General features: G+C 45.9%; 1 protein-coding gene and 1 non-coding gene across 3 annotated transcripts; both read left to right on the forward strand.

Moving 5' to 3' along the window:
- The first annotated feature begins 439,243 nt into the window (after positions 1–439,243).
- LARGE1 (LARGE xylosyl- and glucuronyltransferase 1) lies at positions 439,244–972,684 on the forward strand. 2 transcript variants are annotated; one of them, XM_044228337.1, is made up of 16 exons: positions 439,244–440,055; positions 522,166–522,345; positions 577,658–577,845; positions 679,101–679,402; positions 693,523–693,605; positions 709,552–709,675; positions 744,893–745,064; positions 854,832–854,936; positions 887,397–887,509; positions 889,315–889,440; positions 915,720–915,875; positions 931,428–931,591; positions 941,569–941,847; positions 961,966–962,112; positions 967,837–968,032; positions 971,174–972,684. In XM_044228337.1, the coding sequence occupies exons 2-16, from the start codon at positions 522,317–522,319 to the stop codon at positions 971,369–971,371; spliced, it is 2,382 nt and encodes a 793-aa protein (XP_044084272.1). In that variant the 5' UTR covers positions 439,244–440,055; positions 522,166–522,316; the 3' UTR covers positions 971,372–972,684. The 2 variants fall into 2 exon arrangements, with proteins under 2 accessions (XP_044084272.1, XP_044084273.1); XM_044228338.1 differs by lacking the exon at positions 522,166–522,345.
- On the forward strand, positions 630,219–630,356 carry LOC122892857. Its single transcript, XR_006381529.1, has one exon. It is a non-coding gene; the product is annotated as a small nucleolar RNA SNORA76 (small nucleolar RNA).
- Positions 972,685–975,175: the final 2,491 nt, after the last annotated feature.

Consider the following 975,175-nt stretch of genomic DNA (forward strand, 5'->3'; position numbering starts at 1 on the left):
GAATTGCATTAAATGTGTAGATTGCTTTAGGTAGCATAGACATTTTCACAATATTTATTCTTCCAATCCAGGAGCATGGAACATTTTTCCATTTCTTTGTGTCTTCCTCAATTTCTTTCATGAGTACTTTATAGTTTTCTGAGTATAGATTCTGTGCCTCTTTGGTTAGGTTTATTCCTAGGTATCTTATGGTTTGGGGTGCAATTGTAAATGGGATTGACTCCTTAATTTCTCTTTCTTCTGTCTTGTTGTTGGTGTAGAGAAATGCAACTGATTTCTGTGCACTGATCTTATATCCTGACACTTTACTGAATTCCTGTACAAGTTCTAGCAGTTTTGGAGTGGAGTCTTTTGGGTTTTCCACATAGAGTATCATATCATCTGCGAAGAGTGATAATTTGACTTCTTCTTTGCCGATTTGGATGCCTTTAATTTCCTTTTGTTGTCTGACTGCTGAGGCTAGGACTTCTAGTACTATGTTGAATAGCAGTGGTGATAATGGACATCCCTGCCGTGTCCCTGACCTTAGTGGAAAAGCTTTCAGTTTTTCTCCATTGAGAATGATATTTGCGGTGGGTTTTTCATAGATGGCTTTGATGATATTGAGGTATGTGCCCTCTATCCCTACACTTTGAAGAGTTTTGATCAGGAAGGGATGATGTACTTTGTCAAATGCTTTTTCAGCATCTATTGAGAGTATCATATGGTTCTTGTTCTTTCTTTTATTGATGTGTTGTATCACATTGACTGATTTGCGGATGTTGAACCAACCTTGCAGCCCTGGGATAAATCCCACTTGGTCGTGGTGAATAATCCTTTTAATGTACTGTTGAATCCTATTGGCTAGTATTTTGGTGAGAATTTTCGCATCTGTGTTCATCAAGGATATTGGTCTATAGCTCTCTTTTTTGATGGGATCCTTGTCTGGTTTTGGGATCAAGGTGATGCTGGCCTCATAAAATGAGTTTGGAAGTTTTCCTTCCATTTCTATTTTTTGGAACAGTTTCAGGAGAATAGGAATTAGTTCTTCTTTAAATGTTTGGTAGAATTCTCCCGGGAAGCCATCTGGCCCTGGGCTTTTGTTTGTTTGGAGATTTTTAATGCCTGTTTCAATCTCCTTACTGGTTATGGGTCTGTTCAGGCTTTCTATTTCTTCCTGGTTCAATTTTGGTAGTTTATATGTTTCTAGGAATGCATCCATTTCTTCCAGATTGTCAAATGTTGGCGTAGAGTTGCTCATAGTATGTTCTTATAATAGTTTGTATTTCTTTGGTGTTAGTTGTGATCTCTCCTCTTTCATTCATGATTTTATTTATTTGGGTCCTTTCTCTTTTCTTTTTGATAAGTCTGGCCAGGGGTTTATCAATTTTACTAATTCTTTCAAAGAACCAGCTCCTAGTTTCATTGATTTGCTCTATTGTTTTTTTGGTTTCTATTTCATTGATTTCTGCTCTGATCTTAATGATTTCTCTTCTCCTGCTGGGTTTAGGGTTTCTTTCTTGTTCTTTCTCCAGCTCCTTTAGGTGTAGGGTTAGGTTGTGTACCTGAGACCTTTCTTGTTTCTTGAGAAAAGCTTGTACCACTATATATTTTCCACTCAGGACTGCCTTTGTTGTGTCCCACAGATTTTGAACCGTTGCATTTTCATTATCATTTGTTTCCATGATTTTTTTCAATTCTTCTTTAATTTCCCGGTTGACCCATTCATTCTTTAGAAGGATGCTGTTTAGTTTCCAGGTATTTGGGTTCTTTCCAAACTTCCTCTGTGGTTGAGTTCTAGCTTCAGAGCATTGTGGTCTGAAAATATGCAGGGAATGATCCCAATCTTTTGATACCGGTTGAGTCCTGATTTAGGACCGAGGATGTGATCTATTCTGGAGAATGTTCCATGTGCACTAGAGAAGAATGTGTATTCTGTTGCTTTGGGATGAAATGTTCTGAATATATCTGTGATGTCCATCTCATCCAGTGTATCATTTAAGGCCTTTAATTCCCGGTTGATCTTTTGCTTGGATGATCTGTCCATTTCAGTGAGGGGGGTGTTAAAGTCCCCTACTATTATTGTATTATGTGTTGTATAATATGTATATTGTATTGATGTGTTTCTTTGATTTTGTTATTAATTGGTTTATATAGTTGGCTGCTCCCACGTTGGGAGCATAGATATTTAAAATTGTTAGATCTTCTTGTTGCACAGACCCTTTGAGTATGATATAGTGTCCTTCCTCATCTCTTATTATAGTCTTTGGCTTAAAATCTAATTGATCTGATATAAGGATTGCCACTTCTGCTTTTTTCTGATGTCCATTAGCATGGTAAATTCTTTTCCACCCCCTCACTTTAAATCTGGAGGTGTCTTTGGGCTTAAAATGAGTTTCTTGGAGGCAACATATAGATGGGTTTTGTTTTTTTATCCATTCTGATACCCTGTGTCTTTTGATTGGGGCATTTAGCCCATTAACATTCAGGGTAATTATTGAGAGATATGATTTTAGTGCCATTGTATTGCCTGTAAGGTGACTGTTACTGTATATTGTCTCTGTTCCTTTCTGATCTCCCACTTGTAGGCTCTCTCTTTGCTTAGAGGACCCCTTTCAGTATTTCCTGTAGAGCTGGTTTGGTGTTTGCAAACTCTTTCAGTTTTTGTTTGTCCTGGAAGCTTTTAATCTCTCCTTCTATTTTCAATGATAGCCTAGCTGGATATAGTATTCTTGGCTGCATGTTTTTCTCGTTTAGTGCTCTGAAAATATCATGCCAGCTCTTTCTGACCTGCCAGGTCTCTGTGGATAAGTCAGCAGCCAATCTAATACTTTTACCATTGTATGTTACAGACTTCTTTTCCCGGGCTGCTTTCAGGATTTTCTCTTTGTCACTAAGGCTTGTAAATTTTACTATTAGGTGACGGGGTGTGGGCCTATTTTTATTGATTTTGAGGGGCGTTCTCTGTACCTCCTGAATTTTGATGCTCTTGCCTTTGCCATATTGGGGAAATTCTCCCCAATAATTCTCTCCAGTATACCTTCTGCTCCCCTCTCTCTTTCTTCTTCTTCTGGAATCCCAATTATTCTAATGTTGTTTCGTCTTATGGTGTCACTTATCTCTCGAATTCTCCCCTCATGGTCCAGTAGCTGTTTGTCCCTCTTTTGCTCAGCTTCTTTATTCTCTGTCATTTGGTCTTCTATATCACTAATTCTTTCTTCTGCCTCATTTATCCTAGCAGTGAGAACCTCCATTTTTGATTGAACCTCATTAATAGCTTTTTTGATTTCAACTTGGTTAGATTTTAGTTCTTTTATTTCTCCAGAAAGGGCTTTTATATCTCTGGAGAGGGTTTCTCTAATATCTTCCATGCCTTTTTCAAGCCCGGCTAGAACCTTGAGAATTGTCATTTTGAACTCTAGATCTGACATATTACCAATGTCTGTATTGATTAGGTCTCTAGCCTTCGGTACTGCCTCTTGTTCTTTTTTTTGTTGTGAATTTTTCCGCCTTGTCATTTTGTCCAGCTAAGAGTATATGAAGGAGCAAGTAAAATACTAAAAGGGTGGCAACAATCCCAGGAAAATATGCTTTAACCAAATCAGAAGAGATCCCAAATCGTGAGGGGGGATTTCTCCCCACTCACGATTGGGTGAGGGATCTCCTCTGATTGGGACCTCTTCTGATTGGGATCTCCCAATCTCTTCTGATTGGGATCTCTTCTGATTTGGGGATAAAAAGAGGTTCAAAAAGAAAGAAAGAAAAAAAAGAATTAAAAAAAGAGATTGAATTAAAATTTCAATCAAAAATTAAAAAAGAATTAAAAAAAGAGATTGAACAGATTGGGATCTCTTCTGATTTGGGGATAAAAAGAGGTTCAAAAAGAAAGAAAGAAAAAAAAGAATTAAAAACCGTACACAAAGATCAACTCAAAATGGATAAAAGACCTCAACATGAGACAGGAATCCATCAGAATCTTAGAGAATAACATAGGCAGAAATCTCTTTGATATCAGCCACAGCAACTTCTTTCAAGATACGTCTCCAAAGGCAAAGGAAACAAAAGCGAAAATAAATTTCTGGGACTTCATCAAAATCAAAAGCTTCTGCACAGCAAGAGGCAACCCATGGAATGGGAGAAGATATTTGCAAATGACAGTACAGACAAAAGGTTGATATCCAGGATCTATAATGAACTCCTCAAACTCAACCCACATGAAACAGACAAACACATCAAAAAATGGGCAGAAGATATGAACAGACACTTCTCCAATCAAGACACACAAATGGCTATCAGACACATGAAAAAATGCTCATCATCATTAGCCCTCAGGGAGATTCAAATTAAAACCACATTGAGATATCACCTTACACCAGTTAGAATGGCCAAAATTAACAAAACAGGAAACAACATGTGTTGGAGAGGATGTGAAGAAAGGGGAACCCTCTTACACTGTTGGTGGGAATGCAAGTTGGTGCAGCCTCTTTGGAGAAAGTGTGGAGATTCCTCAAGAAATTAAAAATAGAGCTTCCCTATGACCCTGCAATTGCACTCCTGGGTATTTACCCCAAAGACACAGATGTCGTGAAAAGAAGGGCCATCTGTACCCCAATGTTTATAGCAGCAATGGCCACAGTCGCCAAACTATGGAAAGAACCAAGATGCCCTTCAACGGACGAATGGATAAGGAAGATGTGGTCCATATACACTATGGAGTATTATGCCTCCATCAGAAAGGATGAACACCCAACTTTTGTAGCAACATGGACGGGACTGGAAGAGATTATGCTGAGTGAAATAAGTCAAGCAGAGAGAGTCAATTATCATATGGTTTCACTTATTTGTGGAGCATAACAAATAGCATGGAGGACAAGGGGTGTTAGAGAGGAGTAGGGAATTTGGGTAAATTGGAAGGGGAGGTGAACCATGAGAGACTATGGACTCTGAAAAACAAACTGAGGGGTTTGAAGTGGCGGGGGGGTGGGAGGTTGGGGTACCAGGTGGTGGGTATTATAGAGGGCATGGCTTGCATGGAGCACTGGGTGTGGTGAAAAAATAATGAATACTGTTTTTCTGAAAATAAATAAATAAATAATAATTTTTTAAAAAAAGAATTAAAAAAAGAAAACGAATAAAGAAAAGTATAAAAAAGAAAATATATATATATTAGATAAACTAGTTAAAAAAAGTTAAAAAAGAAAAGGGTAAAAGCTTAAAAAAGTTTTAGCAGAAGAAGAGAAAAAAAATGAAAAAGAAAAAAATTAAATTAACTGCAAGACTAAAAAATCACAGGGAGAAAGCCATGAGTTCCGTGGTTTGTTTTCTCCTCCTCTGGAATTCTGCTGCTCTCCTTGGTATTGAAACTGCACTCCTTGGTAGGTGAACTTGGTCTTGCCTGGATTTCTTGTTGATCTTCTGGGGGAGGGGCCTGGTGTAGTGATTCTCAAGTGTCTTTGCCCCAGGCGGAATTGCACCGCCCTTACCAGGGGCCGGGCTGAGTGATCCGCTGGGCTTTGTTTCAGGAGCCGGGCTGAGTGATCCGCTGGGCTTTGCTTTCAGGAGCTTTTGTTCCCTGAGCGCTTTCCGTAGAGTTCCGGAGGACGGGAATACAAATGGAGGCCTCCTGGTCTCCAGCCCGGAGGAGCCAAGAGCCCGGGGCCCCGCTCCCCAGTGCACCCTCAGCGAACAGCTCCTAGTAACTCGCGTCTGCCTAACCTCCGGCCGCGCTCCGAGCTCACCGAGCCTGCGACTGGTTCAAGGCAACACCGAGCTGTGAGCTTACTGTCGGCTCTGTCTCTGTAGCCGGCTTTCCCGTTCCAATATCCGCAAGCTCTGCAACACTCAGACACCCCTGATCCTCTGTGACCCTGCGAGACCTGAGGCCACGCCGACCCCGTGTGGGCTTCACCCCGGTTTAGCCTCTGGAGTGATGTCCCTCAGCGGAACAGACTTTTAAAAAGTCCTGATTTTGTGCTCCGTTGCTCCTCCACTTGCCGGGAGCCGGCCCCTCCCCCCGGGGTCTATCTTCCCGTCGTTTTGGATTCACTTCTCCGCCAGTCCTACCTTTCAGAAAGTGGTTGTTTTTATGTTTCTAGAATTGCTGTTCTTCTTCTCTTCGATCTGCCGATGGATTTGCAGGTGTTTGCAATCTTTAGATAAGCTCTCTAGCTGATCTCCTGCTAGCTGAAGTAGTCTCAGCCTGCTACTTCTCTGCCATCTTGACTCCTCCCCCCATATCTTGGTTTCTTAATACCATTCACCACTAGAAGAAGCTAGAACTCATTGGGAACTAGCTAATTTCAAGGGTGGGGCAGGGATGAGATCACAAGTTGAGAAGAAAACTCCTTGTGACATAGAGAAATAATATGAGCATATTAAAGGAGCACAAACCTAGTTTGAATGGAATACTGCTGGTCAAATTCGAGATAACCTGAGTAACCACATAAGTAATAACAGCAATAAATTATAACACACTGAATAAAATAGAAAAGCATGAATTCACACATGATAAAAATGACTTAAAAGTTTGATGACAATGAGTTCTAGTAGTTTGGGGGTGGAGTCTTTTGGGTTTTCCAAATAATCATGTCATCTGCAAAGAGAGAGAGTTTGACTTCTTCAATGCCAATTTGGATACCTTTCATTTCTCTTTGTTGTCTGATTGCTGTTGCTAGGACTTCTAATACTATGTTGAACAAGAGTGATGAGAGAGGGCATCCTTGTCGTGTTCCTGATCTCAACGGGAAGGCTGCAAGCTTTTTCCCATTGAGGATGATATTTGCTGTGGGTCTTTCATAGATAGATTTGATGAAGTTCAGGAATGTTCCCTCTATCCCTATACTTTGAAGCATTTTCATCAGGAATGGATACTGGATTTTGTCAAATGCTTTTTCTGCATCGATTGAGAGGACCATGTGGTTCTTCTCTCTTCTCTTATTGATTTGTTCTATCACATTGATTGATTTGCGAATGTTGAACCATCCTTGTATCCCAGGGATGAATCCCACCTGGTCATGGTGGATAATCTTTTTAATGTGCTATTGGATCCTGTTTTCTAGGATCTTGTTGAGAATCTTCGCATCCATATTCATCAGTGATATTGGTCTGAAAGTTTCCTTTTTGGTAGGGTCTTTGCCTGGTTTGGGGATCAGGGTAATGCTGGCTTCATAGAAAGAGTCAGGAAGTTTTCCTTCTGCTTCAATTTTTTGAAACAGCTTCAGGATAATAAGTGTTATTTCTTCTTTGAAAGTTTGGTAGAATTCCCCAGGGAATCCATCAGGTCCTGGGCTCTTGTTTTTTGGGAGGTTTTTGATCACCACTTCAATCTCGTTACTAGATATTGGTCTATTCAGGTTGTCAATTTCTTCCTGGTTCAATTTTGGGAGTTTATAGTTTTCCAGGAATGGATCCATTTCATCTAGGTTGCTTAGCTTATTGGCATATAACTGTTGATAATAACTTCTGATGATTGTTTCTACTTCCTTGGTGTTCGTTGTGATCTCTCCCTTTTCATTCATAATTTTATGTATTTGAGCTTTCTCTCTTTTCTTTTGGATTAGTGTCACCAATGGTTTATCGATCTTATTGATTCTTTCAAAAAACCAGCTTCTGGTTTCATTGATACGTTCTACTGTATCTCTGGTTTCTACCTCATCGATCTCAGCTCTAATCTTGTTTATTTCCCTTCTTATGTGTGGAGTTGGTTTGATTTGTTGTTGATTCTCCAGTTCTTTAAGGTGTAGAGACAGCTGCTGTGTTCTGGATTTTTCAAATTTTTTGAGGGAGGCTTGGATGGCTATGTATTTCCCCCTTAGGACTGCCTTTGCTATATCAGCCACAGCAACTTCTTTCAAGATATGTCTCCAAAGGCAAAGGAAACAAAAGCGAAGATGAACTTTTGGGACTTCATCAAAATCAAAAGCTTCTGCACAGCAAAGGAAACAGTCAAGAAAACAAAGAGGCAACCCACGGAATGGGAGAAGATATTTTCAAATGACAGTACAGACAAAAGGTTGATATCCAGGATCTATAATGAACTCCTCAAACTCAACACACACAAAACAGACAATCATATCAAAAAATGGGCAGAAGATATGGACAGACACTTCTCCAATGAAGACATACAAATGGCTATGAGACTCATGAAAAAATGTTCATCATCACTAGCCCTCAGGGAGATTCAAATTAAAACTACATTGATATATCACCTTACACCAGTTAGAATGGCCAAAATTAGGAAGACAGGAAACAGAAAGTGTTGGAGAGGATGTGGAGAAAGGGGAACCCTCTTACATTGTTGGTGGGAATGCAAGTTGGTGCAGCCACTTTGGAAAACAGTGTGTAGATTCCTTAAGAAATTAAAAATAGAACTTCCCTGTGACCCTGCAATTGCACTCCTGGGTATTTATGCCAAAGATACAGATGTAGTGAAAAGAAGGGCCATCTGTACCCCAATGTTTATAGCAGCAATGTCCATGGTCGCCAAACTGTGGAAAGAACCAAGATGCCCTTCAAAGGACGAATGGATAAGGAAGATGTGGTCCATATACACTATGGAGTATTAAGCCTCCATCAGAAAGGACGAATACCCACCTTTTGTAGCAACATGGACGGGACTGGAAGAGATTATGCTGAGTGAAATAAGTCAAGCAGAGAGAGTCAATTATCATATGGTTTCACTTATTTGTGGAGCATAACAAATAGCATGGAGGACAAGGGGTGTTAGAGAGGAGAAGGGAGTTGGGGGAAATTGGAAGGGGAGGTGAACCATGAGAGACTATGGACTCTGAAAAACAATCTGAGGGTTTTGAAGGGGCGGCGAGTGGGAGGTCGGGGTACCAGGTGGTGGGTATTATAGAGGGCACGGATTGCATGGAGCACTGGGTGTGGTGCAAAAATAATGAATACTGCTATGCTGAAAGTAAAAAATAAATTTAAAAAAAGTTTGATGACAATGGCATATGAACATAGTGAACAAGTACTTTCCTATAAAATACTTCTTAGTTACAAAAGGAAGAGGAGTGACTTTATGGTGGGGAAGCCCAGCAGATGCAGGCTTAATCAAGGAATCAAAGAAAGCAAATGGGTTCACCCACCACCTGGTGGGATGCAATGAGAAAAATGCAACATTGCTTCTACAATATTTCTGCCAATGAACCATAACCTGAATCTAATCATAAGGAAATAGAATATAAGCCCAAAATGAGAGACATGCTACAAAACAAATGACCCGTACTCTTCAAAAGTTTCAAGGTCATGAAAATCATAGAAAGATTGAGAAATAACTGAAGGAGACAAAAATCATGCAAAAGTAGATGCAAGGCATGATTAATAACGGAGTGCTTTAACGATCAGGAAAATTACTGGTACAACTGGAGAAACTTAAGTGGATGGTGATGATGTATTAATGCTGATTTCTCGATTTAAGGGATGTGCTATGCTTCTGAAGGAGAATGTCCTTGTCTGTAGGAAATATGCACTAAAGGATTGGGGTGAATTGGACATCAGTTTGCCAACGTACTCTCAAATGGTTTAGAAAATAAGATGTCCGTATGTGTTTGTAAAATTTTTTGTAAGTCTGTATGTGTTTGTAAAATTTTTTGTAAGTTTGGATTTGTTGTAAAAATTTTCCAAAAGGGTAACTGGAGGGATAATGCCTCATTGTTAACAAAAATGCCCAAAGTCTTTGCTTTTGATGAATCACACTGCTGTCTTGCCCCACCCTGACTTCTTTTTTTTTTTTAATCAATTTATTTATTTTCAGAAAAACAGTATTCATTATTTTTTCACCACACCCAGTGCTCCATGCAAGCTGTGCCCTCTATAATACCCACCACCTGGTACCCCAACCTCCCACCCCCCCCGCCACTTCAAACCCCTCAGATTTTTTTTCAGAGTATGGACCAACCCTGACTTCTAATCAGAAATCCTAATTTGCAGCCATGAATGAAATGAAATGGTAGGAGAGGAAAGACGTATTCCTTACATGGTTGAATAGACCAAATTTTCCAATCTATAGATTTCCTGGGGAAGAGGATGACAAAGAGGATCTTAGTAACAACAGTTAACTGCTAATCATTGCTGGGAGTCTTCTGTGTTCTAGGTGTTAAGCAATATGTCTTCCATTTATTAACTCACCTTAGTATTCCCCACATCCTCCTGTGAGATAGGTTTTATTAATCCCTGTTTTATGGACAAGACCACATACCTGGTAAATAGCAGAGTTGAGATTCAAACCCAAGTTGTTTAACTCTTGGGCCCACAATTACCATGCTGATAATTATAACAATTTTGGTGGTAATAGTTAATATATATGAAGTAATTAATGTGTTCCAAGCACAGCACTAGAAACTTATCTTGTTTAATGTTCCCATAAATCCTATAAATTAGGGTTTCCAGAGAAATAAAATTTGACCAGTGGTGCTCAGTACGTGGGGAAGCAGGAACTCAAATGCCCGTCTGTGTTGACACCAAAGTCTGGTCTCTAAGCAATTACACCACATCGTCTGTGTGTTGGTGGAAGTCAGTAACTCTAGAACTTTACTGTGCTTTTCACTGTTCCTCACGAGGTCTGGATTCTTTGTATGAGACCATTTAGGAAAAAGTAGTAGAGATATGGTTTGATCTTTGTCAAACTCTGTCAGTAGCTGCCATGTTTAAGTGATTCAGCTCTGTGAGTGGTTGGTCAGTTAGTCAATACACTTCTGTGTGACCTTTCCTAGCAGAAAACTGACTTTGAAGGTCCCCCTCGCAGTAGTGATCACGCAGTGCTCTTGTAATCCATTTTTTTCAAAGGCCAAGCTGATCAAAACCTTCTAACAGGGAGCCAAGTTGTTTCCCGAATCTTCATCTAATAGGCTCAGAAACAGCTGTACTTTGCAGAATTGCCTGTGCTAGGCTGTCATTTCTGCAACAGAATGACTGGCAAGTGGGATTTGATCAACAACTCTGTATAAATAAAACCCAAAGTCAAAGGTAGCCCTCCCTGTTGTCTCAGAGTTTCAACAGAGGTCACAGAGACCTAGCATAATGGGTAATGGGTACCCCAGTATCCTAAAATAAAAGGCCATACCCCCTACATGGTACATGGAAAGGATCTGAGAAAATTGGTTCTGCCACTGAGATCACTTATCTCCAGCCTGTAAAAATGTCGAATTGGAGGTATTTGGAGAACAGAGCCCTTTGAAGAGGGCTATTGGAGCTCTCTTCCTCTTTCCCTTCGAGCTGAAAATGTCAAGGACTGCACCTCTTGACATTAAATTAGATGAGAGAGGGTTAATGGGACCACACTGACAATTTGCCCTGTGTCCCTGAGGACTGAGGGAAGATTAGGGTGGCATGAAAAGCTGTGAACCGACAGTCAGTAGAATTCTAGCATGTGAAAGCCATCCTTTCACTGATGGTGAGACACAACTATGAATGTTCTTGCCTCAGACACCAGCCACAACTAAGGGATCTTGCCTGGGCATCTCGGGAGGATTCTGTCCAGGTAGGTACACCTCACTATGCCCAGTCAGAGGATGGACTCCCAGAAGACTGAGGGCTGATGGGAAATGCAAGTTTGTCCCCCAGAGAATACACTGATTTTAGTAAAGGAATTTCCCTGCTGGGAAATCCCAAGGAAAACACTCAAAAGTTGTCTAAGAAAGAAAAGTCAGTTTTAACTATTCACCAAACTTAGACCCCAACACCAGCTTTATGAAATCAGCCATATAAAACTATGCTCCCCTCCCGCAGTCCTTCTTTATCTGAGCTGGCCCTGGTAACAGAAGCAGCTGGTAACAGAAGCAGCTGGTGGCCAGTGGAACCAAAGGCTATCAAGAGAAAGACAAGAAGTCAACCATACCCTCTGTCCCCACTGTGCACCAACTTGCAAGCTAAGGTAGGGGATGAACTAAAACGTGAATCATATTTAGCCTTACATTGCATTATTCATTTGAACAATGTGTAATTGTCATTTAAATGGATCAAAAATTATCAAATATTAACTATGTCTCATGGTTTAACCTAAAACACAAGATTGGATTAGATAGTTTAACTGCCAAAATGAAATTTCTCTTGATATTGTAAGGAGCTCAAAAAGTTATGGCATGCACATAAGATTCCCTGCAGGGTCAGGGTAATAACTCACCCATGAGCAGGCTTGGAGGCCAGTGGGAGAAAGAACTAAGCTGTATTACAGTTGCCTTCAGCGAGTCCAGTTCTTTCCATGTAATAGGAACACCTGCAATGCATTTTCCTACTGGAAAAAAAAAAAAAGATGACCCTGTTATGTTCATGAGTTAATGTGCTTGGTAAAGAGTAATTCTTTAACAAACTGATTTATTCAGTAAATGCTTATTGAGATATTAGGACTCCTTTCAGGTCCAAGAATACATACTGAGGTGAGCAAGACAGACAGGATCCTTGCCCTCAAAGAGCTCATGTTCCTTTGGAAGGTATAGAGGGCTAGTGACTGTCATGAAGCAAAAAAATGGGTAAATATGCAAGAGCTTTCCAAGTTGCTTGAAAAATGTTACAAAGAAAACAAATAGCATGGTGTGACCAAGATTATTTGGGACTTGGTGATCAGGGAAGTGCTGTCTAGGAGACAACCCATGATATGAAGAAAAAAAGGAGTCCATCAGTCAATGAATTTAAAAAAAAAAAAAAAAAAAAAAGGATCATTCCCGGCAGAAAGGGGCACAAGTGCAAAGACACCAGGGGGCTGTGAAGGACAGAAAGGAGGCCAGTATCTATGGTGATAATCAAACCCTTCCCCTTAACTGTAACCAACATGAAGGCTGAGCCACGCCCCTGCATGTCAGTTTCCCCCATCCCCAGCTTGACACAGCATAGGTGCACAATTCAGGTGCACAATTCCTGAATGAATCTCGTTTATTCTGCTTGGGGACCCTCCCCAGGCCTCAAGTCCAAACCAATTCTGAGCAAATTTCTCAGCTGGATGTGACATTTGACCAGTAAGTAGGTGCACAGCTGAGTGCAAACCCAACACCTTCCTCAAAGCCTAGGTCCTTCGGGTCCCAAGGGAGCACTTGACTTTCAAGCACAAAGGAAAGAGACACAGGGAGGAGATTAATAAGGATGGAGGACATTTTCAGAAGAAAAAGAGTTCAGAGGGTTTGTCATCAAAACATCTGACCTTCATTTTTAGTATGAGCCTTCTTATTTAATCATGCAGAACTGCTCCTAAAGGCAGATGATTTTTTTTTTAAGAGAGAGAGAGAGAATGCATGGGGAGGCAGAGGCAGAGGGAAAGGAAGAGACAGAGAATCTCAAGCAGACTCCATGGTGAGTGTAGAGCTGGACACAGGCCTCAGTCTCATGACCCTGAGATCATGACCTGAACAGACATCAAGAGTCAGACACTCAACTGACTGAGCCACCCAGGGCCCCGCTGCTATCCGTTTTTTAATCATAAGGAAACTGAAGCTCAGAAGGGATAACTTTTTGCACCATAGTCACATGGCTAAAAACTGACAAAGACAGACTTTGAAACCCAAACCAGAGGATTCCCAGCCTGGTGCCCTTTCCACCACAATGTATTCCTCTAAAGTACAAGCAAAAAATGAGACAAGAGACCAACACACGTTGTCTACCCACCGTACACCCCCTACTGTGTAACCTTTAATGCTTTCAGTCTCACAGTGCTGGCACAATCCCCTGTCGGTTAGTCTTCTCCGGGAAGCAGTAGTCAAGATGGAGCCAGAAGCCCGAGGCATTCACTGGGTTAAAGGCCTACGGGGGATGAAAGGGAGAGAGCAGGAGTAGATGCGGGGGGTCCCAGACCAAGATGCGGGTCTGGCACCTGTGAAGGGAGGGTGGACGTCTGAGTAGAAGAGCAGGGGTCTAAGGTGCAGCTCGGAGAAAGTCTCAGCAAAACGGGGGCAGCCCCAGAGCAGAGATGGGCTGTTAGAAGAGTCCCACCGTGGGCAGAAGTGCTGACTATAGTCCCTGCCACGTGCTCAGTCCTTGGCTGGGAACAGCTGGACATCAGCTCGGCCATGGGTCCTGAAGGTGTGACAGCTAGAGCTGTCAGCCAACTCCACTCCTCACAGCAGGTTCTCTTTTGAAGGGGTCAGGGTGGGCCTTCCCATGGCTGTACAGATACCCACTTTACAAGTGGTGTAACAGGTCCAGGGACATCGGGTGCCCTGCCCCAAATCTCTGTCATTGGGAGAATTGCTTTTGTAAACCAGGTCTGTCCCAAACCAAAGTGTTTTCTGCCATAACAAAAGGACACAGAGAAAGCAGTGAAAAGATATGGCGCCTCTGAGGGTCTCCTGCTGTCCCCCCACTCCACCCTGTGTTTCCACACTCCCAAACCTTTATCTTCACAGTCCTACCCAGACTTAACTATTCCAGGCATTTCTTTCTCTTACCCAAGGTCCTAGCCAAGATCAAGAGTGTTGATCTTCAGTTGGTGTTTGTGGCTGTTTATCAACTTGTTTATCAACACAGTGTTTATCAACACTGTGACCAGTGTTGATCGCTCTGGGACACATGGGGATGACGGCCCTTATTTGCTCCCTTCACATTATTTCTAGTGAGCAGGACTTACTTTGAATGATGAAATATAAGCCAAAGTGCCGTGCATCACTTTGGGGTGAAAGCAACCCATTGTCAGGGCTCTCTTCCCTGCCAGGGAGCATCCCAGAGGCACATGTCCCCATGGCAAGGCCACAGGTCAGGACAGCTTGTGATGGGAGCCACCATGTGGAGGCCAGCTGCTCCAGAGAGGGCCCCACACTGACAGCAGACAGTACAGGAGCGCAAAACACACTTGTGTTAAGTGACGCAACAAAATCTGGGACGTGTCTGCTCCCGTTCTGTCAAACGTCCTGCTGCACTTGACTTAACAAAGGCACGATCCCATTGAATCCAAGAACTAGGGAACCCGCAGTGGTTCGCTCACTCTTCCACAGGAGGGAACTCGCTTCCTTCCGACGGGAGCTCCCTCAACCTCAGATTCCCAGGTCTCGTCCACAGAGATCTGTGATTCTCCAGGCTTGGATCAAGGTGTAAGAATCTGTTTTTATGAAGCTTCTGGTGATGAGTCAGATGTGTAGGCACGTTTGGGAAGCACCGTGCCACAGAATATTAAATATAAAGTTCCTGTTCCTTTGAAAGGCTTGGTCACTTGGCACAGAAAGGCTTTGCCGCAGGAGAGCCCATCGGTGCTGGCAGAATCTGGATTAACACCATGGTCTTTCTCGCTCTTTCCACTGCCACACCGCTTGGAGTCTGAGCTTCCCTGCGTATCACCTGTGTGTCCTTGGACAAGTCACTTCACCCCTCGGAGCCTGCTTCCTTGCCTAGGAGATGGATAAACACATCTTCTCGGCTGTGTTGTTCGATGCATGAGGACGGGCCTGAAATGAACGTGTTGAAGACATCCAGTAAACGGTGCTTACGGTCACCAAGAAACTACAGTCCTGAGGATCACATGAACTTGCCGGAGCTTATGCTGCAAGTCTGTCGTCAAGGAGGGAACAGACGGTCAGGTCACTTCTGCCTCCCCAGCTACACACCTGGGTAACTGAGGCAGAAGGAGAAACTTCAGAAAAGAAAAGGGCCTGGGCCGGGTTAGGGTGAGCCCAGGCCAGCTCTGCTCTGTGAGGCGTCGGGCCATGGCTGGCAGCCTGGCCCATGGCTTCCTTGGTACCTAGTACAAAGTGAGGGCCCGCAGCCAGGCAGCGGGAGTGCAATCTCTCAGCAATTAAAAAACTAATGGCTTTTAAATGGAGCTGCTCCTTAAGCTGGCAAACGTCAAGTTGCCTCCAGGTTGTAGCAGAAGATGGAGAGAGAAGAAGGTGGGGCTTTTGAACCCGATCGGAGAGCATTAATTTCAAACCACCCAGCTCTTTCGTTCTTCCAGTCCCACAAGCAGTGTTTTTTCCCGAAGGCTGGCTTAGGGGTTCTATGGGCAGGGGGAGCTCAGACACCAGGATTTGGACCAGAATAGCTGTTCTCTTCTCACATCCAACCAGTTCTTCCAGGGGGGGGGGCTTGGCTGGGCTCACTGGTAATCGGTTACTTGACAAACATGTTTGGTCAGGCTAGGACCTGTGACCCTATGCTGCCCAAACAGCCCATGGCTGGGAGTTAGGACACAGAGTTCTGTCTCAGCTCTGTCCCTTGCCCGCCATGACCATCTAAGTGATCTTAAGAAGGTCCCTTTTCCCCTCTGAGCCTCTTCCTCTATAAAATAGCAGGCTTATTGATTCAGACTGTAATAATGACAAGCAACACTTATTTAGTGCTTTCCACTTCTCAGGCATGGTTCTAGAGGCCTTATGCTTATAAATGTATGTAATTCTGGTAACAAATCCATTTCATCATTCCCATCTTGCAGATGAGTAAACTAAGGCACAGGAAATGTCGTAACTTTCTGCAAGTGACACAAGGGTCCTCGAGGTCTCAGCTCTCAGAGTCTGGCTTTCAAGAATTGGAGGGGGAGATGAACCATGAGAGATGGTGGACTCTGAGGAACAAACTGAGGGTTTTAGAGGGGAGAGGGTTGGGAGGTTGGGTGATCCTGGTGGTGGGTATGGTGGAGGGCACGTATTACATGGAGCACTGGGTGTGGTGCCTAAACAATGAATTCTGGAACACTGAAAAGAAATTTAAAAAAAGAAATAAAAATTAAAAAAAAAAAAGAATGCGCCTCTAAACATTGCACTGTCCTGCTCTCTAGACTCTGCCTCGCTTTACCAAGGATGAGAACCGGTCCCCCTGCCCTCAGAGTTTTCTTCCCTAGTAGAGAAACAAGACCATTGCCCCCAAAACGCAGTTCTGAGCATGATGGTCTGGACTGGGAAACTCGGGGAGGATAGAGAGAGAAGACAGGTCCCAGTGAAGGCTTCATGGCAAAGCAGACATTAGATATGGTCTTTGCAAAGGAGGCAGTATTTGGATAAGTAAGGGAAAAGGGGATGGACATGTCTAGTAACAGAAATGTATCAGTGAATGTGGAGAGGTTAGAACATGTTAGAACCCCAGAGGGCTTGGCTGAGGACCCCATCCCTTTCTGAAACCACATAGACTCTTGGAACACTCCTGCCCCATCCTCCAGGCTCAGCCCCAGAAGCATCTTCTTTTTATTGTTTCATGACTACCCTCCACCCAGCACAGACTTGGTTGCTGCCATTTGTGTTATGCCTCGCCTCTCCTGCTGGACCATGAGGTTCTTGAGGTCAGAAATAGGGTTCTGTATTTCTTTCCCACCTCTGCTCCCCAAGTCACACAGCCTGGCACCACTTGGTATGCCCCAGATCATGAATCCACATGCACATAAGATTTAAAAGAAATGACTGGACATGGTCTTACTAACAATTAGAAGAGTTTGGATTTGATCTGAATTTAGACTGGGGAGTTGAATGATCTTGGGCTGAGGGGTGACCCCATAGAATCTGTGTTCTATAAAACCCACATTGGAGGGGTCAAGATTTAGGGTATGCCAATAATCATTGACCTTTTTAAAAATCTTTTACATTTTTAATATGAGTTTAAGAGCAGAAGAAGAGGAGAAAACAATGGTTCACATTCTATAAGCTTTACAGGTTAAGGTCATTGGTAGAGGAAATGACAGTAATGGCGATACCAATGGCAGGGATGGTCCAAGTTTGTCATTTGGGTGCCTTTCTCTTTCTTCCTTCCTTCCTTTCTCTCTCTCTCTCTCTCTCTCTCTCTTTCTTTCTTTCTTTCTTCTTTCTTTCTAAGATTTTATTTATTTATTTGACAGAGAGAGAGGGAGCACAAGCAGGGGAAGCAGCAGACAGAGGGAGAGGGAGAAGCAGACACCCTACTGAGCAGGGACCCACCCCTGCCCATGCAGGGCTAGATCCTGGGACCCTGGGATCATGACCTAAGCCAAAGGCAGACACTTAACAACTGAACCACCCAGGCATCTCTAGGTGCTATTCTTTCAAAAATCTATTTCCTTAAACCAGGCATATTTTTTAATTATTTGTTTGTTTCTTCGTTTGTTTCTTTAGAGTCTCTTTCTGCCTCTTCCCATCCCACTTTCAGGTTCTAAGACAATACTTTTCACATAATAGGTTAAAGGAAGAGGACAGGGAAGGTACCTTTTATAGTGCACAGCACTTAGTAAATTTTAGGTCAAACTATCTAACCGAAGATTTCCAGGAAAAATATATATTTTTTTCACATTACTCAGGTAGCCAATTTGAGCATTATACTACCCTTGAAACCCTAGTGTAGTTCCTTGCAGTTAATCAACCGCCCTCCAACTACATCAAGGACACAGGGGAAGAAAAAAGAAAGATGGATCCTAAACCTAAAAGCTCCAAAGTGCCCAGAGCAGTTTTTTTCCCCCCAAAAGTGAAAATAGACAGAACTCAAGATAAATTGGGATGGAGAGTTACGAGGTCATTCAGACGAGGAATAAGGTGCCCAAAGCTGCTGTGATTCTAGAGCTGGCCAAAAGAATTAGCAGGCACTTTGAACTCTTATCAGCAAAACTAGAAAAGACAAGCAAAGGGTAATTCTTCAGAAATAACTAGAAGAGAACTCTCTAGTTGAAGAACAAGGAACTGAACTTGAAAGGACATTTACACCTTCAGAATTTAATTGTTCAACTCTTAGAAAGTGTTTCCAGGACCCAGGAGGTAAAGCCTTGGCTCTTTGAGAGAAGAAACACACACACGCACAGCCACAGCACATGACTGGTACAAACAAAGCTATTAGGCTCTCATGTTTTAAATTTTTTTTTTTTAGATTTTATTTATTTGACAGAGAGAGAGAGCGCGCGCACAAGGAAAGGGAGCAGCAGAAGGAGAAAGGAAAGCAGGCTCCCCACCAAGCAGGGAACCCCATGAGATGCTCGATCCCAGGACCCCAGGATCATGACCTGAGCCAAAGGCAGCTGCTTAACTGACTGAGCCACTCAGGCCTCCCTCGGCTTTCATATTTTAGAACCACATCTTACAGTTATCTAAGAAGTCCTGTTTCTCACTTGAGGGACGGCTTAAGAAGACAGAATTCTATCTTCCCTTAACCCCACCTGTGCAACTGTGCCAGACAATTATGGACCTTGAGACCCCATTGAGGAGAGAGATTCCTCGTTAGGAGGACACAATACAGGGTCAGGTTCCTTGAACCTGGGGGAGTCAGTATCTGATGAGATACACCCCAGAGAGTCAGTGGAGATTGTAAATGACATTCACTCAAACAGAAATACATCCCACACCTTTTCCCTGCACATTGAGCCCAACCGCACACCCTCAAGTACACACTCATGCTTTTTTTTTTCACACTCACGCTCTTAGGTAGGGCCTGCTCACGAGTACACAGTGCACCAGCACGTGTAACGCCTGTCACCTCTGCAAACCTCCCTTCAACTCCTCACTAACTCACAGGTGATGACGAGTTCTGTAATCTCATTTCCACCATTCTAGAAAATTCTCTACCACCATCTCGCATGCACTCAGAGGCACAGACGCTCCACTGCCATGTCACCCCCACACCCATTTATTTACTCGCACTGTTCTAAAGAATCGATGTTACGTCGGTGAACGAGATAGATGCGGGCTCATGGAGCATATATTCCAGTGGACAGACAAACGGTTAATCGAATGAATAATACAGATTATATATGATAAATAAGATAGCCATAAGTGAAAAAAGAAACTGTAAACAAGGTAATGTCATGGGGACAAGACCGCTGAGAAGGATCCATGAGCCCACACCCCTAACCACTCACAGACATCACACCTCAGACCCCCTATTGTGAATAGGCCCTCAAATATGCCCCACACACTGTCAGGCAAATGTGGTTTCCCTGTCTGCCCCATGTCATCACCCTCTAACACCCCCACCCCATCACTCCTACAGATAAACAACCACACACATAACTCCTTCCCCACCACACGCTACCACACTCCACCCATCACACACTTGCCAGTATACCAGAGTCACAGTCCCACACCTGTCTCCCCATCACAGCTGCCCTACATCACTACCCATCACACACTCTCACACATAGCTATACCCACACATAGTCCGCCACAACCCCAGCTCGACGTCATCAACGTGCGCCATGACTCCATGAGTACCAGACATGCTCTCACGGCACTCTGGTACCTGGGGATTGACTATCCTATCTCTACAGACACACACACACAAACACACACACACTTCATTTACACACAAACATACACAGCAGATTTTGTATTTAGCCTCATTTTGTATCAGAAGGGTGTGCATCTGGTCTTGTCATGGATGTGCTTTGAGAAATAACGCAATCCCCCAGGGGCACCTAAGTGGCTCAGTCAGTTAAGCGTCTGACTCTTGGTTTTGGCTCAGGTCGTGAACTCAGGGTCATGAGATTAAGCCCCAGGTTGGGCTCTGTGCTCAGTGTGGAGTCTGCTTATCCCTCTCCCTCTGCTCCTCCCCCTCCTCATGCTCTTTCTCTCTTTTCCTCTCTCCCTCTCTCATAAATAACATCTTTTAAATAAAATAAGAAATAATACAACTCTTATTATTTGCCCCACCAGCCCCAAGGATTATTCAGTCCACAGGGGCCCGGGGTCGCTCAGTCATTAAGCATCTGCCTTAGGCTCAGGTCATGATCTTAGGGTCCTGGGATTTGTACAAGTGGTACCCCTTTCCCAGGGACCTCACCAAGAGAGGACCAAAACCATGAGGTGATCCAGAGAGAAACGTTCCCCTCTCCCCAGCCTGGCATCTGCTGGGGTCCCCTCAGCCCCCAAGCACCAGTATCTCAAGGAGGTTTTTAAAGAACAACCACAGAAGCCATTCCTCCAGCTTCTACCTGCATGGTTCCTTTTTCTAGGCTCTGGACACAGGGTTAGGCCTACTCTGGGTTAGAAGCACAATTTGCAGTTTGCTTCTCCCAACTCCCCTCCCCTGTGCTCAGGCATTGGTGATGTTCCTTCCACCAAACCCCCTCGACCGAGTGGACTTGTGAAAATTGCATTTGGGAGTGTGTATCCCACACTCCTTCATAGCTGTTCACACCAGACATATTTCAGGCCAAATCTGGGGTGTTTGCTACATACCAAAGAGGAAATGGAGACCCAGAAATGTTAAGAAATGTGCCTTAAAGTACAAAATAGCTACACATTAGAGCCAAGATTCTGTCAGGCTCCAAAAACCTGTCCCGGGACACCTACGTATTTCTGCAGAGATAAAATCATTTGCCTACCTTCTTCCAGAAGGGGAGAGAACAGAACATCCTTATCCTTCTGAATCCATAGACTCAGCCCTCCTAAGGCCATATTGTATAAAGTAAATTGCTAAGAGAATTTCAGCTCCTCCTTTTTCTTTTTTAAAGATTCTATTATTTATTTATTTGACACAAAAAGAGAGAGAGCAAGCATGGAGAGCGGCAGAGGGAAAAGCAGTCTCCCCAGGGAGCCCGACGGGGGGCTCGATCCCAGAACCTTGGGATCACGACCTGAGCTGAAGGCAGGTGCTTAACCAACTGAGCCACCCAAGGATCCCATCAGCTACTCCTTCTTTATGCCTTTTACTTTGATTTATGTACCGTTCCTTTTCTTCATATGATTTGTCCTAAAGTGCGAGTCACACAAAAAGGTGATTTGACTTAAATCTGCTCAGTGGCAGGGCAGACCCACTTCTGCATGTGTGTTGGCCTAAGTTGCTCCATCTTGCTTTTCTGAAATTCATTCATTTCAGTCTTTTCTCCAAAATTTGGGGTCATTCTCTCCCCTCAGGGGAACTAGAGTTTTCTAGCTCTTTCCTCTCCTCCTCTGGAGGTTCAAACTGCCACCCCACTGTTTCCCTGGCCTCCTGGTTGAGCAAAGCGTGGGTACTCCTTCCTCCCAGTGTTCTCTGGGCTTCTTTCAGCTTGGAGGGATCTTTCCAGCTCAGTTCCCATGGGAACGAAGGTTCACAATGCTGAGGCCTCCTGTGGCCACAGCATCAAGTTTTCTCAGTGAAAAATAATGCTGACATACAACAGGTTCTGGTCTTCTCTGTTTTGCTCTAAGCCAGGCCCTGCCAAAGCCTCTTGTATATCACCTGAAGGGAGTCAGGTTCAGTGGGCCTGGAGTGAGACCGAGGGATTGGCATTCTTAATGATTTTAATTATCTGAGTGAGTCTGATGTTTAGCCAAGTTTGGGAACCACTGTACTCACCAATTAACAAATCTGCTAAGACATCCTGGAACCCAAGAGTTTCCTAGTTTCATTTTTCAAACAAAGACTCCCACGGATGAAGGTTAGGGTCAGCTAGAATGGAGGCATTGCCAGACCCCGTGTCTTGCTCCTTTAAATCATTCACTCACTCACAGATGATCTTTTAGGAGCCAGATGCTGATTTCATGGGAACATAGTCCATGGAGGGGCAACAGTCCTCCTCAAGAAAGTATCTATAAGGGCTCTCTCACTCTTGGAAAATCCTGTCTCTGGTGTTCAGTGCTGGTCTACCTACCCAAGTGTTAATAAGCAGAAGTCCCTAGAGGGTTTGTGCTGTGTGTGTGTGTGTGTGCGTGTGTGTGTGTGTGTGTGTGTGCACGCGTGTGTGTGCATGTGGTGGGGGAAGGCGCAGATAGTCTGGAGGACAGGTTAGGAGCAGCAAATGTGCAGGTTGGTCAGGTGGTGTCCAGGGGAGGTTCATGGATGCTGACACCATTAAAAAGTAAAGACCTGGCATCACACATGGACCAGTGGTGTCAGCCAATCCAATTCTGGTCAATGACGGTCGAGCCGGAAAAAACGATCATGATGTTTCTGATAGTCACAAAAGGGTCTACTGAGAATGACTGGATTCATACTTAGAATGAGAACTAAGTGCAGTTTATTCTAGAACTTCTTATATTATAAACCACCAAGGCCACGTGGTGATGTCTGTAAAGTAATTTTCCTTAGAGTTCTTAAATTTTATAAGTACTGTGTGTTTGTAATAGAAAGTGAGATAAGTATTATGTCAGACAAGTGCCTTGTATAAAATGTAGGAAATGCAGAAGCTGTAAAGAAGAATATTAAAGTATTAATATTAATTCTACTACCAGTTATGACCTCTGCTAAAATTTTGTTGTATGTATGTTCATTTCTCTGTCTGTCTGTCTCTCTAGATAGATGGATGGATGGATAGATGGATGGATAGTATATATGTGTACATATATATATGTATATGTATGGATAGTATATATGTGTGAGTGTGTAAAGATCTTACGGATTGTATTTTCTCACTTAAATTCTACTCTGAGTTGTTTCCTTTATGGTGAAATGTTTTCTAAACCCCCTGCATCAATAACTATTCAAATTAGAGTGCCACATCGGTGCCGGACACTAGGTTTGGTGCAGCAACCTAGTGGACATCGCAACTTGTGTCTTTCTCTTACCTTGATTTGTCTAGTCCAGCACTAATGTGGTTATTTCTCTGATCCTCTCACTCCCCCAACACCCACACACATCCTTTCACACAATCATACATACATGTTTACACATGATCTCACGTGTGTACACACATGCACATTTGCATATATGCTCACCTATGCTCCTATGTTCCTCTCCTAGTCTCATTTTCATTGCTCATGAAATAGGGTCAGTGATACTATTTCTCAGGGTTACGGTGCCACGGAAGTGAGAAAATATTAATAAGTACTCTGATTTACTAGGTATTTAATGTGAGCAAGGCACTGCACCCTGGTAGGTATGGTATTACGCCTTCGACCTCTCACAATGGTTCCAAAAGAGAGGTATCGGCCACCGTGGTCTTATAAACGAGGGCCCTGAGGCATAGAGGAATTAGATAAGTTGCCTGAGTTTAGGTAATAAGTTCTGAATTTAAACCGAGGCAGCCTCTCTTGAGGGCACTGTACTCAACCACTAAAGAATACTGCTTGTGTTTTATATAAAGCACCTAGAAAACTGCCTGGCAACGTCAGGCGCTTGCTGAATATTTCCAGTTCTATCCCCGGTGGAAATGTGGATAGCACTGAAGTGGACGTTCAACATGGCACTGGATTAAATGCAGTTGAGGCTGGAACATCCTGTTTCACCCAAGTTGGAATAGCTTGTATAAGACCAAGCCTCTTGCCAAGAACAAACTGTAAAAGCTGGATGAACAACCATTAACAGCTACAAATACAGTTGAGGGAAGGCACTGGACAGCAGCCCAGGTAGCCAGTACACAAGAGAAGGAGCCTGTTGATTTGTTTGCTGTGGGGGAGTGAGGCCTTGGGGTGGGGCCATGCTTTTAACAGTCTGAAGGGACTGGGGAACCTAACGGCAGAGTTCATGGCTACTAGATCAACCAGGACTCAAGACGCCAATATTTTCCAGCCATTCTTGTTCCAAGATTTCTTTTATCAGGGAGATCACTGAATCTGGACCCAAAGGCCTCAGCACTGCCCGTGTGTGCTTCCAATTCAGGGCTGATTTGTCACTGATAGAAGCAACTCTGGAGAGTGGTTTTTCTGCTCTCCTCCCAACCCCACCCCACATCCCTTCAATCTCCAGTTCCTGTTGCTTCTGCCTCTTTAGTATCTGTCTCATCTATCCTTCTTTTCCATCCCCAAAGCCCAAGGTTTCTGCAGTGAGTTGCTTGGATCTTCACCATCCCTCCCCTGGATGATCAGCCCATCTTCCTGCCCCAGGCTCTCCCTCCTTTGCACAGATGCTAAACCTATCTTCTTAAAGCACATGTCCAATCAGTTCATTTCTTGACTGAAAACTTTCCACAATTTCCTACCAATCTCAATTAAAAAAAAAAAAAAGCCTAACCTTGTTGCATGACCCCTGAAAACATTTTTAGGTTCCTTCTCTTTTCATTCCTTTCTCCTCTGTTACCTCAAACTTCAGTTCTCCAAACTCCCTCCAGATATAAATCCCCTCCTCAGGAAACAGACTGACCCTGTACCTTCTGCTTTGACCTGGTGAGTTAGGATCAGCTGTCGTAGCCAGAGCATGTCATTCCACCAGGAGACCTTCCACCCTGCTGGCTGGATCACACGACTTTCCCGTGTTATCACTACCTGATGTCACCTGTATTGCAGTATCTACCATGCCAGAGAGAACCGGCCAGCTACTCCCTTCTCACCCTCCCCGATCACGAACTAGCTAAGGGTAGACAGAGCCCAGGTGGCTTGTCTTTAATATCAAATGCACCTGCAGCTCTTGCCCATCACAGACACTATGTTTTAAATAAACAAAAGAAAAGAAGCATGTAAAGAGATGTATATGATGATAAATACTTCCAGATGCCAACTGCATTTAAATCAAGTGAGGGGGTCACAAGTAACTCCACAGGCAAGACCTTTCCCGGTCTCACAGCTCAAGGGAGATCACTGGATCATGATTGTGAGTCACAGAGGCCTAACTCATTCTAGCTTAGGCAAATAAGGGGCATTATTGGTCCACACACCAGGTCCACACCAAGGTCAGGGAAGGCTGACCCCAGGGACTTTAAGTCCACCTGGAGATTCACCGTCTGGTGATTCAACTTTGGTCTTCCAGCTCTATTCTTCTAGATCAGCTTCTCCTTTTGACAACGAAGTGGGTCAGTTGTAGCTTCCAGCTGATATCTTGACAGTCTCTTTTCTAGTCTGTAAAGTTTTTCTTACCTGCTCAGTTGTCCAGTTGGGAAGTGCCATGAAGGACTTCGTTGCCCTGGTTTGGTTCACGTGCTTTCCCCACATTGAACGAATCACCATTGTTTGGAAGTAAAGTACTCTGGTTTTGTCCAAACTGGGCCATTTGGTCATCTCTGGCCTGCAGAGGGGGTGGAGTCAGCAAGATGATGGCCGCTTTCCCTCTGAACCATGTGGCTAGAGAAAGGATAGGAGGAGAGGCAGTTACCATGGTTGCCACAGTCATGATTGCTGGGGACATCACTGGAGCTGGAAAGGCAAGCCAATCTATAAAAATGAAAAATGGCTCAAGGGAGGATTTGGCAATGCATGAAATGGAAGTGTATCAATTTAGCTAGCGCTGCGTAAAAAAAACAACCTCCTAACTTAGTAGCTTAAGATAACAACATTTAGTTAGCTCACCATTCTGCAAGTTGACAGTTGGTCTTGGCTCCGTTGGATGGTTTTTCTGGTTTTGGCTGGGCATATTCCTGAATCTGTAGTCAACTGCCAGTTGATGAGCGACTCTGCTTTTGGGGGTTTGACTGGCTCAGCTAGGGTGCCAGTGCTAAGAGGACAGTGTATCCCTTGTCATCCAGCTGGCCAGCCTGGGGTTTGTTGACAGAGTGGCTCAGCATGGTGCCAAGAGAGTGAACAGAAATGTGCAGGGTCTCTTCAGTCCTAGGCTCAGAATTGGCATAAGGTCACTCTTGCCATATTCTACATCTCAAAGAAACTCACAGTACAGCCCAGATTCAAGGGGAGGGGAAACAGAATTTACCTCTCAGTGGGAAAAGCTGGAAAATACAGGGAAGGGTGGAGAAACAGTGTCTCATAAGATGAAGGGAGTGGGAGAGTAAGAGGAAACATAAGGAAAGGAGGGTTGACAGCAAGGGGAACATGAAAAAGCCAGAAGGACTAAGGTCATGAACAGGGTTCTGGGATGACAGGGAAGTGCAGCCTGGTGGGAGTTACTGGCCATAGAGTCAAATCCAGGTGTTGTCCTGTGTCCAAGGAATTTGATGGTAGAGGCTAGATGATAACTGTGCCAGGATCTCAGCTTCATGGTACCCAGTTCCAACACTGCCTCTTTGATTTTTTTTTGTCAAGTTTTTATCTTAATTGGCTACCTCTAAAAAGACATTGAGATTCTGCCTTGGCCCAGGATAGCCAGGGACACGAACAAGCCAGAGAAGACTTGGGAGGCATTTCCCAAGCAGATCCAAGCTTGGTTCTCTCCTTTTGTTTATGTATTCTGCTTTATAAAAATTAAAAAGATAAAAGGAAGGCAGCCCCTGTGTTCCACTAAACTGGCTGTTAGGGGACTCCAGAGGGGAATTAGCAATCGTGTGTTATGATGATAACATCTAGTTAAACCAGCAAAATGGCACCTCCGACTCCAGCAATGGAACTGGTGGGTGGGAACTCTCACAGCCTCTGAGAAAGCCAAGCACTTGTTCCTACCAGGCAAGTTAGAAGCCACAGCAGAGGGAACCTCCTTACTCAAGAGTTTCTGCCCTGGGCAGATGTACGAGGTGCTGGCAAGGAAGCGACTGGATAGGATGAAGATAAGAGGGCAGCCTGGGTAAGAGCTCACAGTTTGGCAACAGAAAACCTGTATTTGTGAAAAATGCCTTTCTGCCACTTTCAGGCGGGGTGACCTTGGGCAAGTGAGGCCAAACCACAGGCGTCACATCTGCACAACAAAGATAGGAATATTAGCCTCAGTGGAAATTGTCAAAGATTTAGTGAGGTCCATTGGTAGTAATGTGAAAAATTTAAACACAAGGTATAGTTCTAGCTATTTTGCAGAAAGTGAGTTCCCCAAGTCAGAGGCAAGATGCAGAAGGAAGGATAAAATTTCCTCTCTGGGCTATAGAAATCCCCACTTCCTTTCCATAGTCCCAAATAAATGGAATTTCTCTAATCAGAAATGCTAAGGAAAAGAGCTCACCCATAAACATGACCTTGTGTCAGCAATTCCAGAGCAGTTTTTTGTTTTTTTTTAACCCACTTAATTATTCAACATGTATGGCAATGTGGGTTGTGCCTGGGCTGATTTAGGACCCCAAGGGAGGTGGGACCTCTGTCCCAGGCTCCGGTCTCCAGAGCTCCCCAACCCCCACCCGTTGAAACCCTGGACCGGGGCCTTTGGGCTAGAGGGATTGTACACGAAGGGCGAGCAAACATATCCGCCTTCAAACCGATATGATTAAAATAAATATCACTCACACTTTAGAAAATCATCTCGTTTTAAAATAGAAAAACAGGAACTACAATAAGTACAACCGCACTAAGGAGTTGTTTGCTGTTTCTCGGTCATCGAAGTCAGGGTGTTTGTATGTGACTAAGACACATGAGTAATTATGCCATTAGCACACATGGCAGCAGCTGAATGTAATAGGCAAGCATCCCTGCGTGCATTTTGGGTGCAGTGAAGCTGTAGGTGCTAGCGAGAGAGAGAGAGAGAGAGAGAGAGAGGTTTGAGGGGCTGGAAAAGAAGGCATCATCACACCAAACAGTTTGGGCACAGAGGTGGATGGGAGAGAGAACAGGAAGGAGGAGGCCAAAATAGCATTTCAAGTGGGGTTCAGAGAAGTAAGTCTCAGTTCCACTCAGGACTGTGGGTTTTCTTCTTCTCTTTTTTTCTTCTTTCTCATCATCATTTCCCAAGTGCCTTACAAAATGCAGGCACATATGTTCTCCATAAATGTTTGCTCGATGAGTGAATAAAAAAGTAAATGAGGAGCACACCCACTGCAAATCAGGTGGCATCCCAACCATGGTGGAGTGTAGATTAAAACAATACATTTTGAATAGCTGGTTGTTGTTGTTGTTGTTGTTGTTGTTTCCCTTAGATCTCTCCCTAGAACCTCTAGAAGCAGACACACTGGCAACAACATTTCCTCAGAGGAAGAAGGAACCGGGCCTCCCACTCTACTGCTGAGGCCATGAATCTCTCACACTCATCTGGGCCTAGGACTGTGCCGTCCACCGCTTCCTCACCTGTGGCCAGACCCTGTGGCCATGGCCATGGCAAGAACACTTCCCTGGTGTGGGTTCGGAGGCAGCAGAGGGGGCTGGCTGGGCTTCTCAGCCCAGGATGGTGGTTTAGTGAGGGATGACTATAGGTGAATGAGCAAGACTGTCAAGTTTGACTTTAGAAGGTTTATGCATTGCTTTTGGTTGTTGGTGTTGGCTTCCTCACCTAAATTGAGACACATCACAAATGAGGTGAGCATGTTTTTTCAACAAGTATTTATAAAGCTCCTACTGTTCTCCAGAGTCCATTCTGAGCACTGAGGATATAGAATAATATTACAAGGAAGGAAGTAAGGATGGAAGGAAGGAAGGAAAGAAAGAAGGAAGGAAGGAGGGAAAGAAGGAAGGAGGGAGGGAAGGAAGGAAGGAAGGAAGGAAGGAAGGAAGGAAGACGAGGATCATATAATGATGTGGAAGCCCACTGAAGAGTGAAAATAAGAGCAGATACAAAATGTTATATGGTAAGTGCTCTGGAGATAAATAAAATGAGATAAGGGAAATGGGGCAAACTCTACTAAATCAGGTGGCCAGGGAAAGGGAGCTACATGGTGGACCACAGCTTGGGGAGGAGAGAAGACCACACAACCCAATAGGCATCTTCTTTCAAGAAGGAGGGAAAAAAAGAAAAGAATGAGCAGCTCATGCATGGTGTCTCCTTCTCAAGTCGCCAAAGGAAAAGTCTCAGCTTTTACAGAGGCAAACATGGGGGTGAAAGGTGAGCGGTACATCCATCCACGTGGAAGGAACAGCAGGCGCAGAAAGGAGATGTTCCATCCTCACAAATCATTAAATGGGAGAACCCAGGCAAAACACACCGCAGTGTTTGACCCCCAGCAGGAGCTCGGTCACAACAAAACTAACAAGATTAATAGCAACCATAATCATGAACATTCCTTAGTGTGCCATATGTGTCCGTCGTCATGCCAGGCACTTCCTGTGTGTGTTCTCCATTTTCCCAACAACCCTAGGAGGCAGGCATGGCTATTAAGGAGACCCAGATGGAATTACCAATATTTTACTATTCCATCTACTATGAAACCTACTTAGCTTATGGGAAGATCAGTTGGTTACTATTACTAATGGTACTGCTGTCAATGTGCACTATCACTTTTTGAATTCAGAGAAGCCCGTCAAAAACAAAACACAAGGTAGGACAGGTACAGTGGTTTCTTCATCCCTGGAAGAGGCTGAATTGGAATTGGCTTATCCTCTCAGCTTACAGGAATCCTCCTTGGTCCCTGCAGCATATTCCAAAACATTGGGGTCATTTCTGGCTTACTGTATGCTCATCCTGGACCCCTCACCAACCAATACTTTCATCAATAACTTGGGTGAAGATCTAGCATCCTGAACAGATAACAAAGTGCCAAGAGAGCTAGATGAGCAAGGATGAACCAAATAAAAATCTGATTGAGAGTTTCCATCAAGGTGACCAAATCCAATTAGATTACATGGAATAGGAATAAACTCATTCATCCATGTATGCATTTTTCATTCAAAAATGATTTATTGGATGTCGACTATATGCCAGGCACTGTGTTAGATACTGGAGATTCAGAAATGAGCAAGGAAGACAAGGTTTCCACTGTTTCTCTGTTGAGCTTACTGTCTAGTTCAAGAGACCAACCATAAATATGTATGCCAATAATAATCATCTGCTGTGACAAGTGCTATGAAGCAGGATGAAAAGCAGGATGGAAAGCAGGTAGGTAGAAAGGGCTTTTTAAGGTATGTGGCTGGGGATTGAGGAGGGACCTGTATCATAAGAAGGAGGCAGCCATGAGAAATTACGGGAGTGGGGAGAGCCTCCCTGGCCAAGGCACTACCTAGTGCCAGATTCCTGAGCTGGCAATGGCCTTGGTGAGTTGTAGGAGTTGAAAACCACAGAAGTAAGAAGGCAGAGAGTGGCAAGAACTGAGATAATGCAGTGACCAGATGGCAAGAGGCCTTGGGAGGGAAAAATGAGCTTTATTTCTTGTGACTAAATATGCCCTAATCCCCTCAGGCTGAAAATTACCTGCTCAAACACTAGACGAGGTAGAAGTGGGAGAGACCATGAACTTCCTTAATGATATAATGATGGGACCACAGCACAAGTCAGCACGGGAACAGCAGGGTAAGTCTACGGAGAGCTAGGGCAGCCTGGCCCCATGTGAGCAGAATCATGTGGTTCTTTACAAAGGAGATGAGCAGCCTGGTCCCTTGGAGATACTCAGCACACAGCTGCTGCCCTGTGTGCAGACCAGAGCAACACATTTTCCAAATGATATCAACAAACAGAAGCACATCTAGAAAACGGAAAACCATCTCCTGAGGGGTCTGTAAATAAGGTGAAGAGCAGAACCATTGCAGGAAATGGCTTCTTGGAATGAAGAAAAGAAGGTTGGGGATGATCTGTCCTCATCTTGTTGAATCTGCCCGACAACCCTCGTGTGGCACGGGGTGTCGTTCCCACATTCATTTCCCATGTGAGGGCACTGGCTCTCAGGAAGATCCCTTACCTAGGATTTCATAACTAGTTGGTGACAAAGTGAGATTTGAACTCAGGACCAGGCGGGCATTCTTTCTAGTACCTCAAGCTATCCTCAAAAGAAAGAGAGTTTTTTGCTTTTTGTTGTTGTTGTTGTTGTTGTTTTTACTCAGGAACCCAAAGGACAGAGAGAAATAGAAGTTATTAAGAGGTGAAACCAGTCCCCCAGAGGAGGAGGGACTTCCTAGGAACACGTGTTCTGTGTAACAGTGGAGTTCGACAGCATCATCACAGGTGCTATTTGACCCACAGCTGGAGGATCTTTGGTCTAGGAAGTTGTGATGGGATCCCACATGCAAAAGGAAGATGGACTCGGGCTCTGAAGGCCCTTTCAAGATGCATGCAATTCTCTGGTTATGTCTCTGGAACAGTTTCCATCTATGCAGAACCAGTATGCTCAAAATACAATAGGAGTATACAGACCAAGGCAATAGAATTGAGAGTCCAGGAATAAACCCATGTATTTGTGGTCTGTTGATTTTTGACAAGGATCCCAAAAGAAAAAAAAAGAAAAGAATGTATGATAAACTCTCTCCCTTCTGCTTGGCCAGCTCCTAGAGGATGAATCTCTCACTGCCTCTTCCCTCAGAACGCTATCCAAGGTCATCTAAGGCCAAGAGCTCTGATTTGACTCTTGGCTCTGTTCCCCTCTTGGATAAAGAGTCCTATCCCAACACATTGGCCCAAGGGTACTGCACAACCCCTTCTACAGACCAGACTCAAATCCATTTTGCAGATCCTTCTGGACCAGATGCCAGGCCAGTCTCATTCTAGACCTAAGTTCCACAGAAGGAGAGAGGTCAAGAGACTGGACTATTCCTCCCTTCATAAAGAACTAATCATCTAAAATGAGTCAGGAAATCCATACACATAGACTGACATAAGCATGACCATGCCTCATGCAGGAGCACTAGATCACTCGGATTTACGGTGTATTTGGTTAAATTAGCAAGTTCACCTTACCTTCCACACAAGGGAATGCATATCCAAAACCACAGCACAGGACACATTCCATAGAAACACAGACACAACTTTCTACATACCTAAGGGCACATCTCCTGTGCAATCACAAATATTCAGCACATGCACATGTCCGAATTCTCCCCCATACCAATGCATATGAGTGCACATACACACACACACACACACACACACACGGTACAGTCATGTTCGTAAGGGTGTATGCATATTTATTAATATTTATTATTATAAGGGTGTGTGCATATTTATTAAACGAGTTCAACCTGCCTGATTTTTCTTCAGATTCAGAGTCGGAAACAGTCTTGTCTCTTTTCTCTAGCAACCTTACACACGGGAGCAGATAGGAAAACTGCTTACGACCGTCAGAGGAAGCATGTGCTGCCTGTCTTCTCACCCCGTTACAAATAAATGTAACATCACGGCCACAGGTCCCCTGGGGCAGGAGATTAGTTTGGAGCCTGAGTTGGTAATCTCTAGATAAACAATTATTCATGTCTCCCAAATTGGAAACCAGGTGATCTCGGCCAGCTGGAAAAGTATAAAAAGCCCGCCCCGCTTTGTCTTGAACAAAATGAACTCTCTTCAAATACCCTTCAGCAGAAAAGCAGGAGATAAGAAACAAATGGAAGGCTACTAATCTCTCTTTTCTTTTATAAGAACAATGTACTTTTTTTTTTTATTACTTATTTCATCCCACAAAAAGTGGTAATGGAATTGTAAACCAGTCTAACTGCTTGTGGAAGGGGAAATAAAGTTGTAGCCTCAGAGATTCCAGCCTTAAGACATGGTTTTCTTCTCCCTGTCTGTTTTCCTATCAGAAGAATGGAATGGGCTCTAAGAAGCTGGCTCCTTCCCATGTCCAATGTCCTATGCAAGCTAGTTCCACTTCAAGCTGAATGTCAGACTGGCCTGGATACAAATTCCAACTAGGGGTGCTTACTGAGCAATTTTAAGTAAAATAGTTCATTTTGCTAAACTGCAGATTTCTCTTCTGTAACACAGGGAACTAATGCCCCCCACCCCATCTCTCGCAGAATTACAGAAGTCAATGAAATAATCATTGTGAAATGCTCTGCAAAATGTAACACATCTAAAAGGATTAGTTGCATAGAGCACTGGGTTGGTGCATAAACAATGAATCTTGGAACACTGAAAAAAATTAAATAAAAAAGAAAGGCATCACCAAAAAAAAAAAAAAAAAGCATTAGTTGTTTGTTGAACTTGGGGGAAGTATCTCAGTAACTCATTTTCCATATTTGTTAAAAAATGAGAATTATGGACCATAAACATATGCCAAGTGTGGCACAGAAAATAAAAAGTGTTTAATTATGTTAATCCTTTCTCTCCTATTACAGCAAGATTAGGGTATTACCATAGAGCTGATAACACATACATACTATTTTTATGACCTCTTCCTCTTTTCTGGGGTCTTATCCTACATCTTAGAGCTACATCTGCATGTATATTACAGGCTCTCTGAGGACATCAGGCAGCAAAGGCTGTGCTTTGTCTTTAAAGTCAGGGCAATATACTGAACCAGCATTCCTGAGGTCAGAGCTTTAGTCCTGGTTTGGCACCTTTCATGCTGAATAATTCCAGACAATCATGGTTAGGACACCGAGGTTCTCATTTTTCTCATTTATACAGTATGGGTGCTATTAATCTATCAATGTTCCACTACACAGGGCTACTGTGAGGAACATAACCAATGTGAAAGAACTTTGGAAAGTATTTGGTTATTAATCAGGTCCCTGTCTGGATAAGCAGATACTGCCTAAGTAGTTACTTAGCCAAGGGGCTTGTCTAGTTGTTTGAAACCTCTCAACCATGACTTCTTGGTCAGTGGAACATCTAGACTGGGGGTTGGTAAACTTATCCTATAAAGGGCCAGATAATAAATATCTTATACCCACTCACCTCAGTGTCTCTCAGTGGAAAGAAGGAAGATGGTCTCCATCATGAATACTCAACCCTGCTGTGGAGGGACAAAAGAAGCCACAGATAATAAAAAATTACATGGGAGTGGCTATGCTCCCATGTAACACTATTAACAACAAGAGGTAGAACTTCTCGTCTAGATGAGATGACATAGGCCCTGTTTTCCCTAATCCCTCCCATGAAGCACAACTATAAGTCCTGAAAATGGCACAAGAGACAAGCAAAAGAGAAATTTAGCAAGTAGTGAGGAGAAAACAAGCAGATTTGGGACCCCAGGGCTGGAGGAATGAAACTGTGACTGGGCATCTCGTACCCACCCCCACCACCAACCCATCTTGTACCCACCCCGCACCAAGACCTAATGTTTTTTTGACCTATGACATAATACCAGAAGGCATCTCACATAGATTCATTCCCCTACCATATCAAACAGAAGACCCTCTGACAACAATTTGTCTTTAGGTAAGACTAGATCTACCACAGGTGAAGTGCTCTCATTTCTTTTTGGGCCAGAGATTTCCCTTTTCTGCTGAGACATATCAAGTAGAAGAGGCAGAACTGGTGGGGAGATAGCTACAGGAATCACTGGGTCCAGAAAGCCTTCTTGTACCCATGGGCTTGAGACGTTACTCCTCTGCCCAGAGATGCCAGGGCAACTTAGGAGTACCAATGGAAGAATCTCACCATAGTCATCCCCAACAAAGAGACATTCAGCAGCCCCAACTCCCCAGCATGAGGGAATCCCTTTCACATCAGGTAGCACTAGCAGGGACACAAAGGGAACTCTAGCAGCACTATACAAACCAAGAACAAAAATAACACTGCAAAGGCTCTGAAAATTAAACTCCCTTTGGAGCCATAGTCTACAGAAGTGAACCAAGACCAACAAGCAAAACCAAAATAAGGTGACTGCCTGCTAAAATAAAAGATTTTTTTATTTTTATTTTTTCTTTGTTTTATTTAAATTTAATTAGTCAACATATACTGCATCATTAGTTTCAGATGTAGTGTTCAACAATTTATCAGTTGTGTACAACACCCAATGTTCATCACATCATGCGCCCTCCTTAATGCTCAGATTTAAATAGAACCCACTCTCTCCCAACTTATTATATATAATGGATAGAATGTAAAAAAAAAAAAATCATACCAAGGCCAAGAAAATTACAATTTGAATGAGAAAAGACAATCAAATGATGCCAACGCTGATTTGAATCCAATATTGGACTTATCTGACAAGGATTTTTTAAAGATTATTTATTTATTTGTTATTTATTTATTTATTCATTTATTCATTTTGGAGAGAGAGAAAGAGCATAAGAATGTACGGGGAGGGGCTGAAGGAGAAGTAGAGAGAGAGTCCCAGACTTTCTGCTGAGTGTGGAGCTTGACTCAGGGCTCAATTCCATGACCCTGATATCGTGACCTGATCCAAAATCAAGAGTTGGAAGCTTAAGCAACTGAGCTACCCAGGTGTCCATGATAAGGATTTTTAGAGAAGCTATCATAAAAATACTTCAATAATCAACTACAAATTGTTTTTTAAATTTTTTTTAAATTTAACACAGAAATCATGATGTTATTTTATTTTATTTTAAATTTTTTTAAAGATTCTATTTATTTAGAGAGAGATCACAAGTAGGTAGAGAGGCAGGGAGAGAGAGGGAAGCAGGCTCCCTGCTGAGCAGAGAGCCCCATTCGGGGCTCAATCCCAGGATGCTGGGATCATGACCTGAGCCAAAGGCAAAGGCTTTAACCCACTGAGCCACCCAGGTTCTCATGGATGTTATTTTAAAAGAACCAAATAGAAATTATAGAATTGAAAATTGCAATAATAGAAATAAAAAAAAAAAAACCCTCCCAGAATGGGCTCAATAAGAGTGGGAATGACAGAGGATAGAATCAATGAACTTAAAGACAGAACAATAAAATTTACCTCATCTGAACGACAGAGACAAAATGAAAAGAAACAGAGAGAGAAGGTGAGAGAGAGAAAGATCTGTGGGACAGTAACAACAACCTAACATTCATACATCAGAGTTGTAGAAGGAAAGAAAGAAAAGAGAGAATGGGCCTAAAACAACACTTGAAGAAATACTGGTTGAAAACTTCATTAATTTGGTGAAAGGCACAAATCTATGAATTCAAGAGGCTGAGTTAACAGCAAGCAGGATAAACCCAAAGATATCCACACCAAATATATCATCAGTAAGATTGTGAAAACTAATGACAAAGAAATAAATCTTGAAAGCAGCCAGAGAGAAATGAAACATTACCTGTTAGTGGAATTCAGATAAAAGAGGTTTTCTCATGTGAAACCATGCAAACCAGAAGGAAGTAGCTATATCCAGTGAAACTGTCCTCTACAAATTAAGGGGAAATCAAAACAGTCTAAAGAGAAAGGAAACTAAAAGAATTTGTTTCCGGCAGACTTATCCTTAAAGGCAGTTCTTCAGTAGAAAGGAAAAGGGGGAAAAAAAAAAAGGAATATTGGAGCATCAGAAAGAAAGAAGGAAGAAAAGATCAGAAATAGGGACACACATAAAATGGTGCCCTCTCCTTCATGAGTTTTATAAATCATTTTCGATGTTTGAAACAGAAATTATGACATCATCTGATATTCAAAACAAAGATATTTAAAAATGAGGAAGAAAATGGGTCCTAAATTCAAGTGATCTTTCTACACTTCACTTGAAGTAGCAAAATATTTGTTGACTATTATAAGTTACATGCATATACTGTAACGCCCAGAGCAACCATTATGAAAACTACACAAAAAGACTGGGATCCAGCTCTGTGTGGGGTGCCCCGCTCATCAGGGAGTCTGCTTCTCCCTCTCCTCTCCACTCATGCTCTCTCTCTCACTATCTCTGCTTCTCTCTCTCTCTCTCAAATAAAGAAATAAAATCTTTTAAAAAAAGTAGATGTATTAATATCTGATAAAGTAGATTTCAGAGAAAATAAATTACTAGAGATGAAGAAGCGTACTGTATCATAATTCTAAAAATATCATACTGCTGGAAAGACAATGATCCTAACTATATACACATCTATACACACAAAAAAACAGCTCCAAAATACATGAAGCCAAAATTGAGATAGAGCTGAAAGGAGAAATAGCCAAATCCACAATTACAGCTGAAGACTCCAACACCCCTCTCTCAGCAACTAATAGAACTATTAGATTGAAAATCAGTAAGGAAATGGAAGATTTTAGCAACACAATCAGCCAGTAGGACCTAAAAGACACAGAGGAAACACTTCACCCAACTGCGGCAGAATCACATTTTATTTTCCAAGTGGTCATGGAATTCTCATCAAGATGCCATACAAAGACCATAAAACAAGTCTTAACAAATTTAAAAAAAAATTTAAAGAGAGGCCAAACAAAGTTGTGTTCTCTGACTGTAATGGAACCTAAGTAGAAATTCATAGCAGAAGAGTAACAAGAGGGTGCCTGTGTGGCTCAGTGGGTTAAAGCCTCTGCCTTCGGCTCAGGTCATGATCCCAGGGTCCTGGGGTCAAGCCCCACATTGGGATCTCTGCTCAGCAGGGAGCCTGCTTCCTCTACTCTCTCTGCCTGCCTCTCTGCCTCCTTGTGATCTCTGTCAAATAAATAAATAAATTCTTAAAAAAAAAGAAGAGTAACAAGACAATGTGTAAATATGAAAATTAAACAGCATACATCTAAATAATCCATAAGGCAATAAAGAAGTCTCAAAGTCAATTTAAAAAATAGAAGTGAGGGCACCTGAATCACTCAGTGGGTTAAGTCTCCACCTTTGGCTCAGGTCATGATCTGAGGGTTCTGGAATCAAGCCCTGCAAAGGGCTGTCTGCTCAGCAGGGAGCCTGCATCCCCCTCTCTCTCTGACTGCCTCTCTGCCTACTTGTGATCTCTCTCTCTCTCTGTGTCAAATAAATAAATAAACAAATAAAATCTTTAAAAAAACAAGTGAATGAAAATGAAACATAACATACCAATTTATGTGGGATGCAGCTAAAGTATACTGAGAGGGAAATTAATAGCACTAAATGCTTACGTTAGAAATGAGGAGAAATCTCAAATCAATAACCTAAATTCTTACCTCAAAATAGAAGAAGAGTGAAATAAGTCCAAATCAAGCAAAAGAAAAGAAATAATAAAGATAAAAGCACAATTCAATAAAATTAAAAATAGGAAAAGAATAGAAAAAAAGATATTTATTTGAAGAAAGTCAATAAAGTTATAAATCTCCAGCAAGACTAACAACAACAACAAAAGACACAAATCACCAATATCGGGAATGAAATGGGGTCATTCATTCAGAACCCATCATTGTAGGTTCTGAAATAATTAAAAGGAAAATAACCTTTTGCCCATAAATTTGACAACTTAGAAAAAAGGGATCAATTCCTCAAAAACCACAAACTACCAAAACACACCCAAGATGCAGGTGACAATCCGAATAACCCTCCAACCATTAAGGAAATTGAATTTGTAATTAAAAATTCCTGAAAAACAAATATGCAAGACCAGATGATTTCATCAAGAATTCTACCAAATATTTAAATATGAATTAATATCAATTTTATACAATGCCTTCCTAAAACCAGAAGAGAAGGGAATACTTCCTAACTCATTTTACGAGACCAGTATTATCCTGACCACCCAAACCATACAAAAACAGTACAAGACAACTATCAACTGATACCCCTCATGAACACAAACACAAAAATTCTCAATATAATATCAGCAAACAATGTATAAAAATAATGAATGCAACAATGTATAAAAATAATTTTATATGCCATGAAGAAGGGACATTTATTCTAAGGATGTGGGACTCATTTGAAAATTAATCAATGCAAACTATCATATCAACAAACGAAAGAAGAAAAATCCTATGATCATATCAGCTGATGCAGAAAACTACCTGACAAAATCCAATGCCATTAATGATAAGAACCTTTAGTATATTAGGAATTGGGGGAAATCACGTCAATTCAGTAAAGAGTATTTATTAAGGTCCTATAACCAGCACCATATTTAATGGTGAAAGACTGAATGTTTTCATCTTAGGATCAGGAACAAGGTAAGGAAGACTGCTCTTAACCACATCCAGCATCCCTGGGGCTGGGGGCCAGATAGACGTGCTCACACAAGGGCAAACTAAGGGATCCTGGTCATGTCAGAGCTGTTCATTATCTTCACAACTGTGGTGGAAACCTGTACCTACACAGATATACAATTATGTAGCACCTAATAATACACAAAAGCCGAAGTGGAAAATATCTGAATAAGATTGGTGGACTGTATTGATGTCAATTTCCTGGTTGTGATATGATACTACAGTTTTGTAAAATGTTACCATTGAGGAATCAAGGGATCTCTCTCTATTACATTTTTGCAACTGCATGTGAATCTACAAATATCTCAATAAACATCTCAATTTTTTAGAAAACGAGGAAGAACACCCAGGGAAGGGGTTTTGGCCTGTGAGCCAGAATTTGCAGACCACTGAGGCAGACCATTGTTTCCCAATTCTGGAAACATGTTAAAAGTCACCCAGTGATGGGTATTAAGGAGGGTACATGTTGCAAATGAGCATTGGTGTTAGAAGCAAATAATGAATCACAGAACACTACATCAAAAACTAATGGTTTACTGTATGGTGACTACCATAACATAATCATCATCATCATCATCATCATCATCATCATCATCATCATCACCTGGTAAATTTTTAAAGCTAAAAATGCCAGGGTTGGTTTTGGGTCACAGATTTTGACTTAATAGTTTCTGTCTGGGGCCGATGGATGCACAGTTTTCAAAGCTTCCCAGGTTATTCCAGTATATAGTCCGATGAGAGAATCCTTATTACCTTGAACATAAAATGACTATCATTTTTCTCTTCTTTTTTTCTCCTTAGCCCATAGTTGGTCACACACCAAAACCTAAGATATACCCACAGAAAACTTTTATTATTTTTCAATATTTTATTAATTTATTTGAGAGAGAGAGAGAATGTGTGTGTGTGTGTGTTTGTGTGTGTGTAAGAGAGCATAAGTGGTGGAAAGGGAGAAGCAGGCTCCTTCCCTCCTACCCCTGAGCAGGGAGCCTGACAAGTGACTCAATCCCAGGATCCTGGGATCATGACCCGAACCCAGGGTAGACTCTTAATGACTGAGGAGCCACCCAGGTGCCCCACTCACAGAAAACCTGTAAACATTTCTCTTCTATCTGTCAAGAATATCAATGCCTTAATTCTGACCTTCCTCACCCATCACCTGAACCAGTACAATGGCCTCTGGGCTGCCCCTGCCTGTCTCTTGTGCTTGCTCCAGAAAACTAGCTCTAATGGTACTTCTAGACTGCAAATCTGATTGTGGCATTATTTTTCATAAAATCATCTTTCAAACCCACTTTGCTGGAAGGGTACATCTGTGCCATTTCATTTGGCACGCTTTATCCAGCCCCACAGTCAACTCCATCCCATGTACCTGAACTTCCCAACCTCCTCTGGGTGCTTTTGGACCCATAGCTCCATATTTCTGTGCACGTGGTGCCTAAAGTCAACTTTTTAAGCCTTCTTCAGTGGCAAAATTCCTACTTTCCTTTCAAAACTCAACCCTCTCAATGAGATCTCCTCCACCAGGAATACCTCCTCACTCCCCTGCATAGCACACTGCCCAGACTATCTTTCTGTGTGCCTGTCCCCACATTCCATTATGTGTTCTAAAGTCAGTAGCCAGGTGGCTGGTATAGAACTTGGTAGCATTTTCAAATGCAGAAATAATTGAAATAAAAAAAATAGGGCCAAGGTACCTGTTGGAACCCTACCATTGCTACTCATCCTTGAGTCTTGGTTTAAACATGGCCTTCAGGAAGGTTTTTCTAAGGCTCAAGAGTGAGGTACGATGCCCTCAGCTATCTTCCCAATAACATCATGCTTTTTTGTATGCTAGCACTTGTCACATTTTCTCTTACACTTGCTGATTTGATTGTCTGCTTTCCTACAGGCTGGAAACTCAATGACATGGGGTTCTTGATTTTTGTGGCTCATTAGTTTAGGCTTAGCACCTGGTACAGAGTAGATGCTCAACAAATGATTGTTTTATGTATGAAGGGATGATCTCCATCTAGTAATCTGTCTCTTAGTACATAAATAATCTCTATTCTTTGCTTCATACTCTAGAACTATGACTTCACTGTCCCAACATAATTTCTTAGCAACAGGATATGCTCTTTCCAAGCCAAAATTTTGAACCATCTGTACTCCCCTGACTTGGGGATGTCTTTGTTGCCCAAGCAGTGAAGAAGTGACAATAGATTCCCAGTCTGCTTTGTCAGGACTTGGATATGACATCACTCTGCCTGCTGAGTGTACAATAGCCAACAATTCCAATGGGGTTTAGGACCTGTTTACACTAATTATAGAACATCCTTTTGTTTAGGGAACAGGAGAATTTGAACTGAATGTGAGGGATCCCAGGAGGGAAGGCAGCTTTGAAAGATGCGATGTTATCATCTGTGTTATGCAAATTGAGTTTGGGTTGAAATATGAGTTCTGTTTGCCTGACTCAAAAGTGCCTGGTGGAAACATTAGTGTTACTGTAAAATATGGTGACACACTGGAGCTCACACATTATGCCAAGAGGCTCCAGTAAAGCGAGGCAGCCCAAACAGTTCTCCTTTATTCTTTTATTCAGTGTTTGAGGGAGTTGCCGATCTAATAATAAATTCTTCTTCCTGGGAAGAGGGCACCTGATGAGTACAAAACAGCATTTTTGATTAAAAAAAAAAAGAAGTATGCACATTGGGGGAGGAAATCACTTTGCATTTTTTCAGCTCCTTCCATCGAAGAAGGAGGTGGTGCTGGAAAAACACACACTCATTTATTGTCACAGCAGCAGAACAGCAGGGACTCCACACTGTCTGTTTTTCTAAGGAAGGAAAATGGAGCTACAGGAGAGTTCTTGAGAACTAATAGCAAGAAGGAGCAGAGACAGAATGGAGAAATGGCCCAACCCTCTTGGAACCAGTAAGGTTCTCAGGGACCATACCCTCTGAAAGGACAGAAGAATGTTCAGTTAGATTGTGACTTAGAAAGCCTAAATAAATGGTTTCTAAACTTTTAAAAATTAATTACCTCACAAGTTTTTTTTTTTAATGTTGATCATGCATCACCAATACATCTGTCCTTGTCTCTCCCTCACCTTCCACAAGGAAAACACAAGCTCCATGAGGACAGAGACTGTCTTATTCAACACTGTATCTGAAGGGCCTAGAACAGTGTTTGGAACATTGTGAGCACTCGATAAATATTTGTTGAATGAAATAATAAACACATGAATAAATACATATGTATTTATTTATGAATTATATTTATGTACTCAAACAAACTAATGTATATTCATTTAGTGAATATTGTGCAGATTTCAATGCCTATTGAAAATGGGAAAATTCAAGAAAGAGAGGCAAATAAATATGAATAGCAGTTCTTGTGATTTTTCCCTCCATTCCCCCTCAGAACATTACTATCTACTCCCATTTAGATTGCATATAATATTATTTTTAAACTTCAGGGTGAATATGAATCACCAGGGAAGCTCTTTAAAAATGAGTATTTTTATTCAGTTCTCTCCTTTTTCTTCCCCTCCACCTTTACTTTAGATTTTGATTTAATATGTATGATTAGGCAAGGCTTGGAAATTACATTTTTACAAGTCATGGGAAATTATGTTGTAGATCTACTTGGAACTGCATTTTATGAAACTCATTGTAGAGAAAGTGTTGGTTTCATGGGGCCTAAGCTTCTCCAGGTCCAAATTTCCGGACTGAGCCTGCTCTACCTTCCACAATCATGAAGCTCTTTGGAGCCCAGTTTTACAAATGGGAACACACACACACACACAAACACACACACACACACAAACATACACACACACACACACACATTCTCCAGGGTACTTGGAACCCTAAGGGTCATATTCAATTACAGCAAATTCATGGCAGGATCTAAGAACTACTACAACAATGCTGTGGTCCCATTGAGGACTGCAAACATTTCAGGACCACAGACAGCTCCTGGGAGCGAACCAGCTGCCCAACTCTCTAGGGTCGCCAATGCATGGTTCTCTGTTCTCTGCTGTCCCCTATCCGGGGATTGCAGAACAACATACATGGCAGTAAGATGTTGCATCTGGACCCCTGCTCCCCACGCCAATGCCTGTGTTGTGCCTGAAGGACATGGTAGTGGCTTTCAAACCCCATACCCACCTTTGTTTCTTCTCTAGTGCTTCCTATTCCAGAATTCTCATGATACTGACCACTCCTTCACACCAACATCAAAAAATTCATGGCCACACATAACATCATAAAACTGGACATGGCAGCAAAAAAACTGGACAAGCATACATTACATTCTTTTTTTAAAAAAAATAATAATTCTATTGTTTAAGGGAGTGGCATGTTTGGAGGGTCTTTTGTGTTTTTAGGGGTTTTTAAAGTTTATTTTATTTACTTTTAGTAATCTCTATACCCAACATGGAGCTTGAACTCACAATCCCAAGACCAAGAGTTGCCCACACCTGAGCCAGCCAGGTACCCCTATTACATTTCTACTGTATACCATGCATTGTGGAGGAAGCAACCAGATTACATGCCTATTTTACACCCCTCTCTCCCAGTTTTTAAAAATATTTTATTTATTTATTTATGAGCAGGGGGACGGGTAGAGGGAGAAGGGGAAGGAGCATCTCAAGCCGACTCCCCCATTGAGCACAGTCCAATGCATGGCTCAATCTCATGATCCTGGGATCATGACCTGAGCTAAACTCAAGAGTGTGACCCTCAACCAAATAAATACATATGTATTTATGTATCAACCAACTGAGCCACCCAGGCACCACCTGTATTTTTCCCCTTTAAAAAACTCTTTATTTTTAAATAATCTTGGATTTACAGAAAAGTTACAAAAATAGCACAGAGTTTTTACATTTTCTAATGTTAACAACTTACTTAACCATAGTTCAACTATTGAAGATCAGGAAATTAACATTATAGACTATTCAAGTCTAACCAGCTTTTCCTTAATGTGCTTTTTCTGTCTCAGAGTCTAATCTAGAATCCCACATTCCATATATTATTAGTGATATTTCCTTAGTATCCTTACATATGTAAAAGTTCCTCACTCTTTCCTTGTCTTTGATGGGTACTGATCAGTTATTTCGTAGAATGTCTCTTCATTTGGGTTTATCTGAGGTTTTCTCATGATTAGTTTGCTTTCAGTGACATTGCTTCTGTTCTGTCAGGGGCCAGAGATAAGAAATGCATGCACATATTCATATGTATCTAATTTAATTCTCTGTATATCTATCTGTATATATTATAGAACTGTAGGTTCATACTGATACCTCCCATTCCAACCCAATGCCACTAAGCTTATTCTAGCAGTTTCCTTTTCCTTGTGACTTCCTTCTCTGACAAAATATCTGTTCATTATCTACAATGTATTCTCTTGTTTGTACGACAGTATACACATACAGTAATAACCCACTGAGCCACCCAGGCACCCCTACACATACAGTAATAAAATTGTAATGCATATGCTGTAAGGATGCAGTATTTGTGTATAATTCTTTTTAACCTTGTAACATCCTGTTTTTAAAAACTGCTTTCTAAATGAAGAGTATCTTTGAGGTCAATTTGTGGAGTGTGTGTGTGTGTGTGTATGTTTGTGAGTATGTGTGTTCCATTCACTACCTCCCATGATTTAAATGTGTCTACTGGTCTCATTTCCCAAATGTACACTGAAATTAAGCCGGTAGAAACAGCTGTTAATATACCAGATAACTACCACTGGTGAAGGAACAATAGGAGGCTCACAGAAGGTGTTCTGTCTCATACATTAGCTCCTCCCTGTTTTAACCCCTCTCAGTGTGTATCCTGACATGCTCCACAAAGCTTAGGATTAATTGCTTGCCGGAGATTTACAAAGGCAATAATCAAACCTTCTCTGACCATTTTCCAAAGTCTGTGTTTCCACACAGAGGCACACAAGCTGCTCTTGTCTCTGTCATAACATTTATTGCCCTCTATTATAAACTATCTTTTTACTACTCTCTTGGTGCCCAGAATGGAGTTGGCACTCTATCAGCATTTCTTGAATGACTGAATGAAGGTGGGGAAGGCTGGCTGAAATGGTGCCCTTAAATCCTTGCAAGAATATCACCCAGTGTACTTGTGGAATATGGCAGCCCTAAGCCCTACCTGGAAGTCTTCAAATTCAGTAGATTGGGACAACCATCAAGAATGTGCATTTTTGCAAGAAACCCAGAAATTCTTACTTACTTTCAAGTTTGCTAACCACCTGCATACTGGCTCATAGAGTCCTGATAAGAAGAGTTTGGTAGAATGGAGTAATCATCAAAAATGATTACTTGAAAAGTAATCTTGAAGAAGGAGTTATTACTTGACTTTTTTTTAAAAGATTGTATTTATTTATTTTATTTGAGAAAGAGAGTGTGCATGAGCAAGGGGCAGGAGTGAGCATAAGAAAGGGAGAGATAGATTATCAAACAGACACCACACTGAGTGCAGAGCCTGATGCAGAGCTCAATCTCCCAACCCTGAGATCATGACCTGAGCCCAAAATAGAGTCAGTTGCTTAACCGATTGAGTCACCGAAGTGGCTCTATTATCTGGCTTCTTAAAAATGGATCTGAACCTAGATGTCCATCAACAGATGAATGGATAAAGAAGATGTGGTATATATACACAATGGAATACTATGCAGCCATCAAAAGAAATGAAATCTTGCCATTTGCAACCACATGGATGGAAATAGAGGGTATCATGCTTAGCAAAATAAGTCAACTGGAGAAAGACAACTATCATATGATCTCCCTGATATGAGGAAGTGGAGATGCAACTTGGGGGGCTAAGGGGGTAGGAGAAGAATAAACGAAACAAGATGGGATTGGGAGGGAGACAAACCATAAGTGACTCTTAATCTCACAAAACAAACTGAGGGTTGCTGGGGGGAGGGGGGTTGGGGGAAGGGGGGCGGGATTATGGACATTGGGGAGGGTATGTGCTATGGTGAGTGCTGTGAAGTGTGTAAACCTGGCGATTCACAGACCTGTACCCCTGGGGAAAAATATATATGTTTATAAAAAATTAAAAAAATTTAAAAAAATAAAATTAAAAAAAAATGGATCTGAGACAGAAGGCATGAACAGACACTTCTCCAAAGAAGACATACAAATGGCTAAGAGACACATGAAAAAATGTTCCTCATCATTAGCCATCAGGGAAATTAAAATCAAAATCACATAGAGATACCACCTTATACCAGTTAGAATGGCAAAAATTGACAAGGCAAGAAAAAATAAATGTCAGAGAAGCTGTGAAGAAAGGGGAGCCCTCTTACACTATTGGTGGGAATGCAAGTTGGTAGAATCACTCTGGAAAATAGTGTGGGAGTTCCTCAAAAAATTAAAAATAGAGCTACTCTATGACCCAGCAATTGCACTACCAGGTGTTTACCCCAAAGATACAGATGTAGTGAAAAGAAGGGGGAAAAAAAAAAAGAAGGGCCACATGCACCCTAATGTTCATAGAAGCAATGTCCACAATCACCAAATTGTGGAAAGTGTTGAGATGCCCTTCAACAGATGAATGGATAAAGAAGGTGTAGTCCATATATACAGTGGAATATTACTTAGCCCTCAGAAAGGATGAATACCCAGCTTTTGAATCAACGTGGATGGGACTGGAGGAGATTACACAAAGTCAAGCAGAGAAAGTCAATTATCGTATGATTTCACATATTTGTAGAACATAAGGCATAACATGGAGGACATTAGAAGAAAGAAGGGAAAAATGAAGAAGGGGAAGTTGGAGGGAGAGAAGAGCCATGAAGGACTATGGACTTCCAAAAACAAACTGAGGGTTTTAGAGGAGAACGTGAGTGAGGGGATGGGTGAGCCCTGTGATAGGTATTAAGGAGAGCACAGACTGCATGGAGCACTGAGTGTTTGTGATGTTCTGTATGGTGACTAACATAGCATAATAATAATAAAAAATAAATCCAAGAAAGGAAGCAAAGGAAAAGTCAATGTACCCAGATAACGAAAGGGTTGACAACAGCCACTTCACATCTCTTTAAATTGTCTGGGAGAGTGAAGAAGCCTTTAGAAAAATCCCCAACGCTTCCTTATAAGAATAGCTACTATTTTTTTTTTAACAGATTGTATTTATTTATTTATTTGACACAAAGAGAGAGAGACAGCAGGAGAGGGAATACAAGCGGGGGAGTGGGAGAGGGAGAGGGAGAGTGAGAAGTGGGCTTCCCACTGAGAAGGGAGCCCAATGCAGGGCTCCATCCCAGGACCCTGGGATCATGACCTGAGCCAAAGCAGACGCTTAATGACTGAGACACCCAGGCGCCCCAAGAATTGCTACTATTTATATGAAAATGCAGAAGATGTGTTTTGGGGCCAGCTCTGCCATTAAGACTCTGAATCTGAATGACCTTAACAAATACCACCAATAATAATTATTACTATGGTAATATTATTATCATTATTTTTATTATTACTTACCCAACATTTAAAATACTCCATACTGGGGTGCCTGGGTAGTTCAGTTGTTAAGCGTCTGCCTTTGGCTCAGGTCATGATCCCAGAGTCCTGGGATCAAGTCCTGCATTGGGCTCCCTGCCAGGCTGGGCAGGGAAGCCTGCTTCTCCCTCTTCCAATCCCCCTGCTTGTATTCCCTCTTTCACTGTCTCTCTCTCTCCCTATCAAATAAATAAATAAATAAAATCTTTTTAAAAAATACTTCATACTGTGCTATGCTTTCCTCGCACATTGTCTCTGTATATTGGCCTTAGACTCAGTTACTATTATAACTTCTGTATTTCAGGAGGACATGCAGATTCAGAAAAATTCGGGAACTTTCCCAAATTTGCAGAACAGCCACATTCCTCATCTATAAACTGGGAATGATATCATCTCCCTCCTAGGAGTGTGATGAGTTTTAAACTAAAAGAGTTGCTACAAAATTTTCTGACTCCAAGTGCAAAAAAACTACCAACAGTGCCAACTCTTTGGAAAGGGACTGGGAGTTGGGATGACAAGGAGGTTAACATTCCTTGTACATTATTTAGTACTTTGTAAAATTTGTGTGAGCTTTCAATATCACAAACAAGTGAAGTAAAAAAAAAAATTAAAGACAGAAAAGAGTGAAGGCAAAATAAAAACTAGAAGAAAAGCAAAAAGTTGCTACCAGCCCTAGGCTGGAGGCAAAAAGAAGGGGCAGCATTACCGGAGCCCAGGGGCCAGAGTCATCAGTAGCAGCTAGAACAAAAACATGCCTGTTAGGGGAAGCTGGAGTCATTAAGGAGATACAGCCCCAAGCAGAGACAAGGCAGAGTGAAGGAAGAAATACTCTGGCATGATTGATTACCCAATATTCAAAAGTAATACTCCCTGCTCTCGCCACCATGGGAAAAGTAAACCTTCCCACTGCACCGATGTTGTGCTTGACCATGTAACTGGCTTTGACCAAGAGATATTAGCAGATAGGACAAAAAAAGAGGTTTAAAATGTGCCCTGCACAGTTAGACTTGCTCATCTGTGTTTTTCCCATTGCCACACAAAGAGCATGTCTTGCGTAGCCAACTAGTGTCTGAAGACTAAGAGACATATGGAGTAGAAATACCCCAGGAGACATCCAGAACTGAAGCATGAAGCAGAGTTTCCTCAACACTACAGGTCAAAAGAGAGCCACCCCAACAGATCCATTGACAGGATGCCTGAAATATTGCCATAGCATGTCACTCAGTTGTGCTATTATGTTGCAATAACTGATGGACACACCTAGCTGTGCCCTTTCTCCTGCTCTCCAGTCTTCCACCCATGCCTCCTATTGGCTTCTGGCTGTATCCAAGCCAGAAGCCAGTGGATACAGGATCTTGGGAATTATTGCCTCCTTGTGATGCAGAGATGAGCAAGGGAAGAGCAAGGAATGGATAAGGGTTGGGGGCAGGAGAGTATGGGACAGGGGAGTAGAAATAAGCATGCATCTGTCACAGCTTGTGACAATTTTATAGCATAAAATCGGTTGTTCAACAAATGAAGATTATTATTATTTGGGGTAAAAAAAAAAATCTCCACAAAGAGCATGCCTTCACCATTGTGTTCAAGCTTACCTTCCAGGATAGTGTCTCTGGCTTCTAGTTGAAGAATACTCCTGAGAACTAGACTGACCGAGAAGCAAAGCATAATAATGTGATGATGACAACAATGATGTTAAGGCCATACCCATAAAACAGTTACCATCGACTGGGCATTTAATATGGTACAGGCAGGTTTTTATGTTTTGTTTTGTGTGTGGGGTTTTTTTGTTTTTTTTTTTTTTTTGGTGTGTGTGTGTGTGTGTATAACATTCTTTTTTTTAATTTAAATTTTTTTATTTTTTATAAACATATATATTTTTCCCCAGGGGTACAGGTCTGTGAATCGCCAGGTTTACACACTTCACAGCACTCACCATAGCACATACCCTCCCCAATGTCCATAATCCCGCCCCCCTTCCCCCAACCCCCCTCCCCCCAGCAACCCTCAGTTTGTTTTGTGAGATTAAGAGTCACTTATGGTTTGTCTCCCTCCCAATCCCATCTTGTTTCGTTTATTCTTCTCCTACCCCCTTAACCCCCCAAGTTGCATCTCCACTTCCTCATATCAGGAGATCATATGATAGTTGTCTTTCTCCACTTGACTTATTTCGCTAAGCATCATACCCTCTAGTTCCATCCACATTGTCGCAAGATTTCATTTCTTTTGATGGCTACATAGGCAGGTGTTTTTTTTTTTTAAGTTCTTTGCATGTGATCCTCAAAACAACCCTATGAGTTTAGTACTAACATACAGACAGTCCCAGACATAACGATTTTTCAACTTTATGATGGTGTGAAAATGATATGCACTCAGTAGAAACTGTACTTCAAATTTTGAATTTCGATTTTTCCCAGACTAGTGATATATGGGACAATCCTCTCTCCTGAGCCTGGGCAGCAGCAGCCACAGCTCTCAGTCAGTCCCGCAATCCTGAGAGTCAACAACCAATTCACTGACAGCCACTCTGTACCCACACAAAAAGTGTGGTTTTCTCTTTCAGTACAGTATTCAGCAAGTTACACCAGACAGTCAGTGCTTTTTTATAAAATAGGCTTTGCCCACCTGTAGGCTGATGAAAGTGTCCTGAGCAGGTTTAAGGTAGGCTAGGATAAGTTATGATGTTTTGGGTAGGTTAAGTGTATCAAAATGTATTTTTAACTTTGGATATTGTTAACTTATGATGGGTTTATTGGGGTCTAACCCCATGATAAGTCAAGGAAGATCTATGTATCTATTTTGCTGGTAAGAAAATTGAGGCCCAGAGAGGTGACCCAAGACCACATAGCTAGCAAATGTCATGGTCAGTATTATAAACCCAGGTAGTCTGGCTGCAGAGTCCATAGCTTTGACCACTATAGTATGAGAGAAAAAGTTTTGTGTTTTACATAGTTGAAATGTAGAGATTTTGAGGGATGTGTGTGTGTGTGTGTGTGTGTGTGTGTGTGTGTGTGTTGCAGTGATGGGGGAAGGGGCCAGCTCCTAAAGCTTAATCATAAGGCATTGTGAATTTACAAGCCTAGCTCATGCTGGGGAAGATGAATGGGGAAGAGGCTGCTGGGCCAGGACATGGCATCTTGGAGCCAAGTTGATGAAGATGAAGCCATAAATCCTCCTGTCCTCCTTCTGGAGCATACACTTCTTCCTAGAAGACTGCAGCTGACAAGCAGAGAAAAGGGACACTGTCCCCTAAACTGGGGATATGGATGGGGCACCTGGATGGTTCAGTGGATTGAAGCCTCTGCCTTCAGCTCAGGTCATGATCCCAGGGTCCTGGGATCGAGCCCTGTGTTGGGCTCTCTGCTCAGCGGGGAGCCTGCTTCCACCTCTCTCTCTCTCTCTCTCTCTCTGCCTGCTTCTCTGCCTACTTGTGATCTCCATCTGTCAAATAAATAAATAAAATATAAAAAAATTATTTAAACTTGGGATATGGCTGGCAAGTCCTTTCCTGGGAGCCCAGATACCTTAGGGGCAGAGAAATGTATCCATGACAAGAGCATCATGTGTTCTTCTCTCAGGTAGAGGAGGAAAGAACCACCCAAGGACTGTCCCCAGAAGCTCCAAAGGATAATGGGCTTTGGAATTAGTGAAACATGGGTCCCAATCTGGACTCTTTCTCCTATTAGCTAGGCGACCCTGGAGATGTCACTTAATGTCTCTCAATCAGACCACTGACATGGGGTATCTCCCACATGAAAAACTAGATGATAATAAGTAATAGCTTTCTCGGGAGGTTGTCAGGGCGATTCAGTAAAATAGTGTTTAATAAAATACTAGCCTGGCACCTGGCATCTGATTACATTCAAAGCTTGTTGGAAACAACTCCTTTTTCTCCTTAACTGATGATGATGAGACTAATACTGGTCATAAGTGGTTTACCTATAATCAGATGCCAAGCATCACAGTAGCACATTCTGTAAGAAACACAGTTAAAAGGAGAGGACTTCCCCAGGTTTTAGAGGTGGTACAGCTAATAGGCTATGCACATGGGCTTGGGTGTGAGTTATCTGGGTTCTCTGTTGAACCCAATCACTCACCTGCAATATGGCTTACAGCAAGCTAGTTAATTTCTTGAAGGCTTAGCTTCCTCATCTGTGGGGCAATAAAAACAGAGCCTCTACCACCAGGGAGTTATGAGAGCCTGTTGAGCTCACACCATCAACATTGTCTGTGGCACACAGTAAACTTTTGATGTGTTACTTGTGATTATCATTGAGCATGATGCTAGATACATTGACCAAGGGTGCAGGCTCTACAACCAAGCCTAATGAACTCAAAACCTGGCTCTGCCAGTTACCACTATGTAGTAAGCAATCTTGGACAATAGTTCCCCAGGAGGGTCTCACCTTGCCCACCTATGACATAGTGCAAACAATGCAATCTTCTTCATGGAGGTTGCTATGAAAATGAGAAAAATGTTCAGGATAATATATGGCTTAAATAAGGATTTAGTAACCATTACATTGTCTTCACTTCCAAAAAAAATCAACTTTTTTGGGCAAAGGGCATTTTTTAAAAAGTAAGCTCCACACTCAGTATGGAGCCCCAAAAGGCTTGAACTCATGACCCTGAGATCAAGACCTGAGCTGAGATCAAGAGTCAAATGGTTAACCCCATTGAGCCACCCAGGTGCCCCAGGGCAAAGGGCATTTTATCAGGTCACAAGATCACTTCATATATACATAAAACTCATTCCATTATGGACATGAAACAAACAACAAGCACATCAAAGACCAATGAATTTACCTAGGGAAAAGGGGCTAAAAACAGGCAGGGGTTATTGACTGGTCAGGAAATAGAGAGCGGTTTCTTTGTAATCTCCATTAAAAGGGAGAAATCACACAAACAATTCTGTCTATAACACAGAAGAGGTCTTTGAAAAATTTTACATGTATATATATATAATTTATATACTTTACATATATATACGTATATTTTTAAATATAAATACAGCAGGGTAGGGTTATGGACATTGGGGAGGGTATGTGCTTTTGGTTAAATTGGAAGGGGAGGTGAACCATGAGAGACTATGGACTCTGAAAAACAATCCGAGGGGTTTGAAGTGGCAGGGGGGTGGGAGGTTGGGGTACCAGCTGGTGGGTATTATAGAGGGCACAGCTTGCATGGAGCACGGGTGTGGTGAAAAAAAAATGAATAATGTTTTTCTGAAAATAAATAAAATGGAAAAAAATAGATACAGCAAAAAAGAAACGATTCTTTATACCTGATATCTTGGAAAATTAACCTGGTCTATAGCTGGAGAGGCAGATGTTCAAGTGATGTTTCATTGAATGAATGAATGAGTACTGGGGGTATTACTCAAAATTAGGAATGATAATATACAAGATCAAAAAAGTGTGGAGAGGGGCGCCTGGGTGGCTCAGTGGGTTAAGCCGCTGCCTTCGGCTCAGGTCATGATCTCAGGGTCCTGGGATCGAGTCCCGCATTGGGCTCTCTGCTCAGCAGGGAGCCTGCTTCCCTCTCTCTCTGCCTGCCTCTCTGCCTACTTGTGATTTCTGTCTGTCAAATAAATAAATAAAATCTTTAAAAAAAAAAAAAAGCGTGGAGACCACTGGTTGACAGAACTCCTATAGGACTCCATTCAAGTCCTAGCACGGGAATCTAAACTTTTCACACCTCAACCTCACCTCTCTTTCCTTTATCTTGTTCTACATCCATCCTCCAACCACTTGTGATTGCTTCTTACCCCCCAAACAGAGGCTGCCTTCCTTCCCTCCTCTCTCTGAGATGACCTTCCTTTTTCCTTTGTACTCTCCAACCCATCCTTTCTAACCCTATATTTCAATGCCCCATCCCAAGAAGTCCTTCTCAACTCACCCAAGGACATCTTTCCTCGTTTCCATATCATCTTGTACAGGTGTGCACTCGAGCTCTGATCAAAATGTGTTGTGATCATCCACTTGTGTGTGTGTGTCTTCCCCTCTCCCTGCATTACTATCATAGGATACTGCTAGGCACAAAGTAGGTGCTTAATTTCTATTTAATTTCTATGGATGGATTGATGATTGAATATTTTCAGTTCCTAGATGGACTCCTGCCCTCTTCTCCCCTTCCCTTCCCATCCCTTCCCATCTCTCCCCCAACTGTCCCTGCAGGGCTGACTGTGTCATTCTTTCACCTTTCATTTTGCATGTCTTGTCTCCTCTTTACCTTCTTGTGCTTTCCTTGCCATTCCCAACTTGTCCTTCACTGCACTCCACACCTGATCTTCTGCCCTACCTGTTTGTTGGTACTTCAAATGCCTTCCTGGCATCCCAGGCTCTGACTGAGACTTGGAATCTCAAAAGTCTTCTAAAACATCTGTTTGACGCTTTCCTACTGAACCTTCAGAATTCTTGCCTGGCATTACCACCTCCAGCAAATCTTCTTGTACAACCAACCCAGATTCTTCAAAAAAGCCATTCAGAATTTAAGCTATGCCGAACAAGACCAGAGCCAGGATGGACCACCCCCACCCTCCACACCCTATGGTGTTCATTTCCACTTGATGCACTGCAGTGTTCCTGGAAAGCTTCCCACCATTCTGGCTCAGCTTCCAGGCTGCATGCTGCGACACAGGGAGTTCTGTGTCAAACTTGCAATTAACTAACTACTGTACTTAAGCTAATCTCAGCCTAATTAATGGCTGCTTGAGCCATCGGTGCTGATAAAGCAAGACTGTTGCCGCTCAGGAGCTCTGCTTCTTGCAGACGCAACTGTGTCAGAACAAGGATGTGGCACCCATCCAAGCTTCTTCAGAGCCCAGGGGTTTCTTAGTCCAATCACAGGGGATTGAGCACAAAGAGGAATTTATTTGCATTTTCCAGCTTTCTCGTACTCTGGGGAAGTGTTGTCCTGGGGTGCCAGATCCAGTCATCTCCCCGACTTACCTAATGGGGTCTTCAGAAGCCTGTAGTACTCCATGAACTAGTTGCCAGGCAAATCTGCTTACACTTAGTCAAATTGACATTTCTCTGGAAAACAGAACAAAATAAAACCCTTTTCCAAACTTTTCTATTCTTTTCCTTTAAGGGTTATGTTACTTTAAGCATACAGTTTTAAAAACTATATAAAATTAAGTTTCCCCATTAATAAAATATTACAAGATGATCACAGAAGATTAAAGAAATACAAAAGTGTGAAAAGAAACACCCCTTCTACAGGCAATCTCTTCAATAGTTTTGATATGTTTCCCCTCCAGTCTTTTTCTCTGCAGTCTTTTCTGATTTTCATTCACAATGTCTGCATAGTTTCAATCACTCTGTGGATGCAATCTTGAATCTTGATTTTTATTAGTATTTCCTAAGACCTTTTCTTGCCTGCTAGGGATATCAACATGAATCTTGTAACAAAATAATAAGAATAGTTCATATTAAATATTTACTATGGTCCATAGCACATAGTCCCATTCTCTCTATATTTCTCAAACTTAAATCTATACATGGATCCTGTGATGTGGTTACTGTTTTACCCATTTACCCCCTTAGGACACTGGGGCTCAGAGAAATAAAATAACCTACCCATGTTCACAGAGCTGGGGCACAGCAGGTGTACAGCTGGAATTCAGATAATCTTGATCCCAAACCTGCTCTCTTAGTCACCAAACATACTGCAGCCTAAAAACACCTTCACCAATTTTCTCTACACCAATGGATTTTGCACATGTTTATGCACATGTGTGAGAAAAATCTAATTAGTGTTTTTTTAAGATTTTATTTATTTGAGAGAAAGAGAGACAGAGAGAGAGTGAGCTTGAGCAAGGGTGGGGAAGAGGCAGAAGGAGAGGGAGAAGCAAACTGCCCACTGAGCAGGGAGCCTGACGTGGGACTTGATCGCAAGACCCTGGGATCATGACCTGAGCTCAGGTTTGAATTTAACTGACTGAGCCACCCAGGTATCCCCTAATTAGATTCTAATATGTAAATATCTACTTACAGTTCAAGTGTTTTTAGGGGTCCTTTTTTCTTCTTAGCAGCTGGCTTCTAGTCAACTCTCCATGCAAGAGACAAGACAGAAGCAAAATAGAACAGGACCTTCATGGATTTCTCTGTCAGCAACTTAAACCTGACCCTCAGGTTCCCATTATCCTCACCCTGATTTTATTATGGTGATCATCCTATCTTTATGTCCATTGATATAACAAGGGCTTGGGAACATACACGTTCAATTTGAATGCTAACTTTGCCATTTGCTGTTTCCATGGCTTTGAGCAAGTTATATACAGACTTAGTTTTCTCATCCACAAAATAGGCATAATAATGCCCAACCTTCAAAGAGAATTGCTTTGAGTCATAAATAAGGACATATAGGTCAATAGATATAAAATATTTCAGACCTTCCTTGATAATTAACAGAGTACTGTAAACGGTAGATACTTCTTCAGGTAAGAATCAACACACCTGGGGTTTTAGCCTTCCTGGACCGTAATATATTATCATTAATTTGTTCATAAATTTTCATTTTTCCTAAGTACCTGTCTGAGCTAGCTTTTGAGCTAAATAAGAGAAATGTGAAGATTAAAACTTTTTTTTCCAATTTATTTATTTTCAGAAAAACAGTATTCATTATTTTTTCACCAGAAGATTAAAACTTTTGACTCATCTTTGCAGTTCTATCTCTTCTGAGAGGTCCAGATACTCTTGGTTTAAAAAAAATGAATAAATCACAGATCCCAGCATTGGCTCCAGTTCTGAGCAGTTTGATGGGCCAGGAGAAGGGTCACCGCCAACCCGACATTGGTCTGTACAGTCATGGTGCTGAGTGATGTATCGTGGCATAAGGAATCCCAAAATGTTTTTTTTCATGATGTGTACTAATCACAACTGTAGACAGTGGTTTAACCAAGAAGAGTCTGAAAACGTTGAGACCTACATAACTGGTTTTACACATGGCTCAGTTTCTTCTCCTGAGCATCTCCTTTGTTGCAAAAATCCTTCCCAAATACCTCCCTGGACCCACTTCCAAAATGGAGTTGCGCAGAACATTGGCTGCTTGCATCTAGCTATGATTTATTTCATCAACATATGGATGGGTTCCTCATTTCAATATCATTATCACAGGGTGGCTACACTCCCAGGATACAACTTTATTATATCTGTACCTTCTGCTTCATTCGAGCAAATTCTGTATACATACACAGCTGATCTCGCTTTTGTGATCATGAGGGTATAAGCATGTAGCAGTTCCTCTTCCTTATTTTCTGGTGCCCCATCTGCCTCTATGCTTTTTTTCTACATTCATTCATGTATCTTCTTCTACTTCCATTAACTAATACTGATCATTTTTCATCTGATACAAAACATTTCTCTTGTGATCAATACTGCCTATTCAGCAGAGTTCACCATGTAATAGGGTAGACAGACATAAAATCAAATACATCATTAGGTAAGACCATCTTTTTTAAATGTTTATTTATTTTTTAAAATTTCTTTTCAGTGTTCCAGAATTCATTGTTTATGTACCACACCCAGTGCTCCATGCAATATGTGCCCTCCATAGTACCCACCACCAGTGGCTCACCCAACCTCCAATCCCCCTCCCTTCCAAACCCTCAGTTTGTTTCTCAGAGTCCACAGTCTCTCATGGTTCGTCTCCCCCTCCAGTCTTACACCTGAACACTGTGCACATGGCAGAGGAGTAACAGAGGAGTCACTGATGCTTCTTAGAGCCATCAAGAAAAGCTTCTCAGGGAGGTAAAATTTGAATTGTGTCTAGTTATGGTTCAATGTGAGTCTTCCAAACATCCTCTTCCAAACATCCTCTCAATCACAAAAAGTAATATAATAATAATCAAAAGGTTACCCCAAGGCCATAACACATAGAAAGACATGGAAGCCTGAACCATCACAATGAACCAAGTAACTACCTGGTTCTTCCATATGGTTAGGACCCAGGCAGTGCTGGTTGACAGATGGATGATCAGGATGGAAAAACAGGTTTGAAGCCAAATTACAAAAGGTTGTAGGGCTCTATAGAGATTCAAACTGTAAGTGATCAGGAACCATTAAATAATAAACAAGCAAAACAAAAATCTGTAATTAGAACAGCAATCATATAGTGAGCCCAAAATAATGTGGCAGGCCCTATGCTGAGCATTCGGCATACATTTCACTGTTAGGGATTAAAGGGAAAATGTTTGACAATATCATATAGTATTACAGAGAGGGATCCAGGAGATGCCTGGATCCTGCTTGGGAAACCATCCCGGCCCTACCAAGAATTTCTAATATATATAGTAAAATAGGTAAATGGACATCGAGGGCTGGACCACTCAGATGTCTGCCCTTTGCACCATATTTTTGGAAAGACCACTGCTGACTCAGTGCAGGAAGCTCAGAGGTGGTAGAAAAGGAAGCAGAATATTTCTGAATTGTAAGAGGGTTCCCCTTTCTCCACATCCCCTCCAACACATGTTGTGTCCTGTCTTGCTAATTTTGGCCACTCTGACTGGTGTAAGGTGATATCTCAATGTGGTTTCTTTTTTTCATTTATTTATTTTCAGCATAACAGTATCATTATTTTTTCACCACACCCAGTGCTCCATGCAATCCATGCCCTCTATAATACCCACCACCTGGTACCACGACCTCCCACCCCCCTGCCACTTCAAACCCCTCAGATTGTTTTTCAGAGTCCATAGTCTCTCATGATTCACCTCCCCTTCCAATTTATCCCAACCCCCTTCTCCTCTCTAACTCCCCTTGTCCTCCATGCTATTTGTTATGCTCCACAAATAAGTGAAACCATATGATAATTGACTCTCTCTGCTTGACTTATTTCACTCAGCATAATCTCAATTTGAATCTCCCTGATGGCTAGTGATGATGAACATTTTTTCATGTGTCTGATAGCCATTTGTATGTCTTCATTGGAGAAGTGTCTGTTCATATCTTCTACCCATTTTTTGATATGATTATCTTACACTGTTGGTGGGAATGCAAGTTGGTGCAGCCACTTTGGAGTACAGTGTGGAGATTCCTCAAGAAATTAAAAATAGAGCTTCCCTACGACCCTGCCATTGCACTACTGAGTATTTACCCCAAAGATACAGATGTAGTGAAAAGAAGGGCCATCTGTACCCCAATGTTTATAGCAGTAATGGCCACAGTCGCCAAACCATGGAAAGAACCAAGATGCCCTTCAACAGACGAATGGATAATGAAGATGCGGTCCATATACACTATGGAGTATTATGCCTCCATCAGAAAGGATGAATACCCAACTTTTGTAGCAACATGGACGGGACTGGAAGAGATTATGCTGAGTGAAATAAGTCAAGCAGAGAGAGTCAATTATCATATGGTTTCACTTATTTGTGGAGCATAACAAATATCATGGAGGACAAGGGGTGTTAGAGAGGAGAAGGGAGTTGGGGTAAATTGGAAGGGGAGGTGAACCATGAGAGACTATGGACTCTGAAAAACAATCTGAGGGGTTTGAAGTGGCAGGGGGGTGAGAGGTTGGGGTACCAGGTGGTGGGTATTATAGAGGGCACAGATTGTATGGAGCACTGGGTGTGGTGAAAAAATAATGAATACTGTTTTTCTGAAAATAAATAAATTAATTTAAAAAAATAAACCTTTTCTATGTAAACGCTCCCCCCAAAAAAGAATATTACTGCATTGGTTGAGATACAAAGAACTTCAATTTAAAAAGTGACCAAGGGGAGGAAAAGAAGGAAACAGAGAGGAGAAGTGGAATAAATAGGGTTTATAAAAATATGAGCTGGAATAAATGCAAGATTTATTAGTCCAAAGCAAAAAGTGGGCAGGAGAGAAAAAGAGTCTAGTTTGAGCTGGTAAACAGAACTGGCAGGTGTGAGGGCTCTCCGGCACTCTGTTAGCTGTCTTCCTGGCCAGAACCTCAACTTTTCCATCTTGAAGCTTTGTGAAAGTTTCCCCCACATGCGAGGGTGCCCATAGCTCTCGGCCTTTCTCCATAACCACTGCAGACCCTGAGATGATTCGTCTGCTCCTTGTCAAGTTTCTCCTCACCTTTGATTTGCCAATGAAACCTTCCTCTTCTTCACTAATCTTTCTGGAAAACACAGTTGATGCTCTGCCACTTCTAGTCCCACCAGCCAGCCACGCACGGAGCCTGAGCTCCTGTGGCCATTTGTAGAGTGATGGGAAACCGACTTTGACTCTAGTTTTAAACCTCCAATACCTGGAACATAGAAGGCACATAGAAGGCAAATGAATACATGAACCTCAGACTCGACTTTTCTGAGCCTGAGTTTCCTGAAACATGTAAAGGGGATGGGAAGTCTCATCTCAGTGCATGGTTCTGAGGACAAAACATGGTCAAAAACCAAAACAAGGGAAAGTATCTTACAGGTTGCAATGTGCAATGTACACATGGTTAATTTTTGTGTCAACTCAACTGGGGCATAGTGTATTCAGACATTTCATTAAATATTATTCTGGGTGTGTCTGTGAGGGTATTTCTGGATGAGATTTATACTGGAATCAGTAGACAGAGTAGAGCAGATTGGCATCCCCAATATGGGTGAACACCATCAAATCCATGGAGGACTTGAATAGAAGAAAAGACTAACTCTCCCATGAAAAAGAGGGAACTCCTCCTGCTTGAGAGCCTATCAGATAGGGCATCAGCTCTCTTCTTGCCTTCAGACTGAAACTGAAAAATCAACCCTTCTTGGGTCTTGAGCTGTAGATTTCAGACTGGACTTTGGCCTCAGTCTGGAACTACTCCATAGGCTCTCCTGAGTCTCCAGCTGGCCAAGTGAGATCCTGGGACTTCTCAGCCTTCATAATCACATTAGCCAATTCCTTATGGTAAATCATTCAATCTCTCTCTCTCTCTCTCTCTTCCTGTGTACCTCTCTCTCTCTCTCTCTCTCTCTCTCTCTCACTTCTATTTCTCTGGAGAACCCTGACCATTATGCCATAGTTACTCCTAAGGCCAATATTCAGGAATTTTCCTTTTTGGGAAGCTCAAACTGAAATCCAGGCCATGGTGAACAGAAAAAGAAACATTATTCTAGGAAACCTGGGGAAATACAAGGTATGGGGACTAGAATAAACTGGGCACATGGGGGGGGTGCGGGCAGGCAGGGGAAAAGAGAAAGACCAGAGGCAAAATCCAAATTTCTACTAAGGAAGAAACCTTAGAATTGTACTCAAACTGCAGGGCAGTAGCAACTGCTGAACCATCAACTACTGGAAAAAGCCATGACCAATGCATGAAAATAAACCATAGGGCTGCAAGCCAAGGGTTCTAGTTTCTCATTTCTTGTTGCATTGTATCAGGATGCACTCATATTTCAAGAAACAGGATAGAGAAAAATAAAACAGCTGGTGAATGGCACAGGGATGGGCATCTTCGATAATCATGAAAAGATCGAGAGATGCAGAGCAGGTTTTGTCAAGTAGTTTAACACCGAAGTAGTAACAAATGCTAGAGTCTCAGGGGGTCTATTTTTAAGTGCCAGCTCCTGTTTGGCATGACAGTGGGAGGGACCTAATATCTTTAAGAAGTCAGGCAAACTAAAGACTCTGAGGGAAACTCTTTTCATTTCTTCATTTTTTAAAATATTTGAACAGAAGCATTTACTTTCCAAAAGAATTTCTCTCTAGAAACCGGTGCAAGTGTACCCTGGGCTTGAGTTGGTAGTGAATGCTTTCAATACAGCTTCACCCTACTTGTCCAGTCACAGCCTTCCCTGAAACAAATTACCTCTGAAGCTGGCTCTGCAAGGTCCCTGGGAAATGGATGTCCACAGATGGCAGAGATACGGCGGAAATATGAGAGGCCTGCTTGACCTGAAGGGAGATTGATCAATGGGTTCTTGAATGTCTAGGAAGGACCAGATATAAACAATATCAACTTCACTGTGAAAGAGTGTGCAGGGCACTTGACAGAGGAGCTGTCCAACCTGGAGCCAATCACAAAAGGCTCAGATATGTTAAAGGACAAACTGGAGGATCAATGCTGGGTCTGGACCAAATCGGCTGGTGGAGCCAGATGAGAGTTACTCAGTTTCAAGGTCACCTGTCTGACTCAAGAAGGGTTACACATAATATATTAGGCCAAGAGTGTGGCTCAGAGCCCTGGGTTGATCTCCATGAATATATAGATTCTTACAGAGGCACCTGTACATTAGTAGTAGGAAGATATTATCATCTGAAAGAAGAAATTTTCCAACATTACTTATACCACTATAAATTATGAAACATTTAAAGGTTTAGATAATGTCTCTGCTTTATCTGTTAAATAGAAATTATAGTACTTTGGGTACAAGTAAGAGAAACCCAACTTAATGAAGCTTAAGGAAAAAGGAATTTGTTGACTCATTGACTTACATCATTAAAAAGTCTAGAAAAATACAAAAGTTAGGCAAGAAAGATCCTGAGGATCTGTCAAAATAGTGGAGATTCTGTTATTCTTTTCAATTCTCACAGAGGGTCTTTCCACATGAAGGAAAAGATGGCGCTGGAAACCCCAGACCCACAGATTATTTCCAGTGGAAATAAGTCTTTCTAAAAATTCCGGCAGAAAGTCCCATGGAAGACTATAATTGGTCCATCTCAGACCATATTTCCTAATCTCTAAACAAATCACTTTGACAAGGAAAATAAGATATCCTTATGAAAAGAGAGAAACAAGAAAATGAGGTGCAGTGGTAAAGAGGGTACTGTACAGATGAACAGAACAGATGTCTTTACTCATTTCCTTTTCCAGGTGTTTTAGACCAGATGAGAGAACTGCTTGCACATTGGGTGGTAAAGTGAACTTTCTTATAAAAATTCTGAGATGTCCAGCACTTAACTTAGAGGTAGTAAATATAATTATTTACCAGTATCCACAAATAGTTGAGAGATCAATGTGAGAGACTTTCTTCATTTTTCTTCCAATATTGAACAATAGAAAGATACCATTTCTGGAATAATGAAACCTAAGTTCATTTTTTTCAAGTATTTATTTATTTATTTTAATTTTATTTAGGATTCCAAGATTCATTGTTTATGGACCACATCCAGTGCTCCACGCAATATGTTCCCTCCTTAATACCCACTACCAGGCTCACCCAACCCCCCACCCTCCTCCCCTCCAAAGCCCTCAGTTTGTTTCTCAGAGTCCACAGTCTCTCACGGTTCATCTCCCCCTTTTTATTCCCCCAACTCATTTCTCCTCTCCTTCTCCCAATGTCCTCTGTATGGTTCCTTATGCTCCACAAGTAAGCAAACCATATGATAGTTGACTCTCTCTGCTTGACTTACTTCACTCAGCATAATCTCCTCCAGTCCCATCCATGTTGACACAAAAGTTGGGTATTCATCCTTTCTGATGGATGTGTAATATTCCATTGTATATATGGACCATATCTTCTTTATCCATTTGTCCATTGAAGAGCATCTTGGCTCTTTCCACAGTTTGGCGACTGTGGCCATTGCTGCTATGAACAATGGGGCACAGATGGCCCTTCTTTTCACTACATTTGTATCTTTGGGGTAAATGCCCAGTAATGCAATTGCACTACTGGGGTCATAGGGTATCTCTATTTTTAATTTCTTAAGGAATATCCATACTGTTTTCCAAAGTGGCTACACCAACTTGCATCCCCACCAATAGTGTAAGAGGGTTCCCCTTTCTCCACATCTTCTCCAACACTTGTTGTTTACTGTCTTGTTAATTTTGGCCATTCTAACTGGTGTAAGGTGGTATCTCCACATAGTTTTGATTTGAATTTCCCTGATGGCTAATGATGATGAACATTTTTTCATGTGTCTCTTAGTCATTTGCATGTCTTCTTTGGAGAAGACATGTCTTCTGCCCATTTTTTGATGTGATTATTTGTTTTTTGAGTGTTGGGTTTGAGGAGTTCTTTATAGTGGTTATCAGCCCTTTGTCTGTAGTGTCATTTGTGAATATATTCTCCCATTCTATGGGTTGCCTTTTTGTTTTGTTGACTGTTTCCTTTGTTGTTTTTATTTAAATTCCAGTTAGTCAATGTACAGTTTAATACTGGTTTCAAGCTTAGAATTTAGTGATTCATCATTTATATGCAACACCCAGTGGTCATCACAATAAGTACCTGAGTTCTAATCCAGACCCCTCTGTTACTAGATCCATGCTCTAGGGCATGATATACTGGCTCATAGGACAGATAGGAGTGTTAAAGGAAATGCAGTATGTGGAAGTACTTTGTAACTCAGACAGCTGTATGCAAACATAAAAGGAAATACTAGGAGTTGTGAAGCCAGTTCCAGTACAAGGAGAAATGGGCAAGGTGCAAATACTTAGAAGCTGAAACTTCCCCCTCAAAGCCTTCAGGGCAGCTTCAAGGCCTGGAATGGAAAGGTCAGAGAGACAAAATCCTCTAGAGCAGTCAGTCTCAGAAGCAGGGGCAGTCTGGGGTAGTCGTTTTTGCCAAGGTCTTTTGTTAGATCTTTTAAGGGCAGAGATGATCAGGCTCAAGACTTCTCTGTCATGCCTGCTTCTCTCCATCATCTTACATCACTCTGGTCCTACAGCCTCTCCTTCACTCCCCTTGGGAAGAGTTTAAGAATGAAAAAACTCCAACAAAACAAAGGCTATCCAGAAAGCAGTTTATTGTTAGTGTCTCTTACCCAAGGTCCAATGAACTCTGGATCATCCTGGTCTATCCAGACCTGCTTTTAGAGAAGAAGGGAAGGACAGGAAGAGAGAAATTGGAGAGGGAGGGATCTGAATGATTTGGATAGTGTACATGGATGTCTTCTACACCAGATTCTTGTGTTTAATCTTATTTGGTGAGCCCTGACAAATACAAAGAAAGAATAGCTCTGTTCTTGGCCATGCCCTACTTAATTCTTTGATTCAGTTAAAATACTTTAGTCTTATTCTCTATTCCATAGTGTTGCTCAGTTCTGTTCTGCTAAAATCTACTGAGTCCCTACTCTTTGCCAGGTCCTATACTAGGAGCTGGGGTGTGAGAATGAGCAAGACATGATCCTTGTCTTCCCAAGGAGCCAAGGAGGTAAGTACGGTGCAGCATGATGAATGACATGACAGGGGAAGCAGAGCTGAATTGGAAGAATGGGAGGGTGGTATCACACCCAGTCCAAGGAAGGATTTCAAGTCTACTTCCTAGAGGATGTAATCACTGGGCACAGTTGGCACTATTCAGGCAAAGAAATGCGGGAAGACTGTCTTGTGGTAAAGAAATACAAGCGGCAGCATAATATGTGTAGAGATTATTTAAAAATTCATTTTACGAGAGGGTGAAGCATGAGGTAGAAATTAGGTGGTTGAGGAAGAAATATCTTGAGAGCGTGTGGTATGCATTAAGGAACATGGACCTTACCCTGTAGTTGTTAGGGAGCAACTGAAGGACCTTAAATGGAGTGCCATGGTCTTGTTTTTGTTTCAGAAATATCTTTACGGTGTCTGCAAGGATGATGTATTAGAGGTGAACCTGTGTGTAGGAAATAGAAAGCTAGAGCAATAATTCAGGTGAAAGATAATGAGGTTTTGAATAAAGACAGAGCTCTAGGAGGGATGAGAAAGAGAATTAATTAAAATACATATAAGGTAAAAATGGCCAGAAAGGCAACTGATTGAATGCAGAGCTGAGGAAGAGGACAGAATATGGTTTCACTTATTTGTGGAGCATAACCAATAGCATGGAGGACAAGGGGCGTTAGAGAGGAGTAGGGAATTTGGGTAAATTGGAAGGGGAGGTGAACCATGAGAGACTATGGACTCTGAAAAACAGTCTGAGGGGTTTGAAGTGGCGGGGGGGTGGGAGGTTGGGGTACCAGGTGGTGGGTATTATAGAGGGCACGGCTTGCATGGAGCACTGGGTGTGGTGAAAAACTAATGAATTCTGTTTTTCTGAAAATAAATAAATTGGAAAAAAAAAAAGAATAACTCCTAGGCTGCCAACTCCACAGAGACTTATGGTACCATTAAAGGAGTTTGTAGAAGTGGGTGGAGCAGGTTTAATGAGGACAAGAGTCAGTTTGGTTTAGGACATGTTTGAAATTGTGACATTCATGGAACATCTAAATGAAGACATCCATTAAGTAGCTGCATCCACAAGTGTTTATGTTGGGAAAAACCTAAAGGGTGTGTCATCGGACAAGAGGTGGGAGTTAAAACCCCCAGAGGCATGTGCAACCACTCAAGGATAATTCAAAGACTGATAAGAGGGACTAGCTGTGAACACCGAGAATCCGAGCTGACGCGAAGAAGGAGGCAGTAGAGCAGAAAAGAGATGATAAGAAAAGAATGACCAGGAAAGGAAAAACATGAAAAGAGAAGTTTCAAGACAGAAGGAAGTGATCACTACTGCCAAATGTAACTGAGATAGAGTCTTTGGACATGGACATTAGGAAGCCGCAGATGAGGAGAGTAATTGCAATAGAGTGTGACCAGTTTGGGAGAGCCAATCAGTAGCATCCCTACCTTCCCTGACTATGCACGGAATCAACTGAGAAATTGAGACAAAAATCAGATAGAAAGCAAAATGTAGCTGCGATATATGGTCCAGGGGGCTTGCTACTTCTCCCTCTCCCTTGTGCTGACCTTCTTCTCCCCAGTTTAGTTCTTTTGGCTGCAGGGTAGAATGCTCCCAAGTAAGCTCATTGTATAAGGATGCACAGATAAGCCTGAAAAAAGGGAGAGGATCTTTGGGCAAGTAAACCTCAGCCTTCTTCCAATATCATCAGCCAAGTGAATCTATCCATCTATAGAGGGGTGGAGGGAACAGTGAAGCTGCCTTTTCCACCAAGCTCCCTTTTGGAGAGGGAAGGAAAAGTTGCCATTCTTCAGAACAAAAATGAGGTGGGGGGGAAATAATGCTCTTCTCCAACAGTGGTGGAGATAAAACCCAAATGCCAGGACACTGAGCAATGAGTGGGGGTTGAAGGGGTAGGGGCTGCTGATGTAGACAGCTCCTTCTGGAGGTCTGCTGGCAAGAGCAAGAAAGATGGGAGAGAGATCTGAATGATTCGGTCAGAGCACATGGGTGTTTACTACACCCAACTCAAATTTTGTCTTATCAGCCAATAAACAACACACCCTGAGATGAGAGACCACTTCATCCTAACCAAATTGAATTAGCAAAGTCAATCCTTTTGCCTCAAATACTTTTCTTCTAAGAAGGTAGAAAGAGCACTGGGCTTGGAGTCAGAATATCTGGACTCAAACACCAGCTCTTTTTCTTACTTCTTACACCCTGTTAAATAAATCTTTTACTATTCTGAGCCTCAGATTTCCCTTCGCTGAATTGGAAATAATTGACCAAATCTCCTAGGATTGTTGCAAAAATCAAGGCAAATGAAATTGAATCAGATTAGGTTGATATCCATGAGAATATATAAGAGGAGACTTCGGCACTTAGCTCAGGTGTTCAATAAGTGCTCTTCACCTAAATCTGTTTACTGGCAATAATCCTCTTCCATAAAAGCATTCAAGACCGACAATTTAGGACAATGACAAATAGTAATATTGTTAGTATATTGTTAGTATAGTAGTATAGTGTATCATTTGGTAGTATATTGTCCTTCTGGGAAGATTCTCTTTTTGTTTAGAGAAGAAGTATCACACTAGGAGTCTGGCCTGCACCCTTAGAACACAGCAATACCTTGTTGAATCTTTTTTTCCTAGTTTAATCTCTAGTTTTGTAAATTTGGTTCCTCATATTTGTCTCAATATCTAGAAGTGATATAATTCAAGGGGATAGATTAACACCTCCCAAATTTACAAGAGACCTGATAGGTAACGTAGGCACCCTATGTTTCCAACAAATATCCTGTTTATTGATGATACAACAGGTTAAATTTATTTTTCAATCATTCATTCATTGCCTAGTTGCATTATGTGCCAGATATTGTGAATATGAAGATGAACAAAAATGAGCTCTTGCCTTTAGGAGCTGGCAGTCTGTTCTCAAGACAGGCATAGTAAATGCACATGAAGCTAGAGATGAACATGAAAATCCAAGTCTGGGGACCTCAGTGCCACTGAAGAGAGGGGCATTCACCCAGCTTGGAGGAAATCAGGAGAGATTTGAGAGTAGCAGCTGCGTGAGCTGAGTTGTGAAGGGTAAGTAGGAGTCTGTCATATGGAGATGGCGAGAAAGAGCACTCCAGACAGAGGGAAGAGTGCTCATAAAGCTACAGTGGCATGAAATGGCCCACTAATTCCAGGAACTACCCATTTGAGACACAAGTTTAGCAACAATGGAGGGCAGGACGCAAGTGATGGAAGCTGGAGAAGAAAAGGAAAGGGAGAAGTCACATCAGGGAGGACCATGAAAATGAGGAGCTTGGACTCAGCCTATAGGCAGAGGGTAGTGATGCAGAGGGACCCCCAAGAGCCAGTCTCTGCCTTTAGGGAGGTCACATGGGAAATCAAATTCTCCCAGGAAATTGTTTGCTGATTCTGATTTCAGAACAAGTATATTTTGGTAACATTCTTCAAGATCATACAACTCATCTTACCAGTTCATTACTCAGCTGACCTGTCATCATCATCTGTCAGAGTACCCCACTCCTCCTCCATGAAGGAAGGACATATTCTAGGCTCCATGCAATAACCTGTTGCCATTAACAAAATCCTTTTTCTCACCCAAATCCAATATAGCTTAGCAGTTAAAAGTATGGAGCCAGACTACATTAATGTGACTCTTTTCTTCTCTGCTGACTAGTTGTGGGACCAAAAATGTGGGCATAAGCATTGTATGCCTGTTTCCTCAACTGTAAAATGGGGAATGATGTAAATAGCTACCTAAGGTATTGCTGGATTACATGAGTTAGTACATTACATATAAGGTGTACATAACAGAACTTGACCTGGTTCAAAGGAAAAGCTATGTGATGTCAATTGTTGTTATATCTCAACAACTAAATTACAGCTTTGAAGTTCTATTCTATACCCAAGGGACTTCTCTAGACTCTGGGAGATTTTGTCTAGTGTTAATAGAGGAGACTCAAATCCTAGTTCTGGCCCTCCATGTCCATTTAGTCTCTGATAAGGAACTAAACCCCTTTAGCCTCAATTTTGTCATTTATAATATAAAAGCAATAATATGCACTCAAAGGGTTATTGTGAAAGTTTAACACCATGTTTGTAAATAATCCCATCACATAAGAAAGACAATAATTTTCTGTTCCTTCCATTAGAAATAAGCCAATACTGATTCTTTCCCATGTCCTGAATTAGAATTGAGCAAGTAAACTTCAGCCTTCTTCCAAAAACATCAGTCAAATGAATCTATCCATCTACAACCCAACAAGGAAGAACACACAGAGAATTTTTGTCAAATAAAGTTATCAGAGATGAAAAACTGAAATGAGGGGCGCCTGGCTGGCACAGTCAGTTGAGTATCCAACTCTTGATTTTGGCTCAGGTTGGGATCTCAGGGTCATGAGCTCAAGCCCCATATTGGGCTCCATGCTGGATGTGGAGTCTACTTAAGGTTCTCTCCCTCTCCCTCTCCCTCTCCCTCTCCCTCTCCCTCTCCCTCTACCCCTCCACACCCCCAACTCACAAGCTCTCTTTCTCTCTGAAAAAAAAGAAAAACTGAAATGAGAGCTGACTTTGAATGTGTCTTTAAAGTCCAGTAAATAGGTTAGTTATGATTTATCCAGGCATTAATTTGCCTACACTGATTTTAAAATTGTGAAAAATGTCTTCTTCCACAGTGACCCTAAACTCAAGTCATGGGCACATCCATTCCAAATCCCTTTCATGCAGATAAATGATGCTGAAGAATGCACTAACTGTGATAACTCATCTTGGCTACAGCCTTTGGATTCCAGCAAGTTTCTTTTAAAGTTCCCCAAACGTGTGTCTATCTGCCCTGAAGAAGTGCCTGTTAAAAGGTGACTTTGAATTTAACCTAGCTGCCTTTCAAGAGACATTCAATCTTCTTCCCTCTGTAGATCCATGTTAAGTAAACATTCATTTACCAACATTTCTTCTGAAATGTAACCACTGGGGCAGCCGGTTTGTCACTGGTAAAATGCAGTTGAGATGAACAGTGATTCTGAATGAAAATATACATGGGATGGCAAGAGGATTGGGGAGTTGCCAATGTTTTCAGGGTATGCTTCCTTCAAACTGTGCAGGCCTCTGGGGGATTCTGAAAACCAATTTCCAAGTGAAAGAGGGAAATGGTGTAACTCTCTGTTCCCCCAACTCCCACTACTGAGAACTGGTTTTATAGGACTATGAATAGCATGGAAAGGAAAGAATGTTGAGAATATATCTATTACAATATTTCTGAGAGCTTTGGAAACTCTCAGAAGTGAGGCAATTGGAATAATACAGGTTTAGATCCTGCAGAAGTGATATTCTAATACCAATTAGATCTTTTATTTATGAAAGTGAAAGGTTGTTCAAGTTGGCCTAGCCTTGATTTCTCCATCTACAAAATGGGAATGATGATCATTGTCTCATAGAAGAGAGACTGAATGTAAAATCATGACCCGAATAAGAAATAGTAGGTACCCCAAAATGTTAGATCCTTATTCTTTTTTTTTAAGATTTTATTTGTTTGTTTGTTTGTTTTAGGGAGAGAGAGAGAGAGTGAGTGCAAATTGGGGGAAGGGACAGAGGGGAAGGGAAGGAGAATCTCAAGGAGACTCTGAGCTGAGTCTGGAGACCGACATGCATGGGGCTCCATCTCACAAGCCTGAGATCATGACCTGAGCCGAAACCAAGAGTCGGACATTTAGCCCACTGAGAAACCCAGACACCCCATTCCTTTTCCATAACACTCTGAATATCTCATTTTCTGGGTAGAGTTTATAAGCAGACATATTTTCATCCCATATTAGGAAGACCTTTCTAATAAGGAGTTTCCTGGCAATGCAACAGACTGCTTCACAGAATGCACAATCCTTCAGCTCCTGCTGTCTCCTGCCATTGCTGACAACATTCAGCCGTACACTCAGTAATTTGCTTTTATGGCCATTTTAAAAGATCAGGAAATAGGAAGTTGGATGGAATGTCATTTAAATTCAAAGACTTCAAGATTTTTTAAAAGTCATTGTTAATTTTTAAAATTCTCTACTGGAGAAACTAGATGCTTCTAAAAGCATCACAGGAGTTCATAGTGAGATGCCCCTATGACCCAGGAAATGAAGGTTCTCAAGTATGACTTGATTATGAGAAGGAAGTTCTAATGATATTATTTAACCTCAAGAGCATCTACCTCCTTGAGACATGATCGAATTAATTGCCTTAGTGTGTAAAAATGGAGATTACACAGTGTCCCAGCGGTCAACTAAAAAAATGAACAGGAGTAAAGCATTCAACAAATGGTTGCTCATTGAGGCGCCTGGGTGGCTCAGTCAGTTAGGTGTCTGACTCGTAATTTCAGCTCATGTCATGATCTCAGGGTTTTGAGATGAAGCCCCACCTTAGACTCCATGCTGGGCATGGAACCTGCTTAAGATTCTCTCTGTCCCTCTTCCTCTGTCCTTTCCCCCATCCTCCCCGTCAAAAAAAAAAAAAAAAAAAAAAGTTACTCATTTACATGACTCCAACTCCAAAAAAAAGTTTGATTTCTTGTTCTCTGTGAATTGACTTGAACTAATTTCGATACTTATTAGAGGGAGAATAATTCAAAGAGTCTTGGGGGTTGCTGTTTCGATACTTATTAGAGGGAGAATAATTCAAAGAGTCTTGGGGGTTGCTGTTGGCTCTTGTAGTTAAAGACAAAGCAAAACTTCATGATGAAATCCTATGCAGCAGCCCCCATCCTTGCCCCTCGCAGCTCTGTCCTTGGGCTCATCACAGAGTGCCCTGGACTTCCCATTTCTTCATTTCTAAGATAGGAGTAAGCTTTTAAACACCTTGTAGAGCTGTTAGAAGAATAATTGGAATCCGATTTTCAAAATGTGTTTCCTTGCAAAAATGGTACAGCCACTTTGGAAGACAATTTGACAGTTTCTTATAAAACTAAACATATTTTTACCATACAATCCAGCAATTACACTCCTTGGTATTTACCAAAGGAGCAGAAAACTTATGTCCACACAAAAATCTTCACAGGGATGTTTATAGAAGCTTTATTCATAATTGCCAACACTTGGAAGCAACCGAGATGTCCTTCAGTAGGTGAATGGGTAAATAAACTGGTCCACCCAGACTGTGAAATATTAGTGATAATCAGTGATAAAAGGAAATGAACTATCAAGCCATGAAGAGACATAAAGGGAACTTCAATGCAGGTTACTAAGTGAAAGAAGCCAATCTGAAAATGCTACCTTCTGTGTTATTCCAACTATGTGATGTTCTGAGAAGGGCAACCTATGGAAACACTAAAAAAAGGAGTGTTTGCAGGGGTTGATTTGGGTGGGGGTAGGGGAGAAAAGAGTAGGGAAAGCACAGAGGATGTTTAGGGCAGTAAAAATACTCTGCATGATACTATAGTGATGGATACATGTCCCCACACATTTGTCAAATCCACAGTATGTACAGCACCAAGAGTGAACCCCAAGGTCAACTATGGATTTGGGGCGATTATGACGTGTCAGTGTAGGTTCACCAGTTGTAACAAATTTATCACTCTGGTTGGGGATGGTGATGTGGGGGTGGGGGCTACACAGGTGTGGGGGCAGGGGGCATTGGGGAAAGCTCTACCTTCCTCTCAATTTGCTATGAACCTAAAACTGTTCTCTCCCTATCCCCAAAAGCTCTTTTAAAGAATGTGTTTCTGGAGGGAACGTATTGCACGGAGCACTGGGTGTGGTGCATAAACAATGAATCTTGGAACACTGAAAAAATAAAATAAAATTTAAAGTAAAAGGACATGTTTCTTGAGTCACTATGGTTCTGCCAATGAGGGGTTCCCAAGAAACCAGTCTGGACACTGCCCCACAACATCTAGAGCAACCCCATACTCTGTTTTCAAGTTTGAAAACCCTTAAGCTCTTTTGTTGTTGACTCATTCGTGTACTCACACAACGTCCTGGGCTTCATGGGGTTATGTTCCAATGGGATAATTCTCATAGGACATGAGAAAACAGAAAGGAAAGTGATTATTATTTCACTAAAGGATTGGTTCTAAGAAAACCAAGTCTCCACTGGGAGAACATGTGAAATCAGGGTGTGGAAGTCAAATCTCTATGTCTGGTTTCTAAGAAGTTGTGCCCATCTGCCCCAAACCTTTTGCTTTTGCGGAGGGGTGTTGCGAAATGGCAACATGGCCTCCAGGGGTCAGTCCAGGCATCCTTCCCTCCACAGCCCCGATGCCCACATGCCCAAGTAGGGCAAGAAGCCCACTGCTCAAAATTACTAGCCAAACATCCCCCTTTTGTAATATGCAAAATTCACCACTCTTCACTCTAACTGTATCAAAGCTTAATCTGCAGTCAAAGGCTGTCTCTCCATTGCCTGGGAGTGGGGCATGGTTTTCCCTAAACCTGGGAAATTTCCACACCACTTTCAAGGTTTTTTTCTCTTTTTTCCTCTACCTATATACCTCTTTTTTTTAGCTCACAATATAGTTTTAAATCTACTTAAATTTTCCTCAAATAAATTTACTTAAACAGGAACCTCTTAGTAAATAAAAAACCAGAAGGTAGGCATAGGGAATAAATACTGCTCAGACAAAATGTTATTAAACTCTTAAGTGCTGCCTGCTAAGGATTCTGAGCCTGAGGCTTCCTCTGTCTTTGTTAAAATGTATTACAGCAAGGGTTAGAATCCTGCTAAAGATTTGCTGACACGACCCTGGGACTTTGCTTGCCTTAATCAGAAACAGGGAAATTGAAGGAAACAAAACAAAACAAAACAAAAAACAAAAACAAGGATCTCAGGATATTGCTCAAAGTTATATAATTCCACGGCTGCATACCACCTGAATGCATTTCTCATACTATCCAAACTCAAGTCTCATGAGCACCATTTCTAGAAAGCCATCTCTAAGGAGTCTGCCTGTTGTAGACCTTAACAATAGACTCTGGGAATCATCAGATCTAGGAGACCGGCCCAGAGGACGCTTCCACACATCTCGCAGTCTATGAACCAGGGATGAAGTCACTGCATCTCAGCACCAAAGCCACCCTTCACTCTGCTTCTGATGCTGAAGCAGGCAGGGGCTCTGCAAACCACATGTCCCTTAGCCAGGGCTTCTGATTAGATTCTGCCAGTCCGAGGCATTGCAGGGATCCAGCATGGGGAGGGAATTGGAGGGAAGGGACTTGCTCCTGTCCATTTGCTTGCAGTTTCTGCCAGCTCTGCCTCAGAAAGTGTCTTTCACTGGGCACAGCATGGGTGTCACTTTCCAGCCTTTTTACATACTCTCGGGGTCAGCCTCATCGCACCTCTCAGGGATGTCCTTGGCAGCTAGTCAATGCCCTCCCCTCGGACCATCCATACCTCTGCACCCCATCTCCATGGGGACCTCCAAATTTCAGAGATACCACCACAGAGGCAAAGTCTGGGTTCCTTCCAGCCCACTTCCAGCTCGTGTGGTCCTGGTGACCCCACCCTCTCCCATTTTCCCCTTGATGCTGCAGTGGTGGCTCTTCCCCCATAGTCACAATCTCTGTAGAACTTGAATTCCCCCTTTTGGCTTTTTCAGCTCCCCAACGTCTGTCTCACAAATTCCTTGGATCTCATTCTCTTGCCTGAAATCTCAAGTCACTTCTGAGTTCTGACTGACCCCCGACTGACCCATGTGTTCACGTCTTTCTGGCTAGTAGGAGCTCTTGAAGAATAGAGGCCATTATAGGCTCTTACCCAGTGTCTTCTGAACGAAGGATGCAACGTTTCCCTCTTGTTATCATCACTTGTCACCCCTTCCTCCCTCTGATTCTGTCCCCCTGAGGAGAGAGAGCTGCCCATATGATTGGCTAGGACACAACACCTTGGTTTTGCACCATTCTCTAGTCGTCAGGATACCCAGGAGCCTTGCCCTCTTCTGCATCTCCACTTCCACTCTGCACTGAATCAGTCCTTCTCAGGATTTCTCTTTTCCCCCACAGACAACCAAAAGCATTCTCTTCCTAAAGTTTTGCTTCAGGAGAAAATAGGAGTCTCTCTTGGACCTCCAGGACCAAAAGCTCAATACAACTTTTAACATAGACCTTATACATTGGGGTTGTTGGACGCTGGGTCTGCAAATGATAAAGTAGAACTCTGACATATCCTTCTATTGGTTCTTACATGTTCTGCTTCCTTAGGAACTTGATAGAGATGGAGGTCATATTATTTTCTATTACTGCATTACAAACCACCCCAAAAACTACTGGCTTAAGATGACTACCATTGATTTGGTCATTCTGCAGGTTGACAATTTGGACAGGGCTCAGCTGGGATGGCTTATTTCTGCTCCACATGGTGTCAGCTGGGTTCATTCTTGCGTTTGTGTTCTGATCCTCAGTGAATCAGTCCAGGGCTGGCTGGCCCTGGATGCCTCAGAATTAGCTGGTGTGATGGGAGCAATTGAGCCACATGTCTCCCTCCATCTAGTTAGTTAATCTGAATGCCTTCATAGGGTGGGTTACTCCCAAAGCAGCAAGAAGAATAAGCTCTAATGTGAAGTGACTTTCACGCCTTTGCTACCATTCCATTGGCCCGAACAAAGGAAGTCACATGGCAAGCCAAGTCAATGTGGGAAAAGGACCTGGGTTGTAAGGCCTTGTGTGATATGGGGCCATACTCATCTCACTGGTTTAATCTCTAGCTAGCCTTCCTCACCCTAAACCACATCTCCTCCCTCCAGCCTCCTGCCTGCTTCATTTCAACCCTATCTTATAATCCAGACTTATGGAACTGCTTGCATTCCCTGCCTCCAGCATGTTTATTTATACCTCCAGGCCTTTGCACATGCCATTTCCCTCGCCTCAGGCTCCTTTTTTTCACTACCTTCCCCTTCTCTACTTCTTGTGATTTGTTACTGATCATCCTTCAGCAATAAATGAAACTTCCTACTGGAAGCTTTCTGCCAATCATCTGAGGCCATGTAAACTGTTCCTAAAATGTGTTCCTATGGCACCCAACTCCTGTCCCATTATCTAATATGAAACTTGTCTGTGTACCTCTCTGAATCCCCTGCCAGACTATAAACTCTGTAAGAACTGAAACCATGCACACTGGACAAGAAGAGAGTTCCTTTTCTGTGAACACAGCCCACAAAATTCGTTCTCTTTAGACTTCCTGAGGAAAGACTTCTGTAGAATAGAATGAACTATTCTTTTTCCCTCTCACATTAAGATAGTATGAGAGCTGGGAAAATCCAGGATATTGAGGTGTGGCAATTTCCCATCATTTTGAAACACTTCTGGTTAATGTGCTCTCTAATAAGTTTCCTGAATTCAAACCATTTTCCTTAGAAAGCACTTTACCTGCCATACACAGTTACTCTAATGTGCTTCTTGGTGGGGGCATTCACAGGGTGGACAAGAGAAGCTTTAACTGCTAAGATATTAAGAAGTTTTCCACCTTGGGGCACCTGGGTGGCTCAGTGGGTTAAAGCCTCTGCCTTTGGCTCAGGTTCCTGGGATCGAGTCCCACATTGGGCTCTCTGCTCAGCGGGGAGCCTGCTTCCCTTCCTCTCTCTCTTTCTGCCTGCCTCTCTGCCTACTTGTGATCTCTGTCTTTAAATAAATAAATAAAATCTAAAAAAAAAAAGAAGAAGAAGAAGTTTTCCACCTTATAACGCTCTTGTATTTGTAGACATAAGTGGGGTAAAATTCACTGACGGGGTACAACAGTAGAGAGGTCACTCAGACACCAAAACTAGAACAGAACAGCTCAAGAGCCATACTTCAGCAGAATCCCCAAGATCCCTGCTTATAAGACATGTGCTATGGGGAAAACCCCAGGAAACTCTCAGTGAATAAACTTTGTCTGACCTTTAAGGTTTAGGAGAACCTCTGGCTTTTGATCAGAAGGAACCCCTTACCAACACACCGTTCCCTGATCCCAGCCATCAATGTGGAAACAACAGATAATTTTGCAAAGTAGTTATGTAAAAAGGGACGTTGAAAAAACCCATCCCCCTAAACCCAGTAGCCATTAAATTTGGATGCCATATCCTATAGTGTTCACGTACAGCCTTGTGCATAGAAGGGACTAATAATTATATGATGAGTACATTGATGATGTTGGTCAACAATAATGTGGAGTCTCCATTCATGCCTATGTTCAAGTGTACAAAATTAAAAACAAGAGGCATATCTCATATAGAACAAATATCCGTTGAATGAATGAATGAAGCTCAGGCCCCAGGGAAGGCCATAACTTCCAATAAAGGCAGTAACCTCAGGAATCAGCCTCCTCCTCTTGACATTTTGTCCAAAGTCAAAGTCAATAAATCAATTGTCCTTGAAACCTGACCTGATACTGCATCTCTGATTATTCTCAAATATGTTAACAAGGGGGAAAATGATAAGAAGATCACCTGAGGAAATAAACTTTATGATGGTAGGCTTTGAAAGAGACACTTGATTCAATCTGGCAATCCAGACAGCAACCTAATAAGCAGCCATGGGAAAACAGTGGCAATGTCTCTGGCAGGACATGAGTCCTGCCCAATGCTTCCCCCTTCCCCCCAGTCTGCCATCCTTAGTCATTAGTACGTCAAGACCAGATCTGAATAGAGGCCAGCTTGGGTCTGTACCTTCTCCTACTGCATAAAACCACAAATTCAACTCAAGGTAAAGAGGGTGGGCAGGGCAAGGCATAAAGGAAAGAGCCCTGTGCCGCATGTTGGTAAACGGGGGGGTTCAAATTCACTCTCCAGATTACAGGCTTTAGGAACTGCATAAATTATTTCCCCTTTTGGGGCCTTAGATTTCTGATGTGTAAATAACAATAATGCCTTGGGTTGTGGTGAGCAGTAAAAGAGAAAGTGATTTATAATGAGCAGTGCTATGTAGCACAAGCTGTCATTACCGTTGCTGGAAAGACGGAGCTCCTGACCATAGGAACTTAAAAACTAATCAGAGAGATGGATACATGTTTGATGCTAGAATTCATGAAAATCTATATTCCTAATCTATCAGTTCCTTGAGTGATTTTCAACTGTTACTTGTTCATTTAACAAATATTTATTGAGGACCTACAAAGGGTCAGATAATGCACTTGGCATGGAGGGGATGTCATGGCAGGAAGAAGGAAGACTCTCGCTTTCCTTCTAATTGGGTGGATGCTGACCTACAGACGCACAACCTTGATGTTGAGAGCTTCTGAAAAGAAATCTCATTTGGTTGCCTCATATCTTTTCTTGAATGCTATGATCACTAGTTATTTTAACTCTCTGAGTTGGCAACAAATAGGCAAACTGTGTGTGTGTGTGTGTGTGTGTGTGTGTACTCTGAATGGGATATGCTAGTCAAGAGGAGGATTAAAATACACTTGACCATGGAAGAGATATGAGAAGCCTGGGTATGGAAGGGTGACAACTCTCAGAGATGTGGGAATTCCTAGTCTGAAAGTTGACATAGACCTAAAGTATCCAGTTTAGATGAAGGAAATCCTGTGTTTTTCCCTGAGCTGACTCTTGAGGCTGAAGTTTTAGAAAGGGGCCCTTTGGAAACAGTCAACAAAACTTAGAGGCAACCCGTGGAATGGGAGAAGATATTTGCAAATGGTATTACAGATAAAGTCCTGGTATCCAAGATCTATAAAGAACTTCTCAACACCAGCCAAAAAACAAATAATCCAGTCAAAAAATGGGCAAAAGACATGAACAGACACTTCTCCAAAGAAGACAAACAAATACATTAAAAAATGTTCAACATCACTAGCTGTCAGGGAAATACAACTCAAAACCACAATGAGATACCACCTTACACCAGTTAGAACAGCAAAAATAAACAAGGCAGGAAACAACAAACGTTGGTGAGGATGTGAAGAAAGGGAAGCCCTCTTACACTGTTGGTGGGAATGTAAGCTGGTACAGCCACTCTGGAAAATGATACAGAGGCTCCTCAAGTTGTTACAACCCAGCATTGCACTACTAAGTATTTACCCCAAAGATACAGATGTAGTGAAAAGAAAGGTCACATGCACCCCTATGTTCATAGCAGCAATGTCCACAATAGCCAAACTGTGGAAGGAGCCAAGATGCCCTTTAAGGGATGAATGGATAAGGAAGATGGGATTCATAAATACAATGAAATATTACTCAGCCATCAGAAACAATGAATTGACATGGATGGAACTGGAGGGGATTATGCTAAGTGAAATAAGTCAAGGAGAGAAAGACAATTAATTATCACATGGTTTCACTAATATGTGGAGCATAAGGAATAGCACAGAGCTTAGGAGAAGGGAGGGAAAACAGAAGGGGTAGAAATCAGAGAGGGAGATAAACCATGAGAGACTCTGGACTCTGGGAAACAAACTGAGGGTTTCAGAGGGGAAGGGGGTGAAGGGATGGGTTAGCCAGGTGATGGGTATTAAGGAGGACACATATTGTGATGAGCACTGGGTATGATAATCAACTAATGAATCAGTGAACACCACATCAAAACCTGATGATGTACTATACGCTGGCTAACTAAACATAATAAAAATTTTTAAAAAAGGAAGAAAGGGGCCCTTTGTAGAGCAATGTAGGAGGCAATGTGGCCCCTGCTCTAAAGTCCAGGCTAAAAGGAAAGAAAATTGGTGATTGCTCCTCGAGAATATGCGCAAAAGACTTGAATCATCATCTCAGTAAGAAGGTCATGAAAAACCCTGGGAAGAAAAACATGGGAGTTTGTGAAATTGTGACATTCTCTTTCATTGGTATTTTCCAACCAATGATCAGCAGTAAAAATCCTTTGGAAAAAAAAAAAAGAGAGAGAGAAAAGGCACCACTTCTTTGGGAGGCACTGAGAAAAGAGGATGTAGAGAGATGCCAATCCACCCTGCAGTCAACTGAGTCCCAAATAGAAGTCAGGGTCCAGGGCTCTGGTCGGAGATGGGGCCAAACAGCCTGTATGGTTGCTGATCTGAGCCAGGGAAGCCCACCTGAACTGAGCCTCAGAAACACCGAGGAGGATTCACTGCATGAGGGATTTGCTTATAAAACCAGAGAAAGCCATCCTCAGGCAACTCCCTCATCTCCCAGAAGAAAAAAACTGAAACTGATTTAAAAGTGGTGTCCCATTAAGATGGGAGCAAAGACCTGCCTTTGCAACATACCCACAAAATGAAAGTAAGAGTAAATCTGTGAGTGTTTGCTTTTGAAAGTAAATAATTAAATGGAGCCTACATGTTGCAGCGCAGAGGTGATCTTATCCTACATGGGAACACCATAAAACTGCTCAGGCCCTACGAGCTGCATAAGGTCTGAGAAAGGAGAAGCTCAAGTTCTCGTTTCCCTGAGCTTGGAAACCGGGCAGTTTCCAGAGTGGTTCTTGGCTGATGAAGAAGACTGAGGAATTCTGATAGGGGATGGGGGAGGAGGGAGGAGTGAGGAGGAAGGAGGGAAGGGGGAGGGGTTGACAGGGTCTTGTTCTGTTCCTTCTTAGGCTTGACATGCAGTTTTCGCCGTTTGAAAAAGAAATAAGGCAGACCTCTTTCGCCTCCCTCAGCTCATCCTAAACTCTCAAGCGCTTGCCCACAGGTCCACAAAACTATCAAATGTCTACTGGAGTGGAAAAAACAAGAGGTTCTCTATCCTTCCAGTCACAGGCTTGGGAACCCCTCCCTTACAAAGAGAAGACTTGGTCCGTCACCTCAGTAATGACACTGTCACTGTAAGACAGGACCCGGGACTGGAAGAGCCTTGCGTAAGCCTACTTACGCAGGTAAGTGGGGACCCAGAGCCCTCCTCTAGAAGTAGATTCTGTTCAAGTTCTCAAGACTAGGACTGAAAGGGGTTGAGCCTTCTTACTTAGCACATCAGGGGATTCCCCCAAAAAGCAGACATCAGGGGTGTAGAGGTTTCTGGGCATGGTGAGGCAGATAAGATTCTTGGACTCTAGGACTTTCCTCAGAGGCTCAAATGTGCCTCAGGAGCTCCTACCTTTACTATTCTTTCTTTCTCAACATGCGCTTCCCTGGTATCTTCCATTCCAACCCAGCCAAAATATCACCTCCTCCAGGAAGTCTCCCTTGACCATCAGATTTTGTCAGAAATATGGAGTCTTCAAGAGCATGGGTCCTAGAATCCCTATGCCTGGAGTTGTATCCATAGCTACCACTTTCTAGCTGTGGCTTTGGGCAAATTACTTCACCTCTCGGTGCTTCAGTGCCCCCTTTAAATATTACATTGGGGGAGTAACATGGTGAGCATTAATTAAGTTATAGCACATAAATCACACAGAGCCATCCCTGCCATATAATAAAAACCCTATAACTATGTTATTGTCATTTGTATTATGATTCCCCTTTATTGCACTCTTGACACCCAGAGTTATGTGTTCAATATCCACATCTGCTCCCAGACTTCAAGATCCCAAAGGTTCAGGGAGTGTGTCTGTCTTGTTTACTGCTGAATTATGACTGCTTAGCACGGCACATCCATGGATGAATAGATTTTGAATAATGAGTGAATCAATCAATAAATTGAAAATCTTCAACAAACACTGAAGTGACACCAGACCCCTCCAAGAATATCTATCATGTTTTCTTTAAAATTCCCAGGACCTAACACAATTTCAGGTTTCTAATAGACAGGAAATAAATATTTTTTGGATGAGCAAATGACACTTTCGGGGGGGAGGGGCAAAAGCAGTAGGGGTAGGAAATGCCATTACCAAGCCTGTGCAAAAACAACAGAAAATGTTTGTTCTTGCGCACACTTAACCTTCAAGGAAGCCTCGTCTACGATAAAGGGACTTGCTGTGGAGCGACCCACGAAATGCAGAAGAAAAGTACAGCTGTGGCTGCCAAGTGAGTATCTTCAGAAAGGTTTGGCTGGATTGTGTTGTTGGGGAGAAGGCAGAAATAAATGCCTCGCCACTTAGATCAATGGAGTTTCATTTCCACTTCTGGTATCTGTGCAGTGCTGATCTACAGGGAGTCCAAGCCTCCTGGAACCCCTGGGGCACCAGGCTGGCAGAGGCTCTACCATCATATAATGTTGCCATCTCGACACAAGACTCGGGTTTGCAGCAGCAATGGGAAAGGCATGGGAAATCGCACAGCTGACAGTTCGGGGAATGAAACGGAGCATCGCATCACTTGAGCTCTGTTCTGAGTCAGAATTGGGGATCAGATTCTTTTGTGCAATGCCTGGAAGGCGAGAAAGTCGTTGGAAGTAGAGTAGGAGCAACAGTGTATTCTCTTAATTGCTGGTAGCAGAGTTTTTCCTAAGGAGGAAATGGTGGGTGTTATTTTTTGTTTGTTTTTTTTTGTTTTGTTTTGTTTTGTTTTGTTTTGTTTAAAGGGAAGAACGTAGGAAGTTTCTTAGGGTAAAAGGTGGGGCTCTGGAAGCATGAATGTTGGCAGGAGCTCTGGCAACAGAGAAAAAAAATAAGCCACTGTGCATGACATAGAAGAATATAAGGGAGAAAAAAATCTCTTTTGTTCCAAGGGAGGGGAAGGTGATTAAGAGAGCAAAGTGATGTGCTCGAGATGTGAACTGTGTACCAACCTTATTCTCTTATGTACATGTCTCCGGCAAGGCCACCAGCACAAGATGGCTTCCCATGAACCTATCATGAGCAGGAGTGGGGTGGGTGGGGGGAGTCTGAGCTCCTACCTTGGCTAAGCACGTGTGCCACTGTGACACCAGGCACCAGAGAGTGAGATAGCCCTAGAAGCAAGGAAGCCAGACCAGTGCCAAAGACAGCTGGGCGAAGTGTAAAGCCCCTGGGAATTGTTAGAAATCCGGGACCATACTTTGAATTTTCAGGGACTAGGATGGAAGCCAAAACACATCTCCCTGAGCTCACAAGTGATGGGAAAACTTGGGCTGGAGTCTGGGACACCTATAAATTAAACACTCACCAAAACGTTTGTGCTCTCATGCCTTGCAGTCGTAACCACCGCATGCTAAAAATAAAAGCGTTCCTGGGAAGAATGGGTCGGGAAGGATTGAGGATCGGTCAAAACTGCTTTTAACCAGAGACCTTAGAAAACAATCTCAACCCTAGTACAAATCCTAACTCAGTTAACCTGGCACCAGCAGAGGCATCCGAACCACACTTAATTCTCAGTAGGTATATCTTCTTGGACTCACGATTTCATCAAAATTAAAAATATGACTCAGAGGGTAGCCTTCTTCCAGAACCCGCTGCTTTAATACGGGGGACAAGTCCTCCCAGATTCTCTAGAAGCTTCACGTGTGGAAAGCACAGCAGTTACTGGCGCCCTCACACGAGGCGTCACGTATGCTAGAGAGAGAGATTTTGCCCTCTGTTGCATGGTCTTCTTTAATTACTTGGAAAACTTACTCTTGCTCACATGAAAGCCTTAATGTGCTCGGAAAATCAGAATGAACTCACATGACTTCCAAGCTATACATGTAGGTCCCTCTTAACTGATCACATATGAGACGATCTATTCAATGAAACGCGTTATAGCAAGACAAACCATATGGCTCCTTGCTTCTCGCCATCCCTTCTCTGGCCCTTGGAAGGGCAAGATGGGGACTCCAGAGCATCTTGGGACACCTAGGACCCTGCTGACTCCCAGCGAGCATCCTTGGCCACAGAGCTGCCGTGATCTTGGGCAGAAAAACCAGAAAAGCCTTGAAAGGTGTGGAAAGACCCTTGTCCAAGCCCCTGGTTCTTAACTATTCTGTGACTCTTTCAAGATCGAATTTTGTCACAGAAACTTAATTAGATTTTTGGAAACTTCTCATTGTCATATGTTCATTTTTATAGCCTTTCACTTATTCATTTTTTATTAAATATACATTAAGTGGCTGCTGTATTTAAGTGGAGGTTAGAAGGCATGAATATATATTAATACGTATTTGTTTTCTGGGCAATCTCTCTCTAGATGTTGAGAGCATCTAAATCAAATGCCCATCTCTCTTTCTGTGTGATGTCTGTCACTGCCCTGCCTGGAACGGGTCCCCACAAATCCTGTGAGTGAAGGTATACAGCTACAACTTCGCAGTTAAGATCATACACTGTGGACCTAGAAGAGCCAAATTTGGATCCCTGTTCCGCCCCGAGCTTAGACATGCTTTTTAAGCCCACAGCCCCAGTTCCTTATGTGTGCCATGGGAACAACAGTTCTGATGATTAAGTGAGATACTGCGCGTGAAACATGGAGCACATTATATTGGATATGGTGCTCGTACACAATACATGCTAGTTGTTTTTATTACTGTATTGTTATCTGTTATTTTAAGTATATGAATAGGACATGTGTCTTGCCCCCAATTCCCGCGTGAACTCTTCTCGAACTTTTTATTAGTAAATATGCCATAGGTGCAAAGGAGGGACGTAATATAGTTGAAAATTTTTAAAAATAACAATAAAACAAATGATGGGCACCTGGGTGGCTCAGTGGGTTAAAGCCTCGGCCCTTGGCTCAGGTCGTGATCCCAGGGTCCTGGGATCGAGCCCCATATCTGGCTCTCTGCTCAGCAGGGAGCCTGCTTCCTCCACTCTCTCCACCTGCCTCTCTGCCTACTTGTGATCTCTGTCTGTCAAATAAATAAATAAAATCTTTTTTAAAAATAAAAAATTTTAAAAATGAAACATAAACATTAGTTGAATAAAGAATTTATGAGTAAAAGACTATTAAAAAGGAAACAACTGAACAAGTTAAAAAGTGAAATTAGAACAAATGTCACGCCCTTACTCCCCAGACTGAAAAATAAAATTTTGCTAATATTGTTGGTACTCCCGGTGTTTTCCTGATTTCTTCCCCTTGCATTCCTCCCAGAAGTCCCCAATGTTTTGAATTTTTAAAAATCCCTTTGATTGCTTTTCTTGATAATTTTACCCAAAGGCATGTGTTCTTAAACTCCAAATTACCTAGTTTTGCTTGCTTTTGAAAGTTGAATAAATGACACCAAAATGAATATATTCTTCTGCAACTTGTTTTTTTCTCCCTCAAGAGTATAGTTGAGACTTATCCACATTGATGCTTGTAGCTGTATTTATTTTCACTGCTTATTTATGTGTTGTCTGAGTGAAACACAATTTATTTATCAATTTCATAATAGATAGACATTTTAGCCATTGTTCTTGCAATTTTAAAACCAATGTTGCAATGAACATTCCTTATATGCCTCTTAGTATTCATAAATATGCCATTTCTATAGTGCATACACTTTGATGCAGAATTTTGGGACATTCCACACGGCAGGTTCATGTTCTACTTTATAAGTAATGCCAAGCTGTTTATCAAAGCAGTTACTCCAATTTCCACTTCTGTGAGTGAATACTGTCTTTCGTATTGTCAGACTTTTTAATTTTTTTTAGTTCAACATATTTCTCTTGCCTTTTCCTAATTAATGATGAGGTTAAGAACCTTTTGTCATATGTTTATTGGTCAACTACATTTCCTATTCTGTGAAATGCCTGATTGCGTCACTTGCTCATTTTTTTGTCTTATATGATGGACACATTCACTAAACATTCTTCCTTGATCATTTATATTGCAAAATATCTACTCCAAATTTATGGCATATGTTTGTGATGTCTTTTAAATGAGTAAAATTTCTTAAATTCAGTGTAGTCAAAACCATCAAACTTCTCCTTACGGGTTGCACATTTTGTAACTTGTTAAAAGTTCCTACCCTTTCTGAGATCATTCTCTTATAGTGTCCTCTAGGAAGTTTAAAGTCTTTCTTTCACATTTAAATCATTAGATCCATGTGGGAGTGATTTTTATGGATGATGCGCAGAAAAGACCCATTACTAGTTTTCCATCTATCTAATCCTTGAGCAACATATATTGAAAACCAGACCATCACTTCCATTGGACAGAAACATTGGTTTCGTCATATATCATGACCGCATATGGACGAGGGTAAGTTTATGGTACTTCATTGTATTCCCTTGGAGTAGTTGTCTTTCTGCACCACTATGACAGATGACTAATTATCATAAATTTATAGTGAGTTATGATATCTGGCAGATTGACTCTCCTTGCTTGGTTCTCTGTCTCTGGGAGTATCTTGACTAGTAGTTGGCTTTTGGTTCTCTTGTGTGATTATTAGAATCAGCTTATCAAATTCCATGAAAATTCTTCTTGGCATGTTGATTGGAATTTTGGTGAGTTTAGAAATGAATTTGGAAGGAATTGGCATATTCATGACATTGAAGTTTCCTGACATCTAGCATAGTATCCCTGTCCCAGTATTGGGATCTTCCTTAATGACTTTCTGTAACATTTTTTTTCTTTTCAGCATTAAAGTCTTGGACAACTGTTGGGGCCCCTTGGTGGCTTAGTCATTAAGCATCTGCTTCAGCTCAGGTCATGATCTCATGGTCCTAGGATCGAATCCCACATCAGGCTCCCCATGTCAGGCTCCCCACTCCATGGGGAGCCTGTTTCTCCCTCACCTATTTCTGCTTGTGTTCCCTCTTTTGCCATGTCTCTCTCTGTCAAATAAATAAATAACATCTTTCAAAAAATATATAAAAAAATAAAGTCTGGACAACTTCTATATTTTGTGATTTTCATTTTTTGTAAATGTTAGCTTGTACTGCATTTTCAGCCTGATTGTTGCTAATGTATTAAAATGCAAGAGACTTTTGTATATGGATGCTCTTCATCTGGAAAATTTGTTAAACTTTCTTATGCATTAAAATAATATCCCATAGATTCATTGAAGTTTTTCATATAGAAAATATCATCTTCTAGTAATGACCCTTTGATTCTTGGTTTTCAGTGCATTTACCTTTTATTTCCTTTTCTGTCCTATTTTGCTAACTAGAAATTTCTAATAAAATACTGGAGATAACTGGTGATAGCTATCATCCTCATCTGTTTTTCTGTAAAGAGAATGCATTAAATATTTTATGACGACTATAAGGTATGCTTCAGAATTTTTGTGTCTATGCAGGAATAATTTTTGTTCTCAGTTCCAAGTCTGAGAAGAGTTTTCATGTTATCATGATTGAGTGTGGAACTTGGAAAAATTCCTTTTTTATCTGTGGAGGTGATCATTTGTTAATAATTTTCCTTGAACTTGGGACGAAGTGGTTCTAATAATAATTTTTTCTAATTTTGAACAAACCAAGCATCTTTAGAAGAAACTCAGTTTGGTCATGTTATATTACTGTATCATGTACAGTTGGATTTGGAGTATATGTGTACATCGTGGGAGGACAGTCAGCTGTCATTTTCTGTTATAATAGCAGGGTACAGTTTTGATGTTTAGGTTAAGGAAGACTCAAAGAATGACTGGGAAACTTTTCATCATTTAATTTCATTTTTAAACAATGATTTTAAATTTATAATAGTGAAATTTATTGTTTTTGATGCACATGTGGTATGGCTTACTTTTTTTTCTATTTCAGCTGCCATATGGATAGATGTGTGTTGGCTTCTCAACCAGTGAGTGGTAATGGTACTGTATATCTTCCTATGTGTCATTCACAGATCTTCTAAGTGTCTGTTTAGCCCTTGCAATCATTTTTTAATTGAATTTTTTGTTGTTGTTTTTTCTGTTGCATTTTTAAAATTCTTTGTATAATCTTGCTGTAAGTCCATTATCAGACACATGGTTTACAAACATTCTCTTGCTGTTACAGTACTGATCATTCTTCAAGCATTGACTTCCTTCCCCAAATGGCCTATTATTATTTTTCAGAATCCTCAGGTAGTTGATTTTTTTTTGTCTAGAATTTTTAGTTGTAATCAGTGTAATTCCACCTTAGCCTGTACCAAGAGCCAGTCCTTTTTTTATTCTCAAAATGTTTTTATTCAAGTTTGGAAGGATCTATCCCTTCACGTTCTATGTAAGATTGTGTGGGCCTTAGTGGGTAGATTTTAAAGGCTCCTCTGTTTTGAAGTGGTCATAAATTCATTTGGATTTTCTCTCTCTCCTTCAGTCAGTTTGGTAACATAGGTGTGTATCACAGGGGCGTAATTTGTGATTTCACTTAAGTTTTAACACTTATCAGCATGACGTTATTCACAATACTCTCCTTCAGATCACTGTTTTACTTCTAGTCACAGTCTCTTGTCACAGTGTTCTTTACCCTTTGCCTCCTTTTTTCTGGGAAGGGCATGTCAACCTTGCCAGAGGTTGACAAATATTGATACAAAGACTCATTTTGTTTTCTTTTTTACATAGGCATTATATTCCATTTTCTCTCTTCCTGCGCTCTTACTTATTATTTCCTCTCTTCTACTTTCATTGGGTTTTTGCACTTATTCTGCTTGAACCTTATTTTTTTTTTTTTATTTTTTTTTGATTTTTTTTTGTTGTTTTTTTTTTGTTTTTTTTTTTTTTTTGAACCTTCTTTAGTCGGTTGATTATTTCATTTATGTCTGTCTATTCTGACCTTTAAGCATCACAAACAATGCTTCCCTTCTGTGTAATACTTTAGTTTTATTCCACAAGACTTTAGGATTATAGTTAAGAATTCCTAAAATAGGGCGCCTGGGTGGCTCAGTGGGTTAAGTCGCTGCCTTCAGCTCAGGTCATGATCTCAGGGTCTTGGGATCCAGCCCCGCATCGGGCTCTCTGCTCAGCGGGGAGCCTGCTTCCTCCTCTCTGCCTGCCTCTCTGCCTACTTGTGATCTCTCTCTGTCAAATAAATAAGTAAAATCTTAAAAAAAAAACAAAAGAATTCCTAGAATAGACTATTTTGTTTCTGTTAGTCGTGTATTTCTAATACTGTATTCCATGGGGAAAAAATAAGCCTTTCTTTTCAGGTTTCTCTAATTTCCGGTCCATTGTACCCGAGCCGCACGTCTAGCGCATGCTCAGTTCATCTCCCCTCCCAGGAGGGTCCATCTGTGTGTGTCATGCCTGACCCTCCACCTGTACCTCGAGAGGCAGGACCCTCGGGGATAGATGGTTGGCAATTATCAGCTCACCTAGAAAAGGCTTTTGTCTCTCTGGAATTTTCATTCATCTACTGCTCTTGGCTTTCACATCTCCCAAATGTTTTTGAAAATGTGAGTTTTTGCAATTCACTAAATTTTTTTTCTAGTTGATGTGATGGGAATGTAAGCCTGCTGCAACCGATCACATATTACTGAGAAATAAAAGTCCTTTTTGGAAAAAAAATTCAACCACTTCTTATATCCTCAAGAGTCATAAATTTATATCTCTAGTTCTGAGCTTTCCCCGGAGCCTTGAATTCATATATTTGTCCACCCTGAGACCCATCGACCTGAAGGTCCTACTTGTGATTCTAACTAAGAGTATCCAAAATTGAACCGATGGTGTATCGCTTCTCTTTCCTGCTCAATCCTCTCGTGCCCCCTGCCTCAGTTGGTGGCACTGCCATCTCTCCAGTGCTCCAAGCTGTTTCCATAAACACCATCTATCCCAAATAGTTCTGCAATTTATTATCTGTTCACCTTACCATTTTAACAGAGACCATGGATAAGTACTTCACTCAGAATGAGCAGATCGGAATCCTTCCCCAGAAATTTCATGCTTAGACCCAGAAAAGAGGGTCTTTCCCATCTGGAAAGACATGTAGCTATTCGAGACCATGGCTCTAGTCGGACGGATAAAGCAGAGTGGAGTGGGTAATATCAACATGAAGAGAGTGGGAAAGATGAGGGGGCAGTGAAGAGAAGGGATCCTATGAGCATTTGTGTGCCCTGGTCTAGCCATTAGGTTTTTCTCTAGGCTAGGAAATTTCTATGGCTTCAGCTAGTACATGTTAGGTTTCTCTCACATGCAACCAATAAGCCCTGACCTAAGACAGGACTCAAGAAGTCTTACTGGCCTTAGGGTGGGGCATGAAGCTGACAGCTAAGGGGTTAAAATGGAGAATAGTCAAAGCTCCTTGTTAAGTGGGGGACAGAGAAGTAAGACATACACTTAAAATGATCATTCTGTGAATGTTACCAACCCTCGGTGCTGCATGTGCATGGGGCTGTCTATTCAGGCATCGTGGAAGACAGGGAGCAACAATACTGAGGGAGGAGGGAGGCAGCCACAGACACAGAACTGAGAGCACAGGTTAACTGAGCACTCCCCAGGTGCTTGGCACGGTTCTTGGTGTTTTGCATGTATTAACTAGTTAATTCTTACAGTAGTCCTATGAGGTTAAGCATTATTCTTCTCCCCATTATAGGGATGAGAAACTGAGGCACAATGGGATTAAGAAATGGCCAAGAAGGCGCAGGTAATCCTCACCAAGGCGTCGCTAGGAACACAAGCAGCTGGGCTACTCTCTTAGCCTCTACACTATACTGCCCCCTGATGGCCAACCAGGCATTGCAGAAGAAGCCTGCCACGTGGCAAAACCACTATCACAGGCAGAGGTCATGTTAACAAGAATTCCCATTTGCTTGGATTAATGTTCTTATTTAAAAGAAATGGAAGAGGGGGCACCTGGGTGGTTCTGTTTGTTAGGCGTCTGCTTTCAGCTCAGGTCATACCAGGGTTCTGGGATCAAGTCCTGATGGGGCTCCCTTGTCATTGGGGAGACTGCTTCAGTCTCCCCAATCTGCTCCATCCCCACTTGTGCTTGCTCTCTCTCAAAGAAATAAATAAAATCTTTCAAACAAATAAAAGAAATGTTAGAGAAGATGGAAATACCAGCTTGCAGGATACCTCCTAAAGACTTTCAACGCCATGTGAGTCTGGACTCGTGTTGTCGTGAGATCAATGCCTCTAAACCACAATCAGACCACAATGGAGATACATTGTTGGAGTCACCAGGCACGACTGTTGGAGTTGTGCACTGCACACAGGAATCTAGCTGCCAGGACAGGTGGGACTTGAGACCCAGACTGTGCATCTCTTCAAACCAGGGGACAAACCAGGGATACAAATGGCCACTTGGAGAGTCTATCTACCCTTTTATAATTTGCCCTAAGTACTGTACTAGCTAGCAGCAACCTACCCATCTTCTCTGCAAGGTTGTTTGCTGGTTAGAAACTGGGTTCCAGAGACTATCATGGAGAGCATCCTCAGTGCAAGACAAGGAACTGGATGTTTAAATGTTTTGACCCTGCTAATCCTTACAGTCCAGCAATGTAGGTTATAACATCCCATTAGAGAAAAAGACCAAAGCCAAGAGAGTCTATGTCACTCAGCTCAAGGCAACAGTACAAACATTCAAATCCAGTCGGACCCCAAACTCAGTGATGGTTCAGTGTGCCTGCCCTACCTCTTCCATATCCAGAATGACACAGAATTTCCACTTTCCGACACCATGCTGCTTACATGCCAGCGCCAGAGGGAAGCTAGCCACAGCAGGACTAAAGATGCTGCTGGAACCGCCCCGGAGCTATAGAGGGGTTAAGAACATCAGCTTTAGAACTGGAAAAGCAGATGCAGACAGAGTTGGATCCCACAGGAAATAAAGCACTGGAGACAGGTGAGCGGTGTTCCTGGCAGCAGACGAGAGTGAAAATAAAATCTATTCTAAGCTGCCAGCTCACACCTCTCCTTCAGTTTAACAAGTGTATTACTGTCAAATTTGCAGCTACGGACATGCCACTTATAGTTCAAAACCACTTCTGTTTTAGCCCCGAAACAGTCAGTCAGAACTGGCAGAGAAGAATTTTTTTTTAAAAGAGAAAGAGAGAGAGACTTTCGACCATTGTTCTCCAGGTGAATTTGAAGTCCCTGCAACCTGGGCATGGAGATGTGCAGGGAAGTCCCCAGAGATCTCTCTCAGGTCAGCAAGGAGGCCATTTTACCCCATGGCCATCCCCCGGTCTTTATCAGATAGCTTTCTTTTTTTTTTTAATATTTGTTTGTTTGTTTGTTTTTTTCCTGAAATTATTTCAAATTTCAAACATCAAACAACCTCCAGAAATTCCTAGTTGAGGACATAGGATCGTCCTTGTGCCAAAGGAGAAAAGGGGTGATCCCTTGCAGACGAGCTACCTGGGGACCAGCAGATGGATGACAGGTTAGAAAATCAAGAGATCTGTTGAAAGGAGAAAGAAAAAGAAGGCATCCCCGCTGCATGTGCTGCGTCCGGGGTTGTTGGAAGACACTTGATGCTTAGTCATTCATTTAAACATCACAGTAGTCCAGTTGGGCAAATAACTGATTTTCATCTCTACTTTGCAGAAGGGGAAACTAAGTCAATGATGAGGTTCAGTAAGTCGTCCAAAGTCAAAAATATTGGTATGGCTCTGGTTGCAGTGTGGACCAACACGCTGTGTGGACCAACAAGCAGTGTGGACCAACACACTGTGCTCCTACACCATATGGCCTCTTGGGCCGGCTTTTCTGGAACATTCGTGAAGACAATTCTTACACTATTGAATGGAGGAGAGCTTTACAAGGCACAAGAAATGTGTTGTGAGTACACTTAGGGAGAAAACAGAGAGGGTGGGAAATTAGGGCTCACTTTCCAGAGGGGAAGCTTTGGGTGGGCTCTTGAGAACTTGGTCAGATTTTGAAAGGCTACAGGTAAGAGGAGAGCTTTTGAGATGGTTCCTTCTCTTGACTCCTCTGAAACCCTGTAACTCAGCCAACCACTAGGACTTCAGCTCAGCATATCTGAAACTCTTCCTTCCAAGTCTGCTTGTCTTCCACTCTGCCTCTGATGGAAGCCCCTTCCCTCACCCAACTTAGCAGTCAGCTTTCATTCTTCCCTTTCCCTATCTCATCAATAATCATCCTGTCCTCCACAATCTTATCTTGAGAAGAGACCAATTTAATGAGAGGGTTTGGACTGAGGGACACCCGGGGGAGTGTCTGAGAAAGCCTCTGTGGAAAGTACCCTGCAGTCAGTGCATGGAGAGCGCATGTAGGAACAATTCAAGGAACCTGGTTTCTCAAACTTGGCCGTCACTAACTTCTGCCAAATGAATTCATGTTCCTGGACTTCAAGCCCCACCACCCTTCTGTAAAATGGTGGGTGAAACAGGAAAGAATAGAAGTTGGTGGACTAAATTATTTCTGGGTTTCCTCTTAGCTTAAACATCCTCTCATTCTTTGCTTTCTGTCCAGGATTCTCTTTTACTTCTGGGCCTCTTAATCTTCTTCCCGTCCTTGAACTTGATGTACTTGTGACCCCTGTTCCTGACAAGGGCAGGAGCCCCAGGAAATTATCTCATTGAGGTCTTCAGCTCTCCATCCTAGTTTCAAGTTGAGTCTATTGGTACCTGTACCCTTGGCCAGAGAGCAGGTCTAAATGGCCTGAACAAAGCTTCCTTTTCTCTGAAACACATTCTTATTCCTGCCTGAGTCCCTCAGGATGAAACTTTCTCCCCAAAAGAGGTATCCCCTGACATGTCTCATTAAGCCAGTCACATGGGAAGGAAAAAAGAGAAAAATCCAGATAAGAGAGAAAGGCAAAAAAGTCTGAGACAAAACAACAACAACAAAAGAACACCCTACGTCCCTCATATTTGAAACAAGAAATCCCCAAATGGAAAGGTACCTGGAAACAAACAAAAAAAAAAGTTGATTTTTCCATTGCAAAATTTATACCACCATCACTGCCCTCCAGCCCTTGCCAAGTTCACAGCTCGAGACTGTGTCTTGGACAAACAGGGAGCTGTCCTTCAGAGTAAAATGAGAACGAAGAAAGCCTGAACGGCTCTCAGAAGCAAAATTGTGCCACAATCATCCATTCTGCCAAATAAACAATAGGTACGCAATCAATAACTGTCAAGCGACGAATGAATACATTAACATTGTAATGTTCTTCTCAACAATCCTCTAATAACAAAATCCAATGCAAGGCATCATAAATGTTTGACCAAAGCAAGCAAGTTTCTTTCTTTCTCTCTTTCTTTTTTTTTCATCCAACCACTTGATCTCCGGGGTCTCTGTTCATGACATTTTTATTTTCATTTTAGATGCCTGTTGACTTAAAACCTACTATTACCATCACACTTATCCTATCAATGAGGAAAGAGTTTCAGAGGTCCAACAATTGCCAAGTAAAGAGTTGTGAGGGGAGCCAGGACTCAAGCCTCATTCTACCTCACTGCCAAGCTGCTACCGTCTGCATTCACCGTGCAGCAATAGAAGGAAATGGGAGCAAAATCCCAGATGAATAGGCTCATGATTTTTTATCATCCTCCTCCCCTCCAGCTCGCTGAGAAAGGCAGAGCTTTGCTTTCCGACTTGCCTGTTCGATAGAGGCCTTTTAGAAGCCATGTAGAGAGGAAGGTCATATTCCTTTGAGGAGTATCCCTTTCCCCATTTCTAGAAATGTTGCCTTTACCACAAGGCTAACATTGCATTACTATGGATTTTTTTTCACTTAATTGAAATGAATGAGTCTTTCAGCTTAACTCCCTCCTCCTAAGAAGCTGTCTGAAGAGGCTGGAAGTGATATCGGGTATATTTTGTTATTCTTTCTCATCTCAAGGAATAAAAAGGATAAAACAGCCTTCCTTCTGTGGGTAGAGGATGACAAGGGAGAGGACCATCATGTTTGCCTCTTACCCTTCCCATCTTCCTCACTGTAATTGTGGTTTAACTACTATTCCACACTCCTGTTGATCCTTTTATTATTTTTTATTGAAGTATAATTGACACACAACGCTATATTAGTTTCAGATATATAACATATTGATCCAACAATTCCATACATCACTCAGTGCTCATGCCCCTGGTGAATCTTATGGAGTCTGCTGATTTTTCCAAAGGACTTCAGCCAGAATACAAAGGCTTGGATCAAACTCAGGGATATCAGCATGGGCAGGCTTATCGAGATATTAGCTCAACAGAATGGAGGCTAGGGCTAAATCTTGAAAAAAAGAAAAAGAGAATGTTTATACACTGCAAAGTCTTTGTCTTCCAGATAACTGACCCATACACGTGTAGTTTTAAGAGTTTCTGTATGCAAGCTGAAGCAGTCACTTTGGAAAAAAGTGTTTTCAAAATATTAAAAATAGAGCTACCCTATGACTCAACAATTATACTACTGGGTATTTGCCCCAAAGATACAGATGTAGTGAAAAGAAGGACCATCTGTACCCCAATGTTCATAGCAACAGTGTCCACAAGAGCCAAACTGTGGAAAGAGCCAAGATGTCCTTCAACAGATAAATGGATGAAGAAGATGTGGTCCATATTTACAATGGAATATTATTCAACCATCAGAAAGGATGAATTTCCAATTTTTGCATCAACATGGATGGGATTGGAAGAGATCATCCTCAGTGAAATAAGTCAAGCAGAGAAAGTCAATTATCAAAGGGTTTCGCTTACTTGTGAAACATAAGGAATAACATGGAGGACATTAGGAGAAGGAAAGAAAAAGTAAAGGGGGGGAGATCAGAGAGGCAGATGAACCATGAGAGACTGTGGACTCCAAGAAACAAACTGAGGATTTTAGAGGGAAGGAGGTTGGGGGGATGGGTTAGCCCAGTGATGGGTATTAAGGAGGGCACAAATTGCATGGAACACTGGGTGTTATACACAAACAATCTTGGAACACAACGTCAAAAACTAATGCTATATTGTATGGAGACTAATAGAACACAATAAAAATTTTTTAAAAAAGAGTTTCTGTCCTTTGATGATGATGTCTCAATTACTGAATGTTCTTAAGATATTAGTGGAAGGACTGCTTGGATTGTGTCAGTATTAGCCAATTACTCTTGATGTAGGTATACATACACACAAACACAGCCATTCCCTCTTATCCTTTTCTACTTTATAATTATTGAGGAAGTGCTTTCTTCGGCAGCACATATACTATAATTATTGGGGAAGACATCATATTCCTATAGCCCAAAGCTTCCTTGCACATGAATTCCTATCCCCTAGCATGACCCACCCCCATATTCTCTGGCATGTCTCACTCACTGCCTCCCCACCCGGTGCTGGGGGCACTGTTTGCTCTGACAGTGAGCGAGTCACAAACCAAGTGCGTGTACATCAGTCCCTTCCCACCGCTTTTCTTTGGGACTGACCTGCTCTCAACCACGTGGTAATTTTATCTATAAAGTCTGTTCTCCTGTTGATGGGATCTTCCCCCACCCTACCTATATCTGCGTGGGAGAAGTCGGTCTCATCCTGAAGTCTAGCATCAGGAAGCCCACGTGAAATGCATCCAAGCTACACACTGCTCTAGCTTTCCCAGTTGTAATGCCTCACTTGCCATTCTCCAGCTTCCTTTTTCTCTCTCAAGTGGTTCAGAACTGAAGCAGGGGAAAGAGGGGAATTATGGATGGATTTATGCCAACAACCCTCAAGAACTCCAACTACCTCCAGCCTCCAAGCCCTGAGCAGACATTGGCTGACAGAAGGGAATAAACACGGACTGTCTGGATGGAACATGAAGAACACCCCTAGATACCAGGTGTCCCTTTCAATGCTGGGAGGAGAGAAGGGAATCCCAGCTTCCTTCCTGGACCCAGACATGAAACCAGCACCATCACATGAATGCCAACAGGAATTAAGACCCTTCCACACCCCCCCTCTTGAGCATAAGCATCCTTTACTGACCCATTTTACAGATTAGGCATCTCTCTGGGCTGCACCTCCCCCACCCATGCAGTAGGGATCATGAGAGTAGTACCATCCTCCTTAGAGGATTATTGGAGGAGAAAAATAAGATGAGAGGAGAGTACTTCATTTCCAGCATTCTAAAGGTCTCAGTGAAGTTTATCTAGGTTTACTGTTTTCCAGTTTTGTTGTGATCCTGTATTTTTATTTTGTTGTTGTAAGAAGGACAATGAGACCCAGTGAAGTTATGTATCTCAAGCAAACACTCATTTCACAATTTGCATCTGTTGGCTTTGACAGCTTGCCCATCTTTCCTCCAGTTGTTAGTGTAATGCCAAATTAGCTTAAGTGGACCAATCTCCCTTTTATGGGATGTTGTGAGAGTCCTAATCATTTTTTTTAAGGGATCACCTTTAATCAAGAGAGACAGGACCTCCATGTGCCAAGAGTCTTCCCCCAGTCCTGCATTGATTGGTGAAGGCGTCAATGGTACCAGCCTGTAATTAATTATGCAGCCCTCCGAGTCAGCATTTTGATTATCTCCAGCCTCATCACTAATGTGTCTGAAATGAGGGAGGAAAGGAGCAAGGGTGCCCTCCAAGGCAGTCCCTCTCTCCTGGGAGCCACTGGGCAGTAGGATCAGATCGGGTCAGGAGGAGGCAGTGATTCTAAGAGATTAATAGTTCAGGGAGCTAGATCCTGCAATAGAAAGGGTCTTAACCTCTCATTCGGGAGTTCTGGGTTCAAGTCACATACCTGCCACTAAGTAGCTGGATAAATAACATGACCAACTACTTACTCTGCTAGCCCCCAAAGGTGTGATTTTATTTCAGCTCTTTAATGCCACCAGGAGGGAGAGAGCATGCTGCTCCCCAACCCCTGCAATTTACAAGAAGTAAAAATTTAAAAATTACGCTCAAATAGCTAATAGATTACAAATACAGAATTCAAACGCTGTAGACTGGCTTATTGTACCATATCCTTTTTTTTTAAGATTTTATTATTTATTGGAGAAAGAGAGAGCATAAGTGGGGACAGAGAGGCAGAGGGAGAGGGTAGAATCTCAAGCAGACTCTGCATCAGGCACAGTGGCTGATACAGGGCTTGATCTCAAGAACCTGATATCATGACCTGAATTGAAATCAAGAGTCAGATGCTTAACCAACTAAGCCACCCAGGCGCCATGCACCATATCCTCCTGTCTCCAAGAGCTATTGCTTGTAAACTGCAGGAAGACGGTCTTGCTTCCACACCATAATCCTTCATATCCTACTCATCAACCAAGGAGAAGCCCCATGCTACCTCCTCCACAATGTTGCCTCTGACCCCAGCTGCATGGGACAAGTCTTTCTTTGCTCTTTCCGTGCCAGGGGTATAGTCAGGGGAATCTTGTCATGCCCCTGCCTTAGATATACTAGCTCTTTATAAAGCATTTTGTTTGTGCCAATATGGATATAAATTATTAGGTCTTCCCCAAATCCCTCCATTCCACTGGGGAAAGTATCTTCTTTCCCTAGAGCTTCTTCCCCTATAGTTCCAGCCCTGATGCTTAAATGAAGAGTGCTATTGCCTTACAAATGCAGTCTCCTTGATAACATCAAGTTCAAACCAGCCACATCTCCCAGCCTTTTTCCAGTCTCAGTTGATTGGCCTAATGGTGAAACAAGCCAAAGAGGGACTCTGATAGCCAAACCAGCAAGCTGCAAAATACAGAACTCATCAGTGGCCGTGTCCTGGACCATGTGGGGAAAGCAGCATGCATGGGAACAGACTGCAGCCAAGACGGGAGACCGAGCCAGAGGAAATCCCAGCCACAGTCAATCCTCTCCATCAATGGATCTGCATCCCTTTACTACCTGCATTTTGTAGTTCAGCTGAGAACCAAGGTACCCTGGCCACAAATTATTTTTTACCTTGTTAGGTTCACTTACTGGTAACTGAACTACCTGATCATAATATCTATCCATCCATCCATCTGTGGCACATGTATGCATTCCATCCTTATTATTTGCAAATCCGCCTACTTGCTAAAATTTATTTGTAACCCCAGATCAATACCCACAGCACCTCCACAGTAATTAGCAGACATGTGCAGATGTGCAGAAAGAAGAAAATGTGTCTCTTGACACGCATGTTCTCGGCTAAGGTCGAACAAGACAGCACTCTGCCTCGTTTCAAGACAGCACTCTGCCTCGTTTCTGCTCTCATTTGGTAAACAAGTGTCCTTCTCACAGGCTACGTCGTGCTACATTTTGCACATTTTTGTACTTTTTGTTGGTAACTGTGCTGTTTAAAATGACCCCAAGCCCAGCACCAAAGTGCTGTTTGGTGTTCATAAGCACAGTAAGGCGGTGATGTACCTCAGGGAGAAAATCAGTATGTTAGATAAGCTTCACTGAGGCGTGAGTTACAGTGTTGTTGTCCGTGAGTTCAATGTTAATGGATCAACAACATACAGTAAATGAGATGTCTTAAAGCAGATACACCTATGAAAAACAAGGTTATGTACTGAGGAGTTGATGTGAATGTGACCAAAGTCTTGCAGGAACCTAACACTGGGTTCCCCTTGGAGCAACGGTTGGAGTGTTTGCAATGGCTTTACAGAATATTACTGCAAATAATAAGAATCAACCGAAGACATATATATACACTACACTACATATACAAATGAGTGTATACACACACATATATAGGCGTGAGTGTATGCGTATGAATATGTATCTGGTGGAAACACCAGTTCCCCTGACTGTATACATATGCACACATGTGTGAGAGACAGGGACAGAAAGAGAGGGAAATTTATCATACATATTTTCCAGCAATCTTTTGAGGGCAAGAACAATTTCTTACACACTCTTTTTTTTAATAATAATTTTTTATTATTATGTTCAATTAGCCAGTATATAGCACATCATTAGTTTTTGATGTAGTGTTCAATGATTCATTACTTGTGGACAACACCCAGTGCTCATCACAGCTGTGCCCTCCTTAATACCCATCACCCTGTTAGCCCATCTGCCCACCCCCTCCCTTCTGTAGCCCTCAGTTTGGGTCCCACAGTCCAGAGTCCCTCATTGTCTCCCTCTCCGTTTTCTTCCCATTCAGTTTTCCCTCCCTTCCCCTGCGGTCCTCCTCATTATTCCTTATGTTCTACATGTGAGTGAAACCATATGATAATTGTCTTTCTCTGCTTGACTTATTTCCCTCAGCATAATCCCCTCTAGTTCCCTCCATGTCGCTGCAAATGGTGGGCATTCATCCTTTCTGAGGGCTGAGTAATATTCCATTGTGTATCTGAACCACGACTTCTTCATCTGTTCGTCTGTTGAAGGACATCTCAGCTCCTTCCACCTTCTTGACCTCTGTCTTCACCCATACCCTGCTTAACTGTTAATACTAAGTAAACCAGGGGCACCTGGGTGTCTCAGTGGGTTAAGCTGCTGCCTTCGGCTCAGGTCATGATCTCAGGGTCCTGGGATCGAGTCCCACATTGGGCTCTCTGCTCGGCGGGGAGCCTGCTTCCTCCTCTCTCTCTCTGCCTGCCTCCCTGCCTACTTGTGGTTTCTCTCTGTCAAATAAATAAATAAAATCTTTAAAAAAAAATACTAAGTAAACCAGTGTCTGCTGAGGGAAAAGATGTTCACCACAACACCTACATGATCAGAGGCTGATTTTCAACCACCTACTCATCACCCTAGATCAGCGGTCCTGCTCAGGCAATACAAACCAATCCCACAGGAAGGACACCAGCTTACCCTCCATTTGTGCGTCGTTAGGGACACTCTGATTGAAGTGGTACCGACCGTGGTCTCCACACTAAATCATGGCCCTGGAGAGTCACTTCAAGAAGAAGATATGAAGTCAAGAACATGGACCTTGGTGGCTCAGACACCTGAGTTCAACTCTTGGCTATCCCTTCTGGGCCTCTGGAATGTCCCTCATTCTTTCCTCAGTGCACTGTTCCTCTCCCTATGAGAAGGAGCTCTGGACTCACCCTTGTTCCCAAACCCTCTGTGCTGTGTGTTGGGTGGGGATGTCCCTGCAGCCACTCAGAAGACGGGAAGGTTCTAGAGAATCTTGCTCTCACTGCCTCCCTGGGTATCTCCGCATACATCAGGTAAGGCGAGAAAGTTCTGTGTACCATCACCCAGCGCAGCCATGCAAAATGGCTCAAAGAGGCCTCGAGACTACAGCTGATTGCTCACACTGCAGAAATAAGCAGCCGGGGACAAACCTAAAGTGGCACGTGGGGCTGAGCGGAGGCCTAGGAATTAAGAGGCCCAGTAAGGGTTCTGTGGTAAGGGGAAAGGTGAATCATGGCATCATGGGCAGCAGCCATCCTGAGGCTACTTTCAAATTAGAAGAACAAACAGACAACTCCCCGGGGGACCTTTAGTGATCTGGAGAGCCAGGCCTCCATGGCCAAGCCTTCTGGGGCATGCATGGAAGCTGCTGACTAGTCAAATTTCTTGCATAAAAAAGAGTAAGTGTTTACACAGGGTCTCAACGCTTTTTAGTTGGCAAAGCACTTTCCTTATATTGCCGCACGTTGGATTCTCTCGAGTACTCTAGAAAGTAGGCAGTTGAGATTTTAATAAAGAGGAAATCAAGGCACAGAATTTCGGTGGTTTGTTCAAGGCCACATTGCCAGGAAAACGCATAGCTGGGGCTCGAAGTCAGGTCATCTGATTCTGAACCTAGGGTCCTTTTCTGCCCACCATCACCGTCCCCACTGAACTCAGGGGCACTTGGGACTGTGAGTCACATGTTCAGGGCTCCTTCATAGGACACCAGCAATGAACAAGCCCACTTCCCAGATGGACAGCAGGGAACCTGGATGCCGCCAAAGGAACAAATATCAGGTGGACCCAAGCCTCTTCTCATGGAATGGCAGGAAATACTTTTAAATATTTCCTCAGTGATTCCAATATGAGGCCAGTCTTAGAACTGCTGTGTACAAATCATGTTTCTCAAATTTTGACAGGAGAATCACCTGGAGGATTTGTTAAAACACAGATGGTTGTCCCCTCTTCTCCCCCCAACACACTTGTGTTTCTGAGTCAATGGGTCTGAGTAGAGACTGTTAATTTTCACTTTTAATAAGTTGTCAGGGACCACACTTTGAAAACCACTGGGTCAGGGTGTGGGGCTCAGCCTTGCCCCTTGCCTCTCAGTCCCACCAGCACACCGGGACATTTCTTTCCAGGTAGCTTCGCTCTCAATGGTAACTGTGTGACACAGTCAACACTCCATAGTGAGGTCTATAGCTTTTTTAAGGAAATCCCCCCAAAGTCCCATTTCCTGATCTCATTGTGCTTGAAATGAAACTAATATTTCTGACTCCTTGTACAAATTTTCGATCATGTCTGTACTCCAAAGAGGAAGACAAAGTATTGTTCACAGATAGTCTTCAAGTTCCAATAATAGCACAATTTTCAGACCTTCGAGCATGATGCTAGATTGGAAGAAAGTTTTGGGGGTCTCGGGGTGAGAGTGAGTGCATTTCACATGTGTGACAAAGAAGACCAACTGTGAGATATGGAAGCATTAACCCAATGCTTCATTCTCCTGCACCAGTTACATATCCATAGCTTGGCTGTGGCATCCAGGCTCACCATGATTTGACTTAACTTTGCTTGATGGGATATTAGCACATGTGACATGGTCACGATTTGAAATAGGCCTGCCTGTTTGGATCATCTTCCTGTTTCCTGAACCACATCACTACAGAGAAGGCCTGTCCTTGATAGCCATGCCTCTAAAAAGGATATGTGGGATGGGGCTGATCTGACCAACACTCAGACCTGCAGACCAAGCAGAGACATCCCAGCCGCTCTGAGAACACTTGAGTGAGACATACGTGATGATTAAGTACTGTTGCATTTGGGGGTGGATTGTGATGCAGCGTGAATATAATAATTATTGACTCATACAAGAGGGATAATAGAAATCCCAAATGAGACTTTAGAAGAAACAGAGGAATGGAAATATTTGGAGAAATTATGAACGTATGAGTCAGGATTTTCCAGAGAAATGGAAATAATAGTGTATGTGTGTGTATGTGTGAACGCATGCACATGCTTTTATAGTGTAATGGAAAATTTTAGCCCCTCACAAGGGAAGGAAATGCTAATGGGTGTGGGGCTCCTTTTTTGGGTTAATGACCAATTCTAAAATAGATTATGACAATGGTTGTATGACTGTGTAAATATACGGCAACTGCTGAACAGAATACTTTCGTGGGTAAATTGTATGGTATGTAAATTATATCTCAAAAAAAGGAAGGCTTGAGCCCAGGTAAACAAACATACTTCATGGATGCTGACAATAATAGTATCAGAAAAAGAATTCAAAACAAAAAGTGTTTCAAAAAGGACATTTTAAATTAATAAAATGTTAATTCCAGAGTTAGGATAAAAGAATCACACATTTTAAGGTTGGAAAAAATAAGGTAAAAATATGAAGAAACTTTTATATATTAGATGAGAAACTTACAAATACACAATTCTCGTGAACGCCTTCAATGTCCCTCTGTCAGCCTTCAACAGAATAGGAAATAAAAGGAATAAAATGACGTAGAAGATTTAATAATTTACACAGTGTGAAAAAATTAATAAACTATATATGTAATTATATTAACATCAAAGAGAAAATATACCTTTGTAAGCATTCATGTGGCGTTTACAGAATTTAATTATACAGTAGAAATTGTAGAGGCCATGTTCTCTGGCAACATTGCATTAAAGCTAGTGTAATCACAAAGTGTAATCAAAACAATGTGAGAAAACCTCTTGGAAATTAAACAACATTCTATTAAATAAGGATTGGTTCAAAGAAGAAATAAAAATTATAATTACACGCTATTTAGAAAATAGCAAAAATGAGAACAATATTTATCAAACTGAATGGAAAAAGGTTACCCTTTACCTAAAGTCAAACCCTGTAGAAGCTGTCATTATTAAATAGAAAATCATGTAATTAGAGTAACTAAGCATTTCATTTCTAAAAATGAACAAAAACATCAGGAAAGGAGGAGATGATAATGTTAAAAGCAGATATTTGTGAATTACAAATAAGTAAATAGAACTCTCATACTTCTAACAATGAGACTATGACAAGAGAAGTCCAGAGAGACATCTCAGAATAACATACAAAATGCTAAATGAAATACAGGGCTTGAGCCTTTAAATGCATCGTTCAGCTGGCTAGGAGGTAATAGAACTCACGAAAGGCCAAACAGAATAAAAAGAACAGATTCAGGAAGATAAGTGAGCCTTGTAGCACCATTTGCCCTCAGGACTTAGGTCATCAGTTGCTGGCTTACACTGTGAGTTTTAAAGGATGTCATATATAATGGAGATAAGACATGTAATCAAGGACAAAACCTGAGATACACAGATGGGAGACCCTGGCATAAAGTCAAACCCTCTAAGGGTTACACCATCCTCTGTGAATTAAAATTACACACACACAAACACACACACTCACTCACACACATTCCTTCAGAGAGAGACAATATGGATTCTAGTCTTTATTGGCTCAGGCTTCTGCAAAACCAATAATAAAAACAAAAGCAAAAGATAAAGGATTTCACTCACTAAATCCTTAATGCCAAGCTTATATTTGCATAAGTTTTAACTACCTTGACCATTGCCCTCAAAAATAAAATAAAACTATAATTTAAGTGCCGTGGAATGATAATCCTTCCTAAGCCACTGGCAATAGCAGATTTATTCCTCTCTGGAGAAATGTACCTTAAATCCAACACTTCAAAAATTCCCACAGATAATATTTCACAAAAAATCATCTTATAATCATAAACCACAGGACCTATGTGGGAATTAAGGCATCTTAATACAAAGCAGCAGAAACAACTACTCATACTTCCAGTGACAGTAGATACAAAAATTATCAGATAGATAATATATAATTGGATATGTAATTTATTTAAAAACCAAATAAGTCAAGGGGCACCTGGGTTGCTCAGTCAGTTAAGTGTCCGCTTTTGGTTCAGGTCATGATCCCAGGGTCCTGGGATTGAGCCCTGTATTGGGCTCCCTGTTCAGCAAGGAGTCTGCTTCTCCTTTCCCCTCTGCCCCTCTCTCCAGCTCATGCTTGCTTTCTCTGTCTCTCTCAAATAAATAAAATCTTTTTAAAATAACCAAATATGTCTAAGTGATCTATAGTTCAATATAACCCCTATCAAAACGCCAAAGGCGGGTGTTATACATAACAATGAATCTTGGAACACTACATCAAAAACTAACAATGTATTGTATGGTGTCTAACATAACATAATAAAAAAAAATTTTTTTTTAATGCCAAAGGCTTTTTTTTTTTTTGCAAAAATAGAAAATTTCCTCCTAAGATTCATATGGAATCTCTTAATAGCTGAAAGAATCTTGAGAAGGAAGAACAAAATTGGATCACTTCCTGATTTCAAAACTTATGCAAAACTACAGCAACCAGAGGGAGCAGTCAAGATGGCGGAGAAGTAGCAGGCTGAGACGACATCAGGTAGCAGGAGATCAGCTAGATAGCTTATCAAACCATTGAGAACACCTACAAACCCAACAAGAGATCAAAGAGATGAAGAGCAACAATTCTAGAAACAGGAAATCAACCACTTTCTGAAAGGTAGGACTGGCGGAGAAGTGAATCCAAAGCAACAGGAAGATAGACTGCGGGGTGAGGGGACAGCTCCCAACAAGTGGCAGAGCAACGCAGCATAAAATCAGCATTTTAAAAAGTCTGCTCTACTGAGGGACATCGCTCCAAAGGCTAAACCAGGGTGAAGCCCACGCGGGATCAGTGTGGCCCCAGGTCCCGCAGGGTCACAGAAGGATCAGGGGTATCTGAGTGTCTCAGAACTCTCAGGTATTAGAGTGGGGAAGCCAGCTACAGAGGAGGACTACAGAGGAAGCCAGCTACAGAGCCGAGGAGTGAGCTCTGAACCCTGGGTCACCTTAACCATAATCCATGGCACAGGCCACTGCTCTGTGAGTGGGGATCCCCACAAGATCTGGGGAGACACCCCCAGGAAGAGCTCAGGGATCTGTGGGGTTCAGAGACTGCAGGTGGAGCTGTGTGCCAGAGACAGAGATGCTTAGTCACAGGCTGGGTGAGCTCGGAGCGCGGCCGGAGGCCAGGGAGATGGGAGTGATTGAGCGCTTTTCTCTGAGGGTGCACTGAGGAGTGGGGCCCCGAGCTCTCAGCTCCTCCAGGCCAGAGATTAGGAGGCTGCCATTTTCATTCCCATCCTCCGGAACTCTACGGAAAGCGTTCAGGGAACAAAAGCTCCTGAAAGTGAACCTGAGCGGATTACTTAGCCCGGCCACTGGTAAGGGAGGTGCAATTCTGCCTAGGGCAAAAACACTTGAGAATAACTACAACAGGCCCCTCCCCCAGAAGATCAACAAGAAATCCAGCCAAGACCAAGTTCACTTACCAAGAACAGCGGAATTCCAGAGGAGGAGAAAGCAAAGCATGGAATTCATGCTTTCTCCCCATGATTCTTTAGTCTTGCAGCTAATTAACTTTTAAAAATTTTTTTTCTTCTGCTAAATTTTTTTTAGCTTTTACCCTTTCATCTTTTAACATTTTTTAACTAGTTTATCTTAACAATACCTTTCAAAAAAATCTTTTTTGAAACTTCATTATTAGAGTCATATTTTATCCTTCGTTGTATCCAACTTTATTTTTTGTATACACATAGGGTTTTTTCTTCTAAAAAATTTGAGTACAACTTCTTCTAATAGATCAAAATATACCCTAAATTTAGCTCCGGGCTTGTTCTAGTCTCCAGCCCGAGCAAATTCTCTCCACTTTCTTTTTCTTTATTCTCCCAACCAACTTACTTTAGCAACTCCTTTTTTAGAAATTAAAAAAAATTTTTTTCATCTTTATAGGCATATTCAATCCCTTCATTGTGTTTATCCTTATATATGTTTTTCATTCTTTAAAATTTTGGGAGGTAGTTTCTTCTAAGAGACCAAAATACTCCCAAAATTAAGTGGGTGACCCTGTTCTAATCACCAGGCCTATATATATATATTTAGTATTTTTTCTTTTTTTAATTTTTTTTTCCTGAACTTCTTTTTATCCCCTTTCGCCACCCCCACCCCCCCCACGATATGGGATCTTTTCTGATTTGGTTAAAGCACATTTTCCTGGGGTCTTTGCCACCCTTTCAGTATTTTATTTGCTCCTTCATATATTCTTATCTGGACAAAATGACAGGGTGGAAAAACTCACTACAAAAAAAGAACAAGGGGCAGTATTGAAGGCTAGGGACCTAATCAATATAGACATAGGTAATATGTCAGATCTAGAGTTCAGAATGACGATTCTCAAGGTTCTAGCTGGGCTCGAAAAAGGCATGGAAGATATTAGAGAAACACTCTCAAGAGAGATAAAAGCCCTTTCTGGAGAAAAAAAAAGAGAAATAAAATCTAACCAAGTTGAAATTTAAAAAAGCTATTAATGAGGTGCAATAAAAAATGGAGGCTCTTACTGCTAGGATAAATGAGACAGAAGAAAGAATTAGTGATATAGAAGACCAAATGATAGAGAATAAAGAAGCTGAGCAAAAGAGAGACAAATACTGGACCACAAAGGGAGAATTCAAGACATAAGTGACACCATAAGATGAAACAACATTAGAATAATTGGCATTCCAGAAGAAGAAGAAAGAGAGAGAGGAGCAGAAGGTATGTTGGAGAGAATTATTGTAGAGAATTTCCCTAATATGGCAAAGGGAACAAGCATCAAAATCCGGGAGGTGCAGAGAACCTCCCTCAAAATCAATAAGAATAGGTCCACACCCCATCATCTAATAGTAAAATTAACAAGTCTTAGCGACAAAGAGAAAATTCTGAAAGCAGCCCGGGAAAAGAAGTCTGTAACATACAATGGTAAAAATATTAGATTGGCAGTAAACTTATCCACAGAGACCTGGCAGACCAGGAAGAACTGGCATAATATAATTCAGAGCACTAAAGAAGAAAACCATGCAGCAAAGAATACTATATCCAGCTAGACTATCATTGAAAATAGAAGGAGAGATAAAAAGCTTCCAGGACAAACAAAAACTGAAAGAATTTGGAAACACCAAACTAGCTCTACAGGAAATATTGAAAGGGGTCCTCTAAGCAAAGAGAGACCCTAAAAGTAGTAGACCAGAAAGGAACAGAGACAATATACATTACCAATCACCTTACAGACAATACAATGGCATGAAATTCATATCTCTCAATAGTTACCCTGAATGTAAATGGGCTAAATGCCCCAATCAAAAGACAAAGGGTATCAGAATGGATAAAAAAACAAAACCTATCAATATGTTGCCTACAAGAAACTCATTTTAGACCTGAAGACACCTCCAGATTTAAAGTGAGGGGGTGGAAAACAATTTACCATGCTAATGGACATTGTAAGAAAGCTGGGGTGGCAATCCTTATCTCAGATCAATTAGATTTTAAGCCAAAGACTATAATACGAGAGGAGGAAGGACACTATATCATACTCAAAGGGTCTGTCCAACAAGAAGATCTAAGTATTTTAAGTATCTATGCCCCTAACAAGGGAGCAGCCAACTATATAAACAAATTAATAACAAAATCAAAGAAAAACATCAACAATAACACAATAATAGTAGGGGACTTTAACACTCCCCTCACTGAAATGGACAGATCATCCAAGCAAAAGATCAAAAAGGAAATAAAGACCTTAAATGACTCACTGGACCAGATGGACATCACAGATATATTCAGAACATTCCATCCCAAAGCAACAGAACACACATTCTTCCCTAGTGCACATGGAACATTCCCCAGAATAGATCACATCCTGGGTCATAAAAAAGGTCTCAACCAGTATCAAAAGATTGGGATCATTCCTTGCATATTTTCAGACGACAATGCTCTGAAGCTAGAACTCAATCCCAAGAGAAAATTGGAAAGAACACAAATACATGGAGACTAAACAGCATCCTTCTAAAGAATGAATGGATCAACCCAGAAATTAAAGAAAAATTGAAAAAATTTATGGAAACAAATGATAATGAAAACACAATGGTTCAAAATCTGTGGGACAAAGCAAAGGCAGTCCTGAGAGGAAAATATATAGTGATACAAGCTTTCCTCAAGAAACAAGAACGGTCTCAAATACACAACCTAACTCTACACCTAAAGGAGCTGAAGAAAGAACAACAAAGAAAGCCTAAACCCAGCAGGAGAAGCGAAATAATAAAGATCAGAGCAGAAATCAATGAAATAGAAACCAAAACAAACAAACAACAACAACAACAAAAAAAACAATAGGACAAATCAACAAAGCTAGGAGCTGGTTCTTTGAAAGAATTAATAAGATTGATAAACCCCTGGCCAGACTTATCAAAAATAAAAGAGAAAGGACCCAAGTAAATAAAATCGTGAATGAAAGAGGAGAGATCACAACCAACACCAAAGAAATACAAACAATTATAAGAACATACTGCGAGCAACTCTGTGCCAACAAATTTGACAATCTGGAAGAAACAGATGCATTCCTAGAGACATATAAACTACCACAACTGAACCAGGAAGAAACAGAAAACCTGAACAGACCCATAACCAGTAAGGAGATTGAAACAGTCATCAAAAATCTCCAACCATGAGAGACTATGGACTCTGAAAAACAATATGAGGGGTTTGAAGTGGTGGTGAGGGGAGGTTGGGGGAACCAGGTGGTGGGTATTAGAGAGGGCACAGATTGCATGGAGCACTGGGTGTGGTGCAAAAATAATGAATACTGTTATGCTGAAAATAAAGAAAAAATTTTAAAAAAAATCTCCAAACAAACAAAAGCCCAGGGCCAGAAAGCTTCCCAGGGGAATTCTACCAAACATTTAAAGAAGAACTAATTCCTATTCTCCTGAAACTGTTCCAAAAAATAGAAATGGAAGGAAAACTTTCAAACTCATTTTATGAGGCCAGCATCACCTTGATCCCAAAACCAGATAAGAATCCCATCAAAAAAGAGAATTACAGACAAATATCCTTGATGAACACTGATGCGAAAATTCTCACCCAAATACTAGTCAATAGGATTCAACAGTACATTAAAAGGATGATTCACCATGACCAAGTGGGATTTATTACAGGGCTGCAAGTTTGGTTCAACATCCGCAAAACAATCAATGTGATACAATAAAATAAAAGAAAGAACAAGAACCATATGATACTCTCAATAGATGCTGAAAAAGCATCTGACAAAGTACAGCATCCCTTCCTGATCAAAACTCTTCAAAGTGTAGGGATAGAAGGCACATACCTCAATATTATCAAAGCCATCTATGAAAAACCCACCGCAAATATCATTCTTAATGGAGAAAAACTGAAAGCTTTTCCGCTAAGGTCAGGAACACAGCAGGGATGTCCGTTATCATCACTGCTATTCAACATAATACTAGAAATCCTAGCCTCAGCAATCAGACAACCAAAAGAAATTAAAGGCATCCAAATTGTCAAGAAGAAGTCAAACTGTTACTCTTTGCAGATGATATGATCCTATATGTGGAAACCCAAAAGCCTTCACTCCAAAACTGCTTGAATTTGTACAGGAATTCAGTAAAGTGTCAGGATATAAAATCAATGCACAGAAATTAGTTGCATTTCTTCCAGTCCCGTCCATGTTGCTACAAAAGTTGGATATTCGTCCTTTCTGATGGAGGCATAATACTCCGTAGTGTATATGGACCACATCTTCCTTATCCATTCATCCGTTGAAGGGCATCTTGGTTCTTTCCATAGTTTGGCGACTGTGGCCATTGCTGCTATAAACATTGGGGTACAGATGGCCCTTCTTTTCACGACATCTGTATCTTTGGGGTAAATACCCAGGAGTGCAATTGCAGGGTCGTAGGGAAGCTCTATTTTTAATTTCTTGAGGAATCTCCACACTGTTCTCCAAAGAGGCTGCACCAACTTGCATTCCCACCAACAGTGTAAGAGGGTTCCCCTTTCTCCACATCCTCTCCAACACATTTCTTTACACCAACAACAAGACAGAAGAAAGACAAATTAAGGAGTCAATCCCATTACAGGTGCATCCAAAACCATAGGACACCTAGGAATAAACCTAACCAAAGAGGCAAAGAATCTATACTCAGAAAACTATAAAGTACTCATGAAAGAAATTGAGGAAGATATAAGGAAATGGAAAAATGTTCCATGCTCCTGGATTGGAAGCACAAATATTGTGAAATGTCTATGCTATCTAAAGCAATCTACACATTTAATGCAATCCCTATCAAAATCTCATCCATTTTTTTTCAAAGAAATGGAACAAATAATCCTAAATTTTATATGGAACCAGAAAAGACCTCGAATAGCCAAAGGAATATTGAAAAAGAAAGCCAAAGTTGGGGTATCACAATTCCAGACTTGAAACTCTATTATAAAGCTGTCATCATCGAGACAGTATGGTACTGGGACAAAAACAGACACATAGATCAATGGAACAGAATAGAGAGCCCAGAAATAGACCCTCAACTCTATGGTCAACTAATCTTCGACAAAGCAGGAAAGAATGTCCAATGGAATAAAGACAGCCTCTTCAACAAATGGTGCTGGGAAAATTGGACAGCCACATGCAAAAAGATGAAACCGGACCATTTCCTTACACCACACACAAAAACAGACTCAAAATGGGTGAAGAACCTCAATGTGAGAAAGGAATCCATCAAAATCCTTGAGGAGAACACAGGCAGCAACCTCTTCGACCTCAGCCACCGCAACTTCTTTCTAGAAACATAGCCAAAGGCAAGGGAAGCAAGGGAGATTTCATCAAGATCAAAAGTTTTGCACAGCAAAGGAAACAGTCAACAAAACCAAAAGACAACTGACAGAATGGGAGAAGATATTCCCAGATGACATATCAGATAAAGGGCGAGTATCCAAAACCTATAAAGAACTTATCAAACTCAACGCCCAAAGAACAAATAATCCAATCAAGAAATGGGCAGATGACATGAACAGACATTTCTGCAAAGGAGACATCTAGATGGCCAACAGACACATGAAAAAATGCTCCACATCACTCGGCATCAGGGAAATACAAATCAAAAACCACAAAGAGATACCACCTCACACCAGTCAGAATGGCTAAAATTAACAAGTCAGGAAATGACAGATGCTTGTGAGGTTGCGGAGAAAGGGGAACCCTCCTACACTGTTGGTGGGAATGCAAGCTGGTGAACCACTCTGGAAAACAGAATGGAGGTTCCTCAAAAAGTTGAAAATAGAGCTACCCTATGACCCAGCAATAGCACTACTGGGTATTTACCCTAAAGATACAAATGTAGTGATTCAAAGGGGCCCATGCACCCTAAAAAGTAGGCAAATAGACATTTCTCCAAAAAAGATACATGGATGGTCAATAAACATATAAAAACATATTAACATCATTTCTTCATTAAGAAAATGCAAATCAAAACCACAACAAAATATTACTTCATACCCATTAGGGCAGCTATTGAACAAACAAACAAAGAAACGTCAACTCAAAATGGATAAAAGACCTCAACGTGAGACAGGAATCTATCAGAATCTTAGAGGAGAACATAGGCAGTAATCTCTCTGATATCAGCCACAGCAACTTCTTTCAAGATACGTCTCCAAAGGCAAAGGAAACAAAAGCGAAAATAAACTTCTGGGACTTCATCAAAATCAAAAGCTTCTGCACAGCAAAGGAAACAGTCAAAAAAACAAAGAGGCAACCCACGGAATGGGAGAAGATATTTGCAAATGACAGTACAGACAAAAGGTTGATATCCAGGATCTATAATGAACTCCTCAAACTCAACCCACACGAAACAGACAAACACATCAAAAAATGGGCAGAAGATATGAACAGACACTTCTCCAATCAAGAAATACAAATGGCTATCAGACACATGAAAAAATGCTCATCATCATTAGCCCTCAGGGAGATTCAAATTAAAACCACATTGAGATATCACCTTACACCAGTTAGAATGGCCAAAATTAACAAAACAGGAAACAACATGTGTTGGAGAGGATGTGGAGAAAGGGGAACCCTCTTCCACTGTTGGTGGGAATGCAAGTTGGTGCAGCCACTTTGGAGAACAGTGTGGAGATTCCTCAAGAAATTAAAAATAGAGCTTCCCTACGACCCTGCAATTGCACTCCTGGGTATTTACCCCAAAGATACAGATATTGTGAAAAGAAGGGCCATCTGTACCCCAATGTTTATAGCAGCAATGGCCATGGTCGCCAAACTATGGAAAGAACCAAGATGCCCTTCAACGGATGAATGGATAAGGAAGATGTGGTCCATATACACTATGGAGTATTATGCCTCCATCAGAAAGGACGAATATCCAACTTTTGTAGCAACATGGACGGGACTGGAAGAGATTATGCTGAGTGAAATCAGTCAAGCAGAGAGAGTAATTATCATATGGTTTCACTCATTTGTGGAGCATAACCAATAGCATGGAGGACAAGGGGCGTTAGAGAGGAGTAGGGAATTTGGGTAAATTGGAAGGGGAGGTGAACCATGAGAGACTATGGACTCTGAAAAACAGTCTGAGGGGTTTGAAGTGGCGGGGGGGTGGGAGGTTGGAGTACCAGGTGGTGGGTATTATAGAGGGCACAGCTTGCATGGAGCACTGGGTGTGGTGAAAAAATAATGAATACTGTTTCTGAAAATAAATAAATTGGGAAAAAAAAAGAAACATCAGAAAATAACAAGCGTTGGTGAGGATGTGGAGAAATTGGAATGCTTGTGCATTGCTGGTGAGAATGTAGAATGGTGTTAACATTTGGAAAACAATACAGGGATTCCTCAAAAATTAAACGTATAATTACCATATGATCACACAAGTCCACTTTTGAGTACTACACCCAAAGGAATTAAAGGAGAGACTGGAATATATTTTTAATTTTAATTTTAAAATTATTTTTATTAACATATAATGTATTATTTGCCCCAGGGGTACAGTTCTGTGAATCATCAGGCTTACACATTTCACAACACTCACCATAGTACATACCCTCCCAATGTCCATAACCCAAACACCTCTCTCTACTCCCATTCCCCAACAACCCTCAATTTGTTTTGTGAGATTAAAAGTCTCTTATGGTTTGTCTCCCTCCTGATCCCATCCTGTTTCATTTTTTCTTCTCCTACCCCCCAAACCCCCCACGTTGCATCTCCACTTCCTCATATCAGGGAGATCATATGATAGTTGTCTTTCTCTGATTTAGTTATTTTGCTCATCATAATACCCTCTAGTTCCATCCACATCATTGCAAATGGCAAGATTTCATTTCTTTTGATGGCTGTGTAGTATTCCATTGTGTGTGTGTGTATACATATATATATATATATATATATATATATATATATATACACCACATCTTCTTTATCCATTCATCTGTTGATGGACATCTAGGTTCTTTCCATTGTTTGGCTATTGTGGACATTGCTGCTATAAACATTTGGGTGCATGGGCCCCTTTGAATCACTACATTTGTATCTTTAGGGTAAATACCCAGTAGTGCTATTGCTGGGTCATAGGGTAGCTCTATTTTCAACTTTTTGAGGAACCTCCATTCTGTTTTCCAGAGTGGTTCACCAGCTTGCACTCCCACCAACAGTGTAGGAGGGTTCCCCTTTCTCTGCAACCTCACAAGCATCTGTCATTTCCTGACTTGTTAATTTTAGCCATTCTGACTGGTGTGAGGTGGTATCTCTTTGTGGTTTTTGATTTGTATTTCCCTGATGCCGAGTGATGTGGAGCATTTTTTCATGTGTCTGTTGGCCATCTAGATGTCTCCTTTGCAGAAATGTCTGTTCATGTCATCTGCCCATTTCTTGATTGGATTATTTGTTCTTTGGGCGTTGAGTTTGATAAGTTCTTTATAGGTTTTGGATACTCGCCCTTTATCTGATATGTCATCTGGGAATATCTTCTCCCATTCTGTCAGTTGTCTTTTGGTTTTGTTGACTGTTTCCTTTGCTGTGCAAAACTTTTGATCTTGATGAAATCTCCCTTGCTTCCCTTGCCTTTGGCTATGTTTCTAGAAAGAAGTTGCGGTGGCTGAGGTCGAAGAGGTTGCTGCCTGTGTTCTCCTCAAGGATTTTGATGGATTCCTTTCTCACATTGAGGTTCTTCACCCATTTTGAGTCTGTTTTTGTGTGTGGTGTAAGGAAATGGTCCGGTTTCATCTTTTTGCATGTGGCTGTCCAATTTTCCCAGCACCATTTGTTGAAGAGGCTGTCTTTATTCCATTGGACATTCTTTCCTGCTTTGTCGAAGATTAGTTGACCATAGAGTTGAGGGTCTATTTCTGGGCTCTCTATTCTGTTCCATTGATCTATGTGTCTGTTTTTGTCCCAGTACCATACTGTCTCGATGATGACAGCTTTATAATAGAGTTTCAAGTCTGGAATTGTGATACCCCAACTTTGGCTTTCTTTTTCAATATTCCTTTGGCTATTCGAGGTCTTTTCTGGTTCCATATATATTTTAGGATTATTTTGAACATGTATTTTTATAACAATGTTCATGGTAGCATTATTCACCCTAGCCAAAGGTAGAAAACTACAATAATATCCATAAAGAGACAAATGATTAATTAAAAAATTGTACGTTTTATATATATATATATATGTATATACACACACGAGCACACACAGATATATATTATACATATACATATATGCATATATATATATGATGGAATATATATACATATATACATATATATATATGATGGAATATTATTCAGCCTTAAAAAGGAATGAAATTCTGACATAAGCCTAGCAGATAGACCTTGAAAACATTATGCTAAATAAAATAAACCAGACATGAAAAGGCAAATGTAATTATTCCACTTCTGTAGATACCTTATATAGAATAGCCAAATTCACAAAGACAGAGTAGAATGGTGTTTGCCAAGGGCCAGGGAGAGGGGACAAGTCAGGGGTGGGATGCTATTGTTTAATGGGTGCAACGTTTCAATTTGGGAAAGATGAGCAAGGTACGGACATGGACCATGGTTTTCATTGCACAACAAGGTGAATGTGCTTAAACTCTACACTTAGAAATGGCTAAATGGCAAATTTTATACCATTTATATTTTATATTTTACCACAATACAAAAGATATGGATTAGATCTACCCATATATTGTCCCAGTTTTAGAGTTAACTAAAAATTATAGGACTACCAAACCAAGCTACTGAAAGTACAATACAGGAGAAGGTAAGACTGCTATCACTAATAACCAAACATACTTGAAAAAGAACCAAAAAGGAGCTCCTAGAAAAAAATGTCTATATAATAATAAGTTAAAGAGCAGATTAAAACATCTGAACAGATGGTTAGTAAACAAAGATAGAACTGGAGAAATTATGTAAAATTATGTAAAATGTAGCACAGAGGGACAAGAAGAAAAAGAAAGTGGAAAAGAGGTTTACAAGAATAGAGGAAGGGGAGAGAGTTGATTATGCGTCCAGTTGGAGTTCCACAGAAAGATAATAGAGACAAAGGGGAAGGTATGGTATTTCACAAGGTAATGGCTGAAATTTGGGCAAATCCATGTAAAACTCAACTGCTCAGACTTAGACTAGTGAAACATGAACAAAAGGAAAAAATTAAAAAATAAACTTACATCTTAAACTGGTCACGATCAAACTGCACATCACAGTAGAAGAGAAAAATATCTTGAAAGCTGACAGAGAGAAATAATAAATTGCACAGAAAACAATTAGGGTGGCAGCTGACATCTCCCAGCTAAAAATGGAAGCCCGAAGAGGGTGGAATAGCATTTTCGAATTTCTGACAGAAAATTACTGATGACTTAGGAAGTATACCCAGTAAAAATATCACTTCAACATAATGGCAAAATTAAGACATTTTCATGGAAAAACAAACAATCTTTTATACATAGACTCTTGTTAAACTTTTTAGAGAATGAGTTTAGAGGCTTCATTTTAGGAGGAAATAAAATATCTCACAGCATATGTGTAAATCCAAACAAACACTGGTTAAACAAAAATCTTGTCTAAACTTTAGACTTTAAAATAAGGTAGAACTAATGTGTTGGCTAATGAGCAAATAAACATCGGGAGAAGAGTGCAGGGGTTAAAATGCACTGTTCAGAAGGAGACTAACAATACTGATTAACTTTTGACTTTGTTGTAGGTAAGTATGTTGGAGTTCTAGGGTAATCACTACAGAATAAAAACAGAATTCTGAATTTTCCAGATGATTAGAAGGGAGAAATAGAATGGGGATGAGCATAATGAATTCAAAGAATGGCAAGAAAGGCCAAGAAGAGGGACACAGAAACAGTTTTATAGAAATAAATCTAGGACTTCTGGGTCATTCAGTTGGTTAAGCATCTGCCTTTGGCTGGGGTCGTGATCCTGGGATCCTGGGATCAAGCTCCGCATTAGGCTCCGTGCTCAGTGGGAAGCCTGCTTCTCCCTCTCTCTCTGCTGCTATCCCTGCAGTGCTCAATTTCTCTCAAATAAATAAATAAAATCTTTAAAAAAATATTTTATTTATTTATTTGACAGAGAGAGACAGCAAGAAAGGGAACACAAGCAGGGGCAGTGTGAGAAGGAGAAACAGGCTTCCCACTGAGCAGGGAGCCCAATACAGGGCACGATCCCAGGACCCTGGGATCATGACCTGAGCCGAAGGCAGAGGCTTAACAACTGAGCCACCTGGGCACCCCATAAAAAAATCTTTAAAAAAAGAAAAAAAAGAAAAAAAAAGAAAGACGTAGGGTGCATGGGTGGCTCAGTCATTAGGCGGCTGCCTTCACCTTGGGTCATGATCCCAGGGTCCTGGGATCAAGGCCCACATCCGCCTCCCTGCTCAGCAGGAAGCCTGCTTCTCCCTCTCCCCCATTTGTGTTCCCTTTCTCTCTATGACTCTTGCTGTCAAAGAAATAAAATCTTTAAAAATAAAATAAATTTTAAAAATAAAATAAAATTTAAAAAATAATTAAATCCAAATGTTGTAATCACCACCTACAAAACCTGATTAACCACTCACAATAAAAGACAGAGTTGTTAGACTGAATGATAGAGACACACTCAAGAGGCTTTCTTTCCGCATGTAAAACGTGTTTGCAGAGGCTTGTAGAAGGCCAGCTTCTGCCTGCTAAGGCTCTGGCTTTTAAGCCTGAGACCACATTGTGTTTGATGTTGGCTGGTGAGCTCAATTATGGCAGCTTTATCCAGGCAAGTGGCTCCTTCCATAAAAAGGGCCACCCAGACCTCATTAAGGATTATGTCTGCAGAGAGCCTGGTAAGCGAAGGCAATGACCTTCTGTTCTCTGCAGGTGTGGGGTCTACCATCATTGTTCTCTACAAGCGGTTAGGAGACCAGCAGAATCACCCTGGCCTGGAAGCCTATTAAAAATGCAAATTCTTGGGGCCCACCCTCCAGCTACTGAATTGGGCTCTGTGGTAGTAGGTCAAGCCAGCAATCTCAGTTTTAACAAGGTCTGTGGTGGATTCTAATACACAGGGATGTCTGGGAACCCCTGGTCTGTAGCAACGAGGGAAGCTTCTGGAAGACATGGACTCTTGGCATGGCCAGGGATCCAGGATGCAGGCTGCCACCGCCTCTCCCACAGCTTCTCCTCGGCATCTGTGTCTGTGGCAAACAGTCCATGATAGAGAAAACAGCATCTTTATCAGATTTTGAGGCATGTGGGAGATGAACAATATTTGCTGGGTTTAAATTGAGGAAGAGCTTTGTTCTGTGTGTGCCTCTGAGTCCTGTTGGAATTTCTAACTTTAAATGACTGGTATCCAACCTCAAAATGAAGGGCTGGGCAGCTGCCCCCATTTCCACTCTACATTCTCACCCTAGAAGTAGACTGGGAGTTTAAAATTTGGAAAAGATAAACCTAGGGTGTTTGGATTAGCAAATTTAGAAACAAGAACCGATCTGCTCATAATCCTCTCCATTTGTTACTTAACATTGTGCTGAACATACTACCCGCCACAATTTAACAAAATCAATGAAAATGAAGAAAGTAAAAAAATCATTAGTTTTACATGGTATTATTGTAGTCCAGAAAAAAAAATCAAATAAAAAACTACAAATAAGAAGAGATTGCAGGTGGAGCACCTGGATGGCTCAGTTGTTAAGCACCTGCCTTTGGGTCAGGTCATGATCCCGGGATCCTGGGATCGAGCCCCGTGTCGGGCTCCCTGCTCCGTTGGAAGTCTGCTTCTTCCTCTCGCTCTCTCTCTCTCTCTTTCTCTGTCAGATATATAAATGACTAAATAAAATATTTTTTAATTAAAAAAAAGGAAACTGCAGGAAAGTAGCATATGTCATGGTTGTGGGTGGGTGGGTGGTGGGTGCCTCTCAGATCTGTGATTCTGTCAGTGACTCTGATACTGTAAGTCAGGATGCAGCTGCTAGGATCTGGAGCTCATCTTCCTCTTTGTGCTGAGGCCAGGCTTTCCAGACCATGGCTAAGTGTGACAGGGATATGAAGACAGGGTCATTCCTGGGAAAGGGAGTCTTTCAGGAAGACCTGATCTATAGGAATAGAATCCTGACCAGAACAGTGTCTGGCCAGGGTGCCCACATCAAGGTGAAGGAGGTGTGGGTAGGCCTTTGATGGTGGGTTCCACTGGTCGGCTCACATACTGAACCAGCCAGAGACCGTCTGTCTCATAGGACACTCAGGCTCAGCTGGAGGGCCACACTGGACAGGAGGAGACACTGAAAGGAGTGGGGTGCCATTCTTCAGAATGCAATGTGTGAGTATTTAACCAGAGAACTCTGCATGGCACTAGGTCCTGGAATGGAAGACCAGCCCGGAATGGAAGAAGGGGTAGAAGTAGGCATAGCTATGCTTACTGTCATGCCGATGACCCACTGTGGGATTTTGTGCTTTCCATTCTCTCAATTTTGTACACTGCAGAGTTGGAGGGCCTGATCTCCCAAGCAGGAACTTCTCCAGGAGACAGAGCAAGGGTTCTACTGAGCTACCAGGTGTGGCTGTCACATACTTGGGACTCCGGTGACTAGGGACCAGGGGTGAGGAGAACTGTCCCTGGTGGGGGTAAAAAATCTCAATCCAGCATAAGGAGGGAGGGCTTTCACACAAGGAGTGAGGGGAGGAAGAGCTAAACCTCAGGCACCTCCTGCCTTTCCCTTGACTCACTATAGCTGACCAAGAAGGATATAATTATCAACAGCTCATACGCTCATCAAACAGGATTTGGGTTGTAATACCAGAGAAACCACACAGACTTGCTGAGGGGAGTGAAGGAGTTCAGAATGGTTGGTGGAGGGCAGCCGCAGACCTGAGATCATTCCAGTGACAAGGGCTCCACTCACTTCCATTGGCGGCTATGTTGTCCCTCACGAAAGACCCACCAGCACCATAGTGGAGCTGGTCCTAAGTCGGTGTGGAGAAGCACAGTGCCCAGGGTGGACTGTGGTGGCCAAAGGATGTGTTCTTACACCCCAGGGTGTGGAACTGACCACCAAGCCCCACTGCTCAAAATCCATCACCACGTGCTTACAGAAACCATACTGTCCTCAGGCTGCTCCCGCCAACCACAGAGCGCATCAGGGAAGATGGGGGAGCCCCCTGACAGGCAACATTGAACTCAGGATCCCCCACCCCCAACAGTGGTCTTGCTAAGCTTTCCCCAGAACTTCACTGACGTTTGACATGCTCCCCACCCCCGCCCCACCCCTGCCGCCCTCCTTTCTCCACTGGGTGACCTATGTGCATCTTCCAGCCTCCCTCTCTCTCAGAGCGTTTTCACTAATCAGGCTATGGCACACCAGACTCCTGTCTTGGCACCCACTTCTTGGAGTTAACATACTTAATGGAAAATTAAGGAATCTGTCAGTTACTCATATGACAAATTCTTTGTATATTTTGGCATCTGTCAGCAATCAGCTGACCCCCCATACCATCACAATACAAAAGATGAGCTACCAGAAGATAGAATAACACACATCGTTCAGAATGTATCTTTAAAAAAAGACTTGTAGAAATAAACAGCATCACTATGTTTTTGGATATCTGAATTCAATGTCATGAAGATTTCAGTGCTTCTTACGTAGTTTAGGACTTGAACATAATCCCCAGAGAAATCGCAATAGATTTTGTTTCACAAAGCAGATGCACAGATTATCAAGTTTGTATGGAAAAAATTTCAAATGCCTGGACCATCTGACCCAGCAGTCCCAGTTCAATAAAATGAGCACTACAAGTAAGTTATTGTAACATTGTTTAACATGACAAGACTGGAAATGTTGTGCCCAAATTTCGAGACCCCCCCCAAAGACGACCACCAGAGCCCAGAGTCAAAGCTAAATAGCAAGGGTCGTTTATTACGAGTTCGAACCCAGACCTCCATGCACTCATTGCCGGTGACGCTAAGAGGTCCCAAGTTCAGGATCACAACACTTTTTATACACTATTTTTGGGGAGGCAGGGACTTAGCATACATCATAGTATCTTGTAACAAATCACCGCATACTGCGGGAAAATCAAAAAGGAACTCTATAATATGACTGGCGCGCTACAGAGTGGGAAAGGACTGGGAACAGATTATTGGTTAGGTCAAAGGGCTGTCATTCTTCAAACTGCTGAGTTGGCACCGCTAGGGTATGTGTCACCTCAGGATTGACCGGGGTCTTCCTGTCAAGCCACGGGGCACCAGATGGTTGTTATCTCTCGGCCCAGAGCCCGATGGGGGGCCCGGGAGCAGCCATTCTGTCAGGTTCAATTCTAGGTGGGGGATGTGTGGTTACAGAGTGTCTATAGAAAGTCTGCTGGTATTTTTCCATCTCCTCATGGGTTAGCAAGCGAAGGTACAGAAGCAGAAATAGCAGTAATGGTTATAATTTAGGCATCTCAGAAACAATGAAATACCCCTCAGCAGTGGACTGGTGGGGTAGAATCTGAACCAATCTATGCAATGACATGTGCTATCCTGCCAAAGAAAAAACAAAAGAAAGAAGAGAAACAAAGTTACCTACACACTGATTCCCAAAGATCTTCAAGTCATACTGTTACGTGAAAAAAAAAAGCAGGGAAGACTGTATATAGTATGCTACACTTTGTGTATAGAAAGAAAATAAAAATATGCAATCATATCTGTCTGCATTTGCAAAAAGAAGGTCTGGAAGTTAACAAAACTAATAAAAAATTGGTTAATTCTGGTCCGGGATGATGGAAACTATACATAGTGAGAGCAAAGGTAAAAAGCAACTTTGTCTTTGAACCATGCACATAACCATGCACACCTGTTGCGGATAATCACATAAGCGTATCTCTAAAATGGGTGGCTCAGTCCTTAAGTGTCTGCCTTCGGCTTGGGTCATGATCCCAGGGTCCTGGAATCCAGGCCTGCAGAGGGCTCCCTGCTCAGCAAGAAGCCTGCTTCTCCCTCTCCCACTTCCCCTGCTAGTGTTCCCTCTCTCGCTGTGTCTCTGTCAAATAATAAATAAAATCTTTTTTAAAAAATGCCACTAGGATTTCACACTGACTAGAATACTATTTCATGCTCTCCAGTTTGGCAAAAATTAAAAAGCCTGGGAAGTGCCAAGTGTGGTGAGGGTGTGGGGTGTCTCCACACCTTTCCAGTGTCTGTGTAAACTGGCTGATCTCCATCAGAAAAGAATAGAATCTAGTAAGTTTCAACTCCAAATATCCTATGCTCTTCAAGTTTCTCCCCTTCCTACATAGTTGAGAAAGGATGCTTAGGTTCTCAAAAATGTGTGCAAGAATATTTGTGGCAGCATTATTTATGAGAGAAAACACTTGATGTCTCTCCAAAGCAGAATGGATAAACTGTATCCCTTCATGTGAGTGCCATACGTAGTGGGAAAGGGTGGACCCCACTACAGGTATAAAAAACACAGTGAGCCTTGAAGACCTGAAAGTGAACAAAAAATTAGAGAGCATGAGTCCATTCACAAAAATTTCAAAAGTGGCAAAACTAGATTAGATCTTGTTTAGAGGAAAGTACCTATATTACAAGTATGCCCCAGACTTGTATTCTACATTCAAGGATGACCTTATTCCTCAGCAAAGGAGGGAGGGGCCCTTTGGAGAGGGGAACTCTGGGGGACTGGTATTGTCTTCTCACCTCCAGATGGAACAAAATGTTTAGTTTCAGCATTTAAATATATCTACATATAAAGTGGTTTTTTGTATGTAGAATATATTGACAGTTTTTTTTTTTTTTTAAGATAAAAAAAAACAGTTCTTTCAAAGATTAGGGAAGCAGACACCTCTGGCATAGTAAATCAGGGGAAAAAATCACATGAAAAGAAATCTTGCTACTGATGAGGAGGAAAGAATAAAATAGTAAAAGACTATAAACAATTTAAACTTCGGAATCTCACTGAAATGGAAAGATTCTGGGGAAACAGGCACTTTAAAAACCTCACTCGTAAAAAGGAAGAAAACCTGAACAGACAAATTACTGTGAAAGACTAAAAAATTTATCAAAGAATTACTTTGCAAAAACTCCTGCACCAGACAGTTCTGAGATTTAGTACTTTCCAAATTTCAAGGGACTAAAATCCCTATGCTCTTAAAATTGTTCCAGGCTTAGAAAAATATGAATACATTTTTCATTTTGTAAAGCCAACATAACCCTGATTCCAAAATGTGAGAAGTGGAGAAAAAAAATTATAGTAAAGTTGGAAAGTCATGTAAAATCTTAAATAATATATTATTAGACCAAACCAGCAGCAGAATTAAGAGAATTATTCACAATGACCAAGTAGGATTTAGCCAAGAAATGCCAAGATCATTATTATAAGATCTATTAATGCAACATCCCATATGAATATATTTAAGGAGAAAATAGGAACAATCATTTTAATGGAGAAAGAAAAAAGCAGTCAATAACATTCCAAGTACATTCTATAATCCCAAAATTTGTTTTGGGGGAAAATTAGAAATAGGAGATTTTTTAACATAGTAAGACTTTATATCTTAAGCTAACTATCAACATTATCCTTAAGAGTGAAAAACTAATAAGAACTCTTACTAAAACCAATATCAAAAGCAAGCAAACAAGATACTTATCATTATTACCATTTAGCATTTTGCAAAAACTCTCAACAATGCAATTGGCACGAACCATGAAGAGATATGATTATTAAAAAGATGACAAAATTATGATTTTGTACAACAACGCTATTTTATCTTTATAAAACTCCAGAAATTTTCTTTCTTTTTCTTTTTCTTTTCTTTTCTTTTTTTTTTTTTTTTTTTACAGGGAGAGAGGGGTGATGCAGAGGAAAAGAGAGGGAGAATCTTAAGCAGGTTCCACATTGATCTCGGAGCCTAACATGGGGCTCCATCTCACATCTCTGAGATCGTGATCTGAGCCAAAATCAAGAGTCAGTCTCTCAACTGAATGAGCCCAAACACCCCAGAGAATCTATTTTTAAAACATATCTTTTAAGTAAGCTTTATTTTTTTTAAGATTTTATTTATTTGACAGAGAGAAACACAGCAAGAGAGGGAACACAAGCCAAGGGAATGGGAGAGGAAGAAGCAGGCTCTTTGCTGAGCAGGGAGCTGATTTCAGGACTCAAACCCAGGACCCTAGGACCACAACCTGAGCCAAAGGCAGATGCTTTGAAAAGGGTTTTCTCCCTCCCTTTCCCCCTCCTTCCCCCTTCTCTTTGCTTAGCCAACACCCCCTTCTCCCACTCCCTTAAACAATCCTCCCATGTTGTAAAAAGTGATAAGATACTACAAGGAATGTTGAAAGGTCAGTCTACATGCTAATAAGGGATTGTAGTCTGGCCAATGCCGATGGTCAGTCTACATGCTAATAAGGGATTGTAGTCTGGCCAATGCCGATGGTCAGTCTACATGCTAATGAAGGATTGAAATCTAGCCAATACTGTCTGTTTCCCTTTTGTTAACGACCAATGAAAGTAACTTCGCACTATGTAAATGAAGGATGCTGAGCGAACCAATCAGGGGTATTCCCGCGCGCCAAGTATGCCTTTACATTTGAACTAGCCAATCTACAAACACCAAGTATGCCTTTACATTCAAACCAGCCAATGAAAACTTTGTAACCATGCTTCTGCTTCTGTACATATGCTTTCGCTTCCCCAAACCCCATAAAAAGGCCCTGAACAAAGGGCTGGCGCGAGAGTCTTCCTAAGACTTGATCGCCTGCAGGTACCTGTGTCAACTCAATAAACCTCGTGCTGTTTGCATCTGATCAGTGGACTCGGCTCGGTTTTTGGGTCCGGGGGTCTCCTCCTGAGAAGGGGTCCATTCCGGGGTGCTTGGAGCCCCAGGGGGATCTTTCAGCTTAATGACTGAGGCATCCAAGCACCCCTTAATAAGCTTTATAACCTAACTTCATAGAGGATATTTTTTCAATTTGTTAATTTCATATATATCAATAATAATCCATATAAAAACAACAAAAAATGAATTTACAGAGGTATCTAAAACATAAAATTCTGTGGGGGAAAAACATTTTGAAGAATAAGTGGGATCTATGCTCCCAAATTTGCTGAAAAATAACAATAAGCATTTTTAATTTATAGGCAAAAATATTTATGTATGAGAAATTAATACATTAATTCTTCCGAAATTAATTTATGGGCTTAATAAAATCCTAGTTACATTCCTAATGGAATTTGCTTGGAAATTAATTATTGGATTCTTAAGTTCACCTTGGGGGAAAAGTGGAAATAATATAAACAAAATAGATTCATGAGAAAACAGCTGAGAACTTTGTAGTAAGAGTGATTAAGGAAGAATTTTCTTGGAGTGCCTTGGTGGCTCAGTCTGTTAACTATCTGCCTTCAGCTCAGGTCATGATTCCAGGGTCCTGGGATCGAGCCCTGCATTAGGCTCCCTGCTCAATGGGGAGTCTGCTTCTCCCTCTGCCCCCCACCCTGCTCCTGCTCTCTTTCCTTCATTGTCTCTCTCTCAAATAAATAAATAAAAATCTTTTAAAAATATTTTCCTACAGAAATTAAATGAATCCAAACGTGCAAACATCAGAATTGCATTATAAAAGCCAAAGAAGAAACACTATGACAAGAGACTGATAAATAGGATGGGTTCCTCATGGAGAAGGGAAAACTCACCAATCGACAAGGAAGTGAGAGGTCACCCAGGACACTGTACTGGTGAGATCACTATCAGGTGAGGGGAATAAAAATTGCAGCTTCAACTGAACCACTAAAAACACATTCTACGCTGATACAGAGGTAGGAGTACAAATAAGAAATCAGAAATCTAGGGGAACACATAGGGGCAAGTGTTCAACTATCTTCAATTAGCCCCGACTTGTTCACCAAGCCCTGCCTCCCTCTTCACTCTCCAGTTCCAGCCCATCATCATGCCCGACGGAACTGAGTTCTCGTGCTTATCTCTGACGCAGTCCCATTTCTCTGACTCCATGCCACTCCCCGCTAGATAACTATGGTAATCTCCGTAGGTCTTCTGGATTTATATTCCTCCAATCCATTCCCCATCCAGCTACCAAAGTGACCTTCATCACACACAAATTAATTTGCTTTACCACTCTGTTGACTTGCCGTCCTATCAATTGCCCATAGTATACATTCAAAAATCTAAAAACCTATGTTATATGATCCCTCACTGCCTCTCCCATCCCGGTTTTGCTGGTGTCCTTTTGCTCATTCTACTGATCTAGCTATCTTGGCTTCATCAGTTTCTCAAATGTGAGAAGCTTGGGAAGAATACAAAACCAGGCAATGAAAGAAATAGCCAAGAGAAACTATTGATAGATTTGATTCCTTAAAACTTTAAAACCTCTCTACATAAAAACCATCTTTGAAAAAAAATCATATGAGTAAGTTGATGACAGATGATGAAGGGAGTGTGGGGCAAAGGATTTGCAACAGACAACTACAGAAGGATTACAATGCACCACTGTTCAACAAGGCTGTTCAAGTTGGTGAGATAAGAACACAGATTTCTGTCGGCACATCACAGATTTCTGTTGGCACACGGTCTGGACTACACTCAAGCAATTCACCAAATAATGCTTAAAATAGATAAAGGTGTGAAAGATTTTCTTCCTTTAGTTAGTCAAAGTGATCGAAGTTTGAACTACAAGACAGCATTTCTCACCTATTGCTTTGGTAAATATATTTTCTCCATTTAGAAATGTTTTCATTGAGCTACAATTTACATAAAGTACGCCAATGTTTGGCATAGAGGAGTCTTACTTCTCATATAGTTTTTATAGCCATGTAACCACACCCAGATCACAAAATAGAACATTTCTTCCACCCCCCTCTCTGCCTCGGGAGCTTCCTTGTCCTTCCTCCTAGTTAATGCTCCCACCATAAGAAGCAACCCCTATTCTTCTATCTCCAAAGTTTAGTTTTGCCTCTACTTGAACTTGATAAAAACAACATTTCATACAATGTATCTTTTCTGTACCTGCCTTGTTCTGCTCAACAAAATCCCATGGGGTTGCAATGATCACTAGTTGCCTTATCTTCTGTTTAAACTTGCTGTGGGCTATCCTGTTGTAAGAAACACCACAAAGCATCTCTTCATTTTCCTGTGGATGGACACCAGGGTTATCCCACGGGGTCTAGTCTGAATAGATATGCTCTGAATAGTCTTGTGCGTGTCTTTGGGTGGGCATAGGTCTTCATTTTTCTTACACAGACACCTTGCAATGAATCACCTGGGTCTAGATAAGATGTATGGCTTCAGTAGATAATGCCAAACAAATTTCCAAAGTTATTATACCAAGGATCGGTGCACAAGATTTCTAAAATGAAGTCTGGTGCTCTTTCACTATAGTCATCAAGAGTGAAGATGGAAGGCACATTCCTTCCTTAACTTTTTTTTCCTTCTTCTCTCTCTCTCTCTTTCATCTCTTTCTTTCCATCCCATAAACTCCCTGCTCAACCTGTCTGCATCCCCATCTGTTCCCTCCTCTTCCCACACCTTTTCAGGCCACTCACAGGTGGAAGACATTCCAGGCCTGAACAAGCCCATAAACTAGATTCTGAGCTTCCTGCATCAGCAACTGCCTAATTAGGGGCACAATTTGTGGTCCAGTGAAATCTCCACCGGCCCTAATGTGTCTGCTGGAGCCTCACTTCTGTGAGTAATTACCTTCAACTTCCAGTTAACAGTGGGCAAGAACATCTGTCTCAAGAGTGATGAGAAAGACCCTGCCCAGGGTCTTCTGGACCTCAAATGTGGAGCAGGGAGCAGGAAGAAAACCTAATTAAGTAAGCCATCCTTTACTTAGGTAAGGTGAGAGCTGGCCTGTGGGAATGACATCTCCACCCCCTGTGAGCAGACAGCTCCTCAGCTTCTCCCATTACCTAGGAAGGAAGGAAGGAAGGTAGGAAGGAAGGAAGGAAGCTAGCTCACTTGCTTTCGGCTTCTGGAGCCAGGTCTCTGTCCAGTATTTATTATTTAAAAGGGAGAACAGGAAGAAAATGTGGTATGGAGCTTAGATATTTAAACATAAGGACATTAAGGCACGTTGTGAAATTAGTAGGTTCCTAATAATTAAAGGACTAGTCTCCAAGGGATTCCCTTTTCCAATAGAGAAAAGATGCAAGTCTTCGCTTACAAGAGCATTCTTCTCATTTACAATTCCAACACCTTGCATTTAACTCTCTTTCTAGCAACTACCATGTGCGCAGCAGCAATGGGCACAAATGGGGAGGAAAACCGAAACGGTCCCTATTATAGTGGTTCTACGGTCCAGTGACAGATTAATCAAGTAAGCTCTTGGCTCTTAGCCTAGTAGCTGTTTCATGTCGGGAAAGAAAGCAGAGAGCATGAAGGAGGAATAAGACTTCTTTCAAAGGTCTTGAAATGGGTGGGAGGGTCAGGAAAGGCTTCCCTTAGGAAGTGACAGTGACAATCTCCAGGATGAGTGAAGGTTGGGGTGTTGGAGGGCAAGCCACCAAATAGCCTGGGATGAGGGTGCTTTTGTGGTGGGAAAGAAAGCACCAGAATTATAGCAGGGCACAAAAATGACTAGCCTCCCTGGTCACTCCCATTAAAATACCATAGGCATGTGACAGTTTATCTAGCTTCATTTACTGCTGCTCTTAGTTTCTGAGCATGTGCTATGTCTCAGGCACTGGAAGTCTCTTCTTGTTGGTCTCATCCTTACACTCATCGTTTGGAGTTGGCCTTTCTATTACCCCAAATGGACAGAAGTGGAAACAGACACAGAGCGGTTAAGTAAACCTTATGAGGTTGGCCTATCATTAATTGTAGAGTGTTAAAAAAAAATTGAACTGGGTAAATTTTAAAGAGATTATTGTTTTTATTCAATGATTTATGAATTGGGCAGCAACCCATCCAGGAAATAAAGAGCTCCCAAGAGCTGCACATAAGGAAATATTTTTATAAGCAAAAGAGGGTGGAACAAGTTAATGACTAGCAAAGAATGGACTGTTTCAGGCAAGGTCACCTTCTCTAGGAGATTGCAGTGGCTGTCAGGCAGAGACCTCACTAGTACTGACCAAGTGATTCTAGATGGACTGGTTTAAGATCCCACTCCTGGGAGAGCTTGAAACTGTAATTCAGTTAGGTATTAAGTCTTGGTTTGGTGACACAGGCTTAGCACTAGTGATTCCATTTTGAGCCTGTTGTCTCTTTTTAACAGCCAAGTACACTAAGATTCCTGTGCTTTACTGAAGCAGTGATCGCCATCACCAGTGTAGGCTTTCTCTCTAGCAGCAAATCTTCTGTCAGCCCCAGCAATTCTTATGAGACTTAATGGAGCCAATAGGCTTCTTTCTGAGGCCACAGCTGGTGGTCCCAAGCTCGCCCAGCCAACATCTGAGATAAGGCTCCCGGGAAAGGACCAGGGAAGTCTAGGAACAGCATGAGGAAGGGCAGCCTCTACACTCAGCCTGATGCCACCCAGTGAGGACTGATCTGGGTAGCCAGCACGAATTTATTCCATAAATTTCGGGTTTAAAAAGAATATTTTGTAAAACATTGTTTTTCTAAACGAAATGGAATCTGGTTTCGGGGGCCATTAATGAGTATCAGTTCCACTCTGTAAGGTCACCCGAGAGCTTAAAGTAACAAAATCAGTACAGAAAATGTGGGGAGCACTGCTCTTTCTTCCCTCCTAGCACAGTGCCCCCAGCCTCCCTCTATGGAGGCTTGCACCTTTCTCCTTTGCAGGAATGTCAGCCCTAAGGACCACCATTGGGGAAAAAAGTGTTCATTCATTCCCTGTTGGTGCAAGTGAAATTCAACCCTCCGTTTGCTGGTGTCAGAACCAAAATAATATACCACTTGGTACTTCTTAATCAGCTTAGGGAGGAATCAAATTATCCTCTGTGTGTGCATGCGTATATGTGGGTGGATGTGCGTGCGTGTGTGAGAGGTGAGAGGGAAAAGACAGAGGAAGATAAAAATCTAACTAGAAGAAAATACGCCAAACATGGCTACCAATCGTCTCAGCATTTTGGGATTTGGGATGATTTTTTTTTTCTTTCTTTATACTTTTATCTATTTTCTCTCTCTCTCTCTCTCTCTCTCTCTTTTTTTTTAAGATTTCATTTATTTGAAAGAGAGAGAGAGAGAAAGAGTATGAAAACAGGGTGAGGGGCAGAAGGAGAAGCAGATTCCCTGCTCAGCAGGGATCCCGAGGCAGGGCTCCATCCCAGGACGCTGGGATCATGACTTGAGCTGAAGGCAGACGCTTCACTGACTGAGCCACCCAGGTGCCCCAATTTTCTCTATTTTTAAAAGCTAACTTGTACTGCCATCATCAGAAAGGAAACAACAGAAGCCCTTTCTTCCTCCTTCCCTCCTTCTTTCCTTTCCTCTTGTCTTTGTTCAAGCCTGTGGAATTGCAGATGTCTCTACCAAAGGTAAGGCCTTCGAGCTCCCCTGCCCCTCCAACTACCTCTTTGTTTCCTTCTGTCTAACAAGCCTGAGCAGCCAGCTTTCCTCCGGCCTCACCATCTAGAGAAACAGGAGCTCAGAAACCCAGCCTCTTCATCTCACACAGATTAGGTCTAAGGTTGGGGTGACTGTGACCCACACATGGAGTCCAGAATGCAGAGGGAATTTCTTGGGACCCCACCAGTCTCAGCCAAGAGGGGAGAGAGAGAGAGAGAGAGAGAGAGAGAGAGAGAGAGAGAGAACTAGGACAGAGGGACCTAAGATGCCACAGTGCTGGTTCTGCGATGTTGTGTGTTTTCACAGGAGTAATTTACTTCTAATTACTGACAATAATTATTTCTCAACCCACAGTGGGAAACTGTTGGGCTTGTAGCTATGGCAAATTCCAAAGGTCTCTACTTGGGCTGTGCCTCTGTTGTGAAGCAGTTTGGACCCTAGAGGCTCACTGGGAAGAAAGCCTGAACTGAGAGATAAAGGGGAAGAGGGGGTGGAGAATTCCAGGCAGGAGGGGCAGAGCCCGAGGAGACCAGGCTGGCGGCCACAGCATCAGCACGAGAGCGCAGGCCCAGGAGACCCAGCTCTGTGGACAACGCGGACCTCTGTAGAAATACGGACTGCCTTTCCTTTTCTTTCCTTTTTTCACTTGAGTATAGTTGACACTCAATGTTTCATTAATTTCAGGTGTACAACAGTGACCCCACGTCTTTCTACGTATGTTAAGCTCCCCACAAATGTGGCTACCAAACATGGACCTCTTCAAGCCTTTGCTGTGCAAATGTAGACCTTCCCATTAGTCCTCTGCTTTCCCATCTTAAAATGGCAACAACACAGTGCCAACCTCACAGGCTTATTGGGAAGATTGTATGGAAAGTTCTAGAACAGAAGGCGTTTGTAAGATTATGGCCTCCCAGCATTCTTTCTATTTCCTTGAGTAACTACACTTCAACTTCTGATTGAGGAACTTCTCCCTCCCTGACTCTCTGTTCACATGCCTCAGTGAGCACCCCTCAGGTGACTCAAGTGTCTCCAAGCCCATGGGTGTGCATGGCTCCCAGGTCCTCTGGTTCTCACAGGAAGAACGTTATGTGTGCAATTCAGTTACAAAAGCCAAATAGAAATTGTACATGAACCCGAAGTGAGGCCACTCAAGCAAACTGAAATGTCAAGTTTTCTTTTCTTTATTTTTTTTAAGACTCAAACTATATTCATTCAATGTAGGAAAACTGATTAATTCATGCCTGTCAGAAGGTCTTTTTGTGGAATGCCTTTGGTTTTTAAAAAGCATGAGTACAAATTAATTATTGCTTAACAGATGCACTGTTTTAGACATAGCCTTCTAAAACATTAGATCCCAGGGGGAAATAGCTACAGGGCTGCTTGGGTGTTAAAGATGATGAAATCCTAACTAATTCCCTTCTGGCTCTAACAATCCATGAGCGTCATGTGGAAATGGTAAGGCTCTGACAGGCCGATGAGAGTATTTGAGGATTTGGGAGCACAGCTCCACAATCCTGAAGCCCTCCCACATTGTCAGGAGAAAGAAGGAATAACTGAGCAGAGGTTAGCCCTCTGCTGGGCTCTTTCCATGACTTTTCTCACTGCAGTCTCACAAGAACCTGACAGGTCGGATTAGTATGCACACTTTGCAGATGGGAAAACTGAGGCATGGAGAGGTATCATGGCTTCCCTGAGCTCACCCATGAGAGCAGGATGGTCAAGGTCACAGGGCAGGGTTTCAGAACTTGGAAGGCACGCATGCCCAGCACCATAACAGCCCCTCTGAGCAGGCTGGAAGCAGCAGCTGCAGCCAGCTCCCTGAGCCCCGGACAGGAAATCAGTTGTTTTGTTGCCAGAACCAATACCCCAGCCCTGGAACTTCTCTGTTCCCCAGATTCCTGATGCAGCAGAAGATGGAGCTCCATGGGCAGGATGGTTCCACCATGTTGTTCTGCAGGACCCCAGACTGATGGCTGCTGCTCCAATGTTCTTAATGACTTTGAAACACTCTACTGCTCTGTTTCAAATACTTCCTGCCGAAACTACCTACAAGTAGCTCTGTTACCTGCAACTGAGTCCCAATCAGGTCAACTCCCAACCCCATTCAGGTTAGGAATAGAAAGAAGGGAAACAGCCCAAGGGAGTATTTGAACACAAAGCAGAACTCTTTCCATGGGGTTCACTTTCATTCCTTTCCCCAGTGGGTTCCCCTTTCTCATGCAGGATAGCTAGGACTGGAATGAGTTTGGGGCTATTGATTCCAGTTCTTTCTTTCTCTCATGGCTGTGGTGCTGCTCACAGAACCCATTTATTTAAGAAGCAGTGATGAATCTCCTTTCTGGGACGTCCTCTAATTACAAATCAGCATTAAGGATGATCTCGCACATTTACAAAGAGTTCAGCAAAAATGTTTCATTAGCTATTCCTTGTGCTGATATACCACACCGGCTCTGGAATAGGACTTCAGAATTCATGTGGGGGAAAACCAAAGATTTTTGTGAGCAGAATAAGATCGAGCATATTCTGGGATTAGAGCTCCACCCACATCTCCTCCCTGCTGGAGGGCACATGGGGCCCTGGAGCCCCCAAGCCTTGCATAAACATTTCCAATTCATCCCACTTCTCCATGATACTATGTGGCCATGGACATTAATTTAACTAGTTGGGGTTATTGTTGCCTTGACTATAAAATTAGTCAAAATTATAATAGTACCTATTCCAGAAAGGTGGAAAACTTAAAAGCAATAATGTGTATGCTCCCCTTAGAACAGGTCCAAACAAAATTAAGTTCTATCCAAGCTTTTTCACTATTATTATTTTTCACTTGATTTATACATCTTACCTTTCATTTTACATTTGAGGAGTCAGAGGCTCAGAGAAAGGCAGTCATTTTGCCATATAGAGTCATAAGGGCACGAAGAGTGTCTCTTGTTATGAATCGCAAGGCTCCACAAAGACAGAGACCTCGTACTCCAGGGTCTGAATTTGCCCCAGTGGCTAACATAGTGCCTTGCACATGATACTAAGAATCATGACATGTGTACATGGAGCAATCTTTCACGTGTGTCCCACCATTCATTTCTAACCATCCTTGTATGGACAAGGTACTGCTCTCCACCTCTTACAGCAAAGAGACAAAAGCTGAGAGTTGAGACATCATGCAGCTCATGCGAGAAAGAGCTGGCATTTCAGCCAAGGTCTGACCTAAAGCTTCTGGTTTTTCAAAGACACTACTGTCCCTTTGGGGCAGAATGGGGTGGAATGGAGGCACAGGGAGAAGCAGAAATGATTGGAGAGATAAAACGCAGAGAGAAGAGGTCAGGAGAGGACAGTGTGCACAGGGAGAATAGCACCCATTATCAGAGTCAGGGTGGAGAAAAGAACAGGGCAGCCTGACTCCTGGACCCCATTTCCACAATCAAAGCACTTGTCCCTCCCTCTTCTTCAAGGCTTTTGTGAAAATGAAATGAAAAACAAAACAAAACAACTAGAAAATGTAGAGGGGAAAAAAACAAAACAAAACAAAACAAAAAACACAAAAAAACAGCAGTCCCCCGAAGTAAAGGATGGTTAATGCTATCCCAGTGACAAAGGAGATGACAGGGCCTCTGGGTGCCCCCCACCCCCCAGAAAGAATGTCCTGGCCTGGTGATGCAAATATCAAAACTACTGGGGGCAAAGAGTAGGTCGTCCTCTCCCTCCTAGCAACGGCTATGTCCATTTCTTATTCTCTCCATGGAGCAGAGATATGTCAGAACAGAAGATAAGGACAGGCGGCCGCCAGGCTCAGGACAGTCTGAGAGGAACCGGGTCCCCCAGGCAAGCTGAGCTCATGTTTCTGGCAGGTCAACTAGAGGTGGGAAACCCTGGTGGGATGGCATAGGGGATGGGGGTGGGGAGGGGTGGAGAGGGGAGGAGCATCGCTTATGATGAGCTTCTGGGCACCCTGAGCAAAGGCAGCCAGTACTCCCTTCACAAGAATAGATTTGATGATCAGAACTCCATTTCTTTAATGAATTTTGTGCAGAAAAAAAAGGATGGCAGAGAAAGTCAATTATCATATGATTTCACTTACCTGTGGAACATAAGGAATGACATGGAGGACATTAGGAGAAGGAAAGGAAAATTGAAGGGCGGGGAATCAGAGGGGGAGATGAAACATTAAAGACTGTCTCTGAGAAACAAACTGAAGGTTTTAGAGAAGGGGGTGAGGGGATGGGTGAGTCTGGTGGTGGGTATTAAGGAGGGCATGTACTGCATGGAGCACTGGGTGTGGTGCATAAACAATGAATCTTGGAGCACTGCATCAAAAACTAATGATGTATTGTATGGTGACTAATGTAACACAATAAAAATAAATAAATAAAGTATATATACGATTCAGGAAAAAAGAAAGGAAGGAAGAAAGACCAAAAAAAAAAAAAAAAAAGAAAGAAAGAAAGAAAAGAAAACAAAAAAAGGACAGGCACCTTTTTCTCAAGCAAACTGCCATCCCAAGGGCAAGAACTAGGCCACAAGAAAGCTCTTGGTCATGTCCCCTCAAACAAAGGCCGAGGGCTCGAGTGAATCTAGGGCAAAACTTCTCTAGTCCCTGGAATTCCTCCCTAGAAGTCGTACCAGCTTCAGGATGGTCCAGGCTGTTCTTCCAGCCAGACGTCGGGAGTTGCCATCCTCTGGGTTCTGTGTCGACCCCTGTTCCACAAAGAATAGGGATCTGGCAGCATCTGAATTCACAGGCAGTTATGTCTCTGCTTTACTAATTAATGGAATGTGTGTGAGTGTGTGTGTGTGTGTGTGTGTGTGTGTGTGTGTGTGTGTGTTCTGGGACAGAATTTTGAAAGCACAGCCTGAGCTTTGTACCCACTGCAAATACAAACACTTCCAGATTCTGAAGATCTATTTTTTTTAAGACTTTATTTGTTTGACAGAGAGAAAGATCACAAGTAGGCAGAGAGGCGGCAGAGAAAGAGGGGGAAGCAGGCTCCCTGCTGAGCAGAGAGCCCAATGTGAGGCTCGATCCCAGGACCCTGAGATCATGACCTGAGCCGAAGGCAGCGGCTTAACCCACTGAGCCACCCAGGTGCCCCTGAAGATCTATTTATATGAGAGTCCAAGGAGCACACTAGAGGACCAACGCCTGACCATGTACTGTGATCAGGGACCAAGGCACACAAGAATTAATTCTTTTTATTTTTCATTTATCAAACATGACAAATAAAAGATTTCCCTTGATTCTGAGGAAAGGGCCATGTCACAGGCAAGCCATTATTATAAGGGCTTAGAGGAGTAAAATCTTAATCAGACTTGGCAGAGGGAGGGAAGGCTTCCAGGAAGAGATGAGGCTTACCTTGAATACTAGGGTAAGAATGAGTCCACTGGATTATTAAGAGAAAGAACATCTGGGAAAATGTCTAGGTTACTGAACATGTATTTGCTGAGACTTAGCCCATGCCAGGTATTCTACTAGGGAGTAGGGACGTGGCCATGGTCCCTAGTTTTAGGGAAATTGCACCTAAGTACTCACCATAGACCATGCAAAACACTGATGGACATCCCTAATGCAAAAAGAAATTGGAGAGGGGCTTATTTTATAGACATTGGTAGAGGGAATGGATGAAGGTCAAAGAAAAGCCAGAATCAAGCCAAATGTGAACATAATCAATGACTTTTAGCCTAGGGACTTGAACCAAAGTCTTAAGGAACCAAGTAGTGTGATAGGGTAGCAGGCTTATACCACAGTAAGATTGAGTCTGATGGAACAGCCCTATCTCTAGTCCCTTGGTAAGAACCAAAGCTTTCTCACCCAGTGAGGGAAGGCCAATGTGGATGAAATAGAAGGTGAACCTGGGTATCATGACAATTTTTGGAGTAGACAAAATTTAAGTTGGTAAGGAGGTAGAACATTATCTCACTTCAGTAGACTGAGGCAGAGAGAGAATAGTGGTCCATACCAAAGGAGGAAGAACTAACAGGTGCCAGGAAGTGGAAGAAAAGGGTGGACCGGTGCAGCCATTGGTGAGGCCCTCTGAGGTGCCCTCATGGACTCCTGAGGAGGACAGAAAGGTCTGGATGTGGTCAGGGTCTTAAGGATTACAGAGTAGGGACTGAGTCAGAGTAACAATTCCAGTGTTACCCTCAGAGAAGGCAGGATACCCCAGCCCCAGCTTGAAGGCTACCACCTCTTGTTCATCAAGGCTCCTCCTCTTGAAGATCAGGACACCAGATTTCAGGCTAAGATCGCTTGAAAAAGAGAATGATCAAGAAAGGGAAGTGACCTGAATGACCAGTGTCTCCACAAGGAACAGCATTTCCCTTTCAAAGTGGATTAAAAGGAGTAGAAGGACAACCAATGGTCAGTGTTGGGGATCATAGAGAACTCTGTCACAGACATTGAGAGGTACATGGATGAAAGGCAAATGGCTCTTCTCTATCAAAACAATCTTTCCCTCTGAACCTCCACATCCTCTCTTCCACTCCCTGTGTTTCAAAACATCTTACCTGTTCTTATTACCTATAACCTTCTTTATCTTACAACCTCAACACCAACTGCCCACAGGTACGAGGTCGGGCTGACCCCAAAATAAGCCCACAATGGCTCACAGCTGTCTGCCCAGGCCTTTCCCAGGGGGACAGGCTTTGATTCTCCAGGAGGGAACCAGGATGGGAGAGAAGAGGTCTGGGAAAGGTGGTTTAGCCCTTCCAACTCTGGTATCAGCTTATAACATAGTGTTTCCAGAAGGCAGTGGGTACCTGGGAGGAGGATGATAAAGGCCAAGATGGGTGGGAGAAAGTGCAGCAAGGGGATAGCATTCGGCTCAGTTCCAAGGGAGGAGGAATGAGCTCAGAGAGGCTATAGATTCAGCAAATATCACACAGCTCAGAAGTGGCAGAACTAAGCTGTGAAACCAGGTCAAATTTAAATTCCAAGTCCAAGTTAGAAATTACATCCCGTCTACCAGAATAATCCCAGTTAATATTTATTGAATATTTATCACACTTCATGCCCTGCTCTAAGCACATTTTCCATGAAATAACTCACCTAATCTCCACAACAAACCAGGAGAAAGATCAGTATTTAAGGCGGGACTCACGTTAAAGTTTTCCCCTCTAAACAAAGTAGAACCACCTCATTTTCACCAAAGACCTACAATACTACCTGTTTTTGCAAACCAAAAGAAACCTGAAGGGGATTTTGGTTTTTATGAAAAAAGTCATTGCTGGACCAATGCAGGTCTTTCATAAAACATCAAGGGGCATGATGTAAACTTTCAGAAAGCAGGAGATACTCTTAATACCCATTGCACAGATTTTTTTTTTTTAAAAATGGAGTTACACTCACAACCATTAACTTGGTGACAGCGCCAGGATTTGAATCTAGACAGTCCACCTCCAGAACTCACATCTTGAGCTCTGTGTCACACTGACTTTCTACTTTTTGCTCACAGTCAAGACTCACTTCATTAAGTCCTCAATTGGGGAAATATGTTTAGACCGTGCCCAGCTAATTGAAAACAAAGAAGGTCTTGCTTTATCAGCGGGGACTTGGGACTGGAAGTCCAATACAGAGACCTCTGCCCAAATGGATTACAAATCAGGTTATGGGCTTCTCACCCCAACAAGACTCAGGGATGCTCTACCTGCACACCAAAGCTGTACCTCAGATCTTCTTGCCTCAGACCAGACCAGCTGTCATGGAATGGGCAGGTCCAGTACATTCGGAGGTTGAAGTGATAGCTTGCAAGGACATATGAATTTGACGAGGGAGGAGTTTGGACTCAGGGGAGGAAACATCGGTGAAGAAGGTCAAAATCAGTTTCCAGAGGATCCCGTCCCAGAGCAACTTAGATCACACCATGAACAGGTGCTCATGGGCAGGAACCCCATCCTCCAGACTCAGTTAGCAGCCAACATCCCGGAACTGGGACTCCAAGCTGTTACAGAAAATGGGTAAAATGTGATGCTGGGTCCCCTGCATCTTCAGCTTTGACCCTGAATCCTTCCCTGAAGTCTGGTGTGGGGACACCAGGGATCAGAGAATGAGAAAATACTCAACAGTATCTGACCCAGGATGACCCACTTCAAATGGGACAACCCTCACAGTCACTGAGGAAGAGAAGCTAGTGACCAATTCCACTTGTGCGGTTGTGTTCCCTTACCCCACTGCCTTGAGGACACTCAGAAGGAGTGAGGCTTTATTCTTCTACTTTACCCACTTCATGGGATGTGAAAGCATTTGAATTGGGACCTCTAGGGTAATGGGCTTAGCTCCTGGCACTGAAATGTCGCCTTTCTTCAGCATAGAAATGCTTCAGTTCGAGGTCTCTGCCTTTGCCCTTCTGGGCTGTGCAACATTGGGCATGTTACTCAACCTCTCTGGGCCCTAGATTCCCGTCTGTAAAACTAAGAAAGATGGAAGTGATGGTGCCTAATTCAGCAGTAATTATGAGGATTAAATGAAAGAAGTGGTTTGAAATACTTCGCATCATGCTTGGCCCATTAGAAGATCTCAGTAGACGTTTGCTAATGCATTATTTTTTTTTTCTACCTTTGCTGAGGTAGCAACACCAAATAAAAAAATGTATATATTTAAGGTGTACAAGGTGTTGCTTTGCTATTTGTATACATTGTGAAATGATGAGCATATCCATTATTTTGAAGGTGGGAGAGCAGCGTTTTTGAAACAAATCCCAGGGATTCAATTTGCACCAACTCTGGGATTTTCACTAAGCCCAGATCCACCTGGTTAACCATGGAGGGGGCCTCCCACCCTCTTCCCACCAGTGACTGCAAAGCCGTCAGCTCTCCCTCCTGCTGCTACCCTGTTCTGCAGGGGCCAGTGGGGGCCCATCAGGTGGGCAGGAGCACACAGCTCATGGAGAAGGACAGCCATGGACAGGACAGACAGAGCCCATCAGGGGTCCCGAAATCAGAACCCGAGATTGTGGGAACAGTGTAACACTCACTCATCCCCTCAAGTTCCAATATATTTTTTCCCAGAAAGTTTTTAAAGAGAGAGAGAGAACATATTATTTTACTGACTTTAAAAGCACTGACCTTTTCATGTGTCCTTCCAAAGAGAAAATGGTTTGTGCTTCACAATTTCTTTGAAGTCAATGATCCTGAATACATTCTTTGAAACAGACGCTCATAAATCCGTATATGTACAAGTTAAAAAGATAATGAAGTTCTTGGATTCTGAGAACCAGCTGTCCTCAACAATTAAGACCCAAAATGCATTCATCTCAAGCTCTTCTCTTTTTGAACCCAAAGAACTTTTCTTGCCTTCTCACTTACTCTCCTAATGATTCAATCAAAACAATACTCCTGGAGTATCTTCTCTCACCCTGTTCCAAGACATCCCTGGAGAGAATACAAAGTAAATAAGAGAACAGGGACCTTATTCTTAAAAAACCTAGACCAGCTTCAAGGCAAACTCAGCGAATTATCACACCGATGTTGTCATGTGCTAGAGATAGAACAGTGGCCCAGAAAGACACGGTCCTTAAGGACATGGAGGTTAAAATCTTAAAAGCTCCTGAAAATAAGTAATGAGCAAACCCACAGCTAAGATTAGAGGCCCAGAGAAGAGGGGTTTGCCTCCTCCAACTTATGGTGGCTCTCGGTGTTCCCTGCTTTGTGGCTGTGTCCCTCCAGTTTCTGCTCCGTCTTCCATGGCCTTCTCCTCTGTGTGTCTGTGACCTCTCATAGGGACATGGGTCATTGGATGCAGGGGCTAGCCTAAATCCAGGACAATCTCACCCTGACATCCTTAATTAAATATATCTGAAGAAATCTTATTTCCAAATAAAGTTGTATTCTGAGGTTCTGGATGGACATGAATTTTGGGGACATACTATTCACCCCACCATTGGACCCTATCCTCCATTTCTTTGTTTTATAAAGACAGTTCAATGTTGGCCAATTCCAAATAGTCTTTTTTAAGTTTAACATTAGGATATGAGGAAAAAGCAGAGGAGACAGGGTCTAGACTGACCCAAAATGTTTTTATGATGTCGTCAGGTGTAGTTAGTAATAATATGGAACACAAGCAATGAGATATTGCTTGTAGTAGCAACCTGATCATTGATCAACTGTATGACCTCAGATAATTGATTTAACTTCTCTTGTTGCTCAGGAGCTAAGGTATGGAAATTTCCAGAGGTTTAGAAATAGCTAACCGCCCACCAAAGTTTTTTTGTGATCTCTTCAGTAGTAGAGATCATTGCTTGAAAGCTCACCAGCCAAAGATCACATATCAAGTTCACTTTTAGTTTTGTTTTGTTTTGTTTTTAATTTTTTTCAGGCACCCCATCCCCTCTCCCATTCTTGGTTTTAATTTTGTTTCACTGTTCCAAGATGCATTGTTTATGCACCACACCCAGTGCTCCATGCAATACGTGCCCTCCTTAGTACCCACCACCAGGCTCACCCATTCCCCCACTCCCCTCCCCTCCAAAACCCTCAGTTTGTTTCTCAGAGTCCGCAGTCTCTCAAGTTCACTTTTAACTAGTTAGGGCCCCACGGCAAGACCCCATTGATGGAATGTGTGTCACTGCCAGGCTGAGTTGGCTAAGGACTGATTATGCCTTCTCCACCCTCTATTTTCCCCTATGTAGACTGGAGGAAGGGGACCCTGAGGGTCAAGAGGAGGAGGCAGGATGGGCACAGTCTGAGTCCCAGAATCACCACAGGGAATACTAGCCAGTAACAAGGACCACAGAGGGCAAACTGGTAAATGAAAAGAAATAAAGCACCTGCTACATTATCATGCAAGAGTTGGGGCTTTGCTTGTTTAGCCCAGAATAGCAGCCAAAGGACACCCAAAGTCATGTGAGCACACCCTTCCTGCAAGCCCCACACTCTTCCCACCATGTTTTCCTGTCCCAGATACAAAAGGGAATGGGATCTGGACTCAGGCCAGAATCTTCATCGTAGAAGCAACGATGAGCATTTGGCCGGAAAATAGCTTATCCTAAAGCTCTTAGGAAATAGCGTTTTATGGACGCTGTGCAGAAAATCCAATGCTGAAGGGGTCACAGTGTCATACTGGGAAGGTGGATTGGGTGCATCAACAAGGAGAATGAGGGGGAGCTCAGCATCAGATCAGCAGGGCCATCTCCACACGGACGGGCAATCCTTCTGCGTCTACACAGGGGAGAGGTCTTTGACGCATGGAGTGACCCCCTTTAGACAGACTTCAGCTTCTTCCTTTCCCACCCAACTAGCCTGGCACAGAACAGTGTCTCAGGCGTGTTTTACGGTTCTTCTAATAAACCCAAGCCCTCTCTTCTCTCTCCTGCCCCAGAAATGTACAGGCCTGACACAAAGAAATCACTAACTACAAATTCAAACATCAGACATTAAAAGCCAACTGTTGGGAGCTAAAAAATAAAATAAAATAAAAAGAACACCTCTTGTAGAGTACATGCCTTTGAAAAGCCTTTGTACCTCCCTGTACTGAAGTGACAGTGTTTCATTCAGCCAAACAGAAGCTATTCGAAGCCGTTGTAGAATATCCAGAGGAAGTCTGCGGATGGAATTTTCTGCCTGGGATTAAAGGAGTGTTTGAGCAAATGTTTAGCATTTTATTATACATAGGAGATCCCATCAGAGCTGGGGCTTTGTCTGGTCGTGGGGAGGCCTATATTGCTGTATTTAATGCCTTGTGTTATGCTTAGGTTTGTACACTCAGAGCCCTGGATTTGAAGCCTGACAGACATGATGTTCAGAAATTCATCATAAGGTTTTGGTCTTTGGAACACAAGAGAATATTCAGATCCAGCCACCCTGGTTTCGTCCCAAGGGAGAAATACCCACAAGGGACAATGACGAATGGAAAAACTCGGTAATATTTTATTATTAGTTGGGCTTGGGCCCAAAGCCGCATGCAGGGCTCTCTGGCAGATTTATCTGGAGAATGAAGATGTGTTCACTTAATGCCTGTGAGGGATAGATATGCTCCTACCCCGTAGGCCCAAACCCCATATTTACCAGCTGACAATATTCAAGTCTGAGAGAGAGAGAGGTGTCATTATTATGCCTTTGTTATGCAGTCACCTGCCTCCTGGAATACCAAGCCCAGTCAGATTTCTAGAATTTACCTATCAAACGTCCTGAGTGGAGGACGAAAAGGAAAGCCAAGTTGGGGGTTAGGGGGCAAATTGTTTGGATGCATCTCACACCCTATAAACTTACCCTCCATCAAAACACAATCCTCTCTCAGGGTGCCTGGGTGGCTCAGTGGGCTAAGCCTCTGCCTTCAGCTCAGGTTTGATATCAGGGTCCTGGGATCAAGCCCCCCGCATTGGGCTCTCTGCTCAGCAGTGAGCCCACCTCCCCCTCTCTCTCTGCCTACTTGTGATCTCTGTCTGTCAAATAAATAAATAAAACCTTAAAAATAAAAAATAACTCTCTCTCTTACCACTTATATGCCTCTGGGAAAGTCACTGGTCCTGATTTAACCTTGTTCAAATGACTGACACCAACGACAGAAGGAATAAAATACATAAAGTTTCTAAAGCAATGCCTGAACTATACCAAGGCTGTGGCTTTCCTAGCTCAGATCAAAACAGTCCCTAGGATTAGAGGGGGGTCTGAGCAGAAGATGGAGGTCAGGCGGCCTCGGCCACAGAAAGGACGAAGGGTAAGTGAGCGAAGGTGCTGGTCTGAGAGGGACTAGCAAGAAGGATGACAAGACAAAAACTAGAATGAGAAACAAGAGGCAGGCTTGCTCTAGGGCTGGAGGAGAGGCCACCGCGAGAGCCTCGTGTGGTTCCGTATCCAAGGATTTTTTTCTCTCTGATGAACAAGCTGGTTAGTTCCAGAGCCCGGGGCAAGCCAGGCCTGCTGGGGGGATAAATGGCCTGTGCTGCAGTGGACCAGGGAAGGCGGGGGAGGTGGGTGGGTAGGTTATGACAGATTCCAGGTGCTAGCCGACTCCAGAAGAGGAGTCTGGCCCACACAGGTCAAGGAAGTGCCAACACTTTTGATAACTGTCATTTGGCTTAATTGTTCTGAGGCAGCATTGCTCAGCAGTAAATACACTGAAGAGGTTCACGAGAACTCGGGAGGTTCTCCTGATGAACAAATGAATAACTCCATCAAAAGAGGTGGGCAGAGGGAGGGGTGGGGACAGGGCCAGGAAGGGAGCTGTGCTTCCCTATTGTTCTGGCTGAAAAATGTCCAGGACTCAGAGCTCTCCTGTTCTTCTGCTGGGCCCCAATCCCTGATCTAGAAGTTTATTCAAGGTAATCTTCGTTCAGAGATCCCTGCCTACTGGGGAGGCCTGGGAGAGCTGGCTTTCCTAGGTCTTGCAAAGATTGGCCACGTGCAAGCGGTTTTCCTTAGCCAGTGCTGTTAAATGAAGGTTATACACAGTAATCATAATTATATTTATTGAACACTTCTCATTGTGAAGCACTGCATAAGAGCTTTCTAAGAATTATCAGATTTCATCCTCTAAATAGCCCTATGGATTCAGAAAAATTATAATACCGATTGTTTCGATGAAGAAATTGAGGCTCATGTGTGTTAAGTAACTTGTCCAAGAACACACAGGTAGTTAATGAGCCAGGAACTCACTCCAGTGCCCATACCCCAAACCACGAGGCCACGCTTCCAAAAAAAAAGAGCCTGGCAGAAGCTTATACCTGGTCCCATTTCCTCTAGGTCTCACGTGATTGCAGATGACAGATTGCTTGCCTGAGAGCTAGTCTTTGCTTAATAGCAGCACCTCATCGGTGTAAGTCCTCTGGCCAAAGTCTCTGAAGTTCCCTTGGCCTTTCCCTGGTGGCTGAAAGTCACTGTTGCCACTATAAGTCCTACATCCTACCCAAGAGCTACAACCCATTTCCCTGCTAACCTTTAAAGTGAGACTTTTCAAAAGAATTTTCCTGACCCTCTGTGTCTCCTTCATCTCCTGCCATTCTCTTGGGAACCCAATCCAGTTTTGCACCAACCCCATTAAGGTCACCCCCTTGGAAGGTCACCAATGACTCTTACCAATTGCCTGATCCAGCAGTTAATTCTTAAACCTGACCCTTAACCCATCAGTGGCCTTTGATACACATGACAACTCCCTCCTTTATGAAGGACAACCCTCACTTCTTGGTCTTTCTTTCATTTTTCTGGTCATACCATCTCATTTCTCTGCTGGCTTCCCTTCATCTTTGCCAACTTCCAATGGTTACTATGTCTCAGGGCTCATTCTTCTGTATATCCTAAACAATTTCTAGCTAATACTATCTCGTAGAGCTTTAAACACCATTTATAAACTTATCAGTCAAACTGTATGTTTCCAGCACTAAATTCCAGACCTTACTATAAAGCTGACACCTCCATCTGGATGTCTCCAGAGTTGACACACCCCAAACTGAACTTTTGATCCCATTTTTTCCTGCAGATCTAATTCTTTCTCAGATAACCCTTCCCAGTAAACGACAACGCTATTCTTCCAGTTGCTCAGTCCATACCCCTGGAATCATCCCTGGCTTCCACCGTTTATCATTCTGCATCCAATCTATCAGAAAATACCATTTGGTCTAGCTTTGAAAGAAACGAAAACAAGAATCAGCCTACTTCTCACCATCTCTTCTACTACCCCTCTGATCCAAGCCACCTTCACCTCTTCTGTAACCGCTCACAATGGTCTTTTACTCTTCTCTGTGCTTTCACCTTTGGCCCATCATATTACATCCTCCAAAGAGCAGCCAGAGTCATGTTTTAAAAGCACAAGTCATTCCTCAGCAGTAAGTGTTCTCGTAGCCTTCCTACTCACTCAGCTCCTTATGTTAAGAACCTGAAAAGCCCATCCTCCGCTCCCTCAACTACCTCTCTGATCTTAATTCCTAATACTCTTAGCCCACCTCAGTGTAACTGTAGGTTCTGACCTACTGGCAGACTATGTAATCAATTTAGGTAGTCATGACCAGAATTTTTTAATAGATAGACAGTTTTACAGTGTACTGTACAAAGTAAAGGTAAGTATTCTCTTGTACAACTTTGAATTCAGCAAGAGCATGTGTACAAGTGAGGGAGTGTGTGTGTATGTGTGTGTGTGTGTGTGTACTGGGTCCTTATAAAAAATTTATATCTCACTATGAGTCATGGTCCAAAAGTTTAAGCTTTAGCTCATTCTGTTCCAATCACTCAGATACTCTTTTTAAAGATTTTTTATTTATTTATTTGACAGAGGTCACAGGAAGGCAGAGAGGCAGGCAGAAAGAGAGGAAGGGAAGCAGGCTCCCTGCTGAGCAGAGAGTCCAATGTGGGGCTCGATCCCAGGACCCTGGGATCATGACCTGAGCCAAAGGCCCGAGGCTTTAACCCACTGAGCCACCCAGGTGCCCCTTTCACTCAGATACTTTTTTTAAATTTTTTTTTTATTTATTTAACAGACAGAGATCACAAGTAGGCAGAGAGGCAGAGAGAGAGGAGGAAGCAGGCTCCCCGCTGAGCAGAGAGCCCGATGTGGGGCTCAATCCCAGGACCCCGGGACCATGACCTGAGCCAAAGGCAGAGGCTTTAACCCACTGAGCCCAGATACTTTTTAATTTCCCCCAACATACCATGGCCAACCACACCTGAAGGACTTCACTCTTTGTCTGGAATTCTTTTGCATCACATACCTAGTCCCTCACTTCTTTTCAATCTTTCCTCAAGATTTATCTGTTGAGAGAGGTCTTTCCTGGTCACATTATATAAAACAGCACCACCTGTCCTACCCTGCTTATTTTTTTTTTTCATTTTGCTTCTTACCACTTGACATTCTCTAGATTAATTTGCTACCTTTGTTGTGTACAGCCGTGCAGAACCGTAACAACGACCACACAAGCTGAACAATGAAACCTTAACAGTGGGAAAAATTATGATTGTTCCATGACCTTGAAAAATGCTTGTCAAACATTACTTCTTACTATCACTCCTAAATCTATAGAGAAATGAAAAAATAAAACTAATACTATAGTCCTATTTCCCTTCCTATGTATCCCTTCTCTGTGACAGGATTATATGTTTCTTCCCCATTTCCCTTAGATTTGCTGAGGACAAATGGAATGTGAAAGTAAGTGATACACATAACTTCAGAGCAAAGTCTTAAGATCTGGCTCTTGGTCCATCATGTCTCTCTTTTCAGTCCCAATAGGGACTGCTCCATGCACAGGCAAAGTAAGGTGATGTAGAACAGAGCTACAGACAACCCCCAGTGCTCTTGTAAGGTGAGTGGGAAACAAATCTTTATTGTTCTGTGCCCAAGGTTCTTAAACTTCAGTGTGCACCAAAAACACCCAGAGGGTTTCATAGAGCAAAGACTATTGACCCCATCCTAAGAGTTTCCCACTCAGTAGGTCTAAGGGAGAGACCGAGAATCTGAATTGCTAACACTTTCGCTGGTGATACTATTGTTCAGGAACCACACATTGAGAATCGCTGTTCTAAGCCACCAGGATTTGGGGGCACAATTTTTACCACAGCATAACTTAGCCTATGTTGACTGGTATAGCGCAGAATAAGCAAGTTCTGTATAGATACGGGGAAAGAACAACTCAGGCAGAAAGTACTTCAGAGCTTTGGAATCAGACATATTGGAGTTAAAACCCACCCCCTCTCCTCTTGTCATGCATTGTGCCAAGATTCATGAAGGTGAGTTAGAGTTTCTGCTCTCAAAATTTATGCCCTTAGGAATATTATCTAGATTTTAAAAGGGGGGGGGCTCCCTAATCACTTCCATTACCTAACACAGTGACACTTAAGATTCCTCCAAGTGCCATTACACTGAACCAAGATGGGCCAATTTAAGTATTTCTCTCAGAAATTTAACATTTGGTTAAAGATATAGTAGTTAAGTTAGTTACTTCCTCATTCAGCTTACTTAATTGTTGTTGTTAAACTAACCAAGGAGGCTGAGGAAAAAAGAGGAATTAGACACCAGAAGAACTTTGCTCCCACATCAGATAGAACATGCTCCTGGTTTTGGTATTCGCAGACATTGACGGAGGCTGTCACTCCAACTCTCTGAAGAGTAGAACAAAGAGACCAATATCTCCTATGATCTCACGGCAGCTGACTTGGACCTGACTGTCACCTCATGATTGTCCTTCATCCGGTCCCTTCTCTCTGCTTATTATCTTCTCAGCCCCACAGCACCCCTATACCTTACCACTCCATCCCCAGTCCTAGTGCCCATTCTCTGAGGGCTGGCTCTGACATAACTAATTTTGTGGTGCATTAGGTCACATAGGCTATACCTTCTGACTCTGTTACTGTGCTTGTCACAGACCTCAGCATGTAGTAAACTCTCATTAACTATTGGATGGGTGGTTGGATGGATAGATGGATGGTAGAATAGTATGGTTATTAAATTTATGAGTTTTGGAATCAGGCGGAATTGGTCTGGAATCCAGCACCATCACTTACTACCTCAGTGATCATGGGCAGAAGATTAATTTTCCATGCCACAGTTTTCTCATCTGAAAAACATTACCTACATCATGGAGGAGAATATTCAGTAATATTCACTTTTCAAAAATCATTATAGAAGTTAGTGTATTGGATCCTGAAGGACCCCCATTCAAGACTGTTTTGACAGTGATGGAGGAGGTGGGGGGTAGATGTTGAGGGGTAGAGGGAGGAGAAAAAGTATAAAAGATCGCTTAGAATTTAAGGATAGGTGAAAGGATTCTTGGCATTCAGAAGACCCACACTGATATAAGTGGATGAAACAGTCAGCTTCAGGGACCTCCATGGACATCCAGAAGTGATATGGAGAGAGGAAAAGGGAAAGGCATATCCCACTTTCTCCTTCTATAACCTTGAGAAAGTGAGTTTGGAAATGGTTTTAATTCCCATCTGTTGACACTATAACATTGGAAGCCATTACAAATCAATTAACCCTAAAGGCTCTGATACTAAGTTACTTGTAATCCCTCTTCCTATGGAGTGAATAGAAAGAAGTTGCTGCCTTTAAGAGTCTGTGTCCATGGAGGAAAACAGAAATCCAAGCAGGAAATTCAAAAAGAAAAGATGTAACACGAGGAACTAGTTACAAAGTGTTGCCAAGCCTGAGAAAACAAAGAGCAAAAGGTGTGACAGCCTGGAGATGAGTAACTGCAGGAAGCAGAAACCATCCTAGGGTAGGAGGAAGAGGGGGAGGAGATGGTGCTGGCAGAGCCCAGAGTACACTCACACCAGTGCTGCTGTGATGCCGCCTGGTCAGGGCTGGAACTGCCCAAGAGAGCTGGCCCTAGTCAGTGCTCAAAATGTGGAGAAGGGCTGCTGCTGGTGGGTGCACCAGAGAGGGTCCCCTTTTAAAGCTATGATCACCAACAAGGGGATGCTGTGACTGATGCTAGGATCATCCTAAAGGGAACCAGCCCCATCCAGAGACACTGCCAAAAGCAGAAAAAGAAGCCAGTAGGAGGCCTTTCTGTCTCTGACAGTACCTCCTTATTGGCAAAATTGAACAAGGAACCAGATGGCAGGGGAGTTCAGGAAAGGTAATTTACACAGGCTCCCAGCCTCAGCATTACATAAAAAAGGTACAAGTCTATTACCTCTACTGAAGAAATGAAAGTAAGCAGGGAGAGAGGAGATGATGATGATGATGACAATGAAGACAGTGATGATGATGACAACAGTTAAAATAGAAATACAGCAATGCAACAAAAACGGGCATTTATGGCCAGGCGCTGTCCTAAGCACTCTGCATAAGTTTACTCAGGAGGGAGAAGTAAGGAAGAAGAAAGCAATCAGAGGGAAAGAGGGTGAAGAAGAAGCAGCCCCTCTACTCTGAGACTGAGCATTTCATCCCTTAGAATCTTGTGTCCTTGCCCCCCTCAGATCTCCCTTGACCTTACACAGGTGCGCATGCACACGCGCGTGTGCGCACACACACACACACACACACACACACAACACACTCCCCAGGAGGAAGAATCCGGAATCCTGAACAGGTACTGGATGGCAGCTGGGAGCTAGCCATGGTGCTGAGAACTCTTTATCGCATTACCTTATTCAATTTTCACAAAAATCGTATGTCGGAAAGAGAAACAGGACCAGAGAGTTGCTCACAGTCAGTAAATAGCTCACAGACGGCAAAATTTAGTTCTGTCTGATTTCAGAGCCCATGTTCCTTCAAATTAGGTGGAAAAAGTAAAAGCTGTTCTCACTTAGATGTCCAAAACGAACATTCAGACCTGCTCCCTCACAATTTCCAGAGAGGCTCTGGCTATGGGAAAGTCTTTCAACTGGGAATCTACTGAGGGAGTGAGGATCCTCTGGCCTAGGGCTAGCCACTCTGGCCTAAAGGGGATTTGCTTTGAGAAAGGGGTTTTGAAGTTGACAATGAAAGTCATTTCCCTTCTAATAGAGCCTAAATAGCAGATCTTGAAAGCCCAGTCAAGTAAAGAATAGTTTAAAGGAAAGAAGGAAAAATTCAAAGTGCTGTCACAAACTGCCCGCCCCAAAAAGGGGACATCATAATTCAAGCATAGTGAACTATCTAAACTGAATAGAAACCATAAGAGACTCTTCACTCTAGGGGACAAAGGGAGGGCCCCTGGATGGGAGAGGAGTGGGGGATGGGGTAACTGGGTGACAGGCATTAAGGAGGGTATATAATGTGCTGAGCACTGAGTGTCACACACAACTGATGAATCACTACACTATCTCTGAAACTGATCATACAGTATATATTTTTCAATTTATTTTTTATTTTCAGCATAACAGTATTCATTATTTTTTCACCACACCCAGTGCTCCATGCAATCCGTGCCCTCTCTAATACCCACCACCTGGTACCCCGACCTCCCACCCCCCGCCCCTTCAAAACCCTCAGATTGTTTTTCAGAGTCCATAGTTTCTCATGGTTCACCTCCCCTTCCAGTTTACCCCAAATACAGTATATGTTAATTAAGTTAAACTAAATTTTAAAAATTAATTAATTAATTAAATGGAATAGAAAGGGCCAATAGGGCCTCCCCCAGCTTTATTTAGGTATCATTGACATGAAGCCCTGTCAGTTGAAGGCGTACATGTGCTACTTTGATGCACGTATAAATTATGAAATGAGGATCACGATAAGGTTGGTTAACACCTCCAATCCCTCACAGAAATACTGTTGTGCGTCTGGTGACAACATTTAAGATTTCCTCTCTTAACTTCCAAGTATGCAATACAGTCCTATTGATCATACTCACCCTGCTGTACCCTGGATCCCCAGAACTTACTCATCATATAGCTGAAGTTTGTACCCTTTGACCCACAGCTCAATCCCCAATGTCGACTCTGTGTATGAATTCGGCTTTTACAGACTGCACGTGTAAGTGGCATCCTACAGCCTTTGTCTTTCTCTGTCTGACATAGTTCATTTGGCATAAGGTCCCCAGGTGCATCCGTGCTGCTGTAAATGGCAGGATTCCCCTTTTTTGTGGCTGAATAATACTCTATCGTGTATATGCCACAGGTTCTTTACCCATTCGTCCATCACTGGACACTGGGTTGTTTCCAGGTCTCGATTCTGTGCGTAATGCAACAGCGAACACAGGACTGCAGATGCCTCTTTGGGACAGTGATTTCATTTCCTTTGGAAATATTCCCAGATGTGAGGTTACTGAATCACATGGTGGTTCCATTTTTAATATTTTGAGGAACCCTGATACTGTTTTTCCATATTTACATTTTCGCCAACAGTGCACCAGAGCTTCCTTTTCTCCACACCCTCCAACACTTATTACTTGTCTTTTTTGATAATACCCGTCCTAACAGGTGTGTGGTGATACATCTCCCTTTGGTTTTGATTTACATTCCCCCGATGATTCATGATGCTGAGCATCTTTTCTTGTACCTGTTGGTCATCCTTATATCCTCTTAGGAAAAGTACTTCAAACTACTTACCCATTTTTAAATTGGATTGTTTCATTTTCTTGCTGTTGAGTTGTATGATTTCCTTATATATTTGATAAGCAGTTACTACCCAACAGACATTGTCTACAAGAAGCCTCAGGTGATAATGTTTATCTGTGTATGGGTGACTCCATCGAGAGAGAAGCAACCTAAGCTGTGGCCGGTCAAGGTCATGCTTGCATGAGTGGGTTTATTGTCCTTTTCCAGGAGATTTTTCTGATGATGGAAAGGATAAAAGCATCCACCAGTGCTCAAGGCAGGAAGGAAAGGGGACCACTCTCTTTGTTTCTTATCACTATTCATTTCTATCACCAGAACAAATTATGGCATAGTTAGCAGCTTGAAACAACACATAGTTTCTGTGCATCACATGTCCCACCGTGGCTCAGGGTCCTGTGGTTAAGGGTCACGAGGCTGCAACAAGGCATCACCAGAGATGGATTCCCATCTAAAACTAGAGGTCCTCTTCCAAGCCCACTCACATTGTCAGCAGCACACAGTTCCTTGCAGTTGTAGGACTCATGGAGTCTTGCTTCTTCAAGGCCACATGCATGTGCACACACACACACACACACACACAGGTTGAAGGAGAAAGAGGGTCTGAGGTGAGTCGGCTGGCAACATGAGAATCCCATAACACCTCCCAGGAGAGGTGCCTCATCACATTCCACGTATGGTTAAAAACAAGTGACAGGGCCTGTCCACACAGAAGCAGGTGGAAATCATACAAGAGTGACAACACCCAGAGGAGAGGCTCCCAGGAACATCCTACAGTCTGTCAGCCAAAAACTCTGAGGCTGCTGAACACCACAATGACGCCATGTGGCTGAGAACCTCTCATGACTTCCTACTCTCTCTCCCTGTCTGGTACCTGTACTACGACGACTCCTTGCTCACCTCACCCTCCTGTCAGACCACGCAGCAGCTCCTGCTCATACCTCACAGGGACCCATTTGCCCGGAAACACCAACAGCAGCCTCTGCTGCTCAGTCAGGGCTCTCCCGACAGGTCCAGGACAGGAAGGAAGGTCCCTGAGGGCCTCGCACAAGTCAGCAGAGTCACACCTCAAGTCCCACACCTGGGCCCGCTGTGGGAACAGAGAGGAGGGAATTAGCAGGTGATGAGAAGAAGCACAGGTGTTTTAAACCTTCTCCCTACATAAACTCTTATTGACCAAGAAACATCACAGGGAGGTGTCTGGGAGGAATTAACACTAATCCCCTTCCAAATCTTGGGCGGCTTTGCTCACCAGCCCCTCCTCGCCTGGATAACCACGGGAGTGGGTTAGTCACAGAGGATGCTGGGTAATCAATTAGGATGTTAACACACCACCTTCAGAAATGCATTAGCTCTGGTCCCACCAGCACATTCTTAAATAAATCACAATAAAAGTGAGATTTGGAGCATTGCAAATGAATTAAAAGACGAAGATGAAAGCAGAGGGAAACACAGGCATGGCGTGGGGTTTCATTTAAATAGGAAACGAGAAGACAGGACATAAAAGGTAAGAAAAATAAAAGGAAAGAAGAGGAAAGAAAAAGAAGGGCTGGATATTTTTTGTTTTTTAAAACTTAATCACGCGGCTGTAAAGTGGGCCAGATGAGCCCGAGTGAGTGGTCAGGACTGCTCAAAGGGGAAATTCACAGAAATAAAAGTGTAACCAGAGCCAAGTGGTCTGAAGTCAAGGTCCTGCTGATTGAGAGAAGTCCAGCCCTTGTCTCTGGGGTTCTCCATACTGCCTATCACACAGCCTGATAAGGAGGAGGTGTTCTGGAAATGTTTGTTAAATGGATCCCTCTTTTGTTTCCTACACCAGCCACATCATTCCCCTCCAGGGTTCCGGTCATCCCACCTTCATTCATGCTTCCATCAGCTCGTCCACTCATCAGATATTTATGGAGCACTGTCCAACACCTGTGCCGGGCACTCTGATAATAAATGGCATTCTCACAGTGAGTCAGAGGACATGGTTGCTTTCTCCACACACTCCTGCTCTTGGGCAGAAATCCTCAAAGCTAAAAGACAGTATAAATAAAAAGTAGAAGTTAGCACTTAACCCCAGTTTCATGGCATATAGGAACCTTCTGGAGCTAGTTACATCCAGCTTAAAACTAGCAGGTGACAGCAGGCAAGAGAGCTTGGGACAGGGGTATCCCAGGCAGAGAGAAGAATGGGCTCCAAGCCCCAGTGTCAGTGTAGCATGTCAGAGGAAACTGACCTAGTTCAGAAGGACAGTGGTGGGACCAGGTCCAAGTTGCCATGTATAAAAATCCAGGAACATCTGAGATACAAGCCGGGAGCATTAGCAGGGTCAGAATGTATTTTATATTCTGTTTCTGAGACCATGGAGAACACCTAGAGGGCTTTAGGCAGGAAAAATGGCATAATTTGACTTGTGTTCAGCATAAAAACTAGACTAAAGGAGGTGAAATAGAAGGTAGTAAAACTAGTTAGGAGGTGGGAGAGAATGGGTCAGATGAGATACAGGCGATTTGAACGTGAGAGATAGTAGAAGTGATGCGAAGTGATCTGGGGGGGGGGAATCTAACAGAACTGAGCGGCCTGTTGGACATGGGCAAATAGTGGGGAATGACTTTCCTCCTGGAATCAACATTGCCCAGCTAGGTGGGTGGACAGTATTTACTGAGTAGGAAGGCATTTGGAGAGAGGACGAATGATGGGTTGGAGTGTAGAGGAGTCCATGGGATGTCCAAGCAGAGCAATGTCCAGTAGGTCTCCTGGGAGAAGTCTGGGCTGGCAGCGGGAGCGTATCAATCCCAATCAAGGCCATGGGACCCTATGAGATTACCCAGGGAGACGTGGGTCCTGCAGCCCTGCCCTGCCCTACTCATTCTTCGTCCCCTGCCAGACCCTTGGCTGGAAGAATGTGCATAGCTGAGTGGCCCTAAGATGGACTTTGTGGCAGCTCTTTTTTGGAGGGAGGGGAGGCAGCTTCCTTAGCATCAGGTTTGGGCAGCAGAAACGCTCTCTTCTTGTTTCCACAGCGATTCTTCGAGCCAGCAGTTCATATTTGGGAAGCTGGCTATTTCGGTACTGCTTCTGTTTGCTATAACCACTTCCCTCCAGCTTCCCTTCGTGTTTAGTTAAAAATCTTCCTCAAAATATCAGCCTGTCTCAGTTTGTGTTAAAGGGAGGGAGGAAAAGAGAGTTTTGTCAAGCTTGGGCTCAACTGTTGAAAGGAAAGCTTGCGGCCCTTGGAGGCTTGGCACACTCTCCCAGGAGGACCCTCCAGAAAGAGACCAAAATGGGAGGTGAAACCCTGGGGATCTGTACATCTGTGCCCTCCAGCATACAGTCTTCCAACCTGGTTCTGTGCAACACAGAAAAGTGCTCTGAAAAGAAAAAGGACATGGGAGTCCAACAGAAATGGCTTTGACCCCTGAGGTTGCCACTTAAAGAGCGCTTTGAGGGAATTACGTAACCCTTTTGAACCTCTGTGTTCTTGGGGTAAATAATAATAATATCCAGCCTGCATGTTTGTTGTTGGAATGATGTCTGTTAAAGTCAAGGTGTAGAGTGAGGACTCAGTTATCAGTAACTGATGCCATCATCAGCCCTGTCGGCAGCCATAAATAGTGAAAACAGCGGAGGATCAGAATTCAGAAGTCAAGGATGAGACTCAAGGGGCTGAATGAAGAGAACTAAAAGCCAGAATTGGGTCAACATTGAGGGTGGGCCCGAAGCCAGGCCATAGATTCAAACCCAATGACTGATCCGAATCAGGAGGCCTATAGGAAGCAGAAGCACAGAACAGAGAGGAAATAAGATTCTCCAGCTTTCAAAAGAGGTCATCTCGAGACCAAGTTATGCCCCAGTCTTTGCATTCTCCAAGTCATGTCCCAGACTTTGCATTCCTGCGGGGATGGAAACCTGCGTGTCAGCTCCATCTCCCTGTGATCTGAGGTTGGTCCAGCAGGCAGAGGGAGGAGGTAACTGGAACATAGGTGAGGATTCTGGTGTTCTTCCTGGGATGTTGAAGTTCTCTGCTGATCATTGACCTTGAGCACCTACAGCTCACCCCCGGTTCTGGGGGCAACCCATAAGCTCCATCTACCTTCTCTAACTATTCTTTTCCTCAAACCCCAAGAAACTTAGCAGTATAAGACCTCAGCTGCATCCTACCCTGAGCAACCCTTTCAGAGCCTGTGCTCTCCAGCCTCGTTTCCTCCCCTTTATCATTGTCTCCGTGCCTCTCCCGACCTCCCACGGGAGGAGGTAGACAGATAACAGTCACTTCCTAGGAATTACAGCTGTAAAGATGACAAGAGGGCTGGGAAGGAGGTACATCTGGCATGGATTCACCTTTTTTTCTAGATACTTAAAATGCCAGAACTGAAAGGGCTCATTAAATCACAAAATCCAGGGGGTGGTAAACTCAAAATGTCTTCACCTCAATCCTGGGCTCCATTGTCTCGAGGCCTCTGCCACCAGCATATAGCATCCTCCTGGGGGACCTGTGCTGTCAAAAGAGAATGAGGTTCAAGACTTGTATTCAGTGGCTGGCGGATGAAAAGTCATGTCCCCGCTCCTGGACTCGAGAGAGGAACCAAGTAGCCCCAGGAGCTGTCAGCATCTATATCATTAGCATGAGAAGTCAGCTGAGATCAAAGGCGAACTGCAAAGGAGAGGAGAGCTAGGAGAGGAGGGGGGAGTTGGAGCTGTGGCCTCACATCCATTGTGAGCCCCTAAATGAAACAGACCCTGAAACCCGCTCTACTTCTGGATTGGTGCCAGAAAGCCAGCTTGTGTCAGATTTTCATTACTCCAGAACGTCAGTGTTCCTTTCTGATTTACTACTTAATGATTCCTACTCTTCTCTTCCCACTTTGGATCAACAAGAGCCCCAGAAAAAGAAGGCCAGGTCATCACTCCCCTTGCTCCCTGTGATTGGAGGGCCGACTACCCTCTGACCCTGGATAAATTACTTAACGTCTACATCTTGGTTCTTTGCAGTAATATGGGACCAGAACAGATGGATGACTGTCATGGGCTCAGGCCGCCAGCACACAAGGGCTTGGCATACGTCAGGAGTTGTTAACATAAATAGGAAGAAATGGGATTAGTATTAGTATTGTTACCCTGTTACTCTGATTCTGGGCAAATTCTTAGTTTGCTTCCTTATTCCGTGGCCTGGGGTAAGTCCCTGGGGGAGGATTATTAATTTGGTATGGAATATTCCCTAAGTCTGGGGAACATCCCAGGATCTAAGAAGTGTCCAGAAGGGAGACCTAGCCAAGCATCAGGTTCAGTGGAGTGTGGTGTTATCTGGTTGACAAGGGGTGATGACCAGACTTATGTCTCTTATCAGAGGAACTGGGAAAGAAAATAGATGAACCAGCAAGTCAAAGCAAAGCCCTTACTGCTCATGGTTAGCTAACCCAGGCAAGCTGAAGTCAACCAGTGCATCCAGAGATGAACAGCTGAGTCACGATTCACGTAGAACAGAATGGGAGCAGGACAGGAGGATCCAAAAATTCTGGGGAGATTGTCAGCTTGACCTTGGTGAACTGGACTGCTTTCTTTAGATACCATCATTACCAGGGGAGATGCCATATTCTCTGCTCCCCCTTACTGATCACTAGTTGTGTGGGTCACAGGGATGGGGTGCAGAAGGGCTGGATTAAGAATCAGAGTCCAAGGAGACAAGAGTTCCTGAGGATTCAGTGTCCATTACTGCAAAGCCCCTAGGGGTTATATGAGTCTGTGAACCCTGAAACAGAATACGGGGCAGTCATCTCTGATATTTATTTTGTGCAATGGTGCACCTCAAACCTTCCTGAAATCTTCTGAAGAGAAAGCAGTCACCAGCCTACCTGGTTCCTCTCTGATCAGTCCCCTCCTTCTGCTACCAAATCATGTCAGGGGGACAGAACGGTTCTCCAGGGAAACCAAGGGCTAGCACTTCCTTCCCACATGACGCAATTTGTCTCTGGTCATCTGTTTGTCATATGTGACTTGCCCCCTTCCCAGCGGCAGTGACAGGAACTCCTCTCAGGCTATGGCTGCCAGGCCTGCTCCAGCCCAGCCGGCCTCACTATTAACGTGTCTTGTCCACCCTGCCATGGGGACGCACCAGGTGTCAGAGCCTCGAGCAGCTGAAACACCAGAGGGAAAGAAGATGGGCCACCTGCATCACTTCCCTTCTGGGGTACCACAAACAGCATGTTAAGGAACATGCCTAAAGGTGCTGTGGACAGATCCGGGTAGGCGGAGGATGGGGACCTGCTTTTGAACCTAAGGCCGCAGGACACATGTTTGTAAGACATTTTACACCTTCCAAAACACTTTCTCACATGTGAAGCAGGCCACAGGGAGGTGATTATTTCTCTGTTCCCAGAGTCCATTGCCATGCTGCAAAGAAACTCCTCAACTCGGAGTCGGGAGCACCCGTTTAAGTGAGGTCTCGGCTACGAACCAATTTGTGACTGCGCGAAGTCCCCCAGCTGCTTCAACCTTCAGTTTTCTCAGCTCTGAAATCAAAGCCATAAAACCAATGTTAAGAGGCCTCGATCCAATGAACTTAATTTTAAAATGCTTTATAAATTTTAAAATACCGTCCGCATTGATCCGTGATAGGGATTCTATTACGAAATGGGGGCTCGAGCAGAAGTGATAAGTGCAGCAAAGGCAGGGAGGGCAGTGGGCACCCTGGGGCCAGACTCCTCGGGTTCCCATCTCCGCCCTTCTCCTCCTCCTCCTCGCTTAGTGGCCTGGGGTAAGTTGCTTGGCTTCCTTGTGGATCCGTGATTGCATCTTTAAAATGGAAAGTAATAAAAGCTACTTTGAAATTTATTTGGAGGATTAAGTCAGTGCAGGCAAAACACGGCACCGAGGCTAGAGCACCACAAACGTGCATGAACGCCAGGAATAGTTGGCATCAGCATCGCCAACTTCCAGTTACTACACTTCAGAAGAAGAATCCAGAACCGGTGACTGCAGGCCCAGGACTGCAGAAGTCCCCCATCAACCGATGGTGCTAACGACCCTGCCCTCAGGCCACAGGTGGTTAGAGCCCAGGGCACCGGAGACCACACTCTTATTTTCTTTTATTACAGACAAGAGAACTGGGGCACTCACAGGGAACTGACTACCCCCCCCCCCGCAAGGTGGGAGTTAGGGAAAGAGCTCAGACTTCAACCCGGGCTCTCACTCCAGTGCTTCTTCCACCATCCTGCTAACCCAGAGACTCCCAGCCCTTAGAGCTGCAGAGAGAGAGAGAGAGATCACCTAGTTCATGCCATTCCTCACAAAGAGAGGCGGTCGTGACACAGACAAGGACAACCACATCCCTACTCCGGGGTTCTCCTCACCCACCTCAAACCCCTCCCCTCGGCGATGTCACACTGAACACCACTACTGAAGGGAAAAATCCAAAAATTCCCAACAAAAAAGAGAAACTGCCTTCAGAGAAATGAAAATGAGAGAGAGAACTCACTTATCAACAGACACGAGGCATGCCAGAAAATAAAAGAATGGCCTCTTTAACGCTCTGGAGGAAGAAAAAAAAAAACGCCAGGCTAGAATTCTACTCAGAAAAACTATCCTTCAAAAATAAAGGTAAAATAAAGACGTTGCCAGACAAGCACATACTGAGAAAATGTGTGACCAGCAGGCTTACACCACCAGAAATGGGGCTTCCCAGAATAAAGGAAAATTATTCCAGATGGATGCATGCAAGTTCAAGAAGGAATGAACAGAATCAGAGAGCATAAATATAGGGGACACTTTAAGATATATACTCACGTGTGGTGCATAAACAATGAACTCTGGAACTCTGAAAAGAAATTTAAAAGATGTTTTTCATTTATTTATTTTAAGCATAATAGTATCATTATTTTTTCACCACACCTAGTGCTCCATGCAATCCATGCCCTCTATAATACCCACCACCTGGTACCCCGACCTCCCATGCCCCCCACCCCCGCCACTTCAAACCCCTCAGATTATTTTTCAGAGTCCATATTCTCTCCCATGGTCTAAAGCAACAATAACAATGCCTTGATAAAAGCACCATATACACTGAGGGAAATGTAACAGCAAAAAGACAGGAAAGAACCTAAGCAGAGTCCAACTACGGTAAAGGTATAGCAGTGTTCTAGATGTGATAAAAATATTAATCTCAGCAAGGCTGTAATAAGTTTGGAATGCACTTTGTAATTTCTGGGATAACCACAAAAAAAAGGATATTGAAAGAACAAAAAACAATGAGAGGAAATGAAACAGACTATGGGAAATATGTACATAAATAGCAAAAGTAGTCAACAGGGAGCAATAAAGCAAAGAGCAGAAAGGACACATAAAAAACAGCAAGATGATAAATTTGATAAACTTAACCTCAATTATGTCAGTAGCGGTATTAAATTAAAATGAATAAATACTCCAATTAAAAGGTTGTCAGACTGGAGGGGAAAAAAATAAGGATTGTTTATGTACTGATTACAAGAAATACATTTATTTTATTTTATTTTATTTTCTTATTTTTTAAGTAGCCTCTAAGCCCAGTGTGGGGCTTGAACTCATAACTCTGAGATTAAGAGTTAGATGATCTACTGACTAAGCCAGCCAGGCTACCAAAGAAACACATTTTAAACATAAAGGACAGGTCACAAGTAAAAGGATAGAAAATAAATGTCACATAATATGCAAACACTAAGCAAACACTAATGAAGGGAAAGCAGGTGTGGCCATATTAATATGAGAGAATGCCAACTTTAAGGAAAGAGTTACAATGAGTGAAAAAGAGGAATATATAATAACAAAAGAGTAAATGTAATTGGAATATATAGCTATCCTCAAGTTGAAAATACTTAATAAGGGGCACGCGGGTGGCTCAGTTGGTTAAGTATCTGATTCTTGATTCTGGCTCAGGTTGTGGTATCAGAATTTTGAGATTGAGTCCCAAATCTGGTTCTGTGCTGGGTGTGGAGCCCCCTTAACATTCTCTCTTTCCTTCTCCCTCTGTCCCTCCCCCCACCCAAACAAATTCCTAATAATGTACCTTTAACATATATAAACTTTAGGTAGGCAGAACCAATAAGAGAGAGAGAGAGACAAAATCACAATAAGGGTTGGAAACTGTAACACACATATCCAGTAAATCACGGAATAACCAGAAAACATTAGAGACGCTATAGAAGATTGGCACAATATGGCCAAATCTGACCAATATGACCAAACTGAAAATGTCCAGCCACCCCAAATACCTATCTATTGCGAGTGCACATGCACCATTCACCAAAACAGACTACACCCCGGGCTACGAATCAGATCTCAAAAAATTTCCAAGGAAGGCAATAACTTAATGTGTATACTCCAGTGACTGTGGAATTAAATTAAAACTCAATGACAGAAAGATAAAGAAAATCTCTCAATGATTGAAAATTAGATAACACATCTCAAATAGCCCATGCACAAAATGGAAATCAGAATGGAATTTAGGAGATAGTTTCATCTGAATACAAAATATCTCAAACACTAAATATATGTATTTGTGAGATGAAGCTAAAGCAGGACCTGGAGGGAAAGTGTGTATTTATGTGCATATATTAGGAAAAGAAGAAAAGTTGAAAATCAATTATCTAAGCTTCCCGCTCAGTAAACTTGAAAAAAAAAAAACACCAAATTAAGCCCAAAGAAAGTTAAAGGGAACAAAAATGAAGCAGAAAAAAAAGCTATGAGAGAGTATAAAATATAAAACATAAAATAGAGAAAGTAACAAAGCCAAAAGTTCATTCCTGAAAAGATCAATAAAATAAAAATGTAGCAAGAAAAAGAAATAAGACAAAAATCAAACATGAATTACACATATCAGGAATAAAAATGTACATTATTATAGAATTTAGAAGATAGAATATTATAGAATTTAAAGGTAGGAGTATACTATGGACAACTTTAGGCCAATAAATTTTTTAAACATGAAATGGACAAATCCCTTGAAAACCACAGTCTACAAAAACTTTTACTAGAAGAAATAGAAAATGTGAGCAATCCTATAGCTAAATGGCTTCACTGGTAGATGCTATCAGACATTTGGGGAATAAATACAAGTTTTTTAAAAGCTCTTTCAGATAATAGAAAAACAGAGGACACTCTCTACCTTCCATTATGAATTCAGTGTACTCTTGTCCTAAAACCTGACAATAAGATTGTAAGAAACAAAAAATAAGGTCAATATCCTCCATGAACACAGAAGAAACAATCCAAAATAAAGTATTATCAATTCTAATTCAGTGGCTATTTTGACTTATTCCAGGAACGTATTGAAGAAATAAAGATTATAAGAAACATTATTTTTTAAATTTCATGTCAATCTCTCTTGTGAAGATAGAAATAAAAATCATAAATAGGAAGAAGGAGGAGGAGGAAATGGAGAGGGAGGAGAAAGTCATGTAGTACAATTTATTCCAGGAAAGAAAGTTGATTTTACATTAAAACACCAGTCCCAGGTGGTGGGTATTATAGAGGGCACGGCTTGCATGGAGCACTGGGTGTGGTGAAAAAATAATGAATACTGTTTTTCTGAAAATAAATAAATTGGAAAAAAAACACCAGTCCTATAACTCATCATAAACAGAAGAAAGACAAAAATTATATGATTATCCCAAAAGGTGAAGAAAAAGCATTTGATAAAATTCAATGCCCATTCATGATCTTAAAATAAAGAAAAACTCAGTAACTAAACATTGAAAATGTTTTTTAATCTGATAAAGGGTGTCTTAAACGAATAACTATCACTAACATTTTTAATGTTTAAATGTGACATTGGGAACAAGACAAAGATTTCTACTATGAAGACTTTTATTATTCAATTTTATTGGAAGTCTTTGACCAAAAGGACAAAAAAATAGAATAAATGGTATAAAAATTGGGGGAAAAGGACTAAAACTATCTTTATTCACAGAAAATGATTCATAAAATAGTGCCAGTAGAAAATCCAAAGGATCCAACAAGAAATTATTAGAATTAATAAGTGAATTTGATCAAATCAATGAATACAATGTAAGTATATGAAAATTGGGTGTATTTCTATATTCCACAGCAAACAAAATATAAAATTTTAAAAACTGAAAACATTTACAACAACATCAAAAATATCAAATCCTGGAAGTGCAACACTTCCATACTAAAAAACAAAATAAAACAAAACATTGCCGAGAGAAATTAGTGTATTTAAATAAATAGGTAGTCCATATTTATAATTTAGAAGACTCACTATACTATAAAAAAGTATTTCACTTTACTATAGTAAAGATGTCTGTTTCCCTAGAGCTGATCTGTAGATTAATGTGAAATAATCCCCATTAAACTACCAGAAAGGATACGTGAATGAGTGTGCATGTGTGTGTGTGTAAATTGGCCACCTAATTCTAAAAATTATATGAAAGTGGAAAGAATACAGATTAGTCAAGAAAGTCTTGGAAGATCAAATTTGGAGGATTTCAACTATCACATTTCTATATTTACGATTAAGTTACTGTAACTATGACTCTGTGGTATTGGTCCAGTGATGGGTAAATAGAACAGTGGAAGACAACAGAAATTCAGAAATAAATCCTCATATACATTGTACTTAGTTTATGGTGTGAGCTCCAGTGCAACTCAATGGGGGAATAATGGGTTTTTTTAAATACATGATTCTGAAGCAACTATATATTCATATTTTTTTAAAAAGGAAATTGATGTCTATCCCACATCAAACGTTCATTTGAGGTGATCAAATTCCTAAGCATAAAAGGCAAAAATATAAAAGTTTCTGATGAAAATGTAGAATTCTTTTATGAACTTGGGAAATGTTAAATTTCCTTAAACAAGACACATAAAAACCTAATCATAAATGAAAAAAATAGATAATTTTTACTTCCTAAAAATTAACAACCACTTTTTCTTTTTTTTTTTTTTTTGAGTTGCAATGATTTATAGATTTTTTTTCAAAACCTCCCTCCCCACCGCACTTCAAACCCCTCAGATTGTTTTTCAGAGTCCATAGTCTCTCATGATTCACCTCCCCTTCCAATTTCTCCCAACTCCCTTCTCCTCTCTAACACCCCTTGTCCTCCATGCTATTTGTTATGCTCCACAAATAAGTGAAACCATATGATAATTGACTCTCTCTGCTTGACTTATTTCACTCAGCATAATCTCTTCCAGTCCCGTCCATGTTGCTACAAAAGTTGGGTATTCATCCTTTCTGATGGAGGCATAATACTCCATAGTGTATATGGACAAAATGGATAAAAGACCTCAACGTGAGACAGGAATCCATCAGAATCCTAGAGGAGAACATAGGCAGTAATCTCTTTGATATCAGCCACAGCAACTTCTTTCAAGATACGTCTCCAAAGGCAAAGGAAACAAAAGCGAAAATAAACTTTTGGGACTTCATCAAAATCAAAAGCTTCTGCACAGCAAAGGAAACAGTCAAAAAAACAAAGAGGCAACCCACGGAATGGGAGAAGATATTTGCAAATGACAGTACAGACAAAAGGTTGATATCCAGGATCTATAATGAACTCCTCAAACTCAACACACACGAAACAGGCAAACATATTTAAAAAAATGGGCAGAAGATATGAACAAACACTTCTCCAATCAAGACATACAAATGGCTATCAGACACATGAAAAAATGTTCATCATCATTAGCCCTCAGGGAGATTCAAATTAAAACCACATTGAGATATTACCTTACACCAGTTAGAATGGCCAAAATTAACAAAACAGGAAACAACATGTGTTGGAGAGGATGTGGAGAAAGGGGAACCCTCTTCCACTGTTGGTGGGAATGCAAGTTGGTGCAGCCTCTTTGGAGAACAGTGTGGAGATTCCTCAAGAAATTAAAAATAGAGCTTCCCTACGACCCTGCAATTGCACTCCTGAGTATTTACCCCAAAGATACAGATGTCGTGAAAAGAAGGGCCATCTGTACCCCAATATTTATAGCAGCAATGGCCATGGTCGCCAAACTATGGAAAGAACCAAGATGCCCTTCAACAGATGAATGGATAAGGAAGATGTGGTCCATATACAACAACCACTTTTTCATCAAAAGAAATGATCAAGAAAGCAAAAAGTCAATTACCATATGGTTTCACTTACTTGTGGAGCATAAGGAATGGCATGGAGGACACTAGGAGAAGGAAGGGAAAAATGAAGGAATGGCATGGAGGACACTAGGAGAAGGAAGGGAAAAATGAAAGGGTGAAATCAGAGGGGGATACGAACCATGAGAGACTATGGACTCCAAGAAACAAACAAGGTTTTAGAGGGGAGGGGGGCTAGCCCAGTGATGGGTATTAAGGAGGGCACAGATTGCATGGAGCACTGGGTGTTTTATACAATGAATCATGGAACACAACATCAAAACTAATGATGTATGGTGACTAACATAACATAATAAAAAAAAAAAAGAAAGCAAATAGGCGAGCCACAGACTTGAAGAAATTCTCAATATATGTATCTGACAAGGACTCATATCCAGAAAATATATTTTTAAAAAACTTCAAACAAGCCAATTTAAAAATGGGCCAGAAACTTGAATAGGCAGTTCACAAATGAGAATATCCAACTGGCCAATAAGCCCATGCAAAGTTATTCAACATTGAGCCAATGCAAATTAAAATCACAGTGGGACAGGGGCTTACCTCTAGAGAACAGCTAAAACTTAAAAGACAATTCCAGATTTTGGCAAGGGTCATAAGGGACCAAGAAATTCCACTGCTATGTATGTACACAGAAGAAACAAGTGCATATGTACACCAAAAGATATGTACATAAATTTTATGGCAGTTTATTCATAATAGCCAAATCCTAGAAATGAGCAAAATGTCAAACAACAGAAAAATTGATAAAATTTGGTATATTTGGTATGGAATACTGAACAGCAATGAAAAAAGAACAAACCACCCAAACACACAACGAGAGGAAAGAACCTCACAGGTATTAGGTTGAATGAAAGAATCTCACAGGTATTAGTTTCCATCTTCTGGTTGGATACCATGGTAGATACAAGTACATAGTATATGACCCCATTAATAGAAATTCAAGAACAGGCCAAATCAATTTATGGTGACAGAAATCAGAAGAGAAGTTACTCTGGGGTGGTAGTATTGACCAGAAAAAGGTAGGAAGGAACCTTCTGGAGTGCTGACTGCATTCTCTGTTTTGATCAATATCATAGGTATCTAGTTGTGTACGTGTGTAAATATTCATTGAGTTCCTCATGGTATGTTAGATTTCAATACAAAAGGAAAGTACTGAACTGCCTTTTCGAATCCATTTTCCTGTTGTATTATCTTTTCCTTGTCGAATTGTAAGCACATTTTTATTTTATCATTATCATCTTGATTGATTAGCAATATTACATTTTTTTCAGATCTATTATTTACTGATCCTGTCCGTTGATTTTGTTATGGTATTTTTCATGATACTGTTTAAAATTATTTTTTTAAAAGATTTTTTTTATTTATTTGACAGAGAGAGAGAAATCACAAGTAGGCAGACAAGGAGGGGAGGAAGCAGGATCCCTGCGGAGCAGAGAGCCCGATGCAGGGCTCGATCCCAGGACCTGAGATCATGACCTGAGCCGAAGGCAGAGGCTTTCACCCACTGAGCCACCCAGATGCCCCTGTTTTAAATTATTTTAATTTAAATTTTATTTAGTTAACATACAGTGCAATACTGGTTTCTGGAGTAAAATTCAGTGACTCATCACTTACATACAACACCTAGTCCTCATCAGAAGTGCCCTCTGTAGTACCCATCACCTATCTAGCCCATCCCTCACCTACCTCCCTCCATCAACCCTCACTTTGTCCTCTATCTTTAAACTCTCTTATGGCTTTTTTCCTTCTCTTTTTTTCTCTTCCTCTTTCCCATATGTTCTTTTTCCTTTCTTAAATTCCACATATGAGTGATATCATACAGTATATTTGTCTTTCTATGACTGGATTACATCACTTAGCATAATACGCTCTAGTTCCATCCATGTTGTTGCAAATGGCAAGATTTCGTTCCTTTTGTTGGCTGAGTAATATTTCATTGCATATATATACCACATCTCTAGCCATTCATCATTTGATGGACATTTGGGCTCTATCCATAGTGTGGTTACTGTTGATAATGATACTCTAAACATCCAGAGTGCATGTTCCTCCTTCAGACCTGTATTTTTGTATCCTTTGGTAAATACACAGTAGTGCAATTGCTGGATCAGAGGATAATTCTATTTTTAACTTTTTGAGGAACCTCAAAACTGTTCTCCAGAGTGGCTGCTGCATTCCCATCAACAGTGAAGGAGGGTTCCCCTTTCTCCACATCCTCACCAACACCTGTTGTTTCTTGTGTTGTTGATTTTAGCCACTCTGACAGGTGTTGGACAGTATCTCCTCATGGTTTTGATTTCTATCTCCCTGATGATGAGTGATGTTGACCATCTTACACCATACACACAAATTCAAAATGGATGAAAGACCTAAATGTGGAGCAGGAAACCATCAAAATCCTAGAGGAGAACACGGGCAGAAACCTCTTTGATCTCAGCCATAGTAATTTCTCATTAGACATGTCACCAAAGACAAGGGAAACAAAATCAAAAATGAACTATTGGGACTCCATTAAGATAAAATTTTCTTCACAGTAAAGGAAACAAGCAATAAAACTAAAAGTCAGCCTACAGGATGGGAGAAGATATTTGCAAATTATATATCTGATAAAGGGTTGGTATCCAAAATCTTAAAGAACTTCTCAAACGTAACACCCCAAAACAAAATAATCCAGTAAAGACATGGGCAGAAGACATGAATAGATACTTTTCCAAAGAAGACCTACAGATGGTTTACAGACATAGCTTTTAAATTTTTATGTAGACAAATATTCCTATCTTTTAAAGTTTCTGGTCCTCTAACTATGATTAGGAAGTTCTCAAGATCATGTTGTACATGTAGTTCCCCAGATATTTTATAAGACTTTTATTCATTCATACATGTGTATTTAAATATATTCATATATATTTAAAACTTTAATCAATGTGGAATTTATTATTTTACATTTTGGTGTTTTCTGAGGACCAAATTGTGTCCTCCCCCAAATTTTTATGTTGAAGCTCTAACCCCCAATGTAACATATTTGAAAATTTGGCCTATATAGAGGTCACTAAGTTAAATGTGGTCATAAGAATGGAGCCCTGACATTACAGGATCAGTGCCCTTGTAAGGAAAGACATGACAGACATGATCTGTGTTTCCACCAGAGGACACAGTGAGAAGGTAGTTGTCTACAAGCCAGGAAGAGAATCCCCACTAGAAACCAAACTCTTCCAGAACCTTCATCTTGGAGTTTTTGGCTTCCCGAACAAGGAAGAGATAAATCTCTGTTGTGTATTCCTGTCTCACGTAGAGGTCTTTTATCCATTTTGAGTTTATCTTTGTATACAGTGTAAGAGAATGGTCGAGTTTCATTCTTCTACATACAGCTGTCCAGTTTTCCCAGCACCATTTATTGAAGAGACTGTCTTTTTTCCACTGTATATTTTTTCCTGTTTTGTCAAAGATTATTTGACCATAGAGTTGAGGGTCCATATCTGGGCTCTCTACTCTGTTCCACTGGTCTATGTGTCTGTTCTTATGCCAGAACCATGTTGTCTTGGTGATCACAGCTTTGTAGTAAAGCTTGAAATCAGGTAACATGATGCCCCCAGTTTTATTTTTGTTTTTCAACATTTCCTTAGCAATTAGAGATATCTTCTAATTCCATACAAATTTTTGGATTATTTGCTCCAGCTCTTTGAAAAATACTGGTGGAATTTTGATTGGAATGGATTAAAAGTATAGATTGCTCTAGGCAGTATAGACATTTTAACAATGTTTATTCTTCCGATCCAAGAGCATGGAATGGTCTTCCATCTTTTTGTGTCTTCTTCAATTTCTTTCATTAGTGTTCTGTAGTTCCTCGAGTACAGATCCTTTATCTCTTTGGTTAGGTTTATTCCCAGGTATCTTATGGTTCTTGGTGCTATAGTAAATGGGATCAATTCTCTAATTTCCCTTTCTGTATTTTCATTGTTAGTATATAAGAAAGGTACTGATTTCTGTACATTGACTTTGTATCCTGCCACGTTGCTGAATTGCTGTATGAGTTCTAGTAGTTTGGGGGTGTAGTGTTTTGGGTTTTCCATATAAAGAAACATGTCATCTGTGAAGAGAGAGAGTTTGACTTCTTCATTGCCAATTTGGATACATTTTATTTCTCTTTGTTGTCTGATTGCTGTTGCTAGGACTTCTAAGACTATGTTGAACAAGAGTGGTGAGAGTGGGCCTCCTTGTTGTGTTTCTGATCTCAAAGGGAAGGCTGCAAACTTTTTGCCATTGAGGATGATATTTGCTGTGGGTCTTTCATAGATAGATTTTATGAAGTTCAGGAAAGTTCCCTCTATCCTTATACTTTGAAGTGTTTTAATCAGGAATGGATGCTGGATTTTGTCAAATGTTTTTTTCTGCATCAATTGAGAGGACCATGTGGTTCTTCTCTCTTCTCTTATTAATTTTTTCTATCAGAATACTAGAGGAGAACATAGGCAGTAGCCTCTTCGATATCAGCCACAGCAACTTCTTTCAAGATATGTCTCCAAAGGCAAAGGAAACAAAAGTGAAGATGAACTTTTGGGACTTCATCAAGATTAAAAGCTTCTGCACAGCAAAGGATACAGTCAACAAAACAAAGAGGCAACCCACGGAATGGGAGAAGGTATTTGCAAATCACAGTACAGACAAAAGGTTGATATCCAGGATCTATAAAGAACTCCTCAAACTCAACACACACAAAGCAGACAATCATATTAAAAAATGGGCAGAAGATATGAACAGACACTTCTCCAATCAAGACATACAAATGGCTATCAGACACATGAAAAAATGTTCACCATCACTAGCCCTCAGGGAGATTCAAATTAAAACCACATTGAGATACCACCTTACACCAGTTAGAATGGCCAAAATTAGCAAGACAGGAAACAACATGTGTTGGAGAGAATGTGGAGAAAGGGGAACCCTCTTACACTGTTGGTGGGAATGCAAGTTGGTGCAACCACTTTGGAAAACAGTGTGGAGATTCCTTAAGAAATTAAAAATAGAGCTTCTCTATGACCCTGAAATTGCACTACTGGGTATTTACCCCAAAGATACAGATGTAGTGAAAAGAAGGGCCATCTGTACCCCAATGTTTATAGCAGCAATGGCCACAGTCACCAAACAGTGGAAAGAACCAAGACGCCCTTCAGTGGATGAATGGGTAAGGAAGATGTGGTCCACATACACTATGGAGTATTATGCCTCCATCAGAAAGGATGAATACCCAACTTTTGTAGCAACATGGATGGGACTGGAAGAGATTATGCTGAGTGAAATAAGTCAAGCAGAGAGAGTCAATTATCATATGGTTTCACTTATTTGTGGAGCATAACAAATAGCATGGAGGACAAGGGGAGATGGAGAGAAGGGAGTTGAGGGAAATTGGAAGGGGAGGTGAACCATGAGAGACTATGGACTCTGAAAAACAATCTGAGGGTTTTGAAGTGGCGGGGGGTGGGAGGTTGGGGGAACCAGGTAGTGGGTATTAGAGAAGGCACGGATTGCATGGAGCACTGGATGTGGTGCAAAAACAATGAATACTGTTACACTGAAAAGAAATTTTTAAAAAATCTCTGTTGTGTAAACCACCCAATCTATGGTGTATCATTATGGCAGCTTGAGACCCTAATACAGGGAGATGCATACTTCTCTTCTCCCAGGTACATAATGGGTCCCTTTTAAATTACCTTTTTTTATTCTACTGATTGAACTTATCAAATATTTTGGGATTGATGTCTGGATTCTCTATTCTATTCCATTGATAAGTTTGCCATCTCCATACAAATTTCAATGCCATATGAAAGAATAAATGCCTGGGAAGAACCATAAAAAGGAAGAAGAACACCATGTGCCAAACTGTATTATGGCTCCTGATCAATGTGGGAGTTGCCAGTATAAACTGAGAAGTGTATTTCTATATATTTTTAGTGGAAATGTGAAGGTCATAGCATTTGTAGGAAATGGTGTGTTTTAACATCTATTGGATTTCATAATACATATTTCCTTTCCTCCAGCCATTTTGATTCAGGGTATATGCCTATAGAAATAAAAACGTAGGTACAAGAGGACATGAATTCTAGGGTGTTTATGTCAGTAGTGTTCTAAGTGGCAGTGTACTGGAAATAAAAGAGAGTGTCCATCAATAGAGAAATGGCTGAGTAAATTGTGGAGCATTCACACCATGGAATATTAGGCAGTTCACTACAGAAAATGAATTAAAGCTACCTGAGAACTTGGAAAGCTTCCCAAAAGGTATCACTGAGTGAGAAAAGCAAGAAAATGTAGCATATACTACCCGGCTAAATGACTATATCTTCTACCCCAGAAAGGCATGGCCAAGTGACAAAGTTCTGTCCAAAGAAGATATATGGGTGGTTGGTAACTACCCTTGAAAAGGAAAAGGATATGCCTGCTCTTTGTTTCCTTTTCTCCCACCATATTTCCTGAAATACAGATGTGATGGCTGGACCACCCTAGATTATAAGGATCAGCTGTGAAGACTGAGTTTATCCCAGAATGGCAGGCACAGAGCTAGAAGGATCCAGAAGTAATGACCTTTAGCAGCGGTCCCCAACTTGGCTGTAGGTTAGAATCACCTAGGAAGAATTTAAAACTCCCAATGTCCCCCCAGATTAGAACCTCTGTGGGCATTTGTATTTTTTTTAAGATTTTATTTATTTGACAGACGGAGATCACAAGCAGGCAGAGAGTGAGGAGGAAGCAGGCTCCCCACTAAGCAGGAGCGCAATGTGGGGCTCGATCCCAGGACCCTGGGATCATGACCTGAGCCAAAGGCAGAGGCTTTAACCCACTGAGCCACCCAGGCGCCCTGGCATTTGTATTTTTAATAGTGAGGGTTACCTTGATGGCTAAGGTTGAGAATGACTGTTCTAATTACTTTTCAGTATTTCTCCAGCAATGCCCAATGAATGTCAAGAGTCTCTCTGCCCATTCAGGCCCCTCCAAAGGAAATCAGAAGTCAGTAGGGTTAGGTTGGGGCCCAGGAATCTGTTTTGTTTTGTGGTTGGTTTTTGTTTTTACCAAGCACTCCAGGTGATACTTATCCTTAGCCAGGTTTGGGAAACACTGTAGATCAGTGTGTCTAGGTCAGCACATCTAAACCAGAGTAAGCGTCAGAACCACTTGGAAAGCTTGTGTTTTTTAAATAGTTTTATTGAGGTATGTTTTACATATCATAAAATTCACCTATTTCCAGTGTACAATTCAATGATTTTTAATAACTTTACTGAGTGGCATCATAAGGCACTTTTAGAACCTCTTCATCTCCCTCCACTTTGTAAAATCCATCACACCCACTGACAATTAATTCCCATTCCCATCCCCCACCCCAGGCAACCACTAATATACTTTCTGTCTCTATAATTGCCTTTTCTAGAAATTCTACATAGAAATGGAAGCACGCAATACTGATCCCTTGTGTCTGGCTTCTTTCACTGAGCATGATGTTTTTAACGTTCATTTATGACATAGCACTTGCCAGGAGTTTATTCCTTTTTTACTGAATGGTATTTGGAGAGTTTGTCGAATCCCAGACTTTGCAGGCACCTGGGTGGCTCAGTTGGTTGAGCATCTGACTTGTGATTTTGGCTCAGGTCATGATCTCATGCTTTATGAGATGGAGCCCTACATCAGGCTCCATGCTCAGCAGGGAGTCTGCTTGAGAGTCTCTCCCTCTCCCTCTGCCCTCTGTCCCCTTCCACTTGTGCATGCTCTCTCTCTTACTCTAAAATAAATAAATCTTAAACAAAACAAAACAAAAAAACGGACTTTGTCCTGGGCTCTCTCTGGAAATTCTCATTCAGAGGAATTTGCATTTTTCACCTGTTCCTAGGTAGTGCGGCTGTTACTGGTCCATAGAGTACACTTGAGGAGCACCAGTCCAGAAAATGCCGAATCACACCCACCTACATTAACACACCATTCTGCCAAATACTATTCCCTGCCAAGTGACAAAATCTCATCATGAAAGTGCCCTGGGCATATGGGTTCATCCTGAGAAGGTTTACCATCAGAAGCTGCCTTTTACTTTTACCTTGTCATTTACTGATGAAGGTGTCACTGCACACAGATCCCTGACAAAAGCCCAGAAGCCATTTAGAAAAATAAAGAGAAATCAACACATGGGAACATTACATTTGTCCATCAATGGGGAAAAAATATTTGACTACACTAACAATTCACAGGATAAAAACTGATATCGTATTAACCTATGATATTGTCAAAGATAGATTTCAATATCAAATGATCAATGTAGATAAAGGCATAGTGAAATAATAGCTGATGGAAGAGTAATTAGGAAAACCATTTTGAGGGGTAATGGCAATGTGTCCATCTCAAGATCTTTGAAATGTTCCCACCCCTTTCTCTTCTTAATTCTAGTTTTTCAAATTAGTCCTAACATAATAGAAACACGTTATCTGTACACAATGTTGTCTGAGGCAGTGAATTTTTTTTCAACATGGTAGACAGAGGGGCTGGGGCTATGCATATTTTAATGCATTTAAGATGGTCAGACCAAAAGCAGTGACCGGTGGAACCCAGATGAGTTCAATCCCAGTTGTGTCACTTGCCAGCTGCACGACTATGGACAGATCACTTAATATCTCTCAGCCTCAGCTTCTTCATCTATAAAATGGCTATAATAATATTACCTACCCCAAAATACGTGATGATTAATTTTATGTGTCAACTTGATTGGGTCACAAATGCACAGATACTTGGTCACATATTATCCTAGATGTTTCTGTGAGGGTGTTTTTGGTTGAGTTTGAATTGGGTAAATTGTCCTTCTAATGCATACCTCATCCAATCAACTGAAGGCATGACTAGAACAAACAAACAAAAAAGGCTGACACTTCCCCAGATAAGAGAGAATTCCTCTTACAAGACTGCCTTCAAGCTGAGACATTGAGTTTTTCTTACCTTTTTTTTTTTTTAATTCTTGGTATCTTTGTTCCTCTTTTTATTTATTTATTTATTTATTTATTTTCAGAAAAAATATTTATTTATTTATTTTCAGTATTCATTATTTTTTCACCACACCCAGTGCTCCATGCAAGCCGTGCCCTCTATAATACCCACCACCTGGTACCCCAACCTCCCACCCCCCCCCGCCACTTCAAACCTCTTACCTTTTGACTCAACCAAAATATTGGCTCTCCTGGGTCTCCAGCTTGCTGCCTGTGCATCTTGGGGTTTCTCAGCCTACATACGTAATTGTGTGAGCCAATTCCTTATAATAAATCTTTTTTCCTCTCTCTTGTCTGTCTCATCTATCAATTGACCAATCAATCATTTACTTATTTGTTCTATTTCTCTGGAGAACTCTGACAAATACAAAACAGCAATATGTCCAATAACTTAGAAACAAATGTTTAATATTTTTTAAATTTATTTTAAAAATTAAAAATATAATCATCATGGGGCCCAGCAATCCCACTTCTGGGTATATACCAAGAGCACAGAAAGCAAAGACTCAAATGGGTATTTGTGTGCCCATGTTCACAGCAAGCATTATTCACAATAACCAAAAGGTGGAAGCAACTCAAGTGTCCACTTATCTATGAACTGATCAACAAAATGTGGTCTATTCATGCAATGGAATACTATTTAGGCTTTCTTAAAAAGGGAATTGTTAATACAATGTGGATGGACTCTTGAAGACACTATGCTAAGTGAGACGAGCCAGTCCAAAAGGACAGACACTGTATGATTCCACTTTTATGAGGCACCTAGAATTCTCAGATGGTAGAATGGGGGTTACCAGGGGCTGCATAGAGAGGGAGATGAGGGATTAGTATTTAATGGGTGCAGTTTGAGTCTGGAAGACAGAAAGTCTAGAGATGGATGGATGGTGGTGATGGTCGCACAGCAATGTGAATGACCTCTGTGCTACAGAACTGTACCCTTAAAAATGGTTAAAATGATAAATGTTATGTATATTTTACCACAAAGAAATGGGGGGGAAAACTCTGTGAGAGATGAATGAGTTCATACATGTATAATGGCACATGATAAGCCTGACATAAGTAATAGTTGTTTCACAGATAAAGATCCCACCTATTTTCAAAGTATATTTACATGTGAAAATACTCATGAGAGAAGGTGAAATGAAAATGCAGAATACAAAACCGGGCATTACCAGTATAATTCCAATTTTGCTTGAAATATTTTTTAAGATCTACATGTATCTACCTATGCATAGAAAAGAAAGGATGTAATCTTATGGTTCTTGGTGCTATAGTAAATGGAATCGATTCTCTAATTTCCCTTTCTGTATTGTACTCCTGGGTATTTACCCCAAAGATACAGATGTAGTGAAAAGAATGGCCATCTGTACCCCAATGTTTATAGCAGCAATAGCCACGGTCGCCAAACTGTGGAAAGAACCAAGATGCCCTTCAACGGATGAATGGATAAGGAAAATGTGGTCCACATATACTATGGAGTATTATGCCTCCATCAGAAAGGATGAATACCCAACTTTTGTAGCCACATGGATGGGACTGGAAGAGATTATGCTGAGTGAAATAAGTCAAGCAGAGAGAGTCAATTATCATATGGTTTCACTTATTTGTGGAGCATAACAAAAAGCATGCAGGACATGGGGAGTTAGAGAGAAGGGGGTTGGGGTAAATTGGAAGGGGAGGTGAATCATGAGATATTATGGACTCTGAAAAACAATATGAGGGGTTTGAAGTGGCGGGGGGTGGGAGGTCGGGGTACCAGGTGGTGGGTATTATAGAGGGCATGGATTGCATGGGAGCACTGGGTGTGGTGAAAAAATAATGATACTGTTATGTTGAAAATAAATAAATGAAAAAAAAGAGAAAAAAAAAAGAAAGCATGTAATCAAGAGCGACAAAATGTTAACTCAGTGAGTTCCAGGTAATGATATTATATGATATAGTATGTTCATGAGTTCTGGGTAATGATATTATATGATATGGTATGTTCATTTGTCTTAACATGTTTCTGCTTTTCCCAGTTCTGAAAAAAAGATGTGTTGTTTTTGTGTGTTTCTTTAAATTTTTTATTTAAATTAATATATAGTGTATTATTAGTTTCAGGGGTGGAATTTTGTGATTCATCAGTTGAATACAACACCCAGTACAAATCAAGTGTCCTCCTTAATGCCCTATCAACCAGTTTCCCCATCCCCTATCCACCTCCCCTCCAGCTACCCTCAGTTTGCTTCCTAGAGTTAGAGTCCCTTATGGCTTACCTCCCTCTATTTTTGTCTTTTTTTTATCTTTCCCTTCCTGCCCCTATGTTCATCCATTATGTTTCTTAAATTCCACATAACAGTGAAAGCCTGTTGTATTTGTTTTTCTCTGACTGACTTATTACACTTAGCATAATATCCTCTAATTCCATCCACACCATTGCAAATGGCGAGATTTCATTCTTTTTGATGACTGAGTAATATTCATGTGTGTGTGTGTGTGTGTGTGTGTGTGTGTGTGTACACCACATCTTTTTTATCCATTAGTCTGTTTATGGATATCTGGGCTCTTTCCATAATTTGGTTATTGTGGACATTGCTGCTATAAACATTGGGATGTTATGTCCATTTGAATCACTATTGATATGTGTCATTTTTTATAAGTTTCACCCCTAATTGATGATTTTAGGTGTTCAATGAGAGTATGTCTACAACCGATAACCTGTTTACACTTCCTCATTAACTAGAGGTGCATTTTTCTTCCAGTAGGCAGCTCACCCTCTCTGTGCACTGCTTATATCCCCCAGGTACTTCATCTGCATGTCCAAGACAGATCAAGAGTCCCTATAGTATGGGCATGCTTGCAGATTTTGTTTCACACCCTGAATTCAGAAGAATCTTGAGAAGAAACAGTGATCTGGAGACTTCAAGGAAATAAGAGTCAGGCAAGAGAGCTGGCTTTTATCATTTATGGTTAAACCTGGCACTTCTAAGTGTGAACGATCAATTCAAGTGACATCAGGGAACTAACCCCACATTCTGTGTAATCAAGGCTCAGTTCAACATCTCCAAGACAGTACTAATCTCTGGGATCTCTGTTAATCACACCCCTTCTCTTGGCTCCTGTGGGATTGGAGGGTTTCAGAAGAAATGCAAAAGAGAATGTCACTCCGGGTCCTTCAAATTCAGACTCAAGTATCCCCACACTGCTCCAGATGTCCAATATCTGACCATACAAGGCTATGGCTTGCCCCCATCCTAGGTTCTGCACATTCAGATCATGTTTGTGATTTTTATCTCTACCTAAATCATCCTAGTCTTCCAATTTGTCAAAATATTTCCTAGTTTTTCAAGGCCCAAGTGGATTGCCATCTTGGTGCAGCCTTTCCAATTCTTCAGGCAGAATGGAGTTCCCCATCTTTGGAGGGCAACTGGCAACTACCCAACTGATTCTCTTGTGATGCATCTCCCCAGGCAACTAGAATGTGAGCCTCCTGCAGGTATGGGTGGTACTAACTCAGCTCTGTAAATACAGATCAGATATGTTTTTTTCAGTTCTACCTTGGCTGTGACATATTACTAATGGCATCCACAAGCTCATATGGTAAATGGAGGGACCATTCTTATCTACTCTGCACAGTTGGCAGGAGAACATGAAGATCTAATAGGTTATTCTGGTGGGCGTGATAAAAGAGAGACAACAAAATCTCTCATTCAGAAAGTTTTTAAATCATCCAAAGGATCATGATAATAATCATGAACTTGCCTGACTCCGACGAAGCAAGTTGGGCCCAAAACATTGCCCTGGTCACAGCTTTGCTTTGTACTACTAGAAATGGAAACTTCTCAGCTGCATTCACCTGAATAATTGAATGGTTCACTGCTTGGGAGTGGAACAATTGAGTATTCAACTGTTGGGAGAGGAACAATCGAGTGCACTCCATTGTTTGGGAGAGGACTGATTGAATGTTTCATTGCTTGAGAGGAACAATTGAGCACAAAACTATTTGGAAGAGAAATAATTAGGCATCCCATTGTTTTGGAGAGGAACAATTTAATATCTCATTCCTTGGGAGAAGAACATTTAAGGACAGACTTCACCAATTTAGGACTCTGTTCTATCTAAAAGTTAGCTTCCAAGTCATTTATTTGTTTGGAACTGAGAATACATTTACCCAGAGACACAATGTTTGTAATGGTTTGTAGATATGTAGGCTTCCAGAGTAGTACCTTCACCCCCATCAACACCTATTATCTTTCCATTATCTTTGAAGTATGCTGGCTTTGATTTCATTTATACCATACCACCACTTCTGATGCCACATCAGTAAGGAAATGCATTTCCAAATCCAGCTTTAGGTGCCAAAGGGTTGCATGACCTGCCTTTACTACACACACATAACCTATCCCCCACTGTCCCTGTCAATTGCCTTCCTTCACAGGTAGAAGGGTTAGATACTCTGGCCAGGTCGCTGTAACCCTCAATCCTTCCATGTAAACTGAAACCAATTCTGTTTATTCGCATGAGAGAATGTAACTTTCTAGGCCAGTCACTCCCAAGGGTCTACTGAATGGAACATCGACTCAAGTATCCTGCCTCCAGAGGTAATGTTAAATCTCAGGTTATTAGAGTCTCATCATGTTGCATGTCTTTCCTTCCAAGAGTAAGTGACAGTGAATGGCACCATATGCTGAGCCATTGACCAAGATTTCAAAGAGTTCACTCTCTTCAACTAGTTGCCTCCATCAGAGATAAAATCTGACAGTGACAGTGTCCTTCAGATAGGATTTTAAGTTAATCTTTCCATCTTTCCACCTCTCCATATTTATATTTGTGGTAGATAGCTTGTAAAACTTGTTGCCATATTTATCCTCCCTGTAACCACAGCCTTGGGGATCTCCTCCAATGCTGACTTGAGCTTGGCTCAGTAACTTGATTGACCAACGGGACAACCTAAAATGCGATGCAAGCAGAGACTAGAAAAGTGCCAAATACTGGAACTTGCTCTATCCATGCTTACAATTCTGCTACCATTAAAGGAAGCCTGGGCTAGCTAGATGGGTGATAACAGGCATGTGGCCAAGTTAACTCTGTTGTCCCAACTCATAGTCTGCCAACGTCCAGGTATGTAAGCAAGAATAGACTACAAATCAGTCATCAGTCTGCCAGCTGACGATAGGCTCAAGAGCAAGCCCAGAATTCAGACAAGCTGCCCAATCCCAAAGAACTAGCCGATTCACAGTATCAGAAGCTGAATACATGGTTGCTATTTTAAGCCAGTAAGTTTTGGGCCATATTATACCCAGAGAACAAGCTAACTGGTACAGGAATTGATACCTAATGGTTGGGTGCTGCCATAAATAAAATCTTATACCTGTGGCATTGGCTTTAGGACCAATGGATGGAGCCTGAAGAAGAGGCAAGAAAAATGTTAGTTAACAGAAGGGATGAAAATGCTGAGTATATTGTTAATGGAAACTGGAAAATCAGCAAGGAAACTGCAAAAGAATGAGGAAAAAGTGTTGACCTGTGATATATAGCATTGAACAATTAGCAATGCTGTCATCAGTGGTAATATATGCTAGCAATTGCACTTAAACTTTTGGACCTTGGCAAAATTATTTCCAAGCATAATGTGGAAAGAATCAGTTGGCTTATTTAGATGCCTATGTTAAGACACCAAAGAAGAGAAGGTATTTAAAGGAATAATTGTCCAGTTTGCAAGCAGAATTTTGAAGACATAGAAGAATCAGAATTTTTTGGATGATAAATTTTTTTTCCCAATTCCAGTCTCCAGCTGGTAAAAGATTCTCAAAGTAAGTAACAGTCTCAAGGTAAAGATAAATTAAGATGTGACTCCAAGAAACTGTAAAACTTTTGCAAAGACTTGATGTGCTGCCTGTCAGACATTCTTAGCTAGAGAAAGGGGCTTATCAGAATCTTACACTGCTCTGGAGTAGAGACAAGCTTTTGTCAACTGGAGTGGACTTACAATTTGATACATAGGAAATCCACAAAGTGTTGTGGGTGCTGAATCAGTAAAAGGGCCATCAGCTTTAACTGAGTAAGGCTGATATTGCTCAAATTGCAGAAAGATCTCTAGGATCCTGATTGTGTGAGCATAAAGCAAGAAGAAAAGCTATTCAGCTGCCAACCAGGTCATTTCTCATAGAAAAGGAAGTATATTTCCAAAGGTAGGTTTGAGAACCAAGATAATGGATCCTTGAAAAACAATAGATTCAGAGTCCCTATCAAGGTGCTAAACTGAGTCCTGGGGCACCCAGGTTGTTCAGTTGGTGAAGCACAGACTCTTGATTGTAGCTCACGTCATGATCTCACCATCCTGAGATCAAGCCCCATGTTAGGCTCTGTGCTGGGTATGGAGCCTGCTTAAGACTCTCTCTCTTCCTATCAGGAGCCTGCATGGCTCAGTTGGTTAAGCATCTGCCTTCAGCTCAGGTCATGATCTCAGAGTCCTGAAATCAACTCCCACGTCAGGCTCCCTGCTCAGCGGGGTATCTGCTTCTCCCTCTCCCTCTGTTCCTCTTCCCACTTGTGCTCTCTCTCATTCTCAAATAAATAAAATCTTTTCAAAAAATTTTAAATTTAAAAAAGATGCTCTCTCTCCCTCTATCGCTGCCTCTCCCTCTTTCTCTAGTGAAAAAGAAAGGAGCTAAACTGAGTCCTGATCAAGGAACACTTCCCAAGTCCACAATAGGGAAACAATGCAACACCCACCTGGAGGGATTCCAGAATCACTCTGGATCCTGATTGCTATGTGCTTCTCACTATTTTCACTTCCATGATTGTCCTTCCCTGTATTACTATGGTATTTGAGGGGTGAGGGGGTTGAGGTCAAATTTCTTTTCAGTGTAACAGAATTTATTGTTTTTGCCACACCCAGTGCTTCATGCAATACGTGCTCTCCTCAATACCCACCACATGGCTCCCCCAACCTCCCAGCTCCCACCCCTTCAAAACCCTCAGATTGTTTTTCAGAGTCCACAGTCTCTCATGGTTCACCTCGCCCTCCAATTTCCCTCAACTCCCTTCTCCTCTCCATTTCCCTATGTCCTCCATGTTATTCCTTATGCTCCACAAATAAGTGAAACCATATGATAATTGACTCTTTCTGCTTGGCTTATTTCACTCAGCATAATCTCTTCCAGTCCCATCCATGTTGCTACAAAAGTTGAGTATTCATCTTTTCTGATGGAGGCATAGTGTATATGGGCCATATCTTCCTTATCCATTCGTCCGTTGAAGGGCATCTTGGTTCTTTCCACAGTATGGTGACCGTGGCCATTGCTGCTATAAACATTGGGGTACAGATGGCCCTTCTTTTCACGACATCTGTATCTTTGGGGTAAATACCCCGTAGTGCAATTTCAGGGTCATAGGGAAGCTCTATTTTTAATTTCTTGAGGAATCTCCACACTGTTCTCCAAAGTGGCTGTTTAAATATAAGCTCAGTCCATACTATGTCTTTACCACTTCCTCCATTCTCCATTCTCCATTATCAACTTCTCCATTCACAATAACACTTGCTACTTTATTTACTCCAGAAAAAAGTCTCCTCTCTTAAATTTCATCAAAGTTCTTAAACTCCTTTAAGGGGAAATGTGGCATAGTACTTAGTGGCACAGACTTTGTGGCTAGATTGCCTGCGTTCAACTCCTAACTCCATGACTATAAGTCCCATGACTTGAGTAAATCATGTGACCTCATCTGTGTTTAATTTCCTTAGCTTTAAAATATTGAAAATAATGGTACTTACTCTAGGGCTATGGGAGAATGACAAGAATCAACACATTGTTATCTGCTTACGAGGGTTCCTGACATATAGTAGTGGTGAATGATGTATGTTCCCATTGTCTGAGGTCCAAGATGAGCCTAAGTAAATGCCAGATGCCCCCCCACCCACTTCCTGGTGTTTTGAATGGTAATATATATCTGTAAGAAAGCAATCACTCATCAAAGAGGTGGGGAATTTCAGGGCACAAATTAGACTATAAGCCAGTGAAACATGTGTAATATATGCGTAACATCACCAGTACAAGGTATTTGGGTAACGCTTTTCCTTTGAGAACCCTGTGAGTGTTCCCAGCCATTATCCCAACCAGCCCCGCCACACACACTGCTAACTTCCAAGCCTAAACATAGTTAGACTATTTTTCCACATCGGTGCTTTGTTTTATTATCAGAACGTACCTTTGTGTACAGAGAAAACAAGAACACATCTGTTGTGCCATCTCAAAGGCTGGTCAAGGCCGAGAACAACCCCCACATGCTGGCATCCCACCTTCTTGACAGAATCTGCCATATGGTCTGTGGGCTCTGCTTTTCACAAGAGCTTTACCAAGTCGCTACACAATTACTGGACAATCAAGCAACACCGTTTCTGTGAAGGCAGAGCCACAACATTGTCACATGAGGCAAAGCCTGGGAATGAGTCCTCCGTGAGCCGGTGAGAGTAGAATTTCCCTAAATGAGGAAGCAATGAATGGGTAATTCCAAGAAAAGAAGAATCTGTCTCAAGGCAAGGAGTTTTCGTCTCTTAGGACATGAGGTATGTCAGCCTCGAGCCACTTGTGGTCCCGATATATATATATATATTATATATATATATATATATATATATATATTATATATATATATATATAATTTAATAATTTTAATAATTTAATAACAATATAATGTGACCAGGATATATATATATATCACATTCAAGCATCTTGGTGCTTCTATCCACTAATGGATAGCAAAAAGCACTGGTGTCAGGAATTGGGAGCAGTGGTGGTAGTGGAAATTAAGATAGAAAGAATCCAAAAAGCTCAGGTTTTTTCTCTTTACAGTGAGAGCTAGTGGCTGTTATTGATCTGAAAAGAGAATATGATGAGAACCCTTTCTTCCTCCAGCCTTGGTGATGATCTTCCTGTTCTTTGTATGAAGTGCCAGTGGGGAAAATGAACTGAGAACAAGAATGGTGGCTAGGCAGGAACCAGACCCATTGACCTGAGAGAAGAGAATAGAAGAAGATAATTTTGCTACTTGTGGGGACACTTACGTTTCTCTCATGGAGGAGAAACTGTGCTTAGGTTAATACAAATCTGCAAAGAATGCAGAGAAATCAAGCTGGTATCCATGGCCAGACCACTTAGCATTCCACACCATCCTTTTCTTCATTCAACATATCTTTATTGAGTGCCTAGTAGAACTAGGCACCAACAAGAAATGAAAAGTGCCTGCCTTCATGGACCTCATGCACCGGTTTAAGAAGTCAGACTTTTTCTTTTTTAATGAACAAAGTACAAAATATGTTACTTCTTCTACTGAAATGGTAGATAAGACTAGAAATTATCATCACTGCTGAGATTTATGAATCTCTCTCTTTTCTACTGAGCTCTCTTCTACTGAGAAGTGGTATCTGGAGACCAAACTATGGGTACTTGGGTGCTCACTGCTGTAGGATTGGTCATTGCATCTAGAAGCTTCCAGTGGGCCAAGCCAGAAAAACAAGGTTTTTGTGTTCTTTTTTCTTAGGAGGAAATTCATTACGAGTCACATTCCAACATCCAGATCAAATTCAGGACTAAGGGGCTTTGACTTAATCTCTTCAAGCTGATACCTTCCTACCCTTTCTTCCACTAATAATTCTTGTTCTCAAGGCTACCAACATGAGCATTTAATTTCTCTCACCATGCCCACTCACAACTCCCAGAAAACCCCATCCACACAGCACCCGACATTAGGATTGCTACAGATGTTTACATTTATTTTATCAGTGTTTTTATTTGTAGAGTATATGCCACTAGAGATGAAGTCAAACTATGGTGCTTTGAAGTCACTTGAAACAATTCTCTATTTGATTGTTTACACGCAAATTCATTTTTTTCACTTTGCTTTCCATCTTCAGAGACTGCTGTTTTCTACATTTGATTTTGCTTCGTAATTATGTAAAATGCCTTCCTAGTTCCTGGGTTCCCCAGTTTCCTTCAACTCATTTCTTCACTGCACTTAGAGGTATGCATAACCTTTTTCTTGGTCTGTTTTTGGTTTATCTTCCTATCACTATTCTGAGTATGTATATATGTATATGAAGTTTATATCCTTACACCCATTTTCTTAAATTGCACATGCTTTTCTCCACTTTGCTTATCTTGCCCACTTTGCCCAGAACACATTTCAGAAGCCACTCCATTCATGTCTCTAAATATATTCCCAGTTAAAGCGGTGTGGATACTTTAAGGTTTATTCAACTAGTGCCCTGCTGATTTACATTGGACACTTTTCCACTCTTTTGGGGACCTTTCCTTTGGGGCGAGGGCACTTTTAGATCCTCCTGTAAACTTTCCACTCTTTTGGGTATCTCTCCTTTTGCCTAAGGGGATTTTTAGATCCTCCTGTAAATTTTATGAAAACTTTGGCTTTATAGACAAGAGGAATCTCAAAAGACTTGTTTGGAGGTAATACATAGAGAGAAATACACCCTGTTTATGTCTTACTTCAATTTAACAAGGGTTATTGATCCTATGTTGTGTTGAAAGCAGAGTGCTAGTATCAAGGGGGACACCATGATCAAAAGAACCATCCTGCCCTAAAAGGCCCCAAGCGGGTCAAAAAAACAACAGACAATTATTTGTGACATAAAGAGTGAAATAAGCTCAGAGTTACAAGACAATTAAGGAGAAAAATCTATGATCATTTATAGCTTGGAAGAATTAGATAGGACTCACAATGAAAGAATACTGGGTCCTTCCAAACAAAATGCAGAGATGTTGGACAACATGGTAGAAGATGGGTATGCCAGGAAGAGTAAGGACATAGGGACACAAACACAGATAAGCTCAGGAGATAATGTGGGGCAGAGTGTGGGGTGCTCACACGAAAGTGTTAAGAGTGACTTATGGAGAGCATGGAGGCTCAGGCTTGCAATCAGACATTGCAGCCCAGGTCCCAGATGCTCACTTACTCTCTTTTCTTCAGCAAGTTCATTCAACACATACATATGCCTATTCTGGACCAGGAATTGTGGGTTAGACTTTGTCTGAAACAGAATTTTGCAGTGTCTGACATGGTAGATGACCTCCTTCCAAAAACTCTTCACCTTGGACTTCTGAGAGGACCTCCCCATTTTCTAAAAAAAAAAACTCCCTACTCGTTCCACTCGTGGGCTGTCTTTCTCCTAAAGTCACAGAGAACAACAACCACTGCAGAGGAAACCTGGCCTTTGTTCTTAGCACGGAGGTGTCTTCTTCCCCAGGTGCGTCCACCTCCTTGGCGGGGGATGTGTTGGCTTCTACGGCAACCAACTCCTCTCCACACACGTCTCCTCCCCAGACACCTCAAAAGAGCGTTCCCAGGCTTGGGATGCGTCTTGTCCCTGCAGCGTCTCAGCCCTCCGATGATTCTGTGTCACAGAAGTTTCCCCACCTTGTCTTTGCCTACTCTCAAGCACGTTAGTCCTCACAGCCACATCAAAAACTCTTCCACACACTGTGGTGTAAGACCACGTTTCAACTCTCTGCAGCAACAATAAGGGGAAGTTTGAGAGATGACATTTCAACACCATTTGACAAAGGGTTATGGACTGCCTCCCTTGTGTCAGGCAGGTGTTAGGCGCTGAGGATAAAGGTGTGAACAAAACACCCGGATGAGGCTGTTATGAAGCAAACAATATATGCCAGGTGCGTCGCTAAATATTTTATGGCAATGGGACGGTTGGATCCTTGCACCGAGTCTCTGACATCAGTAATTGTGTTAAGTCAATATATAGATGAATAAAACGAGTGTTGGGTAGATGAACTCACTCAACACCTCCTCCGACTCATCTTCTAACTTGAGGCAAGTTTCCTTAGAAGCGCTCTGCCTCAGTTTTCTGAGCTGGAAAACGAGGATTATAGTAGCTACCTCCTAGTGTTTTGCGAGAAATAAATGAGCTTTTACCTGGAATGAGTCAAACAGTACCTGGCCCACTGACAGTAATTCATAAATCTCAGCAGTGATGATAATTTCTAGTCTTATATAACATCGATTTGTTTAAGCATTTTGTCCTATTAGATCATGAGAGTCTAAAGACCTAGATTTTGTTTTTATCATCCAAAATCCCCATGTGTAAAATGGGGTTAATAATACTCCCTTTGTGGCACAGTTGCAAGATTAGGGAGAATGTTTTATGTTTCTATGAAAGATTTCACACAGTTCCTAATCTACAGTAGATGCTCAGGAAGTTTCCAGTATTAAAATTACGGTTATCACTATTATCACTGTTAGTATTACTCTTTAATGGTTAGCACAGTTCTAGGGAGGGAGAAAGTGTTTCAAAAAACATTTTGTGACTCAAACGGAAATAAATGGTGTAGCACTGATTTGGAGGCACCTCCCCCTACCTCCCACGGGACTGGAGGGATTACTTCTGCCTCCCTCTGTGTCCTGAGTGGCAACTCATCCCTTGCTTTGGTTAACATGGAGCAGTAAGGGCTCACCTCTGCTAACTACTTAAAAACTAATATTGAGTTTGCAAAAACTGCTTTTTAATGATCTTTAACAGCCCTCCAGAAAACCTCATTAGCAGGCAGCGAACCACTCAGGGCTGTGCAGAAGGAGGTTTGTATGCATGGCCTTTAGCTCCCATTTGTATCTGACTGAAGGCAGAGCACACATGCCATGTCCCAGCTCCACACAGTCCCCTCTGCCAGGTCTCTCAGTCACCTCTTCCCTCTTGTCCACCTTGTCTGGGGCCTTGGACCTTCCAGAAGGAGTACTGTAGTCAACTACCAGCTGATTCACCAGATTCCAGTAGCTTCCTGCACAGAACCTCCCTGGTCCTACTAGCTGGGCATCACTCCTCTGCTCAAATGCCCAGTAGGGCTCCCTATTGCCTCTTCTACCAACTCTTGAGTCTTTGCCAGGGTCCCCTTCCCACCTCCCTCCCTTGTCCCTTATGACTCCCACACATGGAGACTGTCTACATCAAATGAATTAAGATGTCTGTCCCAGACCAAAGCTTTGTGGCCCATTTTTCCCTGCTTCTAATCTTCTGCACATAGGGTTCCCATAACCTGGCTTAGCACTGCTCATTCCACAGCTGTCCCTGGGGCAATGTGGTGGAGAGAGAACTCAGGACCTAGACTGTAGTGATAGGTGTTCTTACCCCATTTTTGCCCTAAATAATTCTTGGGCTAGCCCAAAGACATCAGTCCGTAGTCCACCTGCTCTTTTTAGTTGGTCAAAACATTACGACAATGTTCCTGAACCTTGACACCATTGACATCGAGGGGCAAGACAATTCTTTGTTGCTGTGGTGGGGGGGTTGCCCCGTACATTGCAGAATACAAGGAGCATCCAGGGCCCGACCCACTAGAAGCCCATAGCTATCTCCTCTCCCCCAGTGATGACAATCAAAAACGTATCTAGATCTCTTCAAATGCCCCCTGGGGAGCAAAACTGCCTGCAGTTAAGGAGCATTTCCTTACAATTGTAAGAGTCTGCAGTGAAGGAGCATTTCCTTATAATTGTAAGAGTCTTTGTGTTGTCTACCCAAGGTGCTCTAACTTCCTACTCCACCGGTCTAGATCCCTTGTTAATAAGAACAATCCTCGCCAATACTTACGTAGCACTATTACATGCCTGGTATTGTCCTGACGAGATTTACTTATGTACGCTAGTTTTCATCACCTAGCCCATGAACTACCTGCTTTTGCTGTCCTCATTTTATGGATGAGGAAAAGAAGACACAGAGAAATAGAATAACTTGTCCAAAATCATACAGTCAGAATTCACTTCCAGGCAGCATGTCTCCAGATTCCCTCTTCTGAATCCACAGCACGTCTTAGAATCAGCAGGTATTTGAAATAAGAAAGATCTAAGCTTAGATTCCAGCTCTGGCACCTGTGAGCTCCAGAGCTTGGGGCAAACTGGCTCCCCTGTTTCCTTGGTCAGCAAAATGAGAATAATAATATTGATATTGAGGGAATGTTTGAAGCTTAAAAATAATACATACATAAAGCTCCTAAAATTGGGTCTGACCCATAGTAAATGTTTAATGGGGGTGCCTGTGTGGCTCAGTCAGTTAAGCATCTGCTTTTGGCTCAGGTCATGATTCTGGGGTCCTGGGATTGAGTCCCCCATCAGGCTCCCTGCTCAGTAGAGAGTCTGCTTCTCCCTCTTCTTCTACCCCCCTACCCGTGACTATGATTTCTCTCTCTCTCTCTCTCTCTCTCCCTCTCTCTCTCCCCTCCTCAGATAAAAAAATATTTTTTTTTTTAAAAAGAGGATGCTTAATGAAGGAGGTTGCTAATGGTAGTGGTTGAGATAAAAAAGAAGGAATTGAAAAAGCAAGAGAGAGGAGACTATAAAATCCTGGAAAAAGTCAGCAATTTTTTTTCTTCTATATATTCCCAGGGCCCAGACAGTGCCTGACAGAAAGTAGTGACTACATCTCTGTCTTTCCGGAACCCTAGAGCAGGAGTTGCCAAACTTGAGCCCACAGGCCAACCCAGCCCACCATCTTTTTTTGTTAATAAAGTTTTATTGGAACACAGCCATGCCTGCTCATTTATTCATTGTCTGTGACTGCTTTCATGCTACAATGGCAGAGCTGAGTAGTCGCAACAGAGACTGATGGCCCACGAAGCCAGAATTGTTTGCTGTTGGGCCTTTTTCAGAAAAAAAAAGCTGCTTGTCTCCAATGTACATTTTAAAAATTAGAAAACAGACAATGTGAAGATTTCTCATATCCTTTCTTGGCTCAAACACACTCCCTGATTTTCTGGATTCCCAGCTCTAAATCCACCCCTTCCGTGCTGCCTTCTGTAATTGACTTCAGTTACAAAGCTCAGGCTTTGTTGGTTACTTCCTCTCGTTGTCCACCTCGCACCTTCAGGTGAAGGCACAGTGAGGTTAATTCTCACCATCTCTCTCACCATCTCTCACACCATCCGTAAGCGGGTGTCCACGACTGCTCCCAGCATGCGCTTCTGCTGACAAACTACCTCCCCAGTGCTCGTTCAGTGTCCTTGCCAAGGGGTGCCCTCTGACGCTTTTTGACAGTGTAATCACCAAGCCTGCATTCCAAGGGAAATGAGAGGGAAGACTCAGGTGGGCCCACAACTGGGCCAAAACTTCTCATCGTCACTTCCCCTCCTCCCCTGCTGGTGGCTGTGGGACCAGGAGGCATGTTTCTTCATTAGGGAAGGAGCTTCTCCCCAGAAACACCCTAAAATAGGTTCATATGCTCCTACCATTGCTGCAAGGGAGTTGGAAGAAGTGAACACCTATAATCTTCAGCGTCTGTTTGAGATGTGGTCTCTTTCAGAAGGAAGAAGGAGGGGAATGGCTACCCGGCAGGAGTCGTCGGTTTTTGCTGCAAGTAGTTATGACTAGTTAAAACATACAATAAGATATCCCATTTCTATGTCCAACAGTGAATATTCTTGTTTATAAATGTCAGTTACTCAGAGGCTCATGTTATGGTCTGTTTCCCTCTTTGCTTTCAGAAGGACAGGCGTCTCTTTTCTCTAGGATGTTTTTCTTTTTTTTTTCCCTTCAAAAGATTTGAAATTTCTAACAAATTCCTAGGGCCCCTTTCCTAGAGCCTGGTGAGACTGGTACAATGGAGCTAGGAAAGGAAGGGACCTAAATGTTCACACTTCGCATGTATCAGGCACTCTGTTAATTACTGTGTATATGTGATTTTTTTTTTAATTCTCACTGCAGTCCTATGACGTAGATACAATCATCACCAGAGTTGGGGAACTGAAATGAGAAAGTAAGGTGCCTAGGGCTAAAACCTGAAGAAAGCACTCATTCTCAGGGCTAAGCCAGTGGCATCCTTGCAACAAAGTAACCCAGAGCACAAGTGCCTCTTTAAACTTCACCCACTAGCTTCTCACTCACCTCCACCTCACTCCAGCCATGATCGTCATGACTGTATAGATGAGACAATCACAGAGGTTACAATTTATCCAAAATGACAGTCCTGCATATTGACATTAAACCCAGTCTGTCTGACTCACTGTTAAACACTGGGCAATGCTCTTTTAAGCATGAGTGATGCAGCTATCATGGAAACAGGATGGAAGTCTGGTCAAAAAGCTGGGACCAACTGACCAGACATCTTGAAGAAGCAAGACTACCTCACTGCATGCTCATCCTTTTAGGGTTGCATGCTGACCACAGCTGGTAGAAGACAGCTGCCCACTTCCTCACCCTAGTTTACTGTCACTCACACCCATGGCTTTAGTCCCTTTAATTCCATTCCTCTTCTATGCCACTGTGCCATCCTTCCTGGTGAAACACACATGCAAGTCCCAATAGCACTACTGAATCTCTCTTTCAGATCATTAAAGAGAAGTCTAAAATAGAGCGTTACTGAATGCTTCCCTGGTGGCCCTCCATAAAGCTGTGTCCCCACTGGACACCTTTGTTGTCTGCTACTTAGTTTACATTTCCTGTATGGTAAACACTGACGAACTAAGTAGCCGAGTTCCTTTCTATATTCAGGCAAATTCCACAAGAGAGTTCATCTAACTTTGCCTATGTTCTTCTAGTTAACCGCAAGAATCTGAGTCTAAAAAAAATCTGTCTGGTCCCAAGAAAAGAAGAATAGGCTCCAATGGTGTTTAATTTCTGATTAGCAAGTGTTCACTAATGTGATGTATGAGGCACTGTGCACTGTGCTGAGCTCCTCGGATTATGTTCTTCCTCGAGCTTAAATTAACTTAAATTTTGTGGACAATTAACTCTTACCTATTGGTCCATCCTGCCACAAACAAGAGGACCAATTTTTATTGCCCAAGTAAGGGGTACATCACAAAAGTACTTCCAAATCTACCCAGGGCCTTTCTTTCCATTTTATTCTCCTAATTATATCAAGGGGTATTTTGTTTTATTATGTAACAACTGAGCATCTCTCTACTTTATATCCCCCCATTTAGCAAGCAGATCTCAGTTCTGTCCCACCAAACTCACACAGCTCTTCTCCCAGCCCTGGGTAGACATCATCATGGGAGGGAAAGAACAGAGGCTTTGGAAGAAGTTAGGTTGGCTTGGGAAAACCTGAATGAAGCAGGAAGACAGGCTCCTGGTCTAAACACATCCTACTGGTACTCATCAACAATTATGCAGCACAAATCACATGCCAGGGACTGTTCCAAGTGCTTTCTGTAGACTGACTCACTGAAGCCCCACAGAAACTCTACGCAGTAAGCACAATGCTGTCTACTCGATCACTGAGGAGATCTGGTGCAGAGTGCTGAAGCTACTTGTCCAAGTTTTCACAGCTGGAGGGCAGTAGAGCCAGGATGGCCTGGTCGTCCAGTGTGAGATGCTCTGCTCTTAACTACTATGCTTCATGGCCTCTCATTCAGAATTCCTGGATAAATATAAGAAGAAGAAAGCCAAAAATACAGCGACATTTGAAAGCAATAGGGATGGTTCCCAGCTGCCAAAAAGAGTGAATTTAAAGCCAAGAAGTGAGCAGGGACTGAGGTCAATATCCAAATTGGTATTGGAACAAAACATGAGACTTAGGATTAGGGCCTTGGATTTTGAGATCTACCCAGGAACGGGGACTGATACCTCTGTTCCTGGGTGACCAGAGAAACCTTCCTGGCACAGAATTCATAAAAACCCTGACTAAAATATATTAAAAAATGATCTAATTCTCCAGGAGTTAGATATGATAAGAAAATAAAGAAAGAGGGTCCAGAAAAGAAAGTATTGCTTTCTCTAGGACTCTCTGTCAATTCTTGGCAAGCAAAAACTTGGGTTTATAACAATCCATGCACCTGGGGGACAGTAGACAAAACATAGGACTTGCAGTTGGGGGAGGGGTGATGGGAGTTTTACCTGGAACCCTTTCTAAAGACAACACTTTCAAAAGGGATTTTAGGAAAAAAAAATTTTTTTTTAAATGTGCTCTCCAGAAAGCAAGGTTGGAATGTTTATTATCTTTGGGTAAAGTAGATTAAAGCCTCCTCAAGCATCTCTACATATAAGCCTATCAGCACAGGAGTTTGGGTCTAGAATTCATGTCTGACACGTCGTCCAAAAAAATAACCCAAACTAAACACATAGCTGAAAGTAGTCTAATGTTGTGGTGCCCCAGGTTCCTTGCAGAATATAAGTCGAATCCTCTTTTGAGAGGCCCCGAGGAATGATGTTCCAGGGAATATGCACTGACAGTAACAAATTACATAATACGTAGACTCAAGTCACTATGATTAGGATTCAAATCATGAACACCAATAAAACAACAAACTGAAGAACTAGACTCATAGAGACTCTCAGTTGAAATCGACATAAAATAAAAATAAGTTTGAATAATATATTTAAAGAAATAAAATAGGGTATTGAAAATACAGAAGACCAAGTTCCACCCCTCCACCTAAAATAATTACCAAAGCTGAGCAGGAAATATTGAAAAATAATCAAGAACTTTTGAGAACAATAAATGAAAACATGAATATTAGGAACTCTATGAATAGATTAAGTGGCAGATTATATAGAGATGAGGAAAGTCTTGCTGAACTGGAAAATAGGTTTAATTAATTTCCAAGATTGAGTCAAGAAAGGCAGAAGACAAGAAATATAAAAAAGGACTCACAGAGGATAGAGCAACAAGATCTAGCAAAAAAACAACTGATGTCCACAAGGTGCTGACAGAAAGACTAGGGAGATGGAAGCCTTATGGAGATCACTGTGAGAAATTTTCAGAATCACTGAAAGGCACAGATTCATAGGTGCACTCAAACTAACGAACACCAGGAAAAAAATGCACATTACTATCAAAGGGGCTAGTGACTATAAGCTGACTTTTCATCCACAAAAACGGAAGCCAGAAGTCAATAGAGCAATATTGTAAAGTAATGAAAGAAAATCCTTGTCAGTCTCAAAATATATATTAAAAGAAACCATTTTTCCAGAACAATAGTGAAATAAAGACATTTGTAGACAGAAACAAAAAAAATTATTTATTACCAAGAGAACTTCATAAAGTATGTATTTTTAAAAGAAGAAAAATGAGCTTGAAAAAAAGTCTGAGATTGAAGGAGGGAGGGCAAAGGGAAAAAAATCAACAAGTGTGAATCGATACAACATAAGAATATACAAACCAATCAAACGGCCTATTTGTGAAGTTTAAGAAAGACTAAAAGTGGACATCATTTTATTATTGGAGGGTAAATAGCACAAAAATATCCTATGATCCTTTTCAGGAAGACAATAAAGATAAATTCGGGGCTATATTAAGTTAAGTGTACATGTCAAACGTCTAGGATAAGCATAAAAAGAATCGAAATAGCTAACACTAACATGTGTAGTCATAAAAATACAATTTAAAACATCTCAATTCAAAAAATGGCACAGAAGGAGATAAAGTTGATTGGTATGTGGAAATCAAAAACCAACAAAAATAAGACACATGACCTATACTCCCTTCCATTGCTTGGAGAAGACCAATAAAACCTGCTGATTACCTGAGCTAGAGGATGAGAAAGTTGGCACTGAGTAATGGAAGCGCCAATCCTTGCCATGGGCACAGCATCCAAATTCACACTGTCCATGTGCTGTTCAGAACCCCAAACTGGGAAGTGTACAAAAATGTTGGTCCAGAACAGGTCAATTCTGTCGGTCCTCTGGTAGACCCATAGTAAAATAGGTAAATGGTAAAATACTTAATGGGATGTTTGTGTAAATCAGGACACATAAGATTCACAAAGTAAAACAGATGCCACGGAAGACAAGCTTGTAGTAAAAACAGTTGCAAACTACAAGAAGAATAAATGTTAATGAGACCCAGCCAATTGAGCAAATGTCTGAGTCACATCCTACAGAAGAACCAAGGATAATAATAATGAACAAAAACTAACAGCCACTATTCTGCAGACATAGAAGTCAGGTTGAGGGAAGTTCAGTTGTCTTTCTAGCTCTCAGTGTATTTATCACACTTTGCTCAGATTTCTGACAATTTTGGAGCCCAGGACAGATTGGGGATGCGGATTTCAACTTAAGTATGTTTAAAATATTCAAAGAGAAGAAGGAAGGAAGAGCATCAATAACACAGTAACTATGAAAGTTGTAGTAACTTACTAAAATAATTTACTATAAAATTTTTAATTCACAGTAACTATGAAATCTATTATGCACAGATCTGAAAAAGAACCAAATACAAATTGTGGAAGTGGAAAATACAGTAACAGAAAATAAGTAAGTAAATAAAACCTCAGTGGATGGCTGGCATGATGAATCTGCAATTAAATTTCAATTCTACCACCTACCAACTAATCTTGGTTAAGGAAGTTCTTTTATTTCTCTGAGCCTTAAATTCACGTTTATAAAATGGTCTGTTGATAGCTATTTCATAAGGTTATTGTGGCATTTAAACAAATAGTACACCTGAAACCTGGCATATGGTTATTCTCCATCTTGTTCTTTTCTCACATTCCTGCTTTGTCTTCTGCTTTGTATTATAGTTATATCTATATTGATTTCTCTACAAAGACCTAATACAGAGTTTGCATTAGAAGTTTCTAGATAAATAAAATTTTACAGAATATACACAATTGAAAAATAAGAAAAGTAAAATATATATATTCTTTATTATGTTCAGTTAGTCAGCTTATAGTACATCCTAAGTTTTTGTTGTAGTTTTCAACAGTTCACTAGTTGTATGTAACAACCAGTGCTCATCACAACACATGTCCTCCTAAATACCCATCACCTGGTTACCCCATTCCCCACCCCTCCCTTCTGTAACCCTCAGTTTGTTTCAGAGAATCCAGAGTCTTTCATGGTTTGTCTCCCTCTCTGATTTCTTCCCATTCAGTTTTCCCTCCCTTCCTCTGTGGTCTTCCGCTCTATTCCTTATGTCCCACATATGAATGAAACCATATGATAATTGTCTTTCTCTGCTTGACTTATTTCACTTAGCATAACTCCCTCTAGTCCCATCCATGTTGATGCAAATGGAGGGTAGTCATCCTTTCCAATGGCTGAGTGATATTCCATTGTACATATGTACCACATCTTCTTTATCTATTCACCTGTTGAAGGGCATCTCAGTTCCTTCCGTCGTTCGGTTATGAAAGACATTACTGCTATGAATGCTGGAGTGCATTTGGCCCTTCTTTTTACTACATCTGTATCTTTGGGGTAAATAAGTAATAGTGCAGTTTCTGGGTTGTAGGGTAACTCTATTTTTAACATTTTGAGGAAACTTCATACTGGTTTCCAGAGTGGCTGCACCAGCTTGCATTCCCACCAGCATGTAAGAGGATTCCCCCTTTTCCACATCCTTGCCAACACTTGTTGTGTCCTATCTTGTTAATTTTGGCCATTCTAACTAGTATAAGGTGATAGCTCATTGTGATTTTGATTTGTATTTCCCTGATGGCAAGCAAAAATGAACTTTTGGGACTTCATCAAGATAAAAAGCTTTTGCACAGCAAAGGAAGCAGTCGACAAAACTCAGAGGCAATCCACAGAAAGGGAGAAGATATTTGCAAATGAAATTTTGGATAAAGGAATGATACCCAAGATCTATAAGAACTTATCAAACTCAACACCCCAAAACCAAATAATCCAGTCAAGAAATAAGCAGAAGACATGAACAGACAATTCTCCAAAGACAGACAAATGGATAACAGACACATGAAAAAATGTTCAACATCACTAGCCATCAGGGAAATACAAATCAAAACCATAATAAGTAAAAAATATATTTGAAAATGAAACTAAGGGGAAAATCAAGGCTCAGTATTCAAACATATTTAAGGATTCTGAACAACTACCCCAAATTTGAATTTCTGATTCCTAGCATTCAGCCACACTCCTTAAGTTAGCTCAGGAGTCAGCAAACATTTTCTGTTGAGACAAAAGAGTAGGGGCGCCTGGGTGGCTCAGTCAATTTAGCAGCTGCCTTTGGCTCAGGTCATGATCTCAGGGTCCTGGGATCGAGTCCTGGTTTGAGCTCCCTGCTCAGTGCAGAGTTGGCTTTTCCCTCTCTTTGCCCCTCACTACTGCTCATGCTCTCTCTCTCTCTCTCTCAAATATACAAATAAAATCTTTTAAAAAAAATTTTTAAAGACCAGAGAGTAAATATTTTGGGCTTTGCAGATCACATGTTTTCTCTTGTCACTACTCACCATAGCCATAGACAGCGTGAAAGTAAATGAGTATGACTGTGCTCAACTATGACTTTATTTATAAAAGCAAGTATCAGGTTGGACTTGGCCCACAGGCCACAGTTTTCCACTCTCTGAGGGAGGCTACATTTTTCTATATCCTCTTGTCATTGAGTTCCTGCCTTTGCTAGCTTTTATCTCACCATGTGGACATGAACTTCCCCAGGTTTGGAGCATGAGTGATTCACTTCTGCCACCACCTGTAGTAGCTAGCAAAGGCCTGACACAGGCTGGGCAGTCTGTAAATATTTGCTCTGGAAGTGAATCCTCGAGCAGTGGAACCCAATTCTCCTCCCCTTGAATCCATACCAGTCTTAAGGACTCCCTTGATAAATGGGGTGTGATAGAAGTGGCATGGGGGACACCCGAGGGTATGACTTAAGTCATCCTATAACTTCTGTGTGAGCCTCCTGGAACAGTGTCTGGTAGCCCTGAGAGCTAACTACAAAGTCTGACATCTCTGCAAGAGAGAAATTTGGAGAGGCAGCCACATAGAGAAAGAGAGTGACCTGACTTAACGCCATCCTTCCCACCTTCATCATCAAGGCACCAGAGGTGTGAACAAGCCATGTCTGATCCTACAGCATGGCCACCACCAGCTGAACACCACAAGTGACTCTGGCGGATGCCATGGGCAGCAGAAGAATCATCCAGCCGAGCCCTGTCTGAATTCCTGAGCAGTGACGTCACTGGACACCACCAGGAAATGTCGGTTGTTTCAGGCCACCATATTTTGGGGTAGTTTGTTATACACCAGATTACCGGGACAGCTGGAAATATAACTACTCCACTATGGTAAGCTCTGTCTCCCTTGATGCCGCTCTCTGAGAAGTTGTCTCTCTCCAACAGTTTTAGAATTTTCCTGTCCTGCCCTTCACTCCCAGAGAGCTCTCCTAGCTCTGGCTGACCTTCAAAAATTCTGCCTTGATGCAGATCAGACCATGCTCCTCAACCTTCTCTGCATTTCAATCATACATGCGTCCTGTCCCACCCTTTGGAAATTCTCTCCAAATCCCTATTTTCCTGAAATTGTGGTTTAAATCTTCTTTGGGTTTTTACTTTTTTTTTTTTTTAAGATTTATTTGTTTATTTATTTGACAGAGAGAAAGAGATCACAAGTAGGCAGAGAGAGAGGGGGAAGCAGGCTCCCCGTTGAGCAGAGAGCCCCCGATGCAGGGCTCGATCCCAGGACCCTGGGACCAATGACCTGAGCCAAAGGCAGAGGCTTAAATCACTGAACCACCCAGGCTCCCCCTGGGTTTTTACATTTTATGTTCCTGTATTTCTCTCCCTCTGATGCGTTCTCCTCCAGTTCAGCCATCCCAAGGTTACACTGAGGATATATGCACACTTACTTGAGTGAGGTCTGAACTTCTTCTCTTTAGAGATACATCAGGGACAGGGCCTGGGGCAAACCCCAGAGTGTCCCCTGAGGCATGGCTCTCTTGTAAACTTAGCATCCTGCAGCCAGAGGTGCTGAGACCTGGGCACAGCCAGACATCCTGGGGGTCTGGGCTCTGCCTTTTTAGGGGGTGGTGAGCATGAGCGTGGCCTCACAGAAGCAAATAAACATTTTAGACTCAGATACCAAGCTGACTGAGCCTAGCAGCCAGACATTTAGAGGAGCACTGGGATGACCAGATGCCCAGCAGGGGGAGACCTTGTGAAGTGGGTGTCAGGCACATCCCCTCCCATTAGAGGGCGGGGCTTAGCCTCAGCTCCCTGGTTGCCCAGCAACTTGAGAACTGGAGCAGGTCATCCCGCCCCTCTTCCCTGCACAGGGAGCTGGGCCTTCCCCTTTCATGCCCACCAAACCGTGGTCTCTCCTGTTTTGTCCCATTGGCCCAAACCATCCTAAACCACCGCCTTTGTGTCCCTGGCTCCATCCCCCACCAGCTCTGCCCAACGGATAAGAGACATACGCTGTGCCTCTTCAGCGCGGTCAAGAATTTCTTTCGCTCCCACTCTGCATCCTTGAGCAGTCCTTCATGAATCCACAGCAGATGTTTCTTAGTCCTTTCATTTTCCTTTTTCAGAGGAATTGTAATCGGCTGTGCTTTAATTAGGATCTCCCTCAGGATACTTGGGCTTTTTTCCCTCACGCGGGAGTTTGCAGATTCCCTCTTAGTGCACCAGGCTGATTAGATTTCTTAATTCCCTAAAATTTGCTGTCTCAAAGCCTAATACCCTTGTAGTGATGAGGTCTGTTTCTCTCCCTCTCCCCTCATTGTGCTAAATCCGGGCGCCGGTCACTCGCTGTTAAGGCGCTTAGTCTCTGACTTCCTGCAGATGACTTTCTGGAATGGGTGAGCTGGCCCGTGCGGATGGAGTCTCTCCCCGATGGACAGATTTGTTGGAGCTGAAAGGGGCCTCTGACCTGATCTGAAAAGTCCTCCTCCACTCAGCAGAGCGGGGCTGGCCCCTCTGGGTTGGATCTCACTTGGGGTGACCAGAATAAGCCTAGCTGGCTTAATTCTGGTTTATTCCACACTAAGCTTAGTTGTAACCTCTCGTCCATCCGCATGACTTCTGTGAATCTGTATCCGGCTCCTACCCAGTCCAATGAGGACACAATGATAAACGTGCTTCTTAATTTGTTGGAAATGATCGTCTAATGAGAAAGACCAGTAAGTAAAAAGACAAATACTCTGTCATACTGAGAAAGGTGTTTTCAGCGAAGCGGGACACCCATGTCTGGGGAATTGGGAAGGGTTTCTGTGAAAATCAACGTCTCAACTGAGGCCAGAAGGGTGACTAGGCATGTCTGGCCAAGGAGATTGGGGAAAGAATGCAAAGGCAAGGTAGAGAAGAGGAGCATTTTCCAGGTGAAGGAAAGACATTAAGAGATAGTGAGGCTTATACTGGGACTCCAAGTAACTCACTGCTGCTGGAATGTAATACAGGGGCAGGGGCCCGAGGCGGGGTATATGCATGTTGGGTCATAAGACCTGAAGACTAAGCAGTGGGCAGGGCCCAGAACACACTAGAACTAGGGAGCTGCTTTAAATCACTGACACTGCACCCACAGGTGTGGATCTTTCTCCTTTCCGTCATTGAGAGTGTGGGTTTCAGGCTTCAATACATCATGCTCCCAGAAATGGAGAGAGCCTCTGACTAAGCATGTCCTAGTGAGGGCTGGTCCTGCCAGCAGATGCCTCCAAATCTGGACACGTGCACCACCATCTCTGCTCAGTAAAGTCTGCAAACCTTCTGACAAAGGGAGGCAGCCTTAGAAAGACCAAGTGAGTCCAGTAGAGAAGCAGATGGAAAACACAGCCTCAGTGAGCCAAGACATGGGTGTTCTAGGCTGCAGAAGAAGCCAGCGTGGTGGGCCAGAAGTGCTGACAACTTTCTATTGTCAGTGACATCCTTGCAACTCCCAGCCATGGCCACCCCAGGTAGACCCGAGGGTTAATACTTGTCACAGATAGACAGGCTGCCTTTTTTATTTTTTGAAGTTGTAACATTTTAGACTGTCTCAAAAGATTCTTGTCAGGAGGCACCTGGGTCACTCCGTCCTTAAGCATCTGCCTTTGGCTCAGGTTGTGATCCCAGGGTCCTGGGATCGAGCCCCATATAGGGCTCCCTGCTCAGCAGAGAGCCTGCTTCTCCCTCTCCATTTGCTTGCCCCATGCTTGTGTTCCCACTCTCGGTATCTCTGTCATAAAAAATAAAATCTTAAAAAAAAAAAGATTCTTGTTAGTCTAGAGGGTAGAAGAGTGGAGGAAGGGACAGAGAGAACAGGTATGCTTGTGTTCATTTTTGTCTAGATACAGGGCAAAGCAGAGAAGTAGAACTTTCTTGGAGGATCCAAGACCAGGAGAAACAGGAATTCATGGAGATCAGAAATCAGAGCAGGCCTGGAGTTAGGGACCAGGATAAGAAAAGCAGAGATTAAAGGAAGAAAGGTACCAGAAGTTGAAGTTGGCCAAAAGGCAAAACCACACAACCCAATAACAGATTGGACCAAACCATCAGCAATAGAACATTACCAGTTATCAATCGATTGACAACACTGTTATAAGTTATAGTTGACAACAGCGATTTTAGCAAAGATACAATCGTTATCAACTGACTGCATCAGCAGAGATCATTGATAATAAAAACGAGCATTTATGGGGCATTTAGTGTGTGTCAGACACTCCATTTCATAGAAGATCAGTATACAGACAGACACATACCTATGTACACCCATACACACCCATACATGCACAAATGTGATTAGAGGACTCAGTAAGTAGGACTGGATAGTAGGACTCTCTGTCTCCTTGTTCCCTCTGACAGGGAAATAAAACCTAATGACTCCAAAGCCATAACTGGGCAAAGTGGTTTCAAATTTAATAGAAAATGTCTATGTAGAGCAAGAAATAGACCCAGGCACCCTTAATAGATTAAAAATTATGGTGATATAAGAAATGGGATCTTATATGCAGCCTGGCTGAGGGTTATTGATACAATATTAACCCATACAGGACAAGGTATCTGATTATTTCTTTCCCTTCTTCCCTCCCTCCCTCCCTCTTTCCTTCTTCCTTCCTTCCTCCCTCCCTCCCTCCATTCACCTCCCTCTTCCTTCCTTCCTTCTTTCTTTACTACTTCAGGCTACTGAACAAAAATGGGAGGTAAAACATCAAGGAAGACAAAAGGCAGATGATTCTCCCATCTTTTCTCAACCCCACTTCACCATCATGGCTTTCCACATCCCTCTACTCAATAGCAGAAACAGATATGAGGATCTCTAGATGCAAAAGGAGGCTGGGAGCTTGACAATTGCTGGGGAAGAATGACAGTGTGCAAACAGTGGGGAGAAAAGAAGACGAGGGGAGGGGTCCTGGGAGAAAGGCAGGAATCTGCTTGACATTCTTTACTGGCTGGGAGATTGTCTGCAAGGGCATCTGGAGGCTGGCAGCTGGTGCCATGGGCTGCTACAGAAGACTTGCTATCCAGAATAATTCAAACCAGCGAGTTGAAAGAAGAGAAACCTTTAAAAATGCAAGAGGCACACCTGAAAGATTTTGTTTCACCCTAAAACATATCAACGCCCCTTTGTTTGCCTTTTGCCATAAGATGCACATCTTTCTTTCCTTCCATAGAAGCTTGCAAATTGGAAATGCCAGTCCTCTTGTATGAACCTCCTTTCCGCATCAATGTCCAGCTTCCAATCCTTTCAAACAGGAGGAGAATGTCGAGACCACATGAAGCAGTCTGAGTGGAGGACCCATCTCTATTTTTACTACAGTTCTCCAGCCACTAGCTCTGTTCTTGCACACATCTGAACATCATTTTTAAATGACTTGGCTTTTCAAGATTTTTTCAACTAATTTAATTTAGTTTTTATGGAAACACTGCTCTATTTCCTTCTACATGCACATTTTATCAACTTATATAATTTCTAATTAGGTTAAGGTAATAAGAGTAGCAGAAGAGCAAATGGAACTTTTACTGTTGACCCAGAATGAGCTACTCAGACTCAAAGCAAATGGCCAAGTAACATCCAGTATCCCACATCCTGAAGGGAGCTGGGAATATTGGGTGACCACACACCCCCTCTGGGGTGATGATCCTTCGGCAGCTGAACTAATAACAACAATCTCCTTTAATGCAATTAATAATATCCACCCCCCAAAAGTCTTATACCTAAAAGACTACAGATCTAGATCTTAAATCCCTTCTATTTTGTTCAGTTACATTTTTTAAGTACATTATGTCCATAAAGAAAAATGAAGTGATACAACTGTATCAATTGCACATTAAGAAACAAAAACAAGTCCTCTTTGGAAGATGTGAAATGAATTCTTAAGAAGACTATATAAATACAGTAGTACTCTATGAAAAGTAACTTCAGTATAATTAGTCAGCCTCAAATAGGAAGGGATTGAATAGCTTAAAAGCAAGACTCTGATTGAAAAAAATATACCATCACAGGGTTTTATCAGAGCAAGCAAAGTTATGGTCTCATTATTTTTCTGATCATGTCTATTCTAATTATAAGAGAATAAGGTTTAAAAGTGAAGCAGGAAAGGTGTGCATCAGTAGCTGGGTTACCTAGGAGAGAGGAAAAAATGGGGAGAGGGGAGAGTTGATGAGTACAAGACTGCTTCCATACTAAGTAGGAGTAAATTTTAAAAAAAGAAGAAGAAGTCAAGCCGTATATTGAACATTAACTTTTGCTCGCGCCAGCCAGCAGACCAAGCCGCCCAGGGCAGCTCAAGTTAACTTGTATTATGATTCATCAAGCACCTGTATGCTTCTTCCCCATTTGCGATGATGTGCATTCAGGTCCAGGCTGCAAGGTGCCCTCAGTGAATAGGAACAACTTGGGCTTCTGAATGGACGACTCTTAACACAGGTAAGTCTGCTCTGAAGAAGGGACTAACAGGATCTTCAATTTTGGAAAAGCAGCGGCCAGAAACATATCCTGGTCAAGTGTCTTTTGATTGCAAGTAAGAGAATTCAGCTCAAACCACCTTTCAAAAGGGGGAGTGGGAGGGTTAGGGCTCATTTATGGCTCATGCAAAGAAAAAAAGTAGGGTATTCCAGCTTTAAGCAAGGTTGGATCCAACTGGTCACACAAAGTGGACAGAAATCCATCTTTCTGTACCTGAACTCTGTTTCCCATCTTATAGGCATAATTTTCAGCCTTCTCAGGTGGGAGGGTGGAGATAGAGGGCAGAAGTTCCTATGGGCTGGTGTTTGTATGGTCCCAGCTTCAAATCAAGTGAAAAGAGAACTTCTTTCCAGAAATCATGATTGAAGTTCTATAATTGCATCTCATTGATGCCCAGATTTGGTCACATGCCCATCATTTTCATCTGCTTGGGCTGCTCTAACAGAATACCACAGACTAGGAGGTCTCAAGCCAGAGACATCCCTTTCCCACAGTTTGGGAGGCTGGAAGTTCAAGATCTAGGTGCCAACATGGTGGCATCTGGTTAGAGCCCTCTGGCTTTCAGACTGCTTCCTTCTCTCTGTGTCCTCACGAGAGAGAGAGAAATCTCTTCCTCTTCTTAAAAGGACACATATCTCAGTATGGGTCCCCATCTTCATGTCATCTTCTAAACTTAATTACCTCCTGGGGCACCTGGTGGCTCAGTCGGTTAAGCGTCTGCCTTGAGCTCTGGTCATGATTCCAGGGTCCTGGGATTGAGTCCCACATCAGGCTCCCTGCTCAGCAGGGAGTCAGTTTTTCCCTCTTCCCACCCCCCAACCTGCCAGCTCATATGTGCACATGCACTCTCTCAAAAGCAAACAAATAAATAAAATCCTTAAACTTAATTACCTCCCAAAGACCCATCACACTGGGAGTTAGGGCCTCAGCCTATAACTTGGTGGGGACTCCAAAATTCAGTCTGTAGTACCCATCCTCAACTCACCATTGTGGGAAAAGGGATCCTACATGCTGAAGGGCCATGCTTACAGGGTTTTATACCCGGCCCTGAGGCCAGGGGTGAAGTCAGCTCTGCCTTGGCCACACAAACTTAGTGGACCAGGACGGTTAAGGAAGGTTCTTGAACAACCATTAAATGAATGAATACTACATGTGGAGTAAGCTACATGCATTTTATCTTTTGATCTATACAACCAGGTAGATACCATTACCCTTATTTCACTATAAAAGACACTGAGCCCTGGAGCTACTAGAAGACTCTGCCAGGAATCACACATCTAGTAAGTAAGGCTTCAGGAGCTCTAAGATGGAGATATCTCACCCCAAAGTGAGTAAGGCTTTCACTGTATGATTTATAAACCTGCTTAGTCTGAGGCATTGCGAGGAAGGAGGGTGGTAAGGTTGCTGCGTCTCCCACGTGCTTGGGGTCAGCAGGTAATTTCACAGATGAGCAGAGAATTGAATGGGACCCTGAAGTAGACACAGAGTTTTTTCATTGTGAAGAAAAGGCACATTCAGAATTGTAAATACTAGAGTCTAATTCTGGAAAAATCCAGCAAGGGGGAAAAAAAAAGAAAGAAAGAAAATAAAGACTTGAATCATATCCAAAAAGGCTAGGAGTAGATGCTTCAGGAAATTAAAATGTAAGAAATTACTTTCTTGTTTATACTTTTCTGGTCTTTCCAAATTTTCTACCATGAGGATGGATTTCTTTTTAATCAGGGGAAGATCTATTTTTAAACCATCCTGGAAATACAGGGTGAGCAAAGGTAAAATAGCCTCTAAGATATTTGAAACAAGTCGATAAGCTGGAAAAAGCTGTAAAAATCTTGTCAGGTTTCTGTGAATAAATTTTTTTTAAATGTTTTTTGTTTTTTGGGGGTTTTTTTAGATTTTATTTATTTATCAGAGAGAGAGAGAGAGGGAGAGCGAGCGAGCACAGGCAGACAGAATGGCAGGCAGAGGGAGAAGCAGGCTCCCTGCTGAGCAAGGAGCCCAATGCGGGACTCGATCCCAGGATGCAGGGACCACGACCCAAGCCTAAGGCAGCTGCTCAACCAACCGAGCCACCCAGGCGTCCCCGAATGAATTTTTTTTAAAACGAAGTGTTGGAGTTACTAGCAAATTTTCTAATGGAAGTTAATATTTTCTTGCCCTCTGGCACCTGGAGGAGGACAGCAACACAGAGTGCAGGCATGTATCTTAACAACCTGGACACCGGTGCAAACGGCAAGGTTGGAAAACTTGCTGTCTCATCCAGGCCCCAGGTGGGTGGTGGTGAAGCGAGGACAAATTCCCACGACTCTTGAGGACCAGGAGGTTCTAGCATCAGAGGCAGAAGGAAACAGGAGCAATGAACCTAAGAAAGGAAATAAAAGTGATTCCTCCCTGGGGCTCAGGACCCTGGACAGTTCTTCCTCCCTGGGACTCAGGACCTTGGACAGTTCTCAGCAGGCCCTACCGTCAGCTCCCACCTGAAACCCTTGTTCCTGGTGAAGTCCAATAAAATAATCCACATCACAACCAGGGCCCCTCAGGTGTCTGTCACTCTGCGCAGTTTACAAACCATTTTCCCCTTTATGGTCTCATGTGAGCCTCGCCATCTCCTTATCAGGCAGTCAGAGCTGGAGAACCCAATCTCTTACAAGTCTGGCTGTGATGAACTCTCATCGGAAGGTAAAGAACACAGTAAGCTTCAGGCTATGATGGGGGATGGACAACATCTCTTAAGAAAGCCAAAGTGAGTTTGGAATTATTAGCGATGGCTAATTGCAAAGTTGCATACAGTTCTGCTGTTGCTATATGTTGTGCTGGGGCAGGGGAGGAGAATGGGTTTGAATTATTAAGAATGAAATCTCCCTCCTGTAATGGGATAAATCTACCTCATCTGCCTCCCAACACAACACACAGGGAAGGACACAGCACCACTTCTGTGATATTCCTACCAAAAATTCATAAACTGAATCGAATCATGAGAAAAATCAGACAAACTCAAATTTAGAGATATTCGACTAACAATTGGCCTGTTCTCTTCCATAATAACAAAGTCATGAGCTACAGAGTGAGTAACTCTTCCGAATTAAAAGACACTACAAAGATAACAATAACTGAATGCACCATGGGATGCTAGATGGGATTGTAGAACAGCAAACTTCTTTTTTAAACTATGAAATTCATTATAAGGACTACTGATGAAATTTGAGTAATTTCTATATATTAGATGATATTACTAAATCAATATTAATTTCCTGATTTTGATAATTATACTCTCGTTATATAACAGAATGTCTGTGTAAGGTTTTACAGGTGAGATAAACACGATACCAGATGAGGTAGGCACAAGGCAAAATTTATTAAAAGCACTCTCCGGTGAAGTTTCAGGGCTCAGGAGAAGGGGAGCCAGGAAAGTTGCACTGGGAGGAGGTGGGCACCCTCAGGCAAGGTTCCGTGACTCCAGAAATGGGAGTCGGGGAAGTTGCGCTGGGAGGGGGTTGAGTGGGTCTTTTATCTGGGTTAAGAGAGGGAATAGGTTCACAGCCATATAAGGTAGGTATTCAGGTATTGGAAGGTTGGGGGAGTCCTGATGTTCCGGTTTCTTGCATAGGTATCAGGTTACTTGTGGAGATGTGAAATGGGCATACATCCTTACGGTGGGAGAGTCAAGGGTTAGGAAAGGGGAGGGGCCTGGAAGATGATGGCCTGGTGGTCATTTTTATTGTTCCTCCTGCATTCCTGGAGCCACCGACCCAACAGTCTGTTTTTAGGAAATACACTTTGACATATTTAGGGTAAAGGAGAGGGAGCATAAACCTTGCACTTGCTCTCAAATTATTCAGAAACAGACACCTACTTACATACATAATGATACAGAACAATAAAGCCCATAGGTACACAGATAAAGAGAGATATATAAGTATAGTTATAAAATGACAAAGTCTATTGATAATTTGTAAACTTAAGTAAAGGGTATAAAAGATTTCTTTGTATCATTCTTGCAACTTTTTTCGATACTATTGCAAAATAAACAGATTAAAAAGGACAAAAGTAAGTAAGTCCTCGTTTCTGATAGGGCAAATTCAGGACAGAAGGGTGGGTAAGAAACAATTCCCCATCACGTCTGACAAAAGATGCAAAAAGAAAACAGGTGGTTGGATATATTCACAGGTGAGACTTGTACATTACTTGTTCACAAGGTGAGCTGGACATGACTTGACTCTGTTCTTCCCCTGTGTAAGCCACTGTCCTAGAATACTCATCATGATCACAAGAACCTCTAGCCATGCTTTTATCTAGACAGACATCCTAACCCATGTGAATACCATGCCCTGGAACCAAGGATTGGAGATGAAGGGGAAAAGCTACTTATGACTTCTCTAATAAATAGACTTCAGTCTTAAAAACAGAAGCTTTAAAAGCACTTACTTGAATTGGTCCATATGGATTGACTGTTGAGGACTGCCATAAACTCTTTTTACAGTTGAAACAATGGAGCTTACCCATGATCTAAACACATGTCCATCATTCTAGCTATAGTAAGATGGCCTTGCAGAACCAAAGGATCCTGTCTTCAGCACACCCCAGCAGAACAGAGGGACCATGGAAACCTGTCTCCTACAAGATGCCAGTGTGTTGCAAAAGACTCAGTGTCCAGATGAGGACAACATCTGAGGAAATTGGAACACAAAGATTTCTTAAATAATGTGACTTGCTCCCAGTTTCTCAGAGAACTGTCAGTACTACTCACACATCAGTTAAATTTCAAGTCTCTCAAGTCAGGGTAGGGCCAGCTGCATTATAGTCTAGCTAACCCAAGGTTTATTTGGAGGAATAATATCATTTCTCCTTTGAAGATGACGAAGCCCAGAGATAGTAAATGGCTTACCCAAAGAAACACAGAACAAAACTAGAGACCTGAAAAATACACATTTTATATCCCCTTAATTACACATTACCTGTGTCTCATCCAGAGCTTGTAATTCCACAATATATTTCCTTTTTTTTTTTTTTACCTTTGGCCACTAGACAAAAACATTTTATGGACCAGATCTTTGTAGATTCAATTCTAAATACAACTCATTCCTAGTATAATACCATTATACAGTTAGTACACAATAAATGTACATTGAATAGATAGTAATGAAACATTTGTGACCATCCAGCCCTGCGATTCTCAACCCTTGGCTGTAGATTAGATTCATTTTGGATGGTTTTTAAAAAGCCCCAAAACCAGGGGTGCCTGAGTGGCTCAGCTGATTACATGACTGACCCTTGATTTTAGCTCACGGTTATGGGTTGGAGCCCCGTGCTCAGCGTGGAGTCTGCTTGAGGATTATCTCTCCCTCTCCCTCTGCCCCTGCCCCTGCTTGCACTCTAAATAAGTAAATAAAATCTTTAATAAATATATAAATAAATAAACAAACAAACCCAAAGCCCAGGACCCACCTTATACTGATTAAATCCAGATAGCTAGGGGTTGTGTGAGGAGGTGGGAAGGGACAGATTCTGCATGTCTTTAAAGTTCCACCAAATGGTTCTAACACACCCAGGACTGAAAACAGAGATCTAACCAAAATCTCTCACATTTCAGATACAGAACTGAGGAATGTGGAGAGGAGAAGTCAGTTTCTTAAGGTCTCACACAATTCAGTGGTACTACAGGGACAGGGACTAGAATGCTCCTTTTCTGGCTCTCTGCCTTGCAGTTTTTCCATTTGTCATGCTTCTCCCTAATGTAGTCATATTGTTTAGAATGCATTGAGATGGGGTCCAGTGGCATGGAACAGAATGGAAAAGGATGGGAAGAGGAACAGGATGGGATGGGAAGGAATGGAATGGGAAAGAACAGAAAGGGATGGGATAAAATGAGTTAGTTGGGTTTGGATGGATGGAAGGATGGGTGGATGGGTGGATGGTTGGGTGGATGGGCAGGTGGGTGGATGGGTGGTTGGATGGAGTGCAAGGAATGGGAAGTGATAGAATGGTAGGGGAAAATGATATAGAGATCTGGGGTACAATGCAATACACCGCAGTGAGATGTAAAAAGATTATAAAATGAGAAAGACACTATCAAGCAGAAAACACAATGTAGATGATAGTTCCTGACATTCATGGTACCAAATCACCTAGCATCTGGATAGTGCTCTCCAAACTCAAAATTCAGGGTGATTTCATTCCATGCTCTTCTATATTTTCTTCTCTGCTGAAGACATAAATCCGCAAGCATTTGATTTTCCAGTCAGGAAGATCTGGATTTTTTATACCCTGGCACCACCACTTGCTAGTTGGGCAACTTCTGCAAAGTCCTTCACCTCGCTAAAACCCAAGGCCCTTGATGGGAAACTATGCCAGTGTCACAGGGCTTTCGTGAGAAAATGTGAGATACATGAGAAATGTCACAGAGAAGAAACCTTGGCAGGCAGAGACACAAAATACTTCTCATTCTGATTTTGTCCATATTTATGTTCTCAGAACCTGGCTGCCACATGCAGTTTCCCAGTGGGACTGGAGAGCTAGGCCAGGCTGCAGGTGCTTCCCCCTAGAAGGTCCTCATCTCATCATTATCTGCTAAGTGACCAGGCCTGACCTAAGATTGGGATCATAAGCCAGTGGGGCTCCTTCTGGAAACTTATCCTCATACATACCAAGTCAACATTTTTATCCAAAAACTTAATTAAAAACATTAGAAAACTTAATGGAAAATAGAATATGAACCACCTTATTCTTTACAAAGCCAGAAAAACAGGATACCATTATTAAAAATGAAACATGATGCTCTGTTGCTTTTGGCACAATTTGTGATTTTTGTATTTATTCACTTTTTATTTTTACAGTGTCTCTCTTCCCTCTAGATTAATCACCAGAGAGCAAGAATTGTCTTACTCATCAATATTTCCATAGTGTCTGGTAGTGTCCAGCACATGGTAAATGATAAATAAATATGTGTTGGGTATATGACTGGCGAATGAATGAATGAATGAGATTTTCTAGGTCTGGAGGGACTTCTAAGAACCTATGACTTTGCCTAGTTTGCATTCATTAAACCTCCAACCATCCATTCAATCCCCAAAAACTGTCCACAGAGACTTGGAATATGGAATTATCCATCTTCTAAATCCACATTCAATCTTGACAACTTCCATTTTCTGGGACTCATCCTGAAAGGATATGCCTCCAACCTACTGGATACAACCATGTTGGAAGACATTCCCTGTGTCCTTATTCTCAAAAAAGCTGATGAGGCTCCAGGGGACTGACCTGGATCTCTGTCTTGGAGTGATCCTGTCACCTCCAGATACAGAACCATCAGCCTTCCACCTACAAGTTAAAGTGAGCAAGTAGTAGGGACCTCAGAAACCAAGGATCTGGAGGGGAGCCACTGGAAGTCAAAGCCTAACCTGCACAAGAGTCAGAGTAGCATCAGTTTATGTGGCCTTAGTACATAGATCTGAATCCCAGGTCCAACAGGTGAGTGCTCTGTGACCTGGGGAAAACCCCATCCACCATGAACACTTGTTTCCTCATGCTTCATACGGAATGGGATGATAGAATATTTTTCACAGGGTTTTGTGAGCCATAAGTCAGGTAATACAAGAAAGTAGAACAGAATCAGGCCCATAGTAAGCATTCAGTCTTTGCTACTTATGGTTATCCAGAGTGAAGAATGAGCAGGTGTCAGTGAGAGACTCTAGTAAGAAAGCCTCAAAGTGAAGGCAACAAATTGTGACCTCACTTCATTAGGCAGAGTGCGTCTGGGACGGTGTGCTCTTAGAGGTCTACAGCAAATCCTCCAGACTGTGCTGCAGCCATCTCAAAGGTTCCAGAAACATCAGATAAAGGCCACTGCTCAAAGCACAGAGCATAGCTGACTGGTGTAAATACATTACGTGTCCTCTGCCTGAATTCAGGCTCCCTCCTGCCCCATCACAGGCTCCCTGAGAAGACCAACTTGAGACTCATACCAACATTTAAATTGTCAGGATATGATTAAGCCTTGGAGAAGATTAATTACCAGCTTTATTATGTAGCAACCCCCTCCCCACAAATGTTCCCTACCCCCTACTAAGCCTCTGAAAGAATCTAACATTATAAACAAGGATCTAATTAGCAACTTGAATTCAGGCTTAAGATGTTTTGTGGAGGTTTGGTCACAGATGCTGCTTTAATCTCCGAGGATTATTCTTCAACTTCCAGAGAGAAATCAGTTGCTTTCCTGGGCCTTTGAGGAATTTTATCTCAGTTGAATAATGCTGCCAGACCAAAGGACCTGCTGAGGAGTGGACCCAAGATTAACCCTCGCTGGGCTATGAAGAACTCTCTCTTTTTTTTTTTTTTAATCAGAATTCCTTCCCGTTTCTTTTACATCTTCAGAGGAAGCTAATTCCCCCCATTCTAGCCTCTCTCATTTGGGGTGACAAGGGAGATATGGATCTTCAAATGCTGGCTTCAAGTGGGCAGAGCTCTGGTCCACTAGCCAACTCAAGGCAGCAATTCAGCCTTGGTGATAAAGGCTTACGGTGTGGCTCTAGGGCTCGTGCTCCTCCCCCTCCTCATTCCCACTGCTCTGCCTTGTGGGGGTCCCCAGGGGCTGTGGACTATCTCCACTCCATTCCCCCCAAGATGGCTTCCACATTCTAGCCAGATTCACGCTCCTCCACGCAGCCATGATCACAAAACTGTTACAATAAAACCGTTAGAAAAGTTCCCAGTTGCCCAATGACCGAAGTCCAGAGTCCTTGCTCTGGCATTAGAGAGCCTTCCTGCTAAGGATCCAGGGCCCCGTATCCACCCTTCTGCTTTACCCACGCTTCTGTACCTCTAGTCTATAGTTCTTCAAGCCGCAGGCGGCGGCTCATTAAGGAGGTCCTGAAATCAATTGAGTGTATTGTGACCAGCATTTTTAAGGTGCTTTATAGCAAAAGAGCAAACATTTCCATGACTTTTCCTCTACAGCAGGCTCTGTTCTAAATACTCTGCAGAGTCTCACAGACTTCTCCCACTGACCCTATGGGGGAGGCACGGGCGCCATCCCTGTTTTACAGATGAAGACGCTGGCAGCAATGAGGTCAAATAAGTTGCCCTAGGGGATTAAGGCAGGCTTGAACCCAGGCAGCCATGGTGTCAGAGGCCATGTCCTTAACCACTATGCAATACTGCCTCCATATACTGTACAACTGTGTGGAATAGGAAAGAAGTTCCAGGGCACACTTAATACAGAAAGACAACTTTCAAGAAGGTCTAGAGCAGATAAATATAAATGTATACAGGCATAAACGCCATAGGAAGGGGCCATCCTACTGAATATCCTACAGTGTAAAATGTGTCTTGCTGTGGCCTGTGGTCAGAATGTGTTCTGACCAAACCACGGGCCTGGCCACTGGTCCCTCACGCTTCCCTGCCTCCGTGCCATCTTCACCCATTCTGATCCTAGCCCTCAAAATGTCTTTCCCCTTCTTCCCCCCACCCCCACACCTCTTCAGTCCAAATGTTGTCTCCTCTACACACCCTTTCTTAGTTCTTCCATTCTGTCTTCCATGTTGGAAGCTTCTAGAGGACCTGGGTGCATTGATTTCCCCACTGGGACTCGCTTTCTGACTGACTGAGCCTCATCTTCCCAGAGGCTCTCTCCCTCACTCCATGTGGGCCTGGTGGCTTTCTGGCACTCGGCTCTACATTGTTAGTTCCAGGCAGTGAGAACTGTGGTCTCCAGACCAGCAGCTCAGCACCACCTGGGAACTTAGAGATGCAAATTCTCGGGCCCCACCCAAGACCAAATAAATCAGAAATTCTGAGGGGGAACAACAGCTTTTAGGGCCATAACAAGCCCTCCCAATGATTCTGATGCTCACGCAAGTTTGAGAATGACTAGATTAAGGAAAAGCCATTTTTATTCAGTATCAGAGAAGAGATGTCTCCATGATTCTGGGCCAGTTGATTGCAATGTGATGCTTATGAGGACAAGGTCATGTGATCAACCTCATGAATCAAGGTCAGTGTTATTTCTCACCCATGTACGGAAGATCTAGCCCTAGCCTCCGTGCATTTGCATGCTACCTAGTCCTAAGAGAAAGGATGGCTGTCTCAGTGGGAATCTGTTTGCTCAAGATCCTAACTTCCACCCAGCTCAAAATTACTCGTGCTCTGTCCTGCTCATTCATGGAGCTCGGCTTGGGGCCATGAGCTATCCACATCCAGAAGGCAGCAGAAAGGGCGCCTGGGTGGCTCAGATGGTTTGGCAGCTGCCTTTGGCTCAGGTCATGATCCTGGAGTCCTGGGATCAAGTCCCACCACAGGCTCCCTGCTCAGCAGGGTGTCTGCTTCTCCCTCTGACCCTCTCTACTCTCATGCTCTCTGTTTTTCTCTCTCTCTCAAATAAATAAATAAGATCCTTTAAAAAAAAAAAAAAGGAGGCAGTAAAAGCGAAAACAGGAATGGACAAGGATATGATTGGAGGCCAGGGGAACTTGGGCAGAACACCAGTCTGTAAGGCAAAAACCATTTTAGGAGATATGGTCAAGACAGATTGCAAATGATAATCACAGGCAATGAAAGGAATAAAATTTCACAGAAAATCCAAGGTCACAGAAATAACAAACCAAGAAGGCCTGGGAGCTAGCTCTCGGATTCAAAACCATTTGCATGGATATTTTGTGTTTGAGAAATCTCCAGTCTGCATTCTAAGAGATTAAGAAACAGGATCTTCCAGTGAGGAAATGGCAGAGCTGGACCACAAACCCAGCTTGCTCTGTTCCCAGCCGCTCCGCCCTGAGGAATCTTCCAGGCCGTATGAGGTGCCCCACCCCCACTCTCCATTCCCCTTCCTCTCCGCTCCTGCCCCTGGGCCCTGACATGCACCTTCTGACCCATCTCCTGTACCTGCCCTGCCTTAGGCGTTCTCATAGCCCTCTCTCCTCACCCTTCAGGCCTCAACCCCAATGCCACTTCCTCGCAGAAGTCATCCCTGAGAAGAGGCTCAGCCGACCCTCTGCCCTACATTAGTTTCTGGGGATGCCAAAATCCACACCCACAGAGGGTGACTTAAAACAACAGAAACGCATTCTCTCACAGATCTAAAAGCTAAACAAACATCTGAATCAAGGTGTTGCCAGGCACCATGTCTCCCCGAAAGCTCTAGGGCAGAATCTGTGCCATGCCTCTCTCTCCTGGCTTTGGGTAGTTGTCAGAAATCCTTGGTGTTCCTTGGTGTATAGATACATCACTCCAGTGTCTTGTCTCCATCCCACATGGTCTTGCCCTCTCTGGGTCAGTGTCCACATTTTGATCGTAAGGACACATTTTGATTGTCATTGGATTAGGGCCCACCTTAGCACAGTAGGCCCTCATCTAAACTTGATGATGTCTGCAATGACCCTATTTCCAAAGAAGGGCACATTCATAGGTAATGGGGGTTAGGATTTCAACAGTCTTTGGTGCATACTCCAACCCACAATAGTGCCAGACACTTCCCACCACAGTACTCTATTTTATCTTCTCCATAATGAGCATCACCATGTGAAGTTATCCTGCTTACTCAGAAGTTTATGTGTTCATTGCCTTCCTGCTCACCTTGGGGAAACCAAGCTCCTCACAGCCGGGGTGCCTCTGTCTTGTTCACAGCTGGATCTTTGGCACCTAGAATGAGGCTTGGCACAAAATAGTCTTTAACAAATACTACCTGGTGGACAATGGCCTCTCCCCATGGGGTCTTTAATTAAACAGACCCAACTTACCAACCACAGGGATGAGTATACGCCCTAGGCTGGCCTATCAGAACCATTTTAAGAATAGACTATAGGGCACCTGGGTGGCTATGTGGGTTAAGCCTCTGCCTTCGGTTCAGGTCATGATCTCAGGGTCCTGGGATCAAGACCCGCATCAGGCTTTCTGCTCAGTGGGGAGCCTGCTTCCTCCTCTCTCTCTGCCTGCCTCTCTGCTTACTTGTGATCTCTGTCTGTCAAATAAATAAATAAAATCTTAAAAAAAAAAAAAGACTGTAGGAGAGAAGGATTCCTGCTTTTTCCTCTGAAGCTACTGGCTATGAAAACAATACTTTAAGGTTGCCAGATAGCATACAGAATGCTTAATACATTTTTTAGTATAAGTATATCCCAAACATTCCATGGCTATACTTATGCATGTGACAGACAATATTTTTAAATGTATTAGTTCTTTATCTGAAATTCACATCTAACTGAGCCTCCTATATTCTTATCTGATAAATCCAGCCACTTAGTGATGTCCGCCTCAAACTACCAACAGCCATGTTATCTACCCCATGTAGAAAGCCTGCCTGAGGATGAAGCCTTTCTAGAAGAAAGCAGAGCCGAGAGAAAAAGACTGATTCCTCGTGACATTTTTCCAAGTGCCTGGATCCAGGCAGGCCCAAATGCTTCCTTCACTACTGGGACTCCCCAGAATCCAGGTTAATAAAATCCTCTTCTTTCTCTTTCCTAAACCTTTTTTGTTAAATTAAGCCTTTGCCACTTGCCAATGAAGGAGTTCCAGGGAGAGCAAGTCACTGAGCAGTCAGTGCTGATTCTTCTCTCCAGGATCACCCAGAAGTCAACAGGACAGATGGCCTCTTCCATACTGATGTGGGTCATTTCCAAGCGTGAACTGAGTATGCCACACCACGCAAAGAAGACCATTCTGGATCAGGAGGGAAGAATGAGGGGACAACGGCAGTAAGGAAGGCAGAGAAGCCCATCCTGCTACAGCAAAAATCTCAGCCCAGGCTCTAAGGAGACAGGTCCCGCCGCTATGCTTGGGCAATGTAGGGAGTGGCCGGAGCCCAGCCTTCCCAGCCCCTCTCCAGATTCACTGCAGAAGTTCAAAGAAAGACCCGCTTGACCATACAAGTGTGAGAGCAAAGGGTAAGGTCCACAGAGGTGAGTAACCGCAGGTGATGTGGGCGCTATCCCTGCTATAAATTGCATTGCTACCGGTCTACATAGCAAGTCTCTTGGGCAGTGACAGACAACTGGGATGAATACATCTAGCTTTGGCAGATCCTGATTTGATAAAGATCAACTCTTTCATTCCAAGCCAGAGAGTAAGAACAGGCCCAGGGCTAAGGTACCAGTCCCTTAGCATCTGGGCAGGGGAGAAGAGAAAAAACTCGGAGTTTTGCCAAGAAATCACTCAAATGGCCGTGGGCAGGGACATCAACCTCCATCCAAATTAAACACTAGGCCTTCTGAGCCCAGTATTTGCCAAGCTTACACTTTGCAAATCAAGACATTGTTTTTTCATCCAGCCAATGTTTATTAAGATCAAACAGTATGCAGACCCTGTGCTGGGCACTTGGGAAACAATCATGAACCAATGTAAACACTCCCCCTTCGTCTTCCCGCTTGTCTGGTTGGGAATACGGGCCTTGACGGAATAAATACATCAGTAAGTGGAAACAGCATCATGCTAAATGCTACCAAAGAGAGAAATGTGTAACATAAGAGTAACAGGAGAGGTTCCCCAGACTTCATTCTGTATTCACCCAATTATTGGCGGTATCCTCTGCCGTGGTCCAGACCCCACTATGGGTGCAAAGCTCCATGCAAACTTGATCCATCAAGGGTTTGGATCTGTTTATTCACTGGAGTCATTGACCCTCCCCTTCCCACCCCCCACCCCCTGCAGAGACTCCTCTCAGCCCCAGCTTGTGCGACGGTGAACGTGCCTCCCATCCTGTTGCTGGCTTCCTAGTTAGCTCCATCCCCTAATATACACCTGCCACACCTCGTAGCTGAAACCCACAGAAGTCCACTGCAAGCAATCAGTCACCCCGTGCTTCCGGGAAAGCGGGCCTCAGGCAAACAAGAACTAGAATCAGAATGGAACGGGCTGTTATTTTATCTTTTGGACTCCATCTGCAAGGCTAGTAGAATTCAGAGAACTACACAGCAGAACGAAGGTAGTAGCCAACTCATTAGCATTCAGGAGCTCTGCACTTTGGTGGTGATTCACAAGCTGGGAAGCTGGGGATTTTAACTGCTTTGGATTAGCCTTTGCATATTTTTTTTTCAGCATAACAGTATTCATTGTTTTTGCTCCACACCCAGTGCTCCATGCAAGCCGTGCCCTCTCCAATACCCACCACCTGGTTCTCCCAACCTCCCACCCCCCACCCCCGCTGCTTCAAACCCCTCAGATTGTTTTTCAGAGTCCACAGTCTCTCATGGTTCACCTCCCCTTCCAATTTCCCTCAACTCCCTTCTCCTCTCTAACTCCCCATGTCCTCCATGCTATTTGATATGCTCCACAAATACGTGAAACCATATGATAATTGACTCTCTCTGCTTGACTTATTTCACTCAGCATAATCTCTTCCAGTCCCATCCATGTTGCTACAAAAGTTGGGTATTCATCCTTTCTGATGGAGGCATAATACTCTATATGGACCATATCTTCCTTACCCATTCGTCCGTTGAAGGGCATCTTGGTTCTTTCCACAGTTTGGCGACTGTGGCCATTGCTGCTATAAACATTGGGGTACAGATGGCCCTTGCATTTTTTTTAACATCCTGGCTGCCTATGGCTTCTCTCCAAGCCTGATGGAGAGTCTGCCACTACAGGGGTGGCCGCTGGACGCCAAACCCACCCACCACAGTCAGCTGAGGAAGACCCAGTGATCATTTCCCTGCCAGGAAAGTGCCCTTGCTCTTCCCGTGGAGTATTCTGGCTATTTGCCCAGACTCAAAATTCTCCAAAATTCCGTGAACTTAGAAAGCTTCCTCCAGCTGTTCTGGACCTTGGCAGCTCATGTGTTAGTCAAGAGTCTTGGGGCTGAAGGTAAAAACATCTCACTTCAAAGGAGCCTGTACGGCAAAAATAGAAGTGGGGGGGGAAAGGCAGGGGGAGGGGAGGAGTTGTTTATTAGGAGGATGCGTGGGTGAGTTACAGAATCCAAGGGAACAGAGCACCTCTGGGCACCACAAGGGTCTGGAGCCAATAACTGGGAAGCCAACAGGAAGCAAGATGGCGGCCAGTCCACCACTCTCAGGCTCCAGGTCTTTCATCTCCACTGATCTCTGCAGTATCTGGATCATTCTTTTCCTCTGCAAAGCCCTTGTCTCTTTGCTCCATGCACAGATGGAAGAATGACTCGTCTACAGTCCCTGCACTTCTGTGTTCTTGCTTTCTGCCACATCAGAGACTGACTAGCTGTCATTTTCCTGAGGTGCTAAAATCTGCCACTTACTCATTTCCCTGCAATTATAAAGTACCCACAATAGCATCCGACATCATTCTCAGTGCGCTACAAATATTCGCTCATCAAGTTGGGCCCCTCAAAATCCCCAAATCATCATTGTTGAGGTCTTTTTGGACCCTCCCTGTGAGAGTCCAATAAATGGCATCCCCTCCCCATACTCTATAGAAAAGAGGGCTTCGAGAGATAAGAATCGCAAGCCAAAATATTGCTTTTATTGTTGATAAAGAGTAGGTTGGATTACGTGAGTTCTATTTGTTGGCTAAGACTGAACTCCAGAATTGAAAAGACAGCTTCTCAGACACAGAAAAACCTGCCCAGAGAGGCCTGGGGCCCTATACCAAGATAAAACACACTGCTTCAAGGAGCAGCTTAGAACTCATTTACCCTAAGGGCAGCTCACTCCCAAGGAGAAGCCAGTCAGAGCTGAGATGAGTGTGATCCATTTGCTTCTTTTCTTTTTTTTTTTTTTTAAAGATTTTATTTATTTATTTGACAGAGAGAGATCACAAGTAGGCAGAGAGGCAGGCAGAGAGAGAGAGGAGGAAGCAGGCTCCCTGCTGAGCAGAGAGCCCGATGCGGGACTCGATCCCAGGACCCTGAGACCATGACCTGAGCCGAAGGCAGCGGCTTAACCCACTGAGCCACCCAGGCGATCCATTTGCTTCTAAATTTACCGAATAGATAAATCCCATCACCTCCCTTGGGGAAGGGTGTCTAAAGGAGTGGAGAGAGAGGTCAGGAGGCGTGGAGCACACTTCCCACTGGGAAAGAAACAGGAAGAACAGGACCAACACTGCCGATCGCCAAACAATACTATTTAATATTATTCTTTGTATTTCTCACTGAAGGTTTTTAAATCCTTCACCAAAGAGTCGGATTTCCTTCCCTCTCCCCTTTTCTTTTTTTAAATGTGCAGGCCGTGTTTTTCCACAGCTCTTTTGAAGTTTCATTTTTGTTGTGGTTCTAACAGGTGTCTTTGTAACTATGTATGATACAGAGTTCTCTTTCTTGGACCAGCATCTATCAACTCCTTAGTAGGAACTAGGACAGAGTGTATCTTCTCTTCCTCCTGCACACGCTTTTTCTCACCAGTTTTAGTTAATTGTCGTATCTTTGAGTATATTTCTGTTACCTGATTTATCAGCTTTGAATAATACCTTTTGACCTCTGGCTATGAAAACTTCCAAAGCAGCCTATGAAACATCACCTTCCACCGTTCTGCCCTCTTTCCCCAACTTTTGCTAATGAAACAATTTCTACCTTGTGAAAGCTTACAAGGTTCTGTGCTACAACCACAGCACTCAAGTTCACTTTAGCCTTTAGTTCTGTAGTTAGATGGATTCCCCATGCGTCGCGTGCCCTATTTCTGTGATGCCTCAGGCTAACCTGAGGGTCATCACCCAGTGGCTTCTTCCAGTGGTGGCACTTTGGGGAAATGCCTCCCAAGTGAGTGTGTGTTCCACACTATCAGTCTTCTGCCTTGACCCACAAACAATCCAGCTTTGTAGAAAAAAATTATTTTATCACATTTTTTCCTAATGGGTTTTATAACTATTGCTCCCTTGCTTTCTTGCTCTGAAAACTGCCATGGGGAAGACCATGGTCTCGCAAATGATGTGAAACTTCTCCTAGTTGCGCCAAGTATTGGTTCTTGACCTCTAAAATTTGGTGGCCAAATTATTATAGGGTTGATTATTCTGGGCCAAATCTCCAGGGTGTGTGTGTGTGTGTGTCTATGTGTGCGCACACATGTGTACACACTCACATGCGCACGTACATGTAATTTCCAGAAACTTTTCATGAATTACATTTTGATTATTTTTCCATCCAACTATTTGAAAAAAAAAAAAGCAGACTATCCATTATCCGTATGTTGTATCTCTATCCACCTTCCAGCACAGTTGTTCTGTTTCTAATCTATTGTTGTCCTATGTCTGGGGACATTTCATTTAACTTGCTTTTCTTAATCTCTCTTCCACATCCCTCATTATATTTTCAGCAATGTGTACTTTTTATTTATGTGCCTCTTCTTGTACAAAACCTTCATTCTTTTTTTTTTTAAAGATTTTACTTATTTATTTGAGAGAGAGACAGTGAGAGAGAGCATGAGCTAGGAGAAGGTCAGAGGGAGAAGCAGACTCCCCATGGAGCTGGGAGCCCAATGCGGGACTCGATCCCGGGACTCCAGGATCATGACCTGAGCCGAAGGCAGTCGTCCAACCAACTGAGCCACCCAGGCGTCCCCAAAGCCTTCATTCTTGTAATGGTTTTATTTTTATCTTTTTCTTTTCCTGAGCTCTGCCAGCTCACTTTTTTTTTTGCCAGCTCACATTTAAACTTTTTCGTTGTTTTACCATATTTCCCCTGACCTCTTTTATGTCCATTTTAGACCAATTTTACAAGTTTTTTTTAAGATTTTATTTATTTATTTGACAGAGAGAGAGAGAGATCACAAGTAGGCAGAGAGGCAGGCAGAGGCGGGAGGGGAGCAGATCCCCCACTCAGCAGAGAGCCCGATGTGGGGCTCGATCCCAGGACCCTGAGATCATGACCCTAGCTGGAAGGCAGAGGCTTAACCCACTGAGCCACCCAGGCACCCCACAAGGGTTTTTGTGTTTTGTTTTTTTTTAACATAGTCATAAAACAGCTTCTTTAGAATATGCTTTATAGTAATACTTTCTAGAAAGAGTGATGAGGCCCCAGAGATTGGCTTGATCTTTTTAATTAGTTTTTTTTTTTTTAATTTTTTTTTTAAAGATTTTATTTTATTTATTTGAGAGAGAGAGACAGTGAGAGAGAGCATGAGCGAGGAGAAGGTCAGAGGGAGAAGCAGACTCCCCATGGAGCTGGGAGCCTGATGTGGGACTCGATCCCGGGACTCCAGGATCACGCCCTGAGCCGGAGGCAGTCGTCCAACCAACTGCGCCACCCAGGCGTCCCTGGCTTGATCTTTATAGGCACACAAACCTCCAACCAACCCACACTCACATACAAGGAAGACACCCACAATGTTATCACTACAAATTGCCCAGAAAATACTCAAGATCAACCTTATCACACCTGTATTATTTCTTCATCAGAACCACCAGAACTGTAACTCTCTGGATGGCACTTCTCATTTGGATTCTCAATCCCATATGACAATGTAAACTCTTTAATTCAACCACTCACCTACCTTGTCTCACTTCTGGAAAACTCTCTTCTCTGCCCTCTGAAACTCATAGTCCATTATCCGCAAAATCCCGAATATTCTCACATCTTCTCTAAATGATCCCTCATGTTCCTTCTCCAAGTGAAGCCTGGCCCTAATGAAGGACAAGTCATCTCCTACAGAGCTTTCCAGAGCTGGTCAATTTCCCCCAAATTCCTCTGCACCACTGAACCTGGAGGTGTGGTATTTGCCCCCCTACTCATCACTGCTTTTTTTTCTTTTTCGTTTTTATTTTTGGACAATTTTCACTCCTTTCTGCCTGAAAAACCTTGGCGTTGATGCTTCTCCCATTTATATCCCTCACTACCACAGCCCTTCCTGCATTTGTCTCCAGGAACCTGGATCAATCCCCCTGATCTCTCAAAGATTTTAGCAACTGCATCACAACAACACCACCACCACTATTCCAATTTATTTCAGTATCTTTATGTAAGATCCTCCCAATACCACATTCACTAAGTTTCTTTGTTTCTTCTAATTCAATGATCTCATTCTCCACCTAACTTAGGCTCTCACTCTTACAACCATGTGTGCTCGTACTATTACTCCTGATTCCATCTTTCCTCAGCTGTTTTGGGCATCCTAAGCCCTACCTCTTTTGATGTATCCAGCTCATTCTTTCCAGTTTTCCAACAACAAGGATTATTTGATCCAACAAGGACCTTGAGTTGCCTGATTCTGCCACCACGTTACTGCACCTCATTTCATAACCTTATCGCTCTGCTTATCCAACTCAGGTTTAAGTTCCCTTACACACATCTTCAAATACTTTGGTTTTTTTTTTTTTCCTTTACCTTCAAGATATTATTAGACTGGGGAAAAAGGAATCTTAGTGAAATTCTTCCTATCCAAGGAAGTGAACCCATTCATAAGATACACATGTGTGTTCATAAGATATGCTCACATGCACACACACACTTTGCCTGGCTTTGCTTTGGCCTTGTGACCAGTAAATTCAAATGGACCCTTTAGGAATACCCAACAGCATAATAATAATTTTTCCTTTGTTCCTTCCTGCTCCCTCTGTCCTAGACAATAGTTGTGCATTTTCTCCATTCCCCTCAAATCTCCCACATGTCCTTCCCCACTTTTCCTCTCAGCTGATAATAACACCTTCGGTTACTTGGAAAAAGTAGAAGCAATGAGAAGAGAACTCCAAGATGCTCCCCTACCACATATGTGAACCTGCCAGATTTACTCCTGTGTACTGTGTTCTTTTCTGTTACCAAAACCACATATGCTTATTAAAAGTCTAATCCTAGGGTGCCTGGGTGGTTCAGTGGGTTAAAGCCTCTGCCTTCAGCCCAGGTCATGATCTCAGGGTCCTGGGATCCAGCCCTGCATTGGGCTCTCTGCTCTCTGGGGAGCCTGCTTCCCCCCAACTCTCTCTCTCTGCCTACTTGTGATCTCTGTCAAATAAATAAATAAAATCTTTAAAAAAAAAAAAAATAAAATAAAAGTCTAGTCCTTCTCCTGTGCAGTGGACCCCTCCTGTCTTACCTCCATAAGAATACTGCTCTCACATTTGTCTCCCCTTTCTCCCACCTTATCAGTATCTCTCTTCTAGTAATTACCATCAGCACATTAGCATGCTTGTGCTCCTTGTATTAGGGTACTCCAGAGAAACAGATTCAATCAATGTATCATATCCATAAACAGAAAGAAATGACTGACAATGTGAGCAGAGCTTTTGAATGAGATGATTTTGAGAAAGCCAAGGAAATTTTAACAAAGATGAGATACTTTTCAAATGTGGAAGAGAAGATCATGTTAAAGAAGATTCCTCTTTACTGATTACCAGTGTAAAAGTTTTAAAAATAAAGTTCTTGTATATTTCAAAAAAAATGTTAAGAGATTTATTATGAGGAGTTGGCTCATGCAACTATGGAAGCTGAGAGGTCCCACAGTCTGCCATCTGCAAGCTTGGTTCCAATCCAAGTCCAAAAACCCATGAACCTGGAGAACCAAATGTTCTGAGTTCTAGTCTAAGTTTGGAGGCCTGAGAACTGACAACACTGATGATGTCCCAGTTTGAGGAAGGTGAAGACCAACATCTCAGCTCAGTCAGGCTGAGAAAACAAAGTCCCCCTTCTTCCACCTTTTTGTTCTATCTGCGCCCTCAACAGATTGGATGATGCGCACCCATACTGAGGGCAACCGCATTTACTCAGCCTACGAATTCAAAGGCTAATCTCATTCAGAAACACACAAACACAAACATACCCAGTAGTACCGTTTAACCAAACATCTGGGCACATCATGACCCAGCCATGTTGATACATAAAATTAATCCTCACACTACTCAACCCCCTCTTTCTGCAGCTGCTACCCTACCACTCTGCTCCCCTTTATAGAAAAATCCCTGTTATACTTCCTTACCTCCTATTCTCCTTTGACCTTACCCAGTGAATTTTCATCTCTACCCTTCCATATCCTGGGAAATGTCATTCTATTCTTCAACTTGCTCAGGCAAAAAGCACTGGGCTCTGTTTTGCCTATCATGCTTCCCCTGCAGGCTGCTTCCTGGATTTATAATTTGTCTGTGTGAATTTCTCATTTGGTCCTGTCTTCTCTGCTTCTTTTCCAGGCAAAACTGGGTCCAGGGAAACTCCTGTCATCAATCCACAGAGCTATACCCATTGCTCCAAATAAGGGGGCTCACTGCATATGCCCTCTGGATGTGCCAAGTACTTGACAGAAACATGTTTGACCATATTTTCTTGAGATCTGTAGCTGTGAGCATCCTTTGTACTTTCCTTCACCTTATCTGATCTTCACAGCATTCGGCTGTTCTCTATTGTGGCTCAGGGTTACAGATATCCCCTGGTTTCATCAGAACCAGAGCTTTCAAGTCTTTCCACATAATCTTTCTTGCTTTGAGAGTAATCCCCAAGTGCAGAAAGGAGAAACAATATCTCTGTCCACCAATTTATTCTTTTTGTAGCTATAGACCTTCATTTTTTCTTTTTTCTTTTTTAAATTTAAATTCAACTAATTAACATATAACGTATTACTGGTTTCAGAGGTAAAGGCCAGTGATTCATCAGTCTTATATAATACCCAGTGCTCTGTTCACCAATTTAAAACTAGAAATCACAAGGTATGCGATTACCTTTTTGCCCTTTTTTTTAAAAGATTTATTTATTTATTTTTGAGAAAGAGAGAGGGAGGGAAGGAGGGAGCACAAAGGCAAAGGGGCAGAGAGAGAGAGAGAGAAAGAGAGAGAAAATCTCAAGCAGACTCTTTGCTGAGCACAAAGCCCAACTCAGGGCTTGATCCCATGACCCTGAGACCATGAATTGAACCAAAATCAAGAGTCAGATGCTTAACAAACTGAGCGCCCCCCAGAGTCCCAATACTTTGCTTTTCAGAAGATAAATCTGACCACAGCATATAGGTTGGATTGGGAATAGGAAACCAACAGGCAGGGACACCATTTGGTAATGGCAGATGGTCCAAAGAGAGGTGTTGGGGAGGCTGTTGGAAGTTAGAGCCTGAAAAGGTCAGGAAGGATTGTGTAAATGGAGCCTTGGGTGTCTTAGAGATGAAGCCACCACAGTGTGCCAGTCAGGGCTCAGCTGTAGGTAACAAAACCTAATGCTGTTCTAGTTTTTTTTTATTTAAAAATAAAAAGGTGTTTGAAGCAGGGAATCGTATACTTATTAAATCATTAGAAAGTCTGGAGAAGTAAGTTCTAGGCATGGAACAATAAGGATGATTCTGGAAGAATCCCTCCGAACCAGCTCATCAAGGTACCTCTCTAACAATAAGGCTCTTTGGGGCTTGGGAAGCCAGGGTTATAACTACTGCTTCCAGAATCATATCTTGTTGCACAACCCAAGACCCAGGAGCCAGTGCCACAGCTGCTGGATCCAGGAATAATTCTCCTAACGAGTATCTTGGGGGTCAGGAAGCCACCATCAGAATGTTGACCTCTCTAGATGCCAGGGTGGTTGTGACACTGGCCATACAGACCCCGTATCTGTGCTGACTCTTCCTGCTCATCTTGCTACTCAGTCCAAACCCCACGTGTGCCCAGCTGGCAGAACTGTACATCAGAAACTGTGTGTTCAACTGAAATTCCCAAGCTGGCAAATATAGAAAAGCACAGAAGAGGGGCACTTGCATGGCTCAGTCATTTAAGCATCTGCCCTGCCTTGGGCCCAGGTCATGATCTCAGGGTCCTGGGATCGAGTCCTCCATCAATCACCTAAGAATCTGCTTGTCCCTCTTCCTCTCCCTCTCCCCCTGCTCATGCTCTCTCTCCCTCTCTCTCTCTCTCAAATATATAAGATCTTTAAGAAAAGAAAAAGAAAAAAAAGCACAGAAGAATGTAATTGGATCTCAGGGTCCTGGGACTGAGTCCTGTATCTTGCTCATCTAAGAATCTTCTTGTCTTTCTCCCTCTGCCCTTCCTCCTACTCATGTTCTCTCTCTCTCTCTCTCTCTCTCAAATAAATAAGATCTTAAAAACAAAAAAAAAAAAAGAAAAGAAAAGCACAGAAGAATAAAATTGGAGCAAATGATACACAAAACCTACTCAGCCTCCTTCGGAGGAAGGAGGTTCCTCTTCCCTCACTGATGTGTTAGCTGCTAGGCCATGGGCTCCTTCCTCTCCCACAAATACCTTTGTTATTGTACATCACATATTATCCTATTTGCTTATCATGACAGCCCTAGGTATTATTAACCCCCATCTTACAAACAAGGACACTGAGGCCCATAATAGGTAAAATACCATGTCCAAGGTCACCCAGCCAATGAATGACAGAATTAAGACTTAGCCCCATGATCTAACCCTAAAGTCCTTCATCTTTCTTCTGTCTGTTAAACCCATTAACTTCTGTGACTAGGTCTCCTTTTCAACATAGAAGGGCACCAATCTCTTCTGAGCAAGCAAAACAAATGGGCTTATTAATCACTATTCTTTTCTGTTTATTCATGCCAGGTGGTTAATGCTGTTGCCGGCCTGGCGGATGGCTACACATAACACTACTGTGCTCTGTAGGGGCTGCTGTCTTCCTGCTTGTGTATTTGTCTGTATGGATCATCGATCAGGTGTTTCCCTCATGGGTACAAGTTATTGATGGTCACTTGCTCCTCCTGAAAGTCTAAAAGGAACCCTCCGGTCTCTCCAAGACATAAGCTTTGTTCAGTCCATAAACTGATTAGGGCCCTCCCTAGTCCCAACTTTCCCTGTTAACCAGAACTTGCCTCCATGAACCCGGCCAAGTTAAACTTACTCATTATTCCTGGATGTGTCCCTGCTTTTGTGCCTTTGCTGATTTTACTTGCTCTTCCTAGATTTTTCCTTCTCTTCTCCATTGCCTGGGTATCCAACTCTTACTAATCTTACAAAACTGATCTCAGTCACTTCCTTTTCCACAATATGTCCCTTGAATTCTCAACCAGTTCAAAGTGAGGTCTCTGACTTTTGAGTTATTTTGACACTTCTGTCTCTCTTATCACATCCCTAACTTTCTTCTTGTTCTTGAATAAACACAAAGTAGGTTGAATCACTGGCCCCAAGCCTCCTACTACCCTGTGATAATATTATAGATCTGCAGTCTTGGGCATGTGGGTGGCTCAGTGGGTTAAGCCTCTGCCTTCAGCTTGGGTCATGATCTCAGGGTCATGGGATCAAGTCCCATATCAGGGTCTCTGATTGGCAGGGAAACTGCTTCCTCCCCTCTCTCTCTGCCTGCCTCTCTGCCTACTTGTGATCTCTGTCAAATAAATAAATAAAATCTTCCCCCAAAAAACCCACAGAATTCTGAATATAGATCTGCATTATTGGCGTGGCCAACATTCTTTGGCCTTGGGCTTTGACATGTGACTTGCTTTGGCCAATGGGGTTGTTAGAGAATGGGATACAAGGAGAGGCTTGGAATGGACCTGCAGAGTTGGGAATGGGATACAAGGAGAGGCTTGGAATGGACCTGCAGAGTTGGGACTGTCTTTTTGCATTTCTGCCTTTTGCCAGGAGAACATCCTGAAGGTAGATGTTGGTGCAAGGAAGATGAGAAGCATCCAAACTACAACTCGAAACCAAGCCTGGCCTCACCTAGACCAGCCAAACCCCAGCCAATCCAGCATCTGCATGAGTGAAAAATACATGCCTGTTTTGCCTGCTACTGTGACTTTGCTGATGGTTTATACATCAGTGACTAAACACCCATCATTGCAATTTCATCTCCCTTCCTGGCTGGTGCACACCAAGAGGGCAAGCTTCCTATCTCACTTTCTGTATACAGCTTTGTGATGACAACCACGTTCAAACGTTATACGATGTTTACTACAGCTCCTAGGAAAAAGCTGAGGCCCAGCGAGGTTCGGTAAGTTATCTAGAGTTCCATAATGAAGCAGTAGTGGGGATGGAGTTCAAATCCAGGGAGTCTGACTACAAAAGTTTCATGAAATACATCCATCTACATAAAAATTGTTCACAAAAATATCTGTGGATGGGAAGGAGAAGGAAAGGGAGAGAACTGTAAGAGATTCTTTACTCTAGGGAACAAGCCGAGGGTTGCTGGATGGGCAGGGGGTAAGGGGATGCAGTAACTGGGTGATGGACATTAAGAAGGGCATTTGATGAAATGAACACAGGGTGTTGTATGCAACTGATGATCACTAAACTCTACCCTGAAACAATACTACACTATATGAGCACTAATTTGAAATTAAATTAAATCTTGAAAGAAAGAGAAAAAGAAGAAGAGGAGAAATAAGGAAGAACCCTATGATTTTTGTCGTATTTTTTTTAATGTTTCTACATCTGCTACTGAGATTTCTAAACTATAACAGTGATTTATACCCTTCAAGATGGTATTTATCATCTTAACTGCTCAGGAGTCATTCTCCTAAGAGCACCCGACTACTTTTTAGGGAACGCCTCTACACACGTCTTGGTGAAGTGTGCATCCTGGCGGGACCTCCCTTTACAGAACTGCCCCCACCACCACCTACAAGATATCCTTCCACCTGCCACAGAACAGCCTAGGGATGGGCCTGTCAGCCAAGCTGACCCAACTGTCATAGCCAAGCTACCCCCAAGACTCAGGTGAGTTGTGGAAAGAAGAGTTATAGCCATCATCACAGGGACGTGTGTGCATCAGACCTCCTGGTTGGGAACCATGGTTGGGACTCCTAGGCTGAGTTCTCCTGAGCTCCCCTCAGCTCCTCCTCATTTCCCTACTGAGTCTCAACCTCCCTAAGATCTGCGAGTTCCCTATACCCTTCCAGTAAATCTCCTTGCACCTATGAAATCCAGTGCTGGTTTCTGTTGCTTGCAAACCAAAACCCTGATTGACTCTATTCTTTCTCCCAAAACCATTCCCATAGTTATGGAACTGTGTGCTCCCTTGGCCTGAAATCATGAATGCCCTAGATTTTGAAAGAAAATAAGTTCAAGGCCAAGTTGCCGGTTAGTTGCTCTTCTGCCAACTGTGGTCTGAATGAGAACAGCTCTAGGCCTAGTAGTCAGTGGTTTGAATATATCTACTGTCCAGAGAGGAAAATGAACATGATCTTTATAATAGCTTCTGTCAATAAATCACAGAAGGTTGGGGGTCATGGGGAAACTGGGTGATGGGCATTAAGGAAGGCACTTGATGGATTGAGCACTGGGTATTTTATGCAACTAATGAATCACGAAACTCTACCTCTGAAACTAATAATACACTATATGTTAATTAATTGATTTAAAATAAAATAAAAACTAGATAGGACTTAAGAGAACATCTGGGCCAACTCCCTCATTAAATAAATGAAAATAAATAAGGTCCAGAGAGGGGAGGTGACTTATCTGGAGATTTACAACTTGGCATCAGGGCTGAGGCTATAAGGAAGGGTCTCCTGATTCCCTTCCAGGACTCATTCCAGCCACCACCTGCCGTCCGTCTGTGAGAAAGTTTGGTTTTCTTGGTATAGTGGTTAAGAGCACAATTTTGGCGAATAGACCACTGGGCTCATATCTTAGCTAAACCACTTATCGACTCTCTGACCTTGGGACCACCACTCCCCTATCTGCACTTCAGTTTACCTACCTGTAAAATGGGTATTATATAGGATCTATCCCCTAAGACTGTGATAAGTAACAAATAGTATAAATATATTAGCCTGATATCTGGAGATAGCAAGCACTTGATGAATAGTAGACATCATCACAATTACTCATAAAGGAAGTAACCTTGCATATCAATTATCCTTCATTTTAGCATCTGAGCAAAGATAAAAGGAACAGACCAAGGTCATGCATCTTGAAGCTGGCATGCTATTCTCATACCCCATGCATGTGTTGTCCAAGCCTAGGCCATTTTTAGTAGCAATTGACTAGGAAATCTCCACCTAGTGAGAACCTACTGATTGATGTAACTGAAAAACATGGTTGCTGATTTCAGTAGAGTTGGGTCCAGCTGCTTACATAATGGTCTGTCTGTCTTTCTCTCTCTCCTCTCAGCATTTTCCCAGCTCCTGGCCTTGTTTCTTGCTGTGTTGGCTTCATCCTTAAATAAGCCCTCTTCACACATGGAGATAGATACTTGCGTCTTCAGGCTTAAGTTATTTGTATAGGTAATAATCCCTGTGAGGGGAAAAAAAGAACTGGAACCAAAAGTCGGATGCTTAGCCAACTGAGCCCCCCAGGCGCCCTAAGCCTGCTCCTTCTCTAATGCCTCCTCATTCATGTAGAGCTTCAACCTTACATGCATCACCATAATCAGGCCATATCCAAGGACACGCAACAGGCATCCCACACAGAGAGATGAAAAGAACCAGCCAGGTAGTGCAGACTCTGTCATCAGAGGGCACATCCCCAATTGGTCTACCCTCTGCATTTGACTCTTTCCCAGGAGTTCTGAAAAGGCTCTGCATGGAACCAGTCTTCAGTCAAAATCTCAGCACCAAATATGTCTATGACCTGAAAATTTCATCCATGTCTTAAGATGTATTTTTCCATCAAACATCCCCCTGGTGGTCAGATCAGTTGGAAGGTGTGTATCCTCATGGACTGATGCATAACCATGGAGGGACAGAGTTGGTTGCCTACCAGTAGCCATTTGTCCATTTCTCCCTCTGCCTGTTCCACAAGCTACGAACCTCAAGACACTCACAATCACGGGTTCAGGAATTGGTTCTAATTGGTCTAAGTATAGGTCATTTCCCTGGTCAAACACTGGTTCAAGAATAAGAAATACCCAAATGAGGGCCTAAATCATACCCAAATGAGGGCATAAACCATAAAATGTGAGAAGGAACTCTGCAGGTGAACTAGTGAGAAGAATTTCCTCAACCAAAGAGACAGGGAAGGAGAGGAGGAGGGGAGAGAAGAGAAAGAGATGTACCTTCTTTTCTTCTCCAAACATCACTGAGTCTGGATATGACACCTTCAGCCTAAGGATGGAGGCAACACTCAGGACAACAGAGGAGAGATTGAGAAACAACCTGGATCCTTGATAAAAAACATTGAGCTGCTAAATCAACCAGTTTGGAAGCCTGAAATGTTTTGGATATGTTCTATTATATGAGCCTATAAATTTGCTTTATTATTTAAGTCAGCTTGAGTCAGTGCTTGATACTACTAGCAAGACCAAAGCATTTCAACAAATAAAGTGAAATATTTTTAACAGAATTAAAATATTGAAAATAAAGTTTATCTTGCTTTTTCACATACCAGGAGATTTTTCCTATGTCTGTAGATAATCTTTATAAATTAAATTTTATAGGGACATTACCGTGTTTTGAAAATGCATCATAATTTACTTAACTATTCACATACTTTTAGGTAATTAGATTATTTTCATGTTTTGCTACTATAAATAACATTGAGGTCAACATCTATAAAACCCTATTTTGTTCCCTAAGATAGATTAGAGAAGCAGAAATTCCAGTTTAAAAAAAAAAACACTTTTTAAGGGTTCTGATATTGCCAAACTGCTTTCGAGAAAGACTAAATCAATTTATACTCCCATTAACATGGTATAAGAGAATCTTCCTCACCACAACATAAGTCATAGGCAATTTATTAAGATAAAAGAATAGTGTTCTCATCTTAATTGAAATATTTTGATTACTACTGATGCCGTGTTTCCTTTTATTTAATAGTCCCATATTTTTTTCTTCAACAAATTACCCATTCATGTTCTTACTGATTTTTAATTGAGGTTTTACATTTCCCTGAAGACTTTTAAGAGCTCTAGGGCTAATATGTGCCATAAACCTTAAATTCATAATTCATTTTAATCCTCAGAATAATTTCGTTAGGTAGGTTTGATTAAGCCCACCCTACAGAAGAGATGTCAGCTCAAGAAGCTAAAGAACTTGTACTTGCCATCAAAGTGTGTTCCACGTTTGAGTGCAGGTGCACACACCCAAACCCCGATCTGACATCTGCCCCTTGAAGTGACTCAGCTGTCCCCCACACTGTGCTCTTTTCCTCCCAGGTGAGCCATTATACCTTGGCGACTGTGTGGTCCTCCACATGAAAGGGTTTCTGGTAATTCACTTTTGAAAAAGGCAAGGATCCATTTTTTTCCACTAGGTGTGTTTCCTCCTCTTTTGATGATACATGTAACATCACCTCCCTGTGTATGAGATGTTCCCCACTGCTAAAAAGCCCCCCAGTGGGGCCACTGGAGCAGAAAATAGAGATGTTCCAAATGTGGCCAATCCAAATAGGGCACTACCTGCTTCTGGCTTGTAGCCATTGCGGGGATAACTGCATCCCAAGCTTGAACGGACCAAGGATACAAGTAGTAGGGGATGCTTGGAGCTCTCATTTTAGTAGAAATCATAAAAGAAATCCAAAGGAGGAAAACTGGTGGGGTTGGGCAAAGCTAGGAACTAGAAAGCAATGTAGTTCATGTAAGAATCATATGGGAGGGGCGTCTGGCTGGCTCAGTGGGTTAAGCCGCTGCCTTTGGCTCAGGTCATGATCTCAGGGTCCTGGGATCGAGTCCCGCATCAGGCTCTCTGCTCGGCAGGGAGCCTGCTTCCTCCTCTCTCTCTGCCTGCCTCTCTGCCTACTTGTGATCTCTATCAAATAAATAAAATCTTAAAAAAAAAAAAAAAGAATCATATGGAAGATGGGCGCCTGAGTGGCTCATTCGGTTTAGTGTCTGCCTTCGGCTCAGGTCATGACCCTGGAGTCCCAGTAGGAAGCCCCACATGGGGCTCTCTGCTCAGTGGGGAGTCTGCTTCACTTTCTGCTCCCTCCCCCCTTCTCATGCTCTCTCTTTCTCACTCACTCACTCTCAAATAAATAAATAAAATCTTTAAAAAAAAAAAAGAGAGAGAGAGAATGGTCTGGAAGATTTTTAAAACTCCCCACAGTTCAGGCCACTCTTAAGACCAGCTACCTCAGAATCTCATGACCTGAGGGAGAGAACCAGACATGGGTATTTTTTTTAAACACCCCAGGTGATTTCATTGTGCAGCCCAGTCTAAGCCCTGGTGTTGTAGACTCGCACCTCTGATTTCCTGTCTTCAAGAGAAGACCCTGCACCCAGAGATGCAGGAAGGCTCCAGGGGAGAGAAGGAAGGAGGTGCTCTGGGAAAGCGTGGTGCTCTGTGGCAGGACCAGCAAGACCACACTGGGATGGCATCTTTCTTCAGGGCATGCCTCAACATGAAGGTGTCTTTTGATGTAAAGTAAGTTATTTCCGCTTGTTTGGGGGACACACGTTTGGCTATGTCCATCCACCTTTGACTCATACACTGAGAAAGTTCAGCTCGTTGTCTCAGAAGAAAGGCATGAGTCAAAGGTGGAGGTGGGTCCTTGGCTTAGAAACCAAGGACTAGTAAGGAAATGAAGCCAGTGATGTAGACAGGAGCTTGGGGGTGGACAGGACCCAGGAACCCCCCTCACTGAGCATGATGACGCTATGAGCACTCCCCTAACCCCTACCTCCTGCAGGTCCTTCCTAGAAGCTGAGTAAAACAGTACGAGGATACCCCCCCTTCCGACACCAAACAAAACAGAACAAAACTGCCAAATATGCAGAAGTCACCACTAGCCTCCACACACAGTGAACTCCCATTTCATCCTTGTCCCTTTCTCTCAGTCCTTTTCCTACCTCCGCATGGAGCTCTCTCCCAAGGCTAATTAAATAGGGGTTGCCCATGCACAAATGTGCTTCAACATTTCTGTTGTCCCAGAAAAATCTTGCTTTGACATATTCCCAGTTGAAACAATGACTTTATCTTCCCCTGTGGTTAAGAGTTTCCTGAGCTTTCTTTCCCATCATTGTTAGCAACTACACTCTAAAGTCCCCTGGTGCACAACAAGAACCACAATCCCCACCTTACGTATGGACCAGGTCAAGAGAATTCCCAGGGCACAAAGCTAAGCTACACAGCAGGAAAATGGAGGAGCAGTGAAGCAGTGATGGGCAAAGAGAGGGCCAGCTGCTCAAAGATGATCAGAAAGCAGACAAGTGCTCAGAGGTTCAAAGAAAAAGAAAGACACCGAGATTCTGGGGGTTGCAGAGACACGGAGACATAGGAAAGAAAGATTCAGAGTTGGGACTAGAAGGTTCTTACTTCCTGATTTGGGAGTAAAGCACCTGCAGGCAGGTCTTGGCCATAAAACCTGCCAGCGGGTGGTGCTGGGTCATTTCCACCGCTCCTTTCCCCTGTACAATTGCTGCGACCAAATCAGAGGTGACAAACGAGTTCTGACATGCCGACTGCAATCAATGAGCCATCACTTAAATTCTGTATTGACAGCACTGAAGCTACACCCAGGCACAGAGAAAAAGACTCTAGTGATGGATCAGTGATGTCTGCCACGGGTGTGGGCGAGGAGAATTACAGTGCGCGTGCCAGGTGTTCATCTCGAAAGTAGATTACTTCTAAATTCAGATTTCAGCTCTAACCATCTCCGATTCAATGTCACCACAGTAAAAATGCAAGATCTTTTCATTAGACCACGTTTTTCTCTAAGACTGTGACTCTTACTGCCATCGTTGCGTATGAAGGGGAAGAAAAATATGATAGGAGGAATATTTCAAGAGGGAACACTTGCAGTTTTTTTTTTTCTTGCTCCCAGAGCTTCTAGAAATATGAACATTTTAGAGTGCTAGAGGCTGCTTTTTGCATCCCTTGGAGAGATGGAAGAAGGGAGACAGCTGGAAAAATTTAGGACAGTTGTAAATTATTGAAGACCCTTTGCTTAACTTGTACTTTCTGAAAGAACACAGGCACCAAGGTCTCAGCCACATGCACTCTGCCCACTCAGTGAGAAATATGGAAGCTTAGGCTGCAGAAATGAAAAAAACCACAGCGTGTGCTCAGAAATATCTGAAAGCTAGAGTTTAGTGATTTGTGTTTTACAATACAAGGACTCTGTCCTCCAGGAACTGAAATTGGCAAGGAGCTCAGACACATAGTGTTCAAAGGATGGTGATCTATGGGAATAGAGTTCTCCAGCTTGGGGTCTAGGGTCTAGCACCAGGCTGCTCTTCGGGAGTCTTGCCCTCCCATAGCCTTACAGTGGAAGCAGCTCTATAATGAGATGCTCAGGGCTGAGATATCTTGAAACCGATTTTAGATTCTAAGTACAACTGACCCTCGAACAACATGGGGGTGATGGGGCCCTGACTCCACACCATCGGAATTCCAAGTGTAACTTCTGATTCTGCAGAAACATAACTACGAGTAGCTTACCGTTGACCAGAAGGCTTCCTGATAACAAAAGTGGTGGATGAACACTTATTTTGTGTGTTGTATATATCTGATACTCTATTCTTACAATAAAGTAAGCCAGAGGAAAGACCAATGTTAAGGAAATCACAAGAAATTAGAAATGTATGTACAGTCCTGTAATGTTAAAGCTTTACACAGAAGTGGACCCACACAGTTCAAACCCATGTTTTTCAAGGGTCGATATTTCAGAAGCCAGTTCAACTCTTTCTGACTCGCCTACTTCTGCCCTCGATGAGGTCCTCATTCTCTTTCTCCCGGAACACATCTAAGTCTTGTTCCTCCTCTCTTTATCTCTCATCTTGACAGGCTTGTCCATCCTCAACACCAGCCACACCAATCTTTTCAAAATGCCCATGTGGCTGTACTGCTCCTGTCTAAAACCCTTCAATGGCTCCTTTAATCATTGGATAAATTCCAAGTTCCTGAAAATGTCCCAAGAGATCTGACCCAATGCAGGACTTCTGATCCACTAACACCAACACAGTTGAGTTTCCCTGCAGAATAGGCCTTCTCTTGCCTTTATTCCCATCTTTGTTCAGGTCCTTCCATCCAGAATCCATGATCCATAGCTGTCTTCCTGGAGAATTATTTAGCCCCCCCATGTAATCCCATTCCACATATCATGATATTCACCATATTTTGCTATAAAGTGTCTTTGTTTCTCTGCTCTTCCAGATAGGAGCTCCTTGGGAATAAGAACCACATCCTCCTCATCCCTAATTTTTGCCATCTGGTTGTGTGCCAGACACCCTCCAAATCTTTGTTCAATACGAGTGATATAAAAAAGTACTTACCTTATACAAGACTTGGTCCTGTTCTTTTGCAAATTTACCCAAAGGAGGTTACAGGGTATCTTAAAAGGATTAAATCAAAGTCAATTTGAAATTTGAAGTGGGTTATATTAGGAGTACACTGACCCCTTCTCTAACTCATCTTCCCATTTGACCATCTTCTCAGTGAAAACCTGCTCAGGTTCCCATCCCTTCATGATCACATGGAGTTACTGTTCCTCCTCACGGCTCCCTTAACAGCATATTTCACATCTTCATTTCAGCACAAAATGAATTTTAATTTCATACATCAATATAAACCTCAGTCTCCCTAGCTAGAATATGAACCCCCTGAAGGCAGCAATTGTGACTGACTTGTCTTGGGAAGAAAAAAATCAGAGAACATAGAGTAATCATGTGATACTTTTGAAAATAAACAAGTGAGCTATTTTTTATTATAATAACTTGTATTTATTAGAATTTTTTATTTTTATAAGAATATTTAACAGAATACCTATTAAATTCTCACAATGAGGTGAAGCAGGTATGATTATTTTGCAAATGAATAAATGGAATCTTCTAGATGGTAGATGACTTGTTATATTACTCCCAGTGGCTGAACCAAAACTTGAAGCTGGACATGTCACACTGTGTCATGCCTCCATGGATGGATGGGTAGATGGATGAGTGGATGGATTCATGGGTGGATGGATAAATTATAAGTGGACAGACAGATGGGTGGATGATGAATGGATTCATGGGTAGATGGATAGATGGATAAACAGGTATTAGCCAGGGCTCCAAAACCATATGAAAACATTAGACATTCTTCAACACCACTACCCCCTGATGTCTTGAGAAGACTAACAACTCTAATGTTCATTTATGATAATGATTTCAGTGAGAAGCTGGAGAGAAAATCTGAGAGGAAAAACCTGGATCGATTCACCAAGAAATGAGAGTTCCTTAGTACTTGCATCCTATCTGCAAATTTATTACAAGTTATGGGATCTAAGCCTTTGCCCAGATTTCTTCCCTCTTTTTACTCCCTAAATATTGCTTAACGTGTGTGTGTGTGTGTGTGTGTTGAGAGTCTTTTCCCTTTACAAAGGAAATATTGATATTTTATTTTGTAAAAGAACTTATATAATTGCACTTAAAAAAAATGAATTTATTTGGTTCCGAATGCTACCTGAAAGAAAATTATTTCTCCCTGATTTTTGACACTTCCCTGTTCAGAAGGAATTCCCACTTAGTCTAATTAGGCTCTCTCTCTTCTTCACTGGGTCTCCATCACTCATTAGTTTCCAGCTGGGTGATGCATTACAAGGAACTTTCTAATTACCTTTATATTTTAGATATCCTTACCAGCAGGTGACCAATGAATGCTTACTTAAGCCAGATTGCTGATCTCCACTGACCACTGACCTAATACCTATAATCTGCTTGTTCTCTCTCTCTCTTTCTTACCCTGTTAGAAAATCAGGAACAAAGACTCATACCAGGCAGGACAAAGAGTAGCAACACATAGAGGTTTCTCAAAGGATCAACACGCTCAAGGTGAAGAAGTAGAGATCCACTTTGTTGACCTTTCTTAAAGCCCAGAGTTTATTCAACACAAGATTTCTCACTCAGACCATCCTGGTCCAACAGAGGCTCTCTTTGTGCTCTATTGTACAAAACCTCTAGCTGGTTGCTACCAATCACCACTCTTTCGAAAGCATCAGCAGTCCACAGAGATTTTCAATAACCGGAGTGACTATATAACTTATCACTCAAATGAGGCACTTTGGGAAGTCAAAGTGAGCACTATTAGAGCTATACCAGGAAAACAAGTGCAACAAGGACCATCCCAATCAATAACCCTATCAATAACCGACTTAAGCATTTGTGTACTCCTCCCCTTGACCTATGTCCATTTTTCCAAGTCAGGTTAGGCTGTGTGATCAGGCCTCCAGTGCCCTGACTCAGGTCTCACCAGCTACACTCTGGGCCAGCACCAGGTGCCTCAGGTCACAGAGGTTGACTTTATCTTGACTGCTTGTGACGTCATGTTCCCTCTGAGACTACAGGCTAGAATACAGCAAGCACTGGGTCTCTCCTGTGTCCCTAGCACTTGACACAGTTCCTGGTATACAGCAGGCATCTAATAAATCCTTGTTTTGCACTTGAATGGAGAGTACCTACAGTGAAACCTATTTCGCTGGTGACCCAACTAAGACCTTCAGATCATGGTGGTAAAGTTGATGACAGTTCACCCACTTGTTCATTTTTCCATTAATTTAAATATATACTGACTTATCTCCTAATTATCTACCAGCCACCACACCTGTATCTGTGAACAAACCAAGTCTGGGGTATTTGGTCTCTGTTACTTTGCTTTTCATTCTCTTCTACTGTGGATCAGCTGACACCTGGATCTTACCCCCTTTTAATTCCTAAATTTTCACTTTCCTTTTGCTCTTTTTGCTGCCCCAAACACAATGCCTATTTTCTAGTTGGAAAGGCTGTATCTTTTTTAAACTGGGTCAGCAGATTTTGACCTCGATGCACCACAATGGGATAATATGATAGATTAAGCCTAGACAGTCACAGTTAATTCCTAAACAGACTTAATTTGATTTCCCTTCTCCAATAAACCCAATTTACCTCCGTGGAGGTGCGACACGTCTGATTAGGCACAGCAAAGCTCGGAGCAGGCAGGCGGCCTCGTGGAGAAAGGCTTGTGTGTGCAGAGCGATATGAGGTCAAGGCTGAGTGGAATTCCATCGCAGCGTGATTAGCTCTAATCCAGCAAAACTTCCGGATCAGTGGCCCACCCTTTGCTCTTCAACTGGAGAGATGATTTCATGGGGAGAAGTGGGGAAGGGAAGCCAGGGTCAACCTTGCTTAACACTGGGACTACGGAGAAGAGACTAGTTCAGGGAAATAATTCTATAATATTCAAATGCTAACTCAAATTCCAACTTCAGCTCACATAAGTCCTACTGAGGAGAGAATGGCGTCCCTTCCAGGACTGTGGGGATTGCCACCTTCCCCAAGAGCATTGAGAGACACTGATTTTTAAGTCAATATGACAAGTTTGGTTTTTTTTTTTTTTTTTCATTGAACAAGTCTTGATTAGACCTCTGTGCGTGCTTGTGGTACAGAACTCCTGGTCCACGCTGTTTTGACTTACTCTGGGCCTTGAGGGGACTGAAATTGTTATAAGACACACCAATTCTTTTGCTAGTTCTCAGAAACTTTAGAGGTTGAGGGTTACAAACTTTGAATTTCCCCCACCCTCCAGTCAACCTTGTGAACTACTCCTGGAAAGCCTTCAGATATTTGAGAACTCACCTTTGGGAGGGCAGTGTCTTCAACCTATCTCTCCCTGCTTTAGCATTCCTGCCAGGATGGAATGGGAGACATCTGACTCTGTGTTTTCAAGCCTTGTTCCTGCCCTGACGAGTGGGGCTGCCTTAGGTAAGCTACCTAACCTCCTTGAGCCTCCGTTCCTTCCCAGAATGAATGAGGATGAGAGGACCTGCCAAATCGCCGTCAAATAAAGTAGCCAACAAGAAGTATCACTTCAAGTGTTCTCAGTAGAACCTACTGGCTTTCTTCTCTAGGAGTTGTGCCAACAATGCACAGCCCACGAAAATATTTCAGATGATTTCCCTGAATAATCAAGGAGGCATCACGAGCAGGGGTTCTCAAATGATAGCAGAAGAGAGGAAGACAAAAACACCTCTTAATTGTGACTCTGTTGAACAGAACTGAATTTTAATTAAGCAACAAGATGGGAGACGCCATGCATTTCCAGGCAATTATGGCGCACCACGGGGGGTGTTGTAAAGTGGAAGGCTGCAGGCTGAGTGACTTCGGAAGTTCACCGACTCCCACTGAAACGGAGCCCGGGATGTCTTGTTGACAATAGGGAGCAGTATTTGTCAACGAAAATAAGACAGAGCTCTGGTGGCAAGACCAAGAGGGTCAGCAGAGGGAAAAGATGTATTTTTTTTTTTCCTCAGGTCAACATCAGGATTACTGAAAGCGGGCAAGGCGCATGTAAGAAGGGAGGTAAGACCCAAAAAGCCAGCTGGGAGACTAGGAGAGAGAACGCACAGAGGAATGGGGAAATCAAGAGCAAAGATGGAGGCAAAGAGAGGATCCTAGCACAAGACCTTGAGTGGGAACACAGATCGAATTTCAGTGCTCATGCATTTCCTCAGAGCGATGAAAAGTGCTCTCTAAAATAAAATGAAATATGGCTTCTTGTACCCTTTTAATAGGAAAAAAAAAATTCACCATACACGTTTAGGAATTTCCTCCAAAGTTTCACAGCTAGTAAGTGATGACTGAGGGTTTCACTCCAAGTGTTTGATTCAGAACCCACAATCTATTTCATGATCACTATGTGATCATGAAATAGAATGGATATGCTCAGCCAGATGCAAAATGCAAGGAATAAGTCTCAGAAAACAGGCAGGTAGAGGGTCAGAGTCTGGACCCTGGGTCAGAGCCCAGAAACTGGAGCTGAAATGCGGACACTCAAGTCACCATATCAGGCCAAAGCAGGGAGATGGTCCAGGCACATGAAGGTCCTCGGAGTTGCATGGGTCAAATTCCAGGCAAGGAGAACACCCAGCCAGAAGACAGTTTACGCAGTACCAGCCCTCTGTCTCAAGCCAGAGATCTGTGTACTCCCTGCTGAGAAGCATCCTGTCCTCAGGCTTTTTAAACTACTCCCTGATGTGCTGCTTTGCCTTGACTGCCTGGAGCCTTCTTACTGGTTCAAAGGCACAGGTTGAAAACGGACAACCCAGAGCGTCCTGCATGTGGATTTATTTTGCCAGCACAGTGTTCTTTAAAAGGTTAAGTTCAAATGCCTTTGGAGAGGATGGGTACAGCCCTAAGGCAGGAAGAAGTGGACCACCAGGCAGGTGGGGATTGAGCCCAGCTGTGTCACTAACAGCTGAGGACCAGGCTTGTCTATTACCCTACATAGGGGTTACCCTATGTAAGGGTTACCCTACATAGGGTGCATGGTAGGGTGCTGGGAGACATAAAAATCCAACTTGAATGGCTTAAATAAAAGAGGGATATTACTGATTCATGTAACAGGAAAAAACAGGAGTAAACTGAGCTTCAGGTATGGCTGGATCCAGGCTTTCGGGTTATGTGATCAGGACTGTTTCTTTCCATCTATCATCTATTGGCTCTGCTTTTCTTCCTATTGGCTTCTTTATCAGGCAGACTCTCTTCAACAGCTGGCCTTCAGAAATCCCAGGCTTACTTAATATGCCTGGGTTCAAGTCCAGCCCACAAGAGAGCATCATCCTCTGAATACCCTCAGAAGTCACTAAGATTAGCTCTGAAGGATGGTTCAGATTACATGATTTTATACCTGGAGCTGCAGGACAAATCAGATCACCTTGAACTTCATAGAAGACCTCTGCACTTTGTCTTTGCTCCTGTTTTTTTCTGTCTACAATTCCTCCCTAAATGATTTCGCCTGGCCCCATACCTTTAAATATCATCTACATCCTGAAGACCCCTAATGCATGCCCATAGTCCTGACCTCTCTCCAAAACTCCAGACTCATGTATCCAACTGCCTCCTTCATATATCCCTACTTACCTATTAATCATTTCAAAGGTACATTTCCAAAATAGAATAGTCCTTTTCCTACCCCAGGCCCATACTTCTTTTTATCTTCCCAATGTCATTAAATGGCACCACCATTCTCCATGTTGCTGAAGACAGAAATGTGGGGGTCATCCTTGATTCCTCTCTACCTCTACACTTGTCCAATCCAACAGTCCTTTTAGTTCCTCCTGCAAAACACATGCCCCATCTAATCACTTTTCACGTTTGTAGTACCCTCCTAACTGAATTCTCAGCTTCCTTTTTTCCTTCCTGTAGTTCATTCCCCACACAGAAGCTTGAGTCATCTGTAAAAGACATAAATTTCTCTCCTATCAATACCCTCCAGGGGCATACACTCACTCAGAATAAGAGCCACATTTTTTTTTTTCCTGTGACCCACAAGGTCCTACCTGATACAGCCCCCACTGTCACTTCTCTGCTTGGATCTCACTTCACTCACCCTTGCTTACTCTACTTCAGCCATATTATTCATGCTGTTTCTTGAAGACATCATACTAGTTGCTACCACAGAGCCTTTGCACCTACCTTATCCTCTGCCTGGAACACTTGCCCCTGACAACTCTCACACAGCTTGCTCTCTCACTTCTTCAGTGTTCTATGTCACTGAACTGCCTCAAAGAAAATTTTCCTGCCACATATTCTTCTTTTCCCATCTTTCCCAGCCAAATTCTATTACCTAATTTTTCTGGATAACATTTATTTCTTCCATAAATTATGTATTTATTTATTTCCCATTTTCCCTACTAGTGTATAGACTCCATTGGGATGGGAATCCTATCCACCTGACTCACCACTCTCTCTCTCACACCTATCATAGTACAAAGCACACGGCAGGAGCTCACTAAGCAAAGAGTGAATGGATAGCAGAGGATGGGTAATGATTTAAAAAAGAAAATGAGGGCGAATGTATTGGCATAAGGAGAAAAGAATGTCAGCCAGGTGCTGCCCCCAATACCTTCCTATCTAAAAATATCTGATAATCAGATCAACCCATTTTCTGATAATTTCCAGTAACGAAGAGGTACCACACATAGTTTCACACAGAACAGTCCATCCAACTTTTCCTACCTTATCCAAAATGTAAGATTTATGAGATCCTGTAGATTCAAGAAAGATGGCAAAGGATGACAATAGGGCAAAGGTTTGAGCTTCTGTAGAGCCTTGGTTCAGAAGTTCAAAGGTCAGCGAGGAGTTTGTGGAGGAGGGAGCAGGAGCCGTCCCCGGTGAAACTGGACCACACAGCCCCCATCGTGCACTTCGCATGAGCATCAGAGCATGCTGATTAAATATTTTCATATTCTTCATTGACGTAAGAAGAACCATAAGGGTGGGTGTTTAAGATGGTGAAAGTAAGGGTTCCGTCATCCTGAATGGGGCTGATTTGATTTCCTCCCTAAAGGTTGAACTACTTAGAATGCATGAACTAGATCATTCTCTTCCTATTAATACAACAGAGCAGCCTAACCTATTTTCAGATTGCGTGACACCTTTTTTTTTGCCTCCCGAAGCTTGTATCCAGAGTCCGATTTTAAGAGCAGGTGATCAGCAGTATGGCCTCATTTGCAGTGATGAAAGGCTGAAACTGTTCTTACCTGTTTTCTTTACTCTCTTTTAGTCAATTACCTTGAGATTTTAGAGATAGCTTCATCGATTGCCCCAAATCTCCCCATCCACCCTTCTATCAATACCGAGTTCAAGGTTACAGGAGGCACCATTTGTCTTATTGATGTAATTCCTCCTTCTATTTCCACTGGCCTACCTTGGATCAATTTTATTAATAATACAATTGGTATCTTTCCACGCCCTGCCCCTCCCTCAATCTCCAAATACATTTCAATGTTTGCTTCCCTCCCTGAAAGCATTCACCCTGCCAGAACATTCTGAAACACTGCACTCTCAAGAACGATTGTCTCTGAGCAGGGGGTAGTCAACCTTCAAAGAATGTTTCAAAAACCGTATGGTGTATTTAAGAAGGTATAAGCGTGGAGAGTCTTTCTTTCCCATGTTGACGTGTTCTTTTCATTCCACAGGGTTCTATAGTCCAACCTCTCTTTATTTACCCTTCTCCTATGAGCGATTATTGTTTTTATTTATTTCAAACTCTTTCCTCTAGGGTAAGCTTCTCGAAGGTAGATATTACCTATCAGCCACCCTGTATTCTGTCCTAGGGCTCTGCAAAGAGCTCGGTGCACAGGAGACCCTCACTAAGGATTTCCAACGGTGCCCTCCCCTCCCCAAAGCATAAGTCCAAATCTGCAAAAGTCCAAATCCTGTGGAGGTGAACTTATGAGGGAAAAGAGTCTTTGAAGATGTAATTTAGTTAACGATCTTGAGATGAGACCACCCTGGTTACCCAGTGGGCCCTCAATCCAATGACAGATGTCCTTCACAGAGACAGAAGAGGAACAACACAGCAAAGAGGAAAGGCCATGTGAAGAAAGAGCCAGAGATGGGGGGGGGGGTGTCACAAAGAAAGGAACACTACTGGCAGATCCCCAGAACCTGGAAGAGGTGAGGAGGCTCCCCTAGAGCCTCCAGAGGAAATGCAGCCCTACGGGCCTCCAGACAGTGAGAGATTACATTCCTGTTGTCTTAAGCCCCCAAGTGTGTGGCGGTATGTTCCAGAAGTCTCAGTCTCACTGACACAGGCAGTGACGCTGTATTTTCATTCCACCAGATCCTCTTAACCCTTAATGCCTTCATGTTTACAGAGGAGGAAAGAGAAACACAAAGAAGTAAAGTGACATCCAGGTCCTAGCTCGTCAGTGACCACGCTGAGCTTTCAAGCAAGGCTCAGTTTGAACAACAGTTCAGTAGGTCTTCATTGAAACCAGGCTTTGCGCCCAGCCCAGGGAAGGCTCTGGGGACCCAGACTCAATTAAGATGGGAGATCCACTTTGAAGGAGCTCCCAGGGAACGGACTACCTTGTACCAAAGCCCATGTTCTTTCCTCTGTTGAAAAGAAGCAGGGTTCTACCTTACACTCGTCCAATCTTTCTTCCACACTTTGCTTTTCAGCCTAGATAGCCTGCATGTCAGCAAGCCATCTACACGGTCTCCCTGAGATCCTAGATGCAGGGAAGGAAAGGAGGAAGAAGAAAGGGAACACCGATTTATCAGGAAGGGGTAGCAAAGGAATTGTTCTAGGAAGCCACTGGCTTACCTGACACAGACTTGGTTGCCCATGTTGCCCTCTGGAGTGACAGAGGTGTTAAAAAACAAACAAACAAACAAAAAACCTCTTTCTGTCTTCCCTGGGAATTTCTTCAGACATTTCAAAACAGTTACAATATGCTACCTTTGTGTACTCTCTCTCAGGCGAAATCGATCAGTGGTGTACTGCTTCCTAGCTTGTCAAAACCCTGTCACCATTTTTATCACGTTCAACCCCTTCCGCAAGATAAGGAGAAAGAAATGTTTTTTCTTGCTTTGTAGGAAAGGAAACAGTTTCACAGATGTGCAGTGATTTTCTGGGTCAGAGATAGTCTCCAAACCCAAGGATTCTGAATACATGTCCTCCTACTACCTCCCATGAAAATTTAGGAAGAGAGAGACTTTGTATCAGGGAACACTAACCCCCTGGTACCCATTCTCACCTTCAAATTTTAGCTGCGCTCTTGGCCATCTAAAATAAAAACATTACCAGCCTCCTTGGCAGCTAATTATGGCATGTGACTAGAAGTTCTAGAAAGGAAACACATGAAGAAAATTGCCTCCAATTTCTAGGACAAATCCATACATGGAAGAGCTATGTCCTTCTCTTCTTCTCTCCTTCCCACTCCTAGCTGGAATGCTGATGTGTTGGCAAGACCTGAGCAGCCACCAAAGACTATTAGGTGAATGCTGTTTAAAATACTGAAATAATTACTAGAAAGGATCTGGGACTCAGTGACCAAGTAAGTGCCTTATCCACCCAGAATTATCTATATTCCCCTCTCTTTACACAGGGGAACAGTGAATTTCTCCCCATTTTGTATAATTCATTATTGTCTAGAGGGTTTCTGTCATTTCTCAGCCAAACCTAATTTTAACTGATATGGTTCCTAAACTTCCAAGGAAACCAAATGGCTTAAAAGCTTTGGGTTTTAAAGGTTTGGGTGGTTTGCTGGCTCTTGAACTTTCCCTAAAACTGCTTTCACTGCTTGAAAACTGTGAGGAAAGTTAAAGTCAGAATTGTACCAAGCCACAGAACAGTTATGAGGAGTCGGGATTTTATTAAGAAAGAATTATCTACGTCAATACAGAGGCATTCTATTCTTTTAGGTCTTCTACAGGTTGAATTATTGTCTATTAGAGAAACCGGTTAAATAATTGCATTTTGTGTAGTCTGCTTATTTCAACCTTTTTTGGTCCCAGCTTTATAGAGATATAATTCACATGCCATTCAATTCACCCATTTAAAGTGCACAATTCAATGGTTTTTATAGTCACAGAGTTGTTGCAACCATCGCTACAATCAATTCCAGCACATTTTCATTATTGCACAAAAGAAACCCCACACCCTGTGGCAGACCCTCCTCACTCCTCCGTCCCTCCTCAGCCCTAAGTAATCACTACCCTACTTTCCATCTCTGTGGACTTGCCTAGTCTGCACATGTTGTATACAGATCTTTCTTGACTTACGATGAGGTCACTATTCCAATAAACTCACCCTAAGCTGAAAACGCATTTACTACACCTAAACTATCTGACACTGGAGCTTAGCCTCGCCTGCCACAAACATACTCCAAACACATCAGCCGGCAGATGGGCAAAATCATCTAACACACAGTGTCAACCGCTCATGTAACTTACCAAATACTGTACTGAAAGTGAGAGACAGAGTGGCTGGCTGGGGACAGAAGGGATGTCCGTGTGCACGTTGCTGACCCTCTTGATCACAAGGCTGATGGAGAGCTGTGGCTGCTGCCTCTTCCCAGCATCAGGAGAAGACAGTACCTCTTACCACTGGCTCGGAAGAAAATCCAAATTCAAAAATCAAAGTATGGTTTCTGCTGAATGCCTAGCCTTTTCACACTACCATAAAGTCCAAAAACCCTAAATTGAATCATCCCACGTCAGGAAGCGTCTGTAAATGGAATCTTGCAAGGTGAACCCTTGTGCCTGGCTTCTTTCCCTTAGCCCAATGTTTTCAAGGTTCATCCATGTTGTAGTGTATATCAGTACTTCCTCTCCCTGTAACTAACATACCACCTTCTGATCTACCACATTCTCCTTATGTAATCGTCAGCTGCTGGGCATGGGAGCTGATTCCACTCGGGGGCTAGGATGAATAATGTTGCTATGGACAGTCAGCCTTGAAGAGTTCCCTTATAATGTTCTTATTTATAGCAAACCATGTTCTAGCATTCTCTACGTTGCAATCATTAGTCGTAATTTCATTTCTTCATAATTATTTTAGGACAACATATGTTCTTTCTAGTGAGCTGGTGTCACCACCATAGCATCATGGGAAAAGCAACTTGTTCCTAGGGTCTGAGATGGACAGCACCAAGGTTACTAATATGTACTAATTAACAATCATAATAGCAGCCACCAGCTGTTTAGATTGTCCTATGTTGTTTATTACTTCCCATTCACTCAGCTGATGTGCCTAATTTATCTAATAATTCTCCTACTGCAGGTGGATTTGGGTTGTTCCCATTTTATTTTTTTTTAAATTTTGAAATATATTTTATTTTTTTCTACTTGAATTAGTGTTTCTGTTTTCTTTTTTATTATGGTCAATTAGTTGACATAAAATACATCATTAGTTTTTTTTATTTTAATTTTTTAAAGATTTATTTGTTTGTTTTAGAGAGGGAGAGACAGCATGTGTGGGGGGTGGAGCAGAGGGAGAAGAAGGGAGAGAATCTCAAGCAGACTCCTCACTGACTGTGGAACCCCACAAGGGGCTTGATCCCAGGGACCTGAGATCATGATCTGAGCCAAAATTAAGAGTCAGCTGCTTAACCCACTGAACCACCCAGGCGGCCCCTTCATTGTTCCTACTTTATAACATGAAGGTTACTCCTTCAACCACGATTTCCATGCAAAAGGTTTTTTTCTCTCCTCCAAAGTATATTCTCAGGCTAAATTCACAATCCTGGTAAAAAGGATAAAGTCTTCTCTGGTGTCCATGTTTAACTGCCAGACTGTCTTAGAAAAGTATTTAGAAATAGCCAGTTCAGCACACTTCCCCAGAAATAAGTACTGACTTTTTAAAAAAAAATTTTTTTTTATTTATTTGACAGACAGAGATCACAGGTAGGCAGAGAGGCAGGCAGAGAGAGAGAGGAAGGGAAGCAGGCTTCCTGCTGAGCAGAGAGCACGATGTGGGGCTTGATCCCAGGACCCTGGGATCACGACCTGAGCTGAAGGCAGAGGCTTAACCCACTGAGCCACCCTGGCGCCCCAAGTACTGACTTTTTAAACTTATAAATTTTACCCATGAAAAACACAAACTCCTCCCTAATGCTTTAACTTGCATATCTTTGATTACCGCTGTATTGTTTTGTTGAGGAGTAAGACTGGGTTACCTCAAGGAAATCTTTGTGAAAAACTGAAATCAAAGGAACACAAACTTTGACTGCATATCAAAGTCAACCACTGTGAACCACTGACTGAAGGGGTGATAACAAGCTTAAATTAACGATGATTATTTGGAACAAGAGTGAGCCTCAGTGGAATTTTCCAGAAATGGCTGCACAACTCAATTTCATTGAATGTTTTATCTTCATTAATGATTTGGAGGAAAAGAGTAAACAACACTGAAATTAATTTCGCAAATGGCTGAAAACTGAGAGAACTGTAAATAGCAATGAATAATGAGAAAATGTCCAGGGACTAGAAAGGTATGAACTCACAATATATTAAAGCCAATCCAGCCTGAGAAAGAAGGATGACAGGTCAGGAAAATAAGAATATCCAGTACAAAAGTAAGGAGAGCTACCAGCCCACATCCACCAGACAGCCAGCGAGCATAGGCCAAGAACCAGGACCTGTGGGATCCCCACAGGGAGCTGCCTTCTTGATGCCCTGACCCCTCACACATGCTATTCCCTGAATATTTCATCCTCCCTTATTACCCAACTGACTCCTTCTGAAACATAATTCAGATAGAAGCTACATCATCTAGCCAACCTCCAAGCCACACACCCCCCATTCCACCTTCCTCTGCATCTCAGGAGCATCCTGTACCTACAGCCATTTTCTCACTTTTAAGACCACATTTTGGAGTCATCAAAAGATGGCTACTATAGTCTCCTAGATTTTGAATCCCTTCCCATAAAAACATATGCAAACTAATAACAAAACTAAAATTCCACAAGCAATATCTACACTACAACCAGGTGATAGATATCCTGATGAACACTAGAATGAGACCCAGTGAAAGCAGACCACTGCTTTTCATTCCACATAGCGTCAAATTGTGTATCTGTGTGTAAGGTGGCAGAGGGAAGCAGTGCAGCATCTGACAGACTGGAACCAGAAGAACCCCCAAAATCACATCCCATATTCCTTACATATGGTAGGACAACTTAAGAATAACAACGGATGCTGGGGGATATTTGCCCCATAATCTGTGAGCAATGCCAGGTGGTTCACATAATGCTGGAAGTGTGGAAAACCTCTATGCCCTATAGACACTCCAAATTAACTGGTCAACCTGCAATCCCCTTCAAAACAAAGTTCCACCCTGAAGACCACTGCTGAGAACAGAGGTGAAATTCATAGAACAGAGGCAACAGGAACAAAGAAAAAGACATCGAGATAAAAGCGGGGAGGGGAAAAGGAAAAGGAGTCAGGAGATGTCAGAATTCATTAAGGCCTTGACTTTTGAACACTTCACAAAACAACAGAAGAGAGAACTCCAGAGCTGAAGGTAGAAAATCTTTCCTGTCCACCCCACCACCACCACCAAAAGAGAGCCAGAAAATATAGCTTGTGTAAAAATGAGCATCAGAAAAAGATTACACAGAAATCCCCTACAAAATTATTATGAAAACAGCCAAGTAAGAACAGAATAATGTCCTTCCCTATGATGAAAGAATGACTAAAAAATAAAATGCTTTTAAAGAAACAGGTGAAACTGTTCATAACCTCATTATTTCCAAATGATCTAAAAGAAATTAGAAGCAGGAGAACTTGGCTGGCTCAGTTGGTGGAGCATGTGACTCGCAATCCTGGGGTGGTGGTTCAAGCCCCATATTGGGCACAGAGCCTACTTAAAAAAAAATTTGCTTAACTTAAAATAAATTAGAAACAATAATAGAAGATATGAGCTAACAACACACCTCAGAATAAGAAATACTAAAAAAGGGGACAAAACTCACGGAAGAATTAGGAACAAAGACAAAAGAGCATTTCAGAGATGGGGACTAACTCAGAATGCTGGGTCTTATATACAACTGATAAATTATTGAACACTACCTCTGAAACTAATGATGTACTATACATCGACTAATGTATTTTAAATAATTTTAGAAGTGTAAAAAAAAAAAGAAAGAAAGAAATGGAGACTAAAACTGAAAAGAACAGAATTGTTAAGGAAACATAACAGATAGCAACAGATAATGCCTTAAAAGAAGTAGAAGATGTAAAGGAGGCATTTTAAAATAAAAAAATAAAGACCTAAGAAGAATTAAATGAGAAAGTAACAAAAGCAGATGGTAGTCAAAGATAATCCAACACATGTATCATTAAAGCACTAGAAGAAAAACAGCCAAATAAAAGTAACAGAACAAATCCTTTCCTAAAATACTGCTTTTTAAATTTGAAACATTTAAAGTGCCTTATCCTATATCTAGGTACAATCAAGCAAGGACAACCAGCATAGAGACATATTCTAATAAAAGAGTTTGACTTTAAAGAAAAAAAGGCCTTAGTGTATCCAAACATAAAAACTAAGTCACTTATAGGGGAAAGAATACCAGATTGCCATCAGATGTTTTAAGAGTGGTACCACAAGCTACAAGACAATGGGTAACACTTAATCTAGTCAAAGAAGGAAAAGGTGAATGCTGAGTCAATGAAGCCAGTCCTAAAACACCACATTGGAATGATTCCACTTAAAATTTCTGAAATAAGTAAATCTACAGAGACAGAAAAGTAGATGAGTGGTTGCCAGAGCTGGACAGAGGAGGAAATGGGGAGTGACTGCAACAGATATGGGGTTTCTTTTGAGAATGATGAATGTGTTATTGAACTAGACAGTGGTGGTGGTTTCAAAACTTGGTGAATACACTGCAAGCTACCGAACAGTACACTGTAGAAGAGTAAATGTTATGACATGTGAATTACATCTTAACAAAGGTATAAAATGAAAAAATAAGACGAAAAGTAATGTGAACCAAAGATTTTATATCTAGCCAAACTAACCTTCCAATATAATAGCTAACAAATGGTTCTCATCAAGACAATACTCAAGGAGTATGGTTCCCAGGGGCCCCTTTTGAGTATCCTCTTGAGTGTGAGCTTCAGTTTGCCAAAATCATAGGAATATTAAATATATACAAATACTTTATAAATATATATACTTGTAGAGCTAAGACTATTACAAGGGAGTGTACAGTATGCAATAGCTAGGCTGTCAAAAATAGGTGGGAGACATAAATAAACAAACAAACAAACAAAAAAACCCCGGACTCTCAAATATAGAGAACAAACTGGTTGTCACCAGAGGGGAGGCAGATGGGGGCATGAGTGATATAAATGATGATGAAGAAAAGTACACTGAGCACCAGGAATGTAGAGAATTGTTGAATCATTATTGGACAATTGAAACTAATACAACACCGCATGTTAATTATACTGCAACACTGCATGTTCAATTTTTTTTTTTGAATGGGTGGGAGATGCAGAGAGTGCCTAAGAATTAAATTAAGCTAGTAGATTTACAGTGATTAACTGGGAATTAGAAAGGATAACTTGTGGGGAGAGATGAGCAGAGGAAGAGGAGGTTATTCATTTGCAATGACGTGAATGGAACCAGAGGGTACTATGCTAAGTGAAATAAGTCCATCAGAAAAAGACAGTTATCATATGACCTCACAGACATGTGGAATTTAAGAAACAAAACAGAGGATCATAGGGGAAGAGAGGAAAAAATAAAACAAGATGAAACCAAAGAGGGAGACAAGCCCTCTTGATCATAGGAGACTCCTGATCGTAGGAAAGAAACTGAGGGCTGCTGGAGGGGGAGGAGGCAGAAGGATGGGGTACCTGGGTGATGGACATTAAGGAGGGCATGTAATGTAATGAGCACTGGGTATTATATAAGACTGATAAATCACAAACCTGTACCTCTGAAACCAATAATATATTATATGTTAATTAATTGAATTTAAATTTAAATTTTTTTTAATTTAAAAATGTTTTTTAAAAAAAAGAAGAGGTTACTCACTGATTTCAATATTGCTCATTGCAGAGAATAGACTATATCCAAAACCAAGGGACCAAGAGTACTACATAAAGCTGTTATTACATGAGTGGAAAAAAATAAATGATGTGTATCTCTATATACCACTATAGTATGTGCCCCAAAATATATAGTTAAGAGAAAATATGAAAGAAGAAATAGAAAAGCCCATGTGATATGCTCCTGTTTATTGAAAAAGGGGGTTGTACATGTTTCCTTCAATTTAAAAATTCAGTGAAAGATAAACCATAAATTTTTTAATGGTTATCTATTAGGGAGGAAAGAAATAGAGTGAAAGGTACAGAGACAGAAGCTAGACTTACTTGAATAGGTCTTTTTTTGTATATTTTATTTAAAATCATGAATCATTTGATGGAATTGTATAGTAAAATGAAAAGTAATGACTGTAAGTTAAAAATAAATGAATTTAACAATATCGAAAATATCTAAAAGCATATCCAGTTGGTGGAAGAGCCACACAGAGAATTATTATTCCCAATAACTGTAAGAGATAGTAATTTTAACTGTAAATCCTTAGTAGACTAGGGGCACCTGAGTGGCTCAGTGGGTTAAAGCCTCTGCCTTCAGCTCAGGTCATGATCCCAGAGTCCTGGGATGGAGCCCCGCATCGGGCTCTCTGCTCAGCGGGGAGCCTGCTTCCCCTTCTCTCTCTCTGCCTGCCTCTCTGCCTACTTGTGATTTCTGTCAGTCAAATAAATAAAAAAAATCTTTAAAAAAATCCTTAGTAGACTATACACCAAGGATCATTACATTATTGGAGCTAGTGTTGGTATTGTTTTTCTGTGGAGTGTGTAATGATAAAGCAGATTTTTAGGCTATTCTATTATTCCTAAATTCCATGAGATCAATCTCAGAATAGAAGATATGGATGTAATATGGAAAAAATTAAAAGGAAATTCTATAGTCCTGACATTTGATTATAAATACCAATATAAATTCATGATATATTTTATTTGTTAAAAATGGCTTAGCACTGTCCCCTGAAAAGACCTAAAACGATGAAAACCCCAAAAGCAATGAGCATCCCTAAAGCACAGATTGTACTCTTGAAATTTCATTTTCCAGTGGAAGAAATCAAGCTCCTTGGAGAAATGACTTACTCCATATCTGGAGCAGGAAATGCACAAGGTGAGCCTAAAACATATTGCTATGCTGAGGTCCTAGGAGGCTATCAAACACCTCTAGAGTAATGTCAACATAGATCAGCAACCAAAGTGAAGAGACCCCCACTGGCCAGAAATAGGACATTTTGAGCATCAGTGGAAAAACGACTTCTATGGGCTAACACACATCGAATTTATTTACACCTACAAGTGCATAACCATGCTTTAAAGATGTAAACTAATTGGTCTGTACTGGAAGATATTAGAGAACTCAATTTACTATTTTTTAAATACCTACTTTCCTTTACTCTTGGGCAAGAAGACCGATTGAGAATGTTGCCATTTTGTAACCTCTAATTAATTAACAAATGTAGACACTGAACGTCATCACCAAGATCACAAAGAGACACACCTTTGCCTCCTGATGGAAGAGTCTTGCCAAAAATAATAATAACAATAATAAAAATTAAAGCTGATTCTTATCATTGCCATTTTACAGGAAGTAGAGAGGATAGAGAATCTTTTTTATGTCTATAACAGGGGGGTATAATCACTTAAATCCAGACCACAGGAAGTTATAAAGGACAAAAGAGAGTTGTAAGGGGGCAAAAAGAGAGAGACAAAAAAAGTATACATTAGATTTTAAGAGCCAAATTACATATCAAACAATCACAAGGTGTGGACCTTATTCAAGCAAGTTATTAAAAACTCACACTTACAAAAAATGGAAATTCAAACAATATCTTAGTGTTTGGTGGCAAAGAGTTACTGTTAAATTTTTTTAAGGCATGAGAATATTGTGAAATTTATTTCAAAAAGACTCCTTATTTTGTAAAGCTATATAACTGTAAAATTCTGGGAGCAATTCTACGATGTTTGTGATTTGCTTCAAAATAATATAGACAAAACACACACACCAAGTGAGTAGGAGAATACAGCTTAGTGTAGAGAAACCAGAGTAAGATCAGACAACAGTATCAATGTCAACATTTTGGTGTGATATCATACTATAGTTTCACAAGATATTCCTCCTGGGGGAAACTAGTTGAAGAACACACAGATTGCTCTGTGTTGTTTCTTATAACTTTGTATAAATCTAGAATTATCTCAATAAAAGTTCCAATAAAAAAAGCAATATGGAGGGGCGCCTGGGTGGCTCAGTGGGTTAAGCCGCTGCCTTCGGCTCGGGTCATGATCCCGGGATCCTGGGATCGAGTCCCACATGGGGCTCTCTGCTCAGCGGGGGCCCTGCTTCCCTCTCTCTCTCTGCCTGCCTCTCTGTCTACTTGTGATCTCTGTCTGTCAAATAAACAAAATCTTTAAAAAAAAAAAAAAAAGCAATATGGAGGATGTTGGTGGAAGTATAGACAACACAAGATCCATGAGGTTGGTAATGAATTGATAATTGTTGAAGCTGAATGATGGGTTTGGGGAGTTCATTATATGATTTTATTTACAGTTGTATATATTTGTCATTTCCTATATTATAGTTTTAATGCATTTGTTTTTCATATCCATCCATCTGTGAACTTTTGAAGGTAGGATTTGTGTATTATGGATGCCCTTTATTTGCAGAGGACTTGGATGAAAATAAGTTAGTTAGATAAATTTTTGAAGAAAAGAATGGAAAAACAGCTACGAATGAGTGCATAAATAGAAGGAAAAATACATCATACTGGTGAATTCTTCAATCTCAGATCTGATCCCAAAGCCCAACTGCTACCAGTTAGTGCCAAGCTAATGACTAGATACCAGAAGTACGGAAGGCAACTGCTTACCAACATGTGATTCCCCACCTTGGTGGTCGATCATAACTCCACTGAAATCAAGTTTGTTGTATGACTCCCTTTGACCAGTTAAATATGATGACGAAGACTTTCGTGTCACTTGTAGAAAAACCTTTCAAGAGATAGTTCGCCATGTTCCTTCTCTTTGTCTTGGGGGCGCGGGGAGAGTCCCGCAGAAAGTGGCCGCTCCATTCCAGTGTGTGGGTCTTCAGCAATGCCAAGAGGAGGAACAGCCAGTGGGTGACCCGTACGTAGTGTGTGCAAATAAATAAATAAATAAATAAACCTTCGTTGTTCGCCACCACCGAGATTCTGGAGCTATTTGATATTCCACTATAAGGAAGCGTACCCTGATGGAACTCCTGGGGTTTGCTTTGGTGTCATTGAGCAGGAGCAAGGACAGTAAAGTCTGGGCTTGTGGTAGCATGGAACAGAGCTGGTGGAACAGAGCTGGTGAGACGATAAACCAGAACACACGCGGCTGAAGGCAACAGAGCTGAAATGTTATCGAGGTAGACTCCACTGCGGGGCTGGGAAAATGAAGAGTGAGCATCAGGGAGGGAGAGAGGCAAGGCTGCTCCCGGGAACACGGTGTGAATGACACCAGCATGACTCTGGAAGGGATCACTAGGAGACAAGGGCGAGGCTGTTACCGAATGGGAAAATGGGGATGACTTTGGTCTTCACTTTAAAAGGATCGAGCCAGGGGCGCCTGGGTGGCTCAGTGGGTTAAGCCTCAGCTCAGGTCATGATCCCAGGGTCCTGGGATCGAGCCCCACCTTGGGCTCTCTGCTCAGCAGGGAGCCTGCTGCTCCCTCTCTCTGCCTGCCTCTCTGCCTACTTGTGATCTCTCTGTCTCTCCCTCTCTCTCTGTGTGTCAAATAAATAAATAAAATCTTAAAAAAAAAAAAAAAAAAAAGGATCAAGCCAGGCTAAAAATGTGCTCAGCAGTCTAGCTCACAGTAAGCACAACAGAGCCTCAGCACTGACTGTGCTTATGGGAAAGGTGGTGATGCGAAGGAAGGCACCCTCCCACCCCACCATCCCAGGCCACGGCTCTCTCCCCACCCCCACCCCATCCCCACCTCCAAGCTGGGCTGGCTTGCAAAATCCCTGACAGTTGGGCAGCTTCCTGCTTCCCAGCCTTTTCCAGGAAAGGCGGTTTCCCTGACTTCTCCAGGAACCCAGCAGTGTCTGACAAGGCCCATGGTCAGCAGGTTTTCCCCTTGGTAAGCAGGCAGCATTCGCCCCTGGAGTAGGCAGACCACAGAGCATTAATCAATAATCACTTTTATCAGGGCTTTCAAGAATTGGCTTTGGCGGTAGGGTTCCAGAATTTCTGAGTTTCAACCTTGAAAAGACCTCTTTCCAAAAGTCTCTTCTTGTCCAAAGTAAAACAAGCCATGAGAGATCTAAGTAACACAGCTTTATTTGATAGTTTCCTATAATAGCAATCTCTTCCTGGTAGCATTAAAATGCAGTAACAGTAATAAAAATTATCATTTATTTAGCACTTTTGGACATGCCAGGTACTGTGCAAAAGGTTTCATATTCACTACCTCTTTCGTTCATGGAGCCCCCACATCAACTGTATGAAGTTATAAAAACAATGATAGAAAACATAGACATTACAGGGGCGCCTGGGTGGCTCAATGGGTTAAAGCCTCTGCCTTCAGCTCAGGTCATGATCCCAGGGTCCTGGGATAGAGCCCCACATCAGCCTTTCTGCTCAGCGGGGAGCCTGCTTTCCTTCCCCTCTCTCTCTGCCTGCCTCTCTGCCTACCTGTGATCTCTGTCTGTCAAATAAATAAATAAAATCTCAAAAAAAAAAAACCATAGACATTACAGACTGGGAGATATGAAATCTCTGACTATGGCCTTTCTGCTTGCTGAGCAAGGTGGTAATTGTGGGGATGTAAGCTTGGAAGAATCAGAGGTAAATTACTCTGTACAAGCAGCGGGAAAGAGTGATGGGAAGAGAAGGAAGAAGAAGACGGAGGGGCCAGAAGTCAACACCTAGAAGCTGCAGTCCTGAGTGGGAGGAAGGAAAACAGAACACGTGCACGTGAGCGCACACACACACACACACACACACAACTGGTGGGACGTCTGGGAATGTCAAGCATCCTGTTGCTTGTTGCAGGGTATAGCATGTAAAACATCCCCGAATTCCCTCCACAGTGTCTTGTAATGAAATCTGTATTGCACGTTAATATTTGGAGAGGATTATATGGGGGGGTTATAAAGAGGTAATAAGTCCCACTTGAAGGTTAAGGAAAAGCAAGGATGTTCAGGCTTTATGCCAAGTGAAATAAGCCAAAGATAAATACGAGATGGTATAACTTCTTAGTAGAATCTGAAAAAAGAGAGTCACGCTCATAGAAAGAGAATGGAATGGTAGTTGCCAGGGGCTAGGGGAGGGGGTGGAAGAAACGGGAAAATATTAAGCAACGGGCACAAACTTTCATCAATAAGATGAATAACTTCTGAGGATCCAATGTACAGCATAGTGACTACAGATGGTAATACATATTATTTCCTCAAAATGCACAAAGGGAGTCTATCTTAAGCATTCTGACCATTTAAAAAAAGGTAATTATGAATATGTTAATTAATTGGCTGTTAATTATTATATTATTATAATTATCATATTTATTATAATAAATATGTTAATTAAATGGTTGTGGTAAATATTTCACAACATACACAAATACCAAATTATCTCATCATACACTTAAAACATATATAATTGTATTTGTCAATGATACCACAGTAAAACTTGGGGGTGGGATGCTCATGAGTTTTTACAATAATAATGACAGCAACATTTTTATTGAACTGAAAAAAACCCAAGTTCTAAATGGCCCCATCAAAGCACGGTGCATCCGTATTCTGGAATACTACCAAGCAAAAAAAAAAAAAGCAATCTATTGATCCAACAGTATCAAAGATGCATCTTAAATGCATTTTCCTAAGTGAAAGAAGTTCAGACCCAAAAAGCCTCATAATATATGATTCTATTTATATGATAAAATGAAAAAAGGCAAAACTAGCGGGTAGAAAAAACAGATCAGCAGTGGCCAGGGGGCAAGGGAAGGGATTGACTATAGGAAGCACACAGGGGAATTTTTAGGGTGATAGAGCATTCTGTGTGGTTCTGAAGTGCTGGATATATGACTCCACATTTGTCAAAATCCTTACGGAGTGAACTTTGTTGTATGTAAAAAAAACATTTTAAGCAACCAGGATGCCCAGGGATCTCAGGATGGAATAGAGACCATGAAAAATGAACCTATCTGTATCAAAATATATCACATGACCTTACCATTGGGAATAGGAGAAAAAAGAGTTCATCGAAGTAATTTTGATTACTTACAGTATTTTGGCAATTTATCTAAAGAAATTGCAGATAATGGAAATTAGATTTCCTAACGGTCTGAGAAAGAAGGTAAAAGACAGCAAGGAGAGACAGCTAGAATAAACCCTTGAGTGTATGCTGACTTGGTGATTCATTTTCAAAGAATAAATTATGGAAAGGGAAAAACACAGCCCTTAACATGGGCAGCCTGGCAGACCCCACTGTAACCAAGCCACCAAGCTTAAAATCAACAGTCTCCAGTCACATGGATGTCATGTGACCCCGATACTCAGGAATAGGAATAAGACGACTTGACTTCAGTAGTATTCTTTTTTTTTTAACTTCAATAGTATTCTTCCTTCAACCCCATAATCCCCATCTAATCATGAGAAAAAAAAATCAGAAAAAATAAAATTGAGGGCCATTCTATAAAATAACTGACCATTTCTCTCAAAAACTATTAAATTCATGAAGATCAAGCAAAGAATGAAAAACTGTCAAAAATTAGAACTAACTGAGGAGATGAGGTAAATAATGGCCTGAGATAAATAAGAGGGTCTGAATGGTATCCCTCTCCCCCAAATATGTGTGTTGAAGTCCTAACCCCCAGAACTCAGAATATGGCTGTATTTAGAGATATAGTCTTAAAAGAGATGATTCAGTTAAAATGAAGCCTGTAGGGTGGTTTCTTTCTTTTTTTTTTTTTAAGATTTTATTTATTTATTTGACAGAGAGACCGTAAGTAGGCAGAGAGGCAGGCAGAGAGAAAGGGGAGAAGCAGGCTCCTACCGAGCAGAGAGCCTGATGTAGGGCTCCAGATCAGGACTCTGGGATCATGACCTGATCCCAGACAGCAGAGGCTTAACCCACAGAGCCACCCAGGTGCCCCTGTAGGGTGGTTTCTAATCCAACATATGCAGTGGCCTTAGGGGAAGAAAATATCTGGACACTGGCACACAGGCACAGAGAGTAAAGACCATGTGAAGACTACCATCTCCAAGCCCGGTGACAGACCTCTGAACAAATCAACCCCACCCATACCATCATCTCGAACATCGAGCCTCCTGAACTACAGAAAAATACATTTTTGTTGCTTAAGCCACTCAGTCTATGGTTCTTTCTTATGGCTGCCCTTGCAGACTAACACGGCCTCCTTGCAGTTACCCCCAAGTCATGAGTGTCCCAGGAAAGTGAGTCCAAAGGGAGAAACCGACCTCAAGGAAGTAAGGTGTTACCCACTCCCTCAACCCCTGAAAGAGCAGGAACTTTATTCTGCCCACCCCCACTTGTGACCTCAATAGCCTTGCCTGACAAGGGATCATCCAGTGCCAAAAACCAAGGCTGTGTCACTTACCAGCGGAGAAACTTCAAGAGGGTGACAATCTCTCAGAGCCCGGACGACCCCGCCAAGAAAATGAGGAAATTGGGCAACGCCTGCCCAACAGAGTGCCAGTTGGGCTATATTGGTCTAATGTTCATGAAAACACTTAATACCAGGCCCAGCATACGTGCAGTCAAAACACCAACATAGCAGCTCCCATCGCTACCACTTGGAGACTCTTAGGACTTTCCTCTTGTGAGTCACGGCCAAGAGTCAGGATATGGGAATCGAAGACATCTGGGCACACATCCCCAGGTGACCATGTGGCGACCTTAGTCAGGTCGGTCCTCTGAACTCTGTTCAGCTATGAAATGAAAACAGGAACAGTGACTCCCTTGAGGGACTTCTCTTGGGTCCCGAAGATTTTGTATGCACAAAGCTCTCCATGTGGAGGCAGGCCCATCGTTATGCTCATTGCCAAGATTATTAGGATGTTTAGTTTTGTTCCTTTTCAAATGTCTCTTTTTCTATTTCCTTGGAATGTGCTAGCATGAACACAGCGCACTTGAACTCGTCTGAAAATACCAGGCTTTGGTCACCATTCAGGCTGGTCTGTGGATGGGCAGACTAGGAGCCTCATCAATGTTAGAACAATTCACAGGGAACATGACTGGCCTTGGACTGTGTTTTTACCTTTTATTGGCTTCTAGGGAATGGAAACCTCCTTACAAATCTTCGTTTTCGAGATGTCTCTGCTTAAAAAGGCAAAGAACGTTCCAGGAGGGGGTATGATATTCTTGTTCTCAGACGTGGTTCTGGAAAAGGAACAGAAAGTGCTCCCAACAGGTCAGCATCAATACAATTCTATATTTATTCATGCGGTTTGCTTTTGTGAATTCTTAATTAGCTGGTCATTAAGAGCATAATCACTGATTGGAATCGGTGCACAGGGAGGGATTTTCTTGCTGCCTGCTTTTGAATCTTAATTGTAAGGCAGATGGAATGAGTTTGTGTACTGACCTGGGAATGAGCCTGAAGACATCTTTTCGGGGGAGTCAAAAACAAACAAAACAGCCCACACACAGCCTGGCTCAGAACCGAAAAACCCAGAAGGTGTTAGGAGAGGAGAACTGGACAGACCCCTCTGGAGCTGAACTTGAGCTCCTGGGGCCACGGGATCTGAAGTTGGCACGGACCCCCCAGAGAGACAAAGGCTAAAAAGAAGCTGTCCCAAAGATTCCTCAGGCTCGTCCTGAGCCCCTAGAAGCACCCTGCCCTCAATATGCTCTACTACATACCAAACACGCAGCCCTGGGAAAGCCCCCTACTCTCCTGGAGCCAAATAATAACACCGACTTGGTAGAATTGTTAGGAGATTGAAGGAGCTGATGTTGGGTAACCGCAACCGTTCAGTAAGAATGACTCTAGATGACATTCGTTGTTTGCTATGTGCCAAGTGCTTCCTGTGGGTTGTCTCACTTAATACGCACATCCTACTTAAAATGTGTTTATTTATTTGTTTGTTTGTTTATATATTTTAAGTAGGTTCCTTGCCCACTGTAGAACCCAACAAGGGACTTGAACTCCTCATCCCTAGATCATGACCTGAGCCGAGATCACGAGTCAGATGCTCAACCGACTGAGCCACCCAGGTGCCCCTAAAGTTTCTTTTAAAATAAGAAATTTTAGGGGCACCTGGGTGGTTCAGTGGGTTAAAGCCTCTGCCTTCAGCTCAGGTCATGATCTCAGGGTCCTGGGATAGAGCCCCGCATCGGGCTCTCTGCTCGGCAAGGAGCCTGCTTCCCTCTCTCTGTCTCTGCCTGCCTCTCTACCTACTTGTGATCTCTCTCTGTCAAATAAATAAATAAAATCTTTTCTTTTTTAAAGAATGAAAAAGAAGAAATTTTAGGAGGCACCTGGGTGGCTCAGTTCACGGAGCATCTGACTCTTGATTTTGGCTCAGGTCGTGATCTTGGACTCTTGGGGTGGGGCCACGTGTGGGAATCTGTGCTCAGTAGGGAGTCACCCTGGGATCCTCTCTGCTAGTGCATTTTCTCTCTCTCTCTCTCTCTCTCAAATGAATAAATGAATCTTTAAAAAAAAAAAGAAAAGAAAAGAAACTTTAGACTTAAGGAAGTTAGGTATCATCCCTTGCTCTCGGATCGAGCAAATGTAGGCTGGACCCAGACTTTAAATTCAAGTTATTGATTTCAAAGTCTCGAGTCTTAATTACCCCGATAGCGTGGTCAGCGGCAGAAGCAGGAACATCTGGATTCGTTGATAATTAAACCACCCTCCTGGCCCCCAAACAGCTTGCAGACTGATAGGGGACTCAGACACTGTAAACACATGAATGACTTAACAATGCATTAAGTACCAGAACAGAGTCACAGACAAAACACCATGAATATACAAAGGATAGGGGAGCTTCTCTGCCTGCTGGAGTTAGAACGGAAGCCCCTGAGGAAGTCGACGTGAAGCTGGTGAGCTCGCCAGGTAGGGAAACTTGGGAGAGGTGGGGGCAAAACAAGGAAATGGTAGAGCAGGTAGGAAGTCACAAGAGCATGAAGAGGCCTGTTTTGTCCAGGCCACAGTGATACATCCGGCGTGTGTGCACTGGACAGAGCATGTGCAGGGAGAGCAGTTAGCTGTGCCTGGAAAGGTTCACTGAGGCCAGTAACGAGGGTTGTATACTGTTATGTATAGCAAGTGATGGGGTTTATCCTGTAGAAACCAAAACCTGAATGGCATGTGAAGCAGGCCAAAAATGTATCAAATCGTGTTTTTTAGGAAAACTCTCCAAGGAACAGATGGGACCGTGGAGGCAGCCCCTGAAAAGGTGAAAAAGACTTTGAGAACTGGACAAGGAACCAATAAAAGTTGTCCTAAGACAACTTAGGACCGTGGTGTCCGCAAGCTATAGCTAACCAACTAGCCAGGATGCGATCCCCAGTCCCGAAATGAAATACACATTCCCAAGATGAGGAAGGGAAGGGAGAAGCAGCGATGGAGGCGGCCTTGGAATGAGAAATGAAGGAAGGGACAAGTGAAATAAAACCTTTTGCGTGGGGGGAAATGAGCAGGCATTCAGACGTTCCCCAAGTTCTTATTTGAGGCTTATTAAACTGTTGGCACGGGGGCAGCAAGATGGCGGTAGCTCCTGACCACAGGCAGCACACCGTCAATGCACGTGACAAACGCTGAGTGCAGAAGCTGCCCCAAGGGACATATGGGAAGGACCCTGGAAAATATGCCCAGAATCTCTCCACCTGCCTGCAGAGCAAGCTTGGAGTTGAGTCAGTTGACCTGGTGGTCATCACCCACAGAGGCAAGGCACTCCCAGAGCACCACAGCAACCTCGGAGACAGGATTCAATAAAGGACAACCAGGAATAGGAGCGTGTTCTTCTTCCCTTTGGAATGGAAAGGATGGAGAGTCCACTGTCCCAAACTTGGTGACCTAAGTGACAGTGGAGCAGCTTTTCTTTAAGATATATATTTATTGCGGCACCTGGGTGGCTCAGTGAGTTAAGCCTCTGCCTTCGGCTTGGGTCATGATTTCGGGGTCCTGGGATCGAGCCCCACATTGGGCTCTCTGCTCGATGAGGAGCCTGCTTCTCCCTCTCCCTCTGCCTGCCTCTCTGCCTACTTGTGATCTCTGTCAAATAAATAAATACAAATCTTTTTTTAAAAAAAGATTTATTTATTTGAGAGAGAGAGAGAGAGAGAGAGCACACAAACAGGGGGAGGCAGAGGGAGAAGCAAAGTCTCTGCTGAGCAGGGAACCAATACAGGAGTTGATCCCAGGACCCCAAGATGATGACCTGAGCCAAAGGCAGATGATCAATCGACTGAGCCACCCAGGCGCCCCATAGAATAGCTTTTTATACCAGCATTTGAATAAGATAGACTAACTGGGTGCCATTTTAGACACATAAGATTTGGAATTCTGCCCACCTAGGTTCCAACTTTAGACTTTTCTGTTAACTGTCTGAATGGTCCTGATTGGTTGTGGAATCTTTCTCCTGCCTGTGGGGTCTCTTCATCTGAAGAATATGAACAATAATACCTTCCACCTAGGTCTGACGTGAGAAATAAGGGAATACATGAGGCTATTTTATAAAATGCCTACTGAAGGCGCTGGAATACAGCAGGCGACTGTCAGCGCCTCTGAGACATACCCAATACGTAGACACCTCTCCTCCCAACTAAATTTCTAAATAAGCTGGGAAATAAAATGCAAGAATAAAACAGAGGCCAAATATCAACTTGATTGCTGATTATCTACTGCTGTATAACAAACCTCCTTAAAATTTAGTGGCTTGAAAATGATATTTATTGTGCTCATAAAGCTGCCATTTGGACAGGGCTGAACAGGGACAGCTTGTCTCTGCTCTACTCACATCGGTTGGAGCCGCCCAAAGGTCCAGGACTAGAATCAACCCCAGGCTCCATCACTCACATGCGGGGCAGCTGGGACTTGTGGCCAGGACCAGGCTACCTGTCGTCTCCCCATGCTGGCTGGGTTCCATGAGCAGGCATCCTCAGAGGCCCAGGTGGAAGCTCTATTGCCTTTTATGACTCAGCCTTGGGGTTCACATGGCATCATTTCAGTCATTTTCCTAGTCCTGCCCAGATGTAAGGCAGGGGAAGACAAAGACTCAAACTCTTGACGGAGGAGTATCAGGATCGCATTTGAAGAAGGACACGGAGGGGATGGGATGTCTATTGGTGTGGCCCTCGCTGGTTAACCCACTGATAGAAGCCAGCCAGTCAGTTACAGGGGAGGGTTTAATAAAGCAACTATTTACAAGGATGGCGGAAGAACTGGGGAAAAGCATCAGACCTAGTTACACTGGGTGCTGTCACTACGCCTAGGCTCGAAGAGGGAAGGGGAGGGCGTGGCTGACTGAGAGAGTCACAAACTCCAGTTAAGGGTACAGCGGCCTGATGCCAACAGGCATGGGAATAAATACCCCAACCTTACTCTCCTACTTGCTTCTGACCTCGTTGCAGACCTTCCCAGTCTGAAGCCAGAGGACAAGCATGCAGTTTGTTTGTTTTTAAAAGTATTTATTTATTTATTTATTTGACAGAGATCACAAGCAGGCAGAGAGGCAGGCAGAGAGAGCAGAGGAAGCAGGCTCCCCGCTGAGCAGAGAGCCCGATGCGGGGCTTGATCCCAGGACCCTGAGATCACGACCTGAGCCAAAGGCAGAGGCTTAACCCACTAAGCAACCCAGGCGTCCCAGGCATGTAGTTGAGGACGCAACTAAGAACAGAGAAGGGAGGACCTCCAGAAGCAAAAAGTCACCAAGCACAAAGTCCATGTTGGAATATCTGGGTTTTGGAGGGGTTGCTAAGTGAATCCACTCTCTTTCAGTCTCCTAATCACAAGCTAGGACCAGCCCATTGGGAAGAGGTTTGCATCTGCAGAACAAGTACATTTCCTTGGGCCCACTGCCTCCTACTACTGGTCCTGTGGAAGAGGAGGAGGAAAAGGCCACAACAGTCCCCTTGGCTACATACGTCTAAACAGAAACGTGGACAGGTCACCCACTGGACAATTCACTCCACCACTCTGGAGGCCTAAGGGATGCCGGGGGTGCTGTTTTTGTAATAGGAGAATTCCCTCTCAAGAAAATGGGGCAGATTCCCCACCCCCACCCCCTCCCAACAGGGCCCAGCCACATTCTTCCTTTTGTCTACCAGCCCCCTGCCTTCCACTGTAAGGAAACCCAGGCCGTGGGAGGGCAGCTGCGTAGAGCAGAAACAGAGATTTTTGTCTATATTAAGCCGGCGGCGTTATCCATTAATTTCAGGCACATCAAACAGACCAATTTAAAACAAAAGACTTTTCATTGGATTTCTGCATTTCCCATGTACACAAATAATACGAGAGGAGACAAGCAATGCCCGAGCATCTCAATCTTACTCCTTCCAGATCCTAACAGAACCTGACATTCTTTAGGGCAACTTTTCAAACAAACAGCCAGGAATGGACAGGAGGCAAATGCTTTGTGCAAACACCAATAAGTCTCATTCTATCCTCTTACATATTGACATGTTCTAGCTGTAATCTCTTCTTTTTAACCTGTTCTGCTTTGGGAGAAGGTGGAGGGTCTCAGGACGTAATTCCAAGGACAGGAAGAGTCGAAGAGAAGGAAGAGGAGGGTGGGAGATGTTAGCCCGGGGCAGCTGCACCCCCCTCTCCGAGGACCCATCCCAGACCTCCCAGGCATGGCTAACCAGCTCCCCTTTTCGCTATCCCCACACCAGGAATGATGTACGGCATTTCCTTGCTTGTTCGCTCTTCCCCTGCTACCTTCCAGGAAGGTAGAGGCAACATCTTGCAGACACAAGCTATGCCTTTCTGTGTGCTACACAGTAGCCCCAGACCCTTACTGAGCCTTGGCTCTCCGTATCTGGCTCATTAAACACAGGGGCTGGAATAGCCTGAAACAGGGCAGACCGCAGAGAGCACACCAGCTCTGAAGATCACGGTAACACTCTCCCCTTCTCCAGTGATACATGCTCAGTGGACCAGATGTGTGAAACTGCTGCATCAGCTACGTTGCCCAGACTGCACCCCACCAATTAGTCCAAGGGCTGTGGGGGGGCCCAACAATCAGGACCCCGAGACTCCATGATGACACCAGAACAGACTATTTCAAATCCCCGAAGTATGGCACAGAGATTAAAAGCAGGACAGCCTCTGTTCAAATCCCAGCCAAACCTCTAACTGGCTGTGTGATCTTGACGAGGTCACTTGCCTTCTCTGAACCTTGGTTTCATTTTGGAAACGCTGGGAGTATAATGGAACCTACCTCCTAGAGGGGCTTGAGAATCAAATGAGCCAATGTATAAAACTTTTGGAACAGTGCCCGGGGTATGGCAAGCACTATATTAACATTAGCTACTATTAATAAGCACTGGGACTTTCATTATTAATGTTAATAGCTTCTATCTGGCTACTGCCCGAGTCTCCTGAAATCTCAGAAGTGAAGAGAATTTTCGAGGTCTGCATTCCAACCTCTTGCCCTGCACCCCGGCAGGTGGGTGGCCGACCACAGAGGGAATGAACGTTTTTGAAACACAAGTGCTAGATGTGTAGTACACATCGTCACACTTTCATCTCAATAAAATTCAGCACTACAGGAGCGCCTGGGTGGCTCAGTCCGTTAAGCGTCTGCCTTTGGTTCAGATCATGATCCCAGGGTCCTGGGATCGAATTGCGTATCAGGCTCCCTGTTCAGTGGAGAGTCTGCTTCTCCATCTCTCTCTGCCACTCTCCCGCTTATTCTCTCTCTCTTTCTCTAATAAATAAATAAAATCTTTCACAGCAACAACAACAACAAAAATTCAGTGAGGGAGGTAGGGCTATTCCCCCATTTTACAGATGCGGCATCGAAGGTCAAAGAGAAAGAGGCCTCTGGTAGGGTTGGATTCCAACTGGGATCTCCACACCCTAAACTTGGGACTTGGCTAGCTAGAGCCCCGCCCGGTGCTCCAGTCAGTGTGTGTGTGTTTTAGCCTTCTCTCTGCAACCAGCCTCAGCACCTGCCATCTCCTCCAGCTCCATCCCCTCCACCCACTCCCATTTAATAAGTATAAAAATACTCATATTGAATCATTTATTCATAATTTCCTAAACACCCACCATGTGCCAGTCACTAACATGTGTGCTGTGGGCACAACAATGAGTAATCCACAGTCCCTGACCACGGAGTCTAGGGGGAAACTGGGGAACTCTGGGTTTCTCATGCCAAGTAAGTATCAATTATACCATTTAACGGATTGAGACAGAGGAAGAGATGGACAGCCACAGTCCGTGTCTTAACCTGAGCCTCCCTAGAAAGCAGAGCCTGAGTCAAGGACGTGCATGCAGGTAATCTGTTCTGGAAAGTAACACCAAGGCAGTCACTACCATGGGCAACTGGGGCACTATTCCCCTGGGACCTTCAGAGTCAACCTTCTAGAAACATCTACCAACGTTTATCCACCAGCTCTCATCCTCTGTAGTACAAGGGTTCACCACAAGGTGTTTAGAGTGTGGTGCTTCCAGAAAGAACATGTGCTTGAGTACCAAGCAGTTTCCCCACAAGCATCCATGGCTAAAAATCCCAAGGTGCCCTGGGGCAGAAAACAGTGCCAGGGCATTTGCCCAAACAGAGGAGGTTGCTTCCATAATGGCTGGAGCAAAAGGAGGTCAAGCAACGTGAGTATCACATTACCAGTTATTCTAAATACCAGCTCTCATGCCCCAGCGCAGACTCACTGAGTCACACCCTCAAGGACTGGGCTCAGCCACCTGTTTCGCCAAACCCCCAGGTGATGGTGAAGCACACACGGGTTTGAGAATCACCGGTCCGGAGAACGGTGGGTCAGGATACAAGAAGCATCTAGTCCATTTAATACGCTGATCTAGAACTCTAGCCCCTGAAAGTTCCCGTTACTTCAGATCCAAAGTAGAAATCTGCAGGTGACCTTCAACTCACCTTCCGCGTCTGACACCGAGGGCTCATTACAGCACCTATCGTCTGTGGCTACTTTCATTGCAAATAGACCATGTGGTCCCAAGCCTAATGTTTGTACTATTTAGCCCTTTAAGAAAACTTTTGCCAACTCCTAAAACACAGTCCAGAAATATACCCACACAAATATGGTCAGAACTGATTTTTGGCAAATTTGCAAGAACAACTCAAGTGATAGTCTTTTCAGCAAACACTGTTAGAACAGGTGGGTATCTACAGTCAAGAAAATAAACATCAACCTGCATCTTGAAACTTATACAAAAATTAACCCAAAACAGGTAACAGATATAAATGGAAAATATAGTCCTATACAAACTCTTCAAAGAAAACATCAGAGAAAAACCATTGTGGCCTTGGTGAGGCAAAACCTCTTAGGCATGACCCAAAAGCACAATCCATAAAATAATAAATGGATAGATTCTGCTTCCTTAAAAACTTTGGTCTGCAGAAAGCAACATTCTGAGGGTGACACGCAAGCTGAAGCCTGGAAGAAAATATTTGCAAATCACTTTTCAACTAAAAAAGCTTGTATTTAGAATACATAAAGAATCTCCAAGGGCTCCTGGGTGGCTCAGGTGGTTAAGCATCTGACTCTTGATTGCAGCTCAGGTCATGATCTCAGGGTCATGAGATCGAGCCCCACACGCACTGGGCATGGAGCCGGCTTAAGATTCTCTCTCTCCCTTTCCCTCTGCCCTTCCACCACCACTCCCAAGCCCACGTTCACTTTCATGCACGCGCTCTTTCTCTCTCTCTCTCTCCAATAAATAAAATCTTAAATAAATAAGCAAAATCTTAAATGTTTAAATTCAACAATAAGAAAACCAACAACCTGGGCACCTGGGTGGCTCAGTGGGTTAAAGCCTCTGCCTTCGGCTCAGGTCATGGTCTCAGGGTCCTGGGATTGAGCTCCGCATTGGGCTCACTGCTTAGCAGGGAGCCTGCTTCTTCCTCTCTCTCTGCCTGCCTCTCTGCCTACTTGTGGTCTCTTTCTGTCAAATAAATAAATGAGATCTTAAAAAAAAAAAAAAGAAAGAAAGAAAAGAAAAGAAAGCCAACAACCTAAGAAGATGGGTGTAGATACTTCACCAAAGAAGATATGTGGATGGCATGTAAGAACAGGAAACATTGTCCAACACCCTAAGTCATTAGGAAAACATGACGGGGCACCTGGTTAGGCGGCTGCCTTCGGCTCAGGCCATGATCACAGGGTCCTGGGATCTAGCCCCAAGTCAGGCTCCCTGCCCAGTGGGGGGCCTGCCTCTCCTCCCCCCTCTACCGCTCCCCCTGCTTGTGCTCTCTCACTTGTGCGCTCTCTGGTGCACGAGTAAATAAAGAAAATCTTTAAAAAAATAAAATCATGAGACATGACCCCATGTGCATGAGAATGGCTGAATTTGTTTAAGAAAATGTTAAAAATCTGACACTACTAAGTGCTGGTGGGACAGGGAACAAATGGATGTTTCGTGCATTGCTGCTGGGAGTGTAAAATGCTACAGCCATGCCAGAAAGTATCTTGGCCATTTCTTACAGAGCTGAAAACATACACTCAACCGCATGACCAAGAAATCACACTCCTTATATTTACCTTGGCAGAATGAAGACGGGTTCCCTCAATATCCTGCAAGTGAATGCTTATAACAACTCTATTCAAAATCACCCACACCCCCCAAAAAAATGGAAATAATGAAAATGTCCTTCAATAAGGACAAGGATAAACCAACTGGGGTACCTTCATACAGTGGGACACTTCTCATCCATTCAAGGAGCAAACTATTGACAGTCACAGCAACTTGGACGAATCTCAAAGGCATGAGGCTGAGCGAAGGAAGTCAATCACAAAATGGAGTCAATCTCCTAAGATTACAGACTGTTCGAAAATATATGACATTCTAGAAAAGACCAAACCACTCTAGTGGTTGCCAAAGGCTCAGGGGAGGAAGAGGCGGGCAGACTACAAGGGAACAGCACAAGGGAGATGTTTGAAATGTTGGTGCTGTTCTTTGTCATGGTGGTGAAGGTGTTGACAAACATCTATGCAATGGGGCGCCTGGATGGCTCAGTCGACTGAGGGCCAACTCTTGATTTCAGCTCAGGTCATGATCTCAGGATCGTGAGATCGAGCCCCATGCTGGGCTCCATGCTCAGTGCCGAGTTTGCTTGAGATTCTCTCTCTGCCCCTCTCCTGCTCATTCTCTCTCTCTCTCTCTCTCTCTCTAAAATAAATAAAAATAAATAAATCTTTAAATAAAAAAAAATCTATGCATGTATTAAAATTTGTAAAACCATATGCCAAAGAACATGAGTTTTATCATATATAAATGAAAAACAAGCAAGCAGAAACACAGAATCTAGGTTCTGCAGTCCCTTGAACTATCTGGTTCCCAGCTGGAACTCTTTTTTTTTTTTTAAGATTTTATTTATTTATTTGAGAGAGAGAGAGACAGTGAGAGAAAGCATAAGTGAGGAGAAGGTCAGAGAGAGAAGCAGACTCCCCATGGAGCTGGGAGCCCGATGTGGGACTCGATCTCGGGACTCCGAGATCATGACCTGAGCCGAAGGCAGTCGTCCAACCAACTGAGCCACCCAGGCATCCCCCAGCTGAAACTCTTAACGGCTATGTTCCCTTCAGTGGGTCACTTACTCTCTCTTTGCCTCAGTTTCCCAAATTTTGAACTGGAATTTCTACTTCGTAACTTTTTGTGAGGATTGTGAGGATTAACTGAGAAAAACATACAAAGAAAGCCCTCAGAGAGAGCTTGGCACATGAAAGAGAAGTAATACTAATAATAAAGGTTTTACTCTCATTAAGTTTAGCCCAGTTGTTACATCAAATGGATTTTATTTTGTTCTCCAAAAAAATGGATCTCTTCAGGGAGCTGGAACAGTAATTCTCACTTAATTCAGAATATCCTATTTCACATAACAACTTTCTCGTCCGTATGAGATTCAGAAGGATTGTATGAGTCGTGTCTTTTATCCTTGGAAGACCATGAGATCATCCCTATGTATTAAAACTGTCCGTCGCCTGGGTTGCAAGGGTTTCTACAAACCTAACAGCTTCAGATCGTTTATGGGAAAGAGTCAGGATCCAACGTTGGAGTCCAGAAATAAAGAGGCGTCGTCTGTTCTAACTCTGCGCTGTTGAAATTCCTTCCATCTGGTCTTGAATACCATCACTTTGATGGAATGAATTGTGATGCTTGACACATAAACAACGAATGACTCACACTCTATTCCTCAACCATGGAATCTTCTCAGTTCCTTTCCTGTCCTGTGGCTCTTGAAATAATCCCTCTTTTGTAGCACGTCCACCACCACCCCCCCACCGCCCAGAGCTTCCCACCAACCCTGCTGCTCCAAGTGGATGATGGCCTTTGATATGCCATTTCTGTCTTCAAAGGCCCTGAGTTTCTCCTTCCCTTCGCAAATCATCATTAGCTTCCTTTAGCACATTTTCCGCTGGAGCTAATTGTTGTGACATGTCCTCAATTCCTTTCTAATGAAAGTGGAGCGTAACCCAAGGCTTTTCAAAATCTGAACAAAAGGATTTCATCCCCGTCATCCATAAACGCGGTCATAGCCAGCTGTCAGTTCAATAGCTCCACAAATGTATATTGAACATCGTTTATGCCATGCGTGATGGGAACAAACATGCCTGAGAGTGGCCCTGTGGAGCCACCAGGATTCTCATACACTGCTGGGGAGAGTGTAAATTGGAACGACACTCGAGAAGACAGTGTGCCATTATTATTACAGCTGAAGCCGTACCCGATGACCCAGCAATTCCACTCCTGGGTCTACAGCCTACAGAACCCCACACGCATGCGCTCCAAGAGATACACACAAATGTTGCGGGGCACTGTTCCAACAGCCCCAGACTGGAAACAACCCAAGTGCTCATCGGCATTTGAAGGCATGAACACACGGCTCTATATTTATACGATGAGAAACGGAAATGAAAACTAACAAGGACGGCTATGCCCCGCCAGGTGGATGCGTCTCCCGATCTTGAACAAAGGAAGCCAGACATAAAAGAATATATCCCATATGATTCGGTGTATATATAGTTCAGAAAATGCACAACCAATCCATACAGTGGTGTAGATGTATAAAAGGTAAGTTCCATAAAGTCGGGAGATAATGGGTACTTCCAGCCGGAAAGGGGAAGAGTCATCGCTATGGGGATATCCCCGTTTTATTTCTTCACCTGGGCGGTTGCTTCACAGCTGTCAATTTATACTGATTTAACTGTATATACACACATCTTTCCAAAGTGTCTATGTACACATCTTATGTGTATATATAATATATATACATATACACATTCACTTTTCTTATGTATCTTGTATTTCATCTTAAAAAGGTTTAAAAAGAGGTCAAAGGAAAAAGGACGGAGCAAACAGACCCCACCCTCCTTTCCCACCGAATGCAGAAGGCTTAGGGCGGCTATTTAGGGACCCTGATAAGTAAAGAGCAGCAGGTGGGTCCGGGAAGATGAGAATTGGAACCTGCAAGCGGGAGGTGAGTTCACCGTGGCTTTTCCTCTGGTGGCGCCCGCCGGAACTGCACCGGGACGGGGAACCAGCAAGTGAGCACCCACGTGAACACAGGGAGTCCAAGAAGCAGCTTCTGGTCGTGGTTCCAGGCGCACAGCACAGGGGGCTGCTCTTGGAGCGTGGGAACACTCATTTTTCCCTCCCTCCCTTCTCACATCCAGATCCCAAGCAATCCTGGGACGTCAGTGGCAGAGGTCCCTGTGGCAGAGCTGGGGTTGGGGGGTGTGAGGGATGGTGCCTAGCTCTGCTCAGCGCAGCTGAGATCCCTGGTTTTTGTTTTTAGGTTGTTTGTTTGTTTGTTTGTTTGTTTTTTAAATGCACTTTTTCCTTTTAGAATTGTTTTAAATTTACAGACAGTCGTGAAGATAGTGCCGAGAAGTCCCAGAGGCCCCAGAGGCAGTTTCTCCTACCTGTTAAGCCTCTTCACGTTAGTTTCTATTTCTCGGTCCTCCGGCAGCTTGGCCCCAGATACAGACACAGCCATGAAGTGCTTAGCACAGCGAGCTGACCAAAGCCCCAACTTTCTACCCAGAAGAAGGAAAAGGGGAGACTCGGGCAAATAAATGTGAAATGCTGGGGACATAAGGGAGCCAGAGGAGCTCAGGAGAGAGACCTCCTAAAGTGGCTGGTAAATTCCTGCGCTCACACCCGAGCTGTGCCTGCAGGGGTCCCACCCAATTCAGCGCCTTAACACGGAGAAAACAGACGCCCAGATAGACCACGAGCCGTGTCCTTAGACTGACCACCGGGTGGCGCAGCCCTGGGGCAGCTCTGAACAGCCTGACAGAGGTCTGGAAGCTGAACTCCTACTGGAACCAGCATCCCCAAAAGGGAGGCTGGAACTTGCCACCTGAATCTAACCAGATTGATTTCCTGCTAAAGCAAAAAATTTCCATAAGACTTAAATAAGGACCAGAGTTGCATAACATATGACTCGAATTGTTCAGAATCTGATTCAAAATCACTCAGCGTACAAGAACCAGAAAGCTCTTAACTCTGCTGGGGAAAAACAGTTAACAGATGACACAGATGTTAGAATCATCCGACCAAGGCTTTAAAGCAGTCATACAAAAGCTCCAACAAGCAATCATAAACCATCTTGAAACAAATGGAAAATGGAAAATCTCAATAAAGACACAGAAGATATATCAAAAAAGTCGAATAGAAATTAAAAAATAGGGGCACTGCTGGCTCCATCAGCTAAGCCTCTGTCTTTGGCTCAGGTCATGATCCCAGGGTCCCGGGATGGAGACCCACATTGGACTCCCTGCTCAGCGGGGAGCCTGCTTCTCCCTCTCCCTCTACTGTCCCTCCAGCTTGTGCTCTCTCACTCTCTCTGTCAAATAAATAAATTAAATCATTTTTTAAAAATTTAAAAATAGCTAACTGAATTTTTTAAAAAAAGAAATTCACTGGATGGGCTCAGGGTGCCTGGCCAACTCAGCGAGCACATCATGGCACTCTTGGTCTCAGGGTCATGAGTTCGAGCTCCATGCTGGGTGTAGAGATAACTTAAAAAAAAAAAAAATCAGTGAATGGACTCATTGCAGATTGGAGATGAGAGAGGAAATATTCAGTGCACTTGAAAGTATATTAATAAAAACTGTCTAACCTAAAGAACGCAGAGGGGAAAAAACTAAAAAAAAAAAAAAAAAAAAATAAGCAGACCCACATATACCTGTGGTTCTATTACAAAAGGTCTAACATTTGAGTCCAAAGAGGGGAAATACAGAGCGTGATCAAATGTTTGAAGAAATGAAGGCTGAAAATGTCCCAAGTTGGGCAAAAGACCTAAAACTACAGGTTGAAGATGCTCAGTTTAGCCCCAAACAGGATACCCAAGGAAATGCATGTACAAAGACACATCACAGTCAAACTGCTAAAACTGAGGACCAAAAAAAAAAATCCTGGAAGCAGCCCAGGAAGAACAATCCATGACTTAAAGAGGAACAAGTATTCCAATGACTATGAATTTCTCGTCAGAAATCATGGAGGCCAGAAAAAAGTACTAGAATATTTTTAAGTGCTGAGAGAGAAGAACTGCCAATCTAGAATTCTGAATCTAGTGATCTGTAACAGAATGAAGTTAAAATAAAGGCATTCTCCAATGAAGATAAAGAGAATTTCTTAACAGTGCACCCTTAAAACATCCCTGTTCTTAAAGAATTTCTAAAGCAATTTCTCCAGACATGAAGGTACAAGAAACCAGAAGAAAACGTGAACTATTGTTAGCATGAAGGAAGAACAAAAGACAGAAAATATCAAGATAAAATAATAGACAGTTCTTTCCTGTTGAGTTTTTAAAAATGGATTTTATAGTTGAAAGTAAATAGCATTTTTTGGTGGCATTTTAAATGACTTTAGAAGTAATATGTGAGATAAATATAAAGGTGGGAAGGTAAAAGGACCATAGGATGGTAAGTTTTCAATATGCGTCTTAGAGTGATTAATATTGATTATAAGTAGTCTTCCAGAAAATAAGAATGTATATTGGCATCCTTTGTTGAACACTAAAGTAACTATAAAAGAGGGACAGTAGAAATCTAAATTGATAAATTAACATAAAACACTAAAAAATATTAAAATAACCCAAAAGAGGGCAGGAAAAAGGAAACTGAGAAAAGAAAGGAAATAAAATGAGAGTTCTAAATCAAAATATAACAACAATTACATTAAATGTTAGTGCTCTTAACACACTAAATAAAAGAAATTTTTCAGAATAGGCGAAATCATATGTTCTGATATGTATAAGAAACTCACTTTGTGGGTGCCTGGGTGACTCAGTCGGTTGGGTGTCTGCCTTCAGCTGGGGTCGCCATCCCAGGGTCCTGGGATCCAGCCCCTTTTCGGGCTCTCTGCTTGGCAGGGAGCCTGCTTCTCCCTCTCTCTCTGTCTACTGCTCTGCTTACTTGTGCTCTCTCTCTGTCAAATAAATGAATAAAATTGGTAAAAATAAAAAATGTAAAAAAAAGAAACTCACTTTGAAAATAGTGATATTGTTAAATTAAAAGGGAAAAAATTAAAAATGACATAACACATAGACACTAATAAAACAAAAGCTGGAATAGTTACATTAAATAGACTTTAAAGCAAAGAAAATTACCAAGAAGGAACAGGGACAAAATATAATGGTAAAAAGGTCAGTTCAGCAAAAAAAGTAACAATCCAAAATGTGTATGCAACTTAAAAACGATTTTCAAAACACATGAAGTAAAACTGGAAAAGTGAAAGGAGAAATAATAGAACAATTACAGTTTCAGATCCTAACACTCCTCTTTCAGCAATAGAACAACAGATTAGCAAGGACATCAGCCAGCTATATGTAATTGATATATATAGAACATTCTCTGCACAACAACATCAGAAGACATGTTCTCTTCAAGTGCACATGGACTACTTGCCAAGAGAGGCCATTTTCTTTCTTTTCTTTTTTTTTTTTTTTTTTAAGTAGGCTCCACACCCAGCTTGGAGCCCAGTGTGGGGGCTTGAACTCACAACCCTGAGATCAAGAGTTGAATGTTTAACCAACTGAGCCATCCAGGTGCCCCAAGATAGGCTATATTCTAAGCCATAAGGCAAACCTAAGCAAGTTTAAAAGAACTAAAATCGTACAGAATGTTATTTGATACTAATGAAATTAACCAAGAACAGAGAGTCTGGAAAATCTCAATACACTTGTACATTAATAACATACTTCTCAATAGCAAATGGGTCAAAGAAGTCTCAAGGAAAAAATATTTTGAACTGAACAAAAATATACAAAATTTGTCAGCTGCTACTAAAGTAGTGCATAGAGGAAAAATTATAGCATTAAATGGTTGTTATAAAAGAAGAAAGGTCTCAAAGAAATAAGCCAAGTTTCCACCTTAAGGACTAAAAAAAATAAAATAAAATAAAAGAAGAACAAAATAAAACCAAAGTAAGCAGAAGTAAGAAAATAATAAATATAAGAGTAGCAATCAATAAAATTAAAAAGAGAAAATCAAGGAAACCAAAAACTGTTTTTTTTATTTAAAAATTGATAAACCTCTAAGACTGGTTATAAAAGATACAAATTGCCAATTTCAGAAACAAAAGAGACAATGTCATTGTCAACTCACAGACATTAAAAGGATAAAAAAGACTAGAACAACTCTTCAACAATAAACTTCACAGAATGGAAGAAATTGACCAGTTCCTTTGGAAAAAAACACAAACTATCCAAGACAAAATAGATAACCTGAACAGACCTTTAACTATTAAGGAAATTGAATTCAGAGTCTAAAGCCTTCCAAAAAGAAATCTCTGTGCCCACATGGTTTCACTGGAAAATCCTCCCAAACATTGAAGGAATATATAACACCAATTCTGTACAATCTCTTGCAGATCATATAGGCAGAGGAAACACTTTCCAACTCATTTTATGAGACCAGAGTACCCTGAAATGAGGGAGAATTCAGGGCTGGCAGTATTGAACTGGGAGTCAGCAGGGTGACAGCAAATAGCATTGCATGTCAAAATCCACACAACGGCTGAGATTGCCCAAGGAAAATACATCCAGCAGAAAGAATCTGGGGCCAACAAGAGAACAGTGGGGAACCACCAGGGTCTGGCAAGGGAGAGGGATGTCCGTGAAAGAGACCACCAGGAAATGGTCAGAGTTGAGACCAAGAGAAATAGCAGCTTCACAAAGAAGCGAGAGGCCAATGGTATCCCATAAAATAGTGTGATTCAGACAAGAAAGGTCCCCACAATTATTGCTTGTTAAGAAGAGTATAGGCTCCCCAAAGGGGAACACTTGTACACTGTTGGTGGGATGGTAAAATGGTGCAGCCCCTATGGAGAACAGTGTGGAGGTTCCTCAAAATATTGCAGCAAGAACTACCATATAACCCAGCAATCCCACTTCTGAGTATATATCCAAGGGAAACGGAAATAGGATATTGAAGAGATCTAGGTACTCCTATGTTTACTGCAGTATTATTCACAATAGCCAAGATTCGGAAGCAACCTCAATGACCATCGATGCATGAATGGGTAAAGAAGATGTTATACGGATACATACACATACACACACACACACACACACACACACAATGAAACACTACTATTCAGCCATGAGATAACGGGAAATCCTGCCATTTATAACAACATAAATGGACCCTGAGGGCATTAGGTTGAATGAGATCAGACAGAGAAAAAGACCAATACTGTGTGATACCTCTTATATTTGGCATCTAAAAAGAACAGATCTTGAAATGGTAGGGAATAGGAAAAATGTTGTTTAGGGGAGCATAGTTGCAACTAAGGGATACGTTCGTCCTGTAGATCTGATACACAGTACTGTGCTTACAGGAAATTGTAGGGAAAGGTTATCACGAAAACATGACCAGCAGTTGAGCTATGAGCTCAAGAGGGTAGGAGGCTCTTCACCCGCTCCCTGTCCTTGGAATGTGGGCCCTGCTTGCCTTTACGGCAGCCAGAGGCTCCTCCAAGGACATGGCCTTGAGACAATGATGTTTTTCCCTTTGCTTATTAAACCCCCCACCTACCCACAGAGAATGGCTTGCCTCTTTCTTCTGTCTCTCTCTCTGCCCTCCAGGTACAGGGGGCCAGTGTCACGTTAACACCCAGGAAGCTCCAGAGAAAGTTACACACCAAGAAGAAAACTATATTAGGAACAAACTTCCTGAAAGGATAGATCTTAATTGTTCCCTCCACTAGAAGAAATAATCATTGATTGATGCAAAGAAAGTGTTAGCTAGCTCTACAAGGGCAGTCACATTACAACATAAATGTAGCAAAGTGGTATATTGCAACCCTTAAAATTACAGCCTTAGGTGTCAATTACAGGTGACCTTTGCATAACAGGGTTGGAACTGCTCTGGTCAACTTATACATGAAATTTTTTCAATAAACACAGTAGAGTGCTCTAAATGTATTATCTTTATGACTCTCTTAATCACATTTTCTTTGCTCCAGCTTACTTTATTATAAGAATACAGTATATAACATGTATAACATACAAAAATCTGTGTTCATCAACTATTTATGCTATCTGTAAAATGGGCCAATGAATAGTCTCTGCTTCAAAGATTGCTGTGAAAGAAGAATGAGCTAATGGGAGTAAAACACTGGAGCATAGAAAGTGCTCGATACCGACCAGCTGCCAGTATCTCAGGGCTCTTCCTGCCAACTTTCCTAGCAGGATCAGCTCTGAAATATGCAGAGGCAAAATGAAGTCCGCACCCACCCCCTATCGCAGCTGGTCTTGTTGCAAACACATCGCTCTCATCCGGGCAGTGAACTCTGTTGTCCATAAAACCTCAGCCCTTTTCTGAAAACACTCAGAGAGCACAGGGAGTCCCTCATTAGGGGTGTGATCTTATTTTCTGATTGTTCCATGTCAGTAAGCCTTATCTTCCCCATGTAATTATAAGGCGGCGTGGTAGTCCAGTTCTCCAAAGAAAATGTTTGCAACCCTTGGTTCTGTCACCAGTGGGATGCGCAAATCCTGGAAACTCCATTAACACCGAGCCTCAGTTCCTCCTCAATACTGACCCCCTCCCATCTTATCACATATATTATATATATTAGATAGATAGATACGTCTGAAGTTTCAACCTGAAACCTACCTGGAGGTTTTGAAGAGCAGCAGGCCAGCACGGATAACAGAGAGAGTGACCACATCACTCCAGGTAATTTCAAATCCCCTTCCAACATCTGTTCCGTACTTCTGGTCTCACCATGCACCAAGACCAAGCCCCAAGAGCCTGCTCCACCTTTCAACAGCTCTCACCATTCGAAAGACACCTAAGGATGTGGAAGTAGAAGCATCACCAGCACGGGAGTCGGGGACCTGGGTGCCCAGCCATGTCCCGACCCCAATTAACTCTGAGAGCATGAACAAGGTCATTCCTCTTTGTGGGTATCAGTTTTGTCATCCGTTAAATGAGAGTGTTGACCTGGGCTATAAGAAGTTCACTTCTAGCTCCTGGGTCCTTCATCCTAACATGAAAAGGAGAGAGAAATCTTCCTGAAAGTCAGTGAGAGAAACTTCCTGGATGATTCACCTCAGAATGAAAAAGACTTCAGTTAACCTCTAGTTTTTCAGAGTCTCTGGGAATCACCCATAAACATGTAAGTTTCCAACCAAAGTACATTATTGCTTTTTAGCAAGGAATTTCCCCCCTCTCCTTCTCTCTCTCTTAGAGCAGCATTTCATGTCCACAGAAAGGTAGGTTTTAAAGGTATAGTGGCAGAAATTCGGGGTGACAGTGATGCGGGGAACTTATTCTCAAAACTGCTTGTCATTCAAGGACACAGAAGGGAATCAACCCACCATCATTTCTCAATTATTTCTCCTCCTGAAGCTCATTAAGGCTTTCTCAATTCATAATCAATACATTAAAGTCCCTCTGTTTTATAAAACAGTTCATCAATATTTTATGGTTTTAATAATTTATGTTTTATTACAGAAGCAGATGGAACCCTACAGCACACATGTTCTCCAGAGACGACAGAGGAGAGAGAAAACCTGAGTTGCAGATTCTGGACTTAAATAATCTGCCTTTCTGGGCCCCTGTCTCCAATTTGGAATTTTTGGAGGAGGGACGGTGCCTGGGTGATGACCCACTTGACTACAAACTTCCTGAAGGAAGGAGCCACTCCCAGTGATTTCTTGACCAGGTACCATTTGTCAAGCACTATGCTGAGTATTTGACAGGCATTAGTTCATCTACTTCCCCCAAATTGCCATGGTAGAGAAGTATTGTTGTGCCCATTGCACAGAGGAAGAAACAGAGGCTCAGAATTTGCAAAGAACTTCGGCAAGGCAGCCCAGCCAGGAAATGGCAGTGCGGGGTTTGAAATGAGGTCATCTGATTCCAGCATCCATGCAGTTAACGTCTCTGTCCTTCAATGGTCAACATTCCTTCTCTTGGAAATATTATTTATTGTCAAGTTCTGTAAGCAGTGGGGATGCTGAGATGAATGGCGTAGGTGAGACCTGAGAGCATGGAGCTAATTAATACCCAGGGGCGGGGTGGTTAGACCACACGTACCTAAATCTTTTTCAAAATGTAGAGAGCTCAGAACTCCCACCAGATTCCACCCAATTGCCCCCAAGCTCATAACATGTCTCCCGCAGCCCATTTCACTAGCCAGGTCAGGGCATGGCTTGGTCATCTCGGCTGGGCTCACGTGGTCAAGAACAGAGACCCGGACTGGGCAGTGGAGACACCAGGCTCCAAACCCGTACCCCAGAGGTCCATGTTTTGATGAGCTATCCCCCTGGGCATGTGTTTTCCCAGCACACTGAGTGTTCTCCTGGAGGTTCATGTTTTCTCCATCGCTGTTATTCCTAGGGGCCTGTAATTTACCAAAGGCCTGGGGCAGTTAGCGTCTTTCATAAACACAGCAAGGAATTTCAGGCTGGTGGAAACATTTTGCTTCCGTTTCCAAGGTGGAGACCAATGTGGAAAGGCTTGGTGCACTAAAGCTTCGTCGTCTGCTTGTGAATCTGTCTCCATCACTTTATGAAAACTGGGGTTTATGTCTCTTTCAGTGTTAGATCCCACTGCCTAACACAATGTGTGGCGTGTAGTAGGTGTTCCATAAATGAATGAATGAATCATTGCTTGAGTTCAAAGCCGGGGGCTATCATTTACTTCCTGTGCAAACTTGGGCAAGTTATGTAAGTCTCTGTACCTCAGTTTCCCCAAATGTAAAACAGGATGTCAAATAGCACCTATTTCACAGAGCTTTTACGAGGACTAACCGAGTGACTAGACATGAAGCCATTAGAAGAATGCATGACACATGACATAAACAGAATAAATGACAGTTTCCTGCTTTTCACAGTATCTGTATTGGTAAAGGACATTTTCCAGATGAATAGAGTTTTCCCATGCATATTTTCCCAGTGAATTCAATTTATTCAATGCAGAATACGTTTCTGTAGGTATTTGTCATACTAGGAATGATTTTTTTTTTTCCCAGATATTTTTCGGTGCATTTTTTGAGTGGCCATTTCTCTTGGTGAAAATTTTTCTGGTAGGCATTTTTCCCAGGAAGACTCTCTCTCCAGAGGTTATCCCCTTCCCCTTTTTTGCAGTTACTTTTTTCAGTGGCTGCTTTGCCCAGTGCATATTTTCATGGTGAGTATTTTCATAATAAATAGTTTTCTCAGAGGATGTTTTTCCCAAGGAGCACTTTTACTGAGACTTATTTCCTGGTGGGTATTTTTGCTAAACACTGTATGTTTTCATGAGATATTTTTCAGAATGAAGTGTGCCTCCAGGGTTATTTCTCCAAATAGGCACTTTTTCTTAGAAGTTACGAGTGTTTCCATGGGTGTTTCCCCCCAAGAGGTTTGTTCTCATTATGGACCAAATTGTGTCCTCTAAATTTGTATATTTTAAGACCTAACTCCTCACTGTGATTGTATTTGGAAATGGGGTCCTTAAGGTGATTAGGGCTTAATGTAAGGATGGGGCCCTGATCCAATAGGATTAGTGTCCTTATAAAAAGAGAGACAGATACCAAGAGGCCAAGTGAGGACTCAGCAGGAAAGGGATTATCTGCAAGCCATGGAGAGAAGCCTTAGGAAAAACCAAGCCTGCTGGTACCTTGATCTTCTGGAGACGTCCATCCTCTGGCACTGGGAGAAAAAGAAAATTTCTGTTTTTTAAGCCTTCGTGGCATTTTGTGATGGCAGCCCTAGCTAATTATTACAATTCCAGGACTTTGGATGTTTGTGTTTGGAGCTGGAACAGAGTGGTAACATCTTTCCTTCCAGCTACTTCTGCTGGTCTTTCAAAGGCCTCCCTTGCTCAGCCCACGTTGAGCATGAAGTCCAATCTCGATGCAAGCAGGAAGTCAGGGCGGGCCTAGGGCTCCCTTTTGTGCTGCTAAAAGAATATATTGTCCTTAATCCGATTTATTTTCTAACCTGAAGCTCTCCATGCGTCTAGTCCTGGCAAAACCAGGACTAGAACACTAACAAGTGTTCTGGTCCCATCCACGCAGCCCTGAGGTTGTACCACAGAGCGTCGTGGACACCTAAAGGTCCTGAGGAGCACAGAAGACATGGCTCGGGTCCCTTTGTCCACATAATCCCTTCTTGTCGCCATCCAGGTCTTTTCAACCACAGAACTAATCAAAAACCGATTCATGCCAAAGTGCAAACCACTGATGGCAACTAAATCCGTCCGTGAATTAAAGGAGTTAAGGTCTGCTGTATGGAATTTGCAGGATCTGCTCACGGTGGAGGGGAGGGGGGATGATTGGCAGAGAGCAGCCCATCTGCTGTGTATCATCCCTACCCTTCCTGCACCTGGTGGGAGTTCCAGAAACAAAGTCATCGTGCAGGACGCTGCAGGGGGCCGAGCGGGGATTCTGCAGACACCAGACACCAGACAAAGCACAAGATGGTTCTCTGGACTCAAGTCAGCACAGGGACACTTCATGAGGTGGAATCTCACCACTTGTAGTAGGAAGGATAATGCCCCATCCAAACACGCAAGAGGCTTCAGGCAGTCCTGAATTTTCTGTTGCGTTGCTCCCCAGCACGCGTCTGCCTGATCCTCCCTGTTTGGTTCTGGTGGACACGACGGTGTGCACCAGCCTCCACATTCTCTTCCTCACAGGCACATGGCCGGACATTTCCTCGTCATGGCCACAAAACTGGATTGGGGTCAACAGGATGTGAACAGAAGTGACGAGCACCACGGCTGAGTCCAGCCCCTAAAAACCTCTCTGGCGTGATTCTCACTCTTTCTGCAGCTGAGCCGAGATATCTCTGGAGACTTGTCACAGGGAGGAGCCACAGCGTGGAAGGCACTCGGCTTCCCGAGGGACTGTTGAGAACACAGTCTCCGCTCGTCCACGGTGGACTGTGGCATGAATGAAAAAGTCAAACTTTCCTGCAGTGAGCCACAAAATTCAGGGAGTAATTAGCCCACTTCCAACCATTTCCTGGCCCTCTTGGAGCCTCACTTTCCAAACGAGTAAGATAGGGAGATCACGTGATATCTGAAATGCCTTGGCATGAAAAACTCTGCAGGTCTCTAACTTTGTCCAGAATTTGGTCCCAGGTCTTCGGACATGAAAAAATAAAAACAGAAAAACAGGTGCATTCATCCACCAACCAGGCTCTTAGTGCTCCATATGTTACTCTCAGGGCAGATCCATTCTTCTTTTAATTATAGAACAGCAGACCACCCATAACCCACTCATTTTTGAAACAGGGTTTCAATTGACTGAGCCTCCAAGCCTTGAATTCCATAGCATGAATTCAGTCAACAATTGACTGAATTGAACTACTTTCAACTTATGGGGAGGCTCCTGATTTAAAAATCATTTCTTGGGGCACCTGGGTGGCTCAGTTGTTAAGTGTCTGCCTTCAGCTCAGGTCATGATCCCAGGGTCCTGGGATCGAGCCCCGTGTCAGGCTCTCTGTTCACAGGGAGCCTGCTTCCCCATCTCTCTCTGCCTGCCTCTCTGCCTACTTGTGATCTCTGTCAAATAAACAAATAAAATCTTTAAAAAATAATAATAAAATAAAAATCATTTCTTATGCTTTTACCCATATCACCCAGCTTCATGCCCACTATACCCTAGAGAAGCATGATCACTCCACACCTGCCAGACCACATAGCTCTCAGGGGGATTGTCTACCTTGACGGAACAAACACATGGCTTGACTTTCTGTTTGAGAACTTTGGGACATTGCCTGGAGGGAATGGCAACTCTCTCCCCAGGCTAGCTTTAGTCACAGACAATAATGACATCTTTCCACATTCCCATGATGTCAGCTCTAAATGAGACCCACCAGGATGCGTGAGAGAATAAAGGTGGATTTTCTTTGTTGGATGAGGATGACTGATCTGAATGGTGCCATGGTTTCCCTACCTTCCCCTTGAGTTGACTCTCAACACAGAAGCCAATTTGATCCTGCTAAAATGGGATTTGCAGAATTGCAACTTGCTCCTTCCAGAATTGCAAAGAATTTTATCAGGCTCAAAGTAAAAACCAAAGTCATTCTTAACTTGGCCCATGAGGCCCTACCTTTTCTGGTGTGACTCCATTTCCTTCTCATGTTGTCATCTCTCACTGCTCCCTCCATCTCAGCCACATGTCCCTCTTTGCTGTGACTCAAACACCCTAAGTAGACTCCTGCCTCAGGGCCTTTGCAATTGCTGTTTCTGCTTTCTGGAACACTCTTCCCTAGATATCTTTATATCCTCCCACATTTCCTTCCACTCTTTGTTCCAACAGAGAGCACCTCTCTGAAAATTCTATTTATATTTACAACTCCCTTCATCAAAGGCACAGCCTATCCCTCTTTCCCTGATTTTATTTTTCCCTATAGCCCTTTTCTCCTTCTAGCATGCTCTACCTATCATACCAAGCTTTATTTTATTGTCTACCCAGCCCTTCCTGAATATAAGCTCCATGAGAACATATCATTGTTCTTTTACCACTGTTTCCTTAGCACCTAGAAGTCTGAATGGCAAGAAGGAAATACTCAATAAATATTTATTGAATAAAAGTAAAATTTCGTTCTGCCCTTATATCTATCAAAAGCCCCTAGATTTAATATATTTCATTATTTGCTTTGGACAGATGTCAATTGTTGTTTTTACTGTGACTATTGTAATTCCAGTTGGGTCACCCAAATTCCATAGAGAGTGGAATGGCCTTGCCTTAGTGAGAAAAGTAAGCCTGGGGAGGAGGAAGAGAGTGGTGACAGGTGCCGAGCTATTAGGACCCCATCCCCTCAGAGCTGGCGATCCCTGGCCACAGCAGAGGTTGCTGATCCAAGATGTGTGGACCCTAAAGTGGTAGGCCTGTAAATCCCCTGAAACCACAGGCAAAAATGTGTTTGTGTGTGTATGTGAGTGTGGGGATGTGAGAGTGTGTGTGTGTGTATGTGTGTGTGTGAGTGTGGATATACAAATGCATGTGTGTGTGTGTGTGTGTGTGTGACTGTGGGGCATGAAAGTGTGTGTGTATATGTGAGTATCGACATGTGAGTATACATGCGGGTGTGTGTATGAGTGTGGGCATGTGAGTGTGTGTGTATGTGAGTGTGGGTGAGTGTGGGTAAGTGTGGGCATGGGACTGTGTGTAGGCATGTGAGTGTGTGTGTATGTGTGAGTGTGGGCATGTAGATGTGTGTGAATGTGGGCATGGGAGTATGTATGTGAATGTGTGTGTGAGTGTAGGTATGTGTGTGAGTCTGTTATGTATGGATGGGTGTGGAGTGAGTGTGTATGTGTGGGTGGGTGTGTGAAGCATCGGTGTATGCTTATTCTCTTCACAATACCTGCAAATGCCGCCCTCCCCAGCCCCTGGCCCCCGGGCTCTAGGATTACAAAATCCCCAAGTCCCTCCCTTGTGCGGCTTACATTCCGGTGAGAGAAGAAATGTTAGGCAGATGCCTATTTCCATAAATAGTAAAGCTAAGAGGCCAGAGAGTGAGCAGGCTGGCAGGGAGCTTTTCCAGGTAACTTAAGCCAGAAGGTGTCTTTGAGAAGGTGGGACTTGAGCGGGGATCTGAATAAAGCGGGGAATGAGAAGTGCAGTCGTCAGGACGCGGTGGCCCAGGCAGAGGGAACGGCGAAGACCCCCAGATAAGAATTTAGCATGTTTAGGCAGAGAGAGTCAATTATCATATGGTTTCACTTATTTGTGGAGCATAACAAATAGTATGGAGGACAAGGGGTGTTAGAGAGGAGAAGGGAGTTGGGGTAAATTGGAAGGGGAGGTGAATCATGAGAGACTATGGACTCTGAAAAACAATCTGAGGGGTTTGAAGTGGCGGTGGGGTGGGAGGTTGGGGTGCCAGGTGGTGGGTATTATAGAGGGCACGGCTTGCATGGAGCACTGGGTGTGGTGAAAAAATAATGAATACTGTTTTTCTGAAAATAAATAAATTGAAAAAAAAAAAAGAATTTAGCATGTTTAGGAGATGAGAAGGAGGCCGGTGCGAAGGGAGTGAGGGGAGCAGTGGGGAGAATGGCAGGGCAGGAGGACAGAGAGATTAAGGGGGGCAGGTGTGTAGCAGCTTGCAGAGCCCCGTGCGGGCTTGGCGTTTTATTGTGCTAAGAGGACAATGGGATTCCAGGGGGAGGCTGTGAGCAAAGACCTATCACCGTGGGACTGGGTTTAAAAGGGCTCTCTCAGGCTGCTGTTCGCAGAACAGACTGAAGGGGGCGACGTCGATCCGGGAGCTGAAGGGAAAGGCTGCAGAGACCCCCATGGTGGATGGCCAGGACCAAGTAGGTGGCGGTGGAGGATGAGACATGGGGTTGCTGACTGAGACATGCGGATGTATGGACACATTTCTGGAGGCATGGCCTATATTGGCCACCTGTGTCTCCTGACAGCCCAGCAGGCTTCTTCTGGAGAAAATGGGTCCACTTCACATATGGCCAACAACCTTGTCTTGATGGACATGGTGGACATGGAACCGTCCCTCGGAGTTCCCAAACCCACCCAGCTGAGAGGCCAGTCCTGGACCTCGGCAAGGTCAGCAAGGCTCCCTTCCCTGGAAAACTGTACCTTTATTAGAAAGACATAGTTCTGGGCGCCTGGGTGGCTCAGTGGGTGAAGCCTCTGCCTTTAGCTCAGGTCGTGATCCCAGGGTCCTGGGATCGAGTCCTGCATTGGGTTCTCTGCTCAGCAGGGAGCCTGCTTTGCCCTCTCGCTCTGCCTGCCTCTCTCCCTACTTGTGGTCTCTCTCTGTGTCAAATAAATAAAATCTTTAAAAAGAAAGAAAGACAGACATAGTTCTGAAACTGGATCATATTCACCCTGACAGGGGGGTCCCCTGAAGGGGTTGCCCATGGGTTCTACTGGCCTGACCATGGGGCTGCTTTGGTCCCCTTCTTTTCTGATGACTGGAAGTTCCAAGTTTTCCTTGTTTCTATTATCCTATCATGTACATATTCATGCACATATATGAACATATATATACCTACATGTATGAATATATACATACATATACATGTATGCATTCATATAGACCGTGATGTTATTAGATTACATGCAATGGATTATGTTATGCTATATTGTGCTATGCTATGTACACTATGTTATGCTATGTATATTAGCCAAAGTTTCTGTGCTTATCAACAAAGTAACCTTAAGCAACACAGAGTCCACAGCTGTAATGAGATTATCAAAAGGGTCCAGGCTCTCCGGAGGGTTACAGTAGTGTTCCGGAGCCTCGTGCATCAGAGCTCGGTCTGTGAACGAGCATCCCCATCTCTCAAGCTCTTGGCAGAAACACAGTAGTTTCTAACCCCACCCCAGACCTACGGAATCAGAATCTGCTCTTGCACAAAATCCCCAGGTGATTCCTGTGCCCACTAGAGCTTGAGAAGAGCGGTCTGAGAGCGTGACGTGGGAGGAAGCTATCAGACTAGGAGGCAGGACACCTGTGTTCTAGACTTGATTAGCGCCCTAAATAGTCACGTGATGTTGCCAACTCTCTTCCTAATATTCCATCTCTCGTTTTCTCACCTCTTGCAAAAACTAAAACAGGTCTGTGACTGGCTGTTTGCTCTCATGACTCTTTGGGCGCACCCACGTTCCAGCAAGAGGCGTAGAACATTTTAACCAGTTAAATGTCCGTATCCCCCACGTCTGGAGGAGTGGGCAGCTTTATTCACTCATCGAGAAATGTTTGCTGACTCTGTTCCGTCTGACAGGCACCTGCCGTGTTCTGGGATGACTACCTGTGCCTGCCCCAGCCCAGTACCAGTGCTCAGTAAATGTTTCCAAATACATGATTTAATGAAAGGATCCCTTTAAAAACCAGTTAATGCACTGAATGTACAGTGTAAAGTGGTTTTTAATTATATTATTATTATTATAAGCATCTCTTTAGAGATCCTTTTCCAGTTCCAACAGCCTAGGAATCTATGGAATGAGTCATTTGTCAGCTGAAGGGTTAACAAGGATGGATCGTATTTTCTGGAAATCCCAGACCCTCACCTCATGCTTCTCTTTAAGACACGCCATCCGCAGGCTCCTCCACCCCACTCATGGAGACCTTCTTGGAATTCAAGGATTGGTAGGTAATTTACCTGCCTGGAAAAACAGGTGCTAACTTCTTTATAGCTAAGCTGTTGGGGGGGGGGGGTAAAAGCAACTGTTTCCATAGCAACAGAAATGTACAATTTAAAGGACATAGTGTCTTGCTTAAATCTATTTATAAAGAATGTGTAGGAAAACAATTAAGGAAACAGCAGATGAAGTCCTCGGGCTCTGGCTTAATTGTCTGTCTTCCATCACTTAGCACTCACGAAAAACGGGCTATGACAGATAGGGTCGATGGGTCATTGGCCAAGAAGGGGGCACCAAGAGGCACGTGTGACTTTCCTTGTTGGCTGCAGAGAGCTGAACCCGTTCACAGTCTTAGTATTCCCAGCCCCAATATTGGAGAGCCCTCTGCCCATGGCTAGCCTGGGTCCAACAATTTGGAAGGCAGGCCAGAGATGTGGGTAGAAAGTCATCACCTTTGGGGCCACTTTCACTGACCCCTGGGGCACTCTAGAGCGAGAGAAAAAGTCTTTTCTGTGACCTGCTACTCCCGCAGTGAGATGCGCAAAGCTGCATTTATATCCCCTGCCTCCTCTCCAAAATGCATAATTCTTCCTGGTGCTGGGGGGAGGGTAGGGGGGCTCTCACTCAACATTCCCAAAGCCAGTCGTCCTCCTGCCCGCTGACTCGGATCCCATCACCATCTCTGGCATCCAGGAGCAATAACTCCCACATCCCTAAATCTTGCCCACTTTTTCTTCTCATTGTCTCCTGCTATGTGTCCCATCATCCTGACCCAAGACTACACAAAACACAGCAGAGCCAGGCTGGGTGCGGGGCTTCTGAAGATCATTCTGGGCTCTTCCCCAGGCCACATCACCTCTTCCATCGCATGCCCTGGTGTGGATCTCCAGACCCCAGGGGTACCCAATGGTGTAAATCCGGTCTGCTGAGCAGAAGAACCCATGACCACGCATGTCCTGAACTTGGAGCCCAGCCTGCAAGATCCAGATGTGGGACTGATGTTCCCTGCACAGCTTCACAAAGGCTTTCAGCTTTCCGTTTTCCAATTCCACAGGAGCTGTGGAGCTGTGCCCTCCCCTCCCTTGAGACCCTCGTCATCATGGCATGGATGCAGGCTGTCCCCAAGAGGCAGTGATGGCTGCTGACCTCCTTCCTCTATCTTTCCGTGCTCCCCAGCAGCCTCACACGTGTGTTCAGCCTGGTAAATGGAAAAGACCCCTCCCCGCCCCCCGAGCATGAATGCATCTCTTTCACTAATGAGGCAAACCTGTTAGGCCCTGTGCAAACAGCATGCTTTCCAACTCTGAAGATGTGCCTCTCTCTGTCACGTGGGCTGATAATGACCCAACACTTCAAAGTAAAGAGAAAATCCAAATAAAAACCCAAGAATGCTCAGTGTCTTGCTTGTTCAGTAAACCCTCCTGGGCCATTTCTCCAGCACCTTCTTCCCTCCCCCAAAAGACCAGATCTTGTTTTTTTTCTGTAACAGCTCAAAGTCTCTGGCCACAGGGGTGGTTGGTGGTACTTCAGCCTCAGACCAACATCCCCAAGCCAAGTCCAAGCTCCTTCTGCAGCTCCAACTCCTTCCCACAAGGGCCAGACACCTTCTCTTAGGATGCACAGCTGCCTCCCCCTGCATTTTTCCTCCCCAAAACCGTGTTTGTCTGGCCCCTCCTTACCATACAGTTCTCAGCTCTGAGCCGCTTTCCTGGACCACCGTGCCTAAAGGAGCCTCGCCCAGGGTCATCCTGTCCCTGTCCTACTCCCTTCACGTCACTGCCTGACGTTATTCTGTTCCTTTGTGACTCCATTTATCTTCTGTTTCCTCCACTTGGATCTCTACTTACTGAAGCAGACACCCTCGATCATTTCCACAGCCTTAGTGTGTACTCAGAGTCTAGCACGTAGTGGGAGCCCCGCAAATAAGTTTGTTGAATTAATGCATAATCTTTTTTGACAGCTCCCTGATGTGTGGTTGGTCAAATAATCCCCCCAAGTAGAAGAGGACCGTAGATCCTATAGGATTCTGTGAGCTTTCGGGTAGGAACCTGGGGTGAGTCTCTTCTGGGAGACCCGGTACTGTAGCCCAAGGTCAGGTACCCCGCATGTGGACAGAGAAGTCAATAGATGGCAATCCATGGAAGAAGGAGTAGCAAATTCAGTGCGAAATGCTGAAGACATTTTTAAAAGCTGTGAGACGCTACAGAATGGTTCAGATTTCAGGCAGAAAGTTGGTATGGAGCCTCCATTGGTTACCGACTCTGTAGACATTAGCTATCACCGCATACTACCTGCTGCACGAAGCAGAGCAGAATACCGCCTGGTTATGAGGATGAACGTATTAGCCCGTTCAGGCTGCCATGACCAAGTACTACAGACGACGTGGCTTAAACAACAGAAATTTGTTTCTCACTGTCCTGGAGGCTGGAAGTCCATGATCAGGGATGGCGAGACTAGTTTCTTCCGAGGGCTCTCTCCTTGGCTTGTCGACAGACGTCTCCTTCCAGGGTCTTCACTTGGTCTTCTCCATGTGTTTGGTTCTGTGTCCGGGTCTCTTCCTCTCGGAAGGACATCAGCCATGTTGGACAAGAGCCCAGCCCACCCTACTGACCTCATTTTACCTTCACTACCTCTTTAAAGGTCTTATCTCCACGTAGAGCCACAGGCTGACATCACAGGGCTTAAGACTCCAACATCCAAATTTGTAGGGAGACATAACTCAAGCCATAATGGCTAATGAGATTTACTGACATAATATGTACAGTCTTTTAGAACGGTGCCTGATACATGATTTCTGCTGTAAGTGTTGTTATGATAGTCATTATCTGTAATTTTAATAGATTTCATCTCTATATCTTTGCCTGGTCCCTATTGCTCAATAACTATGAGCTATTGCTATAAGTTTATTCAAGAAATACTGTCCATCATCCATTAAGTGCTCATCCTTGTTCTGGGGCAGGGTGGTGCTGTGACGAGGAAGGATGAGGGACCTGTCTGCAGGGAATTTATTATTATTATTTCCATGGCCTTTCATTATTACCCAATCACATAACCTTTAAAAAAAAAATCTGCGATTTAACAAATGTGAAACCACGTTAGTGCCAAGAGATGTATTTATCCTAAATGTTGGTAAACCATCTATTTGTTGTCTGTACTAGAACTTGATGGGATTAAAGTTTAATGCTTTACGGTGTCAAGGGTCTACTTTCTCAGATGCTGGGACAGAACAGGCCCGTGACTGTCTTCCCCCTCCTCCACCACTCTGGGCTTCTCTCCAGGATCACCGAGTTTGGTTGTGGGACCGGCTGACATTCCCTCCAGCACTCTGGGGTTTGATGTGTGAGGCTATGGGTTGTCAACTCGTGCAGAGTGGTTCCTGTCCCCTCTCCCCATAGATGACGTCTGTGTCCCACCTGCGTATGGCTGCAAGTCAACCTTCAAGTTGCTTATTCACCGTTCCCCAGTTTGTAACCTGCAATAGGCAGAACCCTTTTCAGTTAGAATAAACTATCCAAAAAAAGGAATTTGTTGACTATATGGACTAGATGTTTGTGTCCTTCAAAATTCACACATTGGAGCCCTGATCCTGCCCCTCTCTGGTGGGATGGGGTATGGGGGTAAAGCCTTCAGGAGATGATTGGGTTCAGATAAGGGGGGGTATGGGACTGCCTTGATGGGATTACTATCTTCACATGAAGAGGGATAGAGACAGAGCTTTTCTACCATTTTTCTCCAGTACTGCCCATCTCTTTTTCCTGTTCTTTGCTTCAAATAGTGCTGACACTGTCATTTTTGTGCAGTTCAAGATACTTAAGGAGCTCCTCCTGCTCATTGTGAACTGTTCTTATACACTGATACTATACTTCTGATTTTGACCACCACCTTTTTTTAAATTTATTTTTTATTTATTTTCAGCATAACAGTATTCATTATTTTTGCACCACACCCAGTGCTCTATGCAATCCGTGCCCTCTATAATACCCACCACCTGGTACCCCAACCTGGCCCCCTCCACCCCTTCAAAACCCTCAGATTGTTTTTCAGAGTCCATAGTCTCTCATGGTTCACCTCCCCTTCCAATTTACCCCAACTCCCTTCTCCTCTCTAACTCCCCATGTCCTCCATGCTATTTGTTATGCTCCACAAATAAGTGAAACCATATGATAGTTGATTCTCTCTGCTTGACTGATTTCACTCAGCGTAATCTCTTCCAGTCCCATCCATGTTGCTACAAAAGTTGGGTATTCGTCCTTTCTGATGGAGGCATAATACTCCATAGTTTATATGCACCACATCTTCCTTATCCATTCGTCCGTTGAAGGGCATCTTGGTTCTTTCCACAGTTTGGCGACCGTGGCCATTGCTGCTATAAACATTGGGGTATAGATGGCCCTTCTTTTCACTACATCTGTATCTTTGGGGTAAATACCTGAGCCCCTCAGATATCTTCTCTGGGTTTCTTAAGATATCTATAGGTTTTCTTTGTCACTGTATTTATTCATGATGATGCAAAGTCCAATTGTTCTTTTTAAGAATTTATACATTCTTTCAACAGTGATTTATTGAGCACCTACTATGTGCAAGATATCCATTGTAGATCCTGACAATATACCAGGTAACAGGGGAGATGCTGTCATCACACTTCCAGACCTTGTATTTCAGTGAGGTGGGGCATGGTATGCATGTAATATTGTTTGTTTGTTTATGTCTTAACCTAGTTTTGAGGCTTTGGCTAGAGGATGGTCAATTCCCCTTCTAGAGCCATTAATTAAGTTCACACCTCTACCCACCTACCTAGTAGGGCTCACATTCTGAGTCACTGTCCACCTGCTCTTACAGTCCCAGGGTCACATACCAGACAACCAGAGAGAGCCCTTCTGTCCCACAACCTCCTGAAGTTATTCAAATTTGTCTATCCTAGAACTACTTGCCCCACCGCAACTTTTCCTCCTGCAGAACACACAATAAAGCTCTGGCCTACCGGTACCTCCCCTCTACCTCATGACCCTCTATAGTACTTCCCCTGAGTGTCCATGAATAGTATGCCATAAATCCCCAGGGAGCTGGGAGTAGTAAAACAGCAAAACTCTTTCTAGTTGCTCTCTCTTGATTTGTGTCTGGCCTCACTGTACCTCAACCAAGATAAAAAGAATAAAACAGTGTACCAGTTGAATCCCTGGTTCTTGATATCTAAGTGTAATTGCCTCAGATGCCCATACTATCATGACCTAGAGGAGCCCTCAAATACGATGGAATTTCTGCTAATTCCTTGTGGTCTGGATTCCAGCATCCCCACATAGTATCTCTGTTCCAAGCCCAAGGTTCCTTGATAAAAACTCACCTTCTTCATCTACTTCCAAAAGAAATCCATGCACAACTAGTGTTTGTAAAATGGTACTGAAGACAGTGCATTTGGGGTAAATATGAGAGCAGTTACCTAGGGAGAGTACAGTAACAGAAAAGATCCAGAATGACACCCCAAGGGGCTCTGACATTTCAAGGCTGGGTAGAGCAGGATGTGGCTAAGGAAGACTGAGGTGGTTAGAGAAAAAGCAGGAGAGAGTGTGTCCCAAGAGCCAAAAGAAAGGGAAGGTCTTGTCAACAGTGCTGAGAATGGCCAGGAGACCAAGCAACCTGAATGCTGAAAAGCATTCCTTGGATTCAGCCATGTGGGGATCCATGGAGATCTTCTCAGGAAGCATTTCAGTAGAGTGGTGAAGACAGATAACAGCAAGCTGAGGATGGCGTGGGAGGTGAGAAGAAAAATGCATGCATTTCCTTGAAGGAACTTGACTAAGAATGGAAGTAGAAGGTGGCAGGAAATGCTTCAGCAGCCCCAGACTCCAGCCCGAAGCTTGGCATCATACTCAAGTGGCATGAGGCAAAGTTACCAGAATGGCCGTCAGAGTGGATAGATGGATAAGAGACAAGGAGTACTCCTGGGCCCCTGTGACCTGCATCTGTGGCCAAGGGACCGGAACACCTATTACTACAGCGAGAAGACTCAAGAGTTGCCAAGGGGAATGCCACAGCAGCCACCTAAAAGCTGCAGAAGCAAATACCCAAGACCACCATCTCCAGCAGAGCCAGCACACATGGCAACCCATAGAAATGGATGGCACAGCACGCGCGCGCGCACACACACACACACACACACACACAATGATGCAAGCATGTCAAAGAACACAGCAGTCAATGGGAGGGACTCAATGACCAGAGCTGGAATCACTTAAGCAACAAAATAAATAAAGTACTATTAGATTATAACCCAAGCTATAAAATCAACATCCAAGAGTCCATACTGATACAAATAAATAAATAAGGAGACAAATCTCTGGTGCAGATGGGATATTACTTTTCACTTCTTGCATGTGGGCGGTGCGTAGTGACTTCCTTCTGAAGAAGACAGTCTGGAAGGGGAAGGATACCTTCACAGTGGAGAAACCGGACATATACTACCTTGGTCAGGTGATCAAGGTCAACATCAACAGCTGTAAGTCGTATCAATACCATGTACCCTTGAGGTGGTACGATGTGATAAAAATGGAAATTTATCCCTGTGTTCTTGCCCCCTAAACTCATAGCCCCAGTCTCACCATGAGATAAACATCAGACAAACCCCAAATGAGGGATGTTCTACAAAATATATGACCAATGATCCTCCAAATTGTCAAGATCATTGAAAACCAGGGAGCTCTTGGAAAATGTCACAATCAAAAAGCACCTAAGAGGACATGGTGACCAAATGCAACGCCATGTTCTGGATAGAATCTTAGAACAGAAACAGGAGAAACTGAGGAAATCAGAATAAAGTATGGACTTTACTTAATAATAATGTATCACTGTTGGTTCATTAATTGGGACAAATGTACCATACTCATGTAGGATGTTAATAATAGAGGAAACAGAGTGTGCAATGTATGGGAGCTCTCTGGACTCGCTTCACAATAATTCTGTAAATCGAAAACTGTTCTAAAATAAAAAGTTTATTAAAAACACAAAGCAGATGGCATCAGATGAAGTGTGCCTCAGGGCTCTACATGTCCTTGGAGATACTCTGACCAGCCCCTCCGCAACAATTGTCAGGAAGGATTCCAAGGATCTGATATGAATTCAAAGACCCTGTCTTTCTCCTCCCACTACCTCCTTAGAGTCACCTAAGACAACCCCCCCTTTCATTCAGATTCTATTTTGCAGAGAAACGGGAGAAAAAAAGCATTCTGAAAATCAATTAATTACAAAGCTAAAGAAAAAGCCTAAGACACTGGACTTTGATTACTGGGTTGGACCCACCCAATGGGGTAGAAGGTGGGGACAATCAGAACAGTCTTGGGGAAATAAAGAAGCTCCATTTATGTTGCACAATTGAATGTATTGTGAGTAAAGGTGCAACTCCTTTATCCTTGGGTCACGTTCAGGATTCTTAGTCTGTGTGCTGCATGCATCTGCCCCCACAAGCTGATGACAACTACCTAGAAGAGAAATGGCACAAGGTCTTCTGTGGCTGCTGCCAGGATGCCAAGATACAAAAGATATGCAAAGACCCCGTGGAAGCAAGCCCACAGAAGAAAGGGAGGATGTGGGGAGGCAGATTCTTCTCACTTGGTAGAGTTCCTTGTCGTGCATAATGGTCTACCACTCAAATTCTCTCCACTCTGGATGTGCAGACCATACGACGGCAAGCTGGAATGAAGAAATCCATACCTGCTTGTGAGCCATCCTTCAGCGACCCTCAACCAGAGATCCCAACTATATTGGTATTACTCTCCTCGGGTGGAAGAAACAGAGACATAGCACTGAGCATTCCTCATGCATTCTATAATGCCCTCAGACGTGATGCCATTAGTTTGTCCTCCTCATTTTTCCATGTTCACGTGGGAAATTAGACCACCCACTGTACTCTGCCTTGGGGGATGGGGGAGCAAGGAGGTGATGAGTATTGGGGAACATTACTATTACGTAGTACATATTGTAATACGTAATGTAATTGTAATATGTGATATATTACATATTAATGCAGCTAATTTTAGACAAAAGACTAGGTGGGTCCAAACTAACTGATGTTGTGGGTTGTTACAGATACTTGAAAAAGCAAGTGTGCAAGATCAGACTAGGCTAGCAGGGCCTGCAAGAGAGGAACCATGCCTTGCTAGGGAACACCAGATAAGGAAATACAGCCAGTGGCAGGCAACCCACTCCCTTGCTCGTGATCCGGAAGCTTTGTTCCAAGTATAGAAGGAGTGAAATGAGGAAACCCACAAACTCTCTCCGGAGCCCAGTGGTTCGCATCCTTCTTGCCCACTTTCTGATTCTGAATCAGTAGATTAATTTGAATTTCTAGCAAGATTCCGAATGGCACTGCCTGCTGGACCAAGGACCACACTTTGTGTTGCATTACTATGGAAATCAATCAATCAATCAATCAGTCGGTGAGCAGAGTCTAGGCAGACATTCTTGGCCATCTCCTTTCCCAGCTCACCATATGTGCTTCCTCTCTGCCTGTCAGAAGCATCCACATGATCTGAAGATGTAAGATGGTTTGAGAAAGAATGAAAAGAACCAAAAGTTGTAGCTATAGGGGGTTCATGAACAAAAAATTCTCCCATCCTGTCCAGTGCAAAGTCACTCTTCAAGACTCTGTCCCAGGATCTGCCTTCCTGTGTTCAGAGATAAGCTTTGACTTAAAGGGGTGAATTTTTTTTTTTTGTATTCCTTTTTTTTTTTCCAATTTATTTATTTTCAGAAAAACAGTATTCATTATTTTTTTTCACCACACCCAGTGCTCCATGCAGGCTGTGCCCTCTATAATACCCACCACCTGGTACCCCAACCTCCCACCCCCCGCCACTTCAAACCCCTCAGATTGTTTTTCAGAGTCCATAGTCTCTCATGGTTCATCTCCCCTTCCAATTTACCCAAAAGCACATACCCTCCCCAATGTCCATAACCCTACCCCCCTTCTCCCAACCCCCCTCCCCCCAGCAACCCACAGTTTGTTTCATGAGATTAAGAGTCACTTATGGTTTGTCTCCCTCCCTATCCCATCTTGTTTCATGGATTCTTCTCCTACCCACTTAAGCCCCCATGTTGCATCACCACTCCCTCATATCAGGGAGATCATATGATAGTTGTCTTTCTCCGCTTGACTTATTTCGCTAAGCATGATACGCTCTAGTTCCATCCATGTTGTCGCAAATGGCAAGATTTCGTTTCTTTTGATGGCTGCATAGTATTCCAAAAGGGGTGAATTTTTTAAACGGGGGGAAGGGTAGGATCAGACAGGACTGAAGTGAACTCATTGGTTGAAAATCTGATGAATTATTGAACACTACCTCTGAAACTAATAATGTACTATATGTTAGCTAATTGAATTTTAAAGAAGAAGAAGAAAGAAAGAAAATCTGGGTTCCATGGAACAGAGGTAAGAGCTAGCTTCCTTCTCTTACCTAGTTAGGAGGTTAACTAATAAGCAAGCCTTAACAGTGCTGTTCTCATGATGTCTGAAGTATAAATTGGCATTCATAACACCCATCGAAGGAGTGAACCATAATCTCATCTATTACGTATTTCTTCAAAAGTACTTGCTTATCTCCAAATCTTGTGATATCATTTATTGAACACTTACTAGGTACCATGTACACTGGGAATAGAGACAAATGACAAGGCTCTACACTCAAAGACTCACAATCTAATGGGGAAGAAGACAAAAACATGGCCTGTGGTGGTACAATTTGATGTGCGTTGCTGTAAGAGGTATTTACAGAGGGGGATGTCATCCCAGGTTGAGAGTTTTGCCAAAGGCTTTCTGCAGGCACTGACATCTGAACCGAGATCTGCAGGTCAAGAAAGAGTTGGTCTATGTTATGGACTGAATTGTGTTCCCCCAAATTCATACATGGAAGCCCTCACCTCCAGTGTGAGGTGGGACCTCTGGAAGGTAATTAGGGTTAGATGAAGTCATGACGATGGGGCTTCATGACGTTGGGATTAGTGGCTTTGTATAAAAGAGGAAGAGAAAGAGATACCTAGTGTCAGGATCTGTGAGAAACAAATTCTTATCATTTCAGTCCCCAGTCTATGGTATTTTGTGATAGCAGCCCAAGCAGAGTCCCCGGGGGATGGGAGAGTTAACCTTGTCCAGGGAGTACCAGCCCTCCCGTATTCCTGAATCCCAGGGCTCCCATTGCTGGTACTACAAAGAAGGTGACTATGACAATTAGAAGTTCAACGCAAGATACCTAAGAGCTAGAATGCACACTACTAACCATGACCAGTATATGCATTCAAGGAAGGACAGGGCCGGTGAAGGTGGAGCAGGGGGCAGGTGGCCCAACGATTTCTTGGAGGGGGTATGGCAGCAGAGGGGAAGAACCCTGGCCCAAGGCCAAGAACAGAATCCAATACATTCTCCCTTTGCATTCCATTGTAAAATGAGCACAGGGCGGATTCTCTCCTCTCATCCTCTCTTTCCAAGCTGGCTTTCCACAGGAAACTGTTTGGGGACGTGTGTTTGCTTGAGGCAGATTGGAGAGGCCATGGCTTTGGTAAATGTGCATGGAGCTCATTCAAACTGGATGGATTCAAGTACATTTTGGCCAAAGGATTCTCAGAAGCCTTTGCCTAACTGGTTACACAGAGGCAGTGCTGCTGACTCCCTCCCGCGAGCTGGGCTGTACATCTATGGCAACCTTTTAGGGCACTTACCCAGCGAAAAAACAAAATTATGCATTGAAGTGGAGGCGTGATGTGCAGGGGAGAGACAACAGCGTCTCTATTAAACCACTTAGCACCACCATCCTCAGCCACTTGGGGCCGGAAAAGATGGTGTGTTTGAACGGTGGTGTTTTTAAAAACGTGTTCCGAGCACGTACAGAAATAGTGTTTTGGGTATTTTTTTTTTCCCCTAACAATTAAAAACACTTTCAGATACTTTGCTGCGGTGGGATATTTCAGAAACATTTGTGTCTTTAAATGCCAGATTCCTCGGACTGGTTATTGCAGAAGTATATGGGTGTGGGGAGCTTCTATTTGAAGACATTTTTTCAGAATGCACGCAAGCAGTAGTGGTTGGCATGGGGAATTTTTCGTTCTTTTTCAACCTCTTAAAGGGATGTATCTTGGGACCCTCAAGTTGCTTAATGACTGGCCCCTTACTGACCTCTATATTCTCTTCTCTTGAAACTCTTCAGTTGACCTCTTACACAAAACAGGGCCCCAATGTCAATAATAAGCCAAATATTTCATGCTGTTGGGTGCCTCTGTTTCTGCCCTGTTCCCTCCGCCTAGAATGAATTTTTACCGCTGCTTGCCGAGTGAACCCTCTCCTACATCCTCTGAAATAAACATGAGGTATGACTTCCTCTAGACTCTGCGAGATTTAAAAAAAAAAAAAAGACTAATTTTCTCTCTTTTGCAGCAACACCTTTGAGTTTAGTCCCTGCTCCTGGGCACTTGGACAGTATAGACGAGTTTCTGCTCTTCCCCACCTTACCTTATAGAAATGGAGAGTCCAAAACAGCTTGAGAACATGACCCTTCGTTGCTCACCCACCCCCAGACACACAACTTCTCTGGCCCTGCCCCAGGCTTATTCCAAAGCTCCCTCACGCTTAAGGGGCTGTGTCCCTTACCTGGTAAGCATCAGTTCTGTGTGTTTTCTCTGGATGGATCCATTGGTACATGGAGGCATCTACACCAACTGTGAGTCACGGAGTGCTTTATGCAACCAGCTTAGCAGCTGAATTTTTTCTTACTCTCAATCTTTACAGGCCTGGGCTTAGGGAGGCAGGGTGCACGAACGCATCAGCCTCGTACTAGCCAACTAGCCAAGAATGAACATTGAACTCTGGGTATTCCGATGAGCACTTAATAGCATCCAGCCCAATGTATGGTAGGAGCCCAGAGGATGGAGTTGCCAGTCTTGCCCAGGGACCAGAGACCTTCCCAGAGGAGGTGCCCCGTACAATCACTGCATCCAAGCCAGAGTAGCCCAGACAGCCATGCGACACTTGTTTGTTATTTTGGCTGGATGTGGACAAACATATTTCTTAATGTTTAAAGACAATAAATAGTACAGGTACACTGTGAATCTGGCAAAAATTCAAAGAGCCCAAGTCTATTACATGTCATTCTATTTGCCTAATTGATGAACATCATTCTGCTTTCAAATGTTAATTCATTTGAGCTTTATAACAATTCTATGAAGTTGGTACTATGCTAATTTTGGGTCCAGAGGACAGAGGACACTAAAGCATGGAAAGGTTGGTTAATTTACTCGAGGTTGTAGAACTAGCAAGGCAGCGGGGATGTGAACCCACACGGGGCTGGAGCCCATGCACCCAGCTACTATCATGGACTGCCTCCTGCACAGATAGGGAGACAAACCATGAACTCAAAGAGGCTGGGGCCATCTCTCCCTTTTTTTTTTTCTTCCACTGTCTATCTGCTCCTGAGCTTACAGCATGGCACCTCATAGGAGCTAAATAATAAGCACTTTTGAAGAAATGGATCATGGAAACAATAAAAAGAACATGTCTTTGGTTGCATTAATCACACCCTTATATAGATCTGCTTACCTATTTGTCTTCCTGGCAGACCTTGAGATTCATAAAGACCAGAGGGGGAATCTTCTTCATCTCAGAATCTTCTCAGGTCCAGAACATAGTGAATTCATTCACCCAAGAGATACATATTTAGTGCTTTGAAACTAGATTATCACATAAGGTCCATAAACGGTGTTGTAATGATGTTGTAAAAATTTGGGGGGGGTATTTTTAAATCAAAGATGATTAGCCCATCCGTCATAGGTCTATACTTGGGCCGTCCTCACGACAGAGGTAATTCCTTCTAAGAAAGCCAGATTTTCACAATAGAGCAGTTGACAGAGTGGCCATGTTACGTGTGTTACAAAGAAATACAATATCATATCAACTCCCCTGAAACGAACTTCAAAGTCATCCTTTTGTTTTTTTGCAACTTTAACTTACACTCACTTTTTCAAGGACAGCTCTGTGAGTTAACGTGAGTGTGCCCATAAATCAATCACGTCACTTTATGCACATGTATCTCACAGGGATGCCCACAAGAAAAGGCACAGAGCATCCTTGCCAGACATTTCATAATTCTTCTGACAAAATTATGTGATGGTTACCCTTTCCATTATCATTAGTGACATTATCCAATGGAGTATAGTACAGAGCATGAAGAAATGAACTTTAAAATTGGACCCACATGGATTCAAATTCTAGTCTGCTGTATTTAGTTTTTTTCCCTTTTAACATGTGACTTCATCTTCCTTTCCTTCCCTGCAGGGAAAAAAAAATGGAAATAATAATGTCCACGTACTTGGGACATTGTGAGGTAACACATGTCAAATGCCAGACACATAATAGCTCTGATATAAAAATTATTTTCTTTACTTTTCCCCCATGACCCTCGGTATCCATAAAAAGTTGTCATAGCCATACTACTAATGGGAAATGCTTAAGCGAAAAAAGATATGCCTTGCCAATGTCTTGACTCTTTGAGTCAAGGAGTCAGGTCATCCAGGATATTAAGAAGGTATAGCAAATCCAGCAGAATAATAGGAGGGACTGGCCCCTGAACCCTGGGTTTTCTTGGGGGCATTTTAGTGAGTTCTTTGAAAACTCCACAAAAGGAATACCCATAATACTATTCCCAGGGGGTGAGTGATTCAAGCTCCAGGAAACTGTGCATAAAATATGCATATATGCACATACTCAGTATATTATGGTTTTTACGAATGTGCACCCTAGAGTTAGACTACTTTAATTAAAACTGAGTTTTCAACATGTATCAGCTATGTGTCCTTAGGAGCTGTATCGAACTCCCTCATGCCTTGACTTTGTTATTTGCAAAAGGAAGGTAAGCATTATACCTATCTTCTAGAGTTGTCTGGAGAATTGAATGAAATAATGCATGGAAAGCACTTGGAACAGTGCCTACCATGTTGGAAGCACCCCAGAAGTTGTTTACATACAAGTATCAATAGGGTTATCTCAGTGATGGCATGATGGTCATTTCTCACTGCTTCATATTATTACACATTTTCCGAATCTTTCACAGGATCAGTCATTTGCCCTCTCACACATAGCCAGATCTTAATACAGTTTCAATGGGAGAGATATTTTTTTCCCTAGTGAGCAGGCTTCCAATCAAAGGGTGGGAGAGAACTGGAGACTTTCATAGAGCCAACAGATGGAGTCCATAAAGATCCAACAAAGGAACATGGGAAGTGTAGTCTAGAGCGATTCTTAGAGGGAAAGTAGCTGTAAGAGCTTTCTCAATAGATGGCCTAACAGTGCAGGCCAATGGGATGAAAAAATCTTTAGAGTAGGGTCCACACTCAATCACAGGCTGGCAAGTTACAATCAATAGAAGTGGTAGGAACTCCAGAGAAGCAGACAGAACCTACCTCATCCAAAGAGGACAACCACCACTGGCTCTTGCCTGTTATAAGCCATGCTGCATTTCCACATCTTGCAACTTTTGAAGAGAGCTCAAAAATCTGAAATTTTATGTAAAATAACCCCAAATTTTAAATGTTGGAAACCACTTTCAATTTTTAAAAATATTGAAAGCTAAACAAAGATGTCCTGAAGCCGTGGGTTTGCAACCAATGTGTTAAAGCCTCATCTCCATCCGAAAAAATTCAATAGAGGAAGTGGAAAAAGTTCATATGAAACCCAACAAGGCACATGAGAGATGCCCAGTGGACGGCAAAATAGAAGTAGCAGAAGGGTCTGGGTTCTCGATGACAGTGTTGAGACAACAAAGCAAGCCTGGCGCTACCTGTCTCCTGACTTGTTAAAGAAAAACAAAACAATAAATGTTTAATGATTTCATCCACAATCAGCCAGGTTTTCTTTTACTTGCGGCCAAACGCACCCTTACGTACATACAAAGCAGAAGATTAACCTGGAGAACAATCTGGAGAGAAAGGTGAAGCTGTGGAAGTGTAATCCCTCAAAGAAATCTAACTGCTCATTCAATCATTTTACAAATATTTACTGTGGGACGATCCCATGCCAAGCACTGGGCCAAACACCAAGGGTTTCAGAGATAAGTCAGATTCAACCTCTAGGAGCTCATACATGGAGGCATTTTGCAACTCATCTTCATCAACCAAAAAGAAAAAGAAAACTAGCTTAAAAAGCAGGCCATGTGAATGGGCTGCCTACAGGTACAATCCTGAAGGCAATTTCATTCTAGGTGGTAAAGAAATAAATCTATAGACAGGTCTAGGGCTGGCTGCCAAGAACACAGAGTCTGGGTACAAATGTCAAGAGTGGAGTGTTCAGACGTGGCCCCCAAGCCTTATGTATAAGGCATTTTCATTTGGCTGCTTCATGGAAGGCCCTAGCCCTGGTCTCCTTGCCGCTTTCTTGTACTGCCTACTCTGATAGTGTGATTTCCTTCCCTCCCTTCTCAGATCCTCCCTGGGCCTGGGAACAAATAAACAAGCAGAGTATATGGCCCGGAGAGAAGTTAGGGAAACCAGGGTGATCTAGGAGAAGAAAACGGGCTGGGCACCAGTCCCCTTTGTAGAGATGAGCAGGAAGGGAGTTGTTACTGGCTCTGTCCTCCGTCTGTCTCTTCTCTCCGTGATCTCCCTGATTATGCTCTTCCCACATAGACACTGAGCCCTCTGTGAGGAAAGCTGAGACTGGTCCAACAGTCTCAGGAAGCCAAGGAAATAAAAAGGCAAGGGCCGGTGGTGTCCAAAAGGAAAGAACTTCCTTACCTCCTGTTTCTAAGTCCTCATGCTCAGAAGTGGGAGGTGGACAGGTGGCACAAAGGACAAAATAGAGAATTGCTTCCAAAAAGAGCCCTATTCCCTTCTGCAAAGGCCCTTTCCAATTAACCCGAAGGAGGGGTGGTTTTTTTGGGGTTGGGTTGGTTTTTTTTTTGTTGTTTTTTTTTTTTTCCTCCTTTCTTCATTGAACCAGGTTTTGCCTGATATGGTTGAGTTTGGGCAGCATTTCATAATTTAAACACAGAGAATACTGTTGTTAAGGTCCCCTAGAAAGTCCCAAGACATAAGTTTGCTGAACTGAAAGTGAATTTAAACACCATCCGGTCTTATACTCCCTCAGCCCTGTGTTAGACTTGAATCCACTCTGCCAAATCATGAATCCACTCTGCAAACATTTCTTGAACACCTACCCTGTGCCAGGCCCCAAGAATAGAACAGTGAACCAAACAGGCAAAGTTCATTGCCCTCATGGCACTCACCCTTGAACACCATGTGCTTGCTCTACCTTCGTCTGAGTATGTGACGTTTGGGGCCGGAACAATGCTTCCTGAGACAGGTCTGATGTCTGCAAGGCTCTTTCCTTCATCAAATCAAAATACACGTCTCAGTCTTCCTTCACACGTATTGAGTGTCTCCACCGCTCCAGACTATTCAACTTGAAACTTGCCTTTCCTCATTATTTTACATTCCTCAAGACTACTCGGTAGGGAAGATATTTATTCCCATCCTACAGATAGGGAAATGTCCTAGAGGGACTCTAGGACTTGGCCAAGGTGACTCTGTTGGCAATGGAAGAGCCAAAATTGGAATATAGACCCTTCCACTGAGATCAGATTCACTGGCCAAAGGCAACCCAGGACCTTCTTGCTGGGTCCTGTCTGGATGGAGGAGGGAACAACTCTCCTTCCTGAGATGGATGCATTCTTGGAATGAAAGGGGATTGACCCCTGCTGACTGTGATTAATTCAAGAAAGTGGGCAAAGAACATTTCTCTCTTCATTATCCCTGCTTATATGCAGGAGCCTAGAGAGAGGAAAGTTTCCCCACTTTATTGCCGCTGGAAGCTTGTACTCAAGGACCCCGTGAAGCCTACAGAGCCACACTTTGCCAGAAAGTCCTATAGTCCTTAGGAATGACTCTTAAGCTAGAATGCTGGAAGGTGAGAAGGAGAGCCAAAAGAAAGCACTCACCCCCTCCCCAAGACCAGCAAAGAATCACAAAGCTGATTGCAAGGACTCTTGGCCAAAATGCTCAAGCTCACAGGCAAGGTCTAGAAGGGCCTTAGCTTTGCTTCTCCTTTCATTCAAATAGCCTGTACTGTAATGCAGGTATGCAAATTTCAGGGTGCTCTGGTCCAGCCCCCTCAGTTTACAGATAGGGAAATGGAGGCTCAGAAGAGGGCCTAAGGTAGCAACAGCCAGTAGGCAGAAGCCTAAAGACAAGGGGTCAGCAGTTTGGGAAGATGGTTTCAGGCATGGTTTGGTCTAATGTCACATCAGTTGGGAATTCAGTAGATGGCCGGACTTTGCCCAGGGGAACAGCAGAGTCTCTGTGGCTGTAGGGGGAAGGCATTAACCAGAGTGCTTGGAGTGACTCAGACCAAGCTGGGTGACTTTCTCTGTTAGAAGATTTTCTTTATTTATTTGACAGAGAGAGAAAGAGAGCACAAGCAGGGCAGTGGCAGAGGGAGAAGGAGAAGCAGGCTCCCCACTGAGCAAGGCTGATGCGGGACTCTATCCGAGGAGCCTGGGATCATAACCTGAGCCTAAGGCAGAGGCTTAACTGATGGAGTCACACAGGTGTCCCCAAGCTGTGTGATCTTTAAAAAGTTACTGAACTACTCTGTTCAGCAACCTCATCTGTAAAATGTAGATAGAATTTAAAGTAATATTACCACTGTCATTGAGTTGGGCAGATTAACTGGGATGCTCCAAGAAAAGCCCTTAGCACACAGCGGGGTTCAACAAATAGGGGCTATGATTATAATCCCATCCATCCGTTTAAAAACTTATTTCACTATATGAGAGAAAACCAAGATTCACACAAGACAGTGGAGGCCAGATCTGTTCCTGGGCTCAGTCAGGTTCCAGAGCCTGTGTACTTAACCATTACCCTGTGTCTAGGAGCATAAGACAGCACAATTTCTCACGTAAAACACTGGCCACAGGGACCCCACCCATTTCCTGTCCACACATCCATCCTCCACTGACTGTGAACTCCCCGAAAGCAGGGAGCTACCCATCGGGTTCATTATTTAACACTACCATCCCAGTACCTGTGGGTGCACAGTGTTGGTTGAGTAACGAATTGAAGGAAAAAGAGCATCACAGATCATGACACTTGGGGGAAGAGAATGAAGCTGAGGGATGGTTGTTCACACCTACTCCTGCTCCCTCTTTCCTGATGACTTCTCTGTCTCTCTCCCTGTCCCTTCCTTCCATTCCTGGGAAGATCATAGAACCAGCGCCTCATGGAACTCATCTTTCCTCTTTAATCTTCTTGTGTTACTTCTACCTCTGGAGAATTCATTTTTGGCTAGGTGTCATACCTCTTCCATGCCCCCTCTACAGCTAACAAGCTCCTCATCACCCCTCAAAATCCAACTGAAATGCCACCTCTTCCATGGTGTCTTCTCAGCTCCATTGGGAAATGTAAGTCGGTGCTCCCCATGCTCCTGTGGGTCTTCGTTGTAGTTCACAGCTCTGCTCTGGCATTTACCAGGCGGAAACCTCTTTCTGGCCCCAGTGCTCTGTCTGTCCTACTTGCCCTTGCTAAGCCATCTAAAGGCAAAGCCTGAGTCTTCTTGTCTCTACCTGCAGCATCGAGCCCAGAGGCTGGCATCTAGCAGGTGACAGGACGTTGATTAATTAAATGAATGAATGAAGACCATAATGTGCCCAGTTCTTTAACAGAAGATCTGTTATTCTGAAGTAAGCAGCATTCAGACATTTAGTAGCTACTCCTTACTTTGCCCCTTGAGTCTACCATGCACTGGGCACAGTTTGAGGCCTGGAGTTCAGGCCTGAAGGAAGCAAGAGAAGTAAGAGGCAAGTACACAAATAAAGAAACAAAAGGTTTTAGATGGTGATGAGTGCCATGGAGGGAATAACCCAAGGGGTTAAAGAGAGGGTCACTGAGGTGATAAGGGGTCAGGGTGGCCTCTCTGAAGAGGTGAGATATGAGCAGGGACCTGAATGAACACAGGAGCTGGTGGGAAAGACCAGTGGCCAAAACTATGACAGGCAGAGGGAGCATCGAGCAGAAGGGCTCTCAAGAAATGCAGGCTTGTCATGTTGGAGTTATAGCAAGGGGACAAGGACACCTGGCAAGGTGGAGTGAAGGGAAGGTAGAGGAAATGAGACTAAAGACTCTGCAAGCGTCAGATTTTTAGGGCCTCATTGGCATGGTAGGGAGTTTGAATGGACCCAGAATAGTGACTGATCTGCCTTATGTCTTTGAGAGATCACCACAACCGAGGAGAGAAAATGAGTTTTTTGAAGCCACAGCAGAAGTAGACACTGGAAACCCAGTTAGGAAGCCATTCCATTAGTCCAAGTGTGAGTTGATGGCAGCTGGTCCAGGACGTGCTGCTGGTGATGGAGAGGAGGTGAGAGTCAGGAGCTAAATTGGAGGTAGGTCCTACAGAACCTGTTGGTGCACTCAGAGCAGAGGATGGGAGAAAGATGGGAGCCAAGAGTGGTGGTGGTTTGTGCAGATGTATTTCTACATGAGAACGTTCTATGACTCCAATGCTTACAGAAAGGACCCCCTCCATTTTTGTACCTCTATGTCCAGGGAAGGTGTTCCACACCCAGCTCCTTCCTCCCATCCCCAAGCCCCCTACGCTTGCCTCCTGCATCTTTTCCTCTTTAAAAACACTGCCTGAGCCTACGAGTCATTGCTATTGATTTCTCTAGCAAATGCAATTTGGGAAAAGCTGGTTTCCTTTTTTAAAAGCATCATTTGTACATAGGAAAGTGCGACATGGGGGATGATGGCTTCCACAGAAAGCTATCCCATCTTGGGCACGGTAAGACACTGCATGAGCCAGCAGTGCTGGGGGAGGATTTGGGACTGTAACATTTTAATAAAGTGCTGATTTCGGATGGGATTTCATGTCTAGGAGGGAAGTGGCTTGAGCCAATGGCATGCTTCTTTTCCTCATGTTTGCCAAAGCCCTTTGAGAAGGTTGAAAGCCTCATTACTATAAGAACCTATTGTAGACCGTACACCATTGAATCCTTGGCCAGCCTGTGAAATTGATTCTTTGCACTTTCATGGTTTAAGTAACAGGTGGAGTCTGATGGCAGCTGGTTGACCAAAATCTGAAAATGGAAAACATACTGCATCTCCTGCGCACCCATTCTTTCCATACCCCAGCCCCTTGGTCCGCATTTGGCAGCCAAAGCCCCTCCCCAGGTTTTCAGACCAATAATGCTCTCAGTGTATACCCAGCATCTATTTATTTTTCTCATTCAAGCCAAATGTATTTATTTAATGCCTCCAAATGCCCTGGGGTTGCAGCCATAAGCAAGAGGCAAGGTCCCTACTCTCATGGAAAGCACACTCAAGTAGGGAAGGAGAATAAATAACAGATAAGATAATTTCACAGAGTAGTATATTAAGGAAAATATGACTGATGACAATGGAGGGACCCTAGGACAGGGTCTGCAAATATTTTCTATAAAGAGCCAGGGAGTAAATATTTTTGGCTTTGTGAGCCATATGGCCTTGGTCACAGCTATGCAACTCACCTGTTGTAGGACAAAAGCAGTGCAGATGAAATGTAAAGCAAGGAGGAATAAAACTGCATCCACAGAAACAGGTGGCAGGCCCATGGACTGTGGTGTGCCAACCCCTGCTCTAAGGGAATGTGGGAGGAATATTTTAAAAGGTGCACTGAAATAGGGTGATATTTAAGCTGAAGTCTGAATGGTGAGAAGGAACTTGCCACATAAAGAAGAAAAGGGAAGGTGTTCCAGACAAGGGAACAGCACGTGCAAAGCCCTGAGTCATAACGATTTCAGAAACAGTAATGCCCACCCATGTGGTAGAGCAAAAGGAAGAGGAAGGTCATGGGTAGGCAGGGATTGGGCTACAGTGGTCCATAGTCCAAGATGAGGTCTCGCACATAGTAGGTATTCAATTAACGAATTATGGCTCTATCAAAGGAAATTTAAGGAGCTCCTAGTTACTACCCAAATAATTTAGACAAAGTTCCACAGTCTTTACTCAACTCTGTGTGCACCAGTCCTAGACACAAGAATCTTTGCTCCTGTGGTCAAATTCCCACCTAGAACCTCACTTCCATCATTTATTTTTCAGCCTTGTCTCCTATGAAAGAGCCCACCTATGCCCAGACCCTGCCTCCCTAACCTAGCTTGAGCTCTCAGAACTTCCAAAGCCAGGGACTGACCTAAGCCTAAGGGATTCTTGCCTCTGCTCCCCTAGAAGAGAGGGTCCTGTTTTGTGTTAGCCATTGACAAGTGAAAACTCATTAGAGCAGTCACTAGACTAGGTACATTAGCAAATACTCTAATTCTTCTCCTTCCAGGTACTTCCCCAGCCCCTGAAAGTTATATGATCAGTAACATGCTTTAGCAATGAATTGTAAACAGATAAGGTGTGAGTAAACTCCAGGTAGAAGCTTTAAGAGCCAAAGCATAAATTGCCACATCTCACTCTGTCCAGCACCACGAATGTGCAGCATTTGTCAAGAGGGAGCCCCTTCCATCCACGTTGGACATAGAGTATTAACAGGAATAAATTAGTGTTGTGTTGAAGCACTACGATGCCATGGTTATGGCAGTAACACAACCTACTCCATCCCGACCTAATAGAGAGATGAGACCCCCAAAAGGAAGGGATGGCCATAACAAAGATCTAAAATATGTTACATTGATATAGAACTTGAACCGTGGGTGACTCAAGATGTCCAAATTTAAGTCAAGAGAGCAAGCCAAGGGAACACGGAAACACAGCACATCCAAGAAATCCAACTACTAAAGAGTTGTAAATATGACTGTTGGCTCACAGGAACTCCTACATGTTAATTCTGGCCTCTAGAAGCTCACATGCTGTGGACAGCTCAGCCACGTACATAAGGAAGTACAACACCTTGTGTAACAAGGTGCCATGATGGAGTTGTCACAGGAACAAAGTCATGGGAATAAGAGAAGGTAAAGTGGCATCGATAGTACATTTAATTATACAGTAATAGTAAGATTAATTGGCAGGTTATGTTTGGTGGATCATGTAGACTCTATGAAGGTAGGGATTTGTCTGTCTGACTCCTATATCCCTGGAAATATATCAGGTACTGGTGAGTAGATGTTCCATAGATTTTTGCTGAATGAATAAATTTTAAATCTCAGAAATATGGTGGTGGAAGAGTATTTCAGGCAAAGACAAGAGCATATGCCAAGGCATGAACTTTAACTTTATAATCTAAGAAGTTTCACTTACCTGGATAATATAATATGCCCAGTATGAGAAGGAGGCTGAGGGAGACATGGGAGAAGGAGTCAGGATGATCATGGAGAAGCAACCTGGATTTGCAGATGCTGAGACCAGGCTACTCAAAGTTAAATACCTTCAGGGATAAGGAAGAAAATGTGAGCATGTGAAACCATAGGTTGTTAAGATCTATGTGCTGGTAGAAAGCTGGCCAACTTCATGAACTGTTGGGTGCGTGTTCCTGCTAAAGGCTTTCAATTTGAGATGTTGACAAATACTGTGACGACCAAACACAACATGTCTATAGGCCACAGGCCAGTTGTAAGTCATGAATTTTCAAATCCTTGACCATCAGAAGACAACTGGGACTTCAAAAAAAAAGGGTATAAGTCCCCAATCCTTGTCCATGTTTAACATTCTTGAAGCTGACAACTGAATGCTTTTCATGAGTTTGGCTCAAAACAATGTGGCAGCAAACACTGCCTGAACTTACATGAGGCTATTCATAGTCTTCATTTCTCCCTCTTCATGTGACTATTCATACATTTCACTTTGTGTGTGTGGTCATGGCATACACGGCTATACCTATATAATGTACTGTATCTTGTTTTTCTTAAACTCAAAAGATTCTGAATTTTTGGAAGACTTCAAATCTTTGAATCAAGGCTTATGGACCTCTAACATGATCAGCTTCATGCTGTTTTGGTAGAAAGCTCTGGCAGTTGTAGCCATGGTAAACTGAGGGACGGAGTCAAGAGAGCTGCTTAAGGAGCTCTGGGCAAACCACTGGTGAAAACTATTGAGAGCTACTCCAAGATGGATATGCTGGAAATGAAGAGGCTTGGGGGATATTTCCCAGTCAGAGCAACACAAATCAGTGCCTGATTGGAGGTGGGAGGTAAGAGAGGAAAGAATCCAGGATGAGTCTCATGCTTCCAGCTTGTAAGAGTGGACAGATGGTGAGCCATCCACCACAAGAGTAAATCCAGAATGATTAGAGTTGAGGGAATTAAAATTGTAAATGCCAGTTTGGACTTGTACATGTGAAGTTCTTCTGTACCCTGTGGTTGGAGATGGAAATGTGGATTTCGAGCCCAGGCAAGAAGCTAGTGACAGCGTACAAATTTGGGAAGTATCATGGTTTAAATAGTGTCCCACGAAAAGATATGTCCAAGTTCTAACCCCCTGTAGCTGTGAGTGTGAATTTCTTTGTGGATATAATTAATTTAACAATCTTAAAATGAGATCATCCTGAATTAAGAGCCCTAAATCCAATGACTGTTTTCCAAATAAGAGAAGGGAGAGGGAGATTTGAAACCCAGAGAGAACACAGTGGAAAGGAGAAATTAGAGTGATTGCCAAGGATGCCAGAGCCACTCGAGGCTAGAGAGAGGCAAGGAACAGATTCTCCCTTAGAGCCTCCACAAGGAACCAACTCTCCTGACACCTTGATTTTGGATTTCTGGCCCCAAGACTGAGAGAATAAATTTCTGTTATTTGAAGCCACTCAGTTTGTGGTAATTTGTTACTGCAGCCCAAGGAGAAGAACACAGAAGACTTCAGCCAAGCAAGATATTTCAGCCCCAGGAGATGGTGAGGAGGAAGGAGAGAGGTGGACTCAAGACTGAAGTCAGAGACACCAGCTTGGTGATGAAGACAGGATGGTGACTAAGGGCAACTGAGGACTAAGACGGGAACTGGGAGAATGGAAGCTCAGAAGGGCACAAGCTTCAGCAAGAAGGTGTGCTCTGCAGTGTCAAATTTTGCAGAGAAAACATATAGAATGAAGGCTGAAAAGGGAATACCAAATTTAGCAATAAGGTCATTGGTGACTTTGAGTTGGAGGAGTTCCAGTAAACTAAGCAATATGTAATTTGTGAGAAATGTGAAGTCAGTAGAGAATTCTTCTAAGAAGTTTGGCAGCTGTGAAGGGAAGGAGGGGGCCGAGTCAGTAGCTTGAAAGGGTTTCGATTCGGGAAAAAGGGTTTGCAGGCTGTGGAGCACAAACATGTCCACCTGCTGTTTGTGGGAAGGAGCGGTGGGCAAGGCTGGCAATGTAAGAGAGAGAAGGGGACAAGACAGGTCCATCTGACAGAGAGTTAAATGCAACATTTGGGGCATGGAGACCAGGGGCTTCTTAGACAGCTATGGTGGAGAAACAGGTGCCCACTTAGAAATAGCTCCCAGCCTCCCTTGCAGCCTGGTGAGAACATGTGATCAGTTCTCACCAAGGGAATGGAGCAGAAGTGGTATGCCTCCTCCAAGCCAAGGTGGGGAAGAAAGGGGTATGCCTTTTCTCCTTCTTCCCTCTCACCTCCAACTAGATGCATGAGGATGTCTCAGCCCTTAGGGGTGGCAGCACCACAAAACTGAAAAGGTCGGGGTTCCTGAATCACCACCTATAGGAAAGCCTCCTATTAACAGGAAAATTCACAATGGACTGTCATATGAGTAAAAGAGAAAGATCGTCTTAAATCATGGAAATGTGGGAGTTGATTTGTTTTAGCAGCTAGGTGACTCTAATACAATCTGCCTATTGTATGTGTCCAGATCTTCCACCGCTGGCTTCCTGCCACCTGCCGGAGAACTCAACTGTTACCAGAATAACCTACTAGGGATCACCTGCCTGGCAGTGGCTGGCATCTGTCCCACACTAACTGACGGTCTTTGGTTTATTCAACATAAATGTTTAATTCCTACTATGTGTAGTACATCAGGCAGGAAACAGGGATACAGGCCAGAGATGTAATAAATCCCTGCCTTAGGGGAGCTTACATTTGAATGGGGCACACAGAAACTGAGCAGACTCGTAAGCCTGTAATGTAATACCAGGTAAGAATATATGATGTGTCATTAAAAAAAAAAGAAAGAAAGAAGAATAGAGGGATAGAAAGTGATGGGCGGGCTGGGGTGCAGTTTTAAATGAGTTAGTCCAGGAAGGTCACTTTGAGGGTGAGACACTGATGCAAATATTTAGGCAAAGTGACGAAACAAGCAAAGGAAAAGCTGGAAGAGAGGCAAGCCAGACAGAGGGAAAAATTCGTGCAGAAGCCCAGAGAAGAGAGTGTGCTTAGCGTTTCAGGGGGTGGCAGGAAGACCCGCGTGAGGACTTGGGGTCCTGTTCTAAGAAATACGGAGTGCAGACCCGGTCTCCCAGGCCGGCAGGACTTCTGCCACCATTTCCCAAGAGGCTGCCTGCTCCTTCACCACAGATCTGTCCAGCTTCCAGGACCCAGCTCCTGCCCCTCAGGTCCCCACTGCATTAACTCACACTGAGCTCCCCTGGGCACAGAACCACGAGACTATAGGGTCCCTTGACCAAGGAGAAGCAAGGTAGAGGAAGCGGCTTCTTCCATGAGAGGTGACTCCTTTGCAGAGAAAAGAAAGTTCATCGGCATACTAGGGGAGAAGCATCACCCACGAGGCAGTGAGCACTAAGTCTATATTTGAGCTGAAAAACATGCAGACAGGCGGGCGGGAGCCCAAACACAACTGTTTATGCCTTATGCGATCGCAAATGAGTAATTTTGCCTCCTGGAGTTTCAGGAAGCTCCTCCAGCTCGGAAACAGAGCCATCTCTCATACTAGAAGGCTGCAAAGCTGCGTGAGAGGGTTTGGGGGCCTCCACAGATGGAAACGCTTCGAACAGCCACCATCCTTGCATTTGCAAATGACGCTTCTCTCATTCTGTCCATTGGTCCTGTCCACACAATAATCTAGGGGGGACTGGTCCCTTTTAGTTTACAAATGAGGGCATTCTGGCACTTAGAAGTGATGTGTTACGTACGCCTAAGGTCACAAGGCCAGTGGTGGGGTTATTCTTGTAAACCACACTTTTTTTTTCTTTTCCTAAAGATTTTATTTATTTATTTGACAGAGAGAGACACAACGAGAGAGGGAACACAAGTAGGGGGGAGTGTGAGAGGGAGAAACAGACTCTCCACTGAGCAGGGAGCCTGATGCAGGGCTAGATCCCAGGACCCTGGGATCGTGATCTGAGCTGAAGGCAGACCCTTAATGACTGAGCCATCCAGGCACCCCCTTGTGAGCCACACTTAAAAGTCATCATTATCCCCCTGCTTGAAATCATCATTGGGTACCTAAAATTCAAACTCCTTCTTAGATTCTAAGAGATCTTACACCAGGGATCAGTAAAGTCTAGCCCACTGCGTGATTTTGTAAATAAAGTTTTATTGGGAGGAAGCCATGTTCACTCATTTGCATGTTCACTCATTCTCAGGTTTGCAAATTGCTGTGGCTGCTTCTGCACTACGATGGGAAAATTGAGTAGTTGCTTCAGAGACTGGCCCACAAAGCTAGAAATATTTACCATCTGGAACCTCTAATTTCAGGTTTATGGACCCTCTTCACCATCTGTCAAGACCCAGTTTTCCTCTGATCTCTCTGCTCTCTCTTCTACTCACCCTCTTTCAGGCATAGTGGTCTTAGCCTTGCTTTTCCTGCCCCAGGACCTTTGCATTTGCCATTCTCTCTGCAGTGCTTCATCCCAATTTTTATATGCTGGTTTCCTTTCCCATTTAAGGTCTTGGATCAAATGCTGACTCTTCAAGGAGACCTTCCATAATCTCCATATCTAATAGGGGCCCAGTCCTGTCTCCAATTCACTCCTCTGTTGTTTTTTATTTTTTGTTTTTTGGTGGTTTGTTTGTTTGTTTTTTGATGACATATATAATCTTCTAAGTCATCTTATTTTTTTAATGCACTTATTGTTAGAGTCTCTCACTAGAAAAATATCTCCATGGAAACAAGTACCCTGTTTGGGTCACAGTTAAATCCTTGATATACAGAATGGTGTCTGACACAGAGTGGATATTCTATAGTTAAGGGCTAAATGAATCAATGAATTAATGAGTAAATCATAACTATCCTTGTGTACATCGGCATTTTTCAACCTTGGCACTAGTGATACTCAGGGCTGAATATTTCTTTGTGGCATGGAACTGCCAGGGGCCCCGTAGATTGTTGAGTTCCATCCCTGATCTCTACACACCATATGTCACCACCACCACCAAGATCTGTGACAACTGAAAATGTCTCTGCGCATTGCCAAATGTCCTCTGGGGTGGGAGGGAGAGCGATTCACTCCCAGTTGAGAACCACTGAGATACATGGTTTAAAGCTGCCCTTAGAACTTAAAATAGAACAATAGGCTTTTACGCAAGACAACAGTCATCCCAATTCCCAGTTAATTGTAGTTGTACATACGAGTGACCTCTGGGTCAGGTCCTTGATAAGCTGATGAAATTGCTTTATGAAGGAAGTGTCGGCAAAGTTTTAGAAATGAAAGTCCCAAGTCGGAAACCACTTTAATGTTCTCAGTAGGGAATGATTAATAATCGGGAAGCCAGGATGTATGGAGCTACAAGTTATTACCAGGTTCTGGACTCACATGAATGTAAAGAGATGTTGCTGGGTTCCAGGGAGACGGGGAGATGGAGGGGGCATTGTGATCAGAGAGGTCAAGGGGCTCTTCTGGGGATTCGACCATTTACAGGGAATCAGAATTATTAATGTGAGTGTTTTATTAAGTCTTTTCCCGTAACAAGAAGAAAAACAGATGAGAACAGAAATGGGAGCAAATACAGCACCTGGCAAGGACTGTGGGTGATCTCTGGGGTCCTCAGAGGACGGGAGGATGGGGAGAGTCCCTTTAGTGATGCTGTTTTCTGGGAGGAAAATGCTGAGTTCAGGGAACCCACTCTTGCTTTGTAAGAAAGCTGCTGCTGTCCTGCCTTGGATGTAGAGGCTGGGGAATGTAGTTTGCTCAGTTCCTGGGGATGGAGTCTAGTTTAGTAGCTATGGCCCCCATGGGGCATAGCTTAATGTACCACCCATCAGATAGAGCCCTGCTTCACCAGAAGGATGGTTGTCCTCCAGCAGGTGATCCCTAGGGCACCATGGTATCAGCAAAGAGGAGAGCCAGGACAGGCTGCCCCGAACCATAAGGTGCATTTCGTGGAAAGGACGGGAATTGGAGGGGAGAAACAGGGCAGCATAGCCAGCAGCCAGGAACCATTCCTGTTGTGGTTGGTACATTTCTCTCAGCCTGACTTCCCATGGGTCCTTTTCCCCTTCTGACTGCCCCAGGGGACTAATCCTCATCCCATTCCCCCCGCCTTCACTGCTGCTGGGACTGCCTCCAGATCTCAGATTTGTCTCCCACCAAAGACTGGTTTCAAATTAAAGATGTAGTTCTGGCTCCCAAATCTCATTGTGGGAAAGCAGCACACATTCTTTTCTTCTTAGAGTGTTGGGAGAGGGAAATAGACAGGGGTAAATGCAAACAACATAAGGAGGGAAATGAATATAGTGGGATCCATTGTTTTTATGTATCTGGGCTCCATTCCCCCTTCAGAGTAGAACACTCACATTTTGGGGGGGAGACCCACCATCCCCTCTCAGTTCTTGGGATCTGAGTTATGGCTAGCATCAGCCACACCAGATTCAAGGGCAGGCACATGGCCCCGTCCTGTGCCAATCATGGTATGGTATCTTTCTGCTCACAGTAAAGGGTTTATAGGTGGACAAATGATCCAGGTCAACCCAGTCATCATTAACTCAAGGACTCATGCTGAAGAATTTAGGGAAGATGAATGTTCCTCCTGCCAGGATTGAGGACAGAACAGAATGAAATCTAGGAGTTCCAGGGAGTCTTTTTCCACTGCTGGTGGGGAGCCTGGCAGTTGAGCCAACAGTGAGGAGCTCCGTGAGATGTGGACAGCCTGACCGTGTCCCGATGATTGTTTGCTACAGCCGTACCTGAAACTGACCCTATTCGGAACTCATCAATTACATAAGACACACATTATATAAAATACTACTTTCAATTTTTTTCAAGTAGGTTTTGGTTATCTCTTGCAACAAAAATATTTAATATCTCTTGCAACAAAAGAGTCTTGTATTTTAACTCATAGAGTTCCCAAATTCTCATCGATTTCTCAAAGACATGTTCTTTGGTCGATATAAGTTTCCTTTATTCCCTATAACTTCTAAACCCTTTCTTAAACAGTGGGTGGGTACTTTCTCATACATAGGAGTACTCCATCCTTAACCCCAATGCTGAAAGCTGCTGAGCATTTACTGATCACCTAAAATGTTCAAGGTGCCATGCATGCTTGGTTCTTTATCTAGAGTTTATTATAATTTAACTCAGGTTATAAGAACATATGATAGACAGTCTTACCCTCAATAAAGATGAACAAACTGGGATTCAGAAAGCAAAGTAAGTGCTGAAAACCCCGAACAGCTAAGAAATGGCAGTGCGAGCATTCAAATCCAACACATGTTTCCAGGTCTATGAACCCTTCTCTGATTGTAGCCTGAAATTACAATTAAGAACAACGGCTATGTCCTGCTTGACTGTTGGGATTAACAATACAATTCACCCTACTCAACGGAAGCCCAAGCGCTGGGCTGAGCACATTGCCTATAATATTTCTAACATCCACACGACACTGTAAGATATGGATTATATTCTTACCATCACCTCCATTTTAAGAATGAAGACACTGAGGCTCAGAAAACGTAAGACAACTTGTTCAAGGTTATACAGTTAGCTCAAGAAGAGATAGAATTCCAGACCACGAAGAGTCCAAGCCAGCGTGCTTTCCAGTAGCCAGATTTCCTCCCAAATCTCAAGTGAGAAATTAACATCTTAAGAGCTTTGCGTTTTCCCACCCCCATGTATCTCTGATCCATAAAAGAAAGCTCTTCTTAGGAAATTTCGTCATATGCCATCCACTTAAATACTTTATGCAGGAAAGGCTTGACTCCCCAGTTAAAATAAGATACTTGGAGGCTGCTCCATGACTTACACATCTACACACCAAGAAGCGTAACAGGTGCATCATAAGTACTTACTCCATCCAGACCTTTCCCGCAAGTGAGGTCCATGGAGATTTCCCAGGGAACGCTGCTAAAATTGCAGATGCCCAGATCTGAGGCCAGGCTAGCTGAATCAGAACATAAGGGATGAAGGAATAAAGAAAACATGGTATATTGAAATAGTCTACATATAATATGTATTATGAGATCTTTTATATATAACAGAATATTATTTAGCCCTTTAAAAAAAAGAAAGAAGGAACTATTGCCATATGTGCCAATAGGCATGAACCTTGAGGACATTATGCTAAGTGGAATAAGCCAGTCATGGAGACATAAATATGACAGGCCTCCACCTATATGAGGTGTCTCAAATAGTGAAACTCACAGAAGCAAAGAGCAGGACGTGGTTGCCAGGGCAAGGAGGGAGAAGGTAATTGTCAAAGGGCATATAGGTTCAGTTATGCTAGATGAATAAATTCTAGAACCTGCTGTACAATATTGTGCCTGAAGTTAATAACAATGCACTGCACACTTAAAATCTGTGATTATAGCATGCACAACAATCACTGAAATAACCCTGAGTTAGTCCCCAAACACCCACCAATACTTATGTTTTTTAAAGATCTGTTAAGAGTGTAAGTCTTAACGTTAAGTGTTCTTACCATAAGAAAATAAAGATTCAAATTTTAAAAAAGGACACCTGGAGACAAGGCACAGGGGTCTGCATACTGACAGGCATCCAAGTGACAGTGCATCCAAGGGGTTATTCTGCTAAGTCAACCGGAGGGACAGGTGTATACTTCATTCCTTCGCTTAACAAATTTCCTGAGTGTCTTTTGTACAAAATGTACCTTCTAGCCATTGAAAATAAACAGTCACCCAAGGTCCCTTCCCTCAAGGAACCTAGCAGTGGAAAAAGATAATATATAAGTAAATACGAAACCCTGTTTACATACAATTATGCCAGGTTTTGTTGGAACGTGTAATGGGCAGACTTGACATTGTCTGTGTGTGTGTGTGTGTGCGTGTGTGTGTGTGTGTGTGTGTGTATACACAGCGGGCAAGGATCATTGTGCACTTTGAGGATCAGGGGGCATTCTCACTGGGCTCTGAATGTTGGGCAGGAAATAACCAGATAAACAAGCAAAGTGTCTGAGACATAAGAAACAATGTGTGCAAAGGTCTTGCGATGGAAAGGTGAAAAGGTGGTTCTAGAAGCCAAAGGAGGGGGTCTATAGTGTAGAAAGAGAGAGTAAGAGTGTTCACTATGAGACTGATGAAGCACAACCTTGGTGTGTGTGAGGTGGGGGGGGGTATACACCACTTTGAGATGAGCATTTTGGGACGTATTTTTTTTTCTTTTTTTCTTTTTAATTCCACTATAGTGGACATAAAGTGTTATATTAGTTTCAGGTGTAAAATCTAGTGATTCAACGCTTCCATCAGATGTGCATTTTTAAAATATCAGCCCACCTGCTTGATTTAAAAAACAAAACAAAAAAAACATTGCAAAGAGGACAAGAATAGAAGCAGGAAACCCAGTGGGGAGACATTTGTTGTCCAAGCAGGAAATGAAGATGAAGGTGATGTGGACAGTGGACAGAGCAACAGGTATTTGGAAGGCGGCAACAACAATCTCAGGGATGGATTGGATACAATGGCACCAGAGAAGAGTTGCAAATGGCTAGATAGAAACCCAGGAGAGAACAAGGGTTCTGTCAGGGAACACCATGAGCTCAGTTTTGGAAATGTCGGATGTAAGTGTGTATCAGTCAAGGCTCAATGGAAGACAAAAAAAAACATTCCAGGTGTTTTAAGCAGTAGTGGATTGAATTCCAGAATCAGATGTTCTCAGTGGTATCTCTTGCTAGGTAACAAACCATTCTAAACTTTGTGGTTTATGAAAAGAGCCCTTTATTTTGCTCACAATTCTCTAACAATTTTGGGTTGAGTGTAGCTGGGTGGTTCTTTGGGTCTTGGCTGGAATCACTCTTGTCTACTGTCATTTGCAAATTAGCCAAGCAGCTCTGCATATGACCTCTGATTGGCTGTTGGTTGAACATGATGAGGACCACTGGACCACATATTTCTCATCACTGAGCAGTTTGGCTTGTGCTTTTCACATGGCTGCTGGGAGGAAATGTACACGAGGTCTCCTAAGGGGTAGGCTCAGAGTGGGTACAATGTCACTGCCTCATTCTGTTGGTGAAAGCAAATTACAATGCCAGCCCAAATTCTAGGAGTGGGGAAATGGACCCATGTCTTGCTTGGATGGGCTGTAAAATCTCACTGCAAAGAAGCATAGATACAGGGTGATGTAAGAATATCCTAGTCATTTTAGCAAACAATCCACCACAAGTACTTATAAAATCACTGAAAGGACTGGAGGAACATGCTCCACGCTCAGCCTCCAAGAATGCATATGAGAACTTGCTCACCAGGGAGCTGTCTCTGCCACAATCAGGAAGGCCATTGCAGGACAACTGATTTCAAGAGTGGGCCACTGTCCTTGTGATACAACAATCAAGAATCCCCTCTTGCTGCTACTGCAGAAGCAACTGGCTTTCCACATCCTGGAATGCAGTGAGCAGAGATGGGGACCTGCTGCAGAAGAATCCAACACCCCAGCACCTGCAGCAGGAAGAGGGCCTCCACCTTCCCCATCTCATCTGCCGACATATAACTGATAGAATCAGAATTTCCTCTAGAACTGCAGCTGCAATGGAGTCTGGGAAATATAATCGCTAGCTTTCCAGCCTTAATAGTGAAAGAAGGTACTCTAGAAGAGGTTGGGGATGGATTCTGGGTGTTAGACCATGATGTGTAGCTCAAGGTAATGGTGAAGAAGCCAAGGAGAAATGATAAGGAGCAACCAATCAGATGCAACTGCCACTCGGGTAGGGTGGCTGGGGAGTCTGGGCTATCTGAGATTTGAGTAAGAACTGAGCATGGTCCAGGAGTCACCGTGTGCCTAGGATTCATGTCAAAGCCAAACCTCCTAACCATTTCTGGTGTGCAGTTAACAACCCAGCCCATCCCCACTGCCTCAGTGATTCTCACTTTAGGACAAGAATGGTAGAACTAGTCTTTAAGTACCCTGAGACCAGAGCCTAAGCCTGTTACTCCATAGCTCTGTGAATTTGACCACTTCCCTCCTACAGTCTTGGTGTTTTCCCCAGTGCGGCACGATGAGCTTGATTTGTCTACACAGATGAATCTCAAAAGCCTTTTTCAGCAACAGGATCTATAAGAGTTTCTTGCTCCCATATACAGGTATGATTCATTGTCCCCCTCTGGAGTCTCTTTATCAAATGTACACTTCCCAGCGGGTGGAAGGACTTACTCCCTTGACATGTGGTGACAACAGCAAGGAAGGTGCCCTAGATTCCAGCCAGGCTGTCCTGTTCCCCACTCCTGCTGTGACCCCAGCGCTGGGCTCCCTCCATGCTTCTTCACATTTCACCTTTCTCTCCTATGCAAACCTTCCACCATCCTGCTATGAGCCTGATCTCAATCTGGGGCCAGTTACAAGACTGGATCCAATTGTCCTGCAAGGGCAGCTTCATGGCCAGGATCTCAGGAAAACTTCTGAATCCATCTACGGCAGACTTGGTGGTTTTCAGGGACCAGCCAGATGGTTGATAAGAATGTCTGGGGACAACAGAGTTTTGCCTGTGGGGTTATTCAGTGGAACTGAAGGGTCAAGAGAAAAATCTAGAAACTCAGCAGTTCCATCTTTTTATCTAATCAAAGTGTATGAGAAAAAATTTAACCAGCATAGTGTCATAGACATAAAAATGAAAAAAAGAATCCTCTCTATATAGTCAAAGACCACCCAATTGCCCTTAGCAGCCTGGCTGGCATCCGATGTGTTAGTGTCCTTACTACTGGTCCCAAAGTGGTTCTTCAACCAGGTGAGTGGCAGGTGCTGTGGCCCCCAGGTCTGCAGGAATCAGCGATGTAAAATTGTACAGGCCACCTGAGGGATGGGAATTCTAAGAGCAATGGGAAGAGATAGGGAGCGGTTTGAGCATAGGGATGGCATGATTTAATTTAGAAGATCACTCTGCTATTATATAATGAGTAGGTAATGAGAGTTAAGAGGAGAGGGAGGGGAATCGGTTAGGAACACTATCACAGGGATCCAGCCGGTAGGGGGGGTGATATGAGCGATAATGGGGCCTCCGCACAGATGGCGACTGTGAAGATGGCTGAGTGGGGCTCAGATCTGGTTAGGAGGGTTAGCCAACAGGACTTGCCATTCCATGGGGTTAAGGGAAATAAAGAAACAAAAGGACGTCTGGTTGTTTGGTTGGAGCTGCTGGGTGGATTCTGATGACATTCCCTAAAATGGAGAGGTCTAGAAAGAAGACAGATCTGGAGAATCAACGTGTGACAACTGCTGGCGTTACACTTGGAATGTCCCTAAGGTGCTGACCTGAATGAGAGAAAGAAATAATGGATGTGAGAATCTGGAACACAGCAAGGTAGGTCCAGAGATAATAATCTAACCATTATCACCAAATACGCAGTTTGTACAGGCTTAGGCTGGATGAGATCAGGAAAAAAAAAAGTGCACACCAGAACAGGACCTTGGACTGAGCCCAGGGATACTCCATGATTTTGAAGCCAAAGGATATCAAGTCAGCAGAGGAGAATGACAAAACTAGCAAGACAGGAGTGAGAGCAGGAAAGGGTGGTGTCCAGAATTCAAGGGAAACCCTTCATCTGAATAGATAAGGCTAGAAGAGCCCAAATCAATCAGGCCTTCTGGAAGGACGTTCGATCAAATGACATCATCTGCACAGAGAAAGGGAAGCACTTACTGAAGAAATGATGTTGGGTAAATAACTATGTGATATGGGGCACCTGGGTGGCTCAGTGGGTTAAGCCTCTGCCTTCGGCTCAGGTCATGATCTCAGGGTCCTGGGATCGAGTCCCGCATCGGGCTCTCTGCTCAGCAGGGGGCCTGCTTCCCTCTCTTTCTCTCTCTGCCTGCCTCTCCACCTACTTGTGATTTCTCTCTGTCAAATAAATAAATAAAATCTTTAAAAAAAAATAACTATGTGATAAGCAATAACGCTATCAGACAAAAGAACAATTTAGTTTAAACAGTAATTACAAGCCAAAATCACAGGTCATTGTTTGAATTAATTTTGAGGGCTTCATCTTGAAAACCCCAGTCTCCCAGCAAGGACTCAACTCCATCTTTTGGCTAACACCTGAAAGTTCCCATTGGTTTAAAGAGAAAGAAAGAAAGAAAGATCTTAATATTTTTATATAGATCTTTATATTTTTATATATTTTATATAGATCTTTATATTTTAATATTTTTCACTGTTTTATTTTTTAAATTTATTTTTATTTTTTCAGTGTTCCAAGATTCATTGCTTACGCACCACACCCAGTGATCCATTCAATATGTGCCCTCCATAATACTCACCACCAGGCTCACCCATCTTCCCAACCCCCTCCCTTCCAAAATCCTGTTAGTTTCTCAGAATCCACAGTCTCTCATGGTTCATCTCCCCTTCCAATTTCCCTCAATTCACTTTTCCTTTCCTTCTCCTAATATCCTCCATGAGAGGTCTTAATATTTAACTTAAGTTATAATTGCTTCCCAATGCTTTTAACTGTGGCTAATCAGTTGTAGTTTCAAAGTGAAATGAGCTGCTTGTGCCATCAGAGGTAGAAGAGGACAAGAAGGGGTTCGATGCATGTTGTTCAAGATGCACAGTCTTAACTGGGGCCTCTTGGGGACCCAGGGATAGAACTAAGGGGCCAATGAGGTCAAATGGCCAAAAGAAAAAAAAAGAAAAAAAATCATCTTTAATTTCAGTACCTTTGATTCTGTGACCAAGAGAAACACAATTTTTCTGTATCATATTACAGTTGTTGCAGGGATCTTAAAATATTATTTATCCTCATCTACTACTTCAAAGGAGACCTGCCTCTAGATCCTATTCTTTCATGTGCTAGCAAAGAAGTACACACATGATTATATCACAATTCTTGTTGTTTTTGTCTTATCAATGTTTTGACAACTGAATTTCAATGTCACTGATTTATCCTCACCAACTACTTCAAAGGAGACCTGCCTCTAGATCCTATGATTCCTTGTGTTAATAAAGAAGTACATACATTACTATATCTTGTTGCTTTTGTTTCATCAATAGTTTGATAAACTGAATTTCAGTATAACCCCTGGATGTTCCTTTGTGTTTTATTTGACGCATTTAAAAACATGACACTGAGATGGGGCTCGTAGGCTTCCCCAGACTGCTGAGGGAACCCATGATGTAAAGATGAAGAGACAGTGTCTAGAACAAAGTCTGGTGGGGGGTGAAAGGGCGTGGGGCAGGACTGCTTTAGGAAAAATGGAGAAAATGCTTGACTCCAGAAGCAACTCTGATCTGAAGAGAAGGTACTCAAGAATTGAGATGCCACATGAGAAGAAAAGAGTGAAAAAGAGATTGTTCCTCGAAAAATCTAGAAAACAGGAGGTAGGAGAACTCAGAATACTCTATGTAGCTCTTAGCACTTGGGAGCAGCAAAGGAGGAAGCATCCACTCTTGAAACAGTCTGAGGCAGAGAAGCCCAAAGCGGCAACTCCATAGTAAAAATTAAGAAAACACAACAGCGAGGTTGTAGATTATTATATTAATGGTTTCCGATTTAGCGATGCCAGATACAGCAAACAAAAATACTGGATGACCAGTTAAATTTGAATTTCAGATAAATTTTTTAAAAAACTTTTTTCAGCGTAAATACTCCCCCAGTATTGCATAGAACATACTAATACCAAAAAAATTATTCTTTACTTATCTGAAATTCACCAAGGGTTGTCCTGTGTTTTATCTTGTGGCCCTACCTGTCAATCAATCGCGCCTCACATTAGCCACACTTAAGTGTGGTCCCTCCCCTATGGATGCTGACCATGTGACTTGCTTTAGCCAATGAGATGTCAGCAAGTGTAACACACACAGAGACTTGATAGATGCTTGAGCAGAGCCTGCCAAGCCTCCTGAATGCTACTGCCACCATGTGCGGAAGCTTGGTTTAGCCTCCTTGAAGATACAAGATGCCCTGTAGAGAGAAGTCCAGCTGGCCCAGCTGGCTGAGCCCCAGCTAACCCTCCAGCTGACTGCAACCACAGGAAGCACCCAAATAAGCCCAGCAGAACCATCAAGACCACCAGCCCACGGAATTAATGAGAAATTGCAAATTGCTGTTTAGAGGTGTCTTGTTATGTAGCATAAACCATCGATAAGGTACATCTTGTTTTAACTCACTTAATGAAGATTTCTGCAGCACTTACTACATGCAAGCCACTAGAACAGGTAGATACACTGTAATTGCCAGAGAGCTATAATCTACCTACATTAGAATCAGGCAGATGGAGGGGTAAAAATCTATATTCATGGACCAGCCCTGTTGAAACTGAACCTTTGGAGAGAGGACTGACTCATTTGCATTTTTGACAAGCCTCCCTGATGATTCTTTTTTTAAAGATTTTATTTATTTATTTGACAGAGAGAGACACAGCAAGAGGGAACACAAGCAGAGGGAGTTGGAGAGGAGAAGCCGGCAGCCCACTGAGCAGGGAGCCGGATGTAAGGCTCGATCCCAGGACCCTGGGATCATGACCTGAGGTGAAGGCAGATGCTTAATGACTCAGCCACCCAGGTGCCCCTCCCTGGTGATTTTTAATTGTCTTAAAAGTTTGAAAACTACTACACTAAGAGACCCCAAAAGCAGGAGACCCCAGTGGATCCTCAAGCTATGCGACCCAGGGGAATAGCTAGAGAGGTAGCAAATACTCGCGATCCAAGGCAGAAGGAAATGACTGTCCCAAACATGGCAAAAGAAAAATCCTATGAGCCAAAGAGAAAGGTGAGATTCACTCTGAAGGAGAGGCACAAGAAAGCTTCACAGGAAAGGGGGCTTAGTGAGTATGGATCAGAAAAAAGGGCAGTACTAAGAATTTAGGTTCTTGAGTTTGGGTCTCAGCTAATGATAGCCACCATTTATTGAGCAACTACTGTTTTAAGGGGATGAGCAAGGCTCTTTACATGTACTCTATCGAATCATCACAATAACCCTGCAAGGTAGATGCTATAATCCCATTTTTTAAAATGAAAACAGGAGGCTCAGAGAGAAGACGTCCCTTGCCCAAGGACCCACAGCTTGCAGCTGGCAGAACAAGGATTTAGCACCTATCTGCCTGACTCCATAAACCAGGGACCCCACACCGCATCACATCACCCCTGACAAGGAGCCAGCTCACCCTCCGGTCTTCTGTTTCTTCATCTGTGAGATGGGATGAGGTAATTTTTGAGGCCCCATTACTAGAGCCCAATCCCTTCCATTCTCGAGGTTGATTGTCTTTGTTGGGTTGGGGGTAGGAGGAGCGCAACCACAGAACGGATGGACCTCCGCCCTTGGGGAACTGTTGCTGGGGTCTGTCTCAATCAGTTTGGGCTGCTGGAATAAACCAGCATAAGCTGGATGACTTATCAATAACAGAAATTTATTTTTCACTGTTCTATAAGTGGAAGTCCAAGGTCAGGGTGCTGGCATGGTCAGGTTCTGGGAACCTCTTCCAGGTCAGCAGACACTAACTTCTTATATCCTCACATGGCAGAGAGTAGGGAGAAGCAGACTCTCTAGTGACTCTAGTAAGGGCACTAATCTCATTCATGGGGGCTCTACCCTCTTGACCTCATCTCCACCTAATTACCTCTCCAAGGTCCCCCTCCTAATACCATCACACGGGGAGGTAGGGTTTCAACATATGAATGTGGGCAGAACACAAATATTCAGTGGATAATCATACTCAACCCAGAAATGCCATTCACAAACCATCTGCCTGTCGGTCTCAATAATCATTACTTTAAAGACTCTGCTTGCCTCCTACAGGACATGAGAGGGAAAGATAGGATGAAGGGAGGGAGGCAGACGAGCGAATAATTGAGTGACTGAAAGAATGACTGAATGGACGGTGAGTCAATGAATGAGTAATGGGAACCAGATGGTTGAGGAAACTCTGATTAAAATGGCCTCAGCCAAATTAAGAGGACTAATAAGTTCTTGGAGCAAGGGTAAGAGAGGCAATGCGTGCTCCAGAGAGAAAAGGAGCTTAGGAAACATCAACGAAGGCAAGGAGAAGATGAGATGTGCAGCAAGACTGACCTGCACAGCTTTGAGGGTCCAGGAGGAAGGGCAGAGAAGGGTGGGGGGCAGGGAGAAGGCAGCTGAGGGGGAATGAAGACTTGGCCATGGAGTAAAGGCTGAGCGGGGAGCACGAATGGTCCCTGCACAGAGTTCTGCCCAAAGTGGGTGAGAAGCCACTGATGATTCAAGAGACAGGGAGCGAGTTGGCTACAAAAGAGAAGCAAGGACACTCAGATGACTGGATGGTGAAGTGCTGGGGTCATTACACCCTGAGACCATGCGGGTTAATGAGATGTCAAGGGTATCAGCCCGTGCTGAGAGTCCTTCATTCTGTACTAAATTAAGTCAACTCAGATCATTTAATTAACTATCCCCTAGTTTTCGTACTTTGAAGAGGAAAAAAAAAAACAAAAACCTTTCATTTTCTTCTGATTTCTGAGAAAATGAGTCCCGGCTTTGAGACTGCAGTAGGCACTTTGATAATCAAAAAATGTTCCTCAAATGCAGGAGATTGTTCTGTGCAACGAGGAAATATATTTAGAAGGAGAGGAAAGGAACTAACATTTATAGGCCAAGTACCGTACCAGGCACGTTATGAGCGTCAAATCACAGAATCAGCACACTAGCCCCAAATGGTGTCTTGCCATCTCCACTTTACATATAAGGAAACTGAGTCCCATAGTATCCAGCCCACTGGAAGTAGAGCCCCAGGTCCAGAATCTGGCTGGTCGTTTGCCTCTGGGACTGTGATTTATCATTGTTTGATTTCCTTTTTTCAGGGTACAACCTAGAGAGTTCATCTCTTTAAATATTTGCCATACTAAAGTATATTTTCCATTGGCAAAAGCCATCCTATTAATTGAATTTGAGGATCTAGTCTAGGACCTTACTTTTTAATAACATTTAATAATTATTGCTTCCTTCTAGTTAAAAGGGCAAACATAAGAGTTGGAAAGATGTATTCAATCCAAATATGCCTCAAATTGAAGCTCTTTTCCAGTGGTAATAGTGATAAATTATGTTTGTATAGAATGTTACAAAATTCCATGCATCTCTCACTTACGTATGCAAAAGTGAAGCCTGGATTTTCTCTGAAGCTCTCCCACTTTTGCTAATTTTCCTCATCTCACCCACGGGTTTAGGCCATGGGTTTAGGAGGCATTTCTGTTTTCCTTTCCTTCACCCCTGACTTGTACCCCATCCAACCCTGAGTCCCAAAGCCTGTCCTCTTCTCCATCCTCACTGCCAGCGTCACACCACCCCGTGTTGCATTTAGCTCACTGCCATGACTTCCTAACTGGCCCTCTGTTCCCCACCATATTCCACTCTGATGCATCCCCACACATAGCCCAGGTCGCCTCCTTAAAAAATAAGTCAGCTTATATCCAAATGACCAGGAGACACAGGAAAAACCCTCTACATCACTCAGCATCAGGGAAATACAAATCAAAACCACAATGAGATATCACCTCACACCAGTCAGAATGGCTAAAATAACAAGTCAGGAAATGACAGATGCTGGCGAGGATGTGGAGAAAGGGGAACCCTCCTACACTGTTGGTGGGGATGCAAGCTGGTGCAGCCACTCAGGAAACGGTATGGAGGTTCCTCAAGAAGTTAAAAATAGAGCTACCTGGTGACCCAGCAAAAGCACTACTGGGTATTTACCCTAAAGTTACAAATGTAGTGATCCGAAGGGATACCTGCACCCCAATGTTGATAGCAGCAGTGTCCACAATAGCCAAACTGTGGAAAGATCCCAGATCTCCAGTAACAGATGAATGGATAAAGAAGATGTGGTATACACACACAAACACACACACACACACACACACACACACACACACACACACTGGAATATTACTCAGCCATCAAAAAGAATGACATCTTGCCATTTGCAACAATGTGGATAGAGTTAGAGTGAAATATACTAAATGAAATAACTCAATCAGAGAAAGACGAATATCATATGATTTCACTCGTGTGGAATTTAAGAAACAAAACAGATGAACATAGGGAAAGAGAAGGAAAAAATAAAATAACAGGAAAATTGAGTGGGATCCAAACCCTAAGAGACTTAATCATATGAAACAAACTGAGGGGGGATGGTTGGGGGACAGGGTAACTGGGCGATGGGCATTAGGGAGGGCATGTGATGTAATGAGCACTGGGTGTTACATACCACTGATGAATCACTGAACTCTACCTCTAAAACTAATTTTAAAAATGTAAGTCATCTTAAATTAAGTCACCTTCCTGCTTAGAAGCTTCCATTGATTTGGAGCTAATAGCATGGTACCTGTGTTAATCCTAGGTTCTGATTAATGTAACCATTTTTGGAAGATGGAACATGTCAACAACAGTAGAGATTGTGTAAATGGTATAAGGGAACTCTCTGTATTATCCTTGCAACCCTAAATCTAAAATTATTTTTAAATTCAAACAATTCTTTGAATCTTCCAGAGATTTCCATCTGACTTGGACTAAGATTTGGACTCCTTTCCACAGCCTGCCTGCCTCCTATATACCAGTTCCTGTTACCCTCTCGTGTCCCCTGCTCCATTCACCGTGGCTTCCTCTTGGTTTCTAGAAAATGCAGTGGATCAAAGTCCTTCCTCATCTCAGGATCTTTGCACATGCCATCTTTTCTGCTGGTAACTTCTCCCTTCGTTCTTCCTGTTCCTTCTTTTTGGTCCTCGGGTCTCAGCTTTAAAAAAATCCTGCTCTGGAGTCTTCCCTGACTCCCTGTCTAAAGTGGTTAGTCTCTCACCCTGCGTGCCTGCTTCTTCCTGGTTGTGGGCTTCCCTAGCACATTGTCCTGTGCATGGAACATCCATCGGCTTGTGTTTTAATTCCAAGATGATAGTTTGATGTGCTTAATGCTCCCTATCTCTGGCACCAGCATTTCCTTCACAAGAGCACAGCCCTTGGGGACCTGGAGAAACTTGTCTTCAGCAAAGTATGTTGGAAATAGATAAACTAGAATTTACTTCCCCAGCCTAACCTCTAGAGAATGGGCATTTTGAACAAGAGTGATAAAAGGAATGAGAAAAAAAACCCTTTCTGCACACTGTTTCTGGTCCCATTTCAGCCCTCCCCCATACACGGGCTATAAAAAGCATATAGAAAACACGATATGAAGAGGTGGTAGAAATAAGCTTGCCATTGAGAACTTCATCTCTAATTTAGATAAGTGTGTCTCAGGAGAAATCCGTCTGTCATCCTCTTGAAAGCTTTTGATAGCATGTGACCCTCAGCTCAGCATTTTAGTGCCCGGACTCCCCCTCCCTCTCACCGCCATGCTAGTTCAATGGATCACGCAAAATCAAAGTTACAAAGATGTTCCATACCACCCGTGGGCAGGGGACAGGCTTCAAAACAAGCAGTGTTCATGGGGGTTCTATTCAGTGAATAAGAAAATGTGATATAAGCAGCTATCATTTGTTGAGGGTTTCACTGTGTGCCAGGCACTGAGCAAAGTGTATGCTTTGTATGATCTCATTTGATTCTTCACATCGTTTTGTTCAATAATATCAATAAATGCCTAGGATAGGCACATAGTAGGTGCTCAGAGAAGTTTCCTATAAATGAATGAATAATGCTCTGACAAGGGTATTGCTAAGATCACCATAGTCTGGAGGAGGATCCTGAGACTAAGAGAAAGGAGTCTGTTGTGCATGACACAAGCAGGAAGCGGGAAGTCACAATGGAGCCCGCATCTAGTCTGAGACTACAGGCGTACCAGTTTTAACAGCTAATCATCACAGCCCCCACTCTCATCCCAGTCTCATTTTGGATACAGGTCCATCAGATGGCCTAATCCCAAAGCACAAGTCCCCAATAGCTCTCCAAATCTAAAGATAGCCACCTTCACACCGAAACCCCTCTCTATTGTCTTTCTAGATGATTGGATCTGAGTGCTGTTCTGAATGAAAGGACGACCTTACAAAAGACCTTTTTCCAAAATGACATTGCCCTTTACGTTTGAAAGTCAGCTGGCATTGCATTTCTTCCATTAGTTCTGGGTTGCTGAATTTCCACTTACTTGTCCAGTGGGTAGATATACAGGGAATATGCATGGATCAGAAAGCCCGGGTCAGTTTTGTTGAGTAACCTGAGGGTGAAACAGGTTTGATTGGTGTTCTCACTGGGCTGCTGGCCAGAACGCAGGGGTGTAGAGTCTTAAATAGCTCTACCAGCCTGCAAGGCTCCTAATCTTCATGTGGAAAACGAGACCCACATGGGGTGTGGGGAACGAGGCAAGAAGATAAAATGGGAGTCAGAGCATCTCTTTGAAAATAAAAACAGTGATTAAAAAGTAAGTATATTGAACAGGACAATCTGAGGCTATGATGAGATAGCCTGGGGACGCCTGGGTGGCTCAGTTGGTTGGGCAGCTGCCTTCGGCTCAGGTCATGATCCCAGCGTCCTGGGATCGAGTCCCACATCGGGCTCCTTGCTCGGCAGGGAGCCTGCTTCTCCCTCTGCCTCTAGCCTGCCACTCTGTCTGACTGTGCTTACTCTCTCTCTCTCTCTAACAAATAAATAAAATCTTAAAAAAAAAAAAAAAGAATAGGGCCCCTGGAGTTGTGCAATTAGACAGACTCATACCTGGGCCAACAACTATACTAAACACTTTATATGGATTTTCTCAATTAATTCTTACAATAAGCCTTAGTATAAACCATGTTATTGCATGCAATTTCCAATGTGGAAAGTGAGGCTCAGAGAGATTAAGCATCTTTCCCAAAGTCATACAGCTACTCCGTGAGAGAAAACTTTAACTAACTGCTATGAAAATCAACAAAAATGTGGAGAAGTCCTCTGGATTGGTGAGATGCGCTAGCTTTAGGACACTGAGTCTGCTTCTCACCAAATATGTGCTCAGGGACTAATCCATTCCCAGCTCCTAATCTCAGTTTCCTTATCTGTCAGAAGAGGAGACCAAACCACATCAGCCAATTAAATGGGGATTTGTTGCCTCTAGATAGTGCTGAGAAAAAAAAAAAAAAAAAAAACCAGAAGAGGGGGTCTAATCTAGTATAGACTCCGTCAGAGGGAAGACATAGAGGGGTCGCAGGAGCTAATGCTTGACCTGAGATGTAAAAAGTAAGTAGAAGTTTGTGGGGACTAGGACTTCAGGGACTGGGAACAGCACATGCGAAGAGGTGGACTGGTGAGCATAATAAGGAAGTCTTGAGAAGATGACACGTTCAGGGACTTCGGTTGGTCACTTCTCTCCACCTTCCTGCCTTATTTTTAATCTATGAAATGAAGTGATTGAGTTAGATGCTCTTGGAGTTCAATGTCTCTGTGGTATTATCTAGAACACCAGAAAGTGTATTTTATTTGGTATATTTACAGTAATGACTGTTTACCCAGGTAATTAGTTATCTAGTTAAAATACTTTTCTTTCTAATCTCAACATTTTCAGTTACTAGATTGTCTGGATTCAAACCCAGCTCTCCCTGCCAGCTAGTAGCCCTGGAACCCTGGGCCAGTGACACAGCCTTGTAGGCACCGCAAGTCTATCCTTTTTCAGAAGATATTTGAGATAATAAACAAATGTATCTCTATTAAATGTAATAAAACAGGAAATAGTGACTGGGTTGGACTATAGTTCTTTTCAACTCTCTTCTGCTCCCAGAGCTAAAATGAGTTTGGCCTTGGTTACATCATTAGAACAAGAGAAAAGGAATGTCTTCATTTTCCTAAAACTAGCCTTCCACCTGGAAACCTGGGATTGGTTTGGTAAACACTCAAGACTCAGCAGGCATTCCCCTTCCCACCTCGTTCTGCTCACAGCTGGACTCCAGAAACCTTGGAACATTAACCTACCATAACCCCAAACCATAGATCACTACTGATTTTATAAACATCATATTTACGTTTTCAGATTTCAGTCTGAAACTTTCAACTTTCAGTCACCATCAATGGCAGAACCCAGTCTTTTTTCTTCAAGTGTAAATCAAATAATTGCATCTTCTTCCTGACCTGTCTTACTACCGAAAAATCCACTACAAACATCATTTTAATCAAATCCTGCTATTAAGCTAAAACTAGAGTTTTTACCAGCTAATTCCAGGCCACTTTTCAAATCCACAGAAATGGTAAACAGACGAAAGAATAAACCTGGGTATGAATGGATCAAGTGCAGGAGAGGGAGACAAGAAAAGATAATTCCTACTATGGCACAATTTTCCCAGGGGTTCAGTCCAGGTTAAGAAATGCAGATAATTAGGGGTTCTGCTCTTTAGAACTTGAATAAATGAAGAAAGACAATACTAAATGAACTCAATAATTAATGCATAAAGAGGTCCAAAGAGAAAGAAGGTGGAATCAACCATGTGAATCAAAGTCCTTTTTTATTTGTTACCTTACCATTTCCAAACAATTTTCATGGCAAATAACAGTCACAATAGAGCATCTACAGTGGTGGGCGTTGAACACCTCTGGAGATGTTAAACATATATAATGAATGCATTGAGACACAGCAGCAATTAGAAGCTCTTCCTTATCCCCTTCTCCAAACTTAAATTCAACAGATAACAAAAGAAAGATTGGTTTTCTATTTAAAAACCCACTTAGAAAATTAGACAGCCACATACAGAAAAATGAAACTGGACCATTTCCTTACACCACACACAAAAACAGACTCAGAATGGATGAAAGACCGCAATGTGAGACATGAATCCATCAAAATCCTTGAGGAGAACTCAGGCAGCAATCTCTTCTACCTCAGTCACAGCAACTTCTTCTTAGAAACATTGCCAAAAGCAAAGGAAGCAAGGGCAAAGTGAACTATTAGGACTTCATCAGATCAAAAGTTTTGCACAGCAAAGGAAACAGTCAACAAAACCGAAAGACAATTGACAGAATGGGAGAAGATATTTGCAAATGACATATCAGATAAAGGGCTAGTATCCAAAATCTATAAAGAACTTATCAAACTCAACACCTAAAGAACAAATAGTCTAATCAAGAAATGGGCAGAAGACATGAACAGACATTTCTGCAAAGAAGACATCTGGATGGCCAGCAGACACATGAAAAAGCGTTCCACATCACTCAGCATCAGGGAAATACAAATCAGAACCACAACGAGATATCACCTCACACCAGTCAGAATGGCTAAAATTAACTAAGTCAGGAAACGACAGATGTTGGTGAGGATGCAGAGAAAGGGGAACCCTCCTATGCTGTTGGTAGGAATGTCAGCTGGTGCAGCCACTCTGGAAAACAGTATGGAGGTTCCTCAAAAAGTTATCAGTATGGAGGTTCCTCAAAAAGTTATAGAGCTATCCTATGACCCAGCAATTGCACTACTGGGTATTTACCTTAAAGATACAAATGTAGTGATCTGAAGGGGTACGTGCACCCCAATGTTTATAGCAGCAATGTCCACAATAGCCAAACTATGGAAAGAGACTAGCCATCCATCAACAGATGAATGGCTAAAGAAGATGCAATAGAAATATGCAATGGAATATTATGCAACCATCAAAAAACCCCAAAATCTTGCCACTTGCAATGACATGGATGGAATTAGAGAGTATTACGTTAAGCAAAATAGGTCAATAAGAGAGGGATAATTATCATTTGATCTCAATGATACAAGGAAGTTAAGAAACAAGACAGAGGATCATAGGGGAAGGGAGGGAAAAATGAAACAAGCTGAAACCAGAGAGGGAGACAAACCATAAGGGACTCTTAATTTCAGGAAACAAACTGAGAGTTGCTGGAGTGGAGGGGTTTGAGAGGGATGGGGTGACTGGGTGATTGACATTGGGGAGGGTATGTGCTATGGTGAGCATTGTGAATTGTGTAAGACTGATAAATCACAGACCTGTACCCTTGAAACAAATAATACACTATATGTTAATTTTTTAAATAATAATAACAATAAATAAAAATAAAAACTCACTTAGGTTGTGGCATTAACTCTTTGTACTGTGGAAGCTAGAGAAGCACACAGCAGTCTTCCAAAGTCCAGGGATGGGTGGGCTGGCTAGGAAAACTAGCTTAGCTGGGGTTAATCTTCCATGGAAGAAATAACATTTCTCTCCCACTGTGGGGCAAATTAAATTATAGATGGCTCTAGAGGGCCTTCTCTCTTCAAAAAGCACCCCTAGCACATACTTCCTACAAAAAAGGAATGTTCTGCCTCAGACCTTGAAGGATACTGAGTTTTATCTGAATAGTTTATTACTTTGGAGTTTAGGGATGGGAAAGGTTTGGAAGATGAAGACTCTGATTTATCAAGAATTGATTCTGTTAGTGGGAAATTTTGATTACATCTCTGTGACTGCAGTCTGATGTGTCATTTGATGAAATTTCCTTCTGACTCAGACATTTCCTCAAAGTTCACACCCTTCTCTCCAAACCTGGTTTCCTGTGAAACCCAACAGCCAGTCCATTTGGAGCTATTGCTGAAGAGGTTGATGAAAATGCTTATTCCAGTGGACATTAACTGGAACCTGAGAGAAAAAGCTCATGCAGTTATTAAAAGTGCCCACATTAGGGTCATAGTTAGTAGCAATATGACCTTGGCCAAATTACTTGATCTTTCAGAAACATGTTTTCCTCGCCTATAGAATAGAAATCAGAATATTAACACTGAAGGGCAAATGTAAGTCTCAAATGGTATCTGTAAAACTTTCAGCATGGTTTCTGACCTGTGATAAGCAAGCACTAAATGGAAGGTCCTATCTTTTTTTTTTAAATTTATTTATTTTCAGCATAACAGTATCATTATTTTTTCACCACACCCAGTGCTCCATGCAATCCATGCCCTCTAAAATATCCACCACCTGGTACCCCGACCTCCCACCCCCCCTGCCACTTCAAACCCCTCAGATTGTTTTTCAGAGTCCATAGTCTCTCATGATTCACCTCCTATCTTAAGCAAACAACAAGGAACAGAAACAGAAGAAAGGAGTACTCAGAAAATGGGCACAATGCCAGCCCTCTGGGGCTTCTAGACCTGTCACAAGCCTAGAGCTGTGTGAACCCCTCCCAAAGTGAAGGGGGGAAATGAGGGTGGTCTTCCACTGGGGAGTCCATCAGTTTGAAAACAAGGAGCCCCTCCTTGTTCTCTCTGTACTAGTAATGCCTGCTATGGTTTTTGGCCATGGAAAATGCTCAGTGAATATTTGAACAAGTGAATGAATGAGCCACCCAAAATCAACAAAGCTAAAACCTTAATAATAATAATAATAATACTTGTATAGTGTTTACTAAATGCAAGGTACACATAACAAATGCTTTCAAAACATTAACTGATTTAATCTTCACATCAACTCTATGAAGGATGCCCTACTATTATGCTTGTCTTGGACAAGATGAAACTGAGACACAGTAGAGGGTAGTAATCTTCCCAAGGCCACACAGCTAATAAGTAGCAGAGCTGGAATGTATACAATGGAATATTACTCAGTCATCAAAAAAGTGAAGTCTTACCATTTGCAATGACATGGATGGAACTAGAGGGTATTATGCTAAGCAAAATAAGTCAAATCAGAGAAAGACGATTATATGATTTTGTTCATATGTGGAAGTTAAGAAACAAGACAGAGGATCATAGGGAAGGGAGGGAAGAATAAAATAAGACAAAATCAGAGAAGGAGACAAACCATAAGAGATTCTTAACCATAGAAAACAAACAGCGTTGCTGGAGGGGAGGTGGGTGGGGTATAGGGTAACTGGGTGATAGGCATTAGGCACTTGATGTAATGAGCACTGGGTGAATGAATGGGTGTTATATGCAACTGAAGAAATATTGAACACTAGAGTTCACATTTCATATTAAATTATGAAATAATAATAGCTTAATTATTAGTGTAGCTAAGAATACACTATATTTTAATTCATTGAATTTAAATAAAAAAATAAACATAGGCAGCCTGGGTTTCAATTCTGTGCACTTAAACCTAAATGTATCACCTATCTCAAAAAAAAAAAAAAAGAAATTTACTCATTTAACAAAAAGCTGAATTGTGCTTGTTTTAGAAAAAATGGAATGTACAGAATATTAATCCATTGGTTTACTGTCTTCCAGGCTTTTTTTCTATCTATTTGATCAGAATTACAACCATAACCTGCATACCAATTTACAGCCTTTTAAAGGGATTGGTTGCATAATTAGCTCTGCCAAACTTTGTAAAGAATTTTTGCAAAGTGAAAATTAAACAAACAAACAAACAACCTATTTATCACTTGCTAGTCCTGGTGCCCAACCCCAAGGCTGGAGTCCTTCCCAGTCCTTTGGTCACAGGGACTCTGACAGAGCTTTCCTCCCAGAATTTGGATGTAGAATATGGAAGCTGATAATACTTAATTTGTGCCTATACCGATTTTATCCCCTCAAGGACATTGTACTGCTCTTCATGCCCAGCATTCTTGTTCCCTTTACAATCTACTCAATACCCTGTTTCCCCAGACCCCCTCCACATCTCCCAGTCAGGGGTCTATTTGGACAACTGCTGTTGAAGGTAGCAGGGGACAGTAAGTACTTTTTTCCTTTGAGTTCTTGTTAGTTTATTCCTCTAAGGCCTGGGAGTCACAACATGCAGAAAGTAGAGTCTGTGTTTTTCTAGAGCAGTTAATAAAGTGTTAGAGCTGAGCTTTATGCATTCTCTGCCCATTGCTGCTATCCAAGGACAAGATGTATTAAGCTTCTCTACATGTAGAAAAGATGTGCAGGATGCAAGAACTTAAACCTTTTACTTTTTCCTGACATTGACCTATAATTGCCAAGTAAGTTCCCTTATTTCTCAACATGACCTCACCTAGGAATGCATGGGCCAAGGCAGTGATTCCAAATTTTGGCTGAATGTTGGGCTAAGAATCTAAATAGATGTTTGCCTAAAGAAGATATACACAGGGGGCGCCTGGGTGGCTCAGTTGGTTAAATGACTGCCTTCAGCTCAGGTCATGATCCTGGAGTACCAGGATTGAGTCCCACATCAGGGTCCCAGCTCCATGGGGAGTCTGCTTCTCCTCTGACCTTCTCACCTCTCATGCTCTCTCTCTCTCTCTCAAATAAACAAATAAAATCTTTAAAAAAAAAAAAAAAGAAGATATACACAGACACCATAAACACATGAAAATACTCAACATCCTTCACGATTGGGGAATTGCAAATGAAAACCACAGTAAGAGACCACTTTCTACCATTTAGGATGGTTATCATCTATAAAATATACAATAACAAATGTTGGTGAAGATACAAGGACATTCCTCATACTCTTTGATAGGAGTGAAAAATGGTGCAGCCACTGTGGAAAACAGTCTGGCAGTTCTTCAAAAAATTCTGCAGTTTTAAGACGACCAAACAATTCCACTTCTAGGTATATATGTAGGAGACATAAAAGTACATGTTCATACAAAGACATGTACACAAATGGTCATGGCAACATTAATCATAACAGCCAAAAGGTGAAGACAATTGAAACATCCATTAACTGACACATAAATAAACTGACACATAAATAAAATGTGGTATATCCACATAATGAAGTATTCGGTAATAAAGAAGAAACGAAGTACTGACAGATGCTAAGACATGAATGAACCTTGAAAGCATTATGCTAAGTGAAAGAAGCCAGTCACAAATCACCAGATATTGTATCATTCCATTGATGAGCTATTTCCTTTACAGACAAATCTCTACAGACAGAAAGTAGATTAGCAGTTGCATTGGGCTGGGGGAACAAGTGATGGGAAGTTGGGAATAGCTGTTAATGGGTATTGAGTTTCCTTGAGGGGCTGTACACTAAAAACTCTTGTATTATATGGTAGTCCCCCATTATCCACAGTGCTGCTTTCTGTGGCTTCAGTTGCCTGACACTGACTTTGGTTCTAGAGCACATGATCCTCCCTCCGCCATATCGTCAGGTCCCCAATAGCCTAATACTGTGTCACAGTGTCCACAGCATTCACCTCAAGTCACCTCACCACATAGACATTTTGTCATCTCATACCATCCCAAGAAGGAGAGGAGTAAGTACAGTGCAATAAAATATCCTGAGAGAGAGAGAGAGAGACTACACCAGAGGGCACTCACATAACTTATTACAGTATATTGTTATAATTATTCTATTTTATAATTATTATTACTTTTAAATATTTTATTTATTTATTTGAGAGACAGAGGGAGAGAGAGACAGCATGTATGGGAGGGGAGGGACAGAGGAAGAGGGAGAAGACTCTGCTAAGCAGGAAGCCTGACTCAGAGCTCAGTCCCAGGAACCTGAGATTATGACCTGAGCTGAAGGAGAATGCTTAACAAACCGAGCCACCCAGGTGCCCCTATTCTATTTTATTAGTAGCATTGCTGTTTATCTCTTACTGTGCCTAATTTATAAATTAAACTTTATCATAGAATTCTAGATATAGGATAAAACATAGTATATAAGGGATTCAGTACCATCCAGTTTCAGGTATCCACTGAAAATCTTAGAACAGGGACCACCGTACAATTTAAGTAGATGCATTGTATGGTGTATGAATTACATCTCAATAAAGCTATTTTTTATCCATCAAGACAATTACCCAATTCAGTCAGACAGTTGTCATTTCATCCTTGAGAGGCTCAGACACACCAATCAAACATTTTGACCCAGTCTTTTCCTTTGTCTAGATATGCTAACTCTTCAGACAACATAGTGTCTTACAATGATGAGCATTTATTTAGCTCATAAATCTGTGGGTCTACTGGGTGGTACTGCTAAGCTGGGCTAAGCTGGGATGGTCTTGGTCTGACTCACTGACACGCTGGTCAGCTCATCATTTGGCTGGCCAGTCTAGGATGATCTTGGCTGGAGTGATTCATCTGCCTTACGTGATCTCTCCTTCTCCAAAGGGCCAACCCAGCTTTGTTCCCATGGAAATAGTAGAGTTTGAAAAATAAATGGAAGCCTGCTGGACCTCTTGAGCCCTAGGCTGAAACTGGAAATTGGCACAAAGTCTTAGGACCACATTTAATTGGCCAAGGCAAGTCATAAAGCCAGCCAAAATCAGGGGTGGGGTGGGGGGACCTCTGAAAAATCACATTGCAAAAAGCAAGAATACAAGAAGCTGTAAAGAATTAAGGCAATTTTTATAATCAATCTATCCTATAGTCTTTGGGGCAGTAAGTCTAGCTTTTAATTTCACTCATTTTGTAGGTGGCTTTAGGCACATTTATTACTTCTTCTTGTAAAAGAGATAAGGCATACTTGACCTTCAATCAGATTTCTTGGTTGAAATTAGATTAAAACCTTCTTTAGACTACTTATTTCAAAAAAAATTGAGGTTAAATGCAAAGAGTATTCCATACTTATTAGCAGCAAGTGTCTTATGATCCATGGATATGAATAAGGCAGAGTTCAAACTATCACATACTGGAGAGACCTGAGATTTCTGAGAATTAAAAACCCATTTAGGTAATATCTTCCTTGGAATGAAAGCAGAGTACAAAAAATTCTTACACAGGCAGTGTGATTCACCATCCTAATCCATTCAATTTAGCATGACCTGGTAGAAGACAATAGGGATGAATTACAAGAATGAATAAGACCTTATCCATTTTTTCTAGGAGCAGGTTGAAGTGAAAATACAAAAAGAGAAGCTACATCCTAGAATCCAGAGTGTGAGAGAATTTCGAGAAGGATAGAGAGTCAGCAGCAGCAAACGCATCTGTGAAAACCAGTAGAGTGACAGGGAAAAGGATCCATTGGATTTGGCAGAGTGCGTTCATTCTATAAATGTGAGTTGAGAAGATACAATATGCTAGGCCCTCTGTCGAATGCTAGAACACAGAATTACTGTCTTCTCGATCTCAAAGAACAAACCAGTGGGAGAAAATAGACATCAAAAAAAAAAAAAAAACAGTGTGAAAAACCATTCTGATGGAGGTTATTGGTCTCCTGACAAAGTGTGCTTTTGGTGGAAAGAGAAAGCCGGAAGGAAGTAAGCCTCCTTCAGGTTGGATAATGAAGGAAAGATAAGGTCTAATCATAGCAATTCAAGAGAAAGAGAAATCGGGAACAGCTTGAGGGAAATGTTGAGTTCTGAAAATGTTTGCTTTGTTTTGTCATTGTTTTTATTTTTGTGTGGAGACCACCAAAGCATATTTGAAGGCTACGGAAAGAAGCCAGTAGAAAAGAAGAGCTTGTAAATAGAGAGGAAGAGAGCGCAGTCACATCGCCTCCTAAAGGGAAGCTAGATCCGGGATGTAATCAGAGGATTTATTTTGGAAAGGAGTGGGAATCGCTTCTCCTCTGAGCAGAAAGGGAAGCAGGAAATTGGACAAGTGCCTCCCTTTTTTTTTTAACCAAATCTCCAAACACACAGCAGTTTCTGTCAGTTGGGGTCAACAAGAGGCAATCTAGGGAGATGTACTTTGGATTCAAAAATATTGGCATTCTCCAGATATTTCTAAGGTTTCCTGGGAAAACACAACAGGATAACTGAACCTGGGAGTTTCCAGGACAGCGACGACCTGTGTCTGCTTCCATATACTTTCTGGAGACAGATGTGAGGGAAGTTGAGAGAAACCACAAGAGCAGGTCTCCGCTTTCCTGCTGGCATGGTGGAAGTCATGACGGACAGGAGCAGGTGGCACGAGGCGTGGGACTTGGCAGAGAGAGGCCATGTCTCAGAGCAACTGACACAGGATGGGAAAGGGTGCCAACCAGGAGTCATCTCCCAAATCATCGAAAATGACTGCAAAGGGATTTATGTATTCCAGGAGAAATGCTGAAGAGGTCATGCTGGTTTATGGGAAACCTAATTAGGAAAGTTAATCAGATGCAAAATTATCCCAATGAAGTCCACACATTCCAAAGCTGAAGAGTTATGATTTGAGGATTGCCTGCTGTTCGGGATGGTGTGTGCTGCCAACTCTCCCCTATTACTGCAGATAATTGTGTCAGCTCCGTGGAGTGTCTCTATATATAAATGCGCAGGGCGTGTCACACTTTTCCTGGGTGCCACTTGTCTCTAGGCCAACTTGTTGCCTTTCAAACAGGAGTCCTGACGATTGTGCCTGGAAGAAGGGCAGTGCAGCCAGGCAGGAAGGCCACTAAGATGTCCACAGTGTGTGAGTGATACAGGCACCAGCCTGATTCCTGAAAACACGTCATCTCTGTCCCTAAGACATTAGCTCCAATTCCCCTTATTAAAATACGCTTTCTTATTTGCTAGCAGCACAAATGTTGAGGAAGATAGCTGACACTTTTATATTCTTCTTTCTTGACAGGAAAATTTAAAATAACTGTACTGAAGATGAATTGCTGACTACTTCTCATCATAATCTTGATGTATTTTTTTTTTTAAATCCCAGCACAGTTTTGGGAGTTGACAGTTCTAGACTAGAAAATCAGCTGTGTTATCTAGGGTTTGCTAAGCTCTCTGAGCCTCTGTTGTGTTCTCCATATTTGGGGCCAACTAATGTACGCAAGTGGGGGTAAAAAGTACATAGACAGGGAATAGAAAGGTAGATGATAGAGGCAGGCAGATAAACAAAAAGTTAAATAATAGAGATGATAGATGGTTGGATGGATGGATGGATGGACAGACTAGTAAAGGAGAAAGGAAAGGAGAGAGAAGAAGAAAGATGCGCGTTATTCAGAGTGTAGTAGTTAAGAGCATCGGCTCTGTAGTTAGACTGTCTAAATTAAAGTCAAGATGTTTTAGTCACTAGCAATGGGAAATCAGGCAAGATTGTGGAGATTAAACACAATTATCCTACAAAATCCCTGGCCCTCAGCTACTTTAGTAACCAACAGTTACTCACGCCAATTCCATGTCAGCTACCAAGCTAAGTAACGTATGCACATTAGCATACTTAACTCTCCTGCCTTTGCCCCTGAGGAAGATATTGTCCCTATCTCCAGAAGAGAGGTGGAGTGTCCAGGCCACCAAGAACAGCTAGGAAGTCTATGCATTGCCCACCTTCTGGGGCTGCTATCCACAAGGACTAGATGGAGCTGGGGCTTTAAAGAAATTAAGTAACTCATCCAAAGTTATACAGGAAGCAAAGAGTAAATCAGTGATTTAAATCCAGGTATGCCTGGCATCTAAATGTGCTTTAAACCCCTAAACACATTCTACAATAAGAGCTTACTATGTTGCCCTAATGAAGCTGGTTGATAAATCAGTTTAGTGTTCAGATGAATAGAGAAGGAAAAACAAAAAAAGTTTGTCTCCATTTCTCCACCGACCCAGCATCTCAGGCACTGTGCAGATTCCATGAGCAAGCCTACAACTCTGGCTGTTCCTTATTCCCAATTAACTGGGTATGACTTGTCCTTTGCTAGATCATCTGCAAATGTCCCTTACTTCTCAACCAGTAGCTACTGGCCACTGTTGCCTCCCTATCCAAGTGTTTGCTGATGAAACAAAGCCAATTTAAATCCTAGCCCTAGGAAATCTTAATTAGGAAGTCAGGTTATCTTCTCTTCCTCCCTCCTCTGACAGATTCCACGGCTGAAGGCCCAGCCTCAGCACAGAGTCAGGAGGGTGGAGACACTGATGAACATTTAGATATTTCAGCCTGGAATAGACACTGAAGGTGGCAGGAGGCAGGTACCAGCTCATCTGAAAGTTGTCAGCACCTCAACCTAGGCTGTCATCCCCACACTGGGCTCAAATCCAGGGTTTAAGAGCAGCGTGACTAAAACATTTGAGGAACCCCTCTGTCCACGGTTCTAAAAATTAACACCTTGGAAGCATCCTTCTTCCTTTCTTTAAATACTGTTGACTTCTGTCCAATTTCTGTGAGGAATGCAGAACCCAGTGCCTTGCTTTGCCTGTCTTATAAACATTTCTGATAAGGGCAAAGCTTAGTGTAGAAAAGTAATATTTTGACCCATGCCAAATGAAATTTACATCAGAATGCAAAATATCCCATTATTTAAAAGCAAATTATTCTTTTATATTTTTTTATATTTGATGGTGAGTTTCTAATTGCTAGATCTCAGTGGAGACATAAATCACAATGTGGCATTTTATTTTTAAATGCCAATATTTATAATTCACAGAAAATTACATCCCTAGCAATTATTGAAACTTCAGATGAGAATTTCAGATGTCAATTCAAAAACTTTGAGCATATTATTTTCCAAAATTATTTTCAGAGGTAATAAGCAAACACATTTGGAGACTGCTGTTAAGCCAAAGAAGAGATAAGATAGAGGGAAAACATGGAGATGCAAAACTTTTAAATATTTTTTTTAGGTCTATGTTAAGTTTTAAGCATCTGTCTCTCTCCAGCTATTGTGCAAACTTGTTCAAGGGTGGAGCTAATCCACAGGAGAGATGGGTGGTGCCTGCCTTGCAAGCAGGTGCACAAGTATGGATTCTCCATGTAGACCTGACAATTTCTCAAAGCTCAGGGACTACCCATCACCTTCATCTCCTTCCTCTGTCCTCTCCTCCAGGTCCCCAGACTGCTAGATGTTGTTCATGAGTCAGGGAAGTTTCAGCAAGAAGCCAGAGATTCCTTCACTCATAAATTATTTAAATTAATTAAACCATATTTATTTATAACCTTGATTCTAAACATGTTCTAAGTCTTGAGTAAGGCTTTGTGGTGGAAGAGACATTTCAGCCCAGACCTAAAAGACTCCAAAGAGCTACTGATGGGAAAGTCCAGGAAAAAGTATGCCAGGCAGGGCAGAGTGCAAGAACAAATTCCTAACACCTGAACATCTTCAACAAAAAGAAGAAAGACCAGCATGGCCAAAGCATAGTGAATGAAAGGGATAAAAGTGTGGAAATAGGTGAGAAATGAAGGAAGCTACCAGGTGGTGTAATGCCATGGTAAGGAATCTGCATAAATTCTAAATATTGAAAGAAGCCATTGAAGATTTTTGTCCAGGTTCTAAAACCCTCTGACTTATATTTTTAAAAAGCTCATCCTGATTCCCATGTGAAACTATATAGACTCTGAGGACTTTGAGTAAAGTCAATAGGACACACACACACATACACACACACGTTTTCTTTCCCTCTTGACACTGTGCTAAACTTACAGTGAAGATATTTTGTTCTAAGACATACACTCAAAACATTGGGGAGAAAAAGAGAATGAAACTTTTTGAAAGTTGGGGGACCTAAGAATAAGCAACAAATGACTTACAAGATCTAAGAAACCAACTCATCTTCTAGAAGTAGGGAAATCTAAGAACCAACCCAACTTGAGTAAGAGTACTCAAAAGGCCTTAGATATTTTATAAATAGGAGACAAGAAGATCAAAGTAAGAAAGATTAAAAAATCTGCTTCAGTCTTCAAATATCCAGATCCCCTTCCCTACTCCATAGTTAAATGATTGCCCCACCTTGAAAACGACAAGAAGTTTCTTTCTCTACAGAGGATGAAATAGAGGGTCTGTGGTCTTGGAGACATCATATCCATCTGAAGGCAAGGTTGTCAAATTAAATATTAGAAGACTAAGTGAACATGTGTATTTTAGATGCTGAAAACCCCAAGCATGATCTTTCCCTCTAATTCCAGAATGCTGGCATTCATATATTCTAGAAGATTCTTTTAAGAAGAAAATAAGATAGAAAAGATAAAAATGTTTAAGTATCAGCCCTGAATATTCTACATTGAGGTAATACAGGTTTTGAAAAAAGAGAACAATTAAGGAAGAGGAGACATCAAAAAATAGCTTAAGAATATATGAAAAAAATAGGAGGAGGAACAAGAAGGCAGAAGAGAGGAAGACCTAAATATTATTGGGTCACAGGAGTTCAGCTAATTATTATCAAACCATTCTGAACACTAACAAACTCAATAGGCAATCAAAGAGAAGAAGAACAGCAATTCTAGGAACAGAAGAGTGACCACTTGCTGGAAGATAAGATGTGTGGAGAAGTGAATCCAAGGCGATACATGGGAAGATAGACCAAGCGGGGAGGGCTGGCTCCCTGCAAGTGAGAGAGCAGCAGAGCACGATAATAGAATGTTTAGATGTCTGCTCCACTGAAGGACGTTGCTCCAGAGGCTAAGTGGGGTGGAAGGGGGGCAGAAGGGTGGGGTGTGGAGCCCTCATGTGGACAGTGTGGTCTCAGGACCCATCGGGTCACAGAAAGACCAGGGGTGTCTGAGTGTGACAGAGCTGCTATATATCGCTGCAGGGAAGATGGCTGCAGAGACAGAGACAAGCAGTGCACTCTCATCTCAGGGTTACCTTAAGCCATGATCCAAGGCACTGTCAGGCCACTGCTCTTTGAGCAGGGAACCCACAAGTGGAAGATCTGGGGAGACTCACATTCCTCCTCTGGAAGGAGCAGCGTGGCATGAATCTGCTGGGTTTGGGGACTCCAAATGGGGCCGAGCACCAGGTGTAGAAATGCTTGGTCACAGGCTGGATGAGCTCCATGTGCAGCTGGAGACCAGGGAGACACACTGAGGAGAGGGGGCCAGAGATCTCAGCTCCTTCAGGCTGGAGATTGGGAGGCTGCTATCTTCATTCCCATCCTCCAGAGCTCTACAGAAAGCATTCAGGGAACAAAAGCTCCAGAGCATGAACCTGAGAAGATTACTTAGCCTTACCCTTGACAAAGGCCTTGCAGTTCCACCTTGGGCAAAGACACTTGAAAATCACTGCAACAGAACCCTCCCCCAGAAGGTCAGCAAGAAAACCCAGCCAAGACCAAGTTCAAAGATCAAAGAGAACTGCAGAACTCCAGAGCTAGGGGAAAACAACACAAAATTCATGGCTTTTTCCCCATGTTTCTTTAGTCTTTCAAAGTTAAAAGTTTTAAGTTTTATTATTTTCTTATCCTATTTTTAAATTATTCCTCTTTTTCATTTTAACATTTTTAAGTAGTTTATCTTATCAATACCTTTTTAAAAATCTTTTTTAAAATTTTTGTTCTTATAGTCATATTCTATCCCTTAATTATATTTAACCTTATTTTTTTGTATACATTTAGGTTTTTCTTTCTTCAAAATTTTGAGATACAGTTTTTTCTAACAGATCAAAATATATCCTAAATCTAGCACATGGCTTTGTTCTAGTCTCCTACCTGATCACATTCTCTCCTCTTTTTATTTTTTCAACCAGCTTCTTATATTACCAATTCCTTTTTAAAAATCTTTTTAAACTTTCATCTTTACAGTCATATTCCATCCCTTCATTATGTTTACCCCTATTTTTGTATATATATATATATTTTTCTTTCTTTAAAATTTCAGGAGGCAGTTTCTTCTAATAGACCAAAATACACCCAAAATCAAGTGTGTGGCTCTGTTCCATTCACCAGTCCAATATATATACATGTGTATATATATATATATATATATATTTTTTTTTTTTTTCCTTTCTTCTCCCTTCTCTCCCCATTTTGGGTCTCTCCGAGTTTGGTTAGTGTATATTTTCCTGGGGTTGTTGGTACCCTTTTAGTATTTTGTTCTCTCATCCATCTATTCTTATCTGGATAAAATGACAAGGAAAAATTCACCTAAAAAAAAAAAAAAAGAAAAAGAAAAAGAGGCAGTACCAAGTGCTAGGGACCTAAGCAATATGGACATTAGTAAAATGTCAGAACTAGAGTTCAGAATGACGATTATCAAGGTAATAGCTGGTTCAGAAAAGGGGTGGGGGGAGATACCAGAGAATCCTAGAAAATCCCTTTCTGGAGAAATAAAAGAACTAAAATATAACCAAGCTGAAATCAAAAAAGCTATTAATGAGGTACAAAAAAAAAATGGAAGCTCATACTGCATGGAGCACAGGGTATTGTACATAAATGCTGACTCTTGGAACACTGCATCAAAAACTAATGATATATTTTATGTTGACTAAAATAACAAAATTAAAAAAGAAGTTTTTTTTTTAAAAAATGGAGGCTCTTACTGCTAGGATAAATTATGCAGAAGAGAGAATTAGTGATATAGAAGATCAAGTAATGAAGACAAAAAAGGTGAGAAAAAGATAAAAAAACTACTGGACCATGAAGCAAGAATTCAAGAGATAAGTGATACCATAAGATGAAACAATAATAAAATAATTGGGATTCCAGAAGAACAGAGAGAGAGGCAGAAGTTATTTTGGAGCAAATTATAGTAGAGAATTTCCCTAAATGATGAAGGGAACAAGCATCAAAATCCAGGAGGCACAGAGAACCTCCCTCAAAATTAATAAAAATAGATCAAGATCCCATCATCTAATAGTAAAACTTACAAGTCTCAGTGACAAAGAGAAAATCCTGAAAGCAGCTCAGGATAAGAGGTCTGTAACATACAATGTTAGAAATATTAGATTGCCAGCAGACCTATTCACAGAGACCTGGCAGGACAGAAAGGACTGGCATGATATATTCAGAGCACTAAATGAGAAAAATACACAGCCAAGAATACTATATCCAGCTAGGCTGTTATTGAAAATAGAAGGAGAGATAAAAAGCTGCCAGGACTAACAAAAATTAAAAGAATTTAAAAAAAATTTAAAAGAATTTGCAAACACCAAATGAGCCCTACAGGAAGTATTGAAATGGGTCCTCTAAGCAAAGAGAGAACCTAAAAGTAACAGACCAGAAAGGAATAAAGACAATATACAGTAACAGTCACCTTATAGGCAATACAATGACACTAAATTCAATTCTTTCAATAGTTACTCTGAATGTAAATGGGCTAAATGCCTCAATCAAAAGACATAGGTTATCAGAATGGATTAAAAAAAAAAAGACCTATCAATATGCTGTCTACAAGAAACTCATTTTAGACCCAAAAACACTTCCAGATTTAAAGTTAGGGGGTGGAAAACAATTTACCATACTAATGGACATCAAAAGAAAGCTGGGGTAGCAATCCTTATATCAGATAAATTAGATTTTAAGGCAAAGACTATAATAAGAGATGAGTAAGGAGACTATATCATACTTAAAGGGTCTGTCCAACAAGAAGATCTAACAATTTTTAAATATCAATGCCCCTAACATGGGGGCAGCCAATTATATAAGCCAATTAATAATAAAATCAAAGAAACACATCGACAATGATACAATAATAGTAGTGGACTTTAAAACTGCCCTCATTGAAATGGACAGATCATCTAAGCAAAAGATCAACAAGGAAATAAAGTATTTAAATGATACACTGGACCAGATGGACATCACAGAACATTCCATCCCAAAGCAACAGAATACACATTCTTCTCTAGCACACATGGAACATCTCCAGAATAGATCACATCCTGGGTCACAAATCAGGTCTTAACTGGTACCAAAAGGTTGGGATCATTTCCTGTGTATTTTCAGACCACAGTGCTCTGAAGCTAGAACTCAGTCCCAAGAGGAAAGTTGGAAAGAACTCAGATACATGGGGGCTAAAGAGCATCTTACTAAAGAATGAATGGGTCAACCAGGAAATTAAAGAAGATTGAAAAAATTCATGGAAACAAATGATAATGAGAACACAACTGTTCAAAATCTGTGGAACACAGCAAAGGCAGGCCTGAGAGGAAAATATATAGCAATATAAATCTTTCTCAAGAAACAGGAAAGGTCTCAAATACACAACCTAACCCTACACCTAAAGGAGCTGGAGAAAGAACAAAAAAGAAATCCTAAACCCAGCAGAAGAAGAGAAATAATAAAGATAAGAGCAGAAATCAATGAAATAGAACACAAAAGAATAGGAGAACAGATCAATGAAACTAGGAGCTGGTTCTTTGAAAGAATTAATAAGATTGCTAGACCCCTGGCCAGACTTACCAAAAAGAAAAGAGAAAGGACCCAAATATATAAAATTATGAATGAAAGAGGAGAGATCACAACCAACACCAAAGAAATACAAACAATTATAAGAATATATTATGAGCAACTCTACACCAGCAAATTTGACAATCTGGAAAAAAATAGATGCATTCCTAGAAACGTCTGAACTATCAAAACTGAACAAAGAAGAAATAGAAAACCTGAACAGACCCATAACCAATAAGGAGATTGAAGCAGTCATCAAAAATCACCCAAAAAAACAAGAGCCCAGGGCCAAACAGCTTCCCAGGGAATTCTACTAAACATTTAAAGAAGAATTAATACCTATTCTCCTAAAGCTGTTCCAAAAAATAGAAATGGAAGGAAAATTTCCAAACTCATTTTATGAGGCCAGCATTACCTTCATCCCAAAACCAGATAAAGACTCCACCAAAAAGGAGAATTACAGACCAATATCCTTGATGAACACAGATGCAAAAATTCTTGCCAAAATACTAGCAAATAGGATCCAACAGTGAAAGGATTATTCACCATGACCAAGTGGTTTATTCCTGGTCTGCAAGGTGGTTCAACATCTGCAAATCAATCAATGTGATACAATACATTAATAAAAGAAAGAACAAGAACCATATGTTACTCTCAATAGATGCTGAAAAAACATTTGACAAAGTTCAGCATCCTTTCTTAATCAAAATGCTTCACATTGTAGGTATAGAGGGTACATACCTCAATATCATAAAAGCCATCTATGAAAAACCCACAGGGAATATCATTCTCAATGGAGAAAAACTGAGAGCTTTTCCCCTAAGGTCAGAAACACGACAGAGTTGTCCACTATCATCACTGCTATTCAACAGAGTACTAGAAGTCCTAGCCTCAGCAATCAGATAACAAAGAGAAATTAAATGCATCGGAATCAGCAAAGAAGTCAAACTCTCACTCTTTGCGGATGATATGATACTTCATGTGGAAAAACCAAAAGACTCCACTCCAAATCTGTTAGAACTTGTACAGGAATTCAGTAAAGTGTCAGGATATAAAATCAATGCACAGAAATCAGTTGCATTTCTATATACCAACAGAAAGACAGAAGAAAGAGAAATTAAGAAGTCAATCTCACTTACAATTGCACCCAAAACCATGAGATATCTAAGAATAAACTTAACCAAAGAACCTAAGAAGCAAAGAATCTGTACTCAGAAAACTATAAAATACTCATGAAAGAAATTGATGAAGAAACAAAGAAATGGAAAAATGAAAATCCATGCTCATGGATTGGAAGAACAAATATTGTGAAAATGTTTATACTACCCAAAGCAATCTACACATTTAATGCAATCCCTATCAAAATACCATCCATTTTTTTTTTCAAAGGAATTAAACAAATAATCCTAAAATTTACATGGAACCAGAAGAGGTGCCACATAGCCAGATGAATGTTGATAAAGAAAACCAAAGTTAGCTGCATCACAATTCCAGACTTCAAACTCTATTACAAAGCTGTAATCATCAAGACCGTATGGTATTGGCACAAAAACAGACACACCGATCAATGGAACAGAATAGAGATCCCCAAAATGGACCCTCAACTCTATGGTTAACTAATCTTTGACAAAGCAGGAAAGAATGTTCAATGGGAAAAAGACAGTCTATTCAACAAATGGTGTTGGGAAAATCAGAAAGCCACATGCAAAAGAATGAAATTGGACCATTTCCTTACACCACACACAAAAATAGACTCAAAATGGATGAAAGGCCTTCATGTGAGACAGGAATCCATCAAAATCCTTGACAAGAACATAGGCAGCAATCTCTTCGACCTCAGTCACAGCAATTTCTTCCTAGAAACATCACCAAAGACAAGGGCAGGGCAAGGGAAGCAACTTCTTACTAGAAACATCACCAAAGACAAGGGAAGCAAGGGCAAAAGTGAACTATTGGGGCTTCATTGAGATCAAAAGTTTTGCACAGCAAAGGACATAGAGTCAACAAAACCAAAATACAGTCGACAGAATGGGAGAAGATATTTGCAAATGACATACCAGATAAAGGACTAGTATCCAAAATCTATAAAGAACCTATTGGGCACCTGGGTGGCTCAGTTGGTTAGGCAACTGCCTTCGGCTCAGGTCATGATCCTGGAGTCCCAGGATGGAGTCCCACATCGGGCTCCTTGCTGGGCGGAGAGTCTGCTTCTCCCACTGACCTTTCTTGCTCATGTTTTCTCTCTCTCATTCTCTCTCTCTCTCTCTCTCAAATAAATAAATAAAATCTTTGAAAAAATAAATAAATAAAATCTTAAAAAAAAAAAAGAAACAACTTATCAAACTCAACACCCAAAGAGCAAATAATCTAACCAAGAAATAGGCAGAAGACATAAACAGACATTGCTACAAAGAAAAAGCATTCCACATCACTCAGCATCAGGGAAATACAAATCAAAACCACAACGAGATATCACCTCACACCAGTCAGAATGGCTAAAATTAACTAAGTCAGGAAATGACAGATGTTGGTGAGGATGCAGAGAAAGGGGAACCCTCCTATTCTGTTGATAGGAATGCCAGCTGGTGCACCCACTCTGGAAAACAGTATGGAGGTTCCTCAAAAAGTTGAAAATAGAGCTACCTTATGACCCAGCAATTGCACAACTGGGTTTTTACCCTAAAGATACAAATGTAGTGATCTGAAGGGGCACATGCACCCCAATGTTTATAGCAGCAATGTCCACAACAGCCAAATTATGGAAAGAGCCTAGATGTCCATCAACAGATGAATGGCTAAAGAAGATGCAAGAGATATATGCAATGGAATATTATGCAGCCATCAAAAAACCCCAAAATCTTGCCATTTGCAATGACGTGGATGGAATTAGAGAGTATTATGTTAAGCAAAATAGGTCAATCAGAGAAAGATAATCATCATATGGTCTCTCTGATATGAGTAATCTGAGAGGCAAAGCAGGAGGTCATAGGTGGTAAGGAGGGAAAAAATGAAACAAGACGGGACAAGAGAGGGAGGCAAACCATAAAAGACTCTTAATCTCAGGAAACAAACAATGTTGCCGGTGTGGGGGATAGGGTGGGGAAGTTATGGACATTGGGGAGGGTATGTGCTATGGTGAGTGCTGTGAATTGTGTAAGACTGATGATTCACAGGCCTGTACCCCTGAAGCAAATAATACATTACATGTATTATATGTTAATTTTTAAAAAGAATATAGAAAAATAACTTGATTTTCCATATTTGAAAATTTACCAAATCTTCCGCATAATGGGAAAAAAATGAACCCAAATCCAGTGACATAGTTATGAATGTTTGGAGCATCAGTGATAAAGAGGTTTTTAAAGATTTAGCAACAACAACAATAACAAAGAGCCACATACAAAGGCTAAGCAATCAAAAAGGCTTCAGACTTCTTAATAACAGTACTGAATACTAGAAGGCAGGGAATAAGGCAAAGAAATGCCCTTAAAATTCATAAGGAAGTTTATTCCAAGCTATATTTTTATACCTAGCTAAACTTTTGATCAAAAGCCAGTATAGAATTAATTTTCACACATGCAAAGAATTTTCTTAAGTCCTTCTATGACTCCTTTCTTCAGAAGCTACTGGAGAATATGAATCACAAAATAGATGGAGTAAATCAACAAACATGTTGTGGGATATTAGAAATAGGAGACAGGGCCCAAGAGAGAAAGGTGAAAAGAAGCCCAGAATGACTAATAAGGAGGATTCATGGATGAAATCTATGCCCCAGGCATTAAAAAGGCTAGTAGTCCAGGGTGATCAGAACTAAAGACTCAGAGTGTTATTTACAAAGATTAAATAGCTGAGAAATATCTAGAACATCTGTACATCTTGAGAAAAGAGGAGATTTGGACAAATGGAAACGACTCGGGATTGAATTATAGATAAGAACATAGAAGTCTAAGCAAAGGGGGAAACAAGATTAGTAGTAGCTCTGAGGAAAACAAAACTTGTACAGAAAAGGAAAAATAATAATAAATTACTACATGGCACAGCTGTGAATAGCATTCACATAGCATGATAATGTCAACACAGAAGTTGATCTAACCAAAATTGTGGTGGTTAAGATGATCACAAGGACAGGAGGATGGCAGGAATATGCATGTTTGGTGAGACCAACGGGAATTCTTAAATAATGTCTAAAACAGAAAGAAATCAACAAGTTGGTATCAACGTGGACAGGACTGGAGGAGATTATGCTGCGTGAAATAAGTCAAACAGAGAAAGTCAATTATCATGTGGTTTCACTTACTTGTGGAGCATAAGGAATAACATGGAGGACATTAGGAGAAGGAAAGGAAAATTGAATTGGGGGAATCAGTGGGGGAGACAAAGCATGAAAGACTGTGGACTCTGAGAAACAAACTGAGGGTTTTGGAGGGGATGGCAATGGGGGGATGGGTAAGCGTGGTGGTGGGTATTACAGAGGGCACATATTGAATGGAGCACTGGGTGTGGTGCGTAAACAATGAATCTTGGGACACTGAAAAAGATAAAATTAAGATATTAAAAAAACAAGTTGGTATCTAGCTGGTTATTTAGAAACAGAAATAAACATCAAAATTAAGATCTAAAATTTAAATTATTGCTTGTGGTGAAAGGAAAGTTCAATGAGAGACAGAGAGAGACGGATGTTTTATGTCAAAATTTGGTACAAATATTTTACTTTGTAAACAATATGCGTGAATAATAATGTCTTATTATAGTGAGATCTAAAGTGTACTTAGGTCAAGCCATGTACACATGCTAGATACTCTGATTTTCACAGCAACATTAGAAGTTTTGCCTTATTATTGCTTGCATTTTCAGATGAGATAACTGAGACACAGAGGGATTAAATAATTACTGTATGATTACAGGGCTCATAAGCAGCACAGCTGGGATATAATTCAAGGAAGTTGCTTCGAGAGTGACCACTCCTGAATGTTATACCAAGGGCTCTTCAACTTGTCCAAGTTATTGACCTCTGGCATTCTGGTGAAGCCCAGGGACCCATTCATTTTAAATGTTCCAGCCGGAAGCAGCAGCTGTGTGAAGGTGCACAGCTGTGAGCTGCAGAAGTGATGTCCATAGGACCACAGTTATTCCAGATTGTTAGAGGGACAGGTTTTCCCTTCTCTTGATGTCTTCCCTGTGGCCTCTTTCCCCCCTTTACTCACTCTATCCTGGGGGAAGTGAACCCTTTATCCTCTTGTGAGCAAATTACATGCAAAGAGCAGGAGTCCTGTGCATCACTATATCATGCATTTTACACTTGCTGGTTGAAGACTCCCAGGATTGTCTGTGGCTGGTTGGATAACTTGCCTGCTTCAAGGGTATCAGGTAGCAGGCTCATGCCACTCACACAATCCGTGTCCTCTAACTTAACTCTTATCAGAATGAGAAGTGGTATTTTGGTATCCTGGCTCCCTTGAGTTATTTTTCTTTACTTATGCAAAACCTAGATGAGGGAGAATAATATTTGTCCTTCAGAGACTCCAAAAACCACATCTCAATTTTAAAAAAATATTATACTTACTTATTTGAGAGACAGAGAGAGAGAACATAAGCAGGGAGAGGAGCAAGGGGAGAGGGACAAGCAGACTCCCTCCTGAGAGCCCAACGCTGGGGCTCAATCTCATGATCCTCAGATCATGACCTGAGCCAAAACGAGTTGTTGGACACTTAACCGTCAGAATCACCCAGACACCCCACCACAGCCCAATTTTAAGTATTGAATGGAAGGCGAGGCCAGATATAAAACTTGGGTGAGAAACAGAAGAGAGACTGACCATGGAGACTGCTGTGATCCATGCTTTGGAATTCTGATTTTAACTTGAGGGCCAACAAAATCCTTTGGATTATTTAAAACCAAATTAAAAAAAAAAAAAAAAAACAAAGGATTTAATGTAAGTGAGTAGCATAGCCAGATGTACATGTTGGGAAAAAAATTATTTAGAAGGAGAATGGATTGGAGCCAAGGCAAGACTAATACAGGGAGATGAATTCAAATTCTATAAAACCTGTCCAGAAATCAGGTTGAGGAAGAGGACCTGAAGGGGTAGTTATGGATTCTAGAGATACGGAAGGAATTTCTTTATGTGACCTCCACCAAATCCTCCCACTCTGTCCCAACTGCAGGCAAGAAATAAGGTCTCTTCTCAGAATTCCATTTCCTTTTGTTCCTAAATTTTTTTTCAAGATTTCAATTATTTATTTGAGAGAAAGAGCATAATATTGAGAGAGAGAACAAACAGGGCAGAAGGAGAGGAGAAGCAGACTATCTCAGAACCCTGGGATCATGACCCGTCCCAAAGGCAGACACTTATCCAACTAAGTCACCCAAGCACTCCTCCCTTACCGTCTTTGTATTTTCTCTATTCTTTATAGTTAACTGGTGTGTTTTACCTAACCAACCAGACTGTCATTTCACAACAACAGAGACTTTGACTGATTCATCTTTATTAACCTCACTGACCCTGGTCAGAGTTAACCATAATTAAATTCAGAGAATGGATTCATTTTTATAATTAGGAAAGAAAGATTCTGGCAAAATCAGGGAAAGATGAACCTGAAAAGGGGGTTGCAGCAGTTAGCTATTGTAGCATGACAAACCATCCCCCAAATGGAGTAACTTAAAATGGCAACCATTTCTTAGTGCTCACTGATTTACAGGTCAACAGTGGTTCTGTTGACCTGAGCCCAGGATGGACTTACTGGTTGGCCTCAGTCATGTATTGTGATCATCTGACAAGTGGCCAAAGCTCAATCAAGGAAGGATGGCTATCATCCAGGTGAAGGAGGACCCTTGAACCACATGTCTCTCATCATCCAGCCTGCTAGCCTGGACTTGTTCTCACAGTGGCAAGCCAAGTTTCCAAGGGAGCAAACAGAAGGATTCAAGGCCACTTAATGTGGAATGGTAGCACTTCTATACTCTATTGGCCAAAGTGAGTTGCAAAACCAGCCCAAATTTGAGAGATAAGCAAGTAGAGATGGAAGGAACTCCAAAGTCACACTGTACAGGGCAAAGATACAGAGAGGGATGGAGAATGGGGGACATTTCTGCAAACATTATGCTCCTGGGAATTTTCAGGCACAGCTCTGGCTGCAGCAAAATAATCCCCTTACCAGCAGCAACCACGAGAAACATTTGCTTGATGATCATCGATGATGAGGAGGAGGATAACAAGGCTGAAGAGGAGGCTGAAGACAAGAAAAAACACTGCAAGTCTTCATCACAATAATATGAAAATTTCATCTTCATGCAGAGAGGTTCTTTACTCAAAGTTAGCTGGAGGCGATAAGAGGTCCTTTACACAAGTTTAGCTAGAAACACATATAGGCAGTCACCATATGGAATGCAGGACAGCTAGCTAGGGCCTCCACTGCAGGGGAAATTTGCCAGAAGTTTCCTTCCTTGGCTGAGAGCTGTAGGAGGCTTTTCATCTAGGTTTGTTTTCCCTGTTCCATCTTTCTCTGTTCATCCTATTTGATTATCCCTATGCCTGTTAAGTCTATTTTTCAGATTTAGTTCATAATGTTTTATAATAAAAGACTTTTTCTCACGGCTTTATAGGGACATGGAGAGGATTAACAGTTAATTTAATGTTTGCAAAATGCCTCCAGCACCTTGGAATTAAACATGTCATGTGCAAATAAATAAATAAAGTCTTTAGAGTATAGAGACATTGGTCTTCTCTGAGTTACATGCTCAGAGTGTTAAATGCACACATGCATACAGCCAGCTGGAAATCTGCCGATTCCACCATACAGAAACTGGGTGACCCCAGAATTTGTTCCTCCATGTGTGTGGTATTAGAAGGAAGAGATGTGAGCCAAAATTCCATCATCTTCCACATTTTCTATCTATATGTGAGGGGTATGAAAACCAATAGAAATGCTCAGTGTATGATGATCCAAAGACCCACATACACACAGACTCATGCCCCTTTCCAGGATCCAAAAAACTGACAGGTGGCTGAGCAGTGAGGAGGAAGGTCTGCTTAAAATCAAGACAGCAAGATGTTTGAAGCTTACATAGTGGCAGTGTCTAGCTTATGAACATGTTCTGTTCTGTTTTTAAATTTAATTTATTGATTTATTTTTTAAGTAGGCTCCATGCTCAATGTGGGGCTCGAACTCACGACCCTGAAATCAAGAGCCAGCCAGGTGCCCCAATGAACATGTTTCTATGTTGATAACCAGTTTATTGGCACTACCTTCTCTGAGTACTACAGACAGGACTTCTACCCATGCTACCCGGTCCTAGTTTCTTGAATCTCAGCTAACTGAAGATCTCCTGAGAACACAGCATTCATGGTAGCCTGAGATTCAGGGACCCCTAGAACTCGTAATTTAGCTGAAATTACACCTGCATTTAATTTGCCTGTGAGGGCTGCCCTGAAACCATTTAAAATGTTTTCTCTTTGGAAATCACCTTTCGAGTCCTACACAACTAATGCATGAATGGATTCTTAGAGTAAAATTCATGGTTGCCAGGTGTGTGGACTTATAGTCAGATATAGCAGACCAGATGAGAAAGAGTCTCCAATTTCTCAGTCTACCCCTCCAACCACATGGTGCACTTTTTAAAATCATCTTTTAGAGAGATAGAGAGCACAAGCAGGGAGGGGTAGAGGGAGAGAATCCCAAGCAAGCTCCATACCCAGCGCAGAACCCAGTGTGACAAGGCTGGATCCCACAACCCTGAGATCACGACCTGAGCCGAAATCAAGAGTCAGATGCTTAACTGACTGAACCACCCAGGTGCCCCAGTTTTTAAAGAGACTACTTTTTTTTTTTTTTTTTTAAGATTTTACTTATTTGACAGACAGAGATCACAAGTAGGCAGAGAGGCAGGCAGAGAGAGAGGCGGAAGCAGGCTCCCCGCGGAGCAGAGCGCCCGATGCAGGGCTGGATCCCAGGACCCTGGGATCATGACCTGAGCTGAAGGCAGAGGCTTAACCCACAGAGCCACCCAGGCGCCCAGAGACTTCTTTTTAATTAGAGCAGTTTTAGGTTCACAGAATTAAGAGAAACATACAGAGATTTCCTATATACTCTCTGACCCCGTACATGTGTGGCCGACCCAGTATTTGTTATAATCACTGAATCTACATGCATACGGTTTGCTCAAAGCCTTTGGTTTACATTGAGGTTCACTCTCCATGTTGTACATTCTGTGGTTTGGAAAATGTATGACCTGTATCTGTTATTACAGTAACATACATGGTAGGTTTGCTGCCCTAAATCATGGCACATGTTTGGTGAATTATTTTCCCTTCAAGGATGCTCGTGGTTTTCTCTTTGACCAGATTAGGGGAACAGGAACAGGAGGATAGCAGACCCTATGAGTAGCCCCGACTTCCGAACGTTAGGAGAAACAAGAGATGGAAGACGGACAAAGAAACCAACATATGTTGGGCATCTCTAGACACCAGTTAATTTCCATTTTCCTGCCTTACCTCATTTAATCCCCCAGACCCTGTGAGATGGATGTCTTCACCTATGTTTTAATCATGAAGTCAATGAGGCTACGTTTCTCATATAGCTCTTTTTTTTTTTTAAGATTTTATTTACTTATTGGTTAGAGAGAGAGAGAGTGCTCACAAGCAGGCAGAGTGGCAGGCAAAGGCAGAGAGAGAATCGGTCTCCCCGCCAAGCAAGGAACCCGATGCAGGACTCAATCCCAGGGCCTAGGATTATGACCTGAGCAGAAGGCAGCGGCTTAAGCCACTGAGCCACCCAGGCGTCCCACTCATATAGCTCTTAAATGGACTATAAACTCCTTGAGGACAGGGCCGTATCTTACTCATCTGTACACCTCCCTGTACTTAGCAAAGGACCTGGAAGAAAGTAGGTATTTGGTACATAGGTGCTAAAGGAAAATTAAGGAAAAAACAGAGGGGGAATTCAAATCCATCCCTATTGGTCTCCAAAATCTGTGCAAGTTTCTGCAAAACCAACTGTGTGTGTGTGTGTGTGTGTGTGTGTGTGTGTGTGTGTGTGTGTTTAAGACCACAGAATTTTCATCCTGGGACAGAAAAAGCCCAAATATGAAAGTCTGCTAAGCTATTCGCCTGTCCCTCCCTTCCTTCCTGAAAATAAAGGATCAGTAGAATGCATCTTCTTTGACGGTACAAGGATTTTTTTTATTCCTCTTACACACTTACATTCTGGCCATTTCCTACTGCCAGAAACCAGCCCTGAACTACAGATTGCCAGTAAATCCATTAATGCTTTTTATAGAAAGACCTCTGGATAAGAACCTTGAATTCACGGCAAACTACCTATTTAGATTTGAGAACTATATACAGATAGGAAATTCTCCTTTTATTACTAGTTAGGACTCTGAACCCTATCCTACAAAACCCAATGTGACCTTGCCCCATGGCAGCACCAGGTCCTAATTTTCTACCCTCTCTTCCTTACTCACTGGGCTCCTAATGCAAGAGCCTTCTTGGTATCCCTTGGACAACTGCACACAACGCTCACCACAGGGCCTTTGCATGTGCTATTCCCTCTGCCTGGATCTCTCTTACTATAAAAACTATATTTCTCACTTCCTCACTTCCTTCAGGTCACCGCATAAATGTCTTCTTACCAAGACCCCATTCCTGAACACAATTATCTCAAATCCCACCCCCCATCCCATCATTCTCTGTGGCTATTTGTTTTTTTCATAGTCTCAAGACACCACCACCCCCCCCCGCAACATATCACAGGTGGATTTCTTTCTCCCACAAGGATGCAAGAGCTTGATTTGCTCACAGTTCTGCCTTCAAGGCCTAAAATAATGCTCAGAAATATGGACACACAGTATCTTCTGAACAAAAGAATGGAATCTCCATCACAGAAGGCAAGCACATGTGCCTTCACTCCTCTCTTCTGTGTCCATTTTAGATCTCACTAACTGATTGTAGTAACCACTTCTGCTAAATCAAGATAAAGCCTCAGAATCCTCTTTAGGCAGCAGCTAGCAACCCACTGAGGGGGGCACATGAAAAGAAAGTGATGTGCCTTCTGAGGTCAGAGAGATCTTTTGCCCTGGTGATGTGAACTGGGCCACAGATCAGTCAGGAGGACCCTCCTTTGTCCCTCTAGCTTCAGGCCAAGGCCAGACCTAGCCAAATGGCTCATCCCTTTGTCTTTTTTTCCTTTGAGTCCACAACCAAGTTCTCTGACTGGGTCCAGATACATACTGGAGCCTGCTTGGAGGGCCCACGAGAGCAAATGGTGCCCATCTTTTCCCAGTCTGTGTTACAAATCAGGGCTTTTTTTTTTTTTTTTTTTCTTTTTTTCTTTCCTTTTTTCCTTTTTTCTCTTTTTTTTCTTTTTGAGAGGGAGTTGTGAAACCAACACACCACTTCCAAGACCCTCTGAGTTCCAGTAACCAGGGGAACTGTAGGGACAAGTGCTGTTTCCTTCCTTACCTAGAGCAGGAGTGACCCAAGCCACTCATGGGAGGCTTCTGTCCCAGAGCGCCCCCATCTGGTTTCTGTTTGACCTTACGAGGCATCTGGAGGTGAGGCAAGGTGGGCACCCCAGCAGGAAGCAGTCTGGGTCACGAGAGGGACAGAGAGGACAGCAGATTGCCCATGGAAGAAAGGAGGCCTTTGCCTCTTTGTTCCTTTCATGGAAAACCCTACTCCATCCTCATAAGTGGCTGGGGTCAGGTTGGTTTTTTTTGTTTTTTTTTTTTTTTTAATTTATTTATTTTAGAAAAGGGGAGAGCATGAGTGGGAGAGGCAGAGGGAGAGGAAAAGAGAAACCCAAGCAGACTCCGTGCTGAGTACAAAGTCCAACGTGGGGCTCAATCCCATGGCCCTGACATCACAACCCCAGGGGAAACCAAGAGTTGGATACTCAACCAACTACACCACCCCAGCACCCCTCAGCTGGGGACCTTCTAAGAGTCCCTCTGTCCAGGTGGGGAAGTGAGGTTTGAGGGAGGAAGGGACTTGGGGGGACTCTAGAGAGCAGCATCTGTCTGAGTGTGGTTTTTGTATTGCCTGCCCCAGAACCCCAAAATGTACATTAAATTTTCACTACTGTAGCAGCATCCCTCATGAGCTGATCAAACTCAGAAAATGGGATTTAGAAAACGCATTTCTATAAGCACAACAAAATGACTCTTACAAGCATGACAAGTGATTATTCGCCTTGCTAACATGAATCAGACTCTCTTAGGGAAAGCATTTAAAATGCACATGCCTGAGCCTCATGTTGGGAGACTCTAAGTCTATAGGTCTAGGGTAGGGCCCCATATTCCGTGGTTGGATAAAATTTCCTAGGTGACTTTGATGTTAATCCAAGTTAGACTTTGCAATAAGCATAGATTTCCCCCTCCTTTTGGGGGGTTGTCTTTACAAGATGAGGGCTTTTTTTTAATTCTTTACTTCTTTGCAAGAGAACATGAGTTCCTTCATCAGATAAACACTCCTTTTCTCTCTCTTTTTTAAAAAAAATTTTAGAAGATTTTATTTATTTGACAGAGAGAGAGAGCACAAGCAGGGGGAGCAGGAGACGGAGAAGCAGACTCCCTGCTAAGCAGGGAGCCCAATGCAGGACTCAATCCCAGGACCCCACGGAAGCTCAGGTTCAGCTCTGAGCTGAAGGCAGATGTTTAACCGACTGAGCCACACGGATGGCCCAAGATAAACACTCCTAAATACACACTGAATGCTTAATGTGAGCAGGCGTGATGCTGTGCTCAATAGATGGAAACTTACTGCAGAGGTAGATGGTACTATTGTTCCCATCTCAGAGATAAGGAAACTGAGGCCGCAGAGGCAAAGCCAGAATTTACACCCAGGTTGTTTGATACTAGAACCTACACCCTTAGTCACTAAGCTTACTGCCTCCCAAAGACTTCCAGAAATAAAAACACAAAAAATTTAATTTGAAAATCTCACTGACTGAGCAAAAGGGTTTAAAAAAAAATAACGAATCCTAAACATTTCACTAAAATGTCAAATTCCATTTTTCTGGGTTTTCCTCATATAGAAGTTGGACTGGTTGAAATAGATTTCTATGGGTGGAACGCAAATCAGAATAATTGGTTTGAGTAGAGCAAAGTAACCAATAAATTAGCTTGAACATGACCTTTCAGAGGCAGCCTCTATTTTGATTCCATTCTCTGGCCCCGAATTGTCGCCTGCTAATTGGTGGTTTGTTCTCCAGTCAGGCTGCCTGTTTGTGACACCGGGTAATGCATTATGAGATAATCTACTTTCTGTGACTTCACACAGTTCCCATGGCAACCGTCAATGCCATTTCCCTGCAGAGCAGCTGCTTCATTTGTTCCAAATGTGTTGCAGGAATGTAAACATCTTCAATAAAAATGTCCAGTAACATGACAGTCCAGGCAAAGAACGACATTTATATAATTACAAATGGGAAATGACCTATAATTATCCCAACTTTTTCCCCCTGGATTAAACCAGGAGAGGTGTAGGGTGGTTTCGTTGTTTTATTTATTTTAACTTCTGTTCGAAGGAAAAAAATAAGGAGAAGGTTTGTTTAACAAGACTTACTTGAAGAGACACAGCATTTCTTTTTGAAAAGACCTTTTTCATTAAAGCTTTGGTTCATTAGAACCAAGATGGCAATATTTCTGGAAGTAAAGAACCGTATCTTTCAACCCAACTGCCATGACGAGGAGATGAGTGCTCACTGGGAGCCTCAGGTGACCTAGATGTCCTGATGTTCAAAACTAATAATCTAAAATTTTCTTGGTTTACAAAGAGAATTCATTTTTAACTCTTGCTGACTAGCTAGCTATGTCCTCAAAGTGAGCTCCTAAGGAAATTTCTCCAAACACCTCAAGACACAATCCCGAAGTGAAGGAAGTCAACATCTGGAATTTTTTTTTGTTTTTTTTAGCTTTATTGAGGTACAACTGATATATAAAAATCTGCACATATTCAGTGTGTACAATTTGATGAGCTTGGAAAGCATCTGGATCTTGATAGCATTTTTCATATGCCTCCCTTCTCTTTCTTTGTACATGCTATCCCTACTGCCTTAAATGCTCTTCCCACCTTCTGGTTCAGTTCATTCCACTTGTTTTTAAAAACTAAGTTCAAATGTCACCTGCTCTGGCAAGTTGTAGTAGGCAGAATTTTAATAAGGCCCACAAAATTCCTTTTTTTTTTAATATTTTATTTATTTATTTGACAGATAGAGATCACAAGTAGGCAGAGAGGCAGGCAAAGAGAGAGAGGAGGAAGCGGGCTCCCTGTTGAGCAGAGAGCTCAATGTGGGGCTTGATCCCAGGACCCCAGGATCATGACCGGAGCCGAAGACAGAGGCTTTAACCTACTGAGCCACCCAGGCACCCCTGGCCCCCAAGATTCCTACCCCTTGGTGTATTCCCACCCCTTGGTGTATGTACTGTAGGTAGTCTCCTCTTGAGGGTGGGGAGTACCTACGAATACAGGAAATTTCTCTCTTGGGATTAGTTTAATCAAAAGGAAGTTTATCTTGAGTCCTCTTGACATAATTAAGTACACTCTTTAAAAAAAAAGTCAATACAGGACTATTAGTTTCAACTTGGATGTGTAAAGAGCTTGGAAATTGTCATTTTCATTTCCATCCTTAAAACAAGAGAAAAGTTAGACAACATGAAAAATCAATCAATTTTTGGACCCACGAGATAACTGAAGATGTAAGAGAAACTGATACCTGAAGATAGTCCTGTCTGGAGAGACACAGGTGAGATCTGCTTACCTGGAGCAGAAACCTCTGGGAACATAAACTGGTAGGAATTCTCAGAAGGTGATTTTGTCAGATTTCTGGAGGCTCAGTGTGGACTTGCCTGAGAGTGAGAAACTCCTGGGAGCCACAATCTTAGGAGGACCCAGACTTTTTTGAACTTTACCTCCAGGAACAGTCCCAGGTTCTCATGCTAAAGATCCAAGAAAGATCCCTTCTCGACTCTGCCAGCAAGAGGGTATGATTAGTCATTTGGAAATATACCAGAAGCCTTCTCCATTACAAAAGCCTACCCTTCAGAAGAGCTTTGCCAGAGCCATCCAGCTGGAAGGAAGTGAATGCCTCCCACTCCAACCTGCTTCAACATTCCTAGCTCACCTATGCGGAGGAAAAAGATAGTCAACAAGGATAAGGCCTTCAAGGAAGCAGATAAAAAACACTATAGCTGCCAGGGAAGGAGGGAGGAGATAGGGAAAGAGAAATACTTGCAAAGGTCACAGCCCCAGGACACAATCCCCCCAAAAGATTGAGAATTACTGGGAAGTTTTAGAATATTCCCCATTCCTCATACCTTTCCACCACTCCAGTGAGGATCCCATAAAACAATAATGGATTTTGGCTATAACAGCAGCAATTTACAGACTCTCTCTGGGGAGGGTATTGAGGGAAAACCAAAGTCAGAAAGAGAGACATAAATAAGGATGAGGAATAAGAAGCCTCTGGCACATGTAGCTACAGCAAATATTACCCAGCACATCTTCTAGACAGATTAACATAGGACCTTCCACTAAAGTCATATTTACTTGATCTCCTATTACCTAATATAATGTGTCTGGCTTTCAACAAAAAATTACAAGGTTAGTCAAAAGGCAAGAAAAACATTCTGAAGAGACAAAGTAATCATCAGAACCAGACTCAGATGTGACACAGATGTCAGAATTATCTGACAGAAAATTTAAAATAACAATAATTAATATATTAAGAGATCTAGTGGAAAAAGAACAGATAGGTATTCAGGAATAGGTAGGTCACTTAAGCAAGAGGTGGAAACTCCAGGAAACCATCAAGTGAATGCTAAAAATCAAAACATAGCAACAGATATGAAGGATATCTTCAGTGGGCTTGTTAATGGACTTGGCACAGCCAAGAAAAGATCCAGTGAGCCTGAAGATAGGTCAACAGAAATATCCTGAAAAGAAAGTTCAAAGGGAAGAAAACAAATGGGGGAAAAAAAAACAAGATAGAGCATCCAAAAACTGTGGAACAACATCAAAAACGATAACATACACAAATGAAACACTGTCAAAAGAGAGAATGAAGCAAAAGAAATATTTGAATTTTCCAGAATCAATTACAACACCAAACCATGGATCCAGAGAACACCAATGAGGATAAAGAAAAACAAAACCAAAAATATCAAGACATTCATATTCAAACTGTAGAAAACCAAAGATAAAGAGAAAAATATTTTCTCAAAGGTTTTGTTTATTTATTTGACACAAAGAGGGGGAGACTGCAAGAGACGGAACACAAGCAGGAGGAGTGGCAGAGGGAGAAGCAGGCTTCCTGCTGAGCAAGCAGCCTGGTGCAGGACTCAATTCCAGGACCCTGGGATCATGATCTGAGCTGAAGACAGATGCTTAATAACTGAGCCACCCAGGTGCCCACAAAGAGAAAAATCTTAAAAAAAAAAAAAAAAAAAGCCACAAGAAAACTTTATCTTAGTTATAGAAGAACAATGGTAAGAACACAGGGACTTTGCAGTTTTTTTCCTGTTTTGTTTTGTTTAAATATATATTTATTTATTTGAGAGAGAGAGAGAGAGCTGGGAAGGGGCAGAGGGAGAGGGAGAGAATCTTAAGCAGACTCCCCACTGAGTGTGGACCTGATGTGGGGCTTGATCTCATGACCCCAAGATCATGACCTGACCCAAATCAAGAGTTGGACACCCAATCAACTGAGCCACCCAGGGCCCCCAGAACCAAAGGGCACTTTGTATCATAAACTGTACAAGAGAGAAGTGAGTGGAGTAAAATATTTAAAGTTTTGAAAGGAAAAACCCCACCAACCTAGAAATCTATATCCAGCACAATTCTTCAAAGGGAAGGAAACAGAAAGACTCCCAGACAAGCAAAATTGGAGGGGTTTATTACCAATAGACCTGTATTGCAAGGAATGTTAAAAAAAAAAAAAAAAGGTCTTCAGGCTAAAGGAAAATTGTATGGGCCTGAAACTTGCATTTATGTAAAGAAAGGAAGGATGTAGTAGAAGAAATACATGAAGGTAAAATAAAATATTTTTTTTAATTCTTAATTGACCTAGAATATACCTTATTGTTTAAAACAATAATGTACCAGTTGATTGTATCAGATAGATAAGCGAAGTAAATAACAGCAATATTGCCATGGATGGAGGGAAGAATGAGGAATTCTCTGTTTGAGCTTGTTTTGTACAAGCCATGAAGCAGTGTCATGTTTTTTGAACCCAGACTTAGATTGTTTATAAACATAGATTACAAACTAAAAATGGAATGGGAGATCCTGCGAGCATTCTTGGAATAGAAAATAACGTTAGGAAGAACATGAGGAAATCTGAATAAAATATGAATTTTAGTTAATAATAACAGTTCATATTGGTTCATTAATTGTGATAAATATGCCATACTCTTGTAAGATGTTTATGATAGGAGAAAGTATGTGTGGGATATATGGGAACTCTCTGTCCTACCTTGTGACTTTTCCATAAATCTTAAACTATTCTAAAGTTAGAGGAAGAAAAGTGATACACAAAGAGATTATCCTGCTAGTGTCAAGAAAGAAGCAAAGCTGCCTTGGAGAAAGGTAGTGGCTAGTACAAGAGCCTCAGTCCTACAACCACAAGTCAATAAATTCTGCCAACAGCCAAAATGAGCTCAGAAGAGAACCCCAAGCTCCAGCTGAGAAGCACAGTGTGGCCTGTGCCTTGAAGGCAGCCCAGTGAGACAGAGGATCAATCTGAGCCACAAAAACTGTGAAATAATGAATTTATGTTGTTTGAAACTGCTGCATTTGTGGTCATTTGTTATGCATCAATAGAAAACTAATGCCCAAGACTTCCCTGACTATTGTCAGACCTATGTATTTCCCAGAGGAGTATCCATCCCTTTTATACATTCACTCATCCTGTACATACTGAGACCTACTATGTGTCACACATTGTCACAGATAGTAGAAATGGGTTAGTGGGGTATACTCCTTGCCTTCTTGGAGCTTCTTGGAATGTGGTGGAGGGCATAAACAAATACGATGTAGATGCTGAATTTACAACTATGGTAATTCTAGAAAGGGGGAAAATAGGGCAAGAGACAAAGTTTTTAAATACTGGAGGATCGGAGAAGACTTTTCCAAAGAAATCGCAGTGAAGCTGAGACCTGAAAGGTACATGTGCATTGCCCAGACAGCAATGGGGAGCAGAGAAGGTAGCATGTGCTAAGATCCTAAAGAGGAACAAGCTGGAATGTTTGGAGGGCTTGAAAACTCCTGGCATGCTAGTAAACCAAAGACAAAGAGAAAATCTTGAAAAAAGCCAGAGGCAATGGCCCACATGGCTGCTGTGAGTGAGCAAGGGGAAAGAGACAGGAGGCACAGCGGGGAGGTAGGCAGTGGTGGTCTAGATGGGGTCTCAAAGGTGATAGAACAGATGCTAGAATTTTCAGTGGAGGACTACAGGAAGCCCTTGAAAGGTTTAAGCAGGAGAGCACTCCGATTGCTGCATGGACTTGAGCAGAACGTTGAGATGATTCCAGAAGTCTAGGTAGGGAACTGACTGGGCTAGAATGATTGCCATAGATGTGGAAAGGAGAAGGCCTGAGAGTGACTCAAGCACTGGGGTACCTAGACATAAGTGGGGTTGATAAGATAGGAAGGCAGCAGCGGTGCCAAGGAGGATTCCAAAGTTTCCAGCATCCTGGATAAAGGTGAAGAAGGCGAGGGGAGGTGCCCCCTGTTCTCACTCATATGCCCTTCTCAGCCATCTTGGCCTAACCAGCTCCTACTCTACCTTCAGAACCCAGCTCAGTGGGGGGCACTTCTGGGAAATATTCCCTGACCCTTCAGCCCTGGGCTCTTCCTCTTGTCCTCGAGCATCTGGTCACCCTGCTCACAGTACAGTGCACTGTGACATAAGTGTTGGGGTACTCCCTTGGCCCACAGAAGCAGGAGCTCTTTGAGGGAAAATGGTACTTCAAAACTCCCTATTTCCAGCTGGAACCTATCTGGCACACAATAAGGGTTTGTTGCATGAGCAAATGGAATAAAAATGTAGGAATGATTCATGGGAACCATGCTCCTCAGCACACAGTCCAAATGAGAGCAATAAACCAAAGCCCTCTGGAACATGAAAGCAAGTGCCTTTAGAGGCAAGGAGTCAAGTTCGTGGTCTCTCCTCCAAGGCAGGACACCTTTGGCCAAACTGAGAACCAGTTCACAATTTTAAGGAATTTGGGTTATCTGGTTTCTGAGCCCAGAACAGATTAGATGAAATTTATGGGAGTTGTTGACCTAACAATGAACACGGAACAGGAAAATAAAATGTACTTGACTATAGAAATTGGGGCATTTTGCTGCAAAAAAAAAATGCAGCAAATGGGTATCTAATCTCCAGTCTGTAGCAACATAACGATTGCAAATTTAATAACAAGGCAGTTGTGATAATGAGCACATGCATTGCACGGTCCACAGACAAGGTTCATTCCATCTTCTTAACAAACATATGAGAAATTAAGATGTTTGCTTGCAAGGAATTTAAAAAGTTAAATTCAGGAAGTAATGGGGATGGGGGATGGCACAGACTCCAGAAGGGGAGGGATATGAGATGGGAGAGGATTCCCTGCGGTCTTGAGAGGTATTGGTGATGGTCTGGGTGTGACAAGGGTATCCAGGGAGAAGACAGAAACATCTTCCTTGGTTACTACCACAAAGTTTAATTGTAATGATGCCATTGTTATGATTTACCTTTATAGTCTTTGCAATGCATGGATGTGCATTGGTCTACGCTGTGTCTGATTTTATATGTAGAAAATCACTCAACTTCCTCACAGCTGCCTGCAGGACACGTCATATTGTTCCCAGGAAACAGGAAAAGAGATTCGGGTTAAGTAACTCGTAAACTAGACAGCATTGAACCCACTTCTGCTGGATGCCGAAGTGATTCCAGACACAGACTCCTCCTGGGAGGCAGGTCCCCACTCTCCATCTCCTGTTCTCAGTGAAGGACAAAGCAGGGATGATCGCTCAGACCCCGACTTGGCAACCACCCCTCGTGCTCACACAGGGACAATGACAGATTGGGGTCAGGGCTCTATGTCAACCAGTTTCCCGTGAACCGCCTTCTGCACGGTGGAGTACAGGGAAGATGCTGAGCACGGGGCTCAGATGTGAGACCCAAACGTCCTACTGCCTTCTGGTGCTGGAGGTGAACAAGTTCACAGAGGCCTGCAACAAGAGTGACAGAAAGACAGACAGACAGACAGAGATCTGACTCCTCAAGAAGGTTCCTGAGCCCGTCTACTCACACAGCCACCTGGATAAGGGGATGAGATGTTGGGGCTCAAGCCTTTGTAGACACCTTGCTTTTCTTGCACAGCATAGCCTGGTGGGTGCCCTGAGCCTTGAACGATCAGGTGAGTCACTCCGAAGTGTTTTTCTTTCCTTATGGCAAGTTCAGTGCCTGAAATGTGCTGTTGGAAATAGAAGTGTTTATTCAAGACCCAGATGGTGCTTTCGCACCAGCCTGAACAAGTCCGGGCACCGTTCTGGCCTTCCTGACAGCCCCAGCCCATCAAGCTCACTCACATCTTCATGCAACAGCCCTCAGAACATGCAAGGTCTAGCCTTGGGTCGTGGACCAAAGTGAGGACCCGTTCCTTCTCTGCACGTCATGTGGGCTGGCTCCCTCCAGTATCCTACTGGGCATGGTCTCATGTGTGCATCAGGGTTACGACCTCTCTCCTGGACCCCCCATGGCCTCCCTGTGGGCACCCCTTTGCCTTACCACATCGTTAAGTGGAAGGGCTGAGGGTCACTTGCAACCACAGAGATGTCATTGTCAAGGGCAGTTTTGAAAATCCTAAAAATCCAAGACCTGTCACACTCCTGCTCAGTAAGTGTGCCCCCCTAAGAGAAAGGGAGCTGCCATCAGTTTCTGAATGTTAAGCTGGTTTCCGGTCTACACAGTAACCTCTTACCCACCCTAGTCCGTGAGTGACCGGCGTATATACACTCCCATGGGAAATAAAACTCAGCTTTCATCAACCCCCATCCCTTCCTTCCCCTTCACAGTTCAGACCTTGCTTTTACATATTCTGCTATTTGCTCATGTGTTTTGTTAGTGGTTCCTCTCCTCTTACCTGCCCTACAATGTAAACCCCATGAGCCAGAGCAAAAAGCAAGAAGTCTGGTATCTTTGTGCCTTGTCCGCTATACCCCAAAAACAGATGGGAATATCTTGTTGCTTTGTAACTATTTGTTGACTGACCAAATGAATATTAGAGGAAAATTTTTCTAAAGCTTCCAGATACGCCTGGGGGACACCTGGATGGCTGTCGGTTAAGTGTCTGCCTTTGGTTCAGGTCATGATCCCAGGGTCCTGGGAATGAGCCGCACGTCGGGCTCCCCACTCAGCGGGGAATCTGCTTCTCCCTCTGCCCCTCGTCCTGCTCATGCTTGTGTTTCTCCTCTCCCTCTCTCTCTGAAATAAATAAATAAAATCCTTTTAAAATAATCACTTTTCCAACGAAACTTCTTTTATAATTAATTAATTAATTAAAATAAAATAAAATAATGTTTCCAGCTATGCCTGACAACAAGGCAGCAACAAACAAGGCCTAAGAAAACAGATAGCCATTCCATTTTTAAATCCTTACAAAATCTCTATGTGAGGCTGCTTGCCCAGTTTTTTTCCTGGGGTTATTACTTCACACTTGCAAGTAAGAGATGCACGATGTTAAATATTGGATATTAAACAAGATCCGAAGCTAGACCTACCCTGAAACTCCCATTTTTACCTAAGCCAGTCTGAGTTTGCTTCCTGTTCCTTGCAGCCAAGACTGCTGACCCATCAAGAGGGTAGCAACTGATCCTGTTAAACAAAGATTCCTCATGGAAAACTGCACTGAATAATTTAGACTAAAGTGTAAGCAGCACCACGATGAGCTAACAATGTTCTTCTACATGGTTTATATATAGGAACTCATTTAAATCTCCAAACAACCCCGTGAAGATAAGGACTAGTATTATGCCCATTTCATAAGTAAGGAAACTGAGGCACAGCAAGGTTAATGAGCTGCCCAAGTCACACAGCTAGTAAGTGGTGGTGGTGAAGTTTGAACATGAACAGGTCACTAGGCTTTACCTTTCTCCCAACTGAAAGTCCATGTGCGGGGATCAGAATATTAGAAAAGCCACCCAAAGACACTGGACTGGCCTCTGTGTCTCCACGCTTCACCAATAGCTACCACTGCAGCCTCCGTGAACCCCCATTGCTGTTTCTTCATCTCAGCAAGGTCACTGGGCAGTGGCATCAGGATAGTGTCCCCAAGCAGAGAGCAGGGACAATGGAAGGGAGCTCACCTTGGCTTTGCTTCTGTCAAGAGGACATGTCCCACACTGCCAGCCATCCAATGTCTGGACAATATCCTGTCTTCCTGTAGTTTATGGTGGGAAAGCAGGTGGGGTTCTAGTTATCCCATTGTGCCTAGAAACGGGAGTCTGGTCCCTTTATAAACTATTCTTAAGCATGAAGAGAATTTCATCTTGTTTTTGAATGAAATCTGTCACATATTTGTGATATAATGGAGGGATAAGTGAGAGGGATTTGGGGTTTCCCTGAATTCAAATCCATACTGTTGGACACAATTCTTTCATTATTTATGGAATCCACAATGGCTTCCTTGTAGGCATCAAGTCAAAAAATCATTATCTACATCACTCACTAAACTTCTAGACCAAAGAAGGGTCACGATGATCCATAGGGGTGTTGGAAAAAAAATGCTAGAATTTACTTTTATTTTCAACTTATTTTAAATTTATATTCTGGGTGTTTTGTGATGAAAAGTAGATTTGAATGATAGTACTTTTTTTTTTTTTAGATTTTATTTATTTACTTGACAGAGAGAGAGAGACATTGAGAGAGGGAACACAGCAGGGTGAGGGGAAAAGGGAGAGGCAGGCTCCCCGCTGAGCAGGGAGCCCAACACGGGGTTCGAACCCAGGACCCTGGAATCATGACCTGAGCCGAAGGCAGACGCCTAACAACTGAGCCACCCAGGTGCCGTAGTACTTTCAAATATTTTATAAATAAATCTATGTATTTCAAGGGATGTGGGCTTTTTGGTTTTTGTTTTTTTACTAGAGGAATACACAATCAAAATAGCTTGAAGTTCTCTGAACTAAACAGGGGTCAGTCAGCTTTTCCTGTAAAGAGCCAAACAGTAAAATATTTCAGCCTTTGCGGGCCATCTGGTCTCTGTCCAAACGACTCAGCTCAGCTTTTGTAGCATGGAAGCAGTCATAGGCTATATGTATATAAATGAACATGAATGTGTCCCGACCAAATTTTATTTGCAAAGACAGGTGGTGGCTTGGTTTGGGCTACACACTGTAGTTTGCTGACCCATGGCCTTGGTGATTTCTGAAGATACTTTCAGCAAGAGGCTTCTGGCTCAATTTCAATCCACAAACTGTAGTGGGCCAGAGCGGAGGGTCTCTGAGAGCACTAGCTCCACAATGTTCTTAAAGGGTTACGATCACTTACACCACTCAATCCTAACCTTCCACCCAATATGCAACCCCTTCTCTAACAGCAATGAAATGTAAACCAAAATCTCTCCAGAAATTACAAAGTGGTTAAAACTCAGGCACTGGAATTACACGGGAAGTTAATATCCAACTCAGACGTGTAGAGCTGGGCTCAATTTAATTACTCCTGTGGCCTCCATCCCCATCACGTGTAAAACCCAGACTTTACCAGCTACCCAGCAAGTGTGCTGCACTGATTGAAAGGGACTGTGGGTCAGAAAGTGCCTAGCACAGAAGCTGACCCATAGCTGCATGGATTCCAACCCTGTCTTGGCTCTGGGCCCTTTTTGCTCTCCAAAGCAAAAAAAAAAATTGTTAAGAAAAATCAGAGTAAGAGCAAAAGGGAAAAGAGAGAATAAGAGAGAAGAAAGAAAGTTTTGCTATCCCTTTGCTCCTTCTCCCAAAGGTCTGGCTTCTTGTGCTGGTAAAGCTACCGTTCCTACTAGCATTGTCTCCCATCAAGGTGCCTTCCTGAGGACATGGAGCAGGGGTAGGAAACAGGGGGCGGGAATGTGGCTGGCAGAAAATGTTGATATTTATTTTTCATCTTATCTTTTCTAAATTTCTATTTTTGATATGTTGCTTATGGATCTAGTGTATTACACTATAGTACATGCATGGGGTTTAGCAATAATGATACCTACGTTAAAGCCTAGGCTCAAACAAATCTCTGGGTTGTGGTACATGATCAAGGAGATAAAAAGTTGGGGAGACTGTTGCTTTGGAGTTTGAGAGGGATATTCAGACCCACTGATGTTTTAGAGGAGTCAAGAAGCAGCAGGATAAATTCGGTGCATCTTCTTGGAGAATTCATGTTGCACAAAGATGTTTCCAGTCTCTGTGGTGAGTGCTGTGAAGTGTGTAAACCTGACGATTCACAGACCTGTACCCCTGGGGCTAATAATACATTATATGTCAATAAAAAAATTTTAAAAATTATAAAAAAAATTTTTTAATAGGGAGAGAGACAAACCATAAGTGACTATTAATCTCACGAAACAAACTGTGGGTTGCTGGGGGGAGGGGGTTTGGGAGAAGGGGGGTAGGGTTATGGACATTGGGGAGGGTATGTGCTTTTGGGAAAATTGGAAGGGGAGGTGAACCATGAAAGACTATGGACTCTGTAAAACAGTCTGAGGGGTTTGAAGTGGCGGGGGGGTGGGAGGTTGGGGTACCAGGTGGTGGGTATTATAGAGGGCCCGGCTTGCATGGAGCACTGGGTGTGGTGAAAAAATAATGAATACTGTTTTTCTGAAAATAAATAAATTGGAGAAAAAAAAATTTTTTTTTAAAAGATGTTTCAAGTCTCATTAAGCAAACACATGTTTTGGAGTTGAAAGCCAAATCCACACTATTTTTTTTTTTTAATTATGAAGTGCAACATAAGACTTCTAACAAATTTTAAGAGTGATTGTTCCTTCCTCCACATATATCCCAGACCACTCAAGAACATGTGCTGGTACTCCGCTGTCTGGAGAGAGGAAGTTGGGGAAACGGTGCTATTGTCAAAGGACCTACTTGAATAAAGTTGCTCTTGGCTGTCTGAATCCAACTCTTCCCAAAGTACAGAGTGTGAGGAATATTCTGGAAGCACACTGTGGAGACTCACATGTGACTCCAATGACAATAGAAATAATAGTATACATTTATTAAGCACGCTTTCCATGAGAGGCATTTAATCTATACCATGTCATATAACCCTCATAACAATATTACAAAGTAGATGCTATTATTATGCTCCTTCAGCTTCTAAAGAACTGCAGTGGGTAGAATTCTGAAATGACCCTTCAGGACCCATGTTTTTGTAGAACCCCCTGTCCTGGAGTGTGGTCAAGACCCATAGTTATGATAGGATGTCACTCCTGTGGCTGTGTTATATTATATGGTAAGATCGATTTTTGTAGATGTGATTAAGGTTCTTAATGAATTGAGTTCCTCGGCCCCTCGGTGGCTCAGTCGGTTAAGCATTTGCCTTTGGCTCAGCTCACTATCCCAGGGTCTTGGGATCAAACTCTGCATCAGGCTCCCTGCTCAGTAGGGAGTCTGCTTCTCCCTCTGATCCTTCCCCACTTGTGCTCTCTGTCTCTGTCTCTCTCTCTCAAATAAGTAAATAAAATCTTAAAAAGAAAAAAATCAGTTGAGTTCTTCAAAAGGGAGATCATCTTGGGTGGGCCTGACCTTATCAGGTGTGCTCTTACTGGGTCCCGCAGTCACAAACTAAAGAGATGAGAGAGATATGCTTAGAAAGTAAAGAGTTATGTCATGAGCTGCCTGGAGCAATTATGTGTTAACCAACTGCAGATAGAACTTAGGAGCTGAGAGTGTTTCACAGCCAAAAGCCGGGAGCGGAACAGGGATCTCAGTCCTCCCACCACAGGGAAATGAATCCTGCCAGTGATCCATCAGCTTGGAAGCAGAGCTCAAACCTCAGCAGAGAACGGCAGCTCCAGCCAGCACCCTGATTTCAGCCCAGAGAGACCCTAAGTAAATTCCTAAGCCCACAGAAACTGTATTATTTTAAGAAGACGTATTCTTTTAAAGGCACTGGGTTTGCAGTAATATGTTACTCATATTGGAAAATGAATACAGGAAAGCTAATATGGCCAGCAGGAAGGGGTCCCAGATGTAAACCCAGGCAGCCTTGGTACCTTCATCCATTCATGAATTCACTCATTCAACACTGTTCCTGGTTCTGGAAGTAGAGCAGTGAGTAACAGTGTTCCTGCTGTTATAGATGCTAGCCTAGTGTCTCTGAACCCTGGTTTTTAGCGCTGCACCACACTGCCTCCCTGTAAGCCAAAGGGGCTTTGAGACAAAGTCCAGTCTCCCCAGAGAGGAGAGGGATCTCAAATCCTTGTCAGCAACTTCTCAGGAGAGGGTGGTTTTTCCCAAATAAAGGAAGGGGAACGCAAGTCAAGAGGAGGTCACCACACCCATGACAATGGCCATATATTTCACTGGGCTTTGACTTTCTTCTGGAACTCAGGGGGGGGTTTCCCATATAGATCGAAGAAAGTCAGTGTGGACAGGGGCTTCTGTCAAAATGCACTTAGTTATATATTTAATCTTATTTAATCTGGTTTGTTTCTGTGACTTCTGTTTTCCAGTTTGTGATCCTTTTAAAGATATTCGAGATTGCTAAAAAATCTTCCAATATGGTTTTATTTGTTTGTTTGTTTGTTTGTAGATTCACTACTTTGATGCCCATGCCTGGAGAGAAAGGACCGGAAAGTTACCATTAGTCTGGGAGGGCTTTGGTCAAACCACATCTAGGTGTTGGTACATGTCTTCCGCAGCTTCCAGAAGCTGACAGTGCAGCAAATGAGATGAAGTCTGATGCCTGCCCGTGTCCTCAGAGACTGGGCAGAGAAACACACAAGTATGAAAACCTAACAGTGTAAACCTTCATCGATGTGGCCAAGAGGCACCCCCAGGAAAGTGCACGGACTTTGGAGCCACTGAGACCTAGGTTCAAATCCCTGATCTGCCCCTCTTTACTGTAGTAGATTCAATCATAACAATGGCAATGGCCACAATTTTATTAAGTGCCTGCTGTATGCCAGGCACAATGCTGAGCCCTATCTATAGACAACTGCAGTGACTAATTCTCGGGAATCTGCAAAGTACAGTATGCTCTTCATCATAGAGAAGAGGCCATAAAGTTCAGAAAAGTTAAGCAACCTGCCCTACATCACCACGCTAAATAATGGAAGGGGTGAGATTTCTGTAGAACCTCCTAACTTCTGGGCTTCTGTTTCCTCAATTATAAAATGAGTTTAATAGTACCCACTTTACAAGGCTGCATGGAGGAAAACATGAGATAATGTCCACACTGCCCCTGGTTAAAGGCAGTGGCTCAGAACGTGTTCGTTTCCCCATGGGAGCAAGTATCCAGCTGCAGGAGTACCAGTGGGCTTCTTGGAGGGGGTGTGGCCTGGGAAGGGTAGATTACTCTCAGAGACTATTTTGAGTTCAAGGTCATGAGCGCTATCTCCCCTTTGCTCTACATCAGGCTGCTGGGCACCATGCAGAGAAAAGCCATTCATTCTCTTCCTCCTCCAGGTGAAGGCACCTGGGATCCCGCTCTCAGTGCACACTGCCCAGGGCTGGGCACACACCTGGATGCTTGATTCATTCACTTTGCAGAGGAGGGAGAGCACAATTATGTGACCCCAAAATAGGCCACTTTGGCAAGCGGATTTTTTTTTTTTTTTTTTTTTTTGAGCTGAAGGCAATAGAGACCCTGCAGGTTCAAAAAAACTTTTCTTTAGAAGCTTTTAGATAGGGGACCAAGCCCAGAAAGAGAGCTATTACAAGAGATAACTTTTTATCTGAGTATCCTGAATGAATGGCAGGGCAAACATCTAATTACCAAACATCATGCTCTTCCTATAACTCTGTGAGTCACCCTCCCCCCTCCCCCGCCTCCCCCAGGCCCCTGCCTTTGAAGCCCCAGTCCCCTACCCGATTCCTCACCTCAGGATAGCATATCAGCTGCAATTGCCGGACTTGTCCTGGGGTGTCACATTTTTTATGGAGCTCTAGGATGTACGTAATTAAATTTGTTTTTCTCCTGTTAAACTGTCTTATGTCAATTTAAGTATTAGACCAAAGAACCAGAAGGGTAGAAGGGAAATGTTTCCCCTTCTACCCAGAACTACAGCAGAAAGAGGCAACAGTGCCCTTTCTTGCAAAGTTATAAGCTCTTTTCTGTTTGAATCAGCAGAGAAATATTTATCCAGGGTAGCAAAAATCCTCCAAGAGGGTATTAGACCAGTAAAAAAAAAAAAAGAAAGAAAGAAAAGAGAGAACAGAAAGAAAGAAATTTCTTGGTGTATTGAAGAAACAGTGCTTCCCTTTTGACATTTCATAAGGTATAAATCTGATAGCAACAGAAGCCCCAGGGGCACGCTGTTAGCTAAACCCGCAGGTGAAGGCATAATGCTGAAAATCTCGGGGAGCGCCATTTCCTTGCCTTTGTTATCCTGAGCACACTTGCCTACAGTATCTCTGGTGTAGACTTTTCTCCACGGTTAACTCACCAGGGACTCTAGCTTCCAGTCGCCTCTTAAAATGCATATTCTAATCCCTGCCCCTGGCTCCGTTGCAGAACTCGTCCTGATAGGCAACAACTCCAGGATCTGAATTTAAGAAATTTGGCCGAGCTGTCTGGACCCTTCCGAGAGCCTGTTCCTATTGTTTCTGGCCAACTTCTTAAAGTCACCCCCTTTGCTCTTTGATGAAGGGGGGTGATGGTGACTTGCCATCCAGGTAGTGAGTGACATTAGGACCAAAAGGAGGTTTGGGACCAGAGTCCCTCACTCACTCAGTGCTACCAGAAACTCATGGTGGGTTTCAAAGATTTTTTTTTTAAATTTTTTAATTTATTTGACAGACAGAGATCACAAGTAGGCAGAGAGGCAGGCAGAGAGAGAGAGGAAGAAGCAGGCTCCCTGAGGAGCAGAGAGCCTGATGTGGGGCTCCATCCCAGGACTCTGAGATCATGACCTGAGCCAAAATCAGAGGGTTGAACCCACTGAACCACCCAGGTGCCCTCATGGTGGGTTTCAATGAGGCATTTGCTGCACCAGATTTGAAAAACATTAAAAAAAAAGAAATGTAACAGTTGGATAGGGTTTGGAATCTGATCCTCTGTGAGATGAATTTAGGCATCTCCTTAGTTACGTAGAAGACATTGACTTGCCGTGGGGTTTGAACTTCAGCCTACGTGTGATTTACATGCTTGGGTTTGTTTTGGTTTGGTTTGTTTTTTTACAGTATACAAAGTAAGTCTTGATTTATGGAAACTTTAGATTCCTAGCTGCCCCTCCAGGAAGGTCTGATTCAATTCAGTGAGACCCTTGATTTGCATTTTGCAAAACTTAGATGTGATTTTTTTTTTTTTTAGATTTTATTTTTAAGTAATCTCTACATTCAATGTGGGCTCGAACTTACAACTCCAAGATCAAGAGTCACTTTGCAATGTTCATAGCAGCAATGTCCACAATAACCAAAATATGGAAAGGGCCCAGATGTCCATCAACAGATGAACGGATCAAGATATGGTATATATATATATATATATATATATATAATAAATATATATAATGGAATATTACACAGTCATCAAAAAATGAAATTTTACTACTTGCAATGACGTGGATGGAACCAGAAGGTACTATGCTGAACACAATGAGTCAATCAGAGAAAGACCAATGTATGATTTCACTCATATGTGGTATTTAAGAAACAAAACAGATGAACATAGAGAAAAGGAGGGAAAAATAAAATAAGATGAAATCAGAGAGGGAGACAAACCATAAGAGACTCATAACTCTGGGAAATAAACTGAGGGTTGCTAGAGGGGTTATGGGGAGGTAGGGGGGATTGGGTAACTGTGTGACAGTCATGGGGTAGGTATGTGGTATAATGAGCACTGGGTGTTGTAAGCAACCGAACTCTACCTCTGAAACTAAAAATATACTCTATGTTAATTAATCGATTAAAAAAAAATAAGTGGAAAAAAAAAAAAAAGAGTCACATGCTCCTCCAACTGAGCCAGCCAGGTGCCCCAAGCCTTACAGATCATTTTGAGGCAAATGGCTCTGGAAGCTTCCATTAAATGAAAAGAGAAAGGACTCTGGAGTCAGGAAGCAATCTCTGGCTCAGATTCAAACTCCCTGTTATACGCAACTAATGAAACATTGAACACTACACCAGAACTAATGATGTACTGTATGTTGGCTAATTGAATTTAAATAAAATAAAGAAAAACAAACAAACAAACAAAAAATTCCCACTAGGTCATTTACTTGCTGTGTGACTCAGGACATGTGATTTAACTTCTCTGGGGCTTGGTTTCTTCATCTATAAAAAAAAACTCTCTGTCTCAAGATATCTGTCACCGTTTAGAATCCTAGACTATTGAATCTTTGCGTAGAAAAGGAAAAGGTACAGAAACCGACATTTGATGGAGCCTCTGTGGTATTCCAGGTTTGGATTATAACTCCTCTAGGACTCCTTCGGCTAAATTTTTCTCCTTCCCAAGTCAAAGAGCCTATGCTAATCTGTTTGGGCTTCCAAAAAATACCTGCAGGGTAGTGTTTTCTGACCTGTATTCTAACACAAAATGGGCATGGTGGGTTAATTTTGTTCAACACACCTCGGTTGTTTTGTAAAATAAAAATCTGTGCAACTGAGTCCATTCATTCTACTGTGTTCCAGACCCTGTGTGAGATGCTGGGATGTCCCAGTGGGCTGCCTTTGTGGAGCTGGGCACGCCGGCACTCCTCGCCGGCCAAGCCTGTGAGCGAATTCGAAAGCAGCTGGGGCAGACGCTGCCCCTTTCAGCCCAGGTTAGGTGAGGCTGAAGAGAAGCCCTGCTCTGGGAGCTGAGCCGAACCCCATCCCAGCTTGGCTGCTCGGAAATGAAAGAGGCTCAGGCCAGCTCAATTCAAAACACCTGCCCAAGATAAATAGCCAAATAATAATGGCATGATATTTAAGCACTGACATCCAGACTTCTAATCTGCTGTGCAGGCTTGTAGGGAGAAGGCGAAAACAATGGAAAGACCATACGAATCCGCTTAAACAGAAATACGGAGATACAAACAAGCAGGTTTTCCCAACATGTGGTCTCCAGGCCACTGGCCACACAACCTCTCTCAGGGGGCTTATTTTAAATTTGGGTTCCTGTCCCCTTTCCAAATGAACTGATTCAGAAACTCAAGGGGGAGGGCTTGTAAGCTGCGTCATTCACAAGATCTCCAAGCCTCCCTGCTCCTCGCCCCCCCACAATGAACCTACAGCCAATCTAGCAATTACTGTAATCTTGCTACATCTAAATCTGCACAGCTTTTGTAGTCGGGGTGTCTCCCTCCTTTCTGGGCTTAGTGGTAATAAAAATAAATTGGTAATGTTTATAGAGCACTCTATCTACCAAGGAGCGGGGGATCAGGCATTTTACAGACTCATTTGATCCGCACAAAAACTCTTGGTTCTATTGTCATCCCCATTTTACAGGTGGGGAAACTGAGGCCTAGAGTTTGGCGACTTGCCCTCGTTCTTACTCATTAGGAATGCAGTCAAGATTCGAACTCAGACCCACGTATCACACAGGAAAGGATCCTCCTTCTTGTAACAAACACATCAAAAAGGAAAGCAAGATGTTGACTGCAGTCGTTTCCGGGTGCTGGGAATATGAAGGAGTTTAGTGTTTGTCTATGTGGCTCTTCTTGTTTTTTTCTACAGTAAACATGTGTTTGTTTTTAGTCTGCAAACAGACCTGGGTTCATACTTGTTTTTCTGCACTTCTTTGCTGTACAAATTCAGGTAAATATCTAATCTCATCGAAGTTCAAGTTTCTCATCTGTAAAATGTGTTTGATTTGTGTTATTGAACCAAGATACTGAACCAAGATACTTGAAATCCAAGAGAGCTCAATGCAATTACATTCCTGGTGACAAAACCCATTAGGTCCCTTTCCTTACTTTTTTCCCTCTGCTCCTCTCTGACCCCAGAAAGGGCATCATCGTTTTCCCTGTCATTAGTGAGAGGAGCTGGAACTGCAGCCTAAACTCAAGAGCCTTCCCCCAGGTGGCCTGCTGGACCAACAGCACGGGCATCCCAGAGAGCTTGCTGAAGTCATGGGTCACCCCTCCTCCCGGACCTACTGAAGCAGAGTATGCTCTTTAAGAACTTCAGTGCTCTCACAGAAGCATGGGCTAGAAGATTGTTCTCCAAAAGAGGACATGTCACACACAGAATAAAAACACTCATCTATGGGAGTCCAGGAAGAAAATACTAGAACTATTTATGCCGATTTTCAGTGTCCTTTGTTAATGTCTGATATTTATGTATATTTTATGATGTACTTAATAGATGAGTGGTGAGTACATACATGGGTGGGTTATAAGTTAAACATTAAGGAGGGGACCCCTGAAGGAGGGGACCCAGTGTCCTGCACACTCAGATAACATTGGCCCTGCAACACTTCCCACACCAACTTCCAGGAGGCTGGTTGGGAAGGCGGAGGTGCCCTCCATGCTCCTGCTGTTTCCTTACCATTTGGGACTCCTTCTAACCTTTATTCTCCCTGGGAAGGGAAGTGGGACTTCACTGCTAGGTTGATAGACCACCTTCTTTTTCTCCTATCCCCTCTGGGAGAGCACATTTCATCCCTCCTCCCATGATGTGCTTTTCAAGGGGGCTCCTCTCTCTCTCTTTGGGGTATGCTGTCCGTCACCAGGCCATCAAGGGTCCCACCTGTCCTTTCTCCATTGTACTTGCTTGGCAAAATTCAAATCTTGGTTAACCCCAACACTCAGCCTGCTCTGTGCTTGCCCCAGGAAGCAGGAGGTGGCCTGGAGAACACACCCCAAGCTGACAACACTCTCCTTAAATTCATGTCCATAGGGGAACCTATGGTGGCTCAGTGAATAAAGAGTCTGCCTTCCACTCAGGTCACAATTCCAAGCCCTGCATTGGGCTCCCTGCTCAGCAGAGAGCCTGCTTATCCCTCTCCCTCTGCTGCTCCCCCTGCTTGTGCTCTCTCTGTGTGTCAAATCAAATTAAATCTTAAAAAAAAAAAAATTCATGTCCATGAAAGTCAGCTGGACCCCTAATTCCACCCACACACCCCCACCACCAAGTTTCCCTCCTTCCATTACTCTTTTCCCTCATTTCTCAAAACCACCCCGCAAATATCCCTCCATCCCCAAACTCAGGTCAGGACCTTCATCATCCCATGCTTCATAGTTGAGAAGCCACTGCTCTTTGCCAGGGAGTGGCTTGGCCTGGATGTTGCATTTTAGGTATTTCCATCCTCTGGAATCAAATCAGCTTGTCTCACGCATCATGTTCTCTCCAGCACGCTCCACACCGCTGGCCCTCTGTCAGTGCTGGAGCCAAACACCACGGTTTTAGAAACTGCCCTTTTCCCTAGCACCTTATTCATCCTCAAAGCATTAGTGAGTTTTAAAAAACTGTGCTAGCAGCGTATGACACGTGTGACGGGCCATAGCTTGCGTTCCCCATTTTCCAGACTGGGAAATCTGGGACAGCAGGCCAAGCTCCTGGGCCAGCATCACACAGGGAGTCAAGCCAAAGTTGGAGGATCTTAGTCCCTTCCTAGAACCCATGGCCTCTTTGGGACTGTATTCTCACAAAAGGGAAATCAAGAAATGCAAAATACAAAGACTTCTCCCCTGCCCTCTCCCATCATCCACTCCCCTCCCCCGCTCCCCCTGCATGAGTTTGAAGGATGCATTCTGGAAAATGTCTAATAATATGAGCTGGTTTCAAGGCCCAGAATCCAGGATGAGAGCTGGCGACCCCGGGGACGAGTCAGTGTTTTTAATCCAAAGAGACCTTTTACAATAACAAGAATGTCTCCGATCTGGGCTGGTTGCAAAGGGCTTTCAGTTCTTCCGGTGGCTGTCAGATGGCAGGCAAGCTGGGTTTTGCAGAATGGGCTCCCTAAGAAACACCCAAGACAATTAAAAATGCCACTTTCCGGGCCCTCAGCTAGACCTAGAGAATCAGAATTTCCAGGGTTGGATCAGAAAAATTCTTATTTTTAACACACCCCTCAGCTGCTCCCGAAGCCCAGGCAGGTTTAGAAGGCCTTGAGGCCTTGTCATTACGAATCTATTTATATCCTAAAATGGCAAAGCTGGCAGGGACTTAGAGATGCTTTAGTCCAACCCCTCATTTTACAGATAAGAGAGAGAAGTCTTGAGATGGGGCCTGTCCAAGTTCCGAGACCCCGGCCGAGTTAACTGCGGCCCATTTAACTCTGAGTTCCAGTAGCAGATCTAATTTCGGGATCTAATTGGCACCACTCAAATGCATTTGAATATTAACTTTTTTTTAATAGCTAAAAAGCAGAGCCAGGTTTCTCATTTAGATTCTTCTATCCAGCAAAGTAGGTAATTTAAGCCATAAGAATAGGCATCCTCATACACCATAAAACTCGATAAAGTGATTTCCATCGGCATCCCGTGAACCTGTCTATTTTTCTGCATTGGTCTTCAAGTACTGAGCAGCCTTGGTCCTGAAATCAGTTCTCTAGCCCCTTTTACAGCTCCCTGGAATGACTGCCCCCTCGCAGTGGCGCAGGGGGATGGGAGCCGGTGGCGGGCTTGAGTCTTTCACATACTTGAGTCATCAGGTCACCTCCTGAGTCAGCCTGGAAAGCCACTCACTCACCAGCAACAAACAAAATGCAAATGTATTCTGCGTGTGCTTTCTCCTTGTGGCAGGTTTGCAAGCAGAAGTTGTACACCTGGTGGGGAGATGGTGCTTGGGTGGGGGGGATGTACGTGCCCCTGGTCCAGCGAACAGAGGAGCTGACAGGAGAATAAACATGCCATCTTAGGGAGTATAAGAACGGGAGGGCAGCTGCTACCTTTACTGCCTCAAGTCCCTACCAAGCCCCATCTAGGGATTTGTTCCCACCGTCTCTGCTTGATCTGTGCGACCCAGGCCTGTGTATCTTGCTACTGGCAAGCTGACTGCTTTCCTGGATGTGTGCCTCCTTAAACCCACCAGAGCCTGCCAGGAGCCTTGAGCCCAGCATGGTGCCTGGAACTCTGTGGGCTTTCACGAAAATATTGGTGGAACTTTTGAACTAGACTTACCCTGTCTCGTATCCATATGTTTCTTGAGCTGCTTCCAACCCAATATCTGACGCCAAAGTGAATTCAATTGGATTTTTATCCAACAAGAGTTGAGTGCCTGCTGTTTGCTAGAGCCGTGTTAAGATCAGAAGATCCCCTCTGTGCCAAGAGGCTGTAACTGAGGGGAAATGCACACACGCATGCGTGTCGTGTCATCCTTACACAAGGCAGCCTGTGATTAACACAACTCAAAGAAGTGCAAAGAGGCCGTCCGCACAGTGGGAAGATTCCCCCTTGACTTCTTCCTCTTTATAAATATTTTTAACAGCTTTATTGAGATACCACTGACATTAAAACTTGTGTATATTTAAGATGTGAGAACTGATGTTTTCATATGCAGATACATTGCAAAATGATCGTCGCCATCAAGCTCATTAACATATTCATCACCTCGATGCAGTTACCCTTTGTGTCTGGTGAGAAGATTTAAGATCTACACTTGCAACAAATGTCAAGTATACAATACAGTATTGCTAACGCGCATCAGCGCACTGTACATTGGATGTCCAGAACTTACTTGTCTTGCATAACTGAAACTTTGTGCCCTTTGACCACTATTGTTCCATTTCCCCCACCTGCCACCTGCTAGAATGGGCGACCCCCATTCTACTCTCTGCTTCTGGGCGACCCCCATTCTACTCTCTGCTTCTGGAGTTAGAGTGAGATCATGCAGCACTTCTCTTTCTGTGTTTTTCTTAGTTTGCCTAGCAGAATGTCTTCCAGGTCCATGTGTGCGGTCTCAGATGGCAGGATTTCTTCCTTTGTTAATGCTAAGCAATGTTTCATTGTACATATATCCCATCTTCTTTGTCCGTTCATCTGTCCAAGGACGCTGAAGTTGTTTCCACATCTTGGGAATTGTGGATATTGATGCAATAAACTTGGGGGTGCAGACAACTTCCTAACCCACTGTAGGCTGTGTCACCTGTTGCCATCTCTCCGGACAGCTGGCTCACCAAGGGTAGGGACCTTTGCTTTCGTTCACAGATCTTGCCAAGTGTCTAAAACAGTAGTTAGCACCTGGTAGGTGATTTACAAATATCTCTGAATGATTTTGATTCAGGTGGGATCTGGATTCCAATCCTCTTTCTGCTGATTATCCATCCCATGACCTAAGACGATGCTTTTTTGTAGCTTTAGCTTCCTTATCAGTGAATCTGAGGCTCAGAATTTATAAAGCAAGTGGTTTTCAAACAATGGCATTAATGTTACTGTGATCATCATATTATCTTAGTGATAATATTTTCAAAAGGCACAGCATCTTGGGAGAGAAGCATCATTATAAGTGATACACGTATTGTATCTTTTGACTATCCACTAGGATGCTGTCAACCAGAAGTCACAGAAAACCAAATCATGGTGGCTTGATTTTTTTTCTTTTCTCACATAACAGGAAGTCTGGAAGTGGATCCACAACATCAGGGCTGGTATCTATGATTCTCCTGACCGAGAGTGGACAGACAATGGCCCAATGACCAAATCTGGCTAGCCAACTGTTTCTGCAAATAAAGTTTTATTGGAACACAGTTATGCTCACTTGCTTACATACACCCTGCTGCTGCTTTTGCACAAAAACAGAGTTGAGCAGTTGTAACAGAGACTGTATGTCCTGAAAAACCTAAATATTTGCTATTTTGGCCTTTACAGAAAAAGTTTTCAAACCCCTGCTCTAGACCATTCCTTAATGTGTTCTAGGAAACACATTTGTTTTCAAGACAATGTGGGAAAGGGGGCGTAAGCCCCCCTTGTCCCTTTAATAAAGAAAGCAACAGTTTTCCCAGAAGGCCCTAGCTGACTTCCCCATTCACCTCATTGGTCAGAACAGGGTCACATGATCACCTTTTGCCAAAAAGGACTCTGGGAAAGTAAGAGCTGGTTATAATTGTCTAGACCTGAGCTGTCCAATAGTGGGCATGGGCCCTGTGAGGCTGTTAAGGTCTTGAAATATGATTGACCCCAATAAAGATTCGGTGTAAGTGTAAAACTTACATCAGATTTCAAAGACTTAACACAAGTTGAAAGTACACCCATTCATAATTTTTTATTGATTACATGCTAAATGCTAATATTTTGGCATATTGAGTGAAAATATGCTACCAAAATAATTTTTACAAAAATTAAGCTATACTATCAAACTAAATTTCTTTCTGCTTTTTTTCATGTGCTTACTAGGAAAATTTTAAATTACATATGTGCCCTCACAGGTGTGGCTCTCATTCTGTTTCTCTTGGACAACACTGTGCCAGGCTAATCATGATCCGATGCCTGAAGCTGGGAAAATTGCTACCTTAACTATGTGGGCATTCTGTCAGCAAGAAGAAAGAGGGAGAAGTGGGGAGGCAGTCATTGTTACTAACAGGGTTTGCCCTATTCCTTTATTTAACAAAAAAAGAAAAGAAATGAGTACCCGATCCATGCCAAGCACTAGGAGAGATGATAGGAATAGGACCGAGAGTGACACAGACACGGTCCTGAGATCATGGAACTTAAAAATCTTCCCGGAAAAAGAAATGCTAGACCTGGTTCTTGTAGGATGGATTGGACTTTGACAGGAAATGGCAGGCAGTGTTGGATGGGATGAGCTGGAGGGCATCCAAGAGGGAGGGTGGAGAATGTAAAGATGATTGAGAGAGAATAGGGAGCTAGATGAGGAGGAAGGGTTTTACCCACATTGCCCTCCTCTTCTTACTGTACCCTAATCTGGACAAACTCACCTTGTCTCCATTTTTCAGACTTATACAATCCCCACCCCTGAAACTGAGATGTCCTTCCTCATTTTCCACTCTGCCTTTTTGGTTCAGTGAAATACCATTATTCTTTGAGGATTAGTGCATGCATTCCCCCTGCAGGAAAACTTCCTTGACCCCTAATCCCAGAGGTTAAGCTCTACTTTCTTTGTGCTCTAATAAAAATAAGAATAGACTTAAAGTCATAGTTGAAAACATCTGTTGAGCATTTTTGCATGTCTGGCATCACAGTTTGAATTAGATTATTTGAGTGTCCTATCCACCTTATTAAATAAAAATGTTATCCCATTTTACAGATGAAGAAAAAGAGGATTAGAGAAATTAACATGTCCATTTCCCACATCTTGAGCTAAAACCGAATGCTAAGAAAAAGTTAGGAGGCTTCCAGGTTGGTTAAGGGTAGAAAAAAGACATTTTAGAGAGAAAGACCAGAGAGACCATGATGTTTCACCAAAGCAGGTGATTCCCCAACAGGAGAAGCAGAGATGTACAAGGAATAAGAACCTGGGAAAGAGGGGGAAGGAGAAGTAAGTAAAGATCAAACAGGGATGAGCCCAAGTATGACAGTGTGAATTCTACCTTTTAGATAACTAGGAGCCCCAGAGGAATCTACACAAAGGACATTGTTCAGCCTGCATTTGGGAGACTGGAGAACATTTAGGAGGTGACCCCATCCAACCAGAGGAAAGACGATGAGTTGTATCAGAAGAACAGTAACAGCGGTAACAGAGAAGTTTGGGAAAACTTTGGGAGGCAAACTTGACAGTCCTGGTGAATAATTTGTACACTGGGAAAAGAAGATGAAGCTCACTCCCCAGCTTAGGAGGTGGTTACATCACTCATCTCATCTGACCCCGTGTCACTCTTCAGGTTAGGTGTTGGCATTCTTGTGTTTCAGATGAGGATATTGAGACCCAAGCAGGTTGAGTGGCTTATTCAAGGTCACATCAAGTATATGACAGAGGCAGATACTTTCCAAAGTCTGGCCTTTCCAAAGCCCAAGATCTTGTTGCAACTTCGAATTGCCTCTAACCCTAAACAAGGAAATGAACTCCATCCTCAACACTCTTTGTTTGTCAGACATTAAATATGACAGACTCATTCATATATAAAGTGTTTAAATTCCTCACTAATCTGCAGAGTCTTTTGCAATCTGGGTTCTTCACTTAGAACCCATTTGGTTCCTTTTGGGTAAAGACCATGTTGCAGATAGATAGCGGTACCCCCATTCTATATATACTCATGCCTTTTTTGGTGAGTAAAGCCAGAGATGTCCAGTAAATTCTTCAAGATCCTGCCATCAGTAATGAGCAGAACTTGGGTTTGAACTCACGTCTGTCTGATTCCCTGTTCTTGCTCTCAATACTACACTCTCCAACTTTCTAGATTAAAGGATTAGCCTGCAGATGGGACAACCTGGGAAAAGACTGACAAGGGAGCCATTAGGTTTTTTGATTCCCCATTACCTCATCTACCTACCCACCAGGCACTTTGCCCTTCATTCTTCAACTGCAAAATGCAGGGGATAATAGTATTTGCTTCGTAAGGATATTATATAATCCTTGTGATTAGCTCAAGCACACAGTATGTGTTTGATAGAAGAAAACACTACTTTTTATAATTCAACCACTAGCTGTTCCTTCAATTGTGTGGACTGGCTTTGCTCTGGCTTTGAGTCAACTTTTCTGCAAAAGTTGACCCTTCCCTGACTCCTATATCAAATTCAATTTTTCGACCATTGTTTTCACAGTTTTGGTAAATTCTTTGTGATGAGACAATGGAGAGGGTGTACTATCTCCAGCAAACAGCTTAGACTATGCCCCGTGGATATACTGGGGGTGTGTGTCTTAATCAGGGTGAGCCCAGAGAATCCCTGTCTGCTCATACACTGAGGTATATACATACAAGGGAATATTACCCAATCTTAAAAAGAGTGAAATCCTGTCATGCTACAACAGAGATGATAAGACAAGTAAAAGAAGCCAGTCAAGGAAAGACAAATAGTACATGATTCCACATATAGGAGGTATCTAAAGTAGTCAAATTCATAGAAACAGAAAGTAAAATGATGGTTTCCAGGAGCCGGGGCCAAGGTGAAATGGTTCAAGATGTATAGAGTTTCAGTCTTTCAAGATGTGAAGTTCTATAGATCTGCCATGTAATAATATGAATATAGACAATGGTATGGTATTATACCCTTAAAATATTAATAGGATAAATCTTAAGTGTTTTTTAGCCTAATATAAAAAAAGAGAGGGGGGGCGCCTGGGTGGCTCAGTGGTTTAAGGCTCTGCCTTCAGCTCAGGTCATGATCTCAGGGTCCTGGGATCGAGCCCCACATCGGGCTCTCTGCTCAGCGGGGAGCCTGCTTCCCACCCACCCCCCGCCTGCCTCTCTGCCTACTTGTGATCTCTCTCTGTCTATCAAGTAAATAAATAAAAATCTTTAAAAAAAAAAAAAAAAGAGAGGGGAAGGAAGGAAAGAAGGGAAGAAGGAAGGGAGGAAGGAAGGTGAATGGGAAGAAAGGAAGAAAGGAAGAATTCCTCACCCAGAGACTTCAGAGGGAGTGTGGCCCTGCCAACACCTTGATTTCAGACATCCAACTTCCAGAATTTTGACAGAATAAATTTCTGTTGTTTCAAACTGCCCAATTCATGGCCATTTGCTACAGCTCCCCTAGGAAACTAATATAAGAAAAAACACTAAGTTCAAAACCCAGGGAAGTCTCAGCTCCTCCACCCCCACCAAAAAAGGGGAAAGTCTTTAAAAGAAAGAATAGTAAGAATTTTTGTAGGGACAAGGAAGGATATCCATGAAATAAGAATAGGCTCTTAAGAAATAAGACCAGTTCGCCATCATGGATAATATAATTCCTTAAGCTCAGAACAAACTCGGTAGTCTGAAGAACAGGATGGACATATATATATGGAGAAAAATGTGGGAAATGGGTAGATTGAGCCTAGGAATTTTCCCAGAATGCTGTGTCAAAGAATGAAAAGGTAGAAAGTAAGAAGGAGTATAAAGATATAAAAAATAACCTGAAAAGCACAAACATCCTCAAATAGGAATTTAGAAGAGAGAATGAAGAAAATACAGCTGACCCTGGAACAGCAGCAGTATTAGGGACACGGACACTCACCATGAGTACAGTTGAAAATCCAATTATAACTGCTGACCCCCCCAAAAAACTTAACTACTAATAGTCTACTGTTGACCACAAGTCTTACCGTTAACGTAAATAGTCAATTAACACGTTTTGTATGTTCTGTGTGTTATATACTCTATTCTGACAGTAAGGTAAGCTAGAGAAGAGAAAATTATAAGAAAAAATATATTTAGAGTACTCTATTATATTTACCAAAAAGAATCTGTGTGTAAGAGGACCGCGCAGATCAAAACCACATTGTTCAAGGGTCAACTGGACAGAGGAAGTAATGAAATGAATGGGAAGACATTTCCCAAAGTTAAGGAAAGAGACAAGACTTCAGACTCAAAGGGCGGAAGAATACTGAGCAATCTGAAGGAAAAGACAGGATGCTGATGTTACAGATTTGGGTACCTAGCTCATGAGATGCTCGGGGGTAACTGGGTTCCCTACCCTTTCCCCTCACATTGTACCTGGTGTATCACTCCATGGAGGCTGTCTTCTTGCTCTCTTGTCTTCAGTGAAACTTCTCCACTATCTGAAACACAATAAAAGCATCAGGTCAGAATTCATCCTTGATTCTGGGCCAATATTTGTGGTGTATAGAATTGGAAGTGCCCATTTCAGAAGAAGCCTGTGGTATAATTAGAGTTTATTAGTCTCCGTAGTGTGTGCCCATCAGAAGTTCATCCCGTTTGACATAGTTTTGGCCTGTAACAGGCAACAGCTTTTTAATCCCTGCCAAGCTGGGTGGGGGAGGGGAGGTGTCAAAAGAACAAACCATCTCTGAGATCCATTATTGCATATAAAATGTACAAAATGCTACGAAAAAATGTCATATAACAATCTGTTTAGGTAATATTTGAATGTATTTATTGGAGATGTTGACATTTATTAAGCGAGAAAATGAGTGTTCATCAAGTGAAGTGGACTGGGGATTGTAAGAATCTCTGACCAAATAACAAAAATAAAGAGCTACATAAACCAGTCAATGTTTTAAATTAAAACAGCATGAATCTGCGATGCAAGTTATCAATTTTGTAAGCATGTTCAGGGCTGGCACTTGGTAAAGCCCAATGTCTCTCGAGGAGTGAACAGTTCACAGGATCATTTTGTGAATCAAGTCCTGGGAGACGAAACTGAACCAAAGCATTTTACTAGTAAATGAAACATATTTAATTTGGTGTCTCATTCCGTGCCAGCCTGTCATTAGAGGGACCTACATCAAAACTTATAACAACAGCTTTCCATCAATAATTGTTTGACAGTTACCAGGCTACTGGGTGTACCTTTCAAGTGTGTAATTAGGAAGACTTGGCAGATGGGACATATTGATCAATAACATAGTCAATTTTCTATTATGGAAATAAATTGATATTTCCACAGTAGAAACATTCCTTTCAGAACCTCAGAACAACACGATTTATTTCCAGCAAGAAGGTAACTAAGAGGAAGTGTAAATGTTAAGACAAATAATAGTAGGCATTTACCAGTCCTTTGAACTATACTCCATTTTCAATGTCTCCAGGCGATGTCAGGTTTGGTTAGCAGTTTCCTCGCAAGAGATTTGTTCTTAAATTTCTGCCTTAGGACAGGAGAACTGGCTCCAGTTCTCACCTTACTGTTCATCCAACGAGGGTCATTGTTATTGGAGATGGAGTTGGCTTTGGTGGGAGATGTGACACAGAGGAACAGGGACTACAGGGCACAGTGGAGGAAGCAGATAGATCTGGGTATAAATTTTAGCCTTGAACTTGGACCCATTGCTCTCTCTCTTGGAAACACACACCTCACCTGTAAGTTAGAATCGACTCAATCTAAACTCAGGTCATTTCCCTTCTGCTTACTAACTAGTTAGGAAGCCTTTTTCCCGGACCTCTCCCAGCCATGCTTTCTTCAGTGGACTGTGTGGCAGTGAAATGACAGATTTTAGTTCCTTTCCCTTTCCCTGTGATATGGACAGTGTACAGGCAATGCACCAAGTTATAGGAATCTGGGGACTGAATGTGCAAATTGCTCAGTCCTTTTTGTTTTTTCTTTTTTCCTTTTCCCGGTGTCCTCCCTGGGAACCTGCCCCTCTTATGGGCTAGGCATGGATGGGAGGTTTCCGGTGTTCCTGAGCTCACTGCCCTGGCTAAAGCCAGAACTGAAGGTGCCCAGAGAGGAAGCCAGGGGCCTAGAGAATGAAAGAGAGACTTTTAAAGGATTAGCGGAGAAGGTGTAAATTGATGCTTTCTTCCCAGGGGCAGATTGTATTTTCCAAAGATGGCTGCAACTTTCTCTCCCATCCTACACCACTTAACCTTAACCCTCCTCCTCCCTGAGTTGTGGGATCTAATCCTCTTGTCCTTGAAATCTGAGCTGATCTCCTGATTTGCTTCTACCCAGTAGAATGCAGCAGAAATGGAATCCGTGACCTCTAAGATGAGGTCCAACAAGGCCAGGTAGCTGCCACTTGGCTTTCGAGGAACGTTCACTCTGGGCACACTGCCTCCTGAGAATCAGGCTGCGTCTGGGAGAAGGCCCTGCCATGTTGAGAAGGCTCCAGTCGAGTCATCCCAGCCCAGCAAGCAGGCAAGACCTCCAAATGCTCCCAGCCCCAGGTGTCTGACTCCCCACTTGGTCTCTGAGTCTCCCCAAAGGAGTCCCCAGTATTGTGGAACAGAGATAAGTTACCCCTTCTGGCTCCCAGCCTAAATACCTGACCCTCATAATATGTGACCTGAACAAAATGGCCATCACTCCGTGTTTGTATCACTCAGTGGGAGATGGTCCCATCCCCTGACGCCATGCTGGGAAGGCAAGGATACCTGTCCCATGGGGAGACGAATATACCTGAGAATTCTACACCAAATGTCATTCTGTCCCGCTCAGGGGTCTTCAAAACTTGCTGCAATGAAATACATTTTTTTAAAAAAATGCATTTTTAAAAAATCATTTATATATTTATTTGACCAAGAGAGATCACAAGTAGATAGAGAGGCAGGCAGAGAGAGAGAGAGGGAAGCAGGCTCCCTGCTCAGCAGAGAGCCCGATGCGGGACTCGATCCTAGGACCCCGAGATCATGACCCGAGCCAAAGGAAGCGGCTTAACCCACTGAGCCACCCAGGCAGCCCAGTGAAATGCATTTTATACTCCTAATCTTGGTGTTCCTCTGACAAAACAGAATGATGTTAATGTCTTCATTTGCAGGGGAAATATGTTAATGATGAGGGGTTTTTTTTATTTTCCTCCCATTAATTTCTTTTTAAACCTTTGGCATTCACTGCTCCTTGCTGACTAGGAAAACTAGCTATAGTTCGAAGGAGAGGAAAATAGTGGAGCAGTTAAGAGAATGGGCCCTGGAGTTAGAAAAAAAAGTATATGAACAAAGTGAACCAGGCACTTCCTGCTATGTGACCTTGGCCAAGACCCAGTTCTAACACTTAATCCTGTCATCTGTTATAGGGTAACTATAGATCCTCCCTCATGGAGTTGTGTTGGGATTAAAGGAGAGTAGGTATTGGGGATAGTGCATAGTGCATATAAATAGCCAATACAAGTTTGCTGCTTTTATTAATAAACCATTCCTATACCACTGCAGGCAAATTCAAGGCAGAAGGTAATTTTCAAGGTGATTTTGTCCTGCTAGAAACAGTCTCAAGAATAAGGGTTTGTTATGTGTGTTCATGCATACACATCTGAGTTTTACAAATTAGATAACATCTTACAACAAAAACTTCCAGATTAGTTCTTGAATTTTCCACTCTTCTGATACAAAAATGCCCTACTGAAAAAGAATCTACTGAAGCAGGAACTGCATGGCCATTGGAGCAGAACAAAAATAGATTCTAATCCTGGATTAGTTACTTATCTTCTCTGAATCTTGGTACAGACGCGATGTATTAAGTGCTCAATAAATATTTGTGTCACAAAATTCTAAAAATCATTATACTAATATCTACCTATTTCTTTCTTAGGATTAAACGAGATAGGAAGTAAAAGCGCCTAGCTCGCAGTTGCTGGTTGGCAAACGTTCACGCAAAACGATTTTTTAAGTGCCTGGCATATTTTATTAAGAAGCTCCAAATTTGATCAGTTCTTTTCATCCTGATGAATTTTAATTCCTTTACCATGCAGATAACGGCGTGTTAGCTACTGAGATGGGTTTACGGAATATACTCTCTATTCCATCCTAGAGATTAATAACAACGGGCTGTGCGAATAAAATAATGGAGCTTCTCAGAGGAACTCAAGAAGCTGTACATATATTAATCCTCATCCTTGTGAAGAAAGTAGGAAACACCTCATTTTTCATGAACTTAAGAGATAGCTGAGTTTGCTTTTATCTCAGACACACACACGCACGCACACGCACACCAGGAATACAGTGTCTCTTTATAACCATGAAGTCTCAAGTGGTCATGGAATCATTAGACTCCCTTCCTCTGGAGATAAATTTAGATCTCCGTGACTTCCTGAGAGATCATTTGTTTCATCTTTAAAATTAAGGAGTAGTGGGGGAAAGTTCCGGTGATTCTTTCGTTAATGCTCAGCAATTTCTAGTCCTCTGCTTCGAAACAGCTAAATTCCCATCACGTGACTCACCTTCCTGCCATAAATCTGGCGATCAATCAAAACGCTCCAATCTGGCAGCCATTTCCTAGGTAACCAACCCCAAGCGACTTTAATGGACAGCCCATAACAGACAGAAACCAGCAAGAGAAAGGAAAAACCTGTCCATTTGTATTTCTTCCTCAATGCGTTTAAATAATTAAAAACACCATCAAAAAACGAAATCCATAGACACAATAGTATGTAAAATCGGTTGCATAGGGCTTTGCTACCTTCATGGACTCGCCAGAGAGGGGAAGAACCATTTACTCAAGGCTTGACTTGTCCCAGAAGGTGTTTCTTTCAGCCTTTGACGTGAAGTTAGTTATCGGGTCAAATAAGCATAAGCATGATCTCAAAGTCTCCTTTCGAACTAGAACTATTGTAACTGGATAGATCTATCCAGACTCTTTCTGGAACGCACATTGGATTACGCCGAGTAATTCAAAAGCAGATCTTTCCTTCATAGCCCAGCCTTCAGGGGACCACAGCCCCTGTTGCCGTCCTGACTATAATCCTGGGAGTTGCCCGGAGCCACAACCACCATTCCTGGGGGAGGGGTGGGGGGGTCCTACCCCTCAGACTATGTGAGATGATAAATTTTGTTGCTCTAAGCTGCTAAATTTGGGGTAGTTACACAGCAATATGCATATTCTTTTTTTTTTAAATAAATATTATATTTATTTATTTGACAGAGAGAGGTCACAAGTAGGCAGAGAGGCAGGCAGAGGGGGGGGGGAAGCAGGGTCCCTGCTGAACAGAGAGCCCAATGCGCCTGAGCTGAAGGCAGAGGCTTAACCCACGGAGCCACCCAGGCACCCCAATAGGCATATTCTTAAGTAGAAAAGTAAGTGGCACACCGTTAGGCACGCGATGATTTTTTTTTTGTTTCTTTAAAGTCTATCTATGCATATGCAGGAAAAAAAATCACAGATATTGCTCTCTCTAGGTGGGGAGATTACGTAATGTTTTTTCTTTCCATCTTCTCTTTATTTTCCTACTTGTCTACAGTGAATCTCTTGTTTCTGCAATTAAAAAAAAAATTGAAGTTAAAAAATTTTAGTAGTTCAACAAAGCTTAAAGGTTAAAGCATCCATCTGGGAGTCCGTCTTCAGTGAGTCCTGGAGGAAGCATGTATCAGTACATGACCTTTGGAAAAGATACATAATCTTTCGGAGCCCCTATTTTTTATTTTGTAAAATGTTGGTAATGAAAATAATCGTATCTCATTAGGTTTGGGGGTGGCTTAAGTCAGAGAATCCAGTTAACGCTGGCATAATGGCATAATGCTGGTCACATAGTAAGCACTTAATAAAGGTAAGGAATACATTTAAAAAGAATCACCTTCCTATAGGTAAGTACTTTCTGAGTGTCAGGCAGCGGGTTAAGGTAATTAAACCTAGAAAATACCAGAGCAATAAAGAAATGGCTCTGGAGTCAAAAGAAAGAAAACCATTAAGTCTGGAATATCAGCAGCGGCATCGCAAACAGCAGACAAATACTGAGCACCCTCCTTGTGCAACACAGAGGAGAAGGTGCGAAGAAGACGGGATTTAAGAACGGAAAGACGTACGTTCGAATCCCGTCCCTTCCTCATAAGCTGTGTGACTGTGGAAACACAACCTACCGTCTCATCTTCAAAATGGGTAAAGTCCACTGGGGCCATGATGGCAATCAACGTAAATGGACCCGGCAATCTTAACCACAAGAACAATTCATTGAGAATACTCAGGACACATATATAGTCAGTGAGAATAGAAGATCAGTTTTGGAAAACTGTTAAGTGTGGAAAGGTTCCAGGAGGCTAGGCAGAAACCACAGAAGGACCAGGCAGCAACAAGGTGTGGTTAGGAACCATCAGTGTGAATATGCCCTCCCAGTGGCCCCATGTCCTTAGGTCAATGGCTCAAGAGTCACAGACCTCCATGGGGAATACCATGTCACTCACACGCTATTGTTGGCTCTGCCAGGGCAGAAGTGTCTTCAGCCTCCATCAGTAGGGAGGGTGTTATTTCCACCATGACCACATGTGTTGGGCTATTTCAGGAAAGGGAAACTGGGCACCAAAATGCTAGGTGCCCACCATCATAGGAATAATGATACAAAATATTGCAAACTCATTACAAGGATGAAGGAACAAATAATGTCTTTAACGTGCATATCACAATGCCAGGCACACAGTTGGTGCTCAAACACCGGAAGCTGGGCGCCTGAGTGGCTTTGTGGATCAAGTGTCTGCCTTCAGCTAGGGTCATGATCCTGGGGTCCTGGGATCGAGCCCCACAACAGGGATTTTGCTCAGCAGGGAGCCTTCTTCTCTCTCTCCTTCTGCCTGCCACTTCCCGTGCTTGTGTGCTCTCTCTGTCCCTATGTCTCTTAAACAAATAAATAAAATCTTTAAAAAATAACAAAAACTGGAAAAATAACAAAAATTGGAAGTTATAATTTTATTTTCTAGACTTTTTTAAAAGATTTTATTTATTTTTGAGAGAAAGAGAGAGAGCAGGAGCACAAGGGGAAGAAGGGGCAGAGGGAGAAGCAGGCTCCCCACTGAGCAGGGTGCCTTATGTGGGGCTCGATCTCAGGACTCTGGGATCATGATGTGAGCCAAGGGCAGACACTTAACTGACTGAGCCTCCCAGGCAACCCTGGAAGCTATTATTATTTGACAATCCAAATATATCCTCTGGGACAGAGCAAAGTTTAACTGACCACATACTATGCGCCTGGCCCCATGCCAGGCTGAGGATAGACTAGGTACAATATCGCTAATAGAGTGTTACATCTGCTTATAATGAGATTACAGGATAATGGGGCAGGCAGAGAAATAAAAAAATAATAGAAATTTGAAATAGTCGTGATGAGGACCAGATGCTCTGGGTTGGAGTAAAGCATTCAGGATTCTCAGAGGAGGGAGCTATTCATTCTGTCTTGGGTAGCTGGAGAACTTGGAAAGAAAAAGGAATTCTTCACTGAAAAGATGGCATTTGAGCCTGGAAGATATTCTCTTCCCCATCTATCTCGATCCTGCACATCCTTCAAGATGCTTCTTCTCATAAAACGCCTAGCTACTCCATCCAAAATGCAGATTGAGGAATTTGAATAAAGAAAAGTTCTGAATGAAACCTTCCAGGTGGGCAAGTGGTCACCAGGCATTCTTGCATTTGTTTCTTTTTTCTTTGTTATCTTCCATCATCATCCCCGCATCATCCCCAGGGGAACACTTTTCCTTCTTAATTAATGGTCTGACTCAAAGCAAAGGCTTTTTTTCTCATTTACTCATTTGTCATTTCAAGAGTTGGCCAACACTTATCCAGGGGGGTAACCCAGACAGCACTTTCTAGTGGGTAAGCACCTGCGTTATCAAATCAAACACGTCTGTTACAGATTCTACTTTTGTCCTTCCTCTCCAGGTAACCTTGGGCAACAAACTTGCTGTAACTGTTTAGGCATGTGTAAGCCAGTAAACATGATTCTCAGAGTTGGGACACCAGGTGGGTATACCCTTACAGGGCGAGAGATGTTCAACAAATATTAGCTATATTGTTATGACAGGTAGGATGTGGGTTAGCTAGGCTACTATTCAAAGTGCAGGGTGCATCATTAGCCAAGCGAAGATAGGCTGGAATTTTCAAAAGCCTTTGTTAAATATTAGCAGAGACAGGAAGGAAATAAAGAAAATTCGAGAAATACAGTAGTTTGATATAACCAAGGACAGCTTTCTGACTCTTTGCTAGCGTATTCTATTACTGTTTCTTCACATCCTACAATAGTGGCTGGCCCCGGGAAGGTGTTCTATAAATATTTAGTGAGTTATGTAATTAATAATGTATGTTTTCTCAGTGAGGTTTAGCCTAAGGACCATTACCTTCCAAAACTCCAAGGGTCATTTACACATGACATACATAGATGACACTGTACTTCAGAGTGGTGGTTCTCAAACTTAGCTGGACTTTGGAATTGCCTGGAAACAATTCAAAAGGACTGAGGGCCTAGGTGTCACCCCTGGTGACTCTGGTTTAATCGGTATGGGGTGTCGTCTGGGCGTAAAGGGCTTCCAAATGTCCCAGTAGAGAATTACGTGCAGCCAAGTGTGAGAACGAATTCTCCAAGTATTCTGCATGAGCTCTGACCTCTGGATGGTACAGCAGGATTGTACCATTATTAACGGCTCAAATCCTTTGTGGTTTTTGAAGCTGTTGTCTAAGATGTACAATGAGGGGGGAAATGGCAGGTCTGCCTGCAGTGGTATCTTATTATGCTGAAAGAGTAAAGAGTTGAGATCAGATAGGCCTGGATTTAAGTGTAGGCCAGCTTATTACTAAATTGTATAGCCTGAAGCAACTTGCTTTGGTGGGGAGGGTCTCAAAATTCAAAGAGCTGTGACACGGAAAGCGCAGCAGAGGGTCGGCCTTGAATAACAGCTGATCATCACTAAGTCTTCTCTGACTGTTCAGCACTGATCCCTTCTTCCGCAGCTTTCCTTCACGTCCAGTCTAAACAAGAAATTAACAAAGTACAACGAGTGGATGGAAAAGATTCTGTCACCTGTGTTTGTAAATAAAGTTTTATTAGAACACAGCCATGCTTTTTCTTTTATTGTCTATGGCTGCTTTCAACTTCAACAGCTGAGACACTCTATGGTCTACAAAGGCTAAAAAATTTCCCACCTGGCCCTTTACAGAAAAAGTTTTCCTGCCCCTGGTCTAATCACCAACGAAATACATTTTATGATAATGAGGATCTACTATTATTTGAAAACCCCCTCCCCGACACTGTGATTTCGGTTCTTTGAAGCCAGACCAGCTCATGTCGTTTTTCTCTGATAATTCTATTTCATATTCACTTCTTGCTTGCCAAAGAACTTTGATGTGTGAGCTGTCATTTCCCACAGAGTCAAGCATAGTGTTGAGCAAACAGAAGACACTTGAAAAATATTTGACTGATTGATTGCCTTTCTCTGATTTATTTCAAGCTCTGAGCAATTGGGCCAATGGTTATTTTTGTCGCTGACGTGATAGGTTATGAAGACCATCCAAAATCCCTATATCAAATGGGGACAGAACCTTTCAAACCATTGTATGAAATGGCTTTTTTGTAACCTTCCTGATTGTCACTAGTTTCCATCCATTTCTTTATAAGAGATATGTGATTCTTCTTTATAAGCAATATGTGATTCTTCCTACAAGAGACAGTGCTGTTTCTGTAGAAAAGAACAATGTTTAGGCTTGAGCTGAAACCCCAGCTTGGCCACTTTCTAGCTTTGAGGCCTCAACCATATGGCTCGTGATTCAGTATCCTTTAAAATCTAGACGAGTCAGAAACACGCTCTTCCCTTCACTCATTTGTCTTGGTCTCACTTCTCAACCAGTTCCTGGGGAAATCATATTGGTGAGTTTTGTTTTACAACTGCAGACAAGGGCATAGACCAATCTAAAGGCAAGCAAGTTGGTCAAGGAAAACAGAGATGAGAAGCAAATGTTCAAGGCAGGAGAAAAGGGATGTCGTGAAAGGTACCTGTCTATCTGTGAAGCCCTGGAGTGATGGGATGTTTCTTGTCATTGGTTTGACCTACTTCCACCTGTCCTGTGTAATAAACGGCAAGGCATTCAATACTGTTAACTACTCTATTTCTATACATTGCCTACTTGGTTTTAATGATATTTTCCAGTTATATTGTGCTTGTTATCGTACCAGAAGGACCCACTCTTTTTTTAAATAATTGAATTTACCAAGGAGTTTTCATTACAAAGACAGGATGAACGTGGTCCAACTACTTAATACCGTGGCTCTATGTGAACCTGATGTTGAAGTTTCTAAATGGAAGGTTATGTAAGTATTTTGAGTTAATTCTCTCTTTATTCCAGATATTGGATGATCCTTTGCTGGAATTTTGTATGTATTCAATACTTTTCTCCTGGATAATTTCTAAAAGAGCATCTGAAAGAGATTATGTAGCTGGAAAGTAAGACCAAGGGCAGAAGAGATATTTTTCAACTCTATGGGAAGATGGCATAGTCGCTAACAGTTTCGCAGAATTGTCTTCCCTGCACTCATATATTTCACAGCAAAAGGGATTTTTAAATTTATATTGGAATATGGAAAGGTCTTATATTATGGGAATTCACTTCAAATTAAATAATGAACCATGAAAAATCAAACCTGAGCACTCTTCAGAACTCTGATAATGTAAGTCTTGTCTAATAAAAGCCATCTTTCCATGGTACTCATTTAGTAATCACAATGATCCTACAAGGTAGGCAGGGCAGATATTAAAATTCCTATTCAGTAGTGTAAGAAAGCCTTAGGGAAAGAAAAACCTATGCATACAACTGGGTTTTAAACCTGTATCTGACTTTAAATCTTTCAGGGTTTTCTATTTTCTATAGATAAACCATCTTCTGATCCCCAGGAGTGGGGCAAGCATGGTCTTAGTAATTGTCCTGTGTTTTTCCCTACAATCTATCCAGCTTCTAACTTTTTCTTTCGTTTTGTCTCTCAGCTCTAATCTGCACCCTCCCTTTGAGAAGCATTACAGAATTCAACTTCCCTCTTTGTGGCCAGATTTCTTAGCTCCTCCTTATTTTAGGTTAACTGTCCAGCCCTACCCAACTCTGCTGCAAGATCTGAATATCTTCCTTTCTACACCTGGCAGACAGTGTCTACTCCAATTAGGTGTTTTGGCCGGCCATGAGGCTATACACTCCATTTCCTCCAGGAGCTTCTGTTCAGAGACAAGTGGTGGAGACCAACATTCAGGCTAGGGGCTGGAGACACCAGAGGGGATGGAGATTATAAAAAGGATATTCTCCATCTGGCAGGCCATGAGAGCCAATTTTGGTCCTTATGGCTACAGGAATAAGACAGGATTGTTTTCATGAAAAACTGTGTGAGACTCTGAGTGAAATCAAAGCTGCTTGAGAGACTCCTATTTTCATTCATTCAACAAATATTTAATACGCAACTACTGGGTGCCCCACATTCTTAATAGACACTGAAGAGACATCAGGGAATGAAATAGGAAAGAATTCCTGATCTCAAAGAGCTTACAGTCTAGTTGGAGAAGCAGACAGTGTACATATACACAAAAATAACTACACTTTAGTCTTCCAACCCTTGGACATGATCTATGTTTCTATTTTAATTCTTTTATTTCTCTCAGCAATGTTTTGTTATTTTTAAGGTTTAGATCTTGATTTTTGTTATATTTAGTTCTAAGTATTTTGTGGTTTTTGAAGCTATTATAAATACAATTTTTGCATTTCATTTTCTAATTGTTTACTGCCAAATGTACAACACAGGTGATTTTTTTATATGAACTTTGTACCATGCAACCTTGTTAAATTCATTTATTATTTCTAGTCATTGTTTTGTGGATTGCTTAGACTTTTTTACGTATATAATCAAAGCATCTGCAAGTAGAGACAGTTTTACTTCTTCCATTCTATCCTCATGCCTCTTATTTTTTTATCTTGCCTTATTGCAAAAGTGAAGATGTCCTGTGCAATATTAAAAAGTGTGGTGACAGTGGACATCCTTGCCTTATTCTTACTCTTGGGTGAAAGAATTCAATATTTCACTATTAATTATGATGTCCTTTGTAAATTCTTTACAGATGTCCTTTTACAGACTGAAGAAGTTCCCTTTTATCGCTGGTTTGCGGAGAGATGTTACCTGACTAGGTATTGACTTTTGCCAGATGTGCTTTTGCATCATACAGCTTTTCTTATCTATTCTGCTAATATTATTAATTATATAAAATACTATATGTAGCATTATACATAATATATAATTATAACATAAATATGTAGAATAATGAATTATATAAAAATTAATTAATAAGTTGTAGTATAAATGGTATAAAAATAAGTTATTTTCCACATATGAGTAAAATCATATGGTATTTGTCTTCCCTGACTTATTTCACTTAGCATAACACTCTCTAGTGCCACTTGTGTTGTTGCAAATGGCAAGATTTCATTCTTTTTCATGGCTAAAAATTTTCCATTGTTTAAAGATACCATATCTTCTCTATGCATTCATCATACAGAATTAAAGAAACAAAAGAAATGAGCACAAGAAACAACAAAAGAGAGAGAGAGAAGAAGAAGAAGAAGAGAGATACCAAGAAACAGACTCTTTTTTTTTTAAAAGATTTTATTTATTTATTTGACAGAGAGAGATCACAAGTAGGCAGAGAGGCAGGTAGAGAGAGAAAGAGGAGGAAGCAGGCTCCCTGCTGAGCAGAGAGCCTGATGCAGGACTCGATCCCAGGACCCTGAGATCATGACCTGTCCCGAAGGTAGCGGCTTAACCCACTGAGCCACCCAGGCGCCCAAGAAACAGACTCTTAACTATGGAGAGCAAACTGATGTTCCAGAGGGGAGGCAGGCAGGGGCATGGGTGAAGTAGGTGATGAGGATTTAAGGAGTACACTTGTGGTGATGGGCACTGAGTAATGAATGTACAGAATTGCTGAATCACTCTATTGTATACCAGAAACTAACATAACGCTGTATGTTAACAAGACCGGAATAAAAATTTAAAAACAATTCAAAAATAATAAAAAACAATTAAGAAGGAATAAGAGTAATGGGAAGACTGTTTCAAACAGTGGGCAAAGAAGACCTCTCTAGAGAGATCACATTTGAATGAAGACTTATGTCAAATGAAGAAGAAAACTGTGCAAAAGTCTGAGGGAAGTGGTGATGCAACATGGGGGCTTAAGTGGGTAGGAGAAGAATCCATGAAACAAGATGGGATAGGGAGGGAGACAAACCATAAGTGACTCTTAATCTCACGAAACAAACTGTGGGTTGCTGGAGGGAGGGGGGGTTGGGAGAAGGGGGGTGGGGTTATGGACATTGGGGAGGGTATGTGCTTTTGGGTAAATTGGAGGGGGAGGTGAACCATGAGAGACTATGGACTCTGAAAAACAATCTGAGGGGTTTGAAGTGGCGGGGGGGGGGGTGGGAGGTTGGGGTACCAGGTGGTGGGTATTATAGAGGGCACAGCTTGCATGGAGCACTGGGTGTAGTGAAAAAATAATGAATACTGTTTTTCTGAAAATAAATAAATTGGGGGAAAAAAAAAAAGTTTGAGGAACTCTCATCCCAGGCAACAAGTGGTAGAAGATGGGTTTGAAGGGATAATCGGGGGTTATTTATATTAGCCTTGGATGCCAGCGTAAAAGTTCAGGATTTTGTTCTGAGACCCCTGGGGAATCATTGGAGGGTTTTTAGCAAAAAAGCACCATGAACCGATTTATGGCTTCTAAAAATCCTCCTAATTGTCACATGGAGAATTAGATGCAGGTGTTAAGGGTGGTTGGGAGGGTCAGTGGGGACTGTCTTATCAGCCCACCAGGGACAGCAGCATCCTGGATTAGAATGGTAACTGATGAGGTGGTGGAAAGTGACCTGTCTGGGGTTTGCTGTTGGACTGGATCCAGGACCAGGGGAAATTGAGGATTCAAGCTGGGTGCCTGGCCATGCTACTTGCTGATAGGAGAGAAGAGGATTAGGAGATAGAACCAAGGGGCCTGCTTCTGGCATGTAGACACTCACCTCTTTCAGTAAACCCAAAATAAATAACCAGACACACACTTCTGGAGCTCAGGGAACAGGTGAGAGTAGAGAAACAAAATTGGAAGCCTCAAGAATATAGATGATAGTTAATTTCATGCCATTAGGTGAATTCATGGAGGAAAAGAGAGTAAATAGAACGGTGTGCTGGGGAATTCCAACATGTGTAGAGTCAGGAGGAGGTGGGGAAGGAGCAGCCAGTGGGGTAAGGAGAAACAGGAAGAGCGGAGTGGCTCAGAAGCCAAGAGAAGAAAGGGCTTTGTGAGAAAGGGAGTGATCCATTGGTCCAGCGCTCCTGAGAGAACACGTGAGATAAAGATAAAAAATTGACCACGTACTTTGAGAGGAGGTCATTGGTCACATGGAAAAGAACCATCTCAGTGAAGAGGGTGGGAGGGAGAAACCCAATGGAGTAAGTTGAATAACCCAGAGATTTATAGTGACTGGGTTCAGTGGTTTGGAGAAAGCAGACAAAGTTTTTATAAATTTCACTTTAAAGGAAAGCAAAGAAATTACTTAGAGCCGAGATAGGAAATGAAGCCTAAGGTTGGCTTGTTTCGTTTTGCTTAAACATCGCAGGTATGTCCCATCTGCTTATATGCTGATGGGAATGCGCCCTGCAAAGGGAGAAGCTATGGGTACAGGAAGCAGATGGGATCATTGAAAAAGCAGTGAAGTCTGTGACTAATAAAGCAGGACGAAGTCTAATCACAACCCCAAGGACTGGCTTGATCCAGTAACCAAACCAGTTCTCCACAGGGAGAAGACAGGAAGGGAGAAAGTGATGAAGGTTGGTGGGTAGATGGGGTAGAGGCAAGTCTCTTCCTTCAGGTTTCATCATCAACGGCAGTGAAAGAAGAGATGGAGCCATCCGCTGGAGTGATGAGGCCAGAGCAGTCCTGGAAGGCTGGAGAGGGGAGACGAGGACACAGGAGTCCTACAGGTAAGAGAGTGAGGGGCAGTCCCATCCAACGACCAGGCAGTGCTAAAGTCTACCTGTGACTTACCATAATTTGAAGTGAGATCTATCAATAGGGATGTATGTTCTTCTGCCTCCAAGTTCTGCTACTTGGGCTAAGAAGCAGACGACAAGCAACGTTGGGGTCTACCATGCTGGTTGGGTGGTGGTGACGCATACAAGCTGTTGATTGCAGAGGTGGACGGTGTTATCTAAGCTGAGTTATGAGGGAAGTGATAAATGTAAAATGGTATTAGGATCAGTGGAGATCTTAATGAGGTGGGAGGAGTCTGTTTGTGGAGGGGAGGTTGGGACAGTAGAGTCAAAGAGTAAGATGCTGAATCCAGAATTGGAAGATGGGGAATGCATGACTGGCTCAGTCAGTTAGGCGTCTGCCTTCGGCTCAGGTTATGATCCCAGGGTCCTAGGATTGAGTCCCTCATCAGGTTCCCAGCTTGGCCTCTCAAATAAATAAATTATATATATATATATATATATACATATATATATATATATATGTATATATATATATATATATATTTTTTTTTTAATCGGAAGATGGTTCAGCTATTGCCAATGACAACGTCAGGGGGAAAATTTATGGGACAAGATGCTGGGGATTTGGTGAGGAATAAAGTGGGAAAGATACGGGAGGACAAGACAGAGGTCTGGATGTCGGATGGATGGACAGATCGTCTAGCTAGATGTGGTCCTCAAAGACTTTGCACATCGAGTGTCTCTCAGATAGCCACATATGTCACTGCCCATCAGACATACTCTCTCCTAGGTCCTATCAGTGCTGCTTTCCCCTTCCCCTGCTTTATCTCTACCATATTTACTGCCAGCCAATGTGTTTCATAGGTATGTGTTATTTGTCGCCTCCCCTGCCTCCTTCACAAAGGCTAGGATCTGCTTTGGTTCACAGCTGTAACTTCAGAAATGAGGGACAGTGGGTCTGGAAGAGACACCGAGAAGCCCTGAGGACACGAGGACATGCACCTTGTCCCCTAGCCAGGGGTGAAAATAACAACCAGCACTTAAGAGGGCCATGAGGAAGGGATTGCTCTCAGGGGAGTTATAGCAATGAGAGGAAGGGGACACACAGGGAAGGGGTTACAGGTGTAGATTTCTTTCTTTTTTTCTTTTTTTTTTTTGGAACACAGAGGATAAGAATGAAAGGGACCAGGAAGTGAGTGGGAAATTGGGTCAAGTTAATGATGTGCAGAGCAATTTAGGGTTGTGTCCAGGGGACCAGGGATGGCCAGAGAGGCTTGGGAGTGTCACGGAGACTGAGATAACAAGGCGTGGAGGGCATAGTGGGATCAGGGTTGGGGTCTTGTAGGAGAAGGTGAGCTATTGATTCTCCTTATGGACTCCATTTAGGGATTAGTTTAGGGAATGGTCCGTTTTGGAAAGGAGATTGTAATGGCCTTGCCAAGAGCCCATAGATTTCTGGTGGCCTCCTTAAATACTCTGGTGGCCTTTTTAAATACTCTGCACAGGAGCCCACACCCAAGTCCTGGCAGTTTGAAAAGACTGGGTCACTCTACCCTGCATGGGCCTACGTATCCTCACAATGAGTGCATGAAAGAGCGCCAGCCATAGGGAACATCCCAGGAGATTCCAGCATGGTAGAGCAGATGATGGAAAGCTGGAGCAAGAGAGGGTTTTCCCCCAACGGCCTACGTTCCTGCATGAGAAGATGTGACAATGAGGACTGGAGAGCTCCAAAGTTACTGTAATTTGGGCATAAGTGGCAAGTGACACATCCTATAATCACGGGCGGAAGAAGCCAGGGGCCATAGACGTTACATGCCACAGTCCCCATCTCTAGCCTCCTTGCCACACCTTTTCCTAATGACTCACTTCTTGCTCCACCTCTTAAAAAAAAGTACAATTTGTCTTTTTAAGAAGTTTCCCTAGAGCAGAGGTGATTCTTAAGCACTTACATTTCAAAGGATATCTCAGTTTGCAGAGCTATCCAGAGCTGAGATGTCAACAGATGAGGTTAGGAAGTGGAGAGCCCTGGGCTGCCCCTTGGAGTTGGTCATGTTCTACATCAGGACGCCCACAACAAGCTGCACCATGGACTAATTTGAACAAAGTTACCTTATGGGCAAATGGCCGTCCTGAGTCAATAAACTTGAAAGCAAAACCAGGGTGTATATCCAAGAAAAAACGGAATACTCTTCATCTATATGAAATGGGAAGGCATAGACTTAATGTATCGATGAGAGAGTCAAGTGAAAGGTAGAGATAGATGCACATATTAGAGTGGTTCCAAGGAGTTCCAGAGAACAGCTTTTCAAGCAAGTCTTCTCCAAAACGGCAATGAGCAATATTTTTTCTTCAATTCTGCATGAGTAGAGGGTCTCCCAACATCTCTTCTAGCTCTTGGAATAGATTGCTTTGTGTTCCCCTTCTCCTTCTCCTTCCAGGGGTGAGGGTTCTAGTCTAACTGATCTTTGCATTCCCAGGACTTGGCCAAGACTGGATATTCAGAATATGCTCTTTGAGCAAAACTGGATGACATGCTATATGTAGTAATGTGAAGTTTCAGCTTTAATACAATTCTGAGCTCAACTTTTTAATATTATAAAATCAGAATGGGTACTAAAAATAACTTTTGGGTGCCTGGGTGGCTCAGATGGTTAAGCGTCTGCCTTTAGCTCAGGTCATTATCCCAGGATCCTGGGATCGAGCCCCACATCAGGCTAGGGGAGCCTACTTCTCCCTCTTCCTCTGCCTCTCTCTCTCTCATGAATAAATAAAATCTTTTTAAAAAAATAACTAATTTTTATTGAGAGAGCTGTAGTAACTATATGATTGAATCTTCACAGCATAGTCTATGAGGTAGGTACTGTCATTATTTCTCTTCTACATAGAAGAAGAAGGAGGAGGAGGAGGAGGAGAAGGAGGAGAGAGAGAAGAGGGGAGAAGGGAGTGAGGGGAGGAGAAAGAAGGGGAGGAGGGAAGGGAGTGAGGGGAGGAAGGGGAGGAAGAGTGGGAAGAGGGGGGAGGGGAGTGGAAGGAGGAGGGGGAGGGGGGATGGGAAGAAAAAGAAGGAGAAGAAGGAGGAGGAGGAGAGGAAGAAGAAGAAAGAGGAAGGGGAGGGGGAGGAGGGGAACAGAGGAGGGGAGGAGGAGGAGGGAAGTGGGGGAGGGGAGGGGGAGAAGAAGAAGAAGAAGAGGAAGAAGGAGATGGAGGGGGAGGAGGGGAAGAGGAGGAAAAAGAAGAGGAAGAAGAAGAGGACGAAGAAAAAGAAACCCATATATAGTGTTTAACATGTGACAGGCACTGCTCTAAGCACTTCTATTTATATTATCTAATTAAATCCTGCTAATAAAACTTTGCCGTAACTACCATCCTCCTCCTCATGTTACTGACAGCAAAACTAAACTGCAGTAGCACCTTGAGTAGGTAGCGGGGCTTGGAAACCTCCTGGGCGCCAGGGTCCACGTGATCAACCAAAATTACCCCTCAATGAATCCCCAAATTCCCCGCCCAAAATAATAAACATCCCGGGACCTTCCAAAACATCTGTATTGATCTTGTCCAAGAATCCATATCATTCTGAACGCAGAACCCAAAAGATGCTGTCTTCTTGGGAGAGGAGAGAGTAATAAGAAATAGGAACACGTTAATGGGAGAAAAAAAAAAAAAAACCACCAAGAGTTTCAGAACTGTTCTTTCAAAGCCTGACAGCACCCTTTCAAGGATCCATGTGCCACTCTCACAGTAAGTGGTTCCAGTATAGATTTCCCATTTGGTCATTAACACCCATTATCTCACTCCCCCCACAGACTTGCCAAATTTACTTTTAACTGCTCTCAGCACTGAGGCAGAGGGGGGCAGGATAATGAGTCTCCACAATGCATAATTATTATAAATGAGCAGACATAAACTACACCTGTCAAAATAAATGATCAGCATCTTAAAACTGCTGGTTTCTCCATTCACTGTTTTGTAAACTTGAGTTACCTGGTCCTTGCTAATTTCTCCTCCTGCTATTCCGGGACTACCCCCCCACCCCCGCCCCACACACACTGCCAATTTGAGCGCCTAGAGTCAGCTCAGAAGGTGCTTGTCGCCCCCAAATTCTTCTGAGGATAAGAGAAAAGCTTAAAGTAAATTGTTCTGCAGGGAATGAATTAGTACATAACTAGAGCTCCCTGAAAAGGTGTCAGACATGGGCTGGTTCATTGCGACTCTGTCTATTAGCATTCAGCCTCTCAATAGTACCCCGTTTTTGTTCTTTTCCTAAGGTTTCTGCCAAAGTGACAAAAAGACAATGGCAACACAGCATAGAAGGCAAGCTCATTTTAAGTGTAACTATATTTAAGGAATGTTCAGCCGACAGTATTTTGGATGCAGAAACACTGATTTCCATAATCCCCGAAGTTCAAATCCAACTAACAAAACTACTAACTGGTCAATGTGGGGGGTTTTTGTTTGGTTATTTTGCTTTTTAAAGATTTTATTTACTTATCTGAGAGAGTGAAAGCAAGAGAACACATGAGAGAGGGAGAGGGGCAGAGGGAGAAGCAGACTCCCAGCTGATCAGGGAGCCTGATTCTGGACTTGATTCCAGGACCCTGGGATCATGACCTGAGCCCAAGGCAGATGCTTAATGGACTGAGCCACCCAGGTGCCTTTGTCTAAGTTTTTTGTGATTTTTAATGATTGTATGCTTGTGGTTTTGTTTTGTTTTTTTTTTAAGATTTTATTTATTTACTTGACAGAGAGAGAGAGAGATCACAGGTAAGCAGAGAGAGAGGCAGAGAGAGAGGAAGGGAAGCAGGCTCCTGCCTAGCAGAGAGCCTGATGTGGGGCTCGATCCCAGGACCCTGGGATCATGACCTGAGCCGAAGGCAGAGGCTTTAACCCACTGAGCCACCCAGGTGCTCCATATGCTTGTGGTTTTTAAAGATTATATACTTGTGTCTTTTTCTTGCAAAATATTTTCCCCACTATCTTGGGTGTATTAGTCAGGATTCTCAGGATATGAGCAACAGAAATAAGGAGGGAACATTTATTAGAAGGACAATGAGGTCACTCAGCAAATCAGAGATAGAACTGGATGGGACAAGAAGCAGGAACAAGGACACAGGACTTCCTAGGAAGACTGAATGAGATTAATTCCAGCACCCCGACTTCTTTTGAGAGAAGATCTGATGGCCCTTGATAGAGCCATGTGTTCATGTGCAAGGATGGAGGAGCAGGACCCTGCGACCCATATCCAGAAGAAGGAAAAAACAGAAAACCAATGGAGCTCCTACCCTGTGTTTGGCTTGTTCCTCCATACAAGAAACCCTCAGCTTTCCAGAATTTAGTTCCTGTTCCAAGACACTCCGGTACAAGACACAAATCTGGTTTTCTTTGCTTTCTCAGGTGACAAACAACTCTAAGAAACCAAGGGCCAGTGGTGGTCAGTACATGAGGCTTTTCAGACAGCTCTGAGTCCACAGATGTGCTCTCTCTTGGACAGATCTGGATAATCAGAGCTTTGGGAGAATGAAGATTGGATAGCTAGTCTCTCTTCACCAAACACCTCCATGAAAGTTTTTAAAGATATCGCTCACCTACCCTCAATCCACAGCTGATCCATGGTTAGATTTACCTTGGGGATAAGTACATTCAAAGATGATATTCAAACCCTGTAATAACCTCCCCACTCCACCCCCAGCCCCGAACAGATCCAGACTCTGCTGTGTCAGGAATCACCCCTTTAGCTGCTGGATCATGGGAGTTCCAGGCAGATATATCCCAGCACCAACCAGAAGCTTGCCCCTCGTTCCTGGGGAGTGCCCACCCAGCTTTGCGGACCCTGCCCTCTTGCCCACAGCTGTAGCCTCCTGAGCTGCCCCTGCAACCTGTATCTCAGGGACCCTCTGGGAGCTCTAGTCTGAGACTTGGCCTCAAGCCATTTTGCTGTACATCGGAATCCGAGTTTCCTCTGTTGGATATCTGGGTTCCAGGCCTATTCTTAAGCTATGGTCCCCATAGAGCCTCTGGATATCGAGGACAACAACCACCCTTTGTCCCTTGTAACCAGTTTCTGTTCCAATAATATGCCTGGCATCTCATTCCCAACCTACAACTGGGGCATGGCCTGCTATGCACTGTGTCCCTTGTCATTCATCCATTTGTCTGTTCACAAACATCCTCTGGGGCTGCTGAGACTGATTAAACACAATCCTTGTCCTTGAAGAACAAACAGCCCTACTCTTGAGTCCCACCTGGTGCCAGAGGGCTGACTCCCAGCTCATGGACCTCTTAGAAAGCAATAGCCTACTTGGACACTGGGGTAGTACTGGGTCGAAAATTACTAAAACCAGGTGTGCCTGGGTGTCTCAGTCATTTAAGCATCCCACTCTTAATTTTGGCTCAGGTCATGATTTCAGGGTCGTGGGACTGAGCCCTGTGTTACACTCAGAGTGGATTCTGCTTGAAATTCTCCCCCTCTCACTGCCCTCCCCTCAATCAATCAATCAATCAATCATTCAAACTGCTGAAGCTATGCTCGACCCATTTGTTGGGAAATCTGAGTACTGGTCACTATGGGCTGGAGAACTTGGATGTTAGAACCAATCCTTCCTTCAGCATTAAGAGATGCTCCACCCACCCCCCTTAAGTGAAATTAACTTAGCTCTCTGAACTGCCCTCACCTTCCTTGGTCTTACTAAATAACCAGGAACATCTAGCCACACCCCCACATATAGCACCCCTGAACTCTCCCTAAATTCATGCTCCATCATCGTCAAGGAAATTCTTATGTTTTCCCTGTTCCTTGGAAACTTCAAGCTAAGGGCTGTATGAGTCTGTACGAAATGTGAATGTTCAGCTTTCCCCAAAGACTCTGCTTTAATATAAAAAGTATAATATTAGCTTAGAGATGTCACCATAAAAAAAAATCATCACCAAAAATAGGTTATTAATTCAGAAGATGTCTGATTTTGAGATGTCCTACTTTGTTACCCTAAATTTCAGACTTTGCTACATCCATGCCTGGCTGCTAGAAAGCTATCACAGTGTTTACAGAACACAGAAAATTGGAAGAATTAGCCAAAATGTATTTGAGAGTATATTTGTCCTTCAGAGGGAAAGTAACCCCCCAAAGGCGAAAGGCAAATGGCAAATTTTTGGTTTTATTCCAAAGGCAGCCAGGACACGTAACTAAGCAGGCACCAGACTGTCTTCATCCTTTGGTTCTGCAGCAAAGGGAAACCTGCAAAGGTGAGTGGGCAACATTGGGTTGGCTGCATCTTATCAGTGCATCTAGTTAATGTCCTAAGATGTGAAGAAGAAGTATTTGTAGGAGTAAGTGGCCATTGGCATTCAGTCCTACAAGGGTGACTCCCTGATTCACCAATATGGAACTTCTACGCCCCGTGTCACCTGGTTCTGCCCTACCTCACACACCACCACCACCACCACCACCACCACCCCCCCCGCCGGTTGCACTCAGCGCACAGCATTCCAACCTGGTCCCAATCATCCAGGCTTCTGTCCTCAACACTCTTTTTCCTGTTGATGACCACAATTCATCTCGAAGACCTACTACTCAGTCTCTTTCCAAACTCTGACCTTGACTGACATTCAAAAGCCATCTCCAGCTGCTCCCCCTCTGGATTCTCAGGGTGACTACCTTTCCTGATTTGTTTTGGCCACTGGGCACTAGAATGCTGCCTCCATAAAATGCAGATTGATAGTCAAGCATAGTCATTCTCTAAAATAAGTTAACATTTATCTTTCCCGTAAATACTGGCAATGGCATCAGGCCATTCCCTTCAAAAGAAGCTGTGAAGTCTATTGCCTTTGTTTCTATCTGAGATTTCACAAGGTTTTGTGCAAAAAGCAACAACAACAAAACAGCAAAAACCTGATTTGCTGCCCAAGTGGTGAAGTTGGAAGGTATGTGGACATTGCAGCTTACCTTTAGTTAGAGCAGCAGGGCCTCCCAGCTGGGTCTTTTGGCCCAGTCCTTGGCTGTTGAAGCCAGCTCTAAAAAAGATCCTTGCTGCTTTTGGCTATTTGGTACATTGTAATAATCACTTGGCGGTTTATGTGATTGATAATGGCACTTTTTGCTTCTAAAGCAGATCCCCCTGCCCCCCCATCTTCTTGTAAAGAATTCAGGGCTTAATTGTTCTTTCAGGGCACTATGGGAAGAACTGAGGTAGGGTGTGGAACTCAAAACAAAACGGGTGCTCATGTGAGAGCTTTTCTGAAAACATTCCATCATGCACCTGCTTGCTGGGGGATAGAATTTTAGGGGAAGGATGTTGGAAAAGGAAAAATGACTCCTAGAGTCAATGTGCTCCTGGACTGAGTTGTTTATAAAAGCAGAGAAGTAAAAGTGGTTTTCGGTTTCTTCTATCAAAGTATGTTTTAGTGGTAAGAACTCTGGACTCTCAATTCTAGACTTGAGTGTCCCTAAGACATCACGTGACACAGAATGCATATTCACTCATTTCATCACAATCATGTACTGAGTACCTACTACATGACAGAATTCTTAAGTATGGTAGATACCATCCCTACTCTTAAGAGGTCATATGAAATGAGAATTGGATCCAGCAAGATGGAGGCCAATGGTGACCTTAGCAAGAGCCATTTTGCATGAAGTAATAGCATCAGAGGCTTTGCTGGTGGGTGTGGGGGGCGGGCAGAGAGGGGGCAGTGTTGAAGAGTAACTGCTGGGACATGAATTGCAGACAGCAAGGGCCAACACACGTTGCCAAACTTTCAAGAAAGCAAACCAATCTGATTTGCCCCCTTTTGGAGAAGAGACGTGAAGTGTAGGTTACTCCTCCTCTCCCAGATACAGCAAATGGATAATGTCAAGATTAACTACTTGTTGGGAATTTCTCTCAATGGAGTTTAAATTCAGGATGAATTAGATTCCATTGTCCTGGAACAGACTGATTAACATCTTAGTGAAACTTAACCAAGAAGATCCGCCACCCCCCTACACTTTTGCCCTCAGATACTGCTGATTCTCTGCAATGGACTTTGGCATCTACAACATGAGTTCAGACTAGGGAGTGAGCCCTTAAAATACAATTTTGCTTGGAGTAGATTCTCCAAAGACTGAGGATCAAGAGTTTTAAAATTTTATGGATGTTGGGCTAGTGTTGGGAAAATCTTATGAGTACTATGGATAAAATCCTCCCTTGACTCTTAAGCTACTACCCTATTTATCTCTTTCTTAACATGAAAACTCCTCAAAACACAAGATATAAAGCACCTATAATAGTACATGGAACAAAGCAGACTGTTGTTGTTGTTGTTAGTACTTTTCCCCCCGGGATTTAATCCCCCTGCATTTCTAGTTAGGATATCAGTGATGGGTGTCCACGTATTATATGTGATTTTCATTGCTGGACAGGTGTTCACAATGAACTACTAAACAGAAACATTTTTTTAAAAAGATTTTATCTTATTATTATTTTTATGATTTTTACTTATTTATTTGTCAGAGAGAGAGAGAACAGGCAGAGGGAGTGGCAGACAGAGAGAGAAGCAGGCTCCCCCCTGAAGAGGGAGCCTGAGAGGGATTCAATCCTATGACCCCAGGATCATGACCTGAGCTGAAGGCAGACGCCTAACCCGCTGAGCCACCCTGACATCCCAAAGATTTTATTTATTTATCTGAGAGACGGTGGGGTGGGGGGAGCCATCAAGTAGAGGGAGCAGGAGAAGCAGACTCCACAGTAAGCAGGGAGCCCAATACAGGACTCCATCCCAACACCCTGAGATCATGACCTGAGTCATGACATGAGCAGAAGGCAGATACTTAACCAATTGAGCCATTCAGGCCCCCCTAAACAGAAACATTTGTATACATAGTAGAATTTGGAAAAACTATAAAATTGATCATTACATCTCAGTTTTGTTGGGGGGCAGGTGGGCATGAGTGACCACCTCTTGAGATACATGTGTTGGGATGCCTTTGGCTTCAAGTAACAGATTACATTGACTCAACCAATCTAAACAATGAGGACTTTTAAAAATTCTGAGACACGGTGGCTTCAGAATTAATTCAAAGTTCAATGACATTAAGGGCCCAGATTTCTTCTAATTTTCAACAGTACCATGGTGCTAGCTTTGTCCTTGGTGAGATCATGGCCACAGGATGTGGTTGCCGCCATTCTGAGTCTTTCACACAAACACAGCAACGTCCGAAGGAAGGAGAGGGACCACCTCTTCCTCTTTTTGTCAGTAATGAAGCCTACCTCCCAAATATTCAGCATAGTCCTCATATCTCATTGGCCAGAACTGCCTTAAGTCATTACCTCTAAATCCAGTTTCTGGCAAGAGGACCGTGACTCAATGGCGGTTATAGACTAATTAGGATCCAACCCTGGAGCTGGGGCTTTGCTTGCAAGGATGAAAGGAGAACGACTCTGGCAGTAGGTACCAGCGCCATCTTGAAAATTCTGCACCACTGACTTTGAGTGGTTTGCAGGGGTTGGTTTGCTTTAGAGAACCAAAGAATAATCAGGCCTCCCAGGATCCCTTTTGGCAGGATACACAGAGTAGCCTAAGAGTGTTTTATAAATAAATATTTAACAAAAAGCTGGTGTGCTGGGCTAGGGTTGATAAGGGAGCAGGCTTGGAAACACTGCTTCAGGCAATTTCCTGCTGGCCAACTTTATAGCCAGTGACCAGAAACTTTCCATAAACAATGGATACTCCAAACTTTCTTTAAGACCCCCTGGCTGGAAGAAGAGCCAGTTACACTACAAATTCAGTGAGGTTGGACAATTTGACATTGTGATTTATAAAAAGAAATATATGGTTTTTTCCCCCATTTCTGGCGTAGAGCTCCTAAAACCCTTGAAATTTCCTTGAGATGAGAGAGATAAACGTGTGTTTTGTTATGCTAATGACATGACTTCAGTGCCTTACCTAAAGATGTGGCTGGTTGCCAGGAGAACCAATCACATGGTGAGAGGGTTGTAACTTTCATTTTGATCCCTTAGCCTTCACCCGACCAACCTCCAGGGAGGGCAGAGGAACTGGAAATTGAATCTACAGCCAATGGCCAGTGATTTAACCAATCAGGCCTATGTCATGAAGCCCTCACTAAAACCCAAAAGGCCCGTGTTGGGATAGCCTTTGGAGATTCCGGAGGAAAGTGGTGTGATCAGACAGTGTGGAAGCTCTGAGCCCTTTCCCCATGCCTTATCTTATGTATCTCTTCCATCCGACTGTTCCTAAGTTGTATCTTTTCACAGTAAACCAGTGACATAGTAAGTTAAATGTTTGTCTGAGTACTGTGAGCCACTCTAGAAAATTAATCAAACACAAGGAGGGGTGACTTCGTGGCTCAGTCAGTTGGGTGTCTGACTCTTGGTTTCGGCTCAGATCATGATGGAGCCCCATGTGAGACTCTGTGCTTGGCAGAGAGTCTGCTTGGGATTCACTCTCTGCCCACCTGTGCCCTCTCTCTCTCTAAAATAAAAATAAAATCTTGAAAAAAAAATGCAAGGAGGAGGTCATGGAGACCTGTGATCTATATCTTGTTGGTCAGAAGCACAGGTGACAACTGGACTTGCTAATGGCATCTGAAATGGTGGGGGGAGGGGCCATCTTGTAGGACTGAGCCCTTCACCCCCAAGATTTAAGGTTGTCTCTGGATAGACAGTGCTGTAATTGAGTTGAATTCTCAAATACCTCAAATACCATCCTTCCCCCCGCCCACCGCCCTGCCATTGAAACTGGGTGTAGGAACCCAAAGTAGACTGTGAAATATTTAAGTCTTTCATGAAAATAAACCACAAACAAATGAAACTGTTATTCCAAAACTGGGTTTGCCTCTTGGTGGATGTCCAGCCAAAGACACAACCAAACCAAAGAATAGGAAAAGAAGGGTTTCATTTGCAGTGAGTGAAGGAGAACAGCAGGGACATGTCCTAAAGCAGTGTCTCCTTGAACAACAAAACTGGAGAAGTTTGAAGCTAAGGGTGCACACATATTCACGAAGGGGCTCATGCAATGGGGAATTCAGCATGGAGCTGGGGCAAAAGTCATCTAATGAGACAGATTCCAGGTCTCAGCTGATTGAAGCCTCCTGGACTGGCAAGGGTGAGTGTCATTGATTCTCTGGCTCCAACTGGCCCTTTATTTGATGGCTTAAAGGAGTTGAAATCCTACAAAGATAACTAAAAAGTGTGCATTGTCAGGCCAGTCTTCACTTTTGAACCAGCACTGGGAGTTTTATCACTGATTTATTGTCCCTGCTATGAGTAGGGACACAGGAGGATATTATTATCCTCCACTCTGATAGTGGCTGTTCTTACATTCTTTCTTTTTTTTTTTTTTTTTAAGATTTTATTTATTTATTTGACAGAGAGAGATCACAAGGAGGCAAAGAGACAGACAGAGAGCTGAGCAGGGAGCCAGCTGTGGGGCTCGATCCCAGGACCCTGAGATCATGACCTGAGCCAAAGGCAGAGGCTTAACCCACTGAGCCACCCAGGCGCCCCACATTCTTTTGTTTCCTTAAAATTATAAAATAGGTCTAGGTCTATTTGTCTGCAATTTCATCATATCCCAGGGAGAACTGTAAGAAATGCACTCTGGGAAGGTGGTGCCATTAGGCTACATCACAAGATGGCAGGGTGGGGGGGGAGGGGGGACTCCATTGACTTTTCTTATGTCAAGAAAGGTCTATCTCCTCTTTCTTTTCCCAGGGGACTCCTAGCTCTTTCTACTTGCAAAATCACCATGACAATAAGGGCCCTGACTTTTCTTCTCCCTAACTCACCTCCTAGGAAGTGGAGTGGGAAGAGGTTGCACAGGAAAGGAGACAGGATAAATAGCAAGGTTTTTCCAAGAAGCAGAAAGGACCAGAGGCAAGAATTGGAGAGCTCGAGACAGAGCTGCAATTCTGCATCATGCTTTAAAAAAAATCCAAGAAAGACTGAATTTCCTGCCCAGAGCAATTCTGTACTGTATAATAGTAGCATGTTTGTTGGCAGCTAGACTGTATAGGTTTTTTTTAGGGAGCTCATCACCAGATTAGGCACTTGGATCAACATTGATTTTTCCATGAATGATCACTGAAGTTTTTAAGTCAGGTTTTGTTCACATAATTTAAGTAACATCTCTCCCTTAAACAATGAATATTTTATGCTTTTAGACCAATTACGACTGTTTTGAGTTCATTTTCAAAAATTAATGAATTAAGTAACTACACTCATGTCTTTAACATAGAAACTAAGATGTCATGTGATCTAAAAAAAAAAACCAATCTTACTACTCTTGAGAGTCTTAATGAAAATGATTAAAAAAAATTTGGTAAAGACTTTGAAAATTTTAAGTAGAATATCTGGATGTTAGAGTTACAGGTAGCTCAGGTTTACTCCATCCAGCCAAAACTCGATATCCAAAATATCAATGATATCCGCAGCAATTTCTGGGTTGTACTGAAATCTCAGGATTGAGTAGAGAGAATGACCATGCAATTTTGTTAATATCACACACTGACATAGAGGACCAAGAGAGCTTCTAGAGAGAAATCACCAGAATGACTAAGTAGATGTAGGGATTATTCCAGAATGGACTCAACAGAATTGTACTTGACAGAAAGAGCCTTAGAGGACTTTTGATTTCAATTAACTAAATCATAAGGGTTGTTAACTAACACAATCGTCACTATCATTTACTGGTCGTCCGGTGAGCCAAGCATCCTGCAAGTAATGTAATTTATATTACTTAGGCTGCAAATAACTGAATCTATTTCTGGGTAAGATGAGCAGACCTGGATATTTGGGGAAGGAATTCAGGTGGTCTGTAGTGGAGTGGAGAAAGCTGGTGAGACAGCGAAACTGAAGGGACCCCATTTTGGAAAGTCTCCTTCTCTGCTGTTTTTCTGCAATGCCCTACTGATGCTCTTTGTTTCCCCCTCGCATCTGAGTAAACCAGGGAAGCTATATTCCCACTCTTAAGGAGGAGGCATGAAAGTTAATCATTCTCCGAGTTTCATCCTAGGTCTCCAGATACCTGAAGACGTCTACGAAGAACTTAATCCTGAGCATGTTCTAGGACGTTAGCTTCAAACAAACCACAGTCACGGCATGCAGCAATACGCCCTGCCTTTGGTGATTTACGGAGCACACCTATTTTTGGCCTGACACTGGCCTTTGATCCAACCCTACCCTGGATTTCTGGAGGAACACGCACCCTACCCTTTTTTGATTATAAACCTCTAACCCCAAGTGAGGGGGAGACTCGCTTTTCCCTTCCGAGTCTCCCAGATACTCTGTCTGCTATGCTCTGTCACTCACGGTATTCAATAAACTCTGCTCTCTCTCCCTCCTGGTATTTGATTTCTATCCTGCATGACACTGAGGATCTTTGTGGCTCATCCTGGGGGACCCCTCTCTGGGTCCTTGGATCTGACCTCCTTACCTCACCATTGAACTCAAACTAAAAACTGGCAGGGGGTGCCTGGCTGGTTCAGCTGGGAAGAGCGTGACTCTTGATTTCGGGGTCATGAGCTTGAGCCCCATGTTGGGCGTAGAGATTACTTGAATGAATGAATGAATGAATGAATGAATGAATGAATATTTTTAAAAAACCAAACACAAACTAAAAACTGGCAGGAAAGAATGGGGACTAGGGAGCTAAGGCAGCTGGCAAGCAGGTATTTCAGAGCGAGTCGTCCTTTGGATTCAGCAGCTTCTAATTCGTCAACCTCGATCAAGTGGTCACATCTTAGTGGCCAAAGGGAGGGACCATCTGCTCCTATCAGTTTCCTTATTGGTGGGTGGGGCCATATCCAACCACCACCTGTACAGTAGAGAATTTCACCTTAATCGGGTTATTCAGGTTGAGAGCCACAAAATTAAGATAAAATAAGATAGATAAGAGTTCCTTGAAGGCTGCCCCTTCAAGGACCCAATAGCCTCATAACAATTTTTCCTATATTAAAAAACAAGAAACAAGAAACAAAAAACAAAAAACCAAAAAAACTACTTGCAACCAAAATAGTACCAATTCAACTGAGAATGGTCTATGAATGTTCTGCTCAAAAGCCATGTCCAAGGTAGTGCCGCCACCCCACTGTCCTCCAAGCCCACCCATGAGTACCACCGCAGTCCTATGTTAAAAAAAAAAGCTCAAATTGGAGCCATTTGTTACCACCCCCTCCACCCCCCCAACCCTCCCGCCCCCCCCCCCACCCCCGCAACCAGCAAACCAGACTTAATTCCTATTTTAACTTTTCCCAGGAATGTGACCTTTTAACTGTTAACCTGAAATTCCTATCAGCCCTAGTGAGGTCATCTGCATGATAAAAACCATGCCTTGGGTTCCGCTCCAAAGAAAGCTGGCTGGGCGTGAAGCAATCCCCTTTTGTTTGCTAATAATGTTCTTGCCCCGCCTATAAAAAAAAAAGCTGCCTATAAAACCCTTCCATTTGGTGCCTCTCCTCTCAGTGTCTCATTGTCTTGACCCGCTGCTTGGGGTGCTGCTGGGTTGCTGGATCGCTGAATAGACCAATCAGACCTTCAGATGTACTCAGTTAAATTTTGTTTTTCAACAGGTACATCCTGGCTTAGGCACACAGTGCGGACCCAGACCGACAGTATGCCAAAACTCCAATGGTTTCCTCCTCTGTCGCTGGAAAAATCTAACCATTTCGTAAAGGCGAGGTCTAGGTGAGCGAGAAGGTAGAAGAGGTAGGTACACTTGGAGTTTGGGGCAGTATTCCAATAATTTATTTGTGACTTCAAAACCATGTGGGAGCTAGTCTGTGCATGTGTGTATAGGTGTGTATGTGCGTGTGTGTCCTGTGTCCCCGTCCGTGTTCATGCATTTCGGCCAACCAACCAAGCCATCGATTAGAACTAATCCCAGTTGTTGGAGCTTACACACCGAATTCAGCATCTCCAGCCTGTAAGCCCATATCAGAATTATTCTGCGGCTCATCTTTTCCCCCCAAGGCTTAACTTTTAAATTGGACTTGCCTCTCAAGGCCTGCTGGGACCCTAGTATTCATGGGTATGGATGCCCAGCATAGAAATGGCTCCTTCTTCAAAGAGAATGCCCTTAGGCCTTCAAGCTAGGAAAAACAGCCTCATCAAACTTGGGGAGGGAGGGCTGCTTTTCCTGGGGTTTAGTGGGAGAATTACTGAGGGTTGGGAGATCCTCTCGCTCTAAATTCTCACATACCCCCCCCCTCTTGGGAGCCCACTCTTAACAATAACCCATCTTATACAAAAGTCACTTGGTGATGCTGTGAATTCAACAGACATTGCTTTGGTAATCCACGGGATCAAAGTTCGCTTTTGGTTTTCAGCTGCAATAGATAAGAGATTACTCAACTGCACTCATCCAAAGTCCCCGATTTCTGAGTTTTGAGCAAAAACGGGAAGATACGGGAGCGTTGTTCTATTTCTTCACATGACCACCCGTAGTCCACGAATCCCTCATGCTCTTGTTAAGTACAGAATTTGATGTGTTCATACGATAATTGCTAAACATTTCTTTATGGCCTTTTTCTCTTCCATACCGTTAGCTTTAAGCTTCTTCCCCCTCTCACCGCCCCCTCACTGCTAACTGATGTGATTTCATTGCTTAGCTTGAAACCGCAAGCCCTTCTAACCTCTGATGAAAGGAATCTCAAGAAAAATAAGGAGATAAATGTTCACCTTTTTGCTTCAGCTGTAGAAAAGCAGATAGGATTTTGTACAATGATGCTGTATGTGCAAATGTATTTTCTTAACAAAGGAGTCTTTACAACACTCAGACTTGAGATGGTTTCAGCAGGCTGGGTGTTACCTTCCACTTCTAAAGAAGCCGCAATTGTCTTTGTTACTTTAATTATTTGCTGCCTGAATATAAGATACAGAGCCGCATCTTCACTTATAAAGGCTGCAAGTACGTGTGAGGTTTCTTTGAGAAAACCAGGAGAATTATTGATACTTCTCTCTTTGTCCTGCATGCATGGATGCTGGAAAAATTAATACATAAAACTTTTGACTCTGTTGGAGCTCTTGTTTAAACAAAGTATCCCAGACAATTTCAATAAAATAGTTTATTGATTGGCCTGTAGCAGTGAACGCTCACTAGTCCTCCGGTGGGCACTGCGTGGATTGAATTAACTGCATGACTGACTGATATTGTAACACAGGAAAAGAAATAAACATTTGGTCTTCAACCCATTTCTGGCAGGGAGCTCCTCCAACTCCTGGAATTAACTAAGTGAGGAGAGAGATAAAGGTGTGTTTTGTTATGTTCAGAGGGGGCTTTTGGACAGCACCTAAAAATGGGACTGGTTGCCTAGAGAACCCACCAGATCTCTGGGGTTTGGAACTTTCAGGGAAGGGGAAAGAGGCTGGAGGGCCAGTCATTTGCTAATGGCCAGTTATTTAATCAATCCTACCTTTATAGTGACAGAGCTCCTGGAGGTGACTGGAGAGCAGTGCCCCTGGAGAGGGCATGGAAGCTTCATGCTCTTTTCCTGGACTTCACCCTCTGTATCTCTTCCTTGGTTACTGTTACTGAGTTACATCCTTTTATAATAAACCAGTGAGCCATGCCTCTGCGTTCCATGAGCTACTCTAGCCAATCAATCAAACCTGAGGAGGAGGTCCTGGGAACCTCTAATTTCCAGCCAATTGGTTAGAAGCACAAGTAACAACCAGAGCTTGCGATGGGCATTTGAAGTGGGGGAGGGGCAGCCTTGTGAGACTGAGCCCTAACCTGGGGGTCTCCAGGTATCTAGTGTCAGAATTGAGGTGGATTGTAGGATATCCTCCCTTTTTTTTTTTTAAAGATTTTTATTTTATTTTTTAAAAGATTTTATTTATTTAAAAATTTATTTATTTATTTATTAAAATTTATTTTATTTATTTAAAAATAAATAAATGAGAGAGCACAAGCAGGGGGGAGGGGCAGAGGGAGAGGGAGAAGCAGACTCCCCACTGAGCAGGGAGCAGAGGACACAGGGCCCTCGGGATCATGACCTGAGCAAAAGGCAGATGCTTAACCGGCTAAGCCACTCAGGCACCCCAGGATACCCATATGGTGTCAGAGACTTGCTCCACACTGTGGGGAAATCAAGTGTAGGGGCCAATGTGCCACTCTAGCTTATTGATTATTTTAAATTAAACATTATTTAAGAATCAGCCAATGTAAGAAGAATACCCTGAACTTCCTTTGTCTCCCTGAAAGCAGGAAGTAAATCTCCTAAGTGAAATGTACCTTCCTTGTACCAGGAGGTAAAGAGACACCTCCTATCACCAGAGAAGGAATTTAGAGCCAAGAGGCTGTATAAATAAGCCTTGTTACTTTTTACTAATTTACTACCCCAGCCCAAACGCTGTTTAGAATTCCTTACTAAGTGAAACTCCCAAATGTGAGTTTCCTTTGTCCTGTCAATTCCTCACAAATTTATTGTCTCTTATCTACATAGCATAGAAACTGTCTGCCTTAAGCCCCTGCCTTCGGCTCAGGTCATGATCTCAGGGTCCTGGGATCGAGACCTGCATCTGGCACTCTGCTCAGCGGAGCCTGCTTCCCTCTCTCTCTGCCTGCTTCTCTGTCTACTTGTGATTTCTCTCTGTCAAATAAATAAATAAAATCTTTTAAAAAAAAAAAGAAACTGCCTGCCTTGGTCATTTTTTAAGGTCATAATTTCATTATTGGGTCTCTGTGCACATGTAATTAAACTTTACCCCCCTCCTGTTAATCTGACTTGGGTCAATTTAATTCTTGCATCAGCTAGAAGACCTTGAAGGATAAAAGAAAATTTTTCCTCCCCAACATCCTCACGTTAGATCCAGAAATGTAAAAGACTACCATATGCCTTAATCTGCCAGATTTTCACAGCGCGGGTTAACCCAGAACCAATCACAGATTATTCCCTTTTCCCTATTGGTCTCCTCTTGCCCACGACTTACTAGGACCAGTTTCTGTCCCAGTGAGCATTGCCAATATTAGATAAAAGAGTTAAAATTTTTTTTTAAATTAATTGTTATTTATTTATTTAAAGATTTTATTTATTTATTTGACAGAGAGAGACACCGCGAGAGAGGGAATACAAGCAGGGGGAGTGGGAGAGGGAGAAGCAGGCTTCCTGCGGAGCAGGGAACCCAATATGGGGCTGGATCCCAGGACGCTGAGATCATGGCCTGAGCTGAAGGCAGAGGCTCAACCCACTGAGCCACTCAGGTGCCCCTGATTTTTTTTTTTTTTTAAGATTTTATTTATTTGACAGAGATCACAAGTAGGCAGAGAGGCAGGCGGTGTTGGGTGGGCGGGGGGGGGGTAGTGGGGGGAGCACCCTGCTGAGCAGAGAGCCAGATGCAGGGCTCTATGCCAGGACCCTGGGATCATGACCTGAGCCCAGGGCAGAGGCTTAACCCACTGAGCCACCCAGGAGCCCCTAGATAAATGATTTTATTGGAAGGTTATTGCACAGCTCACAGGAAAAGCAGACTCAGAATAAATGTGGAAATTAAAGGAAGCTATGAAGATAAACCATAATCAAGGCCATGTCTTGGAAAGAATCTGGTGGATAGGATGTCCCTGTGGGTACTGTCATCCCTGGAAAGCCACTGTTGTCCCCAGTTCCCAATTCTACCATGGCCACCACAAGCAATCTCCAGTTGACCTGGGTGTCTGCTTTGCTCTCTCAGATTCCAAAGTCCTTGATGGGAACATTTAATTAGCTCTGCCTAGGTCACATGCTTTTGCCTTAGCTGCCAGAGTGAATGGAAAGGGAATATCATCCCTCTGATAGATATATTTCTTATGTTTTATGGCTGTCTAGTACCCTTTGATCACCCTGTGATCGCTAAGTAATCCCCCACTTCCCCCATGGGTCTCATCGTCCCAAGGCAGAAATCAGAAAAATTATTTCTTCAGGTTCTTTTGCAGCCTTGGCCCAGAGATGTGATCTTAGCGCCACATCAATAGGGGACAATAGAGGAAACCGGTTTTGTGTGGAGTGTCCACATTTTGTAGGGTTGCTGGTTGCAAGAGCAAGCTCCCCATGCAGAAGTGGCGATCAAGTCAAGGCAAAAAGTTGAGTCCGTAATGGGATCCAAGCTCTCACATCTAGAACTCAGAGGCAGAAGAACAATTTCCTCATGGCGTCAGCTCCCCAGCAAGGTTTTGGAGTCCATTTTTATACCGAGCCCCTTTGTTCAGCCCTCCACTAATCTGTAAATTATCCCTCTTCTGCTTTGTCATTCAGGGTCACTTAACACTGATCACAATCAGGATCCCTAGCTAGTAATGTAGCCCTCTTCAATTTCCACATTTAAAGTCAGGACCTCACTCTTATTAAAATAACAAGGATTTTCCCTCCCAGTTAAGTGGTATTTTGAGGAGTCTGCCTGGCTCAGTCAATAGAGTATGGGACTCTTGATCCTGGGGTTGTGAGTTCGAGTCCCACATTGGGCATAGAGCTCACTTTTTTAAAAAAGTGGCATTCGGACTCTGGGAAGCGAAAGAGAAAAAAAAAAGACATTAATGTTCAACACTCACAAGAATCCCTAAATTTGCTCTTACTACCCCCATTTTAGAAATGAAATAAATGGAGTCTCAGAGTAAGCAGCTTGGGTAAAGCCAGCCACACAGGCAGCTATGTGGCAAGGCTGCCTCTGAACCCATCGGGCCCTGGTGGCCAGGGAACATTCCAAGCCAGAGTTTTCTAAGTTCTGTTTTCCACTGGGACACACCTTTTTGTTAACAGTAAAAACACAGCACGACACAAAAGTCAACAAATCCGTTCCTCCAGAGAAAGCACATGATGCCTCATAGCACATTGTGTGAATTTACTAGAAAGGGGCGTTCTCTAGGAAGATTCCAGAAGGTGACCAAACTGTGTCTTCACCAAGTTTCATAGCAAGCAGGGGTGGGATTTGTTGGGCTTGGTCTTGAGTGCAGCAACATGTTGGTGTCCTGGGCAAGTCCCTTAACCTCTCTCAGCTTCATTTTGGTCATTTGAACAGTGGGGATAATAGAACCCTTTGTTCTGAGGGTTGACAGATAAAATACATCTCAAGCACTTACGCAGTGCAGTGTCTGACATACATTAAGTACTCAACAAGTGTTGGCTATTATCCTTGAGTGACCTTTGTTAAAGACAGAGGCATTGCACAGAGGAGCCGGTCAGCTAAGGGTTCGGAGGGAGGCCTGTGATGTGGTTGGAGCCTCACGTTGGTCCAACCTGAGTCTACCAGAGTGAATCAAGGCTGAGTTGTTTTATTTTTTCCCCAGGGAGATAATAACATCCACCCTTCCTAATTCACAGAGTCATTAAGCGGACAAAATAAGATAATGTATGTATAAAAAGAGCACTGGAAAAAAAAAGTTAAGTGCCATAAAGTTGCAAGGTATTGTTGTCCTTGTGGCTGTTAGTGTTTTTGGAAAGCTTTTACCCTAGGTAATAAGATATGCCCTTGAAAGCCCTTTAAATATGTAAGGTCTAAGTGTGTGACCAAAAAAAAAAGTTTAAGGGATTGAAATTAGTCTGGGAAAAGGAAAAGCTGAACAGGGTGATTTAATTATTCTTTGTAACTTGAATATTGTCTCCACAAGAAGGGCTGTGACCAAATTATCTGGTTCCTACCAAGGTCTACATTACAGGAAATTAGTTTCAAGTGCTACCGGAAGAGATCAGGTTTTGATTCTAAGGAACACTTCCAGAGATTGTATTGGAAGGATTAAAGATGTCTCATGTAAATGCTGTTAGTGTAACAGTTGAGGTTGAGGTTTTCCAGAATGAGGAGGGCAGTTGGATGCTCTGAACAAAAAAAGGCCCAGTGGTTTATACAACAAGATCACGGCTTTTATTCAAAAGATGAGGTGGAAGGGACATGAGTTCCCCAAAAATGGGAGCTGGAGCCACTCAAATGATCGGAGGTGATCCCAGCAAAGCCACAATTATTGTAAGCCCATCCCATTACTACTGGGGAAGGGGATGGCAGTGATAGGCTGAGATGAAATATTGCAAACAAAATGTAGAGTCAAAGAAGTATCGACCGTTTCCAAAGAACCTCCCTGCTTAGGACAAGATGTTTCCAGAATATGGTTGAAGAACAGGCAACATGCGAAGGTTCAGGAGGCCTTCCAGCATGGATTAGAGAATGCAGAGGTGAAGGGACCAGGCAGACCATCACAAAGCATAAAGCTGGGTTACCCTGCATCTCTTTAACACAGGCCAGAGTGGAAGACACAGCGATAGAATAGCGTTGGAGAAAATCCCAGAACCGTGTTGAGTTGGATCAACACTCATTCATGTTCTCCATTTGTTCGTCTCTGTTGATTGTCTCAAATGCCCTCAACAGCTGTTCATGTCCTAGTCTTCTCTTCATAACTGTTCTTCCTGCTCACCAAGGTGCAGGCACACTGGCTGGCCTTCTTTCGGTCCTACCTCATTGCTTTGAACATTCTGTTCCCTCTACCTGGAATACTCCTCCCCCCACTCCCTTTTTAACCTGGAATATTCTCTGTCCTAACTCATTGCCTGAATTACTCATACTTCAGGTCCCCCTAAATGCCCTTTCCTTGGAAAGGCCAACTGGAACTCTGGCTTTGGTCTTTTTGCCCCTGTACCTCCTCTGTGGACTCTGTAGAATTTCCCCCAGGTAACAATTTTGTATGTATTTGTGTTTGCTTAATGTCTGTCTCTCCAACTAGATCGTAGGCTCCATAAGAGAAGGGATACATCTATTCTGCTCACTTTTGCCATCAGGCTAGAAATGCAGGCCCTCAAAAAATCCCAGTTGAATACATGAGTATTACAATAAACCAAAATGTCTGGAGACATTTTCCATCAGCTTTCAGCATGTCATTTATGTTGGGCAGGAAAGAGTTAACTCATAACCACATTAGTATCCGTGGGAACCCGAGTCCAAAGCCACAATTGCTTTAGGTTAATCTGGTTGGCTTTGGTTTGGCCAACCTGCCCAGCAAGTTATATTTTCTTATGCTTAGTCGAAGTGGACAGTTGTTCCCAGGAGAATCAGTATCTGAATGTCCCACTCTCACTTAACACAGCCGGCTCCGGCTGGGAAACCAAAGTATATATTTTTCACTAAAATTCTAACATTTGAGAAATCCTTCAGAAGGTGATGCTCATACACAAAGGCCCTATAACCAGACCCAAGAAAGCAGTAAGTTGTGATTGTCTCTCACGAGCATGAAAAAGCTTTAACCGATCTTACATTGCCTTTTGCAACTTTTTGCAACACAATAATATGGAAAAGTGGGCCTGTCAATTGAGTTATTATTTGTACCAGCCACATGGCTGCTGGTGGGGATGAAGCAGCTCAGTCATGGCTACCTTCATTGGACCAAAAGAATCAGCAGGAACTTGAAAGGCACGGATAGACCCTTCAGCCCAACTCCCACCCCCTGCCTTCTGATTGAGAAGCACTAGGTCTCAAGTAACCAGAGTCTGGTTTGCCTCACAGGCAAAGCAGGATAGGGAAGCGCGGCAAGGGGAAGAATCGGGCATGCCAATTTTGAGTATCAGAGAGCCAGGTGGCAGGGAGAGAGGAGATGCGTCCTCAGATAAGCCACATCAGATGCAACTTGGCTGTGGGACGGACGGGGCAGGGAGACATTGGGTCAGGAATTGTTTGTGTGTATCAATCTCTGTCCAGCTGTGGATCCGGAAAACAGTTCAAAACCACCACCCTGAGCATTGAGCTAAGGGGAATCCATCACCAGTGTATTGGTAAACACAGGCTCGATGGATTTGTTCTTACTTGAGGATAATGAGCAGGAAACAACCACCATAGGAAGTCCATGAGAAACACTGCAGAATCAGAGAAAGGGAAGAACATCCTGAAGATCTAAGGAAAGAAGGATTCTCTGAAAATGATTTACTATAGGAAATAAAGTAGTGCTTTAGAATCTGCTTAACATCTATAAAAACTAGAGCAGGAAGGCCAAGATGTCAAGACAAAGAAAATGAAATTAAAAGGGAGACAGGTGATATAAATAAAAATTGTAAGGAGAATAAAAAATGAAGTACAAATAGAAAAATTAAAGTCTACAATGAGGCAGTAGAGAGCAGAACTGAGTATATGGAAATGTGGGTCAATGCCAGGGAGGACAGAGCAGGGTAGCCTTCTCAGAAGGCATATATAAATAATCAGGGGTTAAAAACCATAAGAGGGTGGATGGCATCGCTATTCAGTGACACATACAGGCAGACACAGGAAATTAACATGCACCTTTGTCCACTTCCTCCCCAGCCCTTAGCCAGGGTTATGAGCAACCTTTAGAAAGCCCCTGCAGCTTTGTTCTAGTGGCTCAGAAATGTGTCCCCAAGTTCATGTCTTAGCCTGTGCTATGACCTCCTTAATTTTTCCTAGTGCTCACACTTGGCAGATGCAATATGGCATGCTGGTTAAGAGTTCAGGCTCTAGAAATAAGCTGCCTGTGTCTGGAATCCAGCCTTACTGTTACTGTGTGAACCTTGTAAGTTATCTGATTTCTTTTGTCCTCATTATCTCATCTGCAACAAGGCCACAAGGATGATAATAACTGTAATTACCTTAGAAGGCTTAGTAGAACTAAATGAGCTAATGCACAGAAGTGTTTTGAACAGTGCTAAGCGGATTGCAAATCCATGGCAAAGCATCTTTCAAATCTTTTGCATTGTCCCAGGTTTCTTCCTCTCTACTGAAATGGATTGATCTTTCAGGATTGATCTACTTCATTTGACAATTTCAAGGGATGCTCTGAACTTTGGGTTTTCCCTTGGAGTCCGTGGAGTTTTGTGGATGCTCCGTAAACCCCAGTCTGCGGTTGGTATCCCAGATCCCCACAGAGGGGAGTCCAACTAGGATTACAAATATTTTGGGTAAGGAACTAGAATAAATAAGACAAAAGTAAATGTAAGTAAGAAATATGCTCAGATTTCTTACTTACATGTAAGAAATGTAAATAAGAAATGTAGGGATGGGGAAAGGCTAGTTTAAGGAAGTTGCAGATAGTTGTGTGGGTTTTGCAAAATTCCAGGTGAAAGTTAAAGGTCTGAGCTAAGGTGATAAGGAACAGTTCAGATGAAGCAATTGAAGATGCTCGAAGGGGGCGATGAACAAGTTAGTGACTGAGGATAAACCGTGGATGAAGTAAGTCAAAGTTAAGAATTTAACTCATCACCTTTTAATATTTTTCTTTCCTCTTTCCACTTGGCTATGAGCCACTAAGAGAGTTAAGACCTGTCTTTATTTGTATTAAAATCCTCAGTGGTCAGCATGGTAACTGACACACAGCAGGGATTCAGACACTATTTGTTAAATAAATTCTAGACCCAAATTAGCTTTCCAGGCTCTGATCTCTCAAATAATTGTGTCAGCTTAACCCATCACACCTTCTATTTAACATCTTTGTTGTTTCTCACAGCTTGGAACTCATTCCCTTTGTAGATGGTCAAATCTTGCCAAGGCTTCAATGTCCAATAAGAACCTCCTGCTTTTAGAAGTCTTCCAGAGGCCAGACAGAGTGTGGTGATCTCTCTCATCCAGATTCATAGCACTGCTTGTCCTCACTGGAGCTTTCAAGAATACTCAAGGACATCTCTTTGGATTTATCTCATTTCTGCAGAGTCATTTGGCCCTTCAAAGTGAATGCTTTGTCCCCTGAATTAGATTTGGAGATTCTCAAATGCAGGAACACATCCATGTTTCCTTCTGCTTGCTCTCCCCACTATGCCCACCCCATTGAGTGCATAGCAGAGTAGTACTGTATGCATAGTAGCTACCCAATAAACCATGGGGCACATGATTCTAAACACTAATTACATTTTTAATCTTCTTAAGTAAGTAATTTTTAAAACTATGGTTTTAAGTTGAGAAATCCTTGACTTTCTAGCAGGACTGGGCAAAACACTAACAGAAACAGCTCTTGTCTGGCTTCCAGACATGCCCTATTTGGCCGTGAGAGAGACCCATTAGAGCCCTGGGTTTGGGAGTTTTACCGGGTCACCATGATTTGCCCTGTCCACACAGAGGTCATCAATTCAAACCCACTAGTTCTGTGACTCCAGCATATTCAAGCCCAAACCTACAGAGATAAAAGCCAAAGGTCCAGTTGCCATGGGGAAGAATGGGGCTGTTATAGGAACTTTCAGCCATGGTCAGTTCTCAAGTCAGGTTCTTGCCGAAATGCAGATCTGTCAAGGTCAAAGCAAAGGTTCTAGAGGCAGGCTCTAGCTCCCATGATAAAAATGCTGGCAGAAACTCTGGGGTAGGTGTGAAGATGGTGAAAGTGCTAGCTGAACAGGCTGGGTCTTCACTCCAGACCTTGCAGGAGGCTGGAATGATAAATAGATCCTTGTGCAAAGGGAAGTTGTAGGTGGGCAGATTAACCACATGTGACAGATGGTGGAGACAGTGTGAGACCTGCAGGTTCTAGGTCAGTTCACACCAAGCATCAAATAGCAAATGATTTCCAAAAGAAATTTCACTCCGAAAGAGAGGGGTCTCCTTGTATCCTTGTAGGATCAGCTGTTGTCACATCCAGGAATAGAGAGGATGAGAATTGTTAAGTCTGAGTGTTTGAGCAGCAGGCCCTTTACCTATATTGGTTAGGATGTTTTTGGATGCAAGAAAGAGAAACCACAACAAAAACTTACACAATAGGTGAACTTATTGGCTCATGTAAATGAGGAATTCATGGGATATGTCAGGGTTGCTCCTAGAGAAGGCCCTATTAGTTTGTACCTAAGAGTCACGTCCTCCCCTTCTTTGCTAACAAACCCAACAGTGTTCCATCCCCAGAAGGGAAATCAAGACTAGCCCAAGTCAATCCCAAGGGAGAAATCTTATAAAAGACAAAATATTTTTTGCCTTTTTCTTATTACTCTGGATGCTGGTTTGAGAACATGGTGTTTAGGGCAACTATAGCCATTCTGTGACCACGAGGCAACATGTAAAGTCAACAAGGAAGATGGCAGAATAGCAGACTAGAGAGAAAGATCTTAGGACCTTGATGAAATCATGGAGCTGCTGTATCAACGTGGACCTGTCTACTTTGAGATTTCTCATTATGGGAGATTATTACTTAAAGTCTTACTACCTGGGTATTTTGTTACTTGCTGTCCAAAGAAATCCTAATTGATACAGATTGATTTTTTTCTCTCTCTGTGCGTTGCTGTTCTCAGTGTTCTTTTATGTGTTGTGGCAGCCAAAAGGTCGTAGTCATCCTAAAGTTTGTATTAGTAGACCTCACAGACCAGAGGTGACAGAACACTTAGGAGTCCAGCATCCCAGATGAAAATCCTGAGAGTCGACTTGATTGGACCAGCCTAGGCTATGTACTCAGCCTTGAATCAATGATGGTGATCAGGATATGGAATACATTGATTAGCTTTGGCCCTTCATGTCTACTATTGGAACTGGGGATAGGTCAGGTTCAAAATAAAATCTGGATTCTTTTAGCCAATGTCAGGGCCTTGCTCATATCCCCTAGGCCCACCTGGGTGATCATCTCCATCTTTGATGGATAGTTTCCATATACGCTAAAGGTTTCCTATTTTAAGCACCTATATTTCTCTGCTGTGGATATTCTCTGGTCATGGGAGCATGGTAGAAGGCTAGGACTGACCAATTCCCAGGAGCAATGCTCAACAGATGAAGGGATTTGATGGATAATTACTTCTCTAGGTTTTCTTACCCTTCCTGGGACAATCCTGAGTTATGTTCTAATCTCTGCTGTCCAACGCAGGAGCTAAAAACCACATGGGGCTATTTACATTTAAATCAATTAACATTAAATAAAGTTAAAAATTCATTTCCTAAGTCAGACCAGCCTCATTTCAAGTAAACAATAGCCACTAGTGGCTACAATATTGGACAGTTCAAATATATAGCATTTCCATCATACAGGTCTTTTGGACAGTCCAATTTACACATTCTCTGAATGTCATCACAACTAAGCACCCATTGACCACTTATTAATTTACCCTTATTGGCCTCTTGCCCTTTCTCGTTTCATTCCCTCACATCTTCACTGGGTTTCTTGGAATCAACTTCCAAATAAGCGTCTTGCTCCCAAATCTTTGTCTCAGTGTTTACTTTCTGGGGAACCCTACTAGCATCATAGTCTTGGGAATAGGAATGAGAGGATAGGATATTGTTGATTACCGACAAATGTCTTTTACATCCCGGCTACTCAAAGTGTGGTCCCTGGACAGGAATTTGTTAGAAAATCAGCATCCCACACTCTGCCCCAGACCTACAGAATCTGTATCTGCATTTTAAGAAGATTGCCAGGTGGTAGGTATGCACACTGAGGTTTGAGATGTCCTGCTCTATGGGTCTCTTACTTGGGGGCGGGGGAGTGGGGAGCTGGGAAAACAGAACTGAGAAAATTTACCCACACAACTGTGACTGCCATTTAAACAGGGTTTTGTGGGGGGTTTTTTGGCCTAAAAACTCAAAAAAAAGTATATTTCATCATTTTTTATTTCAATACTTTGATTGAAATCCCTTACCAATGCTTGAAAAAAATATATAATATATATGTTATATATAATATAATTTTTGTTCCTTTTTTTTGCCTTGGGTCTTCTGGCCTACTAACTTGAGGTCTCCTTTTCTTCCTAGACAGGACCTCAGGATAAAAGCTCACTCTGACCTTTAAATTGACCTCTTCAGCACTGATTTTCTCTTTCTGTCTCCACAAGGCCTTCCCAGTTAAGCACTTCATCATAAGGTGATCAGGGAGCTATGTACCTGACAAGGTTTTTACTCTGATGGGCTTTCACATCCAGGAAGTGAAGAAAACCTTTCTTCTAAAAACAATGGGATTCTCTATCTACAGCCAAATTTATTCTAATTAGCTAGCTCTGAGGTTTGCGGTGGCAAGTCTTCCGGAAGTTAATAATGCTATTTTGAGAATACCTGGATGTTGCCTGCTTAATGAACATGATGATGGGAACATAAACTATTTTTCATTCCTCTAAGAAAGACTTTATCCCTAGTCCCCATCTCACGTCTCAATTCTAGACTTGCTTTGCTTTTAGTTAAATTATGTTCAAATCAAATTTTCATTAGTGTTAATTCAGTGGCTTTTATAATGTTCTTTAATTCTTCAGCTAGCAAGTGGCTTGTTTCCTGCTTAGATCTGATGGAGGCATTTTATTTTGCTCAGAAATATCTTTTGGTGATTGGCCTGAAAGACAGAGGGACGTTTCACACCACGCACTTACATTTTCACTTGAAATGCGTCTAGATAGAACATCTTTTGCGGATATTTCTCCAGCATTGGTTGAAGGGTAACTAGCCTGCTCTCTATCTGTGCAACCTGAATGCTGTTTGATTCTTGACCCTTCAGAGGACATCATAACCTTATTTACTGATAAGATGTGGGAAAATCATGTGACTGCTAAGGCTTCTGAAACCTTGAAAATTTGTTTGCTAGATACTGAGGTCTGCAAAACAATCTGAGCAACTTTAAGTACGATCAGACCTGATGTTCAGTTGTTTCTACAAATATAACATTACTGTTTAAAATATTGAACTCCTGGGGCGCCTGGGTGGCTCAGTTGGGTAAGCCTCTGCCTTTGGCTCAGGTCAAAATCCGGGGCCCCTGGGATTGAGCCCTGAGTTGGGCTCTCTGCTCAGCAGGGAGCCTGCCGCCCGCACCCCCCTGCCTCCCCCCCACCGCCTACTTGTGATCTCTGTCTGTCAAATAAATAAAATCTTTAAAATAAAATAAAATAAAATATTGAACTCCTTCCATACTGGCTGTTAAGTGTCCCCCATAGTAAGTCCCCCAATTCTCCCACACCCTTCCTCTCTGCCTCAGCTGCTATAACCCTTTCCCAAAACCATTCCTTCCTCCTACCACCATTTCACTGGAACCCAGCATCAAAGAATTAGTACTTGGCCTGCCAGGCCCCCCAAACCCTGCTCTAGGGCCAATTCCCCATGTCTGACTTGACTTCCCCTAAGTTGGCTGGCAGGCGCCCTGTGTTAGAGGTTGTGTAGTTTTCCTATCGCCCCCGTGAGGATTCTTTGCTTTGCCTATGTAGCACCTGAACAACGTTCAAAACATTCAGAAAACAGCTGTGAAATCTTAGAAAGGAGGTTCTATTTGGAACAGTAAAAGTAACTGAATTGACTTTAAGATTGTAAGAGTATCAGGCCACCTTCCTCTGGGTAAGCATAATATTCTTTATTATTATTATGATTTTTTGGAGGCAAGACAAGAATTGGGAAAAGGGGACTCCGGCCTTTTTTTTTCTAATTTTAAAAATATTTTATTTTATTATTTTATTTTATATGCTGGGTGCGGGGTGGGGGACACTGGTATTTTAAAACGTAAAACCCAATCTGCCTCTGGAATTTGCATCATGTTCTTACTCCATTCAGTTCCTTGAGGTTCACAGAAAATGAGACAGGGAAAAGCGGTGGTGAGAGCAGGTTTCCCGACTTCCTCTTTGAGATGCCTTTAGGGCCCCCTAGTGGCTATTTTAAGACAGGTTTTTTTGTTTGTTTTTTGTTTTGTTTTGTTTTGTTTTGTTTTCTTTAAGGATTAGGTCTCCTGGACCCTGATTTTGAAAAAAAAAAAAAAAAAAAAAAAAAGACCTTTCTGAATTTCTCCTATGACAGGTACAATAACTGTGTGGAGAGGTTGGTTTAGAGGGCTCAATATTTTTTCACTTTTCAGTCTTTAACAAAAGTGTTGCACAATCTTTAGAAATAACAGATATATCACCTTACATATTTTATTCTGCACTCTTCATACTATATTATGTCATAGCTGAAATCCTTTTAAGACATTTATATCCTGGTTTGTGTCAGAGGGCTATAATTCATAGGTTAAGTACATCTTACCTTAGGCTACACACACACACACACACACACACACACACCCCTATCCATCCCATTGGTGGGGCAAAGGGATACTTTTTATTTGGGGCTTCATATGATATTAACTAACAGAAGGGCTCGTTTGTGGAATAGTTCACTCTAACAACATTCCTATCATTTAGAACATTCGATATGCCACTGAGTTCAAAACACTGCAATACTGAACTGATAATGCAAAGCTTTATGCGTTTAAGGTGACTTTTGACTGATGCAAGTAATTTTTGTGAGATCCTCTAATAATGAAATATGTCTTCAATGTATCTTATTGACCACAGTGAATATTGCTCCCTCTCAATGGTCATATTTTTCTTTCTAAAATCCAATCTAGACAATGCATTACACTTGGGTAATTATAATGGAGATGTTTCTTTACTACAGGCTTATCTTTTAGTTTATTTTTTTTATATAACTTCATTATTTCTCCTTTGCTTGTAAATTTCAGGTCTCCCTCCGCTTCCTCGGTCACGTTACCATTATTAATATGCTAATGTGTTGTAATAATGCATTTTACGCCCCTAATGAAGTTGAAGCAAAGCAATGAATAAAAAGCAAGCCCAAATTCTTGCTTTAACTTTACCCGGTTCCAGGGCGGGGGTTGGAGTAGGGGAGGAGGAAGAGTAGGAAGGACAGTCGACCCGCAAAAAATAAAAATGATCCCCTTGTTTTCAGTGCGTTCTAGAACAGAGCTGCACGTCAGAGGGAGAACGGAGCAGCGTTCGAGCTAAAAGGATTGGCATTAAACTTTGACACTTGAATGGTCTCTAGGATATTAGATTATATTTTATCATACAACGTTCTTCTCCGACACGGTAGTGACATCAAAACCAGATACGATCTCCTATCCCTGCAAACGTGAAGGATGAGACTCATCCCCGCGGAGATAAGGCAGCAGGACCCCAGCTTCACAGCGAACTTATCCTGAAGCTCCAGGGCAAACGTTTTTTACTTCTTCGCCGGGGACGCCGCTGTGTAACTGCTACCTTCTTTCTGCATTCTCCTCTGCTCGGTCTGTAGCTGCGATTAGGTAAACAGCGCTCCGGAGCTAGGGAAGACCGGGCGGTGGTGCACGAGGAGTGGGGGTGGGGCACTGGGGCGGGGGGTCGTTGCCTAAAGAGGCTGGAAGGAAGGGGGGCATGGCGGAAGGGTCCCGGTTGGGTCGAGCTGAAGGCGGAGAGCGGGGTTACTTAGCGGGAGCCAGGTCCCAAGCGGAGTGGGGGACCAAACCTCCGAAACCCTTGGTGCCCCAGCCTGACCTCTGGGGAGTGTGGTCGGAACCGCAGCCCTAGCTCGGCGCCCTTTCATTATACACCACCCCACCTCCCCTCCTCGCACTTTCTCTGGGCTGTTGCATCGTTTCCCTGCCCCTTCCAAGAGTAAGGTGGGCTTCCCTTTGCCTCATCTAAGCCCTAGGGCCGGGAGAGAGAAGCGCGCGGAGGTGAGGCTGGGACCCGGTGCCCGGCGGGCCGGGAAGGGGTGGGGACCCAGGGTGGAGGGGGGGGTAAGGGGACCCCAGAAGCCCTGGGACGAGCTGAGGAAAAACACGGGAGCTGGATCCCGCGCCGGAGCTCCGGTCTCCCAGTCAGAGTTGCCCATCCTTCTGCGTCCTCCTCCTCTCCCGGCCTGTTCTCCCCTCCTTTGGGTTTTTCTCTCCAGGCCTCCTCCTTCCAATCCACTGTCACACCCCCGCCCCCCCTTGCCCAGCCGATTTCACCCACTCTTTCCGTAGCTTCTATAGCTTCAGAGGACTCTCGGCGCCCCACTCTCGGCTTTAGGGCTTGGGAGGCTGGAAGTCCATTCAATGGGATGTCGCGCGCGGGGCTCGTGTGCCAGGAAGAAGAGCAAGAATGAAATCAGAACGGGGAGGGGCGTGTTGTGCGTGCAGGGGTGTGTGTGTGTGTGTGTGTGTGCGCGCGCGCGCGCGCGCGCGCGAGGCGGGGTGGGGGGGTGGTGGTGGTGGCAAAGAAATGCAGTTTTCCCGAAAGAACCGGGAGCCTTGGACCGGATTCTTGGATACAGAGCCGCAAATAATGCTGTCAAAGCCCTTCATCGTGGCTCCTCGCAGCCTCAGGCTTCCCCATACCCTGCCCACCTCGGAAAGAAGCGGCGAACCCGAGTAGAAGTGGAGGCGGGGAAACTTCCTACTTCCCACGACGGCGGTTTTGTACATGGGGGAGTGGACAGGCTGCATGGCCCTGCGAGCCTGCCGGCGTCTCGACAGCGGCAGCTGCGGACCCGTCCCTCTTCCCTTCCCCCTCTTTCCGCGAGGCTGGCCAAGCCCGAGGCGGCCGGGAGCTGCCGAGGTGGGGGGAGAAGGGCGGGGAGCTCCCAGCTTGCACGCTTTCCTCCGGACCCCGGCCGGGATTCCGGCTCCGGGTGTTGCTTCCACCCGCGTGCGAGCGAGCCAGAGAAGTGGAAGGGAGGAGCCTCGCGCGAGGAGGCGGAGCCCAGGCGGGGGAGGCCTCTAAGTCCGTGCGGCTGCGGCGTCTGCCATTGGCCGGCTGCGCCGTCACGGGGTGGGGGCGGGCACCGAGGCGCGCGCTGGCCCCGCCCCCGCCCGGAGCCCGACCCGGGCTCGCGGTCCCCCCCAGCTGCACAGACATGACACAGACACACAGTCACTGCAGCTGCTGAGCGAGCCCGGCGCTCTGGGCACGCGGCGGCGGGGCCAGCCCGGAGCCCGGACCCCAGCGCCCGCCCGCCCGCTCCCCCCCTCGCCGGCCCCCGCGCGGCAGCCCCCGCCTGACCGGTCGCGGGAGGCGGGGATCGCGCGCCGGCTCCGGCCAGCGGCGCCCGGCTGCCGGCGGCGGCTGCAGCAGCCGCCCCGCTCCGAGCGCCGGGCGCTCGGGGAAGCCGGCGCGTCTCGGAGGCGGCGGCGGCCGAGGCCGGCGAGCGCTCCCGGCGGCAGCGGGGCCGCCCGCCTGGGCTCCCCGCACCCACCGCTTTGCGCCCCGCCTCCGCTCCGGTGACCTTCCCGGGGCGCCTCCCCCGGTCCCCGCGCCCCCGGCCCCGCGCCCCAGGCCGGGGCGAGGCCCTCTCCAGCGCCTCCTTCCCGCGGAGCCGCGGGCGGGCGGGCGGGCGGCGCAGGCCCGGGGGGAGGGGGCGCCGCGGCCGGCTGCAGCCTCTCTACCGCCTCGCTCGGCGTCCGGCCCGGTCGGACCGCTGCTGCCCCGCGGCCGAGCGGAGCCCGGGCGCCCGAAGCTGGGGGCGCGGCCGCTCTCGCCTCGCGGGGCCGGGAGCGGGCAGGCCCTGCCCTGAAGGGGCGAAGCGGCGGGGAGCGCGGGAGGTGGAGCCGGCCCAGGCGGCCGCCCGGCGTCTCTCCCCAGCGCCCCCTTCCCGGACCCAGCCCGTGGCGGACGCAGGCCCCTGCCCATGCGGGGCGCCCCCGGCTCGGAAGAGTCCTTGGGGCAGGGATCAGTTCCAGGCAGCGGCGCCGGAGGGAGAGGAAGAAGGGACAGTGCTCAGCTTGGGCGGCCCGGACCCTCCTCGCAGCGTTTGGAGCCGGGGACCGCCCCGAAGTCTGCGCTTGGCACCGCCGCTTGAACTAGGGCAGCGCCTGCTGGGACCCCGACCCCGACCCGGACCCCCTGCGCCTTGTAGAAGGCGGCGGCGGTGCCGCCGCGCCACCCAGCTCTTCCGCGATCTCCCTGTGTTTGGCAGCAGTCACGGCCAAGGTAAGAGCCCGGGGGTGCTTGAGAGCCTCCGCGGGGGGCGCCCTGGTGAGCGGCGCGGGACAAGTTCTCCGAACCTGTAGCTCGTACCCCCTGTGAGGGCACAACCTCAGCTCCTGGGTCAGGAGCCCTGGACAGGTCGGAGGGAAGTCCAGAAGTCTCTGATGTCCCCAGGACCTTTCCCAGGGACTGCCCCCCTCCGAGGCACAGAGGCTGCTAACCTGGGGCAAACAAGGACGAGTTTCCCGTCAACAGCGGGAGGTGGTGTGCCCTCATCTCACATCGCCCCCCCTCGACACCCCCCCCCACCCCGGTCCTCGCAGCTTGTTAGTTATGGGCATCTGTGTTTTGGGAGACCTGCTGTGTTTTTCCGCTGTCCCTCTTGGGTGATCCTCACCTGCCTTTCCTGGTGTGATGCTGTGAAGAAGTTTTCTTTGCTCCTTGTGGTAGAGAGTCAAGGCGATTTATGGTGAGCGGTCACCGCTTTCTAGTTCCTCTGTAGGACAGAGTATTTGGGTGGCAGCGCTGTCTGTAGAGAGGGAACCTAAGCAGAGTGGCCGTCCTGTTAGACGAAGCTGCTTAGGATGAGTGATCCCTGTATAGCGATCAAGGCGTTCGCCGCTGAAGGGTGCAGTGGCTGACTCCGCTAAGTTCCTGCATCCTTAAGTTATTTTGTTTATTGCTTTATTACCTTCTTTAACATTTCCCTTTTTAAGGAACCTCAGTCCTACAAGGCTGTCCTTGCCAGTTTGAAATTTATTAAACCTGTGAGATTTCCCTGGAACAATCTGATTTTAAATGGGTCACTTAGGAGAGAACAGATTGTCTCTTCTACATTGAATCCATCCCCCCGGTGACCCTGTTTAATGGGGATGGATTTTTCTCGTCCCTGAGCTGATGTACCTCGGTTGAGCAGGTTTCTGTTGAACTCTGAATCCGTGAATTTTGTCACTCAGTCCATTACAATGATCTCCTGAGGGAGCAAAATAGCAGTTTCTATTTTCCGGGAATGTCACAGGAAGTTTTACAGGGTCTTATGTAAGTTCCCCAAGAGAGCACTCAGGCTTCTGCTTCCTTCTTGGTGGGGGGTGGGGGGGGATGATGTGAGGCAGCAGGTGGGGTGGTCACCTCCCCTAAATGCAGGTTGGTCCCTCTCCAACACAGGTGGAAACCCAAAGTGCTTATTCACTCCGTGGATGCAGTCACTTCAGGCTTATTTTTCTCCTTACCTCTCTTGTCTTCCCTCCCCAGGAGTCAGCTTTGGTAGACTTAAGGGAAGGTTCTAAATTAGGAAAGGAATAAGTGGTGTTTTCTTTTTGCATATCTCACAAATGGGTGGCATGAATGAATTACTCAGAGGCATGTGTCCTCACTGGGGATTAAAAACAACAACAAAACCTGGCTTTAAGGTTTCACACATCTTAGTGTACCTTTATATTTCAAGAGTGTTTTACTTCAGTGAAAATTGTTTGAGGAGAACACACATTTATCGAGGCTGGCCCTGTTAATTCTATACCAGGAAGAAAACTAATTGAAACGGAGAGGCAGAAGTCGTCAAGATTTAGACGTTAGTGGGTTTTCAAGTAGCAGCAAGGACAGGAAACAAATTGGCCCAGTGGGAGAGGGAGATTTTTCAAAGCAAATGTTGGATCACTCCGGAGTGGGCAGTCGTCCACTGACGGGTGTGGGTCCTTTTCCTTCACGTAGTGAAGTGTGTTGGCTAGTGGGTTAACTTTCTGGTGTGAGGTAATGCAGATCACATTGGCTTTTAAACCAGAACTGTAAGGGCCTTGGAAATGAAAGGTCAGATTTTCTGGTGTCCTCCTAGGTCCCAGCAAGCTTCCATCTCATTGGGGGGGGAGGGGGATCTGAAGGTTTCCTTGGGGTTCTGGGTTTGTGAGCTGTGCTTTATTTAATGTGGATGCAGAATGCAGGAGTGTCTCCATCCTTCAGCCACCTACAGTGGCAGGACACTAGGGGGACTAGTCTTCTATTCCACCACCAAGGAAGAAAACACAAGGACCCATGTTACAAAAGGCTGTGGTTTATCTTTAGGGTTCACGAACTTGACTTTTTGGTACTTGATGTAAGCTTGCATGAATGAGTGGATTCCAAATGCTTGAACGATGAGCCTGATCACATCTAAATTGTCTTTTGGACAAGTCAGGACTGGTTAACTGCAAAGTTCTGAGCATATGAGGGTTACACATTTTTGGGAGACAGAACCTCCTGTAGAGTCTATCCTTTGGGCATACGACCATGCTAACTTTGTGTTCCCTGAAGGTTTGTAATCAGAACTGCCCTTTTTCGGCGGGGGGGGGGGGGTGGGGGGTTTGGATGGCATGTCACCTACAGTCTTCATAAAAATCACATAAAATCATCCATTCTGAATGGTCTCTTGAATCAATTCTGTCAAACTTGAAATTTCTCACCATCATCCTTTACAAATACATACCTTGTATTTTTGCACATATAACCTCTGACAGTCCAGTATGCACTTCTGTCTCAGATGCTCTCTGCACTTTTAAGAGCATTAAATCGTTAGCGTCTAGGTTTCTTTCAGCAGAATTGGAAGATAATTCTATTTTGCTGAAGAACAAAGCCCCATTGCCCAGGCTTTACCCACGTGGCCAAATCTTATCAGAGCTGACTCCAGAGGTGAGCAGCCAGAGTCCAAGAAGAGATTGTCCTGTTCAGAATACTGGCACCAGAAAAGGCAGATGTCACAGATTTAGGACTCACAGTTTTCTAAAAGTCCCAACTCAGCATATGGAATTAGACTCAGTGTTTGGAACCTGTGAACCTCTGTGAGTTATTACATTTTCCTGAACTCTGGGGTCCGGTAGACAAATTGGTGATCTTTTACCCATATGTGTAGTGCATATTTAGGTAGTTTAAAGGGAGCTATTGTTGTGGTCTAAAGAAAATGGTCAGCATAAAGCTTTATTTCTGCTATTAAAGCTTTATAGATTGATTCTCATAGGCACAGTATAGCCAAGGGGTAAGAGATTGGAGCAGGAAAATACTATTAAATTTACCATTGAGCATCAACTAGTGAAAACCGGTCCCGGAAAAGATATATACTGTGGTCCTAAGGCATAAGTGAAGTCTTGTAAATTCCAGGGAAGCCAGGTGCCAGAGGGAGAGTAAGGAGTTGAGGCAGAATTCTGGTCTTCTTTAGGGTCTGTGGATAATGGAAGTCTTTGAGCCAGAGTTCTCGAAGAGTAAGGAGCACACGAGGTCGGGGTAGGGGAGAGGGCTAAGTAAGTCCCAGGGGACTGAGAGCTCCAGGCACCCCGCCACTGACACCCTTGAGCAACACGGACAGCTCACAGGATCAGCAACTGGTGTTGAGGGTTTGCTGCTCTCCTCCCCTATATTTGACATTGAGAGGTCCTCCGGCCCCTCCCTTCCTCTCTGACCACGTTTGACTCTTGGAGGGCAGTAGGCAGCAGCCAGTAAAGTTACAGCGTAAGCAAATGTATTTTAGAAGACGTTTCTCCTTTTTAACACGACAAATAATAACTGAACATCTATTACGTGGCAGGTGCCGCGCTCTGCGTGGAGGCTACAGGGGTTTCACATTTCGTTCAGGGAGGCGGAAGTCCGGGGAACGAACCATCATCACGAGCTAAGTGCTGTTGTGTGGGTTTGTGCAAAGGATGAGTTTGAGTTTGCTGGAGGAGTAGTGAGGAAGGGGGACTCAGGTAGAAAGAACAGCATGGAAACCTTAAAAATGTACTGTGTATGGAGAACAGTCGTTAGTTAAGGTGGCTGGAAAGTGTTCTGGGAGAGGGGAAGCCTGGTGTTCCAAGGGAGATCATTTAATAGGGTTCCATGCTGGGGACTGGCTTCATGCTCCATGACAAGAATGGTTTCTGGACAAGATCCAAGAGCACTAGTTGCTTATCCCACATTGTTAATAAAAACAGGGAAAGGAACTTTCTTTTTTGTCCTTTATCCTTCTACATTGAGCACTTTGCCAGTTCTCTAAAAAAACGGTTAGAATGCAAATAAAGAAAGGGTCCCTTATCAACCGTAAGTCCGCCCTCTTGTGTACGTGCATTCCATCTGGGGCTTTCATTCTGTGATTATGCTGCAGTAGGAGAAATGACAATGTTACTTGACAAATGATACAGTATGGGGGAAAAGTCCTTCTCTCTGAGAACAAATTCCATTTTGTCAGATCGGCTTCTGGGCAGAGTTATGGCCGCGTTTAGCACTAGAACGAGGTTCTCGTACTTCAATCAGTTCACTTCTAGTCTAAACTTTCTTTGGTGTTGGAAAAGGAAGAGTTGAATGATGAGGATGAGTGTGTGTGCATGCCTGTGTGCGTGTGTGTGTGCGTGCATGTGTGTGTGTTGTGGGGTGAGAAAACTATAATGGAGAAGAGACGAGACACTGTAACTGCTGAAGGATGTTAGGGAGAAAGGAGATTATCATCTGTAGCACTGAGCCCCAGGGCAAAATATATTTGTTTGTTTGTTTGTTTGTTTTCCTGTATCATTGCCTGTGTTGAGTGGGAGGCAGGGTGGTTTAAGTAAAACAGGAGATTTGGGTCTAGATTGCATCATCTGCTGCTAACTTGCTGTGTGACATTAGAATACTGCTTGACCTCTCTGGGCTTCAGGCATTGGGTCTATACATAAGCTCTGTACCTTGCAACTAGGAATTTAGGGCCCAGAGAGGGAATGGGTTTGCCTAAGTTAGTGGCAAAGCCCCCCACTGTTTAAGATTTCTAGCTCTGAAATGGGAAGAGGCCTGACCAGTTCACAGGTGTACTCTGCTTTGAAATACAAAATACCATGGGTAGACAATGCTGAAGAAAAGAAGCACAAGTCTTTGCTATGTTGCTTATAGATTCTCTGATCTCTCTCTCTGATATATTAGGCCATTCACACATAAGCATTTAGACTTGCCTGCTAACTTCATAAATAATATGAGAACAAGTTGTTTTTGATGTTACCTGTTCTTTGAGAACTACTTGAGAATTAAGTACGTCGTGATAAAAAGCAATGCTGAAAATTTTGATTGTTTCTAGTTGACCCTTGGGGATTTTGCAAACTCTGGACTCTATCGTGGAAAGGGGAGGTGGAGCGTGGTTTACCTGGGAGGCAAGTTCTTGGTTGAGTGTGAGGGAGGGATGTTTGGAAGAAAAAATGGGTGCAGAAAAGCAATCGTGTAGATGCACAAGTTGGGAAAAATGAAAACCAATTGAATTTTATGCCTCCACATTTGTGTTCTAGAAAGAAGCGCTCTCACTACTCAGGCATTGATCTCCTGGCTGTAGAGGGCAGTGCTTATTGGAAAGAGGAGAGTGAAAGTGAGTGTAATGTAGATATGAGGGTGGTTGTTGTTGTTTTTGACGTTAGTATTTCAATATTGATGCTAAGTATAGGAGTGCCCTATTTTAGCAGAATTTGGCTTCTAAAATCTGATTTTAAAGGCAAACACTTTAAGGTAAGTAATTGGGGTGCAAAAGATTCTTACTTTACAGAAGGGATTCATAAAAGGCTCTATTTAATAGCTAGTTCCTTTATTGTATTTCAAATTACTTGATTAAGACAATCGTGATGGATGCTTTTGGGAGTCTTATCCATTACCCGAAACCTAGGATTTTTTAATACAAACTTTTTTAAATGTTTTAACATATAAATTCCCACGTTCACCTGCCAGGGACCCTAATATGGAACTGTGTTACTGAAAGAAGTCTGGTGGTTATATCAACTTCCATAACCACTAGCCAGTACCTAGTGTTCCCTTACTTCCCCATTACTTGGGGGGAGATTTACTTGTTTAACTGCTTTTCTTTCTGGGGATAGTCCTCACCTTCCCGAGTTCCTAAACTGGCCCTACTGAGTTTCTACCTCTAAGAATATATCAAGAACAGAAGTGGTTTAAAAAGTGAAATTAGGGGGGCACCTGAGTGGCGCAGTGGGTTAAAGCCTCTGCCTTCGGCTCAGGTCATGATCTCAGGGTCCTGGGATCGAGCCCCGCATTGGGCTCTGCGCAGCGGGGCGGGGGGGGGGGTTGGGGGGGGGCTGCTTCCTTCTCTTTCTCTCTCTGCCTACTTGTGATCTCTGTCAAATGAATAAATAAAATCTTTAAAAAAAAAAAGTGAAATTAGGTATTGGGACTCCTGGGTGTCTCAGTCGGTTAAGCGTCTGCCTGGAGCTCAGGTCCTGATCTCAGTGTCCTGGGATCTGGGTTCCACTTCTCCTGGTCCCTGCTCAGCGGGGAGTCCGCATCTCCCTCTCCCTCTGCCCCTCCCCACCGCTCCTGCATGCTTTCTGGCTCTCTGTCTCTTTCTTTCTCATATACATTTTAAAAATCGTTTAAAATTTTTTTTAAAAATTAGGTAAGAGTTTCTAGGATTCTGAGCTTTCATAATTGCGGAGACGTGGAATTAATCCGCTTCTGCGTAGGTATACAGGAGAGGGGATAGATGTAGGAGATGTTCGGAAGCTTGCTAGCCTGCCGGTTCTTCCTTCGCTGCAACTGAGATATCTAGGGCTTTTGGGGGTTTTGTTCCTTTATCTCTTACGAAAGTTTCCAGAAAAGAATTTGTTCTAGGAGTGACATAAAATGAAAGGCGTTTGAGGCTCCAGACGTAATTTGGGGCAACCTGGAGTTGGAGATACTCAACAGGCTGGGGCCTGAACGGAGAGTGCCCACAGCACCAGTCATTTTAGCCTCTCGCCTCGCATTATGGGGCTGCGCTTTGGACGGGCAACAAATGCAGAAGGAGACGGAGCTCTGGCTCCTGGGAGAGGTTTGCTCTTCACGTGGCCCTTGTTTGAAGTACCAAGGCCAGTCGGGAAGAAAGGGCTTGCTGATCTTTCCACGGAAGAAGCGGTAGAATTTAGAGGGATTTACAGCAGAACACAGACATGTGGGCATTTCTTTTTTCCTGGTTTTTGTTGTTGTTTTTAATTTAAATCCAGCAGGGAATCATGGGCTCTCCAGTGTGATGGTGTGTGGTTAGGGATTGCCTTGAATACATCGGTCACCTATTTTATTATTGAATAAGGTTAATATTTCTGTGGCTCCTGGGAAACACTCCCCTCACCTTTTGTTTCCAGAGCAGTTGCTTAGATCCTTAATATGCCAGCCTCCTTGACGGATGTCAGCGCTCATCTGAGGAATGGCATTTCCTGGTTGTCTCCGGAGCCAAGGGAGGTGCACAGGCAGAGTGCACCTGCCTGTGATCAGCCCGATAGGGCTTTTCCGCTGCCTGCAGGCACGGTGCCCTGTGCTTAGTAGGTCTGCGCGAAATAAGGAGTGTGGCCCCACGGAGCAAGTGTTTGCAGTGCTTCTCTTGAGGGAAGGGGAGGTGCTGGGGGAGGGAGGGCGCGTGAACACCAGCGGACGTACAGACTGGAGGCCGCTCCAGGAGGATGTTATTTTAGAAATGAGAAGGACATTTCAGGTCAGCAAACTGAATTCTCTTCGGGGTCACTGTTGTGCTTCAAATGCTGATGGCTTTGTAACAAGGCCAAGGGGAGTACAGTCCCCGCAGGCCTGGCGGCTTTCCTTTGCTCGTACTTTGTGGGGATTTGGACTCTTCTGGCACCAGACGAATGGGCGTGCCCTACAGCCTGTCAAACGTACAAGCCAGGTGGCCTGGAAAAGTGTGGATGGTTGCTGATGCTCTTCCCAGCACTGGGGAGGGTGATTGTGGAGTGACCTGTGGGGAACTGGGGCGTGTGGGTCCCTGGGAGGAGGAGGCGGGCTTGGGAAAGCTAGGGAAGGCTGGCGCCCTCTGTCTCCTCTGGGAGACCTCTCCACCAGCATCTTGGTGTCTGTTTTTTCTCTGTTTTCATGAATCCCTCCCCCCTGGGCTTTAACACGTGTGACGTTCTCTGCCACAGGGGCAGAGCTGTCGCGTGGAGACCCCTCCAGGGCTGGAGGAGACCTTGGACCCCACCGGCCCAGCACCTTCCTTTCACACCTGTGGCTGCTGTGTTCAGGGAGGCACAGAATGATCCGGAGAGGAGGCAGGACTGGAACCCGAGCTTCCCGACCTCCCCATGTGGCCCGTGGCTGTGGCCTCTTCCACGTGTGACTTCTAGGTATCTGTCCCTTCCCTCAGTCGCTCTACATCAGCCTGTTCCACGCCCAGAAGTGTGTTCCTCCGCCCCTCCTCCGTGCCCGGCTCTCTTCCATCGGATCCTTCCGTGTTGTGCCACGCGGGGCAGTGGGTGCTCATACTCTCCCACGTGCCGGGTGTGGAAGCTGAGGCTTGTCCGGCTCACACGGCCACGAAGCATGGGGCCAGGGCTCCGCTCAGTCTGCTGTCTCAGCACTGGCCTTGCCCTGGCTTCCCCACCTGTCTACACTGGCCGCCAGCTTAGCTTCCCCACGGTCTACACTCATCATCTGCCCTAGGACTCTGCAGGTCTTCTCTAGTCCTGGCCTATGGGCTGCTGCCTAAAAATGTCCTTGTTTTCCTCCTTGGTCCTGATACTGCTTCTCCGTTTACTGGATCAGTCTCCTCCATCCTCCCTCCTTTCTCTGTCCACTCAGCATCTCTCCTGCCTCCAGGCCCCCGGTACTGCGGATATCCTCGATGGCATTTCCTTCACTCATTCAACATCCACTCAGCCACCACAACTCAGGCAGCATTCACTGAACTCTCGCGGTGTGCAGGTCTCCTCTTGACATTGGAAGCCAGAGGTGAGACCACCTGCCGCCCTTGGTAGCTTTGTCTTGGTGAGGGCAGTAGATGCTAATAAAGGCACGAATGAAGGACAGTGGGCACAGTGTGTTGGGTGGCCTTCTGCTTGAGGGAGTCCAAGAAGAGAGTGTTCCCTCTGGGTCTTACTGAACAGGAGATGGAAGAACAGCATGAGAGGAGGCATTGCCCCCAAACTCTGAAGACTCTGCTTTTCCTCTTCTGCTTGACGTTGGTAGTGTCCCGACATGTTTCTTATTCCCCTACTTGTGGGTCAGCTTCTTAAGCACCGTGGCTAGGTCTGCCCTTCCGTGTACCTGTGGGTATGTCTTGCTACACTCCTAGCACTTAGGAATCCTAAAGTAATCAATCATTAGATTACCTCGAAAGCCTGCTGTCCTTGCCCTCAAGAAGCATCGTTGGAGAGATTGAAAGATTGTGTTCTAAGTTAAGCAACAATAGAAGATTCAAACGAACGGTTCAGAGTAGGAGCAGAAGGCGTGCTGCACTGCCGTGGATGTCCGGGGATTATCGAGGCTGGATGGGAAGTCCGAGGCCAGAGTCTAGCTGCGTGAACTCGGTGGAGGTAGGACTTGAGTTGGGTCTTTGGACGCAGGATGGTTAAAGTCAGAACAGAAGAATTACAGGGAGGTCGAGGGGCCGGGTTAGGTGGACAGATGGGTATTTCTGGGTTACAGGAATAACCAGCGTGGGTTTCTGTTGGCAGGAAGCTGGAGATGAACTTGGCAAGCTCGGTTAGGGGCTGCGGGCTCTTGGGAGGCAGGGCAACTTCTGAGCAGGAGGATTGTGTATTCAAAGCTCTGTTTTAGGGGCGCCTGGGTGTCTCTGTTGCTGAAGCGTCTGCCTTCGGCTCAGGTCATGATCCCAGAGTCCTGGGCTCAGGCCCCGAGTCAGGCTCCCCGCTCAGTGGAGAGCCTGCTTCTCCCTCTCCCTCTGCCTTTCCCCATCACTCGTGCTCTCTCTCTCTATCTCAAATAAACAAAATCTTAAAAAAAAAAAAAACAAAAAACCCAAAAACTCTGTTTTAGGAAGATGAGCCTAATAGCAATATTGGGGTCAGACTGGAGTGGGGAGAGGTAGAAGCTGGGAGGCTGTAGAAGAGGCTTTTGCCTTAGTTCACGCATGAAGCTGTGAAGACCACTGGGCTAGAATGGGTACAGTGAGGATGGAAGCTGAGGGAGCTTCTGAACTTTTCTCTGACCCCCATCCTCAGTACAGAAATCTGAGATGATCTTCATTGCCCGCTGGAAAGCAGCTTCATTGGAATAAAGTTTGCTTGTGAAAGTGCCAGCAGTTCTTGAAAGAGCACTCTTTCCCTTGGTGAGGCTGGGCATGGGGATGGGGCTTGGGCTTTTATGGGGGGGGGGGTTGTTTCAGCGAGCCCAGGGTTACAGAACAATCTTCTTCCTAGCCTTGGATGACACCCAGTAAGGGTCGTGATAGAGACAATTCTTCTTTTCCTCATGAGTGGTTCCCAGAGCGCCTGCAGTGGACTGAGAGCAAAATGTCCAGAGCTTGGACATCTGGGCTCCAGATATACCGTAAAAGTGAAGCTGCGCTGAATTTGCCGGGGCTGGTGGTGTTTCTCTGCCCGAGGAACAGGGAGCTGGCAGTACCCCCCTTTCAGAACTGCTGCAGAAGCCATTCTGGATAACTGAGGTTTTCAAGTAGGCTAGCCTGATCCCTTGCAGATAGGAGAGCCTTTATTTTTAATCTTTAAAGAACAAGGGCTTTTCTAGAATGTTCTGTGTGTTTACGCTCACTGGCTCACACTTGGCCCCTGGAAGACTTCCAGCTTTCTTATCAGGACACATAAAGCTTGTTAGGAACTGGCTCCTGGCTTTCTCCACAGCTGCATCCTCAGTGCCGACCTCCAGTGTTTTGTTTTTTCTTTTTCTTACTGGTCATTTTCCCCCAAACCTGCCATGCTGTGCACATACCTCTCCTTCTGCGTGGTAAGCTCTTTCCCTCTATCTGCCTTTTAGGACGCCTCTTGTTTTTCCTGCGCGGCCCAGCTCCGGCAGCCCTTCCTGCCGGGTTTTTCCGATACGGGCGCAGAACTGCGCCTGTGCCCCGTGCCGGCCTCTGCTTCTGCACCTCGCGTTGCACACTCGGTGCTGCAGGCTGGCCTCCGGGCCAGAGCGCGCGAGCCCTTCTGCGGAAGAGAGCATCTTAGGATGGGGCCGGGGGCGGGGGGGGCGGTGCGGGGAATCTTTGGTGTTTTACCGCACGCTGGACTAGCCTGTCTGCTCCCTGCACCGTGGCAGTGGTGGTTATTTGGGATTTCATTTGCTGTCCAGGCATAATACAAGCCCTTTCTTGCTGAACCGGGGAGGGGGGTGGATTCCAGTGTCCTGCTGGGGCATATGCGTGGATTAGCTTCTGAGGGATTCCTGAGCCTGAAGAGTGCATGCCCCCTTGCCCGTGACCAGCGTGGCCAACGTGCGGGTAGAGGTGGAGAAGATGAAAGTGGGCAAGGGGCCCTTGCCACCTCTCCAGACCCAGGCCTGCCTTTCCCCAGACCCTCCAGGCTCAGCGTCGAAGTTCGGTGGGACAGAACTTGAAGAACCTTTGTCCCCCGGCGGCTTCCCTTGTCTCGTCCTTCTTGGATGTCGCTGTGGTGCCTTCATCCTCGTCGTACCCTCTTCTCTCTGCCGCCTTAACCTTGCATTTCTCTGCTTTCCCCATTTTCTTGGATCTTCAGCCTCGTCTTTCTTCTCACCTTTGGCGTTTTAAACCCTGACGGAGAAGGTCATCCCTTTCCCGCAAGGGGATTCTTCCTGGCTGTCCTGTTGGTCCCTTGGTGCTGATGGAGTCGTTGACCGTGGTTTCTGTTTAACTGGGCTTCACACCCATCGGACGTCCTCGGGAGAACCATTGCAGAGTGGTGTTTGGGGTGGATTGAGAGATTATCCGTGGTGGGGAGGTCTGGGAGGATGGCTGAACTTGGACAGAAACTCAGCCCCAGCGCCCAGAGCTGCTCTTTCAGATAACCGGCGTGTTCCTCTTGGATGTTTAGGATTGCCTCTAGTACTTGTCAGATCCGTTTGGGTTTTTATCACACTGTCGTTGTAAGCCAGACACTGTGCTGCACGAATAGGTTTGCGTAGCAAATCACGGAAGAGTGATGGATGAACCCAGGGCTTATCAGAGGGTGTGTGGGATCCAGGCACCGGCCACACTTTATGGACTTGCACTTGGCATGACGTTGGTTTCATGGTTCATGAAGCCCTGCTGCTCTTCCAGGGGTGGTCTGACTTAATACACACCAAGGGATGCTTTCTCTGGCTCTTCCGGATTGAGATTTCCCTTTTTCTTCTGCTTGGATTTATCCGAGGCTCCTATTGAAACAGCATTTTTGAGCTCATTAAATCTGTTAATGTGTGTGTAATGCTTAGGACAGAGCCGTACACTGAAGGCACTCGGTAAGTATGAGCTGTTGTAATTGTGTTATTATTTAACGCTTCCCTTTCTCTTTCTCCTCTCTCCATCACTATGGGGTCTTCGCCCGGACTTTCGGGCTTACGGTGGTTGTGCTTGGCAGAATAAGGAGACAGATGGCTCCCAGGGACGGGGGGAGCAGAGGAAGGGGCCACAAGCTTTGTCTTTCCAGCCCTGTCCAGAGATCTCAGAAAGCTTGCAGAGACCTTGAACATCATGGCAAACCCTAACCCACTCATCACCTGGGGCCATTTCCCTGGAACTTTCTGTCCACCTCACTCTTTTCTCTTCTTTGGAATTGGCCCTCTGCCTGGAAAAGGAGATGTGACCCGGTCAGTGGGATGGTAGAGGACTCTTCCTTAGCAAGCTGTGCTACAGAATATTTAAAATAATAGTAGTAGCAATAATGAGGATAACAATTGTAGCACATATCCACTGAGTTCCTCTTTGGTGAATAGGAGACACATTTCCCATGCGTGATGACTTTTAACCCTGCTCAGCTGCACTGTTCGTTTGACCCACAGGGAAACTGAGGTGCAGAGGTGGGGGTTTTGCCCAAGTGTAAAGCCAGAGACTGAAACCCAGTTCGGTCTGTAGAACATACCCTCTTAATCTCTGTCCTGTAATCCACTGGCCCAGGTGTCTTGACACTGGGATGTATGTACCCCTGGGGATACATGAATGAAGCCTTTCCATGGAGGATGCAGGTGTGTCTGTTTTTTTTTTTTTTTTCCAATTTATTTATTTTCAGAAAAACAGTATTCATTATTTTTTCACCACACCCAGTGCTCCATGCAAGCCGTGCCCTCTATAATACCCACCAGCTGGTACCCCAACCTCCCACCCCCTCCCCCGCCACTTCAAACCCCTCAGACTGTTTTTCAGAGTCCATAGTCTCTCATGGTTCACCTCCCCTTCCAATTTACCCAAATTCCCTACTCCTCTCTAACGCCCCTTGTCCTCCATGCAGCCAAGAATACTTTATCCAGCAAGGTGTGGCTGGTTTTAAGGGAATCAGTTTTCAGATTTTCAGTCTCACATGTGGATCCTCTCCTGAAATTGATTGGACAGAGACCATCCCTCCCAGGTCCACGGATCCTCCTTCCATTTTCCCAGTCATTCCCCCCGACCCCACCCTGTTTATGAAGGCACAGCTCTTCCCCAGCACCAGTCTCCCCCTGGGACACTGCTCTTGAGTACCAAACCCTTCAGAGGGCCCCAAAGAGAGGAGCTGTTGGAAATGGGTGGGTGGGAACCTTCTGCTAATGCAGGCACGGCCACAAGGCACCCCATTGCACACTCTCTCACCTTTTTACACTTGGGGTTGGAAACAGGGCATCTGGGCCCCTTCCTCGTGCTAAGGAATGATATACATTTTTCAGATCTCAAAAACATAATTTGCTCTTGAATTTTTAAAATGAATGATGGGTCTCAGATGGTTAGGTTCTGTTTTAAAAATGTGATGTGAAAGTTTTATTTTAAAGTGTTACTGTTTATAATATGCCGGGAATTCTGTCCTTAGAAATGAGTTTATGATGAAAACTTCAGATGTCAGCCTAAAAATAGGCAAGGTGGTGCAAATTTTTCAAATTTCAGAATTCAAAACGAGCTGGTTCCTTGTGCTAAGGTACTGAAGTTTGGAGTGGACAGTCTCTCAGTTGGTTTCTCCCACGGACCTTTATGCACCTAAATATTTCTTCCCCCCAGACTTTCAGGGACATCAGTGTCTCCTAGAGCTCATACATGGCACTCCCGATTAAGCACCCTTGAAATTTCATGGATGTTAGTCAAATGTAAACACACTTCGCATTCTGATGAAACTTCTGTGCCTGAAGCGAGACATGACCATGTATACCGAGTGCCTCAGTGGCTCGGGGAGGAGTGTTTGAGACATAAATGGTAGAAACCCTGTTCATACTGATGTTAGTGAAAAAAAAAGGAAGGACTTTATCTGCTCAGGTAACGAAAAAAGAGGAAAGCATCGGGCTGTGTTGGATCCACTCAGGAAGTCATTGCTCTGTCTTCTCTCAGCTCTGCTGTCTTGGGTGCTGGCTTCGTTCTCCAGCAGTAACCCCATGGGAAGGCAGGCTGGTCCTCAGCCATACATCCTACCCACCGGCCCATTGCAGCCGAGGGAGAGCGGCTCTTCCCCAGTAGATGTGGCGGAAGTCTTGGTCATGATCTGGTTAGAGGGGTTGAGACCACAGCCCTGGAGCGGTTTAGGGGAGAACCAATCAGTCCTATTTGAATGGCTCGGAAAGTGGGGAGGCTGGGCTAGCAGAGCCCTCCAGATGCTCTGTGGGAAGACTAGCGTGAAGATCTTCAAAGTTCGGTCAAACCCACCACCAGTCTCCTCTCTAAACCCTTTTATTCTCCGGGTTAGGCTTCCCTTACACTCCCTACCGGCCAGCACTTGCACTGTTACGGTACCCATCTGCCCAGTGACACGGAGACATTAGTGGTACCTTCTGTTTCCTGCTTTGGTAATTGCAAGACTTTTAAGGAAATGGCCAAAAAAAAAAAAAAAAGAAAAAGAAAAAAATCCCTGATGTGTAGTGTATTTTGTGATTTTTTTTTTTAAGATCATTGCTATGTGATTAAAGAAAAGAAATGAGAAAATGTAGAATGTCATGTGCATCATTTTGCTGAGGCCGCCGTAGCAAAGGACCACAGATGGTGTGGGGCGGAGGGGGTTGCTTACCCAACACGTTTATTGCCCTGCAGGTCTAGAGGCTAAAAGTCCAAGTTCAGAGTCTCAGCAAGGTTGTTTTTTTGGAGGCTTCTCTTGGCTTGCCGATGGTGGTTGTTTCCCTGTGTCTTCACATATTCCCTCTGTGTCTGTCTGGTCCCAATCTTCTCTTCCTGCGAGGACACCAGTCATATCAGATCAGGGCTCTGCCCACCCTAGTGACCTCATTTAACCTTATCATCTCTTTGAAGGCCCCGTGTCCCTGAATACAGCCAGTCTCTGGGGAATCGGAGGTTAAGCCTTCCACCTATGAAATTGGTTGGGGGGGAGGCCACAGTTCAGCCCATAACATCATCGATTGTTTCGGCTTTGTGAATGGGTTACATTTTGAAAAATAACATTGCTGTATACATTTTGTTTAAAACACAAATTAGTAATAGATTCACCTGTGCAAATGCAGACCAACCATTGCAGGGCAGTGAGTTTGACTCCCCGTTTGTTGTTTGGGTATACGTTAACCGTTAATGGGAGTCGAGGGAGGGCCGTGTGCCGGTGAGAACTGGTTGTGGGTTTGCCGGCAACACTTGGGATGGGCTGGTGGGATCTCGACCTTTCCCTTCCTTACCCGTGGCTGCCACTGCGGCTCTGGTTCCAGTGACACCTTCCCCGAAATTCCCGGAGGGTGGACTGTGGTTGTGAAACAAGTTTCAGGACTTTTTAGAGAGCAAGGGAGGAGGCTGTCCTGGGCCAGGAGTCTCCCCTTTGCCCAACAGCCGGTGGCCGGAGCCAGTTTCCTGTCCTCTGTCCCTTGGAGCAGGTGGGCCATGCGGCTTGGAACTTGGCCGGTGCCCGGCCTGGTGTGTGTGTATGAGAGTATCTCCTCACCCCGTATTTTGTGTCTGAGGCAGCCGAGTTTGCAGGTGAGGGGTTTTAGGAGTCAGCTCGACCCAAGTCCCCCAAGGGCCACTGTTGTTTCCGAAACTACTTCCCATTCACACGCAGGGCTCATCTTTAAACTGTGCAGGTGACGAGCCTGCCCGTGATTCTCCTTGCCGAGCGGCTGTCACTGTTCTCACTCCTGCGTTAATCATTGTTTCAATGTGGCTCGGGTGGTTCGTGTCCGGTCTGCGGGTGCTTGTCGCGGAACGTCGCGGCTGAAAGATGGGCGGAGTAGTAGGCAGCCGCTCGTCAGATCCTCTCCTCCTCTCAAAACCCCCCAGATGCCCTGCGCAGATGCTGCTCACCTCCCATCCAGAGACTTCTCTGCAGCGGGACGTGGTCCATTCCCTGGGAGGAGGGTGAAGTTCGGAAACCTCCATCCACATCGTAGGGCCCCTTCGTGTGCCAGGGGGCCACTGCGGGCACGGATTTAGAGATCGTCCCCTGAGAGACTGGGACCCAGCAGGGAGAAATGTTGGCAGAGCACGGTTTCTTGTAACTTGCAGCTCTGGCCGGCGCAGCCTTGGGCGAGGGCTTCCCGCCTCTGTATGGGCTTCCTGGGGCCGCCGTGACTGAGCACCAGCAGTTGGGGGGCCCGGAACAACAGGAGCGCAGTGTCGCACGGTTCCAGAAGTAAAGTCTAGAGTCAGGCCACCTGAGGGTGTCTGCAGGGCTGTGCTCGGATGACTCTGGGGGAAGGTCCTGCCTTGCCTCTTCTATGGGTGGGCTTTGCTGGATCCTTGATGGTCCTTGGCTGTCGCTGCTCCGGTCACGCGGCTGCTTGCTCCCCGTGTGTCAGCACATCGTCTTCCCACTATGTGCAGCTCAGTGTCCAGATTTCCCCTGTTTTGGGAGGACACCAGTCGTATTCCATTAGGACTTACCCCAATGACCTCATCTTAACTGGACTCTTCTTTAAAGACCCTCTTTCCAAATACAGTCGCATCCTGAGGTCCTGGAGCATAGGACTTCAACGTCTCTTTTTGGGAGGACACAACCCAGCCCATACAGCTCCCTGAGCTTTATTTTCCCTCCTCACAAGGTCCATGATCTGTTCCCACCTCCCACGTAAGGATCGAACACCATCGCTCAGAGTCAGCACTCTAGAAATGATCTCCCTGGAGTGATGATGGCAGAATGCCTCATTGGATGTTAGATGGGGTTTATTCCTAGTGTCTGGTACCTGGTGAGCATTCGGATCTGGCACGTGACATGTTCGGTGTGATTTTTCAATTAAAAGTCCTCCAGGGAGTGTGGATATTTGACCGGAGCTGTGCGTTCGCTGGAAACTCGGAGCAGGTTGGCAGTGGAGTTGCCTGGGGGAGCGCCACCCCCAGGGTGGGGCTGTGTCCTGGTCATGCTGGAGACCTCTGTCGCCTGCTCGTCCTGATCTGCTGGCGGCTCACTGCTGCCCTGCGGTGCGATGTGGACGTACACCCCTCAGACCTCCGTCCAGCACTTGCATCTTTCATGGCATGTGTGGGAGTCTGTGGTAGCTCTGTGGGTTTGCTTTCGTGAGTTGTATTTTGATTTCAAAAAAGGTTCACAGGGGCAGAGGCCAAGAATGTTTCTAGAGGCTCTTTTTTGTTTTGTCTTAGTAACTCGCAGTGGCAAGAAAAAAATAAAAAAGCTAGGAAACAAACAAACTGAAAACCCTCACCCCAGACACTGAAAGGTTTTGGAGTCTTTAGCTCCCTTTTATGTACTTAGTATAGTGTAAGTAAGTATACATGTACGTCCAGACATTTTCTCGGAGGTGCTCAGGCTGCGCTGAGACCTCACTTCTCTGTTAACGTAGATCTTGACCTCGTTCCCATCAACCGGATCAGTGTTTTCAGTGGCTGTGGGTCATCGATGTGGCTTTGCTGCGTGTCCTTCCTTCGCTCCCTCATTTAGGGAGCGTGCATCAACTGCTGTGTGCCAGGCGCTGTGCTGGTCCCTGGGGCGAGAACAAGACTTCAGGTCTTCCTTGCACAGGGGTCTCCTTCCTCCACAGCCTGTGGTTCTTTGCAGTTCACGCGCCTGGGACACGTCGTCTCCCTGCTCCCTGTCCTGTTCGCGCACAAAGCTCCTTCCTTTGACACTTGCCATCTGCATTTGAGGCTAAAAGCTGCCATATATCCAATTCCACTTGCTGTTTATGGGGTTGTTACACCACAGTTTGCAAAGCCAGAGAGGCATTGCTTGGTTAGAAGGAATCTTCTCTCTCGCTCCCAAGAGGCTTTCCAGCAGGCTTTGATGATCCATAAAACCCAGCCCCGTTTCGAGCACGAGAGAGCTTGTAACTTTTTTGCCTTTTCTGAATTTGAGTCCTTTATAGAGCATTCTGAGAGTTGGGCCCCGTGAGGCAGCTTATGTCCATGCCTCTCGGATGGGTGACGGAGTCCTGGGATCAGTTCCGTGACCTGGCTGTCTCGCGTGGTGCCACCCTCGGAAGCATGGCACTGCAAGAAGCATTCTTCTCATGGTGAGATTTAGATGTGGCCGTTGAAACGGGAATGCGGGAAAGGACTGTTGGTGTCCCCACGCTGCGTGCGGGCATTGGCAGCCATTTTGCAGAAGAGTGGAATGCGTGTGTTGCCTCGTTCCCTTCTGATGGGGAAGGGCATATATGGGTCCTGCCGTGAGGAGCTGGCCCAGCCGGCTTGATCCTTCCGGACCTCCCATCCACTTCCTGCTGGGTAAAATTGGGAGGACTTGTTTACAGGATCTACGGTGAGCTGCCCTGGAAAATAACTTCTCAGGGAGGAAGGGGCCTGGAGGAAGACTTCTACGTGGATGGGAGAAGGAAGGGGTGGGAGGTGTCTCGGGCCGTTGTGCACTGGGTTGGTTTTATCTTAGGATGACTCTTGTAACTATCTTCTTGAGAGCGAGGAGGAAGTAAATGTAAGTACTATTATCTAGCTTAAAGTTCTGCACCCTCTCTCTATCTTTTTTTTTTTTTAATATTTTATTTATTTATTTGACAGACAGAGATCACAAGTACTCAGAAAGGCAGGCAGAGAGAGAGGAGGAAGCAGGCTCCCGGCGAAGCAGAGAGCCCGATGCGGGGCTCGATCCCAGGACCCTGAGATGATGACCTGAGCTGAAGGCAGAGGCTTGAACCCACTGAGCCACCCAGGCGCCCCTCTGTATCTTACAGAGATGCTCTTTGGGGCTCCAAAGAGATGTGTGGGCCAATTGGTTTATTCGGCAGAAGGGGACACTTCTGCCTGGGAGGTCCAAGGGACCTGTCCAAGGTCACACCAACTTAATGGTGAAACCCGGATCCCCTGACTTCCAGCCTCTGGCTGCCTCCCCTGAGCCCAGGTTACCTTCTACATGTTTTGGTGGCTCTTTAGATGTGACCAAGGCTGTTATCAGACACGTGCCTCCCCCACCTCCGCCCCCGCCCTGCCCCGAGAAGCAGCCTGGCCCTCCTGGTGACAGTTGGGTGTCTTTCAGTTGTTCCAGTCATTCTTCCCTGCTGGAAGGAATAGCAGGGCTGGGTCTCATTTCTTAAGCCGGGTCTCATTGCTACGATTATTGAATGCATCTTTTAAAGATGAATATAAAACAGCTACCCTCCCAAGCAAATCATAAAACAAATTATGCCCTTGCCACCCAGAACTACAGAAAAACAGCAGGCTCTTCGCAGCACGGAGAGTAATGGCTGCAATATTAAAACAATGATGAGAAAACCAGGATCCGAGAGCTGGAAGGCAGGGAGGAGAACGGTCCCTCCATCCCCCAGGGATAATGGGTCTCAACGACAGGTCCCTGTGATTTATTGAGCTTAATGTACTTGTTTTTATTTGTCCCCTTCAACACAGAGCTTTGTCACCGAAGAGATTTGATAATGGCCTGTTTGCAGTCACTTAGACTCCGTAATACAGCGCCACATTTTTGGCTGTCTGGAGATCGCTGCTTCATTGGCATTCCCCCTCCAATTTCACCTTCACGGGCTGAGATGGGCTGGAGTGAGATAAGGACTTCTTTGCCACTCTTGTGTTATTCCCGTCAGGCCCAACTCCTGCCCCAGAGCCAGGCCCACTTGGTGGCCACGTGGACCTGGCCTGCCTCCCTCTCTCTTCTCCCGCGATGCTGGGGCAGCAGGAAGGAGCCCCTTACTCCGCCCGTAGTAGTAGATCCTGGGGACTTGGTCTTCATGAATCCCCAACGAGAGTTGACTGCCCACAGCTTTTGGGGTAAGCAAAAAAGGAAGGCAGAGGCGTGGATGTGGGAGGTTTTCCAAAGGAACAGGCTTGACTTAACGGCTGCAGGTGTTCTGATCGAGGTGGCCAGCTGCTTTGCAAAGTAGATGTGTCTAATTGATTTCCTTGTGATCGAGTCAGCCTCAGGTGTCATTTCGGCTACCTCTACCGGGGGTCTGGGGGAAGGAAGTTCCTCAAAGGCCTGTCCTCCCTCCGGCCACTGCCCCTAACCTGGTGAGGTGTGGGCAGAGAATTCCCGAAACAAAAGATAGAGGGAAATGCCTAGAGAAGAGCCCCAGGTCTTTTCTAATCCCACGTTTCCTGTCTCTGAGGACCTCTCCTGGTGTTCTGTCATCGGGTCTGGCCAGTGGGGAAAGCCCTGTGCTGTGTGGCATCCACACTTGGCCTTGAGGGGCAGTGTTGGGAGAGACTGTCTCCCACTGTGAGCTTTTCTGAATACTAGGAGAGAACAAGCTTCTAATTCCAGGAAGCTCAGACAGGAAAAAAACAAAAACAAAGACAAAAAAACTTCTTTAAAGTGTGGAATCATCAGCAAAAGTCAGGAGCCCACAAAGGCTGGGTGTTGGGGGGGTGCGGTGGTCAGCATCTGGGATGCCTGTAGACAGGGTGACCCCCTGTACGTGGGGTGCTGCAAACACCGTCTTGTTCGCACATTCTAGCCGGGCGACGGCATCATTGAGGGCAATGTGGGGCTGACGATGTTCTGTTGCTCTGGGGTCTCTGTCATTCCACTCGCATGAGTCTCCAGAGGAGTCAGATTCATAGCGACAGAAAGCATGGCGGTTGCTGGGGCCTGGGGAGAGAGGAGGGTGGGTCGTTAGCCCTTAATGGTTGCAGAGTTTCAGTTTGGGAAGATGAGAAAGCTCTAGAGATGGTGGTGGTGACGGTTGTACCAGAAAGGGAGTGTATTTAATTTCACTGAATTATACACTTAAAAATGGTCGCAGGGGTCCATTTTGTTAAGTGGATTTTGCCACAGTGGAAAAAGTAGTGGCTCTCTGTGCCCCCACCTGCTGACGTTCATGCTCTTGTGTGATCCCTTGCACGAGGCACGAGTGGGGCTTGGGGCTTGCTCGAAGCAATAGAATACAGCAGGGATGATGGGGTGTTACTTCTGTGACTACGGTCGCCGGCTGACTCGCTGTCGAGGCTCTCCTTGTTCGCTTGATGAAGTTGGCGTGCTGGGGATCCCACGTGGCCAGGTGTTGTGAGGACCACCGCCCCCCCCCCCGCCCGCCGCCAGCAAGGAGGCTAGCCCCTCAGTCCGACAGCACAAGGACTCGAGCATGCCCGTAGCTGGCTTCCCCGCCAGAGCCTCCACGGGAGGACACCCCCTGGACACCTTGATGGCGACCTTGCGTGTTTCTGAGCAGAGGACCCAGCTCAGCCTTGGCCAGACTCCTGAGCTGCAGAAACGGGAAGATGGCACATGTGTGCGGTTTCAGGCCACCGGCTTGGTGGTGATGCGTACAAGCAACCAACAGCTAACCCAGAGCCCCACGAGGACACTTGGTCTGGATTTCTTCCACTCTGCTTCCCCAGCCAACCCTGGTCCCTTCAGACCTCCGTCTTCCCTGCTTGTCCCCGGGGAGTGTTTTAGGTCCTGTCACATTCGTTGTTAGAGCCACTTTGCCCTTCAGGTTCCTTCTGACTCACCTTTGTTTTGTGCTTGGAGGGGATGGGACGCATCCCCTGTTGGTGGGAAGAAGAGTAATTTTCAGGGCGTTGAGGGACTTGGCCAGAGACTCTGGGTACCAACTCCACTCACCTGTGCAGGTGAGCGCCTCTCTCCATCCCTCCCCTGCTTACCCGTTGGCAGTAGCTTAACCCGATCTCTTGCCTCTCAGTGACAGTGCTCGCTCCACAAATCACAGGTCATCAGATTTTCTAGGGTGGCTCTGATTTTGAAGATTCTGCCCCATTTGCTGTTCCCGTAAACCATGGGAACTGTCCCAGATGCTCTGTTTTGGTATCTATAAACTCCTTTTGGACTGGCTTCCTTGTCGTAAATTAATAAGAGCTGCTGCCATTTTTTGAGCACCTGCTCTGTGTCAGACCCGTGATTAATGATTCCCCTTGTGTCTTCCCATCAGCCCTGGTGAGGTGGATATCATGAAGCCTGATTTACACAGGAGCACGCTGAGATGCAGTGAGGTTTATTTTCCTGTCCAAGGTCACACGGAGAGCGTGTGTGTCCAAACCAGGATTAGAACTCCGAAACCATCCTCTAACTTGTCTGGGCTCGCTGCCTCGGGAGAGGATGGGGGTATTCCTGCCAGGTCCTGTGTCCCAGTTTTGCTTGGAAAAGAGAGTTGTTGCACGCAGGCCACCTGGAGGTTTCTGATAATTTCTTCCTGGTGGACCACAGCCGGACAATGTGGGGTAGAGGGCACAGCTGAACCCTCAAGCTGAAATAGGGAGGGAGACCAGGTGGTCAGGAAGGGAGGTCCAGTTGGGCTTGGCAGCCCTGGTGGGCAGGATGAGGGGTCCAAAGGGGTTCTCAGCCTTAGCTGTATGTTGGAATCATCTGGGGAGCTCTTAACATCTACTGATGCCTGGGTCCCACCTCCAGAAATTTTGATTCAACTGGTTTGGGGCGCAGCTTGGGTATGGGGGGAATCCCACACTCCCCAGGAGATTAGCACACGCAGCCAAGATTCAGGGCACTGCAAGGAGGCCCTCCCTGTGGCGGGAGGTTGGGCAGGAGGTCAAGGGGACCGAGGCCAGGTGTGGGGGCATGGTCCCAAACACCATCACACTCCCCTCTCCCCATTGAGAAGCAGACTCTGTGTTTATGGCTTTGACGTTGCATGGTCCAGCCCACAGGACTGGCTTCTAGGAATCCAGTATGGGGACCCGGTGAGGCAGGCTCATCGTTGGCTCTGGATTCGGTCGAACTCTGCATCTTAAGTGCCATCAACGCAGCCCCACTCAACACACAGTGAAAGGGATGGGGGTTGGGGATCCACACCCCGAAGGCCTTACTGAGTCAGCTGCTTATGTCTTCACGGAGTGCTTTCTGTTACTGGCTAGAGTTAGTGGGTACATCGTGGGGCCATGGCAGTGGGCAGGGGGGAGTGTGTGTGTGTGTGTGTGTGTGTGTACACGCGCATCCGCGTACATGCACCTTTTTCCCGCGTAGTTGGAATGCCTCCTGGTGACCAGTGGTAGATGGCAGTCATCTCCCGGGTGGGACCCAAGTTGGATCTGCTGGAGCAGATGGTGTGGTAACTTACCCTTCATGGGTATCGTGTACAGCCTCAGCAGGCGATCAGTTCAAAAAGCCTTTGAGAGTTGAAACAGAGAGCCTGAGGTCACCTGGGAAAGGGACACACTTGGTGATTTTTTTGCCTTGTTTAATTTGTAACTCTGTGTTAACTGCACCCACCGCCTTCTGTACCCCGCTCTGCTTTTCCCTATATGTGGCATCACTGTTTGTTAATATACTGTGTGATTTGCTTGAATGTAAGCTGATGGCAGCAGGCATTTCTGTCCCTTTATGTCTTGCACACAGAGGGCTCTCAAATATTTGCTGCATGAAGGAGCAAATGGTGGCTTGTAGCTGGTATCCTTGGGACGTGGATAGGAAACAGGCTCATCTAAGACTTTTTCTCTTGGTTGAGCTCTGGAAGGAACTGCAGGCTTTCCTAGAGCAGGAGGAGTGGAGAGCTATGATTTTTTTTTTTTTCCACCTACCTTCTTGGAGCGGTTGTCTTCTTTCTTAATTAAAATTTATTTTTTTCTTTTAGCAGTTACCTTGTAATGGAAAATGACAGTTCTGCAGGTTTTAGTCTTTTATGTCTTCCAAACTGAGCCCTTTCCCCTGCTGTGGCTTCAATAATGCATCATTTCATAAGTTCACGGACTTTAATGTGCTTCTGCTGAGCCTCTAGTCTCAGGTAGGTAGTTAAATGAAAATTAACCACCGTAGGTTTGATTCAAAGTCACCTCTTCACCTTCTCCTTTTGCATCCCTTCCCTCACCTCATGTATGCAAAACACTGTCACGTTTTCCTTCTCTTAGCAAGAGGGCGTGATGTGTGCACGCACGCGGGCTCCCGTGTGTGAATGGATGTATTGATTTATTTCATAATCTGAGATCCATGAGAAAAACAGCCACGTATACATAAAAAGTTTTGAGATTTGGCCTCTCCAGCTAAAGTCCAGTTGAGACTAGGGATCTGGAGCAAACTACTATTTAATGAGAGTTGCTGATGTACCAGGTTTAGGACTCACAGTGGCTGCTGGAGAATTGTCATGTGTCTTGACAAAACTCTGAAAGCCCCTTCGTTTTCATGCATTCATTCGTTCATTCATTCACTCATTCATTCATTCAGTGCCTGAGGATTATTTTTGCATGTCAGAAGGCTCCTGGCTGCTGGATGTGATAGGCCCTTTGCCTTAATGGCCTCGAGTCTTCATACCTTTCTGAATTCTTGGAATTCCTACCTAAAAATTGTGGTATCTTTCCTCCACTTTTGAGTTGAGACTCCACCGTGTGATCTGCTCTGACCTGAAGGACGAGACAGAGGTGACCAAGTGCTAGCTCTGACCCCGGACCTTAGAAGACCTTGGGTGCTTCTGCTTTTCTTTCTGTCTCTGTGCCTTTGCCATGAGAGCATCGTGTCCTGGTAGCCTGCCCTTCCGAGGGGCAGTGGGATGGGAGACACTTGGCGCAGAACCTACTTTGAGAAGCAGAGGCCACCCTAGATCTGCCGAGTCCCAGGTGACCTGCAGGTGCTTGAGTGAAGGTAAATGATGGTGGCCTCTAGACACTGCTTTCTGGAACAGTTTGTCACACAGTGTTAGGATGTGATGGGCAGCCTAGTTGAAGGATATTAATATGGCTCTGACCTGGATTCTCAAGTCTTAGAGTTTGGGGACAGTGCTGGGGGGTGCCGGGACAAGATCATTAGCTCCCCCACGGCAGAGAAGGTGCTTCAGGGGCCTGAGAAGGGACTCAGTAAAGGTAGTTCAAGGAAGGAGAGTGTGCTGGGTGAGTGATCAGGGGAGGCCTCAAGGATGGGGTGGCCTTTTGAAAAGGTGTTCTTTGACTGTGTCATCAAAGTTCAGAATTAAGGACCATTGACTGGGTTTCCAACTTTAGAAAATGTGATGTTTCAATATTGATTTCTCATCAAAGCTAATGGCGTGGGTGCCGATTTCCTAAGAAATATATCTTACGACTTCGCTTTCGCTGGACCAAAGAAGACTCTTATGACTTGAAGCTACATTGGTGTCAGAGAGCAGAATTCCCCCTTTGATGACTGCCGGTATTTACAACGCGTGTCACAGAGAGTTGCACAGCGTGTCTTTGGCTTACGTACTGGGTGCCAGGGATGTCATCGTTCAGCGCTTTGCAGGTGTGGTCTCGTGTAATCCTCATCCTCACCTAGGAGGTGGTGACAGCTACTAATGTGAATTCCATTTTCCAGGTAAAGTAACCAAGCCAGAGAGGGAGGTAACTTGCTAAGCCATATGGTAACATTCTACTCCCTGTACCCACGTCTCCTGTCAGATTGGTATCCTCTCCGTTCATTTTTGTATGACCAGCACATAGGAACACGTTTCGCACACAGTACGTCCTCAAATGGCATCTGTTAAGGGGAAAAAAGAACCAAATAAATCTATTAAGAAGGAATAGTGTTTGCACGGAAATCGTAGCTGGTAAGGAAATGGGTTTCTGGACTGTTCTTTATAAAACAATGAGGCCAGGTCAGTGATAGAGATCCTAAATAATTACAGGTATTTGGGAGAGCACGGAAAAGCAAAGAAAGGTAGCACCTTCTGGAAGTGGTGGACTCTGAGATGCATCTCAAACGAGTCTGAATTAGGCCAGGGGGAAGCAAGGGGCCTTACCTGCAGAGGAGCTGTGAGTTTACAGAAATGATACACACATCCCCCAGTGCCCGGCGTGGCTTCTGGGACACGGGAGGTGCGTGTTATAAATGTTTGTTGTTCTTGGCTGTTGGGTGAGGGAGGTGCTGCACTTGGGACCAACACAGCTGTGAAAACTCGAGTCTCTGTAATCTCATAACCTTTTTGTTTCCAGCTTCCCTAATGCTTGTCCCTTTAGGGAAACTGAGGCAGCATAACAGAAAGAACTGGGATCCATTTTTGTCTTAAACAACTCGAGGAATTGTTACCTGGTCAGGTTGGCTAATCACCAAGATAGTGATTCTTGCGAAGAGAGCGAATTCTGAATTCTGCAGATATTAAATAAATTTGGAATAGCTCTTGCCAGTTCAAACCTCAGTAGACTTAGACACAATGACTCTTGGGTTTTGCAGCTATTTACTGATGACTCTCAGCTTGACCCAGACCTGAATCCTGGCACCGGCATTTACCTGTGAGAATTTGGTGACGTTCCTTAATAACTTTCCGAGCCTGTTTCTTTTCTGTGAAATTGAGATTAAAAATCCACATCCTAGATTTCTACAGGTTAATTAAAAAAAAAATCTAGGATTTCTTTTTCTTTTTTCTTTCTTTTTCTGGTTTTAGCATCAGCTGTGTGCCAGGCGCTCTTGGACCTCTGCGTGAATGGATTCATTTGACGTTTTGAATCTTCACAGAAATCCCTATAATGGGATAAAGAGGATGACGATCCCCACCTTAAAATGAAGTTTGATAACTCCACTGAGAGCTCCAGGGCTCCTGTGGGGAAACTAGGATTAGAACCCCCAGAGTCTTGCTCCCTCAGCGGTACTGACTCTGTCCCTAAAACTCAGCAGGAGTCCACAGATCATTGGCTTCCCGTCCCCTTCTCTTTGCCGACCTGTCCATTGATGTTCTTGGCTGCTCCCAAGGAACCAGTTTGTCTGCAGGACTGGGAAGGCTCAGGAGGTACCAGCTGGGGTGTCCCTATTTATGGGCAGATACTTGAGTGGGGGCTGCGTCCTTTTCTGTGTGTTTATCATTGTCTGTCCCGGGAGATGGTGCACCCCACCAGAGGCAGGGACTGTGTCTGTTTCCCTGTATTTCCGGCTTTGAGCTTAGGACCTTTTCTGCTTCATGAGCACTCCGTAAATAGCAAATGAATGAATCGATTTCTGTTCACGTCTCATCTTTCCTGCCTTTCCATCACTCGAGACCATTTCTCTAGACTCTCCATTTCAGACCCAGTTCCAACGATCTCACCCACTTATGGGGGAACTGGCAGCTGGAGCCCGTGTCTGTTGTGCTGACATTTCATGTGGGTGCCTCGGTGAGCGTTGGCGGGGTCTCCTTTCCTCCCTGCTGGCGAGCACCCGTGGGACCCCCAGCAGGCCCAGAACCTACCTTCCCAGATCAAATGTTCTCAGCGCGATGGACTTGAGTTGATGGAACAGAGGCCCTATTTGACTTTTGCCTCTGTTAGAACTTCAGAGGCAACTAAGAGGGGGGAAAAAGCACGTTTATTTCAGGAAACTCTTTTGCATAGTTTCCAAATATAGTATTATTCCGGTTTGAAGTTATGAATGGGTGGACTCCAAAGGAGACGTTTTCTTTTCTCCTGGTGAAAAAGATGTCATAAATGGAGCCAAGGAATGTAGGTTCAGGACACAGAAGTCCCCCCTGGCCCAGGAGGGGAGGGGGAGTCTGGGACCTTTGCCACAAAGTTGTCAGACAGCTCCACTTGCAAATCTGACAAGTACAATGAGAAGGGGATACGTTTGAGTCAGAAGGTTTTTCATTTATATTGAATGAGGAGGCTGGAGGAGAAGCTCCAGTAATTAGAAGGACAATCCATGGTGCTCCTGAAGGGAGCTGGGTAAGACTTCTGGAGACACCTGCTGTTTACAATTCAAAGGAGAGGCTTTTCTTTGGGGGAGTGAGGTGAGGGGCTGTCCTGAGCCCAAGCCCCAGGGCCAGGCAGAGTGGGTGACTGACCTTGAGTGAGCTATTGAAAGCACTCCTGGCTTTCTCGTCTCCACAGAGGGTAAGGCATTTTATGAAACTGAGTATGGTGTGAGGACATATTGGAGGTGCTTTTTAGCCTTGAGCGTTAGCCCCTGTCTCATCCCCATGTGTGCTAGATGTACTGGCTTTCACAAGCACCATTACTGCATTTATCCACGATCCACACACCGTGTCTGAGGCTGAGAGAAAAGTGGAGAGGCGTTGAAATGGCAACAGGGAGTGTTTTTTGTTTTGTTTTGTTTTGTTTTGTTTTTTGAGGGTGTGGAGATTTTTGACACATGGCAGGAAGAGGGTAACTTACTACAACTTTGTTTCTCAAAGTGACCCTTCACGGGCTTACAGGTGTTCTCCTGGAGACTTTCTTTTTTCCCACTTAAATTTTTCTAAATTGATGCTTTGATGTCATTTCAAACTAATGTAAGTGTCTTCTGGGTCATCAGTGTGACCACCTCTAACCAGATTCCGGCCCCGGATCTGCACCACTGAGCCATTGCGTTGGGACCAAGTGGTTCCCGTTCAGTTACGTGAAGCTCGTCGGTGAGGGATGGGGCTCCTTACCGTGATGGAGGCATCGGGGCCGTTCCACAGTGTTTCCAACATCAAGGAGGCACAAGGCTGGGGGGTCTACTAACCTCAAAAGAATCTGGTCGACTTGAGCGGAGCAAATCATGCTCCCCCGAGAGAGTGCTGGTTTAGGTTCTGTAAAGTTTCACAAGCGAGATAAACTTGACACCAGGCAAGGTGGGTGCAAGGCAAGATTTATTAAAGGCACTCTCCGGTGAAGTTTCAAGGCTCAGGAGAAGGGGAGCCAGGAAAGTCACGTTGGGAGGAGGTGGGCACCCTCGGGCGAGATTCCGGGACTCAGAAAGGGCAAGTCGAGGAAGTCGCACTGGGAGGGAGTTGGTGGGGGTCTTTTATCGGGCCAAGGTAGGGCATGGGCTCATATCCATATGTGGTGATCCGAAGGTATGGGGTGAGGGTTCCTGATACTCCTGTTTCCTGCATAGATGCTGGGTTACCTATGGAGATGTGACCTGGGCATACACCCTTTTGGCGGGAGAGTCTAGGGTTAAGGAAGGTGGGGGAGGGAACTGAATTACTATTATTCCTCCTGCATTCCCAGAGCCACCGATCCAACAGGTTCAGCATGGATGATGACGTTGAGTTAATTTAAACTTACGCTGGTTGTTAGAGGTTGTGTTAGAGCCGCAGGTCCTGGGCGTGCGGCCCCCATTGGATGTTGGTGGCCCCTGCTCTTCACCCGGCAGTCTGCCCTCATCCCTCACCACCGCCATGGAACTCCCCAGCCTCAGTTTACCTGCTAGCCCTCAGTCCTCCCACAGTGCCTTGTTCAGGTCCAAACTTGCAGACTGTGTGTGTGTGTGAAAGATGTTGGTTACTGATTTATTTGAGAGAGAGAGAGGGCAGGAGAGCACACACGTGCAAGTGGCATGTGGAGAGGGAGAGAGAACAGGAAGCAGACCGCATTGAGCATGGAGCCTGATGCGGGGCTCGATCTCATGACCCTGAGATCATGACATAAGCCACAGTCAAGAGCAGACATTCAACCGTCTGAGCCACCCAGGCGCCCTGACCTTCTGCATTTTTTAAAAGAGCTTTGAGACCATTTTCCCTGTTGATTGCTACAGTTTTTGTGGGATGTTTTGGTTCCTTTCTTTCCTGGGTGATTTGCTGGAGTGGAAGCTTCGTGAGGGCTGGGGGTACCTCTCTGTTGCTCTATCTGTAGCGCTCAGCCCAAGTGCCTGGCACTTAGCCCTCGATAAATATGTGTTTAAATCATTTTTTAAATTTTATTTTTTTACATTCTAATGCTTAAATAATATTGGGGGGGGGGAACCTGATCCAAAGCAAGGGTTCCCTGCCAACTTCTTTTCTATACACCTGGTCCCTGGTTGCTCAGGCTGGGGGAACACTGTGTAAGAGGGATGGCCCAAAGGAGAAAGGCCATGCTCCAGGTGGAGGAAGGGGGGACATAGGAATGTATCGGGTCCACGTGTTCCTGCTGAGCAGCAGGGGGAGGACTTCCCTGGGTCCCTGTCCGATGGGTTCAAAAAGAGGGACACCAGCAGCCTGCAGCTCAGCTTGACTGTTTCCCTGGGACGCTGACCAGGGGAGTATATCATTGAAGCCCCCCTTTCTAGATTGGGCGTCTCCTGGAAGGTCGGTATAAGGTCTGCATTCTTGTCCTTTATGAAGTTTGGAGAGACTCAGGCTTGAGTGGGAGGTAAGTAGGAAATTGTAATTCGGGTGAACCCACGCTTTTCTCTGGAGGGTGGCTGAGCTGTTTATGCCTAATGTTCAGCTTCTTCATGGGTGTCACTCACTGGCTTTCATCATAATTATAACTTTGTTCTAACTGCCTTTTACAGGTCGCAGAGCACACAAACAAGCCTTTTATTGCCTTGTCAATAAACATTATAAGGTCCTTACTGCAATCATGGGAGGTGGGTATGGGATTGACATTCCTGTTTTGCAGATAAACAGACTGAGGCTTCAAGGGGTTGATTTGAACTTGGGTCTTAGGACTTCCAGGTCCTGTCAGCTCCGTCTGTCATTCGGCCATCAAAAGGAAGGTGTGCTTCTGGATTCCAGTCTGGAGTTCCGGCTACTCCCTCCCCGAACCCTCCCTCCCACCTCCCCTGCCGAGGGTCACCTGCCACACCAGCTTGTGACAGAGGGACTCAGTGGCAACTTTATTATCTTCTCAGCACCTGCAAAAAGGATGGATCCTCTTGGTTCTATGAAAGGCAGTGTTGCTAGTGAGATTTACACCCTTGTGCCATACAGACCAGGTGTGAAAGCAAGCTCCGTCACTTTCTGGCTGGACCGGATGACTCCTCATCGTCCGGTCCTTGGTTTCTGGGTTGGTAACATGGAAATGCTAGTGTGGCGTCAGCGTTAGAACGAAAGGGGTCATCATTTGAAAACTGCCTAGCTCAGCGCTCACACCTGTGGTTACTCCTGTCCTCCATGGTTCTTGCCTGGCCTTTTATTACAAAATTGTGCAGTTTTTTTTTTTTTCTTTCCCCCACTTGCATCCCTCCCCCCCCAAAGCCTCAGGAATGCACCTGCTCTTGGTAACATCACGGGCTCAGGGTGACTCTGCCTTTAAACCCGGCAGGCATCTCAGAGGCTGTAGGGAGCTTGGGCTTCAGAGAACATGCAGGAGGTTGCCTTGAGCAGCTGGTGGAACCTAGTCATTGTCCCCTGGAGGCAAGCATTGGCTTTTGGTGTCACCGCATGTGTGTGATTTGCGGGAGAGGGGAGGCCTCCCTTCCCGGCGCAGGCGGACTGAAGGCGGGGCTGCCAGCCCTCAGTCCTGTAAGCAGTGACCTCAAGAATCTGGCAACTCGGCAGGACGGTGGCATCTGGCCTTGCAGGGCCTCCCCCCATCTGGCCCGGCCGCGTCTCCCACTGACTGATTCTGTGCTCTGTTTGTGACATTCCAGCCAAACTCACAGTCGCTTGGATGAGGCACGGGCCTCCTCAGGTCACGTGCTTCGCCTGGGTGTGCGACTGTGGGATGGCTCGGTGTTGGGGCCTCAGAATAGATATGGGTAAGTGGGTAGCTGCTCCGGGGCCGACTCACCCCGAGCCACTGCTGTGTGTAAGAGTCTATGCTTTCATACCATCATAGGAAAGAGGTTCCATAGACTGGGATCCAGGACCGTTCTTCGCAACAGCAAAAGTGCTTTAAATTGATGTGTTCGTCGCAGCCTGGAGGGACAGTCCGCTCAGGAATGACTAGTAAATGGTTGTCAGTGAAGGTAGCCAGTGTTGACCCAGACCCATCCTGTGAGCTGCCTTTCTGCCCCCCAGGACCTTACGTTCCAGTTGAGGGAGACACACTAACAAAAGAAGCAGAATATATCGAGCCTTCTGGGGTGGTACGAGTGCCAGGGAGAAAATGAAATTGCTGACGCCAAAGAGGGAGGGTTGGGGGTAGAGTTAGCAAGTTGCAGTTGCTCAGATTGGGATTCTTGGAGGTGATTTGAGCAAACCATCAGAAAAGGTAAAGGTAAAGGAGTCATGGAGATACTAGGAGAAGGAGCTGGGATTAGTGCAAGGGCCCTGAAGTCATTTTTCAATTGCTAATTGGGAGACCACAGGAGGTCAGTGTCTGGGTCTAAGGGAGCATAGAGGAAAGTAGTGGGGGATAAGGTCCGAGAGGAGTGGAGGCTCAGTGGTTCCAGTGATGGGCTGGGGCCCTTGCGGAGTGGCCTGAGCCCACCCATTTCTCAGGGTCAATCAGGACCCTCCTCTGTTGAGGATCTTCCCTAGGGAGCAGAGATGGAAGCAGGGACACCCTGTAGGAGGGTCTTACTTTAATTCAGGCAGGAGGTGACCATGACTTGGGCCACCTCCCCACAGCTGGTGTTGGGGTCTGTGTGCTCTCTCTTCTGTCGTGTCACACGGGAACGGTTTTAAGAGCCGAGGCTGTAACAGGCTTCCACTGCATGGTCTCCCCCCAGGGTTGGTGGCCTAGCAGGTCTGTGCGGATGTTCTCACCCAACTTTCTTGGGTTATTGATTGGGAAGCCGGGGCACAAAGTGACGAGTCTTCCCATTGTCCACATAATTCATCCAGCTCTCTGTCGTGTCTCATGCCTCCCTGGATTTGTGGAGAGGCAGGGTGATTTGTGGTCCGTTGTGGGGAAGATTGGAGTATGGAACAATAAATCGAAAAGAGGGCTCCATCAGTCTGTTGAAATCCCCATAATATTGGGCTCTTGGAGTTCAAGGTAATCCTAGCAGAGAGGGTATAAGAACAAGAGAAGAAAATAAAAGTTGGGGCTCACTTTTGTAACCCACACCTGTTGTTAGGAGACCGAGCTCAGGGATTGACTGGAATTGCTACAGTGAGCTGATTAAGGGCATTTTATTGCTCTGTGGGATGTATGCAACTTTCATTTGCAAAGTGCATTATTTACTGTCATTAGTTCCTTCCTTTGACAAAGGTCAGCAGTCCTGTTCCATTTTTCCTGATGAGATAGCCCTGGCTTTCCTAGTTGAATTTCATTGGACCTGTTTTCCCAGTGTTTCTTGCTGGTGTGTCTCCTGGCCACTTGTGACTGCTGGGGGCGAAAGTGGGAGCCGCTTGGCAAGATCTGGGTAGAAGTTGGACGGCTTTAAACATAGGATTTCCTTGGCCCTGGGTCACTGGCCTTTTTCATCAAGCAGAAGGACGAGGAGGAGGAAGGGCAGAGGCAGTTGGCAGGCGTGGGAAGGGTGTTAACGTCTACTCTGTGCACGTTGGAGGAGACTTCCGTGGCATGGGTTGGTCCTGGTCGTTGCTGCCTTGGGGACTTTTGCAGTCCACCTCCTGTCCTGGAGAATGAGTCCCAGATGTCAGTGTCCATGTCCTCATACACAGGTGAGGCGTCCCCGCACTGTTCCTCGTAACCGTTCCCTTGACCCTTAATCGAGGTGGTTCTTGGTCACAATGAGGTGCGATGAGTCTTTATTCTGTAGCATCCTGGAAGAGGGAGCTACGAATTCAACACAACTTTTCAAATGGGGGTTTATATTTTGATGATAAACCAAACAAACAAAAACAGCCATGAGTCTTTGCTGTGATCTTTTGCGGTTGACAAGTAGTTTAACCAAAGAAGACCTTGCTTCTGAACCAGCCTCCCCTTCCCCTTTGAAAGGGGTCGGTTTATTACCTACCTTCCATTTCCTAGACTCCTCTCTGGGCGGAGAGGCTTAGATCAGCCTTCCCACACAGATGCATGCCTTGCCTTCGAGTTCTCCACCTGCTCTGCTCATTCGGGGAACAAGAGGTGACTTCGCCTGGTGGCTTAACACAGGGACCCCTGAGGGCTCCCAGGCCCGCCTCAGGCTTTTGAGCAGTTTGCTCGCAGAGCTGGACAGGAAGCTGGGCCACGTGTCTTGTGCGCACAACTCCATTCTCCGTCCCAGGGGTGCTCGTAACTGTGCTTCTGCAAAGGGAGTACATGGCAAAGGCATCGGGAATGTTAGACTCTCCATATGGAAGCCCGTCAGGGAATGTCATCATGGGTTGGCCTCGTGGCCTGCGTGGCGTCTTTATTGAGCACCCAAAAAGCTGCTTTTTTCTAAAGTGGAAGGGGGCAGTTTGGAAGGATGACATTATTCTTTGCCATTAGAAGCCTGGAAAATATATGAGCGCACATCATGAGTCTTCCCCTCTTTGTTCCTCCCTCCGCTCCTGTGTTTGCTGCTCCCAAAATGGTGCGGAGACAGGCGTGTGTGAAGGGGGGGACCGCACCTCCGTCAGCGCCCGTGTCACCCCCAGTGAGAGAAGCAGAGGGAATAAAAACGTCTGTAGGAAAACTTGTCCTGGAATTTGACAGTGAGATTCGGCTGAAGGTTCTGATGGAAATGGCTTCACTGCGTAGTGTACGTCGGGGTGGGATAGAGAAACGCACTCGGAGGAAAGAAAACCTGGAGCACATGGGGCAGCCCTGCTTCGGGAAGGGGATCAGAGCGAGGCAGGTGGGTCGGGGAGAGTGGGCCGGGTCCCAGGGTGGAGGCAGGAATGTGGCCCTCCTGTCCTGGATGGCAGGGACCAGGTGGGCCTTGTGCAGATCTGCACGGTGGCCCTGGGCGAGTCTATGGCCATGTCTCAGCTGAGCCTCCGTGGCCTTACCTGCAAGCTGGCATGACAGCAGCAAGCTCCCGGCCTTGGGGAGGGGGATGACGCTCAGATGGGAACGTACATCGGCCTTCACCCCGATACCCACCTGCTGCGCAGAAACCCTGGACAGCGGAGGTTCTGGTCAAGACTGTCCTTCTGTCGGATGTGACTTGGGCCCACGTAGTCTGAGAAATATGGCATCCAGACTGGGTCTGGAAGGTTCTGAGATCCTGCCTTTTGCTTCAGCTTAAACCTGCTTCCTTGGTCATCCAGAGACGCTCTCATGTTAGCGTGGGTGGGCACAATTTGGAGTGCTTGATTACCCCAGCAATTAATAAAAGCGGAGAGGTGACAATTGGTGTTACCAAGCTACAATGGAGAGCGATGCGTTTGGCTTCTCTCCACGCAGACAGATTGGTGGAGAAGCCACCCGTGGGGAGGAACATCGGAACGTAGAAGAAGGAAGCTGGTTAGAAAAGGTATTCAGAGCAAAAAACGGTGTCAAGAAGGGTTGCTTGGTTGATCATTTCTTTCAGTCAGCAGATATTTATTGAGTAATTCCTGCGTGCCTGATTCTGGGCCAGGAACTGAAGGTACATTTATGGATAAAGAGTAGCTTCTCCTGCAAAGAGCCCGACACTGTTGATGGTGGTAACAGACACATAAGCAGTGAATTCTAACCCTTTGTAGGAGGTACAGGATAGATGGTGTTTGAAGTTCATGGGGACGAAGGGAGGGAGTGATTCGTCTTAGGAAAAGAGAGCAAGCAGTGTTAACGTCACCGAAAAATGGGGTAAAAGGGTATTTTCGCACAGCAGCAAGGGTTCGTGGAGGCATGAAGTGAGGGGTGGATTTGTAGTTGACGACCAGGGGCTGGTTTGATTTGGTGCCCTGCCGCCGGTTAGCTGGGTGACGGCATATCCTGTGCCTTCCTGTGAGTCAGTTTCTCCGTCTGTAAAGTGGGCGTTAAGGATGCCACCTAAGACGCAGCGTGCTTGGCCCATGGTGAGCCCCGCTGTGGCAGGGAGCCCTGAGGTCTGTCGGGTCCCTTGAGTTTGCCTGTTGTGAGCAGGACCCGAGACTGGAAGTGTCTTATAGGGTCCGCCGCGAAAGGGATCAGACTGTCACATGTCCTGGTTTTATCCCTGCAGACGTTCCCTCACACCTTGTGTGAGCCGCGTCTCCCCATGAGGTACCAAATGATCTCAAAGGGTAAAGCACAGTGACCTGGTGGTGATCGTGGTGGCCGGGACTTGCCTTGTTCCATTCTTCCCTCTCTCTTGGAGGTGATGGTATGGGGCACTTGGAGACATAGGTGAGGTGGCGCAAAGCTCGGCACAGCATCTGGTTGGATCAGTGGGGACAGATCCAGTGGGGTGGGGGAGGATGGGGGGGGAGTGCCCTTTCTGCCCACCCCCCTTTGGAAAACGTGTGACCTTGGGCAGACTCATTTCCTCCCTCAAGGATGGAGTTTCTGCCCCCCGTGGCATTTTATCTCACATATATTTACGTATCGAGTGAAACATTGATCTTAAGAACAAGGATGAAAACGCCTTTGAAGGAGGCAACTGCCTTGTGTAGAAGACCTTGATCAGCTACAGTCAGATGGTCCGATAGAAATGGAGACTGCATAGGTGATTTAAAGCTTTCCAGTGGCTACGGTTGAAAAAAAAAAAAGGTAAAAAGAAATAGGTGAAACGAATTCTAATAATCGGTTGTATTTAGGTCAGTGTAACCAAAATACATATAAAAATTACCACACGATTTTCCCTTCTTTATTTCACAGTAATTCTGTGAAATCTGGGGCATGGCTTAGGGTTGGAGCGCGGCTGGGTGCAGACCCGCGCAGGACGAGTGGGGTTCTCGGCGCGGGTCGTGGCACCAGCCGCAGGTCGTGGGTCTGCGTCTCTCTCCTGTCTGTGCTTCCCCTCCTGGAGAGGGGCGAGAAGATAAATGAGCCACGGAGACCACAGTGGATGCTTTGTGTGTGTGGATTTCTGTGGAACATGAAGACGGGGATCAGTTTCACGGAAGGCCTTGGGGGAAGGGGTTAGGGCACTAGGAATAGGCAGAAATCCCATGAATCACAGCAGCCTCTCCGTGTCTGGCACTGTTCTAAGGCTCCTGCTGGGTCCTCTCATTCAGTCCTCATGGAACCCCAACAGGTCATCATTTCTGCTATGTTGAGAATGGGAAAATCGACACAGAGATGTTAAGAAACCTACCCAGAGTTGCACAGCTGAGGGTCGAACTCAGATGAACTGTCTCTGGAGCCCTGCTTTGCTCTTGACTTCAAAAAATCTTGAGGGGGACCCTAGGTGGCTCAGTCGGTTAAGCACCTGCTGCTTGATTTTGGTTCAGGTCATGATCTTAGGGTCATGGGATCAAACCCCGGGTTGGGCTGGGAACCTAAGACTCTGTTTCTCTGTCCGCCCCTGCTTCTGCTTGCTCTTTCTCTCAAAAAATAAAATCTTGGAGGAACTGAATCTTCCAGATGGCTTTGGGCTTGCATTTGGCATGGACTGGGTAGTTTGCACGAGAGATTTAGGGGCAGGAAGGCCCCAGTATCCGCTGGATGAGGCTGAACTTTGCGGAAGTGTTCAGTTTACGCCGTATGCCAAGTGCGCTGCCCCGGGCACCATGATTATACACAGCAGGGCCTCCGTAAATGCCACTCCTTCCTTTCCTCCCTCGGGCCCACAGAATAAGCTTGTCTAAAGAAGGGGCCTTCTACATTTTGCTCACATCTAGACCCATGCCTGGCGCATACTAGCTACTTGGTAAATATTTGTGGAAGTCAGCGGGGATGATGATCCCTGAGCCCCACCTCGGGCTTGCAGGGGCAGATCTGCGGTTATGGGATAGCCTCCTAAATACAGGCCCGGGTGAAGGGGGCTCTTGTGGAAAGACGTGTGTTCTCATCTAGAGTTCTCGCTTTGAACGGAGGACAGAGGCCAGTTTGCACATCTCCTGCCAAAGCTTTATTTTGTTTGTTTTTCTAGCAAATTTAAAAACCTGAAATATAGCATATTCTACAAGCAGCAAAGTACAGAAAACAAAGTGTGCAGCTTGATGTATTGTTACAAGGGGAGCCTACCTCTATAACCAGTTCCCCAATCAAGAGATAGGACATGAGCAGTACCCCAGAGCCTTTCTCCACCCTGCACCGTTGCCCTCCTGAGAGCATCTGCTCCCCAACTTCTGACTTTAGAGACTACCTTCGTGTGCCCATGCTTTTGAGAAATCCCAATGACTGAGATGTTGGGGGGGGCAGTTTGTTTCTATCTTGCAATGCTGATATTCTCCAGGGTTAGCATTCTAACCTGGTTCTTGTGTCCATTGCACAGATGAGAAACTAAGGGCCGCAGAGGGAAGTACAGCTTGCCCATGTCTCATGGCTTGAGCATGGATCAGCGATTCTATGCAGACCTGTAGGACTCCAAAACCTGGGTTCTTGACCATCCCACGTCCATAGGTTTCCTTCCATGAGACTTTTTCTAAAATCCTAAGATCGGGACGTCCAGGTTGAGACTTCTGGACTGAGCAGTATCTGGGGTGGCTTCCCTGGTGCTGCAGAGGAGGGACCAGCCATCCCGGCTCAGAGCCCAGGGTGCTGGATCCGTCCAGAGGCCACACTCACCCTCCAGAGTGACTTGGCTGGCAAAGCCCATCCAGGTGGGGCGGGTAGCAGGGGGCTTCTGCAGGTGGGGCAGGAGCGTTCCTCATTGTCCCATGCTTCCCACCCCCGCTTGCTGCTGACAAGCACTCTTGGGCTCTGTTGGGGGATACTTTCAATTCAAAGGAGTCCAAGGGCTCACTCCCACCAAAGTCAAAGGGCTCTGTGCTGCCAAGTATACTGGTCTCCCGCTCTGGGGGCATGGCTAGGGCTGCTCAGGGGAGGGTGCTGGCATGGCAGGCTGGGGAGGGCAGTGCCTGCCTGGCCGGGAGGCCCCTTGGATGGTTGGAGGTGGGCATCTGTGTTTCAGGCTGGGGAACCTTGCTCTCTCTGTAGCCCGGCCCCGTGCCCCCGCCGTTTTCCAGTCAGGAGGGACAGGTGGTAGCTATCATTCTGCACTTGGCCCTGGCCACAGATTGATTTGCCAACAGTTCCCGAATGGAGCTACCCCCCAGCCTCTTTGGCCCAGAGAATGCAGCGTGACCCATAAAACTGCAAGCAGGCAGTCCCCTCAGCCGGGCTTTCTCTCTGCTATGATGGGAGTGGATAGCAGGCAGAAATAGAAGCTATTACGCCAAGCCTGGTGCCCCCAGGACCGAAATTTAATTCAAAAAGGCAAAATAAAATCATCCCTCTGAGGCAATGGTTCTTATAAAAATAAAGCCAATATTATTATAATAATCCTAGCAAGTCTGTTGCTGAAGGATTTACTCTTTGCTGGCCATGGGGCCTGACATCCGAGATTGAACGGCGTGGCTCTGGAGCCAGATTGTCTCGGGCTGAATTCCACACCCTCTGCTTAGCTGTGTGACCTTGGACAAGTTCCTTGACCTCTCTGTTCATCTGTGAAATGAAGATCTCAACAGTCTGTACCTCTCAGTTGTATGAATGAATCCATCCATGTGAAGCACTGAGATTATTGCCTGGCGTGTTAAAGGCTCAGTAAACTTTCATTGATGATGATGATGATGGAGGAGAAGTAAGAGAGGAAGAAGGAGAAGAGCATAGAATCTGTTCTAGTCCCTGGGCCGTCTGGTGGGCTAGATAGTTTAGTATTCCTGGTTTACAGACAGAGAATCTGAGGCACAGAGAGGGCCATTTCCTGGCTCAGGTTGCACAGCCAGTAAGCTGCTGGGGTGGAATGTGGACCTAGAGGAGCCTCCTGCAGGCTTTCCAGTGAATGGGGTTATTGAATCCCCTAAGGTTTAAATATATTTCACCCTCCCCCCCCACCCCCCCGCCACATTGCTCCAGGAAACATCAGGGTAGATGGTATTTATTTTATGATCTGTTTTGAGTGAATCGCCTCATGTCAGCTGCTTCATTGCCTTGCTGTTTGTGTTGTGTCTTGAGACCTTTGTGGATCAGTTCTAAGGTCTGATCGGACTAGAGGCTTACCTTTGCTCGCCTCGGTGGACATGCCCACGAGAGAGGAGACGCCTCGGCGTGGAAAAGATGGTTGCCGCGTAGTCTTAGACACGAAGGCCCGCCGTCCCATCTGTGTTGCCCAGGCTGGCTGGACCCTTCTGGCCTTCAGTCCCTTGTGGGGCTCGGGATGGGCACTGACTCTAGGAAAGGACCCAGTCGGCCGGGAAAGAGGAGATTTTTTTGGTTGTCAGAGGTGGGGTGACATGGGGCAGTCTGTGGAAAGAAGGTACCACGGTCTCATTGATGTTCCCTGAGGGGAGAAAGGAGGGAGGGAGGAGGAGAGAAAACGCAGTAGGGGTGCGGGGGGAGGGGGGAGGGGACGAGCGGGGGTGGGGGTGGAGGCTCAGGAGGAGGAGGTGAAATCAGTAGCTGTATTTGGGGTTTTGTGCCTGGAGGAGGGCAGGACAAGCCCGGAGTGGGAGGCAGAGGCCAGCCTGGTGGGAGCGGACAGGGCGGAGCGATGTGAGGTGGGGGCGGGGGCTGCAGGAGAAGGGTGAGGAAAGAGCAGGGATCCCACAATGTTTAGTGCCCAGATAGACTGCAGGCCCCCTGATGCGGTGCTGCTGGGTGGCAGACTGGCCCACCGTTGGGCATGTAGGTGGTGAGTGGCCCAGCCTCCTGACGCCCACTCCAGTGCCTCCTGACTTGTGCTGCGTCTCAGGGCAGAGGGAGCGGAGGCCGGGGCCTGCTCTTGGGCTGGGCCCTGTGGGTTGCCCACCTGCTGCAGAGAAGCCACCCCAGCCTGGGACCCCGCCCTCCGTGCGGGGTGGGGAGCAGGGCCCCGCGCCCCACCCCGCATCATTCAGCAGAGTCTACACAGATAAACTCCGCGGTGTGCCTCATTAGTCCAGGAACAGCTTGAGCTAATCGAGGCGTGCCTCTGCCGTGCGCTGCTCATGCCAGGGGGGTTAAAAAAAGAAATACTCACGCCGATCCAAGGGCTTTTTGTGGCAGTGCAGAAATAATAAACCCAAACACAGAGGCGAGCTCTTTCAGGAGTGAGGTGGGTGCCCGATCGGGGTCTGATTCTGCTGGCTTCTGTCGGGCCCCCGGAGAGCCGAGCTGTCCCAGGCGGCCCGTTCTGATCCCCTCCGTAGCAGCAGGCCTCTCTCCTCCAGGCCAGAGGTGAGTGGGCATGTTTCCTGGTGGAAGGATCCAATTTTAGTGTTTGTTGGCCCGGCGAGGTCCGTTTCGTGGGCCTCTCCCGCGGGTCTGCCCTTCCCGCACGTGTGCTCCAGGAAGACCAGCTCCCAGCACCGGCCTAACGCCTGCTCCTTACACACCGGCCCTGAGAACTTGCTCCCCAGACGTGGACGTAAGCGGCCCGGCCCGGGCTTGGGCACCGCTCGGTGGCGGTGACGGCCACAGGGAAGGAGAAGCAAAGTTGCTCGTTTGCCCTGGGCACCGCGTTCACATTCTTTGGCGGTGAAGACTGCTCGTAACAGGCATGGGGAGCGCTGTGTGTCCGTTTCTCGCCCCACTTTCCTCACTAAAAGGGCTGGCTTCATGGGGTTGTGCTGGGGTGAGAGTAGGGGATTAGGCAAGTTCATATATGAAGTGCACCTGATCTTGGAACCACTGGGCTTGTCTCTTTAAAGGGGCACGTCGGAACCTTCATCCTTACTGCCAAGCCACGCGCTGCATGGTGACCGTGCCCACCTGCTGTGTGTGGAGGGACTCGGCAGTGGCCAAGTGGCTGGCTGAAATGTTGGTGACGGGACGCATCTCTGTTCTGGATCCTTCTTCCTTGGCTCCCGGAACCCCACTCCCCATGTTGCTCTCCCCTCCCCTGTTCCTAGTACTGTCTTCTCCTCATGTGTTGATAAAGAATACAGTAATCTGTTTTTCTGTGAACAAATGAGGACTAGTTTAGCTGAGTTAACCTAGTAACCATCACTAGTTGTCTGTTAACTTGAGTTCTGCAAGGCTCTGACTCCCCCCAAAACCCTTTTTTTTTTTTCCTCCAAAGGTGAACAATTCATTCTGTTCTCTCTACTGGAGTGAGTGATCATGAAAATTGAACATTGCTAAATGTGCACCAATGTGGTTCGTGCAGTGAGAAAAATCTGTTTCAGGGAAAAGTTGAGAGGAAAAAAAGGAGTGGGGGAAGGAGGAAAGAGATCTGTGTGCGTGGGGATGGGAGCTGTTTGGGTGGGCCTTAAAATAAGCAAGAAGCTGAAATTGAAGATGCAATTCAGACGTCCCCTGTTCTGGAGCCCATACTGTGCACCTGGCAAGTTTAGGTACCTCTGCTCCGTCCTCCTGCCACACCTCTGTCCTGACTTCAGTGGTAATGCCTGCCAGAATTTATGGCCATTGGACCATTGCCGTGTCCTTGCTAGGCTGGAGCTGTGACTTTTGCACTCCTGTGGCCTGACACCATGCTGGCACATAGTAGGCACTCAGTAAACGTTCATGGAAATGACAGAGTACATAGAGGCTTTGTAAGTGTGGAGCTTTATTTCACCTTCCCTGCTTAGTACTGGAGATGCCCTAATTGCTTCTTTTCCTGTTTTCTGTTGGCCATATGGACCTGGGTCAGTTTGAACTGCTAAAATGAACTAATTTGAATTTAATTTGAATTAATGGGATGTAGGCAAGCCCCTGCTCATTTAATTAATTTGTTTGTGTCATCAAATAAGCGTTTTGAGGGCCCCTAAGTGCAGTGCATTCTCTTTGGCAGGTGGAATACGAAGTTGAGACAGAAGCCGAGGATGTGGGCTTTAAAACCGACCACCCGAGTCCCAAGTCCTGATTAGAGGCTCCCTTCCGGCGTCAGGGGTTTATAGTGGATAAGAGCCCTATTTCCGGGTTTGAGCCTGAATCCCAACTCCACCACTTACATGCTGTGTGACCTCAGGCAAATTACTTAACCTTTCTGTGCCTCCCTCTCTTCTTTAAAATGGGAGGACTTTATGGGGTTGTGTTGGGCTTTGTGGGGACCACGCAGGTTATTATGTGTCAAGCACTTAGTACCAGGTTGGTCATTGTTATCAGTATTATTTGCTATCAATGCAGCCTTGGTGCCCTCATGTGTAAAGCTTGGCTGTCTTCGTACCCACATGTTCACGGAATTGTGCTGAGGATTGTATGGGTCTCCCATGGCTGCTGTGCCGAACGCCACATACGGGACAGCTGGAAAGAAGAGACCTCTGGAAGCTGGGATTCTGAAGTCAAGGTATATCAGCACGGCCACGTCCCCTCCCAAACCCGTCAGAGGACCCTTCTCTCCTCCCCCTGGCTTTTGGTGGTCACCAGCCATCTTTGGTGTCCCCTGGCTTGTGGACACCTCACCCCGTCCCCTGGGATCATGGGTGTTTTTTCAGTCTGTCTTCACGTGGTCCTCTCATAAGGACACCGGTCGTTACTGGATTCAAGGACCCACCCTATTCCCGTATGACCTCATCTTAATTTAATTATATCTGCCATGACTCTGTTTCCAAATAAGGTTACATTCTGAGTTGCTGGGGCTTAGACTTCCACATATCCCTTCAACCCGTAACAAGGATGGAATGAGTGACTTCAGAGAAGTGTTGGGCACAGAACCTAGAACAAAACCGTGCCGGCAGGTGTAAGCTGTGCCTGTTATTACTGTTAACCGTTTCATCATTAACACTGTGACAGCCCTTTGCCGGGTGGCCATGAGGGGGTTCTCCGAACATCTTTGAGCCTCGTGTTTTAACTGTTGGTTGAAATACGAGGCTTCCCGTGTATTAACTGTGAATGGTGTGGCCCATCATACAGGGCCAGCCAGCCTTGACCTCACTGATCTGCATTGTGTTTCTAAGATGGGAGAAAGTAGGACCACTTCCTGGATGGGACCCCGTCTTATGATGACATGAGGCCGAGTGCATCGGTGGCCCATGCTTACTGTCTTTCCTTAGTGGTAGGGGCTTAACAGCCTACCGAAGACCAACCCCAGCATGTGCCCCTGCGCAGACCAGGGAAGGCTCCTCTTTCCCTTCCTGTGGGCTCAGGAAGGCTCAAAGGCATGTCCAGACATTAGCCAGCTTGGATTTTCCAAACCTCACCTCCCCCCACCCCGGTTCCTTTTGCAGATAGAATGGAAAAAAAAAAAAATTTTTTTTTTTTTTTTCCACTTGGGAGCCGAACAGATTTGCTACAGAGAAGTCTAGATATCTATGGAAACAGTCCTAATTTTAGCCTTGCCACACTTAATGCCAACTCGGAGAGTGCTGTCTTGGGTCAGCGCCCAGAGAATGGGGAAGGTGAGCAGGCCTGGAAGGGTCAGGACAAGCACGAAATAGCCAACTGACAAGCGAAAAATGGGAGACTGCTGCCGAAGTCTCGGGGTCACAGAGGGCATGGCTCCAAGGGCAAAATGGGTCTGGGGAAAGGGCTTTGAGAGAGGCACAAGTGTCAGGAATGAGTATTTGGAACCAAGGTTTCTCCTTCCCCTCCCCCTTCCTCTTTCCCTGTCCATATTCTCATTTCCAGCAAGTCCAAGAGCCTTACTCCACTTCCCCACCTCTGGAATCAGCCACTGCTGCCCTGAATTCCCACCATCTTCTTTAATTCTCCTGAAGCACATCCCGGAACCCATTTCATTTGGAGGTTTGGGCCCCTGTTTGTTTTTTAGCCCCTCGAGCTCAGCCACGGTCACTGTCACGTCGGTATGCTGAGCCCCGCCACGGGGTTGACACGCAGAAAATGTGAAACGCGTGGAATTAGACGTGACTAATGATCTCTGGTGGCCTAAACCAGGGCCTGGGCAGCCTGGAAAAGGACACTGGGTGAACGAGCATAAAAGTGGATACAGAGAGCCCTTTGATAGGAAGAATCCACATGCATGGGACTGGAAATGTTCTGTCATTCTACGAAGGACATGCTGGGGAACACACAGTCATGGGGCCCTGCTTGGGGTGCTGCGTGTTCGGTGCGATGGGGTGAGGGCAGAAATGGACAGAGGTCGTTGCAGGCCACGTAGAGGACATCGCTTCCCTGTGTCAGCCCCGTCCTCCTGGCCAGCTCCTCTCCTAGCAGAAATCACTGCAGGATATCAAACACAGCCAGACCCGTAGACATCATCTAGTCCTGAGTGTTCTGAAGTGTGACGTTCAAGGCAGGCGTTGTCACAGGAATGCTTGGTCGTTCATTTTCATGCATCCGTCAGCCGTGTGTACCGAGTGTCCCACACCTGCCGTTTCTCAGGGGTTCCTGCTCGGGGTGAGGCCGGTCACCGCAGCTCTCTCTGGCGGACACACGGACGGCGGGGTGGTGTTCCCGCACGCCTGTGGATGTGTGAGACCCATCATAAGCAATTGTCCTGTTGTCAGTATCTGGAAATAAGGCTGGTACAGGTGGAAGGCGTCGCCAACATGAACTCCTGTGCTGCGTTTCCAAATACCTCGTGTTCTTTTCATCAGGCTCAAAAGCAGCGTGATCGGGGTGAAATAGGGAAGGACATGGGCAAGAGAGAGCACGGATCCAGTTCACCCTCCTCTTGGGAGTGAGAAGGTGGTGGTCGAGGCGTGGTCGACCGGCTCACCCCTCTAGAGTCAGCACGGGGGGCTGAGACCACATCTCCTGATGTCCACCGATCTTGACATGCTAAGCAGAATGTAAACTAGTTCCTCCTGAATCCTGGCGCACTTTACTTAAGTTATCTCATTGAATCCCACCAATAACACCGTGTAGCAAGCAGTATTTCTCCTCACTGTGCAACCCCGGGGGAGGCTGAGACCTCAGGACTCGAAGTAACTTGCTGAGGCCCACCCTTCGGGTGGGACGTCGGTCCAGTGACTCAACACAGCCCCCTTCCGTGACAACTTGACACAACAGCAGTGTCAGGGAGCTGCAAACCTACCAAAATGAGCTTTTGGGTTTTGCAGGTAGGAGCACAGGCAGAGATACGGTGCCACTTGCCCATATCTCATTTCGTTGGGAAAGCTCTGCCCGGGGAGTAATAGACCGGGGGTCAGCATGCTGGCTGCTCAGGTCTGCGGGTGAGTCTGAGGGCTGGACAGGAGTTGGCGGGGCAATGGGAGGCCTCCCTCTTGGGTGGCTGTTTGTCGAGCACCAGTGAAAGGTTGTTTGCCTGGTGGGAGAGATGGGTGGGAGAGGTGGGTGTCGGCTCCCTGATTGGTTCTTTTCCCCCCTGGGTACGACGGAGGGGAGTAAGCAGGCCCAGCTGGCAGGGTGAGTCAGAGCAGAGCCCAGAATAGAAGCCAGAGGGCACGCATGTGAAGGCCGTCTCTATCCCAGTCATTTGGGTTTTAAGATTCCTGTTAAAGATGATTAAGCTTCTATGCATAACAGTTTGCACACTGCTTTGGGATCATTTATTAGTGTCGCTTGGCAACCGCTCTCTAAGTTAGCCACACCCACCAGAGGGTAATTAAGTGGGTCACCCAGGGCCCAGCTTACTCTTTATGCAGTTCTTTAAAAGATTTATTTTAGACAGAGAGGAAGAAAAAGACAGCGTGCTCGGTGGGAAGGGGCAGAGGGAGAGGAAGAGAGAGAATCCCAAGCAGACTTCCTGCTGAGCGTGGAGCCCAAATCAGGGCTTGATCTTGTGACCCAAACATCATGACTTCAGCTGAAACCAAGAGTCAGACGCGCAGCTGACTGCACCCTGTAGGCACCCATTATTTGTGCAGTATTGAGCCTTCTCCAAACTCATTGATCCAACCACCGAGCGAGCCACCCATCCAACCCCTCCACCCATCCACCCATCCATCAAACCCCCACCCATCCCCCTACCCACCCACCCATTCATCCCCTGCATCCGTCCATCCGTCCATCCATCCATCCATCCATACGAAGAGCACTGTTATTAGGTACCTCTGGGGGTAGCTTTATATCTGGCAGCATTCTCTCCTCATTGCTGGGAGCTATTGTTACGTGGTAAAATGGAAATCTTGGTCTTCCTGTTTGTATCAGGATAATAGATCCCCTGTTTGTCAAGACCCTACACTCTAGGAGGGCAGGGCCTTTGCTCATTTCTATGTCTCTAGCGCCTATCAGAATGCCTGGCTCACAGTAGGCACTTTGTGAACATTTGTTGAAAAAAAAAGAGTGAATGGACCGAGTGTTTGCAATGAATTTAGCCCCATGGGAGATTATGCTTTATGTAATTTTCTTTCTTTTTTTTTTTTTTTTTAAATTCTCCCAGTAACCCACCTTGCAGCACACCTGTGTCTGTCTCCTCTTATAGGGGACTGGCTGGCGAGTACTTACCTTTCTCGTGAGCATTATTATAAGCACTTGTGTAGCAGAGAACCATCATCAGTGAATAATGGCGCTGCTGTTAGCCCCATTTCACAGGTGAGGAAGGGAGGCTCGAAGATGGTAAGTAACTTGCCTAAGGTCACCCATACCCTCTCGCTTCAGGCCGTTTTTCCTTCCCTGCATACCAGGGTGATCCGGTAGAACTTTGTGGGTGGCGAAATGCTCCGTGTCTTCGCTGTCCAGGACAGTGGCCACCAGCCCCAGGTCGTTAGTTACCAGGCACCTGAAATGTGTTTAGTGTGACTGAGAGCCTGAATGTTGGGTCTGACTTCATTTCAGTTCATTCTGCGCAGCCAGCGACGATCGCATCAGACAGCACAGTTCCTTCCTGTGCGATCGGGACGTGTTGAAACAGTTCGCCTTAACTGTTATGTGCTGCGATTTGTCGGATGCTTTACGACTCAAAGTGATTTAAGTTAATCCTTGCCGCCACACATGAACTCACGAAGGTCAGATGTTAAGTACTTCCTCCCCCCTCCCCCCCCAGGATTTTACAGCAAGAAAGTGCTGTCGCTGGATTCTGCCCCAGGGAAAACTCTGCCTGACCCTGGGCGGTTTAAATGATCTCCCCTTTGCCTTCCTATTTTCCACACACATAGCAAGGGAGATCGCCCCCCAAAACAAACGATGTCTCATTGTTCTCTGTGGTTTTTAACCCCAGACACCGCGCGACCCTCCTCCCCGCTTGGGAACGGGGTCAGCCCCTATGCAGACTGGCGAGCTCCCTGTTCGCACCAAATGACTCATTTAGGTCGAAAACATTTATTTACCTGAAGTACGGTTGTGTCTTTGTCACTCAGAAGAAAGGCAAGATGGGAGTATTCCTTGCCAGGATGTTCTGTAGTGAAAACAGACAGACCAAACCAAACCTACTTCTTGGTGTCCTGGTGATAATATTTCTAGGTTGGGCTGGGAAGGAGAGGAAAAAAAAACTCCAGCTGTAGCAGTCTGGAGTCCTGCTGGGTGCAGGAGGCAGGTGCAGCCCGTGGGCTGTGTGACAGGGGATGTGGCCCGCTCCTTCGCTGCCTGAGGATGGGTCAGAGAGGGCTCTGTGTCAGGGGCGGGGTGGCAGGCGTCATTGAATTGTGGCCCCCAGTAGAGGTCATCTTCTCTGGCGATGAAGATTCGTCCCAGTGTGTTGTGCATGGTGGGCTGGGGCGGTCATCTATGCCTGTGGCCTGTCCACAAGCTGTGAACCAACCCCAAGGCAGAACTGGCGTCGAGGTGATGGGGAGAGACACACGGGAAGAGAGTGAGAGCCAGGCCCGAAGGAGGAGACCGCGTCAGGACCACAGTCCAAGTACGGCGAGTGGTTTGTGGAGTCGAGGGCACAGGCCGGCAGTGAGTGCTCTGGGTTCTGAGAAGTGGGACCAGGAGAAAGGTGGCATCTGGGGAAAGTGTTCTGAGGGCTTCCACTGACCAGTGATTTACTTTTATTATTTTAAAAATATTTTATTCATTTGTCATAGAAAGAGAGCACAAGCAGGGGGAGGCAGAGGGAGAAGCAGGCTCCCCGCTGAGCAGAGAACCTGGTACGGGGCTCGATCCCAGGACCCTGAGATTATGACCTGAGCCCAAGGCAGCGGCTTCACCGACTGAGCCACGCAGGTGCCGCTGGACTTGAGCAGTTAAGTCTGCATTCATCTTGCTGCTGCCTCGAGGCAGTCACACAGCCTCCCAGGCCAGCCCCATCGCTGTCCGGTCAACTGTCCATCCACTCACACACACCTGAGTCTCCTCTCTGGGACTAGGGACAGTGTGGCGAACAAGGCATCGTCACAGTCGATGACGAGGTCACAGACCTGTTGGGAGACACATATGTGAGCCTGTGTTTCTTTCTTTAGTTTTTTATGTATGTGTGTGTGTGTTTTAAGATTTTATTTACTTATTTATTTGACAGAGACAGAGCGCAAACCGGCAGAGCGGGAGGCAGAGGGAGTAGGAGAAGCAGGCTCCCCACCAAGCAGGGAGCCCGACTTGGGGTTGGATCCCAGGACCCCAGGACCATGGCCTGAGTCGAAGGCAGACGCTCAACCGACTGAGCCACCTGGGTGCCCCCTGAAGCAATTAAAGGAAGCGTTGGGAGCTCTGGGTTCCGAGGCCAAGTGCACCTCGCCCACATAGTTTTCTCCAGGGACACAGAGCAATGCTGGTTTCTCCACTTCTCTTGTCTTCGTCATACACGTACTTACTGTCTGTGTTAGGTGTTGGGGGTGTTTGATGTGTACTCCGTGTCACTCTTTACTGCATCTTTATTGTAACCTCCCCGAAAATAGGGGCCTCCCTGGGACCCAGCTCAAGTGTAGGCCCTGCTGGGGACTCCAGGATTATGGAAACCCTTTACAACTGGAAGGGACCTTAACGGCCCTCGGAGACTTGAAGGGCCATTCCCAGCTCTCTCTTTCTTTGCCTTTCTTGGGTAAGGCCCTCCAGGGTTCTGTTATGAACTGTTGCCATGTCAGAAAAGGGAAGCCCCACCTCTCCCTGAGGACAAGGGTTTGTTCACTGAAGCTCATCGTACCTCCTTACACATCTCTGTTCCCTAGAAACACAGGAAGGATTAGTTTTGCTGGATTAACACGTGTGGGATGTGACATATTTACTTTGCATACAGGTAAAACAGGAACGTAGGCATGCCAGACCATGTGTCTGGTTAGACAAAACTCCAGGTTGCTTTTGGTGTCTTTAGTGAAGGAACCACAGTTTACAAACTTTGGGGAAAAAAAGCACTCTGACCCCTGCTTCCCTTTTATTCCTAATAAAGTTCACTTGAGCCTAGAAGGAGTCTGAGGTCTGGCCTGGAATTCTAGAAATGGAGCCAGCATCGTCCAGGCTTTGTGAGGGAAGCCACAGCCCGCCCTCCCATCAGGAGGCAGGAGGCTGTCCGGCGCCAGAGGAAAGAAGGCTGCTGCCCTCGTGGGAGTTGACTTTGCATCAAGGACTTAATTCATGTTGTTTTATTTGAATCGTCTCAGGAATCTAGCGAGCCTGGATTAATTTCCACTTAAAAATGAGGGGACTCTGGAAGCCCAGGGAAGCCCGGTTTGGACTTACAAGCTTCAGACCTGTAACACCCCTTGTAGCGCCCCAACCCCAGGTGTTCCCCAGCGATGACCTGCCCAAGGTCAAGCAGCTGCCAAGGGGTAGATCTGGGACTTGAACCACAATCTATTGGCTCCCCCGTGTTCCACGGTGCAGCACGGAGAGGTGGGGACACTGCGTTCCCTGCTGAGGCCTGGTGGGGAGGGAGAACACTTTCTGGATCGCAGTTACACAATCTGGGGTAGCTCTTTTGATTTCTGTGCCTCGGTTTTCTCATCTGTGAAATAGGCTATTAATACTAGTAGTAAGAATTAGATGAGATTATTCAGGTGAAGCCTGGCACGTCGTAAGACCTCAGTGCACGTGAGTACCAACAGATAGGTAGCTATAATAGCAACTTTAGTGATCTTTCCAGTTTTGACAGTTTTTACTTCAAGGGGCGCCTGGAGGGCTCCATCGGTTAAGTGCCTGCCTTCGGCTCCGGTCATGATCCCTGTGTCCTAGGATCGAGTTCCACGTCGGGCTCCCTGCTCAGTGGGGAGCCTGCTTCTCTCTCTGCTCCTTCTATCCCACTCATACTCTCTCTTTTTCTCTCTCTCAAATAAGTTAAGTCTTTAAAAAAAATTCTTCTAGTAGCAGTTTTGACCATTGTGTTCCTGGACTGCCCCTTTGTTAGTAGAGTCGTCCTTGTCCTTTTTTTTTAATGAGGGAAGACTTGGCTCTTCTGTTAAGAACTTACATTTCACAACTTTGAGCCCATGTGGGACATCATTGTAGCCCCCAGGGACACGTGGCAGAGCCAGCTCTCCTGGGCTCTCCTGGGCTCTCCTGGGACCCCCATGTCTGCCTGGCACTCAGTTTCATCTCCCACGGTCCCGGTGACTGTGCTTCTGGAAGCTCTGGCATCAGTGAGCTTGTAATCTCGTTGCAGGGGAGTCCCAGACTCCAGCTGGGCAAGTGCAAAGTCAGTACAAGAGTGCGGTGTTATTCAGGTCCTGGTTGTCAGCCTTTCCATGGGAAGATCCCGTGCTGTTCATGGCACGGTTCAGATGTCGCCACCCCAGAGAAGCCTTCCCTGATAACACGGACCATCCACCTCCCAGGTGGCGTGAGCGGACTCTTCCACTGCTCCCTTGGCGGTTTGTTTGAGCTGTGATCTGTTGTAGCATTTTCTGTTTTGTGTTCTTAGGGGGGTTCTGTGTCTGAGCTCCCACTCGTGCCGGGAGCTCTCAAGGATGGGAGACTGTGTCTGTGTTAGGAACTTCCGCGTGTCATCCAGATCCCGTCCCGTGTTCTGGGGACAGAGACCTGTCCTTCCCTGCTCACACCCTTAGGCAGGACCGTGTGGCTCCTTCTGGGGGAAGAGGGGTGAGCCGAAGTCACGGGCCTACTTGGCTACAGCAGTGATTTGTTCAGGAGCCTGTGGGGCTGGGGGAGCCCCGCCACGTGTGGGGGGAGGTGTCTGCTAACTCCTCGCGGCCAGGCTGGCAGCGTGTCGTTCCGCAGGTGAGGAGTCAGGCTCTGCCGCGTTAATCACGTGTCCGAGGTCCCACTGCTGGGATTCACGTCCAGGTCTGGCTTGTTTTATGACTGCAAATAGCTGGTCCTGGTTTCTTTTGTTGTCGTGTTGTGGGGCAAATGGGAGCGTGTGTGCAGGTGGGTATCCGTGCTTGCGGGGGGCATCGAGCAAAACCGCAGGGCTTGGCTTCTTTTGCAGGGCGGGCGGTTGTGAAGGCTGGCATCCTTTGCCCGCCAGGGGAACTAAGGTACTTTCCCTTCAACGTGGGGCTTTGGTGAGACCAGCAGGGCGGGGCTGTGCTTACTGGCCTTTTTCTTGCTGTCCAGATGGGACTAGGAGGGTGGGAAGAACAGAGGAGACAGGACAGGAGGCTGAGGTAGGGGCTGCGTGGGCAGTGCCTCCTCCTTGCACACTCAGGCTGAGCAGGCTTAGCCTCCCTCCCCCCCGGGATTCCAGGACGAAGGAAGTAGATGTACCATATCCACTGTCGCGGCATTTGGCGGGATGCCCTGGCCAGCCGGCTGGTGGGTCCGGCGAGGCTCCGTGTGTGAGCACTCCGTGTGTGAGCACTCCGTGTGTGCCGGGTGCCTCCTTAAATACTTCCCACACATCGTTCCCGGAGCCGTTCCCTCTGAGCTCTGGTGCTGCTGCTGCCCACCCTATAGGTGAGGACCAGAGAGGTCTGGTGACTTTCCTTGGGCCACACCTGCTGCAACTAGAGGGACCAGTTCTACGGCAGGACATTCAGACTCTGGGGTTCCTGACGGGTGTGACTTCTGCTCCAGGCACCGCACTTGTCCGGGTCACAGCTTTAAAAATTACTTTTAAGTTTTTTTTTTTTTAATTTTTTTAAAAGATTTTATTTATATATTTGACAGAGAGAGATTACAAGTACGCAGAGAGGCAGGCAGAGAGAGAGAGAGAGAGGAGGAAGCAGGCTCCCTGCAGAGCAGAGAGCCCGATGCGGGACTCGATCCCAGGACCCTGAGATCATGACCTGAGCTGAAGGCAGCGGCTTAACCCACTGAGCCACCCAGGCGCCCTTACTTTTAAGTTTTTATGATGATACAGTACCCATAACATAAAATGGACCCTCTTAACCACTGAAAATGTACAGTTTAAGTTGTGGGGATACATCTGCATTGTTGTATGACCGGTCCCAGGACTGTCACCTCCAGAAACTGGAACTCTGTACCCATTGAGCAGCAGGTCCCTCTTCTCCTGTCTGCCTGTCCTAGCTGCCACCGTTCCACCCGCTGTCCCCACAAACCTGGCTGTTCTCTGTACCTCTTCTGAGTGGAATTCCGTACCACTTGTCCTATTGTGTCTGGCTTCTTTTGTTTGGCATGAGGTCCTCAGAGGTCATCCGGGTTGTAGCGTTCCTTTAGACCAAGTGATGGTCTGTTGCGTGTCTGTATCACATTCTGTTTTTCTGTTGGTCCACCAGTGGATAGGTGGATTGCTCTCACCTTTTGACTGCGTTTTGTTGTTTTTATCTATCAGACCAAGGTCACACTGCTGGCTTTAAACCCAGGTTTCTCTCTAGTACTGGACTTCTGACTTCTTTTTACTTCTAAGCTCTAGGAGTTAAAAAGAATTTTGATACACGAGGGAATGACATTTTTTGTAAAGGGGCCAGTGAAGAAGGTTCTAGAAATGTTGGCCGAGGCTCTTCAAGGCATCTCCTGGGATCTTGCCGCTGGTACTGACGGCTTCTTTTCTACTTGAGCTTCTGCCGGGGCTTAGGAAGGTGGTTCTGAGAAGTCCCAGGAAAAGTGTAAGGGAGGTCATGGGCCGGAAGAGAAGAGGGTGGTCTCTGGCCCTGCCTCCTCAGACACACCTGGGATCGTCCCTCCACTGTCCTGGGTTCAGTTAGTTATTTCTAGAAAGATGCTCCGGATGACCTCAAATATCAAGTACCTGGAGGTTTCAAGTGCTGTTGACGTCTGGCCCTGTCTGCACTACTCTTCAAAAAACACATTCACGTGTCTTTTAGTAAGTCTCAGATGGCCTTGGGCCATAGAGATGGCTTGGGGCCCTTTCTCTGAGTCCCCACTCAGACAACACTTCTTTCAGAAGCCTCGTGGGGACCCAGTTATATTCCCAGAAGCCAGAGGAAGGATTTTTTTTCTGTTCTGTGTCCATCATCTCCCCAAAGTGTAGTTCCGACTTCCAGTTTGTTGGGTCCTGTGATGCTCTAGTTTCAGGTTATGTGAAGACTATCTTGAGATGCCATTCTGAAATTACTAAGGACAGGAATATAATCATATAATATATGATTATCATGACCTAGGTCTGCCAGAGCAGCTCCCTTGAAAGTCTGAGTTTTTTCCCCTCAAGCCCAGGGCCTGAAAATGGGTAGCACAGCCATGGGCTATATAGTAAGCAGGCAGGATCTCCTGGGGCGGAAGCCGCCATTGCTTTCCTATCCCATCTGTCATCAGTTTCAACCTAAAATAAGCATTTTGGGGGCCCCTGGGTGGCTCAGTCGTTAAGCCTCTGCCTTCGGCTCAGGTCGTGATCCCAGGGTCCTGGGATCGAGCCCCACATCGGGCTCCCTGCTTGGTGGGAGGCCTGCTTCTCCCTCTCCCACTCCCCCTGCTTGTGTCCCCCCCGCCCCCCATCAAATAAATAAAGAAAATCTTAAAGAAAACATAAAATAAGTGTTTTGTTTTACTGAGAGAGCACTAGTCACTACCTGTTCCTGTTTCTGAATCAACAGCCAGAAGAAAGGTTTAAATAAGTATTTTCTTAGCATCTTCCCTGGGAAACAAACCACAACTGGATTCTTAGCTTTACTCAGGCCACATCGTTTCCTACCAGTTGTGTGTCCACGGGGAATGTTGATTGCACACATCTATTGAACTCTAGCATTTCGGGAGCCGTTTGAGTATCAGAAGCTCATAATGGATTTTCTCCTGCCCCTGAGGAGAGTCTGTTTCTTTCTGTTTCCAGTGCAGAGCCAAGAAGGCGTGTGGGCAATGAGGGCTGCTCCCAGAGGCGGCCAGGCTCCCTCTGCCCCGCAAACTTTGACTTGAGGTGCTGTTTTACCCTTTTCTGCTCGTTCTTGGTAAAACAAATAGGAAGAAAAAGAGAAAGAGAACGACAGGCTATTCCCACAGCTGACCTTAGGGGAAGGGGTCTTGTCTGTTTTTTAGAATCTACGTTCAGAAACAAAATCAGAGCCTTGGCCATTTGTAGAGCACCTGCCGTGTGCCAGGTAAGACGTGGAGTATTTTCAAAGCAGTTTGATTAAATCCTTTGCAAATTGCCGTTTTGCAGCTGCCTGATCCGTGTTGAAGTGACTTGCCCACTGTGTCACACGGCTGTAAGTGGAAGGGCTGGCAGCTCAGCCCACGCCGCCTCTGAGTTCTGGGGGGCTCTGTTCTGATTTTCCCACCGCAGAAGACTTCCTCTCAGCGACCCCAAAATGACTCGGAGCCCCAGCTCCGGAGGGATTCTGCCTCTGTGTCTTGCTCTCTTTTGCCGACGGTCAGGAGATTGCTTTCTTAACTCCTAGGAGCTGAGAGACCTCAGAGGCTTTGTTTGAGCCTCGTAATTTCATCTCCAGTGAGGCCCTGAGAGAGGAGGAGCTACTGAGACGCCCGATGCAGTTAGTTCCTTCAGGAGCAGTTCCTGGTCCCCTTCAGTGTGGAGAGACGTGTAACTGGATGGGGAACATTTCTAGAGGAACACGGCCCCCCAAGAGCTGCGACAGCCATGAATCTCCACTAACTCTGGTTGCACTCTGCATATGGAACATTCTAGAATTCCTTTAGTTCAAGTCTGGCATGGGGTTCTCTTCTGTTTCTCCCCCTTACAGCCCTCTCACCCCCTCTCCCAGCCCTGCTTTGTCCTCGCTTCTCAAACCAGGTCATTTCTTGTGCACACCCAACGGCTCGGTCCCTGGGAGGCCACCAGTGAGCTGTCAGGAGGCAGAAGGTGCTTCTCAGAGGGCTGAGGTTGAACCCTCTCACTCATCACCTATTACTTGTGTCCTCTTAGCCTTTCTTACCTCAGTTTCCTCATCTTGGGGTGAGTAGCACCCCGTGGTATTGCTGCTAAGACTCAGTGAGCAAAGCTGTTGAGAGCCGGTGTGGTGGTTTAGTCACTGTTGTTCTACAGGGCAATTGCCCAGTACATTTCTATTGAAGGACAGAAGGAGTAAGGAGTGTCTCTCTAAACTCATTTCCCCCACCTTGAAAACCGGTGGTGTTGATAATGGTGGTTCCCAAGTGGAGGCTGCTTAGCAGATGTTCCTTGGGGGCCTTTCCTATAAGCCCCGCTCCTGAAATTCTGACTCACGAGGTCTTGGCCGGAGCTTGGCAGGTGCATTCTGCAAACAAGCTTTCCTGGTGACTCTCACGTGCAGTCCTGGTTAGGAAGGAGGGGGCTCACTGGCCACTCGGGTCTCTCACCTGCTTCTGCATTGGAAAGGTAAGGGACAAGCTATCCGGGGCTTCTCGGGGTCACTCCAGCCCCCCACCTCCCACCCATCCTTCAAGACTCAGTTTCAGGGTCACCTCCAGAAAGACTCCCCTATTGAAAGCACTGCTCTCTGTTCGGTGCCCCGTGGTCCTGCTCCTGGGCGTCTGTAAGGCCACCACCAGCTGGAATGAGGTCTGTCTTCTTTATGAGGCTGTAGGCTCACGGAGGGCAGAGTCTTACCTGATTCAACGTGCTGCCACCCCCTGGCCCCAACACCTTCCCCAGCCTCTTGGATCGAGTTGGTACATCATATATATTTAAATGTGTTACCAATACATATATGAATTTTTCAAAAGCTAATTTCTCCGGTTTTACACGCCTAAGTTATAACCATCTCCCCCCAAGATTCCTTCTGTTCTTACTCAGACCAGTAAGGATATCTTTTTTAGATTGGCCTTTTTTTCTTTTTTTTAAATAAACCAGGGACATTTAGGGGGAAAAAGCAATACTCTTCCTTTGTAATTAGCCGTGATGATTAGACTATCTTTTCCATTATGTTTTATTTTTACTCTCCTGGAATTTATCAAGTGGCCTCTTTTCCATGAAGGTTACCCTTCAACGGAGCAAGGGAGCTTGATTAGAGCACTGGGGGATTTACTTTGTGTTTTTTAAAAAGTAAGGAGCATGGCAGAGTGGGCTGATGTGAGCCGGTGGGTGAAAGGGCGGTCCTTCAGCTATAAAAAGGGATTTTCATGCTGAGAAACAGAAGCCCATGCTCCCAGGACAGGATTTTTTTTTTCCCCCCAACAACTGCTCAAGTAATTAATGGTCACTTTTATTTTTGAATTTGTTTTATATGTGGCAAAGCTTCCTGACCAATCCTCACGGCCTGTCATCTGTGCCAAGGGCAAGTTCCTTTTTTTTTTTTTAAGCACATTAATAATTGTGTTCATCATCTCTGACTTTCTGTTAGCTGTTTGAGTGTGAGGTTTGTTTTATTACATCTTTTTGGGATACAAATGGATTTCAGAGCCCATTGCACAGTGCCTTGGTAAACTACTTAATGCCTAAGAGGCAACTTAATTTTCTTGTCCAGTGGGGCGGGGCTGTGTGTGCAGCTGGTCACTGTCCTTGCCTGTCCAGCGGGGACTCAGCTGGGGACATGCTGAGAGCAGTTTCATTTCACACTTGCTTCCTCTTGTCCACAGCTGAGCCAAGAGCTAGTCTTCGGCAGGGGGCGGGAGGGGGCGGTGTGCATAGGGGGGTGGGTGGGGGTGGTCCCTGGAGCGTCATGGCCACAGACCAGGCAGAAGTTTGCTTTCCTCCATTTGTCCAGTGAATATTTAGCGCCTGCTTCCAGGCAGGTTCTGAGGATACGGAAGACAAAACAAAGTCCTTTTCTCATGAACGTGCTCTTTCCAGCTCAACTTCTGTGGGAAGGTAGGTGTCCTTGCTCCATAGGCATATTTATTTAGGCCTAACAACTCCGAAAGTAGATGTTATTAGGGATCACACACAGACACCCCTGTAAACGTGGTTCTGGCCTGTGGCATTTTGCAGAACAGTTAAGCTATGGAATTATGCCGTCTGGGTTTGAAAATAAACCCTGCCTCTTACCAGCCGTGTGGCGTCGAACAACGCTGACTTCAGCGCTCAGATCCTTGTGTCCTCCCCTGTCGCATGAGGCTAATGCTTGGACGTACCTCTGTGGGTCACCGACATGACGTGGGAGGGGCACTGCTGATGGCTGGACTGCACGGGGACAGCCGGTGGTAGGTTGGAGCAGCGGCGGGGAGGACAAATTTTTCTCTACCCTCTAAGATTCAGTGGCCAGGGCTGTGAAATAAGCCGACAGAACACCGATCCACGGGAGAAAAATGTACACTTTTTTTTTTTTTTTGGATGTTGAAAATGTTATGGGGCATGGAGGTAGGGGGAGGAAGCTTCAGAGAAGGAAGAGAAAACCCGCCCGAGAAGCAGCTAGAACGGGAAAAAGGAAGAAACAAAGAAAGGGTTTTTTGGACCTTTTAGGGGTGGTGAATTGCAGGAAGGTCACAATACGGGGGGCACTGATGGCAGAAAAGGGTTTTCTAGCAGGGCCTGTAGATTTTCCTCAGTGCCGTCTTCCTCTTTGACGATAAAGGTTTTCTCCCCTCTTTTCTGATGTGGGGAGAAAGGGCACCTTTGCAGGGGAATTTATGTCCTGCTTCCAGGCGGGTAGGGAAAAGGCAGAGAGCACATAGTAGATCTGCTTTTTCTCAATGCCATCTGCTCAGATAGTCCTTAGGCCACAGGGGCATATCTTGGGTAGCATATTCTGAGCCTGGCAGTGTGGACACACCAGCGTATTGTCAGCCTGGCCGGGAGAGAGAGCGAGGCTCCTCCTGGTCAGAGTACATGCTTACACCCTAAGTCTGGAGTCCTTCCCGGACCCAGGCCTGCACCAGGATGACCTAAGATCCAGTTCATGGTCAGAAAGGTCACATGTGGCAGAGGATCTGGGGACCCCGGGGCTCCCTGGTTCTACCGTGTAGGAGGGTGGTTTCAGACGTGTTCCCACTGCTGCAAATGTCACTTTTCTCCTTTCTGGACGGGGACAAGGATGCTAACTTCTGTGGTCACCTCCTTCACTTCCCTTAGGTCTCTGTTTAGTTTTCACACGAAGGAGGCCACACCTCTGGCCACCTGCTTCTCATGGGTCCTTGCCCGACATGCCCAGTCCCATTTGCCCTGCCCTGCCTTTTCCTTTTTTTCCAAAGCACTTACCAATTCTAACATCTTGTCGGATTTGTTTCTTTTCATGTATTATGTTTATTTTTAATTACCTCTTTATCCCATTGGAATGTAACCTCATTAAGGGTCAGGATCTTTATTTTGTACCTTCGTCATCTTGAAACTGCCTGACACAAACAGGGGCTGTGAAGAGTTGAAGCTTCTGTCTGCTGTCTGTGTGGGGCTGGCCTGGCTCCGAGGGCGAAGCCCTGGTGTTCTCCTGCTGGAGGAGAAGGTGGTCATGGCACACCGGCCTGTGGCAAGGTCACTGGGTAGTGGTAGAAACCAAGAGAACCCAAGAGAAGGGCAGTACTACTCTGTGATGAGACAGCATCACTGTGCAGCTCGCAAAACTGGCCGAACCCCTTTTCTCCAGCTCATGAGAACGACTGCTGTGACTTCACCGATGACAGCTGTAGTTCTCCTCCGTTCCTCCTGCTTCTTGCGTTAGGATTACGAGGGCACAGAGTCACAGAATTCCCGCTTTATGGCTGCACCCACCAGCGCAATCCCGTGCTTCCGTGAACAAGCCCAAGCTGTGTAACAGTCTCCTCCTAACATCCTCGTGCTGGGACGCCCATGATTTGCTAGGATGACTTCCTTTTTTGACTTCAGGTGTGCTCTTGGTGGGTTTTGCATCCAGTGGCCTGGAGAATGAAACCTTGTCACTAAGCATCGCTCTACAACCGTGTAGGTTATCATTAATAGATAAATGGGGTCGAACAGATGTGATAGCTGCTTGGCCTGAGCTTTTTTTTTTTTTTTTTTTTTTTAAGATTATTTATTTATTTATTTGACAGAGAGAAATCACAAGTAGATGGAGAGGCAGGCAGAGAGAGAGAGGGAAGCAGGCTCCCCGCTGAGCAGAGAGCCCGACGCGGGACTCGATCCCAGGACCCCGAGATCATGACCTGAGCCGAAGGCAGCGGCCCAACCCACTGAGCCACCCAGGCACCCCTGGCCTGAGCTTTTTAACTGGCAAAGTGAGAGGGTTGACCACGTGACTCACTGGGTTTTCTTACAGTCCTCACATTCTCTTGACTCCTGAGACCACTAAGCACTCTGTGTGTTAGGCATTGTGGGGCCCTGGGAGAGAGGTAGGAGTAGGAGGTCTTGGAATTCCTTCCTGTGGTGTAGCATTTGTTGTGTGGCCCCGTGCCAGATACAGGACCCTGAGTTTTGGTTTTATTAACTGCAGAATTGTGATGATGTTGATTCATAATGATATTAATAAATAATGTTAATTATAGTAATAGCATAAAACTCCCCCACACTTACTCTGTGTTATCCGAACCAAAGTCCCGTGAGTTCCCACAATAACCGAATGAGGGAAGCGCTGTTACTCCGTTAACCACGTGAGGCTATGATGTCACAGAGAAGTTAAGTCCCTTTCCGAAGATCACACAGCTAAACAGCCTCAGAATGGGGATGAAGTCCTCTCACATGTTTTCTTCATCATGACACTGCGGTGAACCAACGTGACTGCCGAAGAGGGGTCCCGTGGGATGTCGTATGGACACTGCGATAAACAGCAACGTTTAAGTGGAGGGCTAAGTCTTGCACGCCTTTGACGGCTACGACGTCAATGCCGGGGTCGTGGTACGCACGCGTGAAGGCGTGGAAGTGGAGAGAAAAGGAAAGCCTGGTGGACAGGGCTGAGAGGACTCCAAGCTACAACTCCAAGAGACACCGGGGGTCTTGAGAAAAGCGCAGGGTTCAGAAGCGGAGAGACTCAGGTCTTAGGCTGAGTTTACTGCATATGAGTGCTTGACGACTTTAATTGCTAGATTTTTCATTTGTCAAACAAAGACATAGGGTCAGGCCCTTCTTACCTCACCGAGGAGGTAACACCTGTGCAAGGACTCTAGAAATAGGTCACATGCTGTACGGGAGTAAGGCCTCTCTAACTGTGGGATGGTGGGAGCACCCATGGGGTTTCAAGGCATTTCACGGAACATAAGCCAGGAGCCAAGCGATCCCTCTGGCTTCCACTACCCAAACTTCAGAAAGGAGTGTTGCCATAGGAACCTTGCCATTATTATTCAGCAGCTGTAGACCTGTAAGGGTAGAGTCTCTTTGAAAGGCCCTTTAGGTTACTTATAGGGTCTTGGGAGCAGGAGTGCGGTAGGAGGGGCATGCTGGAGGTGGGTGGATTGAAACCAGGAGGGAGGCCCACAAGGCTCCTTCCCTCAGGTGAAGGACCCCCCAGATGAAAGACGTTGCTACCTTTGAACCAGCTGCCTTGTCCCCTCCACTCTGAGTCAGACTTCATTGTTCAGGGATTTCAGTTGGAAAATGTGTTAGCCACATTATTCTTCCAAATAAGGTTATAGCGTCTCGCTGTGTTACAGTGGGGAAGAGTTCCTTCTTTGGAATTTCAAATCATGAGGATGGTGATGGTGTTGATGGTTTTAATCGTGCTACTGTCTAGCATTTCCAGGGTGTAATATATCAGACACCGTATTTGGCATATCTGTGTGCATTGCCTCCTTTAGCCCTTACAGCAAGTTTCTTGTTATTCCCCTTCGTAAATGAGGAAGCAGGTACAGAGAACCTGAATTCCCTACTCAGTTACCGGCCAGCGGGGCTCAGCATAGATGTGAATGAGGCCCTTCTGACCTCAACTTCCAAAGCCTTAAGACTCTGCTCCCTGTGTCCTCCCAGAGAATCCTAGGATAGGAGAGCTGTTGCCTGGGAGCCTTGTCTTTTAGACTGGAAAAGGAGAGTTTGGAAAAGGTGAGGCCCCTGTTTGAAGGCCATGATGCTGGTCCCCCGGAGGAAGGCCTGGGTTAAGGCTCTGGTCTCCTCCTCAATCCAGAGAGTTAATCTGATTTCTCTCCCGATGGATTTCTCCTAGTGTGGTTTCTTAGACAGAAACATGGGTCCCCTTTTGTTTTTCGATTGGAAAAGACCGAAGGCCTCAGAGCCCGACTGTCTGGGCTCCCATTCTGCCTGTCTGGCCCAGGCCAGCCACAGGACACGGGACGTGTTATGTCATCTCTGTGGGCCTTTATGTTTCATCATGTGGAAAACTGAGATAACAAACCCTTCTCACACTGGAGGGATGTGAGCAAAATGGAAGGAGTTAATGTATTTGAAACTCTTAAGGCAGGGCCTGATGCATCATAAGTTACCAGCAGGTGCTACCCGTTCCATGGCCTGTAGTCCTCGTATGAGTCTATTCCAGGCTGCTGTGGAGTTCAGTCCTTGCCTGAAGCAGGGATCCTGTTACGGAGAAGTCACTGGTTCGCAAAACACATTTGCTTACGCATGCACCCAGGTGGTTGGGTATTCCGTGACACAGACCCGCCCGCGTGTGTCTCCTGGACCTGGTGTTGAGGACAAGGGGTTATTTTGATCAGCCTCCCGTCCTGGGGTGGCTCAGACGAAGGTGGGGCCTGAGGCTTGGGAGTGACGCCGCGGCGCTGCCCCTAGGCCGGATGTGGCACCGGGGCGTGGAGCTTAGATCCTGCTCCCCTTCATGTGGCTCCCATGGCAGAGCAGGTGTTTGCTGGAGGTGAGGCAGAGGGACCGAGTCCGAGTGAGTGAGGGATGGATGGAGCGAGGATGTGAACCCAGGTCCCTCTGCCTCAGAGTCCCTCTGTGATGGACCCGAGTCACTAGTAGAAGGCCAGTGCATGCAGAAAGAGAGCGCTGCAACAGAACACGGGCCAGCTCTGGGGAGGCGCTGGGATTTAAGGGCCCTGTGCCTGGCAGGGTGCTGGGGAGAGGGGGCCCCTTCGACTCCATATAGCTTCCAGAGGGGTTCCCGCTCCTCTGTGGCTGAAGCGGAACCCGGTCAGACTGGGGATGAGCTGCTGGCGTGGGGGCAGCTGGTAACAGGCACCTCTTTTCTTTTCCTTCATAAATTCTGGAGGCAATGGTTATTACTCCGAGTTATTTAGTGGCCCTTGGGAGGTAGGGACTGGAGCTACTGGCCAACAGCTCTGAATGCCTGCTTCTTAGTCTGCTGCCTCCTTGGGCCTGTGAGCCTGGTTTAAAAACCACGGAGCCATCACCCCGTGTGCGTCCTACACCGCACACACACCATGACCAGATGTAAGTACGTTTGCCGGGAGCAGTGTTGGGGTGACGGACACAGGCGTGGTGGGAGATTTTTGGTCAGTCTTTTCCTGAGAAGCACCCCCTTGTTTACATCCTGAACTTGCACAGCAGTTGCAGACAATAATATCACTGCCAGTAGAAAACAAACCAACAAACCAAAGACCCACGGGGGGCTTCACGCGATGTATGTTGCCAATTTAGTTTTGGTGGATTGGATCTCTGGCTTCTTTCCAGGGGGCTGTTGATTGACTATGGAGAGTGGCTGCCCTTTGCCGCCGTGAGATCCCTAATCGGGAGTGGAACAGGGACACTGATGGTTTTGGGGTCCTTCAGATCGTGCCCACAGAACAGGCTGTTCATTTTGTAAGCACCAGCTGGCGTTAGTGGGGGTGGCAGGAATTACTGGTTTGATCGTGGGTCAGGGGCTGTGGCTTGTACTTAGTCTCTTTGGGGGGAGGGAAAACTGATGGGTGAGTTGAGGCAGCAAGAGATGGGGTTGTGCTGGGTTTATTAAGCCGTTGTTTATAAAAGAAAACGGGACGTGGTAGGAAACAGGGCTTGCTTGGCTTTGCCTGGTTTATCATCTAAGGTGATTGGGAATTTTTAGCAGGCTTGGGTCAGTCACAGAGCACACCTGGGGGAGCCCTTGGACAAGCGAGCTGATGGTATTCAATACTCTGAGAAGATCAGTGGATTTCAGGGTGCCTGGCTGGTGCAGTCGGAAGAGCACGTGACCCTTGATCTCCAGGGCTTGAGCTCAAGCCCCACGTTGGGTATAGCAAGTATGAAAAGCACTAAGTGAAAACTTTTTAAAAGTCCAGTGGATTCATGAGTGTTGCTTAGTGATTGAGGGACTGTTTATCAGTCAACTTGGTTCTGGATCTGGACGAATGACAGAACTTAAACTTCAGTTGTTACAATGTAAAGTATTCCCAGTAGTGTCACCAAGTTAACTGTACCTTACTGAAGTCTGATTTTTAAAAAATGAATAATGTCCCATCTTTGAGCAGAAAGTTTCAGATCAACAACAGGGTGTAATCCACTCTGGGTAAAAAATAAAAAATAAATAAAAAATAAATAATAATAATAAATTACAAATAATATAAGATATAAATATATATTTTATATATAATATAGTATGTATTATATAATATAAAATATAGTAATTAAAAATAGAAATAAAAAAATTAAAAGTTAAAAAAAATCGCTTGGTGTGTTTGTCCATGGGTGATACATTTTGGAAGATCCACAAGAAGCCAGAAAACAATCCAGTATAGAGAGTCATATACTTAATGACTGCCAACAGCACAGAAAGACAACAACCAGATGTCCTGTGTCTCCTGATGGAGCTGGAATCTGGTTGGGACTCTTGATCCAACTCGGAAATCCGAAGTAGGAGAGGCACAGGCCCGTGTGGAACAACGGAGGGCCGTCATGAAAACCTAGGCAGCGGGAAACCCTCTAGAAAAACAGCCCAGTCCTTCAGCAGGTTAATTGTAAGGGGCAAAAACAGGGCAGCAAGTGGGACGTCAGATGCTATTAAGGAGCTAATATTTTTATTTTCTTAGTGTGGTAACGAAACGGAGGTCTAGATTCTCAAAACCTCTGTTTTTTAGACAAACAATGCTGAAATATTTTTGAGCAGATGGTGATGTATTTGGAGATACTTTTCAGAAAATCCGCAGGGGTGTGGGAATGGGTAGGGGAGAAGCAAAACGAGACTGGCCGTGACTTGGTACTTGTTGATCCCTCGGTCGCATGCGTGCAAGGATTCTCTCTAGTTTTGAATATTTGACATTTTCCATCATAAAAGTTTTCGATGAAGTAGTCAGTCATCAGAGTATTCTCTTTCTCCTCCACTCCGCGTGGAGAGGCATAGTAAGATCCACTGTAAGTAATATCCTGAAATGTTCCAACTTGGTATGACCTTAGATGAGCTAGTTTGCTGGCACTGTCCCCTGGGTTTCCGGGCGCTGGGGGAGGGGAGAGAGAGACTCAGTGGGTGCGGCTTCTCGGATCCCACAAACGCCCTTTGACCAAAGCTCTTCCCTTTGTATATTTTATATCTCGGAGTTTCCCCATGAGATTTCATTTGGAACAAAAAGACATTTTTGCTGCTTAAAAAAAGAACAGAGTTTGGAAATCACTCCCTAACATTCTAAATTAGGAAACTGAAGCCCTGGGAGGGAAGGTGATGTACCCAGGTTCACACCGAGGGCAGATGGCGTAGCCCCAGACCTCTTGTTAGATGTTCCTTGCACTATTCAGTCATGTTGCTGGTTATTCTTTAAGCTTCTTATGCTGGGTCCCCCAGGAGGATAGGTCACCTGCATTCTGGGTTCAGGTGCCTCCCCCCAACCCCCACAGTGGAAGCTGGGCTGAAGTGATTCTCTGTGTGCAGAGTGCTTGCTCCGGGCTCCGGCTCCAGGCTACCGGACTTGCTCTCTGCCTAAACTCCAGGCTGTCTGTCTGTGCCCGGGAGCCTTGCAGCAGGAGCAAGACATTGAATTTGGGAAATGAACAGTCTCGTTGGGACTCTACATGGGCTGAAAAGCCTGTATATTGAACACTTAATCTTATTTTTAATGCTTGTTTCATTTGCTGCTCATCTTTATTTGCCTTCAGTAAAACCTAGGAGCCTCACAGTGACGCAGGAGATACCCCATCCTTCAGGACCAGGTACATACCTGGAGCACAGCTAGAATGCAGGCCTGGAGGACTGTTTCTGTAAAGTGAGCCTCCCCCCCCATATCCAGCTATCCATCTAGGCAAAGAGCGGAATGGGTAAACTCGAAGTATTGGGGAGAGTTCTAGGAACAGATTGTTGGAGCTTGGAGATGCTTATAGTATCTCTGACTTTAATGTTAGGCCAGTGGCCCTGACACCTTTGTTAGTGCCCCCCCCCAAAAAAAAACCCTCTGCAAGATAAGGCTTAACTTCCATCAGGAACATTTTGATAGAAATTTGGCCAGATTAGGGTTGGGGAGAGGACCTGGGGTAGTGATGGGACATATGGGAGGGTGGTGGTAGTGACTTTGGGTGCATTGGAGTAGGCCCCCCCAAGTAAAACTCTTTGATCTACCTGTGATTTCACTCCACTACCCCTGCTTACCTTGAGCTCTCCTGTTTAGTCTCAAGGCTGTTTGGCGTTATGGAGTATACTTAGAGCCGAGCCTGGATCTGCCACCCGTCTGCTGGAGGCTTCATTAATAATTGCAGTTTTCAAGGCATGCCTACTGTATGCTCTGACTGTGGGTTATGGGGATGGCTAGGCTCTGCCTACTACATGCTCTAAAGTGCATAGTGTAATAAGCTAATGAAAAATAACACATAAGGGCTTAATTTTATTGAGTCTTTGCTCCTTACCAGGCACCATGTTAATGTTTACCTGCATTTGGTCGTTTAGTCCTTCAACAGCTATAACGGAGAGTTAACATGAGTAACCCCATTTAACAGAGGGGACACTGAGTTCAGAGAGGTCCTGTGGCTTGCCTGAGGTCCTAGAGCTCAGGGTAAGTGCTAGAAGCAGGACTTGACACTAGGCAGCTGTCTCCAGGGCACTCACTCTTACCAGCGTGCTCTCCTGCCTTCTGCCGTGGAGGGGACACTGCAGTGTGCAGAACACAGCCACCGAAGGGTACATAAGTGCAGAGGTGATGGAGAAGCAGAGGTGACCCACTCTCATGAGTGGGGAGGAGAGAGGTAAGTCAGGGAAGGCTTCAGGGAAGAGGTGAGACCTGGGATGGGTTTGGGGGAGGAGTTGGAGTCTACCCCGATGGGCCAGGAGTGGAATTCTGTACTGGAACCAGAGCAACAGACTGAGGCCCTGTTGGGAGACTGGCAGGTTGGCTTGTGCAGGGATAGAAAACGCAAGTGGAAGAGAGAGCAGTAGAGGGACATGCTGGAGAGATTCTCCAGGGCACTGTCTGTACTGCCCTCCAGTTCAGTAGTCACTAGCCACATGTAGCTACTTTAAATTAATTAAAATCAAATTAAATAAAAAATCCAATTCCTTCGACTTAAGAATCCCACGCAGCTAGTGGCTACCATACCGCCCCGCACAGATGTAGAACACTGCCATCATCGCAGAAGGTTCTGTTGGAGAGTGCTGGGCTAAATCATTTTCTTATTTGGCACACACCTGTCAGGCCCCACCTGGCGCGTCATCTGCACGTGTCAGGTGACAAAGAGTTTGTTTTGTTTTGATTTTGGTGGAAGAGCCTGTGTGGGAAGAGCCTGTGTGGGCCGCCTGGGCTCTCAGTGGAGGGTAGGGAGTTGGTGTTGCAGTTAGAGGAGAAGCCTCGGATAATTGCTGAAGATACAAATGTTGGTGACTTTGTTTTTAAGGCCCCGCTCAGATCAGTACATAAAGCTCCCAAGAAATATGTCATTTCCCCTCTAAGCCGGTAGAGCTACTAGTTTCATTAAAAAGGCAATGGCAAATCTATTTTTAATTTTATTTTTTATTAAAAAACACCCTACTGCTTGAGATTCTAATCTCTAACTGAATAATAGGTGTCATTTTAGAGTTGCAAATAGCCAGCAAAATAGTGTGCATCGAGAGTGCTTAATAAATAGGATTCAGGGCTTTACATTAGTGTAGGGACAAAAATAGGTCAAAAAGCTTTTCCTTTTTCCTTTTGAGTACAATGTTCTGACTTTCCAGATGGCGAGGAACCATTCAGAGCTATAAAGGGATTTTGATTTAGATAATGGTAACCTTGCTTAATTTCAGAAAATTTATGTTTTGTTAAAGGGGCTTGGCTTTCTTTGAAGCTCTCTGAGCAGTGGATCAATAGTTTTGAATGTTACTTGCGACCAAGAGATTTCTGTTTTGAGGGCTTTTTGTGATTTACTCCATGTGTTTTGAAACAGTTCACCACTATTTTTGGAGTATTTGCTTCCAGAAGATTTGTACTTGAGTCCTGATCGTGTCTAGTAGTAGAGCTGTGACTTTGGGTGAGTCAGGCAGTCTGTAGTGAGCACCTCTTGGTTTTCTAACTCAGTATTTATTCACCCTGCTTGGTGTTCCTCTGGAAATCTACTTTAGCCCATGAACTTTGGAGGAGATGATACTGTGCCTAACTTCAGGGTGTGACCTGTAATGCAAATCACCCCCTCATTGCAGTGATTTGGTGGGCACAATTAAGTGCCATGGGACTTCTGTAGGGACTGTCAAGACAAGTGCCTATGTTCTTGCCTTGCCACTGGCCTTGATGTTTAAAGGCAGTAGCTGTACACATCCTAGCCACATCCTACCTCACAGCTCTCTTTTCACTGCCTGGTGTCTGAGAATGAGGCCAGTGTGGATAAGAGCAGAGCTGAGAACCAGAGACAGACCAGGTCATCCCTTAGACCTAGAGCACACCTTACCTGAGGGCAGATCTACCCTTGGATCTACCCTTGGTAGACTTAGAAGCCACTACATTCTCTATTTTGTTTAGAATAGTTCTTCTATCACTTGCAACTGGGAAACCCCCCTTATAGTCTTTTACATGTGCATAAAGGAAAAAATATTGAAATGTTTGCTCATCCCCTAGGGTTGTTGTAAAGGTAAAGGAGGGTGATATATCCAGAAGCATTTTCAAAGGGTAAAATCATGTTCAGATATTAGATATTGGCAAGAAAAAAAAAGTGTTAGAATCTTTCAAGCCAAATTTTGACTTTGTTCTTTTTAGACAGGGAGCAACAATTACTTTAATGGATCAAAGCTGAAAGAAGAGATTATACCATATTGTAATAGTCTTAGTGTTTTCCCAGACTAAGTTGCCTTCCCAAAATTATTTTAAATGAATATATGTAAAAGCAGTTCTTAAGGACTGGGAGTAAGACTGCAAAAGGATTCTTTATTTTGAGGACCATTTTTGTTTTTCTGAACTAGGTCCTTTTTTAGTATATTAGTTTTCCTAAATTTTTAAGTGGGGCTATCCATTTTGAGAGGCACCTGTATAGTGCTGGGATAGCTGTTTTACATGTGATTGAACCAAGGACTTAAAAAAAAGTATATATATTTTGGGGGGAAGGGGCAGAGGAAGAGGGAAAGAGTCTTAATTAAGCAGACTTTGTGCTGAGCATGGAGCCCGATGGGGCTCAATCTCACCACCCTGAGATCAAGACCTGAGCTGAAACCAAGAGTCAGGTGCTCAGCTGACTGTGCCACTCAGGCACCCCATTAAATCAGATACTTTTTTTTTTAAACATTTTTTATTTATTTGACAGAGGGCACAAGTAGGCAGAGAGGCAGGCAGAGAGAGGGGGGGAAGCAGGCTCCCTCCTGAGCAGAGAGCCCGATGCGGGGCTCGATCCCAGAACCCTGGGATCATGACCTGAGCCGAAAGCAGAGGCTTAACCCACTGAGCCACCCAGGTGCCCCTAAATCAGATACTTTTATATTAAGTATGGGATAGGGTAGAATTCCAGACCTAGTCACTATGGATGTGGTTTTCACATTACACATTTTCCTCTTTTGGTTTGTATTCTCTCTTACCTTCTGCAGTTGGGCATTTTAGAGTCATGTTCTCTAATGATCTAGCCTATGGATCATGTAGTAATAATTTCATATTCCACAAGGGACTGGGATGAGCAGAATTTTTAAGTTCTAAACAGCAGAAAGGACATGGTTTATGGTTGGGTGGATGCGGGTGTGAGATCTGGAGCCCCCACTGCTGGGTCTGGGTGACTTTGTGTGAAAAAAGGAAGGCTTACCGTTCTCTGTGGTGGGTTTGTTGTGAGGATTGCAGGGGCTGATGTGTGTGAAAGCACCTCACACCTGGTAGGTAGTCAGTAATCACTTTTCTTATCTTCTTATTCATGTAGATGAGATATTTTCAGGCAGTGAGTCTAGCTCTAGGGAAATTAGGAATTTTATTAAAGAATCAGTTGGTCCCAGTAGCATTCATCTTTTAATTCTTTAGACTACTAAATAATCTTGTTCTCACCAGATGTTCTGTTTTTTGAGATCTGGGCACATTTAGGTAGAAAGAGGAGAGAATGTTCTCCATTCAGGCATGCTAAAATATATTTATTTGTCCATTCACTTACTCATTCAAATTATAATGGGAACTTTCTCTGCCAGGTGTTGAGGAAACATCTTTCACTGGTCCTAAGTCATTTCTTATCTTCCTGGTAGGTCTGTGGACTTTGGGGTTATTTCTGAAGCTGATACTTGGATAAAAGTAGAGTTTTCTGCCACAATTCCATGTTTGCTCACTCTCTTAGGACAGATTTTTCTGTCATGGGCGTAGTCCATTTCTCTCACTTTTTTCCTTCTCTTGATGTAAATGAAAATGTGGAGAGCTCTTGGCGGAAAGTGCGCAGGATAAATTATGCAGACAAAATCAGGAGACCCAGGCTCTGGGAAAAGTAACCAGGAGGTGGAGAGCTACCGGTAGAACTTTCAGCACTGGAGCTGTCCACCAGCCCGTGGGCTGTTTCCTGATGCAGGTGAAGATCCAGCAAAGATGGTGTTTCCTTCGAGGCCAAAGGACAATTTTTCAAAAACACTTTTTTTTTTTTTTTGAGATCTAGTGCCTCTGTGAGTTACTGCAGATTGAGTAGAGACGATTCCAGCGTCCATAGCCTCAGCTTAGAATATCAGGAGAACCTTGACGTTCAATCCGTGTGATAAGAGACAGCCATGGAGAGTGGTCTAGAGCAGAGATTAGCAAAGTACAGCCCACCACCTGAGCCCTTCAGATAAGAAGGACTTTTATTACATTTTTCAGTGATCAAAAAAAAAAAAAAAAGGAAAGAAAAAAGAAAAGAAAATACTGTTTCATGACGTGTGAAAATGGCATGGAATTTAAATGTCAGCGTCCACAAAGAAGTGGTTGTTGGTACACAACCACACCTGTTCCTTCACTGTTGTCTGTGGCTGCTTGCTGCCTCAAGACCAGAGTGGAGTGTTTGTTGAGGCCATATGGCCAGAGAGCCTAAAAGATTTACTGTCTGAACTTTTATGTAAATAGTGTGCTGATCCATACTCTCGAGTAGAGCTTCTGGACTCTTTTCACGCCGGAGCTTTGTAGAAGATCATGACGTTTGCTCAGCAGACTGTGATGCGTGGGAGGGACCCCGTGGGCTGCGGGAGGGAGGGGCAGCGGCTCAGCACACCTGCCATCCTTGATCCAAGGCCGCTCTGGCCAGAGGCTTCGACCCCACCTGTGACTGTTTCATAAGGACACCCTCCCATGGGCTTGCTTTTCTCTGTCTTCTTAAAGTTGCCTGGGGACTCAGATGTCTGCAGTCCTCTACATCATGTCTTGCCGAGCTCTGTACGATTTACAGATGCTTTTCACTTGTGCTTTCGTCTTTTTTTCTTTGTCCTCACGCCCTAGCTCTGCCTTTTGTAATCTGGTTGAATTAGCTCTTCTTGAAGGTTTGTTAAGGGCAGATATGAAAGTGTTGTTAAGAATTTCATAATGTTGGAGAAACGGTCTTCCCCTTACATATGGGGAACGGAGGGTATTACAGAGACTCTGCCCTCAATGTGACTATCCTGGGATCTGCCACAGCCCCAACACCTGCTGATAGAAATGGCCTCATGCTGTTGATGGGGCTGGCCTAGGGGTCTGTGCTCGTTGCTATAAGGGTGGGCAGCTGGCGAACTGGACATTCCACAGAGTCTGGGCAGCATTTTTTGTAGTGGGTTAGCGTAAGAACCTGAAACCTGGTGTGACTATGGTGATTAGCTAAGTGTATCTTTTAGAGAATCTTAACTAGAAATACAGAGCGAAGCAATTGCTGAGTAGCAGGAAAAGAAGCAGCCAGAGAAATTCATTCCACTGGCAAATAGTTACAGTGTTTCTGCTATGAATGAGGTACTCTTCTAGGGGTATGGAGAAGCAAAGTCCCTTCTTTCTTGGATATTATATTCCAGGGTAAGGGGATATAGAAAAAATGCTTTTTAAAGGAAGTGCTTACAGAGGCGCCTGGGTGGCTCCATTGGTTAATTGTCTGCCTTCGGCTCAGGTCATGATCCCAGGGTCCTGAGATTGAGCCCCACATCGGGCTCCCTGCTCGGTGGGGATCCTGCTTCTCCCTCTCCCCACTTGTGCTCCATCTCTCTCTCTCTCTCTCTCTCTCTCTCTCTCTCTCTCAAATAATAAATCTTAAGAAAAAGGTAAGTGCTATAAAGGAAATAATCCCGACCGATGGGCTAGAGAGTGGATGGCAAAAGGAAGGGGTTAGCTGTCAGGGAAGGACTCTCAGGGAAGGGACAGCTGAAGGCTGCGATTAAGTGGTTATGCCAAGATAGGACAGTAGGGCATTCTAGGCAGAGGGATCAGGAAGTACAAAGGTCCTGAGGTGCAAGACACTTGGCTTTGTTCAAAGCACAGAGAAAAGCCGTTGTGTTTGAGATGTAGCAGTGGGATATGAGGTTGGAGGAGACAGGGCCAGACCTTACAAACACATGGAGCCAGGGAATCAGCTCTCGACAGAGCTTGTGCTCCCCAAGTGGATGTCCCTTGTGCTGCCCGGCTTCTGGAAGCCAGTCCTATGTTGCTTGGTGGTACTACAGCTGCTGTTCCAGGGCTCGTGGGAGGGGCTGTCACCCTTTTTGTCCTTGCAGTGTTCACAGTGCATTGCCGTTATATGAGCTGGCCTCATTAAGTCTGTTTTTTCACAATCTGATCTGAATCACAGCTGGTACTTAACAGTATGCCAGACCTGTCTCCATACGTGGATTAACTCCCCCCCCCCCCAGTGTGGTAGATAACTATGATCATCCCCATTTTACAGATTGAGAACCTGAGTCATGGAGAGGTTAGGTTACTCGTCTGAAGTCACTAGCTAGAAAGTGGGAGGGCTGAAGTTTGAGCTCAGGTGGGTCGACTCTGAAGCTCGGACTTCTCCTTCCCCATCCTGCGCTGCGCCTTGAAACCCAGGAGTGCAGCCGAGGTACCTGGTGCTGGAGCCAGGCCTGGATGTAACTGGGTGGGAATAGAGGGAACGGAGGACTGTGGGTAGGTGTGGACAGGTGAGATTCAGCCTGGCGGGGGGGCTGGAAGAGCTGAGGTGGCAGGGCGTTCATGACATGCATGAGGCAGCAAATGGAAAGAACGATAAGACAGTGCTTGCCCTAGGTCCTATTGGCCGGGGGAGCCCTTCTGTTTTCCCAGGGGAACTGGGAATGGGGAGATAAACACTTAGTTGGCACCACTGTATGCCTGACATTTGTTAAGGTTTTTAACACCCCTGCCCCCCCGCAAAAGAAGACCCTGCAAGCAGTTGGCCTTGATCCCATTTCGCTGTTGAAGCACCATGTTCAGAGGGGTAGAGATCTCTGCCATCGTCACCTAGCAAGTAGGGCGCCAATCCACCTTTTGAACTATCTGACTCCACTGTCTCTCCACTCCATCACCCCTCCTCTGTCCCGCCTGCTTCCTGCTGGACAGAGGAGCAAGCTGCACTCTACATGGGTCATTGTTAACCCCTCCTGGCTGTGGATCCCTTTGGGGAGGCTGTTAAAATGTGGTCTCTTCTCCAGAAGTGCTCATTTGTGCACACTTGCACACACACAGTTCTGCGTGCCCATTGAAGGGCTTTGCTGCATCTCTTGAATGGGTCCAGAGCCCTGTTCCCCATCTCTCAAGGTCAGGCTGGACCTGACATAGCAGCACAGTTGGTGGGAGGTGGGGGGAAGAGGAACCAAGTGATTCCTGACTGCTGGCCTTAAGTGGAGCCAGTAAGCTGTTACCTGTCTTAGCTAAATAGCATCACTGAAGTGCCTAGTTATGTGTCGGCTCTGGGACCAAGAGCCCACATCCTTCATTTCATTTCAGCATTTCTAAAAACCCGTGTTAATGGTTTTTGTAGTTTCCTCTAATTTATTTATTTATCATAGCTTTTATTTATTTATTTATTTGAAAGAGAGCACGCGTAAGCAGGGGGGAGGGGCAGAAGGAGAGGGAGAAGCAGGCTCCCCACGGAGCAGGGAGCCTTATCTGCAGGGCTCCATCCCAGGAACCCATGATCATGACGTCAGTGGAAAGCAGATGCTTAACCGACGGAGCCATGCAGGCACCCTGATTTCCTCTATTTTGAAGATGATAGCAAAGAGCTTAGACTTCGAGGGATTGATCCACGCCGGGTGAGCTGCAGAGCCGGGATTCCAGCTACACTCTTGGTTTTCCTGAATTTCAAACTAGTCGGGCTGCAGTGAGTGCCAGCATGTTCTTAGCATGAATAAACAGTGCTCGTAGGTCCTGCCAGGTCCTCAAATGTCATTTCTCACCTGCCTCTGCTAGGCAGCTCAGATCCACGAGCCTGGGGAATGCTGTTGAATTTCTGGTTCCGTCTTGAATGCCATCGATGCATTAATTAATGTGGCAGGGAGAGCACCTGATGCTCCTGGAGGGCCACGGGGATGCGGAGTCCTCGCCGCCCGGGTTGCACACAGCGGTGTGGTTAATCTCCGCTGAGACAGCTCCGAGCTGTCCGGCAGGGGTGGGGTCGGGGGGGCTGACAATCATAGGGGGCTTGCACAGACTCGCCTGCCATTACAGACCCCAAAGTGCAGAATTGTAAATGAAAAAACACTTAAAGATGCCACATAGTGTGTAAATGCTTCTCCAGCGGTAAAATATTATACCCACATAAAACCCTTATAAACATGTAATAATAATTTACGCATAAGCACCAGCTATAAAGTGAAATGCAGCTCGATCCAGTTTTGCAAGAATTTTCCCTGGCGGAGAGTGCTAGCCATTGTGTGAATTCTCATCTGGGTGAAGAAAAACAAAATCCATTTCCCTGAGCAGAGTTACTCTTTGAAATAGCTCTGGCTTCAGACTTCAGAGGGAAAAATTATCCTGCGTAGGAAATGCTAACTGTATCATTTCTAAAGCTGTAGCTTTGTTGCCGAGGCACATGAACACCATAGAAACTTTTACTCAGGGCTTCTGACTTGCCCCTGCCTGATTTTCCCATTTACTTAAAGGAGAGTGAAATGAATGAGCTATGTTCTTTTTCCCCCAGCACTTTTCCTTTGAATATTCATTTTATGGTTCAGCTTTTTAAAAAGAAGACTTTAATTGTTTGGCTTCAATGTTCATCAGTGTTCATAAACGAGAGACTGGAATAAGAAAAAAAAAATTCTCATTTTCCCAGTGCTCTCCAGTTATTTCTGAAGGTAGATTATTTTCTATTTATTGGGTTGTGGTCATATGCTTCATGAAAGAAGGGACTTTTTGTGAGTGTAGTACCCTTAGCATCTTAAAGAGATCTCGGCCTGTAGTAGATCCTCCATTAATGTTTTGCTGTAAACGTCGGATCTGTTGGAAGGGCTGGAAGGAACTAGGCTTTATTCCCTTGAATCCCACTTGGCGGCAAAATCTGAGAGGTTCAGTGTTCTCATGGTACAATGACAGCAACTACACACCAAGACTGACCTCATGGGGTCAGGGGACCTGGGTGGCTCCGTCAGTTAAGCATCTGCCTTCAGCTCAGGTCATGATTCCAGCGTCCTGAGATCAAACCCCATATTGGGCTCCCTGCTCAGCAGGGTGTCTGTTTCTCTGTCTTCTCTGTCCCCTCTGCCTCTCCCCCAAGTTGTGGTCTCTTTTGCTATCTCTCAAATAAATAGAAACTTGTGGGGGGGGGGTAGACCGACCTCATAGGTGTATTAGGGCTATTGTTAACAAAGCACCTCAGACTGGTGGGCCTAAGCCATAGAAAGGCATTTCCTCCCGGTCGTGAGGGTTGGAGCGAGATCAAGGGGTCTCTATAGGGTTGCTTCTCCAGAGGCGCCTCCCGCTGGGCTTACAGTTGGCTATCTTCTCCCTGTGTCCTCACACCGTCTTGCCCTCAGTGTGCGTCTGTCCCAATCGCCTCTTCTCCTAAGGACACCAGTCATTGGACCACCCTAGAGATGTCCTGTCACCTTAATTACTTCTTTAAAGACCCCGTCTCCAAATATAGTCACAGTCTAAGGTCCCGGGAGGTGGAGTGGGTCTTTGAATTTGAGTGGGGGTAGGGCACGGGGGTGCGGGGACAGTTCAGCCCTGAACAGGGCGGTCATTGACTTGATCATAGCACTTTGTAATTGGTGAAGTGCCTTTCAGATGTTTAGCTGTTATGAGGAGCTTCAAATCTAATTGGGGCTCTAATATAATTAACAGTGTCAAAGTCCGTTCACCATACAGGAGGATATAGTCTAAGCTCCTTGGCGAGCATGGTGTTTTGGGGGTCCTGGGGGCGGATCTCATTTCACCTGCTCCGTGGGACATAGGGAGTTTACTAGCACGTGTCCTCCCATCGAGGGTGCAGGTGTGTCCTGGGACTTACTGAATCCTGTGGCCTGACGTTACCCACCTGGGGCTCAGACGTGCCATGGTCCCTGCAAGGCCCAGTCTGCTGAGGCCACTAACAGTGGCCTAATAATAGCACTTTCTGAGCACTTAGTGTCTGCTGGGCGCAGTTTGAAGTGGGCTCCTGGCCAGAGTTTTGAAGCAAGTGCAGCCCCAGGCTCCGTGCTCTCACCTGCTGTAGATTGCTTACCGGTGAGGGCGTTCTCCGGACACAGGTCACTAGGTGCTGAGCCTGGCAGCAGCTGGAACCCCTAGGTACAGTCTGGGTCTGCAGCTCATCTACCTGCTGCCTTCTGGGTAGACCCAGCCTGGTCCCATCCCTCTGGAGTTGCCACAGCCCAAAAACCCTTCCTGACTTTCATTCTGTGGCGTTCCAAAATACGGTCCAAGCCACAGCTCCTGGGAAGCTTGGGGGCTCTGGCTCGGGGTCCTGGCTCCCTCGGGCACTGACCCCATTTTTGGTTAAGGCTTGAGTTTGTCTCGGTCCCTCTGATGGTGTTTTTGGTTGCTGGACCCCCATCTCAGGTGTGTTCTGATCTATTTTGTGCTTAGGTGGGAGCTCTTGGATCCTGTCAGGCTTGGGCGTTGCTGTCTGTGCTTAGATCTGATCCATGCCTGAGGGCAGAAGATGGCTGGGTGTCTCCAGTGCCTTCCAGATCCCCAGAGGGGGCTCCCCAGTAGTCTGGTTGTTATAGTAGGTACTGGGACTCACGGTGCTTCAACAGGGAAGGTGCAGTATTATGGGGACCTGGAAAAAGGGCCATTAACTAGAGGCTTTCAGGGAAGGCATTTGGTGCTAGAATCTTGAAAACAAGTTTGGAGTTAGCTAGAAAGAAAGGAGGGAGGGCCTTCTGGTCAGTGGGAGCTGCAGGAACAGGTGAGGGACTTTAGAGATGCGTGAAGGAGAGCACTGTTCAAACCTGTTAGTACACTGCCCAGCTGCCTGAAATTTGGAAAGGTGAAGTGAGTGCTGGGGGTTGACTCCCCGGCCAGGTGGGGAGTGGCTTTGTGTGCAAGCCAAGCAGCTCGAATGTTCTCTTCTTCCGGCGGCTCAGGTCTGTGTGTGCGCGCGCGCGTGTGTGTGTGTGTGTGTGTGTGAGAGAGAGAGAGAGAGAGAGAGTGTGTGTTGTGAGGACTCCGTCCTATAGGTCCAACTTTTCCACAGTGCTGTGCCTGTGCCTGCATGAAAGGGGTCACTGGACTTGACTTTGAAGGGCTTGGACCAGAAGGGCTGGATGTGAAGCCACTGAGGAGACAGGCAAACGTCCCGTGTGAGTTCTCGTTCAGTCATCTTTTAAAAACCGGAAAGTACTTTTCCAACAGCTGGTTCCAGTAAGTTCTTGTGAGCCCGGAGAGTGCTCCTGTGGGCCACCCGAGGCCCCCGGGCTGCCATTTCCCCTCCCCCACACCCATCACTGCAGTCGGCAGCTTTTCATCCCTCCAGATCCCCTGTCTCCTCGTCCGCAGGTGTGCTCCTGGAGGAGTGGGAAAGGAGGACCAGAGGAGGCAGTGCTCACACACCCCAAGCAGGTTGTAAAAGGCTGCATTGCCTGGAGCTCTTCTTCCAGGGACTTTCTTGTCACTCCTTTGTGTAGCCCCAGAGTCTCTGCTAACGCGGCAGTAGGATCAGCACACTAGCACCACTGCCATCACCACAGTCATCATTACCTTCAGCATCCCCGTTACCAGCACCACCATCCCCATCAACACTGTCGTCATAACCACCACCATCCCGATGGCCACCCTTACCACCGGCACCACCGTTACGATCACCGTTACCACCCGCCCCCACCAGCATTAGCACCATCATTAACATCACCACCATTATCACAACCACCATTACCACCCGTGTCCCCGTAACCATGACCACCACCAACCCCATTACCATTACCACGACCATCGTTACCACCATTACTACCACCACCATTACCACTACCAGCACCACGACCGTTACCGCTGTCCTCATTGCCACCACTGTTACCATTACCATCCTTAGCACCAGCACCAGCACCAGCACCGTCATCCCCAGTACCTCCACCATCCCCAGCACCGTCATCCCCAGTACCTCCACCATCCCCAGCACCGTCATCCCCAGTACCTCCACCATCCCCAGCACCGTCATCCCCAGTACCTCCACCATCACCAGCACTAGCGCCACCAGTACCTCCACCATCACCAGCACCGTCATCCCCAGTACCTTCACCGTCCCCAGCACCGTCATCCCCAGTACCTCCACCATCACCAGCACCAGCGCCACCAGTACCTTCATCATCACCAGCACCGTCATCCCCAGTACCTTCACCGTCCCCAGCACCGTCATCCCCAGTACCTCCACCATCACCAGCACTAGCGCCACCAGTACCTCCACCGTCCCCAGCACCGTCATCCCCAGTACCTCCACCATCACCAGCACCAGCGCCACCAGTACCTCCACCATCACCAGCACCATCATCCCCAGTACCTCCATCAGCACCAGCACCAGCGCCACGAGTACCTCCACCATCCCCAGCACCGTCATCCCCAGTACCTCCACCATCACCAGCACCAGCGCCACCAGTACCTCCACCATCCCCAGCACCGTCATCCCCAGTACCTCCACCATCACCAGCACTAGCGCCACCAGTACCTCCACCGTCCCCAGCACCGTCATCCCCAGTACCTCCACCGTCCCCAGCACCGTCATCCCCAGTACCTCCACCGTCCCCAGCACGTCATCCCCAGTACCTCCACCGTCCCCAGCACCGTCATCCCCAGTACCTCCACCGTCCCCAGCACCGTCATCCCCAGTACCTCCACCATCACCAGCACCGTCATCCCCAGTACCTCCACCGTCCCCAGCACCGTCATCCCCAGTACCTCCACCGTCCCCAGCACCGTCATCCCCAGTACCTCCACCGTCCCCAGCACCGTCATCCCCAGTACCTCCACCGTCCCCAGCACCGTCATCCCCAGTACCTCCACCGTCCCCAGCACCGTCATCCCCAGTACCTCCACTGTCCCCAGCACCGTCATCCCCAGTACCTCCACCGTCCCCAGCACGTCATCCCCAGTACCTCCACCGTCCCCAGCACCGTCATCCCCAGTACCTCCACCATCACCAGCACCAGCGCCACCAGTACCTCCACCATCACGACCAGCATCATCACCAGCACCACCGTCACCAGCACCGTCACCACCAGCACGCTTCATCCTCACCTTCATCGTCTTCACCTTCTCTAGCCTCTGCAGTCCTTGCACGCGCCTGTACTTGATCTTTATGCTTGATGTAATGGAATTCGTCTAATTTTCAGCATGACCCCAGTGGTTAATCGCTTGTTGCCGTCTTCATTTTTGCCTTCGAGGACACCAAGGCGTGGGGAGGGTAACTAAGTTGGCCAGGACCACGCGGCTGATGCGTGGCAGAGGTGGGGTTCCAACGGGCTGTCTGGCCCCGGGTGTGAGCCTGGGCTGCCTCTCGTGGAGGCAGCGTGTCCACGGGAGTTTCTTCCCCTGTGTGCCGGGGAGGAGGTGTGGTGGAATGCCGCCGGCCCCCTCTGCGTTGGCATCTGCACGGTGCTGCTTCCCTCTGTCCTCCGGAGCTCCCCGAAGTTTTATGTTCGAATCAAGCGTGCTCAGCACTGGCTCGTGGAAATGGAAGAGGCAGCACAACCTTGTTCTGTAAACTTCAGAGACGGAGCGTCCATTGAAGACAGAGTGGCCGTGGGTCCCAGGCCTCGAGGGTGGGAGCACGCACTGTCATTCTAATCAGTGAGCTGAAAGCATGGTTGGCATCTAGCCCGAAGGGCCTGGTTGACTGATGGCTGGATGGTATGTTACACCTGTCAATGGGCCGCCGTTCCTCACATCCCCACTGCCCTGATCTCGCCCAGGCGCTTCTGCTTGCACTTTCTCCATCTCGTCCCTTCCTGGGACAGGTCACCCATCCTCTCTCAAGCAGGGACCTTGCCAGCCTCCTGCCTCCACACCCAGGGAAGGTTGGTTTCTTCTCAAGACATCTGCAAGCTCTGCGGCTCGGAAGGGGTTAAGGCCAGCCAGGCTGCCTCTTGGGAACCTGTCCCCCCAGATCACTGTTGGTTTTAATCTTCATTATCTTGAATGACAATGCTGTCAGCACCCAGGAGGGGTCCTTGAACAGCCAGATGGTGGCTGGATTTTTCTGCCAGTCATCAGTTTTCCTCTGATTGCAGCGCAGGTGCAGGGAGGAGCATTTTCTCAGCGCTCTTCAGGTTTCCACTGCTCAAGTCGATTCCTCCAGGGGCCCGTAAAGGGAGTGTGAAGGCTGGGCATGTTCCAGAGAGGTCAGGCAGTGGACTCGTAGATAGTTAGTGGTGTCAACTCTATGCGGGTAGAAATTCTTTAAAATATATTTACTGAGCACCTACTATGGGCCAGGAGTTACAGTAGGCACTGGAGACACAGGGAAGAGCAAAGCCAAGCCCCTGGTCCAGTGGATCTTTTAGTAAACACACATGCATCGTCTGTGTTTAGTGCAGGAGGTTCTGAGAAGGGAAGACAAAAGCAAGATAGAGCACCACGGGTCAGGGTGATAGGACCATGACACGGGAAGGGATGTTCTCTTGAAAAAGAGGTTTTCAAGAGCCTCTTCAAGAAGGTAGCAAATAATCATAGTTCTGAGTGAGGTGAGGAAACAAGCCACCTAGATTAGCCAGGGAAGAGTATTTCAGAGAGAGGGAACGGCAAGTAGAAGGGCTGTGAGCAAGGAGTGATTAGCAAGGAGACTCTGGTGGCTGAGGGGCGGGTGTCCGGAAGTACCCACCAGTTTTTCTTTCCTTTTCCCTTCTTTCCTTTCTTCCTTTCTTTCCCCTTTTAATCTTTCATACCTTTCAGTATGGCCAAACGAGTATTTGCATCCCTGTCAGTCAGATGAGCCATTTCTCTTTCTTTGGGGAGAGGAAGAAAAGCGTTGGTATAAGGGAGTGAAGTGGCAGATGTATTTTTCTCTTCTGTCTGCACCAAGTTTAAAAAGATGGTTTTCAAGTAGAAATGCTAGAGCACAGTTTAGGAAGCAGAAGTCTGAAGATGGGAGACATTTGTAACCTACCTTGGTCTGCGTTCTCCCTTTTTCCTTTCCGTATTGCTCGGATAAATGCTGACCCTCATCCTGGATAAAGGAATTCTCTCTCTCATTCTAGCATGATTACATTTTCTCATGAATTCGTTTCCTTCAGTGATCCTTTACTAAGGTCGCTGTTGTTGCCAGGTGCTATTTTAGGGACTGGGAATTCAGAGGCAAGTGTGATCCTTTGGGGGCATCCTCTGGGATAGGGGGCGCTGGCTTTGAAGTCACCCCCAGAGTTGTCATTAATTTATTTCACTTATTTATTTATAAATTTATTTAAATTATTTCCATTAATTTATGGCTGCCTCCTCAGCTTACCTCAGTGTCACCTCTCCCTGCTCCCCTTTTCCACCACTTTCTGCAGAGGGCTCTCTGACTCTGGAGAGTGGTCCCTCATCGAGTAGATAGATAGCCCTTTCTTGCTCAGCCCAGCCTCCTTCTGCACCCCCCTTCATCACCAGGCTGCAAAGAGCCGTGGGCAAGGCTTTCACATTCTTCAGCAGGGCCATCAGAATCTGGCATCTGACCCCCGGCTGTCGTCCGTGCCATCAGGGAGCTGGTGGTTAGGTCACACCCTGCTTCCGTCCTCACCCTTCCCGAACTGGGATGCTCATTCATCCCATCGACCACCTCCTGCTGCCCGAGGCCCCCCTCGGGGCACTTTCTGGACGAGGACTCCCATCCAGGTGCCTCAGCCGACACCCCCCTTCCTGCTCTTCTGCCATCAGTTACCTCTGACTTCTGCAGCTTCTTCTTATTCATGAATTTGCCCCCTTAGCGGCTGGCGTGTGGGTACGTTTTCCCACCCGTTCTGTTGGCAGCTTTGAGCTTAGTATGTCAAATACCGAATCCTTTACCTTCGCTCCTCCTTAAGGCTCCCCCTGTCTGCTCCCACCTTCTGTGACCGTAGCGCCTTTGTCTGTCACGTGACTTCTTCGCATCTGCCCGAACCCTAGGAAGCCTCTCAACCTGTCGCTGAGACCCACCCCTTTTGCTCCTTTCTTACACCTTCTCTCCCCTCTTCTAGCCCTCACCACCCGGGTCCTCCGGAGAACAGTGGCCCCCAGACCAGCAGCTTCTGCACATCCTTGGGCCTGCCTTACCCCCGACGTACAGAATTGAGCCTCTGGTGTGTAAGGCTGAGAAATCCATGTTTTAACACTGTCCAGGTGATCCTAATGCTTCCAGAAGCTGGAGAACCCCGGAGGTAGGTCACTGAAAAAGCTTCCTTCCTCGTCTCCCAGACGCGCTCGTCTGGGCTCCTGTTGCCGTGCACCACGGTACCTGCCTTCTCTTCCTCAAGAGCAGCCCAGTCAGATCCCTGTGGTCACCCAGCTCCCTCCTCCTGCGTTGGCCATGGGGGACGGGCCTGAGGTCACACTGTCCAGGCATGGACCCACACCAGAACTCGTGAACTCTGTATTTCTGGTCTGCTGGGTTAACTCAGAAGTTGCTTTTTTTGGTAAATCATATCCTTTTGTGGAGATGTGGCTCCTTTTCTGCAGCAGATGTGCTAAAAATGTATGCACGGAGGATTTTTTGTGGGGAGCGAGAGGAGGGCAATAGAATATTCTTTTCAGTGAAGTCGTTTAAATGCCCGGGGAGAAGCTGTGGATTGAAGTGGCTTTTGTTTGCTTGGCTGTATCTTCTGGGTAATTCGAGGTCAGTAACTTTCACCCCTGGCCTCTGTTCAGTTGGAGGAGGCTGGGAGGTGCTGATTTCCAGGGCTACTCCAGCTTGGGTAGATCCTAGGTTTGTGACTCTTATGGTAAAATGTTTCTTGCTTTTCTTAAAATTAGGCAAGAAGAGAACTGAGGTAGGCTGAAAAATGTCTTCCAGGGATATGAAGTCTTAATCCCCGGAACCTGTAAATATTACTCTATTTGAAAATCAGGAAAGACCCTTCTCAGGTGTGATTAAGCAAAAGGCTCTCAGGATAAGGAGATAATCCTGGATCATCGGGATGTGCCCTAAATGCAGTCACTTGCATGCTTCTAAGACTGAGACAGAGGGAGATTGTCTCCACACAGGAGGGGGAAGGCGATGTGACCCCCCAAGGGAGAGATTGGAGGCATGAAACCACAAGTCAGAAGCTGGGAGAGGCAAGGAGCGAACTTCTAGTCCTCTGGAGGGAGCACAGCCTCTGGTCCCCTCAATTTTTGGGCTTCTGGCCTCCAGAGCTCCAAGTTCTGTTGTTGTAAGGCACCAAGCTTGTGTTAGAGAGAAACAGGGAATTTTACCACAATTTAAAAAACCACTTTAAAAAAAAAAAAAGAAATGAACGTGGCTGTGTTGAAATGTGTTCTGGTGGCAGATCTGTCTGTCCTTGGCACTCAGGTTTCTAGGTGTGGGACCAGCGGCATGGGCGGCCTCAGCACTGCCCCTCCCCAGCTCTGCTCTGATGATCTCCTAAGCTTCCCGCTCTGCTCTCCTCCTCCTGAGTGGCAGTTTGTGTCTTGCCGTCCTGGCCGCTGCCTCCCATCTCGATGCTCTCCCACATCCACACCTGCTGTTTTGTTCTCACTAATTGCAGCTGGGGAGCGGAGCGGCTTCCAGTCCCAGTTGGAGTCGACTTTGATGGGTGGCAGGGGCCAGCCAGGTGGGCTTTGTTTCCCTGTCTCTGTCACCGTCCCATATTTGGGGATTTGATAAATATCCCGATGCTGACATGAAGAGTGGCTTCTCGAACGTTCCTTTCTGAGGTTTTTGTTTTAGAGTGGCATGGGCTTTTGGGACCCCTCCCCAGCTCTCTGTAGGAAAGGCCAGTGTCCTCTGCAGAGGGGACCTGGGGAATTGTCTCGGGTGGTTGGTCATGAAGTCGCTCGTTTATTGGCCAGTTACTAGAATCACAAATCAGAGCATTTTAAGACCAGTTCCTGGAGAGGATGTAACCCTTTTTCATCTTGTACATGAGAAAACTCAGGCCCAAAGTGTTGCCTCTGGGCTGGGTGATAATACCAATAACATGAGACTTACTCCATGTTGCCCACCTGTCTCCATGCCTCTCTCCCCCTCTCCACCCACAAACTGTGCTAAAGTGCGTTGGTGGGCAGTAGCTGTCATTGTATATAATTTTATAAACAGCTGCCGTTTACTGAAGCCATATTGGGTGCGAGGCACTGCTATTAGCACTTTTCCTATATTTGTCCATTTCATTATCATTAAAACAAGGGGTAGGTGCTATTATTAGTAGGGAGTATCTAGGCTTTATAATTAGTCAGACCTTTAAATTCTGGGACCATCATTTGCTAGTTTAATGTAAACCTCATATAGAAAATGGGGGTAGTTGTGCCTCCGGCCTTACAGATGAAAGGAATAAGCAGAGGAACAGATAAATTACAGACTCAGAAAAATACATGTAATTAAGGGATATCAGTCAATCAGATATTCACAAAATCCAGGGACCTGTGTGTTTCATCGAGCCTGTGACATGAGCCTTTTGGTTCATTCATTTTCCCATCTGGAAAATGAGGATAGCAATGTCTTGAAGTGAGTGACCGACGCCTTCCCCACCCCCACCCCCACCCCCACCCCCCCCCCCCGCCCCCGCCATGTGGCAGCAGTTTCTGTTTGCTCTTGAGGTACTTGAAGGGCAAACGAGGAGTGCATCGTCATTCAGCTGTGGGGTGCTTTGGGGTGACTGTTAAGTCCTGTTCTAAGATCTGCCCTTTGAACAGGACAGCCAGCGTGAAGTACAGATGACTCAGTTTGAATGAAGCTGTGTTGACCCCAGAGGGCAGCAGAAAGAGCTCTCTCCACCATCGGCCCCAGCCAGAAAATTCCTCACTGTCTACTGGGAAGGCACAATGGACAGAAGGAGCCGTTGGCTGGGTGCAGTTGCATCTGTCCACGGTCACGCTGTCTGTGGGCATGAGTCACGGGCTCTGTCCTCAGATGTGGAGGGCAAGGACAGGGAACAGCATGTCATTGGACCTATCTGATGGGATGAGTGGAACTGTGTTTTAGAAGGATAGTTGAGCCCAATTCTCTTTTCCATTAGAAGCTCTGTGTCAACTTGGGCAAACTCCACTAATTATATTTTCCAGCTTAGAGGAGTATGGATAGTGACCTCTGCTCTGTACCAGGCACTGTAGTAGGTTCTGGGAAGGCAGAAAGGAGTCAGTTTCTGCCCTTGGGCAGTTTCTAGCTCCCAGGAGATCTAGGCAAGGAAGCGGTGACATCAAGTGCACATTCGGGCTAGGGCTGTATTTACACACACACAGACATGCGGCCAAGCCTCGTGTCATGGTCTGAGTATAAGCTCACGAATGTTTCTCCTTGGAAGGCCTCTTGGCAGATGACTCATGATCTTGTTTTCTTTTTAAATATATCATTTATATTCATCAGGATGGATTAGGTGATGCTGTTTATTTGAACAATCCCTCAATCTCCGGGGTGTAACTAATAAGGATTTATTTCTTACTCATATAACGCGTTCGTCTGCGGTTGGTATGTGTGTCTGTGGAGAGCGTCTGCTCCGTGAGACTCATACTCTGGGACCCAGGCAGGTCCCATTCTCCGAAATGTCCTAGCTCACCGAGGCTGGATGAAGTTGGTACCCCGGGAATCACGTTCAGGCTCTCACCAGGCTTTTGCTTATAGTCGGTTGGGCAAAGGCAGACACACGGTCACCATTCACTTCCGGGAACTGGGGAAGATCAGGTCTGCCCGGGACTGGGAGGAGACGAGCTAGACGATTCCCGACAGCCTTAGGTTATTCTGACCAACTTCATGTTTGAATTCCTAAATTAGAGGATAGAACAAAACAGTGCATTGAAAGGGGAGCTTGAGAAGGCGGCCGGAAGCATGAAAAGGAGTGACAGCCTGACTTCTAGGAAAAGGACGGGAAGGTCATGTCTACAGCTGTAAGGTCAGGCAGATCCGTAGCATAGAGCTGATGGCCTGGGCACCTTTGTGGCTCCCGAGGAAACACACAGTGTGTAGTACAACTTCGTGCCACACGGTGCCTTGGCCAGGCATCCAGCCACGCTTGGGGATATGTGAATAACTGGGATCGTTAAGAAAAACTTAGAATATATTTATTATATTGGTTATAAGACCAGACAAGTACCTTTTCATTTAGTTTAACCTAAATGTAACAAAAACAGTAAGCCTTTTGTGACCCACAAAAGACACTTAAGGGCCCCTGGATGGTTCTGACTCTTGCTTTCAGCTCAGGTCACGGTCTCAGGGTCAGGAGGTTGAGAATCCTGTCGGGCTTCATGCTCAGCATGGAGTCTGCCTGAGATTCTCTCCCTTTCCCTCTGCTCCCTACCGCCCCTCGCCCCGCCGCTTTCTCTCTCTTTCAGAATGAATAGGATCTTTTTTAAAAAGTCACTTAAGTGGAACTTGGGTAAATTGAGGCATTGCTCTTTATAGTTTCCCATTTCTTCATGGGTAGTTTGTAAGCTCTTGATCATTCGGGCAGACTCTAGTCTATCTCCCTTGTTCTTTTTAATTTTTTCCCCCTTGTTTATCATGCTTATGATTGTTGAGAATTTACAGTAATGTACTGACAGTGGAGCTACTGTGCTGTAAGTACGTATGGACGCACATGGACGCACACCTTTCTATTAGGAGAAATACGGGCTTCAGGCAGGTCATTGGTTGGGGTCAGAGAGGACCAGGACATTATTTTGAAATGGCCTTACCGGCGTCCCCACTCTGTTCTCTTTCACAGCACGCTCTTCGACATCCTTTATACAGGTGGCTGGGAACAAAGCTCCTTAACTATCTTTGGCTCGCTTTCCTGGAGATCCGCCGTAGCTAATCAGTCAAACAAACATTTACCAAGCATGGTTTATATCCCCCAAGGCATGGTGGAAAAAGAAAGAGAAGTGTAAGGTCTGGCCCCCACACTCTAGGAGTTTACGGTGTGGAGATGGGAAGAGAAATCAGTATTTGCCCGCCACGTGCCACACACTGTTCCGGGCTCATATCTGCGAGGTTTTCTACCATAGGCTGAAGCTCTGTCATGCTTCCGTAGTACGTGGCAGCATTTGCATGTGAAGCCAGGGTTCTCTTTAAGTCTACTCTGCCTGGGGCGCCTGGGGTTGAGTCAGTGATGCCTTTGGCTCAGGTCATGATCCCAGGGTCTTGGGATCAAGCCCCGCCTTGGGTTCCATGCTCAGTGGGGAGTCTGCTTCTTTCTCTGCTTCTCCCCCTCTCTTGTTCTCTCTCTCTCTCTCTCTCTCTCTCTCTCTCAAATAAATATATAAAATCTTAAAGACCGGTCTGCCCTTGCTAGGGTACCTGCCAGCTACCACCGATCATTCAGAGATCCCTAAAGCAGAGTGGGGTCTCAGGAGGGCACAGAGTTTTGTTCTCTTCAACACTTACGTTCCCGGTGGGGACACGGGAGCCTGGCTTCGGTGAGTGATGAGTAAGGGAGTGAGCAGTCTCGCGCTGCGAAACTGACAAGAAGTTCATCAAGTCAGCGCTGGCACCGGGAGTTTGCAACCCCGGCCACCGACCCCGACGAGGGTGCCTCCCTCCCAGGTAGTTCATGAGAAGCGCTGAGGACGCTCAGCAGGGGTGTGACCCTGTGTGACTGGGTTTCAGCCAGCATGCACGTCTCACCCCGCGGCAGGAGAAGGACAGGAAGGAGCAAGAACCTTGGGAGTGAGGTAGCAAGACCGCCAGGATGCTGTAATAGCAAGAGAGGCTGCATGCGGGTGCCTGGGTCGGTGGGGGTGGACCAGGAGGGAGACCTGATTGAGCAGAAGACACTCCTGTTTCAGACAGGACAAGACTGTGGGCTTTGGAGTCAAGCCTCCGAGTTCTCTATTATTAGCTTTTTGACCTTGGACAGAATACTTCACACACACACACACACACACCCCCGAGCCATAGATTCCTGCAATATGGGACTCGAAACTGTACCTCCCCTGTAAGGATTTAATAAGGATGAAACGAAGTCATGCACATCATGCATTTCCAGTATGACCGGCAGGTGCCGGCTGTGGATAATTACTAATAACCAGTAGTTAATAACTGATAAAGAAGATGGATAAAATAAAGCTTACCGTAGTGGGGGAATTGGTGTATTTGTTTTGTAGTTTTATGGTTTTATGAACACCAATACGGTGTGCCCAGATGCCGTGCAGCCTGGCGTCGGGATTGGCGTTGGGGCTGCTCTTTGCACCGTGGGTTTGGCACAGCCACCGTGAGCCGTCTCTGCACTGCGATGTGTGGCCCATCAAGCTCCTTGACGTTGTGGACTAAGAGTTTGCGGGAGCCGCTGGGCAGCACGTGCCTTGTTTCCTTGTTGCTCCCATAACCGATGCTGGGCATCAGGATCGGGCCCTTGCGTCTTCTGTGCACCCTGCCATCTGTGCTTCTAGGTTTCTGCCGGTTGGGCTTTTTTTTTTTTTTTTTTTTAAAGATTATTTATTTATTTATTTGATAGACAGAGATCACAAGTAGGCAGAGAGGCAGGCAGAGAGAGGGGAGAAGCTCCCTGCTGAGCAGAGAACCCGATGCGGGGCTCGATCCCAGGACCCTGAGACCATGACCTGAGCCGAAGGCAGAGGCTTTAATCCACCGAGCCACCCAGGCGCCCAAGGTTGGGCTTAATTTTGATGCATTGGTCTGACTGGTGCCGGATGAACGTCTTAGTCCTCTCTTTAGCAATCTCAGGCTTCACCGGGGTTCTGAGTGGGAGACGGCTGCCCCCTCCCCGGGCAGTGCTGAGGAAGAGAGTACAGTAGGGAACTGACTATCTGGTAACCTGTATTCTCATATTCAAGAGTCAAGGCCAAATGCTATAAGGGCAGATAAAGGGGGAAAAACTTAATCAAATATCTGTTATATGGTCAGGCTCTATGCCAGATCGTATCTTAGGTACTTTACAGAATTTTATTAACTATCTTAACCATCCCATTAGAGCAGACTGAACAGACTCGAGAATGTATAATGACTCAAGAGATGTATTTCTCATTCTCCAAAGGAGTCGGTTGGGGAGAGTAAAGGAGGGGGGCGGGGTGTCTGCTCCACGCAGTGGCTCAGGCCCTCGTGTGGTCGTAAAGCTGCGGACACTGATGTCCAGCCAGCACGGGGGAAGGGCGTGAGCCTTCTTGCCACTCACATCCCCCTAGTTAAAACTGAATCCCAGCATCACGCCTTCCTGCAGGGGGGCTGAAAACGGTCTCCCCCTGTGTGCAGAGCTTGGTGAACAGTTAAGCTCTCTCTGCAGAGGGCCCGACGTAGAGGTGAAGGAGCTGAGTTTCAGAGAAACGGATCCATTTCTTGAAGGATGACTTACGGAAGACAAGATTCATGCGGGAAGTGCGGATGGACGGCTCGGGGATATGTGGGGGAAGTGAAGTGGATTTCGTGGGATTAAATAATTAATACAGGAGAGAGATTTGCAGTCAAGGTAGTTGAGGCAACTCCTGGGTGGTGTCCCTGGCCGTGAGCTGATGCTGAGGGGGCACGGTGGTGAGGGCTGTGGGCACCCGGCGGTAAGGACGAGCTAACCCGGCGTGTGTATGAACAGCCATGGGCCTGCGGGAGGGTTGGGGTGGGGTGGGCTCCAGGTGGCAGTAGACCCTGAGATTTGTCTGAGTGGCAGAGGAATGCAGAGTTACAGTGGAAGGTCTGAACCTTAGACACGTCGCCCATACTTTTGGATTCCAGAGGTCGCGGGAGCCCGTGTGAACTTGGAAGCCGTCTGGATCAGGCTGTCAGGGAGAGGGGTCAGTCAAGTCCGTTCTCTTCACATGGGTGGTTTTTGACGTCGCTTTTGAGCACAGGGGTCAATCAGCCTGTCGGCCCCTGTTTATCAAACACGCACCACGTGCCCCCAGATCTGCGGCACCAGTTCCTAGAATGGCAGTGAGAAGCGGGCGTGAGGTCTGACCCGCCGTCTGAACCGGAGCCTGCTTGTAGCGAGGGCACCCTCCTGGGGGAGTGGTCGAGGGCCTGAGGGTCCTTTCAGCATCTGAGGGAATCCACCATCGGTCACAGCACCCAGAGCCCTGGGAGGTGTGACCGTCACCTGGGTTCTCATCCCCTAAATTCTGTGAGCCGTTGTCAAGTCCCTGGGCTTGCCAGTCCTGGGTGTCTCGTCTGTTTAAAAATAAACCAAAAAGCATGGGCAAGACTTCTTTGTTTTCATTATTCAATCAGCATTTGCTGTGTACCATCTGTTCAGGTCTGTGGGGGCACAGAAGGGTAGGACACAGAACTGCTGCCCCAAGAAGCGAAGGAGTGAGATTAATCCACGCAGAGGGAAAAGACAGGCTTGTACAGGCTGTGGGCAGACACTGATGAGAACCTCTGCCTTACAAGGCTCTGCTCCCAGGGCCGCCGCAGTAGCCTGCCTGCCGCCTTCCAGCATGCTCTCCGCCCCTCACGATCTCGTGCAGCCACCATGAGCTCCCCGCCTCCTCCTCTGCATCCCCCCTTCCCTTTCCTTAATCATTCAGAAAGTATTCATTGAACACCTGTAGTTTTTCAGGCTCTGGAGAGACAACCGTGAATGAGTTGACAGGGTCCCTGTCCCCATGGAGCAGACATTGTCTTTGGAGCGACAGACTGTCAATAAGCCAGCAGGGCAGTTCCAGACCCTCCTTACGTGCCCTGGATAAACCAGAGACCGCAGCGTGGTGGGAGTCAGCACACTGGATGGGAAGGTCTGTGCAGGGACGGCGTCAGGCGAGTCTAAGAAGGCAGAGGAGGTGCCCCCTGACTAGGGGACCAGCATCTAACACGAGGGTCGAGGTTTAGCCATGGACAGCAGGAACTGAAGGGACCACGGAGGCGGGTGTCTCGAAAGATGATGAGGGAACAGTGTGTGCATGGAGACACATGTAGGAAATGTTAGGCCCCATCATTTACTAGTCTCTGGCTCTTAGTAGGTATGCAGAAAATATTTGTGAAAGGGCGAGGTCACAGATACACAACAGCTCCTTGAATGCCCTTCTCTCCCATCTGGCTCCTCCAACCTCCCAAGGCAAAACTTTTTAGTAAAAGATCTCCCACTTTTTGCATTAAAATGTCCTGGCTATATAAGGACGATTATCCATACACATGAATAGATCTTATAAACCAGCACTCTGACCATCATGCCTGCTGTATGGGCTGAGCCCCGGGATACCCCTGGTTGGAATCCTGAGCCCCTTAGGCCTTTGTGTTCCACCTTGAATAGGAAGGGAAATGCCCTTTATTTCACTCTTATAAACTGGCCATTGTGCCACAGGGAGACTCTAATATTTGTGCTAGTGTGAGTAAGTATAGTCATATCCTGTGTTTATAGGGGAGACACTAAGGCACAGACAGTTCAAGGTCAAGTGACTTAGGAGTTGGGGTCTCATCCTGAGTCCTCTGCCTGTAAAGACCCCCTTTCCACACGCTGCACCACACTGTCCCTGCCCCCCTTCATTCCCCCCCATCCCCTTCCGCCCCTCCTCAGCCTCCCAATCTGTCAAACGTGGATAAAGATCTTGTCCTCCCTTACCGCTGACCCCCTCGATAATATTGACCTAGCGGGAAGTTGTAAGGCATAACCAGTAAAAATGACAATGAAGCATTTTGCCAATAGAAGGTGTGCTGCCGCATGTTAATCCACAGCAGAGCCTGTCCATGATGTGAGGGCACATTTATTACGTAGCTGTTCGGCCAGCGGGCTTCCTCCTGCCCCCTGCTCGGTGCAGAAGTGGTGGCTGGCGCCGGCCACACTAACTCTGCCCTCCATATCTTTGCTCCGTTCCCCTTCTGTGAACTCGGCACATGTGGATTCAGTGACACAGCAACAACTCAGAAGCTCTTTTGCTCCGTGAATTGGGTTTGGCGGCACGGGAACAGTGGGCACGGTGCTGGACATTCAGCCGTGAAAGCTGGAGGGGCTGCCCCGAGGGTCTCCTCGTCTAGAGAGAGGAGAGGGGCGAGTGTGTGACCCAGTGCAGTGACCGTGGGAAGGCCAGACGTGGAGCCTTGTGGGAGGAGGGGGCCAGGGAGGGACACCTGCGGGGCTTGAGAGGCTGGTCCTCTCTGGAGCCCACTTGCCACTTTCTGGCCGGGCGACCCTGGGCAAGGTATTTGACCTCTCTGGCTGTAACATGGGGATGGTGAGGCTTGTGCCTCACAGGGGGCGTTCAGTGAGTTAACGTATGCGCGGGGCTCAGGGCAGGATCGGATGCACAAGACTTGACACTTGGCACACAGGTGTCATCTGAGCTGCGGCGTCAGTACCTGCAGAGGCCTGTAGAGGGCGTGTACCTGCAAAGGGCTGAGGTGGGTGGGAGACAGGGTCTCCCCTTGGCCTAGGCAGGTGCCAGGTGGGGAAGGCACTGGTATGTGCCCGCTGAAGGAGAGACTACGTGGAAACTACTGGGCGGCTCGGCGGTGTGTCTCTGACACTGTGTGTGGATGTGCATTTGTGTGTACATACACAAATGTGTTGGGGTCTGTAACACTCATAGGACTTTCAGCCAATGTCTCAGCCCTAGGGACAGATTGATGGAGGAGAGTGACTTGAGGGACAGAGGCCCCCCAGGGGAGAATGTCTCCGTCCCTCTCACCAGCCTTTCCAGGAAAGCGTTCTGGAATTTGAGGTGGTGGAGTGAGAGTAAACTATGGCACGGAGAGGATATTAATTTGGGAGGTCACACACCCCTGACTTAGGATCTTGGCCTCAATGCTATATCTGTCTGTCTGTCTGCCTGTCTCTGTCAGCCATCCCTCTGTTGATATTGGTGTCCGTCGGCTGTCCGTATCTATCAGTCCATCAAACCAAGCAGTCTCTTGAGGGGGACGCTCCGCATGCTGCTCCGGCCCTGCCCCGCGAGGTTCCCTGTTGGCCCGTGATTTCCGCTCCTCCCCCCGCACAGGCCACAGGGGGTGCTCGCCGTCGGCCTGGAGTTTCCATCACCAAGACTCCTTCTGTTTGCGGAAACAGCACAGGCATCCAAACGCCAGGCCGCGCTCTGTGTGCTCATGTAATGAGAACATCGAATGCAAAAGAGGGCATGTGTGGAGATAATTGGACTCAGGAGGGTTGCGGGTTTTGGGAGGTGATGAGCGGTTGATCGTCTCATAAGAAGCGCTTATGATGGCCCACAAATGCCGAGCAGCCCGGATTCCTACTTCCGAGGCGCGTCTCCCTACGGTCTTCCTCCCACGGTGATGCCTCCTGCTCTCCGTGGACGCGTGAGGCCGAGCAGCTCGCGGGCCATCCGTGTGCCTGTGGACGTGCCACTCCGGGGCCAGCCTTGCGGGGAAGGGCAGAGGAGGGCAGCCCACCCTTGGCGCAGCTCTGCCTCGAAACTTCATTCTCACGGTCGGCCTCTTCCCTGAACTTGCTCCCCATGCCTGGGTCCCTGAGCTGGGCACTCTTAAATTCCCAAGAATGGGTCTCAGATGAAAAGAGTTCTCTGTTTTTTGGGGTCATAGAAGCCATGGGCAAAAGCCAATCACTCACCCGCTTGTCGTAGAGCAGATGAAGGCAACACAGTGCTTTCTCTCCAATGGCGATTCTCCCGGCGTGAGGAAAGAAACATAATTGGAAAATGGGCAATATTCACAGAGCAATTACTGTGCCCGTTAATGAGGTTTACAGGAAGGCTTCCAGTGAATTAATGAAGAGCAGCGATTTTGGCATTCACGTTGAACAGCTGGACAGCTTGATAAGGGAGCGGACTAGGAGGGCCCAGGGCTCAGCCAAGGTGGTAAGGATGGAGGGAAGCTCCCCTTGGCTAGTCCCTTCTTCATGTCTCCTGGGTCTCATTAGTGTCCTGGGAGAAGTTGCCCATGGTAGGCTCTGGGCCGCCATATTGGAGGTCCCCCACTGAGAGGCGAGGAACCAGTTTGCCTAGGCCGTGGTGCCCATCTTCCCTGGGCTGTGCTCAGAACGTAGCCAGTGGGCAGCTGCGAGCTCTCCTTTCCTCGGGTATTCTGATTAGGGATTACGTGATGGTGGCTTTTGGGCAGGGGCAGTGTGTCTTGGAGAATATCACCTGCCATTTGAATCCAGAGGTCTAAGCGATGGCCCGGTCATTTCTGTGTGTTCCTTGGACACCTTGTTTCGCTGTGGGGAACTGTGGTTTCCTCCTCTGTGGAAGAGATGCTCTTGCTTACATCGGTGACCTGTTGTGAGGATCGAATTTCCATTTGTCTCTTTCACGTGGAGTCACATTCTGCACGTGTTGGTCGTTGTCTCAGGCAGGATCCGTTGGAGAAACAGAACCAGGAGGACATAGAGAGAGAGATCATATACCATAGGCTTTATTTTCAGGACTTGTCTAATGGGACTGTGGGAACTATGACATCCGTAGGGCAGGCCAGCGGGCTGGAAGTTCAGGCGGGAGTCAGGACTACAGTCTTGAGGCAGAAATTCTTCTTCTCTGGGAAACCCGTTTTTGCTCCTAAGGTCTTCAACTGATTGGACGAGGCCCACTCACAGTGTTCAGGATCATCTCCTTTCCTCGAAGTCAGCTATTACACATGTGAACCTCGTCTACAGAATGACTTCACCGCAACATGGAGGCTGGTGTTTGGCTAAATGACCAGGGACTGTAGACTAGCCACATGGACACACAAACCTACCCATCACAGTCATTGTCATTATCATTGAGATGTCAGGAACCAAATACTGTCTTTGCCCCTGTTGGGGACTATTGGAAAAGTGTCATTTGCTGGTCGGACACAACAGCCAGCATCTTAGCTCTAGGGATAGATGGTGGTGGGTAAGGTCAGGTTGAGGAGAATAATTTGAGAGGCAGAGGCACTTACAGGAGAGTGATAGTCCATCAGACCAGCCTTTCCAGGAGAACAGTCTGGAATTTGAAGTGGCCAAGTGAGGGGATCCATGGAGAGGATATTAATATTGGAGGCCAGACAGATCTGACTTAGAATCTTGACCTCAATATACCTTCCTTCCCATCCTTTGTTGTGGTAAGTAATTGAATCTCAGTAATGCTTTTTAACATTTTTTTTCCTTTAAAATGAGAAAAATAAAACTTTTCTTTTATGCTTATTATGAGAGTATGGAGTGTATCTGGCGTGATTTGAATACCCAGTAAATAATCATTTGCCTCTGTGTGTATATGTTAAGTGTTCATTTAGTTGTTACCATTGGATATTTGGTATTTGTTTTATCATCATGATATTTGTTTTATCATCTAAAGTTTTTCCTAGAAGAGCTTTGAAGTTGGGAACATTGCAGAATGCACGAGTTAAGGAAAGTACCTATCAAGATGGGGACAAGTATGCAGCTTCTGGGTGGCTCAGTCGATTAACTGTCCAACTCTTGGTTTTGGCTCTGTCACGACCTCAGGGTTGTGAGATCAAGCCTCAGCTCCACGGAATCTGCCTGGCATTCTCTCCCTCTCTGTCCCCTCTTCTCCCTCTCTTTCTCTCTTTAATAAAATAAATAAAATATTAAAAAAAGAAAAAGATGGGGGCAAGTGTGATGTTCAGGATGCCAGGGTTTCCCCAGTGAAAATGCATTTCACCAGGAGATCTGTGATAAGCAGAAAAGATGGACCATCCTGAAGTTGTGCTCTGTTATCTGAGCTGAGGGCTGAGTGGAGGCAGAAGTGACGTGTTGTGTCCGAGTGGGAATGACAACATGTCACCATTTCTGAAGAGAGTGATCACCATTCCCAATCCTGTTATATTTGTTCCCTGCCTTGTTATAAGAGGATCCTGGACACACTGGTCTTTCCCTAGCCTGTTTGTATGGGACAATGTTGGCACCTGTTTTATTTCTGGTCTTTGGTCCCTGGCTGTCAGAAGATGAACAGAAAAATCTATGACACCGGTCCGCTTCTACAAGCTTGGCATCCTCTTGGGAAAGCGTGTTGCTGCTTACAAATGGCACTTGTGAATGCAGTGGATGTGTTTAATCAGGACCCTGCAGGAGACCTAATGTCTCCTCCCTATCCCCCCACTCCCCATTGAAATGTTGAAATCCCTAACCTGCAGTGTGATGGTATTAGGAGGTGGGGTCTTTGGGAGGTCCTTAAGGTCATTGAAGGTGGAGCCCTTCAGAGAGAGATTAGTGCCCTATTAAGCGTCACCACCAAAAGGCGTCTCAAGCGTGGAGTGTGCAGGCCTGCAAGAGAACAGAGCTCTCGCCAGAAACCAACCATGCCAGCCGACTCCCAGCCTCCAGACCTATGAGAAATCGATTTCTGTTGTTCCTGAAGCCCCCAGCACATGGCACTTTGCTACAGCAACCTGGTTGACCAAGGGAATCACTTTAATACAGACCAGTCCCTTAGTTTCAGTTCACATCCTATCTTGGTACCTCCTAATGGGAAAGAGACTAGGAAGCACGCAGAACCTGTTGCATTAAATAGATCTGTATTTTATTTGTCCTTTTCTTTCTTTGTCTCCTTGAGGAGGCTGTGAACTCCTTGAAGGACAGATGGTTTTCTTTTCGTCTCCGAGCCTCCTTGTCTAGCCCAGGGCCTGGCGTGTTGTCAGGGGACAGTGTCCACATTTGTCGGCTGAGCAGATAAACTGTGAAGGAGCTTCTTGACCCATGTTGGGCTGTTGGCCCGGACAGCTGTTGAGGCTTGACTGTGCTTATGGAATGAGCCATTCCACACGAAGGGAAGCTCAGTCGTGGACCAGAGTCCCCAAGGGGACATCTCAGAGGGGCGGATGGATAGAGGGACAGCCCGGCGAGGCCTGCGCCATCTGTGCCTCCGTCCCAGTGGAGTGAAGGTGAACGTGTGATTGAGTGAGGTCTCACCAGTGACAGCTCACCCTGGCTGCCACGTACATGCCGGGAGGCTGTGGGTTCGAATCCCAGTGGCCCTTGAGACTTGAATGGGGAGACGTGGCTTCATGGTATGCAGGGGAGGGAGCTATTACTTGTGCACATCTGGGGGAAGGAATGACCGGGAGAAGACGTACTACCATGCCACAGATCACAGGCAGGTGGGCTCCTCTGTCGGAACGACAGAAAGGCAGGGTAGGGTGGGCACGGTTCTTAGTACGTTTCAGAGCACGTTGGCACCTTGTGTCAACATGACCTCGTGGTCTTAGCCCTCTGGGACCTCTGCTCTTGGAGTTGTTCAGATATTAAGTGCCCTTGAGTGGGAACAGAAATGAGTTTTTAACATCTATATTTGCGTGTGTTAATCCTCTCTGGCATTTGCCTACCCAGATTAAACCTATCAAAATAATTTCAAAATGTCTCTTTTAACGACACCATTGTGTCCCCAAGGTTGAAACTGCAGAGTCCACCATAGGAACTTTCTCTCGGATTTCCCCACCTCCATATTCCTCCTTTATTTTTAATTTTTATTTATTTATTTTTTTAAAGATGTTTTTTATTTGACGGAGAGAGATCACAAGTAGGCAGAGAGGCAGGCAGAGAGAGAGAGGAGGAAGCAGGCTCCCTGCTGAGCAGAGAGCCTGATGCTGGGCTCCATCCCAGGACCCTGAGATCATGACCCAAGCCAAAGGCAGAGGCTTAACCCACTGAGCCACCCAGGTGCCCCTGTTCTTCCTTTATTTAGGTCACCAGGCTGAGTGGGGTTTTCATCCCACCTGCCACAGGCCTGGGCAAGGTGCCCGTCATCCCGGGGCCTGGACGATGGCACTAGCTGCTGGCCTGCTCCCCTCTTTCTTGTGTCTACTAACCCAAGGTTCCCATGCTGCACAGCGTTGCTCTAAAGCTCAGAGCAGCTCAGGGCCAGTCCATGGCTAAGAGTCTTTGATTACTCCTCATTGCTTCTCAAGTTCAAGAACTGGTCACATCATATACAGTTGTCCCCAGGGGGGCCCCGGCTTCCCTAGCCTTGGGCCCTGCATCTCTGTACCAGACCTTAATTTGACCATTCTCTGCATCTCACAGATTCTCCATGTTCCCAAGATTTGTGGATCTGGTTTTTTTTTCCCCTTGGAAAAAGTCTGTCTGTCAGACTCTTGCTCCTCCTGTACAACGCAGGTTTTCTGGGTGTGGTTTCGGTTTGGTCGGGTTGAGTTGAATGGTAGGCACAAGAGCACTGAGAATTGCTAGAACCGGCAGACTTCTCAGCAGTGCCTCGCTTTAGTTCAGTGGGAATTCTCTACGGCTCAAGCCATGAGTGCCCCACAAGGGAGCCCAGTTTGTTCATGTCTCTACTCGCTCTGCTAAATTGTGTTTTATTAATGTGTGTGATTGTGCTGATGCTCGGGCTACTGTGCTAATGACTGATAATTGCCTTAATGAGCTATTTGTAAGAAATACAGTAATACCAGTAGGGATGAAACCAGACCCCACCACAGCTGGTGGTGTAATAGCCCTTTCATTGGTTTTGGGGAGGAGCAGCCTGCAGGATTCTGGCAGGGAATATAAGGAAGAACTCTGAGTTACCCACTTTTCCTTGAACACCAAAGTTACCCATCTTTGGCTGCAGGTTAACGGTGTGCCCCTCGTTCAGGGGGCGGGGTTATCGGGTAGCTAATCTCAGGGACTCCCACCAATAGATTTCCCCCGGCCCCCATAATGTGTGTTTATCAGAGGTCACCTGTGACTCCAGCCCGTGCTGTCTTCACTCCGGGATCCAGGGCGATGTGGTAACAACCCCTGTCGGGACCATTGCTAGTCATCATGGTGGAGAGAGGAGGGCCCACACGCTGATTCTTAATACTTCCCTCCCCTCAGTCGCTCGTGGGCTCATTTCATTGGGCAGAGGAAGTCACGTGGCCGTGTGTGGGCAGAGAAGTTCTGTCTTGATGGGCTCCACACTGTATCTGTGAACAGCCTGGGCCCCCGTCACAGCATGGCAGAGTGGGGCATTCCTGTGAACTGTGTTCAGTTCTAAGGAGTCAGTACGGAGATACTGTTGGCCCCACCTGAGGCTCAGCAAGTACTTTGGTGAAGGACACAGACTTGGGAGTTAGCGGTCCACAGTTCGAATCCTGACCGCCATGTCTTAACCACTGTGATGTTGCTCAACGGCTTCACCTCTCTCAAGCTCAGTGTCCTCACCTGTCACATGCAAATAGCAATGACTGCCCTATAGGACTGTTAAGGGTCATGTGAGATAATGGATTAAAAGCCTCTCTCATTTCATCACAGTCCATGGTAGCTCCCCTAGCCTTCTCCCCGTGGGAGCCACGGGACCAAAAGCTGCCACGCTTGTGTGCGCGCTACCGTAGTTGGTATCCGTCCTCTCCCTGGTGGCATCCACACCCTCTTGCGCTCCTGGAGCTCCCGAAACGTGTCCAGCGCGACAGAGAAACTGCACTTCAGCTTTTATTTAATCTTGATGATTTAAATTTTTAAAGCGAGCAGTGTGAAATACTTTCCCTTTAAATGCAAGCTTGTTGTTTTGGAGACATTTTTTCCTTTAGCCGCACGAGGATAATTGTTTTGGAAGGACTCGGTTTCACTTTAATTATTGAAAATACAGCATCGAAATGGAAATGTACTGTGAGTGCAAAATATGCACCCAGTTCTGAATATTTACTATGGAAACAGCATGTCCGTTACCGCATTCATCCTTTTTGTACTGACCACATGTTTTTGGATCTATGGGGTTAAATAGATATATTGTGAAAATTAGTTACTCGAAAATTTAAAATGACACAGGGGGCCAGCATTCTGTTGGGTGGCAGTGGTTTAGAGAAACAGAGTGAGGTCCGTGCCTTATTGGGATTTGCCTGATTATCTCTCCATTTATCCATCCATCCAGCCCTCCAATCAGTCGAGATTCACAGATAACCTCCTATGTGTTAAGCTCTTGGTTATCAGTACAGATCAAAGGAGATGTGTTTCCAGAGCTCAGCCTTAGTGGGGGGATGGGGGCCAGTGATCCAGTCACGTACATGTATTAGTCTAAGCTGTTGTATGGCACATGGGGCAGACAGGGCGTTAGGAAAGCATATGACATAGAACCTGATCTTTTTAGTACATTAGATGGGGGGTGGTCAGGGAAGGATTTGCTGAGATCCAAAATCAGAAGGGTAGGGGGCCGGATGAAGGTGGGTCTGGGGTTTGGAGAGGAGTGTTGCAGGCAGAGTGAAAAGTATGCATCTGGGTCCCGAGGCTGCGGGACACACAGCGGTGCAGCCCCCACCAAACCGCTCTCCCATCTCGTCCTTCCAAGCAGTACAAATCATTCACGTTCACAGGAGAATACAGAAAGGACAGTCGCTTGCAAAATGTGAGAGAGCCTGGATCCCGTGGGCATATCGTCCACGAGGTCTGACCCGCGAACACTTCAGTCGGGGAGCCCGTCTGTGTCCCATGTCTGACTGTGCATCCTCGGGACGGGGCCCTTCTGAGTCTCAGGCTTGTGATCCACGGCTTTGCAGCCTGTCAACCTCCATAAATACTGATTAGATTCATGCCTTCCCGCAGCAGGCTTGTCGCCACATTTCTCTACTTCTGTGTCGCTGTGGTGGGGGACGAGGAGGGCTTCGTATTCTCCCTTGCCGACTCCGCTCAGCACCCCGGCGGGGCTTCATCCTCCTCTTTCCAGATACGGACGTGGAGGAACTTGAAAAGTGAAGATCTGCATTGGGAAAGTGAATGCTTATTGCACACTTACTCTGCCGGTCCCTATCCCAACGTGCTTCCTACGAATTGACTCATTTACTCTGAGGCTGTCACCCTGACTTTGCAGGTGATGACAGAGAAGCTGAGCTGATTTACCCAGGCTCACACCGCTCCCGGCCAGCCCTCCCCAGGGCTTTGCTCCTAACAACCCGCACCTCACGGCCCATCAGGCTGTGTTTCTGGAAGTCACACGGTATGAAAGTGCAAGGAACAGGACCCGAGACCAGTTCTGTGTCTCTTTGTTTCCCTCTGAGCAGGGCAGCTGGCCTCCCCGAGACCCTTGCAGGGTCTGAACCCTGCTCTGGGGGCTGGAATTAAGAGATGAATAAGCCATCTTCCGGTTCTCAAGGAGTTTAGCCTGGGGGAGATGTCGTATTGCAGATGATTTCACTGTAAGGATACAGCCATGTTCCTGGAAAGCGTTCAAGAGCGATGTGTCCTCTTCCAGGATGTGATTATATAAAAGGGGCGTTTCTGTGAAGGTTCTGTAAGCACTGCGTCTAGAAAATATGCCAGGTTCATTTATAAGGCTTCAGGCTGTCCTGGCGGCCAGACGCGCAGAGTGTCCCGTCCCAGCATGTGACTCCAGCCGAGACATAAAACGGGGTTGCTGCAGCCAGGCCGGGTTCTCGAATCACAGCCCTGCCTGACACTTCTGCTTCTCCGGAGAATCTTGCCTGAGCCCCCTTTTGCTTTGGTTCTCTTCCCTTCCTCCTTCCTTCTGGACGATATGGCCTGTTTGACTCTTCCATAACCCCCGTCCACCTGCGCATTCGTTCACTCCTCAAACGCTTACTTTTGCCTCCTGGTTTTCTCCGGTCGGGACTGTCCCGAGACGCAGGAAGTCCAGTGGTCACTAAAACAGACGGCTGCCGGCAGCTGACGTTCTGGCAAGGGGCAGATGCTGAAGGTCACATACTATAGGGCTCCACCTATGGGAAACATCCAGAAGGGGTAATCTGTAGAAACAGCGTGCAGCTTGGTCGTGACCAGGCCCCGCGTGGGGAGAAGCTGCCCAGTGGATTGTGGGGGTGCGTTATTTCGGAGTGGTGGAAATATTTCAGAAGTGGCTAAGGTAGGTGGTCGCACACCATGGCAAGCGCGCTCAGTGATAAGAGATCATTCCCTTTATATATTTAGTTTTACGTTGTGCTGCATATCGCCTTAACGAGTTTGTCGAAAAATAATAAAAAAAAATCCAGTGAGGGGAGATAAGCACTAAATGAAGAAGTTCGTGGAGATGGTGGCAGTTGTAGAAATGGAAGAGAAGGAAGGGAAGGGAGATGCGGCTGCTGGGGGGAATGACCGGTCACTGTGATCGATGGGGACGTGTCCACAGAGGGTTGAGGGAGGCCGAGGGAGGCGAGGGCACAGCAAGGCAATAGGCTGGGGGAGAGCATGTCTGTTGTTTGGGGAACAGGGGATCAAAGCCAGAGGGTCCTTCTGCCACCTCCAGGTGCCCATGTGCAGATCAGAACAAGGCACCCCCTCTCCGGACATGTAGTCCATGAGCACAAGGCTTCCCTAGTGGGGCAGCTGGATTTTGTCCTTCCCTGTCCCGCCCCTTTGTCCCTGTGTTCAGGCACAGTGTGTGGGTATCACATGGTGGCCCTGTTATGAACTGTAGGACAGGAAGAATCACTTAAAAAAAATATATATATACATAAAAATATAAAATACATCTATATTTTTTAAGCAAAGAGTTGCAGCCTATCTCCCTGGGGAAAATAAAAACTAGGTTGCTCAAGGTATCAGAAGCACAGAGATACACAGCTGGCAGAGTGCAGCGCTCTGTGGCGAGCGGTCCCCCAGTGTATGCGGGATAAGTGTTTGCTGGGCTGAAACAGCAGTGAGCTGGGCCTGTGGGTCGCCTGCAGCCTTTTTCTCCTGTGTGTGTTGCCAGCAACTGAGAAATTATCTCTCTGGTCCTCACAAGGTGCCAAATGCATGTTTGAGGAATGAGCTCTGTGCTTGAAGACCAATGTAGGAAGGTTCAGTTTTGTTATTTTACTCTTTAACTCATGTTTTGAGCCAAAGGGGCTTGCATATGCCTTGGTAATTGGAGAGACAGTCCACCTCATGGGTTGAAAATTCACCATGGTTTTTTTTTTTTTTTTAAAGATTTTATTTATGTATTTGACAGACAGAGATCACAAGTAGGCAGAGAGAGAGAGAGAGAGGAGGAAGCAGGCTCCCCGTCGAGCAGAGAGCCCCATGCAGGGCTCTATCCCAGGACCCTGGGATCATGACCCGAGCCGAAGGCAGAGGCTTTAACCCACTGAGCCATCCAGGCGCCCCTGGTTTTTTTTTTTTTTTTTTTTTTTGACAGACAGATCACAAGTAGGCAGAGAGGCAGGCAGAGAGTGAGAGGGGGAGCAGGGAGCCCGATGTGGGGCTCGATCCCAGGACCCTGGGATCATGACCTGAGCCGAAGGCAGAGGCTTTAACCTACTGAGGCACCCCGAAAATTCGCCGTGTTTTGCTCGTAGGGCTCTTGAAGGCAGATAGTTAAAAACCAAAAAAACCCAAAAGGCTGTGGATAAAGGCAGCATTGTTGGAATCAGCGAATAACTTTCCTAGAAGACAACTCCCGCCAAAATGCTTCTGGGTGTATCGCCCTGTGCAAGTGAGAGCTAACAGGCCCAACCGGTTTCTGTAGAGAGGCCTGCTTGCAAGGTTGGGCCCTTGGCTGATGTCTGAAAACTTGCATTTGGGGAGGCGGCCCACCATGCCTGAAGCTGGTTAGAGTGGCTCACCAAGCTGGAACTGTTTTTGCAAATGATACAGCTTATGCCGGACACCCCTTCTCCTTGTGGGAGTCCAGAATTTTGGTATGTGCCAGGCCAAGGATGCCCACCTGACCAGTCTCCAGTAAAAACCCTGAGCCCCGAGCCTGAACTTCCCTGGCCAGACATTGCACATGTGTCACCACAGCTCTCTGCTGGCGGATTATGTGCGCCCTGCCTGGGTGACTCCAGTGGGAGGGGACTCCGGAAGCTAGTACAAGGTTCCTTCTAGACTTTACCCATGCACCTTAATCTTTTGCTGATTTTGTCTGGTGTGTGTTTGCTGTAATAAGTCATACCCACGCGTGTGTGTGAATATAGGCTGAGTCTTGTGAGCCCTCTTAGAGGGTCATGGAATCTGGGATGGGTCTTGGGGACCTCTGACACCCCTCCACCTTTGGAGGTTGGCTTTATTAAGTAATTATAGTCCTATCACCTTAGAGACCATTGAGTGCCTGTCCCATTTACTGGGTCCCCTTTGTGTACACATCACGTCCTTAAAATGTCCACATCTCTGGGCTCATTGGCCTTTGCAGAGATTCACACTGCAGCCTGCTATCATGGGTGACTTGTCCCCGAGACATTTCCATAGATAGGGCACCATGCAAGGCACGGAGATGACTGAATGAGGGACAGACTTGCAAGTGTAAGTTCTGTAAAAGCAGAACCCCTAGAACTTGGGGAAATTAAGTGCTCTGCCATTTCCGTGATGTGATAGTAGTTTCTATTAAGCACAGGCTTATCCCTCTTGCCTGAAGGGAGTTCTAGAAGTGATTATAGGGTGCTGGCAGGGTTGAGCAGTTTGAGGAAAGAATGCTTTGCTCCTCCCCAGTATCCCTTGGTTCTCTTTGAGTTTCCATCAATGTGTTCACCCACCCATCTTCTTACACATCCAGTTACTCGTCTGTCTCTGCACTCACCCAGCGAGCCAGCCAGCAAGCCGTGCCAGGCACCTTACCTTCCTGAGTACTGATGACATGTCACACCACGTGCCAGGCATGGGGTACAGGCATGAGTTGAGTAGGGTCTCTGCCCCCCATCCCCCACCACTAGTGTGGTCTAGGGGGAAGGAGACAGGCATGGGAACAAGAACTTTCAGGTGGGAAGTGATAGGCACAAGTGTCTCTAGAATCAGTCACAAAGGAGCACATGCCTAATTATCCTGCCAGGGAGAGGGGGAGGGTGACAACCAACATTGTCACCCTCCCCTATGTTCAAGGAGATGACATGATCAAAATAAGGGGACCCGTGCAGAGAGGGGTGTCCCCTGTCCCTGTCTTCATGGGCATTTAAGCAAAGGACAGAGGAAAGTCCTCCTCCTGTGGGAGTTCCCCAAAGGTTAATTTAAAACACTCTTTTCATTTGAGTCGGAGCCGCCTTGAGCTCAAGGCTGGGGACATGGCCATTCCCAGAAGAAAAGTGGCAATTACCCTCCTTCACCTGCCAGTGGTAATCAAAGGAAGACTCCCGAATGGGGTAGCCTGGAACTTGCAGCAGGGTCCACGGGCTCTTCCTGCCATGATGATGGGGCCAGAGCCCCTTCCCTGGTCCTTCTCAGACGTTGTGTTAGAGAGTCAGCAAGCCAAATTATTGCTTTTATTTTTGGCTTTGCCTGGGGGTCAGAATTCCTTTTGTTTCAGCCACTTGACCTGGTTTTGGTGTTTAGAACATTCTTTTTGCCTCTGCCTCCACGAAATCACTCCTTGGCATGGACGATTGTTAGCCCTGCATTTTTTTTTTTTTTTTTCTAGAGTTAATTACCAGGCCTTTCCTCTCTGGGCTTTCTTGAGGAGGTCATAGTGGAAGCATGCATTCCATGAGAGAGCAAAAATAGTAAAATCAGCAAACACTGTGTTTTTTTCAAGTGCTTCATATAATATAGTCTGGCTCTTAATTCTTACGGTGGCTCAAGCTTTAGATGGGAGGCTTGCCCTGCCCATTTTACAGATGAGGAAACTGAGTCACAGAAGGGTGAAGGAATTTGCTCCAGTGCCTCTGCTTGTCTTGGACTAAAGAAAGGTGGGACACCCGGAGTATAATTCACCGAACAGTGCACAGCAGAATGGATCCATGGCTCTTCATCACAATTGAGTATGTTGCGTCGGAGGGGGAGTCTGTTAAGAGGAGGGTGAATGGTTGGGAGAAAATTGTGCAAATCACCTATCTGACAGCAGACCTGTTTCCGGGATTGATAGAGATCCTTCCAGACCCGACGGGAAGAAACCGATCAGTGCACTCGGAAAATGGGCAGCAGACATACACGGGCACCTCATCGAAGGGGGTCTGCACAGATGGCCAGTGAGCCAGTGGAGAGGACACTCCACACCATCAAGAAATACGGGGTAAAGCCACAATCCGCAACCGCGACACACCTGTTACAATGACGGATGTGATGAGGGGTGGCAGTCCCCCATGTCAGTGAGATGACTTCTGCAGACCTGTGAGATGGGGTGGCCCCTTTCTACATCTGTTGGACAGTTTCTTAAACAGTTAAATATATATGCACCCTGCGGTCTGGTGTTCACACATCTGGGCATTCATCCAAGAGAAATGAAAACTTGCGTTCACATGTATGTGAATGCCTGGACACAGGCGTTTATAGGGGCTTTGTTTGCAATAGCTCCAAACCAGACGTGGCCAGTTTGTCCTTCAAACAGGTAAATAATAATGAAATTATTATTGGATGCCAGACTTTTTTTTTAAATTTTGGCATATGTGTATTTTTTAAAATACAGCTATAATGGGGCACCTGGGTGGCTCAGTGGGTTAAGCCTCTGCCTTTGGCTCGGATCATGATCTCAGGGTCCTGGGATTGAGCCCTGCATCAGGCTCTCCATTTAGCGGGGAGCCTGCTTTCCCCTCTCTCTCTCTCTCTCTCTGCCTGCCTCTCTGCCTACTTGTGATCTCTGTCTGTGAAATAAATAAATATAAAAATCTTTTTAAAAAATACAGCTATATTAAGATACATTGATAGATAAAAAGTGCACACATCGAATGTAGGCAGTTTGGTGCATTTGGATGTACGCAGACACCCGTGATCCCATCACCACACTCAGGGTAATGAAACATCTTCATTATCCACAGGCGATCTATTAAAATGTGGTCTCACCTTAGAAGGGCATACTACTTAGCAGTAAAAGAACGAGAAGGAACTCCATGTGTAGAACAGGTGAGGTGGTCTTCAGGGCAGTGGGAACCATCAGGGGCTTGCGTACTGTGTGATCCCATTTATACAACATTCTCTGCAAGACAGAGTTGCAGAACATCCGAGCGGACGAGTTGTTGCTGTGGGCTTGCAGGGAGCAGGGGGTATGTGAGTATGATGGGGGTAGCTTGAGGGAATTGCTTTGGGCACAACACAGGAGTCCTGCATCTTGATTGTGGTGGCGGTCACACCGATTTTTCCATGTGATGGAATTTCCTGAGCTATACCCAAAGTCGAAAAAAACCCAAAACACTAGTACGTGCAAAAACTAGTGATATCTGAGGTCTGTAGTCTGATTGATTGCACTGTGCTGGTGTTCATTTCCTGGTTTTGATAATGACTATGTAATTATGTAAGATGTCACTCTTAGGGGAACCTGGGTGAAGGGTACGTAGGACCTTTTTGTACTGTTCAACTTTTTGTGACTCTAGAATTGTTGCAAAATAAAAATAAGCATAATTAAAAAAACACAAAACCCTGAGAGGTAAGTACTTAGCCGTCAGAGCATTTGAAACAATCCTTGCCCTGCAAGAGGCTTGTAGTCTGGTGTGCAGGGTTTTGGTATGACCGTGCTAAATTTTTCAGAGAGGAGTCAGGGCATAAGAGAGGAGTCAGGGCATAAGAGAAAGCTGAACTGCATAGAACCCAGCGTCTTCAGAATGAAAACAGGCAGAAAGTGCCCGGGGCGGCTGGGATGTCGCTTCTCCTTGCTCTCTGTCTGAAGGCAGCTCCACATGTATACAAGCGCGTGCACACACACACACACACACACACACACACACACGTGCGTGCACACAGCAAGCTCTTGTCCCTCTTTGACATCCCTGCTGCCATGTGGTCTCATCAATGGAGACCTCTCTGTTTTCCTTGCCTGCACCCCAAGTCTTTCCCGACCCCAACACGCTTAAGGCCAGTGACTCCTGCTTTTGTTTACTGGAATGTTCTCTCTATCTTTACAAAGACAGGTACCGCTTTTCGCTTGAGTCGGTTGTCTCCTGATTTGTTTCTGCGGCACAGGTGACGCCTGTATTTTCACAGCCGCGGTGCCGGGTCACAGTGCTGCTCTCGAAATGCTTCTCGGATGAACAGACAGCAGGTCGCCGTGTGCCCTTCTCCAGTCTGACTTCCCAGGGGCTAGGCTTGCATCCTCCTCACAGGATTCCCAGTGTTTTAGTGGAGTAGAGACGGTATTTTGCAAAGGACTGGGCGTGTCCCTGGCTCTCCGTCCTGACACGGATCAAGGTGTTATCAGCAATTTCTTGGAGAAAAAGAAGGCTTCCAGAATCTGGGGATACAGTTGAAGGCAGAATACAGTGGAAGGTGTCCAAACCGGTCCTGCAGACCAGAAGCCACGATTCACTGCGATAGGTGACCGAGGTCCACCCTTGTGTCACTTTTTCAACCCAATGCAGTAGAGTTGGGTGGGACGTGGATGGGCCTGACCTTGAAAGTTCCTCCCGCCTCAGAGTCCCTAGGGCTCCCCTTGAGAGCGTCCTCCCCGGAGGACGGTTTCCGGAAGGACTTAGGAAGTGTGTTGTGGCATCTGCGCTCATCACCTACGTCATGGGCCACATGAGGCTGGGCCGGTGCCCGTTTTCCTTTGTTCCTATTCCTCCAGGATTTAAGAGAGCTGGGGGTGGCGGGAACCTGAATGATGACATCATCTCCTCCAGATTAGATCTTTGAAAATTGTGTCAAGATCCTACTTTCCATGGGTGGAGCAACAGTTACCGGTGTGGAACATTCCTGATGCAGAATTGCCACGGGGGTGTGTCTTGGTAAAGAGTGTGTGTGTGTGTCTGTCTGTCTTGGTAAAGAGTGGGGAAGAGGATGGGGACTGTCGTCCGTGGAGCATTCCTGGTGGTCGCCTCTCCTATCCGTTTCGCTTTCAGACTTCAGAAGTAGGAATACCCACAAGGTTCTGCTTACTCGTTTCCTACAGTTTTCTTGCATTCTGTTTTCACTGATCCTTTTTATTACGTAATAAGCTCATTTTTGAAGATAAATGCAGCTTGTGTGCGCCTTCACCTCTGTACTCATAGGACCTCAGATACTGCTTGGTACTTTGCATTTATCGCCTGACGGAATTCATCGCAGCCCCCTGCCCACGGGGATTACAGTCCCCATTTTATGGATGAGCAAAATAAAATGAGCGCCGGGGTGGGGAGGGAGGTTAAGTAACTTCCAGGGTCATGATCGTAAATGGCAAAATCGGGGTAAGACTCAGGTCAGTTATTCTGACACCGATGTTTTTAGTTGACAGTGTATCTCCAGGGTCCCAGAGCTCCAGGGTCCCAGAGCATCCGTTAGGATGACTTTGAGCAGCAGCATCTACAAACTGGCTTCTGCAGTTTAGGGACTGCAGTGGAAGTTCCCTGTAGCTGAGAGGTCCAGGGGTAGGGCTGACAAGAGGGGAGACCGTGTCCTCTTCTTTGTGCTTCTTTTCCCAGAGCTGCCATTGGTCACTCAGGTGCGGGCCACCTGGAATCATCACTGGGGCACTGGGGCTTTGATGACAATGATTGTGTAGGTTGATTGGAACTCACTGTAACCCTTGAGGTGGTGGTGGTGGGGAAACAAAGGCGAAAATGAAATTTCCTGCCTCCCTGTAGCCCCTGACAAGTCCTTGAAACAGGCAGAGTGACCTTCCTCCAGGAACTCAGCTGCCTCGATGTTACCACTTTGCTAAGGGCAAGAGGCAATCTTAACCCGACCCCCAGGATCCTGTAAGTCTGCTTTACTTGCATAAAAATTTCCTTTGGAAACTTCCTTTATCTCTCCCCACCCAAGATACATGTTGGCAATCATCCCCCAAGCGTATGACCCACTGTATACATCTGAAGAGTCTCATGACTAAGGTATTATTGGACCTAAATGACATTTTCCTAACAAGGAAAAGGTTCTAGGAACTTTGCATCTAAAATTGCTTAGAGACTTAGGCTGTCCCTAACCTCCTCGCAACTTGAAAGTGTATAATGGGCCATTCCTCACGACCCCAGGGTGGCTCTTTCTGGGTCCTCTCCCTGTGCTTTAATAAAACCACCTTTTTGTAACCGAAGAGGTCTCAAGAATTCTTTCTTAGCCGTCAGCTCTGAGCCCTAACATCTTTTTTCCATCAGTGGGACTGTTCTCCAAACCCAGCTGCCTGGGTAGAGGGTCCTTTGCATCCTTTGGGAAGAGGGAAGAGGAGAAAATGCAGACCACAGTGTCTGAAGGGCTCAGTGTCCAAAACAGACTCAAAAGGCAGGAGGCACAGGCTGGGGAAGGCGAAGGAGACTGGAGAGGTCTCCTTCCTCCCCCTTTTCATCTGCCCACTTGCTGATTGACTGGAAATCCAGCCACCCACCCACCCACCCCCCGCTGTTGCTAATGTTCCTTGTAGGTTCCCACTTGAACTAGCATCTTTCCAGATGCTTTCAGAAGTCTTACCACATCACCTTGAAGGTGGAAATTTCCCCGCCTCTTCCCCCCGGTCTCTTTCTCTTTGCATTTTCCCAGGGTCTTCTGTCACAGGAATTTTCCTGTTTTCTCTTAGTTCCTTTCATTGTGTTCTCGCTGGCGTGATAACTTTACAGGAAAGATCCTGTTCCTGGCACCTCATCTGCCTTGATTTATTATTTCAAAGGTGTATTTTGCTCTCACCATTAGGGTTCTGGATTCTTTTCAGTGTTCCTCTCTTCTCCCACCAAGTGTGTGAGAGGTCACGGCTTTGTCCAGGTTCCTCCCTTCTAATGTTTCAAATTCTTAGCTGTTTACGCTTTACTCCCATTGAAATTGACTTGCAGGAAAGGTGCCAGTAGCATGTTAAGTTAAATTCCGTAAGGCAGGCATTAATACCGGTATTACCTAGGTAATATCTGAGCACTTAATTTGTTTAAGCATTATACATGCATTAATTGGTTTAACAGAACCCCAGTGGGGTAGGTATAATTTTTATCATATTTTTCAGACGAAGAAACTGAGGTCCAGAGAGGGTCATTGATGCGCACGAAGTCCCACAGTCCGTAGGTGGCAGAGGCTGGATTTGAACCTAGGCAGTCTGGCTCCAGAGTCTACACTCTAAATCATTATGTCTGCCATGTGTACGCATTTATAAAACCCCCTATACACATCTCCACTAACATATATATGTGGTTGTGTTTGCCAGAGAAATCAAATAGGTTGTGCCTGTGTCAACATAAATATAAGTAAGTAGTAGCAATGATTATTATGGCTAAGAGTTAACCAAATATATACTATATACCGGGTGTTGTGCTAATTGCTGACTTCAATGATCCCATGCTGAGCTTTCAACAGCCCTACAACTTGCTACTATTTCTTTTTTCTTTTTCTTTTTTTTTTTTTTTTTAGATTTTATTTATTTGTTTATTTGACAGAGATCTCAAGTAGATGGAGAGGCAGGGAGAGAGAGAGAGAGGGAGAGAGAGAGAGAGAGAGAGGAGGAGGCAGACTCCCCGCAGAGCAGAGAGCCCTATTCGGGGCTCGATCCCAGGACCCTGGAACCATGACCTGAGCCGAAGGCAGAGGCTTAACCCTCTGAGCCACCCAGGTGCCCCCACAACTTGCTACTATTATCCCAGTTTTTGAGGTTGAACGTATATGAGGCTGACAAACTAATTTCTGCCAGCTGACACAGTTACAAAGATGGAACCTGAATTTAAACCTTTGTAAAGATCAGTTCTCTTAAAATAGGACCAGCAGCCATTACCATTCACGGAGTCCTGTTCGCTGCCAAAGACGGAGGAGAACATTCCTTACGTGTCATATTGCAGCCGTCTTCTGTTGTTTTGGCCTCGTTTTGTATGAACACTACTCCCTTTTGCTCTGGAGATTGTCCCCCCATTGGGCAGTTGCACCCGTGGATGCAGATCAGATGAGGAAACGGAGAGCGCGTGTGTCTTCCCCAAAGCCCCAGGGCAGTAAGGGGGCAGGTTGGGTTGGACCCTGGATCTATCTGCTGGAAGAGCCAAGGCTCTCAACTACCACCTGTCTCCTCCGAGATTTGCTGGCCCCGTGCTGCCCCTGAGCGGGGTTCCGGCAGAGGACACTAGGCCTGTGCATAGAGAGGCTCCAGCTGGGTCTGCAGGTGCCCGAGCAGCACCGGGGATGTGGGCCTGTCCCTCCCTCCCTCCTTCCTCCCCACCCCGCAACGCAGCAAACCAAGACTCCATCTTCTATGGTCTGGTGTCTGGGAAGAGATGGCCGCACGGTCTTGTCAGTATTTGCACATAATTCCCCAATTATATGCACAGACACATGGGACCCAGCCACATGCTTCACAGACCAGAATGTAGGTGCTGGGAAGCTTGCGGATTCCGAGGGTTTAGGAGGCTGGGTGGGCGTCGCATCAAGCATAAACTTGTCATCTTCATGCTTTCAGCCTCACAATATCCGAGCCAGTTTTTCCCCTCAGCGTCCCATAAACTTCCTTATTTTCCCTGTAGTTGTAGGAGAGAGAGGCCCTACAGAAAACTCGGAAACCAAAATATATTCTTTTGCAAAATAACAAAGGAAAAAAAAACCCACAAAAGCTGCCTCTTGCAGTTCCATCTATATTAGTATTTCTCCCCCCCATTTTTTGGAGGGGGGAAAGCAAGAGATTCTCACACCTCCCCCTTTTATGATTGTGACGGAGAGGCCATAAGAGGCGAGGACAGCTTCTTAAGGACAAAAGGGGGCTTTGCCTTATGTAAATAAGCAGACATCTGCCGTGGGGAGCGGATAATGCAGACACACCACAACGATTGGGGGAGGAGTTGGAAAAAGTTCTATTTAGGGAGAAGGATTTTCCTATGTTCTTGGGGGAGGCAGAAGGGACTCGGACGGCATCCACATTTTGGAGTCTAAGCCATTTGTCCTAAGGGAAAGCAACATTCTTCACTTCTCACCGCGCGTGCTGAAGTCTCGAGTGGAAATTGGGCAGGTGAGCCTTTCCTTTCCATCCATGGCACTGTAAGAAAAGAGAATTTATGTCCCGGCTGAGGTAGATAGGATGGAGCTAGTGGAAGTTCCTGGGCTGGGAGGGTTTTTTCTACCCCATTTGTGGTGGGCATTACGGACGCCAGGCAGGGGCTGAGACTGACTTTTTCCTTCCTCATGTGCACTTGCGGAAAAGTAAGTCCAATATCCATGCTCAGAAGTGCGGTGGTTGGCTGTTTCCTTTTCTACCCCTGCTGTAGTATTTATTTTTTCAAAAAAAAATTTTTATAAAGGATTTTTATTTATTTATTTGACAGACTGGGATCACAAGTAGGCAGAGAGGCAGGCAGAGAGGAGGAAGCAGGCTCCCCGCTGAGCAGAGAGCCCGATGCGGGGCTCCATCCCAGGACCCTGAGATCATGACCTGAGCCGAAGGCAGAGGCTCTAACCCACTGAGCCACCCAGGCGCCCCATATAGTATTTAAAAATAAATAAATAAGTAAATAAATAAAGACACCACCCAGGGTGGTGAGAGAGAAAAGGGAATTTTAAACTTGGGAGAACGTGTTTTCCGGCTCCTGCTTGGGTCACTAGTGTGAATAATAAGGCGTTCTCGAACACCAGTCTCCGAGATGCCTTGAGAGTGTGGTGTGCACCTCATACATCTTCTGGGCATTGCCTGCGGGAGCTCGGCCAGCCACAGAGCTCCCTCCTCCGGACGCACCCCAGGCGTTTTCTGTTCTGTGCGTGCAGAGCTTTTCATGGATGTTAAATAAGATAATACTCAGTGCAGACTAGATGCTTTTCTGATCTATCCGGCTTCAGCTTTTCCTTCCCTTTTCTCATGGGTGGGGTTTTGGGGAAACCCCTGGACACAGTGGGTAGGGAAGTCTGTTCTCCTGGAAAACCGGGAAGTGCTGGGTCGTGAAGGAGGGGAAGAGAGACACTTCTGTGGGCTGCAGGCAGGGGGCTTGAGAATGCCTGCATTTCCCATGAAGGAAAAGTCTGGAAGCTTGTGCTTTTTGTTTGGTTAAAGTTTGGTCTGGTTTTGGAACACGTGCCTCAACTAGTCTGGTTTGTAATGCTGTCCTTAGAGCACAGAAGAGGTTTCTTCTTCCTTCATGTCCTCCCAACATCCTGCCCTTTTAGAGAGGTCTCCGAGAGCAGATTTTCCTGGTGACACCTTTGCCCTCCTGACATGTCATAGAATTCTAGAATATCTGCAGTCAGAGTATGTTCTGTTCCAGAGAGGGAAAATAACATTGGCTCTGGAGTCGTCGTGTCTGAGTCTGAACGTGGGCTTTGCCGCTGGCTGGTGGGGGAGTGGGGGGGGTGGAGAAGGGGGTGCTGGGTGGCGCCGTGCCCACCACTTGGCCTCTCCAGCATCACGTCCTCAGGTGGAGAAGGGGACAGGTGAGAATAAATTTTAATCTGAAGATGGAATGAGATAAATTATCCAGTGCCTATCCTCGTGGGTAGCCGGTGTATAACAAATAAGACACACAAAGATTTCCTTGGCCCTTAGATACATATAAGACTTAAAAAGTATTTTAACTAGAAAAATGGTGATAGTTGTTATTAGTGGTGGTGGTGGTAGTCATAGGAGTAATAAGCCTTTGGCTTTGCTTCCATATGAAAGTGCAAAATGATTTCCACATAATCATCTGTCTAGTTATTATGTATAAAAATAACATGCTATGGATATTATTCAGATATATGTTCATAATAATATCCTAATAACAATGCCACCTAGCAATATGATTCCTAAAGAAATCCATTCATAACCCCCCCCACCCAATGGCCTAATAATAAGGCATAGTCAGCCATGAAATGTCCTATATGGGTGAATTTCCGAATGAAAGGACACCTTCCCCCTTAAGCAGCAGAATTTCCCAAACCAAAGAAAACCAAAAACACGTGATGATATTACAGAAAATGTTCTAAACTCCTCTTTCTCTCCCTTCTCCAACCCAAGTGACACCTTTTACCTGTCACCCGTGGGGAGTCCCCCTACAGTCAGTGGCCCCACGCTGTCGTGCTTTAGTGGTGTCTGTTGGTTGCTGTGGCTGTCCCTGGCGAGTGTTTTCTTCAGGCTTGCGGTGCGCGGTCAGGCCGTCGGTCTGTGTCCTGCACCTGCTCATAGGTTTCCAGTTCGAGCTGTTATCTCCTTACTCACGAGCTTTTCTCATTTGCTTCTAGGAAAGTGGTTCTTCCTTTATTTAAAAGTCTAGTCTTTCTCGCTACAAGTTATAAAACAGCTCATTCCTTTGCATACTCTTACATGGAAATTTTGTGTGCGGAGCATACAAAGAAAAGTCACTGTGGTTGTTTTGGGCAGAATTTTTACCTGATGTTCACCTTGAGAGGACACGCGCCTGAGGGCATTTTGAAGCAAAAATGTGAGGACTGAAACTTCTGAATTCATCTAAATAAATATTCTGGCTCTGTACTGCTATAGAAAAAAAAAATTCAAAACAGCTTTTAGAAATACCTGTCAACTTTATCTCCTGTTTTGCTGAACTTAGGCGGTTGGCATGTTAGATAACTAGGTTCTGAGGGTTTTTTTGAATCATTGTGATGGGCAGGATAAATTTAAACTTTGGTCAACCTCCACAGAAACATAGTTTGGCTTTTCATGTTTTTTTTTTTTTTTAAAGGCAAGATGATGGGTGGAAATTCTGGATGGTGTGAGTTAAGTGTTTCTGTCGGATTATGAATACCTCAAGGAAAAGAACCATCTTAATTTTCTTTTTATTCACGTAACAAGCGTTTATCGGCTTTTGAAGCCATTTGGTACAGAGTTCCCAAGTTGAAAATGTTTGGGACTCAGAGCAGGATGATGTGGTTTAAATCCCTGCTGTGGCCTTGCACCATTCAGCTTGAAGCTCCCCGAGTCTCGGTTTCTCTCCAAAGCAGAGAGGCTGCTTCGTTCCAGGTGCCAAGTGTGTGGACTTGGCTGAGAACCAGCTGGACACGCAGTCCCTACCCTCAGGCAGTGTACAGTTGGCCAGGGCTTTGTGAGCTCTGCCTTCCCATCTTCCTGTTCAGTGATTTTTCACATTTCTTTTTATGTATTTATTTTTTAAAAGATTTTATTTATTTATTTGAGAGAGAATGAGAGAGTTGAGCAGGGAGCCAGATGCGGGGCTCGATCCCAGGACCCTGGGATCAATGACCTGAGCCGAAGGCAGACACTTAACCGACTGAGCCACCCAGGTGCCCTTGTCCGTATTTCTTACGACCTTATTATTTACATAAATACATTTATGGTTATGAGAAATTTGTATCGCTCTCCCTAAGCAGGTTGCTGAAGGAGCCCATGCTGTGTTGAAAGCCAGCTAGCTGCTGCGGCCAACCCAGAGCCCTCAAAAGGGGACTTCTCACTTCCCCTTGTAATGTGTTGGAGGGCTCTGAGGATAAACTGGCATTATGTTGAGTGCTGAATAACTTTCTCACCAAGTTCTTTTGAACAAAGATGTGAAGATTTGCAAGAAAATTCAGTATTTGATTTTGTCACTCTGATGGAGCTGAGCTCTGCCTGCTGAGGAAGGCTTCCTGGAGGAGGTGGCCATTGAGTGCATTCTGATGGACAACTAGCAGTCAAGCTGGCAGATAGTGGGGAGGAAGGGCATTCCAAAAGCCTGGTTATAAACTTGCTTTTATTTGGTTTGTACAGATAAAATGTACATTATTTTATATCTGGTGTCAAATATGGAAGTCTGAAATTCTAGAAATTAAAAGACGTTTCAGAAGAATCTTGAGACTTCACCGTGAAAACCTGTTTTTAGGAAGATCATAGAAGCAAAATGCCCTTTCAGTCTCCACCTGCCTCCAGTTCTTGCTGAGGATGAACAACATCACCTCTTGGTTTAAGGTCAGGAGTCTACATAGGACCCCTTATTCCCAGGAACTTTGCCTCTCCCACACTTTTCCAGAGGTTTGGTTTAAGCAATAAATCAGGGGTTTCAAAGATCTTCTCTACTCAAAGTCATCTACCAAGCCAGCCTTCGCCACATTGGCCTTGTAGTTCAATGCCCTGAAGATTCCTGTGCCAGAGGATAAATACACTGTTCAGGTGGACGCTGAAGAAAAAGAAGATGTGAAAAGTTGTGCTGAGTTTTTGTCTCTCTCAAAGGCCAGGATTGTGGAATATGAGAAACAGCTGGAGAAGCTAAGGAACATAATTCCGTTTGATCAGATGACCATTGAGGACCTGAATGAAGCCTTCCCAGAAACCAAATTAGACAAGAAGAAGTATCCCTATTGGCCTCACAAGCCAATCGAAAACTTATAAACTTGAGGTGGGGAAAGAGCTCTGGCCTTCGTGTTATAAACGCCGGACATTAAAAATAATGGATCTGGAAAAAAAAAAAAAAAGATCTTCTCTAGTTCCTGTTTAAAATTGGATGAATAAAAAATCGTATCAGCCATCAGTTGAAAGTAGTGTATTACTTACTTAGAAGCAAGCCTTGTACTCATGGAGCATATACTCTAGAGGGTAAGGGGAACATTAATAAAATAACCTTCCAAGTAAGTATAGATGGTAAAGCTGGTAAATGTAAGGAAGAAGGATATTCCTGGGGGATGTGAGAATTGAGAGCTGAGAGGAATGTCAAGGGGACAAAGGACAGAAGGATCTAGAAGGAGGAGAATACTCCAGGACTCTCTGGAGGGAGTGGGGAAAGAGTTAGGCCTCCACCCTCCCTCTGCGGTGTCTCTGTAAGGGCCTGATAGGAATCGGGATTCCAAGGGCTGTAACTAACTAAATGTGAATCATTCCTCAAAGAAAAGTGCCCTTTGACTGTGGAGTAGCAATATATTTTTTTAAATTTTATTTATTTATTTGACAGACAGAGATCAGATCAAGCAGGCAGAGAGGCAAGGGGAAGCAGGCTCCCTGCTGAGCAGAGAGCCCGATGCAGGGCTCGATCTCAGGACCCTGAGATCATGACATGAGCCGAAGACAGAGGTTTTAACCCATTGAGCCACCCAGGCGCCCTGGAGTAGCAATATTGAATCTTCCCCCAAGAGCTTATGGTGGGGCAATTTGGAGGGAGATATGCTGGGGATGTTTTACTATTCAGACAAATACACTTGAATAAGAACCTTGGGTGTTCCTCCACATTACAAAATGAAGGCAACTGTAAAAAAATTTTCTCCTAGCAAGGCACCTTACTAGAACTTGGAAAGCCACCTTCCCGTCTTCCTGACCTCTGAACGGTGCACCCTACTTAGCCCAAGATGACAGCCTTCTTAAAAAATTCCTCATTTTCCAATGATTCTGAGTTTTAGAATCTAAAGGCATGTTTTTGGCATACCTACAGGATTTGGAAAAAAAAAAAAAAAGAGGGAGGGAGACCAGTCAGAGTTGGCCTGCAGGCAGTGTATTGTTGCCAGTGGCCGGGAACTCGGGGTACTTGGAATATTCCGGGCCCTTCTCCCTTCTTTTTGTTTCCTATGCCGCCCTGCCCTGGTTGTGCGACTCAGCAGCGGTGTCTGTAAATATCAACGACGTGTTTGCACAGAAGTAGTGCCCAAATTGAATCAAACAGCATTTCCTTTCTCTCCTGACAGCTTGGATTTTATTTATTTATTTATTTATTTATTTATAAGTGGCTTTGACAAGACTTGGGGCCAAATGATGCAATCACCACGGTGACCCATTCTGTTCATCCGCCGCTAATGAACTTAGAAAATTGGGATCTCGTCTGGCAGACAAGCTCATTTGGTTTGACAGCTTAAAAGTATTTGTAAACAAGAACCGATCAGGACTTGTATTTTTTTTTTTTTTTCTCCCACCTGGCACAGGTTTTCTAGGTTTTCAGTTTTCAGCTTCTCTGAGATTTGTAGAAATGAAGCTTTCTTCATGATTTTGCGACTTGCCTGGTGTTTGTCATCAGCCGGATGGACCTCACACACAGCGGCTCTTCTAGAATCCGTAGGTGTGGTGTATGAACAAGAGTGCCAGATGTGTGCAGGAACTATGGGTTGACCAGTTGGTTGCTCATCAGGGGGCTTGGTCATGTTGTTTAAAACCCGCGTGCCCCAGTTTACTACTTCATTAAGTGGATAGTAAAATAAAATGGTGTACACATTTGTACACAGATGTGTGCATACCTGTCTCTATGCTTAGTATCTATACCGTGTGTATCTATATTATGTATCGGTGGTATGTGTATTATTTTCAGGTGTGAATGAGCTATAGATGTGTGTCTGTGTGTGTGTAATTGTGTGTACGTGGATATACAGGTACGTTTCTATGTATACACATACAAATAAGAAAAAGGTTCCTTTGGCTTCATAGTACCTGCAACTCTTTCCTGAAAACAGAAGGACAGGCTTCTTGGAGAGGTGAATGCCACCTTCGTTGTGAGTTTTCAACCTATTATTTAATTGTACATTGGGATCCCTAAACTCAAGTGGTTCAGGGAGCACATCAGGACACTGGAAATCTTTACCGCTGATTTGCATTCCTTCACATTTAGAAGAAAGTTCAGAATTTCTTTCGGTAATGGCCAGCGATCCTGCTGTGTACACGGGAGGTAGAAAACAGATATGCTGGGGTCATATGGCTGGGTGAACATTCTGGCTCTGTGACTTACTGGCTGGGTGACATGGGGTGGATCGCTCAGTTTCCTTTTCTAGAAAATGGGGATAGTATTACCTAGTTTATAGGGTTGGATTTCAGTAAGACCCTGCATGCAAAGCACGTAAAACACGGTGCTTGGTACGCATCTATTGCTTGGAATGGGAGGTCGGGGTACCAGGTGGTGGGTATTATAGAGGGCACGGATTGCATGGAGCACTGGGTGTGGTGCAAAAATAATGAATACTGTTATGCTGAAAATAAAAAATAAATTTAAAAAAATCTTAAAAATAAAAAGAAAATACTCCTAGTCGTCACACTTCTCAGCAATCAAACCATCGTTGCAGTTGTTAAAACAGAAAAAAAAAAGATTCTAATGAAACAGAGTCTTGGGGGAAGGTGGCTCAGCGGAGTCTGGGTCAAGCTTCCCCCAAGAGGTGGCCCCTTGCAGGACGGATTGGAGGTTGTCATGGTTGGCACGCACGAAAGGAGAGAAAAGGAAGAAGAAAGTGGAAGATCGTCTTAGTGGTTTAGTATTGATTCGTTTTAGCGACTTTGAAGTTCCTATTGAGTCCACACATCGTCTTTACCATCCACTGATGAAAGAAGTCTCGGTTCCTCGCCCAGCTGCCCTTTCTTGCCCATGACTTCCCGCAGAGCCTGGTGATCAATTACCCCCCAGGGGACTTGGAGCCACTTCTCAACACGAATTGTCAGAATCACGCGATGGCACCAAGGCTGCTGTCATTGTCTTGTGTGACCATGGGCCTCTCCCCAGCCGGACAATAAGCACCGTTTCTCAGGCACAAGCAGGCCTCTGGGGATATTTGTTTGATTTAACAAGCAGGAATTAAAGCCCTTCTGCCTGGACTACCTCTAGTAGACCGACGCCTCTTCTTTTCACGGAAACTCAGTTCTCAACCTTCTCTGTTTCCCATTCCCTGGCCCTGTACTGCTTTCCAGTAAATCTCAGAAGTAGTCTTCCAGTCTTGTTCTTTTCCTGCAAAAATATAGTCCCTGCTTACAGCGGCTCATTCTCCGGTGAGAGAGATCCAGACCAACTCACTAAAGTGTATTTTGCGAAGCACTATGACAGCAGATAGAGAAGACAGGTGTTTGCCCCCTTATATGATCATGAAGAAATCTCTTGACTTTTAGGAGACTTCGCTTTTTATCTGTAATCTGGGGACGAGAGCATATGTGTCACAGGGTGATTGTGTAGATCCAATGAGATAAAGAGCTGTCGTGGGCTGACATGCTTATTTCTAGAAAGTACTGGGGATACATAAGGGTGACTGGTAGAATCTTTTTCTTTTTCTTTTCTTCTTCTCCTTTTTTTTTTTTTTTTAACATCTTGATTCTTTATCTTGGTAGGGGCTAGTCTGTGTTATTAAGCCCTAACTGTTCCGATGTCACTGATCATTTTTTCAAAGTAGGCGTAATTTACATACCATAAGTTTTACTCTGTTCGAGTGTACAAGACAGTGGTTTTAGGTGTAATTCACAAGATTGCGTGACTGTCATTCCTGTTTAGTTCCAGGCCCCAAAGAAACCACAAACTCATTAGCAGTCTCCCCTTTCCCCCATTTCAGGAGCCCCAGCTACACACTCTGTTTCTCTCTGGATTCGGGCTGGGAGTTTCTTGAAGGGTCTCTCTTTTTCTTCCCCCACCGCCCATCTTGAATGCTTCCCAAATCATGAAGCTTTCCATATTGAGTAGGTCCTTTAAATATTTCTTAAAACATCTGTTGATTTGAAGACGGCAAAGAAGATAAAAGCAGTGGGACAAGAAAAGGACCCAGGTTCCAGACTTAACTCTGTCCTTTTCTTTCTGGATAACTTTTGGGCATGTCTTTGAGCCTCCGTTTCCACATTGAGATGACTGGCATGGAATTTGAGAACCACACCCTCTCCCAACTTCTCATTTTGCTTAACCTCAGTGATATTGAGTCTATGCACGTTTCTATTGCTGCTTTCTGTTCTCTCCCAAGCTGGCGTTGCTTTCCATTTTTAGCCTCAGTGTGCTAGGTCCGTGTAAAAGGACGTAAATATGTTATATGTGTTGTGTGCATGTGTATCAGACAGAGGCGTTTTTGCAGGCAGCTATCTTGTGAGGACTGATGAGATCATGCATGTAAATTAGCCCGGGATTTGGCACTGGGTGTTAGAGGACAGTGCTTTTCTAGGTGAGTGACGGGCTCCGTGGTGGGTGTTGGTGGACCCCTTGGCATTGCCGACACGAAACTTGTTAAATTGGTTGTCCCACGTGATCCCAGTTTGACGCTTCCTTATCTCAGGATGATCTTAGATCTTGATCTAGAGCTGCTTCCTTTCCCCCTTGCCCCTCCCTGGTGTTTGGAACATGTCAGTGCAAAAATTATAGATTTGGAAAAACAAATGCCACGAGAGGAGCCATTTACCTTATTCTGCTCTCTTCGAGGGGCAGGAGAAATGAAAAATGTCCGAACTAAGACGAATTTAGTGGAAACCAAAATCACCATGCTATTGATCCTTAAAGCCGGACAGCACGGTTATGAATTGGGTGATAAAAATGGAAAGCGTTTAGCCTGACTTCTAAGACGGGGACGGCTTTGTGTGTTATCTCCGCGATTAGGTTCTTCTGACAGCCCCACAACTAATGAACTCAGTCACTAGCTCACTCTATGAGCTACATTGGTCTGACGGCTTCAGTAAGATACATTGGAATACTTAGTTTTTTGTTTTTTTTTTTTTTTTTTAATGGAAGCCCGGAGGCCTGAGATTTCATCCGTACCTTTAAAGGTGGCCGGACCGCTAGCTGGAGGTCCCTTCCTGGAGCTAGGACAGTAAGAGGTTGTTAGACGCTGTGAAGAATTCTGCACCCTCGCAGAGGAGGGCTTTATAGCTCCTGATGGCCTTGGAACTGACAAGCAGATGCCTTTTGGATGGGAGGGATCCATTAGGGAAGCGGCATTGATTGTCATTGGATGCTGAGGCCCAGAGAAGGTGAGTTTCTGGTCAAGTCACGGTGTAAGTTGCTCGTTGAGCAGGACTGGGTTTCCTGTGGCTTGGTTTCATGCTCTTGTCTTTCACATCATCCAGAAGCTTGAGACCCATGGTAGGTCCAGGCCATCCTGGCCTTCCTCCAGTGGCATGGAGTCAGTCTTGCTGCTCTCTTGACAGGTGGCCTCTGGGGACAGGGGATCCCTGACCCCATAGGACTGAAATGCCTCTTCTGACTCTCTGCTTTCATGGTGGTTTTTTCCCTTGACTTTTGGGCAATGGTGAAGTTAACTGTTGCTGGCTGAATTTTATCTCCCCCATTCTCCCCCCCCCAATTCATATGCTAAAATCTTAACCCTGAATACCTCAGAATATGTCCTTATTTGGAAATAGGGTCATTGCAGATATAATTAGTTAGAATGAGATCATCCTAGATTAGTTGGGCCCTAATCAAGTGTGACTGTTGTCCTTATAAAAGGGGACATTTAGGCCCAGATACTCACACAGGGAGATGCCAAGTGAATCCGGGGCTTGTGTTGCCATAAGCCAAGGGACCACCAGAGGCTCAGAGAGGGGCCTGGGACAGGCCCTCCCTTAGTGCCCTCAGAGGGCATATACCGTGCTCGGGCCACAGGCTTGGACTTCTAGCCTCCAGAACTGTGAGGGCCTACATTTCTGCTAATCCACCCAGTTTATGGAACTTTGTTCCAGCAGTTCTGGGAAACGAATCCAGCCACCCACGGAGCATTTCATACCATAAAAGTGCACTGAGTTATGAGAGGGGAAACAGTAAATATTAGACTTCCTTCCTATTCCTTCCTATTCCTCCAACTTCTTTTGTTGTATAATTATCAAACTGCCACTAGGTACTTGGTGAATTAACTGGAGTCTGATTCATTCATTCATATTTGTTCATCGACATTCATCATAATTGTGCCAGAAAACACGCCGGGCACTTTCACACCATGTCTAATCCTGGTTCTACCCCGTGTCACATGTGTAGTGTGTGTTGTGGCATTTAACCCTGAGCCGTGGTTTTCTCATCTCTGTGGTAGACCAATGGCACACATGTTAGGAGACTTGAGGGTTGGGTTGCCTGGGTGGCTCAGTGGGTCAAGTGTCCTACCCTTGGTTTCAGATCAGGTCATGATCTCAGGGTCATGAGATCAAGCGCTGTGTGAGGCTCTGTACTCAGTGGGGCGTCTGCTTGAGATTTCCTCTCTCTACTCCTTTTGCCCTGCCCACTGCTTGCACACATGCACACACACTCTCTCTCTAAAATAAATCTTTTCTTTAAAAAAATAAAAATGAGTCTTGAGGGTTGAATGAGATGGAAATATCCAGTATCCAGTATAGACCCAACTGCATAGTGAATGCTTAATTGCTGTTACTGCTTGAGCTCCCCAAGTCTGAGGTTCTAGACATTTAAAATCATTCATAATAATAGATTTCCTTAAATGCAAAGAACAGAAGGATTTCAATAGACATTTAAAATCATTCATAATAATAGATTTCCTTAAATGCATAGAACAGAAGGATTTCAATATCCTTAAGAAAAGCCATTCTTCTCGGGGCGCCTGGGTGGCTCAGAGGGTTAAGCCTCTGCCTTCGGCTCAGGTCATGATCTCAGGGTCCTGGGATGGAGCCCCACGTCGGGCTCTCTGCTCAGCAGGGAGCCTGCTTCCCTCCTCTCTCTCTGCCTGCCTCTCTGCCTACTTGTGATCTCTGTCTATCAAATAAATAAATAAAATCTTATAAAAAAAAAAGAAAAGCCATTCTTCTCGAAGAAGTACTGTACACGAGCATTTATAGTGGCACAATTCAGAATTACCCAAAGATGGAAGCAATCCAGATGTCCATTGGCTGATGAATGGATTGACAATGTGGCTGTCCATGCAATGGAATATTATGCAGCCATACAAAGGAGTGATGTGCTGGTGATACTAGAACACAGATGAACCACAGGTACATTATGCTAGGTGAGAGAAGCCAGATACCGAAGGCTGAACATGGTTTCACATATATGAAATATCTAGGATGGGTGAACCCATAGGGACAGAAAGCAAAGTGGTGGCTGTTAGGGGACCTGGGGAGGGGAAAATGGAGAGTGACTGCTTAATGGTATGGGATTTTCTTTTGGAGTAATGACAGTTTTTTGGAATTAGATCAAGGTGTGGTTTGCACAACTCTGTGAATGCAGTAGATGCCGCCGAATTATGTGTTGTTAAAATGGTTCATTTTAGGGGCGCCTGGGTGGGGCAGTCGGTCAAGCGTCTGACTCTTGGTTTCGGTTCAGGTCATGAGCTAATGGTTGTGAGAGTGAGTCCCACGTCAGGCTCTGGACTCAGTGCAGAGTCTGCTTGAGGTTGTCTCTCCCTTTCCATCAGCCCTTCCGTCTTGTGCTCCCTTACTCTCTCTCTCTAAGAAAAAAACCTTTTTTTTTTTTTAAGTTTAATTTTATGTTATGAGAATCCTACCTCAGTAAAAAGAAAAAAAAAATCATTCTTCTTTAGTCGCAAGGATATTTCTGTGGCCCAAAAAAGGGAACCATGGAACAGGGTCCGAAAGTCCCCCTTGGGAGCCATCACCGTGTAGCTCAGACATCTAGAAATCAGGAGGCGTCAAGTGTTGCCTCTATGATCTGAGACAAATAAGGTTTCTGTCTGTCTGAAGGAGGAATTTTCTTCATGACACTTTCCCTCCTGTGGCTTTGGTGACACAGGACGGGGTCCCAGGCCGTCCTCAAACCAGTCTGTGGCCGAGGAGAGTCTTGACGTTTCTAGCACTCTGAGACCAGGCATGACTAACGACCCGTAGCCAGAGGCCCGTCCCTCAGCGTAGTGCCGCCTGGCTGTCTTAGCCTACTGAGGGCGGCTGGGACAGTGCCCAGGCTGGGTGGCTGTGTACAGACAACAGAGATTTATTTCTCACTCTTCTGGAAGCTGGAGGTCTGAGATCCGGCTTTTGGCACAGGCAGGTCTTGGTGAGGGACTCTTCCAGATCTCAGATCGCTGACTTCTTGGATCCTCACCTGATGGAAAGCATCCCTTTAATGAGGATTTGAGTCCCATTCGTGGGCTCCACCCTTGTGACCTAATTACTTCCCAAAGGCCCTACCTCCTGAGACCGTCATACTGGGGATTAGGATCTCAACATACACATTTTGGGGGAACACAAACATTCAATCCATTGTACCCACATATGGACCAACTCTGCATTGTGTTAACAGAAATGTTGCCCAAACAAGGACACAGATATTGGGGTGGCCCCCAGCTGGGTCTGCCACCAGAGGCCTTCAGGTTGGCCTCTGGGAGCCCCTTTCTTCTTCGCCTGCCCCAGAATTCACATCACTCTCAGAGCTGTTAACCAAGTTAACCAAGATGCTGTAATTGTTGCTCAGTAGCTCCTGAGGGGGCTGTAGGATGAAGTCCAAGTTCTCCTTCCCTTGGCTTTCAAGGCCCTCCAGGCTCATTCCTCTCCACCCATCACCCTCCTTCCTGAGCCTGGAAGGAGGGGTTGGCTGCTGTTCCCTGATCCCAGACATGCCCTCGCACTTTCCTGGGCGGTTCCCTCTGCCAGGAGAGAGTTCCCTTTCCTTGCCAGCCTTTTGAATTGGACCATCCTCCCTTGGCTCAGCTCAGATGTTTCCCCCAGAGAGTCTTGTTTCCCTGGGCCTGTCTTGTGTTCCTGTTCACCCTGTTGGTGTCTGCCCCCTACACTCTCACAGGTCTACTCAAGGGCAGGGACCCTGTCGTTTCCTTCTCTTACCCTCAGCCCCAAGGCCTGGGACAGAGTGTGTGCCCAGTAAATACGTGCAGGTAGAATGGGGATGAAAGTTGGGGAATCAAGAGAAGGTAAAGAAAAGCTACCTTCTTACCATTTGCCACAAGAGAGATTTACATAAACTCTCCATAGGCCTTGAAACCCAGGCACATAGACTCTGCAAGTTAGACACGTGCTCATTCAGAAGACTGGAGTGCATTTTGCAGTCTCCGCCCTTGATAAATGTTCATGAGTGTTTGCTTAAGCAGAATGGAAATGGGAGGCATGCCTGCTTAAATCATCCCTTTCCAGAGTGAAAATCAAAAGAACGGAGACCAAAACACTCCAATGGGTAGCCTCATGGATATGATTAAGTGCTGATTTAACATTCAGAACAAAAACATAAAAATCAGCCTTCCAGGAGCTGTAGTCTGACCCCAGGAAAAGCGCGTATGCCTGGGAAAGATCAATTTGCATTAAAGATCTGTTTGGCGGTGCATTGTTGAAAGAGGTTAATATCGTAAGTGGAAATTTTTGATTGTTTCTCGAGTCTTTTCCTCCTTTTTGCTCCTCCGCCTGTCTCCACGCAGAGAGACCGCCGTGCTAGAAGTGATATTCGCACCGCCCGCCTGTTGATGTCTCTATGGAACTTGAGTTCCTGCCATGTACAAGCAGAATCCGGGTTGTACGGCATGATGGGAGGCGTGGAAATTAAGGTCCTGGGATGCAGATCAGCTCACCGCCCCCCCCCCAACCGCCCAGGCCAAGGGGGTGGCTTTGGAGGAAGATGACCGCAGCGAGTGCGCAGTACTTCCTGGGCTCTTAGATGCTAGGAGCACCCCATTCCCTCCAGTCTTGACTATCAAAAATGTCTCTTGACTTTGCTGAGTGCCCCTGGGTGGAAGAGGGGGCAAAATGTCCCCCAGTTGAGAACCATTGTCTTTGAGGCTCACTGTGAAGATAAGAGGGAGTTAGACCAGGAGGAGGAAGAAGTCCCAGCAAGGCTCTGTGAAGGACACAGCATCCTTCATCCAGGTGCTGGTCCTGTATCGAAAGGCGTGACATGGGTGGGCTGTGGCCTTGAATGCCATGCGGAGCAAAAACACATTGCATCTGAAGTCAGGAGTCTTGGGGTTAACCCCAGGCACCCCCCTACCCTACCCTTCCCCCAGCTCTGCAACCAGAGTCACTCACCCTTTCAAGCCTTAGTGCCCTTACCTGAAAACTGGGGTTGCATAGCTTGGTTGTAAAGACTGGGTGAGTTAAGACCACGTAGAGGGCCATATGGAGCTTGCCACCCTCATTGGCCCACACGTGTAGTCTCCCTTCTCGCGTGTGCTCACATCCGGTAAAATCTAGTCCTCTCTCGTTCCTCCGTCACCCACTGAGGCTGCCCTCTCCCCAGCCTGGGCTCCTCCTGGACCCTCTGCTCCAGCTTGGCCTCCGGCCCACAGCCACAGTTGCCTCCCGAAACAGTAGTGACGTGCAGGCTCACAAGCAGCTCACCTGGACGGTTCTGCACGTGGCTCTGGAGTGCTTGACACGTGGCTCATTCCGACTGAGCGGCGCTGGTCCCAGTAGGCGCACTCTGGATCTTGAAGACTTAGCACGAGAAAAAGAGTGAGCTCTCTTCAGTTATATTTTATACTGGTGACGTGTTAAAATGCCAATATTTTAGACACGCTAGGCTAAATAAAATCTGGTATTGAAATGAACTTCCCTTACTTCTTTTTGCCTTTTTCAAAGGTGGCTGTGGAAAAGAGGACAAGTTTTGTAAGCGTAGCTGTGTCTTGTCCAAGGAAGCTTATTGGTTTGGTTCTTTGCGAGAGAATCATTTCCTGGCACAGAGTTCTGAGTTATAATTGGCTTCATGGGGCAATTCCTTTTTAATGAACAGAAATGGCCCTTTGAAAAAAAAAAAAGGCGATACTCTTCGAATAATGTTTTCTGTACAGTTTATGTCTCCCCCATCCCCCCCGTAGATGTTAGGGTGTTTTTCCCTTTTACAGTATATGCCATCTCGAGGCAGGAGCAGGACACAGCCATATTTGTCACAGTCCTCCCCTCCATAGTTATGGTCTGGATGTTCGTGTCCCCCTAAAATCCACATGTTGAATCCCAATCCCCCCCCAGTGTGATGCTGTTAGGAGGTGAAGTCTTGGGTGGGAGGTGATTGGGTCACACAGGTGGAGCCCTTGTAATGGGGCCCTGCCTTTATAAAAGGGACCCCATTGTATTTCCTGCCATGCACGGATGCGGGAAGTGGGCGCTCACAAGACACCAAATATGCTACCACATGGGTCTTGGCCTTCCTATCCTCCAGAACTGTCAGAAATAAATGTTTGTTGTTTAAGCTGCCCAGTGTATGGTATTTTTCCAAAGTAGCCCACATGGGTTAAGACGCCCTTCTAACTACTTGGTAGGCCTTGGAATTTGATTGGTCAAGAAGCCGAAATGCAACTAATTTAATGTTATTAATACTACTCTAGGGGTGCCTGGGTGGCTCAAGCCTCTGCCTTTCGCTCAAGTCATGATCTCAGGGTCCTGGGATTGAGCCCCGAATCGGGCTCTTGGCTCAGCGGGGAGCCTGCTTCCCTCCCGTCTCTGCCTGCTTCTCTGCCTACTTGTGATTTCTCTCTTTGTCAAATATATAAAATCTTTTAAAAAAAATACTACTCTAGCATCTCATTGCAGTATAATCTTATTTCGGAGATTCTTTTGATCTCCCTCAATCCTTGCAACAGTCATGAGTGCTTGATGTTGCCATGGCCTTCCACGAACAAGGATGGGAGCCTCTGGGATATCGAATGACTTGTCGAGATCCTACAACCAGTGTGCAGAGCTGATATTTGAACCCAAGTCCTGACTCCCTGTCCTCTGTAATGCTGTGAGGCTCACATCAGATGCAGACCTTGCCTTGGAGCTCGCTGTGAACATTACGGAGACAAGATGGCAAAGCTCTCAGGCCGCACGTGGCATATCCTGACTGCAAAGTTGTGTGAAATGGGTCAATGGCGACTGGCTCGGAGACCTTAGTGAGACCTCTGCCCTTGATCTAAGATATCACGGTGGTTCTGAGAGCAAAAGGACATGTTTCCCTGCAGCAGGAGGATTGGACTTCACAGTGGAACCAAGACAAACCAAGTTGACAGAAATGGGCCCTTACAGTCCTTTAGAACATGGTGAATTCAAGATTTCAGTGCTTGTTCCCAAACATACTGCATGTAGCTTTTACTCTTATGGTTCACATGATTTTCAAACAGTGCCCCAAGGCCAAATGGCCTACTCTGAAGGAGAAAAGGAATCGGGAGTGCCATTTTGACAAGCCTAAGATCATGTCCAGGAGGGAGATGCGTTGGCCCCTGAAGTACAGAGAAGAGAGTGAGAAAGACAGCATCTGTGGGGTAGACCCAGGAGGGAAACCCCAGACTCTGAGGGAGAGGCCACCCCACCCCCCACCCTGCCCGCTGCCTTGTGTGTTCTTCCTTGTGAAGCAGAGAAAGGAGAGAAAATTACGGAAGTGAACTTGGCAAGTGACCTCAGACGTTCTAGAGGGTCCTAGCAGGGTTCGCCTCAGCTTTAGGGACCAGCCAGGGTGCTGTGTGGATTGTTTCTCTTATGGACGTTAGAGGGTCAGGCAGTAAGATGGCGAACTTTCGTGTGGAAAGGGCTTGTCAAGACAACAGTAGTAGGGCTCCAAGGTATCTGGTGGTTGAAGCCGTCCGGCAGTCTGCCTTCTCTTGCTCCTTCCTCCCTTTAAGGAATGCTTTCTGTGTGCCTGGGCATGCGCTGAATGTAAAGCAGCCATTTTTGCCCAAGGAGAGACTAAAATCTAGTGAGAGAGGCAGCCATTAAATAAGTAATCCCTCAGGTAATTGTATCATGCCGGAGTTTGAGGAGGACAGTGGAGGCAGCGGCCAGATCATAGTTGACAGATGGAGCAAAGGAGGGGCCCTTGGGCAGAGGGCCGTCCGAGAAGACCTGCGTCGACGGCACTCGAGACCTCGGCTTGAAGAATCAGAAGCCCTTCGCCTAGCGAAAAGCAGAATAATAAGCATTCCAGACAGAGGGAACACACTTGGCAAAGGCCCTGAGATGCATTCTAGAAAAGTGAGAGGGCTGGGATGGCTGGAGGCAAGGAGAATTAAAGGGCGAGTGGCCAGAGATGAGGACTGAGAGGCTGTTAGAGGTCAAGCCACGTAGATCCTTTCAGACATGCCAGAGAGCTTGGCATTTATTTTGAGAGCTGTGGGGGAAATGGTGAGTAAGTTCTGGTGTGATCCTAGTTAGGCTACTGCACTGGGTTCACACATGAGACAATGGTGGCTTGGATTTATATAGTGGCAGTAAAACTGGAAAGCAGTGGGTGTCTCATTGGAAGCATACATGTTTTAGAGGTAAAAATGGCAGGATCTGAGGATGGCCAGATTGGACAAGAGATGAGGGGTGAGTAAGGAATGCGGAATGGCTCCCAGGTGTCTGGCTTGAGCTTTGATGGAGATGATGGTGCCCTTTAAGCAGGTGGAAAGCTCTGGAGAAGAGGGGGTGGGGAAGGGGGTATTGGGAATAATGTCTGAGGTACACGTGGTAGGGGAAGGTCTTTGTACACGTGAGTCTGGAGGTCAGAGGAGAGGCAAGAGCTGGAGATAAAAAATGTGGGAGGCACCAGCCTGGAGACCGTCTCACGGGACAACAGTCTGAGGGGTTTGAAGTGGCGGGGGGGTGGGAGGTTGGGGTACCAGGTGGTGGGTATTATAGAGGGCACAGCTTGCATGGAGCACTGGGTGTGGTGAAAAAATAATGAATACTGTTTTTCTGAAAATAAATAAATTGGGAGAAAAAAAAAAAAAAAGAATGAGGGATCTCACCTGGGGAGAGAAAACACCATAAAACCCACACTGAATCCTGGAGTCCTCCTGGAATTTGTCATTTGAAAAAAGAGAAGACTTGAGGAGAAAGGGAATGTATGAAATAAATATTTCATGTAATAAGAAAGTGAGTTTACCAGAGAAAGGTAATAGTGTCTCTTAGCAGTTGACTGCCCATTTGAGATCAGACATGATTAAATGGAAGGAAATTAGTGGTTTCCTACTCCAACATTTGCCTTCCCAAGGAGAGCCATGGTGAACATGTATGGTTTTGTTTCTCTGCGTGAGTGGGTTTTTCCAGGTTAGTACAACTGGAGAGAAGGAGGGCCTAGGGGGCCATGCGTGCGCGAGGAGGGAGGTTACAATCCTGAATCATGGCCTCTCAGCCGAATGAGAATGAGCATAAAGAAAATCTAGAGCTGGGTGTGGGTAGTCATGAAGAAAGTTGGTGATAGATTGGGGTTCACGGTGGCAGTGACGAATTTGTGTAATGACAGCCTGGGAAGACTGACGGGGGTTGATATTGACATTTGAGCTTTTGGTTGGGGTGACGGCAAGTTCTAGAATGTAGATTTGGTCCAGGTGGAATGGCATTTTCAACTGACTGTCATGGAAATGGGGAGGAGAGGTGAGAGAGAGTGTGGTGGACACTGAGGTCTTCTGCCAGGTGACAGTGACAAGGACAGAGAGAATAATGGGGAACCACAGAGGAGCACGGTCTTCAGAAGAGGGAGGGCCAGTAAGAGGGGGCAGACGCCTGGAAGCTAGGAGGGCAGAGGCCCTCATCCTAGCCCTTAGGTATCTGCATGAAAGAGAGTAGGGGAAGGGGTTCTCCTTTGGGGAAAGCAGTGATCCGGGGCCCAGCTGTCCTTTCCCACAAGAGCAGAGCTGGAATGAAGCCAGGGGAAGTGGAGGATAAAGAGGAATTCGCTGATCCCATAGCGGAAGTTCCTCAGGATTCCATCGCTGGGCTTGGGAGGAAGGTGTGGGCTGGCACTTGAGTCACACTTGTAGTCTGTATGATAATGCATAACAGGGACATGGCTGGCTGCGACTGAGATAGTCATTGGTCCGTTCAGTAAATCCTTCTGATCTCGTCCTACATGCCAGATGTGTGCTAGCAGCAAAGAAAACAGCAGTGGCCGAAACAGAGCACCTGCCCTCGAGGCGTTGTGCTCTGACTGGGGAGACAGACTGGTTATCAGTGGTGTGTCTTGTAGCCTAGAACTGATTTTCTGTTTTCTCAAGAAGCACTGGAATTTGAGCCCCAGGGTTTCCAACAACTAAGTCAGTGTCCTCAGCCTCTCTCTGTCTGCAAGGTGGGTATAAGATGCCTCCGTGGGTGGCGGTGGAGCTTTGTGTCAGCGGTGCTTTTGATGGGAGGTCAGGATGGGTCATCGGAGCCACTCGAGTCCATAGGATGCTTCTGCTTAAGTAGAAAAAGACACTTCTCCTTCTAGGAACTCCCTTCCATCTGTCGGAGAGCTGTTGTGAAAAAGGGACCGTCAACAAAGTCCAGGATGTGCTGGTTCTCCCTAGCACCCTGGCCAGTCCCTGCAGGGGAGAGGGGAGGGAGGGGACCAATAGCAATGGGGGAGGCCAACTTTATTTATCAATAACTGGTAAGTTGCTCAATGATTTAGTAGAGTACAGGCCTCTCAGTGATGTGGCCTCGCATTCCCTGGGTTCTTGTTAAAATGCAGATTTTGATCTGGGGTGCTTGGAGGGGGGCGGCGGTGGTACCTGATGGCTTGCATTTCGGGCAAGAGGAGCTACCACTGCTGCTGGTTGGTTCAGGGACCATACTTTGGATGAAGATGGCTAAGTGTCGACTCTGGGCTTAGCTGCTTGTCTCGGGCAGAAGCTGAAAACAAACACGAGAGGACCTGGATCCTTGGTCCTCAAGGGGGTTTGGTGTAGGGAAGAGAAATTAATGCCAGGAAATGATTCAAAGACCATGATGTATCAGGAATGTGCGCTCCTGACTGCCTTTGGAGTTTAGAACAAAGAGAAGAGCCCTCCAGGTCTGGACTTGTCGTGGGGAGATGTTCTGCCGAAGCAACAAGGACTTGAAATTCCTTGGGAGGTCCCGCAGAGAAGGAAAGGCATGGCTGGAGAGTCAGGCTGTGCTTGAGAGGCTTGGGATAGGTGGGAGGTGTAATAGTACAGATAGTGAAAAACAAAGCTAACATCTAGAGAGGGTCTGTCTGCTGTAGGACCTGTACTGGAAGCTCAGGGAGGGCCAGTCCTGTGCCCTCTTAGGAACTGGGGCAGCATCTTGCAAGAAGGGTTCACTTGAGAAAATCCGATGGCAGTGTGGAACTGATAGGATTCACCCGATGTTAAAGTTAGAGTCGGTGACCCTACCCTGTTGCCTGCCCATAAGATGAGTTTGGCTCTAAAGGGTTTTGGCCATTAGTTTCCTTAGACTTTTTGTTTGTTTCCTTTGGAGATACTTAGATCTTTATTCCCTCTTTGTGTGCAGTATTTCTAGACAACTCCTACATCTTGAACACATCGCTTGTAATGATGCTAATTAAAAGACAATCTCCAGGGGCGCCTGGCTGGCTCAGTTGGTGAAGCATGCAACTCTTGACCTTGGGGTTGCCAGTTCAAGCCCCACACAGGCTGTGGAGCTGACTTATAAAAAGTTTAAGAAACAAAACAAAAAAGGCAAGGGCAATCTCCAGTGTTGATCAGATCAACATTTGGAATGTGAGCTTCCGACTGGAGTCTCTCAAATGGTAGCTGGCCACCCCTGGAGGGTGTTTTCTCAGCGAGGATCCTACAGATTTTAAATCACTGCACCTCACATGCAAAGTGAAACTAACAAACGTATTCTTCACCGTCTGCACTGAAGTATTTTGGATCACGTGCAACATACCAAGAAGACGTGATAATTCAAGTTTTTAAATATATTTTCTAAAGATTTTATTTATTTATTTGACAGAGAGAGAGGTCACGAGTAGGCAGAGAGGCAGGCAGAGAGAGAGGAGGAAGCAGGCTCCCTGCTGAGCGGAGAGCCCAATGCGGGGCTCGATCCCAGAACTCCGGGATCATGACCTGAGCCAAAGGCAGAGGCCTTAACCCACTGAGCCACCCAGGCACCCCCAAATATTTTTAAATTATAAAAGCCACACCTATTTTTTATATAAAATCTGGGAAAAGTACATGTTTGTATATATTTAAATGATCCATATCCTATACTTGGAGATAACCTGTAACTTTTTTTTTTTAAAGATTTTATTTATTTATTTGACAGACAGAGATCACAAGTAGGCAGAGAGGCAGATGGGGCGGGGGGAAGCAGGCTTCCCGCTGAGTAGAGAGCCCAATGCGGGGCTCAGTCCCAGGACCCTGGGATCATGACCTGAGCCGAAGGCAAAGGCTTAACCCAATGAACCACCCAGGTGCCCCAACCTGTAACTTTTATACCTTTTTTTTGTATGTACAGTTTTATTTAGGCATTTATTCATGTATATACAGTGTATTACGTCGGACTGAAGGATACTTGTAATCACAATTTACTTTCAGCTGTGAATGTTGTTTTTGTGGCTTTAATTGATCACGATAATCTTTCTGGCTCATGCAATGTTTTACATAAATGTGAATTTCATTGGTTGAGACATATGGGAGAAGACAGATGGAGTAGTAGATGTTTTAGTAGGAGAAATTGACCAGCCTGGGCAAGGAACTGGGTTTTGGGTTTGAGGCAGGGGCATTTTAGCCATGACTCTTTGCCCCATCTGTTCACCCAGGGGTCTCGTCTCCTTCTGACCAGGCAAAAGCAGGTTCCAGACTGATTTACTCAGGTCACCCATCAACATTTGCCCGTGTGTGGGAGGTAATTTCCAGCCCACCTCTGGTTTCTTCCTTCCTTCCTTCTTGTGTTGATTCCTGTATTAAAGTCCTAGAGTAGCTTCCGATAAAAATTGAGATTTTTCTTTAAAATGTGTTTTTAGTGCACAGAGGTGTCATTTAAAAGTCAAATCCATGAAGGAATATTTTTTACCTGCTGGGTTTAATTTCAGACGCCAGTGTTATCATAAAATGCAAGCCACCCTAGACTCTGTTTTAAAACTTTGGGCGAATTATGCCAGTTGAAATTAACTTTTGCAGATGGAGCGAGGAAAAGAGGAAAATAAGTGTCTTAAAGAGTTTTTTTTTTAATGCTTTTAAATATTAACGCCACTTGAGTTCAGCTCCATATAATATTCCTGCTTTCCCCTGAAATCCAAATTCACCAGTAACTTTCCAGTTTTTATTCTATTGAACAATTTTTTTTTTTTTAATAAGAGCAAACAGTGGCAATATATTTGACTCTGGGAAGAAAATAATCACAAGACTCAACATGAAGAATTTAGGTTAGGCCAGAAGGAAAATGACCCCTGGCAAAGGTTGTTAGACTCAGTTCCTTAGAGAGAGGAGAACCTGAGGTGTCGCTGCCATAGGTGTGTTAGACCTTTGGCTAATGGGTCTTTCGAGGCCTTGGTTTCTCATTCATTAAATGGGGATGCAAACTGGTACCTACCTCGTAGGTTATTACTGCTAGTTGTCTTTGCTACTATTATTATAGGTGACCTGCAAAACAGAACAAGCCGGGGTGCCTGGGTGGCTTAGTGGGTTAAGCCTCTGCCTTCGACTCAGGTCATGATCTCAGGGTCCTGGGATCGAGTCCCACATCAGGCTCTCTGCTCAGTGGGGAACCTGCTTCCTCCTCTTCCTCTCTGCCTGCTTGTGATCTCTCTCTGTCAAATAAATAAATACATTCTTTTAAAAAAAAAAAAAAGAACAAAAGAAAACGCACAAAGGGCCATTTTAACGTGGTGGTGTCTTCTAATGGAGATTCCCGTAGGGATGCTTCAGGCTGAGATCACCCATTGCATGGTGATCTGTTTTCTGGAAAAGCCTGAGCAGGGCCGCTCTACCCTCCGTCTCAGGAGGAGGTGGGGCTCACCCTGCCATGCGCCCCATCCGTCTTTGCTGGGCACTTACTCAAGGGCTCTCCCACTTAAGACCCTCCTACAGAGAGTAGTGCATTGCTTTTGAGAAACAAAAGGAGGCTTGCCCAGCGACAAGGGGCTTGCCACTGTCACAGCTAGTAGAGCGTGGGACTGGATTTGAATCCAGATCCAACTGCATAGCCTCCTGTCCCCTATTCCTCCTGCGAGATGGGCCGGTGTTGGGGCGATCCTCATCCGCGGCCATTGTTGGTGACTCACAGATTGTGTGAGGGGTTCGCTGTCCAAGCTCCAGAATAACAAACTTGTCATGGCCGGGGGGGTGGGGTGGGGTGGGGAGTGGGGAGACTTTTCTCCAATCAACATACTTTGTTTAAAGCAATTTTGCTTGTTTGGTTTCCCTTTCGAGTCCACGCCCTCCAGCCCTGGGGTCATTCATCTGTTTCAAAGGAGGGCCATTCAGAAAATTGTCTCAGAGTGGGTGCAGAATCCCGTCTGGCCTTGACAGTTGAGATGGCTCCCTTAGATGTTCATTGACAGCAACTTGCTGAACACAGACTCTTGAAGCTTGGAAGGGCCGCCTTGGGTTAGGATCTGATCCCCCTGATTTGTTCAGCAGTTATCACCCAGCCTGCAGGTGACAGACGTAGGCCCAGTCTTGGGGAGTGCACGGTGAGTGGACAGGGTCTGTCTCCCGGAAACCCCCAGGCTGGTGGGGAAGGCAGATGGTTCAACCAGACCATCGTCCCACGGGGTTCAAGGGTTATGGCAGAGGGAAGGACATACTATGGGAACACCCAGAGGGACACCCAAACCAGCAATTTCACAGACATACGTCCTCTGGGGGTGGGAAGCCACGTGTAGCTGCCCCAGGGGTGGGTTCTGCTCCTTTTGGGAAGCTAACAGGGACTCCTTGCTCTGCCGGCAGCCAGTGTGACTTCAAAGAGAGGAGATAGGTGGAAATGAAATTGCGTGGTCTGTTGGTTTTTAAACTCCTTTATAAGGCACATGGCTGCCGGTCAGATCCCTGGGTGGAGGATTCTGGGCCTTTGCCGCAGGTGCGTTGACCTTTTCCCTCTTCCTTGGACATGTCTCAGCGAGTCTTCTGCATGGCCGGAGGACTGGCTCTCTGCAGGCTGGTGACAGGTGATCTGTTCCTCTCCCGTCTTCTGCGCGTTTTAATCATTCCCGGGCTTTTCTGAACATCTTCCTCCACATTCAAGGTGGAAGCTGTTAAGAGTCCCCGAGGAGCGTTTTTAGGTTGTAGGCTAGGATCGGGATGTCGTTTCCTGCATGTGACCTTGCGGCCAAGCCAGCCTCCTCTCCTCTGAGTACACCGGGCAGGCAGCCCCAGGTGCCTTCCGCCGCCTCTCCGTGTCTCGAACTCGGGAACCCTTCTGCCCTCTTGACCGCCTGGGGATCGGTCAGCAGCTTCCTTTGCCTTCCCACAGAATTCCGTGCAATTCTCTGTCCTCAGCATTTCTGGAGTTCCCGTGGATGTTTTACGTTGGTCTCTCTTGTTAGACTATGTTCTTTGACGCTAACCCGCATTCCTGTCGCTTTTGAAAACGCAGCACCCGGCTAGCGCTTGGTACATACAAGGCGCTAACTAAATGCATTTTTAGTAAGTGTGTGTGTTCAGACTTCAGACAAATCTGGGCTCAAAATACTTGTGTGTGTGTGCGTGTGTGTGTGTGTGCATGCGCAAGAGAGAGAGAGGGAAGGGGGGCAGGGAGAGATGTCATAGTGGTCATCATCCTTTATTTACTAAGGAGCTGTCGTGGTTCGGGTAGATACAAGACTGCGGCATCGTCTCTTCGTCTAGAAGGTCAGCAGGAAGTCGCCAAGGAGCCAGATACTTTCAGGATCTCTGGGATGCCTCTTCCTCGCAATTTTCGTCCTTTTACGGTGCCCGGAGCTCAGCTCTTCCTCTTTGCTCTTCCTTTCAGAAAGTATTATGAGGGAGGCCGAGGACCCCGTGCTCCGGGCAGAGAAGCGGCGCTGGGATTAGGGGTTGCCACTTCTGAGAGGATGCTGGGAATCTGCAGAGGGAGACGGAAATTCCTGGCTGCCTCCCTGACCGTTCTCTGCATCCCAGCCATCACCTGGCTTTACCTGTTCGCCGGGAGCTTGGAAGGTAAGAAGGCGGCTTCCACACAGGGTGGGACGGGCAGGGAAGACAGAGGACACGGGCATCCCGGGGGCCTCGGAAAACCCCTCTGGGCCATGTGATCTCAGCTTGTCATCCTCAGAGCAGGAGGAGATGGGTGCCCTCTTGCACGTGGGTGTGGGCTGAGACTTGCTAGGTTTGCATGGGTGGTGGTTGGGGGGGGTCAGTAGGGAGGAGAACAGAATGCAAACGAAAGCAAAATGAGGTGCACCTGTGTCCAGTGGCATGGTGGGAGGGGACGCCCAGTTCAGAGACCAGCTTTGCACGCCGATCCTCGTGCTGATGAGGGGCAGGAGGTTGGGGCCCCAGAGGGATTACTCCACTGTTCATGGAAACCAGATGTTTTGTTCATTCTGAGGTTTGTGCCTTTATTCACACATTGAACCTTTTGTTGTCACCATTGCTACGGCTCGTGTTGAACCCCTCTGCTGGGCCAGGAGTGGGGAAGACAGTGGTCCAGATCTGGTTGGACACGGTACCCTAGAAGCAGCAGACGGGTTAGCCCGGGGCTTCTACATGTAGGGCACCACGGGAGACGGTTGTGGGAGCCGGGCAGGTGCGAGAGATGCACAGCTACACCGACGGGCTGCTTTGGAAGAGCTGCCCTCCCCAAACAGAAAGAAATGAATGCCAGTCCCCGTCACTGTGCAGAAACCAGCAGAGGAGACCGGACTAGCCCTTCCTCCAGCCAGCAGTTTCCCGGGCCGTGTGCTGTTCCAGGGATCAGATATGGTTTTCTGAGCTTCGAGGGAAGGGATGACAGTGTTGAGGAGGACACTGTCTTTTTATTTGCCCCCACAAGTGAGGTAAAAAAAAAAATCCCCAGTGAAGATCTATCTCAAGGAAGTCACTGCTGTGTTTTATTTTTCTCCAAAGATTTTACTGATTCATTTTTAGAGAGAAAGAGAATGAGGAGAGAGGCAGAGGGGGAGGGGAGGGACAAGCAGACTCCATACTGAGCACAGAATCCCATGTGGGGCTCAGCCCCACAACCCCGAGACCATGATCTGAGTGGAAATCGAGAGTCGGACACTCATCCCCCCCCATCCCCCTTTTTTTCAAACATTTTCATTTATTAGGGAGAGAGAGTGTCACTACTGGATTTTTCAGCATTTCCTTTATGCATAATTTTATTGACAGCCCAGGCCGACCTTTTAAGTAGGAGTTCCACTTCCCTTTCTGAGGTTTGCTCAGCTGCATAGGATGGAGGTGGCACTGTGTGCCTACAGAGCAGGCAAGGGCCTGTCACTTACCTGTCCCATGCCTCCCCAGAGTAGAGGAGTTTCCACCAGATCTGCTAAATGGGGTAAATGATGCTGTGGCAGTAGGTCAATAAGTTTTGGCAAAGAGATCAGAGGGAGGAAGGTGAGTTGCCCTTGATCCTAGAAGGGGCCAAAGGAAGCATTATGCCAGGAATGATGGAAGAGCCTTGGAAAAGAAGGTTGAGGGCACCCGCTACCAGTCCAGGGCTGGTACTGGGAAACACTGACTTTGCCGTACAACTGGACAGGTACTGATCCTAATAGTATAAGAATAATAACAACAGTAACGAGGATGATTGTGTGTCAGGCATTGCTGCAGGCCAGGTTTAGTTGCAAGGATTTTGCATGCATTGACTCTTTCTCGATGGTAATCCCTTGTAGTTGGTACAGAAGAGGATGGGGAGGCAGAAGTCCCGCAGTGATCTGTCCAAGGCCCCAGACCCAGTCAGGATGGATCTGGGTTATTAGACTCGAGATCTGGAGTTTCTAACTACAATGCCATGTTGTAGATGGGGACTTCAGTGAGGTAGCAGGCTTTGGCGAGGGTTTGACGAGGTGTCACATGACCTGTCTGGGAGGCTGTGAGTGGAATTTTGATTTGCGCTCATTGATGGATACGCAGCCCCAAAAGAATTTGGCAACAAGGGAACCTGGGAACTGATGAAACCACTAAGCTCAAAGGTAGGATAGGCTTCAGGAAGGGTTGGATCTAGGGGCTCCGATGATATTTTTGTAGCTCAGTCTCCCTCCTTCCCTTTGCTCTACTTTTCTCTGCTGTGGTTTCTTTCAGGCAGTTTTATCTACACAGAGGAAGCTGTAGCTTACAACTTACCCTCACCAGTGCCTGTAGAAAGAATTCCTTCTCCCCTAATTGTGCAATATTTCCTCAGATTGGATTATCCCTGGTCACATGTAGTCTAGAGACTATTCACTGCTGTTGGGGGAGGCTGTGAACCCTGTGCCTATTTTTGGTCCTAGGGTAGAGAAGGTCCCTAAAACATGTGGAATCAGAATGGGGGATAGGTGGCCCCCAAAGGTAAGTGGTGGAGTTTCCAAAAAAAGAGACTAGGGATTGATCTGTGGCATGGAGAATTCATACATAACCAACTGTGCTTAGCGATAGGTTGATATCAGCTAGAAGTCTGCTTTCCACCATCATGCTATCTGGGCCAGCTCTGCTGGATGGAGTGACCGTGATCCTTGACTTTGAATGATTTTATTAGACAGGCAGATAGATGACGGGAAATGGGGAGGGTCGAGGCAATCATACTCTAAGGTGACCTGCACAGACCGGGTGTAGGTGCCCTATTTATCAACATGATGCTTAATCATAAATCCTCCCCTTGGGACTGAATCACAAAAGACATTAAACAGGGGCTAGATGATGTGAGTACATTAACAGGTGTTCTGGCTAGAATGACAAAGGTGACCGTTGTCTTTTACAGGGTATCCGTTAGTCCGTAGCCGGACCACAGCATTTGCTTCTGGATGCCACCCTTTGAGAACAGTTGAGACAAGTCAGCATATTTAGGAGAACCTAGGTGAAGGGCAGTGCCCATTCAAACCTTGTTACGTATGAAATAGTGGAAGGAATTGAGGCTGTTTACCTTGGAGAAGCAGAAGCTGCCACTGTACATGGTCAGCTTCAGCACGTGGTCACGGAGCTGTCACCTGAAAGAGATGGCCCCCAGATCTATGGAGGACATGGCAGGGAGCCCGCTCTCAAGGTCATCATAGTAAAGGATCATTCTGTCCAGGGCTGGAATGAGCCGCCCTGAGAGGTAGGGAAACACCTAACATGAGAGGTGTGTACGCAGAAATACAGGGTGGTGGTGGGGGCGTGGGGGGTGCTCAGCGTCAGGATGACCTGCCTGACCCAGAGTCCGGAGACTCCAGAAAAGGCCGAGTCGTCACTGGGAGACAAAGGGTAGCTCGTCGCCGCCCCTGCCAGTTGCCAGCCGACATCCGTCCATTTCCAAAAGAGCCCGTGGAGACAGTCTTTTCTCTGTAGTTAAACATAACAACTTCGCAAACCGTTTATTGACACCTTGAGTTTTCTGTTTCAAGGCAGGTGGAGCCATAAATCAGGGACAGAGTCGCTGCCTGCATTCGTGGAGATGCTATTTATACTTTATGTGAGTTTATTTATTTTTCAACCCTGTTTAATTTCAGGGGGTTGCTCGGAGATGCAGGTGCCCTCAGCATCATGTTTGGAAGTTAGATTACCTGCAGCAGCAAGAGACATTGAGATTGCGGGGTGGCGTGGGGGAGCGTCACAGGCCCCCAGATCAGCTGAGCCACAGTAGCTGGGTGACTTGGGGTACGGTCACCACTCTTTCTAGGCCTTCATCTCCTGCTGCATGAAATGACATAAAGATGAAGTCATCTGTGGGGGCTGTTAGGACACTAACTAGAACTTTTCTGTGCTAAGCATGTGATGTGAATGATTTGGAAATGACCAGAATCTTCCCCGGTTAATGGGAAATATATCCAGAAGAGGGAATGGGCTTCCTGGGATTTTCTCCTGAGTGTGGAATCAGGGTCAGTGCAAAGAAGTTACCGGGAAGCAGGCATTGTCTTAATATGAGAAGGAACTCCTGTTGCGAGAAGTAGACTTCCCAGGCCTTAGAGTTACACTCTGGGACAGTGAGGAGATGTCCCTGCTCAGAGCTGTTTGTCGGAGGCCAAGTGACTATCGGTTACGGATAATGCACAGGGGGATGTTTCTGCTGGTATTCAACCCCCAGGTTCCTAAGCCCTACTTCCTTCATTTCTTCTCCAATCCCCCCTTCCTCCTCTAGCATCTCGATGACCCTTCCCAGCTGCCCATCCTTCGTGCTCGAAGTGGTCTTTGCTTCAACCCTTGGGTCTTAGCTGAGCATGGCGGTCCCTCACCCTTAACCATGTTGGCTTCCTGGGCCACATGTGTCCAAACTCCTTGTACTGTCTTTTCACACCTGCTTTACTTTACTTTTCGTGTGTGTGTGTGTGTGTGTGTGTGTGTTTGATCACGTGTCTTCACAAGTGAGTACCAGTGTCAGGAAGGAAGGGAGAGGTTCTCTTCTGTTCAGGCTTTCATCTCTAGAGGAGCCAGGAGAACTGTTTGTTGAATGAGTGAATGAGCGAAAAAGGCCCTCTTCTGGCTTAGAGGACTGACGACTTTTCCCCGTTGCCTCCTGGATTCCCTCCAGACTCCTGATCCTGGCTCGGGGTCTTTCACAGGCATTTTCCCTTCGCTTCTAATTTGTCTTCACCCAGGTGAGCGCCTCATCGAACGCCCTGAGAAAACTTTTGTTTTCTTGCTTCTTAATGTTGGCTCTTTGCTCCTTCTGCCGAGTGTGCAATTCTCTTTTTTCCCACCGCCCTTCCTCCCAGCTGGCATCTTCAGTGCCCGTGTTCAATGTCATTTTCTCCTAATGTCTGGTCCTGTGTGGGGACCTTCTCTGATAGCATTCATCAAGGGGTAGTTTGCTTGTTTGGTGTCTTTCTAGCTGCTCGCTTTTGAGTTTGGGGACTGTTTCGCTCATCTTCACATTGTCAGAGTCTGGGCATCACTCTCAGTGGGTCCTCAGTGTGAATGTCGACTGGGAGGGAGTCTGGATATTGAAGGGACACAGGAGTCACTGCTGGGACTCTGAGCATCTGTGATTTCAAGACCCCAGAATCCGGTTCTAGGAGCCTCCCCTTCCTTCTGGATGTGATACTCATTCTGGGACTTGAGGAAATTTCTGCTTAAACACACTTCTGTTTGAATTTAGATCATGCCGATTACTATATACCAGAGTGCCCTTTTCTCGTGGGTATGTGACTTTCTTTTGCTGGGTGTGGTTCTTTCTCCTCGGGGCATCAAGGAGGTGGTGTTCGGCTATTACTGAATTACCAGCATGTGGAGAAATCGTGCTTTTCCACCATTGAGAAGATGGTTCACACGCTGCCCTCCAAGGATTTATAGCCAGCCCTGTGCAGAGATTCGTTCCAGAAGCTCTCTGTGGCCAGGGACGCCTGCCAGCAGAGGGTGCAGGTGTTGTTATTATTATTATTTTTTTTTAAGATTTTATTTATTTTTTGACAGACCAAGAGCACAAGTAAGCAGAGAGGCAGGCAGAGGACGGGGGGGAGCAGGCTCCCCGCTGACCAGAGAGCCTGATGCAGGGCTCGATCCCAGGATCCTGGGATCATGACCTGAGCCGAAGGCAGAGGCTTTAACCCACTGAGCCACCCAGGCGCCCCATGTGCAGGTGTTATTTGAAAGGAAACATTCTTCCGAGGATGCAAAGTCCTGAACATTTAAAACCCATGTCATGAATGGACACAGGATATTAATTTCTGGACGGATTTCAGCCCACACCCACATTCTCGTTCACTGTTCAGCCCGTCCTTATCACCGCAGAGTCCTCCTGAAATGAATGGTTTGAGAGTCGTCTTGATAAATTTGAACAAAAAGAAATGGGGTCCTGACATTGGACTGTTTTGAAGAGTTGCAGTGAGAACCAAGGAGTTGTAAGTTAAACATTTTCTTTGCTTTATCGCTGTGGGGGATCATGGGGCTCATGAACCATGGAGCAGGAGAGGGGGTGGGCCGGGGAGGCTCTTCTCCAAGCAGAGCTTGTTCAGACACAACTGATTCCCTGGCCTCATGCCTGCGTCCCTCGGCCCAGAGCCTGCCGGGTGCCGGTGAGCTCAGAGTGTGCAGGGAGCTAGTGAATAATTTGCTCCAGGTTTCCGTATCCCCTGAGGCTAGGCTCTGTGGCAGCCGTGATGGCCGCCAAGCCATCCTGCCTTCCTGCCAATGGCCCTACCAGATCCCTTAATAAGGGTATTACGGGATCTGAGAACAAAGGGTGCTGAATGCAAAATGAAACGGGAAGTGTATTATACAAGTTGTGTTTAATGTGTCAGAAATGAAGGGCTTTCCTGGCCAATGCTAATGAGCTGTGCATAAGCTCCATCGGAAGCCTGCAAAGCAGGGCAGGGGCGAGGCAGCGGCGAGGAGAGACCCGAGGCACAGGTGCAGGGGGCCGCTCGCATCTCTGCTCCCTACCTGGGCCTCAGAAGCGTCTCTTTTAGCTTTCAGACTCTGAGGGTAGTTGAAACCTGTCACAGTTGTATCCAGGTGTGAGGTGGTTGCTAAGGTGACCTTGGCTTTTGCACCAGGCTTTGAAGCTGTAGCATCACCGGTCCTGCTGGAGTAGGGCAAACGGCCCTGACAACACGTGGTCATTTGGCTGCGACTCCTGGAGGAGCTCGTGGCTAGAACCTTGTTCCAGGTGTTAGGAAACCCGGTGTCTGCTTGTGACCACCTTGTATGCCTTTCCTGTGGCTGCGGTTACAAAGTCCCACACGTTCAGTGCTGAAAGGACCACAGATTTATTGTCACGGTTCTGGAGGTCAGAAATCGACAGTCAGGTCTCATTAGGGTAAAGCCAGATGCTGGCAGGGCTGGCTCCTCCTGGAGGCCCCGGCGGGTATCCATCTCCTGGCCGTTCTCAAGGGCAGAAGTGGAGTGCCTTCAGATTCCTCTTGCTGACTCTGAGCTCTGCTGCTGGAAATTGTCCCATCTCCTTCTGTAACTGTCGTCTTCTTAAAAGGAACCTTGGGAGTCCATTGGGCCCAGTTGGAGAGTCCAGAATCATCATCATTCCATCTTAGGATGGAATGCGATGCGAAGTTCCTTCTGCCACGGAAGGGGACAGATTCACGGGCTGTGGGGATTAGGACATGACCCACTGGAGGGTCATTTGGCCTGTCCTCCACATTGCCCCGTCCTATTCTCCGCATCCCCTCTCTCGTGTTATTCTTTAAAAACAAAGAGGTGTTCTAACATCTCTTCTATGGGTATCTTATCCTGCTCTAGGAGTTTCAGGTTCCGTAATTTTAATACATAAAAACATCCAGCAGGACTTACTGCACACAGAAAAGACATTGGATTCAGATGTGTGTGTTCAAACAATTTTAAACCATAATATTTTGTCTGTCACAGATGTTTAATCAATAATGATCGGTTAAGGTTTTCTGAAAAGGACAGGAACTTCTGCTGTTTGGGGGTGCTGGTCTAAAAGTGATTTTATTTTTTATCTCAAATGGCAGTTTAACCAACGAAAGGGGTATTTCATTCAGAGAGACCTGTTGATGGTCTGTTAAGTAAAGTATTTGTATAACTCCTCTGGAATACGATTTGGTGTTAGCACTGAAACCCGAACATAACGCCATGACCCATCAGTTCTGTGCCTAGCCATATACCAGAGAGAGAATCTATGTACGTTTGCATTAAAAACATGTACAAGGGTGTTCACATCAGCATTATTTCTAATAGTGCTAAAGAGGGAAATAGTGAAATGTACAGCCATAGTACAATAAGCACAGGAATAGTGGCATGTTTCTATGGCGAAGTACTACAGAGCAGTGAAAATGAATATTCTCACAGATGGCATTGGGTAAAAACAGTCGCAGAGGAGCACGCGTGCTGGTGGATTCCAATTCCGCAAATACAAACCAGACGAATGTTGATCTTGGGATAGAGACTGGGACCAGGACCGAAGGAAGATTTTGGGACACTGGCAATTAACTTTTTTTTTTTTTTAAATATTTCATGTATTTATTTGACAGACAGAGATCACAAGTAGGCAGAGAGGCAGGCAGAGAGAGAGGAGGAAGCAGGCTCCCCGCTGAGCCAAGAGCCCGATGTGGGGCTCGATCCCAGGACCCTGAGATCACGACCTGAGCCAAAGGCAGAGGCTTTAACCCACTGAGCCACCCAGGTGCCCGGCAATTAACTTTTTAACCTGTGATTCTATAGGTAGGCTTGCTAGGTGAGCATTCCTCAAATTTTTCATTTGTAATTCACTTTTCCACATATATTATTTTATTTAAAAACAACTGCACAACCCCTGATAGTTAACTGAATGGGAAGAGATTTTTGTGGGGTTTGCATTCTTTTCAGATGAGAAGAATTTTATTAGCCTTTGGGATTTATGAATCTATGTCATTGTTTAACTTTGAAATTCAAATACTTTCTAAGCATGAACCTTTTCTTGGGGGATCTGTACTTGACACTTCTCTTCAGCCACATTTCCTTTTTTCCCCTCCTGATTGACCTCACATCTGGATACACAAGGCCCCGGTGGGGGTCGGATCACAGCACTGATGAGAGATCTGAAATTTGCTCATAAAGCCCTAATTCTGAACGAGTGTGCTCATCACTTTGAGACAGGATTAGTGTTCCCACCAGAACGCTGGCAAGGACATGTTCCAATTAATATGGAAGTGATAGTATTTCTAAATATGGATACCAGACCTCGTTGGATGAAAGTTTCTATCTGCATTCGTCACCCGACCTGCATCACCCTAAAACTCTTTTGCCTGAAAAAGATAATATTTATTATTATGTTATTGTATATTATTATATATATTATATATTATTCCGTGAAGACACGGAAGGGCTATGTACTATTTAAACTATAGCCACAGTGGAAGGGAGAGCAGTTGCTAGCTCCTGGTTAGTCAGACACTGGCTGCATCTGGCCCACAGTTGTGCTGGGCTTGGCCGGTGCCTTGCTTTTACCATTTTCGGTCTGCTTATTGAGCATTAAGAGTTGGGAGGTTGCACGTAAAAATCGAGCTTTCTGGCTCTCCTTAACAACATGGAAAGATCTAGCAACGCGGACCCTCCTTCCATCCCAGTGGCCGTGGGCTGGAGCAGAGTCCTAGTGGTCCCTTTGCGCAGTGCGTGAACGCTGTAGTGTGTCACAGTGACCTCTTTCTTGGTTGGTCCCTGAGTCACTCTGTGCGCCGCTTTACTCTGAGCCGGACTGAGAAGAAAGAACTCCTGGGCATTCCTTGTCACTCGTTAACCCTGGCTGGCTCTGTTAGACTTGGCGTTTGGACTTCTGGCTTCCTCCGTGCCGCGTTCCGGGTCGGGGATGGGACCTGCAGGCTCTCCCACCTCCCTCCAAACAGCTCCCTGCATCTCCCGTTGGACGAGGAGGCCGAGGCTCAGGGTGTTGTGCTCCTTGGCCGGGGTCAGCCGGCTGGTAACTCGGGGAGCCGGCATTCGAACCCGGGCCTGGCTTGAAAAGGCCCCATGTGCTGCTCACTCTCAGCGACTTGCAGACACAGAAACATCTAGCAGAGGAGAATTTAAAGTCCACACGCTCAGGTTCCTGACCTGGACAAGACAAAACCCCATCTTGGTCGAGAAGGCAGGCCATGTTCGGTGGCTGGCGGGATTATTCTAAGCCAATATAAGCAGAGAATACGATTAGTCCTTCAGTGCCGTTTGCATTTTGCCTCTGCCTTAGACTCCTACAATTAAGAGCGGGAATGAATTTTAGGATTCTTCTTGGCAGCCCCACAACCAAAGCCCGTAAAACCTTTGGAAACCACTTGAGGTTTCCAGGGCAGGGGCTGATGGGGGAGGCGGTGAACGTGTCCCCGAGGGTCGAGCGGCACTATTTAAATCTGACTGACAGTGGACCTGGTACTTTGCACCAGTGCAGGTCGGTTCCAACCCCCAAGGCAAGGGGGGCATGACTGTAGCTCCCGTGTTTGTTGTGAAGGCTGAGCAAAGTCCGTATTACAGCGATGTCGTGTCCATTTTCTTCCTCTTCTATTTTCCTGGAGTGTTGGAAGGCCATCCTGGGACAGATGCAAAAGATCACCCACCTGGTCCAGACAAGGCCCATGGAGGCCACTGAAGTCTAGAGAAGTGGCCATGCTACGTTCCCATCCTCTGTGAATGGTGCAGTTGGAACCATCAGCCGCTCAGACCGTCTGTATCACCACGTGACTCAGTCCTTCTTACTCACCTCTTTATTTCCCTTCTCGCAGAGACCACAGATGAAGGTCACATTCTGTCCATCCGCACTCCCTGTGGGTCCTGGAAAGCAGGGGGAGGGGGCGGGGACACTGAGACCTGTACCTGTGGTCGTCCGTGCACCTGCAGCTGCTTGGGGACCCCGGCACCATGTTTGGGGAAGGGAAGCTCCTGCACGCGGATGGCCTGTCGTGAGAGCATTTGACGAGGAACAGGGAGGAAAGTACCATCCTCTGAGGCCACGGTAAAGTCCCTCTGGAACAAGGTGGGTCTTCAGGGCTGTAGCTGAGCCCGCACCCCACCGCTTATTTCCAGACCTGCCTTTAAACGCTGTGTCCTCAGCCAAAAAGCTTAACCTCTCTGAGCCCCAATTGCCGCCTCTAACATTGGGGTGTGGCTCCCTGTTGAATAGGGTTTTTGTGCAGGTGAGAAGGAGTTCGTTGTGCCTAATGCAGAGTCGATTCAGAGTTCCTTCATGTTCAGCGTGTTTTTATATGCCGACTATGCTCTCTGAAGCAAAAAGAAAAAAATAATCACTTACAGACTCACCGGAGTTGAATATTGGTGACCGTGCCGCTCAGGAACCCCGAGTCATCAGGATCCTCCTCCTCTTTCCAGGGTGGGCCCCTTTGGCGATTGATATTTGTCATTTTTGCTCCAGCAGAGGGCACTCCGTGTCCCGGCTCCTGCCTCCCGGGAATTCTCTTGCAGGAGCAGGTGCTGGGAGTTGAAGTTTGCAGTGGGGTCAGAGGCAGGACGGCCTCTGACCTCCAGGGCTCAGTAGGGAGCCACCGTGGTACTGCTGAGCAGAAGCTTTCTCCCCCACATTTAACTGATCCTCCCACGGCTCCTAGGAAAGGCGGTGTTCCCCGAGATGGGCCACCGAGCTTCAGAGCCATTGGTGTGTCATCCAAGAACTTTGAGTCATTCATTCGTTCAACAGACACAGGCACTGCTCTGGGACACTGGGGATCAGGCTTTCTATCCCACGAGCCTGTCCTCTTGTGTCCTGGAGTTCCCTCTCTGGTGGTGGGGGGAGAGAGGATTCACGGATAGCTTCCTGCCCTGCTGAGTGGGGTAGATGCTACAAAGAAAACTAAAATGTGGTGAGACGGTGCTGAGGGCAGCAGGGGAGGGGAAGGGCCTATTTTAATAGGGCAGCAGGACAGGCCTCTCTGATGGGGGACGTTTCTGCAGAGCTGGGTGGAGAGGAGAGGGGCAGCATTTCAGGCGGAGGGAACAGTAGGAAGCGGAGGTCGCTTGGCACCTTTGCGGAAGGGCAAGGAGAAATCAGGTGGCTGGAGAGGGCGTGTGGTGGGCCAGGTCTGGAGAGGCCTGTGGGGCCCCCACACTGGCCTTGGGGAATGGGTCTTGGAGCTCTGTGCTCTGATGCCTTCATCGTCCTCGTCTCCTCGGGAAGCTTATTCTCTGGGACCTCCCTTTGGCTGCTAAGCTCAGGGGAACCGGAGCGAACATGTCCTTCTCCTTCCTGGAAGGATCTCTGGTTCCAGCGTTGCCTGATGATCAGAACCACCTGGGGTATTTGTTGAACTTGTAGACTCCCAGCCCCTCCAGAAAGAATACTGTTCCTGGGGGTTCTACAGCGGAGGTACCTGTGTTTTCAGTAAGTGTACTCGTTGAGCCTTCTCCTCTGCCAAGTCGGGCGAATTGAACGTGAGTCTAGGTCTTCCTCTTTTCTATGTACGTTCCCTTCTTCCCCTGGGAGGCCGATCTCAGCTCCCCTGCTCGACTTGTGGGCTCCAGGACTTGGATTTGAGAAGGATCATGTTGGTGAGGACAGCGCGGATGGAGGACCTGCCGTTTTGTCTTCTGCGGCCGCCCAGCTTTCCGCTTCATCCCTGACCTTGAAATCTTCACACCCCCAGTTTCCGAGGGAGAGCTTAGCTTTAAGCAATAGTGTTTGTGCCGCTGTTTGGCTTCTGATGTTGGATGACCCCTCCCTTATGCAGAGGTCCCCCCCCTTTTTAAAATTTTTTTTAAATTTTTAACGCAGAGTTTCCCTTCCCCCTTTTGAAGAGTTGCTGGGTAGACTGGAGTAATGGTGCGCGTTGCTCGGAGGAGAGCCTGGCACGTGCTGAGAGCCGGATACATTGTTTTTCTTACTAGTATTCACCCTAATTTCTGCGCCCTCGCCCTTTTGTCATCTTCTCCGAATCCTTCGTGTTTGGCACGGTACCTGGAATACAGTAGTTGTTCAACACATGTTGACGTGCCCGAGATAGAAATACTGGCTCTTTATCTAATGAGGGTTTATATGCTTGTCATAACTCCTCTGTTCCTCAGAACAAATAAGATGAGTCCTGATTTTCCCATTTTACAGATGAGGAAATGGAGGCCCAGGAAAGTTCAGCTATTTGCTCAAGCTTCCAGAGCTAGCATGTGGTAGAGCTAAGGCCTAGCCCCAGGGACGTTGGTGTTTGCCAGGATCCTGCCAAGATCCCTTCCATTCTCCTCTTAACTTGACGTGATTGTAGATCTTTCCCTTTTCTTTGGAAGTTCCTCGCTTTCTGCTTCTTCGTCTGCGGAGATTGGGAAAAGCTGACCATTCCCCCTTGTGTGCGTAATTCTTCACGTGTTCTATCTAGGAAAGTGTGCTGGACCAAAACTTCAGAGGTGGCGGAGAGCCCACTTGTGTTAACCTTTCTTACTTTTCAAGCCCTGGGGTTTGTTTCTTGGCCCCTTGGGCTTCTCTGCCCGTTGCCTCTGCCTTGTTGCAGGTTGGATCCATACTTCAGGGACAGATAAGGGTCAGGCTGTTCTAGAACAGTAGAGCTAAGTAGCCTGTGCTTCCCCCGACCCGGAAACCGTGCCTGTGATTTATGCTCCGCAGCACGCAGTGCCTGGCTCCGTCCAGGGAGGTGGGGGTGGGGGGCATGCCGGGGTCTGGGACTATTCAGACCCGTCCAGAAGTGAATGTAGGCGCTCCTCTGTGCCGCACGTGAGAGCCGGGGCTGAGGTGGCAGAGAGTGAGACGGGTCTGGGCAGAGCCGCATCTCCCCCACGGCTGAATTTCATGCTTTGGATAAACACTCTGAGGTGAGTGGCGTGAAGGGGCGGAGACGGAAGGATCTCAGAGAGTGCGTATTTATGGGATCTTTGTTTCCCCCCTCACCCCCTCTCTCGGTTTTACTAGAGCGTGCTGCCCGGTGGCTGTCTGAGCGGAAAGGAGTCTGCTTTTCCCCTTTGGTCCACTCCTCTGCCCCAAACGGTCTCTGTTTTCTAGATGCTTCCATGACAGGCAGTTGTCAGAATGAGACCCTCAGGTTGCCTATTTTCTCAGCTGCTTCGCTCGTTCAGTTCCCAGGTGAAGCCTCGGGGCTTTTCAGGTGCGGAGACCATCGCTTCTGTCCGCCCTGCCCGCAGGACGATGGAAGTGTGTGCTGGTGAGCATTGGCTCCATGGGCTGTTCCCAGCTCTTCGTTTCTTTTTGCAACGGCTCTCTCAGGCAGGTCCGACCCTCGTCAACCTCGTATAGATCAAGTGCAGCGTGTTAGGAGGCTTGGCCTAGGTCGCAGAGCCATTGAGCACAGACCCGGCTTGTCTGGCCCAGAGCCTATGCTCGTAACTGCATACATACACACGGCCTCTTGCTTCCCTCTCTTCCGTTATGGTCAGCAGAATGCCTGTGGGTCTTCCTCTGTGCAGGCACTGTGCCAGCCACGGGGGAACAGGGAAATAGGTTTTCCAGGGCATGGGGTTGGCATAGAAATTTAGAAGTCCAGTGTGATGACAATACTGCACAAAGCCCAGTGGGTCGTGCATGGGCCACAGGTCAGAAAAGGACTTTTCTAAGAAGTGATCCTGGAGCTGGGTGTTGAAAGGGCAGGAGGTGTGCTCTGGGGATTTGTGAGAGCACTTTTGTCCTTTGGGAAGACATAGGAGGGGAACCACCAGGAGAAGAAGGATTTGGAAGGTGTCTCCTCTGCCCCGTACATTGTCATGGCCCATCAGAAGAGCGTGCACCTGATCATGAGGACAGCAGGCGCATCAGAATGGAAGGGGCATGGGGCTGTGCAGACAGAAAGTGCTGGGTTTGAACTCTGTCTGCCATGCAGCGGCTGTGTAACCTCAGGCACACCTCTTGCCTTGTCTACACCTGTTTCTCCTGCATAAATGGGGACAGCACTGCCTTCATCCAGATTTACTCAGAGCTGAGTGTGAAGATTTACGTAGACCCCTGACGCATACTGGGCTCTTGGTGAATTGTAGCTACTCGTTTTGTTTATTTTTTTTTAATTTTATTTATTTATTTGACAGAGATCACAAGTAGGAAGAGAGGCAGGCAAGGGTGGGAGGAAGCAGGCTTCCTGCTGAGCAGAGAGCCCGATGCGGGGCTCAATCCCAGGACCCTGAGATCATGACCCGAGCCAAAGGCAGAGGCTTTAACCCACTGAGCCACCCAGGCACCCCTACTCGTTTTATTTTTGACAAGATCATTTATTGATAAACTTCAGATCTATAATTGCAAATCAAGTACAGTATAAATAAATCTCTTTGGCACATGTTGTTGCCCAGTAAATAGAAGGCAAAGGCTTCTTGTGCCTGCAGTGGGATTGGGCCTGCAGGGCCAAATGGGAAAAAGCACAAAAGGAGAAAGGAGGATGGTCAGGTGGATGGCTGAGGGTCCCCTGGCCAGGACGCGGTAGAGCCTGTGTTCGCAGTCGGCCACCGCCGCCCCTCTGAGAGTCTGGCTGGGCTGGCCCTCTTCCTCTTAAGAGAAAATTAAGATCCAGGGAAGCGGAATTTCTGGTCCGGTCATTCAGGTCCTTGGCGCCTAGAGTGGATTATCGCTAAGGAGCCACACGGCAGGTCAGGGACTCCTGTTTCCTAATCTGTAGGATGGAAGTGATACGTATCTGCCCCGCCCACCTCAAAGTTGTCATGGAGGTCGGGTGAACTAGTCCGCCAAGAAAATTAAGAAGTCTATAGATGGGAGCTGGCCTGACAAAGGACAGGCGGAATTTCATTCCCAGTTCTGATTTCCTGGGGTGCCCCCCACCCCGAGTCCATTCCCATTTTTGAGGAATAAGGGAAGTATTTGGAAACTATTTGTGGTCCACACAAGGATCTTAGGATAGTAGTCAGAAAGATGAACGTGCCTCCTCCCTGTGGATACAGCCAAGGTCTGCAGGGTTAGTAGGTGGACGTGCTTTGTCCCAGAGCAGGATTTGGGTGGTGGCGGCAAGGTGTGGCAGAGGTGGCTGGCTGGAGCTTTCTCCAGAGAGTTCCTCCAGGCCCTGGTGATGGGAAGGGGGGCGGTGTCGGGCAGACTCAGTGGCTGGGTTGGGCCCTCTTGATGGCAGAATGAGGATCTGGCCATGACCACCCTCAACCTGGTCACACCTGGGTGTTGGGACCCTGGAACCCGTGACACCCAGCAGTGAGGTAAGGTAGGATGCCAACGTCAGCTGTCTCTGCTGGGAAAAAGGTGGTTTTATGGTAAGGCTGGGATTATTTCATTTCCGGTGTGAAGTAGACCCTGCGTTTTCATACACATCGTGAAGCAAAGTGTGGTTGGAGCAAGGCAGAGGCACCCCAAGGGCTTCCAGAGGCGGTGCTGTCATGGGAGCTGGGCTCACAGGTGCACGGGTCTTGTATCCCTGGACTTGCTTCTAAGTGGGATTCTGCCGCTCACCAGCTGCATTGCCCGGGAGCGGTCCTGTGCTGTCTTGGACCCTCTGCTCCTTCTCAGCCTTTAGGGGATGGTCTGCCAGGTGACCTAATACGGGACAGGAGCCTTGCACACGTGGCGCCAGGCTTTCAGGGGACCCTCAGCAGCTCTCAGCCCCCTTTATGAGAAATGGGATCAGAAGGAACGCAAGTAGTGTCTGTCAAACCCTTACATGTGCTCGGCACTATTCTCTCGGGCTGACACAGATGCCCCCTTCCGTCCTCACCCCTGCCCCGTGAAGTTGATCTCATAATTAGCCCTGCGTTCAGGTGAGGAAATGGAGGCACAGTGAGGTTAAGTTCCTTGCCCAGGGTCACTCTGTTGGGCATTACGGGAGGTGGCCCCAGGGACCACATTTTCAGTTACGGTGCTGTGTGCTCTCGCATGTGGAGGGGAACCCTGTTGTTCCTGTCCAACAGTTGGGGAAACCAAGGCAGCTGGAGATCAGACACCCTACAGAAATAGCTTTGGGGTGGCCATTGGCATGTTTCTCCCTTGTGGATGGTTCAAAGCTGAAGCTGGTTCTGCTGAGACGCTCAGCAGCAGGAGGAGGAATTTTTCTGTCCCAAACAGCCTCCTGTGGAGGGGGTGGTGTGGAACCAGGCTCCTGTCCTCTTCCTTTACACCTCCTGGCTCTGGGCTTTGGAAAGGTTGGCTCTTTCCAGGGGTTATCTCAGGACCCAACTGTAGGGCTCCTTCTCCCTTCCGGCCGTAGTTCCAGGTACTCTGTGGGGCTGCCCAGTATCCCCGCTCCCCTGCAGCTCCTTCTGCCAGCTCCATCCCTACCCCTGCTTGTGGCTTAGTGAGAAGGGACCGTCATGGAGGTGTGGGGAGTGTGGGGGTGCTTCAGCTGGAATCCTGCTGCTCTGAGGACTCCAACACCCCCCCCACCCCAGTCTGGGTTGGGTGTCCTCACTGGATCCATGTTTCTATACTTGGTTTCAGCATGGTTGTGCATTTAGGAAAGCATCCTTTCCCCCAGAGGTGCCAGCAGCCGGCCCCAGGCCCGACATTGGCTCTCCCAGTGGCTGGATTTTCTGTGGGTCTTTGCATCCCCATCAGCCTGCAAGAGCCTTGAAGAGTCAAACTGGCTTAAGGTCCCTTGAAATTCCCTCTGTGTGTCACACGTCTTTGGGCTTTGATCTCTAGTTGCTTTCCATGATTACTGGATCGCGTGCAGAAGCCAGCAACACTATGGGCCCTTGGCTTTGATCTCTAGTTGCAGTGATGGTCCTAGATTGGCCACTTATAAAAATATGTCTTTTTTAACCTGCCTGACGGAAGCGTGTATTACTGTTTTTTGTTTGTTTTTCTTTTTTAAATCTGAGAGCTGGGGCAAATCGATCTCAGTACTTTGCAGTACTGGAGCATTTGTTCTATCCCCATGTGTGCCTTGTGTTCCCGTGTACTGGTGATTTTGTACACGGAGAACATACATGGGCCACAGACACCTTTTGATGATGCATTGACTTCCTGTGTAAATTCCAAACTAGTTCCCTTCACTTGCATTTTTTTTTTTAAGATTTTCTTTATTAGAGAGAAAGAGAGAGAGAGAGCACAAGCCAGGGGAGGGGCAGGGGAGAAGCAGACTTCCCCACTGAGCAGGGAGCCTGATGAGCAGCTCCATCCCAGGACCCTGGGATCATGACCTGAGCTGAAAGCAGACGCTTAACCGACTGAGTCACCCAGGCATCCCCATTTGAAGGTTTTTTGGTTCATGAAATGATTCCAGTTCCTTCTGTAAGACATGGGTGTAAACATTGTTCTGCACAAGGCCCGCCCTTCCGGATTGTCCACCACGATTTCACGGTTCCCAAACCCTGAAGCCCGCATGTCAGGTGGTATGGCATTTGGTGAGTCAGTTTTCCTGAGACTAGGAGGAAAATTTACCCAGAGTTCGTGTGTGAGGTTTAGTAGGGGAGTGGGGGAGAAGATGCCTCTTGTAACTGCCTTTTTTAATGACCCACCCCCCCAGCCCTCCCCCAAACACCTCCCTTGAGAAAATCCCGGTATTTTTGAGCAGGGAAGACCTGCATCACTCCTGCTTCTTTGTGCATTTCTTTGTGCATGTGTAGGTCTCCTCTGGATGGCCAGCCGATTTTAGAGTCTTTGTTTCCTACTCCCCTGTGTTCCTGTTAGGGGATGGAGGAGGTGATTATCAAGTATTGGGTCTATGTTTGACCCCAGACTGGGGTCTGAGAAAGACACAGGTCAGGTTAAGGCATGGGCTCTGCCCTTAAGAAAACTCGTTCGGTTGTTAGTCTCCGGTGATAATGCCCTTTCTGAAGGTGGTCATTCCCCGAGGACAGTGGATCCTTGGGAGAAAACAGACAAGATGAAGGGACCATTGCTGCAGTGGGGGAGGAGGTAATAGAATGATCAGAAGGGAAAATTGAAGTTTGGAGAGCAGCCATCTCTTTTAGAGGCCATGGCCTCCCAGTTACAACTAGAGTAACTACTGTGTGAGAGGTATGTGCCCCTGACTTTGAGAGTCCAGGAGGAAGGACACCTGACTCTCTGGGGACATCAAGGAAAGGTTTGCGAGGACCGTGCCTCTTGGGATGACAAGGAGCAAGCCAAGGAGAGCAGTGTTGGAAGCCCACACCCAGCACACCAGGTGTCGCCAGTCAGAGTCCTGAGATTGTGACGCGACGCGTGGTCTCTGCCAAGATCACCCAGCGATGGCACGTGTGGTCTCCGAGAGCGGTGTGTTTAGTGGATCGGTCCGTTAAACCGATGTGGACAAACAGAAATTACGCTGGAGACTGGTATCGTGCGTGGCCTCCGTTAGCAGGTTTCTGTATTAACTTCTGAGCCTTGCGGAAATCGCGTCTTCCGACGGTCAGGGTGTCCCTTTCCGCTTCTGCATGGTATTTGTGGGATGCTGTCATCCCATCCCCTACCTCCCTCCACGCCCCCATCTTTGGCCCTCAGTGATTCCCTATTAATAGCAGCGATTAAGCTGCCTCATCTCGTCAGGGAGGAGGTATTAATCTTCATCAGGCCCAGGGAGGAGCTGGATTTCTTTTTCTGTTCCTCCCTCCCCTCCCCCTTCTCCGCCTCCACCCTCCTCCCATAGAGCTTGGCTGGGGCGGGGGATGGGGGGGAATGGCTGCTACAGGGTCTGCTCAGAATCTGGTCCCGCAAATGCATTTCAGGGGTCACTTCTCTGCTTCCCTCTCTTCGCCTCCCTGGATCGAAGCATTGCATGCGGTAATTGAAGACCACTCAGGGGATGGAGGGAAGGGAAAAGTGCTCCCTCCAGTGGGAACTCCCAGCTTCACTGTCCTCACGGCTGCTGGGGAACTTAGAACAGGGCAGAGCCAGAGGTGAAAGCTGCATGCAGGCCGCTTGGTTTATGAAATCCCATGCAGCACTGGGAGAAGTACGCCGGCACCCGCGTGCCTTTGCCGTGCTCTGTTTCTGTGATGCCCGCTGAGCTGAGGATCCTGGATGCCAGCGGCAGGGGCAGGAGACCGAGAGCTTGAAGCCCAGAGTTAGGACGGAAAGGAGCTATCTCCCAGAGCTTTTCTCCATCCTGTGACGTTCCTGCTTCTGGGAACCAGCTGCCAAAAATAGCTCATCGTGCACCAGACTTCTCTTATGTGCCAAGTGCCGTGTTGGCGCAGTAAATCACAAACGAACTTGCCAGATGTGTGCTGTGTTCGTCCATTTTCCAGCCGAGGAAAGAGGACTGGGAGCTTGAGTGCCTTTGCCCAAGTTGCGTGGCAAATGGGGGAGGAACCTGATTCCATCGTAGGTTTCTTTTGGGCTCTGCCCACCAGGGGTGACGGTACAATTTATTGTCCAAACTGGGAAGGCTTGAAGCAATGAAGGATGCCCAGAACGGTCCAGCTGGGCCAACGGGCGTACGTGGCGACTGGTCCAGGGTAACCGAGAAGCATGGGCTCTTGCTGGAGGGCCAGGGATGTTTCCATGCTGGATTTGTAAGCAGAGACATCAAGACAAGCCTCATTCTCTCTGCCTTCCTTCCCTCCCACCTTTCCTCCCACCAGGACAGAGCCCTGCTGGCTTGCCACATGCCTGGTGCAGGAAGGCCTGGTTAGTTCGCTTCCACAGTGAAGAATCCCAAATAACCACCATCTTTTCTGCTCAGCGCACAGCCCTCGTTCCCAGACCACCCTGCAGGCCCTATTGAACTCCCTATTGAACTCAGTGGGATTGGCCTTTTTTTCAGCCTCTGAGCACACTCGGGTTGGAAGAACGGTTCTTTTTTTTTCCTCCCCGAATGGGCCCTCTTTGCATTCCCCGAGTGATGCATTCCTCTTCCTCCGAGGGATTCCCACGACGTTAAATTAGCAGAAAATGACATTAGCGCTAAGAACCAAACTCGATGACTCGAAATAGGAGTATTTATTACAGCGAGGGATGAAGCCGCCTCCTTTCTACCCCACACTGTTAGATCCATTCTGGCCTCCTACTGAAATGTATTCATACGGTTTCCTTTTCGTTGGCAGGTTGGTTTTTGTTTTTGTTTTGCAGATTGTCTGAAAGGCACTGAATGTGTGATAGTAGCACACACCAGCGCAGGCAAGTTTGTACGTGACTTTGCCCCCCACCCCTGTAATCTGCTGGCTCTCCAGGCTGTGGTCTGGGAGTGTGAATCCCACCGGCAGCTGTTGCCTCTCCCTCTCCCTCTGCGTGGCCCTGTCACTCTGTTCCTCTGATTGACAGACCCTCAGTGTCTTTATTTATTTATTTATTTTTAAAAAAGATTTTATTTATTTATTTGACAGAGAGAAATCACAAGTAGATGGAGAGGCAGGCAGAGAGAGAGAGGGAAGCAGGCTCCCTGCTGAGCAGAGAGCCCGATGCGGGACTCGATCCCAGGACCCTGAGATCATGACCTGAGCCGAAGGCAGTGTCTTTATTTTTGCCCCACACTCTGCTTTTTCCCTGAGAAGTCCCAAGGTCCACGCTCAACGCCCCCCCCGCCCACCGATTCCCTTGTAGTTGAAGCTGTCCCCAGCTCCTCTCTCTGTCTCTGCAGCCCTCCTGGGTCCCTCTGTTAGAGTGCTCTGTGCAGAATTGGCCTTGATACATGCCATACACGGGGCAGGAACTTTGTTAGCTTATGAAGTTGCCGTGGGGTTAAGTGATACACTTAGAACAAGAGCAGAAGCAGGCATTGTCTGATGGAGATGAGCATGTATGTTTGTTGTTAAACTTTGGAAGGTGATAAAAGTGTCACTATTCAGTGTGTCTCCACCACTGACTTGAGGGCTACTTAGGGTTGGGGCCACATCAGTCTTACTCTATTTTGTATCCCCAAATCCAGGTACGTGGTAAGTGTTCCCTGAACGTGGTAAGTGTTCCCTGAACTCAGTTGAGTGGATAAGCTAAAAGCCCACCTGGGAAAGGGAGTTTCAGAGAAAGGTCCTTTACTCCGCTGATACCCGAGGGCCATTTTGAGGACCCAGGGGGTAGGACCTGAGAGTCATGGCAAGGGTTCTGGGTCAGGTAGGCAGCAGATGACACACGGGAACGAGGAAGTCTGTTCACAGCCCGGTGGGCCGTTCCAGGTCGCTGCAGAGCTGAGTCTTGAGTTTTTCCCCTGGGGTGCCTCAGCCTTCTGTGAAGAGGGGAGCAGGATCCTTTTGTACCCACACGGTGCATCTGGAGAAGGTTGGCCTCTCCAGGGCCCACGGGGGGGGCGGCCAGAGTCTGCCGCGGACACCGAAACATCACCTGAGCCGGAGTCCAGCCATGCGTGAAACTCCACATGTGGCTGTGGGCAAGTCACTCTTCCTCACTAGAATTGGTAAGCAAGAGGCTGGCTGTTGGGAGAGTTAAACTTGATGATGATTACTATTCTCTCAAAAGGTTAAAAACAAAAATCAGCTCTGTGGATTGTAGAGTTCTCATAAACTTACAAGAGCTAAAGCCGTAAGACTCTCAGAAGCGAACATAGGGATAAATCTCTGTGACTTTGTGACTTTGGATTAGACTGGTCTTTTAGATATGACACCAGAAGCAAAACCAAAAAAAAAAAAAAAGATTGGACTTCATCAGGATTTAACTCTTCTGCATATCAAAGGATACTATTTAAGACCTTGAAGACTGTCTAAACATAGGAGAAAATGTTTGTAATCCGATGAGGGACTCATAGCCTTCATCAAGAACTCTTCTATACATCTGAAACAAATGCCATAAGTTTGTTAATTGAATTTAAATTAAAAAATGAAATAAATTTATTAAAAAAGAACTCCTCTAGATCAGTGGAAAGACAAAGTGGGCAAAGGACTTGGAAACAGGCATTTCTAGCTCCATAAGCACATGAAAAGATGCTCCATGGCTTTCCTCAGTGGGGACTGTAAGTCAGAACCACAACAGGACACCACTTCACACCCTGTAGGGTGGCTTGTTATCAAAGAGCTGGAAAACAGCAAGTGCTGGAGAGGATGTGGAGCAACAGCAGCCCTTCTTCCGTGCTGGGAGGAATGCAAAATGGCGCAGCCACTTTGGAGAGGCTTGGCAGTTTCTCAAAAAGTCCAACGTAGAATTAGCATATAACTCAGCCACACTACGCCTCCGTGTATGCCCAGAAGAATCAAAAACAGATACTCAAAAACTTGTACACAATTATTCATAGCAGCTCATTCATCATGAAGTGGAAACTACCCAAATGTCTGTGAACCAATGAATGGATAAACAAGACAAGGTAGAGCCACACAATGGAGTATTACTCAGACGTGAAAAGGAATGGGGTCTTGACATGTGCTGCGGCACAGATGAACCTGGAACACCGTGCGCGAGAGAAGGCAGATGTGAAAGGCTATGTGGGATTCCGTTCCTGGGAAATGTCAGCATGGGCCAGTCCATAGATGGGACAAGTAGGTTTGTGGTTTCTAAGGGTTAGGGGGAGAGTGGCTGGGAATGTATACAAGGTTTATTTGGGGGCGGTTTATGAAGTTCTAGAATCAGACAGTGGGGATGATTGCACAACTCTGCATATCCTAAAAACTGCTTAATTGTATGCTTTAAAAGGGCCATTTTTTAATGGGATGTGGATGATACCACAATAAAGGTGTTATTAGAGGTCCAAAGCGGGGGCGCTTCTGGGTGACTCAGTCGGTTAAGCATCTGCCTGTGGCTCAGGTCATGATCCCGGGGTCCTGGGATCCAGCCCTGCTTCTGGCTCCCTGCTCCATGGGGAGTCTGTCTCTGTCTCTCCCTCTGCCCCCACCCCCCTCAAGTGTGCGCTGTCAAAAAAAAATTTTTTTTTAAGGTGAAAGTGGCTGTTACTGTTTCCAGTAAAGCAGGACAGGGAGGCACAGGTCGTCTCGTTCTTTGTCTTGACCCCACTCGAAGGATGCTCTTGAGATCCCCTCATTGTTCCATGGAACACAGTTTGGAGGACCTGTATGGTCCTTCTAGGTTGGATATCTTCTTTCTCGGAAACTGAAGTGAGGGGGTCACATGGCAGTAAGGGGAAGTTGGATGTGTTTCTTTTTCTGTCTGTCCCGGACTCCCCAGCCTCCCAGTCTAAACAGAGTGGGAAACGGGTATTGAGATGACTTGCCACTTAATTTACAGATAAGTTCCCTGCCAGAGTTGAGGTAAGCATTGTTAGGAGAGAGGGACATGACCCCCTCTGTGACAACGTGGAGGTTGAATGGGACTTTCTTGCCAGTTCTTGGGACAAAGGGAAACCAAAGGACCAGATAAAAAGGAGCTTGGAGATGGCCAAAAGAGTGTTTCACAAGCTGCCACCTTTTAGTATTTCGCTTAAAACCCTTTAGTGATTTCTGATAGCTAATGCACCTGATGCTCCACACTCTGGGCTCTGAGTCCACCGCTTGTCCCCCAGACCTCCATTCCCATGAGCACACCAGCTCCCTTCCTGCTGACCCGTCATGGAGTCCGTATCTGTCTTCCAGGGTCTGGCTTTTCACCAGGTTGTGGGTTGAATTGTGTCTCCCCTTCCTTCCCCCACCAGAGATGTTGCTTTCTTAATCCTTGGTGCCTGTGCATGTGACCTTATTTGGAAATAGGGTCTTTGCAGATGATCAAGATGAGGAACATAGAGTGGGCCCTAATCCAGTATGACTGGTGACCTTCAGCTAAGAGGACATTCGGTCCCAGAGAGCCCGCTGAGGGAAGACGATATGAAAACACAGGGAAAACACCATGTGCAAGCTGTGGGTCACTGAGGCCACTGGAAGCTAAGAGACAGGCGTGGACTCATGGCCCTCGCAAGGAACCAGCCATGCGGACACCTTGGCCTTGCACTCAAGTTGGGAGAATGCGTTTCTGTTGTTGAAGCCACTTCGTTTATTGTACTCCTTTGGGGCAGCCATTGGAAACTCATACACAGCCTCTCCATGACTACTGTGGCCTTCCAGCTCTTTCCACCAAACCATTTACTGCTTCATGTCCCCTAGCACCTTGTCATTTGCTTATTATATTTGTCATAGTACATTATATTTACTTCTGTTTGTCTCTCTAAATAGACCGTGATGGCGGGGCTTAGCCTGGTGTCTTCCTACGGCATACCGATGCGCGCGTCCCGTAGGAAGGATGGATGCATGCCTGAGTCAGAAAATCCGGAGAAAAACCACCTGCTTCGCATCCGAGCGAAAAGTTGAAAATGCAAATTAACGTTGGAAAGATATGCACGGTCCCTTCTGCCTGAGTCTCTTTGGCACCAGCCTTCAGGCACGCCTTTCCCAGTGTAAATAACTTGGGGACGTGTTAAAAAGTTCACCAGTGTTTAAGTTCATTAAATTAATGTTGTCAGTTTGAGCGGCGGAGTGTGGTGCGGGCTGTAAACTGCTCATGGTCTTTCTGTGATTCTGCTGTAGCGGCAGCCTCAGGACGGGGAGGTGCGTTAAAAATAGAAGAGTCCCTTTACACCAAAGAGTCCTAGACGAGGAATTCAATGGTGCGGACCTGCCGCTTAATGCGGATTTGGTTTTGTCAGACCTTCAACTAAAACTCCGGGAGCTGGTGGGGAAGCCAGATGGTGCAGGCGGGTCTGGTCTTTATTCGGGGCGGGGGGCAGGTAGAGCGTCTCTGCACTAGAAGAGCAGCCTACCTGTGCCCAAGAGTAGAGCCGATGGATTCTGGAAGCAGAAGGGAGTTGGGCTAACAAGGGAGGGAGGGCACATCCCCAGTGCTGTGGAGCCGGGTTGATGGAGAGCCAGTGGCAGGGCTCTGAGTGGGCATTTCCGAAGCAGCCTGGGAGTTTGAGTCTGATTACTGGGACGGCTGATGTTTACGGTCAGGCCATATGAGCACTGGGCCAGTTTGCCCCCACTCTTACCTGTCCCCAGTCCTTGTTCCTGCTGCTCATCCCTGCTGACATACATTCTGCACCAGCCCCACTCCTACCCATACTTCAAAGCCCAGCTCAAATCCCACCTCCTCTAGGAAGCCTTCCCTGAACTTCCCCCGCCCCAGGAATTCCTTCTTTTCCTCCTTTCCTGAGCTGCTTTCTTGGCTTTTGCTTTCTAGATTAGTCATTTCGAGAACAGGCCCGGATTGCGGTCCTGGCCTCCTAAGTCAGGTGGATTTGTGATCTTAGGCACACCGTGGGATTTTCTGGGTCTTACCTTCTTTATCATATGGATATGATGGTAATTTCCAGATGAAAGAAATAGACACACCTTGAAGCGGGGCTTGAGCCCATTACAGCGACATTCGTGGTAGGGGCTGGGTCAGCAGGATTCTAACTGCGCTTCTCTTCAAGTTCTCCTGATCAGCCCCATTCTCAGTGCAGGGGAGGAAGAGTGGGCATTGCACACCCATATCTGAACGCTCGCTTTTCCTCTTTGGTTTAGCGAAATACTTTGGAGCCCTTGGTTTCCTCATTGTGGTATACACGCTGTAATATCTACTACCTTCTTTAATGGGGAGATCGAATCAGATGGGGAATGGATCACCAACCCCAGCACAGGACGGGTACTAATCAAATGACTTAATCAAACCAGCCCACGCCTCGCTATTCAAGGTCATTCCTTGGGCCATCTGAAGTCTCTTGATTCTTACAAATGGAAAAATGTCTCTCTCTTTGGGGGTCCGACTTTGGGGGCGGTCTTGTTTGTGGAGGCCGCTTCCTTCCCATCGTTAATTGTCTTCCACCTTGTCGTGGCTGCTGAGTCCCCTTGACCTTCAGGAAGGCTTGGTGGTGTTGCCAGCATGTGCCGTCCGTGCCACAGCAAGCTGGCTCTCCCTGTGTTGCTTTTTCCAAACCCACTCACATCTCTTGAACCTTCTCTCTTTCCCTCACTTCTATTGTCTTAATTCTTGTTCCTCTGCCATTAAGTAGGTATTGATTTCTATTAAGATGAACATCAGGATTTATCGAGTGGAGACATAAATATTGACAGGTAAGGAGGTGGGAATTCCCTACCCACCCCTCCCCCACTCCCCCATCCTGCTTTGCTGCTTGGAGATAGGCAGGCAGAGTCCCAGTTTGGCCTACAGTCCTATTGCAATAGGAGAATGGCCTACGCCGGGCCTGGTCAGGTAAAGATCGCTTTACAAAAAGGGACCAGGTGAAGAGGAACCCCACGTGTCTTGTATTCGAATGTTCCCAGTCTTGGTGCTGTGCTCGACACAGGGTGCCTGTCAATGCTTAGTTTTGGAAGTAAGAAGGGCGGAAGGGAGGAGTATCTAGTAAGGCACTTGGCACCTCCTGCCTCCTCTGGGTAAAGGGGAAGGAATCTGGGATTTGTATGGCCAGTGTTGCCATGAAGTTGTGAGTGTTTTTACGAAGCTGCTGGTTCTGCTCCAGAGAAGACTGGTCCTAACAGCGTGAAGGCCAGAAGTGAGTGATCTCTGCATCTCCTGAAATCTTGGAGCTGTGGGCCCTGGTGTAGCATGGGGAGGGGGTTGACCCCGGGCCATTTGCCAGTTCTTGGCAGAACTTGGCTCAAAGATACTTCCAGTCCATTCGCTGATCTTGTCTGTCTTTCTTGATCTTTTCCCATTTGTGTTCCAGTCTCTCTGCATATCTATCATGCTCTACCAATCTATAGCTACCTCTGAGATAATTAGAAATACTTATTTGGTCTTTGCCCTGGTTCCTGACACAGAGTTTGTAAGACCCTTTGAAGTTTCCTAAGGGGTGAAAGGAGCTTCTTTTGTCATTATAATTAGCCCCTGTTAAGCCTACCTGAATTGATGCTAATGAGTGATACTGGGTGGACCCCCAAATAGCTTTGGGGTGGGGACCTGGTGGCTAGAGCAATACAGTGGAGAGGGAAGGAGGGGCTGGACGTTGGTTAAATCATTGGCCAGCTTGGTCATGGCCTCTTAAACCAATAAGGGGTTTGACGAGCTTCCTGATTGGCGTGTGCCTCTCGGTTCTGGGAAGGTGGCCCTTCCTTGAAAGCATGGAAGCTTCCTGTGCTTTCTCTTTCCTACCTTGTCTTCTGCATCTCTTCCATGTGGCTGTTTCTGAATTACAGCTTTTATAATAAGCCCCCCATAAAAAGTGAGTTCTGTGAGCCAGTCTAGCGAACCGTGGAGCCCGAGGAGGGGGGTCTTGGAAACGTCCCAACCTTCTAGCTGGTGGGCGGGGAGTAAGCGCACCCTTGTGACTGGTATCTGCAGTGGGGCCCATCTCGTGGGATGGTCTCTCGCCTGTGGGGTCGCCAACTCCAGATGGTGTCAGAACTGAGGTGAAGGGAGAAAGTCTATACATTTGGTGTCAGAAGTTCTGAGTAAAAACCGTGCAAGCCTGTCTGTTGGCTTCTGCCGCTCCCATTTTGTAGTTTAGTACTTGGGTACGTGGACTTCCCAGTGGGCCCATTTGCTCAGCTGGTAAAGAGCGTGTGTGGGTGTTACACAAGCTGGGGGGATGTCAGGGGCCTCAGGATTCTTTGTGGTGGTGGAGACCATCTTGTGCATTATATGATGGTTTGCAGTTTTCCTGGCCCCTTCTTGCTAGATGCCGGGAGCATATGTCCCTGTTCCCCGCACCCACAGTTGTGACCTCAGAAATGTCTCCATTCGTTGCCGCGAGACCACCGCAAGCTGAGAACTAGCGGCACCGAGTAAGAAGACATCATGAAGTTTTATTAAAAACCTCATCACTCTCGATGGTCACGCAGTGGTAGGATTTATCCAGCAAGCATTTATGTAGCCTTTACCGTGTACGTGGCATTGCACTGAGTTCTGAGGGACCAGTGAGGAAGGCAGACCTGTTCCTCCGTTCTAGGAGATCATGATAGGCTTCCAGAAGCCCCAACCTGAGCATGAGCTTCCAGGATTGCCATGAACGTTTTGTTCTGACCTCCATACAGCAGAGGGATAATATCAAGGGGGAATGGGAAGAGCACCATCTGGCCTTCCTCCTGGGTTGACAGTCCTCCCCGTGGATTCCCAGCGAGCAGGACAGTGGGGAAAAGGGGTGACGTCATTGGTTGGTCCCCTGGTTCCTGTGAACCCAGGACTAGGAGACATTGTCTCTTTGAGCAGCTGGCCCTCAGAGGTGAGAGACCCGGTCGCGTTGTTGTAGCTGCTAGTCCGTGTGTTCGAATCCCGCCAGAATCTGGTGGGCAGATCACTGCGCCTGCTCCCTGCGCTTGCCCACACGGCAGCAGAGCGGTCCCCTCGCACACAGCCACGTTACGTGGTGCCCCTGCTCAAAGCTCTCTGTTATACCTGACTGTGGACCTTCCAGGGTCTTCCTGAACTGCCCCGTTCTGCTCCCCTTCTGACCTCACCCCATTCCTGTCTCCGCTGCACCCCCTTGCCCCTTCTGCTCATTCCACTCCCCACAGCCTCCCCCCGCCCACCGCCACCCCAAGCTGCTCTCTTTGCTGAGACCACGGCTCCGGCCCCTCTGGGAATGCTCTCCCTGCCCATCTGTCATAGCTCACTCCTTCGCTTCCAGCAGGTCTCCGGCAGACAGTCCGTAGGTCTTACTCGGTGTCTGGAAGAGGGTCTTGGGCGCTCCGTAATATGTGGGTGGGTAGAGTCCCTGTTGAGGAAGGAGATTTTTAATGATGACTCGTGTTACTACAAAGTTGCCAAGAGTGTGCAGAACCGTTGTACCTCCAGGACCCTGACCTGGGTGCTGGTCGTCAGGACCCACTTAGAGCTGTGCGTGGTGTTTGGTCTACCTTCTGTCACCCCTTCCCTTCTGCATCTTAGGGTTCTCTGTGGGTTATGAGCCCACACGGACATACGGATGAGGTGTGCAGGCTGTGACCCTTGGAGAACTCTGGCTGACAGCTCTGGTTCACACGTGTGACCCACAGCGTTGTCAGCCTCTATGTCCTGGGACTCCCTGCTCCCTCTGCAGTGCTCACCCCACCCCCATAGCTCCCCCTGCATCCCGCCCTTAAATGGACGCAGAATTTTAACCTGTGTCATCGCCGTTGCTCCTGTATCTGTGGTCTTCCACACAGTGTCGTGGCCGGTCCACCCTCCACTAGGGCACACTCTGTGGCCCACGTACTACTCCCTGCTCCCAGCATGTGTTTTCTTGCACACTTCTACCTGCTGCCTGTCTCCGCCCACACCCTCTCCCCACCTGTGCACTGTTCTGGTCCACACTCCCCTCTCCCGCTGAGGTGTCCACATCCTCTCATTTTCAAAGCAGGGAACTGGTTTGGCCCATACTGACCCCACATTGTCTTTTTGGGACTTCCAGAACCCCTCATTCTCTCCCTGTGTTGGCTGCCATCAAGGGCTGAGCTCCGTGATGAATCCCGGTTGCACGGGTGGCTGGAGCCAGGCCCTGCTCCGGCAGAAGGTGGCGCTGGGAGCTGTGCGCGGGAGTGGGGTTCCCGGAGACACACATGGGGCGTGGGCAAGGAAAAGGGGCTCACAATGGCTGTATGGATGGTGGGGTCCTGCAAGGTGGGACTTTTTCTTCTGTCCAGCCTAGAGACCATCTTCCAGTAGTTTTTGGTGGTCTCCAGGTTCTGTACCTCCTTCTCCTTTTACCACAATGGCTTGTTTCAGCCTCCTAGAGCCTTACCCAGATCTGCACGGATTCGTAGCTGTTTCTGTGTGCAGGATCCTGAGAAGCAGCTGCCTTTTTCATTCTTATTTCCACTTCCGTACCTTAAAGAGTGTCCCACATAGAAGGACTTCCAAGACTATCTGCAGAAATGAACTGGCTGGTAATACAAGAAAGGTAGCATGGGGGGGTGGTCGTCTCCAGAATTGATTGGCACCTTACCCACGTTCGGAATTTCTTACATGTGAGACATCCCAAGATGGCACATCTCCCTTTCTCCCTGGACCTGGGAGGGCGTGTGTCTTTGACCATGAACCCAGCTCTGGGCTTGTTGTGCAGTTGGCCAGGAAATTAGCGCACTTCCCCTTTCTCAGAGCTTCATCAAGTTCTTTTAAATGTGAAACTTTTCTTTCTTTTCTTTGCCTCTAGTGGCTGTCTTGTTTGAAAAGCCTTCCTTAGCACGTATCTGACCTCTCCTACCTTACCTTCTGCCTCCTCTGTTCCCCTAGTCCTTCCTAGAGATTCCAGAGGATTCCTCCTCAAAGGCTGTACCACTTCCTCCAAGAAAGCCTTCTGTTGCTCCTTATTGCCAGAACGAGAGTCAGGCCAGAGCCCATCTCTGCCTTCCAGGATCTCGCTCTGGTTTCCCTCTCCAGCTCTACTGAAGCAGCTGCTGGCACCCATCAGTCTCAGCTCCCACTCGTGACCCCAGCCTTCAGCACACCCCTGCAGGAGCCCACAGAGATCATTCTTAGACGCGTGTGTCCCTTGTCTGCATGCTGGTCCTCATGCAGAGCCCGCCTCCTCCCTTCCCTGCCTCCCCCCATCCTTTCTGTAGATCCCCCCCACCTCCACAGTTTCCTCTCCTACTACTGTTCCCTGCTCTGTCTGGTCAGAAGTCTTTTCCCTCATTACTGTCATCCTCCCTCCCTCCGTGACCGCGTGCCTTCTGCTCAGGCTCTTCTCGTGGGCTTTGGTCTGTCCAGTCAGCCCCAGGGGCAGGACTGAATAGCGAATCCCATAACGTCTGGCTTCATTCCACACACATCGTAGGTCTGAATGGACTTTCATTTCGTCAAAGCACTTTCAATGTTGCCTGTGTCACATTTGTTGTTTTCATTATTTTCCTCATCTATGCTTGTTATTAATATCTTTTTTTTAAAGATTTTATTTATTTATGACAGAGAGAGAGATCACAATAAGGCAGAGAGGCAGGCAGAGAGAGGGGGGGAAAGCAGGCTCCCCGCTGAGCAGAGAGCCTGATGTGGGTCTCAATCCCAGGACCCTGAGATCATGACCTGAGCTGAAGACAGAGGCTTAACTCACTGAGCCACCTGTGACTTAGAATTGCAAATATAACTTCTTCTTCTTCTTTTTTTTTTAAAGATTTTATTTATTTGACAGACAGAGATCACAAGTAGGCAGAGAGGCAGGCAGAGAGAGAGGAGGAAGCAGGCTCCCCACTGAGCAGAGCCCGATGCGGGGCTCGATCCCAGGACCCGGGGATCACGACCCGAGCTGAAGGCAGAGGCTTCTTAACCCACTGAGCTACCCAGGCGCCCCATAACTTCTTATCTAGGCTCTCAGTTGTACTTCTAAGGCTGCGTATAAAACCGTAAGCTGAAAAAGACAAAGATTAAAAAAAATGCAACATTGTGTCTGGGCTGCACCAGAGACATTCGTGTTCCCACTGCTTGTCAGGGAAGATCTCGCTCAGACCAGATCGGTCAGTCGGGGCTCAGAGCTTCTGTGAGAAGAGAAGTTTGTTCCTGGGTATCCTACTTGACACCAGTACCCCGCACTGACCACCACGACCCCACTTCTCCTTCAGAGGAGCCCCGCACACGTTTGTCCTGAGCCTGCTCCAGTCCTCCCATCTGTCCGATGTCTAGACCTTTCTTCGTTTGGGAGCCTCGATTGGACTTCAGAAATGTTGCCTGAACACCCCTTGTGGAAACGGTCATGGCTGCATTTCCTCTTATGCTCATGGCTTGGGGTCCTTTCCTGTTCTTGGCCCCAGTTCGTCCAGACTTCAACGTTAAGGGGGGAGTTTCAGAATCCTAGGACTTGGTACCCAACGCCCATAATTCTCAAACAGTGTACTTAAAAGACTGGCTTCCTCACATGGTCAGGGAGTCTTCACAATAAATCCGAGAAAATGAGTATTTTTGTCCACATTCTGCAAACGAGACCATTGCCGTGCAGAAGGAATAAACCCTTGGTTGCGGTTAGGTAACTTGCTCAAGGTCACACAGCTGGAGAGCCAAGATTTTGATTCACACCTCCTGACTTCAAGTTCAGTTTTCCCCCTACACGCCACCTGCTTCTGAATTCCTTTTGTGCAGATAGCCATGCTTTATCACACAAGGCTAGCAAATGGGAAAGCCCAGTTACCCTATCACTGAATCCCACTCCCTTCTGCCTCTGTTTTTTTGTTTTGTGAGGATTTGCTTTCTGCTTTGCCTCGGTCCCCCAGGAATCCCGTGGGCACTAAGGACCCAGGAATTGCCCTCCCTGGGTCGGCCATAGTGCTCTGCATGGGGATGGTGTTCCCAGGGGACCAGGTTGTTTTTCCATCATCCTTCTGCTTTCAGGGGCCCCCGGCTTTTATTAGCGACCATCTTTCTCTGTGCAACAACATCATTCCAGCTCACCATTTTAATCTCTGACTTCAACCCCTCCTGTGGCTTCGGGTCGTCTCAATTTCTCATAGGCAACAAGGATGTTTGGTGTGACCTCTGTTGACCTAGCAGCCTTTTCTCTAGCCAGTTCCCTCTCTCACCATCTACACAATTCCGTCTTGTTTAACCGCACACCACCTTCTCCAGCTTCTAGGCCTTGGACCTCCAGGTGTGCACTGGTATACCAGCTCTCGGAAAAGAATGAGAAAAGCCCTGATTCGTAGTATGTACCCATTTCTGGGGCATAAATTCTCCCAGGAGCCAGCCAGCACACCCCGGGAGTCGGGCTGTCTCCTCTTCTCTCTTCACCTTGCTGATTCTAGGGTGGTGTTGGGATTTAGTTCAGATACTGCTTCTCTTAGGATGACTTTCTTGACCGGCACCCTCCTATCCCCTGCCTGATGGAGGCTTGTGTTTTCACATGCCTCCTTGCTGACATGGGTTATAAATAACACTTATCAGAGGGGATCGTAGTCGTGTGTGCTGGGAAATCTCCCTTCTGTTTTCTGTACTCGGTGGGTGGGTACCAGCTGCGTTTCGATTCATTTCTCCAAGCCCGTACTAAGTACAAGGTCAGAGACCGAGAAGATGTCCAACAAAGGTTTGCTGGATGAAGGCATGTTTTGACCTTAAAAGGACCTTTACAGTTAGCTCAAGAAAAAACAAAAGACCTTTGTTTCATGTTGATGGAAGTCCTAATCCTGCAGATTTCAGTTGCAAAACCTGCAGCTCTTCAGTTTGAAAAGGGCGAGATGGTGTATCTAGGAGACATAGGTGGATATGTGGCCAGAAACCTACAGCTCAGTTTTTACCTAAAAATTTAGGAATCAAGGACTTCCTATATTCCAGGATATAGGAAGCCCTAGAATCCATCTAGTTCTGGTCTCCTCTCGGTCTCTCTTTGACCTCTACTTTCTTGCTGTCTTTCTCTCATGCCCCCTCTCCCATACCCTCTCCCTTTCTGCTTCTCCTTCGTCATCCCCTGTGTTTTTCTCTTTCTCTTGTTCATTCTCTTCTCTTTTTTGTACAACCTAGGGAGGTCTTCTAGTCCCAACTCCATGTGACCTGTGAGCGTAGGCATCCGCCACCAAGGGTAACTTCTCTTTTATACCATATTTAAAGCTTCCATGAGAATAACCAAGTGGCTCAGCTTTGCTGGTTGAAGCCCCCAGCGGCATCTTGGGTCAGGAATCTCTGGCCGGTGTAATCCGTCCAGGGGGAGGACAAAGTCAGGCTGGGACACACAGGCAGTGACAGACGTGTCTAGGACATTCGGAAAGATGGTACCCTCTGAACGGTGCCATCCCAGGCTGAGTCGAAGCTAAAAATGATAGTGAATTAGAGTGTGGTGTGGAAAAGCCACTTCACTCTCATTAAAATAATTGTGGATCTGGATGGAACGAGTTCAGTCATGCGGCCACGTGGCCAGCCAGTTGTTGGCTCCTGTTGTTTCCACCCAATAAGAGCCCAGGTCTATTAAAAATAATCATGGCTTCAGCTTCAATGATTGCCTCTGGGAGTCCAGTCAACACATTAATTAATTATCCTCAGTGTGAACAGATTTCCTCTAAAAAGCCTCCTGTCTGTTTATTTTCTTAGCCTCGTTCTGTGCCTTCCAATTTGTCCAACCCTATTCCCCTCATAAATTGGTCACTGTCTTAGATTTCTCCCTAGCGTCTGTCTTGCCTCTGTATAGTGTTTTCTTCCCATGAGCCAGCTGTGGTTCTGACGGACCTCACCTAGCCAAGAATCTTCAGAGCAGGGGAGTGGTTCTCTGCTTTGGTCAGCCTCTTGGATCAATACCTTAAGGTATTGACAACCTCGGACATTGGGTCTCTGGGGACAGTCAGTGTGCTAATAAGGGACCATGAACCGACGGCAAATAGATAGGACATTCGGCGTGGTTGAAGGGCAAGTAATGAAACAGAGAAAACCTGTTTGCACTGCAGAGTTGTGAGCCTCTCTTACATGGCGGATCTCCCCAAAGTATTACAGGAACCTGGAGATTAGAAAGAGCAAAGGTTTAGAGCTGAGATGGGCAGTGGCAGTAGGGTGACTGTTACAAAGATCTCCCCGAGGTGGGGATTAATGACTAATGGAGCCGGGAGGCATGGCACCAGAGGGCGGGAATGACGAGGGACAGCCTGGCTCTTGGGGACCACCTGACTTTGGAGGAATGCGTTTGAAATGAAATTTCCAGACATGGTCCGTCAGGTGGGTCCCATGTGTGGTTTTAGTCATCTTTGCGCTTCGTGCATTAACTTCCCTTTTTCATTTGCTGCGCCAGTGAGACAAGTCAGTGCCAGTTGGTTTCCTAAGCAGTCTTTTGGGATTGTTCACAAAAGAAGGATCTGTTGCATCCCCAGCCTTCACACATAACCGGTGGTACCAGTGCTTGTGTCCCAGGGCGGAGGTAGAGGGTCCCAGAATGGATTTATTGGCCCTCAAGGGCTCGTTGGTGGTGTCTTTGGATTTCTGCAGGATTGTATCTCGGACCCCAGGGAAGTACTGAGTAGGTTGGAGGAACTGGTTCCTGAGAAGGGCCTGGGCTTTACCGATGCTGGCAGGAAGAAAGCCTTCCTCCGGGGAGCAGTCAAGAGCAAGTCTACAGAATGCTCTTCTGTTGGGAGAAAATACTGGTGACTGACTCCTCGTCAGTTGGAGGCACTAACTGGGATCTGTCGCTGCAGATCTAGAGCATGGCCCCATCGATGTCTCGGTGGAGGGCAGAAGTGTCGCACTGTGTGGGGGGACGGGGGAGGGAAGGAAGGGAGGAAGGAAGAAACCCACCCACATGACTCCCAAACAGAAACGTTTGGTCTACTTGGGGAGGCGGAGTGTAACGTACATAGCGTGAGAGGAGTACCTTGGGTGTCTGCCGGGCATCACTGGGGGGCTCCTGACACAAGAGCCAGCCCACCAGATAAGCATGTATCTGTCTTACCATACGAGACCCTGGAGGTGGGAGGTTATTGCTGTCAGTTCTGATGCTCAGTGATCTCGGTCCTCTGGTTGGGCATCTCTGCGGGTCTCTGGATTGCCTCATACTGGCAAGGTAGTTGCAAGAACTCCGGGCACCAGAGAGCGCTAAAAATGATCCCCTCCCCGACAGCCCGTTTTTAAACATTTACCACACACCCCGGCCTCTATGTCTTATATTTGTAGCAAGTAACATGTCGTAGAGGCTCAATATATACTTTCTGAATGAGTGCACAGGTGCCAGATAAAATACAAGACTCAGTTAAATTTACACTTCAGATAAACATCAAACAATTTTTAGTAGAAGTGCAGCTTAAGCATTGCACGGGCGCACTCCTACTAACACATGATTAGTTCATCTGAAGTTCAAGTCTAACCGGGTGTGCTGTATTTTTATGTCCTAAATCTGGGAACTCCTGGGACATCACAGTGACTTTATGGAGATGCATTTGAAGGTTTGCCTTTTGTCTCCCAAAGCGAGGGCTATCTGTTGTGATTCTACTTAAGCATTTGGGCTGAGGTGGAGAGTGGAGTGTGGATTGTGCACGGAGTTGGAACAATTTATCTAGGGGGAAACATGAAATTGAAACTAGTAGTTAGTGATGGAGAATTAACTCAAAATTAAATTGTGGATGGCCTGTAACTCCGTAGAGAGATTTCTTCATGTTGCTTTCCGAGCAGTGGAAAGCAAGCCCGCTGCCAGCTGGGATTCACAGCCTGTCAGCGTGGGTCTTTTTCTCTGTGACATCTGTCTGTGATCCCATGAGCGGTTGGAGCTGTGTTGGAAAAAGTAGCCACTTTAGGCTGCCCCGTCTGATGTCGCCGGAGTTGTGGACCGGGGCGGGGTGGGGTGGGGTGTTCAGATTTGTGATCCTTGCCACGTGTCCTGTCCCTGGACTGGGGTGCTCGGGGAAGAGAATTTCTGAACTGGGCACTTGTTCGAAATACGATTTCCTGGCTTCCACCCAGACCTGCTGCAGCAGATGTCCCAGAGGAATGGGGCCTCGCATTCTTTGCTCTTAACCAGCCCTCAAGGTGACTTTGCTGCCTGAAGTTTGGGAGCCACTGTTGTCAAGTGTGGAGGAGATTTTTAAGAGTGTTCTCTTTGCAGTTCGGTAAAGGGGCTGTTGTGAGCCCCGCTTAACAGCGTTACCAACCTGCCCGTAGGAACCTCGGCTTAAAACAGCAGGATGGTGCACGTGCCCCTTCGGATTGCTACGTTTGTATCTTTAGGGTAAATACCCAGTAGTGCAATTGCTGGGTCATAGGGCAGTTCTATTTTCAACATTTTGAGGAACCTCCATGCTGTTTTCCAGAGTGGTTGCACCAGCTTGCATTCTCACCAACAGTGTAGGAGGGTTCCACAAAACAAACTGAGGGTTGCTGGGGGGAGGGTGGTTGGGAGAAGGGGGGTGGGGTTATGGACATTGGGGAGGGTATGTGCTTTGGTGAGTGCTGTGAAGTGTGTAAACCTGGCGATTCACAGACCTGTACCCCTGGGGATAAAAATATATGTTTATAAAAAATTAAAAATTAAAAATTAAAAAAAAAAAACACAGCAGGATGGCAGGGGGTGTGGTACCCCCAGGGAGCAGCGGGAGGGCTCAGTGGGCTTCGAAGAAGATGGCCCTTTGGTGGTGAAATGTCTCACATGCGCTGATGCTAAGATGTGGGAAAAGCCCGGGGAGCGTGACCTGGCCAGTCAGTGACCCCGTTCACCTCCTGCAACCAACCAACCGCTTGCTCTTGGCTGGACCTCAGTGACTGGCGGTGCCGAGGGAGGATTTCAGAGGAATCGCCTAATTTCTGATTCTCTGTTGCCCAAGCTTCTCACGCACAAGACGAAGGGCGGAAGCCCAAGGACGCCAGCCAGCCCAGTGTGAGTTGGGGTCTCCTGTTTCCCACCCAGGCTGTTTCCTCTCTGTTTGGCTACCTACCCCCACCCCCCACTTGCACACAAGCCCTCTGACAGCAAGCCTTCCGAGGGTGAGAGGGGATTGTCGGTGACACGGGTTCCAGAGGACAGCCTGGAGGGGCCACGAGCCCTGGGGGTTGGTCAGGTCAGAGTTCCGATTTCTAAACTGCAGGGGGGGGGGTGGGGAGGAGCGGGGGTGGGGGTGGTGGAGGGCAGACGCAGTGACTCAGAAGGAGCAGGTCCCCTGCGGACTTGCTCAGTCCCGGTGAAGGGCTGCTGAACCCACAGTCAGAGGGGGTGGTGATGAAACGAACTTCTGAGAGACTGAATCCCCCTGCCCTCCCCCCGCCGCCTCTGTGCCTCTTCAGCGGCCTGTGCTCTGTACCCCTGAGGTCGCCACTCCACGTCCTTCCGTGACCTGCGGCGGCTCAGGTTGGAGTTCAGGATGCCGTCCGGGCCAGAGTGCGCTCGGCATGGGTCAGAGGTCCGTGTGTGGTTGGTTGGTCCTTAGAGAATTTCCGGGGGGCAGTGACAGGCCCGTATAAGCTCAGGATGGGTGGTGGCCTTGGGAGACGGTGTCACGATCCATTTTACCTGGACTTTGTAGATTATTCATCCAGTTTCTTTGCCCCCCTCAACCACCCCCCCGCCCCAGTTTTTTGGTGGTTTTTTTGGGGGGGGGGGCTCAGTTTGGTAGATTTACATGGTGGTTCTTAATTTAGCATTTATATGATCAAAGCCGTCGCTGCTTGTCTTATTGTGTGGTGTCTCCTGTCTCCGTTGGCTCTTGCTCATTCGATCTCATAAAGTAGGTGTAATTCTTTTCCCCAGTTTCCCGATGAGGCCCCGGGCTTGGCGAGGTAAAGGGTACGCCCAAGGGTGCATGGAGCTGACAGCTTGAATTATTTCCAGGCAAGGGTGATTCTTCATTTCCAGCCTGTCCATCACCATGGCGGTCGGATAGTAGGAACTTTAAGCTGTCGTAGCCCACTTCGTGGAAAGACAGGAGCCGGTTCCCCAGTTGCCTAGACCATCCTGCGAGTAGATCAGGTTCATCATCACCAGCGGGGGGTGGGGGGGGTTCGTTTTTCAAGGCTGAATATCACAAAGGAAGAGAAAACAGACCCATGGGTTTACTAGTTCGTGACTTCAGGAATTTATACATGGAGGGGGAAAAAATCCCCTAAAACAAAATCATCACCTAGATAACGAAGGACCTATCGGATTAATACAAAGTCAGCCTGGTTTGCTGTCTCCAGCCCTGTGTGCTGGCTGGTGTGTTTAAAAATAAACCAGTGAGGGGCCGCCTGCGTGGCTCCATCGTTTAAGCATCTGGGTCTTGGTTTCAGTCCAAGTCATGATCTCGGGGTCCTGGGACCAAGCCCCGTGTCCTTGGCTCCATGTTCAGCAGGGCGTCTGCTTAAAGGATTCCCTCCTTCTCACTCTGCCCCTCCCTTATGCACATGCTTGGTCATTTTCTCAAATAAATAGATCTTTAAAAAAACAAATAATTAGTAACCACAGTAGGAATGGACCCCAAATGGTAACTGATGTGCTTCCAACAACGGGATGCGGGGGTTGCCCTGCATTCATATATTGGAGGCGTGGCAGAGGTGGGGCAACTCTCTGAGAAGGGCCATTTGGGGATACGTTTTAATGTGGTTCCAGAAGGAAGTGGACCTAGCCCTCTCCTTTCTCTTTATCTGATTCAGGAGAAGGAGGGGGAGCTGAAACCTTTTTAAAAACCAAGTTCATCCATTTCTTTAATGATCATCTGAACAGCTAAACCTTCTGGGACTATTATATATAATCGTTCTCCAAGCTGTATCCGTTTTCCCTGGTCTGTAGATATATCTATCCCTCTCCTCCTTTTTAAATAACACTGATTAATTATAAGAAAATAGATGTGAAATGAAGCTTTGAGCTTCTTAGCAAATCTGAGCCCTCAAGTGATGTGATTTTGCTCTCCAGATGAAGAGGTTCATAAAGGGGAGATTTTGAGGACAAACAAAACAAATTAGCCACAGGGATAAGGCAGTTTCAGTGGCTGCAAACGAGTAGCAGTCATCGGCACTGTAGATACTAAAGATGGACCATCTGTGGGCACACCTGCCATACAGGGAAAATTCCTGGAAGTGGTACAGTTGGTGCCACAGGAACATAATTTAAACCTGACTTTGGTGGAGGCTGGTGAGGAATGCAGGGGCCAAGGTTACTGACTCTTTTTCCCCCTGTTGTTGATTCTACTTTTTTTTTTTTTAAAGACTGAGCATGTTCGTAGCTTTTCTTACTGGCCTCAGTAGGATGTATGATACCTACAGTGTGTGTGTGTGTGTGTGTGTGTGTGTGTGTGTGTGTGTCTGTCTGTTTGTCTGTCTCTCCCTCCCTCTCTCCATCCTTTTCTCACAACTGCTGTGGCTCTAATCACTCTTGGTTCCCTCTGGTTCTCTACTTGCCCCTTTCTGTGTCGTGACCATACTTGGAGCCGAACTAAGATTTCCTGATAATTTCCCATTGACAGTGGAGTGGAGTGTGTGGCTCATTTAGCTGTCCATTGGCTAGACTGTCATTCTAAGATGCTCATAGCCACTGGGCCCCTGGTCTACGTGAACAGTCCCCGTTTGTGTTGCTCACCTCTTGAGGGCCTCTGGTCCCAGGACCCATCTGACCCCGCCTGCCTCAAGACTGCTTGGACATTCAGGGAAGAACCATATCTCCAACTGAGGAAGCATCCTTACTGGTGCAACACCAGTCATGTCCACTGGTTGGCTTGGCGTCCAGGTTTCTTGGCTGTCCAACCAAGTTAGCATCTGCCATGTTTTTCCCCCCTAAGATTTTATTTTTATTTATTAGAGAGGAGGAAGAGGAGCAGAGGGAGAGGGGCAAGCAGGCAGCCCGCTGAGCACAGAGCCCAATGCAGGGCTCAGCCCCACAACCCTCAGATCATGACCTGACCCCAAATCAAGAGTTGCACACCTAACTACTCAAGTCTCCCTTCCAGAATTTATACATTATCTGCCTTCTTGTTCTTCACCCCATAAGGTTATTGACTAAGGTAGTGGGTATGGTTAAAACTCCCTAGAGTCAAATCGGCACATGGTACAGCTCCTGGGCCTGCGATTTTTGCTATAGTACCTCCTAGCTTGCTCAGTACCCAGACAGTTCATGTCCATGGTCCTCACTGGATCCAGAACTAGCCATTCTGTAGGGGTAAAAAGAGACCGTTTTAGTCTCCCATTGATGCTTTGATTTACTGTGTCTTTTCTTCTGAGAATCTTTTATTCTTTAAAATCCTAGCCTTACACTTGTTCCTGGGTATTCCTCAAAGGCTTAACACATTTTAATACAATTTGTATTGCATTATTCCATATTCTTTTTATTGTTACGGTAGCCACCATACAGTACATCATTAGTTTTTGATGTTTGTTCCGTGATTCATTGTTTGTGTATAACACCCAGTATTCTTCCATATTCTTGTAATTTTTTTTTCCAATTTATTTATTTTCAGAAAAACAGTATTCATTATTTTTTCAACACACCCAGTGCTCCATGCAAGCTGTGCCCTCTATAATACCCACCACCTGGTACCCCAACCTCCCACCCCCCCGCCACTTCAAACCCCTCAGATTGTTTTTCAGAGTCCATAGTCTCTCATGGTTCATCTCCCCTTCCAATTTACCCAAAAGCACATACCCTCCCCAATGTCCATAACCCTACCCTCCTTATCCCAACCCCCCTCCCCCCAGCAACCCACAGTTTGTTTCGTGAGATTAAGAGTCACTTATGGTTTGTCTCCCTCCCTATCCCATCTTGTTTCATGGATTCTTCTCCTACCCACTTAAGCCCCCAAGTTGCATCACCACTTCCTCATATCAGGGAGATCATATGATATTTGTCTTTCTCCGCTTGACTTATTTCGCTAAGCATGATACGCTCTAGTTCCATCCATGTTGTCACAAATGGCAAGATTTCGTTTCTTTTGATGGCTGCATAGTATTCCATTGTGTATATATACCACATCTTCTTGATCCATTCATCTGTTGATGGACATCTAGGTTCTTTCCATAGTTTGGCTATTGTGGACATTGCTGCTATAAACATTCAGATGCACGTGCCCCTTCGGATCACTACGTTTGTATCTTTAGGGTAAATTCCCAGTAGTGCAATTGCTGGGTCATAGGGCAGTTCTATTTTCAACATTTTGAGGAACCTCCATGCTGTTTTCCAGAGTGGTTGCACCAGCTTGCATTCCCACCAACAGTGTAGGAGGGTTCCCCTTTCTCCGCATCCTCGCCAGCATCTGTCATTTCCTGACTTGTTGATTTTAGCCATTCTGACTGGTGTGAGGTGATATCTCATTGTGGTTTTGATTTGTATTTCCCTGATGCCAAGTGATATGGAGCACTTTTTCATGTGTTTGTTGGCCATCTGGATGTCTTCTTTGCAGAAACGTCTGTTCATGTCCTCTGCCCATTTCTTGATCGGATTATTTGTTCTTTGGGTGTTGAGTTTGTTAAGTTCTTTATAGATTTTGGACACTAGTCCTTTATCTGATATGTCGTTTGCAAATATCTTCTCCCATTCTGTCAGTTGTCTTTTGGTTTTGTTAACTGTTTCCTTTGCTGTGCAAAAGCTTTTGATTTTGATGAAATCCCAAAAGTTCATTTTTGCCTTTGCTTCCCTTGCCTTTGGCGATGTTCCTAGGAAGATGTTGCTGCGGCTGAGGTCGAAGAGGTTGCTGCCTGTGTTCTCCTCAAGGATTTTGATGGATTCCTTTCTCACATTGAGGTCCTTAATCCATTTTGAATCTATTTTTGTGTGTGGTGTAAGGAAATGGTCCAATTTCATTTTTCTGCACGTGGCTGTCCAATTTTCCCAACACCATTTATTGAAGAGGCTGTCTTTTTTCCATTGGACATTCTTTCCTGCTTTGTCGAAGATTAGTTGACCATAGAGTTGAGGGTCTATTTCTGGGCTCTCTATTCTGTTCCATTGGTCTATGTGTCTGTTTTTGTGCCAGTACCATGCTGTCTTGATGATGACAGCTTTGTAATAAAGCTTGAAGTCCGGAATTGTGATGCCACCAACTTTGGCTTTGTTTTTCAATATCCCTTTGGCTATTCGAGGTCTTTTCTGGTTCCATATAAATTTTAGGATTATTTGTTCCATTTCTTTGAAAAAGATGGATGGTACTTTGATAGGAATTGCATTAAATGTGTAGATTGCTTTAGGTAGCATAGACATTTTCACAATATTTATTCTTCCAATCCAGGAGCATGGAATATTTTTCCATTTCTTTGTGTCTTCCTCAATTTCTTTCATGAGTACTTTATAGTTTTCTGAGTATAGATTCTTAGCCTCTTTGGTTAGGTTTATTCCTAGGTATCTTATGGTTTGGGGTGCAATTGTAAATGGGATTGACTCCTTAATTTCTCTTTCTTCTGTCTTGTTGTTGGTGTAGAGAAATGCAACTGATTTCTGTGCATTGATCTTATATCCTGACACTTTACTGAATTCCTGTATAAGTTCTAGCAGTTTTGGAGTGGAGTCTTTTGGGTTTTCCACATAGAGTATCATATCATCTGCGAAGAGTGATAATTTGACTTCTTCTTTGCCGATTTGGATGCCTTTAATTTCCTTTTGTTGTCTGATTGCTGAGGCTAGGACTTCTAGTACTATGTTGAGTAGCAGTGGTGATAATGGACATCCCTGCCGTGTTCCTGACCTTAGTGGAAAAGCTTTCAGTTTTTCTCCATTGAGAATATTTGCAGTGGGTTTTTCATAGATGGCTTTGATGATATTGAGGTATGTGCCCTCTATCCCTACACTTTGAAGGGTTTTGATCAGGAAGGGATGCTGTACTTTGTCAAATGCTTTTTCAGCATCTATTGAGAGTATCATATGGTTCTTGTTCTTTCTTTTATTGATGTGTTGTATCACATTGACTGATTTGCGGATGTTGAACCAACCTTGCAGCCCTGGGATAAATCCCACTTGGTCGTGGTGAATAATCCTTTTAATGTACTGTTGAATCCTATTGGCTAGTATTTTGGTGAGAATTTTTGCATCTGTGTTCATCAAGGATATTGGTCTATAGCTCTCTTTTTTGATGGGATCCTTGTCTGGTTTTGGGATCAAGGTGATGCTGGCCTCATAAAATGAGTTTGGGAGTTTTCCTTCCATTTCTATTTTTTGGAACAGTTTCAGGAGAATAGGAATTAGTTCTTCTTTAAATGTTTGGTAGAATTCCCCCGGGAAGCCATCTGGCCCTGGGCTTTTGTTTGTTTGGAGATTTTTAATGACTGTTTCAATCTCCTTACTGGTTATGGGTCTGTTCAGGCTTTCTATTTCTTCCTGGTTCAATTTTGGTAGTTTATATGTTTCTAGGAATGCATCCATTTCTTCCAGATTGTCAAATTTGTTGGCGTAGAGTTGCTCATAGTATGTTCTTATAATAGTTTGTATTTCTTTGGTGTTAGTTGTGATCTCTCCTCTTTCATTCATGATTTTATTTATTTGGGTCCTTTCTCTTTTCTTTTTGATAAGTCTGGCCAAGGGTTTATCAATTTTATTAATTCTTCCAAAGAACCAGCTCCTAGTTTGGTTGATTTGTTCTATTGTTTTTTTGGTTTCTATTTCATTGATTTCTGCTCTGATCTTTATGATTTCTCTTCTCCTGCTGGGCTTAGGGTTTCTTTCTTGTTCTTTCTCCAGCTCCTTTAGGTGTAGGGTTAGGTTGTGTACCTGAGACCTTTCTTGTTTCTTGAGAAAAGCTTGTACCGCTATATATTTTCCTCTCAGGACTGCCTTTGTTGTGTCCCACAGATTTTGAACCGTTGTATTTTCATTATCATTTGTTTCCATGATTTTTTTCAATTCTTCTTTAATTTCCCGGTTGACCCATTCATTCTTTAGAAGGATGCTGTTTAGTCTCCATGTATTTGTGTTCTTTCCAAACTTCCTCTTGTGGTTGAGTTCTAGCTTCAGAGCATTGTGGTCTAAAAATATGCAGGGAATGATGATTCCAATCTTTTGATACTGGTTGAGTCCTGATTTAGGACCGAGGATGTGATCTATTCTGGAGAATGTTCCATGTGCACTAGAGAAGAATGTGTATTCTGTTGCTTTGGGATGAAATGTTCTGAATATATCTGTGATGTCCATCTCATCCAGTGTATCATTTAAGGCCTTTATTTCCCTGTTGATCTTTTGCTTGGATGATCTGTCCATTTCAGTGAGGGGAGTGTTAAAGTCCCCTACTATTATTGTATTATTGTTGATGTGTTTCTTTGATTTTGTTATTAATTGGTTTATATAGTTTGCTGCGCCCACGTTGGGGGCATAGATATTTAAAATTGTTAGATCTTCTTGTTGGACAGACCCTTTGAGTATGATATAGTGTCCTTCCTCATCTCTTATTATAGTCTTTGGCTTAAAATCTAATTGATCTGATATAAGGATTGCCACTCCTGCTTTTTTCTGATGTCGATTAGCATGGTAAATTCTTTTCCACCCCCTCACTTTAAGTCTGGAGGTGTCTTCGGGTTTAAAATGAGTTTCTTGGAGGCAACATATAGATGGGTTTTGTTTTTTTATCCATTCTGATACCCTGTGTCTTTTGATTGGTGCATTTAGCCCATTAACATTCAGGGTAACTATTGAGAGATATGATTTTAGTGCCATTGTATTGCCTGTAAGGTGACTGTTACTGTATATTGTCTCTGTTCCTTTCTGATCTCCCACTTGTAGGCTCTCTCTTTGCTTAGAGGACCCCTTTCAGTATTTCCTATAGAGCTGGTTTGGTGTTTGCAAATTCTTTCAGTTTTTGTTTGTCCTGGAAGCTTTTAATCTCTCCTTCTATTTTCAATGATAGCCTAGCTGGATATAGTATTCTTGCCTGCATGTTTTTCTCGTTTAGTGCTCTGAAAATGTCATGCCAGCTCTTTCTGGCCTGCCAGGTCTCTGTGGATAAGTCAGCTGCCAATCTAATACTTTTACCATTGTATGTTACAGACTTCTTTTCCCGGGCTGCTTTCAGGATTTTCTCTTTGTCACTAAGGCTTGTAAATTTTACTATTAGGTGACGGGGTGTGGGCCTATTCTTATTGATTTTGAGGGGCGTTCTCTGAACCTCCTGAATGTTGATGCTCGTTCCCTTTGCCATATTGGGGAAATTCTCCCCAATAATTCTCTCCAGTATACCTTCTGCTCCCCTCTCTCTTTCTACTTCTTCTGGAATCCCAATTATTATTATTATTATTTTTTTTTAAGATTTTAATTATTTATTTGAGAGAGAGAGACAGTGAGAGAGAGCACGAGCGAGGAGAAGGTCAGAGAGCGAAGCAGACTCCCCATGGAGCTGGGAGCCTGATGCGGGACTCGATCCCGGGACTCCAGGATCACGCCCTGAGCCGAAGGCAGTCGTCCAACCAACTGAGCCACCCAGGCGTCCCCATGGAATCCCAATTATTCTAATGTTGTTTCGTCTTATGGTGTCACTTATCTCTCGAATTCTCCCCTCATGGTCCAGTAGCTGTTTGTCCCTCTTTTGCTCAGCTTCTTTATTCTCTGTCATTTGGTCTTCTATATCGCTAATTCTTTCTTCTGCCTCATTTAACCTAGCAGTGAGAGCCTCCATTTTTGATTGAACTTCATTAATAGCTTTTTTGATTTCAACTTGGTTAGATTTTAGTTCTTTTATTTCTCCAGAAAGGGCTTTTATATCTCTGGAGAGGGTTTCTCTAATATCTTCCATGCCTTTTTCAAGCCCGGCTAAAACCTTGAGAATTGTCATTTTGAACTCTAGATCTGACATATTACCAATGTCTGTATTGATTAGGTCCCTAGCCTTCGGTACTGCCTCTTGTTCTTTTTTTTGTTGTGAATTTTTCCGCCTTGTCATTTTGTCCAGCTAAGAGTATATGAAGGAGCAAGTAAAATACTAAAAGGGTGGCAACAATCCCAGGAAAATATGCTTTAACCAAATCAGAAGAGATCCCAAATCGTGAGGGGGGATTTCTCCCCCCTCACGATTGGGTGAGGGATCTCCTCTGATTGGGATCTCCTTTGATTGGGATCTCCCAATCTCTTCTGATTGGGATCTCCCAATCTCTTCTGATTGGGATCTCTTCTGATTTGGGGATAAAAAGAGGTTCAAAAAGAAAGAAAGAAAAAAAAGAAAAAAAGAATTAAAAAAAGAGATTGAATTAAAAATTCAATCAAGAATTTAAAAAAGAATTAAGAAAAAAAAGATTGAAGAGATTAGGATCTCTTCTGATTTGGGGATAAAAAGAGGTTCAAAAATAAAGAAAGAAAAAAAAGAAAAAAAAAGAATCAAAAAAAAAGAAAATGAATAAAGAAAAGTATAAAAAAGAAAAATATATATATATTAGATAATCTAGTTAAAAAACGTTAAAAAAGAAAAGGGTAAAAGTTATAAAAAATTTTAGCAGAAGAAGAGAAAAAAAATGAAAGAGAAAAAAATTAAATTAACTGCAAGACTAAAAAATCACAGGCAGAAAGCCATGAGTTCCGTGGTTTGTTTTCTCCTCCTCTGGAATTCTGCTGCTCTCTCCTTGGTATTGAAACTGCACTCCTTGGTAGGTGAACTTGGTCTTGCCTGGATTTCTTGTTGATCTTCTGGGGGAGGGGCCTGTTGTAGTGATTCTCAAGTGTCTTTGCCCCAGGCGGAATTACACCGCCCTTACCAGGGGCGGGGCTGAGTGATCTGCTAGGCTTTGCTTTCAGGAGCTTTTGTTCCCTGAGCGCTTTCCGTAGAGTTCCGGAGGATGGGAATACAAATGGCGGCCTCCTGGTCTCCGGCCCGGAGGAGCCAAGAGCCCGGGGCCCCGCTCCCCTGTGCGCCCTCAGCGAACAGCTCCCAGTAACTCGCGTCTGCCTAACCTCCGGCCGCGCTCCGAGCTCACCGAGTTTGCGACCGGTTCAAGGCAACACCAAGCTGTGAGCTTACTGTCGGCTCTGTCTCTGCAGCCAGCTTCCCCGTTCCAATATCCGCAAGCTCTGCGACACTCAGACACCCTCGATCCTTCTGTGACCCCGCGGGACCTGAGGTCACGCTGACCCCGCGTGGGCTTCACCCCGGTTTAGCCTCCGGAGCGATGTCCCTCAGCGGAACAGACTTTTACAAGTCCTGATTTTATGCTCCGCTGCTCCGCCGCTTGCTGGGAGCCGGCCCCTCCCCCCGGGGTCTATTTCCCGTGGCTTTGGATTCACTTCTCCGCCAGTCCTACCTTTCAGAAAGTGGTTGTTTTTCTGTTTCTAGAATTGCTGTTCTTCTTCTCTTCGATCTGCCAATGGATTTGCAGGTGTTTGCAATCTTTAGATAAGCTCTCTAGCTGATCTCCTGCTAGCTGAGGTAGTCTCAGCCTGCTACTTCTCCGCCATCTTGACTCCTCCTCTTGTAATTTTTATTTTATTTTTTTTTTTACCATCTTGAATTCTTTTCAACACCTTCTGTCATGAGCTGTTGTCTCCTGCTTCTTGGGAAACTGCCCATGGTAGTTCTTTGCTCATAGAGCTACTCCAGTAGACATTGATTGAATGACAACGACCTTCTCCAGATCGGAGACAGGGATGGTAGTGTCAGATGCTAATGGTGAAGTTTTCCTTCTTTTTCTCACCTATCAAGTGTTTGGCAAGAGAAGAAAGTATTCAAAGTGGTGCTGGGATTAATTCTAAGGACAAAGTTTAATTGATCTTGGGGTTTTCCATCATTCTGTGCCTGGACCAAAGCCATGATCTGCAATGGCAGCTTATCACTGCATTGTTTCCGTGGGTGCTGCTGCCCTGACCTGCTGGCTGGGGAGGAGGAGGAAGATACACTTCAGAGAAAAAAGGTACGGTTTTGGGTCTCATGTAATCCTGAGCTGTCAAGCAGCTGTCCTGGGGTGTTACTTCCTAGAACAAAGTCATGGAACTAAATGAAAACCGGGAAGGGTCTTTCGATGTTATCTTGAGCACTCTGTCCGTTCGTACATACTTTCATGCATTCAGCAAATATTGACCAGGAAACCACTATGTGCAAGGTTTTCCATAAGGCACCACCAAAAGGCTCTTCGGAAGCAAGGAATCCAATTTGGAGAACATGCATCAGTCACAGTCACAGGGAGGCACCTGAGTTGTGATCCCCCAGTCGAATGGCTTGTAACTCTGCACAGCTCTGGTGTCTAGACAACCCTGAATCAAGGAGAATGAGTCATGATGATAGGCAGTTACTGGCTCAACAACCAACAACAAAACCGTTATAATCCTTGAGCAGTCTTGGCATGCTCAATGCGAATGACTATTTGAGATAAAGTTAGATCTTAGGTACAAGTCCCCTTGCTCACTCTGTTTGGCCCTGTGACCCTCTGGTGAGCTACTTTACCTTCTTGTGTGTGTCCTGTTCCTCAGAGGTATAAAGATGGTAATGACTGTTATGGGTTGGATTTTGTTCCTTTCAAAATGCATCACCTTAAGGCCTCCATACCCAGTCCCTCAGACTGTGACTGTATTTGGAGAGGAGGTCTTTAAAGAGGTAAATGAAGTAAAATGAGATCACCTGGGAGGTCCTAATCCAGCATTCCCGGGGCCCTTACAAGCAGAGGAGATTAGGAGGACTCAGACACACATGGGGAAGATGGCTCACTGCAAGGCCAGGAGAGATGACCAAAAAGAAACCAACCCTGTTGACACCTAGGTCGGGACCCCGGCTTCCAGAACTGTGAGGGCCTCCACTTCTGTGTTTAATTACGCTCTCTGGTCTGGAGTGCTTTGTTACGGCAGCACGAGTAACCTTGTGCAGGGACAGTCCCCTGAAGGCAGGCACTGGGAATCAAGAAGGCGTGTAACGTCTAGCTTTGGGGTACAGCCCATGGCAGGAATCCTGAGTGGACCGAGCAGAAGTGGTTCCGGTCGGAGTCCCCAGCCAGGTCTCCGGGTACACCTTCCCACCACCTCCACCACCTCAGTAGGTAGACCCAGTGCCGATGTCCCGATGATGACATTCTTATTCAGAAAGCAGCTCCGCCAGGTGCCGGCCATTCTCTTCCATGTGTGGGGGCCTGTCACACCGCAGCACCGGGCTTCTGCAGACCACGGGGGACCTTGATGAATTCTGAGCCTTTCATCCCAGGAGATGGCCAAAGGGGTTTTTTGCGAGGGTCCTATGGGGCAGTATCGGGCCTGTACCGCGCTCGGCCTGTTCTGGTGCTTCTGCCTCTCGACGCCTAAGGTTCAGTCCAGTGGGCGTGTGGGCGCGCACGTCCACTCGCTGGCCTCCGCCTGGTGGCTCTGTGGACCTCTCCAAAGCCAGGAACCCACCGGCTCCCTCCTTTCTGTCTCTGGCTTCCTCAGATGTGCTAACTCTTGCGGATTTTTTAGGGGGGTGCCCCAGGGCCCGCACGGTACTACCAGAATCACAATAGTGACATCAACTACTCGGGTGTGTGGGTAGCCTGTGGGAGGCAGCTCCATCTGGAAACTAAAAAGGGAAACAACAATCCTCTTCTTTTACTTCTAGATTTTTCTGTATCTTTGCAGGTAGACAGGGCCAAGAAGGGAATTTACAAATTGACACTCCCCCGCCCCCCACAGCAGCTTGATTTTTCTTTTTTCTTTTCCTTTTTTTTTTATTTTCTTCCTTTTTTTTTTTTTTTTTTTTTTTTAACTTCCTTTGATTCCAAAGAACTGGGAGCAAAGAGGAAGGCTGGCTGGGAAACCAGAGCCATCAGAGAAAGGGGAGGGGGCATGATGCATAACGTACCTAGAGTCTTGCTTGTTTGGATGATCTTGGAATCTAGATCTTGAAATCTAGAACGATTTCCAGCTGTTGACACCTGGAGACTTTCTAAGTTACAATGGAAAGAGCTTCTCTGGCAAAGCCAAACTTGACTTGATGAATTTTGTTATACGTGGCTTGGATGCCTTGTGTACTCAACTGGGCATTTCCTGTATTTCCGTGATGGGCGCTTAGTAAACACAGCCAGGCTGGTTGTGCCAAGGGGGAGGTGCAGTCCTGGGAGGTCTCCCTTTAGCAACTGGCAAGATGACAAGGAAAAACACCCATCCTTCTCATGGCAGGACAGTGAGAAAGGGAAACCAGGGTGGGTTTTTTCCTTTTCTCCCTCCCATTTCTTTATCAGTCGTAACGTTCTTCAGCTGGAATTGGTCTCCAGGGTCAGTTCTGGATCTCCTGCGATGATAGCATTCTCACTTGAAGATGGACGTAATGATTTCTTTTTTTTTCAGGCTGCCTCCGACCTGCGACCATGATGTCAGCTGTGTGGGATCTGAAAGAGTCTGTGTTGGTTGCTGCCTTAGGGCAGAAAAGGGCCAACCCATGGGTTTCTGTCTGTGCGTTTTGAGGCAAAGGGAGTATAAGATAGTAGGTTAGTTGTGCAAGCAATCTGGGATCCAGCTATCTGGTCTTGGTTTGCTCCATCTTTTCCTCTCTTTAAAGCGATTCAGTCCATTTTTACTAGAATCTTGCTGCCGCCTCCAGAGGAGAGTCTGAAATTACATCAAGTTATTTGTCTTATAATTAGTCTTTACGAGGCCAAGACTGACTTGCCCCAGATTGCACATTGAGTTACTGGCAGAGCTGGGTCTCGAACCTGCAGCTTCTTTCCCATTATGATGCTCTTGCCCTTAAAAGGGAGTTCTTTCTGCTTTCTAGGAACTGCTTTTTGCTCCATCCCCACTGCACAGGCTCCCCCTGGGAGAAGTCCTTCCTGTTCTCTCCCAGGCTCTAATGAGAGGTAGGTTTGGGGGCGTGGGGGGGTTGGTCCACTGGAGGCCTGTGCAGGGACATGGGCTGGTCCTCGTGCTCATTGTTCGTGTAATGGGAAGCAGCCCTCAGAAGAGAAGGACATGTATTTGTATGCAGCTAGTCGGAATGGCACTGGAATAAACACCGCACTCATCAAACTACACAGCCAGCAGCACAGCCAGGAAAGATGAACCGAAATGGAATGCTGATTTTTCTCACCACCATCTTTGGAAACCTCCTTCCTCGCCACCCACCCGGTGGTGGTAACCGTTTGCGGCAGCCTAGCCTTCCAGTGCCATGCTTGGGCTTCGGAGACAGCCCCTGTGCCGATCCGTTTATTGATGGATAAGTTTATCATCTGTGGAGGGAAGTTGCTTCCCCGAGCTCCATTGCTTTCATCTGTGGACTGGGCAGACCCCGCCTTGCTCAAATTTCGATTGGCTCACGGTGGGCTTGGGAGGATGTGCTGGTTTACATAACAAAGCAGTACGCAGTCTAGTCCCTGGTCTGTGGTTATCTCAGTAAGTGAAAGCTGTTGTAGATGTGTGGGATAACTCAGAGATCTGAATAATTCATCAGATGCAGCGGAACTGGGGAGTTCGGGGACTTAGAATCTTCTCCCCGCCCTGTCTCAAAATAACTCCGGATGGTAATAGCCTGTTGGGGCAGGTTGCTTTAGTTGACATGACCTCACTCTTGTTGTCAAGCAAATGGGGCGATCTTAGCACCGTGTGCTATCGAAACAGGGGCAGGGAAGGGGAGGTGGCGGGCAGGGAGCCGGATTGCAGTCAGGCCTCCATCCGTGGCTGGTGGACTGAATTGTTGGCAACGCCAGCAGCGCTGTTTCTGGAGAGTAAGCAGCGAGTTCACCATAGGAACTATAAATTGTGCTTTTACCCTTTAACTCAGGGATTCTATTCTTAGGAATGTACTGTCCCCAAATATAGATCCTAAAAGAAAAGGGGGAGCAGGGAAGAGTGGAGCCTGTCAGAGCGGTTCCCAGCCGTGCGAAAATAGCTTGGGATTGCAAACTCTGCACGTGCCCAATGTTGTGCCCGATGTTGTCCGCCCTTTGCGGGATTTCAACGCCCTCCCCACCCCAGAGCGCCCGCTATGGTCCTGGAGAGGGTCGGACCCATGGAGAGCGTGCTGGGCTTTCAACTCAGGGGAGGTCCCCATGGCAAAGGTGGGGAACCACTATTTTAACTGAAGCCCAGGGAGGGGTAGGGATTTTTGAAATCTGTTCCACAGTCTGCTGAGCACCGTCCTCAGGCAGGGTCTGGGGAGCCAAGGCACTGCCTTGGAACCTCCGCAGGGCCTGGCCCATGGCCTCTGGGGGCTGGTGGCAGTGCCAGAGCAAACCTAGCTTGTTCAGATCCGGGGCTGCTTAGAGGCCACCTAAGCAATCCCTTTGGCGGCGAGTGACATTCGGTAAGGGGCACAGCTGGCAGAGGCGCTGAAGAGCTGAATGTGGGCCCAGGCAGTGCTACACGCTGGGGGGTGGGGGCCAGGGTACGGAGCCTGGAGGCTAGCCAGAATTTTATATCCGAAGCCTTTCCGTGTGCAGACAGAGACTTCTGGAGATTTGGGGGGCACATGGGGAGGTGGGGTGTCTCCTCTGCCTGGCATTCTCTGATGGGCCCTGTGCCTTGTGACAGCGGTGCCCAGGGAATGGCCCTCAGTCACTGGAGAATCAGTGCACTGCCCCACCCCCCACCCCCCACCGCCCCCAACTTAAGAGTGCGGCCCAGGAGGGTGGTAATAGTCCTTTCTCAGATGATCATTGTGGGGGAGGGATCTCAGCAAAGGAAATGTTCACAAAGCTTTTGGCCCCAAGTGAGCATTCTATACACATTGGTTGCCTTTCCCTTTCCTCGGGGGGAGAGAGCATCCAAACGGGAGTTTTTAAGGCACACAGCAGTCTTCCATCCAGGATTTGGGAGGGGAAACCCTCAACGTGGTCCTGTCCGGCTCTCTGCACCCGCACGCCCCTACCCGATCGCTGCCCTCCCAGTACAGATGCGCCTTCCAGAACCTTAGAGTGGCATGGGGGGGGTGCGGTTGGCAATAGAGTTACATATTCCAGTAGGTTATTTCTCTTTTTCATAATGTCATTACAGTCCATGATAAAAGAAATGAGTCAATAAAATGGAGAATTAGACATGTGGTAATTCCTGAGATTTAAGATCGGAAAATGTGACGATTCAGTGCTTTCGCACGGCGATCTTATTATATCATCCCTCTGCTTAATATCCTTTAGCAGCAGCTCCACATTGAGGATAAAATGGAAACTCAGCCTGGTGCACAGATCCTTTCGTGGTTTGGCCCATGGCTGCCCCCTTCCTCAGTTCCATTTTCTTCCATCACTGTTCTTTAGCATTTGTGAAGATGCCCGTCTGACGGCATATGTGTGTTCATTTCCCATTGCTCCTCCAAGGAATCACTATGAACTTTGTGGTTTCAAACAATGCAGAGGTGTTCTTTCCTGTTCCTGGAGGTCAGAAGTCAAACATCCATCCCTTTGGGCTGAAGTCAGGGTGTCACAGGGCTGGTTCCTTCCGGGGGCTCCAAGGGGACAGTTGTTGCTTTGCTTTTGCTCGGCTTCCGGTGGTTGCCTGCATTCCTTGGCTAGTGACCCATTCCTCTGTCTGCAAAGTGTGTCCTACCATTCTCTGCCTCCAGGTCGCACGGATTCGTCCTCTGATGCCCACAGCTCCTGCATGTCTCCTAAAGACCTTGTGATTGTGCAGGGCCCATGCAGATCATCCAGAATAATCTCCCCATCTCCAAATTCTTTAATCATACCTGCAGAATCTCTTTGGACTCATGATGTAACATTCATGGGCAGTCTCGGAATTAGCCCTGGCATCTTTGGGGCACCGTTCTTTAGCTTAACTCAGTACAGTTCCTTGGTCACTCTGTACCCAGTATTCTGGCTGCCTGGGGCACCTTTTCCTGCTGCCTTTGTGAGGCTAATCCCCATCCCCGCCTTAGAACCCAGTCGTCAGGTCTGCTCTGGGAGCTGACTTCCTCTGTCTCCTGCCCTCTTGATCTGGTAATGTGCCTCTCTGCTTGCCTAAACCTTGAGCCTGTGCCCTTAGTAGCATCGCCACACTGTCTGATCATGTAGATTAATTTGTCTGCCTGTCCCAGTAGTCTTTGGGAACAGGGACAGCGCTGTCATCACCTTGCTCTTCGTACTGTGTGGGCCAGTAGCCTCACTTCATAGGCACAAGATGATGGATGCCCAGAAAGGGGGTCTGGGGCAGGAACCAGGCTATCCACTGTGGAGACCTCCAGAGCAGAAGCCCTCTCTCCTGATTTCTACAGTCCCGTGGACCTGGAATGCATTTCCTCTTGGGAGCTGCAATCCCCTGGGTTTCGGTGTGTCAAGGTCCCATGTTTTCCTGTCCCTTCAGCTGTCTAATTCCCTCTTTGTTGGGCTGCAGTAGATTAGCCTCCGTAAAAGCGAATAGACAATTTCCTATTAACATTTATATTGCTTTTCTTTTCTATTTCTTGGCGAGGCTCTGAGGACTGGGATGGCTGCGGAAAATGTTCTTTTCATCTAAATAATGTCCCTGTTGGGGGCTGGATTCCGGCTTTTCGCTGGGCTATGGAGAAGAGTGGGTGGGGTGGACTCATGAGCCCAGGAAGAATTAAGGCGCAGAAGCCAACCCGGAAACTGCACGTTCTGTAAATGTATACAGAGCGCCCACTGTGTGTCTGCTCCCGCACCAGGTCTTGGTGTGAAGAATTAGTGTCTGGTGCTTATTAAATGGTCAGTATGTGCCGAGCATTGTTTCAGGTGCATTAATTTTAATGTCCTCCTTGACTTCTTGGAACTGAGCTTTACAGGTGAAGAAACTGAGGCACAGAGAGGTTGCTTTCCACGTTCAAGGTCACGCTCTAGTAAGTGATGTGGGCTCCAGAGCGGGCTGAGAAGGCCCAGAACAGTTCCTTCTCCCTAAAATGCTCGTGGTCTGGAGGTCGCATTTAAGTTGGCAGTGCTCCCAAAGGCGAGGGGGAGATCGGCGGGTTTTCTGGGATTTGGAAAGGCATTCCAGGCGGAGGGAATAACGAAAACAAACACAGGGAAGTGGGAAAGTAATTCTTTTGTTCAGGGAAGAGTGAGTAGGCAAGCAATTCAGGATAGTATAGGTTGCTCTTCAAGTTGTTCGGAAGGGATGACTCGGTGAGAGCTGGAAGGACAGACAGGTGTAGCTGGAGGATGGATTTCCTCGCTCTGTGGTCCAAAGGCGAGGAGGGAGGATGTCGACGGTAGTGTCTCCCCCACTGTCGTGGTCCTTCACATCTCCTGGTCTGCAAGCTTGGGGGGGGGGTAGCGCTGGAGAGTCTGCTCCTCTGACCGGCTCCCCGGCGATGCTGGGTACCTGGACCATACTGAGCGGGGATGGTGTGGAGGGGGCTGCGGGTCTGGGGTGGGTGGGTGGGGTGTGTGGATGAAGATGCTTGGAAATGAGCCCCCCCTCCCCCAGCCCCATGCCGTCAGGCTGAAAGGTCGATGGCTCTGTAATAGTGTTCTCCAGAAGAATGGCAGCAGATGGAGAGGAACATGGGGGCTTGGGACAAAGGTGTTCAGTAAAGGAGAAGGACTGTGGAGTGTCGCAGATGAAGAGGAGGCTGATGGAAATAGTGGTGAGTCAGGGACAGTGAGGTGCCACCGCGTGTGACAGCAGTCCCCAGGAGCAGGGACTTCAACCAGACGGAAGTTGATTTCTCCCCCACATCCAAGCAGTTGGGATGTTGGCGGTAGGTTGGTGTGGTGGTTGAGTGGAGTCATTCCCAGAATACTCTGTTTCGCGTGTTCTCCGCAGTAGTCCCCATCTCAGCGTCCAATATGGCGCTAGAGCATCAGTGCCCTCAACACGGGCCAGCAGCCGAGAAGAAACAGGGACGGGGCTGCCAGAATAGGCACAGGTCGCCACCGGCAAACTGCCTGCAAGTGGCCTTCCTGCGGTCCCATAGCCATGCTTGGCTGCTGCAGAGGCCATGAAATGTCGTGTTGTCTCTGGCTGCTTTGCTCCCCTGAATGTGAGCAGGGTTCTGTTCCTAATCAGGAAAGGAAGAACGGACCTGGGGTGGCAACAGGGCAGTCCTTGCCCCAAGCAGCATCCGTGGTGAGGACTAGAACAATGGGGGCACCGTTGAAGTAACCAGGCTCTTAGAGAGTGTGTGAGTGATGTGATGGCCCCTTACGCTCACGGACTCTCAATCTTCTTGTCCCAGTTCCTCAGGGTGCGGGCATTCTCCTCTGTCATAGAAAACCTGTCCCAAACCACCTTCTCCTACAAGATTCCGTTCTACTGCCGCCACCTCCGAGAAGCCCACCAGGATTCTTGAATCAGAATTTCTGCTCCATCCCCTGAACAGAGCATGGCATCGGCACCTCCGTCAGCTGTCCTCTTCATTCCGTTTTGTGTTTTACTTAGTCATTGGCACGTGTACTTCTTTAGAATGTGAGGCACATTCAGCTCGCGGCACAGAGCCTGGTACACCATGAATTCCTAGGACATTTTAGTTCAACTTGCATGAGTAGTTAAGCTTGAGTGTTCAAGCTGATGGCGCTGGGTGTTTTTCTGAGAGCAGTGCTTTTCAAACTCTAGTATGAATCAGAATCAGCTGGAGGGTGTATTATAACAACCCCGTACCTCACTTCTGATTTAATAGGTCTTTGGGGCGGTGGCAGGGGGCTGCTAAGAACATGCATTTCTACCAAGTTCCCAGATGACACTGAAACTGCTGGGCCCGGGACAGCCCTTCGAGAACCACTGTCCTTGGCAAACACGCAGATCTGCTGCTTCCCCCCAGGGTAACCTGTGCCATAAATGAGGCCTGATGGCAGACTTCGGGATGGAATACCCAGAAAATAAGTCAAGGGATAAACCAACAGAGAAATATTTGGGACCAGGGGTGCTTTGGAGTCTTGTTCCCCAATTTTTTTCCCAGGCAAATTCTGTTTCCTCTAAATACCTAGATGCTGCCAACTGTAAGAGGCACTGTTACTTTATATAAAGCCAAGAAATTAAAAAGGGCTTTTAATTAAACTGCAACACAATGCTTTCTTATCCTGCTGAATCATTCTTTTGTGCTTATTGAAAGGGCCCTTTTAGGCCTCATTAGCTGGGTTTTTATCATATTTTCTTGCTATGCTTACATATAAAGCAAAGTCTTGGCAAATATGTAGGTTCTGGCATTCCTAAGGCTTCTTTACGTTGGAGCCTCACTCTTCAGAATGCTTCCTTGCCTCCCTGTCCTTGCGTCTCCGTTTTGCTATATTGTATCCTCTTCCTTATCCGCTGTGAGCATCCCATTTCCCTAAGAATTCCCCAGAGAAGACCCCGGAGCCCACTTTGGAGCTCTGTGGAGCTAGCCTCCTCCTGGCTTCTCTTTCAGGAATGTTGCTAGCACACATCTGATTCTCCACCTCCTCCTGCCCCTTCCCACCACCATTTGGTTCATAGGGTTGAAAGACTGCCCTCTTCCTCCGCCTCCAGGATTTTTACCGAAGCCAAAGACACCCATTCTGCAAGTTCTGAGAATGTGCTGAAAGGGGCAGTCATGTTACTACTTCCCTGTGGTCCTGTTTCTGCTGGAAGCTTCTTGATGTCAAAGATGTTAGAATGTTAGGGTGCCTGGGTGGCTCAGTGGGTTAAAGCCTCTGCCTTTGGCTCAGGTCATGATCTCAGCGTCCTGAGATTGAGCCCCGCATCAGGCTCTCTGCCTGCTTCCCTTCCTCTCTCTCTGCCTGTCTCTCTGCCTACTTGTGAATTCTGTCAAATAAATAAATAAACTTTAAAAAAAAAAAAAGATGTTAGAATGTGAAAACTGCTTGGTCTTAGACTCAATTAAAAAAAAAAATGTTCTTTTTTTTTAAATGAGCACCACAGTCTAGGCACATGTTTTCACAGTCACAGCTTTTCACATAACGGGTCTGTTCATATTTATGACGGTTGTCCAAGATCAGCCCCGTGACCTGTTTTAGAGATGAGGACCTTGGGTCCCCATTAAACATGCAAACAGACATTCAGACATTCATTCATTCTCCAGCCATTTATTGAGCTCTTACTATGTGCTAGCCACCATTATAGGTACCGGGGATCCTGAAGTGGAAAATTTTCCAGGGGCATAGTCAAGAAGTAGAACTGCAGGGTTGAATTACTGAAGTCCTGTAAGAAAAGTAAGTCGGGGTATGCTGGGTGTTAGGGAAGCCTTTTTGAGTAGATGCTAGAGTGAGGTGAAGGTACACACCATACAGATATTGAAAGGATAAAGATTTGACCCAAAGGGAATTACAAGTGCAAAGATGCTGTGGCAGGAATGTGTTTGTCTTATTTGGGAATGGGAAGTCACAACTTCTACAACACTTTTCTACAACACTTCTGACCCCAGATGCTTGGAGTTTTGTGTTTTTGTTTTTGTTTTTCCCCCACCAGTTGTCCATCTGCAGATAACAACCGGACATCTTACAATTCCATTTTGACACTAACTGTCCAGAGTTAGTACAGATCACACAGGTTAAGGGCTTTACCCCATAAGACGGTTCCTACTTCATACTCTAGTCATAAGACCCAGGTTGCTACCTATACTTGACCAACCAGCTGTAAATTCAGAGGTTCCCGCAGCCCACTCTGGAACTCAGGAGAGTGCTTTACTTAGCTGTTTTATTTTGAAAGAGTCCAAATGTAAGCAATGCATAAGGCAAGGTACGGAGGGGGCGGAGGTTTTGCGTGCGCCCTTCCCTGGCATGCTGCCTTCCCAGGACCTGTGTGTGTTCATCAACCCAGAAGGTGTCAGAACCCTGTCACTGAGGGGGTTTTATGGAGGCTTCATTACATCGGCCTGATTGATGAAATCATTAACCATTGGGGCTTCATTCAGTCTCTAGCCCCTCTTCCTTCCCTGGAGGTTGGGCATGGACTGGGGCTGATAATGCTAGCCATCTCATTGTGCCTTGTTCTTTCTGGTGACCAGGACCCATCCTGAAGCCACCTAGGGTCCCCGGCCACCGGCCATCTCATTAGCAAACACAGGATACTCTGGGATAATAAGAAAGTCCAAGGGATTTTTAGAACTGTGTGCCAGGAACTAGGGACAGAGACCAAATGTATGTTGAACACAGCAAGGAAGCCCGCTGTGTTGGAGCAGTGGCAGCTCGAAATGGTTTGATAAACGCCATGTGGGGATCTGGCTGAGCTGAAATTTCTAGATCTTTGGGCTCCAGGTCTGGAGTTTGTCCACGTGCAGGTGAATATGAGAGACCATCGTGGATTTCACCTCTGTCTGTTTCCTGAAGTGAATTTCATCCTTCAAGAAACAAACGTCTTGATTGATTGAGCTCCAGTGGCAAGCGGCTGTTGCGCAGCAGAAGAACATGGTCCTCATTGGCACAGTTGTGTGGCCGGGAAAGTGCCCGTGGCCTCTGGTTCTTGAGCAGAGGTCTGAGCGGCCCAGGTGGAGGTGGCTGCACGGGTGGGAAGGTGGGCAGAGGAGGCGATGGGAAAGCAATACAAACATTTCGTTCCCAGGGCATGTTCTCAAAATAGAATATGGACTTTCAACTCTTTCTTCTTTGAAGAACACAGCGCCAGAGAGAGACTCTGGCGGCACACTCTAGAAGAAAGGACAGAGATCAGGGTTTTGATCCCAGCTCTGCCAGTAATTAGCCATGGGACTCTACCTATTAGAGTTCGGTTATAGACAAGAATACACGTGTTTTAACAGAAAAGTGTCTGTGGCCATTATTGGGCACAGAATTCCAGAAGAAGCTGCAGGCACAGGCTCTAAGCCGAGCCATGAGTAGCAGTTCTCCACGACACACAGAAGCAGACCACCAGGGAGACTGTGGTTAAGCAGCCGCTGAGACCACTGCCCCTTGAAGACCACACCCCGTGTGCTGGGATCCGGGTCAGGAGTCCGGGTGCTGTGTTTTCTTGATATTCGTGACAGTCAGGACTGGATCCAGGATCGAACTTCAGATGCCTTGGAAAGAAACGAACATCCCTTGCTGAGGCTTGCCAGAAAAGAGTAGAAGCAGTAGGAGAGCTGCCCCCTCTCCTGATGTCCTGCCTTTCCAGTCTCCCCGGGTTCTGTGTGCATGGTAGAACCTCAGTTTCACAGTGAGCGTCTAGGAACTGGACAGGAGCTAGTAGGGGTAAAGGAGCTTAGAAAATGTCTCTTACGGGGCGCCTGTGTGGCTCATTCGGTTAAAGCCTCTGCTTTTGGCTCAGGTCATGATCCCAGTGTCCTGGGATCGAGCCCCGCATCGGGCTCTCTGTTTAATGGGGAGCCTGCTTCCCCCCCACCCCCACCTGCTTCTCTGCCTACTTGTGATCTCACTCTGTCAAATAAGTAAAATCTTTTTTTTTAAAGATTTTATTTATTTATTTGTCAGAGAGAGTGAGCACAGGCAGACAGAGAGGCAGGCAGAGGCAGAGGGAGAAGCAGGCTCCCCGCTGAGCAAGGAGCCCGATGTGGGACTCGATCCCAGGACGCTGGGATCATGACCTGAGCCGAAAGCAGCCGCTTAACCAACTGAGCCACCCAGGCGTCCCAAATAAGTAAAATCTTAAAATAAGGTGCCTTTTTCCTCAATAAATAAATAGGCAAACATACATTATGAACCTTTGTTGATGCTATCCATACCGTAGCGCCTAGGGAATCATTTACTCATGACTAACTTACTGTTTGGAAATGCATTTTTTTAAAAGATTTTATTTATTTATTTGACACACAGAGATCACAAGTAGGCAGAGAGGCAGAGAGAGGAGGAAGCAGGCTCCCCGCTGAGCAGAGAGCCCGATGTGGGGCTCGATCCTGGGACCCTAGGATCATGACCTGAGCTGAAGACAGAGGCTTTAACCCACTGAGCCACCCAGGTGCCCCTGAAATGCATTTTTCAAAAAAAAAAAAAGATGGGTTGATGGATAGATGGGTAGATGTGATAAAGCCTGGTACGTTATTAATGCAGATTGTAGATATGGGGATATACATGTTCACTGTAAAATTCTTTCACCTTTATGGTGTGCTTGAAAATTTCATAAGGAAATGTTTAAAAATATTCTTAAAAATTGGTGGGATGTATGGTCCCTTTCTTTCCTGCCTCAAGTAGCAGTTGGTTCTTGAGAAAGTCACTCCAGCTGCCTGGCACTACTTTATGCGATGAGGGGTTGTTTGCTGAACAGGATAGCACAAAGGATTCATAATTGAGGTGACTGAAGTAATGGGTTGGGGGATGTAGTGTGGATCCGCCCACCCACAGAAGATGCCAGTAAGTATCTAACCTGTTTCTCTTACTGTGTAGTGATAGTCCCAAAGTCAGTGCCAGCCATGCAAAGACGGCATTTATGTGATAAGGTTAAGTGCAAACTTGTATAGTTGGAAGAAATCCTGGCAGGGGTGGGGCCGGGGGGGAACTCCCTAATCCTACGTTATCTTTTTGTGAGTTTCCTAACATCAATTTGGTCATTTAAAAATTTTAGCTGATTTTGTAGGTAATAATAGTGGCTGGAAAATCTGAGTTGGACAAGGGTTAGCTTCCCACTGTAACTTCCCCACATGCATTAGTCAATATGAACCGAGTGATTCAAGCAACCTTAAAAATATCCATGACATCTCTGCCCTCTGTCCTTTTGGATGCTCTGGCAACCATCTTAACAGGAAGGATCACAAAAGGCAGGCATGGCAATGTTACGGGGACCATTGCTGTTGTAGTAGCCAGTGTCCAAGCAGATAGAAGTCTTTCCAGATAGTGGCTGGAGACAAGACTGCTTAGGGCTCCACCCCTAAGATGCCATTACAGAGAACGGGTCATCTCTCTAGATTTGCAGTCTGTTTATGGAAAGGTGGAGAGAATCTCTAAAATGCTTTAGCCTGTCCACATTTCTTGAAAACATCCCACCAGTGAGAGCTGTTTTCTAAAATTCCACCTGCCATTTAACAAGTCACTGTGTCACCAAGAAAACCTCATTCCCAGATTCACTAGATCCAGATCCATTCCCAGATTCACTAGATCCACACCCTCTTTCATGCTTCTGGGTTGAGCTCCTAGTAGACTGCAACTTGTTTGTGTAATTACAGTGAAATAAACATGAAACATACCACTTTCCTTCTTAGAGTATACTTCCATGGCATTCAGTACATTAGTAATGTTGGGTAACTATCACAACTACCCATTTCCAATAGTGCTTTATCATCTTAAATAGAAGCTCTGTGCTCGTTAACCAGTAGCATCCCCTCCTCCGTGCTCCCCCACCTCCCGGCAGCTTCTTTTCTACTTTGTATCTATGAATTTTGTTCTTCTAAGTCCCTCATGTATGTGGAATCATGCAACATTGGCCCTCTTGTGGTTGGCATGTTTTGCTTGGCACAGTATCTTTAAGGTTCATCTGTGTTGTAATATGGATCCGAATTTCCCTTTTAAACCTGAATGACATCCCACTGTATGAATGTGTGGTGCATTTTGTTTATCCCTTCATCTGTAGGTGAACATGGGTGGTGGTTTTCCTTCTTTGGGGGATTGTAGATAAGGCTGTTGCCTCTTGTTTTTTTCCTAATACTTAAATTTCATAGAATGTACATATCTCCACATTACACTTTTAGAGTGACATTTACATAGGAAAAACATATTTACATTGCAAAAACCCATCTAATACTTTTATTTTTTTTCCATCTAATACTTTTAACAAAATAATGTATTGTGATAAGCATTAAGTTATAGAGCAGATGCAATAGACAGACAATCAGAATTCTCTGTAGAGCTTTTTTTTTTTTTAAATTTCTTTTCAGTGTTCCAGAATTCATTGTTTATGCACCCCACCCAGTGCTTCATGCAATACGTGGCCTCCTTAATACCCACCACCAGGCTCACCCAATCCCCCAGTACCCGCCCCTCCAAAACCCTCAGATTGTTTCTCAGAGTCCACATTCTCTCATGATTCATCTCCCACTCCGATTTACCCCAACTCACTTCTTCTCTCCATCTCCCAATGTCCTCCATGTTATTCCTTATGCTCCACAAATAAGCGAAAGCATGTGATAATTGATGCTCTCTGCTTGACTTATTTCACTCAGCATCATCTCCTCCAGTTCCGTCCATGTTGATAGAAAAGTTGGGTGTTCATCCCTTCTGATGGAGGCATAATACTCCATAGTGTATATGGACCACATCTTCCTTATCCATTCGTCTGTTGAAGGGCATCTTGGTTCTTTCCACAGTTTGGTGACTGTGGCCATTGCTGCTATGAACATTGGGGTACAGATGGCCCTTCTTTTCACTACGTCTATATCTTTGGGAACTTTTTTTTTTTTAAGATTTTATTTATTTATTTGACAGACAGAGATCACAGGTAGGCAGGCAGGGAGAGAGGAAGGGAAGCAGGCTCCCTGCTGAGCAGAGAGCCCAATGTGGGGCTCAATCCCAGAACCCTGGAATCATGACCTGAGCCGAAGGCAGAGGCTTTAACCCACTGAGCCACCCAGGCACCCCATCTTTGGGAGCTTTTAAAAGCCCCCAGGCCTCAACAAAATGGAGACGTGGGTCTGGGTATGGAGATGTGGGTATGAAGGAAGGTCATTCTGCTCTATGCACCACAACTGTTTGCTGACAGCTACATGAGTAGTTTCCTGATCAGGAAGCAACGTTTTTAAGTATTTTACATCCTAACGAGAGAACGTGTCACTTCTATACAGGTATTTTATGTTTATGATGTCTTTGTTTCATTTTAGGGAATTGAGTGGGAGGAGGGAGTTGGGTTAACATGCAGTGCATTAGAAGTTTTAATCATAATTTTAATTTATAATTTTAATTATAACATTTCCCATGTAAAATTGTGGGAAATTGGTTCCATGTTAGCGTTTTGCGGGGGAACAGAATGTTTTAGTTTCAGGAATATTATTGAAATACCAGGGAGAGGCATGCCTTTTAAAGAGTATTACAGATACCATAACTCTGTTCATTTTGAAGAGGGGGAGAACTAGGGGTACAGAGTGGGCAAGAGACTTGGTCCCCTGGGAGTCCTTAGGGATCTCTAGAGAAGAGTGGGTTCACCCTCCCAGGCCACAGCTCTTCCTGGTTCCTTCAGGGTCTCCCATTGTCGGCATGTCCGAACCACTGAAGGAACCGGCACAGAGGGTAGAGGTAGCCGTGGCCTTTGCAAGCGCTTGTGAGAAGGCCACCATGATGGACCAGACTCGCTGGGAAACTTAGGAGAGATTAACGGGGCTTGGGCAGTTTGTATGTCCGAGTCCGTGTGGAGATGTGTGGCTGTGAGCAAAGAGGCCCATGTTTCGCTGGCTTTGCTAACTTGCATCCTCCTGGCCGTGAAGAGCCATATTCCACTTTGGGGCTCACGAGCTTTCTTACGGTGCGGTCAGTATTTGATGGTGGGAAATAAGTCCACCAGTATCGCCCCGTCCAGTGCTCAGCCACACCAGTTGTCTGTGATCCGTGTCGCGTGTGTGGCTTGTGGTGGTAGGGCTGTGACAGATCTATTTCTCATTCCCTCCTTCCCCTCATCTTTTAGAAAAGGGGGAAGCCAGTCTTCCCAACCAGCAACCTCTTCTCCCTCCCTCCCAGTGCCAACTGGACTCACGTGTTGGGGCTGTGGCTGTGCCGCCACACCTGCTTACGGTACACAGCTGGGCTGTGGAGAGCAAGTCCACGGAGCCTTTGGGGGATTTTTGTGTTTCCCTTCAGAATCGTCCAGAGCACAGTTGCTCTGCTCTCTAGCCGAAGGATGAGTCCAGCAATGGCCAGGGCTGTGCCCTTGACCCAGGGTCTGTGCCTGTGGAGGGAATTCCAAGCAGGGGCCCCCTGAGCTCTGTTCTGTGCGGTGGCTGTGGCTTCGTGGGACCGGCAGAGTGGGTGTCCCAATTGTCTTGGGTGGCCGGATTCTGTGGGGGACAAGAGACCAGACGGGACTGCAGGAGGTGGCCTTGTGGGACCTCCCTCCCGGCACTGGCTTTGCTGGCTAAAGGACCCCACTAAGCCAGATGGAGCTATGACCTTGACCTTGGTTGTCTTTTTTTTTTTTTTTTTAATTTATTTAATAGACAGAGATCACAAGTAGGCGGAGAGGCAGGCGGGGGGGGGGGGAAGCAGGCTCCCCGCTCAGCAGAGAGCCCGATGAGGGGCTCGATCCCAGGACCCAGGGACCATGACCTGAGCCAAAGGCAGAGGCTTAACCCACTGAGCCATCCAGGCACCCCGAACTTGGTTTTCTTTTTCAGGAAATTTCCAGGATGTTTTTCCTTTCCCTTTATTCCCCTCTCTTTTCTCTGGTCTCTTTGCCTTTTCACCCCTCTCCCCTGTGATCTGAGGGGGAAGGAGTGCTTCTCTCCCTCCTTACCTTCCTCTTTTCCCTGCTGTCCTTTCTTCCTTTCTCTTCCCCTTGGTTTTTAAAAAAAGGAGCATGGAGCGTGTTAGAATTCTGCCTCCTCATGAGTGTGTGCGGGAGCTCAGATGCCAGCGTCTTCAAGCATTAACTGGGGATGCAGATCCCTACAGCTGGGGTTGTCAGGAGGTCTGGGGGATGACCGTGCGCACTAGAAATCTTACAGCCCTTACACTTGTATATCACCTACTGGTTCTACTCAGGACCACCAACGAGATAGCACCACTGTCTTCAACTCACAGGTGAGGAAACCACACCTGGAAAGATCAGCCAAGTCACTGAAAGTCACACAGCTATTACATGGTGAAGCCAGTGTTTGCAATCCAGCCTGTCTGTCTCCGCTCTTCACACCATGGCGAGGTTACCCATGGAAGCTTCTAGAGCATGGGGAAATGAGGGACTTGCAAATGGCAAGATTTCATTCTGTTTTATGGCTGAATAGTATTCCATTGTGTATATGTGACACATCTCCTTTTATCTATTTATCAATCGATGGACACTTAAACTGCTTCCGTATTGTAAGTAATGCTTCCATAAACATACGGGTGCATGTATCCCTTTGAATTAGTGTTTTTGCATCCTTTGGGTAGATACCCAGTAGTGCAATTGCTTGATCGTAGGGTAGTTCTATTTTTAACTTTCTAAGAAGCTTCCATACTGTTTTCCAGAGTGACTGCACCAGTTTGCATTCCTACCAACAGTGCAAGAAAAAGGTTCCCTTTTCTCCACTTTTTCACCAACACTTATTGTTTGTGTTGTTGATTTTAACCATTCTGACAGGTGTGAGGGGATTTTTCTCATTGTAGTTTTGATTAGCATTTCCGTAATGAGTGATGTTGGGCATCTTTTCTTGTATCTGTTGGCCGTCTGGTGGTTGTCTTTGGGGAAATGTCTGTTCGTATCTTCTGCCCATTTTTTAATTGGATTTTTGGGGGGTGTTGAGTTTTGTAAGTTCTTTACATATAGTGGATACTGACCCTTTATCAGATATGTTATTTCCACATACCTTCTCTCATTCCATAGATTGCCTTTCAGTTTGGCTGATGGTCTCCTTCTCCGTACAGCTTTTTATTTTGATGTAGGCCCAGTAGTTTGTTTTTGTTTTTGTTCCCCTTGCCTCAGGGGACTTGTCTAGGAAAAATCTGCTATGTCTGATGTCAGAGAAGTTACTGCCTATGTTCTCTTCCAGGATTTTTATGGTTTCTGGTCTCACATTTAAGTTTTTATTCCATTTTGAATTTATTTTTATGTATGGTGTAAGAACATGGTCCAGTTCCCTTCTTTTGAGTGTAGCAGCCCAGTTTTCCCATCACCATTTGGTGAAGATACTGTTCCTTTCCCATTGGATACTTTTTTTTGGGGGGGGGAATATGAGCTTTATTCAGGAGGCTGCCGGACTCTCATCCAAAAGCCAACTCCAAGATTTCTGCCTGGTCCAAAGATTTTTAAAGGAATTCAGGACAGTTAATCAGTAAAGGGAGTGCAGTGGTCTGTGACTGTTCTTGATTCTCTGCGGTCTGGATGGTGCCAGCTATAGACTTAATCACAGCACTTGGACAAGGGTGTGTAAGGGGATCTGGTTTCTTGGCATTCAGGTTGGTGCAGGAGAAGAATGCATGATCTGAACTCTTGGTTCACTTGGAGTGGTCCCAGGGTTTGGACTCTTCGGGGCTCATTGGGGCCACAGGTGGGGACCTTCTTTCAGGAACTATGGTAGATCACCAGGAGGAGGACTCAGCAGAGCTCAGCCGCTGAGAGTGTACAGACCACCTTCCAGGACTGCATGGTTGAGAGCCACTCCACTGATGCCTGGAAGTTATGCAGCTCGCCCCGCTGGCGGCGCCCCCTATGGGCCAACAGCACCACAGCTTCTGTGCCTGGAGCCCCCACTCCCCATGCCACCATTGCAGTCTTTCCTGCTTTGTGGGAGATTAATGGACCACATAATTGTGGGTTTATTTCTGGGTTTTCTGTTCTGTTCCATTCATCATGTATCTATTCTGGTGTCATTACTGTACTGTTTTGATGGCTACAGCTTTGTAATATAACTTAAAGTCTGGAATTGTGATGCCTCCAGCTTTCCCTTATTTTTTTCCATTTGCTTTGGGTATTTGGGGGTCTTTGTGGTTCTGTACAAATTTTAGGATTTTTCTAGCTCCGTGAAAAATGCTGTTGGTATTTGATAGGGACTGCATTAAATGTGTAGGTTGCTTTGGGTAGTGTGGACGTCTGAACAGTATTTCCTCTTCCAGCCCGTGAGCATGGAATGTTCTTCCATTTCTTTGTGTCATCTCCAGTTTCTGGCTGAAAGTTCTTCAACTTGCATTGTGAAAGATGCACAGTATCCATATTTAAAAGATGATTTATTTATACCATTTTTCTCTCCATTTAATTTTTAAAATTTTTTTTATTTTTACATTTCTCATGCCCTTCTCAAATCCTGGGGATGTGGCCCCCTCCTTTTCCTCTTTCTTTGATCTTTTCTACTTTTTGGACTCCCCTGTGTATTCCCTTGCCCATTTCCCTTTTGTCTCCCTAAATCTCTCCACCCACCCTCTGCTTCATGCCTGTCCCTCTCCCCCTTCTCATCTCTCTCTGCTTTTATCCGTCGTGATACTTGCCAAACCAAATCCAGCAGGGATTGCAGTCAGCCCCCGTTTCCCAGCGTGGCAGGAGCACCGGGAATCGTGCTAGCCTGGGGCCTCCTCTTCCTGGGTGCGCAGAACAGGATGGAGTGTGGCTCCACGAGCATTCACCAGGGTCTGCTCTGTGTTTATTCCTGCAGGGAGAGATGGGCCACAGGCAGGGGGAGATCCCTGTGCACGACCCGGCTGAGAATTCAGCCTCCCCAAAGTCAGAAAAGTTCTGCGATGGAATTTTTGCATTCCTCATAACTTAGCCAGACACACACACACACACACACACACACACATTAAAGGCAGTAAATTTGTCAGCCTGTACAGTAACACACAGTTCTAAATATGGGCATGGTAGGAAGAGAGATGGTTACTGTGGGAACTATAATTTTTAATTTACTGGCATGGAGCTCTAAACTAGGGCTTGGTGCTTAATGTAGTGTTTTTACATTTGGATATGTGCTCAGGAAAGTCATAAAACCTTGCAAAGCTAGGGCCAGTATGGGGGTGGGGATCATTGCAGGAGGTTGGGGTGGGGGAGGGCTTGAAAAATTTAGGGAGGTGGAACGGGACCCATTAGTGTGCCCAAAACAATCAGAAGGGAAGCGGCAGAAGAATCCTGGGGGGCCCAGCTCATCTGCATGGGAGGCTTCGTGACCAGCAAGGCCACTTTTAATCAACTTCTGCTGAGGGAACGATGATGGGGTTGGGGAAAGAGGCTGGGAAAGGAGCACAGCTTTTGGAGCCAGAGGTCTGGTTTCAAATCTACGCAACATGCGGGGCGCCTGGGTGGCTCAGTCGGTAAAGCGTCTGCCTTCAGCTCAGATCATGATCCCGGGGTCCTGGGATCGAGCCCCGCATCGGGGAGTCTGCTTCTACCTCTCCCTCTGCCTGCCACTCTGCCTACTTGTGCTTTGTCTGTCAAATCAATAAAAAAAAAGTCTATGCAACATGCAAGGGGATTTAGACTCTTGACATGTGAGCCTGGAGAAATGGACACTTGGATACTGCTTCCTACGTGCCAGGCAGTGTTAGCAAGTAAGGGCTAGTCCGTGATGTCTTTGTACTCTTTGTATCTCCGCCAGATAGATGAACATTGTGGTGGAGAGGGCATGGGGCTAGGACTCCATCCCATGCAGTCTGGCTGCAAGTTCTACCTTGAGCTTGCTACATTTCACTGCATTTGAATCCTGACTTGGCTCCTTATCAGCAGTGTCATCTTGGGCAAGTTCCATCGCCATTCCCGGCCTGGATTTCCTCCCCAGTAAAATAAGGACGGTAACCCTGTCTGCCTGTGATTGTGCTGAATCTTGGGGGAGAGAAGGAGCATATGGAAGTTCTCTGCAGGCGTGGTGTTTGAGTACCATCAGGAGAGGGGCTGAGTGCGGGCTTATTCAAGAGAGATTAGGATGAGAATTAGTATCGGGGTATTTTTGCTTCTCAGGCAGGCAGCACCCGTGTTGGCATGGTGCCCACCTGACTAACAGATCTGCTTCCTACCTCCCACCTCCCCGATGGCCCCACGGGCCCCCCTCTCCCCCTCCCACCACACTTTACCAGGACAGGCTGTAAGGGAGCCATCAACACCTGCTAGGGCGTTTGGAGCTGGCGAAGCTTCACGTGTGGCTCTCTTGAGCAGAGCAGAATGGGACATCTCCTTGAACACCCATTCATTCAACAAATGTTTATTTTACCCTGAATACGTGCCTCCTGTTGTTCTCAGCTTGGGGGTGGGGGGTATCCTCATGACCTCCTAGAACTTTCCAGTAAGGGCAGTGGGTAAGAAAGAAATTCTGTCAGGTGCAATGAATGTTAGAAAGAAAAAACGAGCAAGGGAAGGAGATGGAGCCCGAGAATGGAGATGGGAGGTCGGATGCGACCTCTTACAGGACCTCATACAAGGGCTGTCTTGGTGCAAAGGCCCAGATGGAGCGAGGGGTTGGGCCAACAAAGATCTGAGGGAAGAGTGTCCGGATGGAGGGAAGGACCGGCGTGGCTGTCTTGAGGCTGGACAAATCTGATGGGCTCCAGCGACTGTTAGGAGGAAGAGATCGGAACAGAGGTAGGCCAGCGCCGATGGTGCGGGGCTCACAGATGGTAGAAAGGAGATTGGCTTCTACTTCAAACGTAAAAGGAAGCCGCTGGTATCCTGTTGCCAGATAAAGTATAAGATGGCCAGTTGAGTTTGAATTGTGGATAAACCCTGAATAATTGTTTAGCTCAGATGGGCATTTTTATTTGCTCAATCTGGCAAGCGACATCAGCGGGCTCCGAGTAGGGGCCTGCGGTGTGGAGAGCCTTGGTTGGAAGGAATTTTGTGGTTGGGGGGACCAGAAAGGAGGCTGTTATCCCCAGGACGGAGGTGGGGCTGGTCCAGGTCAGGGTGGCCCAAATAGAGGTGCTGAAGAGTGTGTAGATATACTGGATGTTTATGGGACCTGGTAACGGATCGGATGTTCTAGGAGAAGAGGGAACGCCGGCAGGGCTGGGCCTGAGCTCTAGTTGATGAGAGTCCACAGGGTCGGCTGTAGACCAAGTTCCTTGCTGTTCACCTGAGCTCTTGTGGAACTAAAGTTTCAGGGGTACCTCTGGACCCAGGAAGCAGAGCAGTTTGCCACATTTTTCTGTGTTTGTTTTTACACATGGTAAATTTATATGTACTCTGCCTGGACAGGTGGGTTGATAGGTACCCTTCTAGAAGAGTACAGCATCTTTTGAGCACTTAACCTGTGCCAGGCCCCCTGCCAGTTGCTCCCCACGACTGTCTCCCTCTTGCGTGATGCCCCCACAACCAGGTGGGGTCCTGCTGGGATCACCCACAGCCCAGAAGATCGAGGGTCCGGGACAATGCGGTGAGCGTGCTACTTGCTTTACTGGTGTCCCCGGCCTCGTTGTGGGCATGTGAGGACCAGACCCCCAGTCAGCCCCATCGGCAGTGACGTCATTACGATGAGGGATGTCTCCTGAAGCTGTCCGAGGCCTCAGAGCCAGAATCTGAGCCCAGCTCCACAACTTTATACAGACTCGTTCTCAGTCTTGAGCGGGAATAAAAACCATTTGTGTGTGTGGGGTGGGGTGGTTAAAAATGCACATCCCTGAGACGCATGCCAAGGGGTTCTGGTCCGGTCGAACTGGGGCTGTGGCCCAGAAAGGTGCTTTTGAACAAACCTCACAGCTGAGTCTAATGTCATTATTCCTATACTTGCTTCGAAAAATGCTTTGTGACTTTGCCTTAATAATGCCAAACTGAAAAACCCCCTGCTCCCCTAGATGACCCAGTGGGGCATGCTTGGATTCCATCATTTGGGTATTAGGGATGCAGTTTTGAAGGTAGCATGGGTTACTGGATTCATATTTTCAGGGATTTCCACATGCTTTTAACAGATGCCTCAGGGAAGACCTGCATTCAGTTTCATCAGAATGGCTTCTGGTTTCTTTTGCATGTTGATGCCTCTTCTCATGCGCTCAGCCCCTCCCCTACTCCCTAGGGTTTCGGCTCCCCCCTACCCCCATCAGGCTGCTTTTACCCTTCTTTGGTCCAGGACCTGCTCCAGCTGCCCCCTGTGCTTTCCTGAGCCGAGTGTGCGCGCACCCCTCCCCCATGCACGTTTTGGGGCAGGGTTTGAATTGACTATGTACTGACTATCCCGAGGGCAATCTCTGCTGGTAGGAGCTTAGTAGTGTATGGGGGTTCTGCCCCAGGCACCTGGGAGTCCTCGAAACGGAGGTGATGTGGGGGCTCAGAAGGCTATCATCCAGCACCTTGAAGGAGCAGAGTAAAAAGCTCCAAGCTGTGGCTGAGAAAGCGGGAGGGTTGGGGGAAGAATGGGAAGAATGTCGCTGTGGGAGGACAGGTGCCATCGGAGGGCATCCTGGGTGGCCAGAGTTTGCAGGGAAAAGAGGACACAAGGAGGTCACACAAGGAGGTCTCTGCTGCTTAACTGCGCTTAGTGCACCAGGCAGCCTATTGTCTCCATCCCTGGGTGTACTAATGAGGATCTAATAATTAGTATTATGTACCCAGTGATCTAGGTCTGGAGATTTCCGGGTTCCTCCGGGGGTTCCATATAGCCATGGCCTGTCCCCAAATGGACCACCCTCTTGCTCACAGTCAGCGCCCCTCAGGAGACGAGTGGAACACCTGATGAGTCTTCAAAGAGAAAGCTTCTTGAGGGGTCCTCCATTGGTTTTTTTCCTGTATCAGTCTTGTTTCTTGAGGGAGGGTCACGCCCCGTGGGTGGTAGGGATGTGAAGGATATTGTAACCCATGGGGAGCCCAGGGCCAGTCTCTCGGTCTTTGCTCTCTTGTTGGCCTCGGTGATCGCTTCCTGGTTCCCGTGTTCCCTGCGAATTTGTCATCACTACCTCCATGGTGGGGAGCTCAGGTGGAGAAGAGATCAGAGGCCAGAGAGCAGGAATTCTGGGGAGAGGTACCCTAGAACACTCCTTCCCCAAACACATTCCACATTCCCTGGGTGTCCCTGCCTGCGGTGATTTCTGACGCTGCTGACTTGAGGGCCAGCATACGCAGCACTAAATCTTGCTTCGTGTCTTATTAAAGAGCTGCTCACCATAAAACTGTTATGTTAGCTCAGAATGGTTTGCTCTCCGCGCCTCCCCGCCCTCCTGGCCTCCATGCTGAGGGGACAGCCTTCAGCCTAAAGCACTGTTGCTGCTGTCACCAGCTGTTACCACCACTGCTAGGGACGTGGAGGTGACTGCCACTTCCTAGACTCTGGGGGGAGGGGGGACTTTACCTGTAGTGAACCCTTGGTTCTGTTCTGGTACTTCTGGACCCATGTTTGGGTATTTCCTCGCGGGCTGCAGGGAGGGGCCCTGCTGCTGTCCCAGTGGGTACAGCCCACCTGCTGGGAAGAGAGGCAAGCATCACAGATGGTTCAAATACCATATTCACCAGTTAGGAGCTCTGTGACTTGGGTGCCTTGCCTGACCACTCTGTTCCTCAGTTTCCTGTCCTCTGGAAATAATGAGTAACAGCCTAGGTCTTACAGTGTTGTGAGGCCAAAATAAACTAAAAATGCAGAGAGCCTAGCACAGTGTTGTTACAGAGGAGGTCACCACGTGTTACCTGTTGTTACTTCCATCACTGTGGTCACGGACACTCGGACACAGTGGGCTGAAGCCGGGGGACCTGGCATTGAACTTGCAGCTCTGCGTCCTGCTGCCGGCGTCACTTCGGGCTTTCTGACTGGCCTCCTGCGTCCTGGGGAAATCAAACCATGCGTCTCCGGTTTCCCTCTGGGCCCGACTGACCCGGGAGCCAGCACGCAGCAGAGAGCCGGGCCCGCGGGAGGTGACACTCGTCACCGGCGTGTTTTCTGCGAGCTTCTGCCGTCCGCCAGACTGTGCGTGCGTGGCTGGGGATCCAGCGATTCAAAGACACACGGTCTCTGGTTTGAAGCAGCCTACTGTTCCCTGAGAACACGGATGTGACCAGAGAGGATTTTGCACAAAGAGATAATTGCTCAGGTGGGAAGCTGGCGTGAAGGGCAGTGGCAGAACGCGTTGAGGACGAGCTAACCTCTGCCTGTGGGAACCACCCGCTCCCCATGGATGGGTGTTAAAGGGAACTCGAGACGGGAGTGGGGCTGGCCGCTGTGGGGAGACGGTGGAGGCCGGGTGGTAGGAAATAGTACAGGTGCTTTGCTAAAGGGTGAGGGCAAAGCATGGGAGCGGGGAGAGGAGCCAGGGCCGGTTTGGTCTGTAAATCTCTTGGGGTTGAGTTTCTTCATCTTCAATATCTCACCATCCCTTTCCCAAGGAACACTGTTTGCACAGCCCCACCGATACGGACGTAAATAATTTTCATTATAATATTATTTGCATGTGCGGGGCACCTGGGTGGCTCACTTAGTTAAGCCTCCTACTCTTGATTTTGGCTCTGGTCATGACCTCAGAGACATGAGATCAAGCCCCGAGTCAGCGCCATGCTTAGCACGAAGCCTGCTTAAGATTCTCTCTCCCTCTGCCGCTCCCCCTGCTTGTGCTCTCTCTCTCTGAATAATAATAATAATAATAATAATAATAAAATATTTACATGTGCAACTTGGTTACAACTTCTGTGTAGAAGTAGCTTTAAAGAACTCGAGTAAAAGTACAACCGATTTATGGGCCCAGCACGCTTCCGCTGCGCTACTCTGCTAAGCACAACCGATTTATATGTTTCCCACACAACTGCAATGTGAACAAAAATGATCAATAAAAATTGTCAACCTGATTTCTGATTTTAATATGTTGGGGGATGTGGCATCCTTTTCCCAGCATGGTCATGGATCGCATCACTGTGGCATGGTCCTAGGAAGGCCTGTGTGCCACTTGCCAGTCATTTTTACTAGTTACTTTACTCCATTCCCACCCAGAGAGCCCCTGATCTGCTCTGCAGCCGGCTCATGGCCTCTGTGTTGTGTAACTGTATCATGTACCTCTCTGGTCTTTCTCTGCCCCTCTCCTTAGCCCAGAGACCACTCTAGTAGTGGAGATTCATATTCTAGCATGTGCTTAAATTGTCCTTCTGTACGCCAGATAGCATCCTGAGAACTTCATGTAGTCTGATTTAATCTCCACCTTGTTCCTTTGAGGTGTAGGTATTATTAGTATTCTTATTTGACAGGAAGAAGATGCAGCATAGAAAGTTTCAGTCCCAGGCTGGAAGTTGGTTATACATGTAACAAACTGCGGAGCTGGGGTTTGAACCCGGGAAGTCTGGCCCCGGACCCTTTGCTCCAAACAGGTACACATTTGAATGGACTTTTCGACTCCTCTTTTAATAGCTTATAACTAATGACTCCTTCCTGCTAGTTTCTGCGTGTGTTTAGGGGTTGACAACTTGCTAAAATTTAGTATTCAGCGCAATGCCACCAAATAGCAATGCTATTTGACAACTTCAGATATAAATCTACCTTAAAGATGTACAAGTACAAATTATGCAATTTGACTTTTAAGTGCTTTTCTAGCAAAATAAATAACGAAGTATGTTGCAACTGGCAGGTATAGTACATTAAACTGAGTGCAATTAAAACACTGGGATATTTTTAAATTAACAAGAAAAAAATAAGTGGCAAAATGAAGAAATCTGAATCTGTCTTTGCAGCCTCTGCCAGCTGATTTAACTGGGGCGGGGGGTGACTGCATAGGGTATTAGTAACATTTACGCTCTGGATTTCAAGTGCAATGATAGTCACATTTAACACAAAGAGCACTTTGATTTCGCTTCTGCGTAACAGGCAGATGACATTTCCAACAACATCATCTTTTCAGTCTTTTTTTGAAAGCAGTTGACAAGAGGGTATTCTGAGAAGACATCTGAGTTGAAATAATGACTTGCCTTCTGGGTAATGTCTCAATGAGACATCTGAAAGTCAGGATTCTCTTTGCTAGACACAGGAAGAATCTGTATCTTTCACACTCATGGGCGGGCTTCGCCCTTTCCAAAAGCCAGGAGCTGTTCATTGGGAACCAGGAGGATCGCACAACTGTTCAGATTTTTTTCATGCTCCGCAAGGCTGGCTATGGGTGGGGTAAGAACTACTATCAGGCAGTAGTTACTGTAGAACCAAATAACCCATGTTTATTAAAGGTCTCCGGTGGCCTCACCCTCCGTTCTGGGGTTAGAAGGGTACAGGTTCTAAGACACTGCGGATTTACTTTGTTCTAAACATACCTGAACTTGTGAATTCACCTGTTTCCCTAGAGTAGGTCCTCACCATCCTTTATCAGGGTTCAGAGACTCCATGGAAATCCCAGTTTCTGAAAGTGGGTGTGTGGCCTGCAGCACATTGTTTTGGGTGGCCCAAAGGGGGACAATGAACAGCTTTAGAGTGAAATGTAATTTCCGGATTTTGGGGTCCCCTTATATTAGTACACTAGGGCTGCCGTAAGAAAAGAGCACACCACAATTGGCTTAAACAACAGAATTCCCTTAAGGTTTCAGGAGGCCAGAAGGGCAATGTCAGGGTGTTGGCGGGGCCATTTTCCCTCTTGGCTTATGGCAGCCTGACCCCAGTCTTTATGTGGCATTCTCTTTGTGTATTTCCAAATTTCTCATTGGATAAGGACACCAGTCATACTGGATCAGGGGCCTTCTCCCCTCCTGTATGACCTCATCTTAACTAATTACATCTACAGCTATCCTATTTTCAAGTAAGGTCACCTTCTGAGGAACTAGGGCTTAGTATTTTGATGTTCAAATTTGGGTGGGGGTGGGGACACAGTCCGACCCATACCACCCTGTACACTAGCAAAGGGGCTGGCACATGGATGGGTTGATCCATCCATTGTCCATTCATTGAATATTTGGCTCCTTACCTTATGTCAGGCACTGTTGTAGACCCTGGAGATAAGAACATCAGTAAAACAGATTGCTTGATCTCAGGAAGCTCCTATGTTAATTGGGGGAGATAGATCTTAAATTAAAAGAAAGGTCAAGCAGTGGTAAGTGCTTTGAGGCAAAATGGGAAGACAGATAACCCGTGATGTTATCTGCCCTTCGGGGACAGGGGTTGGCATGGGGTGGCCTGGTCAAATCTGGTTCACTCTTTGTTTCTGTAAATAAAGTTTTATTGGAACACAGGCAGCTGTTTGAGATGGGGTGGTCAAGGCAGGTGTCTCAGAGCTGGTGGTATTCGGGCCAAAACCTCCCTGAGCTATGAGGAGATCTGGAGAAATTGTGTCCTGGACAGAGGTGACGAGCTTGGTTGTAGGTTAAGTAGGACCTGTCATTGGGGTTCATTTAAAAGGTATTTGGGGACGGGGCTTACTTTTGAAACACCCTGGGGGTATTTGGGAGTGTATTCTGCTGCATAAGGAGAAACATGAGGGAAGAGCAGTTGGGTTAAGCGCCTGGTAGAACCCTTAGGATCTTCTGTTGCCTTTGAGCTGAACATTTGCCTGGAAAGCCATTTCCCAGGCCCCTCTCCCTGTTCGAATCTTAAGTTTCGTGGGGTTTCAAACAAACTCCGAGTCTTTTCAGACCTTCCTCACATCTGTTGCAGCAACAAGCCCCTTCTTCCAACATCTCCGGGGGGGGAGGGTGGTTGCTCTACATTCAGCCCTCTGTTGAGTCCCCCCTTGAATATATCTCTTTATATTTATTGACCCCCTGCTCTGTTGCTTGACAAGCAACTCCTGAACCCAGCTCATTGGTGCACGGAGATCCTTTATTCCTCTGCTTTTTCTCTCTGCCAGCAGCCTATGTATCCTTCCTTAAGTGTCTCGTGCCCTAAATGCAAGGTTCTGAAGGCCGTGACTCTATGATGGAACCATCTGGAAAGTTCTGTAGAAGGCCGATTCTTGGATTCCAGCCATCTCTACTCAAATGGAGTTTTGTGATAGGAGCCTGGCAAATACAGATAATATATATATGTTTTACAAAGCTCTGAAGAGAATTCTGCTTTTAAGAATCACTGCCCTGAAGCATTGATACTATTCCCCCAGTGGTCAGTTCTTTTATTAGAGCAACATCAAGCAAAGGGATCAATGGGCATGGCCCCCTGTCTTCCCACTACAGTGTCTTGGGTATCACGAGGCAGGGCTGTCTCGGGCAGGCCTCGTCCTCGCGGTGACTGGAAGGGTTGGGTCTCGTGATGCACCCCGCTCCGGGCTGCGAGGCCACATACAGGATGACCGCGCTCCCCTCAGATCTCAGCACATCATTCAGAAACGCGGAGAGATCTGGGTCGGCTCGAAGAAGCAGAAAGGAGAATGAGCCAGTTCTGGGGCTGGTGCTAAAAACGGAACTTGAGCAGGAGTTTTATTTTCTTGTCCCTTAAGGGACCGTTTGGGCCGAGAAATCAAAGGAAATTAGTTGCCTGGTCGGGGTCTCCATACTGAAATCTCTCGTCAAGCGGCGAATTCCGTGGAATGCCTGCTGTTCCTCCTCCCCCGAGGCCTTGTGCACACATCCGCGGGATCGTCTGTGCTGAGCTTTTCTTGTGCGTTCAGACAGTCCTTGCTCCGACTAGCAACTCCTCTTAGCATCTCCTGCCGGCGTCTCTGAATCAAACAGGAGGCCCTTATTTCCGTTCTCATTGCCCCCTCAGTGCCACCCCTCGTGGAGATAAAAAGCGGCTTCCCACAATTGTTTAATAAGTTATCCCTTTACATAAAATATGAACAGCCACCCCCTTTGTGTTTTTGGAGTTTTGCATATTGGGTTTCTCATCTATAGGATTATTTTTACCGCTCTCATTTGGCCTCTGTCCAAGTCCTGCAGATTCTTCCTGAGCTGAGTATACACGTCCCTCTTCCCTTGAAGTAAATTTTTGATTCCAGCCTAGCTTTGGGCTCCGCCCCGGTCTGGGTGCTGATCCTCTCCAATCGCAGGTCCCAGGCATCCTTGCTGTGGCTTGAGGCCAGTTGAGGACTCTGCCTGTCTCTCCGACCGCTGGCTTCCACCTGTGGCTCTGGCGTCCCACGTGTGTTTGGGACCACAGGCCTGCTCTGTGCCCAGCCACGGCTGGTTAGAAGAAGTAATTGAGGTTGTGAACCACTCCTGGTTCACCCCCGTGCTGGCTGGTGACCCAGGTGGACGCTCCATCCCCAGAATTCGGACAGACAGATTCGGAGCATTAGCTGTGGGTCTGGAGCAGGAGGGGCTGGCGTCGGGGAGGGGCTCCACTCTGGCAGGTGCATCCGTGACCGTGGGCGCCTGTGAGCCGGCAGCAGCCACCAGCTGGTGGAGCAGGGGTACCGTGCGCACTCCCGGAGCAGAGCACAGGTGAGACACCCTGAGGCTTCTGATTAGAGACACAGAGAGATGCGGAGAACTAACTGCCTTGATTTCCAACAGGTTTCCAGTTCCCCCAAGACTCAGAGTACTCTGTTCCTACACAGTTCCATGTGTCTCTGGTAAACTCTTTTTCCAGTCGGGCCGGTATAAGTGAGTTTCTGTCTTTGCCCCTGAAAGACTACAGATTGGATCCCACTGTGTGGTCACATCTTGAGGCCCATTTCTGTATCTTCTCCAGTCCTCTTCCCAGTCGGGTTGTTCCCTCACCCATAAGCAGTTAGCCACAGGGTCTGGTGACAAGCACCTGGACACTAGAAGCCCTGCACGCCTGGACCCTGGCCCTGGCTCTGCCCTGTGCAAACATTGTTTCAGGTCTGTGATCCTCCGTTCCTTTTTTGGAAAAATGAGGATAAACGACATTTGATTCACAGAAGTAGAGTTTTGTGAAAAATTAAATAAGACTCTGGGGAACATCTAATTTTAATCTCTCGTTGTGTGATACCCAGGCTCTGTGTTACTACTCTGAAGGATGGGTGAGAACAACTGCCCTTCGGGGACAGGGGTTGGCATGGGGTGGCCTGGTCAAATCTGGTTCACTCTTTGTTTCTGTAAATAAAGTTTTATTGGAACACAGCTTTATGTACTGTCTGTGGCCACTTCTGAGCCACAGGGGTTCTGTTGAGTTGTTACAACAGGGACTTGTGGCTCAGAAAGCCCAACATATTTAGTCTCGACCTTCCTATGAAAAGTTTTCCAGTCTACGGCCATACCACCCTGAACGCGCCCGATCTCGTCTGATCTCGGAAGCTAAGCAGGGTCGGGCCTGGTTAGTACTTGGATGGGAAAAGTTTTCCACCCCTTTGTCAGAGATCTTGCAGTCTCCATGGGAATTCATTAAATAGCTTTCTAATATTCATGTTGTATATTGTAGACTTTAGCTTTTTAATTTTATTATACACTTCTGGTCTTTGATATATATTTTGGCTTTTCACTTGTCTAGTACATTTTATAGTGTTCTCCCTTTTCCTTCACTGTCTTTGTAAACCACTTTTAGATACTTAGCAGTTGTTTTCTTGCCTTTGATCTACAACTATACGGTGTGCACATTTTACCCACTGGACATACTCTTTTATATGCAAAGAACTACATATGAGCAGTGACCTCTCTCCAAGGATTCTCCCACCTGTAAGTGGCTGGTCCTTACACCTCTGGATTCCCTTCCAGGATCTGGTTTCTTTTGGGGAACCTCGGAGCTGTGACCTGTGTTTCTCAGCAAGTATAGTGAGCAGTGAAATCTCTATGAGCCACTTTTTGATGTTTTATGCAAAAATACCCTTTGTTACCAAAGTATCACCCTACAACTTCTTCTGCTGCTGTCTATAATACATAAAAGCATAAAACAGTCTTTTGGAATAAGAATTTACATAAGCATTAAAAAACAAAAACAAAACCCCAAGACTCCAGGCTTCCTAAGAGCCAATGGTTTGATGAAAATCTCCTGGATGTTTGAGACAGATCTTTGTCTAAACTCTAGCCCTTTCACAGGCTGAACTCACCAGCTCAGTTCTCTCTAAATCCAAGAGAATATACGCTTCAGGAAGGTATTAGGAGGATGAATGGAGATAATGTATATAAGACGTCAGAGTCATTGCCCTACGTATAATCCTTGTGTATGTGGAGTGGGGTGCGGAGGGGGTGGTCTTGGAGACTTATTTAGAGACCTTGCTGTTAAGTCCCTCCAAGTATGGTCCTGTTGATTCTGGAGCTTCCTAGGATCAGAGGTCTTCAGAGAGGATGTTTGCCAAGGCCTTTGGGTCCTGTAGCATCAGGCAGTCCAATGCCTAGAGCAACCCCCCCCCCTTTGTCCACACTGCTGCACACATACTGGCCTCTGTCTTGTTTTGGTGTGTGTGTGTGTCCAGTTTCCCAAGTACACCAACCTCTTTCTTACACAACAGCTTCTACTTCTTTTCCTTCTGGTTTGGGTGGTATTCTACTCCCATTTTTGCCTGGTTTGTTCTCATTTTTCAGTTCTTGGATCACATCTCACCATGTCAGGCGTGACTTCCCTGTACCAATCCAAGTCGGGTTCTACTGTTGTGTGAGTTTGTTAAACGAGTAAGGAAATGGCCATTCTTTGAGACCTTACAGTGCTGGTAGGTATGCTAGGTGCTTTAGATAGAATGGGAATAAAAACCATGTAAGTCGAGTGCGTTCTGCCAAGTGAAATAAGCCAGTCGTAAAGAGACAAATTTTGTCTGATTCTGTTGTATGAGGTCCCTAGAGGAGGCACGTTCATAGAGACGGAAAGTAGCGAGAATGGGGGACTTGTGTGTGGGGACAGAGTTGCAGTTTTGCAAGAAGCGAAGAGTAGCGCCGTGGCTGCACAACAGTCTGGATGTACTTAAGGCCACTGAACAGTAAGTACACTTAGAGATGGCGAACGTGATGCTTTCTGTGTGATGTTTTAGCACAACTGGAAGTATCTTAAAAAAATAAAATAAAAAAGGATCCAAGTGGATCAGTTGGAAGGCTGCTGAAGTCATAGGAGAGAAAACCCAGCTGGGAATCTGGCATGTAGGGTTGTTGGCAGGAATGGAGAGAATGGGATTGACTGGAGAGGTGCCCAAGGAGGTGAAACAGCTGGGACCTGGTGGCTGGTTAGCGGGGGTGTGGCTTGGCAGTGGTGGGGTGTGGCTGGTTAGTGAGGGTGTGGCTTGGCAGTGGTGGGGGTGTGGTTGGTTAGGGAGGGTGTGGCTTGGCAGTGGTGGGGGTGTGGCTGGTTAGCGAGGGTGTGGCTTGGCAGTGGTGGGGGTGTGGCTGGTTAGCGAGGGTGTGGCTTGGCAGTGGTGGGGGTGTAGCTGGTTAGTGAGGTGTGGCTTGGCAGTGGTGGGGGTGTGGCAGTGTTGAGCATGGCTCCTGGGGCTCAGGCTTGCCCATCCAATGGTGGCAGTTGCCAAGACCAGGGAATCTTGGTACAGCCCCTCACAGCACTTGATACTAATCACAAAGCACTAATGACTAATCACTTAATACTAATTACAACGAAATAATTAATTGGGCTGCCAGTTGCCTTTCTGGTGAACTAGAACTCGGACCCAAATAGAGACCATATTTGCTTCCTTCATGGTGTGTCCCCAGCACCTAGCATGTGGTCTTGCCCATCATAGGTGCTCCATGTCTTATTTGTGAAATGTAAATGATTTGTGGGTTTATCAGCTCTACCTGTCCATTAAATGATTTGGTTCTTAGGTTTATTTCTGTCCTTAAGGTTTTAGGGATCAAGAAGTAATACCCATCTCTTCCATGTCTGAGATGAGACCAGATGGAGAGGCATGGGACCAAGCACAGAGAGATCAGAATACCATTTTTCGTTAAAACCGTTTGGAGAATGAGTGTGTCTCAACCAGGTCGACTTTCTTCCTCACCCAAATTTGACAGTCTTAGCTGCAAAGTACTCATGAGGTTCTCCCTGTAGGGACCGGTGGCACAGCCTCTCCATAGGCGGATGGCCCGGGAAAGAACCCGGAAGCAGGTCCAGGCCGAGCATGCGCAGGTCCTTCACGCAGGTGCGCGGTACAATGTAGGCTCCTTTTCCTTAGAGAGGGGGAAGGGGCAGATGCCACGAGAGACCAGGATTGCTGTCCTGGCTGAGCTCACTCCTTTAGGGACCCTGTACAGTGAGGTGGATGGGTTCATAAATACAGGATAGCAGTCCTTGCTGCCATTTTCAGAGCAAGTAGGTTTTCCTGGGGAAAGATCTTAGAATTGGCCAAAGTCCCTGACCCCCTGACCACTTGACCATTTTCTGTCCTGCATAAGAGAGTGTGTATGAGATGCCAGTGTGGTCTTGTTTCCTCTGCTGTGTGCTCATTCTAGGACAGCCTTTACAAAATCTCTCTTCTTTATTGTTCTTCTCTCTGAGACCCAAAGGATAGGGTGATTTTTAATTACTTAATACCCTGCTGTTTTCTGACTTTTGAAACTGCGAGGGAAGTTGGGTTGATGGGGCCCATTTAGCTCCGGGTTGACACAAGTGTTTCTCTGCCCGGGAAGAAATTTTTCTGAAGCGTGACATTTTAAAGGGGAAGTATCTTCATGTGAAATGCTTTAGTAAATTTGTTTACAATATTCTTTGGGTTGTTGCAAAAATATATCACACGTGCACATAGACACAGTCAGCATTCTTTAAAATCTTAGCTGAGGCTTTAGAGAAATGACAACGCATATTGTTTCGGCATGCTGAATGTATCAGACACCAGGTAAACCAGGTGAACCGGGTCCGAGTTCACCCGATAGCTCTTTCTCTTTGAATCCTAAAGTAGTTTTAGGGATTAGAGGAATAAGCAAGCGGGAGTTTTGGCACCCGTGTAGAATGACGCGGAGAAGGGGATATTCATAGCCTGCCCTGTGAGAGGTTCAGAGAGAACTTAGGTTCCCTGTAGGTTGACTAATTATAGAATATGAAACCCACATAGAAATGCTAGGTAACAGGAACTTCTGTGTGTAAAAACATTTTACATTTTAAAGGTTTTTTTTTTTTAAAGATTTTATTTATTTATTTGACAGAGAGAAATCACAAGTAGTAGGAGAGGCAGGCAGAGAGAGAGAGGGAAGCAGGCTCCCTGCTGAGCAGAGAGCCCGATGCGGGACTCAATCCCAGGACCCTGAGATCATGACCTGAGCCGAAGGCAGCGGCTTAACCCACTGAACCACCCAGGCGCCCAACATTTTACATTTTATAGTGTGATTTTACTTAGGTTCAGTTCATTAAGTGAAATTGCAAACCCCCGTCTGCAGAGACTTTAATGATGGCTTTCCTTGGAACCGGTCTTGCCCTCAGCAGACCTCACTCCTCAGTATGGACGCAACGCACATGATGAGCTGTGAAGTGCAGGTGTTCTGAGAACTGGGAGAGTCCACAAAAACTCAGGTGGTATTATGTACTGTGCAATGGGGAAGTTTGAATCTCTTGTGGGTCCCACTGGCCTCAGAATGAAAACCAAGGTCTAGCACGTGCCTCCAAGGCCCTCTGTCATCTGCCCTGTCTTTCCAGCATCTCCCTTCCCTGCCCCCCACCCCTTGCCGTCAGTGCCTTAGTCATATGAGAATCTTTTCTGTCCATTATAAGCTTCGGTCCCTTTAATCTCTCAACCACAGGTTCCCACATTTTCTCATTTTTCTGGGGCCCTTGGTGTCACCTTGCCCACAGGCCGAATGAAATACTGAGCTGTTCAGTTGGTTGGTCATGGCCTAACAATTGAGTAGCTGTGTGAAAAAAAGGACACACGTAAAGGGAAGGGAGATTTCACTATTAAATAAACAGTTACTCACTGATGGGATGCTAACCTCTCAAACCTGGGCAACAGACTGGATGCCCACTGCACATTGCTTTCCGTGCACTCAGTGCTTTTGATCGTAGCAGATTCTGACAACCCAGCTTTGCCAAAACTCTGGAATGTGGTACAGTCAAATGTTGAAATGGTGAACTCCCCTGAGCTAGCAGTTCAGGCGGTGCCCGGCAGATACTGAGAATTGCTGGGCTTCTCCAGAAATTTTTAAAATATCCTGGGGTGTCCCTGTGGGTTTCCTGGGGCACCCTGGTGGCATCTTGGCACACAGTTTGGGAACTGCGGTTCTCAGCGTTGCCGTATGCTGTTTCCTCTGCTTGAGCTCGTCTCCTCTCACTGCAGCTTCTCGGTGGGTCCCTCTTCTAGCTCTCAGCACGGGTGCGATGCCTCCTGTAAGTTCTCCCTCCATGTTTAAGACCTGGAAGTTGCTTCTGTATGCACCACTTTTAGCATACTGCCCTCAATCCTACCACCTCTCTCTTTGCAGAGATAAGCATCCTATCTGTAGCTCAGCTTTCCTTCTCTTTCCCACTGGGCTCTGAGTTCCTCAAGGGAAAGGGCCTGGAGAGGGGTTATCCTAGTGCAGATGCTTTATAAATGTGTGAAATGAGTGAGTAACTTTCTGGCTCTCGTTCCAATGAGCTTGTAGACTGGAGGAAGTCCCCGCTCCAGACAGACAAGGGTTGACAACGACAGCGCTCCTGTCATTTGTATGACGACGCCTTCTACAAAAGCCCGGCCGTAGTGACATGCAGTGTCTCTTGCCCTGCGTGACCCCGTCTGCTCCTTGGCCGCAGACTGCAGCCCTACAAGCATGTGGCCTCGTGAATTAAAATACAAACCACAGTGGAGATCAGCTTGACCCTTCTGCATTTATTCACGTTGCCAGACGTTGACCCCGGTACATATCTTTTTGGTTTGGAAATTGGAGGTATAACTTGCTTCAGATGTGTGTGTTGTTTCCTTTGGAGGGAACTAGATGACAGCGCCTGTGGCTCCAACTCCTGGCAGAGTGCGGCATTATGGGAGATAGAGTTGTACTGCAGTCACTGAATGTAGAGGGGATGGGGGCTTGGGGACGGTGGCCCAGCTCCCATCGGAGGGAGCACAGCATGGGTTTTACACCAGAGCAGGCGGAAAGGTCTCTGCAGGCCGCAGCTAGCAGATGGTGGTCACCTAGATGCACACTGGCCCTGTGTATTTCTGCTGTCTGTTCCTGGAACTAACATGATGAATATCAAGGAAGGATGTTCCAGGCGAAAATAATTCAGGGGGCTTTCGAGAGCTCTGGGGACGCATGTTAGGTCTTCAGTTCTGTCTTCTCCTCAGAATATGAGGACATGAATGCTGTAATCTACCAGAGGGCTGCTTTTACTGCTGAATTAAATAACACAAGTGAACAATATCTAATCACAGTACTAGTAATCACAACGAGGTCCTATGTGTCTCCCCTTAAGAACACCATCAGAGTCCTTGCTCACCTAGGCCTTCCCCGTAGGCATTTTTTTGAGCTAGCCACAGAAGGAGGACAGAAAAGTTTGTTCCCTGTCATTTGAGGCTTAGGGGTGTTAAATTACTTGCCCAAGGTCAGCACAGCTGATAACCCTTTTCTGTTCCCTTCTCTGTTACGGCTCAGTTGCTGCAAGGGGAGACTTTTCTCACTTCTGCTGTAACCATGCAGGCCTTTGAAGATCTTGGAAGCAGCCTGAGGCTTCCGGACTCAAGGTCTGCTGAAATGTTTCATGTGGAAGGACAAGGTCGGCTGAAGGGACGGCGTAGATGCTCCAAGTCGACTTTCTTGCGACCTTTCTTTATTGCAAGTAAAGATCACTTTTGGTGCACCTTTTCATTCCATTAAATGCTCTTGCTACTTCCCAAAGGCGTAAAGGTGATAGGAAGCAGCAAAGTATGCACGAGAAGCAGTTTCGGGGAATGCGAACCAGCTTTTCTGGTCCTGCTCCTCCTGACATTTCCAGGCACGGGCCTGTGAACCTTTGGACCTCACTTGGCTCCTGGAGAGTGGGAACGGCCAGTCACTTCTCTGCCTGCATCAGTTCCCATGAAAGACCAAGGGATCATGACCAAAGATCCCCACTGCTTGGACCTCAGTCTCACGGGGCTCTATCAGTTTAAAGGAGATATATACATACATACATATATACATATATATTATTATTATTTTTACCAGAAGCACCTCATGGTTATTTCAAAGCCTGCCCCCATAGTTAAGAGGAACAGTGACCCTGACCCCCGCTCTTCTAATAGTAAGAAGAACTTGAACCAAGCCCTTATCTCCTGCCTGGCCTGGGAAGCAAAGTGACTCCTGGGAAATCTCTCATTTTTCCCAGCAAGTACCCCAAGGCAAGAGCTCAGTGGAAGATTTCTTCATGCACCTCCACTGAAAAACACACCCAGTATCCAAGCATGCCTCCGTTCCCTCTGGAAGAGTCCTGTTTGTTGCCCGCTGCAGGCTGGGTCTCCTGGCTCTCCACCTGCTTTCTAGAACTGTTCGGCATTTGCTTCCGCCAGTTGGATATTGTGCTTAGCAAAAATCATTGTAGTCTGTGTTCCAGTCTGTTATGGTGTATCTTTATCATATAATTAAATGATACAATTGAATTATTACAGAAGGCAGGGAAATATGAGGGCAGGAGGACGTGTGTCGATAGACGACTCGTAAGTTGTGTATCTCGGAACCGTGACGTCAGGGATTTGAAATTGCCATGAAAGCCGCTGTCAGATAGAAGCAAGACCACTAAGACAACAGGGGCAAGATAAAAATATGAAAGGAATTCTGCGCTCCAGTGACTTCACCAATGTCTTTTAAGTTCCTCCCTGTATTTTAAAGATACCCCCGTTGAACTATCCCAGTCAGAAGCCTTTGACAATTGCTCTGTGATTTAAGCAACAAAGGTTTGGTGCCTTTTCAGACAGTGGGCATGTTCTTCCAGATCTTAGTCCTCTCAAAAGATGGTCAAAATGTGGGGCACCTGGGTGGCTCAGTCTGTTAAGCATCCGCCTTTGGCTCAGGTCATGATCCCAGGGTCCCAGGATCAAGCCCCTTGTCCGGCTCTCAGGGAGTCTGTTTCTCCTTCTACCTCTTCCCCTGCTCATGCTTTCTCTCTCTCAATAAGTAAAATCTCTTAAAAAAAAAAAGGTCAAATGAATGAATGTTCATAGTAGGTACATACCCTGATGATGCTGGGTAAGAGGGTTCCTATAGAATCTTTACACCCATTTTACAGATGGGGGTACTGAAGTGCTAAGAGGGTCACAGGCTTAATTAACCAAGGATGAAGAGACCCAGAGTTGATCATTTATACTGTTTTTTTTTTTTTTAATCCTGTTATCTATTTCTGCCTTTAGAATGTCATGGGTGTAATTTTAGACACCCTATAAATTTAGACAGCCCCCGCGGCATCCTTATTACAATCAAGTTGTGGCGCCTAGAAATGGCATTGGTATTTTGAAGTCCCTGATTTTTCAAGCCACGCTAAGGACAGTGTCCTCACTATGCTCCTGGGACCGATGGCTTTTCTCCGTATGGCATCCTTTCCTCTGGGAGGAGAGCCGTGTTCAGTAACTTCTGTCCTCCTCCGCAAGCCAAGACGCCAAGACAAATGTCATAACAGAGATAAGCCATCAGAGACTTGGAATTTGATGCTATTTGCCTTTACTTCTCGCGTCTTCGGGGCCGAAGCTGCTTAGTCGACAGGTGCAAAGATTGAAAAGTGTCGGGAATACATGAGGAAGATCGAAGCCTTGCTTTTTGAAGAAACTAATAACCATTCCATCCAGTAAAACAGCCCAGGTGTGCGTGTGGGAGCCCATGTGCGCCCGGCTGGGTAATCAACATTCCTTATAGGCATGTTTTGTGGTAGACTGCATCCTTCTCGGATCCGGAGAAAAGAGGTCTCTTATTTGAGCTCTGGATTTTGACAAATGGCGTATTTTGGGATGTGGGGTTTATTTCTGCTGAATATCTGGCTTGATTAGTGTAGAGAAGCACATGCAAAGCCGGCTGGAGCCCCACCCCACCCAAACCTCCCAGTACAGCACAATCAGGAAGTGCATTCTCCCTCCCATTGTGGCTTAGGAGGGAAGTGTGCTTTACATATGCAAATGCAAGCCCCAAGTTTCACTTAATAATTATCAGCTGGAGATTCTATTGATGAGCAGCTGAAGCTACTCATCAGGAGAGAAACTGTGAGTTAACCATTTCCAGTCCACCCACCCGGATGCTGCTGCCTCCCCCAGCCTCTGAATACTGCGGTGATTGCAGACAAAGGTTCTGATTTCCCCCATTCTTCGCTCCTCCTGTCTGGCCGGAGTCTGGCAGCTGAGTCTTCCTGACCTCTTGTATTAACGTGTGTGTGTCTTTCCCCTACCCCCACTGCCTTTCTGTTTTATAGGCTACAGAAGGCAGAATAGATCCATCTCTGTTTCCCGTGGCGGGATCGCTTACAGCGCTAGAAATAATGGCCTCCCTGCCATCACACTCATGCTTAGGCAACCAACAGCATCCTTTTCAAAGGACACAGGGTAGCCCTGAGATAGTGTACCCGGGAGATCTAGCTCAGGATATCAGAAACTTTCCCCTTTCTGCTTCTCCTTTTCTTCTGTGTGTATGTGCTTGTCCTCTGGGATGTCCAGTAGCCTTCTTGGGCTCTCGACAGGTTCCCGAAGCAGAGTGAACCCACCTCTTCCCGCTTAAAGTGGGGTCAATAAAACCTGCCCTGTAGAATGGGCACTTAAGTAAGATCATGTGTAAGACCCACTCGAGCCAAGTGGGTGGTCAGGAGGGAGTTATAATCACTGTTTTCTTTTGAAAACCAGTTCCCCTCAGAGGACTGTTCTAATCACTGCTGTCTTCGTGGATTTCGTCATTTCAGACACCTCTTGGGTGTTCTGCCATGTGCTTAGTTCTAGGCTCTGGATGTATAGCGGATCCACCAAGACCGCTCCAACGTTGAACTCGTATTCTAGGGGTGGAGACAGGCAAACAAGAAAGAGAAACAAATTTATCTGTGGGGGAGCTCTGTGCTGTGTGCAGTGGGGAAGAATCCCAGGGGGAGGGATGAGAGAGAGAGCTGAGTGGAAGTTTCCTCCGAGGAGTTTTCTCTGAAGAGTGGTATTTCAGCGGATTTCCCGATTAAGAGGGTCAAAACCACCAGCAAGTGGAGTGGCCCCAAGGTCAGAGAACACTTGGTATGTTCGAGAAGCGTCTAGAAGACCAGTATGGGGGGACACGAGGGAATGGAGGAGTATGTTACTGTCAGAAAGATGGCTGTTAAAAGTTTTGTAACCCGCTGTACGGGATTTGGGTTTTAAGTCTGCTGGGAAGCTGTAAGAGGAGCCAGTCAAGCGAGGTAGTGATGGGACCTGAGAATCATTTTGACACGTCATCTGGCTTCTGAGTGACAAGTAGGTTGCAGTGGGGTGCCTGGGCAGGTGGCCTTTGTATGAGTCGAGGTCAGGAAAGGTGGGAATCTGGGACTCTAGTGGTGGAGCAGGAGTTTGTATTGGGGGCGTACTTTCAAGGTGGAGCTCACATTCAGAAACAGTGCTAATGTGGTGTTCGTGCATCCAGAAACAGGTATCACAGATGTAATGAGAGCCATTACCTCAGGTCCCTCTTGTCACAGGTTGCAGAAAATCCAGTGACATGAAAAAGATGGAATGGCTGAGTCACCCTGGGCAGATGGGAGAAGGGTTCAGAGGAGGGATGTCTCAGATAATGGGCGAGTCCGTGGTAACTCACCAGGTGACAAGGCCTGCAAAGGAAACAGCACAAACCCTTAATACCTGTTCCCATTGCCAGTCGTGTTGCTCAGGAACTTAGAACAGGGTCTGCCCTTGGAGGGCTTTGGAAATAATGGCACAGACCGCTGATTCTCTGAGGTACCCTTCAGGGCCGAAGATGGAGTCATAAAGTGTAGGGGGGTTCAGAGCAATTCCAGAAAGTCTCTATCCTGACACCACCTCTGAGGTCATTCCCATTAGTAAAGCCTCTGCTGGGTCCTTCAAAGGACTCATTTTTTGGAATTGGGGTCTTGTCTTGTAGGCTCCATCGAGGCATTTCCTGGGGCCTCTGCGTCTATTAGCGCTGGCCCACACCCAAGCCCAGGTCCCTGTCCACTCGCTGAGGCCTTGCCTGCCTTTGTTTCAGGGGAGTTAAGGGGTCTTGATTTTATTCTCCCTGCTTTTCTGCTCCTGTTGGAAACGCCTTATAAAAAGTCTCTGTCCTCCCAGAAGTAGGACTTGGAGATAAAGAACAGCCCATCAAAAGTAGAGATGGCAGGTTTTGCTTAATAGGTATTAGCACTATATTTTACCCAAGCATCTATCTCGATCTTGGTAATGTCTTATCTTTGCCAAGTGCCCATCCTGATAAAGTGTTATTTCTGTCAAGCTGAGCTTCTGATAAAATCATCTCTCCCTCCTACCCCACAGGCTATCCTGATAAACCCTTATACTTCATTTCCGAGTTCCTCCTGAGGGATGGTTCGGATTTGCCAGGAATGACTGAAAAAAAAAGGGGGGGGTCCTGGGGGTAGGGGGGGTGGGGAGGAATGATGAGGGTTTTCCTTTTTTTTTTTTTTTGTTCCTTTGTTTCCTTCCCTATAGATATTCATGATAATTAGAATGTAAGTCAAACTGATAAAAGGGGTTTGGAGACTGGGAAGAAGGGAGAAGAAGATGAAGGAAAGGGAAGCAGTCATTTATAGGGAAGGGGACGTTCAGGCAGGCTTTTGCTTGTTTGCTCTTGTTTTTAATTTCCAGTTGAGCTGAGGACGATGGCCTTGATTTAGGGGATGTGGCAGTTTTCAGGAAAGGGATGCGATTGAGGGGCTCAGCCGCACTCACAGAAATCCTCGCTTCCTCTTCTTTTTGAAATGTGTTAGAATATTCCACGCGGCAGCTGCGCCTGCCATCGGTGGGCCCCGTGGCCGTTGTTCACGTTAACCCGTGTCAACCAAGAGCCCTACTGGTCTTTCGCCACCTTCTCTGCGGGCCTGCCCGTCAGCCCCTTCCTTCTAGTGTGTTACCAGATGCAACTCGATCAGGAGCACCGCAGGCTCGAGTTGGGTTCCCCTGGCCCACTGCGCCTTGCACACAGCGTGATATCCACAGGCAGCTGGGTGAGGTTTTTGTGCAGAGGGCCGTGAATTTGTCTCAAAACCAGTTGCCTGTAGAGGAGATGGGTTTGTGGAAGGGCCCCAAAATATATGATACAGCTCAAGCCAGTCCTCACTCACACTAGATCTCCCGAAACACCAAAAATGGGAGCAAGGATGTTTCTCTTATGTAAATCCTCACTTCCATGCACCACAGTGGAAGAGAGGTTTTGCTCCGAATTGGCATGTGCCTCATTTCAGAGCGGCAGACTGAGTGCCATCCCCGCCATAGGGCATGAAGAGCGCTCAAGACTTCGAGTCCTGTTTTACATGGAGTTTCCCCGTTATAGACCCAAGGCATTCCTGAGAGCGTGGTCCTGCAAACACAGAGGATGGTGAAGTCGGAGTGTGCTGTCTGTAAGCCCCTCTCCCTTCCCAGGAGAGCAAAGCCCCGTCGTTCATGTTGGATGTCCCTTGATTAAAGACACACTCAGGGTATAAAGCAGTCATTCTTTCAGATCCTTTGTACAAGACTCCCTAATTCTTTTCCATAGAGCTGACTTTCCCTGGGATGTTCCACTCCTGAAGGAGAATGATCTAGAAGCACTGGGCAGGAAGAATCAAGGAGCAGGAAGGGAGGGGCCAGGGTTTTGCTGATTTGCCTGGTATCCTTGAAACACCTGTTGTCTGCCAGGGAAATCATCCCTCTGCTATCCAAACCGGATGTTACTCTCAACACTCCCCATTTAAAAAAAAAAAAAATCCTTTTTGGTAAATTAATATGGCTACCAAAAATGACAGTTTGAGTTTTCTGGTGAGTAGGGATTCACATATTTAGAAAAGGATAGCTTTCAACATCCTTAGTGTGACAAATGTGAAAATTTTAAAACCTTGCTAGAGAGTCATCCCATGTGGCTCTGTTAATTTGAACAAGATTTTCGTTGGAAAAAATCAAACCTCATTGAAAATTTTTACTATAAAATATGGTTCTCCCCAGCACATAGGGTTTGCCGCTTTTGGAACGTATTAGTAGGGTTTTATAAGGGCCATGAATATTTCATATAAAATAACACATTTATTGCTAGGATTTGGAGAAAAAAAAAATGGATTGGTGGAAAACTACTTAGGGAATCTCTCATTTTGAGGACTGCCAAAGAGAAAATAACAAAGAAGTTTTGAAATATTTCTGAGTTAGGGAGTGTGTTATTGACTCTGGTGAGGATGGCCAGTTCATGCTTCGCAAAGGATAAAATCATGCTAGTTTTGATGATGCTCCCATTAAAGGGGGCTGTGTTAACTGTTGCTTGCCTATGACGTGTGACTCCAGATCCTGTTCAAGGGGAAACACTGTCTTCCAAATTCAGCCACTGGAGACCACCCCTAAAGCAGGGTGTCTTTGAGGCCGTGCAAAAAGAGATTGAATTTAGTGAGTTAAATGGGGACAGAAGCTAATCAGAGATGTTTGGAATGTGAATTATGCTCTCACACACTCATTGGTTTTTCATATATGGAGTGAATATCTACTTATATTTTCCAGGACATGCTGTGTCCAGTAGTTGTTTCCTAAACCACCTGGTGATCTAAAAGAACTGGACCCTAATGTCAAATTGTGCAATTATATTAAAAAAAAAAATAAAGCACTATATACCTTATCCTTTGCCTGGTTTCGTGATGCTTTGAATGCTACCGACAGAGTCCTTCTCTCCGTACTTAAGACTCCTTTGACATCGAAGAGAGCTAGGACTGGCCAGATTTAGAAGTGGAAAGACTTGGGTACTCTGCTGTGAGACCAGTAATTCAAAGACCAGCTGCCTCGAACTTTCAGAACTGAAGATATTTGGCAAAAATAAACATTTGAAGCTTTGAGGTCCTTGAACCTAGAGTTTCAAGGGCAAAACACGGATATCATTGCTTATTAAGGTATACTTTAAGCACCTAGAGCAAAAACCCAGCTATGGGTACAGCAAATGGGTGCTAAAAATGTCATTTTCTTTTTTTTTTTTTAATTAAAGATTTTATTTATTTATTTGACAGACAGAGATCACAAGTAGGCAGAGAGGCAGGCGGTGTGGGGGGGAGGAACAGGCTCTCTGCTGAGCAGAGAGCCTGATGTGGGGCTTGATCCCAGGACCCTGGGGTCATGACCTGAGCTAAAGGCAGAGGCTTTAACCCACTGAGCCACCCAGGTGCCCCTAAAAATGTCATTTTTTTTTTTAAGATTTAATTTATTTATTTGACAGATAGAGATCACAAGTAGACAGAGAGGCAGGCAGAGAGAGAGGAGGAAGCAGGCTTCCTGCCTAGCAGAGAGCCCGATGCGGGACTCGATCCCAGGACCCTGAGATCATGACCTGAGCCGAAGGCAGCGGCTTAACCCACTGAGCCACCCAGGCGCCCTAAAAATGTCATTTTCTAAACTTAAGCTCTTTAAGACACAAGGTTCTGGAAAATACTTTCATGGAGGAGAGAAGTCCAATTGCATCTAGCCTATTATGATAAAACAGAGCCAGGCTTCTTTCTGTGGCTTTGTGGTTGCAAATTCTTTTTAGAAGCTTGTGGGGAACAGTTTTCTTAACTGTTGTTCAGTCTTTGCCAGAAGATCTCCAAGGTCTTTGCTGGAACTCAAGTTTGCTTTGGTTGCCAAGACAACTTCCAGAAAATCACTTTGGGGAATTTTTGGGTAAAATGTTCCCTGTTTACCCCATAACAAGTGAGCAGCCTCTCTGCCTATGACTACTGTCATTTTCCTCCCTACCGCAGATCTGGTTCCACAGTTCTGGAATTAGGAAGATGTCCAGGCTGAGGCCCATGTCTTACTCTCGCTTGTAAACTGCCCAGAATTAGTGCCATCTCAGATGCAGCTGTCCCATAGGCATCCAGCGGTCAAAATGTTTAAAAAAAAAAAAAATCAAAGAAAGAAAGTGAGACTTTGAAGATGAAATGGAGTTCTCCAAATTTTTCTAAAGTGACTCTGGCTGCAATATTTATTTTGTGATTTCAAAATGTATTAAAAGAAGATGTGAAATTTTGATGTTAATTAAAAAGGAGAGGATTGTGTTTAAGCATTTATTTTTTATTTTTTATTTTTTTTAAACTGAACACAGCCCTATCTGGAAGGTGAGAAATTGGAGAATTCATTTGGCACAGAGTGATCTGTTGACCCCAAGAGGGGAGTCTGGACCCAGGGAAGCTGGAAGGTCTGGCAGCTGGAGTGGGTGGGGGGGGGCAGGGAGGAGCTGCTTTGGAAAGAGTTCCAGTGGAGCTCAGAGGGAGAGGCATTGACAGAATCGAAACAACCCCAAGCTTGAAGTAACTAGAACATTGGACAGCCTAGTTTCTAGGAAATCAGAAAGGTCCTGGGATACACAATAGAGCGGTTCTAAGAATACAGTAGAGACACAGGCCAGGAAACTGGGGCCCAGGGTCAGAGCAAAACTGGAATTAAGTGTGGCAATGCAGAACTTTCTTTGCGTCTGAGCCGTTTCTTAAATTTGCCTTCAGGAGCCAGCAGGTGTTGTTGCAAACAGGGTTTATGGTGTCTTATACAGAGGATGGAGGGAAATGCCTATCAGTGTTTCTCAATCTTGACTCTACAGGGGGACCCCCATGAGGGTGGCTGCTGCTAAAAATGCTAACCAGATTCCCACCTCCAGAGATTCTGAGCTCAGTCATTGGGGGATGGGGCCGTGCACATCAGTATTTTGAAAAAAATTACCCAGGGGATTGTAATGGCATCCAGGACTGAGAACCACTGGTCCAAGGGACCAGAAAACGAAGCAGGAGCAACACACAATTAGATTGGAGCTGTTTAGAGAGGGGATGGAGCTGTTTAGAGAGGGGATGATCAGGACACATTCTGATTTGGAGCAAAAAGGGGCAATTGATCTGGAGCCAAGATTGCTCCCTCTGCCATTTGCTTTTGGGATGACGTTGAACAAGTTAACTCGTGTGTCTTATTTCTTGTTTTGTTTTCCGCTCTCATTGTCAAGCCAGCATAGCGAGGATACCTGCTTCATTACAGTCTTGCTAAATTAAATGAGATGGCACACATGGCTTCCACACACTGGACATGTACTCACTAGGAACCGCGACCGAGTGTTTGTTGAATTCCACTGATGACCTTGAAGTAGATGGAGTTCTTCTGTGCACTGTCAAAAACTGCAGAATGCAGTAGGAATAGAGTTAAAGAACATTATCGTGGGCATCCGTGAGTGAGAATGGCAGAGACAGGGAGAGATCGGAGGCCAGGGTTCTTAGGACAAGGGTTCACAAACTAGGGCCTATGAGCCAAATCTGGCCCACTGCTTGTTTTTGTAAATAAAGTTTTATTGGAACATAGCCATGCATGTGTTACACATTTCTCTGCCTCCTTTTGTGCTGAACTGGCAGAGTGGACTACTTGAATAAGAGGCTGCGTTGCCTTCAGAGTAAAACATATTTATTTTCTGGGTATTTACAGAAAAGGTCTAACCCCGTCTTAGGATAAGATTAAAAGATTGGGTTTGGGATGGGATATTTGAAATAACAGTGAGCGAAGCAAGTGCTTCAAACATGAGGAAGAATCTGCAGGCCCCGGTGACAGATTGTACGTAGGGGGATTTTGCTGTAGAAAGGTTAAGGATGCAGCATCTTCCTCATGGGTAGAATGATGCAGGACAGACATCCTGAAATCTGGGCATGGTGCAGGATTTTGGTGTCCTTGGCTAGAGAGATTAGGTCTGTCACCACTGGAGGGGGCTGGTAGGAGTCCCCTCTGTGGTGGGCTTCGGGCCTGGGAGGCCCACCCAGGTCCTGGTGTGCCAACGTTAGTGAGCCTTGCAGTCCTGTTCTGTCCACATGTAAGCTGTGGGTTTCACGGCGCCCGACACCGGACCCCTGTAGAGATCCAGAGAGACTCGGTGCACATGAATTGTTCGGATCGTCACTTAGAACGTTTCGGATGGCAAGTCCCTAATCTCTGTCACCACACTGCACGGAGGTTGATTTTCAATTTACCTTTTTTGTTCTCCGTCTTAGATGTTTTGATTCTTAATTCAGAGCATTCATCTCAAGTGGATTCAGAGATTCAAATCTGCTGATAAATTCATGTTTGTTGAGAATTTTGGAGGGAGGAGGAGGATGTTGTCGACTAAGCTTTTGAATAATGTTTTCCTTTGACATTTTAAACTCAAAGTGGGCTGAACCGCGGGCCAGCACGTAGAGGCATTCTGTGACTAGGGTGTGACACGTGTACAGACAGACTGTGTGAATATGAAATACAGAACCTGGAAGGAAAAGTAACAGAGAAGCAAAGGTAAAGGGGCTCAGAAATGAGGGGTCCTTTCTGCTGTTTTCTTTACACGTCCTGCTTCCTGGTTTCATGGAGTAGGTTGGGAGGAAATGGAGAATTTATGTATCTACCTTAATTAGGCCTGATGCTAGGTAATGTACATATACACACATACACATCCCCCATTTTATATATGGAAACATGGAGTCACAGGTTAAGTCTTTTGCCTAGGTTTATTAGTAAGTGGAGCCATAATTTAAATTTAGTTCTTTCTTACTCTGAATTCCAGACTCCTAACAAGTCTACTTGATTTGCTTGCCTTTCTTGATTATCTCTTCCTCATTCCCTAGCATTTAATATTACAGTAAAGTTACCTGTGTGTGTGTTTATAATGAGGCCACTTTTTAAGTATCTGGTAGTTTAAGATTTGCTAGGCCAATTTTTATGCCATTTTTGTAGTTCTAGATGCCAGCCCTTCCCTTCCTCCCTTCCTCAAATGTTTGTTAGGTACAGGCAGCGTGCCAGGCCTTGGGGTTTGGAGGCTAGGTATGAGCAGTGCCACTCAAAGTATGATCTGTGGACTGTTCTTGGTCCCTGCATTTGTCAGGGTTCTCCGGAGAAATAGAAGAAGAGGGTATGCGTGCATGTGTGTTTGTGTGTAAAGAGTTATTATAAATAATTGGCTCATGCAGTTATGGAGATGGGCAAATCCCAAGATCTGCAGGGTTAGTTGGCAAACTAGAGACCCAGGAAAGCCGCTGATATAGTTCCATTCAAAAGGCTGGAAGGCTCCAGACCTAGGAAGAGCCAAATGTTTCAGTTCAAATCCAAAAGCAGAAGGAAAAAAAAATATCCCAGTTTGAAGGCTGGGAGGAAATCTCTTACTGAGGGGAAGGTCAGCCCTTTTGTTCTGTCAATGCCTTCAACTGATTGGATGAGGCCCACCCACACGAGGGAGGGCAGTCTGCTTAATGTAGTGATTCAAATGTTAAGCTCTCCAGAAACATCCAGAATAACGCTTGGCCAAATTATCTGGACACGCCGTGGTTCAGTCAAGTTGACACATAAAGTGAACCATCAGAGTCCCCAAATTGTTCTGCAGCAGGGGAAGTATGAACGGTAAAAAGGGAGAGTGCCCCCAGGAGAGACCAGAGCTCACAGGACATCACTGGGAAGTGCAGACCATCTCTAAAAAGCCAGCCTTTCGCTGTCCTAACCCTTCCCCCTCTCTTCACCCAAAGGGCCAGGACAAGCCAGAACAAAGAGGTCATGAGCCAGAGAGAGGAGTAAGTAGTCCAGGAATAAAAGCAGGAGTCAGGATGAGTGAAATTAGAAAGAACCATGAACATGCCTGAGCAGCAGGCCACTTGTGTATGGGGCAACAGTGGGGTCCATCACCTGGGGTAGAGACACAGTCTGCGTGCACATGGAGCCAGGGAAAGTCCGAGTGGAGAGGGCCCTGCAGCACATCTCTGGGAGATTTCCTTCTCGAAGCGGAACCTGGCCAAGGAAGAGGACAGTGGGGTCAGCTTGGGATAGCCCTATACCTTTAGAACAAACCAGAAATCCCAATTCTGCTGTTGATTGAGTACTTCCTATATGTCAGGTGCAGGGCACAGCAGACGTGTTGCCTTTCCAAATACGGTTCCCCTCCTTAAGGCCTGGCATTTATTATTTTGTGTGTTGTCTTTGGTGACAAATCTATAAGGCTTTAAAGACAGAAAACACCTGCAGGCCTTTAAGAGTGAACTGTGGTTAAAGCCATCTGGGGTCTAAAGAAGGGTAGACTGTTCATAGAGCATTGCCCCCCTTGCCACCCCTGGAATTGTAATTGCTTGGGGATTACATAATTATGCCTTTATTTATAAGCACATAATCAAAGAATCATGGGTATGCAAAATGGGGGGCTCTCAGGGGAGGAGCCAGAGGAATGGATGAGGTCCCTGTGGGAAACCTGCCTACTCTTGCGCTTTGCCTCTGGATGAACTTGAACCTGCCTGAGGCTGAAGGGAAGAAGGTTCAGAGATGCCACAGATCAAAACAAGCCAAGGTTTGTCGGCCCTTTTCTCCCATATATTGGAGAACAGCCTAGTGTTAAGAAAATTTACAGCCTGTGTTGAGAAAATAACAACCTGATTTATGTCATCAACATATCTTACCCCTAATACTACCTCCTCTTACTCAAACTATTGCCAGTGAGAGGCAAAGTGCTCAGAGCTTTGTATTTCCTTATCTTACTTAAACCTCCCATCGTGTTTGTGAGGTTAACATTTCTTTTTCTTTTTCTTTTTTCTTTCTTTTTTTTTTTTTTTAATGTCATGTTAGTCACCATACAGGTTAGCATTTCTGCTCCTGTTTCGGAGCTCACAACATTTAAGCAGTATGTCCAAAAGAACAAATTCCTTGCTCCCCTTTGATATGAATTTTCCAGAGCTTCTGGGACCCTAGAGTATTTCCAGAGCTTGCCGGGCTCCTCCCCAAATGTCCCCAGGTTTTTTTTTTGTTGTTTGTTTGTTTGTTTTTCATAAGGAAGAAGACCCCACAGGCCCCAGAGCATCTGTACCTGTAACAGCATAAAGGTAGAAATGGGGCCCCATACAGTCACAGAGACCTTAGTTGCAGTCCCCCTGCACCACAATGGGAAAGCTTAAATGTTTATAGAGTCTGTTTCCTCATCCGTAATGGGGACACCCGTTGCCACCTGCTTTGGCTGCTATCGCCTAAGACATTATCAGCGTGAACTACCCAGCGCTGCCCAGATCGGTAGCAGGCCCCGCACTGAAGCGTACCTCTCTCTGCTGCCAGAAGCTAGATGCTCATCTCTCCACACCCCTGCTTGAAGGGTTGATGGCAGTTGAGGAAACACAGTTGCCATCAGTGACCTCTTCGTTTCCATCCTTCGTGGAACTGTTTTGTTGTTTTTGTGTGTGTGTGTGTTTTTGTTTTTTTTTAACCAAACAGGGAAACAGGTTTCAAAAGGTGGGGTCAGAGCTTGTACAGTGTCCGTACAGCGCTAATCAACCTGTGATTTTGTGCGCCTGCACACTCCGCCTCGGCCTTTGATCTGTGGTCCCAGGCAGTGAAATTCAGCGAGTCCGAGATGCTGCATTAATGGGAGAGGGCCGGGAGCTCAGGCGGGAGCTCAGGCTTTAACCCCGAGGTGATTAAGAGGGAGAAGAATGTGTTTGTGAAGGTGCAGAGACACATCACAAAGCCCCGGGCAGAGGCTGAGGCAGTCGTAGGGCACAGGGGAAGCCCGAGGGGTGTTATTCATTGCTTCCTTTGATCCTCAAGTTTTGTGAGTCACAGAGACTCTCTGGGACAGTTTGGAAGCTCAGTGGGGTCTGGGCAGGAAGAATAAAACCCCCAAGTGTGGAAAAAGAGAAACTGTGGGGTTTTTGTTTTTTTGGGTTTTTTTTTTTTTTTTGGCAGGCAGCTAAGAGGATAATTTTCTAAAGAAATCATTTTTGCTTGGTCATCTAGAAGGGTCTCGGGATTTCGACAGCACAGGAGCAGAGGGGAGTGACAGCTTTGGTTGTGTCCTGTCCCCAGTGCCCCTGTATACAAGGTGTGGCGTGCTGAGTATCTTTGGGAAATGGGGATTTTACATTAATAAAATTTTTAAAAAATCCATAGCACTCTATAGGGCTGATTATGAAACTGTGTTTAATTGGAGCATTAAGGAGGTTTAATCAAACCTCCTTAACAGGTTCAGGCTCAGGAGAGACCTGGGTACGAATTCTGATACCACCATGTTCTGGTTGTGAGACTTGGGAGACCTACCATCCTTTCTGTGTATGATGGTCAAAAGGTGTGTTGCTGGCAGTGGTCACTGCTTTTCTGGGAAAACCTTGTTAATTGAACTCCTTCTTTCTTCTTTTTTATTGCACTTTGATTGACTCTTGGCTTGGATGCATGTATCCACTCTTATGGCATTTGCATCAAATGGTATGATACCTTACCACAAAGAGAAGCATGACCTGTTCTTTGTTTTCATTGAACAGTCTTCGCAGGAAACATTCGCTAAAGCGATTGACCAAGTACAGTATGATGGGTACACGTTTTTCATAGTGATATGTACAAAAAGTGTGTTTAAACAGCCTGAAAAAGATTTTGCTGGCACACCAAAGAAGGCTTCCCGTGGGACTGAGGCTTCTGAAACAGGGTTTTGAAGGATGAACAGGAGTTCACATAGGAAGAACGAAATAAACCTTGTCATTATTAATATTTGTTCTTTTTTACTCCTTTTTGTTGTCTTCCACTTTCTCCTTTTCTTCTTTCTCCTTTACCTGCTAGTCCTTCATATTCGTATTTTTTAGGGAACAAGAATGTCAACCTGGACATGTGCCAGGCAGGGAAGGGAAGACAGTGTGTTTCATTAGGAAAAATTATAATTGTCTTCTTTAAACATTATGCTCATTTTTATCACCGTTGTTAAGTCCTTCTGTTCTCAGCTTTGTCCCCAGGTCAGTCTGGATGGATTTATTTGTAATATAATATATATATTTATAATATAATGTATATATTATTTGCAGGAGCTGCAGTGACAGATGCGTGGGGCGTGGGTCAGGGCTCGCGGGCTGTTTGGTCCGGACTAACCTGGTCTCTCCCCCCTCCCCCCGCCCACCACTTCCTCCAGATGGGAAGCCGGTGTCCCTGTCGCCGCTGGAGTCACAGCCACACAGCCCCAGGTATGCGGCCGCCAGCCAGCGGGAGCGCGAGAGCCTGGAGGTGCGCGTGCGCGAGGTGGAGGAGGAGAACCGTGCCCTGCGGCGGCAGCTCAGCTTGGCACAGGGCCGCGCCCCAGCCCACCGCCACGGCAACCACTCCAAGACCTACTCCATGGAAGAGGGTACGGGTGACAGCGAGAACCTCCGCGCCGGCATCGTGGCTGGCAACAGCTCTGAGTGCGGGCAGCAGCCGGTCGTGGAGAAGTGTGAGGTAAGGAGTATCCCGAGAGGCCCCCTGGCCCTCAGCCCTCACAGGTGTCACTTGGCAACCCAGCCAGGTTGCCTTGAAAACGCCGGCATCCCTGACTTGACCCCAGTGTGAATCTGGCACCATGCATAACCTTGCTGTGCGGGCTGGCCAGTCCTTTAGCCTCTCTGGGCCTTGGTCTTACCATCTGAAAAATGGGCACAAAAGGGCTTACACCACAGAGATAAAGTTAAGAAGAGCAAAGGGAAGGAAACTACTGCTTGTTTCTTGGCTCTTCATTTTGACCCACTCGGGATTTGTCATCCATCCTGGGGATGCTTCTTACTTAGACTATAGTGTGAGTGGTGCACATGGAGTAGAGGCCCTGTTGGGCAATTCCCTTGGCCTCCTTCTCACTTTAGAATCAGCTTCTGGAGTTTAGAACCAGACACTTGTTGCTTCACCAAGATGGTAGTTTAACTTTTATAGCTTAATATCCTGCCCCCCACCTTAGAGAATGCTTTCTGTATTAGGAACTCTCTGGATATTGGGAGAACTTACCACCCCCTTTCCCTGCCATCCTCATCCTTCTCATTTGTGCTTGTGTGCTTATGTCTGCACGGAACACGCACATGCACACATGCATGTCCTGCTTCTTCCCATTCCCAAGGACAGGAATTAAGAGCAAGGCCTTCTGTGATCCAGAAAAGCCTGAGTTCATATCCCAGCTCCAGTGATTTCTGCTGTGGGTGCTTGAGCACGTTACCTGACCTCTCTGAACTTTAGGTATCTTATCAATAAATCTGAAAAAAAAGTTTCCGCTTCATGGAGGATTTATGAGATCTGGATGGGATGGGTCATAAAAAGCTAGAAACGGTGCCTGATAAATGGTATGTTCTCAATTATGGTTTTTTTTTTTTTCTTTTTTTGAGAGACAGCATGTGTGCAAGTGGTGGAGGTGAGGGGGTGGGCAGAAGGAGAGAGCGAATCCTCAGGCAGGCTCCATGCTCAGCACGGAGCCTGAGGCAGGCCTCGATCCCACAACCCAGAGCCCATAACCCAAGCCTAAATCAGAGTTGAACGCCCAACGGACTAAGCCACCCAGGCATCCCATCAATTATGGTTACTTTTTATTTGTAGTTAGCTACTTTACCTGCTGCCGCTTGATTCCATTTCCTGGCCACCTGGTCAGAATGTGAGACTCGAGACCTCGCTGAAAACACCCGGTGGACTGTAGTACGTTGTTCATGGGAGGGTGGTTATTAGTTATGTTACTGGTACTATACGGTCTGTCCCAGGGGAATGTGGGGCCTACTAGACTCCATTCTGGGGAAGGGCAGCAGTGAAGGAGGAGGGCCCCCTGGGTCTAGTAGGATTTCTCGTGGCTTCTCAAGCCTGGCTGAGGTGTGGAGAGGTGGACAGTGGTGGATGGAGAATGTAACCTTGCAAGTTACCTTGTGAGAATGTACCCAAGGTCGTCCCGTCCATGGTGAGCTTACAAGATGTGAAGAAAAGCATAGTTCCGGCGAGAAAGAATGCAGCACAAGGGGAATTGATCGCTCAGGAAGCCCAGAGAGCCTGGGCTGGGGAATGGTTACTCTGGGTTATCCTTCGTTCTTTTGTGCTGTGAACGTTCCCTGAGCCTCTGTCATGTGTCTCACACCGTTCTCTGTGCTGGGAAATACCACTGAACAAAAAAGAGACAAAACTCCCCTTCTGGTTCTCCTGTTGAGGTGGGACACAGAAAAGAGATGCTCAAGAAATTCAAATGTCAGGAGGTGTTAAATGCCGCGCGTTGATTCAGCTCTTCCCACATGCTGGGTCCCATCCGTTTATTCTGCCACAGCTGTCGCCAGTGGCCTGTGGTCCTGAACATCTCTTGGCGTCTTTTGAAAATGAAGACTCTGCCGTGCTAACAGACTCCCGTGCTTCTGACTGGTTTGGGAGGACCCTAATTCAGGGAACTTCTCTTCTTACCTGGGAGAAGGCTCGCTGGCTTTCTTGCAGGTTCTCTGCTCTCTGGTTAGAGCCCTGGTGTCCGTTCAGAGTGGGTGATGGAACCCTGCCCACTCGGTGGGAAGGCCCAGAGGGAGGAAGTGTATTTACCATGTTGTGATTCAGGCTGACTCAGAGCACTGACTGAGGATCAAGGAGGTGAACAATGGAAATAGGAAAGGAAAAAAGGGGGGGAGGGGCAAGTGGAGCAGAGGGAGAAGGTGCGGGCTTTCTCTTCCTAAGAGTCTCTCTCCCCTGTGCTGTTTCCTATTTCTAAAGAGGACTTCTGCCCGGAGCGCCCCCCCAGAGTAATGTAGTGCAGACAAAACAGCTCCTAAAGCTGGGAGACCCGAGCCTAAATCCTGGCCCCGTGCCCCGCTTCATAGCTGTGTGGCACTCAGCAAGTTACATTCTTTTTCCATGTCTTGGTTTCCTCGTTTGTAAACCCCTGAGAAAAATGAACCTCCTGCCTGGTTCGTACTACATCAGTGGTGACAATAAATACTAGAGCCAGAGGCAAATTCTAAAGGACTTGTTGGCGTTCGGTTTCAGGGTGAAGTATCAAAAAAAATCCCACCTAAACAATGACCTTGCATCTTATTTCTCTTTGTGCTAGAAAAATCTGGAGGCATCTTAAGTGGGGATGTCCGTTTTGGGGACGTGGGTTTCAGTGATGTTTTGCTCAGTTTGCTTGCCTGGCATTCCCAAGGTCGTCCCGTCCATGATGAGTGCCCAAGCTTTAGTCCTGTCTCCATAGCTGGCAGGAAAGCTATGCAGTTGGGGGCATGCTGCTTCCCCCCGTAACATGTGTTAGACATGTCACAGTCCCTTCTCTTGAGCACACTGATGGAAAAACTATGCCGTGGGGCTACAAGGAGTGGTCACTTAGCTGCAAGGGAGCCTGGCAAAGGTGGGCTTTTACTCAAGGAAGCCACATTCTCTGCTAGCATTTTGGAGCTCTGCTGCCAGAGAGAACAGATGTTATGGTTACAGTGGACATTCCTTTTCACATGGGTTGAGACCAGTATAAAGGGATTCAAACCTGGGGATTGTTGATTCTTCTTATAACTTAGTTTTTCGTCTTTTGCCCCTGAGAATTAAAGCTACTTTCCTTTGTTTTTCTCCTCTTTGCATGTCTTGAAAATGGTACTTCTTAGACCCTTGACGTTATTTCTGGTAGAATTGTCTGTGCTGAAACCCTGGCTCTGTTCAAAGTCGCCATAGATGAGTCCGAATGGCTTGATCTGCTGGCGGCCTGTTTCAAGGTGGTCTCCTCCGGGGGCACCTTGACCTTGAGATGCTGACTTCGTACCCATTCCAGTTTAGCTGCTTTCTGTGTCTCTGTCGCCTGGCGTCTTTAAAGATTTTGGTGAAAAAGCCAGAGAGGCAAACAAGCAGCATCAGTCAGCGGAGTCAGAATTGGAAGCCTCCCTTCATCGCGACACTTGGCCATTACAAGTGCCAAAGCTGGTCCCGACGCCCTGTCAGAGCCCAGTACCTCATAACTGAGGACATTGTCATCCTCCCTCATTGCACTGAAACTTCTCTGAGCTATGACAAGTATTTCTAAAAAGTCTTTTATAATGATGGCCAGGCTGTCAGCCGAGATATCTGGTGATGGAAACAATGGGCCCTCGCCAGTCCTGGTGCCCTCTTATCGTTCCTAATTATGTGGTTTTCAAAGAGCTGTCTGTTTCTTCCTGCTTTTCTCTGTTGTCAGGGCAGTGCTGTGTCCTTGAGGGCTGGTTTCTGAGCACCACAGAACTTGAAGCAGAATCATTATATGGGATTTCCGCTTGGGCCTGTGGGTGTCTGGATAGGTATGTTTTTCTTGCGTTTCTGGTTCTGGTCCATTCCGGCAGTTGGCTCTGCTACAGCAGAGAAGTTACTGGAACTGGGGTGCGAATTCCTGAGCGAGAGTCTTTGCCTTGTCCGTCACTAGTTGGATGACCTGGAATAATTCAGCAACCCTCTTAGAGTCTGTGTCGTCATTACAAAAATGAGAATTTATAATCTGTTCTTCCCAGTGCAGCTGTGGGAGTGGAATGGGTTAGCAGGTGGGAAGCTAACTCTGTACGAGCATCACAGAGCCTTATTCTGGGCATTCCAGCTCCCTAATGCTGCCTGGGAAACACCTAGAAGGTCATGACTTAAAGCAACACCAGTCATTATATCAGCTCTCATGGTTTCCTTGTGTCAAGGACTTGGGAAGGGATTCCGTGAGCAGTTCTGGTTTGGGGTCCGTTGTACACGTGTCATTAGTTTGCTGCTAGAGCTGAACAGTGAAGGCTGAAGCAGTGGGGACTTGCCCAACTTCCTTCTTGCCTGTCATAGACTCAGAGCCTCTCCATGTCCGTCTCTGCGGCTGGCTTGGACTTCCTTCCAATATGGCAGCCCCCAGGCAATTGGCCACTTCCCTGGCAGCTGAAGACTCAGGACAAGTGTTCCAGTGACCAGGGTAGAACAGAAACAGTTTTTATGTCCTGGCCTCAGCGTCACACAGTGTCACTTCTTCTGATAGTGTAATCGTTTCCTTGGGAGAGGCTCACAAGACTCACCCAGTTTCGCAGGAAAAAGCACACCCTCCATCTCTCAGTGGGAGGAATGTCAGGGAATTGGCAGATGTCCTTGAATTACAACAACCATTGATACTGTTACCGTGGGAGGTCAGGTGAATGGTGCTCTTTGAGGCGAGACCACCCTTATGGCAGTCTGTCTCTCTTACCCCACGCTTTGAGCTTCATTTCTTGGTCATAATGTAATAGTAATAAAAGTTAACATTTACCCAGCCTTTAAAGTAGATCAGACACCGTGCTAAAATTTACATAAAATAATTTGCATAAAATATCTCTTTCAATCCACACGGCATACTTTCTTCATTTGACACATTAGAAAGCTGCTAAGAAAGTTTCAATAATCATTTCAAAGTTTTACTGCCGTGAAGGAGTGGTGCTTGAATTTAAACCTAAGCGGTTTGCTTCTAGAACCTATACTTGTTGGTGCCTGGGTGGCTCAGTCGGTTAAGTATCTGCCTTCAGCTCAGGTCTTGATCCCAGGGTCCTGGGATTGAGTTCTACATCAGGCTCTTTGCTCAGCAGGGAGTCTTCTTCTCCCTCTACCCCTACCCTCTGCTTCTGGGTGTGCATTCTCTCTCACTCTCTCAAGTAAAATTAAAAAAAAAAAGAAAAGAAAAAACAAAGAACCTGTACTTGGAACCATCGCCTTACTACTTAGATGTAATTAAGAATTAGAGCACCTGTGACCCACACTTCTATGAGCTTAGAGCCCCAGTCCTGGTCTGTGCCTGGCAGGTGTCTCATCTCAAAGCCTTCAAGGTTATGGGGCACAGTGGGGGGTTGTCTTTCACCTTGGGAGGCTACAGCAGCTATGTGGGGAGTAGTCATTTCTCAGTAGGTCGAGGCAAGAATGTATCTGTTCTTTTAAAAGAACTTATATTTAAAATTGCCTTTCAGATTGTGAGTGTATTTGTTAACTCAGTACAGGTGCACTGTTTTGCTTTAGGCATTACCGTTTATAAAAGTTGACACCTTGCGCCTTCATTTTCTGGGCCCCGGAAACCACAGTATTTCGAGCTATCGCATTTACTTCATTTTAGAGAATTTTATGAAATAACTCAGCAGTGGAGGGCTTTGCCTGCCACTTCTCCTGTTCACCCGGCTATTGGAAGATACTGTTGCAGCATTTGGATTCATATTTTATTAGCCTCAGAGGTTTTCTTCTGGGCCCCTTCAAGGATATAAATCTGCTGAAGTGTCTTCCCTGAATGTCAGGCCCTGGAGTTTGGGAACATTATAGCTCGAAGAAACCTAGCAGGATTTTCCAATGCAGTGATTTTTTGGGAACTCTGGCTCCTGTAGTGGTTCCTTAGGCTACCTTCCCTACCCAAGTGTAACAGTTACTGATTGCTTCATACCAAGGTATCCCCAAAACCCAATGACGTCAAATAACAAGCATTTATGTGGTTGTCCAGTTTGAGAAGCAGGAATCTGGAAGCAGCTTCGTTGTACATTGTGTCTGGAGGGCTTTCGCGCAGTTGAGGGTTCAGTGTCTTCTAGGTGGCTGTCATTGGTAGGCTTGATCTGCTTCGGAATGGCACGCTGGCACGGTTGGGACCTCAGGTCCTTCGGATTGCTCGTGTCCTCTCACACTGTCGCAGATTGCTGTCCCTGAGTGAGGGATCCAGCAGAACAAGGCAGAGGCCACAGTCTTTTCTAGGACCTCACCTGGGATATCATATACTGTGAGTTCTGCCAGGCTCTGTAGGTCATAGAGGCCGACTCCAACACAGTGTTGGAGAGGCTACACCAGGACTGCACACGCAGTCAGGGGTCTGTGGGGACAATCTTGGAGGTGGCTACCACACCGTGGCCCTGGCAGAGGGTCCTGTCTCCCACAGCCTCCTGTCTGTGCTTACTCGAAAGGAGTCCTGCCTTGATCTGCTTTCTCTATCATGCTCTCTCTTTTTTTTTTAAATGTGCCATTAACAGCAACAATAACAACAACAAAATAACAATAACAATAAATAAAGATGCAACCTTCTCATTGAAAGACGATGACAATAAAGCAGAACAAAATAAAGGATCCTTCCTAATTTTGCACAGTTGCTCTCATGACCCAAATAATGACGGGTTCCAGTGGCTCATCTCCTCCTTCCTGTGTCTTCTCTCTTCTATGGGAGGACAAAGGGAGCATCAGCGTTTGACACAGAGGAGGGAGTCCAGCAGCTCTGAAAGTCCTCTTCTCAATCATGAGGGAAAAGACTATCCCTCATGGGATACGTACTGAGCCACCCGGGTGTCCCAGGTGTTGGAGTAAGGACAGAAGGAAAGAAACTGATACCTGACTTTCAAGAATATTTAAGGCTGAAAACCTTGAATATAGAGCCTTCGGCATACTATACACTCTTAAATGAAGAGCAATCCTACTGATCGCTGATGCCTGTCTTCTAAGTTCACAGCGCCAGGCTCGAATCCCTTCACGTTAATCATCTCAGTTCATCTGTCCAGCAGACCTTGACAAATTTTTACCCTCCGCTGCTTTTTTAATAGATGAAGAAACTGAGTTCCCAACAGGTGCTGGTATATCCTGAAAGATGGGGAGTTTGATACGTGAGGGGGAACACCAGGGCACCCGAAACTGAGAGCATATTGTGGAAGTAAGGAAACCTCGGGAGCCATCCAGTCTGTTCAGAGCATGAGCACCGTGAATGGGGGCCAGGGCACTGGTGATCACGTCTGCTTTCACTTTTCGTGCAAGTATCTGGTACCAGACACTGCACTTGTCCATGTGTTGCTTCTGGACTCAATCATCGTGAAATTTTGACTAGGGAAGCCTGAGCTTAGTGAGGCCACATAGCTGAAAAATGCGGGTCTATGGTTAGAAATCTCTCTTGTGCTTAATTGTGGTATAGCAAAGCCATGTATCATGGAACTTACTCTCTTAGAAATGCAATGTACGTTTCAGTAGTGATCAGTATGTTCACATTGCCGTGTGGCGGATCTCTAGAATGTTTTCATCTTGGGAAATGAACTGTACCTATGATACAGGGACGCACTCCCATTTTTCCCCTCCCCTCACTCACTGGACCCTGGCTACCACCGTTCTACTTCCTGAAAATTCGTCTCCTTTAGATACTTCATAGAAGTGGGATCCAATGGTACTTGTCTTTTGGTGACTAGTTTGTTTCACTTAGCATGATGTCCTCACAGTTCACACTGCAGCGTGAGACAGGATTTCCTTCCTCCTCCTTCTTTTTTTTTTTTTTTAAATATTTTATTTATTTGTCAGAGAGAGAGAGAAAACACACAAGCAGTGGGAGAGACAGGCAGAGAGAGAAGCCAGCTCCCTGCTGTGCAAGGAGCCCGATGTGGGACTGGACCCCAGGATCCTGGGATCATGACCTGAGCCAAAAGGCAGGTGCTTAACGTACGTACTGAGCCACCCAGGTGTCCCAGGATTTCCTTCCTTCTTAAGGCTGACTACTATTTCACCATATGTCGGACCACATTTTGTGTATTCGTTCATCTGACGGTAGACAGCCGGGCTGCTCCCCTGTTGGTGTTGTGCACAACGCTGCCACAAGCATGTGTGTGCACACCTCTCACGGAGATCTGCTTTCGGTTCCTTTGGATATGTTCGTCGAAGTTAAGATGGCTGGATTATATGGCATTCCTGTTTTTAATTATTCCGGGGACCACCAGATCCTTTTCCACAGCAGCTGCAGCATTTTACGCTCCCAGCAACAGCGCACAAGGGTGCACTTTCCCCACATCCCCGCCACAGGCTGTAAATCCTAACACACGTACTACTCTGCTTCCTCTGCCAGGCAGCTCCACTGCAGACAGATCGCCAAGGACTTGGAAAGAAAACATCACGTGGCCATGTCGCACCTTCCACCTTTGCCTCCCTGTCCCGTACCACCTCTGGCTTAAGGGTGCTGTGAGGCTTCACACACAGACAGTCTGTGAAGGCGGGTCCTTGAGGCCGGTGCCCGGAGATGCCGGTGGTCTCTTGGCAGTGGCTGCCGCAGGGGAGGTGGCTCTCTGCAGCCAGGATGATTCTGGCACCAGCACAGCACGTACCTCACTGAAGGGCATCTGGGCAGCCTGTCCCAGAGTCCACCGTGCTCAGGGCGGGTTTCAGGAGCCTCCTGACTGTTCTCTCTGCTTCCAGCTCCCTTGCTCCCTCCCCACCGCCCCTGCACGTGCACGCAGGAATAATCTGTTCTCAATGGACGGCTCGAGAGGTTCTTCTAAAATATAAGTCAGATCATGCCATTTCTCAGCTCTGAACCCTCAAGTGGCTTCTCTCTTCACACCCAGGTCAAGCCATGTTCTTGCAAAGGGCCGTAAGCTCTAGAAGGTCTGCCTTGCTCCCCAGCTTCCTCCTTGCCGACTCATTGCTACGCAGCCCGGCCTCTTTTGCTCCCCGCTTTTCCCTGGCACCTCCATGGGAGTCCGGCACAGAGAAGGCACGCCGTCTACACTTGCCAAATGGCCGTGTGTTTTGGCAACATGTGCGGGCTTTTTGGGTCAGGGTCATTCTGTAGGTGGGCGCATGGCATGCGCCGTCTGTGATGGGCCGGTATGGGGCTGTGTGTAGACAGTCCACCTGCCCCGAATAGGGGTTCAGCTTCTCCTGACGCACCCTAACGTCGGTCTGCCTGCTGCGGGTGCTCTGTTCTTTGTCACACAGGGAAGAGCTAAAGCAGACCCGAAGTATGCAGGGGGACAATGCCGGGTGGTTCATTCGTGGGTTTAGCGTTTACTAGGCCTTGACTGTGGAGAAGGTGCTTCGAAGTCCATGGCTGCGTGGCCCTTCCTGTCCTTAGACTGGCCCTGGAGCCCTTGTTGCTCTTCCTGCCCTTCCTTGCTGAGACCCTGACAGCTTGGCTGCCATTACAGTCAGGACGTGTCTCCTCTTACCTGTAACTTATTTAAAAATTTTTTTATAGATTTATTTTTATTTATCTCAGAGTGAGAATGAGCGTGAGTGGGGGGAGGGGCAGAGGGAGAGGATCCCAAGCAGACTCCGAGCTGAGCTCAGACCCTGGTGTGGGACTCGATCTTACAACCTGAGATCATGACCTGAGCTGAAACCAACAATCAGATGCTTAAGCAACTGAATCCCTCCACCAGGTGCCCCATTTTTAATTTTTTAATTGAAATATAATTGATACACGATAGGAGGTGTCTACTTTGGTCTTCCACAGGGTTGAGATAAGTTTGTCTTTTGGCTCTATGGTTTAGCTCTAGAGAAGAGGGAACTTGACCACTGGCTTCCTAGGAGACTGTGGATGCCCTGGAGGTTTGCAGGGTGATTCTAGGTGGCTCATCAGCTGTACGTTTCTTTCATTTCCCTACTTCCATGTGTGTCTTATTGAGACCGGGTAGTACGGGTTTAACAGCGGGACTCTGAATTCAGCCTCTCAATTTGCCATCGACTGGCTGCCACGGGACCTTGGACGAGACCTGTCCCACCCTGTCTCACTCTTCATCTTGAGTTTTGGAAAACCCTGGATATTAGGATTCCACGCCAGAATCCCACCTGAGCCGTGGTTTCACTTTCCACAGTTACAGTAACCCATGGTCACCTGTTCTGGAAACAGCTGACCCTCCTCCTGATGAATTGTCCGACCCTGGGTAGCCTGATGCTGTGTCCAAACGCCCGCGTCGTTGCCCTCATTGTAGCTCGCACCTGGTGAGCACCTCCTGTCATCACTGGAAGGGCGGGGGAGGTACCGTAAGGTACTGTGAGAGAGACCACCACGTTCACGTAACCGGTTACATTATGCGGCTATAATTGTTTTATTATGAGTTACTGTTGCTAATCTCTTACGGTGCCTAATTTTATTACTTAAACTTTATCATGGTTGTGCATCTGTAGGAAAAAAATATATATAGGTTTCAGTAGTGTCCACGGTTTCAAGCATTCCGTGGGGGTCTTGGAAAGTGTCCCCTGTGTACTACTGTGTGTAGAAATTCTGTCCTCCTCCTTGTGTAGAGGATTCACCAAGGATCAAAGAGGTTAAGTTACTTGCAAAAGGTCACTCAGCCAGTCAGAGGCAGAACTGCAGCCACCACCCAGGTCTCCTGATTTCCACGGTTTTGTTCTTTGCACAGAAAAAGCCCACATCATGAGTCCTCCTCCGTTGCCTTGTCCTCACCCTGAGAGAATCCTGAATTTCAGGACCTAGGGACAGTGATGGGTGCTGTCTCTTGTTCTTTTATACGAGTGCATGAGCTTTTATGCAGTCCACTGGAGAGGCATTGGAAACAGATTCTTGGAACACCTCCCATACACTCAGTGTGACCACGGCTAACGTCTGGTTGAGTGTGTGTTTGACATTCTTCAGTGCACTTAGCTAGAGCATCTGTTCTGCAAGGGTGGTCCCTGGACAGCAGCATCAGCATCCCTTTGATGTCAGCAGCCCTTAGGCCCCTATGTCAAACCTCCTGGATCAGAAACTTGGGGAAAGAGTCCCCACTGCCCCCACCACCACCCCTTTCTCTGTCTGAACAAGCCGTCCAGGGATCATGGTGCACGCGGAGTTGTCGTCTCAACCCCTTGAGGACGAGTGGTGTTAAGTCCCTGTTGTGTAGGTGAGGGAGTTCAAGCACAACGGTGTTGAACAACTTCCCTGTGTGCTGTTTAGTGGCAAGAGGCATCTGGCAAGTGGCATCCGTCCATCAGGGGCGCCTCCTTGCACTCACGTGTGTGATGTACACAGCGACCCAGTGCGGTGCCCATTTTTATCTCCATTTGACAGATCCGGCCGGGAAGCCCGGGACACGAGTGATGCTCCAAGCTCACACAGTTGTAGCTTAGCTTTGATGTTGCAGCTCAAACCACATCTCTTTACTCCAGTGGGGTTTTCCCCACCAAGCCACCCCTGCCCCACCTCTGTCCCCTGGCCGTCTGCTTCTCCCCAGCCACCCGTCCTCTGGGAGGCCAGCCTCCCCCACACAGAGGTCTCCCGCAGTAAAGGCAAGTGTGACATCTACCTAAGATATAAGGAGGCATTCTTGATGAGTGGCCAATGGTCGCTGACTCTGACGTTCAGACCCTTCCCTCTGAGGAGAGGAATGTCCCCGTCGTTGCGACCATCAGCCGGTCGTCTTTAAGTCACTACATCGAAACACTTGAAACCTGGACTTCGTAGCTCCAAACCAAGCTATCGTGGTGAGAGCGTATTTGGGACTCTGCTTTCAAGGAGCATCCACGCCTGTCCCCTCTTCACTCTGAACCCCAGCCCCCGTCCCATTCTTGGCATTCACTCCCGTCCCCACAAAAGTTGGGACCCTCCAGAACTCCCCAAAGAGCACGTTCACGGCGCTTGGATTTTCTGCCTTCCTGGGGAAGCGGGCTTTGCCGCTACGGCTCCCCATGATGGATTTATTCATGGTGGCGAGGTGTATTGGACGAAACTAAAGAGATTGGAAAATTATGTAGAGGGTTTGAGAATGTGCACGCTCCTGCTTATGTTTAATGGGACCATTTTCAAAAGCCCCTGAACCCTGAAGCCAAGACAACGTTTGATATCTCATGTTTAAATATTTGTGCTTCCAGAGAGCCTGATTCAGCTTTTATCCATTCTCGTCCCCTTCCTGGCTGTGTCTCCTCATGCAGGCGTCTTCCTTTTCATTTCGTTCGTGACTGAAACGGTGACAGTTGCATTACACGTTACGGTGTTTCATCCTGAGTCTTTGGGAGAGAATATCCAGAGATAAGCCGTGGTGTCCTCGTTTTGCAGGAGGAGAAATTAAGATATGCACAGTATGGTCTAATTTTATGTGAGATGAGGTCGGGTTGGGAGCTTGTGGGTCTCAGTTTCCCCGTACCCTCTCTTGCTTCTCTCTGAAAGCGGAATTTCCTCATGACAGCCCTGTGAGCTTTGGGGCAGGATAATTCTCTGTTGTGGTGGCCACCTTGTGCCTCGTAGGGGGTCGGCAGCACCCCTGCCTCTGCCTCCCCCCAGGAGTGACCCCCGCAAAGGACTCCAGACTTTGTCGGACGTTCTGGGCAGGGCAGGGGGGTCACGTTTGTCTCGAATGGAGAACCTTAGATCCTGGTCATCAGAGACGGTGAGTTCATTGGTCTGAGGTGGGGTTGGGGCATAGGGTGTCGTTTAAAGATCGTTTCTGGTGTACTAGAAGGGTAAGGAATCTCTGTTTCAGAGTTCGGATCCCATCGGCCTGAGCCTGAGTTAACTACTGGGTGATGTGGTGGGTGGGGTGGGGAAGAAGGCCTGAGAACCAGAGGTCATTGTCCTGAGAGCCTGGAGAGGAGGGACGAGGATACCAGAACTCCATTTTTCTTCCCTTCCACCGCTCCCCCGGCCTTCCCCCCCCCCCCACTTTTGACTTTAAAGTAATTCTAGACTCCTAGGAAGTTTCAAAAGCAGTGCAGTCAACAGAACTGAGTTTGGAACTAGCTGATTAGAGTGATGGAGGTTGCAGAAGCTGTGTCCTGGGAGCCAGGGCTGTGAGTGGTTTCATTAGGTATAGGCTGCTGGAGGGAACGTGCTTGTCCTGCCGTCCTGCCAGGACAGAGCAGGCTGGGGTGGGTGTTAGGAGGCCGATTTCAATTCAGGGAAGGCTGCGCTTCCGTCAAAGATACACCCAGAGGCATGAACCCTTCATTCATGGAACTGTTCTGAGAGGCCAGATGACTTTCTGTATGGGACGGCCTAGAGCAGGGCTTCTCAATCTTTGTCAGATTGCTGAAGCTTGGAGGGTAGCCCAGCCTGAGGGAGCCAGCCCTGCTTGGTAGCCTTGAGCACTCCCTTAAAGAGATAAGTGACTTCATGTCCTGTAATTCACGGTACAGCCCACTGGGATGCCAAGGGACCCTGTTTGGGAAGCTCAGCTCTAGTTGTGATTGGAAGGCAGTGTGCCCAGCACCGCATTCTGCTCTTGGTGTTACCCCCTGTGTACTCCATGACCTCCTGCAGGACGTGTTATGGCCCTGGGGTTACTTTCAGTCCCCTCCTGCCACCACTTTCCCAGGTCGCCTGGGGCTGAAGGACGGAGCCAGGGTTCATGTCTGGAGCCTGTGCTCTTGACTGCTCAGAGGAGGTGGGCCATAAGGTTCCCTTCAATTCTGCCAGACTTCAGTTCTTGGAATGGTGTCCCAGCTGGGGCCCTTGTTAAAGACGCTCACTGGTCTCTCGGCCCAGCCAAGTGCCCCTACCCTGAGACATCTTGCTAGAACCTTTCCTAGCTTCAAGCGATTGCTTCTCAGTCTAAGATCCCTGACTGTCAGTTTTTCCTTTCAGGATGTATTTCTTTCCTCTCTCTTGTCACCATTTGCCACCGTCTCCCAGAGTGGGGGTAGGGGACTCACTGCTTACCTGTTTGAGCCGATCGCCCTTTCTCTCGTCCCCAGAATGTAATTGCAAAGAGCCTTAACGGCTTCCAAATGATGATAGCCCCATACACCGATTAAAAAGGCCTTAATAAAACCATCTCAAGTTATTTTCCGCAGCTGCAAACTATGTCCTTTGGTTTCTAATGACCTCCCCCCCCCCCAAGAGATTGGGGTGATTTTTCTTTTCCACATGGTCTGAAGCACCAGGAAGGGCCTCTTCCATCCGTCTGACCGCCTGCCCTGTGTTCTTTGCTTTTCAGACAATCCACGTTGCTATCGTCTGTGCCGGGTATAACGCCAGCCGCGACGTCGTCACCTTGGTCAAGTCTGTCCTGTTCCACAGGTAAGTGCGGCCGTGGTGCTCCGTGGGCTGGTGCAGGAGGCTTGGGCACACGTCTTGTGTGTGTGACTCGTGCATGTGACCACGGCCTGTAGGCCCCCTCAGGGGTAGTGAGGTGCAGAAGAACGACATTTCTCATCAGTCACCAAAGCTGCCGTGAAAGTATGATTTTTGTCTGAAACCTGGCAGAGAATTTTGTGTTAATAATGTTTAACACCAACAATGAGGTGCTGTCCCATGTTGTTGAGGATTGTAGGTCTTAGACCTAACGGGAGCTTCAGGGATGCTGCAGATTTGAGGCTTCCGTTCCTTTGCTGGTCTTCCCTTGCCTGGCGGTCACCAGACCTCTCTGTGTCCACGCCCCTGTGGACAGGTTGTGTGATGGACTGAACGTGTCCCCCTAAAATTGATGTGTTGCAGCCCTCGCCCCAGTAACTCAGAATGCGAATTGTATTTGGAGGTTGGCCTTTAAAGAGGTAATTCAATCAAATAGGGGCGTTATGAATACACTGTAGTCTTGTATGACTGGTGTCCTGATACAGAGAGGGCATTGGGACATAGCCTCACACAGAGGACATGGGGAGAAGAATCCCACCTCCAAGCCCAGGAGCGGGGGCCTCAGGAGTCCCCATCCCTGCCGGCACCTGATGTCAGACTTCCAGCCACCAGAACCATAGAAACTAAGTTTCTGTAGTTTAAGCACCACCCCCTTCCCCCGCCATGCGTGGTAGTCTATTAGGACAGCTGTAGCAAACTCATAAAGATTGCTTCCTCTAGTCCATCGTAGCCTGTCCCACGTCTGGGCATTTCTAACCATCAGAAAGTCCTGCCTTATATGAAGCCGAAATTTTCCAACCCGCAGCTGATGTCTGTGGATCCTAGTGGATCCCCATGGAGACAGCCCTGCAAAGGATGGGTTCCTCCTCCACCTGGAAGTGATTCTGCCTCCCCAAGTCATCTCTTACCCAAGTTAAACTCCTGTCATTTGCTTCTGCTTTTTAACAGGAACTTTCTTCTGTGTTTTCACTGTTCAGCTTGATTGATATCTAGACCTTTTGGTGTATCCAGAATTGAGTTTGTAGTTCTAGCCAGTGTCTTTGGCTCTTTTCTAACATTCTTACCAAGGGTTTAGATGAAACTTATCCATGGCTGTAGCCAATATCCAGGAAGTCCTGAGCAGTAGGAACAGTGGTGAAAAGCTCTTAGAGCTCAACGAAACAAAGATCAATGTGCAGCCACTGATGGTTGGTTCTGCTTTCTCTCTCAGACCCCCCACCCAGCCCCTCTGTGATACACTTGGAGGTTCTCCCTCTTCATATTGTTAATTCCATCCCTTTGTCTTTATCCCTGTTGTACCTGGCACTGGAGGTCTGCGTGTTCTCTCTCCTCCTCTTCTTTCCAGTGCCCACAGATCCGGCCTCTAAGGCCAGGTGATATTTCAGAAAGGCACCTCTGATGTCTTCAAACTTTTCACTGGCTTCTTGTCATGGAGGGGAGAGAATCGAGCTTCTTGACCACGGGACACAGACCATCGGGACCTGCTGTCGTTCTCAGCATGCTTGGTCTCTCTTCCCCTTGCTGGGACTTTGCTCTCCAGCAACACTGACCTGCTTCTAGCTTCCACCCTCTCCTGGGTGTGCCCCGCCTGTTTCCCCCGTGCTGCTCTGTTTGTCCCATGTCTCCCTCCTCCCTCCTCTTACCCAACTTCGCAAACTTCTTATCCTTTTAACAGAAGGCCCACCTGTACCTGAAAGTCTGGGCTAGGGCTCCCCTTCTCCCAGCCCATAATGCCCTGTGCAGCTTTCTATCACGGCCCTTAGTACATTGTCTTTTATTTACTCACGTTTGTCTGTTTAGTAGAATATGGGAATTGTGGGGACAGAAACCATGCCTTATGTTTCTATATTCTCCATATCTTAGGGGTGGACTTCACAAGTGTCCGATGCCCAGTCAATGTTTACTTGTTTAACTAGTGAATCTGGGAAGCGTCATTAATCAATAACCTGAAGATACATTTATTCCACCAGTTAACTAATAGATCTGGGTCAGACCGGGTACCACACTCATGCCACTCTATACTGAGTGACTTTCAGCAGGTCCTTTTAACCCTTCAGACTTGAGTTCTTAGGTTATTTAACTTTTGCTGGGAATCTGTACACCCCAGAATTTAGTAGGTTGAGGACAAGATTTATTCGCTCCGTTGTTTGTACTGAACTCACCCCGGGGGGTCTTTTCCAGGTGCCCTGCTGTGCTGATAGTCAGCAAGCAGATCCGCTCCCCACCCAGGAGTGGGGGGATTCCCTGCCCCCACCCCTCAAACCCAGAGTGGGGAAAGGAGAGAAATGAGTAATCACCAGGTCACAGAACAGTGTCAGCTAGTGGTAGGGGCTGTCCGTTCCCTCCTCTTAGCTCTATGTGGCCAGCGTAGGGATTCCAGCTGCCCGTAGTCACAGGAGGGGATGGAAACACCGAATGACGAATGACTAAGCGGGGCTCAACCTCATCTTCTGATTTAAAGGGAGAGGCTCTTTCTCTACCGCCATCGCCCCTGGGCTGTTTTTAAGACTCCTTCTACGGGTTCTCGCAGCCTTATCTAATGCTTGAAACCAGGCGTTTGTCTGCTAACACTGAATTAGATGAGTAGTTCTCAACCTTTTTGTGTTTATTTCTTGTCACCACTAAAGAACTCTGGTCCCTCCTTGACTTGGTGGGGGCGGAGGAATGCCCCCTTTTTAGAAAAGAGTATTTGCATGATTACAGATAGTCCCTTGGGCTATTTCTCAATTATGGCAAATTTTAAAGCCATAAAAACATTCCGCATTGTTGGGCATAAATAGTATCGCTGTTGCTTTTAGCTACAAATCAAATAATTTCAGTAGTTGCTGAAACCCTAAGGAATCCCAGGGAGCATAAACTTTTACTCCTACAGTCACTGTGTAGCACAAAGATGTTACATTTAAAAGTAGCAGTAGATTTATAATTGGCCACTGATGGCATATCCACGCTTTCGTGGACGCATGGGGAGTTGAGAAGAAAGCAGATTCTTAGTATGCCTTCGGAAAATTCTGCATGCCCCGTCAGGGACTGCTTGATCTTGGTCCATATGACCAGTTCAGTCCCTCCTATCCTTGAAATTCGACAAATGACCATGTCTGTGAACTGATGTGCTGGAGATCCTGACTTGAGATATCAAGACAAAAGGACTTTTGAAAGGCTTTTCGCTCAGAAAGTCTGGCTATAAATAGCTTCATTGGTTCCGAAGCACGTTATGGGGATTAACCAATATGTGATTATAAAATGCTTTGGCAAATGAAGTACCTTTCTAATGCTAATAATAATAATATAATAATAGTGGTAGGGTGCTTCTTTTGGCTTTCACTGTCAATTACAGCAATTAGATTTTCAGCAACTTTTCATTTAAGGCTTGCTTTGTTACATCCAATCCTTTTTACTTCTGCAGTATACCTGGTGACAGTGGGCATGCTCTAGTTTAAAAGATCGTAAAAGAATGATACCCAGGTGCTCTTAACATACTCCTACCAGAACTGGAAATTGCCGTAATCTTTTGGGAAAGAGATTTAATGGTGTCAATGCCCAAGACCTTGACCCTATATGACTACTTCAGGGACTCTGTCCTTGAAGGATAATCCAGACTATCAGAAACGCTTTTATGACACACTGTTTATCATCCTAAAAATTTGAATAATACTTAGAAAACAGTAAGGCTAAGTAGTGGAACAGCCTTTTTTTTTTTTTAAGATTTTATTTATTTATTTGACAGAGATCACAAGCAGACAGAGAGGCAGGCAGAGAGAGACAGAGAGGAGGAAGCAGGCTCCCTGCTGAGCAGAGCCCGATGCAGGGCTTGACCCCAGCACCCTGGGATCATGACCTGAGCCAAAGGCAGAGGCTTTAACCCACTGAGCCACCCAGCCACCTCGGAACAGCCTTTTGTAGTAAGCCATGTTCTTGGTTTGTATGTCCGAATGCGGACAAATTATATTTTCTATTTTACGATGTAAGGGACAACATAGTTGAAAACATATGCATGACATTATCCCACTATGTAAGCACAGGCCGTGTGAACATGGTCAAAATACCAGTGGCAGAAAAACTGGCAGAGACCATATTTAGAAATGGAGTTCTTTGTGTTGTGTGGGGAGAAGGAGAAATAAAGGTGAACTTGTTTCTGTCTCCTCTTTACGTGTGTTTTTGGTCATCTCATTACACAAGCTCTGTGATGAAGGAAAAGGGTAGATGAGAAAAACTAAATACAAAAATACATGCGAACGAGGGTTTGCGTCATAGAAAATAGCGCAGTATATGCCTGTGTGCCCTAGATGGAAGGATGTTTAAAGAAAAATTGGGGGGGGGGTGCATAACTCCAACTCCCAATTGCAAATCAACTGGGAAGCATAGTTCCTCTTCAAGGAAACGGAGCTTTTTTAGTGAACAGAGGAAAAAATAAAATTACTTAGCAGCTAGGTGTTTACCTCCTGGGCAGGAAGGTGGGCCAGCTTGTAAAAATTTAATATTTGTTTGCGAGGATGATCTTCTTATTCTCACACTCCGCAGCCCTGTTGGCAGGAGGAAGCTGGGTGATTTCCCTTACTTTGCACATCAAGCAGCTGGGTTTTTTGATTGTTTGTTTTTTTAAACTTCACTTTTGCCCCTGAAGAACACAGAGGATAAAACAGCGTATTTGTGCCTAGCATCTGCCTCTAATTGTGTTATTGCTTATTCAGGCTTCAACTTATTGAAGAAGCCGTTTCTAGATTGTGATGGGAAGAACCTAGGATTTGAATAAAACAGACAAACAGAAATATGATTCTGGTCTTACCATCTGTGAGCTGGGTGACCCTAGTGACGTCTCTGTACTTTATAGAGCTTTGGTTTTTCCCCTAACCTCTCTGTCCCCTAACCTCTGACTGTCATCAGAGATAATCTGTGTGAGACATTTCTTTGTTTTGTGTATTGAACAAATACGAACCTAGCTGTCTATTCTAAGTGTTTTTCAGATATTAATGCATTTCATTCTTCCATGACTCTATGAGGTGAGAACTATAATTATCCCCATTTTACAGACAATGAAGCTGAGAATCTATAGATTAAGTCGTAGCTCAGGGTTGCAGAGAGGATGCTAGAGCTGGCTTTGTACCTAGTCTAACTTCAGAGTCTGAGCTCTCCATTGTAAAAAAAAGTTACTATTTTGGGCGCCTGGGTGGCTCAGTGGGCTAAGCCTCTGCCTTCGGCTCAGGTCATGATCTCGGGGTCCTGGGATCGAGCCCCACATCAGGCTTTCTGCTCAGCAGGGAGCCTGCTTTCCCCTCTCTCTCTCTCTGCCTACTTGTGATCTCTGTCAAATAAATAAATAAAACCTTTAAAAAAAAAGTCACTATTTTGAGTATCATTATTATTCTTTCTATTTTGAGTCATCGTTTGGGGTGACCATGTAGAGAATTGGTACCATTAGTGGGATTTCTGTCATCATCCCTTCATCCCTCCATCAAAGTATGTATTTTTGAGGTGCTGAGCATGAAGTAAATAGTGGTTTTAAAGGCTTGGGAGGGGGGCGTCTGGTTGGCTCTGTCACTTGAGCCTCCGACTCTTGATCTCACCTCTGGTCTTGATCTTAGCTCTGATCTTGATCTCAGGGTCATGAGTTCAAACCCTGAACTGGGCTCCACACAGGGTGTGGAGCCTACTTTAAATAAAATAAAGGCTTGGACATTAATGTTCTAGGAGGACTTAGGAAAAAAAGTATGGAGTAAAGGAATTTGTGACTGTGAAGTGGGCAAGTTCATTAGTGTGATTGTGATGATTAATTCACAGTATAAACATATATAGATATATCCCCTTAAATGTTTATAATATATTTAATGTGTACCTTAAATTTATACAGTTTTTGGCAATTACACCTCAGTAAAGTTAGGGAAAAGTGAAGGTGCCGTGGGCATGTGATGTCTTTGAACAGGTAAGGAGGGCATCTATGCGATTTGGTCCTGCAGGTACATAAGACCAAAGACAACTGTTCTGTGTAGTTCAGATACCAGCATCCCGTAGGCCATCATGTTTGATCTTCATTCCAGTCTGGTACAGTACATGCCCTTATCCCCACAAATGGATTAGGAAACTGAGGCTCACAGAGGTTCAATAGCTTGTTCAAGGTCACAGGGGAGTCCTTGATACTCCTGGGATTCTAACCTTGGCTCTCTCAAAGCCTGGAGGCCTTTTGATTGATTGATTGATTTTTGAAAGTTGCTCTGTTCTTCCCCCATGGAAAGCTTTTCTGCTGTGATACTCACTTGTCCTTGAATCTTCCCACATTATCAGTGCCACTTGTCCTCCCTCAAACCAAGAGCTCACACCAAAAAACCCTCCTTCTGGCCGCTGTGTTTTTCTGCAGTGAGTTCTATTAAATCTCTAAGTGTAACAGATTCACTGAGCATTGGAGGTGCTGTCACAGCCTCTTTCTTTTTCTAAAATTGCAGTTCCATTGTAAACTTAATAATTAAGGATTATTTCAGCTCAGATGTCCCTGTATATTTTAATAAAAGCAGACCCTGGATTGCCCTGTAGGGTCTGTGGCACATTCCTGACAAGATAAGAAAGGAAAAGCAGGGAGAAAGCTGGGGTTTAATCATCTTTGCTCTCTGTATTACCATATTTATTGCATCCCAACCTGGAACAGGGGAGCAGTTAAGGAAACCAGAGGCAGCAGGAGCATCGCTCATTATGAGCAAAGTCTGCAGGCTCTTCCAAAGAAAAAACATGCACTTGCTTCTTTCTTTGTTGTCAAAGTGTGATTTGGTCTGAATATAGACCAGACTTAATGTCTGTATTGTTCAGACCCCGGCAGGCTACGTGGGACCTGTTGTATACGAAGGTGTGCTGGCCCGTTCATGTAGAAGCCTTTTCTCATGGGCCTAAAGCTGCGCTCCCAAAATGCATATAATTGGTGACTGGAATAAAAGACTATTTTAGGTGTTGTACAGAAATAAAATTAAATAACATCAAATCCTGTATCAAGAAAATTATCTTTTTTTTTTTTTTTTTTCCCCGTGAACAAGAAGAAATTCTGAAGATGTTCTTATCCCTCCCCTGGTGCAGTTCTGTTGGTGTAAATATGTCCATAACATCTGTCTCTCGCCTGCTAATCTCCCTGTGAACAGAAGAGAATAGGTGGGAAGCTCTTGGCCTTTGGCTGATTTTGGAATCATTAAAACTATTTCTTACCTTCCCGAGTGAGGAAGTGATTTTAAAAAGAAGACTCAGAAGTCACACATGGAGGATGAAATAGCCTCGCAGTTAGCTCTGAGTTCTGAGCTAGAGGACGTTTTCTCAAACGCGGGCCCGGTAGGATGTCCTTTCACACGTGGGCACAGTCAGGCTCTTTTCTGTCCTTATTAGTTGGGTTTCCCTTCCAGTAGAAGCCAGCCTTGATGGTGGCCGGCCTTCTCAACATGGCGGACCATTCACTGTACAGCGCAGCTCCCCAAGCAACGGAGTCCAGAAACCCCTGAGCAGACTAGACCGGGTCCCTTCCGTCCCCGAAACTCACAGGCCACTCCCCAGCTCCAGCCAATGAGTGAGCATTGGAATTTAATTCACATTCTGTAACAATCACTCTTCACATGTGTGCAGTCTGTTGGTTTTTAGTATTTGCAGACTTGCCCAACTTTCACTGCTCCCTGATATTAGAACGTTTTCATCACCTCACTAAGAACCCCGTTGTACCCATGAGGAGTCGCTCCCCGTTTCCCCCTTCTTCCATCCTCTGGCAGCCTCCCTCATCTTTCTGTTCCTGTAGATTTGATTATTCAGGACATTTCATATAATGGAGTCTTACACAATTTAGTCTTTCGTGATTCCTTCTTTCCGGGCACCATGTTTTCAAGGTCCGTCTGCTTCATGGCAGGTGGCGGTGTTTCATTTATTCATGTCACCGGTAATACTGCAGCGCCTGGCTTGACTGCGTTTTGTTTATCCACTCATCACGTGGTGGTCACTGGGGTTGCTTCCATTTCTTGGCAGTTACGGATAATGCTCCTGTGAAGGTTTGGGAGCAAGCTTTGCTGTCCGACTAGGGATGGGACTCCCGAGGAGCTCAACAGTGGTGACTTTTTTAATGCTCAATTTTGGAAGAAACTCCCAGGATCAGTTTCCAAAAGCGGCTACATCATCTTTCATTTGCACAAGTAGCAAGCGAGGGCTCCAGTCTCCCCGCATTCTCACCAACACTTGTTGTCATCTTAGTTTAGCCACTTCAGTGGCTGTGAAGTGCTCCTTTGTGGTTCTGATTGGCCTTTCCTCATGCCTGATGTTGCTGATCATCTTTTCTTGTACTTACTGGCCGTCTGTATATCCTCTTTGAGAAACGGCTGTTCAAATCCTTTGCTTAGTTTTTTTTTTTAAAAAGATTTATTAATTTTAGAGTAAGAGCTGTGCAACTGGGGGAAGAGAACCATCAAGTAGACTCTGTTGAGCGTGGAGCCCAATGTGGGGCTCAATTTCATGATCTGTGAGATCATGACATGAGCCGAAGTCGGCTGCTTAACTGACTAAGCCACCCAGGCACCCCGCCTTTGCCCAGTTTTTAATTAACTTACTTGTCTTTTTATTGTTTGAGATGTAAAAGATCTTTATGTATTAAGGTGACAGTTCCCTTATCAGATAAATCCTTTGCAAATATTTTCTCCGATTCTGAGGTTATCTTTTCTGTTTTCTTGATGGTATCCTTTGAAACATAAACGTTTTTAATTTTGATGAAAACCAGTTTATATTTTCTTTTGTGGTTTGTGCTTTGGGTTTTGTGCCTAAGAGACCATTGCCCAACCCAACGCTAAAAGTTTTATTCCCACATTTTACCAAAGTGCCTTTACTCGTGACACTGGGTAACTTTTAGACAGGATATTAACTTGTCATATAATTATTAACTTGTCTGTTTGTTTATTCTTTCAATAAGTAATTACTGGGTGGTTATATCTACAGGGGACTAGTGAAATCTGGGGATAAGGTTATTCACAAAACACGATTCCAGTGCTAAGACTCCATCTAGCAGGGAACAGAGATGTGAATTGTCAGTAGATGATAGCATCCCCCTGTGTTTTGAGCCTGGAAATCTGTGGGAGGCATGTGACCCAGCGCAATGGCTTCCTCAGCACCATGGTGTCTAAATTGACCAGGGAAGACTGGACACAGTTAGCAAGGCAATGTGAAGGTGGTCCTGCTCCGGAGAGAGAGAGCATATACACAAGCATGCAGGAAAACTTGATTAATCTCTGACATTGCACCCATGGTTAGGCACTGGCCAAGCACTGGGGTTGAAGAGAGAGAAAACAAGAGGACAGGTGCATTGTCAAAGTGGAGAATCTCTGCCCTACTCAGGTCACATTCTAGAAGCGAACAGGAGATAGACCTTCAGATGAATTATAGAGATTTCCAATACTAAGAAGTGCTAAGAAGAACCAAACAGGGCAGCACCGTGGGGGAGCCATAGGGAGGGCACTTTGCGTGGAGAGGCCATGGAGGGCCTCTCTGAGAAAGTGGCCCTTTATTCCTCAGGAAGGAGAGGAGTTTGGTCACATGCAGGTCTGGGGAAGAGAATGTTGGAGTGCAGGTTGGCTGGAGGAGGGAGGAGGAAGACATGAGTTTGGAGAGGTGGACAGGATGAGATTATCAAAGATCCTGTTAGCTCCATGAAGGAGGCTGGACTTCACCCATCATACATTGAGCAGGGGATTGTGTGATCATTTGGGAGGGAGTTCAGGGCTCACAGGACAGAGGATCTGTTGGCGGAAGCCAGCTCAGAGACAGGGGGAGAAGGGGTCAATATATTCATGAGGTCTCATCAGAGAGCAGATACACTCATTGTGCTAACATTTATTAAGTCCATATTCCTTGTGGATCACCGTTCCAAGTGCTTCATACATTTTAACTCAGTCTGATTGTAACAACTCCATTTTACAGATTCTGAAACTGAGACTCCAGAACTAACATGCTTGCCCAATGTCATATCGTTAGTTCATTGACAAACAAGAGAAGCAGCAGCCAGGCAGTTTGCCTTCAGAGACCTGTTTGTACTCACCAGACTAAGCAGCTTCTCAGGGCAGGGGATTAATTAGCTGGGGAGGGAGCCCTGGTCATGCTCCTGTTTCTAGCTTGTGAGGCTGGACAAACGGTGTGCCCTTAATCTTGGCAGGGAATTCGGGAGGATGGACATGTGTTCCAGGCCCCTATTTATTATGCCTGGGGTGGTTGACCAATGCCAGACCAATGTCTGTCCCCATGGTGTTTACATTCTTGAGGAGAGACAGGTTACTAACCAACCCCACAAATTCTTAGTCAACCTGGGGTTAGAAGAGTTGTAAGTAGGCCCTCTTGATTCTCAGTGGCCTGTGGGCACGAGGCTATGACCATCCCATTGGTGGTTGGTTTTCTAGATCAAAACTTGAGGGGAACATTCTGGCTTACATAGAAACTTGAAGCAAAGTAGTCTGGGCAGTGTTTTCCAGTGCTTTTGTTGTGGGGCCGTTGATAGTGGTGGTGCCCAAAGTGGAGGTTAGCAGAGCTGTTCTGGGCATTCTGCCTCACGGCAGTGAGATCAAGCTGCAGTGGGTGTTGAGACTGTCCATGAGGTGGCAGGGTCTCAGTGGTCCCCTGCACCGGGGGTCTGGTATGTCCGCTGATCGAGCGTTTTCCTATTCTTCTGATGAGGCACACGGACTCCTTTGACAAAGCAAACAGCTCGTTTTTCCCTAGAGATGAGCTAAGCGTTTCTCTGGATGCCCCATTCTGGGGAGATGCTTGAAATAGACCAGAGCAAGGGCTTGTAAGGGGAAAGCCTCACACACATGCCGGCAGCATCCTCCTCCGTGGGCCTTTTCCTCTTTCCATGCTGGTCCATCTTCTGCTCTGTAGTTAGATGAACGTCCCAAATTACAACTTTGATCTCCTTCCTGCTCAGCACCCAAATCTCATCTGGCTCTTTTTCTTAGTTTATGAAAGTCATGCATCTTAAGAAGTCACTCACTCTGGCCTTGCCTGCTGTTAGGACTTTGACTTTTCTTTTTATTCTCCTAATTCCTGGCATGCAGTAGGTGTCCAATAAATGTACCTGTATGATCCACCCAAAGAACACTGCTGTTCTTCTTAGGCATGCTGTGTACTTTCCTGCCTCTGTTCCTTCCCTTCTTCCGTCACATCCTGCACGATGCCTTCCTCCATCGTCCCATCTCCTCTCATCCAAGGGTCTGGTTTAATTGCCACATAGTATGTGCAGACATCCTAGACTCTGCACTGTTGAGAAGTCACCTCTTGCACCCCTGTAACTTTGTGCATGTCCTTACAGAGCCGTCCTGTACAGTTGTGCAGGTTGCTCACCATCCAACTCTAGGGGTGCCCTTCACTTACTGTTCATATCAGTCTGTTTAGATGGCTCTCCGGGAGGTGTGCCATTCCCAAACTTTGCAGTCACGTGAGGTGGCCCAGTGTTAGGGCACAAACGTGTTCCAGTGTTTGTGTAGTTATTTGCATTCTCTCCATGTTTCTGCCAGACTGATAGCTGCACCGAGAGAGGAAAGTGCCAGCTCCTGCGTCACCTAAACCCCTCTCAGGCCTCTGATGTACTTACTGCTTCATAGCTCTTTGTTGCATGTTTCTTCATTCAGCTCTTTTTTTTTTTGGTTTGTGGATGGAGAAACTAATTGAAATTACTTCATTTGAAGTGTAATGCAAAGCAGTCGAGAAAATCACAGTTTCCTAAGTTAGCACTGACAGTGGTTATCCTGGTTTGCTCGGGCTGCTATAACAAAATACCTCAACTGGGGGGCCTCATAGACCACAGAAACCTATTCCTCACAGTCCTGGAGATTGAGAAGTCCAGGATCATGACATCAGTGTGGTCTGATGGTGGGGGGAGAGGAGGGACTGCTTCTGGTGACAGACTGCCAGCTTCTCTCTGTGTCCTTCTATGATGGAGGGAGGGCAGGAGCTCCCTAGAGCCTCTTTTCTAAGGACACTGATCCCTTTCAGGAGGCTTCCACCCTCACAATCTAATCACTTCCCAAAGGCCCCACTTCCTGATACCATCACCTGAAGGGTTAGGATTTGACCTATGGATTTGAGTGGGGCAGGGCACAGATGTTCAGACCACACCAATGGTTCCCATACATTAAAATCCTACACACCAGGCACTTCATGTTGTATCACGGAATCCTTACCATGCAGTACTATTTACCTCCTGTTAATGTTCCTGATCTGAAGATCAATAAATTGAGGCCTCAGAAGATGAATGAGCTGCTTGTGGTCACTCGGTTAGTAGTTACATAGCCAGGGCTCCGACCCAGACGTTCTGAAGCAGCGAGCCCCCTGCTCTGCCCCACTGAGGCAGAGAACGGTGACGTTAATGGGGGCCCTAGAAGGAGGGGCTTTGGTCTCCTTTTCCTGTTGCACAAGTGTTTCTTGAGCACCTGTTACATGCCAGGCTTTCTTCTGGGCACCAGGAATGGAGGTGAGAACATGGTTTCTGTCCTCAGAGACCTCACAGTAGAGACAAGGAGCCGCATGTTTGAAAACCTGTCATGGTATCATGCTACAAATGGTAGGCAGGTGTGGGGGCGCCTGGGTAGCTCAGTGTTGGCCTCTTGATCTCAGCTCAGGTTGTGAGTTCAAGGCCCACACTGAGCTCCAGGCTGGGTGTGGAGCCTACTTTAAAAGAGAGAGAGAGAGAGAAAAGAAAGGGTATTCATGTTTTTCATAGGAGATGCCAAGTTAGCAGGGAAAAGGGGCCAGGATGAGCTCAAAGAAGGTGTCTGGGAGGAGCTAACTTGAGAAGGGAAGTCTGAAGATGAACAGGAACCATGCGAACTCTATGCTGGGCGGTGAGTATCCTCTGGAGAGCACACACACGGGAAGACAGAGAGGGGTGCACAGCGTGATCGTGTTGGAACAAATATACGTAGCTTGGTCTGTTTGGTATTGTCACTCTGTGTCTAAATTTGTGCATTCCTCCATTGTGGATAGAAATGCAAATTGGCAGTTATAAAGGCTTTCCTTGGTCCATTCTCGATGTGTTAGACTCTACTGTGGCTCCTGTGGGGGGTGGGGAGGCTTGGTGGTGTGAATTCCAGCACCAGACGCCAGTGACTCTGACCAGCTGCCTTTCACTAACCCTTCAGGTAAGTCACTGGCTGATTAGTACATGACCACTAATCGTCACTCAGGCCAACCGGTAGCTTCTTACAGGGAGGCTTCTAATAGGGCTTCCAAGGAACCTGTGCCCCTTCCCTTGAATAGAGATAGCTTAATGGGGGAATTTGCAGTGTTCAGCCATTGGGTCCCACGGAGAAACTCTGCAGTCCTGACTGTGTCTTCTATTTATTTATCCTGTTTCTCAGCCTTGAGCACCTGTCATGGGTATGGCGGGTTAGCCTTGGATGCTGATTGCCTTCAGGTCTAGACTCATTCACTCAGCTCCTCCTGGCTTTGCCACCCTCACCTTAAACTTGGTGCTTCCAATCCTAAACCCCTCATCTTCCTCCATTGTGCTGCTTTTCCTCTCGCCTCCCCTGTCCTAGAGACCTCACCACCAACCCAGGAGCCGCAGTGTCCCCTTCTGCTGCTTCTGCTTCATTTTCCCCCTTATCTAAGATCTCTTTTCCTGAAATCCCTCCAGGTGGTTCTGCCTCCGACATGACCTTAGATCACATCCTCATTTCACATTCCGCCAGTCTCCTCTTCCACCTGATGTGTGCGCCTCTGCTCCCCTGATCTGTCTGCTGTCCATCCCTCACCCATCCGTTCGGTCCTTTAATCGAGCTCCTCCCGCATTCTCGGCACAGAGCTAGATTACGAGGTGATACCCCGGAGCATGGCTGGTGTGGTCCTGGACCTCCCCGAGCTCACGGTTAAGTGTGGATCTAGACAGGACAACAAGCGATCAAAACCAACGGGTGGGCCCATGGTGCTGCGATGACCCTCTGCTAGGAAGGACCCCTGAGCCAGGCATGGGTAGCCAGGGAAGAACTCTAGGGAAAAATGATGACCGACCTCAGAACTAGGAGCGGAGTAAGAGATAGATGCCGGCTGCAGAGAGTGAAGGGTAGGAGGAGAGGGGGGGCCAGGTCATGAGATCTGTAAGGGCAGCAGCGGTTATCTTACCTTGTCCCCGGCATCCTGCTCATCTCCCAGCAAGTAGTAGGTGCTCAGTAAGTCCTTACCAAATGAGCAAAGGCAAGGTCACTTACAGAGCAAGTTCACGATGCGAAGTCTCAGGTGAAGAGTGGGCGTGGGAAGCCGAAAGAGGGTCTGTGTCTCTAGAACAGGGCTGGGGAGAGGCTCAGGAGGCTGAAAGCTAAGAGGTGAGCCACGTTGCTCCCCACACCTCGCTGATGAAGTCAGGACTGTTTACTTGGGTGTTTGCTGCTTTCTGCACTCTCTCCTCCCCTCCTCCTCTGCTCTGACCCTAGAGTCCCAGCTAACCACTTCTCCCACACGCTGCCGGCGCGCCCTGGGCTTAGGCTGTAGAATCCCATTACTCTCCTTGCATTGTGTCCGCTTCCCCTTTGCTTCCTGTCAGATTCCTGTATCTTTTAAGACACAGCTTCTCCAGCTCCTCCACATCCTCCTGACCCAGTCAGAATTAACCCCCTTTTTTTCCTTTACTCCCAAAGAGCATTGTGTTGTGTTGTGGTTGTTATCAACATTATGTTGATAACATAAAATTATGTGTTTATATCACACTGTGGGTCCTCTGTCCCTCTAACGAGCATGAGCTCCCTAAGGTTATGAGAACCAGGTCATTTGCATCTCTAGATTTCCCAAAGACACTCATTTGTGATATTACAGTTGATGCTATTATTTCTGCTGGCTCGGTAGTATATATCATAGAAGAAGGCATATCTGCTGTTTATGGTCCTGTGTTCATTTTTGATAGGCATTATATATTAAACTTATCTAATTGACACGGTAGCCTGATAAAGAGATTTTTCTCAACATTTTGCAGAATGAAGCAGCAGCAGTGGGAGGGAGAAATGACATGTCCCAAACCCCCACTAATAAATGCCACAAGTGGGATTTGGGTCCATTTCCATTTGATTCCAGAAGCTTTGCCCTGGTGTAATGCTGCCTGGTACTTTGGGTGCTCTCCCAGTAACGGCTGGTTGAGGTGAACCAATAAAAGCTGTAGGAATATTCAAAGTGAGGGCAAGCTGGTGCTCAGTGATGGGGGGTCCCCAGTGATGCCATCTTGGGTGCCTGGGTTTCTTTGGGGAAGAATAAGTAGAAAACAGAACTCAGTACCATGCCGTAGGAGAAGTATCTTGTCTGTTGCATTCAGCTGGTCTGAAGACTTAATTCTCTGTCCATGTGCTCCTGAAACTAATGCCCAAACATGTAGGTAGTAGAAATAAAGCGTTGTCCACGTTGTTTCATAGGCTCTGTTGGAGGTTTTTAAAGACACAATATGCTTGTAACAGGTTCGGTGGTTGGCTTGAATGGAGTGTTACCAAACGATTTGACCCTGTCTGAAATCCTCCGGTGGGTTAAAATGTCTGCTCTCCTTTTCGGCTCTGGCATCCAGGTTACCAGCAAGCATTGGGTTGGTAACGTGCCTGACGGCCTTCCACAGGTGCTCTTAGAAACTGATCACATGGGCGCCTGGGTGGCTCAGTGGGTTAAAGCCTCTGCCTTTGGCTCGGGTCATGATCCCAGGGTCCTAAGATCGAGCCCCACGTCAGGTTCTCTGCTCAGCAGGGAGCCTGCTTCCCTTCCTCTCTCTGCCTGCCTCTCTGCCTACTTGTGATCTCTGTCTGTCAAATAAGTAAATAAAATCTTAAAAAAAAAAAAAGAAAGAAACTGACCCCGTGTTACAAATTGGTAAGAATGCAGGTTTGCAGCTGGAACTCCCTCGCTTGTCCCTCCTGACTCCTCTTCCCCCCACTTCTCACAGGCGGAACCCCCTGCATTTCCACCTCATTGCCGATTCCATCGCGGAGCAGATCCTGGCGACGCTCTTCCAGACCTGGATGGTGCCTGCCGTGCGCGTGGACTTCTACAATGCAGATGAGCTCAAGGTACGGGCAGCGAGGTTGCCTCCCCGAGCTCCTCGAGCTGGATGCTTTTCTTGGCTTTGGTCCTGTAGACTGGAAGTGGCAGCAATCTCAGCTTTCAGCTGGGAATGGCCAGGCTGTTTGCCACCCAGATCTGATGTTACTCTGGAAGGCATCCAAGGGGCCACTTCCTCAGGACAGAGTGCATGCTGGTCTGGGCAGTTCTGGCCACCAAGGCTTTCTTTAGAGGGGGAGCCACCAAGGCTTTCTTTTGGCCTGGTATGCATCTGAAAGAGGTCTGCAGTGGCTCTGCTACCCAAGGAGCTCAGTGCTGAATTCAGAGTCAGAGGGGCCTGGGTTTTAATTTGTTGTATTGCCATTTACTCATCTTAAGATACAAAGTAGTTAATCTACACCTTTGTTGTATCTTTTTTCTCATCAGTAAACAGGCGATTATAATACCAAGCTCATGGGATAATGAGCACAGAAGTGAGAGGATATATGTGAATGTGCTTTAAAAGATTATACTGAGTAAAGGCTAAACATTGTTTTGGAGTAGAAGGTTTCACCGAATGAGACTCATTTGATCATGCCATTTCCTCGCCTAAAATCTTATCTGTAGTGCCACATTGCCTGGATCAGGGTTGAGATCACAGTCTCAAGAAGTCCTGCTTCTGGTTCTTGACTCTTCCCGTCTCATCTGGGTCCTTCCTGGAAAGTCATTCTGTTACCGAGCCCTAGGAAACCACCTCTGGTCTCTGCCCGCTCTCTCCTCCGTTTGAGGCTTTGCTTATGCTTTTTCTTCTAGCTATCACACCCTTCCACCTACTTTGTCATCACTCCTATTCAAGGACTCTGCTGCATTGCACTTCCTCTGAGAACCTCCCTGACCTCTCCAGGAAAGAGGAGATCTTTGTCTGTCTACTGCTTTAGTTTAGAACCTTTTTTAATGGGAGAGGGGGGAGGGAGCACATCTCGCTCTTCTGATTGCTGGTGCACAGTTGGTCCCCTGTAATGCTTATGGATTTAACAAATGGCTGTTGTTAGAGGAACATGTAACTTTGCAGAAATATGTTGATGGTGTATCTCCAATCACCTTGGGAAGGACTAAACACCTAGGCATGAGGCTGATTCTAGCAAATTGCTTGTTCCAAATCTCATAAAGCCATTATCTTTTCATTTCAGAGCCATAACATTTTAAATAGATCACAGAGATGCCGGCCGGAGTTTCTGATTTTCCCATATTTCAGACTCTGAGGTTGATCGAGATGTTCAGAATTTAGCATTTGGGGATTGTCGTGGTAATTTGTGTGCCATTCCAATCTATTCTGAGCTAAAATTGATTAACACTCTTAAAAGGGAAAAACAAAATTTAGCAAATTGCTACACTAATTAAGGTGAAAGCAAGCGTCTCTGTCTCCCAGGGTCTTAGCGCCAACACAGTAGGGAAAAGCAACGGGAGGGGGAGGTGCAGCGCCCAGCACGTGGGACCCTTCTGCCTCCTTCCTCACTCTCCTTTTTTGGGCAATCCTGTGTCCTGCCCCTTGCACGCCTGCAGCCTCTACTTTTTTAAGAAAACACAGAAGTGGTTCAGCAGAACCCCAAGTTCACTTCCTGGCTTGCCATTGAGGAGCCATCTGATCTGGGCTCTGAGCCTTCACTGCAATATGTGTTCAGTGGGTGACATGGTGACAGCCACCAAGGCAGGGAGTAAACTGAGTAACTCCCGTGAAGGCCCAGAAGCATCTGAAAGGCAGCAGGTCTTTGAAAATGCCCCACTCCCCTTTGTAGCCAAGGCAACATAGTATTAAAATGCTCTTAGGGCGCCTTGGGTGGCTCAGTTGGTGAAGCGTCTGCCTTCAGCTCAGGTTGTGATCTTGGGGTCCTGGGATCAAGCCCTGTAATTAGGCCCCCTGCTAAGTGGGGAGCCTGCTTCTCCCTCTACCCCTGCTTGTGTGCATGCATTCTTTCTCTCTCTCTTTCTCTCGCTCTCTCTCTCTAATCAATCAATCAGTCCATCATCAGTCTTTTAAAAAACGCCCTTGAAATCCCCGGACAGTTGGGAGACTGAAGGAGTAAGGCACCCAGGGCTATAATCTGCTCCAGGGAACCCTGGGTCTTCCCTTGAGGTCTTGCCCGGCACGGGGTGGGGAGGCAGAGGGATGGGTGCTCAGACTCTGACATGCCCACTTTCATCCAGGAAGACCAGCTGTTCGTTATTTTATGTCCTGGATTTTTATCCATTCAAATGGGAGATTTCATGGCTTAAAAAAAATAAGAAAAAATACAGTCAGATGTGTTCTAAAGGATATTGTCTCCAGGGTCCCATCCTCTAATGTGACCTTTGCTACTGACCACCCCCTTCAAGGTCCCGAACACCTGCATCTCATTTCCCTATCAGTGAAACACCCGTATCGTGCCATCCTGTGTCCCTTAAGACTCTCATCAGAATCCTGTAAGGACAGTGAGTAGGAAAGCATTTTGTAAACACGATGTTGCCATACTTGATGGTCACAGCAGTGATGACTGATACAGAATCCAGCTGCGCAAACCCCAAACCACGATCCGCCCAGCTGCCACAGCCAGAGCCTCTACTGGTTGTATCTCTGCCATCTTCCCACTGAGCAGCACTCCAGAACCGAGACTTCCTCCCCCACGTCTGTCCATCCCAACTGCCCTCCAGCTCCCCGTCACCATCCCTCTCTAAGCGTTTGTGACCTCTGCCCAACAGTTTTTGTCCAGATGAGTCTTTTCTGCTCTGCTCATTCATCCCCCAGATGGATTCCCTGTCGGCAGAATGCGTTGGCTTCCCCAAAAGCATGCCCCGGCCTGCCATCCCCCTTTCCCATGCATAAAACCCCTCCGTGGTTTCCCCTGCTCCCATTAGAGACCACGGCCCTGAGTGGCATTTTCTTGCGCTTTCTGGCTCCTGCCTCCCTCGGCTTCATCTTTTGCCTGCATGTGCCGTTACTCACATACTAGATGTCTCCTCCGTTCTGCCCACCCCCCAGCCACTCTGCCCCTTCCTCCCTACTGCCAGGGGGCTGCTGGTCTCTTAAACTCTGTTCCCCAGTTGGCCTCCTCTTCCCCATTGCTAGGTAATTCCATGTTCTTTTGCTTAAGCCACATTTACTCTGAGAAACCTTCTGTGCATTTGCTATCTCGTAGGGGATCCTTTGTTGTGTGTTCTCCTAGGATCACGCACCTTTCCTCAGTGACCTCAACGCCAGGTGTGATCTTTCATGCCTTTGTGGAATACGCTGGTACATGTCCGTCCCTCCCCTAGATCATCAGCTCCAGAAGGGCAGAGAGAGGTCTGCTTTTTATCACCGTTGTATCTTTAATGCCTAGTGTGATGCCTGGCCTATGAAAATATTTGCAAAATGATGATCGACGATAAACTCAGAGCTGGTCCCTAAGAGTAATAATAAAGCCATTAGGAAGGGGTTTCTTGATCACTGTCAGGCCTCACCACGTTCCTGAGGCCCGTTGTGCCTTGGGGCACAGGCAGACAGCCAGCTAGCTGTCTAGCAGTGACCCTGCAGGGGCATAAATAAGGTAGCTCCATCTGTGCTACCCCATGGAAAGTCCCAGGAGCAGCCCTGGGACAGGTGAGTGTCTTTCCGTGAATACATCAGAACGCCATCCATTCACTGACGTTAGCAAAGGAGGAAGAACAGGAGAGGAAAGGGCTCGTGCTGGGTTCTGTGGTTGCATTCAGGAAGCGTGTCCGATGGTACCCTCGGCAGACACACATGAGGGCCTCCCCCATTGGGCACCAAGAAATCACTTTGTATGGCTGTTGGAAATGGCATTTCTCAGAAACATGCCTGGGGGCCCCCTGTTGTATCTGTTAGTGTTGGAGAATGGGCTGAGAGGGGCGAGGAAGTTTACGAGGGATCGGTGCGTGATTAAAAATGAGCCATAGGAAGTCCGCAGCGGACTAGTGTGCCTCTCTCGGTAATGACCAATTAGTGTAGATTTGCAAATAGCGATCCTCAGCTAGCTGGTCTCTGTGGCCTGTGAAAGGCTCATTGGTCTTCCTGATGCTTGTAGGGCCCATTCGTTTCTGGTCTCCAAGTCCCCATATCAACAGGCTATCAGGACGGAGAGGTTCTTTGTGCCGAACTCTGCTGAAGACCTATAGCTGCCGTCAACAGGGGGGAGGGGAGACTTCTTTTCATGGGGAGCTTTGTGGACAGCGGCATGCTGTTCCTCCCCCCTGACGACAGCCCTCTGGGATGGGCTGAGAAGTTCTATTACCTCCTTCTCACAGATAATTTATAAATTGAAGCATGGAGTTGAAAAGTATTCGCCCAAGATCAGGCAGCTCAAAACGCTGAGGCTTCTATTTAACTTTTCCCTCTCCCAACGAAAGGCTGTGAGATATGGGATTGCGTAATTCAGGAGCCACAGGGAGGTGGAGCAGGCCCACAGGGAAGGAGAGAGGCCCGGGCTGCAGCCACTGCGGAACCAGATGGCCCCTGTTGAGCCGGGCTTGAACTCAGAATTCCTGCTTTCCGGGCCTCTGGACCCCATTAAGCTGCTGTGTAACGTGGGTTATTTATGGGGCGCCTTGCTTCCTGGGTTTTACCTGCTGCTTTTCTAGAATTGCTTGCAGCTCTGTGGGGCAGGTGCTACTGTTATCCCCACTCTGCAGATACGGAGCCTGAGGCTTGGGGAGGTTAGTTAATCCCAAGTCATGTATATACCTCTTGCGTGGCAAAGCCAGAATGAAAACCCAGAACTACCTGACTTCATAATCCGGGCTCTCCTACATTAGATTTCCCTCACTGTGGCCTGCTTTTCCTATTTTTTTTTCTAAAGATTTATTTATTGATTGGAGAGAGCATGTGGGCGTGAGCAGAGGGAGGGGCAGAGGGAGAGAGAGAATCTCCAGCAGGCTCCCCACTGAGCACGGAGCCTGATGCAGGGCTCCGTCCCAGGACCCCAAGATGGCCTGAGCCAAAACCAAGGGTCAGACGTCCAACTGACTGAGCCACCCAGGTGCCCCTATGGCCTGCTTTTAGGCTGGGACACCGTAATTGCGTCTAGACCAGGGTCCTCTAAGCCCTCGGTGGTGGTTTTCTTCCCCGGTCGTTGCTGAAGAACAAATGGGTTAAGCATGACCCTTTATTCAAGGCCCACCGGGGGCAGAGCTTCCTGCTGTAGATAAAAGGACGCTGGACTCAACGCTGCTGAGGTTCGGGACGGCCCCATCACTTCCACCCAAGGTCGTCTTCCAAACGAAACAGGCACTCTCTGGACGGCCGGCCTCGGATCAGCAATACCCACCCTGTCCGTTTTCAGACTAGACCCTGCAGCCCAGCCAGCTTTTGATGTTGCCCCAGTGGGCCCAGAAAGTCACCCCCGTGCCGTCCGCTGCGGTGAGGCTGATTCCGAGCTTGTAACAGGAGGCCGCTAGGGCAGGGGCTGTTTCAGGATTCCCCTGTTTATCTGCTTTTCTCTCAGACCTGATGCTCTTCGTTGTCAGCATCAGAAAGGTTATGAAGTGAGATTCAGGGCTGTGGCTGCAGAAACTATTAATGGCTGACTCTAAAGATTGGCTTCCCACTCCTACTCCGTTGCCTTTGAGCCGGTCTCTGTGGAGTTTTGCACACGCTCTCTTTAGATACCCACCGCCCTTCCGCACCCTGCTGTCCTTTGGGAGACATATTTCCATTGTTCCTCTCACGAGGGGGCTAGGTAAACTGCGGCCTACCCTGTTCTTCCCAGGGAGATGTGCTTCCTAAATGGTGGACATTTTCAGTTAGGAGAGACTGATGCAAACAGGAAGTCATGGGGTTTCAGGGTCTGAAAGAAGCCCCATAAAAATACCTTTGGACAGGGTGCCTGGGTGGCTCAGTTTGTTGGACAACTGCCTTCTGCTCAGGTTTTGATCCCAGAGTCCTGGGCAGTCACCAAATGCCCCCAGTGGGGCAGGGGCCGCAGGTTCGTTAGGCGTGGCCTGCAGAGGCAGGAGAGGAGTCCTAGGACGGGTCTCACAGAGGACATGATCTGCTCTAGGATGCCTGGCAGAAGAGTGAGGAGCGACGGGAAGTATGTGTGACCTTTGGAATTGTCTTGTGCGGCTTCACTGATAATACGTAGTAGTGAGAGTAACACACGTTACTCAGTTGTCTTTTTAAAATCGTTACCTCTAGCCCCGTCTTTACTGGTGAAGATTAAATACGGAAATGAGGTGTCTTAATGGAAAGCACACAGTGTTGGTATACAGTAGGCACTCAAATTCTGTGTTTGTTCTTTCTCTTTTCCTAGGTGTAAAAATGGCTATGATTAACCTCTTAAATCTTTGCTCTTATTCCTTCTCTCTTTTTTGGGGTCCCAGGTTATATAGGAAGGCTGGCTGGGGTTAAATACTATGTCCAGGTCTGGGAAAGTTACTATTCTCCCGCCCTTTATTGTTTTTCTTGGGCCCTGGATTATACATGTGGTTGGTGACTCTGAGGGCTGGTTCTCTAAGACCAGCAATGCACCTCTGGCCTTTGCCACAGGCCCTTCTCACTTGGATAACAAGGATGAGATCATAGAATGGGCATGGATTGAGTGAAATGCATCTGAAAACGTATTTCGAAGGCCGGCCATTGGCTTTTAAATATCACACATGGAAAATTGTAAGCAACCAACAGAAAATTGTAATCTGCATTAGAAAAGGATCTTTCCTGTGTCAGTTGTACAATTCACTTTATACACGGGGAAGTATTTCTTTGTATAATGGTGTGTCCTAATGAATGGGCCCTGTCTCCTTTTGAGAATCATAGAATCTTAATTAGGAAGGAACTTGGCATTCATTTGGCATAACTTTCCACTTTCTTCTATAATATTCTATATAAATGGTCATTAATCTTCCCCTTTTGAATACTTTCAGAGATAAGAGACCATTACCTCCCAAAGGACCTTGTTCCATATTTAGAAACTCTATTAGAAATATTCGCCTTGTGCTGTACTGAAATCTTTTATCTTTTTTGATTCCCCCGTTGGTCCTGAGTATTATTAAAGACCAAATGCAAGTGTGTATATCATTGTCTATTCACTTATGTTCCTTCCCACTAGACTGTGAGAGCAGGAGGGCAAGACCTATAACTTTTATCTCCATGCCCAGCTCTTAGAACAAGACCCAGTCAAAAGTGGCTCCTGGAAATGCATGGGTTCTATGCCTTGGGGCTACAGGGTGAGTCAACCTGATGTTTGCAGACCAGCAGATCCACTAAGCCTCCGCTCGTCTCCGGTCCTTCAACCGTATCCCAAATGGCAGAGCTTGGAATCTAGCTGACACTTAAATAGATCTTGTGACGTTTCTGTGTAGTACATGGTTTCCATGTTGTTGCCTTCCTTGACTGTGCTCCCGTCTGTCTCTGTCTCCTCTGCCTACTCTTCTCTGTGGGCTCCGGAATACAACAGGTGTGTCGGATCTCCGTACCTGATGTGCCCCATCAGGAGCTATAATGGGCCTGGGCTCAGACGCTTACACACATTTAAGGCAAGGAAGTGTCCCCTGATCCACCCACCTTTTCCCCATCCTGAACGTTGATCTCTTCCATTTTCATGGCCGTGGGCCCTTAGTTAGTAGTTCATTCCCCTTGATAAAGAAGGAAGTGCTTTCATGTACCTTATTTGACTGTGTCCTCAAGACTCCCATGCTGTCTAAACGGCACCTGTTTTCTTATATGAATAAGGCATTACCAAAGGATGGGGCAGAAGGCTGCTAATGGGAAGGAGAACTGATTCCAGAGTCTACTTCTTTTAGCCTTTAATGCAGTGCCCTTCCCTTGGACCCAAAACCATACCTATCCACGACGTGAGTTGAAAACCAATATCAGTGATTCAAATATGTGGTTACAGGGATGGGTTTTGAAATCTAAGCTGGACCAAAATAAAAAAAAAGAAAGAAAGAAAGAAAAGAAAAGACCCGGATGTATTTGATAGCAGAGTGAACTGGGAATTAGAAGTTTAGGATATTTTCCCAGTGAGACTAAGAGACTTTATCCACGTGTTTTGAAAGGACAATAAAAGGCTGGGTTTGGGGAGTGAAGTGTTAGAGCTGTAGTGTTTTTGAGGAGGTTCATTTTTTGACATGTGTTACCCTGGAATGGAGTGGCTCAAGTGGTGGGATGAAAATTTAATGAAAATTTGGAGCTCCTGGCACTTGAAGGTGAGCACGTTGGGTGGTTCATCCACAGAATGGTGAAACCCAAGAAGAATTTTCAAGAGGCCAGGAGAATTCTCCGCGTGCAGATCAAAAGGCGCCCCTACAATCCAGGCTACATGGGCGATACGTTGCCTACATCAGGGGATACCCTGGGAACATATTTGAGTTATGAGGATTAAACAAAAAAATCCCTCCTTTAAGAATAATAATAACTCTCATTAATAAGAATTGATTATCTGCCAACATAATAGCTTTACATGCATAATATTATTTTATCCCCACAGTAAGCCTTGAGGTTAGTATAATTATTCTCACCCATTTCCACGTAAGGAAATGGAATCTCAGGAAAGTGACTTGTTGAAATTAGTCAGCTTTGTGCACCAGAATATGACTGTGAGTCTTCCCACTCTTCAGCAGCACCGTCTGCTAGACACGCAGTGACGAATCACAGGTATAATTTTGAGTTTCCCACTGGTCACATTTCCAAAGGCACAATGAAACAAGTGGAGGGAATTTTAATAATAGCATTTTATTTAAACCTATATATCCAAAATTTTATCATTTCAACAGGATCAGTGTTTTAAAAATTACTGAGGAGATATTTTATGGACTTCTCTTCATACTGTCTTCAGTAGTAGTAAGTGTATATATATATATTTTTTAGATTTTATTTATTTATTTGACAGAGAGGGATCACAAGTAGGCAGAGAGGCAGGCAAAGAGAGAGAGGGAAGCAGGCTCCCTGCTGAGCAGAGAGCCTGATGCAGGGCTCGATCCCAGGACCCTGGGATCATGACCTGAGCCGAAGGCCGAGGTTTAACTCACTGAGCCACCCAGGCGCCCCAGTCAGTGTATATTTCAGGCACTTCTGCTTAGATGGGCTGCATGTCAAGGGCTCTGTGGCCCCATGGGGTTGGTCGGTGGTGATGGAGGAGCAGTGAAGCCTAATTTCGGAAGCTCCACCCTGGTGCAAGGCCAGAGAGTAAAGAGACACCTTTCTTTGAAAAATAAAAATTCTGCCTGAGCCTTTTTGCTGTAATAATGGATGTCCTTAGAAAATGTCTACAGCCCTTTTGAACGGAGACCTCAGAACACTAGCCATGTTTTCTCATGTATAAAGAGAACAGAAGATGACATTCCACGCAAGAGCTCACAAAATACACACCAGTGTAGACTTGAAGAAAGCATCAGTAATTTGCCAGCCAACCGAAGAAAATAATCAACATGAATATTCAAGAACGGTGCAAAGGTCTTGTTCTAAAGGGGCAGGCGGTATGTCTTGAGAGAAATGACACGTGGAGTGATGTGTAAATAATTGTTCTAAGTCGGTTCCGAAGATGAATGCGGATGCCAAAAGTAGTTTTTTGTTTTTTTTTTTTTTTGTAAAGATTTTATTTATTTATTTGACAGAGCTCACAAGTAGGCAGAGAGGCAGGCAGACAGAGAGAGGAGGAACCAGGCTCCCTGCTGAGCAGAGAGCCTGATGCGGGGCTCAATCCCAGGACCCTGAGATCATAACCTGAGACAAAGGCAGCGGCTTAACCCACTGAACCCCCCAGGCACTCCCAAATGGTTTTTTTGTTGTTGTTGCCGCTTCTACCCATTTTGCCCACCCCGCACCTCCCACTGCTGGCAACCATCTAGCCCTTCTCTGTATCTGTGAGTTTGGCAGAGCAGCGGGGGTGGGGGCTTGTTTCTTCGTTTTGTTTTTGTTTTCTGTTTCTTTTTATTTTCCCCCAAGATTCCCATGTAAGTGAGAGTTTATATATTTCTTTTTCTCGGTCTTATTTCACTTATCATAATGTCCTCAAGCGCCATCCATATTATCCCAGATGGTCAGACCTCCTTATTTTTTTTATCACCTAATAGTATTCTTTTTTCATTTACCATCGGTGAGCACTTAGGTTGCCTCCATCTCTTGGCTGTTGGAAAAGATGTTGCACTTACTGAATATTGGAGTGCTGATCAGTCATTTAAAACCGGTTGGGAAGTGTGTGTTGCATTTAAAGGTGCTAAGTTTCTTGTGTTTTATAGAACTCAGGTGGAATTCTGTATCTCTTCACTCTGATCATCAGGGGAAAGAAAAAGTAGGGTGTTTCTGTAAAACTCAAAGTTGACCATGGTAAAGTTATAAACAGAATTAAAACTGAGTTATTGGAGATGAATATTGCAAATGAAACAATGTCTGTATGAAGTAGGTAGGGAGCAAAAACAAAATGAGAGAGAAAAACAATAATGATGCTGGAACATTAGATAAGCATATGGGGGGGAAATGACCCTTGACCCTATTTGCACCATATGCAAAAATTAACTTAAAATGAATCTTACACCTAACGTCAGAATTGAAACAGTAGAACTGGTAGGAAAAAACCAGGAGAAAATCTTAGTGACTGTAGGTTAGATTTCTCAAGTGGGATATGAAAAGCACAAACTAAAAGAGAAAAAAATTTTAATAAATCGGACTTCATCTAAACTGATAGTTTTTCTTGTTGTGAGACATTAATAAGAAGAGGACACCCCACAGACTCAGAGTATTTTCCATAGCATATGTCTGACAAAAGTTCTCTATCTTGAATATGCAGAGAACTCTTAGAACAGTAACAAGAAGACAAATGGGCAACAGATTTTAAGAGACACATCAGTAAAGAAGACAAAGATAGCCAGTGAACCCCTGCAAAAGTGCCCAACATCATTAGTCATCAGGGCAATGCAAATTACGGTCATCAGGAGTTTCTCCTTCACACCCACTACAGTGGCCAAGATTTTAAAAAGACTGACTGTCCAGGGCTTTGGTGAGAATGTGGGACATCCAGCCCTGTTGGACGTTAGTAGACATGTCAATGGTACATCCATTTTGTAAAAACAGTTTGTCAGTTTCTGAAGAAGTTAAACAGACTCACGTTACAGCCCACCGGTACCACTCCTGGGTACTCATGCAAGAGAGAGAAAAACGCACACACAGAAATTGGTACGTGAATATTCATGGCGGTTTTACTTACAGAATGCAAATGGCCATCAACCAGAGGAAACCGTTCTGGTATATCCATTTAATGGAATGCTGATACTTAGCAGTGAATGTGACATACACAACAGTATCAGTGAATCTCGAAAGTAATGTACAACATGAAAAAAGCCAGACACAAAAGAGTGCATATTATGTATGACTACACTTACAGAATTCTTGAAAGCAAGACAGAAGGGCCAAAGTGTGGGGCGGATGGGATCCACCTGCAAAGGGGTGTGAGGGAAGTGGGGGGCAGGGGGATGGAATTGTAGCATAAAGTGATTGCATGGTGGTTGCAGACTGTAGACAGTTGTTGCATTGTTCATTTAAAAGGGCTGATTATGGTGCATCTGGGTGGCTCATTTGGTTAAGCGTCTGCCTTTGGCTCAGGTCATGATCCCAGGGTCCTGGGATTGAGCCCCACATTGGGTTCCCTGCTCACCAGGAGCCTGCTTCCCCCTCTCCTCCCTGCATGTGCTCTCTCTCACTATCTCTGTCACTATCTATCTCTCATATAAATAAATCTAAAAAAATAAATAAAATTTAAAAGAGGGGGTGATTGTAATGCATATCATTTTTTTCTCAAAGCTGAGAAAATAATACATAAAAATACTATTCCAGAAGCAAAACCAACCTCACTTATTATAACAAATACACATGATCTAAATTTCTGTTACTGGAGAAAAACCCCGATGCTTGATTAAGTAGCAGTATCTTAATAGTATGCTTAAAATCTTCAAGAAGTAGACCTAGAATAAATTATAAACTTAAAAAATAAATGTGTGTATAGGCTGTCTCAGACATATGAAGAAAAAGAAGGTACAGATGTTAATTTCAACTATCTCAAATACAAAGCATATTTAATTAAAATTAGGAATTTCAAATTGACAAGTGCAATATCCGTAAGAGGAAATAGCCAGCTGTTTTCTAAGTAGAAAGCCTTCAAATATATAACGCAAAACCCGATAGAAGTATAGGATATATTGGTAGAGTTTCAGCTACTAAAAAGGCAAATCATATTGTTAATGACAAAGACAGTTTTAAGAATATAATCATTATGAGTAGATCTCAAAGCTCATATCCATAAAGTGGAATAAAATTGGATTTTCATGTGTTTATGAAAAAACTACATAAATTGAGGGCACAAGAAAACCTCATTAAATTCCAAACCATAAAAATTACACAGCCCCATTCTTGGCTGCAGTGAAGTAATACTACATCAGAAACAAACTTTTTAATGGTCCGTTCAATGTACCTGGAAATTAGGGGAAGGTGAAGAATTTTCCTAAATGCTTATTTAATCCAAAAGGAAGTAGAACTAAAAGTTATAGCCTATTTTGAAAACCACAAAAGAGGAATATTTCACAGTAAAGTTTATGGAATGTGCTCAGAGCTGTCATTGGAGATGTTTTAATAGCCTTCAGTGCCTTCATTATTCAAACACAAAAATGATGATAACTGTACCTCACATTCCATTTGATAATTTAAACAAGAATAATGATGTGGACCTAAGGAAAGCAGAAGGAAAATAAAGTTAATAGCAGAAGGCTGTGAAATAAGAAAAATTAAAAAAAAAAAACTAGAATTAAATTTTTGGAAGCTGGTTGTATGTATGGGAAAATGGCAGTCCTCTGGCCAATTTAGGAATGAGCAATGGGGAAGATACTGTGACGCTGAACACTAAATAAGGTGGTAAACAACAAACATGGGAAATGTAGTAAAATAACAATAAAAGCCAGCATTTAGGTGGTACCTAAGTACTAGGTACAGCACTAAGTATTTGATGTGGGTTCTCTCATCACAGCCCTCTCTGAAGGTACTGCTGTGATGAGCCCATGTTGCAGATGAGGAACCTGAAACTAGAGGCCATGTGGCCAAGACATCTTGGCCAGAAGGGGCTGGAAACAGGATCAAGGCCCTTCAGCCTGGTAGTCAGTCTGGGTTTGGATCCTAGAACATAACACTCTGTAAAATGCCATCCCTCACATAGGTGTATTTCAATCATGTATGTATAATATACATTTTAGTATGTACTGTGTATCTTAGGTGTATATAATATGCAAATGTGGTATATTTATAATATGTCTGTGCTGTGTATAATATATAACTACATAATATCCCATATGCGTATATATACATACATTGCACATATACATATATATTATATACAATGTTGTATATAATATATACACATTTTAACTAATCAGATTGTAATATATTTCATTTCCGTTAGTATTTTTTTTCCATTTCTCTTTGCCATATACAAATTTTACTCGCCCTTGGATGAAAATCTATGCATGTTAATATATATGCATATATATCAACATATATTACATACATATAATATGTACACATGTGTATTATATACAACATTGTATACGATGTTCTAGCGTATCTAGTTCACCATGTTGCCCGAGATAGAGGTCTTCCCTCCTCCCTTCCGGATCTCTTGTTTAGAGCTCAGTCTAAATCGCAAGGAAACTGTTCTTGGCCCCCCATTCTATTAACATTTGGGTTCCCCTCCTCAGGATTGTCATGCCATGTTGTTTCCTTTTTCATAACACCTGTCATTGTGTAGTTATTTGTTAAACACTTCTCTTATATACTCACTTATTCAGGACCTTTAATGGACCCAAATATTGCTCATAAGCCCGACTCTGCCTCAGTGCCAGGTCCACAGGGATGGACCCCCTCTGTTCTTAACCACCCTGTCTATCCCCCACCGTTAGCATAGTGCTTGCACCTAATTGACTCTAAGTAAATGTTTGAATGAAAGAGTCTTAATAAGAATGCCGAGGCTTTCCTCTACTCAGCAGGGAAGAGTCCCAGGAGCAGTTACTTCTATCAGCTGTGAATATGAAAGGAAAGAGTGATATCTTATGTTCTGGGTAATTATCAACCTTTGCTCAAGGAAGAATTTCCAACCCCTGGAGAAAGAATGGATTATGCAGCAGAAGGCATTATTGTGAAGACTGAGCATTTGGGAAAAGATCAAATAGGATATGGCCAGATATAAAAATAAATTTTGGGTAGTTTAAAGACTTAAGTTTAAAAAGAGAAACATTCAGACTAGGGGGAAAAAAAAAATCCAAGGGTGAGGAAAATTTGTATATGGCAAAGAGAAATGGAAAAAAAAATAGTCAAAGGAAAACTCTAGTGATTTGATTAATTGAAACTAATTGGGGAAAAAGGGGACATTTTCTGAATGTCAGCAACTGAAACAAAATTAAATGACAAGTGATAAATGGGGAAAATGATACCTGGAATAGACATAAGAGAACACAAAGATCTAACAAATCAAAAGGAAAAGTAGACCAATGGAAAAATGGGTGAGGATCAGGATAAAGGAATTCATAAAATTAGAAAAGCAGAGGATTAAAAAAAAAAAGTGTATGTAGTAATATAACAGCATTGCTATGTATTCAAAGAAATAGGAAAATAAGATTTTTATATCTAGATGGCAAAGGCTTTAAAAAAATGTATTACCCAGTATTGGCAGGTATCCACTGGGACCGATCCTTGTGAAAATGCCTGTTATTAAATGAACGTCAGAATGCTTTTCTTATTAATGGTGTGGCAGCACATCTCAAGAGTCTTCAAAAATATATGCAAGTTACAGGATGCAGACTTTCTTTGCCTTGAGGCAACAGAGGTAGAGTCAAAGGATTTCGAGATGGTATTGTTTGTTTACAAACATTACAAAAGTTAGACACAACTTAAATCCCGATAGTGGCAAAAGGATGGAGATATTGTGGTACATTTACACAATGGGGTATTTGAAGCTTTTCAAAATCTCTTTTTTTGATGAGCTTTTTAGTGGTCTAATAACAAAGTTGAGGGGTGCCTGGGTGGCTCAGTGGGTTAAGCCTCTGCCTTCCACTCAGGTCATGATCTCAGGGTCCTGGGATCAAGCCCCACATCTGGCTCTCCACTCAGCAGGGAGCCTGCCTCTCTTGTCTACTTGTGATCATCTCTCTCTGTCAAATAAATAAATAAAATCTTTTAAAAAATAACAAAGTTGAATATTGCTTGAATCAATGAAGAGGGAAAAAACTTGTAGTATTTAGTTCAAAGAAAGACATAAAGCTCCTCCCCCACCCCATGTTTAAAGTCATCCAAATAGTTACATAATTTCTGAAAAAAGGAAACACATAGGGCAACATTTATTAGCTTTCTTCTGGGTATAGGGGTTCCAGTTCTTTTTGTTGTTGCTGTATTGTACAAAATTTGTGTAGTTAGACCCGTTTTTTTAAAAAGATGTTATTTATTTATTATATGAGAGATTACAAGTAGACAGGCAGGCAGAGAGAGAGGAAGGGAAGCAGGCTCCCCGCTGAGCAGAGAGCCCGACACGGGGCTCGATTCCAGGACCCCGGGATCATGACCCGAGCTGAAGGCACAGGCTTTAATCCACAGAGCCACCCAGGGGCCCCTAGCCCAGTTTTTAAAAATACATGTTTTTTTTTTTTCTGGAGGAAGGGAGGAAGAGAAGGAGAAAAACAAAGAGAAAATAGTGACGTCACGCGGGTAACTGGAAGAGAACCCCTGTTCTCCCCATGTGGTGGGCAGCGTGGCATGTTCAGAGGTAGGGGAGGGCGCGCACACTGTGGGGATCGGTTCATCTGCCTGTGAACTGTGGCAGTCACGGTGCTACCATTTCTGTAAGGGGGTCTCACAGATGAGAATGTGGTTGCAAGAACACCTGGGAACTTCTTGAGGTTTTGTGTATTCGTAAATCCACTTTTTTTTTTTTTTTTTTTTTTGCTTGAATAGCGTTTGAGATGTCCTTGTGGGGTGGGTCAAGGAGTGCAGTGGAGAAGCAGGTCGCTGAGGACTGCTGCTTGCATTATTGTGTGGTCAGAGTAGACCTGGTGCATCTAGTCTAGGCTCGCTGTTTCATATGATGACAGTTTGTTTCATACGATGACAGTTCCCAGAGAGAAGGTGCAGAACTCTTGTGGATCCTGGTCTCTCACATGATGACCTAATAGCTAGATTGCTTTTGGGTACAATTAAAAAAAGAAAGAAAAAGGAAGAAAGGAAGAACTTTCCCTTTAAGTAAATATGGCTTAAACCACCTACTCATTTTTCTTAGAAATGATTGGCAGTTCCATGAGACACGGTAGTTTTCTTGGGGCTTTTCTTGGGCTCCTCATGGTCCAGTGATCATGGCAAACCCAGCAGTCCTCTCCTCGCAGGACACTGGGAAGGAAAACGAAAGCCTTAGTCATCTTCTGTCTCTCTGTCTTGGGGAGGGAACCTTCTCCCCACAGTCTCCCAGCAGACTTCCCCTCAGGTGCATTGGTCTAGATGACCATGTGTTCACATCCCGCCTGCAGGAGAGACTGGGAAAGTGAGGGTTTCTACAGTCTGCGTGTTTGCAGCCTTTACAACAATGAGCCAGAAGAGCCACTCTGGGGAGTGGAAGGAGTGGAAAGGGAGAAAACCTATGTGTGCGTGCGTGCGTGCGTGCGTGTGTGTGTGTGTGTGTGGTGTTCTTTCCTAACTTGCTTTTTTTATTCTGTGACTTCAGAGTTAACTCATTTGGAGTTTGGTTCGGTTACTTTGTTGGGATTTCCCAAGGCACTTAGCCTGTCCCTGGGGAAGTTCCCAGCCCCTCCAAGATGAAGGTTGACGGACTGCCTGAGGTTTCCATGTTCTCAGTGGCCCAGGGAAACTGGCTGGCTTGGCAAACCTGTTGCTAACTCTAATTAATATGTGGCTGACTTCTCAATTAAGAAGAAGTAACTCAGGTCTGTACCTTGGTACAAGCCAGTCGGCAGATAAGGATTTGCCAGATGCATGGGATTGCGGCAGAGTTCAGACATAGAAAAGCCTGCAGGAATTTAGTGCCCGTGAATGAAATCAGGAGGGGAGCAGTACCGATCCGTGACCAGCTGGGTAGTCAGGCCCGGCTTTCTGGGAGACACGGGGTTTGGAGCTGGGCCTTGAGGCGAGTGTGATTTCCAGAAATGAAGGGGGAGGCGAGGGGGCATGCCCATGCTGGGTACATCATTATCCTGAACAAGGAGGGTTTGAGGAAGAGGGTGGAGAGAAGGCGGAAGAGCTTTTTATCTGGCTCTGTGAATTAATGACGGGGCTTTCACTGCCCAAGGAAGCGAATACCTTTCCCAGAGCAGGAATCCTTTGTCTGCTTATTATCTGCTGAGCTTAGCTATAAAACTTAATACCCTCATCATTGTACTTTTTCTGTCCGGAAAGAGAAAAATGCATTTCTTTTATCTTCCTGGCCTTCTGTTTTTCCACGTACGAAGGCCAGACCTTTCGATTGTTGAAGAAACTAGTAAACCAGTTCACTAAGACGACTCTCCAGGACACCTCACGATGCCCATCGCGGGGGGTGGGGGGCGGTTGTGGATTACTTTTCTCTTCTAGTCTTCAGTATCCATAGGCCAGTATGTCCACATTTGAATGAAAAGCAAACAAATTGAATGTCTGCTATATGCGAAGTATGTTAGAAAGCCCTAGGGGGAGCTTCGGAGGTACAACTCGGCCATAAGGAGTGCATGAGGCAGAGAGAGAAGCATGCTTAGAAGTGGGTGAGTGTGGACCTAACTGGCCTTATAGTTGGAAAATTGGACTTTGACTTCGCAGTGTGCAGAATCCATTTAAAAATCAATGTCCCTGGTCTGTTCAGTGGGTTTGAGGGCAAAGGGGGAGCTAGAGGGGATGAGCATGGTCAAGTTCCTTCCTGAGGTTCTGTTTCTCTTATTTATTAGATCACTTGCAACAGAACACCGACTCCGGGTGCTCTGGGGCCTTGCTAAAATGAGTAAGTCCAAGGCCCTGATCTTAAGATTCTCGGGATCAGTGACCTGGTAGCAGTGTGGGTCCTAGGGGCAGGATGTCATGGTGGTTGAGTGAAAGATAAAGAATAGAATTGGTTCATCTACTCCAGACTTGCTGCTTTACTCCATGACCATTCCCCAAAAGAAGGGATACACACGCTTTAATTAAAAGTCTCCTCCTCAGCCTTCTTCCTCTTCAGGTGACTACCATTAAAGGCAGATTAATTTTTTATAGCTGATGAACAGGGTTTGGGACCTGTTGAATGTATCCGTGGAGGGAGAGAGGACTCAAGTTCACCTCCCAGAATTCTGGAACAAGCTGGTGGGTGCACGGTGGTCTGGCTGTATGGGGGAGGCTGACACAGGAGCACTAGTGGGAAGAGGAAGAGTTCTGTCTGTCATCTAGATACCCACTTAGAGATCGTGGGGAGGGCAGATGATGCGTGTGTGACTGGGAGCTGTCCAAAATGGAGAAGTGCTGATACTGTGGGTTTTTTTCCTCCCTAAATAATGCATAGTGCTGGATCTTCAGGTGCACCAGTGTGTCATTCTTTAGGTGAGCCCAGTGGGGACACAGGTGGGTCGATCTGGGGCTGTGACCTAGCAGAAGGAACCTGGCCTGCTTTGTAGTGGGCAAGCATGCGAGTCAAGCTAGCATTCGGGGCTCTGGTGCAAGAGACCCTGAGCTTAGGGAGTGTGTCCAGGAGAGCCTCAGCTTGGGTGTTTAGGCGGATGCTAAGTAATGACAGGTGCCTGGCACCTAGAGCTTGGAGTCCCTGGTTCTGTGTGAGGTTGCATTTAGGATGAGGCTTATCCTCTGCGTGGGGGTGGGGGAGTGCGTGGGCCTAGTGGAAACATGGAATCCCTCTTGCTAGGAGAGGGACAGCCTCGTTCCCAACAAGCTCATTGCAACCCAAAAGAGCCTTCCCTGAATCAGCCACTGCGCTATCTTCTTTGTCTAAACCTTGTATTCTTTTCTGTATAAGCCTCATTTGGTTTCCTCTCTTACTTGGAGAGTGATGCCTATCTTATGTTCTGGAGTGGCTACTCTTCTTCCCTTAGCTTGGGAAGCTGAGGACCTCAGACCCTGGTCTTCCTCCTCCTCAGGAATGGTTCACTAACTCTGGATAATGCCGTGTTTCCTCATAGGTCAAAACTGAGGCAAACTTGTACTCTGGTACAAGGATCAAATCAAGATTTTCCCTGCTCATCTGTACACATTTTTCAAGTTTTCACCAGTATGGTTTTTAAAGATTTATTTATTTTATGGGGGAAGGGCCAGAGGGAGAAGGAGAAAAATCCTCAGACTCCCGCTGAACGGGTGCCCAACACACAGCTCCATCTCACAACCCTGACTGAGATCCTGACCCGCGTAGAAACCAAGAGTTGAGGCTTAACAGACTGCGCCACCTAGGTGCCTCAGATTTTCACGAGTGTTTTTGAACAAGGTGCCTCAACCATAGCCCCTAGCACCATTGATGTTTTGGGGCTGTCCTGTCTGAGGCTGTTGGGCAACACTCCTGGCCTCTACCCACTGGATGGCAGTAGTTCTCTTTCCCTCAGGATGTGGTAACCACCCATGACCCCACAGTGGCCCACATGGGCCCTAGTTGAGAGCCAGTGCACCCCAATCAGACGAAACCAGGGGTGAGTCTGCTGTTAAGACACTCCTTGACTGTGATGCTCTAGAAGTGATAGGGTAGAAAGTTACAAACCACCAACTCAGAGACCAGCCAAGTGGAGTCATATCCTTTTATTCTCAGTCATGTGACATACAAGCGACACCTAGATGTCCTCTGTTCTGGACACATTCCCTGTGAACCCCATGGTGATGTCCACGCCTCACTTTCTTACCTCATTTGGGACACTGAAAGGATAGATTCTCTTTCTTCTCCAATTGAAATGTGGCAAACCAAGCCAGAGTTATTTCCATCCAGAGAGAACTTGGAAATTGTTTTAAGTTTTCATCCCTGGGTGTGTGCACCATGTCACCAGTTTGATTTGGGGGGAAACAAAAGGGTGCCCAGAGGTGTCACACCTTGAGCTTTCTTGCCAAGCAACTACAGACAATACTTGGATCTATCGGTTCCATCGCTTACCATGATGAGGTCAAAGCAGGACATGGGGGCCTCATAGAAGCGGTCTTCCTGAAGGTCAAGAGGTGAGTTTCCACCCTACCAATTACTGGCTGTGTAACTTTGGACAATGGTGTTTTAAAGTCTCCATCTCCTATATATAAAGTGGGGATATGAATTCTTGCCTAATTCACAGAGTTCTTTCCAGAAGCAAATGAACTCGTCTGAAAGTGCATTGTAAACTCGAAGATGCTGTGCAGATATTGGCCTCATCATTCCCATTATCCTTTTTGAAAGATGGACATCTTCACAATATCCTTTTATATACTCAACTCCCTTGGCTAAAAAGCCTCCTCTAACTAGGATATTTCCATTGGATTTAACCACACAGCCAGGCTCAACTCAAGAACCCCGGTGGGTTTTAAATCTGCTCACTCCTGCTAAATAACATGTTTGAAGAGAAAATAGCAAGCAGTGATCAACATCTTATTCACAGGCATAATAGCGCGGCGGAAACTCCCCTTTCTCATCCCCTGTTATTATTAATATGGTGTTATTACCTCACGTACATTGTGTCCCAGACTGTGCTCGTTGCCTTTACATTACGTATACATAATACCGAAGGCCTCCCCTCCAAAACCAGCCATTATCGAGTAGCGGGAGGAAATCACCAGTCGGGGCAGATGCAGTAAGGCACCGGCGTCTCAGGCTTGCTCACTGTGCTGGGGCCTTTGTTCCACTTGTCACGTCAGGCGATAATCCCCGCTTCTAGATTCAGAACTGACTAGAAGCTAGGAGGGCGGGTTCCTTCAGGTGCTCGGCTTGGTGCTTCCGTCTGCATCCTCGGGTCCGCAGTCTCCCAGAGCAAGGGAGCGGCGTTGTCTCTGTTTCCCAGGGGCAGACACTGAGAGAGAAGGGGACTGACCCGCCTCCCAGCCCGTGTGTTCAGACGCCAAGCCCAGGGCTCATCTTTACGCCATGCTGCTTCCAGACCAAGAGCGGCTTCAGTGTTCCCACACCAGGGAATGAAAAGAGACCACAACAAAAAGTACTCTGTAGAGGAAGGTGACAGTGTCTCTGAAGATCACAACACACAACCGGAGTGAGCAGAGCTCGCGCCATGGTTGATGTGGGTCCAGATTTCCCAGCTAGGACTCAGAATTGATTGGTTGGGTCATTGCCCCCGCTGTTGGGTACGTCAGGCTTCATTGCACCTAAGAGTCTTTTGCTAGACTTAATGAGCACAAAATAGCACCCCAAAAGCCTGGACCAGGTCCTGCCCTGGGTTGCACTTGGGTATTGCTTGTGACCTTGATCAGTGCAGAGCCGGCAGCGATGCCTGGCCCCACCACCGGCTTTGCTGGGGCAGGCCCAGGAGTGGGGTCCGGTGATTCTCTTGTGCAGCCGGTGCTGGACCCGGCCTCCAGCGGGTCTTCCTCGGTGTCCTAGAGAAGCTGACCTTTGCTCTGGGCCCTTGATAGCACAGTTCCTGTGGAGGCTGAACATGAGAGGCTGAGATTTTCTCTGGTTCTCTCTGTCGGTGCTAAGGAACAGAAATTAAGAATTTATTGTAATACTTCTGGAGAGCCTGGGTGACTCAGTCTGTTAAGTGTCTGCCTTCAGCTCAGATCATGATCCTGGGGTCCTGGGATCGAGCCCCAACTCTGGGCTCCCTGCTTGGAGGGGAGCCTGTTTCTCCCTCTGCCTGAGCATCTCCTCTGTTGCTCTCTATCTCTCTCTCTCTGCTCACTCGCTCTCTCAAATAAAATCCTTTTTTTAAAAAAATTTTTTTAAAGGTTTTATTTATTTATTTGACAGACAGAGATCACAAGTAGGCAGAGAGGCAGGCAGAGAAAGAGAGGGGGGAAGCAGGTTCCCTGCTGAACAGAGAGCCTGATGCGGGGCTCAATCCCAGGACCCAGAGATCATGACCTGAGCTGAAGGCAGAGGCTTTAACCCACTGAGCCACCCAGGCGCCCCTCAAATAAAAATCTTAAAAAAAAAAAAGAAAGAAAGAAAAAAGAATTCACTGTAAGACTCTTTTCGGCTCTGCTTTTCAGTCTTCCCTTTCTTCTCTGTTTGGGTGTTGACAGTTTTCTTACTGCTCACTTGCAGCCTTGCAGACATTTGTGCTGGGAAGGTGTGCGACTCCTCACAGGTGCTACCGACGGTGGCTGTGTTGGAATGTTCTTTTGTGCTAAAAGTACAAGCTCGGTGTCATAGTCACCTTTGCCTTTTCTGGCTGTGCTTCCTATTTCCAGAGGCAATCAGTCGCTCCATCCCCAGGAATTCTAGTGAGACTCCGTTTATAGCTTTCCCTGCCTGATGATGATTTGAATATCTTATTTGAGTCAGTTTCCAAAATGATTAAGCTTTTTGGAATGAGTCAAATCTGAGTTTTAGTCCCAGCTCCTGTAATTCTTGAAGATTGTGTGATTTCCTTGATGTCTACCTTTTAGGGTTATTGTGTGAGCTAAAAGATATTTATAAATTGCTTATAGCGTCTGTTACATAGTGAACATTCAACAAATGCCTTATTACTATCATAAATATAATAATACTCTTTCCTTTTTATCTGTGATTGCCTAAGAAATAGAAGCATTCCACGTTCACTGCTTTTTCCTTAGCATCTGGTAGACAGTTTGGCACACACAATAAATGTTTAGATAAGTGAGTCACTTTCAGAATTAGGTGATTTTTTTTTTTTGAAGGGGGATTTAGAGCATTAGGAATTCCTTTGATCAGTAATCAAATCCCCAAGTGGAAAGTACAGGCTTAATGGAATTATCTTGTGCCACATACCATCTTCAGTAGTACTTTCTAAGGGTGACATTCATTTCCCTTCTGCACTCTCGCGTATGATAAATTTTAAATCTAGACAAGGTAGACAGCTATCCTCAACACCTGGTTTCCTTGACAACCCTTCGTATAAATAGTAAGGGCCTGTTAGGAGAGTGAATGTCAATATAACCACAGTCGAAGGCTTCAGGGTCAAGGTAAAAATATTTAAAATTACAAGACTCTTGGTTAATGTTTGTTAGATGTATTACAAACACTGAGTAAAGGCACCATCTTTTCAAGGATGCCCAGTGGATGGGGGTCATTTCGGTGGCTAGCCAGGAGACATTCCGACCGTCATTGACAAGGCCTTCCTTTGGATCTCCGCTTTGCCAGGAGAGTTCCACCTTCCATGTTTTGTGCAAGAAAACAATTTCTAAACCAACCAGAAATTAATTAAGTGGCACCTCTGGTTTGCCCTCCTTAACCCTCTTTACCTGCTCGGGGTTACCCTTCCATGTGTTTAGAGTTAAATTGACCTGTGGGGTGGATCTCTGAAGCTGGAACCGCAGAGTGTCACAGGCAAGAGCTTCACCTCCAAAGGATTACAAAGCCCTAGGAAAATGCAAAACACCTCGTTAATACAGAGGGGCATGGGGCCTCATTGATTGCAGTCTGTGGGGCAGCCTTCTGGAAGGTTCCTGGGGAAAGAAGAGGGAGGAGTGGGAGAGAAGGAATGCGAGGGAGAGGGGAGTGTGGGCAGACGCCCCCGTAAAGTCTCTAGATGACGTTGAGAGCAGATAGCTGTAATTCCTTTTAGAGATTTTATTTATTTATTTGGGGGGTGGGAAGAGAGAGTGAGTGCATGAGCAGTGGGGAGGGGCAAAGGAAAAGGGAGAGACAGACTCCGTGCTCAGCAGGGAGCCCCACGTGAGGCTCCATCCCAGGATCCCTGGATCATGACCCAAGCCTAAGGTAGATGCCTAACCCACTGAGCCACCCAGGTGCCCCTGTGATGTTTTGTGATTAAACTGCCTTCTGAGTAAATTCAGGCAGAGCCCCTGGACTCAGCAGATGCTAATATCTGGATTCAGGTATCTGGTTTATCGGTGTGTTTCTGTACCTGTCTCATGTTTGTGCCTAGCATGGTGTCCTACAATCCTGTACAGCAAAATTTCTCAAGCATTAAAAATATTTATCATTACCCACTCCCTAAGAGCCTATTTCAGTACATTTTTTTCCTAATTGCACCCCCTCCCCCTGCGAGATTTTAATAACAAATCATGATAATATCCAAGATTTTTTTTTTCACCTCACAAGGAGCAATTTTGCCTTGTTAAGAATGCATGCTGAAGAATAAATTTATAGTAACAGGGAAACAAATAAGAGGCTTCCCCCTCCCCCCGCACTTGCTAGCGAAATGATTATCTCCATTTTTAGCACTTTGAGCAGAAGTTGGGAGTGAGAGAGAGGTCGGGGGTGGGTTTTAGCTGGTTAAGCCTGGTCTCTGGAACTGCCAGGTCCTGTGTTCTGTCTAGGCCACGTTCTTGCTCCTAGATCACCGGTGATGACTTTCTGTATACACAGGCACGTAGACACATAGGAAGTCTGCAGATAAACAGGTTATGACCAGCATTGATAAAAACACCACAGCTCGTCACTTCGAATGAGGATGGTTTCCACAGAACCATACCCCCACCACCACCTCTAGCCCCCCCCACCCCCCCGTTCCCATAAACCGCCGTCCGGAATGCTATAATCACGCTTCTTGAAATAATTGTTTTTGTCTCTTTAAGCAGTCTGCTGGTGTTTGCAAGGCTGAATGAGTGACCAGTGAACAGGGCAGGTTCACCCCTCTATCCCCATCCCCAGGAAGGGTTCCCGGTCAGCCTTGCCTGCGTACTTGTGTTGTTTTACTTCTGCAAAACTCTTCATCGACTGCCTTCTGTGTGTCAGAAACTGTGCTAAGTATACATCCGTAAATACATACTGTGCCCTGTAATAAGAAGAATTGCAGCTTCTAAAAATATTAAGTCCGGGCTACGCAGGAGCTAATGCAATTTTCTCCTCAGTGCATTGAAAAATCTATTAGTTAAGAAGGCAGCTATATTTCAGGAAATTAAACCACTATAACAGTCCAGTTCACAAATCAGAACTCCCGGTGCTTTGAAATGCTTCGTTTCATAACGTGAAGTACCGAGCTCAGGCAATCTGTGAATGCTCCGGTGACGGATCCCCCCAAGCTTCACGGAGCTAAATAGAGAACACCTCTTGCCAGGAGTGAGAGGAAGGGGTTTTGTGGCCACCGAGAGGAGGAGGCAGGTGTTTATAGATCCGCGAGCACGTTCTTCCTGGCTCATTCTACCTTTGTCATCACTACAGAATTAATTATGTTTATGGAAGATGGTTTCTCAGTAGATTTTTGTGAATAACGAGCCTTTCAGTTGGAAGCCAGCTACCTTATTTTAGGCCAGAGTTGCAAGCTCTGAATAATGTTCATTGATGCTTAGTGTCGAACGCTGTCACCTGAAAAGACCAGCCTGGGGGCTCTTAAAATGTTTCCTTCCAAGCTTCCATTGAGGGGAGATGTGAAATATGTAATTCGGCTCTCCTGTTGGTACGGGGTTCCTTAAATTTCAGTTTCGCTGACCTAGCGTGGCTTTTATGGAAATGAGATTTCTAGGTTTAAAAGAGGACAGCCAGAAAACCTTCCTGGCTTCACAGACTAAACTGCCCATGGGGTATAGGGTTATCTAAAGAACTGCCTGATCTTCTGTCGCTCTTTCTCGTATTAATGTTTGAGAAAGGTCTCCTCTCCCTGTACATCCAGCTGCGTTCAAGTTCAGGGGCTTCATTTAAGCTTTGGGCTCTCTTGTGTCTTGTTTCTGCATGGTAGTAAGCTGGTGGGTGACCCAGCATAAATGAGTCAACCAACAAGACCTTGAGAAATACGGTGCTTCCTGGGTGTCCTAACTGAGTGTGTCCTAGGGCGTAGGTAGTCTGGGGACAACTGTTTTAGGACCGCATGGGGATCTGCTGAGTTTTTTTTTAATTTTTAAAATATTTTTATTTAAATCCCAGTTAACATACAGTGTAATATTAGCTTCTGGTGTACACTATAGTGATTCAACACTTTTTTTTTTAAAGATTTTACTTATTTATTTGACAGAAATCACAAGTAGGCAGAGAGGCAGACAGAGAGAGAGGAAGGGAAGCAGGCTCCCCGCTGAGCAGAGAGCCTGATGTGGGGCTCGATCTCAGGACCCTGGGGTCATGACCTGAGTGGAAAGCAGAGGCTTTAACCCACCGAGCCACCCAAACGCCCCGACTCAACGCTTCTGTACAACATCCAGTGCTTATCACAAATGCACTGCTGAATCCCCCATCTCCTGTGCCACCCGTCCAGATGCCCACCTCCCCTCTGGGAACCAGCGGCTTGTTCTCCAGAGTTACGAGTCTGTTTCTTGGATGGCAAACAAACAAACAAACAAAAAAACCAAAAAGAATGAGGATTTCCCAGCCCTAGGCCTGATGAAATCCTCACCTTGGGCATGTGATCCTGGGAATCTGCATATTCTCCCCCTATTTATTTATTTATTTATTTTAGAGAATGCGAGTGGGGTGTGGGACAGAGGGAGAGAGAGAGAATCACAGGCTGAATGGGGAGTCCGACACAGGGCTCGATCTCATGAACCAGAGATCATGACCTGAGCTGAAATCAAGAGTCGAGTGCTTAACCAACGGAGCCCCTCAGGTGCCTGGGAATCTGCATTTTCTCTGAGCATCCTCCAAGGTTCTGATCTTCTGAGCTGTCCTCTGTTAATCTTTTCCCTCCACAGGTTGCTAGAGTTCCTTCCAGGCATGCAATTAATATTATGTCTCTTTGCTAGTGAAATCCTTTTTTGTTTTTTTCTCCGACATTTGACCCTTTCCTGCGTCTCCGGGTCCTTCTCCATCACTTCCAACTGCAGGCTTTTCCTACATGTATCAGACTACTGCAAACACACACAAACAACACACACGATTATTTATATCTCTGTGCCTTCACTAATGATAATCTCTCTCCTATCCTGCTTTTCTCTCAGTGTCTGGAGAAACTCAATTTGCGACTCATTTTTTAAGACCAAATTTAAGGCTCATCTCTTCCACACACCTCTAGGTGGTTGCTCTCCCTCTCCTGACTCACTCCTTTGAATTGCACTACTGCTGCTACACATACACTTGGAATTCATCTTAATCTGTTTTATACCATTCTAGAATTATAGATGTGGTATGCACACCCTTGTCTGGTTCCTCCCGTGCTGCATGCGGCTGACCTGCAGCACCAAGAAGACGTTAGAGAAATGATGCCATGTCATTTCTGAGGCCAAGCCCTAGAAGACACCCTAGTTTCTTGCTTTCTCTTGATCACTCCCTCTGGGAGAAGCCAACTTCCATGTTGTAAAGACATTCAAGCTGCCCTACCAGGTGGTCCGTGCGGCAAGGAGCCAACGTCACGTGCCACATGTGGGTGAGGGGGCCATTTTGGAAGCAGGTCCCAAGCGTCTAGATGTCTGTACCTTCAACTGACAGCTTGACCACAACCTCTTAAGAAATCCTGAGCTAGACCCACCCAGCTTAGGTGTTCCTAAATCCCTGATGCTGAAACTGTGAGGTAACAACTACTACTGTTTCTGGCTGCTGTGTTTCGAGGTAGCTTGTTACGCAGGAATGGATGAGGACTACCCCATAGGCCATAGTCTCCTCAAGAGCCCTAAGTATATTTTATTCATCATGGACTCTGGTCTCTAGCCTCTACTCGGTACCTGGCCCACATTCAGCAATCTACAAATGCTTGTTTAAATGATCCCAATGGAGCTGAAGTGTATTCCACCCCCCCCGGCAACGGTAAATACAAATGCATATGACTCTGTCTTGTAGATTGTGAATCTCATCTTTTCTGTTGCTTTAAAATCTTTGGTACTATTAACAACGAACAACAATAGCCAGTATGTAGCACCAGAATTCTCAAAATCCTATGGAGTATGCACTGTAAGGATGCCCATTTTACAGATGAGAAAAGTGAGGTATGTGGAGGTTTCACGACTTGCCCACAGAGACCCAGCTAGTGAGTGACAGAGCCAGGATCCAAACCCGGGCAGTCAGGCTCCAGAGAGCACACTGTGAATTGGCTTAAAAGATTGCATTTTAAAAATTGAGCCCTTACCATGAGGCAGGCACTGTGTCGGGCCCCATAGTTCTCCTGCCTCATTGGATACGTTCCCAGACCTTGAGTGACATGTGTCATTTTCTCTATTTTATGAGTGACGAGGTGGAGGCTTTGAGCAATGAGTTTGCCGGTCTGGTGGGGGGGTTGGATTTGGAATCTGGCCAGTCAGACGCCCGAATCCAAGCCTGTTCATGGTCCTCCTCCCTGGCGTCTCCTCGAGTCCCCGGCTCACCCGAGCTCCTCACCCTCCTTTCTCAACAATTATGTTCTGAACATACAGGTTGGTTGCCAAGACGACCACTCAGAAACAACATGAAGGGCAAATGACTTTTCGAACATTTTGCAGCGAGGATGACTTCTTTTTTAATTTTTAAAGACGTGTCAAGGTGATTTGTAATCCATGGGAAAATGTTGATATGGGTGAGAAATCTATTTTGAGCAATAAATATTTCCAGGATGATAGAGGCAAGCTTACAGACTATAAATAAAATAACTCCCTAGGAAGAGAGCAGGATATGCTACTAATATTCCTATTATACAGATGAGAAAATTTAGGTCCGCAGAGCCGTGGAAGGCAGGAATACCCAACTGCAAGGCCTTTGTACCTAATTGCCATGAAAAGCTGCTCCCTGGTGAGTTAAGGTTTGGATGGAGATAGGCTCAGTTATGGTGATGCAGGAACCCAGAGGGGTGGGAGCAACGCCGAGGACCTGGGACAGTGGGAAGGGAGGAGAGAGAGACACTGTCATCATTTCACAGAGGAGAGGCTCAGGCTGGGGATTGGAAGATGGGATAAGGAAAGACTTGGGTCCCCATTCCCCAAACTTCGTGCACCGGGATGGTAATACCTGACCTGTTGACTCGGGGCTGGGAGGGTACGGGGGAGGTCGCTAAAGTAGTCTGCAGAAGGCTCTTAATGCAATGCCTGGCACTCAGGGAATGCTAGGTGATATTTTCTGTTGTCCTCATGCCTGGGGCATCCCGGTGCCTCCTGAAGGTCAACATCTCCAAGAAGAAACATGCACCATTCCTTGATAAAACCAGCCCCTCTTCCTGTCTTTGCCTTGTCTATCAAAGGTCGGAAACCTGGCATCCCACTGAGACATTGCTTTCCTTCACACCCTTCCATGCTCACGTTTCTACCCTGAACAGGCTTCTTGAGTAACTTCTCTGTGGACCACCCAGCATTAGATGAACCTTGAAATCATTTGCGGCACTTAACAGAAATTCCCCTTGGGTCTCTCCACCAAGGAACTGGCAGTTTGGAGAAGGTGCCCTTTCCCTTGAGAGCATCCCCTGCCCCCAACTCTGCAAAGAAACCCTTAAAACCTGGCATTGCTTACGCTCCCTTGTGTAAGCGCGTTAGGTAGTATTCCTGGGCACGATTGCATATTTGCTAATTAAATCTTAGAACATGCCGCTTAGAATGATTAACAGCCATTGCAAAGATAATTGTCCATTAAAAGAAACCTAACTTTCATTTTTGTTACTGTTTTAATTACATAAACCCTTTGGTGTGTTTCTAGTGATGAAGAACGCGCCGGGTTCCTGCTCCAGCGGTCTTGTCATCTTCCAGGCTGCCCGGGGGGCTGGGGGCAGGGTCAGACCCACCTGGTGTCTTGTCTCTGTTGACCACATCACTTAATGTCCTTGATTGGACCGAAGTTTAGTGCAGGGTGGAAATGAGACTCAATACCAGTAAGGGTTGCCCCAAGAGACTGTCCCAAAGGTTGCATGGGTGAACATTCCCACCCACTTTGGTGGAAGGTTTTTGTTGGTTTGTTTGTGTATTTTATGTAGGTAGGTTTTTCTTCCTAAAACCAAAGGGATACAGTGCAACTTGGAGGTCTACGAGGGGAAGCTTTGAGTTTCCGAGCTCTCACTTGGTGGTTTTGTTAATAATCTATGTAGGAGGGACACCTGGGTGGTGCAGTTGGTTTAGTGACCGACTCCTGGTTTCGACTCACGTTGTGACCTCAGAGCCCTGAGATGGAGCCCCACGTCCCATCATCACCTGGAGCTTTGCGTTCAGCAGGGAGTCTGCTTAAGACTCTCTCTCTCTCTCCCTCTCCTGCTTGTGCTTTTTCTCTCTCCCTCCCTCTCTCTCTCTAAAATAAGTAAACAAATTTTTTTAAAAATCTAGGATATCTGGGTAACTCAGTCACTTGAGCATCCAACCCTTGATTTCAGCTCAGGTCACAATGTCGGGGTCATGGGATCGAGTTTACACTCCGTGCCGAGTCTGCTTCTCCTTCTCCATCTGCCCTTCCTGTATCCCTGTCTCTCTCTCTCTCTCTCTCTGTCTCTCAAATAAATAAATAAAAATCCTTTCAAAAAAATGATCTAGGAATATAGGGAAAGGTGATGAGTGACTTATTTTCCTCTGACAAAACCGTCCCCATTCCTGACTTCCCCTTTGCTGTCAAAGGCAGCATCAGGTCCTGTTTTTGTCCCGCTCGACATCCTGAATCGTCTGAGCCTCTACAGTGTGGACAGACCTCCACTGGGAGAGGCCGATTGGCCTTTGCTGCGGCCGACTGGGCATCCAGCACCAGGCCAGACGCTTTGCCATTCTCCGGGCCATATTGCAAAGCGAGTGTTCTAACCCCTATTTTGCAGATGAGACAACCAAGCCTCCCAAAGGTAAAATGATGGAACTGGGGCTAACGGCCGGACGTTGGGGGCTCAGCAAGCCCCGCGTCTTCCGTCGCCCTGGACCGACTGACCCTGGGCTGCAGCGGTTACAGGTGTTTCTGCTGCTGCTTGCGTTCAACGTCAGAGGCAGGATTTAAACCCAGGCCCGGCCAGCTCTGCAGTCATGCACATTCCCCATTTTTTAAAGTAATGACTGTGTTGTTACCACAGCAGAAATGACATCGTCCCTGCTTCGGGGAGTTCCAGCCCAGAGCAGGCGGGAGATGTGGACCATGAGACCCAGCGTGAGGGCGCGCGGTGCTGGAGGAGGGGAGGCAGCTCGCTCGCGGAGCCCTGGCCCAGCCTGGCGCCCTGGGGAGGCGGCGACCCGTGGTGGGGGCCGTGGAGGGGCGGGGGTGCCTTCTAAGCTGAGACTTGAAAGGGGAGCAGGATTAGACCACAAGACGCAGGTGGGGGACACACTACACTTACTTCGAAGAGAGAGGAACGTTTGTAATAAACGTATCTGCTTCTTACCACACGTTCTATCCCCCCAAAGATTCCTCGGTGTTCTTTCTGGGGTTTTCTCTCTGAATACAAACTCCTCCGAATGCTTCCTTTACCTCTCATTGAACGCTCTGCCTTAATTGATTATGTATCAGTTGGGGACTTGGGGCGACATTCCGGCCCGGACTCATGTTGAGATTAATTTATTCCTGTCGTCCTACTGTTCGGTGATGCATCCGAGGGCCTCACATGTGTGTTAAAAATAAAGCCGAGAGTCAGGGCGATCTAATTAGATGGCTCAGCCCAGCGCTCTGGTGTTCAGTCCTCACCCAGCTCTCCTGCTTTGATGGTAACCAAAATAGATGAATAAGTTAATCAAAGGTCTGATTAAATAGCACCGCACTGCCGCGTGGACCCGTGATTGCCAAGCTTCGGTTCGGGCCCATCCTCAGGGGAGAGAGAAGCTGCTGAGCTGAGTTCCAAAGGCTGGAGCTTTCAGGAGGAGGCGTTTTTTAAAGCCCACTGGAGGCCCTTCCTGGAGGAGCCCGCGGCCCTGACATCTAAGCCGCCGGCGCGTCAGGATGCCAGCTCCCGAGGAAGGATAACGCGGCTGGGGGAGGGAAGGCAAGCCTTCCCTTGGCAGATTCTATGACTCTGCGTCTTAAGTCACTCACCTTCCTGTGCCTACTTTGCCCACCTCCCCACCTGTCCATCTGTCCATTTGCCCACCCACTCAGCCGGTCCGTCTGTCCTTCTCTGTGTCCATCCTTCCGTGCCCGCCCGCCCGCCCGCCTCACAGACAGCGTGCCGGATCGAGTCAGCAGAAGGCCTCCAGCTGTGGTCTTGGTGCCATTCACTCGGTGCGGTGACAGGTCTGCCCCTCCGGGTGCTGCTCTCGGGCCCGTGCTGCATCGGGCCATGGCTCTGTGTCCGTTCGGGTTTGTACAGGGGGTGCCCTGGCAGGAGAGGGGCGGGCAGGAGGGGAGAGGGGCTGAGTGAGAGGCCTCTCCCTGTCCCGCCGCATGAGATTCCCAACTGTGGCCGTGGCCTTCTACCGAAGTTCACGGCTCCTGCCTCGTGGCTTATTCGGGTGGCCACCCTCTCCACATTCCGGCGGCGGCAGCCGGCACCAGCCATCTGGGCCTTGGAGGGTAACGGCCCCCCACTCTTGGTCTTCCCAGGGGCTGCACGGTTCCTTGCTGCTGGCTCTAAATTACACATCTGCTTCAGTAGTTCTTTTATTAACCCCTTTTCCTCAGACCACCCAGTTGGAGTGTGCTGTCTCCTCCCACACCCTGACTGACCCAGGGCGGCACACGGTACAAGTAACTCCTTTTATAGACGACAGAAACTAAGGCCGGACGAACTTGTCCAACGTGAGGTGGCCGTTAAGTGACACCGGAATCAGGATCCACCTGTTCCTGGCTGCAGAACCAGGTTTAACACTGTGCCGTGCCCCGGAGCCCCGCGCCCCCTTCAGTAGGAAGCAAACACTTGACATGCTGGGGAGGTGGGGGGAGAGGGGAACCAGGAGAAAGGTGGGAGCTTCTGTGTTCTGCAGGGCTTTTGTGTAAAACCCTAGAATCCTTCCGTCTCCTTTGATTCTTGCACGAACCACATAATATACGTGTCATCTTCTTTTTACAGGGAAAGAAACTGAGGCTTAGGGAGACCAACACCATGTATGGGGCTGGGATTCAGATTTTGACTTTTGTCTCTGCTTCCCCTCCTTCATGCTGCCCGGGAACATGGTGAGGGGACGACAGACAGAGTTCAAATTTCTTTTCCCGAGACTGATGCGTGGTGAATGGTTTTGTCCATCAGTTCATATTTTTCCTTTTTTTCCCCTGGTCAAAATTGCACGTGTATTGAGAGGATAAGGAGTAGCTGACATGGTATTTTCTTTTTTTTTATTTTTTTTAAATTTTATTTGATAGACAGAGATCACAAGTAGGCAGAGAGGCAGGTAGAGAGAGAGGGAAGCTGGCTCCCTGCAGAGCAGAGAGCCGGATGTGGGGCTCGATCCCAGGACCCTGGGATCATGACCTGAGCCGAAGGCAGAGGCTTTAACCCACTGAGCTACCCAGGTGCCCGGACATGGTATTTTCAAGTAAACTAAAGAGGAATGCAGAACCCGGAGTGGGTGTGAGGCGCGTCCTGGATTATGTGAATTACCACGGGGTCCTTTGTCCTGGCTTTCCCAAGACAGTGTCTGCGTTCCTGTTTTCCCCCCATCACCGATGATGGTATGTTTAAAAAGAACGCAATGCTTAGTTTTTCTTTACCATGATAGTAGCTGCTTGTTTTACAAAGTTGAAAAGTGTGGTAAAATACATACCTATTTATCTAGAGGAGGGGCCCATCATTCCCAAATGACCACTGTTAGTAATTTGATTCCTTGCTTCTGTTTCTTCTTTCTCTGCGTGAGTTTGGGTGGATATGTTTTCATGTTGTTTGATTATACATAGCGGTTATTAAGCAAAATAAATCTTTAAAAACTTGCCTTTTTTTCTTTTAACATCACATGCAAGTTTCTTTTTTGTTTTTTGGGTTTTTTTTTTTTTAGTACATCTTAATCTACATTGCTCATAGTCATTAAATAATATGTTATCAGATTTTTAAAAAGCATGTTTTAATTAACTGTCCAGTTTTGGGACATTTGGATTGTTTCTATTTTATAACATGGTGATGAACATTTTTGGGAATAAAACTGGTTTCTCATTTTTAAATGTGCCTTTTTTTTTAGAACGGTGTCCTCAGAATGGAATTATAGGGACAAAAGGGGTAAATGTTTTTTGGAATCTCAGTAAGGGGGCCACATTTTCCACAGAGGAGTTCCATGATCAGTGTTAATTTCTGGAAGAATTTAAGTGTGTTTCGGCTTGCATCGAGGCCCCCCCAGGGCAGCTAGGATAGAGCCTGTAGAGTCGTATGACCTGTTCCTTTGAGAGCTCTCAGCACACTGGTATTATTTTCAGCCTTGTTTTTGGGTACCAGGTGGTACCGAGCTGTGTGACTTGCTGACAGATGTACCCACCTGTGGGACCTTGATTGTCCTGTTGCATCAGGGGAGGATTTCAGTGGTGGCTCTCCGTGGGCTGTTCATTACTGTCTGTGGGTGTGCCTTCTCCCGCTCCCCAGTGTTGCGTAGCTTATGATCAAGTGTTTCTTGTATGTGTGAGAACCAGAAGACAGAGCCACACTAATTGGTCCAATTAAAACTCGAAAAAATTCATAAGCATAAACTTGAACGATGCCGCTAAAGTAGCAGTCTTTAATGACAACATATGATTGAAAGAAATAGATCTACCTTGGAACCATTAGGCACTATTTGCAAAACAAAAATAGAGTATGATCCCATTTTTATACTTTCATTCTTTTGTCACATAGTCTTCTTTTCTCCAGTGACCCTATATAATTTTTTTCTTTTATTATGTAAAGGTAGTCACCATACAGTACAGCATTAGTTTTTGATGTAGTGTTCCATGATTCATTGTCTGCGCTAAACACCCAGTGCTCCGTGTAACCGGTGCCCTCCTTAATACCTACCACCAGGCTTGTCCATCCCCCGACCCGCTTCCTTCTAAAGTCCACGGAGTCCGTAGTCTCTCGTGGTTCATCTCCCCCTCTGATTTCCCCCTTTCATTTTTTCCCTTTCTTCTCCGAATGTCCTCCATGCTATTCCTTATGTTCTACTTGTAAGTGAAATCATATGATAAGTGCTTTCCTCTGCTTAAGTGAAATAAGTCAAGCAGAGCGTATATAATTTCTATAATAAAACTTTTATTTAAAAAATCTGAGCATAGCATCTGCAAATAATAGTTATATCATAAATATTGCTTTTCCTCTCCCTTGATTCAGATGCATTTTCTTCCAATAAACTTCACATGCCAAACCATAAATTATATAAACAAATCTTTAAGGAAATATTCATTTATTCAGCAAATTTTTATTGAATACGTCTTATGTACCAGGCACTATTTATAATATTTATGCAAAAAAAATGAATGTAATGATTTTTTTTTCTATTTTTTCCTCTTCCCTGCCTGATGTAGTCTGAAGTCTCCTGGATCCCCAACAAACACTACTCAGGCATTTATGGTCTGATGAAGCTCGTCCTGACCAAGACTCTTCCTGCCAACCTGGAGAGGGTCATTGTCCTTGACACGGATATCACCTTTGCCACTGACATCGCAGAGCTGTGGGCTGTGTTCCACAAGTTCAAAGGTAATTGTAGCCCATATTTTCCTGGTATCTTTGAAGGTGTCGTCATGCCAAGTACAGTGATTTTATTTTATTTTTTTTTATGTGAAGCCCACATTTAATGAGGTCATGCTAATGACATGGACAAGGAGTTAGAAATCTAGTTAGGTGTCAACTCTGCTGGCTTTTGAAGCATTTTCGAATCAAACTGGAATTTGTTTGCATTTTTTTAGTAAATGAAGAGGTCAGGTCAGTGCTCATAGGAAGAACCCAGTTTAGGTCGCTGGGTAAGAGATAAAGGTCAAATGTGTATATTTTGTATACAGATAATTAAGTGTTGACTTACCTGCATTTATCAGTTCTGGGTTGTGGTTTTTTTAATCAAATGATGCTTTGATTGCTGAGAAAGACCTTTGAGTTGGTAGAGATGAGTATTGATTATAGCGTTGGAAAATATTCTAACAGCTTTTGCTTTCATTAATGTTGCGGTTTATCACTTTAAGGAGGTATATACGTTTGGCTTTATAAGACGTTCCTCCTTGTCTGGTTAGTTTTTTCTTAGCCATTACTGTAGCTTTTGTCACTGCCTCAAGGTGTATGAGATTATGTGGTGGGGAACTGGGAGCCCAGTAGGAGTACTTGACTCTGGCTTGAATGCGTGGGAAAAGTGCCAAGTTAGCACAAATTTTGGGCTTTTATTTTAATCCCTCCTCCAGATGTCTTCCTTAAAATTACATTCTTACACATTCTTCTCTATATTAGACAAATGCAATGAGAAAGAAATTTGGGAGTGAGTTTTTTTTTTTTCTTTATTTCTTAGTTTTCTTTTTAAAATTGCATTCTGGCTACATGTTTAAAACCTCTCCTCCAGCTTCTCTGTAGCTCCTTACCCTGTGAAGGTGGACTACTACTCAGTGATTTAAAATCACAGCATTTTCATAAATCACAAGATGTTCCAGTTGGTTTCTGTTTCCATTCATGGACAGAAGCGTAAACTCCTCACTTACTCCCATCTTTGCCTGCTTCTTTGGGGCAGTGGGGGGTGGATGGGGGCGGGGACTCTTAGCTCTAGGCTAATTGGAAAAAGCCTTCAGCACATCATGGGGGAGACACTCTGACCCTCAGACTCTTCCCCTTGTCAGGATCAACACTTACTTTCCTTCCTTCTTCATGTCAGTGATGACACTAAGAAAGACGTCGTTTGGCAAAACTGTTGAAGCTGAATGTGTCTCAGCTCAGGTCTCTTCTTAGAATGTTAGGATCTGTCTTTTCAAGTCAGGAAGACATTGAAGCTTGAAGGCTTGCAGGGTTGAAGCCAGAGCTGAGACCGGAATGCACATCATGTGCTTCTGTGTGCATCTCTTATCAAGTTCCCCCGTCATTTCTGTTTGTTTTTCTGACTACATTGAACTCCTCGGGTACAGGTTTTTTGTTTTTTCTTTTTTTAATTGGGGGGTGGGGGCAGAGGGAGAGAGAGGATCCCAGGCAGTCTCCGTGCCCAGCACAGAGCCCGATGTGAGGCTCGATCCCATGACCCTGAGATCATGACCTGAGCTGAAGTCAAGAATCAAACGCTCAACTGACGGAACCACCCAAGTGACCCCCGGGTGACAGTTTTTTAAAAGTGATTCTGTGATATTCCCGTTTTCACGCTCATGTCCAGTACGCAGTGTTGTGTTCATTCAGCAGACCTTTATTGCCTCTTCACTGGGTGTCGCTTGTATGCTGGGCTCTGGAAATAAAGAGATGAACACGAATGAGAGTTACCACCTCTCCTGGGGGGATTGGAGAAGGCAGCTGGGAGGGCATCACAGAGGAGGTGGTCACCGCGCTCTGACTTGCTGGAGAGGCGAAGCAGTTGTGTGTGGTTGGTGCCCACATTCCCCTTCTGGAGTGAAGGACTTTGACTCCAGCTGCTGGGGGTTCGCCCGCAGATGGCCCTCTGCTGTCAGCCCCTTGGGACAGGGCCACAGGTGAAGAGGCAGGTGCCTCTGGCCACGCCCCCCCTTCCTGAGGGATGTGGAATCTTGCAGGGCCAGCTGTGAGAAGCCAGTCACAGCTGGATTTCTCCCTCTGCCCAGTCCTCTTCCCTCCCTTTTCCAGATGCCTTTCCCAAGACCACTCCCTAAATTAACCTCTCGCATGCTGGCTTCCATATCAGAGCCCGTTTCCCCAGAACGGAGACCTGCGGGATGCATTTAAAGCTACAAATCCCCCTTGGAGAAGTGTGACCCAGCTAACCCCCGGAACAGGTGGTTACTCATCGTAGCGTTGTAGCTGGGAAATCCCATTTATTCTGTCCCAGCAAGGACCTGCCATCATGCTGGTGGCGTTCTGAAGCCAGTACCAGGAATAGTCTAATCATGGTGGTAAAGCCCCAATATCTGTGGAAGGGGGGGGGTGGCTCCCAGGGTGCTTGCTGGCCCAAGGCTTGGGGTCCTGGGGCAGAGCAGAGTACATGGGCCAAGGTCAGGACTGGGATGGAGGCACATGAATGCAAGGAACTGAGTTAATGTCCTGCATTTTATTTGTTCATTCGTTCTTATATTGGTTTGTTTCTAGCACTCGTTAGGCCCCTGCTGGGCAGAAGAATATATTAGATGTGGCTGTTATCCAAAACTGTCGAGAACACAGCACCTGCCTTCAAGGAGCTCACAAACAAGGCAGGCTGCCGTATGTTTTTATCTTATCACCAGCAAAGGAGTATAAAAACATCTGAGGTTTTCCCATGCCCACTCTGACTCTCCCGGGAAAAATACGGTGGTGAAAGGAAAATAAGGAGGCTCTGCTCTTCTCCATATGGCACACTTTTGGGAAGGGTTGGTTTTGGGGGGGAGGGGTTGTTGTTGTTGTTTTGTAACTATTTTGTTCTAAACTGGAATAATTAGGAGCCAGGTCATGGAACAGGAAGAAAGCCCCTGAGCACCAGACCCATGAGTTTAGAAAGCTCTGATCCAAGACGGAGAGTTTCCTTTCTCATAAAGGCAATTACAGTTGACATCCTTCAGCATAAACAGTGTGAGTGACCCTGATGCAGTTAGGCCTTGTTCGTTTTTCTCTGTTTAACAGCAGCTCGTTATCTGGGGCTCTTGTGTTCAGATCCCATATGAGAGTCCCCTCATCTAAATCCAGTACCTGGAGACTCTAGTAAGAAGCCTTTCAGCAAGGGCTTCAACCCGCCGTCCACCTCTGCCATGAGTAGCATTGTGTGCGCGTGGGGGGGGGTGTCCACGTGCCCCCTGAGCCTTGACTTCACCTCCATGGCGGGTGCCTCCCTCCCCAGGTCAGACGCCTGCACCCTTACTTACCCCCAGCTGCAGCCGCCGAAGGAGTTTCAGGGCCGCTGATTCTCAGCTAAAAGGACTGCATGAGCCACGGATGGCCAGAGGAGCCACCCGCTCTGCCACGGAACTGAACAATCTGGCGGCCAGATTGTTGCCTGAATGTTGGGAATGTTGCAAGAATAAGAGACACCCGGCCCCTACCCTGGCAAGTGTCTAGTTGAGTGGGGAGAAGCCTGACAATAAACAAGTAAAGCAAACTCTGTATTCGATGGTGATCCGTGCTTGGTCTGGAGGAAATTGGTGAGAGCCGATGAGGAATGTGTGTCCAGGTGCACACACATTGTTTTACTCTTCAAATACTAAATGGTAATGGAATTAAATGGTGGTGATGGAAAGTCTTAGAAAAGGTGACATTCGGGGTGCCTGGGTGGCTCAGGGGGTTGGGTCCGACCCCTGATTTCAGCTCAGGTCATGAGAAGGAGCCCTGCGTCACACTCTACGCTCAGCGCGGAGTCCACGTAAGATTCTCTCCCTCTCCCTCTGCCCTTCACCCCATTCACACTTGCACACACTTTCTCTCTCTGCCTCTGTCTCTCTGAAAGAAAAGGGTGATCTGTTTATGCTGAAGGATGTCAACAGCAGAAAGCTGAAGTTGAGAGAACGGGCACACCAGCGTGCCTGGAGGAAAGTGGAACGGTGTCCTAGGCTTAAGGAACCGCAAATGTGAAGTTTTGGGAACCTCGTTTGAGCAGTAGGTTGGGGAGAGCCCGGGATGGGCGGGGGCTGATGGGTCAGATCAGGGAGGCCTCCTTGGTCAGACGGAGGGAGGATTGTGCCTCTCCCTTCAGTGTGAAGGGAAAGCCATTGTGCACTTCTGAGCAGGAGTGATGGGGCCTGTTTGATGTTTTTAACGGGTCATCCTGGCTGCCCATCTGAGCCGAAGAGGAAGCGAGGAGACTACTTCCGAGATGGGGCAGCCACCGGACCCGGGTGCGGGAGCAAAGGTGAAGATGTCGTCCTAGAGGTGGGGGTGTGTTTGGGGGGTGGAGGCGTCAGGATGTTCTGCTGGTTGGATGTGGGGCCGCAGGAGAGCAGAGGGCAGGATGGGCAAGCTGACAGGCCACGCCGCACCACGAATGCATGCACAGGAGCTTGGTTTGGGACTCTTCACATTTCAGATGCCTAAATTGGACAGCCACACGGAGAGAGTGAGGAGGAGGCAGAGAACCAAGTATTTGGAAAGCCAGGGGAAAGTACTGTTTCCCAAGGACTTCTGTTCCAGGCTGAGCTAGAAGCTTTGTACATTTGAAAAACAGAACCAACTGGGCCCGAGAGAGGCGGAATCACTTTTCCTGCTCAAAGAGCTATTCGCAGCAGCGCCGAGCCCTGGCCCATCTGGCTGTGGAGTCTGGGCTCTGTCTCCTGCCTCTCCTGCTTCCTGATGGCCTGGGGTTGGGGGCTGGAGTGGGGGGGGGGGCTGGGTCTGGGGGTGGGGGGTGCCTCCCAGTTCAGCTGTGACCCCTGATCATGAGTTCTCCACCATCCTGAGTGCCGTAGTTTTACTCCACAAAAATTTTAGAAATAATCTCTGATTTTACAATAAGAAGGGGCTGTTAAGAAAGCATAAATAATAAATGTACCTCCATAATTTGAAGCTTTTAGAAGAATGCCGTGTTCAACGTAGTATTTTTATTCTTGAGAAGAAATGCCTTCCCTTTATGAAGAGTCTGTTGCCATAGGGTAAAGCTCTGGGCCCCAAACGGGTCTGGTGGGAGTAGCGAGCACAGGGGGACATCCTCTTGCTCGTCCCCCTCGTGCCACCGTGTGGGCGGCTCGGTTACACCAGGGGGTATGTTTTAAGAATGAACAGACTCACCGTGGACTAATTACAGCTCACATTTTAAAGCACTTACTCTGTGCCAACCAGTCTGTGAAGCACTTTAAGGTGAAACTCATTTAATCCTCACAACACTTCCATGGAGTCATCATTGTGAATGTTCCCATCTTCAAGATCCAGGAACTCACACTTAGGGAGGCCTCCGGAGCATGCCCGGGGCCTCGGTCTTGGGCTGTAGGACCGGGATTGGAACTCCCGATGAACCAACTCTAAATCCAGGACCCTTTTCCCTGTACCTGCGCTCCCTGGGAGAGCAGATGGTGGACCTTAGAGTCTCTGTGGAGAGACCAAAGTTAAGTAGATGAGAGCAGGCTAGGTGACCGCAGGAACCGGGTTGTGGGAGGCCTTCAGAGAACAGCGCTAAATCGGGGCAAAATCAAGGCCATAGAGACATGTGGTTTTCCCAGGAGCTGAGGAAGTAAATTTTGGTTTCTGGAACCCTGGCCCCGTTGGTGACATCCCAGAACATCATCTTTCAAGTAGCTGTGAGCCCAAGAGCTCTACTCATGCACTCGTCGTGGTCAGTAGGAGGGGGGCCGTATTGGGGTCACGCTGTGACCATGGGCAGGTTACCTGACTTCTCTGGGCGTCAGTGAGCCTGGAGCAGTGCCAACAGGGTCTTTGTGAGGAGGCCCCGAGATAGAGAGAGTGTGAGTTAGTCTTCCCCTGTGCCATTTTTCCCTAAGGACGCCCACTAAAGGGTGTGGGGTCATGGCGGACGTCCTTGAAGTGTGTCTGCTCCATTACCTCACAGCTTTGTCCACGAAGCCATCTGGGCTGGGGTGGCTTTAAGTGTAAAATAATGTGGAAACTCCAAGTATGCAAAACCTTAAAAGTACTACTTTGGGGAAGACATTTGTAGAGCTTCTGTGATGATGGTCACTTGCCTTGGAGGAGTTCTTAGGCATTCTTAACATTTCTCCAGGTCGCATCTTTCTTTCTTACCTTGCCTAGGCTGCTCCTTCCCTCCCTCCGTCAGTGGAACCTGTGGGAGTAGGGAAAAGCCTGGCAAAGGAAGGCATCAGGTTTCCAATCCCTGCTGGTCTCCCTTGTCCGCGGGATGGTCCTGGGGTGTCCACGGACCCTGTCCACCGCGCTCCCCTACCTGTAGAGAGAACACACCGACGCTCTCTCTCAAGGATGTGGATTTGGGAAAGGGATCCTGGTGCCCAGGAGACGCTTCTCCTTCCTTGTTTCCTTTTTATTTTTTCCTTTTCCTTCCTGTGCTGTCTTATCCTGTCTTAGCCCATTTGCCCCTTTCCCTTTGACGTTCGATCCTTCTCCTTCGCTCTCTTCACCGACCTCCAAGCAAGGCTCCACACCTCCCTCCCTTACAGGGAATCGAAGAGGAACTTGGAGGGCCACCGCCCCACACAGGCTGGTGCCTATGGGGTCTCCCTGGATAAAGCTGGCCCTCCTCAGCCAGGCCTGCTCTGGAGAAGGTAGCCCTCACCTCACGTCCCTTCCCGCCTTCCTAGAGAAACCATTTTTGCCCCGGGGAAGAAAAGCAGAAATCTTAAAAGATACAGCGTTTCAAATGAGGCGCTTTTCGGTGACTGGGCCAGCCTGCGTCGTGTGGGTGATGCTCTGTTCCTGCCGAAGGCCCCGGGGTTCTGCTGGGACGGGGTGAGGCTCCTCTGTGGGGTTTGGGTTTTGTGTTAGGCTCCACTCAGAGGCTGGGGCGTTTCTTTGCGTCTCTGCGGTGGTTTCAGATACGCTGTCCTCCTCCTCTTCATCGCGTTCCTGCCTCACCACCTGTGCTCATCATTTCCTTCAGCCTCTAGCGCCTCCCTGACTTCCCACTGGGAAAGTTCGACGGCCCCTTACGTGGTATGCTCCTTGTCCGCTTGTTTCTTTGAGTCTGTTGTCTGTGCCTCCTTCCACTCGAAGTCAGGAGCTAGCTCTTGGCTTCTCTCCTTAGATAGATGTTCATGGACAAGACAGATGTTTTTTCCGTTGGACAAGCCGAGATGCTCACCATTGGGGCAACACCAAGGATTCTGTTCCTGCCAAAATTGGTGAAGACGTGTTAATGATTTTTTTTTTCCCCATTAACTTTAAAGGGGATCTGCTTTCTTTCACAATATTAGAAAAATCCTTCCATGTCCTTGAGCCTCTTTTCTGTTGTTCTCTGAAAGTGGGGGAATAATACGACCATGATGGCCCCACAGAGGTTTTATCTTGGTAGTTAAGTTGGGAAATGGCTCTGCCTTACACACTACTTCGTCAGTGATCACTCCCTTTACCGTGTTGGTCTTTGTTTTCTCCCTGTTCCTCAGCCAGCAGCTCCTGGGAGTTAGGGGAACAGAAGCCTGCCTGCCCCCTACCCTCCCCCCTCCATGTCCCCATCACTCTGCCTTCCACATGCATTCATTCACTTGTTCTTTCATGGATTAATTATGTCTGAAGCCCCTGGACTGGCCCCAGGCCTGGGAGAACAAATCATAGATAAGGCAGACCCAGTCCTGCCCTCCCGGGGCTGATTTCTAGTCTGAGCTGTCACGTGTCAAGCACTAGGCTGTCTGATGTAGCCCTCACAGACGTCTCTAAGTATCTTGCTGAAATGACGACAGAGCCCGGACTGCGTACACGGTGGCCCCTGAGCCACGCTCTTGACCCCTGGATTCTAGGTCCAGCGGGACACATGGTTAATGAAAGTGTGGAAGGTACCTTGGAAGGGAGAATCCCATTCCAGGGAAAGCAGCCCTGGGCAGGTGGCTTGAGGGGTCAGGAAGGATTCTGAAGGGAAGAAGCATGGTGACATGAGCCTGTATGTCCCCTCCCAGGGAGAATGCCACACGCAGAGGCCTGAGGTCCCCAGAGAGGACGGTGCAGACAAACCCTGAAAGAAACACTGACTCTCCTCAAACAGACTGGGCAGGCTCCTGCCTCGGGTCCTTTGCTCTGACGTCCCTCCGCTGGGAGTGCCCATTCCCAGATCGCTGTCTTGCTGCTACAGCTCCCTGCAGGTCTTGGTTCAGGTCTCAGCTTCTCGGCGAGTGTCTGCCTGATTGTTCCCTTCCACCCTGTCTCCTGAGATGCCAGCATCTCATTCCCACCCTGCTCTTTCCATGTTCCTTAAAGGATCCTTCACCTCCTAGTCTGGCTTGCAAGGATTTATCGAGATGGCTGGCCCACCCCACCCACCCAGCCGTGAAGACCCAGGTGCCTCGACACGTCTGGCTTCACCTGGTCCTTGTGTGTCGTTCTTGCTGATGCGTAAATACTGCCTTGTCTGTCGTGTTCCTGAGATGTTTCCAGCATCAGAACAGCTGCTTGGCATTTAGTAGGTGCTCAGTTAATATTTGTCAGATAAATAAATGAACACATAAAGCATAGGATTCTAGGTGATTTATGGGGGAGGTGCAAATAAGACAAGACAGGTATGAAGGGTCTCATAGATTACAGCTCTGGGTTGAATCCACAAGTAATTAAAAGATGGCTTTGAGGGACGCCTGGGTGGCTCAGTCAGTTAAGCATCCGACTCTTGGTTTCTGCTCAGGGTCATAAGATCGAGCCCCACATCGGGCTCCATGCTCAGTATGAAGCCTGCTTGGGATTCTCTCTCTCTCCTCCCCCTCATCCCACTCCCCACCAGCTGGCTTATGTGCTCTCTCTCAAAAAATAAAAAAAATATGGCTTAGAGTTTCAAGTAGAGAACTAGTCTCAGATTCTCAGATTTGAAAAACAAAAAACAAAAAAACAACCCTTGGAGGCAGTGCGGGGAGTGATTCCAAAGATGAGGCAGGAAACCAAGACCTTAAAAGTAAGTTGTGGCAGTATGTTTTGGGTTGGCTACTGCTCCAGTCCTAGCAAGACATTTGTAGCCTATAGCAGGATAGTGCCCTCGGGACAAGCCACGGACATGGATTAGAGATGAACTGGGGAAGCTGAGTGGGCAGCTGAGGAGTTCAAGGGTGAAGGGGTGAGTGGGTCTGGATCTGACCCCGAAGGACTGGGCTAGAGGTATTTGAAGGTGTTTCCTTTTTGAAAGTAAAGTAGTGTTCTCACTGGGTTATTGTTACAGTTTCCTTTTCTGAACTTCCCCATGCACTCTGCTGGCTTAGAAACAAGAGATGCTCTTCCCGTGGCCCTGGTCCTGAAGGGAGAGTGGCAGGATTTGCTGTCCCCGCTAGAAAACTAATAAGCAGTCAGCAAGCATCTGGGGCGGGGGCGGAGGGCAGGCGAGGTCCAGTTGGCAAGCCCGGGTCAGTGAGGAGGACCGGCAGAGCAAGTGCAGAGCAGAATTTCTCCAAGGAAGATCCTTGACCTCCCTTGCCCTGACGGTGCGGAGCACCCCCAGCGATGGCAGTCCCCTCCTGCCTCTTGTGACTGGCCCTGAGGTCTCAGGGCCTGGGTGGCTGGGGCAGAAGAACCACACTGCTCCATCCCCAGGAGCCCCCTGACTGGGCAGACGCGACCTCTGTCCAGCACGTGGTGTTTCTGAATGCAGTCGGGTCCAGGCGCGCCGCGGAGTGAGCAGGAGGACGTTTGGAGGGTCACAAGTCAGGGGAAGAAAGACAGATTTCTAGAACTTGCTGGGAAGTATTTCTTCCCTTCTCCCCTATCCAACTGCTCCCCATCCTCCTACCCTCCTTATACCTGTGGTACCATCTCAAACATTTCCTGCCTTTAAAATGGGGACGGTCAGGCACCCAGGGTATTGCTGTGCCGGTGACAGGAGATGTTCCACGTAGAGGTTAGTTCCTAGAGGTTAGTGGCCCAGAGTAAGCATGACGGTGTGTAGCTGCTGCTGGGGCTGACATTGGAGTCACTTCATTGCCATCACAAGAAGCCAACTGTTCCCATACAGATTCAGCATGGCAGGATCTTGATGTGAATTCTGCGTGAGTAAAGCCCCGCAGCCCGATCCTGGAGGAGGGCAGCCTGGGAAGAGAGTCCCGGAGGAAGAGTCAGGGTCCTGTCCCGCCCGGAGAGCGCAAGCTGCCTGTCTCAGCGTGGGGAGAGTACAGGAGCCTGAGGGTCCCCAGATCTGCGTCTGAGGCTGGCTCTCGCATCCCGTTTGCACTTCTCTTGCTCGGTCTCGATGGGAGTCATAGTTCGGAGGCAAAATATGTCATTCACCTAGTGCTTTGCTGGTATTTGTGACAGTCACTCCGTTCTTCGATGATGCAGGCTTTTTCACGTTTTACTGTTTCTGAAATTGGGATGTGACTTACAAAAGTAGTTTGCCTGATGGTCTTTTCCTCCCGGAAAATATTTTGATACATCCTGCAATCCGTGGCCTCTTAGAATTGAGAAAATGCGATGTTATTATTTTTATTAGTGTTATTTTCCTAGCTTTTCCTTTTATCTTGGAGTGGTAGAGGAGGGATGGAGGTGGATAGGGGAGGCTGTAGACTGGAGGAGAGCAGGCTGAATTGGGTGGTTGATTAGAGTCAGTAAAAGAGAAGAATTCGGGGGTCTCAGAAGGCCACATTCTCTGATTACCTGTTATTGTATGACCTCAGGGTCTGGGGCATTTGTGCTATAGCTATTTATGATAAACAACTTGCTTGTATCTCACACATTGGGATGGTTACCATCCTCTAGTGGGCCCTTCCATTGTGGAGAGCAACCACGTTTCCTGGGAATAAATCTTTGTGTTGTGGGCATGGGGGAAGGGGAAGGTCATAGAGTCACAGAACAGAAGCATTTTAGACTTTTTTAAATTTTCAGGAAGAGATAGTGAAAAGCTTAGGCATTAAACCCGGAGTTACAGGAAGCTGCTCTTGCCTAGAAATCTTTTCTTACTCATTGAGACATTTAGTAAATATTTATTGAGCACCTACTCGGTACCAGACATACAAGGTATGCTTTCTAGTGCTCGGTCCATTAGAAATTCATGTGACTAACTCAGCCTTCCTTGAAAAAAAAAAAAAAATCGGATACTTCTGGGAATATTTTAGGGTGACCTGCCATTATTGTGAGTTATTTAGATGGCTTTTCTGTCATTTCGCTGGGATCAGCTGTCTTGAGGCAAAGAGATTTTGATGTAGCTGGTGGATACGTTGATGGATAAGACTGTCCTCGGTCATTCTAGGCGAAGGGAGGGTGAAGGAGCAGGTTGGGATCAAATAAAGGCACGAGGGACTTAACAGGGGTGATAGAGACAAGTACAGAATAGGTAGTGGGGAGAAGCAAGAGGCAAATACCCATGGAATGAATTTATGGAGACAAAGACAAAGTCCATCTTTGGAATCATGTGGTCAGAATGGAAGGCAGTTTTTTTCTTCTTTCCAAGTATCTTGGCCAAAGGGACCTGACATGAAGGATACAGCTCTGGGGTGGAGGCCGGCTTCTGGTATCAGAATTACCTGCAGGGTCTTTCCAGATTGCACATATTCAGGGCTGACTCCTCTCTCCCTGCCCCCACCCCGCCCCCCGCCAACCACAGTGGCCTGGGCGTGACCACGGACTTGGGACTCATTGCCTTCATGCGGGGTTTCTCCAGCTTGGCGCTCTTGACATTTGGAGCTGGATCATTCTTTGCTGGGTGTGGGGCTGGTTCTGTACACTGTAGCATGTTGAGCAGCTTTCTTGGTCTCTACCCACTAGATGCCCATAACACCATCCTTCCCAGTTTTAACAACCGAAAGCATCTCCCAGTGTCACCACAAGGCCCCTGAGTGGCAAAACCTTTCCCTTTGAGAACCACTTCACCTTAGTGGCCCCCGGTTACCGATGAAAACGTGCAGGGTCAAGTGGTGATGGTTTTCGGTGGTTGATAACGATGGTTCAAAAGGAGAAGTAAAATCTGCACTTTCCATAGCTTGTTTACCAGTTCCTACCATGGAGACCCCCTGTCATATGCCCTTGGACTGACTTTCTGAATCCTGTGTTTAAATGCCTGTTGTATGTGCTTCCGACGTCTCTTCCCTTGTTTGTACTCAACACTGGCCTCAAAAGTGCTTGAACACTACATTTTCTCTTTTTCTAGGGCCGGAGATACAGTTGAACAGCCAGTAGTGAATTTCCTTTCTCAGAAAATAAATAAATGCATTCATCCCCTGTACCTGGAAGGGTACATGATGCCAGGGGGAAGTATGATTGAATTAACCAGACCCAAATGCGTTCACATGCCTAGAAGGCCATGATTCTGTTAGGACCCACTGGAATTTACGATCTGTCCCTGAAATTACGGGAGGGACCAGCTCACTACTCATCTACATACTCACAAAGGGAGGAAATCGGTGCGTGTCATTCTGTGACTACCGCAAGGACACGATTTTTTTTTATCCTCCTAAATGTGTAGACATAGATTATTAGCAGCATCTAATATATGACAAGGACGGACGTGGCCTGTCAAGGAAGAAAAATAGCTGTTCTCCTCTCCGCACGGTGCGCTGGGCTTGCCCATCTGGAAGAGTGCAGTGGGCAGAGGTGTGTGTGCTGATGCCTTATTGAGATGGATGGAGGGGCCATTGAAGGCAACACTGTCAGCCAGTGTAGGACCAGGTAAAATCACCAGCTTCCCTAGAAAAGGATTTTTTTTTTTTTTTTTTTTCATTAACAACCATCTCCATGAGAAAAGGAAGTCAGGTTTCTGGGGTTTTTGGTTTGCCTTTTGATTGCTCTCGGGGACAAAGAGGTCATGACAATTTGGGGCTTCTCTTTTTTACTGCTCAGATAGCAGAAGGGGCCCAGGTTATATCCCATGATGGCAAAATGTCTTGTGAGATTAAGAAGATTCCCCAAATCTAGCCAATATTCCTTTTTATTTTTGAAATGATGTGATACTAGTTTTCAAAAACGGAAGAGGCAACCTTTGGGGCTTGAGAGGGAGCGGAGAGGAGAGAAAAGAGGGCTGGTTGTCAGGGATGGAAATTTTATTTTCTTTTTTTCAGGTGAATTTTAAAATTTTGGAACAGTTTTTGATTTACAGGAAAATGATGCAAATAGTCCAGAGTTCCTATATACCCTGCACTCTCTCTCCCTTACTGTTCCCATCTTACATTAGTATGGTACGTTTTGGGGGGAACTTGCCTTTTTAGTAAGGTGCCTGATACAGTCTAGACTGTGCCTGTGGCCTAGATGCTCTGGATACCTTTGCTCCATTCATCATAACGGCCCTGACAGAGGGCTAGTCCAGTCTCCGTTTTATAAGAGCAAAAACTAACACTTACAGAAGTTATATAACAGACCTGAATCATCTCACTAGTACCTGGCAGGGCCACAATCGTGGCCCCTATCCTCTGCCAATAAGTGCCCACAAGTTGTTAAGCACTGCTCCCTGTGGATACCAAATGAGGATGGTGAGGTGGTACACCTGCCTTCCTGCAGAGGGCGCTCTACTTGAGACTTAGACAGCCAAACCACTAGTAAGAAAGGACTGGTGAGGTAGGAGGTCATGTACCAAGCACAGTGGTGCCACCATGAAAAGGAAAGTTATCTTTGGGGACTGAGAAAGTCATCACCTACAACATAAGATGAACTCGTTTATGAATTGGCTGAGATCTCTCCATGAAGGGGAAAAGGGAACAGGCCATTCCAGGCAGGAAAACCGAATGGTTAAAGTCATGAAGACATGAAACAGCGTGGCATGTGGTTTAAACTTCAGGGGGTTCCCTGTGGCTGGAATATTTGTACAAAGAATTGAGCGTGGGAGGCGGGTTGGAAATGTGATGGGAGATTGAAAAGTGGGCAGGAGCTGGGTCGTGAAGGGTGTGGCATTCGCATGCCATGCCAAGGAGTTTGGGCTTTATCAGAAGACCGTGAACATCTGTTGACAGTCGCTAAGAAGAGTGATCAAGGTCTGTCCCCAGTATAAAAAGGGGGTGTGCTGCAGTGGGGGGATGAGTTGGATGATGCAAAACCAAAAACAAAATCCAGTTAGGTGGCCATGTCAGTAACCCAAGTAAATGATCATTGCCTGAACTAAGGCAGGGGTGGGAAGCAACAACAGAATCAAGTAGAAATGGATGTCCAGATACAGTATGGAACAGGAGAGAGATTTGTGGATGTCTCTGGTTTCTCCCTTTAGCAGACTGGGTGGGAATATAAGAGGAAGCATGGGTGTTGGGTAGGAAAATGAGTTCAACTCATTAAGAGGAGACTGGAACCTCCATCAGTCACTTTACCACTGTGTCAGGGGGTCCTCGAGACCACCCCTAGATTCCATGATTTGCTATGTTCTGCAGGACTCAGCATAAGTCATACTCATGGCTATGACCAACTTCAGGAAGAAAAAGAAAAAACATAAAGCAAAATCAGCAAAGGGTAAAGTACATGGGTGAAGTCCAGAGGTAACTAGACTTGGGCTTCTGGAGTCCTCTCTGAGTGCAGTCGTCCAGGTCATGCTTTGTTCCTGCAGCAGTGAGTCATGGGCAACAGGTATGAAATGCTCTCCATCAGGAAAGCTCATTAGAAATTCAGTACCAAGGGTCTTTACTGGAGGCTTGTCACATAGGCACCCTCTGCTAGCCATAGCAAAATTCCAGACTCCCAGAATCATCATAAACCATAATGTTTGCACGTACAGTGGACCATTCTTACCAGGAAAGAGTGGGAACCTTCCTGGAACCCAGGTTCACACGTGCCAGCTAAGGGCCAACTTTGCAAGCAGACCTTTTTCAAGAGAGCTGTGGTACCTCTTTGCTGCGCAGCTTCTCTGAGAGTGAAAGCAGATCTGATAGCCTGAAAAGAAAGATTCCAGATTACACTGCATTATAGCCCCAAGTTCCAGCCATGCCTGAAACAGATTTCCCCTTTTTTATTACTTAAGTCAGTTTAAATTGGTCATTTACGGTCTTAAGAAGCACACTGACCAATAAAACCCATTCTAAATAAAGAATTTTTTTTTTTTAACTCCTTTCCCACAAGTCCGGCATCACTGTTTTCTTGTCTCACACAAGGGTCTTCCTCGGTGACCAGGACGGACCTATAAGACATTGTAAATTTTTGGTACATAAACAGATTTTCTTTAGCATTTTAGAGGATTATTCTGTCTAGATGGAAAAGGTAGATTTTTGGAGCCCATTTATCCTTGAATGTGACCTAAATTAAAAGATTGACCTAGCTGACTATCTCCATGATCTTCCCTTTTACAAATTATTCTTCCCTGAGTAATTGGCCCCAGCTCGTAGTAAACAGTACCTCCAGCTTGGGCTCTGTCCTGGGCATTCTTTCTTGATTGGCCTAATTAACTGTGTCATCATTCAAGCAGATTAGGTATGTGCCTTCCTGGGACATCAATTAAAAAATAAATCAGTGTTTGTCAAAGTGGAAAGGTGACATGTTGAAAGATGAATTTTCTTTCCAGTCTTGTACGGAAGCAGTAGCAAACACAGGACGTTTTGCTGTGGCTTCGCCCACGTGCACACATGCTGAAAATGGAAACTGGAAGGCTGTTAAGAGACTGTAAACAGATTCAGTGCTTTCTGTTGCAAAAGTAAAGAAAGGTCCAGAAGGTTTAGTTGGTGAGATGAACTTGTAAGAGAACTTGACTCGGATGCAGGTCTCTGTTCTGTCCTTACTAGCCCCAGGCAAGTCACTGTACCTTACTGATTCAAGGATATCTGTTTGGTAAGTATTAATTGAGTGCCAGGTACAGAAAAGAATACATAAAATGCATGGATTTGCCTGGATAATCTCAGTGCTTTTCAGGTCTGTGAATTTTATGCAAATTCACACAGCCAGAAGCAGAGCCAGAAGAGTAGGAGTCCCTTTCATGCCTCTCTTGACCTCACACCTTGCATTTCTCTGCCAGCAAGTCCCTTTAAGGTCTTTCCCAATCCATGCTTAGTAGAGGCTTAAACAGTAGTTCTTGAATAAACAGAATTAGGTCTTCTGCATCTGTGGCCCCAGGGGTTTCTGTTGTCTGCTTCTACAAAGTAGGAAATCACAGATGCCCTGGAGTCTCCTAGGGGACTCGAAGCACCGAGGTTCAAGGTGGGCTTGACACACGAGCTAAGACAGGCGTGCAGACCGAATGAGGGGAGTGATGTCAGCCCTGAAGTAGATTCCCATGAGGATTTTGATCTTCCGGAGTAAACGGTGACTTCCTGCCGCCTCAGCGCAGCAAGAATCCTGACCTTGCGCTTCCAAACCCAAGCTAGGTTCTGACCTCTGCCTCCGGGAAACCTTCTGGAAACCTGTTGGTACTTTTCCGTAGCCGAACATAGTACGGGCTCATCCCTCACGTTTGTTTCTCTGACTTGGGTTTTTAGAGACACACTGATGCCCGTGAGTTCAGCTCTTTTTTTTTTTTTTTCAATTTTGAGGAAGAAAATATGTTTTCTTTGTAGAACAGTAAGAAGAAGAGAAGTCCAGTCAGGACAGGGGGCAGGCTGCATAAAGACGCCCTCTGGGCATGATTGTCATAATGAAAGAGCTTCATCTCCAGAAGCAAAAACAAGAATTTACTAGATCCTTTCAAGAACAGGCTGCAGTGCCCTGGGCATCATTAAGGTTCACTAGACCCAGTTTGTACGTTTGCGTCATGAATAAAACAAATGCACATCTGTAGCAGCACAAAGAGAATAAAACTCCGCCTGTGTTTCCATTACCTAGAGTTTTCATTTGTTAATATCGTACTCTGTTTCCTTTCAGACACTTTGCTGTGCATGTGAAATTGTTTATTTTTTTAATAAAATTGGGATCATCTTGCAATACTCTTTGCAGACTATTTTTTTCCCTCTTAACTACACATTGCAACCGTTTTTCCAAAGTCGTGGGCTGTGTCATTTCTTTAATGCTTCCTGGTATCCTGTGGTTTGTCTATATTATTATTTGGCAATGCGGGCAATCTGCTTTGGATTCTTGGGCCGTTTCCAGCTGTTTTTTTTGGTGTCCTAAAGAGGAGCAAAATGCTCACTCTCTCTTGTGAGCGTTGGAAGGCTGTTCCCATATAGGTGTCTGTCAGTGAGCTTTCTTCATAGTGCAGCGTCCCAGCTGCAGGCAGGTGGAGAACCCTGTGTTGTAGGCCCAGCCCTGGCTGTGTGTTCTTGGGGGAGGCAGTTAACCTCTCTCTGCTCTATGTTCCTCATATGAAAATTGGGCGCCTTCTCCACCTGTTCGCAGGCGCTCGCCAGAGGACTCGTCCCGGTCAATGACCTCCCTGTTCCCTTCACGTCTCCCAAACGCAGTTGTCCTCAACACCTGCTTCAAGATGGAGTCACCTGGGGGAGCCCTTGAAGGAGAGTGTTGCCGAGCCCTGCCCCATAGCCACCAAGTCAGAATCTCCAGTCTAGGCACCAGGTGGTGTGTGTGTGTATATATATATATATATATATATATATATTTTTTTTTTTTTTTTTAATTGTGAACTCTATGTCAGTCACCTGACCTTTTTTTTTTTTTAAGATTTTATTTATTTATTTGACAGAGATCACAAGTAGGCAGAGAGGCAGGCGGGGTGGGGGGCGGGAAGCAGGCTCCCTGCTGAGCAGAGAGCCCGACACGGAACTCGATCCCAGGACCCTGAGATCATGACCTGAGCCGAAGGCAGAGGCTTTAACCCACTGAGCGCCCCCAGGCGGTATATTTTTACAAGCTCCTTGTGTAAGGCTAACGTGCCACGGGGAGGGAGACCTGGCGCCTCAAAGTTAGAGACCTGAGGTCTGCTGGCTACCACAACAAAAGAAACGTCGCGTCTTGGCTGTTTTGTCGTGGACGTGGTGAGACAGGGTAGTGTTTGGAGACGGGCTTAGAGTCCTGGCACGCATGCCTCCCAGGGAAACATGCCAACCTGTTTATTTTGTGTCAAGAGCTCAAACAGTGATCAAAAGCCAATCCGACATCATAAATACCAGAAAAGGTCAGGATTGGGCTGGTTTGGGGACCGAGCACACACAGCAGAGCTGGACTTGGCACGTGGTCAGCCCCAGACTTCGAGCGGGTACCCAGTGCAGGCGGCGGGGGGGGGGACTTGGCAAGGCCCGGGCAGACGGTGCCCCGGCCTCAGAACGGAGGTTCGCATCTCTCTCTGTCGCTTTTGCCGAAGGAGGAGAAATGCCATTTTCTCAGCGGTTGTTCTTCTTGACTCATTAGTGTACTTGGCATGGGGTTATTTTTTAACTTCTCTGCAAATATTCGTAGAAAGAGAAGGGGAGTGGGAGGTGGGAGGTGTTCGGGTTTACTGAGCTTGCATTCCGTGCAGGCCCTCCTCCTGGGATGCGCCCCCCTCCCCCACAGCAGACCCCATGCCACAGTCCAGCTGACCGGCCTGAGGCCACCTGCCCAGCACGTGCAGAGGCGGGAATTTTATCCCAGGTCAGCAGAACTTCAGAGCCTGTAATTTGGTCCTCAGGAGTCCACGTCGTAGGAGGTCGGGGGCTTTAAATAGACCATTTCTGGATAATCAGATCTTGATAGTGACCATAAGAAGGAAATCCCACTGTAGACTATTTAAAGGCTTCCCATGTAAGTTTATCCAGACAGCCTTGGTAAGAGAACAAGATATACGTGGGCAGGGTCACTTCCCCACTTCCTCACGCAGGAGCCTGTGGGGTTCCTACCGGGATGGCAATGGAGTGAGAGTCCAGGGCAGATGTCCAGGGCTGGGGAGTTTACCTGCCAGGCCTTTTGTTAACAGAGAGGGCAGGAGGCCATGGCCACGCCTTGCCTGCTCTTTGTATCTAAGTATAGATAGAGGGTCATCAGTAATTTCCATACCTTTTTTGGGTATATGCCACAGTAAGAAATAATTCTGCATTACAGTCCAAAAGAAAGTGTGTGTGTCTGTTTTTACATCTATACACATACATGCATACATATAATACAGACACACAGCTTTGTAACCAAACAGTATCTTCCTAAAGCCATCCTTAACTTTAACCATGTTCAGTGAATTTTTATATTTCTCTCCTAATCGACTTGGCGTATTTTCGTTTCTAAAATGCTCAATGAAACCCACTAAATTATTTTCGCAGCCCGCTCATGTGTGGCAAACCCTAGTTTCAAGAACATGGGGTTGGGAATTCTCTTAAGTTGCCTTTTAACTCTGGATTAAGCGTTCTGAAATTCAGCAAAGCTGCCAGTAATCAGAGAGGAGATCATAAACTCATTTTCTAGAGCCTGCATGTGCTGGAAGGGGCCATGGGGATCTCACTGAGGCCGTTTCCCTCTCATCTGGCAGACTCCCACTGAAATGAGCTAACGCGTGTGGTTGCGTCAAGCACAGTCGCTGGCACATGGTAGGGGACTCTGTACATCTCATTTACCTTTCTTCCCAGGCAGGAATTGGGTTTTATTCGTCTCTCTATTCCTAGCCCTAGTATAATGCTCAGCACTGGGCTCTGTAAATGGATGGGGGACAAATGAAAAATTATGGCTTGGTTCTCGTTTCTCATTAACCTTTACTACTATGTGCCGAGTAGTGTTGGACATGGAAGATATCACATAGTGCACAAGAAAGGAATTCTTGTTCTTAAGGGATTCCCGTATAAACAGAGAAGAGGAAGGAAGACATAGAAGCACCTGCCAAATGATGTGGTGGTTGCTCCTGCCGAGTTTACCAAAGCGCTGGACCGGCATATGGAGAACCAGTTCTGGTCCGTAGCAGCAGGGAGAAGACACAGAAAGGAAAAAACCCGATCTGGGCTTTGAAGGTTAAGTAGAAGTTCGTAGGGGGACTGCGTAGAAGGGAAATCCAGGCAAAAGGAACATCTTGAAAAAGCAAAAAGGAGTGATCTTGCAGCTTAGACTTGGGGCAGAGGGACCTAGACTTGGGGCTAGGTCTCCCAGCTCCTGGAGCAGCAGGGGTGCAGGGTGGGGGGGTTAAACACTTGGCTTTGGGGCATAAAACAGGTCCGAATTCCAGGCCCTTCTTTCTACCTGTGGTAGATTGAGTAATGCCCACAAAAATATCTTTATCCTAATTCCTGGAACCTGTGAAAGTTAACCTGTATGGCAAAAGAGACTTTGCCAGTGTGGTTAAGCTAAGGGTCATGAGATGGGGGAGGTTATCCTGGACTAGATGGGTGAGCTCAAAATGTGAGGAGGGTCTGTGATAGAATAGAAAATAAATATATTTGGTTTTTTTGTCCCCAGTTCCTGACACAGAGCTCCCAAAGTTCTTGGAATTTCCTGGGTAATAGGAATGTCTTTAATTCTAATGAGGCTACTCTTGGTGGGCCCCTGGATAGCTTTAGGGTGGGGCTCATGGCCGGAAAGAACCAAGGCATGATGGGAGGGTTGGAACCTTCATCCTCCTTCCCCTGCAGGCCCCCCGCATCCAGGAAGGGCAGGGGCTGGAGACCGAGTGAATCACCGGCCCATCATTGAGTCGGTCATGCCTCTGTAACAAAACCTCCCTGAAACCTTGGGATGTGGTGTGCATCCAGGTTGGTAAACACACGGGAGCGCGGGAAGGGTAACACACCCAGACATAGCACGGACATTTATAGTAAACCAGTGGTAGTAAAGTGCTTTCCTGAGTCATTCTAGCAGGTTATTAAACCTGAAAGGCGAGCCTCGTGGGAACTGTTGACTTCGTCGCCATGTTGGACAGAAGAGTGGATAACCCAAGGACCTAGTGCTTGTGGCTGGTGTCCAAAGTAGGGGCCGTCTTAAGGGACTGAGCCCTTCAGCCTGTGGGGTCTGGGCTCACGCTGGGTGGTTAGTGTCAGAACTGAACTGGGTTGGAGGGCAGCTGGTCTCTGGAGGGAGACTTGGAGAGTTGGCTGCTGGTGGCAGAGGTGACAGGAGTAGAAACAGTCAAGAGGGTCCTTACCTGAAGAGACAGAGAGCCATTTGGCCATGGAGAGAAGCCATGTGATACAGAAGCATGGGCTGGCGTGATGCGTAGTCTGAAGGTGGAGGAAGGGGCCATCTGCCAAGGGACGCGGGCACCTTGGAAAGCTGAGAGGGGCAAGGAATCAGGTTCTCCCCTCAGAGCTTCTAGAAGAATGCAGCTCTGCCAGACCCCTTGATGTTAGCCTCGTCAAATTTCATACCTTCCCCCAAGAACTGGGAGAGAACACATCTGTGTGGGTTGAAGCTACTGAATGTGCGGTGATTGTTACAGCGGTTAGGAAACTAATACAGTGCCTAGATGGTTTCAGGAATCTACTTCACTTCTCTAAGCCTCCCGTGTGAAAGTGGGAGTCAATGGGGATAATCACGCCAGCGGCAGCCTCACAGGGTTACGGGGAGGGTTGCACGTGTGTCCTTGAACATGCCTTAGCCAGCTACCTGGCATGTAGGCAAGATTTATTTGTGGAAGTACATAGAGAAAAGAGGGGTGATCACACATCAGATAAACTTTTTTTGCTGAGCAGGGAGCCCGATGTGGGGCTCGATCCCAGAACCCTGGGATCATGATCTGAGCTGAAGGCAGATACTCAACTAACTGAGCCACTCAGGTGTCCCGGATTTACTTTTTGTTGAAATGCTTGTTGGCTTGTTTTTGTTTCTAGCTAAGCACTGAGGCAAAGGGACTGTACCGGTCGGCCTTATCCCTGTCCCCCCGTGCATGGCATGGCCCTGGCTTGTGTAGCCTTCTAGAATTAAATGATAGATGATCGAACACATGCTCTTTTGGTGTTTAGAGGTTGCAGATCAGGGAGGGGAAACCCACAGCACAGAAGGCTGTCTGTGAGACGGGAGAGGTTCGGGGTAGGGAGACCAGTATGGGCACCATGGTGATTCAGGTAACAGGTGGTTTTTCCTGCCTGGTGAATGTCCCTCATGTCACACTTGTATGCTCATGCCCTTTAGTTCTGTTCTCAGAGCAAGAGAACAGCTGCAGACTGTCCTCAAATGGTCTCTTCTCTACCATTAATTTGTTCCGCAGCCTTCACTTTCCAAGCAGAATGACCCACGAGTTTGGCTTCCCCTTCCTCCCCACGCAGCACTGGGAGGCCTTGCACATGCTGCAGATGACGGCCCGGAGGACAGATTTGGCTTGCACACGTGTTTTAAGTGACCCACCCATACTTTTTTCTTAAATGTGAGTTATAAAACATGGCAGATTGAACACAGGAGTTTATTTCTGTGCCTTTCCCAAGGTCCGCTAAGATGGAAGGAGAGGCATAAAAAACGACTGAAGTTCACAAGAACAGAGCTAACAAGAGGAGAAGGGACCGGGGCATCAGTCAGTATGGGAGCCAGAAAGCAGGTGGGGGACTCTGCACCCACATGGCTCTGACACCCCTCCTCGTGCACAGAGGGCGTCGGGGCCAGGGGCTGGAGTGAAGATGGGGAGACTGCTCCGAGTCTGTGTCCTGAAACAGAGGACCCCTCCGTCTCCCCCTCGACGCAGAGCTCCGAGGACTTGTGGCAGGTTTCATAGCCTCTAGACAAGCAATGGCTTGATGTCTCTGGGGAAGGAGCCCAGCCCCGAGGTCGGGTACTGACCTTTGCTGTACCCCATGTGCTCCCATAAGGCCGTTTCCAGTTCTTGCCTTCAGCCTCGAACGGAGCCTTGTGCACCCAGCTCTGCCAGCTTAGTGAGGCTGTGACTCTTCTAACATCTCAGTCTCGCCATGCGCTCCTGTGAAGATCTGTGGATAGGGGCACTGGAGGGAAACTGAGGCCGGGGAGAAGAAGGGACTTGGTCCTGCTTGTCTGCTTTCCGATCTGGCAGAACCATCCTGGCAGGACTTCTTCCTCTGGGTGCACGGTTCATCCCAGTTTGGGTCCATCCCTTCCCCACACCCACATGGTGCTATTCCCTTCTCAGAGGCCTGGGCTCCAGGTCTGGGAGGGGGCTCCCCTTCCCAGCTCCTAAAGTCTCATAATCCCAATTCCTCCCTTCCTATTGTGCTAGCCCTTGGAAGGGCCTTTGTCAGTTACAAGTGCTAGTTATGTGACATCTCGGTATTTCCTTTCAGCTTTTACGGTCCCTCATAGTTGACTAGCAACCCTTTATTACGGCTTCTCTGCGTGGGGTTCCCATTCCTTGACTGGACCCCGACTAGTGGACCTCATAGGAGACCAGTACTTGCTTTATCCTCCTTTAGGGAAGGCCAGCAGCCAGGAAGTCCACCCACATGAGATGCTGGTCAGAGGGTACAAACGTCCGGTCATAAGATTAAAAAACTGGGGGAATCTAGCGTATAGCATGGTGGTCACAGCTCACAATACTGATTGCTACTTGAATATTGCTAAGAGCACAGCATTAGCGTTCTCAGCACAAACAAATCGCAGCTCTGGGACAGGAGGGAGGGGGCGATCATTCTGTAGTGTCCAGTCACCGTGTGCACCTTGCACTTACTCCATACATGTCAGTTACCTCTCTCTAAAACGGGGGCGGGGGGGAGGGACTTTAAAAAACAACAACAAAAAAAAACAAAACCAGCTTGGCCATACACTCAAAGCTGCCAAGCCATTCAGAGCCCCTCGTTCACGTATGCTGAGAAAAGTCCCCACACACCGCAGAAGAGTCTCTAATGTAAAAGTCAGAGATCAGTTTTGACAAATTAAAGGAATACGTAAGAAACTGAAATGAGGCCGAAAAGGAGCAGTCCGCTAACTTTTGGTGTTGAGTTCCTAAATCGCTCTGGGCTTCTGTTCTCCCGTCGGTGAAATGGCGATGGCGATACTTAGTCTCTCGTGGAATTGTTGGCGGCTTAAGTCCTGGAATATCAGCATCTGGCATCGTTCGTGACACAGTAGGACATAAGCATTTTGTTAGTAACCGTAATAGATAGCATTGTTACTCTCAAGATCCTGTAGCTTCCTGTCACAGGGAGCCTTGCCATCCGGGTTCTTTCTTTCTTTTTTTTTTAAGATTTTGTTTATTTATTTGACAGACCAACATTACATGTAGGCAGAGAGGCAAGGCAGAGAGAGAGGAGGAAGCAGGCTCCCTACTGAGCAGAGAGCCCGATGCGGGGCTGGATCCCAGGACCCTGAGATCATGACTTGAGCCGAAAGCAGAGGCTTTAACCCACTGAGCCACCCAGGTGCCCCCATCCGGGCTCTTTCAAATGGCTGTAGGCTCATGAGAAGGAAACACAAGCTAATATATATTGAGTACCAAGTGTCCGTTGCCAGATGAACTTTACCTTATCCCGCCTATTACTGGTAAAAATCCTTGAAGTCTGGGCGCTTTCCACGCACCGTATTAGGACACCGAGGTCCAGCGAGTGTTGCCCGATTTCAGAGCTCCAGCTAGAGAGCTGCGCACCCTTGGGGGCAGCCTGCCGCTGGGTTTCCAAGGGGCCATGTGGGCGGACATCCTCTTCGTCGTCTGGCTAATTTAAAAACAGGAAGGTGTTCCGAACAGAATCCAGCGGATAGGAATAATCCCAAGGGAGGATTCATTGTTTCAGGCATGGACAGGGCCACCCAGCAGCTGACGACGTTAATAAAATTGTCAGGCAGCTATTAGAATAACTTAAAATTATCCAGATTTTTATAGCTACCTAAAAAGGCCAAACAGCTCTCGTCTTTGCTCAGAAAATGAACATCTGTTAGCTCCTGGAAGACTGGTGTCCGTGCTCAGTGGCGGGACCTCAGTCCCTCTCTCCTCCTGTGATGCTCAATTATGCATTGGGCTTTTTGGTTTTTTGGTTTTTGTTTTTTGGGTTTTTTTTTTTTTAACCTCTATCTCTAAAATAGTCTGTCCCTACACCAAATACATCTGCTTGATGTTTCTGTGTTCTAAAATTTTTTTTTAAATCCTCCCCCCGCCACTGAAAGACCTTGAAATCAAGCATTCGAGCCAATGAGCATGTCTTGAGCTCTAACCTGTACCGGCCTTTGGCATACAAGTTCATGCTCTCCGTTTCCATTGCTAGTGAATTAATAACCAGGCATGATCTGGCAGCCATCTCCGGACCCGTTGTGCTTGAACGCTGTGCTTGACCCTCACAGAGGAATGAGCACATGCGTGTTGTGTGTGTAAAGGAAAAGGGTCTTAGGGCTGAATGCTTTCATTCTGAAAATCAGTACAGTTGTATTGTTATGTCTTGGAAGTAACAGCAGGGGCTAAAACGCCCAGAAATTAAGCAAGTATTAATAAGGGCTATGCGAATCCTTTGCAAGCAAGGACCAGGCCACCTACTAGCTATCTAGCCGTGGGTCAGTGATCGCTTCTCTTCACCTCAGTGTTTTTATCTGTAAATTGGGGATGAAAAATCCCTGCCTTAAGAGTGTTAGTATCTGGATTGCTGGAGATGCTTCATGTGACACACACAGATTGGTGCCTCATACGAGAGTAGAGACTCGCTCGGTAAATAGGTGTCTTCTAATCTCGCCCTTTCCGGGACCTGTACATGTGTGCATTTCACCTGTTGCACGCACAGACCACTCCTAGAGCCTGTAGGGGCAGAGCTAAGTATAACAGGTGTTACAGGTGGGGGGGGGAACGGGACGCTGATTAATTACCGAGCTCCTGGATCTCACTGTGGGAGGAAGACTTAGGTTCACGCAGTTTGCACGGGTTGGAGTTAAAGTAATAGGTATGTGTGGTCCTCCTCATCTCCGTTACTTTCATTCATTCATTCAGTAAAATTAGGTGCCTATTAAGTGCCAAGCATCTCAGAGTTATATACCACTGCTGCACCTAAGTTCATTGCAAAATTATGCGAAAACAGCTTTCCAGATCATCTTGGTGCTCCTGAGGCTTCAGGCCCTTCTCTATAATCCCAGCCTTGCAGGGGCTCGGCCTCCGTGGCGTGCATCCACTGGGAGGAAGCTCGCCTCAGAAGACAGTCTTCTCTATTTCTGGGTCTTGAGCAAACCCTGTATCAGCCTAAACCACCATCTGTCTTCCTCTCCCTGCTCAGAGTGGTGTCCTCCAGCTCCTAGAGCGGAGGCTGATGGACTCTCTGATGACTGGCTTTCAGGTCACTAATGCTGCTTTCATAGCTGCCCGCGAGGCTCCCCTACGTCAGGCCCAATGGTCTGCGTTCCCCCAGGGAGCGAGCTTCCACGTTCACCTGGCTGTCTGTCTGGGGCGGCAACACACAATCACAGAAGCAGCATAGGACCTTCTTCAGGGTCCACCCCACTGTTTTCTAGCTGTGTGACCTTGAGCCAGTGAGTTCATCCCTAGGTTCTTCCAAAGGAAGTGTCGGTCATGAGGGCATCCAGCCCTGGGTAGTTGGAGGATTCTTTTGATGTCGTTTTGCACGATGGTACCCTACGTGTGTCCCCTTATCACAAGGGCGGTATTCACCAGCTTGATGGGTCAAGTCTCAAGTTGTGGATGAGGATGCCGATTACAGTCCGGGCACGTGAGCCTCCCAGCATGACACATATGTTCATGAGAAGATCAGGCAGGAGGCCAGCTATCGGTGCCCCATGGAATGACTGGGTGGATGGTCATGCTGGCCAGTCTCTGCACGCCTGAATTCTTGGTGTGAACAGGGTGGTACCTGATGGCCAGACAATAAGGTGTTGTCCTTCCAGTCAAGAGAAAAAGGCCACATAGCCAAAGGTTCATGTCCGAATCTCAGTCTATTGTGCAGGCTGGTATTTCTCAACTTTGGATGTACCTCGGAGTCTGTCCCCTACATGGGTCCTGTGCTTGAAGATCCAGACTCTGCAGGGACTGGAATCAGGCCTGTATGCTTGGGAAACTGATGCAGTTGTCTTCAAGGGGCACAACAGGGCAGACGTACCCAACGTGTCGATACCTAAGAGCTGAGGTCATATAACACTTGGGAAAGAAGGACATTTTCCCCCTGGATTATTTCGTCTTCATTTTTAGTTTGGAGGGAAAATATAAAAACAGTGCCATCAGGGGGCTAATCTGATAGCTTAAAAAAATGCCTCTGCAAAACCGTCTTTCCCAAAGGAAATGATTACTGGTTTGCTAAGTTCTAGGCCAAGTACACTTTATACTTTTAGCTGCAAGTGACCGTGCTTTCAACCGTAAAGTGCCAGGGAATCCAGTGTCCGTGCAACAGTTCAGCAGGGTCCTCAAGACCCCAGATTCTTTCGATCTTTTTCCATTCTTAGCGTATTGACCTCTTGTCTCCATACTGCTTGCTTCATGGTTGCGAGATGGCTGCCATGGCCCCAACCATCTTGTCTTCACTACCATGTAGTGAAGGAAAGAAGCAGCAAGGCCCAGATTGTTTCTTCTCTGGGAACCCTGCCTCAGAGTAAGAACATCCACAGCATCCGGTGAACCTCCTCCTTCTTCCTTTGTGGTAATTCTTGCTCTCTGCCCTGCCAACAGCTTTTTGTTTTCTACGTACTTTGTTGCCGACTGTCATTTCTGGCACCAGGCGCCCACTTGTAAATGCTCTTACCTGGATTTCCAGTAGGTAATGAAATATCCATGGTAAATTAGGAAGATTTCTAGCTGCTGTGTTTTGATGGACCTTAGTGGTGGACTCGTGATTCCCATGGTGCAGCTTCAACCTGAGGGACCACATAAGCAGTGGGAAGGGTAGAGAGAAAAGGGTTGGGTTGCCAAAGCAAGACGCCATCATGGTGCTCTTGGTGATGAGCCAGGGATTAAAGAGGGATTGCCATTTCTTCTCCCGAGAAATGTGCAAGATAACATTGGAAATTCATCTTTCTCCAACTCTTCAGAGAGTTCTTTTTTGGTAAGGCATGGCTGGTACTAGAGAAGGAAAAGGCAGAGTAATTAAGAAATTCACTACTCCGTGATTAGGGCATGAGGTAAGGAAGGTGGAACGATGCAACTTTTCGTTGGGTGTACAACATTCATAGTTGTTGAGCTTCTCCACCTTGAAAAAATGGGTGTCTCAGGATTTTAAAGACTAAAGAACTTCACAAATGCAAATGCTGAAAATAGTACCTCACACTTAGTAGACACTCGTTAAATTAGCTACTATTATTAATATTGAAAATTGTGTGAGATTTGACCCTCTAAAACCCGCAGGTTGAAGAAGAAAAGGTGTCCATTAAATACTCTGTGTGGAGATCTGTTGCTTGAACTCCTTTTTTTTTTTTTTTTAAATTCTTCCAACAGCTGGAGATCAATATTAATATTCTGATTTTACAGAACAGAAGATTTGGGGGACCCAGAAAGATCAAGCTATTTGTTCAAGTCTGGAAATCTGTTTGATTTATTCTGTTTCCTTTACTCTTAGAAAACTAGAACTTTCCATCTCCTGGACTTCCTTCTGTTCTCTTTGTATAGTAATTAATCAAATACTCAATTAACCCACCATTCAATTAAAAAAATACAGCAGACATGGTAGGGAATGCAGAGATAGAGTCACAGACTTGTTCCCGTGTAGCTGTTTGTTCAAGTCCAGAAATATTTTGACACCAAGGTTGATGTTTATTCTGCTCTTCCTTTCAGGAAACCCACTTCTGCCTAGACCGCCTGTCTCTGCTCTGGGCTATGACTTGTCTTTGAGGAACACCCGCTCATCCTTTCTCCTCTTTCTCCGGGGCTTTTTCTCTCCTCTCATTTTTTTCCTCTTGCAATTATAGTTTCTTTCAGCCACATGGCTAGTCACTTTCTCTTTTGTGTTGGCAGCTCCCTTTAATGGGGTCAGCATCTGGGCAGATGGTTGTACCTTCCTCAGAGGAGCCAGGGGACCTCAGCCTTGGTGGCACTGAGAATCGGGGTCAGAAGGTGTCACAGCAGATTACGGGCCGTGTTCAGTCATCTTGATGGGGAAAAGGGCAGTAGTGGTTCAGGAGAGCTGGTGCTCATCTTTGAGTGGGTCTCTGAGCTGCTGCCCATCCCAGTACCATTCAGCAAGAAACAGTCATCTCGGGATTAATGCCCCAAGGACAGATCTCCTCTGCCCATGCTCTGTGCTCCCACTACATCACCTGCATGGGCCTTTGAAACCCCTGCCACAGAACAGTGTCATTGTCACTGAGCCAGTGTTTTTCAGTCTGGGTTCTGAGGACCACCAGCCCAGACACACATGGGGCTTCCTTGGGAAAACAGATTTCCAAGTCCGGCTCCCCACACCCACCAGGATGTGACCTTGAGATGCACATTTTTACCCAGCTTCATTGGACAGATGGATGTAGTCTTGGGGCCGTGCTTTGAGAAATGCTCCATTCAACCGTGAGCTGCATGGGAGCGAGGCTGTGACTATTACCTTTGTGGTCCCAGCACCTTGCCTGATTATTTGTTAATTGAATAGTGGGCTAATTGACTATTTGATTGATTAGTATACAAAGAGAAGAGAAGTTCAGGAAATGCAAAGTTCTGGTTTCCTAAGAGTAAAGGAAAACAGAATAAATCAGCGGCCTTTGCAACTTAAGGTCTTGCGTGTGGTGTTGTCTTGTGAGCTCTTCCCAGGACGCCGTTGTGACTGCACTCCCTGGATCTTATATTCTGCAGAATTTTAATGTCAAGCCAGACCCTTAGTCGAAGAACCTAAGTGTTATGCGAATAGACGCTTGCCCTGGACTTCGGCATCCAACAAATGCTTCCAGACCCTAAGCCCAGTTTGGGCATTTCCTTCTCCCAAGGTCCTTCCTTTTTTTCTCCAGACCAGCCAGGTCCGTCCGTCTCTCCGTTACTCTGCCATCTGTTTCTAGAACCAGCCTCTTGAAGAGCTTCGTTATTTAAGAGCTTATCGTTATTTAAAACGGCTCACATCTCCCTTATTAGATCAGAAGCTCTCGCAGACCGAGGACTTCATGTGCTGTGTACATAGTAGGCACATAAATCTTTCTGGAATAAATGGTTAATGAAGTGACCAGATTCCTGTGCCAGCTCTGCTTCTGAGGAACTGTCTGACTTCATCTCCCTGCATCTGATTTTCCTGAATATCAGAAAATGAATAATTAAGCAGTGGATTGTGCTGTGAGTGGAGGAGGTACTAAAAAATGGACTTGGGGCTCTTTATCATTTATAACATATAATAGAGAGAGCAATTACTTCAGCTCATCCTCCAAAGTTGGGAAGATATTCGTTAACTTTGCTTTGACTTTTTTTCCCCCTAGTAGTAATTTTTTAGCAGACATTCATTTACCAGGTCTTTATTTTATTGGGTAAGTCTGTATCTTTTTCTTTTTCTTTTTTCTTTTTTTATAGCAGTTTTATTAAGATGTAATAAATTCTATGCCATAGAATTTATCCTTTTAAAGTAGGCAGTTCAGTGATTTTTAGTAGAGTCAAACATTCCAAGTGTTGTGCAACTACCAGTACTCTTTAATTCTAGAGCATTTTAATCACACCAACACAGATACTTCCCAGGCTTTAGCGGTCGAACTCTCCATCATTCTCTGCCCCACAAGCTCACGGCAACCAGTAGCTCACTTAATGCTTCCAAAACGTGGCTGCTTTGTTTCATATGTGTAGCTTCAGACATTATGTGGCCTTTGGTGGCTTCTTTCGCCCAGCCTGTTTTTCAGGGTTCATCGACATTGTCATATGTATCAGTTCGTCATTCCATTGTACTGGCCAAGTCCCGTTCTGTGTATGGATATACCGCATATATCAGCTGGCGGATATTGGGGTTGCTTCCAATTTTCTCCTGTTGGAAGTAATGCTGCTCTGGATATTTGCATGCCTAGTTTTCGCGTGGACGTATATTTTCAGTTCTCTTGGGACTATACTTCGGAGTGAACTGGAATGGGCTGGGTCATATGACGAGTCCGTGTTTGACATTTTGAGGCACGGCCAGACTGTTTTCCAAAATGACGATACCCTTCGCAAGCCTGTATCTTAGACTTAGCCGTTCACGTGCTAAGCATCCCAGAGCCCGGCATCCTTACTGCGAGCCCGCTAATCAGACAGCTGAGACCTAGAGGGTGAGTGAGGAGCAAAAAACCTCGAGTCTTCCTGTCACTGCCGCCACCCGGGGCCCCGGTTCGGATCCAGCGAGTGGAGCCAGTGCGCTGAGTAAAGTCACAAGGCATCCAGGGCTTAGGGGTCGCCTAGGGACAGATGGGGTTGTTTAACCAGGACGCAAAGGCAGGATGGTGTCTGAGAGGTAGATTTCCACGTCTGGCACCTGCACCCTCCTCCGGCATCACATACCACTGGCATTTGTCTTCCTTCCTTTCCAGTGACAAGCGGCAGGATTTGCTCGAGAGGCTGTGTCCCGCAGCCTCCGTTTCCATCTCTCTCTCTACTGTGTGCAGTAGTTCAAGATACGTAAGGTCAAACCTTCCACACTGCAAACTGTGCCGATACCGAAGCCCCGAGGAGGCCACGGGGTGGTTCGCACAGGAGACTTCTTTGTCGAAGGCATGTGTTCTCTGGGCCTCGGTGTTGAAGGCTCAAGCAGAGCCCGTTCTTCCTGCAGGTGGATGGTACCTCTGTTGTGACGGCAGAGCAGGGAACAAGACCTTTGCAGAACGGGATTGGCTCTGACTCAGGTCCTCCTTCCTCCTTGTCCTAGTTAGGACTTGTCTCCACAGAGGTGGGACTTTCATCTTTAGGACAACAACCCATTCTCTAACAGAAAGATTCCAAGCAAAGGGTTAGCGAGCGTTAAGACCCTTCCTAAGCCAGAAGGTCTCAGTACAAAGTCGAAGGATACAGAACCATCTCAGTGGTGGCAACCTTGCTGCATTTCAGAACAGACTCTCTGGGGTCCCTCTTGCCAGGTTTCTTTGCCACGACCTCTGCCAAACACATGAATTCCCCGTGGAATTCACTGGAAGAGAAAGCGCTCTCTGTACCTTCTCACAGCGGGCTGAGATTGACTGCGCTTTGTTTTGGTTTGAGGGTTTGGGGTTCATTTGTTTGTTCTGCTTTACCTTGTGATTTTTGGTAGACCAGTGATTCCGGCCAACCAGGGAGCAGGAAGGGGCTTTTTCAGGCCTCTGGGGGTGGGGGCTGGGGGGGCGTGGTCACACCCATATTGGAATGAGAGGTTGGCGTGACCGCAAGATGTTATGTGGCCCCAGATTGAGTGGGAGAGACCCCCCTGTTCAGTAAACGAACTTAACATCTGACCCTATGCTTGACACATCAGAGAAGATTTTATAAAATGATGAGAGTACAGAGAAAAATAAGTAGATTAGAAAGGAAAAGGTATGAGCCCTTCCTGGGGGTGGGGAAGCACAAGGGAGTAGACACAGTTTTTAAAAGGGGATGGCATTGGGGGTGTTTGGGACAGTTCTGGAGCCCTATTGCTGGGTAATTGCATGAATCTCCATGTACCATAAAGTAATATGGAGCTATACACAGTGTACCAACATCAGTGTCCTGGTTTGGATACTGTACTCCCCTTCTCCAAGATGTCACCATGGAGGAAACTATGTGAAGGGGACTTGGGACCTCCTCTGTGCTATCTTGCAACTTCCTGTGCATCTATAATCATTTCAAAATTAAAAGTTCTTTTTTTTGTTGTTTAGTCCTGGGAGGAGAAAAAGGAAATAGTAATGCAAACAGAGAAAAGAGGAAATGACAGGATGGACAAGGCAAATAATGGCCTAGCGTCCAAGTAGGTGTCCCCTCTCTTGGACTTCTGACACATGGTGTCATTTCAAACAGGAAGGCAGCCACTGTTGGCTAGTGTCGTGTCCATCATCAAGATTCCCTAAGAAGAAAATGTTTGTGACTCAGGCCACACACAATGGGCTAATCTCAAAATTATATGCTAAGAACCCCCAGAAATTGGAAGGAAAAGTGAAAAAAGACCAACAACTATGATCAAAGAATATGAATCCATGTTTCACAGAGGAGGAAATACAAGTGGTTCTTAAATGTAAAAAAAGACTCAACTTCTCTCTTCCAAATTTAAAAAAAAAAAAGCAATGCAAATAAGACTGTATTGCGATGCCATTTTTAAAATCTCAGATTCGCGAGGATCTGTAAGTTTGGTAACACGTTCTGCGGGTGACGCTTTGGGAAAGCAGCCCTCTCCGGCTTTGCCGGTGGGAGCACAGACGGTGACTCGGCAGAACTGACAAAATCCCTGAAACAGAGAAAATCCACTTCGCCCTTCCACAGTGGTACAGTTATAGCTGGAACATGGCGAAGCAGCTAAGGGCTACGCTTCCCAGCTCCCCTCACAGACGCGTGGCTACGACATCTCCAGCAGGATGTGAGTCGGAAAACGGTGCCCGCGTGCGCATGTGTGTGTGCGCGCATTTCCAAACGTGGCAACAAGTTCTCTCCCTCCCCGTGAGCACGCCCTGCACCATGACTTTGCAGCCCCTCCGGTCAAGAGGAGGAGTCTGTCTGCACTTCCTGAACCTGGGCTGCCCTTGGCCCCTTTTCTGGCCCATGCATCAGGAGTAGACCTGAAAGGACTTAGCTTTAGGGCTCCCCCGGCTGCTGCTGTTGGAGGCCTTCTGCTGCGTTGTGAGCACACCGGGGCTAGCCCGCCGGAGGAGGAGGGACCCGTGCAGAGAGGAGCCCCTGGCGGCCGAGCTGTCCTGGGAGGGCTGACCAGCCCACTGCACGGTAGGCAGCCCCAGCCCATCCACCAGCTGACTACAGAGGCTGAGTGAGCTCAGCGGAGAGATGGTCCACACCACAGCTGACCCAGACAGCCCGCCAGAGTCAGGCCAAAGGGTTTCCCTGCACTTTTGAATGGCTGCCTTTGGAGGTTTTTGTGATGCAGCAGTGTTGAAACAGTGAGCTGCTGCTGCTGCTGCTTCTTTTTAAATTTTATTTATTTATTTGTCAGCAAGGGAGCACCACAAACAAGGGGGAGAAGTAGGCTCCTTGCAGGGCTGAGTCCCAGGACCCTAAGATTGTGACCCAAGCCAAAGGCAGCCACCCAACTGACTGAGCCACCCAGGCATCCCAGCAGTGAGCTACTTTGGAGACAAGGTTTCTAAGAAGTGCCTCTGCCTGCCATGCTCTCTCTTCACCAGCCCATAATCGTTCCTGAGAGAGCTCACCATGCACTGTCATTCTTTGGGCAGGTGGATAGTACCAGCAAATACTCATCGAGGCTCCCCTTGCCAGGGGCCGAGGACTCAAAGTCAGATGCCCTGGCTTCAAGGAACTTACCCTCCAGCAAGAGAGAAATAGAGATGTTTATTTTAGGCACTGGTGAGTGCAATGATGAGAATCAAGTGCGGAGGTCGTCCACGGAGGGAGAGCTGACAAGGAGGGAAATAGGACACTTAGCACTCAGCGCTTGCCTCTCACGAATGAGCGAAGCAAGTCACAAAGGGGTAGCGCATGTCTGGCAACCGTAATCCTGTAAATTTCCGCCAGGCCATGTTGCCCAGAACATTACAGAAACCGGGACAGAAAGATCGAGAAAACTGTTGAGAGTCAAGCAGGACACAGACAGGATTTGGGTTCAGATGTGGGCTGCAAGCCGTCAGGGAGTGGACCGTGCGTCAGCCTAATGTACTTGGGTGGTCGGGCCTGGGGGTGTGAGTCGGAGGTAGCACAGCTCAGAGCTGCTGTGTGCTTCAGAGGGGGGTCCGACTGACTCGTGTGCTTGTTAGAGATGCACACGATGGTGGGACCCAGGAAACTGCACTGTGTCACCCCCAATGTGTGCGGCTCAGGCTCGCGGCGGTTTAAGAACCGCTGGGATTGACAGACAAGCGATCCCTTACACGAGAGACGAGCCTCTCTCCAAGAGAAAGCCAGCCGGAGCGACCTTGTAACCCAAGGAAGAGAAAATGCTCTTTAAATAAATACCAAGAAGAAACAAATCCCTCCTTCCTTGAGAACACAACTTGCAAATGCTCTTTTATGTCCCACATTAAGAACAGAGTGTGGGCTAGTGGCGGTCACCCCAGTCAGGCCTCTGAAGGGGGATGAGTTGTTTCCTTTTTTCTTTACCCCCTTGTTCTTCACTTCTTAAATACTGTCTCTCATTTTAGTTAAATGACAGACTTCAGTAGAGCAGTAGAAGATGTAAAAATAGCAACGATTTAGGAGAAATCTGGGAAGGAAACATCATTTTTTTTTTTTTTAATGTAAGAAGTCAGGTCCTCAGGAGTGGGGGATGGGGGAACCCAGAGTCTGGTGTGAAACCTGGAAGAGCTGCCCAGAGCCCCTGCAAGGTCTGGCGGGTCCTTCATCTCTTCAGCGCAGGTAACCTGCCTCAGGACCTGGAGCCTAAGGTGAGTTTGAGGGCTAACAGTGCCCCCTTCTGGCGAGATTGGTTTTTAGCATCTCACTTGCAAATCCTGGGAAGTGGAGAGCTTTCCTTCTGTGTCTAGAGTGGAGCCCGTGCCATTCTCCTCCCAGAGCCCCTGGTCCCTTTGGGGGTACACGCGTCCTCCTGACATGCGGGCAGCTCAGGGGCCTGCGGGTTTTTCCAGAGATCACTGTGTGGAGGAGTTAGATTTTCATTCAGCCACGTAAGCGTATCCGTGGGATTTAATTATTCCTGCAGAACACCAAAGTCTCTTTTGTGGTGTCGCGTGGCAGCAAGTGAAACCTTTTATTTTCCTATTCCTAAAATTCATTACAACCAGCTACCAAATGGAATTTCTGTTTGCGTGTCTGTGTTTTGCTAGGGGTATCAGACTGTGATCAGGATGTAGCTCTTGTCCAGTGCCCAAAGCCCTGTGCCTTTCTCTGTACCCTCACTCTCTTCATGGTAGACTGTAGGCCTCATTTCTCATGCATCAGCTGCTCGCTCTCCCAGTGAACTGTCCATGGCGTGCTGATCCGGGAGGGCTCGGCGGAGTAGAACTTATATGGGATACTGTTATGGTCAGCGCCAGTGGAGAGGAGCCCACGGGCCAGAGTTCAAGTCCTGAGCCTGCCCCTTGCCGGCTGTGGGACTTTGGGCAGGTGATTTAATGTATTTGGGCCTTGGTCTCCTCCTAGGCAAAATGGGGACAATGGTAACAGAATTTAACTCACCGGGTTAGCGTGAGAATCCTGTGAGTTGATACGTGTGTTGTATTTCACACAGGGATTAGCATTCGGTGGGCCCTGCACATCCACCATTGTCCCAGCCCCTTTGCTGAAGGCCTCAAGTTATCCTGTGGCTGTGTTCTTGGCTCTGTTCCCTCAAGTCCTCTCCTGAATCCCATGGCCTTGGGTAAGAGGGAGCCCCAGATAACACAGAAGTCTGCAGGGAGTGCGGCTGTCTAAAGATAGTAAGGAATGTGAACTTCTAGTTAATTCCACATGTAATCTCCAGGACCTAGGTCCCGCTCTGTGGCCCGATATTTCTAGAAGACACTCCTGTGACTGACCCAAATCTACCCCTTCCTTCTTTTTTTTTTTTTTTTAAAGATTTTCTTTATTTATTTGACAGAGAGAGATCACAAGTAGGCAGAGGGGCAGGCAGAGAGAGAGAGGAGGAAGCAGGCTCCCTGCTGAGCAGAGAGCCCGATGCGGGACTCGATCCCAGGATCCTGAGATCATGACCTGAGCCAAAGGCAGCGGCTTAACCCACTGAGCCACCCAGGCGCCCCTACCCCTTCCTTCTTAGGGCGTGCTGCGTCTGATGGTACAGGAGCGGTGGGCTGGGCCAGTTCCTGGATGCACACCCCGCTGCTGAGTCAGGGGCTCTCACCTGGGAGCCCCAGAGACCTGGTGGCCATCCTCACGCCCCCCCACAAGTTGTGTGCACGATTGTTTGTGTGTTGGGGCACCTCTCAGTGGCGCTGTTTGACAGGGGTGTCCTCTCCGTAGCGGGAAGCTGTCATGGAGGTTAGAACGTGTCCCTCATATTCGGCGGGTGGTGACAGGGAAGACAGGAGACCTGGCAGTTTGTGACCACTGCCCAGTGCGTCTCTCCCTGCAGCGGCTTTGCTCCGAACGGCAGAGCTCGGTTTTCTGCGGCTCAGGCAGTGCAGCTTCCGATTTCCCAGTCTGCGCTTATTCACAATTAAGGGGATTATTCAGGGGGCCATGGGAAGCCACCTTCTAGCACTGGAGATTTTCATCAGCTCTTTGGAATTACCTTCCCCGTTCCCTTTATTAATATAGATACTAAAGAGTTGGCAGACCCAGTAGGCATTTTGGAGACCCAGGCAGGAACACGAGAGTGTGTGTTTTTCTAGGCTCCAATAAACATTAAAGAAAGTTGATGCTGTTCCCCATGGACACTGCTGTGGGATTCTTGTCATTATTGTCCTCTAAGTGGGGGACAAAGGGGCTTATGTAGGAGGAATTGGGGAGCAGCTCCCCAGTAGTACAGGCATTGCTCCCGAGGGTCATGCTGGCCCATCTTCCATGAATGGTATATGCAGGTAGCAGGACTGACTGTGTCATTTGTGGAGCCCGTGTGAAATTATACGTGAGACCTATTTTTCCAAACCTGTCATGACTTTCGGAAGGGTGACAGGAGATTGTTAAGCAAAGGCAGGGGTCTTCTCAGCCTGGGGTCCTTTGTGGCTAGATAGGACACAAGACCATGAGGCCAGCCCTGGATGGCTTCTCCCCCATCCGTGCCACACTTTGACTACCTGGACGTCTTGCTGTGTCTCAGTCACAGCGGCCACACACTTATCTCATGGCTTTGTACTTGCTGTTCCTCTGCCTGGCAGTCTGTGCCCCCCCAGATCGCCCTAGAGCCCCCTCATTTCCTTTAGATTTCTGCTAAGACACCACCTTCGCAGAAGGGCCTTCCTGACCACCCTCTTCCAAGTAGCACTTCCTTGGTGCTCTCCCTGCACCCACTGCAGAAAAACCATGGCTCTCACCATCCGTGTATTGTATCATTTACTGCTGTTCGTACCCCAGGGAACTGTAAGCTCTTGGACGGCCGGGACGTCCGTATTGCTCCGTATTTTTGGAGTGGATGAGTGGGAATGCTCTTTGCCATCTGGCGAAAGCAAGCCAGAGGCGCGGGTTCAAGAGAAGCCTGGGGGTTTGCTCCTGATGCCGCCTGCTTTTATCAGTGATCTTCTCAGAGGCATTTCTTCCTCTCGGTCTCTGGATTCTGGGCACCTTTTGTAAGATTCGGAACCCTGACCGTGAAACAGGTGTCAGTACATCAGAGGCCAAGGCCGTCACTGAGTTTTAAGAACATGCTAACACGCGCTCCTTTCTACGCTGAGCTACAGTTGTTGGGTGGGAGGGTTCTGAGGTCAGAAATGCTGAAGGGAGTGGGGATCAGGCAAGGTGAACTGACTCTTGACGTCAGGGTTCTCAGGGCCCTTTGTGTGCTGATACGCGCACTCCGTTCCCCAAGCGTCTCAGGACACCGTTCCTCCGTGAGGCACACTTTGGGACACCGTGGTATTTTGGCAAATGCACTGGCCCGTAGGCCAGGAGGCTGAGCCCCATTCCTGGACCCAGCACTGTCTTCCAGACAGATGGATGGGGGGACCCCACCCCCTCACCCTGCGTTCTTCCATCTATGAAGCCAGGCAGCATTTCTGGTCACTGTATTCTTGAATGTGTGCTGGGCGAAGCCAGGATTCCTCTCCGGCTCCAACATTCTGCACAAGACAGTCCTGGCTTTCTGTTCTCTGATCACTGTCAAAATTCATTCATTTATTCGTTCCACCAGCATATGCGTGCTGAGTGCCTGTCGTGTGCTTGGGACTCCTCACGCCCCTCCAACCAGAGTAGGAAAACAAACCACTCCTCTGCCTGCTGGGGCTTGCTTCGTCATAGATGTCCGGGATGAGCAACGTGGCACGGAGGGATTTGCTCTCTGTCGAGGTCTTACTGCACCAATTAGCACCGGGAAGGCCACTGGTCGTGGTATGAGAGAAGGAACATTTGGGCCCAAAGTCTGGAGACCCGGATTACCATCCAGGCCTCTCCAGCACCAAGAGTGGCTTTGAGATCAAGGGTTTGTGCTCTGAAGTCACACCACACCGGCTTCAGTCTCGGCTCTACTGTTTGCTAAGACCTTGAGCAAACAGCTTCTCAATATCAGCTTGTTTTCTCATCTGCAGACTAGGACTAGGCACACCGCCTGCCGCCTAGGAGGAAGTGCACACAAAGCACTTAGCGCCGAGCCTGATCCCCGCTGTGTATGATGCCGTCTGTCCATCCCTGTTCTTCGAACCCTCCGTGAACTCAGAGAGGCCACTTTCTTTGCACTTTGTCTCCTTCTGTAAGATGAAGTGTCTGTGTCAGCTCTACGTAGTCTGTTTCAGATTCCGTTTACACAGGATTGGATCTGGGATGATTGTCTCTCCTCCCCATGGACACTGGCCACCTGAAATATGGCTCTGTGGGGTGTAAGTCTGTGTATCTGGATAGAGATGCCTTCTGTGTGTGCACAGGAGTCTGTCCATCTGTACATGTGCATGTGTCTATACGCATATGCACCATCCTTTATGTGGGTGTGGAAAGAACCTCAGCTTCTAAGTCTGTATGGCTTTTCGGTGTCTGTCTTTGTAGCCTTGAGTCAGCATCCTGCATATGGGAGTGCTCCTGGGTCAGAAAAAGGAATTCCGGCCCATGTCCAGTGCAAGGATTCTATCAGCCCTGTTACATTCCTTCGAGATTTTATTCAACCTCCTCTTTCGCATCCGTTTATTTCGTTCCTGTTTCTTCCCTCCGTCCTGGATCTGTCCTCATGCTGCTTCTGGGTTACCAATCTCCTCGGGCAGAAGCATCTTCTGGCTGCTGGTCTCCATCCTCTGCAGGCCAGTCCTTCCTAAGATGCGGGAGCCTGGCCATATAACGGTGTGGAACAGGAACCAAAGAGTGCTTGGTGTCTCCGTGCTCAGGAACACTCAGATTTCACAAGGGTTAGCCCATTGAGCACACAAAGGAATCTCAGCCAAAATTTAGACATGGGGAGCTTTTCCTATTACCTTGAAATTAGTCTTGATTACCCTTAAACTATTGAAGATTGACCGCCATGCTAAGTGGGTTCTCCTTTCATTAATCTTACTAACCGGCTGCATTCGTTACAAATCTTTTTTTTTCCCCCTAGCAGCACACGATTCCCTTTCTGCAGAAAGGTTCTCCTGCACTGCCTTTCTTTTACATTCCTTACTTTCCTGTGAGCGTTTGATTAATAGTTGCACCAGAGCACATCCTGACAGCCACACATCCAGCCATGTTTCCCCGGCAAAGCCATCTGGACGCGATGCCTTGATCTTCTGGGATCCTTGGGTGTGGGGCACCTTTTCTCTCCTTCTTTCGTCTTCCTTTTTTTTTTGGTGATGTAACACATCTGGCTCGCACATTTAAAAAAGAACCTAGAAAATAACAGTGCCTATGTTCATTCTAGAAAGAAGCCTGTGCATCACAGAATATGTTGAGAATAGAAGAGATGAGGAGAGGTAACAGAAATCATACGTGTCCGACTGCTTAGAGATCACCGCTGATCAGTTACTTCCGATTTTTCGGTACATTTTTAAAGACCGTTGCCTTCCTTCTCTGTGCAGTTCTGATTCTTGCGTTGTATTTGCTCTCAATGTTATTGATTCATTAACTGTGAATTAACTTATTAATAGTTACTAACTTCATAACTACCACGTTCACCGTCTGGGGAGTGTTCTGCCTAGTGATAGAATGTCATTGTTATTTTAAGACATTCTCCCCATTTTTTTGCCAGTTACGATGTTTCTGATTCTTTGAAGATTTCCTTAAGACTTTATTGAGTTTCTGTGGCCCAGGGCATTCCTTCTATCAGATTCATCTTTCGATATAAATGAGCAGAGTGTGATTTGTGGGTCCACCACAGGTTTGGCTTTTCTTGAAATTCTTAATCTACATTCTCATTGTTCTTCTTACAAGGCACCTGCCACACTAGCTCGCAAGCAGGGGTATCAGAGAGAGCCCCAGCAGAGGTCAAGGTAATGTTTGAGCTCAATGATGTTCTGACTTCGACTTTTCTTTTGCAGGATATTTTTGATTTATAAAAAAAGAAAAAAAGACACACAGAGTGGCTTTAAAGAATTTTATTTTTATTTTAATTGTGGGACATGACCACCAGCCAAGCAAGTAAATGGTTCCCTTTCCTAGGCTTCCATTTTCCTACCTGTGAAATAAAGAGATCAGACAAGATGAGGCACTGTGGTCCCATCCACGTGGGTGGGCAGTCGTTGTGGTTGGACAGTTTGACAAGATCACCTCTTGTGGTGGAGCTGAAGGAGGAGAGGCTGGCCATTAAGTAGAAAAATGACATCCCGTTTCATAAGGGAAGAGCAACCTTGACATCCCTCAGATCTGTCTTAAGCAAGCTGGGGCGTGCAGAAACCGTCTCACGAGATGCATTGGCGGCGGTTAGAGATGAGAAGACGCTCCTCATATCCACGGTCCTTCTACCAAGTCCTTTTCCAGGTGGACGCGTTCCTTCCCTGCCTCAGGGACTTGCCAACTTCCCAGCTGTGGGGGAGTTCATCCTCCAAACTGGAGGCCTCCTGTCTTTGTGGGATTAATTGCAGGGGTGAAACTGCTTAGTGCACCTCTGTCTTGTGAATATGGGGGAACGATGCTCACACAGCCAAAATGCTGTGGGGTTTATGATGCGAAGCTGATTCCCGCTTTGCTCTCTGTGGTAGCACCACGGGTGACAGGTAGAAACCTCTTTAAATGCCAGGAAAATACCACCCATGTGGTCTGTGTCAAAGCCATCGAGTGTCCTTAACAATGTAGAGGCTACTCAACAAATATGATCACGTATGATGTTAAAGCTTCCTGATACCCCGCATAAGGTCACAAGGAACCACACAGGTACCAGCTTGCTGGAGAGCAGAGGCAGCACGACAAAGAAGTCGCCATAAAAACTGCAGGCGAAGAAGGTACCTGGGGACAGCTGCCACATGTGGAAACATCTGTCTAAATGGGACAGAATCTGGCCGCCCCAGATTGGTCTCATTAGTCATTTAATAGCTCATCAGCAGACCGGGGAGAAAGTCCCCTTGTGTGTGATGGATTGCATGATGTGACGGCGCGGCCATGGTGTCCAGCACCTTGAGCTGAGTCTACCAGTTGCTGTACCTGTCCCCGTCTCTAGAGGAGGGCAGTGTGCCAGTCATCAGAGAGCCCAGGGCACGGAGCACAGACTTGAGAATCAAAAGCTAGGTCAGTGTGTAAGCTCTGCCGGCTTCTGGGGTCTAATCTGCGAGCCATGGGTGGGGGCAGTCACCAGCAGAGCCACAGCATCGTCACCGTTTCATCCTCTGGAGCCAGGTGACAAGGGCACAAAGTTTGCTGTCACCTTCTATGAGTGGAGGGGTATGGGCCAAGTCGCTGAGCCTCCCTGTGGTTCAGAGACTTGAAGGTTCTAACTCCCAGGGGTGTTGTACTGATTCCATAAGTATGTGTCTAGTGCCTAGAGGAAACTTGTCACCTGACAGGCACAGTGCATGCGTGTGCTGATGTCATCACACGGGCACTTCCTTCCAAGCAGGCTTCAGGGTTTAGCACAGATGCCTGCTTACTGCCTGGATGCTCGGCGGGGCTCAAGAAGTGGTAGCTGGTGTCACCATGGTTCTGTCCTTAACTCCCTGTGCACTGTCTGCTTAAGGCCGTCTGTTGAATGGAAAGATGAGCTCTTTCCTCAGGTTCAAAGTCTGTTAGGGTGGGGCTGAGTCAGAATTTCTGGAGGTGGGGCCCAGCAGTCTTGCTGGATAACCTGCAGGTGATTCTGATAACCGACAGGTGATTCTGATGCACGGCAAAGTTTGAGACCCACAGGGTTAAGCCGAGCAGTTCAGACAGTTGATGCGTCGTTTAAGGCCAGCCTCAGGCTTGAGATACCTGCTCTTTTTCCTCACTCCCCAAGCAAATATATACCTGTGACCACACAATCAGAGCGGTAAATTGAAGCCAATTAGCAGCTAAGTAACTGCCAGCACTTGTCACCAGGGTAGTTGTTAGTAATTAGCACTAATGACTCTAGAGAGGAAAACAGTTGTGGTTCAAAGACATCCCTACCATTTGAATTCACTCTGAGTTTTCTCGACATTTTCCTGCCATGTTTCTCTTTTACGTTCAAATACCATCACAGTTGGATGGGTGCTTCTCTTGAGACATGATCACATGCAGAAATAATATGAAGTGGTGGTTTTTTAATGCTTGCCAGGGTGCGCTGATTCCGCTGGGGTGTATATGAAAGTTGTGAATCACCCTTTTGGATGCACCTGGATAGTCCCTATGGCGATGTCAGGATGTACATTGTAACTTTCTCCGGGAAGCGTAAAGTGATTTATAGGCATGTCAGGAATTGTTGGATGAGCTCACCGAATGATAGTTCTGAGGTTTTTGAGGATAGAAGCAAAGAGAAGAGAAACCAAGAAAGGATAATTTTCTAACAGAAAGTCAACTTTGTAAACTTTTGAAAACTTCAGTGCTAACAAGCATAGGTTTTAGGAAACTCTTCCAAGAAATGTTAATCCTGCCCTTAGCTTATATAAGGAACATGGTGCGTGTGGGAAGAGGCGAACGGCTACTTGGGAACCGAGAAGCTCCTTCAGTTTTGCAAGGATCTTGTCTTGCTCATTCCTGGTTCTCTGCAGCACCCCAAATGCCTTGCCTGTGGCGGGGGGGACTCCCAGCAGTCTGTAGATGGGTGGGTTGAGGTGGGTGAGGTTGGATTGGAAGTGTCTGATTTCGGCTCAATGAGATACCCTTTTCGGTACAGATACTGTGTGCTCCACTGTGATCAAAGCTCTTCGCTGCGAAAGTTTCTGAAGTTGGCAAATGTTTAGTTGTGGGGGCTCATGTTGATTAGGAGAGGGAGCGTGTTATCAAAGGGAAGCCTGCGAGTTTCCATCTTGTCTCCTTTCTTTCCCTCAACCCAGCGGTGTAAAAAGGGGAGTTTGTTAAAAACTTGGGGAGGAGGAGGAAACTGTGTGATCTCAAGGTTCACCTCTTTTAGGAGGTGACAGCTTTTTAAAGCTGCTAGATTTCTGGGGCACCTGAGTGGCTCAGTCATTAGGTGTCTGCCTTCGGCTCAGGTCATGATCCCAGGGTCCTGGGATGGAGCCCCACATTGGGCTCTGTGCTCAGCAGGAAACCTGCTTTTCCCTTTTCCACTCTCACTGCTTCTGTTCCCTCTGTCACTGAATCTCTCTTTCAAATAAATAAAATCTTTAAAAAAATAAAACTGCTAGATTATCTGTAAGGAGCGAGTCTGAGACAGGTCCCGTGGGTCTGGTTCCTATACCACATCAGTGCCAAACAAGGTGAGATTCCTGAATCTACAGATGATAGAGAAGGATGGTTCTGAACATGCTTCCTAGGCATAATCTTTTTTTTAATTTATTATGGTAAAATATAACAAATCAGCATTTTAACCATTTTCACGTGTACAGTTCAGTGACATTCACACTGATAAACCATCACCACCCTCCCATCTCCAGAACTTTCCATCTTCCCAAACTGAAACTCTGTACCCATTAAACACTAACTTCCCATTTCCCCTCCCACAAGCCCCTGGCCCCCCCAAATTTACTATACCAAAATGCTCACAAGCTCTCAGGTGTGTTTGCATATTCCAGTCCCTGTGTCTGGATGCCCATCTCCTCACTTGTTAAATTCCTGCTCATTCTTAGGGGCTTCCCTCTGGTGTCCCCGTGGGGTTGGTACTCACCGCCTTCTGTGTTCATATGATGTGTGACACTATTATAATTATTAATTCCCTTATCTGTTCTTAACTTCTCTCTTCCTTCAGCCTGTGAGGACCCCTTACTGTGATGTCTCCCAAATATGTGGCAGAAAGTCCTGGCATATGGTCTGTGCTCAGTAACCTTTATTGAGCAGCTTGTTAAACTAAATAGAGGCCAGAAAACCCAGAAGTTCTACTAGAATTTTTTTTTTTTTTTGCAAACACAGGGGATCCATTTGGGACCTCCCAAATTCCATTACACTATCTCAGCTCCTCCCCGAGTGGAATTTGGCAAGTTGAGTCCAGCCTAGGGGAAGCGGAAAGCCTCCTAGGTGAAAATCAGTCGTTGTGTGTCCCTGATGCCAAATCCCTGCCCTGGGGGCGGGGGGGCTTGATCTCTGGCTTCAGGAGCTGCGTGCTTTCTGCGCCTGCTTCACAAGTGTCATTTATTACTGGGTTTGAATGGAAAATTGTTCCAGAAGCAGCAGCTGCCTCTCCAGCCCTAAGTAAGGAGATGTCTTTCTCTGATTTGGGGGGTGGGGAAGCAATTACGTAGCACATTCTGTGCTCACGGCATCCTGTGAGGTAAAGACGTTTGAAATGAGACCCCCTTCCTCCCTTCAGGGGGGACCAGCCGGCAGAGGGGAATCAGGCAAGTGTCCAGGAGGGTGCATGGCCGTGAGTCTTGTGAGTGAGTGAGACCAGTCTGTGCCCGTAAAGCAGAGGGACTACACTGCTGCCCCCGACCTGCCCGTTCAGCACCTGCTGTGCCTTGGGACCTTGGGGTGTCTGAGCTGATAAGAGCAGTCCCCGGCGAGATGATTGTACCTGTGCAGAATGACCAGTGCTTTGTAGAGCAGAGGCCGGGTTGCTCCGGGAGCAAAGCTGTTGTCAGGTGCGTCAATTATTAAGTACAAGGGAGCGAGGAAAAAAGGGAAATTGCTTCCAAATGACAGGAATGAAGAGCTGATACCTATCACGACAGTCTCAGCACGGCAGGGAATCCTGAAGGCCTAGAATGCCCACTCTTCTTACCCAGACTTCTTAACACAGTCAGCCTGTGCACACCCCCGATGACAGGGAAACTCACTGCCGATCAGGACAGCACATGGTGCCTCCAAAGAACAATGACCTTGGAAAGTTCTTCACAGTCAGTCCTAGGTCTCATTCTGTAACTTCTTTCTCTGTTTCCAGGACTCGCCCTCCCCATGCAGCATAAATTCCCCTTCCCAGCATGCATGAGGGACCCAGGGAGGCTTTTCTTCTTCCAGGGAAACCATCCTCCGTTTCTGGAGGTTTTCGAGGGTTGGGGCTGACATGGGAGCTGGCGGGAGATTAGCAAAGTCCCTTTGGATCCCCTCCTGTCTGCGGTGATAATGGTATTAGCGACTGCTCCAGATGGAAGCCAGGGACGCCTCCGAGAACCTGACCGCCCAGAGCCTCAACTCACCCCAGCAGGTGCGTGGGCCGCAAGAAGAAAAACCTGGGGCTCGGACAGCCAGCTTCTGCCTTGGCTGTTGTCCCGGCCCCAGCCCAGAGCTCCGCCGGGCACGGCAGGACGCAGGAAGGACGAGAGAGGTCCTGGAACAGTGTTCGGAGTATTTTCAGCGTCAGATACTGAGCTCTTAGAAACGGAGCAGCTTCTAAGTCTGCTTCTGGGGCCCACACACTTATCGCCTCCTCACACCTGACCCCTCTGGCCACCGGCTGCCTTCTCACCCACGGGAGCCACCTGAGCTCTGTCCTCACGGCCAAACCAGGGTAGACGGCGGATCTGGAGTCCTGCTGCGCTGGCCAGAACCCACGACCGAGTGTGCTTTCGACTGGCGTTTGTTGTTGTCTCGGAAATCCCTGTGTCCACGGAAGGTATTGCAGGTGTGGGTACCTTGGGGCCCACGGGCTGTTGGCGCCTCGCAGGAAGTAGTTCATTCTGCAGCCTGGCAGCCCTGTGGTCGTGTGGAGTTTGCACGGGTGTGTAGGCTGACGCTTGCCAGCAGGAATTCGCCTGCCCGAGTTCATGTGGCTCAGAGATCGGCCGAGCGAGGGTTCAGAGCCCCCACTGTTGGATTCTGATATTTGATCTCTTCGTCACTGTTTCTTTTTTTTTTTTTTGAGATGTATTCCACATACTCTAAAAGTCACCCATGTATACTGTACCGATGAGTACTTTATAGTAAATTCACAGAGTTGTGTGACCATCGCTATGATCTGTTTTAGAACTTCGACACTCCAAGAGAGACCTGTACCCGCCAACCGTCTCCATCCCTCCATTCCCCGGCCTGAGTAACGGCTCATCTACTTCCCCTGTCTGTGGCGTGGCCCCTTTGGAACCCTTCGTGTGAATGGAGTCATGCAGGATGTAGCCTGGGTGCCTGGCTTCTTTCACTTAGCTCAACGTTAAGGTTTCAGGGTTCGTCCGTGTTGTAGCAGGTGTGAGCACTCCATGGCTTTTTGTGGCTTCGAAACGTTCCATCATCTGGAAATGACACCTTTTACCTTTTCATTCATGGCTGATGGACACTGTGGCTGTTACCACTTTCAGACTTCATGAATAATGCTACTATGAAATTCTGGTACAAGTTTTTATATCAGCGTGTTTTCATTTCTCTTGGTATATACCTAGGAGTACCGTTTCTGGGCCATGGAGAACTCCACACGAGGTGTTTTGAGGAACTGCTGAGCCATTTTCCAAAGTGGCTGCTTCATTTCTTAGCCCCTTAATCTGGACGGCCTTTTGTTTGCTTTTAAAGATTTTATTTATTTATTTGACAGACAGAGATCACAAGTAGTCAGAGAGGCAGGCAGAGAAAGAGGAGGAAGCAGGCTCTCAGCAGAGCAGAGAGCCCGATGCAGGGCTTGATCCCAGGACCCTGGAATCATGACCTGAGCCGAAGGCAGAGGCTCAACCCACTGAGCCACCCAGGTGCCCCTGGTTTTTCTTGTTTTTTGTTTTTTGTTTTTGAGTGCACGAATCGTGTCTTAGGTGAGCAAACCATTCTCACCTCATTATTTTAGTTCACTAAAATAGCTTCACACAGAATAGGCTAACTGTAAAGTTTCTGAAGGTTGCCTGACTGGGATCTCAGCTTTGGGACCTACACTTCCTGTGACCTTGGGTTTATTAACTGTTCATTCTCTGTGAGTAAAATGAATTGATTCAGCGAGAATCAATTAATGAATTAATGAATTCAGGGAGATATAGTGTGTAAAATCCTGACATGGAGCCTAGAGCATTGTAGGAAATCTCTCATTTACTCCAGCATTTATACTTGAACCTCTGCTACGTGCTGTGAAATCACATAGTGAGAACCAAAAGGGTGTGTTGTGAAAAATACAGGCAAAATCAATGCCTCCTTACGTCTCCATATACTCCTTCTCTCTGCCTCACTCCAGAAAGATTGGTGTTCTGTGTTTTGCTCTCCCTGCTACCACCGGACCTTTGCACATGCTCTTCCTGCACCCTAGAACTTTATTCCCTGTGTTCCTTGGCCAGCGTCCCCACTTTTATTTGGTTGATCCTACAGGTGCTGCCAACCTCAGCCCTGTCATCACTGCTTCAAGAGAGCCTTGCCTATTCAGGTCAATTCCTCCCAGTTTACACCTACCCAAGCATCCTGTGTTTCCCCTTGGTAATAACTGTCATTTTGTATTTATGTGCGCTTTTGCACGATTCATTAATTAATGCCCCATTTACCCCACTAGACTCTCAAGTTCCAGGAGGCCCAGGCCTGGGCTATCACCGTTCATCGCTGTATCCCTAGTATCCGGCACGCAGTAGTAAGCAGTCAGCAAGTATCTAATGATGGAATGACTGTTCCTTCCTCTGTAATTACAAACTATCAGAAGTGACTGCTTTGAGCTGGTAGGAAGGCATCGTCCCCATCACGGGTGAGTGAAGACTCCTCCTGCAAGCTGCCTGCCGTCCCGTCCGGATCGCCAAGTTCAAGCAGAGGATGTGCTGATAGACAGCGAGGTGTTAAGCAGGTTGAGCTGAGCAAAGACTTGGAGCACTTCCTACCAGGACAGAAACCCAGAACGTATGAGATCAGAATTGAGGGCTGCCAGCAGGTAATTTCAGAGTTACCAGCCAATCCCCCCCTCTGTGATCAAGCTAATTAATCCTCTCTCCTGTCCATCTTCCTCCCGCCCTGAGACCACCACCAGCAACTGATCCTCACAGGCGTGTGCCCCACCCCCACCCCAGGGCTAGGCTCCTTTTGCAACAGGATTGCAGGGGGCGCCCTCCCTCCTCTCCCAAAGTCAGCATCTTCCATTTCCTGCTCCTGTTCTTGTGAGGAGCGGCCCCTCTCCCCAGCCCCTCTGCTGCTCGCTGTCTTTGAAGTATAAGTAATAAACTTCTACAGATGGTGACAAGAAAAGCCTCATTAGCTTCATCCCTGACTTGGAGAGTAGCTCTAATCCCCTTGCCTCTGAGTCCAGCTTTTTAATGTATCATCTGCCACCCTGGACCTCTTCAGTGCAGCCCCCCTCCCACCCCCTCCCCACCCTCTGGGTTCCTCTTTAGGTTCTAGGAAGGTCCAGGGCTGGGCCAGGAAGCCTTCCATGGGCTCCCCTGAAACCATCCTGTCACTGGTGCAGCAGTGATCATCTGCCCCTCTCCCCTGAGCTTACACCTGTGCTGGGAGCAGCCATTCCCACCCCTCCCCCCCCCCCCCCCCCCCCACCCCGTCCCTTCTGGGGATGGCAAGTCTTCCTATTAGTTTAGCTGTGAATTTCCATTAAGCCACTTGCTTGGATTGGCTCCTGGGTTAGCCGGTGCTGAAGTAATAGTAAGAGTAATAACATGAGTAATAATAACACGTTCTGTGTATTAATAATGCCAGTAGTTAGACTAATGCTTCGTGCAGATTGCCTGATTTAATCTCCAACAGTCACTTAAGGAAAGGTGCTTTTATTATCCCCATTTTATGGATGAGGATACAAACCCTTAAGTAGCTTGCCCAAAGTCAGCAAGGAGAGAGTCTCCAGTGCGAATCAGGGAGTGGTACACACACCTGCACTTAACCACCTTATAAACCAGGAAGCTGTGGGACTTACTTTTTCCTTAACAAAAAAGCACACTAAAATTTTTATAGCCAAATGATCTCCCGTGGGACATTCTGCGCTTTAATGATGTTTTCTGCCTCACTTTAATTGTTACCGTCATGGTCCTCAAAGTGGGTTTGTACCTGTAATTGGACAGGTAAGGTTAGGGGTTTGGAAGATTGAGATGAAGTCAGTGCCTTGTGATCCCTTTGCTGCCTAAAGATGTTCTAAAGCCTTAATGTAGTAGTTTTTTGAGAGAAGCTTCTCCCACTTCACACCTAACTATTAGCAAAGCTGTGTGCTAAGCACTGGGGATTCAGAGGTTGAGTTAGACCCACTTTCTGTTTTGAAAAGCTTATGTGTAGAAGAAAAGAAATAAATATGCGGATTTATATATTATTGTAGATGTATGCATTGCATATTTTAATATGTATGTAGCACATCGTATAAATTATGTATTCATGCTTATATATCTAATAACAGTTGTAAGGCATGCTGTAAGGTGCTCTGGGAACGGAGAGAGGAGTCATGCTATATGTAAAGGCAGTCCATACCATCCGGCATAAGTAATGAATGCATTGCTTTATGTACCTGCAGGTGGCAAATGGGCTTTGGCTCGTTTCTCAAAGATTCTTCATCTTTGTCCCCAGGCTGACTTCCCTTTTAGGAGCGCAGGATTTCTATTCATCTCTTGGGCTGCCAGCTTCCCCATCTATCTCTGAGAGTAGAAGAGTCCTATGCTTTACTCCATAATTGTACCATCTCAGCCCACAGCCTCACTCCTTATCCAGACTTTAGTTCAACGAGTGAAGTATGCTGCTTGCCTTAATCAGGGTGCGTCCACACTTTGAAGAGGGGTGAGGTCAGCCCTCTCTAAACTGAATGGCTGCCCCAGGATAGAGGAGGGAAGAAGCTAAGAGGAAGCCGCAACTATTAGTCTTCTACCGAGCACCTTTCTCGGGTTCCTTCATTGCATTCAGGGCAGAAAGCCCTAATCTTGGGGTCCACTCTGACCCCAGAGTCCACCCTGCTACAAAGCACTGGCCTAATTCTATAAAAGACAGCAAGCAGCAAAATGACATGTCAAAGAGGCTACTCTAAATGTTCATCATTCCAAAAGTCATATGTAACATTACCTTGTAAACCACATGAGTCTCTGTTTTATGGTCCATTTTATTTTTGAAAAAGTACAAACCTTTATTACCTTTGTTTACCACCCAGCTTATTTACAAGATTTAGAGGCACATGGGATTCTTGGCCTTTTACGAAAATCAAATCAACTCTCTAAGGGCAAGATAGGCCAGTCCTTTGGTGTTCAGGATATCCTTTAGGATCTGAGGGGAGTTCTAAGACACTTGACTACCCCAGTGATCATTTTAACAACAGGGGCATCATTAATACACATCTCCAAGATGACTATTCTGAAGGAAAAAATATTCCTAATCACACCTAGTTTTCTCTACCGAATCATTCTAAAGAATTCTAGTAATTATTTTTCTAGAACAATTCCAATCAAGGGACTGTTACCCTCTCCTGAGGTGTTGGGAAATACAATCAGAGAAAAAGTTAAGTCTGACTCCCCTGCACTGTGAGGCCAGGAACAAGCCACAGTCCCATCTCTGACCCTCAGCTTTCTTGTCTGTAAAATGAGCACCCAGTAAGCCTTGCTTTGCCCAGTGTCGGCGAACTGGGATCAAGTGTATAAAAGTTGTTCTAAAACCCTGAGATTGTCATCATCTGCTTTACCTGTCTTTGGCTATTTAGCAAAGCCTTAGTAAAAAGTAGGAAGTAATTAATAATACTTTGGCTTGCTCTCCATGGCTGGTTTTAGAAGGGTTGCTCTCATTTATTCCATATGTATTGGACACTTTCCATGTTTTATCATATTGAAAAACTGATAAGACAACCCTGAGCTTCTGGCAACAACCTTGTAAGAGTGTTCTCTGCCGAAGTAAAAGACTCTTCTTTGACATCTTGCTGAATTATCAGGAGTGCTGGCACTCACACAGCCCTTCCTCTGGGCCAGTCACCATGAGGCAGGCATTGTTATTGTGGTTTGCACTGAGGAAACCGAGGCATCGAGTGGTTGCTTGACTTGCCTGGGAAAATAGCAGAACTTCGGGTCTGAACTTGACAGTCTTGCTCCTGAGTCTGCGATTTGGGTCCCTCCATACCCTGCCTCTCCAGGCATCTCAGAATACTGCAGAAAGAGCCCAGTGTTTATCCAACGGGAGCAAAAAAAAAAAAAAAAAACCCAAAATAAATAAACATATAAACAGAATAAACACAAACAAAACAAAGTTGAATTCATTGTTTATTTCTTTGCCAGGCGAGGGAACACACCCTATTGAAAAAAATTTACCAAACAGGTGACATAGGGAAGAAGTCAGAGTTTTTAAGGGCCAAGGGGGAGGTAGGGTAGGAGAGAGCATTTCAAAACTGTGTTCTCCGTAGGCTGGAAGGCGTTCATTGGTTTGTACAAAGTTTGGGGGAATAATCAAGACAGAAGAGTGGGCGTTTTTAGGTCCGGTTAGAGCCTGCCTTGAGTCCATCCCCGAATAGTTTCAGCTGTTTGAATGCAGTAAAACTGAAATACAAACTTCTAGTTTAGATCTCCCCTAGGCAGGTGCTGCTGGGGATGGAGTATTTTCTTTTTACACCTTGTAACACACAGTGCACGAGATGAGCGAGACAGCCAAGGGGCTTGCCCCCATGGAGCTTCGATGCCTGGGAGCAGGAACACAGACCACGGGTGAGCAAGAGAATTGCGATGGTGGTATAGGAAAGAGCAACATGACAGAGATGGAGCGGGGGAGGGGGGCGTGTGCAAGGCTGTTTCCGTAGGAAGTCAAAAGGGTGGAGGGGAAGTTTCAGCCAAGAGAGGACTTCAGCACTTCCAAGAGCAGGAGTGCTTTAAGCAAAGCAAATGGCAAATGCAAAGAGTGGGAGCGAGTCTGTGATGCCCAGTGAAGGGAAAGGAAGCCCCGTCCCTGTCCCTGATGAATAGCAAGTAGGGGAGGGGGTTTGGTGGTCTGCTTGGGGGTGCAGTCATGGAGGGCTTCCTGTTGGGCTGGAGGCGGAGTGCAGGGAGGACAGAAGAACAGCAGCGGCTCGTCTCGGGGCTTGGATAGCATTCCTGAGCAGAGTTTGGCTCTCTCTGTCTGAACCGTGAGGTGCAGTTATCTGCCTAACGGCAGCGTGGAGAGAAGATAGGCTGGAGGACGGTTTTCTGCCTTCTTGCAGACTTGCTGTGTGATCCCGGAGAAGCCGATTATCTTTCTTCCCTGTGATCTTGCACAACCTGCGGGTATTTTCAAAGCTGGGTGGCAGAAGAAAAAGGAGAATCCGATTTCTGGTCTTAGCTGCAACAGTGACACCAGCTAACCTCGTGGCTTTAAGCAAGTTCCTGAATCTCTCCAAACCTCACATCTCTCATCTGCCAAAAAAGTGTATTAGTTGAGCTACCTACTCGCTAGGGTGGTTATGATCCGCAGTTGGAGAAGCTGGTGGAAAAGCAGTTTGAGGCGGTTTTAAAGAGACAGGTTTGCAAGGTATTGATGGTATCAATCTGACCAATACAAATATAATATGGTGGGGCGCCTGGGTGGCTCAGTCGGTTAAGGTCTGCCTTCAGCTCAGGTCATGGTCCCAGGGTGCTGGGATCGAGCCCCACATCGGGCTCCCTGCTCAGTGAAGAGTCTGCTTCTCCCTCTGCCTCTGTTGCTCCCCCTGCTTGTGCTCTCTCCCTCTCTTTCTCTGTGAAATAAATAAATTAAAATCTTTTAAAAACAAAAATATAATATGGCAGCACGGATTCTGCCTTTTTTGATGCAGTTATCACGTACAAATTACAGAACAGTTACTGCCTTCAGCACTGTGCCGAACACTTTCACACACAGCCGGCCCTCGAACAACGATTTGAAGGCACAGCTCTACTTACACACAGATTTGTTCCAGTAAATACCAGACAGTATTGTACGTGTGTTTTCCTTCATGATTTTCTAAGTAACATTTTCTTTTCTCTAGCTTTATTGTAAGAGTATGGTGCATAGTACATATAGCACAAAGTACGTGTTCATTGGCCGTTTGTTATCGGTAATGCTCCTGGTTGACAGTAGGCTGTGGGTAGTTAAGTTTGGGGAAACCAACAGTTATATGCGGATTTGTGAGGCGGCTGGGTGGTTCAGCTGGTGAAGCGTCCAACTCCTGGTTTCGCTCAGGTCATGATCTCAGGGTTGTGAGATCGAGCCCCGCATGGGGCTCTGCGCATGGCAGGGAATCTGTTCAGGATTCTTCTCCTCCCTCTCCTTTTGCCCCTCCTCCTGCTCACATGTTCACTCGCTCTCTCAAATAAATTATTTTTTTTAAGATTTTATTTATTTATTTGACAGACAGAGATCATAAGTAGGCAGAGAGGCAGACAGAGAGAAGGAAGCAGGCTCCCCGCTGAGCAGAGAGCCCGATGCAGGCCTCGATCCCAGGACCCTGAGATCATGACCTGAGCCGAAGGCAGAGGCTTAACCCACTGAGCCACCCAGGTGCCCCTCAAATAAATTATTTTGAAAAAGCGGGGTCACCTGGGTGGCTCAGTACGTTAAGCCTCTGCCTTCAGCTCAGGTCATGATCTCAGGGTTCTGGGATCAAGCCCCACATCAGGCTCTCTGCTCAGCAAGGAGCCTGCTTCCCCCTCTCACTCTCTGCCTGCCTCTCTGCCCACTCATGATCACTCTCTCTGTCAAATAAATAAATAAAATTAAAAAAAAAATAAAAACTACATGTAGATTTTCAACTGCACAGAGATGGGGGAGCAGCACCTCTGACCCAGTGTTGTTCAGGAGTCATTATTGTACGTTCATCGGTGCTGCATTCAGTGGAGCTCGGTCACCGTAGATGTGCAGATACGCCATCAGGTGGCATTCGACCTGGGGAGGGGTGTCTCAGTTCATCACCACAGCAGCACCAAGAGGTGAGTGTTACCATCTCCATTTTACAAATGGGGGACACTGAGATGCATGTCAGATTCGGCACTCAGAACCGGGCATCCTGTAAGTGGGAAAATTCCAGGTCCACACCCAGCATTGTTTGGCTCCGGTGCTGATTGACCACGAGGTGACGTTGTCTTCTCTTGACAGTTTTATACAGCTGTAAGCATTGCTGGTATCTCTAAGTTAACTAAAGCTCAGACTTGATTTCTGGGCTGAGGAGCTTAACAAAAGCAAATTTCCCTTGGGCGTTTACCTTGTACTTGCAGTAAACCGATGGTGGGCATTGCCATGCTCAGAGTAGCATCTTTTAGATGAGAACCTTGGGCACGGATGGAGCAGCTGCTCCCTTTGCCCTGTGATTGCAACCCAGTCGGAAGATAGAGGACCCTCCTCAACACGTGGGTTAGAAGAGCCTCTTAATTATATCAAGAGAAAAGAGCACGCTGATATTGATTAGCTTTGTACTAAGCAAATGTGGACCAAGGAGCCAGGCTATCCGAAGCCACTGGTCAAAATGAAGGCTTTTGAGTCCAGTTACGTGGATGTGAATCCCAGGCTTATGATACCCCAGCTTGGGTCACCTTGGACCAAGTGGTTCAGCCTCTCTGTCCTCAGTTTCTTTATCTGCAAGATGGGTGTGGTAGTATTGCCTTTCTCACAGAGTTGTTGAGAGGGATTAATGGGGTGGGGGGTAACCCATGGTAAGCCCTTTGGTCAGTACCTGGACCACCCTCAAAGTCACCTGTCCACACCACTGGCCCCATTGAGCATGTCACCTGCACAGATGACACTGGCAGACTCTAAGAAAACATCATGCCCACAGGAGTATTCATTTGAACAGACATGAATTGTTCCCGGGAAGGTAACCTAGATTGGCTTGTCAGCTGGAGAGGGTACATGTAAGTTATTTGCCAGAGTGCCGTGACATTCCTTACTTACCCAGCCATTAAACATAATTTTGGCTTTAATGGGATACTCTGATATTTCCCATCTTGCCTGAAAATGGGCTGTTAGGACGCAGCATGGTAGAATATGTTGCCTTTCGAGAAAGGGTACACACTGCCCCCTCGTTGCCCTCCCCTTTGTCCTCACTATTACTCCAGACGCTGTTCCAAGCCCCCAGGACAAGGACACTATGTCCTTCTGTGGGGTAAGTAATTTAAAACATTATTTGTCAGTTAAATCACAAAAGAAGATAAAATTTAAAATGCACACCAGTGACGACGATAAAATTGAGACTTCAGAGAAATCGCTCGCTTACCGGCAGGCTAATCTGGGCTCTCCAGTCATCCTCCAAGGTCCTAAGATTTATGTTAGTGAAAAGATTTGCAGGGTACTGGGAGCACGCAGCCTATGCCTTCAGACGGACCTGCTGTAAGTCCATGCTCTGCTCCCCACTGTGTTACCAGAGTATAAAACTTAGAGATTCCGGTTCTTCAGCTATAAAATCAAGATGATACTGCTTTCTACTCCAGTGGATTTGGGGGAGAATCAAAGGACATAGCATACGTAGGAGTAGAGTGCAGTATCTGGCAGCTGGCTTGTAAGCTCCCTCCCGTATTCTGTCCTCCTCTGGCTTCACGAATCGGGGTGGCCCACTCTGTTCCCTGGGCCATGGAGTTTGCGCCGTGAGCTCCTGGTTCTTTGTACCTCTCAGCTAGGGAGGCTTCATCTCAGAGCTGGGAGTAATTCACAGCCTTTTCCTCTATCTTCCTTGGTGATGGATTGGCTCATCTGTCACCTACCAGTGGTCGACTGGTGTCATCTATCTTGCTTTGAGTTTACTCATCTGCCCACTTTTTCTCTTCTCTGTCATCGCCCATTTGGTAAGTCAGCACCTTTCCGGCTCCCACTCCGTGCAGAACACAGCAGCTTTTGCATCTTTTCAGTTTTCATTTATTCTGTAAAGCTCTTCCCATCGTTTACGGAGCCTTACGGTCCCGTCCGTGGGTCAGCCCCATCTCAGCCAAAGTTTGCGTTACGGCTGACTCTGGAATGGTTTGTTTGGGTTTGGTTTGGTTTTCTGGACCCGAACTTGTCTGCATTTTACAGTATTTCAGCCCTGTCCTGAATTTCCTTTCTTTTCTGCATCAGTTGGACAATTTTGCTTAGTTTCAGGTACGCAGGCAGCGCTGGCCAAAAAGATGAATTCATACCTTTCAGGAGTTTTTCAGACTCCCCCAATGCTGGACACACAAATGGGGCTGGAAAACCTGTGATTGAGTTTCAGTGTAGACGAAGCGGCTTACTGTCTGGGCCAAGCCCCGTGCGATTTCCCCCTCATGGACAAAGAGCTGAGCTCAGAGGAAAGGCAGCCAACCAACACTTTAATTAGAAGTAAGTTTTGAGAAGATTCTTTCCTCTTCAGAATTTTCTCTCACCTTGAAATGAGCTTCCAGCAATTGTCTTTTAAAATTGTTGAGCCCTGGCTGGCTGGCAGAGCTCAGCTGAGAACATGCGTTCAGCTTTTTTTTTTTTTTTTTTTTTAAGATTTTATTTATTTATTTGACAGACAGAGATCACAAGTAGGCAGAGAGGCAGGCAGAGAGAGAGAGGTGGAAGCAGGCTCCCTGCTGAGTAGAGAGCCCAATGCTGGGCTCGATCCCAGGACCCTGAGATCATGACCTGAGCTGAAGGCAGAGGCCTAACCCACTGAGCCATCCAGGCGCCCCTGCATTCATCTTTTTAACTGTTTTCAGCAGAGGTTCCGTCTGACCTTCTGCAGGGGCCAGTCAGCTGAGCTCCGTCTTCCTGCCCACATGCGGCTGCGTATAACGGCAACAGCTCATGCTCGTGCCTGCTTAATAAATCTGGAGCCGCATCTATGTAACCACATGTAGTAAGCAGCCGGCTGTGCAGAAAAGAGCGTTCTCATGCCCTCAAGCTTTGGGAGAGTGTGTGCTGACCCGGTGGTATTAAGATAGGTCCATCCCCTCAGCAGCCGTTGAAAGCAGATGCTATCAGCTTTTATAAGAGAACATTCCGAGTCCCAGAGACATATCTGCACACCCCCACCCCGCCCCGGGGCCCCCACAGCTTTTTAAATGGGACATGGGGGTGCCAGGCTCAGTTTTGTCTGACTGAGCGGTTGAGGTGGTTTTCATGTTCTCATGGACGACCTACAGGGAACACACGAAGGAAGAAACTTGGATTGAGGGAAGAGTGTGTGGGGAGTGGATGGCAGGGGTTTGAAGAATGGAACAGCAGAGAAGAATCAAGAGGCGGGCAGCTCTGCAGCGGTGCGGGGTGGGGGGGCAGCAAAAAGCTGTTTGGTTCTTGGTGCTATTTCAGACCCTTTTGCACACATGATTTTTTTAAAATGGCACAGTAGTGCTTTGTAGTTGATGAGCGAGGACAGGAAAGCAGGTGTTTCTCAGATAAGGACAAAACGACAGGCGTCCTGTCCTTCTCTGTGGTAGGGACGCTGGGCAAGCTTTGTAGCTGGTGTTCCGTGAAAGCTTCTAGAATGAGTAAAGGAAGATGGCTAGGACACAGTCCCTGCTCTTCAGGAATTTGAACCCTCTGGGACCAACATACCTAAATGCATAATGTCCCATTGTACGATACTAGATGAGTCAAGGTACTCAGAGTCTACAGAGAGAATTCAGTTGGGGGAGAGTTGGAAAAGCTCCATAAAGTACCATCATAGTCAGGGCTTGGTGGAGGAAACAGAGGAGGAAGTGGCCATGTGCGCAAGGTGCGGAAAGTGCATTCTAGCCAACTACGTGCACCAAACCAAAACACGCACCTACTGTCTCTGCGTGTGCCGGTGCAGTGACCTTCTGTGTAGACGGGAACACCACCAGCGCTGCACCGTCTGTGTACTCCCACCTGTTTCCATCTCCATTACCCTCGGCACCTGTCTTTGGCTGAGCCACTACAGTGTCCTCTTGCTCATTATCCCTCTCTGCCACGAGATTATAAGCTCCATCAGGCCTGGGCATCTGTCTGGTTTGCTCCCATGGCCACAGTGCTCAGGAAACCTCCCAGCACATGGTAAGTGTTCAGTAAAAGTCTATTGAACAAATGAATGGGTCAATGACAATTTCAAAGGATTCGAGAAAATAATGTGTGTCTATAAGAAAAGTACCCCTACCTTACCCATTGTTGGGTTTCTGTAGGCACCTGTCACCCTTTGGCATATTGTGTATCTTACTATATTTATTACCTGTTGTCTATCTGGTCCTACTACAGCTTAACTCCATGAGGGTAGAGGTCTGATCTTGTGTGTGTGTGTGTGTGTGTGTGTGTTTTTCCTTTGCTGTCGTATCCCTAGAACCTAGCAGAATATTTGGCACATGGGAGTCCTTAATACTTTTTCCAGGAATAAGTGACTGAATGAGGCTTCCTCTGTGGGGTTGAATGGAACAGGGGGAGTTAGAAGTCTGGGGCAGAGGAGTTTGAGGGTGGGTTTGGCAAACCATAATCAGATTATGAAGGGGATGGTAGCCTAAGCCAAGGGCTTTTGTTAAGTAATCTCAGGAGCGGAGTGCTTTGTGAACATTTTGAATCGGGAGACGGGATCATATTTGCGTTTTACAAGGAGCACTGGCTGTGGCCAGGAGGGAGGCTGTAGCAGGCCAGAGCCTGTAAAGCGTAGAGTAGGTTATACCTAGAGGAAGACTCCTTGCATCTGAGAATACTGAACAGCATCTCCCCGAGTCATGATGGTTCGCGCGGGATTTATTTTTGAGGTGTGTCTCCTTGGCGCTAGGCTATCAGAATTGACATTATCAGGGAAGAGGGTAGAGGAGCCGTAGGGTTTATCCGAATGGGTTTGTCTTACTTAAAAAGTAAACCTTTTTAATAAATGTCTTAATTCGATCTGCGCTGCTCAGTAAAAGATCCAAACTCTTAAATCACCACAGCTACTCAAGCTGTCCTGTAAAGCCACCCAGATGCCCCAAGAGCACTTGGCTGAGACAGCCCACAGATGAGAAGAGCGTCACCCTGTTAGCGCTGCCAAATTACCGAAAACCTGCTGAAATTGCACAAAACGTCTGTGGGATTAACCCTCCGACCCCTGGGCAGACTTTTCTAATTTCTCCTTCTATATGCATTTTACCTCCCCCGGTTCTCACGGAGTTTTCTGCAGTGGTGGAAATATTTTATATTTGCGCTGTTCAGTAAGGTGGGCACTGGCCACAGTGGTCATTAAACACTTGAGATGCAGCTGGTGTGACCTAGGAACTGAATTTTAATCTAATCTGATTTTGATTGATGTAGATTTAAGTAGCTACCGGCGGCTGGTGGCTACTATATTAAGGAACCACGTGGCCAGCACAACTCCAGATATGTGGTCCAACCCTGTTTGACATTTCACCGACTGTTGTGCATTTATTGAAGGATTTAAGCCCGTAACCATCCTAGTTGCTCCAGAAAAACTTTCTAGCAAACAGAAACCCCTCACCGGTACAGCGATCTAGGGCTGACATGAGGTCAAACAACTAGATTAAACAAGATTCTGTTTGTAAAGTGCTTTCCGGGCTGCCTCCCTCATGGTAAATGTTCAGCGAAGGTAGCATTGAATCCTGGCAGGGACCCTGAGGGGGGGAGCCTTAGCTCCATTTTCTGGATAGGGAAACTAGAACACAGAATTTTAAATCAAGCGCCCGTGATGGTCTTGGCATTAGTAGCAGAACAGAGATTCTGAATGTGCTTTCTTTAAGCACTGGGTCAGAAACAGACTTTTTTCCCAGACTTCAGGGAGTGTTTTCCTTTTACTCTGCATCCTCTTAATACTGGTACCAGGACAGCTTCCTTGGCAACACCTTCTCAAAACTCCCCTCTTCCATAGGTAGATTGGCCCTGGGAGATGGACGGGCATGTTTGCTGCGTCCCCAGCTTGGCAGCTGGAGGAAAAGGCCTGTAAAACCAAAGTCAGTGATCGTACGGTTTCACTTACTTGTGGAGCATAAGGAATAACGTGGAGGACATGAGGAGAAGTGAGCTGGGGGAAATCGGAGGGGGAGACGAAAAGATGAGAGACTGTGGACTCTGAGAAACAAACTGAGGGTTTTGGAGGAGAGGGGTGGGGGTTGAGGGAGCCTGGTGATGGGAATTAAGGAGGGCACAGATTGCATGGAGCACTGGGTGTGGTGCATAAACAAGGAATCTTGGAACACTGAAAAAATAAATTAAGGTGTTAAAAAATAATAAAAATAAAAGTAAAACCAAAGTGCTCCTCAAAGGTCCTGGTCCGAGTAGGTCATGAGCCAGGAAAGCATCCAGAGGGGTGTGTACTCAACAGGAAAACCTGGAAGAGGCTGCCACCGAGCAGCCTGATGGGCTGCTCAGAGAGAGGAATTGGTGGTTTGCCCCTGGAGTGGGGTCCAGGGAATTCAGCACGCCTGGGACGACGAGGCCAGGAGGCAGCGAACTGTATCTTTCTCTCCAGTTTCAATGAGATTCTTACCCCCCCTGCCTGGATCAGTGTCTTGCTGGTAGGAGGTGCTCAGTGGTTCTCTGTTGGACGGATGAAGGGCGAGCAAATGAACAACTTGATGAGCATAAGTTTACTATCGCCCTAAAGCACTCCTAAAAAGAAAGAAAGAAAATGAGTCGTTTGCTTCTGCAAGCTTTAGCAATCTAGAAGGACTGGAGAATCAACTCGGGCTGCGGTCATTCACTGGGAGAGAAGGTAGAAAGGCATATTTGTGTCTGCCGCTCAGATCTAGCCTTTTGATAAAAGTCACAGAATTACAATAAGAGCAGAGTTATATAACCCAGTAAACAGATTCCATGGGAATCTAGATAATAGCCTCCTAAGTGAGTTACAGAACTTCTGGCCCCAGGTTTCTGAGGATCCTGGAAGGCTCAAGCCAGGTTCAGGGAGCTGGGAGCCTGGGATACCAGCTAATTTCATCCTCTCCGTCGGAGGGGTGGCGGAAGAAGTGCTGGGATTAAATAAATACAGCTAGTTTGGGGAGGGGGTGGTTGTAATCCCTATGGGACTCGTGGAGCGTGATGGTTGCCTGAGGAGTGTTTGAATAGGATTTGGATGAGTTCTGTGAAAATTAGCTCCCCTGTCTTTCGGTGCTCTTTTTCTCCCTCCCCCTGAAGTTACATTTAATCTCATTGACAGAGTTTCTCTGTCTTTCTCTGGCTGGTTCTCCCCGTCGGTTCAGCTTAGTCCTGCTGACTTCGTCACGGCATCCTGGGAACGCTCTGTGCTTGATGCTGATGCTCTGTTTGAGATTCTTGGGCTGATTAGCTAATAGATAAAATTAATGAGAGCATCTAAATGAAAGCACTTGGTAACCTGTGACGTGCTGCGCCAGCAGAAGGGGGTGGACTGGGTGGGGATGGCAGTGGGGTCACCGTCAGACCTACACCCCGCTTTCTTTGGCTTCCGTGTTCTTTTCTCTGCCAGGTCTGTAGGACTGTCAAAGCGCAGAGAGATGGGAGGAGCCGCCGGGCATCACAGCCTTCCTCCCTCTCTTTCGCATCAGTGACAAGACCGAGGTACAGGCTCCAGCTCAGCCAGAAGGGGAGTGGCTGGGCCAGTGCTGGCAGCCAGGTCTCAGTCCCCTCTCCCGTCCGGGCTCTGCCCACGGAAGCCGCGGACCTGCAGCAGCCATCACCTGGAATGACGGTGTTTGTTATCAGCAGTTCTCTGCTGGAGCAGAAGAGCATTTGCCGGTGTTGAGGTCATTAGGGTTGGCTCCTTCGGCACCGCCTTGTCCTGATGTGAGGGACTCAGCAGTGAAAAAAATCGATGAAAATCCTTGTTCTGCTGGAGCTTGTATCTGCCCCCCACCCCCACCCCTCCAGGAAGACACATAAACAAGTAGTGTTGTAGGTGCCTGGGTGGGCACTAAAGCCCTGTTGGGGGATCGAGAGCACAGCCGGGGGCGGAGGGGGTACCGAGGGACGTGTTGCTATGGTAACTAGGAGGTAAGGGTTGGGAGGCTCAGTGATGGGTGGTTTGGTGTTGGAGCTGATGGTGGAGTTTGGGTTTCAGAGTAATGATTTGATAGAATTCAGGACAAGATTCAAAACACTAACAACTGAGCATCTAAGCTATAGAAAGTTGCTGAATACCCACTAAAATGTTGACCGCACCAAGCTCCAACTCATGGGATTATTACAGTTTTTTGCTTCTCTGTATTTTCATTTTCTATAACAAATATGTATTACTTTTATAATAATAAAGAGAAGATTCATTGGTTTCTGTGGGTGAGGGGATTTTGCCACAGTGGAGTGACAATAAGCCAAAATGGGTGTGTAGGAAAGAGCGGAATTGGACAAGAGTAACCACGTGGGAATGTGGCTCTTACCCCTGACTCAGCATCTTGTTGGCAAGTTTAATTAAAAATATGGGAGAAGGAAAGTAAAGGCAACCGTGATGCTTGACTGGTAAAGTCAGCAAGGCCCTGGACCCTCTCCTACATTTGTGTTCTCCAGTATGCCCCCCACAGAGCCTTCCTGTGTGTCCTCCCCCAGCTCAATTCAAGATGGTGGGTCCTTGGACTCTTTAAGAGTGCCCCCACCAGGAGACGCAGAAAGTCTGAGATGCTGGAAAAGAGGAATTGATCATCCTTTAACATTTGTTTTCCAGAAACATTATTCGTTTTCCAAGTATGATTCACAGTAAGATTTATTGAGTGATTCCTGTTACTGCATTTAAATCATGATGACATTGGTTGTAGCCAAAAAAAAAAAAAAAAGTCTCTGAAAGGGTCATTAAGTAGAAGCTCCTCAAGGTCTGAGACCATGCCTCATTTTTCTTTGTATCCCCTGTAGCACCTAGGCCCATAAATATTTATTGATTTTATTAGAAAGATTGTTTGATAAGGTGAGAGGAACAATGGAAATTCGGCTAACTTTTTCTTAAACCAAAGCTATCAGACTCTCCCCAAGTTGTCCATTATCTCAGTTTTGTTTCCTGTATTTGGTGGGGAGCACCTTTGGAAGGTGTCCCATTTACAGCCCGGAGATACGTGTATTGTACTGATCGACCCCAACCATGGCTTTCCACAGCCCAAGGACTACCGGGAATCTAAACTTGCAGCCCTCCAGGTTGTAGGTCTCACTATGCCAAACCCCCGTGACGGGTCACCACCCACTGCCCGGCTGGGCCCAGGCGCAGGCTGAAACTCTCTCCCAGCGCGTCACCCTCTCTAGAACGGTAGCCCGTTGGTGCGTCCTCCCTGCTGATGAGGAGGATTTTAAAAGCCAGTGGCCCACTATCTGCCTCCATCAGTTTAACAGAGTGGAGATAATTTAATTGTTCTTTAACGAGGCGGGAGTTTTAGTGCCTCGTGGTTATAATTAAGAGTGTCAGCGGTCATTAGAAGTATCCACCATCTGGGAACAGTCCCCTCCCTCAGCTGCTGTGGCTACTGCCCCATCCACTCTCACCTGGCCCCCTCCGGCTTTAAGCCCCGAACTTCTGTCTCTTGATGTCTAGCCTGCTTCTCCACTGCCTTCTTCTCCTCTCCGTCCTTGCCTCTGCTATCCATGCCCTACCACATGCTCAGCCCTCTGGACGTGGGAACTCAGTGGCCAGCTTTGCACGCCCTCCCATCCCCCCCAAACCAGCATATCCCCAAACTTTGCTGTGCAGGAAAGCATTTTCAGCTGATAAAATGGAATCTCGGATCTCCAGGGTGGCTGTGAAGTACAAATGCCTTTTCTGAGGAGGAGGAGAGGGCCCCTGAAGTTGACCTTCCACTGGGGCCTTTCTCCCCATGCTCCATGCCGCCATGTTGCTGGCCCCTGGGAAGATACCAGTTCACCTTTAATGCCCTAGCTCAAGTGTGAGCCAAACCTAATGCAGACCGGCCAAGACTTTCAAAAAGATTAAACTGTTGCAGTCGTAGTGGGGAAATGAAATTCATAAATGGAACACAAGAGGTATGTCAACAGAAGATAAACAGTGAGCTTCTCTTGTTGCGATGGTTGGTTCGCTGCAAGTCCTGTCCTGTCTCACATACAGTCTCTGTTTTGCTGATTTCCCAGCATCACGTGGAGAGGGCACCGTACCCGTCCCCGTCATCTGGGAGCTGCACCAACACTCAGCCTGTCAGTGTTGTCACCGCGGGGAGCAGTGGAGCCGGCTTTCCATGTCGTTTCCCTGCCCCCGGATAGGGACAAGGATCTTTTCGCTCTGGTTTCTCTTCTAGAAGAAGTTTTCTTTAGGAGAGGTGACCCATGGATTAACATCTCCCTATTGGGTGAGACCCTCCTTGAATGTGTAGAAAGTAGCCTAACTGACCAAGAAGTTCTAAATCCCATGAGGGACTCTGAATTCTTGACCCTGTCAGTGACCTTTGTGTCACTCAAAGTTGTTTTGTCCTCAATGAGGTTGGTGCCCGACTTTGCTGAGACAACTGGTATGGTTTCTATAGGACCAATGTCTGTATGAACTGCCAGCTTCTGCTTGGGTTGCTGGTTGCTCTAAGGGATGGATTTTGCCACCGTGAACAAAATTCCTTTGACCATCCAGTAGATAAATTAGCGATAAAGCTGCAGTGAACAGTGGCGTTTTTCTCCCGTGTCATTTTACTGGTAACTATCTGACAGGTAAGGAGATAAGAGGGACTGACTGCAAATGAAAAATTGGGAAGGTAGATGAGGAGAGGAGACAAAACACCATTAAAAAAATATTGAAAGAAGCTGTTCTAGGGAAAATGTGTATCATAGATGAGAAATAATAGACCAGTATTTCAATATGTAAAATGCTGCTGATAAATAAATAAGAAAAAAGCATGGATGTTCTTTGCTGAAGAAGAAAACACAGAGGCCAGTTCACATAGGGAAAAAAAAAAATCTTCACAAGCAATCAAAAAATGGACAGTAAAACAGGAATTCAACACTGGCATATACATACCAGTGATGCTAAACATAAACATGTAGACACTTCTTGCTACAGGTCGTATGAATGGCAAAAACATTTTCGCAGCACAATTTGAGAAAATGTATCTAATTTTAAAAATGTGCATGTATGTGACATAGCAGTTTCATTTCGAAGAAATTATTGGAGATGAGGACCGGGAGGTTTTATCATTATTTATGATAAGAAAATGTCCAGGGTGTCTGGATGGCTCAGTCGGTTAAGCATCTGCCTTTGGCTCAGGTCATGATCTCAGGGTCCTGGAATCGAATCCCACATCAGGCTCCCTACTGAGCAGGGAGTCTGCTTCTCCCTCTTTCTCTACCCTTCCCTCCTGCTCCCACCTTCTCTTTCCCTTTCAAGTAAATAAAATCTTCCTTTAAAAAAAATGTCAAAAACAAGGGCAATGTCCAATATCCAGAACTTGTTTAATTTGGTATGTCCAAACCCCAGGATACTCAGGGAACTAGTAAATAAAATGCAGGCTATCAACACGAGTAAATGTGGCTGACATTTGATAGATCAGCTATGAAAGTAGGTTACGTAATAGCTCCATTGTTACCCTGTTTTTGTCAAAATATGTATCTGTATCACAACTTGGTAGAAAAATCCAAGACTGCATTTTAAAATGGCCTCTGGGTGATCAGACTGCAGGTGATTTTTATTTCCTTGTTTGTGCCCTTTGCTGTTTTGCGCATTTCATGCAAGGACACTCTTTGGGTCTTGTCATCAGAAATCAAGATGAGAAGCGTGGAAGTGACGGGAGACGTGAGGTTTGCTTTAGTGAGACTCCATTGGCACATAGTCTTTAGAGAATGTATCTGTTGTTTAAAGCAAGGCCCGGCTCTCCAAACCTGGAATAGGCTGCCTTCTGGAAAATACTCCCAGGGAGGACGGGAAGCACTGTAGACTCTCCGTAGGGCACCGGAGGGCTCATCTCTCCTCCGTGGGCAGAGAACCAGAAAAATGAGACGGAGATTTATACCCACTTGACTTCTTGTTCTTATCCTTTTTGATTAAAAAATATATCAAGACATGAGACGGATGGAAAAACCCATAAAAATAGTTTTACTGCATCATAAAAAGGCTTACATTTCTGACATTAGGATCACGAAGGGATTAATTGATACTGTCACTTTGCTTTCCTACCAGAGCGCACACGCTTGCCGCCCTCACACAACCCTGTTCTGCAAAGTGTGAAGCCACGGAGGGTGCCTTTTCCTCGTCCCCCTGCTGCTGTCACCCCACCGGGATCGCATAAGGCATTATGTAGGCTAAGTCTTTGCAGCTCCCAGACGGGAAGCAGGGTCTTGTAGTCTCTTAACTTTGCACATTGCTTGACCCATAGGAGACATTCGTTTTCGCTGCTGTCCCTCGCCTTTCATTTTGAACTAATAATTTGGGGGGGAATAAACAGATCAGGAAATAATATGAGAGCAGTTTGATTTGTCAATGAGCAGGAATCGTTTATAGCTAATTTTCCAAATGGTAACTCAGCTTCGTTTACTCAATTATTCATCTGTTCATTCAACAAATATTTATTTCGGCTCTGTGAGTGCCCGGCGCTGTTTTAGTCCCTTCGGATACAGCAGTAGCTCTCAAGGGACAAAGGCACTGTTTTTATGGAGTTCCTATTTCAGTAGACCTGAAGTCAGTTTCTCTCTTCTTTTCCTTCTCCCTCTTCCCCATCCCTCCTCCTTCCATTCCTTGGTCCATCTATGCACCATCACTAACTGAAAGCTCATCAGATGCCCGGTACCGCGATAGGCATTGGAGGATACTAACAAACAAGACCCTGTTCTTTTCTGAAAAAGTGGACGGTCTAGTGAGGAAATGAGACAAGATCAGGACTGTCCCGTAAGTGTTGTGCTAGGCATAACTCCAGCGTGCCAAGGGGGAGGCACGTGGGAGCAGGTCCCCCCCCCCAACACACACACACAGACACCAGCTGCAGATCACCTCTTTCCTGGCTACAGGGATACCTGTCGTCATCTAGTTCCTGCTTCTGCAGCCCACCTACTCTGGAAGGGAAGCCGGCCTCAGAAATTAGGCATAAAGGAATCAAGAGATCTTCCTTACTACCAGGCACACACTAGGGAATGGTTCCTTGGGGAAATGACTGCTTTTTTGGTTAAAAAAAAAAATTCCTTGGTGTCAACTACGTTTTGAACAACCTGCTCCATCCTAGGGGTTAATTGGAAGGTGTAAGTCTCAGAAGGCTGAGGATCTAAGCCATAAGGAGCAGGCCCTGGGGAAGACAGCCAGCAGGATTTAACCACCTTTAAGTGCCAGCTCAGTGACATGGGCTGTCTGTATTAATACACAGGAATTCCAAGGGGCGCCTGGGTGGCTCGGTGGGTTAAGCCTCTGCCTTCGGCTCAGGTCATGATCTCAGGGTCCTGAGATCAAGCCCTACATCGGGCTCTCTGCTCAGCAGGAAGCCTGTTTCCCCCTCTCTCTCTACCTGCCTCTCTGCCTACTTCTGATCCCTCTCTCCCTCTGTCAAATAAATAAATAAAATCTTTTTAAAAAATAGACAGGAATTCCGTAAAATGAGAGGGAGAGGAAACAGGCTCTTACTGAGCACCTATTAGATTTCTTCCAGGCATTTTCCCAGATGCTCTCACGTGCTATCTCATTTAATTTTCACAGAAATCCTGTGGCAGTTTATTATGTTTTCACAGACGAAGAAATTGTGGTTCTGAGAGGTTAATTGACTTGGCCAAGGTCACAGGTATCAACCTGCATGACTGAGTCCCCACACAGAGCTTTCTGCCCTCTTCATCCTTCTGCAATTAGGAAAACAGTATGGAGGAGGGTTTACCTTTTGGCACTTTATTTGAAGTTCCTTTCTGGTAATTATTTCTTCCTCCTTGGTATTGCTGTTTCCCAGACTGTTTTGTAGAACACAAGAATGTTAATAGATGTTCTAACCAGAAGAAGCTTCCACAATTAAATACACTGGGAGACATGGTGGGTTAAACAGGTTTAAGTAGGGAGCTTCTCTGTCCCTGCAGGATACGTCCAGGTACCGTGAAGCTCAGAGAGGAATTGTGGCAGGCATTCGAGAATACACAGTACACAGTGGCGTTTGCGTCCTGTGAAAGCCAGTTCCAGGGATGTCGTTCGTTTAACGAGCGTCAGAGCATTGGATGAGCTACTCTGAGAGTGACAGCTGGGGTCTGGGCTCTCATCTTTCTCGGGACTGTGTCCCATTCCCTCCCCTCTCCCCAGGGCCTGCTGAACTTGTCATAGTGACCGCTTAATCTGTGTCGGAGCGGGTGTGTGAAAGGAACCTTGACCTTGACCCTGAAGAACTGAGAAGAAGGCTTCCAGGAAAAAGTCTTAGGGCCCCTGACTCACGGGGGCAAGCGGAGAGAGAGCTGCATGCTGGGGAAGTGGAGAAAGAGTCTAGGTGAGGCGGAGGGCTCTGCGGCCGTCGAGACCTTTCGCTGGGTGTTTGGACTATTTTTATTGCAATGAAATGGATCATGCAAGACATCAAAAGGCAAATAGTGATCAAAAGCTTTCGTTCTCCATTTATTAGCGATTCATTGCAATTTCTTTTTTTCTTTTTTTTTTTTAATATTTTCTTCATTTATTTGACAGTCAGAGAGGCAGGCAGAGAGAAAGGGGAGGAAACAGGTTCCCTGCTGAGCAGAGAGCCAGATGTGGGGCTCCATCCCAGGACCCTGAGATCATGACCTGAGCCGAAGGCAGAGGCTTTAACCCACTGAGCCACCCAGGCGCCCTCATTCCAATTCCTAGTGTTACCTAGGTCATGGCCATCCTGCTTCTAGCCCATTGCTTGAAGGGGGACTATTCAGCTGAGCCCCAGGACTGCAGGAATTTACTGACACTCCTGTGGACTGTGCTCTACAGCCATGACGGGGGGGTTGTACACAACTACGGACAAGCTTCGGGGGTCTTTTGACTCCACTTCTGTGTACTTCTGACTCTTTTTATGGCTTTCCTTGGACATGAAATTAAGGTCCTATGAGGACAAACAGCTTTCTTTTGCCTTATTCAGAATACTGATAGACAAAAATTTCCCCTATCTTTTGATGAACCCATAAGAGCCACCCTTCATGGTTTCTAAACAAAGGAGGAATTTTTGTCAAAGAATCTTTAGACAGCATAATTATCAAATAGAAACTTTCAACAAAGAGCCCTTTAAAGATTGCAAAATTCCCCTTGCCTTGCAACTGACAGGCAAATGCTTTCTCAGAAGGGACCCATTGGCCTTGCCTTGCTCTTGCTTAAGTATCATAATTAGAGTCCGTCGACCCCCTCCTGATTCGTATAAGAAGGAGGATTCTTTACGCACCAGTGTCAGGATCTCTCAAACCCCAGGTGGGGCTTCTGGAAGCACATTCCTTACAGAATCCCCTCAGCACCGGCTGCACTTGGAAAACTAAGTCGCGGCGCATCTCTTGGCTCATCTGTTTGAGCTCTTTGAAAACTTTCTCCAGGAAAGTTATTTCTCCATGACCTGAGAAAAGACAACCTGTGGCAGGCTCCTAAGGCAGCCCGGACAAGAAATTGTTTCTTCGTGTCTTGGGCAGCCCTGAGTCTCCCCATTGCCCTTCATTTCAAATAAGCTAAGCCGAGAAATAGGAGGCGTATTGGGCTGCCGTAATGAACTGTCGTAAATGGGGCGGCTTCAGCCTTTGTCCTCTCACAGCTCTGGAGGCTGAGAAGGCAGCCAGGTAAGTGTCCTCCTGAAATCTCTGGGCTTGGAGGCTACACCGTCTTGCTGTGTCCTCACATCGCCTGCTCCTTGGGAGCATGTGGGGAGTTGGGAGTATGTGAGCTCCCTGCTGTCGCGTCTAAGGTTATTATAAGGGACTCATTCCATCCGACCGTGTCCTCGTGACCTTGTCTAATGATACTTCTCTCCCAAAGGCCCTATCTCTAAAGACCATCGCATTAGGGGTTGGGAGTTTGACATAAGAATTTGGGGAGGGTGCGAAGATTCACTCCTTAACAGCAGCTGGTGTATCACAATGCATTTCCATGTCATGGCACTAAAGGTTGCTGTCAGCACTAATGAAGAAAATCCTGTGTTACCACGTTCTGACACCGTGGTTTGAGTCTCTGAGTCTGCCCTCCTCGCTCATGACCTTACCATGAACTTAGGGCCTGCTTAATTAGGACCTGATTATTTCCTAGGGGTGGAGGTATGGAACAGAATAGGAGTGAAAAGTTAAATGGTTGTTTAAATGGCAACATGCTCTAATGGCACCTACTCAAATTAGGGGTTCTAGATGGTTTAGGGACAGGAGAAATGTAGTTTAAAAGAATGGCTAATGTACATCAGTAAAAGAAAGGACAAAAACCATACCATCGTTTCAATAGATGCAAAAAAAAAAAACCTGATAAACATTCCTGATAAAAACCCTCAGCATAGTAGGTTTAGAGGGAACATACCTCGAATATACTAAAGGGCAATTATGAAAAACCCACAGCAAACATCAGACTTAGCGGGGGGAAAAAATTGAGAGCTTTTCCTCTAAGGTCTGGACAAGACAATATCCAGCATAGTACTGGAAGTCCTAGCCACTGTAGTCAGATAAGACAAGGGCATAAAAGATACCCAGATCAGTAAGGGAGAAGTGGAACTGGTCCATTGTTTACAGATGATAAGATACAAGGTGTACAAAACCCTGAAGACTCAAAAAAACTACCGAGCTAATAAATGAATTTAGTAAGGTCACAGGATACAAAATCAATGTACAGAAATCCATTGCATTTCTATACACCAATAGTGAAGCAACAGAAAGAGAAATTAAGAAAACAATCCCATTTTCAGTTATATCAAAAATAATAAACTACCTAGGAATAAACTTAACCAAGGAGTTGAAAGACCAGTACTCTGGAAACAATAAAACATTAATGAAAAACTGAAGATGATGCAAAGAAATAGAAAGGCAGTCCATGCTCATAAATTGAAAGACTATTGTTCAAATATCCAAGCTACCCAAACCAAGCTACACATTTGATGTAATCCCTGTCAAATACCAACAGCATTTTTCACAGAGCTAGAACAAACAATCTTAAAATTTGTATGAAATCAAAAAAGATCCTGAATCATCAAAACAATGTTGAAAAAGAAAAAGCTGGAGTTATCGCAATTCTAGATTTCGAGTTACACTGCAGAGCCATGGTAATCAAAACAGTATGGTACTGGCACAAAAATAGATACGTAGATCAAATGAAGAGGATAGAAAGCCCAGAAACAAACCAACAATAATATGGTCAATTAATCTTTGACAAAAGAGGCAAGAATATGCAATGGGGAAAAACTAGTCTCTTCAACAAATGTGCTGGGAAAACTGGGCCGCTTTCTTACACCACACACTAAAACAAACTCAAAATGGATTAAGTACCTAAGTAAGAGCCTGGAAACCATAAAAATTCTGGAAGAGAGCACAGGCAGTAAATTCTCGGACATCAGCCTTAGCAACATTTTTCTAGGTGTGTCTCCTGAGGCAAAGGAAATAAAAACACCCCCCCCCCAAAAAAAAAACAAAAATAAAAAAGCAAAACATAAAAAACTATTGGCATGGGGTGCCCAGATGGCTCAGTCAGCTAAAGGTATGACTTTGTCTTAGGTCAGATCTCAGGGTTCTGGGAGGCTCCCTGCTCAGTGGGGAGTCGCTTATCCCTTTGTACACACACCCCTGCCCCCGCCGCCTCATGCATATTCACTCACTCTCAAATAAAATCCTTTTTTTTTTTTTTAAATAAAATCTTGGAACTACATCAAAATAAAAAGCTTCTGCACAGTGAAGGAAAAACTGACAAAACTAAAAAAGACAACATACTGAATGGGAGAAGGTGTTTGCAAATGACCTGTCCAGTAAAGGGTTAGTGTCTAAATTATATAAAGAAGTTACACAACTCAGTATTCAAAAAGCATAATCTGATTAAAATGGGCAGAAGACGTGAACAGACATTTCTCCAGAGAAGACATAGAGGAGACAATAGACACATGAAAAGATACTCAGTATCCCTCATCCTCAGGGAACTGCAAATCCAAACTACAATGAGATACCACCTCACATCTGTCAGAATGGCTGAAATTAACATAAGCAACAGGTGTTGGTGAGGATGTGGAGAAAGGGGAACCCTCTTACGCTGTTGATGGGAACATAAACTGATGCAGCCACTCTAGAGAACAGTATGACGATTCCTCAAAAACTTAAAAATAGAACTACCTATAATCTAGTAACTGCACTCCTGAGTATTTACTCCAGAAATACAAAACCGCTAATTCTAAAGGATACGCGCACCCCTATGTTAATTGCAGTATTATTTACAATAGTCAAGTTATGGAAGTAGCCCAAGTGGCCATGGATAGATGAATGGATAAAAAAAGATACAGACACACATGCACAGACAGTATTGAATATCACTCAGCCATAAAAAAGAATGAAGTCTTGCCATTTTCAACGATGTGGTTGGAGCCAGGGTGTATGATGCTAAGTGAAGTCAGTCAGCCAGAGAAAGAAACACCATATGATTTCATTCATACTTGGAACTTAAGAAACAAAAGGAAAAAGAGACGAACCAAGAACCAGACACTTCTTTTTTTTTTTCATTTTTAATTAATTTTTAATTTAATGTTTTGCTGTTTCAATAATGAGCATATCTTTGACCTTAGAACTCATTGTTTCTTTTTTATTTCCAATTTATTTATTTTCAGAAAAACGGTATTCATTATTTTTTCACCACACCCAGTGCTCCATGCAAGCCGTGCCCTCTACAATACCCACCACCTGGAGGTTGGGGAACCAGACACTTCTTAACTACAGAGAACAAGAAGATGGTTGCCGGGGGTGGGGGTGGGGGTGAAACAGGTGAAGGCGATCAAGGAGGCCCTTGGGATGAGTACCCAGTGTTGTAAGAGAGTGTTGAATCATTCTATTGTATACCTGAAGCTAATACAACACTGTTAACTATAGTGGAATTAAAATTAAAAGCCTAATTAAAAATAGCTAATTGTTCACTATGTTAATTATATCTAAATCAAGCTGTTAAAAAAAAATGGCTGATACTGAGTATCCAAAATGAACCAGGAACAGGGCTAAACATTTTCTCTGCATTCTCTCTCTGCTTTTTTGTAACACTCTCTGTAATAATGTAAACTGTTGTTATCCTTACCTAACAAAGGAGGAGGCGGACTCAGAAAGATGCCAGTTGGCCTTGACCGATAAGGTTCTATAAGTAGGAAGAGATGAGACAAGGATTTGAGCCCTGGTGGTCCAGCCCCAGAAATCACTTTCTATACTGGATTAGACAGATTTTCAGGAAAAAAACTTCTAAATGCAGTTTTATACCCCAGAGTTCTGTTCCAGCAAATAGATTCTGCCATTTTGCTAACCTCAAATTCAGGTCTCCTGTCCCTCCCTGATCCCACTTCTTGTGGTTCCTGAAGACAGAGGTGGGTAGGGAGGTGCAGTCTGGCAGAAGGTCAGAGGACTCCGTACGTCCTGCTCTTCCTTTCAGAAACAGATGTTCCTGGCTTCTCGCTTCTGTGCGTCTGTCTTCTCTTGCTACCTGTCTTCCCTTGAACAGAATTGCTTGGAGGTTACAGATGAGCACCGGTGTTTCGGGTGCAGGAACTTTGGCATCTTGCTGACAGCTGAGTTTTCTCTGGGGACACCAGCTAACTCACAGCACCCGGCTCTTTCTCGGCACTCCTTGTTTTGCTGGGAACTTTGTAGTTGGTTTCCTCTAGTGACCACAACTTAATCTTAACAGAGAACTGTTTTCCAGTTACTGTTTATTATCTCAAAGCAGATGCTGAAGGTGAGCCTTGGGATCGCTTATCAAAAATACAGAAGCTGTTTGTGTCTCAGAGGCATAAAGTCTCAAACTCAGGTGCGTGCACACAGAAGGCAGGTGTAATGCCAGGACACAACATTTTCCCGAAATAAGTCGATGGGCTTTATGTCGCAGGAACTGTAACGAGATGCGTCACCTGCCAGGTTATGTTGCCTTTTAAAAAGGCAACTCAAACACGATGGCCAGCCATACAGCCTGGGACTCTTTGGGTACAAATGATGAGTCAGATTGAATGCCCTTGAAGTTCCCCTGAAATTCCTTTGAAAATCTGTTGTCCTGTGATTTTATGATTCCTTTGTATGAGCCAAGCTGGGCTGGCTTACTCTCCCCTCCAAAGAAGTACTGGAGAGATGCTTTGCAGAAAACTGTAAAAATATAGCACAACAATCAAATCATGGGGTGGAGGGAAGGAGAACCTGTGTATTAGGCACTCATTTCTTGAAAGGAGCAAGCATGAATGTGGAGGAGAAATAATTTTTATAATTCTGAGAAAATGGTCTCTTTTTTCTCCTTTTCTGATTCATTCGGCAGTATTATTTCCAGGACTTTCCATGTGCTGGGTATTCTGCATGTATGGGAAGCAGGTATAAAGAATAGGTGGTATGATTTTTGAGAGGACTCTGCTTTATAATGTGTTCAGTTGGCTTGTCCAACTCATCCCAGTTTACCTGGGACTTTTCCCAGTTAGCACTAAGAGTTCTACATTCTGGAACCCCTTCAGGACAATAAGTCACCCCAGTGCTCAAATACCTAGTCTGGAAGACGTGATGTGCCAGTGTCGATAGGTAGACATCCTGTGCAGATGACAGACACAAATGGAGGGGACACTGGTGTGTTGTAGTGGTGACTCAGGTACTCCAAGTGACACTGCTATTGGTGTCATTGTTACAAAATGATGAACTCTGGGTAAAATTCCAGATAAAATTCCCTCTGTGATCGCGGTCATTGCATCACTGGAAAATCCAGCATGCATCAATGTGTGCACAATAATTTGGAGTTTATTTTTTTTAAGATTTTATTTATTTATTTGACAGAGAGAGAGAACACAAGTAGGCAGAGACAGGCAGAGAGAGAGGAGGAAGCAGGCTCCCCGCCGAGCAGAGAGCCCAATGCGGGGCTCGATCCCAGGACCCTGAGATCATGACCTGAGCCAAAGGCAGAAGCTTAGCCCACTGAGCCACCCGGGTGCCCCAGGAGTTTGGAGTTTAAATGTAAAATATAATTTTGACTTTATAGGCAGGTGATTATCGACATTTTTTCCACTGAAATGAATATCTGGTGAGATATTTGAAAGTCATGAGAGGCGCTGGACCGTTCTGTCCTTCACACTTCAAATATCACTTGTCCCTTGACCTCACGTTGTGAATTTAGTCAGTGGCTCCACCAGTCTTAGCCACAAAAACCTCGTTCACAGACTTCTAGACTACACACTGGCAGGGAGTACTTCCCTCATTAAAAATCGCTATGCTAGCTCTTTGAGAAGAAATAAATAAGAAGAGAGAAGGTGCAGTTGGGTCCCTCTGCTATCCTTATTGTCTTATTTTCTCTCCATCAGCTACAAACTGTAGAGATCTTCTGTGTCTACAACATCCTACAAAGTGCCTGGGACAGTCTGCAGATTACTCCCATCTTCATAACCAAACAGCTTAACGTATGCTTGGACATTCCAAACCAGCCCAAAGGATCAGATCTCAACTGACCACAGGGGCCCTGGGTCAGGAATGTCTGCTCAGTTCCAGCGGACTTGGCTGGGTGATCTTCCCGTTAACTTCTCCAGACTCTGGCCTGAGATTTCACTTCTTACCTCTTATTGATCACAAAATCAGCCCTGTGTTTTCCCTCTTGGTGTCCCATGGACGGACAGTGGGAGGGGGGAAGGAGCTAAGACCCACACCTCCCCGAGTTGAAGAGTTTTCCCAGCGGTCCTGTGTTTGGTCTTGACCAGCTTCTCACTGTGGTGCACGTTGGTATTCTTCTTGGGGAAGCACCATGGTGGGACATGAGATGGTTAAGACCTGAGAAATTAGCGACTGGAGAAAGAAAAGACCAGGGGCACCTGGGTGGCTCAGTGGATTAAAGCCTCTGCCTTCAGCTGAGGTCATGATCCCAAGGTCCTGGGATCGAGCCCCACATCGGGCTCTCTGCTCTGCAGGGAGCCTGCTTCCTCCTCTCTCTTTGCCTGCTTCTCTGCTTACTTGTGATCTCTGTCTGTCAAATGAATAAATAAAACCTTTAAAAAAAAAAAAAAAGAAAGAAAGAAAAGACCAGTGAGAAAATTATTATTAGAAGCAACAGTTATAACAATATTTATTAGTAGTAATTGTTGTAACAGAAATAGTAATGTTTTTATGCTGTTGGGGGTGGTTTTTGGACTTTCCAGAAGCCACGTGTGGCTGGGCTCTGCCACTTCCCAGCTGTGTGCCCTGAGTCAGGTGGCTTCAGCTATCCGTCCCCTCCTCTGAACACTTGGGATTGAGACATGTGCCTCCGCTCTTTGGAAGAATAAAATGGATAATACTTGCACAGCACCTGTTACCAGGACATAGCAAAAGTTGTGGCTTTGTGTCCTCTTTTTCCAAAGGAATTACTGATGGGAATTTTATAATTGATGGACTTAAGGCCCCTAGATGTGTTGCCTGAATACGGCAACCGTGCTGGAAAGATTGGAAGCCTGGGTCGGGATACGTTGAATTTGAGGGTCAGCCACGTTGACACATTTGTAGAGTTGGTAATCTGGGACCAAACCCGGGATGAGGTTCAGTAGGCAGGCGTGCTGCCAGAGACGTTGGTGTGGACAGTGCCCAGCAAAAGCAAAAACTCAGAAAACAGACAAAAAACAACAACAACAAAAACCCAGACAAATAAACAAAAAAAAACAGACTTCCTGCTGAAGAGGCGACAAGATCACAGCAGAGACAGGGCTCTTTGTGCCTTGTGCACTCACCAGCGTTGCCACACGGTAGGGAATGCGCTGTTTAATTCTGTTCATCGGGTTCCTTCCCAGGCGTCCTGCCATGTGCTAAGCTCTTTCCACGTCCTCATCTGCCACAGCCAGCAAGACTGACTCACCTGTGACGGTCACTTTTCTGAGCCTCATAGGCACAGGAGGGTAGCTGGGGCCAGGCCCTTCATTTGCATCCACGACAGGCTGAGCTATGCAAATTTCCAGAGGCAGATGGCATTGAAGAGTTGGGGTTATCGGTAGCATGGACGTCAACCAAAGCGATTCCAGATGTTGGAATCAGTGCCACCCTCCTCTTCTTTTGCTTTCTGCCCACGTAGCATTAAGATTATCCAGAGAGCAAGCAACGAGTAATGAAGTCTGGGTCAGTCCCGTCTGTCTCACGAAATGCCACTTGGAACCAGAGCCTTTTCATTTGACAATAAAATCAATGAATGAAATATCGCAGGGTTGAAAGCAATGCTGTACAGAATTCGTTATGGGCGACGCATTCCCGAGAATGGAAGGGCTGGGCCCTCTGTACTTTATTTTCCCGTAACATCGACACATCTACTAAATGAAGCTTGGACCTTCCGTTAACCCTTCACCTATTTGCTTTTAAACTTGAATCCTTTGGCCAAAACTCAGAAGGCCTTCTTTCTGGATCCTGCCTCTTAATGAACGAGCTATCATAAAAAGAGATTAGAATATACATCACTTAAGGGAAAATGGGACTCGCTAATTGGGAAAACGGTTCAAGCCATGAGAGGACTTGTTTTCATAGTCACCGCATCTCCTGTGAGCCCACACCATTGTCTGTGAATGATTCTTGCATTTTGAGAGTCATCTCAATACTAAGCACGCTGAGCCTAGTGTTCCCATTTGTAGAGATACAGAGACAGTTATGCGGCCAGCAAGTAAGGAAGAGTGGCCAAGGGAGGGGAGGGGGTCTCCAGTCTTCTCCTTGGAGCCCACCCGCCTCTTAGAGAATGTCAGAGAACACTGAAACCCATCATGAACAAAAAGAAAACCAGTGCCCCAGGTGTGTGTGTGGTCGAGTGGGAGAACAGAGGAAAACCGGGGGAGGGCTGGCTCTGCTCCTGCCCTTTGCCGCAGAAAGTGTCCTTTCCTTGGGAAAGGGGGTGAGGGGACCAGGGATCACACTTAAGGTTCATGACTCATCCAGGGTCTATCTTCCATTTTAATCCAGGCTTCCTATCCCCCACCCCCACCCCTTCAACAAGTATTTATTGAGCGCTTACTGTGTTCCTGATACTTCTGCATTCTAGACAGAATGTTCACGTATGTTCATGTTCAAGTATGAAAGAGAGAGGCGAGAGAAAGACCTAAACGTGATGGGTGCTCGGAAGGAAACAGAATTCGAGGATAAGGAGGGGGGAGGTGCTCTGGGCAGAGGGACCAGAAGGAAGGCATCTCTGAGCAGGGGAAACGTAAGCTGGAAGAGGGCAGAGGAGCTGAGGCTGAGAAGAGTAGGGGAGAGGTTGGCAGAGAACACTCCAGCACGTGTGCGGTCTAAAGTGCTGGTGTTGGAGGAACAGGAAGTCCCATTTGGCTGGAGTAATCGCCCCACACATTAGGCAGGGCAGAAGGAGACAGGCACGGGCTTGTTCCTGTAGGTCTCTGGAGGCCACAATAATGAGTTTGCTTTTTACGTTTCAATAGTTTTATAGCTAGGTACTGGTGGAATCCTATTTGCATTCCAAGAACGTAGTGGGTTTGAAGTGTGGAGGGCACATCGGGGAAGACAGGCGTTGAAGCCAGGTGACCAGGTAGGGCTCGTGTCTAGATCTCAGATATATTTAGGATGCTAAGATATGGCTGTTGAGGGAGAGGAAGGTATCGGGGTTGAGTTCCAGCTTTCTGGCTGGAGCCACACCAGGAGGATGCGGCTGCTGCTAGTCATTCTCTCAGCAGGTATTTATGGCGCGTCAGCGGTTCCCTGCTCTGCGGGACTGGGAAATTTCAGGGGAGTGGGGTGGAAAGCCGTTGCTGCCCTCACTGGGTTCATAGTTGAAACAGGAAGACAGATGTGCAAATACACACTCCAGGCCACGGAACCCACTGGCACACACTGAGGTATTTGGCAGAATCCCCTGGGCAATTTATTTCCTTCTCATCCCCCTGCCCCCCACCAGTTTTGTTTATTTGCTTTATAGCAACTGTTGTGATTTTTGCTTTCGTACATACATTTAAAATACATGAAGGCTGCTCTACACGGGAAGGAACCCGTGCGATATTTACATTCTGCTTAAAGAATAATAAATTCAATATCGCCATGTATCTACCATCAAGCTAAAGAAATAAACCTTCCTCAATCCCTTTGAAGCCCTATGTACTCTTTGTCCAGAGTTAAATCCAAAACCCAGTATAATATTTTATCACTTCCTGGCTCGTCTTTGTAGTTTAACGCCCACGTTCTTGAATAATATGCTGTTTATTCCTCCTCTTTTAACTTTGTAAAGATGGAAGCATTCTACATAAATACTTGCGCAGCTCACGTGTGGTTTGTGGGCTACATCAACATTGCAACATGTAAACGGAGTTCATTCATTTTCACTGCTCTGTAAGCATAAGTCGCAATAGATCCCTTCTTTTGTCACAGGTCACTTGGGTTTACCATTTTTGACTATTCCTAACAGTGCTTGTATGAATATTATTTGCATATTTGTATTTATGTATTTCTTAGGGTGCATAGAAGTGGGTCATAGAATATATATACTCAGCTTGATTACTGATTGCCAGTGGTTTTCCACAGTAGTTGTTACAATTTATACTCCCACTCTAGTGATTAACAGTTCCCATGGCTACCCGTCTTCATTGGTAATTACTCCTTGTTGTTTTACTTTTGAAAATCTTTGCCAGTCTAGTGGGTGAAAAATGATATGTCACTGCCATATTAATTTGCATTTTTCTATTACTAATGAAGGTACACATTGCTAATTATTTATTGGCTGCTTGGATTTTCTATTCTAGAAATATTTATTTGTATCTTTGTCCATTTTTCCAGTGAGTTGCTCATCTTTTTCATATTGATTTGTAGCCACTCTTTATATGTTCTTGATACTAAGCCTTTGCAAATTTTATAAGCTGCAAAATCATCTCTCAACTTACTGCATGTCCTTCTATTTTTTTTCTGGTGTCAGTTGATACACTGACTTCCTTAATTGTAGTGCAGTTGAATTTTTCAGACTTTTCCTTTATGGTTTGCATGTTTTTGTGGCAGTTTAAGAAAATAACCCATATACTGGAGTCATAAAAACAGCCTCCACATTTTATTCTACTTTTTTTTTTGAATTTTTTAAAAGAGTTTTTCACATTTAACTTTATTCATATGGGACTGGTTTATATAAAATATAGATAAATTTTGTCTTTTTTTTTTTTAAGGTTTTATTTATTTGACAGAGAGAGATCGCAAGTAGGCAGAGAGGCAGGCAGAGAGAGAGGAGGAAGCAGGCTCCCCGCTGAGCAGAGAACCCGATGCAGGGCTCGATCCGAGGACCCTGAGATCATGACCTGAGCTGAAGGCAGAGGCCTTAACCCACTGAGCCACCCACGTGCCCCAATTTTGTCTATTTTTTTGTAACCATTTGTTCCAACATAATTTCCAAGTCATCTTTCCTGCACTTACGTGTCGTTGATCATGTTCCTGCATATGGTTGACTATGTTTCATTCTACTGTTTGTGCATCCCAATGTCAGTACATTATACTATTATACCATTATAATAGGTCTTGGTAGCTAGTAGTGGTGGTCCCTCACCTGTTCTTTTCCCTTTAAAAATTTTTTTTAAAAATTGAACTATAACAAGAATACAGTGCATATAGGTGTATATACCTTACTAAATTATCACAGTCTTGGCTATTCTTAAATATATGTAAGAATAAATTTCTCAACTTCCATGCATGTGCACACACACTCATACACATTGGGACTTCGATTGGAATTTTATTGAGTCAATATCCATAAATCAGTTTGACAAGAATTGTTATCTTTACGATAATGAGTTCTATCTATAAACATGATTTGTTATTCTTTTGGTTTGTTGTTCTTTAATATCTTCCAATAACATTTTACAATGTTTCCCATAAAAGTCTTCCACATCTTCTGTTAGATGCATTTCTGAGTATCTGATAGGTTTTGTTGCTGTTGCAAATGATATTTTAGTGTATTTTTAACCTATTGCTGGTATATGAAAAGTCAATTAACTTTTGTATATTGACACTATATACGGAAGTCTCTGAAACTCTTATTGATTCTAATAATTTATTGATAGACTTCAATATTTTTATAATCTAAAAACTACCAAGACTACCTCCAGTAATGTCTTTTTTTGCCTATTGTTAATAAACGTATTTCATATTTGCCTTTCATAACTTCCATCATGTTTTTATTTTCAAACTTTTTTTTTCTTTTAAATGACATATGGCTGGATTTTTTTTTTAAAAATTTTTGTGTAAAAATCCTTCATCCAGGGACGCCTGGGTGATTCAGTGGGTTGGGGCCTCTGCCTTCCGCTCAGGTCATGATCTCGGGGTCCTGGGATCGAGCCCCGCGTTGGGCTCTCTGCTCGGCGGGGAGCCTGCTTCCCCCCACCTCTCTCTCTGCCTACCTCTCTGCCTACTTGTGGTATCTGTCTGTCAAATAAATAAATAAAATCTTTTTAAAAAAAAAATCCTTCACCCAGAAGTTATGTCTTATTTATCCAAATTGCTGTTACCATACAGTTGTTGTTACTTCTGCCATTTGATTTTATGCTTCCTATGTGTCCTGCTTTTCAAGTTTCTTCATTTCTCCTTTTTTACCTTCTTTGGATTGATTGTAAGTTTTTGTTTCTTAACAAAAATACTTAAAAGCCTAAAATTAATATTTTCTCTCTCCCCCCAAATTTGAGAATGTTAGAATGCTTGGAGCTAGAATGCTCACCATCTTGAGTTATACGCCTATTATTTGAAGTATGCTTGTTGATTTTGCTTTTGTTCTGATTTCATTACTGATTTTCAGTTGGTATATTTAAGAAAGTTTATAAATCTGCTTTTTTTCTTTTCTCACTATTCTTTCCCACATTTCAGACTTTCTTCCTGGGGATCATTTTCCTTCTTCCTGTAATGTATCTTTTCAAATTTCCTTTAGTGAGTGAGTGCTAATAGTAAACTCTGTTTTTGATTCTTTGAAAAATGTCTTTATTTTGCCATCTGGAAGGGTGTTTTCACTGGATCTACCTGTCTAGATGAGAGTTATTTTCTTTCCAGACTCTGCAGGCATTATTCCATTCTCTTAAGGCTTACATTGTTTCTGTGGCTAAGTCAGCTGTCAGTCACTTCTCATTTCTACATCCTTCGCTTGGTTTCTTTCCAAATATGAAAACTTTTGAAATTTTTCAAATATGCCTGGTCATTTTTGACAGTTTTCTTATTCTTTCATCTTACTTGTTATAGTCTGTATAGTTATCTATCCATGCATAACAAATTATAGTAAAATTTAGTGACTTAAAACAAATCACTTATTGTGTCTCATGATCTCTGTTAGAAATTCAGGAAGGGCTTAGCTGGGCACTTCTCATTTGGAAACTCATGCAGTTGTAGGCATATGTCAGCTCTAGTTGGTTAATTGACTTTTCCCCTTTTATTTTTTAGATACAGAATATTTTATTTTGTTATTTTGGGGTTATCTTTTTTTAGCTTAATTGAGATAGACTTAACTTACAGCATTATGTAAGTTTAAGGTGTGCAACATGTTGATTTGATTTGCTGCATTAGACATTGCAAAATGATTACTATCGTGTTCCATTCTCACCATTTCTTTTTTGTGATCAACATTAGCAACTTTGAAATAGTAATACAGTATTATTAACTGTAATCACCCTGCCGTGTATTGGATCCCCCGAGCTAATTCATCTTATTACTGGAAGTTTGTACGCTTTGATCAACATTTCTCTATCTCCTTGCTCTGCCACCCCCAGCCCCACCATTATACTTTCTATGAGCTTTTTCAGAGTCCCCATGTAAGTGATACTATATAGTATTTGTCTTCTCTGTCTTATTTCATTTAGCGTATATATTTTGTATAATGTCCTCAAGGTCCATCCATGTTGTTGCAAATGGCAGGATTTCCCTCTTTTTTATGGCTGAATAATATTCTATTCTATATACTGCATGTTCTTTTTGTATTCATCCATTGGTGGACACTTAGATTGTTTCCGTGTCTTGGCTATTTTGAATAATGCTGCAGTGAATGATGCTGATGGGGATATAGATGTCTCTTTGAGACCCCTTGTCTCTTGTTTTCATTTCTTTTAGATTTCATTTCATTTCATTCTTTTCATTTCTTTTAGATATAGACCCAATCATACACCAAGTAGAGTTTCTAGGTTATATGGTAGTTCTATTTTTAATTTTTGCCATACCGTTTTCCGTAATAGCTATGCCAGTTTACATTCCCACCAATGGTGCACAAGGGTTCCCTTTTCTCTACATTCCTACTGGTTACTTCTTTTGATGACAGCCATTCTGATAGGGGTAAGGTGATATCTCACTGTGGTTTGGTAGGCATTCCCCTGATGACTAGTGATGCCATACCTTTTCATGTACCTGTTGGCTACTTGTGTGTCTTGTTTGGGACAAAATATCTTTTCAGTTCCTCTGCCCATTTTTTAATAAGTTTGTTTTTTGGTTTTGGTTTTTGTTTTTTTTTTTTTTTTTGCTGTTGAGTTGTATGAGTTCTTTATATATTTTGGATATTAATCCCTCATCAGATACATGACTTACAAATATCTTTCCTATTCCATCAGCTGCTTTTTCATTTTGTTGTTTGTTTTGCCGTGCAGAGCTTTTTAGTTTGATATAATCCCACTCATTAATTTTTGCTTTTGTTGCTGTGTTTTTGGTGTCCTTTCCAAAAAAATCTTTGCCAAGGCCATTGACAAGGTGATTTCTTCTCTGTATTTTCTTCTAGAAGTTTTATGGTTTCTGTTTTTACGCATAAGTACTTTAAGTACTTTTTTTTTTAAAGATTTTTATTTATTTATTTGACAGAGAAAGATCACAGTAGACAGAGAGGCAGGCAGAGAGAGAGAGAGGGAAGCAGGCTCCCTGCTGAGCAGGGAGCCCGGTGCAGGACTCGATCCCAGGACCCTGAGATCATGACCTGAGCCGAAGGCAGTGGCTTAACCCACTGAGCCACCCAGGTGCCCAGTACTTTTATATTTTAAGAAAATTTTTGTGAGTGGTGTAAGAGAGGGGTCTAATTTCATTCTTCTGCATGTGGTTATCCAGTCTTGCCAGCACCATTTGTTGAAGAGACTGGGTAATTGACTTTAAAGGTATTCTCACGTAGCTAACCAGTTGGTACCTCCTATAGGTACCTATAGGGGTTTTATTTCCCTCCATTTGGACCTCTCCACAGTGCCTCTCGAGTGTCCTCATCTCATGGAGACTGGCCTCCCTCAAAGTGAGCAAACAATGTGAGGCAAGTGGGCGCCGAAATGAATCATTCAGTGGTTGGGGGATTCGACTCTACCTTTTCGTGGAAAGAGCATGAAAGAATTTGGGGATATGCTTTTAAACCACTGCCTATTTCTTGTTACTTCTTAATAGATGGGTCTCTCTTGTGTTCTTATGTAATGATGTCAATAATCAGTCTCTTGGGGTTGAATTCATTTTGACTTCTTTGTTTTCTGTTAGAATTTGTGACTTTGTGTGTGTGTGCATGTACACGTGCATGAGAGAGCAGCGAGAATTGGAAATTTATCTATGAGAGTTCTTTGATGCCAGGTTTTAAAATACATGCCTCCAGGGAGGATCTGTATTCACGATGGTTTCAGACCAAAAAGACAGCTATGAATTCTGGCCCATGAATACCTGAGGATAAGTCTGAAGTTAAGAAATCTCAGTAGAGACCTCTTTGTCATTGTCTTTCACCCAGATGTGGAGCCAGGACAGGCAAGTGTCCCTGCTCTCTTCCTCTGCAGGGCTGGCTTCACTCACCAAGGGTGTGACTTCTTCGGGGGTGGGGAGTGCAGATCCTGGCTTTGGGCTTTGTTTCTCAGCCACTTTTGCGTAGTCCTAGTCTCTTTTTTTTTCTAAAACCATTGCTAAATGTTGCTCACGACAGACAGGTTCCGCCTCACAGGTACTGCCTTCAGCTTGCGTACCTCTCTGGATTTGTGCTTTCGTTCTAATCAGTTTTCTTTATTAACACTAAGAATTGTCCTTATGTTCCTTAAAAAAAAAAGTATATATATGTAAAAATAAATTTATATATATATAATTTATTTACTTATTTATTGGACAGAGAGGGAGAGAGAAGGATCACAAGCAGGGAAAGTGGCAGAAGGAGAGGGGAAAACAGACTCCCTGCTGAGCAGGGAGCCCAACACAGGGCTCAGTCCCAGGACGCTGGGATCATGACCTGAGCTGAAGGCAGACACTTAACTAACTGTACCACCCAGGTTCCCTATCCTTACATTCTTATCTACTCTTTTTTATTTCCTCTTGCATACACACACACACCCCTACATTATTATTATTATTTTTTAAAGATTTTATTTATTTATTTGACAGGCAGAGATCACAAGCAGGCAGAGAGGCAGGCAGAGAAAGAGGAGGAAGCAGGCTCCTTGCTGAGCAGAGAGCCAAATGCGGGGCTCGATCCCAGGACCCCGGGATCATGACCTGAGCCAAAGGCAGAGGCTTTAACCCACCAAGCCACCCCGGCGCCCCTATTATTATTACTATTATTATTATTATTATTATTATTATTATTATTATATCCAGCATTTTTTAGGTGTTTTCTACCAAGATTTTGTTTTGTTTTCTAGGATATATTGTCCCCCATACTGTCAGATACTGATGTCTCTGGGAGGGCTCTTTAAAACTACTCATACCCTGGCTCAACCTAAACTTAGCAAATTAAAATCTCCTGAGATAGGGGCCAAGTGCATGTACTTTTTAAAAACCTCCCCAGAGGATCCTGACGCCCGCTGTTACTAAGAGATAATTATTGTAATGAAGACATGGTCCAGAAACAATGGAAACCCAGCAGTAGAGCTAAATTTGGCCCATGAAGTTGGGGGAGGCTTTATAGAGGAGGAGATTGCTTTTTATCCTTTTTAAACATTCCCTCTCATCCTCTGGTTGCCACAGTTAGTGCGTAAGCATCCAATACGAGCATCGCCCCCTGTGGCTGAGGGCCCCCAGGGAATGTCCAGCGGCAACATCTCTCTGTGGGCACAAGCTCATGTGAGTTGGTCCACCTTGTGGGATAAATTCCCAGCACTGACTGATGCCTGTCCCCACATATGTCCATCCCGTGGGCTCAGAGGCACCAGCATTCCAGCTTGTAGAGCAAAGAACCCACCTGCATGGTTCTCTGGTCCTCCTGAGGGGATGGAATGGGCTATCTGAGCTGACAGATGCGGCGAGAAAGGGAATTTCTGCAAGGAGGATTCTGGACAGGAGACAACCCTCAGAACTATACCCCAAGCTATACCAAACCCTGTGATGTCAGGAGAGTTTGTTTGAATTTACTCTTCTGTAACCTGTAGAAGCTTTCATCATGGACCACGTCCCCTTTTTCGTCATGGATCCACACTGAACAGAGATGCTAAACAGTTCATGAGGCATGCAGATTTGCACCCAGGAAGGACCTAGGTTTGAAACCCTGCTGTAGTGCTTATTAATAGCATAGCCACAGGCAAGGGATTTCAGTTTTTCTGAGCCTCAGTTTGCATTTCTGTTAAATGGAAGGTAAGGGGGTGCCTGGGTGGCTCAGTGGTTTAAGCCTCTGCCTTCAGCTCAGGTCATGATCTCAGGGTCCTGGGATCAAGCCCCACATCGGGCTCTCTGCTCAGTGGGGAGCCTGCTTCCCCCTCTCTCTCTGCCTGCCTCTCTGCCTACTTGTGATCTCTCTCTGTCTATCAAATAAATAAATAAAAATCTTGAAAAAAAAAAAAAGAAAGAAAATGGAAGGTAAGATCTGTCTTCGAGGGTTGCTGGAAAACTTAAATGAAACAACCTATTTCCTGTGCAGTGTGTCTCATGGACACTTCTGTTTGTTATTTTTACTATTGCTCTTACAGTTCCTAAAATCCCTAAGGGATAAATAGGACAAGGATTATTTTCATATTCTCTTTCTGCTTAGCAGATTGGATGCCCTCTCACCTTAGCATACAAATCAAGAGCAGATTTCTGTGTCCACGCTGATTCCAGTCTACCCTCCCAGACTGAGTTCCTGAAATAACAATGAAAACCACAACTCATGTGCTAGGCAGCTCTAAGTACCAGGAACCAATGTAGGTACTCCACATATATTATCTGTGGTCCTTGCAGAACCTGGAAGTACATTTTTTCAGCCCCTTTTGGCAAAGAGCTCACTAAAGCTCAGAAGGACTTGGCAAGGACACCTGAGGGCCAGTGGCTCAGGTGGGACTTGAAGCCAGGACTGCAGTGTTTCAATACGTAAACAGCCTTCCCTTTACCATGCTCAGCTCTATATGATTGTGACCCTCAGGGTCCTTCCTTAGCCTGGAATGACCTTTCTCCTTTTAATCTGCCCACCCAAATCTTATTCATCCATTAAGACCCAGCGCAAATGTCTTCCTCTGGCTCTCTTGGTTGGAGAGAAGTAGTCTGTTGCCATATTTCCACAGGAGTTTACTTGGGTTCCATTTGGGGCACATCCGCTACTGTCTTGTGTCTCTCACGCACATAAATGGCTCTATTTTTATTTGCTGAGTGTTCAAAGTCAGCAGTTCTATCTCATTCTTTTTTTTTCCCCATTTCGTAATAACCATCCATGACATGTCCTAGATGTTCACTAAATGTTTATTGAATCAAAGTATAAAAATTCTGTCCAGAAAGGTTGTTACTAGGTCATGTTCTCCGATATGTTTGTCCTTAAATCTTCTTCCGTGATGCCGTACAGGTGACTGTTGGTGGAAGATAGAGTTGACACACTTTGCCCTCACTTGTGCCTAGCTTTGTTGACAGCCACTAAACTTCCCAGGTTGCAAGTTTGCAAGTGACATCTTTTGCCTGCCTGAGTTGTATAAGCCGCAGAATTTTATTTGACTGGATCACATCTCCTGTTCCTTGGCTAGGTCTTTCTCTCCGGCCCCCTTCGGCTTCCTCATTCTCACCTGGCACATTATCCCTAGTCTACAGAAGGTGAGCGGACTACACATTGAGTTCTATTAGCTTGGAGACCCACATACAAGCTCTTCAGAATCATGCCCAATGAGGAGGCTTGTGCCTAGGTGATGGGGTCACCAGCAGTCAAAAATTTCCTAAGTGGAATGGAATTGGATCTCTCAGGGGCTAAAAGGTTGCGTTTTTAACAGGTTCTTCCATTTCTCTGGTGCCTTTCATTCAATGACACCTTAATACAGAGTTAATTGAAGTGGAAAACATCAAGCGCAAAAGCAGAAAGCAAACGGGACTTTGTAAGATGTTTATGATTTCTCTACCCTTTGATGAGGCATACATTTAGAAGTCACAGGCAAACAAAAACTTTATGTTTGAGATGTATGAAGACAATGTGTCCCAAATCTTCCTGTCTGGAAGAAAGAATAATAGTACCCAAGGTAGGGAACATTGATGATCATAAGGTAGGTCAGAGTCATTAGATCATATGCAAGACTTTTTGGTACAGGTCAGTTGGTGGTTGTGCCTAGGTCTTAAACAGCTATGAGGTAATTGACAGCCATAGGATCACAGACTGTCAAAACTCAGAGGGACCTTTGGGATTATTTTGTGAAAATACTTCACAAACGTGGATGTCCAGGTCTCAGAACAGTTGCGCCTCACCTGAAACTCGCATGTTGCTTATTTCTAAGACTGTGTGTCTGTAGTAATTGCTCAAGTTTCACAAAGATGGCCAATAGGGAGGGAAGAAAACCATACAGATGAATCATGGCTGTCAATACAGGTGTTTGAGAGTCAACCGTGTTCTCAAGTTAGGGTTCACTGATCATTCTTAAATGGAGTTTTTCTTATATAGCCTACACACATAATGTTATTTCCAACTTCAGTCATGTAGAGATAGCCCCAAAGATATTCTTCATGCCCAGGAGTACAGAATCTAGCCTGATTCTTAATACCTTTCTGAGTTGTCTAATACCATAGCCATTGTTTAGCAACTTAACCACTATCATGAGATTTTTCTCAAATTTAATTTAGTTTTCAGAGAAACAGCTCTCTTCACACTGCTAATTAATCAATTTACATAATATTTACTTAGCATATACTTAATTGCACCAATAACAACGTGCATAAACAGGTTTGGGAACAACCATAACTCACTCTTGGTTAGCGTACGGCCCAGTGGGCAGAAACAGGGAAGTGGAGACATCCCAAAGAACTTCCTGGACCTTGTTCCACATGCCCCGTGCACCAGTCCATGTAACAAACTCTGGGGGGAGACCAGGGGATGGGCAGGAGGCCCTAATGTACTGTAATCCATTCCCACCCTTTACAGACCCTGGAAAGAAAGAAAGGTGACCTGGTCAAGTCTTACGAACATCCTAATGGCAGACCTTCTGTCAACCACATTAATGGTATCTGAGTTCTTCTCTGTGGATTGCTTCATCCATTTGGGCTGCTCTTACCGAATATCATGCACTACACGCCCCATTTATTTCTCACAGTTTTGGAGACTGGGAAGTCCAGGGTCAAGGCCCCAACAGATTTGGTGTCTGGTGAGGGACTGCTCCCTGGTTCATAGCTGGCCATCTCCTTTCTGTGTCTTGATATGGCACAAGGGGTGGGAAATCTCTCTGAGGTGTCTTTTGGAAGAACTCTAATCCCATTCATGAGGGCTCCACCCTCCTGAGCACATCACCTCCCAAAAGCCCCATCTTCAAATATCATCCCATTACGTTGATTAGGTTTTAACGTAAGAATTTGGGGCAGACACAAATACTCACCCAACAGCATCTGGTAAACAAATCTAGCCAGTGAGTTTATGGGGCTGTTGCTCCTTGGGCAGCAGCAGGTAACTATGTAACCTATAGAATAGCAGTGTTTCCTGACTGACACCGCTCCCTTTAGTGTAGTGGTGACATGATATAGAGCTCACAGACCTAGTGTGTGAAATCTGGACCAGAGCTCTTTTCAGTGTGGCAAGGAGCAGGGGACTGACCCTGCAATCCTGGGCTTCTCGCCCTGCCATGCCCCCTGATTGCCGGACCCTGTGTAAGTGCTCTGATTCCTGGAGTCGGGTGATCCTTTATGTCCTCCCACTTGCTTAACCCAGTGCATTGATCAAAGGTAGTTCAACAACGAGAGCCTCTGATACATTTTCAAAACGCAGCAGGAAACAGATAAAATGGGTGGTTTTCCCATTTCTCAGGTTTCTGAGAAAACCCAGACATAGTAGAAGCTACAGGAAGTGAAATGATGATAGGAATTGGAGGTCAGTATGAGGGTCCTTCTGCCTGAGTTCAGCCAGAACTAATGCAGAAACTGGCATACAGGGGAGAGAGAGAGAGAGAGACCAAATGGAATGAGGAAGGACGGGCCACAGGCTGCTGGTCAGTTGTGCTGCAGATCAAGGTCAATGTGAAGGACCCAGACCCTCGGAAAAATGGGTGAACTCTTTCGTCCTTGACTGTTCTTGACTCTGCACATCAGCTGTAGCTTTATGAAGTCTAACCTCTGGTGCTGGGGTAATTTGGGGTACTCTCTGGGAGACCCAGCTGAATGTATGTCGCTGTCCAAGTTAGCAAGTCAGCGAAAGGACCACATCTCAAAGCCTAGCCTCTAAGAGAATTCCGAACCTTTACTTGGTGACGACAAAGTCAGCCTGTCCTTGCCCCACCACTAGAAAGTGGAAAATGGGAAACAATTTTCAAAAACTCATGTGTAACCATGAGAGTGAGAAACCATGTAAGAAGTTTGAACAAACAAAACCAAACAGGCCCTGTGTGCACAAACATTGTTTTATTTATCACTCATTTATAGCTTACTGTATCCTCAAAGGGTTTTAGGCCACTTATAAGAAAAGATATAATACGTTATGGACAAGGTTCACTGTATCCTACACTGCTTTTAAAGTTGAGCTCTGAGCTTTCTGGCAGCCAAAGTAAAAAAGTCTACTCAGGGGCCACCTGGGTGGCTCAGTTGGTTAAACACCCAACTCCTGATTTTGACTCAGGTCATGATCTCAGCATCCTGGGATCAAGCCCCACCTCAGGCTCCCCACTCGGGGGAATCTGTTCTCTCTGTGCTCCTTCCCCAGCTTATAATCTCTCCCTCTCTCTTGAATAAGTAAATAAATCATTAAAAAAATTAAAAATAGGTCTTCTCAGAGGATTCCTGCTTCAAAAGAATACATTTCATTTATTTTCAATGGACTCGGGTTAATCCTGTTGTTTGGTTTGAGAGGAATTTCTCACCAGGGACTTTCCAAGAGGAAGAGTGGCCTGGTGGACAGGGTCCTCAGTAGGATCTTGGCACTAAACGCAACGGGAAGTTGTGTAAAGCTCTTCAGTGTCCATCGGGGAGAACTGGGGGGCCAGACCCAGGCGTTCAGCACAGACCCAGGCAGTGTGGCTCAGTTACGCAGCACCCTGCGATCCCCTCTCTAGCCTTCAGCCCGTCACCCCCCACGGTGACTCCGCTCTCCCAGGCCTTTGGCAGGAGCTCAGTAGCAGATCGTGCAGGCTTCATTTCTGATGGCAAAGGAAATGGGCATTTCATCAGTCACAGTCCAGATGAATTCTTCTTCTTTGACAAAGAAGAGGATGGAAGAGCCTACACTTCTGAGCTTCCGGGCTTTGAGAGTCTGTCGTTTTTACCCGGTTGTCCTTCTCCCCGAGATGGGCGTCGTTTCCCTCCTCCGATGGCTCTGACATGTGCTTCTGACAGACACCATGCAGCCCGGGGCCTTCTGACCTATTCATTCTCAAGCAGCCTTCAGCCCTCAATAAGGAACACGTGTCATCCCAGGCAGATTTTTCACCTGCCACTTGCTACTAAATCGGTGACCTTTTCCAGATTGAGCCTCAACAAAAGCTTTTGTATGCAGCCCGTCCACCTGAGACAGACACGGCAGAGCTGCCACCGTTTGTTTCCCGGAGCCTTCAGCATCGTGGGCTCCCCGTTCATCGGCCGCTCTTTCTTCTTGCCCTGGCATTCCTCTGGGCAGAGGGAAAGTTCCTTTCTGGCAGGGTCTGGTTCCTCCTCCCGTCCCTCTCGAGCCCCTCATCTACTTGACCGTTGTGGGGGTCTCAGCACGACTTGGCGCTTTACCACGGATCTGTCTGTGGCCTGGCCCCTCCGTCGGAAGGAATGTGCCAGTGAAATAGCGCCTTAAGGTTTTTGGCTTTGTTGTTGCTGTTTACGACTCAGAGCCCAGTACGGTCCCTGGCACATAACCGGCGCTTAAGAAATGAATGTTGGATGAATGAGGGAGGGGATGGGTAGATGGCTAGGTGGCTGGCTGGATGGATGGATGGATGAGTGAGTCTAGATTAGAATGCTGGCTCCTTGTTCAGAATTACTTGCTTATCTACACACACACGCACATCCCTTCTTTGGCTCTCTCCCACCACAGCCCAATCATTTCTGGGACTTTACCAAACAAAATTATTTTCCTCTTTTGAATTGGAGGCCTCCATTTAGTCTCCATCAGAAAGGTTATCAAGACTATTAAAAAGCAAGGTCTTGTGCTTTGTTCCTGGTGATCTAATACCATGCCAAGAGAAGACCATCAGCTGACTATTATAGGTTCGTTGCCCTTGGCTTGCTAAGAAAGGACTGTCTCCAAGGGGTCAGCGGTTGAACAGGCTTAGAGAGAGTGACTCAGCTACCAGAATCCCAGTGGTTTATGTGGCTTGTCTGCTATTTAGCTTCTGCAAGGGTCGTGTGAGAAGAATGAGTGGAAGGACGTGAGTGAAGCCGGGGTCCATCCCCGCAGCCCGGTCCAGCTGTTGGTTTCAGCAGCCTTCCTGCCCACAGTGGTCCTGAGCAGCGGAGAAGGACCGTTTTTGTTAAGAAGCAAGGGTTCTGGTCTCTTCGCAGCTGCGTAATCTTGGGCGTATTGTTTCCTCTTGTGTAACTCCGTTCCATCTGCTGTGCCATGAAAAGGTTAGACGAGATGATTACTAAGGTTGCTCCAAGGGTAGTATTTTTAACTCCACTAGGACCTCTTTTGATAAACTGTTCTAATGTCCTTTCAAAGTCAGCCATTTAGCATGTCTCTGTTATAACGTGTCTCAGGCCATGCATTTGATCACGTGCTTTGTCTTCTTGATGTACCTGTGGCCTTCTGGAGGGGGAGGACTCTGTCTTGTCTATTGGCTTGTCACCCAGAGTCAGACCCAGTGCCCAGGACTTGTACCTTCTGTGGACAGGGCAACTCAGCTCTTTTCCTGCACTTGGCTACCTGTGGATTGAGTTGCGAGTCTGCAGTGAAATGCCCCAAAAGACAGGGGGCTTGTGCCAAGTTCATAAATCATCCATGCATAAACCCTGAGAATCTCGTCACTCTTGCATACTGTCCCTAACACTTCTCCAGTATAGAAAGTTTCTTTTAATCTCCTCTCCTTCCCCTTTTATCTTCATCCCAGGAAACACCACCTAGCCTTCGGGGTCACACTTGGATCCCAGCTCCATCATTCGCCTGTGGGAACCTGGGCTGGTTGCATGTATTTCTGAGCCTCAGGTTTCTTACCTGTAAATAAGAGGCTAAAAGTCCAGGAACGTCACAGCACTTGACAAAGTATTTTTTAGCCTAGTGTTCTGAAAATAACAGATGCTTAATTCGTGTTCCGTGCAACCAGAGGAGAGCACACCTAGGAAGGACAGAGCACCTGCACCACACAGCCCTGGTTGCAGACCTTCTCTCTGCTTCCATTTCCTTATCATTCAGATGACAAGTCCGGGCCAGAATACTCCCCAAGCCCCTGCAGCTTAGGGATCCTGGGCCATGCTCCTGCAATAGGGTCTTATGGTTTTGGTTTTGGTTTTGTTTTTTTAGAGTACAGAAAGTCTCATCCTCAATGCTGGAGTTTCCTTAGACCCAGAGGGACTTTTCTAAACACAAGACATACACTTTTCTGAAAACACACAATTTTCTTACATGAGCCCTTGGCCTTATGAGGTCGCTGACAGACAGGAGTGTGGTTTGGGGCTCAGCTGTCCTACAGCTGTGGGCTGCTGTGGCCAGCAGATGGTTTTGGGGGTAAGACTGGCCACAGATTTCTCTCCTGAAAGGATGTCCATCACAACCAGCCACTTGAATCCGACGTTGGTGAAAGAAGTAGGGAGACCTTGGTTTTTCACTGGCAGTGCTAGGGAAGCCAGTTAGAAATCTCATAGTAGATAGAACATCTTGTGAGTGAAAGGTGGTGGCAGGCGGAAGGGTGCTGAATGGGGGCTTTGGAGTCGAGGCTGCTTAATTGCAAATGTTAGAGAAAGAGCAGATACATTGACAGTCTAGAACCCCTACCTTTAGCTCTCCCATCAGCTCTCCTTAACCCTGTACCATATGGTAGCTTTCTACTGTGATGGGGGAGATCCCTTTTCTGGCTTCTCTCTCCTTTGTTCAACAGTGAAGCATCATGGGGCCCAGCATTCTGCCTTGGTCTTCTCCATCAGCCTCTCCTTTCTGCAAGCTCATGCTCTTAAATACCATTGGTGTCCCAGTGATAATCCAGATCCACAGCTTAGATTCAGCCCAGGCTGAATTTAGGCAAAACAAGAACTCAGGATTCCACCCAAATGGTGGTATACCCATGCTTTGGGATAAGAAGGTGCCGCTCAGCAACAAGAAGGAATGCAGTATTAATGCATATAACAACTTGGGTAAATTTCAGAAACACTGTGCTAAATACAGGAAGTCAAACATAGAAAACTCCATGTTCTATGATTGTGATTCTGTTTATGTGCAATCCTAGAAAAGCCTGTACGAGAGTGTGACAGGAGGTCAGCAGCAGTCGCCTGGAGCTGGGGTTCAGGGAGGTAGATCGCGTGCAGAAGGGCCACAGGGAGACTTCAGGGTGTTGGAGCCGTTTTGTAGTTGTTGGTGACGATGGTTTCATGACCGCACATGGTTACAAAAACGTCAGTGAGTCTGTTGAATTCTACTGTACTTAGGTAAAGCTTGAGGGAAAAGAATGATCCCCATCATTTCTCCTCTAAGCTGCTAGAGAGATGGGGAGAACAAGCTGCTCTTTCCGGCCACGGGTTGGGGGAACCGGTGGGGTGGAGAAGAATCTAGAGTTCGGGATGGGACATCCCAAGTCCGAGACACCTATTAGATGTCCCAACCAGAGAATTGAGATGGGCGGTTTAATTTATACTTCTGGGACTCAGTGTGGAAATCAGACTGGGGACAACACGTGGGCAGTATTTAAAGCAGCGGGCTGGACGGAGGTCACCAGGGCCACAGGCCAGTGAGTGGGGAGCGGGAGAGCTCTGGGCATTGAGGGGAGGTCTCAGGGCTCTGGCGTCAGTGGGAAAGACTCAGTGGGATCAACCATGTAAAATATCATTGGCTTATACCAAGTATTCCTTCCATAGTAGCTTACATCATCATCAGCTTTTATGTTGGTGAAATTCGCGTCCTTTCAACCAATTAGCCATTTTTAAATGTGTGATTCAGGAGTGTTTAGTCGTTTATGGGGTGAGGCAGCTGTCACCTCTCTCTGGTTCTGAGACATTCTCATCACCCCGGAACACCCTGTACCCAGCAAACTGTCACTCCGCACCATCCCTCCCACTGTGCGCTGTTCACCACTGACCTATTTTCTGTCTTTATAAATTTGCCTACTACATGAAAGGAATCCTACAGTATGTGAGCTTTTGTGTCTGGCTTCTTTCACTAGGCATAACACGGCCAAGGTTCAACTGAGTTGTAATGTGCATCGGTGCTTTGTTCCTTTCTACAGCTGAGTATGTTATTTTATTATTATTATTATTATTATTATTTCATGTCTCCCCACGCTGACGCCAGAGCACGTGCGGGAGTTCTTGCCCGAGAACTTTCTCCCTTCATCCTCTTCACCTAGTTGTCCTTTCCTCCTCCCTGTGCTTGATTTGACTTGTGTTGGGGGCAAGTCCCACCTCCTCAGAGACTTACCCCACACCCAGCAGTACCTCTTTGCCATCCCCCAAGACACATACGTAATGTCATAAAGTTCCTTTACCATCTGTTTCCCAGAGCCTGATCCAGACTTAGGCTAACTTGTCTGCACCGCACTGTTCCCGGCAGGAAGAGAGCACTTCGGTGCTCCCCAGGGTATGTGGAGCCCTGGGGGATCCAGGGCTATGAGAGCAGCAGAGTCTGCCCCCGTTCCCACAAGCCCTATGCCCTTAGTAGATGGCAGGCCCCTCGCCTCCACCTCTCGGTGGGGACGGCCGTCAACCCAGGCATCCCACGGGCACACAGATCCCTCAGAAGGTGTTTGCTGACCGTGTTGTGTGTCTGCAGCCCTTACCTCTCTGCTCATCTCTAGGCTTGCCTGTTTCCACTGGGCTACTTCTAAAAGAAAGAGCGAGAGAAGAAGGGAGGGAGGGAGGGGGAGAGGAAGAAAAGGAAGGAAGAAAGGAAGGGAGGGAGGGAGAGGGGAGGGAAGAAAGGGAAGGGCAAGGAAGAAAGAAAAATAAGACCCTTGATTTCTAACCCCTCCGAGCATCCCCTGACCCATCTCCCACACAGCAGCAAGAATGTTCTTTCCAGACCGAGACTCCAATCACACTGGCCCTCACTGACTGTAGTGGGGGCTGTGTAGCGCCCCCATGCTGTACCACCCCCGGGGCACCGTCCGCATTGTCTTCTTTGCACATGGTGCCCGGTGTCCTGTGGCCAGACAGTCCTCCCTGCCTCGGGCCCTTCAGCTGTGCCCCCAGTTTGTCCTTTAGGGAGAAGCCTCCTTACTCTGGCCCTGGCCTTCAAGACCCCACAGGTCTCCTCCCACCTCCTCTGTGGGCCGTTAGTCCCTTGCGTGGTAGTTTTTCCTCCTGACACCAACTCTCGGAGGACACCAAGTGGGCAGCCTACAACTCAGATCTGACACTACTACCTGGAGTTGGCGTCAGACCCACAGGCTCTCGGACTCTCTCCCTCCGTTGGGCTCTGCCTGTGCTGTCAGACACCAGGCATGAGTATCGGGCCCCCGAGTAACCCACACTCCCAATCGAGTTGGCTACTGAGTCAGGGCCTCCCTCAACCCCCATCCTCACGTAGCTTTGCTATTTGCTAGATCACAGAACCTAGGAACTCACTTTACTTACTATTAGTGGTTGATTTTAAAGACTACAACTCAGGAATAGCCAAATGCAAGAGATGCCTACGGCAAGGTTGTGCGGAGGATTGTGGAGGTGCCAAGCCTTTTCCGAGGGTACCATCCTTGAACATGAAGATGTGTTCACCACCAACCCATAAGCTCTCTGAATCCCATCATTTGAGGTCTTTGTGAAGGTTTCATTAGCTAAGCGTGGTTGATTAAGTCATTGGCCATATGTGATGAACTCAGTCTCTGGCCCCTCTCCCCACCTTAGAGGCTGGGCAGTGGGGTGAAAGTCCTGAGCTTCTAATCAAGACTTTGTCTTTCTGGCAACTAGCTTTACATGCAGCTCTCTAGGGACCCACCAGGAGTCACCTCATTACAACAAAAGGTGCTCCTGTCACCCTTACCACTCAGGAAATTCCAAGGGACAAAGACCAGGTATCTTTCCATGACACCATATCCTTCATCCTTGTCAAGCTTCCCATTGCAGAGTCTTAACATACACTGTCTCCCTGCCTTGGTATTCTTCCCATCTTCCTTCAGATCACGATCAGATCCTTCTTTCTTCAGATGACCTCCTTGACTGACTTCCCCTCTTACAGTCCCTGGCAGCACTCTGACCTCTGACCTCACCTTCCCCAGCCCTTCAGGATCAAGTTCCACACTTGTTGGTGTGACTGTTTAGCAACCTTGCCCTGTGTCATGGGCTGAATTATCTCTCCCAAAATTCATATGTTGAAGTCCTAACCACCAGTATCTCAGAATGTGATTGCCTTTGGAGAGAGAGTTTTTAGACGGGTGATGAAATGAGGTCAGTAGGATGGGCCCTCATGCGTTATGACTGGTGTCCATATAAGAAGAGATTAGGACACACAGAGGAACCACGTGAAGACACAGGGAGAAGGCAGTTATTTACAAGCAAGGGAGCAAAGACTCAGAAGAAACAACCCTGCCAACATCTCAGCCTGGGACTTCCAAATAAATTCTGGCCTTTCAGCCACCCCATCTATGGTACTTGTTACAGCAGCCCTAGCAAACTCATACATCCTAAGCTGCACTGAGGGCGGGGACCATCCCACAATTAACCCACCATTGCATCCCCATAGCCCAACCTGGTGCTTAACTAATATGTATTCATTCAGTAAGTATTTGCTAAGTGGATGAGTGATTGACCTCATGGCAATGACAGAGATCTTCGAAATAGGAAGTTTCATTAACCTGGTACTGAGTAGTGTACCTGGTACTGGTACAGACTGGTGATCCTTCATTATCTTAGTATCTCTCTTCCAAACTTCTTCTCTGTCCCTTCTGATTGAATGAGCATCCCTCCATCTCTGTAATCTGCCCAATGACCAACCTTAAGAAGATAGATTTGGTCCTTAAGCTTCCTGACTGCTTCTCAGACATACCAAAGCCTCTTTTGGCAACTTCCACCTTCCAGACCATATCCCAAGAGTAAAGTTTGCTGAGTGTCTGGCCTCCACATATATAGAGTATTAGCAAGCAATAATGCTGTAATCTTGGGAATATTATATGAGGAAAAAACCTGAGTAATAGCTACCAAAGACCAGGAAATATTTACTAATAATGGTAACACTTGAAGTTGAACAGTAGTTAACAGTTTACAACATTTTTATTTTATCTTAAAATAACCACATGAAAGACCTAAATGTTCGACATGAATCCATCAAAATTCTTGAGGAGACCACAGGCAGCATCCTTTTTGACCTCAGCTGCAGCAACTTCTTCCTAGAAACATCACCAAAGGTAAGGGAAGCAAGGGCAAAAGTGAACTATTGGGACTCCATCAACATCAAAACCTTTTGCATAGTAAAGAAAGCAGTCAACAAAACCAAAGACAACTGACAGAATGGGAGAAGATAATTGCAAATGACATATCGGATAAAGGGCTAGTATCCAAAATCTGTAAAGAACTTATCAAACTCACCACCCAAAGAACAAATAATCCAATCAAGAAATGGGCAGAAGACATGAACAGACATTCCTGCAAAGTAGATATCCTGATGGCCAACAGACACACGAAAATTACTCAACATCACTCGGCATCGAGGAAATACAAATCAAAATCCCAGTGAGATACCACCTGACACCAGTCAGAATGGCTAAAATTAACCAGTCAGGAAATGACAGGTGTTGGCAAGGATGCAGGGGAACCCTCCTGCACTGTTGGTGAGAATGCGAGTTGGTGCAGCCACTCTGGAAATAGTATGGAGGTTCCTCAAAAAATTGAAAATAGAGCTACCCTACAACACAGCAATCGCACTACTGGGTATTTACCCTGAAGAAACAAATGTAGTGATCTGAAGGGACATGCGTATCCCAACATTTAAAGCAGCAGTGTCCACAATAGCCAAGCTATGGAAGGAGCCTAGATGTCCCATCAACAGATGAGTGGGTACAGAGGACATCTTGCTGTTTGCAACAATGTGGGTGGAACTAGAGAGTAGTATGCTTAGCAAAATAAGTCAATCAGAGAAAGACAATTATCATATGATCTCATCGATATGAGGAATTTGAGAAGGAAAACAGAGGTTCATAGGGGAAGGGAGAGAAAAATGAAACAAGACAAAACCAGAGAGGGAGACAAACCATAAGAGACTTTTAATCTCAAGAAACAAACTGAGGATTGCTGGAGTGGAGGAGGGTGGGAGGGATGGGGTGGCTGGGTGATGGACATTGGGGAGGGTACGTGCTATGGTGAGTGCTGTGAATTGTGTAAGACTGATGAATCACAGACCTGTACCCCTGAAACAAATAATACATTATATGTTACTGAAAAAAAAAAGTACAATAAAAAAAACCCACAAGATGGAAACAGGATGACTTTTACCATCATCCACTTTATTTTCTTATTTTTATTTATTAAAATTCAATTTATTTAACATATATTGTATTATTAGTTTCAGGGGCAGAATTTAATGATTCACCAGTTGCATATAATACCCAGTGCTCATGGTCCATCAGGGGCCTTCCTTAGTGCCTGTCTCCATTATCCACCTCCCCTCCAGCAACCCTCGGTTTGTTCCCTATAGTCAAGAGTCTCTTATAGTTTGCCTCCCTTTGTGTTTTTATCTTACTTTTCCTTCCCTTCCCCTATGTTCCGCATGTGAGTGAAATCATATAGTATTTGTCTTTCTCTGGGACTTGCTTCACTCAACATAAATACCCTCTAGTTCCATCCACGTCATTGCAAATGGTGAGATTTCATTCTTTTTGATGGCTGAGTAATATTCCATTGTATGTATACTCCCATCTTCTTCATTTGTCTTTCGGTAGACATCTGGGCTCTTTCCATAGTTTGGCTATTGTGGACATTGTTGCTGTAAACACTGTGGTACCCCCTTTGGATCACTATTTTAAAGAAATAAAAACTAAAGCTCAAAAATCAAGTAGTTTTGGTCCAGGTTGCACAGTTAATACAGTTGACTTCTGATGGGGTTGAACTGAATAATGATGGGCTAGGGGCATCAACATTCCTCCCCATCCAACATCCTCCCCAACCCTGCTCAGGTGAAAAATCTACATATAACTTTGGCTCCCCCAAAACTTACCTACTTATTGCCTGGAAGAATTACTGATCATGTGAATAAGTGATTAGCACGTGTTTTTTTATGTTACATGTATTCTATCCCGTATTCTTATAAGCAAGCAAACTAGAGAAAAGGAAATGTTAAAATCAGAAGAGAAAATACGTTTACTGTACTGTACGTATTTATAAAAAAAGAATCGGCATGGACTTGCCTGTTCAAACCCATGTTGTTCAAGGGTCAACTATAATTGGAAAACCCAGAGCTTTTGTCGTGGCCTTAGAATCATACAGATAAGTGCTTTTTCCTGCAGGCCCAGTAGGAAGAGTGAGATGCTTTCTCCTAGGTGTTGTCACTAGTGAGCCAAAGGAGCATCCCTAAATGAAGTATCTGAAAGATGCCAGCAAATCGTGTTCTCCAAAGAAGATCCAAGAAGTCCATGGATGGAGGTTGCAGCTGGATCTGGGCCAGCTCTGCTCCCCTGGCTGAGGCCTCGTCTAAGAGGGGACAGCAGCCAGGCGTCCTAGGAATCAGTGTGATAAGAACAGCCTTGGAAGAGAGCCCAGCGACTGGCCCCGTGTTCCTTTTTAGTTTTTCCCATTTCCAAAGACCAAAGATCAGGAAAGGAAGAAGAGAGAAATCATTATTTGAGATCGAGCAGGAGTTTTTTTAAACTGTAAATTAAGTGAATGTGGGCCCACATGGGACTGATTTGAGAGGGTCGGGAGCTGAGGGGGACTTGTTCTTACTTCTTGGCAGATGCAATCGTTACCTGGACCTTTATTGGATTGTAGACTCTTTTCTGAGCCTCGGGCTGTCCTTCTGTTCTCCCTAGATGCCCTTGGGTAGGAAGTGCTCTCAGCTCAGCGCCCTGGGATTGATGCTGAAGGAAATTAGTCTCGGAGCACCTGATGGACATCAGAGATTCTGCAGGATTCTGGGCCGTGTGGGCAGGAACAGCTGTGCGGGTCAAATACGCCTTGGCCAGACTTTCTACCCACTCTCTCGTTTTGGAGCCTTGCCCACAGTGGTGGCACTTGGAGAGGGAGATGCCTTGCAGATTGTTCCTAACACGGAGTGTAGGTGTGGAAATGCAGGCTTTCGCACAGAGAGATGTGAACACAGCCCAGGCTCTGTGGTCCCAGCCACTGGTCCTTGACAAGTGATGTGACTTCTCTAAACCTCGGTTTCCCTTCCGAACGATACAGATAAACACAGTGCTCACCTCCTGGGGTTGTAAGGTACTCAGAGACAGGGCATGGAGAACTCATACCCCAGTGCCTGGGCAAAGTGCCCCCCGAAAGGGGGCTGCCCTGGGGAACAGGGGCCCCCATCAGTGGGCAGCTGGGTTCATACAGATACAGTGCAGGTGGAGGAAGTATGGGCATGTGGACAGTACAGCAGGAGGGGGATGCTGAGAAAGCTCGTTGGGGCGTACAGTAAAGGTGTACAGTAAAGACCGCTCACAATCGGGTCGGAAGGGAGCTTTAAGACCATCCAGTCTGAGGCAGAAATCCCCCTCCCCCAGCATGCCTGCTGAGTGACCTCCCTCTCCAAAGGTCCCCAAACCTGTCATGCATGAGAATTAATGGGTGTGTCTTTGCCAAGAAATCCCCGGGCCTCCCCAGCCCAGGAGAATCTGCTTCAGGGAGGTGAGGGATAGGGCCGGGCAGATGATAGCTATCCCATTTGAGAAGCTTTTTGTAGAGATCATAAAATCCAGACTGCAGGGACTGGGTCTGTTTCCTACAGTGCCTTGTCTCCAGCAGTTGGCACGGACCCCCCTGCACGGTGGGGTCTCAGTGTATACCTGCTGGGTGAGGGCAGAATCGTGCAGCTTCTTCCAGAACCAGGCAGTGTTCAGAAGCTAGAAAGGCAGCTTGTTTCCGTCTTGCTGAACTCTAATGGAACTCTCACAGTCTTGCTTCTAAGAAGCAAAATCTATCTTCTTCCAATCTTCACTCGTTCAGCCTAATTCTACCTTCTGGAGTGACACAGATTCTAATTCCTCTTAGAAGGGATTATCCTTCAGCTATTGAGGTCAGCAAAGATGGGGTCTTTATCTCTAAATGAGATCAGGGTTGCCTGAACAATGAATCAAGCTTCATCATGCACCCCCAAGGCAACCCAATGGTCGACGGAAGAACCTTTTTAACTGGAGCACATGGGTTCCAACTCAAGGCCATGCAGTATGAACGAGAGACACAGAAACCTGCTCGAGGGTCTCAGTGGAGCCCCATGAAATAGAAAACCTTTATCATTTTCCAGGGGAGGGAAATGAGGGACAAAGAATTTCCCTAAGATTACCATTCCAGTGCAGGAGAGCTAGAATTTGAACCAGGTGAGAATTACCATTCACGTTCCAGGGAAGACAGGGCAGTCAAGTTAAAGAAGCTTGTGCATGGGGAACATAGCCAGCATAGAATCAGGGGCAGCCCCAGCATTGGGTGGTGTTTCCCTAAACCCCGTGCTCCCCTTCCTGGGCTCCACCTGTAAGAGCAGGCGGTCCCAGAGTGAGTCCTCGGACGGTTGCTGTGCCTGTGAGTGTCTGTGATCCCCAAGTGCATTTAGCAGAGCTGAACTCAGGCTGTAGGATCTGTGAAATGTGCAGGTTCAGAAACGGCCCTTTTCAACCCATTCAGGTTGCTTAAATACCCTTTTGTGTGGCATCTTCTACGCGGATGCTTTATCCTTCCGCACCCACTGGCTGGGGGCACCTGGGGCAGGCACGCAGCAGTTCTTAAAGGATGTTTAGTAGACGGTAATGTGATCCTGTATGTGTTCCTTATTATTAGCCATCCTGCACCCAGACATGCCCTGAATGGTACTATTAAAGGCTTTCCTATTTTAAAGTAGCTTATTAGAATAAATATGAGGTTGGGAAGTCATGTTGCTTTCTCTGCTGATACTCCGGACAGCCCCTGGTTATAACATTTTAATATTCCCCTGCTGGTGTGAGCAGAACTGATTTGATATGCAGCAGTGGTTGGCAGACTCTCTCTGTGCATCGAGGGGCTTTCCTGGGGGTGGAGATAAGGAGACAGCCCCGGAGCATCTGCGATCAGAGCTATAACTACCTGTTCCTGGTGTTTACCTGGAGAGTTAACCTGTAAGCATCCACTTCCATCCCGTTCAGAAAGAGTTTACCGGCTCCAGATGGGCCGGGATGGTCGATGATAGATAATACTTATTTTTCATCCTTCCATCCACACTCTGCTGGGCCCCGGAGCACTAAGCTTTTTAATCAAGGAAGCAAAATGATCAGATTTGCACTTTCAAAGTGTTTCTGCGTAGGCAGAATGGAATGGCAAGGCTCCCTGGAGGGAAAGGTGATCCAGTGTGATCTGTGAAGCCATCTGGGAAGGAGATGCATTGAGGGGCTGATAGAGCCAGGCAGAGGGCGGGTTTGAGAAACCGCGGATCAAATCGGTGGGATTTGGTTATGGCAAGGATGTGGAGAGCAAGGATTTAAGAGTAGAAGCTCTGGGAAGTCGTCTGAGCTGGGTTGGAGATGGGGGATTGACTTTCTGTCCATGGTATTTGAGGCCACTGGAGTAGATCTTGTCATCCGGGGAGAGACTGTAGAAGAAGAAGAAAAGGGAGCTAAGGACGGGAGTTGGGGAGCACCAGCATTAAGGGGAGGCAGGGAAAGAATGTTCAGAGCGGGGGAAACAGCCAAGAGACTAGTGTCACAGAAGCTGATAACTTCAGAAAGGCCCCGGGGGGTTGGGGCTATGGCCAGCAGGACAGGGCGGGGTGGTAAGACCACATTTGCTGGGACGCCTCAGACACCATGCACAAAGTGACCATCACTATTGGAGGTGGGGACGGGGCAATGCCTCAGGTGAGCACCTCCCAGGACCCATGCACTCGACCTGTGTTGGGTGATCTGCACATCTGTTCTTGGAGATGGGAGATGGCTTTTGTTCTTGCCTTTTTACCGTAAAAAAAAAAAAAAAAAAAAGCTCAGAAAAAGTCAGACCCTGGCCAAGCCCCGCAGAACTGGGGCTGGAACCTTCCTCAGCCTGGGTCGCAATCCCTTTGCCTTTCCAATTTGCCATCCGGCCTTGCCTCCCACCTGGTGGCCAGGTCGGGCCTGTCCGAGCCGTCCGTGCCCCGCGTGCCCCGTGGAAGCGTCACCATGCCCTGCTCCTGGGACCTCACCTCCCCGAACAGAGCCCTGCCTCGAGCCCGAAGCCACGGAGGGAGGGAAGGAGGGGAGTTCCCAGCCTAGAGCCATCCGTCTGCGGGCTGGTGACACCGACACCAGGGCCCCAGCAGAATAGCAAGCTTGTTCGCTCTTGTCTGGCTGTTAGTGGTGATGTATGAATAAGCAAAGAAGACAGCTTCATTTTCATAAGTTAACTTGTGCCTGGAGTAAGGAAGACGGGGAACAGCGCACTTAATCATAACCACAGGGCCGCACAGAAAACAATGACAAAGCCTTTTCTGTTAGTCACGGTGTTTTATTGTAATAACTCCTAAGAAGACGAGACGGTGCGGAGGGCTGAGGGAGGCAGCACGCCAGCAGCCCGGGTCCTCCCCCGCACCTCCCGCAAAGAGGAGTCCCCTGAGACTTGACCTCTTAATGGGGTGGCAGGCCTCCTGGGCTCGCATCGTCCAGGCTAAAGCTTTAGACGTGGACCACTGGAGACCAGATGCCACCTGGTTTATGAGCTGGGGTTGGCGGGGCTGGGAAGGGTGATTGTCACCAGGGAGTGGCGGGGCCTCTGCCTGGAAGGGTGTTGTGTCGTGAGGCTGCACTGTTCTCAGGGAATCCTGGGCATGTGGAGGGCTTTGTGGACGAGGCAGGGGGAGGCCACCATCGTGCACCAGAGGAGACAGTAAGCGCCCCGGGAGGCGCCCCGCCGGCACCCCCCACCATCCCCCGCCTCCATGATTCCTTGTCCTCTGTTCCTGCGACTTCTCGGTATTTCTGCCACCACGAGGACCATGCTCTTCCTAATTGTTTATCTTCCGCCTCTTCCAGCTGCCTCTGCGGCAACAACCGTGTTTTATTTGTCTTTGATTCCGTAGTCTGTTGTGTGGTCTCTGACACAGCAGACCCTCAGCCCATGCGAAACTAAAGCAGCGTCTAGGCAGAATAAGGACCGGGTCAGCTAAGGAGCCGGGGAGATGGGTAAAGCCGTAGATGCCTGAATCCAGGCCCATGGGACAGAAGGGCGGGGGGTGGGAGAGGGGGAATCCTGGCTGTAATGATAGGAGCAAATACGTACTCAACATCGTACCGGTTTTCCAGGCATTGTTAGTGGTAACACTTGAATACGCACAAAACACAAAATTAACTTGTACCTCAAGAGAAAAAAGTTAATGCTAAGGTATGTCCTGTGTTTTAAGTTCCCTTTATAAGTGAATGAACTCGTAGGCACTGAGAGGTTAGGTAACTTGTTTGAGGTCACACAGCTAGTAAGCTGAGGAGCCGGGATTTGAAGCTGGACAGTCTGGCTCTGGCATTCCTTTTCTTCATCAATTCTCTGTCCTCAAGAAGTGTAACACAGGAGGCTGCCACTGAGTTCTGCTGGTCTGTGGGCAAGATTTAGATGCCTTCATAGCTTATTGTGTGCTAGGGAACCCCACAATGAGTCTCACCGCCTACTGTAGCAGGAACAGAGCTTCCAGACCTGGATCAATAGTTCTCGGACTTCAAAGTGCTCTCCAATTACCTGGCTCTTTTGTGATGCAGATACCTAGACCCAATGGCCGGAATTCTATTCCGTCCCCCGAGGGCTGAAAGGTGTGGAGTGCTCTATGACTGATAGCTGCTTTTCACCAGCATCCTCCGGGCTTACCTGGAAGCTTCGGAAAGAGCAATTCGCTCTCCCCTCCTTCACCAAGATCGACTCCTCCTCCCACTCAGCTCTGTCTGGCGGGTCTGGCATCTTCCTCACCCTTCTGGGAAACTGCAGAGGGGGAGTGACAGCCCCTGGATACACCAGTACGCCCCCTGCTGTGCTGAAGTTGGAGCTCAAGGTCTCGGTCTCTAGAGGAAGAGTGAGAAGCACGGTGAACTTCAAGTCCTGTTCTCCAAACTCCCCTGCTCCCAGTCTGCACCTGGGCTGCCTTGCTCACGATGGCTGCAAACAACTCTTTTGCACACGCCAGCCCTCTCATAAGGTTTAAAAAAAAATCCTTCATTAGCAACAGGATAGCGGTAATTTTAGTACCCATGGGTTGAGGAAATGCAAATTGGTAAACAGCTTCCAAGCCTTTGCTTTGCTTTTTTAGACAGATCTATTAGCTGCTCTGTCGATGATTAAAATGGTAGCAGGGTTTTGCAAGTGGGCTTGTGAAGCCCCTGCCCCATTTGGTGCGTCAGGGCTGGAATGTATGGAGTGCTGTGTAAGTGGTGCCTGGTGAACTAGCATCATCCGGGCTCATCTAGAAGCCTTGGAGAGAGAGCAGGCCCATCCACAAGGGTTTCTTTGGACATCATCTAGGACAACAGTTAGGTCCTTCTAGAATTCACTGAACTGTGGTCAGGGTTTTGGCATGATGAATACCTACAGTGAGTCCTCTAACTTGCAATAATAGGTGATACTTTCCTCATTTTTTTTTTGTTTTGTTTTGCTTTGGTTTTTTTTTGTTTTTTGTTTTTTGTTTTTACCAACAAATTGGTTCAGTATCTGCGAATGGGGAGTTCATATCCTCTGCTAATTCTCTCATGCCTTGACACTTCTAAATAAGAATTCTGGGAGAATGTGTGGATCTTGGTGAATGAGGGGAGGGCAAATGCTCTGCAGCTTCGAAAATGCGGGGATACTAACACACACACTAGTGGTACAGGGCTCTGAGTCGGGAGAGGGTTATCCACGAGATGTCATGGACTTAGCAGACATTTATAGCATTGATACGCAGCCCTTGCCCTTGGACTGGTGGAGGGGGGTATATTTTTACGCATGTGGTGTGGGTGTGCCTGCGTGTCACCTGTCTGTCCTTGATGGGGCGTAAGTCAGCTGATGGCCAAGTGTCAGGAGTGTTAGGTAGAGCCGTCTCCCACCTCAGGGGCGAGCCAAAGAAAAGGTTCACACTCAGGGGTGTTCATAGCTGGCTTTGGGCTGGAGACACGCTGGAAGGGATTCCGGTCAGGAATTGGCCGAGGGTAAGGGCACTTCCTGCCAAACGAGAGCCGTAGGAGCAAGAGCCGAGGGAGGAGAACCGAACTGTACATTTTCTTGTGGCAGGAATGAAGTGTGGTTACATAGAGAAAGCTTCTGAGGAAGTAGATCAGGGTCAAACATAATGCATGGAACGCCAGAGCCCAGGATTTGGACTTCAGGTGGTTGAAGAGGACCTCGCCCTAAATTCAGTGAAAGACCATTCCCCCTCTTGTCATTTCTGAGCACGTCGTGCCCTCCATCCATTATATTGAACCTGGGGTCCTTGTAATCGTGAACCAACTCCCCCAAGGACTGTGCCGTCCCCCGCTCCTCTCCCCAGCCTCCGTGCAAGATCATCATGTGAGCTCTCGAATGAGGTCCCGGCACACGACTTTCTTAGCTGAGGACAACCTGCCTTTCAGATCTCACAGTGTTTGTGAGCATCGCAAGCTTGTCGAGGTGGAATTGATCCGCTCTTGCCCGTCCTGAGTTGGTGATGGGTTTTTCTGAGGGATTCTACGTGGTATGGATGTGATCGTATACAATGACAAAGTGGGTGGTAGTATTTTTCCCATGTGTCTAATTTATGTATTTGTGCTGGGGTGATGATTTAGATAGGAGCTTGATAAATTGATCAAATAAATTACACCGGACCCACACAGCATCATTTCAGGGAGCTGTCATCACACCAGGGAGGTTCTATATCACGCAGCGTGGGGTACCAGGAGAGACGCTCTGTTTTTCTTAACATGTTGCTGGGCTTTCATTGGGTCAGAATGGTCTGTATTTCTCAGATTGGCCAATAAAAAAAAAGATTTTAGCCCCAGAAGGAATCGGTTAGCTGCAGAAGACAGTGATTATGAGTCATGGGATACTTTGCAAGTTAGACCTCAGTTTTTTCCCCTATACCATGTGAATTTTTTTTTTTCTTTTATTCCTGCCTCCAACACTTGTAGTAAAGGTAAGCAAGACTGCACCGAGACAGTGGAAGGAATCTGGGCATCAGACAAATACTGAACTATGTGTGGGCTCCCCCATAATTGTGCAGATCACAGTCCTGGGGAACCTCGGGTTCCTGGTCTATAAAATAGTTGATTGTTGGTCCAAGGGAATATCTTCTGTAAGAGGTGTGGTAGGGTTGTCTCGTGGAAGGCAGTGGGAGCTGAGGCCCTGCTGGCCCCACGTAGAAGGCCTGGGGTCCCAGGAGCGGGATGTCTAAGAGCTGAAGGGGAGGACCGACTCACCTACGATGCTGAGTTACTAAGAGGCCTGGCTCACCTGTGCTGTTGGCCCCGGTGCACCAGACACGCAACTCCAGATCCAGTGGGTATGAGAGGAAGAACGCTGTGGCGGGGAGCTGCTGCCGTAAGGGGGCTCCTGTCTGTGAGCCTCCATCTCCCGCACCAAGGGCACGTCTTCCCTCTGTTGGCAGCCAGTGGTCTCCGTGGATGCCTAGAAAGCCAGCAAACTAGCATCTGGTGGGGACACTTGCAGCTGGAATTTGAAGTGTGCCAGAAGCACAGAGGCGTTGCTTGACTTAGGGATGGTTGGACCGATGGTTGCCTGGTCTGTTGGGGCTTCTGGCTTGATCAGAGAGGAACTGGGTGACCTTGGGCAAGGTAATTAGCTACCCTGGGCGGCCTCCAGGTGGCGGGGCTGGCCAAGTGTGAGAAGTAAAGACGGTCCTACACGTGAAGCCCGGAGATCAGGGCCTGGCACTTGCTAACGAAAGCCGCGGTGGTGATGACCCGCCGTGACTGTATCTCCAGCTCGGCGCGCACTGGCACACGCAGCCTGGCTTCTTCTAAGACCTTTGCTTTCTCTGTACTTTCCAGGTCAGCAGGTCCTGGGCTTGGTCGAGAACCAGAGTGACTGGTACCTGGGAAACCTGTGGAAAAATCACCGCCCTTGGCCTGCGCTCGGAAGGGGCTACAACACAGGTAAACCGTGAGCGTGGCGCATGCATGGCGGGTGTTTTGGAAGATGACATGAGGGCTCAGTGCTCCTTCCTCTGAGGGAGGAGGCAGGCAAAGCACAGGAGGAGGCTGCCTGAATTCTGCAGCGGACAGTACATACGCGACTGACCTTCTAGTTCTTTCTTAGAGCCGCACCCACAAGCACAGAGCTGTCAGACCTTGGCTGGCCGTGGCAGTCTCACCAAAAAGCCTTTCTCCTGACTAACCTTCAGACCTAGATCCTGTTGGGCTTTTTAAGGAATATGACCTGGAGGTTCCTTGGCCCTACTGATACAGAGATGGTTCTGCCGTGACAAAGAACCGCTCTGTTCTTCGTCAGATGTTTCTGCTTCTCAGCACCACAGAAATTTATTTTCCTCACATTCCATGTCCGTGTTAGGCTTGCTGCTCTGTGCTCACCGTAGGCATTCAGGATTCATCCGGATTCAAACTTCTTCTACAGGAGTTGGAAAGGAGCAGATGTCCTGTTGACTCTGAAAGTCTCTGGTCAGAAGTGACGTAACTTCTGCTAATATCTCAGTGGCAAAAGCATCTCTGTGAATGATATCATTCATTCATTCATTCATTCCGTACTCAGCAGCTGTATCTGGAGTAGTTAGGGTGTCCTAGACCCTGTGCCAATGGGCCACATATGGCCCATTACCTCACAGAGCGTATCGATAAGAAACGAGAGCAGCCTCCCTCTCCTTAAGCTCTGGCCTGTCCGTGTTTGGTTTTCACCGTGCTTCTGGATCCTTCTGCGCTTTCCCCTTCATCATCCTCTTTGCCACTGCTTTGGCAGCCTGTTCTCAAAGAATGCAGGTGTGTGATCTGTGTCGACTGGAACTTGGAGCTTGGGAAGCAGTAGGTTTGGTCAGGCCCAGAAGGACTGGGACCTGGCATTTGAGACCAGCTGTCCTGGGGTGGGGTGGGTGTCTGGGGATGGTGCCACCCATAGGGTTCTGAAGCCTAAGGCCAGCCTAAAGTCAATGCTGAGAGCTGAGGGTAAGACTCCAGAGAGGTCAGGTACAAATACAGGGGCCCCAGAGGCCAAAGGGAAAATGGAAAACAGTCAAGCTTCCAGAGGTAAGAGTTCAGACATGGGGTCATCATGGGGTCAAAGCTGGAGGAGGACAAGGAAAGAAAGGTTCAGAGTCAAATGTCCTGAGGAGCCAGACAGATGCCAGTCAGGGAGCCCCATGAAGGCCGTCCTTTGAGATGGGGGACATGCCTTAGGTGACATTTGCCAGAACATCCAGGCATCCTCACTCTATGGAATTTTTCCCTGTGACACCTTCCAGACTTAACAGCCCAGAGGGGTTGCGGTGGAAGAATTTGAACGAGCAACCTTCCACCCATCTCCTGGAGGCGCCCCCCGCCAGGGCCACCAGCTATGCTGGGCACGAACGCTTGAGTTGCTGGACGGTGAGGAAGTCTGAGCAGCCCCCGAGAGAAGCCAGGCCGCTCTGAGCAGTGGCTCTCCGTTAGCTGGTCTAGACGTATTTTAATAATGGCTAAGGCAGTGTCTCAGCGTCCCCGCCGAGCAGGCCCTGGGAGCTTTCTGGGTGTTAATCTTATTTTATCCTCTCACTAACCCACCAGGCAGGTGCTATTCTTATCTCTTCTTTGAACACCGGAAACTCACACTGAGAGAGGTTGAGGCTCTAGTCTGATCAGTAAGGAGGCTGCCTTGTTCATGACTAACCCTCCCTCCCTTGAACTTCAGTGGTTTCAGGATCAAGAATACCATCAAACGTGGACTCTGTCTTTGAAGCATCTGGAGAGGGGCCTAGGATTTGGCCCCCTAAGAAAGCCTCCAGGATGTTTCTGGAACAGGAGGGTCTGCTCTGAAAGGTGGCACTCTGTTTCACCTCCCAGCCAACCCTCCTGGGGGCTTTCTTGGTGCACTTGAGGCTGGACCTTTAGGAACCCACTGCGGGGCCAATAAGATGTTGTCCCCCCCACCGCCCAACCCCATACTTTCCTTTGAGCAGCGAATTATCAGGCCATGTTGATCTTTTGCCAAAGCCGGGATTCCTAACACATGTCCTCCAGGCTCCTGCAAAGCTGGAAACCCCCATGTTTGTTGGGTGAGAGAGGGGAAATCACAGGTAAACCCTGGTGTGTGTTGCATCTGTCTTCCTCCCAGAATAATAGACAACATCACGCAGATACGCTGTGTCGAGACATCGGGGTTATGGTTTTCTGCGTAAACCAAACACACTGGTCATCAGTCCGGGTTTGCAGGCAGAAGAGAAATGGGGCACACGGGGAATTTATTATGTCAAAAATGACACGTCCCCTCCTGCCTCTCCCGTTTGACTTCAGCACGAGGTCAGGAGACAAACAAGGATCTAAACCACCTCCAGCCCCCATGTGCGATGCCAAAGGCAGTGAGTTACTTCCCTTGCCCACTGGTGCTTAAAGTACAGAGCCGATGAGGAAAGCCCTGCTAGAAATGATGTGTCCATTTAAATAAGCCAGTGACACCAAGTGATCATTATAAAGGGATTTATGCGACATCAGAATGCACTGGCTTTCGTGATGGGGATTTGTTATTTTAAGACTCAGAATTGTACCACAGGTCCGTGCATGAGTCATGCAACACTTAGATTCTCATGGAAATTGAGCACTCTGCGGGGAGGGCACCCGCTTGCCCTAAATCCCAGCATGCAGCAGGCCTCTGAGAAGGGGTCTCTCCAGTAAAGCCCCGAACTGAGCCTTCAGCTTGGGGTGGACGGACGCTGAGAGATCCACATGCTAGAATCCCCATTCAGCCACTAAATGTCCACCTAGCTTTAGGCAAGGTGGTTTACCTCCTTGAGTTCACCTCCTCGTTCTCTGCCTTGTATGATAGGATAACAGAGCCCAGGATGGGGGAATTAACAAGGTAAGTAGGTCAACAAGCCAGGCTTTATAGCCACAAAACAAGGGCACAGCATAACTCCGTCTCTGTCCTCGTGGGTTTTTTCTGCCACCTAGCCTCTCAGGGAATGGAATCCATTCTCTGCTCTAAAAATGGTGGTTATATGAAGTTTGCTAAGGTCTTCAAAGCCCTCAGGTCAGAAAAAAACAGAACAAAACACTAAGCGTCTTTGCTTTTCCTTAAATGTAATGCAGCCACCTGGCACTTTTTCTCTTTTTCCCATATCTGGAAAAGGTTGCCTTTTCATATTATTTTAGAAAAAGTGATGATTTTTACTTCATATATCAGCTTCCTGACTGTGTTTTACTTTAAAAATCCCCAGAAAAAAAAAAAAAAGGGCATAGAATGCTTGAGTTGAAAAATCTGCCTTCAAGAGGCAACTGTTATCACTTTTCGGCTTTGTTCCTTTTGGACAACTACTCCAGCTCTCTGAGCCTTGGGTTTCTTTCTGTGAATGGAGAATAATAAGCCCAGCCCTAACCCCCCGCCCTTTGGTGGAGGCTTCTCGGTGGTAATGTAGCTTCAAGGGCCTGATAGACCAAAGTGCATTAGGAAGGTGGTTGTGGCATTTATTTCTCTTCCTGACCACAGCTTAGCTCGGCAACTGTTTGCAAGTAATTTAGATTCGTCCCCATTTATCAAGTTCAACTGCACCCACCAGTCATGAGAGCAGATGCTTGACTCTGCGTTATCTTCATTAATTCCTTGAATTGTCTTGCATAGTAGACATTCCCCTGGAAACAGCCAGCCAGCTTCCTCCTTCCTCTTCCTGGTTTTCCTTCCCGGTCCGCTAACACAAAGCCCACAGGGCCTTCAAGATTAGAGAAGATCTGCTCGGCAGCTTCTACCGCGCCCCTCCCTTCTTACCTGAGCTGTGTACCACTTAATTCCATCTTCACAGAACTGCTAAAGCCACAGCCCGGCTCAGGGCCCTCACCATAAGCCTTCAGGTGGAATTAAAGGGCACCTCCCCCAGCCTCGCTCGGAGATGGGATCATCCCTGACTGCTCTGTCCGTCCATCATCTGGGTGCAGGAAGCTGTCATTCACGAGCAGTCAGCAGTTTGCAAGACTTTTTTTTTTTTTAAACAAGATCATGACAGGCCTCATTAAGATTCAGCCCACTTCAGTTCCTGCATTGATGGTGAAAATCTTAAAAACAAACACCAGCCAAGAAGAGAAGGGGAAGGAAAGCTACAGGTGACCAGAGATGACGGAGTAAGGGAAGGCAAGCCAGAGGAAAGGGGATGGCTGCCTTACAGAGAGGGGTGTTCGTGTACAGTCCCAAAGGTTACTCAAGGTTACTCGAGATGCGTCCTCCCCGAACTGAAGGACATCACATTAACCAGAGGATGTGGTTTAAGAAACTGTTTAAAAATAAAATGTATCCCATTCCTTTCAGTCTCCAAACTAGGCCAGAGACTGACAGATGGAGACCTGGCTATCCAGGGAGGGAGGAAGGATTTCTCTAGGAATCCTTATCCACAGAACAATAAAATGGGGACATTCAAGGACTGACTCACCTCTGTGGCTGGAGGAAAGTGGAGAAGGAGAAGCCAGACGCCATGGCGATTCCGTGGCAGGGATTCAAAAAAAGCCTACATCTGGCCATTTGCCAGAGAACTGCTAAACACACAGCTCACGTGAGCTGACCACAAGTGTGGGATGCAAGCTGTGCCCTTTGCTGTGCCCCCAACATCCAGTTTTCAAGTCTGTCCATTTCCCAGAACCCTCCTTGTCCTTTGGCCCAAGAACCAAGAACTGTTTTTATGCTCTAAAGGAATATCGTCCCTGGATGATTTCTGTCTGAATAATTGCATCCAGAGAAACTAGCTTTAGGTGTAGTTCATTCATTCAGCACCTGCTCCTGAATGCCTACATTCTGGGTAGAAAAAGATTTTTTTAAAAATGAGTGCTATCAAGAACCTTCCTTTAAGAAGATTGTAGTTTCGTCAAGGAGAGTTTACATATCCCACAAATGAACTTAGTGTGACTTGAGTCCCTGGAATGATCGAGATTCAGAGTTGAGTGCCAATCTTGCAATAAACCCAGATCGGCGTTTTCTAGACTGATTCCGTAAGGCATTGCAAGAGATGTCGCTATGTCTTTAGAAACTGTGGATTGATAATGTTGAGAAATCTGCACCCTGTATCCTTCCCTTAGAGCTTCAAGTTGCATATTGGTGTATTAGGGATCCTGGAACGTCCGAGAGTAAGGGAAGCTGTCCAACCCAGCAGCACCTCCCACTCTCACTCAGTCCTAGAGCTATGGAAATACGTTGGGGGGGGGGACCTCCTGCACTAATTCTGGGGACAGGGATTATCACTTTTTCAGCTCTGTATCCCAAGCGTGTTACAGAAGAGCTGAAATAGAGTTTGTAGAATAAGCCCAGAGAAAGATGCTTGGCATTCAAGGAATGGTTCCCTCACGGCTTTGTACAGTACTCATGTAAGGATGGAGACCTGCTCTTACTGCATCTTCTAGGTCAACATCCTGTGTGTCATTGCATGTCCGAAGCCAGTCACCAGCCCTCCAAAACCTTCTTCCCAAATGAGGGAATTGTGTGGATGACCTTCCGCCATCCTGATTGGTTGTCCATTTCTGGTTAGCTCCAGCTTTGCTCTGTGGGGGCGATGCTCTGACCTGAATGATACGCTCTGGATGTTATCAGACCGTCAGAGGTTCATGCCTCCAGCTGTACACTCAGTCCACTCTTCTGAATCATTCAGAATGTCTACTTAGAACATCAGCTTTAGGCCCTAACCCAGAGAAAGTGCATCTGCATCTCTGGAGATGAGGCCAGCTCAATGTTACTTTAAACATGCTCCTTTGGGGCATCTGGGTGGCTCAGTTGGTTGTGTGTCTGCCTTTGGCTCCGGTCATGAACACAGGGTTCTGGGACCGAGCCCCACATCAGACTCCCTGCTCAGTGGGAAGCCTCCTTCTCCCTCTCTCTGCTGCTCCCCCTGCTTGTACGCTTCTGCTCTGTCTCACTGACAAATAAGTAAAATCTTGAGCCATGCTCCCTGCATGATTCTGATGCATGCTAAAGTTGGAGAAGCAGCCTCCTGGTACACTTTCATTGCCATTTGCTCATCAGGCTCAAATTGAACTTGAGTTCAGCTGAAAAGTGCCCTGAATGACTGCTCAGCCAAAGGTTGCCCATTCTGTGCCTCTGCCGTAGATTTATTGACCCTAAAGCACAGGCTTTATATTTATCTCTGGTCGAGTTTTATCTGATTTAGACCAATCTCTGTCCCATTTTATTTGACTTCATTTGAGTCCTCAACTTCGGGTCATCCACAAAAATAATGAAAATGCCTTCTGTTCATTCTGCCAGGAGCCCTTGCCTCGTTTTTGTAACAGATGTTTTGAATGCCTTTTTTACTATCATGGAATAAAATTCAAGGGTTACCTGCATTGCACTGTATATAAATACAATTTAAAAAAAAATCGATATAGTGCCCTGGCTATAATTTAAAGAAGAAATTAAAGGAAATTAATTTACTATAAAATAATACTAACTTCATGTGTAATGGTTGAGGCTTGGTGGCAGTGGATGGCCAGTGGAGCGGTCTGGGGCTTCTGTGCCTATTTTCAGGGTAGAATTGTCTTCAGTGTGATGCTGCCAATGCAAAATGGGACCTAGATTCTACCAGTGCTGTGTGCTGTCCGTGAGGTGCTTTCCTAGAGTGGTGAACATCTCTTGGCAGATGATCAAAGAGTAAGAAGTATCCTCTTGCCTTGATGTGTATTCTAGGCTCGGTGACCACTAAAACCATGCAAAACCAACACATAGTTTTGTTTCTGTAAGTAGTATTTGTTCCAGGCTCAGATAATTAGAACATCTATATGCAACCATAATACAGATGTCCAGGGGGACACATGGGATGTGGGAATGTTCTTCACAGGAGTAGCCTGTCCTAGGAAGAGGTCCTCCCCCTCCACCCCCCCCCCCGCCCCAGAGAACCATGAGTTCAAGGCATTGCAGATTTTGAGCAGATGGACCTCAGTGCAAAGCCATGACCCGCTCAAGAGCTCCCTCAAGGTCCGTGTCATTGAAGAAGACCATGCTCCCTGCTGGGAGAGAGTTCAGCAGGCTGGACATCTGTGTAGTCGTCCTGCCTCCAGCTGCTTCTCTCCACTTACCCTTCTCCTAAGGTTCAGTGGAGTTACCCAGAGCTTGTCCACTTCATATCCTGAACCAGAATCTCCTCTGGCCTTTCTTCTGCCTTCTAAGTTCCCAGCAGAAATCCACACCCTCTTCTACCCAATAACCGCAGAGATACCAAAGTGAAAGAAAATGAACAGTACATCCCAGACTCTCTTCTGGGGTCTTGCCCTGCTCAGTTCCCTGCATGTCGCTGATTCTCTGAGCTGCCATTCATATATGAGATGGGGATGGCCAGGTCTACTTCACAGAGGATGCAGGGGTGGGAGGGGGGAGAAGCACAGAACATAATACAAGACGAGGTTTGGCATGTAGTCGGCGCTAAGTCCATAGGAGTAGCTGCCTTTCATCACTACTTAAAAGGTGGACTAAGGGACTGCAGGTGTCCAGCCTCCTCCCACATTGCTCACCTATGCTCCTGGATCTCCTGTTTCATTTTTCCTTTTAAAAGACAATATGTTCTGGAGAGAAACAGTCATGGGTTTGAGTGCCATCTCCCTCGGGTTCTAGCTCCATGATATCTGGTGGCTAATAATCTTTATTTATCATATCAGGAATTCGAAGAGTTCCCACCTCACAGGATTGCTTTGATGACAAAATGAGATTATATTTTATAAAGTGCATGGGGACGATCTCTGGAACAATAAATGTCAAATATTAGTGCTTTCCTTTGATATTTGAGGTTCCCAAAGAGGGAAGACACTTGTGGCCCTTGAGCATCTTTTGATAGTAACCCTGTCTTTTGTCCGTTGACGAGATCTGGGCCTGTGCCCTCCCTCCCCAGCCCCAACCGTCCCATTTGTTCATTTACTTGACATTTCGTCCATAGGCACCCAGCAGCTGTGACCTGCCAGGCAGTGTTCTAGGCCCAGGGGATGCCACAGACCAAGACCGAAAGGAGCCCTGTTTGTGGGAGGTCCTCTCTTATTGTGGGGGAGAAGCAGTCCCCATCTCACATGCCGGAGTGCCCCTGAACCCGCCCAGCTCCAGCCATTCTGCCTTCTCTGCTGCTCCTTGAGAACACCTGTTTCAACCTGGGGCCTCTCCAGCTCCGCCACCTTACGCTCCTCCGTAGTGGTAATTGCCATCTGACCTGCGATAATTTCCCTCATTTTCTTTTTAATTTTCTGTCTCTTTCCATGAGGATTCAAGTTCCTCAAGAGTAGTAATTTCTGTCTATTAATTTGCTTGCTTTATCTCCCATCCCTAGAATCATGCCTGGCGTATATTAGGCGTTGCATAAGTATTGTTGTTGAATGAAATGGATAACTTGGGAGGATGGCAAGTGTTTTGGAAGCAGTAACCTAGAGCAGCAGCTATCAACAGGGATATTTGGCTCCCAAGGGTACATCGGCAGTGTTCAGAGACCTATCTGGTGGTCTCACAGAGGGAGATACTCCTGGCACTTTTGGGGTAAAAGCCAGGAGTATAGTCAAACACCCCACAGTGCACGGGAAGGTCCCCTGTAACAAAGAACATCCAGCTTAAAACGTCGACATCTCTGAGTTTGAGAAGTCCTGACGTAATGTGATGTGCTGGGAAGCCTAGGAGGGAAATTGGATTCTTCTAGAAAGAGCCGTTTGTCTGGGGAAGGGTTCTCCAAGAGGACGCGTTAGAGCTGCAGACCTGGAAATCAGCATCCATGCTGAGATCTAGAACAGGATTCCAGAGAGAACGGCAAGCACAGCCAAGGTCCCGAGCAGGACTGGAGATGAATGTTCATGTTGCTCTCACGTGGTCATGCCCCACCCTCCCTGGGCAGAGACATCAAGCAGACATTCTCCAAGCTTCAGCTGATGAACCCATCTCTGGGCCATTCCTGACCCTGCGGCATCTAGCCCCGCCCCTAAAATCTAGTGATGCTCAAATCAGAGTCTTCGAGTGTGCCGTTTCAGAATGCCGTCGGAGCCTTGGTGGTATAGTAGTTAGCATAGCTGCCTTCCAGAATGCCGTCGGATTCTTCCCTCCGTGCCCTTGGAGCTGTGCCTCACTTTAACACGCTTTGGAGCCACGCACCTGGTCCCATTCTCCTGCCTGAGGTCTAGGGTTTGTAGAGCTCCACTAGCCCAGAGAGAAATCGTGGCAAAGTGTGGAATCTCTGGAAGGGAGTTGGCCTGGGCCGCTGGTGGCTACCTGTGCAGGCCCCTGGCCTCCAGGCTTCCTTGCACACTCTCTTTCAGCCACACCGGCCTCCAGACTGTGGCCCCGATGCATTCTCACCGCCGGGCCTGGGCCCCCTGCCTGGACTGCTCTTCCTGTTACCGCCTCCCGTGCTCAGCTCAGCTGTCCTCCCCTCCTCGATGGGCTTACTTGGCCATCTTCTCCAAAGGATTTCCTTTCTTCATTGCACTTTTCTTTTCTTTTCTTTTCTTTTAAAGATTTTATTTATTTATCTGAAAGAGAACACAAGAGGAGGGAGGGTCAGAGGAAGAAGCAGACTCCCCGTGGAGCAGAGAGCCCAATCCGGGACTCCATCCTGGGACTCCAGGATCATGACCTGAGCTGATCATGACCTGGCTCACTCATAAGTGAGCCAAAGGCAGTCACTTAACCAACTGAGCCACCCACGTGCCCCCGCACTTTTCATCAATGTTAGAAAATAGACATTTTTGATTATTCAGGTGCTGCCTGTTGCGGTAGGCAGAAAGGCCCCGAAAGATGCCCATACCCTAGTCTTTGGAGCCTGGGAGTCTGTGATATTACAGTGGCAAAAGAGACTTTGCAGCAATAATCACAGACCTTGAAACAGGGAGATTACCCTGGCTTATCTGATGGGCCCAAAATCAAATCACAGGAGTTCTTAAAAGCAGACTTTTCCTCCACCTGTTCCAGGATGAGGAGTTGGAGGGATTCAAAGCTCGAGGAGGAGTCTTCATTGCAGACAGAGAGGACAATGTGAGAGGGAAAGAAGGTGGTCTTCAGGAGCTAGCCTGTGCGAGGAAGAGGGGCGCTTAGTCCTACAAGCACAGGGAAAGCTCTCAAATATTTGTTGAGTGAATCGATGAATCCCAGCTTTCGTCACTCCCGCCTTTCCCGACCTGGAAGACAACTCGGAAAGTTGCTGGTGGGAAACAGCTTGTGTCCCCAGGTCTTACGGCTTCTGTCCATTCCGTAGGCACACACTCGGCAAGTGGCGGGTGCCTGGCATCGGGCCCTACGCTAGGACCAGAAGCTAAAATCAAGTATGGTCTCTGCTTGCACCACCATACCTCCTACCCCACGTGGTCACCACAGACTTAAAGTAGGAGCTTGGGGCAAAATGCAGTGTCGCTGGGTGCTGGGATGGGCGGGTGTGCCCACAGCCCCGGGAGCCCAGGGAAGGCCTGCTCGCATGCAGTGAGAGAGCATCTGCCAAGAGGACCAGAGGGCGGGGACGTAGGGGGGGACCTTCCAGGCCAACGGAGCAGGAGCCTCCCAGCCCGGGCACAGAGAACAGCACATAGTTTGGGCCATTAGTTTAGTCGAAGGTGTGACTTGTAGAGTATGTGCCAGTATATGGGGAGTGGTGAAGGGCCCACGTTCTGACCCCATCAGTGGCCAGACGGCGATCACTTAGGCAAATCCCTTCACCTTTTTCTTTCTTTTCTTTTCTTTTCTTTTCTTTTCTTTTCTTTTCTTTTCTTTTCTTTTCTTTTTTTTTGCCTGACTTTCTTTGCTGGTAAGTTGGGAGTGTCAGTACCCACTCCGAGGGTGGCTGGAAAGACGAAATGAATGGAGAATGCCTGGTGAACGGGGGAGGGGCACTTGGTAAATGGTGGCTGAGACTCCTGTCAGAGGGGTGCAGAGCGACCCTTGCAGGGGGCGGCAGGGAGGCTGGGAGCTTAGGTGGGGCCAGTGCCTGAAGGCTACAGGGCCCACCCAGCATCAGCAGCCTGGGAGGTTTTTAAATAAGACACAGCTTCCCTTGGGACTGTATGGAGAAAGCGAGCACCCTCCCGCAGCACCTTCTCCCTTTTCGGCGTCCCCATCCATGTCTTGTCCCTGAGCCGAATTCTCATCTCGGCGCTGGGGGCTGCACCCCATTCAGACGTTTTGCAGAAGTGCCCATCTTCAGGCCCAGGGCACTTACCCCACCACGTTGCCTTCGGGGGCTCTGGGTTCTCTGTCGTACACTAGCAAGGCATCCAGGAGAGGGACCCCGCCGACTGGACCTGATGGGGTTGGGGGCTTTCCTTTCCCTGAGCCCCTAAAGCATTTTCCTAGCTGCTTCCTGAAAACATGGCGAGATTCCTCATCCCCCGCCCTCCTGAGCAAAAGCCAGGGTTCTGGAAGAGTTCCTCTGGCATCCCTTTCTTCATCCCCCAGCCCCACCCCCCAGGGCACAGCCTCGCAGGAGAGTGAGTGTGTTTAATTTACGGCTTCCGGAAGCTGACCTTCAATGCAAGAAGACTTGCTCCCCCGACCTCTCTCATTCTGAGATCTTCCCCTCCCACCCCAGCTATTTTCCTTTTACGTGATTCTGTTGCCTGGGTAGCTTGGACAAGAATCTCATGGTTTTTCTCCTCTCTTTGCTGAGTAAATCACAAAGAGAAACCAAAAGCAAAATTATCCGTGCCCCGGGGTCTTCTCTTGTGAACTGAGAATAATAATGCTGTCCTAGCCCATTCAGGCTGCTGTCACAGAATCCCAGAGACGGGGTGGCTTATAAATAACACAGATTTACTTCTCACAGTTCCCTAGGCTGGGAAGTCCAAAGTCCGGGGTGTCAGCAGATTTGGGGTCTGGCGTGGACCCCACTTCCTGGCTCACAGATGGCCATCTTTCTGGCTGTGTCTCCCCCCACTCCCACCCCCCGCCCCCGTGGCAGAGAAGACAAGGGAGCTCAGTCGTCCGTCTCTTATAAGGGCCCTAATCCCACTCATAAGGGTCCTGCTGTTTCGACCTGATCACCTCCCGAAGCCCCCCCCCCCATCCTCATACCGTCTGGGGGACATTCCAGGGAGCCTTCCCTGGAATGTCACCACATTGCTGGGAAGGTTGAAGGGTGCAGATCTGTAGAGCTGAACAGAGTTACTGGTGCTTCCTAACGTCTATCACCAGCCGTCTCCCACTTGCTTCATGACATACAGCCCCTTGCTTCTCCGGCCCGAGCCCATGTGTTGTCCTCAGCTTCCTTGCAGCCATTCCTCATTGGACCTGCAGCTGGAAAACCTCCTCCCTGATCACCAGGGCTTCCTACGCCTTGATGTTTGAGAGGGCTGTCCGGGATCCGAAAGTCCCAAGTCATGGTACCCCGTCAGGGTGTTTCAGGGCGAAGTGACGATACTGCTGTAAGGTGTACGCACAGCGTGTATGTATAAAAAGTCTGTATTCGGGCACATAGGGACTTCATAAACTATTCCTTTTTGCAAAACCTGGCACACAGTAGTCCTTTCAGAAAGAGTGGGTCAGTTGCTGGAACATTCTATTACAGCCTCTGCCAGGTGCTGGAAGAGTGCTAGATTACTGCCAAAGAATCGGATCCCTCTGCTTTTATCTTAAACTGCATGTAAAAAAGCATTCAGACAACCACCCACCTCCGCATTTGTTGTAAAGGACAGACGGTATAGGAATGCCGTCATGTACCAGAGCCATGGCTTGGGAGAGCCTGTGGTTAAATTTTGAGAAAATAACCAGGTCTGGCTGTTAGGCACACCTGCTGTTAAAAATCAAGATCGATAAACTTGCCAATATGTAAGTTATTTTCTTAAAAAGGTGTAAGTACTCAGGGCACCTGGGTGGCTCAGTGGGTCAAAAAGGTATAAGTACTCAAAAGTCATTACTTCCTAATCATTTCACTGTTATGTGTGTTGGGAAGGTTATTTACATCTGCTGTGTTGAGATGGTAGAGACCCTGTATCGGGATGTGCCACCACCTGTGTCTTCCCCGACTTCACCCCACCCGTGACACGGAGATCTGCCACGGTGGGGGGTACTCACACCCTGCAAATGGGCAAACACTAAAAATCAGAGCTTTTCTTTCAGAGATGCCATGATCAAGCGTTTACCAGCTCCCCACTGAGAAACAGTAATATACGAACCCCCCCCCATCACATTCCCCGGTGTTGAACACCGTTAGCGGTTGGCAGTGGATTTGTGACTTTCCTCCTCCTGTTCAATTACTTCTCGTCATGCACGCACCTCCTCTTTAATTGTTAGGTGCTCTACCTACTTGAAAATACGAAGCTGGGTCTCTTTCTGCGTTGGTACATAAAGTTGTGTTTTCTTTTGAAGAGCTGCATGGTTTTTCCATTTGATGAACATGCCATAATTTATCTCATTTCCTAATTAATGGGTATTTTTAGATGCTGGGCTCTCCCCCACCATTTACAAACAACAACACCTCCCATAAACATCCTTTATATTTATTTCATTTGCCTGTGCAAGTAGTTATACACGATGGATTATACGCCAACATTTACAGATATTTTAAATTTTTACGATTAGAAAATGCTAAATGTATTGGTCAGGTGAAATCAGAGATAATTTTTAAAAGTAAATTTGCGAAAAATCGACCATGTATGTGTGCTTTATTTTCTGTGCTGGGAGCCCAGTCTGTATCTTGCAGGAGACTCAGTATCTGGCCGAGTAGCTATTTAATAGGAACTTGCTATGGGCTGAGTGTGTCCTGTCCCCAGATTCAGCTGTTGAAGCCTTAACCTCATGTGATGGAATTCGGAGTTGGGGCTTTTGAGTGATAATTAGGTTCGGATGAGGTCAAGAGGACGGGGCCCTCATGGCAGGGTTGGTGCTCTAAGAAGAGACACCAGAAGACTCCCTCCAGTGCCCTTTCCCTCCCTCCTTTCCTCCACCTTCCATGGGAGGACACAGCGGAAAAAGCCCTCTAGGAGCCAGGAGGAGAACCCTCACCAGGAAGCAGTCTTGCCAGCCATTCTGCCTGGATCTTGGACTTCTAGCCTCCAGAACTGTGAGAAAATAAATGCCATGGCTTAAGCCACCCAGTCTGTAGCATTCTAATCCAAAACCTAATTGTAGCTTTCTTTAATTCAGGTAAATGGTCTCTAACTAAGAGGCCCAGCTCAGTCTTTAAAGCCCTGAATCGCAAACCAGTGGCCCAGAGGAGCAGAGTCCTTTCCTTACTGTGGGTCACTTTGCCTCGCTCTGGCATTTCCACACCGGGGCTCAGTGTATTGACTGGGCCTATTCATGGACACGAGGGGTGGTCATTTTCTGAAACTGTTTCTGCCCTGCTCTGGTAGCCCACGGAACGTCAGCTCTTCCTCTGTCCCGCACTCAAGTCTTAGCAAGAGCTAGCAGGAGCTCTGACCCAGACACCTGTGTTGTTTAGTTGTAGAGGAAGGGAAGGAAAGGTAGGATCCTAAATCTTCCTGCCATAAAGAAAATAATCTGGCATTCACGCCGTGCACGGTTTCCTTGAAGACATATTTATGGTGGGAGGCATCTGATTTCCTTGAGGCCTCTCAGGTGCACGGTACCCATCTCTTCGGGTCAGTTCAGGCTTCACTGCTCTAGCTCACATAATCCCCATTTCAAAGAGGAGCCGATGGAGGTGCCAAAGGCATACCTGACTGCAGAATTAGCAGAGCCAATAAACGACAGAGCTCCGTGCTTGAGCCTGCTTTCGCGTCTCCTCTCTGGCCTTCAGTGCTTGAGATTGATAGAGCAGCTCCTGGGGGAGATGGTCCAGCCCCTTCCCCAATAACACAACAGGACAGCCGGAGACCATCTTATACATCTGTGTCTCTCGGGCCACATGTCAGGTTAGTATCGCCCGCTAACGATCAGTGAGCATTTACTCTGTGCCCAGCCCCTTGCTCAGTGCATTTCGTGCTTTATCTCATTTCCTTCTCACGACATCCTTTATAAATGTGCACGGTTATTCAAAATCTCGCTTTAGAAGAGGACTTCAGAGTCATAGCCGCACATTGGAATCCCCTGAGGGAGATCTTAAGCACCCCGATGTCCAGGGCTCACCTCAAACCAGTTAGAAGCTCTGATGCGGGAGTCGGAGAGTTCCTTGTGTTAACTGTGTGAGATGATGGAAGTGCTAATTATCTAGATCTTGGTGATCATTCTCAGTGTCTGTGAGTATCGAATCATCCCATTGAATGCCTTATGTCTACACAAGTATGTGTCAATCTCTCAATAATGTTAAACATTTAAAAACCTAGAAACAGTTACCAAAGATTATAATGCCTAAGTGCCCGATGGAGAAAGTTCTTGGACTACGGGGAAGAGGGGGGCGTGGAGATGCACCCCCGGTGGTTTATTTGCACCCCCGTCATCGCCTGGTTTATGACCCATTACCCTTGTTCCTTCCCCGGGACTGACAGATCCCAGCAAAGATGCCAGTGACATTAGAAAGAGAGACTGGCCTCCCAGTCTTCCCGTTTCCTTGAAAGCCGTTGCTGTCATCCTCCTTTATGCTGAAACGTGCCCCCGCATGCTGCCGAGCCCTCAGTTGCCAGATGTCCGCGTAGACCATATTTGACATTTCCACCCAGCAGGTCAGTTGTATTTTAATCAGAGCGGCACGGAAGATCCTGAATGGGGTAGCAGGGTCCTCAGGGACTGTTCCAAGTGAAGGCCATCGCAGCTCGGACAGTTATCCCAGAGAAATCCCCATCTCTTGGCAGACGTCGCTGCTGCCCTGCGGCAGGCTCAGTTTATGGGGCTCCCGTGTGTCCAGCCTGGCCCTGGGGGCCCTGCACAGCACAGACAAGCTCATCTTCCAGTATACTCCACGGAGGCAACAAAAGGAGAAGAAAACACGGCCCTTGTCTTTAGCAAACCTAGGCTTAAATTGGAGTGGCCAGGCGAATATACTGAGGAAACGTTTATTTCTGTCTTACTCTGACTACTTGGTACCTGCCTATGTTTAACCGTGAACAGCGGCCAGAGAGGCTGCCCAGTCGAGCCACCACCTGTTTTGGTTTGTCTCTAACTAGCAATGTGGGTTTTTTTTGTTTTGGGGTTTTTTTTTACATTTTTAAATAACTGAGGGAAAAAAATGAAAAAAGACGAGTACATTTTGTGGCATGTAAAAATCACATGGAGTTCCAGTTCCAGGGTCTCTGAAAGCGTAGCTTAGGATGACTGTCCGCCCTTAAAAGCTACACACACGCTGATCCCCGCCCTCCTGCCATGGAGCTCATACACCTGTGGTCCTCCTTGGTTATCTCTGATGACTAAGGATCACCCCTGATAATCACTCGCAGGTACAGCTTTTGCTGCACGTCCCCTCCCCCCACTTAAGCCGGGAATGCATTTCTGGGGAGAAATTTCTGTCCGCATTAAACAGATCCTTAAAAGGATCATGCACTCCTTCCTTCTTTCTGTTTCATTGAACGCTGGAAACGTTATCAAGGGAAGAACATTCATCACTCTCACCCGAAAGCTTGGACCGGGGTAATTTTGCACTTTTTTTTTTTTTTTAAATGATCAACACCACAACAAAGCTGGATTAAGTTCTCTCTTCTTTCTCCCCAGCATTCAGTGCGTACCCCGCTAATCCAATTTATAGGAAATCCTCTCCGGTGAACAGGACAGCCTGCGGGTTTGCCCACATCGGGCTGGCAGAGAACAGATAGGCTCATTCATTAGTGTGGGTTCATACCCCAAAGGGTTACTGTGGCCTTCTGCCTGCTGGAGTCGCTTTGCCGTAGATGCGGGCCTTTGTGTGCCCATGGGAATAATGTTAATAGTGCCGGCTCCCATTTATCGAGCACTTGTTATGAATGTGGTATTTCGAATGGATTATTATCTTGTTTAACTATCACAGCAGCCTGGGAGGCGGGCACCTCTTGCTGTTTCCGTAGTAGATGAGCTGCTCGGGGTCTCCGCACTTGTGGCTGCTTCTGCCTGATTGCTCCCCCCCCCCATCGGTATGCCCTGCTCTGTGGCCTCCTGCAGGTCTTTGTTTAAAGATCACCTTGTGTTAGAGAGGAGAAGGGAGTTGGGGTAAATTGGAAGGGGAGGTGAATCACGAGAGACTATGGACTCTGAAAAACAATCTGTGGTGAAAAAAATAATGAATAATGTTTTTCTGAAAATAAATAAATTGATTAAAAAAAAACAATCTGAGGGGTTTGAAGTGGCGGGGGGGTGGGAGGTTGGGGTACCAGGTGGTGGGTATTATAGAGGGCACGGATTGCATGGAGCACTGGGTGTGGTGAAAAAAATAATGAATACTGTTTTTCTGAAAATAAATAAATTGAAAAAATTTTAAAAAAAGAAAAAAGAAGATCCTTAAAATAAAATAAAGATCACCTTCTGAAGAGACGCCTCTGCCGACCATCCATTTAAAATTTCAACAGATGCCCCTCCCGGGCACCCCTGATCTCCAATCCTGCTTCATTGTTATCATTAGGCAGCACAATGTACACCCAGCCTTGTGTTTTGCCTTTTCTCTCAGCATATTGGCTCTGTGAGGACAGTGCCTTCTGTTTTCAGAAGGGGTTCGGGGACATAGACTCGGACCGTGGTTGAACAAAAAAAATAGATGTAATATCACCGTAAACCATCTTACAGACTAGTAAAGAGAGATTCAGAGAAATTAGCGAACATGCCCCAGCTTATGTGGAAAGCAGAATTAACCCGCATCTCGGACCCTCAAGTCATTACGGTGCTGCACTACCAGCTCCTGGCCAAACCCAGCTCCTTCTAGAAGTGTGGTTGTGCTAGGAAATAAGACAGAACTGCTGCCCAGGCCGTTAAAAGGCTGCCTCGAAGTCGGCTTCAGGGTAACAGGGATGCACGTTAACGGAGGGGCCCTCTCTGGGTCCTCCCCTGTCCTAGACACTGTGCTGGTTGAAATGCCACGCTCCAGGGCTCAGCGCAATGCCCAGGCAGATCGTTATGATGGGCAGACCTGCTGTGTGTCACACACTGTTGGAACCCAGGGCCGGGGGGCGGGAGGGGGGCAAGCAGACACGTGTCTGCCCTCAGGAGCTCATGGTGTGTGGCACAAAGCATGTGTGATGATTTTTCTGTATCTGATGACTGTGGATCTTAAAGTCACAGGCGTAGACTGGGTTGTGGGGGGATTTTTGGCAGCCATTCTGCCTACGAGGCATATCCAACATCATCTCGTCAACAACATCCTGGGAAACACGTGGTTTGGGAGCCAGACGGAACTAGGTTTGACTCTGCATGCCTACTTACTAGCTTCTTAGTGAGTTCCAACTTTTCTGGGATGTTACAAGGAGTAGAGGTAATGGACATGCCTAGCACAGCACCTGGAGCGTGGTAGGGGTCTGGTAGCGGGCTTAGCCACCCTGGTGAGTACAGCTTCTGGGCAGTGAATCCAGTGCCCACAGGTCAGTAGGAAGGACCTAGTTTGGGCCTCCCCCAGGTAATAACAATAGCTCATTATTTAATGAAGACTACCCTGTGTGTTAGTCACTACACTGAGTGTTTTAGGACAATAGTCCTATGAGTCATTATGAAAACCCATTTTACAGAAGAGTAGACCGAGCCACAGAGCAGTCATGAAGTTACTCTACTTGTCCCAGGTCACACAGCTGAGCCAAGAAGCATGGAGCTAACCTGTGAATTGATGTTGGGACCCTTACTCTACATCCTTATGATGGAGTCCCCACTTGGAGGTAATCCAAGTGGGTGGCTTGAGAGCCATTGCTCTGGAAAGCACCAGAAAGTACCAAAGCCAGAGTCAAGAGACTCGCACAAGCTTCCTGACCTTGGGCCCCTGAGCTCAGCTCTATGCATCTTGCTTTCCTCATCTCGAAAATGAAGGGACTGCTTTCGATGTTGTCCAAGGCTCCTTCCCACTCCAGGAGCCTCTGATTCTGGGAAATGGCTCTTTCATTCGGCACCCTGCAGGTCTTCCAGAGTCAGCACACTGTGCCCTTGGAGTTGGACCTCAGTTGAGATCCCAACTTTGCTACTTGCTAGCTGGATGGCCTCTCTGAGCCTCGGTTTCCTAATTTGCAAGCTGAGCAGAATCAACCCACTGCTTCCCTGGAGCAGTCCAGGGAATTAAAGGATTGTAGTATACAGGTAATAGAATCTCATCGGGTCATTTAAGGTGTTCCAGGGAAGGGACCGTTTATGGGGTGAGTGGACCGCACCAGAAGTATCAACAGGGATGCTGGGGCACCAGAGACTCGCAGAAGCAGCAAGCTGGTACCATTTCTGGACCAAGAAACATGTGTCAGTTTCTCGGGGCTGCCGTCACGAAGTACCACGGTTGGCTGGCTTAGCAGACACACGGTTTCTTACAATTCTGGAGGCTGGAGGTCTATGGTCAAGCTGTCCACAGGGTTGGTTTCTTCTGAGGCCTTTCTCCTGGGCCCACAGTGACCATCTTCTCCTCTGTACCTGTCCAAATTTCCTCCCCTTGGAAAGACACCAGTCATCCTGGGTCAGGGTCCAGCCTGATGATCTCATTTTCACCTAACACCTCTTTGAAGAGCTTCTCCCCCAATCTGTTCCCATGCCAAGGCACTTGGACTTCATGTGAATTTGGCGGGGGGGAGGACGGACACATCTCAGCCCTCACAGGAAGCAAAGGGAAGAGAGAATGCGGCTTGCGTGCAGTGAGAGCTGGAGCCATGGCCACCAAGCAGAGGCAGAAGCAGGAGGGGACACAGGCCCGGCGGGAAACACTGCCCAAACCGGAGAGGTCCTGGGAAGGAGACACCCTCTCTTGCCTCCAACCCTCCAGCCTCTGGCTGATGCTTCCAGCTAGGAAGCAGCCCCCCGGGATTCCAGGTAATTCCGTGTGCAAGTCGTAGGGCACACAGAAGGGCAGAGAGTGGAGCCGGAGCGGACAGACAGAGGGGACGGTCACCTGGCACGTGAGAAACACTCCAGAACTGCTCCTTCTTTCCAAGCGGAGGGAGGAGAGCGAGGGAGGGGGCTGTGGGCCCTCCCGACCTCACCGGTTCTTGTGCAGTCCTCGCCTCTTCTTGGAGCACATGAACGGGTGAAGCATAGAGAGAGGCACAGTGCACTCTTCCACGTGGACGCACTTTGTTGCCGTTCGAAATTGCAAAAAAGCGTCTCGCCCTCTCTGCGGCCCATTAGCTCCGCATTCAGCCAGGCTCTAGCCCACGGCGTTCAGCCGGTCAGAACTGCTAGGCCAGCCCCGTTGTCTCACCCTTCTTGGTAAGCAAATGAGATAGCCTCTGGTGCAGTGCAGCATCTAGCCGGACTGGTAGGGAGAGGCAGGCTCATTGTTGGTTAAAAAAAGAAAAATTAAAATCTCCATGCCAACAGGCTGGTCAGCAGGTCTGACTCCTTATTAATTCTTTTTCTGTACCTGCTGAAATGTCACAGGGGCTCCAGAACCCCCAGGCAGGCTGTGGTGCTGTCCTCGGCTCTTGTACCTGCTCTGGCTTTTCTGAGCTTCATAATATGCTCAATTTTGTTCACTGGTTAGTTTAAGACCCACATCTTGGATTCTCTATAGGCCTTCCCATGGGCATCTCTTCAAAATACTTTCTTTTTGCTGGCGGAGCTCGGCTGGAGAGTCTTTAATGACCACCGGGAGGACAGTGGCCTAGGCACGGTCAGAATGTCTCTGTTCAGTATCTGTCATCTCCTGCTGTCTGGTGGCCTGGCCACGAGAGCCTGTCTCGTCTCAGAGCTGGTCCGACAACACACGCTTCTCCTGGTGGGTTTTCTGCGTGGCAGGAGATGCGAAACTGCAGACCAGTAAGCGTGGTTTCTGCCTTGGGTTTTTCTTATCGCTTGCTGTCTAAAATGGGCAAAATCACTTACCTTCTCCAACTTAATGATTGTCTGAAAAATGGCAATCGTAGGTTTGGCCTGAGACAATAGCTCAGGGCACTCGAGGGTCGAGTGGATTTGGGGTCTGGGTGCTGTGTCCATTTCTTGGGGCTGCCCTAACAAAGTGCCCCAGACTGCGTGGCTTCCGGTTTATTCTTCATGGTTCTGAATGTTCAGAGTCCGAACCCAGGTCTTGGCGGGGCCATGCTCCCTCCTGAGATTCTCGAGAGCCATCTCTCCCTGCCTCTCCCTGTTCTGTCAGCACCAGGCAGTCCTTACTGAGGCTGCGTCACGCCAGCATCTGCCTGGTCTTCCCTGATCTCCCTTCTGCCTCTGTTTCCCCATCGTCTCATCAGGGCATCTTCTTATCACTGGACTAGGGCTCATCCCTATTTAGTGATGCTCATCTTAACTTGATTATATCTACAGAGACCCTATTTCCCAGCAAGGTCCTGTTCCCAGGTAAGGGGGTGGGACTCAGACATACCTTTCTGGGGGAACTCGGGAACTCAGTTCAACCCACAACAGCGCTTTTCCTCTGCTTCTTAGCTGCAAAGTGCTCTCTGGTTAAGAAGACCTTCTTGCCTATAGAATCTCCTAGGGTCTGTGCATCTGACCAGGAATTATCCCCCTCATATTGGCCCAGGACTCTAGAAGGACCAGGGAAAATAGGAGGGGGTTAAAGAGAGTGGTTGGAGAGAAGTGGGGAGCAGAGGACAAAGAGAAAGCCCAGGGGAAGGGTCGGGGTCCTGGGGAGCCTCAAGTGTTGTTTATTTTGTGCTAGTTCTCTCTGAGCCAGGCCTTTCTGAGACTCCGTTTTTCTCAGAAAGATGAGGATGGGGTGGAGGCTTGGATTTGATAACCTTCTGAGGTTTCTTCTAGCTTAATCTTTGATTCCACAAAACTAGCAGCGCGGGCAGGGAGCACAGGCCACCCAGGGAAGTCCAGCCAGTTCTGAGCAGTGGGTCTGTCAGTGCAGAACTGGACAAGCAGCCAGCTTCAGGACCCACAGTCCTTCGCTTCAAAAGTGGGCAGAGAGGACAGCTGGGTGGCCCAGTTGGTTAAGCGTCTGACTCTTGGTTTCAGCTCAGGTCATGAGCTCAGGGTCGTGAGGTCGGGCCCCACACTTAGCATGGAGTCGGCTTGAGATTCTTGCTCCCTCTCCCGCTGCCCCTCCCACTTGTGCTCACACTATCCAAAAGAAATAATTATTCTTTAAAAAATAATTAAGTAAAAAAAAAAAAGATAATTTTACGTGACAGGAAGGCAGAATTAGCTAACACTACTCTAGGAATTATATAATGATATGATATAAAACAGACAACACATTGTACCCCTCAGACTTACGCAATGTCATATGTGAGGTATATCTCCAAAATAAGTGGGCAGAGAAATTCACCAAGAACTTCTATAGAGCCGCAAGAAGAAGACAAGCGATCCAACAACAACAACAGCAAGAAGTGAACGAATACTTGAACATTAAGTTCCCAAAACAGGGTACCCACATGGGCAGTGAACCCCTAAAATGTGTTGAGCTTCATTAGTCATTAAAAAATTCAAATTACAGTCCATAATGCAATGCCACTATGTATCTACCGCAAGGTTGAAAACGCAAAGAGATGGGCCCTTATCTGGCGGGAGTTAGTTGTGGGAGTGTGGATCCGTGGAACTCTCATGCATAAGGACTGAGAACGTAAAGAGGAGGAGGAACCACTTTGCAGGATGTGCTTGGGCTGAACATATGTACTTCCTGAGACCCAGAAATTGACACATACAATGCCAAGAGAGAGGGTTAGAGCTTCCACAACTGTAAAAACCCAAATGTCCATCATCAGTGTCATATATAATGATATGTATATGATAAATATGTAATTGGTAGCATTCACATTATAGGTAATTATACAGCGTTAAGGGAACGAACTCTTACATGCGATGACATGACTGCATTTCTCAGGCATTGTTCTGAGCCAAAAGGCCAGTCATCAAAAGTGTATGATTCAATTTATATATACAATTCAGAAACTGAAATTCAGAAACTACACCAGGATGTCAGAATTTGGCAAAATGGCAAGATGACAGGCACGCGTGTGGTTGTAAAGGGCCATGCTGGTCTATTAGTGATGTTCTGTTTGCTCACCTGGGCTCTGGTTACAGCAGTGAGTTGACTTTCTGAAAATTCATCAAGCTGTGTACTTAGGGTCTCCGCCCTTTTTGGGTTGTTATAGTTCACTTCAATTAAAAGCTTCTTATAAAATCACAAACATGAAAATACTCTGCGAGTCTTGGTTAAGAAATGTTCACCAGCCACCAACCCTTCACGTTCATAGCCATATCACAGTCTCGGCCAAATAGTCTGTCTAGGGACAGATAGATCTTTGAGCCAAGCCTGCCCGCCCAGAACACCCCTCCTCTGTCTGAGCGCCCACGGCACCTCCCGACTCTGGTGTGCGCGGACTGCTCGGGTTGTCCCATCTCCATGTGTGTGGTGCCTGGTGCATGGAATTTCCTTGCTAAATACTAATTGAGAGGATGAGTGAGTGAGCAAATGACCACCAGCCTTTTGTAAGGGCTCAGCAGCCCTTTGTTCCCCATCCGCACTCACTTTCAAAAATCCCAGTAAATTCAGGCTTCAGGTGGGAGGATTTCCGTTTCTTCTGTCTGCCCAAGAGCTTTTGGAAAGGAAAAGATTTAAAAAACAAAAAGTCGAAGCTTTTAATTTATATGATCAAAAATGAGTCCCAGGTAAAATCAGCGGGGGATTTTAAATTAAGTGGTTTTTAATAAACTCACCTTCTGTTGGGTCACACACAAGAAGAGAGCTCTAGCACTTCAAAGCGGGAGAGAGGAGAGTGGCGATTTCGAGGGTCATTTTCGTGAATGTTTCCAGGATGAAAGCCCACACGGTCCCTGGAGCCGCTGGGATGGAAGTACGCCCAGTGCCCACTTCAGCCTTTGTTTCTCTGGTTCAAACCAGCAAAACCACAGGACACGCTGAAGGACTAGGGAAACAGATTTGTATCTTCATGTGTTGGCCCTTGGAGTGCAGGAAGAGAGCCAAGAAAATGCAGACAGGAGCCAGCATGGACTCAGAGCAAAGGAAAAGCAATATCCTACAGATTCCTGGGGGAAAGGGGAGAAGAGGTCCTGGTAAATAAATCTGGGAAATACTGGATCCAGTAGCCCCCTTCGGGATTCACCGTGCACACCGGTACAGCCAACTCTGTTTAAAGCCAGCGTGTCCTAAACTTAATTTCCTGACTTAATGCTGTTTCCCATACACCTGTTGTAACGCACTGTGGTTTAGCGTGCGTGTGGCCACTGTGGGTTTAGGAACAGAGGATTAGTCTGAAACCTCCTCTGATCTCATCTGAAGTGAGCACGTAGCCTCCGTTTCCCCTCCTGAACTAAGGAAGCACGGGGTCTGGGTTAACCAGGCGGGTTTGAGCCGTTCTCTTTAGCTTGAATGGAAGCCTGTTGCATGGAAAGAAACAATGGTAGACTTCCTCTGAAACAGAAGGCTTTTGTGACGCTGAAGAACACCCCAGGAGGTGGTATGACGTGCCCAGGACCTCGCTGAGCGGGCTCAGACAGACGCAGAGAGAAGAGGCTTTCCGAGCCACACAGGAGAGAGATGACACGTTCACTCTGAAACACTGTGCTGATCGCCGTCATTCTTGGTTGGCAGCCAGTCACCCGTGCCCCTGGGGACCGGATCATGCCCCACCTGTGCAGAAGCCCTCCCATTCCTGGCTCCGTGTATCACTTGGTTCCCCCCCTAAGTTTTCAGGCAAGCAAACCAGTGATGGCCTGTTGTCTCCACGCAGTCCTTCTAGCATGTACTTTTGTTTTTCCAAGAGCTACCTGAGTTGTTCGGGCTTGAGCCACAGCTGCAAAGAGGTCTCGCCGTATCTAGTCTCGAGCGTGGACGCAGACACACGCACACACCCAGTTTTCACCCACGCTAGACAATTTTAATGTGACCGCCGTTTAATTTTCATGTTTTTCGAGAAGAGGGGGGACATGGTCATGACCTTTTAAAGGCTGCTAGGACCTGCTAGGCGGCAGCGTGGCATGGGTGAAAGGTCACAGATCAGAGAGCAAGACTAATTTTGCCCCTCGCTGCTATGCGTGAGCCTCGTCTCTCCATCCGTCAGATGAGGATCACTCCGTCCACCTTGCAGGTTTGTCCTCAGACTCGGAGGGCCTTTAAGGAGGGCTAGAGGTGCTGGAGAAATGGCGAGTGCTACCAACACCGTCGCCGTCTTCCATTTCTTCTTGCATTCCCATCGGTAAGAACCAGTATCTGGCTCATCTTCAAAAGCATTCTTTCCTCCCTCCTCTCTCCGTAGACACCCACCTTTCTTTCCCTGCCATCTTGGCTCCCGAGCCGTTGCTACATACTCAGTTTGGAAAACAGAAACATTGCGGTCTGATCCCACAGATGACATGCCCTACCGCTGGACCAGATGTTCACAGGAGAAGCCTTTGATTTTTAATTTATTTATTCATTGATTTATTTAGTGCCGGTCTCTTAGGCTCGCAGCACAACAGCTGAAGGTAAAGCCCTGCCAGCCCCGTGCCTCCCAGCCAGCTCCGTTGGGAGCCCCTGTCGCAGCGAAGGCATGCTGCCTGTGTGCAGAGCGCTGGCCTCCGGGGCCAAGGGCTCACCCCACGCTCCCAGACCCCCCACAGCAAGTAGGGAAATGGACCACACAGCAGCAAAGGCCAGGCAAAGGCCAAAGTCAAGCCTTTTTTCCTGGCACCACCGTCCCACTGACAGCAGGAGGGCTTAGTGTCAGAGTCTGACTCCTAGGCAAGCATTGCAAAGCCAAATCCGTGTCATTTCAGCTCGAAAGGGCCCGAATTCAGAAGGGGCCGTTTGCATCATTTTAACCCGTAGGCACTTAAAAAGCTGGCTCCCACATGGCTTGCGTGCACATACTCTGTACTTGTTCTGGTGGGAAATTGCGCAAGTGGAGTGAGGGATAATTAGACACCTTAATGAGCAAATGTATAGTGTCTGTAACTGTTATTTATAAGCTTTTATGTACCACTTCATATTTTCAGAGGCCTTTACAATCATTAATTAGGCTCTCTCCCCAGCACCGTAGGAGGGAGGCCAAGAAACAGCCAGAGTTCTGTTTCTCCCGAAAATGTTGTTTTTCGGCTTTTGTACAATCTGCATGCAAACTCCTAACCTTTGAGGAAATGGGCAGAGTCTCTCCCTCGTGCCTGTCTGTGTGATTATATGTAGTGGTGTGTGCTGACTCCTTAGTGACTTAGGAACATCCTTGATGCTTGTAATTTCACTTGGGGTAGATTTTCTTTCCTTTATTTAATGTTTTTTTCTTCTTGTGGATCCTATCACTTAAGAATCCTGAGGGACCTCCTAATCATGCCGGCTGTGACACCGTAAGCTGCCTCTTTGACAGAGACTGGGAGGGAATGTGGTCTTGCCAGTATTTCTGAATTTTTAAGTGTCCGAGGCATTCCACACACAAGGGGATTTTAAAGACTTTTAGAAAGATGCGTGAATTCAGGCTGGCGAGTGAATTACTGGGTATGCATATTGATTATTGATTAACTATTTCTCGGTTCAACCACATTGAGCACTGTGCCTGCTGTTCTAGATACTTCTTAATATTGTCGGATCTTTAATTTGAGGTAGAAAAGAATAATCATGGCATATACCAGATACTTTTAAAGATAGGCTTTTTTTTTTTTTAAGTCCTCATAATTGGGACATCTGGATGGCTCCGTCGTTTGGGCGTCTGCCTGGCTCAGGTCATGATCTCAGGGTCCTGGGGTCGAGTCTCGCACTGTGCTCCCTGCTCAGCGGGGAGCCTGCTTCTCCCTCTGCCTGACGCTCCCTGCTGCTTGAGCTCTCTCACTCTCTCTCTGTTAAATAGATAAATAAAATCTTTAAAAAATAATAAAAATAAAGTCCTCATGATCATGTTGAAGTTAATGTGGGATTGTCCCCAAATTACAGAGAAGGAACTGGGGCTCAGAATCCCGATGACTTTTCTCAAGAGATATTGCTGGTGAGAGAAAATGTCAAGACTCAAGCTCAGAGCTTCTGTTTTCAAGTCCACGTGGAAAAACTTGGGGTATCCACGTTACATACAGCTTCCACTTCCATGATAGTTACAGAAACACCTGTGTTCCCAGAATCCGTTCTACGGCCTCAGCACAAGGATGTGGGGACATTTATTGTACAAATAACTTGTGGTTAATTACAGATTTATGAGCAAAGACAAACATTTTCACCTGTGCTAGACAATTTTATGTGGCCACTTTTTAATTTTCATCTTTTGGGCGAAGAGGGGGAAATGGGTCATTACCTTTTAAGGTGTGCTGTTCGGACATGTTGGCAAATCTCTGCCTGATAGATGTGCACAGCCCTGGCGGGATGCTCCTGTCTGACCTGACCTTCACGTAGGTGATACTCTGCAGCCTTTAGCTTTCAGGTCGGACACCACACTCCAATCACAGCCTGATTCTGTACCAGCTCCTGTGCTTCTTACTCCATCTCATAGCTGTCACAGTGTTTGTATTTTCTGGGTTACCTCCTCCCTTCCCCATTAGGTCTTGCTCCGTAAGAGCAAGGACTGTATTTTACAAACCGTGAAGTCACCAGCTAACCCAGTGAGTAATAGGAGGTCCTCAAAACCCAATTGTACATGAATTCTAGAAGAAATAACTTCTGAATGCATGATGAGAGACCAGACAGGGGCCCCACTGGCTTATTGGATATGTCAAGAGAAGTCCACATCTGACGAGGTGGTAGGTCCTGGGAGCCCTGTTTCCCATGAGTTCCTATTGGCCTGCGTTGGCCAAGTCCACGTTTGGCACTCATGCTTACCACGAGGCAGCCCTTCAAAACATCAAGACGGGGCACCTGGTTGGCTCAATCAGTAGAGCATGCAACTCTTGGTCTTGGGGTTATATGTTCAAGCCCCACATTTGGTATATAGATAACTTAAAAATAAAATCTTATAAAAAAAAAGGCATTGAGACATATATCCCATAGACCCTACTGGCACAGGGAGGATGCAGCCTTCATGCATTCTAAAATTGAAGGATGAAGGATGAAGACCCCGCCCCATTAGGGAAAAGGCACTTACCGTGACCCTGAAGAGTCACCTTCTTAGCACCTCACTTCCCACAGCTGTCCAAAGGCGATGATAATGAGCAGCCTGTCTCTTTTCTAAGATGTTGTGGAGTCAGAAGAGGATAAATGTGGAAGCTCTTGAACGCGGAAGCCAGCAGTGGAGTTCATAAGCTTTGTAATCTGCTTCTCATGAGTTTTTTGTTTCGTTTGGGATTCTAATTGACTCAGGGAATGGACAGTAATATATTTAGCCAAGCTTCTGGGATTCTAAAGAGAAAACCAAACTGCGTATTTGCTCGTCAAGTTTGCAGAGAAAGACATAGTGAAATAGCAAAATGCCATTGTGCCAGTTTGGCTGGAAGGAATGGTCTGTTGGAAAGAAAAACGGTAAATCGTGGCAAGATGGACCTGCGGTGCCCGACTAAGGAATTACCGCTTGTTCTTTAGACTGCCTGAGATCCGAGAGGCCTCTGAGCCTGTAAAGCGACCTGATCGAGCAACATTTTAGGTTGGCTTTTCCGAAACAGATTCCACTGTGGTCCCTCTCTTGCTCAAAATCCTTCAGTAGCTCCCTGGTGCCCTGGGCAGGACTTTCTAACCTGTGTGGCATATGTGGGTGACAGATGTACCAAAATGGGGATCCCTTCAGCCATAGCGGCCCCTGGGGCAGCCAGACCCTCTGAATGAGCCCTTCCAGTCACAAGTAAGTTGGAAGGATATCATTTTCTGTGTAAGAAGTGACACGAAAATGCTTGGAAAGCATCTCTTTTGGAGAGCTACGAGCCCTTCCTGATGCATCCCCTGTTCACTTGCTCGGGGTCGCCTCCTGACATTTGCCCCCAAAGAGCTCTAGTTCAGCCATCCCACCATCACACACCGTCCTACATGCGCCGTCCTACTGCTCTGCCTTTGTCTTCAGACGTCCCTACCTCGTCTGCCTGACCTGGTCCTCACCCTGGATCCTGGCTACTGAGGCCTCCCTCCGCGTTCCCTAAATGAACAGTGCTTGTCATCAGTGTGCACCTGAATCGCGATGGCTTGCGTGTCTTTTGTGGCTGGGTCTGGCCAAGACTGAACGTTCTCCATCCAGTTGAATTAAGATTTTGAATGAAACCCATGAAATCAGGAAAAGTAGGGATGAGTAACACACACAAGTCTATTTCCGTTGTTGGCACAGCGTAGGTGCTCAATAAATTACTGGATGGGTCAGTAGAGGAAGAGACGCAGAAGCCGCTCACGTGGAATCCGTAGGACACCATGATGGTCTCAACGTAAGAGAGGAGGACAATGGAGAAGTTCGAGATGTTTTAGGGCAAACAGCACCCCCAACATGGCAATCCTTACAGCTTTGGAGACTGGACCCCAGCTAAGCTCTCAGACGTGCACCCCATAGGTTGGGATTAGGATGTCTACTGCAGCATTGCTTATAATAGGAGAAACCCAGAAAGCAGCCAAAATGTCGTTGGGTCGGGAAATACATAAATAACCTGTGGTCTCTTCATACAATGAGTAAAGTGATGGCAACGAATAGACTAGATATTGAAATTTTCACCTGCTTTTAAGTCTTAAAGACGTAACATTGGGTGAGAGGAGAAATTAGAATGGAAGGGAGGCACTCTGAGACAAAGGCCCATAGCTTGTTGATTAATACATGCGTAGAGAATAAAACTAAACGCATGCGTGGAAGGGAAACTCAGCCACCTCGGGGTAGTGGTTACACTTGGGAAAGGGAGAGCCCGAGTAAGATGAAGGAGCTTTTGATTTATCTGTCATGTTGTATTATTCACAGCAAATGTGGCAGTGTATTTCTCATTTATTAGACTGGAGTGGTGGGTATTTGTCATTTTTGTTTCAAGAATTTTCTGTTGTTTTGGAAGAGTTCGTGCTTTTAAAAAATTAACATCACAGGGGCGCCTGGGTGGCTGAGTGGGTTAAAGCCTCTGCCTTCGGCTCAGGTCATGATCCCAGGGTTCTGGGATCGAGCCCCGCATCGGGCTCTCTGCTCAGCGGGGAGCCTGCCCCCCCTGCCTCTCTGCCTACTTGTGATCTCTGTCTAATTAAATAAATTAAAAAAAAATTAACATCACACAACGGAAAAGGCTGGGGGACCAGGAGAATAAGCCCGCGTTTCTGCATTTAGGTTCCTGTTCTAGATACCCACCTCTGTTCAACGAGTCTGGCACGCAGGGTGGGGTCACATCGGCCACAGAGGACTTGCCAAGCCTTAACACCATTTAAAGTCATCAATTCTCAGTTCAGTCCCCCGAGACTGATAGATCTATCGACATCTCTAGGGAGTCCAGAATGTGCATTAATACCTTCCATCACTGTGTATGGCTTCCACCCCCTCCCCATTTTCTCTGTGTATGAGAGCATCTCCCCAACCTAATAGATTTAGTTTCTGCAGTGAGATTTAAGGAAATTCTCTTATGTGTTTGACTGGGATAGATATTCTTGAATACCTCACTGTGTTCTCTTGGTATGTAACTTCGTAAATTTTTCTTTTCTTTGTCCCAGAAAGAAGCAAGTAGCGAGCTTATGGTGAATTTCATTATTTCTAAAACTGCTTCCGTGAACAAAGTCAGTGGTGTGCTAGAGCTAGCTTGCACTGACTTGGGGTGTTGGTGAGGGTGGGGGGAAGGCACGTCAATTGTGTGCATTTCTGCCCAACTGGGTGTTCGGGACATCACATACATAGCTTGAAATCAGCCATGGTGGGAGTATTTATTCTATGGGAATCAGCAAATGCTACCAATCAAGTTTTAATTTTTTCCCCTTGGAGAGCCTGTAATCAGATATTTGCTAGCCTACCCCTGGTGGGCATAACTGCTTTCTGAGTTGCACAGGGCAAGTAGCATTTTCCTTACTTTACACATACAGAAACCAAAAGTCACGAAAGGAAAAAGTCTTGGCCTGAGTCACAGGACTCCAGTGCTGGGGCTCTGGTATCTCTTGTGTAGATGAAGAAGCAGTGGCTTTGGAGCCAGCCAACTCTGAGTTCGAATCTGCTAGAGCTTCTCTGATACTGTGAATTGTTCAAGTGTCTGAATCAACCCCTCAGTTTCCCCACCTACAAAATAAGGATGATGACATCCAGCCTGTAGTGATGTTGTGAGCGTTGAGTGAAAAGACATGGGCAGAACCTAGCAAACCACAAAGGAGATATGCAAAAAAGGTAATTTGAGCTTTTAACTTATGAGTTTAGATCTGCGTATTACCCCGGGCTGACCATTATCATGTATGTTTTTTGTTTTGTTTTGTTTTTTTTAATTTCAGTTTTACCAGACCAAACAGCTTGGATGAAATGGTGACTTTATTTTTTTCTTCACATACGTACCACTGGAATCGGTTTTTTAAAAAAGCCTCAGAGTTGACATTTATGTGGGATTTGGGGGTTCGGATTCTTTCCAAAAATGTTAGCGATATATGTATCAGGTATCAACTAAGATCGTTCGTCATCTCCTGGAGTTTTCTCCAACGGCCATTCTGCTGAGCTAAGCATCCTGGGTAGGATTGATTCGGGGGCCCATGGGTGCTACAGTTCCATCCACCAAATTAACTGCAGTGGCCTGCAGGGAAATTCTCCTGGCTCCTCGTGTTCCCTGCTCTGGGCACTCTCTGCAGGTTCCGACTGCCCTGGGAGTGACCATGCTTCGGAGTCATCCAGCAAAGCCAAAATCTGCTTTCCTTTTTAAAACTGTCGCTAGTTAATTTTTGCCTGAGTCATAAATTTCAGATTTTTTTCTAACATTTTAAAAAAATAACAGAAGGGTATACAATGACAATTTCTCTCGGTACACAGCGCCCCCTCCCCATGAAAACTAAAAAACAAAACAAAACAAAAATGGAGCTCATCAGCGTCAGCACTGCCTTCACCGTAGCTTACATCTGTGTTGGTTGTGGGGACCAGAGAAGACTGGAAGTCAGGAGTACTGGAACAAGCTCGTATGGCTTGTCAATAAATGCAAAGTCAATTGGCCAGACTTAGCTAGAATAAAATTGCAGGAGAGCTGCTCTTTATCTATAAAGATAAATGGCGCAGATTGTACAAACAGCTTATTTCAACTAAACCTAGGAAGGTTGTCCTATCTCTGGGGGAAAAAAAAAAGTAGGAAGGAACCTAATGCTTATAGGGAATGGAGTACATAGCAGGTGCAATATTATGCTCGTTTTAAAATGAGTGTGGCCAAATATGCATGACATAATTGTAATTATACCCTTTTAACCACCTTGATGTGTTCAGTGCAGAAGCATTAAGTACATTCGCATGGTTGCGTAACTATCCCCACCATCCCGTCTCCAGAAAGTGCTAGGCTGTTTTGTCCATCTCACTTAGTGTTTGCAACAGCCTTTGAGGCCGCTGTAACGTTCTCCGTGCAGTGAGGATATTGCAGAGAGAACGTGTCCCTCGCAGAGCCTGGGATGGAACCCAGCTGTGTTCACTTCCAGACCGTGGACAGCGTGTGCCTGGCTCTGCGTCTCACCGTTGCTTTTCCCTCTTCCATCCTCTGCTGTTGCCCAGGAGTGATCCTGCTACTTCTGGACAAGCTGCGGAAGATGAAGTGGGAGCAGATGTGGCGGCTGACTGCAGAGAGGGAGCTCATGGGCATGTTGTCCACCTCCTTAGCTGACCAGGTGAGTGGCCAGCCTAGAAGGTAGAGTTACTCCTAAGCAGCCTTGTACTGTTTCTCAGAGAAGCCTGAAAGTTGTTGGGTCTGGACGAGTTTCCCACCCATTATGTGACCGTGGTTCCATCTGCCTGGTGCCTGCCTAAGTCAACAGCCAAGTTTGTCTGTGAGGTCATCTGTCCATTCGGCAGCCTTTCACTACATGCTCTGAGAGCGAGGGACGATGTTCAGAACTAGGATTGCAGAGATGAGGAAGGATACAGTCCTTGGCCTCAGAGAGCTCAGTTTATCGAAGCAGACCAGTAAGTAAATGACAGTCAGATGTGCTAAGAGGAGGTCACCCTCTCCATCTGGGTGCGGGGTGTGTAGCTCCTGCTGCTTGCGACCCCGGAAAACCACAGCTTATTTCCCAGACAAGATTTCATTTTGCTTTTCTCACTTCTACAGCAACACCTTTTCTTGAGAACCTGTGCTATGACCTGCGCATTTAAATGGAAGGGACAAATCTAAATTCCTGGCTGAAATAACTGGCTTCTAAAATCGGAAAAATCCATGCGCTCCACCAGACCATTAACATAAATTCATCAAAGTCCCATGTCTCATTTTTGCTGGGAAGTGTGGGTGCCCAAGCCTCTGACCTTGGCCCTGCCAGGGTCACACATTTAGACTTGGCATTCCCTGTGGTGTAGCAGGCCATGTTGAAATGGAGACAACACTTCTCTGGGTCCTCTGCATTTTTACCCTTTCCTGTTCACCCAAAAAGCAAGCCCACTCCCTTGTTTTTCCTCCATGTTCAATGGTCTGATTCACCATATTTTTGCCAAGTTTTCTAATGCAGAGGAAGCAAGAAACTCTACAGGGTTACTTTGCTCTTATTTATTTTTTTATTATTATTATTATTTTGCATTGTTATTCAGTATTTCCGAAGCAGCCAGAAACTAATTTCCTTTTTCAAACATGAGATCTGGTATAATGAATGAGTTAAAAATTACCCAGGTAGCTGTTTTTAACCTGAGGGGAAAACTGTCCTCCATCATCGTATTTTAAGTCAGGTCACAGTGACTCAAGTATGTCCCCAAAAGCTAGCAACTGCATGTTCCTGTCCAATGAGGATAGTTTATCCAGGTATCTCCTCCTGCGAAGGCACATAATTCACCTCCCGGCACCACCTGTCAGCAGCTAGTTAATAAGTACGGCCTGGTGCAGCGAGAGCTTGGAGAAAAGCCCAAAAGAAGAAAAGCCTCCCTAGAAAAGTCGGAGTTGGATCTGGAGGTGGGGAGTGTGGAGTCGGGCACCATGGCCTACAGGAAAACAAGGTGCATCCATCATTGAGTCCGCCAGAAGCCCCAGGAAGTGCTGCTAAAACAGAATCTGTAATTTGTCTCAGCCCCTGAATGAGCAGAGCCACTTGTCATCATGCAGTTTCCTCTCCTGGAGGCATGGGATGGATGACACAGGGCTCCTCGATAAGGTGGGAGGAGGGGCAGAAAAGTGACTTCATTTAACATCTGCCAGCTCGGGGTGGGGGAGAAGACACTCGCTGTCTGCTCCCACATCCACTTGCCTTCTGGGGACCAGTGGAGCCCGTGGGTGTCGCGTCAGTGTGGGACATTCCCCTGTCTCTGTCCAAACACAGCTGCTTGGGTCTAGAGATGGGAGATGCCAGGAGAATACCCACAGTGCAAGCCAGCGTGGGTCCCGAATGGGAGGTTCAGGAGAGTCCCTTACCCAGGAGCTGCTCTGTACCACGAGAGTTGGCATCGTGGGTGAGACCCGTCTGACTCTTGACTCTGTCTGGCTTTTCTCCCCCAGGATATTTTCAACGCCGTCATCAAACAGAACCCCTTCCTGGTGTATCAGCTCCCCTGCTTCTGGAACGTGCAGCTGTCAGACCACACCCGCTCTGAGCAGTGCTACAGGGACGTGTCTGATCTGAAGGTAGAGGAAGGCCAGGCTGCCGTGGGGGCGGGGCCAAACTGCCGTGGGGGCTGGGCAGCCCCTTGGAGGAGGAGGAGGAGGGGTCCCTCACGTGAGCGTGTGTGGCTCCGAGCAGGCTGGGGAGGGCGCTTCTGCAGAATGAATGGTTCTGAATTTTGTGTGCTGTGTGCTGAGAGAGATAAGGGCATAGAAGAGCAGAAAGAATGTGCTTCTCTCCTTTTTTTCTTTGTCCCTCTTCTGGAAAGCATGAGGCCTCCCTGCTTAAGAACCAACCTGCCTGGTTACCCTTGCTACCTGCCACTGGCTGTGTGGGTTCTTATCAGCTCCCCAAATTCAGTCATTTAATTCAAACGAAAACAGTTCTGGAGGGACTCCTCTGTGCCAGGTGTCACAGATAGAATCACATCCTTCCTACGTTCAAGTCATTCGTGGCCAGAGGAGAGAGACCGGTGAGGAAAGGCACATGAGCACGCCTGCCGGGTGCTGTGGCCGCGAGTGGGGGAAGGCACCGGCCCGCATGCCTCAGTCCACCTCATACAGCAGTGACATCTCAGTCCACCTCACGCAGCAGTAACGGTGGCAAAAAGCCTTCATCTTCGGTCTGTAGGTACCATAGTGGTAGGGCCCAGAAGTAACTGGCTCGAACCATGGAAACCTGAGTAAGATAGAAGGGCCCACAGTGCCTCCCCGCAGCCCCCGGCTGAATACAGACAGGCCATTAGGTGACCCACCTCAGATTATCCATAAGCCCTAGCTGACCAATGGGTACTAAAACCTGGACACAGGTACCAAAGAAGGAGAGTTCGGTAGGTCCCCGTAGCTCCTCATCTTCCCGCTTGACTACAGCCCCCACTGCTGCCCCCTGGCAGACAGCCTCTGCTCTGCATCCTACCTGCCAGCGGCTCCCCAAAGTGTATTCAGGAAACTTCTATCTCCTTTGGGAGGCCAATGCCTTATCCATTAGGCCACTGGGGCTTCTATCTCCTTTGTTCCACCTCTGGTGAATCCTTTAACTACCCGTGCCCCCAGCCACCCCCCCCATCAGGTGGCCCCCATTTGGTGGTCCCCCTGTCCGATCGGGAGGACCCACATTTGATGGTCTTTGGGTCCCACCCCCCACAATGAAGAAGACAGTGTGTACGAGTTCTCTGCTGCCCTAGTTAATGTTGCAGAACAAGCTGCCCTAGCAGTGGCTTCAGTCAACCACCATTTATGTAGCTGAGGAGTCTGCAGGTGGGCTGGCCAGCTATCTGATTTTCACTGGCTTAACCAAGTGTCTGCGGTCAGCTTTGGATCCAGTAGTTGATGGCTGGGACACCTGGGCCCTCCTCCAGTATCTGCCATGTCCCAGGAGCAGGCCAGCCTGCTCATTCTCATGGCAAAGCCAAGTGGGAGAGGAAGTCTTGGTGCTTGCAAGCAAAGCTTGAGTCCTTGATGCTAGTATCCTGTTGGCTGAGCCCCAATTTAAAGTGTGTGTCAGAATTTTCTACCTACAGTGAGAGGAGTGAGGAACTGACCTCCACTGGTAAGTGACAGAACAAGGACTTGAACCCAGGCCTGTCTGACAGCAAGTGCGTTTGCCTCTCTGGCTGTGTCAGACAGGAAGTCAACACACACAACATAGGGAGCTGACATCATTTCAAATGTATAGCCATTGCCCACGTGACACTGCAGTAACAATCGTTTCGAGTTTTTTAAGAGGAAAAAGGAACCCAAACCTTGCTTTCCTAATCAATCCATCTTTTCCAAGAAGCTTCTGGCCATGTCCAAATGTGTGTGTTGCCAAATATTTATGGTCCTAATACACATAGAATTTTGTACTCTTCTGTTACCAAGGCATTCCTGTTACTTTAGTTGTTTTCAGATTTTCACAAATATAAACTGTTGTAATGAACAGTCTAAAGTTCACACCTTCCCAGGAGTGAAACGTAGTCAAAAAGAAAAAAACTTGTTTTTGTTTTTCTATTTTTTTTTAATTTTACTGAACTTGAAGGTCATTACAAACTATTAGAAAGTGTTTAGAACAGAAGTACCTCCATCACTGATTCTTTCAATCAACATTTATGTAGTTCCTTTGCTGTGTCCTGTATTTCTTAGGCGTAAGAAAAATCTATGACATACTCAGGAATATTTCCAAGACTGTCATGAACTAGAAGCTTAAAAGTGAGGAAAATAAAAATCAACCCTGTATAGAACACCAAAAAGTATGGGATAAAATTTTTTTCTTAATGACTTAAAAACATAGTCGATCGGTCTATAAAGTCAATGAAGTAAGCAGAAGCCAGAAACAATGACAAAGTATGGATCCAGAAGGATAAGCAAAAAGCAACTAGATCTGACATTTGCTGGGTATTTGCAGACCCTTGGGAACTAGAGGCCTGGCTTAAAAGTCGGTAACTATATAACTTACTATATAATTCAAACAAAGGAATGCTATTATTAGTAACACTGGGACATTAGGCCTAAATTAAAGTCAGGCAAACCATTTGTATAGCCATTCTATTGAAAGGCGATGCATGGGAATTTGGGTCTCAGCCCCAAGAGAGACAAATTAGAAGACACGTACCAAAAGTTAGGATCCAGGAAAAGTGATATCCTCAGTAGATAACAAGTGTAAAAATATCCATAGGAGAAGATGATAGAGACTGTTATACATCTTATCCTTGGCTTTAGGTAAAATAAGAGAGAAATTCCCTTGAGACCTTCTAATTTCAAGCCTGTGCTCATATTATTTGGTGGGCTGAAGTTCTATGTATGGGAAGAAATAGAAGAAAAATGAACATGTGCCAGGCACCTGGCAGAAATAAACAGAAATCTGATCTAGAAGAATACTCTCAAAAATAAGAAAAACTTCAATGAATTATTTAGGTCAAGTTTCAAGAAAAATGAGTTCTCATTCGGTAATCCCTAAACACACAGGGAAATAAGCCACCATGAGAAAGGGCAGAAACTGTAGAATTAAATTTCAAAGACTTCAGGTATTAGACTCATCAGATAGACAACAAATATTTTTATTCTGTGTAAGAAATAAAAGAGAATTTAAAGGATGGAGGAACAAGAGATTCTCAAAGGCAAGTAGACCTATTTGGATCAAATAGTATTTTTAGAAGTGAAAAACGTAATTATTGAAATTGCAGATATAATGAATATGTTAAGCAGTAAATTAGAGTCAGCTAAAGAGAGAATTAGTGAACCAGAAGAGAGTGCTGAAGAAATTATCTAGAATCCAGAGCACAAGGAAAAAGAGAAAAACTGAGAGAGACATTGAGATATTGAGAATGTGTCTAATTAGACTGCCAGAAGGAAATAATAGAGAAAATTGGAAGTAAGTTATCTTTTTTTTAAAAAAGATTTTATTTATTTATTTGACAGACAGAGATCACAAGTAGGCAGAGAGGCAGGCAGAGAGAGAGAGGAAGGGAAGCAGGCTCCCTGCTGAGCAGAGAGCCTGATGTGGGGCTTGATCCTAGGACCCTGGGATCATGACCCAAGCCAAAGCCAGAGGCTTTAACCCACTGAGCCACCCAGGCGCACCGGAAGTGAGGCATCTTTATAGTAAATGGGAATTTTCCAGAACTATTAAAAGGTATCCATACGTACAAGCAGTTTAAAAAGAGAAGGCTATACTTAGACCTATAGAAGTAAGACTGCAGCAGCCTCAAGTGATTTTTTTAAATAACCAGAGAGAATGAAATGTGTAAAACTGATGAATCACAGACCTTTACCCCTGAAACAAATAATACATTATATGTTAATTTAAAAAAAATAAAAAATATTTCTGTTCTATGGAAATAAGTAAATGACCAACCAGAGAGAGAGGAAAAAAAAAAAAAAACAGATTCTCTATGAAGACATTCCATGGTCAGATGAGAGTTCTTATCAGTAGCAACAGAAGCCGGAAGAGTACAAGTAACACCTTAAACTGTGCTGGGTGACAACAACAATACATAGTATACCTAGCAAAATACGAGAAAAGATTATTCAGAGGCGCAAAAGCGAAGAGGATTTACCACAAACATACCTTTGCAAAGAAACTGCTCAAGGATTTATTTTCAGGAATAAGGAATATGATTCCATAGAATCACGATTCCAAGAAGGAATGCTGAACAAACAAATTAGAAATATGTAGGAATGCCTAACAATCTCTAAACATTAGTAGTAGTAGTAGTAGTAGTAATGTATAACTGTGGGCTTCAAACAGTTCAACCTAAACTATCAGACGATGACATCAACATAACTCAGGAGGGATGTGATTGGAATTAAAGTATTCTGGAATCTGTTTTGTTGGTGAGATAATTTCAATGCTAAGATGGTTACACACGTCTAACCTTTCAAGCTTCAGCTCTGAAAGAATTGGGGGAAAAAAAGCACAGAAATTATAAATCCAGGGTGGGTAGAGATGGTGAGTGGAGTAAGAAAAACCAAAACAACCAAAATATCTTCATCATTTGTTGGGGGGTGGGGGTGGAGAAGAAGAATGCAAGAAGAAAATGGCAGCATAGGAAAAAGGGGAAAAATAGAAAGCAAGAAATCAGATGATAGAAATAAGTCTAAATATATCAATCAAATAAGCAGACTAAGTTGAGGGAGGAACAGACACGTTGTCCAACTGAAGAGGAGCGAGTATACAGCATATGCTCTTTATGAAAGACATACCTAACACATGACGGCCTGAGCAGTTTGACAGATGATGGAGAAAAAGAACCGGGATAGCTCTCTTGGTATCAGACAAAGCAGTGATAGGCAATAAATATATAATTTAGTAGGAGATGTATTTAATTTAGTATTGAGATGGTCACAATTTAAAAATTAAAAGTTCACCGAGAGATACAAGAACTCCAGAGATAAATCAACAACCTACTATTTATCATAGTAGAATATTTTAGTGTATCCTTTTCAAATATCAGGAGATCAAGCAACCCAAGAAAGTTGATTAAAAATATGGAATATTTGAGCTACACAGTTAAAAATCTTGATTTACTGGGCAAATAAGGAACCTGGTACATAACAGAGAATATACATCCTTCTTAAGCTCATATGAGACATTGTTTATAAGTAACCATGTTCTGGACCATAAAGCAAATCTCAGTATGTTTCAAAGAATATGATATATATATAATATTTATCATATATATGTGTAAAATATATGTTCTCCATATAATAGATATAATATTTTTGATATATGTTTACATATTATTTTTTATATTTTTATAAAATATATGCCTTATAGTATATATATTATATGCTCATATAATATATGTATCTGAATACAGTATAATTAAATTAGTAGTAATAATATTTTTAAAAAATATATTTGATTAACATTGAGAACATACTTCTAAATTACTCATGGCTTAAGTGGAAATCACCATTGAAACTGAGACCTACTTAGAACTGAATGAAAATAAAAATAATACATGTCAAAATTAGTGAGATGGTACAAATATATGAAGAAATTTGTAGCCTTAAATTTCATATTAAAAAGAAGAAAGGCAGAAAATTAGTAAGCCAAGTCTATAACTTAAGATGATATGTAAAGAGCATTAGGGAAAATTCAAAAATTAAGAGACAGGGCATAAAGAAGGTAAGAAGGAGAAGCTGATCAAGAAATTATTCAACAAAGTCAGAAGTTTGTTTCTGACTTTGTTTCCCTCCTTAGAAGGGAGCCAATGGACTAGGCAAAGCAGTGGCAGGACTCGCTGAAAAATAGCAGGAAAACTCACTAGTAAATGAATATGGAACCATAAATGCAGATTCATGGACTCATTCCCTAAATGCGTTTGAGCCAGTCATCTTTCTGAGTTTGAGGAATATAGCAGAAACTAAAGCAAACAAAAGTTTCTTAGGTTATGGAGTTTTTAATCTAGTAGATAAAGTACAATTAGAGGAAACAGTAAGAGGATGCTGTAAATAAGATTATGTCAAAATTTTGAGAGCTTGCATGAAATGAATAAAATCCTAAATATGTATAATTTACCAAAACTGATCCGAGGAAAAAATGTAAACCCTGGCTATCTTCTAGCCATTAGACCTTCTTACAAAGTACACAGTATCCCTCAATGAGAAGTCGAGATAAGTTCTACCAATTTTTTAGTCAAAAAATAATTCAAATTTTAGGAAAATTTGCAGAGAATAGGAAGAGAGAAACACTTTTCAACCCATTTCAGTGAGGCCAGGATATCCTCAATACCAAAATCAGACACAGGGAGCACAAGAAAAGAAAACTGCAGGCTTGTCTCACTCATGAGAGGTTTCCAAAAACCTTAAGCAAAATATCAGCAAACTGAGTTCAGTCATGTATAAAATAGATAATACATCATGGCCAACTTGGGTTTATTCCAGGAAAGACAAGAGTGATTTAACATTGAAAAATCCACAAGTATCATTCAGCATGTTAATAGATTAAAGGAGAAACACCGTGTAATCATGTAAATAGATGCAAGAAAGTTTTTTGATAAAATTAAATATTCATTTATGACAAAAGCTCATAAATAGTATCCACTGAAAACCTACAGCAAAATTTTGCTGAGCATTTGTTTAGGAATGTGCTAATGAATTAGTAAAAAAGAACGAAGAGCCCAAGAACACCCACACATATATGGAAATGTGGTAGATAAAGAGGTGACTTGCTGGCCATTGGAGAAAGGATGTAATCGTCCACAAATGCTACTAGGGCATCTGATTATCCATGAGGAAGAATGAAAATTAATCCCTATCTCATACCATGCACAAAATTAATTCTGATGGATTAGAGACTTAAATGTGAGACTTAAAAAATTAAATAACGGGCCTGTGACCTCAGAATTAGGAAGGCATTATTCAATGAGACGACACAAGCGTAGATCATAAATGAAAAGATCAGTAAATTCTACCACATTGAAATTAATAACTTCCATCAAAATAGCATCAAAAAGAGAAAAGAAAAAGACATTTACAGCATATATAACTGACAAAAGACTAGTAAATGAAATATACAAATAACTCTTACTAATTAATAAGAAAAATTTATAAAAGATATAGTCATTTTACCAAATTGTAAAGAAACAGGCAATAAACACTTGAAAAGATATACAACCTCTTTGCTAATCTGGGAAGTGAAAATTAAGACCACAAATAATTTCACCCCCACCAACTGGAAGATTGACTGGAAGTCCCAGTCAATCCATAGGAAATCTCCAATCCACCCATAGGAAATCTCCAATCCTCTTGAAAGGCGTGTCAATGGTTTCAATCAAGTTGGAACAACACATGGGCGCTATCTTGTAAACTCGAAGTCGTACATATTTTGCAAGCTAGGGCTTAGAAGTCATTGGTCAAAAATTGAGAAGTGGGTGAGTTTCAGGAGAAAGCACTCCACATTCAGCTGTCAGGGGGCAGATGACAACACACAGGCAGTGCCCATGTCCTCATAATAGATGACATTTCTTTTTTTTTTTTTAAGATTTTATTTGTTTATTTGACAGAGAGTAAGAGACACAAGTAGACAGAACAGCAGGCAGAGAGGGGGGGGAAGCAGGCTCCCCACCGAGCAGAGAGCCTGACGTGGGGCCCAGTCCCAGGACCCTGAGATCAAAGGTAGAGGCTTAACCCACTGAGCCACCCAGGCACCCCCTAGGTGACATTTCTTCTTCTTCTTCTTCTTCTTCTTTTTTTTTTTTAATTTCTTTTTAGTGTAACAGTATTCATTGTTTTTGCACCACACCCAGTGCTCCATGCAATACATGCCTTCCTTAATACCCACCACCTGGCTCCCCCAAACTCTCACCCCTTCATAACCCTCAGGTTGTTTTTCAGAGTCCATAGTCTCTCATGGTTCACCGCCCCTTCCAATTTCCCTCAACTCCCTTCTCCTCTCCATCTCCCCATGTCCTACATGTTATTTATTATGCTCCACAAGTAAGTGAAACCATATGATAATTGACTTTCTCTGCTTGACTTATTTTCACTCAGCATAATCTCTTCCAGTCCCATGCATGTTGCTACAAAAGTTGGGTATTCGTCCTTTCTGATGGAGGCATAATACTCCATAGTGTATATGGACCACATCTTCCTTATCCATTCATCCGTTGAAGGGCATCTTGGTTCTTTCCACAGTTTGGCGACCGTGGCCATTGCCGCTATAAACATTGGGGTACAGATGGCCCTTCTTTTCACTACATCTGTATCTTTGGAGTAAATACCCAGTAGTGCAATTGCAGGGTCATAGGGAGGCTCTATTTTTAATTTCTTGAGGAATCTCCACACTGTTCTCCAAAGTGGCTGTACCAACTTGCATTCCCACCAACAGTGTAAGAGGGTTCCCCTTTCTCCACATCCTCTCCAACACACGTTGTTTCCTGTCTTGCTAATTTTGGCCATTCTAACTGGTGTAAGGTGGTATCTCAATGTGGTTTTTATTTGACTCTCCCTAATGGCTAGTGATGATGAACATTTTTTCATGTGTCTGATAGCCATCTGTATGTCTTCACTGGAGAAGTGTCTGTTCATATCTTCTGCCCATTTTTATATATGATTATCTGTTTTGTGTGTGTTGAGTTTGAGGAGTTCTTTATAAATCGTGGAAATCAGCCCTTTGTCTCTACTGTCATTTGCACATATCTTCTCCCATTCTGTGGGTTGCCTCTTTGTTTTGTTGACTGTTTCCTTCTGCTGTGCAGAAGCTTTTGATCTTGATGAAGTCCCAAAAGTTCATTTTCGCTTTTGTTAAGTGACATTTCTTGACCAGGCAAGAGCACAGGAGAATTCCAAACTCTCAAGTCTTATTTTCATGCCCCCCCCCAAAAAAACCATAAAAATTCTGTAAAAGTAAGTGCGACTGAAGACCTTGGGAGTCCTTAAAAAGGAAGGAAACTGTCACACGTTCTACAGCGTGGATGAACCTTGAGGACAGGCACAAGATGGTCTCGCTTGCATGAGATACTTAGAGTAGTTGAATTCATAGATGAAAGAAGTGGAACAATGATTGCCAGGGGCTGGGTTGAGGGGAAGATGTGGAGTTCGTGAGTATGGATATCCGTATGAGATGTTGAAAGAGGCCTGGAAATGGATAGTGGTGATGATTGCCTAGCAATGTGAATGCACTTAGTGGCCTCGAACTCTACACTTGAAAATGGTTCAAATGGTTAATTTTATGGATCTCTTACCGCAATAAAAATAAATTCAAGAGTACAGAGGACCTTGGCAGGTGTCCTAGGCACCTGTTTGTTCTTAGGATCAGTAGGAGTTTCATTAAAGACACCAGACAAGCATTCATAAGCCAGTGCGTTGGGCTTGGTGTCTGAGAGCCTTCAAATTTGCAGCCAGCAAAAGGAATAGACAAGACACCATAAAACAGAGGAGATGTCATCTGTGAGCTTTCAACTCAGACATTTTATGAACACCAACAAAGCTCGCCAGAATGTGCAAGCGGAAGTATGTTACCTTGGCCCATCCCAGACATACCAGTGCATTTGTGCATTTGCTGAGAGGTTCCTCTATGCCAGGCACGGTTGCAGGCCCTATTAATGCTGTGGGAAATGAAACAAAGTCACCAATCCCATAGAGCTGAGATGTTCACGTGGCGGTAGGCTATGCCACTCTTGACATTGCCCAGTGATCGCTTACTCACTGTTATTTGAACCTATCCAGCAAACTAACTTGGGAACTCCTTCTGGCAGTCTCTTCTGTATTTAAGTGGAGGACTTTAAAATAGCAAAACCAGGAAGACAGAGTCAAATCAAGTGAACTCCTATCTTTCTAGATAAACCTAAAAAAGAATCTGGAAGTCATTTCACCCACGGATATCTAACAAAATCTTACACAGAACCCTGAAATACAGCCAATATAGAAAGGTGGGGAGAAGGTTCAGGGAGGAAGGAGAGAGACTGGCAGGACCAAGTTCCACCCTTCGGATCATATTGGGTTCTGGACATTGCCATGAAGCCCGAGAACCTGGTTTAGCAATACAGGGTATCTGTAGGTCCTTTTGGGCCAACCTGGGCCTCACATTCCAGGTAGAAGCGCATATTCCTCATTTTCTTACTTATTTCTTTCTGCCTCCTTCCATCCTTTATGTCCTCCACTGTATTCAACAGTTAGGGAAGAGCTCCTATTTGCTGGTTCCTCTATTCCTCCCTGGGGAGTATATAGATGTTCTCTGAACCCTGCTCTCCATCAGCTCACACATATGCTCCAAAGGGCAACCAAGCTAAGAAGCCTGCCTGTGGGTCACACAGGGCATCTGCACTGGGTCAGCTGCTTGAACATGTTGGTTCAGGGGAGAATCCTAAAAACAGGTTAACCTTGATTTGCTTGTCTGTTCAGCCAGTGCCAAGTTTGTTGTTTTTTCTGTCTGCCGATCATGCTGTATTATCCTGCATAGACATCTCCCCTTATCCATTTTCTGTGGTTCTCCCAATCCATTTCTTTGAAGGTTGAGCAAGAAGTTAAGGACTTTTACAAAGCAGGTAGAGGACAGTCCTGGATTTTGCATTTTCCCATTCCTGTATAGCTTCTCACCCATACCTAATCTGACAGCCATTTTTTTTAAAGATTTTATTTATTTGACAGAGAAATCACAAGTAGGCAGAGCAGCAGGCAGAGAGAGGTGGGGAAGCAGGTTCCCCGCTGAGCAGAGACACACACACACACACCCCTCCGCGATGTGGGGCTTGATCCTAGGACCCTGAGATTATGACCTGAGCCGAAGGCAGATGCTTAACCCACTGAGCCACCCGGGTGCCCCTGACAGCCATTTTTTAAAGGGACTTCCTTTTATTGAGTTGTTCCAAAGCTTTGACTGGCCTTCCACAGAAATAGAACTCTCTTTTTGCACTCACCTAATTCAAAGAATATTTGATTACATTTCCAGTTACATGAGAAATACAAATGGCAAAGAAACACATCTGGTAACACACAGCTCATTCTTGGCGAGCATAAAGTTCCATCTGTAGGAGCAGACAGCCTCCCACACCCCACCACAGAGGCGCTCACTAGCTTTGGGCGTCTAGCCTGTCCTGGGTGTCAGCAGAGGACTTTAGGCGAAGCAGAGATTGGTTAAGAGAATAACTAAGGGGAAAAATGGTTTCACGGACAGGGAAGAAGCATATAGGCTTTTGGAGCCAAGCAATCCCGTAAATTCTAATGACAGTTCTAGCTCTTACCAGCTGAAGGACTTGTGTAAACCACTTACCTTCTCTCGGTCTGTTACATTCTCGATAAAATGGAAGCCATCATTTCTGGCCCTGTTCTCCACCGGGCCCCTTGAGTGCGCCATAGAAACACTCTTGACTTTACCTCCGTCTTTGTGTTTCAAAGACCCTTCATTTTTTATCTTTCAGTCCTAAAGCTTGATGACTCAGCCTTCGCTGGCTGAATCTTAAATAAAAAGACAAGGACCCAAAGGAACATCTTTTTATTCTTTCACCAGGAGCACAAACTCTTCAGAGACAAGCAAAGGGCAGTGTGAGAAGGGAGAATGGGAGAGAAGCTAGGAAGCTGTGTTCTCATCCTTGAGTCGTCAGGAGGCTTTTAGAGAAGGAAGCCCTGGCCGGGAACAGTGGGTGATGGTTAGGAAGTGGCAAGCAGAGGGTCTAGTCCTTGGGTCTCTGTGAGCTCCTGGAGCCCCGGGGCTAAGCTGTGGTTCCTGCCCTCAGGAAGGTCACAGTCTAGTAAGAAGCAACCATTAAACAGAGACTTCCCGGGGACGCCTGGGTGGCTCAGTTGGTTAAGCAGCTGCCTTCGGCTCAGGTCATGATCCCAGCGTCCTGGGATCGAGTCCCACATCGGGCTCCTTGCTCGGCAGGGAGCCTGCTTCTCCCTCTGCCTCTGCCTGCCTCTGCCTGCCTCTCTGTCTGCCTGTGCTCGCTCTCTCTCCCTCTCTCTCTGACAAATAAATAAAGAAAATCTTTAAAAAAAAAAAAAAAAACAGAGACTTCCCGGACAGCGTGCTAAGTGTTGCAATGGAAGGAAGTATAGGGAACTAAGAGAGCCGGAGGGTGTGACGCAGTCTGTCTTGAGGGATCCTGTAGGAGGTCCGAGTATCAGGTCTCTTCCTTCCTCATCTTCTGCCCTGACGTCATTCCTTAGCCTGCAAACACCCTTGCCGCCCTTCTCCCCAGTCCTGTTGAAACCACCCCTCCTTCCTTGTATATGCCTCTGGAGAGTGGGAAGGAGCAAGTTAGGAACAGCAAACTGGGTGGCAGGCAGCAGGGACCACATCAGTGCTCCAAAAACATCTGCCCAGAATGCACTGATTGCTTTCCGAGATTGACAGGAAGCTGGGGCCGGGACCGCAAAGGATGCCGTGGCCTTAGCAGGCAGGTTGGGTGGGAACGGTGTGTGTGCCAAGCGTGGCATTCAGTCCTTGCAGAAGTCTCCCAGGGTGAATATGAATCTGTTCTACATGTTAGAAAATTAAGGATCAGATGGATTCAGTCGCTTACTGCTTGCCCAGAATCACACAGCAAAACAGGACAGTGCTGAGGGGCACCTGGGTGGTTCAGTGGGTTAAAGCCTCTGCCTTCGGCTCAGGTCATGATCCCAGGGTTCTGGGATCGCGCCCCGCATCAGGCTCTCTGCTCAGCAGGGAGCCTGCTTCCTCCTTCTCTCTCTCTGCCTGCTTCTCAGCCTACTTGTAATCTCTGCCTGTCAAATAAATAAAATCTTAAAAAAACAACAACAACAACAAAAAAAACAGGATAGTGCTGAGGTTTGAACTCATGTCGGCCTGACCCTAACTCCGGAGCTCTTTCTTTTGGCACAGGGCGGAGTTCCCACCTTAATATGTTTTTCCAGGAAAACATTTCACATGAGATAATGCTTCTATAGGATTATTCTCTGTGATCCCTCTTTGTATTAAATGGCTCTTGGAGGGCTAACCCCAGAACAGAGACTCTTAACATTGTCTCCTTGAAGAACATTTGCATTTTAAGTGACAGACTCAGAGGCTGGATTTTTGACTGCCACCCATTCATAAATTGGGAGCTGAGTACACTTAAAAGAAAAAATCCTAAAGAAGAGAAAAACCAAGAGAAAAACGTGCCATCCATATGGAGAAATGATGTATGTTCCTAGAGGCAATCTGTACCATTTGCATAAAAGGAGTCGCACTAACTCAAGTTTTAAAACATTTTATAATGCTTAGAGAGGTGTCAGTTTTCACATCTTTTGAGGAAGATGGGGGGCTGCCTTGCATTAGCATATCGAGCCTGCTGTAGCCAAGCAGACTACTGTGAAAAATGAGGCTGGGGAAACCAGAGAGAGGGTAATAAGAATGATGAATGGCGAGGTTGATTTGGGAGGATTAGGATGGCTCTGGAAGAAAAAAACAGTTGCTTTGGGGGAGAAGATCTAAAATCTACAATCACCACCTCCCAATCAGACCTCATGTTTTCTTCAGGCCAGTGCCTATTTAATTTCATCCTGGCACTCAAGTCCAAGGGCTCCAAGTGCTTTCTTGTCTCTGGGCGGCACTGCGGCTATCGTGCACTTGAGGGGTCCTGGGATTACAAACGAGGTGGCTGGTCCCTTTTCAAGGAGCCTGGTGCTTGGCTCTTTGGTGGCTCCTGCCTCGGAGTCAGCCGTGCACCCAGCAGACCCAGCAGAGCACGCACTGGGGACCAGGCTGGGGCGCTGTCTCTGGGTTCCTTCACCTCCCTTCACCAGTGTCCTGGTAGGAGAAAGTTAAGGAGGTCATGAGCACAGTTACAGAGAGGTGAAGATAAGGGTGGATGCGTAAAGCGGCTCATCCTGGGCTAGGAGACCTAGAGCGTAAGCCTCGTATCCTTATTGCCAATAATTAATAATTAGGGATTGCTCCCGCTCTCTCGGTAATTTTCAGTCAACTTGTGGGCAAAACATGTCAACAAGGGTTCTTCTTCCTCGTCGATTCCAACACCCTCATTTCATAGACAGGATATAGGGACCCGTTGCCAGGGGTTAAGTGCGGGTTTGTGACATGTCACCTTGTGCCCTAACATTGTGCTGGAGACTGGCATGCTCAGTGCAGGGGACTTTGGATAATTTAAGCTCTTGGTCTTTTGGCTCCCCTTTGACACTCACTCATTGTTTGCTTATTAGGTTCAGAACTTAACTCCATTGGGTGTTAGTGATTTAAGATGCCCATCACTGGCTGTGTTATATGTAGCTGATGAAGTTGAGATGAAGATGATATTCCTGGAAGTGTCAGCCGAATTCCTAGAAGCAAGGTGGTGCCTCTGGAAAATCTACCCTACAGTAGCACTTTTTAGAGAACATACCCAAATAGTTCTAAGAACTGTAAATGGGATATCTTCAAACAGGGGAGCTGGGGAGGGGTGCGGAGGGCGAGTTTGTGTACTTTATATACAAAATTGCATATTAGGACATCCTGTACCCGGGAATCCTAATGGGTTTGGTTGATCCCCAGCATTTCCATTTCAGCACACAGAACAGACTGCTTTGACCCTGGAAAACCTTATGGGAATGGTTCCTTAAAAGCCCACTGTAAGAAACACTTCCCTAGGTAATCTGGGTTTTATTATGAGAAGAATTTTGAGAGAGGGAAGAACCAACTAAGGAGTACTTGCTGGCTGTGGACATCAAACATCGAAGTTTCTAAATAGGTAGAAATGAGGGTTTCGGTAGGTAGCACAGTGTTTTCTTACCTCAAAATCCCATAACGATGGAAAGAATTTCAAACATCTATTTTCTAAAAGCTCTCTTCATATCACAGGTTCTTTCTAAAAGCAGTGACTACCCCATTCATTACCTCGATATTGAAGGGTCAGATTACAGGTGCATTTTTTTTTCAAAAGTATGAGATAGTGTAACATTGATCCCCGTTTTTTCATAAAAACAAATGTATAAATCATCTTTACCTGTGCCATCTCTTATAAGGCCTTTGCCATGAGGTTAACTAGCAGAGCTCTATCTTGTACAAAAGATTTCCTTGGTTATTCCTCGTGCCATTTGAAAGTGTTATAGAAAGTTCTGTGATAGTTTCAGTCTCGCCTTTATAAAAATATGACCAAATCGGTTATAATCAGTAATACCTGTGCACGCTGGCTTCAGGTGCTTTGTGGCAAACTTGCCTTCAGTAATGCAGGAAAGGAATTCAGTATCACTTTGTGACCTTGCTTGGAATCCTTCCGTTATTCCAAACAAAGCTGCTTCTACCCTTCCCACCTGCACTTTCCATAAGACCACTGTCGTCACTGAAGGAGGAATTTGCCGTTCAGATTACGACTTGTCCCGCACATGTTCCCTTGAGTGCTTACGGAATAGTTGTTCTTTGGGTACTTAATTATCTAAACAAAATCTTGCAGATAGCAGAAGCTGACACACATCAGGATTCTCGATGCCTTGATTTAACACTGTAGCAAATCTTCCATGTAATTTCTTCTCATACGAGGATCTTCGGGCCAGCGGCATTCATTTTTGTGACTCTTCTCACTGTATTTGCTGACAAAGGACTTGACTTCATTTGTTACCATATTACCTTGTGCATTTTTTCGGCCATTTTTGCCAGGGCAGGAAAAACAAGTGTTTCCCTTCCTGGATTTTATTGTCTTTCATTTTACGTATGAAATCCCCGAAGGGGCTGCTAAACTCTTTTCACGGGGGTTTAGTGGAACATTGTAAAGTTCTACAGGGACTTTCACAAGACTTTTTACACGTCACCAAAAAAGGATGGAGGCTTGTCTTCATGCCCTGGTTGCTTTGTGTTTTTTTGTTTGTTGATTTGTTTTTTTAAGATTTTATTTATTTATTTATTTATTTATTTATTATTTGAGAGAGAGAACATTAGAGGGGTAAAGTGAGAGGGAGAAGCAGACTCCCTGATGAGCAGGGAGCCCAATGAGGGACTCGATCCCAGGATCCTGAGATCGTGACCTGAGCCAAAGGCAGTCGCTTAACCAACTGAGCCACCCACCCAGGCACCCCTGGTTGCTTTGTTTTTTATTTTTTTTTATATTAAAGCTCAATTTTGCTTTGTTTCTTTTTTTTTTATTTTATTATTATTTTTTTAATTATTAAATTTATTTATTTATTTATTTATTTATTTATTTATTTATCAGACAGAGATCACAAGTAGGCGGAGAGGCAGGCAGAGAGAGAGAGGGAAGCAGGCTCCCTGCTCAGCAGAGAGCCCGATGCGGAGCTCGATCCCAGGACCCTGGGACCATGACCTGAGCCGAAGGCAGAGGCTTAACCCACTGAGCCACCCAGGCGCCTCTCTTTTTTATTTTTTAAAAAATTTCATTGTTTTTTCACTTTTGTGCTTTCTTTTTAAGCGTCTTGCTCATCGTATGTCCCTGTACCTACGTTACATAGTGTCCTCAGTCGTACAGACTTGGGGTGAAACTCTTCCTTAACGATAGTGATTGTAAATCCATATTTGAATTTTTTTTTTTTTTTGCCAGCTTCCTGCCAGAGCTAATTAGGTAGGCATTTCTGTAGTGGAAGGTAGCTAAGGAGGGGGCTCCTCTTGGAAAGAGAAGCATTGGCTCAGCTGTTTTCCTGCTGGTCACCTGAGCTCGTCCGTCTGGTGCTTGCAGTCGGTTGTTACTTTGTAGGACTGTTTTTTGTTTTTAATACTTTTCTTTGGAAGGATTTTTAGATTTACAGAAAACGTTATAAAAGTAGTGTTGAGTCCCATACCCACCCTTCCCCCACATTTAGTGTCCGTTTCCCCGGATGTTAATGCCCTACATGATAACAATGAACCAACAAGCCCACATTGGTGGGTCGAGCTTCACTGATCTGCAGGCTTTATGCACCTTTCACCAGGGTTTCTGTTAGTGATCTGTTTCCTCAGTCTCCTCTGGACTCCGACACTTTCTCGGTCTTTCCATGTTTTTCATAACTAACCTTGACCGTTGTAAGGTGTACTGGTCAGGCACTCTATGAAATATCCCTCATAATATTTCATTCACCATAAACATTGGTTTGTCCAATGTATTTCTCTCAAGATTAGAATGAGATTATGGGTTTTTTTAGAAGATATCACAGAGGTAAATGGTGTCCACTCCTAAGGGTATCACATTATATCAGGAAGGACCTGATTTTCACATGTGACATCACTAAGGACCCTAACTGTCCGTCTTAAGGCAGTGTTTGCCAGATTTCTCCACCATAAAGTGATTATTTTCCCCTTTCTTGCTTCATTTCTCAGAAGCAAGTCACCGCACCCAGCACAAACTAAAAGTGGGGAGGTTAAGTTCTACTTCCTAAGGAGGGATGCGATCTACTACTAAGGGCTCTTCTGTAAGGAGATTGGCTTCTCTCCCCCATATTTATTTATTTATTTACTAAGTCATTTATTGATATCCACGACGACTCATATATATTTATTCTATACTTTGGGTGATCAGGCAGGACTCAATTTTAAAGACATTTGTTCTTTTTGTGAGGGATATTTTAATAAAATATCGATATTAGGTATTATTAAGTGCACTAAAAATAGATATTAATGATTGGTGGGACCGTCACCCAGGCACACTGAAACACTAGTACATCTCTAAAACGTGAGCGTGCCCTATCCCGCCTTCCACATTGACACAGTGACCTGTGGGTGCTCAGATGACAGGGCAGCTCACTCTGTCCCTCTCGTGCTGCCTCTGTTACAACAGGATGAGTTTTAGCAGTCCCCCCGCCCATATGTACGCAGAGCCTAGTTATTCAACAAATACGTATGACGTGTATGCTGTAGGCCGGGCACTGCTCTGAGCACTCACGGTAGTGAGTGTGATTACATGGGCCCTGCTCTCCGTGAACTTATATTCTAGGGCAGAATCTATATACCAAAGGAAACAAATGGTCAAATTGGTCATTCCAGGTGGTCAGACATGCTATGAAGAAGTCAAAGCAAGTAGCAGAAGAGTGACAAACACTCATGATCCCAGTCTTTCTCTCAATAACCCACTCAAGTGACTCTGTTGACCCTTCTTGGGTCACATGCCCACGCCTGAACCCATCTCTGTGTTCTTAGGAATGGTCAGGAATAACTCATTGGTCAGACTGAGTCACATGCTGCTGCTTCTGGAAGATTGGGCGTGGCCGATAGCCCCATGAGAATCATGGGAAGAAGGCCAGGTGCTGGTCTGTGATGGGATGATGCAGGGCGTATGGAAAAGCGATAGTGGGCCTCTACTGAAGGTGTCTGCTGGGAATCGGGAAGCTAGCTGCCTTTCCCAGCGCAGTGATTCATACTGTGCCCACCTCTAAAGGCATTACTGACATTCCACCATACTGGCCGAATCCCACTGGACTACAAACCCAACTGCTCCTCAACCAACTTTGTAGAATCCCTCAACTAAAGATTCCTTGCTATCCCCAGAGATAGAATCTGCTTCCCCCTATCCTCCCTGTTCCAAGATCAATAGAGACACTCCCCAGAGGGACACTGTGGGGATTCTGTGAAATTCGAGTAAAGTCTTTATCATTAATTCCATAGAGAAGAAGAATATGGGGCCGGTGACCATCCACCAGTTGGTTGTCCACATGAAGACAGTACTTGTTGAGGGTTCACATACTGTTTGCATTTCTTTGCCATTTCCGGCTATCAGGGGCCCATCAGGAATGCTCCACACGTACCAAAATCCAGTTCAGATTGATCGTTAACCCCATTTTAGAACAAAAAAAGAAAACATGGAATGTAATGCACGTGAGAGGGTATAGCGGGATCTCCTCATGGATGCACAACCTTCGCAGCACTGGGTATTATCACGGGCGGCCACTGTCCCGCTGTCGCTTTTCCTCTCCCCAACCTCTCCCCGCTCCGGCAGGGAAAAAATAAGAAATGTTTCAGATGACCGGACAGGAAATGGTAGGATGTAGGACAGGACCTCAGGTTCATGGACGGCCTTCCATGTCTACCTTTTCCAGACGAAGAGACTAAGCAGTCACCAAGTGTGGTCTGTTCTCTGCCCCTTTCCTGGGTAATGATGCACTTTTGTCTGGGAAGAATTTTTTTTTTTCTTTCTGGGACTTGTAAAAACCAAGAAGCAATGAGAACCTGTATAAAAGGAGACGGAGAGTCACCACAGCCTTTATGGCTTGAAACCCGAGTTTCAGACACACCATTATTTAATAGCTGCTCCCGGTAATGGCCAGGACTGGGAAAGGAGAAGGACGAGAGCTGGGCTAGAATCTTCAGCAGCTGGTGTGGCGACAGAAGTGGATTCCATTGGCAGTCAACAGACGTTGACCCGGCCCATCACGATGCCTGCAAAGTGGGACCAACACAGGCCTTACATTCAGTCGGGTTTTAAATAAAGACTGAGGGGTAGGGTCACTTTAAAGGGCATCCCAAGGGAACAGAGTGTGCGAGCTCTAGAGGCACAGGAGAGCCGAGCAGCAGTCTGCTCCAGATTCTGCAGTGAACGCCTTTCCCTGTCTTGTCTCACTGATCCTCGGAAGCAGGCACTGCTGTGTCCTTGTGTCAGACTGGAAAATAGAGGTTCATATGCAACGAGTGATTTAGGTGACAGAGCCGAGAGGAAGCAGGGGTGAAATTTGCTTTGCTCCTGTGCCCCTTCCGTATCTGCTCAGTGTGCAAACCTGACCAGAAGCGTTGGTCTCACTGGAGAGCCCCTCTTTAGGCCTCTCTCTGTAGTCTTGCCGGGAGGAGACTGTCCCTGGCGTGGCTTCTTCTCTGGGCTGTGCTGTCTGTCCGACCCATCCTACCCTTCTGCCTCAGGCTGTGAGCAAGTGCGATCCGTCATTTTTAGTCTTGTTTCTCATTCCTCCTTCCCATGTAGAGACTCTGATTTCCTCCAGCCACCCTAATTGGTAAGGTGGCCGTTTTGTGAACTCAAATCCCAGATTTCTTTTATAATTCGATGAGCACATGGGATGTCCCTTTATGTACATCAATATGGCCATCCTGGGCTTGACCACAGACTGCCAGGTGGTCGCTGTTATGTCCCTTTCGCAGATGAGGGGCTGTCTCCGTGATCCTAGGCGACTGAGCACGGGCCAGCAGCCAATAGGATTTGGAGCTGCGACTGGCAGGCAGGTCCGGCTGCTTGTCCCTTTCGACAGTGCATTGTAATCCCGAGGAGGACAAGGGAAGGGACTCGTGAGACTATTGTCCTCCTTGAAATACCAAACAAGCCCAGAATAGAGGGAGCTTGAACTCCTTCAAGAGAAAATGACAAGCAGTTTTGGCCCTTAGACAAAGAAGAGGGGAATATATTTCTCCATCCTAAAGTCCACATTAATAGGGCTTTTAGAAATGATTTGCTGTAGACAGACAGAATGTGAGGATTATTGAGAATGTCATCGTCATGATTTCCATTCTTGAAGCAAAGGGCAGCTATTGAATATGAACTACCTGCCAGGCCCTCTGGCACTCAGGAAGAATAATAAGTCATGCTCCCTGCCAGCCCAGAAATCACATTCTAGTGCCGTCGGGTGCAGGCATGTAAATAAATAATTACAAGAGTGTGCAATGAGTTCTCCATAGAGTTAAGTGCAAGAGTTATAGAGCACTGAGGAAGGGCCCAGGTGTTACATTAGGAATGCTTATAGTGAGAATCAGAAAACCCAGTACACAGAGGCTTCAAATAAAATAGTGGGGTTTAATTCTTGGTTAAGAATTCTGGAATAGCGATGGACAGTGGTGTGTAGATAGCAGTGTCTTAACCTCTTCCTCACAGTCACAGGATAGCTGTCATGGTTCCGGTCATCACCTCTCTGTTCACAGTAGAAAGGTGAGTGGGTGGGAGGAGAATGGCACATTATCTGAACCTTATTTTTAGGCAGTCAAATACATGCTTTCCCATGTATCCGCCCTAATGTCCACATTGAACCTGAATCATATAGGCCAATCCTGAGTCTTACGGCAACCCTCACTGCAAGGAGGTCTGGGGAATCAGAATGTAGGATCATCCTGATTAGCTTAGATCTTAAACAGATCATGATCCATTCACAGGAGCTGGGGATTGCAACTACAAAGTTAGTGTTCTGCCGGCAATGAAGAATGAGGTAGAGAGACAGAGCTACGAGGAGGGGACCTTCTACCACAAGCAGTCAGGCTAAGATTCACGGAAGAGATACACATTTGAGCTCAGCCATGGAGGCTGATACATTCCACGCATTCACATGGTAGAGAAGAAAGAAGGATGTTCTGGGGAAGAGGATAGAGCATATGTAAAGGCACCAAGTCGTGAACGATAGGTTCCAGCAATGCCAAGAAGTTCTTACAGCCTGGAGAGAGAACAGGGATTGTAAGCCGGAGCCAGTTCTCAATGGGCTTAACTACCAGGCTAAGGAGGGTTGTAGAAAATTCTGTGGGTCATAGAAAAATCAGGGCCAGTCTTGAGACAGACCCAGATACCTTTGATCCCTGTGACGTAGAAGACATAAGGGCCATGTTCTTGTTCACCTGGCACTTACACGGGGGCTCTGATGTCTTAGCATTTGGGCGCCATAAGTTACTTTAAGAACCCTCCAAATTCTGAGTGCTTCAGAAGCTGAATTTTTGACTAAACTTTTTCCATAACCTTGTCCTCATACTGAGGTCTGATTTCTACCTTTGAAATGCTTTTTCCTTGATGGGCGATAGAGTCTCGTGTTTTTTCCTTTAATCAAGTGGACTTGTGCTGTCTTCCCAGATGAGGTTTACGTTTCCTGGACAGTGATACATTTCTGTCAGTTTCTCTGGCTCACTACAGGCTCTCTCCCACGTCTACACATCTACTCAGCCTTCACAGACGTTCCAGATGCAATCACATCCCACCCTTGGGGCCCCTGGTGCCTGCCAGCTTCTGTAGTCCACTTGGCATGTGACCCGAATGCCTCCTTCCCTGCTTCCTGCCAAGCCGAAGGCTCGGCCCCTGTGTCTGAAAAGTCCTAAACTGTCCTGCAGCCTCAGGATCCCAAGGAATGGGCGAGATCCCTGTACTCAGAAAGGGAAAGTAGGCTTCTTTTATGATCCCATAATTCTTCCGTAAATCTCACTTTCCTGGCTGGGAATTAGAGTTACCTAGTGATACAGACATCAGAGAAATGCTGCAGACCCCTAATGTCTCTGTCTCTTTGGATTCAAATCCTGACTGCCCCCCACTTCCTAGCCATGTAACTTGGGGCAATTTTCTGGACTTCCCCCACCTGTAAGATGGGATAAGGAGACTAATTACGTGTACCCTTGAGTGACGGCGTTAAATGAGCTCTGACAGTGACGTTTTCAGAGCAGTGCTTGGCGCATAGCAAGCATCCCGTCTATGTTAGCTGCTGATAATAATTATGATTGCCGAGCTAACGTGCCTCAGCAAGTGGGATACGTTATGATGGGTTTTCTCCACAAGCCTTGGTAGGCTCACACGCACTTACCATCTCCTCGCAGGAGTCTATTTTGGGACATATTCTCCAGTGTCACTCCGTCTCGCATGTGAAAGCTTGTCAGCAGATGTCATCTACACCAGCAGCTTGCTGCCCCCAAGCCAGCAGTGATGGGTGATGCTGTCCCTCAAGGGACCAGGACATGACATTTGTCAGTAGTGAGGCAAGCGCAGATCAAAATTATCAGCCAGACTAACCCTGAGTCAGATTTTCCAAAGCAGGCATATGGTTTAGCGGAAGGATCAGTGCCCAAGAAGAGAGAACGTGGGCACGACTTCTCCCTCTGCTGTGTGACTCTGGGCAAGTTACTTTCTCCCTCTGGGCCTTGGTTGCTTTATACTTGAGATGGCCCTGACCAGAAACCAGCACTAACAACCTCCCTTTAACAACGTCTCCTTAAGGGAGCACATCACACCTGTAATTTAAAATGGACAGTTACTGAATATCCTGCTCTCTCTCGCAGTTTGAAGTTCCAGAGAGTCATATCCCTTGTGTCCATCTTTGCATTCACGGCCCCTCTTGGTGCCTGCCGCACAGTCACTTGTTTTGAGGATTGAATGTGAAAACATCACACGCACGCACACACCAGCCTTGGCCTGATGTCTGGTGTATAGTGGGTATTAGATAAACACAGCTCTGATTTACTTTTTCAGAGCCTAGCACAGCGGAATGCAGTATGCTGTGCCCTGCTCAGGAGAAAATGGTAAATCTGGATACACGTTAAGTTTCTCCCTCCTCCAGTTTTTTGAGCCAGACGCATGTTCCTCTGTCTTCCTGCTGGCTCAGCACTTGGCAAGCGCCAGGATCTTTGAGTGAGCCTTTGAGGGGGCTTCCCTGGCCCAGGGCAGCCAGGTTGCAAAGGGTTTTCTCAAATCCCCTTGGCCTGCCGGTGATCCCACCATCTTCTCCCCCTACCTTCCTTTACCCTGTGCTGCTTTTTCTAGAACAGCAGGCACCAGAGTCTACCCAGAGGCGATAGGCAGACCCAGATTCCCACCTGGGCACAGAGCAGAATGAGCTATGATGAGATAAGAGGTGGCCTGGAGCGGGTTGGGGGCACCTGCAGACCTGGGTCCTCGTGGTAGCCTTGACCCGATCCAAACTCACCACGTGATCTCGGACAAGCCCCCTCCTCTGTAAGCGGCATCTGCAAAGCATTCTACCCATTGATGCCGTGCATGGCGGCAGGAAGGAGCCTGGGGTTTCGGGCTGAGAGCTGGCTTCGTGTCTCAACTCTGCCGCTTACCAGCTGTGAGATTCAGATAAGTCAGGAACCGTCTTCATAAAATGGACAGTGGGATCCAAATGGGCTTAATTGGGATTTAATGACACAGTGCCTCCAAAGTGCCTGGCATATTTGTTTGTCCGGGGACCCACAGGCCAGCCCTTACTTTTACTGAGTGTTTCTCCCTGTTGAGGAAGTTCAAGTTCCCTGAGTCAGATACACATCCATCAGCCTCCCTGCTGGCTCAGCACTTGGCAAGCACCAAAATCTCTTGCCGCAAAGACATGATCCCCACAGGGTGGGAGTGACACCAGCTCGCATGCAATTATTTTAATGCGTGGCCCAGGACCTTCTCGTGCCCAGGCTGGTGTTTCCTTGGGGGGAGGATCTCTCCTCTCCTTACTCCTCGCATCCTTCAGAAGGCAGAGGAAGAGAACGCACCCTGCACACTCCTCCCTTCCTGAAATGCAAGCGCCGCCGAGTGGCCTCCTCCCAGGGAGGATCTGCTGAAAGGAGGAGAGACGAGGGCAGAACGCTGGTAGGCAGGCTTCTGCCACCATCTCTGAGGGGAGACGAGAACCCCCAGAATTCGGGGTCACCTGACCTGCAGGCACTGGGCTGGGCATTTGTTTCAGCCTCTTAACTGCTTTGTGGAGTGGGGATTACTGGTTCCCACCTTGCTTGTGAAGAAACCCAGGCCGCAGAGAGTGAGACCAGCTGCCCAGGGACCCGCACAACTGAGAGTCACGGCCAAGTCGGCCTGACGTCCCCAGTTCTTGCTCTGCCATTACCCTGTGTTCCCTGTGCCGTGAGAGAGGGACTTGGTCTCACAGAACAGTATTTACCCAAACGGCTGCAAGGGCCTTGAACCCTAAGAGAGAGGACCTTCCAGATCTTTCCAAATGGTGGAGGCCCAGTTCAGGCAGAATGTGGCTAAAGGAGGAAGCCAGGAAGGGACTGAGCTCTGGACACCCTGTTGCCTTCCTCTGTCTCAATGTCAACTATGCTCGTCCTCCCGACCATGGGAGGCAAGTGGGGGAAAGGCGAGAGCTAGTTTATTTCTCCTGGAATGTAACTGGGCATGAACAGGGAAGACAGAAGACTGTGGGCTTTCAAATCAGGTCTATTCGAACTTAGACTTGAATCCCAGTTGCCACGTTTAAGAACTTTGTGGCCTTGGGCCAGTCATTGCTCCAGCTTCTTCATCTCTAGAATTGTACTCCTTGTTCAGGTCGCTGTGAGGATCAAAAGACCCTGACATAATGCTCGTGGTGAAGGGTTCCCCCCATCCCCAGACAGCTCCCCGGCCAAGGGCATGAGCTGTCCCTGCTGGCTCCTTGTTTGGCCCTCCCACTCCACCACTCCTGTCTTGTCCATTACAGTCCGATCGTCTTACTCAAAGCCAGAGTTAGTCATTCCCCCTCGGTTAGATCCCCAGCACCACAGCTGAGCTCAGGGCCAGGTCTCCCTGTGCCCCTCTCACCCCCGCAGCCTCCTCTCCCACCCAGCCCACCTGGCCCCCAAGCTCCTGCTACAGCACGTGAGCTCGCATTTTCCCGAGGGCCTTCCCTGCCCTGGACCATGCCACCACCATTGCCTCTGGGCCAGTCCCCTGCCTCCCGGGAAACTCTGGTTCATCCTTCAAGCCCCAGGACATGCATCCCTAGAGCCCCTGTTTTAGAGCCCCCTTTCCCCGTGAGCCTTCCTCCACCATCACATTCTGTGCTGTTTGTGGACACGTCTCTGGCCAGCCGCCAGCCAGTCAAGGGTGAGCACTGTCGGCAGAGCTCACTGCCCTTTCTCCCAACTTAATATGCTCCATGCACTTACTCGCCAGCCTTCATGGACGGCTCACTTCCTGCCAGACGCAACTTTCATGCTTTCCGTGTAGGAACATGGTTTTTTTTTTTTTTTTTTTTTTCTCGAGGCAGCTCTGTGACACGGTGCATCCGTCAGTCCTGGCTGGAGGCAGAAACCATACCAATTATTCGAACAGAGAATTTAATCTTTAAAAAATGGCAACTAGACGTAAAGTGTTGATTTGGTAATGAAAAAAAGCAAAAATAGAAAATGGCAGGCAACATTTCCCATCCCTGGAGCCGGAGGAGCAGAGGGAGAGGTGGGAAGCATTACAAGTCGGGGCTGGCACCCAGGCCTGGGTTAGGGGCAGCAGGCAGCTCCAGAGGCAGACCAGGAAACTCATCCTGAGTGTTGGAAAAGCTGCAAAATGATTCTAGCTGCTGCTACAGGAAGGAAGTGCCGCTGCCGCCTGGAAGAAAGGAGGTAGGGTGACGCAGGCACAGGAAGCACGAGGGGGCCGCCTGCCTTTTTCCTCCCCCGGGCCCTCAGTCTCCTTCTCACAGCCTCCGCTGGCAGCATCTTAGGGGCGGTGGCTGGCAAAGGAGAAGTAGGGTTTGCAGAGCCCTGACCTTATTGTCCCCAAGCAGGCTGGGAGAGAGGGAAGCTCGCACGCTGGCACAGAGGGAGCTGTTGCTCTTCCCATTTCACAGACAAGGAAACTGAGGCACGAGAGTAAGTCGCTTGACCGAGAGCAGAGGCAGGATCTGAACCCGCCCCGTCTGGCCTCAGCACCCATCCTCTTCACCTGCCTACCGTAAATGGTGAAGGAATGAGTGAGGGAGGAAGTGAATGGACGAGCCCACAAATGGTGCTTAGACCGGTGGCCAGCCGAGGCTGCGCACAAGCGCGAGGTCCTCCCTGCCTGCTTGCCTCCTTGTCGCCCTACCAGGTCATCCACTGGAACTCCCCCAAGAAGCTACGGGTGAAGAACAAGCACGTGGAGTTTTTCCGCAACCTCTACCTGACCTTCCTGGAGTACGACGGCAACCTCCTGCGGAGAGAGCTCTTCGGCTGCCCCAGTGAGGCCGATGTCAACAGTGAAAATGTAAGTGGCTCGCGGGGCGCAGGGGCGGCCCCCACACACTGGGCTCTGGACATACCCAGGGATGGACAGGACCCTGCCCTTGCCCTGGGCGTCCCATCAGATGGGGGACACAGGTGCATCAGCATCCCTGCGGGCACAGAGCGGGGACGCTCAGCCTGGAGTTTCCAAGCAGAGGAAGCAGAAGGAGCCAGAGTTCCCATGAAGCAATAGATAGTGTGTCTCTCCGTAGCCGGGAAACTCTGAGGTCCTTGTGGACGTGGCCCCCACGCGGGAGGGCCAGAGTTCGGTGCGGTCAGCGCGCGGGTGGCAGCAAAGATTTTCACAAGTAACGGGCTCCGGGAGGGTTCGCCTAGGCGAAGGAAATGTTCGGTACGTGGTCACAGGCATAGCTAGCTCCTGTGTTTTCCTGTCTCTTTGCTGTTTTTAATTTTTGCCTGCTGTATCTCATCGGATATTCTTAGAGACCCTCTTTCTTTCCCCCGTGGGAGTGGAGAGATGGAGGCCCAGGGAGGTTCAGCGGGCTGCTCAAAGCCAAAAAAGAGCCAAGTAGAGAGTGATCTCAAGCTCTGGGGAGCAGGAAATGGGGAAGACAGCATTCCGTGTCACGGAAAAGGCAGGGCAGGGCAGGCTGACCTGGGTTTGTCCAGTTACCAAGTATGTGACGTTGGGCACATCACTCAGCCTCTCTGTGCTTCTGCTTCCGCATCCACCGAAGGGAGATGCAAACCTTAAAGTGTCTTGAGACTAAGTACGAAATTACATTTGAAGCACCCGGCTCAGCCTCTGCCGTGCGTTAGGTGCTCAAGAAGCATTTCCTCCCTTTCCTTGACCCTCAGTGTTAGACACAGAAGTAATCTGTTCATTCGGCGAACGTTCACTGCGGGCCTTCCTGTCGGAGCACTGAGCATTCACAGGTACAAAAGGACACCGGTCCTTGCGGTCGTGGTGCTAATATGCTCATGGGGGAAACAGAGTCGGTAACTGTATGAACATTCAGGGGAAGTGATCGGCCAGCGGCAGGTGCTCCATGGCGGAATGTTAATGAGCAGCTGGACTGCTCCTAGGGTTTGCAGGGTCAGGGTGGGGAGGGAGCTTCTCCGAGGAGGTGATGGCCCTCTGAGTCCTGAATGACAAGAAAGAACCAGCCGTAGTAGAGCAGGAGGTGAGGGAAATACAAATCAAAGCCACAATGAGCTACCTCCGCACACCTGTTGGGGTGTCTGTTACCGAAGAACAGAAGAGGACGTGAGTTGGCGGCACATGGGGAAATCGGAACGCTGTGCCCTGCGGGTTGAATGCAGGATGCTGGGGCCACTGTGCTGAACGGTAGGGAGGCTCCTCCAGAAATGACAGGCAGAACTGTCCTCTGACCCAGCAGCCCAATTTTGGGGATGTATCCCCAGGAACTCAGATAGGGATCCCCAAGGCAGTGTGTTCTTTGCCACGGTCAGGGCCGTGTTACCCTTGATGGCCACAGGGGAGACAACCCCCCGCCCATCCACAGATGAGTGGATAAAATGGGCTGCATGTGTCCCATCGAATGTTGTCCAGCCTTGGAGCTAAGGAACTCTTACCCTTACCCTTGTGACGACTTGGGTGGGCTAGGGAGCTGGGATGCTAAGGAAAGAGGCCCGTCACCGAAGGGTAACTACCACGCGAGGGCCTCACGTGAGAGGCATCTGAAATCACAAACATACAGAGCTAGCAACAGAATGCTGGTTACCAGGGGATGGGGAGTGGGGTCATGGGGAGCCCATGTTCAGTGGGTACAAAGTTACACAACGTAAGTCCCAGAGATCTGCTGTACAATGTAGCACTTGTCGTTAACAGGGTATGGTGCCTTTAAACATTTTAAGAGGGTAGATCTCATGTTCTGACCACACTCTTCATACACACTGAAGAGCCTAAAAAACTTGGGAGCGGGGGACGATGGCTATGTTTATTACCTTCCTTGTGGTGAAAGTAACATGAAAGTAACATGTATCCAAACTCACCAAATTGTTTTCATGATGTGTAATTTTTTATATTGCCAATTCTGCCTCAGGAAACCTGGGGAGGGAGGTGGAAGAGCAGGAGAAGTACATTCAGGGTAGGCGGGAGTAACTAGTACAAAGGCCCTGAGGCAGATCAGGGCCCCAGTATGAGGACCTGAAGGACAAGCAGCATGCCCCGGGTGCTAGAGGGGGAAGAGAACAGCAGAAGCTGAGCATCAGGAAGGCAGGAGGCAGGTTGGAAGGATGTTGTGAGCAGGTGAGCGAGTCAGAATTTTGTCCTATTACTATTATTGTTTGTGTTCTTGTGTTGGACATCATGAGATTTCTTTTTGGCTCCCAGTGGCAAGGGAGGGTGTCTGTGGAAGGTCTAGAGGATGCACTCACCTGGCCCTTTACCTGGACGACTGGCCCCAAGGCCACCATGCCCCCCGGTATTCACCTCCCAGGTCCCAGTGGAGTCCCCTCGAGCTATGGCCCTTCCCCGCATCACCCTCCATGCCTAGTGTCTGCCCTTCCCTCCCACTGGCAGTAGAGCATCACCCTCCATGCCTAGTGTCTGCCCTTCTCTCCCACTGGCAGTAGAGGAAAGAATACCATTAAGCACTTGAACTCTGGCTCAGATTCTGGGAACCACTTAGAGGTTTCGACAAATGGTGTGTTCTTCTGGTTTTTCCTTCCTGCTCAAATCCGTATTTGCCATCATCATCAATATCTGAGTGCCCATTCGGCACTTTTCCCCCAAACGCTAAATGAAAACTGTTCTCCTGCCTTTATTTTTTCCTGCATGGAAGAGACTCCCATGAAAAGCCTTGGCAGGATGATGCCATCAGTTAACTGTCCTCCAGGTGCACTGGTCAGAGTCTCACGAAGCAGGAGTCCCGTTAGACGTGACCCACCCACTTCTCCTACCGCCAGCTTCCCCTGGTAGTGGGGACGTCATCACTGGTTCTTCTTGTCATCCATGACTGCATTTATTTGCTCAACAAGCAAGGTGAATGCCCACCTTGCAGGGCACTGGGATTGAACTTAGATGCCAACCCCGTCCCTATACGGAAGTCGCTTGACACGTAACGAGTGTGAGACATGCCAAGAGGTTGATCTTTCCGGGTGCAGGGAGGGCCAGGCATGAGAGGGCAGCCTTCTCTGAGCACTCACCACAGCTGTTGTCCCAAAGGCTCTGCCCTTGACTGTGCGCTAGCCACACCTGCCCCCTGTCCTTCCTGTGCATTTCAGGCTCATTCCCAAGGCAGGGCTGTTGTGCTCACTTCCCCTTCACCTAGAATACCCTGCCCCCGGGGTCCACAGGTCTAGATGCGGCATCCTTAGAAACTAGCCCTGCCCCACCGCTCACCTCCAGGAAAGCTGGAGGTCACTGCCACATACCCCGTTTTCTTTTCGTCAAAGCACCTGCTACTATTCACAATTCGTCGGTCCGTGCAACTGGCTCCTATTTCTTTTTCCAAATAGAAGAAAAGAATACAAGACCCTGAGAGACTTTGCCTGTCCTGTTCGCCCCTGGGGACTCCTTCCTCTAGCAGCAAAGCAAGCACATCATAAGCACTTAACAAATACGTATTGAGCGAGTAGGAGAGACGAAGGCAGTACCACGTAAAGGGCAGAGCAGCTGGAAAGCAGGGAGCCCAAGAAGAACATGCTGGTCGTTGGCGTCCTAGAGCACAGACATGTCGGGAGTGACAAAGAATGAAGCTGACCGGAGGGGCCTTGGCTGTGCTTAGTTTAGACTTGACCTGTCAGCAGTGAGGAGCCGCCAAAGGGATTTAATCATGGTCAGGTTGACATTTGATGGAAATGACTCCCTGAGTGGGATCTCACACGTTGAAAGGGACAGGTTAGAGGCAGGGAGGCCGGTTAGACCATTGCCACGTCCCAGGCAAAAAGGTGCTGGTGTTGGGGCTCTGACCCAGGGCAGTGGCAGCAGGGATGGAGAGGTGGTTTGCTGTGTGGGAGCTAAGAACAGGGGGACAGGTGCCACTAGCCCTCAGAAATCACGAGGGCAGGTCCCCATGCCTCTTGCAGCCAGGTTCCTCAGGCTGAGCCCACCCCATGGGGCAGGGGCTAGAGCCAGGAGAGTAGCTGTAACATTGGGTTCTGGAACTGTGTCCCTGTGGGGAATTCCATGCCCTGGCCCTTGGCAGCATGTCAAATGTTAGCAGCAAACACAGCCGGAGGGAAAAGGTAAGATCTTGGATCTGGGCCAATGCTAGATGCTCCCTGCTCCGTGGGAGAAGTTGGTTAGAGCTGTGACAAGTGCACAGAGGGCGGCAGTCTCGAAGAAATGAAGTCAGAAACCTCTTCATGGGGCTGCTGGTCCCAGAGGAGAGAGGTCTCCAAAGGCGGTATCTGCCAGCCAGAGATAGCTGTTCCAGTAGTCGTGAGCCACGGGGCTAGGGATCCAGGAGGAATGTTGCCGAGTGAAGCCTGTTCTAGCGAGGGATGCAGGCAGTGGGGGACGGGGAACATTCTCCAGCATGAGAAGCACCAGACCAAGCTAACATTCCAATAGCACACGAGGAGGGCATTTCACACACTAGGGGAGAGCAGGTGCATCACAGAGGACTTCCTGGAGGAGGTAGGATTTGAAGGCCGAGAAAGGAGGAATGAGGACATACAGAGCATGGGCCTAGAGGGAGGGAGGGAGTGCAGGGACAGCGGAGACCAGGGGTAAACAGGAACAGGGACCATTCAGAGGAAGGCAGTGTGAGAACATAAACAGCTGCACAAGCTCATATGATTATTTCTTCACCAGGGAGATGATGACGGTGGTGATGGGTGATGACAGTGGGCTCCCTCGTCATCACAGCTCACTCATTCCAGAGACACATGACTCAGAGAAGTCATGTGAGTGCTCCGAGCCTCGGGTCACCATCTTATAAATGGGGGACAGTGATGCCTTTGTCACAGTGTTCCATGGATGCTTTATGTTAAACCACCAAAAACGGGACTCGGCACCAGGAGCGCAGCGTTCCCTGAGGTGCGTTTTCTCCACAGATCACAGTACCGAACCCATCTGATACTGAGTCCAGATCTGTTGTTCCATGAACAATCTTCAGGTTTGATTCACATTCTTCCTAGGCAGGCTTGGCAGAGCGGCGGCCTGCAGCGTTTCTTAGAACTCGGTCTATAAAGCGTTGCAGAGATCAGCAGCTTCGCTCTGCACCACATGATCCCAAGTGGATTTCCCACCAATTAGAGACTCCCAGAAGGAAGGAGAGGCCATGGGGCTGACCTTGCTGCCAAAGAGAATAAATGAATGAATTCAGGAAGCCAGGGTGAAGCTATGATGGGAAGAGCAGACACCCGTTCTAGACTCTGTGTTCGGGGTTCTTGCTCTAGGACAAGACGGTTTGGTTTGGAAACCATGGTTTAGACTGACAGTAGCTGATCCCATAACGCCCCTCCCTTTTCTCAGCAACACGGCCCCAGGTATCTCCAGGGAACCCTGGGGCTCCACAGAACACAGGCGGATCATCACGGATATTTTCCACCCCTAGTCCATGCAAAAATCCTTCCTCAACGTCTCTAACAGGCTTGCATCTGGCCTCTGCTGGAATCCTCCCAAAGACAGGGAGCTCATCACTTCTAACAGTTGACTCCACTGTTGGGGGAAGCTCCAGATGCTCACCCGTTCTTCCTCATGTTGAGTGTAGTCTTCCCTTCCGTAAGGAATCCATTTCTGAGTCCCGTCCTCTAGAGCGGTGCAAAATAAGGACACCCACCCCCCACCCCGCACAGTCTTGCAGATAGGGTGGCATGTTTCCATACATTGGTTATTCAGAAACCTGCCTCTCTCCCTAAGCACTGTTTGATTAAGCCATGCTGTATCAAGAGGGCCTTGTTCCACCTAAGGGAACTTTCCAGATAAAGGAAGCTCACCTTTTAAAATGCAGGGCTGCTGGAACATGCAGGTTTTGATCAATTTGGGTGGGAATCTTGGTAAAGGACATACGCTTCCTTCAGTAACCTAAGTATACAAAACTCAGTTTACCATTTTCAGTGAGTCAGATTGTGCTGGCTGGGCTGAGGGGGCAGGAATTGGCCAGAGGAAGTAGGATGTTACTTATCCTAGCAGGAAATGGCCTCGGACTATGCTGCTTCTTCTGCAGATCTCTTTTCTGACAGCTGTCGTTTTCAGTTTCATCAGCCTCGAAACAACCCTTTCTGGGCTCCCCTCCCCGTTCTTCCTTCCTCTGGCAGCTAAAGATAGAAAAACCAATGGAATGTAAGTCAGAAAGACCCCGAGTAAAAGAATCATGCGTTGTCATGGTAGAAGTTAAATTATGAAACATAGCAGACAGCCAAAAACGTGCAAAAAAAGGGAAAAAAAAAACACAAAAGACTGGACTCCAGTGAGTTTTGACCTATCTGTGGAATTGTAAGTCAGTGGACAGTGTCTGCAGATGTAGCGCTCCCTTGGCCCATGTCCGCAGCAGACATCACTGATCAATGGCCCCGCCCCTTCCACTTGGTCCTGCCCATTCCATTCGGGCTCCGCCCCATCCACGGTATCCTTGCCAAGACAGCCTGCCAGGAAACCAGAACCAGTCTCCGAGTGATGACACAGGAGATGCTGGAGCCTGTTGAGTCTGTGTCCCTGTGCCAGGCGTTTGTCATTCCAGTGTCTCCTAGAATGGAGACAGCTCTCTTTGTCGCTTCAAGACCTTCATCTGCTTTTTTGAGCCTCTGCCAATTGGGGGTTTCCTGCAGGGAAAGAGAAGAGGAAGTGCAACTTTAATCTTCACCCCAATCGAGGGAGGTAGGCTTTATGAGTCGCGTTTCACAGATAAGGAAACCAAAGCTCAGAAGGGATGAGTTACTTGCTCAAAGTCAAACAGCCCCTGAGCGGTGGGCCATGATTGGAAAGCAGGTCTGTGTCACTCAGAAGTGATGAACCAGGGCCGTGCTTCCCAAGTGGATGGAGCTCTGGATATAAAATGAATATAATGAGAACTAGAGGTTATTCAGTGATCATTCTAGTGGTTGTCACCATTCCTTACTCTTTCACAAACCCTGCAAGGTAGTTATTACCTCCATTTCTAGAGGAGGAAACGGAGGCTCAGAGAAATGAAATCATGGGCCTGGGTGGTGGCAGTGCTGGAACCCGTATGAGTGGTCTTTCTTTCTGCAAGTATTTACTTTGCTCCTTGATCTCCTCCTGCAGTAGCCGCCCCATACCCCAGTATCCCTGTCTCCCGGGGCTCCTGACTTTATGTTTCTGCATAGAACATCCACTCCTCAGTAGATCATGTCTCTCGCTACTAGAAAGGAAGCTCGGTGACTGCAGGGAATTTTATCTGCTTCATTCATCAGTGTATCTCCGTGTCCATAAAAGATGGCTTGGCACCTGCTAGGCGCTCAGTGAATTTGGGTGAACACATGAACTATTCTAAGTCCTTTCCTTGAAGCATCTGTGGAGTGCTGGAAAGATCCTGGTCCACGACATCAGAACACCTGGCCCGAGGACTAGATCTAGGACTACAGGCCTAACTCTCCTTCCCATGGCCTCAGTAGTCTCATCTGTCAAGTGGTCAGTGAGGAAGCCCAGTCCAGACTGTCATGAGAGTTGAGGGGTTAAGGTGTGCGGAGTGCCGCCCATCCTAGGGTGCCTGGTTCCAAGAGTTGGCCAGTAAGCTTGTCCTGCCCCCTTCCCTTCAGCTGTTCTGTGGTTCCCCCTTGCCTCTGGAAAGAGGGTTTCAGACTCCCTCATCCAACAGGGGTTTTGGGCAGCCTGCACGGCACGTTCCCTGATACCAGCACCATCCAGACAAAAAGCCCACAGCGTCCCTGTGGCTCAATTAGAAGTTAAAAATAAGACATATAGAAGCAGACTCTAGAAACACGTTCCGGCATGGGGACCAGATGGCCCTGTGGAAACAGCTGTATCCCGGAGAAACCTCAGAGAAAAAGCAGAATGCGTTATTGTTCTCACGTGTGGGCTGCATGTCACCCGTTCTTCAATCACACAGCGGGCAGCAGAGCCCCTGGGTGGACGGCGCCAGACAGGGCCAGCCTCCAGGGGCCCTGCACGGGCATGGTTAAGTTCTAGAGCCTGAGGGAGCACAGCCTTGGCCTGGGGGGCCAGGGGCGAGGATAAAGGGAGGAGCCATGCAGTCAGGCCACTCAGGGGATGTGTCCAGACTACGGGCACGCCAGCGTGGCCTGTCTGCTTTGTTCCAGCTCCAGCTTGCACACATCCCTCCTTCACACCCCCAGGCTCGGGTTGTAATCTGTGCACACACGCCAGGTGCTCTCCCTTCATGTGCTTTTGCCTGCAGCAGCCCCCTGCCCTCTCCTTCTGGCAGACCTGTCCTCTACGAGCCAGCGCCTTGTGCAGTGTCTAAGAAGAGGATGACGGCTCTGGGAGCAGGACTGCCACACATAAAATCTAAGCATTACTGAATATGAGAGTTCAGAGTTCCAGCCATTTACTTAGACTCTTTGTGCCTCAGTTTTCCTATCTGTAAAATGGGAACCACAACTAGTCCTGTCTGAGTGGGCTCAGTGAAGACTAAATGAGGCCGGACAGTGTGGCACACAGCACCTGCCTCCCTCCCCGCCGTCATGAAGTCTTGTTGGTGTTACGAATATGTTGGTATCAGGGAACGTGCCGCGCAGGCTTCAGTATTGCCCTTGCTGACTTGCTTCTTTGTCTCCCCACCCAGACCAGATGAACAGTTTAAATGTAGAACCTGGGGTTCATTCCCCAATCCTAGCACATACCTGTCCGGGTGGTTTAATAAAGCAGCTCACCTGCTCCCCAGAAAACCACAGGGAAGAGCGCTGAGGTGGGTTTCAGGAGAGGTGCGTTCGAGTCCCAGCTTCTCTGAGCAAATCAGCTGAGGGCACTGGGGCAGCCCTGCCTGTCTCATTCAGATAGTGGGAGGAACAGATGAAGTCCTGGGTATCAAGGCGACAGAAAACTGAAAGTAAACGTAGGAAGTATCAAGCAGGATTCTGGAGTGTTGCTGTACCCACCAGATACTTCCCTCCCTGCTGCCGAGGCATCAGAAGGAGAGGTATCTTAAGAAGGAGTAGGCGCCTTGCTTGGTCTGTTGTACCCTGTCTTCATCATTCACTGGCTAGAAGAGGCAAGTAGGTGTGTTAAAGTAGCACAAGCAATTTAAAATGGGCTCAGCATGCTGGAAGGGTTATTACTCGCATAAGTCCAAATGGGCGTTTCTGATTGGCAGGTGGCTTTTCTCCAGGTTCAGTGGCCCAGACTCCTTCCATCTTGTGGCTCTGCCCTCCAGGGAGCCTTGGACTCCACCCCCAGATGCCCTTGTTCTGGCCAACAGAGAGGAGTGTGCGTGAATCTGCCTTGAAAGTGGGGCCTGTAGTAGCGAGAAGCTGCCCACATTCCACTGACCAGCCTTGGCCATGCAGGAAGGTTGGGAAGGCAGCCTGGCTGTGCTCCCAGGAAGAGAAGAGACCATGAATCTTGGTACCTGCAGAAGGTCCCCATCACTGGGGAGGACACATGCATTCAGTCCGCTGTAGTCATAGAACCAACTAGCATTAGACTTGGAAAGAGCCCCAGAGATTGATTAAGAAGGCGTTGTAGTGACTTGGTTTCATACAAGAATGAGGGGAGATACATGTGGAGGTAATATCTCAGCTCTGTTCGCTCATCGTGTGACCTTGAACAAGTGGCTAAACCTTTCAGATGATGAATGCTTTCATCTGTAAACAAGGCAGACTGCTGTCCCTAAGCCGCAGCGTTAGTGTGAATATTCAAGGAGAAAATGCTTGCAAAGCTCCCTGACCCTAGTGGGCACTTGATCCTTGAGAGATCTTTTCAGAAACCCAAACCCCTTGTCTTAGCAATCGGAGTAATGACTTGCTAAGGTCCCATGGAGAGTGAGTGTCGGAGGGATCCGGTCTCTGTTTCCAGTTTTCCCCCATAATCTCTCTCCATAGTTTTTCCTGACTTTGAACGGAAGTTTACTGGGCCGGAGCCAGGGACGTGCTTCCAACCCCTCTGAATCCTCCGGCATGACCAGCCATCAACTCCGACAGCTCAGAGGTCAATCCAGGCCACTGTCCTTAAGGATGGGAAGAAATAAATGCAAACTGCTTAAAGGGCCATTTTCCCTGAAGTCCAAATCTCCCTGTGCCTCAGCTGGCTGCCCAAAGAAGCAATTTAGCAAATGCATTTTATCTCAGGAGAAATCTGTCTTTTGTTTCTGTGACTTGCTTCTCAGGAGCCTACCGCTCCCCCCGTGGCCACAGTATGGAGTGCCGTGGAGTTCAGCCCTGTTAATGAAAGCCCTCCCTCCCGCTTAGCATCTCCCCGGAGAAATCACCCATACTCTAGGTGGGAAGGGGGTCTCACTTTTTAAGGCGGCTTCAGCCCTCCCCCTGAGATAACATCAGCCTTGAAGCCAGCAAGAAGAAATCCTAATTTAGAATTTGAAAAGGTACATCATATAATCATAACATCGCTTGGGTTTTGCATAGCACTTTACAGTTTGCAAAGCACTTCTACACACATTAGCTTCTTTGAGCAAATTGCAGGGAACTCGTTAAGGACAGAAAAGTAGAAAGGAGCCAATAAAATTCATCTGTGAACCCACCAGTCATAGAAAAGCTTTGTTAACATTGTAATGTGTTCCCTTTGGTCTCTTTTCTATGTGGCTTTTTGTTTGTTTGTGTCTTTGCTGTATCGGGATCTTACGGCAGATGCATTTTTATGGGCTGCTTTATCCTGGAGCGTTATGCCTTCCACTGTCTCTTGCATCCATCCCCGATCCTTGCATCCATCCCCGAGGAGCAGAGTCCCCTCACTGCAAAGATGCCTGTGGTGTGAGGTCCCAAGGCTGGCTTCTCAGTCCGGAACTGCTTCTCCCTAGCTGTGTAACCGGCAGATTACTCAAACTCTCTGAGCCTCAGTTTCCTCCTTCATAAAACAGAGGTGTGTGTGCTGAGGGATTAAATTAATAAAGCAACCCACCTGAATGCACTTAGCACCACACCTGGCACAGAGCGGGCGCTATATCTGAATCAGCTGAGCGAAGGGACAAACCGCCACGTTGAGAATGATTGTAACATTAAACTCAAGGAAGGCGTCTGGCTGGTCCATGGTGCCGTGGATTTTGACATTCTATGTCAGACATCATAGCTGATGTGTTTGCCACGATACCCGGTGTGGTTGGTAGACACACTGTTCCCCAGACCCTTCCCCTTCAGCGCTGTGATGGCCACAGGTGATCCAGGGATGCGGATGGCACTGAACCATAGCATTGGTACCTGGAAGTTTCTAGAGGCTACTTCTCCCCAGGACTGCTGATCGACCCTCCCGACCAGGTCAGGCCATGCTCTGGTCATTGTGGAAGCACTTTCATTGGTCACTCTTCCTTTTTTAACACGAGGACATGGCTGTGAGGACATCTGGTAGGGGCCTGGTGGGCACACCGGGGCACAGGGTGCTCTAGATGTTCTAGGTACAGGAAATTGAGAGATGACCAGGATGCAGCTCCTGCCTTGAGGAGCCCACTGTATACGGGTGCCTTTCAGAAAAGGGCTCTTGGAGCTCTTTACCTTGGAACATTGTTTTTTCCGGACTCCAGGGTATGTGCCTGCATATAGAGAGAGAAAAACCCCTGTACACACAGATGCATTTCTCATGTTCTGGCCACGGATTCCCCCTCTCCCATGAGGAGGATACCTACTCTTTCAAGGCTCATCGAAGAAAAGCCCCCCCTCCACGCACACGTCCATACCCATCTTCACATGTCCCCACTCCCGTCTTCCCTGAACCAAAGCCATGCAGTCCTGTCACCTTAAAAACAGCACACAAATGAAACCACCCCCCACCCCGCTGAAACAACCCCGCTTTTGCAAAGAGCTTTGCAGATGTTTATGCTCTGAAAGGGAATAATTGCGAGTGTTCTTTTGCAGTGTGGGCGAAAGTGAAGGAGGGTATGAGTTGGTTGAGTTTCCCATTACAGGGAGACATTGTGGTTTCTAGGTATATTTGGGTTCCTCAAGGAGGAGGATGTGGGGAGTGTGTCCAACACTCGTGAGACAGAAACGCGATCCAGGCTCAGTGAGCTCCTGCCTTCCCTGCCCTCGCCCGACTGTCTTCTCCAGGTGGCAGCTGAGGACAGAAAGCAGCTGTCCAGGGACCCCTGGGTATCTCGATCATTAAGCGTCTGCCTTCAGCTCAGGTCATGATCCCAGCGTCCTGGGGTCGAGTCTGGCATCGGGCTTGCCGCTCAGTGGGGAATCTGTTTCTGCCTCTCCCTCTTCCTGCCTCTCATGTTGCTTATGTGCATTCTGTCTCTCAAATAAATAAATAAAATCTTAAAAAAAATAATAAAGGAAGGAGGAAGGAGGGGGGGGAAGTATGGCAGAAAGGAAGGGAGGGAAGAAAGAAGGAAAAGAAGGAAAGCATACTTCCAGGTGTCTCCCCTCCCTAACTCTGATAACCACTGTGGTCATAGATGATGTCTGCTGTGTCTTTAAGCCAAACACCATAGTCCGCCCGTGCAGGATCTCTCAGCATCCTCCGACAGCCCCCTGGGTCGTTCTGTTATCATCCCCATTTTACACCTGAGGAAGCTGAAGCTCAGAAGGGTTAAGCACCTCACCCGCTCGCCCAAGACTGTACAGACGAGAGTGGGATAGAACCTGTGACCTCAGCCACGGTGCTGCGTGTGCTTCTTGACCCGAGACTGAATGAGCACCTTTCCTGGAGAGGTAGCTCGGTAATAGAGGCACAGACCCCAGTTCGACCTCCCTGAGTGACCTCAAAATCTTGAGGCTGCTTTTCAGCTGTCAAATGTGGCTGCACCTGCCCCACTGGAGGGCTCCAAGGAAAGAGATCACGCGTACCTTGCACCTTGCCGGCCGGTGCTTGGTTGCTGTCCAGCACGTTTTCAGCCATCACAGACCCTTGAACTGCAAATACAGGAGCAGATAATGGGCTTAAGGATGATCACCCTCCATGCATAACATTAGAGGATACGGAAGGAAAATCAGGCAGGCCTTCCAATGGTCACAGTCTTCACGTAGGTATTTCTCCTGGTCACAGCACATGAATATTAAGCATCTGTCATGCCGTGGGCACGGTGCTAGGGGCAATGGTAAAGTGTCACCGTGTCTCCAGGAAAGTTGCCCTGAAATAATTTGAGTTCAAACTGACAAGTGCTTTAGCGGAGTTAGGAATTGAGGGCTCTTGAGTCAGGAGAAGTGGACCCGCTGTAGCCGGCACGGTTAGCAGAGGTCTCAGAGACGGACTCGGTGTCATCCAGGCTGAGTCTTGAAAGGTAAATAGAAAGTGTCCTGGTGGAGAAGAGCGGGTGAAGGGAGGGAGGGACGTCGAGAGGGAAGAAATGTACAGAGTCGCAGAGGAAAGGAAGGAAAGGCGGGTTCGGGGAGCAGAGAGATCGCCGGTGCAAATACGGAAAACACGGGGGAGTCGGGGTGCTGGGTCAGAGAGAGAGGATGTGATTGTCAGCAAGGATCTGGGTTTAATCCTGCAGGTCAGAAGGGGTCGTTTGGCTCCTAGAATGTTAAATGGAATGAAAACTGCAGTTTCCTGGCCTTACATGAGTCGCACCATTGGCATAATGGGAGTCGTCAAATAGGCCAGGACTTGAACTTCAAAAACTGAAAAGTCTCCCTGATTGCAACGGTGTTAACCATGTTAAAAATCTTCATAATGGGCGAGAACATCTCCTTGATCACTGGACCTCCACGGGTCTCCCCGCCCCCCCCCTGCCAATCCCAGCAGCATTTGGAAGTAGGTGGGTATATTTGGGGTTGTACAAGGCTGCCTGGAGAACTCTACCAGCATTTAGTGGGCTGGGGCCCAGGAGGCTAACTGTTCGGGGAATCTGTGGGACAGGGCACATTATGAAAAACTCCCTGCACAAATACCAGTGACCCCCCCCCAGTCGATTATCTATGGCTCCAATACTATAAAACCTCAGTGGGATTCAATGAGAAGTGTTCATCGAGGAGGCAGGCGTGCTGAGCTTCGCCTGGCTTGCTCCGGCACCTGGGGCAATTGCAGAGCTTCTGCTCGCCTCCAGGTGTGTCTCGTCTTCCAGCAGGCCACCCAGGCATTTTCTCATGGTAGTGGTGGAGGTTCGAGAAACACGTGGTTCTTCTTGAAGCCTAGTCTCACTATGAGGGCAGCATTGCTTCCCTACCATTTTATTTGCCAAAGCAAGTCTCATGACAGGGTAGAGATGTGGAAGGGGGTCCAGAGTCAAAGGGATTAACACAGTAACGTGCTGTCACTCACATCTTGACAAATAAGGCCATAGCTTAATCTGGCTTTATCTACGAAGACAGTGGTTTTCGCTGAGACAGGATCATACAGAAGTGAGTTAATATAATTCTTGTTTACTACACTGTTGGCTTGGGGATTTAAAATATGCATACACCTTCTTCTTGGAAAACTGCTCTGTTACCCTCAGTTACGTGAGTAGCTCTAGCCATGAAAACTGTAATCTGCATCCAGCTATCTGCCATCGTGTAATGGACTAGGCTGATGTCATAGAAAAAATATTAGAACGAGCCATAGGACCTTTGGCAAATTCAGCTGAAATATAGTTTGCATATAATAAATTCACCCATTTTAAGTGTATAGTTTGTTGACTTCTCACAAATGTATACCCATGGAACCATCACTGGAACCATGACCTAGAACATTTCCATCCCCCAAAAAAGTTCTCTCCTGCTTCTCCCTAGTCTATCCCCTCTGCCCCCACACATCCACTGATCTCATTTCTTTTCCTATGGAAGTTCTTTTACTGTTTCACTGCAAATCTTCATCTATGAAACCAGCCCAGTCACCCCTGCTGGGAGGGTATGGTGGGTTGGCATGACATGGTTGTGTATCGGGCAGCTGTACATCCTCAGATCTGGATATTGTGCATCTGCGTCTGCCCGTGTCAGATGCTAAGTCCTTGGTTCCCTGCTGACAGGTTATCCAGCTCTTGCACTGGTTGGGGTAGGAAGGCAGGTAGAGCTATGTAAAGAACTTCTTCAGGCAGATTAAGAGAGCAGGACTTCCCAAGAGTTAGAAACAAGAAGGAAGAGTGGATGCCAAAACTCGGATGAAATGAAAGGAACAGATCTTTACATTTTGTTTACAGATTGGTTTAGTCTTTCTCTTCAATACCTGGTACAGAGATTGACGTCTGTAGTTCTAGATGGGAGAGAGAACTCATGCAAAGGCTCCATTTGGATTTTGGTACTCTGTTCCCTGTTATGTGGAATTGTACTGGGTCACCTACCAAAGCGTGTTCTTGTTTGTTTTTAAGGAGTTTGTGGTTGCTTACATATTTGTCAATGGTGACCACCATCATTCTCAGCTCAGAGGAGGCTTGCTTCTCAGATGGAGAGGACAACTGTCCCTCATCATTGCCTTTTTAAAATTAAATGCAGAGGAAACTAAAACCAGTGATCCTGTTCTCCCACGTTTGACCCATCAACAACGTCCAATGAATAAGTGACTCAGACAAGGGCAGGCTCCTGGCTCCTTGGGGCGTCCCTTCTTGGTCCCATACCCCCTTCTCCTACATTTCAGCTCCAGAAGCAGCTCTCTGAGCTTGATGAGGACGACCTGTGTTATGAGTTCCGGCGAGAGCGGTTCACTGTCCACCGAACCCACCTGTACTTCCTGCACTATGAGTATGAGCCTGCTTCGGACAACACGGATGTCACCCTGGTCGCTCAGCTTTCCATGGACAGGTAGGCCACTGGGTCCTAACCTCCCCCACAGCTCCACCCTGCAGCTCTACACCTAATCAAAGGGGAAAAGGAGAGATGGCCTGACAGCCGTAGGCTTGGGTCACACTCCTCTGCAGCCCTGAAAACAAGGGCTCTTGTCTTCCGGTGAGGGTGGTGGTTTTGAGAATAGAAGAATTGATTCTAAAGAATAGAGCTCTACTCACACTACCTCAAGTTAAAGGGGGGTCTTATAGGGAGACACATATTCTGGAATCACTATCACTGCGGGGAAGCAATCAGTTTCTTTTTCTTACTGTATTGATGCGACAAACATCCACCAGACCTTTATCTGGAAGTACTGATGAGATCCCTGTCCTTATGGGGACGACAGTCTAGTGCATTGATTGTCCACCTTGGCTGGGGACATACTGAATCACGTGGGGGGTCTTAAAACAAATTCACCTTCGAGCTCCATTGCAGACCAGTTAAGTGGAGACCTTGCATTGTTTCACACTTGGAATATGCAGCCAGAGTTAAGAACATGAGTATAGCGGTATGAACAGCAAATAGATAGTTGAGTAAAATGATAATAACTGTGATAAGTACTTTGGAAGGAACTGAGACTGATAATAACAATGTCAAGAGAAGGACCTTCCTTGGGAGATGTGGTCAGGGGAAACCTAAGGAGGGGACATTTCTGCAGAGACCTAAAGGAGGAGAAAAGGAGTCAGCAATGTGAATTGCTGAGAAAAACAAAAACAAAACCAAACAATTCCGGGTTGGTAAAATAGCAAGCATAAAGGCCCTATGGTAGGAGGGAGCTCGCACATTCAGAAACATGGTAGAAGTATGCTGAGGCATAGTAGCAGGGACACGGCATGAGATGAAGATTATAGAACATTTGAAACCCACCAAAACATTTGGATTTTATTCTCCGTGTGGTGAGAAGTTATTGAAGACATTTACACAAATTTATATGAGCCAATTTATGTTTTTGAAACCATCTCTCTCACTGCCAGGGGTGCGTGGATTCAGAGCCCCAAGGTCACTCACTCCGGGCTGTAATTTTCCATACCTGGTGTCCTGGGTGTCTCCCTACCACCTCGGCCCACCGGCTTTCTCTTTGACACATGGCCCACGGGGGCTCCCTACCCCCAGTTTTCTTCCTACCGTTCCCTGTCCGCTCCCACAATTAGGGAATCTGGTGGGCTCATTCTCGCTTAGAGTCATCTCAGAGATGCCTGTCCAGCCTCTGGCTGCACCTGCAGGGGCCTGTGTCTGGGACCGCATGGGTCCGTGCCTGTGGCGTGCTGAGAGCAGTACCCGGCACGCTTGTTAAGTGTTCAGCAAATGCTCGTTATTTGCGGGGAGGGATTAAGGCATGGGCAAACCAGTGCAGGAGCAAGCCCTCGGACACGAAAAGGTTCACGTGCAGAAAGGGGTCTGGGAGCTGGGAGGAGCACGTGGAACCTTGCATCCAGACATCCAGGAACGAGTCACACAGAGCGTGGCTGACGGAAGTAGACTCCGCGCCTTGAGAGTCCCACTTTGTGTTGGCGGATGCTTGCTTGTGGAACTCAGTGGCTCCATGGGCTGGGGGTCTCCTGGAGGTTCGTAGGCCTCAGGACTCCCGTGCAGAAACACAGAGAACTTGCAGAACGTAACAGGTAGCAGGTAGAGATGAGCTGGGTTGACAGGGAAAAACCCAGAGCTGTCCCCCACCAGCCCTGACCTGACCTGCCGTGTGACCTCAGGCAAAGTCTTTCTCTTCTTGGGGCCTCAGGTTCCGGATCTCCAGCATTCACGTGACCACTCGGGAACGACTGTGTGAGCATCTGTAACTGTGGTGTGCCGGGCTCTTGTGAGGCTGGGGATATTTATAAGAAGACCCTGCTTTTGCCTTCAAGGAGTAGAAAGCGTCTTCATGACTCGGTGTATTAGTTGTCTGTTGGAGCAGAACAGGTTGCCACAGATTTAGCAGGTTCAATAACTTCAGTATCTTGCAGTTTGGTGGGTGTCAAGTCTGGCGGAGTGCTGGCAGGGTCTCCTGCTCAGCTCCCAGGACTACCATCAAGGTGTTGGCTGGGGGCTGTGATCTCACGGGAGTCAGGGGCCTCCACTAAGCTCACTCGGCTTTTGGCAGAATTCAGTTGTAGGACCGAGGTCCCCAGTTCCTTGCTGCCTGGTGGCTGGGGTCCTTCTGAGCAACAGGAGGCCACCCTTAGGTCTTCGCCATGTGGTCCTCTGACGGCACCGCAGCTTCCTTCTTCAAAGCCAGCGGGAAACTCTCTGCAGTCTGTTCTATCCCGTGATCCACGGGAGCCGCATTCCGTCCCATTCCCGGGTCCGGCTCACACTCAAGGGTGGGGTTGGACGGGTGTGCATGCCACAGGGCAGCAGTTGTGAGGGCTACCTTGGAATGCAGCCTGCCACAGACAGGTAACAGGTTCTTACTCTAGACAGATGCTGTGGGAGGAACCCCCAGCCCTGCTGGGCGGTGGAGAAAGGGAGAGACAGGGAGTGGGTCCAAGGGGAGATGTTGCAGCATTGTATTGGAGGCTCAGTAGACAGTCGGTAGGAAGCACACAGGGAGAGAACAGGAAGCATGCAGCATATTCAGGGAACAAAGAGCCCCCCACCCCCGTCCTGCTGGGAACACACAGGCTCTGGTATGGTTACAGCTTAAGGCATGGGGGAGAAAGAGGGGAACAGATGGGATTACAGAGGGCAGTGGGGAAACCAGGGCAGATAGCCCCCCACCAGTTCAGACTCATCAGTGAGGCTCCATAAAGGACTGAGCTAGACCAGAGCCCGGAGTCACCCCTAAACTTCTGTGTCCCTTTGACCTCTCACCCAGGCTTCGGTTCGGGTGCAAACACTCCCCCCCCCAACCCCCGAGCAGCACTTGAGCGAGTGACCTGGCCATATCAGACCCCTCTTCCCATTTCTCTTCCCTTCCCCTCTATGCCATTTCAAATGAAAATAAAATCTGGTCCTTGAGATTTGTGCTGACTCATGGTTGAGATTAGTCTTCTGTTCTCCAGGCAGCAGTGCAGGTGCCCCTCAGACCCCTCAAAATGGGTTATCTGAAGCTCAGAGATTATAGTCTGCCCAGATGAGTGAGTTCCAGATAATTCCAGCTTCTCATCTCTTAGAGCACCTCTGGTTTTCCTTGGTCCCGTTCACGCCTCTTGTTTGTATGTTTCGTTTATTAATAAGATACGCTGAATCAGGGTTAGTGGCCAGTGGATACCTCCAAACTCAGGAGAAAGCGAAAGAGACAAATCCGACATACTTTGTAATCAGAATCAGGTGCCCTGACATTGAATAACTTGGACCCTGGAGTCAGGCACTGTGCGGTCTTGATGGCTCTGCCACTTCTTGGCTTTGACCTTTGGGCAGATCAGCTCTCCAAGCCTTGGTTTCCTCATCTCATAATCCGGGAATGGCAATGATAGTGGCTCCCCCCAGGGTTGTTGTCATGACCAGAAGAGTCCACGCATAGCTGGGACTGAGCCCCAACATACAGTCCGAGGCTCCGTGTCGTGTCATAGCACCATTGGCCCAAATCTTCATATTTGTGGTACAAAAGGCCACTAGAATCACAGAGAGCTCTGGGTTCAAATTCCACTGGCTCCCTTCCTCCTTGGCTGGTGATCTTGGGCAAGTCAGTAACACCTTTGGTTATCTTTCTCCTCATACAGAGAGTTAAAACCTATTTGCCCCCTAGCGTCCTGATCAGGGTCAAATGAGAGGCGGTCTGGGAAAGCCCTTGGTACATATTTGCATTCAGCGAATATGTACAGATCTGAAAACCTTGACCGCACATGGTCGGTATTTAGGAGAGGGAAAGTGATAAAGGAAAAAAGAAAAAAAGAAAAAAAAAGAAATATCTGGATTCAAAGTCTGGCAGCACCGCTTCCTCGCTGTGTGGATTTGGGGCTAGTTACTCAGGCCTCTTGAGCCTCATCTGACTTACCTGTGAAGTGGCAATGATACCGTCTGGGTCACAGATCGGTGTCTGAGTTTTTATAAAATTAGAGGTTCTAAAGTGCCAGCGAGTGGTAAGTCTTCAGTACATTCTCGGTTCCCTTCCCTTGCTGCTTTTAATCTCTGTGCTAGCTATGGAATTTGCAATCTGGAATGCACAGCAATTAGAAAGGTTTTTAACTTATTAACATCCCAAATCCATCCTCTGTATACAGTTGCATCAATAAAGATCCTTTTATTGGGGCAAAACAGAGCCCCGCCTCTTGGTGCCGACTGGAAGCATCCTCCCAGCCGGCCAGGGCTGCAGGACCCTCGGCAGGACCTTCCGTCCCAACCGGCTTCAGAGAAAACCCTGGCCGCTCTCGCATCTGCCACGGACGATAAGCACAGAGGCCTTCGCTTCAAACCGCACATGTCCCCGGCGTGGCAGGCACACAGTTCCCCCCCTAACGCGCTGTGACAAGTATCGCCATCCTGACAATACCCCAGAGAGCCCAGGGACTTCCACACCCTAACGAGAGTGGCTTAGCGGGACATAATAAAAGATCATCGAGCACTACCACAAGCTGGTGGAGACGGTAGGAATTCCTCCTTCCGTTCCACCCTACACGTCCAATTACAGTGCGGCAGGCTGACTGGTGCCTGTTGGATTGATTTTTAATTGAAGAAACATTTCGGGTGTGTTTGTAAACCTTTGAGTCAGAAGTAGGCCCTGCGTGAATGCCACAAAGAATTAGGGGAGCCAGTGTGCGGGCTCCTGTGCCTGGCTCTCTCTAGAATTCTGTTCAGAAAGAATGACCGCGGAGCTGGCTCCTCTCCCAGCACGCGGGAGACAGACAGCCCTTCCATCCCAGCAGCTGCTGAGAACGGTTGATAGGGATGGGGGGGGGGGAGGCTGGCCGGGCGGGGGGGGGGAGGCTCTGGGTCACAGCGTCCTTGCCACCTGGCCGAGAGGCTCTTGCTCTCCTGTATTCCTTTGACAAAGTGCAACTCGAGAGACTCACGTGGCTGATGGGTTCTGTTTTCTGTGAGTGGAGGAAAGAGAACCTTAGCGGGGGTCATGGGACCCACGCTTCAGATCACGCAGGAGCGTCTTAGGAATTCAAATTCTTGGTCCCACCCAGCCCTAGCCAACGGGGACCTCGGGAATCAGTGCTGGAGTGATCTTGGGCGTGCTTCAGTTTGGAAAAGCACCGTTCTAGAGAGTGACAGGGAACTTATTCTCCATGTAACAGCCCAGTGATCTTCTAAAACTCGATTTTCCTTGACTTAACAGTGGGTGGGGTTATAGCCCAATACACCCATCATCGGCTGAAAATACATAAGTCGAAAATACACTTAATGCTCCTAACCTACCAAGCATCCTGACTTAGCCTCGCCAACCTTAAACGTGCTCAGAACACTTACATTGCCCTCCAGCTGGGAAAATCATCTTAACACAAAGCCTGTTTTATAACAAAATGTTGACCATCTCACACAATTTATGGAATGCTTTCCAGAAAGTGAGAAACAGAACGGCTGTCTGGGGTCAGCGTGATGGCCGGTGTATCCGTCGTGGAGCCCTGTGATCCCGGGACTGACCGGCATCACGAGGGAGCGTCCCGCCTGCATCCGGAGGGCCTGGGGGAGAAACGCATTGCAAAACACAAAGACACAAAGCGCGGTGCCTCCGGAATGCATATCCCTTTCGCACCATCCTAAAGCTGAAAAATTGTTAGGTCAACCCATCGTAAGCTGGGGACCCTCTGAATCTCAGGTCACCATCTTTAAAATTCTCCAGTGATTTCTCATTGCAGTTAGAATGGTACGGCTGGGGCGCCTGGGTGGCTCAGTGGGTTAAAGCCTCTGCCTTCAGCTCAGGTCATGATCCCGGGTCCTGGGATCAAGTCTCACATTGGGCTCTCTGCTCAGCAGGGAGCCTGCTCCCCACCCCCAACCTCTCTGTCTGTCTCTCTGCCTACTTGTGATCTCTGTCTGTCAAATAAATAAATTAAAAAAAAAAAAAAAGAACGGTACTACAGCGGTCCACTATGGCCTTCCTGCTCCCCAACATCTTCTGTCCTTCTGCCCCTCCTCACTCGCCTTGTCTTCCCTCTGTTCTTGCTTGAACGTGCTATACTCAGTTTCCCCAAGGGCTGCTCTGTCTCCTTGGAAAGCGTCTTGCCCAGACTTCCTCTGGGCTGGGTCCTTCTTCTTATATCCAAGTCTCAAATTTGGGACATGGCCTTCCCCAGCCAGCCCTCAGGGTTCCTCCTCCCTGCTTCCTGTTCCACCTGCCTTTTTAGCCTTCCGCCCCCTCCGAACATGTCACGGGTGGATCTGTGTCTTCTCCCTCGACCAGAAGGAAGCTCCAGAAGTTCAGGAACCTTGTCTTTTTCGTTCCTCCCAGGACCCAGCACGTACACCTGCACATCGCAGATTCGTAACAAGTATCTGTTGGATGCGTGCATGTTTGAAAAGCAGAACTAGAACCTAGGGAAGGAGTTACAGCTGCCATATGTTGAGTACCGGCTGCATAGCTCGCTTTGTGCCCGACACTTTATAGAGAAGCTTAGTTCAGTATATGTGCTGCCGAAGCGAGCACATAGAGAAGCTTAGTTCAATGGGCTTGTCAGCAGGGGCAAGCCCCCCTCCCCCAACATGAGTACCGTTTAACACCTGTTTATGTCCTGTGTGAAGCAGGTCACATGGCTATCCCAGAACCAGCAGGGGGGTATCCGCAGAGGCTGTAGACTGAGAGAGAGGAGTGATTTGTAGCCATTTTGTCATCTACGGAGCTATTACTGTCCACGCTGTGCATGCATAGTAATGGAAGCCTGAAGAACCGCCATCTCTTGCTCAGGGATGCAGACACAGCTCAGAGTTCAAACCCAGTTCTCTCTGCCCCAAGAGCCCACCGTTGCACCTCCATACCATGCAACCCGCCTTGCTCTCATCAGCTGCCTTGTAGGGAGGGAGCTCCCCATCCCAGCAGAGGCCGACGGGCCTTCTGGAATTCCTTCCGACCCAGTCTTGTAGGTTTCTGACTCGGCTGCCTCCCTGCCCGATCCCTTGTCCCTAGACAGAGTGCACGAGCCTTCCTGACTCAGCAGAACTCCCTGGGGTAACGCTGGCTCCTGTCTAGACCTTTCTGACATCTCTTTGGCCCTTCTGGAGCCTTTGCCCTCTTCTGGGCAGCATGAAGCTATAGTGGGCCCTCCGGGGAATCAGAGAAGGGCATGGGCCTGTGGGTTGGGACCGTGGGTACTAACACTCAGTCACCCAGTGCTCTTCAACAAGCCGTGCCCTGCTCCAAGGCTGAGCTTTTTCATCATCTCGATGGCATCATCCAATCAAGAAAACCTCTACGGTTCTTTCCAAACTGAAAATTCCGTCCTTTGAGGATTAACCTTTGTCTCTTGAAACCCTGCCCCTTGTCCCCCGTCCTTGCTGTGCTACATACGTTATTGTCCGGTGTTAAGAGACCAGAGAGAGACTCAGCCCAGGACCGCCCATGGAAGGAGCCACACAGGATGACCTTAGGGCACAGGTGTGGGGAGACGCAGCCAGGAAAGGGGTCAAGAGAAGGGCGGGTCTTGGAGCCAGTCCCCCAGAGAGACTGAGGAGGAGGAGGAAGCGGAAGGAAGGCACAGAAGCTGACCCAAGGGAAGAACACATTCATGTCTGGGGAAACGGGCAGCAGAGACAAGATCCTTGGGGACACTTATCCCAGGCTGCCCTGTAGTTCCGTACGGAATACCGGTCTGGGGTCTGGGCATGGGGATCGGCCAGACGTGGTGTCAATCCAGCTGCTCCGCTGAGTAGCTACGTGACTTGAAAGAAGTCCCTTCACCTCCTCGAGCTTCCTTACCGGGAACCCAGTGACGAGAATCTCAAGTTCATGGAGTCAGCCTGAATGTTGAACGGTAACAGTGGAAATGCAGCTGGCATGGCAGCCTCCAAGCAGCAGAGAGACGGTAGGGATGCACGCTGTCGCCCTCCCATTTGTATATGTTGTCCTCATTACGAGAAACCTCAGTCTGTCGCTGTTGTTCAGGTCCCGGAGGGAAGCTTGGTTTTGAGGAAAGAGAGGTCAGAAAGCTTGGGGCTGGTGGCAGCCAGGCAGGAGCAGCTAGGTCATCCTTACTTGTGGTTCGTGAAGGTTCCACGGGACATCTGGCCCCATTTCTGGGAAAGCCCACGTGGTCATGACATTTACCACGTCAGAGGCACCTGAGAATCATCGGTATCTGTGTCTCTGTTCTCACGCTATGCCCTTGGAAGAGCTTGGAGGAAGGGCTTGCTTCCCTTGCTTCCCGCTCAGAAAGCTCAGACACAGACTCGGAATCCCAGGTGGCGGGGGGCCCCACCGTGGGAACTGGCCTCTCTTCCCGCCGGACGTGCGTGCCTCCAACCTGGGAGCTCTTACGGCCACGCGAGACTTTTAAGTCATTCTTACCTTTCACTGCCCAGCTCTCAAAGGATTTGTACGAGCAGCTGTCCCTTCCGAGCGCACAGTCCCCTCCATTTCACAGACCGTGACAGTGAGGTGCAGATGGGACCACTCAGAACCCCAGATCCGCTGAGCCCGGCAGAGACCCGGGCCTGCGGCAGAAGCCGCACGCGGACTCCGGGGAAAGCACGCCTTGTGGAGAAGGCAGACAGCCTCTTAGAAAACTGGCTCCGGTCAATTTGATTAGTACGTGTTATAAAGTAGGAGGCATGGAGGGCATTTTCCCCTGATGAACATCTTAAACCTCCTTCATGAAAGAGGAAGCAACTCCTGGCAAGAGCAAATCACAGAATTACTGAGAGGAAACTCTGAAAGTCCATCGAGAAAGCCATTGACAGAAGATAGGTGTGCCCATTTTCTTTTGTTTAGAAGCAGGCAAATGCATGGAATCTATTTCCTGGTAATTGTCCGAATAAAGTGGGCATTCCTACCAGGAGACCGCTGATTATGTACCTCTTGCTGGGCAGGGGAAAAATTGAAATAGGCTTTTGCTGTTTCTTAACCATAGATCCGATCTGTCAGGCACTTCTAATGCCTTTGGAGGGGAAAAAAAAAATCTTCATAGATTTTCTGTTGAAGCATTTTTGTAGAATCCTCTCCATGGGAAGCACCTTTTGTGTTTTTTTTTTCCTCTGGGCTTTCTTCTTCTCCCCTCCCCCCCCATAATCCTTGGCACGATGCCTGTCCTATAGCCTCGCAAAATTGGCCGGGACCCTGGGGCAGAAAAGGCTGTGACAAATGAAGATAGCATCACGCCGGGCACACTTTTGTCCCCAGCGTCCGTGTGCTTTTCCGTTCCCTTGCCAAACACCCAGCGTGTGTTTCTTCTTATTGTCTCCAAGGCCCCGTCCTTGTACCCATCTGTACAGGTCTGGTCCCAGTCCAAGGATCCAAGCTGACCAGACATCTGGCTCCCCAGTTTCTCCACCAGGGAAATGAGGGAAATGACAGCCGTGCACCGGGTTGTTGGGGGAGTCCTGGAAAGGGTCTGGTGCACCGTTAATGAGCTGATGATCATAGTTACCATCGCTCGTGTTTTAATGCTTCTTGTAACTTGGGGCCTCGGTTGGGTTAAATCTTCTGTGGCTGGTTGCTGCCTTAGCAGAGCCGTGCAAGGGCTGGACGTCTTTGCTCAGAGAGGAGAGGCATTAGGTGTTGTGACCTGGGAGGGGATCCTTACATCCGTTAATGTAATCATCCCCACCCCGGTGCAAAGAGGAGTCTGAGAGGAGAAGGCTTACCGTGGGATGCGACTCTGTTGGTACCCCCACCTTCATCTGGAAGCAGATAAAACAAGAACCAGCCAGGTAAGTGCTTACGCCGATTTCAGAGATAAAGGAACTGAGCTTTGGGGATTGGCCCCCAGCACGCAGTGATGGATGGATGTTGGAGCAGGGACTTGGACTTGGAGGGAGCTGACCAGGTGTGTGTGGCGGTGGCGTCCACCCTGGGAGGCTGGGTGCATCTCTCGTGGCCCAGGTGCCCACGGCTGGCTCAGCTTTCCTGTCTCCTGCAGGCTCCAGATGCTCGAGGCCATCTGCAAGCACTGGGAGGGACCCATCAGCCTGGCCCTCTACCTGTCGGACGCCGAGGCCCAGCAGTTCCTCCGCTACGCGCAGGGCTCCGAGGTGCTCATGAGCCGCCACAACGTGGCCTACCACATCGTGTACAAGGAGGGCCAGTTCTACCCCGTGAACCTGCTGCGCAACGTGGCCATGAAGCACGTGGGCACGCCCTACATGTTCCTGTCTGACATCGACTTCCTGCCCATGTATGGGCTCTATGAGTACCTCAGGTGAGGGCCCAGGGGACGCCGGCTCGGGCAGTGCTGGGACCAGAAGGCTCCTATCCCTGTCTTCCCTCTTAAAGATGGGGCAGCTGGGACCCGGTTGGGGAGGGCGGGGAGGGGACCCGTCTGCATCCACCCAGGGAGAGAGCGCTGCCCGCCGGGTTCGGCAGGGCCATTGGGCAATCTGGTGTCCTTGTTTTCCTGACTAACAGGCCAGAACCCCACTTTGCATACCGAAAGGTTAGAAGCTGCGTGTGGCCTCAGACGCGTCTCTTCCGCTCCTGGTCTAATGTTCTCTAGCTGCTAGGGAAACATGTCGCCCCTCTCCCGGTTTTGGATCAGATGACCTGCATCTAACCATTCTAGGAAGATCACTGCCTATTCTGTAAAACAAAGCAATGTGACGGTGAAGGCCAGCGTTTATTGAAGTGCCTTCTGTGAGCCAGGCATGGTTCTGAGAGCCCGACTAGCAGGAGTTCATTCCCACCCCCCACGGTCCGTGGGCCGTGCGCTATGATGGTCCTCGTTTCCCGGATGGGAATGTGTGGGGCTGTGAGCCCACAGTTACACGCGGACTCACGTAGGGGCCGGGCTCAGCCAGTCCGACTGCAGAGCCGTGGGCTGAGTCGCCCTCCCGGTGGCCTCGGTGATTGTCCAGTGACCGGTCCCAGCTCTGCCGACGTGGCGGGGCCGGCGTCCAGCGGCTGGACAAGACACTGCGCGTGGAAGGCCGATGACTGCGTGGGGAGTGGCATTGGTTATGGTACAACAACCAGTCTGGGCTGAGAGGGACTGCTGAATTCATGCAGCCCGGAAGTCCCCATGTGACTAAACTAAAGTCACAAGTTGTAACTCGAACTGTAAATGGTCAGGCTTCCCCCACCCCCATCCTTTATTGCTGGCATCTGTGGGCCTGAATTCTCTCTGCTGCCGGTGGTGCTCGCCTGGATCCCGGTACTGGGAGAGGTGATTTGTGCTTATTAATCATCCTGCCGGAGCCACACGTCAATCCCAGAAGGCAGGCAGGGCTCCCCCTTTTACTGTGGGCAACAGCAAGGGGAGCAGCAGAGCCCCCCCACTCCAGTCCCCACGGCTTTGCTCCAGGAGTGGAAGCAGAGTCCTGGCCAGCAGGCACTGAAATCCGTACTTGCCTGGCTGCTCTGGGGTTACAGACTGTCCCCACAGGGCAGGAGTAACATTCTTTCTCTCCCGCTCTCTTGCCCTCCCTCCCTTTGCGTGTGTGTGTCTGTGTGTCTCGTCTCTGTCTTTCTCTTACTGTCTCTGTTGCTCTCACTCTTAAAAAAGATCCTCCTCCCAAAGAGTTTAAATCCTTTGTCCCAAAGCTACAGCACAGGTGCCATTTAAGTCCCTCCCCACCCTGCTCCTCGGAGCAAGGGAAAGCAGCGTGCATCTCTGTCCACATTTCGGCACCGGGCCTCTTTCCAGGGTTATCTTGGGATTTCCTAACTCCAGTCCCTGCCCTGTGAGCAGGAGGAGCCCCTTGCAGCCTCTCTCATCCGTGACGTTGGGGCAGCATGCTTCTTGGTCAGGGAGGATGGGAAGTGTCTTCCCAAAGAGCATGGCCTGCGCTGCCCCAACTCCTGGTGTGGTCACAGGGCTCTGGCCAGCGATCTGTCCTCCAGTTCCTGCTCCTGCTGCCGCGGGGCCTTGGAATCCCAGTGTGTGTGGTGAGGGTGCCCCCGTGTGGCCAGACTGCGCTTTTGGCACCTGATTCCTGGAGATTCCCAAGCCCCCACAGCCTGCAGCATCACAAGCTCTGGGAGTCCCCGTGCAAGGATGGGAGGGGGTTCCCAAAGGAACAAATGGTGGGGGCCACCCTCCACCAAGAAAAGAGAGGCTTGAGGATCAAACCGAGGCCCAGGCCTCCCCGCTAAGGGGCTCTTCTGTAGGAGCCCCTGAGGGGCCTGCCTTCCAAGGAGTTGGCGGTGAACCAGCCCTCTCCTAAGAGTCTGTGGTCTGAACCCCATGTCCAAGCCCTCTTTTATTATTTTACCTCCTGGGTCTAATGTTGTAAAAAAACATCACACAGGAACAGACTGTTTCTATGTTCTAGTCCCTATGTTTTATTGATCAAAGATGCTATTAATCTCTAATCAAGACCTTACTGAGGAGGAGCTAACCAGCGGTGCCAGTAATTAACATGTTCTTACACAGACTCACCGGGGGCTTGGTCGGCCTTTGCCCCTTGTTCCAGGAGGGTGCGCGGTTCCCCTCGGGGGGGTTGAAACGTTGCACGTTGCTCCCAGAACACTACTGCTCTTCACAGTCCCTACAGAAGTCCTACCTTGCCTGGGAAGAAAAGATCTTGTCCAGTCTTTTTTTTTTTTTTAAGTTTTTCATTATAATTCCTGTATCATTAACCTACGGTGTCATATTCGTTCAGGTGTATGACATAGTGACTCAGCACTTCCATATGTCACCCGGTGCTCATCACGACAGGGCCCCTCCTTCATCCCCATCACCTGTTTCATCCATCCATCCCCCCTCGCCCCCCTCTGGTAACCAGCAGTCCATTCTCTACAGTTCAGAGTCGATTTCTTGAAATCTCTCTCTGTTTTTAACTTTGCTCATTTGTTTGGTTTCTTGAATTGCACATCAATGAAATCATACGGTCTTTGTCTTTCACTGACTGACTGACTTTGCTTAGCATGGTACCTCTAGCTCTGTCCACACCGTTGCAAATGGCAAGATCTCATTCTTTTTATGGCTGAGTAGTATTCCACTGTATATACACACCACAACTTCTTTATCTGTTGATCTCTTGCTGGACACTTGGGCTGCTTCCATCACTTGGCTGTTGTAAATAATGCGGCTACAAATATCAGGAGACCTGTATCCCTTTGAACTAGTGATTTTGTATTTGGGGGGTAAATACCCAGTAGTGCGATTGCTGGGTCGTAGGGTAGCTCTGTTTTAACTTTTGGAGGAACCTCCATGCTGTTTTCCAGAGTGGCTGCACCAGCTTGCATTCCCACCTAACAGGGCACGAGGTTTCCCCTTTTTCCGAATTCTCTCCAACACCTGTTTCTTCTTGTGTTGTTGATTTTAGCCATTCTGACAGGTGTGTGATGACATCTCATTGTGGTTTTGATTTGCATTTCCCCAATGGTGAGCATTGTTTCATGTGTCTGTTGGCCCTCTAGATGTCTCTTCGGAGAAATGTCTATCCGTGTGTTTTGCCTATTTTTTAGTGTGGTTATTTGGTCTTGGGGTGTCAGGGTGTATTGTCCAGTCTTTGTAAAGTACACATGTGGAAACAGACCAGAAGCCCTGACTTGCCCTGACTTGCTTGTCTAGAACAAACAGACCTTGTAGCTTTCCTGATTTTTCTTCTGTCCCATCCTTAGTATCCATTCGTCTTTTCTTTCATCTAGTGGGTAAACTTTTCTTTCTTTTCTTTTTTTTTTTTATAGATAGGAGGGCTTCTCTTTTTTTTTAAGATTTTATTTATTTATTTGACAGACAGAGATCACAAGTAGGCAGAGAGGCAGGCAGAGGGAGAAGGGGAAGCGGGCTTCCTGCTGAGCAGAGAGCCTGATGCGGGCCTCGATTCCAGGACCCTGAGATCATGACCTGAGCCGAAGGCAGAGGCTTAACTCACTGAGCCACCCAGGTGCCCCTAGTGGGTAAACTTTTATAAGGCACCTGCTACTCTTTGTCGCCGTATCTGTGAACCACAGAGATAGGACTGGCAAATCCCAGTGCTTACAGACCAGCAGTAATAACAGTTCAGTAAAGATGCAAATTCTTTAGGTTCTGCAATGGGGCGGGGGGTTTCCCCTCCCTGGGATCCTGGGGGTTGGGTTGGGAGTGGGAAGAAGGGATGCCCTGAAGAAGAGAGATCCAAACGGAGGCTGAGTTGGAGTCAGCCAGTGGAGGTGGCAATGTTCCAGGTGGAAGCAGCTGTCCATTCCAGAGGTGCAGGGTGGCCGGGGCCTTGATGGAGAGAGCAGCGAGAGACGATGTGGACAGAAATGTCAGCTGGCATGGGTCCCGCAGGACTCCTGATAAATATATAGAGGAGTGTGGGCTCCGTGAGGCAGGAGAGCCGTGGAGGAGCCCCAGGAGAATCGGCAGATCAGATGTTCCTTTTGGGAAGATCATTGTAGTTGCTTTGCGAAGGAGCAGAATCTCAGCAGGGCCAGAGCAAGGGGGAGAAACGAGGGGACTGTTGTGCTGATCCGGGCAAGAGGCAGGGAGGGTCTGATGTAGGGTCGGAAGCAGAAGGGTGGCAGGTAGATGGACCAGTGGGAGACTCGGCAGCTGAAGTCAGGAACTGTCTGCAGAGGTGTTTGGACTTTGAAAGGGAAGGTGGGAATCTCTCCCAAATGCTGCCACCTGACTCTTCTTGGCAAAGTCCGCACCCTGAAGTCTGGCCTGCTTTGGCCCGCCTCTCACGCCGGCCGCCTCCTGCTCTGCTGTGTCCATGTCCTTCCTTGACAGAGCAGGCTGTCATGGCCTTGACTTTGAGTGTTACAGTGGACAGGACGCTTGCTGAGACCCAGGACGCCTGTTCCCGCTCATGCTGTGTGCCGTAGTGAACTGTGTGACTTCCAGAAATTCTGTTTTCAGCCCGTTTCCTCATTATCAAGTGAAGAAATTATCTTACATCAGGAGTCATAAATGCAGATGCCCGGAGGGGTCAGAACCTTAGCCCAAAGCAACAAAAAATGCTGTGTAGGAGTCGCTAGAGAGACTATCGCTCCCATCTGAGGCTCTTAGCTTCTCTCCACGCCAAGTGTGGCATGATTGCTTTGGGGGCAGTGGGTGGCAGGGCTAAGGTCTTCATATTTTTCTTTCTTTTTTTTAAGATTGTATTTATATATTTTAGAGGGTGGGAGAGTGTGCGACCGGGGATGCTGGGGAGGAGAGGCCGGGGGAGAGGGACAAGGACGAGCAAACTCCGTTGAGCATGGAGCCCACAGCAGGCCTGGATCTCATGAGCCTGAGATCATGACCCGAGCTGAAACCAAGGGTCGGATGCGTAACTGATCGAGCCACCCAGGTAACCCAGTCTCCGTATTTTTCAAGAGGAGCTGGATACTTGGATTTTTGTGTTTTGATTTTTAAGTCAACAAGTAATTTAAAAAACAAAACAAAACACAACACTCTCCAATCCCAGACCAATATTTCTTCAGGCTGAAGAGAACCTCCCAGCCCCATCCTGTGCCAACAGTTTGTGACCTCTGACCTAGATAATTCCTAAGCACCAGAATTCTGAGAACAAGTAAGGACTAGGATTGTATCAGAAGCCCCAAAGAAGCTTGCACTGTTCTTTTCATATGAGGATAACCATATTGGCTTGCCATTGGCTTGTGGAAAATTCTCTTCCAGCGAGTGGGATGAGTATGTTTCTGATCCAAACACTAAAATTGGATGTGCTTCGTGACCACTAGTATATCGTTAGTCTAGGATGAGGTTACGGGTATGGTTTGCCATGAGTGTCGGGGACCCCAACAAGGCCTGTGGACGCCTCTAGAGACCAACTTCTCCAGCAAAGATGCCCAACAAAATGCCATATCCATATTCTGTTAAAATGGACATAATATCACAAATGCCGGTAGTTACAGTTTTTTGAGCCCTTAACTTGTGCCAGCTGCTTTGTAAAAATGACCTCTGTGGTTCCACACCTCTCTGTGAGGTAACTGTTAGCACAGGTGGGCAAGCCAAGGCCCTGGCGAGGTTAAATATTCGTGTCAGAGGGGGCAAGTGGGCTGCCCCCCAGGACAGCCTGCTCGCTTCTGGAAGGAGCCAGATCACTCTCAAAACCCCAGGACATGGGAGCAGGCTAACGGGCAGCCCTCTCCCTGGACCCCCGCCCCCACAATCAATCATGTCGCCCTTCCGGGGCGGGGGGCACCTGCTTTCCCCGAACAGTTCAGCATCAGCGCTCCCTTGGCGGTTGCTCAGCAACCAGCTAATATTACAGCAAAAACAAACGGATCAATCGGAAAATAACAAAGTCAGATACTCGTGTGGACCCAGCTGCAGAGTTCCAGTAAAATCTCTCCCCCACCCCTTCACTGGTTTATTCTTTTTTTTTTCCAATTTATTTATTTTTAGAAAAACAGTAGTCATTATTTTTTTCACCACACCCAGTGCTCCATGCAAGCCGTGCCCTCTATAATACCCACCACCTGGTACCCCAACTTCCCACCCCCCCGCCACTTCAAACCCCTCAGATTGTTTTTCAGAGTCCATAGTCTCTCGTGGTTCACCTCCCCTTCCAATTTACCCAAAAGCACATACCCTCCCCAATGTCCATAACCCTACCCCCCTTCTCCCAACCCCCCTCCCCCCAGCAACCCACAGTTTGTTTCGTGAGATTAAGAGTCACTTATGGTTTGTCTCCCTCCCTATCCCATCTTGTTTCATGGATTCTTCTCCTACCCACTTAAGCCCCCATGTTGCATCACCACTTCCTCATATCAGGGAGATCATATGATAGTTGTCTTTCTCCGCTTGACTTATTTCGCTAAGCATGATACGCTCTAGTTCCATCCATGTTGTCGCAAATGGCAAGATTTCGTTTCTTTTGATGGCTGCATAGTATTCCATTGTGTATATATACCACATCTTCTTTATCCATTCATCTGTTGATGGACATCTAGGTTCTTTCCATAGTTAGGCTATTGTGGACATTGCTGCTATAAACATTCGGGTGCATGTGCCCCTTTGGATCACTACATTTGTATCTTTAGGGTAAATACCCAGTAGTGCAATTGCTGGGTCATAGGGCAGTTCTATTTTCAACATTTTGAGGAACCTCCATGCTGTTTTCCAGAGTGGTTGCACCAGCTTGCATTCGCTGGTTTATTCTAAAGAACCGGCTTGTAGATATGTGGCTGTTGCTTGATCCCGGAAACGTCAGGTGGGACTCGGCGGGGCCAGGCAGAGCTGCTCCTGCATCCTGGGTCTGGTGTACCTACCAAGCATGTGACTTGGGGCGACTCACTTAGTCTCTCCGGTCCTCTGTCTTCTCAGTTAATAAAGGGGCTACTGAGAGCCTCCTGCAAGGGCACTGGAGGGACTCAACAGGTTAATTCTCTGTCCTGCTCACAACACTCAGAACTGGACCTCTTCACCTGGCCTCCCCGCCCCCCCAATCCCCTCCCATGCAAACTGCCAGCTTCAGGATAGCCAGGTCACTCCAGACCACCATCACGGCCTTTTTTCCTACAAAATGAGAAGCTGTAGACTTACATTCATTGATTGAAAACCGTATGTAGTGAGCGCCTGTTACGTGCCAGGCAGCGTGCCACCTTGGGACGGGGCCGTCGCCGGAGTCATTCAGACCTGCCTTTCAATGCTGGGTACTCCTTGCTCAGCATTTTGTTAACTTCCTGGGACTTTTTTTTAAATTTGTGAGCTGGCGGTTGTGTTACTTCTTCCCTCTTAAGGTCCTGAGAAAATGAAATGTGATCACATCTGGACAGCAAAGGCACCCTGCCATGAACCGTGCCTCATTCATCTCTGTGACATTGCGCTGCTGGGACTCCCCGTGAGCAGGACAAGCTGGCGGGTCCCTGCGCTCATGGGGTTTACATTCTAGGGGCCCCTCTCAACTGTACGTGTTGCTGCCGTTCTTGTTACCAATACAGAAATGGAGAGCAAAGATACAGAGCCACAGACTCATGGGTGGCCAGGGTTGACCTCGGAAAGATGCGGAGAGTTGGTGGAGCGCTTGAAGGACTAACAAGTGTAAAGGCATGAGGTATCTTGACATTTTTGAAGAATGTTCCAGAATGGCAGAGGAATCGAAGGTGGAGGGTAGGGACAGCTTTTCTCAGCTGGGACATTGCATACCCGTGAGACTGAGCAGGCTTCCCAACTCTTGCACTCATCCTACAGAATCTTCATCTTTGTTCAATGCCTGAAGCTTAAAACATCTGCTCTGTTTCATAAATGTCACCTTTGCTTCCTGGGGGATACACATACCACCCTGCATGGAGACTATATTCTGACCGTGTACAGGAATGACAGACTTCAGTTTTATTCTGCTCCCTCCAGGATGGTGGCCATCCACCCTCCCCCATCAGATGTCCCCTGGCACACCCAGCTGCTCTGTAAACACTTGTTGAATGAGTCCCGAAATCTGAACAAGACCAGGTAGAGAGAACACCAGGCCCAGCCAACCGGCTGCCTTCCATGAACCCTGACTAGGTGGCATTTCCTCGGGCTAATTCATCATTTGAGTTCTGCTATCTCGATAACATTTCGCATTTACTGAGCACATACTATGTGCCGAGCACTCTTACCAGCACTTTGCATGTGTCTTGTCATTTAACCTCTTATTAGAGACAAGGTGGTTTAGACGAAGTAGCCTGCCCTCAGGCATGGCTTTGCCTCGTGGGCAACTCGCTTCTCCTGGGCTTATTTGAGATGTTCTACACTTAACCTATTTATTGATCCCATTGCCTGATGGGCCCATCTCCACCGCCGTGACGGCCATGGCCATCACCGTGGGTTGTACTTGTCAAGTTCATTCCATGCACTGGAGAACTGTCTTGGCATCTGCGTGAGATGACCTGTTTAACCCTTACACCCCGCCACACACACCAAGCTGTCACTTGGTTGAAAGCACAAGCGGAGCGTGTCCAGGTGGGACCTGATTCCGAGCTGCCTGGCCCAGAGCTGTCCTCCTGACTTTGGGGGGACCGACTGCCCTCCTGTAACCCACCATCAGCACCTAGCACAGTGCCAGCATGCGGGATGTCCTCCTGCAGATAGCGCAGCCCTTGAGAGTCATTAAGTAGAGGTGAGTCCGGATGCTGAGTTAGGGGAGGTGAGGCGTACAGAGTCCCTGGCACAGAGCATGGCCCGTAATGGTAGCTGTTTCATGTTTTTAAACTTTGCCCCCAAACTCATTTTTAGCTTCTCTTTTTTCTGTAGCCCTCTCTGAGGGACAGGTTCTCTCTCTGGATATGTTAATGCCATCCATTTAGGAACCCCCAGATCTTACTGGGGCCCGGGCACCCTGCCCTGGCTCTCCAGAGGATTCTGCCCATCTCTGACCTCATCTGTTATGTGTATAACTTACTCTTGCACTCTCCATGGGGAGCCTTAGGCCCCTCACTTGCAGGTCTTTGCTATTGTCCCCACACACCTCCTGGAACTCTGTCCTCCAGGAGCTCCTTTCCTAGGCAACCGTATAGAATCTGAGCACACCCCATTACCTGCCTCCCAGCGATCAGCTCTGGTAACACGTGCAGCAACTTCGCCTCCTGCCCTCCCCTGCCCCAAGGAGGTTGCTGAGTCCTCGGAGGTGGTGTTCAAATGCTGCCCAGGCATGCTGCTGGAAAGCCCTGCTTCTCTCTGGTGCTGTTGCAGCTAGGCAGTTTAAGGGGTGTGGGGGGACAGCCAGAGACAGGGACCTCTGTTAGCCTCCCTGAGACACACACACACACACACGTGCACGCGGATGCCTCCCTTGCCCCTCCCGGGTGCGTTAAATCTGTGGCCACATTCACCCACTGTTCCTCACCACCAGCTGGCTCACTCACGGGTTTTGTTTGCACCCTGCCTACGCCTTCGTTCCAGGAGGAAGCTGAAATCAGAAAAGGGTGGTCTCAGATGTGTGCCTCAGCGTTCTCTCCTGGCTGGGGTCACCCCAACCCCGCCCATGGCACCCCAGCCCCGCCTATGTCCCCCCGGGGAACATGCCAGGAGAATACACGGGCACAGCGGTCTGTGGAGGGGCGGAGGACTTGACAAGCGCCTTCTGTGCACCAGGGCCATGCCAGGTGCTCGACATGTGGTCCCTTTTTCATGGCAACCCACTCAGGGCTCAGGCCCTTAGTTCCCATTATCCAAGTGGGACGATGAAAATGTGGAAGGTATGTTTTCTCCAAAGTCCTGTGGATTAAGTGGCCAGACTATAATTTCAACCCAGTTTTGAAAACTCGGTCATTTCCAAAGGACGACCTTCACCATACGATCTTTGTCTCCTGCTGCCAACCCCACACTGACTCCTTCCTTCCCTGTGCATTCGTTGAGTGACTCCTGTGGGCTGGAGCCGGAAACCCAGCTCCAAACACGGTTCACCACTGACCTCAAGCCTGGTGGAGCCTCTACAGGCGCACACAGGCGGTCTGTGTGCTCTACCACTGCCGTGTCCCGCCATCACCATGCGTGGAACAGTCCCAAAAGAACTGGTCCCAAAGGTGATCTGGCCAGATATCCAGGGGATGGCATCAAAGCCAGCAGAGGGGGCAGGAGAGGAACCAGGAGCCAAGGTCCTGCTGCAGGCTGCACACATAGCCTTAAGAGAAAGACGGAGTCCGTTCTGGGGTTTCTTAAACAGAGGTGCACTCCAGCACAAACTGCTGTTCTGCCTCCCACCCACCCCTTTTTTTTTTTTTTTAAGATTTTATTTATTTATTTGACAGAAAGAGAGACATCAAGAGAGGGAGCACAAGCAAGGGAAGTGGGAGAGGAAGAACAGGCTTTCTGCGGAGCAGGGAGCCCAATGTGGGGCTCGATCCCAGGACCCTGGGATCATGACCTGAGCCAAAGGCAGACGCTTAACGACTGAGCCCCCCAGACGCCCCTCCCATCCACTTTTAATATAACTCTCACCTCCGTTCCCGGGAACTTATAAGAACCACTTGGGCTTCTTAGAGCTCGGCGTTGATTAAACAGCGTGCTCTCTGACCTTGGACTGGGCTCTGCCAGTCCGGGGCTCTGAGAGCTGATGGGCCTCCTCTCCTGGTTTTGTGACCGCAGCCTCAGGGCCTTCAGCCCGCGGTGCCCAGCAGTGTGTCCCTTGTCAGCCCTGGCCTTGGCCATTCATTGCATCTCTACAAATACCAGTTCAGAGCATTCTGTTATGGGAGCAGACGTTCTCATGGACAGAGATCGAGGATCCGCCCACCCCTGCCAAAAGCATAGAGGCTGCGGGAAGTGCCCAGATGGTAGCCAGCACCACGAGGACTGATCTGAAAACAGTTCCCTGATCCAAGCTGTAGCATGTGGGAAGACGCTCTCCAGAATTCTGGGATGGAGTTCTCCGGCTAAGGGTGGAGGGAGTGGTCTCAGCACCAAGGACAGAGGAGGTGAGGACGACAGCACGGACCAGTCTGCCACATTTGACAATGAGGGGACACTACTGACCTTGGTCAGGTCCAGGGGTTCAGTGGCAGATTCCACTCATTTGAAAAAAGCAAATCACCAATGAAGGAGGCCCAGGACAGCCAGTAGATCACTGCGCACGTCTCTGCCTCTCCCGACACCATCTGTGTGCTGGCCTCTGACCACCTCGCTGCTGTGAGGCAGGACCTGCTGTGGAGATAAGTGTGCGATCTGTAGCCGCTGGCCCTGTCCCTCCTTTCTGGCCCCAAACCACTCTTCCATCAGCTGCGTTGACCCAAGGTGGACTCCAAGAGGCTCATTGCTTCAGTTGCGTTAACAGACTTGACTCAGAGCCCATGATTGATGATCTCTCCCAGTTCTTTCTAAGCTGGTGCAGCCTTGACGAACAAAGCGATTGCCTTCTTCCCTTAAGGATGACAGTAGGATGATGGTGGGTGCCCCTGCCAGCTGGGTTAAAAGGCAAATTGCTGAACCTCTCGGGGGTCTCATGACTTTATCAGTAAACCCAGAAATACTAGAGCTTCTGTCACACGTGGCAATGATGAACGAAGTAAAGAAGATTAAAGAAGTAAAGCATCTGACATGCTTAAGGGGCTTGGTACTGAGTAGACATAAGCACCCTTTGTTACCATGTATCGACCACCAATGGTGTCCCAGGCATTTCTAAGAAATTTAGTTCCTCCAAATCCTGTGTGCTTTCTTTCCAAATATTTAGACCCCCTAACTCCTGCTTCTTAGAAAGCGGTGGGGATCTCTGCTCCAGAGAGCAGAGAAGACACTCCTGTCTTCCTCCCTCCCTGCACTTTGAGCTCGGTCCAGACCAAGGTTCTGTCTGGATTCAGCTCTGCACTCCGTGTCTATGTCCGGTCTCATAAATAGCCATTAATGAGCATATTATCGTAGTTCTCTTAATAACCAAGTCTGAGAAATATTTATTATCAAGATAAGAAAACAAAAGCCCAGAGAGTTATGCAATTTGCCCACGATCACACAATTAGTGCGGCCGTGAAGATAGGATCTCTGTCGTCTAAAAGATCACGTTCTGTTTCTTACTCTTCGGCCTCCCTTGACATTGGCGTTCCCCTGAGAGAGATTCGGCGCTCAAATCTGTGGAAGTAGTTTTAGTTGGCTCTTCTTGGACCATCAGACCGTCTGGCCACATGGAGGATGCCGTGATCGCACGTGGCTGCCACACGGCCAGAGTTGAAGAGCTTCGCGGTGACGGGTGTGGGTCCTGGTTCATCCCACCCCCTGCCCTTCCCCCACAAGTCTGCCTGGCACTGAAGCCTTGCGTCCACTGTCCTTGGTCAGCCTGCCTGCTCTGTCCCTGTGACGGTCCGGGTTTGCCCTCCCTCCGCCACCAACCCCCCGTCCCACACCTGACATATAGAAAGACTGAAAGAGGAGATCATTGCAAAACCATTTTTTTCTGTTTTAAACTTGACTGTGCTTTCTCATTTTTATTTACATCAGAGGGAGATGATTTCTCTTACTTTGTTTCCCGGAAGTGACATCAAGTTGGGTTGCCAGTGTCCAAGCCCACGCCCATGAGAGAGGAAGTGTTCATTTCAGGGAATTCTGAATAGTAGAGAGGCAGGAGTCTGTTAAGCCTTTGCGGGAAACTGGCACGTAACTCAAGTCCCGTTTTCAGGCAAGCGTGACTGTTGTGGGACCCCAGAGTGGTCTAGCAGGGCAACATGCCCCCCTCTCTGGGCTCCCAGCCCATTGCTGAGAGGTTGGGAATTAGGAAGTTTGACTTATTTCATCTCCTCTGCACCATGTGGGTCAATTCTGTCCAACCTCTAATCACATAAGGTGAAACTAAATGTTTTTTACAGCCAAGATAACTCGTGACAAGGTTGTATGCTTTTGCCGAGTAGAAGGTCCCGTGTCTTGGTCAGTGACCTTGGCCCCTGTGGCGTTCCTGCTTCCACTGTAGCCAGCCCCACCTCTGACTGCCAGTGGCACTCCCGATGGGGGATGTGGGGCCAGTGTGGTGACAGGATCCCACTCCTGATGAACGATTTGACCCTGCTCTTACACTGACTTGATTCGTTTCTGCAGAACTAGGGGAATGCCGCTCCACATGGCCTTAGCCTCATGCCTATCCGCTAGCTGGTCTCAGCTGCTGCTTCAGGTCCTGTTCCACATGTCTGTGATCAAGGAAGAAGCCACATTGCCAAAATCCAGTGGTCAGCCTCTACTTCTCGTCTTGACTTCTCCGTGGCATCTGCCGATGGGCCCTCTGTTTTTTTCCTCTTGGCCTACTAAAGTGTGTGCCTGTCTCCAGGTGGTTCTTCGACTTTATGAGTCCCTCCCTGTAGTTCTCATCGGTGGCTGCCTCTCTTCTCCTCCTACCCTCGCTCGATGATGTCGTTCAGTCCCGTGGCTTTAAATGCACCTGCCACTGATCCTCAAAATATCCCCACCCAGCCCTGTCTCTTGACCTCAAAACTCGTCTGTCCGATGGTCTTCTCGTCTCTGCCTCGTTCTCTCAAGCATCTCAGGCAAACTGTTCTCAGGCAACCTAAGCCTCATCTTACCCAAAAAGCTCATGCCGGCATCTCATTTGATGGCCACGTCAGTCTTCCCCTGATGCAAGCCAAGAGCCTTGCCTCATCTCCTGTCCACTCTCACACCCCACGCCAGAGGGTAAGGAAATCCTGCTGGCTCTAGAACCAGGCCAGTTCTTTTCACCTTCATTGTGACTATCAAGGTCCGCGCTAGCTCAGCCATAGCAGCCTGGGAGCCCCCTAACTGATCTCTTTGCTTCTACCCATGCAACACAGCGGTCTGTTCCCAGCATGGCAGCCAGAGGCATTCTTTAATACAAAAAGCAGCTCCTCTCCCTAGCTCGGGGTCCCCAGTGACTCCCCGTCTCACTAAGTAAACTCCCAAGACCTCTGTATTGGTCTCCTGTGGCTGCTGTAACAAATTACCACAAATGTGGCCGTTGAAAACAGCAGAAACATTTTATCTCACGGCTCTGGAGGTCAGGATCGGAAACTGGTTTCACAGGGCTGAAATCATGGGGTCCGCAGGCTGCGTTCTTTCTGGAGGCTCTACAGGAGACTGTTTCCTGCCCTCTGGCTCATCCACGTCTTTGACTCGTGGCCACATCACCCCCACCTCTGCTTCCATCGTCCCTTCTCCTTTCTGACTCTGACCCTCCTGCCTCTCTCCTATCGAGACCCTTGGGATCCCTCAAATAACTCAGGATCATCTTGCCATCTCAGCACCCTCCACCACACCTGTAGAGTCCTACTTGCCATGGGAGGTTCCTTATCACCAGGTTTCTGGGATTAGAACAAGGACAGCTTTGGAGGAGAGAACAGTGGCATTCTTTCGCTCCCCTCAACCTTCAGGGATCTACAAGACTTTCTATGGCCTGTAGCTCTCCCTCCCCGCCTGCCTCTCTGGCCTGTTTAGGGGCTCTCCCTGTCCTTTATTGTGCTCTTGTCCTCCCTTAGGGCCTTTGCACTGGTTCTTCCTTAGCTGAGAAAGCTCTTGGCCCGGATCGAGGCATGATGGCCCCCTCCCCTACTGCCTGCCCGTCTCCGTGATGCCGACCTGCACCACCCCGTCTCGGACTACAGGCGGTTCCCCACCCTTGCCATTCCGCACATCCCGACCCAGCTCTGTTCTCCCTCCCAGAAATTCTGGCTTTCTGACATACTCTGTAATTCACTTACTGTTCTGGCTTCCTTCCGGAAATATCAGCCCCACGTGAACAGGAATTTCTGCCTGTTGTATTGACTGATGTCTCCCGAGTGCCCATGCAGTGCCTGGCATGTGGCGAGTGAGTGAGGAAACAAACAGGTGGAACCTTGGCCGGCGTTGGCACCGGACTTGGTGATCAGGTCGAGCCAGCGCCAGAGAGGATGAACGGGCAGTCATGATCACGGCCAGAGCGCTCTTCTGCTGGCCTGGGGATTGCTTGGCCCCAGACCCCCAATGAGATCAATGCTGTTGTCATCACAGACTCGGAAAGCAGAAGAGAGAGCACAAGTAATCGGCCAGAAGGCGAACTAGGGCAGCCTGCGCCCTTGTCCCCACCCCTGAAGTCAGAAGAGGTCTGCCGCACGCCATTGTTCCTTACTTCTCTGAGATGCTTTCCTGAAACCTCATCATGTCTGGCACCTGGGCTGTTGCCTTGGTGACAGAGATCTGTCTCGAGGGCAGAGGATGGGGTGAAAAGGGTAGAGATGGAGGGAGGGGTGTGACTGTGTGTATATGGGGGTGGGGTGTGCCCTCACGACCCGCTGTCAGGATCAGTCTTGGGGATTGGTCATTCTAAACCCCGGGAAGCCCATCTTCCTCACAGCTGTGTCTTTGTGCTGTGTCTTTGACATAACGCCGAGCCCATGTGAGCCTCCAGTCAGCCCCTGGCCACCCCTCGGTTGGTATAGGAATCCTCATTCACATTCTCTCCCTTACTCGTCACTTTTCCCAGGTGGAAACCAAACATGTTATGAACTATTTGCACACTTGAGTAAGTGGAGGGGAGACGTACAGGAGGCCTGGGGGGCTGGAAGACAGACACTGCCCAGTGCTCGGTCCCCCCACTTACCCCCAGTCAGCTCCACCTCCACCAGATTGGAGGGGCCAAACTTACTCTGCCCGGCGCGTCTGAATAGTTTCTGACATGAAGAAGGATCCAGAGAGCTGGGCTGGAGACTAAGATCTAATACACTGTTTCCGTAGATAAGCAGGTTGGCAACAAAATCCTGCTCTGGTTGCAAGAGTCTGTTGCCTTTCTTGGCTCCTCTGCTCTCACCCATCTCCGGCAGTAGCCGCCCCCACCCCATCTCCGGTAAGCTGAGCCCCGTAAGCTGAGCCAGAAAGGGGAAGGGGTCATTTGTTAATCAGTTATGCTAAGTCAGGCACTGGATCAGGCTCTTCTAGAGCGACTGCTTTGCTTTATCCTTTCAGCAACCCTGGTTGATAAGGGTTATCATCTCCATTTTATAGCCGGGGAACCTGTAACCAAGAGAAGTTGAATATTGCGCCCAAGGTCATAAGAGAGTGGCAGGCAGGATTTGAACCTGGGGCCAGCAGACTCCAAGTCATGTGTATTTGTTGTGCTCTCTGTTTTACCAGTGGGGGTCTGAAGTACTTCAGGTGAAATCTTCTCTGAAGAGCTCCTCAGTCCACAAACGTAGTAGTAAGTTTGGGATATTTTTGAAAGGGTCTTGGGCGACCAGGATTCTTCAGAGAAACAGAACCAGCAAGTGGAAAGTTCTTTTTAGGAACTGTGAGGACTGACAATCCATAAGACAGGCTAGCAGGCTGGAAACTCAGGCCGGATTTTGATGTAACAGTCCGGAGGCAGAATCTCTTCTTTTTCAGGAAAGCTCAGAGTTGGCTCTGGCATCCTTCCACTGATTGGATGCGGCCCACCCAAATTGTTGAGGGCAAGGGCTTTATTTAGAGTTAACTGTAAACATTAATTACAGCCACAAAATATTTCATGGCAATATTTAAAAGAGTGTTTGACCAAACAGCTGGCCCCCTGACCTAGCCAAGTTAACCCATAAAAGCAACCATCACAGGTTGAACCATCATACATATGGTACTTAATGTATGCTGGGCATTGCACCAAGAACTTCCATGAGCACATGTGCTTTTACTCACCAAAATGTTTAACAAGATCATAAACTCTGAGACTCAGGATGGCTCAAGTGACTCTCTAGGAAGAGCCGTAGAGTCAGAACTAGAAGCCAAATGTGTCTGATTGCTACAGCACCAGATTACTTTCCAGAATCTTCAGCATTAATAATCTAGATTTAGCACTCTAAAAGGACCCAAAGCATGAAGGGACCCAAAGTCACTCAGCTTGTCCAGGCTGGCTGCAAAACTCACATCTCTTGGCTCCTAGTCTAGCCAGTCTCCTGGGAAGATTCTGCATATTAAACACTCTGTCTCCTGCAGGACTCCCTTTCCAGATAAATGGTGGAGGCACATTGTGCATCCCTAGGTGGTCAGCAAAGCCCCAGCAAGGGAAGGTCATACCAACAGGAAACTGTGCAGAAGGGCCTGAGCTATATCGTTGCCAGCTCAATGAGCAGATGTGCTCGAAGTCAGTATCCTGAAACCATTTTTATTGCTGAAACGAGTTCATAATGAGATCCACTCAGGATATCAATATCCAAACCTCTTTGGACTGAATCTGAAATGGACCTATCTAGTGACAGATCCATCCTTGTGGCAGTCTGTGTTTTAGAGAGATTAAAGGGAATTTTAGAAGACACTCCAGGATCTGATGCTCTCTCTGCAGACAGAAATAAGACTTCCTCGGGCTGCATTTTTTAAAGCATGCTGCTTGCTTGGTCTACATTCTGTGGGCCTTGCAAGATACCAGTTGGGGTGGTTTGGTGGCAAGCAACAGAGATCTGTGGTAGGCAGCTTCACTGAGATGAAAAGAAGTCAAAGGACCAACGGACAAAAAAAAAAAAAAAGAAAGAAAGAAAGAAAGAAAAAAAAAAAGAAATCGAGTGGTATTTCTTATGGCACCAAAGTAGAATTTGGGAAACCGGTACTTGAGACAGTAATTAACCCGTGCAGCTCTGGGCCCCTCTGCAGCCGAAGTTCAGAAGCCTCTAGAGTGTTGCCTGACATTAACACATGTCAGCCCTTTGGTTTCCAGTCTCGGCATCTCTGTTCAGATTTCCAGGAGTGAGGAACTGATTTGCTCGGCTTGAGTTAAGTGTCTACCCCTGAACATGGCCCTGGCCGTGTTCCCAGAGCTGTTTCTACATGCAGGGACCATGAGAAAAAGAACCATCTTTGAGCAGGGCAGTCTGAGAAGTGGCTACTGTAACGTGATTATAATAGTGACAGAGAAAGACACATGAGGCCCCCACAGACCTCTGTTGTGGGTGTGTGTACACACTTTGCCCGTCCCTTTGTGGTTCAGTGCCACGAGCCTCCCACACTTTCCCAATTATCTTAACATAATTAGCTTCAAATGCAATCTTGGGCTTTCAGCATCCTGAGATGTTTGCGACAAGAATGTAAATACCAGGCAGGAAGGACTTGGGCTGTTTTGTTCATTCTGTGGTTCCAGGTGCCTAGCTTGGAACCTGGCATATAGTAGGTGTGCTCGGGGATTGTTGAATGAATAACAGCCACCCATCCGTGCTGGGGTGCCTCTCTGCTCCCTCCTTCCTGGGGCTTTGCCATCTGGTGAGTTCAAGGGTATCCTCTAGAGCCCTGTGGCCTGCCCCCGGTACCCAGAACCAAGAGATAAGGTATCCGATTTTCCTGGAGGAAAGGCGGCCTATGTCTAATGCAGGATTGAGTGAGAAGAGTGCTGGCCACGGGTGAGGGAATCTTGGGTGTTTGGAAGCTGGGAAGTCATTGTTCAGAAAGACAAAGCAGGAGAGGAATGCAGACCAAAGCAGGCTGACTCGGGCTACTCGTCCTTCAACTGGCTAAATATAGCTCACCCAGATTCTATCTCGGTGTCATCCTTTGAGTCTCCCCAGAAACAGTGACATTAGGGTCATATGTCATTTGATGTATAGTTAACATAAGCCTAATTATAAACAATGAATTACAACTGCCAGTCAGAGGATTCTAAAATGACTTTCTGGTCCATCGTAGCCATGCCCTGTCCAGGGGGCACTGATGCCAGCCCTTCCCCAAGACAGGCTTCTGAGACCTGTCCTTCCTCTGCCCTCCCCATTCATGGATACCAAACCCTGCCTCGTCCTTCTCACACTGCCGCTCTGTTCTTGCCCCACACTGGCCTCGGCCGACACAGTTTTCCTTCGTGGTAGCATGACCCCGCCCTCACGGACTTGTCCCTGCTTACATACAAGTTCAGAGTGAAGTGGCTTTAGTAATACGATAGCAATAAGTCGTATTGCTGTGGAAGGCTGCGTCTTCCAGTATTTTGCAAAATGCCTTCCAGTGCCTTGATTACCCTAAGGAAGACTGCTTTCTCTCCGTCGGAGATGATAAGCCAATAGCCCTCTCTAGCACAGAGACCCAAGAGTCAGTGGTCTGAGCAGGAAGCCAGAATGGAGTACCAAAGTCATGTCCCAAAGGGATCATTAGGAAATCAAGCCAGGAAATAAGGATCATGTGGTGGTCGAAGAGTGACCACATGTTGGTGCAAGCCAGCCATGTACCAAGTGTGCCAAATGGTATTTGTATTTATGCTACCTTGTTCAGCCCCCACGACAGCTCCAGGAGGGGGGATATCATGGCCGCATTTCAGGAAGGAGAGACCTGAGGTCGTAAGAAGCTAAATGTCCATGTTCATTACAAGCCTCCTGCTCTGTCCCTCCCTGAGCCTTTCTCCCTTTCAAAATGATGCCCGCAGAGCTGGACAATGGCAGACAAATCTAGAAGGGCAGGAGCCGGATCTCAGAGGAGTAGAGCAGAAGTCCAGGCTCAAAGGTGGGAGAGAAGAAGCACATGGATAATGATCTCCCTCGCGTGGGGTGTGAGCTCTGTCGTGTTGGGTGCTGGCTGCATGGGGCAGGTCTGGTGACTTGAACGGCTCAGGCTGGGGGATTCAGGGATTGAGAAGTCCAAGAAATGGGACCTAGAAATATCCAGGTTGGTGATCCAGTTATCAACTTGCTGTCCGACGCTCCCGTGTGGCCAGTGGTGCAGAAGGAGTGGATAGTCAGCCCAGTGGACCCTGCAGGCTGTGAGTCCCTGGAGACCTCCCTTCTTTGCTTGGCTCTGACAGCAACACTGCAAAAGTGAGGGAGGGTCTCCCAGCCCCTCCTATCTGGCCTGCCCTTGGTTCACTCTCCTGGGAGACTCCACGTTTGGGCTCAGAGACAGGCTTTCTTCTCTGAACTCCTGAGTTACTACTCAGGAGTTCCCACTCAGTTGGATGAGCTGGTTGGCCTCCTTGAGCCTCGGTTTCCCCATCTTTAAGCTGAGTGTTGGACTTGGGCTTTCTGTCCTCCACCCTCTGTACCCCCTCCCTGCCCTCACATGGGAAAGGCCTCTTTCACGGGGATCCTGTCTCTGCCTGCCCTCTCCTTTCAGGAAGTCTGTCATCCAGCTCGACCTTGCCAACACCAAGAAGGCGATGATCGTCCCTGCATTCGAGACACTGCGTTACCGGCTGTCTTTCCCCAAGTCGAAAGCGGAGCTGCTATCAATGCTGGACATGGGCACTCTTTTCACCTTCAGGTGAGTAGCCTCAGTGCTGTCCCCCGGGGTCGTCCAAGGCCTTCCTGTCCCTGGAAATCAGACACCAGAGCTGCTGGCCCAGATGTTCGCTACCTTAGACCATCTTAAGGCCAGAAAAAGTGCCACTGGTCCCCAACTACATCTTTGGAATATTCTTTCTTCCCACATGCCATGTGGCTTTGTTTCATACATGGGTGGGGGGGGGCGTCCTGTATCCAGATGGAAGGACCAGATGTCAGATGGGAAGTCACCTTACCCTTTCTGTACTTTACTCAGCATAGGTTCCCGATCCTGTCTCCTGTCTGAATTCTGTCTTTGGTTCGTTGCTCCTTCATTCACCTGGGAAGTAGGTTCGACCTATTAGCACCGTGGTTGCTGTTCCCTTTTTCCTTTCTGCGAGGGAGTGGTCTGTACTCCTCGGTCCTCAGGCCCAGGATGAGTGCCTGTAGCTTCACCAGCTAATGGCATTAAGGCGACTCCAGGGTGGGACACGGCAGATGGGGGAGCTGACTTTCCCATTGCCTGAGTGATTTTTTTTTTTAAAGATTTTATTTATTTGACAGAGAGAGAGCTCACAAGTAGGCAGAGAGGCAGGCAGAGAGAGAGGAGGAAGCAGGCTCCCCGCTGAGCAGAGAGCCCGATGCGGGACTCGATCCCAGGACCCTGGGATCATGACCTGAGCCGAAGGCAGAGGCTTTAACCCACTGAGCCACCCAGGTGCCCCCTGAGTGATTATTTTTTAAACAAGCCCCTCATTTACCTGACGCTCTAATTAGTCCTGTGGGAGCGTCGCAGGGGAGCTACCCTGCTGTCTGTCCACATGCCCATGGGGTGTGGACAGCAGTACAGGTGTGAATGGGTTCTGACTCCCAGGAAGAGGCTGTGGCATTTAGTGCCCTTGCGGGACGTAGGGGGTCCTTCCCGGTCCCTTAACAGGGCAGTCTGAAGAGAGAGCCAGTGCTCCCCTCTGCTCCTGTTTTAAAGAGAAATCACCACTTTGAACAGGGAAAGAATGGCCACCACTGCCTTTGAGTAAAAAAAAACATACATTTCCAGGCAATCCGAATTTTATTGAAAAGATTATAATAATAACTTCAGTTTCCACCCTACTATTAAGTTACTAGAAGTTTCTAGAAGGTTTTCTCAAACAATCTTTATTTTGGGAAAGTAACCTTATGAGATAGGTTATTTGTTCAACAGTTCAGAGATGATCCTTTTTCACATTTTAAGCAGATAAACTGAGGAGTGGAAGGGTCCTGCTGGAGCCAGGGCTCCAAACCCAGCCTTCCTCCTCTATCCAGAATTCTAGAAAGTGACCTGAGATGGTTTAATCACCTCTCCCAACCCAGACTTCATTCTCCTTGGAAAGAAATAATAACTACCATTTGTTGACTGTGTCACTTGTGCCAGGGACTGTCATCAGCTCATGTAATCTCACAACAAATCTGAGGCAGATACTGTCATCCCCCTTTTACAGATAAAGAAACTGAGGCTCTGAGAAGCCAAATGACTTACCCAAGGTCACACCATCAGTACACAGCAGAACCTGAGTTCAGTCCAGGTCTGAGGAGCTGCAGAGCCCAGGCTTTTAACTCAGATCCCACTGGACTGAGTCCTGAATGTTCTTACCAATCTGAGTTAGATGCAGGTGAAAAACAAGACTCTGAGACCACATCTTCATCTGAGCCTCCCACAGACGCCATAGCCCAATGGCTTCATGCCAGGGAGATTTCCAGGGCCTCCTTCCTTCCATCTCGTTCCCCAGGTGATTTGAGAACTCATTTCAAGGCCATGTCTGTAGGCAAGAGAGCTGGGGCTTGGCCTGCTGTTTCCAGGATTCCTGCTCTGGCCACAGCTCACAACTCACAAGGTCAAGTGCTGAATTACGGACGTTCCTTCCCTCCGAGAAATTGCTTTTGTCACCTTCCCTCCGAACGATGAGCTCTCATGTCTCCTCGCGGCTGAGACCCCCTCCCACTGCGTCTGGAATGGGAAATCATCCCCACCCCTGCTGGTCCTCTAGGTCCTCAGAGCGGGGTCCCTGGATAAGTAGCGTCCGCGTCCCCTGGGAACGTAGAAGTCTCAAGTCTCAAGCCCCGTTCCAGATGGCCTGGACCAGAAACTCGGGGGGTGGGGCCCAGTGGTGGGTTAAACAGTAGTCTCCGAGGTGATTCTGAAATTCAGCTCAAGTCGGAGAACCACTGCTCAAAGCAGGGTGCCCCAGATCTCTCCAGAGTGGCACCTCACATGCCGCATCCAGGAAACCTCTTTTGTCTCTGTTGTTTGGAGGCTACCTGGTGTCGATGGTGTCAGAACAAGTGAATCCCCTGCACTGACGGTGGGTTTTGGGGGGCGGAGTCCGGCGGCCGCGTGCTCTCGTGGCAGGTGAACTGTAACATCACCCGCTTCTGTGCTGACCATCTGTCCGTCTTCGGGCCGAGCTCATGGAAGCTGCACCCCATACACCCAGGGGGCCAGGACTGACCGAGCTGCCCTTACCCCTCTCTGCTTCCTCTGTCTCACACAAGGCCAAAGGTTTGCATTCTGAATAAAATGGCTGTTGATACATTGACATCACGGAGAGTAAGACCCCTGCGAATTGACATCGTATCTAGGGCAAACGAGAGGGAGTAATGAGCGTATCTTCCCTTTCAGAGGCATCACTGTGTATCAGCTCCTGCTCTGGGTGCCTCCTGTGAATTCACATCACGTCATAAATCCATGACCTAGGCATGATTCTGTTTTACCGAGAGAAAGAAAGGAACAATTATTATTATTTATTAACAATTTTGCTTAGAGAAGGAAACAAAGGAACAGAGGAATTAGGTACATTTTCTACACCTGCTGAGAGACAGAATTCCAACCCAGACAGGTGAGCTCCAGAGCCATTGTTTTTAGCCGCCTTGTTAAAGTGCCTCTTAGGGGAGGAGCATTTATTGAGCGCCTCCTGTATGCCAGCACTGCGCCAAGCCCTTTATAAACATTTCCTCATTTCAGTTCCCCAGCCGTTCAACAAGATATGTGTTCTTTTCCCCAGGGGACACAAGAGGGAAGTAAAGTCTAATTTAAATGCTCTGCTGACCCACTCCTCCGCTCCTAAGTGACACGGGTGGGTTTTGAACCCCGGCGCGGTGGCCCTGCTGTGCGAGCTTGAGCCAGTGCATGTGCCCGGCCGCTGGTGGTGCTGGGCCAGCTCTGCAAGTGTCAGGTGTGGGGACCGCCTGTCGGGCTAGTTCACGAACGGAAAATCAGCTCCTTCCCGGCCTGATTCTTGGCTTAATCCCGACTTCCTGCGGTATCCCTCCTTTCCACACTCCGTGCAGATGGCGTTACTCAGCCTCTTATGTTCCTTCCGATCGTGGGATCGTGGTTTTGTGGCACTTGCTGAATCCCTGGAGCTGGGGATTCCAGTCCCTGCCCTCTGCCAGCCCGGCCGTGTCGCCCAGTGACACTGTACTGAAGGGCCACAGGTTGGCCAGTGGGCAGTTCACGAGGGTCCCGGGAAGGTCCAGCCTCGGGGGTGAGGGCACAGAGTAAGCAAGTGGCCGCATCGCCTACCAGAAGATTCCACCTGTCATACTGCCCACGGGCTCTCACTTAACCCTCACGTGCTTTAGAACCTCCGTGAGTGGAGGTGGGACCCTGAAGTGTGAGCTCCTTTCTCCCTGAAGCTCCCTAAGTTGTTGGGGTCCCACCTTTCATATTCCCTTTTTTACAATGTTCTATTTCCCCAACCCCTTGCTCTTAGACCAGGTCTCCTGTTTCTTGTGACTCCCAGGCTCCTTCCACCCCTTTGTAGCTTCCAGAGGCCGATTCCTGCCCCACTCTCTGCCCTCTGTCATAGGTACCCATCAGGTTTTGAGAATATTTGTTCATTAATCTATTCAGCTTTGTTTCCGATCATTGACTGTCTGCTCTGGAGAGGCCAGAGAGTGTGGGTGCTGGGAACATAGAGGAGAGATCACCCAGCATGGAGATCCAGGGTCCTGGCCCTTGAGCAAGAGTATCTGGGTTTGAATCCCAGTTCCAGCCTGTTGTTTGTAATTTGATACTGACTGAGTAAGTTTTAAGAATTTTAAGCTATAGGGGTTCCTGGGTGGCTCAGTGGGTTAAAGCCTCTGCCTTTAGCTCAGGTCATGATCCCAGGTCCTGGGATCGAGTCCCACATCGGGCTCTTTGCTCAGCGGGGAGCCTGCTTTCTCTTCTCTCTCTGCCTTCCTCTCTGCCTACTTGTGATCTCTGTCTGTCAAATTAAAAAAAGGGATTTTAAGCTATAGATACAATATTTACAATATAATCCTTATAGCAAGTGCTTCATAAATGTTAGCTTACTATGAATGTTGTTATATGTCTGTATTCATTTTCTGTTGCTCTATAATGAACTGCCACAAATTTAGAAGCTTGACACAATACAAATTTATTATCTCACGGTCCGTAAGGGTCAGAGATCTGGGCACGGGATGGTTGGATTTGCACTCAGGGCTGAAATCAAGTTGGGGGCAAAGTTCCAATTCTCCTCCAGAGCGTGCTGTGCTCCTCTAGGCTCCCTGACTTCCTTCCCTTGCACGTGGAGGACTGTGGTCACCATTTCCCTGATGGCTCCTTGCCACGTGGCCCCACAGGCAGCTCACACGTGGATCTTTGCTCTCTTCCAAACCCAGATCTAAAAGTTCTCAGGATTCGGCCAGGGCCAGCCACTCCCCACCCCCAATAATTCCCCTTTATTTAACCCAAGGTCAACTGATTAGGAACCTTAGTTACATCTACAAGGGTCCCTTTTGCCAGATGATGTGACCTACCCATGGGAGTGGTGCAGCCACAGGTCTTGCCTCAAGGGGGAGGATGTGCTTCAAGGGCTGGGTCACCGTGTTCTCTGGCACAGACTGACAGGCAGTTAGGTCCCTAGAGATGATACAGAGCCCTCCAGGAGTTCACTTACCCTTTGATTGTGAGAGTTTCCTTGTTATGAAGGATGGGATTAGTTTCCCAGGATTGCCAAAACAAGCTACTACAAACTGGGTAGCTCCGCACAATGGAAATGTATTATTTCATAGGTGGGGAAGCCAGAAATCCAAAATCAGGGTGTTGGCAGGTTCATTCTTCCTCCAAAGGCTCTCAGGGAGAACACTTCCTTGCCTCTCTCCAGTTTCTGGTGGAGGCTGACCATCCTTGGCATTCCTTAGCTTGTGGGTACGGCACTTCAATCTCTGCCTCCACCTTCCCATGGCATCACATCCCGGTGTGTGTCTTAATATCCACATTTCCTCCTCCTCCTTTTCTTTTAAGATTTTGTTTATTTATTTGACAGACAGAGATCACAAGTAGGCAGGGGAGGGGGAAGCAGACCACCTGCTGAGCAGAGAGCCCGATGTGGGGCTCGATCCCAGACCCCCGGGACCATGACCTGAGCTAAAAGCAGACGCTTTAACCCACTGAGCCACCCAGGCGCCCCCATTTCATTCCTCTTATAAAGACAACAGTGGTTGGATGAGAACCCACCCTAATCCACTATGACCTCATCTTGATACATCTGCAAAGAACCTCTTTCCAAATAGGTCACATCCATAAGTCCTAGGGGTTAGGACTTGAACCTATCTTTTGGGGAGACACAGTACAATCCACAGTGACTATATCTGCATATATCTTTTCTTCCTCCCAACCGGCAGAGTTGGGAAAGCTGTGTTTCCTTCCTTTCACCCAATGGCTTTTCTCCCTGTGACCTAGGTACCACGTCTGGACAAAAGGCCACGCTCCCACAAACTTCGCCAAGTGGCGGACTGCCACCACGCCTTACCGTGTTGAGTGGGAGGCAGATTTCGAGCCGTATGTTGTCGTGAGAAGGGACTGCCCTGAGTATGACCGGAGGTTTGTGGGCTTTGGCTGGAACAAGGTGGCTCATATCATGGAACTGGACGCACAGGTGAGCGGATGGAATGTCATGGAGCGGGCGCTACGGGGGAATAAAATGTAGACTTCAGGGCCGAAAGGGGATCTTGGAGGTCAGAGAACAGAGCCCTGAGAGGGAACAAGATGTGGTCAGGGACCGGAAGTGAGAACGTGGCAGTGCTAAGTCTCACGACCCCAGATTCCCAAACCATTGCTCTTTCTCTACTGTTGAGTGAGAGTTGGATTCCTGGCGAGGACCCGGGCAAGTGTGAGGGTCCTGTGACAAAACATTTCACTCCCTGTCCTCACCCAGTTCAATAATGAGGACAAAAAGAATCATCACTTCATCATTTGACCTTTGAGCCGTATAACTGGCACAAAGTTTCTCTGAGTTCCATATAAGGGACACAAGAAGGCATGTGGCTGAGACGTAGCTCATTATCCTACCCTGTAACCAAAGTGATGATTTTCAGGCTGTATTTCATTGTGAAACACTTTCATTCATTCAACTAATACTCACTAAACACCTGTTTCAAACAAAATCAGCAGAATTCTAACAGGTTATACCAAGTGTCTGCAAGCTTTCTCTGCAAAGGACCAGATAGTAGGTTTGGGGTCTCCATGGGGCTGACAGGTCTCCTTTTTCAACTACTCAACTCTGCTATTGTAGTTCACCTATAGACAGTATCTACACATGGGTGTGGCCATGTTCCAATAAAACTTTATTTATAAAAACATGCAGCAAGCCAGACATGCTGCTGCTCATCAGCCCCAGTGTTAAATAAACAAAAGCAAAACAAGATACTCTGGTTACATTAGGAGAAGGGTGCCTACGGCTCTCAACCCCACCTTTGTTCTGTTTTTGTGCTGTTCTATAAAGCTTCTCCTCATGGAGCACAGTGTAAATATTTCTCAACAGAAGCACCTCAAATTCAAAAAAAAAAAAAAGGTCAGATGCTCAGTGCTGGCTGCCCTAGGAATTACCTGGATTACTTTCCAACAGTTCCAGTATGTTTGAGAGCAGTCCCAAGTGATATTTTTTAAAGATTTTATGTATTTATTTTTGAGAGAGGAAGCACAAGTGGGGGTGAAGGGCAGAGGAGAAGTAGACCCCCCACTGAGCAAGGTGCCCTAAAAACAATGAATACTGTTACGCTGAAAAGAAATAAAAATAAATTTAAAAAAACAAAAAGGAGCCCTATGCAGGACTCGAACCCAGGACCCTGGAATCATGACCTGACCCAAAGGCAAGACACTTAACCGCCTGAGCCACCCAAGCACGCAGTCCCAAGTGATTTTAATAAGCATCTAGGGTTTCAAACCACCAGTGTAGACGAAAGGTTATAGAATAGTGTCCATTTTTAAGAACAGAAGCATGACCTTTAATGTCTATTTTTTCAATAATACTTGGAGCGAGTACAGTGCTGCTCATAGACAGAAACATTCAGTCTACCCCAGCTTCTGTTTGAAGGAAAAGAAATGTCATATTCTTGTGTCCAGCAGTGTGTTGAGGTGAACTGGTTCAAATAAAGTGAATTTTTCCAGCCCCGAGATGCGGGCTTTATTTATTTTATGCAATTTTGACAGAACTCCTGCCAATTTCTTGATTATTTTTCTTTCTTTGCTGGTGGCACAGCCAAACATAACTTGACCCTTTCCAGTGATTTCCAGAAATAATGAGTACATACCTGACAGGTCATCCGGCCACACCTGTAGGGCTAGTGGGATCAGTCAGGTTCTTTGTCCCCAGAGGCAAGTCCCAAACAGCTCAGCTCTGGGGGCTCTTGTATTTTCTTCTCAGGGTTGTTTGTGTCCCTCCTCACCATCAAGGGTCCTTTCTTGCTGTGTCAGTGCCCCTCCATCTGGACCAGCTACCTTTCCCCAGTCTGATTTTCCCTTTCAGAGTTTCTTCTCATCTGCTTTGGGCTGGGGAACAAGACGACCAAAGCTTATCAGACCTTAGGTCCCAAATCAGAGAACATGGGGTCTGAATGAAGGCGTGCTGGGTTCTCCTTGGAGTTCCGTGTCCTAAATTTGTGTCACCTATTTTGGCTATTTGGAGGCATTTTATTTTTGGTCTGAGTTTCTCTCTGTATTCTGCCAAGTGGAGGCTACTCTGTGATGCTGTGACTTACAATAAGGATGAGTAGGCAAGAGCTTTATTCTTTTTTTTTTTTCCTTAAATTAGTTTTTATTTTGCTCAGGTATACCCATTAGTAATTTTTTTTTAAGATTTTATTTATTTATTTGTCAGAGAGAGAGCGCACAAGCAGGGGGAGCAGCAGGCAGAGGAGAAGCAGGCTCCCTGCCAAGCAAGGAGCCCCATGTGGGACCCGATCCCAGGACCCTGGGATCATGACCTGAGCTGAAGGCAGACTCTCAACCACCTGAGCCACCCAGGCATCCCTAGTAATTCTTTTTCTTTTTAATTTCTTTTTTAAATATTTTTAAATTTAAATTCAAAGAACATATAATGTATTACTGGTTTCAGAGGTAGAGGTCAGGGACTCATCATTTTTATATAACACCCAGTTCTCATTACAAACACATGCCCTCCTTGATGTCCATTCCCCAGTTTCCCCATCCCCCCACCCATCTCCCCTCCCTTCCAGCAACCCTATTTGTTTCCCATGATTAAGAGTCTCTTACAGTTTGTTCTTAATGAGCTTCCATCCAGTGGGATCTTTTTTTTTTCTCCTTGATTCTTTTTTTGTCCCTTCTTGTGTACTAATCTGTTGAGGCTGTCAAATCTCATCAAGCCCTATGAGAAATCCCAGAAACAGACATCATTTCATTGAGCAAGAGCTTCTCTCGTGGCTCAGGTTACTCTAGAGCAGCCACATGGGCACCTGCTCTCATTTACCAAGACCCTTTCACGGGCCATGAACTCTGCCCAGCACTATCCATCCGTGACTGGTCATCTTTCAAGGTAGGTATTATGATGTTTACTTTATAGATGAGAAAACTAAGGTATTGAGAAGCTCGGTAACTTGTCCAGAGCCATGCAAAGAGCCCTGCACCGTCCCTCTCCAGCATGGCTCTGTCTCCATGACCCCCTCCCTGCTGATGTTGTTCCCCTCCTCATTCATCCACTTGGTCATTTGGTCATGCAATTGGACATCCAGCATGCCTTCCCGGGGGTCTTGCAAATGCTCACGCTGCTCTCGTCTTCTAGGAATATGAGTTCATCGTGCTGCCCAATGCCTACATGATCCACATGCCTCACGCCCCCAGCTTCGACATCACCAAGTTCCGGTCCAACAAGCAATACCGCATCTGTCTCAAAACCCTGAAGGAGGAATTCCAGCAGGACATGTCTCGCCGCTACGGCTTTGCCGCCCTCAAATATCTCACGGCTGAGAACAACAGCTAGCACCAGGAAGCCCACCACTAGGGAGAGAGACCTATTCTGCAGGGGGAACACCACTCGCTGTTTGGGGCCCAGCCTTCAAACTCAAAATTGAGCAATGCTTTTTTTGGTTTTGTTTTTATTTGTCTCTTTGGCCCAACAAAGCTGCCCATACTACAGAGATCTGGGACAAGGATCCAGCCGGCGCCTCTCTGCTCCACAATCTGGCATTCCCAGAACGTGGAAGAACAGCTCGTTGACACAGTCTCTTCAAGAATGGGACACAGAGAAGTTAGAGGAGCAAAGGGATGTTATCTGACCACAAAGCCACAAAACCAAGCAGGTCTTTAGGACGTTTTCATTGCTTTTTAAGAAAGGAAAGTCAGGGTGCTGGGGGTTAGCCATCCTGGGAAATAAAAGCAAAACTGTCTCTTTGTTCAGAGGAAACTTTCTTTTTTTGTCCTGCAATCTAGCCACATATCCAAGGTGGGAGGCAAACCAATGATCTGAACCAACCATTTGGAAAAACCCAATGGGGACGTTATACTGGGTGGGACCTGGAGGTGGGGGGGGGGTCGGTTGGTTCTTTATCCTCAAGGACACTCTTGTTTTGCTTTGATTTGTTTTTGTTTGGTGGGGGTTGTTTGTTTGTTTTTGGTCTGGGAATCCAAAATAGAAAACCTGATCTTTTAAGGCTCCGAAGGAGAATCGGCTGCTTCATCCAGCATACCCCTGTCAGCAGTGGCCCCGCAAGGAGTACAAGAGTCTTCAGCCACTATTTAAAATGGGCAGCCTTCTTCAGGATTATCACTGAGGCCCCCATGACCTTGAATCCCCTGCTCTCCAGAATCCAGGGGCTCAGATGGAGACTATGGAAATACGAAGACCGTCACATTTGCTATTGGCCGTGACTGGTTCATGGGGAAAGGGCTCAGAAGGGACTGTTCCAGCGTACACGGCAGGTACGGACCTCTCAGGCCTTTAGAACTGCAGTAGTTCACACAAGCCCAGTTCTGAAGATCCACGTGTCCATCTGGAGACCCTCAGGAAGACTGTGCTGGGTTCCTCTGTGTTTGTACTAATTCCCTGCGGCTGGGACGAGGTCATGGCCTCGGGCTCCCTCTGGGACCTGTCCAGAGGGTAGGCAAGCACCTTTACCATTACACGGATTGAGGAGACACTGGACTTTTTACCCATTTTCTTGAATCTTCAATATTAATGTTGTGTTTACATTGATGAGAACAAGAGTCCACGCCCTACTCCCGGCTGGGCTGTTTGTATTGAGTTGCAATGTGACCAGCGAACGCTGCATTCAATAAATGAAAGTCCGGACTGTTTCTTCCCCGCGCCCTCCCACTCTTGTAAGAAGCTGCCGAGACACATGCCAGTGTAGACAGCAGGACCCATAAACGACAACCTCACACTTAACGCTTCTCCCATTTATTTTTCTCATCCCTTGAACCTTAACGTTGTTTTCTCCTCTTCTGAGGTTAGATCTCACTTTACACTCTCACCCTGAAAACACATTCAGAGTCGCTGTCCAGCTTCTGTCTCAGCCCCGAAGCCAGATGTCTTATATCCCAGATGCTAGCAGGGTAAATCCTGGTAATCAGTAGCAAAGCGAGCGCCCAACCCCGTTTCCAGGTGGTCACGTGACACCCCACAGCGCTCTGACTTCCGAGACCCTCTCATATGTTACATGCTCAAGTGGAGAATTCCCTTAGATTTATTAAAAAAAAAAAAAACTTAGGAAGACAATTACTTGGACTAATCTTCACACAGAAGCGGATAAGTTTCTGTGTGTGTCTGTATGTATGCATGTATGCATATATATGTCCTACATATATTACATATACATATAGCATACATGTGGCGTGCACATCACAAAATTAATACACAAATACTGTATAAAGTAAAACATCAAGAAGTATTCACAGTATGTGTTAAAGTCCCCTTTCTCCATGGGTGTGTGGAGAGCCTGCTCCCGCCAGCTCGCAGGAACCTACCATGTGCATCTCCCTCCTACTGTTGTGTTCTGTGCCTCACATTGTATGCTGAAATTGGCCATGGTGGTAGTATTTACGCCATGGCCATCAGAAAACCACAAATCAGGGCACCCTCACCACCCCAAGAGCTGGTTGTTAAACATCAGTATACCAATGCCTTTTTCTCTTCCCTGTAGTACACACACAGAGATACACACACTTTCACTCACTCCAAAATCATCTTTTCTAGAGAAAACCATTGTTAGATGTAACTTGTAATGAGTCCCTACCAGCTACTTGAGTCGAGTGGAAATGTACTAGAAATATTGGTTCCTTGATGTTTAAAAATCAATTTTTAATTCCCTAAAGCCTTTTATTTTTCACATGTTTTACAGCCCCTGAATCCTGTCCAGCCGCCTTGCTTTCAGTTGCCTATTTGTAGAGTTGTGACCATATAACTTACCATACAGATTGGGTCTCCTCCGAGAATATGAGCAGGTACCAAGGACTTTGAGACAACAGGTATACATTGGAGGATGATGTAGCTTCATGTACCCTGAATTTATTTTTTAATTATTTTTATTTTTTTACATTGCGTTTGTTTATTTGCTAGAGAGAGAGAGAAACCATGTGCTTGAAAGTATAAGCAGGGAGAGTGGCAGGCAGTGGGAGAAGCAGGTTCCCTGCTGAGCAAGGAGCCCGATGTGGGACTCAGTCCCAGGACCCTGGGACCATGACCTGAGCCTAAGGCAGATGCTTAACTGACTTGAGCCACCCAAGCATCCCTACCCTGAATTGATTAAAGCCAGAAGCTGATTCTCCACACCAACAGGAGAAAGTCCTATTTCCCCAAAGACAGGTGCCTGACCATGAAGCCGGTGTCACTGAAGGCTAGAGCTCAGATGCTGGCTAATGCCCAAGTTCAACATAGAGGCTGCCAACCCAGGGAAGGCTGAGGTCTGCACAGCCCATGGAATGAGTGCCCAGAACTTACACTGGGAGCAGCAGGTCACTGCCAGCCCCAGTTCATGGGCTGTAGCCCTCTGGGCAGAGGCAGTTACTATGCCTGGTGATTCCTTAGTCTCAGAGTTCCAGGACAAACCAAGCTTATAAATGGATCATGCTGGTGTTTTCATGCTTCCATAAGCCAATACAATCTTGGCTTTCAGCTGGGAGGACAGAAAGCTTTCTCTCATGTAGCCCCCCTAATACTCAGTGTCTGGGAGAGTGAAGATTCACTGAGTAACCACTATGTAAAAGGGCCTGTTGCATGCATTAGCTCATTGAATCCTTGCAGCAAAACTGCAAAGGTTTTTTTTTGTTATACTGCTTATAGATGAGGAACCCCGGGGAGCTCTGGGAAATTAACTCCCTGAAATTCACATCATCACTCTATGGCAGATCCGGAGTTCAAACCCATGCCTACTTGGATGGATGCCAAACCAGGTAACCTGCAATGCTGCTCCCTCCCCTGATAAGAAAGAAACATACGAAATACTGGCAGAGGAGAGGATTTGAACCTATATAGGAAGAGTATTAGATTTCTAGTCTTCCTCCTTCCACATTCATCCAGTAACACAGCCCAGACAGCATCCTCTCCTAGTTGCTGCAAATCTTGCTATGCCCATGGACTTCTTGAAAATTCATTTGAAATAGACCTGGCAGTCGATAATCCTACTTGGATGGCTGAGATCAACTCTAGGGAGCAGCCATCGACTCCCTGAAGGCTTCTCCCAGCCTACATGGCACAGGTAGAGAACACTATGTTATGAGCTTCCCCTCAGACCTGAACTCAGCTGCTTGCTGCTTCAGAGTGGTCTCTCTGAATGTGTTGAGCTGATTT

Source organism: Neovison vison, chromosome 12, assembly GCF_020171115.1.
Source record: "Neovison vison isolate M4711 chromosome 12, ASM_NN_V1, whole genome shotgun sequence".
Taxonomy (NCBI): Eukaryota; Metazoa; Chordata; class Mammalia; order Carnivora; family Mustelidae; genus Neogale; species Neogale vison.

Coding starts and splice junctions, on each gene's coding strand:
- LARGE1 (XM_044228337.1), top strand. CDS start 522,317: ATGCTTCCAGAAGCTGGAGAACCCCGGAG. Junction 745,065..854,831: donor TGTGTTCCACAAGTTCAAAG/GTAATTGTAGCC, acceptor TGTACTTTCCAG/GTCAGCAGGTCCTGGGCTTG. Junction 915,876..931,427: donor CCGATGTCAACAGTGAAAAT/GTAAGTGGCTCG, acceptor CCTACATTTCAG/CTCCAGAAGCAGCTCTCTGA.